Source organism: Ornithorhynchus anatinus, chromosome 3, assembly GCF_004115215.2.
Source record: "Ornithorhynchus anatinus isolate Pmale09 chromosome 3, mOrnAna1.pri.v4, whole genome shotgun sequence".
Classification (NCBI taxonomy): domain Eukaryota; kingdom Metazoa; phylum Chordata; class Mammalia; order Monotremata; family Ornithorhynchidae; genus Ornithorhynchus; species Ornithorhynchus anatinus.
In genome coordinates this window covers 92921163-93821634 of record NC_041730.1, presented here as the reverse complement: position 1 = coordinate 93821634, position 900472 = coordinate 92921163, and the positions used below count along the sequence as shown (strand labels likewise).

The following is a 900472-nucleotide window of genomic DNA, read 5'->3' as shown; positions in this document are numbered from 1 at the left end:
GTACAAAGTAAATCAGCAATGAGTAAAGGCCTGCTTGTACTGCGCCTCCAGTCTTTAGAACTAATTTGGCTGTGGGTCAGAGCCTCCGACTCTCAGCTTTAATTTGGCCTCTCTTCGGGGTGGAGTTTGCTCCTATCTGTGCCAACGGATCGGTCATAAGAGCAGCTGACAAACCATTGAGAGAAAGCAAATAAGCAAACATGGAATGGGACCATTCCTTGAATTTCAGGGGGTGGGTAATTTGGTGCAGATCCCAAAAGCTGAACCCTTCTAGTGATTAGGAAATATTACAACATAGTTCACCTGGGTGTGGATTTTCTTCCTCAAAGTCTTATCCTGGCTACCTCTCGGGATGTAGAACACTGCCATCCTCCCATTTCTTCCAGGCCAAGCAAGAGCAGGCATCTCTTCTGGCTGCCATTTTTTTTTTTTTTTTTGATTGGATGAAAGCCAACGGTCAAGTCCGGGGGCGGGGGGCAGCGGAAGTGCCCGGAGGCATTCCCGGTGACTCCGTCGGCCATCTTTTTCCAGAACCTGACCCACCTTTAGAGAGCCGAACGGCCGAGGCCGAGTTTGGCAGCTGTCTGGACCCAGGCGGACCCTATGTGATGAGTTTCGAGACTGTCTCTCTGAGGTCTTGGGCGTGCCAACTCCAGATGTACCGGGGCTGGAAAATGGGCACATCCGACTGCTCTTGCGGTGCATTCCTTGAGCCCCACGCTGGTTCTGCTTTAAGCCACGGCCATGAAACTACCCGAGAGTGGCAGACAACAGAAGCGCCGAGGGACCTGAGCACGCACCGAGGAGTGGCCTGGGGTGTCCACTTGCTTGGTCACCAGAGTTGAAGGGAAAGGTTCACCCACGTTTCCTCTGTGCGAAGATGCAGTGGAAGAAGACACCCTTATAGGTAAGTTCATGGGGATATAGTTTTCTGGGACCCTCTGCCTCCCATAGGTTCACCGTGGGCTAAAGTAAAAACACGAATGGCTAAAATGGCAGCTGTTGACCCCTGTTGAGGGTGGTGCCTCGCTTGTTCTGTTTCAGTTAAACTGCTTTGAGCAAGTAGGCCCTTCGCTCGATTGGATCTAGCTGTTGGGGCTGGGGGAGAAGGAGGAAGAAGAGTGCATCCTCTCGGGCTCCTCTCCGGCACCTTTCACTCTGATGCTGTTCCGCTGACACCCCCGCCCCCAGTCTAAAATGAATTCCAGTAGGAAAGAGAAATATTTTAATCAGTGGGAAGAATGGGAAATACAGTTCTTCACCTCAGGTGCAAGAGAAGATAAATCCTGTTACTAGATAAGTATCTCTCCAAATATTTTCATTTTAAAACCCGAGTTTTCTATCTTTTTCTGGATGCCTCAAACAGACCTAAGGCCCTTTTGTCCTCTTTGTCATCTACTGTGGCAGAGAGCAGAGAGGAGCAGAAAGGTCACGGGTTTGCAATAGTCTGCTCTCTCCTTAGTCTTTGCCGACTTGGGCCTTAAGGAGCCTCGTGTCAAAGTCTTAATTGCAAATGTTTTTCGGTCAGCAAGGGCATTTCGATCAAGATTGTGTTCCTGGAGTCCAATCTAGATCTTTGGGTAAGAGACCAGCTTAGGTGGCAAGAGAGAAAAAGGATTCTCTATGTTGTAAGGGATTGGGTCTGAGAGCAGTCCCCTTAACTGTAGAAAGGATGACTTTTACCTATTTTTTCTTTGTGTTGCTTAATCCAGTCTACGATCTGTCTCCAAGCCAGGAGGCTCCCGAGGAAGCCGGTCACGTGGGAAACATGATCTTTCACATTGGTTCGTCGGAGTCCTAGAGAACTAATAATAATATTGGTATTTGTTAAGGGCTTACTATGTGCAGAGCACTGTTCTAAGCGCTGGGGGGGATACAGCGTAATCAGGTTGTCCCACGTGAAGCTCACAGTCTTCATCTCCATTTTACAGATGAGGGAACTGAGACACAGAGAAGTAGTGAAGGGACTTGCCCACAGTCACACAGCTGACAAGTGGCGGAGCTGGGATTCGAACCCATGACCTCTGACTCCCAAGCCCGGGCTCTTTCCACTGAGCCACGCTGCTTCTCAACTAGTGTAGTGTGCTCCAGTAGGCTAGGCAGTTTTGGTTTGGGAATCTCTGTTGAATGTAGTAATAATGATGATGATGGCATTTGTTAAGCACTTACTATGTACCGGGCACTGCACTAAGCAGTGGGGTGGCTCCATGCAAATCGGGTTGGACCCAGTCCCCGTCCTGCATAGGGATCACAGTCTTAAACTCCATTTTACAGATGAGGTGACGGGCGCAGAGAAGTGAAGCGACTCGGGAACGTCTCCGCCCACAGTAAGCGCTCAATAGATACGATCGATTGCTTGAATGCAAGAATGTTACTTGGGCTCGGGGGCCAGGAGCACTGGAAATAAACAATTTTCCTGTTGCTCCTGGGGAAGGTGAATTGGGGTGGGGGGAGGAGAGAGAATAATAATAATGTTGGTATTTGTTAAGCGCATACTATATGCAGAGCACTGTTTTAAGCCCTGGGATAGATACAGGGGAATCAGGTTGTCCCACGTGGGGCTCACAGTCTTAATCCCCATTTTACAGATGAGGTAACTGAGGCCCAGAGAAGTGAAGTGACTTGTCCACAGTCACACAGCTGACAAGTGGCAGAGCTGGGATTCGAACTCATGACCCCAAGTTGGGGTGTGGTCAGGAACCAGAATATCTCTTAGATGCTGCTGGTGGGGGAGGTGAGGAGGAGGAGGATGAGGATGGAATCTCTGTCCTCTGATGGGTCTAGGCCCAAAGGCTTGGTGACTAGGGCCTGGGTGAGAGACTTGATCAGAGTGGGAGCAGCTTGGTGTGTGCCAACGAACACTGAGCTAAATGCTGAGGTAGGTACAGGAGAAGCAGACGAGAAACAGTTCTTGTCCCACACGGGGCTCGGGGCCCGGCGTAGTGGGTCGAGCTCGGACCTGGTAGGCAGAAGGTCGTCCGTTCTGATCCCGGCCCTGCCACTTGTCTGCTGTGTGACCTTGGGTTAGACAGTGAGCCCGTCGTTGGGCAGGGATGGTCTCTATCTGTTGCCGAATTGTACATTCCAAGCGCTTAGTACAGTGCTCTGCACCCAGTAAGCGCTCAGTAAATACGATTGAATGAAGTCATTTCAGTTCTCTGGGCCTGAGTTACCTCATCTGTAAAAGAGGGATTGAGACTATGAGCCCCATGTGGGACAGGGACTGTGTCCAACCTGGTGAGACACAGCGTGGCTCAGTGGAAGGGGCCTGGGCTTGGGAGTCAGAGGTCATGGGTTTGAATCTCAGTTCTGCCACTTGTCAGCTGTGTGACTGTGGGCAAGTCACTTCACTTCTCTGGGCCTCACTGACCTCATCCGTAAAATGGGGATTAACTCTGAGCCTCACGTGGGACAACCTGATTACCCTGTACCCAGTGCTTAGAACAGTGCTCTGTACATAGTAAGCGCTTAACAAATACCAACATTATTATTATTTGTTTGTACCTTCCCCAGGGCTTAGTACAGAGCCTGGCACATAGTACGTGCTTAACAGATACCCCAATTATTATTATTATGGGAAAAAAAGAATGTAATCCCCATTTCACAGATGAGAACATGGAAGTACAGAAGTCAAGTGCTTCTGATTTAACAAATACCAACATTATTGTTATTATTATTATGAAGTGCCTTTCCCAAGGCACACAGCAGACAAGTGGTGAAGCTGGGGTTAGAACCCAGCCTCATGAATGCCAGGTCTGTGTTCTTTCTACTAGGTAACACTGCCTCACATCTCAGTTCACAGCGATTTTCAGGATTCCTGCTGAGCCTGACCACTACACGAGGCCCCCAGGCGATTCTGCGGTTGGATTCAGCCCGTGACCTAGTCCAACAGGAATCCCCCTGCTTTGGGCTGTATCGTTCTCACGCCGCACTCTCAGATGTGCCACTCCACAGGTATCTGTCATCTTTAAGTTATTAGACATTTCCAAAATGCTTTACAATCCTCAGCGTGGCTCAGTGGAAAGAGCACGGGCTTTGGAGTCAGGGCTCATGAGTTCGAATCCCAGCTCTGCCACTTGTCGGCTGTGTGACTGTGGGCAAGTCACTTGACTTCTCTGTGCCTCAGTTCCCTCATCTGTAAAATGGGGATTAAGACTGTGAGCCCCACGTGGGACAACCTGATTCCCCTATGTCTACCCCAGTGCTTAGAACAGTGCTCGGCACATAGTAAGCGCTTAACAAATACTAACATTATTATTATTATCCTCACATGCTTTCCATATTTAACAGGTCCTCCCTTCATGTATTCTCCCAAGCACCTAGCACAGTGCTCTGCACACAGTAAGCACGCAATAAATATGATTGATTGATGTCCCTCCTTGAGGTCACACAACATATTAGGGCCTTTGATGTCAGCTGTTGCGTTGTTTACTGGTCTCTGCTCACCTCTACTTGAACTCAGATGTGCAGGCAGGCGAATGAGGGTGAGGGTGGAGTATGTGGGTGGAGTATGTGGGTGGGTTAGGAGGAATGGACTGATAGGTGGATAATAAAATATCTTACCCTCACACCTACTACTGTAATGATTTTCCTTTGGGTAGATGATTTTTAGAAACCTGTCCAGCAGCCGCTGCATGAGCCCCGGATTGTGATCGGATCGGAAGCCTGGTGTCTGCAGACATCCTCCGTTAGCAAACCCACCCCTCGGGTTCCCTTCGTCAATATGGGGTAAGAGAACGAACAATCGACTCTCACTATATGGCTTATTCCTCACTGCCCCACCCTCCTGCTGCAGGCCTTTACGGCCTGTTTCGCTGCTCCTTACCCTTCTACTGAGAGATAGGCACGGGGGAAAGTCACATAAATCGGTTTTGCTCCATGTAAACTATTCTGAAAAGAGATTAAGTTAGGGAAAAAGTAGAAACTACTAGGTATTCTACAAGGGAGTTCTAGGGAATTTATAGATTTAGTTCAACTCCCCATCTCTGCTGTCCATGGGAGGGAAAGAAAAGAGCTACATGTTCTCACCCCTTACTACTCCACAAACCCAGATTGTGTGATTTTTTTTAAGCCATTTTTGCCCCAGACCAGGTCTAAAAACAATTGGAATCTCCAAGTGCAAAGGCGACACAGAGGGAGTGGCAGAGGAGGAAATGAGGGCTTAGTCGGGGAAGGCCTCTAAGAGGAGATGTGCCTTCAATAAGGCTTCGAAGGTGGGGAGAGTGATCGCCTGTTGGATACGAAGAAGGAGGGCTTTCGGGCCAGGAACAGGATGTGAGCGAGGGACTGGCGGTGAGATAGACGAGACCGAGGTACAGCGAGAAGGTTGGCATTAGAGGAGCAAAGTGTGCAAGCTGGGTTGTAGTAAGAAATCAGGGAGGTGAGGTAGGAGGGGGCGAGGTGATTGCTTTAAAGCTGATGATGAGGAGTTTCTTTGATGTGGAGGTGAAGGGGCAACCACTGGAGATTCTTGAGGAGTGGAGAAACATGGACTGAATGATTTTGTTCGGGCTCAGATCGGGAAGAGACAGGAGGAAACAGCAAGAGTATGGAAAAAAGAATAAATGGAGTACAGAATAATCTACCTATATATCAATCAGTGATATTTATTGAGCACTTACTATGTGCACAGCTGTTATGGGTAGCTGTTGAGATGACTTGACCAGGGGTTGAGAAAATTCATTGGGGAATATCTTCTGAAATTCAAATGGATCTGAAAGGAGAGGGATTCGTCGGCATAGGGAAGGGCCTCTGGGTCCCACCCCACCCTCCAGCTATCACTCTCACCTTCTTCTTCCAAATCCTGCCCAAAACCCCTCAAACAGGTTCTACTTCATCTCCAACAAATCCCTTATCGACCCATCTATATGTCGTGCTTTTTACCCCTATCCCTCTACTTCAACTGCATTCTCCAAGACCGCTTTTGACTTACTTGCCCATTTTTATCTCCCGGAACACTACTGAATGTTGGTTTTCTGACACTTCTCTCCTGCCTTTCCTATCTCTCTGGCTGTTCCTTCTCAGTCATTTTCACCAGCCCCTCTTCTGTCACCCACTAACTGTTGATGTCTCTCAAGACTGTTCTGTATCTCTGATGTCCATTTTACCCTCGTTCCAATGGCTTCAGCTATGCGCTCCCTATGGATCCCTCCTAAATCAAACTTGCGAACCCTGGCTCCTACCTCAAGGCATCTTCTCAACCAACTCCATTCCTTTATAATTTTCCCATCAATGAACAATGCCATCATCTTTCCTGACGGGAGAGTCAAAAGCAAGGTACCGTTAGAGGATGATCTTGGGAGGAGCAGGGGAAGCCTATCCGAAAGGAAAAGAGTCAAGAATTAGTAGTTGATTGCACTGAAAAAGTGAAAAGTCAAGGACGATGCCAAGGTTGCGGGTTTCTGAGGTAGGGAGATAGTGGAGTTATCGACGGGGCTGAGAAAGAAGGTCACTGGTGTTAGAAGGTTTGTTTTGGACATGTTGTTATTACAGTGTTCCAGGACAGCCAAGTGGATATTTATGTTAATGCCTGTCTCCCCCTCTAGGCTATAAGCTCCTTGTGGACAGGGAACGTGTCTACCAACTCTGTTGTACTGTACTCTCCCACTTAGGATGGTACTTTGCAGACAGTAAGTGCTCAATAAATACCATTGATTGATATAACCTGGAGACAAGAGGCAACTGTAGAACTGTAGATTACGTGAGAGGCTGAGGCGACAGAGTTAAATTTAAAAGTCATCCTTATAGCAGTGGTAGCTAAAGCCACGGGAGCAGAACAGTTTGCCAAGTAGGTGTAGAGTGAGAAGCATCGTGGCCTAGTGGCTAAAGCTTGGGCCTGAGAGTCAGAGGGTCATGGGTTCTAACCCTAGCTCTGCACCTTGTCTGCTATCTGACCTTGGACAAGTCCCTTCACTTCTCTGTGCCTCAATCTACCTCATCTGTAAAATGGGGATTAAGATTGTGAGCCCCATGGACCCTGTCCAATCCAATTATCTTGTATCTACCCCAGCACTTAATAATAATAATAATGTTGGCATTTGTTAAACACTTACTATGTGCCAAGCACTGGGGAGGATACCAGGTGATCAGGTTGTCCCACGTGGGGCTCACAGGCTTCATCCCCATTTTACGGATGAGGTCACTGAGGCCCAGAGAAGTGAAGTGACTGGCCCAGAGTCACACAGTTGACAAGAGGCGAAGCCGAGATTTGAACACTTAGTGCCTGGCACATAGCACTTAACAAATACCATAATTTATTACTATTATTATTGTTGTTGTTGTTGTTAAGAGGAGGACACTCACAGTTAGGGGACAAAGGGTAAAAAGGAGTCAGTGGTCAATGAGCTTGGAGGAGAACCAGGTGAAGACTCGGTTGGGGAAACCAAGGTCTGGAAGTGTTCAGCGAAGGAGGGAATGGCTCACAGTAAGGAAGATGAAAGAGAGATTGAGGAGGACCAGGACAGAGTAGAAACCACTGAGTTGGATGATGAGGAGGTCACTGGTGACCTTGGTGAGTGCTGTCTCGGTGGAGTGAAGAGACTGAAAATCTAACTGAGGATGTTCAAGAAGAGAATTAAGGGTGAGAAAGTATGAGGAATAGGTATAGCCAATCCATTCAAGGATTCTGGACAGGAATGGGAGAGGGGAGATGGGGTGATAGCTGAAGGAGGCAATGGGATCCCAAGAAGGTCTTTTTAGTAGAGGGGAGACTATTGACAGATTTAAAACAGTGTGTGTTAATTAAATCTTTAGTTATTCAAAGTGTTCTTTCTTACGAGCCACTTCAAATTCACGGAAGAATCGCAACCACCGATCCATTTCCACTGCTTATTGAAAGTAATAATTTACAGCATGAGAACAAAAAACTGAATAAAATCATAAAGGAGTCCCCACCTATGGCTTAGTGGAGAGAGCCAGGGCTTGGGAGTCAGAGGTTGTGGGTTCTAATTCCAGCTCCACAACTTGTCAGCTGTGTGACTTTGGGTAAGTCACTTAACTTCTCTGTGCCTGTTACCTCATCTGTGAAATGGGGATTAAGACTGTGTGCCCCATGGGGGACAACCTGATGACCTTGTATCTACCCCAGCGCTTAGGACAGTGCTTGCCACAGAGTAAGCGCTTAACAAATACCATTATTATTGATAAACGTGAGGATATTAAAAATATAGAGGCTGTCCTAGTAAACTTAAAAGCTCTCATTTGTATCCCTATAGTATACAGCCAGTTGGATGATATTTCCTCAAGAAAGTATTTGTAAACCTCTTTAGCCTTTTAATAATAAAAATCTACCTTTCAGTTAATTTCTACATTCCCTAAGGTCCATACTTGTCAGCTGTGTGACTGTGGGCGAGTCACTTCACTTCTCTGTGCCTCAGTTCCCTCATCTGTAAAATGGGGATTAACACTGTGAGCCTCATGGGGGACAACCTGATTACCCTGTATCCACCCCAGCAGGTAGAACAGTGGTCTGCACATAGTAAGTGCTTAACAGATACCAACATTATTATTATATCCTCCAGGGCAGTTCAGGGAGAACAATCTTGTATTTCTTAGGCTGGGAGGGTGGAAGTGAAGCAAAAGACAGCTCGAGATCACGTAAGTGAATAAAACCAGCTATAAAATTAGTCAATTATTTTTAACGATCTAGGAAGGAATCATTCTATTTCCACGTTCTTCCTATAAGGCAGAGGTCACAGTCCCTTCTGTCACTTTCCACCCACCTGCTTTTCTCTCACCTGAAAACTTACTTTCTCTGTGGCCCCCGGCCTTGTTTCCATGGGGCCACACCTAAACAATCCCAGGAGCATCTGCAGGGTCTGATAGTTATTCCTGAAGACAAAGCCTGTGCCTTAGAGACATGTGGCTCCAACCAAATGCAGCAGGTCTCAGCTCTTTAAATTATCCTAAAATCTCACCTCTTCCAGGTCGTCTTCCCAGAAAGTAAGCCAAGGAATGCATTTCTTGGATGTCTTCAAAGGCTGTAGACTGGAAGCACCCTGTGGGCAGAAAATGCGCCTACCAACTCAGAACCTGCCGACCCTGTTGCACATTGAAGTCTCCCAAGTGTGAAGTAGAGTGCTCTCCACACCGTAAGTGCTCAGTAAATACCACTGATTGATTTAAATACCACTGATTGACTAGGGTTCATCCACAGACCTATTTTGAGGCAGAGGCAGGGGGCAAGGGGAGTAAGATTAGGAAAAGTAGGAAGGACATTTGTGGAAATAATTTAACCTGCCAGGTGAATTAAAGAAATAAACCAGATTTTTATTGAGAATGTTAAGCAATAAATTATATGCATGGGATTTTAAAGCAGCCCCGCTGCCCCCAAATCTAAAGTGACCTAAGGCCTGAAACAGAGTCACTGAATAGAATTTACTAGTTTTCCCTTCTACTCCAAAACAGGTTTATTTAAAAAAATTAAATTACTGATTTTCAAGACAAAAACATTATCCAAGGAAAATTATTTTATTCAGCGTTGATGAGGCTTCACAGCTAAGCACAGAGAAAACCAGAATGCTACCGCTGAACTTCCCTTTAGGTGAAGAAGCTGAGGATCTCTCTCCTGAGGCATTTGTTTCCCTGAAAAATCCTAGTCTCAAATCCACGTTACCCTTGCCTTAAGCACAGTGGCTGGAGATTGTGCTCTCAAAGGCACATCTGTCTTCATTTGTCTTCTATGCTGGCCACCATGGCGTCAACGGCAGTCCAGTCGAGCTTGCTGAGGATGCTTTCGGTGCTTTCCGATATGGTATCCAGACCATTGACACTGAGCCGGGAACCATTATCTTCAAGAATTAAAGAGCCCTAATGCGGGGGGAAGGAGAGAATTGGTTTAATGGTGTATGACCTCTTAGGGTTGAACTAGTAAAACAAAATCTGAGTAGATCTCTTAGGGGTTATTCATCAATCATATTTATTGAGCACTTACTGTGTGCAGAGCACCGTACTAAGCGTTTGGGAGAGCACAATACAACAATAAGCAGACACATTCCCTGCCCACAGTGAGCTTACGGTCTAGAGGGGATTCCAGACCTGTCTTGGGCAGTGGAGGTCTCCCTTCACTACCTCTCTCCACTTGTCTTTTGGGTGACCACGGACAAGTCACTTCCGTTCTCTTTGCCTCGGTTCCCTCATCAGTAAAATGGGGATTAAGACTGAGAGCCCCATGTGGGACAAGGTCTGTGTCCAACTTGATTATCTTGTTTCTACCCCAGTGCTTTGAACGGTGCTTGACATCTAGTAAGCGCTTAACAAATGCCATTATTATTACCACCACCAGTGGACTGTGTAGCCCAAAAGGGGTTTGAACAGTTAGAGTTGGTAAAAGCTTCTAGCTGGAGAGGAAGTAGTTCTGAGCATTTCCTCTCTGATGCCCACAACGTTCAGCTGCTTGCCAGCCGAAGGGAAGCCCCCGGCAGACACGATGCCAGGACCTATTTCTCCAGGCAGATTTCCTCCAGAGGCACCTGAGCTTTCTTTTTTCTCCATTAAACGGCCATTGCAACTGGCATGTGGCACAGACTCAGGGATAGGTAACTCTCTGGTCTAAATCCAAATTTCTTGTCTTTTCTGAGATGTTTTCAGTAACTGTCTTCCCTACTGGGAAGAGCTCACTAGTTCTTGACAACCTGTCATTTCTATACATGCAGTGCTCTCTTTTTGCATTCATCAACTAATCCACCACTTTTCCAGCGCTGGACACGTTGGGGAAAAAGTTCATCCCATCCCTTGCGAATAATCAAATTATCCTTCACCTTCCGTCCCCATTTTTCTCTGTTTTTCTATGGCTCCTCCCTCCCTCAAAGCTAGAAATTATGATATAAAGAGATATCAAGGATTGGATGGAATACATAGTTAGTAAGTAGGGACCAAGCAATCTAGGATGACGATAGGCCTATGCAGTGGTTGTTGGAACAGAAGGAGAATGAACATCACTGCTATACTGGTAGGTTAAAAAGAGGAATGGGGGAGAAAGTCAGGTATAAAAAAATGAAAAGTAGCCTGGAAAATTTAGAGATGCCAAAGGAGTTACTAGATTGAAAGTCTGGGAACTCTGGCACCAAACATTTCAGCCCAGTAAAATACTAATTCTAGAAGACTCTCACCCCAAGTGTTTCCCTCACCCCACCCCGCAGCCTCTATGAAACAATAATAATAATAATGTGATATTTGTTAAGCACTTACTACGTGTCAAGCTCTGTACTACGCACTGGGGTGGACACAAGCAAATTGGTTTGGACACAGTCCCTGTCCCATGTGGGGCTCACAGTCTTGATCCCCATTTTATAGATGAGGTAACTGAGGCACAGAGAAGTGAAATGACTTCCCCAAGGTCACACAGCAGACAAGTGGTGAAACTGGGATTAAAACCCATGACCTTCTGACTCCCAGACCAAATTCAATAAAATAGTCAGTGGTATAGCAAATTTCAGGATATAAAAACACCTAGGGTTCAAGGGGGCATTGAAGGAAAATTCTTACCTCAAAAAGGGGATCGTGATTATCGTGCAGGATTCTGTGGATTTCTGGAGGAACAGTCCAAGGACTCACTACATCTCGCTCTCGCTCATATGCTACATCTGCCTCAGATTGACTCCCCACAGGATCGCCAGGAGAACTCAGGTACCTTACGTTAGGTGTTGGATAACTTGAGGCTGCATAAGGGAAAAACAGGTGTTACCCACCTGGCTACGGCTGTGTTTTTTGCAACAAATCGGCATTCTTGAGAGTGATCTTCAGTCACTAAATAATCTACCATCTTGGCCTTCTTTCAGCTAAGCCAGCAAGCAAAGATTTGAGGACACAGTGTATTAAGGACTGTAGGCTCTGAAAATCCAGGGATCCTAAATAATTTAAGTTACAACTTTGAATTCTCCGCTGGCTGGGCCTCAAAGGGAAAGTATTGCAGTACAAAAAAAAAACCCATGCTTCTCCGAGTCACTCAACACCAAGCAGACCATCGAGAGAAAATCCAAAGGAATGGAGGAGTGAAGAACATTTTACCGGACGTGCAGGCCCTTCAAAGCTTCGATAAGGGATCCCAGAGGGCTGATCTAACTGTTCAAAGATGTATAACTCTCTGTCATAGCATGAACCTAACTCTACCAGAGCGGAGGCAGGCCTGGATGCTGGGCCGGGCTCAGACAGCATGAGAAGCAGCGTGGCCTAGTGGAGATAGCACAGATCGGAAGCCAGAGGACGTGGGTTCTAATCCCGGCTCTGCCCATCACTTGCCGTCTGATCTTGGGAAAGTCACTTCTCTTCTCTGGGCCTCAGTCTACTCGTCTGTAAAAAGGGGATTCAATAACTCTTCTCCCTCCTACTTAGGACTGTGAGCCCCCACAAGGGACAGGGACTTTGTTGTTATAGTGTACTTTTCCAAGTGCATAGTACAGTGCTTTGCACACAGTAAGCACTCAATAAGTTCGATACAATGACATCATACAGAAAGTTGCATTTGCAGTGAAACCTGGGGTTGCTGAATCAGACTGGCAGGGGAAGAGGTGAGTTTGGCCAATTTTTCCCTACCTTGAATGGCTCTTCCTGGATACATCCCCACACCAACAGTGCCTTGGGTCAATAATAGGTCTTCATTATTATTGTTATAGTATTTGTTAAGTGCTTACTATGTGCCAAGCACTGTTCTAAGTGTTCGGTAGATACAAAGTAATCAGGTTGTCCCATATGGGGCTCAGTCAATCCCCATTTTACAGATAAGGCAACTGAGGCACAGAGAAGTTAAGTAGCATACCCAAGGTCACACAGCTGACAAGCGGCAGAGCCAGGATTAGAACGCACATCCTGACTCCCAAACCAGGGCTCTTTCCACTAGGCCACGCTGCTTCACGTCTTTAAAGACACATCTTTATCAACAGTTGAGTGAAATTTTCAACTGGTTTTCTCCTCTGCCTGAGCCCTATTTAAACATAGAAAAGGGTCACTGTACTTGGCCATCTGGATTTGCTGTGGGAGTACAAGCAGAGAGCAGGTGAACAGTGTTTCCTATTACTTTTAGTTTACGTCTGATAATCTGAAAGCCAACTTGCATCACGTATTTGGGGAAGACATTCTTAGCTCATCTTGGAAAACTAGATGCATGAAGAGACTGATCCATTTTTTTTTTTGTCTTTAGAAACTGGGCAAAGCCCAGCATTGCTTGATTTCACAGGTGGAGAAGGGGGCCCCTGCCTTCCCAACCCAGTGGGTCTGAAAGGGAAATGGGTCAACGTCATTCTTCAGCCACCTGTGTCTGAATAACACTGAAACCAAGGGCCGGACTGCCAATTTCCAGCCCCACTCCAGGAAGCTCGTCTACTCAGAAAATATTTTACTTCATAATCGAGAAAACCCCAACCCAATCCAATCGCAGGGGAAAGGCTACTGAAAAAAAAAAATCTTGTAACCCAACGAGTTTCTCGGAGAAACAGATTTATAAATACACACCATACAGAGAGGTGGCAAAATCCTGAGGCAAAGAAAAGCAATGTACACATGAACAAGCACTGTGAAGTAAACAGGAAGCTGGCAGTTGATAACTCAAGGCGAGATTCAAAGATACCAAACTGAACAGGTGCTTATGCAGCAAATTTACATGTTCTGCCACATGCCCAGCCTCTGTCTCCATCTGTCTGAAATAACTGGGTGTGAAGTTTGTCCCTTCAGGTGTGAAAGCTGAGGTCAGCATCAGGGAGGGACCTGATCCTCCCTGAGCAAGGCAGACTACCCCCTCCAAAACCACAACAGTCACTAATACCCTATTTATTTTGTTAATGAGGTGTCCATCCCCTTGATTCTATTTATCGCAATTAAGTTGTCTTGTTTTTGTCCTTCTGTCTCCCCCGATTTGACTGTGACCCCCTCACTGGGCAGGGATGGTCTCTACCTGTTGCCGAATTGTCCATTCCAAGCACTTAGTACAGTGCTCTGCACATAGTAAGCGCTCAATAAATACTATTGAAATGCTATTGAACATTCAGTCTGGGATCAAGTCTATCCTTTAATTGTCCACATTTAGCCTGCTGAATGAAGTGATTTTCATAATGGCAGCATCCAGATAATAATAATAATAATGGTATTTGTTAAATAATTACTGAGTGCTACACACTGTTCTAAGCGCTGGGTAGATACAAGGTGATCAGGTTGTCCCACGAGGGGCTCACAGTTTTAATCCCCATTTTCCTGATGTAACTGAGGCCCAGTGAAGTGACTTGCCCACAGTCACACAGCTGACAAGTGGTGGAGCCAGGATTAGAACCCACGACCTCTGACTCCCCAGCCAGGGCTCTTTCCACTGAGCCACGCTGCTTCTCTGGCACTTACAAACCTGGAATAGCTGCCATGGGTCTTCCCTCTTGTAACTTCCACTGCTGCCGGCTGGGTCTTTGCAAATGTGGTTGATCCTCATTAAGATCAGGCGATGTTTCTCTGCTAGCCACTTTGGACATCCGATCTTCAGGCAGAGAAAGATGACAGAAGGAAAGAAAGTTCCGTGAAACAGAAAAGTACAGTTGGCTTCAAGAGCCTCTCAAACTTTGATTCAGAGCTTCCTGCTCTAAAATGTTTAGATTATCTTTGACGAAGATTTACATTTTAAAATTATTGATAATCTAGGACTGGACCTCCAAATTCCATTTTGAGCTTGGAGGCGGGGCTTTGGGGCAGAGCAGTGAGGGAATAGGGGAGGGAAAGGAAAGGGGCGTGAAAAGAAGCAGCGTGGTCTAGTGGATAAAGCCTGGGAGTCAGAAGGACTTGGCTTCTAAACCCAGCTCCTCCACCTGTCTGCTGAGTGACCTTGGGCAAGGCACTTAACTTCTCTGTGCCTCAGTTACCTCATCTCTAAAATGGGGATTAAGACTGTGAGCCCTATGTGGGACAGGGACTGTTTCCAACCCAATTTGCTTGTATCCACCCCCAGCGCTTAGTACAGTGCCTGGCACATAGTGAGCACTTAAATACCATAAATATTATTATTTTCTAAATATTATTATTATCCTAACCCCAAAATAGAAGCAGCGTGACTTGGTGGAAAGAGCCGAGCTTGGGAGTCAGAGTTCGTGGGTTCTAATCCCGGCTCCGCCACTTATCAACTGTATGACTTTGGGCGAGTCACTTAACTTCTCTGTGCCTCAGTTCCCTCATCTGTAAAATGGGGATTAAGACTGTGAGCCTCATGGGGGACAACCTGATTACCTTGTATCTACCCCAGCGCTTAGAACAGTGCTTGGCACATAGTAAACACTTAACAAATACCATCATCATCATTATTGAGAAGCGGCATAGCTCAGTGGAAAGAGTCCGGGCTTGGGAGTCAGAGGTCATGGGTTCAAATCCCTGCTCAGCCGCTTGTCAGCTGTGTGACTTTGGGCAAGTCGTTCACTTCTCTGTGCCTCGGTTACCTCATCTGTAAAATGGGAATGAAGACTGTGAGCTCCACGCGGGACAACCTGATCACCTTGTATCCTCTCCAGAGCTTAACACAGTGTTTTGCAAAATAGTAAGCGCTTAACAAATGTCATCATTATTATTAAAGTAGCGGGAGGCGAAGCCCTCTACCTCCCACGAACTGCCCAGGCAGCCTGGAGGATCCACTGAGACAAGACTGGATTCTGGCCAAGAAATGCATCCCTACAGGGTTCATGCCACAGCAGCTCCAACGGTTTTTTTTGATCCATTTATTCTAAATGGTATCTGTTAAGTGCTAACTATGTGGCTGGCACTGTACTAAAAGCTGAGTTCCCACGCCCATCCCGTGAGGACCACAGAAGCCTCCTCCTCCTCTTGCTGCCAAGATGCCAGGCACAAAGCCCCATTCTGGGCTCTTTCCTGCTCTGGGGCAGGCAGAGTGTGCTATCTCTAGTTGCCGGTCCCACCCAAAAAGTAAGAGAGGCAAAGCTAATTTCTGCACCCCCAACTCCATAGTGGGAGTAATGGGTGACCTCCCCCTTGCTCCCTATGGGAAATGGACAGTTGTTTCACACCGTAGGTTTGTTTTTTATGGTATCTGTTAAGCACTTACTAATAATAATAATAATGTTGGTATTTGTTAAGTGCTTACTAGGTGCACAGCACTGTTCGAAGTGCTGGGGTAGATGCAGGGTAATCAGGATGTCCCACATGAGGCTCACAGTCTTAATCCTCATTTTACAGATGAGGTAACTGAGGCCCAGAGAAGTGAAGTGACTTGCCCACAGTCACAAAGCTGACAAGCGGTGGAGCCAGGATTCGAACCCATGACCTCTGACTCCCAAACCCGGGCTCTTTCCACTGCGCCACGCTGCTTCTCTACTACTTGCCAGGTACTGTTCTAAGCATTGGGATCGATACAAGGAACTCCGTTTGGACACAGTCCAGGTCCCACATGGGGCTGTCTGTCTTACTCTCCATTTAATAATGATAATAATTACGGTATTTAACAAATACTATCATTATTATTTATTCCTTTCCACCCAAACGTCTACCGCTCTGGTGCATTCTACGTATCACAATAGACTACCGCATCAGAACCCTCACCTGCCTGTCTCCAGCTCCTCCCCATTTTAAGCTGAACTTGACCGTGCTGCATGGATCATCTTGAAGGCTCATTCATTCATTCAATCATATTTATTGAGCACTTACCATGTGCAAAGCACTTTACTAAGTGCTTGGGATAGTACAATACTACAACAAACAGACACATTCCCTGCCCACAAGTCAGTTGGCATACATCCCTTTTCCTCAAAAACTTCTGCATCGAATAAAAACTCCTCACCGTCGGCTTAAAGGTTCTCCATTAGCTTTCATCTTACAGCTCCTCCCATAGACCTTAAGATCCTTGTGGGCAGGGATCGTGTCTGCCGACGCTATTCTATTGTAGACACTTAGTGCAGTGCCTTGCACACAGAAAGTGCTTAATAAATACCATTGCTTGATTAATATTAGCTCTTTTCCCCCAACTCCTTCCTCTCACTATTCCCCTGACCTAGAACTTCTTCCCCTACCCAAACCTACTAGGCCACAGCTCTCCCTAAAGCCCTCTTAAAATCCCACCTTCAGGAAGCCTCCCTCAATTAAAGCTTAGTCATATCAAGTAATAATAATAATAATGCTGGTATTTGTTAAGCACTTACTATGGGCCAAGCACTGTTCTAAGCGCTGAGGTAGATATAAGGTAATCAGGTGGTTCCCCGTGGGGCTCACAGTCTTAATCCCCATTTTATAGATAAGGTAACTGAGGCACAGAGAAGTTAAGTGACTTGCCCAAAATCACACAACTGACAAGTGGCAGAGCCAGGATTAGAACCCCGTGACCTCTAACTCCCCAGCCCGTGTTTTTTCCACTAAACCATGCTGCTTCCATAAAATTCCATCAAATCAACAGTCAAAGTTACTTATGAACATCCATCCATTTGTACAGGATTATTTGGCTAAATCATCCTGGTAATAATGGTATTAATTCCCATTACCTCCTTATTCTTCCTTCTCCCACTATTTGTAAATATTTTGTCTAAATGCTTCCTCCATTAAGGTGTAAGCATCTGGAGGGAAAGAGACATTTACTCTCTGTTGTACTTGCCTAGTAAAATGTTTTACCCACAACAGGCAGTCAATTAAATACTATAAATACTACTGATTAAGAAAGAATGGAGGTAGCAATAGTTACGAACTGCAAAACAGGATGATTCATTTTTCTACATTTGCACTCTCTCTTCCAAAGCTTAACAGGATTCCCCGTTTTGCCTCTCCACACACGTCTTCTGAAAATGTTTGTGACTTCAGCCATCACAATGACTTTCGTTTTAAATTAAGAAAATCTATCGGTGTGTTTGGGAGCCTGCCCACGCAGGGGGACAAGGGAGAGAGACAGGGCTTATTTGCATCTTTATGTTCTACCTTCTATCCCTTAAGTAAACAAAATTTCCCTAGTGACAGAAACGCATCATATATCATTTGAAAATCAAAATGACATGGAGCTATGCACCAAGAGAATAAAAGTAAATTATTTTTAAGAAAAGGACTCAAACGTGAGTCTTTAGACGTGCTTTTTCAATTCATTCTCTTTCTTCGTGTCAGAGCACGGAGCCAGTGTTCAAGACCCACAAGTCTCTCCAAAATGTAACTAGGTAGTTTTTTTCCATTTTTCATTGTGATTTATCTCTGTGTTTTATTCATTTAGTATTTCAACAAACTATTAACTTTTAGGCCTTCACAACTTACTCTGCCTAGAGGTGACTGGAGATCTTGGTGCATTTCTTACTGTCGCTTTGGCATCCCGTGTTTGTTTCTGAACTGCGAACTTGGCAGCTCCTAAAGACAAAACAAAGCTCTTTACTTGGATGTAAAAGCATAAAATAAAACTACAATGGAAAGGGTGGCCATGGTTTATGGCTTTGGATTCATCACCTTACCATTACAAATGCAGAAAATGTTGAGAAGAGAATGAAAACATAATATGCTTCAGAAAAGCCCCTTGTGTCACACACCGTATCTTATATTTAAGATAAATGGCTTACTAAATTGGAAGAACAGTACATTCTAACATTGTAGCCAGCTACAGACAAGATTAAAAAAAACACTAAATGTGTATTTGAATTCAGTATACACTCTGACAGTATAGAGACAGTTTTTGTCTTTTTTCTTTTTTTAAATCACCAATCTGGCCATGATTACTACTTGCCCACAATGGATATTCGCGAAGCTAAAAAGGTAGAAGGAAGGATCGTAGTTTAGATTGCGGCATCCTATTCGATCTACGACCATCGTAATAACATAGGCAGGAATTGCCTGCCCTTGGAGGTCATCCACCAAACAACAAAACCCAATTTTTTGTGAACTTCAGCCAAAGAACAGAAAATAAAACCAAACAGGGAACATTAAAAAGTAAATTCCTACCGCGTCATTAAATCTACATGGAGATACTATTTCAGTCAAAAAAAAGATTAGCCGTAGACGTCATGTCTGTGTTTTCCCTAGCCAGGGTGGTTTGAAATATAAAATATGCATTTTCAGAACAGTATTTTCATAACAACATAGTTAATGTGTAAAAGGAATACAACAGGGCCATGGTCACGGACTATATGAAATCCATTCATATCAACTCACACGGTTTGCTATACTAATATGCCTCTTCTCCATCGTTGGTTGCTCTCTCTACCTTACCTATATCTACACCTTCATTTTTAATAAGGTTGGTATTTGTTAAGCGCTTACTATGTGCCGAGCACTGTTCTAAGCGCTGGGGTAGACACAGGGGAAACAGGTTGTCCCACTTGGGGCTCACAGTCTTAATCCCCATTTTACAGATGAGGTAACTGAGGCACCGAGAAGTTAAGTGACTTGCCCAAAGTCACACAGCTGACAAGTGGCCGAGCCAGAATTCAAACCCATGACCTCTGACTCCCAAGCCCGTGCTCTTTCCACTGAGCCACGCCGCCTCTCTTGATGCTATCTCTACATGGGAGGGTGACCGACACCTCCTTCTGTATTGGGTGCGTGAAATCGCTGCAGTCATGGTTCGTCCCATCCGGGGGATCTCTCTCTTTCGGGGATGCTCTCTCGAGCCCCCAATCTTGTTGAAAACTTTGCTCAAGGATGGCAACCCCTCCTGCCAACTGCCACCCATCAGGCTGACCTGTCTGGTGCAGTTGCCATCCAATACTCCGCTCTTGGGTTGCACGGTTTGAGAATGTCCCTCGCTGGGTCTTTAAATCATTTGCTCTGCCCTCCCTTAATAATAATAATTATCATGGTACTTGTTAAAGAACTTTCTCTGTGCCAAGCACTGTCCTAAGTGCAGGGGTAGATCCGAGTTAATGAGGTTGGACACAGGCCACGTCCCACATGGGGCTCACAGTCTTAGACTCCATTTTACAGATAAGGGAACTGAGGCACAGAGAAATGAAGTGACTTGCCCACAGTCGCACAGCAGACACGTGGCACAGCCACGATTAGAACCCGGTCCTTCTGACTCCTTGGCCCGTGTTCTATTCACTAGGCCACACTGCTTCTCACAAATTTTATCCTCACTTCTTGCAGAAACCTCATTTCAACTGACTGATCTTGGGCATCCTTCATCCTCCTCCTCTTGGGTCCTGCCCAGTGAAGAAGTGTGTCTGGGAGGATTGCACCAATGCAGGTGAGCTGGCTGACGTGCCCAGAAGATCAAGGTAGTGGTTTTAGTCATTCGTGTGAAATTTCCTCTGGGCCTGTAATGAGTGATTATGACCCTTCCTGGGAGGCCTGCCTTGATTCATTTCTCTTCTCCCCCGGCTAAATCTACCCCACCTACCTCCTCAGCACTTCAACTAGGCACTTGTGTACTTAATGAGCACCTGTAATAATAACAATGATAATAATAATAATCATAAAGATACTTAAGTGCTTACTACATACCACAAAAACTATTGCTTTACATACCCTTGCACTTAAGTTGTCATCCTTATATACAATTTTCCTTCTTCCTCCTCTCTATAAATGTGAGATTTGTCTCCCATTAAAGCAAGAGCAAGTCTACCAAGTCTATCGTACTGTCCCAGGAGCCTAGTACAATGTTCTGCACACAAGAGCTCAATAGAAGTAGCGTGGCCTAGTGGACAGAGGACAGGCCTGAGAGTCAGGAGCACCTGGGTTCTAATGCTGGTTCCGTCACTTGTCTGTGGTGTGACCTTGGACAAGTCATTTCACTTCTCTGTGCCTTAGTGCCCTCGTCTATAAATTGGGGATTACGACTGTGAGCCCCATGTGGGTCATGGACTATGTCCAACCTGATTCACAAGTATCTACTCCAGTGCTTAGTACAGTGCCTGGCAAATACCATAAAAATAAACAAATAGTATTGATTGACTGTCTCCATCTGTATTCTTCAGTGATATCATAGTAATAATTATTATTATTATGGCATCTCTTAAGTGCTATGTGCCAAGCACTGTTCTAAGCACTGAGGGAGATACAGGTGATTAGGTTGGACTCATTCCCTGTCCCACAGAGGGATCATGGTCTCGATCTCCAGTTAAGGGAACTGAGGCCCAGAGAAGTGAAGGGACTTGTCCAAGGTCACACAGCAGACAAGAGGCATAGTGGGAATTAGAACCCATGATCTCCTGACTCCCAGGCCTGTGCTCTATCCACTCTGCCACGCTGGGGGGGTATATAGCTTTTTTATCAATGCACTATAATAATAATAATTGTGGTATTTGTTAAGTGCTTACTATGTGCCAAGCATTGTTCTAAGCACTGGGGTAGATACAAGACAATCAGGTTGGACACAGTGTGATAGCGTACTAGTTTGACAGCAATCAGCACAGTCCTGTATCTTTTCAGCTTTAGCATCCCACAAAGGGTGGCACAAATTTCTTTCCTTAATCTGCATGTCCTCTCACAGGTTTTTAGTTTTTTTTTCCAGTCCTCCAATCTACTCTAATCATGAGCAGCTGCAAGGTGCTGTTGATGTTTTGCAGCAAGCAATTATTTTTTTTTTAATGACCCAGTTGTTTTCATCAAACCAGTCCTAAGTGGGATCTATTTTGCTACACCCAATCTTGACAGCTCTCAGACTGTTTACGAAAAGTACCAGTTCGCCGAACTTGACACTTATATTCTAATAGACCCGCAGACCTCGTTATTCTCCTCCAGTTAAAGCCATTTTGGATGGTCGGACCCTGCTTTTCGATGCCTTAGTTGTACTAATAGCTCTGACTGGGGATTTTGAGCCAATAGCCACTGCAGAACTTGGCCACGGGGATCTGCACATCTTTTGTATACCGCTAAAATTAGGCAACAATATAACGTTTGCCAGATCTTATTTTTCTCCCCCTTGGGTGGCAGACAGTAGGTTGACTGATCAGAGTCACCAATCTTCGGCACTGTCACAGAGCTGGAGTAAGTCACTGCCTTTTAGCATGCTGATCCTCTGAAGCCCAATGACTTCTCCATGTTTTGACCTCGCCGTCGTCCCTAACGATCAGATGTCGGGGCAAGGTGCCTGGTCTTCTGGATTGGCCTCCTACCTTCTGGGCAACAATCGAGCCTTCAATTGGCAACAAATAATCCTTGGTCACTGGCCTCCTGAATGTGCCCAGAGGAACGACTGGCTGACTGGCTCAAGGCCTGCCTACCATCATTACCAAATCAGCTCGCAAAACAGGCAAGTAACGAGAGCAAAGACAATAGCAAACATATTTTGTTGAGGAGAGCAAAAATGAGAAGTCTTTAGGCCTTACTCTTCGAATGAATTGAATTCTGACAACAGCAATGACAAGAGCGATGACATTTTGTTGAGGAAAGCAAAAATGAAGAGCATTTAAGTCTTACCCGTCGACCAAATTGAATTCTGAGGTCCTCGAGAGAGGTTGGATCTTTTCTGAGCATAAGCAGGTTTAGAAGCAAATTTGATTTTTTCAGCTTGACTCGTTAACAAAGTGTGACCATGAGGATTATCCCTACAGAAAAAGAAATACTCGATTTGTTATGACATACCGGGCGTGGCCAAGTCGAATATACCATAATAAAATAATAAGCCACCAAAAAAATTCCCTTAACCGGAATGGCGAGGAGGCAGGTGGAAGAGGGTGGCTGCCAGTGGGTGCTCCTGGAATGGGGAGCAACCCAGAACAAGCTGGGGAGTCAGGGCGTGGCCCTGGAACCATATCCCTCCCCAGTCCCCACACATAAAAAAAACCTCCCGGTGGGTGAAGTCCACAGCTGTCCATTGGGAAAAATGGAAATAATAATAATAATGGCATTTGTTAAGCGCTTACTATGTGCCAAGCTCCATACCAAACGCTGGGGTGGATATAAGCCAATCGGGTCAGACACAGTCCCTGTCCTATGTGGGGCTCATGGGCTCACATCCCATTTTACAGATAAGGAAACTGAGGTCCAATGAAGCAAAGTGACCTGACCACGGTCACATAGCATTCACTCATTTGACCGTATTTATTGAGCACTTACTGTGCAGAGCAAGAACTAAGTGCTTGGGAAAGTACAATACACAACCAGGTCACAGTCTAGAGGTGGGGGAGATAGATATCAGTACAAATAAACAGCACTTGTAGCAGACATGTGGAGGAGCTGGGATTAGAATCCATGACCTTTTGACTCCTGGGCCTATTTATTTTATTAATGATGTGTATCTATTTATAATTCTATTTATTTATTTTGATGCTATTGATGTCTACTTGTTTTGTTGTCTGTCTCCCCCCCTTCTAGACTGTGAGCCCGTTGTTGGGTAGGGATTGTCTCTTATCTGTTGCTGAACTGTACTTTCTAAGTGCTTAGTACTCAAATAAATACGACTGAGTGAATGAATAAATGAATGAATGACAAAGACTGTGTCCAACCAGATTCTCTTGTACTAATCCCCAGGGATCAGTACAGTGCATGGCACATAGTAAGATCTTAAATACCATTTAAAAAAAAAAAAATCATTACTCTCCAGTGCCAGCAAGATTCCGGCCAGAGTACATCCAAATTGCCTATGACAAAGTATCGGCGACAGAATGTAGCCAGGATCACACCATGGCTTCATGCTATCATATGGCAAAACAGACATGATCCCTGTCGGATCCCCGATTGAGGAAAGATCAGGGAGCATCCCAAAACCTCTACCCAGTTTTCACGGACCATACAAAAGCAAGTGCTTAGAACAGTGCTTGGCACATAGTAAGCACTTAGCAAATACCATCATCATCATCACCAGTAAAGCTGGGTTCTGAAAATAATTATGTAAATTTGACCATCCTGTAAAGTACATCAAGGGTCTGAGCCTGCTTGACAATAACGATAGTGATATTTGTTATGCGCTTACTATGTGCCAGGCACTGTACTAAGTGCTGTGGTGGATACAAGGAAAGCAGGTTGGACACAGTCCCTGTCCCACATGGGGCTCACAGTCTCAATCCTCATTTTACGGATGAGGTAACTTTGAGGCACAGAGAAGTGAAGTGACTTGCCCAGGGTCACACAGTAGGCAAGTGGCAGAGCAGATTCAGGATTAGAACCCACGACCTTATGATTCTCAGCTGCTTCTTAATAGAAGCAATAGCCCGGCTGGCCAGGTCAGAGCCAACAGAGCCCTGTTCTGATTCACTCATTTATTCATTCAATCGTATTTATTGAACACTTACTCTGTGCAAAGCACTGTACTAATGATAATGATAACGGCATTTGTTAAGCGCTTACTATGTGCGAAGCACTGTTCTAAGTGCTGACGGGGGATACAAGGTGATCAGGTTGTCGCACGAGGGCCTCAAAGTCTTAATCCCCAGTTTCCAGATGAGGAAACTGAGGCCCAGAGAAGTTAAGTGACTTGCCCAAAGTCACACAGCTGACAAGTGGCGGAGCCGGGATTAGAACCCATGACCTCTGACTCCCAAACCTGAGCTCTTTCCACTGAGCCACGCTGCTTCTTAGAAAGTACAATTTAGCACTTGGAAAGTACAATTCAGGAACAAACAGAGACAATCCCTGCCCACAACGGGCTCAGAGTCTAGAAGTGGGGAGATGGATATCAAAACAAGAAAACAGGCATCAGTAGCATCATTATACATAAACAGAATTATAGATATATACATATCATTAATAAAAATAAATAGAATAATAAATATGTACATCAAAATAAGAAAACAGGCATGAGTAGCATCATTACACATAAACAGAATTATAGATATATACATATTAATAAAAATAAATAGAATAATAAATATGTACATATATACACAAGTGCTGAGGGGCGGGGAGGGGGAGTAGAGCAGAGGGAGGGAGTCGGGGCGATGGGAGAGGGGAGGAGGAGCAGAGGAAAAGGGGGGCTCAGGCTGGGAAGGTCTCCATTGCCCACCACGACTGGACTAAAGCAGGGATCCTGTGGGCCTGCTCCTACTCAATTTATTCCATGTAACAATGCCGGAAGATGTACAACAAGATCTATTTCTCCCCACTCAATTGTAAATTCCCAAACACTTCGTGCCTCACCTGCAGTAGAATCCGATCATTAGGTTAATATAGTAATTGTGGTGAGCCCGTGGTGGTCAGGGATTGTCTCTAACTGTTCCTGAATTGTACTTTCCAAGCATTTAGTACAGTGCCTTGCATATAGCAAATGCTCAATAAACATGACTTGAATGAATAAATTTGTTAAGCACTTATTGAGCCAAGCACCTTACTGAGTGCTGGGGCAGATACAATATCATCAGGTCCCACACTGTAAGTAGGACGGAGAACGGGAATTGAATCCCTGTTTTACGGAGGAGGAAACTGAATCCCAGAGCAGTTAAGTGACTTCCCCAAGGTCACGCAGCAAGCAAGTGGCAGAGGTGGCATTAGAACCCAGGCCCTTTTACTTCCAGGCCCCTGCTCTTTCCTCTAGTCCACATTGCTACTCTACTACTATCGCCTTTTAAGGCCTTTCTTTGACTGTGTTCCTTGTTATGAAGCTGTTTCTTTTTCATTTCACTCAGAAATCGGCCAAAAGGCATACCCAGCAAAACAGAGTACATAACAGGACTAAAATGAAGATCAAACACCAATTCCATCTGTTCCCGGACTGAACAGCCAACTCTCTCACAATGTACTGTACCAGAGCTTCTCTTACCCTCTTGGGGGAGGGAGGAGTTGCCTTCTCAGACCTCGAGCCAATGCGGGTGTGCCGGACAACGGCCTCGATTCATCTGTCGGTAGCCGCACGGTCTCGGATAAGAGCTCATTCATCAGAGTAACTGCTTCTGAGACTCGATGACTACGGTGCTTAGATTGTAGCATTCTTTGGAAACAATATAGTGGAGAAGAGATTACTTTACAACAACTCATTTTAAAGTCACGTTTATGGCGCACCAACAGCATACACTGAAGACAAACTAGTATTCTTTGGGTCTGACCTACTGGATACTTCAATTCTGTCTGGCCTTTTGTTTTGTTTTGTTTTTTTGGGCCAGCTTCCTCTCTTGGATAGTAATATGGGGATTGTACAGTGCTTTGTAGCAGTAGATGAAAGCCACCACACATATACATGGATCAAAGTAAGATGTAAAAAAGCTAACTGCAATAGCTGAATGGGAACGTCTTTGGAGTAAAAAAGGAAAACGTTTAATCTCATATGAAGCATCACAAATAAGTCAGAATCTTGGGTCAGACAGAACATGAAAACTAAGGCTTAGAAAAGTCAGTGTAAAAAAGATCCTTGTCCAACTGAGAAAGGCAATCACAAAAGTGACATGGTAGATAATTATTGCTAGAACCAGATATTAAATAATTTACTTTACAGGAGCAATTGAAATACAATTTTGGATTCAATTGCCACCCACCCATGTAGACACGGCTAATGATTCCCCCTGCTTCCTTCCTCTCACTTCTCAACTCTGCTCATCTCCTTCTCTACTCCACTTTATTCACTGTACCTCATTACCACCACTTAATTTGTGGAATCTTTACCCTCACCACTCTCTGACCACAACTTCCCAACCTGCCTTCTCTTCCTCCAAAACTGTTTTCTCCCCCTGAAAAACTCCTCAAATTCCTCCAGGCCACCATGTCCCATTTGGGGTCCCTAATTGATGCACCAATTCATGCTCTCACTTTCCCACTCTCCTTCACAGCCAACTCCCTTGCCCACCTGCCTCTCCATCAATCTCACTCCATCATCCCTTGCAAGTCTCCATCTGCTCCCGCGCTCTCTGACAAGAGACGGATCAAAGAAATCCAAGGCCTATTTTGGCCATTTCCAATTCATCTTTAGTGCTATAACTGCCCTCTCCTCTGCTCAGCAGCACAACTGATTTTTCCTCATACCATCTCCCCAACATTTACCCCACAAACTAATCTGGACCCCACTCCCTCCTGAAACCCCAGTGCCCCAAGCCTCTTGCCCATCTTGACCTTGCCAAATAGTCGGGGGACAAAATCAAAGCCATCAGATGAGCTCTCCCAAATCTCCCCTTCACCGCCCCAGCTACCTCTCACCCTTACGACCACTCTCTCATCCTTCTCTCCCATCTCTCAAGAGGAGACTGCTTGCCTGCTTTCAAAATTTACCTTCTTTACCTGTACCCAATCTTCTCCCCTCCCTGATAGCCATCTCCATCCCTCACTCTCTAATGGCTCCTTCCCTTCTGCCTTAAAAAATGCCCATTTCTTTCCTCATTTAATAAAATCTATGTTTGCCACTACACCATCTAGCTGTTGTCTCTTTCCCCCTCTTTCCATTAAACTCCTCAAACAACCTATTGTCTCAACTTCTCTCCTCCAATTCTCTTGCCATTCCTTTCATTCAACGGAAACTGGTCTCTTCAAGGGCCCTCATAGTCTCTCTCTTGCCAAATAGACTCTATGAGATTCTTCTAATCCTTCTCTGCCTCTCATCTGCCTTGATCACTGTGGATCACTCCATTCTCACGGAAACATCATCTGATCCTGGCTTTTCTGACATCTCTCTCCTGGATCTTCGCTTCTCTGGACAATCTTTCTCCCTTCTGTAATTGTGGATGTCCCTCAAGACACTCGTCTGGGACTCCATTATTATTATTGTTATTATTAGTTATGGTATTTGTTAAGCACCCACTATGTGTCAAGCACTGGGCTAGATACAAGTTAATCCGATTTTCTTATTTATACTCCCTTCTCTTCTTGTTTATACTCACTCACTCGGGGAGCTCATCTGTTCCAATCGTTGAAACGACCAATTCTATGCAATCACTGCTAAATCTCCCTCATCAGCCCTGATCCCTCTTCTCCACTGCCAGCGTGTATTTCCTCCTGCTACCTAAACATCTCTACATGATGTACCGCTGGAGCCTCAACTTCAATATGCCTAAAACATAGTTTCTCATTTTTTTCCAACATCTGCTCCTCCACCTACTACTCCCATTACAGCTCACCTCACCACGCTCCTCATCTCTCAAGTTCGTAACCTTAGCATTTTCCTAGGCTTCCTCCTCTCTCTCAAACCCCCAGCCCCACCAGATCCTACTAGATTTTTCTCCATGATATTTCTGGGATCAAACCCTTCCGCTCTATCAAAATGACCATCCCTCTGGTCCAGGCACTTATATATTACGGGAAGCAGCATGGCTCAGTGGAAAGAGCCCGGGCTTGCGAGTCAGAGGTCATGGGTTCTAATTCCGGCTCTTCCGACTGTCAGCTGTGTGGCTTTGGGCAAGTCACTTAACTTCTATGTGCCTCAGTTACCTCATCTGTAAAATGGGGATTAAGACTGTGAGCCCCACGTGGGACAACCTGATCACCCTGTATCCCCCCAGTGCTTAGAACAGTGCTTTGCACACAGTAAGCGCTTAACAAATACCCTCATTATTATTATTATTAATCTCTCTTCTTACTTTGAATACCTCAATCGACACATCAGCACTTTTGCATCAACTCTGCACTTACAAACCAGCAGAGCATTTAGATACAAATCTTATACTCTCCATTGCTTTCTCTTACCTAGAATTTTTGGTAATGTCGGGCTCCTCCGCTATACTGTAAGCATGACAGGAGGGATCATGTCTACTTACCTTCTGTTGTATTCTCCAAGCATTTAATACAGTGCTGTACACACAAGAGGTGCTCAATGAATTTAATTGACTGATACTTACTTATCTTTTTCAACTTTCAACTTCTGACTCAGTCTAATTTCCCTCGAAGTCATAGCATTCTGTTATAAAATAAGACATGTCTAGTTATATTATATCCCTATTATATCCCAGAATTCATATTACATAACTTCACTGTTCTCTGTAACGGGTTGAAAATTACAGATTTTAGTGTGATCCTGTAATTTTTATTGACCTGGAAGTTATCAAATAGCATCCTTAGGGAAAGAAAAAAGACAACTATCTGGAAGCTTCAGTAGATATTTTCCAGTGATGTTAGTAAAAGTTAGTAAAAAGTCAGAAGACTTCTATTTCATCATCTGTTGATGAACATTTGCAAGTATGCAAATCTGAAATAATACATGGCCTACAGAAAGTAAAGTTAATGCAGGAAAGTCATCTTCTTAAAAAAGAATATAATCCATGTAAAAAAATCTATATGGAAATAGCTGGCACGTGTTTGAAATACTGGAGGTACAACCCACTTTTTAGTAGCATTTCTAAAACTTGAACTTAGACAATAGGGAAAAAAAAACTTATGATGACATTTATTAGCTCTACGATTTCCTGTGGCTAATCTACCCAAGAGCAAAACTAATTATGAAGTAAAATATCAGATATTTTAAAGTTTCTTCTTTAAATGGATCACTTTTAATCTGAATTATGGCCATTTACCTAAAGCTTCCTATGGGAGAAGAGCTGACATTTTTGAGTTGGCAATTGCATGAAATATGTATGAAAATTCCAATGTTTACCATTTATTATTCAACCTACTACACTTAATATACTTATGGTATTTGTAAACCCTGGGGTAAAGCAAGCTAATCAGATTGGACTCAGTCGCTGTCCCAAATGGTGCTCGCAGTCTAGGTTAGAGGATGGAGGTAGAGAGGTAGCCTGGCTCAGTGGAAAGAGCCCGGGCTTGGGAGTCAGAGGTCATGAGTTCAAATCCCGGCTCTGCCACTTGTCAGCTGTGTGACTGTGGGCAAGTCACTCACTTCTCTGGGCCTCAGATGCCTCATCTGTAAAATGGGGATTAACTGTGAGCCTCACTTGGGACAACCTAATTACCCTGTATCTCCCCCAGCGCTTAGAACAGTGCTCGGCACATAGTAAGCGCTTAACAAATACCAACATTATTATTATTTAATCCCCATTTTACAGATGAAGAAACTGAGGCACAAAGAAGTTAGAATAGTGCTTGGCACATAGTAAGCAGTTAACAAATACCACTATTATTATTAAGTGACTTGTCCAAGGTCACGCAGAACCAGGACTAGAACCCACGTCGTCTGATTCCCAGGCCTTTAACCTTCCACTGAGCCAGGTTGCTTCTCTATTTCACTTGTACTTCAAAAGCCAAGCTCTTGGTAAGACTAACCAAGACTAACCAAAACGCTGAGTTATGGAAGTGTTATTATTCCAATTCTATACATGGGATGAACTAGGCAGAGAACTATTAACCAACTTTGTTGAGATTTGAGGATTTGAAGGCAAACCAGCAGCAGAGATCAGTCTTAATTTACAATCTCCTTCTAAAGATTACAATAAAAAATGCTAAACTAGTTGCCCACACTAAGGAGTTTCTGTTCATTTTGAAAATGGATTGCAATTTATAGTTGGTAAATTCATCTCCACCCCAACATCAAGCATGAACTGGGGAGGATATTCAACGGAGTTCTGATCCCCAGAATGATTTATTCCTGCGCCTCGGGTACTTCCCTTCTGATAACCAAATCATTTTTCCAAGAGATAAATAAAGGAAGGAAAGAAAAGTGAGAAAGCGGTCAATTCAAACGTGCTGCTTACTGCACTTCTTCTGCTGTGAAAAGGATTATGTTCCTGAGCTCTTTGTTCAGCCAGTTTACCCAGGTATTCCACCATTCTTTCTTTCTGTTTCCTTTTCATCCAAGCTCGAATCTCCTTTTTCTCCTTTTCGGTTCTCGGAGGCTGCCGAGTAATTCGGGTGCTAAGAAATTTAACATGGAGGAAACCAATGTAGTTACATCCTTTCAACTTTCTTTAATAACCAAAGATTGTAAAAAAAAAACTATTTAGAGAAAACCTTAAACTGCAAGTCATAATGAAGTAAATGCTGTTAAAGTTTTTCCTAAATACTGTCAGACTTCCCAAGAATTTTGATTCATACTATACAAAGATTACAAGGGATGTTTTGCTATTCTTTAAATGTAAGATATTGAAATATATAATTCCTTTAAAAAATAAATGGTCACAAAGTTATTTTCTTTCTGACTTTACCAAGAGCATTGGGAGTTCTTGATTTTTCCCCCCAAAAACATGAAATACATTATTGCTCATGTGAGTTTCATCAAACTCTGTACACTTTTTTGGAGACTAGTCTTAGAAACTAGACTTCTAAAACTAATTAAAATGTTGAATGGACTAATTAAAATGTTGTTAATTTGGATTTAATTCGGAAGAAAGGGTACCCCCACTTATCATGCCTGGACTCTTGCAGTTTTCTTATGGAGAATAACTATCTTTTTTGGGGGGAAAAAAAAGCTTAGAGATCATATATGTGTTGTTTTTCTGGAGTCAAGCGTAATTCTAGTTAATCTTCATTCTACCATGAAGACTATTTTTGCTTCCAGTTGAAAAAATGTCCTGAATAATCAGGAAGAAAAAAATATTCTGTTTTTTTTTAGCTAGGATGCAATCTCCTAGATTGTAAACTCCTTGAGTGTTGGGATTATATCTAATTATTTTACACTCTCCCAAGCACTTAGCGTAGTGTTCTGCACACAGAAGGAGCTCAAACACTAGAATGGAAAAACATTAACAGAATTATTTTCAAGGTTAATATTTGCAGTTTTTAATCAGAAGAATGTGGAGCTGTGGGTCATCCAAGAGCGTGGATCAGGTTGCCTCCAAGATGTCTTGAGTAGGGAAAGACAGGCTAGGCTGACTCACAGTGTCTAGCTTACACAAGTATGAGCAGCATATCGAGCAGAGTACACAACTATTGAGAAGCAGCGTGGCTCAGTGGAAAGAGCCCGGGCTTTGGAGTCAGAGGTCATGGGTTCGAATTCCGGCTCGGCCGCTTGTCAGCTGTGTGACTTTGGGCGAGTCACTTAACTTCTCGGTGCCTCAGTTACCTCAACTGTAAAATGAGGATTAAGACTGTGAGCCCCTCGTGGGACAACCTGATTCCCCTGTGTCTACCCCAGCGCTTAGAACAGTGCTCAGCACATAGTAAGCGCTTAACAAATACCAACATTATTATTATTAAACATTAAATTTAACATTAGAAATGGTCTAAAGGACCATTTCCCTTGAGGAAGACCTAGTAAAAATTGGCAGGAATTCAGAATTGGTTTTATGACATACAACTGATGAATGAATAATGTGTTCTGATAACATTAAAGCATCCTACAGATCATGAAGAAATAAATACTGTTTTAGTCTAAATTTAAAATCTTTGTTCCTAATTATGGATATAATGAACCACCTGTTTAACAAATACTGGAAAAGACCTATTTGAACAACTAATAAGTAATTTCACCTTTGTAATAATATGATTTCAGTTCAACCCAGATATTAGAATCACCTGATTTTTACCTGGTAATTTTCCTAGCTTGATTTTCAGTTAAACCCAGATCATGAGCAGAAATGCCACCGTCTTTTACAAGGTCATGAATTATGTCAGCAACATCAGTCAATCCAGTAAGCTGAAGGGGATCTGTTGAAAAACTTTAAATGCAGGTCTATTATTCAAACCAAGTATCTTAATTAAGTCCTCTGCAATTAAATCACCTTAAAATTCGACAGCATATAAAAACAAGGTAAAAGGGAAATTTTAGCTGCATAGAAATCATACAGTATGGATTTTAAAATATTTCTCCTCTCACAAACATTTTTACTAGCCCACCCACTCTAAAATAAGTTATAACTGGGCTCCCATCCAAATGAGGATTGTCATATGGGGAAGTACCTATTTGCAAAGAAATGCATAAAGGTTTCTTTCGATTGGGTGCACTGTCTCCTTAAAAACCATTAATGTTCGCTAGCAGTTTCTCATCAAGCAAGTCCCCTAAATACTAAGAGAACACCCGCTGACAAGTCATGGAAAGTTTCCATCTCAGAGGTTTCACAATAGACAGTTTTTTTGTAAAGGAATTTTCTTTCCACTGAAAAATACTATTTCAATTAAGAAGATAAGTCAAATAATATAATAACATAGAGTTCATCATAAGGTTAAGGCATGCAAGAATTTGAGAGAGACTCCTAGGTTCCCAACACCTATTTAACATCACATCTGGAACACAGAATTCCCATTACACTAAATAGTAAAATAATTGTTTAAATTAAATAATATTAATTTTATCACACTTACCTCTGAACTAACTTTTCACTATAAGCCATATCTGAAAAAAACAAGGCATCAATAATAGTTTGGGTGCTGTTAACGTTTACCTGATTACACACTATCTTAAGATTGTCCTCAGTATTTTAAAACATTTTAATCGGTCATATGTATGTCATAATCAATAAGCAAGATGCCTACCATTTCCCAAAAGAATCACATAGGGTATTTGAATAAGGATACTCTGTTTTCATCAGTATTGTTCTGGTCACAGAACTTGGGGAAGTACATTACTTTTTAAAAATTTAGTATACTATTTAGAAGCACTAGGAAAAAAAGGCTCAAAATGATATTTCCATGGCCTGAAAATGAGTAAAACTCCCACTGTGACTAATTTATAACCAGGGATTTGCAAATTTACTTAAAAAAAACTGGCCCACCACATCATTTCTTAAAACTAAATTTAGACATTTTCAATAATTAAGATTTCAACTGAGAATTATTACTCCAGAACGAAGCCTGAATTAATAATGTTAATAATGATTCTTGTGATTATTGTGGCATTTGTTAAGCCCAACGACTCTATAATTGAACATGATCACAGATCTTTATGCTTTCACTTGGAATGCTTAGCCTGGTCTCTTGGGATAAACTAGTTCAAACGAATGAATTATCACTTACTAACCTGAGACAAGTCTTGTAGCTACCATGTGAAGAGGTGATTAGGCCACTGGAGAACTGAGTCTAAAGAAATACTTTGTGTGTAAGGGTCAGGGTGGCCTCTGCTGGCCAATTTAGGAGAGAAGCTCTTAGAGATGCGGTTCCTACATTTGCCTGGAAGTGTGGGACCGACACAAATTTCATAGTAAAAAGGCAGACCACTAACTGGAGTTGAGCATTACATCAGGAGATGTTTGAGGGAAGTACAGGGCCTGCCATATGCATGGTGTAGGGGATAGAGCCTAAGCCTGGGGGTCAGAAGGACATGGGTTCTAATCCCGGTTCCGCCACTTGTCTGTGTGTGACCTTAGGCAAGTCACTTACTTCTCTGGGCCCCAGTTACCTCATCTGTAAGATGGGGAATAAAACCGTGAGCCCTATGTGGGACAGGGACTCTATCTGACATGATTGCTTGTACCCACCCCAACATTTAGTACAGTGCCTGGCACATAGTAAGCGCTTACCAAATACCATAATCATTATTATTAATATAGCATTAATATAGTAATGTCAAGCTCATTTCTTCATGTGGACTGCAGTGCAAAGGACTAATAAATTCTTGGTAAAGTGCTTTACATGTTACTTGACTTCTCTGTGCCTCAACTATAAAATGGGGATTTACTCCCTGTTCCAGTCTCCCCCTGAAGACTGAAAACTTGCTGTGGGCAGGGATAGTGTCTACCAACTCTAGACTACTGTACATTCCCAATCGCTTAGTAGAGTGCTCTGCATAGAGGAAACGGTCAAAAAGTATCACTGATAGATTGGTGTCTGGCCGGGGTGATTACAAGCAGAGAAGTCCCCTGGAACCTGGGAGAACAGTCACCATCAACACAAAAGCTGTGGAGGTGTTTTCAATCGAGCGTAGGTGTCTCCCCCTTCCCACTAACCTGCTTCTAGGTCATTTATTCTATGTAATTTTCATGGCACCTAAAGATATGCCTTACTGCTACAGGGTCTCGTAATATCCCGACTAGATTACTGTGTCAGCCTTCTGTCTGATCTCCCTTCCTCCTCTCTCTCCCCGCTCCAGTCTATTCTTCACTCCGCTGCCCGGCTCATCTTCCTGCAGAAATGCTCTGACATGTCACTCCCTTTCTTAAAAACCTCCAGTGGTTGCCTATTGCCGCCACACAAAACAAAAACTTCTCACTCTAGGCTTCAAGGCTGTCCATCACCTTGCCCCTTCCTACCTCTCCTCCCTTCTCTCTTTCCACTGCCCACCACGCACGCTCCGCTCCTCTGCCGCCCACCTCCTCACCGTCCCCCGTTCTCGCCTATCCCGCCGTCGACCCCCGGGCCACGTCCTCCCGCGGTCCTGGAACGCCTTCCCTCCTCACCTCCGCCAAACTGATTCTCTTCCCCTCTTCAAAACCCTACTTAAAGCTCACCTCCTCCAAGAGGCCTTCCCACACTGAGCTCCCCTTTTCCCTCTGCTCCCTCTATCCCCCCCTTCACCTCCTCTCAGCTAAGACCTCGTCTCCCCCTTCCCTCTGCTCCTCCCCCTCTCCCTTCCCCTCCCCTCAGCACCATACTCATCCGCTCAACTGTATATATCTTCATTACCCTATTTATTTTGTTAATGAGATGTACATCACCCTGATTCTATTTATTTGCTATTATTTTAATGAGATGTTCTTCCCCTTGATCCTATTTATTGCCATTGTTCTTGTCTGTCCGTCTCCACCGATTAGACTGTAAGCCCGTCAAAAGGCAGGAACTGTCTCCATCTGTTACCAATTTGTACATTCCAAGTGCTTAGTACAGTGCTCTGCACATAGTAAGCACTCAGTAAATACTATTGAATGAATGAATATGCCCAGTGCTTAGCACATAGTAAGCGCTTAACAAATATCAACATTATTTATATGCTATGTCTGAATTCCTGACTCTGTCATTTGAACGTCCTCCTTTAATTTGGGACATCGCTAAATGAAAAGATGAAGATTCTTCTAGTCCTGAAATTCTAGGGTCCCACAGCAAAGTTAAATGAAAAAATAAGAGCCTTTCATCCCCTTCCACATCTTGCCACTCCCCAGTAAGAACACAACTGGTTCAGAGGACAGAGCGTGACCGGCACTGCCCAAACCTCTCCCCCGAAAATCAGTTACTTCGTGCCGGTTCTGTGACTGGACCAAGGCTCAACCGTTGTTTACGAAGGGCGATTCCATCACATATCCTGAAGTGGTTTTAGAGTCATACAAAGTGGCTTCCGCTGCCTCAGGTACTTGTTTCAAAAAGCTCAGTTTTAAAGTTACTGCTGGGAATTCAGGAATAAACTACAGAAAAGATTCCAGAAGCAATTCTGTGATGTCTGTGAAGAGGCAAAAACCGAATCTCCCTCCAAACTCTAACACCAATACATTTCTGCAACTGGGCACTGAACTTTCTGACTCAACTTTATCAGGAAGCAAACATACTTAAGTTATTCATTCAATAGTATTTATTGAGTGCTTACTATGTGCAGAGCACTGTACTAAGTGCTTGGAACATACAATTCGGCAACAGATAGAGACAATCCCTGCCCAATGACCGGCTCACAGTCTAAACGGGGGAGATAGACAGCAAAGAAAACAGAAATAGCTGTAGCTATTACAAAACAGTTATAGCTACAAACGTTGCTGTTTTAAATCCTCATAATACAAAGGCAAGTAAACAGCCTTTTATACCGAGGTAAGAAAAGACCAGTTTATAAGATGAGGTTTCAATTTGGATGGCATAACTTCTACACTCCCTTTTAAACAAACAAAACAATTAGAAAGCCACAGACTGATGTTGCAAAACCTTGCTCCTAACAATTCTGAAAACAGTTACAACAGTCACAATATTTCTAGCCAGAAGGGAAAGCAGTAACTCAAAAAAATAGTACCTTCGAAATCACTTTTGACAGTGGAATGGCCGCTAGATGTAACAGAGGATAAGGAATGAGATTTCAAATGACCAATCTGATTATCCACAAACCCAAGTTCTAATATTTCTTCCTTTTCATCAGTTTGATCTTCAAAATCCAGGGGAATCGGATAGTGTCCTGACAAAGTAGATATAATAGTGGAGAGAAAATTAAGCGGAAAGGCTTTTAATGATAAAGCTGGGAACATTAAACATACTTTCCTTTATTCTTTCATTCAGTGGTATTTATTGAGCACTATGTGCAGAGACTGTACTAAGCGCTTGAGAAAGTACAATGTTCTATGAATAGAAAGGGCAAGGGGAAATGTTAAGTACATCCATATTTCATAGAGAAAAAGGGTGGGAGTTTAACTTTACTTCCGCTCAGAACATTGGTGCATCTGAAACTTTCAGCCGATTTTGACAACTTTCAACAGAAGAATAAGTGAATTGACTATGGAATTACAAAACAATACTTCTGGCGAAACTCAAGTAGACAATTCCCCTACCACATGGGAATTAGGTTCTTGATGAATTCTGCAATAAAGAAAATTTGCACTGTGATAGACATGCTGGGTCTGATGTGGTACATTTCCCTATAATTGTTTCTTCTGACAACAGCATCTCATTGTATCCAGAGAGGTGTGCACTGTGGGAACAATGTTCCCTAATTCTGCTGTGACATTCTACCCAAATACAGAATGAAAACACGCAAACTATGAGAACTTACACTACTGCCAAAAAAGGCAGAAGAGCCGATTTTAAAACATTACTATATTTTGATTCATCATTCCAAATAAAGGAAAATTGAACCAACTGTCAACGTGGCTCATTGGAAAGAGCCTGGGCTTGGGAGTCAAAGGTCATGGGTTCTAATCCCAGCTCCGCCACTTGTCAGCTGTGTGACTTTGGGCAAGTCACTTCACTTCTCTGTGTCTCATTTCCCTCATCTGCAAAATGGGGATTAAGACCGAGTCCCACGTGGGACAACCTGATCACCTTGTATCCCCCCAGTGGTTAGAACAGTGCTTAGCACATAGTAAGCGCTTAACAAATACCATTATTATTATTATTTAAAAAGAGCTAATTTCAACTGCCATGACCGATTCAGATCCCAATCAGCAACTTTGACAGGACACAGAAGGAGCATGGCATAGTGGCTAGAGCCCAGACCTCAGAGTCAGAAGGTCATGGGTTCTAATCCCCATTCTGCCACTTGTCCGTGTCACCTCCTCTGTAAATTGGGCATTGAGACTGGGCGCCCCACGTGGGACAGGGACCTGTGTCCAACCCTATTTGTTTGTATGAACCCCAATGCTTAGGACAGTGCCTGGGACATAGTAAGCACTTGAATACCATTACTAGCAGTATTATATAAATATGGTTATATTCATTATTCAGGATTACTTATGCACATATAATACCCATAAAATATAGTCTTTCATAACTAGCCAATATATTTCCATAAAATTCTCCAAATTATGGATTTAGGGTACAAAGAAGCCTTTTTTTTAAGCTTTTGAGGGTAAAAAAAAAGCAGCGTGGTTTAGTGGAAAGAGCACAGGCTTGGGAGTCAGAGGAAATAGGTTCTAATCCCGGTTCCGCCACTTGTATGCTGTAGGACCTTGGGCAAGCCACTTCACTTCTCTGTACCTTAATTACCTCGTCTGTGAAATGGAGATTATTACTGTGTGGAACAACCCGATTACCTTGTACTTACCCCAGCGCTCAGACCAGTAACTGGCACATAGTGAGCGCTTAACAAATACCATTATTATTATTAATAATAAAAAGACTCTCACAGAGCACTATTTAGTTTTATTGTACATCAATTCTGGGCAATTTGGGTATACATAAGCCTACAACTTTATTCAATAACTAATTCTCAGTTCATTTACACTGGTTCCACTTTAAAATGTTTCAACTCATGACTCAATTTGTCCTGAAAACTGCATTTTAAGTTCATTCATTCATTCATTCAATAGTATTTATTGAGCGCTTACTATGTGCAGAGGACTGTACTAAGCGCTTGGAATGAACAAGTCGGCAACAGATAGAAACAGTCCCTGCCGTTTGACGGGCTTACAGTCTAATCGGGAGAGACAGACAGACAAGAACAATGGCAATAAATAGAGTTAATTCCAAAACTGCCATTCCACAGAGAACAAAAAAAAACTTATAATTCTAATTCCACCTCCCCAAATGTTCTTCTATTTTCCAAATACACACCTTGGTCAGATTCTCGAAAAGCTCGAGGTGAATATCTCCCTTTATCCATGGGTGGAGCAACAGTTTCCTCCCAATTGTCTATTGTTTTCACTAGCTGAGAAAACAGAAACATATCAAAAACCATTTTACATATCATACGTATTCAGGTGTGATTTTTTTCCCCTCCAAACATTTCTTTCCATTCATTGTTTGCTTTTACATTAATAAATGTTCAGAATGCTGATTCTACATTCATACGCTTTAAAGTTTTTTTAAAACATGTAGAAGACATTTCGTTAGGAAATACACATGCTTGCAAAAAGAAAAACAGTATGTGAAAGGCATGGTTTCTCATAAAAAAAAGCTGGACTCGGTTCTAATTTGAGACAGTTGAACGTGAATGCATGAAGAAAAATTAATTTAAACCTAAGTGTATCTTAATTATAGGTGCCCTCTCTGCAGGAGCAGATCACCTCCAAGGTTTTCTCAACTAAAACTCCCAAGCCTGCTCATCCCAGCTCCTTGCAAAGACCAAAGATTTTCCCTTCTCTCCATCCAAATTGCTACTATTCTGAGCCAAGCCCTTACCATATCCCATCTTGATGACTGCATCAGCCTCCTTCTCGACCTCCCTGCCTCCTGTCTCTCCCCACTCTAGTCCAAACTTCACTCCGTTGCCTAGATTATTTATTCTAAAAAAAAGTTACAGTCCTCATCTCCCCTCTCCTCAGGAACTTCCAGTGGTTGCCAATCGACCTCTGCAACAAACAAATTTGAAAGCACTCAACCACCTTGCCCCTGATTATCTTTCTTTGCTGATTCCTGCTACAATCCAGCTCTCTCACTTCTCTCCTGTAATGCCAACCTTTACTGTTCCTCAATCCTCATCTACATCATCACCAACCCCTTGGCCATGTCCTCCTTTTGGCCTGGAACTCCCTCCCCCTTCATTTCCGACAGACCACCACTCTCCCCTCCTTCGAAGCCTTATTAAAATCACATCTCCTCCAAGAGGCCTTACCTGATTGAGCCCCTCATTGTCCCTACTCCTGTTCCCCTCTGCAACACTCTTGCAGTTGGATTTCAATCCTTTAAGCACTTGCTAATCACCCCACACTGAGCCTCATGACATTTCTGTATATATCTGTATTTTATTTTAATGCCCACCTCTCCCTCTAAGTTCACATCTAACAACTCAGTTGTATTGAACTCTCCCAAGTACTTAGTACAGTGCTCTGCAACCAATTATTACTCTATTAATATCACTGATTGACTGATTTCCAATCAGGGCTGCAAAATCCAGGATGGCAGTATTCTAAACTATCATGTTTTTGAAGTCTGACCCCTCCATATCCTCACTCCCAGATAAAATCTTACCCCTTTTCACCACCATACTCAAAGTGAAATGTTGACAACTCGCAGCTTGATAAACTCAACTGTTTTAATGAACCAGAAACATAGTTTGTGATTTTTCACTGTTTAGAGAATCATATATTTTGTGCTGATACTGAAAAGCCTTTCTCAGTATCAATTCTACTCTAATTTTTATTCAATGTACCTTGATAACCATGAATGAAATACTGGAATTAGAGACATTTTATTTAATAGAAGTCTTTCTATATTTCCTTATATTAGTATTACACTTTAGTCAAGTGGTGACATGCTGTATAGTCAGTTTTGCCATACATAACACGGGCTTTCAACTAAGCATTCTGGAAAGCAGGGGACATTCTTCCAATGCTAAGCTTCTGTGTGGATAGAATGTAGCAGAGTTGGAAGACACAGTCCCTCTAGACTGAAAGCTCGTTCTGCATGGGGAATGTGTCTACCAACTTGGCTATATTGTACTCTCCCAAGCGCTTAGTACAGTGCTCTGAACACGATAAGTGCTCAAGAAATGTGACTGATTGGAAGAAAAAGTTTGCAAATACATGTAATGCTGGACAAGTTTTGAGCTCTATTAATCAAATCAATGGTATTTAAGTTCAGAGAGGGCAGGGAACATGTCTACCAATTCTGTTATACTGTACTCTCCCAAGGTTTTAGGATAGTGCTCTGCACACAGAAAGTGCTCGATAAATATGGTTGATTGACTACTTATTGAGAGCTTTCTGCATGCAGAGCCCTGTATTAAGTAAGCATTTGGGAAAGTACAATATCACAGAGCTCGTAGATGCAATCCCTGCCCCACAAGAAACTTCGAGTTTTCCCTTTACGTGTAGTTCACCAAGAACACAGCCTTCCTACCGTAGGAAAACTGACATTCCGTAAAGCAGATATTCTGCATAAAACGTGAGACTTAGAATTAAATTATTGAGAAAACACTTTTCAATTGTTATTTTTCCAGCCCTGTACCTTCTCATTCAATCACTCACACAGTACACTAAGCACTTGGAGAGTACAATATAATTGTAATTATTAAGTGCTGTGAAAAGCGCTGTTCTAAGCCCTGGGGAAGATACAAGATAATCAGATCAGACACAATCCCTGTCCCACAAAGTTCTCACAATTTAAGTAAGAAGGAGGGCAGGAATTCAATCCCCATTTTACAGATGAGGGCACAGAGAGGTAAGGTGACTTGCCCAAAGTCACACAGGCCCGTGGTGGAGCCAGGATTTGAATGCAGATCCTCTGACTCCCAGGTCTAGGCTCTTTCCACTAGGCCATGCTGCCCCAGAGTTGGTGGACATGATCCTTGCCCACAGTGAGTCTTCAGACTTATGCCAGTATATTTTGTGACTCTTTCAAATGACACTGAAAATGTCTCTCCTCTTTCAAACTTAAAAAGAAGGGAAGTGATTGATAATAAGGTTTATAATATGATGGGTATAAGCCCTGTTATAATCAATGGTATTTATTGAGCGCTTACTACGTGCAGAGCACTGTACTAAGCGCTTGGGAGAGTACAACACAAGAGTTATAATGTGCAAAGCTAGAATTTAAAAGTTTTAAAAAGGAACAAAGCCAATTGTTATTATGCATTTCTTTAAATGTTTTTTAATGACTGGTGACCACAGGTTCTAGAAACTGCAAAAGGCTATGGTTTTCAAAAACACATACAACTCCCTCTCTCGGGAAACAAAACAAACAAGAAAACGAATTATATTTTGGGCACAGTAGACATACCAATTTAGTGTTTGAAAAGTCCTTTTGAATATTTTCTGCCATATTCTGTAACGCCAACAGTTTTTCATCCATTTTCTGGAATTCTGTGACCAAGTGCTCCTTGTGAAGAGTTCTGCTGGATGATACCATATGGGGGTCAACTGGAATATCCTCATAAAGCCGATTCCACGTAAAAGGGTCTTCCACATGGTCTGACTTCAAATTCTGGGCTTCTACTTGAAGCAGTGATTTTGCTTCACCTTAAAACATTGATTAAAAAATAAAATTTGGCAAGAAATGAAATGAAAGAAACCATAACCTAGAATAAGACAGATTAGAACATTAAATCAATATGCAAGAAATGGCAAATCCATCAATTTTTATTCACTCAGTGTAGGATGCGTTTTCCCTTCTGACTTTAAGATTGATTTTTTGGGTCATTGCTGTGTGACAAATGCCCAAAATTTCTAATTCTATCCTGATCCAAATAAGGAAGTTTGAACTTAAAGAAGCCATTCCTTTCATCCTACGGCAACGAGAACCTACAAAATGAATACAATGTTTTAAAATTTAGTTTTCTCTCACTGAATTAGAACATCAGCTTCCAGCTTCCCCCATCAAAAACTATCTACACAAAGCCGATTCCCCAACTCTAATTTGAATGACTTCTTGACCCAGTGATGCCCTTGTCATTCTGAGGCAGGTGAGGAAGGGGGAGAATGGGACAAAGAAAAAAATCTGTGGGGTGATTCTCTAAGTAGCTGGAAACAGACAGCTGAAACTTCTCATTCAGTTGAGGAAATTGGGGTGGCAATGCCTGTGTCTATGGGAAATAAACTATTGCTCTGTTTTCCACTCTTCCTTCTCCCTGTAGGACTTGGATCATGATTTTGTGCGCTTGGGAGATCTCAAACTGTACTTAGAAGCCTGGTTACCTTTCCCACACCCTTTCCTTCCCTCTCTCCAGGATACTTGGGTCTGCCTATCTCTCAGGCCTTGTTAAAAGTCAGGGATCCCGAAGTAAGAGTCACCTGGGGTCCAACAACAGATTCAGGGCATGGGGGAGGCGCAGGTGGGGTGTTTGCTAACTGCCTGTTCTAAAATGGGGGAAAAGGGCTAGCGTGGGGCTTGAGTGCATGGAGCTCCAAAGCACAAGATGTGGGATAGGAGAGGAAGATGACAGAAAGAGAAGAGGAAAATAGGAGTTGGAGAGGAAGGAAAGAAAGAGGACAAGGGGGATGACACAGGTCTGGACATTTGATGGTTTACCTCCTTGATGGGGAATCCATGTCATTTACCCTTGTGGTATCTAATTAAGAGACTAGTACAGTGGCCTGCACATAGTAGGTGCTCAAATGCTGTTGATGATGATATAATATTCAAGCTTTAGCTTAAGAAAACTGGACATAATCAATGGTATTCACTGAGCACTTACTTTGTGGTGAGCACTGTACTAAGCGCTTGGGAGAGTACAGTACAACAAAGGTGGTAGATACATTCTCTACCCACAAGGAGCTTACAAGTAGTGACGTGACTTGCCCAAAGTCACACAGCTGATAAGTGGCGGAGCCGGGATTAGAATCCACGACCTCTGACTCCCAAGCCTGGGCTTTTTCTGTCACTGGTGACAAGTGGCAAAAAACTCCTTATGGAGGTCACAGGGCTCACAGTTTTAAAATGAATCATTTTTTAAAATATGTGTTGCTTTAAAAAGTGGAAGGGGTATCAATTACCATCACTCTTAAGGTCTGGACGATGTACGTTGGTTACAGAAGCTGCCATGAAGTGTAGTTTCGCAGAAGATGGAACTTCCAGCTTTTCACTTTCCTGTTGGACAACCCCATCTTCCATGAGCTCATCTATAAGAGGCAATTCTTTCAGAAAATCATCGGCTTCTATATCAATCACATTTATATACTGGTGTTCACCCTAGGCAAAAAAAAAACATGCTAAAATCAAAGTGAATTTCAGTAAAACCATGGACGCTACACCACAGAAGAAGCAAGAGACGAGTGATGCTTTACCTGAATAGAGTACAAAGAGGCCTAACGCTTTGGAGTTAATTCCCTGTGCAAGGTGGATGTTCTACGAGATGTCACGGATTTTACCCTCTAAGTAGATTCATTATCAGTGGGGCATCACGTGAGCCCATTGTTGGGTCGGGACTGTCTCAGAGAAGCAGCATGGCTGAATGGGTAGAGCACGGGTTCAGGAGTCAGAGGACGTGGGTTCTAATCCCAGCTCCGCCACTTGACAGCTGTGTGACTTTGGGCAGGTCACTTAACTTCTCTGTGCCTCAGTTACCTCATCTGTAAAACGGGGATTAAGACTGTGAGCCCCACATGAGACAAACTGATTACCTTGTATCCCCCCGCAGTGCTTAGAACAGTGCTTGGCACACAGTAGCAGCAAGAAGCACTGTAGCTTAATGGAAAGAGCCCAGGCTTGGGAGTCAGAGGTCATGGATTCTAATCCTGACTCCGCCACTTGTCAGTTGTGTGACCTTGGGCAAATTAAGTCACTTAACTTCTCTGGCCTCAGTTACCTCATCTGTAAAATGGGGATTAAGACTGTGAGCCCCACGTGGGACAACCTGATTCCCCTATGTCTACCCCAGCGCTTAGAACAGTGCTCGGCACATAGTAAGCGCTTAACAAATACCAACATTATTATTATTATTATTATTATTAAGTGCTCAGGCTCAGTGGAAAGAGCCTGGGCTTCGGAGTCAGAGGTCATGGGTTCGAATCCCAGATCTGCCACTTGTCAGCTGTGTGACTGTGAGCAAGTCACTTAACTTCTCTGTGCCTCAGTTACCTCATCTGTAAAATGGGGGTTAACTGTGAGCCTCACATGGGACAACCTGATTACCCTGTATCTACCTCAGCACTTAGAACAGTGCTCGGCATGTAGTAAGCGCTTAACAAATCCCAACATTATTATAAATACGATTGAATGAATGAATCATGGGTGTTTAGGCCACACTTCCTCTCTCCCTTGTCTGGCAGGTCACCATGGGGGAACTCATTCATTAATTCATTCAATCGTATTTACTGAGTGCTTACTGTGTGCAAAACACTGTATTAAGGGCTTGGAAGAGTACAGTATATCAACAAACCAACACATTCTTATCCACAACAAGCTCACAGTCTAGAGGGGGAGACAGACATTAATATAAACTACAGATATATACATATGGGCTGTGGGGGTGGGAGGGAGGATGAATGAAGGAGCAAGAAAGAGCGGCGTAGAAGGGAGTAGGAGAAGAGGAGGGTTTAGTCAGAGAATACTTCTTGGAGAAGATGTGCTTTCAATAAGGTTTTGAAGTGGGGGAAAGCAATTTTTTGTCTGATATGAGGAGGGAGGGTGTTCCAGGCCAGAGGTAGAATGTGGGCGAGAGGTCGGTGGCAAGGTCAACGAGATCGAGGTAGAGTGGGAAGCTTAACGTGATAGAAACCATGTGTGCGGGCTAGGGAGGTCCTGGGTGCTAACAGCAACATTCCCTGGCAACAGGGAAGAAGGGTTAGCACAGAGATGGAGGGCGGGAGACACACACTGATAGGCAGACAGGCCCACAAGGTGTTGGAGAGACTTGCTCCGTTCCCGCTGTCTCTCTGGTGCCTCTTCTGTGGACCATGAGGCCCAAAGTGGGAGAGCTCTTCAGGTCCCTCCTGGCAGTCCCAGGACTGATTCTGGGTGCGCCCCAGCTGGAAGCAGTGGCCTAGTGGATACCCCAAGCTGTCCTCCCATCTGTGTGCCCAGGTCTGTTTCCTGGAGAAAGTGATTGAGGAGAAAACGACCCAGGTGACCTAGAAATCCTCCTGCTCTCAGCCATCCAGTGGCCTCATCATGTAACACCAGTGAGCATTTAATAAATACCACAGTGCTTACGTAAAGTGGATGGCTGAGAGCAGGAAGATTTCTGGGTCATTTTTTCCTCAGTTTCTCCAGGAAACAGAACTGGGCACACAGATGGGAGGACACCTTGGGGTACGGGAAGCACAGACAAGCAGTGTGGCCTAGTGGGAAGAGCGTAGGCCTGGGAGTCAGAGGAACTGGGTTCTAATCCCGGCTCTGCCGCTTCTCTGCTGTGTGACCTTGGACAAGTCACTTAGCTTATGTGTACTTGTTATTTCATCTGTAAAATGGAGATTAAGACTGTGAGCCTCATGTGGGACAGGGACTATGTCCAATCTGATTAATTGCATCTATCTCAGCACTTAGTACAATATCTGGCACATAGTAAGTATTTAACAAATATCATTAAAGAAAGAAAACACACACACACAAATCCACCCAATCAGAGGGGTTGATGTGACTACTGTGAAATCTGGTAATACTTTTGAATTGGAAGGAAATATTGCTTCTAAAGAGCAGAGTTTTATTAAGCACAAACCAGGTTAGCAGCAGCAGCAGATGTTGATGGCTTCTCTGATATTTCATCAGGAAATCTGAAGTTTAGGAAAACATCTGGTGGCACTATCTGAGGGACATGCAAAGTTTCAGGTGCTAGATTGGGAAGAGAACGTATAAATTAGATGTACTCTGGCCAAAAGCAAACAGGTCTAACTCACACACTTTACAAAGGTAAATACAGTGAACGATCAAATCCCCAAATTGCACATGCTGGAAATCTAACTTAGAAACTAGGTGACACTGGCTCAAATTAATAATATAACCTAATTTCTATTCTCTGAATCATTTCCCCTAGAACTATGACAAAAAGTAACCTTGTCTGGAAATAGGCCATTATTTAGTAGCTCCTAGAGCTGGTTTCATCTGCCAGGTCTAAACAAACTTTCCAAATGACCCTTGCAACTAAGAATTGCTATTTAAGAGCAGAGAGTTTAATGAACTTTTCAAAAGTTGCTGCCTCACTGATAGGGACTTTGCAATATATATGGTTAAGGAAACTTTATGAAAAAACAAAAAGGTCGAGAAGGAAACTGATTCAATTCCATAAAGTCATACAGAATACGGAAAGTAGGAACATGAAGTTGTTGTTACGGCAGCCATCTTTGCCTCATTCTCACAGCAGTCATCCCTCTCTTCCTTAATGTCTTTCCTCTCATCCCTCTCACTGTTTCCTGAAATAAATTTCTCACAAGGCTTTTTTAAAAAACATTTAATTACTGCAGGATTGTGTCTTTCTCTTTCTTCATCCCTCCCCTCCTCTCACCTTCTCAGACCCAAAAGTCCCCAAAAGCCCGGCTAGGGGGATGCAGTAACATGTTATTGCTATTGTTCTTGTCTGTCCGTCTCCCCCGATTAGACTGTAAGCCCGTCAAAGGGCAGGGACTGTCTCTATTACCGATTTGTACATTCCAAGCACTTAGTACAGTGCTCTGCACACAGTAAGCGCTCAATAAATACTATTGAATGAATACCAGAAAATAGGAAGTGCAGGAGGTGGGCAGTCTGAGTGAGCAATTTCAGCTACACACCAATGCCTTTTGTGTCTGATACCCAACAGCTACAACTTAAAAAATGAGCTCAGTTAATTACATGAGACAATAAATTTTCTTAGGTAGGGCTCATAAAAATCATGCCATCGCAAACACATCATACCTGGTTCTGAAGAAATAATGGGCTGAGTTGTACCAGGTTCAGAAACAACTTCTTGTACAGTAGCTCCCTTAGCTTGAAGGGATTCAAGAACTTGATAAAGCAAGACAAAGGAAGAGAATGAATCAGAAGAAAAAGCAAGGTAACAATGCAAATATGGCTGATTAAGTCAATCTTGGAATAATAAGATGCTTGTAATCACAATGAGAAAAACTGCAGGAATGAGGCAGAACACTGCATATTCTTTTATGCTTCTGTTTAGGGATGTAGAATGAATGACAGCCTATAGGAGCACTTCAAAAATAAGGATATGTTTAACGATTTAATACAGGAATAATAATTTCATATATTATTAAGGAAGCATTATTTTTATTAGGCAGCATCGACAAAAATTCAGTATTTACCTTTTCCAAGATGCACAGATAGGAAGTAAATTCACATAGAGTTTAAAATAATCCAACGAGATAAAGGCTAGCATTTTACCTGGTTCTGTATTCGTACTTGCATCTTGAATTTCTACAGCTTTCTTTCTGATAGAAGCCATATAATGTAGCCCTGCTGAAGTTGAAATGTCTTCTTCAAGTGACTCTGAAATACAGTGATTGGAAAAGACAAAATGATTATTAAGGAAACTACCATGGATTTTTTAGAAATAGCCATTCTATAACTTCGGACCATCATTCTCCTCAACTTCAAAGCCTTGTTAAAGTCACATCTCCTCCAAGAGGCCTCCCCCGACTAAGGCCTCCTTTCCCTTACCCCCTCTCCCTTCTGTGTTTCAGCACCTGTCATTCACCCCACTCTCGGCACTTAAGTATCATGTCCTTATAACCTCCCATTTCCCTTGTACGTAAGTAATTTTAATGTCTGTCTCTCTGCTAGACCGTAAACTACTCGAGAGATGGGATTGGGTAATCCAACTCTATTGCAGTGTACTCTCCCAAGTGAATCAGCATGGCTTAGTGGATAGAACACAGGCCTGAGAGTCAGAGAGGTCATGGGTTCTAATCCCAGCTCTGCCACTTTTCTGCTGTGTGACCATGGGCAAGTCACATCACTTCTCTGGATCTAGTTACTTCATCTGTCAAATGGGGATCGCAACTGTGAGCCCACGTGGGACACAGACTGTGCCCAACCCCATTTGCCTGTATCTAGCCTAGTGCTTAGTACAGTGCCTGGCACTTAGTAAGCACAGAACAAATACCACAATTATTAATATTATTAGTCCTTTCCCTACCAAGGTAGGCTCCAACATATTCTGATTACTGTCAACTCTTCCTTCTGAGTTAGAGATATTCCAGAAAAGAAATACATGGGTCAGGATTGCTCATTGGAAAAGTGAGTTGCTAGAGTTTTCTGGTGGTAAGCGCTCATACCATAGGTTTTACAAAAACTTTCTTAAAAACCAGATGCATACATACCAAAGGGAATAGCAAAACCATCCTTATCCTGAGATTTGGGTTCATCTTGTTTGTCCTAAATGAACAAAGACAAGGATGGATCCATAATTAGGTGACGAACTGTTAATTACCTTTAAGTACGAGATGGGGCAATAATCATTCACTCTATAACACAAATAATAAAATTCAATACAAATATAATGTATTGAATTTCATATCCATGCTAACAAAAGGCAGGAGGAACAGCGTAGCCTGGTGGAAAGAGTGCAGACCTGGCAGTCAGAGGACCCAGGTTCTAATCCCACCCCTATCACTTCCCTGCTGTGTGACCTTGGGCAAGTCACTTAATTTCTCTATGTCTAAGTTTCCTCAATGGCTATTTACCCTCCCTAAGACGGTGAACCCCATGTACAACAGAGACTACCCAACTTGACTGCATTGTATTTATCCAAGTGCTTAGTACAGTTCTTGGCACACAGTAATCGCTTAATACCACAATTATTATTACTAGTAGCACCTGCATAAATTAAAATAATCCATCCATTCAATCCTATTTATTGAGGGCTTACTGTGTGCAGAGCACTGTACTAAGCGCTTGGAAAGTACAGTTCAGCAACAAAGAGAGACAATCGCTGCCCACAGCGGGCTCACAGACTAGAAGGGGGGAGGCAGACATCAAAACAAGTAAACAGGCATCAATAGCATCAATATAATAGAATTATAGGCATATACACATCAAAACAAGTAAAGAGGCATTCATATAAATAGAATTATAGATATGTACATATATACCCAAGTGCTGTGGGGTGGGAAGGTGGGGTAGAGCAAAGGGAGCGAGTAAGGGCAATGAGGTGGGGAGGGAGAGCTGAGGAAAAGGGGGGCTTAGTCTGGGAAGGCCTCCTGGAGGAGGTGAGCCTTCAGTAGGGCTTTGAAGGGGGAAAGTGTGATTGTTCTGACTCACAAGGCTAATGCTATAAGTCTTCAGTTGACTTGAAAATGAAGATGTGAAATTGCTGGTGAAATATTTTCTATAGCTGCTCAGTTTCAAGTGTTTGCCCTGTTAACCCCTCAAATAGTAGTCTTAATTTTCTCTTACAATCATCCTATCACATTGGTCATACTATTGACTTGAACGATATGCTAAACCACAGATGTAAACTACAGAAGAAAATCAGTCTTCCAAAAAGAAAAATCAACAGTGTTTTTTTCCTACCTTAGTAGTCAGAAGTACTTCTTTGTCTACGGTGCTAATGATAGACTCATCTGGTCGGAATGTCACACTTGGTTTCCTCTCTTGTTCTTTATCACTTTTCTCTTGCAAGGTTTTTTTGGCCCGTCTTCTTTGTCTATCTCAAATAAAGCCCAAAAATTTGCCTTTATTAACAGTAAAATAATTTTGACAATTCTACTAAACTAGTGACATAGGTAGACAGAGTACTGGAATAGTTTCAGAGTGCAAAATTAATTCACATCACAGCTAATGAATATAGGAAATCTGGCAGAGAAAGAGTAAGGGTCACAGATGGAAAGTCTAAGGAAAAGTCAATTATTACAATTGGTCACCTTTAGTAAGACCATTTGAAAATTTGATCATTTATTAAATATCAAATCAGAAGTAGTCTCTATTTAAATGATTTTTTTTAATAGTGGACTTTCACAATGTCCTTTTTTATAAACAAATAATTGAACTTCAGGTGACTTGTTAGACGAGAGTTAGGGAAATTAGGAATGCAAAGAGAAAGGTGAATGCTGGAGTGATTAGAATTGATGTCAATAAAGGAAATCACACTCTTCCCTCAAAAATCCTGTTGCTACAATCAAAACCTGGGCTTGCAATATTTGGCCTATGTTCAGGGGTGTTTTATCAGGAGAATACAGTCCTATAAAATTGTCTGTTTTTTTGATAAATCGCCAGAACTTCGAAGCTAATCCAACAAGAACTTCCAAACTCAGGTTAGCAGTGAAAAACTGATATCAATTATCAATAAAATCAGTTGCAGACAAAACTAGACATCTTCATTTTGGGTTAGAACTAAGGTTAAGACTAAGACTTCTTAATGCTCAAATCAAATTTCTTTTAAAACTTGCCTTTTTTTATTGTCCACTTCCCATGTTGCTTCAGGTGGCTGAATTTCAGTCTTTAAGAGCTGAATCTTCCTAGGCTGTCCTTGTTGAAACAAACTTTGTTCAAATGCAATGAGATTTTCAAGAGGAATAAGTTTTGGCTGTCGGTACTATGATAAAGACAGGTGTGATAATGTTCAATAGACAGAAACCAGCAATGAAAATTGTTGTCTGATTTAAACAGATGCACTCTGCCATAATCAAATGAGAAGGTTTTTTTTTTTTAATTTTAACCTAAATCACAGGAAGGATGGGCTTGGGAGTCAGAGGTCTTGGGTTCTAATCCTGGCTCTGCCACTTATCAGCTGTGTGACTTTGGGCAAGTCATTTAACTCCTCTACACCTTAATTACCTCATCTGTAAAATGGGGACTAAGACTGTGAACCCCACATGGGACAACCTGATTACCTTCCATCTACCCCCGTGCTTAGAACAGTGCTTGGCACATAGTAAGAGCTTAAACAAATAACATAATTATTATAATTATTATATCTAGCATACCAAACTAAAGTTATCCTGGTAGTTCTAACATTTGGGCTATAAAAGATAAACTTTTATTCTGGGGGCTGGAAGACTTGGCAAGGTCTTTAGAAACACAAACATCTAGATAGCCTGAGCAAAATTTCCAATACTTATCTGAAAAGCTTTAGGACTTTTGGATCAATCAATAAATTAATCGATGGTATTTACTGAGTGCTTACTGTGTGCAGGGAACTGTATTAAATGCTTGGCAAAGCACAATGCAAGAAAGTTGGTAGACAAGGAATTTACAGTCTACAAGGGGAAATTAGAGGAATCCATGAAAAATCATTTATTACAGTATTCATTAGGTTCTTACTATGTGGCAAGCACTGTTGTAAGCACTGGGGTAAATACAAGTCAATCGTGTTGGTACAGTCCCTGTTCCACAGTCTAAATAGGAAGGAGAACTGATGCTGAATCCCCATTTTAGACTTGAGGAAACTGAGGCATAAAGAGCAGTTGAGTGACTTGACCAAGATCACACAGCAAATATAAACATCAAGATGGCCTGAGCAAAATTAGAACCCAGGTCTTCTGACTCCCTGGCCCATGCTCTTTCCAACAGGCTGTGTTTCTGGAGGTATCCTCCCATTTGCTTTTATTCCTTGACCTGTATCTTGAATAGTTTTCAAGAGCTTAAGGAGTGGTACTGTATCTTCTCTATTTTTCACTCCCCAGACTGTGATAAGAAATCATTTCAGGCCCTTTGTATTTTTCTCTCCAATACTACTTTAAAAAATTTTTAAAAAATTCATTTTCAAATATATATGAGGCAGCCAATTCGCACAGGCTTGTAAGATAGCAGGGAGAAGTAGTGTGGCTTAGTGGAAAGAGCACTGGCTTGGGAGCCAGAGGTCATGGGTTCTAATCCCAGCTCCGCCGCTTGTCAGCTGTGTGACTTTGGGTAAGTCACTTTGCTTCTCTGTGCCTCAGTTCCCTCATCTGTAAATTGGGGATGAAGATTGTGAGCCCCACGTGGGACAACGGGAATACCTTGTATCTACCCCAGTGCTTAGAACAGTGCTTGGCACATACCAACAACAAATAGCGCTTAACAAATACCATTATCATCATCATCATCACATAGCTCTTTCCAATCTTAAATGAATTGGAGACCCCAATTTCATTATGGCCTGTTGTTCAGAGCATTAGCATGCTTTTTAAGAGTGAAATTTGCCATTCAACTGCAGTTCTAGGTTTTTTCAATTGTCAGCCTATAACAAGCTTTATGATCCCCTGAGCCAATAACAATTTATTCTGAAGCAGTAGTGGGAAATATTGACTTAAAATGTAATACTCATTTATGGCCTAGAGAGATGGTTTGCTGGAAAAGCATATAGTAGGTTTGGTAAATGACTTTTAATAATAATAATAATAATAATAATAATGTTGGTATTTGTTAAGCGCTTACTATGTGCCGAGCACTGTTCTAAGCGCTGGGGTAGACACAGGGGAATCAGGTTGTCCCACATGGGGCTCACAGTCTTAATCCCCATTTTACAGATGAGGTAACTGAGGCACCGAGAAGTTAAGTGACTTGCCCAAAGTCACACAGCTGACAAGTGGTAGAGCCAGGGTTCGAACCCATGACCTCTGACTCCAAAGCCCGTGCTCTTTCCAGTGAGCCACGCTGCTTCTTTGGAAACTCATCTATAAAGCTTCCCTTTGAACTTCGGAATAGGGCAGGGAAACTTGCCTTGAGTATGCTGCTATCCTTTGTCAGTAAAATTTTACGCAGTCTTTCAATTATAAAAACCATTTAGTTTTATTAAAAATTTTCAAATCCCATTTTCATTGTAAACACACATTACGATGGGACTAGACTGTTTCATTACCTTGCTTTCACGAGCTAGACGAGATTGAAGTAAGGATGTTCTTTTCCACTGATTTAAGATTCTTCTTGAGTCTTGGTCTGTCGCCACAGGTCCAGTAAGTAGAGAGGGAACGGAAACCGGTGCCGTTCCAGTTGACAGAAGCAGAGGTGTAAAGTCGCGCCGCTGCAGATGGAGCAAAGGGATTCCAGAGAAATTCTGACACGATACTCCAAGTGGGCCTGGAGTGCCATTAAATGTTTCTTCACCACTTATTTCTCTTGAAGGGTCCTGTTGAGGTGGAGAGTTTTCCTGTGTAACGTACTGATCTAGGTTAAGATGCTTAGGCGGGGCCTTATTTACAGTTTCTGCCCATCTCTTCTGCTCCAAAGCTTTCTGTACTGCGTCAGCGTCATATTGATTTAAATTCAAATGGGCTGGAGGGGGAGGATTGTGAGCTCCGAAAGGTGTCGGGAGAGTTTCCTTCACAGAATTAGTTGGACCCCAAGCCTTCCTTGGTTGTAGAGGGGGCCTGAGGGAAGCTTGTGCTTCTCTTACCGGCGGCAAGTACAACTTACGCTCAGTTTCAAGTTTAAGCAAAGGAAAGCCATTGACAGGATTTAAGGATTTTGCCACTGGAATAAGAGGAGGAATCTTTTGAGTGCTGGGTGAAGGAGATAAAAGTTGGAGATGATTACTTGCAGCTTGTCCTGGAGGAGCAGGGGAGAGTAACGTTTCCGGCGATGGAATTTGTCCTCTAGAATTGGAATGGCTCTGTAATCATGTTAAAAAAAGCAAAACTTAAGCATTGGGACAGCTGAAAATTTACACGCATATTTTTCACAAATGCCTTTCTTTTATCTATGATCAATTTTAAAGCTCCTTTCAGGGTTAGCCACTAGAGAAACGTTATTTATTTGGGATCAATCAATTTGGCCTGATCATTTATAGGTCTCTAACGGTTGACTATTTAAACAATACCTGGATATTCCCAGTGTAGTTCTGATCTGTTTGGGTGATTCCTTCCTGGCGGTGCAAGCTGTTCTTCCTGTCAGCATGTTTGGCATGGTCTCCCATAGCTTCCTGTTTGACGGGAGTATCAGCTTGAAGATCGTTACCTGTGCCAGCCACGGTCCCAGTCAATCTTGAAGCCTGGGGCTGCTGCAGAAGCTGTTGAACAGTTGGTAGACTTGCAAATGATGACCCCACCATCTGCATTAGGCTCATGAAGTTGATCTGTTGCAGCTAGAATATGAGAAAATGGGATGACACAGCCAAAAGCATCAGCAAAAAAGAAAAAAAAAAAGCATTTTCTTAGAATTTTACGCAATATAGGCTTTATCCCTGTTTCATTTGGTCCTTTGAGAATTTTATGTACATTTATATAACCAAGATATTCAAAGAAACAGAATAAACTAGAGTACTTTTGAGAATATTAAAGAGACTGGGAAGGCTGGGTAATACTCCTATCGGGCTGAAAAGCCCAAAATTTTTTAAAAAAGACTAAAGTCTCCATTTCATTGGTTGCTCTTTTTTTAAAAAAAAAATTTACAATTGGAATCTTAATTTTTGGAGAGACTTTTACTCTATTAAAATTCAAAAGTACATTTTAATCACGGATATTCTGTTTGGAAACGGTTATTTTTTCATGACACTTTAAAAAAAGGCCATAGTCTTGAACTAGGTAAATCCTTTGAAAAGGATATCAGCTCACCTGAAGCAATCTAAACATTTCATCTTGGAGCATCTGCCTGACAGGATCTGAAGCATTTGGTGGCTGAACTGAAGGTTCATTTTCCTGAGTATTCTGGTGTTTGGAACAAGCAGGAGCACCAGATGATGCACTTTCCCCTTGGACTAGAGACGGCTGAGTTGAGGAGTGCTCTTTATACACAGACATGTGTTCGCTGCATCAAGAAACACACAGGCAAAAAGTATCCAATAGCTTGCAAAAATATAAAGATTCAAAACACCTAAGGGCAGAGGTTTGCAATCTTTCATGTGAAAGAGCCAAAATAAAATTTTGCACATGAAATTAACTTCAACATAACTTCATTGTGGAGGTGAAATTTTGAAATAATCAAGAGGGAGAGAAAAGATGATGGGAGGGAAACAGAGAGGAAGGGGAAAAAACAATTAATTCTCTCTCCCTGTTTGGGAAGGTGGCTGGGTGGATGCCCTTCCTGCAAAACCACATGTTTACACATTAAACAGCTCTGTTAGAAGGTGTTAGGTCTTAATTAAAACTAAAAAAGTAACACCTTTACTGGCTTTAGAGAAGCAGCGTGGCTCAGCGGAAAGAGCACGGGCTTCAGAGAAAGAGGTCGTGGGTTCTAATCCCAGCTCCGCTGCTTGTCAGCTGCATGACCTTGGGCAAGTCACTTCACTTCTCTGTGCCTCAGTTACCTCATCTGCAAAATGGGGATGAAGACTGTGAGCCCCACGTGGGACAACCTGATTACCTTGTATCTATTCTAATACTTAGAACAGTGCTTTGCACACAGTAAGCACTTAAATACCATCATTATTTAGGATTGACCTACTAAGGCCTGGGTAAATATACACTCCTTATGGGCAGGGAACAAATCTGCTAATCTGTTGTACCCTCCCAATATCTGCATATAGCGAACGCTCAATATACACCATTGACTGATTGATTTTTAGGGAAAGGAGAAGAAAAGTGGAGTTTAGGAGGAAAAAGAGAACCTGGGAATCTAAAATAAATCAAAGCAAACATAATAAAAATAGTAATAATAATAGTATTTGTTAAGCGCTTACTATGTGCCAAGCACTGTTCTACGCACTGGAGTAGATACAAGGTAATCAGGTTGGACAGTCTCTGTCCCACATGGGGCTCACAGTCTTAATCCCTATGTTCCAGAAGAAGTAACTGAGACCCAGAGAAGTGAAGGGACTCACCTAAGGTCACAGAGCAGAAACATGGCAGTGGTGGAATTAGAACCCACACCCTCTGACTTCCAAGCCCGTGCTCTTGCTAATAGGCCATGACTTGCTTGTAAATATGTGGTTGGGAGGTGGACGGAGGCAATGGCTTGGAAGAGAAGAATGTCACCTTCCCCTCAGGAGACAGAGAAAGGCACTGCACAATTCCTGTCCCTGCTGTAAATTCACATCCTGTCCGTCACCCTGGGGCGGGGCTCAGCGGCCCACTAGAGCCAGGACCAGGGGCAGGAGCTGCATTTACAGTTTAACTGGCTGGCTCCTCCACACCTAGTGGGAATGGGGGCCAGGACTTTCTCTTTTTCAGGGCCATGGTCAGTACAGGTATGGTGCCCGGCCTGGATCTGCTTTTGTGTCCGGCCTGGGGCCTATGGGGGAGTGAGCGATACTTGTGGGCACCTTCACTGCCCAGTTACTGCCTGCTTACAGAGCTGCAGACAGGCATGTGGCATACACAAGGGGCAATTCGTGTTCATTTATTCATTCAACCATATTTTTTGAGCGCTTACTGTGTGCATAACACTGCACTAAGTGCTTGGAAAGCACAATTTGGCAACAAAGAGAGACAATCCCTACCCATTGGGCTCACAGTCAAGGGGGGAGACAGACACCAAAACAAAACAAGTGGATGGGCGTCAACGGAATCAATATAAATAGAATTATAGATATATACACATCATTAATAAAATAGACTAATAAATATGTACATATATACACAAGTGCTGTGGGATGGGAAAGGGAGTAAAGCAGAGAGAGAATTGGGGCAATGAAAAGGGGGGCTCAGGCTGGGAAGGCTTCCTGGAGGAGGTGAGCCTTCAGTAGGGCTTTAAAGGGGAGAAGTGTGATAGTTTGGCGGATGTGAGGAGGGAGGGCATTCCAGGACAGAGGTAGGTGGTGGGCCAGGGGTCGACGGTGGGACAGGCGAGAACAAGGCACAGTGAGGGAGGGAGGTTAGAGGTGGCAGAGGAGCGGAGTGTACAGGCTGGGCTGGAGAAGAAGAGAAGGGAGGTGAGGTAGAAGCGGGCAAGGTGATGGAGAGCTTTGAAGGCAAGAGTGAGGAGTTTTTGACAGGGAAAATACCAGATTGGATCGCCCTGGGGTCAGAAACGGGGCCAGAGAGTACTCTGGCTATCTCATCCTGCTGTTCTGTGAGGATGATAGAAGCTCCACTGGTCCCTTAGTTGGACAGGGCTATTCCCACCTGGATTCACCATCTGCCCCTTTCTGGATCCTTGAGGGGGAAGGCACACCTTCCAGCTTCCTTCCTTCCTGGCAGCGTGGGCCAGCCACTTCCTGCTCAAAATCTTTTGAAGGCAGAGAAAATGGCACCTATATCCCTGAGGGTGGCATCTGGTATCCAGCAGAGCAATATCTCATTCCCAAACCATAGGTTCCACACTCGTGCGCTAGAGTTAAAAACTGGCAACAAGTTTCTGCTGTTATATAATTCTTTTTTTCTTTTCAAAGAAAGCTTTGCAATCTTACCCACTTTAAAACTTCCTTTCACCGCCTCATAAGTGTTGAAGTGTTGTTTCTAAAAATGCAGATTAGAAGGTCTGTATGATAGTTTCCCGCTTACTTTATAAGTGTCCAGTAGGCTTGGACAGGTTCCTCTCAAGTGGTAGCACTAAACAATCTTGGTTCAAGATTACTACTCATTAAAAATAAATTATTTTTTAGGCGGCAGCATTTTCTCTTACCTAGAAATAGCTGTATTTTCATCTAGTATATGTGATGTAAGTTTAGGATTGACGACAGCCTCAGTCAAACTGTAAATAAAGACGGAAAGATTTTATGGAACTTTTTTGTGAGATCACTGCTAAGTGGAGATATTGATAATATCTTTATAATTTTATAACATAAATTAAATCGTTTATGCAACCTAATAGTCCCAGCTCAATTTTCTCTTCCCTTTTCCTCCTCTTTACTGCTGCTGAGTTCATAATCACAGTTTGTTTACATTCATCTCCATAGCAATTAGTACCCAACTCAAACAAAGACAATGAATAGGCTATTCATGCACCAAACTAAGTATTTTAAGAATTTTTCTGGTTGAAATGCCTTGCGAAACACCCAGTGCTTAAAATAAAGGTATATCAATTAGTTTCCCCTTTCTACCTCAACTTTGAACATGCAGAAGCAGAAGGCACACTCAGTTATCTCTGTGATAGCCAACACTGGTCTTCAATAACAGAATTATATTACTCTGAGGCACAGTAAACAAAAACTTCTGTCAATCTCACTCAGCTACATAAAAAGAACTCCAACAAGTGAGAGGGAAAAAGAACCCGTTTGTGCTTTCTTTTACCCAGGAGATTTATTAAATGGGAAATCTTCAGAGCCCATCCAAGAATTAAATATTGCAAGGGCCAGAACATAATGCGCCTACGAATTCTGTTGTTACTGTACTCTCCCAAGCGTTCAGTAAAAAAGCACTTTCTCATCTACTCCTGCCATTCTTATTCCCATTATCTGTTCCTGTTGGCAGCCAAAAGGGCCATATCCTCAGATGTCCTTTGAAGTCCCCCAAGGTCATATGCAACTCCTTGAAAAACCTCTGGCTAATAATAATAATAATAATAAAGATGGCATTTGTTAAGCACTTACTATGTGCAAAGCACTCTTCTACACAATGCTGCAATATATGCACAAGGTAATCAGCAATAAACTTCCGTGGTTCCTCACTGGCCTGAAAATGTTAATGTCCCCTAACTAGCCTAACTACTACCGCGCCAGGATGATTGGACTCCTTAATATTAATATTAATAAATACAACTCCAAACCATCGTCTGAATTAAATAACAGCAGACTGACCAGTTACTGTAATAGCTTCCACATAATCCTCACCTATCTTGTTCAATTGCCTTTTTCATTACCATTTCTTCCACTGGTTCTTCATCTGAACATCTAACCTCTGCTCCGGAACCTTGCTGTAATCAGACAACATGGAAACAAAGAAGATATTTTAATATATTTTATGCTATTCAAGGGCAGTAATTAATACAGCTTTACAGAGAGTCGACTCAAGCTCTCACTCAGGGAAATTAAGTCCTCAGAGTGAGTGAATAACTTTTTCAGGACTTGAGGTTTCCCCACATTGTCTGTCTTAAAAAATGTTCAAAGAATTGCTGCAGGTCTGCTCTTAGAGTGCAGGAATTTCCATTTTGAATCATTATTTAAGGCCCTACAATCCTCTCTGACCAATCAAATTCCTCCTACGCCTCAAAATTCCACTAATCTTCCTGGATGGCCTTCACCTATTTATATCAAATATTCAAGTGCCATATGTTAATAGCGTACAGCTCTGATAATTGTCTATAGATTTCTCCAGTTTTCCTTACACACCTGGACCTGTAATTTATGCCTGTTTGAATTTTTCCTCTAAGTTTAAGGTAGTCTTTCAATAGGTGGTTGCTCAATAAATACCACTGATAATTTCACAGAAAAGGAAAAAAGCGGGTAGCTGTGAAAATAGCCGACTGAAAAGCTGGGGGGTATTTTCCCCAGTTGCGTGGCAACTTTTAATTATACTATTAGCATTAAAATACTGAGCAAGTCATTTCATATAGATTCTTACAAGTAAAAAATGCTCAAAATCTCTTAGCCCAACTCCACATTGAGGATTGTATAATACAAATTTTAAAACTCCAAACCCAAATTATGGGCTATATAATAATAAGATGATGATGATGGTATTTGTTAAGCGCTTACTATGTGTCAGGCACTGTTCTAAACTCCAGGGTGGATACAAGGTAAGCGGGTTGTCTCACATGGGGCTCCAAGTCTTCATCCCCATTTTACAGATGAAGTAACTGAGGCCCAGAGAAGCGAAGTGATCTGCCTAAAGTCACACAGCTGACAAGTGACAGTCGGGATTAGAACCCAGGACTTCTGACTCCCAAGCCTGGGCTCTTTCCACTAAGCCAGGCTGCAAGTGTTTGTTTTTATATTTTTATATAAAAATATATATTTTATACATTTTATAAATATATATATTTTATACATTATATAGTTTATATTTTATATAACTATATTTTATATAGTTGGTATTTTTATATACTGTTGTCTCCCTTCTGGACAATCTTCAAAATATCATCCATGGAGGTGGGCGAGATGGAGGCAGGGAATGAATTCTACAAGGCGTGAACCTTGTGTGAACAAACTAAGGGAGGTGAGTCATTGTTTTTTCACCCATCCAGCCTTACTTTCCTTACTTCACTCCTGGCCCACTCTCAGCCCCTTTCAAAACTCATATAAAATTTTGAAGGCTGGGATTCATTCATTCATTCATTTAATTGGATTTATTGAGTGCTTACTGTGCGCAGAGCACCATACTAAGCGCTTGGAATGTACTCCCGCTGCACCTACAGATGAGCGCTACAAGAATCCCTGTTCCTCTAGTCATGATTTGTCAAAGAACTGCAAGAGTCTACACTTTTCAAATAGCTCTTGCTGAACAAAACTTTGACTTGAGGTAATTTTATCAGAAGGAGCTAATTAAATAATTTATTGCAGCTATTAAGTGCCAATAAGGCATGAATACCAAATATGCCATTAACATTTCAATTTTATTGATAGGAGAAATATTGCAGTAACTTCCTATAAAATTGGTAAAACTTTTTTTAAAAAAACAAGACCAAGAGTGGCATTTTTGTTGACATTATCCCCTTGCACGATAACCGAATTCCCATTTTCTAACACTAAGCAATTAAGAAAATACAATAAAATTGAATTATTTGAATGACGACTTACTCTCTCTGACTGCTGCTGTACAGGTTTAATGGTGATGGAAATACTGTTTCCTACACTTCCAGCTGTCCCTTCAAAGTTCTCTAAATTGTGAAACAAACGAAAGAAAAGTTGACTTCATTTTAAACCGATAAATTACTATCCTTTGAAAGCCTCAGAGTAAGTCAAAAGGAGTCCTAGAATTAAACATTTCTTTTTGAAAAGAATACTGCAAAGAAATATTGAAATAAGCACATTTGCATTTTTAGGAAAAAACTCCCCTCAGTTTTTAAAGAGCAAAAGGAATATTAAATTTCAAAGTTAGAAAATTCTCTGGGTCTCAGTTTCTCACTGTAAAATGGGATGCATATCTTGGGTCTCCAGTACTTAGCACATAGCAAGTAATAATAATAATGATTGTGGTATTTGTTAAGAGCTCTCATTGTGCCAGGCATTGTACTAAGCGCTCGGGTGGATACAAGCAAATCGGATTGGACACAGTCCCCGTCCCACGTGGGGTTCGCACTCTCACTCCCCATTTCACAGATGAAGTAAATGAGACCCAAAGTGAAGTGACTTGTCCAAGGTCACAGAGAAGACAAGCGGCAGAGCTGGATTAGAATCCATGACCTTCTGATTCCCAGGCTCGTGCTCTATCCACTACTCCACACTGCAACTATTTAATCCGTTTTCCTTTCTGTGTTGCCTAAGCACTCAGATCTGTACCCTTTAAGCACTTGATATTCAGCCCTTCCTCTGCCCCACAGCACTCATGTACATAATCCATAATTTATTTTAATTTCTGTCTCCCCCCTTCTGGATGAGAAGCAGTGTGGCTTAGTGGAAAGAACACGGGCTTGGGAGTCAGAGGTTGTGGGTTCTAACCCCGGATCTGCCAATTATCTGCTATGTGACCTTGGGCAAGTAACTTCACATCTCTAGGCCTCAGTTACCTTATCTGTAAAATGAGGATTGAGACTGTGAGCCCCATGTGGGACAGGGACTGTGTCCTACCGGGTTGCTTGTATTCCCTCCAGCTCTTAGAGCCTGGCACTAAGTAAGTGTTAACAAATATCATAATTATTATTATTATTACTCTCCCAAGCTCTTAGGACAGTGCTCTGAACACGGTAAATACTCAGTAAATAGATACTGTTGATTGATAAAGCAATACCACAATTATTTTTACAATTCAGAAACCTTTCTGAAACAAATGATTGTTCTCAGTGCTGTATCTCGTATACAAAAATCCAGATTACAAATATCACCACTTCCACACTGGCTCCCTTTCTGATACTCTAAGAAAATAAAGAGCCACTCAAATAAGTGTGGAAGGTAAAACAATGTACCTAAATCATCCTTTACATTTACTACATTCAATTTTAAATGGTTGGTTTTTAAGACTAAAAATAAATCTGAAATAAACATTTCTGGATAAGTTTATTGTATCAAAGTAAAAGGATTTTTTTAATGGAATGTTAAGCGCTTACTATGTGATAGGCACTGCACTAAGCACTGGGGTGGGTAAAAGCAAATCGGGCTGGATTCAGTCCCTATCCCACATGGGACTCCCAGTCTCAATCCCCATTTTACAGATGAGGTAACTGAGGCTCAGAGAAATGAAGTGACTTGTTCAAAGTCACACAGCAGACAAATGGCAGAGCCGGGATTAGAACCCATGACCTTCTGGCTCCCAAGCCTGTGCTCTATCCACTAGGCCATGCTGCTTCTCTCTCACAAGGCAACTGACCTTCATTATAGGATGAGTATGACTCCACTTCATCCTGAGTGAATGTTTCCACTTCTAAGAGATCCTCATAAATATCTGGAGCTCCTTTATCGGCAATATGCTTTACAGAAAAATTTTCAATGCTGTTTTCTTCCACTTCCGGATCTTTGGCGGCAACTGGTAATCTGGAAATGGGAAAGCCAGAAAAAAATTAGAAGTTTTTCTTCTTAAATTCCCTTGCTTTTAATATGATTAAACCAACTTTTCAAAAACTAAAAGCAGTATCTTCTCTTTCAGCTTTGCAACAGCAGAAAAGTCCTGATGAATGAAAATGCACTTTATTTTATCGCAATTAATAATAATAATAACAATAATGTTGGTATTTGTTAAGCGCTTACTATGTGCAGAGCACTGTTCTAAGCGCTGGGGTAGACACAGGGGAATCAGGTTGTCCCACGTGGGGGTCACAGTCTTAATCCCCATTTTACAGATGAGGTAACTGAGGCACAGAGAAGTTAAGTGACTTGCCCACATAGAAGTAATAGCCCAATAAATCAAGTGCCACATTCTCTTCCAATAGGAGTTTACACTGTAATGGGAGAGGCAGGCATTAAAATCCTTACACAGAAATCAAAATAAATAAATACACAACATAATAAATGTATATACATAAGAGCTGAGGACAGGTAGATGTGCACTGAAGATGACTGATGGGTTTAAATGATTTGGGAAGCTAGAAATTATTTGAGAAAGACACGGTGAAAGATTTGGACATTCAGGATGGTTTTGAACATGGGGTGAGCTGCGGTTATCAGATTTGAGGAGGGAGCGATTTCCCAAGCGAGGGGAAAAGTAGGAGCAAGGGGATGAAGGTGGGTAGCATAATTAGGATAGCTCGGAAAGAACACAATCAATCAGTGGCATTTATTGAGAGCTTACTGTGAGCTGAGCACCGTACTAACAAAGAGAGCAGGGGAAAATAGTAAAGAAATTAGATATGTAAGCCTATTGAACTCTTCAAGACAATTGTGAGTCTCTAGCCTGTAAACTCATTGTGGGCAGGGAATGCATTTGTTTATTGTTATGTTGTATTCTCCCCAGCATTTAGTACAGTGCTCTGCACACAGGAAGCGCTCAATATATACGACTGAGTGAATGAAAGAATGAATGAGGAGTTTCGGCCTTATGTGGAGGGATAGGCTGGGAGGAGCACTGAGGAGTCGATGGAGGGTTATGAGGCGCAGAGAGATGTGTAGAGAAGCAGTATTGCGTAGGATAGAGCAGGAGCCTTGGAGTCAGAAGGTCACGGGTTCTAGTTCTGGCTCCGCCACTGTCTGCTGTGTGACTTTGGGCAAGTCAATTCCTTTCTCTGGACCTCAGTTCCCTCATCTATAAAATGGGGATTCATTCATTCAATCATATTTATTGAGATTGAGACTGTGAGTCCCACATGGGACAGGGACTGTCGAACCCAATTTGCTTGCTTCCACCCCAGCGCTTAGTTCAGTGCCTGGCACACAGTAAGTGCTTAAACAGCATAGCTACAATAATAATTATTATTATTACGCTTGCCGAGCGATGATTCAGGAAGATGATCTCAGCAGCAGCATGTGATTCAGACCGGAGAAAGGAGAGGATGAAGGCAGAGAGACCTGAAAGGAGGTCAATACAACAGTCTAGCCAGGATATAAGTGCAGAATTTGAACTGAGTGGTAGCTGGGTGGAGAGGAGGGACGGATCCACACAATGTGATGTAGGACGAGTCCTCCCCAAATGGATTAGTGTTACCCATATTTCTTTTATGGAACATCTTGGAACACAGATCTGTCAAGGCGCAAGTTGAAAAACACAGTAATAATAATAATGATGGTATTTGTTAAGTGCTTAACTCTGTGCCATTCATTCATTCATTCATTCATTCAATCATATTTATTGAGCGCTTACTGGGTGCAGAGCACTGTACTAAGCGCTTGGAAAATACAATTCAGCAACAGATATAGACAATCCCTACCCAACAACGGGCTCACAGTCTAGAAGGGGGAGTCAGACAACAAAACAGGTAGACAGGTATCAATAGCATCAAGATAAATACATAGAATGCCAGGCACTGTACTAAGTGCTGGGGTGGATACAAGCAGATTGCATTGGTCACAGTCTCTGTCCCACGTGGGGCTCACAGTCTCAATCCCCATTTTACAGATGAGGGAACTGAGGCCCAGAGAAAGCAAAGTGACTTGCCCACGGTCACACAGCAGAGCAGTGGCAGAGCCAGAATTAGAACCCATGATCTTCTGACTCCCAGGCCCGTGTTCTAGGCACTATGCCATGCTGCTTTACTATAGTCTATAGCACCCAGTATTCCCAGGCAGAATCCCATCCAGGTACTAACCAAGCCCAACCCTGCTTAGCGTCCGAGATCAGATGAGATCGGGCACGTTCAGGGTGCTATGGCCATCCTCCCTTTTAAGCCAAGAATTGCATTCTTACAAAAACCTCACGTTAAAGAAATCCCGTGTTGTAGTAATCACCCCTTCCTACTTTGTAAACAAGTGCCCGGGCAGTTCCCTCAATAATGTGGCATGCTAAACCCAAGCAAGTTCATTTTGTCGAAAGAAAGTTCCCTAATAACATTCTAACTGAACACAAGATATGGCGGAAGTGTAAAACAGCATGGCCTAGTGGATAGAGCCCGGCCCCGGGAGTCAGAAGGACCTGGGTTCTAATCCCTGCTCCACCACTTGTCTACTGAATTGTACTCTCTCAAACTGTTAGTACAGTACTTTGCACATAGTAAGTGCTCAATAAACACAATTGAATGAATGAATGCTGTGTGACCTTGAGCAAGTCACTTCACTTCTCTGAGCCTCATCTGTAAAATGGGAATTAAGACTGTGAGCCCCAAGTGGGACATTAACGGTGACCAATCTGTTCAGCTTGAATCTACCCCAGAGTTTAGAACAGTGTCTGGCACATAATAAGCACTTAATAAATACCATTAAAACAAAAACAAAAGAAGCTAATATGTTTTCCATTTAGTTCTCTGTGGACATACAGAGATTCCTCCTTATAAAAACCCTCACATACTTGAAAACAATTACTAATTCTCTCCTCAGCCTTTTCTTCTCCAAGTTGGGTAACTGAATCCCTGTAATCTCTCTTCCTAGGATGGGTTTGTCCATCTTTCTATTGTTTTTGTCCTACTTCTTTATGACCTCCTGCTGTTGGGTTGTTTTTTTCTTTTAATCCCTTGGAAAATGTGGTAACAAAAGTTAAACAAAGTACTCTAATGGTAAAGATCCATTCAATGCAAAATATCGCAGGAATCCTTTCTGGCTCTTGAACTAAACACTCCTCAGTGTATTCTATTTCAGTACTATACTGGTTATTTTAATATAACTTGTTATTAAAGACTTATTTCCTACTATTGTGCATCAGTGAAAAACTATAGAGGAATTAAAAACACATTTAAACTCTTTCAGAACTGAAACTTTCGGAACACTTTTGTTATCCCTGTTTTACTGATTAAGAAACTGACCACAGGGTTGCCTAAGGCATATCACAGTAAGAGGCCGCATGGCCTAGTGGAAAATGCCCAGGCCTGGAATCACAGGACGAGGAGTCTAATCCCAACTCTTGCCTGCTGGGTGACCTTGGGCAAGTCACTTCACTTCTCTTTGTCTCAGTCCCCTCACCTGTAAAATGGGGGTTAAAACTGTGAGAGGTGGGACAGGGACTGTGTCCAATTTGATCAGCTTAGTTCTAATCCCGGCTATGCCAGTTGCCTGCTGTTTGACCTTGGGCAAATCACTTCACTTCTCTGTGCCTCAATTCCTACACCTGTAAAATGGGGATTAATGCTGTGACCTCTATGTGGGACATGGACCGTGTCCAACCTGACTAGCTAGTACCTACCCCAGCACTTAAGTACAGTGCCTAGCACATAGTCAGCACTCAATAACTAACATTAAAAAAAAAGATAAGTGAGAATGGCTACAATGCTAGGAGATTGACACAGTAAGTGCTTAACAAATACCAGAACAAGTTAGCAAAAACCAATCCAAACCCAAAATACCATGCTGCTTTTTCTTAAAGGGAAAGTGTAAATCAAGACTTACTCCAAAACACCATTACAAGGTTCCTCACAATCATTTTCTTCCTGAATTCTATTTGGGTTTGCTGCTGATGCTGGACAACCAGTGTCTGTACAACTCTCTGTCTCCACTCTGGGAATGCTTTCTGGTAGGAATACAGGAGCCACAGCGTACTGATGCTCTGGAACCTAAAAGAAAATTATAAGAATAAGGACCTTGACCAGCAATGTTTACTCGGCTAAGTTCAATGTTGCAATTCACTTTAATTCCAGAGAATTTCTCATTAGAAACAGATCCGCTAGCTCACAGTTACTTGTTTTTTAAGTCTAGCTTAATTTTATGGCTTGTCAGCCTGTCTCACCACCAACCTGTTGTCCACATCCTCCCTCGGATCTGGAACTCCTTCCTGCTTCATATCAAAAATCACTCTCTCCACCTTCAAAGCCCTACTACTAAAATTATATCTCCTCCAAGAGGCCTTCCCTAACCCTTACTTTCCCCACCTCATTTACCCTCCCCACTGTTTCGCCTATGCACTTCCGTTCATTCAATCGTATTTATCGAGTGGTTACTGTGTGCAAAGAACTGTACTAAGCACTTGGGAGAGTACAATATAACAACAGACATTCCCTAGCCACAGTGCACTCACAGTCTAGAGGGAGAGACAGACATTAATATAAATAAATTACAGATGTATACATATGTGCTGTGGGAATAGTCTGTAGCCCATAATAATTATGGTATTTATTAAGCGCTTACTATGCGTCAGGCACTTTCACAGGCATCCCATCTGCCAGGTGCTTATGTATGTATCCCTCTACTTTGCCATTTTGCCTGTGATCTATTTTAATGTCTGTCTCCCCCATTAGATTGTAATAATAATAATAATAATGGTATTTGTTAAGCGCTTACTATGTGCCAGCTCCTTGAAGCTGGGAATCATGTCTACCATTCTATTGTATAATACTCTCCCAAACACATAGAACAGAGCTCGGCACACAGTAAGCACCCAATAAGTACCACTGATTGACTGACTGGTAGAAAAAGTAATAAAAAGGATCTCAACAAGTTAGCAAATCTGCCACTGCCTACCCCATCAAAACTAGATCTAGGTTGAGGTTAAAACAGGAAATCTTTTTCTAGTCTTTCTGCTGTTTCCATGGCTCCAGGACAAGAGAGATTCTATTCCAACTGGGACCAGAGAGGGATCATTCATCATCATTCGATCGTATTTATTGAGCGCTTACTATGTGCAGAGCACAGTACTAAGCTCTTGGAAAGTACAATTCAGCAACAGATAGAGACAATCCCTGCCCAACATCGGGCTCACAGTCTAGACAGATCCTGCCCAGAGCTCGGACGGTTTCCACAGCATAGAGTGGAAAGTCCAACCCCAACTAAAGCAGGGAGAGAGAGATGACCAAGCCGTAGCCCGATGTGAAGGGACTATTTTAGTAACCCGATTTCCGGCTTACCCCATTCTGTTTAGAGATGGAAGATGGGCTAGCTGCCCAAAAATCTAATGGGTTTGTCCCAAATCCCCAATTCTTTGGGGAAAATCCCTCCTATGACAACCGTCTCCTGGCGGTGGTGCCTCTGAAAAGTTTAACCCATCGCAAATGAAACTGAGAAGCAGCATTGCCTCGTGGATAGAGTCCAGGCCTGGGAGTGGCCTGCTCCCTGCTGTGTGAACTAGGGCAAGTCACTTCATTTCTCTGTGCCTCAGTGACCTCATCTGTAAAGTGGGGATTACTACTGTAAGCCCTATGGGGGCCAACTTCATTACCTTGTATCTACCCTTAATATAGATACATAATATATAGTGCCTGGCACATAGTAAGGGCTTAACCAATACCATTGTTTAAAAATTGAAAACATTTTCTTACCTTGAAGAGATCATTTTTTGCTTTACATTTGTCAAGGCGTGGGACCTCTAAAAGCCATAACGACGTAAGAATAGCGGCAGCTGAGGCCCTCACCCGTATAACTGGGCTGTTTATAGGGAATGATTCAGTTTTAGTGGAATCACACAGCAGACGTCGATCAGACCACCTTATCATCCACTCCAGCAGTCTTGCTATAGTGCCAAATTTGTTTTTTAGTTCTAAAGGCAGTTCCTCCCGTGGCAAAATATCATTCCAAGAAATCGCTTTGTAAGTGCACTTTCCAGGTTTAAAGCATTGTGGAGTGGAAAAAGCATGGTCAGACAAATTATGGGTTAGGGACGTTAGAGGTATCTCTTGATTGTCATCTCGCATTCTGTAAATAGATTTTTGTTTTAAGCCGAATAATCCTTGCTTTCCCGTGTTTCTACCGATTCCCTCCAATAAGTTCTGTTTAGAAGATCCATTTCCCTGAAGAACGAGCTCTGAAAGTGTGGGTACTTGATTTTCCAAGCCATTTTGCTTTTCATTATCCAAAGTGGATTGCTCAGATCCACCGGTCTCGGGAAAAATCGTGTAGCAAGAACCAGCCCGAAACACATTCTGACTTTTGGTTTTTCCCTGTCGACGTTTCAGAGTGGTGTGAACATCGAAAAGCAAAGAATTAAGTTCATGTTCTTTAAGATGAGTCGAAAAGCTGGTGAGAAAAGGAATTCCAGGATCACTAGAACCAACCAGGTCTCTTTCCAGCATGTAACTCAAAAAGAGATCAAGGAATTTAATATATTCTTCATCATCTCGTTCAAATTCCCACACACCTACTAAAGGAACTCTATTTTGTCCAAGCAAATTTTCATGATCTTTTCTTTTAGGTTCTTCTTCTAGCTCACAATATTTTTTCTTCTTACTATTATCCTTGTTAAGAGATGTTAAATCTGGAAAATGCCGATTACTTCTGAAATATAGTAAAATATAAAAATAATCAGAAGATGTTTGAAACTCTCAAATGAATTCTTTGCTTTTTCAATGTCAAATTAATTAGAAATGAATCATTTTTGAAAGATTCAAAAAGGTAAAAAGGAAACTATTTTAAAAGAGACTAAAATTATCAGGTGATACTGTGGCTCTATTAGAAATGAAGACATCAATATTTTATTAAGGATTATCCCTTGGTACAAAGAATAATTACTTAATGCCTATACTCAATCACCATATTCACTCATATTATAAAACACCATTTCCTCAAAGGCCTCATAATAGTCAAAACATGCCACAGAAGCAACGTGGCCTAGTGGATAGAGCATGGGCCCAGGAGTCAGAAGGTCATGGGTTCTAATTTCGGCTCCGCTATTTGTCTGCTCTATGACCTTGGGCAAGTCATTTCACTTCTCTGGGCCTCAGTTCTCTCATCTGTAAAATGGGGATTGAGACTGTGAGCCCCACGTGAGACGGGGATTGTGTCCTACCCGATTTGCTTGTCTCCACCGCAGAGCCTGGCACACAGTAAGAGTTTAACAAATACCACAGTTATTGTTATTATTAGATCTGAAGTTCCCCAGGGCACAGGGTTATAGCCCTTCAACGGATAAATAATTGGGACCTAAGCCAGCCCTAAAAAATGCAGGATTCAACCCAACACACAGGGTCTGATTAACCCAGAGGCTTTAGGGGCTTCGGATTGGGACCTTAGATTACAGAGTGGGAATCATCCTGGTGATTCCAGTTGATTCAGGGGAACCTAGAGTCCAACCCACTGATCCAGCAGGCTGCAGAACCTCTGAGACTTCTGATTCTTTATCCCAAAGTCAGGGATAAAATACAAGATGATAAGGTGTTGGGGGACCCCCCACCTTTCTCTGAGAAAACCACATCTAGGAAACAGAGTTTCCGGCTCCTATGCTTTTCCCACCCCTTCCACCCATGGGATTAGCAGCGCAGCCTCAGCACGATGTAGAAGAGGACCATTTTGCCCTTCGCATCCAAGAGCTTCTCCATCACCACCTTTCTGCTCTGGGAGCTAGAGGGGCAGGAAAAGTGAAGAGGGAAGAGGAGGAAGGAGTGCACTACAATCCAGTCATGTCCTCTGCAGTATCATCACATTATATCAATAACTGTGGTACTTGTTAAGCGCTTACTATGTTCCAAGCACCACTCTAAGTGCTGGAGTAGATACAAATTAATCGATATTATGTGTAGCAGCATGATGTATTCATTTCACATGCCACGCAGGAGCCTCACAGAAATCTAAAAGCCCCAAGGCCTTCAGGAAAATGGCTCTGATCCTGTCAAAACTGAGTTTTCCTCTGCTTCTCCTCCCCTCCCCATTGCCCCTACTCCCTCCCCCACTCTACCCCCTTCCCCGCCCCACAGCACTTGTGCATATTTGTACATATTTATTATTCTATTTAGTTTATTAATGATGTGCATATATCTATAATTCTATTTACCTATTTTGATGCTATTAATGACTATTTGTTTGTCTCCCCCTTCTAGACTGTTGGGTAGGGATGTTCTCTATCTGTTACCGAACTGTACTTTAGTAGAGTGCTCAATAAATACGACTGAATGAATGAATGCTAAGTGCTTATTATGTTCCAAGCACATTCTAAGTGCTTGGGCAGATACAAATGAATCGATATTATGTGTAGCAGCATGATGTATTGGTTTCATATGCCACACAGGAGCCTCACAAAAATCTAAAAGTCCCAAGGCCCACAGGCGAATGGCTCTGACCCTGTCAAAACTGAGTTAGCCTGAACCTATTTTGGAGGAGGGATGGTCTACACATCCCCGTCGCCTTACGTCTATGTACATTTTCCTGGGGATTTTTGACTCATAGCCCAGCTGGCACACAGAGACTTCCACATCTGGGTGATGCATCATGCATGCACAGCTCCATGAGGGTCAAATACCTATCCATACTCTTTTCTGGAAAAGCAGCGTAGCTTAGTGGATAGACTATAGGTCTGGGCGTCAGAAGAACCTGGTTTCTAATCCCAGCTCTGCCAAATGCCTGCTGTGTGACCTTGGACAAGTCACTTCACTTCCCTGAACCTCAGTTACCTCAACTGTAATACATGGGGATTAAGAGTGTGAGCCCAATGTGGGACAGGGACTGTGTCCAACCTGATTAATTTGCAGCTACCCCAGTGCTTAGAAGAGTGCTTGGCACATAGTGCTTAACAAGTACTATTATTATTATTATTCAGTTGGTCTTAACTCTGACCTCCCTTCCTCCTCTCTCGCCCCGCTCCGGTCTATTCTTCACTCCGCTGCCCGGCTCATCTTCCTACAGAAACGATCTGGGCATGTCACTCCCCTTCTTAAACAACTCCAGTGGTTGCCTATCGACCTCCGCTCCAAACAAAAACTCCTCACTCTAGGCTTCGAGGCTCTCCATCACCTTGCCCCTTCCTACCTCTCCTCCCTTCTCTCTTTCTACCGCCCACCCCACACGCTCCGCTCCTCTGCCACCCACCTCCTTGCCGTCCCTCGGTCTCGCCTATCCCGCCGTCGACCCCTGGGTCACGTCCTCCCGCGGTCCTGGAACGCCCTCCCTCCTCACCTCCGCCAAACTGATTCTCTTTCCCTCTTCAAAACCTTACTTAAAAATCACCTCCTCCAAGAGGCGTTCCCAGACTGAGCTCCTCTTCCCCCTCTACTCCCTCTGCCATCCCCCCTTTACCTCTCCGCAGCTAAAGCCTCATTTTCCCCTTTTCCCTCTGCTCCTCCACCTCTCCCTTCCCATCCCCACAGCACTGTACTCGTCCGCTCAACTGTATATATTTTCGTTACCCTATTTATTTTGTTAATGAATTGTACATCGCCTCGATTCTATTTAGTTGCCATTGTTTTTACGAGATGTTCTTCCCCTTGACGCTGTTTAGTGCCATTGTTCTTGTCTGTCTGTCTCCCCCGATTAGACTGTAAGCCCGTCAAACGGCAGGGACTGTCTCTATCTGTTGCCGACTTGTTCATCCCAAGCGCTTAGTACAGTGCTCTGCACATAGTAAGCGCTCAATAAATACTATTGAATGAAATGGAAAAGCATATACGTACAACAGGAAAACTGATTTCTAATCCTAGTTCTACACTTAAAAGGTGGGTTTTGAATAAGTGTACCTGATTCCCAACTTGTCAACTGGAGATAACATATTCCCTGCATCTATCTCACATGAACATGGTGAGCAAAAAATCAAACTGAGAATGCAATTTTTGAAAACGGAAATACAAAATATTACTCTACCAATTTAGAGCAGCTTTTCGGATAACAGCTTAAATGAGATCAGCCGTACCTTTGATCTGAATGAAGCTGCTGTCTTGGTCCTTCGGTCATTAGAGGTTCCGAAAGCATCTCTGCTAGATCAGCATCACTTTGAGTCATGGAACTTCCTAATTCTGTGAGCGTGCTTCTACTCAAACTGGCCTCCAGTGAATATTTATCCCAGACCTGGGCCTCATCATTGGGATGCTCGTCTTCATCTGGCTCCCAGATATTCATTTCAAAGGGGCCTATGTTTCTTCTCACACGCCTTAGAGCTTTCAATCTCACTTTTTGGATATTATGTAGGACAACGGACATCATTTCCTCTGTCTGGGGACCTAGAAAGATAAAAAAGAAACAGGATTTTCTAAATTAAATGATCGGGAGTGTATGGAATGCACCTGTTTCCAGTGATTGAAATAGCAAGAACATGTGGGGAATGCCTTGATTAGGCCCCTTGGCCCAACCCAAAAATCAAATGATTTCCACCAACTAGGCCTTGTTAGGATCGGGAAGCAATCCTTCCAATCTGACAATGAGTGCCTACTGCATGCAGAGCACTGTACTAAGCAGTGTGACTTAGTGGAAAGAGCATAGGCTTGAGAGTCAGAAGGTCATACGTTTTAACCCCGGCTCCACCACATGTCTGCTGTGTGACCTTGGGCAAGTCACTTCATTGGGCCTCAGTTACATCAATTGTAAAATGGGGATTAAGAGTGTGAGTCCTGTGTGGGACAAGGACTGTCCAACCTAATTAACTTGTATCTACCCCAGCACTTAGAACTGTGATTGGCACATTGTAAGTGCTTAATAAGTATCTTAATAATTATTATTATTAAGAAAGAACATACCCAAAGCAAAATATTCAGCCCCTGCCCACTGGCGAGGCCCTTGTTATTAAATGCATCCATTTTTGTTTGATGTATTTAAATAGAAATGTTAAGGAGCTGGAGAGTGTTTAATCATTTTTCTCATTCTTTCATGAAAAAAGGAAAAATGGAACCTATAAAAAATAAGTGTAACCAGGAGACTTGCAAAGGTTTGTTTTTTTTCTACCACCAAGTGACTGAAGTGAACTGAGAAGCATCATGATCTCGTGGAGAGAGCATTATCTACCCTGGGAGTTAGAAGGACCTGGGTTCTAATCCAAGCTCTGCTTGTCTGCTGTGTGACCTTGGGCAAGTCACTTCACTGTGCCTCAGTTACCTCATCTGTAAAACGGGGTTTAAGACTGTGAGCCCCATGTGGGACTGAATAGCTTGCATCTAGCTTGTTTTATTATACACTCAGTTCTCCCATGAGCCGGGGGTTTACATTCCTGATAAATCGATCGCGTTTATTGAGTGTTGTGTGCAGAGTACTGTACTAAGCACACAGTAAGTGCTCAATAAATACGATTGAATGAATGAATGAACATAATATAACAGACACATTCCATGTCCACAACAAGCTTTTAGCCTACAGGGGGAGAAAGACATTAATATCAATAAATTACAGATTATTTACGCAAGTGCTGTGGGGCTGGGATGGGGCGGTAAAAGGAGGGAGCGAGTCAGGGTGCTGAAGAAGGGAGTGGGAAAAGAGGAAGTGAGGGCTTAGTCAAGGAAGGCCTCTTGGAGGAGTTGTGCCTTCAATAAAGCTTTGAAGCAGGATAGAGTCATTGTCTGTCAGATATGAGGAGGGAGGATGATCCAGGCTAGAGGCAGGATGTGGGCAAGTGGTCGGCGACGAGATAGACAAGATGGAGGAGACTCAGAAGGTTAGCACCACAGGAGCAGAGTGTGCAGGCTGGATTGTAGGAGGACAGCAGCGAGGTAAAGTAGGAGGACTGACCGAGTGCTTTAAAGCCAATGGCAAGGCCGATCCTGACCTACCCCAAATCATGGTAAACTCATGCTATAGTGCTCATGCCTCGCCTGGTGCTACCCACAACCATTTTTTCAGACACTGCATCACATTCCACCCACATATACGCATGGTGTTGGAAGAATGTTCTCTAAGCAGCGTGGCATAGAGAATACAGCATGGGCCTTGGGGTCAGAAGGTCATGGGTTCTAATCTGGGCTCTGCCACTCATCTGCTGTGTGACCTTGGGCAAGTCACTTTAACTTCTCTGGGCCTCAGTTCCTCATCTGTAAAATGGGGATTGAGACTGGGAGCCCCAAATGAGACAGAGACTGTGTCCAACTCAATTTGCTTGCATCCATTCCAGTATTTAGTACAGTGTCTGGCACGTAAGCGCTTAATTCTTTTTCTTCTTCTTCTTATTATTATTATTAATAATTCCCTAATAGCAACCTATCCCAAACAAGTAGCAAAAACAGTGTACTATCCTCATTTCTTGTTTGAGAATGGACATGTCCTCTGAAAACTGCCAGAGTAATCTCTGTCCAACATTTCTGGATGGGGGTTAGAGAAGTGTTAGAGAGGGGGTTAGGACAATTCCCTAGAGAAGTGTACCTAGCCCTCCCTGCTAAAGCAAGTCACAGGCCAAGGATGACAAAAGCTTAAAAGCAAAGTTTGTTTATCAAAGAAAAGACCATAGTAATTTTGAAATGGTCTCCAAAAGAGTAGCATGCAGCAGTGGATAGAGCAGGGGCCTGGGAGTTAGAAGGTCATGGGTTTTAGTCCCGGCTCTGCTGCTTGCCTGCTCTGTGACCTTGGGCGAGTCGATTCCCTCCTCTGGGCCTCAGTTCCCTCATCTGTATAAGGGGTATTAAGACTGACAGCCCCATGTGGGACTGGGACTGCCCAAACCAATTTGCCTGTATCCACCCTAGCACTTAGTACAGTTCCTAGCACGTAGCACTTAACAAATACCATTATTATTATTAATAAAAAAAAGGGCAGCAATCTCTCTCTCTCTCCCTAAAGTCAGAACAGAAGCAAATGGGCATCTATTTTCGATTATAAAAATTTGGTTATAAAAGATTGGCTTCTAATTGTTAATCGAACACCAAAACAGACTACTAAAAGAGTTTGTGAAATCTCTGTGCCTGGAAATCTTCAAAAATAAGGTTGAAAGCGATCTATCCTTAATGTCGATCTGCCTCTGTCTCAGGAAGGAGGCAGGAACAGCCTATATTCTGTAGCTCCCTTTCACCTTTATGATTCTATTTTCAAATCACAAACACGAATAACCACTTTAAATAAAGCACTTTTAAAAACTAAACTAAATGATGTTTCTGACAGGGGCAGAATCTGTTGCGCAAAATCGCTAGGACAGATGTCCACGGGGCAGTTCCCTCAACTATCAATGGGGAAGTCAAACTGAGGGAGGAAATAAAGCAAATCTAAAATTAATTCTGGTAATAAAAATATTAGGTAAGTCAAGCTTAGTCCTCAAAACTTAAAACAGTTGAGTTTTTAAAAAGATTCAGGAGGTAGAAATAGGAGTAAAACCCTAAAATCCCACACTCTAGCTTTATAGATAAAAATAATAATCTTACCTTTCACAGTACAGTGTCTGAGTCGTTGCTGAAGAGAATTATACTTATCCCTTAAAGGAACCCTTATGTCTTCAGGATTGGGAAATGCTTTCACCAAAATTTCAGCTACCTACACAAAAACAAAATCATTTCAAAAGTCATTTCAAAACATTTATGAGAAATAATTCTTCATTATAAGAAAGCTAAGTCTTTTGACATTTCAGCAATTTTCATTGCAGTGATTTAGCATTTTACCTTTCTGATAGGTGGTAGTTCTGCAATAAGGCTCAAAATTATATCCTGAACAAGTTCTTCAATATTCATAAATCTAGAAAAAGGCAGTAGCCTATATGCCCATTCCACAGCATTGAGACAGTGCTCAATCATGCAAGCATCGAAGTCCACCTCGCAGTCCTAAGGAAAGATGGATATGGTTTTCCTACCAGTATAAATGGACAGGTCAGAAGAATTCCAAGAATAATTTTGCCCCTATTTAATCTTTTTTAATAACCAGAAATTTAACTGTAATTTCACAGATGCACATGACAATCTCTTCAAAATCCAAATGCCATCACATTACTGTAAGAGTACCTTTTTCTTTTCTACATTTTCTCTTGCAGCCTGGAACCGTCTACAACTGTATGACAATTTGTCACGGACATGCAGCATCCAACACAGAGCACAGAGTTCTCTGAAGCAACCTAAATCAGAAATCATTATTTGAATGATGTATGTCAAACCTACCTAAACTACATCAGTCAATCAATGGTACTTATATAGCGCTTACTGTGCTTTCAGAGCACTGTACTAAGAGTTAGAAGACACCGACCCTACCCACAGGAAGCTTACAATTTACAGGTATAAAATATATATGAAGTTATATTATGAAAATACACATATTGATACATAAGTACATTTCAAGTGGAACTACAACCATAATACAAATATTTGTGGTCTATTATGTTATTCTAACAATTTTAAAAAGTGCTTCCTTGAAAAAATTCCTCAAATTCATTATGAATGGACTCATAGAGAATTCCAGAGAATTCCAGAGAAGCAGCATGGCTTAGTGGAAAGAACCCGGGCTTGGGAGTCAGAGGTCATGAGTTTGAATCCTGGATCTGCCACTGGTCAGCTGTGTGACTGTGGGCAAGTCACTTAACTTCTCTGTGCCTCAGTTCCCTCATCTGTAAAATGGGGATTAACTGTGAGCCTCACGTGGGACAACCTGATTACCCTGTATCTCCCCCAGTGCTTAGAACAGTGCTCTGCACATACTAAGCGCTTAACAAATACCATAAGTACCTTCCATCACATCTTTACCTGGCTCTTAATTACCCAACTGCCTATAAGCACCATTGAGTATGAAGGCTAGATGTCACAGAGGAAACATTTAGTGGAGAGCTCACCTCCTCCAGGAGGCCTTCCCAGATTGAGCCCCCCTTTCCCTCTGCACTTCCTCCCCTCCTCTGCTCTTCCCCCTTCCCCTTCCTTCAGCACTGTGCTCATTTGTATATATTATTACCCTATTTATTTTTTTAAGGTGTATATCTCCTCGATTCTATTTATCTTGATGATGTCTTGTTTTTGTCTTGTTCTGTTTTGCTTTGCTGTCTGTCTCCCCCGTTTAGACTGTGAGCCCGTCACTGGGCATGGATTGTCTCTATCTGTTGCCAAATTGTACATTCCAAGCACTTAGTACAGTGCTCTGCACATAGTAAGTGCTCAATAAATACTATCAAATGAATTAATGAATAAATAACCTCTTATTCTCCCACAGTACTCTAGGACCTGGTACAGGCCAGGGTGAAGAAAGGGAAGATAGGCACACCATCTTCTACTAACTAGACTTCTGGGGCAGCCATGATGGACAGGGGTTGAAGTGCACTACTTTTCTCCCTTGAGGCCTCATTTCCTCAAGGATAGAGCAAAAGGAATTTCTCACCCAGCAACAGTCTGGAAAGGTATAGCACAAGGAGAAATGAGGCCTTCAGAGATCAGAATCAGTCGGCCTTTTCATCCATGTTATTTATGAAGTGCTTACTGTGGGCAGGGAACTGTACTAAGCCCTTGGAAGAGTAATAATAATAATGATGATGGCATTTGTTAAGCTCTTACTATGTGCAAAACACCGTTCTAAGCGCTGGGGAGGATACAAGGTGATCAGGTTGTCCCACGCAGGACTCACAGTCTTAATCCCCATTTTTACAGTTGAGGGAACTGAGGCCCAGACAAGTTAAGTGACCTGCCCGAAGTCACACAGCTGACAAGAGGCAGAGCCGGGATATGAACCCATGACCTCTGACTTCCCAGCCTCTGCACTTTCAACTGAGCCACGCTGCTTCAATAGTACACAATAAGAGAGTTGTACACAATAATAGAGTTGGTAGACATGATCCCTGTGCCTTCAAGGAGCTCTTCCTCGTACCTCTTCATCCCTGAAATGACCCCTTCCCACCTTCAATTTCCTTCGTCCGTCAGTGCAAGAAATATTGGCAGGACTGAAAGGAAAAAGCCACTGGTAGAGGCAGTTTATTGCTATCACTAAAATCTAGACTGCCAAAGCTTTGTAGGAAAGAACTCCATTATTTTAATGTTCCTTGATAGTTGGGGACATATCTACTAACACAAATGTACTGAACTCTCCCAAATGCTTAGTACAGTGCTCTGCACAGTAAGCATTCAATCAATGCACCTCAATCTCATCTACCTTGCTGCTGACCTCTCGCCCACATCCTGCCTCTGACCTGGAATGACCTCCCTCCTCCTGTCAGACAGACAAGTACTCTCTCTATTTCAAAACCTTATTGAAGGCCCATCTTCTCCAAGAAGCCTTCCCTGACTAAGCCTTCCTCTCCTCTTCTCCCACTCCCTTCTGTGCCACTCTTACTTGCTCTCCCCCTCTAGACTGCGGGCTCGTTGTGGGCAGGAAAGTGTTGTTATACTGTACTCTCCCAAGTGCCTAATACAGTGCTTTGCACACAGGAAGCACTCAATAAATACAACTGAATAAATACCATTGCTGGATTAATTGATCTCCAACCCCTAAGATCAATAACCTTCCTCAGTTTTCAACCAATACACTGCTTTCCTTGGGGCAGTTCACCCTCACACCATAACTTCATTATCAAGTAGTCTTTTAGAGCTCAAAGCACAGGGTATTCTCCCCTACTCATTCGAGTGATCTAGTGAAAAGAGCATAGAGCTGGGAGTCAAAGGACCTGGATACTAATTCCAGTTCCCCACCTTGTCTTTGTGACTTTGGGAAAGTCGCTTAACTTCTCTATGCCTCTGTTTTCTCATCTGTAAAAATGGAAATTAATAATAATAATAATGGTATTTGCTAAGCATCTGCTATGTGCCAAGCACTAAGGAAGATACAAGGTAATCAGGTTGTCCCTTGTAGGGCTCAAAGTTTCAATCCCCATTTTACAGATGAGGGAACTGAGGCACAGTGAAGTTAAGTGACTTGCCCAAGGTCATAGAGCAGACAATTGGCAGAGCCAGGATTAGAACCCACAGCCTCTGACTTCCAAGCCCGGGCTCTTGAATCCTACTCTCTCCTAGTTAGACTGGGAGCCCCTTATGGGGCAAAAGCTGGGTGCCTTCTGATATCTTGTTTCTACCCCGGAGCTTAGTAGAGAGCTTAGCATATAGTAAGGTCTAAGAAGTATAGTAATAACAATAATGTTTAGGTCAACCATGCTCTTTCCTCTAGTTCCTGAAGGGGGCCTGAGAATTGCTACCTGTGGGAAAAACCAAGTTGATGGGATAGAAATCTAACTTCCTCCACCTCGTGGAACTTTGTCCTCAATGGAAGAAAGAAAAATCCCTAAAATCCCTATTCTTCCGATATAAAACGATAAACTAAGAAAGACATTGCCGGCTTGACAGCCCTGTTATTTCTGGATTGGATTCTACTCCTTACTCCGCAAATAGTTGGGATATGATGATGGCATTTGTTAAGCGCTTACTATGTGCAAATCACTGTTCTAAGCACTGGGGAGCATACAAGGTGATCAGGTTGTCCCCCAGGGGGCTCACAGGTTTCATCCCCATTTTACAATTGAGAGAAGTGAAGTGACTGGCCCAAAGTCACACAGCCGACAAGCGGCAGAGCCGGGATTTGAACCCATGACCTCTGACTCCCCAGCCCGTGCTCTTTCCACTGAGCCACGTTACAGGAAGACGGCTAAGTAAGCAGTTTTAACCAGTCTGATGACCAGTCGATTCTTTATTTTTAAATGTTGCTAACAAGGCATCCTATATAGATTTTCAAAATCTGGAATAGGCTGGTCCACAAAATAGCTAAAAATGCTGGTTTTGCAACTACTAAATGAAAAAAAGGAAAAAGGTTTGCCCTTCCAAACTCCATAAGAATACATCTTAAGCAAAAAATGGAGCTGCTTAACATGATATGCACTCATTTAGTCGTGAAAATCAGTATTTACTGAACAGTTAATCATCTAATCTTATGGATGTGTCACATTCCAGATCAGGAGACAGAGTTCTTCATGATGTTGCATGCCAAAAAATGATCTTAAATATGTGCAGTCACACACATTACTATCAGTAATATTTTTAAATACAAAGGGCAGACATATGCACCCACCTATATGGAGATATATGATTATATACCCAAATTTATAATGCTGTGTGTGTATATATGTATACATATATATAAAGAGAGAGAGAGACATACTGAATGACTACAAGACCTTCATAAATTTAAATCTTTTCTGTTAATGAAGTATAAATCACGTTTGAAGTATTTGCTAATTGGGCAAATGTGTTTGATAAGTAATTATATTCTATAAGACAGAAAACTTTTTAGGGCATCAGTCATAATTTATATCTCTTTGGCAAAGATGCCAAACACACATTAAGCCCCTCATAAGTACCAACTACAATTATTTCATTTTTAAATACTTGAAAATAACACTAAATCATCTTCTTGAATAATCAGGTAGTACAAACAACCAAATATAAAACGAAATTCAAGGTGTAACACAGAGTTAGTTTTCAAAATAAAGATCCTTATCTCAAAAAAAGAGTCATACCTAGATAGGTAAAACAAAATTAAAGGTTCCTGACACCAAAAGAAATCTGCCTTCGCTGCATCTTTTGCCCTCATTTTATTCCACAAATTACTGTTTCTAGTCCCACAAACCTATTGTTTTACTGGAAACCTCATCACATGAGTGATCTCCAGCTGCTCCAGGTTTAAAGAAAGCCAAGCCAACTTTGGAGTAATTAAGCAAAGACTGAGGAAGAGGATTCAGTAGAGGAAGTGAAGCTTTCAGTCTAATCTGAAAAGTAGAAAAAACAACAGGCAAATGGGTTAGCAAAGAAGTTTCCACGGGGGCCAGTGAGGGCCTAGTGAAGATGTTCGCTTCAAGGAGACAACACAATTAACCCACGTTGCAGATGCCAACACTCAGGGAGCCCCAGCTGCTCTTCTCCTATTCATCACTGCCCCCCAGGCTCTCTGCTGCTTTGCTCAACTCACCAGCTTCCACACATGGGATAGAAGGCATTCTAGGATGACCCTTGGCACCTATATGCTTCATCTTAAGACACTCAACTTTGATTGTTCACCTAATTCCGTACTCATATTTTTTGTCGTCGCAGAGAAAAACTTTTTTGGGTGGTACGTTATTAAGCACTACTATGTTCCAGGCACTGTATTAATCGCTGGGGCGGATACAAGCCAATATCAGTTTGGACATAGTTCTGATCCCCATTTTACAGATGAGGTAACTGAGGAAAGGAGAACTTAAGTGACTTGCCCAAGGTCACACAGAAGACAAGGGGTGGAGCTAGGATTAGAACTAAGGTCTTTTGGGCTCCCAGGCCTGTGCTGTATCAACTAGGCCACACTGATTCTCTATGCCTTATTATTCTTCTGTACATATCCTAAATTCAAAATCTCAAGGTGGGCAAGGATTGTTGTACTGTACCCTCTGAAGCGCTTAGTACAGTGTTCTGCACACAGTAAGCATACAATAAATATGACTGAATGACTGAACGAATGAAAACGATTCCAAGCCCTACAGGCAGAGCTGCTTAATAAATACTGTCAAAAATGAAGCTCTGAAAGCAAATGTTTCCTGCTAACAAGAAAGAACCCATTACGTACTGCATTTTCCTATATTCGCCCCTATTCATACTCTATTGTAATATCTGTCTCCCCCTGTAGAATTTAAATTCCTTGTGGGCAAGGATCATGTCAACCATCTCCACTGTAATGTACTTTCCTAGGCATTGAGTTTGGTGCTTTGCACAAAACAAGCACTCAATAGATACCATTTATTAACTGATTGCATACACATGCCATGTCATATGCATGCCATGTCGGGTCAATGAGATTTACCAGGAGGAATGAGAAAAAGAGACTAATATATATATAGTATGCTATTTCCCACAACTGATGCATACGCTGTGGAGAAAGATCTTCAAAACAAGTCTCAAATGAAGGGGACAAGTCCAGAATAATGGGTGTCTTCTATGTGACTTTGAAAAAGACCCAAATTTCCACTGAAAAACCTTTACCTTTTGCATGACTTTTCTTGCCCATTTCAATTTCAAGATATACCACTGAGCTGCAGGAAAGGAGCAACGAGCTGCCCGAAACAGCAGAAGAATTCTCTGAAGAAGACCAGACACCTTCTGGCGATAATCTCTCTCAATTTTTAAAGGTGGATCATTATCATCTTCCTGAGTAAAGCAAAGTAAAATGAGGGAATATGAAATTTGAAAATAAAAAAGTCAATCATGTCAACATTAAGTCAATACAGCCAGTCAAATAAACACTTGTACAACAGGCGGGTTACAGAGCACGGTCTTGGGAGTCAGAGGTCATGGGTTCTAATCCAGGCTCTGCCACTTGTTTGCTTGTGATTTGGGGTGTCACGTCTCTTTTCTGTGCCTCAGTTACGTCATCTGTAAAATGGGGATGAAGACTGTGAGCCCCACATGGGACAACCTTGTATCTACACTAACTCTTAGAACAGTGCTTGGCACATAGTAAGTGCTTAAATACAATCATTATTATATAATGTAAACCCACAGGACTTATGCATCTATAAATTATGTATTATAAATTGTGCATATATATTAATGTCTGTCCCCCTCCAGACTATAAGCTCCTTGTGGGCAGAACCTGTCTACCAACTCTGTTATACTGTACTCTCCCAAGCATTTAGTACAGAGCTCTGTACATAGAAGCAGAGTGGCATAATGGTTAGAGCACGGGCCTGGGAGTCAGAAAGACCTGGATTCCAATCCTGACTCTGCCACCTGACTGCTGTGTGAACTTAGGCAAGTCGCTTTACTGCTCTGTTCTTCAGTTACTTCATCTGCAAAATGAGGGTTAAGATTGTGAAGCCCCATGTGGGCAAGTCACTTCACTTCTCTGTGCCTCAGTTCCTTCATCTGTAAAATGGGAATTAAGACTGTGAGCCCCACATGGGATACCCTGATTACCTTATATCTACCCCAGCGCTTAGAACAGGGCTTGGCACGTAGTAAGCACTTTACGAATACCATAAAAATATAGTAAGCACTCAATAAATGCCATTGATGAGGATCATGATGATGCTCTCTCCCTAGTATCAAATGCCTATTAAAGAACTATGCAATCTGAAGGTAATTTCATGCAATCATAACGCAGTTCTTAATTGTTGAACTCAAAAACTGAAACCGGAGCAGACAAGACAAAAAGACAGTAGGGAAACCATTCATTCATTCAGTAGTATTTATTTAGCGCTTACTATGTGCACAGCACTGTACTAAGCACTTGGAATATACAATTGGACAACAGATAGAGACCATCCCTGCCCGATGCCGGGCTCACAGTCTAATCGGTGGAGACAGATGGACAAAAACAAGACAACATAATCACGATAAATAGAATCAAGGGGATGTACACCTCATTAACAAAATAAATAGGGTAATAAAAATATATACAAATGAGCACGATGCTGAGGGGAGGGGGAGGGAAAGGGAGAGGGACCACGACTTGTTAAAAAATAAAATAAAAACAAACTAGTTTTAAAAATATAACAACCAGTTCATCATTGTCACGGCACACGCTGATGATAGTGGTAGAGGACTTTTCTTTGCAGAGCAATTCTGAACAGATTTCGAGATTGGACGTCTCCACCTGGATGTGGACGTCTCCACCTGGATGTCGACCCGCCACCTAAAACTCAACATGAGCAAGACTGAGCTCCTCATCTTCCCTCCCAAACCCGGTCCTCGCCCAGACTTCTCTATCACCGTCGATGGCACGACCATCCTTCCCGTCTCTCAGGCCCGCGATCTCGGTGTCATCCTTGACTCGTCTCTCTCGTTCACCCCACACATCCTATCCGTTACCGAGACCTGCCGGTTTCACCTCTACGATATTGCCAAGATCCGCCCTTTCCTCTCCACCCAGACGGCTACCTTACTGTTACGGGCTCTCGTTATATCCCGGCTAGACTACTGTGTCAGCCTTCTCTCTGACCTCCCTTCCTCCTCTCTCGCCCCGCTCCGGTCTATTCTTCACTCCGCTGCCCGGCTCATCTTCCCGCAGAAACGATCTGGGCATGTCACTCCCCTTCTTAAACAACTCCAGTGGTTGCCTATCGACCTCCGCTCCAAACAAAAACTCCTCACTCTAGGCTTCGAGGCTCTCCATCACCTTGCCCCTTCCTACCTCTCCTCCCTTCTCTCTTTCTACCACCCACCCCGCACGCTCCGCTCCTCTGCCGCCCACCTCCTCACCGTCCCTCGGTCTCGCCTATCCCGCCGTCGACCCCTAGGTCACGTCCTCCCGCGGTCCCGGAACGCCCTCCCTCCTCACCTCTGCCAAACTGATTCTCTTTCCCTCTTCAAAACCCTACTTAAAACTCACCTCCTCCAAGAGGCGTTCCCAGACTGAGCTCCTCTTCTCCCTCTACTCCCTCTGCCATCCCCCCTTTACCTCTCCGCAGCTGAACCCTCTTTTTCCCCTTTTCCCTCTGCTCCTCCCCCTCTCCCTTCCCATCCCCAAAGCACTGTACTCGTCCGCTCAACTGTATATATTTTTCGTTACCCTATTTATTTTGTTAATGAATTGTACATCGCGTTGATTCTATTTAGTTGCCATTGTTTTTATGAGATGTTCTTCCCCTTGACTCTATTTATTGCCATTGTTCTCGTCTGTCCGTCTCCCCCGATTAGACCGTAAGCCCGTCAAACGGCAGGGACCGTCTCTATCTGTTGCTGACTTGTTCATCCCAAGCGCTTAGTACAGTGCTCTGCACATAGTAAGCGCTCAATAAATACTATTGAATGAATGAATGAAAAGTCCTGAAATGAGTAATTGCCAGCTTGGAAACCCATCTTCCAGAATCCACTACACTTCAGAGGAAAGATTTCTCCAGATACAGATATTTCCCAGATTCTGATATAGGGGTACTGCTTCCTGTTACCTCTTCCTTCTTCCCCTTGCTCTCCATATTTGTAAAATAACTTTCATTGGCCTGTCTGCGCCATTAGGTTGTAAGCTCCTAGGCAGCAATTACCACGTGTCTTGTCTTTGCTGCACAATCCCAAATGTTTAGTGCTGCACAATCCCAAATGTTTAGTGCCGTGCTTTGCCCTCAGGTGACAAGTAGTGACCTACTGGAAAGACTATGGGGCTGGGAGTCAGAGGACCTGGGTTCTAATCCCACCTCTGCCACTTGTCTGCTGTGTGACCTGGGGCAAGTCACTTTACTTCTCAGTGCCTTGTACCCCATCAGTGAAATGGGGATTAAACTGTGAGCCCTACGTGGGACAGGGACTGTGTTCACCTAATTATCTTGGATCTACCCTAGCGCTCATTACAGTGCCTAACACATAGTAAGTGCTTACAAATACCAGAATTATTATTAGTATTATTAGTAGTAGTAGCAATAGTAACAGGCCCCTCTCAGGGTCGAACCTGGAGAGTTTCTAGTATTCTACCAGTCTCGGCTACGGGAGGGAGTCGAGGAGAGGCCTACCCATTCCATTACCTAGCTTGGGCAGTGGCTAGCGAGCGGAAAGCAATCTGCTAGGAGTCAAAACTCACCCGTGCTGAGCAGCAGTGGCACGAGAGAGAGTCGAGGGCAGAGACTCAAGTTTACTATGAGGAAGGTGGCTGCGGTAAACCGCTTCTGGATTTTTTACCAAGAAAACTCTGTAGATCCACTACCAGAACGATCGCATACGGAGGTGGGGCATTCTGGGAGAGATGGGTCAGAATGACTAGACAACATAAGACAAGACAAGTTGGTAGGTACCCTGTGGATATTACTGTGATGGTAATCTGTCTTAAAATATAAGATGTTTTAGATAAACCTAGTTTTAAGTGAATTTGCGGTAAGGATGACAAGTTCCCTTGACACACTTACCTCACTGAGAAATGCTGGCTGTGGACAATACAATGGCGGTGCGGGGAGATACAACCCTACAGGCACTACGCCCCAAAACCTCTTGCTAAGATCCTTAGCAGAATCTACGAGGAGTTGAAATGTTTCCGAAAGGATATCTGCATCGGCCATTACTGCTGCTTTCAGAATTTCTTGCACGGAACCGAAAAGCACATTTGCATCTTCCTCTTCAATGGGGTCTAGCAAATAAGACGATGGGCATACAAGTGAATTAGACCAATCTACGTCTGTGGCTTTGACTGAATGAAATCAACACTTTACAGGTGACCTAATCGCTTTTAAAAGTTTGAAAAATCGCATGACGGGTCAAAATGCATTTGTGGATAGGCATAAATCCCCAAGTGCCCATTCAAAATTCCTCATCTATGCTGATGTCTCCTTAAATACCCCTGTGGAAGCTGAAAAACATTCATGAGGCTCCTCACACAGTTGCTCTAGATGGTAAGCTCATTGTGGACAGGGAACATATATACCAATTTTGTTATATTGAACTCTCCCAAGTGCTTAGGACAATGCTCTACGTGTTCAATAAATACTGCTGATTGATTAATTGACTGATTACTGGAAAATCTCAATGGCTACAACGCATGGTAATAATGACGACAGAATTCCCTGTCGGGAATGACAGGCCAGCCTTGATCTGGAGAACCTACACAAAGAATTAATTCTAGTCATAGTGGTTTGCACAGGGCTTACTCACACTCTCTCTCATCCAGCCTTGAGCACAGAAAACAAAAGAGAGGAGGGGGACAGGGTGAAGCCTATAGTGTAGTTCAAGCATAGATTTCTTCCTTGCAGGACCAATTTACAGCAGTGATCAGAAAGAGTGCTGTGGCCAGGCCCTAGTGCCAGAAGTGAGCAGGTACTTTTCTTGGTAGCTGGTGGAGTCTTCCCAACAGCTATTCGCAAAGGCCAGATACCCCAAATTTATATTTTATATATATTATATAAACCGCAAACTCGGTTAGAAGCAGTGTCGTCTAGTGGGTAGAGCACCAGAAGTTTGAAGGACCTGGGTTCTAATGCCAGTTCTGCCCCAAGTCTGCTGTGTGCCCTTGGGCAAGTCACTTCAATTCTTTGTGTCTCAGTTACCTCATTTGTAAAATGGGGATTAAGACCGAGCCCCAATGTGGGACTGTGTCCAACCTGATTGGCTTGTATCTACCCCAGCACTTAGTACGGTGCCTGGCACATAGTAAACGCTTAACAAATACCATTAAAAATAAAAACAAAATTACTCCCTGTTAATGGACTCTAATCACCTGAACTTAAGAAGGTCATTAATCCTTAATGGAAAACGTACAAGGTGGGAGATCTGGTTTTTTAATCTTAACACCCCCTCTCAGGGTCGCACCTGGGGAGTTTCCAGTACTCTACCAGTCTCGGCTATGGGAGGGAGAGTCAAGCAGAGGCCTGTCCACTCTATTCCTAGCTTGGGCAGTGGCTAGCGAGTGGAAGGCAATCTGCTACAAGTCAAAACTCACCCATGCTGGGCAGCAGCAGCACAGGAGAGAGTGGAGGGTGGAGACTCAAGTTTACTCCGCGGAAGGCGGCAATGGTAAACCACTTCTGGATTTTTACCAAGAAAACTCTATGGCTACACTACCAGCACGATGGCAGATGGAAAACGGGGCGTTCTGGGAGAGATGTGTCCATGGTATCTCGATGGGTCGGAAACGACTCCCAGCGTAAGACTAGACTAGATCCCTTAACAAAGTCAAAATTTCCGAAATAATACCCAATTCCAATCCCACACTTCAGAGAGGTTGTAAGGTTAAGTTACACAGTATATATATTACAGTGTCTTAAGAAAACACTTATGTTCTATAAATTCAAGATGGCACTTACTGTTTTCCTAATTAAATTTAAATTAATATTTTCCAGCTTATTCAAATGAAAATACTGATGGTGGAATCTCCCATCAAAAATATCAATACTAAAAATGATCAACTTGAATTTATATTGGCAATTTCTTCCATGACCTTCACGTGTATTACTGTGTTTACCTGAGCAATATTCTTATCAAATAGCAGTAAGTGTAGGCAACTATCAACTTGACATTTTAACACAAAATGATCTTACCTGTGAACTGTTTGTATTTTGGACCGACTTCATTTAATGCCTCTGAGAAGTTTGGCTGACCTAGGAAACACTGTAGTTTTTCCTGAAAAGTTTGCTCCGGGGTCATATTTAAAGGAAGGTTCAGCTTCTTTTTCTTGGACCTGAAATTATAACAAGTAAGGAAAACAAAAAGTGGGGGAGAGAGTGAAATCATCCATCGTCCAGCAGATTGAAAAGAACATTTCAAAAACACAAATTACACTTTGCTGTGAAATTGAGAAAGCATCTATATGAAATGCTAAAGACGGCCCATAGAGCAAAACCATCCTAGACTTGGGGTGATAATATTGGGTTTAGCTTTAATGTTACTTACTTTGATAAGTTGCTATTATTTTTGCAAAATAGGTTGATGGCCAGACCAAGAGAAACAGACATCTTCCAATCACCAAGTGTATGTACTAGCCACACAGCTTCTGGAAGCAGCCCACTAATTAAGAGTAACTCAAGAGCGTATTCTACTGTCCACACTTCGGAAAGGTTCTGGTCTCTGACAACACTGGAAATCTTGGCGTGCTGCAGGGGAACAACTCGAGGATACTGCCCTGGGAACCCAGTAAATACAAGGAAAAAGGAAGAAAATCCAGAAATGTTAAGGTGACAAACTTGAATACAGTGTATATATCATTGTATATACTATAATCAGCTAAAATCAGTTTGGGTATGCTAAAAAAAAAAAAACTGGAAAGTGATGCTACCTCAAAATAGCCTCTGGATTACACCACAATGCATAAATAGGATCTTCAAAGAAAACTAAAGGATTTACTGTACTTGGGTCCGTTTTGCTTAAATGGGCTATAAATTCCTACAAGACAGGAACTTACTTCTGTATGTTGTGAATACTGTAGGAAAAATAGGAATTTTTTTTTAAATGGTATTTGTTAAGGTCTTACAGTGTGCCAGGCACTGTACTAAGTGCTGGGGTAGTTACAAGATAATCAGGTTGGATTTAGTCCGCGTCCCACATGTGACTCATAGTCTTAATTCCCATTTTACAGATGAGGTAACTGAAGCACTGAGAAGGTAAGTGACTCACTCAAGGTCACACAGCAGGGAAATGGCCGAGCTGGGATTAGAACCCAAATCTTCTGACTCCCAGGCCCGGACTCTATCCACAAGACTATGCTGCTTCCATAATTCAATTATTAAACCAATTACTGTGACTTAATGCTTTGACAAGAAGAAAGGTCATCTATCTTGCTGACAAAACATTCTGGAAAAATGAACAAGTTAAACTACCTGGTGGTTCCCTATATTTTGCACCATCTCAAATCACAGTTCTCGGTCCCCTTCTACTTTCCATCTACACCCACTCCCTTGGTGAACTCAATTGCTCCCATGGTTTTAACTACCATTTCTATATGAATGACTCCCAAATCTACATCTCCAGCTCTGATTTTTCTCCTTCTCTGCAGTCTAGCATTTACTCCTGCCTTCAGAATATCTCTACTTGGTTATCCTGTGAAACACCTCAAACTTAACATGTCCAAAACAGAAATCCTGGTCTTCCCACCCACTGTGCTTCCCCTGACTTTCCCATCACTGTAGACGGTACCACCATCCTCCCCGCCTCACAGACCCGTAACCTTGGCATAATCCTCAACTCAACTCTCTCATTCAACCCATGTATTCAATGTCACCAAATTTTGTAGTTCAACCTTCACGTTGCTAAAATCTCCCCTCTCCTCTCCACCCAAACTACTACCATATTAATCCAAGCGCTAATCCTAGCCCACCTTGATTACTGTAGCAGCCTCCTTGCTGACCTCCCTGCCTCCTGTTTCTCCACACTTCAGTCCTTATTTGCTGCCCAAATCATTTTTCTAAAAAACTGTCTGCTCCATTTCGCCCCACACCTCAAGTACCTCCAGCGACTGACCATTTACCCCCGCATCAAACAGAAACTCCTTACCAATAGCTGTAAAGATTTCAATCATCTTGCCCCCTACTATCTTTATTATTATTACTAAGTGCCGTCAAGTCGTTTCCGATTCACGGCGACTCCATGGATCTATTTTCTCCAGAACATCCCGTCCTCTGCCGTAATCCACAACCTTTCTAATGGTTCTTCCGTTACTGCTTTTACGGTCTCTATCCATCTAACTGCCGGTCTGCCTCTTCCACGTTTTCCCTGGACTTTTCCTAGCATTAGTGTCTTCTCCAGAGAATCAGTCCTCCTGATTATATGTCCAAAATATGTTAATCAAAGTCAAGTCATTTAACTCCAAAGACCACTTTGGTTTACCTCTTTGACTTTTACAGTGCAGCATGCTCAATTCACTCCTCTAATGCCAACCTACTCACTATACCATGATCTCATCTATCTCACCACTGACCTCTCACTGATATCCTACAACTCCCTCCTCGTTCACATCTGAAAGATGATCACTCTTCCCCACCTTCAAAGCCTTATTAGAGTCACATCTCCTCCAAGAGGTCTTCCCTAACTAAACCCTCCTTTCCTCTACTCCCTCTCCTTTCTCCATCACCCTTGAACTTGGATTTGTACCACACCACCATCCCATCCTCAGCCCCACAGCACTTATGTACATATCTGAAATTTATTCATTCATATTAATATCGGGATGTGAAAACCAACTCTGTTATACTGTACTCTTCCAAGTGCTTAGTCCAGTTTGAGTAAGGGTAAACAGCCAAGAGTCAATTTGTTTTTTTCATTTGTTTTTTCAATTTAAAAACAGTGTTGGTTAACCTTCCATTATGGAGAAAAAAGGTCCCACTTATTTCGTACCATTCTGTATTAAAAGCAGAACTATGCATTAGCTATGTAGAAAGAGTTAATGGAAATAGAGAAGCAGTGTGGCTTAGTGGAAAGAACAGGGGCCTCTGAGTCAGAGGACCTGAGTTCTAATCTCAGCTGTGCCACCTGTCTGCCGTGTGACCTGGGGCAAGTCCATTGACTTCTCTGTGCCTCAGTTCCTTCATCTGTAACAGGGGGATTAAGACTGTGAACCCTATGTGGGATACGGACTGGGTCCAACCCGATTATCTTGTATCTACCCCAGCGCTTCATAAAGTGTCTGGTCTAAGTAAGTGCTTAACAAATACCATTAAAAAAATACGTATATCATAAATGTTAGGAAGCAGTATCACTCTTAAATATCTGATGTTCCAGTCAATTAGAATCAGACTACGTATTACCTTCTTATCCTTCCCCTAGCTTTGAAAACATCGCAGGCCACAAAGCCAGAGGATTTTCAACCATCAGACAGTATTTATTTTACATATTACTAATACGCAAGAAGCTATGGATAACAAAAATGAACTATTCTGGTTGCCATGTAGTACCTGAGTTGATGTGAAGAGGAGGAAGAATATTCACATTGTGTGGTGGAAGTACATAGAGTGGATGATTAGTGAAGTATGCTGTCATGAATCTTGCCATGGACTGGATCACCATTACTGCGGCCTCAGGATGAACATCTTCTATCATTCCAAATGCACAGTGCAAATTCTCGGGAACTAAAAGTCATATATTTGACTAATTTAGAAGAACAACCAAAAGAACTACCTGACCAATTTTATGCTACTTTATCAAATTATCTTGGAAATGAAATTACCATTCATTCACTAGAATTAATACTGTGTGCAGAGCACTATACTGGGTGGTCTTTGTTCTCAAGGAACTTGCAATCTAATGGGAAAGACAGGAAGGTATAGACTGTATACACACAACGGAAGCATGAGGAGAAACATCCTTTTTAAATGAAAACCCCAGATAGATGCTACTCCCAATTAAATGCTGTTGCCAAGACTCTTGGAAGACAACAGGGATAGAAACAATTAACTAGAATCCCACCATAATACAATCTGTGGGGGTCTACATCACAGATTCCTGGTCAGACTGTACCACCCCAGCATCTACCCTAGGCTGAAGGATGGGGAAAACCAGCACCAGGGAAGAGTTGAGAGAAGGGAGTCATTTTCAGTGCTGACGGCTAAAGCCTCAGACTAAATAAGAAGGGGTTGAAGAAAGTGTTACATTGGGAAATGAAGGGATTTTGTAGACTACATATTTCTGTAGGAAAGATATAATTTCAATTTAGTGTCCTTTTGATTTTCAGTGTGGCAGGGAATCAAATTGCCACTGCAAGTGATTTGAATTTTAATCAATCAATGGTATTTATTGAGTGCTTACTATGTGCAGAGCACTTTACTAAGCACTTGGGAGAATACAAAAGAATTAGCAGACACTTTCCCTGCCCATAACAAGTGTACAGCCTAGGGGGGAACAGACATTAATATAAGTAATTTATAGTACATAATTTAAAGATATGTCCAAAAGGGCTGTGGGGTTAGGCAAAATATCAAATCTCCAAAGGTCATAGATCCAACTGCGGAGATGATGCAGAAGGGAGAGAGCGAGCCAGGGAAAAGAGAGTTTAATGAGGGGAGGCGGAAAATGCATTTAAAGCATATAATGACAGACAGAAACCTATCAAAAACACATACCTAAGGAATCTTCCTCTTCTTTTATAATCAGATGGGATCGCCTTAGTATTGCACTTACTAATTGATCAGACAGTCCTTGAGCATCATTCATATTGTAGTGATAAAGATGGCAATATAAAATCGCCAGTAAATAGCGGGTCTGCAGATAGCATCTTCTTCTTCCTTAAATAGAAAAGAACGACAATTTCATAAAAATAATGTCAATATTACTTTGCTCTTAAAATGTGAAGAGCCAAATAATTTTTCACATGTCATCATTCACTGGAAAAAATTTGGTAATCCCACAATTCACACCCAAAACAAAAAAATTCCCAATACTTGACTGAGGATTCCCAAGAGATTCAAGATAATATACAGATAAGATAAAGCAGAATGATTATATGTAGATTTTTAAGGAGCCTCCTAAAGGAGGAGCAACTGTCTATCATGATCCCCTGGAATTTTATCTCTAGCAACATAAACAGTATTTCTCATGCTTGACAGATAATCCTCTATCCAAGAGTCAAAAGAATATTTGAAAATGAATTATAACTCACAAATTAAAATGCTGGCGGCACACAGGAGCTTAGGGAGGACATATTAATCAATCAATTGATTAATTATATTTATTGAGTGCTTCCTGGATACAAAGTACTGGTACTATGTGCTTAGGAGAGTACAATATAACAGTGTTGGTAGATACATTCCTTGCCCAAAAGTTTAAAGTCTAGAGAAGCAGCGTGGCTTAGTGGAAAGAGCATGGGCTTGGGAGTCAGAGGATGTGGGTTCTAATTTTGGTTCCACAATTTGTCTGCTGTGTGACCTTGGACAAGCCACTAACTTCTCTGTGCCTCAGTTAACTCTTCCGTAAAATGGGGATGAAGACTGTGAGCCCCACATGGGACAACCTGATTACCCTTTATCTACCAAAGCACTTAGAACAGTGCTTGGAACATAGTAAGTGCTTAAATACCAAAATTATTATTATGATGATTAGAGGGAAATTAGAGGAAAATAAGAGTAGAATAAATAGGAGCAATACACTAGCCTGCCCAAGCATAGTAAAGGGTAATAATAATAATGATAGCATTTGTTAAGTGCTTACTATGTGCGAAGCACTGTTCTAAGCGCTGGGGGGGAATCAAGGTGATCAGATTGTCCCACGTGGGGTTCACAGTCTTAATCCCCATTTTACAGAGGAGGTAACTGAGGCACAGAGAAGTTAACTGACTTGCCCACACAGCTGATAAGCGGCGGAGCCAGGATTAGAACCCATGACTTCTGACTCCCAAGAAAAATGGAGGACAGAATTACCCTCCTTGTCACTGCTGTGGATAGATGAACGTACGCCTGAAGTAAGGTGGGATGAATCCTGTCATACCATACTGGTATCTCCTCTGCAAGGATGGTTTGGCCCAGACATTAACTTAAAAGCCCAATTACTCTTCAGCGGGAAAGGAAAAAAGGCTAATAGTCTAACAAAATGATTTCAGCAAAACCATCACTTCCAATACCTCTAATACAAAAGTGGGCAATCTGATTCCCTACTTCTTTCCCATGCCCCATCTACTGCCAGCCATGGAAGACATCTGTGATGTAAGGAGGGAAGGGCTTGATCTGCGTGGGGGTAAAATAGCTTCAGTGCTCTAAGTAATGGAATCTGTAGTGCTTACTGAGCGCCCGCAGTGGATAGGACACTGCCTCAAGAACCTGAGAATACGATCAAGATAGAAGACCCAATTTCTGAAGATATTCAGGGCGGGCAAAAAGAAAGCAGCATGGCCTAATGGAAAGAACCCGGGCCTGGGGGTCAGAGCAGTTGAGTCCTAAACCTGGCTATGCCACTTGTCTACTGTGCGACTTTAGGCAAGTCACTTCACTTCTTTGTGTGTCAATCTGCTCATCTGGGGACAAAATAATAATAATAATAATGATATTGGTATTTGTTAAGCGCTTACTACGTGCCGAGCACTGTTCTACGCACTGGGGTAGATACAGGGTAATCAGGTTGTCCCACGTGAGGCTCACAGTCTCAATCCCCATTTTACAGATGAGGGAACTGAGGCACAGAGAAGTTAAGTGACTTGCCCACAGTCACACAGCTGACAAGTGGCAGAGCCAGGATTTGAGCCCATGACCTCTGACTCCCAAGCCCGGACTCTTTCCATTGAGCCACAGTGCTGTCTCTCTCCTACTTAGACTGTGGAACCCACTGGGGCACAGGGAATGTATCCACTCTGATTACCTTGTACCTACCCCAGCACTTAGGACAGTGCTTGGCACAGAGTAACAAATACCATATTTATTCAATAATATTAATTGTTCAATAGACTACTTCAGGAATAATCTATTGTCTCTGGCAGATTTAAAGAAACCATCTGAGAAAAGCAGAAGAGTGCAAACAACAGAAGATAAGCACACATATAGAAATCTGCAGACAAACAGGAAGACTCCCACCAATCTAATAAAACAACATTTCAAAATATACTTCTACGTAAGAGGGGGTGTTGTGACCTAGTGGAATGAGAATGGGATTGGGAATCAGGAGATGAAGGTTCTTCTAGTCCTGGCTCTGCCACCTTCTCTTGGGTATCCTAAATACTAATAATAATGAAGATGACCTTTGTTAAGCTCTTACTATGTGCCAAGCACTGTTCTAAGCACTGGGGGGCAGGGAGATACAAGATAATCAAGTTGTCCCACGTGGGGCTCACAGTCTTAATCCCCATTTTACAGATGAGGTAACTGAGGCCCAGAGAAGTTAAGTGACTTGCCCAAAGTCACACAGCTGACAAGTGGCAGAGCTGGGATTAGAACCCATGACCACTGACTCCCAAGCCCAGGCTCTTTCCACTGAGCCACACTATTTCTCATGCAAGCATGCAAGTTGCTTAACTTTTCTGTGTCTCCATTTCCTCACTTGGGGATGGTACTTGCTCTGCCTCTTAGAGCGGGAGCCCCATGTACCACAGGGACAGAATCTAATCATCTCTCAACTAACCCAATGCTTAACACAGTTATCTTATTTATATTAATGTCTGTTTCCCTGTCTAGACTCTAAGCTCATAGCTCATTGTGGGCAGGGAATGTGTATACTGTTATATTGTATTTTCCCAAGCACTTAGTACAGTGCTTTGCACACAGTAAGTGCTCAATAAATACAACTGAATGAATGCTCTGCATTCAGTAAGCACTTAATATTATCATTATTACTAATGATATATTAATAATATAATATATAATAATGCTAATAATTATTACTAATTACTACTAATAAAATAGTAATAAATTACTAATTTTCATTACCCTATTTATTTTGTTAATGAGATGTACATCACCTTGATTCTATTTATTTGCTATTGTTTTAATGACATGCTCATCCCCTTGATTCTATTTATTGCTATTGTTCTTGTCTGTCTGTCTCCCCCGATTAGACTGTAAGCCCGTCAAAGGGCAGGGACTGTCTCTGTTACCGATTTGTACATTCCAAGCGCTTAGTACAGTGCTCTGCACATAGTAAGTGCTCAATAAATACTATTGAATGAATGAATAATAACTACTTGGGCTTTTCAATGATTCAAACCTGCAACTGCCCTCAGGAAGTCTAAATTAATGAGGTTTTATCTTGTATTATTACATTATGCTTTTCTCCCTCTCTAAATTGTTGAAGGAGTAACAGGATCTGAGAACTGAAGGTGAGAGTTGCACCTACAGTTTGTGCCTATAATAATAGCAATAATAATAATGATGGTATTGGTTAAGCACTTACTATGTGCCAGGCACTGTTCTAAGCCTTGGGGTAGACACAAGGTAATCAGGTTGGACTCGGTCCCTGTCCTACAGGAGGCTCACAGTTTTAATCCCCATTTCAGAAGTGAGGTGACTGAGGCACAGAGAAGTGACGTGACTTGCCCAAGGTCACTTAGCAGACAAGTGACGGAGCTGGGATTAGAACCCACGTCCTCTGACTCCCAAGCCTGTGCTCTTGTCACTAAGGCCACGCTGCTTTGCTAGCCTCGCTCCACACACCCTAGCCTGAAGAGGAACTGAGACTTCTGACGGGGAAGAGTTCTCCCATTTAGATTTGAGCCTCAACCTCCTAATCACTTCCCACTAACAATAAATTAATCAATTTTATTTATTTATTGAGTGCTCAACACGGGCAGAACACCGTACTATCATTTAAGAGAATACAACAAAAGTGGTAGGCCCATTCCCTGCCCACAGTGAAAGGAGATAGTTACTTTGTTACTCATATTCTTTCCCTCTTGACAAATGACAGAACCATTCACAAACAAGCACAAAAGAGAAAAGCGATTTTTTGCATGTGGCAAATTCCTAGATTCATGATTTTGACTTAATTTTAAAATGGATTTTTAGTGGTAGAGGCATTTGAGAACCCACGTCAAAAGATAATTGGAATGCGTCACCTCTAGGCACTGAGAAATTTCTGGGACTGGTCAATCGGGGGCAGTTTTTGACAGATGCCAAGGCCTGTAACTCAGACGGACTATTGCATCCCAACTGCTTAGTGTTCTCGAGTCTGGAAGCTCATTGTGTGCAGTCAAGGTATCTGCTAACTCTGTTGTACTCTCCCAGGTGGTTAGTACAGTGCTCTGCACATAGTACGTACACAATAAATGCCACTGATTGAGTGATCATATGGAACGGACATTCATAGCTTTTCAGCACCACCCTTACCTATTCCTTTGGTTTCCTGAAGAGCTTTCTTCCAAAACTGCACTGACACTTCATAAGCTCCTAAAAGAAAATGCTCTTCACCTCAAAACCAAAAACAAAACCACAGTTAGTCATCTTATCAATAGCTTGTCTCTTGATTTTATTACAGATTGAAACAGAGTCCAGGGAATAAAGTCCCTCCGAAAATACTAAAGCAAGATTCTGGGCCACGTTAAGTTTCTAATATGAAAGTCAGTGAATTACAATTCCTTCTAAGATACTGACCAGAAACAGATTTAAGTTTCGGTGTATGGTCCAAACTCTCTCCTGTAGCTTGTAGGGCAGCCTGAATATGGCCTAAGAGGGATTTAACGGTAGATTCTTCAAAGATTATTTTCTCTGTTAATTGTACGTGGTTCTTGGAAATCTTCCTACTTATCTGAGTTTGATACCACAGTGCTTGTTTATATAACAATCGCCATAGGAAGGCTAACCTGCAAGTAAAATTAGATAAGGTAATGAATTACAGTTTGATTGTACATTCCAAGTGCTTAGTACAGTGTTCTTCACATAGTAAGAGCTCAATAAATACTATTGAATGAATGAATGAACAACAATGAGAAATATGTCACCCTATTCTAGCTGAGCACTCTGAATAGTGAAATTAAATAATTTTTCGAAATGCTAGTAAAAATTAGTGTGCATAACAGCTGTGTATACTTTCATATGAAAAGTTATATTCAAACAAAACGTTGGCAAAAATCATGTACACAGTCACATCCTCTGCACATACTTCTTTAAAAAATGTGAACTATTAGTTTCGCTTTCCAATTCTAGAAGGAAGATGAACATAATCAGAAGAATATTATGGAAGCAGCGTGGCTCAGTGGAAAGAGCCTGGGCTTCAGAGTCAGAGGGCATGGGTTCGACTCCCAGCTCTGCCACCTGTCAGCTGTGTGACTGTGGGCAAGTCACTTAACTTCCCTGTGCCTCAGTTACCTCATCTGTAAAATGGGGATTAACTGTGAGCCTCACGTTGGACAACCTGATTACCCTGTATCTACCCCAGTGCTTAGAACAGTGCTCTGCACATAGTAAGCGCTTAACAAATACCAACATTATTAATATTATCCTGAAACATTTTACATTATAAAAAACTTACTAATGCATCTAATGTAAAAGTGTAACCAGTTCTGTCACAACCTGTTCTTTCACTAAGAATTCTGCCCACAACGCCCAGGTATCTCGATATAGCACATCACACTGTCAGAAGGAAAGGTTAAGTGCAAGCACGCAGCATCAGATACTAGGTAAGTACTGCAACATGAGTATTCTTTCACACAAAATGTTACACACAAACAAGCTACACACTGGAGGAGAACTGGGTATATTAAAAGTAATCATGTAAATTATTTTAAAACACGATGTATTCATTTATTGATTATACGTTTATAAACATGCATACCTATTTCCTGGTTTGTGGCCGAGATTTACTGCTTGAGGAGGCATGCAGAAAAGCGAATCCCATGAGCGCATTTTCTGAGAATGGTTGCCGTGAAATTCTTGAAAAATGGGAACCACTAATGAATCAAAATTTACCATTCTGTTTATATCAGCTGAGGATGAAATAACCTCATTCTGTAAATTATATGTGACATTTAGATTTTCAGAGACCATCTTAAGTAAGTGGAATCCCCCTAAAAGTGTTTCTGAAAATAACCGATCTTGTTTTGGTTGAATAAACATTAACTGCAGGGTTTGTGACGTGAGCTTCACCAAATGCCCCATATCTTGTTTGTATCTCATATCCCAATACTGGATGGATAAATACTGGTGAAAAAGATGGAAGACACACTGTAACCATGCATTATGTTTTGTAGTCTGGTTTAAAAACAGTCCAGGTTTTGGTGAAGGACATTTTGTGAACTGAAGAATGTAAAGAAAGTGAGTGATGCAGACCACTGTGTAATTCAACATTTTGGACTTTTCTTCTATATTTTTTGAAATTCCTAAACTCCACGCTGCAAGGAGATTTTTCTGGATAGAATTCAGTTCAGAAACTGTACAACCTTTCTGTCTGATATTATCTGTTGCATGGATAGTATCAAACATCGAAGCAAATTCTAATCTTCCTTCTTCGACTGTACTAAAAGAAGAATTCAGTTTCAGACTCCAAAAATTTAAACTCTTTGAAAACCGCTTATCGCTTTCTTCTTCTTCATAATCCTAAGGCAATAAAAAAAGATTGTGAATCATACCTCAGGAGAGAAACTATGGAAGCACACTTCAAGGACTTCCCCAGACCACCTCTTTTCTTTCAGGATGGAGCAAGAGTTATTACTTCATTCTAGATTTCTGTTCTTGTTGTTCACTCTGTCTGAACTCCCTCCCCTTTAAATGTGCCACACCACAGTTCCCCCCTTTTTTCCCCATAAACCTCTTGATATCCATTTTCTTTTGAGAAACCTTTCCTGCTTAAATCCCAACAGCCCAAAGTGCCTTAAATTAACCTTCCCCTCAGCACTTACATGTAATTGCACCATGCAACATTTAATACATACTAAAGTGTATAATAAAATACTCAGCTATTTTATCCTACATATTCTTACTACTACCTGTTATATTCTCTTCTGCCTACTTCCACTATTCTGGAAATAATCTTTGCCTCTCTCTCTCATTAGATTGTAAATCTGAGGGCAGGGGCCGTTGTCTTTTGATTCTGGTGTAATCTCCCGAGGGCTTAGTAGAGTCATCGACTGATTGAGTGAAATCACTGCATTATTCACTGCACAACTGTGGAACCCACCTACACACAGAAGAAGTTTCAAAGATAACGGAACACTATTGACAAATACCTGAATGTCTGCTGTTTTCTCAGTGAATTTCCCTGTTTCCTCCTCTTTTTGCAAGAATTTAGGGATGGTCGAAAAGGTTGAAGCTTTGTTTCCTTGATGCGTTAACAGACTAGATTTAAGGGATGCTAATGTTTGCAACCCAAGGCTTTTACCTTTGGTCTATGGGAGAGGGGGAAGATGAAAATCAGAAAAAGTTCATAAATTCATTAAAGTTTCCATCTGTACCAGAAATATTTATTTTTGCATACTGACAAAAAAATTACCATAAAACATTACTTTCCATTTACTAGTTTCAAATTGGGGAGGAAGGAATAATGAACATATTTTCCACTGCAAAAGATATGAAAAGAAACTTTACCTTTGATATCATCAGGCCTTGATGGATTTTCTCAAGCCTCTGGGTTGAATCAAGCAGAAGTGACTTCATGAGTACAGTTGGGGACAGATTTTCAAGGAATTTTAGTACTGTAACCATGTACCCATCAGAGACAATGAGGTAGGGTAATCTTGAGTGTGTTGTAACAGAAAATCTTTGTCTCATAGGGTCATTATCAGAAGCTGATGAATTGAGCTTATGATTAGAGTCTTGCAGTGCACACTGTTGGGGTCTAGCAAACAAATACCAAAAGCAATCTAATCAATGCACAAATACAAACACAACAATTAGAACAAATATAACGTATATGATATCTGTGAGATTAAACATTCCAAAAATGTAAATTAGTAACAAAAGAGATAGTGACATTCAAATAAGAAATAAAGCAAAATGCCAAAAAATACATGGAACTGTGACTCCGGACAAAAGTACACACTTATGTTTTGATTTTGATTTTAGAAAAAAATTAAGCTATGGAAAAGCATTACCCATTATGGGTTTATTTGCTATGAGGATTATAAAAATTATGGGTTTACACTATTAATCTCATAAGATAAAATTTTGCAATTTTGCAATCTAGCGTACAAATAAGATAGAAACAAATACATAAGACATCAATATCTTATCGTTTGTAAGGGTTGCTCATACATTTTTGGCAAGGGGGATAAAATGTTAATATTTTATGTCTTCTAAAATTGAAGAATAACCAATCTTAAGTAGTTACTGAAAAATACACCGAAATTATTTAAACTATCAATTCCCAGCAAGTGTTGGAACCCCGAAGGGTGAAAAAAGTGGAGAGAAGTTGGCTGGAAGTGCTTTAGGGTCCTTGAGCTACAGAAGGGAGTGCAGTCAGATAGGATCGGTGCTCAAGATGGGCCAATGAGGGAGGCCAAGGGAGAGTGTGGGATCAAGAAAAGGTGGCTAAAAGTGGAAAGAGCTAGGCAAGTGACTACAGGGACAGACATGGGGCTAAGGGAATCTGGAAGTGTGGTTCAATGTGCTGCTTCAACTAGAGGAGGTGATTTAGTCGAGGGGTTAAGGAATTCTGAATATTATTTAATTCCCCATAAATAGAATCTGTTATAGACACCAGTAAAAGACGTCTATGGAACGATCTACTTAATAGCTTTGCCAATTCCCAATCTACTAAAAATACTGCAATGGTGATTTTTTTCCATATAAGTGCATACATTTTTCCCATCATGGGCCAACTTGCTAATATAGGTAGTTCTCAAAGGTGCAGTACAATTGGTTCATGAAAGCTATAACAAATCAATCAATCGTATCTATTGAGCACTTACTATGTGCAGAGCACTGTACTAAACACTTTCGTGGCTCATAAGGAAAGAGCATGGGCTTTGGAGTCAGGGCTCATGAGTTCGAATCCCAGCTCTGCCACTTGTCAGCTGTGTGACTGTGGGCAAGTCACTTAACTTCTCTGTGCCTCAGTTCCCTCAACTGTAAAATGGGGATTAAGACTGTGAGCCCCACGTGGGACAACCTGATTCCCCTGTGTCTACCCCAGCACTTAGAACAGTGCTCGGCACATAGTAAGCGCTTAACAAATACCAACATTATTATTATTATTATTATTATTATTATTATTATTAACACATTTCCTGCCCACAGTGACCCTACAGTCTAGAGGATCAAAACACAAGTCAATCGATCAAATTTATTATGCACTTACTGTTTGCTGAGCACTGAACTGACTGCTTGGGAGAATACAATATAAAAGAGTTGGTAGCCACATTCCTTGCCCACAAGGAACTTACAGTCTGGGAGGGACAGGGAGTAGAAACACTTGGGAAAAAGTGCTATAAGCTGGGGATTGGTGAACTGAGATCAGAAACATGATTTTACCCAAATTACCAAGAATTGGTTACTCATTTAATAATAATAATAATAATGTTGGTATTTGTTAAGCGCTTACTATGTGCCGAGCACTGTTCTAAGCGCTGGGGTAGACATAGGGGAATCAGGTTGTCCCACGTGGGGCTCACAGTCTTAATCCCCATTTTACAGATGAGGGAACTGAGGCACAGAGAAGTTAAGTGACTTGCCCATAGTCACACAGCCGACAAGTGGCAGAGCTGGGATTCGAACTCATGAGCCCTGACTCCAAAGCCCGTGCTCTTTCCACTGAGCCATGCTGCTTAATAGGGCTACCTTAATTCATGTATATTGAGTCAGAGAAGTTCCTCAGTAGGGTAACTGATTTACTTCAGCAGAAATAAAATGGATTCTGTGGTGTCTGGTATCAACCAATAATCACTGGTACTTATTGAGTGCTTACTGTGTGCAGAAGACTATACTAAGTACTTGGGAAAGTACAATACCATTGAGGTGATAGACCTGATACGTGCCTACAAAGAGCTTAAAAGCTAAAGCGTAATTAGCTAACGTCCCCTTCCCCCCAGGGCTCTATTTCCCCCTCCCTTTTAACTTTCTTCCCTTTCCCCACTAAAGCCGTTGTGACTTCTATAACTGCTTCCCCCTATATAGTAATAATAATGGTATTTTTAAGCCCCCTCTCAGGGTCGCACCTTGAGAGTTTCCAGGACTCTACCAGTCTCGGCTATGGGAGGGAGAGTCAAGCAGAGGCCTAACCCCTCCATTCCTAGCTTGGCCAGTGGCTAGTGAGTGGAAGGTCATCTGCTACAAGTCAAATCTCACTCATGCGGGGCAGCAACAGTACAGGAGAGAGTCGAGGGCAGAGACTCAAGTTTACTACAGAGAAAACAGCAATGGTAAAACACTTTATGTACTTTTATCAAGAAAACTCTTTGAATACACTACCAGAACAATTGCAGATGGAGAGCGGGGCATTCTGGGAGAGACGCTTCCATGGTGTCGCTATGGGTCGTAAATGCTCGATGGCATAAGACAAGACAGGATTTGTTAAGCACTTACCTATGTGCCAGGCACTTTACTAAGCGCTGGGGTGGAAACATGCAAATTGGGTTGGACACAGTCCCTGTCCTATACAGGACTCACAGTCTCCATCCCCATTTTCCCAGATGAGGTAAGTGATGCCCAGGGAAGTGAAGTAACTTGCCCAAGGTCACAAAGCAGACAAGGGGCGGAGTCGGGATTTAGAACCCATGACCTTCTGACTCCCAGGCCTGTGCTCTATTCACTTCACCATGCTACTTCTCACTGTACATCCTTAGTTCTCATGGGCTTATCCTCCAATCACTCATGCCTTCAGAGTAAATGCCATAAGGGAGGTGGGCAGGCAATGTGTCTGCTTTACTGTTGCGTTGTACTCTCCCAAGTGCTTAGTACAGTGCTCTGCACATAGTAAGCACTCAAATCTGACTGGCACTGATTGGGTCATAAAGCTAAATCAGTGCAATTTCCATTCATTGTAATGTTTAGATCTTTAGAACTTTAGATCAAGGAGTGCCTATAAGACAGATCACTACAGTTTTGCTCTGGGCTTGTAGATTTGCCAAACTGTACGTGAAAAAAATCACACAATATCATTGAGCTCCCTTGATTTGATTGTGGAGCAGAATTAAAAAATAATAGCAGGATTAGGGACAAATTTGACTACCCGTCTTCAGAGGCTTCGGGGGTTCCAACTTGATACAGCTCACAAATGAAAAGCGTTACTGTACTTATAAACAAACAAGGGTCCAACAAGCCTCAGATATTTGATGGAGTTTTGAAAAGAATTAATACATCTGAAATTATCTCAATAAATTCCAATAATTTGAAATGAAGAAAAAATTTGATCTTTAATCATGAGAAAATGCCATACTTGTGTATACTAAAACTAGCTTCTAATCATTTAATGATACTAATCACTTAAATCACTTATACTTACATAACCACAAGGTCAAATTTTCAGCAGGACAAGAAAGAGAAGACAACTATGAATAAGAAACAGATATTGAGAAGACAGACACAAAGAAAGAAAAAGATTTAATTTGAAAGATGAAGATTTAAAAAAAACTCTCTAAAAGCAACACACAGAGGAAGATAGGATCAAAAACACGAAGGATTGAGTGCCTCACCGATACGTTATTAATGGATGAAGAGGAATAAATTCTGCCGGGCCAAATTCTACACAGCAACCAGATGTAACTAATGTCAGCATTTCCCCTAGGTAGGTCAATAAGACCAGAGAGCCACGTTTTAACATGCAAGCCAGGAAAAGACTGTCATGAGTCCAGCTGGTGTCACCTACCCAATATGACCTAGCAAGGCAAAAATATAATAGGCATAATTAGATGCGTGAAGCTCATAAAATCCAAAATGTTTTAAATTGCTTTGCCTTAGATTTTTTTTAAAGGTAAAATTTGCTAGTCTTAAAAACTGTTCTTACCTGATGAGTCTGGATGGAACCACAGGATTCTTATTACTACAACCTTTCAAATCAGAACTAGTAGTAACAAAATTTACCGTATTTATAAACAACACCTGAGTTGCCTGAAATGCAAAAAAATACACAAATAAAAATTCATTATTAAAAATTTCAACTACTTACTGAATGGCCAAAGCGTACTAGGTAAGTGCTTAATCAATACTATCCACTTTAGAGAAGCAGTGTGGCTTAGCGGAAAGAGCATGGGCTTGCGAGTCGGAGGTCTAATCCCAGCTCCACCGCCTCTCAGCTGCATGACCTACGGCAAGTCACTTCACTTCTCTGTGCCTCAGTTACCTCATCTGTAAAATGGGGATGAAGACTGTGAGCCCTACGTGGGACAACCTGATTACCTTGTATCTACCCCAGCATTTAGAATAGTCCGTGGCACATAGTAAATGCTTAACAAATACCAATATTATTATTATTATTATTATTACTGCTATGACCCACTTTGAAACATAAACATAATCCAAACCCTAAAGGACTCTATAATCTGATAGGGGAGAAAAAGATAGATGAAGGAAAATAAAAACCTCCATTTTTATATTTATGTAGCTATGAGTGGACAAAAGGGTGGATGCTTGAGAGAAAGCTATCTGAAGGAGGTAGGCTTTGAGGAGCAGTTTGAAGGAAGTGAGGAGATAGATGGTATAGTGGATGGGAATGGGGGAAAAGCACAGGCAAAGGACCAAAGGAGGAAAGGAAAGCTTAGACGAGAACAGCTATGAACGATAAGCTTGACTGAACCAAGAGTGGGAGGTGAAACATAGAAAGAAATGGAACTAAGGTAAAAAGAAAAAAAGACTGGTGAAAAACAACTAAAGACTATAAGACCTTGCATTCAATTTCGTGTCGGAGGTGATGAGGAGCCAATGGAAGACCACCGATAACAGAATTAAGTGGGTTGAAAGAGACAGAATAACAGCTGCAGTGTGCACAACATTTTGGAACCGAAAGAGGCTAGGCAAGATCGGAAATTACAATAATTCAGTGATCAGGCCCTAAACAAGAGATTTAGCATTCACGATTGGGAGAAATAGGCATGTAGAATCAATCAATTGTATTTATTAAGTGCTTTCTGGGTGCAGATCACTGTACTAAGCGCTTGGGAGAGTACACCATAACACAGAGTTGGGGGACACGTTCCCTGACCACAAATGTAGATGTGACATTACAACAGTGAAAGCGGCTAAACCAGAACACTCATTTTAAATGTGGTATGAAATTGAGTGTCACAAATTACCCCAGGATTTCGGGCATTAAGAGCAGGGAATGTGTATGCTAATTTTGCTGTACTGTACTCTCCCAAGTGCTTAGTACAGTGCTCTGCATATAGTAAGTGCTCAATAAATACCAACAATTGATAGAGCAAGGGAAAATGACTGATAGAGCAGTTGGAGCAAATGGGTAGCTTGGAATCAGAACAGAGTAATAGGGCTATTTCTACCCTGTTTTATGCCTAATTCTTGGCTTTATTTAGGCCATTTGCCTCCTTTCTTTCTTCCTTATCCTCAGGCTAATAGGAATAAGGGGACAGAATGACTCCATCTGTACCTTCTTGCTCTCCCAGGGCATTTCCACCTTCCTAATCTTTGCTTCAAGAAAGTCCCTTCCATTTCTACAGAAACAGGAAAGGACTCCTATGTAGAGCCCCAAGGATCAGGGGATGCACGTTCTAATCCCTGCTGGATGACCTTGGGAAAGGCAGATAAACTCTCGTTGCCTCGATTACCTCAACCTGTAAAATGGGGAGAAAATACCTGCTATCTATGCCTGATAGATTGTGAACTCCTAGGGGGAGAGGAAATGTGATCTCATCAGTATCCCATCATACTATGTGAATGGCACCTAATAATCACTTAATGAATACCATAAATAATGGCTGTAAATACAGTAATCACGATACCTCCTGGAGAGCCCAAGAGTCAGACAATGGAAAGGGCAGGATGTCCTCTTTAACTACACTTTCAAAAACAGTGTCCTGCTTTTAATTGATAAAATAGAGGTTTGCTAAAACCACCTTTGTCCTCACAGGATGGCACCTGGAGTGTTTCCAAATCCTCCACCAGTCTCAGCTAGGGGAGGGAGAGTCAAGCAGAGGCCTGTCCATTCCATTCCTAGCTTGGGCAGTGGCTAGTGAGAGGAAGGCCATCTGCTACAAGTCAAAACTCACCTGTGCTGGGCAGTGGCGGCACGGGAGAGAGTCGAGGGTAGAGACTCAAGTTTACTGTGCAGAATGAGGCAGTGGTAAACCACTTCTGTATTTTTAACCAAGAAAACTCTATGAATATACTACCAGAACGATTGCAGAAGGAGGAAGGGGTGTTCCGGGAAAGAGGTGTCCATGGAGTCCCTCTGCATCAGAGATGACTTAACAGGATGAAACAAAACCACGTTTACTTTCTAGACCAAGTGCCCGGAAAATGGATCCATACTTTAAAGATTACTATATAGAAAAAATTATTGTCAGGGCAAATCTAAAGCGCTTTTAAAGCTCCCGTTTAAGTAAAGAAGTTCCTTGGCATTCATGGATTTCTTCTTTGCAGGTAGAAAATCCTGGATAGCCCTAAGTGCAGCTAACACTGGGCACAAATGGTACATACATAGGGTTTCACTAACCAATCATCTGTGAATAATGTCAAAATTGAGGGTTATTTTCCTTTTTCAGTGGTATCTTGGCCTACCTTTGGGTCTCTCTGATTAATAGTAATTGCCAGGAGAAGTCCATCATCTGCAAATGAAGAAATCAATGCTCCCCTTGATTTGACTGATTCACACTGAGGAACCAGACTACTTAGGACACATTTTTGCTGGGCCCAGAAGACCTGGTAGGGCAATGAACTGTAAGAACAATGATGAAGAAATTCAACAGATCAGAATAACTTTGTAACATTTAAAAATGAGTCACATAATTGCATTCTAGGAATATCTGCTCAATTGATGCACATGCTTATATTGGGAACTACACTTGAAGAATGCCCAGAAGCTTCAGCTATGCAAATACTTTTGCTTTTAACACTTTTGTTAACAATAGCGATGGTATTTGTTAAGCGCTTACTAGATGCCAAGCACTGTTCTATAAACACGTACTTCGTGATATGTATTGTACTAAGTATTGGGACAGTCTCTGTCCCACTTGGGGCTCTCAGTCTTAATCCCCATTTTAAAGATGAGGGAATTCACTTAATGATTCACTTAATGAATACCATAAATAATGATTGCAAATGCAATAGTCACGATACCTACTGGAGAGTCTAGGAGTCTATGGAAAGGGAAAGGATGTCTTCTTTTACTAGTTCCAAAAACATTTTCCTGCCTTTATCTGATAAATAGGGGTTTGTTAAAACCACAATTATCCTCTCAGGATGGCACCTAGAGTGTATCCAAATCCTCTACCAGTCTCGGCTATGAGGCACAAAGAAGGGAAGTGACTTGCCTCAGGTGACACAGCAAACAAGTGCCAAGATTAGAATTTAGGCCCTTCTGACTCCCAGGTCCATGCTCTATCCACTAGGCCATACCTCTTCTCTAGCAAGAAGCAATTAAGCAACCAAGCTGTTCTTGCTCGTTGATCCAATTATCTCTCCTTCCTGGTCTCAGAGAGCCCTGCAATTATGCTCCATCAAAGCAGGACACAAGGACTTGGGGGAGAAAGGACAAATGGTTTTCTTGTCTTGATAGGTGCCATTAACCTCAACAAGAAATTTCTTACTGCTAGATTTTAATTCTTCATTATCTGTAATAATTATTTTACACATCGCAAATAGTAGGTACATGAACATTAAAGAAGGCCAACTTCATTCTCACCTAAAACTGCTGTAAACGCTGGCATGCCACCGAACTGCCAGAAACGTTAACATTAAGCACTCACTTGAATAAAATATAAATGAACACAAGCAGCAATCACCAAGTGTCTGCAAAAAGAAACCCAATGTTAATGTCTCCATGAAGATATTTGAAAGATTAAAGCATTAATTCAAATTAAAAACACCTTTATTAAAAATTGAAACATTGGAATCAAACCACCAAGGATTTTAAAATTTCACTTAAATCCATCCAATTTTTCTGAGGAATATGTTTACTTAAACCTAAAACCATGTTTGAGTCAAAGGAATACACGGTACTATGATGGCTGCCCACAGTGTCAGGTTATTAGAACCAATCTGCTGCGATTCTCAAGGGACACAATCATGAGTATATTTCATTATTACACTTTTCCTTTTAAATTCTAATTATCAACAGTTGATAACAGCACACCTTCACTTTAAGTCCAGATAAACTTAACACCTTAAAATGCCTTAACAGAAACACTTCAATTGCCACCCTTTTTTTAATATAAAATACCTATTTCAATCTCTCCCCTCTTCAGTCCGTATTTCAGTCTGCTGCTCAAATGGTTTTCTTAAAACATGATGATGCATCGGTCTCCCCACTCCTCAGAAAACTCCAAAGGTTTCTTTCCACGTCAAGAAGAAACTTCTACTCAATCAGCTCTTTTCCCCACTGCTTATCCTCGCTTCACTCCCACTACAATCCAACTAGCTTACTTCAATCCTTCCAGTCAACCTACTCACTGAGCCTCAATTCTCATCTCTCTTGTCGCCAAACTCTTGCTCACATAATCCCCTCTGCTTGGAACTCCCTCCCCCTTCCTATCTGGCACGCCAACGCTCTCCCCATCCTCAACGTCCTTCTGAAATCACATTTCTTCAGGACCTTCTTTGATTAATCTCTCAACTCCACAACCTATTTCCCACCCAACTGCCATTTCAGGAATTCTGCAACAGCTAAGCATTTGAGTGTTCACTCACTGCCCAATTTCTCCTGTGCACTTAAGACACATACACACAAAGATACACATCCTCATATACACACACACATATGTAAATAAAATATATTTACATTCTACTGCTTCTTTTTACCTGTGTTTTATTTTAGTGTCTGTCTCTCCTATGTGACTGTAAGCTCTTTGAGGGTAAGGATCCTGCCTACTAATTCTACTGCAGTCTCCCAATATTGAAGTTTGTACAAAGCACTCAGTAAATGCTATTAATTGATTCAGAATCGCCAAGTTTTTAAATTCACAACATGCACACTAAAAACCTCACATAAAATTTCAGCAGTATCAGTTTCTTCACGCCAGATATGCTTTCTCATTCGCCTATCCTTAGACTTTAATCCCCAGTACCATAAAACAGTAGAGAATCAAATGAATTTCTAAGTTGAGTTGTTCAACATTCACCAACAAAACTGTGAATATGAAATGGGGAAAAAAATCATTTCTAAAGATATTTAATATGATGAATAAAGCAGAAACTGCCTAGAGCACTAATTTGTTTTTAGTTTTTAATCATCGGTTGTATTGATTGAGCCCTTATTATGTGCAGAATGCTGTACTAAGCACTTGGGAGAGTACAATATAAGAGAGTTGGCAGATACGTTCCCTGCCCACAACAAGTTTACAGTCTTCAGGGAAGATTATCCAGCCCCACATGAGGTTCACAGTCTATGTAGCTAAATCTAATAATCTAATGAGCTAAATCTAGAAATATACACAACAGCGTAAAAACAGTGATTACAATCATTAATTAGTCTTATAAGGTTCTGAGATTTCAATTCATTATCTCATTCGTATTTACCTCATTGTCAATAAAAATAGCATTTACAACAGCTTCTTTATCTTCGGTGGAAGGAAAAGGTACTGATTCTTCAGGTGTAATTTGTGACCACCGGCCAAGTAGTAAAGGATTTTGAGAATCTATATCATACTTGGTTCCTAAGCACTCCCATAGAAGGATGAAGCCAGATGGAGTAGTAAGAAGAACCCTTTTCCCATCTCCTGATACATATAAGTGCAATTTGATAAAACATTCTGGTGGGGGGAAAGCAAAGCATTTTAGCAGTTGGCATTTCATTCTCTACAAAATGTATTTTCTTCCTATATTCTCTATCAACCAATTTCAACTACTATTATTAGGGCTCCATAAAGTAAAAAAAAAAAAGATACCATTCAAAACTAACCTAGTACAGATTGTGTGCATTGTATAGTTTTCCTACTTAATCACAGGAAGAAAAAATGTCTAAGCCTGGGCTAGACTGCAAATCATACGATGCAAGATTTGACAAACTTTTCCTGAAAACAATACAAACGTAGGCACTATATAATAATAATGAGGGTATTTTTAAGTGTTTACTATGTGCCGAGCACTCTTCTGTTAATGTAAGTTACTCTACCACAAAAAATGAAGAAAAATTACTTTCAAATAAAATGCTTTCATACATTAAAAAAGTCTCAGCCTTATCTTCTAGGTAAAATAAGAAAACTAGATGCTTTTCTTTTTACCCTGAGCTGCTGATGTCATTTTAGTAGACTCTTCAGATGCTGATATAGTTTTCAAACAGTCTTGGTCTTTGTTCCACAGGAAGAGATCTCCCGAGCTTAATAGCCCGGCAAGCCAAGCACCTGTTTCCAAAAGGAAAATGATTTTAGTTACTGATAGTGTAAAAAAACCTCCCATTTGAGTAATAACAAATTCAATTCAACTGTAGTTTACTGTAGTGCAAGTTTATGGTCAATTGAGACTTTGTCAAAAAAAATACTAATACTCAACCATTTCTGGAAGTTGCTAAAACCACAACATTTTTCAACAAAGACTGCAACCGAGGGATTTTCTTCTTTGTTCTTCCCGATAGTAGATCTATTTCGTTGATATCCTTGCCATCTAGAAGGAAAGTTGCTTCATTTTCCTAAGACAAAAATCAGAAAATAACGTAAGCTCCAAACGCTTCCTATTCTTTTGTCTACCCTTGCGCCCAGCTGGCTGAGGGGCTGTGGCCGCAGAACACCGCAGGGAATGCGTCTGTTTATTGTGATAGGGTACTCTCCCAAGCGCACAGCACAGTGCTCTGCACACTGTAAGCACTCCATATGACTGAATGAACAAATATAACCCTCTGCTAGTGCGCAGGCCAAGGCGAGCAGCAAGATGATGCCGCCGATGGTCAACAGTGGCTGGTTCACCCGCCGTTCGCTAAGTGGTGCCCAGCTCCAGTTGGGTATCAGAACCCAGAAAACACCCTAAACTTTGCTGATGGGGAGCAGCAAAAGGCAGTCTGGGCTCCGACCCCTTCGTCCGCTGCTGAAGGTAGCTTCCGCTCCGGTCGCGTGGCCCCACTGGGCTCGGAGAGTCGGGCCCTGCCGACGACCCTAATAGCCTGCTGAGAAGTCATGGCGGGAAACGGGTATGGGGATCGACAGCTTCGAAAGAGGACCCTCGTGCCTTCAGCGTCTGCTCCCCTGCCCTCTTGGCCAGACTACCAAAGCAGATGCCTAAACCGAGACAAGACTGTCTATCTGACTGAGGGTTTAAGGCATCCATTAATTCCTGATGTCCCCAATTCTTACTCCCCCTTCACTATCACTTCAGTGTATGTACTTCCTAAGTCTTGTTCATTCATTCATTCAATCGTGTTTATTGAGCGCTTACTGTGTGCAGAGCACTGTACTAACAACAGCAATAAACAGTGATATTCCCTGCCCACAAGGAGCTTACAGTCTATGGGGCAGGGGGAGACAGACGTCAATACAAATAAATAAAATTACATATATGTACCTAAGTGCTGTGGGGTTGGGAAGTGGGGGAAGAGCAGAGGGAACAAGTCAGGGTGACGTGGAAAGAGGTAGGGGATGAGGAAGAGTGGGGCTTAGTCTGGAAAGGCCTCTTGGAGGAGATGTGCCTTCAGTTAGGCTTTGAATGAGGGGAAAGCAACTGTCTGGCAAATTTGAGGAGGGAGTATCTACAACCTCCAATTTAGGTACACACTTTACATTCCTTATAACTTAATCACTAACTCAAGTACACAGTCATTTTTCCTTTTCCCCTCTTGCTTGCAAATTATTTTCATGTCTGAGACCCCCCCCCAGATTAGAAACTCTTTGAGGGCAGGTATCATCCCTATTTACTCTACTGCACTTGCCTAAGGACATCATAAAGCTCTGCACCCAGTAGGAACTCAGTACACTAAAATACTAGACTATAAAATCATTATGGGCAGAGAAAGTGTCTGCTAATCCTGTTGTACTCTCTCAAGCATTTAGTACAGTGCTCAATTAATATGATTAACTGATCTGACAATTAAAATTATCCAAGTTTGTTCTTAGATTCATACATAAAGACATTTATAATATAGGATAGATTTATATATAAGATATATTTATAATATAGGATTTCTATCATACTTTAGATGGAGAATAAGAGGTTGTTGAAATTTTTAAATCCCATCAAAACAAACGGTTTTGATGAATCATTTTACTATCGAAACTACAACTCTCCTTACCTTCAAATTCATAGCAATTCCCTCATCTCCTCCAAGAGGCCTTCGCCAATTAAGCTCACTTTTCCCTTACTCCCTCTCCCTTCTGTGTCACCTATGCACTTGAATATGCACCCTTTAAGCACTGGATATACACCCATCCTCAAACCCACAGCACTAAATGTACACATCTGAATTCACTTTATGGTCTGTTCCCCTCTCAAGACTGTCAGTACCTTATGGGCAGAGAACATGTCTACCAATCTGTTGTTTTGTACTTTCAGTTCACTGTTCTGCACACAATAAGAACTCAATAGATACCGCTGGTTGACTGATAGCCTGAAAATGTCACTTCTGGAATTATGTTACATTAATGGCAATGTACCAATAAGAGAGGGTCTGAAGACCTCAAGAGCAATATGATAAAATGGGGAAAAAAGCCGTATATATATGACATGGGGAATATTATGGATTCTCCAATATCTTCTCACAAAGCTCTAAATGCCACTAAAACTAGCAGCAGTTGTACAAGCGGTGATCTATAGGCCCTGAAGCTATCAGTTCTTTTTATATATTCTTACATATTGTTAATGCTTACCATGAATAGTAATCAATCAATGGGCACCTATCAAGTGCGAGAGACTGTACTAAGCACTTGGGAAAATACAACAGTAGTGGAACACATAATCCCTTCCCTCAAAGATTTTACAATTCGATGTTAAATTTGCAGGTGGAAGAAGAACAGGGCTTTAGCAGAATGCAATACAAACACATGAGGATGAAAGAGCTGGCCGAATAATTGAATGTAGAGAAAATTATATAAATAAAATTAGAGACAAGAGGGCTAAAGTAATCCATGTTGGAAAAGGACAAATATCTTCCCAACTGAAAGTAAAAAAAAAAAATCACTGGCTTTGGAAAACTGTAATTTGCCTTAAATGGACAAGTTTTTGCAAGAAATAAAATAAATTCTTGCTGGGAATACCATATTTGGTCATTTGCTTTACCCCCTTTGCTAGATTAATACCATTGAATTAATAGCTGTACTCAACACCAATACTCACCTGCCCCAGCCAGGAGATTTTAGGCCAAGGTTTTCTTTGTTTGATACTGGTTGAAATTACAACATCTAGTTTAATCTCCATTCTTATCAACATGAGCCATCACCAAAAGAGTTGAGAAAGAGTGACAGGAGGCTGTAAACAATTGGAAAAAAACATTTATTGAGAATCTCAATTCCAAATTTGTAGACCACTTTCTATATATTACCAGCCTTTTCTAACACAACAAAGTAATTTTTCCCAGACACAGAGCTCAACACTTCCTTGTGGAAATATGCCCAGTACAAATCAAAAGTACTATTAATCCATGTGTCGCACACCTCGATTTATTCAACTAAGAATTTTCAACTTACTTACTTACTTACTTTCAATAGTAAGTGCTTAACAAACAGCATCATCATTATTACTTATAGTGTTATTTCACATGCCAACGATCCATCAGTTTTTAAAATGAACCTTACCTTGATATTAGGAGAAGCAACTTTCACACTAAATCTGGTGAAAATCACTTTAATCGATAGTTACTTTAGCTTAAAGAGGCTTTTGTTGTTTTACTGAGAGAGTTCTCGTAATTGGCCTAGACCATCATTATAACTGTACTTTGGCTTACCTATAGAGGCTGTGAGCTCCTTGGGGCCTGGGTTCAAGTCTACCAACTCGACCGTTAGCTCCTCGTGGGCAAGAATCATGAATTCCAACTATACTGGATCATACCGTCCCAAGTGTTATTTCAGTGCTCTGCACACAGTGAGTACTCGATAATAATAATAATAATAATAATGTTGGTATTTGTTAAGCGCTTACTATGTACCGTGCACTGTTCTAAGCGCTGGGGTAGACACAGGGGAGTCAGGTTGTCCCACGTGGGGCTCACAGTCTTAATCCCCATTTTACAGATGAGGTAACTGAGGCACCGAGAAGTTAAGAGACTTGTCCAAAGTCACACAGCTGACAAGTGGCCGAGTGGGGATTCGAACCCATCACCTCTGACTCCAAAGCCTGTGCTTGATAAATACCACTGACTGATTGGTTGAGAAACTTTTTCATCGTAGAAAGGGACAATGATCAAAAACCCGGTGGTATTTATTGAGCACTTACTAATAATAATAATGTCGGTATTTGTTAAGTGCTTACTATGTGCCAAGCACTGTTCTAAGCACTGGGGTAGATACAAGGTCATCGGTTGTCCCTCATGGGGCTCACAGTCTTCATCTCCATTTTACAGATGAGGTAACTGAGGCACAGAGAAGCAAAGTGACTTGCCCAAGGTCACACAGCTGACAAGCGGCGGTGCTGGGATTAGAACCCACGACCTCTGACTCCTAAACCCAGGCTCTTTCCACTGAGCCATGCTGCTTCTCAAAACAGAACACTGTACTAAGTGCCTGGGAGTGTATGATACAACCTAATTAGCCCATTACGAGATTACAAGTTAAGAGAGGGAGGCAGGCCTGAGCATAAATATGTATTTGATAATATATAATTTAGATATCAAACCTATTGCATTTATTGTTCCTGATGCGCTTATCTTCTGAAAGACAACATCAAGTTTGGATGACAATACACTTTAGCAATCTAGACAGATAATGAACCAAAATGGCATTCAAGGAATAAATTATATTGCACAAATCATTCAGAAAGGCGTTAGGAGCTAAAATACAATGGATGAATACACAGCCCACTGACTGCAGGATTCATTCATCATTCGATCGTATTTATTGAGCGCTTACTGTGTGCAGAGCACTGTACTAAGCGCTTGGAAAGCACAATTCGGCAACAGATAGAGACAACCGCTGCCCAACAACGGGCTCACAGTCTAGAAGGGGGAGTCAGACATCAAAATAGGTAGACAGGAATCAGTAGCATCCAAATAAATAGAATTATAGAATTCACACCATTAACAAAATAAATAGAATAAATATGTACAAATATGCACCAGTGCTGTGGGCCGAGGAAGGGGGGTAGAGCAGAGGGAGGGAGTCGGGGCGATGGGGATGAGGAGCAGAAGAAAAGGGAGGAGGTGAGCTCTCAGTAGGGCTTTGTAGTCCTGCAAGGTGTTTCCAGTCTCAATCCCCATTTTCTAGATGAGGTCCCCGAGGCCCAGCGAAGTGAAATGACTTGCCCAAGGTCACAAATCAGGCCAGTGGCAAAGCTGAGATTAGAAGGCAGGTGTCCTGACTCCCAGACCTGCACTCTTAAGAGTGGGCCACTTCCCTACTGGGCCATGGCCTCTAGACTGGGAGCTCGGGGTGGTGGGCAGGGGTTCTCTCTCTTTATGGCTGAATTGGACTCTCCCAAGTGCTTAGTACAGTGCTCTGCACAGAGTAAGTGCTCAATAAATACCTGAATGACTGAATGTCCATCACCCTTCACAAGAGGCCTTGGCGGGGTGTAGGAGGAGGAAGGGGCGGCTGGTCGGGAGGAGGGTGGGCACACCTGGAGGTCAGCCGGGAGGTGGTGGGCCTGGGGAGACACATACACACACACACACGCGATGGTGGTATTGGGGGGGAACCAACGGCTTCCCGCGGCCCGTGGGGGTGGGGGCTGGGAGCAAGGATGGAGCGAATGTGTCTCTTTGCTGTTTCTCTGTGCTCTCCCAAGCGCTTAATACAGAGTTTTGCATCCAGTAGGAACTCAGTAAATACGGGGGACTGAATGAATGGGGGGAGGCTAAAGGGTAAGGTTGGGGGAGGGGTCTGGGAGGTAGAATGGGGGGCTGAGAGGTAGGATGGGGGGATAAGATGGGGGGGCTGAGGGGGGAGGAGGAGGGAGCTGGGAAGGTAAGGTGGGGGAGGAGGCTGGGGGGAGGATGGGGCTGAGGGTGCGGTGGGAGAGGGGGCTGGGGGTAAGATGGGGAGCTGGGGGTTAAGGTTGGGGAGGGGCTGGGAGATAGAGATGGGGGGCTGGGGGGTAGAGGATGGGGGGCTGGGAGGTAAGATGGGGGCTGGGGGTGTGGCTAGGCTGGAGGTAGAGGATGGGGGGCTGGGGAGTAAAGGATGGAGGTTGGGAGTAAAGGATGGGGGCTGGGGAGTAAAGGATGGAGGTTGGGGAGTAAAGGATGGGGGTCTGGGGGCGTAGAGGATGGGGGGTTGGGGAGGTAGAGGATGGGGGTTGGGGAGTAGAGGATGGGGGCCTGGGAGGTAGGATGGGGGGCTGGGGGTGTGGTTAGGCTGGAGTTGGAGGATGGGGGGCTGGGGTAGATATCGGAGGGCTGGGAGGTAGAGGATGGAGGGTTTGGGGGTGTGGCTAGGCCGGGGGTATGGGGGTGCGGGGGTGCAGAGCGTTTACCTCCATCCTGCGGGTCCGCTGAGGGGGAGCGGAGAACCTCCCGCAGCCTCCCAACTCCCGCAACCACACCGGGACGGGACGGGACCGGCCGGGCCCAGCCAGGCCCATCCCCTGCTCCCGCTCCCCCTTCCCGACGCCTCTTCCGCTTCCCGCCCCTCCTTTTCCCGCTCCTTTCCCTCCCCTTCCCGCCTCTCCCGGCCCCGCCTCCCTCCCTGCCTCCGACCCTCCTACTTACTGAGCGCTTAGGGTGTGCACAGACCCCCTGATTTAGCTCTTGGCAGAGCACGGGTCAGAAATAGAGAACATCCCTGCCCACCCCGGGCTCACGGCCTACAAGGGGGGAAGACAGACACCAATACCAGTCAACAGGCACCCATAGCAACGATATCAATAAATAGAATTATTGCTATATGCACATCGTTAAATAGAATTATAAATATATGGGGAGGGGGAGCAGAGGGAAAGGGGGGCTCAGTCTGGGAAGGCCTACACGGAGCACTGTGCTAAGCACTGGGGAAATAATAATCATCATGATGATGGCCTTTGTTAAGCGCTTACTATGTCCCAAGCACGATTCTAAGCACTAGGGAGGATACGAGGTGATGAAGTTGTCCCATGTGGGGCTCACGGTCTTAATCCCCATTTTACAGATGAGGGAACTGAGGCACAGAGAAGTGAAGTGACTGGCCCAAGGTCCCACAGCTGACAAGCGGCGGAGCAGGGATTTGAACCCATGACCTCTGACTCCCAAGCCTGGGCTTTTTCCACTGAGCCACGCTGCTTCTCTAATACAGGGCTCTGCACATTGTAAGTGCTCAATAAATACCGTTGATTGATGGATTAAAAGGGATTACAACCTAGAGGGGGAGACAGGCACTAAAATAAATTTCAGGTAGGGGGATGCAGTGGGTTATCAAGATATGTAAAGATGTACAACGGGGGTTGTCCCATTCTGAAGTGGCAGTTGGTGAGGACATGCGAAATGAATCAGGGAAAGGCTGGAGAAGATGCGATTTCAGAATCACCTTGAAGATGGGCAGATTAATCATTCAATTAATTTTAGATTTCTCATCTATCTTTTAACTTTAAAATTAGTCATTATCCTTTAAAATAAAACACGTTTGTCTTATTGATCATTTGGTCATTTTGAGAGAAAAATAATCTTTAATGACATCCATTTATAAGGTACTTTTTTAATTGGAGAAAATAATGGTTCGCCCAGATCTTGATGGTACAGGGAGAACTTCCTCTCAATGCTACAGTGAGGCCTTACGTTAGTCTGAAAAACTCGGTAAAACTAAGGTTAGATGGCTTTTCCAGGAGAAGGAAGTGTCCTTAGTAACCAAGAGGCAAATAAATCGATAAAATTGATTCCAGCAGGCACAAACTCGTTAAACTCTCCCTGCACCTCCCCTTTCCCACCTTCTTCCTGCCCCATCTTCGACGCTCCCATCCTTCCCACCGGTACCTCAAAAGAGATGTCCCGCTTTCCTGTCAAAAATCTACCCTCTCCACCTGGGCCAACAATCCCAGCCCTTTGAACCTCATCAAAACACTCATCCCATCCCTTAATAATAATAATAACAATAATAATAATAATAATAATAATAATGATGAGGGTACTTGTTAAGTGCTTATTACGTGCCAGGAACCGTTTGAAGCGTCGGGGTAGATAGGAGATAATCGGCTTGGATATAGTCCCTGTCCCACATAGGATGCACAGTCTTAATCTCCATTTTACGGGTGAGGGAATCGAGTTACGGAGAAGTTAAGTAGCTTGCCCAATACCTATCACTAAGCTACAAGGCATAACATACATACCTCGGTCGCTTTCAGATTCAATGCTCTAGGATATTGGCACACAACAAAGACAACAAATCAATTTTGAATAAAACCTTTTCCTAATTGTCGGGACTGTCTTACCAAGGTGAGGGGGAGACGACAAGGGATTTCTGAAATGCCCTTCACTTACCTCTCCTGAAAAGCCTGCAGTCCTGCTGTATCTTCTACCGTTCTCCGTGTTCACAGAAATGGAGGCCAAGACCTTGAGGGCCCTTTTTCTTGGCGGCAGTGAGATCTTCTCTTCCTGTCCGCCATCTTCAACCGCCCCTCTCCAATAGCTCCTTCCCCACTGCTTGCCACTTGTCAGCTGTGTGACTTTGGGCAAGTCACTTGACTTCCCTGTGCCTCAGTTACCTCATTTATAAAATGGGGATTAACTGTGAGCCTCACTTGGGACAACCTGATTACCCTGTATCTACCCCAGCGCTTAGAATAGTGCTCTGCACATAGTAAGCATTTAACAAATATCAACATTATTATTAAATATGCATGCGTATCCTCTCCTAAAAAGACTCTTCCTTTACTCTGCTGCTTCCTCTAGTTATTGTCTCATCTCCCTCCTATCATTCATTCAATTCAATCATATTTATTGAGCGCTTACTATGTGCAGAGCACTGTACTAGGCACTTGGAATGTACAAATCGGTAACAGATACAGTTCCTGCCCTTTGACGGGCTTACAGTCTAATCAGGGGAGACGGACAAACAAGAGTTGTTTAAACCTGCTGCCTCCACTTCCTCTCTTCCAATTCTCTCCTAGACCCCGAGCAATCTGGCTTCAAGCCGCTCCGGGCCACAGAAGCCCCTTCTTCTTGCCAAATCCACTGGACCCTATTCCATCTTAACCCTCCAAGACCTCTCAGCTACTTGCAAAATTGAGGACACCGCCTTATCCTGGTAACACTACCTAACCCTGGATTCAACTGACATTTTTTTTTTTCCTCCTGGTTCTCCTCCCATCTCTCTTGCTGCTCCCTTCTCAGTCTTTCATTGACCCTTCCTCAGCCTCCTCTCCCTTAACTTCATTCAGTCATATTTACTAAGCACTTACTGTGTGCACAGGACTGTATTAAGTGCTTGGGAAAGTAAACTACAGCAATAAAGGGACAATCCCTGCCCAATACAGGCTCACAGTCTGGAGGGGGGGGAGACAGACATCGATAGAAGTAAACTGGCATCGATATAAATAAAATTATAGATATATACATAAGTCCTGTGGGGCAGGGAGATGGGGGAAGGGCAAAGGGAGCGGGTCAGGGTGACACGGAAGGGAGTGGAAGATGAGGAAAAGTGGGGCTTAGTCTGGGAAGGTCTCTTGGAGGAATTGTTGCCTTCCGTAGGGCTTTGAAGCAGGGGAGAGCAATTGTCTGGCAGATTTGAGGAGGGAAGGCATTCCAGGCCAGAGGTAGGATGTAATAACAATAATGTTGGTATTTAAGTGCTTACTATGTGTCAGGTACTGTTCTAAGTACTAGGGTAGAAACAAGGTAATCAGGCTGTCCCACGTAGGGCTCAGTCTTCATCCCCATTCTACAGATGAGGTAACTGAGGCACCGAGAAGTTAAATGACTTACCTGAGGTCACACACCTGACAAGTGGCAGAGCCGGGGTTAGAATCCATGACCCCTGACTTCCAAGCCCGGGGTCTTTCCACTAAGCCACGCTGCTTCTCTAGGCCAGAGGTCGGCAGCAAGACGGGTGGGATCGAGGTACAAGGCTCATTCCTGGATCCCCTTCTATTCTCCATCTACAACGCACTCCACTGGGTGTAATTCAAATTATTTCCTTAATTCTTTCCCACGGGTTTAGCTGTCCTATCCACTTCTCCAGCCCGAAACTTGCTCCTTCTCTGCCGTCTTGCATTTCCTCCTGCTTCCAGGACAACCTGCTAAGACCTCAAACTTAACATGCCCGAAACAGAGCTGCTCATCTTCCCACAGAAACCCCCTCAACTCTCCCACCGTAGTAGACGACACCACTACCCTCCCTGTCTCCCAAACCTGCCACGTTGGTATTATCCCCCACTCATTTATCTCATTCCATCCACGTATTCGGTGTCACCAAATCCTGCCGACTCCACCTTCACAACAGCTACAAAATCCACCCCTTCCTTTCCATCCAAAATACTACCACGCTGGTGAAAGCACTTTTCATATCCTGCCTCAACTTCTATCAGCCTCTTCATTGACCTCCCTGCCTCCATTCATTCAATAGTATTTATTGAGCGCTTACTATGGGCAGAGTACTGTACTAAACGCTTGGAATGAACAAATTGGTAACAGATAGAGACAGTCCCTGCCCTATGACGGGCTTACAGTCTAATCAGGGGAGACAGCCCCCCCTCAAGTCCACTTTTCCCTCTAACCCCCGGATTATTTTAATAATAATTAAAAAAAAATCAAACTGTGTACATATCCCACTCCTCAAAACCCTCCAATGGTTTCCCTTTCGTCTCCGCAGTTAACAGAAATTTCTTACCATTCGCTTTAAGGCAATCAGCTCTACCTCTCATTTATCTTGGCTCTTCTCCCACTCCAAAGCAGCTCGCACACTTGGGTCCTCTAATGCTAACATACGTACTGAACCTTTTTTGACCCCCTCCAATCAGGCTTCCACCCTCTTCTCTCCCCTGAAACTGCCTCACCGAAGGTCACCGCTGATCTCCTTCTGGCCAAATCCAACGGCCTCTCTTCCATCCTATTCCTCTTCGAACGCTCAGCTGCCTTTCAGGATCCTTATCCAACCTTGACTTCGAATTAAGGCCCAGATAAGGCCGTCTGAAAAGTTTGGACAGGAACAGGAGTAGAGAGAAGGTTTTTTTTTTATATTTCAGGGGAAGCTATAGAGAAGGCTTTTTTTTTTATATTTCAGGGGAAGCTAGAGCATCTTTAAAGGCAGAAGTAACTGTGGTGATTGTTAAGCACTGAGCCACAGGGGGCTCCCAGCCTCAATCCCCATTTTACAGATGAGGTAACTGAGGAAAAGTGAAATGCCTTGTCCAAGGCCACACAGTGGAAAAGTTGCAGAGCTGGAATTAGAACCCATGACCTTCTGACTCCCAGGTGCACGCTCTATTTTTCCATACATTGTGTGTGATCACCTCCCATCTCTGTACAAAACAGCATTTTCCAAAATTAAGTTTCCACCAATTTTTAATCCTTGAGGAAGAAACTGCAATGCATATCATTTCGAGTTTGTTTTTTTTTAAAAAGACATTATTAGAAAAGTCATATGGTAGTAAAAACAAATCTGGCAAAGTACACTCTCCTATTTATAGATAACGACAGGTTAAGAACACGGAAAGCATCTTCCCACTTGATTGTAGACAGCAAAGTACATGCAAGTGAATGCTGAAGACAGGACTTCTGAGATTCACTGCACCTGCCTCAGCCTTTATTATACAATTCAAATTACACGCTTTTGAAGTCCATTTTCTCGCTCAGTGAAGTCGTTCTAATTTAGCCTGAAGCGATTTAAAATTCCCGATGATGGTCTGCACGGCCATTGTAGGGCTCATAGACTGGAGTTCGACGAGGTAACAGCAAACTGCATCCATGCAGAGATTTGTGAAGCGGCGTCTGTCAGAGAAAGAGAGAGTCCATTTTGAATCAGAGAACGAGAGAAACGTTCAGTTCACTACCGGTGTGCCCGAATCGCTCCAAAATGTTTTTCTACCCATCACCACCGAGGGGCTTTTTCGACTCTGCCACTTTCCGAGACCCAAACGTGGGTGTGACGGGTGACGTGGGGCGCGTGACATAGGAGGGATGGGGAAGAAAGGATGTCAGGGGAATGGGCCGTATTTAAGCACTTCTGTATGGCCTACTGAGAGCTCACCTCCTCCAAGAAGCCTTCCCAGACTGAACTTCCCCTTTTCCCTCTGCTCCCTCTCTGCCCCTCCTTCACCTCCACTCAGCTAAGCCCCCCTTTCCCTCTGCTCCTCCCCCTCTCCCTTCCCCTCAGCACTGTGCTCGTCTGATTATTTGTATACATTTTTATTACCTTATTTATTTTGTTAATGAGATGTACCTCCCCTTGATTCTATTTATTGCTATTGTTTTTATCCATCTGTCTCCCCCGATTAGACTGTAAGCCCGTCGATGGGCAGGGACTGTATCTGTTGCCAAACTGTACATTCCAAGCGCTTACTACAGTGCTCTGCACATAGTAAGCGCTCAATAAATATTATTGAATGAATGGATGAATGGTCCACGCATCTCTAATACAGCTGAAGCACCAAGATCCAGGAGGTGGGCAAGTCGGGGCTATAGGCCCACTCTAATTGGCCTCTGAGTGCGTGTGGTTTTAATCGAGTTTGAAAATCTGTCTGCAACTTCAATATTTAAAATTACCTTTCATAATTAAGGACTTGGTTAGGATTTTCAACATATCTAGACAGTAATACGTGGATACATTCCAAGAGGTGTAACGGCTTCTTCATTCTGTTCCAGAACGGGTCCTGTACGGATAAAGATACGTCTGTAAAATTTAGCTATTAGTCCAAGTGAGTCATTAGTTAGGAAAGTATAAATTAACGTGTAAATTCAATCTTTACGCTTGTCCCTAATGGTGAACAGCACACTTTAGAAGAGTTTATTAAAAACACGTGAACACAGTAAATTCCTGGTATCCCCCTACTTTCCCTCTGCTCCCCCTCCGCTCCCCCCTCCCACCCTCTGCTCTCCCCCTTTCCCTCCCCTCAGCACTATGCTTATTTGTGTATATTATTTATTACCCTATTGATTTTGTTAATGAGCTGTATATCTCCTTGATTTTATTTATCGCGATGTTGTCTTGTTTTTGTTTCGTTCTGTTTTGCTTTGCTCTCTCCCCCAATTAGACCGTGAGTCCGTCACTGGGCAGGGACTGTCTCTATCTGTTGCTGCATTGTCTATTCCAAGCGCTTAGTACAGTGCTCTGCACATAGTAAGCGCTCAATAAATACTAGTGAATGAAAGAATAGTACTTATAGTACTACAAAAGCACTCTAAAAAACCCTGGTATTTGGGCAGGAGTGCTGCTTCTCTTTTTCAGTCAGTCCTCAAATATTCAAGGATTCCAGGGTTCTACCTAAGCAGTTTAAGGATTAATTCAGGCTCCTCGCCTAGGGAAGACACCCATCTGATTTAACCTGGATGGCTGTGGTCAGGGACCTTGTGTCACCTCTATTTATTGGACTCTCCCAAGCACTCAGTACAGTGCTCTGCATAGAGAAAGTGTCCAATAAATACCACTGATCAGCTAGGTATAATACAATCAGATAAAACACAGTCCCTGTCCGATCAGCTAGATATGATATTATCAGATAAAATAAAGTCTCTGTCCCGCATGGGGCTCGCATTCTAAGGGGAAGGGAGAACACACATTTAACCCCTATTTTACAGAGGAGCGACTTACCCAAAGTCACACAGCGGGCAGGGTCAGGGTTAGAACCCAGGTCTCCTGACTCCCAGATCTACGCCCTTTCTCAGAGAAGCTGTGGCTTGCTCAAGGCAACACGACAGCAAGCGAAACACCTGGAATTAGAACCCAGGTCTCCTGACTCTCACAGTCTTGGCCTCTTTCCACCAGGGCAGATTGTTTTAGGTTCTAAAATAGTTGCTAAAGCACTGATTTTGAATGCGTGTGAATGCAACCGGTAGGAACAAAGGCCAACTTTGTAACTCTCAGGAGTGCTAATGTGGTCAAAGAATCACCCGATCACCCGACTTCGGCCCGGTCCACACCTCTGCCCACATACGTATTAGGCAGATTCAACCGACGGGACGCTCTGCTCACCCGGGATTTGAACAGCTGGTCGTATACTTCTAGCAGCCGAGGAAGCGGCACTCCTATCTCATGCATGGCCTGAATAACAAAGCCCACTTCCCAGTTCAAAGAACACACTTGCTGCTCCAGGAACTGCACAATGAAATCTGAAAGATAATGTTTAGGAAATAGGATTACTAACTTCTTACGCCAACGAGAGACGGGTGGATCCCAGAGCCAAGTGCAATGGAGAGACCGAAAATCAGAGCGCGGCATAACCGCGTCAACAACGCGGGTCATCGTGGAAGTACGTTTCCTGTTAGGAAAATGTGGAAAGACTAAACTGCTCGACTCCATCATTGGCGTTGCCGTGTTCTGCCGAAGAGTGGTTTCCTCAATGTAACAGTCGGTGAAGGTACCCCATCAGATGAGGAATTTTCAGTTCTAAGACACTGTGGTATATAACTGTAGTCATTTTTTGAAGGCAACATGACAAACTGTCTTTAAAATGCCAACCCCCCCACCCACCCAAAAACTCTGTGGGTACTACAACGTCTAGCAGTCATTTAAAACGGGAAAAAGCAATTCACTAGCGTTTTTCTTTCTTTTCCTTTCACATATTCAAGAGACATTACTTACCCAGCGGAAAGAAGCGAGGTGTGCCAGCATAAATTTTGCCCAGTAACACTATCTTGAGGCTAAGGGCTTGCATTCTGTCAGGCGGACTCATAGACACACTGTCACTCAGCTCTGAAAGACACAGGATTCAGCGTTCCTCAACCATTATTCTTACTCTAACATTCCTCAGAATTCCTTAAACAGTATTCAACAGGAATGAATAATTCCGGTACTCAGGGGCCAAACAGAGCAGCTACCCATTGAGGAGGAGCCTGACTCTGCCCCTCAGCCTAGAGGAGAAGAGAGTGCCTTATCAGCGCAGGGACGCCTACACGCATCTAAGTGAAAAGCAGGAGATATGGATGCAAACATCTCCCCCCTCCTCAAGAACCTCCAGTGGTTGCCCACCCTCCTCGGCATCGCACAGAAACTCCTCACCATTGGCTTTAGAGCAGTCCGTCAGCTCAGCCCCTCCCGTTTAACCACACAGATTTCCTACCGCGACCCAGCCCGCGCACTCTGCTCCTCCAACGCCAACTGACTCCCTGGACTTCCATCCCACCTATCTCGCTGCTGACCCTTCGCCCACATCCTCCCTCTGGCCTGGAACTCCCTCCTGCTTCGAAATAATAATGTTGGCATTTGTTAAGCGCTTACTATGTGCCAAGCACTGTTCTAAGCGCTGGGGTAGACACAGAGTAATCGGGTTGTCCCTCTTGGGGCTCACAGTCTTCATCCCTACTTTACAGATGAGAGGACTGAGGCCCAGAGAAGCGAAGTGACTTGCCCAGAGTCACGCAGCTGACAAGTGGCGGAGCCGGGATGAGAACCCGCTACCTCTCACTCCCAAGCCCGGGCTCTTTCCACTGAGCCACGCTGCTTCATATACTACAGGACCTTCAAAGCACTAATAAAAATCCCATCTCCACCATGAGGCCTTTCCCAACTAAGCCCGCGTTTCCCCTCCTCCCTTTCCCTTCCGCACACTTGGATCTGTAGCCCTTGAAGCCCTTGATAGTCCCCACCTTCAGCCTCACCGCCCCTATGTACAAATGTGAAATTTCCTTTGAGTCTGTCGCAGTCCATCTCCCCCTCTAGACTGTGAGCTCCTCGTGGGCAGGGAACATGTCTTCCAACTCTGTTGTACTGTATTCTCCCGAACACTTAGTACATCGCTCTGTATCCGGTTTGCACTCAATAAATATGACCAAATGACTGTAAGGGTGTGGAATCAGGTTCTTGGGCAGGGTGCACAGCCAGTCCAAGACCCAAGGGGTCATCTGGGAGTCTGCCTGGCGGCAGGGGCTCCTCCAAGAAGCCTTCCCTAAGCCCTCTTCTCCTCTCCGCCCACCCCCTTCTGCATCGCCCTGACTTACTCAACAAATACCACCGATCGATTTTGGAAAGCAACGTCTTGCTCGTGATCGACATCCTACCGTAACTCTCTCCCGCAGCTGGCGGAGACCTGGGGGGAGTCCGTTTTGCCTCTGGCCCTCGTCATATACTCTTCAAAGCTAGTACTGAGTTAATTCCCTTCCCCTCCACCATCTCCCCACTCGAAATCCCTTCCTCTCCCAAGAGTCAGATGCACCCAAATGTCTCCCCTCCTTCTCCCTATCTAACCACTTCTCAAATGTTTATGCCTCCTGCCTGCATGTGCTAAATTATTTTTTGATTTATTCACCTGTGCCAGGATACGCAGACTTACCCCTCTCTGTGATTTCTTGCCAAAGGGTCTGCACCAAGATGGGATCTGAGTGACCTGCACAGTGGATTATTGCAAGCTTACACTCTGCCAGTTTGAATGGATCGGCAAACTCCCCATAGAGCTGCAACAAGAAGCACACGGCCAGATGCTTTAGGTTCGGCAAATCCAAGAGGCTACTGCTAGAAAAAGGCACGTCTATAAAACAGACCGGCTATAAAATACACACTGCTGATTGAGAAAGTAAATCTTTTTTTGGAAATGAAAAGTTCGATCTCGTGACAGAAAAATAAAATCAGATATTGAAATTGAAATGGAGGAATTTAAGCTTAAAATGCTCACTGAGCCCCGAAGTACATGGAAGAAAAAAAAAGTAGTGAAACTCAGATTGCTTGTTATCATTATTTGTGGCTCCAACAGTTTGGTAAAATGTACAAGGCAAGAGACACTCTTAATAATAATAATAATTATGGTATTTGTTAAGTGCTTACTATGTGCAGAGCACTAAGTGCTGGGGTAGATACAGGGTAATTAGATTGTCCCACGTGGGGCTCACATTTTTTTAATTCCTATTTTTACAGATGAGGTAACTGAGGCACAGAGAAGTTAAGTAACTTGCCCAGGGTCGCACAGCACACAAGTAACGGAGTCGGGATTAGGACCCACGACTTCTGACTCCCAAGCCCGGGCTCTTGCCACTAAACCATGCTGCTTCTCTAAGCAGCACTCTTCCTTAATCAGTGCTCGTTTAAAGACTCTGCTTGAGGTATAGTTCTCCCAAATAGCAATATCGCCCCATTTAGATCTGAAAATCATATGTGTCCATAATGATTACTGCAAAGGCCCTCAGGCTAGGTTTAGTGGCAATAAGTAAGAAACTACTTATATAATATAGGGCAGGAGAAAAGGATGGAATTAAAAGTAGGTGCTTCCACTCAAAGGACTGACCAGAGAACTTAAGCCACATGGAGCTAAAATCAACCTGCCACCAAAGATACTCCAAACAGAACCAAATCACTTCAAGCAAAATTAACATAGTTATGATTTTGCATTTTAAGTTGAAAGATCTGAAAGCTTTAGTGAACTTCGCATCCGTTTTGTTACCTTTGTTATGTCCATCAGTTCAGAGTCCAGCTGGGAAACTGCATCTTGAACAGAAGAATGATGGGAATATTGCCTCTGTAATGTATCTTGTATTTGCAGCTGGATCCTAGCAACCTAGTTTAATTAATAAAACATGAATGTAAAATTTCTCATTTATTGAACCCTTGAAAACTGAGCTTTCTTCTAGTACGGTATCTAAGAGAAAACTTAATAAGAAAGCCAAGTTGAGTAACTGAATAAACAAACGACCGTTATCGCTTGATGGTTTTTTCCTAAACATAAGATATGTTCCCCCGCAAATGTTTCCCGCAACTATATCAAACAAATGATTAAGTTGAACCAAGTCACTTAATTAGACATTGGCTAAATGTCCTAAACAAATGTTTCCTGCAACCAAATCAAACAAATGATCGAGTCAAACGACGCTGGCCCCCGGCCCAAGCAACCACCAGAAAATTGACATAATGGCTGAATGGGGGCAGCCTGATGACCAGGTGTCTCCAGGCAATGCTCGAGCAAATGGGTTGACTTGGAAATCAAAGGTGGCCGGTTAAAAGTGGGTCTTCCAATCTGGAGTGCGGTGGAAAGGTAAAGTGAAATGGACGGATCCTAAACAAAACCCCAATCGTCGGTGAGTTCATCCTGTGGCGACAGTGAAAGCCGGTGTCGTTTCTTACTTCCATTTTCTCCTCAAGTTCATGAAGAAATTCACCGTCTGCAGCTATTGAGGAAATGGCAGTGGAACTTTTGGCGCTCAGAATGGCTCGCGCGATGTATTCCAAACGTTGTTGAAGGGAAATTTCAGTGCTGTGAAGAGAAAAACGCTCACTTTTATTCTTGGGCCTCAGGCTTTTGTGATTTAAGTAACAAGACAGCAAATGGTAAGGTGAGACAATAACCTAGTGCTCTACGATTTAAAATGTTTTGCTATCACATTGAAAAATAGACATTTTGAAAGGGAAGGGACATAGACGTAAAGGTTAAAGGGTGCCAGTCTGGCATGCTTCAAAGAATTCTGCTGGTTCATTTTTCCTGGGCTGGCATTTATTTTTTTAATCCCTCTGGCCATGTCAGTAGTTCTTGTTCCCCGCAGACTTCTCCCGCTCGGTCTCCGCCCACCAAAAAAAATTCACCCGGACACTTTGCTTCAGTAATAAATCTCTTAGTGGGGCATGGAGATACAGAACCTCTCCATTACTTTTTAGTTCTAAAAAAAGCATACATGCGACCAACTACCATTTTCTCCGACTGCATTTTTTCCCCTCAATGCAACTGCTTTTGGTAGTTAGTCTTAATTTGGAATACTGTCATTCAAAGAGAAAACTGCCTAGAGAATGCACAATGCAGCCAATTCTCCATTACATAATTTGTGGGTTCACCATGCTATTTGCTACCACATGTCTTCAGGTCACTTAACAATCCTAAGTGAAACCTTTACGTGGTATTCTGATGAGCTAACTTTTTTCATTCCTCAGTGGTCAGATATGTGGACAAACTCCCAGTACCTGTGCATATCAGCCAATTTTGCTAGCACTCGAGCAGCATTACTAAAACTTCTGTTCTTCTCAAAGTACTTCCAGAGTAAATCCATGTAGCGAACTTTGTTTTGATCAACTTTGGCCATTCGCACCAGATGGGGCTCCAGAAATGGGGAGGCGACCTGTGGGATTGAGGGAGAAGCTTTTCCTTAGTTTTACTCTTAATGTTAAATTTCATTCCGGAGCAACGCGTAGGCCAAGCTCATCAGCAAAGCAAAAGATGATTTTTAAGTGCCCAGAGTAATGATCTTCGCCTTCCACGCCAAGGCAGAATCTGTCGATATTCAATACAAAAGGTGATAACTATCACATGACCTATTCATGAGACAAGACTGGATCCTCTTCCATCTAAAAAATGAGTAACACATAGATAACCTCTCAGGTGACAGAACTAACCCAAGAATAAGCAACACTTTCTCCTCCTATATTTAGTTCTCTAGCCAAAGTAGCTAAAACATATCAATCATCCCAAATGTCATTACCTGCAGCAGCTTGTCCGCAAGGTCGGCTTGGATGAGCCAGTTGTAAAGAGCAATGCTAAAGAGTTCATCTGTGGACCGCTGAGCCAGTTTAAGCATTTGTTCGAACTAAAGGAGAGAAAATATTTTACTGAACACGGACAAACCAGCATAGTAAGGTACATCCCATACCGAGGTGTATATCTCCATGATTCTATTTATCTTGATGATGTTGTCTTGTTTTGTTGTTTTGCTCTGCTGTCCGTCTTCCCCGTTTAGACTGTGAGCCCGTCATTGGGCAGGGATGGTCTCTATCTGTTGCCGAATTGTACATTCCAAGCACTTAGTACAGTGCTCTGCACATAGTAAGCGCTCAATAAATACTACTGAATGAATGAAAATAGGTTGGAAGAAGTTATAGTAATAATGTTGGTATTTGTTGAGCGCTTACTATGTGCCGAGCACTGTTCTAACCGCTGGGGTAGATACAGGATAATCAGGTTGTCCCATGTGAGGCTCACAGTTAATCCCCATTTTTTACAGATGAGGTCACTGAGGCACAGAGAAGTTAAGTGAGGTGCCCAGTCACACAGCTGATAAGTGGCAGAGCCGGGATTCGAACCCATGACCTCTGACTCCCAAGCCCGGGCCCTTTCCATTGAGCCATGCTGCTTTGAATAATAATAACTGTGATTTTTGTTAAGTGCTTTCTATGTGCCAGGCACTGTACTGAGTGATGGGGTGGATACAAGCAAACCTTGACTTGCTTCCTTTTCTCCTCCCCGCCCCACATCGCTTATGTACATATCTGTGATTTTATTTAGTTGTGTCGATATCTGTCTCCCCACCTCCAGACTACAGGCTTGCTGTGGGTGGGGAACGTCACTGTTTATTACTGCACTGTACTTTTCCAAATGCTTAGTACAGAGCTCTCCATACAGTAAGTGCTCAATAAATACGATCGAATGAATGTGGGGCTCACAGTCTCAATCCCCATTTTACAGATAGAGGTAACTGAGGCCCAGAGAAGCGAAGGGACTTGTCCAAGGTCACACAGCAGACAAGTGGCAGAGACGGGTTAGGATGGAGACCCTAGGAATTAATTAAGGAGGTGCATGGGGATGGAGTCATAGGGTGGTCTGTCTATTAATAATAATAGTAATAATATTAATGTTGGTATTTGTTAAGCGCTTACTATGTGCAGAGCACTGTTCTAAGCGCTGGGGGAGATACAGCATAATCAGGTTGTCCCACGTGAGGCTCACAGTCTTAATCCCCATTTTACAGATGAGGTAACAGAGGCACAGAGTAGTGAAGTGACTTGCCCACAGTCACACAGCTGACAAGTGGCAGAGGCGGGATTAGAACCCATGATCTCTGACTCGCAAGCCCGTGCTCTTTCCACTAAGCCACGCTGCTTTTAGTAGATTAATGGGAAGCGGGATGAGTCGATAATGTTTACCAGGTTGACTGCAACACGGTGAATGGTAGAGACCCCACAATTCAGAAATGGCAACAGCAGCCCCAAATTTAAGGACTTGAACGAGGGTGGTTTCAACTGTGATGAAAACATATATTTCCCAGTTTGACGTGACAACTAAGAGACGTCTGCAGGGTCACTGATATCGTTACATACTATTCTGCCTTTAAACGATTACGATAGATGACTTTGACCGGCATTAACAGATCTGCGTTTCCCCTCACTGATGGTGTACTTGGAAGAAATCGCACGGTTCCCAAACGCACCAGCCTCAAGATCCTCCTGTTGAAATGAGCTCAACTTCATTTCCCACTGTCTTTTCCAAAGATGTTGCCTTGTACTCCAAACAGAGTGGAGAACGTAAACTTCCATTCGATTCCATATGCATTCATTCATTCAATAGTAGTTATTGAGCGCTTACTAGGTGCAGAGCACTGTACTAAGTGCTTGGAATGGACAATTTGGCAACAGATAGAGACAATTCCTGCCCGATGACGGGCTCACAGTCTAATCGGGGGAGAAAGAAGGACAAAAACAAGACAACAAAGTCACGATAAATAGAATCAAGGGGATGGGCACCTCATGCACAAAATAAATAGGGTGATGAAAATATATACAAACGAGCACAGTGCTGAGGGGAGGGGATGGGAGAGGGGGAGGAGCAGAGGGAAAGGGGGCTTAGCTGAAGGGAGGTGAACCAGTGAGAGCCTTACATGGTGTCCCGCTTCCTCGTTGCTTAACATATTCGGATCGGATGATAAGACTGGAGGGCCTGGCTTTTTGGGGACGCTGGGAGACTGTGGGGCTGCCTTGCTCTGATTTACGAGTTCTTGAAGCGTGTCCGTGATACACTTGTAGCTGTTTAGCCTGCAAAGAACGGAAGAAAATACCATCGTACGGGGAATCAAATTCAGCCCTTGAGCAAGAGCAAGAGAATCGGAGCGTATAAGCAGACACTCAGAGGTCAGAGTCCCACCCAATACTAAAAGGACCATATATTCAAACACCTCTTCCGGTGTCTATACGCTCACAGAGCGCAATGAAAATGGTCAACACGCCTAAGCGCTAGCTAAGTGTTTTGAAACGCCTGCCTGGTTGCTGAACCTGATCTTTTCCTTAGACCACTTTCATAGATAGAATCTTCTCTTCAAAAGCCACAGAGCATTTCGGGAGTCACACTAACTAGCCTTACCCTTAGTGCCAAGCTTTGAGTGGACACCACCAATGTTTACGTTTTCATAAAAACCCACTCCAGATATCACCTTGACCTAGTCTGCGAACTCAGCATCGAACACCATCCCTAGACTTTAGCTTGTTGTGGGCAGGGAACGTGTAACTCTGTTACGCTGTACCGTCCAGAGCGTTTAAAACAGTGTTTTCCACCCTTGAACTCAGCATCGAACATCAACCCTAGACTTTAGCTTGTTGTGGGCAGGGAACGTGTAACTCTGTTACGCCATACTGTCCAGAGCGTTTAAAACGGTGCTTTACACCCCGTGAGCACTCAGTAAGTATCGCTGCTTGACTGAGTGATTCTCAAAGATGAAGTTAATGAGTGATTAATTTGTAGTGACTTGTGGAGATGGACTCAAAATGCTTAAAAGTGGGCATGATTTTTCACCCGGGAATGAAACACGCAAGTTGGAGGAAGGAACCGAGTTAATGGTTTTACCCTCACAGACCCTCTGCTGTTCTAAGCTCGGGGGTAGATTAGATTGGGAAGCAGCGTGGCTCAGTGGAAAGAGCCTGGGCTTCGGAGTCAGAGGTCATGAGTTCGACTCCCGGCTCTGCCACTTGTCAGCTGTGTGACCGTGGGCAAGTCACTTAACTTCTCTGTGCCTCAGTTCCCTCATCTGTAAAATGGGGATTAATTGTGAGCCTCACGTGGGACAACCTGATGACCCTGTATCTCCCCCAGCGCTTAGAACAGTGCTCTGCACATAGTAGGCGCTTAACAAATACCAACATTATACAAACTAATTAGGTTGGACACAGTCCCTGTCCCTCATGGGGCTCACGACCTTAGTCCCCATTTTACAGATGAGGTAATAATAATAATGATGATGGTATCGGTTAAACACTTACTATGGGCCAAGCACTGTTCTAAGCACCGGGACAGATACAAGATAATCAGGTGGCCCCATGTGGGGCTCACAGCCTTAGTCCCCATTTTAGAGATGAGGTAACTAAGGAACAGAAGTAACGTGACTTGCTCAAGGTCATACAGCAGACAAGTGGAGGAGCCAGGATTTAGAAACCAAGTCCTCTGATTCCCAGGCCCATACTCCACCCATTACGCCATGCTGCTTCCCAAGCTAATAACAATAATGATGATTGGCTTTGTTAAGCGCTTCCTACGTGCCGAACACGGTTCTCAGCGCTGAGCCCTGTTCTCAGCTACTGATATGAGGCACGGCATACCTCGATCACTTTCAGATTCAATGCTAGAATACTGGCACATAACAGAGAACAAATCAACTTCATATAAAACCTTTTCCTAATTGTTGGGACTATCTTACCAAGGGGAGGGGGAGAAAAAAACCTATAAGGAATTTCTGAAACGCCACTCAGTTGTACAGTTACCTCTCCTGGAAAGCCTGCAGGCCTGCCGCATCTTCTTCCGGTTCTCCGTGTTTATAGAAATGGAGTCCAAGACCTTGAGGGTCCTTTTTCTCGGCGGCAGTGAGAGAGAGTTCCACAACACCCTCATAGAAGCGCACTGACAGGAAGCAAAAGCAACGCAGGGTTGTTACATCATTTCTGTGTTAGTTATTTGGCTTGGCTCCAAACGGCATTTTTTTCAGCCGTCATAACGTTGGCATTCGGGATTTGTTAAGCGCTTACTATGTGCCGAGCACTGTTCTAAGCGCTGGGGTAGATACGGGGTAATCAGGTGGTCCCATATGAGGCTCACAGTCAATCCCCATTTTCCAGATGAGGTAACTGAGGCACAGAGAAGTTAAGAGACTTGCCTATAGTTACACAGCTGACAAGCGGCAGAGCCGGGATTCAAACCCATGACCTCTGACTCCCAACCCCGGGTCTTTCCACTGAGCCACGCGTCATCATCCTCCTACCCCTACTAAAGGCCACCCCCACCATGGTGGAAGGGGATGAAATAGCTATAGGAGTAGGGGCACGCCTGTCCAGGTCACGCCGTGAGTGGAGACGGCTTCTGAGAGAAGAGAATCCGCGTGGCCTAGTGGAACGAGCATGGGTCTTGGAGGCAGGAAACCTGGGTTCTAATCCTGGCTCTGCCACTTGCTTTCAGCGTGACCCTGGTGAAGTCGCTTAACCTGTCTCTCAGTTCCTTCATTTGCAAAACGGTCCACTCCCCAACCTTAGGTCCTGAGGTTCATGTGGGAAGTCTGCCCGTCCAGATATCTAACCTAGAGCTTAGTAAAGTACCTGGGACACAGTAAGTGCTTAAGATCTGTAATTGCTTTTATGAAGGATAACCCGGGATCTCTCAGTGGAAAGAGCCCAGGCTTGGGAGTCAGAGGTCGTGGGTTCTAATCCCAACTCTGCCACTTGTCCGCTGTGTGACTTTGGGCAAGTCACTTCACTTCTCTGGGCCTCAGTTACCTCATCTGTCAAATGGGGATGAAGACTGAGCCCCATGAGGGACAACCTGATCACCCTGTATTCCCCCAGGGCTTAGAACAGTGCTTTGCACATAGTAAGCGCTTAACAAATACCAACATTATTATCTCTCATGTTGGAAGGGCTAGGGGGGGATCCCAAAAATGGCTAATCTGAGTGACAGCGACCACTCCGGCTACTGCCCGGCTGGCCCACCGATAGTGCTTTGCACAGAATTGGCACTAAGGTGCCGTCGCTTTGACCCTAAGTAGATCTCTGTTCGTACAAGTCTTGCGCTCCCTTGGTAACGTGCGGCAGCTCTTGCCCGTCTATTCACTGGTAGCACTGTGTGAAGCCCATTAGCGTTATAACCGAGTCTCGGTCTCGATGTCTCGGTCCCAAAGTCTTCACGACTAGGCCAAGCCTTGTCTTTTGGGCCTAGAGCGTGTGGTACTCGATATGGCATCGATACGATCCAGAAGAACCGATTCCATTAAACAATCACGACGGCTTCCTCCCTCAGTGCTTTGAAAAACCAATTCTACTTTGGAACTTTCAGCGACTTGGACTGTAGCCTGCATAGCTTCTAGACCGGAAGCAGGGAGTGGCTCTCTTTATCGCCAACTGTACTTTCCAAGTGCTTAGTACAGTGCTCTGCACCCAGTAAGCGCTCAATAAATACGACTGAATGAATGGAGGAAAACCGGGACAAGCAGGGTGGCCTAAGGGTTAGAACCAAGGCCTGGAAGTCGGATGGACCCGAGTTCCAACCCCAGCTCTGCCGCTTGTCTGCTGGGTGACTTCAATTCTCTGTGCCTCAGTTACCTCATCCGTAAACTGGGGATTAAAAATAATAATAATTGTGGTATTCGTTTATCATTTATCTAAATGAATTCATAAATATACTATCGGAATTTTAGAAATTACGACATAAAAATGGAATAAAGGGGCACTCAAGACAAGTAGTGTTTAGAAGAGAACTGTACATGGAACATGCTGAAATGGGTAAATTCCAAACCGGTAGCTTTAGACAATCATGGAAACATGAGGCGTCACCCCCAGGAATACGGGAGGGGCAGGGCCTCGGGCAATTAACTGGCACAGCCCATCCTTGTCCTGTGTTTCGTGCGTTCTCGGCCAACATCGCAGGCTCTGCTTCTGGCTCGACATCAGGCCAGAGTCCCGACGGCTCCCACCCGCTCTCTGGATCCTGGCTTCGGGCCAGGGGCCATCATCTACTGACTGCGCCGAACTGGGGGACTGGACCGCTTGTACTTCCAATCAAACAACCGGAATGTGCGGAAATGACTGGCCAAAACCAACGGTTAACACGATCACATATTAAGCTCAATTTGGGAGGTGAGCCGATCATTCAGGAAGGCACTGAGACTCATGAATAAAGAAAATCAAGGTCAGAGATAATAATAAGGATGGTATTTGTTAAGCGCTTACTATGTGCCGAGCACTGTCCTAAGCCCTGGGGTAGACACAAGGTAATCCAGTTGTCCCACGTGGGGCTCACAGGCTTCATCCCCATTTTACAGATGAGGTAACTGAGGCCCAGTGAAGTGACTTGTCCCAAGTCACACAGCTGACAAATGGCGGGGTGCCGGGATTAGAACCCACGACCTCTGACTCCCAAGCCCGGGCTCTTTCCACTAAGCCGCGCTGCTTCTCTAAATGTGTATCCATGTTGCCATAAAAGGGGGTGATATCACAAACATCCCCCCCACAGAAGCAGCAGGCCAGGCAACTTCCCATTATAAAAGCAACCAGAAATTTTCTGTTTCTCACCTTGTCTGTACTGGGCACAGACATTGGAAAGATCCACTTGATGACTAATTTTCTGATACTCTTTCAGTGATTCTCTCAGCATCCTTTCCTTTTCAGATTTGCTCTGGACATGTCGGGAACGTTGGAGCAGTTCATTTGCCTACGGGTAAAAAGGCCACAGCTGAAATCTCACAACGCCTTCTCAAATTTTACCAAAAATGAAAAACAGCAGGTTTGACAAATGCTACACATAAACAATGCTCTAATAATACGTACGCTATATAAACAATATACAAATAATTATGATCTGCATATAACAGTAAGCCCTTTAACAAATACTAGGTATTTGTTAAGGGTTTGCGATGTGCTAAGCATAGTACAGTGCTGGGGTAGATAAAGGATGATCAGACTGGTGGACACAGCCTCTGTCCCACACGGGGCTCATGGTCCAAGTGGGAGGAGAACAGACATTTTATCCCCATTTTTCAGATGCGGAAAGTGAGGCCCAGAGAAGTTAATGATGATGATAGCGGTTTTTGTCAAGCTATGTTCATTCAATCGTTTTTATTGAGTGCTTATTTTGCAGACCGATTTGTACATTCCAAGCGCTTAGTACAGTGCTCTGCACATAGTAAGCACTCAATAAATACTATTGAATGAATGAATGAATGAATATTGTGTGTCAAGCACTGTTCTAGGCGCTGGGATAGACAGAAGTTAGACAGGTTGGACACAGTCCCTGTCCCGCATGGGGCTCAGAGTCTTCACCCCCATTTTACGGGTGAGGGAAATGAGGCACGGAAAAGTGAAGTGACTTCCCTAAGGTCATAAAGCAGAGAAGGGTCAGAACAGGGATTAGAACCCAAGTCCTCCTGCCTCCCAGGCCGGGCTCTCTATCCACTAGGCCATGCTACCGCCCAAGTTAACTGACTTGCCCAAGGTCACAGAGAATGCAAGTGGTAGCGCTGGGATAAAGCACATTCTATGCTGTTCTTCAATCCTTTTACACATTTCGTAGATGACAATGTCATTATAATATAATTACAGGATTCACTTTCGATTCAGCATTAGCTGGCCTGACGTCAGGAAGCACAGCTCTTAGATAATTCAGTTTTCGGACTTCAGACGTAGCATCTGAAAAATGTCACCCCGTCCCCTCAGCCTCACCCAAGTGCTCCAACTGACGTACCTTGGAACAAACTGCATCGTCGGTGCTGTAGAGAAGCGGGCAAATGTCCTGTAAGTGAGAACTGATGCCATCCACGGCAGCATTGTCTCGGATATAACAGTTAATAAGAGATGCGATTAAGGCTCCAGTGAGCTCCTTATCTCTAATTACCAGGTCTTTAAAAGTAGTTATCTTCAAATGCTCCTGATATTCCTATGAGGAGAAAATTATAAGTGCAGGACATTAAGTCTCTCTCTCTCTCTACACTAAATAGGAGTCTTTATCCAGAACAAATTTTGTTTTCCCAGCCCAAACCTACCAAGATGAATTAAATCATGTATGCCAACAAGAACGGTCACCGTTTTGTAATGACTATAAAAAAAGGCAGTTGTGACAAATAGGCTCAGAAATTGAGGCAAATTATAAGGGGATAGAAATGTGATAAAAAGTATCATTCGGCCACTCAAAAAAAATTTGAAATCCTGGTTGTAGCAAACTTCACTTCGGGAAGTTCTCTTCTCTGCCATAAATCACCCGTCGTCGGCACCCACCCCGACAGCTGGCTCCCACTCAAACCACCCCAGTCCTCACAAAAGCCCACAAAAACCGGATGTACCTAACAAAAGCCCGATTGTTCCGAAGAGAGAAGAACCCTACCTTCTGAAGTTCTCCTACGATAACATTGAATTGATGTTCACAGAGGAGTTTCCACAAAGCCAAAGCCTGGTAGGTTTTGCGAACTAGCTGTTGGATCCCTTGTAGGGAGATCTTTTCATTCACTTGTGCCTCTGCTGATGACATAAAGATTAGGTATGAATTACGCTATCATTACAATAATTCCAAAATTTTTTTTTTTTTTTACCTATTGTTTATGCTGGCATTTACTGTTGGTTCTGATGGACCCCATTAAGCTCGCCCTTCCCAAATGCCATCTAATAGCAACTCTTAAATGTTTATTCATCGACCCTGGGCACTTGGGCACGTTCGACACATTATCCTGCACTTACTAGAGAAGCAGCGTGGCTCAGTGGAAAGAGCCCAGGCTTGGAAATCAGAGGCCATGGGTTCGAATCCTGGATCTGCCACTTGGCAGCTGTGTGACTGTGGGCAAGTCACTTCACTTCTCTGTGCCTCAGTGACCTCATCTGGAAAATGGGGATTAACTGTGAGCCTCAAGTGGGACAACCTGATTACCCTGTATCTAGCCCAGCGCTTAGAACAGTGCTCTGCACATAGTAAGCGCTTAACAAACACCAACATTATTACTTGTCTATTTACACTGCCACCCTGCACAGCTGTAATATTAACAATGCTATTGTAATATGAATTGTGTAGGACATGAATTTTAGTTTCCACAGCTGTGGGACTGATTTGTTAATTTTCCAATTATTTGTGGATCCCTGTCTCTGTTATATTTGAGGACTGGGACTGTTTCTTTTACTCCTTATGCTCTCCCCAAGTACAGGGTTCAGTGCTTTGCACATAACTAACTAAATCTCCCCACCTCCAATATGTCCTTGGGGCATCTGCCGCACCCCCAAATCCACAGCACTTAGGAACCTATCTTTACATTATATAAATTACCTACCATATTACTGTCTGCTTCCCCCTCTAGACTGTAAGCTCGTTATGGGCAGGGAACGTGTCTGCTAATTCTGTTGGATTGTACTCTCCCAAGTGCTCAGTACAGTGTCCTGCACATAAGCACTCACTAAATACCACTGTTTAATTGGTTTAGATACAGCCAATAAATTCACAGTGCTTTAATCTTATCGAGTGCTGTTTTTTGCATAGTGAACACCTAATAAATACTACTACTATTAATAATAATGATAATGATGGCATTTGTTGAGCGCTTACTATGTGCCAAGCACTGTTCTAAGCACTGGGGCAGATAGAAGGTAATCAGGTTGTCCCACACGGTGCTCACAGCCTTCATCCCCATTTTCCAGATGAGGGAACTGATGCCCAGAGAAGTGAAGTGACTTGCCCAGAGTCATACAGCTGACAAGCAGTGGAGCCGGGATTAGAACCCAAGACCTCCGACTCCCAAGCCCGGGCTCTTTCTGCTAAGCCAGGCTGCTTCTCTGTTTTCCTTAGAGAACGTATTTTTCCTCCTTTTAGAATGTATGCTCGTTGTGGGCAAGGAGAGTGTCTGCTCACTCGGTTGTGCTGCACTCCCCCAAGAGCTTAGTACATTGCTCTGTATATAAGAAGCAGTGTGGCTCAGTGGAAAGAGCCCGGGCTTGGGAGTCAGAGGTCATGGGTTCGAATCCCGGCTCTACCACTTAGCTGTGTGACTGTGGGCAAGTCGCTTAACTTCTCTGGGCTTCAGTTCCCTCATCTGTAAAACGGGGATTAAGTCTGTGAGTCCCATGTGGGGCAAACTGATGACCCTGTATCTCCCCCGGCGCTTAGAACAGTGCTCGGCACATAGTAAGCGTTTAACAAATACCAACATTATTATTGATTGATTAATAATCAACTGATTGATTAACCTTATTCCACACTCCCAACTGCGACGAGGGGGACAGTACGAATTCAAGCCATTTTCTGTCCAAGTACACTTACCATGGAACTTCCTCTGCAGTTCCTGCTGCATCTGTTGAGAGTTGCTGTTTTCAGGACGCATGAATCCTATTAGCCTCTGCTGCACTTTAGTAGTCGTGCTAAACCAGAATCACAACAAAAGAAACACACCCGATCAGATTTCTCCTGCGGTGTTAATAACGGCTTCGAGGTATTTCCTTCAATATATCAGAATTGCAAAGTACACATAAATGGATCTTAAAGTATAGCACGAATTCAAAAGGATGAATTAGCAAGAAAAGCCTCGCGGTTCTGCCTTCCCCCCACCCCAAGTCAGGTATGAGTTAGGTAGCAAACACATTCCTTTTGAATTTAAAACATGTCTGCAAGTGGAAGAAAAAAAAAATCACGAAAACTAGGTGCCAAATGGCATCAGGTAGCATAGCAAATTGGTTCTTATTGCAGAGAATCAAGGCTTTTCTGTCATTTTTATTCAAGAGAAAACATGGTTTCAGATTTGGGAAATGAGATTCAGTTAACTCAACGAGAATTTTTCATTGGTTTCAAAGACAGACAGCTGACTGCGGAGATCAAATAAGGAGGCGCTGCTCTTTGATTCCAGTATTATTAGCAGTACTTTCAGGAATTGCTGCTTAATTTGAGATTTGAAAACATCTTTCAAAATCTGCTTAAATGGAGAAAAACCAACGTAGGTGCTTTTGACTAAATAGTGCCTTAGCAGAAATAGTCTGGGGGCAAAGTAATATACTTTATATCCTAATATAAATTCTAATTCTAATTAGTGATTCTAGTTCTTAGTATATTCTAATATCTTAAGCAATGAAAAAAGAGCATTTTGAGTATGAAGAAAAATACACATATCTCTACTTACTTTGGGTTCCCAAGAGACCCTCCTGCAAATTGGGAGTTTCTGTCCAAAAATTCTTGTAAACCTTTAAGCTCGTAAAGCACCGACTCAAGCAGCTGAGACGATACACTGCTTTCCACCTATAACATGAAGATTTTCTAAAGTTTGTGACACTGAAGAATTTTATATAACTAAGGATAATCAGCGATTACAAAACTAGTATTTAAAAAACGCTGGCATTGTAGGCACTAAAAGAAGTTAATGTACAATGAAGCTTAGTATATGCAGCCACTAAATAACATTTGAAGCATAATTAGAGCATGTAGTTTGTTCACAATACAAAAAATGCTTAAAATTCACATGTCCATGATATGTTTTATTTAGAAAAGGAACTCAGGGAAGCAGCATGGCCTAATGGAAACTAATTCTCTTCCCCTCTTCAAAACCCTACTTAGAGTTCACCTTCTCCAAGAGGCCTTCCCAGACTGAGCTTCCCCTTTTCCCTCTGCTCCCCCTCTACCCCCCTTCACCTCTTCTCAGCTAAGCCCTCTTTTCCCCCCTTTCCCTCTGCTCCTCCCCCTCTCCCTTCCCCTCCCCTCAGCACTGTGCTCGTCCGCTCAACTGTACATATTTTCATTACCCTATTTATTTTGTTAATGAGATGTACATCACCTTGATTCTATTTATTGCTATTGTTTTAACAAGATGTTCATCCCCCTGATTTTATTTATTGCTATTGTTTCTGTCTGTCTCCCCCGATTAGACTGTAAGCCCGTCAATGGGCAGGGACTGTCTCTGTTGCAAATTTGTACATTCCAAGCGCTTAGTACAGTGCTCTGCACATAGTAAGCGCTCAATAAATACTATTGAATGAATGAATGAATGGAAAGAGCATGGGCCTGGAAATCAGAGGACTTGGGCTCTAAACCCAGACTCCACCACTTGTCTGCTGCGAGACTTTGCACAAGTCACTTAACTTCTCTGTGCCTGTTACCCGTTCTGAAAAACAGGGATTAAGACTGTGAATCCCATGTTGTTAAGAAGGTAAATAGCTATCTTTCCAAAATATCTTCGGGTGCTTAGAAGAGAAGTCCAATTAGTGGTTAATAGTGCAGATTTAATGAGGCTTTCTTTTGCGGTTAAACCGGACTGAAATTGCTGTCAAATGTAACTACTGGATAGTTCGGGAATCGGTAAAAGTTAGTTAGCATTTGGCATTTACATATGGCATCCCTCTTATTCTAATCGACTCAAACAGGAACACACCACATCATAATCTCTATCAACTCACGGAACTCAACAAAAGCATCTGGAACTAAACTCTTCCAGGGGATTAAAACCCAAAGCAACACACAAAAGAGACTCCGGTGATGGGAAGGCAAAAGGTGCTGAAGGAAGACACAACTGGGAGAGTTCTAAACATCTCACTTACTGCAACGATCTCTCTGTTGCCACTCCGGAACACTCTCTCCACAACTAAGCTTGCATCCCAGATATTTCTGAAAGGAGAAATAATTTAAATATTTTAAAGAATTTACAAAAACAGCGTCATCTACTGGGAGTCAGAAGGTCCTGGCTTCTAATCCCTGCTCTGCCATTTGTCTGTTGGGCGACTGCGGGTAAGTCACTTCACTTCCCTCTTGACTCAACTGTAAAAATGGAAGATCGCAAGCCCCACGTGGGACATGGACTGTGTTCAAACTGATTATCTGCTATCTACCCCGGCGATTAGTACGGTGCTTCACAAATACCATGAAAATATTTCTGACTCTGCCACTTGTCTACTGTGTGAGCACGGTCAAGCCACTTCTCTGTGCCTCCGTTTCCTCATCTATAAAATGGGGATTCAAGGAACTTATGCTCCCTTCTACTTAGATGGTAAGCCCCCAACCTGATTAACTTGTACCTACCCCATCGCTCAGAACGGTGTTTGGACACATGTACTGAGTGCTTAACAAATACCATAATAATAACAAATAAAGAAATTGAAACCATAGAGAACGGATACTGGAAAAGGACAAACCCATTTACCCAAAAAGATTTTTTCCTTCCCTAAAACACATCCTTGCAAGACACAAAAAACTAGAGACGGTACAAAGGACTGAAAAAAAGATTTGAGAGTTGCCATAATGCCTCTCCCGGGAACGACTCACCCTATAATTCGAGAGAAGTAAATGCAAATGCCGTTGTGTTTTCCAGAATATACCAACTCAGGAGCAATCATTCCACCAATGTTTGCGCCAGGCTGAGACCCCGGACTTCCGGGAGCAAACATCGGAGTTGACATGGTAGGAGGGTGCACGCCTACGACACAAAAAACAAACCAGGAGAAACACCCAGGTTATCCTCAGTGATCACAATCATTAGACTTGGGGGCAGGGATTGTGTCTGCTATACTGTTGTGGTGTACTCTCCCAAGTGCTTAGTGTAGTGCTCTGCACACGGTAAGCACTTAGCGCATACGGCTGACTCTGGGGATTGGCCAGGTGATCAAAGAGCCGCGCTACTGTTTAACCTTCATAACCTGAATAAGACTGGTCTCAGAGTGCTGGGCCCAGAGAGAATGAGTTCCGGTCACCCTGCACTTAGATACGGGTAGGGGGAATGATGAGGACAGGACTGAGCTCTTCTAGACTGAACGCTCCTGGTGGGCAGGGATTCGGTCTTCCAGCTCTGTAATAATAATTATGGCATTTGTTAAGTGTTTACTATGTGCCAAGCACTGTTCTAAGCGCCGGAGTTGATACAAGGTAATCAGATTGTCCCACATGAGGCTCTCAGTCTAAATCCCCATTTTCCAGATGAGGTAACTGAGGCACAGACTTGCCCAAAGTCACACAGCTGATAAGTGGCAGAGCCGGGATTCGAACCCACGACCTCTGACTCCCAAGCCCATGCTGTTTCCACTAAGCCAGCCTGCTTCTCTACTTTCCCGGGGGCTTACTAAAGTGTTCTGCGCACAGTCAGCACTCAATAAATATCACTGATTGATTAAAATGGAAGGCAATGGACAGAGTTTCTGGCTCTGAATAGTTTACTTTGGATAGAGTTTCCCCTCAATAAAGTGAGCTGGTGGGTCGATCGGCTGCTTACAGTGAGAAGCAGCACGGCTTAGTGGATAGAATGTGGGGGTCAGAAGGTCCTGGGTTCTAATCTTGGCTCTGCTGTTTGTCTGCTGTGTGACCTCGGGCAAGTCACTTCACTCCTCCGTGCCTCAGTTCCCTCGTCTGTAAAAGGGGGACTAAAACTGAGAGCCCCATATTGATCAGGGACTGTGTCCAACCTGATTAGCTTCGGTCTCCCCCAGTGCTCAGTACCATGCCTGGCCCCAAGTAAGCACTTAAATACCATAGAAAATAAAAAGTGAAAAGAAAAAGGAGGGCGACTAGCCCCACTTCTCCTCGATTTCTTTGCCAGGGCTGCCCGAACCTGAGGTGAACGGCAGAACTGATACTGGCCCACGGGACTCTTACAACTAAACTTCAGGACTGTGAGCTCGTGTGGGCAGGGATGTGTCTATTGGTTGTTTTATTGTGCTCTCCCAAGCGCTTAGCACAGTGCCGTGCACACAGTAGGCGCTCAATGCAACTGAATGAACGCCTTTGCTCCTCAGAGGTGTAACTGAGGGATCCGGGTCCTTTTCCACCTCTGGAAATACTGGCCTGGCCGATAACTGCCATTTGTTCTTCTCGCCCCAATTACCTCCAAGTCAACATACTACGGCTCCATCAAACTGAGGCAAGAACATTTCTAAGAGAACTTCTATTAACGAAAACGTGAATGAAAAAGAACTAGATACAGATTAAGAGCTAAAAACGGAAACAGCAAGCTAATTATCAACAGTCAGGGCTTTATCAAAGTAGTCTCTAAAACACAAGGGACAAGTACCTTGAGCTGGGGACCCCAAAAAGCTTGCATGAGGGTATGGACTTCCAACGGGTAGAGGGGAACCTAAAAATAAAAATCAAAATACTTCTGTCAGACTTCACCATTTTGAGCTCTCATGGTCCGAATAAATGAACGTCCCTCCAGTGACCTAGAATACACCCAGGAAATAATCGCCTTTTTGAAAGAACCTCCCGTTCTGATTTCATAAATGCACTTCAATATTTAAGCTACAGTCAGAATCCGAGCAGAAATAACCTTCGGCTGACTGGTGCCGACGCTGCTTTTTCGGGAAGAAGAGATGCAGCAGAGAGGAGAGATATACTCCCACAATTAGGTTAGATGAAAGAACAGAGAAGTAAAGGCCACCTTCTGAACAACGGCACCCTCTGATTGCAGGGTGTGATTTCTACAGCCGCGGTGAGAATTCGGAATTAGCCACGGCCGTGAACCGTAGCCACTACGACAGTGTGAAGCTTGTCTCCGGACAGCTCATTAAATACTCAACCATTTCCATCCTTCGACCCTTGGAGTAAGATGATATAAGGTGCGTTAGAATCGGCTGAGTCGCTGGGGGACCACCTGGGCAAGGGCAGTTCAATAGTATTTATTGAGCGCTTACTATGCGCACAGCACTGTACTAAGCGCTTGGAATGTACAAATCGGTAACAGATACAGTCCCTGCCCTTTGACGGGTTTACGGTCTAATCGGGGGAGACGGACAGACAGGAGCTGGGGCCAAGCACTCGTTAAACAGCACAGGGACCCAGCTCATTCTTAGTAGTAAGTCTAATTATTTTTTGTCATCAAGCCAAAGAAATGGATTTATACACAGGAACACAACATGGCCACTTGAAGCAACGTGGCCTGGTGGGGCGAGCATAGGGATGGGAGTCTGAGAATCTGGATCCTAATCCCAGCTCTGCCGCGGGTCTGCTGTGTGAACTCGGACAAGAAACAAGTTCTCTATACCTCGGTTTCCTCATCTGTTCTCCCTCCTAGTTGAACCGTGAGTCCCAAGTGGGACAGGGACTAAGTCCAACCCGATTATCTTGTAATTAGCCCAACGCTTAATTCAGTGGTTGGCACAGAGTAGGTGCTCAACAGACACCACGATTATTATTATTCTGCTCACACTGGTGAATTTAAACTCACGCGCCTCAAGCTTTGGTCTGAGGGAGTTCTCCTGGTGTTCTGCACCTACGGCTTTGCTACTCTGAGGAAACTAGGTTGCTTTACAGCCAGTGTAAGCAGGTAACAATATCAATAATGATTTTCATTATTGGGATATTTGTTTAGGGTTTACTCCGTCACTGACACTGCACGAAACAATGGGGTAGATATCAGATAATCGGGTGTGTTACTGTCCTTGTTCCACATGGGGCTGGCAGTTCAAGGGGGATGGAGAACAGGTGTTTAAATCCCCATTTTTCACTCCTCTAACGCCAAGCCAGATCTCGTCCATGTCGCCGCTGACCTCTTGCCCACGTCCTGCCTCCGGCCTGGAACACCATCTCTCTTCAAACCCGACAATTTCTCTCCCCGCCTTCAAAGTCTTATGGAAGGCACATCTCCTCCAAGAGGCCTTCCCTGACTAAGCCCTCCTATCCTCTTCCCCCATTCCCTTCTGCGTCACGCTGATTTGCTCTCTTTATTCATCTCTCCCTCAGCCTCACAGCACTTATTCAGTGCTCCGCACACAGTAAGCGCTCAATACATACGACTGATGGATCGATGAGGGAACTAAAGCATAGAGGAGTCAAATGACTTGCTCAAGGTAACACACAAGACAAGGGGCATAGCAGGGTCACAATCCAGCTCCCCTGATTCCCACGCCCATGCTCTCTTCTAACTCTTTCCACTAAGCCATACCGCTTCTCTATCAGTCCCTTAAGAGACGCTTCTGCAGAGACTTGTGGAGATGTCAATGTTGGAGAGCCATAGGAGAAATTCTCTAGAAATGGAAGGAATCCCTTGTCTTGGGTCAATGGACAGCAGAGCAAAAGAAGACGTGAACCGCTGCTTTACGAAAGTAGCTTTTGATAAAAATCCAGTTTCGATCACTTAAAGTCTCTTTGATGATGCATGCTGTGTTATTTTTACGATGGACTCAAACGGTGAATTGCAATCAAGGCTTAGGAGGATCTGCGAGCCCGTTGTTGGGGAGGGACTGTCTCTATCTGTTGCTGAATTGTACACTCCAAGTGCTTAGTACAGTGCTCTGCACATGGTAAGTGCTCAGTAAATACGATTGAATGAATCTGTGTGTTTTGGAGATTTGAGATAAGAGGAAGAAAAATTGAGGGAATGGTCTATGGCAAAGCAAACTCCAAACAGTTCTTGATTCTTTACTCCTGCCAATGCTTATGCCTTCACCCAATCCTGGACCAACCTTGTCCCTCCGCTTGGCCAAACCTCAACCCTCTCTATCAAACCCCTTCTGGGAAGTTGTCTTCTGCATGAAGCACTTTCTTTAAATGGTATTTGTTGAGCATTTATTATGTGCTGAGCACTGGGGTAGATTTTTTTTTCCCCTCCAGGTTGGACACAGTCCCTGCCCCACATGGGGCTCACGGTCTTTTGTCCCCATTTCACGGATGAGGCACCTGAGCACAGAGAAGCTAAGTGGCCTGCCCAAGATCACACAACAGACAAGCGGCAGAACTGGTACTAGAACCCAGGTCCTCCAGACTCCCAGGCCTGGGCCTGGGCTCTATCTACACTGCTTCTCAAGTAAATCTAGTCAGAGTCCCTGTCCCACATGGGGCTCACAAGTCTAATTAGCAGGAAGAAAAGATATTTAAACTCCATTATTCAGTTGAGGAAACTGAGGCACAGAGGAGTGACTTGCTCAGGGTCACACAGCAAGTGAGTGGCAGAGCCGGAATTACAGCCCAGGTCCTCTGACTTCCAGGCCCGTGCTTTTTTCACGAGGCCACACTGCTTCCCGACTATCCTCTTCCCTCTGCCCCCTCTCTGCTCCTCCTCCGCCCTCTGCTCCCTCCCCCTTCACTTCACCTCCCCTCAGCTAAGCTCCCTTTCCCTCTGCTCCTCTCCCTTCCCCTCAGCACTGCGCTCATTTGTATACATTTTTATTATCCTATTTATTTTGTTAATGAGCTGTCCATCCCCTTGATTCTATTTATCGTGATTATGTCGTCTTGTTTTTGTCTGTCTTTCTCCTCCGATTAGACTGTGAGCCCGTCATCGGGCAGGGACTGTCTCTATCAGTTGTCGAATTGTACATTCCAAGCGCTTAGTACAGTGCTCTGCACTTAGTAAGCGCTCAATAAATACTATTGAATGAATATCCTCATTTTATCCTTGCACCGATCTCCAAAAGCCACCTCTTCATCTGCTTTATATACTATTAATGATAGCAGAAATATTAAGTGTCACAAACGCAACTAGAATATCAATTAAGACAAGATACAAAAAAGACATCTGAACATATCACTTAGGCCAACTGTGGGAACTCTGTACAAAACTGTACAATAACAAAAAATAACAGGTATATAGACGTTAGTCATTTGGGGAAAAAAACCTCTTGTGAAATTGTAGTTAGACATTTTTAAGGGCCAAACAGAATCAGAGTAAATTATATTTCAAGTTTCACACTCACCAGGATAAACTGGAGACCCCAAGATGGGCCCGACATTATTTGGGGGAAGAAGTGATGGAAATCGCATCTGTGCCTCTCCACCATACCTATTTTTCAATTGACCAAAAAAAAAAATTATTGTTAGATCAATTCAGAACGTTTACTAGGCCCGAAAGCCCCGAATATTTAAAATGTCAGAGTTCACAATGTATGTTATATGGTTCGTCTTATCACAAGACATGTACATTTTACCTTTAATATCACTGTTGCTAGTAAGATCAATCAATGGTATTTATTGAGCGCTTACTGTGTGCACAGCACTATACTAAATGCTTGGGAAAGTACAATAGTGTTGGTAATGATAATAATGATAATGGTGGTATTTGTTAAGCGCTATGTGCAAAGCACTGTTCTAAGCGCTGGGGGGGGGGATACAAGGTGATCAGGTTGTCCCACGTGGGGCACACAAGTCTTCACCCCCATTTTACAGATGAGGTAACTGAGGCCCAGAGAAGTGAAGTGACTTGCCCAAAGTCACACAGCTGTCAAGCGGCGGAGCCGGGACTAGAACCCATACCTCTGACTCCCAAGCCCGGGCTCTTTCCACTGAGCCACGCTGCTTGGGCACGTTCCCCGCCCACGAAGAGCTTACAGTCTAGTAAGAATGTTGGGAAAGTCTTTTTTTCATTAGCAAAGGCTTGAGTTTCTTTTCTCAACTTTAAAAGAAAGCACTTAGTTGTTTTTCAGAAAAAAATAGTCGTATTAGTAGTTAGTAGTGGCATATACACAGCGCTTCCTGTAAGCAGATCACTCGACTAAGCACTGGGAATGACTTCACAGGTGCCAATTAGACCGGGAAAATGTTCTTTGGGTGCGGGGAGGGTGTCACCTCACACATCAAAAACATTAGACCGAAAGCCCATCACTGGGCAGGGACTGTATCTGTCGCCGAATTGTACATCCCAAGTGCTTAGTACAGTGCTCTGCACATAGTAAGCGCTCAATAAATACTATTGAATGAATTTATCGATAGCCCTGAAAAGTTTCTTATTATTATTAATGATAATATTTAAGCTATTACTCTGTGCCAAGCACTGTACTAAGCGCTGGGGTACTGTATGGAGAGATTCTGTGGGAAAAACTGAGCTAGCGCAGTCAAGGCTGCCCCATCCTGCCTCGTTAATTGTACAACGCCGGCGTAGCGCCAACCCTGGGTGGGAGGAAGACGGACCTGCCGGAGGAAGGAGGCCCCACGGCAGTACCGAGACCGTAGGGTGAACGACCGCCAAGGCCGTACCGCCTCTCGAACCTTGGGGCCCCGGGGATATCTGGAAGGGAGCGTCGAGTCAGGTGGCCGATGTCCCCCCCAGGCAGGACCCCCTTTGTTCTTGGCATACCCGAGGGGATATAAGGCGCTGCACGTGGGGGGAGGGTGCAGTGTGATCTCTCCAAGTCCGCCGGCCGCCGCGGACTGTTCCATAAGCACCCCTTTGTTCCGCTCTAAATAAACCGTCCACCTGGATTTATCCACCCCTTTCTTTAGTATTCCGTTACAATCGGGGGACAGGCAGACTACGCAGCCTCCGGTCCCGCCCGGTACAGGTAGATACAAGCAGAGCAGGTTGGACACGGTCCCTGTCCGACATGGAGCGCAGAGTCTCCATCCCATCCCCATTTTACTGATGAGGGAACTGGGGCCCAGAGAAGCGAAGAGACCTGCCCAAGGTCACACAGCAAGCAGGTGGCAGAGTGGGGATCGGAAGCCGGGTCCTTCTGACTCCCAGGCCCGGGCTCCATCCACTAAGCCTCACTGCTTCCTACGAGTCGGTACCCGCAGGGATGCCCTCCCTCCTGCTCCGGCTGCACGAAGGTGACTCTGTGAGCCTTCCTAACCCTGTCAGGGATTTGCCTCAACGTCGACTCAATCTGGCTTCGGCCGCGGGGCCCAGTGAGTTCACGAACCGCATCCGCGTGCCGGGGTCGACTCCGCCGACGGATGGAAGCCTCTCCCAGCCTCCCCCGCAACTCTACCAGCAGGGTCGACAATCCCTCGATCTCAAGCCCACGGCCTGGGCTCTATCTTGGACGCTTCATCTCCCGTTGGTTCTTCCTCCAGAAGAAGAGAGGACCGAGGTCGGCCGAAGGCGAACCGACGACCTGCCGTCGGCCACCAGGCTTCGCGACGAGAGGAAGGCCGGGGGGCAGAGGGCATACTTACCTTTCCTAAGTACTCACAACCCTCCTTAGCACTTAGGCACGTATTTTATATACTTCACGACTTCCTATCTGTCATTTATCATCGATAAAGAAGGCCTCCTCTTGGCGTTCGGCTGCCCCGCTATCACTCACTCGGTGGGCAGTATTTACCGAGCACCCGGGTGAACTCCAACGTCGTGAGGGGGCTCTGCTCCGGGCGCTTGGAAGAGGAAAAACTTGGTTCCTGCCTCTAAGAGGTTTACAGCCTGATGGGGGAGACTGGAAGACAACACGATTCGGAGATGCAGTTTCAAATCCCGCGGGCACGGCTGGGCAGGCGTTACCTGAAGAACGCCCGGGTTGCCCAAGCGGAGACTTCTCTATCGCAGGCAGCCGTAGAGCAGGCGAGGATGAGACAGGTGGCACAGGCTTGGTCCTCCTGTGGGGAATAGTCTTTTTCATAATTCCGAATATCTTTCCACACGCTTTATTCACTCATTCACTCAATAGTATTTATTGATCACTTACTATATGCACAGCACTGTACTAAGCGCTTGGAATGTACAATTCGGCAACAGATAGAGACAATCCCTGCCCATCGACGGGCTTACAGTCTAACTCGGGGAGACAGACGGACAAAAACAAGACAACTTATTCGCAATAGAGTCAATAGCAAGATGGACTTTTCTCATATCGACCGGATTTCCCCATTTTGTCTCATTGCCTTTTTTTAAAAAAAAATTGGCATTTGTTAAGCGTTTACTACGTGCCAGGCACTGTACTGAGCGCTGGGATAAAATACAAGCCAAACAGGTTGGACACCCAACGTCCCCCAACTCTGCCAGCAGAGTCGACAATCCCACGACCTCAAGACCACACCCTGGGTATTATCCTGAACTCTTCATCTCCTGTCGGTTCTTCTTCCACAACGTATCCAAGACCCCTCCTTTCCATCTAAATACTAATAATAGTGGTATTTGTTAAGCGCTTACTATGCGCCACGCACTGTTCTAAGCACTAAAGGCCCTCCACGTTGGTCCAGGAATTGGCTAATTGACCTAGGATTGACATAGTCTTGCTTGAAACATAGTCTTGCTTGACTAGCGTATCCGCTTCCTACTGACCTTCTGACCTTCAGTCTACCCCTTCACCAATCCCAAATTCATTCTGCTGCTCAGATCATGTTCCTAAAACATGGCTCTGCCTTCCCAAGATTAAGAATCCCCTTTCCTCATCTCCCACTCCCTCCTGCGTCACCCCAACTTGCTCCCTTTGCTCTCCCCTGTCCCCCAGCACTTACGTATATATCTGCAATTTTATTTTTGGTATTGATATCTGTCTCCCCTCCTCTAGACTGTGAGCTGTTGTGGGCAGGGAACATCACCGTTTATTGTTCTATTGTACTTTTCCAAGCACTTAGTAGGGTGCTCTGCACTAAGTGCTCAATAAATATGATTTGAATGACTTTTCATTCCCCAATCTCATCAGCACTTTGATGCACTTAAGTACTCACAACCCTCCACAGTACTTATGCACATATTTTATACACTCTATTAATTCCTCCTGTCTCATTTATTTAGCATCAATAAAAACAACACAAACTGCGATATCTGTTAAGCCCATACTAAATCCCAAGTACTATTATAAGTGCTGGGGTAGAAAAAGATAATTAGATAGGAGACAGGCCCTGTCCCACATGGGGTTGAGGGTCTAAGTAGGAGGGAGAACAGGTATCGAATCCTCATTTTCAAGACGGGGAAACCGAGGCCCAGAGAAGTTAAGTGACTTGCCCATGGTCACATAAAAGGTAAATAATAACGTTGGTATTTGTTAAGCACTTACTATGCGCAGAGCACTGTTCTAAGTGCTGGGGTAGATACAGGGTAATCAGGTTGTCCCACGTGAGGCTCACAGTTTTAATCCCCATTTTACAGATGAGGTAACTGACGCACAGAGAAGTGAAGTGACTTGCCCACAGTCACACAGCTGACAAGTAGCACAGCCTGGATTCGAACCCATGACCTCTAACTCCCAAGCCCGGGCTCTTTCCCCTGAGCTACGCTGCTTCTCTATGGCAGAGCCTGGATCAGAACCAATGTTTTTGGACTCCCAGATGCATGCTTTTTCCAATAGGCCGCATTGCTTCTCATTACATTAGCCTCTGCCTTTCCAGCTAGATTTTAGCTCGAGGGCAACGATCGGGACTACTCTCTTCAGTGTACCCGAGTGCTGAGTGCACTCAACAAATACTACTGATTAACTGATAGTGAGAGCTTAAAAACAGCCATTCCCTCCAAATGCTGATACTAGTAGCTTTCATTTGGGATTTTCTTCCTTTTGTCTTCCTAGATTCCATTTTCCACATCGTGCACACCAAGTTTCCCAAGGAAAACTTGCGCGATTTGTGTTTAGTTTGAAAAGCAGGTTGGGAAACTAGATTCTCTAAGCGTTAGATGGAAATGGTATTGGCTCTAATCATTTTTCTACACTACACCCTGCACAATCTCACCCCAAGAAATCACGCTGACAAAATCAGACTCTCTTGAGTCAACGTTTGAGAATGACGAGTGAATAAGGAGCGAAAATGACAAAGTATGAGCCGGTGACTTACTGGGATCCAAATTATTATAGAATCTCTGCCTACTTTATCAGACCAATAGTGGAGAAGACTTAAATCTAGGTTAAAACATACTTACCTGGTGCAATTTGAAGAATCTTTCAATCTCTTCTCCTTCTCCACTTACGTTACTAACGAGGAGGTGCCTCAGTTGATCTACGGGTCTGAGTTTATGAAACATAAGACTCCCCTGGAGAAAAAAGAATACCGTTTGAAATTGGGAGTATAGCTACGTTCGCAAATTGTAAATTAAATGTGACTTTTACAAGCATCTTTAAGGCGCTCAGCCTAGTATTCATTCATTCATTCAATAGTATTTATTGAGCGCTTACTATGTGCAGAGCACTGTACTAAGCGCTTGGGATGAACAAGTCGGCAACAGATAGAGACAGTCCCTGCCCACTGACGGGCTTACAGTCTAATCGGGGGAGACGAACTGATGAGAACAATGGCAATAAATAGAGTCGAGGGGAAGAACATCTCGTAAAAACAATGGCAACTAAATAGAATCGAGGCGATGTACATTTCATTAACAAAATAAATAAGGTAATGAAAATATATACAGTTGAGCAAATGAGTGCAGTGCTGAGGGGATGGGAAGGGAGAGGGGGAGGAGCAGAGGGAAATGGGGAGAGAAGAGGGAGAGGTGAAGGGGGGGCGGTAGAGGGAGTAGAGGGAGAAGGGGAGCTCAGTCTGGGAAGGCCTCTTGGAGGAGGTGAGTTTTTTTAAGTAGGGTTTTGAAGAGGGGAAGAGAATCAGTTTGGCGGAGGTGAGGAGGGAGGGCGTTCCGGGACCGCGGGAGGACGTGGCCCGGGGGTCGACGGCGGGATAGGCGAGACCGAGGGACGGTGAGGAGGTGGGGAAGTAATAATCAAGTGAAGGCAATCGCTCAATTATTGCTACGGAATGGAAGGAAACAGCCAGGGACAACATCTAGGTAGAATTCAAAAATAGGCATAAATGGATTTACAGAATATCAAAAGACATAACATGAATACACGATTATAGACATAAGTGCTGAGGAAGAGTACTAGTATAATAATAATAATGTTGGTATTTGTTAAGCGCTTACTATGTGCAGAGCACTGTTCTAAGCACTGGGGTAGATACAGGGTAATCAGGTTGTCCCTCGTGGGGCTCACAGTTAATCCCCATTTTACAGATGAGGTACCTGAGGCAGCGAGAAGTTAAGTGACTGGCCCACAGTCACACAGCTGACAAGTGGCAGAGCCGGAATTCGAACCCATGACATCTGACTCCAAAGCCCGGGCTCTTTCCACTAAGCCACACTGGATACGTACATAAATATTAGAGGTAGGGGACAGGCTTATATGCTGGGACAACCAGGGAAGGGTTGTTGGAGAAGGTGGGCTTTCTGGGGGGTTTTAAATATAGGGAGGCTGTGGCCTGTCAGATATCAGGGGGTGGATGGGGGAAAGAGTAGAGAGCAAAGGAAATGTAGAAGATTCACTTGGGCAGAATGAAGGCGGGGGTGTTGACTAGTGGGTGAAAAAAAGCAGATATATCAATGTGGGCAGAGTCGGTGAATCGCCTTGAAGCCGAATGTCCGGATTTTATGCCGGGAGACAACTTCGCAAAGCACTAATCGGGAAGAGGATCCGCGCAGTACCGAGTAGAAAATTTTGTAAGGGGGACAGGGTGGGAGGCAGAGACCGGTGAGGAGGGCGATTCAACAAGATCCAATCAGAGTCTCTACCAACGCGTGGGAGGTCATGGGTTTCCAATTCAAATTTATATTTTTAAGTTCAGCACTCTCAGTCAGAAGCAAGTACACTCAGTTCTCTCATAATGCACGTTTTTCCTGTGCATTTTGGCTACAATAGTGTTTAAGGGAATTAAGGAAGGTTAATCCAACAACATTAATTGTGGTATTTGTTAAGCACTTACATTGTACCAGGTGCTGTCCTATGCGTGGGGGGTGAATACGAGCAAATGATAATAATAATAATGTTGGTATTTGTTAAGTGCTTACTATGTGTCAGCACTGTTCTAAGCGCTGGGGTAGATAAAGGGTAATCAGGTTGTCCCATGTGAGGTTCACAGTCTTAATCCCCGTTTTACAGATGAGGTAACTGAGGCACAGAGAAGTTAAGTGACTTGCCCACAGTCACACAGCTGACAAGTGGCAGATCCGGCACTCGAACCCATGACCTCTGACTCCCAAGCCCGGGCTCTTTACACTGAGCCGAGCTACTTCTCCTGAGCAAATGAGATCGGACCCAGTCCCTGCCCCACGTGGAGCTCAGTTTCAATCCCCATTTTGCAGATGAGGTAACTGAGGCTCAGAGAAGTAGAATGACTTGTGCAAGGTCACTCAGCAGTCCAGTGGAAGAGCTAGGATTAGAACCCATGACCTTCTGACTTCTAGGCCCGTGCGCTATCCAGTGCGCCATGCTGTTCGGGCACCACCTGCAGCATCGTTGGAAGAAAGTCCGTCTGCACGCACCCAGCTCTTCCTTAAGTCGCTGTCTTCGTACCACCTCTCGTGCTAAGGTCCTGGCTGTACCTCGATCTGGACTCTCCCACCTCCGTATCTCCTCACACCGTTCCCCTGGTTTGGAAATCCCTCCCTCCCCACATCACACACATCTCTCCACATTCACACCCCTCCCTAAACCTCATCCCCTTCCACAAACTTCCCCCAGCTATTTTCCCGACACGCCGAGTCCTAACGGCCCTTCCAGCAAGTAAAGAACTTAAAAACTTAGGTGAACCTTCCTCGGTACCCAGGTCTGTGCGCTCGATTATTAACCATTCATCCATTCCATCGGATTTCTTGCGCACTCACTGTCTGCAAAAGCACCGTACTAAGCACTTGGGAGAGCACGATAAAACCGTAAACCACAACAAGCTTACGGTCTAGAGACGAGCTTTTTCTAGTTGGAGACATTTTTATATTTGGAAAAGCCTAAACTCCTTATGGCAAGGGAACATATCGTATTTTTATTCGGTACCACTCAAATACTTAATTCGGTGCCCGGAATCAAGTGGGGCTCCATGAATGCTACCGCAGGGCTGAACGGGTTTTACGTACTACAGGGATTGGTGAAAACACAACCTGTAAATTACAGGAGAGCTGGGGGTTCTGAAACTGTCAACTTCAGGGATAAAGCACATGCAGCGAGGTATGAATTGTTACTGGATATTCATCGTCCCCTACTGTACTTATTCACCGAAAATACTGATCACAATCAATGTTCTTTTTAAATACAAAGGCCAGTGAATACTTGCATCTGCTCTTTCTCAATTTACAATGTATTCTGGTGGTGTCTGTCCGTCTCCCCCGATTAGACTGTAAGCCCGTCAACGGGCAGGGACTGTCTCTATCTGTTGCCGAACTGCACATTCCAAGCGCTTAGTTCAGTGCTCTGCACATAGTAAGCGCTCAATAAATACTCTTGAATGAATGAATCAGTGTTTTGAGAGTCACACTGATCTCTGCTCTTCCTCCTTTCCCTTCCCCACAGCACTCGTGCATATTTGTATATATTATTACTCTTTATTTTATTAATGATGTGTCTATATCTACGATTCTATTTATTTGGATGGTATTGAGACCTACTTGTTTTGTTTTGTTCTGTGTCTTCCCCTTTTTCGACTGTGAGCCCGTCGTTGGGCAGGGACCGTCTCTATCTGTTGCCGAATTAATAATAATAATGTTGGTATTTGTTAAGCGCTTACTATGTGCAGAGCACTGTTCTAAGCGCTGGGGTAGACACAGGGGAATCAGCTTGTCCCAAGTGGGGCTCAGTCTTAACCCCCATTTCATAGATGAGGTAACTGAGGCACCGAGAAGTTAAGTGACTTGCCCGAAGTCACACAGCTGACAAGTAGCCAAGCCGGGATTTGAACCCATGACCTCTGACTCCAAAGCCCGGGCTCTTTCCACTGAGCCGCCCTGCTTCTCACTTGTACACTCCATGCACTTAGAACAGTGCTCTGCACACAGTAAGCGCTCAATAAATATGATGGAATGAACTTTTCTCGTCACTTTCCATTTACGCGTTACTTCAGAAACAATGACTTCTGGTGGGTGGAGAGGACAGTGCCGGCCTTCTCATTTGGCATGAGTATATTTTCTTATCTTTTAAAATGTTATGTTTCCCCAAAATAACAGCTTCCCTCATTCACCTCCTACCACCTTATCTTTCTGCTATTTAGGGTCCACATACCTGTGCTGAGAGTAAAACAAACTTCTTTGGTGGCAGCATATGCTGCTGGACAACAACTGGGGAATCTGTTACTGGAATGAAGTCCTTATTTAACGGTGTTATTATCTTATCCGCTTTCAGCTCGTCTATGGCAGAGAGAGCCCAGGAATGCCCATCGACACGCGTGGTCATCTGTAGGAGAGAGATTTTTACAAATTTGAAAGCCAGTTTCCACAGAAACAAGAACACTTGGTGACAAATGAATGTCCTTGAAAGAACAGTGATTTGAGGCAGGCTGATTGAATGAAGAGATGAAGCTTTATCTTCCTTCTTAATGGTCAAAACATTCATTTATTCAATCGTATTTATTGAGTGCTCACTGTGTGCAGAGCACCATACTAAGCGCTTGGAATGGACAATTGGGCAACAGATAGAGACAATCCCCGCCCAACAACGGGCTCGCAGTCTAGAAGGGGGGAGACAGATAAAACGAGTAGATAGGCCTCAATAGGATCAATATAAACAGAATTATATATACACATCATTAATGAAATGAATAGAATAATAATAATAATAAGGTTGGTATTTGTTAATTGCTTACGATGTGCAGAGCACTGTTCTAAGCGCTGGGATAGATACAGGATAATCAGGTTATCCCACATGAGGCTCACAGTCTTAACCCCCATTTTTCAGATGAGGGAACTGAGGCACAGATAAGTTAAGGGACTTGCCCACAGTCACTCAGCTGACAAATGGCGGAGCCGGGATTCAAACCCATGACCCCTGACTCCCAAGCCTGGGCTCTTTCCACTAAGCCACGCTGCTTCCATCCATGTCAGTGTACCTACTTGTCAACACTGACTCATAAGAGAGACCTGAAAACTTCATCGAAACCAACCCCTGGCTTTCAAGGAGACTGTACCCAAACTCCTTATGATAATGGCTCTGTTCGTATTTAATAATCTCCAAATATCTCACAATCTTCTGAGTGCCAGGAAGTTTTCATTAGAACTTAGGCAGCAAAGAATTGCCAATTCTCAATCAGGACAATGGTTCATCCAACCTAGTCTTCTGTTCCTTGAGAGGGGTCACAATTGCTCAGAGGAGCCACCTTGCCCCCTTTGGCCTTCACCCAAATGATCAGAGATACGAAGTTGCAGCCGAAGTGCTGCGCTCCACAGCTCTTTTAAAAAGGCCTGCCCCAAAGGGCTGGCAAGCTAAATGCAGGGAAGGAATGGCGAGGAAAACGACAAAAGCTAAGGTACAAATGGGTCGGTTTCTCCTCCGGCTTCCGTAAGTCAATGGGATGCTCGCGGAAGAGTTTTCCTCCCAAGCCAGAAGAGAAGCGCTCCAGTCCTATTTTGGTCTTGGCTGAATTTTCCTCAGAATGTACTCTTGAGAAAAGCCTGTTTTTGTGTCCTGCTTTTTGCCCATACAGGCTGCTTGTGTACTATGTATGAAGGCTAGTGGGCATTTTTTCCCCACCTCTTGCCCCGCGAAAAGGCCTTAGAGGATCCAAGGATGTAGTGAATGGCTTCTGTGATCAAGCTTTGCATTCTCAGCTTTAAACCTGTGTCTCTAAATACTCTACACACCTCAAACTTTGTGTCTGTCTTTTGGTATTCTTTCTAATTGGTAATACTGCTTAAATCTTGCTTCAGGCCACCATGCTATCCAGGAATCTGATTCAGTAGTGATTACTGTGGCCTTCTCAGAGGTAACAGATTCATCTTGGCCAACATGTCTCTTCACAGATTATTTTCCCATGGATTGCTCTGAATAGGGAAGGACAGCTTATTTCATTTGTGATGTTTACAGTCTGAGTCGGGTGCTACACGGTTAAGGAGCCCCATCAGTTTACTAAAGCAAAAGACTCTGCCTCTAATAGGAACGAACCATCTAACGGCCTTTATTTTTTCCCCTCACCACTGAACAAGAGATGTCAAATTTGTCCCCTAAATTAGAATTTACAGTGCGGCAAAATTCCATATATTGAGGTACTTGAGGGATATCTGTGGACTGTTCGATTCTGTTTGTTTTTACAAATGATTCCTTAGCACTTATAAAAAAATATTAAAAACATACAGTTGATATTGAAATGGGCGTAGATATGGGAAAAAATGAAGTTGCTGAACGTGACTCTTCACAAACAATTAAAATCACAGAACAAAACATTTGGTAACGGGAAGGCATTAATTACCTGAGTTTCCATCATTGGTTTTTGGAAAGGAAAAGTATCATGATTGACACACCATAAAATATCATTATCTTCGTTTTCTGAAGCTGCCATCAGAAGGACACCTGCGATAACAAAATACCAGTCAATTCATTCTTTTTATTAAACACTTGTGCAGTGCACTGCAATAAATGCTGAAAAGAGTTTATGACAATATGGAAGAGTGGGTAGACACTTTCCCTGCCCACAATGAACTTACAGTCTAGAGATGGAGACGGACATTAATGTAAATATAATAAATACAAATATATTGCAAGGAAAGCAAATACCATCTGTGCACCAAGAAAATCTTGCAAAAGAATATCTAAGTTTTCTGATGGCCATCCGTTAGTTTTGATTTATCTTGCTCAAACAGAAGAGTATAAAATATGATAAGATCATCAATTCCACTTGGATGGATGATTATAGTAATTATTCCATTTGGTTTTTTTTTTTCCAATGAAGGGCAATACGAAGGAAAGAACAAGCCCATAAAACTGTTCACATATGCACTAGTGATAAAAGCTGATAAATGCTTTACCAACAGTCCTCTAGACTGTAAACTCATTGTGGGCAGGGAATGTGTCTGTTACAATGTTGTTTTGTATTCTCTCAAGTGCTTAGTGCAGTGCTTTGCAAACAGCAAACACTCAATAGGCATGATTGATTGAACAACCTACAGAGTACCTTGAACTGTAAACACCACCTTTTCCTGAAAATACTAGCACAATCCAAGATTCTGAAGAACTAATAAATTTGCCAGTTTCCATACTCCCAAATTAAGTTTTCTCTGTGTTTATAATGAAGAATGCGCATAATGAAAAATACAAACAAGGATTTATTGTTACTAACGTGCTAACTTGCTCTCTGCCAGACCAACTGACCAAATTAACAGTAAGTTTCCTTCACGGAGAAGGAAAAAACACAAACTAAAATGGTTGGAAAAAGTAAAGTGAAACTCTCAATGTTATCAGAATGTTTACTTTCAGACAGAAAGAACCTTCCGCCCGCTCCATTTTCATCATTTTGATAAACGGCAACCTCGAAGAAAATGTATGGCTGGATAATCTTGTGGGACCATTTAAAGAAAAATGATAAAAATAATTATGCTGTTAAAATAACAGCATGGAAAAATATACATGATGCTACGCTACAGAAATCATTCCCAACAAATGAATAACTTTCTGACTACTAACAGTGAAAGCCAATCTTCAAATAAAAAATAAACATTTTTCTACCGGCTCAGGGACATTTTCTAAAGTAAGAAACTGCTAATGGTACTTAAAAAAAAAAAAAGAAGTAGAGAATGGTGAATATGAATGAAGAGTGTAAATGGAAATATTTTATCCATTGCATCCCCAAGAGTCTATCCAATGTGATAAAACGCCTATCGGTAAGAGACTAGTTATCCACTCCACAAAGTACCTGCAATTGTCAGTCCACGAGAAAGTTCTACATTCCCAAGACCATAGCAAGTTCAATATATCCAATTTCTTTCATTCAATCCTACTTATTGAGCGCTTACTATGTGCAAGACTCTGTACGAAGCACTTGGAAGACTACAATACAACAATATAACAGAAGCATTCCCTGCCCACAGAAAGTTTACAGTGGGGAAGACAGTAACACTTCCCCAGGCATTCAATACTTCTAACGTATTGACGGCGAGTGTGGATTTACTATCTAGACCTGCCGATCTGAACTCATTAAAAAGTATAATCATTCCATTTAAAAACTAGAATCAGTCCAAATAATAATAATGATGATGATGGTGGTGGTATTTGTTAAGCGCTTACTATGGGCCAAGCCCTGTTCTAAGCGCCGGAGGAGATACAAGGTAATCAGGTTGTCCCACGCGGGACTCACAGACTTAATCCCCGTTTTCCAGACGAGGTCACTGAGGCCCAGAGAAGCAAAGTGACTTGCCCAAAGTCACACAGCTGACAAGTGGCGGAGGCAGGATTAGAACTCACAGGCTCTGACTCCCCAGCCTGGGCTCTTTCCACTAAGTCACGCCGCATCAGTGGGTGGCAAAACTCACTTCTTCTGATCGGCACAGGTATTATCGTGGCCATCTCTCTAGGTTCCTGACTTCCTGGGGAAGCTTTTCCGCCAAACTAGTTAGCGTTGTAGCATTTACCTTTGCTATACAGAGCTTTATGCACCTTTGATGGCTTTTCAACACTAGAAGCAGCCGAGAATCCTGGAGGCAAGCGGACGTGTACCAAAGTCAACATATTGGGCCGCGCCAGAGGCTGTTTAAACGGACACGTGCTGAAGTACAAGCGCACACCTAGGATGTGGGAGGGGGAGAGAGAGATTATTTCCACGTAATACACCAAACTTTCACGACATTCTACTCTTCTGAATAAAAAAATTCAGCCCGATCTACTCGGCTGACATTTGGATTTTTTTTAATGAAATAATAATAATAATGTTGGTATTTGTTAAGGGCTTACTATGTGCAGAGCACTGTTCTAAGCGCTGGGGGAGACACAGGGGAATCAGGTTGTCCCACGTGGGGCTCACAGTCTTAATCTCCATTTTACAGATGAGGTAACTGAGGCACAGAAAAGTTAATAATAATAATAATGTTGGTATTTGTTAAGCGCTTACTATGTGCAGAACACTGTTCTAAGCGCTGAAGGAGATACAGGGTCATCAGGTTGTTCCATGTGAGGCTCACAGTTAATCCCTATTTTACAGATGAGGGAACTGAGGTACAGAGAAGTTAAGTGACTTGCCCACAGTCACACAGCTGACAAGTGGCAGAGCCAGGATTCGAACCCGTGACCTTTTGACTCCAAAGCCCGGGCTCTTTCCACTGAGCCACGCTGCTGAAATAGCAGTCTCTCCTGTCGAACAGAAAACTTTTGAGAGACGAGGTCCGATTCGAGTAGGCTTTGAAATCTCTCAACCAACTGACTTTACATCTGCCTTCCGCCGTTACCTCGCTCCCCGAACGTCCTTGTCACCCATATAACGTTCCCTCACCTACCACCTGGTCGCCCGCACAAGTGAGATTCACGGTGCGGGGAGTAAAGTTTGAAGTAGGAGAGTGTGGACACTACAGGGGGCTTCAATCTCATGTTTAGACCGTGAGCCCGTCGTCGGGCAGGGATTGTCTCTATCTGATGCCAAATTGTACATGCCAAGCGCTTAGTACAGTGCTCTGCACCGAGTCAGTGCTCAATAAATACGATTTAATGAATGTCTTTTTTCTTTCGCTTAAAATGGCATTTGTTATACGTCCCAGGCACTGTGCTGACTGCTGAGGTAATACAAGTTAATACAGCAAGCTAGAGAGACGCTAATCAGATTGGACGGTCAACATAATAGTAATGATAATCGTGGTATTTCTTAAGCAGTGCCAGGCACAGTACTAAGCGCCGGGGTGGATACGAGCAAATCGGGTTGAACAAAGTCCCCGTCCCACGTGGGGCTCGAGGTCTCAATCCTCTTTTTACAGATGAGGTCACTGAGGCACAGAGAAATGATGTGACTTGCCCAAGGTCACACAGCAGACAAGGGATGATGATGACGATGGTATCTGTTAAGCGCGTACGAGGTGCCAAGCACCGTTCTAAGCGCTGATAAGGTTAGCAGGTTGTCTCACGTGGGGCTCACAGTCTTAATTCCCATTTTCCAGATGAGGTAACTGAGGTACAGAGAAGTTGAGTGACTTGCCCAAAGTCACAGAGCCGATAAGTGGCGGAGCCGGGATTAGAACCCACGACCTCCTGACTCCCAGGCCCTTGCTCTATCCACTACGCCATCCTGTCTACATCCCTCATGGGGCTTACAGTCTAATCTCCATTTTATAGACGAGGTGACCGAGGCACGGAGAAGTGACGTGACCTGCCCAAAGTGATGCAGCAGACAAACGGTGGAGCCAGGATGAATAATAATAGTCTTGGCATTTGTTAAGCGTTTACAATGTGCCAAGCACTGTCCTAAGCGCTGGGGGATATTCAAGGTAATCAGCTCGACGCACATGGGGCTCACAGTCTTCATCCCCATTTTACAGATGAGGCAACTGAAGCCCAGAGAAGTGACCTGACCAGCGGCGGAGCAGAGATTAGAACCCATGACCTCTGACTCCCAAGCCTGGGTTCTTTCCACTATGCCACTGTCCTTCTCCATCCCAGTCCCGTGCACCTTCTACTAGGCCACACTGCCTCCATGTCTGCACCACTAGACTAGGTCGACTCAGCACGTGCACCAGTAGGTCTCTGGACAGGAATGAACAGACTTCTCAGAAATTCCAGCTCACATGCCGGACGACCGACACCCAGTATATAGCTTCGCTACCTTTCAAAGCCCTGAGCAGGCCAGAGAAATGTGAGCGTCACGATGACGGAACTAATCCCGACTTACCCGCGTGAGTAACGGCCAGCAACTGGCAATCGATGGATTCAGAGTTTTCGATCACCGCTATCTGAACAATCGGCTTAAAAACCGAACGATCGATGGTTCTGAAATGAAATTTTTGAAATGAGCAGCAGGAAAACGGGAAATCGGTTTGCTGTTGGTTTTTTTTAACATCAATCAGTGGTATTTCCTGAGTACTTACTCTGTGCAGAGCATGATACTAAGCATTGGAAGAGTAATAATAATGTTGGTATTTGTTAGGCGCTTTCTATGTGCAGAGCACTGTTCTAAGCGCTGGGGGAGATACAGGGTAATTAGGTTGTCCCATGTGAGACTCACAGTCTTAATCCCCATTTTACAGATGAGGGAACTGAGGCACAGAGAAGTTACAGCAGAGTTGGTGGACGGGTTTAGATAGCTAAATAGTGTCCAAGGCCCGCTCACGTGTGTCCGACTGAGAATGGACAAAAGGTTCAGCCGCAAAGGTTTCGGGAGCCGGACACTTTTTCATTTTCTTCCAATTTTAGTAGCAGCCACTGACAATTCTCATGAAGTACCACTTCAGCAACTGATCAGTAAAACCTGGACCCTCTGACGAGTCGTGGGTGAAAACACTAGCCAGCCTCTAAGTGAACGTAAGTGAACGTGTCTACCCACTTTTTACTTTTTTGGGTATTTGTTAAGCGCTTACTATGGGCTAAGCGCTGCTCTGAGCGCTGGGGTAAATACGAGGTGGTCGGGTTGGACCCGGTCCCTGTTCCCATTTAACAGATGAGCTAAAAGGAATGGAGAAGTTAAGGCACGGAGTTAATATAGCTCTGTGTACCCGATTAGACTGTAAGCTCGTCAATGGGCAGGGATTGTCTCTATCTGTTGCCGAATTGTACATTCCAAGTGCTCAGTACAGTGCTCTGCACATAGTAAGCGCTCCATAAATACTATCAAATGAATGCTCTCCCAAGCGCTGAGTACAGTGCTCTGCACACAGTAAGTGCTCGATAAATACTACTGATTGATTAAATACAGTCTTTAGACATAACAGACTAACTTCCTGCAAAGGTTGGAGAATAATCACTGGTATCTCTCAGAGACTTCACCCACAAATATAAAAGGGAAACTTGGCATTTTTCCCTCCACAACAACCCATAGAGCTCTCCGTGAAGAAATGGACTGAAAGGAATCCACCGGCCATTATGAGATGCAGCATGGCCCAGTGAAGAGAGCACGGCCTTGGAGCCAGGTCACGGGTTCTAATCCCAGCTCCGTCACTTGTCTGCTGTGGGACCCTGGGCAAGTCACTTCACATCTCTGGCTCCTCATGTGTAAAATGGGGATTAAGACTGAGCGCCCTATGTGGGTCAGGGACTGTGTCCAACCCAATTATCTTATATCTACCCTAGCACTTAGAACAGTGCCCAGCACACCGTAAGCGCTAGAGAAATACCACTATTTTTATTATCATTAAAGGCATATTGACTAAAAATAGCCACAACCTCATTAGAAAACTGAAACAGCAGCTCTCACCAGGCTTCAGCAGATACTGAAGGAAAAACCCAGTACTAAATATGGGTTCCTTAGTGTTCTGTTAACTTCATAACATTTAATAAAGTAAATAATACACGACAAGAACCTAAAAGTATTCTGCCAGTGACGGACAGAATACAGAAACGTATATAGAAGAATGTCAATTATACATCTACCCTGGAATCCGCTAATGCCCAATGCAGAAGGGTTACTATAACATGATTTTCCTCATAAGGGAGGTTCTTCAAAAACAACACAGGCAGTCAATCAATCGTATTAACTGAGTGCTTACCGTATGCAGGGCACTGTGTATTTCTGTGTAGAACACTTTGTATTAGTGTTAAGTGTTAACGCGCTTAAGTAGAAGTGACCATTTTGGGGAAAGGGCACTGGCCCCAGTCAGCGGGTAGATCCACAATCAGAAGATCCACCACTCATCTTCCCCATTTTTCTCTTTCCCCACTGCCGAGTCACTTAGATGGAAACTGGGAACTGAGTTCAGGAGAAAGAAATGACTAACAGGGAGTTGAGTTTTAGTAAAGAGGAAGAGAGGAGGTAGGTGGTGAGGAGTTTCAGTTGACAGGGAAGGACCCAAAGCCTCATGGTGGAAGGAAAGACTAATTTAGAGCGGGGAAGAGCGGGAAAGAAAAGCTCACTGGAAAATGGGAGAAGAGAAAGTGTTGGCATGCTCTCTTTCTCCCTCTTTCGCCTTCAATGTTAACTTTCTTTCTGAACAATCGGTAGAAGTAAAAAGATCTAGAGATCTGCGTTTCGTATTGAAATATGCCTGTGCCGAAACAGTGATATCAACTTCTCGTTACCTAGCGATGTTTCCAGCAGCAGACACGATCGAGCTCTGGGATACTGAGGCAACCCGGCTCATCCCTTGTCCATCTTGGCCCAGGTCATAGACCTGAAATGAAGGAATTCCATTCGGTAGTTTCAAAAAATAAAATACCGCTTTCCCCCTACCCTAACTCCCAACTCATATACACTATCCTCTACGAAAGGGAAATTAAACACTTCTTTTTTACAGTCAGACTGCTATTCAACAATCCAGAGAAAGGAGTTCCCATGGTACACAACCATTATACTGTCCAAAAAACTTCCAAAATGTCATTTAAAGATTTTTTTCTTCTTTCTTTACAAGAGCATGGTTCAGAAGAACCCACACCCCTGCTAACTTCCATAGAACTCCATTGATGGTAACCAGAAGCTTAGAACTTACCTGTATCACCCCTTTCTCTGAGCGGGTATATAAGATGTTTCTGGAGTTGTCAATCGCGATTTGAACTATGGGATCTAGGAAATAGTTTGGGAAAACACAAACACAACGTTAGACATTTGAAACGAATGAAGTTTACCCACACCAAAGTTTGGCTACACAAATATGAGTTGTAACATACATTAAAATTTTCCCAAGGCATGAGTGTTTGTTCTGGGGTCATTTCAGTTAAATAAATATGCCACAATCTCTACACTTAGCCTTCTCCTAAGTCTAGCTCTTCCAACTTCTGGGACTAAGCAAAAATAGCATACTGTACTGTCCACTCCTCCTTCAATAGGTACATGTTTATTTTGATTTTTGCAGTTGGATACGCTTTCACCATTTTTGTTTGTGGCTTTTTAAGCATTAGACTGTAAGCACATTATGGGCAGGGATCGGGTCTCCTGGTTGTTGTGCTCTCCCGAGAACTTAATACAGTGCTCTGCACAAACTAAGCGCTCAATAAATACGACTGATTAACTTGCACATTCCCTAGAGCCCGGGTCCATCTCCAGGGTAAGTGCCCAGCACACTGCCCCCCACATTCAATAAATGTCCGGTCAATATAAGCGGTAACACACTGATCACAGATATGTTTCCTGCAAATTTCTTATCACAAGCAGAGCGGAGACCAATGGTCAGGGGGAAAAAAAGCTAGATGGCAGGGTGGGACTCAGCCCAGAACGGAGGGAAGTTTAAGGAGCGGATCTAATTCTCTGCTCCGTCCAGGAGCCAAGCACGGAAGCGGCCCTCGTTCTGAGTAAGGGCTGGGGCTCCACAGGCATGTGAGACATCTGCCAGAGGCCGCAGAATCCCGGTTCCAGGCGCCTGGAGAACTTTCAACCTACCATCCTCTGAAAACGTGAACTGCAGCAATGAGGGAACCAGGAAAGAAAGTGAGCTCTTTGAGTGGTTTATCTTCCTGCACCGTTGGCTAAACCAGCCTGCTTCTGCCTAGAATTCAAAATGGGGAAAACAAAAATAATTAAGAAATCACAACTCCGATTACTCAAATACCGTCAGTTGTTTTCATGAATTCCACAATTACATAAAATAATTTTTAGGAGACAAGGAGTTCTTTCGATGGCATTTGTTACACACTTATTATGCACCAGGTTCACACAAAGAACAGGGATGGCTCAGTCAATCAATCCAACGCTATCTCTTGACTGTGAGCACCACGTGGGACGGGGACTGTGTTCAACCTGATTACCTCGTATCTACCCCACTGGCTAAAAGATCACTACTCCAAAATTGTCTATTTATTTCAACGGACTAATCCTAATCCTCAGGAGACTTTAGGTGGAAGTGAAAGCCACAAAATCTGCAGAGATGAACTTTAGAGAATCAATCAACCCTTCCTCTTCTCCCACTCCCTTCTGCCTCACTCTGACTTGTTCCCTTTGCTCTTCCCGCCTCCCACTCCCACTGCGCTTACGTACATATCTGTAATTTTATTTATTTGTGCTGTCTCCCCGACTCTAGACTATAAACTCACTGTGGGCAGGGAATGGGACTGTTTATTATTGCCTTGTACTCTCCCAAGCGCTTGGTATAGTGCTCTGCACACAGTAAGTGCTCCATAAATACAACAGGATGAACGAATGAACAGAAGGCTTCTCGGGGATGTGCTAAATAGGACTTTGAAGGTGGAGAAGGCAACTGTTGGATATGAAGAGGAAGGGAATTCCAGGTACCCAAACACAGGTACCACCTCTAATCCCCTTTAAAATATGAAGGGGTGGCAAGTGAGTGTTTAAGGAGACAATGTCTTTTTAACATATTTATGATCACTGAGAAGGGACGATAGCGACGGATGACAGATGGAACGGGTGGAAATGGACTGGAATTTCATTCCAACAAATCTGCTTATTTAAAACCCCATCTCTAATATACAGTTCTCCAAGGGCTGGATGGGTGCAATCCTAAACCTAGCTGGACTCAGGTCAGATTCAGTCAGCACTCAAGCTGGTCCATTTCCGACAGGGCGGCTGAAACTTCTTATGCACAGATGAACTTGTCCCAGCTGCCCACGGGGAGATATTGCAAATGTCCAGCCGGGCCACCCCAATCTGGGTGGAAACAGGCCTTCCTGCTACAATTCAAGGATGCCTAAGCTATGGAATTTCATTCTATCCAGAGCTCTCTCCTGATAAATTATTCTAACTTATTGTAGCATTCCTGCAGAGAGGCTGTAAGCTCGTTGTGGGCAGGGATTGTCTCTATCTCTTGCCGAATTGTATATTCCAAGTGCTTAGTACAGTGCTCTGCACAAAGTAAGTGCTCAATAAATACTATTGTATGAATGAATTTCTTGTTTATTGTTACGCTGTATTCTTCCAAGCTCTTAGTAGAGTGCTCTGCACATGGTAAATGCTCAATAATTGAATGAAAATTGAAAGTAGAAGGAACCGTGAGGAGTCACACTGTTATGGTTTAGTTTTTCACAGTAAAGTCTTGAACATCCACTCCAACACCTTCCCCCCAAAAAACCAAAACTGCAGGAGAAGACATTCCTGCAAGCATCTGTCAGTTATTCATTCCACGAGGGTGCCTCATTTCTTTATACCAACATTTATTCAAGTTTCAAGAACAGTCTCTTCTCCAGAAAGAGAGGCCACACCACTCACCTGATATGCTACTTCATACAAACAGCCATCCTTCCCCGCTAAGAAAATTCTACCATTATCCGTAGACGTGATCGTCAGAAGATAGGTGTTGTCAGTTGGAAGGGAATACAGAGGGTCTGGAAGCAACTGCATTCCACCTGACAGGCTGTCATTTAGGACTCCACAACCTATTAAAAAAATAACAAAACAAACAGATCATATACTGTAATCCATCTGCATTGCTGAACTGTGGGCTGGAGGAAGGCGTCCTCTTAAAGCAGTAAACCGTCCAAGATGGTTTCCCTCAGAGAAGACATTATCCCTCTAAAAAACTTTCATACCTGTTTGCAAATTGGTGTAACTGAGTCCTAGAATCACAATATCTACAGGTGTGGCCAAAACCAAGAGGTGCCGGACGTGTGGCTGAAAAATACCTGAGGAAAAAGGGGACGGCAAATTTTCAAACAGACAACTCTCATTTCAGCATCAATAAAAACATTAAATGAGGGTGGAGCTTGTTTCAAGTTATTTATTCTATCTAAAACAGGGTGTTCGAAAATTATTGCGATACTTGGGTAGGCAAATTATTTTTTCCCATTTCTTTCACTGTGAACAAAAAGTATAACAAGATTTTTTCCTTGAGGACGAATATTTTCAGTATTGAGTTACTCTGGACTTTGTGCTGGATATTTGTCAATGTAGTTCTCTTTTAACTAGGTAATTGTGTTCTCACAGAACCTCACCTTGTTTCAAAATTAAAAAAAGAAATCACATTATAGTACTCATGCCTTGACGGATGTCCGGCGCGCCACTGCTTACTTGGGGAAATTGCTTTATAACCAGGCATGAGCTGGCCGTGGAAAGAATGCTCTCTAATTCTTCAATAAATAGCATTCTACCAAACCTGCTTAATGAAAATACTCAATGGCGGAGAACTGATGGAAACTCTGGATTTGGCTTCTGGCACTTGATGGGGAGGCTGAATTATTTTGTGGTCCCTAAAACATGTGTACTTGAAAAGATATAAAGAAATTAGTCAAGACACATGGGAAAGCTTACTCTGCTGCACTTCACTCATCCTTTAGAAAACGCTTCAACCTCTGACAAAGTTATAACTGGAGCGGGGGGTTTGGGAAGTAGACATAGGTGAGAGGGAGGAACTCAAAGCGGCAGCCCAGTCTGCCAGGAAATAGCACATAAAAGGTCTGTTGTGACCTCACTTCCATTTTTTTTCTGATATTTGTTAATTGTTTACTATGTGCTAAGGGCTGTACTAAGGGCTGTGGAGATACTAGCTAATCAGGTTGAGCACTGTACCTGTCCCATGCGGGGATCACAATCTTAATCCCTTTTTTACAGATGAGGCAAGTGAGGCACAGAAAAGTGAAGCGACTTGCCCGCGGTCAGAGAGCAGACAAGTCGCGGAGCTGGGATCAGAACCCAGGTCCTTCTGACTCTCAGGCTGTGCGACCTGGGACAAGTCACTTCACTTCTCTGGGTTTCAGTAGCCTCATCTATAAAATGGGGATCGAGACTGGGAGCCCTAAGTGGGACAGGGACTATGGCTAATCTGATTTGCTTGTATCCACCCCAGCCCTCAGTACAGTGCCCGGCATCTAGTAGGCGCTTAAGAAATCACATTTACTATTATTAGGCCATGCTGTTTCTCCTCCTCCTTCTTGTGGCAGCCCCAGATCGGAGAAGGGGTGGCCTCTACCTCCCTTCCCTGGCCTTGAAGAACTAAGAATGGCCTTTTCTTTTAACACCCTCTTCCCTCTCTCTACTCCACCTGTCTCAGCGGCGGGACCGAAGAGGAGACATGGTGAGGGCTGGGCTGGACCACGCAGAGTAAGGAAGGAGAGAGTAAGGATTTGTGCCTGCCCAACTCGGATTCCTGCTCTGCCCGTCGTCCAGGCCGGGCTCCTACCTAATTCTGACTATTCAACTTCAGCTTACCTGCCTTGGGCTTCCAGGCCAGTAATTACTCTGATTATTCCGCTTCAGCTTACCTGCCTTGGGCTTCACGAGCCCCACGGAGAGGATGGTTTCACTGAGTCCATCAAAATAGGCAAGGTCTCCTCTGCCAGTGAGCAACAAGAAGGGAGATTAAAAACAAGTTGGAACAATTAGACCCCATTTCCAAATCCACTGGCTGAACGCTAACCTCTCCAAACATTTTCTATTTAAATGGAACATACTAATGCCCGTCAGACTTTAGTACCTTAGACTTTGGGGGGGAATTGGAAGCCACAGAATCTGCAGTAACATCGGAAGAGGTGAACTTTATAGAATCAAGCAACCGATCGCATTTATTGAGCAATTACTATGGGCTGAGCACCGTGCTAAGGGTGTGGGAGAGTACAACAGACACATCGCGGAGCTCACGGTCTATCTTATTAATACCGTACGTTCGATAAGGAAAATAACCCCTTCTGATACCAGTCTCCAGATTACAACTCGTGAAGTGACTGCACTAGTAATCTAAAGAGCTGATCAATACGTTAGAAAGTGGCATCAAGGAGTACAGACAAAATGTTTTAAATATGTATATAAAATGCCGATTGATAGAGGCATCTAAGTGAACTTGTACAAACACACAAACGGGTTTCGCTGAAATACAGAGAAAACAAAGAACATATTTAGGGACATATTACAGATTCTCGGAGAGTCGGAGGCTTTGAGAAGTCTCAACTACGAAAAACCCCGAAGGAATTACAGAGCATTACTAAAAACAACCATGAAAGCGGCTTGTAAAAACAGACAAACGGGGATTCGCTGAAACAAAGAGAAAACAAACAATATCTATAGGGACATATTGCAGATACTCAAAAGAGTCGGAGGCTTTGAGAAATCTCAACGATGAAAAACCCCGAAGGAATTACAGCGCATTACTAAAAAACCACGAAAGCGTCAGAGGAGCTAAAGCTTTCAAAACTCTGTCCAGAAGTAAAGTCTTTTCCACGAAAGCAGTTCTCCTGTGGAAATGAACCGATCTAACTACGCGGTTAATACAGCAGGAATAAGACTGGTGTGTACTCAACTCGGAAACTAAAATGAGTGGTAGGTCGAGTCGGGACCTGGCTCTGTCAGAGCTCCTGGTTTCACTCCGTGAGGCTTCAAGGCTGTCCATCACCTTACCCCCTCCTACCTCTCCTCCCTTCTCTCTTTCTACCGCCCACCCCGCACACTCCGCTCCTCTGCCGCCCACCTCCTCACCGTCCCTCGCTTTCGCCTATCCCTTCGACCCCTGGGCCACGCCCTCCCTCCTCACCTCCGCCAAACTAATTCTCTTCCCCTCTTCAAAACCCTACTTAAAGCTCACCTCCTCCAAGAGGCCTTCCCAGACTGAGCTCCCCTTTTCCCTCTGCTCCCTCTACCCCCCCCACCTCTCCGCAGCTAAACCCTCTTTTCCCCCCATTTCCTTCTGCTCCTCCCCGTCTCCCTTCCCCTCTCCTCAGCGCTGTACTCGTCCACTCAACTGTATATATTTTCATTACCCTATTTATTTTGTTAATGAGATGTTCATCCCCTTGATCCTGTTTATTGCTATTGCTCTTGTCTGTCCGTCTCCCCCGATTAGTCTGTAAGCCCGTCAAAGGGCAGGGACTGTCTCTACCTGTCACCGATTTGTACATTTCAACCGCTTAGTACAGTGCTCTGCACATAGTAAGCGCTCAATAAATACTACTGAATGAATGAATACAGAGAGACCACTGTTCAGGGAACATTCTTCAGACAGGGCACGGAAGTGCTCTGTACAGTGCTTTGCAAACAGTAAGCGCTCAATAAGTATGACCGAATCGAATGAATGGGGACACAATGTAAAACCAGAAGATTGGTGGGCAGTCGGCAGTATCCCACATGCAACACTCCTCAGTGTTCTTCTTGCTAATTTTTTTTCTGGTATCTGCTAAAGATTTACTCTGTGCTAGGCCCGGGACTAAGGGTTGGGATCAATTTATTTATTTGTATTGATGATGATGATGATGGCATTTGTTAAGTGCTTACTATGTACAAAGCACGGTTCTAAGAGCTGGGGAGGACACAGGGTGATCAGGTTGTCCCATGTGGGGCTCACAGTCTTAATTCCCATTTTACAGATGAGGTAACTGAGGCACAGAGAAGTTAATAATAATTATAGTATTTGTAAAGTGCTTACTATGTGCAGAGCACTGTTCTAAGTGCTGGGGCAGGCACAGGGTAATCAGATTGTCCCAAGTGGGGCTCCCGTTTTTTAATCTCCATTTTTACAGACGAGGTAATTGAGGCACTGAGAAGTTAAGTGACTTGCCCTAAGTCACACAGCTGACAAGCAGCTGAGCCGGGATTTGAACCCATGACCTCTGACTTCCAAGCCTGCCTCCCCCATCCTAGACTGTTAACTCATTGCGGGCAGGGAATGTGACTTTTTATTGCCGAACTGTACTCTCCCAAGTGCTTAGTACAGCGCTCCGCACAGTAAGCGCTCAGTAGATACCACTGAATGAATACAAGGTAATCAGGTAGGACACAGTCCGTGTCCCATGCGGGGCTCACAGTCTTCATCCCCATTTTACAGATGAGGGAATTGAGGTACAAGTGCAAGTGCCCAAGGTCATCCAGCAGATAAGTGGAGGAGTCTGGATTACAACTCAGATCTTTCGGACTCCTGGGCCCGTGTTCTATACAACCAGGCCAGGGTGCTTCTTTAACGCGTGGTGCCTGCGTTGGAAGAAACTGAGTCTACCACATTTTTCTGCATGTAGCCGGTGGTTTATTTTTCTGGCAAACTGCCATATTCTGCACCGAAACAGCCCAATTACCTTTCCGATGCTACTCGTATCCCGCCATTAGTTTTTCCATTTCCAGCGGCTTTTTCCTTAACTCTAAAATGCCTTTCTAGGGTCATGCTTACCATCAAAATTCATTACTTGTACTAACTGCGCAAGATTGTTTTACATACCCATCTTCATAATTCCACATGAATATGTCGCTGTCAATAGTGAGCCACGCTCTGCTGATTTCGGGAAATACACCCATCATACAGTTGCACTGCATATCTGAAGCATTTTAGATGTAAGGGATCAAAAGGACACGCAGCCTCCCTCAACCCCTTTAAAAATGAGAACGTAAGCAGTTTAAGAAGCATTAAAGAATTGTGCTTACGTAATTAACGAGTCCCTCCCACCCCAGGCTATCTGCTCTCTTATAAAATGGGGGTTACGGGAAGACATTGTCCAAAAAAACTCATAATGGATAGTGCAGTGAGAAGTCTTGCAAAAAAAAGGAAGTATGAAAAGTACTACTTACCCATCACAACCAAAAAAAGGAAACAAATACGTTTCAATAGTGTAGAGTAATATTTATGCAACAACTGCAAAATGCTCTTAATGGGAGCACCATGCTGGCAGAAATCAGTGACTGCAAACTACTGATAAACTAAAACGAGGGCTTTTGACATGAATGAAACTGACACTGACCCAAAACCCTAGCAGGTTGTCTCACGTGGGGCTCAGTCTTAATGCCCATTTTACAGAGGAGTTAACTGAGGCACAGAGAAGTGAAGTGACTTGCCCAAAGTCACACAGGTGACAATCGGTGGAGCCGGGATTTGAACCCATGACCTCTGACTCCCCAGCCCGGGCTCTTTCCACGGAGCCACGCTGCTTCTACAGCTACAGACATACTGTCAGAAAACGATCTAGCTCTGGAAAGAATCCTAGTGAAACCGTTTCCGGTGAGCGAACAATCAAAGAGGATACGGCCAAACTGCTCCACAAGTTCAGGAGGGAGAGGAACTCTTCTGACGGAACTGATCTCTGGCAGGTTGGGTATTGACATCAAACCGGGTCCTTGGAGAGGATAATCCATATCGGAAATTCCGGACACCGTAGGACTATCTACAGGAAGAGATAACTGCGTTGAGTTTCGACAGAGCACCGAAGAGAAAACACGCCTCGAAATAACGGGCCGGGAAACAAGGAGGCGCAGTCAACTCCCTTCGACCGAAACGCACAACTGGAAATAACTGGAAAACACTTTTGCAGCCTTAGGTGAGAGTCGATTCAATTCAATATTACTTATTGAGCGCTTACTATGTGCAGAACACTGTACTAAGCACTTGGAATGGACAATTCAGCAACAGATAGAGACAATTCCTGCCCAATGACGGGCTCACGGACTAACAGGGGAAGCAGCGTGGCAGGGGAAGCAGCGTGGCTCAGTGGAAAGAGCCTGGGCTTCGGAGTCAGAGGTCATGAGTTCGACTCCCGGCTCTGCCACTTGTCAGCTGTGTGACTGTGGGCGAGTCACTTAACTTCTCTGTGCCTCAGTTACCTCATCTGGAATATGGGGATTAAGACTGTGAGCCCCACGTGGGACAACCTGATTCCCCTATGTCTACCCCAGCGCTTAGAACAGTGCTTGGCACAAAGTAAGCGCTTAACAAATACCAACATTATTATTATTATTATTATTATTATTATTATTAATCGGGGGAGAGATGCCACGAACCTGTAGGAGTTAAGTGAATAATAATGTTGGTATTTAAGCGCTTACTATGTGCCAAGCACCGTTCTAAGCGTTGGGAGATACAAGGTGATCAGGTTGTCCCACATGGGGCTCACAGTTTTCATCCTCATTTTACAGATAAGGTAACTGAGGCCCAGAGAAGTTACGTGACTTGGCCAAAGTCACACTGCTGGCAAGCGGCGGAGCCGAGATTCGAACCCATGACCTCTGATTCCCAAGCCCGGGCTCTTTCCAGAAAGTGCAGGCAGCAGTTCTTGCCTGGACTTTCTTCAACAGTTCTAACGATGATGATGGCATTTGTTAAGCACTTACTATGTGCAAAGCACTGTTTGAAGTGCAGGGGAGGATACAGGGGTGATCAGGTTGTCCCACGTGGGGCTCCCAGTCTTCATCCCCGTTTTCCAGATGAAGTCACTGAGGCCCAGAGAAGGGAAGTGACTTGCCCACAGTCACACAGCTGACAAGCGGCGGAGCTAGGATTTGAACCCATGACCTCTGACTCCCACCCCGGGCTCTTTCCACTGAGCCAAACCACTCCTGGTTGGAAATTACTTTCGCAGCCTCAGATGGCAGATGCTGGGAACCCGAAGAAGTGCGAATCAAGAGAAGCAGCATGGCTCAGTGGAAAGAGCCCAGGCTTGGGAGTCAGAGGTCTTGGGTTCTAATCCCGGCTCCGCCACTTGTCAGCTGCGTGACTTTGGGCAGGTAGCTTCGCTTCTCTGGGACTCCGTTCTCTCATTAGTAAGATGGGGACGAAGCCTGTGAGCCTCACGTGGGACAATCTGATTACCTTGTATCTACCCCAATCAATGTAGTGGGGATTGGGTTCATCCCCATTTTCCAGATGAGGTAACTGAGGCACAGAAGTGACTTGCCCCAAGTCACCCAGCTAAGTGGAGGGCCCATGGGAGTCATGGGTCCTCAGCCCGCCTCGGCCGCTTGTCTGCTTTGTGAACCTTTTTGTTGTTAATATAATATCAAGTGGCAAGACACTTTACTTCTCTGCACCTCGGTCACCTCATCTGTAAAATGGGAATGGAGACTGTGAGCCCCACATGGGACAGGGACTCTGTCCAATCCCATTTGCTGGTATCCGCCCCAGCGCTTAGTACAGTGCCTGGCACATAGTAAGCGCTTAACGATTACCACAATTATTCTTGTCAGTATTATTCTCCCTTCCGCTTAGACTGTGAGGTCCACGGGGGACAGGGGCTGCGTCCAACCTGACGATCCCGTATCTATCCCGGTACTTAGCACAGCACGTAGCAAACGCTTACCGAATGAATGAATGAATGATGATGATGGGGGGAGGGGGGCAACCAAACACGATGGAATGGAATGAATGAATGATGAGGGCAAAGAAACCTGATGGAATGGAATGAATGTTGGAGGGGCAAAGAAACACTATGGAATGGAATGAATGGATGAATGAATGATGATGGGGGGGGCAAATAAACACGATGGAATGAATGAATGATGATAATGGGGAGGCAAATAAACCCGATTGAATAGAATGAATGAATGATGATGGGGGGCAAATAAACACGATGGAATGAAATGAATGAATGAATGACGGGGGGGGCAAATAAACCCGCTGGAATGGAATGAATGATGGTGGGGGGGCAAATAAACCCAATGGAATGAATGAACTATGATGATGGAAGGAGCAAATAAACCCATTGGAATATCAATGATGATGATGGTGGGGGGGGGCAAATAAACACGATGGAATAGAATGAATGATGATGGCGGGCAAACAAACCCAATGGAGTGAAATGAATGAATGATGATGGGGGCAAATAAACCCGATGGACTGGAATGAATGAATGATGGGGGGCAAATAAACCCGCTGGACTGGAATGAATGAATGATGATGGCGGGCAAATAAACGCAATTGAACGAATGGATGGTGATGATGGGAGGCAAATAAACCGAATGGAATGAATGAATGATTGGGGGGCAAATAAACCCGCTGGGCTGGAATGAATGAATGACAGAGCGGCGTGGGGGGGGGGGGCCCAGGGCGGGGGGCAGTGCGCGTGCGCGTCTCACTGGGGGCGGCGACGAGGAGGAGGTCTGCCAGGTCGGGGTAGCCGCGGTCCTCCTGCAGCTGTCGGTCGATGAGGCGGCCCGCGTTGTCCAGCGCCTCTTGCAGGGCGGCGGCGGCGGCGGGCGGCGGGGTGAGGGCGGAGGCCGGCATGGCGGCGGAGGCCGGAGGCGCCCGGCGGAGGACGGACCCGGCGCCGCCTCGGCCCGCCAAATCGGCGCGGGCGCGTTTCGCGTGACGCGCTTCCGGCGCGGAGCCCGTGACGCGCTTCCGGCGCCCGACCGCCCGGGGCCTCGCCTCAGCAGGGCCTCGCCTCAGGGCCAAGGGGGCGGGGCCCAGGGGCCGCAGCCCCAGCCCCAGCCCCACACAGGGCCGCGTGGCCTGCTCTCAGTTGCCCCATCGTCCCTTCCAACCGCTCAGTCCAGTGCGCTGCACATAGTGGGAGCTCCATAAATACCGCTGAATAAATGACTATTTATCAATGATTCTATTTATCTTGATGCTATTGACGCCAGACTACTCCTTTTCTTCTCTTTTGCTGGCTGTCTCCCCCCCTTGGAGACACTGAGCCCGATGTTGGGCAGCCATTATCTCTCTGTTGCCCGATTGTCCATTCCAAGCGCTTAGGACGGTGCTCTGCACACCGTAAACGCTCAATAAATACCATTGAATAAATGCATATCTACGATTCTATTTTTTTTGATAATGTTGACACCAGACTACTTTTCTTCTCTTTGTCTGTCTTCCCCCTTGTAGACTGTGAGCCCATCCTTGGGCAGGGAGGGCCTCTCTCTGTTGCCCAATTGTCCCTTCCAAGCGCTCAGTCCAGTGCTCTGCACATAGTGGGAGCTCAATAAATACCACTGAATGAATGAATAGTTATCAATGATTCTATTTATCTTGATGCCATTGACGCCAGACTACTTTTCTTATCTTTTTCTGTCTCCCCCCGGGTAGACTGTGAGCCCAATGTTGGGCAGCCATTGTCTCTCTGTTGCCCAATTGTCCATTCCAAGTGCTCAGTCCAGTGCTCTGCACACAGTAAACGCTCAATAAATACCATTAAATAAATGAATATTTATGATTCTATATATCTTGATGATATTGACACCAGACTACTGTTTTCTTGAGGAGCAGCATGGCTCAGTGGAAAGAGCACGGGCTTTGGAGTCAGGGCTCATGAGTTCGAATCCCAGCTCTGCCACTTGTCGGCTGTGTGACTGTGGGCGAGTCACTTAACTTCTCTGTGCCTCAGTTCCCTCATCTGTAAAATGGGGATTAAGACTGTGAGCCCCACGTGGGACAACCTGATTCCCCTATGTCTACCCCAGCGCTTAGAACAGTGCTCGGCACATAGTAAGCGCTTAACAAATACCAACATTATTATTTTCTTCTCTTTTTCTGTCTGTCTCCCCTCTTGTAGACTGTGAGCCCGTCGTTGGGCAGCCATTGTCTCTCCCTGTTGCCCGATTGTCCATTCCAAGCGCTTAGGACAGTGCTCTGCACGCAGTAAACGCTCAATAAATACCATTAAATAAATGAATATCTATTTATGATTCTATTTATCTTGATGATATTGACACCAGACTACTGTTTTCTTCTCTTTTTCTGTCTCCCCTCTTGTAGACCGTGAGCCCGTCGTTGGGCAGCCATTGTCTCTCTGTTGCCCAACTGTCCATTCCAAGCGCTTAGGACCGTGCTCTGCACACAGTAAATGCTCAATAAATACCATTCAGTAAATGAATTTCTATTTATGATTCTATTTATTTTGATGATGTTGACACCAGACTACTCCTTTTCTTCTGTTTTTCTGTCTGTCTCCCCCCTTGTAGACTGTGAGCTCATCGTTGGGCAGGGACGGCCTCTCTCTGTTGCCCAATTGTTCCTTCCAAGCGCTCAGTCCAGTGCTCTGCACATAGTGGGAGCTCAATAAATACCACTGAATGAATGAATATTTATCAATGATTGTATTTATCTTGATGCTATTGACACCAGACTACTTTTCTTCTCTTTTTCTGTCTGTCTCCCCCCTGGTAGACTGTGAGCCCCATGTTGGGCAGCCATTGTCTCTCTCTGTTGCCCAGTTGGACTTTCCAAGTACTTAGGACAGTGCTCTGCACACAGTTAATGCTCAATAAATACCATTGAATAAATGAATATAATAATGTTGGTATTTGTTGGTATTTGTTAAGCGCTTACTATGTGCCGAGCACTGTTCTAAGCGCTGGGGTAGACAAAGGGGAATCAGGTTGTCCCACGTGGGGCTCACAGTCTTAATCCCCATTTTACAGATGAGGGAACTGAGGCACAGAGAAGTTAAGTGACTCGCCCACAGTCACACAGCCGACAAGTGGCAGATCTGGGATTCGAACTCATGAGCCCTGACTCCAAAGCCCGTGCTCTTTCCACTGAGCCACGCTGCTTCTCCATAGAATATCTATCTATGATTCTATTTATCCTGATGATATTGACACCAGACTACTTTTCTTCTCTTTTTCTGTCTGTCTCTTCCCTTGTAGACTGTGAGCCCATTGTTAGGCAGCCATTGTCTCTCTCTGTTGCCCAATTGGACTTTCCAAGTTCTTAGGACAGTGCTCTGCACACAGTAAATGCTCAATAAATACCACTGAATAAATGGATATCTCTCTGTGATTCTATTTATTTTGATATTAACACCAGACTACTCCTTTTCTTATCTTTTGCTGTCTCCCCCTTTTAGACTGCAACCTGTCATTGGGCAGGGACGGCCTCTCTCTGTTGCCCAACTGTCCATTGTAAGCGCTTAGGACAGTGCTCTGCACATAATGAGAGCTCAATAAATACCACTGAATGAATGAATGAATATCTAATCAATGATTCTATTTATCTCAATGGCAGTGAGGCCTCTCTTGTTTCATTTTTCTTGTCCATCTCCCCCCTTCTAGACTGTGAGCCGGATGTTGGGCAGCTATTGTCTCTCTCTGTTGCCCGATTGGACTTTCCAAGCGCTTAGTCCAGTGCTCTGTACACAGTCAGTGCTCAATAAATACCACTGAATAAATGAATATCTATTTATGATTCTATTTATCTTGATGATATTGACGCCAGACTACTCGTTTTCTTATCTTTTGCTGTCTGTCTCCCTGCTTCTAGACTGTGAGCCTGTTATTGGGCAGGGATGGTCTCTATCTGTTGCCCAGTTGTCCATTCCAAGCGCTTAGTACAGTGCTCTGCACACAGTCAGCACTCAATAAATACCACTGAATGAATGAATCAATATCTATCAATGATTCTATTGATCTTGATGGCAGTGAGGCCTCTCTACTTGTTTTGCTTTTCTTGTGTGTCTCCCCCCTTCTAGGCTGTGAACCCCTTTTTGGGCAGTGATTGTCTCTCTCTGTTCCCCAACTGGACTTTCCAAGCGCTTAGTCCACTGCTCTGCAAATAGTAAGCGCTCAAAAAAAAAAATAATGATAATAATAATTTTGGTATTTGTTAAGGGCTTACTATGTGCCAAGCTCTGTTCGGTAGATACAAGGTAATCTGGTTGTCCCACGTGGGGCTCACAGTCTTCATCCCCATTTGACAGATGAGGGAACTGAGGCCCAGAGAAGTGAAGTGACTTGCCCAAAGTCACACAGCTAACAAGTGGCGGAGCCAAGATTAGAACCCACGACCTCTGATTCTGAAGCTCGGGCTCTTCATTCATTCAATAGTATTTATTGAGCACTTACTATGTGCAGAGCACTGTACTAAGCGCTTGGAATGAACAAGTCGGCAACAGATAGAGACAGTCCCTGCCGTTTGACGGGCTTACAGTGTAATCGGGGGAGACGGACAGACGAGAACAATGGCAATAAATAGAATCGAGGGGAAGGACATCTCGTAAAAACAGTGGCAATTAAATAGAATCGAGGCGATGTACATTTCATTAACAAAATAAATAGGGTAATGAAAATATATACAGTACAGTGCTGAGGGGATGGGAAGGGAGAGGGGGAGGAGCAGAGGGAGATGGGGGGAAAAGAGGGTTAAGCTGCGGAGAGGTGAAGGGGGGGGGCGGTAGAGGGAGTAGAGGGAGAAGGGGAGCTCAGTCTGGGAAGGCCTCTTGGAGGAGGTGAGTTTTAAGTAGGGTTTTGAAGAGGGGAAGAGAATCAGTTTGGCGGAGGTGAGGAGGGAGGGCGTTCCGGGACAGCGGGAGGACGTGGCCCGGGGGTCGACGGCGGGATAGGCGAGACCGAGGGACGGCGAGGAGGTGGGCGGCAGAGGAGCGGAGCGTGCGGGGTGGGCGGTAGAAAGAGAGAAGGGAGGAGAGGTAGGAGGGGGCAAGGTGATGGAGAGCCTTGAAGCCTAGAGTGAGGAGTTTTTGTTTGGAGCGGAGGTCGATAGGCAACCACTGGAGGTGTTTAAGAAGGGGAGTGACATGCCCAGAGCGTTTCTGCGGGAAGATGAGCCGGGCAGCAGAGTGAAGAATAGACTGGAGCGGGGTGACAGACGAGGAAGGGAGATCAGAGAGAAGGCCGACACAGTAGTCTAGCCGGGATATAACGAGAGCCCGTAGAAGTAAGGTAGCCATTTGGGTGGAGAGGAAAGGGCGGATCTTGGCGATATTGTAAAGGTGAGATCGGCAGGTCTCGGTAACGGATAGGATGCGTGGGGTGAACGAGAGAGACGAGTCAAAGATGACACCGAGATCGCGGGCCCGAGAGACGGGAAGGACGGTCGCGCCATCCACGGTGATAGGGAAGTCTGGGAGTGGACTGGGCTTGGGAGGGAGGATGAGGAGCTCAGTCTTGCTCACGTTGAGTTTTAGGTGGCGGGCCAACGTCCAGGTGGAGACATCCCGGAGGCGGGAGGAGATGTGAGCCCGAAGGGAGGGGGAGAGGACAGGGGCAGAGATGTAGATCTGCGTGTCATCTGCGTAGAGATGGTAGTCAAAGCCGTGAGAGCGGATGAGTTCACCTAGGGAGTGAGTGTAGATGGAGAACAGAAGAGGGCCGAGAACTAACCCTTGAGGAACTCCAACAGTTAAAGGATGGGAGGGGGAGGAGGCGCCCGCGAAGGAGACCGAGAATGACCGGCCAGAGAGATAAGAGGAAAACCGGGAGAGGACGGAGTCCGTGAAGCCAAGATGAGATAAGGTATGGAGGAGGAGGTGATGGTCGACGGTGTCAAAGGCAGCAGAGAGGTCAAGGAGGATCAGAATGGAGTAGGAGCCATTGGATTTGGCAAGAAGGAGGTCACGGGTGACCTTAGAGAGAGAGCAGTCTCGGTAGAGCGGAGGGGACGGAAGCCAGATCGGAGGGGGTCCGGGAGAGAATAGGAGTTAAGGAATTCTAAGCATCGATTGTAGGCGACTCATTCTAGGATTTTGGAAAGGAAGGGTAGTAGGGAGATAGGACGATAACTGGAAGGGGAAGTGGGGTCGAGAGAGGGTTTTTTTAGGATGGGGGAGACGTGGGCATGTTTGAAGGCAGAGGGGAAGGAGCCCTTGGAGATTGAGTGGTTAAAAATAGAAGTTAAGGAAGGGAGGAGGGCAGGGGCGATGTTTTTTAAAAGGTGAGCGGGAATGGGGTCCGAGGCGCAGGTGGAGGGGGTGGCACTTGAGAGGAGGGAGGAGATCTCCTTTGGGGCTACTGCAGGGAAGGATGGAAAAGTAGGAGAGAGGGTTGGTGGGGAGGAGGAGAGGGAGGAGTGGAGGGGCTCTTGCCACTAAGTCACGGTGCTTTTCTATCAAGTGCTCAATAGATACTATTGAATGAATAAATATCATATTATATCATATTATATTGTATCATATTATATTATGCTATGTCATGTCATATTACATTATATTATGTCATGTCATGTCATATATTATATTAATGTCTCATAATACACTATGATATTATCATAATATGCAATATATAATATACCACATCATATCATGCCATATCATATCACATTACATTATATTTTAACGTCTCATAACATTTATGATATTTTCATAATATGCAACATATATCATACCATACCATATCATATATCATATCATAGCATCATATCATATCATATACCATAGCATATCATATCATCACATCATATACCATATCATATCATATTTTTGTCTCATAATATATTATGAGATCATCATAATAGGTAACATCTAATATATCATGCCATATTATATCAATATATTATATCATGCTACCCCATCATAATTACATTCCATGTCATAATGATGATATCAGACTATATACTAGTAGAACAGACTCTGAACTGGGCGGCCACCGCTACGTAGCGCTAAGCAAGCGGGCGGGAGGCGGGGCGGGGCCGTGGGGGCCTCCGGCCAGCAGGGCGGCGCTCTGGGCGGAGGTTCCTCTCGGCTTTCCGGCGCGGGAGGGAGGGGCGCCCCCTCGGGCGTGGTGACGTCACGCGCCGTGCCCCGCCCCCGTCCCGTCCCACTTTCGCCGCTGCCCTCTGCGCCTGCGCCGCGCCTCTGCCCTCTGCGCCTGCGCCCTGCGTTCTCCCTCCTTCCCTCCTCCCTCCCCCCACTCCCTGCCTGCCATGGAGCCTGCAGGGCCTGCAATGGGTGAGTGTTGGGAGCCTGCAATGCCCTCCCTCCTCACCTCCCCCAAACTCACTCTCTTCTCCTCTTCCAAGCCCTGCTGAGAGCTCACCTCCTCCAGGAGACTTTCCCAGACTGAGCCCTCCCTTTCCCTCTGCCCCCTCCTCCCCCCCCCTCTGCTCTTCCCCCTTCCCACTGCACTAGTGCAGATTTGTACATATTATTTCTCTATTTTATTAATAATGCGCCTATATCTATGATTCTGTTTATCGATTTTTGATGGCATTGATGCCTGCTTGCTTGGCTTTGCTGTCTGTCTCCCCCTTATAGACTGGGAGCCTGTTGTTGGGCAGGGATTGTCTCTCTCTGTTGCCCAGTTGGACTTTCCCAAGCGCTTAATACAGTGCTCTGCACACAGTAAGCGCTCCGTAAATACCACTGGATGAATGCATGAGAGCTCACCTCCTCCAGGAGGCATTCCCCAACTGAGCCCTCCCTTTCCCTCTGCCCCTCCTCCTCTCCCCATTACCCCTTTCTCCCTCCTCCTCTACCCCCTTCCCCTCCCAAATACATATGTTTGTACATATTATTCATTATTCTATTTTATCAATGATGTGCTTATTTCTATCATTCTATTTATTTTTGATGGTATTGATGCCCGTCTACTTGTTTGGTTTTGCTGTCTGTCTCCCCCTTGTAGACAGTGAGCCCATCGTTGGGCAGGGATTGCTTCTATGTTGCCCAATTGTACATTCCCAGTGCTTAGTACAGTGCTCTGCACACAATAAGCGCTCAATAAATACCACTGGATTAATGCATGAGAGCTCACCTCCTCCAGGAGGCCTTCCCAGACTGAGCCCTCCCTTTCCTTCTGCCCCTCCTCCCCTCCCCATTCCCCCTTATCCCTTCTCCCTCCCTCTGCTCTACCCCCTTCCCCTCCCTACAGCACTTGTGTATATTTGTATATATTATTTATTACTCTATTTTATTAATGATGTGCATATATCTATGATTCTATTTATCTATTTTTGATAGCACTGAGGCCTGCCTGTCTACTTGTTCTGGTTTGCTGTCCATCTCCCCCCTTTGAGACTGTGCATCCGTCGTTGGGCAGGGATTGTCTCTATCTGGTGCCCAACTGGACTTTCCCAAGCGCTCAGGACAGTGCTCTGCGCACAGTCAGCGCTCATTAAATACCATCAAATGAATGAATGTGTATCTATCTATCTATCTATAATAATATTTACATATATATTGATGCCTGTTTCTTTTGTTTTGCTGGCTGTCTCCCCCTTCTAGACTGTGAGCCCGTTGTTGGGCAGGGATTGTCTCTACCTGTTGCCCAATTATACTTTCCCAAGTGCTTAGAACAGTGCTCTGCACACAGTCAGCGCTCATTAAATACCATCAAATGAATGAATGTGTATATATCTATCTATCTATAATAATATTTACATATATATTGATGCCTCTTTGTTTTGTTTTGCTGGCTGTCTCCCCCTTTTAGACAGTGAGCCTGTTGGGCAGGGATTGTCTCTATTGCCCAATTATACTTTCCCAAGCGCTCAGAACAGTGCTCTGCACACAGTCAGCGCTCATTAAATACCATCAAATGAATGAATGTGTATATATATATATCTGTAATAATATTTATATATATACTGATGCCTGTCTATTTGTTTTGTTGGCTGTCTCCCCCTTCTAGACTGTGAGCCTGTTGTTGGGCAGGGATGTCTCTATCTGTTGCCCAATTATACTTTCCCAAGCGCTTAGAACAGTGCTCTGCACACAGTCAGCGCTCACTAAATACCATCAAATGAATGAATGTGTCTTTATGTATAATAATATTTATATATATATATATATAGATGCCTGACTACTTGTTTTGTTTTGTTGTCTGTCTTCCCCCTTGTAGACAGTGAGCCCATCGTTGAGCAGGGTTTAGTCTCCATCTAGTGCCCAATTGTACTTTCCCAAGTGCTTAGTACAGTGCTCTGCACACAATAAGCGCTCAATAACCACTAAATTGAATGAATGAATGTGTGTATACCTATAATACTGTTTGTATTGATGCCTGTCTACTTGTTTTGTTGTCTGTCTCCCCCCTTCTAGACTGTGAGCCCGTCGTTGGGCAGGGATCGTCTCTGTCTGTTGCCCAGTTGGACTCTCCCAAGCGCTTAGGACAGTGCTCTGCACACAGTTAGCGCTCAATAAATATGACTGACTGTGAATGAGTGAGTGAATGGAGGAATGGGTCTCACTCTGTGCTTGTCGCCCTGCTGTCCAGGCGCTGCGGACTTGCCAGGCCCCGACCCGGAGCTGGCCTCCACCATGGGCTTCACCGGCTTTGGTTCGTACCCCTCCTTCCAGGGGGCAGGGGCCGGGGAGGGGCGGGAGGGGGTGGGAAGGGTGAAGGGGCTGGATATTAATAATAATAATAATAATAATACTGTTGGTATTTAAGTGCTTATTATGTGCAGAGCACTGTTCTAAGCGCTGGGGTAGATACAGGGTGATCAGGTTGTCCCACGTGAGGCTCACAGTCTTCATCCCCATTTGAGATGAGGGAACTGAGGCACAGAGAATACTGGTGGTATTTGTTAAGCGCTTACTATGTGCAAAGCACTGTTCTAAGCGCTGGGGGGATACAAGGTCATCAGGATGTCCCATGTGGGGCTCACAGTTTTAAGCCCCATTTTACAGATGAGGTACCTGAGGCACGGAGATGTGGAGTGACTTGCCCAAAGTCACACAGCTGGCAAGGGGTGGAGCCGGGATTAGAACCCAGGACCTCTGACTCCCAAGCCTGGGCCCTTTCCATTGAGCCACGCTGCCGTGACTTGCCCACAGTCACACAGCTGACAAGTGACATAGCCAGGATTCGAACCCATGACATCTGACTCCCAAGCCCGGGTTCTTGTGAGCCACGCTGACTCTCTGGATGAGTGGGAGGGGGTGGAGGGCGGAAAGATGCAGGGGTGGGAGGGGGTTGGGGCGGCTTAGTGGAACGAGCCCGGGCCGGGGAGTCAGAGGTCGTGGGTTCTAATCCCGGCTTCGCCGCTTGTCAGCTGGGTGACTTTGGGCAAGTCGCTTCACTTCTCCGTGCCTCAGTTCCCTCACCTGTCAAATGGGGATGAAGACTGGGAGCCCCACGTGGGACAACCTGATGACCTCGGATCTACCCCAGCGCTTAGAACAGCGCTTGGCACAGAGTAAGCGCTCCACACATAACATCATTATTATTGGGGGAGTGAGGGGGGGCTGGGACGGCTGGGGGAAGTGAAAGGGGGGTGGGAGAGGTGCAGGGGTTGGAGGGATGGCGGGTGGAGAAGGTGGAAGGGGTGCAGAGGGTGGAGAGGTGCTGAGCTGTCATGGAGGGAGGGGTTTAGGGGCGAGAGACTGTGAGCCCGTTGTGGGCAGGGATCGTCTCTCTTTATTGCTGTATAGTACTTTCTCCAGTGCTTAGTGCAACGCCCTGCACACAGTGAGCGCTCAATCGGTACGATTAAATGAGTGAATGAAAGTGTCTGGGTGGGAGGGGCGCGGGGATGGGGGCGCTGAAGTAGGAGTGATGCCGGGATGGGGGCGACGCTGGGATTTGCTGGGATTGGGGGTGCTGAAGGGGGGAGGACGTCGGGGGGTAAGGCCGAAGCGGGACGGGGTCGCAGAGAAGCAGCGCGGCCCACTGGACCGAGCCCGGGCCTGGGAGTCGGGGGGGGGGGGGGGGTTCCCGGCTTCTCCTCCCGCCTCCGCCACCCGTCTGCTGCGTGACCTCGGGTGAGTGGCTTCGCTTCTCTGGGCCTCACTTACCTCGTCTGGAAAATGGGGATTGAGACTGCGAGCCCCACCTGGGACTCTATCCAGCTTGATTTGCTTGTATTAGAGAAGCAGCCTGGCTCGGTGGAAAGAGCACGGGCTTTGGAGTCAGAGGTCATGGGTTCCAATCCCGGCTCCGCCACCTTTCAGCCGTGTGACTTTGGGCAAGTCACTTCACTTCTCGGTACCCCGGTTCCCTCATCTGTAAAATGGGGATGAAGACTGGGACGTCACGTAGGACAACCTGCTTACCCTGTATCTACCCCAGCGCGTAGAACAGTGCTCGGCACATAGTAGGCGCTTAACAAATACCAACGTTATTATTATTATTCACCCCGGCGCTCAGTACAGTGGCTGGCACATAACGTTTAACAGATACAAATTTATTATCATTAGGGTAAGGGGTGCCGAGGCGGGAAGGGTGTTGCTCCACTTCTCTGTGCCTCAGTCACCTCATCTGGTAAATGGGGATTGAGACTGTGAGCCCCACGTGGGACCCAATTTGCTCGTAAGCCCCCCGGCGCTTAGTCCAGTGACTGGCACGTAGTAAGCACTAAACGAATACCGCAATTGTGATTACGGTGCTCTGCCCGCCGTAAGAGCTCAATAAATACTATCGATTGATCGATTGGGAATTAGTCGGGTCTACAGACTCTCTCGTATTGTACTCTTCCGAGGGGTTTAGTACAGCGCTCTGCACACGGTTAGCACCCAAATACGATGGATTAGAGTGGCGGGGATCTTGGGAGTGGTGGGTAAGTATAATAATTATGGTACCTGTTAAGCGCTTATAATGTGCCAGGAGTGGTGGGAAATTATAATAATTATGGTACTTGTTAAGCACTTATTAGGTGCCGGGCACCTTTCTGAGCGCTGGGGTAGATGCAGTTTGAGTTGGACCTAGTTCCTGACCTCATATGGGGCTCACACTCTTTCATTCATTCATTCAATAGTATTTATTGAGCGCTTACTATGTGCGGAGCACTGTGCTAAGCGGCTGGAATGCACAAACAGAGACAATCCCTGCCCTTTGACGGGCTCACAGTCTAATCGGGGGAGACGGACAGCTCTTAATCGCCCTTTTACAGATGAGGCCCAGAGAAGTGAAGCGAATTGCCCAGGGTCACACTGCAGAGATGTGGCGGAGCTGGGATGAGAACCGATGACCTTGTGACTCCCTGGCTCGTGTTCTAATAATAATAATAATAATAATAATAATAATGTTGGTATTTAAGCGCTTACTATGTGCAGAGCACTGGTAATGTTGGTATTTGTTAAGCGCTTACTATGTGCCGAGCACTGTTCTAAGCGCTGGGGTAGACATAGGGGAATCAGGTTGTCCCACGTGGGGCTCACAGTCTTCATCCCCATTTTACAGATGAGGGAACTGAGGCACAGAGAAGTTAAGTGACTTGCCCACAGTCACACAGCCGACAAGTGGCAGAGCTGGGATTCCGCTGGGGGAGAAACAGGGTAATCAGGTTGTCCCACATGGGGCTCACGGTATTCAGTTTTAGCCACCAAACCACGCTGCTTAGGAGGTAGCCTCAATATTGGACTACCTGGGTCCTGAAACCTGCCTAATGGCTGAGCCTCCCTCCCCCCGGCCCCGTACACTCAACCGGGACGGCCGAAGCCACCCCCAGAATGAAAGGGACTTGAAAATCAAATTGTTTTTGTGACTCGTTTGTTTTTTTCTTGCTTGGTGTTTTGGGATTTTTCCTGCCGCATTGTGCGAATCGATTAGACTGACCGTCACTCAAGATTTCGCGTCACTCTTCCTGTTTTATTTTAGGGAAGAAAGCAAGAACGTTCGACTTGGAAGCCATGTTCGAACAAACACGAAGAACAGCTGTGGAAAGAAGTAGAAAAATGCTGGGTAAGACGCTCACACGTTTGCGTTCAGATGTGGTTCACGAAAACTCAAAGCTGCATCGCAGCTTCCGAGGTTATCTTGGTTTTGTTTGGGCAGCGAAGCGGTCTTCACTGGGTTCTTGTGAAAAGCAAAACCTGAAGCTTTCTTTTTTTTAACATAGGATTAAAGATAAATCTCGAAAGACTAGAACAAGCTACAGGTGGGATACCAGCAGTTCGTTGGTATTGAGAAATTTGCATTTAGAACTGCAAAGTCTGGCGAATTTGGAAATTTTAAATCAAAATTTTTTGAATTTAAATTAAATTAAAAAGTTTTTACCAATTTTTAATGGTATTTAAGTGCTTACTATGTGCCAGACACAGAGAAGCAGCGTGGCTTAGTGGAAAGAGCACAGGCTTTGGAGTCAGAGGTCATGGGTTCAAATCCCGGCTCGGCCACTTGTCAGCTGTGTGACTTTGGGCAAGTCACTTAATTTCTCGGTGCCTCAGTTACCTCATCTGTAAAATGGGGATGAAGACTGTGAGCCCCACGTGGGACAACCTGATTCCCTTGTGTCTACCCCAGCGCTTAGAACAGTGCTCGGCACATAGTAAGCGCTTAACAAATACCAACATTATTATTAAAAGCTGGGCAAGCTAATCAGGTTGACCACAGTTCCTGTCCCACATGAGGCTCACAGTCTCAAACCCCCATTTTACAGATGAGGTAACTGAGGTACAGAGAAGTAAAGGGACCTGCCACTTGATATTATATTAACAACAAAAAGGGCTAAGGTATTATACATGTAAAATTCACATTTTAGCCTTATTTAGCATTTTACATTTCACAGATGACGTAACGGAGGTACAGATAAGTAAAGGGACTTGCCAGTTGATATTATATTAACAACAAAAAGGGCTAAGGTATTATGCGTGTAAAATTCACATTTTAGCCTTATTTAGCATTTGACTTGGGAGTCAAAGGTCATGGGTTTGAATCCCAGTTCTGCCACTGGTCAACTGTGTGACTGTGGGCAAGTCACTTAACTTCTCTGTGCCTCAGTTCCCTCATCTGTAAAATGGGGGTGAAGACTGTGAGCCTCACGTGGGACAACCTGATTATCCTGTATCTACCTTAGCGCTTAGAACAGTGCTCTGTACATAGTAAGCGCTTAACAAAAACCAACATTATGATTACAGTAGACATCCCTTGGATGTATTTTTTTTCTTATGGCCTGTGGCATAGTGGAAAGACCCCGGGTTTGGGACTCAGAGAATGAGGGTTCTAATCCCGGCTCCACCGCTTGTTGGCTGTGTGGCCTTGGGCAAGCCACGTAATTTCTCTGTGCCTCAGTGACCTCATCTGTAAAATGGGGATGAAGACTGTGAGCCCCACGTGGGACAACCGGATGACCCTGTATCTACCCCAGCAGCTTAGAACAGTGCTCTGCACATAGTAAGCACTTAACAAGTACCAACATTATCATTATTAAACAGGCATCAGTAGCATCGTTATAAATAGAATTATAGATATGTACACATCATTAATAAGATCAAATAAGATTAGAATTATAAATATGTACATAGATACACAAGTATTGTGGGCCAGGGAGGGGGATAAAGCAAAGGGAGTGGGTCGGGGCGATGGGGAGGGGAGGAAGAGCAGAGGAAAAGGGGGGCTCAGGCTGGGAGGGTCTCTTGGAGGAGGTGAGCTCTCAGTAGGGATTTGAAGAGGGGAAGAGAGTGAGTTTGGCGGATGTGAGGAGGGAGGGCATTCCAGGCTAGAGGTGGGACGTGGGCCGGGGGTCGACGGCGGGACGGGAGAACGGGGGACGGTGAGGAGGTGAGTGGCAGAAGAGTGGAGCGTGTGGGGTGGGCAGTGGAAAGAGAGACGGGAGGTGGAGTAGGGAGAGGGGGCAAGGGGATGGACAGCTTTGAAGTGTCTACCAACTCATTTATGTGGTACTGCCCCAGTCAGGCAGTAAGCTCCCAGTAAACACGACTGATGGATCAGAAACCTGTCCTTTCCATTTTCAGAAGCGCGGGAGAGAGAGGAAGAACTACAGAAAGAGAAAGAAATGGCAAGTCAGCCTGAAGATAGTGAGGCAACAGCTTCAAGTTCCAGAGGAGTCAAGGATTCTCCCATGTCAGCTTCCAGGTATTTAGTTCTTCGAGAAGAATTATACTGTATTATAGATATGTAGCGTGGCTCAGTGGAAAGAGCCCGGGCTTGGGAGTCGGAGGTCATGGGTTCTAATCCCGGCTCCGCCGCTTGTCAGCCGAGTGACTTCGGGCAAGTCACTGAACTTCTCTGGGCCTCAGTTCCCTCATCTGGAAAATGGGGATTAAAACTGTGAGCCCCACGTGGGACAACCTGATCACCTTGTATCCCCCCCCAGCGCTTAAAACAGTGCTTGGTACATAATAAGCGCTTAACAAATGCCATCATTATTATTATTATTATATGTGTCTTTACATTTTACAGTGTAAAAGAGAAGCAGCGGGGCCTAGTGGTTAGAGCATGGGTCTAGGAGTCAGAGAGACCTGAGTTCTAGTTCCGGCTCTCTCGCCTGCCTGCTTTGGATGTATTGAAAAGTGCTGCGGGATTGGAGGTGGGGTGAATATCAAGTGCGGAGTTAAGGCCGAGACAGCTGATATTGGGGCACAGCGAGTCAGATGGCAGTAGAGAAGCGAAGTGCGTGGTTTGGATTGTATTCCATCAGTCAGGTAAGGTTTGAGGGAGTGGGCTGATGGAGAGCCTTAAAACTGATGGGTGAGGTGTTTCCGTCTGATGTGGAGTCAGATGGGCAACCATTAGAGGTTTTGGAGGAGTGGGAGGATGTTTAGAAAAATAATCTGGGCAATAGAATAATAATAATAATAATGTTGGAATTTGTTAAGCGCTTGTTCTAAGCGCTGGGAGAGATACAGAGTAATCAATTTGTTCCATGTAGGGCTCACAGTCTTCATCCCTATTTTACGCATGAGGTAACCGAGGCACAGAGAAGTTCAGTGGCTTGCCCAAGGTCACTCAGCTGACAAGCGGCAGAGCCGGGATTAGAACCCACAACCTCCAACTCCTAAGCCGGGCCTCTTTCCACTGAGCCCCGCTGCTTCTCTAATGAAGGATGGACCGCAGAGGTGGGAGTTTGAAGGCGTAGAGTTCAGCAGCTCCGAGGCATAATGCATAGGATATGCGGTGTCACAGAGTTCCTAAGAGTTTCTAGTTGCCTCTTTTTTCATATTATATCAATAGTTAATGCTTAATGCTTAATAGTTAATGACAGCCCTCTGCAGATTTTAGTTTCTCCATATTAATCAGTGGTTAAAAGAATGGATAGAGACCCTAACGACGATAACGGAAAAACCGTTAGGTTGCGGATTATGGCAGAAGACGGGACGTTCTGGGGAAAGTAGATCCGTGGAGTGGCTGTGAATCGGAAACGAGGGCACTTAACGATAATAAAAGGAACGTAGACGTGCTCTATGCACAGTAGTTGTTAAATGCTACTGATGATAATGAAAGCGAAGTCTAAGAACTTGCATGCTTTTCAATAGTAATAATGGTAATAATAATAATGTTGGTATTAAGTGCTTACTATGTGCAGAGCACTGTTCTAAGCGCTGGGGTAGATACAGGGTAATCAAGTTGTCCCACTTGAGGCTCACAGTCTTAATCCCCATTTTACAGATGAGGTAACAGAGGCACAGAGAAGTTAAGTGACTTGCCCACAGTCACACAGCTGCCAAGTGGCAGAGTCGGAAGTCGAACCCTTGACCTCTGACTCCCATGCCCGGGCTCTTTCCACTGAGCCACGCTTGATTGTGCTTACTACGTGCCAGGCTCTGTACTAAGCACTGGCATAGCTACAAGCAAATCAGGTTGGACACAGTCCCTGTCCCACGTGGGGCTCACAGTCTCAGTCCCCATTTTACAGATGAGGGGACTGAGGCACAGAGCAGTGAAGAGACTTGGCCAAGGTCACACGGCAGACAATATCAATCACTCACTAGCATTTGAGTGCCTGCAGTATACACTGTACTAGAGAAGCAGCGTGGCTCAATGGAAAGAGCCCAGGCTTGGGAGCCAGAGGTCATGGGTTCGAATCCTGGCTCTGCCACTTGGCAGCTGTGTGACTGTGGGCAAGTCACTTAACTTCTCTGGGCCTCAGTTCCCTCATCTGGAAAATGGGGATGAAGACTGTGAGCCTCACGTGGGACAACCTGATGACCCTGTATCTCCTCCAGCGCTTAGAACAGTGCTCTGCACATAGCGCTTAACAAATGCCAACATTATTATTGTTATTACATTTTGGGAAAATGCAGCGGAAATATGTCATTGTGGCTTTTATCAGGGAGCTACAGTTTAATGGGCCTCGATCCCTGATTTTCGATTGCTAGCGTCAGTGATTTTTTTCTTTTTCTTAGATGAGCTTGATTGTTCTGCGCAGTTCTACCTGAGAACAGTTTGTTGTTTTTAACAGCCAAGGCACAAATTTGAAGACAAGGCTCAGAAACTCTGTAAATGCAGATGTATAAAACAATGTAGCATGTTTGCAATACCTTTCTTAGCCTTGTCATCAGTGGTATTTATTGAGCTCTTACTTTGTGCAGGCCACTGTACTAAGCGCTTGGGAGCGTACAATGCAACAGAATTGGTTCCCTGCTGTAGTACTCTATTCATTACCCTATTTATTTTGTTAATGCAATGTACATCGCCTCGATTCTATTTAGTTGCCATTGTTTTTACGAGATGTTCTTCCCCTCGACTCTATTTATCGCCATCCTTCTTGTCTGTCCGTCTCCCCCGATTAGACCGTAAGCCCGTCAAATGGCAGAGACTGTCTCTATCTGTTGCCGACTTGTTCATTCCGAGCGCTTAGTACAGTGCTCTGCACATAGTAAGTGCTCAATAAATACTATTGAATGAATGAATGAATAGTACGAACACCTGAGCTCAAAAAAGATGAATAATAATAATGGTGGTATTTGTTAAGCGCTTACTATGTGCCGAGCACTGTTCTAGGTGCTGGGGTAGATACAGTGTAATCAGGTTGTCCCACGTGAGGCTCAGTGGAAAGAGCCCGGGCTTGGGAGTCAGAGGTCATGGGTTCAAATTCTGGCTCTGCCACTTGGCAGCTGTGTGACTGTGGGCAAGTCACTTCACTTCTCTGTGCCTCAGTTCCCTCATCTGTAAAGTGGAGATGAAGACTGTGAGCTTCACGTGGGACAACCTGATGACCCTGTATCTCCCCCAGTGCTTAGAACAATGCTCTGCACATAGTAAGCGCTTAACAAATACCAACATTATTATTATTATTATTCATCCCCATTTTACAGATGAAAGAACTGAGGCACCGAGAAGTGAAGTGACTTGCCCAAAGTCACACAGGTGACAGGTGACCGAGCCGGGATTAGAACCCTTGACCTCTGACACCTAAACCCGGGCTCTTTCCACTGAACCACGATGAGCAGAGGAAGGATATTTTTGGAGATATGTCTGGGGCGCGACACCACCCAAGTTCTGGTTTCCCTTATTGAAATTTTCATCACTTCTACTACTTCAATTTTCACTAGTCAGTTGCCATCCAAAAATTAATAGGTCAGGAGGCTTTTTTTTTTTCTTGTAGCAGGGAAAATGTTTGTGTCCACAGAAGTTTTTTTGTCATTTTAGAGATACAGAGAGCAGTGAAAGTGAAGGCAGCTCTGATGAAGAGTTTATCGGGCCTCCGTTGCCTCTCAAAGCATCCATCCGTGGACCGCCGGAAGATACGGATGACGATTTGATCGGCCCCCCGCTTCCCCCTGGATACCAGGACACTGACGACGAAGACGTCGATGACGATGTGCCAGATGAAGATGACGTAAGTGCTTCGGTTTTTGACACCACTTGAAACGTTCTCAGCGTGCTCTATAAATCTCAGTGAAAATAAGAATTTTTTGCACGTCCGACATTCTACCTGTGCTTTTGACCAAGAACCACGTTGTTGCCGAGATGTTGGAAAACCAGAAGTAGCTAAACAGCGGTCTGGCTTTGTAGCGGAATCGAAGAAGAGGAAATCGTAAGGGATTTAAAGGATGATTCATCCTTCAGTGAATTTAAGAATTCATTCACAGAGAAGAATTCACAGAGAAGCAGCGTGGCTCAGTGGAAAGAGCCCGGGCCTGAGAGTCAGAGGTCATGGGTTCGAATCCCTGCTCTGCCACTTGGCAGCTGTGTGACTGGGGGCAAGTCACTTCACTTCTCTGTGCCTCAGTTCTCTCATCTGCAAAATGGGGATTAAGACTGTGAGCCTCACGTGGAGCAACCTGATTACAGTGTATCTCACCCAGCGCTTAGAACAGTACTCTGCACATAGTAAGCGCTTAACAAATACCAACATTATTATTATTATTATTATTATTGTCATTAAGAATAATTGTGTTATTAAGGGCATACTCTGTGCCTAGCACTGTTCTAAATACTCAGGGGAAGCGGTGTGGCCCAGTGGAAAGAGCGCGGGCCTGGGAGTCAGAGGACCTGAGTTCTGATCCTGCCTCTGCCGCCTGCTTTCTGTGTGAACTTGGGCAAGTCACTGCTCAGTGCCTCAGTTGCCTCGTCTGTAAAATGGGGATTAAATCCCCCACCCTCTGACTTGGATTGCGAGCCCCATGTGGGACAGGGACTGTGTCCAACCTGATTTCCTTGTGTCTTCCCCCGAACTTAGAAGGGTGCTGAACATAGAGAAGCAGCGTGGCTCAGTGGAAAGAGCCCGGGCTTGGGAGTCAGAGGTCATGGGTTCCAATCCCGTCCCCACCGCTTGTCAGCTGTGTGACTGTGGGCAAGTCACTTCACTTCTCTGGGCCTCAGTTACCTCAATGGGGATGAAGACTGTGAGCCTCATGTGGGACAACCTGATTACCCTGTATACCCCAGCGCTTAGAAAAGTGCTCTGCACATAGTAAGTGCTTAACAAATATCAACATTATTATGATTATATAGTAAGGGCCTAATTATTATGATCACTATTATTGAGCACCGCTGTAGTAAATAGTTGGAAGAGGACAATAGTTAGTAGACAAGGATACCTACCTCCAGGAAGGTAGTTGGTTGGAAACAGCCATTAAAAGAAAATAGTGAATAAGTCCGCTCTCAGGGTGGCACCTGGGGAGTTTCCAGTCCTCTACCAGTCTTGACTGTGGGAGGAAGAGTCAGGCAGAAGCCTGCCCATTCCATTCCTAGCTTGGGCAGTGGCTAACGAGTGGAAGGCAACCTGCTGCGAGTCAAAACTCACCCGTGCTGGGCAACAGTGGCACGGGACAGAGCCGAGGACAGAGACTCAGATTTACTGCACGGAAGGCGGCGACGATAAACCGCTTCCGGATTTCTACCAAGAAGAGTCTCTGGATCCACCACCAGAACGATGGCAGATGGAGGTGGGACGTTCTGAGAGAGATGCGTCCGTGGCGTCGCTGTGGGTAGGACGTGACTCGACAGCGTAAGATAACAGCAGGTGAATAAGTAACAGAGACTGAGTGCCTTAGAACTACCATCCGGAATTTTTTTAATGGCATTTAAGCACTTCTTTCCGAGCACTGGTTACAGGATGATCAGGTTAAACACAGCCCCTGTCCCACATGGGGCCGTCGGTCCGAGTAGGACGGAGAACGGGTATCGAGTCCCCATTTTGCAGATGAGGAAGCGGAGGCACAGAGAAGTTACGCGGCGTGCCCTCCGGTCTCACGACACGTAGGTGGCGGAGCCAGGATTAGAACCCAGATCCCGTGGCGCCCAGGCCCGTGCTCTTTCCACGAGGCCGTGCTGCTGCCCGTGTTCGTGCTCGACACAGAGAGGAAGGTATATTCACTGGAGGTGTGGGAGGGTTGGGGAGGCCCATACAGAGCGATGTGCTAGAAAAATACCCCAAGCATCACGGATACGGTAGTGGAGGGGGAGGATTGGAGGCAGGGAGGCCATTGAAGAAGGAGACCGATGCAGTCGTCAGGCTGGGCTGTGGCAGGTGCCAGGGCCAGCGTGGTGGCTATTTTAATGAAGAGGTGGATTCTGCATATGTTTTGGAAGAAAAAATGAGCAGGATAATCATAATAATAACATTGGTATTTGTTAAACTCAGTGGAAAGAGCACGGGCCCTGGAATCAGGACTCATGAGTTCGAATCCCAGCTCTGCCACTTGTCGGCTGTGTGACTGTGGGCAAGTCACTTAACTTCTCTGTGCCTCAGTTCCCTCATCTGTAAAATGGGGATTAAGACTGTGAGCCCCACGTGGGACAACCTGCTTCCCCTACGTCTACCCCAGCGCTTAGAACAGTGCTCGGCACATAGTAAGCGCTTAACAAATACCAACATTATTATTAAACACTTACTCTGTGCAGAGCACTGTTATAAGCGCCGGGAGGTAGATACAGGGTCATCAGGTTGTCCCACATGAGGCTCACAGTTAATCCCCATTTTACAGATGAGGTAACTGAGGCCCAGAGAAGTGAACTGACTTGCCCAGAGTCACACAGCTGACAAGGGGCAGAGCCGGAATTCGAACCCATGGCCTCTGACTCCCAAGCCCAGGCTCTTTCTACTGAGCCACGCTGCTTCTCCGACTGAATGAGGGAGTTGAAAAAGAGGGAAGAGTTTGCTACTTATCCCACCTTAGCCCCCCTGCACTTAGTTATATCTCCTTATATATAATATATATATGTGTGTATATATACACACACACACACACACACACAGAAGCAAAATCTAGTGCAAAAAGCACAAGCCTGAGAGCCACAGGATCTGGGTTCTCATTCTGACTCCACCATTTGCCAGCTGTGGGACCTTGGCCAAGTCATTTAACTTCTCTGTTCCTCAGTTTTCTCATCTCTAAAATGAGGATTCAACACCCTTGCGCTTAAAATAGTAGATGAAGCATAGTAAGCACTTAACAGATACCATTGATTTAATGTCCGACTCCTTTGCTACACTGTAAGTTTCTTGAGGGCAGTCTACCAATTATATTGTATTGCACTCTCCCAGTCAATCGTATTTGAGCCCTTACTGTGCGCAAAGTACTGTCCTGAGCGCTTAGGGGAATACAGCATGTCAGAGTCGGTAGACATGTTCCTTCCTTACGGTCCTAAAGAGGTGCTTAGTACAGTGACCTGCACACAGTAAGTGCTCAATAAATGCCGTCGATTGACTAATGCCAGATTTAGGCTTGAAAGATGGGGAGGATGGCGGTCGTCAATTGTGATGGGGAAAAGTTGGGTAGAGGAGGGGATTTTGGAGGGGAAACTGGCAATTCAGTTTTGCCAGCGGCCTGATAATGTAGAGATGTCCTGGTGATAGGAGGAAATAGACAATTGCAGAGGAGAGCTGTTAAGACTTGGAAGAACAATTTAGAAGTCAACTGTGTAGAGATGGTAGTTGAAACCATAAAAGCAGACGAATTCCCAGACTAAACCCCACTTTTCCTCACCCCCCACTCCCTTCTGCGTTGCCCTGACTTCCTCCCTTTGCTCTTCCCCCCCGTCCCGGCTCCAAAGCACTTAGGGACAGATCTGTCATTTGTATTGATGTCTGTCTCCCCCACTATAGTCTGTAAACTCGGTGTGGGCAGGGAATGCCACGGTTTGTCATCATATTGTATTTTCCCAAGCGCTTAGTATAGTGCTCTGCACACATGGAGCGCTCAATTGATATGATTGAATGAATGGAAAGAGAAGGGGATCCAGGACAGAGCTATGGGGGGCCCCCCACACTCAGAGGGTCGGAGACAGAGGGGAAGCTTGTGATGAGATGGATTGGCTAGAAAAAGTAGATTAGAACCAGGAGTGAACTGGATCAGGACAAGCGAGGTTAGCTAGAGTTTCCAGGAGAAGGGCGAGTCAAGGCGGCCGAGAAATTGAGGAAGGTTATCCTCTTCTTCTGCTCCCTTCTGCAGCATCCAGACTTGCTCCCTTTATTCGCCCCCGCTCCCAGCCCCACAGCACTTATGTACCTACCTGTCATTTATTAAAGTCAGTCTCCCCGTCTAGTCAACTGTAAGCTCGCCCTGGGCAGGGAGTGTGTCTGTTTATTGTCGTATCGTACCTTCCCAAGCGCTTAGTACAACGCTCTGCACACAGTAAGTGCTCACTAAGTACGATTGATCCCCTTCGTGCCAAATCTGACACGCTACTATGTCAGCCAGTGGTGACCCTGAAGTATCTTCAGATGGATTAAAAAAGTTTTGAGTTAGTAATAGCAGTCCGTATAGATATTGACATTTCTCATATTTTTACAGTTCATATTAATTTCGTAATATAATTTTGTAAGCAGTTTCATAGTTATCTGGAATAAGAGGTGTCAATCTGAATTTCTTTTCTTAGCTCTGATTTGACTCCCTGTATTATTGATGGCAAACCCCGTTGCTTCGCTCTCCTCAACTCCTACATATGGAAAAGGAGCGAAAAAATTATGTGCAAAAGGCGTTTGAGTTTTGAAATGGGATTTTGTGTTTAAGTAAGTCTCCAGAAGGATTATTTGCTTGGGTACATGTAACAAGAATGGCTTAATGATAATAATGTTGGTATTTGTTAAGCGCTTACTATGTGCCGAGCACTGTTCTAAGCGCTGGGGTAGACATAGAGGAATCAGGTTGTCCCACGTGGGGCTCACAGTCTTAATCCCCATTTTACAGATGAGGGAACTGAGGCACAGAGAAGTTAAGTGACTTGCCCACAGTCACACAGCTGACAAGTGGCAGAGCTGGGATTCGAACTCATGAGCCCTGACTCCAAAGCCCATGCTCTTTCCACTGAGCCACGCTGCTTCTCCTTAATGGAAGAATGCTGCTTAATGCTGCTTCTTAATGGAAAGAAACTGTCACCTGCCATCCCCCCAGGTCCCACCTCCAACTTCTTTTAACGTTTTGATCCCTTTCTCACACGCGTTCTCTCTTTCTCCATGCCCACATTGATCTTTGAGGGCCTCTGTGTCCACATGGATGTTCCTGATGACCCTACTGCTGTCCACCTGCTATCACCTTGGCGTTATTCATTCTACCCACATATTCAGTCCATCAGTAAATCCTGTCAGTCTCACCTTTACAACATAGCTAAAATCTATCCTTTCCATCCAAACTGCTCCCACATTAACCCAGTCTTTCATCCTATCCCGCCCGGATGACTTCATCAGCTTCCTTGCTGACCTCCCAGCCTCCTGTCTCTCCCCACTCCAGTCCATACTTCACTCTGTTGCTCCGATCGTTTTGCAGGAAAAATTTCCTGATCGGCATTCAGGAAATGTCACCCCACTCCTCAGAAAACTCCAGTGTTTGCCCATCCACCTCGGCATCGAACTCCTCACCATTGGCTTTAAAGCACTCAATCACCTTGCCCCCTCCTACCTCACCTCTCTTCTCTCCTTCCAGAACCCCTCCTGCTCACTTCCATCCTCTATTGCTAGCCTTCTCACTATGACTCGATCTCACCTGTCTTGCCGCCGATCCCTAACTCACGTGACTGTGGGCAAGTCACTTAACTTCTCTGTGCCTCAGTTCCCTCATCTGTAAAATGGGGATTAACTGTGAGCCTCACGTGGGACAACCTGATTACCCTGCATCTCACCCAGCGCTTAGAACAGTGCTCGGCACATAGTAAGCGCTTAACAAATACCAACATTATTATTATTCTGCCCCTGGCATGGAATGCCCTCCCTCATATCAGGCAGACAATGACTCTGCCCCGCTTCAAAGACTTATTGAAGGCACATCTCCTCCAAGAGGTCTTCCCTGACTAAGCCCCCCCACCACTTTCCTCATCTCCCAACCCCTCTATGTCATCCTGACTTGCTCCCTTTGCTCTTCCCCCCTCCCAGCCCCACAGCACTTATGTACATATCTCTAATTACATTGATATCTTTCTCCCCCACTTTAGACTGTAAGCTCATTTGGGACAGGGAATTCGTCTGTTTATAGTATTAAACTCTCCCAATCGCTTAATACATTGCTTTGCACATAGAAAACGCTCAATAAATAAGTTTGAATGAATAAATGAATGAATGAAAAAGCCTAGGTCTGGGAGTCAGAGGACTTGGGTTCTCATTGTGGAGGGCATCACTGAGGTTTTGGGAGAGTACAGTGTATGATTATGGCATATATTTTTATTACCCTGTTTATTTTGTTAATGAGAGGTACATCCTCTTGATTCTATTTATTGCTATTGTTTTTGCCCGTCTGTCTCCCCCGATTAGACTGTGAGCTCGTCAGTGGGAAGATTGGATTGTCTCTATCTGTTGCCGAATTGTACATTCCAAGCGCTTAGTACAGTGCTCTGCACGTAGTAATTGCTCAATAAATACTATTGAATGAATGAATGAATACTGGCTCTGCCAGTTGCCTGTTGTGTGAGTTGGGGCAAGTCATTTAACTTCTCTGGGTTTATGTTCCCTCATCTGTAAAATGTGGATTAAAAGTCTGTCCTCCCTCTTACTTTATTCATTCAATCGTATTTATTGAGCACTTACTGTGTGCCAAGCACTGTACTAAGCACTTGGGAGAATGCACTAGAACAACAAAAGGACACTTCCGGCCCCCAGCCATTTGGGGCAGAGACAGGGGCCATCCAACCTGATTAACGGGTATGTACGGCACAGTACGAGTGCATAGCACAGATATTATTGGACATGCTGCTTACCGTCAAGAGCTCAGATCTACTTTCCCAAGCCCGTAGTACAGTCCTTTGCACCTAGTAAGCGCTCAGTAAATTCCTCTGCTGATGTATGTATGGATTAAATGAGTACACGCGTGGTTTGAAAATGGAGGAGTGGATTGGAAAATAGCTGAACTTGTTTTGATGACTCTCTCCGCCCTCCCCCTCAGATTGTAAGCCCGTTGAGAGCAGGGATTGTTTCTCTTCATTGCTGTATTGTACTTTCCAAGTGCCTAGTAGAGTGCTCTGCACACAGTAAGCGCTCAATAAATACGACGGAGTGAATGAATGAATGACTGCCTAGGCTGAGAGTGCACTGTAAGTGGCACTGTGCTCACACTGATCAATCAGTGTTTTTTATTGAGCACTTACTATGTGCAGAGCATTGTACTAAGCTCTTGGGAGAGTATGCCATGCTAGCCCTCTAATCAATTTCTTGGTCGTGAGACTTCACGGCCGAAACTCTTTCTTGTGCTAGTGAGGTAATGTGAACTCCCTCTGGCTAAATAGCCCAGACTTCCAAACTGGACTGTCTCAGCTTTTGGAATCATGTGCTTTGTTTATTATTTGTTGCAAATTGTAATTTTTTTTTTAATATGCAGGGAAGCACAATTGAGATGATGAAGCCTTGATTGCTGGAGGAAGGTTGAATGCCATCATTGTCTTCCATCTCACATTTGCTTTCCAAATACATGTTTTCCTTTTGGAACGGATTTTGAGAAGTCTGGTCCGTGTTACTAGAAATGGGCTGAACTGAACGTAAAGGCTATCGGATTGATTATAATCTGTTGTAAATTTTACGCCTAGCGGAGGAGATCCCCCAGTTTCCCCTAATGACTCGTTTCGTGGCTTAACAAACTCAGTTGACTCCCGAATGGCTTCATCGTTGCTTTTTTTTTGGTTCAGAATCCAAAGGGAACTTCTCAGGCACGGTGGATCTGAGGACGTTTCAGTGCTAGGGACATTTCCCCACTGCTGTTGTAACAACTTAGGGAATTGGAATATCCGCAAGTCAAAGCAGAGAGCCAAAGGACGGATCTGTGAGTTAGGTGGGATGAATCAGAGAGAAGGAAGGTCGATTTAAAAGTTTCACCTCTTGTCTTGATGGATTCATGATGCAGTAATGTAGTATTTTGTGCATTGTTGGAGTGATGGATTTTTGTACAATTGATTGTGCCATGTGATTGATTTATCTATGAGGCAAAATGAGGCGTAGCGAGCGCTTCCGGCATGCACAGTAGGCCTTTTCTGTAGGTCCACCACTCAGGGGTCAGTACCCCAAACCTGTTCATAGATGCATTTTAGAAGGAAGCTCATGAGTGTCAAAACCTCATGATCTTCTCTGATTTCTCCCTTGCAAAATCCAGCCAGAGATGAACTCCACACCCTCCAATTGAAAGATATTCAGCATGGCTCCCTGTAGAACCACAGCCCTTTTCTTGTACCTAGCAAGATACATTGTACTATTTTTTGACCACATTTTAAGAGAGCATTTCAGAGCTGGGAACTTAAGTCTGAGAAAAATTTACACTGAAATATTCCCCCATCAGCATTTCATAGATTGAGCAGGTTGTAATTACACCTTCACTCCGAAGAAAGAACAGTGGAATTACTTAGTGATGCTATTTAACACCTGCCTAAATGGGCTCGAGGAAGTTGAATAAATTTTTTTCATTCTAATTCAATAACCATATATCAAAGCTCATAAGATCCTTTTTTTTTATAAGCCTTCATAAAATTTACAAGTCCTCTGCCCCTTTGGAGCAGTGCAGTTAACTCTCACAATTTATGACAGGAAATCCCCCAAAAGCGAGTTCTGTAGATATTTGTACACCATACAGTACTTGAAATCAAAATGCTTAGACTCCCTTTTCCTAAATGGAGGATAAGCTCACATTACCGCAACTGCAGACATCAAATAAAAAGAATATTTATGCCCACTACGTAGGAATAAAGTTCAAGTCCCTGAACGAATTGCAATGCTATTGCAGCTGAGATCCAACCATGAGACTCGAACCTAAGAATAACAATTCTGGCATCTGGACACCGTCAACATCAAATAATGGGTCCCTACATCCTATTAAATGCCCACCTGGAGATATGTGATGCTATTTTAAAATGCTCTGAATTTCTCCATATTTAACTTTTCCTCCGACTTCACGACCTTGCGGATGTTTTTCTTTCATTTCTCTTGATTTTTGGGTAAGCTTTGTCCTGCTGAATTCCTGGGTTGCCTCGTTTAAAGGAAGGGGTTGTGTGATTCAGGAGGTCTGCGAAATCAGTCAGGCTAGCAGTCGTCTTTATTGAGCTCTTACTGTGTGTGAAGCACTGTATTAAGCACTTGGAAGCGTTACAGTACAACATTATCAGCGGACACGTTCCCTGCCCATATCATATTGCTAAAGGTAGGGGCCCTCCAAGCTAGGTGGCTTGAACCAGAGAGAAGGAAGGTAGATTTAAAAGTTTCACCTGTTGTCTTGATGGATTAATACTGATGCAGTAATGTACTATTTTGTGCATTTTAGGAGTGATGGATTTTTTTAGTACAATTTGATTGTACTATGAGATCGATTTATCTAGGATATATTTTTCCCAATTTCATCTCCACTTTTTCACTCTACCTATTTAAAAAGCAGCTTCACTGGGAGTTAGAAGGACCTGGGGTCTAATCCCAGCTCTGCCACTGGTCTGCCCTGAGACCTTGGACAAGTCACTTCACTTCTGTACTATTTTGTGCATTTTAGGAGTGATGGATTTTTTTAGTACAATTCGATTGTACTATGAGATCGATTTATCAAGGATATATTTTTCCCGAATTTAATCTCCACTTTATTTTCACTCTACCTATTTAAAAAGCAGCCTCACTGGGAGTCAGAAGAATCTGGGTTCTAATCCCAGCTCTGCCACTGGTCTGCCGTGAGACCTTGGACAAGTCGCCTCGCTTCTCTGTGCCTCAGTTCCCTCAACTTTAAAATGGTGATTGAGACTGTGAGCCCCCTGTGGGACATGGACTGTGGCCAGCCTGATGGCTCAATGGAAAGAGCCCGAGCTTGGGAGTAAGAGGTCATGGGTTTGAATCCCGACTCTGCCACTTATCAGCCCTGTGACTGTGGGCAAGTCACTTCACTTCTCCGTGCCTCAGTTACCTCATCTGTAAAATGGGGATTAAGACTGTGAAATGGGGATTAAGAATGTGGAGCAATCTGATGACCCTGTATCTACCCCAGCACTTAGAACAGTGCTCTGCACATAATAAGCACTTAACAAATACCAACATTATTATTATTATTATTATTATTATCTATCCCAGCGCTTAGAAGAGTGCCTGGCACACAGTAAGCATGTAACAAATACCATAAAAAAGAAGGGAGTTGCTAGTTTTAAGGCTGGTCATGTATTAGTTTTGGGATCCTTCAGCTTCTCTGCTTAAGAGTGGTTTCCGGCACTTGGAAGGTAAAAGATGCTCACTAAATACCACTGAGGGATAATTATCATAATGATGATAGAGCTCCCTTCACATGACTTTCATTTCTGTCACTTCAAGTGAGTGCTCTGCGTGAGGCCCATGGAAGTCGAGATGGCAGGTGGCCGCCAGCGGAGTAGGATTTTAGTGATTCGCAGGGGTGGTTGAGCAGTAATTTCAGTTTCCTCTCACCCAGAATGATTGTCCTTGGTTGCAGCCGTGCATTTGTCCTCAGAAGACTGATGCGCTGTGTCGCAGATCAGATAATAATCATAATTATTGGAGTGTCTGTTCATCGCTCATTAAGTCCCTAGTACATTGGTCTGCACATAGTAAGCGCTGAATAAATACTATTGAATGAAGTCCCGTCGTAGACACAGTATAGGCAGAGTGGGAATCGTTTCTGTCCGACGGACGGCTCCCAGTCGAAGCCGGGGAGGGGGAACAGGAATTTAGTCCCCATTTTACAGATAAAGAAACCGAGGCCCAGAGGGCCCAAGGTCACATGGCAAGCAGGTGGCGGAGCTGGGATTAGAACCCAGGTCCTCTGACTCCCAGGCCTGTGTCCTTTCCACTGGATCAAGCTGCTCCTCTAATGCCAAGAGGGCCTGTCTTGTGCCATAAATTCATTCATTCGGTCATATTTATTGAGCGCTTGCTGTGTGCGGAACACCGTACTAAGCGCTTGGAAAGTACATTTTGGCAACAGAGACAATCCCTCCCCGACAGCGGGCTCACAGGCTAGAAGGAAAATTAGAACAGAATACGCAAACGTCAGGGTCAGTGGAGCTTAGCTCGGAGGTAGGCGGGAGAACAATCTTTTACTTTTTCCTCTAGCCTTCTCCGGAGCGTGCTCCGGTATTAACGCTTCCTTATCTCTGGAGTGTGTCCCAATTTCAAGCTTTCTCTCAAAATCATCACGGCATCCTTCTGAGAAGAAAAACAATTCCAAGGAATGATTTATCTAAAGAACTTTGTGAGGTTAGAGGACTTTAGAGAAGCAGCGCGGCAGCATGGTGTAATGGATAGAGCACGGGCCTGGATGTCAAGTCTCGGGTTCTAATCCTGACTCTGCCACTCGTCTGCTCTTTGACCTCGGGCAAGTCACTTGATTTCTCTGGGCCGTAGTTACCTCGTCGGTAAAGTGGGGATTAAGACCGTGACTGTGGCCAATCCAGTTTACTTGTTTCCACCCCTAGTACAGCTCCTCGCACATAGTAAGCACTTAACAAATACCACAATTCTTATCATTATTACTATTTTTATTATTATTGTTAGAGCACGGGCCTGGGAGTCAGAAGGACCCGAGTTCTAATTTCAGTTCTACCACCTGTTTGCTGTGTGACCTTGGGCAAGTCACTTAATTTCTCTGGGCCTCAGCGTCCTCATCTGTAAAGTGGGGATTAAGACTGAGCCCCTCGTGGGACATGGACTGTGTCCACCCTCATCAGCTTGTATCTACTCCAACACTCAATTCAGTACCTGGCACATAGAGAGCGCTTAACAGATACTGTTAACAGCAACAACTACAACAAAAAGTTCCTCTCGATTGTGAGCTCTGTGAGGGCAGGGATTCTGTCAGTCAATTTATTAAATGTTTACTGTATGCAAGGCACTGTCCTGAGCATTGGGGAGAGTACAATACAGCAATCAACCAACCCATTCCCTGCAGCTCCATTGTATTATGCTCTTCCACGTGCTTAGTACAGTGTTCTGCTTAGTGAAAGTGCTTATCCAAGGCAGCAGGTCCAGTTTTGGATATGTCTCTTCCATCCTTCTGGTGCCTTCGCCCCTCATCGGGTACAGCCCCTATCCCTTCTTAGCGTTGTCTTAAAAGTGGATGCTGAGAAGATTGGGGTGGAAGAGGGGTGCCTTCTCTCATCTCATCCTGCCATTTAAGAACATCTCCTTGGACTGATGGTGATCTAGAGGCCCTGAGGTTGAAGGGGTCCAGTAATAATAATAATAATAATAATAATATTTAAGTGATTACTGTGTGCCAAGCACTGTTCTAAGCGCTGGGGGGGATACAAGGTGATCAGGTTGTCCCACGTGGGGCTCACAGTCTTAATCCCCATTTTCCAGATGAGGTAACTCAGGCACAGGGAAGTGAAGTGACTTGCCCAAAGTCACACAGCTGACAAGCTGCGGAGCCGGGAATAGAACCCATGACCTCTGACTCCCAAGCCTGGGCTCTTTCCACTGATCCACGCTGCTTCCCTTCAGTAGAATGAATCATGGCTATTGCTCTGAGTGTTCTAAAGCACTTGTGGGGGACAGACTTCTAAGAGAGAGAAATAAATGATAGAATTACTAATGTTAGATGGTTCTGGGCAGGGAACGTGTCTGCCAATCCTGTTGTCTTCTCTCCCAAGTGCTTAGTACAGTGCTCTGCATGTTGTAAGGGCTCAATAAATGCGGTTGATTGATGGAAAGGAAATGGATAAGACAAACGGACCTTACGAGACGGTTGTGATGTTCTTCCTTGCTCCAGGCACGGTCCTCGGTTCCGGTCTGTCACAAACTCTCCAAGAAGCGGCCTGACCTAGCGGATGGAGCCCGGGCCCGGGAGACGAAAGGACCTGGGTTCTAGTCCACGCTCCGCCACTTGTCTGCTGTGTGACCGTGGGCAAATCACTTCGCTTCTCTAGGCCTCGGTTACTTCATCTGTAAAATGGGGATCGAGACCACGAGCCCTGTTTGACACTGACACTGTCCTCTCTCCCGGTTCTCCTCCTGCCTCTCTGGCCACTCATTTTCAGTCTCTTTGGCGGCCTCCTCCCCTGCCTGCCGTCCCCTACCTGTGGGAGTCCCTCAAGCTTCACTTCTGGGTCCCCTTCTTTTCTCTATCTACACCCACTCCCTTGGAAAATTCATTCTTTCACATGGCTTCAACTATCGCCTCTATGCTGATGACACCCAAATCTACATCTCCAGTCCCGATCTCTCTCCCTCTATGCGGTCTCGCCTTCACGACATCTCTGCTTGGATGTCCTCCCGGCATCTCAACCTCAATACGGCTAAAACATAACTTCTTACCTTCCCACCCGAACCCTGTCCTCTCGCTCACTTTCCCATCGCTGTTGACGGCCCCACCATCCTTCCTGTCTCACAAGCCCGTAACCTTGGCATTATCCTTGACTCCTCTCTCTCGTTCCACCCACCTATTCAAGCCATCACTAAATCCTGTCAGTTTTTCCTTCCTAACATCGCCAAAATCCGCCCCTTCCTCTCCGGCCAAACAGCCGCTACATTAACGCAAGCACTTATCCTATCCCTCTTGGATTATTGTATCAGCCTCCTTGCTGACCTCCCTGCCTCCTGTCTCTCCCCACTCCTGTCCATACTCCATTCTGCTGCCCGAATCATTTTCCTTCCCAAACGTTCAGACCACGTTTCCCCACTCCTCAAGAAACTCCAGTGGTTGCCCATCCACCTCTGCATCAAAGACTCCTCACCGTTGGCTTTAAATCACTTATTCATTCATTCATTCAACAGTATTTATTGAGCGCTTACTATGTGCAGAGCACTGTACTAAGTGCTTGGAATGTACAATTCGGCAACAGATACAGTCCCTGCCCATTGACGGGCTTACGGTCTAATCGGGGGAGATTAATCTTAATTTCCTTGCCCCCTCCTACCTCACCTCATTACTCTCCTACTACAACCCGGCCTGCTCACCTCGTTCCTCTACTGCCAACCTTCTCGCTGACCTTGAGCTCGTCCATCTCGCCGCCGACCTCTCGCCCGCATCCTACCTCTGGCCTGGAACGCCCTCCCTCCTCCTATCCGACAGATAACCGCTCTCCCCCATTTCAAAACCTTATTGAAGGCCCATCTCCTCCAAGAAGCCTTCCTTGACTAAGCCCTCCTCTCCTCTTCTCCCACTTCCTTCTGCGCCGCTCTTACTTGCTCCTTCATTCACCCTCCCTCCCATCCCCGTATCACATATGTATATATCTGTAATTTATTTATCTATTTATTTATATTAGTCTGCCTCCCCCTCTAGACTGTGAGCTCGTGGGCAGGGAATGTGTCTGTTGTTAGACTGTACGTTCCCCAGCGCTTAGGACAGTGCTTTGCAGACAGTAAGCGCTCAGGAAATGCAATCGAATGACTGAAAGTGTGGGACACGGACTGTGACCAACCTGATATGCCCTGTATCTCCCCCAACGCTCAGAAGAGCTCGTGGCATGTGGTGAGCGCTTAACAAATACCGTAAAAAAAAAAAATACCAGAAGCGGGACCGTGTCGGCAATCCCAGCTGTTCCCCACCTCTGGTCCCTGCACGAGGTCAGGGTCTGGGGTCGCGCAGAGACAGGTGGTGGAAAGATGCTGTTCAGAGCATCCCTGCAGATTGAGGGGCTCCGTATCCGCAGGCTCCGGCCGTAGGAACTTTCAGTCGATCGTATTGATTGAGTGCTTCCAGTGTACAGAGCGCTGTAGTAAGCGGCGGGGAGAGTTTAATACGACAATAAACGGACACATTTCCGGCCCACAACGAGCTTGCCGTCTAGAGGATTGCGAATACTCATTTTTCCTGAATCGTAGCCAATCCCACCGGTGGCGGATTCCACGGGGGAGAAGCTGAAGTCGGACAGTTTCATAACGGTCTCCAACCTCATTCAATCGTATTTATTGAGCGCTTACTATGTGCAGAGCACTGTACTAAGCACTTGGAATGTACAAATCGGTAACAGATACAGTCCCCGCCCTTTGACAGGCTTACACTCTAATCGGGGGAGACGGACAGACAAAAACCTCGCCTTCTTGTGAGTTATTTCATCGTCTGCTTCGTCCTGATGGGGTTGCCTGCTCTCTGCTTGCACTTGGTGTTTTTTCCACAGTTTTCTCCCCGCCACGTGTCTGCCGTGAAAGAGTACGGGCTGGGGAGTCAGAGATCCTGGGTTCAAATCCTGGCTCCGCCGCTTGTCAGCTGTGTGACTTTGGGCAAGTCACTTCACTTCTCTGGATCTTGTTTACCTCATCTGTAAAACGGGGACTAATAGTGTGAGCCCTCTATGGAACAGGGACTGTGTCCAACCTGATTATGTTGTATCTACCTCAGTGCTTAGAACAGTGCTTGGCACACAGTAATAATAATGTTGGCATTTAAGCGCTTACTATGGGCAAAGCACTGTTCTAAGTGCTGGGGAATGCAAGGTGATCAGGTTGTCCCACACAGGGCTCACAGCCTTAATCCCCATTTTACAGATGAGGTAACTGAGGCACAGAGAAGTGAAGTGACTTGCCCAAAGTCACGCAGCTGATAAGTGGCAGAGCCAGGATTTGAACCCATGATCTCTGACTCCCAAGCCCGGGCTCTTTCCCCTGAGCCTCGCTGCTTCACATAGTAAGTGCTTAACAAGTACCATAATTATTATCATTATTATTAAAATGTTTTTCTGCCTCCCCAGTTAGATTTTAGGTTTGAGGGTAGGGAAATTGTCTTGCTACTGTTATATTTTTCCTAAGTGCATAGTACATTGTGGGGAGTCAGAGGACCTGGGTTTTAATCCTGGCACTGCCACTTGCCTGCTGTGTGACCTTGGACAAGTTGCTCAACCCCCCGAGCCTCAGTTTTCTTCCCTGTTCAATTGGAGAAGCAGCGTGGCTCAGTGGAAAGAGCCTGGGCTTGGGAGTCAGAAGTCATGGGTTCTAATCCCAGCTCCACCACTTGTCAGCTGTGTGATTTTGGGCAAGTCACTTAACTTCTCTGGGCCTCAGTTCTTCCCTCATCTGTAAAATGGGGATTAAGACTGTGAGCCCCACGAGGGACAACCTGATCACCTTGTATCTCCTCCAGCACTTAGAACAGTGCTTTGCACATAGTAAGCGCTTAACAAATGCCACCATTATTATTATTATTATGGAGCTCGGTTCTCCCTTGTATGTAGATTGTAAGGCTCACTTGGGGCAGGAACTGTGTCCAACTTGATTATCTTGAATCTAAACAATGCTCAGGACAGGGCCTGGCACATAGTGAGCCCTTAAAAAATACCACGATTATTATTATCTAATATTCAGCCCTAAATAAATGCCGTCGATTTTAGTAATCAACATGGCAAAACCAAAAAACAAAGTATCCCAGACTGCTGCCCACTTGGGCCAGTCGTCTGTACTGTGTGTCTGGGGACCTCTACGCCGTATTTTCCGGGAACCCAGAGAATAAGGAAAAGGCGCGTGCGTGAAATAAATGCGAGGAAAACATTAGGAAGAGTTCGATATCGACGAACGTGGGTTAAACTCGAGCTGACTGGGAAGAACTGTTTTAACAGGTGTAGTCTATACGGTTTACGATTCGTTGCCTATTTGTACTCTCCAAGGCCTTAGTACAGTGCCCTGCACACAGGAAGCGCTCAATAAATACGACGGAATGGATGAGTGAGTGGTTTTTGCTTTGGAGGGGAATTCATGGAGTTTCACAAAGGGAACTCATTGCATGTGTGGGATTCTGTCAGCAGAGGATGCTAGAAGCTCTCTCTCAGGATCGCGGCGGACCAAAGGATTTAAGCTAACCAGACTGTCCTCTCTGTGGAGTCATTCTTTCTCTGAAATGGACACTAGAGGGAAATCGAGGATTTTTGGCGTGGATCCATTTCACCTCCTTTTCCTGCTGGTTGGAACTCTACGGGGCCGGGGGGTCGGGGAGGGAATCTGCCGGATCTTGAAATGATCCCTTGGAAATAATGCTTTCAGTAAATTGGAACGGATGAGGCCTTTGTGTTGTTATTAATGCTTTTGAAGCCTTACTGTCCTTTGAAAAATAATTTGGAAAAAATGTATCTCTTGCTGTATGCCTTTGTGATGTGACAAGCTGGAACAAGCGCTGGGTAAATAAGTCTTGGAAAAACATTCAAAATGTTTCCAAGCTGAAATTTGGGGGGGAAATAAAGAACAGACTCTACAGATGATAGAATAGGACTTACCAACCGCAGCAACAAACACAAACTAGTAAGAATTTATGAAGCTTGTGTGTTCCTCAAGACCGGGAAACAAATCATGTATGTGCCTTGTTACTACAGATTTCATGCCGGGGCATTTAATGCCTAATAATAATGAAAAAACCACATTAATAATAATAAATATGGTATTTGTTAAGCGCTTACCGTGTGCCAAGCACTGTTCTAAGTGCTGGGGTGGATACAAGGTAATCAGGTGGACCCATGAGAGGCTCATTGTCTTAATCTCCATTTTCCAGATGAGGTAACTGAGGCACAGAGAATAATAATAATTATGGTATTTAAGTGCTTACTATGTGCTGAGCACTGTTCTAAGCACTGGGATAGATACAGGGTAATCAGATTGCGCCACCTGGGGCTCACATTTTTTAATCCCCATTTTTACAGATGAAGTAACTGAGGCACAGAGAAGTGAAGTGGGTGACCCAAGGTCACACAGCAGACAAATGGCAGGGCTGGGATTAGAACCCACGTCCTCTGACTCCCAAGCCCAAGCTCTTTGCACTAAGCCACGCTGCTTCTCTTAGCAAGAAGTCAGCAGTTTTTAGAGAAGTTGGTAGTTTTAGTCTTTAAAGCATTCCTTTGTGGTTATACCTTAATGTCACCAAACCCATTTTACAGTTCAGGGAAACACACTGAGAGTTGAGGCGTCTAATCAAGTATCAAATTAGGGGTAGGTTCAGGATTTACCCTCGAGAACCTTAAGCTAGGAACCATCACTCACCTCCTTGGAAAATAATGGAAAGAAAAATAGCCCTCTTTGGTAGATGCGAGTCGACGCATCAGAAAACTTGAATTCAGACTCTCTATTTCCAGAGCCCGCGCACAACTTTTATTGGAAAACAAACACAAGCACTCCAGAACAGAAGCACAACCCCTCAAGTTGTGTTCATAACTGTCGTCAAGTTACTGTAATATACCCAGGCATTTGAATGATTTTTGGGAGAAGCTCTATTGCCGTTCACATTTAGAGCATGAATACATAAGCCAAAATAAAGCATTCCTATTTATAAAATCATTTTATTAGCATCTGTGTGGCCCGTGGAATTGTTTTTTTTTAATTGGCAATTTACTGTGGTTCCCCTGCTGTGGCTGATTGGTCCAACTTCTGAAATTCAGTGAGAATTCCCCCGTTTATGGAATTTAACCATTTAGCGGCTTTTAAAATATATCTCTTGGTGGCAAATTTTATCACTTGCACTGTCTATTCAATAAGTATGAGTGCATGCAAAGCTCCCACTTTCTTTAGAAAGCCTTCCTTTTGGAGTTTTGGTTGGACTCAAATATCTTCTAAGGTCCCTACCATCCCCGAGCCTGTAACTTTCTGCTTATTGATGTTGATTATCGGATCTCTCGAAAAATCAGAGAAGCAGCGTGGCCTAGTGGTAAGAGTACGGGGCTCGGAGTTGGAGGACCCGGGTTCTAATCCCTGCTCCGCCCCTTGTATGCACCGTGACCTTGAGTAAGTCACATAGTTTCTCTGGGCTTCAGTTTGCTCATCTGCAAAATAGGGATTCAATATCTGTTCTGTTAATAATGTTGGTATTTGTTAAGCGCTTACTGTGTGCCTAGCACTGTTCTAAGCGCTGAGGTAGATACAAGGTAATCAGGTTGTTCCATGTAGGGTTAACAGTCTTTATCCCTATTTTACAGATGAGGTAACCGAGGCACAGAGAAGCCCAAGGTCACATAGCTGACAAGTGGCAGAGCCGGGATTAGAACCCATGACCTCTGACTCCCAAGCCCGGGCTCTTTCCACTGAGCCACACTGCTTCTCGCTTACACTGCTTCTGTTTAGACTAAGAGTCCCATAGGGATCTGACGATCTTGAGAAGCAGTGTGGCCTAGTGGAAAGTGTGGGCTTGAGAGACAGAGGACCTGGGTACTAATCCCGGCTCCATCATCTACCTGCTGGGTGACCTTGGACAAGTCACTTCTTTGTGCCTTAGTTTCCTCATCTATAAAATGGGGATTCAATACCTGTTCTCCCTGCTACGTAGTTTATGAGCCCCATGTGGGACAGGGACGCTGTGTGACTTGATTATCTTATATCTACCCCAGCGTGTACAGCAATGCTTATTGCTATTGTTCTTGTCTATCCGTCTCCCCCGATTAGACTGTGAGCCCGTCAAAGGGCAGGGACTGTCCCTATCTGTTACCGATCTGTACATTCCAAGAGCTTAGTACAGTGCTCTGCACATAGTAAGCGCTCAATAAATACTATTGAATGAAATACTATTGAATGAACATAGTAAGCACTTAACAAATTCAACAGTTATTATTGAGAAGCAGTGTGGCGTAGTGAAGAGAGATGGGCCTGGCAGTCAGAAGGACCTGAGTTCTAATCGCGTTTGTCTCCTGAGACCTTGGGGAAGTCACTTCCTTTCTTTTTGCCTCATCTGGAAAATGGGGATTAAGACTATGTGGACGGTGTCTGGAATGTAGTAAGCGCTTAACAGATACCGCGATTATTATTGTTAATATTTATGGAGAAATGGAACCAATGAAGGGTGGGTAAAATCAACTAACTTATTCCTGAGGCTCTTATTATAAATTCTTTTGGCTTCCTATGCATACATTCTCTTGCCTGTTTCTCTGCAAATATAAATTCATATCACCGATTTGTACTATCATCTCTACATTCAATTACCGGTTCAGTCTTTTGGGCCAGTGTTTACTGTTGGCTGTTTTATTCTTGTCTTTCATCTGGATTTTTACTGTCTGGAAATAATTTTTTTCTGTCTCCCTGAGGGCAAGAAACATATCAAGGGCTTAGTACAGTGCTCTGCACACAGTAAGCGCTCAGTAAATAGGAATGAATGAATGTATCGCTTGCTACTGTTGTACAGTGCTTCGTGCTGATTAGATACTCAATAATTACCATAGATTGAGGTCCTGCCACGTTTCACCTTATTTTTTGTAGTCAGTTGCCCCCCGGGGGGTTTCCATAAACCTGACTGCTAAATCTGTCGTACTCTTCCAAGAGCTTTGTACAGTCCTCTCAATCTTTTCTATTTCTTTTCTATTTCAGTTGCTTTGTTGATTGCAGGATTTTTAATTTGCTCTTCGTCTTCGTCTGCTTGGGGAAAACCTTCTCGAGATGAATCGGGACCGGGACATGTTAACCCGGCTACCCTTAGGAGAGTTTGAGATAAATATTCTTTGTTTCCCTTTAGCATTGAAAGGGTGGAAGGCTTTCTGGAGAGGCCCAGCAGCCAGGGTGATTTTTCTGTGAGATGGCATTCTCCTGATGGACAGCATATGCCTGGGAATGCTGCCGACTCTGCTCCTTCCCTCTTTCCCCTGCTGTCCCGGATTCTACGGAGTGTCGCGGAGAAGACTGGTGGGAAGCCCCTAGTATAGGGCTGTGCATTCAATGGTGTTTATTGAGCGCTTACTATGTGCAGAGCACTGTACTAAGCGCTTGGACTGTCCAATTCGGCAACAGATAGAGACAATCACGGCTCCAAAATAGAGTGATAGTATACACAAATAAGACTGGGGGGGTGTTGGGGGGGAGGGGGAGATCATTCAGTGGTATTTCTTGAGCGCTTTGTACGTGCAGAGCACTGTAGTAAGCACTGGGCCTGTCCAATTCGGCACCAGAAAGAGACAATCACTGCTCCAAAATAGAGCGATAGATAATATAACAAATAAGGGCCAGGGGGGAGTCATTCATAGTAAGCACATAGTAAGCGCTCAATAAAAAAAAGATTAAGTGAGTGAGCAAAGGTGTGGGAGTCCTCGAGGGCAAGGAGAGCTAGGCAAGGGAAAAATGAATGTCAATGGTATTTACTGCCACTAACGTGTGTGCAGAACACTGTACTAAGTGTTTGGGGAGAGTACAATGTAACAGAGTTGGTGGACATATTCCCTGGTCATAAGGAGTGGGATGTAAAGCACCACTGTTACTGTAAATTGCTGTTGGTGGATATGGATAAATATGAATCTGTTTTCAGATGCACAGGTAGTGGATTGGAGTTGGATGCTGCAAAGGGAGAGATGGTCATCTTAAAAGATCATTAGGCCAAAGGAGTGCATTAAGGTTTGGGGTACGGAATTTCCGTGGACTGCATCGGTACGTTCACTGAGCCTTACACCTAATCCTCAGTGAAATATGGAGTGAAAAATAGATGGGAGAGTCAGTGGGATAAAGGGTAAAAAAGGGCTAATGGAGGTCACACACGCTGTTGAACACAGAATATAAAATTTCACATAAAAGGAAAATTGATCACTAATAGGACAGAATATTTCTCGATTAATCAGTGGTATTTACCGAGCACTTACTGTGCGCCGAGCTTTGAACTAGGGGCTCCGGAGAGTATAATAAAAGCAACAGATTTGGAAGAGACATTCCATCTCCGAAGCAGCGCGGCTTAGTGAAAAGAGTCCGGGTTTGGGAGTCCGAGGATGCGGGTTCTAATGCCGGCTTCGCCATCTGTCTGCTGTTTTAACTTGGGCTAAGCCACTTAACAAGCATCTACTTCAGAGCTCGGCGCACAGTAAGTGCTCTGTAAATACCACTGATCAATCGAGAAATATTCTGTCTTATTAGTGATCAATTTTCCTTTTATGTGAAGTTTTATATTCTATGTTCAACAGTGTGTGTGACCATTAGATTGTGGCACATAATAAGCACCTAACAAATACCATAATTATTATTACAGCTTAGAGGAGGAAACAGGCATTAGAATAAGTTACAGAAAGGGAAAATGAGAGCGTATATGGCTAGGTAGGTAAGTGCCGTGGGGATGAGGGTGGCGTGAATATGAAGTGCTTAAGGGTCACACGGCCAAGTCAGAGGTGACACAGACCGGAAGCTAGATAAGAGAAATGAGGACAAATTCTGTGAAAGGAGGTTGTGAGAGTAGGTATGTAATAAAACCAGATCAGTAGATAAAATCCATGGTAGGATTAAAATGTACGGAGGTGATCAGAGGATTAAAAGAGATCCAGGGCAGAGAGAGAGAGAGAAGGAGAAAACTGTGTGCCCAAAGTCCATTCTTATTAACTTGGGCAGTACATCTCTCCCTAAGGAGATAAAGTGCAGATCTAGGCCCAGTAAAATGCAAAGGGATTGAGGAGGAGGTAAGGATTAATTTGGAGTTGTTAATGTGGTAATGATAGTATGAAATGATGAACATATAGTAAAAATAATTATGGTATTTAAGCGCTTACTATGTGCCAAGCACTGTTCTAAGAGCTGGGGGAGGTACAAGTTTACCAGGTTGTCCCAAGTGAGGCTCACAGTCTTATACTCCATTTTCCAGATGAGGTAACTGAGGCACAGTGAGTTAGGTGACTTACCCAAACTCACACGCCTGACAAGTGGCAGAGGTGGGATTAGAACCCATGACCTCTTACTCCCAAGCCCGTGCTCTTTCCACTAAGCCATGCTGCTTCTCTAATATCCGTAACTTATTTATATGAACGTCTGTCTCTCTAGACTATTAACTCATTTAGGGCAGGAACCTGGCTACCAACTCTGTACACTCCCAAGCACTTAGTACAGTTCTCTGCACACAGTAATTGCTCGGTAAAAACCATTGATTGGTAATGGCCAGAAGAAAAAAGTTGAGTACTTCATCCAGATATAGACCGATATGTAATGTAGTTGGCTCCTTTTCCCTGCCTTTTTCAAATAGGCACTCATTTTTAATTAACTACATGCTATATTGCTGTAGTAAGGAGAGGCAAAACAGTCAAATATATTCATTTTCTGTATTGTGCTGGAATCGGTGTGGACTTGGGTTCAAAGAGAACCATCCGTCAAAGAAAATAGTGATTTCTTCGTCTTTTCCTGAGCTGTAGTTCCAGAGTGCTAGGGAAAAAAACCCACCATATTTACTGGGCACTTTTGCCAGGAGGAGCTTTGTAGATAGAGATACATGATAGGAAATGAGAATTTCCTATGTGATGTAAATGGGATAAATAAATCATCAGCCCGTCTCATTTACAGATGTCAAAATCTTACAGTGCCCTGCAACTCTCAAAAAAGAGTTGTTGACTTACTGGCAGAGTCCTTTTGAAGAAGGGCACTGCCAATATTCTGAGTCATATTTTCAGTTCCTATCAAAATTCTTTCATGGCCACAGTCTTTGAAGCCTAGCCATCTTACCGTAGCCCAGAGCCTCAGGTTCGTGCTAATTTGCGTGACTACCCTAAATCAATTCTGCGGTGCCTTGGGCTCTCATTTCTTCACCTGTAAAATGGGAGTAAGAGCCAAACATGCATAATAATTGAGAGAAGGCATGAACAGGAGTGAAAAGTGCATTGCAAATAACAGTGTAAAAGCTAGATGATAGATCTTGTACCGTGTTTGAATTTTCCCTTGGAAAATCGTTTTCATCAGTATTTATTCATTCAATAGTATTTATTGAGCGCTTACTATGTGCAGAACACTGTACTAAGCGCTTGGAACGTATAAATCGGCAACAGATACAGTCCCTGCCCATTGACGGGCTTATTGGAAGCTTTCCTTAAGGAGCCACGGTCCTTGGCACCTGGGAGCATGCTGTAAAAGACAATACCTGCCCTCTAGGTGCATACAATATAAAGGTGTTGAGAGGCAGACACTGACAGTGTCCAAACAATGGAACAAGAGGGAAGAGATGGGCTCCACTGGTTACAACAAAAGTAAGCATGGCTTAGTGGAAAGCGCCCACTTCTTGGGAGTCAGAGTTTGTGGGTTCTAATCCCGGCTTGGCCACTTGTTGCTGTGTGACTTTGGGTGTCACTTCACTTCTCTGGGCCCAGTTACCTCATCTGCACAATGGGGATTGAGACTGTGAGCCCCACGTGGGACAAACTGATTTCCCCAGCGCTTAGAACTATGCTTGGCACATAGTAAGCGCTTAACAGATATCATTATTGTTGTTGTTATTATTAAGCAAAAATAAATAAACAAAAAAATAAGAGGAACAAATAAATCGATAATATGTGCCAGTTTTTCATTTTGAGTTGGGATTCTAAGGGGCAGAAAACCTGGAAGGGACAGGATTCTGGGAGCTCAAAGACCAGAACGCCACCATTTTGGGTCTTTTCAGCCCTTGAAGGGGGATAACTCTCGGGTCTAGTCGGAAACCCGGGATGAGCAAGTGTTGGAGTCTAGCCCAGAAAACTCTGGGGGCAACTGCCCCCACTCCGTATAGCAGCAGGTTCAACAGTTGTGGGGCGTTCAACAGCTAAGGGCTGAGGCTGGTTGAGAGGATGAGCCCACCAGGGGAGTGGAGATAGCCTGGGAATGCCTTCTGGAGGAAGCATTTTTTAAGAGGCTCTGAAGCTGGAAAGCAGCGTGGTTTGGCGGATTTGGGAAGAGGAAGGGCAAGTGCAGTGGATCAGAAATGGGAGATTGAAGAGCGAGGTACCAGAAGAAAATAGTTTGGGAGGAGAAAAGAGCGTGAGCGGTAGTGTAGTGGGAAAATGGAACAGAAAGGAAAGGATGAGAGAGTTGGAGAGCCTAGTTGCCTTTTGTTTTAGTTTGGAGAGAATAGGTAGCTGCTGGAGGTTCTTGAGGAGGGATGGGGCTGACCCGTTCTGATCCGATTGATTGATTTGAGAGAGCTGTTGGAGAGCACTGAAGCTAGTAGTCAGGAGCTTTTATTCATTCAATAGTATTTACTGAGCACTTACTATGTGCAGAGCACGGTACTAAACGCTTGGAATGTACAAATCGGCAATAGATAGAGACAGCCCCTGCCCATTGACGGGCTTTCAGTCTAACTGGGGGAGACAGACAAAAACAATAGCAATAAATAGAATCAAGGGGGTGTACATCTCATTAAAACAATAGCAATAAATGTGATATGCAGGGAAATGGGTTGCCTTTGGAGGGTTTTGAGAAGGGCAGAGTGTTAGGTTTTAATAATATGGGGAATAATATAGCGTAATGATAATAATATAATACGAGTAACATGAGCAAGACGATATGGGAAGCAGAGAATAGGACAGCCTGAAGAAGTGAAAGGCAGGGAGCCCAGTAAGGGGGCTGGTGCAGAAACCGTAGTCTTCCCACCCAATGCACAGAGCCTCATGGCTAGTAATGTGTATATACATATTTGTGAAGACAGAAGCAGAAGCTCAGACATGTAGTTCACATGTGTATGCTAAGGAAATGTTCACATGAGGTAAGTAAAGCTAGGCTGAGTGGGTTAAAAAATAGTTTTCCTTGGAAGACAGCAGGCAGTTTGTTGGGTGAGACAGCCAGTTAGTGGGAAGGAGTCTCTAGATTGGAGAGGGGGAGAGTAGACTTTGATTTTCTTTGGGGATGTTAGGGAAGCAGCATGACTCAGTGGAAAGAACCTGGGCTTGGGAGTAAGAGGTCACAGGTTCGAATCCCAGCTCTGCCACTTGTCAGCTTTATGACTGTGGGCAGGTCACTTAACTCCTCTGTGCCTCAGTCCCCTCATCTGTAAAATGGGGATTAAGACTGTGAGCCTCACGTGGGACAACCTGTAATCACCCTATATCTCCCCCAGCGCCTAGATCAGTGCTCTGCACATAGTAAGCGCTTAACAAATACCAACATTATTGTGTTATATGGTAGGATTTGGAGGTCGTCCAGTGAAAGTCTCTGTGTAAGTTAACTAGATGGTCTTCTCGGTAGAATGAAGAAAAAAAGAGGTTTTCGAGAAGTTGGTTCTTTGGGACAAATTATGTCATTTGGAAAGAAAGAGAGCGACTGGAGAAATTGACCTGAAAGGACAGTTAGAGGATCAGTGAAGGAGGGTTCTACTTTAGTTGGGTGGCTCAGGGGATCGGAGAGCGACTCCAAAGATGCCAGAAACAATCAAGAATACTGAAATTGTGGGATAATCGTCGTTCCCTTAAGCAGTTGATTTTCACCCCACCCGGAGTCCCATAGCGCTTAGGTGCATATCCTTAGTTTAATTATTTGTATATCTTTATGTCTGTTTCCCCCTCTAGACTTTAAGCTTCTTGTGGACAGAGATACGTGTATATCCTTAGTTTAATTATTTGTGTATATTTATCTGTCTCCCTCTCTAGACTTTAAGCTCTCTGCGGGCAGAGAACATGTCTACCAATTCTGTCGTACTCTCTCAGTCACTTAGTACAGTGCACTGTACACAGTTAGCACGCAATAAATACCATTCATTGATTGAAATATGACTGATGGATTGGATGCTAATTTGGAATAAAATTCTAGCACTTAGAACAGTGCTTGACGTATAGTAAGCTCCTAACAAATACCATAATAGTAATAATAATAATGTTGGTATTTGTTAAGCGTTTACTATGTGCAGAGCACTGTTCTAAGTGCTGGGATAGATACAGGGTAATCAGGTTGTCCCACATGAGGCTCACAGTTAATCCCCATTTTACAGATGAGGTAACTGAGGCACAGAGAAGCTAAGTGACTTGCCCACAGTCACACAGCTGACAAATGGCAGAGTCGGGAGTCAAACCCATGACCTCTGACTGAAGCCCAGGCTCTTTCCACTGAGCCATGCTGCTTAGTAGGATCGTTAGCTGTACTATTGTATGTTTACTATGGGTGAAACTAAATGACCAGTTAGATCAAAGATGAACAAATAAGCCACCGTCCCTGGGTCTTAAAATCTAGATGGGAGAGGACAAGCCCGTAGAAAAGAGACACAAATATAGGTAATTTGAGAAGCGGTGTAGCCTAGTGGATGGAGCATGAGCCTGGTAGTCAGATGAACCTGGGTTCTAATCAGAGCTCTGCTACTTGTCTGCTGTGAGACCTTGGCCTAATCACTTCACTTCTCTGTGCCTCAGTTACCACATCTGTAAAATGGGGATGAAGACTGTGGGCCCCATGTGGGACATGGACTGTGTCCAACCTGATTAGCTTGAGTCTACCCCAGCACTTAGTACATTGCATATAGTAAGTGCTTAACCAATGCCATTTAAAAAAAATAAATACACTGGGAGCATTTTAAAGTCCAAAAAAAAAGTCTAAAATTAAGGGTAAAGCCGGGCACAAGAGCAGTAGTTGGAATGGACCATTCTGAATTTCCTTCCTACGCAAGGGAAAGTTTTTTAGTTCCAGAACGTTGAAGGCCACCCAGTGCCCCAACATTTCTAAAGGCTTGTGAAGTCGGTCCCTCCCCGCCCCCACCAGGTCTTGCAGAGGGATGGAAATCTGCCCTCTCTGGGTGTTGGGCGAGCTGGGGTGGGGGCAACAGGGGGTGGGTTGCTCTGGGCAGGAGCAGGCCCCAGCGCTCACTGGCCCGGGCGTAGTCGGGATTTTTAAATTAACTGCAGACCTGGGATTTTTTCAAAGGCCGTGTAGTTAATCTAAAGCAATGCATCGTAGCGTAAGAAATGGCCTAATGGATCAGAGCGGTGGAACATCAAGTCCCGGGTTTTGGACGTAACTATGTCACCAAAACGCACTTGAGGAACAGTGTGTTGAACTCCCTGCCGTCCCTCCTCGTGGTTATGGATGTACCTTCTATAACGACCCTGACTTTCCCCTCCAATAACCTGTTACGGACCCATGAATTTATCCAGACCCTTCTTGAACTTATTAATATTTTCGGCTCGCATAACTCTCCGTGGTAATAAATTCCATATGCTTGCCACCTGCTGTAGGGAAAAAAAGATTTTCCTTTTGTTTTGAATCACTCATTTTTGGCTTCCCTGGGTATCCCCTAGTTTTGTTGCTGTGGGAGTTTGTGTGGTTTCTGTCCCTCTCTTGGTGATTTTTTTTAAAATGACAGTCGTGACCCCTCTCAGACTGTTTCTTTCCACGATGAAGTGTCATAATCTCACCCATCTGTCTTTATAAGAAGCTATTCCATCTTCCTGGACGTTTTGGTTGTACTTTTTCCAGCCCTGTTTTGTGTTCTCTAAAACATGGCGGTCGGGACTTCACACAGTCATCCAGGTGTGGCTGCACCATGGTTTTCCTATTAAACGTCGAAAACCGGATCTCGCCAGTCCAGTGAGTTACGGATTAGAGAGCCCATCCCCTGTTTTATATTTGAAGAAACCGAGGGCCGGGGGAAGTCGAGACTCATCCCCAGGGAAGTCGAGACTCGTCCCCGGTCGCACAACAGGCTTACGGCAGAGGTGCGGCAAGAATCCGGGTCCCGTGATTCCCAGATCTGCGGTCTGTTCTATCGACCGTGCAGCCTCTCTGTGTAGTGGAGATGTTTTGACCATTTCGACTGGTTGATGGTAGGTGTGGAAAAATGGGGAGGATAGGATGTCCAGGCTGAGTTAGAGAAAGGGGAGGAGCCAAACTGCTAAATCCCCCAGCCATTCACCCAGGAAAGGTGTCTGTCTTGGTCCGCTGGGGACTATACGAGTCCAAAAGCATACTTAGGTGGGGACTCCATCCCTGACCGCCCAGACGAATCATTTCCTCTTCTCCCACTCCCTTCTGCGTCTCCCCGATTTGCTCCCTTTAATAATAATAATAATGTGGGTATTTGTTAAGCGCTTACTATGTGCAGAGCACTTTTGGAGAAGCAGCGTGGTTCAGTGGAAAGAGCACGGGCTTTGGAGTCAGGGCTCATGAGTTCGAATCCCAGCTCTGCCACTTGTCGGCTGTGTGACTGTGGGCAAGTCACTTAACTTCTCTGTGCCTCAGTTCCCTCATCTGTAAAATGAGGATTAAGACTGTGAGCCCCACGTGGGACAACCTGATTCCCCTATGTCTACCCCAGCGCTTAGAACAGTGCTCTGCACATAGTAAGCGCTTAACAAATACCAACATTATTATTATTATTGGGGGAGATACAGGGTAATCAGGTTGCCCCACGTGAGGCTCACGGTCTTCGTCCCCATTTTCCAGATGAGGTAACTGAGGCACAGAGAAGTGAAGTGACTTGCCCACTGTCACACAGCTGACAAGTGGCAGAGCCGGGATTCGAACCCATGACCTCTGACTCCCAAGCCCGGGCTCTTTCCACTGAGCCATGCTGCTTCTCTGCTTCTTTATTCACCCTCTCCCCCACCTCAGCCTCACAGCACTTATGTACGTGTCTGAATTATATCCCAGCACTTGGAACATTGCTTAGTACTCAGTGAGGGCTTAACAGATACCTCCTCCCCCGACGGCACTTGTGTATATATGTACATATTTATAATTCTATTTATTTATATGTTGTGTATAGTGTATCTATCTATAATTCTGTCTATATTGATGCTACTGATGCCTGTTTACTTGTTTTGATGTCTGTCTCTCCCCTTCTGGACTGTGGGCCCGTTGTTGGGTGGGGATTGTCTCTATTTGTTGCTGAATTGTACTTTCCAAATGTTTAGGACAGTGCTCTGCACACAGTAAGCGCTCAATAAAGCCCGTCATTGGGCAGGGATTGTTTCCATCTGTTGTCGAATTGTATATTCCAAGGGCTCAGTACAGTGCTCTGCACATAATAAGCGCTCAATTAATGCTATTGAATTGAATGAATGAATGAATTTTTATTAATGTCTATGTCCCCCTCTAGACTATAAGCTCGTTGTGGGCAGGGAATGTGGCTGATAACTCTGTAATGTTGTTATATTGTACTCTCCCAAGCGCTTAGTACAGTGTTAGGCACACAGTAAGCGCTCAATCAGTACAGTTGATCGATTGATTGGTATAAGCCCGTCAATGGGCAGCGACTGTCTCTATCTGTTGCCGATCTGTACATTCCAAGCGCTTAGTACAGTGCTCTGCACATAGTAAGCGCTCAATAAATACTATTGAATGAATAAGACTTGGGTATGGCCTACCCTGAGGAGTCGGTCAAACTCTGGTCATGAGCTTGAGGGTGGGAACCACTCTTTCTTAGACTGGGCTGGAGAGAAAACTTCTGCCGATAATAGAAATATGTCCGTTTGCTCTCTGTCGACTCTCAAAGGACCACCCTGATTTACCACTTAAGCATTTTTACTTCTATCCCCAGTCCTCCTTTCAGGTCAGAATAATAATAATTTCTTTAAATATTAACTTGTAGCTTGAAAGATCAAGAACCGCATTCTTGCTTTTTTAGCTTTTTTAAATCTCAGAAAGGGATACGTGGAAGAGTTTTGAAGAGAAATTGACGAGTCAATAGCTGATGTTGACATTTCTTGCCTTGACTAAATTTTTGGATGATCTTTCTCCTCATAATTGTTGTGTGTGAAGGGTCTCTTTCCCTAGGGCCAGATTGCTAGCCCTGTGTACGGCGAGGACAGCAGCCGTCGTGTTGGCTCTCTTCATTCTGTTAGAGCCAGGTGGCTCGCACTTGATTCGGAAGGACAGCCTTGAGGGGATAAGAGGGTACATTTTATTTGTGGTTTTTTATGCTGGATGCCAGGAGTGCAGCTAATTGTGATTTTGAAATGGGACCAAGACCACCGAGATCTTTCACAAACAGCTGTCGGAGAATAATTACGCTTGTTCACTACCGACCCGGGTCAGATCGGCGTCAGGGAATCGAGAAGGGAAAGTTGGGGTCCATTAGGAGAATTCAGTCTTGTAGATGGTAAACTCGTTGTGGGCAGGGCGCGTGCCTGGTGGAAATAATAATTGTGGTATTTGTTAAGTGCTTACAGTGTGCCAGACATTGTACTAAGCTCTGGGGTGGACACAAGTAAGTCGTATTGGACACAGTCCCTGTCCCACATGGGGCTCACGGTCTTAATCCCCATTTTTCAGAGAAGGTAGCAGGCACTGAGAAGTGTGATTAGACTGTAAGCCCATCACTGGGCAGGGATCGTCTCTATCTATTGCCGAATTGTACATTCCAAGCGCTTAGTACAGTGCTCTGCACATAGTAAGCGCTCAATAGCTATTATTGAATGAAGTGGCTTGCTCGAGGTTACACAGCAGACAGGATTAGAACCCAGATCCTTCTGACTCCCAGGCCTACTAGGCCAAGCTGCCTCTCCCGAGCCTGGGAGTCCGAGATCCTCGGTTCCGATCCCGGCTTTGAAAAATGCTTGCTCTGTTACCTTGGGCAAGTCACTTCATTCAGTCGTATTATTGAGCGCTTACTGTGTGCAGAGCACTGTACTAAGCTCGTGGAAGGTACAATTCAGCAATAGAAGGAGACAGTCCCTGCCCACACTGGGTTTGCAGTCTAGAAGGGGAGAGACAGACATCAAAACAAGTAAGCAGGCATCAATATAAAAAAATAGAATTATTGATCAGAAGCTAAATTTCATGTCTGTAATTTATTTTAATGTCTCTCCCCCTCCGGACCCTAAGCTCCTTGTGGGCTGGGAACCTGTCTACGAGACGAGAAGCTGCATGACGTAGCGGATAGGGCACAGGCCTGGGAGTCAGAAGATTACAGTTTCTAATCCTGACTCCACCACATGTCCACGGTGTGACCTTGGGCAAGTCATTTCACTTCTCTGAGCCTCGGTTCCCTCGTCTGTAAAATGGGGATTGAGCCCGTGAGCCCCCCATGGGACAGGGACTGTGTCCAACCTGATTTACTTCATTCTTTCAGCGCTTAGAACAGTGCTGGGCACATAGTAAGCACTTTACAAGTGCCATCATCATTATTATTGTCTATCAATTCTTATATCGTGCTCTCCCAAGCGCTGTGCTCTGCACACAGCAAGCGTTCAATACCCACGATGGATTGACTGATTCAAGCAGCGTGAGAGGCAGCGTGGCTCAGCGGAAAGAGCCCGGTCTTAGGAGTCAGAGGTCATGGGTTCTAATCCCGCCTCTGCCACCTCTCAGCTGTGTGACATTGGGCAAGTCGCTTAACTTTTCGGTGCCTCAGTTCCCTCATCTGTAAAATGGGGATTAACTGTGAGCCTCACGTGGGGCAATCCGATTGCCCTGTATCTACTCCAGCGCTTAGAACACTGCTTGGCACATAGCGCTTAACAAATACCAGCATTATTATTCAAAGGAGAATGTGTGAAATTAGCAAGGGGAAGATGGGTGAAGGTATCGGGAAGATTTTAAGAATAATCACACCCTGATGCACGCGTTGGTCTTGGGACTTATTGGTGGCACACAGATCCTGCTACTTTTCCTTAGCAGATGACAGTCCCGAAGTCATATATCAGATTTTAAAAGTGGTTGGTTTAGGCGTGAGGCCAACCCTGAAGAAGGGAGGAAAACTGTGAGTGCTGAAATTCTCAGCTCGTGGAATGCCAAAATTAAGGCAAAATTCCTCCTCTAGACCGTAAGCTCGTTATGGGCCGGGAACGGGTCTTTTAATTCTGTTGTACTCTCCAAACGCTTAGTACAGTGCTGTGCACATAGGAAGTGCTCAGTAAATACCACTGATTGATGGTGTTGCTAAAAGGGGGAGCAGAAGGGTGGGGGTCTGCAGTGATAGGAATGACAGAAGGCACTCAGGAAGGTTTGTTGTAGAGAAGCAGCATAGCATAGTCGATAGAGCACGGGCCTGGGTGTCAGAAGGTCATGGGTTCTTATCTCGGCTCCGCCACTTGTCAATTGTGTGGCCTGGGGCAAGTCACTTCACTTCTCTGGGCCTCAGTTCCCTCGACTGTAAAATGGGGATTGAAACTGTGAGCCCCACATGGGACAGGGACTGTGTCCAACACAGTCTGTTTGTATAACAATAATGTTGGTATTTGTTAAGTGCTTACTATGTGCAGAGCACTGTTCTAAGTGCTGGGGGAGAGACAGGGTGATCAGGCTGTCCCATGTGGGGCTCACAGTTTTAATCCCCCTTTGACAGATGAGGTAACTGAGGTACAGAGAAGTGAAGTGACTTGCCCACAGTCACACAGCTGCCAAGTGGCAGAGCCGGGATTCGAACCCATGACCTCTGACTCCAAAGCCCGGGCTCTTTCCACTGAGCCACGCTGTATCCACTCCAGTGCTTACTACAGTGCCTGGCACATAGTTAAGCACTTAACAAATGCCATTATTCTTCTTCTTCTTACTTATTATTAGATGATTTCTCCCACCGCCCTTAAATTTTCTAGGCTGATCTGCCTCTTGGGTGGTGTGTCTATGGAATTCCCTTGCACGTAGACAGTACTCTGAGAAGCAGAGTGGCATAGTGGAAAGAGCACAGGGCTGGGAGTCAGAAGACCTGGGTTCTAATTCCATCTCCACCATTCGCCCGTTGTGTGATCTTGGGCAAGTCACCTACTTCACTTTTCTGAGCCTCAGTTATCTCATCTGGAAAATAGGGATTAAGAATCTTAGTCCTTTGTGGGACAGGGACTGTGTCCAACCTGGTTAACCTGTATCTATTCCAGCGCTTAGTACAGTGCCTGGCACATAGTAAGTGATTAACAAATACCATTAATTTTTGTGATCTCGGGCAAGTCACTTACCTCACTTTTCTGAGCCTCACTTATCTCAACTGGAAAATGGGGATTACGAATCTTAGTCCTTTGTGGGACAGAGACTGTGTTCAACTTGGTTAACCTGTATCTATCCCAGCGCTTAGTACAGTGCCTGGCACATAGTAAGTGCTTAACAAATACTATTAAAAAAAGTTAAGTGAGGGTATGACTTCTATTCCAGGGTTATAGTGTCTGAAAGAGGTTGTGAGAGAAAAAGAATGGACCCCCAATCCCTGAAGCCTGATGATGGAATCAAAATTAAACGTGATTCCTCAGACTTCTTTATGCTTTGCTCCGAAATGGAAACCTTTCATTCAATCAATCGTATTTATTGAGCGTTTACTGTGTGCAGAGCACTGTATTAAGCGCTGGTAAAGTACAGTACTGCAGTAGAGAGACCTTATATAGTAGGGTTCAAGTGAGGATGTCCGTCTTAGTTGCAGATGTGAACACTTCTGGCAATAATAGTTTATTGTTGAAGGAAACAGGCATGAGATCAGTGAGGAAATCTCTCAAAACACCGTGTAACCAGGGTTTGCACACATTCTGTCCTGACGGGGCAGAGTTTGAAACTTAGACGGAGATGCCAAATCTGAACTTTACTAAAACCCCGAAATAGGATTTCCTCTTCAGATTAGGCATTTCACACCTGCCTGAAAAAAAAAAATTCCCAAGACGAATGAACCATCCAGAGACAGACTCACCAGTTAGTGGGAAGTAGGAATTGCCCTGGAGTAATTTTCAAAGGCATCGTAGAAGAAATGATCCGTAGAAGGGCCGGCCAGCCCCGGAAGACCGTAAGGCCCGAGAGGATAGAGGTGATAGTGATGCGGGGTGAGATCTCTCCGTCTTCAGCCCGGCAAAGAGGAAGGAAGGAAGGGTGGTGAGGGAAGGCTCCCGCCCCGTCGCTGGAGACGCCACTGCCTTTGGAATTCCAGAGAAGCAGCGTGGCGCAGTGGAAAGAGCACGGGCTTTGGAGTCAGGGCTTATGAGTTCGAATCCCAGCTCTGCCACTTGTCGGCTGTGTGACTGTGGGCAAGTCACTTAACTTCTCTGTGCCTCAGTTCCCTCATCTGTAAAATGGGGATTAAGACTGTGAGCCCCACGTGGGACAACCTGATTCCCCTGTGTCTACCCCAGCGCTTAGAACAGTGCTCTGCACATAGTAAGCGCTTAACAAATACCAACATTATTATAATCTGATTGAATAGAGAAGCAGCATGGTCTATAGGGGAAGCAGCGTGGCTCAGCGGAAAGAGCCTGGACCTCGGAGTCAGGGGTCGTGGCTTCGACTCCCGGCTCTGCCACTTGTCAGCTGTGTGACTGTGGGCAAGTCACTTAACTTCTCTGTGCCTCAGTTACCTCATCTGTAAAATGGGGATTAACTGTGAGCCTCACGTGGGACAACCTGATTACCCTGTATCTACCCCAGCGCTTAGAACAGTGCTCTGCACATAGTAAGCGCATAACAAATACCAACATTATTATTATTAGTGGAGAGAGCCGTGGGCCTGGCAGTCGGAAAGACCCGGTTTCCAACGCCAGCTCCACCACCTATCCAGCCGCTTCACTTCCCTGGTCCGCAGTCCTCTTCCAAATGCCGTGGAGTCGTTTCCGACCCACAGTGACTCCTTGGACGCCCCCTCTTCAAAATGTCCCACATTTGGTCATGAGGTCATTCTGGGACGTGTATCTGTAGAGTTTTCCTGGTGAAGATGCCCAAGTGGTTTACCATCGCCTTCTTCCGCGCAGTCAAACCTTGAGTCTCTCCTGTTGTCTCTGAGCGACGTTTTGATCACGAGATCATCCGCCTTCGACTCTTTCCCGTGTCGGGGCTGCCCGGCACGGGTCAGTCGACTCGGTCCGAGGCTTCAGTTTAGACCTTTCCATTTTGGGTAGCCCTACGTGGCCTAGCTCTAAGCTCCATCAGCGTCCGTGAACTCTCCTGCCACCGTGAGGTGTCGATTCGTAGCTGAGGGGCCTCAGTTACCTCATCTGTAAAATGGGGGTTAAGACCATGAGCCCTTTGTGGACCGGGGACGGTGTCCAACCAGATTTGCTTGTCTCTACCCCAAAGCTTAATACAGTGCCAAGCACACAGTAACCACTTAGCAAATACCACAATTATTATTATTATTAATAATGGCATTTAGTGAGCACTTTCTCTGGGCAGAATTCTGGATTAAACGGTTGGGAGAGTACAGTAGAGTAGGCAGACTCCATCTCCACTCTGAAGGTTTCTTCCAGTCTAGTGGAGAAGACAAACATTAAAATAAATGCCGGGTAAAGGAAACACCAAGTATAAAGATCAGTATTCATTCAATAGTATTTATTGAGCACTTACTATGTGCAGAGCACTGTACTAAGCGCTTGGAATGAACAAGTCGGCAACAGATAGAGACAGTTCCTGCCGTTTGACGGGCTTACAGTCTAATCGGGGGAGACAGGCAGACAAGAACAATGGCAATAAATAGAGTCTAGAGGAAGAAGATCTCATAAAAACAACGGCAACTAAATAGAATCAAGGCGATGTACATTTCAGTACATAATCGGGGTGTGGGGTGGTGAGCACCTCAGTGCTTAGGGGGTGGGACTAAATGATAATGTTGGTATTTTTTAAGCACTTACTATGTGCAGAGCACTGTTCTAAGCGCTGGGGTAGATACAGGGTAATCAGGTTGTTCCACGTGGGGCTCACAGTCTTAATCCCCATTTTACAGATGAGGTAACTGAGGCCCAGAGAAGTTTAGTGACTTGCCCACAGTCACACAGCTGACAAGTGGCAGAGCAGGGATTCGAACCCATGACCTCGGACTCCCAAGCCTTTGCTCTTTCCACTGAACCAAGCTGCTTTCCCTGCCTTCACTAAATTCATAGGTGATGCAGTAGGGAGAGAAGATAGGATGATTCTGGAAGTGGTATTCCCTGAAAAGGAAGGCTCAATCAGTGGCATTTATTGAGCGCTTACTGTGTGCAGTGCTCTAAACTGAGCACTGGGGAGAGTTGGTAGAGACGTTCCCTGCCCCCAATCTAGAGGATCCCGAAGAGGAAAGCTCCAAAACGGGATCCTCGTGCCGTTTCTCCGGCATGCCGGGCTGGTCCTTGGCCTTCCCTTGAGCCTCCTTGGTGCGTCCTGGACAGCTGCCCGCTTTGGCCACCGTGAATGCCTTTGGAGGAGCCAAAGAGCTGGATGAGCAACTACAGTTGGTCATTGTTGACTGATATCAAGTACCTCGTAGCAAGCCCCAACAATATCTCTTGGTCGCCCGTGGCAAATGAGTCACGTGCCTACAATAATGTTGGTATTTGTTAAGCACTTACTGTGTGCAGAGCACTGTTCTCAGCGCTGGGGTAGATACAGGGTCATCAGGTTGTCCCACGTGAGGCTCACAGTCTCAATCCCCATTTTCCAGATGAGGGAACTGAGGGCCAGTAAAGTGACTTGCCCACAGTCACACAGCTGACAAGTGGCAGGGCGGGGATTCGAACCCATGACCTCGGACTCCCAAGTCCGGGCTCTTTCCACAGAGCCACGCCGCTTCCCATCCACAGCTACAAGCTCGAGGTGCAGTCGTGATCATCGTCGTTTCGTATGTCGTCAATCTGGGTTTAAATTCCATGGTGATCTCTGGCGTTCAGCGTTTCGTCTGCTGCTAAAAAAGGCCGTGAGGGTAGGGTCGGGAGCGTCTCAGCAGCATCAGAGGATGGCAGGGGTTATTCAGTAGTATTTATGAGCGCTTACTATGTGCAGAGCACTGTACTAAGCGCTCAGAATGGACAGTTCGGCAACAGAGAGAGACAATCCCTGCCCAGTGACGGGCTCACAGTCTAATCATGGGAGTGGCAGCAAGCCATCGACTAATCTCTCATTTCCCCACACAGTATTCGCCCTCCTCCATCCTCACATCACTTATAATAATAATAATGTTGGCATTTGTTATGCGGTTACTATGTGCAGAGCACTGTTCTAAGCACTGGGGGAGATACAGGGTCATCAGGTTGTCCCACGTGAGGCTCACAGTCTTAATCCCCATTTTACAGATGAGGTCACTGAGGCACAGAGATGTGAAGTGACTTGCCCACAGTCACACAGCTGCCAAGCAGAAGAGCTGAGATTCGAACCCATGACTTTTGACTTCCAAATCTGTGCTCTTTCCACTGAGCCACGCTGCTTCTGTATGTGAGTCTGTGTACCTCTCAAGCACTTTGATATACTCCCCCTCCAGCCCCGCAGCACTTTTGTACATTCATGTCATTGTACTTCTCCCTGTACCTTTTCCTCGTCTCTCTCGCCACTGACCTCTCACCCACATCCTACCTCTGGCCTGGAATAATAATCATGGTATTTAGTAAGCGCTTACGATGTGCCAATCACCGTTCTGGGGAGGTTATCAGGTTGTCCCGCCTTGAGCTAACAGTCTCACTCCCCATTTTAAAGATTAGGTAGCTGAGGCACAGTGAAGTGACTTGCCCACAGTCACACAGCTGACAAGTGGCAGAGCCGGGATTTGAACCCGTGACCTCTGACTCCCCAGACCGGGCTCTTTCTTCTGAGCCACGCTGCTTGTCATATGCCCTCCCTCCTCATGTCAGACAAATAATTGCTCTCCCCCACCTCACAGCCTTACTTAAGGCCCATCTCCTCCACGAAGCCTTCCCTGCCTGAGCCCTCCTCTCCTCTTCTCCCACTCCCTTCTGCGTTACCCCAACTTGCTCCCTTCATTAATCCAAGTCTCTTAACTTCCCTGGGCCTCAGTGACCTCATCTGTAAAATAGGGATTAACTGTGAGCCTCACGTGGGACAACCTGATTACCCTGTATCCACCCCAGCGCTTACAACAGTGCTCTGCACATAGTAAGCGCTTAACAAATACCAACATTATTATCCTCCCTCCCATCCCCACGGCATACGTGTATATATTTGTAATTGATTTATTTATGTATATCAATGTCTGTCTGCCCCTCTAGAATGTGAGCCCCTTATGGGAGGGGATGGTGTCTGTTTTTCCAAGCGCTTAGTACAGTGCTCTGCACATAGTAAGCACTCAATAAATACGAATGAATAATAACGGCTCCACCACTCGCCTTCTGGGAGACCTTGGCCAAGCCGCTTAATTTCTCTGAGCATCAGTTACCTCATCTGGAAAATGGGGATAAAGACCATGAGCCCCGCTTGGGACAACCTGATAACCTTGTATCCATCCCAGCGCTTAGAACAGTGCTTGGCACATAGTAAGCACTTAACAGATGCCATCATCATTATTATTTCCTTCTGCTGCTTCCCCTAACTTTATTTTAGTTTAACGTCTGTCTCCCCCTCACTAGATTGTAAGATCCTCGTGGCAGGGTTCATGGCAGCCACTGTCTTGTGTTGTACTCTCCCAAGCGCTTAGTTCAGAGCTTTGCGCACCTAAGAGTTCAGTAGTCTCCCCCTCTTCTAGACCGTGAACCCCTTGTTGGGTAGGGATTGTCTCTATCTGTTGCCGAATTGTAACCTCCCAAGCTCTTAGTGCTGTGCTCTGCACATAGTAAGCGCTCGATAAGTACGATTGAATGAAGAACTACTGAATACGATAAACAAATACGATTGAATGAATGAAGAAATACTAAATACGATAAATATGATTGAATGAATAAATAATATTGATCGATTGACTGATGCCATCTGGGCACTAGAAGCGCTGCAGAGCCGTGGAGTGTGAGAAGAATATTGCTATTGTTCTTATCTGTCCGTCTCCCCCGATTAGACTGTAAACCCGTCAAAGGGCAGAGACTGTCTCTATCTGTTACCGATTTGTACATTCCAAGCGCTTAGTACAGTGCTCTGCACATAGTAAGCGCTCAATAAATATTATTGAATGAATGAATAATAAATAGGGTTCTACGCAAGACTGGCACGTCAAACCGAGTGGCATTCCCTGGCACTTATAATAATAATGTTGGCATTTGTTAAGTGCTTACTATGTGCAGAGCACTGTTCTAAGCACTGAGGTAGATACAGGGTCATCAGGTTGTCCCACGCGAGGCTCCCAGTTAATCCCCATTTTACAGATGAGGTAACTGAGGCCCAGAGAAGTCAAGTGACTTGCCCACAGTCACACAGCTGACAAGTGGCAGAGCCGGGATGCCTAAAGGATGTCGCTGCCTGGTTTAGAACAAAGCACGATAATGCAAGTAGTGAACCGGTGAGATGATGATGATGATGGCATTTGTTAAGCGCTTACTATGTGCACAACACTGTTATAAGCGCTGGGGAGGATACAAGGTTATCAGGTTGTCCCCTGTGGGGCTCACAGTCTTCATCCCCATTTTACAGATGAGGCAACCGAGGCCCAGAGAAGTGAAGTGACTTGCCCAAAGTCACACGGCTGACAAGTGAGGGAGCCGGGATTTGAATCCATGATCTCTGACTGCCCAGCCCGGGCTCTTTCCACTGAGCCACACTGCTTATTCATAGAACCAGGCCTAGAAAGAATGTCAGGAGGTGATGTTCATTATTTTTAAAATATATTTTGCCCGGCATACATTCTCTTGCTTTGGCACCTGTGTCCAAGAGGCTGAGGAAAGGCTAATTGTTACTTCTGTTTCAGCGAAGTTATATGATTTCCATTTTTTAAGAAGTAAAATTTCCCTGAGGAAAGAAAATTGTTCACTGACCTCACATGGGTATAGTGAAGGTTTTTTTTTTAATTTCTAAGATACTTTGTTATAGTAATTTATTGTCATGTCACATTATTTAAACTAGGCTGCTACATTGCAGTTCATAACAGCTTAAATACTCGTGTTTTGAAGATAATTTATGTCTGGCATGGGAGAATTACTAATCGAAAGAGTAATAGGATTGGAACCAGCTGTGTGAGCTAGCTAGGAAATTGACTTTCCTTCCTGTAGTAATTTAGATGTGTAACTTTTTACTCTGCGTTTTTTTCAAGATCTGCAATTTTCCCTAAATGATGTCTTTTTGTGAGCTGTATTTTTCAACATCAGGTGACGAGGTTAAATAAAGTTTATAGAATACAGTCTGGGGAAACATTTAGGGTGATAAAATGAATAAAAAAGACACAGCCACACCAATTTGGGCATTTTTCTGTGACTTTGACTTTTTTAGCATCTTGAAAGAGGTCAAGGAAAATAACATTTTGAGAATTTTGGCGGTAGAGTGAATAATGCAGTTGTCTAAATTTTCCAAAATTTCTTTGTTCCAACTGCCTTAAGAAATGCCAAATGTTTAATTCCTAGAAATGCATTGCTAATATGACTTGTTTTTAATTCTTCTCCCAGCAAAAATAATTTCATTCAGCATCCCAAGCCATCAGATTTTCTCAAGACTGTAAATTCCTTGTGGGCAGGGAACATATCTACCAACTCTGTTGTATTATACTCTGCCAAGTGCTTAGTACAGTGCTCTGCACACAGTAAGGGCTTAATACATACCAGTGATTGATTATAACCTCAATAAAGCGAGGAGTATTGGTAAGCACCGGGATGCATTAATTGATGGGTGAGTCTTGCCTCAACCCTGACCCCCTAGATCCCTCATAAATCCTCTGGGATGGCCCAGAAGACAATCACTGGTATTTATTGAGCGCTTATTGTGTACAGAGCACTGTACTAAGCACTTGTGAGAGTACAGTGTAATCGAGTTGGGAGACGTGATCCCCCTCCCACGAGGAACTTACCTCTAGAATTTTCAGGGAGGATCTTTCACACTACAGAAATAAGGCAAATTGTATTGTTGCTTTGCTAATGTCTCTCTGAGCCTCCAGTTGGGATGAATTCATGTAGGTTGTTATTACTGAGTAATAGTCTAAGGTGGGACTAGAGGTATGAAGGCCCAGGGAAAGTTTAGGGGTAGGGAGGTGTGATTCGGGAGTTCAGGAATTGGGGGGAGCCCCTTTTTTCCTTTCCCTTTTCAAACTCTCCCCTCTTCTTCACATCCTGCTTATTTCCAAGGAGAAAGTAATTGAAGAGCTGAGGAGTACCGTTCTCCCTATGTATATAGGACTTGACTAAATCTGTGCATTCATTCAATCGTATTTATTGAGTGCTTACTGTGTGCAGAGCACTGTACTAAGCACTTGGAATGTACAGTTCGGCAATGGATAATCATTCATTCATTCATTCAGTAGTATTTATTGAGCGCTGACTATGTGCAGAGCACTGTACTAAGCGCTTGGAATGGACAATTCAGCAACAGATAATCCCTGCCCAGTGACGGGCTCACAGATAGAGACAATCCCTGCCCAACAACGGGCTCGTAGCCTAAAAGGTGGAGACAGACAGCAAAACAAAACAAGAAGTCAGGCATTAATACCATAAAAATAAATAGAATCATAGATATATACACCATTAATAAAATAGAATAATAAATAATAGATACAAATATACACAAGTGAGGAGGGGAAGGGTGTAGAGCAGAGGGAGGGAGTAGGGGAAATGTGGAGGGGAGGAGGAGCAGAGGGAAAGGGGGAGAGCTCAGTGTGGGAAGGCCTCCTGGAGGAGGTGAGCTCTCAGTAGGCCTTTGAAGAGGGGAAGAGTGTGAGTTTGGCGGAGGTGAGGAGGGAGGGCTTTCCAGGACAGCGGGAGGATGTGGGCCGGGGTCGATGGCGGGGCAGGGGAGAACGAGGCACCGTGAGGAGGTGAGAAGCAGAGGGGCGGAGTGTACGGGGTGTAAATCTGTGGAGAGAACCCTTGCAGAGGCGAGTTCACCTCCTTCCTCCCCTCCGGATCGCTCTTTTGATTAGCGTGTATCCAGGTCACCCACAATGGTGCCTTTTAACCTTTAGACCACCACCCCACAGCACTTATGTATATATCTATAATTTTGTTTATTTATATTGATGCCTGTTTACTTGTACTGCTGTCCGTCTTCCTCCCTGCCCACACTGTGAGCTTTTTGTGGGCAGGGATTGTCTCTCTTTATTGCTTTATTGTACTTTCCAAGCGCTTAGTACATTGCTGTGCACACAGTAAGCGCTCAATAAATACAATTGAATGAATGAATGTCTGTTGGGCGGCTGCCAGGTCCTGAAGATAAGGGTAATGGTGGTCCCTAATGTGTCTAGGTGGTTCTAGATGTGTCTAGGTGGTTCTAGATAACACTGGTCTAACCCGGAAATCCCTTCCCTGTCCACCACCCCCAAGCTGCCCCAGGGCTATGGGACTCCAGTTAGACTAATGCAAAATCTAAGTGATTGAAGTGGGCACAGCCTAATTATTATTATTATCATGGTATTTGTTAAGTGCTTACTATGTGCCAAGCACCGTTCTAAGTACTGGGGTAAACACAAGGTAATCCAGTTGTCTCACATGGGACTCACAGTCTTCACCCCCATTTTACAGATGAAGTCTTAAAATGAGATGAGAGATGCTTGGAGGGAACAGGCACAGAGAAGTTAAGTGGCCCGCCCACGGTCGCACAGCAGTCAAGTGGCGGAGCCGGGATTAGAACTCACATCCGCTGACTCCCAAGCCCAGACTCTTTCCACTAAGCCACACTGCTTCTCTACTTACCAAATCAGGTCAGAGATGGAGGATTGCAGCGGTTTCCTGGGGACCACGCCAAAGCCTAATGCTTGGGCTCAATATTGCAAATTCATGTTTACCCAAGAGAAACCCCATGTGACATATATATTCAAAGTTGAATATATATTATGTTCTTAGCTTCCCGAAACAAGTTTAGATCTGATCAGAAAACAGTAAGAACGGAACGCACTTCAATTTTCTGTAAAATTTCATTTTTGTGATAAAAGGGGAAAATTCCAACTCTGCTGTGGACTCAAAAATTTCTAGAAACAGAAGATGTCTAATGGTAATGTTTATCGAGACACTGGTCTGGAGAGGCAAGTGTTTAATTAACAATAATAATAATGTTGGTATTTGTTAAGCGCTTAGTATGTGCAGAGCACTGTTCTAAGCACTGGGATAGATACAGGGTAATCAGGTTGTCCCTCGTGAGGCTCACAGTCTTAATCCCCGTTTGACAGATGAGGGAACTGAGGCACAGGGAAGTTAAGTGACTTGCCCACAGTCACCCAGCTGACTCCCAAGCCCGGGCTCTTTCCACTGAGCCACGCTGCTTCTCTGAAGCAGTTTAGTTTCATCTTTAAAATCGGCTCAGTCATCCAGAAATCTGAAAAGGAGACAGAATCATCCACTTTCTGTAGCACATAGGCTTGCCCGCAACGTAAACCGTATCTGGGAAGTAGTTTGTGAAAGTTATGGAAAAAATCATTTTTACAGGTATTATGTTTCTCTTTAGTTAGAATTAATTTCCAGATCAGCCCTATTTTTTTGATGCTCCACTCACAGTAAGTGTCCAGTACATATTTGATCTGGGTTGTTTTAGCGTAAACGATTTTCTTAAACACCAGGGTGCCGCTTAAATCCGGTCGTCTGTGACGTGGAAGTTCGAAGCTCTCAACCGAACCGCTGCATTTTATCCTTAAAGGCCTGGCTCATACCGTGGTCAGTTTTCACTAGATGTTGGAACTGAGATAGCCGTAGCTCCGCAAGCTGAAACGTAGCCAGAACCCTGGGGGTGCCGTTTCCTATTCTTGCGAAAAAATGTCCTCATGTTGTGAATCACCGAGTTGACGCTTCCCGCAAAACCCTCTGGTTTTCTTTGGAGAGTTTGACGATCCGTGGACTGAGAATTCCTAGGCGCGTTTTTTAACTTCATTCCAGGCTAACTGTGCTGAGGTTGTGGTTGGAATTAATAAATCATGTCTTGGTGGAACTCTGTTTTTGTTTCATCTGAAGAGTAGTTAAGGACTTCATTCAAGAGGAAATGCTCTTATTTTTGTCTTTAGTCCCCATCCACTGGTCATTATGACCATTATGATGACTTCTGATAAGATATTCCTAGTAGTCATACAGCAGCCAGCAAAAACAATCATGGTAGCCACTTGAATTCAGAACCTGAGGTTGTGATGTGATCTGCTGTGTAGAAGCCCGTGACTAGCGGAATAACCATCCGGTGCAGCAGTCAGACTGTGAGCCCGTCACTGGGAAGGGATTGTCTCTATCTGTTGCCGAATTGTCCATTCCAAGCGCCTAGTACAGTGCTCTGCACATAGTAAGTGGGGCATCAGCGTGGCTCAGTGGAAAGAGCCTGGGCTTCGGAGTCCCAGAGGTCATGGGTTCGACTCCAAGCTCTGCCACTCGTCAGCTGTGTGACTGTGGGCAAGTCACTTCACTTCTCTGTGCCTCAGTTACCTCATCTGTAAAATGGGGATTAACTGTGAACCTCATGTGGGACAACCTGATGACCCTGTATCTACCCCAGCACTTAGAACAGTGCTCTGCACATAGTAAGTGCCCAACAAATACCAACATTATTAACATACATAGCCACAATTTATTTATATTGTCTAGACTGTAAGCTTGTGATGGGCAAAGAATAGGTCCACCAACTCTTGTTATATTTACTCTGTCAAGCACTCAGGCCAGTGCTTTGCACACAGTAAGCGCTCCATAAGTACAGCTGATTGATCATTTACATTACAACTAAAGGGCTGGAGCCAATGAGGCCAGATTTGCTTTAAAAGAAGATCGTAGTCGTGCTAAATTGAGTAGCAGTGGGGCCTACTGGATAGAGCACAGACCTGGGAGTCAGAAGGACCTGGGCTCTAATCCTGGCTCTGCCACTTGTCTGCTGTGTGACCTTGGACAAGTCACTTCACTTCTCTGGTGTCCGTTCCCCCATTTGCAAAAAACTGGAATTCAATACCCGTTGTCCCTCCTACTTAGACTGGGAGCCCCATGAGACCTGATGAAAGTGTGTCTACCCCAGTGCTTGGCACGTAGTAAGTGCTTAAGAAATACAGTTATTATTATTAATATTATCGTATGGCAGGATGCAACAGGGCTAGTATTATTTCTACAGCAAAATATTTTTTGATGCACTAATAGAATTTGGTCGGTCTGGCAACTTTGGATTGTGACTACAATCTTTTTGCAGTGGTTTATAAATATTATTTTAGGTCATGCCCGAGACAGCTGTAGGAAAACTGCAAATTAGAACAATTATAGCTCTGGGAAATAGGAGTATGCTTGCTACTTTTCTCACTTTATCAAGAGCCAGAAGCCTGAAGCTACAGTGTTCTGGAAAGGTAATATAATGAACAAACGATCCTCGAAACAGAGAATCATTCAGTTGTAACAACACTGACAGCAGAACTGGGGAGGTTTGGGGGGTGAGAAATAAGGCAGATTTCTCTGGAAACTGAGGTTAAAAGAAACTGGAAAATTTTAAACAGTTTAAATCTAGTCGGTGTTGCCCTCCTATGGCTTGCAAAAGCACAAGCCACAAACTGGCTATGTGAAAGCAACAAGAAATTTTTTGTAATGCATTTTAAAATTTTTAGTAAGAGAAATCTTTTGCATTAGTTTCTGGAAGGATCAAGGCTCTTAGTCATCTCATCTGGTCGCTACAGAAGACAACAGCCAATATCCTGTAAACTTAGTCATGCATTCTTATCTCAGATTTTTTGTTGGATCGTTTTTCCTTCGTGTCTTGCTCTGCATCTGAGTCGATGATGACTGAAAATCATTTAAATAAACTACAAAGATCTAAGGTTGTCTATTCACTGAGAATATAAAGTGTATAAGTAACTGAAGGGTTGTGTTATTGGCAATGATATCGTACAGTTTATATTAAAAAAAAAAAAAACCTTCCCCCCTCTTGGTAGTCTGCCTCTTGGATTCTGCGTTAGGTATCTTGTAATTCCTACGTTAGTTTAAGGTTTCTGGTACCCTTTCTTCAAGATGTCTCGTGTCCTCACTAGACCGTGAACTCCTCGAGGGCAGGGATCATGCCTATCAAGGGCCCAAGATGGTATTCTGCACACAGAAGGCGCTCAGTAAATCCCACTGATTAATTTTGAGGAGCGGGGAGATGCGTGCCGAGCCTTGCTTCAGGAAGAGGATCCGTATAGCAGTGTGAAATAAAGCTTGGAGAGGGGAGACCAGAGGTAGAAAGACCAGAGAGGAAGCTGATAGAACAGTTATTATTACTATTATGATGTTTGTTAAGCACTTACTATTCATTCAATAGTATTGATTGAGCGCTTACTATGTGCAGAGCACTGTACTAAGCGCTTGGAATGTACAATTCGGTGACAGAGACAATCCCTGCCCATTGACGGGCTTAGTATATGCTGAGTACTGTACTAAGCGCTGTGCAGTAGTGTAGCATGTTCCAAAATAGCTATTTAGGGTGGGGGGTGAGGAAAGGGTGGATCCAGGAGCTATCGTGTGGGAAGAACCCGTGGGACTTGGCAGTAGACAGAATGTGAGAATTAAAAGATAGCACCCTGGATAAAAACCGAGATTTCAGGATTTTCGAACAAAGAGGATGGTGGTATTATTGACTGAGGAGGGTTAGGAAAGGAATAAATCTAGGAGGGAAGATGATGTAGTCAGTTGGATACCCAACTGGAGGGTTCCTGCAAGCTCTAGGAAATGTGGGTTTCCAGCTTCTATGAGTGGTCAGGCTTAGAGGAAGCAGCGTGGCTCAGTGGAAAGAGCCCGGACTTGGGAGTCAGAGGTGATGGGTCCGAATCACGGCTCTGCCGCTTGTCAGCTGTGTGATGGTGGACAAGTCACTTCACTTCTCTGGGCCTCAGTGCCCTCATCGGTAAAATGGGGATTAACTGCGAGCCTCATGTGGGACAACCTGATGACCCTGTATCTACCCCAGCACATAGAACAGTCCTCTGCACATAGTAAGCGCTTAACCAATACTAACATTGTTATTATTATTATTAATAATCGGGACAGGCCTCCGGGAGGAAATGTGATTTGAGAAGGAGCAAGTTGAGCAGTAGCAATTTGAGAGGTAGGAATAGTTAGTACCGTCGGCAAAACTAAGGCCTGAAAATATTTCAAGGAGGATGGGATGATCCGTAATGTCAATTAAACAAGGATGAACTGGGATTCAAAAGAAGAGAAGATGAGAGAGAGAGAAAGAGAGAGAGGGAGATAGTTGGAATCAACATTTTGAAGAAGGCTGACTTGCCCCTTTCTCCGTGGGGCAGGGGGAGCGGATGGCAAAGTTTCTTTGAGAGAGCATCAGGGGTAAGCTCCTCGCAGACGGGGATCGCGTCTACCAACTCTGTTGTATTGTACTTTCCCAAGCACTTAGTATAGTGCTCTGCACACAGTAAATTCACAATAAATACCACTGATTAAGATGGGATTAGCAGGCAAGAGCTGGCTTTTTCTTTGCTTTGGGGAGTAGAGTTCTCTGCACATAGTAAGCGCTCAGTAAATAAACTCAGTGATGATGATGATGATGATGAGAAGGAGGTGTGAACAGGCCAGCACCGGGTTGATGCCTCAGTTCCCTCATCTGTAAAATGGGGATTAAGACTGTGAACCCCATGTGGGGCAGGGACTGTGTCTAACCTGTTTTACTCCTATCCACCTCAGCGCTTAGTACAGTGCCTGGCATGTAGTGAGTGCTTAAAAACCACAATTATGATGATGATGATGAATGGGGATAGGAGAAGCAGCGTGGCTTAGTGGAAAGAGCCCGGGCTTGGGAGTCAGAGGTCGTGGGTTCTAATCCCGGCTCCTCCACTAGTCTGCCGTGTGTCCTTGGGCAAGCCACTTCACCTCGCTGGGCCTCAATTACCTCATCGGTAAAATGGGGATTGACTGTGAGCCCCACGTGGGACAACCTGATGGGCTTGTATCTCCCCCAGCACTTAGAGCAGTTATTGGCACATAGTAAGTGCTTAACAAATACCATCATTATTTATTATTATTATTTATCTGTCCGTGGTGGAGCAGGGGTTCCGTAGGCAACAGTCATTGGAGGTGAGCCTGAGGAGAGAGTGTTCAGGGAGGAATGGGGACAGGGATTGACTGTTAGGTTGTGTGGGTGAGGACCGGTTTTTGTTAAGGAGGTTTGAGAGAGTCGTTGAGGAGAGGAACAAGATTGTGCTGGCGGGTTAGGGAAGGAAGGGAGGCGATATAGGGCAGATGATTGGTTAAAGATGATTGACAGGTGATGATAAGCATGAAAAGCAGCGTGGCTCAGTGGCAAGAACCCGGGCTTGGGAGTCAGAGGTCATAGATTCGAATCCCAGCTCCGCCACTTGTCAGCTGTGTGACCTTGGGCACGTTCACTTCTCCGTGCCTCAGTTACCTCATGGGTAAAATGGGGATGAAGACCGTGAGCCCTACGTGGGACAACTTGATTACCTTGTATCTACCCCAGCGCTTAAAACAGTGCTTGGCACATAGTAAGTACTTAACAAATACCAACATTATTATTATGATAAATATGATTGAACGATTGAACGAATGAATACAGAACCTTCGCTTGATATGATGTGGAGTTCTGTCACTAACGGCCGCCGCGGATGTTCCAGAAGTTCCAAAGACTTCTCCTTGCAAGGATGGGAGGGGCTCCGGCATCTAGGTTTTGGGCAGTTGGGGGAAGTCTGCTAGCCCGGGACAGGCAGCGTCATCCAACAGAGAGACAGCGTGGCCTCGTGGAAAGAGCACGGGCTTGGGAATCAGGTCTGAGTTCTAATCCCAGCCCTGCCGTTTGCCGGCTGTGTATCCTAGGGCAAGTCGCTTAACTTCTCTGTACCTCAGTTTCCTCAAATATAAGCAGCCATGGCCCAGTGGAGAGAGCAAGGGCCTGGGAGTCAGAAAGACTTCATTAATTCATTCAGTCGTATTTATTGAGCTCTTACTGTGTGCAGAGCACCGTACTAAGGGGTTGGAAAGTACAATTTGGCAGCAGATAGAGACAATCCCTGCCCAATGACGGGCTCACAGTCTAGAAGGGGGAGACAGACAGCAAAACCAAACACTTGTCTGCTGCGTCACCCTGGGCAAATCACTTCACTTCTCTGGGGTTCAGTTACCTCATCTGCAGAGTGGGGATTAGCAGTGTGAGCCCTCTGTGGGACAGGGACAGGGACTGGGTCCAACCTGACTAGTATCTTCCCTGGTATTTAGTGCAGTGCCTTGGCACATACTAAGTGCTGCTAAGTGGAGCCCGGGCTGGGGAGTCAGAGGTCATGAGTTCAAATCTCAGCTCTGCTGCTTGTCAACTGTGTGACTTTGGACAAGTCACTTCACTTCTCTGTGCCTCAGTTACCTCATCTGAAACTGTGAGCCCCATATGGGAGAACCTGATCCCCTTGTATCCTCCCCATTCATTCATTCATTCATTCATTCATTCATTCATTCAATAGTATTCACTGAGCGCTTACTATGTGCAGAGCACTGTACTAAGTGCTTGGAAAGTACAATTCGGAGCGCTTAGAAAGTGCTTTGTACATAGTAAGCGCTTAAATGCCATTATAATTATTATTATTATTAACAAATACCAATAAAAAATACTAGATCTCCCTCCTAACTTAGACTGTGAATCCTTTGTATGAAAGGGACTGGCTCCCACTTGGTAAACTTGTATCTATCCCAGTGCTTAGAACAGTGCTTGGCACATAGTAAGTGCTTAACAAGTACCATTTAAAAAAAAAAGCAAAAAACAACAATCTTTAGACTAATCAGTACACCTGAATATCAGGGTATTATTTTTCAGAATCTAGGCTGTGCCGGGCCAAACTATATTGCAATTAATGCCACGGAAAGCACTCTGTCCCCAGCAATAGAATCGCCAAGTAACTGAAGTAGATCTTTAAGACGCTTACTTGTCTTGTCTGATGCCGTCGAGTCGTGTCCGACCCGTAGCGACATCACGGACACATCTCTCCCAGAACGCCCCGCTGTCCTTCTGCAATCGTTCTGGTAGCGGATCTGTAGAGTTTTCGTGGTAAAAAGCCGGAAGCGGTTTACCATCGCCGCATTCCGCGCAGTCAACTCAAGTCTCCACCCTCGACTCTCTCCCGTGGCGCTGCTGCCCAGCACAGGGGAGTTTTGATGTGTAGCAGGTTGCCTTCCACTCGCTAGCCACTGCCCAAGTTAGAAATGGAACGGGTAGGCCTCTCCTTGACTCTCCCTCCCATAGCCGAGACTGGTAGAGGACTGGAAACTCTCCAGGTGCCACCCTGAGAGGGGAAAGGCGCTTACTACATATTTGCTATTCAGTAGCCACCAAGCTGGGTAGTTAATTGAAATGTCACTTGACAAAGAGGGAACCAGAAGAGGGTTTTTGTCTATGTCTGCGATGCCGCTAATTAATGCCCTTGTTTGTCCAGGTCATTTGAGTATCTTTCCTCCCTCTAGTCTGTAAACTCACTGTGGGCTGGGAATGTGTCTACCAACTCTGTTGTATCGAACTCTCCCATGCACTTAGTACAGTGCTCTGCACACTGTAAGTGTTCAATAAGTAGGATTGATTCAAACGTTCAATGTGGGACTTTCCGGAAGAATCATGGAGCCTGTCAGCCTGGTGAGTGGAGGGAATCTCAGTAGGAAGTTCAGTAGCAAGGAGAACAGAAAGGTATAGCCCTTTGAGGTAGGGTTTCAGTACTCTGTTTTCATTCATTCAGTCATGTTTATTGAGCGCTTACTATGTGCAGAGCACTGTACTAAGATCTTGGAATGTACAATTCAGCATCAGATAGAGACAATCCCTGCCCAACAACTGGCTCAAAGTCTAAACGGAGGAGAAATAATAATAATAATGGTATTTAAGCACTTAATACATGCCAAGCACTGTTCTAAGCGCTGGGATAGAAAGGTAATCAGGATGTCCCACCTGGGGCTCACAGTCTTAATCCCCACTTTACAGATGAGGGAACGGAGGCAGAGAGAACTCAAGTGACTTGCTCAAAGTCACACATCTTACAACTGGCAGAGCCGGGTTAAAGTTCAAGACACTGAATTGAATCCAGATTAAGATCACTAGCCCTTTCTGTTAAAGGGTTTCCTTAGTTGTTTCCCTAGTTCTCCTATTTTATATTCAATTATTTCAGTCTGGGTCATGGATTCCCTTGTCTCTTATTTATCCTACGTGTCCTTCTTGTTAGGGTTATTATTTCTTTGAATCCTTTCTGGCATTTTTCCTATTGGATACAATATGGGCTGATGAACAGATTTCAGGGCCAGGAGAGAGATTATTTTGGTTGTACTCTTGGCCTGTTGGTTGACTTGTAAACAAGTCATTTAACTTTTCAGACCCTTGGTTTTCTCATGTAAATAAGCGCAATAGTACTAACCTATTAGCCTCTGCTCCCCCTCCCCACTGCTGGACTCCCTCCCTTTGCTCTACCCACCTCTCCTCCCCACAACACTTGTATATATATGTGCACATTTATAATTATAATTCGATTTATTTTTATTAATGACGTGTATATATCTATAAATCTATTTATAATGATGCTACTGATGCCTGTTTACTTGTTTTGATGTCTGTCTCCCTCCTTCTAGATGGTGAGCCTGTTGTGGGCAGGAATTGTCTCTAGTTGTAGCTGAATTGTACTTTCCAAGCGCTTAGTAAAGTACTCTGCACACAGTAAGCGCTTAATAAATACGATCGAATGAATGAATGAATGCCCTTCCCTTTTGGGGGATATTATAGCAAAAGATGAGATAGTTGATGTAGATTATATGGAAAATAAAATTGCTTTATAAATAAGTTAGAGAATATACTAAATAAACACTAAACTAACGGATGGTAATATATTTGTCATTTTTCCATTAATCATCTCATAACTCTCACGGTATTGTTTTCTTCATTTGTTAATACATTTTCCCACATCCGAAATGGAATCTTTGTTAGTTATAAGCCAAACAAACACTTTCTTTGGTCCTCTTATCTCTGGTCTTTACTTTCCTGCTTCACGGTGATTCTTTATCCAGAGTCCTGAAACGTTTGTGTCTTTGACCCAACATGTTGGGTCTCCGGCCGATTGGTGCGTCAAAGATTAATAACCGATAGTCATATACGGTGTGTATTTCTAGTACTTCTCGTTGGAAAATTCAGCCATTGGCTGTGAATCACCGTCCATGAATGTGGGTGTAGTTGGAAGATTGATGTACAGCCAGCAATTCCTTCCACATTGTGTGTGCTTAAGGCTGTCCTTTGACGCTCAGAACAGTCACCATTGGCAGTGCTTAGGGCTGTTTTCGACAGTCTCCTTGACACACAGTCCTCCTCGATGTCTTTCCTCACGAAGAGTCACCGGATTGCGCGGCCAGGCTCATCCTTCCACTATTCTTGCCTCTCTGTTCGCTATCTCTGTAGCCAATTGTTTGAGGTTATAGTCCTTCATTCAGTGGTATCTATTGAGCGCTTGCTGTGTGCAGAGCACTCTACTAAGCGCTTGGAAAGTACAATTCGGCAACAGAGACAATCCCCGCCCAACCACGGGCTCACAGTCTAGAAGCGGGGAGAGGGACATCAAAACAAGTAAACAGGGATCAGTAGCAAAATAGTTATAGATATAAAAATATCCAGAGGTTACGGTGGACTGTTCTCTGTTTTAGTTAAGTCTGATACTGAGCGTCCGTGGTAGGAGTAGACCATTTACGTGCCAAGGACTACTGTGTTCCCTCTGTGCTCGCCACTGGTTATAACGTGTCCAGTTCTAGATTTCAAAGTTTAAAGGTGACGGCGACATGGATAGAGTTCACAGCTTCCTCCCTAAGAAATGGAGAAATCCATTCCTACCACTGATTTCGTCATCCTCCAGCCACCTCCTAGAGCCCCCAGTTTGTAATAATTAGGGACGCAACATCTGGTTGTAAACTGATAGTTTTTCTTCCAATTTAAAAAGAAACGTTAAAAAGTAAGTCTTTGTTGAGAACACTGCTGAACCACCCACCAGGCTACTGGAGAAAACCCAGTTCAGCAGGCTGGTTGGTGTCTCGTTCAGAGGTACTCTTCGGAGGTCCTTCTGGGGCCACAGCAGAAGTCAAACCACCTCTCCCCTGTTCAAGTGATCATTAATAATAATGATGGTATTTGTTAAGCGCCTACTATGTGCCCAGCGTTGTTCTAAGCACTGGGGTGGATACAAGGTAATCAAGTTGCCCCACATGGAGCTCACAGTCTTAATCCCCATTTTACAGAGGAGGCAAAGAGAAATTAAGGGGCTTGCCCAAGGGCTCCCAGCAGACGAGTGGCTGAGCCGGGATTAGAACCCACATCCTCTGACTCCCAAACCTGTGCTCTTTCCACTGATCCACGCTGCTTCTCTTACTGTCTCATTGCGGGACTTCTCCGAAAGAATCATGGAACCCGTCATCTGGGTGGGTGGAGGGAAAGTAGCAGCCCAGTAGGAACGAGAACAGGAAGGTAGAGCCCTCTGAGGTAGAGATTCAGTGCTTTAAGAGGGCTTTAGTTCGTGACACTGAATTTAATCCAGATCGAGATCGACAACCTGGATGTTAAAACCAGATAAGCATTTCTGTCTTTGAAAAAAAACAACAAAGAAAAAAACCAAAAACCACCAAAGAACGGGTGTCTTTTTATAGTACACATCTGGTCACAAATCCTGCCTCATTTACTCGACAGTGTGAAAAGCCTCTGACCTGATGTTCGTCAAGTAAACTTAAACTGTGGAAAGCAATTACTGGAAACCGCTCATTATAGCTGTATTTTGTGTATATCTAGGCATATACACATTTTTAGGTTTAGGACAGTTAGAGCACATTTTATAATTTAAGATGTTTACAGAACTACCCAAATAGAATGAATTAGAGTGATTTTCATAAATATTTGGCAAACCATGTAGCTACTCTGCCAAAATATGTCCTCAGAGGTTGTAATCTTAATTTGTGTCTTGAGTATGCTAAGCAGTCTAAATGTCAGGAGCCGCTCCAACAGCGGAGTAGCGGAGTGAAGCTTTCCTGCAGCATCCAATTTTTAAGATTACTGCTGTTGAAAAATTATAAAATTTCCCCGGCAATTCAGTCGGTTTACAGATTTAAGGCATTCTTATCGTCTGTCATCCGTGGATGGAGGTTGTGTATTTCTACTGGGTGGGGGCTGGGGGAATCAACACAGACTAGCAAATAGGAGGTTTGGTATTTCTCTTAGGACATTATGTAGTTTCCAATGAAAGGAAAGTTTAATTATTATTTGGTACAGCCTGGCTGTTGTGAAGGGATGAGAAGATTTAGCTGGAAGGTATTCAACTATGTGATACCCGTTAGTGTCCTTTAACACTGATATATAATTTTTGCCTTTCAGTACAATAGCGTGAACATGTTAAAAAAAAAATGCCTACTTGCCCGCAATTGGCTTTAAAAGTAACGACGTGAAATTGTCCGTAATTGGAATTTTTTCTTAGGCAATATGGGCAAGACTGTCGTTCTGATAGGTTTTATGTATGTCCATTTATAAAGTCACTGCTGGCTGTCTGTTTCTGGAATTATAACGTGTTCTTGTGAGCTCTTCTTTGAGGTTTGAAGTTTTTGGCATTGTCCAAATAGCACACAACAATATTTTATATGTTTATGATCTCCTTGTGGAATTTAACTGAAAACTAAGCAGTTATAATTGAGAGGGTAAAAGAAAAGATATGATTCCTAACCTTCCTGTTGTGGAATTCCCCCAAGGGTCTGTTCTTTTCTGTGGGTAGTTCTTCTGCACTTTTTCCTCTGACTGCTTCAAAATCGCCTTATAATATTTCATTAATAGATTTTTGTCTCAAGTGATGGTTCTCTCTAGGAAGAAAGTATTTTTAATGGGTATAGTTTTTAATGTGCGCGATGTAATGGTTTGTGGTAATTTGTAAAATCTCCTCTTTTGTTAGTCTTTGGTTACACGACATCTTTAGGCGGTTGTTTCCCAAATTTACTTCTCCCAGCCCCGTCCCCTCTCCTTCTCTGCAGCCTCACATTTTTCTCCTGCCGTTTGGACATTGCTACGTGGGTCTCTCGCCAACATCTCAATAAAAGGATCAATCAATCAGTGGTGTTTATTGAGAACGTACTATGTGCAGAGAATAGACCAGTGAGTTAAGGTAGGAAGGGGTGAGCTGATTGAGTGCTTTAAAGCCTCAAATTTACCATCTCCCAAACAGAACTCCTTATCTTCCCACCCAAGCACTGTCTTCCCCCTCACTTCCTCCCTCACCAGTAGAGAGCCCCATTGGCCTCCTTGTTTCCCAAGCCTGTAACCTTGGCATTATCCTCAACTCATCTCTATCACTCACCTCAGCATCAACCTATCACCAGATCCGGTCGGTTCAACCTTCACAACGTTGCTAAAAATCACCCTTTCATCTCAATCCAAACTGTTACCACATTAATCCAGACCCTTATCCCCTCCCACCGTGATTCCGAGGCCAGGCTCCTTGGTCACCTCCCTGCCTCTTATCTGCCTGCTTCCCATATTTCACTCTGCTGCCCCGGTCATTTTTCTCCACAGATGTTCAGTCCACGCCTCCCCCTCACAGTGCTCACAGTTCTAATCCTCATTTTACAAAAGGGGTAACTGAAGTACAGAGAAGTGAAGTACCTTACCCAAGGTCACCCAGCAGGCAAGCGGCGGAACTGAGATTAAAACTCTCCCCATCTCTAGACTGTGAGCTCGATGTGGGCAGGGATTGTCTCTGTTTATTGTTATATTGTTCTTTCCCAAGTGCTTAGTACAGTGCTCTGCACACAGTAAGCGCTTAATAAATATAGAAAAGCAGCGTGGTTCACTGGAAAGAGCCCGGGCTTTGGAGTCAGAAGTCATGGGTTCGAACCCCGGCTCTGCCACTTGTCAGCTGTGTGACTGTGGGCAAGTCACTTAACTTCTCGGTGCCTCAGTTCCCTCATCTATAAAATGGGGATTAAGACTGTGAGCCCCACGTGGGACAACCTGATTCCCCTGTGTCTACCCCAGCGCTTAGAACAGTGCTCGGCACATAGTAAGCGCTTAACAAATACCAACATTATTATTATTATTATGATTGAATGAATGAATGAGTGATTGAAAGAACGCGGGTCCTCTGGCTCCCAGGCCCGCGCTCTATCTATTCAGCCATGCTTGTTCATCTGCTTTTTGAAATTCCCTTGATGACATAATTGTGTTGGCCTTTAAATATTACCACAGATTAAGCCACGTATCCAAAAGAGTCATAAACAAATGTTATGTAAAAGGAAAAAAGTCACAACTACTGACTGTCATCAGAACGCTGGCTTATGATTATTTTATTTGAATTAGACCAGTTTGTGTCCTTTTGGTGAGCTGTACTTCATAGGACTGCCAGTAACAAATCCTGAATCAATTACTATCCTTTCAATTTTCCTTATAAAACGTCAAAAAGTGTTAAGTGGAGCACAGCACCAGGAAAATATTCTGCCCTCACTGAGGGCTCAGTAGGTCACAAAGCAATAGCACATGTTTTGTTTTAAATCATTCGCCTTTATTCCGGAAATGGTATTGCCACTATTTTCTTTGGTGGCTGAAAGGATATTTGGTATTGAACACTGCACCGAAGACACAATCATTATTTCAAGTTCATTCACTCAGTCGTATTTATTGAGCGCTTCCTGTGTGCAGAGCACTGTACTAAGCGCTTGGGAAGTATGATTCAACAATAAACAGATCCATTCCCTGCCCACAACAAGCTTACACTCTAAAGCGAACTATTTAGTCTTTGTGACCTACTTAATCTTTGTTGTCATAGTACTTGCGATGATATTTAGGATTTGGGCTTCTTCCAGTGATTATAAATATTAACTAATTAGAAGACTCAGTCAATCAGTGGTATTTATTGAGTGCTTACTAAGTGCTGAGCACTGTGCTCAGTGCTCGGGAGAGGAAAATACAACAGAATTAGCAGACACGATCTCTGCTTATGTTCTCTGAGGGGGAGACAGACATTAATGTGAATAAGTATTAAGAACCTGAAGCAAATTTGAGAATTTTACATAGTTTATTGCGGTGGTGTTAAAACCGATCAACGGTATTTTTATTAGTATTTGTAAATTCTTGATGTTAAAGCAATATCATCATTTCTGCTTAAAGATTTTTGATAACTCATTTTCCTAAAGAAGATGTAACTGGTGCTTTAAATCTGTGATATGTATTCAATAGTTTGAATGGTATTTCTGTTTATTTTTTTTTTATTGGGAGCTGTAATGGTATTTGTTGAGTGCTTACGGAATAAAAGGCATTGATTAAGTACTCGGGAAAGTACAGCAGAAGCACTAGACATGTTCCTTGCCTAAAGAGAGCTTGCATACAAACTGGGATGTAGAAATTCATTCATTCATTCAATAGTATTTATTGAGCACTTACTATGTGCAGAGCACTGTACTAAGAGCTTGGAATGTACAATTCGGGCAACAGATAGAGACAGTCCCTGCCCAGTGACAGGCTCACAGTCTAATCAAAATGTGTGTCTAAGCCAAATGTGTGGTGAAAACATGCTCCGGCAGAAATGTTTTTAAGCAGTGGAAACAGAATGAATGCAACTTAATATTCAATAATAATAATAATGCTGGTATTTGTTAAGTGCTTACTATGTGCAGAGCACTGTTCTAAGCACTGGGGTAGATACAGGGTAATCAGGTTGTCCCACGTGAGTCTCACAGTTAATCCCCATTTTACAGATGAGGTAACTGAGGCACAGAGAAGTGAAGTGACTTGCCCACAGTCACACAACTGATAAGTGGCAGAGTGGGGCTTTGAACCCATGACCTCTGACTCCCAAACCCTGGCTCTTTCCACTGAGCCGTGCTGCTTCTCTAAGATATATACCTGTGGGCATATGAAAATAGGGTACTTATGGGCAAGAGGCAGATGAAGGTTAGGAGGGCTTTGAAGGTGAGCGTGGCGGAGCTTGGCGGATTTGTTAAGGAAAGGAGTTGCCGGATTTGAAACGCCATCAAGAAGGAGTCAAATGGGCGAGATGAGAGCAGGTTATGGCCTGGAGATGGTCTTGGGAGAAGCGAAGAGGATCACTGGGGGAGTCTTGGATGAGGAGAGCTCATAAGTTTGGTGGGGAGAGCTGCTCTAATGCCTTGAAACAGCATGGGGGAAGCAGCATGGCTCAGTGGAAAGAGCCTGGGCTTCGGAGTCAGAGGTCATGGGTTCGATTCCCGGCTCTGACACTTGTCAGTTGTGTGACTGTGGGCAAGTCATTTCACTTTTCTGTGCCTCAGTTACCTCATCTGTAAAATGGGGATTAACTGTGAGCCTCACGTGGGATGACCTGATTACCCTGTATCTACCCCAGCGCTTAGAACAGTGCTCTGCACATAGTAAGCGCTTAACAAATACCAACATTATTATTATTATTATTATTGAAACAAATGGTCAGGAATCTTGATGAGGAGAGAAATGGACAATTATTGGAGGATTTTGAGAAGAGGAGAGATATGTACAGTGCTCTACATCCACGAAGCACTTAATAAATACCATCGAATGATTGACATGTTCTGAGCGATGTTTGGGGAAGATGATCTGAGCAGGAGTGTGGAATAGGGACGCAGGAGTGTGGAATAGGGACCGAAAGCTCATCACAGTTCCTTACTCCTATCACATCACTGTGCAAGCCTCACCCTTAACCCCTCTAATGCCAGCCTATTCGCCGTGTCTCACTCCCCTGTGTCAATATCAGTCTTTTGCTCACGGCCTCCTTCCTACCTGGAACTCTCATCCCCCCCTCCTCATGCCCAAAGCCCTAAAGTCACATCTAATCCAGAAAGCTTTCTTTGACCAATATTTCATCTCCCTCCCACCCATTTTCCTTTCTACTGCATCATCTATGCACCCAAATCCATACACACCTCTTACCGCAGCACTACTCTGTTATTTTCTCTACTTATAATTTATCAATCAGTGGTATTTATTGAGTGCTTTCTGTGGAGAGAACACTGTATTAAGCACTTTGGAGATTAAACTAGTCAATCAAGGGTATTTTGAGAGCTTACTACATAGCATTGTTCTAAGAGCTTGGGAGAGTACAATATAAAAGAATTAATTAGCAGACCCATTCCCTGCCCATAAAGAGCTTACATTCTAGAGGGAGCTTACAACAGAGTACTTTTCAAGTACTAAGTACAGTGCTCTGCACAGAGTTAGCGCTCAATAAATGCTATTGAATGAATGAATTAATTAATTCACTTCTCACCAGGACCTTTGTCTCCCCAGCTAGATTACAGACTTCTCGAGGGTGGAGATTTTGACTCCTTACTCCACTGTATTCTCCCAAATGCTTAGTATAGTGCATGGTGCTCAGTAAGCACTCAGTAATTGACTAATTATTGATTAATATCTTATCTGCCTATTGATTTCCCCGGAATGTTGTATAAACAAATTGTAAGGTCAGAACTGGATTTTCTGCAGCCATTCTAGGACCTGGAGAACAAATTCTTAAAAGCAAAATAGCTGGCCGAATGGCAGAGGAGAGACCATTTCATATTTTCCAGCTGCGTGATTTAAATAATGATTGGAAACAGGTGAATGGGCAAGACATGAAGCTGAGGTCCTTTACATCTGAAGACATTGCAGGGAGATGAAGAGATAGTGCCGGAATTGGGTTGGGAACTGGAGGCAAATATGGTTAAAAAAGGAGGAGGTTGGAAGAAAGCTGGGGTTTTGTCAGAGGGTGAGTTGTCACGGTATGGTCCAATTGAAGGAACTGGGGAGAAGTTCAGAACAGCCTCAAACTCATTCATTCAGTCGTATTTATTGAGCGCTTACTGTGTGCAGAGCACTGTACTGAGCGCTTGGAAAGTACAGTTCGGCAACAGATAGAGACAATCCCTGCCCAACAACGGACTCACAGTCTGGAAGGGGGGGACAGACAACAAAACAAAATGAGCAGACAGGCATCGATAGCATCAAAATAAATAGAATTATAGATATTCATTCAATAGTATTTTTTGAGCACTTACTATGTGCAGAGCACTGTACTAAGCACTTGGAATGAACAAGTCGGCAACAGATAGAGACGGTCCCTGCCGTTTGACAGGCTTACAGTCTAATCGGGGGAGACGGACAGATGAGAACGATGGCGATAAATAGAGTCGAGGGGAAGAACATCTTGTAAAAACAATGGCGACTAAATAGAATCAAGGCGATGTACATTTCATTAACAAAATAAATAGGGTAATGAAGATATATACAGTTGAGCGAACGAGTACAATGCTGAGAGGATGGGAAGGGAGAGGGGGAGGAGCAGAGGGAGATGGGGGGAAAAGAGGGTTAAGCTGCGGAGAGGTGAAGGGGTGGCGGTAGAGGGAGTAGAGGGAGAAGAGGAGCTCAGTCTGGGAAGGCCTCTAGGAGGAGGTGAGTTTTAAGTAGGGTTTTGAAGAGGGGAAGAGAGTCAGTTTGGCGGAGGTGAGGAGAGAGGGCGTTCCGGGACCGCGGGAGGACGTGGCCCGGGGGTCGACGGCGGGATAGGCGAGACCGAGGGACGGTGAGGAGATGGGCGGCGGAGGAGCGGAGCGTGCGGGGTGGGCGGTAGAAAGAGAGAAGGGAGGAGAGGTGGGAAGGGGCAAGGTGACGTAGAGCCTCGAAGCCTAGACTGAGGAGTTTGTGTTTGGAGCGGAGGTCGATAGGCAACCACTGGAGTTGTTTAAGAAGGGGAGTGACATGCCCAGATCGTTTCTGCAGGAAGATGAGCCGGGCAGCGGAGTGAAGAATAGACCGGAGCGGGGCGAGAGAGGAGGAAGGGAGGTCAGAGAGGAGGCTGACACAGTAGTCTAGCCGGGATATAACGAGAGCCCATAGCAGTAAGGTAGCCGTTTGGGTGGAGAGGAAAGGGCGGATCTTGGCGATATCGTAAAGGTGAAACCGGCAGGTCTCGGTAACGGATAGGACGCGTGGGGTGAACGAGAGAGACGAGTCAAGGATGACACCGAGATCGCGGGCCCGAGAGACGGGAAGGACGGTCGTGCCATCCACGGCGATAGAGAAGTCTGGGAGAGGACCGGGTTTGGGAGGGAAGATGAGGAGCTCGGTCTTGCTCACGTTGAGTTTTAGGTGGCGGGCCGACATCCAGGTGGAGACGTCCCAGAGGCGGGAGGAGATGCCTCAAGGCTCTCCATCACCTTGCCCCTTCCTACCTCTCCTCGCTTCTCTCTTTCTACCGCCCACCCCGCACGCTCCGCTCCTCTGCCGCCCACCTCCTCACCGTCCCTCGGTCTCGCCTATCCCGCCGTCGACTCCTGGGTCACGTCCTCCCGCGGTCCCGGAACGCCCTCCCTCCTCACCTCCGCCAAACTGATTCTCTTTCCCTCTTCAAAACCCTACTTAAAACTCACCTCCTCCAAGAGGCGTTCCCAGACTGAGCTCCTCTTCTCCCTCTACTCCCTCTGCCATCCCCCCTTTACCTCTCCGCAGCTAAACCCTCATTTTCCCCTTTTCCCTCTGCTCCTCCACCTCTCCCTTCCCCTCCCCACAGCACTGTACTCGTCCGCTCAACTGTATATATTTTCGTTACCCTATTTATTTTGTTAATGAATTGTACATCGCCTCGATTCTATTTAGTTGCCATCGGTTTTTACGAGATGTTCTTCCCCTCGACTCTGTTTATTGCCATCGTTCTTGTCTGTCCGTCTCCCCCGATTAGACCGTAAGCCCGTCAAACGGCAGGGACCGTCTCTATCTGTTGCCGACTTGTTCATCCCAAGTGCTTAGTACAGTGCTCTGCACATAGTAAGCGCTCAATAAATACTATTGAATGAAAGGAGATGCGAGCCTGAAGGGAGGGGGAGAGGGCAGGGGCGGAGATGTAGATCTGTGTGTCATCTGCGTAGAGATGTTAGTCAAAGCCATGAGAGCGAATGAGTTCACCAAGGGATGATACGTCATTAAAATAAATAGAATAATAAATATGTACAAATATATATATACAAGTGCTGTGGGGCGGGGAAAGGGTTAGGGCACAGGGAGGGAGTAGAGGCGATGGGGAGGGGAGGAGGAGCAGAGGGAAAGGGAGAGCTTGGTCTGGGAAGGCCTCCTGGAGGAGGTGAACTCTCATTAGGGCTTTGAAGGGGGGAATAGAGCTGTTTTGGCGGATGTGAGGAGGGAGAGCATTCCTGGACAGCGGCAGGACGTGGGCCAGAGGTAGATAGTGGGACAGGCTGAAACAAGGCACAGTGAGGAGGTTAGCGGCAGATGAGTGGAGTACGCAGGCTGGGCTGTAGGAGGAGAGAAGGGAGGTGAGGAAGGAGGGGGCAAGGTGGTGGACAGTTTTGAAGCCAATAGTAAGGAGTTTTTGCTTGTTGTGAAGATTGCTAGGCAACCACTGGAGATTTTTTGGGGTGGCGGTGACATGCCAAGAGCATTTCTGAAGAAAGATAATCCAGGCAGCAGACTTGAGTAAAGACTGAAGCTGGGAGATCAGAAAGGATGCTGATGCGGTAATCCAGTTGGGATATGATAAGAGATTGTACCAATAAGGTAGCGGTTTGGATTGAGAGGAAAGGGCGGATCTTGGTGATGTTAAACCCCTTGCTCCCCCTCCCCCCTGTCCTCCCCATCTCTTTCCTCTCACGACCTCTTGGCCATGTACTTTATTAAGAGAATTGAAACCATCAGGCACGATCTCCCCTAAAATCTCCTTTGCTTCTCTCTAGTCCGTCCCTCCTTCTGCCCCTTTTTCAATTCTCCCATCTTTCCCAGCAGTATCTCAAGAAGAGATCTCCCTCCTCTCAAAATCCACTCTGTCCACCGGCAGTTCCAACCCCATCTCTTTGCACCTTATCAAATTTCTGGCCCCTTCCCTTCTCCCTTCCTTGACTGACTGCCATCCTCAGAGTCCTTGAGTGCGTTGCATACAGTAAGCGCTCAACACATGATAGAATGAATGAATAAATTATCATGAATGAATAAATTATGTTATCTATATCCCCCACCTCCACTTCTTCTCCAATTCTCTCCTTGACCCTCTCCAACCTAGCTTCCTCCACCTTCAGTCCACTGAAACCACCCTCTCAGGTCACCAATGATCTTCTTTTTATCAAATCCAGTGGCCTCCATTTTAATCCCCCTCGACCTCTCAGCCACCTTCACCATCCAACCTTGACTTCATTGACACTATCCTTTCCCGGTTCTCCTCCTACCTCTCTGGCTGCTCGATCTCAGTCTCGTTTGTGTGCGCCTCTTCTGCCTCCCACATTTGGGAGCCCCTCGAGGCTCACTTCTGAGTCTCTTTCCATTCTCCATCTACATCCACTCTCTGGGAGAGCTCACTTGCTCCCATGGCCTCAACTACCATCTCTATGCAGATGATTCCCAAATCTGCATCTCTAGCCGTGATCTTCCTTCTCCTCCTCTGCGGTCTCATATTTTCTCCTGCCCACGGGACAGCTCTACTTGGATGTTCTGCTGACACCACCAGTTTAACCTCTCTAAAACAGAACTCCTGTCCTCCTTGTGACTTTTCTGTTACTGTAGACAACACCACCCTCCTTCCTTTCTTACAAGCCCTTAATCATGGCATTATCCTCGACTCATCTCTCTCATTCAACCCACACAGGCAGTCTATCACCAGATCTTGTTGCTTCAACCTTCACAACATTGCTAATTTTTTTTATGGTACTCTCTAAGTGCTTACTATGTGCCAGGCACTGCTCTAAGCACTGGAGAAGATACGAGATAATCAGGTTGGACACAGTCCATGTCCTACATGGGGCTCGCAGCCGTCATCCCCATTTTTCAGATGAGGGAACTGAGGCCCAGAGAAGTTGTGACTTGGCCGAGCAGACAAGTGGCAGAGCTGGGATAAGAGCCCCGGTCCTTCTGTCTTCCAGGCCCGTGCTCTGTCCACTAGGTCATGTTGCTTCTTATCTCTCCCCTCCATCCAAACTGCTATCATGTTAATAATAATAATAATAATAATAATTTGGTGTTTGTTAAGTGCTTTCTATGTGCAAAGCACTGTTCTAAGCGCTGGGGGAGATACAGGGTCATCAGGTTGTCCCACGTGAGGCTCACAGTTTACATCCCCATTTCACAGATGAGGGAACTGAGGCCCAGAGAAGTGAAGTGACTTGCCCACAGTCACACAGCTGACAAGTGGCAGAGTGGGGATTCGAACCTATGACCTCTGGCTCCCAAACCCGGGCTCTTTCCACTGTGCCACTCTGCTAATCCAAGCACTTATCCAGCCCTGATTTCTGCATCAGCTTCCTTGCTGACCTCCCTTGCCTCTTGTCTCTCCCACTTAAGTCCATACTTCACTCTGCTCTTTGGATTATTTTCCTACAAACTCATTCAGTCCATGTTCCTCCACCCCTCAAGAACCTCCAGTGGTAGCCAGTCCACTTCTGCATCAAACAGAAACTCCGCACCACTGGCTTTAAAGCACTCGATCCTTGCCCCGTCCTACCTCGTCTTTCTGATTTCCTACTACTCCCAGCGCACACACTTTGCTTTTCTAGCGCCATCCTACTCACTTGTGCCTCTAACTCGTCTGCCTCGCCACTGACTGCTCACCCACATCCTGTCTTTGGCTTGGAACTCCCCCAATTTTTCATATCCAGCAGTCTATCGATCTTCAAAGCCTTATTAATACCACATCTCTTTCCAGAGGCCTTCCCTGACTCAGCCCTCCTTTCCTTTTCTTGTGCATGACCCTCATACTTGGATTTGTACCCTTTATTTACCCCACCCTCAGCCCCAAGGCATTTACAAACTAGCTCCAATTTATTGATATTAATCTCTGCCTCCCCCTTTGGACAGTAAACTCGTTGTGGGCAGGAAACGTGTCTATCGACTCTGTTATATTGTCCTCCCCCAAGTGCTTAGTAGAGTGCTCTGCAGATAGTAAGCGCTCAATAAATATGACTGATCGATTGAAGAGCGGAGGAGGAAACCTGGTTAAAGTCTCTGGAGTGATAAGTGACTTCGAAAGATATAAGAACGTTGATCAGGGAGAGAGGTGGAGGTCCTGGGAAGGATTTGTGTTTTGTGATTAGATTTTTCTTTGTCCTCTGATAACCCCAGCGCTGATAGAGAAGCAGAGTGGCTTGGTGGCAAGAGCGCAGGCTTGGGAGTCAGATGTCGTGGATTCTAATCCCACCTCCGCCACTTGTCAACTCTGTGACTTTGGGCAAGTCACTTACCTTCTCTGGGCCTCAGTTCCCTCATCTGTAAAATGGGAACTAAGCCCGTGAGCCCCACATGGGACAACCTGATTACCCCATATCTACCCCAGTGCTTAGAACAGTGCTTGGCACGTAGTAAGCGCTTAACAAATACCAACATTATTATTATTATTAACCTATGAACTGGTACGAGCTTTTTATCTGCCATTGGTTTGTTAACTACAGATTGCTTTTGTTGATTCTACCTAGTTCCTCTAGTTACTAAAACGAGTAAAGCTTCTTTCATCATGCTTTCTTATGCTAAACTGAAAGTCCTTGTATTTAATAATGATGGCATTTGTTAAGTGCTTATTAAGTGCAAAGCACTGTTCTAAGTGCTGGGGGGAATACAAGGTGATCAGGTTGTCCCACATGGGGCTCACAGTCTTAATCCCCATTTTACAGATGAGGTCACTGAGGCCCAGAGAAGTGAAGTGACTTGCCCAAAGTCACAAAGCTGACAGGTGGCAGAGCCGGGATTAGAACCCCATGACCTCTGACTCCCAAGCCCGGGCTCTTGCCACTGAACCATGCTGCTAGATTCATGTTTTAGGACCAGTACCAAGGAAAGGGATAAGAAGGATTCAGACACCCAAGAGATCAACTTTTTTCCCTAATCTTCTCTGGACCTCAGTTACCTCCATCTGTACAGTGGGGATTGAGGCTGCGAACGCCTTGTGAAACAGGGCCTGTGTCCAACCTGATTTACTTGTATCTACCCTAGCCTAGTAAGTGCTTAACAAATACCACAATTATTATTATTATTATTATTATGAATAATAATAATAATGATGGCATTTGTTAAGCTCTTACTATGTGCAGAACACTGTTCTAAGCACTGGGGTAGACACAGGGTAATCAGGTTGCTTATTCAGTGCTTGCTTTGTGCAGAGCATTGTAGTAAGCGCTTAGGAGAGTTCAGTATAATAGAGTTGGTAGACACATTCTCTGTCCACATTGATCTTACAGTCTGGGGCAGGGGGACAGAGAGTAATAAAAATAAATTATGGATATGTAATAATGTTGGTATTTGTTAAGCACTTACTATGTGCAGAGCACTGTTCTAAGCGCTGGGGTAGATACAGGGTAATCAGGTTGTCCCACGTGAGGCTCACAGTTAATCCCCATTTCACAAATGAGGTAACTGGAGGCACAGAGAAGCGTACCTAAGTGCTTTGGGGCCAAGAGAGAGGTGAATAAGGAAAATGAATCAGGGTGGCAAAGAAGGGAGTGGGAGATGTGGGCCATGGAATTGCAAGAAAGTAAACCAGTTTGGTTTGGCATTTTATAGACGAGCCCTGTTCATGGGGCTAGAGGGGGCAGTGTTAAGCTGTGAAAACCCGGGGTACGGCTCAAACTATTAAGTACGTATATTCAAACTCCTTTTATTCATATTTGATATAAAAATAGTAAGATTACCATCCTCTAGATTACAGCCCTCCCCTTGTAGACTGTAAAATCATTACGGGTAGGGAGCATGTGTCAATTCTGTTGCATTGTACTCTTCCAAGGGCTCAGTAGGGTACTCTGCACATAGTAAGCATCCAATAAATAGGATCGATCGAGTTCTTTCGTCTACAGAATAAAGGTGAATTCCCTTTCTTCTGACCGGACCAAGGTTAAAAAGCTTAAACTGCAACGAGGGATTGGAGTTAGATACTGTATAAGGAAGACTATCTAGTCATCGAAAGTTATTAACCATTGGACTGGATTGTGGAGGGAGATTGTGAAATCTCCTTAACGGAGCTTCTAAAAGACCCCGTAGAGTCTCCTTGTCTGGAGTATTTGAGGTAGGGTCTTGCTAAAGTGGGGGGATGAAGGAAGTGAACTCTCACTGGCAGGATTTGAGAATTCAAACATTTATCTCTTGAAATGTTGCGAAAGGCGAAATTGCAAAAGTGTTTACGTTGAGTTCGGTTTGCTTTTTAACAGATGTCTTTTGATTTCATTGTGATTGATTTTCAGGTGTATTCATGTGCTGTAACGTTCTTATTTCAGAACCCTGTCAAAAAAATTCCTGACACGCACGAAATCACCCTGCAGCACGGCAGTAAAACAGTAAGTACTCAATGTTTTCGGAAGTATTTTTGAGAATTGGAGGGCTCGGGAACTATTGGAAGCCAAAACAAAGCATGCTTTAGCCAAATTGTAAGATTGAAAAGAGGTGTAGATAAATTATTTATTCTGTTAAATCAGGAATTGCGGTATATTTAATCATATCTGTAAAGCATTGAGTTTCAAAATTTTTCCTGCACTCAACAGAACTACAAGCAAAGAACAAATTGAAATGCCAAAAATAATTCATTTTGGTTTTTACAGCAGTGGAAAAAGATGCTATCACTGGGTTTTCATCTAATTCCCTGAGAACCTTGATTATGCTTGTTTGTAGAATTAATGTTTCTGGCAACGAAAAGTAGCTTTTTGGCAGTTCCTCTTTGGCCCTGTAATGTTATATAAAATATTTACCTTTATAACTTTGGGGTGTTTATATGCTTATTTAAAGGTTAAATTTTAGTGTCAAAAGAAATCCTTATAAAATGCCCTTTCTTAATTTGAGATTTTCCTTTTTATAAAAATGAATGATTTAATTGTAAAATGGAAACTGTCATTCTTTCAAGTATGAAAAATAAAATATTTGAACTATTATGGTAATTTCCAATTATTTTGTTGCAGGCTGTTTTGTTCATCATGCAAAATAGACCTCCACTGTAGATGGGAAGTTCTGTAGATGGGAAATACCAAAGTTGGCACTTAGAAGGAACACAAGATTCAGTGATTGACAGTTTATACGTGTTTGGAAAATGAGAAATTGAATCGAAATTTTCCAATTCATTCTTTTGGTTGAGGGGTCCATTTCAGTTTCATTTTAATTCCACTTGGACACCAGTGCTGTTTGGAATGGGTTTATACTCATTCACATCTATCAGTTGTTATCAGGCAAGTTCGATTCCGTTCCCGTTACAGGAAAAATGATTTACTTCAGACCAGTTTGCAATTTGGATTTCCCTCTTTGAGAGAATGAACTACAGTGGTGTTGCACTTGTAATATGTTTCCAAATTTCTTCTGCATTGTTTATTTGGATTGGCTCTGCTAGAATGCCAAGACTTCGTGGCTCAGGCTGCTTAGGCATACCTGAATGAATCCTGTTATTAGGCATTTAAGGAGGTACGGAAAGTTTCGGGATTCCATTTGGTCACTTAGTTGACTGCAGCAACAATAGACTCATTGGGCTCTTCATGGGGTGTGAGAGTTAAACAACCATCCATTCTTAAAAAGAATTTGCAATATGTTCATATGCTCATGCCTCCATCTCGCCTGTCCCGCCGTCGACCCATGGCCCACGTCCTACTTCTGGCCTGGAATGCCCTCCCTCCTCGAATCTGCTAAACAATCATTCTTCCCCCCGCTTTCAAAGCCTTATTGAACACTGCTCTATTGAAAAGTCCTTTTTAACAATGACACTTGGAAAAGGGAGAAGGGAGAAGCAGCGTGGCTCAGTGGAAAGAGCCCGGGCTTTGGAGTCAGAGGTCATGGGTTCGAATCCTGCCTCGGCCACCTGTCAGCTGTGTGACTGTGGGCAAGTCACTTAACTTCTCTGCGCCTCAGTTACCTCATCTGTAAAATGGGGATTAAGACTGTGAGCCCCACGTGGGACAACCTGATTCCCCTGTGTCTACCCCAGCGCTTAGAACAGTGCTCTCTGCACATAGTAAGCGCTTAACAAATACCAACATTATTATTATTATTATTGTGGGTAAAGAGGGGGAGTCGCTTATTGCCGTTGTTCCATCGTAGGTAAACAGGCACCGAGATTGGGAAGTGTCTCGGCTTTTTGGACGCTTCCCTCCTAATAGTAATAATGATAATTATGGTATTATGATAATTATGAGAAGCAGCGTGGCTCAGTGGAAAGAGAATGGACTTAGGAGTCAGAGGTCATGGGTTCTAATCCCGGCTCTGCCACCTGTCAGCTGTGTGACTTTGGGCAAGTCACTTGATTTCTCGGTGCCTCAGTTACCTCATCTGTAAAATGGGGATGAAGACTGTGAGCCCCAAGTGGGACAACCTGATTACCCTGTATCTCCCCCAGCGCTTAGAACAGTGCTCGGCACATAGTAAGCACTTAACAAATACCAACATTATTATTATTATTATTCGGTAAGCGCTTACTATGAACTTAGGCTCTGTACTAAGCGCTGGAGTGGATACAAGCAAATCAGGTTACCTCATCTGGGTTTCAGGAGCCTATCATTTGTGATTTGATGGTCAACTTGGGAAACAGCAGGACTCATTGGAACTGTTCTAGACCCAGCAAGGGTTTAGGTTTTGTAAAGTGGGCGGTTGCCTGAAGGCTTTAATTTTCTTGGGCCACCCATCTGGGAAATATTGTGCAGTGTAGGAAATCTGGAAATAGGGGCCTCAGTCAGGATGGTGGGTTAGTGGTTCGGTGAGTAGAACTTTTGTACTGGCAGATACGACTGAATGAATGAAATAGTTGGAAATAGTTTAAAGTAGTTTTGCTCCTCAAACCCCTTGTTCCTCCTTTCACCCCACTAATTTAGTTGGAAGTGGACCAGTGAGCCCAATAATTAGTCCGACTGTGTCTCCAAAAGTCACATATCTTGTGGCATGAGTGTGATCGTGTACACTCGTGGACTCACTCTTTCATTCAGTCACTGTCGTATTAATCGAGCGCTTACTGTGAGCAGAGAACTCTTCTAAGCACTTGGGAAAGTACGCCTCCATCTCAGACCTCTGTTCCTTGCCCCGAAGGAAGATTGACCTTTTCTTCAGCCTTCTCCCTCGTTCTGGCCTCCACGTGTTTTGAGTTAGCATTGGCACCAACGAACCAAGATTTTATATAACTGTTCAGTTCATCCTTGGAAAAGCCAGGAAGACTGTATTCTTGGCAAGAATGTCAGAAAATATAGATGAAAAATACCCATATTTGCTCAAGGGTCAGTGGAGGAGGCAAAGAAATGTGTCAAGTGCCTTTTATGTCTTTTTGATTTGTAAAATAATGGGAAGTAAAGTAGTGACCTCACATCTCTCACCCCCAGTGTTTAACTTGTCTACCCATTCCTGTTTACTGTGGAGATGCAAAGCCCTCCCCTTTGCTGCCATCTCTGCAGACTTACTTTAGCCTGTTTTGCCGAGTTGCAAGAGAATTGAGCTCCATTTAAATACGCTCCGAGAAGAGGAATGGAAGCTCTTTATTCAGTGGCCTGCCCGTGGCACCCCCAAATGCAATAAAGTCATTTTGAGAAGTAAGAAATGTATCCGATGAATAGGCAAATATTCTCCTCTGAAATTAAAATTTGGCTCCAACTTTGGAAAAATTGGATTCATGCAATTAAATATGGCAAAGCATAGCTTGGGTGCGGGGAGTGGATGGGGAAATCACATGTTTCAAATGCCTTGTCCGTGAATTACAGCTAGACGTTTTGCTCATTTTTTCCTTAGATTCCTTATTTGGTTTGAATTTTGAATCAATAGATTCTTGATCTTTCAACATCTCTGTGTTGTCAGTGTATTGTTTGAAATTTATTCTTACTGCCTTGGAAGACCCATCATTTTCCCAGACATAAAGTGGTTTATTTCTACTTTGTATAAACTCTCTACTGAGTGCACTTTGGGCCGTTTATTTGTTCTCTCTCTAAACATTGGAGAAACATGTAAAGAATTTGGTACCTGGCTGCCTTTATGTTGTGAAGTTATTTTTGGTACTAACCGAATTTAGTAAATAGATGACATGAAAGCCGGTTTTATCAACGTTTGGCCCACACCAGATCCTAGATGACAAATGACCGGACCCCTGAATTGCTGGGACAAGTTCATTAGGCAGGTCTATGAAAAACCTTTTATTCATTCATTGCCCAAGGATATAAAGATGAAAACCTGATTGCACATTGCAAATGGAATGGTTTCTCTCCGGGAGAGCTCAGGAACCTGGAAATCTTTTGACTTTCTCAGAAAGCTTGTTGGGTTTAGAGAAGCAGCATGGCTCAGTGGAAAGAACCCGGGCCTGGGAGTCAGAGGTCATGGATATGAATCCCGGCTCGGCCACCTGTCAGCTGTGTGACTGTGGGCAAGTCACTTAACTGCTCTGTGCCTCAGTTTCCTCATCTGTAAAATAAGGATTAACTGCGAGCCTCACGTGGGACAACCCGATTACCCTGTATCTCCCCCAGCGCTTAGAACAGTGCTCTGCACAGAGTAAGCCCTTAACAAATATCATTATTATCATCATCACCTTTAGAACCCTAAACTAGGAATAAAAATACCAAAAATAGAGGCCGTACTATATTCAGAACAAAATAGGAGAAGAGAGATGTTCGAAAAGTTGGCCGAGATCCCGTTGCTAAACTCTGCAGAGGCTCTGGCCCCCACAGCCGAAATAGTCTCTCAAACAAGAGTAACGGCCAAAGTTTGCATTTCAGGTCCTTTCACGGTGGAAAAGAATATTGACAGAGAAATATAAAGGCTGAGATGTGGTCACTGTAGTCCAGAGAACATGGCAGAAATACACCAAGCTTTCTCCCTGGTGCTAGGAGGGAGCCATGTGTCTTTACATTAACGTCTGCCTCCCCCTCTAGACTGAAAGCTCAATCACAGTAATAATAATAATGATTGCATCTGTTAAACGCTTACTATAGAGCCCGGGCTTAGGAGTTAGAGGTCATGGGTTCTAATTCCGGCTCCTCCACCTGTTAGCTGTGTGACTTTGGGCAAATCACTTAACTTCTCGGTGCCTCGGTTCCCTCATCTGTAAAATGGGGATTAAGACTGTGAGCCTCACGAGGGACAACCTGATGACCCTGTATCTATTCCAGCACTTAGAACAGTGCTCGGCACATAGCAAGCGCTTAACAAATGCCAACGTTGTTATTACAAGCTAACCAGGTTGGACACAGTGTCTGTCCCACATAGGGCTCAGAGTCTTAATCCCTATTTTACAGAAGAGATAACTGAGGCTCAGAGAAATTGAATGACTTGCCCAAGGTCACCTAGCAGGCGAGTGGTGGAGTCAGGATCAGGACCCAGGTCCATCTGACTCCCCGGCCCGAGCTCTATCCATTGGGCCGTACTGTTTCCGGGAACATGGCCGGGAATTCTGGGAGTGTGGGCCGGGAACGGGTCTGCTCATTTTGTTGTATCATACTCTCCCAAACGCTTAGTACAGTCTTCGGCACAAGCGCTCAATGAATACCATTGATGGATTGGTTGATTAATGTCTTGGGCACCTGAACTAAGCCTTTTTGCTCCGGGAAGTTGAAAGTCTGAAAAGGCAGATGGGAAATTGCTGAAGGGTTTCCAGGAATTTGGGATCAAAATAGTTTGAGGATTGTTCTCCCTGTTCATATAGGATAGTGGGCAGGGCACGTCTGGCAACTCTGCATTGTACTCTCCCAAGCGCTTCGTACAGTGCTCCGCACATGGTATATGCTCAGTAAATACCATTGATGATTAATGTAGGGAGAGGCTGGAGTTGGGAATGACTAACTTGTAAAGTATTAGTAAATAAATACCTTTTCCTGATGGTCATTTAAAATTCTAGTGTGCTTTCTCATATTCTGGAGGTGTTAAAATATTCTGGAGGTGTCAGAAAAGTTAAAATAAAAAATTAAACCCCCAATTAATAGAAGAGAAGAGAGTTAAGTAAGCTTGTGCTTAGAGTTGCATTTGTTCTAATATTGGATTTAGATGGATGGTAGGATTTAGCTTGTACATAATTCATTTTATGTGAGAGTTCCAAACATTTCCTACTACTATATACAAAATTAAGAATCCTGGCTCTGCCAAATATCTGCCTTGTGGTCTTGGGCGAGTCACTTAAGTGCTCAGTGCCTCAGTTACCTCATCTGTAAAATGGGAACAAGAGTGTGAGTCCCAGTGGGATAGGAACTGTATCCTATGTGATCAACTCGTGTCTACCCCAGTACTTAGAACAGTGCATGGCACACAGTAAGCCCTTAACAAGTACCATTATTATTATTATTGATATTAATAAGAAAAACACCTACTTTTTTGTAATGCTGTTTAAGAAACATATGTGAATGTGAGAAAGCTTCAATTCCCAATATCGGAGCTATCCCTAATTAATGTCGCATGTTCTCTCCCCTCCCCTGCCCCACAACCAGGTTTCTGCCTTGGGCCTGGATCCTTCAGGTGCCCGTCTTGTAACTGGTGGATTTGATTACGATGTCAGATTTTGGGATTTTGCTGGAATGGATAGTTCCCTGCAAGCTTTTCGGTCTCTCCAGCCCTGTGACTGGTATGTATATTTCTTGATTTTGAGGTCAGGGTCTTGTAAACTACATTCCAGCTACAGGAATATGCAATTTGTAAAGTTATACTTTCATGGAGTTTACCCTATCGTATGGTAATTGTGGATAGCTAAAAAAATTTTTTTATATGCAGTTTCACTTGCCTGAATGATTTATATCAATCAGTGGTCTTTATTGAGCACTTACTGTGTGCAGAGCACTGTACTAAGAGAAGTGGCGTGATCTAGTGGATAGAACCCGGGCCTGGGAGTCAGGAGGTTGTGAGTTCTAATCCCAGCTCTGCCAGTTGTCGGCTCTGTGACCTCGGGCAAATCACTTAACTTCTCTGTGCCTCAGTTCCCTCCTCTGTAAAATGGAGATTCTGACGGTGAGCCACAGGTGGGACAGGGACTCTGTTGAACCAAGTTACCTTGTAACTTCTCCAGTGCTTAGAACAGTGCCCGGCACGCAGTAAGCGCTTAACAAATACCGTACTAAGTGCTTTGGAGAAGTGTGGACTGGGGATGTCTGTTTATTGTTGTATTGTACAGTGCTCTGCACACAGTAAGCGCTCAATAAATACGATTGAATGAATGAATGAGTGAATGAACAGAGTTGGTAGACACGTTCTCTGCCCACTACAAGCTTACAGTCATTTCCAAGCGCTTCGTACGGTGCCCTGCACGCAGTAAGCGCTCAAAAAACACGATTGATGAATGGCTGAATACGGGAGACGTTTGTTAAGAGAAGCGGTGTGGCTTAGTGGAAAGAGCCTGGGCTTGGGAGTCAGAGGTCGTAGGTTCTAATCCCAGCTCTGCCGCTTGTCTGCTCTGTGACCTTGGGCAAGTCACTTAACTTCTCTGGGCCTCAGTTACCTCATCTATAAAAATGGGGATTAAAAATGTGAGCCCATGTGGGACAATCCGATTACCCTGTATTTACCCCAGTGCTTAGAACAGTGCTCTGCACATAGTAAGCGCTTTACAAATACCATAATTATTATTAAGCCTAATGTTTCAAAAAATTCTAATGCTTTTAATAATGATAACATGATATGATAAGGTCTTACAAAGTGGTAAGCACCTTGGAAGAGTTGGGTTAAATTCAAGATAATTCTGTTGGATGGAGTCCCCTGCCCCCCAAAGAGGCACTATCTAAGAGTTAGTGGGAGCTTTCCCCATTTTACACACTAGGGTACTAAAGTACAGAGAGGTTTTGGGACACAAGACCAGTGATATTGAGTTTAGTACAGTGCTTTGCACATAGTAAGCGCTCAATAAACACAATGGAATGAATGGATTGCTGGAACTAGAACTTGAGTCAGGACTCCTATTCTCGTGCTTTTATCGCTTTCTGTTTTTAATAGGGTTTCAGATTTTAAAGTGTGTGAATTTGTAAACTGCAACCTGGTGTTCTTAAAACAAAAGCTTTCAGAGTCCCCAAGAGGAGGGATTCTCTGCAGATGGGGTTACAAACACTCAGATGCTTTCCAAGAAAATAATGGTGTCATTTCAAGGCTTTGTTTCCTTCCTCTACTTTATAACCGTATTAATGACAAGTCCTTGAATTTTTATGATGCCCTTCCTGCATGGAGCTGAGTGAACACCTCAGATTCTCTCTCTTTTTTCGCACAAAAATAGAACTTTAATTGTCCTTTATCATGTAGTTATCTGCTGTCACAGGATGTGTCCTAAAGTCCTGGTTGACTCAAAGGATTACCCAGGCCTCATAATCTGTGTCGACATTTTTACATGGTGTATTTATTGAGCGCTTGCTAAGTGATTAGCGTTGTACCAGGCACCTTGCAGAATACATTACAGCAGAAGTAAGGAAAAGGTTCCTTGTCCGCAGACAGTAGGAAATAATTATTTTGAAATGTCATTAACTTCTTAGCATGGGAAAAGTGAATTCAAGAGATTTGTGACATAAATATACTGATTTTAAAGCCCCCAAAGATTACTTCAGCTGTCCTACAAAAAATATCTGGCCATGATGGGTATTTTACTTTGCAAGTTAGCAGAATTCATTTGTATCTTGGATAGTACTTAATGGAACCATCTTGGTCATTTACATACGTGAATAGGTTTCACTTGTGTGACTTTCCACCTCTTGATACTTCTTGATTTTTATAGGATTGCAGTCCTTTTTCCAACCCCTTTGCCAAATCTTGCCATGTGTAAGCATAGCGTGGTATTTTTTGCTTCAAAATTCATTGAAGTTTGGTTTATCAGTTCAGAAGCACGAAGAGTGCAGTGGTAAATGGGGAAGTGTGGCATGAGTTTTGAATTATCCTAATATCTTCAGCAACATCCTAGATGCTAAACACTGCTTCTGGTAGCCCAGGGTTTGATCAGATCAAATTTTATTTTATTGTTAGATCTATTAGAGTACGGTGCTTTGCACACAGTAAGGGCTCAAATACCATAGATTTTATTAAAGATATTGCAAGTTCACATTTCAAATACTTTACTTTTCAGATTTTGAGTATATAATGATTAAAACGTTAATATTTGAAACCAGTCCTAGCTTCTGGAGTAAATCAACAGCAACGACAGTAATAAAAATGATGATGTTTAACAAGTACTGTGCTAAACTTCTGGAACAAATACAAGATAATCAGATTAGACACCATCACACTGGGGCTCACAGTCTAAGAGGGGAGGGAGAATGGGTATTTAATTCCCATTCTACAGATGAAGAAATTCAGACACAGAGATCCATCAAAGTGATGGAACCAAAATTTGAACCCAGGTTTTGTGACCCCAGTCCTGTGCTCCTTCCCTTAGACCTTTTCTGCTTTTCTATATTAAATCGTTAAGTTTTTAGAAAATTTACGATGCCTATATTTGTTTCACTTATCGCAAACTCTCACCTCTTCTGCAGTCTTGCATTCGCATTTCCTCTTGCCTCCAGATTATCTCCGTCTTCCTTCCCCATCCCTCGCCTCCACTGTTGACACCACCACCATCTTCCCAATCTTCCCTTGAAGCCTGTAACGGTGACATTAATCTTGACTCCTCCTTCTCTTTCAAGCCCCATATTTAATCTGTTGCTACATGCCGTCGGTTTCTCCTCTACAACATCTCCAGGATCATCCCTACAACATCTCCAGGATCATCCCCGTCCTCTCATATGGCCTAGAGAAGCAGCATGGTGTAGTGGATAGAGCACGGGCCTGGGAGTCAGAAGGTCGTGGGTTCTAATCCCACCTCTGCCACTTGTCTGCTCTGTGACCTTGAGTAAATCACTTTGCTTCTCTGTGCTTCAGTTTCCTCATCTGGAAAACGGGGATTGAGACTGTGAGCCGCTGGTGGGAAAGGGACTGTGTCCAGTCTGATTTGGTTGTATCCACCCCAGCGCTTAGAACAGTGCCTGGCCCAAAGTAAGCACATAACAAATACCTTCATTATTGTTATCCAAATAGTCAACGACACCGGTCGAGGCACTTGCCGTATCCCGGTTTGACTACTCTGTCGCCTTCTCCCTGCTCTCCTGTTTCCAATCTCTTCCCCTTCCAATCAGTATTCCCACTTAGACCCATCCAGAACGGGGTCTGTTTCTGACCTGGTTATCTTGTATTCATTCAATAGTATTTACTGAGTGCTTACTATTTGTGGAGCACTGTATTAAGCGCTTGGAATATGCAATTCGGCAACAGATACAGTCCCTGCCCAGTGACGGGCTCACAGTCTAATCGGGGGAGATAGACAAAAAGAAGACAACATAATCACGATAAATAGAATCAAGGGGATGGACACCTCATTAACAAAATAAATATCTATCCCAGCAATTAGTTGAGTGTTAAGCAAATACCGTGATTATTATTTCACTTGACTAGCCAGATGATTTTTCTAAAGCATATTTCTGCACCCATTGCACATTATCATTATTATTATTATTATCATAGTATTTAAAAAGTGTTTTCTAAGTGTGAAGAACTGTTCTAGAGAAGCAGCGTGGCTCAGTGGAAAGAGGCTGGGCTTGAGAGTCAGAGGTCATGGGTTCTAATCCAGGCTCCGCCACTTGTCAGCTGTGTGACTTTGGGCAAGTCACTTCACTTCTCTGGGCCTCAGTTACCTCATCTGTAAAATGGGGATTAACTGTGAGCCTCACGTGGGACAACCTGATTACCCTGTATCTCTCCCAGCGCTTAGAACAGTGCTCTGTACATAGTAAGTGCTTAACAAATACCGACATTATTATTATTATTATTGATTGCCATAAATTGAGAGCTATACAAGCCATTAACCATTAAGTGTGTTTTGACAACATATATTGAATGGAATGCAATTACACAATTAGGGCACATACTCCTAACGGTGAGCATCTGTCTGGACAAGGATTATGCTGTTTTGGAAGAAACCACTGTGAGCAGGTGTGCGGCGTCTGACACGGGATGAAAATTAAAATGAGTTTTCCTTAAGGTGGGGATCATGAACACCACAATCTCTGTGTTATAGGAAAACTGCCTGTATAAGTTAAATGACACAAATTGGTCTCCTCAGGTCATGATTTGAATGTGTTTTAAGCTTATAAAAGTTTTGTAAAATAAGGAGCTACATGATTGTTTTAAGGGAGGGTATTTTAATTTCTTATATAATTTCCAATTTTAGGAACATTATTCCATTTGCAAATACTTTTAGTGCTGGCCTAAATGACACTATTATGACACTAGTTTGGATGCACTGTAGATGGGATATTGTAGTTTTCTTTATCATATTAGTTATTCTTGCTTAATCATTCAGTCAGAGGACCTGGGTTCTCATCTCAGCTCCACCACTCCGTTACCTCTGACTCCCAAGCCCCTGCTCTTTCCACTAAGCCACACTGCTTTATTGAGCACTTACTGTGTGCAGGATACTGTACTAACTTCATGGGTTAATGCATTATCAATCAATTCAATAATTCATATTTATTTTAAGAGTACTTACGGTTTGCAGAACGCTGTACTAAGCGCTCGGGAGAGTCCAGTATAACAGAGCTCATAGACATGTTCCATGCCTACAGTGAGCTTACAATCTAGGAGAGGGAGTTGGTAGGCATGATCCCTGCACACAGGAGCTTACAGTCTATTGGAGGAGCTAAAAATCTGTCAATCAGCGGTATTTATTGAACTCTTACTGTATGTGGAGCACTGCAATACAGTGGAAAAGTGGAAAAGCTTGGAAAAGTACAACGCAGCAGAGTTGGCAGAGGCGATCCCTGCTCACAAGGAGCTTGCATTCTGCAGGGGAGACGGACATTAAAATGAATTTCAGATAGGGTGAGGAGTACAAGGATATGTACTTAAGTGCCGGGCGACTGGGTCAGTACTTAAGGAGGACCCAGCCTAGTGCGTAGACAGTGCAGAAGGGAAGGCGGGTAGGGGAAATAAGGCTTAGTCAGAGAGGGCTTCTGGGAGGAGTTATGATTTTAGGAAGGTTTTGAAGGGGGGAGAATGGTCGACTGTCGGATGTGAAGAGGTCTCCCCCGAGTAGACTGTAAGCTCGTCAATGGGCAGGGATTGTCTATGTCTGTTGCTGAACTGTACGTTCGAAGCGCTTAGTACGGTGCTCTGCACATAGTAAGTGCTCACTAAATATTGAATGAATGAATGAGGTAAGGAATTCCAGTCCTGAAGGAGGAGGTTTGAAAGGAGTCAGTGTGTGATTAATAATAATAGTAATGATGGTATTTGTTAAGCACTTATTATGTACCAAGCACTGTTCTAAGTGCTGCGGTAGATACAAGATAGTCAGGTTGTCCCCCTTGGGGCTCACAGTCTTCATCCCCATATTACAGATGAGGTCACTCGGGCACAGAGAAGTTAAGTGGCCTCCCCGAGGTCTCACAGCAGACAAGTGGCGGAGCCGGGATTAGAACCCACATCCTCTGACTCCCAAGCCCGGGCTCTTTCCACTAAGCCATGCTGCTTTTCAGCATGAGATGGAGATAGAGAGAGTAGGTTGGAGATAATAGAGCAAAGTGTGGAGATGGGGTTGTAGCAGATCAGTGAGGTAAGGCAGGAGGGAGAGAGCAGATCAATTGCCTTACACTAGAAGTCTGTGTCCTCTTACCTGCCATCCAATGCTTTCTCTCCCCCAACCCCCTTCTCTAAACTGTATCTCAAATGTCCTTTTCTTATCGCCTATTGTCATTCATGTATCTCCTCCTTTTCCTCTTATCCCATCTCATCCTCCTCTTCTTCTTCATTTCCAGCCCTCTTCGTTTCTTGCTTGCTTCACCTATTTCATTTTTTTGCCTACTTTCCTTTCCACTGCTGCTGTCAGAGTGCCATTAGAATATAAGTTCCTTGTGGGCAGAGAGTGCATAACTTCTTTATTTTGGTCTTCCCATGAATCTAGAACAGAGCATTGCATTGTGAACACCCAAGTACTCTTAATCACTACTAGTATCATTGAAGTTTTTTTTTTTATAGTAACTGTAAAGTTCACACTGTGTGTCAAGCATTGTTCTGAGCCCTGTGGTGATACAAGATAATCAGGTTCGAAATAGTCTCAGTCCCACATAGCGTTCACAAATCCAAATTTGAGGGAGGGGGATTTAATCCCCATTTTCCAGATGAGGTAATCAAGGCACAGAAAAGCAAAGTGGCCTACCCAAGGTCACACAGTAGACAAATGGCAGAGTCAGGATTAGAACCCAGATCTTCTGACTCCTAGGCACATACTCTTTCCACTAAGCCACATTGCTTAGATATTAGCCACAGGGACACCTCCACTAAAGCTGTCTCTTTGCCAGTTTTACATTAGTCCCTGGAACCATTTGAGCCCCACAAGGGACAGGGGTGGTATCCAGTTTTGTTATCGTGTAGTCGCTCCAGCACTTAGTACACTCCTTGGCACATAGTAAGCTCTTAAAAGACACCATCGTTATTATGATTAATTATCTGCATGGATGGACAACTTCAACTAATATAGATTTGTTGTTTTACATTTTAAGGTGAGTGAAATTCCAAGATCGATCACAGTCCTCTGAATGAATGATCATAACAGATTTCGAATATTGTGACGTGAAGTTCCTTCCATAAATTTCACCTTCCTCTACCGCTTCCTCCTCTCTGATTATTTAATGTCTTATGTAATTTTAAATCATTTTATATAACGTCTCCAGAAAGATCATCTGAGTTTTATCTTTCTGTTCGTATCCAGCGTGAGGCACTTCAGCTGATTTGGGAATCGAAATGACGGTTACAGTACTAAAATATCTTTCCTGTCAACTTTCCGTGAGACCTGTCTGCTTTCACCTGAAAATATTGCCAAGGGAGTTTACAGCTGGCGTTTCTTTTGTAATGATGATCTTTCTGGCTATTGGTCTAATTTTTTTCCAAGTGGTCGATAGTTCTGAAGACGGAGCAGTAGTATCCTCGGGAACCCTGGACCTCTGAATTTGCTCAGTCCGGCAGCCCCAAAGACGGTTACTAAATTTCTCCGAGATAATTTTTGACAAGACTGAGTCTGGCACCTGCCCGATCTTATAATAATTATGCTATCCTTCTAAGATCTAATTCCTTGTCAGCTCTGTGACTTTGGGCAAGTCGCTTAACTTCTCTGTGTCTCAGTTCCCTCATCAGTCAAATGGGGATGAAGACTGAGCCCCACGTAGGACAACCTGATAACCTTGTATCTATCCCACCGCTTAGAACAGTGCTTGGCACAGAGTAAGCGCTTAACAAATACCACCATTATTATTATTATTATTTAGTTCTTGTCAACATCAAAATGGCTTTGACCTGGATTATTGGAAATTAGGCAGTTGGCTACTAAATATTTACTGGTATAAATTCCTCCTACATTTTAAAAAAACCTCTTAGATTTCTTTTCCCATTAAGAATTTGATTAAATTAAGATTTGGTGAATTTGATTTGATTAATTTGATTAAGTGGCTAAAGAGGTGTGAAACTCACAAATTTAGATGTGACTATTTTTTTTCCAGACCGTAAGAGTGCTTCAAGAGGGGTAATACATAAGTGGAAAGAGCAAACCGGACAAACAAAACATGTGCGTTGAAAAACCGCACTTAGGACATCCTCAACTGTAATGCCTTGTAAAATAGATTGGGGGGCTGAGAAACCAGGGATAATCTGAAGCACAGCTAAAAAAGGGAGTGTACGGGAAGTCTTTGATGATTCTGGTTAGAAAATGAATGCTGTCTAGCCAGCGAAGGAAGTCCCTCTGTGCCCTCTGGATTGGCTTGGATCGCCAGGCACATTCCACTGAGTTGCCAGAGGGGAGACTGGCATCGCTGGCGTGAGATGCACGACAGGTCGGTCCACGCTTGTTATCCAGATGAGCCTCCGAAAAAACTTCTCCACATGGTAAAACGAGCTATGAACAAATCCCGCCTGTTGTCTTCTAGAAGATTCATTCATTCCTATTTATTGAGTGCTTAGTGTGTGCAGAGCACTGTACTAAGAGCTTAGAAAGTACAATTTGGCAAAAGATAGAGACGATCCCTCCCCAACAACGGGCTCACAGTCTAGAAAGTGCTCATTGCGGGCAGGGAGTATGTCCGCTTATGGCTATTTTGTACTCTCCCAAGCGCTTAGCACAGTCCTCTGCCTGCAGTAAGCGCTCAATAAATAGGATTGAATTAATAGTTTAAAAGAGATCAAATAAAATGAAGCCTGTTCAGTGACTGGGATTCACCCTTCCTTGTAGCGATGGAAGGGGACTCCAACGTGTTGCCATCAGCTGACGTCAAATTGGCTGTCCATGAATTCATTTCTGCTGCTGAGTCTTTGATAGTAATCAAGCGTCCAGTTTTCTAGAGACCAAATGATCTCTGACGAAGAAGGAATTAATGGGGTTACTGCTTTTAAGACTACTGTCCTATCAGTCGATCGATGGTATTTATTGATTGCTTGATATATGCAGAGCGCTGTAGTAAGCTGTGGGAGAGTACAGTGCAACAGAGTTGGTAGGAACGTCCCCTGCCCACATGGACCTTATAGTCTAGAATCTATCGTAGAGAGGTACTTGAAGCACTAATCACATGAATGGGGTATGGGTCTTTTCAACCTCACCGGTTCACACTAGTATCATATTATCATTTACGTTATTTGTGTGTGTGTGTGTGTGTGACTATATATGTTAATGCATATCTTATGATGCAAAGGATAGAAGCCCATTTTCATTTCCGTGAAGTTCACCATCTTACGCAAAGTCAAAGACTTCTGGCAGCATCCTCCTAAATCTCCTCAACATTGTGGACCACCCCTTTCTCCTGGAAACATGATCTAACCTGGCTTTCCCCCTTTCTCTCTGATTAATCCTTCTCAGTCTCTTTCACAGGTTTCTCCTCCATCTCCCATCCCCTAACTGGGAATCCCTCAGGGCTCAGTTCCGGGTCCCCTTCTATTCTCTATCCACACCCACTCCCTCGGAGAACTCATTCGCTCCCATGGCTTCTACTACCATCCCTGTACAGGTGATTCCCAAATCTACCTCTCCAGCCCTGACCTCTCTCTCCTCCATTGCAGTTTTGAATTTCCCCCTCCCTTCAGAATATCCCACCAAAACCTCAAATTCATCATGTCCAAAACAGTCCCGTGGCTCAGTGGAAAGAGCATGGGCTTTGGAGTCAGAGGTCATGAGTTCAAATCCCAGCTCTGCCACTTGTCAGCTGTGTGACTGTGGGCAAGTCACTTAACTTCTCTGGGCCTCAGTTACCTCATCTGTAAAATGGGGATTAAGAATGTGAGCCCCACGTGGGACAACCTGATTCCCCTGTGTCTACCCCAGTGCTTAGAACAGTGCTCTGCACATAGTAAGCGCTTAACAAATACCAACATTATTATTACTTTCCAGCCAAACCCTGCTGTAACCTGTACTTTGACATCACAGAAAAATAATAATAGTATTGGTATTTGTTAAGTGCTTAGTATGTGCCAAGCACTGTTCTAAGCACTGGCTACACAAAGCCACCATCCTCTGTGTCCTACAAGCCTTTAACAGTTATGATTACAGCATTAGTTAAGTACTTATTATATGTCAAGTCAGGTTTCAAGTTGTGGGGTAGATAAAAGTTAATCGGGTCAGACACAGTCCCTGCTTCAAATGGGGCTCACAACCTAAGTAAGAGGGAGAGCAGACGTTGCATCCCCATGTTACAGATGAGGAAACTGAGATACAGTGAAGTTAAGTGACTTGCCCAAGGATACATACAACAGGCAACTGGTGGTCGATCGATCATATTGAGCACTTTATGCTTGCCGAGTATTGATCTGAGTGCTTGGGAATACAGAATAATAGGATCTACCCCTTCCCCTCTAGCCAAACTCTTATCACACTGATCCAGCATTTATCAAATCCCGCCTTGACTATTTCAGCAGCCTCCTCTCTGTCCTCCCTGCCTCCTGTCTCTGCCTTCTCCAGTCCATACACCACTCTGCTGCCCGGATCATTTTTCTGAAAAAGAGATTCAATCCATATTTCCCACTCCTCAAAAATCTCCGCCATCCACTTCTGTATCAAAGAGAAACTCCTTCCCTTGCCCCCTCCTACCTTATCTCATTGATTTTCTACTTCAGTCCCACCTGAACACTTTGTTCCTCTATTGTACCTGTGCCTTGATCTCTCGGTACCTTGATCTTCGATCTCTTTTATCTCATTCATTCATTTATTCATTCATTCAATCGTATTTATTGAGTGCTTACTGTCTGCAGAGCACTGCACTAAGCGCTTGGAAAGTACAATTCAGCAATAGAGAGAGACAATCCCTGCCCACAACGGGCTCACAGTCTTGGTGCGGGGCACGCACCCTTGCCTGTGACCTCCCTCCAGCCTGTAACTCTCATGGCCTTGTGGATAAAGAATGGGCCCTGGAACCAGAGGACCTGGGTTCTAATCCCAACTCTGCCACTTGGTTCTGTGTGATCTTGGCCAAGTCACTTCACTTTTTTGTGTTTGTTTCCTCAACTGCAAAGTGGGAATTCAATACCTCTTCTCCCTTCTACTTAGACTGTGAGCTCCATTATTCCTTAATTAACTTCTGTCTACCCCAGTACTTAGAACAGTGCTAGACACCTATAGTAAGCATTTAACAAATACCTTTAAAACCCCCCACCCCCTCTTCATATCTGGCCTACCGCCACTCTCCCCTGCTTCAAAATTCTCTGAATATCACATCTCTGCTCTCCCCTACTTCAAAATCCTCTAAAAATCACATCTCCTCCAAGAAGCCCTCATTTCCCCTACTCGCTCTCCTTTTAGTGTCAGTGTGCACTTCAATCTCTACTTTTTAAGCACTTGATAGTCACCCCAACCTCAGCCCCATCGCACTTAACGTGTATATCCTTTTACCTTACCGTTTTCCTTATCTTTATTTCAATGTCTGTCCTCCCCCTATAAACTGTAAGTTCCTTGAGGGCGAGGATCATATTTAACGACTCTGGTGTAGTCTCCCAAGTGCTCAGTACAGGGCTCTGCACACAATAAGCTGCCTATAAATAACAGTAATCGATCGATTACTTATGTGAATTTGATTACATTGCCTTCCACTGTGTAATTGCGGAGGTTCTTTTTAAGCCTAAATTCTTCACGAGCAGCATCATTTATTGAATAAAGATCCATCTAGCTAAATCAAGGTGTTAGCATTAATTCCTCTTCCCTCAGACCAGAAAAGATTGTTAGGGCTGTCTTTTGGCAGTTATTTGATGCAGACTGCTTTGTTAGCCATATGAATCAGAAATCTGAATACCCTTTCTCAGTGGCACGAATCACAATCCGAGCGTGTGCTCCCGTTGTTTTCTAATTGTACACAAAGAGGAGAAAATTGCTGCAGCCATTTGTCTTCTTGGTAACGCCATTCATTCATTCTTTCGTATTTATTGTGCGCTTAATGCATGCAGAGCATTGTCCTAAGCGCTTGGGGGAGTTCAGTACAGCAACAGACACATTCGTTGCCCACAGCGAGCTCACAGCCAAAGCCTTGTCACTCTTATCTTGAACTTGTTTAGTGAAAACTCCGATCATCATTTCAAAGCTAGTGGTGACTGAGTCACACAGAGGAACTCCCTATCGATCAATGAGTGGTATTTATTGAACACTTACTGTGTGCAGAGCCCTGTACTTAGCATTTGGGAGAGTACAATGCAACAGAATCCCTGGCACATAAGATCTGCCCTTTTGAGATGTTTTCACAAATTGTGAACTAGTATGAAATCCCAAGAATTGATTAAAACATATCTTCAGCCAAACCCAGCTTGCTTCTAAATAATAATGTTGGTATTTGTTAAGCGCCTACTATGTGCAGAGCACTGTTCTAAGCGCTGGGGGAGATACAGGGTAATCAGGTTGTCCCACGTAGGGCTCACAGTCTTCATCCCCATTTTATAGATGAGGTAAATGTAAAATCCAAGCTAAACATATAGTAACCACCCCTGTATTCATCTGTTGCTTTGGTCGTTTGAAATGGCCACTCAGTTATCTGGATGTTCTGAATTGCAAAGGCAGGATAACATTGAATCTTAATCTCAGTCAAAGCCCATGATCGGTCTGTTCGGGATGATAGTGGAAAGCAACTGATGTGGCTTTGTATGAACAAGCCATGATGTACCAGAGAAGCAGCGTGGCTTAGTGGAAAGAGCATGGGCTTGGGAGTCAGAAGATGTGGGTTCTAATCCCAGCTCTGCCACTTATCAGCCGTGTGACTTTGAGCAACTGACTTACCTTCTCTGTGCCTCGGTTGCTTCATCTGTAAAATGGGAATCTGTAAGACTGAGAGCCCCACGTGGGACAACTTGATTACCTTCTTTCTACCCTAGCGCTTAAAACAGTGTTTAGCATATGGTAAATGCTTAACAAATACTATCATTATTATTATTATTATAATATAATTTTCCCCAGGGTTATAGCAACGGGTCTTATATATTAGGTGAAAGCCACCAATTTGATATAGGTGCTCTTCAGCTGTATTGTGATTCTGGTGTCTATAAAATTCTTATCAGCAAGGTAGGAACATCCTCCCAAACAAGTTAGATCCCAGACCATTCTATTTTTGGGTGGGCAAATAACTGTTCATGGGCTCATATACAAGAACGGTGATCAATAGCACCACATGGGGAAACATTAGAGTTGTCTCCCAAGGGGATAAGTGCTTGCACTGTTATTGTGTAATGTTTTCATCACTGACCTAGAGGATGGAATTTGTCAACAGCATTTGATATCTCCTTGGGTAACAGACTACTAAATAGGGCTCTGGGGAAATTTAAAAGGAGGAACACGCCGTGGAAATTTCCTATGAGGTGATTTTGGTCTAGAGAGGGAAACTGGAGAAGTGTGAGTGTGTCACAATAAGAGAAAAATAGTGACAAATACCAAAACTACTGACAACCATAGTGGTGGAAATATACTTTTATAGAGCTATAGTTTGGGGGTGGAAAGTAATTGGAGTTGGAGTAAATGGACCCAGGTAGATATTCATGAAGTTTACAAATTGAGAGTTCTCAGTTGTGAGGTTCTTGCAGTCCTCCTTTATGCCTTCTTTTATTTACTCCAAAAAGGATTAATGGGAAGCAGCATGATGTAGTGGATAGAGCGCGAGTCTGGGAGTCAGAAGGCTCTGCCACCAGTCTGCTGTGTGACCTTGGGCAAGTCACTTCACTTCTCTGTCCCTCAGTTACCTCATCTGTAAAATGGGGATTGAGACTGTGAGCCCTTTGTGGGACAGGAACCGTGTCCAACTCGATTTACAAGTATCCACCCCAGTGCTTAGAACAGTGCTTGGCACATAGTAAATGCCTAGCAAGTAATTATCACTATTTTTAATAAACTCAACAATAGCTCAGATAATGTGCTCAGTCCAGGCCTAGACTAACAATTGGAAAAGTGGTAATTATCTATCATAATCATCATCATCAATGGCATTTATTGAGCACATTTGTGTGCAAAGCATGGTACTAAGTACTTGAGAGTGAACAGTACAACAGAGGTGGTAGACATTCCCTGCCCACAATAAGCCAAGCCACCCAAAACTGCCCAGAATATTTAGAAATTCGGATGGAAAAACTGTTCCCCCAATTATATTATGTCCATTCCATTCTTTGTATTATTAATATGGACCTGGTCTTTAGGACCCAAAACACAATTTATAGAGATAAGTTAGGCCAAAAGGTTAATTATATTTGAAGAGTTTCAATAGAGTTCTGATTTTCAGAAAGCTAAGGTGAAAGCAGGCCGTAGTCGTGTGATTTTAATTTGCATAAACTGCAAAAGAAGCTTTCTATACCGAAGGGTAATCTGGCCTTACCTGGTATATCTTTAAATGTTTCTCCCTATTAATAGTTTATTTCTCAAGTGTTTCCCCCACTAGACTGTAAACTCCTTCAGTACAGGAATTGTGTCTGGTAACACAGTTTTACTCTCTCTGGCACTCAGTACAAAAAATAAAAAACTCAATGAATACTATCGATCAAGTAATGTTTGATGTGATTTTCTTCCTGTTGGCCACTCTGAATAGATGCTATGTTTATTTGAGCATTTAGGATCATTATTATAGATTGCTGGTGAGAAGAGTTTGAGTCACAATAGACCCCATTAAAAATTTGGGTTAGTTCACCCAACAAAATTACCACTGTCCAGTTGGTCTCTACTTTTGGTTGTATTTAGCTCATCTAAATATTTGCTGTTTAGTTTTGTATAGTCTCTCAATCCTTTTCAGTCTCCCTTTGCTGGTTTTGCCTATTTCTTTTAGGATTAAGGCGTAGTGCTGATATATTTGTCATTGATAAGTAAATGGATTTATTGGCTGAACACTGATTATCAGTGCCCACTTTCTCCATTTCGTAATTGGTGCAGGTGTTTTTGGTAGAATTGTCTTCATTCCTGATATGAAGATAAAGCTATGTGCAACAAGTCCGTTATCTATAGCCATGTTGTGTAAATGTCTGGCAGAGAGGATTGGGAGTGTTAACTATGCAACTTATATGAGTGTGTTCAGTATTGTTTTCTTTTTTAAAAAAAGATCTTTAATTATGCTAAGTCTTTCATGAATGGGCCAAATCATTTAATGCACATAATTATATTTCTGGGTTGATACAAATAACATAAAGGAATTCAGCTAATGAATAGGGAGTTTGTTTACATGAAACTAATTCTCATGATTCTTTTTTTCCCTGAGACATAATGCTTTTCCGTGAAATCTTAGTCATCTGTTGTTTTTAGGATTAAACCATCTCAGGCTTTTGGTCCTGATTCCCTTCCCTGGGAATTAAGTTAATTGTTCCCATTTGGGAAGTGTGTGGACTCTTTCAGGCCATTAGGGCCCATTTAGAAAAGTACCTCTTGCGAGGAACCGTATGAAATCCTAATGACCTGAAGGGACGTTTCGTTGCGTGATCAGAAAGGGGAAATGGCATACGGTATTAGCGATGGGTGCAGAATAGTGTAACCCCCAAAGGTGGATGTGACCGATGGGCTCATGGAGCTGAGGAAATTAGGAAATTTGGGGGGGGGTTGCAAATCCCATCCAAGCTTGAAAAATGCCAGTGTGTGCCCCCGGTCCTCTGCGTCGTACAGAAAGAGTGGGCTGTTGGCTTTAAGGTTCTCCCCTAATTCCCTCCCTCTTTCCTCTCTGCTCTCTTCACTCCCTTCTACCCAGCTTTATACTCTTGCCCTCTTCTTGAATGTATTAAAGTTTGAGAGATGAGAGATTAGGAAAGCATTGTGGCCTAGTGGATAAAGTACAGGCCTGGAGCCTACTTCATTCATTCAGTCATTCATTCAGTCCTATTTATTGAGAACTTACCGGGTGCCAAGCCCTGTACTAAGTGCTTCGGAGAGTACGATATAACAACAGACAGACCCCTTCCTGCCCACAACGAGCTCACAGTTTAAAGGGGGAGACAGACGTTTATATAGATAAATAGATAGATTACTACTGACATTAGGAATCAATATTGGAGGCTTGAAGAGGGACAATACTATGCCTCTCTCAATTTGCATTTATTTGGAGAGGTAAAGGAAGTGAGAAAGTGCTTTATTGCAAGGGTGCAGGTCGTGTTCATTCAACATTTCAAATTCATCGATGATGAATGGAGCACTTATTGTGTGCAGAGCACTGTATTAAGTGCTCTGGAGAGTGACATCGCTGAATTCCATCCTTTCCTCTCCATCCAGACTGCTACCACGTTAATACAATCACTCATCCTACAATCAATCACTCATCCTATCCCGCCTACTGCATCAGCTTCCTTGCTGACCTCCCAGCCGCCTGCCTCTCCCCACTCCAATCCACATATCACTCCGCTGCCCGGATCATCTTTCTACCGAAACATTCAGGATATGTCTCCCCCCCCCAAACATCTCTGGGGGTTGCCTAATCCACCTCCGAATCAAACAAGAACCCCTCACCATTGGCATTAAAGCTCTCCATCACCTTGCCCCATCCTATCTCACCTTGCTTTTCTCCTTCTATAACCCAGCCCGCACACTTGCTCCTGTGGTGTTAACCTTCTCACCGCACCTCCATCTCGCCTGTCTCTCCACTGACCCCTGGCCCACTTCCTGCCTCTGGCCTGGGACGCCCTCCCTCCTCAAATCGACAGACAATTACTCTCCCCTTCCTTCAAAGCCTTATTGAAGGCACATCTCCTCCAAGGCCTTCTAAGCCCCACTTTTCCTCATCTCCCACTCCCTTCTGCATCGCCCCGACTTGCTCCCTTTGCTCCTCCCCAACCCTCCCAGCCCCACAGCACTTATGTGTATATCTGTGATTTAATTCATCTATATTGATGTCTATTTGTATTGACGTTTGTCTCCCCCCCCAGACTGCCAGCTCGCTGTGGGCAGAGATGTCACTGCTTATTGTTATATTGCACTTGCCCAAGCATTTAGTACAGTGCTCTGCACACAGTAAGCGCTTAATAAATATGATTAATTGAATGAATACAATACTATGGAGTTGGTAGATAGGATCCCACCCACAGTGAGCTTATAGTCGAGTCGATGCTGATGATAGAAAGAACTATTTAGATATAGCCCTATGTGGGGTCCACCAGGACTAGCTTACTGAGGGCTTCTGTGGCATCACTTCTCCTTCTTTCTCCCTCCTGCTGCCTTCCAGATTGCTCTCAGTCTTGCCTCCCTCAAGAACAGAGGGAAGCTGAAGGAGGGGAGAGCATCCTTCTCAACTTTTGGAATGGTAGAAAGTTATGTCCTCCCCCTGACTTTCCCATTGCTTAGACATCACCACCATCCTTCCCGTCTCACAAACCTGTAACGTTGGCATTATCCTCGACTCATCTCTCTCATTCAGCCCACGTAGTCAATCTGTCACCAGATCCGGGAGGTTCTACCTTCACAAAATCACTAAAATCCACCCTTTCCTCTCCATCCAAACCGCTACACGTTAATCCGAGTATGTAGCCTATCCCACCTTGATTACTGGATCAGCTTATTTGCTGACCTTCCCACCTCTTGTCTCTCCCCACTTCAGTCCATATTTTACTCTGCTGCCTGGATCACTTTTTTTTTTTAAATTCAGCCCATGTTTCCCCACTCCTCAGGAACCTCCAGTGGTTGCCCATCCACTTCCACATCAAACTGGCCGTCGCCTATGTCCCTGACTCCCACCCCCTTTATATCCATCAGACGATCACTTTCCCCACCCTCAAAGCCTTATTAAAATCATATCTCCCCCTAGAAGCCATCCCCAAATAAGCCCTCATTTCTTCTTCTACCACTGCCTTCTACTTTGCTTTGCACTTGAATTTGCACCCTTTATTCACCTACCCTCAGCCCCACAACCCTTATGTGCATATCCATAAATTAATTTATGCTGCTGCCTCTCTTCCCCTCTAGACTGTAAGCTTGTTGTGGGCAGGGAACGTATCCACCAACTCTGAAGCATTTTACTCTCCCAAGTGCTTAGTGCATCTTCTGCACCTTATCTCAATAAATGCACTGAATGATTGCTTATGATGGTTGGCATCATTTCATTGAAGGGTGAGGAGTTTGAAAACTGTTGAGGACTATCAAGACTATGACTTTTGTTGACTTTCTTGAATTTACACAGGCACTTAGTACTCTGCAAAAAGTAAGTGCTCAATAAATGAGTGAAAGAATTTACAATACTGTTCTTTCCCTATATATCTGTCTTTGCCAACCTCTCTCCCCCTATATTGCCAGTCCCATTGGAGGATCCCAGGGTTGTTTCTGAGTCAGTTGCCCTGTATATCTTTCTAGCGTTTAGATCAGTGCCCTTCTCACTGTAAGAAACTAATAAATGGCAAAGCAGCATGTCAAAAGAAGGATGTTCTGGTGAGGCATTTTCCTATAGTCTCTTTAAGATCACCTCGATTCCTGTTAGCCTTTGCTGGGTCCTAAGACCGTCTGGGTCTTCTGTCCCCAGGTCAGACGGATTTGCAGATCTCTTGTCTAGTGAACCCCGTATACCTGCCACCGTTCCTCATCTCAAGCCCAGCTGTCTCCTCAAAGACAAGGGGAGCACCTGGGGACTAGTATAGCATCCCCCTCCCAGGGTGGGCTAAAAGTGAGTTTACACTCCCTCGGTGAACTCATCCGCTCTCACGGCTTTGACTACCATCTCTACGCAGATGACACGCAGATCTACATCTCCGCCCCTGTCCTCTCCCCCTCCCTTCAGGCTCGCATCTCCTCCCGCCTCCGGGACGTCTCCACCTGGATGTCGGCCCGCCACCTAAAACTCAACATGAGCAAGACTGAGCTCCTCATCTTCCCTCCCAAGCCCGGTCCGCTCCCAGACTTCTCCATCACCGTGGATGGCACGACCATCCTTCCCGTCCCGCAGGCCCGCAATCTCGGTGTCATCCTTGACTCGTCCCTCTCGTTCACCCCACACATCCTATCCGTTACCGAGACCTGCCGGTTTCACCTCTACGATATCACCAAGATCCGCCCTTTCCTCTCCACCCAAACGGCTACCTTACTGCTACGGGCTCTCGTTATATCCCGGCTAGACTACTGTGTCAGCCTTCTCTCTGACCTCCCTTCCTCCTCTCTCGCCCCGCTCCGGTCCATTCTTCACTCCGCTGCCCGGCTCATCTTCCCGCAGAAACGATCTGGGCATGTCACTCCCCTTCTTAAACAACTCCAGTGGTTGCCTATCGACCTCCGCTCCAAACAAAAACTCCTCACTCTAGGCTTCAAGGCTCTCCATCACCTTGCCCCTTCCTACCTCTCCTCCCTTCTCTCTTTCTACCGCCCACCCCGCACGCTCCGCTCCTCTGCCGCCCACCTCCTCGCCGTCCCTCGGTCTCGCCTATCCCGCCGTCGACCCCCGGGTCACGTCCTCCCGCGGTCCCGGAACGCCCTCCCTCCTCACCTCCGCCAAACTGATTCTCTTTCCCTCTTCAAAACCTTACTTAAAAATCACCTCCTCCAAGAGGCGTTCCCAGACTGAGCTCCTCTTCCCCCTCTACTCCCTCTGCCATCCCCCCTTTACCTCTCCGCAGCTAAAGCCTCATTTTCCCCTTTTCCCTCTGCTCCTCCACCTCTCCCTTCCCATCCCCACAGCACCGTACTCGTCCGCTCAACTGTATATATTTTCGTTACCCTATTTATTTTGTTAATGAATTGTACATCGCCTCAATTCTATTTAGTTGCCATCGGTTTTTACGAGATGTTCTTCCCCTTGACGCTGTTTAGTGCCATTGTTCTTGTCTGTCCGTCTCCCCCGATTAGACTGTAAGCCCGTCAAACGGCAGGGACTGTCTCTATCTGTTGCCGACTTGTTCATTCATTCAATAGTATTTATTGAGCGCTTACTATGTGCAGAGCACTGTACTAAGCGCTTGGGATGAACAAGTCGGCAACAGATAGAGACGGTCCCTGCCGTTTGACGGGCTTACAGTCTAATCGGGGGAGACGGACAGACAAGAACGATGGCACTAAACAGCGTCAAGGGGAAGAACATCTCGTAAAAACAATGACAACTAAATAGAATCGAGGCGATGTACAATTCATTAACAAAATAAATAGGGTAACGAAAATATATACAGTTGAGCGGACGAGTACAGTGCTGTGGGGATGGGAAGGGAGAGGTGGAAGAGCAGAGGGAAAAGGGGAAAATGAGGCTTTAGCTGGGGAGAGGTAAAGGGGGGATGGCAGAGGGAGTAGAGGGGGAAGAGGAGCTCAGTCTGGGAACGCCTCTTGGAGGAGGTGATTTTTAAGTAAGGTTTTGAAGAGGGAAAGAGAATCAGTTTGGCGGAGGTGAGGAGGGAGGGCGTTCCAGGACCGCGGGAGGACGTGACCCGGGGGTCGACGGCGGGATAGGCGAGACCGAGGGACGGCGAGGAGGTGGGCGGCAGAGGAGCGGAGCGTGCTGGGTGGGCGGTAGAAAGAGAGAAGGGAGGAGAGGTAGGAAGGGGCGAGGTGATGGAGAGCCTTGAAGCCTAGAGTGAGGAGTTTTTGTTTGGAGCGGAGGTCGATAGGCAACCACTGGAGTTGTTTAAGAAGGGGAGTGACATGCCCAGATCGTTTCTGCAGGAAGATGAGCCGGGCAGCGGAGTGAAGAATAGACCGGAGCGGGGCGAGAGAGGAGGAAGGGAGGTCAGAGAGGAGGCTGACACAGTAGTCTAGCCGGGATATAACGAGAGCCCGTAATAGTAAGGTAGCCGTTTGGGTGGAGAGGAAAGGGCGGATCTTGGCGATATTGTAGAGGTGAAACCGGCAGGTCTTGGTAACGGATAGGATGTGTGGGGTGAACGTGTGGGGTGACTTGTTCATCCCAAGTGCTTAGTACAGTGCTCTGCACATAGTAAGCGCTCAATAAATACTATTGAATGAATGAATGAATGAAAGAAGCTTGCGAAGAAAGGGCTCCTTCCCTCTCCTGCAGCTTCCCAGGTCCAGTCTCTCCCCTTTCTTCAGCCCTTCCCCCAGAAAGAAACCAAGATTAGCAATCCAGCAACAAACAGGATTTTGGCCCAAACCTCCTTTCCCTAGATCTGCTACTTCCTGCCCCCCAGAACCCTCTGGGTTTCCATGTAGGTGACCCAGGTCTCACGTTCCTCTCTATATATGGTGGTTTTTGTTAAGCGCTTACTATGTGCAAAGCACTGTTCTAAGCACTGGGGGATACAAGGAGATCAGGTTGTCCCACATGGGGCTCACAGTTTTCATCCCCATTTTACAGATGAGGTAACTGAGGCACAGAGAAGTTAAGTGACTTGCCCAAAGTCACACAGCTGATAAGTGATGGAGCTCTCTAGACTAGAAGCTCGATGTGGGCAGGGAATGTGTCTGTTTATTGTTCTGCTGCACTCTCCCAAATGCTTAGTACAGTGCTCTGAACACAGTAAGTGCTCAATAAATACGATTGAATGAATGAATGAATGAACATTCCTCTGGGCATTCCTTTGTCTCTCGGGGCATCCCAGGTTCCAGTCACATCCTTTCCGAGTCTTTTGAATGCCAGGAAAGATTTTTTTTTTATTTAATGGTGTTTGTTAAGCACTTACTGTGTGTCAGTCACTGTTTTAGATACAAGATAATCAGGTTGGACACAGTCTATGTCCCATGTGGGGCTCAAAGTGTTAATTCCCATTTTACAGATGAGGTAACTGAGGCACAGAGAGGCTATATGAGTTGCCCAAGGTAACACACAGGATGCAAGTGAAGGCTCTGGTATGAGAACCCAAGTCCTCTGATTTCTAGGCTCATGCTTTTTCCAGTAGGCCACACTGCTTCCTTCATCTTGCTGTCTGTCCCCTCTCTGGGGGAGGAGCCTCACTCCTCCCGAGGCCTAGCCTCTAGACTCTAAAACCTTCTGGGTATCTTAACCCAATAGGATCACATCTCCGATCCCTCTCTGCACCCTGTGTCTTTCCAGGGCCATTTTCTGAGCCTTCCCTGTCTCATAATAATAATAATGTTGGTATTTATTAAGCACTTACTATGTGCAGAGCACTGTCTAAGCGCTGGGGTAGATACAGGCTCATCAGGTTGTCCTATGTGAGGCTCACAGTCTTAATCCCCATTTTACAGATGAGGGAACTGAGGCACAGAGAAGTGAAGTGACTTGCCCACAGTCACACAGCTGACAAGTGGCAGAGCTGGGATGCCCTCTCAGGATCATGGCTCAGACTTCTCTTTCCTCATAATAGCCCAGGGTCATCTCTTCTCCAACTACCTGGCTTCCTCCTTTTCTGTCCTTTCCATATAATAATAATTATGGTACTTGTTAAGTGCTTACTACATTCCAAGCACTGTTCTAAGCGCTGGGGATGATACAAGTTAATGAGGTTGGGCGCAGTTCCTGTCCCACATAGTACTCACAGTCTTAATCCCCATTTTACAGATGAGGGAACTGAGGCACAGAGAAGTTAAAAGTCACTTGCCCACCGTCACACAACGGACATATGGCAGAGCTGGGATTAGAACCCAGCTCCTTCCGACTTCCAGGTCCGTGCTCTATCCACTAAGCCATGCTTAGTAGCTGCTTAATGAATCTTTCCTCAAAGTGGAGCACTTAGATGTGATTCCTTTGGTTTTGTCTTCTCTCTCCTGAGTGTGGGGACTAATTGGAATGCCCGTAAAGAGGCTAAAAAGACTTAGATTGGACTGATCCTTTTTTCCATTTGAGAAGCAGCGTGGCTCAATGGAAAGAGCACGGGCTTGGGAGTCAGAGATCATGGGTTCGAATCCCAGCTCTGCCACTTGTCAGCTGTGTGACTGTGGGCAAGTCACTTCACTTCTCTGTGCCTCAGTTACCTCATCTGTAAAATGGGGATTAAGACTGTGAGCCTCATGTGGGACAACCTGATTACCTTGTATACCCCAGTGCTTAGAACAGTGCTCTGTACACAGTAAGCGCTTAACAAATACCAACATTATTGTTATTATTAGACCCACCCTTTCCTCATGCATAATTTGTCATAACTTTGAATATAGTAGTGACCGTCTATAACCATATAAAGAGTGGATAGCTCAGCCCAAACCATTACTACCTGCCATAAAAACTACCCAAGCAGGTTCCTCCCAGCCACACCTCTCAATCAATCGTATTTATTGAGTGCTCACTGAATGCAGAGCACTGTGCTAAGTGCTCAGGAGAGTGTGTACTGCTGTCTGAACAAGTTCACCTGAATGGCAAGAGGCCAGAAAATGCAGGGTTGTGTTTTCAGGGGCATAATGAACTACTATAACACACCTGGGGTTGTAACCTCCCTGTCAGTGGCGGCATCTTCAAAACCGAGTCGTAGGCCACTCAGTACTTCTTCTAGACTCTCAGAGGTTTTGCACTGATGGATGTTAGAGCATTTTCAGTGGAACGAACGGAGAGTTGGAAACACAGGTTGAAAGTTAACAGTGGAAAATAAATGACTAAATTAGGTACGAGGGTTTTGGCAGCCGAAATACAGGTTTGGCAGTTAGGATGAAGAGGATAAACAGGGGAGGAAGAGGAAACGGAGTTGTCTCGGAAAGAACTGCCAATTGAGTCCTCGGAGGTGGAAAGAGGGATGGAGGCTCTGAGCCATGGGAGCCAAAGAGAAGAAAGTCATTTTATGTTAAAGACACCGGGTAGATGAAAAGTCTGTTCTCTGTTTGGATCTGTATACATTAGAAAGCCAGACAATCTTATTGAAATCTTTCCATGTGGGTGTTTCCATTAATACTGATGGTGAAACAAACCTTACCTATAAACAAATGTCACTTGCTTTGCATTTGAAACTTCTCAAGCAACTGCTGGGATTTTGTTCTCACGATGGTGTAATTCCCTCGTTGTGGCCACGGAAAGTTGTAGTGGTGAGATCTTGTGGCTCTTTGCTTTGACGTGATAATAGTCAACAGCTGTGTTTCCCTGTCATACGTGCCCTGGCAGGTTTAGTTGGCAGAGCAGGGTATTTTTTAAAAGGATACTGACTGTGAGGAAAGAGGTCTACTTCTCGTTCCCTCAGACTGACTCCTACCTCCCTCCCATAACCCTAATAATAACTTCCCGGAAGAATTGTGCAATGGTGTGAATCATCTCCTCATTGCTGTCAATATTTCAGCCTGAGAGTACCTTGCCTTACTTCCTCATGAATATTGGGTCACTGCCAGATTTGGTTTCATTCTCTATTTTACCTAGGATTTATTCGTTTGTTCATTCATTCAGTCGTATTTATTGAGAACTTACTGTGTGCAGAGCACTGTACTGAGCTCTTGGAAAGTACAATTCAGCAACAAATAGAGACAATCCCTGCCCATAACGGGCTCACGGTCCAGAAGCGGGGAGACGGACATCAAAACAAGTAAACAGACATCAGTAGCATCAATATAAATGAATGGAATTATAGCTATATACACATCATTAATAAAAATAGAATTATAATTATAAATATGTACATATATACTCAACTGCTGTGGGCCAGGGGCGGGGGAGTGGGGGGGTGGCGTAGAGGAAGGGGAACGAGTCGGGGCAATGGGGAAGAGGGGGAAGCAGAGGTAAAAGGGGACTTAAAGGACTTACTTATTAGGAGTGTCCTGGTGGAAAAAGCATGAGTCTGAGAGTCTGGATTCTGATCCCAACTCTACCACTTGTCTGCTGTGTGACCTTGGGCAAGTCACTTAACTTCTCTGAGCCTTAGTTTCCTCATCTATTCAATGGGGATTCAATGCCTGTTCTCCCTTCTACTTAGAATGTGAGGCCCGCGTAGGACAGGGACTATGTCCGACTTAATTAACTTGTATGTAGTCCAGCACTTAGAACAGAGCCTGACATGTAGTAAATGCTTAACATTTCAAGAATAATAATAATGAAGAGCAGCCTGGGGTAGTGGGTAGAGCATGAGCCTGAGAGTCAGAGACCTAGGTTCTGCCAGTGTCTGCTAGGTGATCTTGGGCAAGTCACTTAATCAGTGGTATTTATTGAGCACTTACTATATACAAAGCACTGTGCTAAATGTTCGGGAGAATACAATACAACAGTTTCGGGTATACACTTCCCTGCCCACAAGGAGCTTACAGCTTAGAGGCATTTCTCTGTGCCCTAGTTTATTTGACTGTAGAATGGGGATTCAATAACTGTTCTCCCTCCTATTCAGGGTGAGAACCCCATGTGGGACAGGGACTATGTCCAACTTGATTAACTTGTATCTATCCCAGGGCTTAGAACAGTGCTTGACACAGAGTAAGCACATAACAAATATTATAATTATTATTAATAGTTAATTTGAAGAGCTGAAATGCCATCACTTGAAGGTGCCATTAAGATTTATGGTCTCTATGAAGGAGATTATAGATACTGGTGATCAAATATCACCAGGAATTTAGAGAAGCCAAAAGAAATATGAAGTTGTGAGGAATAATAGTAGTATTGGTGGTATTCATCAAGCTCTTACTCTTTGCCAAGCCTGTACTAAGCATTGAGATAGAGACAAGATTATCAGGTGTGTCTCTGTCCCTGTCCCACGTGGGGCTCACCACCTAAATGGGTAAGAGAACGGGAATTGAATCCCCATTTTATGGATGAGGAAACTGAGGTCCAGAGAATTTAAATGATTTGCCCAAGTTCACACGGCAGGCAAGTGGCAAAGCCGAGATTAGAACAGTTTCTTCTGTCTCGCAGGCCTGTGTTGTATAATTCAAAGGAGAGGCACAGATGTTTTTCAGGGCCAGTTTAGGGTATGGGTCTCTCTCCTCCCCACTTTCCCCGTGCGTTAAAAAAAAATAAAAGGATTGTAAGTGAAAGCTTGTGTTTTTAATAGGCTGGAAAATTAGCTGTAGCAGTTTTGAAGAATAAAAAGCTAGAAAATTAAGACAGTCATTGCGTTTACTCTTTTCTTCTTGAAGTTTTTTCAAGTGTGGTGTTCCTTAGGCCACACACACTTGGATGTTCATTTGTTTTGATTTGCTGGTGACAAAAAAAAAAAAACAACAAAAAAAGAGGGAGAGAAGAGGCGAAAATATTAAAGGTTAGTTTTTTCATTCGTGGGCCTCTCTGGTGTGTATGAGAGGATCTTTTGGCCTACTTAAATGTCCAGGATTGAAAAACTCCAAGTAGGGAAGCCTCCTGAGAAACTGGATTTGTTGATTTCCTTTTATGTAAAGGAATCTAGCCGGCTATCTTGGCCGCTTAGTTGTCAGAGATTTGAGCCGTGCGTTTGTAGTTGATTTTCGTAATCTAGGGACAGATTACTGGAGATCTGAGACGGTGTGTAGTTTTAGAACAGATTTCTCATCTCTCTCCCCCCTGCCCGCCCCCTGCCATTTATTTTTCCAGACCTCTTTCTCTTGGGAAATATCGTCACTTCGGAGTTCCCGCCTCAGTTGCTTTGATCTTTTGCACCTTGGTGAAACGGGATAGTAATGCATCTCACTACCGTCAGTTCTAATTGCCGAGTGCATTAGTACCACGAGCGGCTCTTTGAGTCGTCAGAGCCTTTGGAGGGGTTGCTCTGAGGCTTGGCCCCCGTAGGAGTGGCTGTTTGAAGTACGGATATTTCAAGCTCAGTCATCTAGAATTTCAGCATTTCAGGAGCGGTGGTCGGCGTGCTTGAAGCAGCTGTCTGACTAGTCAGGGTTGTGGAAGAAGGTAGTAAATGCAAAATAAATATGTGTATTCACTCATTCAGTCTCATTTATTCAGTGCATACTGTGTGCAGAGCACCGTACTGAGCATTTGGGAGAGTACGATATAAGGTATAATGTTTACCTGCTCTCAAGTTAGTTTGAAGAATGTTTGCTTCCTTGGCTTCTCGTTATTTTTATTTCTATCTTCGCTGCATATTTATGGTGCTTTTTTGTGAAGCCAGTTGGGATTAGTTACTGATCCTGACTTGAGAATAATATAGTGCCAAGTTACTGTGGACAGAGAAGGTGCCCCGTCTTTCATTTTGTACTTCCCCAAGCGCTTAGTGGAGTGAATTGCTCTCGAACTACTCACACCTCTGAGGTAACTAATAAACTGTTTGACTCCAGAATCTGTAATTCAGGCAAAATCCAGCTTCCCTCACAGATCACCTTCTGGGAGCATTGTTTGTTCCACACCTCTCCTCTCCTCCAAACTCTCCCAGTCGACTTGAATCTTCCCACCTTCTGACCCCATCTTACCTTTCACCTCTCTTCTGCAGTCCCTCGACTCGCTGCCTTCATTTCTCCCAAGCCAAACTTCTCGCTGCACCCCACCCCTCGGCCTGCCCCCCGGGAGACCGTTCACACAACGAAAACTCAGATCAACCACACGCAGTGTCAGTCAGGCACCGCATCCGGCTCCTCGGGCAGCTTTCATCAGTGTCATTTACAGGCCACATCAATGTCGAGTGGCAAGACGATCCTGAACAATCATGGTCGGTCACCGAGCATCAGAGCTATGCTCACCTTAACTCAGCTACACTGGGTGAGACATGTAAGGAGAATGAGTGACAAACAGCTGCCAGGTGGAGAGCTGAAACTGGGAAACCGAAAGGAAGCAGGGCAGAGAAAATGCTTTAAAGACGCGGTAAATCAAAGGCTTAGACAGTGCCGCGTTCTTCTCCGAAAACTGGAAGTCGTTTGCTGAGGATAGACCAGCGTGGCGCTCTGACATCAGGGAAGGAGAGACTCTCCTCGAGCAGAAGCTTCATCAGGAACGAGAGGCAGGATGGTAAAAGGGAGGTCAGCACCAAGAGCTGTAGACTTTAAACAGAACAGCACAAGAAGCAGCTTTTTTGCGTCCACGGGGTAGCGGGGACTCTGGGTCCCGTCGCGGCCTTTTCGGGCCCCTCCATGCTCGCAGGAGGTGAACGTCACCGTCGGCGGTGTCTCCTTTAAATACGAAGGACAACTACGTATACCTCGTTCTCGACACTTCCGCTTCCCTCCCCTTCCTCACAATATTTCCCTGGTTTGGAATTAATAACAATAATAATAATAATATTTCTGGTACTTGTAAAGCGCTTACTAGGTGCCAAGCACTGTACTAAGAGCTGTGGTGGGTACAAGGTAGTCAGGTTGGACCCAATTCCTGTCCAACAGTGGGCTCACAGTCTTAATCCCCGTTTTCCAGATGAGGTAACTGAGGCACAGAGAAGTGAAGTGAGTTGCCCAAGGTCACACAGCAGATGTGTGGCGGAGCTGGGATTAGAATCCATGATGTCCTGACTCCCAGGCTCTTGCTCTATCCACCAAGCCACACTGCCATCCTTACCCACCTCCCACAAACCATAACTCTCCCCATTCTCAAATCCAGTTCAAATGAGAAGCAGTATGGCCTAGTGGATAGAGAAAGAGCCTGGGAGTCAGGGGACCCGGGTTCTCATTCTGATTTGGCCACTAGTCTCCTGGGTGACCTTGCACAAGTCATTTGGCTTCTCTGTGGCTTAGTTACATTATCTGTAAAATAAGGATTAGGATTGTGAGCCCTATTGGGAACAGGGACTGTGTCCAACTTGATTAGCTTGTATCTACCTCCACATTTAGTACAGTGCCCGGCACATAGTAAGTGCTTAACAGATACCATTACAGGAAAAAAAAAGTCTCTCTAAATATCCCACCTTCTCCAACAAGACTTTTCTATTTAGTCTCCTGGCATTTTGAGCCAAATCATCCCTGCAGCCAGCATTAGCCTTTCTGAACTTTATTTGCACTCTCCTTCAGTCTCATGGGTATACGTATATGTGTATATTTGCACAAGCACACGTACTTTATTTTTGACCTCTGCGTGGTAAATTCTTAGGTTTGTCTTCCGTGGTAGAGTACAAGTTTCTTGTGAGCATTTAATCTGTCAATTAATTCCTTCATTCAGTCGTATTTATCGAGCACCGGCTGTGTGCAGAGCACTGTACTAAGCGCTTGGGAGAGTATGGTACAATAATAAACAGACATTCCCTGCCCACCACGAGCTTACAGTTTAGCTCAGTCTTTTAGTTTTCAATACTTCCCAATGATCCATACTGCACTTTCAGCTGGAGTTATGTCTTGGGCATAAAGCATTTGACAGGTGGGATGAGGAATCTAGAAACTAATATTTGACCATTCACACCATAAATAATTCAAGTATTGTTTTGGAGTGTGGCGACTGGGGGAATTGTGCTGAATAAAATAGCCATTTCTACTCCCATACCTGACATTGATAATAATTATGGTATTTGTTAAGCGCTTACTATGTACCAGGTTTGTGGGTATCAAGTAGAGGGGTTGAATAGTTAATAGTTCTCATTGCTTCGTAACTTTGCTGTCTGTCTCTGGGTTTATGCAGCTTTCATATGGAATGCATCCCTCTTAATGTAAAAAAAAGACTTATGTTCTCTGACCAGGGTTTAGAATTCCCAAAACCAGTGCAACGACTGAAAAAATGAAGCTGAATATGTCTTCATATCAGTGCTCAAATCCTCCCAAGTCCAGTCATTTTCACCCCTTCTTAGACATTGGTAGGTGATATTAACTCAATTAAGTAAATTAGTTCATATGTGGACCCAAGCCTGAAATAAATCAGGGGAGATGTAAAATCAGAGAAAGAAATCATTTGTGTTACTCAGCATTTTGTTGTATTGTACTCTCCTGAGTGCTTAGTATAGTGGTCTGCACATAGTAGGTGCTCAATAAATACCATGGATTGATTGAGTCAGAATAATAATAATAATAATAAAAATAATGTTGGTATTTGTTAAGCACTTTACCACTTGCTGAGGACTGTTCTAAGCGCTGGGGTAGATACAGGGTAATCATGCTGTCTCACGTGGGGTCACAGTCTTCATCCCCATTTTACAGATGAGGTAACTGAGGCACCGAGAAGTGAAGTGACTTGTCCAAAGTCACATAGCTGACAAGTGGCAGAGACGGGATTAGAACTCATGACCTTTGACTCCTAAGTCCATCCTCTTTCCACTGAGCCACGCTGCTTCTCTGAGAATATTGATGCTCTGTACCACTTGATATGTGTGACTTTAAGAAGGATTAAAATGGCGTGGTAAAAAATTGGCAGCCTCAAAAATTGTTAGGTGAGATTTAAACCAAGCCTGTTTATTCATAAGCTTTAGTTTATTTTCTTCCTGCAGTACAGCCATGCATACTTCTCCTCCCAGCTGTATTTCATACTTGGATTATGTAGGATTTGAGAGAGAATTTTTTGAATGAGTAATTCACAGTTTTCTCAAACAATTCTATTCTGGACGTTCTCGTCCTTTCATTCATTCATTCATTCAATAGTATTTATTGAGCGCTTACTATGTGCAGAGCACTGTACTAAGCGCTTGGGATGAACAAGTCGGCCAACAGATAGAGACAGTCCCTGCCGTTTGACGGGCTTACGGTCTAATCGGGGGAGACGGACAGACAAGAACAATGACACTAAACAGCGTCAAGGGGAAGAACATCTCGTAAAAACAATGGCAACTAAATAGAATCGAGGCGATGTACAATTCATTAACAAAATAAATAGGGTAACGAAAATATATACAGTTGAGCGGACGAGTACAGTGCTGTGGGGATGGGAAGGGAGAGGTGGAGGAGCAGAGGGAAAAGGGGAAAATGAGGCTTTAGCTGCGGAGAGGTAAAGGGGGGATGGCAGAGGGAGTAGAGGGGGAAGAGGAGCTCAGTCTGGGAAGGCCTCTTGGAGGAGGTGATTTTTAAGTAAGGTTTTGAAGAGGGAAAGAGAATCAGTTTGGCGGAGGTGAGGAGGGAGGGCGTTCCAGGACCGCGGGAGGACGTGACCCAGGGGTCGACGGCGGGATAGGCGAGACCGAGGGACGGCGAAGAGGTGGGCGGCAGAGGAGCGGAGCGTGCGGGGTGGGCGGTAGAAGGAGAGAAGGGAGGAGAGGTAGGAAGGGGCAAGGTGATGGAGAGCCTTGAAGCCTAGAGTGAGGAGTTTTTGTTTGGAGCGGAGGTCGATAGGCAACCACTGGAGTTGTTTAAGAAGGGGAGTGACATGCCCAGATCGTTTCTGCAGGAAGATGAGCCGGGCAGCGGAGTGAAGAATAGACCGGAGCGGGGCGAGAGAGGAGGAAGGGAGGTCAGAGAGAAGGCTGACACAGTAGTCTAGCCGGGATATAACGAGAGCCCGCAATAGTAAGGTAGCCGTTTGGGTGGAGAGGAAAGGGCGGATCTTGGCGATATTGTAGAGGTGAAACCGGCAGGTCTTGGTAACGGATAGGATGTGTGGGGTGAACGAGAGGGACGAGTCAAGGATGACACCGAGATTGCGGGCCTGCGGGACGGGAAGGATGGTCGTGCCATCCACGGTGATGGAGAAGTCTGGGAGCGGACCGGGCTTGGGAGGGAAGATGAGGAGCTCAGTCTTGGTCATGTTGAGTTTTAGGTGGCGGGCCGACATCCAGGTGGAGACGTCCCGGAGGCAGGAGGAGATGCGAGCCTGAAGGGAGGGGGAGAGGACAGGGGCGGAGATGTAGATCTGCGTGTCATCTGCGTAGAGATGGTAGTCAAAGCCGTCCTTTATTTCCTGGATTCCTATACAAGCCCATTGCCAGTAAAAAACCAAAGGCATTGTCTTAAATCTATCCATGGGCACTTGGAGTGTGCGGGGCACACTACTAAATGTTTGGGAGAGTACAATTCAACAGAATTGGGAAACACGTTCCCTTCCCACGAGAAGCTCTCAGTGTGGGGGGGAAGACAGACATTAAAATAAATTATGGATATGTTGATAAGGGCTGCCGGTGGGTGGAATATCAAGTGCTTAAAGGGAACAGATCCAAGTGCCTAGGTTATGCAGAAGAGAGAGGGAATTGGGAAAAGAGGGCTTAATTAGGGAAGGCCTCTTGGAGGATTTTTGTAAGGTTTGAAGATAGGGAGAGTGGTGGTCTGTTATATATGAAGGAAATGGGAGTTCCAGGCCAGAGGGAGGATGTGGAAAAAGGCCGGCAGCGAGAAACATGAGAAAGAGGAAGAAAGAGTAAGTTGGCGTTAAAGGAGTGAAGCATCCGGGCTGGGTTGTAGTAGGAAATCAGCTAGGTAAGGTAGATGGGGGTAAGCTAATTGAGCACTTTAAAGCTGATGGTAGGGAATTTCTTTTTGTTGCAGTGGATGGGTAGCCACTGGGGATTCTTGAGGAGTGGCGAGAAGTGGACTGATTTTTTTTTTTTTTTTTAGAAAAATGATCCAGGCAGCAGGGTGTACTAGATGGAAGTGGCTGGAGTGGGGAGAGATGGGAGGCAGGAGGGGGCTGATGCATTGGTCAAGGTGGGATATGCTAAGCTCTTGGTTCACTTAAATGTAGACATCCAATCCGTCACCAATGCCTGCCGGTCGCACCTTTACAATATCGCCAAGATCTGCCCTTTCCTCTCCATCCAAACGGCTATCGTACTGGTACAAGCTCTCATAATATCCCAGCTGGATTATTGCATCAGCCTTCTCTCTGACCTTCCTTCCTCCTCTCTCTTCCCGCTCCAGTCTATTCTTCATTCTGCTGCCCGGATCATCTTCTTGCAGAAATGCTCTGGGCCTGTCACTCCCCTCCTCAAAAACCTCCAGTGGTTGCCCATCAACCTCCACATGAAACAAAAACTTCTCACTCTGGACTTCAAGGCTGTTCATCACCTTGCCCCCTCCTACCTCACCTCCCTTCTCTCTTTCTACTGCCCACCCCGCACGCTTTGCTCTTCTGCCACTCACCTCCTCACCGTCCCCCATTCTCACCTATCCCGCCGTCAACCTGTGGCCCATGTCCTCCCGCTGTCCTGTAATGCCATCCCTCCTCACCTCTGCCAAACTCACTCTCTTCCCCTCTTTAAAGCCCTACTGAGAGCTCATCTCCTCCAAGAGGCCTTCCCAAACTGAGCCCTCCCTTTCCCTCTGCTCCCTCTGCTCCCTCCCCCTTTCCCCCTTCACCTCCCCTCAGCTAAACCCCCTTTCCCTCTGCTCCTCCCCTTTCCCTCTTCCCCTCCCCTCAGCACTGTGCTCATTTGTATATATTTTTACTACCCTATTTATTTTAACGAGGTGTACATCCCCTTGATTCTATTTATCTTGATTATGTTGTCTTGTTTTTGTCCGTCTGCCTCCCCCGATTAGACTGTGAGCCCGTCATCGAGCAGGGATTGTCTCTATCTGTTGCCGAACTGTATATTCCAAGCGCTTAGTACAGTGCTCTGCACATAGTAAGCACTCAAATACTATCGAATGAATGAATGAATGAATGAACACATCTGGCAAGAAAGTGTTCTAACAGTATTGTATTTCTTCTGAGAGTTCTCTCAGGGTCTAGTGTAGACCCTCAGGCATTAAATGGCACAAGTTGTGAAGTGCACTGTGTGGTGAATGTTCACGTAACATTAATTCCTGACCAACTTTATCGAGGAAATACACTGTCCATAAAAAATTATGGCCCTGGCTCCCTTTTGTTCGAAACTTAGTGAAATTCTGAGAATATTTCTAAATATTTTGGTCCACGTACAATTAAACCATCTCTCACAGACATTGAGTGGTGGAAGCTGGTTTAAAACAAAAATTTGTGGGCAGACTCTCTGTTATCGAATTATTGGTGCTAAATATTTGAAATCTTTTGTTGGTTTTTTTCTCTCTCCAGTCTAAAAATCAATTTCACGAAATTGAAAGTCAATGCCATTACATTTTTGGAATCCCTACCCGTATGATGATGAACTTTAGAAGAGGGAATTCTGAAAGAGAACTGTCAGTCTTTCATTTTCTGGGAAATGCAGAGAGAGTTCTTACATTTTTCTCCCCATTCTTGAACCACGGTTTTCCAATTAATTTGCATTTTGGGTGATCACATGCTCAGATCGTCACTCCCAGGCTCAGGGCTGGGAGTCAGAGATCTAGGTTCTAATCCCACTTCTGTCACTTACCTGTTGTGTGACCCTGGGCAAGTCACTTAAGTTCACGTCACCTCAGTTCCCTCACCTGCAAAATGGGGATTGAATGCCTGTTCTTCCTCGTACTTACACTGTGAGCCCCATGTGAGACCTGATTAGCCTGCATCTGCCCCAGTGCATAGGACACTGTAGTGTTTATTATCAATGTCTTTCTCCCCCTCTAGATTGTAAATTCTCTGTGGGCAGGCACCCCTGTCTACCAACTCTGCTATGATTAGACTGTGAGCCCGTCAGTAGGCAGGGATTGTCTCTATCTGTTGCCGAATTGTACATTCCAAGTGTTTAGGACAGTGCTCTGCACATAGTAAGTGCACAATAAATACTATTGAATAAATACTATTGAATATTATACTCTCCCAAGTGCTTAGTACATAGTACATAGTACTAAGCATTTACTCTGCACATTGTAAGCCCTCAATAAGTACACTTGAGTGACATAATAAATGTTTAACAAAAACCCCAATTATTATTGTTCATATTATTGTGTTGTAGCTCTCTGAACATATATTATGGGAACAGACATAGAAAAGTGCCAGGAGAAGAGGAAGAAGGCTTTTCTGTCTTTTATATATCTGAAGTCAGCATTATTTTCCAGTTCTCTTCATTGGTGTTTTATCCAGAAATTTTTTCTTAGCATACCATTCACTGAAATTATCACTTTCCCAGCTTGCCATTGGGGGAGTATTAATTTATGACTGATTCCGTATACGTGCTGCAGTTTTCAAAGATTTATGGGTTCACCTTGTTATTCTTTGCAGTTTTCATGGCCCTATAAAATGAAGAGCTGGAAAATTAAAAAAATAATAATAAGCAGTACACCCAGTTCTGCCAGAACCCAAGTTTTCACTCCGTGTTCTAGCAAGAGTTTTGTTTGGCGAGTAGGGAGATTTGTCCATTAATAGGAGCCCTTTTTGGTACAGGAGCCTGGGATTAAGGAGAAACGGTATGTGTGCCCGCCTCTGTACGTATGTTTTCTTCAGTGTCTGGTTTTTTGAGAAGACAATTCTTGATTTTTTGGAGAATTGGGTGCATAGGGAACTGGTTCCAGTTTTTCTCTACACATGTTTGTTTTTGTGTGTGTGTGTGTGTGTGTGTGTGTGTGTGTGTGTGTGTAAATATACAATTGTAGTAGATAACCAATGTATAAATTTAGAGACGCAGCATGGTGTAGTGGATAGAGCACGGGCCTGGAAGTCAGAAGGTCTTGGGTTCTAATCCTGGCTCCACCACACTTGTCTGCTGTGTGACCTTGGGCAAGTCACTTCACTTCTCTATGCCTCAGTTACCCCATCTGTAAAAAGTGGGATTAAGAGTTTGAGCCCCTGTGGGACAGGAACTGTGGCCAATCTCATTAGCTGTATCTACCCCAGTGCATAGAACAGTGTTTGGCACATAGTAAGCGCTTAACAAGTACCATAATTATTAATTATTAATAATATTAAATATTCAAGTACTGTACTAAGCACTAGGGTAGTTACAAGATAATCAGGTCAGACAGAGTTCTTGTCCCACATAAAGCTAACAAAATACACAGGAGGGAGAACAGGTATTGAATCCCCATGTTACCATTGACGAAACTGAGGCCCGGGGAAGTTAAGTGACTTGCCCAAGGTAACACAGCAAGCAAGCGGCAGAGCTGGGATTAGGACCTAAATCCTTACGACATTGACATAGGTATCCAGCTACACACATTACTTATTTATTCATCCATTTCTTCTCATATTTTGCTATTTTCAGGTGTGTCTTTGTTCCCTCCTGCTTCCACTAGGACTCTAAGCTCATTATGATCAGGGAACGTGTCTGCTAATTCTACTATATTGTACTCCTGAGTGCTTAATACAGTGCCCTGTATGTGGTAAGCACCCAATAAATATGATTTGATTGATTCCACTGTTCATAAACTATTTCTAATTGTCTCCCCCATTAGATTGTAAGGATTTTGATATGGAGACATTGTGAGTTTTGCTCCTATTGTACTCTCCTATTGCACTTGATATAATCTTCTACCATTAATTGGCCAAAACAATATATAGTTTTAATATGCAGTAAAGCACCAAAATCTAGTAAATGCTATTAACATACATGATCAAGTGACAGTGTGAATATAAAAGACTGTACATTAAATCTTAACATAGTCGCATAAAAACCCACACAGTTATCTTTACCAAAAGCTTTTCATCGGTTGATTTGACTCACCTGAGTCCCGCCACTTAAATGCGATTTATTCATTGATGAAATCCAACCGCCAGATTTTCAGTTGTAAATTGAAGCCACTGACACGGGTGTTAGTTGTACTTGCTAATTTCCTTCCTTTCTCAAAGTCTCCACTCAAAAAGATACCTGGTTTGCTGTACGCTAGGTCCAAACACTGCTTTGGGAGACAGGAAACCTGGGATTTAAACCCAGCTCTTCCTCTTGCCTGTCGTGTGATCTTAGGCTTCCCTGCGTTTGCGTCCTCATCCGTAAAACATGGATTCGATACCCGTTCTTCCTCCCCTTTATACTTTGAGCCCCATGCGAGACAGGGACAGTTCTGTTCTGCTTATGTTGTATCTGCCTCAGTGCTTAGCGCGGCGCTTGGTGCACAGTATAATTCATTATCTTTCCTTTTAGAAGACACCACTGATGGAGAAGTTCAGCGGGTGTAGCTGAAAAAGCCAATATGGGATCCATAGTCAGTGGCCACATAGTGCACATAAAAAGATTGTTCTTTGTTACGTTGATAGACTGTAAGCTCGCTATGGGCAGGGAATGTGTCCGCTAATTCTGCTGTATTGTACTTTCCCACATAATAATAATAATGATATTTGTATATATGTATATATCTATAATGCTATTTATTCATATTGATGCCTGTTTACCTGTTTTGATGGCTGCCTTCCCCCTTCTAGACTGTAAGGCCAGTGTGGGCAGGGACTGTCTTTGTTGCCAAATTTTACTTTCTAAGTGTTTAGTACAGTGCTCTGCACACAGTCAGTGCTCAATAAATATGACTGAATGAATGAATAGGAGGAAGTGGAGACAGCAGGTGCAGATACACTGTTTTAATTGAAACAATTGAAATGTCTGTTATTTGCCTCCTAATCTACAAGACTAGACCATGAACTCATCCCTCTAGAATGTAAACTCATTGTGGGCAGGGATTATGCCTACCAACTCTTATACTATACTATCCCAACCGCATAGTACCGTGCTCTGCACAGAGTAGTCACTCAATAAATACGATTGATGAAAAATCAACAAATCAAGTGCAGTTGAGATATTGACAACTATTGGTTTCAATTAACTTTTGAAAAATGGGGATTGAGACTGTGAGCCCCAGGTGGGACAGGGACTCTATCCAACCCGATTTGCTTCTATCCCCCCCAACACTTAGTACAATGCCCGGCACGTAGTAAGTGCTTAAATACCATAATTATTGTGTGTGACCCAGATCTGCATACGCATGGCTTTCAATCATTCAATTAGTTGTATTTATTGAACACTTTTGTGTTGAGCACTGAATAAGCACTTGGTGAGAGCACAATACAACAGAGACATTACCTGCCCACAACAAGCTTACAGTCTGGAGGAGGAGAGAGACATTAAAACACATAAATTCAGCAGCAGAATGGGTGGCAGAGGCTGAGACCCGGCCAGTGGATTTGGCAGGATTAAGGTAGGTTGAAGGGGTGGAGGTGTGTTTGTCAGTAGCGGTGAGCAAGTCACCAGTCTGAAGGGATTCCCCGGTACAAACTAGATGGTCCGCTGAAGCCGGGACCTACGAACCTTGCGGTGGATTTGTCAGCCATCGGCGTAATCACTATTAATTTAGGTTTCTGTGGCCCTGGAGAGGTTATCGAAAAAGTTGTGATTTGCCCGGTAGTGAATTCTAACCTTGGGTAAAAAATATTTATCACGAATATAACCAAAACTGGTGGTGAGGGAGGACGAGGATTAGGTACAGTACTTGTCACAGGGCTAAGGGTAGAAGAGCAGCATGGCAGAGTGATTGGAGGATGGGCCTGGGATTGAGAGGACTATGGGTTCTAATCCTGGCTCAGCCACTTGTCTGCTATGCGACCTTGGGAAGTCACTTCACTTCTCTGGGCCTCAGTTCCCTCATTTGCTCACCAAAGTGCTGTGGGGCAGGGAGAGGGGCGGAAGAGCAAAGGGAGCGAGTCAAGGTGATGCAGAGGGAAGGGGAGCTGAGGAAAGGGGGAGCTTAGTCTGGGAAGGCCTCTTGGAGGAGGTGAGCCTTCAGTGGGGCTTTGAAGGGAGGAAGAGTAATTGGCAAATTTGAGGAAGGAGGGCGTACCAGGCCAGAGGTAGGATATGGGCCAGGAGTCGACTGCGGGACAGGTGAAATGGAGGTACAGTGAGAAGGTTAGCACAGAGGAATGGAGTGTGCAGGCTGGGATGTAGAAGGAGAGAAGGGAGGTGAGGTAAGAAGGAGCATGGTGATGGAGAGCTCTGAAGCCAATTTAGGAGTTTTTGTTTGATATGGCAGTTGCTAGGCAACTACTGGAGATTTTCAAGGATGGGGGTGACGTGCCCTGAACGTTTCTGTAGAAAGATAATCCGAGCAGCGGAGTGAAGTGCGGACTGAAGTGGGGAGAGGCAGGAGGTTGGGAGGTCAGAAAGGAGGCTGATGCAGTAATCCAGTCGGGATAGGAAGAGTGACTGTACTAATGTGGTAGCGATTTGGATGGAGAGGAAAGGGTGGAACTTGGCAATGTTGTGAAGGTGAGACTGACAGGATTTGGGGACGGATTGGAGGTATGGGGTGAATGAGAGAGTAGAGTCAAGGATGACACTAAGGTTGCGGGCATGTGAGACGAGAAGGATGGCCGTGCCGTCCACAGCAATGGGAAAGTCAGGGAGAGGACAGGGTTTGGGAGGGAAGATAAGGAGCTCAGTCTTGGACATGTTGAGTTTGAGGTGGTGGGAGGATATCCAAGTAGAGATGTCCTGGAGGCAGGTGCGAGCCTGGAGGGAGGGAGAGAGAACAGGGGAGGAGATACAGATTTGGGTATCACCACATAGAGATGATAATCGAAGCTGTGGGAATGAATGAGTTCACTAAGGGAGTAAGTATAGATGGAGAACAGAAGGGGAGCAAGAACTGACCCTTGAGAAACCCCTATAGTTAGGGGATGGGAGGGGGAGGAGGAGCCTGCGAAGCAGACTGAGAATGAACGTCCAGAGAGATAAGAGGAGAACCAAGAGAGGACGGAGTCAGAGAAGCCCAGGTTGGATAACGCTCCGATTCTCTCCTTGACCCCCTCCAACCTGGCTTCCTTTCCCTTCACTCCAATGAAACAACCCCCTCTAAAATATGACCACCTCTACTCCATCCCAATCCTCCTCGACTAAGCCTTTCATACTCATTCAATGCTCTGTACACAGTTAAGCGCTCAGTAAATATGACTGACTAATTAATTGAAACGTAATCTCCAGGTTCTTCCTCTATGCCTAGGTCCACTGACTGCAACCCCCTTCCCACCTCCCAATTTAACTCCTTGAAACATATTTTTAGAGTGAAAAGCACCCACATTCACAGAGTAACAATGAAATAGGGCTGATGGATTTGCAATCAGGTCTCAGCTTTGAATGCCATATATTGGCAGTAGGAAGCCCTGTTCTAAGCGCTGGGGAGATAGAAGTTTGTCAGGTCCCACAAAGCGCTCCCAATCACAGTAGGAGAGAGTACAAGTATTCCCCATTTAACAGCGGAGAAAACTGAGGCGCAAAGAAGTTAAGTGACTTGCCCAAGGTTACACAGCAGGCAAGCGGCGAAGCCGGAATAAAGAACCTATGCTCTTCCACTTGGGCACGCTGCCTCCCGATTAAGACTTTGAATTAAGCAGCACTTTCATTCTATCGGTTTTGCTCCTTTATTTAACTAGGCTTAAATAAATGCCTGTGGGAAAGTTAAGTACTGCTAGTCTAATGTTCAATTTTATTTAAAAATATCGATTTTGTCCACCTTGACCTGAAGCAGGAAAGCTAGAGTCATTGGAATTCTTATCTCAGTTGATTATTTTCTTTCTTTTCTTCCCAGTCATCAGATCAAGTCGCTCCAGTATAGCAGCACAGGGGATGTCATTCTTGTTGTGTCTGGGAATTCTCAAGCCAAAGTGATTGACAGAGATGGCTTTCCGGTCATGGAATGTGTGAAAGGAGACCAGTACATTGTAGACATGGCCAACACCAAGGTAAACACAAGGATGGTGACTGACCAGGCTTCGAACCGTGGCTCTGTTTCAAAGTATTAAATTTTTATGCTCAATTTCTTTTAACTGAAGAAAAGGAGTATTTTTTTTTTCCCACCATTAATAGAAATGATAGTTTCGAGAATGGTTGGGAAGGGAAGAGCTTTGATAGTAGGTTTTTTTTTAAGCAAATAATTTTGGTTCTGAGACATTTGTTCATTTTCCTTTCCCCACATGTTGTTGCTTAAAAACTCAATTACCCAATTTTGTCTGTAATATTACAGTTGGTAATGCTGGCAACAGGAACGGTAAAGCAATTGGCTGGGATGGTTCTGCTATCAGACCTTTGTGAATCATTTTTTTCTCAGAGCATGTCTTCATTTAAAGCATTGAGCAACAATCAATCAATCAGAGATACTAAATGAGCTCTTACTGTGTGCCGAGTACTGTACTAAGTGTCTGGGAGAGTACAATGAAATTGGTAGACACAAACTCAGTCCATAAAGTGCTTCCAACCTAGTGGGTCACCAGGCAGAAGCCTTCCCTCTTTTTAAATAATAATAATAAGAAAGATAATGATGGTATTTGTTAAGCACTTACTATATGCCAGGCACTGTACTAGGCACTGGGATAGATTAAGCTAATCAGGTTGGACACAGTTTGTGTCCCATGTGGAACTCACAGCCTCAATCCTCATTTTACGGATGAGATAAACAGAGGCCCAGAGTAGTGAAGTGACTTGCTCAAGGTCACCCAGCAGACAAGTGGTGGAGCTGGGACTAGAACCCACGTCCTTCTGACTCCCAGGCCCATGCTCTATCTACCTGGCCATGCTGCTTCATTGGCTTGTTTTGCTAGAGCGCTCTTGCTATTTATTTATGTCAGGTATTTATTTTTAAGTCAGATATTCTCCCAAAGTCATCACCCAATCTGCCTCTTGATATTCCCCAAGTCTTTGAGAAAAACAGCTCTTCAACTCATTGCTGAGCTCCTTGTACATTAAGGACCCTCCGTCTCCTGCAGCCAGCTGGGGTGGGAAGACTTTCTGCTTCACTTGTCTTATGCCGTCGAGTCGTCTCCGACCCAAGCGACGCCATGGACCCATCTCTCCCTGAATGCCCCACTTCCATCTGTAATCGTTCTGGTAGTGTAGTCATAGAGTTTTCCTGTGATAGTATGGAAGTGGCTTTCCATTGCCTCCTTTTGTGCAGTAAACTTGAGTCTTCACCCTCGCCTCTCTCCCGTGCCGCTGCTGCCCAGCATGAGTGAGTTTTGACTTGTAGCAGATTGTCTTCCACTCGCTAGCCACTGCCCAATCTAGGAATGGAATTGGTATTCCTCTGCTTGATTCTCCCTCCCATTTTTGAGACCGGTAGACTCTTGAGAGCTTTCCAGGTATGACACTGAGATGGGTTCCGCTTTAACCTATCCTATAAGCCCGTTCTTTCCCTTTGGGATAGGAACAAGGCTGTCTCAGAGCAGGTCCAATTTTTCTAGAGTCTTTGCTGTATTTCTTCTGCATCCCAGCCATCTCCCTAAGTGAAGGAAGCAAAAGAAATAATAATCATGATAAGCAGCATGGCCTAGTGAATAGAGCATGGGTCTGGGAATCAGGAAGATCTGAGTTCTAATTCCAGCTCTGTGACTAATCTGCCATTTGCCCTTGGGCCAGTCGCTTTGCTTCTGTGTGCCTCTGTTACCACATCTGTAAAATGGGGAGTAAGGCTGTAAACCTCATGTGGGACGTGGATGGTGTCCAACGTGATTAGCTTGCATCTACCCCAGCACTCAGTACAATGTGTCACACATAGTAAGCACTTAAATAACATTAAAAAAAGATCTCAGAAGAAAGTTTTCAGTGAATTATCAACATATATCATTGCCTCTACAGTATTCCCCCCGAGCTAGGTTATTACTGATACTGCCTTAAATGTAAATCATTTGTCTACTTTACCCATAGGAAAATAACTTAAATACTTAATTAGCCATTTATGTACTGAGGAAAGGCTGTTATCTTGGTTGCAGATATTGACCTGAGAGAAAGAGACTTGAAATTGAAGTATGATTTTTCAAGAACAACAGACTTGGAGGCAAATCTTTTAAACTCAAGTCTCTTTTTTGACTCCAAGAACTATTAGTTACTCTCCTGTGTATGAACTGCAAAATGCTGGGAATTAGACATTAAAAACAAATTAGCTGCCCTTTTAACATTTGAAAAGCACTGCTTTTGAATGTGAGCAGACTTTCCTAGTTATGATGCTGAGTTTGTAAATTCATGGGTTTTGTTACACCGTGGGATAGTTGATTTTGTATAGGAAAAAACAAAGTGAAGTCATTGTGGGCAGCGAGTGTGTCTACCAATGCTGTTATAGGGTACTCTTCCAAGCACTTAGTACAGTTCTCTGCCCAAAGAATACCTTTGATTGACTGATTGATTGATTCATCATTCAGTCATATATACTGAGCGCTTACTGTTTGCAGAGTACAGTACTGAGTGCTTGGAAAGTACAATTCAGCAACAGAGACAATCCCTGCCCACAATGGGCTCACAGTCTAGAAGTGGGGAGACGGACAACAAAACAAATAAGAGGGCATCAATTTAAATAAATAGAATTACAGATATATACACATCATTAATAGAATAAGTAGAATAATAAATATATACATATATATACAAGTGATATGGGGCAGAGAGGGGGCTAGAGCAGAGGGAGGGAGTGGGGAAAGAAGGGGGAGCAGAGGAAAAGGGGGGCTTAGTCTGGGAAATTCTCCTATAAGAGGTGAGCTTTCAGTAGAACTTTGAAGGGGGAAAGTGTGCTAGTTTGGTGGATGGATGGGGAGAGATTACTTTCTTGGCCCTTTTAATTATTTGCTTTTCTCAGAAGGTGCTTTATCCATAAAGGCATATCATTTTGGGGTGCTTGGTGTTGTAGTGGATCCGAAGCTAGATCACTTAGGAGATGCATTCTTCTTCAAATGCCGATGAGTCGTTTCCGGCACATACCGACTCCGTGGACACCTTCTTCAGAACATGCCATCTTCTGTTATAAAGCCCTTCTGATTTGTGTAGCCATAGAGTTTTCTTGGTAAAGATACAGAAGTGGTTTGCCATTGCCTTCTTCCGTGCAGTAAAACCTTGCGTCTCTGCCGTAGTCTTTGATCAGTTTCGATCAGTTGATCATCCACCTTTGACTCTTTCCCCGTCCGCTGCTGCCCAGCACAGGTGAATCGACTTTCTCCGACACTGTGGCTTAGACCTTTCCATTATGGGTAGCCCTATATGGCCTAGCTCTAAGCCTCACCAGCATACGCCAACCCTCCTGCCACGATAAATCGTCGTTTCATGGGAGAGAGGAAGTGAATAGGCTGGACCCAACCCACCACCTGCTTTGGGACATACTTATCCCAGCAGTCCTGCCTTCCTGCTCCTAAAGTGGGAAAGGACATGAAGTCCTTGGTTTTAACCCAGCACATAGGATGTATCCACTGTGAAAATCTGTGTCTTATTACCATCCCTCTACTTCTATCTTTCATCCTTTCGTCTGTCTTTCTATCTATCATCCTTAAGCATGGCTCAAGCTGCTAAAGTGCTGTTTACCTTCTAGACTGCAAGCTCGCTATGGGCAGGGAATATGTCTTAGTGTTGTGTTATTCTCCCCCAAGTGCTTAGTACAGTGCTCTGCACAAAGTAAGTGCACATTATATATGCCTGATTGATGGATTGATCTTTCCCCCACAATGCCTTTAAAAGACTTTTTATGATTCACTGTGTCTTCATAGGGCAGTTATGAAGAAAAAGGAAAAAAAATTCTTGGGAACTTATTTGGAAAGGGAGATTTTAGCGACTGGGGAGAGCGCCTTAATGAGCTCAATCAGTTCATTTTTCTCTTAGTTCTTCTCTGAATATAATTATGTAAAATTGCCCAACCATGTTTGCATTACTCCGATTTCCATCTCAGGGTTAATCTCTTATAATGGCATGTGGGGGATAGTTGAAATTACTGCCATCTCAGCTTTTCTTTCTCTTTCTTTGTTTATACTCACCTTCTATCAATGACTATTTAAACGTCTCATTCATCTCCAGTGTGATTAAGAAGCTAGGAGATGGAGGAAACTGAGTATTTAAATATTTACTGTGCACCTGGTATTATATTAAGCCCTGGGGTAGATACAAGATAATCAGGTTGGACACAGTCCGTGTCTCATATGGGACTCGCAGTCTTAATCCCCATTTTACAGAAAAGGTAACTGAGGCACAGAAAAGTTAAGAGACTGGACCAAGGTTATGCAGCAGTCAAGTTCCAGAGCTGGGATCAGAACCCAGGTCCTCTGACTCCCAGGTCCCTGCTCTATTCTCTAGGCCAAGCTGCTGATCATTTCATCAATGGTATTTATTGAGCACTTGCTATGTACAGAGCACTGTACTAAGCACTTAGGAGAGTACAGTACAACAGAATTAGCAGAGACGTTCCATGCCCATAATGAGTTTACAGTCTAACCACATGACCAGATAACTCAGTGCACCAGTGATGATAAAGACCTGCATAGTTTCATTCTGAGACTGAAAATGCTTAACTCTTCAAAAGAGAGAGAGAGAGAGAGAGAGAGAGAGAGAGAGAGAGATCAGGACTGATAAAAAGTATTGGTCTCAAGATCTAGGTTACCAGTGACTTAAGGGGTTTGAACTCAGAGCCACTGACAGAAGTTGTTCAAGTTGAGTCTTGATTTCATCATTTTTACTTTACAATCTCCACTCTCACCACCTCTGAAATCCCTTTATCCATCCAAAACCCCCTCATCTGCCTTTTCTCCCACACACCGCCTCCCCACAGATCTGTCCTGTTCCTCCACAGAGACCTCTGATCTTTGGACCCCATCCAGTTTTCTCAAGTCATCATCCCCCGTTTACCCTCCATTCCCAAACCTCCTTCCCTTGTTGACCAAATTGACAACCTCAAGTCCACCATCTCTACTGAACTCAAATCTCTCGCTCTCCCATCCCTTTGTTGATGTCATACCACTAACCCAGCCCTGTATCACCTCCACAGTCTGCGTCCTCTGCTCCTGTGCACGAGCTGGAGAGCGCCGCTGGTGGAAAACTAGATATCAGCCTGATCTCATCGACCTAAAGTTCATCCTTGCGTGCTTTAACTCTGCCCTCTCCCCTGCCTGGCAAAATTATTTCTCTATCCTATTGACAGCCATGTCCATTGTCCTTGCCAGTTGTTCCAGACATTTAACTCCCTCCTCAAACCCCCTGCCCCCCCCGCCTCCCCATCCCTCGCCCATAATGACCTGGCCTCCTACTTTATTTGTGAAAATTGACGCCATCAGGCGTGATCCCCTTAAAATCACCCCTGATCCTCTCCAGTCCCTCCCTCCTCCTGCCCCTCCTTCAGCTCGCCCATCTTTCCCAGGAGTATCTCAAGAAATCTCCAGCCTTCTCTCAAAATCTACTCTCTATAAGTTTGCATTCGACCCCATCCCTTTGCACCTTATTAAAATACTTGTCCCTTCCTTTCTCCCTCCCTGACCGCTATTTTCAACGGTTTGCTCTGCAGTGACTTCTTCCTCACTGCTTTCAAAATATGCTCATGTCTCCCCTATCTTAAAAAAACCCTCCCTTGACCACATGGCTCCCTCCAGTTATCACCCCATCTCCCTCGTACCATTCACCTCCAAATTCCTTGAGCTAGTTTTCTACATCTGTGTTCTCAAGTTCCTCTCCTCCACTTCTCTCCTTGACCCCCTCCGATCTTCTGTCCCCTTCCTTCCACCGAAACTGCCCTCTCAAAGAATTATCTCCTCTTCCTAATTATCTCCTCCTTTTACTCCATCTTAATCTTCCTTGACCTATCTGCTGTCTTCGACGCTATCGATCACCCCCTTTTCCAGGAAACATTATCCAACCTTGGCTTCCCTGACATTATCCTCTCCCGGTTCTCCTCCAATATTTGTGGCCTCTCATTCTCAGTCTCTTTCATGGGCTCCTCCTCTGCCTCCCACCCCCTGACTGTGATAGTCCCTCAGAGTTTAGTTCTGGATTCCCTTCTATTCTCCATCTACACCCACTTCCTTGGAGAACTCATTCGCTCCTATGACTTCAACTTCCACCTTCATGTGGATGATCTCACTCCTTCTCTATAGTCTTGCATTTCCTCCTGCCTTCAAGACATCTGTACTTGGATGTCCTGCCATGACCTCTAGCATAACATGTCCAAATCAGAGCTTCTTAACTTCCCACCCAAAGCCTCTCCTCCCCCCACCATTCCCATCACTGCGTACAGCACCACCATCCTTCCTGTTTCACAAGCCTCTTACTTTGGCATTATCCATCACTCTTCTCTCTCATCCTACCTACGTATTCAATCTATCACTAAATCCCATTGGTTCAACCTTCACAGCATTGCTAAAATCTTTTCTCTCCATTCAAACTGCTACCTCGTTAATCCAGGCACATATCCTATCCTGCATTCATTACTGCATTAGCCTCCTTGCTGACCTCCCAGCTTCCTATCTCTCCCCACTCCAGTCTAGGTTTCATTCTGCTGCCCTGTTCATTTCTACAAAACCGTTCAGGACATGTCACCCCCCTCCTCAAAAAACTCCAGTGGTTGCCATCCACCTCTGTATCAAACAGAATTCCTTGCTATTGGCTTTCAAGCAGTCCACCACCTTGCCTCCTCCTACCTCACTTCTCTCCTTTCCTTCTACAACCCAGCCCGCACGCTTCTCTCCTCTAATGCTAACCTTCTCACTGTGCCTCGATCTCACTGTCTTGCCACCGACCCCTAACCCACATAATAATAATAATAATGATGATGACATTTGTTAAGAGCTTACTATGTGCAAAGCACTGTCATACCTCTGGCCTGGAACACCCTTCCTCCTCAAATCCTACAAATTATCCTCCCTCCCTTCAAAGCCTTATTGAAGGCACGTCTCCTCCAAGAGGCCTTCCCAGACTAAGGCCGCTTTTCCTCATCTCCCACTCCCTTCTACGCCTTCCTGACTTGCTCCCTTTGCTCCCCACAGCACTTATGTACATATCTGTCATTTTATTTATTGGTATTGCTCTCTGCGTCCCCCGCCCCTAGACTGTAAGCTCATTGCTAGCAGGGAATGCCACTGTTTATTGTTGTATTGTACTTTCCCAAGTGCTTAGTACAGTTCTCCGCACACAGTAAGTGCTCCATAAATACAACTGAATGAACGAACATTTTGCAGATGAGGAAACTGAGGCACAGAAAAGTCAAGTGTTTTGTCCAAGATCACATGGTAGGCAAGAGAAAAGTTAGGGACTGAATCTGGGGCAATCAGTGGTATTAATTGAGCTTTTACTGTGTGTAGATAATGGTATTAAGTGCTTGGGAAAATACAACATACGATTGGCAGATACTACCCCTGCCCACATGGAGCTTATAGTCCTATAGACTACAGTGTTTTGTACAGTGACTAGGACTCAGCGTCAGTGAGAATGGTCTTAAACTCCAGCGTCAAACCGAAACTTAACCATCACCAAATCTTAGTTTTGAGGAGCAAGCTTCATGTTGGAGAGCGACACTCACTGAAACTAAAACTGATCACGGGTTCATTACCAAGTGCGCCAGACTCTTCATAGAAGACAGGGAAGGGAAATTCCCCAGAAAAGAAAAAAATCTATGATGCACAGAAAAATAAAAGCATTTCCAGATAATACATTTCAAAATGCACACTGATCCCTTTGACAATAATGGAAAGGATGACAGTGAGCCCGTTATTGGGCAGGGATTATCTCTATCGGTTGCCAAATTGTACATTCCAAGCGCGTAGTACAGTGCTCTGCACGTAGTAAGTGCTCAATAAATACTACTGAATGAATTTAAACCACCCTTATGTGCTAAATTGGCCTACGTCCAAAGGCCAGGTAACATATTAAGAAAATGATTTATTTGTTTTTTTTGGGTGCAACCCTTTAAAAAAAATGGGCTGAATTAGGAATCGATATGAATAGACTAAAACCTTATGACATGCCAGGTAAAGTAGTTTTTGAGGGTTGATTGATTTCTTTGCCTTTTTCTAGGGTCACACAGCAATGCTGAATACTGGTTGTTGGCATCCGAAAATAAAAGAAGAATTTCTGACTTGTTCAAATGATGGGTGAGTAGGAAATACAATGATATTTAGTGCCACGTCACAGTCTTGCCCCCAGTTCCAAATGACTGCAATGCCTAAAATCATCATCAGTGGTAACTCTCGAGCTACTTACTATGTGCAGAGCACTGTTCTAAGCACTTCGGAAAGTATTAAAAGTAGAGTTACAAGATGCTTTAACTGCTCATGGTTAGCCTAGGATCTGGAGGCCCTGCCCGGTATTTCATCCAATTGCTGCCGGAAAATCAGCTGACCCGCTGCCCCCTCCCTGCCTTGCACTGTTCCATTCCCGCTCTGCACTGTTCTAGACCATTTTCCTCCCAAACCAGACTCTTAGCAGGATAGCGGAGTGCATAGAGCACAGGCCTGGGAGTCAGAAGGTCATGGGTTCTAATCCCAGCTCTGCCATTTGTCTGCCACAAGACCTTGGGTAAGTCACTTCATTTACTTGGGCACCAGTTATCTCACCTGTCAAATGGGGATAGAGACTGCGAACCCCATATAGGGCATAGACTGTGCCCAACTTGATTAACTCGTATCTACCCCAGTGCTTAGCAGAGTGCTTGACACATAGTAAGTACTGAACAAGTATCATAATTATTATTATTAGGACCTCCCACAAGGGACTAAAAGATCCAAAATGGTGGCTTCCTGGCCTCGTGGCTCCTTGATGTCTGTCTCCTCCCAGTCATTCAATCAATTACTAGTATTCATTCATTCGTTCATTCAATAGTATTTATTGAGCACTTACTATGCGCAGAGCACTGTACTAAGCGCTTGGGATGAACAAGTCGGCAACAGATAGAGACGGTCCCTGCCGTTTGACGGGCTTACAGTCTAATCGGGGGAGACGGACAGACAAGAACGATGGCAATAAATAGAGTCGAGGGGAAGAACATCTCGTAAAAACAATGGCAACTAAATAGAATCGAGGTGATGTACAATTCATTAACAAAATAAATAGGGTAATGGAAATATGTACAGCTGAGTGGACGAGTACAGTGCTGTGGGGAGGGGAAGGGAGAGGTGGAGGAGCAGAGGGAAAAGGGGAAAAAGAGGGTTTAGCTGCGGAGAGGTAAAAGGGGGGGTGGCAGAGGGAGTAGAGGGAGAAGAGGAGCTCAGTCTGGGAAGGCCTCTTGGAGGAGGTGAGTTTTAAGTAGGGTTTTGAAGAGGGGAAGAGAATCAGTTTGGCGGAGGTGAGGAGGGAGGGCGTTCCAGGACCGCGGGAGGACGCGGCCCGGGGGTCGACGGCGGGATAGGCGAGACCGAGGGACGGTGAGGAGGTGGGCGGCAGAGGAGCGGAGCATGCGGGGTGGGTGGTAGAAAAAGAGAAGGGAGGAGAGGTAGGAAGGGGCGAGGTGATGTAGAGCCTCGAAGCCTAGAGTGAGGAGTTTTTGTTTGGAGAGGAGGTCGATAGGCAACCACTGGAGTTGTTTAAGAAGGGGAGTGACATGCCCAGATCATTTCTGCGGGAAGATGAGCCGGGCAGCGGAGTGAAGAATAGACTGGAGCGGAGCGAGAGAGGAGGAAGGGAGGTCAGAGAGAAGGCTGACACAGTAGTCTAGCCGGGATATAACGAGAGCCCGTAGCAGTAAGGTAGCCGTTTGGGTGGAGAGGAAAGGGCGGATCTTGGCGATATTGTAGAGGTGAAACCGGCAGGTCTCGGTGACGGATAGGATGCGTGGGGTGAATGAGAGAGACGAGTCAAGGATGACACCGAGATCGTGGGCCCAAGAGACGGGAAGGATGGTCGTGCCATCGACGGTGATAGAGAAGTCTGGGAGAGGACCGGGTTTGGGAGGGAAGATGAGGAGCTCGGTCTTGCTCACGTTGAGTTTTAGGTGGCGGGCCGACATCCAGGTGGAGACGTCCAGGAGGTGGGAGGAGATGCGAGCCTGAAGGGAGGGGGAGAGGACAGGGGCGGAGATGTAGATCTGCGTGTCATCTGCGTAGAGATGGTAGTCAAAGCCGTGAGAGATTTATTGAGTGCTGACTATGTAAAGAGTGCGGTACTTGAGAGAGTACAACAGAAGCGTGGCTAAGTGGAAAGAGCACAGGCTTGGAAGTCAGAGGACGTGGCTTCTAATGCCGGCTCCGCCACTTGTCTGCTGTGTGACCTTGGACAAGCCACTTCACTTCTCTGGGCCTCAGTTACCTCATCTGTGAAATGGGGATTAAGACGGTGAGCCTCACGTGGGACAACCTGATTACTTTGTATCTACCCCAGTGCTTAGAACAGTGCTGGGCACATAGTAAGCACTTAAATACCATATTTATTATCATTACTATTTTTACTGCTTCACTTGGCCTTCAAATGTATAAAAGAAATCTGTTAATACCAACAGAGCTCATACCTAGTGAGGCAGTAGTCTCATTCATTCATTCAGTAGTATTTATTGAACGCTTACTATGTGCGGAGCACTGGACTAAGCACTTGGAATGTACAATTCAGCAACAGATAGAGACAATCCCTGCCCAATAACAGGCTCACAGTCTTAAAGGCCAGAATAACATGTCATAATCATCACCTTTTCAGGGTAATAACCAAAATCAGTAAGGAAAGGTTGATATGTTCCTACCTCTTTTTGTACCTCTTCCCAGATTAGAGGTAGTATATTTTGTGGAACACAATGGGGAGGATTCTGCTTTTATTCCCTTTGTCGGATCTGTGTATTTTCAGCCATAAAAGCTGACTGGTTTCATCTGGGGTCTTTCCTCCGATGCAACACATTGCTTAAAACATTTTAAAAGCCATACTCTTTAAAAAAAAAAAAAAAACTGAATGAAAAAACAGCAGTATCATTAGGAAAATAGTGTTTTATATCTTCTTTATATTTTGGTTTTGTAAACGTGTCTTGAACAATTCAGAACAATTTCTCATCATCTCTTTTGTTGTAAGTCGTCTGATGTTGAAGTTGGGAGAAAAACAAAACATTCACAAAAATACTATTTCTTTTCCATAGAAACAGGAAATAAGTCCCTAAAGGGTTTTAGATTTGGCAATCAATGCACATCAGGACTTTCTAAAAAGAATGAAAATATTTCATTGCAATTCTGATAGAGTTTTAAAAATGAAGATTTATTACTCCCATACTGATTCCTTTTCATTTGATATTGTCTTACAGCAAAATCCTTTCTTCTAAATGTTTTCCTTGGCAATATATACGAAGTAAAACTTAAAACCCCAAGTTAACCTCGCTTGTAACCCAGTGTAACGGAGTAGAAAACTCATGCTTCTTCTTGACTAAAGGGTAGTGCTCAATTTTTCAGTACCATTTTCATGTCAGATATCCCCAATCTCTAGAGATACCGATAAATTTGATTTCACTGATTGCTTTGCAATGCCCGAGGTTGAATTGGTCGGATAAACTCTTCAACATTCTTCCTGAGCAAGCATGCAAGTACTGCACTTAATTTTTCCAAGTTGAAAACAACAAAAGCATTAGGAGATCTTTTGTTTCATCTGAACTGTCAAAGACTTCCCCTTTGAAATGGAGATTTAATTTCTGAAAATATTCATTTGCATTGGTTGTAAAGACTCTTGCCTTCAATATGGGAAACAATGTGATCACAGGCTGATTTTTTAAGACTTTAAAGAAACACTAGCTGATTTAATAATTACTGTATAGTTTGTCCCAACTGTATTTTGAAAAGAAATACTTTGAAAAGAAACTGAAAAGAACTACTGCTGCATTGAATGAAAATGGGGATTGTTATGGATGGTAGCCACTTGGTGGTTTGGAAGTTTCCATACACGTCCATTTGGAGCATTGTTTAAAATTTCCTCACTTGACCAGACCTTTTCATTTTACAGCATATCAAGCAGGAAGGACCCCTTGAATTCATATTTGGCATAAATACCGGGCCTTGGGTTCCTGCATATTAAATTAGACAATCATGAGTTTATATTTAGTACACCTGCTTCTTCTGTAACATTACATTCTTGATGGATCCTCCATTCCTGAAAATTTATAATATCTCTGCCATTTCTGGTCCTGCCAGGTTGTACACAAATGTTTCTTCCAACACTTGCATCCTGTCCTATCCAGATAGACTCCTGCTGTCGGGAGAGCATTCCCCTAGTTCCTAACGACATTTATGAAAACACATATTATGGAAGATCTGATTGTCCCTTAATTTTTTCTACCTTTAATGGGTCGAGCAGCTAAAATAAAAAGCATTTTAAATGTAAATTGTCATGTAGTAAAGGTGGTAAGGGATGAGAGGCGTGCTTTTGTGTTTGGAGAATATTGAAATATATTCAAAAGTGGTTGATTCACAAACACTGGCAACTAATATTCAATTACCTTAACCCATTCCAGGCATCTCAAATTACAGGAGGAAACAGGAATCAATAGTGAATTAATGATTTGTATACAATATGTGTGTGTTTATATACACATTATATATATATATATATATATGTACTTGCTACACAGTGCACTATATATGCAATATATATGGAAGCAGTGTAACCTAGTGGAAAGATTACGGGCCTGGGAGTCAGAGGACCTGGGTTCTAATTCCAGCTCCACCACTTGTCTGTTGTGTTACCTTGGTCAAGTCACTTAACTTCTCCATGCCTCAGTCCCCTCATCTCTAAAATGGGATTCAATACCCATTATCGTTCTTAGACTGTGAGTCCCATGTAGAACAGGAACTATATCTAATCTGAGTATCTGGAATCTGCCCTTGTGTTTGGCACATCGTGAGCACTTAACAAATACCACAGTTATTATTATTATTATTACAGCCCTTTTGTTTTCTTCTGTTATAACCCATGGTTTCGATCTAAACCATCCTGCGAGATACATTTTAAGATACATGACTTCCAGAAATTATATTTAAGATGAATGATCATTTTGATTTAAAATAAAAAATGAGAGTAAAATTTTACCATGCTAGATTTAAAAAAATTTAAGTGGTTGTTAATGTTTTCCTGAGAATCTGTTTAAATTTGATTTCAATACCTGCTCTTCAGAATGTAAAATCAGATGCTCTGCTGAGAGTAGAGGTTCTCCAAGAGCAAAAATACTGGTTTAAGAATCTGTTTTGAATGTCTTGTCTTGAATTTCTCATTAGGTTTTAGGAAACATTGCTTGTGCCTTTGAATTGTAAAGAATTAAGACTGGGTAATTACTGTATAAAGATGAATTTGATCTAGCGAGAAGATCAAATTAATTATTCTTTCCTTAATAAATTATAAACAAAATTACAATAATGCAACAGATTATCCTGCAGAGAGAGTGACAGGAGATAGGAATATGCATGATTTACGAGACAAAAGCACCATGTCTTTTTACACAAAAGATAGTACTCTCAGAAATGGTCTGAAATCTAACAATAGGAAGCTTTTTGCAGAGATTACTGTTTTCTGGGGTGCATTCTTTTAGGGGATTTTATATCGGCATATTCATAGAGACAAATTTAACTCACGCATCTGGTCAACTTTAGGCCACTTGTGGACGAGAATACCTATGAAGGTTTCATTTTGTATGTCACTGGGGATAGGACCGTGTGTTGATCTCTATCTTATAAAGCTACATTTGGAAAAGCAAGTGAAGTATTTCGTGATTCGCAGGCTTTGAAATGGATGCAAACTACTTGACCTGAGCAAAAATAGTTAGAGGGTCACGAAACTCGCCAGAGGGGAAAGTTGCAGGGGCGAAAATGTCTGTGTTTTCTAGAGGTCGGTGGTATTTTCGGCAAATGATTAGTCTTAGTTGTAATACTCACCCTTGCTAGCTGTGTGAAATGAGGAAAAAATCAGTAAAATTGGGGAATTCAGAATAGAGACGATTATTTACAGAAGACATCAGACTGACATTCGTTGTTAGTTGAACTCATAACTGCTTTCACAGTTTTATCCAATATGTGATGTGTTAAGATAGTGGCAGTTGTCTGGAGGTTTTTTTTTAACAGTACATATTTCATTAGAAAGTTAATGCAACCCCCATTTTAAAAATGGGAAATTTAAATTTCATGGTCCCTTTCAAGTCTAAGGATGAACCAAATCTCAATTCCGAGAACACACAATGGAGCAACAACAAAGGCATCGTCATTTAAAGTGTGGCCCGAAAATTCTACAGCGTAAAATAAATCTCAGAAGCTGTTGCAAGGCAAAGGGGTGAAAAGAATTTTGAAAATAACATTTGTTTTCTTTGGGTTTTAGGTTGGGGAGGTTGAATCTCCTTAGCTGCCCTCTAACCTTAGCTTGTGCGAGGACTTGATTGCATTTTTACTCCTGGACACCCGTTGATGCACTGAGGTGACAGTGGATTCATTCATTCAATAGTATTTATTGAGCGCTTACTATGTGCAGAGCTCTGTACTAAGCACTTGGAATGTATAATTCAGCCACAGATAGAGCCAATCCCTGCCCAGTGACGGGCTCACAGTCTAATCGGGGGAGACAGACAGCAGAGCAAAACAGAATGAAACAAAAACAAGACAACATAATCACGATAAATAAAATCAAGAGGATGTACACCTAATTTACAGAATAAATAGGGTAATAAATAATATATACAAATGAGGAGGTGGGCGGCAGAGGAGCGGAGCGTGCAGGGTGGGCGGTAGAAAGAGAGAAGGGAGGAGAGGTAGGAAGGGGCGAGGTGATGGAGAGCCTCGAAGCCTAGAGTGAGGAGTTTTTGTTTGGAGCGGAGGTCGATAGGCAACCACTGGAGTTGTTTAAGAAGGGGAGTGACATGCCCAGATCGTTTCTGCAGGAAGATGAGCCGGGCAGCGGAGTGAAGCCGGGCAGTGGAGTGAAGAATAGACTGGAGAGTCAGTTCGGTCTAGTGGAAAGAGTGTGGGTCTGGGAGTCTGGGAGTGGGTTCTATTTAAAATTGTTCCATTGGACTGCAGTGTACTCTTGGGCAAGTCACATAACTTTTCTTTGGCTCCGGTTCCTCTGTAAAATGGAAACTATATAATCCTGTCTCCCTACTTTACAGGGAAGTTGTAAAGCTAAAAAGAGATTACTGGTATTCAAGGGGTGTGGAAAATGAAAGGGATGTGCAAATGCAATGCATTATAGATGAAACTTCTCAGTATTGTGAATTTGAAGTTTTGAACAGTTGACAGTTTTGTAAATCTCCCTGCTGAAAAGGGATTTGCTTTAAAGTGTTCAAGACTTCCCTTCAGAAAAAGAATTGCTGACAGTTAGTCCCTAACACATGCCTTTGATGCTCCATTTTTACTTAGCTCTTAGAGGGAGTTTCCTCTCAAATGCAGCGACGTAGTGGTTCAATTTGAAGTCACGATGCTCCTTCAAGGAATTCTGCCCTTTTGTTTACTTGGTTTCAGTGTGTACAAATGACTTCCAAGGATTTAAATTAATGTGCCTATTATAATTCTTACTGTATATTTGAAGTGCTTACCAGGTGTCAAACACTGTACTAAGTGCTGGGGAGGTACAAATTAGCCAGGTGAGACATAGTCCCTGTTCCACGTGGGGCTCACAAGCCTTAAGCAGAGGGAGAACAAACATTGAATTACAGATTTTACAGATGAGGTAACCGAGGCACAGAGAAGTGAAGCGACTTGCCTGGGGTCACACAGTCAACAAGTGATGGAGTCGGGAGTCCTGACACCCAGCCCCGAGCTCTTTTCACTAGACCATGATGCTCCTCATTATTAATAGTATTAATATATTTTTACTTTTTTATTACTGTTTTCTTCCCCCAAATGCTCCCCTCCCCCAATTCTTTCATTAACATTTCTCACTCTGGGCTCAAGCTGACAGGATCTTTTGGGAAATTCACCCCTAAACTGCATCAATGTTGCATTCGAAGACAGATGTCCTAGACTGCGAGCTTGTTGTGGGCAGGAATGGTCTCTCTTTATTGCTCTATTGTACTTTCCCCAGCGCTCAGTACAGTGCTCTGCACACAGTAAATGCTCAGTAAATCCAAGTGAATGAGTGAACGAAGATATCTTGCTGTGTGGACAGGTGGAGCAAGAATTCTGGAAATAGCAGGGCAATGTGGGCTGTGAAGGTGGTAGCCATTACCGAAGCTGCTATTTTCCCTTCTGCCTGCCGGTCTTTGGTGTTACTGCGTAACGTTGGCATTCTGCTGAGGTCACTTCAGCTGTAAGTGAAAGCAGTGTAGGCAGTGACCTTCTTTAGAGAAGCAACGTGGCTCAGTGGAAAGAGCCCGGGCTTGGGAGTCAGAGGTCATGGGCTCGAATCCCAGTTCTGCCACTTGGCAGCTGTGTGGCTGTGGGCAAGTCACTTCACTTTTCTGTGCCTCAGTTACCTCATCTGTAAAACGGGGATTAAGACTGTGAGCCTCACGTGGGACAACCTGATTACCCTGTATCTACCCCAGCGCTTAGAATACTGCTCTGCACATAGTAAGCGCTTAAAAAATACCAACATTATTATTATTATTATTAAGTAGGTTTTTTAAGTAAACTTCTTGTATGCAATAATAATAATAATTACAGTATTTGTGAAGAGCTTACTCTGTGCCAGACATTCCATGAACCTCTGGGTGGATCCAAGCAAATCGGGTTGGAAGCAGTCCCTGTCCAAAGTGGGGCTCAGCGTCCCCATTCCCATTTTCCAGATGAAGCACAGAGAAGCAAAGTGACTTGCCAAGGTCACGACACAGACGAGTAGCAGAGCCAGAATTGGAACCCAGGTCCTTCTGTCTCCCAGGCCTGTGCTCTATCCCCTAGGCCACGCTGCTTCTCGTTTGTATCTACACCTGCCTATTCGCTCACTGAGCCCCGTGCCCCAGCAAGAACATGACTGACGGAGACAAGAAAATGCAATTGAGTGCGGTGAAAATTTAGCACCACAGTCCTTTAGACTGTAAAGTTGTTGCGGGCAGGGAATGTGCGTACCAACTATTTCATATTGTACTCTCCCAAGCTGTTAGTACAGTGCTCTATGAAGATGATTAATTGATATAATCAGATCCTCCATTTAGATTCTTAGTCCCCAATTTTTGTGACTACTTGTTTGATGTCTATCTCTCTCCCCTAGACTGTGAGCCTGTTGTGGATAGGGATCGTCTCTCTTTATTATTGTATTGTACTTTCCAAGCACCTAGTACAGTGTTCTGCACACAGTAAATGCTCAATAAATACAATTGAATGAATGAATGAATGAGCCTTCCTTCATACATAAAAGATTCATTCATTCAATTGTGTTTATTGAGTGCTTACTGTGTGCAGAGCACTGTACTAAGTGCTTGGGAAGTACAATTTGGAATCAAATAGAGACAAGCCCTATCCAACAACGGGCTCACAGTCTAGAAGGGGGGAGACAGACAACAAAACTGAACAAAACAAGTAGACAGGCATCAATAGCAGCAATATAAAATCAATAGAATTGTAGAAATATACACATAAAATAAATAGAATACTATATACAAATATACACAAGTGCTGTGTGGCAGGGAGAGGGGTAGAGCAGAGGGAGGGAGACGGGGTAATGGGGAGGGGAGGAAGAGCAGAGGAAAAGGGGGGCTCATTCTGGGAAGGCCTCCTGGAGGAGGTGAGCTTTCAGTAGGGCTCCAATCCCGTCATGGCTATGTCGAGAGAGCCATTATTTGCAAGGATCATAACCTTTCGAAAGGATCAAATTTCAAAGGATTCAAAAGGATCATAATTTTGTCTTTATTTTCTTGTCTTGTTATTTTCCCATTTCATTGGTAAAAGCATTTATTTAGAAAAATAGTGAGCATAGTGCATAAACTGGAGTCTCCACCTAAGATAATGTGTCAGATACATGCTTTGCAGCCTCACAGTTTGGCATGAACTGCATTAAATGTGACCATCCTTGAACTCAGTTCCATTTGCCGTCATAGTAATTAAAAATGATTACGATACTTGTTGAATCCTTGCTGTATGCTAAGCATTGTTCTAACCCTTAGGGTAGAAACAAGTTAATCAGGTTGGACACAGTCCCTATCCCACATCTAAGTAGGAGGGAGAAGGATTTAATTCCCATTTTACAGGTGAGGTAACTGAAGCACAGAGAAGTTAAGCGACATGCCCAAGTTCACACAACAGACACGCGGCAGAGGCGGGATTTTAGGACTCATGTCCTCTGACTCCCAGGCCCCTGTTCTTTCCATAAGTCCGTGCTACTTCTGTAATCACGGAAATAGAACCAAAGTAATATTTTTTCAGGGCTGAAAATTCAATCAAGGTTTATTGGGCTTAAAAAAGTGAGAAGTCCACACTACACCAGGAATATAAAATATCCCCAGTAATTGATTAATAGGACCAATTAAGAAAGATAAAGCAAAATTCAAAGGTATTTTTGGACTAACCTTGGAACAACTCAAAGTTTAGTATTGTAATTGGCCTCTTATCCATGGGATCATTTCCTTTCAGCTAAACGGAACTGTGAAAGTACACTAAGTAGGCTAAAAATTTGTCTAGCTTGTATAAATAGAAGACCTGAGGGATATTTTAATACAACAAAACTTAGAAACGTTAGCTGGCTTAAAACTCTCCTCCCTCCCTCCTCTGCACCCCCCAGTTAAACAGTCGACCAAGCTGTTAAAATAGAAATTCTCTGGATAGAGTTTTGACTTTGTAGTTATTGGGTTATTAGATAACTTAGACCTTTGTTTAAGATTGCAGGTAGCTTGGATTGCCAGCAGGGAGTCTCAGAGTATTGTGGTTCGCATTTCAGGGGCCCAGTTACTTCCACTGGGAAGACCTGAAAAAGGAAAGATTCAACTCTTTCTAGCTCCCGTTATTTAGATAAACGGAGACTGTTTATTAGGAGCGAGTAACATCCTTGCCCTGGAAATAAATGAATAAATTAGAAGAGCTTTTTGGTAATTACCCTTAGTTTTGTATTGTCTTGCAAAACTATTCAGAGAGAAAAATTGATGAGTGTAATGGTCCTGCTTTCAAACCTCAACAAATTCTAAGTTTGGGGATGGAGTTTCTGAAGTACTGCCTATCTGTGCTGGAAAGTGGAATAGATTGATGTAATATCAACTGCGGTTGTGGGTGAGAGCCATTTCATTTTCTCCTCTATTTGCAAATGATTTAATAAGTTTCGGACAGTACTGTGAGCGCATAACAGAAGTTATGTAAACGGATCCTAGTTCTGTTTTAGAGTTATGCTCTCTGGTCCCTGGTTCATAAACAGCCACCTGAAGGCCAAATTTGACCTTCTGATGTGCATGTGCAACTCCAGGCGTTTTTAGGGAGACTGAGGCAAGTGTCCCTCAGCACCTTTAGGTTACTCTGACCAGTATTTAGCAAGAGTAGTGTTCTGGGAACAAAGGAGAATCTCTGGTAAACGCTACAGGCACATCAAACACTGTGGTCACCATCCCTAAACGCAGCTCTTTCATTCTCCTCTTTGTGACTTCCATCTGCTGTGGGCTAAGATGGTAGGATTTGAATTTGATTTCTGATCCTGGGCATGCACTGTAATTATTAATAATAATAATGGTATCTGTTAAGCACTTACTATGTGCCAGTCAATGTACTAAGTGCTGGGGTGGATACAAGCAAATTGGGTCCGAAACAATCCCTGTCCCATTTGGGGCTCCCAGTTGTGATCCCAGTTTTACAGGTGAGGTAACTGAGGTCCAGAGAAGTGAAGTGACTTGCCCAGGGTCACACAGCAGGCAATTGGTGGAGCCAGGATTAGAACCCGTGACCTTCTGACTCCCAGACCCATGCTCTATCCACTAAGCCATAAAGTCCTATATACTTTTTGTGTTTTTTTTTAAATAATCATTTCTCCCAACTTATTCAGATAGAGCTGCTCATGCTTATTTTTTCTAAGGAATGCTTTGATCTCTTTTTTTGTTTCTTTTCCAACCTACCCATCCCCCTTCCATCACCCTCTTTCCCTCCCCCTGCCCCCTTTTCCCCCTCTCCCCCACAGAGTGGCAGAATATGCCGACTGCTGGGTTGGAAAGAACCACTTTCCTTTGTTTCCCCCAGTACAGGAATGGCTACTATAGGGAAGGATAAGGCAAAAACAGAGGTTAAGGTGATAAGGAACAGATAGGCAGGGACTTGATTTATTAGCTAGGAAAGCAAAGAGAGCAGCAATTATCCTGAATGAGGAGCGGAAGGTCAGAGTTCCTCAGTTTTAATCTCTATAGCCACTCACAACTTCTCCATAATCACCTGGGTTTTACCACCGCTATAATATCGAAGACATTCTTCATATAAGTGCCACTATCTCCCTTCCCTGGTAACCAAGTGTTTGGCAAAACTGTGCCAGGTCCCTTCATTGGATCCATTTAGGCATCTGCTCTGACTCTAGGGGTGTCAGCCGAAAAGGAATGGAAATCTGGGGCTCAACTCTTGATATTAAGTGAGTCATCCCTGAAGGCTAGAGGCTGGGTCTAATTCTCACCTGTGTATTCTTTTCCTGAACTTAGTCCAGTTCTCTGTACATAGTGTGTGCTTGGTAAATACTATTCCTACTACTATCATTGACTTTAAGCACTTAATCGCCTTGCCCCCTCCTACATCACCTCGCTACTCGCCTACTTCAACCCAGCCCACACACTTTGTTTCTCTAATGCCAACCTTCTCACTGTACCTCCATCTTGTCTGTCTCACCTCCGACCTCTCGCCCACATTCTACCTCTGGTCTGGAACACCCTTCCTCCTCATAGCAGACAGATAATTGCTCTCCCTCACTTCAAAACCTTATCGACAACACATCTTCTCCAAGAAGGCTTCCCTGACTAAGCCCTCGTCTCTTCTTCTCCCACTCCCTTCTGTGCCACTCTTATTTGCTCCTTCATTCATCCTCCCTCCCATCCCCACAGCCCGTATGTATATACATGTAATTTTTTTAATCTATTTATTTATATTGATGTCTGTCTCTCCCTCTACACTGTGGGCTCATGGGAAGGAATGTGTCTGTTTGTTGTTATATTGTACTCTCCCAATCACACACAGTGAACACTCAATAAATACTAATGAATAAATGAATGAATGAGTACCACTACCAAAAGGACCAGGACCAACAGCTTTGAGTATTGGGAATTGCTTTATACTTTGTTAGCATAATAGACTCTAAGGCCCCTCTAGATCGTTAGCTTGTTGTGGGCAGGGAGCGTGTCTATTCTTGCATTCTCCCAAGTGCTTAATACAGAAGTCTGCACACAGTAAGCTCTCAATAAATACGATTGATCGATAGCAGTACAGTGCCAGGCACCTGCCAAGCAGGTGAGCAGTTTCTCCGTTCATTGGGTTTAAATCTAAATTAAACAGGTAGCATACCTACTGAAGCTAATGAGAAGAAACACATCCAAAAGTTGTCAGGATGGCACAGGCAGAGTTCAGTGTTGAGAATCGTGTAGCTGATCTGGAGTCTCTGTTGGAATCTCGTGAGTTTAAGGGTAGACGTGGAGAGATTTGAAAGGGAGAAAGTCTGTGAACTCTAGGGTAGATGCAGGTCATTCCAGACTTGTAGTGTGGAAAGATGGAATTCCCAAAAGTGACCATGAAAGATATAATAAGAAGGGGATGGCAAAGTAACCTACCACATTGAGCCAACGTGAGTGTGGGGGTGCAAGAGGGGAAAGATAAATGGAGAGACAAAATTTGGGGTGGGGACCAGTAGTTTAAATTACATTTGGAAGATAGCAGGCAGCTATGAAGTAGATTGATCAAACAGGAAATCTGGTTTTAGTAATAGGCAAGAAATTTAGTTCTACAAAGTGGAGACATGATAGGCCCCTGTGATAATAATAATAATAATGATGATAATGATGATGGCATTTGTTAAGCACTTACTATGTGCAAAGCACTGTTCTAAGCGCTGGGGAGGATATAAGGTGATCAGGTTGTCCCACGTGGGGCTCACAGTCTTAATCCCCATTTTACAGTTGAGGGAACTGAGGCACAGAGAAGTGAAGTGACTTGCCCAAAATCACACAGCTGACAAGCGGCGGAGCTGGGAATTGAACCCATGACCTCTAAGTCCCCAGCCCATGCTCTTTCCACTGAGCCACGCTGTTTTCTGTAACTCTGTGGAGAGACTATTGAGATTATACAGAAACAATTCCGCTTTCCCTTTGTACTGAAAGGGTTATCTTGTACTCTCTAGAATAATTAAGGACTACTCTTCAAAAATTGGGGATTGGTTGAATTTTAGCAGAAATGGGCATTTGCGTGTTAGGATGGGTTTTTTTTTTTTTTGTGGAAGTTGTTGATTGAGTTGCATCAAGTAACATGGATGAAGGTTATAGGAATAATTTTTTTTTAATAGTCTTTGTTAAATGCTTACTGTGTGCCAGACACTGTACTAAGCACTGTGGTAAGTACAAGCTAATGAGGTTGAACCCATATCCTGTCCCACATGGGACTCACAAGCTTCATGTCCATTTTACAGATGAGGTAACAGGTACAGAGGGACTTGCCTAAGGTCACACAGCAGACAGGTGGCGAAGCTGGGAGTACTATCAGATCCTTCTGACCAGAAGGCTTGAGGTCATCCCAGGAGGCCATGCTGTTTCTCAAAAATTCTACAGAACTGTTTGGGACATACCACCTGCTCCTCCAAAAACTCCAGTGGTTGCCCATCCACCTCCGCATCAAACAAAAACTCCTCACCATTGGCTTTAAAGCTCTCCACCGACTTGCCCCCTCCTACCTCACCTCGATTCGCTCCTTCTACAACCTAGCCTGCCCACTTTGCTCCTCTAGTGCTGACCTTCTCACTGTGCCTCGCTCTCTCCTGTCTCACCGCCGACCCCTAGCCCACATCCTACCACTGGCCTGGAACACCCTCCCTCCTCTATTCCGACAGACATCCCCTCTCCCCCGTTCGAGGTCTTATTGAAGGCATATCACATCTCATCCAAGAGGCCTTCCCAGTTAAGTCCCACTTTTCTTTATCCCCCCACTCCCTTCTGCATTACCCTGACTTGCTCCCTTTGCTCTTCCCCGCTTCTAGCTCCAAAGCACCTATGTTCATATCTGTAATCGTATTCTATTGATTTGTATTGATATATGTCTCTCCCCAACGCCCCCAGACTATAAGCTCACTTTAGGCTGGGAAAGTGACTGTTCATTGTTGTAATGAACTCTCCCAAGTGCTTAGTTCTGTGCTCTGCACGCAGTAAGTGCTCAATAAATATGATTGAATGAATTAATTCCATTTGATCCCATGAAGGGCAGTTATATATGTAGATAGACTCCCACTTGCCACAAAATCAAAGATATCTGCATTAGAGGGAATTTGAGTCCGTTGTAGGCAGGGATTGTCTCTCTTTATTGCTTTCTTGTCCTTTCCAAGCGCTCAGTAGAGTGCTCTGCACCCAGTAAGTGCTCCATAAATACAATCGAATGAATGAATGAATAAATAATGTTAGCTTTTTGCTTTATTTTGCTCACCAGTTTTATTCCCCGCCAAAGCGAGCCGTATTATTTGTGCTTTGTTGGTCTCACTCCAGACATTGACTGTTACTCCTGTGAATAAAGGGGATAAAAGGGAACAACGACTCAATATTTGTTATCTGTATGTCTCCTTACCTCACTTGTCGAGGGTATTTACTTGAGCAAACCGGAGGCCTGGGTGTTATTAAATTTTCCAACAGCAGGTGTTCGGTGTCCCTTGTCTCACTTTTTTTTTTGTTTCCCCTCCACAAGACAGAATTGCAGCCAACCTTGAAATTAAGCAGTCCTGTGCTGTGTGATTTGTCACTGTAGCCAGGACGGAGGTTACTTGACATCTGGTTTGCTGTAGAAAATAGCTTTCCTGATTCATGCCTCTAACCCCCTTTACCCTCTCTCTCCACAGCTATCTATTTAAAGTATTCTTGGAGTATGGGAATTCCCATCCTCTGGGAACTCCTTAATAAATCATTTCACCCTGCTGGTGGTCAAATCACATTTGTAACCAAATACCTTATTTAGTACTGGATCCGCATTAGCTTGTCTACCGTTGGTTTATTCTCTTCGAGGCTGTGGTTCCTATGTTTCCTAAGACCGTTATTTGCTGAGACCGGAATAATAATGCAACTGTGTGCCTTGCAAACTAGTATTAACAGCTTTAGGGTATCAGCAATTGTTTTCAGTTGAATCACTCGAGTTGTAAATTGTCTGAATTTCCTGGAATTTTCTAGGATTCCCTGGGCGACACAAAGATGGATGTCGGACTCTAGGGCTAGGAACGGGAAGGAAGAACAAGAAAACGTGGGGATATAGGAAATAGGACCAGTGAATTTGCCAGAGGAAGCCTAGTGTGGAAGACTAGAAGCAGCGTGGCCTAGTAGATAGAGCACGGGCCTAGGAGTCAGAAGGACCTGGGTTCTAATCTTGTATGTGCTGCTTGTCTGCTCTGTGACTGTGGGTAAGCCACTTAAAGTGCCTTCAAAGCCCTACCGAAGGCTCACCTCCTCCAAGAGGCCTTCCCAGACCAACCCTTCTTTTTCCTAGGCTCCCCCTCCTTTCTGCATCCCCTTAACTCATTCCCTTTGCTCTTCCTCCCCACCCCACAGCACTTATGTATATATCTATAATTCTATTTATATATATTAATGGCTGCTTACTTGTTTTGATATCTGTCTCCCCCCTTCTACACTGTACTAAGCAGTGTGATGGTTGCCCTATTTGTCATGACAGAAGAAATGCTTTAAAAAAAAATCAATCAGTATATACTCAGTGCTTATTGTAATAATAATAATAATTGTAGTTTTTAAGTGCTTACTGTGTGCCAGGTACTGTACTAAGCACTGGGATGGGCACAAAAAATCGGGTTGGACACATTCCCTGTCCCACGTGAGGCTCACAGTCTCCACCCCCATTTTACAGATGAGGTAACTGAGGCCTGGAGAAGTGAAGTAACCTGCCCAAGGCCACACAGCAGATCCGGGATTGGACCCTATGACCTTCTGACTCCCAGGCCCATGCTCTTTCCACTGCGCCATGCTGCATATTGTGTGCAGAACACTCTACTCAACGTGGCTCAGTGGAAAGAGCCCGGGCTTGGGAGTCAGAGTTCATGGGTTCGAATCCCGGCTCTGCCACTTGTCAGCTGTGTGACTGTGGGCTAGTCACTTCACTTCTCTGGGCCTCAGTTACCTCATCTGTAAAATGGGGATTAACTGTGAGCCCCACGTGGGACAACCTGATGACCCTGTATCTCCCCCAGCACTTAGAACAGTGCTCTGCACATAGTAAGCGCTTAACAAATACCAACATTATTATTACTCAGGGCTTAGGAGAGTTCCATAGAATAACTGGGTATGATCCCTGCCCCCAAGGACCTTAGAATCTAGTGGATGCAGCTGTAATACGATTCTCAATTCTGGATGTACCATCTAACACAGCGTGGCTTAGTGGAAAGAGCACGGGCTTGGGAGTCAGAAGGTCATGGGTTCTAATCCTGGCTTCACCACTTGTCTGCTGTGTGACCTTGGGCAAGTCACGTAACCTCTGTGCCTCAGTTACCTCATCTGTGAAACTGGGGGTTAAAAAATTTGAGCCCCACGGGGGACAATCTGATTACCCTGTATCTACCCTAGCCCTTACAACAGTGCTCAGCACATAGTAAGCACTTAACAAATACCATAATCATTATTATTATCTAACTCCCCTAATGGTTTTCTCCTACATCCAGTAAAACCAGTGTAGGCTGTCCAATCCTATTTTCATTTTCTTCTTTCCAGGCCATATCTTCCGATCTAGCACTGCAGTATTTTTGCACTTAATCAGTGGTATTTATTGAGTGCTTACTATGTGCAGAGCCCTGTTCTAAGCACTTGGGAGCATATGATACAAGAGAATAAGCAGACACATAACGTAATGAGCCCATAATGAGTTTAGTCTAGAGGGATCTTACAGAGTCATCTTAGGCACTCTTGAACATATTGAGTCATGTATTCTACTTAAAGCACTTGGAAGCAGTGTGGTCTAGTGGATAGAACACAGGCCTGTGAGTCAGAAGGACCTGGATTCTAATCCCAGCTCCACCGCTTGTCTGCTGTGTGACTTTGGGCAAGTCACTTCACTCCACCTCAATTGCCTCTCCTGTAAAATGGGGAAAAAGCATGGCTTAGTGGAAAGAGCCCGGAATTGGGAGTCAGAGGACGTGGCTTCTAATCCTGGCTCTACCACTCGTCTGCCATGTGACCTTGGGCAAGCCCCTTAACTTCTCTGTGCCTCAGTTACCTCTGTAAAATGGGGATTAAGATTGTGAACCCCAAGTGGGACAACCTGATGACCTTGTATCCACCCCAGGGCTTAGAACAGTGCTTGGCACATAATAAGCTTTTAACAAATACCATAACAAAAAATACAAATCCCTTTTCTCCCGCCTGCTTAGACTGTGAGCTCCACATGGGTCGGGGACTGTGTCGAACTTGATTTTCTTGTATCTAGCCTTGAACTTAGTACAGTGCTTGGCATGTAGTAAGTGGTTAGCAAGTACCACATTTATTATTAGCATGCTTAAGAAAGCTCAATGGGTCACAAATAACACACAACGGGAACTTGTGGAAATAATACAAGAATCTCTATCAAAGGGAATCATAGATTCATTCATTCAATCGTATTTATTGAGCACTTACTGTGTGCAAAACACTGTACTAAAGCGCTTGGGAGAGTACAGTGGAACAACAAACAGTCACATAATGCATTTCTGGCACTCCTCCCTGCTCCAAACAAAGCCCTTGTAGTTTCAAACTGCCTCCCCTCCCCAGCCTGTCAACCTTTATAAAACTCCATGTTGCTCCGAGTTGGCATCCGGCAGGGTATCTAAATCAGCTCTTGTTAATGGATTTGCCACAAGCAGATGATAAAAAGAAAACTGATTCCCTCCACACCCGGGCCCCACAGCCTATTCCACCCACATTTTACAGGTGAGTAATTTGAGGCCCAGGTAGGTTAAAGCACCTGTTGGAGGTCACAGAGGAGGCCTGTGGTGGATTTGGGACTCAAAAATAAGGTTCTGCTGTGTTTATAGGTTGAAATGGTGAACTCTGTGATAGGAAGGAAGCAATATTTAAGACACATTTTTCAGCTTCTCCCCCATGTCAAGAGAATAATAATAATAATTATGGTTTTTGTTAAGTGCTTACTATGTGCCGGGCACTGTACTAAACCCTGGGATGGATACAAGCAAATTGGGTTGGACACAGTCCCTGTCCCACGTGGGGCTCAGTCTCAATCTCCATTTTCCATGAGGTAACTGAGGCACAGAGAAGTGAAGTGATTTGCTCAAGGTCACATAGCAGACAAGTGGCAGAGCTGGGATTAGAACCCATGACCTTCTGACTCCCAGGCCCATGCTCTCTCTACCATGCTTGCAGCTTCTCCGATATGTGCCAGGCACTTAGAATAGTCCCGGGGTAGATACAAGCTATTAGTGTGGCCCTGAATGAATCAAGGTATCCCCTCAAGCTGATTCAAATGGAATTGCTATTCATCATCAGTAAAGCTCCAAATATCCAGAATTACTTTCTTGGGGAGGTTACGCACCTCTGATTATCTGTAGTAACTGTATTTTTTTCTTCTTCATACGTTGCCATTGATGGTGGCAAGTTGGGGGGGCCAGGATTAGAACCCACACCTTCTGACCTCCAAAGCCTGTGGTCTGACCACTAGGACATGCTGCATCTCACGTAAATGCATGGTGCTGGGCTGGTGTTTATGAGGATGAAACCTGGTGGGGAAGGCTGCCAGGAAAAATGACGTCAGAGGAGCTTTGAAAATGGGGAGAGCTGAGGTCTGGTGGAGATGACGGAGGAGGGAGTTCCATACATATGGAAGGGCATGAATAAGGGATCTGGGGCAGGGGGACTAGAGTGAGTTACACTGAGCAGGTAAGCTTGAGAGGAATAAAGAGTTCAAGCTGGGATGGAGTGGGAGAAAGGTGTGACTAGAAAAAAGTGTTCTGATAATAATAATAATAATAATAATAGTGGTATTTCTTAAAATCGTACTATGTGCCAAGTAACTGAACTAAGCACTAGGGTGGGTACCAACGAATCGGGTTGGACAGCATCCCTATCCCACATGGGGCTCACAATCTTAATCCCCATTTTCCCCATGAGGGAACTGAGGCACAGAGAAGTGAATTGCCTACAGTAACACAACAGACAAGTGGCAGAGCTGGGATTAGAACCCAGGTCTTCCTGACACCCAGACCCGGGCTCTAGGTCATGCTGCTTCTCGCTGCTGATGGTCAAGAGTTTCTATTTGATGTGTGGAGGAACTCCTATCCATCCAAGACTTAATGACTGGGGAGGGGTGTGCAAGATAATCCTGTAGTAATGAGAGCTGTATGGCCTAGGGGATAGAGCTTGAAAGTCAGAAGGACCTGAGTTCTAACTCTGGCTCTGCCACTTGTCTGCTCCGTGACCTCGGGCAAACTTCTGTGTGCCTCGGTTACCTCATCTATAGAATGGGAATTAAATCTTACTCCCTCCGACTTAAGACTGTGAGGTCCATGTGAGACAGGGACCGCGTCCAACCTGATTAGCTTGTATTTACCTCAGTGCTCAGTGCAGTAGGAAGTACTTAAAAAATACCACAAAAAAAGGACCACCAATATAGTGCTACCAACCTGCTAACTAGGATTTCTGCCCTTGTTCGGAGGAGGGCTGTGGTGTCTTTGACTACTTTATATACAAGTGGTGTACATCATCCTTGAAATGCTTCCCCCACTGTCCAATTTTTGTGGCAGAGAGATGAAGTCAGGGCCAGGTGCTTTAATTTTTCACTCTTGAAGGATGTGGTTTTATTCCTTTAGGCTATTTATAGACTAATAATAATAATAATGTTGGTATTTGTTAAGCGCTGACTATGTGCAGAGCACTGTTCTAAGCTCTGGGGCAGATACAGGGTCATCAGGTTGTCCCACGTGAGGCTCACGGTCTTAATCCCCATTTTACAGCTGAGGTAACTGAGGCACAGAGAAGTTAAGTGACTTGCCCACAGTCACACAGCTGATAGGTGGCAGAGCCGGGTTTCGAACCCATGACCTCTGACTCCCAAGCCTGGACTCTTTCCCCTGAGCCATGCTGCTTCTCAAGACTAGAAAGCCTAAGAAAGGAGAGAGATGAAGAACAAATATCACTGTACAGGCACAAGCAAAAACACAGAGTAGAAGAGAATAATGGATGATTTGTGGCTTTCTCTGCAGTCGTCTCATTGAGTAATGCACTCACTGTTAAACACTTATATCTGTCTCACCCCTTCCCCCCGATAAAGCAATAGAGATATAAGATAAATCACTTGCTCCTCTCCATCTTATTTGGCCTCGGAAGCCCTAAAATATAATTTCCCTATTCACATTAAGTACACTTTAACTAGGCATATTTATTACATTACTATTTATTTATATTAATGCCTGTTTACTTGTTTTGATGTATATGTAGCTGTAGTTCTATTTATTTATATTGATGCTATTGATGCCTGTTTTGTTTTGATGTCTGGCTCCCCCCTTCTAGGCTGTAAGCCCGTTGTGGGCAGGGATTGTCTCTATTGCTGAGTTGTGCTTTCCAAGTACTTAGTACAGTGCTCTTCACACAGTAGGCGCTCAATAAATATGACTGAAATACAATTGAATGAAATAGGCAGCTTGTCATGTAAGACATTTCAGTGCTCTGCTTTAGGTTATATTGTTGCAAAGATGTGTTGCCAAGTTTATGGTAATATCGACTCTGAGAAACCAAACAACATCTATTGGTTTCTCTGACAATTTTATGTTTAGGTGTTGGCAGATCAGTAGATTACGATGGTTCAAAAGATTCCATTTTCCTCTTGCCAGTTAAAATTTCAACACAAAGTAACGTGGGATTTCTCGGAATTACAGCAGGCAAGTAGCGGGCATTGTTACGATATACTGCTTCAGGATAGAAGATCGTAAAATGTTTGAGTAGCTGGAGACATAAAACAAATATACACATTGAGTGACTGAAAGAACATTGGTGTGTGTGGCCTTATGCCTATTGTGTGTTCTGTCTTCTCGCAGGTGAGAATGACAGTTTCTTTCACAGCTCATACTTGCAGATCAGTATGTTGATTTACACCTCTGGGGTTACAATTAAAATGTGTCACACGGGTCAAGTGAATCAGATCCATATGAAGACGTTTTAGTGTCTGCTTATCCTTCGTGTAAAAACTGTAATCTGTGCTTTCAAAACTCCATTCCTCCTGCAAATGCTGGAACCATTACATAGCTAGGGTTTGTTTTTTGCTTTTCTCACCGGAGGGAGATCTGAAAATTTTTTGACAGATTGGTTTTTGTCATGTCTTCTAGCTAATTTTGTTTAGCATGTCATAGTTTGAGGTTTTTTTAAAATGGTATTTGTTGATCACTTACTATGATGTAGGCACTGAGGTAAATACAAGCTTATCAGGTTGGACTCAGTCCCTGTCTGACATGGGGCTCACAGTCTTAATCCCCATTTTAATAACAATGTTGGTATTTGTTAAGCGCTTACTACATGCAGAGCACTGTTCTAAGTGCTGGGGTAGATACAGGGGAATGAGGTTGTCCCACGTGAGGCTCACAGTCTTCATCCCCATTTTACAGATGAGGGAACTGGGACACAGAGAAGTGAAGTGACTTGCCCACAGTCACACAGCTGACAAGGGGCAGAGTTGGGATTTTACAGATGAGGTAACTGAGGCACAGAGAAGTTAAGTGACTTGCCCAAAGTCATGCAGCCGACACGTGGTGGAGCCGCTCCTTTGATAGACACACAATTCTAGTATCTTCAGCACATTTGATTTAACTTCTAAACTTAAGCTCCTTCTCTGGTTGCTACTTGAGTATTGACTGATCAAAGGTCTACCTGATTGCTCCTTCCCAGGCCTTATATCCCGGTTGTTTTGTTTTGCTGTCTCCCCGCTTCTAGACCGTGAACCCGATGTTGGGTAGGGATTGTCTGTATCTGTTGGTGAATTGTACTTTCCAAGCGCTTAGTACAGTGCTCTGCAAACAGTAAACGCTCAATAAATACGATTGAATGAATGAATGTTGCTTCCCAGAATTAGGGTACTGAGTGGCATTATTTGAGCTTCGTGTTGAGGTCATGATTCGTGAATTTGCCAAAGGAAGCCTAGTGTGAAAGCCTAGAAGCAGCATGGCCTAGTGGATGGAGCACAGGTCTGGAAGTCCGAAGGTTGTGAGTTCTAATCCCGGCTCCGCCACTTGTTTTCTGTGTGGCCTTGGGTGAGTCACTTCACTTCTCTCTGCCTCGAGCCCCTCATCTGTAAAATGGGGGTTAAGACTGTGAGCCCCATGCGGGACAGGGACTGTGCCCAACCCGATTTGCTTGTATCCACCCTGGCGCTTAGTACAGTGCCTGGCCCATAGCAAGCCCTTAACAAATACCACAATTATTATGATTATGTTCACTGTTTTTTGAAGGGTAACTAATAATGGGGAAAATACCATGGCTATATGCTTTGTCTTCACATAGTGGCCCAGTGCGCTCTCTCCCCCCACTCTGGTTCACACTCTGTGCTCAATGTACCGTTGTGTCAAAGCATCATGAGCCCTCCAAGTGCGAGAGAGGTATAAGAACTACTGGCATTCCCATTTTGTGGCCCTTTCACAAAAAAATGCTCAAACCAAGAGTGTTTCAAGGTAGAGATGGCCGGTTGAAAAATTTAGTATTTTAAAAAGTCATTTCACCCTTTAGATCTTTTTCCCTATAGGAAAATGATTTCCTAAAATCTTTTGAAAGAGACCGATAGCCATTTCTTAATAATGATAATAATAATGGTATTTGTAAAACACTTACTGGGTGCCAAACGCTGTCCTAAACCCTGGGGTAGATACCAGCTTATCAGGGTAGACACGCAGGCCCTGTCCCTTGTGAGGCTCACAATCTAAGTAGGTTAATAGCTATTTCCTGATAGCTTTGGTGTGGTACCGGTTAGAATGCTTTAAATTTTGTCTTTTTCTTCTGGTTCAAGTACTTGCTAATATAATTTTTACATTAAACAGAATCCTTCGGAGCAGGATTTGTTAGGATTTGGCATTCGATCTTTATCACCAAGAACACTTTCCAGTCTAAACTTGCTAGTTGTTGCGAAATGCCCCTTGTGTCATGGAAGAGAAAATGTAATCTGTCAACTAACTTTACGGGATTTTTTTCCCACTTTCGAGTTGTGATAGTGGTGGGAATCACTGTCAAATTAGCTATATAATTGAGATGCGCAAGTGTTGGTGTCACTATGATTTAGGAACTTTTGGCAAACTCTCCTTTCTCCTGCGGTTGACCTCTTAGATAAAATACAGATCTTCTTTTATGTCAGCATAAACCTTCTAATTCACGTACATTCCCTTTTGCCAAAATAAACAATTTGCTTGTGGTCACCTGTGTCTTATTCCTGTAACGTTGAGTATCCTAATGCATTAAGTGGAAAGTCAGGAAGATAATATAAATGTTCCGTGCAGGAGCGCCAGAAAGACCTCATTTAGGAAGCGATTTTCGAAGTCCACCTCGTGGTTTAAGATTGGCGTGGCCCAGCAGTGCCATTTTAATTAATGTCAGCTCTGCAGTCATAAAGCCCTGCATTCAGTTGAGCCATTAAATAGTCTCTACATGCAAGTTCCATGAAAAATCTCATATGCCGCAGGAAAATAATTTACCAGGGAATTTGGGGCAGTAACAGAAAGGAAACGCTTGGTCCCACGTGGGTGGGAAAACTGTGGAATTTGTTTCACAGGAAGTTGTGCAGGCCAAAAATAACAGTCGGTTCATGAGGGGTTCGGATAAATTCACGTAGAAAAGGCCTGCAATGGCTAAGTTGAGGGAAAGTTGAGTAGAGAGGGCGAAGTGAGAATATTTGATGGACTTCTCACTGGGACAACCCATACAATAGTCAAACAATACAAAAATCCTGTTGCCTTTGCAAGGGACGAGCAATTATTAATAATAATAGTAATAATAATAATGTTGGTATTTAAGTGCTTACTATGTGCAAGCACTGTTTTAAGCACTGGGGTAGAAACAGGGTAATCAGATTGTCCCACGTGAGGCTCACAGTTAATCCCCATTTTACAGATGAGGTAACTGAGGTACAGAGAAGTTAAGTGACTTGCCCACAGTCACACAGCTGACAAGTGGCAGAACCGGGAGTCGAACCCATGATCCCTGACTCCGAAGCCCAGGCTCTTTCCACTGAGCCAGGCTGGAAGCACTTGGAAGAGGTGACTCAGTCAATCAATGGTATTTATGTAAATAAAATAGAAGACCCAACTCCTGCCTTCTAAGAACTTACAGTCTAGTAGGGGAAACGGACACAGAGCAAATTATAGATAGGAGGAAGAAGAGAGTATAAAGATGGATATGCGGATGAATACTTTAAAAAGTAGAGTAAATATGAATACTTGAATGAGTGCATAAATCTATCAATACAGAATAGTTATGGAGGGTTGTAAGTGCATAAGGCAAAAATGGTAGTGGGAGGATTTGACCTGGGGAGAAGAAAAATTATTTAGGGATGGATCTCTTGGAGGGAGGAGGAGGATTTCAGGAGGACTTTGAAAGAGGGTGCGATCTGTGATCTGGAGGATTTGAAAGGGAAAGGGGTTCAGAAAAGAAGTAGGTTGTATGCAAGGGAGTCAGAGGTGGGGGAGATAAGACCAAAGCTCAGGGAATAATTTTGCTTAAGAATATTGAAGAGTGTGAGCTGGGGTCTAGAGGGAGAAGAGAGTGGATTGAGTGCTTTGAAGCCGTTGGGAAGGAGTCCACATCTCCCCACTCAATAATCTCCCATCCCTGGCCCCCTCTGCATCAAACAGACTGTTAAGCTCAGTGTGGGAAGGGAATGTGTCTGTTTATTGCTGAATTGTACTCTCCCAAGAGCTTAGTACAGTGCTCTGCACACAGTGAGCGCTCAATAAACATGATTGAATGACTTTAAAGCATTCAATCAGTTTGCCCCTTCCTACCTCACCTCGCTGATCCCCTACTACAGCCCAGCCCACACACTTTGCTCCTCTAGCTCCAGGTGGGTCACTGTACCCTGATCTCATCTGTCTCTCCTCCGATCCTTTTCCCACATCCTCCATCTGGCCTGGAACGCCCTCTCGCTCTGTATATTGCCACTCTGCCACTCTCCCCACCTTCAAAGCCTTACTGATGATAATAATGATGGTATTTATTAAGCACTTTTATGTGCCAAGCAGTATTCTAAGCGCTGGGGTAGATACAAGGTAATAAGATTGCCCCACAATGGGCTCACAGCCATAATATCTAACATTTTTACACAACAAGCCATCCCCCCCAATTCCTGTCTTGGTTATTCAGCTACTTGATTCCATTCCGTTAGATTTTAACTATGCGTATTCTGCTTTCCCAAAACAACAGAGCCCTCTGTTAACTAAACATAAGCAGTGTGGCTCAGTGGAAGGAGCCCAGGCTTGGGAGTCAGAGGTCATGGGTTCTAATCCTGGCTCTGCCACTTGTCAGCTGTGTGTCTGTGGGCAAGTCACTTCACTTTTCTGTGCCTCAGTTACCTCATCTGTAAAATGGGGATTAACTGTGAACCTCATGTGGGCCAACCGGATGACCCTGTATCTACCCCAGCACTTAGAACAGTGCTTTGCCCATAGTAAGTGCTTATCAACTACTAACATTATTATTATTATTATTATTATTATTATTATTATTATCTCCTGACTCCCAAGCCCAGGCTTTTGCCACTAAGCCAACTAAGATCACATCTCCTCCAAGAGGTCTTCCCTGATTAAGCCTTCTTTTCCCCGACTCACTCTCCCTTCTGCGTTGTCTACACATTTGAATCTGTCCCTTTTTGGCATTTGGTATTCACCCCACCCTTGGCCCCTTAGCACTTATGTACATATCCAAAGATTGTGAATTTATAGTAATATCTGTCTCCCCTTCTAGGACTCCTGTGGGCAGGGAACATGTGGGCAGGGAACATGTTTGCTAACTCTATTGTCTTGTACTCTCCCAAGTGCTTAGTTTAGTGCTCTGCGCATAGTAAGTGCTTAATAAGTGCTGTCGATTGATTGATGGTCAGTCACTGAAGGTTTTCGAGGCGAGACATGAGAGTAATGTTGTCGAGAAACAGTTGAGGCAGCAGAAGGAAACATGGACTGGAGCCAGTACGTGATTAATACTGATGACATATTAATCAGTGAGGAAGTTAATACGATAGTCTAGTTAGGATATGATGGATGTAGGGAACTGGGGATTGGTTGTTTGGGTTGAAAGGAAGGGGTAGATATGGGAGATGTAGTGAAGCAGTGTGGCTCAGTGGAAGGAGCCCGGGCTTGGCAGTCAGCAGTCATGGGTTCGAATTCTGGCTCTGCCACTTGTCAGTTGTGTGACTGTGGGCAAGTCACTTCACTTCTCTGGGCCTCAGTTCCCTCATCTGTAAAATGGGGATTAACTGTGAGCCTCACATGGGACAAGCTGATTACCCTGTATCTACCCCAGCGCTTAGAACAGTGCTTGGCACATAGTAAGCGTTTAACAAATACCAACATTATTATTATTATTAGTGGAGGAAAAATCAACAGATTATAGTGACGGACTGAATTCGAGTAGAAAAAAATCTCCCCCAGCTCTTAGTAGAGTGCCTGGCCTGTAGGAAGCACTCGACAAATGCCATAAAAGAAAAGGAAAACAAGGAATCACGTAAAATATGAAGGTTGTAGACTTTAGAGGCAGGGTGAACGGTGATAATGTCAACTGGGAAAGAGATCTGTAAATGAGCGGATTTGAGTGGAAAGAAGAGGAGTTTCGTTTTTGAAATATTGAAGTTCAAGAACAGGTGAAAGTTTCCAGGAGGCAAGAGGAAATAGGAAATTGACGAGGGGGTGAGAGATCAGGAGTATGAGATAGATTTGGAAATCAGCAACATAAAGGTAGCACTTGAAGCCATGGGAGAAAATTATACAGAAAACTAGATTAGGTAGCTATCTTGGTCTGACCCAGTAATGAATGATCTTTCTTAGTTCTTAATGTGCCCTTAGCAGCCCAATAAATTCAAGTACCAATTTATGGAAAAAAAGATATTTGTTCGTTTTCTGAATTGAGAGCTCCAGAGAGAAAATTTACCTTGGTTTCCTAAAATACAGTTTATGTAATCCTCCCTCTATACCAGTGTGAAACCAAGACAGTAATGACACACCAAATATTTTCATTAGCGAACCTTATGTGTGATATGTTAACTTTATAGCAAAGTGAAATCGCAAACATGGAAGTCCTCGTAGCAGGGTGTATAGCAGAATGTGAAGCACAACACAGACCAGTGTTACAAATAACAACTAGAAACTAGGTGACTCTGAGAAGATAACGAAGAATCGAAACCGATGGCTGGGCACTGGGGGTAGAGGAAACAGCAGTGCAGCACAATACAGGTCTTCCACAAACAGTATCAGCCACTGGTTCATGCTCTGCAAAGTCCTACATCTTCAAACCTTCCAATCGTATTTATCGAGCACTTACTGTGTGCAGAGCACCGTACTAAGCTTTTGGTAGAATACAACAACAAACAGACACATTCCCTGCCCACAGTGAGCTTACAGTCTGGGGGCAGGGGAGACAGACATCAACACAAATAAACTACAGATATGCACATAAGTCCTCTGGGGCTGGGAGGGAGGAAAGAATAAAGAGAACAAGTCAGGGCGACGCAGACGGGAGTGGGAGAAGAGGAAAAGGGGGCTTAGTCAGGGAAGGCCTCTTGGAGGAGATGTGCCTTTAATAAGGCTTTGAGGCAGGGAGAGCGATTGTAGGATTTGAGGAGGGAGGGTGTTCCAGGCCAGCGGCAGGATGTGGGCTAAGGGTCGGCTATGAAAGAGCAGCTAGATTTATTCTGTCCTGGGACCAGTAAGGGGAAAAGCAGTAGGGATTTATCTGTGAGATTTGCATGTCAGTTTTTGAAAATTCACACAGAACCATTTAACTTTGGGGAACATGCACTTGTGGTGGAGTTCAGTCATTTTTCACTTGTTACTGAGTAACTACTTTATGGAATAAACAGCAGGTTTAAATAGCTGATTTGTCTAGTGAAGACATCGCCTTCCCTCATATCTGTGTCGATAGAAAATCAAGGTACTGTGGGGGTTCTTGTATTCAGTTTTATCATCGACCTTGACATTTCCATTTATCACCTTTATTATCGTCATCATTATCATGTTGGACTCTTTGATTGGTCCTGGGTATAGAGGGGTAAAATGGAAGCAATATGGCCTAGTGGAAAAAAAAAACATGGAACCGGGAGTCAGAAGACTTGGCTTCTACCACGACCTCTACTGTTGGCTTGCTGTGTAACCTTGGATAAGTCACTTAAACTCTCTATGCCTCAGTTCCTTATTCGTAAAATGGGCTAGGTTAAAGTCAGAGAAGCGTTCTAGTTTTTTGTTGTCGTTGTTATCAAGTTAATTGAAGAATCATCTGTAAATCATCTCTCATAACTTGATTAATGTTACTTTTTTGAATGCTGGGGAAAGTACAGCAGATCGATCAATCAGTGGTATTTATTGAGCACTTAGTATTCATTCATTCAATCGTATTTATTGAGCATTTACTGTATGTATTATACTAAGTGCTTCGGAGAGTACAGTATAACGATATATCAGACACATTCCCTGCCCACAACGAGTTTAATAATAATGATAATTGTGGTATTTAAGTGCTTACTATGTTCTAGGCACTGTACTAAGTGCTGGGAGGGATACATAGATACAATACCATCATTATTATTATTATGATTATTACAAGCAAATTGGGTTGGACACAGTCCCTGTCCCACGTGGGGCTCACAGTTTCAATCCCCATTTCACAGATGAGGGAACTGAGGCACAGAGAAGTGAAGTGACTTGCCCAGGATCGCAGTCTAGAGGGGGAGACAGGCATGAATATAAATAAATAAGTGACAGATATGTACATAAGTGCTTTGGGGCTGGGAGGGGGGATGAATAAAGGGAATAATTCATTGGTAGCAGCCGTGATGTTCAGTTCCCTGGGCAGCCTGCTATTTTCAGATTTTCTCTTGAGCCTATTCTCCACACGCGATCCCAGAATAGTTTTTTTGGCCAGAAACCTTCAGCACTAATGCAGTGCTTCAGCACACATTTATCAATCAGTGGGATTTATTGACCCGTACTGTGTTCATTCATTCATTCAGTCATATTTATTGAGCACTTACTGTGTGCAGAGTGGTACTGTTACTGTGTACTAAGCGTTTGGAAAGCACAATTCAGCAACAAAGAAACACAATCCCTGCCCACAGTGGGCTCACAGTCTAGAAAGGGGGAGACAGACATCAAAACAAGTAAACAGGTATCAATATGAATAAATAAAATTATAGATATATAGATATATACACATCAGAACAAATAAACAGGCATTAATATAAATAAGTAAATAGAATTATAGATATTTACATATATACACAAGTGCTGTGGGACAGGGGGGTAGAGCAAAGGGGGCATGTCAGGGTGATGCGGAGGGGAGGGGGAGCTGAGGAAAAGGGGGGCTTAATTTGGGAAGGCCTTCTGGAGGAGGTGAGCCTTGAATAGGGCCTTCAGCAGAGCACTGTAGTAAGCACTTGGGAGAATACAGTACAATAGAGTTGATGGACATGATCCCTTTGCCCAAGGGGCTTAAAGACAGAAGAGGAGATAGATTAAAATTAAATAAATTACAGGTAGGGGAAATAGAATATAGAGATGGGGCAAGCCACTTCTCTGTGCCTCAGTTACCTCATCTGTAAAATGGCGATTAAGACTGTGAGCCTCACCTGGGTTAACCTGATTGCCCTGCATCTGCCCCAGCACTTAGAACAGTGCTCTGCACCTAGTAAGCGCTTAACCAATAACATTAAATACCAACATTATTATATGCACATAAGTGCTGAGGGTAGGGTGAATATCAAGTGCATAAAAGGTGCAGATCTAAATGATGATGCATCACTCTACACTATCAGCTCGCCATGGGCAGTCAGTCGTATTTATTAAGTGCTTATTGTGTGCAGGGCACTGTACTAAGCGCTTGGGAGAGTACAATATAACAGACACATTCCCCCGCCCACAACGAGCTTACAATCTGGAGGGATGTGTCTGCTAATTTTGTTGTTTTGTACTCTCCCAAGTGCTTAGTACAGTGCTCTGCACTTAGTAAGGGCTCAGTAAATACCATTGATTGTTCAACTGATCACTCTACTTCTGGAAGGTTCTCCCACTTGCCAGAGTGACTGATAACACAAAATGAACTGTGATGTTTTGCTAAAGGCGGTAAGCTGTTTTAGGTGATCGTTGAAGTAAAGATCACCTTTTTCTTCGGCCTCGCAAGGTGTTTTCTCTTGAGGTGTGGTAGAAACAACCTGTGCCTAGATTCTCAAAAACATAGGACTGGGTCCAAGATGTGCTACTTTTGAGTTATCAGCCCCCTGTTTTGTGAGGGTCATTTTTCCAACCTCAATCCATCTGCTTAATACCTTAGTAGATGATGAGGACATAGGGACAAGTTAGCAGGTCTGGCCCAAGGAAGTGTTTTTAATGGACTGCCTCTTTCGGCTGTCTCTGTATTTAGAAAAAGTTTAGTAAAGCTATTTTCGTCTTATAAACCATTTCATATTGTGTTAAATATTTCTGAGGTTTGTCGGGATTAAAATGGCAGCTTTCTTGCTTTACCAAAAAGCTCTCCTTATGAAACTTTTCAGTAGTCTAAAATGGCTTATAGGAAACATCCAGTAATTCATTCAGAATTCCCTTCTAGATTGCCATTGGTGAGAGAGTTCTAAATTGCACACCATTTGTAAACTGTATTATCCCTTTAAACCAAGCAGGGAACCATTTACCTGCAATTGATATAAAGAAGATTCCGAAAGATTTGTCGTCCACTGGTTTTAGACATGGCTTGACTGGACAAGTTGCCTGGAAGTCCAACTGCCGTGCCGGTTTTCTCTCTCTTGGGCCATAGGATACAAGACATTTAAAGCAGTCAATCACCTTGCGCTCTCTTACCTTACCTCACTGCTGTCCTACTCCAACCCAGCCCATGGACTTAGCTCCTCTAAAGCCAATCTACTCACTGTACCTCGATCTTGTCTATCTCGCCGCCGACCTCTCGCCCACATCCTGCCCTCCCTCTTCATATCCGGCAGACGATCACACTCCCCACGAACAAAGCCTTAAGGAAGGTACATCTCCTCCAAGAAGCCTTCCCTGACTAGGCCCTCATTTCCTCTTCTCCCACTCCCTTCTGCGCTTGCACTTGGATTTGTTCCCTTTATTCACCCCTCCCTGAGCCCCACGGCACCTGTGTACACATCCGTAATTTATTCTTTTATATCAGCATCTGCCTCCCCCTCTAGAATGTAAACTCTATATGTGCAGGAAGAATGTACCAACTCTCTTATATTTATCTTGATGATGTTGTCTTGTTTTTCTTTTGTTCTGCTTTGCTTTGCTGTCTGTCTCCCCAGTTTAGACCGTGAGCCTGTCACTGGGCAGGGATGGTCTCTATCTGTTGCCGAATTGTACATTCCAAGTGCTTAGTACAGTGCTCTGCACATAGTAAGCACTCAATAAATACTATTGAATGAATGAATACTCAAGCACCTAGTACAGTGCTCTGCACACAGTAAGTGCTCAATAAAAAATACCATTGATTGGTTGATAGGTGAACACATTTGTCTGCTGTCATTGACTCCCATGGCTTCAGCTCTGCCCACTATTTCCTTCCGAAGCCGTAAGCATTCCCAAAGCCGCCCTCCCTAGACGCGGTCAATGGTATCAATTACCTTTTTGGTAAAATAGAACCACAAGTGAATTTTCTAATCCCTTTATCCCCTTTGCTCCCCTGAGTTCGCGGGCTCCAACGTCTCTGATCACCTCCTCAAAACCAAATCCACTTGGTTCTACCCTGCCCTAATCTTCCTTAACACCTTGCCTCTGTCCCACTGTTGCCTACTCGCTTCTCCTTGGAACAATATCAAGACCTTGCTTTTGCCACAATAGAACCCTAATTTGTATAAATTACTCATTTACTCATTAACGTCTGTCTCCCCCCTTAGACTGTAAGTTCGTTATGGGCAGAGAATGTGTCTGCTCATTCTGTTGAATTGAACTCTTCCAAGCACTTAGTACAGTGCTTTGCACATGGTAAGTGCCCAATACCATTGATGGATTAGGGCTCACCTCCTCCAAGAGGCCTTCCCAGACTAAATCCCCCTTTTCCTCAGCTCCCCCTCCCCTTCCCATTGCCCCAACTCACTCCCTTTACTCTACACCGCCCCGACCCCCGCTGCCCCATAGCATTTGGATATATATGTACTTATCTACAATTCTATTTATTTATATTAATGCCTGTTTACTTGTTTTAATGTTTACATATCTATAATTCTATTTATATTGATGCTATTGATGCCTCTTTACTTGTTTCGATGTCTGTCTCCCCCGTTCTAGACTGTAAGCGTATTATGGACAAGGATTGTCTCTCTTTATTGCTGAATTGTATTTTCCAAGTGCTTAGTACAGTGCTTTGCACACAGTAAGCACTCAATAAATACGAGTGAATGAATGAATGCATGATTGATTCTGGTTCTTCTCGTACCTCTTTAACTGCTCACCTCAGTGTCTCTGACTAAGCCTACATTTCCCCTATCTACCCACCCCTCACCATCGACCATGTGACCCATAAGCACTTTGATACTCATCCCAGCCCCTCAGCACTTAGGGACCCATCTTTTATGTATTTTAATGTCATTCTCCTTCTGTAGACTTTAATCTCTCTTTGAGCAGGGATTGCGTTTACCAACTCTATTTCATTATACATTCCTTAGTGCTTAGTACAGTGCTCTGCACACAGTAAGCACTCAAATACCATTCACTGATTGATTGCTCACTGGTTCTCTTCCACCTTTCATCTACTAATTGTGGGATTTCCGCTGGCTGCGTTCTGAGTCCTCTACTCCTTTTTTTTATGGTATTTGTTAAGCATTCACTCTGTGCCAGGCACTGTTCTAAGCGCTGGGGTAGATACAAGGTAATCAGGTTTGGACCCAGTCCATTCCCCCATGGGGCTCACAGTCGTCATCCCCGTTTTACAGATGAGGGAACTGAAGCGCAGGCAAGTTTAATGACTTGCCCAGGGTCGCACAGCAGACAAGTGGCAGAGTCAGGATTAGAACCCAGGTCCTTCGGACTCCCAAGCCTGTGCTTTATCCACTAGGCCACGCTGCTCCTCTTACTGTTTTTCACTCACTATCTTGGGGAGTTCAGCTGCTAATTATATTCCTACCTCTCTACCACTATAACCTTGGCCTCTCCAACTATCGAATCTCACTTTTCCTTTTTGTCTCCAGGACGTATATTCCTGGATGGCCCAGAGGCACCTCAAGCGCAATGGATCTAAAACCGAACTTCACATCTTCTCACTTAAATCCACCCCTCCTCACTCTCCCATCTCTGTCAATAACTCCACCATCCTCCTTGTCCCAGAAGCCTAGAGACTTGATATCACCCTCAACTCCTCAAAGTCTTCCAGGTGTGACATGGTCAACTGCTAAATCAATCCTGTCTGTTCTTTTGCCACCACATTTTTGAGATCCACCTCTTCAGCTATTCAAACTGTTCTGGCCCAAGCCCTCATTCTATCAAAGTGGATAGAACCTGGGCCTGGGAGTTAGAAGGTCATGGATTCTAATTCCGGCTCCGCCACTTGTCTGCTTGTATGACTTTGGGCAAGTCGCTTCACTTCTCTGTGCCACAATTACCTCATCTGTAAAATGGGGATTGAGACTGTGAGCCCCACCTGGGAATCTGTCCAACCCGATTTGCTTGTATCCAACCCAGGACTTAGTAAAAATAATAATAATAATAATGATGGCATTTGTTAAGCACTTACTATGTGTAAAGCACTGTTCTAAGCACTGGGGGACACACAAGGTGATTAGGTTGTCCCAGTGGAGCTCACAGTCTTAGTCCCCATTTTACAGATGAGGTAACTGAGGCACAGAGAAGTTAAGTGACTTGTCCAAGTCACACAGCAGACAACTGGCGGAGTCAGGATTAGAACCCGTGACCTCTGACTCCCAAGCCCATGCTCTTTCCCCTGAACCTCACTGCTTCTCTGCCTGGCACATAGTAAGCACTTCCCGAATGCCACAATTATTATCACCATCATCTTTTCACTTGCCTCCCAACCTCCAGTCTCTCCCCTACTTTTATTATTATTATGTCCCCTACTGCCTTCTTTTATTAAAATTATCTCCCTCCCATTGGAGTATATATTTTTTTGGTATTCAGGGATACCCCATAATAACTGCTCTAATGTCTTCCTCGTAAAGCTGCATGTATCCTCAACAACTGTATCTTGGGTTATGTTTTCCCAGTTTACATGTAATCAATTGGGATCCATTCTAAATCCTCTGGAAAAATTGAAAAGAAATTCCCATTTGTTTTAATGACATTTCTTAAGCACTTACTATGTGCCAGTCACTGTACTAAGTGCTGGGGTAGATACAAGCTAATCAATTTGGGTACATAAACCATGTAGGGCTCACAGTCTTAATCCCCGATTTACAGATAATAATAATAATGTTGGTATTTGTTAAGCGCTTACTATGTGCTGAGCACTGTTCTAAGCGCTGGGGTAGATACAAGGGAATCAGGTTGTCCCACGTCAGGCTCACAGTCTTAATCCCCATTCTACAGATGAGATAGCTGAAGCCCAGAGAAGTGAAATAACTTGCCTAATGTCACACAGCAGAAAGTGGCAGAGCCAGGATTAGAACCCAGGTCCCCTGACTTCCAGGTCTGTGCTCTTTCCACGTTGCTTCTCTGCACAATGTTCTGAATCATTGATCAATCAATCAGTGGTATTTATTGAGTACTAACTATGTGCAGAGCACTGTGCTAAACACTTGGAAGAGTAACGTACAGCAGTAAGAATCACAAAACTATCCTTTAGTCTCTGTTAAAGTAATTCAGAGCATGATATCATATTAAATAAGTTGGAGGTGGCAGAATAATGATTAGTGTTTTCAGGAGGCTGCAGAAGCTTGCTCTGCTGACCGAGAGAGGTTTTTCAACTATAATCAAAAATCACCCCTATTTTGGTTGAACAGCGGGCCTTCTTGTTGGCTTCATAAAGCATCTAGCGCAGGCTAAGCCTTTCCGTCCATCTTTGCACACCTTTGAATTGCTTTCATCCTTTACTCCGATCATCTTTAAAAGTTGGTCCCCTTGCTTGAAAATTGATGCGAGCCTTTTTCAATCCCCAAATCTTAGCTGGCGGTGGCACTGAGAGTCTAAGTTTAGCAGCAGCCACCACATCCTCCTCCTCCTCCGCTTCCACCGCCACCGGGGATTAGGGGTTTGTCCGCTACATCTGAAAGCAGCATAAATATTTTACGTAAGAAGGCTCAGTGCAGGAAGAAATTGCTTGAAGTTTAGCACCTTTGCAGTGGGTTAATATTATGTTGCAATTATCCAGTGATACCTGTGGACGGTTTTAATAATAATAATTATGGTATTTGTTAAGCGCTTACTATGTGCAGGGCACTGTTCTAAGCGCTGGGGGAGATACAGGGTAATCAGGTTGTCCCACGTGGGGTTCACACCCCCATTTTTACAGATGAGGTAACTGAGGCACAGAGAAGTTAAGTGACTTGCCCAAGGTCACACAGCACACAAGTGACGGAGCCGGGATTAGAACCCACGACCATAACGAAGTTTTGAACAACTTCACCCCACATACACTCACTGAGGGGAAGGAGGAAGAGAAAAAAGAAAACGACTAAACCCTAAACATCGTTGTGTGATTTACAGAGTTTTGTGATTTACAGAGTCGCAGGGACATTTAACTCACTGGCAAAATTTGTTTAAACATTTGTCATTGTATTGTAAATGGAGATGGTTCAGCTTTATTTACAGCAGGTTTTAAAATTAACAACATGGATGCTTAGGGGGTCACTAAATTTAATATTGTTTGAAAAGTTGAAAACACTAGTTGCACGTGATTGTTATGAAGTGAGTCTTACCCCTGAATTCGCTCTTGGGACACTGGGCATGGAAATGAAAAGCTTCTCATTTTGTGTGGCTATCAAGAGTAATAGCCAGTTAATTGCGGTACTTAGTTAATACATGATGAGCTCTTGAGTGAGCACTATGTTTGACTAATTAGACAGTGAAGTCATGGTATTTCTTGAGGATTTAGTGTGCAGGTCATTAAACTAAGTGCTTGAAAGGAGGACAGTTGAGTGAAGGTCTGGTCTTTGCCCTCAAGGAACTTACTGTCATTCATTCATTCTTTCAGTCGTATTTATTGAGCGCTTACTTTGTGCAGAGCACTATACTAAGCACTTGGAAAATACAATTCTCAACAAATAGAGACCATCCCTACCCAACAACGGTTGTCTTGACTAGACTGTAAGCTTGTATGGGCAAGGAACATGCCTACCAACTCTGTCGTATTGTACTCTCCTAGGCACTTAATACAGTGCTCTGCGTCCTCTGTGGCCTCAGTAAATACCATTGATTGATTAACTATGTGCTGGAATATTTGTATCCAGGAAAGATGGAGGTGGCCATGAATGTCCGCAGTTTAGGATGACGCCACTGTGACCATTTTCTAAAAGCATCGATTCCTTTGAAATGTGGTCTTGGAGAAGGCTTTTGCGAATCCCACAGACTGCCTGAAAAACAAGCAAATGGATTTTAGAGCAAATGAAACCAAAATGGTCTTTGGAAGGGCAAATGACTCGACTTAGATTAGCATATTTTGGACACATCAAGAGGACTAATTCTCTGGAGAAGACACTAATGCTAGGAAAAGTCCAGGGAAAGCGTGGAAGGGGCAGACCGGCATCTTGATGGATAGAGACCATAACAGCGATAACGGAAGAACCGTTAACAAGGTTGCGGATTATGGCAGAGGACGAGACGTTGCGGAGAAAGTATATCCATGGAGTTGCTCTGAATCGGAAATGACTCGACGACACTTAATAATAATAATAATAATGATAATAATTTGCTTACTGCATAGGTACTAGGTCAGGGTGGGGACTCCCTAAGATTAACAGGGGATGGAGTGATGAGTAAGAGGAGGTGAGGCTGCTGGCTCTTGGGGATCAGTTGTCCCCTTTGGGATTACTTGAAATATCACCCAGAATTACAGACAGAATTAGCTTGATCTGTTAGTGAATCATAGAGAGGCCAGAGGAAATTTTTCCCTTCAGCAGTTACAGAACATACATTCGAGTTAAGGGCACATTGCTATGCAAATAATTTTTAATCAGTTTAGCTCATTAATTTGTCTAGCTAAATCAGATCATTCGCTAGTGCGTTTTATTTCTAGTTTAGCAACTCCTCAATCAGTCATTGGTATTTATGGAGCGCTTACTGTATGCAGACCACTACGTTAAGTGCTTGGGAAAATACAGTGGTACAAAAGTACAGATTGAATTGTACACTCCAAGTGCTTAGAGCTGTGCTTTGCATTTATGTGATGCTAGGTAAATACTGTTGATTGAGACCTTGAATTTGTAAAGTATTTCTATTTTCCTATCTTATCTTTCTTATCTACTTTGTCATTCTAGCTTACAGTCCCTCTAGACTGTAACCTCATTGTGGGCAGGCAATGTGTCCGTTTGTTGTTATATTGTGCACTCCCAAGCGCTTAGAACAGTTGTCAGGTAAGAACTGTCTATTTGTTGCCGAATTGTACTTTCTGAGCACTTAGTAAAGTGCTCTGCACACAGTAAGCGCTCAATGAATATGATTGATTGAATGAATAAATGCTCTGCACACAGTAAGTGCTCAGTAAATACCATTGAAGGAATGAATGCATTTGCACGCGCCTTGTAACTGCGCAATATTGGAAAGCATCATGTGGCTATCCATTTTGTGCTGAGTATTTCTTGAGCATAGACTTCCATCTTGTTAGGAAATCTACCTGTCTCCCGACAGATTTGCTGGGGTGCGTAAAGATATGTCTACAGCCGTGTTATACGATTTCCATTAATACTGTGCTATCAGCAGTACTATGGAGAGAGCCGTTTTGGATCCTCGCTTTTGGGAAAGTTAGATATTCATTTATCCCAGAGTTATCGGGCCAGAAATCTGGCATAGATTTAAGCAGTACTTTTAAAATGATTTTCTTGCCGATCCTGGTACTGTATTTGGATTGCTTTGGAGTTGCCATAGTAACAGTCGTTGGCCTGGAGCTCTTATTCTTGAACCTACGGTAATTATTTATCTTCTGATTCACCAATTCCCTTCGCTAGTGCCGTGTTGACTCCCGGTTGTTCACTGGTCACTAAGCACCCCGTGGACCGGGACTGTGGCTTTTGCCTCTGATGTACTTTCCTAAGGGTTTAGAGCAGCGTGTTGCATTTAGTGTGCTCCTATAATAATAATAATGTTGGTATTTATTAAGCGCTTACTATGTGCAGAGCACTGTTCTAAGCGCTGGGGGAGATGCAGGGTAATCAGGTCGTCCCACGTGAGGCTCACATTTAGTCCCCATTTTACAGATGAGGTAACTGAGGCCCAGAGAAGTGAAGTGACTTGCCCACAGTCACACAGCTGACAAGTGGCAGAGCCGGGAGTCGAACCCAAGACCTCTGATTCCGAAGCCCAGGCTCTTTCCACTGAGCCACCCTGCTTCCCCATATAGTACGTATATGCCCTTACTAGTCACTTGTGAGCAGCCCAAAGTGATAAAGCATCCCTGCCTGTCAGAGAGAAAATTAGCTTGCTCGACAATCATCTAACTCCTGTAAGTTTTCCTCGAGAGCCTGAATTTTCCATTCCCCCATTTTATAGTAATTCCCTTGCTCACACTTTCCTCTCCTCCATTCCCGGGATTAGAAGCGCCTCTGTCTCTGTCTTGATTCCCTTCTCTCATCAGTATGTATACTCCTATCATGCCTGGCCTCCTCACAGTTGAGCAATATGGATGTAGCTTCCGTCAGAGTTCAGCTTTGAAGAGTTCCAATCCATTGTTTCATTTTTGGCCCCCAGGGCTCAAATCAGGGATGCGAAGGAAGAATTGACTCATCTGAATATCTATCAAAATCCACCAGCGTGCTAAGTGCAACAAAAATCCGTCACAGCAGAGCCACAGAAAGAAGCAGCGTGGCCTAGTGGAAGGAGTGAGGACCTGGGTTCTAATTCCAGCTCTGCTACTTGTCTGCTGGGTGACCTTGGGCAAGTCACTTAATTTTTCTGTGCCTCAGTTACCTCATCTTTAAACTGAGGATTAAGACTGAGAGCACTGTGGGACAGGGACTGTGTGTGGCCTGATTATCTTATTTCCACCCCAGTGCTAAGCACAGTGTCTGGCATCTAATAAGCGTTTAACTAACACCATAAAAAAACTAAAAAAAAAAACCACACAAATGACCGAACTATTTCTTTATTTACTAACATTTATCAATTGTTAAATAGCACTGACATTTTTCTTGTACCCCAGGCACTTAGTTACCTCTCTCCCACCCCCACAGAATCTAAGTATATAACTTTGTATTCCTTTGCTTCCCTTATCCCCGCTCTGCCACTTGTCAGCTGTGTGACTGTGGGCGAGTCACTTAACTTCTTTGTGCCTCAGTTACCTCATCTGTAAAATGGGGATTAACTGTGAGCCTCACGTGGGACAACCTGATTACCCTGTATCTACCCCAGCGCTTAGAACAGTGTTCTGCACATAGTAAGTGCTTAACAAATACCAACATTATTATTATTATTATTATTATCTACAATTTATTTTAATGTTTCTCTCCTCTATTGGTCTTTAAGTTTGAGGGCAGGGTTTGGGTCTACCCACTGTGTTGTATTGTCCCAAATGCTTAGTACAGTGCTCTGCACAAAGTAAGAGCTCAATAAATAGCATTGATTGATTACCATGGAAAATTATAAATACACTTACAGCACCGTATGTATTGTCCACTCACCTCTGACTCATGTCTGTATAAGAAGACGCGTCTTTAGAGAAGCAGCGTGGCTCAGTGGAAAGAGCCCAGGCTTGGGAGTCAGAGGTCAGGGGTTCTAATCCCGGCTCCGCCGTTTGCCAGCTGTGTGACTGTGGGCAAGTCACTTCACTTCTCTTGCCTCAGTTACCTCATCTGTAAAATGGGGATTAAAAATGGTGAGCCCCACGTGGGACAACCTGATCACCTTGTATCCCCCGAGCGCTTAGAACAGTGCTTTGCACATAGTAAGCGCTTAACAAATACCACCATCATTATTATAATTTCATCTCAAGTACTTAATTCTCTCATAACCTGAAGAGTTAAATGAGGAAACAACTAGGAGGACAAAGGTGAGGTGCAAGTGTTGTAAACAAAAATTGGTAATTTTGTGTACCCATATCCCTCAAACTCTTGCTTCCCAGATGAACTCACATTGTCTTCACATTATTGTCAAGTCGAACTCATTGAGCATCTGTTGTATATTTTTTGTTCGGTATACGTGTTTTAATTGGCCTTCGTAATTGCCTGATTTCTCACACCTCCTTGGAAATACTCTATCTTCTGAAAGACATTGTCTGTGGAAAGTGGGGTCGAAGAGAAGGGGAGAACGAAACAGTCGGAAAACCTTTCTCCCTGCTTCCTCTTCTGCCCTGCTCATGCACTGTGCCCTCGGGTCTTCGAAGATGGGCACTTGCATTCCCTGCTTTGGCTGGACCTGGGTCCTCCTTTGGATCTTGGGGGGCGATAACACCTGGACCGGCCTCCCTGCAGACCCCCCACTGGCTGAGCCTTCTCTCACAGCCAAATGGTTCTGGGGTGTGGAGATAAGAGAAGAGAATAAGCATGGCTCAGTGGAAAGAGCAGGGACGTGGGAGTCAGAGGTAGTGGATTCGAATCCTGGCTCTGCCACTTGTCCGCTGTGTGACTGTTGGCAAGTCACTTCACTTCTCTGGGCCTCAGTTACCTCATCTGTAAAATGGGGATTAACTGTGAGCCTCATGTGGGACAACCTGAATCCCCTATATCTATCCCAGCGCTTAGAACAGTGCTCTGCACATAGTAAGCGCTTAACAAATAACCCAGATGGACACTTACATATCAAGCATCGATTAGACTGTGAGCCCGTCACTAGGTAGGGGTTGTCTCTATCTGTTGCCGAATTGTACATTCCAAGCGCTTAGTACAGTGCTCTGCACATAGTAAGCACTCAATAAATACTATTGAATGAATGAATCAGAAGTACCTACCAAGGAAGAGGTGGAAGCAGAGAGAAAAACAGGGAGAGAATATCACTTATCCAGCCTGGTAAAGAACAAGGGGTTTATTTGAAGGTAAGAACAGCTGAAATGCAGCAGCCATGAGTTTTTTTAATGGTTTTTGTTAAGCACTTGTTATGTGCCAGGCACTATACTAAACACTGGAGTAGATACAAGCTAATCGAGTTGGACACAATCCATGTTCCACATAGGGCTCACAGTCTTAATCCCTGTTGTTTTTTTACAGATGAGAAGACATGTGGTGGAGGCAGGTTTAGAACCCAGGTCCTTCTGATTCGCAGGCCCGTGCTCTATCCACTAAACCATGCTGCTTTGCAAGCGGTAGAGTACCTAGAATCGTGATGGATTTCACTGTATTGTAGCGGCAGACTCAGGCTTGAAGCTTAGGGTCATGATCTCTCTGCTCTCCTTTCTGTTTTAAGACCGACTTATCAAGCATGATGAGTTTTTCAAAAACTATACCCCAGTATCTGATATCTGAACAGTCCTGATCTAAATGTTCATACGTGAGACAAAATTCCGTACGGGAGCATAGAATACCATGACTATATTTTGTTTTCTTTTGTCCTTATCCTTCTTAGTAGTGTTTTTTGTTTTCATTCATTCATTCAATAGTGTTTATTGAGCACTTACTATGTGCAGAGCACTGTACTAAGCTCTTGGAATGTACAATTTGGCAACAGTTTATTTACATTTGGATATCTTGATCCCCCAGCTCCTCTTCATTTCCCCATTTTCCCATCTAACTTTCTGTTCTAATTTTCTAGATTAACTTTTGACACTTTTTCTATTTTATGTGTTCTCTTTTCAATTCATTCATTCTTTCAATAGTATCTATTGAGCGCTTACTATGTGCAGAGCACTGTACTAAGCACTTGGAATGTACAAATCGGCAACAGATAGAGACAGTCCCTGCTCATTGACGAGCTTACAGTCTAATCACGGGCTAACAGTCTAATGTTATTAAAGTATTACAGAACAAAGAAGGAGGCTCAGGATGGTTTTCCACTCCTGTACAAAGATTTTAGAGTTCACAGAACAATAAATATACTTGCCAGTGGGTGGTGTTTGGATTGGTCCAAGGTGGTGAAGAAATAATTTTCTGTCTTAAATGACTGTGAGTAACTGACTCTCGCTTATACTAGATTAGTCAACCAGCTCATTCTTCACTTTCCTTCATGTCTGAAATTTTCTTAATCCGAACACAATCACTACGATCGTTCCATTTTTCTTAGTTCCGCAGGTATGAACCCAAATAAATCACAATACTAGCAGTTTTTAACCATTTACCATTTGATCCATTCACTTTTTATTCCATACTTATTCCTGTCATTTGAATGCTCTTGCACTGTTTCAAGAGGGGTGTATTTTTAGAGAAGCAGCGTGGCTTAGCGGCAAGAGCCTGGGCTTGGGAGTCAGAGGATGTGGGTTCTAATCCTGGCTCCACCACTTACCTGCTGTGTGACCTTGGGCAAGCCATTTCACTTCTGTGTGCCTCAATTACTTCATCTGGACAATGGGGATTAAGATTGTGAGCCCCACCTGGGACAACCTGATTACCTTGTATCTACCCAGCACTTAGAGCAGTGCTTGGCACATTGTATGTGCTGAACAAATGCCAGAGTTATAATTATAATCTAGAGTATTAAGAATCTGCAATTAAAACCTTTCTGGGGAAAGATACTCAGAAAGTTTTGCAAGGAGTCCAAACAAGGACTCAGAAGGGAAAATAGTTCCATTCATTTTAGTAGACTAGTGATTGGATGCCTTGGGATGTCGTGAACTGCAAGCTCATTGATCCAATTTGTTGAAATCCCATTTTGTTGACTGTGGGAAGAGATTTGATAGTGTCAGCGTGGCTCAGTGGAAAGAGCACGGGCTTTGGAGTCAGAGGTCATGGGTTCGAATTCTGGCTCTGCCACTTGGCAGCTGTGTGACTGTGGGCAAGTCACTTCACTTCTCTGTGCCTCAGTTACCTCATCTGTAAAATGGGGATTAAGGCTGTGAGCCCCACGTGGGACAACCAACCTGATTCCCCTGTGTCTACCCCAGCGCTTAGAACAGTGCTCTGCACATAGTAAGCGCTTATCAAATACCAACATTATTATTATTAGAATAAATTTCCGTTCTTTCCTCACGTCACAGAAAACTCCAAGAACTGATGAGTTTATGTATATTAAAATACTTCTGGGGGTCTGTGAACAATAGGTTAGCCAAGTATTATCATTGCTTTCCACATCCCAACTTTTAATAGTAGGTCTAATTTTTTTCTTTGGTAGGCTGCCGATTGTAACTTTCAATAGTAGCTCTACTTTTTTCTTTGGTAGACTCTTTAAAAACGTGAGGTCTTTTAAATGGATTTTCCACCAACTCCAATTTACTTCTCCCTGCAGGGAGAGGTTTGCGTTTAGATTCTGTTGGTGTGCGTAAACATTTGTGTTAACCTGTGCAGTCAAAGAATTTAATGATAAACACTTTAAAAAGTTCTTTCAGTGATGGCATTTGCACCAAACTGAATAATCTTCCTTTGGAGAATAAGAATGGAGAGATCGCTCATCTTTGAAAATGATCCCTTGCCTCAACTTCTGACTTTTTGCACAGAACCTGTTCTTCCTCTATTTATTGGAAGCATAATGAATGCAAATCGACAGTGGTGGTCTTAGTGAGGCTGGCAGTCTTTCCTCTAGGGAACTTTCAATTAAGGAAAAGTGCTGGAAAGCACTTTCATGTCAGCACTGTTCAGAGGCATTTGTCCGGGTGCAGCTAGCTTGAAACTGAAGAGAGTCACAAAACTGTTTACAGCCTTGACTAATCAGAATATCTAGGAACCATCTTTTCCCCAAGTTTTGCTACATCCTGCAAGATTGCTTTAGGTTCATTAGGAACTGAGTGGGTGTAACCTCAACTGACGGAAATACTTTCTGCACAAGTTATTCCCTTCTGATCTTAAGATGCTTTGTTAGTGTCCAAGTCCATCTTCATGAAAACAGAGAGTAAAATAGATTACATCAATCATTCAGTCGTATTTATTGAGTGTTTGCTTTGCTCAGAGCACTGGCATTACATTTATTACCTGTTGGCAGGAAGGGTACAAGGCATAAAATACTGGTATCTCTAGTATTTGCACTGAGTGTTTTCTAGGAAAGATTCGTCTCTAAATCTTATATCTGTTTCCAACATTAAAATCAAACTTTTAAGAAAATTTTTTTCACTGTAGTGTTGCCAAGAAATCAAAATTCTACAGAGTTCGTCTTACACTGTCGAGTCGTCTCCGACCCAGAGCGACTCCATGGATGCATTTCTCCCAGTACGCCTCATCTCCATCTGTAATCATTCTGGGAGTGAATCCATAGAGTTTTAGTATGGCTAAATTTTTTGGTTGCTTCTATTTTTTTTACAGTCCTTATTGAAACCTGCAGACTTTAAACTCTTGGGATTTTTCAACAATACTTTAAAAACCTTTTTGGTTTAATTTTTGAGGACTAATGGTCAAGATATTTATAAAAAATTAAGGAAATGCTGATTAATTTTTTTGTTTTCAAAAATATAGCCAATGTATATATGAATAAAGTGGTTTAATTTGGGGGAACTAATGGTCAAGATATATATATATATATATATATATATATATATATATATATATATATCTTGTCAGCTGTGTGACTGTGGGCAAGTCACTTAACTTCTCTGTGCCTCAGTTCCCTCATCTGTAAAATGGGGATTAAGACTGTGAGCCCCACTTGGGACAACCTGATTCCCCTGTGTCTACCCCAGTGCTTAGAACAGTGCTCTGCACATAGTAAGTGCTTAACAAATACCAACATTATTATTATATATATAAAATTAAGGAAATGTGGATTAATTTTTTTGTTTTTAAAAATATAGCCAATGTATATAGGAATAAAGTAGTTTAATTTTGGGGGACTAGTGGTCAAAATATATAAAAAATTAAGGAAATGTGGATTAATTTTTTTGTTTTTAAAAATTAACCAATGTATATGTGAATACAGTATGGTAAATTTCATTTCCTTTAAAATTCCTTAAAAAATCCAAAATCATAGTAATGATTAATATGATGCTGTGATCTCCTAGCCATCTGAAATTTTCTGGAATAATTTTTGAGATTTTTAAGTTCTTATGTAACAGAATGTGGTAGAGCCCGGGTCTCCCTCCGTCCTCTGCAGGGAGGGAGAATAGGGCTTTAACATTCCTTTATTAAGTTAGTCTTTATTCAAATTTAATCTCTTGCTAGAATAAATTTTGAAAATAAGGAGTGCATCCCATAATCATTTAGTAGTTTTAATTGTTTTGGAATAGAGAGGCAAAGAAATAAAAAGTCTTCTTTTTAGTTGACCAGGAAAATTTAAAAAAGCTAGTGACTATAATAATCGGATGGGTTTTTTGTTTATAATGGTATTTGTAAAGCACTTGCTATGTGCCAGGCACTGTCCTAAATGCTAGGGTAGATAAAAGTTAATCAGGTGGAACACAGTTCATTTCTAAGCTGTGAGCCTGTTGTTGGGTAGGGATTGTCTCTACTTGTTGCTAAATTGTACTTTCCAAGTGCTTAGTACAATGCTCTGCACACAGTAAGTGTTCAATAATTATGATTGAATAAATACTACTAAATGAATGTCCCGTATGGGGCTCGAAGTCTTAATCCCCATTTTACAGATGAGGTAAGTGAGGCACAGAGAAGTTTATTTGCCAAGTTTCTATGTTATATACTTGAGATTCATCAGTCTGGTGACTGCGAGTACACCGACCAAAATAAGTAGGTGTTCGTACTCTTTAGCTTCCTCCATTTTTTAGCTTTGCAAGGCCCTCTCCTGCAAAAATTCTCCCTTTTGCTGCTCTTATTGCCCATCGTTTGCCTCAAGTACTTCATCTTCTCCCCCCAGAAAGTCTCCTGTTTACAGATTGGAGCTATCAGTATTGACTGGTGTAATCAGGCCAACGTCAGGAAAAGAGGGATTCTTTTTTCTTTTTTTTTTTTGTGACCTTTGAAAGTGATATCCTTTTCAGTCCTGGCAGCTTTCAGTGTTCTATCTTTGTCTCTGAAATCCACAGCGGAAATGCTAGGAGTTCCCGGGCTGGAGCTTGGAAAGGTAGATGTTTGAAGGGATCCTATAGCCAATTTCAGAAATTCGCCAGTCACCCAGATCAAGAATTGTCTGTGTTATATGATTATCCTCGTCCGAGAATATGCAGGCTGTTGCTTGGCAGATTCCCTCAGGTTTTGCATGTCCCATTTCAAGGCGGCTGCATTAATCACGACTCTGGTAAACGTTCTCTGGCTCTCTGCTTCGTGAGCATGAAATTGGGTCTTCATTGGGTTTGTCTTCTTTGCATTCTCTCATCTCTTCCTGGGAGTTGCTCTCAAAGTTAATGTGAGAATACCATTAAAGTCCCTTGTTCAGATTGCACTGATCTGGGCTGACCTCTTCCCATCAGACAAGGCTGTAGTGATTCTATAAATGCTTTTAGAGAGTTCTCCTATTTCTGCATGGGTTTTTTGGGGAGGTGAAGCTAGGGCACATGCATTAAGAAACCACTTTGCCGCCTTTCTGGGTCATTAATGAAGTGACCTGGTTTCTCGAGTTTAAAGCGGGGCAGGGAGTGGGGGGTAAGAGAATGTTCTAAGTGTATATAGGAAGCAGAGGGAAAGGGTTGGAAAATAAAATAGACAGGAACAAAAAAGGGAGAGAAATAAGAAGTAGAAGGAAGTGGGGAGGTGGTGTGGAGAACTGGGAGAGGTAGAGGGTTGGAGGAGAGAAGAAAAACAGAAGAGAGAGTGAGGTGGGAGAAGGGCACAAGAATGCAGAGACCCAGGCAAGATCATCAAATCAGACACTTTGCCAAATTCGTAGACTCAGCCTTCCACAGACCTGGACTCGGTACAAATGATTGTACGTACTCTGCACAGAGTAAGTGCTCAATAAATACTATTGAATGAGTGAATGAATAGGAGAAGAGGAACAAAAAGAGCAGGAGGTGGGAAAAGTAGTCCCTGTCATTCACTGACTTAGTTATTTATACTAATGTCCCCTCCTCCGGAGTGTAAGTTCTATGTGGGTAGGGATCATGTCTACCAACTCTGTGCTGTTGTACTCTGCCAAGCGCCGGGCACACAGTAAGCGTTCAATAAATACCATTGATTGATGAACTAGAGTTTTCCAGGCGAGGCCTTTTTGGGGGCAAGAGAAGCTCCTTTGCTGCTGTAATTTACCTGACTATTTTGCCAGTGCCTTAGCCAAGCCCAAAGCAAGAACCACTCGCTGCTCTGCCGGCTGGCTGGTGTGGTAGGACTGTGGGAGACAATGCATACCGATTCCAAATCACTTCAAAATACTTTTCTCCATAATCACAAACCTCACCACATCTGTGGCTTGCAGGATTCTGTCAACACTTTCACAGTTTGACTCAGTTATTTTGGAATTTTCAGATGCACACTGTGTTGCTTTTGGAGAACAAATATATAACTCAGAAATTTTGTTGTGTACAAATCCAGTCAGATGCTACAGTAATTTTTTTTTGTTTTTCTGTGGCTCAGTGCTGAATCCTTACTTAAAAGTTTCTCCTCCTTAACACTTTCTTCCTGGATGTAAGTTTCTTAAGGCCGGGGAATGTTTGTTTTGCCACCAGTGTACCCTCCCAAATGCTTAGTGTAATGCTCTTCTTTCAGGGGTTTAATAAATACCTTGATTAAGTGATTAAATGAAATATCATTGGTGGGGGCACATCAGCGACTAGGCTGAAGTAGTCTAACAAGAGGGACACTGTTTTCTAGGACACAAAGTCCCATTACTATTCTCTGTTAACCAGATCTGGGGAAAACTTTTTTTTAATAGTATTCGTTAAATGCTGACTATGTTCCAGGCAATGTGCAAAGTACTAGGGTAGATACAAGGTGCCAAGGTTGGACAGAGTCCCTGTCCCACATGGGGCTCACAGTCTAAGGAGGAGACAGTAGGATTAATCCCCATTTTACAGGTGGGGTAACTGAGGCACAAAGAAATTAAGTGACTTGCCCAAGGTCACACAGCAGACATGTGGGAGAGCTGGGAGTAGAAGCTGGGCCTTTTACTCTTTCCACTAGATCATACCTCTTCCCATCAGTAGATCTGTCTCCAGAAATTACTTAGCAAATTTGGCTACCCTGAAAAGTTTATTGAGGTTAGAAGACTGCTTCTTGGCTGTATGGCTGGCCAGATCAGAACTGAATGGTCCAACCGAATAAAGCAAAGCCATGTAATGTGCAGGGTTTGGGGGGCAAGATAAGGAGTTGTTTTGGACAGGTAAGGTCCAACTGGTAAAGTAGGGTCACACGCAGTGTTCTGGAACAAAATGAGCATCCTAGCATGGAAGCTTTGCTCAGCTCAACCCAGCTGTACTGACGGGACCCAGGAGGAGAATGAACGAACCTGAACAACTGCCGTATGGTGAGCTGAAACCAGGGATATGAAAGGACTGAAGAAACTTCTTGTGGCTACAGTAAAAAGGCTTCAGACAATGCTGCACCCCAGCTGAAAACCGGGATTCAGTTGCCAAGGTTGGGCCAGGCTAGCAAACTACAATCAGAAAGGAATGGTGGTTTTTGAGCAGCAGCTTCTTAGGGATTGAGAGTCAGGGTGCAAATCAGTGCCAGCTGTTGCAAACATCAAACATTATGACATAGCTAAGGACAGGGTTGGCTACCAACCCAGTTGTATCATCCTTTCCCAAGGGTGTGTGTGCCCTGCACACAATAAGTGCTTGGCAAATGCCACAGATTGATTGTCAGCCATTTTTATGTCCCAGTGCGGCTGGGACTGTGGGTCTTTGTTAGTTTTTCAGGCTCAGATATCCACATAGGTGAATTTCCCTGACTATTTGGGTAGGTGGGGAATGCTATCCCAGGTATCCAAGAAAACTATATGTAGGTGAGGAAGGTTATTGGAATCTGTTTTTCTAGAGACCTTTAGTAATAGTCATCAGTTTAGATATTCATATGTGTGGAGTCGCTTAGGTGCTTCAGCAATGGCTACATGTTTCAAAAGGATGGCAACTCTGTGGTAGTCCAGAATGTGAAATTCACTGGGCCAAAAGTTGCCATACAGCTCCGCATCAGTCAGTTGTATTCATTGTGCGCTTGCTGTGTGCAGAACACTGCACTAAGCACTTAGGAGAGTACAATACTGCATCAAACAGAAACCCCTAGCCGTTGGCTTTAAAGCAGTCGATCACCTTGCCCCCTCCTTCCTCACCTCACTGCTGTCCTACTACAAGCCAGCCCGCACATTTTGTTCCTCTAATGCCAATGCTCTCACTGTACTTCGATCTCATCTAGCTCACCACTGACTTCTCATCCATGTTCTGCCTCTGGCCTGGAAAGCCTTCCCTCCTCATATCTGACAGACAATTGCTCTCCCTGCCTTCAAAGCTTTTTTGAAGGCACATCTCCTCCAGGAGGCCTTCCCTAAGCCCTCCTTTCCTCTTCTCCCACTCACTTCTGCCTCTCCTTGACTTGACCCCTTTATTCATCCCCCCTCCTAGCCCCGCAACACTTATGTCCATATCTGTAGCTTATTTATTTACATTAATGTCCGTCTCCACCTCTAGACTGTAAGCTCACTGGGGGCAGGGAATGTGTCTGTTTATTTTTATTTTTCACACAGTAAGTGCTCAATAAGTACAATCAAATTGAATTATATTGATCAAGCCCTTGCTGTGTGCAGAGCACTGTACTAAACACTTGGGAGAGTACATTACGACAGAGTTGGTAGACATGTTCTCTCTCCACAAAGAGCTTCCCCTGTATCTACCCCAGCGCTTAGAACAGTGCTCGGCACATAGTAAGCGCTTAACAAATACCAACATTATTATTATTATTATTATTAGCTTACAGTCTAGAAGATAAACTTCATCACATCACCTTGTACAGCAACACCAAAAAAGCCACATAACTGGTTTGAAAGGCAAAAAAAAATCCACAAATATATTTAATTTTTATATATCCATATATATATCAATATATCCACATTTTATTTGTCCTCTCAAACTCCTGCTTCCATGCTAGTGTCCTGTGGTGATCAGTCTCCATTAAGGAAAGAACAAAACAAAATGCATTTGAACTGCATTGTGGGGGGGATTTAGAGTAGGCATAAGGAAGAATTTCTCAATACTGAGTTATGGTTCAACATTAGAATGTAAAACTAAGTCTATGTGTGAATTTCCTCCTTGGATAAAAATAGGATAAATTCATATTTCTTCTTAACTTTAGGCAGAACCATATTTAAGTTAAAAGGGTGAGGTGGGGGGAGTGGAAATGAACTAGATAAAATCTGAAAACTTGTCCCCAGAGGGCCTTTTGTCTTTCTAGAATTTTTGTTGGGCAAGAGTTTTGAATGAGGCATCCTTTTTCTTCTGCCAAATGCAGCCTATTTTTAAGCACAAATCTTGTTTCTGGGATGTCCGCAGAATTACTTGCTGAAATTCATTAGCAGCCAAGACCAGCGACTTGTATTTGATCTGCATTCAGTTCCTAATGAGGCCTCAGTGTTTTCTACATGGAATATTCATAGCCTGGAAATGAATTATTTATGCTTTTTGAGTTAATCGCATTGCCTCATCAATTTTGAATCTCGCACGATTACATTAACATGTATAAGTCGTCAAATCTCTTAAGATGGTTGCATACTTCCTTTAGCAAGCAAAGAAGTTGCCCAAAGGGAAGTCTGGCTTTGGCTCTTACAAGAACTATTATGAGTACACTATTTGTGATTTTGGAGAGGTGTGAAGAAATGGATTATTGTTGCTCTTCCTGATTAATTAGACCGCAAGCCGCCCAAGAATCTCTTCACTGAAACTCCTGTTGAAATGGACATATTCTGAGCGAATGGACAGTTGGTTTGTGTTAGCGATCGATAAGAGAGGGATCCACTCTGGCTTGGATGATTAAAATGGCAGCAGTGACTGTTATTAAATACATAATTTGGGGTTTTAATCTTTTTCTTCAACATTGGTTTGTAGGAACAGAAGCTTACTGGGTTTTTAGAACAATTTTAGATACCTGGAGAAGCAAATTGAATCCTCATTTTTACGGACCACTCAGAGGCATGTACAGACTGAGAAAGAATGCAATCCATATTAATGTCAGGGCGTTTCACCGTCTAAGTAAAATCGACAAATGGAAGTAATCACGCCGTATCTAAACTCTCTACAAATGGCCATATTTATAAACCCTTTTATGAGCACGTAGTTATTGCTGCACTCTTTAGACATGAGGCAAGAAAGGATGGTAGGCCCAATCCAGTCTTAATGCTGGTTTGAATTTGAATAACCATTTCATTTTTCAAAAGTGTTTTTATTAATAATAATGATGATGTTGATATTCAGTGCTTACTATCTGCCAAGCACTGTTCGAAGTGCAGAGGTAGATACAAACTAATCAGGTTGAACAGAGTCCCTGTCCCACATGGGACTCAGTCCTAGTTCCCATTTTACAGATGAGATAACTGGTGCACAGAGAAGTAAAGTGACATGCCCAAGGCCACATAGCTCACAAGTGGCAGAGCCGGGATTAGAACCCACATCCTCTGACTCCCAGGCCCGTGTTACTTCCACTAGGCCACATTGCTTCCCAATTTTACATTGATCTATCAATCAGTGGCATTTATGGAGCGCTTACTATGGGCAGAATACTGTAATCATAATAATGATGGTATTTGTTAAGCGCTGTCTCTGTGCCAAGCACTGTTCTAAGCGTCCGGGTAGATTCAAGGTGATCAGGTTGTCCCACATGAGGCTCACAGTCTTAATCCCCATTTTACAGATGAGGTAACTAAGGCACAGAGACGTTAAGTGGCTTGCCCGAGGTCCTACAGCAGACAAGTGGTGGAAGTGGGATTAGAACCCACATCCTCTGACTCCCAAGCCCGGGCTCTTGCCACTAAGCCACGCTGCTTCTCTACTGCTGCTATTGTACCAAGTGCTTGGAAGAGTATAATTCATCCGAGTTAGCAGACTCATTTCCCTACTCATAACAAATTTACTTAATCTCATGTTTGGCATCAGAACATCTCTGGACATAGGCAGAGATCTCTATTTTACTGAGGAAACTGAGGCCTAGATTGACTAATCGATTTGCCCAGCAGGACGGTGGCAGAGCTGGGACTAGAACCCAGGTCCTCTGACGCTCGGGCTTGGACCCTTTCCACTAGGCCACTCTCCCTTCCTGTTTTTCCTAATAGTCAGCATCTTCAGTAGAAGACTTGGAGGAAGAGGTTCGAAGCAGGTTTCTGAATTACATGTGGCTTTCAATCATCCAAGCTCTCCCTGACCCTCAGGGCCCTGAAAGATCTTAGTTTTATCCTTTGTTTTATCCTTTAGGTCTGGTCAAATTGAGTCCAAGTGTGGCTCGGGGAAAAGAGCCCAGGCTTGGGAGTCAGAGGTCATGTGTTCAAATTCTTACTCTGCCACTTGTCAGCTGTGTGACTGTGGGCAAGTCACTTCACTTCTCTGTGCCTCAGTTACCTCATCTGTAAAATGGGGATTAACTGTGAGCCTCACGTGGGACGACCTGATGACCCTGTGTCTACTCCAGCACTTAGAACAGGCCCAGGCTCTTTCCACCAAGCCACACTGCTTCTCTATTTCCCACTTTCTCATTTTGTAATTTTACTCCTATTGCCAAAGAAGAATTTGCAATGTGGATATTGTTATAGGAGAATCATAAAGACAAAAAAGATAAAAATATAAAATATATGAAATGTAAAAACCTTAACAGCCCAGTTTTAAAAATGAAAAACTTTAAAAATAAAAAAAATTAACTAATAATGTGTAAAATAGGAATCCAGAGGTTGTGGGTTCTAATTCCAGCTCTGCCACTTAGCTGTATGACCTTGGGCAAGTCACTTAACTTCTCTGTGCCTCAGTTCCCTCATCTGTAAAATGGGGATGAAGACTGTGAGCCCCACGTAGGACAATCTGATTACCTTGTATCTACCCCAGTGCTTAAAACAGTGCTTGGCACATAGTAAGAGCTTAACAAATACCATCATCCTCATCAAATCCCCCAGAAGAATAAAAATAATGGTTTTAACATGTAAAAAACCTTTCAAATATATTCTTAAATACAAAATGCATACAGTTGATGTGAGTGAAGATATTGACCCTTAATCAAACGTGCACCAAATTAACTTGTCAACTCTGTCAGGATTAGAATTATTTGTAATTGATTTAAACCCATGGTAGGGAAAATGTTAAAAACTTGCAAAATGTAAACCAATATTAATTCAAAGGTATTTTTCAAGTTTAATTCTTAATTAAGAATGACGGGGGGGGCAAATTAGGGTTAAATTGGGTCATATCTAAAAATTCATTCCCTGTTTATAAATAAGGATTGATGATTCCATTTTCAGTGCTCTGCTTCAAATTATCTACCCGCCACATCTGAATGGAGTTATGATCATTTATTTGGAAGCCGCATTGCCAAACAACTATGGAAAGCTTCTCTGGCTTACATTTTGAGTTTGGTTTTTTTTTTTCCCCCTTCACTTTTTGGCAAACAGTTCGGCCTCTTTGGTTTCCCATGTGCTTAGCACACGATAACTACAATACATTTCCATTCAGCCAGGATAGAAAAGAATGCAGCCTTAAAGTTATAATGCAACATTAACTGCTACTGGCATGAAGCGAGCACATTTAAATGAAAGGGACTTGTTTATCCTCCAAATGCTTACATCCTTGACAGTTAATTTGCAGTTTTAACTGGAAAGTCTACTATATCTTTTTCAAACTTCCCAACTGGATCCTTGGAGGTTGTGAGCAGGGAATGTGACTACCAACTCTTTAAGCCCATTGCGATCAGGGAATATGTTAATTTGTACTCTTTCAAGCGCTTAGTACAGTACTCTGCACACAGTAAGTGCTCAGTAAATACGATTGATTGATTATATTGTACTCTCATTTAACATCAAGTCCAGTGCCCTGCACATAGTAAGCGCTCAAAAACATAGTTTGATATAATAATAACTGTGGTACTTTGTTAAACACTTACTATGTGCCAGGCACAGTTTTAGGTGATATGGGGTGGATACAAATAAATCGGAGTGGACACAGTCCCTGTCTCCCATTGGACTCACAGTCTCAGCCCCCATTTTACAGATGAGGGAACTGAGACACAGAGAATTGAAGTGACTTGCCCCAGGCCACACAGCAGCCAAATGGCGGAGCTAGGATTAGAACCCATGACCTTCTAACTCCCACACCGGTGCTCCATCCACCACGCCATGCTGCTTCCCTCAACAAATCTGTTTGGACACAGTCTCTGTCCACGTGGGGCTCACAGTCTCAATCCCCATTTTACAGATGAGGGATCTGAGGCTCAGAGAAGTGAAGTGACTTGCCCAACGTCACATAACAGACAAGTGGTGGAGCCGGGATTAGAAGCCAGGTCCTTCTAACTCCCAGGTCGGTGCTCTATCCACTGGGCCAAGCGGTGGCCAGAAATCTTGCATCAGGGTCCTCCTTGACCTCTCTGTCTCCAGTCTGTCCCCTCCCTGGTCCCTGTATGTTTTACTCGTATGTACCGTAAAGTGACGGCATGTTCACATCTCCCTACGCCTCAGAAATTTCCAGTAGCTGCCCGTCATTCTCCATATCAACACCGACTTTGAAACACTCAATCAGCTCTCCCCCACCTACTTATCCCTTCCTTTCTCTCACTACACCCCAGCTTGCCCTCTTTGCCCCTCTCAAGCCAACCTACTGCCATGCCTCATTCTCGTCTCTCCAGTCGCCGACCTCTTGCTCACGCCCCCTTCACATCTTCACATCTGGCAGGTCCCTGCTCTCCCCATCTTCAAAGCCCTTCTGAAATCACATCTCCTCCAGGAGGTCTACCCTACTTAATCTCTCCTCTCCCAAATACTTTTCACCCCAGCTGCTACTTTCATTCATTCATTCATTCATTCAATCGTATTTATTGAGCGCTTACTATGTGCAGAGCACTGTACTAAGCGCTTGGAATGTACAATTCGGCAACAGATAGAGACAATCCCTGCCCATTGACGGGCTTACAATCTAATCGAGTACTTCAGCACTCCCATGCCACTAAGTCAGAAGGTCATGGGTTCTAATACCGGCTCCGCCACTTCTCTGCTGGGTGACCTGGGGCAAGTCACTTCACTTAATAATAATGATGATGATGGCATTTGTTAAGTGCTTACTATGTGCCAAGCACTGTTCTGAGTGCGGGGGTAGATTAAAGGTAATCAGGTTGTCCCACATGGGGCTCACAGTCTTAATCCCCATTTTACAGATGAGATAACTGAGGCACAGGGAAGTTAAGTGACTGGCCCAAAGTCACCCAACTGATAAGTGGTGGAGCCGGGATTAGAAACCACGACCTCTGACTTCCAAACCCGTGCTCTTCCGTCTAAGCCACGCTGTTTCTCGAGGCACTTCTCTGTGCCTCAGTTACCTCATCTGTAAAGTGGGATCCCACATGGAACAGGGACCGTGTCCATCCTGATTAGCTTGTATCCATCCCAGGGCTTAGTACAGTGCCTGGCACACAGTAAGCAGATAACAAATTTCATAATTATTACTAAGATGCACTCTACGCACAGTAGCCACCTGATAAATATTATTGAGGGATTGATTCTCACCATAAGTGGATGGGGAAGAAGGAGTTGGGGGAGACAGAGAAAGAGGGGGAGGGGAGAGGAGGAAAATGGGAGAGGGTTAAATGAGAGAAGATTGGGCTGTGAAAGAGGGCAGGGTTGGAGGACCTTTCGCTGCTGCTGATTTTGGGCAGCGGCTAATCCCGATGTCAGTCCCTTTCTGTTTCCCAAAAGGAAGCTGGTTGGATTGGGTCCTTCTGGGGGGCTATTAATGGCGGGGCTGGACCTTCCTCTCGCTATAAAATGGCTTACATAGAGGGCTTAAAATGGCTCGGGTTATCTGACCTAGTTGTATATATAATAATAATTATGGTATTTGTTCAGCGCTTACTTTGTGCCTAGCACTGTACTTAGCCCGGGGGTGGATAGGGGCAGATCGGGTTGGACAGTGTCCATGTCAGACGTGAGGCTCACGATCTCGATCCCCATTTTACAGATGCGGGAACTGAGGCCCAGAGAAGTGCAGTGACTTGCCCAGGGTCACACAGACAGGCGATGGAGCCGGAATTAGAACCCATGACCTTCTGATTCTCAGGCCCGTGCTCTATTCATTACGCCATGCTGTATTGTAACCATTGCAAGGAGAAATTGCTGGGAGAGTGGGACAACTAGACTCTTTCTCTTTTGGCCTGTTGAACCAGGGAGTTTCCTTAGAGTTGCCAAGCCTCATCAGAGCCTCTTCCCCTGTCTAGTTCAGTTATCCTGAAGTGAATTTTGAATTAACTCTGACCGATGTTGGGTTTAATTAATTGCAGCAAGTTAAGGGGAGGGCCAAATGAGGTCATTAATTCTTTTTAGGCCACTTGGGTTTCAGTTAGTGAACTATAGTTGCGGAGCATTAAAAGTCTCTAAATTGTTCTTGGCAAAATGCCCTTTTAGCAGTAGTAATAACAATAGTATTTGTTAAGCGCTTACTATGTGCTAAGCACTGGGGGAGGTACAAGATAATCAGGTTGGACACAGTCCCTCTCCCACATGGGGCTCAAAGTCTTAATCCCCATTTTAAAAATGAGGGAACTGAGGCCCAGAGATGTTAAGTGACTCGCCCAAGGTCACACAGCAGACGTGTGGCAGAACCGGGATTAGAACCCAAGTTCTCTGTCCGGCCTGTGCTGTTTCCACTTTAGGAATAACCCCAGTGGTATTTTAAGTGCCTGCTATGTGCTAGGTACCCCTGTACCAAGCACAGGGGTAGGTACCAGACCTCCAGCCGAGACCCAATCTCCATCCCTGTCCCCTATAGGGCTCTCAGTCTAAGTAGGAGAGAGAACGGGTCTTGAATCCATATTTTACAGATGAGGAAACGGCTGCCAGAGAAGTTAAGTGACTTGCCCAAGGTCACACAGCAGAGAAGTGACCGAGGTGGGATCAGAACCCAGGTCCTTTGATCAGTCAGCCAATCAACGGTATTTATTGAGCACCTAATATGTGCAGAGCACTGCACTAACTGCTTGGAAGAATACAGTACAGGAGAATTAGCAGACACGTTCCCTGCCTGTAATGAGCTTACAGTCTAGAGGGGGAGACAGACGTTCATATGAATCAATAAGTAATTTCTAATTACAATTTAAAGATGTGCATAAATTCTGTGGGGTTGGGGGTGAGGGCAAATTGCAGTTGTCCGAAGGTCACGGATCCAAGTTCATGAGCTCCACTAGGCCTCGTTGTTTCCCATGATACGGTAGAATGCATATCTAGCAATTTAGCCAGTCAGTAGCTGGGAAAATAGTGGTTAGGTGAGCAATGCGAAAAAGATGATAATAATAATAAGAATGATGGTATTTGTTAAGCGCTTACTATGTGCCAAGCACCGTTCTAAGCCCTAGGGTAGATACAAGGTCATCAGGTTGTCCCACATGGGGCTCACAGTCTTAATCCCCATTTTACAGATGAGGTAACTGAGGCAGAGAGAAGTTAAGTGTCTTGCCCACAGCCACCCAGCTGATAAATGGCAGAGCCGGGATTAGAACGCATGACCTCTGACTCCCAAGCCCGGGCTCTTTCCACTAAGCCACAGTGCTTCTCTGGGGTCCTAGGTAATAGTATTATTTATTTTGTTAATGATGTGTATATATCTATGATTCTATTTATCTTGATATTTACACCAGACTGCTTGTTTTGTTCTGTTTTGTTTTGCTGTTTGGTTCCCCGTTTAGACTGTGAACCTGTTTTTGGGCGGGGATTGTTACTATCTGTTGCCCGAATTGTACATTCCAAGCATGTAGTACAGTGCTCTGCACATAGTAAGTGCTCAATAATTACGATTGAATGAATGAATGGTATTATGGTAACGGGGACTTGCAAAATAAATTTGTACCACATCAATTGTCAAATCTCAATCCTTGAGTGGGTCCGGCCAGCCCTGAGCAAAAACCGGTCGGTTTCAGATGTGCTTGGATAGCCTCCCCTTCTTTCTACTACCCGTGTTTCGTTGAGAAGCAGTACTGCGTAGTAGATAGAGCACGGGCCTGGGAATGAGAGGGCCGTGGGTTCTAATCCCGGCTGCACCACTTGTCAGCTGTGTGACCTGGGTCAATTCACTTCACTTCTCTGGGCCTCAGTTATCTCATCTGAAAATGGTCACTGAGACCGTGAACCCCACATGGGACAGAGACCGTGTCCAACCCAATTTGCTCGTATCTACCCCAGCGCTTAATAGAGTGCCTGGCACATAATAAGTGCTTAAAAGATACCATGATTATTATGATAATTATTATTATTAGTGAAGGAGAGGAAGACGGTCTGTGAGTCTCTTCTTAATTGGCCACCATGGCTAATGGGTTCTGTACCACCTCCCCCAACTCCTCAAAGGAGAACCTTAAAAGTACGCTGATGGGACGTTGGGCACAACCCCCTCCCCGTCCCCCTCCAAATTGGAAGAGTCCAGTGCAAAGCGGAATTTCTGGTCAACTTGTATAAAACCCCTCTTCTAATAGTAATAATTCTGGTGTTTTTTAAGTGCTTAGTCGACTGGTGTAGATAGACAACAGTGTGGTTGGGCACCATCCCCGGCCCCACGTGAGGCTCACAGTCTGAAGGAGAACAGATATTTAATCCCCATTTTACAGAAAAGGAAACTGAGGTACCCAGAGGTTCAGTGACTCGCCTAAGGCCACAAAGCAACCAAGTGGCAGGGCCAGGATAAGAACCTGTGTCCTCTGACCCCCAGGTCCGTGCGCTTTCCACTAGGCCATGGTCTTCTCCCTGACCTCTCTAGCCCAGGATGGTGAGGAAATGAAATGGGCTTGTGGACTCAAGTCCATCTAAGCCAAAAGATCATGGTTTTGTGCAGAAAAAGGAGAAAGGATTTGTTTATCTGGGGGAAGGATAGTAGGATGGTGGGTTGGGTGGAACATGGAGCCTGCAGCGAGATTAGGGATAAAAGAAAGTCTAGGCAACTTTCAATCCATTTTTGGGGCAGTGGTTGTTCCTAACAACAGAGCAGGACTCCTCTTGGGAACTTGCTGCACACTGCAATTTAATATAGAGCAGTTTGTTCCCCGAAGGCAGAAAATGTGAATGAATGTATGTGAATGGGAATGACATTTCAGAAATCTTAATCACCTTTCTCCGGGTAAGCAGCATCAAGCAACCAATCAGTCGTTTTTATTGAGTGCATACTGTATGCAGAACACTGTACCAAGTGTTCGGGAGAGTACAATAGAAAGAGCATAGGCTCTAGAAGTCAGAGGATCGGGGTTGTAATCCTGCCTCTGCCACTTGCCTGCTCTGAGGCCTTGGGCAAGTCACATAGCTTCCCTGTGCCTCAGTTTCCCCTTCTGTAAAATAGGAATTCAAGAACTATTCTCCCTCCTACCGAGACTGTAAGCTCCATGTAGGTCAGAGACTAAGTCTGACCTGATTATTTTGTATCAACTCCAGCACTTAATTGCAATGCTTAACAAAGACCACTATTATTATTATTTTAATATATAATAATAATAATGTGCCACCTACCACAGAAACATCAGGAATTTGAGGGTAGCACACAGTAAGAAAGTATTCTCTATAGGATAAAATGGGATAGTGTTTATGCATGAACAGCTACGGATTAACCATCCCGCCTTTCTAGACATTAAGTTGGATTTACTCATGACTTCAGTGTGCCGAGTGCATCTCCTTAATTTCCTCAAGCTGACATATTTTGGGCATTGCATGATTATCGTGGCAGGTCCCTTGAGTCGACGAGTTTGGTCGTAACCAAGTGTATAAGAGGAGAACTGAGAAGTATAATCGGGTAATCAGCAAATTTAACCCTGAGCTGGCTAATTAAATAGGCTCTTTGGTTGATTAGGATTCAGTAAAGTTTTCTGTGATCATGAAACTCTCTCCATTACCTTTTCAAAAAAATATTTATCTCATTTTCAAATTTGCTTTGAATCATTCTCTTGGCACTTTAAAAAACTTTAGCTGAAAAATCTGTTTTGCAGATGTGGAATTTTCTATGTGAAAGTGGGTTGAATGTAAAATGCGTGGATGATGGATCTTTCACTTTGCCTCAAATTTGAATTCGTGGTACACTTTAGCCATTAAGATATATTCTGTTGATGAGAACACACATTCTATACTTGTGATTTTTGTTTTCATTTTGCTCATGTCCCGCTGCAGAAACTGAGCAACTCAGGAGTCCATTTTCCAGGTTTCTTTTTATATGCAAATTTATGCAAAGCCATTTTAGATATGCCCTTTGAATCGGAAGGTCCCATATTTTGAAACTACTTTTTGGAAACCTCCTGCTTATTAAGCACACAACTCAACAAGTTTTCTCCACTGCACAGCTGTGAGCCCCTCATGGGACAGGGACTGTGTTCAACCTGATTTGCTGTATCCATCCCTGCACTTAGTACAGTGTCTGTCTGGCAGAAAGTAATCACTTAAATGCCACAGTTATCATTATTATTATTATTATTATCTCCTCCCGCCATCTCCCAAGTCCAGCTTTCTGACTTGAACCAGTAGCTACTAAGTGGAGTTCCAGAAAGTTGCCCAACCAGTTGAGGGATGTGGCCAGCCTGGCAGGTGCCAGGTCATCAGGTTTTAGGAGGATGGTATTTGGGGGAGAGGAAGTCCTCCCTACAATCCTCCACTGGCTACCTCTCCACTTCCCTAGGGCCTAATAATAGTAATAATAATAATAATGATAATAATGGTATTTATCAAGAGCTAACTATGTGTCAAGCACTGTTCTAAGTACTCAGTAGATAGATGATAATCATCTTTGCCTAGTGGATAGAGCACAGGTCTGGGAGTCAGAAGGACTTGGGTTCTAATTGGGGCTCTGACACTTGTCTGCTGTGTGACCTTGGGCAGGTCACACCTCTGCGACGCAGTTACCTCAACTATAAATTGGGGATTAAGGCCGTGAGCCTCGTGTGGGACGTGGACTGCGTCCAACCTGATTAGCTTGCATCTATCCCAGAGTTTACTGGCACACAGTAAGCACTTAACAAATACCATAAAAGAAAAAAAATCGCGTCACTCAGAGTCCCTGTCCCATATAAGGCTGACAGTCCAAGTAGGAGGGAGAACAGGTATCAAACCCCCATTTTACACTTGAGGAAAATGAAGCCTAGAGAAATGAAGTGACGTGTCCCAGGTCCCCCAGCAAGGAAGTGTCAGTGCCAGAACTAGAACCCAGCTGCTCTGATTCTCAGGCCCGTGCTTTTTCCACTAGGCCACATCGCTGGTTCGGGATGGGGGCCTCAGTACGGTTTGAGGTAGGTTCGGGGTTAGGCCGCTCCGGGCCGTGAGCCCTACCGTCATCTTGGGCTTGGACCAACCCTCCCGCCCCCGCTGCTCACCTCCGGCCTTCGATTCCATGCCACTGTTCCCTCTGGGAACACCGCCAGCTGTCGTCTGCCAGAAATGCAGAAATGCCCTGTTCAGAGCAGTGTGTGGACAGCAGGGTCTGTAGTCAGGGCTGTTCTGGGGCGAGGGGAGGCAGTCAGCCATTGCGGAGCTTCCAACCTGAACCAAAACAGCATTGAGGACAAAGGTGGAGAGAGACGAGTTGCCTGTAGCAGCCCTCCTCCCTTGGCCCCTAGTGAGACATCTGTTTCTATAAGAGGCAGAGGAAACGTGGAGGCCGAGAAGGGAAGAGTTCCCTATAGAAACTCAAACCCAACTCCTCTTTTAGCCTCTTATAGAGACTTCTCCTCTGGCTGTAAATAATAATAATAATAATAATAATAATGTTGGTATTTGTTAAATGCTTACTATGTGCAGAGCACTGTTCTAAGCGCTAGTGTAGGTACAGGGTACTCAGGTTGTCCCACATGAGGCTCACAGTCTTCACCCCCATTTTACAGATGAGGTAACTGAGGCACAGAGAAGTTAAGTGACTTGCCCACAGTCACACAGCTGACAAGTGGCAGAGCCGGGAGATCTGACCCTTAAGAGGAGCAGCATGGCTTAGTGGAAAGAGCATGGGCTTGGGATTCAGAGGCCGTGGGTTCTAATCCCGCCTCCGCCACTCGTCTGCTATGTGACCTTGGGCAAGCCACTAAACTTCTATGCCTCAGTTACCTCATCTATAAAATGGGGATTAAAACTGTGAGACCCCCGGGGGGACCATCTGATTACCTTGCATCTACCCCAATGCTTAGAACAGTGCTCGGCACATAGTAAACCCTTAACAAATGCCATAATAAAATAATTAAAAAAACAGACTGAAAGGGATTTAAGACTAGTGGATTTCCTAGCATTTCAAGAGTCAGCATAGTTTTTCTCGTTTCGCCACCTTTTACTTGTTCCCACTTTCTGTGTTGAATAGTGATGGAATGAGTTTTGACTGCTGAAATGATCACTGGATATTTTGGGTTTTTATTAAAACCCTATTGGTTTTCCACTGCAAGAGTTTGTGACTCTATAAGGATGGATGGGATATAAAGCATTCTAGGTATTTCACATTTGAATTTGGAATAGCCCAAGCACCGCAACGCATTATGAAATATGCCAAGCGGATATAATGGATCATTTTTCATTCCTGATTTTCTACATATTGGATGGTGTTTTAATTTCCTTTGCTTTCAAAAATTTGCTTTTTGAAACCCCTGTTTATTTACTTAGGATATGTGTGCACAGTGTTAGAGCTGAAAATGGTCTTTGGAGTTGAATCCCTTCGGCTTTTGAGCCGCATAGAATTTTCTTTTTCTCTCCTTTGCATTTAGAATTGATGACTGGGATGTAAAAAGGCACTTGGTATATTATTATTATTATTGATACTATGATATCATTAAACTTTTATTGTGTCAGACACTGTTCCAAGAGCTGGAGCAGATACAAGTTAATCAGAATGGGCACAGTCCCTGTTCCACTTGGAGTTCACACCCTAAGTAGGAGGGAGAACAGGTATTGAATCCCCATTTTACAGTTGAGGAAACTGAGGTGACAGAGAAGTTAGTAACTTGCCATGGTCTCACAACAAGTCTGCATGAAAACCCAGGTCCTTTGACTTCAAGGCCTGTGTTGTTTTCACTAGTCCACGTTTCTTCTCATATCCAGTGCTCGTAGCATGTGGGGATTATGATATTGATATTAGAAGCAGCGTGGCATAATGGGAAGTGCACAGGCTTGGGAATCAGAGTTCATGAGTTCTAATCCCAGCTCCTCCACTGGTCAGCTCTGTAACTTTGGGCAAGTCACTTAACTCCTCTATGCCTCAGTTCCCTCATTTGTAAAATGGGGATTAAGACTGTGAACCCCAAATGCACAACCTAATTACCTTGTATCTACCCAGTGCTTAGAACAGTGCTTGACACAGAGTAAGCGCTTATCAAATACCATCGTCATCATCATATTGCAGAACTGTGCTCTGAGGGAAACTTTGATCGTAGAGCTCCTGGTTCAATGCTGGGCTCATGTGAACAGCATTGCCTTCTGACACCACATCATGCTATACCCAGACGGATGCATGTTGTCTGAAGAACGTTCCCTCATTCTGCTATCAGACTCTCTCCAAAGTGTGTAGAAAAAATGTGCATTTATTTATTTATTCATTTATCTATTTATATTTATGTATGTTAATGTCTGTCTCCCTCTTGAAACTGTGAGCTCACTGTGGGCAGAGAATGAGTCTGATAATATATTGTATTCCCACAAGCGCCTCATACAGGGCTTTGCACACAGTAAGAGCTTAATAAATATAATTGCATAAATGAATGTGTTTGGGCAGGTTTGAGCGTATTGGAGGGAGATGCCCCATTCCACAGGCTGGCTCACTAAGCGAGACATGTCCTGACCACGCAAGGGAGCATTCCAGTCCCCATTTAGGGAACCACCCTGAATGAAGGTGTCTTTTCTTCCCTTAGTCTCCCCTAAATCCTCCTCTTCCTGTGAGGCTTCAGTAACTCCAAGTTACACCAGGGTGTGTATAGGAGGAGCCCATGAGGTATTTTTCTTACTTCCCATCAGGTGAAATGAAGTCATGCGTCGGGGCCATGACTTCATTTCGCCTGATGGGAAGTGAGATGATGGGTGGTGACGGGTGGTGAGGTAGGCAGGAAGAAAAGCACTAGGTGGCATTCTTAGACATACTTGCGTTTAGTCAGTTATTCAGTCATATTTATTGAGTGACTAATGTGTGCAGAACACCAAACTAAGCGCTTGGGAGGGTGCAGGTCAACAATGTAATGGGCACATTCTCTGCTTACAGTATAGAGGGGGAGACAGGCATAAATATAAATAAAGTTATAGATATGTACATAAGTGCTGTGGGGTGGGGAGGAGATGAATGGAAGTCAGAGCAACGCAGAAGGAAGTGGGAGAAGCGGAAAGGAGGGCTTAGTCAGGGAAGGCCTCTCGAAGGAGGTGTGCCTTCAGTAAGGTTTTGAATGGGGGGAGAGTAATTGTCTGTCAGATATGAGAAGGGAGGGCTTCCAGGCCAGAGGCAGGATGTGGGCTAGAGGTCGGCAGTGAGATAGATGAGAATGAGGTAGGGTGAGAAGGTTGGCATTAGAGGAGCAAAGTGTGCAGGCTGGGTTGTAGTAGGAGAGTAGTGAGGTGAGGTAGGAGGGGGCAAGGTGCTTGAGGACTTTCAAGCCAGTGGTAAGGAGCTTCTGTTTGATGAGGAGGTGGATGGGCAACCACTGGAGGTTCTTGAGAAGTGCGAAACATGGCCGGAACGTCTTTTGTAGAAAAATGATCCAGGCAGCAGAGTGAAGTATGGACTGGAGTGGGGAGAGGGAGGACGCTGGGAGATCAGCAAGGAGGCTGATAGAGCAATCAAGGTGGGAATGACGGACCCTCAGGAGGATTCTGTCACGTTCTCTCACCCACTCCATTGCTTCCAGCTTTCTCCTCTCATCGCCTCCTCCAGCCTCACTTCCCTCCACCTCTACTCCAGAAGCCACGCTAGTAAGCTGAGTTGGAATGTGGAGGAAGAGGATACATTTAGGGGAAGGAGGTGGCAGGGAGGGGTCGGGTTAAGAACATGTGGGTTAAGAAAAGAGGATTGTATGGGTTGTCTGGCATCCCTGTTAGGAAAATTGTCTTTTAAGTATATATAGATATACATATCTCTATATACACACATATATGTATATACTCAGCACTCCTAAGCTATTCCTTTCCCTCCCAGGGAGTAAGAGGGAAGGGAGAGTGAGTATTTAAGTTTTTATGTTTGATTTAATAGCTGCTTGATTTCATATTTTGCTTCAGAAGACGTGGCGCCTAAACATTTCTCCACAGTGTCCTTTCCTTGATACCCTGCTTCTTGGAAGTGCGGAGAAAGCAGGCTTGGCTGCTTCCTTCAGATTTTTTTATCCTCTGCTATCTTTCAATCCTCTCTGTGGGTGCAAAGGAAGCAAATGATTAGATTCCTTTCCTTTTCCCGAGTGCCATCGGCCTTTTCTTCCACCCCCAGCGACCGAAGCCGGACGCGTTCCCTTGAGACCGTTCCTGGTAGTCTTCCCCAGGGTCCCTCTAGCCTGTAAACTCATTATGGACATAGAATGCGTCTCCCAGATCTGCAATAGCTCACTTTCCCCCTTCAAAGCCCTACTGAAAGCTCACCTCCTCCAGGAGGCCTTCTCAAACTGAGCCCCCCTTTTCCTCCGCTCCTCCTCCCCTCCCCATTGCCCCCGACTCTCTCCTTCTGCTCTACCCCTCTCCCCGCCCCACGCACTTGTGTATATATGTACATATTTATTATTTTACTATTCTATTTTATTAATGTTTATGCATCTATAATTCTATTATATCAACACTGTTGATGCCTGTCTACTTGTTTTGTTTTGTTGTCTGTCTCCCCACTTCTAGACTGTGAGCCTACCTCTTTGGGTAGGGATTGTTTCTATTTATTGCCAAATTGTACTTTCCAAGCGCTTAGTATAGTGCTCTGCACGCAGTAAGCACTCAATAAATACAATTGAATGAATGGATGAATAATATTTTACTATCCTAAACATGATTGATTGCATGAGGCACAAGAAACCTGTCAGTCTTTTTGTCCAGTGTAGGTTGATCTGGGCCAGGAGGTTTGGGTTCAGATTGAATGCTGGACAGAAGTCATATTAGGAGAGTATTAAACTTAAGAGGTATAGATTTCTGTACATGCCACGATTCCCAGGTGCAATTGTCATCCAAATTCCCACACTCTTCTAGACCTTGCACCCAGGGGCCTTTTCTCCACGTTCAGTTTTGAGGTATATCCTTTGGCAGGTTTCCCCTGCTCTCATTACTCTCTCATTGAATGGAGTGGGGAAGAGTAAGATTCTTTTGATTTTTGAGCTAAATTTGCGAGGGCCTAAATTGACTGTCAGGAAGTGCTGTACTTTCGAAGCAGCATGTTCCCCTTCAGATGATTTAGGGGGATGTTGTGTACGGGAGTGTCAAATCTGGTCCGTCGGATATACTTTGTCTGTCTTGTCTTATGCTGTTGAGTCATCTCCGACCCATAGAGGCTCCATGGAGAATTTCTCCCAGAACGCCCCGCTTTCCATTTGTAATCATTCTGGTGGTGTATCCAGAGAGTTTTCTTGGTAAAAATATGGAAGCGGTTTACCATTGCTTTCTTCTGCACAGTAAACTTGGGTCTCTGCCCTCAACTCTCTCCCATGTCACTGCTGCCCAGCACAGCTGAGTTTTGACTTGTAGCAGATGGCCTTCCACTCACTAGCCACTGCCCAAGCTAGGAATGGAATGGGTAGGCTTCTGCTTGACTCTCCCTCCTAGAGCCAAGACTGGTAGAGGACTGGAAACTCTCCAGGTGCCTTCCTGAGAGGGGATATACTTTATATAATAATAATAATAATAATGTTGGTATTTAATAATGTTGCTATTTGTTAAGCGCTTACTATGTGCCGAGCACTGTTCTAAGCGCTGGGGTAGACACGGCATTCAGGTTGTCCCACGTGGGGCTCACAGTCTTAATCCCCATTTTACAGATGAGGTAACTGAGGCACCGAGAAGTTAAGTGACTTGCCCAAAGTCACACAGCTGACAAGTGGCCGAGCTGGGATTCGAACCCATGACCTCTGACTCCAAAGCCCGTGCTCTTCCCACTGAGCCATGCTGCTTGTGGTATTTGTTAAGCGCTTACTATGTGCAGAGCACTGTTCTAAGCGCTGGGGTAGACACAGGGTAATCAGGTTGACCCACGTCAGGCTCACAGTCTTCATCCCCATTTTGCAGATGAGGTAACTGAAGCAACTGTAAAATACAGACTAAGACTTTGAGTTTTATGCAGAACAGAGACTATATCCAACCCTATTTCCTTATATGCAGCTGAATTCATAGTAAATTCGCTCTACTCTCAATCTCTTCTCCCACTCCCTTCTGCACCACCCTAACTTGTTCCCTTTAACCATACCCCCTCCCAGCCCCACGACACTTATGTACATATCTGTCATTTATTTATTAATTTGTTCATATTAACGTCGGTCTCCCCCTCTGGACTGTAAGCTTGTTGTGAGCAGGGAATGGGTCTGTTTATTGTTATATTTTACTCTCTCAAGTAAAATTTAGAGGTGGGTGAGAAAGTCAGACAGTCTCACCCTGATCATTTTTCCCTTGTACAGGGAACAGGACAGGAATGACAACCGCAGCAAGAGCGGAGAACCGCTCTTCCCCATTTTGGCTGAGCAACCCCAGAAGATCCTCTGCTCGCTATGGTTTCAGCCATATGTATTGGCGTGTGGTGTGGCCCCTCAGTCCTGTAGGCTGTCAGCTTGATATGTGCAGGGACCATGTCTGCTAATTCCGTGGTATTGTACTCTTCCAAGCACTTAGTACAGTGCTGTGCACACAGTAAGAGCTCAATAAATATGATTGATTAAAAGTCTGTCACAGTTTAAACTCACTAACTAATTCAGTCACATTTTCTGAGGGTGCAAAGCACTGCAATAATAATAATAGCTGCAGTATTTGTTAAGCGCTTACTGTGTGCCAGGCACTGTACTAATCGCTGGGGTTGATAAAGGAAATAGGGTTGGACACAGTCCCTGCCTCGCATAAGACTCAAAGTCTTAATCCACATTTTAAAGATGAGGTAACTGAGGCCCTGAGAAGTAAAGTGACTTTCCCAAGGCCACGCAGCAGACAAGTGTCAAAACCATGAACTTCTGACTCCGAGGCCCGTCTCCCTCCTGCCACTCTCTCCAAATTCGTTGAACAAGTCGTCTACACCCACTGTCTCAGGTTTTTCTCCTTCAGTTCTCTCCTTGACCCTCTCCAATCTGTCTTCTGTCCCCTTCTCACAAAAACTGTCCTCTCAGAGGTCACCAGTGATCTCCTTCTTGCCAAATCCAATGGTCTCTACTCCATCCTAATCGTCCTTGACCTCTCAGCTGTCTTCAACTCTGTCAACCACCCCCTTCTCCTGGAAACATCCAACCTCAGCTTCAGTGACACTTTCCTGTCCTGGATCTCCTTCTATCTCTCTGCTCATTCTCAGTCTCTTTTGCGAACTCCTCCTCTGCCTCCCATCCCCTAACTGTGGGTGACCCTCAAGGTTCAGCTCTAGGTCCCCTTCTAGTCTTCATCTACATCCACTCCCTTGGAGAACTCATTCGCTTCCATGGCTTCAGCTATCACTTCTATGTGGATGATTCGCAAGTCTCCATTTCCAGCACGATCTCTCTCCTCTCTATGGTCTTGCATTTCCTCCTACCTTCAAGACATCTCTACTTGGATGTCCTGCCATCTCCCGTCACCTCAAACTTAATATGTCTGAAACAGAACTTATCTTCCCAACCTATCCCCGTCCTCCCGGTCACTTTCCCAACATTGTAGATGGCACCACCATCCTTCCCGTCTCATTCATTCATTCAATAGTATTTATTGAGCGCTTACTATTTGCAGAGCACTGTACTAAGCTCTTGGAATGTACAAATCGGCAACAGATAAAGACAGTCCCTCCCCACTGACGGGCTTACAGTCTAATTGGGGGAGACAGACAGACAAAAGCAATAGCAATAAATAGAATCAAGGGGATGTACATCTCATTAACAAAATAAATAGGGTAATAAAAAATATATACAATTTAGCAGATGAGCACAGTGCTGAGGGGAGGGGAAGGGAGAGGGGGGAGGAGCAGAGGGAAAGGTGGGGGGGAAGGGGCTTAGCTGAGGGGAGGTGAAGGGGGGTAGAGGGGCAGCAGAGGTAGCAGAGGGAAAAGGGGAAGCTCAGTCTGGGAAGGCCTCTTGGAGGAGGTGAGCTCTAAGTAGGGCTTTCAAGAGGGGAAGAGAATTAATTTGGCGGAGGTGAGGAGGGAGGGCGTTCCAGGACAGCGGGAGCCCGTATCCTTAGGGCTTTCTTTCATTCAACCCACATATCCAATCCATCACTAAATCCTCTAGGTTCAACCTCATCCACATCGCTAGCACTTACCCTATCCTGATTTGATTACTTTTTTAGCCTTCTTGCTGACCTCTCTGCCTCATTTGTCTCCCCACTCCAGTCCAAACCTCACTGTGCTGCCCGGATCATTTTTCTACAAAAACTTTCAGTCCACATTTCCCCACACCTTAGAACCTCCAGTGGTTGCCCACCCACCTTGCCCCCACCTACCTCACTTCACTACTCTCCTACTACAACCCAGCCCTCACACCTGGCTCCTCTAATGCCAGCCTACTACCTGTACCTCGATCTCGTCTATCTCGCTGCCTACCTCTCACCCACATCCCGCCTCTGGCCTGGCACGGCCTCCTTCTTCATTTCCAACAGACAATTCCTCTCTCCCCCTTCAAAGCCTTTTTGAAGGAACATCTCCTCCAAGAGGCCTTCTCTAAGTCCTCTTTTCATTTTCTTCCACTTGATCCCTGCTGGCTTCACCACTGTAATTCTTCTTTGAATCTGAAGACTTTACTCTGGAAGATTAGGTGGTGAGGAATCCGTCATGTCTGGAGAGAGAAAAGAAAGGGCGGTGGTGTGAGTGTCCTCAGTCCGGGGAGGAAGAAGATTGTTTATACATAGGCATAGATTTTGCCCCTAAAACGTAGAGGGATGACCTCGTGGTATTTCCAAAAGGAAATGGAAAATGCCTCAATCTGTTCCACTTAAAGCACTGGGATTGAGTAATACCAATTTTGGCATTAACTAAGGACTCACTAAATGCTAAACACTGGGCTGGGAAGTAGGTTTATCAGATCAGACACATCTCTGGCCTCCCCGGGGCTCCTAATTGAGTTTTTTTTCCCCATTTTACTGCTAAGTAACAGAGTTCCAGAGAAGTAATGTAATTTGTCCCAGGTCACCCAGCAGGTCAGTGGCCAAAGTGGGACTAGGCTCAATCAGTGGTATTTACTAAGTGCTTACTGTGTGCAGAGCACTGTTTCCCAACTCCCAGTTCTTTGCTCTTTTCACTTGGGCACACTGCCTCCTCCCCCAACATGGTGTTTGCATTTTTGTAAACCCCCATGGTATCCAAAACAAAGTTATGTCAATATCCAAACCTGAGTTGTGTCAGACTTGCTTCAGTGGGAAATGAGTGAGGGTAAGATGGTTCAGAAACTATTGAAATAAATGCCATCACTGGATGATGATAATAATAATAATAGTCCATTCATTCATTCACTAGTATTTATTGAGCGCTTACTATGTGCAGAGCACTGTACTAAGCGCTTGGAATGTACAAATCGGCAAAAGATACAGTCCCTGCCTACTGATGGGTTTACAGTCTATTCGGGGGAGAAAGTAATGATGGCATTTAAGCACTTACTATGTGCCAAGCACTGTAATTTAAGGTTGCAGAAAATGAAAAAGGTTTTAAATCAACCAGTCATATTTAATGAGAAGCAGCGTGGCTCAGTGGAAAGAGCATGGGCTTTGGAGTCAGAGGTCATGAGTTCAAATCCCAGCTCTGCCACTTGTCAGCTGTGTGACTGTGGGCAAGTCACTTCACTTCTCTGTGCCTCAGTTACCTCATCTGTAAAATGGAGATTAAGACTGTGAGCCCCACGTGGGACATCCTGATTCCCCTGTGTCTACCCCAGCGCTTAGAACAGTGCTCGGCACATAGTAAGCGCTTAACAAATACCAACATTATTATTATTATTATTATTAATGAAAAGAGCCCGGGTTTGGGAGTCAGAGGTCGTGGGTTCTAATCCTGGCTCTGCCTCTTGCCAACTGTGTGACTGTGGGCAAGTCGCTTAACTTATCTGGGCCTCGGTTACCTCATCTGTAAAATGGGGATTAAGACTGTGAGCCCCATGTGGGACAACCAGGTCACCTTGTATCTAACCCAGCGCTTAGAACAGTGTATGGCACATAGTAAGCGCTTAACAAATACCAGCATGATTATTATGAGTATTTTTGAGCCCTTATTATGTTCAAAGCACTGTACTAAGCCCGTGGGAGAGTACACTATAAGAGTAAGCTTCAAACTTCAGAAGGATACAATGTAAAGTGAATTATTGTCAGCGATCAATTAGCACCTCATGGAGAACTGAATTGCACAACAAACAATACTCCATTTCAAACTATCTGAGTTTAGATGATCAGCATCAACAATGCTTAAGTTTGTGCACCCTTTCAAGGCATATTTTTGCCTTTGTCACACTAACTCCCTTCAAGGTACTAACTCCGAGGTGGAAGAGGAGGAAGCAGCACCTGAAAGGAGAGATGGGGAATCAATTTTCTAAACTGTATTGTGGGCAGGGGAATGGAGGTAGGGGGTGGAATTTAGAAGAGGAGAGGGTTAGCATGTCATTTTGCATATGATGAAGCATGTCAGCTATAACTTCTCTGTTTCAATATAAGCACATTAGTGTAGCTATATTTTTTCACTTGTAATGGGTAATTCTGAGTAATTTTTTTGAGCATTGTTTAGTGGATAGAGCATGAGCCTGGGAGTCAGAAGAACGTAGGTACTTATCCTGGCTCCCCTGCATGTCTGCTGTGTGACCCTGGGCAAGTCACTTCACCTCTTTGGGCCTCTTACCTCATCATTAAAACAGGGATTAAGATTGTGAGCCCCATGTGGGACAGGGAGTTTGTCCAATGTGATTAATTTATTTCTACCCAAGTGCTTAGAACAGTGCTGCGCACATAGTAAGTGCTTAACTATTATTTGTAAAAAATAGGGTAGCTGACCTTGATTCAGGAAAGTCTCCATTTATGACATTGAGAAAATTGGTTCCAGTATACAGAGCTTCAACAGAAAATGCAGTTTTCAGGAACCTGTTAGGGTCAAAAATTTGAGGAACGCCCACACTTAACATCCATTTTGAGTATTGTTGTATTGTCCTTTCCAAGCACTTAGTACAGTGTTCTGCACACAGTAAGCGCTCAGTAAATACGACAGAATGAATGAGTGAATGAGTAAATAGTGCACTTTCAATAGCTGCATTTGTTTCCCTTGCGATGCTATCAAAGGACTGATAACAGAGTTATCAATCTATCAGTTATCAGTTATCCTCTAGACTGTAAGCTTGTTGTGGGCAAGGAATATGTCTGTTTATTGTTGTATTGTACTCTCCCAAGCGTTTAGTACACATTAAGCACTCAGTAAATACGAATGAATGAATGAGTTGCTACACACAGCTTGAAACAGCATTCCAGGCAGAGCTGTATCAAGTTATAAACAATTAACAGCCAATTCACAATCATGGAATGGTAACTATATTACCCTATTCTGCCACATTATAGTCAAATAGTATAGCAAAAGTTACTCTATTATGTATTTTAAAGTATTAGCACGATGTAGAGAAGCAGTGTGACCCAGTTGAAAAAGCATGGGCCTAGAAGTCAGAAAAAAAATTATGATATTTAAGCGCTTACTATGTGCCAGGCATGTGATTAAGTGCTGGGGTGGATACAAGCAAATTGGGTTGGACACAGTCCCTGTCCCACATGGGGCTCACAGTCTCACTCCCCATCTTAAAGATTAGGTAGCTGAGGCACAGAGAAGTGAAGTGACTTGCCCACAGTCATACAGCTGACAAGTGGCAGAGATGGGATTCGAACCCATGACGTCTGACTCCCAAGCCCGGGCTCTTTCCACTGAGTCATGCTGCTTCTCTTCTCTGCTTCTCTATCCACTACACCATGCTGCTTCTAAAGGACCTGGCTTCTAATCTTGAGTCTGTGCTTGTCTGCTGTGTGACCTTAATTTATTTATTTATGAGCATCTCTCTCTCTCCCTCTCTAGACTCTAAACTCATTTTGGGCAGGAAATTTGTCTTTTATTGTTGTACTCTCCCAAGAGCTTAGTTCAGTTCTCCGCACACAGTAAGGGCTCAATAAATATGATTGAATGAATGAATGGGGTTGTCTCTTATCTGTTGCCGAATTGTACTTTCCAAGAGCTTAGTACAGTGCTCTGGATACAGTAAGCGCTCAAGAAATACGAATGAATGAATGAATGAATGAATGGCCAGTCAAAATTTTAAATTGAAAGCGTGCTTTTCTGGTTCTCAAGTCCTCTGATTCTCCAAGAATGCTACTTCCAGTTAAATCAGGCCTTCTTACTAAGATGTTGGGACCTTCCTGAGCGGCAGTCAAAGGACATAAGGTCATTTTTTAAATTTTCTGATATTTCTGGTTGGTTCTTCCCACTTTTGGAATTGTCATGAGACACCCCCACCCCCCCAAAAAAACCAAACAACAAAAAACAAAAAAACTCCAGGGCCTATATCATTTATGTGAACTCCTTTGTTGATTTCATCAAGTGTTTTGTGAACATGGTTCTAGAAAGAATTCACTCTTTAACACACTCCAGTGATACATCTTTTCACTTCAAGTGTTTGGTTGTTTATGTGGAAGAGATTTTCTTGCTAGTAATCACTTTGCCAGAGGAGGCAATTAATTCCAGCCTCTTTCATGACTGGTGTTATTTGTATAGGTTTTGGGAACTCATAAGTAATTTCTCTACAAAATGAAAGCTTTCCCTGACTTTTGCCAAATGTCGAGATGCTTTTATACATTCTGATGCCAGAACAGTTTTGAATTTTTATCTGGAAAGAACTCAAATCTTCAAGACAGAAAACATTTGTGCCTGGGGCAGTGCAAGAACTCCACCTGTATCATGTTCGTCTCTTTTCATTGTGTATCCAGGAAGGCCTAGCCAGATGAGATTTCTATTTTTAAACCTTTATTTATGCAATAGAGTTTTAATTTTACAAGACCAGATATCATTCCAGCTTTCCAAAAAGCTATACTTCAATATCAAATATTTTGACAGGCACCTGGTGGTTTAGCACTTGACTCAGTTTTTCAAGCTCAGTTTCAGGGATTGGGCACAGCAGAATCACCCTGCAGAGAAGCACCATGGCGTAATGGATAGAGCCCGGCCCTGGGAGTCAGAAGATCCTGTATTCTAATCCTGGCTCTGCTGTGTGACCTTGGGCAAGTCACTTAACTTTTCTGTGCCTAAGTTATCTCATCGGTTAAATGGGGACTGAGACTGCGAGCCCCTTGTGGGACAGGGACCGTGTCCAACCCGATTTGCTTGTATCCACTCCAGTGCACAGTATTGTGCCTGGCACATAGTAAGAACTTAACAAATACCATAATGATTACAGTTATGACTCTTAATTAATAGTCGCTTTTACATATCAGTTTTCATGACTTGCTGTTTTTCTAGGGTATAATTTTCACTTCCAATTCATCCCATCAAATATTCTTCTAGTGAGGCGGATGAGCATTAGCAAGAAGGCTGTGGTATCGATGACCCCTAGTATTCTACTGGTTGTTCTTAATATCCCAAGAATCAAAACGATTCTTTTTAATGATAATATGATCTTGTTTGGGACCTCATTTCCTGTTAGCAAATCATTCAATCATATTTATTGAGCATCTACTATGTGCAAAGAACCATACTTAGAGCTCAAAGCACTGAAGTATGTGCTGTACTAATCACCTTTCATGTATATTTTAGTAGTGGGTCCCATTGTCCCTTTTACAAGGGGTCATTATAATAATGTTAGTATTTGTTAAGCGCTTACTATGTGCCAAGCACTGTTCTAAGCTCTGGGGTAGATACAGGGTAATCAGGTTGTCCCACGTGAGACTCACCGTCTTAATCCCCATTTTACCGACGAAGTAACCGAGGCACTGAGAAGTCAAGTGACTTGCCTAGAGACACACATCTGCCAGGTGGCGGAGCCGGAATTAGAACCCATGACCTCTGACTCCTAAACCCGTGCTCTTTCCACTACGGCCACAAAACTGCTCCCGGAGGCAACAAAATGCACCTTGACCTCCAGCTCCCTCCATCTTCTACTCTGGCAGTTGTCAAAGTGCAGGCGAGGTAAAATAAGCAAGCAAAATCAAAATCCAGGAAACCAGGAAAACATTTGTTTTAATGTCTGTCTTCCCCCCTCTGTAGATTGTAAACTCCTCTTGGGCAGGGACTGCGTCTGCCAACCCTGTCGTACTTTCTCAAGCACTTAGTCCAATCCTTTGTACCCTATAAACACTCAATAAATACCATCGATCGAGTGATTGATCGGAAAGAGCTGAGTTTTAAGAGTGGGTGAAGATTTTGAGATTCAGGTAAGAGAAAAATCAGGCAGGAAAGCCAAGTTCATATAATCTGGCCAAAGGTTTTTAATTTGAAAGCTCAGAAGCTAACCCCATTGGAACTGTAGCTGGACTAGACCTGTTAGTAGGTGGCGGAGAGAAACAGAACTCAAGATGCTTATTTTTTAAGGGATAGCTGACTGGGAAGATTTTGATTCAAAATTAATGTTTTACCTGGGCTTTTTCTAATCGCTTTTCCTTCCACCAGAAAGCACTTTTATGAAGTTGCTTGGAAGCCACGGAAGCAGCGTGGCTTAGCGGAAAGAGCCTGGGCTTGGGAGTCAGGGGTCATGGGTTCTAATCCCAACTCCGCTGCTTGTCAGCTGTGTGACTTTGGGCAAGTCACTTAACTTCTTTGTGCTTCAGTTACCTCATCTTTATAAAATGGGGATTAAAACTGTGAGCCTCACATGGGACAACCTGATCACCTTATATAATAATGATGGCATTTGTTAAGCGCTTACTATGTGCAAAGCACTGTTCTAAGCACTAGGGGGATACAAAGTGATCAGGTGGTCCCACGTGGGGCTCACAGTCTTAATTCCCATTTTACAGATGAGGTAACTGAGGCACAGAGAAGTGAAGTGACTTGCCCAAAGTCACACAGCTGACAAGCGGCGGAGTGGGGATTAGAACCCATGACTTCTGACTTCCAAGCCCATGCTCTTTCCACTGAGCCACGCTGCTTCTCTATATCCACCCCAGCACTTAGAACAGTGCTTTGCACATAGTAAGCGCTTAACAAATAACAATATTATTATTATTATTATTATTAATAATCCCAGCTCAGCCACTTTTCTACTGCGTGACTTTGGGCAGGTCACGTAACTTCTCTGGGCCTCGGTTACCTCATCTGTAAAGTGGGGATTAGGCCTGTGAACCCCCCGTAGGACAACCTGATTACCTTGTATCTCCCCCAGTGCTTAGAACAGTGCTTGGCACGTAGTAAGCGCTTAACAAATACCATAATAATATTTGTAGGGTGTTTGTAAGAGATGGTTATTCTAAAGGGTAACTCTTCCTTTTTCTCACTCTTTTTTAGGACTGTAAGAACGTGGGATGTTGAAAACGACAAGAAACACAAAAGTGTCTTTAAACCGAGAACAACGCAAGGTAAAAAGGTGATTCCGACCACTTGCACCTACAGTAGAGACGGGAAGCTCATTGCAGCTGGCTGCCAAGATGGCAGCATCCAGATCTGGGACCGCAATATGAATGTAAGTCAAGAGCATTTTAAAAGGATCTTTGTAGAAAACAGCAGCAAACTTTATAAGGCAAACATGATGTTAGAATGTTATGAAGGTGAATTTCCTGAGTTTAGTTTTACTGTAGACCTCCGCTTTATCCGGTCATATCTTAGAGCTTTTGCAGTAAACAGCATTTTAACAGCATTCCATTCTAGCATTTGCCCACGGTTTTTTTTTTTTTTTTCTTTCTTTTTTTAGAAAAGCTCATTGAAGTTCAAGGAATCTCAGTCTCAAATTCTTGTATTGGTGTTTTGCAAATGAGTCCAGTGATCTCGTGTGCACTGGAGATTTTTCAGACAACAGTACTGGCTCTTGCTTTTTCTCTCATAATAATAATAATAATGTTATTTATTAAGAGCTTACTGTGTGCTAGGCACTTTAATAAATGCTGGGGTGGACACAAGCAAATCGGGTTGGACACAGTCCCTGTCCCACAAGGGACTCACAGTGCTAATCCCCATTTTACAGATAATTGAGGCACAGAGAAGTGAAGCATCTTGCCCAAGGGACAAGTGGCAGAACTGGGATTAGAACCCATGACCTTCTGACTCCCAAGCCTGTGCTCTAATCCCCTATGCCAGCTGCGGTCCGGAGTGATCTAGTACTTATTTGACCATGGCTATACTATCATTATTATTATTAGTGTTATTATCATCAACATTATTGTATTTGCTAAGCATTTGCTTTGTGTCAAGCACAGTTGTAAGTGCTGGAATTGATACAAGTTAACCAGGTCTAACACAGTGCGTTTCTCACGTTGGGCTCACAGTCTAAGGAGGAGGGAGAACAGGTGTTGAATCCTCATTTTACAGATGAGGAACCTGAGCCACAGAGAAGTGAAGTGACTTGCCCAAGGTCACGGTGTAGGCAACTGTCAGAGCTGGGATTAGAACCCATCTCCTCTGACTTCCAGGCCTATGCTCCTTTTGCTACTCCATGCTGCACTTCACTAATTCAGTGTCAGTGGTTCCAAATGGTCAGAGGTTTTATTGTCTGTTACTTTACGATTTCAGTGCCTAGGTTTGGCCCAGCTTCCCAGATTGAAATCACATTTAACCGACCCTGGAATAGAAAAGCAAAATTTTTAATGGCATTTGGTTAAACGCTTAGTATATGCCAAATATATGCTTACTATTTGTGCTGGGGTGTAAGCCCATCAATGGGCCTGGATTGTCTCTATCTGTTACCGAATTGTACATTCCAAGCACTTAGTACAGTGCTCTGCAGATAGTAAGCGCTCAATAAATACTATTGAATGAATGAATACAAGATAATCAGATTGGACTTTTACCTCTTTGTGGGCAGGGAATGCGTCTGCCAACTCTGTTCTATTGTATTCTCCCAAGTGCTTAGTAAAGTGGTCTGCAAGCAGTAAGTGCTCAATAAATACCACTGATCGATGCTTTAATTTGACCCTAAACCTGAAATGATTCCCTAGTTAATTAGACTTCCTCAAGCCATGACAGTTCCAATCTGTGAATCATGCCTCACCTAAGCTGGACAGCTAGGACTCCTCCACTCCCTTAATATTTATTCCTTAAGCATCCAACTTCCTGGAGAATACCAAGGGTACTCTTGCTATTCACGAGCCCAGCTTCTTCACTTTGAAAAGTTAAGCAAACCAGAGTTTGGCATTCCATTTGTTTTTGAGATTGGGCCAGTAATCGGCCTTTGGATCCCATTGGTATAATTATCAAAAGTGTTATCATTATTATGATTATTATTGGCATTTGTTGAGCATTTTTTTAATCAAAATAAGAATTATGGCACTTGTTAAGCACTTTCTATGTGCTAAGTATTGTCTTAAGCACTGGGATAGATACAAGTTAATCAGGTTAGATATGGTCCCTGCCCCAAGTGGGGCTCACGGTCTTAATCCCCATTTTACAAATGAGAGAATCGAGGCCCAGAGAAGTGAAGTGACTTGCCCGAGGTCACACAGCAGGGATTAGAAGGGGAAGCAGCATGGCTCAGTGGAAAGAGCCTGGGCTTGGGAGTCAGAGGACATGGGTTCTAATCCTGCTTCCGCCACTTGTCAGCTGACTTTGGGCAAGTGACTTCTCTGTGCCTCAGTTACCTCATCTGTAAAATGGGGATAAACTCTGCGCCTCATGTGGGACAACCTGATTACCCTGTATCTACCCCAGCGCTTAGAACAGTGCTCTGCACATAGTAAGCGCTTAACAAATACCAACATTATTACTATTAAAACTCAGGTCTTTCTGACTCTCAGGGTCTTGGTCTATCCACTAAGCCAAGATTCGGAGCAACCAGGATCACTTCTCCACAACTGTGGGAAGCGGCATGGGGGAGTGGATAGAGCACAGGCCTGGGAGTCAAAACATCATGGATTCTAGTCCAGACTCCGCCATTTGTCTGCTGTGTGGCCTTGAGCAAGTCACTTCACTTCTCTGTTACCTCATCTGTAAAATGGGGACTGAGACTGTGAGCCCGCGTGGGACAGGGACTGTGTCAAACCCAATTCTCTCGCGTCTGCCCCAGCTCTTAGAACAGTACCTGGCACTTAGTAAACACTTAACAAATACCATAATGATTATTATTATCAAATCACCGTAGTATTTACTGGAGAAAAGTACCGATATTTCAATCCTGATGTAGCCCTGGGGTCAGACTCTGCAAAAGAGAGAACTAGCAACAGTTACTGAGGGGAGAAAATAACAAAGTCTATTCAGTAAAAACAACAATCGTTTTAGATTGTGAGCTTCCAGTGGACCAGAGCTCATGCTCGAATGATTATCCTGTACCTTCCCCCTGTTAGGGGGAAAGTGCGTAGTGCGGAGGAAGAACTGAACCCATGCAATAAATAATAATAACAACAAGAAAGCAGCACTAGATGAGCGCTGGGGAGAATATTTCTTGGGCTCCACCTCACTCCCAAGCAAGGCCATAAGGAAGGAGCGTGGCTAGTGGATAAAGCATGGGCCTGGGAGCCAGATGCCCTGCATTCTAATCCTTGGGCAAGTCACTTAACTTCTCTGGGCCTCAGTTTCCTCAACTGCAAAATGGGGATTCGATACCCGTTCTCTATCCTACTTAGGCTGTGAGCCACAAGTAGCAGAGAGATTGTAGCCAGCCTGATTAACCCGTATCTGCCCCAGTGCTTTAAAAAGTGCTTAACAAATACCAGAGGAAAAAAAAAGCCATACATAGTTGAACAGTGCTCTAAATTATTGGGATGGGCTGCTTCTGCTTGCCCCTCCAGCAGGACGGGACTTTTTTCCATCAGTGTTTGGCAGGGGGTAAAGTAAAAACTCCACAGATCCCAGAGGCCCAATGTTATGGAGACCTATGGCCTGCATGGTTGTCTTTCCAGATGCTTTACTACACTGCTAAGACTGCTAAGCTTCTCAGCCTCCATAGCCAAGGGGATTCTTTCATGAGAAAGTGTGGAAAACAGTGGATTGTGGGAAACGGATTTGGATTTGAGAAGACAAATTCCAATTTACTTCGTTGCGAGCTGGCAGTCACTTCCAGAGAAGGACGGGAATCAGTTTGAACGAGGGACGTTCTGTCGGGCAAGGATTTTCTGGCCAAGTTCCGTCTTGAAACAGGAGAGAGAAAGATATTGTGGGGAATAATATTGGCTGCCGATCAGATCCCAGATCAGAATATGCTTGGATAAATGCTGAATAGACAAGCTGGTCGGAATGACTTTTCTGTTCCTTAATTACAGGTTTTATTTTATTTCCAAGGGTAGACCTGTGATAAAGGTCCCTTTAAAATAAATCACGGGAGGGGCTAGGAGGAACATTGTAAATAATCGGTGAAATAGGGATTTTGAGCAGCACAGTTTGTTTAAAGAATGAGGAAGAACAGCCATTGGTTAGGTCGGATTGGCAAAGATAAATTCCAACTCTAGGTTTCTGTGAATCCCGCACAGTAAGGACTTGCCCATATTTGATCATTTCTTTTTGAGACTGTAATTTAAATTCCTTTGCTAAAGAACTGAATTTGGGGGGCTAATGGGACCTACACATATTGGGTGGAGTTATAACTTCTGCTCTCCAGTTCCCTACATCTACTCTAGTGTGAATGCCCAAAAAATGAAAGAGGGTATTCCATGTAAATTGTAAATTGGAATGTGTGGTAGGAGATGAGACATAATATTTCCACCAGCCATCGTTAGGTTATTAACGGGCGATGAAGGTTGCAACCTGAAATAATGATGGTACAGGCCTTCCTATTTTCTTAAAATGCTACTAAAGTGCTTACTATGTGCTAGGCACTGTGCTAAGCACTAGGGTAGGTACATGATAATCAGGTTCCTGTACTTGGAAGAATTCTCAACAGTAATAGTAATAGTTAAAAGCCTTCTGTGCAAAAAGCTGGGAAAAAATGCACAAATGAGAATTAAGACAAGGGCCCTAAGAGAAGCAGTGTGGCCTATTGGATAGAGCACGGTCTTGGGACTCAGAAGGACCCGGGTTCAGCCACTTGTCTGCTGTGTGACCTTGGGCAAGTCACTTCACTTCTCGGTGCCTCAGTTACCTGATTGTCTCTATCTGTTGCCGAATTGTACATTCCAAGAGCTTAGTACAGTGGTCTGCATATAGTAAGTGCTCAATAAATACTATTGAATGAATGAATGATCTGTAAAGTGGGGTTAAGACAGTGAGCCTAATATGGGACAGGGACTGTGTCCAATCTGATTAGGTTGTATCCCTCCCATCGCTCAGTACAGTGGCTGGCATACAGAAAATAGATAACAAATACCATTAAAAAATTGTCGCTCTCCCATCTGCTTTGAAAACTCAACACCTACCACCTGCGCCTCCATCCTCATCCCATCACACCTTCTACAGATCCTTACTATGTCACCCATTTTCCCTTCGTGACTGCCATCTTGTACCACTCCAATAGATCTGTCCCCTCTTCTGTAATATGTCCAGCTCTCCTGTATCCTAAAAGAAGCCCTCTGGGTCCCACTGCAGTCGATCAATTGTATTTATTAAACATTTATTGTGTGCAGAGCACTGTACTAAACCCTTGTACAAGTACTAAGTACAACACAACAGTGTAACAGACACATTCCCTGCCCACAGTGAGCACACCATGAAGCCATCATTCCATTTCCCTCCTTCCATTCCTGTCCAAACTTCAAAATGGGTAATATACATTGGATTTCTCCAAGGTCACCAGTGACTTCATTCTTTCTTTTTCTTAAGATGTTTCATTCTTTCATTCATTCAGTTGTATTTATTGAGTGCTTACTGTGTGCAAAGCACTCTATTAAGCTCTGGGGCAGATACAGACTAATCAGGTTGGACACGGTCTATGTCCCTCCCACATGGGACTTTCAGCCTTAATCCCCATTTTAGAGATGAGGTAACTGAGACACTGAGAAGTGAAATGCCGAAAAGTGGAACACCCTCTCTCCGCATATCAGACAGATAATTGCTTTCCCCCCACTTTAAAACCATTTTGAAGATACAACTCCTCCAGTAAGCCTTCGCTGAATAAGCCCTCCTCTCCTCTTTTCCCACTTCCTTCTCTGCCATTCTTACTTGCTCCTTCATTCATCCTACCTCCCATCCCCACAGCACATTTTTTATATCTGTATATATCTGAAATTTATTTATTTGCCTATTTATTTTTATTAATGTGTCTCTCCCCCTCTCCCACATATTAGTGAGCTCGATATGGGCAGGGATGTGTCTGTTGTTGTATTTTACTCCACCAAACACTCACTGCAGTGCTTTGTACACAGTAAGCGCTCAATAAATACAGTTGAACGAATGAATGAAATGAGTGGCCCAAGGTCACACGACGGCATTAGAATCCAAGTCTTCGGGCTCCTAGGCTCGTGCTTTAACCATTAGGCCACGCTGCTTCGCCGCCATGTCAGATAGATCGCATCCTATCCTAATCCTCCACCATCCAGACTGCTTTCAACACCCACTCTCTGGTTACGGAAAAATGAACTAACCTTGGTTTTCTTGTCACAGTTCTTCCCTCGTTCTCCTCTTTCCTCTCTGGCCAAACCTTCTCCGTCTCTTTGAGCGGCTGTTCTGACCCCTTCCATCCCCTGGTATCCCATAAGGGCCCTTCTCTTCTCAGGTTACACATAGTTGGTTGCAAAGTTCATCCGCTTCCATGCTTCAACTACCACCTTGGGCAGATGACTCCCAAATCTTCCTGACTAACCTGAACTTCCTCCCCCTCTGCTTTTTCACATTTCCTCTTGCCTCGGCGACGTCTCTACGTGGCTGTCCTGTCAGCATCTCGAGATCTAAAAGGGAAGGCCACACGAGAAAGAGTGTGTCTTAGTGGAAAGAGCATGGGCCCGTGAGTCAGAAGACTCGGGTTCTAATCCCAGCTCTGTCACTCATCTGCTGGGTAGTCTTGGGCAAGTCACTTCACTTCTCTCTGCCTCAGTTCCCTCATCTGCAAAATGGGGATTCAATATATTGTCTCCTACCTACTTAGACTGTGAGCCCGATGTGGGCCCTGATTATCTTGTACCTACCCAGTGCTTAGCACATAATAAGCACTTAACAAGTATTATTATTATTGTGATGATCATCTCCCCATCCAAATCCTCCCCCTAGTTTATTTGTGTCTGTCTCTCCAACTAGTTTGCCAGCTCCTAGAGAGCAGGGATGGTGTCTTCTGACTCTTATCCTCTCCCAAACACTTAGAATAGTGCTCTGCTCACAGGAAGTGCTCAATGAAAGCAATGGAGATGATGATGAAAATCCTAAAAATTCAGTTATCTTCCTTACCCAGTTATTGCTATTTGAGAATCCTCTGCAAACCCTTGCCTGGAGAACTTCTATAATTTAACTTCTGCATTTGTGAAGTCATAAGTCCTGTAGAAAGGTACAATTTTGGACTGCACCAAAGAATTAGAAATTTGTTCTGAGAACTGGAGACTACGCACATTATATGGGGTTCTAACTTTCTTGCTACAGAAAGTGTAATGACAATGTAAAATCAGAAGAAAGTGCTCTGTTTTAATTTAAATAGACCTCATGATAAAAGTCAGAATGTTTCCCAGAGCCAATGTTAGATTGTAATCCTACAGCAACATTACAGCTGTAGTATGCCATATGCCTTTATTGAAAAATAATAATAATGTTGGTATTTGTTAAGCACTCACTATGTGCAGAGCACTGTTCTAAGCGCCGAGGTAGATACAGGGCAATCAGGTTGTCCCACGTGAGGCTCACTGTCTTAATCCCCATTTTACAGATGAGGGAACTGAGGCCCAGAGAAGTGAAGTGACTTGCCCACAGTCACGCAGCTGACAAGTGGCAGAGCTGGGATTCAAACCCATGACCTCTGACTCCCAAGCCTGGGCTCTTTCCACTGAGCCACACTGCCTCTCCAAGAGTTTGGAGAAAAACTTCTCCAAGAGAAAAAAAGCATTTGGTTGAACAAGTTTTGAACTAATATCATTTATCTCCAGAAAGTTAGCCTGTTTAACTTCACCTGTCCCAGCTTTTAATTAGGAAAGGGAGGAATGGGCAAATTAGAAGATCTCTTCAGGCATGTTAAAGCCAGTTTTCTTAGGTCTAGGGAAACACTGGAGTTAGAAAACCCATCTTGGTCACTTTCAAGAATGCGTGGTATTTTCTGTTTGTTAATGATTTTTATTTCTGTTTTCATCTCCACTGTAAACCTTGTAAAACTTCGTTTAACAGCAAGGAGTTTTTAGAACTCATCTGAAAGTATAAACTTCATTTTGACGGAGTAATAAATTTTTCAGCCACTGGCTTTCATCGCCTGTGTGTTCCATTGCTTTAAACATAGATGGGTTTGAAATATTAATTTTTCTTTTGTAGTTTTAACAGTAATGTGCCTGGTATTCTGCTTAAGCTTATGTCTTCTCTTTTTAACCATGTGCATTTTCATATATGCACATGATGTAAGACTGATCTCATTCACGTATATGCTCTTATGCCCCTTGTAAAATCAGTTATCTTTCGGTAGTGCTGAGCACATCCATAGGAGAGTAGGGTGATTCTGTAGAGAAATGAAGTCATTATTTTGAATATTAGCAGTTTCCTGTAAAAGAACACTATTCCCTTGAGGCACTGGTTAATAAGAGACATATTTATCTTGTCAATTTTCCCTTCAGTATTTTTCAAATTTAAACAAACACATGCTGCCCATTTAGTAAAATTTATTTATATTCTTTTCGCAATAGCATGCAAATTTGTCTAGACTTCTGTTGTCGAAAAAGTAAAATCAAAGCAAGATACAAAATTTCTAAGGAAAGCGCAGCTCGACCATAAAGCAAATACCTAAAATAACCCCAGATATTCACCATGTGTGTACTGCTGTAGCACTAATATATCCCCTATAAGAAAATGCTAAAGCTGGAACAAAACACCTTAAAAAGACTGATGATAGTAACTTTCCCACGCAAAGGCAGAGGATCTCAAGTTATCAATTCAGCCAATTCATTTTTGTTGTGGTAACTTAAATGAAAACATATTTTCCACAGAAGTCACATCAGACCCAATCTCATAGGATAATAAATTGAGCCAAATGAACTCCCTCATGGCATAAAGTGATTACCTATTGCAGATAAATGCCTAAATCCAGGCAGATCCTCGGACTTCCGAAAAGAAGTAAATTATGTAAGGTCCTTTGTAATCCTATGGTGGTGTCATTCTACCAATCTTGGGTGAATGACCTCCAAGATTCAAATAGCGATACGCCCAGATAAGAACATTGACGTCAAAAGAGTGAGCATTTGACTTCCAAAAAAGAGCATATTTCCCTCATATCTCTCCATAAAATCAGTATTCCAGTCTCTGTTACTTTAAATATTACTAAGCTGCAGAGGGAATCCTGAAGAAGTCCTTAAACTATTTTAGTATTATGAAACCAAGAACTTTTAAAAATGTTTGGTTCTACAGGATTCGTAGATTTAGAGAGTGTATTACCCCTTTAAAAAGAAAGGGTTGGGGCTTGGGGGTATCTGTAAATTGCTCACTGTGTGCCAGTCACTGTTCTAAGTAGATACAAGCTAATCAACTTTGGCCCAGTCCCTGTCCCACATGGGGTTCACGGTCTTAATCCCCATTTTACAGACGAGGTAACTGAAGTACAAAGAAGTTAAGTGATTTACCCATGGTCATATAGCAGACATGTGGAGGATCCAGGATTAGAACCCAGGGCCTTCTGACTCCCAGACCCGTGCTCTAACCACTGGCTTCTATCCCCTAGAAGCCATGCTGCTTCTCCTTTTAGTCAGGGAAGCTGTCTACCCGCTGTGGTATTGTACTTTCCCAAGCATTTAGTACAGTGCTCTGTACATGGTAAGTGCTCAGTAGATACCATTAACTGATTAACCATTTTGTATTTAGGTGTTTTTTTTAATGGTATTTGTTAAGTGCTTACTATGTGCCAGATACTGTACTAAACCCTGGGCTAGATACAAAATAATCAGGTTGGACACAGTCCCTGTCCTGTATGGGGCTCACAATCTTAAATCCCATTTTACAGATGAGGTAACCGAGGCACAGAGAAGTCAAGTGACTTGCCCAAGGGCTGGGATTAGAGCTCAGGTCCTTCTGACTCCCAGGCCGGTGCTCTATCTACTAGGCTATGCTGCATCTCAGTTTAATGGGAGACTTTCAAGAGTTATTGTCTCTTTCCCCCTTTAATAAAAAAACCTTTCTTCTTAACTAGGTAAATAGGATGTGGTTTCTTACATTCTTTTGATATAATCTGCATTTTTCTTTTTACTGGGAATATTGAATATGTATTGAACACCCCTTTTATCTTCATATGAAAAGAGCTGTAAAGAACATGATCTCTCCCCTTCAGTAAAGAAGAGGAACATGCTATACATAGCTATTTCACACTATCCTTGGATCGATACAGTATTCTAATTTCCTGTTTGAAAAATTAAGGCTCCTTATGAGTATATCCCTTTATTAAAACTTCAGGTCTCGTTAAATGCAGCACAAGATTTTGAAATTACTTCTCCTCAAAGTCTGGGTAGCACAGAAAATGACAAGTATTCCATGCTACTTTCCAAATATAGTAAACTCTGCCCAAATGCCAGTTTTTCACTACATGTTTTGGCCAAAAGTGCGATGGCCAAAACATGTAGTGACAACATGCATCTGCTTGGGTACATCGCAATGTAGTATTGGAAGAAATGATTGATTATATGTGTGTGCACATAAACTCAGGGTGAGTACTACAATGTGAGTTTTCTGAACTGGTGTACAAGAACAGAACCTGTCCATTATAGAATGGATCGCATAGATTCTGTGTGCCTCTCACATAGTAAATGCTTAACAAATGGCATAAATATTATTATTATTCTGCCTATATAAACACTCAGTTCTCTCACAGCGAGTTGGGGGTCACGTTCCTGACGAGCCCCGCGCAAATGGAAACTTGTGCTATAAAGCACGTGTTTCAGTCGATGCCCCGCTCACGTACACGCACATTGCTTCTGCCATCACTTAGTTTTTTATTCAGATACACCCATGTTGTCAGAAAAATATTCCTTAATTACATAACAATGTTTCATCCAAAATGTATAGCACATGTTATAGAATAATTGAGTGTATCTTGGGAGTTTAAGCTTTTTGTTAAAGGTCTTCTCCGACAGCAGGTTGGTAATTGAAGCAACGTGGCCTTGTGGATAGAGCTTGGGCCCGGGAGTCAGAAGGACGTGGGTTCTAATGCGGACTCTGCCAGTTGCCTGCTGTGTGACTTTGGACAAGTCACTTAACTTCTCTGTGCCTCAGTTACCCTATTTACAGAATGGGGATTAAGACCGTGAGCCCTATGTGGGATGGAGACTGTGTCCAACGCTATTATCTTGAATCTACCCCAGCATTTAGTAAAGTGCCTGGCACACAGTAACTACTTAAGAAAAACCATTGGAAAAAAAGAAAAAAAGATTGAATTAGCCAGGGACGGTAATGGGTTGAATTCAGCCTTGCCCACGGCCAGCATCTACACTATGTAACCCTGGCTGGGGTTCTAGATGCAGTCGGACAGCATGGCTTAGTGGAAAGAGCACGAGCTTGGGAGTCAGAGGACATGAAGAAGCAGCATGGCTGGAGAAGCAGCGTGGTTCAGTGGAAAGAGCCCGGGCTTGGGAGTCAGAGGTCATGGGTTCTAATCCCAGCTCTGGCACTTGTCTGCTGTGTGACCTTGGGCAAGTCACTTAACTTCTCTGTGCCTCAGTTACCTCATCTGTAAAAATGGGGATTAAAAAAAATGTGAGCCCCACATGGGACAATCTGATTACCCTTTATCTGCCCCAGTGCTTAGAACAGTGCTCTGCACATAGTAAGCACTTACAAATACCATAATTATTATTATTATTAATCCCTCTCCACCACCTGTCTGCTATTTGACCTTGGGCAAGCCACTTCACTTGGCTGTGCTTCAGTTACCTCATCTGTAAAATGAGAATTAAGACTGTGAGCCCCACATGGGACAATCCAATAACCTTGTATCCTCTCCAGCGCTTGGAACAGTGCTTGGCACACAGTAAGCGCTTAACAAAGACCATAATAATAATTAATTTATAAGCATTTGGGTAATGTGATTCTGCTAATGAAGTCCTTAGCCCCTTTTGCCTCATTTTTCTAATCTATAAGAATCAGAATAGCAGGAATCTTCTTTGACATTTACAGAGGTCTTGGTAAATCCACCAAAGTATATCATGATACTATATAATAGTTGTATCATTCAGCATAGCAAAGTGGTTAGAGCACGGGCCTGGGACTCAGAAGGACATGGGTTCTAATCCTGACTCTGCCACCTGTCTTCTGTGTGACCTTGGGCAAGTCACTTAACTTCTCTATGCCTCATATACCTCATCTGTAACATGGGGACCGAGGCCATGAGCCCCACGTGGGACCCGACCCAATTTGCAAATATCCACCCCAGCGCTTAGTATAGTGCCTGGCACGTAGTAAGTGCTTGACCAATACTACAATTATTATTATTATTGTTATTATTATTATTATGGCTACATTTGTCTCACAGGATAAATTTAGTCATTAGTCGTCTTTGGTGGTAACGGTTAATGTTTCATATTGCTGTGATTTAGTGACCTTTTGCGGAACCCCCTGTAGAATTTGGTAATCACCTGCTATCCTTTGCAAGTGTGAAGGTGTAAGTAACTCATAAGGTCTTTCATCTCAGAAAGTTCCCATTTTAATTGATTACATTATTGTGTCTTACTTTCAAACCAATTAGTCTGATTCACACCATATTTTCCTCTAGGACTCTTTACCTCGGCCATTAATCTCTTACAGGTAACCTTGTTGGGTGTTTTTAAGAATCGAATTGCTTCATATCCTTTGAATTTCCCTTATCTGACTCGGCAGTTATATCATCAAAGAACTAAATTAGTTAAGCATGACCTCCAATAGCTAACATCATGTTTGCTTTCCATTATTTAATGTGCCTTTCCAGGTGCCTGTTGCTTCTCTTTCCCTGTCCACTTTCCCATCCCTTCGCATAGTTTCTGGTATTTTCCACATAAAGAGATGTGAATTTATAGTGTTGTAATTCCCAAGCTTTTCTCAGTGTTTCTGTCCCCTCCATAAAAGTGTATTGTTACAACTCAGGTTTCGGTTTCAGTGGATTCGTAGCATTCTCTGAAATTCCCACGTAACTGACATTTGGGAGAGGATCAGGGGGCCTGGGTATGGACTGTAAACGCCTTGTGGGCAGGGACCCTGTCTACCAACTCTGTTGCACTGTATTCCCCCAAGCACTTAGTACAGTGCTCTGCACACAGTAAGCGCTCAATAAATGCGATCGCTCGGTCAGGGGTTGAGAAAAATGAAAGTCAACGTGATTTCAAGAGCATCCAAGTACTTACATTGAGAAAATTTGAACTAGTTTTCCATGAAACTGAGACCTTTATGAGTCCTGAGGGCACAATAGCGTGTTTATTTAAATGATCAATGTGGAGAAAAACGTAATGCTCACTACTCATTCAGCTATCACATTGGAATCTTTATGGGTAAGACATCTGAACTATTTTCAAATATCCCAAAATTGACTTTAGTCTCACTGCTCATTTTTATTACGGCTTTTGGAAAAATTCATTACCAAGATATAATGTTACAATTTTACATCTCTTGGTTTTTCTTGGACTCGAAAACAGATAGCCGAGTGTCCCCGAATTGAAGGAGCAGAATTAAAACATATCTGTCCTGAATGAAATGCGTTTCATTTGCGGTTTTATTGTTGCAGCTATAAAATTAGCCATTTATTCTGTAACGGGGTGAACAGAGTTCAAGCTAAATTGACCAGACACTGAAAGAAAATGCTAAAGTAATGCTTCTAATGAAAACTTTCTAATTTAGGTTTAGTTTCTCACTGCGGTCATAATGCTTGATTCCCTGTGTGGGATAGCAGTTGGGTCCAGTCTGGCCTCTATTTTCCCCGGGGATTATCACAGTCTTTAGCAGTTAAAGACTGCAAAATTAGCAGTTAAAATTGCCACTATTTTTATAATTATAATAATCATTTTATTAATTCTATAAATATTTTCACTAATTGGAGTTTTTCAAATAAGTAATTGAATGGATTTACATCTTCTTTGTGATTAAAAATTTTACCCAGTGTCTTTTTTTCCCAAGGCCAACTTACCGAAACTCCTTCTAAGTAATGTGATTTGGTATCTGACAATTACATCAGTACAAGTCTCAATGGAGATATTAAACCAATTTTTAGCATTGGATCAAGACGGTGTCGAATGATCAATTTCCATGCAGCTAGATTGGGTTGGAAAAGAAATCACGTGTGGCGTAGTGGATCGGGCAAGGGTCAGGATTAGAGAGTCAGAATGTCTTGGGTTCTAACCCGGCTCCACCACATATCTGCTGTGTGACCTTGGGCAAGTCACTTCACTTCTCTGTGCCTCAGTTCCCTCATTTGTAAAATGGGGATTAAGACTGTATGGGACAGGGACTGTATCCAACCCAATTTTCTTGTATCCACCCCAGTTCTTAGTACAGTGCCTGTCACAGAGTAAGCATTTAACAAGTACTACAGTTATTATCATTATTATGTATATTCATTCAATCGTAATTAATGAGTGCTTACTATGTGCAGAGCACTGTACTAAACACTTGGAATGTAGAATTCGGCAACAGAGACAATCCCTGCCCAACGAGGGCTCACAGTCTAAACGGGGGAGACAGACAACAAAACAAAACAGAACAAAACAAATCAAGCAGTCTGGCACAGACATCATCAAGATAAATAGAATCATAGAGATATACACATCATTAACAAAATAAATAGAGAAATAATAAGTGCAAATATGCACAGTGCTGAGGGGAGGGAAAGGGGGAAAAGCAGAGGACAGGAGAGGGGGGAAATGGGAAGAGGAGGAGGAGCAGAGGGAAAGGGGGGCTCAGTCTGGGAAGGCCTCCTGGAGGAGGTGAGCTCTGAAGAGGATGTTTAGGAGCTGAATTTACTGAATTCCATTGGTCTTTAGCCCCAGGCTCGACCATCCCCAGTCATGTAATTGGGACTGGGCTTGCTTACTGGACCCCAATTGGTCAATCAATCAATCAGTCAATCCCTCCTGATATTCCTAGAGCTTTCTCTTTATCATCTAGGTAGCAGGACACTCGGCCATGAAGGAGGGAAATGTTGACCCTTTCAAGCTCTTCCCTCTCAATATGTTCTCCCTTGACTCTCTGTGCTTGTTTTTAGGGCTTGCTGCCTTGTTGGCCGCTTAGTACAGTGCTCCGCACACAGTAAGCACTCAATAAATACGAGTGAATGAATGAATGGTGACATATTTGGAGATGATGCTGATTGTAAAGGGTTGAGGGTTTAGGTAATCCCAGCTCAATCAATCAGTCAATCAGTCATATTTATTGAGTGCTTTCTATGTTCAGAGGGCTGTAATAAGTGCTTAGGAGAATACAGTATAACAGAATTGATAGACACGTTCCCTGCCCACGATGAGCTTAGGAGGGGAGACAGACATCATTAGAAATAAATTGTGGATAGGTACATAAGTGCGGTGGGGCTGAGGGAGGGGGTGAATAAAGGTCTAAAATCCTAGTGCGAGGGTGATGCAAAAGGGAGTGGGAGAAGAGGAGGTGAGGGTCGAGTCAGGGAAGGTCTCTTGGAGGAGATGTGCCTTCAGTGGTCACCTGTCAGGTATGGAGAAGGGAGGGCATTCCAGGGCAGAGGCGGAATGTGGGCGAGAGATCGGCAGCGTGATAGATGAGATAAAGATATGGGGAATAGGTTGGCATTAGAGGAACAAATGTGCAGGCTGGGTTGAAGTGGGAGAGCAGCGAGGTAAGGTAAGAGAGGGCAAGGGGATTGGGTGCTTTCTTGCCCATTTCTACCTCGACAGCACAAGCTCTTCCCTGATTCCTTCACAGCAACGTGGAAGGGAGTAGCCTTTTATGCACCCCATGGTATTCACTACTCTGACATACTGTCATGGCAGCTCCAGGCCCATGAGCTTTTGGAAGCCAGTAGATCCTAAACAACCCAAAGAATTAGAGGCGGCCTCATAGCCCAAGAAGAGAGCGTTGCTGAAGTGACACTACAAAAATCTAAAATGGGATCTATTATTCTGTAAAAATCAGGGATGTACGCCCGGCCAATTCACAATACTTGTTCACTTAATACGATGAAGATGGAAACATAACCACATTTGCAGGAAGAAATTGGAAAATCATGTGCCAACTGTTGATTATTCACAGGTGAATTGCAAATGTATTTGTAAAAAAATATAATAGAGAGAAAATATCTGAGTGGAGAACTATTTTATAATCATTTCAGAAAACATATGCCATTGATTCAGAGCCCAAATAACTCTAGAAAATTATTTCAAATGTTTTCCAGTTCCTAAAGCAAGTACTTTGGATTAAAGATTTTAGTTGATTCCTTGTCTGATCCTTACCAAAATCCTTAACTATTACATAACACTGAACTTTGCAAAGTTCAGGCAAGCACATTATAAGAAACAACTATTTAAATTATAACAATGTTTTTGTCTATTGATATGAAAAATTAAAGAATCACAAGTTTAGAGTTAAATTTAGCCAATTTTCAAATATTCATTCAGTCGTATTTATCGAGTACTTACCGTTTGCAGAACATTGTACTAAGTGCTTGGAAAGTACAATTCAGCAGTAAAGAGAGACAATCCCTGCCCACACCAGGCTCACACTCTAGAAGGGGGAGACAGACAGAGAAACAAGTAAACAGGCATCCGTATAAATAAATAAAATTATAGATATATAATATATCAAAAGAAGGAAACAGGGATCAATATAAATAGAATTATAGATATGTACCTATATACGCAAGTGCTGTGGGGTGGGGAGAGGAGATTAGAGCAAAGGGAGCCAGTTGGGGTGTCACGGAGAGGATGGGGAGCCTCCTCAGTAGGTGTCAGTAGGTGTGTTCCCTGTCCACAACCGAGCTTACAGGTATGAGCCCGTCACTGGGCAGGGATTGTATTTATCTGTTGCCGAATTGTACATTCCAAGTGCCTAGTACAGTGCCCTGCACATAGTAAGTGCTCAATAAGTACTATTGAATGAATGAAAATAGGGGGACTTAGTCTGGGAAGTCATCCTGGAATAAGAGATGAGGGAAATGGCATGGAATAGTTATTCCCATAAGTGCTGTGGGGCTGAAGATGGAGTTAGTACCAAAGTGCTTATAAGGTGATGCAGAGGGGAGGGCGAGGCCAGGGACAGCTTCATGGAGGAGTTGTGATTTTAGGAGGGCTTTGAAGATGGGCAGAGTGACGGTTTGTTGGATATGAAGTGAGAAAGGGAGTTCCAGACCAGAGGGAGGGAACCAGGGCCGGGGATCAGCGGCGAGACAGACAAGAGGGAGGTTCAGCGAGTGTGCTGGCATTAGAGGAGCCAAGTGTGTGGACTGGATTGTAGCAGGAGCTGAGCGAGGAAACAATTCACTGAGTGGCATAAAGATTTTGGTAAGGAGTTTTTGTTTGTTGTAGAAATAGATGGACCAGCACTGCAGGTTTTCGAGGATTGATCCATCAGGTGGTGTTTATTGAATGCTTACTGTGTGCAGAGCGTTGCACTAAGCACTTGGGAGAGGAGTGAGTATCTAATACCCAGAGAAGCAGCGTGGTTCAGTGGAGAGAGCACGGGCTGGGGAATCAGAGGTCATGGGTTCAAATCTGCCGCTTGTCAGCTGTGTGACTTTGGGCAAGTCACTTCGCTTCTCGGTGCCTCAGTTACCTCATCTGTAAATTGGGGATGAAGACTGTGAGCCCCACGTGGGACAACATGATCACCTTGTATCCCCCCAGCGCTTAAAACAGTGCTTTGCACATAGTAAGTGCTTAAATGCTATTATTATTATTATTACTATCAATACTTATTATTGTTATTATAATTATTATTATGGTATTTGTTAAGCACTAACTATATGCCAGGCACTGTACTAAATGCTGGGGTGGGTACAAGCAAATCAGGTTGGACACAGGCCCTGTCCCACTTGGGGCTCACAGTCTCGATCCCCATTTTACAGATGAGATAACTGAGGCAGAGAGAAGTGAAGTGATTTGCCCAAGGTCACACAGCAGACAAGTGGCAGATCCGGGATTAGAATCCACGACCTTCTGACTCCCAGCATATGATAGTGGTTTGGATGGATAAGAAGGGGTGGGTTCTAGAAATATTGTTCAGATAGAACCAGGAGTGACAGACTAAATATGTTGGTTGAATTATTATGGTTATTATGGTATTTGTTAAGCATTTGCTATTCAAGCACTGTTTTAAGCCCAGGAGTAGATAGAAGTTAATGAGAGAGATGAGTTGAGGATAATGCCAAGGTCATGATCTCTCAATCAGTTGTATTTATTGTGCGCTTACTGTGTGCAGAGCACTGTACTAAGCACTTGGGAGAGTGCAATATAACAGAGCTGGTAGGCAGATATTAAAATAAGTTACAATTAGAAGCAGTGTGGCTTAGTGGACAGAGCACGGGCCTGGGAGCCAGAAGGACCTGGCTTCTAATGCCAGCTCCACCATTTGTCTGCGTGTGATCTTGGGCAAGTCACTTCTCTCTGCCTCAGTTACCTCATCTGTCAAATGGGGGTTAAGACTCAGTCCCACATGGGACATGGACGGTGTCCAACCTGATGACTTTGTATCTACCCTAGTGCTTAGAACAGTGCCTGGCATAGAGTAAACGTTTAACAAATACCGTAAAAAAAAATATGTGTGTAAGTGCTGTAGGGTTGAGAATGGTGCGAATAGCAAATCTCAAGGAGTACAGATCCAAATGCAAGAGCATCTCAGAAGGGAGGAGGAGGAGGAAATGAGAGCTTAGTCAGGGAAAGCCTCATGGAGGAGGCTTTTAATAAGACATTAGAGAAGCAGCGTGGCTCAGTGGAAAGAGCCCAGGCTTCGGAGTCAGAGGTCTTGGGTTTGAATCCTGGCTCTGCCACTTGTCAGCTGTGTGACCTTGGGCAAGTCGCTTACCTTCTCTTTGCCTCAGTTACCTCATCTGTAAAATGGGGATTAACTGTGGGCCTCACGTGGGACAACCTGATTACCCTATATCTACCCCAGCACTTAGAACAGTGCTCTGCACATAGTAAGCGCTTAACAAATAACCCAGATGGACACTTACATATCAAGCATCGATTAGTAAGCTCTTAACAAATACCAACATTATTATTATTATTATTTAACAGGGAGAGAGTGATCTGATATGAAGGGGAAGGGAGATCCAGACCTGAGGCAGGATGTGAGTCGAGGTTGTCTGAGAAAGCCAACTTGTGAGACGGGGAGGCTGTTGGTGCTGTCTACAGTGATTGGAAAGTCAAGGGGAGGACAAGGTTTGAATAGGAAGATGAGGAACTTTGTTTTGGGCATGGTACGTTTGAGACGTTTGATGGTTCTGGAGGTATGAGGCAATGCTGGACTGCAGAATAGGGTTGGTGAGGTAGATTTGGGCATCATCCTCATGGATTTGCGAAGCTGTGTGGCGTAAAGGAAAGAGCACGGGCCTAGGAGTCAGGGGACTTGGGTTCTAATCTTGGCTCTGCCACTTGTCTGCTCTCTGAGTTTGAGCAAGTCATTTCACTTCTTTGTACCTCAGTTTCTTCATCCGTAAGCAGCGTGGCTCAGTGAAAAGAGCCCGGTCTTGGGAGTCAGAAGTCATGGTTTTGAATCCCGGCTCTGCCATTTGTCAGCTGTGTGACTGTGGGCAAGTCACTTAACTTCTCTGGGCCTCAGTGACCTCATCTGTAAAATGGGGATTAACTGTGAGCCCCACGTGGGACAACCTGATTACCCTGTATCTACCCCAGCACGTAGAACAGTTCTCTGCACATAGTAAGCGCTTAACAAATACCAACATTATTATTATTATTATTATTAAAATAAGGATTAAGGCTGTGAGCCCTATGTGGGACACGGACTGTGTCCAACCTGATTATCTTGTCTCTACCCCAGCACTTAATACAGTGCATGACACATAGTAAGTAGTTAACAAATACCACAGTTATCATTATTATTATTAGAGATGATAATTGAAGTCACAGGAGCGAATGAATTCTCCATGGAAGTAGGTGTGGATAGAGCATAGAAGGGGACTTGGAACTGAACCTTGAGGGAATCTCCCAGTTAGTGGGTGATAAGCCCCCTAACTATGTCCTTGCCTTGGATAATTTGGAAGAGATTGTCATTCTAAATAGATGATCTCAATTACATACGTGATTGAAGACCATTCCTTAATTCCCTAATCATGGAGCTAAATCATGTTTGTAACCATGAGTTAACATGTCAGAACCTAGTGAACGGTTCTAGGCATCTAATGTAAATTGTTTGGTAAGTTTTTAATATCCTTATACTCACTAAGATATAATGCATTTCATTTCCTCACCTCTGTTTATATGTTCGGTCGATTCAGATATGATGTGTTCTGTGCTCCATGATTAAAAATAGTTCCAACCTTTCAGATAAGTAAATCAAATTGCTCCGTCGCTAGTAGAGGATTTTCTTTTGCGGACTAGGCAACCTTTTACAGCTGTAAGGACCTTTAAGTGAGAATCAGTTTTTCCTCTTCAACTGTATTAGAACTTCTATTGTTCTCCCAGAGCCATTTACAAGAACCTTTGAGTAGCTTCCCGAGTCGGTTGTTATAAGGAACATACCCTTAGCTCCAACACAAGTTTCTTTGACCTGATTTAAACATTCTTGTGGAGGGCCAGAAAGTTTTTGAAACCCCTCCAGAAGATTAAAACAATGTTGTTTCCACCCTATAGGAGCTTATTTTACAGGAATTTCTCCTGCCTTACTCTTGGGAACTGAACTTCCTTGACCTGGCACTTCCCCGAACACAGGTCTGCATGTTATTCTGCTGTCAACTTTTAGATTCATTCTAATACTTTTTTTTAATGGTATTTGTTTAGCACTTACTATGTGCCAGGCACTATCCCAAGCACTGGGGTGGATACAAGATAATCAGGTTGGATATAGTCCGTGTCCCACATGAGGCTCACAGTCTTAATCTCCATTTTATAGGTGAGGGAACTGACTCCCAGAATTAGAAGGACCTGAGTTCTAGTCCTGGCTCTGCCACTTGACTGCTTTGTGACCATGGGCAAGTCACTAAACATCTCTGTATTTCAGTTTATATTAATAACTGACCCCCCTCTAGACTCCTAGCTCAGTGTGGGCAGGGAATTTGTTTATTGTTATATTAGAGAAGCAGCATGGCTCAGTGGAAAGAGTACGGGCTGAGGAGTCAGGGGTCATGGGTTCTAATCCCACTCCGCCACCTGTCAGCTGTGTGACTTTGGGCAAGTCACTTCACTTCTCGGTGCTTCAGTTACCTCATCTGTAAAGTGGGGATTAAGACTGTGAGCCTCACGTGGTCCAACCACGTAAATTTGTAAACATTTAACAAATACCATAAAAAGATGATGATTTATTCATAATTGAAGATGATGCTACAGATAGGGAAGTTGATACAGTTGATACAGCTGAAAAGGCTGATGTGGAACTAATAGCCTCATCCCCACAATGCATGAACAGAGATTTTACCTTGTCTGACAGATGTGCTGTTTGATGTGTCTGGGGCTGTTTTCATTTTGGCCTCTGCCTCTTGAACCTCTTGAAGCTTCTGCACAAAAGTGCATTTCCTCTGACCACTGTGTTTTATCACCCCATTTTAGTTCACCTCACAGCAACTGTCATTCATTCTTCTCACATTTCCCACCCATTAAAGTTCTGCTTAGGTGCTCCTCGTGGGCAGGGAACACGTCTACCAACTCTGTTTTACTTTTCCAAGCACTTAATACTGTGCTTCACACACAGTAAGCGCTCAGTGAATACCACTGATTGATAGTAATAATATAAGCATATTTACTTACATGATTGCCTTCTTTTTGTAGTATTAAAATAAGGATGGGACTGTTTCTCTGGTCAAATAAGAATTAAGTCTAGCAATAAGGGGATGGGGAGAAGAAAGAGGAAGAAAAGAGGGTGCTCGTGACTGCCTCTCTTATTTCCCTTGCTCTCTCCCAAATGCTGCAAACAACGGGCACCCAGTTTTTTCTTAGTTTTCCTTTTTTGTATTATTTGTTAAGTGCTTACTAAGTGTCCATTCAGAATGCTGCTGTGCTGATCCAAAGTACTTATTTCGCACCATAGCTAATGCATCGGCCTCTTCGCGGACCTCCCCACCTCCTTTGTCTCCCCACTCCAGTCTGTACTTCACACTCTGCTGCCCAGATCATTTTCCTCAAAAAAATTCGGTCCACTTCTCCCCACTCCTCAAGAACCTCCGGTCGTTGCCCATCCACTTCCACATTGAACAGAAACTCCTTACCATTAGGGCCTTAGAGCATTCAGTCAGCTGTCCCCTTCTTACCCCTTCCTGCCCTTCCTGAAAAGCAGCATGGTGCAGGAGAAGCAGCATGGTGCAGTGGATAGTGCACGGGCCTGGGAGTCAGGTCATGGGTTCTAATGCCGGCTCTGCCACTCGTCTGCCGTGACCTTGGGCAAGTCATTTAGAGGATTAAGACTGTGAGACCCACATGGGATAATATAATTACCTTCTATCCACCCCAGTGCTTAGAACAGTGCTTGGCACATAGTAAGCGCTTAACGAATACCATAATTATTACTATTATTATTGTTCTCTGTGCTTCAGTTACCTCACCTGTAAAATGGGGATTGAGACTATGAGCCCCACATACAAGGACTTTGTCCAACCTGATCTGCTTGTATCCACCCCAGCGTGTAGTAGAGTGCTTGGCGTGTATTAAGTGCTTGACAAATACCACAATCATTATTATAATTACCTTAACCTCTCTGATTTTCTACTACAACTCAGTCCTCACACTTCGCTCCGCCAACACCAATTTATTTACTGTAACTTGAACTCCTCAATCTCGCCACCAACGCCTTGCCCACATCCTCCTTTGACCCGGAAGTCCTTTCCCCCCATATACAACAGATCAGCACGCTCTCCACTTTCAACACCTTATTAAAATCACATCACACCTCCTCCAAGAGGGCTTCCTCCACTCAGCCTTCAGTTTCCCTACTCCCTCTCCCTTCAGAGTCACTTGGATCTATATCCTTTAAGCACTTGATATTCATATCACCCTCAGCCCCACAGCACTTATATACATATCTGTAATTTATTTATATTAATATCTCTTTCCCCCCCTAGACTGTAAGCTCCTTGTGGACAGGAACTGTATCTAACAACTCTTTTGTAGCCTACTCTACCAAGGGTTTGGTATAGTGCTTTGCACATAGTAAGCTCTCAATAAAAAGCCTTGATCGATGGATTGACTGATTTTTCCAGCACTGTTCTAAGCACTGGGGTAGATGTAAATTAATCAGGTTGGTCATAGTCCCTTTTCCCACAAGGGCCTCACAGTCTGAGTAGGAGGAAGAACAGGTTTTGAAGCCTCATTTTGCAGTGGGGAAAGTGGGGCAGAGAGAAATTAAGTGATTTGCCCAAGGTCACACAGCAAGCATGTGACAATGCCAGGAATGGAACCCAGGTCCTCTGACTCCCAGGCTCATATTCTTTCCACTAGGCCATGCTGCTTCTCAGCTAGTTATCTCCCCCCACCTGCCTTGGTTGGCATGTTCTCATACTTCTGCTCCTCATTCCTCCACCATGGGAATTGCTATTACTACTAATAATAATGATGATATTTGTTAGGATCTTACTATGTGTCAAGCACCGTTCTAAGTGTTGGGGTCCCACATGGAGCTCGCAGTCTTAATGAGGGAACTGAGACATGGGGGAGTTAAGTGATTTCCCCAAGGTTACGCAGCAGACAAGTGGAGCCGGAATTAGAATAGTAATAATTATGTATTTTTTAGGTGCTTACTATCCAGGCACTGTACTAAGCGCTGGGGTGAATACAAGCAAATTGGATTGGACACAGTCCCTATCCCGCATTTGAATCACAGACCCAGGTCCTTCCGACTCCCAGGCCCGTGCTGTATCCACTAGGCCATGCTGCTTCTCTTCCAGCACTTAGAACAGTGTTTGGCCCATAGTAAGCACTTAATAAATACCATAATTATTAGTATTATTACTGCTTTAAATGATGTGGGACAAAAATATTGTTTTCTCCTAAAAGGGAGGAAAAATTGCATAAGTAAGTATAGATATATGGTTTTTGCATATAAGCACAGGAGAATTCCAGCTCCTGTAAAATGTGGAATGTATAGGTTTGTGTTAACTTCAAGCTTGACAAGTTTGCTTTGTCTGGAAAGGTATTTTATAAATAAAGATGAAAGGAACTATGCTTCCTTTTAAACTCAAAGGTAGCATCTTCATAACTTTAGGAAATTTCTGTCAGCATTGCATTGGTGTTTGTGTCAACTCTCTCTGAAATATGTGGAAAAATGTGCCCCTCGTTTAAATGTTAGCTGAAAACACATAGGGTTTGAGGTCTTTTAGATGTCTGTTGAAAGTTTAATTCACTGTTCTATCACAGTATCCCTTGACGGGAACAACATTGGGTTTTTGTCTGTCAGATCTCTCCCGCTCTGCTAAAAAGAAATTGAAACTATGCTTCCGGGAGCCATGTCCCCTCATATAGTAAACACTTCGGCTTATGAAGTTCGCTAACTCTTTGTACTAGTTAATATATTGATGAGAAGCAGTTTTAAATCTCTAGTTATGTCAACCATATTGAAAATAATTTCTTAGAGACTACAAAGTGGAATAAATCATTCTTTCCATCCCAATGTTTGTGCTTCTTATGGTTTATTACCAAGATGGGGGAATAAGCATTACAACATAGCATAAAATCAAAATCATTCTAAGCAGACCTAAAGGCCCAGAAATAGAATCAAATTAGGCTCCGCTGAATAGACTTTATAACTGACTGACATTGGGCAATTTGTTTTAATACACCCAGTTCTTCTAAAATCAGGGCTTGCGTTCTCATAGAATCTTGTGTTAAGGGGAAAGTCATGCAGTAATACGCGTGATGTCTGATGCCTCGCATGTTCCCACAAACTATTTATTCTGACACGGGCACCCTTGATCCAAACAGTCTTTCTGTGTCAGAAAAAAAACATTCCCCAATTCCCTAACAACACTCTAGCCAAATCGTGGAATGAAAACACAGGTTCTTCCAGAACTGGGTGTACAAGAAAACTTGCCTGTCATTTCATTATGATCCAAGCTTTCAGAATTCCATGAGTCAAATTATACAGGGTTAGGGTGGCTTTTTAGACCCTCGAATGGGACTTTAAGCATGAGTAGTCGTTGTAAGAATATTTATTAAAGTCTGACTGAGTGCCAATCGGTTTACTAAGTGCTGGGAAAGTGAATGCAGGTGGAAATTAGACATGGACCCTATTCCTCGAGGGGCTCAGAGTCTATGAGCCATAGTACAGTGCTTGCCACAGAGCAAGTGCTCAATAAATACTATCGATTGAATATATATGGAAATAATTCAAAAGTATCCAAAGTTGCACTGACAAACTCAGTTTGAGAGCCAAGTCTCTTCTAATGTGGAAAAACGTACCCCTCGCTTAAGTGATGAATATAAATGTTAGCTGAAACCAAATAGAGTTTGAAGCCTTTTAGGCGTCTGTTGAAAGTTTAATTCACTCTTGTATCACAGTGTCCCCTGACAGGAACAACGTTTGGTTCTTTGTCAGATCTTTGTCTTGTTTTATGGCGTCGAGTCATTTCCGACCCATAGCGACACCACGGATGCAGCTCTCCCGGATCTCCCATTCTCCATCTGCAGTCGTTCTGGTAATGGATCCTGAGAGTTTTCTTGGTAAAAATACGGATGTGGTTTACCATTGCCGCCTTCCGCGCAGTCAACTCGAGTCTCCGTCCCCGACTCTCTCCCGTGCCGCTGTTGCCCAGCACGGGTGAGCTTTGATTTGTAGCAGATTGCCTTCCACTCGCTAGCCACTGGCCAAGCTAGGAATGGAAGGGACAGGCCTCTGCTTGACTCTCCCTCCCGTAGCCGAGACTGATAGAGGACTGGAAACTCTCCAGGTACGACCCTGAGAGGGGTGTTAGATCTCTACCACTCTGCTAAAAAGAAATGTCTTTTCTATTATCTTCTGTTATCAGACAATCGATCAATCAGTGATATTTATTTATTGCTTACTGCGTGCAGAGCGCTGTACTAAATATTTCCGAGAATGTAATAGTATATGTTAACGTTTTAAGTTTGATGAGTTTAGAATCCTTCTGCCAAGGGAATTTTGGTGTCAAAAAGAGTCTCACTTCGTCTGACAACAACCATATGCTTAGATAATAGAACTAATGCAGAAGTCCAAAACTGGATTTAAAAAGTAATTAGGGAAGCAGCTTAGCTTAGTGGAAAGAGCACAAGGCTGGGAATCAGAGAATCTGGATTCTAATCCCGGCTCCATCACTTGTCTGCTTTGTGAACGTAGACAAGTCACCTAGTTTCTCTGTGTCTCAGTTTCCTCACCTGAAAAATGGGGAGTAAATCCTACACCCCCCTCCTTGGACCCTGAGTCCCATTTGGGACCAGTACTGATTATCTTATATCTATGCCAGTGCTTAGTACAGTGCTTGGCACAGAGTGTGTGTGCTTAATAAGTACCGTTTAAAGATTCTTTTTCAAATAAATCTTTGTTGCTGAAGACTCAGTTGTCAAAAGGCAGACTTGAAGGCCATTGAAAATAAGCCAACGTTCTTCAATCATTTGCTCTAGTTTCCCTATTTTTAGACACTCCCGGTGCATTTTTATTAGCAGTTTCATTCGTGTGGTTTGTTCTGCATGAAGTAAGTGCTTAGTAAGTACTTAAAATGATGAGATGTTCAAAATATTCACAATTTCTGATCCTACATCTCTTATTTTATGTATTTACAATACCTCTAAGAGTAGAAACCCTGAGATTCTGCTTTATAACCACAAAAAGAAGTTTTTTGATGGATTAAAAAACTGTAATTGCACATAAATTTAGTACCAAAAGATTTAATAAGACAGATGACTTGGAAATAGACTGTGCAAATGGACTAATGAGTTTTTAAATTTTAGAATACACCCTATTCCAGTAAGGAATATGATTAGTGCAGAAGCCTGTTGAATTTTTGAATAAACAGTTTTGTATTTGGTTTAAAGCAGCCTAGAATTTATTCTGTCAAAGTAAAGGATTTGAGAATAAGTTAGACATTACACAACTGAAGAGTATTTCTGATAAGGTAAAGATTTAGTCTTTGTCTTTTTATTTACAGGTTTCTAGATATCTCTTAAAATCCTAGTCATTTAAAGGAAAAATTGTTCCCAGTGGATTTGAAAGTGCTTCAATGGTCAAATAATTGGATTATTTACAAATACACCACTTGAGAAGCGGCATGCCTAGGGGATAGAGCATGGGCCTGGGAGTCATAAGGACCTGGATTCTAATCCTGACTCTGCCATTTGTCTGCTGTGTGAACATGGGCAAGTCAGTTAACTTCCCCAGTCAATCTTATTTATTGAGCACTTACTGTGTGCACAGCACTGTACTGAGCACTTGGGAGAGTATAATATAGCAGTATAACAGAGTTAGTAGTCACACTCCTTGCCCACAACCTCGTCTATAAAACGGGGATTAAGACTGAACCGCACGTGAGACATCATCATCATAATAATGATGGCATTTGTTAAGTGCTTACTATGGGCTGAGCACTGTGATAAGCGCTGGGGTGTCTACAAGCAAATCGGGCTGGACATAGTCCCTGTCCCACGTGGGGCTCAGTTTCTATCCCCATTTTACAGCTGATGCAACTGAGGCAAGAGAAGTGAAATGACTTGCTCAAGGTCACACAGCAGACACGTGGGGGAGCCGGCATTAGAACCCATAACCTTCTGACTCCTAGGCCCCTGCTCTACCTACTACGCCGTGTCCAACCTGAGTATCTTGTAATTACCCCAGCGCTAGGCAGTGTCTGGTACATAGTAAGCCCTTAACAAATACCATTAAAAAAAGTCAAAGAGAAGCAGTGTGGCTCAGTGGAAAGAGCATAGACCAGGGAGTCAAAGATCACGGGTTCAAATCCCCGCTCCGCCACTTGTCAGCTTTGTGACTTTGAACAAGTCACTTGACTTCTCTGGGTCTCAGTTCTCTCATCTCTAAAATGGGGATTAAGACTACGAGCCCCACGGGGGTCAACCTGATCATCTTGTATCATCCCCGGCGCTTAGAACAGTGCTTTGCACATAGTAAGCGCTTAACAAATACCAACATTATTATTACTGTTATTAATAAAGATACACTAAAATGGGAAAAACAATGAGTGAGCATGTTAATTTGAAAAGAAATGAGAAAAAGCAGCTTTCAAACCACAAGGCTTTGCATTTCTTCTTCCATTTGTCCTCAGAGTTACAATTACTGACATTGAGAACCTCTGGAGCTGTGCCAAAGGATTGCGTGCCAGGCGGTTTTGCCTGGGTCTGCAGGGGTTGCCGCTTGCCCTGCCAATTCAGGTTTCCGCACTGTTCGTCCTGCTTCCCATTCCATAACTTCCAAGGCCCTGCTGCCGCCTCGTGCCCCTGTCCGTTCCGTCCTGCCCGTGCCTGCCTTTATTTGGACGGCTCAGGGGGTAGGAGGGCCACTTGGAAGGTGTCGGAACCAATCCAGGATCCTGGAGTTGGGGGATGATTCCAGACCCTTTAAGCACTAGAATAATAATAATGGTGGTATTTGTTAAGCGCTTACTATGTGCCAAGCACTGTTCTAAGCACTGGGGGGATACAAGGTGATCAGGTTGTCCCACGTGGGGCTCACAATCTTAATCCCCATTTTACAGATGAGGTAACTGAGGCACAGAGAAGTGAAGCGACTTGCCCAAAGTCACCCAGCTGGCAAGCGGCAGAGCCGGGATTCGAACCCATGGCCTCTGACTCCCATGCCCGGGCTCTTTCCATTGAGCCACGCTGCTTCTTTGCTTCTAGAAGCAGCATGGAGTAGTGGATAGAACACAGGCCTGGGAGTCAGAAGGTCATGGGGGCCGATCCTGGTTCCATCAGTTGTCTGCTCTGTGACCCTGGGCAAATCACTTCACTTCTCTGCACCTCAGTCCTCTCATCTGTAAAATGGGGATTAAGACTTTGAGCCCCATGTGGGGCAACCCGTTAATCTTGTATTCATTCATTCAATCTAATTTATTGAGCGCTTACTGTGTGCAGAGCACTGTACTAAGCGCTTGGAAAGTTCTCTATCTGTTGCTGACTTGTTCATTCCAAGCGCTTAGTACAGTGCTCTGCACATAGTAAGCGCTCAATAAATGCTATTGAATGAATACTATTGGGCAACAGATAGAGACAATCCCTACCCAACAACAGACTCACAGTCTAGAAGGGGGAGCCAGACAACAAAACAAAACAAGTACACAGGCATCAATAGTATGAGACAGGCATCACTAGCATAGACAGGCATCAGTAGCATCTACCCCAGCACTTAGAACAGTGCTTGGCACATAGTAAGTGCTTAACTTACGCTGAGAAGCAGCGTGGCTCAGTGGAAAGAGCCTGGGCTGGGGAGTCAGAGGTCATAGGTTCGAATCCCGGCTCTGCCACTTGTCAGCTGACTGTGGGCAAGTCACTTCGCTTCTCTGTGCCTCAGTTACCTCATCTGTAAAATGGAGATGAAGACTGTGAGCCTCATGTGGGACAACCTGATTACCCTGTATCTACCCCAGCACTTAGAGCAGTGCCCCACGCATAGTAAGCGCTTAACAAATACCAACATTATTATTACTATTAACAAATACCATCATAGCCCTTAGGTACAGATCCATGAGTTATTTATATATTTTCATATCTGTTGACCCCTCTAGCCTGTAAACTTCTTATAGGTAGGGAACGTGTCTGCCAACTCTGTTGTACTGTTCTCTCACAAGCCCTTAGTACGATGCTGTGCACACAGTAAGCGCTCAATAAATACCATCAATTGATTGATTGATTTAGCTGTATCTCCACTCCTCCAACCCCCCTCCCAGGGTGGAGATGGGCTGGGTTGAACAGACAACTCAGTCTTGCTCTCCATTCTCCTCTCCCTTTCCCCTCCGTCTCCCCTCCTCCATCTCCCCCGCCATTAGAGTGGGGTTAGGAGACTGCATGATGAGCCGGATTCTGGCTAGACATACGTGGATCATGAACACAATCGTGAGCTGTGCTTCTTCTGATTGTAGTTTTTGACGAATTTACTTGTTTTTTCTTTCTCTTTGTGTCTCCTGTTTTTCCTCCTCCCCCTAGATTCTAAGCTCCTTGTGGGCTGGGGTCTTGCATTCTCCATCATTTAGTAAAATGTTCTGTGTCTTGTAAGCATTCATTCATTCAGTTGTATTTATTAAGCACTTACTGTGTGCAGAGCACTGTACTAAGCACTTGAGAAAGTACAATACAGCAATAAACAGTGAAAATCTTTGCCCATAGTAAGTTCACAGTCTAGAGTTAGGGACTGAAGGAATGTTTTCTGGGACTGAACTGTTATTAAGTAATGGGGAAAGTCTGTCAGTGAATCATACTTAATTGAGCGCTTATTGAGTGCAGAACACTGTACTAGGACCCTGAGAAAGTACAGTATAACAATATAACAGGCATAGTTCCTGCCCACAATGAGCTTACAGTCTACAGGGAGAGAGAGACATTATTATAAATAAATTACAGATATGTAAGTATCTGTATCTCCCGGCTGAGGGGCCGGGAGCGGGGATGAATAAAGGGAGCAAGTCAGGGCAGTGCAGAAGGAAGTGGGAGAAGAGGAAAGGAGGGCTTAGTCAGGGAAGGCCTCTTGCAGGAGATGTGCTTTCAATAAGGCTTTGAAGAGAGGGAGAGTAATTGTCCCTCGGCTTGAGGAGAGAGGGCGTGAGCAAGAGGTCGGAGGCGAGATAGGCAAAGTCCTATTCATCTCTTCCTCAAATCCTATTACCATCTTAATGTGCTGTCCTGAGATGGAATCTTTTTAATAAAGCTATGTTCCTTCCCCAGTACATATAGATTAAATGATTTATTTCCTAAGATTCACCCAGAAATTCCGCTGGTAAACAAGGCAAGATGGGCCAAGTGCTTATTAATACCTTTATTCAAAAAGTTGGAGGTGTACTAAGTAGTTTCATCAAATTGTCAGTCCATAGGGCTGTCCTGATTTTGAAAAACAGAGCATAAATGTCTCATTTTTCTCTGTGTCTACATTAGTATATAGCAGCAGTTCCTGAATGACTGTCTCGGAATGCCGTTAGATTGTTAAGGGATTTTCCGGTGATTCAGAAGGATATTCCGACCCCAAATTCCAAGTCCCTTACTGGTTCCTTCAGGTGAGGTGACAGTGCCGGCCTATCAGACAATTCCCCTTTCCTCCAGTGGTCCTGGGCCACCTCCACCTCTTTTTCCACTAGCCATACAGTCATTTCTTCATCGATGCAGTAGTCCTGTTCTTAAAAACCCCCACATTAACAAAAATAACAAAATATCGCGTCGACCCTTGTCTGAATGGAGACAAGGATTTAGTGAACTCTCCAAAACACTTAGTACTGTGCTCTGCACATACTATGCACTCTATAAATACCACTGAAAATGATGAAAATGTTGATGATGGGGCAGGTCATAAATTGATGGTATTTATGAAGTGCTTCCTGTGTGCAAAGCACTGTACTAAGTTCGGAGGGCAGATAATAATAGTAATTATGGTTTTGGTTAAGTGCTTACTATGTGCCAAGCACTGGGGTGGATATAATAATAATGATGGAATTTGTTAAGCCCTTACTCCGTGCCAAGCAGTGTACTAAGCGCTGGGGTAGATACAAGGAAATCCGGTTCTCCCACATGGAGCTCACAGGCTTCATCCCCATTTTATAGATGAGGTAACTGAGGCCCAGGGAAGTGAAGTGACTTGCCCAAAATCACACAGCTGACGAGTGGCAGAGGCAGGATTAGAACCCACTACCTCTGACTCCCAAGCCCGGGCTCTTTCCACTAAGCCACGCTGCTTCCCCCTTCTAGACTGTGAGCCCGTTGTTGGGTAGGGATTGTCTCTGTTTGTTGCCAAATTGTACTTTCCAACTGCTTAGGACAGTGCTCTGCACACAGTAAACGCTCAATAAATAGGAATGAATGAATGAATGCATATAAGCAAATTGGGGTTATTAATAATAATAATAATAATGTTGGTATTTGTTAAGTGCTTACTATGTGCAGAGCACTGTTCTAAGCGCTGGGGTAGACACAGGGGAATGAGTTGTCCCACGTGGGGCTCACAGTCTTAATCCCCATTTTACAGATGAGGGAACGGAGGCACAGAGAAGTTAAGTGACTTGCCCAAAGTCACACAGCAGATAAGTGGTTGTGTCAGAATTAGAACCCATGACTTTCTGACTCCCAGGTCCTAGCTCTAACCATCGACCCTGCTGCTTCTCAGTACTAATTGAAACAGTACCTACAGGGGGTTAGCAAGGATAGGACTTCACCTCTAAGGCTTGCTGTCAAGCAACCTGCATTATTTCTGTATCAGAACCTCTGCTCAGTTCATTAGCAACATATAGGGGACTAATCGTAACTAATTTTTCATTAGTAAATTGAATTTCCCTCTTGTTCATTGTTTCCAGTAAACACTTAGAATTAGTTCCCAACGCAGTTCTGCTTCAAAGCATTCCTGTGGGGAACTGCATCACATCGTGGCCAATTCTTGGCACTGGGTTCTCCCTATTCCTCATCCTCTCCAAATTGTGCCCTAAAATGCCTTATTCTGGAAGGATTCACTGTACCTGCATGAAGTAGCTGAACTATCGTGGTAAAATTCCCTTGGCAGCCAAATTTGCCCAGCAGTTGCAAAATTGACGGTTTGTAATAGTATCAACTACTTTTTCCTAGTGCCACAAATCAAATTTAGAGATTTGGGCGATGCTTCTTGAATTCCTAGACTCTAGACTGTAAGCTCGTTGTGGGCAGGGAGCGTTCTACAAATTCTGTAGCATTCTCTCCCAAGAGCTCAGCACAGTGCTGGGCACGCATTAAGCACTCAACAAATACTGTTTTTGTTGATGATGAGATGATGATCAGTCAGGTTTCATCGATCATGTCTGCTTAACTACACTTTGGTCTTAAGTGACTTGCAATTCAGATAGCAGCCTGTTAATTATGTTCTTCAGTAGTGCATCCAGGAGTACAAGAAGCAGCGTGGCCTAGCGGATAAAGCATGGGCCTGGGAGTCAAAAGGACCTGGGTTCTAATCCTGGCTCTGCCACTTGTCTGCCGTGTGACCTTGGGCAAGTCATGTCACTTCTGTGGCTCAGTTACCTCATCTGAAAAATGGGGATTAAGGCTGCGAGCTCCATGTGGGATGTGGACTGTCCCACAGAAGAGAAGTTGAATGACTTGCCTGTGGTCACATAGCAGACAAGTGGCGGGGCCGGGATTAGAACCCAGGGCCTTTTGACTCTCAGGCCCGAGCTCTATCCACTAGGTCCACTGCATCTTGATAGAATTTGTGCCGATTGACTGAAGAAAGGGGCATTCCCATTTTCTACCAGTATAATGTTGTATATGAACAGCATGTTAGTCGTTTTTCATTTCTAGAAAGGGTGTTTTCCTTTGTTCTTGAGGAGTGGGCACCAGTAATTCTGTTCTCAGCATTTTACAGAACAACAAGGCCGACGCTAATGTCTTTCAGCTTTTTCCCGTCGAATGTTGGCAGATTTGTGCGCTCCTTCAAATATAGGGTTTGCCAACTCTCTGTGAATTTGTATTTGTGTGTTTTCATTGAGAAAATGAAGGAGTTACCAACAACAGTCATAATAATAAAAAACATCCCCCATGACATTTAGATCTCAGGACTATCATCCTTTAGGCCATAGTAGTCTTAAAATAGGACAAACCTTGCATTTACACCGTAAACAGATATTTACGGCCTGTCTTTCCCTTGAAGCGGCACATATCTTTTTTGGTAAATTAGAACTCATCTTCTCAAATTTGTAAGAAGGCGTGGAAGGGAAAAGGCTGTCATCTTCAATCGGATAGGAAAGTTAAAGAAATTTTTAGCAATTTAGGTCCCATTTCCCTCCACAGCCACCTGACCTTTGTAGGTTGACAATAATCAGAGTTGAAGAAAGGAAGCATCTAAACACTCTGAAATTCTCCTTTCCTCTAGAGAAGTTGTATCATGGCCTAATCATCCATTTGATCGTATTTATTGAGCACTCACTGTGTACTCTTGGGAAGTACAATTCAGCAACAAATAGAGACAATCCCTGCCCACAGTGGGCTCACAGTCTAGAAGGGGGCAAACAGACATCAAAACAAATAAACAGGCATCAGTAGCATCGTTATAAATAAATGGAAGTATAGATATGTACCCATCATTAATAAAAATAAATAGAATTATAATTATAAATATGTACATATATACATAAGTGCTGTGGGGCAGGGGGTAGAGCAACGGGAGCGGGTCGGGGCAATGGGGAGAAGAGGCAGAGCAGAGGAAAAGGGGGCACCTACTGGAAAGAGCACAGGCCTGGGGCTCAGAGGACCTGGGTTCTAATCCCGACTCTGCCAGTTGTTTGCTGGGTGACCTTTCACATTACTTAACCTTTCTCTGTGCTTCAGTTTCCTCAACTGTAAAATGGGGATTAAATCATGCTCCTTCCTACTTAAACCGTAAGCCCATGTGGGACAGGAACTCTGTCTACCCTGATAAACTTCGTATCTACCCCAGCTCTTAGAAAAGTGTCTGACCTATAGTAAGCACTTAACTAATGCCATTTAAAAAAAACGTTGCAGAGGAAAGAAAAAGGAGGGACGGTCTGTAGGGATGCACAGTGGAAATGTAGTGGAATTTCACCTTGGTGTAGTGAATTAGTTCCTGATCAATCAGTGATATTTATTGAGCGCTTACTCTGTGCAGAGCGCTCTATTATTCTTGGAAACATACAATAAAACAGAGTTCGTAGACATGTTCCCGACCCACAAGCTCACAGTCTAGATATATCCTCCTTCTATTTCTTGCTCACACTATTTGTAAATAATTGTCTCTCTGGCTCCCCCGTTAGACTGTGAGTGCCTCGAGGATGGAACGTGTTTCTTAGTACCATTGTATGCACCCAAACATTTTGTACAGTGCTCGATAAACACCACTGATGGTTTGTAGAAAGCCAATCTAATCCTGCATGTTCCAAACATCTCCCGTGTGTCCTCCCTTTCTCCTGGTTCTTTATTTTTCTCAATCATTTGACGTGTATTTCACCACATTTTTCCCTCCTGTAACTGCAACTTCTGCACATTGATAAAGAAAATCACTCTTGGCTTTCCTGCCTCCCCTGCCCCTAGTCAATTAATGGTATTTATTGATCCCGTACTGTGTGCAGAACACTGTACTAAGCACTTAGATTACAATGCAACAGAGTCGGTAGACACTGCCCTCTCACCTCTCACCACTTTGTCCCCTCTATTCTGCCCACTCCCCATTTCAGAGAGGAAACCCTTTTATAGAAAAATAAGACCACCTTTCATTCATTCAGTCATATTTATTGAGTGCTTACTCTGTGCGGAGCACTGTACTAAGCGCTTGGGAGAGTACAGTATAACAATTAACAGACACATTCCCTCCCCACCACGGATTTACAGTCAAGTAGGGGAGAAATAATAATACTTATGGTATTTGTTATGTGCTTACTATGTGCCAAGCACTGTTCTAAGCACTGGGGTAGATACAAGGTAATCAGATTGAACATAGTCCCTGTCCCACATGGGCTAACAGTCTTTTCCAGATTAGGTAACTGAGGCATGGAGAAGTGAAGCGACTTGCCCAAAGTCACGCAATAGACAAGATAAGGGAAGCAGAGTGTCTTAGTGAATCATGGATCATGGGCCTGGGAGTCAGGAGATCATGGGTTCTAATCTCAGTTTTGCCACTTGTCTGCTATGTGACTTTGGGCAAGTCACTTTACTTCTCTGTGCCTCAGTTACCTCATCTGCAAAATGGAGATTGAGACTGTGAACCCCCTGTGGGACCGGGACTATGTCCAACTTGATTTGTTTGTACCTACCCCAGCACTTAGTACAGTGACTGGCACATAGTAAGTGCTTAACACATACCAATATTATTATTATTATTATCATTACCTCCTGTTCTCCACTCAGTGTGACCTGTAGCAACTCAAAACATCAGGACCACTTAAGGGTTGAAAGCATTTCTTGGCACATAGTAAGCGCTTTACAAATACCATTATTATTCTTTCACCTCGCTGCCCATCTTCCTTTTTCAAACTCAGCCAGCTAAGAAACAGAAACAGCCCCCTCTTGATGGAGCCAGTTTTCAGTGGACTCTTGAGTTTAAAAAAAAATGCTCTAGATTATACACTCTGGTAAAATCTGAGCCTGGTGAACTTTAAGGACTAATTTATAAAATAAATAACATCTTTGTCCTGGCCATTATTGTGGAAGCTCTGTTAGACAAATTCTAGCAATAAGCAGGCTCAACAAATTCAGAATTACTCTTTTAATGGTCTTTAAAATTGAACTGAAAATTTTGACCGACCGCATTGGTTAGCATCCCTTAAGATTCTGGTTTCGGCCTGCTTTATATCAAAATTTTACCGAGTTCACAAAGCAGCTCAAGGGACTCATATTCGAGATTGGAAGTGGTTCCAATAAACAGTCTTTGATCTTTTGGCTGGTAGGCTCCAGGATGTTTGCACAAAAATGAAGTCGATCAACCAATCAAAGGTATTTATTGAGAGCTTGTTATCTGCAGAGCACTGCACTAAACATTTAGGAGAATGCAGTAGAGTTGACAGACGTGATCCCTGCCCACAAGGAGCTTACAGTCTTGAGGGGGATTCAGACAATAAGATAAGTGCCCTGAGGCTGGAGGTGGGGCGTGGATATCGAAGTAAATAAGGACTCCAGATCCAAGTCACTAGGTGATGCAGAAGGCAGGGCAAGCAGAGTGGGGAAACGGGGATTTATTTGGGGAAGACCTCTTGCAAATCTGGTCTTTGTTCACGTTAGCCAGCTACAGGGTGAACTGGGACTAGAACTCAAGTCTCCCGATTCCCATAATAGCACTCTTATCCCCGGACCATCAGCATCTCACATGGGGGTTTGTACTCAGGCCACCGAATGTGGACTGAGCAGAAACCCAGCAGGTGCACAAGGCAGCCTGGGAATTTGGAAGGAAACTGGAAGAGGATTTTAGTTGTGATATAAGTGATTAATTGAAAGTGAGAAGGGGGCTTTTTTTTTGTCTACCTGATAAAGCAGGAGGAAGGAACGGGCAGCGAGAAGTGAGTTGCCCAGAGAGAGGACATGAAAAGGAGCAGGTGAGAGACATGAAAATGTCAGCAAAAAGAGCCACCACATGAAAATTCAAAAGAAGGAAGAATTTGCTCTATACGCAGATATTCATGGGCAGCATTGGAGCCTGGTGATGAATAGTTTATTGTTTAAAGCGAAGAAGGGAATGTCTTACATTTATTAAAAGGTGTAAACCTGGAGTGACTTTGGACTTCTAATATCCCTGGCAATTTATTGTGTCAGGTGTATTTTAGATGCAAGAACCAGATTTTCCCAGGGAATCCATTCGGCTACTCTGTGGAAATTAAGCACCTTTGAAACTTGCATCAACTCTTTCAGGATCCTAAGAGTCCCTTGGTATTGAAGTGCTTTCACTTCCGATATACTATCCTAGTTGCCTGGAAAAGTAAATACAGCTTTCAGAGGAGCCTGATTTATTCCCAAGGGAAATGATTTATGCGCTGGAGAAATATGGCTCATTGATGTTTTTAGAAGCAAAAGATGATGCATTTAAACCCCCCCCCCCTTGTATTTACAATGTATTTTTGCTCTTTTGTGTAGAGTGCTCCTATTGACATTAAAGGGAAAGATACCAAAAAATCTTGAATTTTATCTTTGGTTTGATTTTTATCCCAATAAATGAAACAACCCTTTCTTTTCCGCAGCGTCCCCTTTACCCACTGCTTGTTTTCAACAGTTGTTGATACTGAACAGTTTAGTAGAGAGGAGTGGTGAAATAAGTGGAGCATTTTCCAGCTGCATTTTATTTAATGTATGAATGCGGTGACACTACCCAGGACTGTAACCGGATACAGCCGTGGAACAGCTGCCTGCCCTGGATCCAGTTAAATTTCTCATGAGATAGGAAACGAGAATTATAGATATGTTGTAATTTACAAAAGGAGGCAAGAGAGTCGTGCTTTTTGATAAGTCACAAGTTTTCATTGTTTTCATTCGGGCCAAGTTATGTGCAGTATTAAAATTAATTTAATGGCCATTTTAAAAAGATTGCTCACCAGGAGAATTGGATTCAAAACATTCTCTTGTGTAGCTGTCACCTTGGTCAGCCAGGTTTTCTTTGTTCAAACTGTACTGTATCAAGTACTAAGTGGCAATACTTGCTCTCTTAAAAAGAAAGGCATTTTAAACATATATGTACACCTGGGAATTCTGGAATTTCAGCCAGTGCATTTTGACAACTTTGTTTTCCGTGAATGCATTTCCACCCAAATCTTTCATTTCAATTTTCAGGTTTTAGAATCCCGGCTAGTTCTATGTTTTAAAGTGATACCCTGGAGATATCTCCTTTCTAATTTATTACTTGCTTTTAGTGCAGTTTTGTTTTCATTGTGGCTTAACTTGTACTGTAATTCAAAAACAATAATTTAACTTTAAACTGCTTGGACATTTATAATTTTGTTATCTACTTAATAATACCAGCAGTACCTCACTATAGAGCAATACCTTGCTTACTAACTAGACCAGCATCTTTAGTAAGACAGTATTTCTCCATTAGAGTGTATTATCAGTCATTTAAATTTGTGTTTCTGAAAATAAATGATCAGTGTAACTTATTTTTTTACCAATCAAATCAGCAAAATATTTGGTTGTAAAATTCAACAGTAAGTTGTAAAAACTATATTTTTGGCCAGCCGTACTTACTCTGAGATGTAAATAATGTGGGCAGTTTCCCAAGTTGCCAGCTCACTGAGGAAAACAGGTTGTGAGATCTGTATTATACCAACCGGCTCTTCTCGTGATCAAAATTACCCAGGTAGTCATCCTCCTTCTATTTCCCTCTTTTATCGATAATTCTGAGAAAGGAGCAGGGGATCAGTATGCTGCCTCATGGGTTATTTAGGAGCTGTGGCCCTTGTTCTAAGTCATGGAGATTTTTCAAGCTACTCTCAGCAATAATACAATTTGTTATAGTTTTTGTATTGGGAATAGCCGTGAATCTTTGTGGCCATGAATTTAATTTTAATTCTTTAGTTGCCTGTATCATGACTTATTCTCCTTACCTCTATGGTGATTTCACTAGAGTTGAATTTCATTGATTTCTGAAAAAGGGCTTTCAAGCGGACGGTTTTGATAGGATTGATTTGCTCATGTTTTTTCCCCGAGGACTTAAGTTACTGATTTGTTTTTGCCTTTTTCATGCTGTCCACAGACAAATACCGGGTTGCCACCTGGCTAGTTTCCACGTTCTCAGGGTGGAAGTTGAAGAGCTGAACTGCTCAAGCTGAGTTTTAATGCAGTCTTTCAAACAATCTGGAAGTGGTTTTAAGAACCCTGAACACAAATTAGCATCTGAGACACTCTGGGCTGGGAAGCATAATGGAATCTTCCAGCTAGACTGCTCTAGGGTTCTCCTTCATGATTAGGGTGAACAAAAACTGACAGTTCGTATCCCCCCAGTAACGTTGTGAGGGATTCAGTTTTATCCCAGATCAGGTAGCCCTGGAGACCAGTGAAGACCACTGGAGACCAGTGAGGCTGTGATGGTATGTCTAATGCTGCATTTCATAAGCTCTAAAGGAAGCCTCACATGCATAACCATGTCAGTAAATGGAATTGTATGAACTTAGAGAATGTAATTTTTTTAGCTCCATTCTTATTTTTAATTCCTTTGCTGTGCAGTTGCCCACAAGGCATTAGTCATTGTCTGAGTCTTGGCTGTATTCTGGGATTATATCTTCCAGCCACCCAGCAAGATAGGATCTTGGGAGGAAAAAAAAAAGGGAGGCAGGGTAAGTATGAAGAAATCAAACTGTAGAAAGAATGGAGAATTCCAAGAAGAGAAGTCACAGCAGAGGGAGAGAGGAAACCACAGAACGGCCTCTCCGCCTCTTATCACAAGCAGCCAGGGTTGGGGGAATGCATTATATTTCCCATGAGGTTGTGGGAGAGCCTACAAGTCTCATAGCCATTGCCCAGCCATGAAATAGCCCATTCATGGCCTCACGTGCTTTTAATGTAGAAAAAACAAAAAACTAGCTTACTATGGTTCTGTGGTTCCTAAATCTTCCTTCCTACGTTCAGCGTAATTCTAAGAAGCAGTGCTTTTTAAACCAATTCCAAAACGAACTGAGCCAGTCTAAAAAAAATCTTGTTTTGGAAAGATGCATGTTTCCAAAACAAGATTTTTTTTGTTTTACATGCATCTTCCTTAACCAGTAAACCTTATTTTTTTAAAAAGGTGAGTTATCACTCATTAACCAATCAGCTAGAAAAGCAAAGTGCACAGCAGCAAACTTTAGGGCCTTACATATAGTTTTGTGTTAGAGATTACTGGGAAGAATGGTGGGTTTTTGCATTTCTTTGGATGACAAAACCTTGCCTCTGTTTTATGCTATTTATAGAGTTTTGTATTTTCAGCTAAAAGGGGTATATATTTCATGAAAGGAAAAATGCACTCACATTTCAACTGTAGAAATAGTTATTTAGGAAGCATTCTATCAAATGCTTTCAGCTCTGATCTGCTGAAAGCATTTGATAGAATGCTTCCTAAATAACTATTGATAATTTCTCTGCTTTCCTCCCCTGAACTTCTTATATTACCTTGCACATTATAAGATTTTAATACATGCCATGACCACTACCACTCCAAGTAGTATCCACATTTGGAAATGAAGGAAAAATCAGGAACCACTTGGTCTCTTATCTGTTTCTTACCTGGTTCATTGTCTAGATAATTGAAATCCACATAAAATTTTAAATAGTAATGATGATTATATATGTTAAGCTCTTACGGTTGAAGAAACTGAGGCACAGAAAGTGATTCAAGGTCACATGGACAAGTGACAGAGCATAGATTAGAATCCAAGTCCTCTGATGTCCAGCCCCATGCTCTTTCCACTAAGCTATGCTGCTCCTTAGTCAATGAATGCAGCAGAACTGGTTAAAATTAACTGACTTGCATCTCTTGAAATTCCTCCTTTCCACCCTAGTGATAAATAGATGAAACCTGAGGAAGAAGGAAAAACAAGGAGTTTAGGGATAATTACTCCCTACATAATAATATGGAAGAATAGAATTAAATATATATGTATACTTGCCCCATCTGATATTAAGCAAGTTTTTAGAGACGCAATTGCATTTTCATTTCTTGGAAAGGTTGATATACTTATTTCTCAGTGGACTATGCAAAGGTTTTAAGATCAAGCACCGAGTAGCAGAAAGCAGATTGTTAATACCTCTTAGCTGTCCGGGACAAACTGCATTCAATCAAGTAAAAAGCATTGAAATTTTTATGTCTTGATTAATCTCTTGGTTTTATTAACCACAAAAGCCACAGTGTAATGTGGATTTCTGTTTCATTTCACTTAGATCTACCACATAGGTGTGCTGAAGTGAGAGTTCAACTCTGTTAGCGAGCTACATGGGCTTTTAAAGAATGTGTTAACTGGCAGTAGAATTTGATTTGTGATACCGCAGGGTATCTCTGTTGTAATTACTTTGCTGCAGGCCTATGTTATTCCCTTCTTTCTCTTCCCCCTACGTTCACTTTTCTGTATGGAATTATTTCGGATTTTGTTAAATTGGTATACTCTTATTTTTCTTTTTCCCTATAGTCCCTTTTTTAATTGAATTACTTCTGATTTACACCAAACTATTCGGAGTTGGTGGAAGCGAATGGTCAGCGGGGTTAGGGAGATGTACGGGTATGTAAATCTTAAGGAGTTGTGGGGTTTTTAAAAAATATTTTTGGATATTTTTAGATGAAAGCCCTAACAGGAATTTGTGAGAGATGTTAGCATTAGAATTAGAATGTGTCACATGTTTTTAAAAGTTGAACAGAAGCAGGCCATGCCAATTTGAAAGCTAAGGATATGAGGAGAGGATTTCTGGTTGAATTCCTGCCTAGAACCTATTTTCTAGAAATGGAAATATTACGGTCTTGTCACTTAGTACTAGACCATACGAAGAATAGTGTGACCCTATGTTAGTGTGGTATTGTGTTATGTGATTTATGAAAAGATGCAGTAGAATACTTTTTACAAAGAATCTGAATAGTAAAAGGGGCCAACCAAAAAAATGTTACCTTTACTGGAAATATTTATTCTTTTATCTTTCATTTTTAGCTAAAAAATGCAATAGAGTACAAGTGCAGCCTACCAAAAAAGAATAAAACGGTCAACCACTGTTAAGAATGCTATATAACATTTCCTAGAAATCCAGTGGTTCCTAATCAAGAGTTTCTCACTCTGTCTTGATTGATTGCTTTTATGAAGTGTGAAATTATTTACAATACTTTGTTCTTTAAATAGTTAATAATTCATTTTTTTTCTAGTTTCCTTGAAGCCTAAGGCAATTAAGTGGCCATTTGTTTCTCAAAGGCTCTGCACTTTGTGAATGAACAGAATATATTTTGGGAATTTGTTGTGCTCATGTAAATTTTCACATTTGTTTAGTTAGAAATAGTTTTTTTAACTTATTATTTCTTTTCTAACTGTATTGAAAGGTTGGTTTTCAACTATATTAGTTTTTCAAATTGGAAAGTGGATGTCACTTGTGATGCAGAAATCATTTTACCAGGTGGTTTTTTTTTACTTTAAGTATGCAAAATATTGAAAGTGAATTTCAGTTTTAAAATTGTTTATTAAATACTAACCAAGCAACTAAATCACAAATAGGAGCACATTTAATACTCCCTCCCTGCCCCTTTCCCCCCAGCTTTTCAGGAGCAAATGCAGAAGAAGAATTTTCAAAGGAAATATTGAACATGCTAGTATTAAATGTGTCACACGTAAAACAATTAGTTAAAGGAATACCACACAAGTCCTCCTACTTCTGTGAAAAATATAGCCACTTAAGAATCCCATTCTTATGATTAACTGACATATGACAATTCACACATTATCATGTAATGCCTTACCTTCACCCCATAATCGTTCTCAGTCTTACTAATGTTTTCAGACTCTCAGAAACTAACTTTTTACTGCTTTCTAATCTATCACTTTCCCTTTAAGTGCACAATAATGTCTAAGTGAATGGAAATTGGAATGTTTCTTTTCGAGATTTTGTTTCTTGGGTAAAGATTTCATCAGGAAATGGAAAGTGTCTTTTGGGAAGTGGATGAAAAGAGGCTGGTGATGTCATTGTCCATTCCTTTGGCGACCCACAAAATGTCATCTCGGGCCATATAGGAGTTCAAGAGTGAGACTTGACTTCCTAAGGCTTTGCATGGGTCAGGGAGGGTGAGGTGAAGATTTTGCTCCTAGCTTTTGCCACCTATGGGGCAGTCTTTCCATTCCCACCTTCATCACTCGGCCTGTCTTGGCCCCCACCTGAACGCTTTCAGATCCCTGAATATGGGGAACTCCATCACCGCTGCAGATGCTGTGTTTTGGCCCCTCCGTAGATGTGGTGGGAACCTGTATGAAACCACTAAGAAGAAAGTCTTATATCTTTCCCCCAACTAGGCTGGCAACACTTTCTGTTAAAGTCTCTGAAGGAGAAGATCCTATAACATGATATGAAAATTGGTTTTAGTGCCCCCAAAACCATTAACAGTTAGGAAATTCCTCCTAATGTCTTATCTAGGCCCCTCTTGTGAGATTTCCTTCTGCCTGGCTGGCAATCTGTCACTTCAGAGAATCTAGCATTTCTACCCTATCACCCTTCATATGCTTAATTAAAGGCTACTATTGAACTCCCCCTTTACACTCCGTTCCCTTCCGCTTTTCAGCTTTTCCTCATTCGGTTCCTAGAGGGTGGACCACCATTTTTTTTTCCTCAAGATTTAGCGTATGGGCTTGGTTTACTCTGGATATTCCCAGTAAGAAATGGTCACCTTCCAAGGCACGACTCTTAATTGGATCTTAATCAAGAGATTGCTGTTAAAATAGATTGAGAGTTTGTCACCCCTTTCAGTCTCAACAGTTGTCTTCCTTTAGCGGATCAAGCTTAAGCTCCTTCATGGACCAGGATATTGAGCTAATCCTGGGCAATTGGCGGTTGAAGGAATTTAGCTTACAGATGTTGTAAAGCTGTTATCTTTCACTGGATTCATTTTTAAATGGGGGAAAAAGGGAGAAGACATCCTTTTTTGTAAATACAAAGCCAGATGACTGCCAAATAAACTGATTGATGAACATTTTGTCAACTTTAGAGACAGTTCTGTCTTCATTCACTCTCATCATTTAGTTTTGGGGCAGAACTGAGAATGTAAAGTTGGTCGGGATAAAGATTTTGGAGAGGAGATTTATTTTTCATTTTGGTGCTATCAGTTCTAAGCATGACAGATATGCTTTTTTTGGGTTATGTTTTTCAATTCTCGCTTTATTCAGTTTAAAGTATTTAACAGAGTATTATGCCCAACACTTTTTGTAACGTACGTTTGGATAGTCTCCAAAAAGAATCAGATGGGTCAGGGTTTCTCTCCTAGCTGGATGAGTTGAGTTGTGTCAAAAATCACATCCTAGCTGAAGGCTTAGGCCTTTGTCTGATGTCACTATTCATCATTACCCCTGCCCCAACCAAACTCTTTAAAAGCAACCGATAAGCTTCATTGACAATTGATACCATCCCTCTTTCTCTTAAAGTGAATTAGCTGCTATTGTTTGTTTGCAACAATAGCCAAACCATTTTCTTTTCCCACTCCCCCCGGAAGACCCTCAAGTTTGCACTTGGTGAGAGGGTCATTACTGAGCTGTTCTCGGTTGCTTTTGCACCTGGGGCTGATAACATTTAATGTGCTCCACCCCCGGCACATGCTCAGTGAGGATAAACATAGTGACACATTAATAATATTTATATAAAATGCGCCAACCTTTTTGAAGCATCTGCTGCACAGGCGCAGAAAGCAAAGAAACCTCCTTGGCTGCCGGGGAAACAGAAGGGTTGTCACAACAAAGTCAGCGAACACAAACCACCCGAAAAATCTCCCAGAAGGGTAAGTTAGCATTCTGGAAAAATGGAACAAATAAATTACATCACTTCTTGGGTACCTCCCTCAGTCTTCCTCCTCCTCCTTCCTTCTTCTCCCCCCACCCCCGTAAACCCTTCCTCTCAACTCTCATCTCTCTTCCCCCTCTCTCTTTCTCCCCCCCAGATAACCTGAGCAGACACCTTTCTTGGTTCAAAATGAGAAAAAAACTTACTGCCTGGGTGTTTGAAATTGCCCTATCAGCTGGAAAGCTGAGGTGCAGCGGGAATTGGACGGGAAGGGCTACTGCAGCACTCCTCCGTGACGCTTAGCCATTTGACGGACACCGGTAGGTAGGGGTTCAAGGAAGCCCACACGGATTCCCCTCTTTCCCTCTTCCCCTTTCTCGTGGGCTCCCCCCCCCCCCGACCCCTTCTACCCCTCGCTTGGCCCGGCCGCCAAAGTTCGCCGACAGCTGGGCAGATGGTGGATCAATCTGCCCAGCTGCCGGGGAAGCTTGGCGGCCGGGCAGAGGGCAGGAAGCGGCGGCCTCCTTTGAAGGTCGGCTGCCAGGCTTTCTGGGGCAGCTGAGCTTCAAAGGGAACACCGCCGGGCTTTTCCTCCAGCTGGGGTGGGTCACTCAGCAGACTAGCGCTTCCGGGGTGGTTGGGTTGCTTGCAAGTTAACCTTTAGTCAGAGAGCTGAATTAGGAGCAGCTCTAGGGTTCCCTGCTCTTGGTCATCAAGTACAGTAGCGCCTAAGCCATCCCCCCCACGTCTCGGTTTCTGGGTCACCCGTAGTGACGGGGCACGTCGCCAACCCCGGCTCGCTAGGCCACCTCCATAAACAGGGAGATAAACAGAGCCACACGCGGGTGCCGCTATGCCCGATGGAGTGGCATGGTCAGGAAGTGAGGAGATAGGGCCTGGTATCCAGAAGAGAATTAAGAGAGCGGAAAATCCTAACCCTGGAAGGAACCTCGAAAGGTCAACCAATCCAGGCCCGTCGTCCCTCACGCACGTCCCACTGAGGGCCCAGGTTCTGGGCGAGTCCTCCGAGAGCCAGAAGTCAGAGAAGCTGCATGGCTTGGTGGATGGAGCTTGGGCCTGGAAGTCAGAGGGACCTGGGTTCTAATCCCAGCTCTGTGACCTTCAGCAAGTCACTTCACTTCTCTGGTCCTCAGGTACCTCACCTGGAAAATGGGGATTAAGAGTGTGAGCCCCATGTGGGATAGGGACTGGGTCCAGCCGGATTAACTCATCTCAACCCCAGTGCTTAGAACATGGCCTAGTGGATAGAGCACGGGCCTGGGAGTCAGAAGGTCATGGGTTCTAATCCCAGCTCTGTCATTAATCTGCTGGTTGACTTCGGGCAAGTCACTTCACTTCTCTGTGCCTCATCTGTAAAATGGGGCTGGAAACTGAGAGCGCCACGTGAGACAGGAACTGTGTCCAACCCAATCTGCTTATATCCACCCCGGCGCTTAGTACAGTGCCTGGCACATAGTTAAGCACATAAAAATACCATGCCAAAAAATGCTAAACAGTGCTTGGCACATAGTAAGCACTTAACAAGTACCATTAAAAAGGGTTAGAGGCAGAAGGGGGCTAACGGCCTAGGCTTAAACCAATGGCCAGCTGGTTGTGGGGTACACTAGTGCATTTCAGGTTTGCCTCTGGCTTTCAACTGAGGGGAGGACATTTCATTCGGCCCCTCTGTGCTTCCCTGCCCTGCTCTTTCAGTTGCCCTGGTGGTGGTCACAGAAGTTTCAATCCTCACTTACTACCTGACGATCAAAATAACTCCAATAGCTAATAATAATAATAAAAATAATTATGGTATTAAGCACTTACTATGTGCCGAGCACTGTTCTAAACCCTGGGGTAGATGCAAGGTAAACGTTGCCCCACGTGGGCTTCACAGTTTTAATTCCTATTTTACAGATGTGATAACTGAGGCACAGAGAAGTTAAGTGGCTTGCCCAAGGTCACACAGCAGACAAGTGGTGCAGCTGGGATTAGAACCCACGTCCTCTGACTCCCAAATCCAGGCTCTTTCCACTGTGTGACAAGGCCTGAAAAGGAACGTTGGAAGAAAGGACAGGAGAGGCAGCATGGTCTAGTGGTTAGAGCACGAGCCTGGAAGTCAGAGGACCTGGGTTCTAATTCCAGCTCCGTCACTTGTCTACTGTGTGACCTAGAGCAAATCACACTTCTGCGACTCAGTTATCTCAACTATAAATTGGGGATTAAGGCTGTGGGACATGGACTGCGTCCAACCTGATTCGCTTGTACCTACCCCAGCGCTTAGAACAGTACCTGGCACTTAGTAAGGGCTTAAGAAATACCATTTTAAAAAAATAACGAATTGCCACACCAGTGTTTTAATGGTTTGAAATCCAACAAAAAAGATTCTCTGCATAAGTCCTTGTAGCTGTAGTTCAGTAATGTCCCTAATTGCCTGTGTCCCAGGCTTTCCTGCCCAAAGGGTTCTTCCTTTGCAAATCACCTATTTTAGAAATAAGCTTGAGTTTGTCTGCTTTCAGACACATTTCTAAGCCAACTCTGATGTATGAGAAGTAGCATGGCCTAGTGGAAAGAGCACATGCCTTGAAATCAGGGGACGTGGGTTCTAATCTCGGCTCTGCCAAATGTCTGCTGTGTGAACTGGGCAAGTCACTTCAGTTCTCTGTGCCTCAGTTACCTCATCTTTAAAATGGGGATTAAGACTGTGAGCCCCATGTGGGACAGGAACTGTGTCCAACCTGATTACCTTATACCTGCCTCAGCACTCAGAACAGTAATTGTCACATAATAAGTGCTTAACAAATACCAAAATTATTATTATTACATTATTATAATTAGTATTATTGTACTGTCCCAAGTGCTTAGTACAGTAAATGCAAAATAATTGCCATTCAATCAGTCTTATTTATGGAAAGCTTACTGTGTGCAGACACTGACTGAATCAAAGCACGGTCCTTAAATATTTTGTTAAACATTTTGATGGGTTAAATTAAGCCCCTTAAAAAAGCTTCAGAACATAAGAACAGTGAGAAATGCTAACAGTTAAAATTAAAAACCGTCACCCTATCATTATTCTGCCTGTAACCCCATCTTGTCGCTTTATCCAGGTAAACCGCTTAGAATGCTTGAAATTGTACCATGCTTTTAAGAGGACCAGTTTAGTAAGTGGGTTCTTCCAATCGAAAGTGGGCCAGAAGTTCCACAGTCACTTGACTTTCTCAGTAAACTCATTTCCCTCCTCTCTACCCAGAAACCGTCATCCCACTGTCTGACCTCAGCTCTCAGAAGTGGTGGGATGAAAAGAAGGGAACTCTAAGATAACTAGTGCCCATCTTGTAAAGCGTCTAGGCGTTTAAAGGAAACCACTTGAATTGCACCCCGAAGTGACAGGGTCACTGGAGTAGATTCCGGTGCAACTGTATTTATCCCAGCGTTTAGAACAGTGCCTGACAATAAGCACTTAACATACCTCAATTTTGAGATTACCAAGAGATATATATATATATATATATATATGTTTATGTGTATAACGTATCCACATCTATCTGACATCTATCTCACATCTATCTCAGAAGCTGGAGAGTCATTTCCGATTCATAGTGACTTTATGATCACATTTTCTTCAGAACATCGTATCTTCTGCTATTATTCGTAACCTTGCTAACAACTCTTCCATTATCATTGTTATGGTTTCTATCCATCTAGCTGCTGGTCTGCCTCTTCCGCGTTTTCCTTGGACCTTTCCTACCATTAGTGTCTTCTCCGGAGAATTAGTCCTCTGATGATGTGTCCAAAATATACTAATCTAAGTTGAGTCATTTTGCCTTCCAAAGACCACAATGGCTTAATTTGCTCCCCAAACCTATTTGTTTGCTTTTCGGATTGTCCATGGTATTTGCAAAAGCTTTCTCCAACACCACATTTTAAAAGAATCGATGCTCTTTCTATCCTGTTTTTTCACTGTCCGGCTTTCAGATTCAACCAGTGTCACTGGGAACACCATAATGGATAGTGGATATAAGCAAAGTCCTCCTCTAAATGAAGGGCTTTGCAGGCTATAGATTTAAACCAAACAGAGCAAACCACTAAACCACACCCAGTATCCATTCATTCATTCATTCATTCATTCAATAGTATTTATTGAGCGCTTACTATGTGCAGAGCACTGTACTAAGCGCTTGGGATGAACAAGTCGGCAACAGATAGAGACAGTCCCTGCCGTTTGACGGGCTTACAGTCTAATCGGGGGAGACGGACAGACAAGAACAATGGCACTAAACAGCGTCAAGGGGAAGAACATCTCGTAAAAACAATGGCAACTAAATAGAATCAAGGCGATGTACAATTCATTAACAAAATAAATAGGGTAACGAAAATATATACAGTTGAGCGGACGAGTACAGTGCTGTGGGGATGGGAAGGGAGAGGTGGAGGAGCAGAGGGAAAAGGGGAAATGAGGCTTTAGCTGCGGAGAGGTAAAGGGGGGATGGCAGAGGGAGTAGAGGGGGAAGAGGAGCTCAGTCTGGGAAGGCCTCTTGGAGGAGGTGATTTTTAAGTAAGGTTTTGAAGAGGGAAAGAGAATCAGTTTGGCGGAGGTGAGGAGGGAGGGCGTTCCAGGACCGCGGGAGGACGTGACCCGGGGGTCGACGGCGGGATAGGCGAGACCGAGGGACGGCGAGGAGGTGGGCGGCAGAGGAGCGGAGCGTGCGGGGTGGGCGGTAGAAAGAGAGAAGGGAGGAGAGGTAGGAAGGGGCAAGGTGATGGAGAGCCTCGAAGCCTAGAGTGAGGAGTTTTTGTTTGGAGCGGAGGTCGATAGGCAACCACTGGAGTTGTTTAAGAAGGGGAGTGACATGCCCAGATCGTTTCTGCAGGAAGATGAGCCGGGCAGCGGAGTGAAGAATAGACCGGAGCGGGGCGAGAGAGGAGGAAGGGAGGTCAGAGAGAAGGCTGACACAGTAGTCTAGCCGGGATATAACGAGAGCCCGTAATAGTAAGGTAGCAGTTTGGGTGGAGAGGAAAGGGCGGATCTTGGCGATATCGTAGAGGTGAAACCGGCAGGTCTTGGTAACGGATAGGATGTGTGGGGTGAACGAGAGGGACGAGTCAAGGATGACACCGAGATTGCGGGCCTGCGGGACGGGAAGGATGGTCGTGCCATCCACGGTGACGGAGAAGTCTGGGAGCGGACCGGGCTTGGGAGGGAAGATGAGGAGCTCAGTCTTGCTCATGTTGAGTTTTAGGTGGCGGGCCGACATCCAGGTGGAGACGTCCCGGAGGCGGGAGGAGATGCGAGCCTGAAGGGAGGGGGAGAGGACAGGGGCGGAGATGTAGATCTGCGTGTCATCTGCGTAGAGATGGTAGTCAAAGCCGTGAGAGCGGATGAGTTCACCGAGGGAGTGAGTGTAAATGGAGAACGGAAGAGGGCCAAGAACTGACCCTTGAGGAACTCCAACAGTTAAAGGATGGGAGGGGGAGGAGGCTCCAGCGTAGGAGACCGAGAATGATCGGCCAGAGAGGTAAGAGGAGAACCAGGAGAGGACAGAGTCCGTGAAGCCAAGGTGAGATAAGGTATGGAGGAGGAGGGGATGGTCGACAGTGTCAAAGGCAGCAGAGAGGTCAAGGAGGATCAGAATGGAGTAGGAGCCATTGGATTTGGCAAGAAGGAGGTCATGGGTGACCTTAGAGAGAGCAGTCTCGGTAGAGTGGAGGGGACGGAAGCCAGATTGGAGGGGGTCTAGGAGAGAATGGGAGTTAAGGAATTCTAGGCATCGATTGTAGACGACTCGTTCTAAAGATTTTGGAAAGGAAGGGTAGTAGGGAGATAGGACGATAACTGGAGGGGGAAGTGGGGTCAAGAGCGGGTTTTTTTAGGATGGGGGAGACGTGGGCATGTTTGAAGGCAGAGGGGAAGGAGCCCTTGGAGATTGAGTGGTTAAAAATAGAAGTTAAGGAAGGGAGGAGGGCAGGGGCGATGGTTTTAAGAAGGTGAGAGGGAATGGGGTCCGAGGCGCAGGTGGAGGGGGTGGCACTTGCGAGGAGGGAGGAGATCTCCTCTGAGGATACTGCAGGGAAGGATGGGAAAGTAGGGGAGGGGGTTGTTGGGGGGGAGGGGAGAGGCGGAGGGGTGACTTTGGGGAGCTCAGACCTGATCGTGTTGATTTTCGTGAGGAAATAGGTGGCCAGATCATTAGGGGTGAGAGATGGGGGAGGGGGAGGAACAGGGGGCCTAAGGAGAGAGTTAAAGGTCCGGAACAATCGGCGGGGGTGACGGGCATGGGTGTCGATGAGGGAGGAGAAGAAGCTTTGCCTGGCGGAGGAGAGGGCAGAGTTAAGGCAGGAAAGGATAAATTTGAAGTGTGTGAGGTCGGCTTGGTGCTTGGACTTTCGCCAGCAGCGCTCGGCAGCTCGAGCATAGGAGCGTAGGAGGCGGACGGAGGAGGTGATCCAGGGCTGTGGGTTAGTGGAGCGAGAGCGGCGGAGGGAAAGGGGGGCGAGAGAGTCGAGATGAGTAGAGAGGGTGGAGGCAATGACAATTTGTCGAGGGGAGCCTAAAGATGGAAAAAACTCATTAGGTTTTTCTCCTGCTACATCTCCTCTCTATTAATTTATTCAATGAATTGAGCCCCCATTGAGCCCTGATTATGTGTAGAGCACTGTATTAGAGAAGAATACAGTGGAAGAAAAATTAAACACAGTCTTGGCCCTCATAGGAGCTCACAATCCCTGAACAAACAAATGGAGGAAGGGGACAGGCAGTGGACATTCAAGGAAAGATTGACACAAGCACTTTGCACACAGTAAGCGCTCAATAAATACGATTGAATGAATGAGTAAAGAAAATAATAATAATTATGGTATTTGTTAAGCACTTATTATGTGCCAAGCACTGTTCTAAGCGCTGAGATAGAATGGAGGTCATCAGGTTGTCTCACGGGGGCTCACAGTCTTAATACCCATTTTACCGATGAGGTAACAGAGTCACAGAGAAGTGAAGTGACGTGCCCAAAGTCACACAGAAAACAAGTGGTGGAAGCAGAATTAGACCCATAACCTCTAGACTCCCAAACCTGTGCACTTTCCATTGAACCACGCTGCTTCTCTAACATAAGACAACAATAACAGTAAAAATAACAATAACTATTATGGCATTCGTTAAGTGCTCACTTTGTGCCAAAACCCATTCTGGATGTTGGCATAAATACATGGCAACCAGGACAGACACAGCCCCTGCCCCAAATGAGGCTCACAGTCTAAGTGGGAGGGAAAGCAAGCATTCAATCCCCATTTTCCAGATGAGGAAACAGGCCCAGAGAACTGATGTGAGTTATGAATAAGGGAGCTTTTTCAGATTTCTCATTGCTGCAGTGGAACATTTTCCTTTTTTTTCAAATGGTATTTGTTAAAGCGCTTAGAATGTGTCAAACACTGTTGTGAGCGCTGGGGTAGATAGAAGTGAATTAAGTCGGAGTTAGGCTCTGTCCCACATGGGGCTCACAGTCTAAGTAGGAGGGAGATCATTCCAAACGTTTGGAGTTCAATAGCTTTTCCTCATTCTTTTCCAGTCAGGCTGTTGCCCCCCACCGTGCCCTCCATTGCCAACAGTTGTGGGTGGGGGTTGTTCTGCTGGGTTCATGGACCTCTGCAGGCCTTGATGCTGCTGCCTTGGTGAGGTCAGATGGCCCAGCAGCTTAGATCCTTCTTTCTGCTCCAGGAAACTTCACCTCTGACTAGCTGACAGATATTTCATCCGTGCCCAATCACGGCTAGGAAAGGATAAACTCCAAGTCCACACACTGGCAAGGAGGCGAAAGACCTGAGTATGAGATTTATAACTCCCATTAGGTAAGATCCTTGAAGGAAGGAACTGGTTCCTTTACTTCTTCCATGTGCTCTCAAGCGCTTAGCGCAGTGCCCTGCACGCAGGCACTTAATGAATACCTTTGATGGATTATCATCAGAATGTGGATTTACAACTGTTTGCTTAAGCGATTCCCTATATCTTCCTTTGGCCTCATGTACACACAGAAGAGGAGGGGGTTATCGTCGTATGATGACATCAACTGACTTTTTGCCTTCCCCTAGATACCATACATTCTTCCTTATCCCATTCATATTTAAACTCCTTGAACATATGGTTTGCACCTGCTATCTCCATTTCCACTCTATCAACTCTCTCTCTGACGTCCTGCAATTTGGATTTTACCCTCGCTAACTTCACTGCACATTCTCTCGCTAAGTCTCCTGGCCCAACCCAGCACTTCTCCCGTTTTTATCTTTTAGATCATTTACCATTTTACCCAGTGACCTATCTCTAAGCCTCAAAACGTTTCCTGAGCTCATACCTTTAGCTGTTAAAGCTAGGTTTTTGAAACAGTATATCCAAGTTTTCTTAGGGAACAGTTGGCTACTCATTTGGGGCTGGACTAGATGTGCAAGAGTTTAATAAAGCATTTGTTTAAGCCCTTCTTTTTTACTTGGTTTCACAATTTGACAGAGATATGGGAGAAAAAGAATGGATGGATAAGAAACTTTTTCCAGATCTTACAGCCACTGAGCTCTCTTCCAACCTCAAGACACACTTAAAAAAAAAAGCTATAAAGTGCAAGTGACAGAGAGGAAGAAAAATGACTTGGCCAGAACATAACTTTTTTTTTTAAAGCATTAGAAACTTGGAAATCTGTCAACTTACTATGAAACATATTGTTTCCTTGAAACATGGTCAAAAGTTCAGAAGTTTCATTTGTAATATTTATTGTTCAGATCCTTCCTCCAAAGGTGCCCTACATCTATGAGGCGGGACACCCTGCTCTCTATCGGGGCCGAAGGAGCGACTTCCAGGATTCAGATGGTCTGCCTGGGAAAAGAATGACCGGGTGGAACCGGACATTAAAAAAAGTCTGAAATAAAATGCTCATTTTCTTATATATGGGAGCTGAAAGTGATTGTGACCAGTTGGTAACAAACCAAAGGCCTCTTGAGAAAAAAAAAATCAAAACATTTTGTACTAATGTAATCAATTCATGATTCCTGATGGGAAACAGCATGGTTTAGTGGAAAGAGCACAGGCCTAGGAGTCAGAAGACCTGGATTCTAATCTTGGCTCTGCCTCTCATCTTCTGTGTGATCTTGGGCAAGTCACTTAACTTCTCTGTGTCTCAGTTTCCTCATCTGTAAAGTGGGGATTAAATCCTATTCTCTCCTTCTTAAACTGCGATTCCCATGTGGGACAGAAACTGTGTCCAACCTGATTATCTTGTATCCACCCCAGCTCATAGAACAGAGCTTGACTCCTAGTAAATGTTTAACAAATACTATTATCACTATTATTTGTAGTAGTAGTGAGTCGTGGGTTTGAATCCTGGCTCCGCCACTTAACAGCTGTGTGACATTGGATAAATCACTTCACTTCTCTGTGCCTCAGTTTTCTCATCTGTAAAAAGGAGATTAAGACTGTGAGCCCCACATGGGACAACCTGATTACCTTGTGTCTACGCCAGTGCTTAGAACAGTCCTTGACGCATAATAAGCTCTTAACAAATACCATAATTATTATTATTATTATTACTACTATCATCTCAATCTCAACGATTAGAAGTAAATTGGTATGAAAAAGAGGCAAGCAGTATTGGAGAAAATTTCTGTTCTCCTAGGTAATAGCACCTAAGTTCTAGTCAGCAGGCAGTGAACACTGCTTTAAACTGGATATGTAATTTAGAAGTGGTGCACGGCTAAAATACCAGTTTGCTAAAGTGTTAAAGGAGAGTCATCAGGTTTAAATGGGCCACTAGGGCAATATTTTGGTGGAAGTGGAGGGAGATTTTCTGGGAAAGATGAACACAAATACCCTTTGAATTTGCATAGTCCCAAAAAAAGGAATTGAGTGCACAGAGCTGTCACACTTTATATTTCATGTATCCTCTCTATGTCATCTTTGGGAAACCCAAAACAATTAGAAAGTAGATTTGTTCATAAATTAATTCAGTTGTATTTATTGAGCACTTCCTGTGTGCAGAACATTGTAGTAAGCACTTGGAAAGTACAATTCAGCAGTAAAGAGAGACAATCCCTGCCCACACCGGGTTTACTGTCTAGAAGAGGTGAGACAGACATCAAAACGAGTAAACGCGCATCTATATAAACAAATAGAATTAGAGATATATATACACATCAAAACAAGTAAACAGGCATCAATATAAATGAATAGAATTATAGATATGTACATATATACACAAGTGCTGTGGGGCGGGGAGAGGTGGGTAGAGCAAAGGGAGCGAGTCGAGGTGACATGGAGGGGAGGGGGAGCTGAACTGAGTTTGTTCAGTCCCTTCTTTAGGCCATAGGATGATAAAGTGTTTGGTGAAGTAATTCTCCTCTCTCAGGGTCGCACCTGGAGAGTTTGCGCTATTCTACCAGTCTCGGCTACGGGAGGGAGAGTCAGGCAGAGGCCTACCCATTCCATTCCTAGCTTGGGCAGCGGCTAGCGAGTGGAAGGCAATCTGCTCCAAGTCAGACTCACCCTCCAAGCAGAGGCATGGGAGAGAGTCGAGGGCAGAGACTCGAGTTTACTGGGCAGAAGGTGGGAATGGTAAATCACTTCCATACTTTTATCAAGAAAACTGTATGAATCCACTACCAGAACGATTGCAGATGGAGAGCGGGGCGCTCTGGGAGAGATGTGTCCTTGGTGTCACTATAGGTCGGAAACGACGCGACGGCATAAGACAAGACAAGAAGTATTTTTCAATATTGATTGGTAATTTGTGTTCTCGAGTCCATATTGAGCTCAGTTTGCCATGTGTGAAGTCTTTTAGTTCATTTAGCTATCTGCTGCCATATGGGGTTAAAGTGCTCCACACTGTTGTTTACCAAATTTCACCCCATGCAATCCTAAACTAAAGTGGTTTTTAATATATGGGAACATTTCTCATATGCAAGGGAGACTGGGTAGAGGATGTTTACATATTCACTAGACTGGAAAATGGTTTACCTACCTGATAAGGACCCCATGCAATAAAAATTCCAAAGAGCAAGTCTCCTCTGTCATGGCAGGGGGTAGATCAGGATGTGGGATCCGCTAGTGGCTTAGGAAAGACAAACCGTCGGTCCCCGGTTAAATTAGCACTTTCTTAAAGAGTAGAAAGTAATGGAAGTAAGAAAAGTCTTTTTTCCAATAGCTGAATTGGGGTGGGCCAATATCAAGCTGAAATGTGGGTGGATCCTTGACAAATAGTCAACTGGACATTTTCACCACAAAACCGCTACCCCTGGGGAAAACCTACAGGGAAAGTAATGTGATAAAAACTTCCATTTCTTTCCTCCCCGTGACTTGCCACCCAGGGATGAAGGAGTCCAGGTCAATAAATCCTGGATGATTAATTGTCCTGGCCCCTACAGAGCGCCCCTAACTTACTGAAGCAGAATGAGGATATAGCTTTAAATGGTACCCCATCACCAAAGGAGCATACCTATCGATTAATTTTCGTTCGCATCTCCTCCGAGAGGCCTTCGCCGATTAAGCCCTCTTTTCCCCGCCTCACTCTCCCTTCTGCGTCGTCTCTGCACTTGGATCTGTGACCTTTGGGCATATGTTATTCACCCCTCCCGCAGTCCTACAGTGCTTACGTATGTATCTATGAACTATATATTAGAAATTATTTATATTTATATTAATGTCTGTCTCACCCTCTAGACTGTAAGCAGGAAATTATGGGCAGGAAATGTGTCTACCAACTCAGTTGTATTATATTCTCTCATATTGCAGGATGCGGACACAGGTTCTTACTGTCTGAAGTGACTGTAGCGTAGCACATAGTGTAAATTTTGCGCTTAAGAGCCGTAATTCACCAGGCAGTTATCTTGGTAACGACTTTGTATTCGCCAACCACTTTGCTTCCCTTCTGCTCACCCTGTCCTCCCAGCTTAGACCTTCCTCTTGTCCCGCATTAGACAGACCACAGCTCTCCCCACATTCAAATCCCACCTTCTCCAACTAGCTTTTCCCAAGGAATGTCCCAACACCCTGAGCCATATCATCCTTTCAACCAATACTAGCCTCTTTGATCTCATTTGCACCTTCCTTCACACTCTATGTATTTGTTTTTTTCTTTATTTTTAACCCTCTAATTGTAAATATTTTTGTATCCATCTCCTTGTTAGAGTGTTAGTACCTTCTGGTCAAGGAACGTGTCTTCGTTATTCTCGTCTCAATGACTGCGTACCACGTTCAGTGCACTGCACCAAATTAGTGCTCAATAAATGGTACCATTACTACTACTAATAATGGTACTTTTTAAGCACTTACTAAGTGCCAAGCACTGTTCTAAGCGCTGGATTACTGCTACGACTACTAGTATAGTACTAGTACGTGTATTTTTCTACGAAAACATTCAGTCCATCTTTCTACTCCACAAGAACCTCCAGTGGCTGCCCATCGACCTCCACATCAAGCAGACATTCCTTACCATTTGCTTGAAAGCATTTGCTCTAAAGCAATGAGTGCTTTAGAATAGAATAGAGGCCCCATTCTACGTCACCTCACTGATCTCCTGCTACAACCCAGCCCGCACATTCCGCCCCTTTAGCGTCAGCTCACTCACTGTGCTCCGATCCCGTCGGTCTCGCCGCCAACCCATTTCCCATGTCCTCCCCCAGCCTGCGGCTTCCTCCCCCTCCATATATGCCAGACCACCACTCTCCTCCACCTTTAAAGCTTTATTAAGGACACACTATCTCCAAGAGGCCTTCCCCGAGTAACGGCTGTTTTCCCTGGCTCACTCTCCCTTCTGCTTCATCTACACACTTGGATCTGTGAACTTTGCTCATTTGATATTCTCCCCAACCGCACAGCACTTATGTGCATATCTCTAAATCATATATTATAAATTACTTATTCATTCATATTAATGTCTGTCTCCCCTTCTAGACTGTATCTCATTACGGGCAGGGAACGGGTCTTCTAATTCTGTTGTACTCTCCCAAGTGCTCAGTACAGTGTTCAGCACATGGTAGGGGTTCCGTAAATACCATTGATTGATTGTGCTACTTTTTAGGATTCCTGTTGGGTTTGTCCACCTCTCAGAATGCTCCAGCTAGTTCTTTCATTCAATAGTATTTATTGAGCACTTACTATGTGCAGAGCACTATACTAAGCGCTTGGAATGAACAAGTCAGTAACAGTTGGCATAGTCCCTGCTAGAGGGTCCAGAATGTCACCAAACAATTCTGTCTGCTGACATTGTTTGACAAAAGTGGATTCATCCACTTGGACAGTATGAATAATTAAAAGTAGTAGTATTTACATAGAATTTTTCCTCTGGAGGTTCTCAAAATGCACAAGAGAAAATGGCTTTCAACCTTCTTAAAATGTGCTGTGTTATTAGATTACAATTAGATTGTAAATTACAATCTAATTCATTGTATAAAGTGTACATGCCAGAGAATTTTTTGTGTTACACTCACTGTCATAAATCAGAGACTGATTATCCAATTTGTGGATTATCTGCATGTTTTGCTTCTCTCCTTCCTCCTCCTTTTCCTGTCTCCTTTTGACCATCGATTCATCTCTCCAGTGGATGATAGGGTAAAGGAAAGGAGACAGATTGCAAATCACTTCACTTTTCTACCAATCAGCAGAGATGATGCAGAGTGGCCGTATTGGAAAGAGCAGGGATTGTCTGTCTTTATAGCTGAATTGTACTTTCCAAGCGCTTAGTGCAGTTCTCTGCTCAATAAATACGATTGAATAAATGAATGATTGGGAGTCAGAGGACCTGGGTTCTAATCCCAGCTCTGCCACTTGCCTGCTTTGTCAAATGGGGATTAAATCCTTCTCCTTACTTAGAGTTTGAGCCCTATGTGGGAAGACTGTGTCCAACTTGATATCTGTATCAAGTTAGTACAGTGCTTGGCTCATAGTTAACGCTTAACAAATACCGTTGTTATTATTATTATTTGATCTTGAGCAAGTCACTTAACATTTCTGTGCCTCAGTTTTCTCATCTGTAAAATGGGGATTAAATTCAGTTGTATTTATTGAGCACTTACTGCGTACAAAGCACTGTATTAAGCGCTTGGGAGAGTACAGTAGAACAACAGACCCATTCCCTGTCCACATTGAGCTCGCAGTCTAGAAGGGGAGACCTACATTAATAAATAGAAGTAACTAAATAAGTTATAGATATATACATATGTGCTGTGGGCCTGGGAGAATCTTATTAAATTAAATCCTATTTCTGCCTACTCCCTCTTACTGAGACTGGGAACAACAAGTGGAGCAGAAACTGTATCCATCCCGATTATCTTATATCTTGTAACCAGCACTTAGTTACAGTGCTTGGCACACAGTAAGCATGTAATAATCACCATAATCATGCTTATATTTGGGAGGAGATGGAACCTACTGATAAAAATGTTTTTAAATAGCCGGCATATCTCTATTCTCATGGATTCAAAGATATTTCCACCAACCTCAAGGACAGAGTTAATTACAATTGAGTGTAATAACTGTAGTGATTGTATTTATTAAGCCCCCGTTGAATGTAATGCACTGTTTGAAGTGCTTGGGATATACAAAAAAACTCAGAAGGCATGACCTCTGCATACAAGGGCCTTGGCACTAATGGGGAAGACAGACATAAAATTATAATGCCACGGAAGCAGCGTGGCCTAGTGGATAGAGCACGGGCCTGGGAGTTAGAGGGCCTGCATTCTAATCCTGGCTTTTCTATTTGTCTGCTGTGTGATCTTGAGCAAGTCACTTAACTTCTCTGGGCTCAGTTACCTCATTTGTAAAATGGGGATTAAGATGATGAGCCCCATGTGGTTCATGGCCTCTGTCCAACCTGGTTAGCTTGTACCTACCCCAGTGTTTAGGACAGTGCCCGGCACCTAGCAAATAACGAAAAAATGAATAACCTATGGAATTATAATGAATTGGCTGGCAGGCTGGTGGGGGGCAGTCTAGCGGAAATAACACAGAACTGCAAGGCAGGAATCCCAGCTTCTATTCCCAGCTCCATCTCTTGCCTGCAGTCATTTAACTTTTCTGCACCTCAGTTTCCTCATCTGTAAAAATGAGGTTAAAACGCCTCCTCTTGCTCCCTCTTGGACCGTGAGCCCCGCGTGCAAGAGGAGCAGTATCCGATCTGATTATCTCTTGTCCACACCATTGCTGAGCAGAGTGCTTAACATATTGTAAGACCACAATAAATAATGCCATTATTATTAGTAAATGCATGAGGATATTCATTCTAGCACATAAGTGCTGAGCATGGGCATATAAATACAAAAGTGCACGAGATGGCTCACGTTTTGAGATTTGGGGTACAGTGAGTCGGGGAAGTATTGTTTAGAAGAGGTTAAATTTTTGGAGGACTTTGAAGGTGGCGAGGGTTTAGATTTGGTGGATTTATAGGGGAAGGGTGTCCCGGGCTTTGGAGACAAAATGAGCAAGGGGTCAGAGACAGGTAAAACAAGAGTGAGGGATAGTCAGGATGTGGGCATGGGGGCCTGACCTTCAGCAATGTCCTCTTTACACTAATGTGTAAGGGATATCACATTGTGAAATAATATACTGGTAGGAACCACATAGATCCCCAAGAGAACATCCTGGAGAGGGGCATATCACAGGGAACTGAGACGCTAGCCATTCCTAAAGCAGGCCCCATCAGTATTTTTCATTTCTACCTTTTCGAGACTTCATCGAAGAGATGCATGAGGGGAATTTGTTCCCTGAACCAACGTGGCCCTTGGCCTTTCTTTTTTTCCTCCCAAAACTATTGCCTGTGATGGTGTCAAATTATCGTCCAGAAAATCTCTGACATCCAGTCGTAGTCACTTTTGGTCACAGCCAGAGAATGGATTTGCAGTGATGAATGGGATGGCTCTTTCCCATTTCTAGTCTGGAAAACTCTCCAGGGCTCACATTATTGACCCAAAATAGGATACTGTAATACAAGCCTTAAAACCTAGTGAAAAATAGAATGTTTAATAGCCGTTTGTTTCTTTATAGGATGCTATCTTTCTCTTTACAGTGTAAATCTCTATTCCACTGAGTGTCCTATTTTTTTTCTCTCTGTCACTTTTGAATCCTGAAAGAGACACATTCCAAATCTTTTCTTGATGCAGTAATGATTCAAACCAAAGCATTGTACAAACAGTCCGTGACTTAAGATGTTTCAAGAGACAATAATACGTGCGTTTCTAAATTTACAGCATCTCAGCTTCACAGCATTTCCATTGTGAATATACAGCACTAGTCTCCTTTATGGCTCCAGCTCGGTGGCAGAGAAGGGGACGGAGGTGAAGGGATAATGAGTCATCAGTGATAGTTGTCACTTCCATTATGCTTCCAAAGAAGTAAAAACCTGCTGTACTATTGTGGAACTTCTCTGGGTCAATAGAAATACATTAATGTAGTTATATGTTATATTATCTGTAATTGATTGCATACCCAATTCTGGGTAATTTAGATTAAAGGAGGGAAGTTACTAAACCTTAGATCAGATACCAATTTCCAATTTTTACTATTGTTTCTTTGGAAAAGATTGGTTCCCACTTACATTTTGACTTGTGAGACAGTTTTCAGGAACCCATAGTGCCTTAAATCTAAAGACTGCCTATACGAGAATGAAATGCTGCGCATACATAAAATGAATGAGTTTCTTCTGAAAACACCCTACTGTTTTTTCATCCATCTGTATCCAGGATGTTTTATTTTTTCCAAAGCACAATATACTGATCAGCGCAAATTCCTGGATACTCATGAACATTGTGCACTAACCACTTCCTGTCCTGGATTTTCTCTAAGTTTTCTTTCAGTTAAATGATTCTTAGTCAATTAGGATGGGGGGTGAGGAGGCTGAAGGTGGCATTTATTCTCAGACAAAACCTAAGGGCAGTTGAGTTTGCTCAGAGCCTATTCAAGCCCGTGACTGTCTCGTGAATTGCTTCAGCTGTTTCCAGGACCCATCAAATGCTTTTTTCAACTGTCAATCATTTTAATAATCCTTGATTCAATGAGGGACGAGACCAAACACTAGATTTTTCTTATGGTTCTTAATGGTGGCAGGATTATAGTCCTCTGTAGAACAATATATTCAAGAGATATAGCCAAACGCAGAAAGAGAGAATAAACTGGCCTTTTACTTTTATACAGAGTCATAAAAACATCAAAACTTTGTAGGTGATGCAAAATTTGTGTACGGTGCTTGTTCTCCTAGAACATAAAATAACATACCCTGAGGTTTAACTTCCCCCTGCATTCCTGCTGTCTGCTACCTCCCTCAGCTTAGAGAAAGAAACGTTTGCAGATATTTCCCTAGACAGGAAGCTTCCTGAGAGGGAACAACCTTTGGGGTCTAGGTGCAGAAAGGCAGACAAAGATTTGAATTCTGCCTCCTAATTCCTACTCAGTATAGGAGGAAAGAAATGCGCACTAATTGGAAAACAAAAAACAAAAAAAAGGTCTGGGAGACAGAGGGTCTCTGTTTTAGTCCCAACTCTGCCATTGTCCTGGCGGGTGACTCCAGGCAAATCAATTAAACTCTTTATCAGTGGTATTTAATGAGTGCTTATTATGTGCAGAGCACTGTACTAGGTGGTTGGCAGTGCACAAGATAACAGAATTGGTAGACACACGCCCTGCCCACAGCAAGTTTACAGTCTAGAGGACTCTATGCTTCAGGTTCCTCATCTGAAAATGAAGGAAACAGTTTTTGCCTCTCCCATCCTCACAGGGATTTTCACAGCAGATGAGTGTTTGGGAAAATGAAAGCCCTAAATAAATTCATGATATTTACATAATGCTCTTTCTTCATACACACACATAGACATGGGTCTGTGTGTGTCTATGGGTTGGTATATGTATGTATACATATATATGCATCACTCCTTATTTTTGAAGATGATGCTCCTTCGAACACTAAAACTCTGTTGGTCTCTGGCAGGTGACCGGCCCTGGAGGCCCCGGGGTTGTTGCCGTCTGTCTGCTCTGGGGCTTGGTGACCTTATTCTGGGCCCCCAGGTTCTTCTTCTGCTGCGGGCTGTGGCCCCAGGCACGGTGGCCAACGGGCTACCTTCCTGTCCAGTTGTGAACATGGTGGGTGGGCACGTCCTACCGAATTTTAGCACTTTTGTAAGCCGCTTGTGGGTAGGGAAAACGTCTACTAACTGTTGTGTTATACTCTGCTAAGTGCTTTGGAAAGTGGTCCGCACTCACCAAAACCACCAATTGATGGAGTACGCAAATGTGGCTGAAATGACTAAAAGGTGACGAGCACGCCTGCGACGATTTTTTAATCTTCTGTATAGATATCCTCTGTAATAATAATAATAATAATAATGTTGGTATTTAAGCGCTTACTATGTGCAGAGCACTGTTCTAAGCGCTGGGGTAGATGCAGGGTAATTAGGTTGTCCCATGTGACGCTCACAGTCTTAATTCCCATTTAAAGATGAGGTAACTGAGGCGCAGAGAAGTTAAGTGTCTTGCCCACAGTCCCAATGAGTTTGTTCCCTGTAGGGCCTATCTCTGTTTTCAGACCGACTTCTTGGCATTTTGATCTTTGTGGGACTCTTGCTTAAGGTTTCCTCATCTGTAAAATGAGGATTAAACTTGTATCTACCCTAGCGCTTAGTACAGTGCCCGGCACATAGTATGCACCTAACAAGCACAAAGAAAGTTTGCTGATTGTTGCAGTGGTCTCTCTCAGTCCACAGCTGTATAGTACTGTTTGGAGACTCTTCTTCTACTAGATCTTTATAGCATCTGCCCTCCTGGCTGGTTGCTATCAAAGACCAAGGTGAACACCTGTGTCCAAGTCTTGGGAAACGTTTGAGAATATGAGAGAGAAGCAACATGAGAGAGAAGCAGCATGGCCTACTGGATTGAGCAGGGTCCTGGGCGACAGAAGGACCTGGGTTCTAATCCCGGGTCCGCAGCTTATGTACTGATTGACCTTGGGTGATTCACTTCACCTCTCTGTTCCTCAGCTCGTCTGTAGAATGGGTATTAAGACTGTGCACCCCATGTGGGACATCAACTGTGTTCAACCTGATTAGCCTTGTCACCCGCAGAGGTCCGTGCACCGACCTGGATAGACGGGTTCGGTATATGGCCAGAAAGAGGAGCACAAAGTTCTGACCAGTCACTTGTTTAAACAACCACGATTTATTATACCAACAAAATGCAGAATAAATGACATCCACAAACAAGCACCCTCTATCATAATCTATCTGCAACACTGGGCTCTTCAAATCCCTACCTGACTTGGGAGGCAACTCATGTCTCCGGGAGACCGTAACAACCTAATCTGACATCGATTGCCATGCTTTTTTCAAATCGGTGCCCGACTTGGGAATCAAGCCACGTCTCTAGAAGATCATAACAACACCAGAACTGATCTGGGACAAGCACGATGCTGCGTCGCTGCCCTCGAGGCTCCACCGGGTGCCCCTCCCGGTATTTGGGAATCACACCTGGGATGGGCTGGAACGTGGCAGTGACCCCTCCCTTACAAGTTGGAGGTTTATATCTGGTAATAAACAAGGGCAACTGCCAATTGGTTGCTGTTAATAATGTTGATATTTGTTAAGCGCTTACTATGTGCAGAGCACTGTTCTAAGCGCTGGGGTAGATACAGGGTCATCAGGTTGTCCCACGTGAGGCTCACAGATAATCCCCATTTTAGAGATGAGGTAACTGAGGCACAGAGAAGTTAAGTGACTTGCCCACAGTCACACAGCTGACAAGTGGCAGAGCCAGGAGTCGAACTCATGACCTCTGACTCCGAAGCCCAGGCCCTTTCCACTGAGCCACGCTGCTTCTCCAATTCCATTCCACTACGGGCAGCTGCAGCAGGGGTCGGTTCTGAGAGCCCCCTCCCTTGATTACACGTGTTATTCAAACGTATGAGCAGGTGGGCTCAAAGACAGAGGACCGTGGGCGTGGTGTGCATTTCCAGCATTTTCCTGACTCTCCTATACATCGAGCTGCTTCTGTATTTTCCTTGACTTGATGATGATGGTATTTGCTCAGCACTTACTTTGTGCCAAGCACTGTTCCAAGTACCGGGGAAGATGCAAGGTAGTCAGGTTGGCCCACGTGGGGCTCACGGTCTTAATCCCCATTTTACAGATGAGTTAACTCAGGTACAGAGAGTTACCCAAGGTCACACACCAGGCAAATGGCAGAGCCGGGATTAGAACCCATGTCCTCTGACTCCCAAGCCCGGGCTCCTTCCATTAAGCCACACTGCTTCTTCTTGTCCTGAAATAGCAGTTCAGCCAAAGTGGAGCCACTTGGGGGTTGTGTCACAGGCTTGTATCTACCCCAATGTCTGGCACATAGTAAGCACTAAACAAATACCAAAAAAAAAAAAAAAAGTCATCGACTTCTTCTTCTACGTGGGCTCAGTTTTATTTTGTAAAAATATCAGTGAACAGTTGTCTCCATCTCAGTTAGTGGTATTTATTAGGCACTTACTGTGTGGAGAGCTTGGGAAAATATAATAGAACATTATAACAGATACATTCCCTGCCCACAAAGAGCTTATAGACTAGAGGCCATCTCCTTATAGACTATGGGGCGGAGCGATAACCGTAATCAGAAGGATTGATTAGCTGCTGACCCTGGCTTGTGTGTGCCACACTTTCCGTCTACCATCCAGCTACTGCCTGGGTATCTTGCTGCCAGTCAGTCTCCTGTTTATTGTTGTATTGTACTCTCCCAAGCGCTTAGTACAGTGCTCTGCACCCAGTAAGCGCTCAATAAATGAAATTGAAAGAATGATTGAATGCTTCTCCCAAATCCTGCCCCGCAGAGCTGTGTTGCCGTGAGCGGTGCTTCAGTGACAGTGAACTGATGGTGTTCCAGAAATTTTCTGTGGATGATGATTTAGGCCTGCTTTTCAGTGTTCAGTACGGTTTGTAGAAACCACAACTAAAAGCTGGATGTGTGGGGTTGGGATTTCACTGTCGTAAAAGCGATCGGACCCCACGGCAGCTTTTGTAAACCTTGAACCGGGCTTGGACTTCACTACCTCATTGCACCAGCAGTCTTCTCCACTCTGCCAAAGACACGCTGGACTTTTTCATTTTATTTTCTACCTCCTTATCTCCCCCATACATAGTTGGACATAGGAGAATTGCGAAGCAGCTTGAATTTCTGTGTTTAGGGTTTTCCGGATGTGGGCGGTTATATAACTTTCATTTTCTTGACATTTTATGTCACCTTCGTAGCACTGTGCTGCAACTTCGAGTAATTGAAGATTACTCAGAGAAGCAGCGTAGCTCAGTGGAAATAATAATGATAATGATGGCATTTGTTAAGTGCTTACTATATGCAAAGCACTGTTCTAAGTGCTGGAGAGGAAACAAGGTTATCAGGTTGCCCCACGTGGGGCTCACAGTATTCACCCCAATTTTACAGATGAGGTAACTGAGGCATAGACAAGTTAAATGACTTGCCCAAAATCACACAGCTGACAAGCAGCGGAGCCGAGATTAGAACCCATGACCTCTGACTCCCAAGCCCGTGCTCTTTCCACTGAGCCACGCTGCTTCCCGGAAAGAGCCTGGGTTTAGGAGTCAGTGGTCATGGGTTCGAATTCTGATCTGCCACTTGTCAGCTGGGAGACTGTGGGCAAGTCGCTTAATTTCTCTGTGTCTCAGTTACCTCATCTGTAAAATGGGGATTAAAACTGTGAGCCCCATGTGGGACAACCTGATTACCTTGTATCTACCCCAGTGCTTAGAACAGTGCTCGGCACATAGTAAGCGCTTAATAAATACCAAAATTATGAATGGATAACCATTTGCCTGGCTTCCCATGTGTTTGCCTCTGAGCCCGGTTGTCTGCATTTGGTTGTTCTCACACCAATTAGGTCATGGGTTCTAATTCCGGTTCCGCCGCTTGACTGCTGTGTGATCTTGGCAAGTCACTTCACTTCTCTGTGCCCAGTTACCTCCTCTGTAAAATGGGGACTGTCCAACCCTATTTGCTTGTATCCACCCCTGGCATGTAGTAGGCGCTTTACAAATACCATAATTATTATTATTATTTTTACCACTTGGGCCTCAGTTTCATTTTCTAATATAATGGGGTTGATACCCATTGTTGTCCCTCTCTTTAAGACCCTGGGTCTTGTGTATGACTGTGCCTGATCGGATGGTCTCCATTTTCAGCCGTATTTACTGAGCGCTAGAGTACAATATAACAACATAACGGATACATTCTTCGCCTCTGCATTTGGCATAGGGGGAGTTCAATCTGCAGTTTGACTTCAGTACCAGTGCGGGAAATTAGTAGTACTAAGTTGGTTGGAATCCCATTGCAAATTGGCACTTATCTATTCCGGGTCCTTTGTCCTCTTCAGGCCTTTTGAACCAAGTCGTGGCTCGGAATATCACATTTCCGTGTGGATCGTAGCCTGAGTGTAGAAAGTTGCTTTCAAGGAGGAATTTCGTAGGATGATAGAATTAGAGAGTTGGAAGGGTCTTTGAAAGACCATCTGGTATCCTGTTCCCTTATGCTGGGCTGGCTACCCTAGCTATAGGGGTGGCTTAGTGATCTAATCTTCAGTCTGCAAACCCTAGACTGACTGGAACCCCAAAGGCACTTAGCTTGGTCTTTCAGGCCTTAATGGTGGATAAATGTGTGATTCTGATGTCTTTTGAAGTTAGTTTTCCTACTAGTGTCCTTCAAAAGAGAGATAAACCAAGTGCAGACTAGCACGATTACTATTTCATCTGTATATGCCCACTGCTTTCCAATAGACCAAGTAAAATCAAACTTCCTACATTCTTTTCTACTCGTAAATCTTAAGGGTGTTGAGGTACAGAAGTCTCACGACGAAGTGGATCCTCCCACGGTTTGAAAGGCATCGAAGTTCAATTCTGGGGCACCGCTTCGGACAAATCCATTTTAAACGACTCAAAGTACTATTTGCGATCCAGTGTGATGCCTTTAATTCACCTGCATACCGATTTTACAGCCTTTCAAAGATAGGGGAGAACTGGACTCAATCAGCTATGATCTCAGGTCTGCCTCCCCTCAAAGTTCTTATCTGAAATTTATAAGCCTTTTGAATATTTTATTTACTTCAATAACAGGTGCATACGAAGTTCCACTGCAGGCAGGCTCACCAATCTGGCACGGATACGTCCTGCGTGACCTTTTCATACGACGGCACTGTTCTCGCTTCTCGAGGAGGTAGGTGTGAAAACGTCTCTCTTTATGTTTGCTACTGGCGACAAGGTGATCGTATTCCAGCACTTAGAACGGTGCTTGGCACATAATAAGCGCTTCACAAATACCGTCATCATCATTATTATCATATTGTAGGATCAAAACAACTTCACTCAATCGTGCTTACTGGGTGCAGAGCACTGTACTAAGCACTGGAACCTTTTTAAATCAATTTGATACAGTCTAGTGCTGTTATTTCTCTTAGTGCAGAAAATGACACTTGGAAATAAGATATTATATGGGTTTTTGTTGTTGTTGTTGTTTAATTTCGAATTAGTGATCAGTCTCACCTTTCAGTGATACCCCAAGAAAATCTGTCACTCAGGAAAATTTTAGAAAATCTGTTGTATTCCCTCTCCAATTCAATCTCCCTTCTCAGCCCCTTTGTCTCTAAACTCTTGTTGTGGGCAGGGAACATGTCGACCAACTCTGTGATTGTGGGGAAGCAGCATGGTTCAGTGGAAAAGAGCCTGGGCTTCGGAGTCAGAGGTCATGGGTTTGACTCCCGGCTCTGCCACCTGTCAGCTGTGTGACTGTGGGCAAGTCACTTCACTTCTCTGTGCCTCAGTTTCCTCATCTGTAAAATGGGGATTAACTGTGAGCCTCACATGGGACAACCTGATTACCCTGTATCTACCCCAGCGCTTAGAACAGTGCTCGGCACATAGTAAGCGCTTAACAAATACCAACATTATTATTATTACTCTCCCAAGTGCTTAGTATTCATTCCTTCAGTCATATTTATTGAGCATTTACTGTGTGCAGCGCACTGTACTAAGCACTTGGAAAGTACAATTTGGCAACAGATAGAGATGATCCCAACAGTTACCTGATTGTCTCTATCTGTTCCCGAATTGTACATTCCAAGTGCTTAGTACAGTGCTCTGCACATAGTAAGCGCTCAATAAATACTATTGAATGAATGAATGGGTGCTGTGCACACGGTAAGCCCTCAATAAATACAAATGATTTTTTTAAATGACATTTGTTAAGTGCTTACTATGTGCCAGGCACCGTTCTAAGCGCTAGTTAGATACAAGCTAATCAGGTTGGACAAAATCCCTGTCTCACTTGGGGCTCACAGTCTTAATCCACATTTTTCAGATGAGGTAATTGAGGCCCAGAGAAGCGGAGTGCTCAAGGTCACATGGCAGGCAAGTGGCAACACCGGGATTAGCATCCAGATCCTTGTGACTCCCAAGCCTATGCTGTATCCACTAGGCCATGCTGTTTCCTCAAGCAAGCTGTTTATTCCCCATTTCTTGCCGCAAATGTGTTTCTCTTGATTTCACCAATATGGTTTAAGCTTCTGCTGTCTCCTTAAGGTTTAGCAGTTGTAGGTGTTCTGGGTGCTATTCCAAGACTGAGCTGATCCCTAACCTCCTGCCTGCTGGGTTTTTTTTGTTTTGTTTTTTTGGTTTTCCTTTATGGCTCCTGTGGGGGTTTTATCCCAGATTCCTTCCTGGGGTATTATTGTAGGGTTGCTGGCTTTTCCCCGACCGAGCAGGGGGCTTTAAAAATTGAACCTAGTAAGAACTCTTGCTTTCTGGGCTGAGGAGAGAAGCAGAAGAAAGGCAGGTTAGGGGAAAAGATGCTCATTACAATCAACGACATTCCCTGAGCACTCAATGTGTGACGGGCACGGGAGTGGATGCACACTGTGTACAGAACAAAGTATGGGGTGCCTTCGGTGAAACAGCTGAAATCCTTGGTGGGGGGAATTGCCCTATGTCTCCCTAAACTAGCTCCTATGTAGTGGGAATGCTCCCACTCCAGGGTTTCATTCCTCTGCAGAGGGCAGAGCAATCACCATACTTGAACGTAGCTGTTGGTAGCTCCTGCTTGATTCCTTTCTCCCCTTCACACTCAATTTGGTGCATATTATGTGACCTTTTAAACCCAAAGTGGGAATTTGAGCTTAGGGAGTCAATGTGACTTCGTAGAAGGACCGTGGGCCTGGGGGTTGACAGATCTGGGTTCTCGATCCCGGTCCTATACTTATCTGATGGGTGACATTAGGTCAGTCACTTGACTTCTCTGTGCCTCAGTTACCTCATCTGTAAAATGGGGATAAAATACCTGTTCTCCCCCATTCACAGGTTGTGATTTCCATGGGGGGCCTGGGACTATGTCCAACCTGATTATCCTGTCTACCCCAGCACTCAGTACAGCGTTTGGCTCATAGTAACTGTGCATTACAAATGCCACAGTTATTATTATTACAGTGCACAGAACACTTACAACATACCAGGAGATGTACATAAAAGCAAAGACATGATCCCTACCCTTGTGGAGCTGACAGTGTAATCTATATGTTGAAAGAGAAAGCTATTCTATTCCATTTGACAGGTTTTGTGTTTCAAATTCTATCCTAGATTTTTTTAGAAATAGCATTCCAGATTGGGTGGACTCTACCTCTCACCCTTCACAATGAATAAAGTATATATTATAAATTATCTATTTATATTAATTTCCATCTCCCCCCTCTAGATTGTAAGCTAATTATGGGAGGGGAACGTGTCCGCTAATTCTTTTGTATCCTTCTCTCCAAAGCCCATAGTAGAGTGCTCTGCACATAGTAAGCACTCAATAAATACCACTGATTGATTAATTGGGATGGAAGAAGGAGCTGTCATTGCAGTCTAGACTTTAATAGGATATCACAACGACTAATGATAGACTTTCTAAATTCTATGTCCGCGCACAATGTGGAAGCATTTTTACACATTTAGGTACCAAAGGTAGTGTCTTCAAGACTGGAAATATTGGAAGTCACGCAAGAAGTATTTAGAAAGCCTTAATCGAAAAAAAGAGATTCTCTTAATATGGCCAAATTAATGGTCTCATTACACTCTGGCTCCCCTCCCCTATTTCTAGACACATAATGATAGTAATGATAATTATGGTATTTGTCAAGTACTTACTGTGTTCCATACTTACTAAGCACTGGGGTGGATACAAGCTAATCAGGTTGGACACATGGGGCTCACAGTCTCAATCCCCATTTTACAGGTGAGGTAATTGAGGCACAGAGAAATGAAGTGACTTACCCAAAGTCTTAATGAGATGTTCATCCCCTTGAGTCTTTTTACTGCTATTATTCTTGTCTGTCCGTCTCCCCCGATTAGACTGTGAGCCCGTCAGAGGGCAGGAACTGTCTCTATCTGTTACCGATTTGTACCTTCCAAGCGCTTAGTACAGTGCTCTGCACATAGTAAGCGCTCAATAAATACTATTGAATGAATAAGTGGCGGAGCTGAGATTAGACCTTCTGATTCTCAGGCCCGTGCTCTGTCCACTATACCGTGTAGCTTCTCAAGTCAACATAGCAGCACCCCGGTTGTTGGTTTTTCCTTCTCCTTCAGCATCTTGTTGGTGGCTTTCAATACAGTGCTCTGCACACTGTGAGGACTCAATAAATACCACTGATGGTTTTCAACCTGGCCCAGGTTTTTCTTTTACTGAAAAAAACTGCCTAATTCCAACCATCCCCTCTCTTAGTGGAAAGAGTCAGTTTGGAATTGGGAGTCCCTGGTTCTGCCACTTTTTAAAAAAATGGTATTTGTTAAGCGCTTAGTATGTACGAGGCACTGTACTAAGCGCTGCGGTAGATACAAGCTAATCAGGTTGGACACAGTCCATGTCCCACTTGGGGCTCACAGTCTAAATCTCCATTTTACAGATGAAGCAACTGAGGCACAGAGAAGTGAAGTGACTTGCCCATAGTCACACAGCAGACAACTGACAGAGCCGGGATTAGAACCCAGGTCCCTCTAACTCTCAGGCTCGGGCTTTTTCCACTAAGCCACGCTGCTTCTCCCCTTGCCTCTTATTTGATTTGATAAAGTCACTTAACATCTCTGTGCCTCTATTTTCTGATCTTAATGACAATAAAATACCCATCTTCCATTTTAGACAATGAGCCCTGTGTGGGACAGGACTCTGTCCAATCTTGTTATCGTATATCTGCCCTAGCGCTTAACACAGGAAGCCCATAATAAATACCATTTATACCATCACCCTTTCATCTCTAAAGACCCAATGACAAACCACCTAGAGCTATCTTTCCACCAGCCTTACTTTCCCCCACCTCCTCCTTTACCTCTACTGCTGCTATCTGCCACTGAAACCTATTCTAACTCCAGAAAGCAGGGGTCCCTGCCCAAATTTGGCCATTACTTGGTGCTGATTACTTGGCGTTGATTACTTGGCACTGATATTCTATGGAATAGTCTTCCCCTAGGAGCCATTTGCCAAGGGACTCTAAACTTCTTGAACAAAGTGTTAATTTGTGTTTACCACCTTCACTGTTTATATCCACTCCCTTTATCTTCTTGCCTCCCACCCCCTTCTTGATTCCTTCCAATCCAGTTTAGACCCTACTACACCACTGAAACTATGTTTCCCATATCCTCTAACCAAATCCAAAGCCAACTCTATGCTCATCTTCCAAAGCAGCCAACTCTGGCGATCACTCATTTTTCCTCAACATCACCCCTTGTTTTGCCTCCTCTGGAACAATCCTTCCTCATTATTTTTCCTACCTATTCCAGAGTTTTCTGTGCTGCCCTTTTGCTGTGGTTAGCCTCCCCCCAGGCCTGTTTTAAACTCCCTGTTTTTCTCCCTCAATACCCATTCTCCTGCAGAAGTCATAAACATTCATCGCTTGCCTTCTCCCAAACCACTTCCCTAGGCTGACCTCTTCGCTGCAATACCAGGCCATATCTCTCACCGATGGCAGGACGTGGATATTCCAGTGTCACCCGAAACTTAGTTTGGCTAGTCATTATCCCTGGTTGCTCCATCAGACTTCCCCCACCCTACTCCCCCATTCTAACGCCATCCTCTTGCCTGTTCTTCAATCGAGGGATGATATTTTATACCACTATATTTCTTCTTACCGCAGCTGCTAAGGCCTGCCACTTCTTAGTCCGCATTTCTCAGATCTGTCCCTTCCTTTTCATCAAAGCCTTTTTTCAGAGTCTGTTTTATTCCTATCTGGAATGCTTTAACCTCCTCACAGGGCTCCCAATCCCTCTTCAAAGCATCCTCTAGACAGACTAGTCCGCCAAGTATGCTAATTTCACCACTTCATACACTTCCTCAAATCCCCTCAGTCACCCATCTGATCAAGTACAAATTCGTGCTCGTGGACTTGAAAGCAGTATACCACACTAGCGTCACGACCCCCTCTCATTCCACTCCTGCTTATGCTGTCCTCTACAGCTGTAGGAATAATAGCAGCAGTAATAGTAAAAAATAAGCCCCTGATATTCACCACACTTCCAGCTCCACCGCACCTATTCATTTATCCATGTACTTCTTCATTTTCCCTATTTATAATTTATTTTAATGTCTGTCTCCCCTGTAGTGTGTAAGATGCTTATGGGCAAGGATTGTGTCTACCAACTGTATTGGATTGTGCTCTCTCAAGACCTCAGCACTCCCTCTCTCCTCGCACCCGCCAAACTACCTCTCTTTCCCTCTTCAAAGCCCTACTGAGAGCTCACCTCCTCCAGGAGGCCTTCCCAGACTGAGCCCCCCTTTCCCTCTGCTCGCACTCCCCTCCCTCCCCCTCCCACCCTCTGCTCTTCCCCCTTCCCCTCCCCTCAGCACTGTGCTCATTTGTATATATGATTTATTACCCTATTTATTTTGTTAATGAGGTGTATATCTCCTTGATTCTATTTATCTTTATGGTGTTGTCTTGATTTTGTTTTGTTCTCTTTTGCTTTGCTGTCTGTCTCCCCCGTTCAGACTGTGAGACCATCACTGGGCAGAGATTGTCTCTATCTGTTGCCAAATTGTACATTCCAAGCACTGTAGTGCTCTGCACATAGTAAGTGCTCAATAAATACTATTGAATGAATGAATGAATGAATGAAGTGCTCAGTAAATGCTATTGATCGATTAAAGGATGGCCACAATGACTGTACCCAGTCTTGAGAAAATCCAAGAGAACCATAAAGCGCTTTTCCTAGGCTCAAATAGCTTACCTTCTAATGAGGGAAGCGGATCTGAAAGATTTATAATAATGTTGGTATTTGTTAAGCACTTACTATTCATTCATTCAGTAGTATTTAATGAGCACTTACTATGTGCAGAGCACTGTACTAAGTGCTTGGAATGTACAGTTCGGTAACAGATAGAGACAATCCCTGCCCAATGACGGGCTCACAGTCTAACGGGGGGAGACAGACAGCAGAGCAAAACAGAAAAAACAAAAACAAGACAACATTATCATGATAAATAGAATCAAGGGGATGTACACCTCATTAACAAAATAAATGGGTGGGTGACTTCCTTTCCTGGTTGTATCCTAGCCTAACCGTCTGCTCTTCTGCTGTTACTATGTGCGAAGCACTGTTCTAAGCGCTGGGGTAGATACAGGGTAATCAGGTTGTCCCATGTGAGGCTCACAGTCTTAATTCCCATTTTACAGATGAGGTAACTGAGGCACCAAGAAGCTAAGTGACTTGCCCAAAGTCACACAGCTGACAGGTGGCGGAACCGGGATTAGAACCCACGACCTCTGACTCTTAAGACCGTGCTCTTTCCACTGAGCCACGCTGCAAGTGGGGTAATCTGAAATAAATAGACTGAACAATTGGAGTATGAATAACCACAAAAGCGCTAGAGGTGGCTGATAGCTTGATATGTTCTGAAGTGTTGGCAGCCCATTCAGTCGTATTTATTGAGCGCATACTGTGTGCAGAGCACTGTACTAAGCGCTTGGAAGAGAGTTCATTAAAGCATTATTTGTTAGAGGAGGTGGGATTTTACAAGGGCCGTGAAGGTTGGGAGAGCTGTTGGATTCGGCTGGGAGGGAATTTTCATGAGTGAAGGAAAAAAGGAGAGAGAGTTGAGAATGAGGTACAGTTAGAAGGTTAGCTTGGGCAGACAAGGAGTGTTAACTGGAGAGTAGCAGATGAAGGGTGTTGTTATGTAAGGTTGACGTTAAAGCACCTTTTCCCCTTCTATCCTACCTCATTGAATTCGTATTACAACCCAGCACGTTCACTCCTCTATCACCAACCTTCTCGATGTACCTCTGTCTCGCTGCCCGTGCTTCACCCATGCCCTGCCTGTGCCCTAGAATTCCCTCCCCCTCACGCTTCCCCTCTTTGAAGCCTTATCAAAATCATATCTCCTCTAAGAGGCCTTCCCTCATCAAAACCCTCATTTTCCCTATTCCCTCTCCCTTCTGCATCACCCTTGAGCTTGGATTTGTATCCTTTATTCACCCACCCTCAGTCCCATGACATTTCTGTCCATATCCATAATTTATTTCAATGTCTGTCTCCCTTTCTGGACTGGAAACTCCTTTTTTGGTTTGTTTTTTGTGGTATTTGTTAAGCACTTAGTATGTGCCAGGCACTGTACCAAGCATTGAGTCGATAAAAGCTAATCAGGTTGGATATAGTCCCCATCCCTCTAGCTTGAATGTGAGCATTAAAAGAGAGTGAGGAGTTGAGAGTGACACTGAGGTTACGGGCTTCTGGAACAGGGATGATGGTGTCATTATCAACAGAGATGGAAGCCAAGCAAAAAAGCAGAACACCTCCCTCTTCTCATTCTGTCCTCAAGCTATTTCATCAAACCTGGAGCAACACCGGTCTGTATTCCTCCAGCTCTGTAAAGTTCAATTCCAAATCCTTTTTCCAGAAAGCCTATTCCAATCAACCCAAATCCACCTACAGCTATATATCATCAAAAGCACCCCATCTTCCCTCATTTCTAGGAACCCATGTCAATATGTGTGAATTGCATCTAGACGTATGTGCGCTTACATCTGGTTGTTTGCTTGTCACTCCACTAGATGGTAGCCCCTCGAGGGCAGGGAATGCCTCTAAATAAAGCCGCATGTCCCACAAAGCACATGCATTCTGGGTGATGGTGGAGTGGAGACGGAAAGTGTATATCCCGAAGAGTAAATAGGTAGCACGATGATTTGAGAGCTGTAAATGTGACAAGGCAACTACATTCCTTCACCTTCCTTTCTTAATTACATTGCATAAAACTAGATCTATAGCATGTGAGGTGGAAGCCCTGCTCAGCAAAAGTGCCCCAGGGTATCGTAAAACCCTCCCTCCTGCTCAGAACTTGCTTGCTTAGCTGAACTGTTTAAGGCAGATTAATGTTTTATTCCAGACTGAGGATTGTTGCCTCATTTGTAAAGTTGAAAAAAGGAAGAAAAACAGTAGGTGAACGTCCTGATGAGAATAGCGCTCTGGACTCGTCCCAATAAAAGCAGCTGTGGCGACCCAGCCAGTTGTAGATAAGCACACCTGCCAGTTGCCGAGCTTCAAAGAAGGGATCATTGGGAAGGGATTGGGGATTTTTCTCGAAAGCTCAACTCGTCTCCTTTGCATCTGATGGAGATTCCTCATCGGACGCGAGGGAGATGAGGCAGATCTCAGTGGGGATCCCCAGGGGAAACGAACGGCGGAGAAGTTGCTTGAAAACATTCCGGGTGTCATACCGGTCCGATATTAGTTAGTAGCCTGACAGAAATATAAGAATGTGATTCTTAAAAATATTCATCACTCGGGAAAATGGCTGGAGAAAAGAGTCCCGGAACCCGGTAATAAATAGCAGAAACACAGTTCTACTGAGCAGGGAGTGGATATATCTTTATGGATAGACTGTTGGGAAAAAGAGAACTTATTGTGGACTGAACCTTCATAGCCAATCCTGATGGTTATTAGATTAAGGTTTGTCTAGGAAACCAGTCAATCCTGCAAATGTGCCACTGGGGAGATACCATCTGCTCGTAAGCCAGGCTTTAAAGCAGACCATGGAGAAGTTGAGGGTCTTTACTCCGTTGCATTCACCTTCTCAATCTGGGTCGCAATTTCCGGAAGGATGATTCATGATCCTGTAGATACTCTTGCTACTAGAATGGTCTATCACTAAACAGGCAATTAAAAAAAGCTTCGTGATTGATTTTTCTAAAGTAGTCACTTAGGGATATGCTGTTCATTGAGTGGGTGTCATTATTCTTTTTGTATGTTTTACTTAGTACTTTTCTTTGTACTCCTCAGGAGACGATACCTTAAAAATATGGGATATCCGACAGTTTAAGAAACCTCTTCATTCCGCTTCAGAGCTTCCCACCTTTTTCTCTATGTAAGTAATTTATTTGTTGAAATTGCTGTGTGGCCGCATCGTCTAGTCAATGATTAGAGTTAATGTGGATTGAATGGATTTTAGGTCTTCTAGAAAGAGGCCTAGATACTCGGGCTTTAAAGCTCTCCTTGTTGATTCACAACCTAATGCTGTTTTTTGCCTCAGAGAAAGGCATTGTTGGGAAAAAAATTCTTGATCTTCAAATTTCAGTGAAAGAAAGATGGTATTATAGGATATGACTCTGCGTAAGTTATTTGTCCACAGAGTAATATAAATGGGAGGCTTTTGAGAGATAAATCCTCTTACAAATTTGTGCTCATTCTAGAGATTATTGAAAAATTCAATGATGAACCCATATTTACCCTTTACTATACTAGTTAGGAATAATAATTCTTTATCAAGGGCAAAGTAAATGAAGCCACATTCTTGCCCATCTCTTCTCTCTCCTTGTGTTGCATTTCACTGGTCACTCTTTCTCTTTTCCTCCCTCCATTTCCTTTTCTCCACATTCCCTTGGTCCCTTAATCCTCCACCTCTTTCCCTTTTGTCTATTTATTGAGCCACTCCTCGTTTCATCTTCTCATTCTGTTTTATTTTATTAATGATGTGTATATGTCTATAATTCTTTTTATTTATATTGATGCTATTGATGCCTACTTGTCTTGTTTTGTTCTGTTGTCTCCCCTCTTGTGAGCCTGTTGTTGGGTAGGGATTGTCTCTATTGCCGAATTGTACTTTTCAAGCGCTTAGTACAGTGCTCTGAATGAATGAATGAATTTTCTTCTTTCCTTTTCCTTTCTGGGCTATTGCTTCTTTTTCCCGATGGTCTCTCCTTTTGTTTTTCTTTCTTAGCTTCATCGCTCTACTCTGTCCCTGTCCCTTTACTCGCAGATAGATTTCTCTGTTACATTTCTCTCTGTACCTTTTAATTGTCCTTACCTTCCTTCACTCATTTTTCCATTCTACCTTTTCCTTTCACTCTCTTCTGACTCTCTCTTTCTCTGCCAATCTGTGGGGAATCCCTCAATGAAGGCACACAGAGTGGAGATTCACACTCTGCTTGTATTCTCAGTGGGTTCTCATAGTTTTAAAAGAAGCAAAGAGCAGATGTTCTCTGTTTCTACATAAAGCTGAGATTACGCCACTAGAGAAAAGGGCAAAATGTGGAAACCTCTACCCACACCAGTCTCATAACCTGGACCCCGCTAGGGAGTGAAGCACAGCTCAGGTTCACACATGGCAGTCGGCCATAGATTGCTGGCTTAGTGAATATATTCTTTATCATTATCATAAATATATATACATACACGTAAATAAATGAGAGAATTATCACTCCCCGTACTTGATTAGCTTCTAAGTTTTGATCATTATAATAATAATTAACATATTTCTTAAGCGTTTACTATAAAGTCAAGCAGTGTTCTAAGCAGTGGTAAAGATACAAGTGAATTAGGTGGGACACAGTCCCTGTCCCATCTGGGGCTCACAGTGTAAGTAGGAGGGAGAACAAGTATTCAATCCCCATTTTATGGGTGAGGTAACTGCGGCACAGAGAAGTTAAGTGACTTGGCCAAGGTCACACAGCAAGCAAATGGCAACACCGGATTAGAATCCAGATCCTCCTAAACTCTTTGAATGATCATTGTTAAAGATCACTTGTTGTCCAAAGCACTTTTAGAATTTTATGTCAGTTGTAGATGCTTAATAAATAACATGTTAAAAGAATGACAAGACAGTTTTTTTTTCCTCTCAAAGAGTCTACAATCTAAGCAGAAGAGAAGCACACAGAAAAATTCTAATATACAAACACACACCTTGAGAGCACTTCACATAGTAACAGACCACATACAAACCAAACACTTAAAATGATCAAAGGAGCAGGTTAGGCCTCTTGTGGCCACACAGGAGCTCTCCCTTGCTCGGAGTTGAGAGTTTTCAAATTGTCCCCAATGTCTTTAGATGATATTTTCCATATGTTTTGCGGTCACTTAGTCATCCGTTCTGTTGGGGAGATGAGTGCTGTTGCTTCCATTTTGTTGCTGAGGAGAGGGAGGCATTGTGAGTTGCGTAAGGGCTTTGTAAAGTGAGTCAGCATCGGAGCTGGGATTTCAACTCTCAATGGTATGGTTCATCTCTTGGCAAAAATCTGCATTTCTACAGAGAAGTGAAATTCACATCTGTAGTAAATAATGAAGGCTATGTAGAGTGTGAAGGGAACTGAAATGTCGACCTTTGGAAAGCTGCTTAATGAAAGAATAATCATAATAATAATGAGAAGAAGAAGAAGAGCAAAGTCATACGGTTACAGCTCACAGTTCTGGTGAGAATTTAAGTAGCACTTTTGGGGAGGGGACAACTATACCGTCTGCGTATCTTCTAGCTCGTAGTGAGCCGAGAGCCTGTCTATCGACTCTGCTATAGTGTACTCTCCCAAGCGCTTAGGGAAGTGCTTTGCGCACAGTAAACGCTCAATAAAAACGATTGATTGATCGATGTTACAGATGGTCAGTAATCTCCGTATTACTAGTGTGTAAATAACTAGTTTTCTAATGACAAGAACTGCTAAATCATAGCTAACTGGACTAGAATGAAGCAGTGTGGCTCAGTGGAAAGAGCACGGGCCTGGGAGTCAGCAGGTTATGGGTTCTAATCCTGCCTCTGCCATTTATCTGCTGTGTAACCTTGGAAAAGTCACTTAACTTCTGCATGCCTCATTTACCTCATCTGTAAAGTGGGGATTGAGACTGTGAGCCCCATGTGGGACTGGGATGGTGTCCAACCCGATTTGCTTGTATCCACCCCACCGCTTAGTACAATGCGTGGCACATAGAAAGCCTTATAAATACCACAATTATTATTAGAGTTTTAGATTCCAGCTGTTCAACTTGCACTTTATTGAAAACTAGCTGGCAAAAGCAAATTCAAAGCTCTTGGAAAAAAAATCTTCTCCTATAATGTAGGATCAAAAGGAATACCATAATGATGCCTAAGTAGACTACTCATCATAAAAATAGTGGTGATTCTTCCCCTCCCCACCGTCCCTCCAGCTGCCCCCCTCCCCCTTCCTTCTTTCAACTTCTTCCAGCTAAACAAGCAGGGGAAAGTAGGATATAAAGTTTTAATGAGATTCTCCAAAGAGATTAAAGGAGAGATTCCGACTTGGTGTAGGAATCTTCTTGGTCCTCCTTATCTTTCGTGAAATTGCGTGGTTCCACTGATATTCTCTCTTGAACACTCAATGACAACCAGATTTGGAGATGGTTCTTTTTGTTAGTGTCTGACTCTTAAAGCACACTGAGGTTTCACTAGTGTGTGTCTGGGTGGAAATTTTACTGTTTCAGCCACAGCTCAGGCAATGCCATGGGCTGCAGATGGTTTTTATCTCCTCCTTGCAGGGTCTGGTACTGAAGGAGAGGGGTGCTTGAGATCAGTTTTCTCACCTGAGAGTCTTATTCTGTAGTTACAATGGGGACATGTGGGTCTCCTTGATTATTATTATTATTGTTGTATTTACTAAGGGCTTACTATGTGTCAAGCACCATTCTAAGCATGAGAGCAGATACAATTTAATTGGGTTGGACATACAAGTTAATCAGGTTGGACACCATCCCCGTCCCTCATGGGGCTCACAGCTTAATTAGGAAGGAGAGCAGGTATTGAATCCCCATTTTTCATTTGAGAAAACTGAGGCACAGAGAAGTTAAGTGACTTGCCCAAAATCACACAGCAGGCAAGTGGCAGAGCCGGGATTAGAACCCAGGTCCTCTGATTCCCAGGCCCGGGCTTTTTCCACTAGGCCATGCTGCTTGGTCTCTGGCAGCCCAGACTCTGACTTGGCCTCTTAGCCTTTCTCTGGAACGTGAGGTTGTAGAATAATAATAATAATAATATTGGTATTTGTTAAGCACTTACTATGTGCAGAGCACTGTTCTAAGCGCTGGGGTATACAGGTTAATCAGGTTGTCCCACATGAGGCTCTCAGTCTTCATCTCCATTTTACAGGTGAGGTAACTGAGGCACAGAGAAGTTAAGTGACTTGCCCACAGTCACACAGCTGACAAGTGGCAGATCCGGGATTCGAACCCATGACCTATGACTCCCAAGCCCGTGCTCTTTCCACTGAGCCACGCTGCTTCTCTTGCTGATCTTGTAGAAGATCAAGGTGATTCTTAGGTCCTGATAGGATTCTGACAGTAGGGAAGGTCTAGGGGGGTTTCCTTGAGCCCAAACCTGGTAAGAAAGGAGGACCCAGAGAACCTCTTCTTCCCTGCAGCCACGAGCCTGGTCAGAAAGTCAATTAGTGGTATTTATTGAGCATTGACTTTGAGCTGAACGTTGTACTAAGCACTTGGGAGAGTACAACAGGGTTGGTAGACGCTTGTATCCACCCCAGTGCTTAGTATAGTGCCTGGCACATAGTTAGCGCTTAACAAATTCCATAATTATTACTATTATTATTAGATACATTTCCTGCCCACAAGAAACTTACAGTCTAGTGGAGGAGACAGATGTCAAACTAAGTTACCCACATATATACATAAGCGCTGTAGGACTAAGGATGGCATTAATAAAGGGTACAAATCCAAGTGCAAAGTTGATGCAAAAGGAAAAGGAAGTAGGGAGCACCGTACTAGGAGCTTGGGAGAGTATAGTGCTAGCGCTTACAACAGTGCTTCACACATAGTAAGCACTTCACAAATAATAATAATAATGTTGGTATTTGTGAAGTGCTTACTATCTGCAGAGCACTGTTCTAAGCGCTGGGGTAGGCACAGGGGAATCAGGTTGTCCCACGTGGGGGTCACAGTCTTAATCCCCATTTTACAGATGAGGTAACTGAGGCACAGAGAAGTTAAGTGGCTTGCCCACAGTCACACAGCTAACAAGTGGCAGAGCTGGGATTCGAACCCATGACCTCTGACTCCAAAGCCCGTGCTCTTTCCACTGAGCCATGCTGCTTATTATTATCAAGTTGGTAGACATGATCCCTGTCCCCAAGGAAGCAGCATGGCTTAGTGGATAGAGCACGGGCCAGGGAGTCAAAAGGTCATGGGTTCTAATCCTGACTCCGCCACTTGTCTGCTGTATGACCTTGGGCAAGTCACTTCACTTCTCTTGGCCTCAGCTACCTCATCTGTATAATGGGGATGAAGACTGTGAGCCCTGTGTGGGACGGGGACCGTGTCCAATGCAGTTTGCTTGTTTCCACCCCAGCGCTTAACACAGTGCCAAGCACATAGTAAGCACTTAACAAATACAATAATCATTAATTATTATTAAGGAACTTGCAGTCTAGAAGGAGTGACAGACACTGAGATATCTTTGGAGGGAGGATAGACGAAGAGGGCATTTCTGTCCCTGAGATGGCTCGAGAAGACTGCCGTGAGCCCGGCCTGATGATGAGAAACAGGATTCGGGCACACCTGTCTCGAGGTGGGTGTTAAATATGAAAAAACTCCACCCCAGCCCTTCAATCTTTGGGATGCTTAATGGGCTTCTTCTTTCTCCTTTATACTTCCCTCTGAGGTTCAGTGTTCTTACAAAAAATAAGTTTGTCATTGAATTCCAAACTCCCTGATGGCGGGCAAGTGTGTCTTACTGTTGGAGTTCTTTCCCAAGAATTTAGTACAATCATTCACTCAGTGGTATTTATTGAACGCTTACTATGTGCAGAGCACTGCACCAAGCGTTTGGGAGAGTACTGTACAACAGAGTAGGTAGTTGTGATCCTGACCCACGTGGAGCTTGTAGTCCTACAGATTACCGTTCAGTGGCCACTACTCAAGGACTCCATAAATGGCATTGAAAAAAAAAGTCTTACACTCCCTCTACCGCATGGACGCCTCCTTCATTGTTGACCAAACTCCCCTCTTAGATCTTCTCTCTGACTGATTTTAGTGACCCAGGATGACTTGGGTCACTTCTTCCTTTCTTTCCCATCACTCTCAACCACCACCCTCCCTGCCTTGCAAATCTTTGCTTAGGTGTTGTGTTTCACTCCTCTGTGTCATATGTCCTCCACATTCAATCTGTCTCTAAATCATGCTGGTTCTTCCTCTACCCAGTTTCTTTATTTTTGTTTTAAAAGGTATTTGTGTAGCGCTTGCTATATGCCAGGCACCGTTCTAAGCGCTGGAGTAGTTACAGGTTAATCAGATTGGACCCAGTCCATATGGGACTCCCGGTCTTAACCCCCATTTTACAGATGAGGTAATAATAATAATAATAATGGCATTTGTTAAGCGCTTACTATGTGCCAAGCCCTGTTCTAAGCGCTGGGGAGGATACAAGGTCATTAGGTTGTCCCATGTGGGGCTCACAGTCTTCATCCCCATTTTACAGTTGAGGGAACTGAGGCACAGAGAAGTTAAGTGACTTGCCCAAAGTCACACAGCTGACAAGAGGCGGAGCAGGGATTTGAACCCATGACCTCTGAATCCCCAGCCCGTGCTCTTTCCACTGAGCCACGCTGCTTCTCTAGGTAACTGAGGCCTAGAAAAATAAAGTGACTTGCCAGAACTCACACAGCAGACTTGTGGTCGAGCTGGGATTAAAACCCAAACCCATGCTCTTTCCACTAGGCCAAACTATTTCAAGGAGTCATCACTACCTTGCTTTAAGGCTCCTGACTGGTGTCCCTACTTCATTTCACTCTCTCCTTTAATCGATCCTACACATAACTCTGTACGTTGTCTTTAATAATTATAATAATGATGGTATTTGTTAAGCACTGGCTATGTGCCAAGCACTGTTCTAAGCTCTGGGATAGATACAGGGTTATCAGGTTGTCCCACATGGGGCTCACAGTCTTAATCCCCATTTTACAGAGGAGGTAACTGAGGCACAGAGAAGTGAAATGACTTGCCTGTAGTCACACAGCTAAAAAGTGGCGTAGCGGGGCTTAGAACCCATGACCTCTGACTCTGAGTCCGTGCCCTTTCCACTGAACCACACTGTCTCCTTCACAAAACTCTCCAATAACTACCTATTGCTTCTCACATAAAACCCCAAATTCCTAACCACTAGTTTCCAGGTTCTTATCACCTCTTTCCTTCATCTTTCCTCTCTCTTCTCCTCTCAAATCCCCAAGCTAAGGCAAGTGTCTCCCCATTCTGTTGTACCATACTCTCCCAAGCACTTGGTCCAGTGCTCTGCACATTGTAAACACTCAAAAAATACCATTGATGATGATCCCAAGCAAACCTTCCAACTTCTTGACTCCCAACTCTCCAATTCATTACTCTTATCCCCCTGCCTGGAACTACCCACTTTGCTTGGTCAAACCATGACTTTCTCCTCCTTCAGTGTCACCCAAAAGACCCCCCCCACTCTTCTCCTAAGCATTTTCTGACTAATCTCTTCCTTTCCTGGACAATTCCACCCTACCCTCAGCCACTTAAACACTCAGGTTCATGTGGTTGTTTTTGTTATCTGTTTAGTACAGCACTTGTGTTGTCATTTGAATCTCACCCTTCGTATACGTACTGTAAATGTTGTCTCACTATTATTATGTAATAAGCAACTCGAGGAGGGGACTAAGTAGAGAAGCAGCGTGGCTCAGTGGAAAGAGCACGGGCTGGAGAGTCAGAAATCATGGGTTCAAATCCCGGCTCCGCCACTTGTCAGCTGTGTGACTTTGGGCAAATCACTTCACTTCTCTGTGCCTCAGTTACCTCATCTGTAAAATGGGCATTAAGACTGTGAGCCCCCCGTGGGACAACCTGATCACCTTGTATCCTCCCCAACGCTTATAACAGTGCTTTGCACATAGTAAGTGCTTAACAAGTGCCATCATTATTATTATTATTTCTCCTATTTGTTCCTCAAGTGCTTCCTACCTTGCTTTGTTCCCAGTAGGCTTTCAGGGAATATCCCTGATGATGATGACGACTTCAAAACTTCCTCTTAAGGCATTGTGAACACCATTAACTCTACACGGGGTGGGGGGATGGATTGATTCAAAGACATTCTCAGTTTTCCAAAAAAGGCCCAAAGGAGTTTGCGTCAACTACCAACAGAGAAACACTCCTGGTGCTTAGTACGGAACCACAAGCCCAATGGGTGTTCAGTCAATATTTGATGATGGTGGTGAAGAAACAGCGTGGCTTAGTGGAAAGAGCACGGGCTTGGGAGTCAGAGGACGTGGGCTCTAATCTCTGCCACTTGTCTGCTGTGTGACCTTGGGCAAGCCACTTCACTTCTCTGGGCCTCAGTTACCTCATCTGTAAAATGGGGATGACGACTGTGAGCCCTTCGTGGGATAACCTGATTACCTTGCATCTACCCCAGCGCTTAGAACAGTACGGCACATAGCAAATGCTTAACAAATGACATTACTATTATTAATCATTATATAATATGTATGTGATTATACTATATTACAATTATTATTATAATATTAATTATTATTATTACCTTAGTCCTCAGTATCACACCCTGGCCTTGACCTAAACTCATGGATTCAACTCTTAATTTTTTCCCTCAGGACCGACTGCTGCTTCAGTCCAGATGACAAGCTCTTGGTCACTGGCACTTCTGTTAAGAAAGGAGGCGGCAATGGAAAACTTGTTTTCTTCGAACGTCAGACATTCCAGAAGGTGTATGAAATTGATGTCACCAATGCGGTATGTATTTTGTCACGATACTATAACTTGGGCTTGAGTATCAAATGAAGTTTGTGTCCTGTCCGCCACCTCCTTCTGTGGCTTTTCCCATCTCATTACAATAAAATTGTTTAAACGACAACATTACCTCCATGGGTTGTGGCTAGGAGTAAAATGATCCTAAAGCTCACTTCTTCTCTTTTCTGCTACTTTTCGTTATTTGACTTCTCAGCTGTTAAAAAATTAGAATTAATATCCAGTAAGTAATTTAAAGTTTCCCCTTTTTTCTGCACAAAGACCCTTGATTGATTGAACCAAAGTATTTTATACTACCGGAGCTACAATAACCCCTCTAATGAAAATTCTAGAGATGAATTTAAAATCTCTTAAAACTTTTTTCAGTCTGACGTTTTGTTTACACGTTAAAGCATATCTTTTTTGAAAGTATGAAATGGCTGATCAAATTTTTTAGGTTAATTTGATCTCTGACTCCCAGTGAAATCCTTTAGTATTAAATCTTATTTATTGAGTGCTAACTGTGTGCAAAACACCGTACTAAATACGCAGTATGGCCTAGTGGCAAGAACATGGGCTTGGGAGTTAGAGGTCGTGGGGTTCTAATCCCGGCTCCTCCACTCGCCTGCTGTGTGACCTCGGGCAAGTCACTTAACTTCTCTGTGCCGCAGTTAGCTCATCTGTAAAATGGGGATTGAGACTGTAGCCCCAGGAGGGACAACCTGATTACCTTGTATTTACCTCAGTGCTTAGAACAGTGCTTGGCACATAGTAAGCGCTTAACAAATACCATAATTATTATTATTATTATTACTTAGCTTTCACCATAAACCATCCAGCCGTTTTTGTTCTGAACCCACTGTTTTGAGACCTTACTCTGACATAGACAACAATCCATCCATTCTTTAAACATCAGGATCTCAATTGTCTTACTATTACTTTTACTACTTATTTCCAATCTGTACCCACTAAATTTACATTTCCTTTTAGTTAGGCTAAGCAGTGTAAATGAAATGGAATAACAGTGGGAAAAATTTGGATTAGCACTTACTTGTATCAATTGCTATCTCATGATATAATCTGCACCGTGCCAGCACTATAATAATAAAAATCAGGCTATCCAAGAGCCAACTGCAGCATGGAATCTAAGAAAAACATCCTTGACTTTATCAGCTTTTATCTTGAAAAGGAAAATTATTGTAATTGCTTGTCCTAAAAAAGTATCTCTTGTCATACATGCCTCCCGTTTGCTTGAATTGTTCTGCATTGCCATTAAGGGTCTGTTTTTCTTGTTTTCCTCAAATTGCAATCTAAGATGAAGAATTAACAAATTAGGAAATGTGAAAGAATCAGTGATCTTAAAAGGACACCACCTCTCTCCCGTTTACAAGAAGTACATTTTGTTTGTTGGAAAGATCAGTGACTCATGTGCGAGATTCATACCGGATGATTTACTTTTCCGAGTATTTTGTTCAGCAGCTTCGAGGTTTATGATGGGCCTTTGCTACTGAAGGGTTTCAAGGGTGCAATTTCTGTTGCTCATAAATAGTGAAATCAACAGATAGATGCCTAATCTCTACTTTTACACCTCAACCTTAAACCTCATCGGGGGCCCGGCCATCTCTCTGTGAGCTTCCCCGCTCTTCACTGTGCTGAGACACCTCAACTTCTTTCTGACCGTCTTTCCTCCCATCGTTTCTCACAATTTTCCTAGCCTCATTGCCCCAGCCATCTGCTTGGGACTTAGTGAGTGGTATTTATTGAATGATTACTGTGTGCAGAGCACTGTACTAAGCGCTCAGGAGAGTACAAAACAGACTTAGCAGACATTGTTCCCTCTCCATAAGGAGCTTGAGGAAGTGCTCACAGTTTGGTAAAACAGGAGATTGGTGACATCCACAGCGTCGAACCAAACGTGGTTACAGGCTCCATTCCGCCAAGCCTGCCTTCCTCTGCCCCAACTGCCTGCAGGACATTGAGGTGGCAACTAAACGCAGTCCTACCATTTGGAGCTCCATTCAACTCAAGCGCTTAGTACAGTGCTTTGCACACAATAAGCGTTCCATAAATACGACTGAATGAACTAGCCCTGGTCTGCTGCCTCTAAACCCAGCCCAGCACCACTGAAGTGTGAGCTCTTTGTGGAGATGGAATGTGACTGTTAATTGTTCTATTCTCCCAAATGCTTAGTACAGTGCTTTGCACACAGTAAGCACTCAATAAATATGAATGAATGGATGGATGGATGGATGGATGAATGAAGTCTTTGGAGCTAAGAAGAATTGAATTTACCTCGCTCACAGGCTAGGCTCTTGTAAGCCCCGCGACCCCAGGTGAAGGGGGCCTAATAATGTTGATATTTGTTAAGCGCTTACTATGTGCAGTGCTGGGGTAGATACAGGGTCATCAGGTTGTCCCACATGAGGCTCACAGTCTTAATCCCCATTTGACAGATGAGGTAACTGAGGCACAGAGAAGTTAAGTGACTTGCCCACAGTCTCACAGCTGACAAGTGGCAGAGCTGGGATTTGAACCCATGACCTCTGACTCCCAAGCCCGGCTCTTTCCACCGAGCCATGCTGCTTCTCCTAGAGGTTGGGTCCCGGTCTGGCTTTCGGGACGTGGTTCGGGGAGGGTGATATGTAGGTATTAGAAGGCAGGATGCAGCTTTTAACCCTCACTCGCATCAAGTGACTTTACTACAATACACACACGAACACACACACAGCGGCTTCAGTCCTATTGTAGAATGCTGTTACGTTCCAATGTCCAATCCTGAGCTTAGCGTCCTCTTGGCTCTTTTGCTTTTCTAGATGACCTTTGATAGCTTATCACTGGACATCTGCTCCGTAATCTACTCTGGGTATAGGCTACACGGTAGACAGTGTTAGTAAGCAGCGGGGTTTACTGGAAAGAGCATGGGCTTGGGAGTCAGAGGTCCTGGGTTCTAATTCCGACTCCGCCACTTGTCTGCTGTGTGACCTTGGGCAAGTCACTTAACTTCTCTGTGCCTCAGTGACCTCATCTGTAAAATGGGGATGAAGACTGTGAGCCTCACGTGGGACAGCCTGATTACCCTGTATCTACCCCAGTGCTTAGAACAGTGCTCTGCACATAGTAAGCGCTTAACAAATACCAACATTATTATTATTATTATTACTCCAGCACTTAGAACAGTGTTCTGCACACAGGAAGTGCTTAACAAATACCAACATTATTATATGTGTCAGATGTGTAGAAGCCAGAGCTTGCACATTATAAATGATCATAAGGGTTAATCAGACAATGAATCGTATTCATCGAGTGCTTACAATGAGCAGGACACTGGAGTAAGAGGTTGGGGGAGTAATAATAATAATGTTGGTATTTGTAAAGCGCTTACTATGTTCTGAACACTGTTCTAAGCGCTGGGAAAGATACAGGGTAATCAGGATGTCCCACGTGAGACTCACAGTCTTCATCTCCATTTTACAGATGAGGTAACTGAGGCACCGAGAAGTTAAGTGACTTGCCCAAAGTCACACAGCTGACAAGTGGCAGAGCCGGGATGAGAACCCACAACCTCTGACTCTAAGCCAGGGCTCTTTCCACTAAGCCACGCTGCTTCTGAGTACAATATGACTGAGTTGGTAAACATGTTCCCTGCCCATAAGGAGTTTAAAGTCTAGAGAATGAGTTTACAGTTTGGTTAAACTGAAGACCTATCACATGTACAGTATCAAAACAAACAGGTGAAAGCAATTTACTTTAATGCCGTAGAATGCTGCCTGTTAAAACAAAAGATAGGCATCATAGGGAAGATAATGATTCAACAATTCACACTTACAGCAGGGCACTAACTGTATTTTATTCCAGTTCAGTTTTGTATTGTCATTAGGTTCTAGAGGTGAGTTGGACAAAATATATCCCATTGAGTGGTTCACTGGCACCCACGATCGAAATAATAATAGCTGTGGTATTTGTTAACAACTTAATATGTGCAGCATGGCCTACTGGAAGCAGCGTGGCCTAGTGGATAGATTACGGACCTGGGAGTCAGAAGGATCTGGGTTCCAATCCTGACTCCACCATTTGTCCGATGTGTGATCTTGGGCAAGTCACTTCACTTTTCCATCCCTCAGTTACTTCATCTGTAAAAAGGGGGATTCAGACTGTGAGCTCTATGTGAGACAGGGACTGTGTCCAATATGATTAGCTTGTATCCACCTCAGCGCTTAGAACAGTGCTTGACACATAGTAAGTGCTTAACAAATGCCATCATTAGTATTATTATTATTATGTGCCAAACACAGTATTAAGCGGTGAAATTGATTCAAGATAATGAGGTCCCGCATGGGGTTCATGTTCTAAGAACGAGGGAGAACGGGTATTGAATCCCCATTTTGCAGATGGGGAACTGAGGCACAGAGAAGTTAAGTGATTTGCCTGAGGTCACACAGCTGGTATGTGATGAAGTCGGGATTAGAAATCAATTGATTGGTGGGAGAGAATGGACCTCTGAGCCTGGAGCTGTTGCAAAGGGTGGTTCTGTACACCTCAGCCCAGCGAGCTGTTCTGGCCAGGAGGTGGAATATATCTATGATAGACGCGATGGCAGCTGGGGGCTGCTGCAGGAAAGAGCCCAGGGCCCAGAGTCAGAGGATCAGGGTTCTAATTCTGGCTCCACCTCATACCTGCTGTGTGATCTTGAGCCAGTCAGTTAACTTCTCTGTCCTTCAGTTTCCTCATCTGTAAAATGGGAGGTGATATCAATTAATCATATGTATTGAGCCCTTACCATGTGCAGAACAATCAGTAGGTCAGTGAGTCCTATCTGTTGAGCACTTACTGTGTGCAGAGCACTGTAATGAGCGCTTGGGAGAGTACAGTATAACAGACACATTCCCTGCTTACAATGAGTTTACAATCTAGGGAGGGAGACAGTCATTAATACAAGTCAGTTATAAATGTTACCTAAGTGCTGTGGGGATGGGAAGGGGGATGAATGAAGGGAGCAACTCAGGGCGATGCAGGAGGGAGTAGAAGAAAAGGAAGACAGGGTTTAGTCTAGGAAGGCCACCTGTAGGAGTTGAGCCTTTCAATAAGGCTTTGAGGGGGTGTGAGTTGGATGTGAGTAAGGAGAGCATTCCAGGCCAGAGGCAGGACGTGGGCCAGAGGTAAGCAATGAGACAAAATTGAGGTACAGTGAGAAGGTTAGCATTAGAAGAGCCAAGTGCGTGGGTTGGGTTGTAGTGGGAGAGTAGCGAGGTGAGGTAGGAGGGGGCAAGGTGATGGACTGCTTTCAAGCCAAAGATGAGGAGTTTCTGTTTGATGCAGAGGTAGATGGGAAACCACTGGAGGTTCTTGAGGAGTGGGGAAACATGGCGTGAATTTTTTGTAGAAAAGTGATCTGGGGGACAGAGTGAAGTATGGATTGGAGCCGGGGGAGACAAGAAGCTGGGAGGTCAGCAAAGAGGCTGCTGATATAGTAATCAAGGCCGGATAGGATAGCGATTGGATTAACGTGGTAGCCATTTGGATGGAGAGGAAAGGGTAGATTTTAGCGATGTATTGAGCGCTTGAGAGCGTACAACAGAATTAGGAGTCACGTTCCCTACCCATAATGAACTTGCAGTCTGGGAGTGGGGCAGACACAGGCTTTAATATGAATAAATAATTTATAAAATATAGTTTAAAGATATAATAATGTTGGTATTTGTTAAGCGCTTACTATGTGCCGAGCACTGTTCTAAGATATGTACATAAAGTGCTGTGGTGTTGATGGTGGGGAGAATATCGAGTGTACAAAGGTCACACATTGAGGTGCACAGAGGATGCATACCCGTTCTCCCTCCTATTTAGACTCTGAGATCCATTTTGATCTTGTATCAACCCCGTGCTTGATAGAGTTCTTGACACAAAATAAGTGCCTAATAAATACCACAGTTATTATGATTCTTCCAAATCTCTAACCCTTCCTAACCAGCCGGCTCTTCACAAGATGTGTAGCAGCATTGCCAAGTTAGCAAGTGGGCTTTGACCTAATATTTTTGCCCATTTTTGCCCTAAAGCAGAGTTGTCAAGAAAGTTTTAAAAAAAAAAAAAGTAAGAAAATGGGCAGATGCCATCATCTGCCAGTGTGTTTCCTTGTGTCAGTTCTAGATATAAGTGTGTGTGCCTAGTTTGGGCACTTGGACCTAGAGGGATCCCTTGCCCATCATTCGAGATACATCTTCTAAGGGTTGGCACTCTTTAGAGGTACCCAGAAGCATTAGCAGGAGTAGGAAACACAGGATTCGGAAACAGTTAAAATCTCAAGAACTCCTAAAATCAGTTTTTCCAAGAGGTCTTGCCCGACTAAACCTTCACTTTCCCAAACTGCCTTCCTCTCGGTGTCATCTGTGCATTTGGATCTGAACCTTGGCTCAGTGGAAAGAGCACGGGCTTTGGAGTCAGAGGTCATGGGTTCGAATACTGGCTCCGCCACTTGTCAGCTGTGTGACTGTGGGCAAGTCACTTAACTTCTCTGTGCCTCAGTTACCTCATCTGTAAAATGGGGATTAAGACTGTGAGCCCCATGTGGGACAACCTGATTCCCTTATGTCTACCCCAACGCTTAGAACAGTGCTCTGCACATAGTAAGCTCTTAGCAAATACCAACATTATTATTATTATTAATAACCTCTTAAGCAGTTGATATTCAACCCACCTTCAGCCCCACAGCACTTATTTCCGTCCACTGTCATTTCCTCTTTCTGTAATTGATTTTAATGTCTGTCTACCCCTTTATACTCTAAGCTCCTTATGGGTAGGGATTGTATCTACCAGCTATATCGATTGTTTTCTCTCAAGCTCATATTACAGTGCTCTGCAAATAGTAAGTGCTCAGTAAATACCATCGATTGATTGATGGATGTATCAAGGGGCGATGCAAAGGTTTAGAAAACCCCTAGAAAGTCGGGTAGGAACAGAAAAGGGATAAAATAAGAAAACAAGTCCTTTTTTTAATAAAAAAGTTTTTTAAATGATATTTGTTAAGCACTTACTCAATATGATTGATTGAAAGGTGGAGAGTCAAAGGAGAGAGTCGTATTTATTGAGTATTTAGTACTGCGTACTAAGCGCTTGGCAGAGTACGATACAATAATAAACAGACACATTCCCTGCCTACAGTTAGCTGACAATCTAGAGGGGGACAGTTTGAAGGGTAGAACAATGGGCAGAAGGGGAGAGGAATCAGCAGAGAAGAGGCCCAACAAAATAGAAATAGAGGAAGGGAAAGGGACAGAGAGAGTAGAGGAAAGATAATATCCCCTCGTTACCTGGACCAGTAATGGGCATTTCTGTTACAGTCTGTTAGTCAATCAGTGGTGTTCGTTGAGCACTTACTGTGTGCAGAGTGCTGTACTAAGTGCTTAAGAGAGGATGATATAACAAAGCAGTACTCAATCCTCATTGATATCATTCTCTATGAACATACATATGTATATGTATTAATGTAAATATATGTATATTAATGTATACCTATCTTATTGAAAATAAGATGCCTGTATATGTAGACATCTTATTTTCAGTTTGTGCTGTGAATGAATTGCTCCTTCTTTGGCTGCCTCTTTTTTTTAAAAAAAAAAAATTTATGATTTTTTTAAACCCTTACTCAGACACTGTTCTAAGCTATGGGGTAGGTACAAATTAATTAGGTCGGACACAGTCCCTGTACCGCATGGGGCTCACAGCCGAAGTAGGAGGGAGAAAAGGCGTGAGAAGGAATCTCAGGCACAGAGAAATTTAGTGACTTGCCTAAGGTCACACAGCAAGCAGGATTAGACCCAGGTCCTTCTGACTCCGAGGCTCATGCTCTCTCCTCTAGGCCATGCTGCTTCATTTAACTTTCAGTAAATATCTTCAGAGTGGTCTTTTTTTTTGCTGCTTCTTACAGCCTTCCTGCCCCTTTTCCTTCTACTTAAACAGATAATTCCCTTTTATCAATGGGCATATGGAGTGTCTTCAGGTTGGCACAGGACCTTGCTGGTTGCCTTAATGTTCACATTTTGAGAGTTGGATGTTTTAGCGGTGATAGGTGGCACATTCACCAGATGTGTTTTTGAGGGTTTGGGGCCTTTTTTTAAGGTCATGATAGTCCAAGGTAGTTCAGGAAAGACATTAGGTTTGAGTAGTCTCTTGTTAAGACATAGTAGGATTTGTAAAAATATAATAATGTTGGTATTTGTTAAGGGCTTACTATGTGCCGAGCACTGTTCTAAGTGCTGGGGGAGATACAGGGTCATCACGTTGTCCCACTTGGGGCTCACAGTCTTAATCCCCATTTTACAGATGAGGAACTGAGGGACCGAGAAGTCAAATGATTTGCCCACAGTCACACAGCTGACAGGTGGCGGAGCTGGGATTAGAACCCACGACCTCTGACTCCTAAGTCCGGGCTCTTTTAAGTAAGACCCACATATACACTGGCATTGATGCGATGTAATCAGATAAGATACTGTCTGTAATACGAACTGTGTATTTGTTAAGCACTTACTATGTGCCAGGCACTGTACTAAATGCTGGAGTGGATACAAGGAAATCGGATTGGACACAATCCCTGTCCCGCATGGGGCTCACAGTCTTAATCCCCATTTTACAGATGAGGTAATTGAGGCACAGAGAAGTGAAGTGACTTGGCCAAGGCCACATAGCTGGCAAGTGGCAGAGCCGGGATTGGAAACTTGGACCTTCTCACTCTTTCAAATGTGGCTCACAATCTAAGAGATGGGGAGGGCGGGTATCTTATCCTCATTTTACAGATGAGAAAAATGAGGCCCAGGGAGGTTACATGATTTGTCCAAGTTTACCCAGCAGACCAGTGGCAGGATTGCGATTATAACCCAGTTGTCCTGACTTCCAGACCAATGTTTTTCCCACAAGACCACACTGATTTTTCTGATGGGTCAGGCTCTGAGTTGGTTTAATAGTTCTCTGATCTGTGTTGTTTGTTAGTCAAAGCTTGCTGTTCCTGTCTGCTTGGCTTTGGAGCTGCTGCTGATTTCTGAGTTCCCTTTTCATGTCAGAAGTGCGTTCCTGCTGTCAAAAGGTTTTCCTTCGTCCCATCTGGCCCGCATATGGTCTGACATGAGTCACCATTTACCTCAGGAAAACCTCAGGTTTTTAGCAGTAGTACATCTTTCATCCAGCATTGTTTTCAGTCTTTTTGTGCTTTTTGTGTAGTCTCTTTCCTTTCTTGGCCTGATAATGTTGTCTTTCCATTTGATGATGAGTGTGGTTTGATCTTCGTCTCCCAGACATGGAGAAGGATGAACTGCACAATAGCTCAATAAAACTTGACTCGGAGTTGCCAGTGATAATCTTCGGTTCCTTATATTGTTTTCGGCGTGTAGGTGATACGTAACTTTGGTATTCTTCAGATTTATTAGCCCACAGCACTGTGTGGGATTTGCAAAGGGATTCATAATTGTTTGCGTGCTTTCTTGTGTGTGGGTCCCAAGAGCACAGTCATCGTCATAAAGCAGCCTGGTTTATTGGGAAGAGCACAGGCTTGAGAGTCAGAGGACCTGGAATTCTAATCCCCCCTCCACCATTTAACTGCTGTATGACCTAGGGCAAATCACTTCACTCTTCTGAGCCTCAGTTTCCTCATCTGTAAAACAGGGATTCAATACCTGTTCTCTTCCATTTAGACACAGGGACTGTGTCTGACCTATTATTTTGTATCTATCCCAATGCTTAGCAAAGTGCTGGGCACATATATTCTTCTTCTTCTTATTATTATTACAGTTCCTGAATGATGGTCTCAAAGACTTTTAAAGATGCTTAAAGACTTTTGAGCTACAAGAGTTTCCTGTTTAACAGGACTCCTACTGAATCCAAGTTCCTTGCTTTATCCTCAAATATAGTAGTATGTTGAAAAGACCTGGAGCTACTATCCAGCCTTCTGCTTTGGGACAACCTGATCACCTTGTATCCTCTCCAGCACTTAGAACAGTGCTTTACACATAGTAAGCGCTTAACAAATACCATCATTATTATTATTATTGTAATGACAGAGGGTGGGGGCGAGGGGGAATCAGAGGGGAGAGAGTGGGGAATATGTTCTATTTTCAGCTCTGACTTGCCAACTATAAACAGTCAATCAGTCCTTTATTGAGTGCTTACTCTGCTTAGGTCAGGGAAGGCCCCTTGGAGGAGATGTGATTTGATGAGGTTTGAATGTGGGGAGAGTGGGGTGGTCTGTCAGATGTGAAGGGGAAAGAGGCAGGACTTGGGCAAGGGGGTTTGTGGTGAGATAGATGAGATCGAGGTAGAGTGAGAAGGTTGGTATTAGAGGAGGGAAGCGAGAATGCTTGATTGTAGTAGGAAATCAGTGTGGTAAGGTATGAAGTGGCAAGGTGAATGAATACTTTAAATACTGGCACATAGTAAGCGCTTAACAAGTACCATTATCATCATTATTATTATTATTTTAATGGTTGGAGGATAACCTCGGGATCTTGGTGAATTTCTCAGGTCATTTGAATTTGCTTAGTAACCAGCCGAGCCTTGGTCTCTTGAGGGTGTCAGATGTTTTAGTAACGTCTGTGAAAACCATTTGGAGATATCGGGGTTGCCCGTTGCTGTTTGCCAGAGCCCATCAGGCTGCCAAGATCTCATCTGCCAGACTGCACCATCAAAAGTTTCAGACCACAAGATAATAGTCCTCAGAGAAGGTGGATGCCAGCGAGTAGCTTCAGAAAGAAAAGAGAGAAGGAAAACATAAACCTTATGGAAACCCTTTTCATCACTGATGTGGTGTTACTTCTCTCCTTGACTTCAGGCAGCATCAATTTCTGTTTATTTAGCAGAATGGTATGCTAAAGGGGCTTTAAACTGTCCCTTGGAAACATTCTCCCAAGTTTTAAGTCTCTTTGGAATGTAAGAAAATAAACAGATGCATTCTTTGGAATGCCAAACAAGGATGGACAAATTGTTAGGCCAAAAATCACCTTTCTTTCATTGTACTGCTCATTAAAAAAAGGACAGACTTTTTGTTCAAGAAAACCACACCCCTAAGGCAATTCTTAAATAAATTCCTAAAACAATTCTTGTAAAAAAAAAATGTTTATTTTTAGTTCAGGCAAGTTCCCGGATATTTTTCTAATATCAAAAACTGGTGGTGTGTTTGCCTGAGTAGTTGGGAGGAATGAGAGCCTCAATTTCATCTTAGACCTGTCCAATATATCAACAAACTACCACAATACAATGTGATTGATCTCCCCCACTCCCAAAACAAAATAAACTCTGCTTTAGTTTTTCTCTTAGGGTCAAAAAGATACTCTCTGCATGGTGTGTAAGAAATTAGACACACTTTCCACCAAAAGGCTTTGATCAAAAGGAAATTGTGAGCCTAATTTCCTGATGCTAAAAGGCGGTGTCTCATTCTCCAAAAAGTAGCTCTCTCAAATCGCCCCGTGATGGATTCTCTGGTCGTAAACAATGGATGAAACACGGTCTAGTCACCAAGACGTCAGGACCAAGACCCTGCACCAAGGAAGAGTTTGGCAGGAGTCCCCATCTGCCACATCCTCCGCTTCTTTTCACATGAAGTAAATATAGTTGTTATTGTTAGTAATGATAATAATGATCATGCTCATGTGCCAAGCACTGTACTAAGGTCTGGGATAGATAGAAGAGAAGGAGGTTGGACACTACTACATTTTGTGGCCTTGGATAGGTCACTAACTCTTCCTTGCCTCGATTACCTCATCTGTAAAATGGGGATTAAATCCTCCTCCCTTCAATTTAGACTGCGAGCTCCTTGTGGGACAAAGAATAATCCAAACTGATTATCTTGTATGTACCCCAGTACTTAGTGCAGATTCTATTCTGGCAAGCATTTAACAAGTACCATAAAAAAGCCTGCTATTTAAATATGCGTTTGATGCTTTCTATGTGTGCTTGGCAGGGGGTAATCCAACAGATGGACTCAGTCCTGCCCACAAGAAGTTTACAGTCTACAGGGGGAGACAGACATTAATATAAATTACAGATTTATTGCCAGTGCTGTTGGGGTGAGGGTGGGGTGAATACCAGTACCCAAAGGGTACTGCCCCAAGTGCGTAGATGATGCAGAAGAGAGAGAGTGTCATTGAAAAGAAGGCTTAGTCGAGGAAGGCCTCTTGGAGGAGATGGGATTTTAATGAAGGCTTTGAAGATAGGGAGAGTGGTGGTCTGTGGGAATCAGCATGGCGCAGTGGATAGAATACGAGCCAGGGAGTCAGAAGGCCATGAGTTCTAATACCAACTCCGCTACTTGTCTGCTGTGTATGACCTGGGGCAAGTCACTTCACTTCTCTCGGCCCCAGTTACCTCATCTGTAAAATGGGGATCAAGACTGTGAGCCTTGTGTGGGACAGGGATCTCTCCAACCCGATTTGCTTGTATCCACCCCAGCGCTTAGTACAGTGCTTGACACATAGTAAGTGCTTAACAAATACCATAATAATAATAATATCTGACGGGAGAGGGAGTTCCAGGTTAGGGGCAGGATGTGGGCAGGGGGTCGGAAGTGAGAGAGATCAGCAAGGGGCACAGTGAGCAAGCTGGCACCAGAGGAGTGAGGAGTAACATTTTAATATCTTAGCTGCATCTTTTAATGTTTTCTTACCTATTTCCATTTGAGCAAAACTATAAGCACACATTCCTCGCTTCTTATCAGAATTCTGAGTGCTTCAAACATCTTTCAAACTCTTTCCTAAACTCAGAAATACTCATGTTGCTTGCTCGACTACTTAATCCTTATGAGAATTTTAAATCACATGTTGTCGTGACTATTAGAGTCAAGATACTTCACGAATTCCACCTTATTTATAGTTCTTGGCTCTTTTTCTAGGATAAGTTCAGGATAAAATCCAGAATATGGCCTGAGCTCTGATTTAACTGGCTTCTTTCATTTTAATTGGCCTTATTTTAGTTTGCATTGTGTTTTTTTTGATGAGAGAGTGTTTTTCTTAACGAATGGACCGATAAGACAAAATAAGGAGGTTAAATGAGGTGCTGTACTTTTCACTTTAAAATATTTGAGAAGAATTTTTATAGCTATTTTCATTTTTAGTCTTTATATCCTTTTCAGGATTAAAAATACTTTGGTTTGAATTCTAAAATTAGGAATCAAGCATAGGTAATAATTTGATCTGTGAGTACAGTTGTTACATTGAACATAGATAAGAATTTGGGGGCACTTTTGTAAAATGGAAAGCCAGATTTTTTTCAATTTTCACTTTTACTAAGGAGTTCATACACAGAGCAATAGTCAGAAGATTTTGTTGCAAAAGGAAAGGCGTTTCATTTGGTGATTTGACTAGTCGTGTAGTTCTTATTGCCTTTTCCTACAAGGTTCATTTATAGGGCAAAATTATTTAATCATTTAACTGGGGGAAATCCCAGTAATCTATCTCCGACGGTGGCAGCAGAATGCTGGAAAGATCTTGGGATGATTATGCTCCTTGTCATCCATCTGTATATTTAGGAATGACCCAATCGACCATCCCTGACTTCCCCTCTAGTAAAAACCATTATGAACCACTCATCCATGTATTTCTCCAAACTTCCCATGAACCTACCTGACATTTTGGCACCACACAACTTCCTGAGATAAGAGATCCCATCTGCTTATCACTTGCTGGGTGAAGATTATTCTTAAACTACTCACACTTCTCTTCTCTAGACTAAATAATCCCTGGTTCCCATTTCCTTTCCTCAAAGGTCATAGTGTCTAACTATTTAACCATCCTCATTACTGTCTTTTGAATCCTGTCCAAGTTCCCCAAGGCTTCCTTATCTGCAGTTTGAACCTCACCACCAATCCCAATAAAAGTCAAAAACAAACTGGGTGTAAACAGAGGATTGTGATGGTTTCCCTAGTTCATGTGGTCACCCTTTTCTGGTAATTTCATTGGCCACTTATCGAGACCGAAGAGGAATTATGAGAAAGTATTCATTGCCCCTAAAATGCTTTTTCATTTTTCTTTTCAGTTTGTTTCTTCTATTCCTTCTAGAATTGTTCTGTTTTTAAAGGTATATGTTAAGCACTTATTATGTGCCAGGTACTGTACTAAGAGCTGGGGTAGACACAAGCTGATCAGGTTGGACACATCCCTGTCCCACATGGGGCTCACAGTCTTAATCCCCATTTCCATTTTACATATGAGATACCTGAGGCACATAGAAGTGAAATGACTTACCCACAGTCACAAGTAGATGAGTAACGGAGGTGGAATTAGAACCTAGGACCTTCTTACTCCCAGTCCAGTCCAAGCAGTCACATTGCTTCTCTTCATATATTGTATTCATTCAATAGTATTTATTGAGCGCTTACTATGTGCAGAGAACTGTACTAAGCACTTGGAATGTACAAATAGGTAACAGATAGAGACAGTCCCTACCCTTTGACGGGCTTGCAGTCTAATTGGGGGAGACAGACAGACAGACAAGAACAATGGCAATAAATAGAATCAAGGGAAGAACATCTCATTAAAGCAATAGCAAATAAATAGAATCAGGGTGATGTACATCTCATTAACAAATTAAATAGGGTAATGAAGAGATATACAGTTGTGCAGACGAGTACAGTGCTGAGGGGATGAGACGGGAGGGAGGAGGAGCAGAGGGAGAGTGGGGAGAAGAGAGTTTAGCTGCGGAGAGGTGAAGGGAGGAATAGAGGGAGCAGAGGGAAAAGGGGAGCTCAGTCTGGGAAGGCCTCTTGTTTTGCCTTGTTCAGCTTTTACTGCCTTATTTTTAGCTAGGTTAAGGACATTCCTCCTGGTATTTTTCATTGTTTTTTAGACTTTCTCACCCACACCCTCAATGCTTGCACAGGACCCTTTTTCAATCAGTGATTGATTTTGAAATCCATAGAAGAAAGGTGGTATAAAGCAGCAAGTGACCTATAAAACCTAGACCTCATCCTCTAAGACTGTCGACTCAATGTGGGCAACAAACATATCTACTAATTTTGTTACATTGTACTCTCCCAAGCGGTTAGCACAGTACTCAGCACATGGTAAGTGCTCAGTAAATACGGTTGATTGATTGACAAAAGTTAGCTTCCCCCCATTTTTGAACAAAAAATGGGTTGTACATTGGTGAATGGATTTCATTTTCCCTTTAACTTTTTCTATTTCCCCATGGCTTCCATCCTATTTATTTCAAAATGGAGAAACAATTTGGGAGGAGAAAGTGGGAAAGTTTAAAAGGGGGCATGGGTGGCCCAGAGAAGTTGAGGCACAGGAGTGGGGAAGGGATGGGCCTCTTTCTCATAATCCATTCCTTCATTCAGTCATATTTATTGAGGCTTACTGTGTGCAAAACATTATATTCCCCAATCTAAATCTCAAGCCCAAATCTCACGGGCGGTTGACATGTCCAATGTAGGCAGCAGACGCAATTAGACCCTTAAAGAAGACTAGGGTTGTCAGGTTGGACCCAGTGTCATAAAGCTGAAATACTATGTAAATTCAGAAATGTCAGAAGTGTCATTTGAACTCGAAGTTACAACTTGACAACTACTATTATTTGACATTTTTCCTGAAAGGATTTACCCAGAACCATAAAACCTTGGTAAACATCTTACAGAAAATGAGCTATAACATTTTCTTTCTAAAATTCAGGATCTGTTGTGAGGAAGATTTCATGATTCATTTTATACTACACCCCAGCCCACACGCTTCACTCCTCTCAAGTGAATCTCTAAACTGTGCCTTAATCTCGTCTTTCCCACCACTTGAGTTTTGCTCACATCCTCCCTCCTGCCTGGAACATCCTCCCCCTGCACATCCAACAGACAATTGCTCTCCTGGTTTTCAGAACCCTCCTGAAATTATATCTGCTCCAGGAAGTCTTCCCTGATTAATTTTGCATCTACCCACCTTACATCAGCCACAGACATCACCTAAGTACATGGATACTCACTCCCCCAACATTCCTTCTCTGAAACACTTATGTACATATTTTTATGCTTTATCCACTTCCTGTCTGTGTAATTTGGTGTCTGTCTCCCCCTACTCCTTTGGAAACTCCTTGAGGGAAGGGGTGAGATCTGCTAATTTGTTTGTACTCTCTCAAGTGCCTAGTAATAATAATTAATAATTATGGTATTTGTCAAGTGCTTACTCCGTGTCAAACACTCTACCAAGTGCTGGGATAGAAAAGCAGTGTGGCTTAGTGGAAAAAGCCCAGGCTTGGAAGTCATAGGTCATGGGTTCTAATCCTGACTCCGCCACTTATCAGCTATGTGACTTCGGGCAAATCACTTAACTTCTCTGTGCCTCAGTTACCTCATCTGTAAAATGAGGATTAAGACTGTAAGCCCCACATGGGGCAACATGATTACCTTGTATCTACCCCAGTCCTCTGACTCCCATGCCCGGACTCTTTCTGCTAGGCCATCCTAGCACAGTGCTCTGCACGCAGTAAGTGCTCAGTCGTACCATTTATTGATTGTGAGGTAATCAAAATGGACAGATACTCAACTCCAACTCAGATATTGTAGGAACAACTGTCCTACATTTCTTTTACCAAGTTAGATAATGAATATTTGATCATGCAAGCATTTCTGATCATTCCTAAATCTGCAATCAGTTGGCATTCTTCTAACTCACCTATTTGAAGGTAATCCCAGCGTAGGGAGCTTCAGGAGGATGAACTAACCAATGAAGAGGCTTTAACATCACAAACTGTTCAAAGGAACATTAACTCTGTTAAATGTGGAACTCTCTAGAAGATCTTGTCTTGTCTTATGCCGTCGAGTCGTTTCTGACCCGTAGCGACACCATGGACACGTCTCTCCCAGAACGCCCCGCTCTCTATCTGCAGTCGTTCTGGTAGTGGATCCAGAGAGTTTTCTTGGTCAATATACGGAAGTGGTTTATCGTCGCTGCCTTCCGTGCAGAAAATCTGAGTCTCTGCCCTCGGCTTTCTCCCGTGCCGCTGCTGCCCAGCACGGGTGAGTTTTGACTCATAGCAGATGGCCTTCCACTGGCTAGCCACTGGCCAAGCTAGGAATGGAATGGGTAAGCCTCTCCTTGACTCTGCCTCCAGTAGCTGAGACTGGTAGAGTACTGGAAACTCTCCAGGTGTGACCCTGAGAGAGGTCACTAGAAGCAGAGCTTCCTAAACCTAGTACAGTGCAAGACCCAACATTAGCCCTCAATAAATACTCCTCCTACTTTTTCAATCTCATCACTTTTCTCTTTTTCATTAGTACCCTCTCTGGATAACAAGAAGTCTTAAAAAAGGATTTGTTATCAACAAGAAAATATTTTAGGTTTTCCTTCGCAGCTCCACTTTACCCCTTAAACCCAGAAGCCAAAGTTCTTTAATAACAATTGTGTTAAACACGTACTATGTACCAACTACCGTTAATAAGGGCTGGGATAGAATCAAGGTAATCACGTCCCACGTGGGGCTCAGAGTCTAAGAGTATGATGGGTTTTGAGTCCCCATTTTGCAGATGAGGGAACTGAGGCACAGAGAAGTTAAGTGGCTTTCCTGAGATCTCACAGCAGACAAGTGATGGAGCTAGGATTAGAACCCAAGTCCTCTGACTGCCAGGCCTGTGCTCAGGCTACTCTATTTCTCTATCTTTTGATTAAACTGGAAGCGTACTTTTCTTCCTCTCTTGTAGTTTTAAATATAATTTCTCTGGTCCACAGAGTCATTCCACACTCCTGTGTAGAGGTGAATTCTTTCTGTGATGACAAAATTGCCAGATATTCAAACAGTACAGTGTAATTCCAGTATGAGGCAGTCATTCATTCAATAGTATTTGTTGAGCGCTTACTATATGCAGAGCACTGTACTAAGTGCTTGGAATGTACAATTCGGCAACAGATAGACAATCCCTGCCCATTGACGGGCTCACAGTCTAAACAGTGGAGACAGACAGCAAAGCAAAACAGAACAAAACATATTTAATGAAATTCCACCTTTCATGACTAAAAAAAAAAAATCACTCATTGCTGGTTCTCCTCAAGAAAGTGGAAAGAGAGTGACTCTGTCAAATGAATCAATTGAAATATTGCCTGATCTAATTGCCTTTGGAGCATATATAGACGGTAATGCTTTTTAGCTCTTAAATATTATTTTATTGTCCAGAAACCACATATCATTCCACATTGGTGGGCCAAATGAAATGGTTTATATGGGATATATAACTACGTCTTAGAAAATATATTTTGGCAATAAACTTTCCAGCTGTCTCATCAGAACCAAAGCTAAATTTTCACAATTGTGATCTGTAATAGACACTGACCTATAAATAGAATACAACCCCTTTTTTGGAATGAAAAGCTGTATTGCCTAGTGGATAGAGCAAGCATGGCTCAGTGGAAAGAGCACAGGCTGGGAACTCAGAGGTTGTGGGTTCTAATCCTGGCTCTGCCGCTTGTCAGCTTTGTGACTTTGGTCAAGTCCCTTGACTTCTCTGTGCCTCAGTTCCCTCAACTGTAAAATGGGGTTTAAGACTGTGAGCCCCACTTGGGACAACCTGATCACCTCGTATCCACCCCAGTGCTTAGAACAGTGCTTTGCACTTAGCGCTCAACAAATGCCATCATTATTCTAATAGAGCATGGGCCTGGGAGTCAGAAGAACCTGGGTTCTAATCCCAATTCCACCACTTGTCGGTGGTGTGACCTTGGGCAAGTCACTTAACTTCTCTGCACCTTATTCATTCAATAGTATTTATTGAGCGCTTACTATGTGCAGAGCACTGTACTAAGCACTTGGAATGTACACTTCGGCAACAGATAGAGACAATCCCTGCCCGGTAACGGGCTCACAGTCTAAACGGGGAGTCAGACAGCAAAGCAAAACAGAAGAAAACAAAACAAGCAGTCTGGCACAGACACCATCAAGATAAATAGAATCATAGAGATGTATACACATCAATAACAAAATAAATAGAGTAATAAATAATATAAACAAATATGCACAGTGCTGAGGGGAGGGGAAGGGAGTGGGGGAATGAGGAAGGGAGGAGGAGCAGAGGGAAAGGGAGGGCTCAGTCTGGGAAGACCTCTTGGAGGAGGTGAGCTCTCAGTAGAGCTTTGAAGAGGGGAAGAGAGTTAGTTTGGCGGAGGTGAGGAGGGAGGGCATTCCAGGACAGTGGGAGGATGCGGGCCAGGGGTCGACGGTGGAACAGGAGCAAAAGGGGGACGGTGAGGAGGTGAGCGGCAGAGGAGCGGAGTGTACGGGGTGGGCAGTAGAAAGAGAGAAGGGAGGTGAGGAAGGAGGGGACAAGGGGATGGAGAGCTTTGAAGTCAAGAGTGAGGAGTTTTTGTTTCGTGCGAAGGTTGATAGGCAACCACTGGAGGTTTTTGAGGAGGGGAGTGACATGCCCAGAGCCTTTCTGTAGGAAGATGATCCGGGCAGCGGAATGAAGAATAGACTGGAGTGGGGAGAGACAGGAGGAAGGGAGATCAGAGAGAAAGCTGACACAATAATCCGGTCAGGATATTATGAAAGCTTGTCCAGTTATGAGAGCTTGTACCAGCAGTTATCTCATCTGCAAAATGTGCATTAAGACTGTGAGACCCTTGTGAGAAATGGACAATGTCCAACCTGATTAGCTTGTATCTACCCTAGCACTTAGTACAGTGTCTGGCACATAGTGAGTGCTTAACGTATACCATAAAAAAGAGAATCAAAGGCATTAATATTATATGTACTGATATGGGGATATAAATCATATTTCTCATAGTCTTTCCCAAAACCTAGATTGATAATCCCACCAGCCACCTAACCCACTTCAGAATGTCACCAGACTACTTGTTTTGTTCTGTTTTGTTTTGTTGTCTGTCTCCCCCGATTAGACTGTGAGCCCGTTGTTGGGCAGAGATTGTCTCTATCAGTTGCCAAATTGTTCATTCCAAGTGCTTAGTACAGTGTTCTGCACATGGTAAGCACTCAATAAATACAAATGAATGAATGAATAACAAGGATCCCCCTTTTCCTGGAATTTCTTTCTGTTAGTATGTCTGATGGCTTCTACCATTCAATATTATCCTGTAAATCCAACCCACTGTATAGGAGTTAAGTAACTTCAGTACTTTTAAGCTTTATCCACTATTGAAAGTCTCATTTTGCTTTGCACCCAATTCCACTTTCCGTAATAATTAGGAAGGGATGGATGGAAAGCAAGAAGGTAACGGTGATAAAGGGAGATGACTTGATGAGGGAGAGGCTGGATGCGAGCAGTCATGGAATTCGTCAGGAAGGTGATTTATTATTGAAGGTGCTATCACTAAGCAGCCACTAGTGGAGAAGCAGTGTGGCTCAGTGGAAAGAGCCCGGGCTTGGGCATCAGAGGTCATGGGTTCGAATCCTGACTCTACCACTTGTCAGCTGTGTGACTGTGGGCAAGTCACTTCACTTCTCTGGGCCTCAGTGACCTCATCTGTAAAATGAGGATTAACTGTGAGCCTCACGTGGGACAACCTCATGACCCTGTATCTACCCCAGCGCTTAGAACAGTGCTCTGCACATAGTAAGCGCTTAACAAATACCAACATTAATTAGTGGTTTGGAGTTCCATGTGACCATCTGCTTCAATCAATAAGTGGTATTTATTGAGTGCTTACTGCGTGCAGAGCACCGTACTATGCACTTGGTCTCGTCTTATGCCGAGTCGTTTCCGACCCATCGAGGCACCACAGGCGCATCTCTCCCGGAACGTCCCGCTCTCCATCTGCAATCGTTCTGGTAGTGGATCCAGAGATTTTCTTGGTCAAAATCTGGAAGCGGTTTACCATCCTCTCCTTCTGTGCAGTAAACTTGAGTCTCTGCCCTCAACTCTCTCCAGTGCCGCTGCTGCCCGGCACAGGGGAGTTTTGACTTGTTGCAGATTGCCTTCCACTGGCTAGCCACTGGTCAAGCTAGGAATGGAATGGACAGGCATCTGCTTGACTCTCCCCCCAGTTGCTGAGCCTGGTAGAGGACTGGAAACTCTCCAGCTGCGACCCTGAGAAGGGGTGCACTTGGTAGAGTACTTGGTAGACATGTTCCCTGTTGACAGTGAGCTGACAATCTACTGTCAGAAGCAGCGTGGCTCAGTGGAAAGAGCCCGGCCTTGGGAGTCAGAGGTCATGGGTTCGAATCCCAGCTCTGCCATTTGTCAGCTGTGTGACCGTGGGCAAGTCACTTAACTTCTCTGTGCCTCAGTGACCTCATCTGTAAAATGGGGATTAAGACTGTGAGCCTCAGGTGGGACAACCTGATGACCCTGTATCAACCCCAGTGCTTAGAACAGTGCTCTGCACATAGTAAGTGCTTAACAAATACCAACATTATTATTATTACTTGAATCTCGAAAGACCAATCAGTCAATCAGTGGTATTTATTGAGTGCTTATTCTGTGCAGAGCACTGTACAAAGCATTTGGGAGAGTACAGTATAACAGAGTTGGTGGTAGACATGTTCCTTGCCCACCTGCTTATAGTTTAGAGGTGGACCATCGTGCAGTTCCCAGTTTGAGAATCTCCAGGCAATATTTTCAAAAAGTAGCCATAGATCCAGGGCACTGGTAAGCGCTCAGCCATCATCAACAATTGAAAACAATTGAGAAACAGCATGTCTCAGTGAGAAGCAGCGTGGCTCAGTGGAAAGAGCCCGGGCTTGGGAGTCAGAGGTCATGGGTTCTTATCCCGGCTCCACCGCTTGTAAGCTATGACTTTGGACAAGTCACTTAACTTCTCTGGGTCTCAGTTACCCCATTTGTAAAATGGGGATGAAGACTGTGAGCCCCATGTGGGACAACCTGATGACCTTGTTTCCCCCCAAGCGCTTAGAACAGTGCTTGGCACATAGTAAGCGCTTAACAAATACCATTAAAAAAAAAAGGGAGATCAGGAGAGTGAGGTAGGAAAACACGAAGGGAGGGAGGAAACTTTCTCTCAGAACTACTGCAAACAACCGTGCCGTCTCCTAGCTCTGATCTCCATGAACAATGTTGTGTAATTCACGATGTAGTGGATAGAGCACAGGCCTGGGAGTCGGAAGGACATTGGTTCTAATCCTGGCTCCGCCACATGTCTGCTATATGACCTTGGGCAAATCACTTCTCTGGGTGTCAGTTGCCTCATCTATAAAATGGAGATTAAGAGCGTGAGCCCCATGTGGGACAGGGACTGTGTGCCACCTGCTTAACTCGTATTTACTCCAGCGCTTAGAACAGTGCATGGGACATAATAATAATAATGTTGGTATTTGTTAAGCACTTACTATGTGCAGAGCACTGTTCTAAGCGCTGGGGGAGATACAGGGTAATCAGGTTGTCCCTCATGAGGCTCACAGTCTTAATCCCCATTTTACAGATGAGGGAACTGAGGCACAGAGAAGTTAAGTGACTTGCCCACAGTCACACAGCTACCAAGGGGCAGAGGTGGGATTCGAACCCATGACCTCTGACTCCCCAGCCCGGGCTCTTTCCACTGAGCCACGCTGCTTGTCTAATGCTTAACAAGTATTGTTAGTATTATTATTACCACCCCTTCTCTCCCACCTCCCCGCTTCTCCTCCTGATCCTTCCCTTCCCCTTGCTCTTTCCAAATCTCACAGCTAGGGTTGGGCTATGTATTCAGCACTTCCGTGACTTTTCTTTAGAATGATAAAATATAGGCAAGCTATTCAGTGTCCTTTTCTTTCTTTTCTTCTGTAGCATTTACTGACCACTTACTCTGTGCTGGGAACTGAACCGGGCACCTCTCCAGGGCAGCACATCACACGGAGCCTCTATTGTGTGCAGAACATTTTTGCCCTTCATTTTCCTAGGTGATGATGCTGATGATTCTGTCCTATGCCACGCAAGCAAAGGTGGCTGAAAAGGCCATGGCAGGGCCCTCCCACCCCCACATTGTTTGAGAAGAAAGATAGATCTACACATTAGTATTATTTTGGTTACTATACACCAAAAATTCACGAGAGACAAGCGTTAGGAGAAGAAGCATAGCCTACTGCAAAGAGCATGCTGTGTGCTCTTGGGCAGGTCACTAAAACTTTGTGCCTTAGTTACTTCATCTGTGAAATGGGGATTAAATACCCATTCATCCTTCTGCTTGTTGTATCTATCCCGAAACTTAGGACAATGCCTAGCACATAGTCATTGCTTAATAGGTACCCGTAAAACAAAATTAAACCAAAAAAACCCACACCACTCGTAAGGGTTTGGTGAACATGCAGTTTTTAAGTTTCCATCAGGGGTGAGCAATACCTTCCTAAATAGGGAAGTTAAGACAACCAGACTTTGCCAGGTGTCTCTGCTACCTCATCGGTGATTGACTAATTCCTTGAGCTCCCTATTTGCAAAAAATTTTTGTTTAGATGACAAGGGGAAAAAGGGGCTACCCCTCCATCAGTAGGACATGTACTGAGTTGGCTTCAAATAGTGATGATGGTTTATAAGTGCTTAGTACAGTGTTTCGTTCACAATAAATGCTCAACAGTTTTTTAATGGTATTTGTTAAGCGCTTATCATGTGCCAGGTACTGTACTGATGATAATGATGATAATGATGTTATTTATTAAGCGCTTACTAGCACTCTGCTAAGCACTGGGGAGGATACAAGCAAATCAAGTTGGACTCAGTCCCTGTTCCATGTGGGCTCACGGTCTCAATCCCCATTTTACAGATGAAGTAAATGAGGCATAGAGAAGAGAAGTACTAAGTTCTGGGTAGATGCAAGCTAATAATAATCATGTTTTTGGTACTTATTAAGCATTTTACTATGTGCCAAGCACTGTTCTAAGCCAGGGAAAGATACATGTTAATTAGGTTGGACACAGTCCATATGCCACATGAGACTTAGAATCTTAATCCCCATTTTACAGATGAGAGCATTGAAACACAGAGCAGTGAAGTGTCTTACCTGAGGTCATACAGCAGATCAGTAGCAGTCAGGCTTAGAACCCAGGTCCTTCTGACTCCCAGGTCCAGGCTCTATCCATTAGGCCACGCTGCTTCTCTAGTACCATTGATTGATTGATTGATTGATGAACAGGTACTTGAGTTGGTTTCTCATAGTGATAAGTCATCTACATTCTCTCACCCAGTCCCCCAGCGACCAGCAGCAGTCATGATGAGATGGCCGATTAGGGATAAGGAAGTGTGAAGTTTGTGGCCTCGGGACAGAGTGCCCCTGTGCACCCTCTGCAGCAGTAGACACTCCCGTGCCCTTGTTCATTTTTTAAGCAGTTGTCGAATGTTGCACTTCTGCCTTGCAAACTCTCGGGGTCTCTTCATTTTATTTATTTATCAGTTTATGTATTGCTTTTTAACACCTGGACCTGATCGGGCAGAGAAAGTGTTGCTGAGACATTGGAATCGGTGAGGGGGAAGAACAGCAAAAAGAGATATAAAGATCTGGAAATTGAGAGTCCATTCATGCTCCATTCAGCTCCACTCTTCTGACCTTGAGACCGAGTTCCTCCTGACAGGAAAAGGGAGTGGAGCGATGTGTCTCTCAGCCAGGAGAGTGTCAAGGAAATTTCTTCCTGGTCTGCTCAGATCAGGAGTCAGCTGGGCTCCCCGATTCCCCACTTGCATCTTTGTCCCTAACACCTCTTTCTCTTCTGCCTGAGTGAAGACTATATTCCACTCTGTGGCCTGCCGTTTGTTCTCCATTCAGACTCAAGTTTCATCTCAGCTCATGGCCCAGAGGCCTTCCCAGATTAATCTCCACTTTTCCTCATCTCCCATTTCCTTCTGCGGTGCCCTGACTTGCTCCCTTTGCTCTTTCCCCCTCCCAGCCCCACAGCACTTATGTACAAAGCTGTCTGTACATATTTTATTTGTACTGATGTGTGCCTCCCCTCCTCTAGACTGTAAGCTCATTGTGGGTAGAGAATGTGACTGTATTGTTGTATCGTCCTCTCCTAAGCACTTAGTACAGTGCTCTGCACATGGTAAGCGCTCAATAAATACGATTGAATGAACGAATGAATGAATGGCCCCTGTTCTAGAGTTTATAATCAACTTTTGCTTGTATATTTTCCAAAATTGAATAGATTGGGTTGGGAGTAGCATTTATCTTATAAGATTAGGATGAAGAGATCATATTGAATTTTTCCTTCTCTTGGGACCTGTTATTCTTCTCCACAGAGTTGTCTCCTATGAAAATAGATGAGCTGTTATCAGACACAGATGTGATTCACATAATGCCAATCCCAGTTTTACTGTGACTGTGGTTTCCTAAATTCCAGAGTGGAGAGTGTGAACTGATAAAAACTGGCCAATCATTTCCACGAATGAATTTTCAATGACAGAAATTAATCTAGACATTTGCAGACAATTTGAAGATGTGTATTTATTCAATCCAGTGCTCATTCCAGTGACAGCAGTTCCTCGATGGGTAGTATTTATGAAGTGAATATTAAGTATATACTATTTGCAGAGTATGTAGTAAGTACTTGAAGAGCATGCAGTATTCATTCATTCATTCAATAGTATTTACTGAGCGCTTTCTATGTGCAGAGCACTGTACTAAGCACTTGGGATGTACAAATCAGTAACAGATAGAGACAGTCCCTGCCCTCTGATGGGCTCACAGTCTAATCGGGGGAGATGGACAGACAAGAACAGTAGCAATAAATAGAATCAAGGGGATGATCATCTCATTAAAACAATAGCATATAAATAGAATCAAGGTGATGTACTTCTCATTAACAAAATAAATAGGGTAATGAAAATATATACAGTTGAGCGGACGAGTACAGTGCTGAGGGGAGGGGAAGGGAGATGGGGAGGAGCAGAGGGAAAGGGGGAAAAGAGGGCTTAGCTGAGGGGAAGTGAAGGGAGGGGTAGAGGAGGAGCAGAGGGAGCAGAGGGAAAAAGGGGAGCTCAGTCTGGGAAGGCCTCTTGGAGGAGGTGAGCTATACCACTGATCGCTTGATTGAGGAGGTTGATGCACTTGTCAAGCTGGGATATGAAAAGTGCTTTTTTACTTCAGGTGCATGTGTGTCCTTGCAGATGCAGTATTTTGGGGGGGGTGGGGAAGGGGTTTCTTATCTTGAGAAGTTGCTTGAAGGTCACCTGACTGTTGAATTAGCCTAACCATTTCCCTCATAGACAGGTGTAAATATTTTAATCTATCATTCCCGCAAAAGTTTGTTGTACTAATGAATTTGTTCATCAGCTTCCACCTCTCCATTAATACTGTAGGTCTGACTTGGATAGATCGATCTAGGAATTCAGGTCAGAGGAAAGGTGAAGGCAGTAGGGAGGAGAGAGGAGAACTAGGGAGAAGAAAGTATTCATAAGTTAGAACCAATAGCTGCTATGAAGGAACTGTGTCAGCAGTTATCCTGGGCAATTGCCCATTTTGTTTACTGGTTAAAGCAGGCCTAGGGATCATATCACATAATCTATGATGTTTTACAGTTCTTTTGATGTGGAAAAGATTCATCATCATCATCATCATCCTCATTAGTACATATTTATAGAGTGCAGATAATAATAGATAATAATAATAATGTTATTGGTTAAGCACTTAATATGTTAATAAAAGGATAACCAAGATAATTAGGTCAGACATAGTCCCTGCCTGACATGGGGCTCGCAATTTGAGAAGGAGGGACAACTGGTATTGAATCCCCATTGTATTGATGCCTGACTACTTGTTCTGTTTTGCTGTCTGTCTCCCCCGTTTAGGTTGTGAGCCCATTGTTGGGCAGGGATGGTCTCTATCTCTTGCTAAATTGTGCATTCCAAGCGCTTAGTACAGTGCTCTGCACACAGTAAGCACTCAATAAATACGATTGAATGAACTAATGAATTATACCGATGAGGAAACTGAGGTGCAGAGAATAATAATAATGATGGTATTTGTTAAGCGCTTACTGTGTACCGAGCATTGTTCTAAGCGCTGGGATAGATACAAAGTTGTTCAATTGTCCCATGTGGGGCTCACAGTCTTAATCCCCATTTTCCAGATGAGGTAACTGAGGCAAAGAGAAGTTAAGTGACATGTCCAAAGTCGCACAGCTGACAAATGGCGGAGCCGGAATTAGAACCCACAACCTCTGACTGGAAGCGCCAGAGTATTCTAAGTGATTAAAAGCGTACAATGAAATTAGAAAACATGGTCCCTGCCCTTAATGAGTTCACAGTCTAATGGGAGGAAACAGCCAGAAACAGATAATAGTGGAACCAAAGAGGAAAATATATATTCAACTAGGTAACAATAAGTAAAATATTCGTGGAACAAATAAATATACACAGACCTAATCAAGGAAGTGGGGAATAGTCATTGGTTTTAGGAAGGTGGGGAGTGGTATGTTTTGGTGGATTGGCTGGGAGAGGAATTTCCATGAAGAGGGAAGGGTGCGTGAATGGGTCAAAAATGGAAGAGACAAGCAAGAGGTACAGTTTTGGAGGTTAACTTGAGGGGAGTAAGAAGTAGGAGCTGTGGTGTATCTGGGGGAAAAATGCAGAAAGTGCCCATAGGGACCATTGACTCCAGTAGTCAGAAACTCCTGTCTGATGCCAAAAGAAATGGATAGCTCTTGAGAGGTTTTGAGTTGGAGAAGTGAGGCATTATGAACGGCTTTTTTGCTGTTTGTTAAGTGCTTACTATGTGCCGGGCACTGTACTAAGTCCTGGGGTAGACACATGCAAATCAGGTTGGACACAGTCCAAGTCCCACTCAGAGTCTTAATCACCATTTTACAGATGAGCTAACTGAAGGCCGGAGAAGTGAAGTGACTTGCTCGAGGTCACACAGCAGATAAGTGGAGGAGCTGGGATTAGGACTCCGGTCCCTCTGACTCCCAGGCTCGTGCTCTACCCATTAGGCCGTGCTGCTTCTCTGCCCATGCTGGACAACGGAATGTAGAATTGAGAGACTGAAGGAAGGAGAAGTTGGAGGCAGGGAGCGCTTAGTGCAAAGCTCTGCACACGGTAAGCGCTTAATAAATACAATTGAATGAGTGAATGAGACCAGTGAGGAGGGAGATGCATTAGTTGACCCTGTTGGTTGTATAAAGTGTTCGCGGCCAAATTCTTTTATTTTTCCTTTTGTCTTCCCTTTGTAAGGAGAGGATAATCCCCTTCCTGAGTGCATTAAGAATTCGTCATTCCTGGGAGTCATCTATGTTGAATTCCACTGTTGTCTCCTAGTGACTGCTGGAACTAAGTGTCTGCCGGCTGGCTTTTCGTCCCAAACTACTGCCAAATTGTTATGCTAAAATGACATCTGGCCTAGGTTTCGACGCCCAGTGCCCGACTAGCTGATGGAATGTAGGCCAAGCAGCTATTGGAAGCCATGAATGGATCTACATGTTTTGTAAGACTAAATAGAACAATATAAGGAGAAGCAGCGTGGCCTAGTGGATAACCAGCCTGGTAGTCAGAAAGACTTGTGTTCTAATCCCAGCTCCTCCCCTTGTCTGCGGGATGCCCTTGGGCATGTCATTTAACTTTTCTGTGCCTCAGTTACCTCATCTGTAAAATGGGGATTGAGATGGAAGCCTCTTGTGGGACAGAAAGTGTGTCCAACCTGAATAGCTTATATCTACTCCAGTTCTTAGTACAGTGCCTGGTACATAATAAGCACTTAAATACCATAAAAAAGGAGAAAATGCTGGGTTAAATTCCAATAATAATTCAAATAATAAGCAGATTGATAATAGTAATAATAATAATTGCAGTATTTATTGACCCTTTACTATATGCCAAGCACTGTTCAAAGCTGTGGGGTAGATACAAGGTAATCAGGTTGGACACAGTCACATTCCCACATGGGGCTCATTGTCTTAATCCCCATTTTACAGATGAGATAACTGAGGCACAGAGAAGTAAAGGGACTCACCGAGGTCACACAGCAGACGTGTCAGAACCGGGATTAGAACCCTTGTCCTTTGACTCCCAGGCCCGTGCTCTTTCTGCTAGGCCATGCATCCACAGGAGTTTAGCTCTGTACATCACAATGGTCTTCCCTAAATTTCCTCTCTCGATAATTCCAAAGGGATAATATTCAGATCTGGGGTTGATCATCTCAGTCCTTCTCTCCCAAATCCCCAAGACTGTCTTTCCCATACCGGTACTACAAGTGTCCAAAGCCAATCCTGCTCTCATGAAATAATCACAGACTCTTAATGAACTTTTCAGGGCAGCCAAATTTGTGAAGTAGTTTCCAAAGTTCAGGCCTACTGATGGTGTCAAATGGTTTTAGAAGACTAGTAAAAGCACTGGAGAGTGATTTATGCTCCTCCCTGCATTTTTCCTGTATCTGCAAAGATGTGTCCACCGAGCCACGCTGTGATCTGAAGTCACATTGTGATTCCAGAAGTATTCAGTTGGTGATAGTCTTCAAGAGTGGGTTCAGGAGTATCCTGACAAGAATCTTGCAGGCAATGGAGAGAAATGAATGCTCGGACAGTTGCAGCCATCTGACCTTCTGATCTGGGTTTGTGCTCCAAGTAGTGATATTTATTTTGAGGGCTTGCTATATACCTAAGCCCTGGGGTTCATACAAAATAATCAGATTCTACACAATCCCTGACCCACATGGAGTTTCCAGCCTATGCGGTGGGGAAAATAGGCGATTTTTATCCCCATTTTACCATTGAAATTGAGGCCCAGGGAGATTAAGTTATTCCCCAGAGCCACCCAGGAGGCTAATGGCAGAGCTAAGATTAGATTCCCGGTGTCCCGTTCTCTTCCCATCAGGCTATACTGCCTCCTCTTCTTGAGGAGCATTATTGTAGGGTTCAGAATGTTTCTCCCCTGGGCCTGAATGAGGTCCGTTGGGGAGAAAGAATAATAATAAATAATTACGGTACTCGTTAAGTGCTTACTGTGTGCCAAGTACTGTTCTAAGTGCCGGGTTAGATACAAGTTAGGCAGGTTGGACACCGTCCCTGTCCCACATGGGGCTCACACTCTTAATCCCCATTTTACAGATGAGGCAACTGAAGCCCAGAGGAGTGAAATGACTTGCCCAGGGTCACACAGCAGGCACGGAGCAAAGCTGGGATTAGAACCTAGGTCCTTCTGACTTCCCAGGCCCATGGTCTATCCACTAAGCAATGCTGCTTGGGCGGGTGTAACATTTCTGTGGATTCTTAGCCAACCCCTTCATTCTCTAGGACACGTGGCTCCTGGTTGGAAGTGTGGCCCAACGTGCTCAATTGACGACGGAGCAGCGTGGCAGCTCCGCTCTCTCCGAGAGCCAGGCCGTCTCAGGGTGTGGGCCTGTTTGGGTTGGACTACCGCCAGTGCCCTGCTTCGAGATACATTTGCTTGACAGTACAAAGTGTGGAGCCACATTAGCTGCAAAGTTTGGAAAGGTTAGCTAAACACACACAATAAATATTAACAAACGAAAAGGCCCACCCTCCTTTGACCTTGAATTCTGTTGTTCGCTCTGTGTTTTGGAATCGCTGGAGATGGTGATTAATAATGGGTCTTGGAGTAATTGAATCTCAAGTGCCTTTTTCCCAAGTCGAGCCACGCATCGGTCCCACGGGTGAGTCATTAGACCAGCGGGCAGACTACAGGACAGGTTGTTTACTTCAAGAAGCCTCCTTGGCTTCTTGGCACTCCAACACCAGGATTTTATGACCAGTGACTGAAAATTTGTCTTTTCATGTGTTTGTACATTAATTATGTATGTGACTAAGGGGCTGTGAAGGAGGATAGGTGAACAGAGATCATTAGATCTCAGACTCAGTCTGAACTGATGAACTTGAGAGTAGAGCTGAAAGAATGTCTAGTGTTGAGGGGAAAGGAAATGAACTCCAGTGCAGCATTAGCCAAACAGGTTCAGGGCCACCTGTGACCCTCTCTTTAACACCTCACTCTTTCCCTGAGACCGTCTCAGTCTCTCTATCTCTCCCCCCCATCCCTTCCCTCCCCACCTCCTTTTCCTGCTCCCCCATTGCACATTTAATGGGATAGAAGATCTGGGTCAATATTAAAGCAAGGGAGAGAAAGAAATGGAAAAAAATTCAGGACATGAAATCCTCGAGGTTAGCGAAAATAAAGCTTGAACAGTGTCCGACGACTGGCCTGAACAGTCTGTGTAGCTATATTCTAACAATATTTATGTTTTGTACACATCACTTCCTATTTTATGTGACTGGATGTGACCTTCAGGAAAATCCAGGTGGAGACCGTTGGTCTGATGTGTCTCCAAAACGGGGCCAGCGTCAGGAAAAAGCTCAGTATCTGGCATGTAGTAGTTGACAAATACCACTATTACGATTATCATTATTGTTTTTGTTGTTATTGAGGCAGCTGCCTCAAGTTGCTCTATCAGAGAGGGCAGCTGTATAAGCAGAAAAATGCCCAGCACACACACCCCTCCCTCCGACACCCCCATCTCGCATTTCCCCATCGGAAGCGGGTCAGACCAAGGTAAGCTGCATAATATAATGATGACCTACAAAATAGGGGAGGGCAGCAGATTTTTCCCTGCCGCGGAGAGGTCAAATGTCTGAAGCTGGCCCTGCCTGAGAATGATTGGTGATGTCCTTGTGCAGAGAGTGCGAGCATTAGGACAGTTCAGACTTGATTTTTCCAAAGATCTAACCTGTGGAAAGTCTATCCCAGTTTAGGAGTTAAAGGAGTGATTTCAGACGCTCTTAACTCTGGAATCTTGTGGTTAGGGAGAAGGAGCTAGAATGTTAGGCCTCCGCTGGCCCTGGGGAGAGGTGGCAAGATCTATCTTTTTCTTTTACCACTAGAACCCTTGGAGAGTGGAATTCATTCATTCAATTGTATTTAGTGAATGCTCACTGTGTGCAGAGCACTACGAGAAACTCTTGGGAGAATACAAAATAACAATAAAGAGACACATTCCTGCCCACAACTAGCTTACAGTCTAGAGGATGAGCTTACACTGCATCTCCAGGTTTCACCAAGGCTTTTTCTCTTATCACGCGTCTTTTGCCCTACCAACCTTAATAGGGCCTGAGAAGTAGGTGGGGAAAGGGAGCCTGGGGAAAAGGGGCTTCTGTTGAAGGGAATTGGTATCTTTACACACCTTGCTAAGTCTCTTCTTATCTCTCTCCTGCCCTCGGCCTACCATTACCTCAAGTCAGAGAAGCAGCATGGCTCAGTGGAAAGAGCACGGGCTTTGGAGTGAGAGGTCGCCCGTCAAACGGCAGGGACTGTCTCTATCTGTTGCCGACCTGTTCATCCCAAGAGCTTAGTACAGTGCTCTGCACATAGTAAGTGCTCAATAAATACTATTGAATGAATGAATGAAAGGTCATGAGTTCGAATCCCAGCTCTGCTACTTGTCAACTGTGTGACTGTGGGCAAGTCACTTAACTTCTCTGTGCCTCAGTTACCTCATCTGTAAAATGGGGATCAAGACTGTGAGCCCCACGTGGGACAACCTGATTCCCCTGTGTCTACCCCAGCTCTTAGAACAGTGCTCTGCACATAGTAAGCGCTTAACAAATACCAACATTATTATTATTATTATTGTCATAGCTACATAGCAAGTTGTAGCTGAGGTTCATTCATTCAATAGTATTTATTGAGCGCTTACTATGTGCAGAGCACTGTACTAAGCGCTTGGAATGAACAAGTCGGCAACAGATAGAGACAGTCCCTGCCGTTTGACGGGCTTACAGTCTAATCGACTGAGGTTGGGGGCAGAGCCTAATTTGGAAGCAGCGTGGCCTAGTGGATAGAGCACGGGGCCTGGGAGTCCGAAGGACCTGGGTTCTAATCCCGGCTCTGCCATTTGTCTGCTGTCTGACCTTTGACAAGTCACTTATATCTGTATTTTATCTGCAACTTATTTATTCATATTAACGTCTGACTCCCCCTTTAGATAGTAAGGTCGCTGTGGGCATGGAATGTGTTTTATGTATTGTTATAGTGTACTCTCCCAAGTGCTTAGTACACAGTAAGTGCTCAGTAAGTGCAATTGAATGAATGAATGAACGGATAACCCGTGTGAAAAGAGGATGAAGACTGTGAGCCCCACGTGGGACATGGACTGTGTCTAACCAGATTAGCTCGTAGCCTGTATTGACCCCAGCACTTAGAGCAGTGCCTGGCACATAGTTAGCACTTAAATACCATTTTAAAAAAAAATATGCCGGAATTGAGCTCCTTTGTACAGAGCCCTGGCCTCACTAAGTTTCAGGCCAGAAGCCCATCTGTCAGACAGATCTATGTTGGGGAATCATTGCTAGTGAAACCGGATGCTCTAGCAGGTGGTCACAGCACCATCGCCCAGCCTCGCCTGCAGTCCTTGGCTCCTCATCCATCCTCCAACTTCTCTCCTCTTCCCTCCCACCCTCTTCAAACTCCACCAAGTGTTGACAGTTATGAGATGATGGGTCTGGTAGCAGCTACAGCAGAAACAGCGTGGTGCATTCTAAAAGATGCCCTGATTCCTAGCCCCTGCAACCTCACCCTCTGCAAACTAAGAACCCAGTGGGGAAGTGAAGGTGAAGTCACGGAGAGAAAGAAAGGGGGCTAGTATGGATAGAGAAGCCTTTCGAACTCATCTTGAAGGTGCTGAAGAGAGGTTCACGTGATTGAAAATGGTTTCCAATATTGCAGTCCTCATTGCATCCCTTCCCTTTCCCATTTCCGTGGGACATCTGCCTAAAGTCCCCATTGGAGAATTGCATGTTAAATTCCAGATGTCAGAAGTACCTAAGGATTTTTATTTTAGAGGCATTCGAATCACAGGATCACTTTGTCTTATTTTGGGAAGATCATCCACAAACCTCAATTCATTTTTAGTAATCGAATTTAACGTTTTAGCTTCTGTGATTGTTCTTTTTATCTTGAGGGTCAGGAGGGGTGATGTTAAGGAGGCGAAGATGGTAGAGAAGCAGTGTGGCCTAGTGGAAAGAGCCCGGCTCTTGGAGTCAGAGGACATGGGTTCTAATTCCGGCTCCACCGTGCCTGCTGTGTGACCCTGGACAAGTCACTTTGTCTGGGCCTTAGTTCCACCATCTGGAAAACGAGGATTAAGACTGTGCATCCCGTGCGGGAGAGGGACTGTGTCCAAACTAATTATCTTGTGTCTACCCCAGGGCTTAGAACTATGCTTGGCACATAGTAAGTGCTTAACAAATACCACAATTATTATTATTATAAGTGGATAACTCTAAAACACATTGCCATGGTTCTGATCCATGAGCTGAGTGCAAATTGGGCCATCCTGAGAGACCTATTATGTGGGTCAAAAAGTACATCTGCTGAGAACCCAGTCTGCTCCAGCACTGACCACAGCTGTATTGTGTGGGTTGAACTTCCATCGAGCCTGGCTACACATGGAGAATGGAGCTGGGGAGGCCGAGCTTGTGGTTTTAGTCATTTACAGGAGGGTTCATCTCATAATAAGTTCTTTATATGGGTAGCATTGGGTAAGAGCTTAATATTGTGTACCCAGCATCATAGCCCAGTAGAAAATGTCCTGAGGAGTAGAGACGGCGGTCATGGCGAAAGATCAAGGAAGAAGGGAAAAGAGAAACATTCATTTCAACTCATAAAGCAAAGATGAAAGTAAAGTTCTATTTGGTACATCCAATTGAATAATTAGAAGCACGAATCAGCTAATGTGCCATTTTGTTTCAGAGTGTGGTTCGCTGTCTGTGGCATCCCAAGCTGAACCAGATCATGGTTGGAACTGGGAATGGACTGGCTAAAGTGTACTACGACCCCATCAGAAGCCAAAGGTACGCAATAAGAATCCCCTAGTGAAGATGTATGATAACCACTAAACTTTTCTTTCGGAAGGGAACGACTTCCAGTAAGCTGCAGCCGGTGCTGAATTCCTCTCGACTGTGAAGCAGTGGCCCTATCTGTCTGAACTTTGGACAAGATTTTGTATTCCTGAGGAATTCAGCCAGAAGGCAGTGTTTCCTTCGGCCGAGAGTTTGAATTAAGGGGAGGGGGAAGACTTCTTTCCGTGTCACCCCTAAGAGTGGTGTAAAGTAGGGGTGGTAGGTTTGACTCATAATATGGAAAAATAACTGAAGAATAGAAACATTTTGTCCCTTTCACTCCCTTTTTTGACTTTCAAACAACTGACTCACATGTTATGATGAGCATTACTCTCTGCCAGCAGATGGAGACAGGTGACAGGTTTACATGCTTCAGTGTGAGGTCTTGATGGAGGCCTTGAAAGATGGATTGCCGACTTGATCCCTTGGTTATTTCCATCTCTCCCAGATGCAGGAACGGTAGTGTGTATTAGCCCTAAATGCCACACTCTTTCCAGAGAGCTCTTGGTGCACTGACTTTCTCTCTTACAGAATAACTATTGGAGGCTAAATGTTGAATTTCATTTTCCATTAAGCCGAAGCTTTAGGTTCCCTTCGTGGACAAGTTGGGATTGGACTTTTATTTTTTGTCCTCTCTTCCTCATGCCCAAGTAGTGTTTAGATGTACCATTGGCAGGGTCTAGGATCTGTCAGTCCTGTCTCCTTGTGAGGTTTGGCCTTGGAGCACTGGGCCTCTTCCACTACCTAGAATCATAATAGTTCTGGTGTTTGTTAAGTGCTTACTGTGTGCCAGGCACTATACTAAACACTGGGGTGGATACAAGCAAATTGGATTGGACACAGTCCCTTCCCCACCTGGGGCTCACAGTCTTAATCCCCATTTGACAGATGAGGAAACTCTTCTCTAGAAAAAACAGCCTCAGGTCCTTTGCTTATGCAGAAGAAATGTAAGCAAAGATAGATCTGGAACTAAGAGGGACCAATTTCCCTCAAGGAAGTCATGGGCAGTGTAGAGGTCCTAGATAGACCATCTGGGTTGGCCCCTCATATTCTAAACTTTTATTTATTTAATGCTCCTGAGGTGAAAAGTCAGCTTTGTGCAAAGAAACTCTGTATTAGATGCATACATGTAGAGGGGCCTTCATTTATAAAGACAATTCCCCTGCTGATGAGAATCCTCTCTATGCAGGCAGTTGTAACCGAATCAATCAAAGGTCTTTATTGAACGCTTACTATGTGCCGAGCACTGGACTCAACACTTGGAAAAGTACAATCCAACAGAGTGGATTAAACACAGGCTCTATCGAACAAGAGCTTATAGTTTGGAGGGGGATGCAGCCATTAAAATGGATTATGAATATGTACATAAGTGTGGAAGTAAGGGTGGGATGAATATCAAGTATTAAGTGTGTGCTCTGTGATCAATCATATTTCTTGAGCACTTACTGTGTGCAGAACACTGTACTAAGTGCTTGGGGGAGTAAAACACAACAATATAACATACATTCCTTAACCATACAGTAAGTGCTCAAATTATATTGATAGATTGATCAAGTGCCACAAGGATACAGATCCTTCTAGACTGTGAACCCACTGTTGGGTAGGGTTTGTCTCTATTTGATGCTGAATAGTACTTTCTAAGTGCTTAGCACAGTGCTCTGCATGTAGTAAGCGCTCAATAAATATGACTGAATGAAGAATGAATGAAGTGCATAGGTAATACAGACGGGAGAGGTAGTAAGAGAAATGAGGACTTTCTTGGGAAAGTCCTCTTGGAGATGTTATTTTAATAAGGTTTTGAAGATGGGAAGACGGGTGGTCTGTCAGAGATGAAGGAGTAGGGGGTTCTAGGCCAGAGGCAGGATATGGGCAAGGGGTTGGCGATGAGATAGATGAGTCCGAGGTACAGTGAATAGGTTGGCATTGGAAGACTGAAGCATGCGTATTGAGTTGTAGTAAAAAATCAGCAAGGTAAAATTAGAGGGGGTGAGTTGATTGAGTTCTTTAAAGCTAATGGTAAAGGTTTCTGTTTGATGTGAAGGTGGATGGGAAACCACTGAAGGTTTTTGAGGAGCGGAGATGTAACGATGAAGGCAGGAGGAAATGTGAGGCATGGAGTGAACATTTTTTTTTTTACAAAAATGATCAGAGCAGCAGAGTGAAGTATGAACAGGAGAAGGGAGAAGCAAGTTGCAGGGACGTCAGCAAGGATCTTGATGTAGTAGTCAGTGGCAGATAAGCTTGGATGAGCATAGTAGCCATATGGATGGAGAAGAAATGACAGATTTTAGTGATGTTGTGAAGGAGGAACCGACAGGATTTAGTGATAGATTGAATATGTGGGTGGAATGAGAGAGATGAGTCGAGGATAATGCCAAGGATATGGACTTACGAGATAGGGTAGATGGTGATGCTGTCTACAAAAATGGGAAATTCAGGGATTGAACAGGACTTGGTTTGGAAGGTGAGGCGTTCTGCTTAGGAAATGATAAGTTTGAGATATAGGTGGGACATCCAAGTAGGGATGTCTTGAAGGCAGGAGGAAATGTGAATGCAAGACTTCAGAGAAGTAGAGAGGTCAGATTCCAGTGATGGGAACCCAGAATTGAGCCTTGAGGGACTCCCACAATTAAAGGATAGGAAGCAGAGGAGGAGTCTGTGAAAGACACTGTGTAGGAATGGCCAGGAAGATAGGAGGACAATGTCAGTAAAGCCAAGGTTAGATAATGTTTCCAGGAGAAGGGGTGGTCCACAATGTCGAAAACAGCTGAGAAGTTGATGAGGATTAGGATCAAGTAGAGGGTGTTGGCTTTGGCAAGAAGGAGATCATTGGTGACCTTAGAGAGGGCAGTTTCCATGGAGTGACGGGGGCAGAAGCCAGATTGGAGGGGGTCAAGGAGAGAATCGGAAGAGAAAAAATAGAAACAGAGGGTGTAGAAAACTCGCTCATGGAGTTTGGAGAGGAATGGTAGGAGTAAGATCTAGTGATAACTGGAGGGAACCATGGGGTTAAAGGAGTGTTTTTTTTAAGATAGGGGATATATGAGCATCTATCCCCAAAAAGACCAAAGCGACACTGACCACACGTTCCGCACTGTGTGCACCTTTAAAAAGACAAGTTCCTTGTTCCATTGTTTGTCACTCGTAGAATAGGCTAGTATTTCTAGGTAGAACCAAGAGAATTGCACGATTCTGTATAAGGTGACTTGCCATTTCCATTCACTGCAGGCCCCGAAACCCTTAGGCTCTTTCAAAAGCCACCAGGCTTCCTGGCTTCCGGGCAATTGTGTAAGCTCTAAAATATAAGCTTGTTGTGGGCAGGGAACGTGAATGTGTCTATTGTTGTATTGTACTCTCCCAAGTGCTTACTACAGTGCTGTGCACTCAGTAAGCACTCAGTAAATGTGATCAAATGAATGAATGTAGTTGGGTTTGAGATGTGGAAGAAAGCCATTTGGGCTGCAGCCCACCCAGACTGCTTTCACTCATGACCTAAACCGGAATTTGTTCTGCAAGACTTCAGGGTGAAAGGGATTTTTATTTTCTGTAGATTCTAACACTCACCTTCTAGTATATTGTCGTTTCATCACTCCTACCTGCTACTGGACCAGTTACCACTTCATGGCTGATTGCTGGTTTTATTAGTAGCCTGGTTTCTGTTATCTCGTAGACCCCATCTCTCACCCTAAATTTACGAGTTATGGTCTCTCGTGAGATAGGGCAAACTGGCTGTGTGTTTTTTTTAGTGCAGTCGGAAATGTCTCTTGCTTTTCAGCAAGCCCTTTCTGTTTCTAGGATAAAACAAATTAAATGGGCTGTTTTCTCTTTTCCTCTTAGGGGAGCAAAATTGTGTGTGGTCAAAAACAAAAGGAAGGCAAGACAGGCTGAGACCCTTACCCAGGACTACATTATAACCCGTAAGTAATTAGATTGATCTTTAGAACTGAGCCTCTCTCCTCTTTTCAAGGGCTGTTGGTTTCCTGAATTTTGAGGAGAAAGAAATTCGACCATGTATTGCAAAATACTACCCAATTAATGCACAAGGGCCTCCAGTCATACAATCACTTACCAACTTAACTTCTTTTGTACCTTCACTTAAAGATGGAGTTATTTGGTTCTTCAGATGAATGTTGCAACTTAGAAGGGAAAAGTCCATTCAAGGGAATGCATCTCCATGACGCCTAACTCGCAACCTAGGAAGTAATGTGATGAAGTCTCATCTCACAATAGTATAGTCTAGCAGTACGTGTAACTCGGTCATAATATCCTTCCTTAAATTGACACCTCATCTGTAATGTCTCACAGAGTTTGGTCTCAGCAAATTCTAAGTAAGATGTACAACGTGGCTCAGTGGAAAGAGCATGGGCTTGGGAGTCAGAGGTCATGGGTTCTAATCCTGCTCTGCCACTTATCAGATGTGTGACTTTGGGTGAGTCATATAGCTTCTTTGTGTCTCAGTTACCTCATCTGTTAAATGGGAATTAAGACTGTGAGCCCCACATGGGACAACCTGATCACCTTGTATCTACTCCAGCACTTAGAAGAGTGCTTGGCAACATAGTAAGCACTTAACAAATACCATCATTATTAGAGACGCAGCATGGCATAGTGGATGGAGCACAGGCCTGGGAGTCAGAACGTCATGGGTTCTAATCCTGGCTCCTCCACTTGTCTGCTGGGTGACCTTGGGCAAGTCACTTCACGTCTTTATGGCTCAGTTATCTCATCTGTAAAATGGGGATTAAGATTGTGAGCCCTACATGGGACAACCTGCTTATCTTGTATCTACCCCGGTGCTTAGAATAGTGCTTGGCACATAGTAAGTGCTTAACAAATACTATAATTATTATTATTTTATCCCCATTCTAGGGTTCTAAATACCAATCTTGTGTATAACAGCCCCAAATTTCACAAGTTCCATCGATTTTTCACAGAGACAGGTGAGGGAGATAGCAGAGAAGACCCTCCTCGTTGCTCCTCTTTCTCCGAGCCTGGAGCCCTGGCCCACCTCAGCGTCTCTGGTGGATCCTTTGTTACCCTGCCCATTAGGAGTGCTGAGTTCTTTCAGGCCGGATGGAAAGCTGTGGGGCAAGATCAAAGAGGCGAGCCTGAGGTAGAAATAGATTAAGGGAGGAGCTGCCTGGTAAGCGGAGTATTTGAAGTCTGGGAAGAGTGGGACCAAAAACCAGCCTCCCTATTTGCTGGTGGCTTGCCTAACGTTTTCCTCAGTTTGCACGCTATGCATTGATAGCTAGCATTGTGCCTCAGTTTCCTCATCTGTAAAACGGGGATTAAGACTGTGAGCCCCACGAGGGACAACCTGAGAACCTTGTATCTACCCCGGTACTTAGAACAGTGCTTGGCACATAGTAAGCAGTTAACAAATACCATTATTATTATTATATAAAGCTTTCCATTTCGTAAGTTTATTCATTCATTCAGTCGTATTTATTGAGTGCTTACTGTGTGGTGATGTTACAACCAGGTAATATTGTATATGATAAACTGGAGCATGCAATAAAATATAAATCTTGAAAAGTCAGGTCTCCCCAGTCTAACCTGTCATCCCACCACAGAAGGAAATGAGATTTGATCTCCTCAAAACCAAACTAATTAGACCTGGAACTCTGTCACCCACAAAGTGCCCGCAAAGTGTGTCTTTAAGAGAAGGAAGCCCGGAGTACTAGACCGGCCATTAGTGGATCAGTAAATCCCACTTTGCCTACCGACCTAACTGATGCCTTAGTGTAATGCCCAGGGGGCACTGTTTGCTGAGGGTTCAGCCTGGTGAAGCAGATCTAAAACCAAGTCCATAAGAACTTGTGATCATTAAAGATATCCCATGACATTTTTTGCAAGAGTAGGAGTGTTAAACTCGGTGTCATAACCAAATTCCGGCTCATGTAATTACATGCGGTCTACTTAAATTCCCTCCGCCCCACCCCTAAAGTCGTTTGAAGTGGAAAAGCTATTTTTCACTTCCCCTCCTAAAAATACTGGTGTGTAGTGTTGCCGGCACAGAGAGACTGGAGGCCGCATTTCCCCCCCAAGAAGTAGCAGCGTTTCACTGGTGAGTGATGCGGTCTTGGTTCATGTGGATGGAAAAGTACTCGGGATGTTTGAGGTAAACTGTTCTGTGTAAAATAGCACACGTTTTCATTGTCAAGCTCCTTTCCTTTCAAACCTCCAGTTGCCTCCTGGACCAGTCCCTCCCTCCCTCCCAAGAAAGGATTCTCTTTCCAGAGAAGCGGTGATTTCTCTGAAAAGAAATCACACTGATCTTTGTTCCACATATTGGCAGCTCTTTATCCCTTCCCCCAAAAGCCTGTCCTCCCACCCCGATGTGAGTATAGAGGTGTTAGGTTGATTTTTTAATTCTTTAGGACCACCTTCCATCACTGGGGTGTGGAGGGCACATCACTCTCAGATAGCCCAAACTAAGCCTCGGATGTTCCTCTGTGTTTCGGGCCACCTTTATCCCTGGACTGATGGGATCTGGTGTTCCTCCCGTCTGGGTTATCGAGCTGCTCCTAAAACATTTCAGAAATGGATTTTGGCCTGCAAGTGGTTCCTGGGCTTGGAAAGCATGTGGGGATAATCAAATGACCTACCGTTGCATGCATTGTAACTCTTCCTGTTAGTATGTAGCTTGGGAATCTGGGGGAGAATCCGAGGAGGCACCATGGACTTTTCCCACCTCAAGGCCCAAAATTCTAAGTTTGGGCTGGAGAGCGGGTTAGGAAATGTGACCCTTGTCCGATACCGAGTAGCCCTATTTGACACTGTTTCCTGTGCATCCTCAAAGCGATGAGAGGTGAGCATATGGATTTGATCCCCAGTAGGTGGGCTAATTAATCATAGCAAGACTATCTGGGATATTTGACGGAGTTTGTTTTTCTGCTTGGTACTTAAAATTATTTCTGGTTGGAGAATTATTATTAAAACTGCATTTTTTAAAATGTGACTCCCTTCTAGCCCACGCGCTGCCCATGTTCCGTGAGCCACGCCAACGAAGCACAAGGAAGCAGCTGGAGAAGGATAGACTGGATCCCCTGAAGTCTCACAAACCTGAACCCCCCGTGGCAGGACCAGGTAATTATGATCTAATGGTTGTAGGTGACTTCAAGAGAAAAGAGTTGCTATTTCAACACTAAATGCCTTTCTAGATTATAAGAAGACAACAAATTATTGGCTCCCAGCCCTTTCCGTTCTTTAGTCTGCAAGTCTGACGGGAGCGAAGTCTGACATGGTGGTGCTTTGCTTCTTGAGAACAGGCAACACAGAATCATTTACAGAACTAGGCAAGGACCAAGGGGATCCCAGTTCCGGTGCCCGTTTATTAAATGAGACTGTCTACTTCACTCAGACCTTCATTTGGTTATGTCTACAGTATTCTCGTTCCCTCTCAGGGTCACACCTGGAGAGTTTCCAGTCAGTTCTCTACCAGCTTGACTGTGGGAGGGAGAGTCAAGCAGAGGCCAACCCATTCCTAGCGTGGGCAGTGGCTAGCCAGTGGGAGGCAATCTGCTACAAGTCAAAACTCACCTGTGCTGGGCAGCAGCGGCATGAGAGAGAATCGAGGGCGGAGACTCAAGTTTCCCGCGTGGAAGGAGGCAGTGGTAAACCACTTCCGTATTTTTACCAAGATAACTCAATGTATACACTACCGGAACGATTGCGGATGGAGGTGGGGCGTTCAGGGAGAGATAGAGAAGCAGCGTGGCTCAGTGGAAAGAGCACGGGCTTGGGAGTCAGAGGTCATGGGTTCAAATCCCAACTCTGCCACTTGTCAGCTGTGTGATTGTGGGCAAGTCACTTCACTTCTCTGTGCCTCAGTTACCTCATCTGTAAAATGGGGATTAAGACTGTGAGCCCCACGTGGGACAACCTGATTACCCTGTATCTACCCCAGTGCTTAGAACAGAGACTGTAAGCCCGTCAAAGGGCAGGGACCGTCTCTATCTGTTGCCGACTCGTTCATTCCAAGCGCTTAGTACAGTGCTCTGCACATAGTAAGTGCTCAATAAATACTATTGAATGAACATAGTAAGCGCTTAACAAATACCAACATTATTATTTATGTGTCCATGGTGTCACAATGGATCGGAGACGTCTCAACAGCATAAGACAAGACACAGTGTTCTCGGGGCTTCTCAAGACAAATTTCTTAGGAATAGATTACTGCTTTAAACGATGTTGCTTTAACCTTGTATTCAAACGGAGCAGACCAATCAATATAGCATCGGTAATTTTTCAGGAAATGCGCAGAGTATAAACGTGAGTGCTACCCTTGCAGAATTGTGTTTCCCTTGTGAACTTAACCAATTCATTCATTCATTCATTCATTCATTCAAAAGTATTGAGCGCTTTCTATGTGCAGAGCACTGTACTAAGCGCTTGGAATGTACAAAATGGTAACAGATAGAGACAGTCCCTGCCCTTTGATGGGCTTACAGTCTAATCGACGGGCTTACAGTCTAATCCAATGAGGCAAGGCCCTAACACTGCCACTATGGAAGGATATAATTGGAGTGGATCTATGAAATGAGAGACAAGGTTTGTAGTCCCTGGCGAATGATAGCAATAATAATACTTGTAGTATTTGTTAAGTGCTTTACTATTTGCAAGCACTGTAATAAGCGCTGAGGTAGATACAAGATAATCAGATTGGACACAGACCCTGTCCTACATTGGGCTCAGTCTCATGAAGGAGAAAGGTATTGAATCCCCATTTTAGCAGATGAGGAAATTGAGGCCCAGAAAAGTTTGGGAATTGGGGTTTTTGGGTTTTGTTTTTATTGCAGGGTATTTGTTAAGCGCCTACTATGTGCCAGGCACTGTACTAATCGCTGGGATACATACCAATTAATCAGGTTGTCCCCGAGAGGGCTAACAATCTTTATCTCCCTTGTTTAGATGAGGTAAGTGAGGCCCAGAGAAGTTTCGTGACTTGTCCCAAGTCACAGCAGACAAGGGGGGAGCCATGATTAGAACTCAGATCCCTCTGACTCCCGACCCCGTGCTCTATCCCCTAGGCCACACTGCTTCCCCTACTTCCCTTTGTGGCTTGCCCAAGCTATGTGGCAGAACTGAGATTAGAACCCAGGTCCCCTGACTCCTGGGCTCATGCTCTTTTCACTAGGCTATGCTGCTCATCTTATGTGCCAGTTTTTCCATGGGGAATAATTGGCACATTAAATCCACATAGCTCTACAGGGAAAAACCTGTGCTTTTCCAAAACCTTGGGTTAAGGAAAACTTGTTGAAGAACTCTCCCATTCTGGTGCCACACGGCTGCACACGTGTGTGTCACAGATTGTTTCCTGCAATTCCCTGATACGCTGGAACCGATTAGACTTGCATTGTTGGACAGTGTTTCCTAATTCCCTGATAATGGATAGTGAAAATTGTGTTTTGGCAAAGCTCAATCTAATTGGCCAAATGTAATTCCCTGGAACTGTCCTAGGCCACAGTAGAATGAGGCCTAATATCTGCTCCCCTTAAGTTTCTCCCCAGCTCTTCCGGGCTGGCCGGTAGAGGAGGGGACTTCTCTCCTCCCACAGCAAGGCCTGGGCCTTGTGACCTTCATCCTATGGGGAAAACTGTGGAAAGCTGGAATCTCGAGGGGCCCTGAAGGAAATGTAAAGTGTTTGAACAGGACTGTTTCTAGTAATCTTTATTCGTTATTATCCTATTATGGTGGACTCTGTCAGTAGCTTCAGAGTTGGATTTTTTCTTTGAGTGTGGGTGCCTGTGTCTCCTTAAGCACTTAATACATGGTTCTAATCCCAACATCGCCACTTGTCTGGTGTGTGACCTTGGCAAGTCACTTTACTTCTCTGTGCCTCAGTTACCTCATTTGTAGAATGGGGGTTGAGTTTGTGAACCCCATGTGGGACAGGGACCGTGTCCAACCTGATTAGCTTGTATCCAACCCAGCGCTTAATATAGTTCTTGGCACATAGTAAGCACTTAACAAATACCACAATTATTATTGTAATTGATACAGTGCATGGTAGTAGGAAAGTGCTCCATAATTACCATTGATTGACATAGATTGTGAGTTCCTCCAGGGGCGTGTCTGCTAATTTTCATCGTGTTTCCCCCCTCCCTTAATGCAGTGCCTGACACAGTGTAGTGAGCTTATTACCAATAGTGGTGATGATGCGGGCATTAATCAAGAATTATGGGCAATTCTCCATGTACTTGCCTTTATAAATTAAATCTAAGAGGATTATGAAATAGCAGCTTCAAACAGAGGCTAGTGCATTATCAGCACCAGTGTGTGATTGCAGTCAATGGGATAGAAAATTTCATTCCCTGGGGACACGGAACCCTCAGGCCCATGGTGTGCTTTTTGCACACAGTAAGCGCTTAATAAATATGGTCGAATGAATGAGCGGTTGACTGATGGAGTCCTCGTTTGATTGTAAACTCCCCGGATTGCATGCACCTTGTTAGATTCTAAGCTCCTTGGAGGCAGGGGTCAGTCAAGTCTTGTCTTGTCTTATGCTGTCGGGTTGTCTCCAAACCATAGCGACACCATGGACATATCTCTTCTAGAATGCCCCACCTCCCTCTGCAGTTGTTCTGGTAGTGTATTCATAGAGTTTTCTTGGTAAAAATACCGACATAGTTTACCATGGCCTCCTTCCGCGCAGTAAACTTGAGTCTCCGTCCTCGACTCTCTCTCATGCCGCTGCTGCCCAGCACAGAGGAGTCCTGACTTGTAGCAGATTGCCTTCCACTCTCTAGCCACTGCCCAAGTTAGGATTGGAATGGAATGGACAGGCTTCTGCTTGACTCTCCCTCCCGTAATCGAGACTGGTAGAGTACTGGAAACTCTCCAGGTGTGACCCTGAGAGGGGACAGTCATGTCTACTATTTCTATTATCATCATCAATGGTATTTTCGAGCACTTACTGTGTACAGAGCCTTGTACTAAGCACTTGGTATTGTACAATGCAGCCGAGTTTATAGACACGTTCCCTGACCACATTCTCGACCAATTTCAGGGGCTCTTTGTTCAGAGCTCTGCCTAAAGTAGGTACTCAGTAGATACTTCTGATTGATCGCAAAGTCATCCTGTATCCGTTAATTGTAATTGTAGCTTTAATTGTTAATTGTAATTGATTCAATAGGCCACTTGCAAGACAAGCTTTGAAGTACACCTCTGCTCTATTAACATCAGTTGGAAGTGCTGAATGTACTAGACTTGTCCATCAGTCTCTAATTCTGTGCTCCCAAGGTTGGGGAATATTTTCCCCTTTGGGGCCCTGAGGAGGTTCTTAGGAATTCCCAAGAAACTGAATGACTCTTATTATGGCTCTTTAAATACCTATCATCTATCTATCTATCTATCTATCTATCTATCTATCTATCTATCTATCTATCTATCTATCTATCTATCCATCCATCTATCTACATCTATCTATCTATATCTCTCTCTCTCTATATATATATATACATGTATACACATATATATATTTATGTGTGTGTGTATTTAAAAACATAATGGAAGAGATATGTGTAAATATATATAAATATATACACATAAGTGTAATAACATATACACACATATTGTTTGGCTAAGATGTTTGCTGTCCCAGGTGTCCCTTTCTTTAATGAAATATATTAAGCACCTATTAATTGCTTATTATTGCTCCCATTAACATTAATAGCACCTCCTCCTTTTACTCTCCCCACCCTTTCACTTTCCACTTTTCCCCCCTCCCGCCCTTCCACTTTCTAGTGGATCAGGGAAAAGTGGTTGGAGGACCACTGCCCTATTTTTCCGCTCCATTAAATTCCGCTTACTTTCTCCACAACAGGTCGTGGTGGTCGAGTTGGGACACACGGAGGCACCCTGTCATCATATATAGTCAAGAACATTGCTCTCGATAAGACGGACGACAGCAACCCACGCGAGGCCATTTTACGCCATGCGAAGGAGGCTGAGGATAACCCGTATTGGGTTGCACCAGCGTACTCCAAGTAAGGACTTAGTTTTTAAAATGTCAGAACTGGCCGTGTTTAAAAAATGGTGCACTGTGTTTGATAGTATGAGGAAGATATCTTGGAGGCCAACCCTCTTTTGCCGGGGGTGAAAGGGGCGGCGACTCATAATAATTTAAGTCTGGAAAACGGAAATTTCCCTTTACAGACCAAATGCAAAGACACTGTTTAAAATGAGAAATCTCTCAAGTTGTTGTAATTTATTTAACTGTGGAAGGTTTCAGAATTGTGTACCCTATCCTTTTCTCCCAAACTGAAACTCAGTAGGAGCAAAGTTTTTTGTTCAAAATCATTGACTTCTTTTTATTCTCTGAGTTTGAAACAGTTCTTTTTTGTTTTTATTAGTATTGTTAGGAGTTGCTGTGTATTTACCAACATCTCTATGTATACATTTCTTTTAATAGGTAGATACGTTTATGCCTATAAATATACACTATCCTGAGTAGTATAGCCTTAGTGGAAGGTGTGCTGGCCTGGGACTCAGAGGACCCAGGTTCTAATCCCTGCTTTGCTACTTGTTTGCTGTGTCACCTTGGACAAGTCACTTAACTTCTGTGCCCCAGTTACCTCATCTGTAAAATGAGAATTCAGGACCTGTTCTCCCTTCTACTTAGACTGTGAGCACCATGTGAGACAAGGACTGTGTCCAACCTGATTATCTTGAATCCACACAGGGCTTAGTATAGTGTTTGGTACACAGCAAGTGCTTATCAAATACCACCTACATATAGAGAGAGTCATGTGATAGCAAACATCTGTGCTTCGTAAAACTGATCTCCAGCTCACCAAGGTGACAATACAAGAACATAGGAAATGGCATACTGACTCAAATCAGGCATCCCAACCAGTCAGTTGGTTGTATTTATTGAGTGCTTACTGTGTGCAGAGCAGTATACTAAACCCTTGGGAGAGTATACTATAACAGACACATTCCCTACCCACAATGAGCCACAGTCCAATATTCTGATTCCAATAGTGAAAACAAAGAATGCTTGGAAGATAAGGTTGCCCTCTTTGTCAGCCACCCCCATAGTTAGGGGTGCACCTTCTAACTTCCCTCACTTTTCTCCCCTCTACTAACCCTTTATGGGCCACTCACCAGTGCTCTGATCTAAATCGTTCTCCAATCGACCACTGTGAAGCCAAACCAGGTCACAGCAGTGTGAGAAGCAGCGTGGTTTAGTGGAAAGAACCCAGGCTTGGGAGTCAGAGGATGTGGGTTCTAATCCCGGCTCCGCCACTGGTCAGCTGTGTGACTTTGGGCAAGTCACTTAATTTCCCTGTGCCTCAGTTACCACATCTGGAAAATGGGGATTAAGAATGTGAGCCCTGCACGGGGCAACCTGATTTCCTTGTATCTACCTCAGCGCTTAGAACAGTGCTCGGCACATAGTAAGCGCTGAACAAATGCCATCATTGTTATTGTCACAGGAATGAGCAGCCTAGGCAGTGCCCCCTGTCATTTGTTTAGGAAAGGGACTCCTGCACACTCTAGTCTAGTCTAACACTCTAGTCTAACGCATGCCTAGTGTCACAGGCATGAAGGCAGGTCAGGGAGTCAGAGACCCCTAGGAAAATAGGGATAAACCAGCTATTAGCCACAACCCTCCCCAGCATCAGTTTCAGAAGAAGGAAGAGTGAACCCTGAAAGGAGACAGTAGAGGTGGAAGGCAAAACTAAATGCTATGATCTAAGTGTGGGTGCTAGAGACTGGATCAGCAAGTGTAGAAAAGGGTGTATGCCTATGTATGATCAGATTTATCCTCCTACTTGAAGAGGTTGCTTTTCCACAAAAATACGAGGAAGCGGAAAGCGGACCCTAGTTGAAAGCGTACAGTAGACCAGAGAGAAAGTGTCGAACCAAATGATAAAAATGAGCTTAGAAACAAGGCACAAAAATGAAAGTGGTACAAAAAAATGGATTAGTACAGTATTTAGTACAGTTCTCTGCACATAGAAAGTGGTCATTAAATATCACTGGTTGATACACACATAGTGCTAAGGTGACTGATGGGTTGGCGTAACTGGGAAGGCAGAAATGAATCTTGGAGGATGAGGCTTTGAAAGTGGGGAGGATATGATTTGGCAGTTTGAAGGGGGAGGTGACAAGGAAGAGTTGCTTTGTCTGCACCCCTAAGGGCAGAGTGGTCTAGTGGCTAGAGGCCACTAATCCCACTCGATTCTAATCCAAGCCCCATCACTTGTCTACTGTGTGAGCTTGGGCAAGTCACTTCACTTCTCTGGGCCTTAATTACCTCATTTGTCAAATGGGGAATACTGTTGTGAGCCCCATGTGGGACATGGAATGTGTCCAACCTAATTAGCTTGTATCTAATCCCAGCATTTATTACCATGTCTGGCAGAGAGTAAGCACTTAACAAATACCATAAACAAAACAAAAAATACAGTGGCTCAGAGCCCCAGATCTTAATGCCCCCGGAGACATCGCCCCTGCCCCGCCCTCACTTAAAGGAGCAGAGGAGATTAAAAGCCCTGAGATCAGCCCAGATATGGCACCACCTCCTGCCGGACCCAAAAATCCATGCCTCCGGGCTCCTTGCTGCAAACAAAGCAACTCCTTCTCCCCACTGGAAGACAAGAGGCGTGGAGAAGATAAAAAAGGCATCTATCCTAATTTTAGAGCACTGGGGAGATTGTGGCAGAATGTTGTTGTCAATCTGTCTGACCCCTTCCTTTCGTTCAATCATATTTATTGAGCACTTACTGTGTGCAGAGCACTATACTAAGTGCTTGGGGCGGGGAGGGAGAGATTAAAAAATAAACAGACACATTCCCTACCCACAAGGAGTTTACAGTCTAGAGGGATAATGGTATTTGTTAAGCACTTACTATGTGCCAGACACTGTACTAAGCGCTGGGGTAGATACAAGCAAATGGAGTTCCTCCATGCTCTCTCCCTCCTTCCACATCCCTGTCCTCCCCACCTACCATACTCCCAAACACCTCAGTAACACCATCTGACACCTCACTCCTTCCCCTCATCCCCACCTATTTTATCCTTCCCCCCACGACCCTCCCCACTCCAAATCTCCCTTCCACTCTGGTCTCTGGAACTCTGGCCCTATCATAGATCAACTTCCCTTCATCTCTGGCCTACTCACTCATCATCACCAAGACTTAGCTCTCACCAATGCCACTGCCTCTTCTGTCTCTCTCTCTCTAATATTATTATTATTGTATATGTTAAGCACTTACTATTGACCAAGCACTGTTCTAAATGCCGGGGTAGATATAAGTTAAACTGGTTGGACACAGTCTCTGCGTCATGTGGGGCTCACACTATGAATCCCCATTTCACAGATGAGGTAACTGAGGCCCAAAGAAGTGAAGTGAGTTCCCCAAGGTCACACAGCAGACATGGTAGAGTCGGAATTAGAACCCATATCCTTCTGACTCCCAGGCCTGTGCTCTATCCACTAATCCAAACTACTTCTACTGTAGCCTGTGCACACCTACAGACTCTCCTCCTCTTTCTCTCTCTCTCTCCCCTCTCTCCCCTCTCTCCCCTCTCCCTCTCTTCCTTCTTTGTCTTTCTTTTAATATCATATTTTCACCTTTACCACCCACTACAGCTGCTAGTCACTTTATCTTCTGCTCTCCTGATCTCACCTCTGCGTTCCATATGGATTTTGATGCCTTTGTCACCCTTCTACCCTCCTGATTCTTTGGGTTTTCAACCAATGTGTTGATGAGCCCTCTGACCTCCAGCCCCTCCAGCCAACTTTTCCCCTCACTTCCCAACTCTGCCTTCCACAGCCACAAATCCCACCGAATTTTATTACCGAAGCTTTCTGAAACCTCTTTGCCCCACTGACGATAACATTGAAGCCATCAGGCATGAATTTCCCAAAGTCCACCCGTCTCCTCCACCTCATGCCGAGAACTAGATTCAGTCTGATGCCCTTGTAGCTATCCCAGTGCTTTTCCCATAGTAAATACTTAAGAAATAATAATAATAATAATAATTTTTTATGAAGTGGGGCCCACTCAAACTTATGGGTACACGTTGAGTACGATCAAATAGGTCTTTCTGTTGTAGGACAAAGAAGGTTTCATGACATAGTGGTTGAGCAAGGGCTAATCAGACTGCTTCTCCGGCCGACCCCAGACCTCTGTACCCTATCACTTTGCTTTCATCTTTCAGAAGCCCCCAAGTTGGTGGATCAACATTTATTGAGGCCTATTAAGTTCATGGCACTGTACGAGGCACTGAAATATATGTTAACCAGCATTGGAATGCATTTTCTCTTGCATTCACCTGCTGGAGTATCCTGCTTACTGCCAAATGGCAAAGTGTTTGAAGGGAAGCTAGTATTTAAAATGATCTTTCTGTAAAGGTCAGTGTAATTGAGAGTGTGTGCCTGGCTGTTTTTTGTATTGAAACATCGACTTGTTAGACATGACTTCTTTTTTGAAACCGTAACTCTGTTTCCTTTCAGCGCAAAGGGTATAAAGGAGATGCACACCTTAATTTTCAAATCGTACTAACTGTAAGAGCATTTGACTCCCTTTAATTTCATCAATTGCCTATTAGATTTCAATCCCGACACCCGCAACGTAATAGGCATGAATGTTTTAAAACACAGCAGGCTCTCAGAAGGCTCTCATTCAGCTACAGATGGGCAGATTTAGTTACAGTTTCTTGTTAAAAGATTTTGCTGGAGCAAGGAAAAAAAAAAAACAACTCTGGCCAAGAATTGGGCAGGATGTAGGTCCAGAATGCGATTAGCTGACACACCAGACAGGGATATATCTGTGTGTGGGAGCTTGGAAGACAGCCAGCAGCCTGCCAGCTTGACAGCTTTGTCAGTGATGTTCAGTTTCCTTGCCAAACAAACCACCATTATCACTGGTAGGGAAAATTGAAATTTTTAGATTTTGGCTTGGTCTAATTTAGAATTTGCACGTTTTTAATCCAGATAATTACCACAAGAAGGGTATTTGAAGTAGGTCACAATAGAGTATGATATGAATAGGACATCCTGCACATACACTAAACGTATCCATGCCTTGGGAATATAAATACATATATATGTATATATATGGGGAGAGACATTTACAGTATTATAGTAATAAATAATAATTGCGATATTTGTTAAGCATTTACTACTTACCAAATACCATACTAAGCATTGGGGTAGGAACAAGATAATCAGATCCCACAACGAACTCTCAGTCTAAGCAGGAGGGACTCAATCTAAGAAGCAGAGGGAAGAAGAACATGCATAAACCAATTATTCAGGCAAGATAGCATATTCTTTAGCCTAGAAAAGTGACATGTTTAACTATTGAAATCAATAACTGGAAGCAAAAGAGAGGGTCACAGCCTTCTCTTAACTAATGTTGATATATATTACTTATCATAATAATAATCATTGATTCATTCAATAGCATTTATTGAGCACTTACTATGTGCAGAGCACTGCTCTAGGCGCTTATGGCATTTAAGTATTTACTTGTGCCAAATATTGTATAGAGTTCTGGGGTAGATACAGAGGTATTTTTTTGTGTGAATAATGATAAGAAAAATAATAATGGTATTTGTTAAGTTCTGTGTGCCAAGCACTGTTCTAAGCACTGGAGTAGATAAGGGGGTTATCAGGTTGTCCCACGTGGGGCTCATAGTCTTAATCCCCATTTTACAGATGAGGTAACTGAGGCCCAGAGATGAGGTAACTGAGGCACAGAAGGTTAAGCGTTTACTATGTGTCCAACTCTGTTCTAAGAGCTGGGTTAGGTATGTGGAAAGAGCCTAGGCTTCGGAGTCAGAGGTCAGGGGTTCGACTCCCGGCTCTGCCACTTGTCAGCTGTGTGACTGTGGGCAAGTCACTTCACTTCTCTGTGCCTGAGTTACCTCATCTGTAAAATGGGGATTAACTGTGAGCCTCACGTGGGACAACCTGATTACCCTGTATCTACCCCAGCGCTTAGAACAGTGCTCTGCACATAGTAAGTGCTTAATAAATACCAACATTATTATTATTATTATTAATTAGGTTGGATGAGGTCCCTGTCCCACATGAGGCTCACAGTCTAGGAGAGCTCACAGTAAAATGTCTGTAGTGTGTAATTATGTATACACTTGTTGGTTGGTGACTGGGCGAGTGTTTTCTCTTTGGAGGGAAAGAAAGAAAAAATCAAGGTTGAGGAACAGATTGTCCTGTGTGTTTAGCAATCACCTCCTCCAAGAGGCGTTCCCAGACTGAGCTCCTCTTCCCCCTCTACTCCCTCTGCCATCCCCCCTTTACCTCTCCGCAGCTAAAGCCTCATTTTCCCCTTTTCCCTCTGCTCCTCCACCTCTCCCTTCCCATCCCCACAGCACTGTACCCGTCCGCTCAACTGTATATATTTTCGTTACCCTATTTATTTTGTTAATGAATTGTACATCGCCTTGATTCTATTTAGTTGCCATTGTTTTTACGAGATGTTCTTCCCCTTGACGCTGTTTAGTGCCATTGTTCTTGTCTGTCCGTCTCCCCCGATTAGACTGTAAGCCCGTCAAACGGCAGGGACTGTCTCTATCTGTTGCCGACTTGTTCATCCCAAGCGCTTAGTACAGTGCTCTGCACATAGTAAGCGCTCAATAAATACTATTGAATGAAAGTAACAGGAGGCAGAGAGGTACTGAAGTACAAGCATCAAAAAGCCTCAATAAATCGAGGCATTGATGATGCATCAGGAAAAGGCAGGGAGCAAGAATGTTTTTCTATGTGTTTACTTTGTTGACCTAAGCCAACCTTTAAGACATGGTACATTCATACAAATAGGAAAAAAAAAACTTTTCTCTTTGGGAACTGTGCCAACTACCACAGTATATTTTAGTACTATTTTACAAAAAAAAAAAATAAAATAATTGAGGTAAAAGTGAAATGTGGATATACACATCTAATATATTAAAATAAAATATGAAAAATCAGTATACATGTCTCTTAAAATAATTGATATTAAGTATTCTAATAGTTGCACAAGACTTCTCTAAAATTGAACCACAGGAATGTATAGTTTATAAAAAATACCTAAACAGAGCTTCATTATCTCTATGCATCCTGAAAACATTTGCTTTCCTAAAATCTAATAGTATTATAGTGTCACTCTCTCTTGTTTCTCCTCTTAGTGATCAAATGGCCAGTGGTGTCTTATTGGTTCATTTCTACTCCTACGAAAATCTTTGGAGATTGTGGTTTCTTAACTGTCCCATTCTCCTTACCCCCAGTCTGCCCTCAAGACCTCCCTTATATGGCTCAGAGTAAATATGTCCTCCTAATGTGACTGGGATTTGTTTATCTATTTTCCAAAATATTATGTATTCATTTCCTGAGGAAAATAGAAAATTCTTTATCTGAAAAAATCATACTCCTCCTTTCATCTTTTCAGTCCTTCTGATTTTTTAAAAGTTAGCTTTGACTTGCAGTCCAGAAGAACAGAAGCAACTATTTAAACCAAACCCTTTTTGTTGATCTCTTTCTTTAATCTTAATAATTCTGGGATTGTGATGGCTAGGTTAGGGTTCAGCTGGGCCTGATTCATTCTAATAGGGTTAACAAGTGTGTCAGATTATCAAGTCATGGCTATAATTGACTTTGCACTTTGAGGTTTTCCTTTATAATAAACAATGGGCCTCAAGCCAAGAGAGCCTGTGGTTTATATTCACATACTTTTGACTAAATAATACAAGTCATTCCCCCCCCACCCCATATTCATGTCATTAGCCTGAAGCCAGCTTTATCCTCTATGAATGAATCGTATCAGATGAATAATAATAATTAAAAAGAATTTGACCCATGGACTTTCAGCTACAGTTGAAAACATTTTGGCTCTTTGAATCAGGGCTGAAATCCTAAAAAGAAATTAATATAGAAGGCCTAGGTTAAAGCTTAGTCAGCAAAGGGAGAAGTGCTTTTTATAAGGACTATTTAGACTTCTTGTGAGATTTTCAACTGCCCCTAGGACAATGAGATGCTTTTTAGATGAACAGGGTGAAAATATTTGTTAATTAGTTGCTCTCTTTATAAAATTCATTGGATAGAAATGCTGACGCATTGATTTGATAAGGTTTTTGTAGACTTCTTTCATTTTTATGAAAAACTGGTTCCACAAGGCAAGCCTACATTTTTAATAGAAAAGCTAATATTGTATATTTCAAAATAGGCAGTGTTAAAAATTCTGCTAGTGCATGGAAATAGGGGTTTATAACTCCAGAAATAGTCTAATTGATCCAGAATTGGCCATAATAAAGCATTAATCCAAAAAAATTCTAGCACCCGCTAATTTAAAAGGAGGTCATTAATGCTAAAAATCTTCTCGGCTGCCTGAGTGTTAAATAGTATAGCTTAACGATCTGTTAGATTTCTTACTGGCTAACACCAACAGTGAAGATGATGACATTTAATCTGCTCTGACTGTTTCTTGGTAACTGTAGTAAACAGTTTGACACACATAGGCAAGTTGAAATATTTACTATTTCTGAAATCCGTTCAGCAAAACAGGAGAGCGCTGTTGCGTGACATAAGCATCGGCATCTGAGTTTCAGTTTTAAAACAATCCAGAAAGAGAGGCAGATCCTTGGAGGAGAATAGTTGCTCCTCAGACTGGAAAATAAACACTGTAACTAGAAAGAGTAAATGCCAACTGGATGGCTTATTCACCAATTATGTGCTACCGTGAAACTCATCTCACCGCCAAGAATACCCATTGAGTCCCCCAAATAGGCTAGGCTGTGTGAGGCAGAAGGGGGCCCCTTGTCCCCTCAAGAAAATCACACTCCATTCAAGCTCCAGAAGAATTGGTTTAGAATGCGTTCTCTTCCTCCTCTCTCCCGGTGATGGGATTATTTTTCCCTGTTTAAAGGAAAACACTGACTTAGATCCCCTGCCCCCAACGAGGGTGAGCAGGGAGATCTCACGTCCCCGTTTCCCCAGGCAGCCATCTTCCTTGTCTCCTTGAGATCCCACAGCATGACCTTCTCAGTTGTCTGCATGGGGTCTCCCTCGACCTATAAAATGCACGAATTCATACACGCTGCTTCCTTGCGATGCTCCGCGACTGGAGATGTGAGGAACAGGAAACGTGGAGATGGAGGTTTGGAGGGAATAATGAGGAAGAATGAAGTCAGAGAAGGCCACACGGTGCTTAGCAAACACCCTAATGGAGGTGATCCGGGGAGGATCGATGGACATTTTTCAGAGTATTGAGACTCTGGGGGACACATTCAGTGTTTGATGATGGAGATGCAGCGTGTGTGTATCCATTTATTCTTCAGCCAGCGATTGTGTCTCCTTAGTCCTTGATGCTTAAGGGTGAGTGAATATTGTAATGCAGTCCATTCCTGGTATTGAGTGGTCACTGCTAGCGCTTGGAAGGGAAAGTCTTCCAAGGACAACCATTAAAACTGGACACCTGTTTCCTCAAAAGCAGGCAAAGCCTCAGAGCCCCAGCAGCTTCATTAGCATTGTATACATTTAGAAGAGGAATGAACATCTGTTTTTTTTTCCCCCATGATATTTTCAGAGTTATGGTATTCATTAAACACTTACTATGTAAGATGATCAGATCAGACAGTCCCTCCCCTTATGGGGCTCACAGTCTAAGTGGGGGCGAACAGAAAGATGGAACAGCAATAGTGAAAAACAAAACAATACTGAATTTCAAAATTAACAATCCAGGATAACCATGCACCTGGCCTAGTGAAAAGACCAAGGGCTTGGCAGCCAGAGGACCTGGGTTCTAATGCCGGCTCTGCCAAATATTTGCTCTTTGACCTTGGGCAAATCACTTAACTTCTCTGCGCCTCAGTTCCCTCAACTGTTAAATGGAGATTCAGTACTTGTTCTCCTTCCTTACGTAGGCTGTGAGCCTCTTTTGGGACAGGGACTACGTCTGGCCTAATTGACCTGTATTAATAATGGTAATAATTGTGGTATTTATTAAGCACTTACTACGTCAGGCACTGTACTAAGCACTAGGGTGGATACAAGCAAATCAGGTTGGACCCAGACCCCGTCCTATGTGGGGCTCACAGTCTCAATCCCCATTTTACAGATGAGGTAACTGAGGCAGAGAAAAATGAAGTGACTTGCCCAGGATCACACAACAGACAAGTGGCAGAGCCAGGATTAGAGCCCATGACCTTCTGACTCCCCGGCCTCTGCTGTATCCTCTTTATCATGCTGCTTCTCATTACACCATGCTGCTTCTCTCCAGTGCTTAGGACAATGTTTGACTCATAGTAAGTGCTTAATACCACCATTATTTTTATTATTATTAATAAATACAATAGATTTGGTAGACACATTCCCTGCCCACAATGAGCTAATAGTCTAGAGGGGGAGTAGAGGAGAAGAGGAAATGAAGGTAACCAGGAAGAACATTGACTTTGGTAGCAGGTCCTTGTACTAACTTACTTTACTGCCAGTTCCATGGAAAATAGTATAGCGCGTTTTACCAGGCCTCTTCCTCTGGCCCATTCAGCCATCCAACTTAGAACTGATGGGTTCAGCATACTAAAAATTGGCTTCGTGAATGTATTTGAGGAGGGGCTGGGGAGAGAAGAGAAGAGGAGCAGCGGAAATTGGGAGACTTGTACAAATTCCACTTTATCCAACATCCAAGAAAAGAATCCAGTGTGTGGCCAGAAGGGCCTCTGCCCTGATGATCCCCTTAGCAGAGGCCTGGGAATCTTTTTCTTGGCTCTGGAGGCAAAGGGGATTTTTGGACTACATTTCAAATATTTTCCAACACGAAAGTATTTTTTCTCCTCTAGGCCCTGTTGTGTAATTTTTACAATATTCTGCCCCCAAAGGCCTCATTAGCTGGTGCAGTTTTTGAGCGTCAGTTTCCTCATCTGGGAAATCCTAGCACCTCCCCACCCTGCATATCACAAGGGTGTTTTACGGGAATAAAGAGAAAATGAAGAAATGACTTTAAGGCAACAGCTAAATATTTAAATGTTACCTTCGTGATCAGGCCAGGGTTTCCATTTCTGGATCTCCAGAGTGGAGCTTTCTTTGGGAACAATTAGGAGCAATCACAGGAGTCTTGGAGTGGCTCTGGGAAGCACCAGGAAGCCTCATTTCCCTTTTCCCTCTACCGTCCCTGCTCTCCTTTCCCCCAGCAGCCTCTGTTTGGATCTCAAAATTGGGGAGTTGCAAACCATTGCCCGATCACTCTTGAAGAAGTTTGTTGTAGGTTAAATGTGATTTGCCTCTGCCTGGTATTAAAGCGGCTTAAATTCCTAGAGGGAACTAGCAGGAGAAGATAAGGGATATGCATGTGTGATGTGGACTATATTGGTAGTACTGGTTTTTTTTTCCAAGTATTTGTTAAGCGCTTACTCTCTGCTGAACACTGTTCTAAGCACTGGGGTAGATGCAATTTAACCAGGTCCAGTACAGTCCCTGTTCCACGTGGGGCTCACAGTTTAAGTAGGAGGGAGGACAGGTATTGAATCCCAATTTTCCAGTTGAGGAAAGTGATGGACAAAGAAGTTAAGTGACTTGCCTAAAGTCACCCAGCAGGCAAGTGGCGGAGTTGGGAGATTAGACTGTAAGCCCGTCAAAGGGCAGGGACTGTCTCTATCTATTACCGATTTGTACATTCCAAGTGCTTAGTACAGTGCTGTGCACATAGTAAGTGCTCAATAAATACTATTGAATGAATGAACCCAGGTCCCCTGACACCCAGGTGTGAACTTTCCACTAGGCTGCATTGCTTCCCTTGTGTTTCTTTCCCCAATCCAATTATTAGCAGCTCCCTGAGCATATGTAATTCTGCAGGTTGTTCTTTCTATTTTTAAAATTTTGGTCTCTGGATCCATTTTCAATTCTCACAGCGAAGTCTTACAGCATAAGAGGGAAGCAAGTCCAACGTGAACATTTCTGAAGGACAGCTCAGAAACCTTAGGTATAGGCCAGGACTTCACTAGAGGTAGGGGAATTAGAGATGAAATTCCACATGGAAAGTTTTGGCCAGAGGCAAGACTCAAGCCAAAAGGACATTAACAAGAGTTGTGGGTGGAGGATAGCCCAGGGGTAGTGAGGTATTAAAAAATGGCCAGCCAGAGCTGTAGGCTTTTCTCTTTCTCCTTCACTTTGAATGAAGATGCAGATTAAGGCCCTGGGGAGCGCTGGTATGTTATATAAATCAATCAATCAATCAATCGTCTTTATTGAGTGGTCGCTGTGTGCAGAATATAGCAAGATATAACAGACACATTCCCTGCCCACTACAAGTTAGAAGTCTAGAGGAGGAGATTAATATAAATACATTACGGGTATGTATATAAATGCTGTGCGGTTGGGAGGGGGCCTAAATAAAGGGACCAAGTCGGGGCAACATAGAAGGGAGTGGAAGAAAAGAAAAAGAGGGTTTAATCAGGAAGGATCTTCACTCATCCTATCCTACCTGGGTTACTGCAGCAGCCACCTTGCTGACCTCCCAGCCTTTTGTCTGTCCCCCACTCCACTTCATATTTCACTCTGCTGCCTGGATCATTTTTCCACAAAAAAATTCAGAACATGTTTCCCCACTGCTCAGGAAACTCCAGTGATTGCCCATCCACTTCCACATCAAACAAACACTCCTCACCATTGACTTTGAAGCACTCAATCACCTTGCCCTCTCCTAACTCACCTCGCTACTCTCCTACTACAAACCAGCCCACACACTTTACTCCTCTAATGCCTGCCTACTCTCTGAGCCTCAGTCTCGTCTATCTTGCCACCGACACTTCACCCACGTCCTGCCTCTGCCCTAGATCGTCCTCCCTCCTCAAATCCAACAGGCGATTTCTCTCCGTACTTTCAAAGCCTTATTTGAAGGCACAACTCCTCCAAGAGGCCTTCCCAGACTAAGCCCCCCTTTCCTCTTTTCCCACTCCCTTTTGTGTCACCCTGACTTGCTCCCTTCGATCATCCGCACCCCCGGCCCAAAGGTACTTATGTACATATCTGTAATTTATATATTTATATTAATGTCTGTCTTCCCCTCTCTAGTCTGTAAGCTCGTTGAGGGCAGGGAATCTGTTTATTGTTCTGTATTCTCTCTGCACACTGTAAGTGCTCAATATATACAGTTGAATGAATGAATGAGGAGATGTGCTTTCAGCAAGGCTTTGAAGGGGAAGAGAGTAACTTTCTTTCGGATGTGGAGAGGGAGGGCGTTTCAGGCCGGAGGCGGGTTGTGGCCGAGAGATCGGCCGCTAGGTAGACCTGAATGAGGTACGGTGAGAAGGTTAGCATTAGAGGAGCAAAATGTATGGGCTGGGTGGTAGTAGGAGAATAACGAGGTGAGGTAGGAGGGAGCAAAGGAATTGAGTGGTTAAGAAGTTATAGACTTCTCATGGGCTTTCTTGATGATCTGAACTGAACTAGAGGCAAGAAGCTAAGTTAAAGTAATCAAAAATGGTAAATGTATTGCTAGAGCTGTCACACGATTTCTAAAAAGATAGCTAATTTATTAGAAGGAAAATGTAAGTGTACTTACAAGTGGTTATTTAAGTTAGAGTTTTCCTCAAAGTGCCTCTAACCTGAGCCCTAGGAAGGAATTTCAGCCAATCGGGAATGTCAACAGAGCAAAGCCAGTTTTCATCTGAAGATCATTTTATTTATTATGCTGCAGTAGGGCCTCTCTTAAAATGGTCTGTGGGTTGAGCCTGCCAGAAACCACACTGTCATTTTTCTTTCATTTGCTGGCACTTTCTCATACCAGGAAGAGATTTATTTTTATAAATCAACCAAATCTGATAATGGTAATCAGGTGTTTCAATAATGTTTTTAAAAATATTCTGTTCTTTCATTTATTCATTCATTCCTAAGACTGAAAATGTTACCAGACATTGTCATTTTCATAATTCATTTCCCTAAATATTTCTGTTTACCTTAAGGACTTAGTAAATCCTACTTCTGCTACTACCGTGAGATATTTAGTGATTAACGTCTAACAATTTAAAGGCAACAGATTAATGAAGTAATTTCTTGCCAATCAGTCAGTGATATTTATTTTGTGCTGTTTATGGAGAATATACTCCAAAGAAAAGTTATGGCCTGTTGTATTTGGGGAGACAGGCAGACATACATTTTTTACAAGTAAATGGAGCAGGAGGATGAGAAATAGGAAACAACAGGTAGTAGCGCGAGGGTCAGGATGGAATAGCTGAATATTAAATGAATGTACACTGAGTATATATCCATTATTATTATCAAGTGCTGTCGAGTCATTTCCAATTCATAGCGGCTCTATGGATATAATTTCTCCAGAGCATCCTGTCTTCTGCCATAGTCCATAACCTTTCTAATGGTTCTTCCATAATCGTTGTTATGGTCTCTATCCATGTAGCTGCCGGCCTACTTCTTCCACATTTTCCACGTTTTCCCTGGACTTTTCATAGCATTAGTGTCTTCTCCAGAGAATTAGAATGTGTCCAAAATATGTTGATCTAAGTCAAGTCATTTGACCTTCCAAAGACCACTTTGAGGGACTCATACATATATGTGTGCTGAGGACAGGTACACATATATAAATATTAAGGGAAGCTGTTGTCTCATGGGTTGATGGAAATGAAAGAAGACTGCCTGGAGGGGGAGGGATTTTCGGAAGGTTTTGAAAATGGAGAGAACTGGGTCTGGTGGATTAGGGTGGAGGCGGGTGGCAGGGAGGAGGAGGAAGGATTCATTCATTCAGTCATATTTACTGCACACATATTCGTGTGCAGAGCTCTGTACTAAACACTTGGAAAGTTCAATTCAGCAACAAATAGAGACAATCCCTACCCAACAATGGGCTCACAGTTTGGAAGCGGGGGAGACAGACAAGAAAACAAAGCAAGTTATCAGTTATCAATAGCGTCACTATAAAGAAATAGAATTACAGATATATACACGTCATTAATAAAATAAATAGAATAATCAATATATACATATATATACAAGTGCTGTGGGGCAGGGAGGGGCGTAAAGCAGAGGGAGGGAGTCGGAGATATTGGGGGAGAAGTAGCAGAGGAAAAAAGGGCTTAGTCTGGGAATGATGTGAACAAGGGATCAGAGCTGGAAGGGTAGAGAGTGAGATGCAGTTATAAAATGAGCTTGGAGCTCGGGAAGAGTGAAGAATAAGGAATAACAGGCAGAGTGCACCAGTAGCTAGGATGGAAAAAAAAAACTGGTAGGCAGCCTAGGGTCTTAATAAACAACTTGTGGGCACACGGTAAATATATATATATATATATGAATGATTAAATGACTAATTTTTTTTCCCTTGTACTTCATCTTTTGTTTTAGGACCCAGCCCAAAACTGTTTTCGCAGAAGTAGAGTTAGATGATGAAGAAGCAAAGAATGAGCCAGAATGGAAAAAGCGAAAAATCTGAAGAATCTGGTTTAAAGGTTGTTGATACAAGGAAATGGGAAATTGTGGGCAACATATTTTGTTTTTTAACGTCATTAGAAAATAAACAAGTGTTTATAACAAGTTTTGTCTTTTCCTCTGTGGAGCTGTTTGCTTGGATTGCAGAATTTTGTTAAGGGCATTGTCCTGGAAATCGTAGTGCCCATTTTATAGTTAAATATTAAGCATGTCATAAATGACTTATAGTCTACTTATATTTCACTACCCTCATTTATTAAATTCAATTCTTATTTTAAAATAAAAAACAATTTTAATGTATGCTCTGGATGTTCCCTGCACCCTTTATTCACCTCTCCCTCAGCCGCACAGCATTTAGGTGTATACCCATAATTTTTATTAGTGTCTGTCTCCCCCCTCTAGACTGTAAACTCATTGTGGGCAGGGAATATTTTTACCAATTCTGTTCTGTTTTACTCCTCCAAGTGCTTAGTACAGTGCTCTACACACAGTAAGTACAAAAGCAGTGAAGTAAGAAGTGCAGATGAAAGTGGAGAAGCAGTGTGGCTTAGTGGATAGAGCACAAGTCTGAGAGTCAGAAGGACCTGAGTTCTAATCCCTGCTCTGCCCCATGTCTGCTGTGTGACCTTGAGCAAGTCACTTAACTTCTCCAGGCCTCAGTTACCTCATCTGTAAAAAATGGGGCTAAGAGTGTGAGCCCCATGTGGAACAGGGACTGTGTCCAGTCTGATTAACTTGTAACTATCCCAGTGCTTAGAACAGTGCCTGGCACATAGTAAGCACTTAATAGCTACCATTATTATAAATAAATATGATTGACTGAAGGTGTTTTCAACCATCATGTGAATGATCTGAAACAGGCTACAGTAGCCAACTCACCTGAAAATTTTCACATAATCAGTCAATCAATGGTATTTATTGAGCACTTACTGGTGCAGAGGAAGGTACTAAGGTCTTGGAAAAGTACAGTGCAACAGAGTTGGTATTCACATTCCCCGCCCACAAGAAGCTTAGAGTCTAGAGCAGGAGACAGACGTTAATAGAAATAAATAAATATTGGATAGGGATATAAGAGCTGTGGAGATGAAGGCGGGGTGAATGCCGCATACTCAAAGGGTACAGATACATGGACAAAGCAGACGGGAGAAGGCGTCGGGGAAAAGGGGACTTAATCAGGGAAGGCCTCTTGGAGGAAGTGTGACCTTAATAAGGTTTTGAAGGGGGGGAGAGTGTAAGCGCTTAATGAATACTATTTCTACTACATCGTAGCCACCTAATTTTTTTCTTTTCTGGAGAGTTTCCCTTGTTCCCCTTTCTTTATGTAACCTAGCATTTAATAGCCTTCCCTTGGGGTTCTGTTGCCATGGTCAGTTTTTGCATAACTCTGGTGAGAGTGTTTTTTTTTTTTTATGGTATTTGTTAGTGCTTACTATGTGCCGGGCACTGTATTAAGTGCTGGGCAGGTACAAGCTAATCAGATTGGACAAGGTCCATGTCCCCCAGTGGGTTCACAATCTTAATCCCCATTTTACAGATGAGGTAACTGAGGCACAGAGAAGTAAAGTGACGTGCCCAAAGTCAGACAGCAGACAAGTGGCAGGGCTCTGAGACTCTGAGGCACAACTTGCATTTGATCCAGGGTTTGAGTATTCAGTTTTAGACAGTTGCTGAAATCTGCTGCCTAGCTTCAGTAAAATTGCCTAAACATTGCTTTGATGATGTTATGATGTCAATCATGCATTTATCCATTTGCAACATTTTCCAATGCTGGAAAGGAATAATGTTACTGAAGAAACACGTCAGTTTATATGAATCATAAAAGAAAAAGCTAAAAAACCTGCCATTTGAAAAATGTGAACCCAATAAAAATTCTTATAATTACCCTGTCAGACTGTATTACAGTCTTTGGTGAGAACTTTGTGTGTGTGTGTGTGTGTTTGCAAAATATTCAAAGATCCCATTGAAGATTGGCAAGGAAATTACAGAGAAGCCGCTTGTCTAAGTGGAAAGAGCATGGGCCTGGGAGTCAGAGGACCTGAGTTTTATCCCGGATCTACCACTTGTCTGCTGTGTGATCTTGGGCAAGTCCCTTAACTTCTGTGCCTCAGCTGCCTCATCTGTAAAATGGGTATTATATCCTACTCCTTCCTACTTCAACCATGAACCCCATATGGGAGAGGGATTTTGTCTAACCTAATTATCTTGGAATATAGTAAGCACTTAACAAATACCATAATTATTATTCTTTCATTCACTCAATCGTATCTGTTGAGTACTTACGGTGTGCAGAGCACTGTACTAAGAGCTTGGGAAAGTACAGTGCAACAATAAACAGTGACATTCCCTGCCCGCAACGAGTTTACAGTCTAGAGGTGGGGAGAAAGAAGTCATAGACTGTGAGCCCGCCATTGGGCAGGGATTGTCTCTAACTGTTGCCGAATTGTACATTTCAAGCACTTAGTACAGTGCTCTGCACATAGTAAGCGCTCAGTAAATGCTATTGAATGAAATAAAATGACAGATGTCTACGTAAGTGCTTTGGGGCTGGGAGAGGAGCAAAGGCGACACAGAAAGGAGTGGGAGATGAGGAAAAGTGGGACTTAATCTGGGAAGGCCTCTTAAGGAGATGTGCCTTCAATAAGACTTTGAAGAAGGACAGAGTAATTGTCAGATTTGAGGAGGGAAGGTGTACCGGGCCAGAGGCAGGACGTGGACTAGGGGTCGGTAGCGAGACAGACAAGATCAAGGCCCAGTGAGAAGTTTAGCACTAGAGGAGTGAAGCGTGCAGGCTGGGTTGAATTAATTAGGTAATAATCATTATTGGTAATATTAGAGGAGAGACTACATTTCCCAGGAAGCAAAGAGGCTGATTAATGACCTTTTTGCACTTCAATAAGGGAGTGGCCCTGGGTGAAGCCGAGCCCATGAGTTCTTTTGGTTGGCATGGAAGGGAAAAAAACCTTTTTTTATCCTGGTACTGATGAATTAGGAGGTTCTCCATCTAGTTTGGTGGAGCAGGCTGTTCACATATGTGAGAAATCCCTCTCACCTGATTAAGCTGTTGGGAAAATAGGCCAGGGAAGAATTGAAGAATTAATGATCTATTTGGGGTTTTTTTGGTGTAAATTTTAGTAGTTTTAAATCTATATTTGATTTTACTTTCTTGCATTCCCTTCGGTTGTATCTCCAATTAAAATATTCTTTGTTAGCAGACGTTTAAGAAGCAAGCACACCTCCCTGGTCAGATTCCTCTTCTGCTCTGTTTCTTTTGAGTCCCTGCGTTGGTGAATAGCTCTCTGCTGGTATTTTATTCTAAGTATTTCAGCAAAGTGGCCCCAGGCTCACAAAACATATGAATCTGATATATCCTCTGGTCAAATTATATTTTTTTCGTTGGGGGGCTGGTTCGATTGGTTTGCAGGTTGAGAGAAAACTTCAGTATTCTTTTGAAATCTGGAAGCACAATCAGATCAAAAGTCTAAGTTCACCTGGGACTCCACAGAGAAGGTGGAATGATGTCAGTTGAGCACTGTTGTTCACTGATGAGAAAGCGACCAGAAGTTTCAGAGGTCCCTTCATATCAAGCAGAAACTCTTAATCACTGTCTTCAAGGCTCTCCACCAGGTCTCTCCTTCACACTGTCTGCCCTCTTTATCTGCTACTCCTTAGCTGGTTTTATGTTTCTCCCTCTACGCTCACTTCCTAATTGTCCTTGGCTCTCACCTCTGAAACTTCTGGTCACTTGCTCATGCTCTCTCCCCTAGTTCTCCCCTTTCATATCCACCAGCACACAGCTCCAGCCATCTTCGAAACCCTCTTGAAATTTCCCCTCCCCTGTGAGCACTGTTGTTCACTGAAGAGATGAAGTGAGGAAGAAGACACAAAATTTTAAATGGAAGAATCTCTACCTGGTGTTTCTTCTGGTTCAGGGACTGCCCACCTCCTCTCACATGCAGTTTAAGGTACAAGATATGTTGGGTATGTGTCTTCTTCCTCACTTCATCTCTTCACCTCCCATGCTGTGGTTGGAATTTCCCTTCCCAAAGACCTCAGTCCATAAGCAAAGAGGCCCAAAGCCTCCAAACGTTAGCAGTTTTAACTGGCCCACATTTCCTATTCTTAAGGAACACACTTTATCCAAGATCAACCCCAGCCGGATATTTTGTTCCAGCTGCTCAAGGTTTGAAAATTTATTACTTCTTGGATGAAATTTTCTGCAAACATAGTATTTCTCTTCATATTGTAAGACTGAACCATATGGAAACATTTGCATGGGATAGTTGTAGTATTCTCTGCTTCTCTTCTTGATAGATTTCACAGGGATTTCTTTTGAGTGGAGAGCTAAGAATGTATTTGCTGCAGCAGCAGGAATACTATCAATCAGTGCTATTTATTGAGTGCTTACTGTGTGCAGAGCACTGTATTTATCATTCAATTCAATCGCATTTTTTGAGCACTTACTGTGTGCAGAGCACTGTACTAAGCACTTGGAAAGTAATTCAGCAACAGAGACGATCCCTGCCCATAATGGGCTCACAGTCTAGAAGCGGGGAGACAGACATCAAAACAAGTAAACAGGCATCAATAGCATCAGTAGAAATAAATAGAATTATAGATATATATACACAGCAAAACAAGGAATGGATTAATATAAATAAATAGAATTATAGATATGTACATTTATACACAAGTGCTATGGGATGGGGAGCAGGGCAGAGCAAAGGGAGCCAGTCAAGGTGATGGGGAGGGGGAGCTGAGGAAAAGGGGGATTTAGTCTGGGAAACTGTGGTTATTGTACTAAGTAAGCACGCCAGCGAATACAAAATAATATAGCAGGCACGTTCCCTGCTCACAATGAGCTTACAGTCTAGAGATGGAAAGACCAATAGGCCTTGGAGTCAGAGGACCTGGATTCTAATCCTGATTCCTCCCCATGCCTGCAGTGTGACTTCGGGCAAGTCGCTTCACTTCTCTGGGTCACAGGTCTCTCATCTGCAAATAGGGATTTAACACATGTTTTCCCTCTTATTTAGGCAGTAGGCCCTGATAATCTTGTATCTACCCCAGCACATAGTACAGTGCTTGGTACATAGTAAGTGCTTAACAAATACTGTTATTATCATTATTATTATTATTATTATGCTATTACTGAGTGCTCATTGGGTGTAATGCATTGTGTTAAGATCTTGGGAAATCAATCAATCCATTGTATTTATTGAGCACTTCCCATGTGCAGAACACTATACTAAGCACTTGGGAGACTACAAGAAAATGAGCAGACATGTTCTCTGCCCATAGTGAAGTTACAGTCTAGAGGTTACAGTCTACAGTCTATGAGTACAAGAAGCACAAGGCAAAATTCTTGCCCACAAGAAATTTTCAGAGGAAATAGATATAGAAATAATTAGCAAATAACAGAATCAGAATAAATGCTTCAAAGTAAAATCAACTTTGCATATATGCAAGTGTCCAGGCTGGGTATTCATTCATTCATTCGATCGCATTTATTGAACGCTTAAATGTATGTGTGAACACTAGAGGTTGGGTTGATGGGACTCAGAGTTTGGGGAATTCATCAAGGAAGGCTTGCTGTTGGGATTTTAGGAGGGCTTCAAAGATGATGCACAGTTGTAGTTTGGTGGATTTAGTGGGGCAAGGATTTCCAGGTTGGGCGGATAGCAGATGTTTATGATTGCTGAGGCTAGGACTGTGAGTAATAGCAGCAGGAACGAACCAGGTCGAGATAGGCATTCATTTGCCAGCCTGATAGACTACTGAACATTTTTGAAGTTCTGGATGAGGGACCTATTTCAATTTCGATCCTGTGTAATTCGAGGGATTAAGAAGCACCACAGGACAGGTATGACTTCCCATCTCTTTGGCCAGCCCAGTGTACATTTCAGTCCTGCACATTAGGATCAGAGAGGGTGGGATTGGAAACAGGTAGACTCTAGACTGCAAGCTCGTTGTGGGCAGGGAATGTTTTTTGTTGTTTTGTACTTTCCCAACTGCTCAGTACAGTACTCTGCACACAATAAGCGCTTATTAAATATGATTGCATGAAGGTACAGACCATCCTCAGAGCATCATACCGAGAAGTCAGACCGAGAACTGGGAGGAGTAAGGAAAAACGGCAAGGCTCAGGAGCCATGGAATTGAAATAGGCAAGCAACATACTGTCTGAGTGCCTGTAGATCTCAGAACAAGAAGTAGGATAGAAAGGTCATGAAAGGACCCAAATGTTTGTATGAGATGTCCCTCGGAGTGCGGAGAGCTAACGAGCCAAACACCTGTTACCTTTACACCCCAAAACTTCCTCGTTAGTCCTGGGTGTAATCTTGCAGGAGAAAGTTGTATTCACATCACCAAGTTTATAAAATCATAGTTCATTTCATTAAGTTAGCAGCTCCATAAAGCCAATTTCTGATGAACAGTAATCACCTCACCAATGATCTAGGTGCGCAGGGGAGGAGACCACTTCAGTAACAAGTCCACAGATGGAAATAGTGATGGAAGAAGAGAAGAAGAGAGATTCATTCATTCATTCAATCGTATTTATTGAGTACTTACTGGGTGCAGAGCACTGTACTAAGCACTTGGGAAAGTACAGTGCCACAGTAAACAGTGACAGGCCCTGCCCACAATGGGCTTACAGTCTAGAGAGGAAATTGGGTTGGACACGGTCCCTCTCCCATGTGGGGCTCGCAATCTTAGTCCCTATTTTACAGATGAGGAAACTTAGGCATGGGGAAATGAAGTGACTTGCCCAAGGTCACACAGCAGACAAGTGGCAGCAGTGGGATTAGAACCCATGACCTTCTGACTCCCAGGCCCGTGCTCTATTCACTCCAGCCTGCTGCTTCTCGAAATCAGAGACTGCTCAACTGTGGTAAGAACCAAGATGAAGAGACATTCTCTCTGGCAAAGATGGGAGAACAGGAGAGACTCTGGTATGTTTGACATGGTGCTGAGATTTTTGCCAGAGATTGTGTTAATGTGAGATGTATCTAAATTATTTAGGGTTCCCCGAGTCGGGATTAATATAGCTGAATGTCTCTTGCATCACTGCTTGATGTTTCTGCCTGAAAGTTTTAGATGTTTGTCTATTCGAAAATGTTGGGTCCTTAATGTGATGTGTTGACATTGGTGTTAGTATCCCGTGTAAATCTCCTTCACTGTCTTTCTGAAGATATGCTCCCAGATTTGGGGTTTTTCATTTAGCAAATGTGTAAGCTATTTTTGGTCAAAAGCTTTTGCTCTATCTCTGGAAAGTTATTTCTTTCTAGCTTGGTTTAAGGTTCAATTTACAAGAGTGTTTACACTTTCATTCCTAGGTAAGTACTCATGAAAGTTGTGTTTGACCAGAAAAAACTGGCCTTGCAGCATCACATGAGGTCTGTCAGGACTTAAATCGGAGACCATCCAATTCATTTTGGATTAGAAACTGTTCCTGGTGATTGGCAGCATACTGTCTTTGAAGTTGGAAGCTGTTAATCAAGGATTTGAAGATTCTTGGCAGAGTGGACTATCAGTATAAATTAGGCAATAGCTGAGAGAGATGTTTCAGGCACATTCTTATCCTGATTACTTTGTGGACTCTTCAGTATGAGCTTCATTCTCCTCTGCTTTAAGACTTTTCACCTAGTAATCGTGCCTGTGTGGCTTCCAGAGCTATTAGTCAGGTGCAGGGTCAGATGACCCAGAGGGTACTTGAACATTTTTCCTTTTGGCGTATGGAGCGGTTGCCCTTGTTGGATTTTTCCATCAGCAGCTCTAGCCCCTCCCCCTAGTGACATCCCACGGGACAGGATCAATCCCCAAAAAATCTTGCTCTGGAAGCTCCACCCTAGAATCCTAGAAGCTCCGGCTTCTCGGTGCAAATGGTTTGACGCTGTTCAGATGAATGATCGCCCCCCAACCTCAGTGTGACTTCTCTAATTGTCTGAATTTCACTCTACTTAGTCTAAAAGTTGCTGCACCTTTCTCAACGTAAGGGGACAGATTTTACTCAAGAGAATGGGTAGTCTTTGGAGTAGCCAATCAGGTGAGATGCAAGGCTCCCAGCTAAATATTGGGAAAACATTTTCCATGTTCATTTTTTCAGTATGGGTCATGCTTGGTTCAGTGGACTTAGTCTTGGTATTTATTAAACACTTACTATATGCCAATCACTATATTAACGTCTTGTGCTGGCAAGTTGTCTCCGACCCTTAGCGACTCCATGGGCACATCTCTCCCAGAATGCCCTGATTCACTCTGTAATCATTCTGGTAGTGTATCCATAGAGTGTTCTTGGTAAAAATGTGGAAGTGGTTTATCACTGCCTCCTTCCACGCAGTAAACCTGAGTCTCCACCTGTGACTCTCTCCTGTGCCACTGCTGCCCAGCATAGGTGAGTTTTGACTTGTAGCAGATTGCCTTCCACTCTCTAACCACTGGCCAAACTAGAAACGGAATGGGTAGGCCTCTGCTTGACTCTCCCTCCAGTAGTCGAGACTGGTAGAGTACTGGAAACTCTCCAGGTGTGACCTTAAGAGGGGCGTATTAAGTGCTAGTATAGAGTCAGCTGTGTGACTGTGGGCAAGTCACTTAACTTCTCTGTGCCTCAGTTCCCTCATCTGTAAAATGGGGATTAAGACTGTGAGCCCCACGTGGGACAACCTGATTCCCCTGTGTTTACCCCAGCGCTTAGAACAGTGCTCTGCACATAGTAAGCACTTAACAAATACCAACATTATTATTATTATAAAAAGTAATCTGATCAAGTACAGTCCACATGAAATTCATAATCTAAGAGGTTGGGAGAGCCAAGTATCTTATTTCCTCTTAATAGATGAGGAAGGTGAGGCACAGAGTGGCTAAGTAATTTGCCCAAGGCCAAAGAAGAGGTCAGGGGCCTGGCAGGGCTAGAATTCAGGTGTCCTGACATCCCAGTCCTACGCTCGTCCATTAAGTCACACTGCCTTCCTTTTGCTGGCCAGTGTAATCTCTTCTGGTGATTCTCATGATGGTCTTTGGAAGAGACGTTAAGGGATCTGCTTTATAGACCCAAGATAGATTCTTACCCCCACATGCTTGCACCCTCTAGACTGTAAACTCACTGTGGGCAGGGAATGTCTGTTATATTGTTAAATTGTAATCCCAAGCACTTAGTACAGTGCTCTGCACACAGTAAGTGCTCAAAAATACCATTGACTGACTGATTCGCTGGTACCTCCCTTGCCTGCGGGCAGTACAAGATGACATCTCGCCAGAGGGCTTCCCGCAGCTGAGCTGAAGAAACTGCACTGGGAGGGTGAATTCCACCGTCCCTCAGAGCCGGCTGCCCTGAATCTGCCAGTGCTGAGGTGGTGAGAGGATTATTCAGACAAGTGCCTGAGGCTTTTAAAAGGAGGTAAACTGCCTCACAAAAAATCACAAACAAGGGAACACCAGAATGTGTGCCGAGTATTCCTGTATTTTGGCGGATCCAGTAAGAGCAACTTAATCTTTGCCCTGTCTCTGTGCCTTGTTTAGTTGCTGGAAAATGTGAGGCAGCATCAAGGCAAGGCCGCATGACACCGTGGCAGTGATATCTGGGGAATGAACACAAATGCCCCACAGTGATATGTGTGGGGACGGTACACCCTGTAATGGTCAATGAAAAAAAAAACCAGCCAGAAAAAAGAGGTGCTCTAGAAAAGACCATGGGAAATAGAAGAGGATCATTTCCCATTTCTCCCAGCCCTGGGAAGCTTCTTGCTGACCTCATCGCCGAGGCAGTGAGCCTGGCCTGAAACCGGGGCATCCTCACTGACCGATCCCAGCAGTGAAACGAGGGAGAGCTGGGTCTGAAGACAGAACCAACTCCTAGCTTATGACTCTTGTTCCAGGGCCTCCCTGCCATCTATGTTAAATAGTCGCTCTTTAAAGACACCAAAGCATGAACTTCCCTCTATACTGTATACACCAACTCTATTATATTATACTCTCTCCCAAGCACTTAGTACAGTGCTCTGCACACAATAAATGCTCAATAAATACCATTCATTGATTGATTTGTCCCATCACTCAAAAAGACCTCTCCTCCCTCGCCACAGATGAGGAGGGAATCCTGAGGAGATGGCAACAGCACTTCAGTGTTCTCAACATACCTTCTACTTAAGAAGATGAGATCCTGCAAGATATAGAATAAGAACATGGATTTGAGTCAACTATTGAAATCACCATGGCTGTCATGAGAATGAAAAATGACAAAGACCTGGTCCTAAAGGCATTCACCCTCTGAGATTTACGGATGTGGGGAAATCACGCCACTGACACACTTACATCGGCTTTTCTTCAACAGTGAGGCGATATCTCAAAGAGCCCTCCTCAGAAATCTTCAAAACCTAAGGATTTTCCTCCACATGAAGCAGAAACTACTTTTTTGGTTAAATGGTATTTGTTAAGCGCTTACTATGTGCCAGGTACTGTACTAAGATCTGGGATCGATAGCAGGTAATCAGGTTGGATGCAGTCCCTGTCCCACATGGGGCTCACAGTCTCAAGCCACATTTTACAGATGAGGTAACAGGCACAGAGAAGTGGTGACTTAATAATGTTGGTATTTGTTAAGTGCTTACTATGTGCAGAGCACTGTTCTAAGCGCTGGGGTAGATACAGGGTAGTCAGGGTGTCCCATGTGAGGCTCACATTTAACCCCCATTTTACAGATGAGGTAACTGAGGCCCAGAGAAGTGAAGTGACTTGCCCACAGTCATGCAACTGCCAAGTGGCAGAACCTGGATTCGAACCCATGACCTCTGACTCCCAAGCCCTGGCTCTTTGCACTGAGCCACGCTGCTTCTCTGTCCTAGAAGACTTGCCCTAGGTCATGCAGCAGACAAGTGGCAGAGCTAGGATTCGATCCCAGGACCCCTGACTCCAAAGCCTGTGTTCTTTCCACTGGGCCATGCTGCTTCCCTACATTGACTTTCCTAGTTGCTCAGTACAGTGATCGGCACGCAAAAGGTCCTCAGCAAGTGCTCTTGATGATGATAACCTCCAACAGATGTCACATCTGATTCCATGAGTAGTTGCATCAGTGTCACAGGCCATACTCAGCATCAAGTGACAACCAATGAAGTCCTGGAACAAAGTGAGTCTCCTAAAATTGACATTCTGCTCATCTCAGCCCGGGTCATACGAGGAGAAAGGATGAAAGCAGAATACCCCAAAAGCGGCAGCCTGGTCAGCTCAGATTTGGAAATGGAAAGCAAGAAGGACAGAGGAAATATTTTTAAGGCTATGTGAGCCCCATGTGGGACAGAGACTGTATCTGGCCTGATTATCTTGCATCTACTCCAGCACTTAATTCAGTGCTTGGCCCATTCTCAGTACTTAATGTACACCTCAGTTATTATTATTAATATTGAGAAAACAAAACCTCAGATAGTGAAGGTTCTCACTGAAAAATGCGGAGAAAGCTGCCGCAGACAGACCGAAATGGCTCAGTGCAGTCCAGAGGGGACCATCACTTTCAGACCCTAGGTCGGAGGGGCTAAAATTATAAATGCATCAGGCCCAGCAAATGATCTACACAACTGCGTAACCGAGGGCAGTCCGTGGCCGGGTCTGGGGAGCCGGTGGGGTCCCTTATCTCCGTTTCCAATGAATTTGAGCATCGGCAGCTCCTTCTTTGAGTACACAGGCAACTGGATTTTAACATTATTCCCCAGTGCCCCACAGTTATTTTCCCTTCCCTCCTCAAACCCCAGAATGGAGAGAATGATGCTAAATCATGAAAGTTCAAAGGGTCCATACTGCCCTAAGCTGTGAGTCGTGGGTACATATTTGTGGCTGCCCCTCTGTCCCACCACGCTTCACGTGTGTCACTGTTCCAGCAGCAATCCACCAGGCCCGGGGTTCAGCCCTACTGCCTCAGACCGAGCTGGAGATGCGATTGGAGCTGCTCCAGACCACTTCAAGGCTCTTTGGTGGCCACGACTTGTGGCTTATTACTAACCCCAAGAAGAAAGTGGCCCCAGATATGTAGCCTCTGGGTGGGGAGGGGGCACGTGTTTGCCAAGGAAGGTTTGCCCCCTCTGAAACCCAATCCACCTAACTTAGTGCACGAAGAATTCGTGAATTCTACTAGTTGAGCCAAGGGAGTAGGGATGGAGTTTGAGGTTTTTCCATCAACCTCCTCCAAAGCCCAACCTCCCCACCAGCCGTGGTGAGTGCTAGACTCAGCTCTGTTCCTGCCTCTGGTGTGGACTGGGTGACCGTGGCCAAGTCCCTTACCTCTCTGATCCTCTTCATCCATCTCCCAGTCGATCAATCAACAGTATTTTATTGGGTACTTACTGTGTGCAGGACACTGTACTGAGCGCTTGGGAAAGTACAATCAAACAGTCATATTGGATGAGCTCTTACTGTGTGCAGAGAACTGTATTAAGTGCTTCTTGACATGATCCTTTCCCTCAAAGAGTTTGCGAACTAGTGGAGGAGCGTACAACCTAGTGGAAGAAGCTTTTATGAGAAAGGTGCTAAGAGAAACCCAAGAATGATGAATGGATTTGTTATCTGCCCAAGTTACCACCAGTTCTCTAATGCTAATAATAATGGTACTTGTTAAGCACTTACTATGTGCCAAGCACTGCTCTAAGCACTGGGACTGATACAAGCTAATTAAGTTGGATATAGTTCCTGTCCCACATGGGGCTCATGCTCTAAATCCCCAGTTTACAGATGAGGTAACTGAGGCCCACAGAAGTGAAGTGACTTGCCCAAGGTAACATGACAGACACGTGGTGGAGCTGGGATTAGACTTGCGACTCTCAGGACCATGGTCTGTCCACTAAGCCGTGACTCTGAAGGGCCAGGAAAGATGTTCAGAAAGACCAGATGGACAGGAGGGTCTGTGTCTTGAAATTGCCTCTCTGCTCTCCGGGGGGAATGAGTGCCACTGAATGTCACCTCCCTTTGCCTTACAGAGGGCACAGCTTGAAATTCCCATCCAGCTGGGCTGGCTGTGACCTGAGAGAACATCAGCCGCCATATAAAAACGTGCCCGTGGGTTGCCAATCTGTGGAAACTGACCCAAGACCGGGCGACTCCATCTTAACTCTTGGAATCCATTTTGTGTGCCGTAACCTAACCTTGTTTTAGGTGCCGTAACTTAACCTTGTTTTATTGCTATAGCTTAACCTCGCATAAGCCTCCCCCGTCCAAGCCTCCCATCCGTGAAGACGAGATAAAGCAGGAAGACACAAATCATCACTATAGACCAGATAAGCAGAATACCAAGAGCGGAGACGCATCCTTTCATCCCCATCAGATGCGGGGAGGCAGAACTATTGGAACAACGTCAGAGACGAGGACCTGTCACTGATCTGCTCTCTTGTCACTACAACCAAGTGATGGGAAAAGAAGAGCTATCCTGAACTATAATTGACTCCCTTTTTTCATCTTTACGGCGGTGAGGCCGAGCTCTCTTTTAGAGCAACGGACTCCGCCTGCCCTCACCCATACAAATTATTATTACTACTGCAACAATTAACTCCTTATGCCCTGTTGCCGTGACCTGATTCTTTTTGGAGAACCCTCCACGACTGAACGTCTTTCCCATCTCTGCCAACCTCCTTGTACCACTTCTAATCACATACAGAATACTTGGAGATGCATGCAAATACCACCGACTCTATCTGCAGATGGTAGTCTGTCAATCAATCAGTGATATTGATTGATTATAAGTGCTTATTGGGTGCAGAACACTGTTCTAAGCACTTATACTTAGCTCATTTTGGGTGGCATCTGTCCTATATAGATTGTGAGCACCTCGAAGGATAGAGTCCCTGCCAATTTCCCACTTTATACTCTTTCCCAGTGCTTAATACAGGGCTTTGCACACAATAAGTGCTTAATAAATACTACTGCTTCTACAAGCAAATCCACGGATCCCAGCATGACACTCTGTGGTTGGTTTGGGGATTTTATTTGGGCATTTAGGGCACTAGCAATCAATCAACGGTATTTATTGTTCTCTGTCGCTAAACTCCTTTTCCTTCTGGGGCAGGTGTGGACCCCAAACCTTATTTTAAGTGAGAGGTTCAACCCTATTTCCCACCGGCCCCTGGAGCAGAAAGTATTTATATTAATGTCTGCCTCCCTTTCTAGACTGTAATAATAATAATAATGATAATAAATATGGCATTTGTTAAGTGTTTACTATGTGCAGAGCACTGTTCTAAGTGCTGGGGTAGATACAGAGTAATCAGATTGTCCGATGTGGGGCTCACATTTTTTAATCCCCAATTTACAGATGAGGTAAGTGAGGCACAGAGAAGTTAAGTGACTTGCCCAAGGTCACACAGCAGACAAGCGGCGGAGTGGGGATTAGAACCCACGACCTCTGACTCCCAAGCCCGGGCTCTTTCCACTAAGCCACGCTGCTTCTCAAGCTGTAATCTCACTGTAGGTTGGGAATGTGTCAACCAAATTTGCTGTATTGTACTACTCTCCCAAGTGCTTAGTTCAGTGCTCTGCACACGGTAAGTGCTCAATAAATACCACTGATGGTGACGACGATGAACAAGTACAGGATTTCCTGATATGAATTTCACCTCCTCTCCCTGTCCCTCTTCCTCCTCTAAGGGAGATGCTAACAAGCCCTCCTCTCCTCTTCTCCCACTCCCTTCTAAGCCACTCTAACTTCCTCTTTCATTCATCCTCCTTCCCATCCCCATAGCACATATATATATATCTGAATATATATATAGTCTGTAATTTATCTATTTGTTTTTATTAATGACTGTCTCCCCCTCTAGACCGTGAGCTCGCTGTGGGCAGGGAATGGGTCAGTTGTTATATTGTATTCTCCCAAGCGCTTGATACAGTGCTTTGCACACAGTAAGTGCTCAATAAATACGATTGAATGAATGAATGAATGAAAGTGTGGATGATTCAGAAGCCAGGCAGGGAAGAAAGACAACAATACCACCTTGGATGTGTGCAGCTTTTTAATTTTACAAAGCACTTTCCCATGACTTATTCTGTCCTCAAAACAACCCTGGGCAGTAGTGAGAGGTACATTTTACAGATGAGAAAACTGAGGCACAGAGAGTTTGTGACTTGCCCAACGTCCCACAGCAGGCGAATGGTAGAGCTGGAACTAGAGCCCGTAGATTTTCGCTCTTAGCCACGGGCCGTCTCCAAGAACTCAGTGGCCTGGATCCTCCACCAGCTGCATACGGACATGTTTGTCCGATTGTGTTTACTTGACTTTATATACCCTCCTCATATCTGACAGACAATGACTCCCCCCCTTCAAAACCTCACCGAAGGCACATCTCCTCCAAAAGGCCTTCTCTGACTAATCCCTACTTTCCTCTTCTCCCACTCCCATCTGCATCACCCTGACTTGCTCCCTTTATTCATCCTCCTCTCCCAGCTCCATGGCACTTATGTACATATCTGTAATTCATTTAGTTATATTAATGTCTGTCTCCCCCTCTAGGCTGTAAAGTCACTGTTGTCAGGGAATATATCCGTTGTTATAGTGTACTCTCCCAAGCGTTTAGTACAGTGCTCTGCACTCAGTAAGTGATCAATAAATACCACTGACTGACTATCACAGCCTTTTCTGAGCCATTATCTCACTCTGAGTCACCCCAGACCCCTGTCTCCGGTGATTTTCCATTCCAGGTAAACCCAAGGTTGAATTGCAAACAATTCCTCCTGATAGTGGAATGCTCTGTATCACACCCACGAAGAAAAGAAAGTGAATCGTTTTGATGGTCGGGAGGGGGGTGCTTTGGCCCATGCGAATTTAAAGGACGGCAGATACGGTGCCATCAAATAATTACTGTGAATCCTAGTCAGTAGAGGCTAGTAGGACTCTAAATAATGGCAACTTTGCAAAAGAACTCCTCTGCTAGCCAAAGACAGGGTTTGTTTGGGGAACTGGGGCTTTTCTCTCTACGAAATCCCTCTGCGTCTCCCAGAGACACTTGTTCTGTTTAATTGGAAACTGGTGAGAGCTGGGCCAGGAGTCTAGCTGCCGTCTGCAGGGCTCTGAACGGGAAAGTCTGGGTTTGGGCCAGTGAGGGCCGAGCGTGTCTTAGGGGTGACATCTGTGGTTTCACAAGGGAGTGGAATCGGTTGCCAGTGCTGCCATCTGGAGAGAAAGCTTTGGTTGCTGGTAACGGGGGGTCGGGGGAGGGGAATCGGTTCCCCCCCCCCACTGAGGCGACGAAGGAAGGAGGGCGCTGGGATGTTCTGGCCGGGCAGAAATTCCTCTGGCTTTTGTGTTTATCTGTATTGTGACTCAGGCCTTTGGCCTCTCTGCTGGAATTTGTCTCTAATTCTTCCTTCTCTTGAGTTGCACAAGCCTATCACAGTATGTTAGCCCTCGATGGAACTTCTTCTTTAAATGCTGGCTTAATGCAGTTATCAGCCAATCAGTGAAATATATTGAGCGGCTATCGTATACAGGATGTGGAACTGGGCACCTACTGGAGGCAGAGTGTTGTATTGGGTTCCTGCTAAGTACAGGGCACTGTACTGGGCACATACATCAGGGCCTAGCGACAAGAGCCCGGGCTTGGGAGTCAGAGGATGTAGGTCCTAATCCCGGCTCCGCCATTTGTCTGCTGTGTGATTTTGGGCAAGTCGCTTCACTTCTCTGGGCCTCAGTTATCTCATCTGTAAAATGGGGATTAATACTGTGAGCCCCACATGCGACAACCTGATTACCTTGTATCTACCCTAGCGCTAAGACTAGTGCTTGGCACGGAGTAAACGCTTAACAAATGCCGTAATGATAATAATAATGATAATATGCAGGGGACTGTGCAGGAGCCTACAGTGTTCAGAACATCTTATGGGCAGGGAACCTGTCAGCTAACTCTATTGTATCATACTCTTCTGAGCAATTAGAACAGTGCTCCCCTACCCCCTGCCACCTTCAAAACCTCTCCTCCAAGAGGTGTTCCTTAAGCCCTCTTTTCCTCTTCTCCCATTCCCTTCTTTGTCACCCTGACTTGCTCCCTTTATTCATCCCCCCTCCCAGCCCCGCAGAGTACATATCCGTAATCTATTCATTTATATTAATGTCTGTCTCAGACTGTAAGCTCATTGTGGGAAGGGAATGTGTCCGTTCAGTATTGTACAGTACTCTTGCAAGGCCACAGTACAGTGCTCTGCACACAGTAAGCGCTCAGTAGGATGATTGACTGACTGCTCTCTACACATAGTAAGCTCTTAATGAACACCATTGATGATCATACTGGGCACCTACTAGGTGCACTGTATTGGGCCCCTTCAAAGAACAGAGCACTGTATTAAGGCCCAGTGTGGGCAGAGCTCTATACTAAGCTCTTGAAAGAATGAAATATAGTGGAAAAGATTCCCCCGATCCTTTCGAAGCCACCCTGAGATGCCTATGAAGTGGATGAGGGCCACTTTTTTACCCGTGTTGGAGCATAATTTTCACCTCTTAACCACTGGTGTCTCACCCTGAATGGCAAGGAACCATAAAAAGTTGAGATGGATCCAGTGTGCGCGAGAGACTCAGTGAGTGTCGTACAAATCATGGCTAAAATTGCTCCAGCGGCAGTGTCCTCTTCTCACTGAAGGACAACTCTCTCTCCCTCTCCCTTTTTCTCTCTCTCTCCCCCTCTGTCTCAGAACACTTAGAAGAGGATAATAAAAACCTAAGACATTGTCCCTGCCATCAAGGAGCTTGCTATCTAATGGAGGAGACTAGTTAAGAAAACATATTAAGTGATTTAGTACAGTGCTTTGTACACAATAAGGACTCGAGAAATACAATTGAATGAACGAATGAATGATTTATGCCATTAACTAGTGATATGACACTGACTAAACATCTCCCTCTTGAAAGGCGTCCAAAACATATGAAGAACACTGTCCTGGTTTTAAGGAATTTATTTAGTAGAAAAGAAGACAAATATTTACAAAGAACTAGAAATAACTTCGTCTTTCTTCTTTTTCCTTCTTTTCTGTTTTCTCTCTTCCCTCTGATTTCCTCCTAATGTTTTCTCCCTGTAGCTGTCATCCTGTGGCCTTGACTCCTGTATTCCACTTTCCACCGATCTCTTGTGTATGTGTGTGTGTGTGTCTGTGTTTCTCTCTGTGTGTGACCCCTTCGGATTCCTTTCAGTTTAAGGCCTTTGTTTTTATGCATCAGTGTGTTAACAGATTTCAGTGTTCTTGTCGTCTCTCCATGTTAGCCTCTGCCTGTGGGTGCCTCCCTGAATTGGAACTGGGGAGGGATGGAGGTCAAAAGGTCTGCATGGGGGGGTGGGAATTTGCATGCAAGTTGGGAATGAGTGAGAGAGGAACGAATATGCCTTCATTCCTTAAAAACACGGATGGATCGTGAACGACTGTATTTGTGAGGTATGTTTTTTACCCCCCGGGCTTTCGTGCAATTTCTTTGGCCGTATTTCAGAGCCAGCTCCACCAGTGATGACCGGGCCTTATAGGTAAGTAAAAATGACACGGGTAAATCCTTCCCTGACATTCCCTTCTCTTTGATATTCCCTCCACCTGTTCCTAGGGAATTACCAGCTTCTAGTCTTCTGTAATCTCCTTTTGGGCAGGGATCCTGTCTGCTATTTCTGTTGTATTGTACTCTCCCTAGCACTTAGTACAGTTCTCTGCACACAGTGAGCGCTCAGTAAATACCACTGATTCTGATAGATGTGCGTGTGTGTATGTGTGTGCATCTACATCAAGGCAACTTTCAGAAATGAAAAGATCTGCTAGAGCGGCATGTAAGTTTCTATAAGGTAGGTGTTGTCTTTTGCAAATGGGCAGTTACTGATCTCAGAATATCCTGATAAAATGAATCCGGGTTAGATTTCCGGATACCATGCCCTTGAACAGAGGGTCCATGGCTCCCCCTGACTGTTGGATGCATATATATTTATATGAACTTTATGACCTTTTCATTCCATTCCTTTTGAGCCCACAGGAAGCCGTCAGGTCGGGCGTCCTTTGAATGGTGCTAATTCCAGAGCTTTGAGATGTTTTCTGTGATGTGGAGCTGCTCAATTGGAGGCAGGACAGACTCTTTCTCACCAACCGGAGAAATCGATGACCCAGTTCGATCAACACACTCTCCCTTTCCCCAAATCCCACTGAAATTGTCATACTTTCATCTTCCGAGTAGCAAAGAAAGGGGATCCTGACACTTGACCACTCAGTCCGGGTCTGCTATATGGGGTTCGATTGTGTGGTGCTCTCTCAGTGCCTATTATTAGGTGCTTAGGTAAGGGGTGAACAGCCCAGGTTTGAATAGCTACTTTATGAGGCCGATGATGTCACTGGTCTCAGTTAAGTGACTTGCCCAAGGTCACACCGCAGGCAAGTAGAAGGACACACCCCTATATATCCCACTAATTACTGTACGGGTTTAACCGAGGAGCTGTTTGAGTTCAGTAAACAGAAATCCAGCCTTAAATTCTCTGTGAAATAAACAGATAATTACAGATTCTGTAGTTAGTAATAGTGATATTACTCCTCAGCCTAAAGGCCCTCTAGGCCGTAAGCTCCTCGTGGGCAGGGAATGTGTCTGTTTATTGTTATATTGAACTCTCCCAAGGGCTTAGTACAGTGCTTTGCACACCGTAAGCACTCAATAAATCTGAATGAATGAATGAAAAGCCACTTATCTTACTGATTCTGGACAGGCTAAATATAATGATCGTTTCTCAGCTGTGCACATTATAAACTGCATACTGGTGTATTTTTTTCATAGGCTCAGGAACATACATTACCTGTACAAGAGATATTTCCATGATGGAAAATTGGAGTAGGTGGTCTCCGGGAAAATATAGTCACTCCCCACCATTCTTTTGGGCTTTTCCATGATAGAAGCAGCATGGCATAATAATAATAAAAACAATGTCGGTATTTGTTAAGCGCTTACTATGAGCAGAGCACTGTTCTAAGCGCTGGGGGAGATACAGGGTTATCAGGTTGTCCCTCATGAGGCTTACACTCTCCATCCCCATTTTACAGATGAAGTAACTGAGGCACAGAGAAGTTAAGTGACTTGCCCACAGTCACACTGCTGACAAGTGGCAGAGCCTGGATGCGAACCCATGACCTCTGACTCCCAAGCCCAGGCTCTTTCTACTGAGCATTGCTACTTAATAGATAGAGCACAGGCCTGGGAGTCAGAAGGTCATGGGTTCTAATTCCTACTCAACCACTTGTCTGCTGTGTGACCTTGGGCAAGTCACTTCACGTCTCCGGGCCCAAGTTTCCTCATCTGTAAAATGGGGATTGAGACTTTGAGCCCCATGTGGGATAAAGGACTGTGTCCAACTCGACTTGCTTGTATCCACCCCAGCGCATAGTACGGTGCCTGGCGCATAGCAAGCGCTCAACAAATACCATCAGTATCATTATTATTATTAGTGCTATTGGATTTCAATTTCAGTATTTCTGACAGTCCTCTCGCATTTGGGATCAGTGCTCTGGTTTCGCTGCACTGGTGCTCTAAGCAGCATGTGTGCATCTGTGGGCTCTGTGCATTTAATACAGTGTTCTGCACACAGAAAGCACTTAATAAATGCTGTTACTAGTGTTGGGCATGTAAGAGTCCACCGCAAAGTTCCTAGGCACCCATATTTAACGTGGCTGAGTTTTCCATTAAAGTTGTTACTCAGAGAGATAGAGTATAATAATGATGATGGTATTTGTTAAGCACTTACTATGTTTCAAGAACTTTTATTAGCTCTAGAGTAGATGCCAGGAAAACAGGTTGGACACAATCCCTGTCCCATATGGGGCTCACAGTCTTGATCCCCTGTAAAGATGAGGTAAGTGGGACCCAGAGAAATTAAGTGACTTACCCACGGTCACACGGCAGAAAAGTGGCAGAGCCAGGATGGCGTACTGGGAGCAACACAGGCCTAGGAGTCAGAAGGTCATGGGTTCTGATCCTGCCTCCACGACTTGTCTGCTGTGTGACCTGGGGCAAGTCACTTTACTTCTGTCTGCCTCAGTTACCTCATCTGTAAAATGGGGATTGAGACTGTGAGTCCCATGTGGGACAGACTGTGTCCAACCTGATTTGCTTGTATCGATCCCAGCGCTTTGAACAGTAAGCACCTAGTAAGCACTTAGCAAATACCGTAATAATAATAATTATTATTAATAGAACTCAGGTCCTTCTGACTCCCAGGCCTATGCTCTATCCATACATCAAGACCTTGAAGCTACTGAAGTTACCAAAGCTGCCGTTGCCAGTGCAGAGAAAAACCATGCTGAGATCTTATGTCCGGCAGTAAATCAGATGGTGTTGAAACGTCTGGAGTCAGGTGAGCATCAAGTTGACAAATGATGAATTATGGTTTGACAGGGTCAAGAGCGAGAACAGTTTTGAAAATGAGTAGGTGTGCTAACATTTAAATGTTTAAATTCCCGATCATTCCTTATCGGTAATATCGATATGACCATTTGATTGCAGTAGTTAATAAATAGTGTGATCGTGTGTTTTTTCACCTTTCCTTGCCTCTCGGCACCACTTGGAAAGTCGGGGAACATTCTGAGGCATAAAGAATGCTCTCATGGAAGGCGAGAGGCGTGATATGGCCAAGATGGAATCTTGCTCGCTAGCATGGCCTATTGGATAGAGCACAAGCCTGGGCCTCAGAAGGACCTGAGTTCTCATCCCAGCTCCGTCACTTCCTTCTGGGTGACCTTGGGCATGTCAACTTTTCTTTCCTGTGCCTCAGGTCCCTCATCTGTAAAATGGGGACTAAGAGTGTGAGCCTCTTTGTGGGAGAGGGACTGTGTCCAACCCAATTTGCTTCTATCCACCCCAGTGCTTAGTACAGTGCCTGGCACATAGTAAGCGCTTAACAATTACCACAATTATTATTTCCCCCAGGGCGAGCTTGCTCCAAGCGGAGGGAGGTGGATCGATCTACGACCGGTTAGAAAATGGATCTTCCCTGATGGCAGGGGCAGACGTGCCAGAGTGGAGCTTGGACTCAGATTCGGGAAGGAGCCCCATAGTGAGGAAACTTTCAAGGAGACTTATGGCTTGGAAGGATTCTCTATTTGTTTGTTTAGTTGGGGCTGTGGGCCAAGGAACTCAACCAATCGTGTGCAATACTGCCTGCAAGAGAGCAATCCAGTGTTTAGCGTGATGGGCTTCGAATCCTAGGAATTCGGAGCAAAATGAAGCCAGTTGTCAAGAAGAGCTCCAGCCATGAAAAGTGATCAAGGCAGGACGTGCTAGGCGTGGCTGGTATAAGCTGACCCCGAGAGCCAGATACACAACATTCTGGACAGACTTCTGTCCCTTGTGTTTGCTACTGGGGGAAGTACGCAGACCTATGATATTGGTGGGACTGGATTCTCAGACCTCTTTCCCTCTCTCTCCCTCTCCCTCCTTCTCTCTCCTTAGTCTTGGGAGTTTCTTTGGTTGGCCAAAACCCAAGTTCCTCTGTGGATTAGAGCAGTCAAGGCTGAGGGGCCCAGATGTGCTTTCTGCCTTCTCCTCTTCCGATTCCCTGAGCGTTCAGAAACAAGGTAACAGCTCGCACTGGGCTTCTCTGGCCTGGCAAGTGTCCCAGACCCCAGAAATAGAGCAGAGCCATGCCCCAGGCCCTTTTGCAAAATAGCATCGATGGAAATCTGTATCTTCAACTTTTAGAATACATTGACAAGCCCCCCAGTACAGTGCTTCGCACACAGTAGGCCCCAGGAAATGATATAAATTGATAGATCGATTGATCCTTTCTCACAGCATCTGCAGATCTGCAAGGCTGACAGGTATGACCCCTTGAGGACTCTTCCAGTCTGGGAACTCCTAAGTCTGGCAGAAAGTGGCAGACAATGGTGAGGCCCTAACAGAAGCTCTGGCGATATACTAGGATCAAACCTGGCATACTGTGAGCCAGACAGGTAGACAGACAGATGGAGGGTAGTGGCCGAGAGGTTTCTCTAAAAAATAATAATTACGGTATTTGTTAAGCGCTTATTACGTGCCAGGCACTGTACTGAGCTCTGGGGTGGATACAAGCAAATTGGTTGGACAGAGTACCCATCCCACATAGGGCTCAAAGTCTGAATCCCTATTTTACTGATGAGGTAACTGAGGCACAGAGAAGTGAGACTTGCCCAAGGTCACACAGCAGACAAGTGGCAGAGCAGGGATTAGAACCCATGATCTTCCGCCGCCCAAGCCCATGCTCTATCAACTGTGCCATGCTACTTCCATGCTGCTATTGTCTGGAGGGTTTTGGGCCTCCAAGGTTGAGCCTCCAAGCTTCCATCCAAGGATGTTGAAGGGGTCGGGGAGCGGGGGTTGTGACCTGGCTCATGTCCAAGGCGGGATCATGGGCCAAAGGGTGTCTGAATTTCCCAGCCTTGGCACAGAGAGAGTGTACCTAGGGAATGCAGTGAGCAGGACACAGAAAAGATCGTCAGACAGTGTCTCCCACACCAGCTCCTTCAGAAGCAGCTTGGCCTAGTGGATAGAGCAAGGGCCAGGGGGTCAGAAGGACATGGGTTCTAATCCCGGCTCTGCCACTTGTCTTCTGTGTGACCTTGGGTAAGTCACTTCATTTCTCTGGGCCTCAATTACCTCATCTGTAAAATGGGGATTCAGACTGGGAGCCCCATTTGGGATGGGGACTGTGTCCAACCTAATTAGCTTGTATCTACCCCATGCCATTTCAGGCCCCGGGGGGGCGGGGGTGGCTTTCTCAATGCCGGAGGGCCTGGATCCATGCTGAACTCCAGGGAAGGGTAAGGAGGCAGTAAGGTAGTCATTAGAAATGGTTCTCAAATGATTCAGCCACTCACTCTGTAGCCTTTCACCAGAACCAAGTTGCTCGAATTAACATAATCCACTCCGAATATTAAAGCCCCGACCCTGTCCACTTCAGTGGACTCAGACATTCAGGTTTCAAGGGGCTTTCCCTTCCCCTGCAGCTCCAGCTCCATTCCATCCCTTCAGTCAGTTATTTCTCCCCAGCCGTCTGGTCAGGACATTATTTTGCCATTTGAGAAACAGGTGGCATTTCTCCCCAGGGTGTCAGATCCACGTGGGCTGTCCTTCCAGACTAGGCCATGGGACCTTAGCCGGCCCTTTAAGAAACCTGACCAAGACTGTGCTTTCTTTAGGAGGAAGTAATTGGAGGTTCCTCCCTTTGGTCTCCCCCTCCCCCCAACATGTTGTCCAACTCTCTTCTCCTCCCTCACCTACTGGAGGCAGATTATATTTGTGGGTTGAGGAAAAAAAGAGAGGTCAGCCTAGGGGAGAGTGTGACGACCTAAGGCACTCGCGAATAGCCCGGACCCAGAGCTCAATGGGATGATGTCACGTGCCATTTTGTGGCCCAAACCTAAAGCGCCTGTCTGGGAGCTCTTCTTACTTCCCCCATAACAGGCTCCAGAAGATTTGCTCTCCCAAGTTCCAGGAAACACAGACACCGCTTATGTGCCACAGAAGTTAAGAAGCAGTGTGGCCTAGTGGAAAGAACACAGGCCTGAGAGTCAAAGGACACGGGTTCTAATCCTCGATCTGCCCCTCGCCTACTATGTGACCTGGGACAGGTCACTTTATTTTTCTGTGTCTCCTTTTCCTCACCTGCAACATGGGGATTCATTACCTGGTTATCTTGAATCTACCACAGTGTTTAATATAGGGCTTCAGTCCCAGTAAGTGTTTAATAAATACCACACTTGTTAACTCGGTTGCAGGAGCTGCCGTGGAGGGAGGCTGAGTGCTGCAAAGAAAAATACCACAAGGATCATCTTATCTGAACCAGCCAGAGGACAGATCAGCTCAAAACCAAGCCGTGTGGCTAAATGGATAGAGCACAGACCTGGGAGTCAGAAGACCTTGGATTCTAATCCCAGCTTTGCTACTTGTCTGCTGTGTGACCTTGGGCAAGTCTTTTCACTTCTCTGTGCCACAGTTTGCCCATCTGTAAAATGGGGATTAAGACTGAGCCTTATATGGGACAGGGACTGTGTTCAACCTGATCAGCTGGTATCTACCCCCAATGCTTGGAACAGTGCCTGACACATACTAAGTGCTTAACAAATATTGTTTTTATTATTGTTATTGTTATAAGGCTAGGTGTGACCGGCCGCCCCTATTCTAAGATAATAATTATAAGAATAATAGTGGCATCTGTAAGCACTCATTAAGTGTCAAGCGCAGTATTAAGCTCTGGGATACGTAAACATGATCAGGTCCCAGCTAGGGATCACAGTCTAAGTAGGAGAGAAAACAGGTATTGAGTCCCCATATTGCAAATGAGGGAACTGAGTCCCAGAGAAGTGAAGTGACTTACCCAAGGTCATAGAGCAGACAAGTGATGGAGCAGAGATTAGAACCCAGATCCTCAAACTCCCAGGCCTGTGGTGTTTTCCCTTAGGTCATGCTACAGTTGTGGAAGGGTGCCGATCGGAGGTCAGGATTATTAGCAACCACAAATATTTTCTAGCACTTCTGCATAAACAAGTTTTCTGGTTATGTACCGCACTAGGATAAAATTATATATAAACAGGGCTGTCGTGGGCCGGAAGCGTGTGGATTTCTATGCCACCGTCAGTAAACTGGACGGAAGGGCCTGAAGACCAAAACCTGCATCTAGTGGAGCTTTTTCACCATTGTTTTCTCCTTGCCTTGTGCGACTTCCTCCAGGAGGAATTCCCCCAATTGATCCTTCTTCTCTGACTACGTCATCCCATCAACCACCTCAGCAGAAGTAGTAATAAGAATAGTGCAGTAATAATAGCATTTATTCAGCCTCTGCCTCAACCTTCCTCGCCTCCCCCCCCCGCAATTTGGTGTGGTGCAATGAGCCAGATTCTTGGGAAGTACAGAATAGCGAAGTGACATGTTCCCTGGCTATAAGGGTCTACGCTCTAACAAAGGAAGACAAACTTGAAAATATTTACAGCTAGAGTAGTCAAAACTACATAGATTAAGTGGTGTTATATAGCAGAGTTCCAAGGAGTGTGTAGATCATAAATTAGGAGTTCATTCTATTAATTTATAGCTTACTTGTGGTGTTAACCAGTGTGACAGTCTAAGCTGTCACAATCCTTTTCCCCACAGAAAGGGTTCAAAGTGTGTCTGCCCTCTCTTCCTCTTTTGAGAAGCAGCGTGGCTCGGTGGAAAGAGCACGGGCTTTAGAGTCAGAGGTCATGGGTTCGAATCCCGGCTCGGCCACTTGTGAGCTGTGTGGCTTTGGGCAAGTCACTTAACTTCTCGGTGCCTCAGTTAACTCATCTGTAAAATGGGGATTAAGACTGTGAACCCCACGTGGGACAACCTGATTCCCCTGTGTCTACCCCAGCGTTTAGAACAGTGCTCGGCACGTAGTAAGCGCTTAACAAATACCAACATTATTATTATTATTATTAGATTGATGGTTGAAGCCTGAGACCCTGTCTTTACTTCTATTATACTTTCCCGAGCTGCTCGTACAATGGTCTACGCCAGGTACTCAGAACAGTCTTCTGTACACAAGAGGCATTCAGTATAGAGCTCTGCACTTACTGGGTGTCCAGAACAGTGTTCACAATCTATCAGTCAATCAATCAATCAATGGTATTTATTGAGTTCTTACTATGTGCAGAACACTGTACTGAGTGCTTGGGAAAGTGCAATGCAACAGAGCTGCTAGACATGATCCCTGTTCTCAAGGAGCTCACAGTCCAGTGGAAAAGGCAGACATTAATATAAATTAATAATTTACAAATATGTTCATAAGTGCCATGGGGCTGATTCGTTCATTCAATTGTATTTATTGAGCGCTTACTGTTTGCAAAGCACTGTACTAAGCTTTTGGGAGAGTATGTTACAACAATAAGTGGAGACATTCCCTGCCCGTGACGAGCTTACATTTTCCCAGTAGTTCATGCCCATTTCAGGGCTCTGTACACAGGAGGTGCTCAGTCCAGCGTTCTGCACATAGTAAGCACCCAGGAGACTTTTGTCTTATGCTGTCGAGTCGACTCTGACCCTCAGTGACTTTTTGGTCACCCCTCTCCCAGTGCACCTCATCTCCATCTACAATTGTTCTGGTAGTTTATCCAAAGAGTTTTCTTGGTAAAAATACAGAAGAGGTTTACTGTTGCCTTCTCCCGCTACAGTTGTAAACTTGAGGCTCTGCTCTCTACTCTCTCCCGTGCCGCTGCTGCCCAGCATGGGTGCGTTTTGACTTGTAGCAGATGCCTTTTCACTTGCTAGCCACTGGCCAACCTAGAAATGGAACAGGTAGACCTCTGCTTGCCTCTCCCTCCGGTAGCCGAGACTGGTAGAGGACTAGAAACTCTCCAGGCGCGACCCTGAGAGGGGGCCCAGGAGAGAGGAGTTGATTAAATACTGATTACGATGATGACAGTAACGATGACCTTCCCTTCCCCATCTGACCACTTTCCCTCCTCCAGTCACAAGCTATTTCCAGGAACACCACCTTTTTCCCTTCACCTACATGCTTCACCTTCATCATCCAACTGTCTTCAGGTAGCTGAACCCTTGACCAGAGAAGGAATTTGGTGACTCTCATGCTAAATAGCTGTTTTTATATTTTCAGACCGTTCGTCCACATTTCCCCTGCATTTATCTCACCTTAGAGAGAATGTTGAACAGAGGAACCCGGACTCACACCTCTAGATTGCAAGCTCACTGTGGACAGGGAATGTGTCTATTATATTGTTATATTGTACTCTCCCAACTACTTAGTATAGTCCTCTGCATACAGGAAGCGCTCAATAAATACAATTGACTGACTGTAGCCTTGAGCAAATCACATCACTTCTATGGCCCTGAGTTACCATCATCTGTAAAATGGGGATTGAGACTGTGAACCCCGTGTGGGACAGGGACTGTGTCCAACCCAATTTGCTTGTATCCACCCCAGTGCTTAGAACAGTGACTGGCACATAGAAAACGCTAAACAAACACTGCAATTATTAACACAAGGGGCACAAGACAGGGATGAGTAAGCCCAAAAACTACATTTTCCTGCCCCATTTTACTGTACTTGATTTTCTTCCCATGGGGATATTTATGCTACAGGGCCCATGATAAGGGAGCTTATTGGGATTTCCAATGCTCAGTGGACAGTCACACAGTAAAAACCAGGACCCTCACAAATGAATGTGAGAAACATGATGAACAAACAGTTGGACAGATTTAGACCTGTTTAAACATATGCCTACTTCTTCCATGTGATTCTGCTTCAATAAGACGGAGTATGGCCTAGTGGATACAGTACAAGCCTGGGAGTCAGAAGCACCAGGGTTTTAATCCCAGCTCCACCATTTGTCCGCTGTATGACCTTGGGCAAGTCGTTTCACTTCTCTGGGCATCAGTTACCTCATCTGGAAAGTGGGGATAAGACTATGAGCCACAGGTGGGATAGGGACTGTGTCCAACCTGATTAGCCTGTGTCAGGTTCAATACTTGGCCCATAGTAAGCACTTAACAAATACCTTAAAACAATGTGGAAAGATTTCCTAGAAAAAGAGTTGGGGGTTGTCTGCCTCCGAGCCGCCAGGCATATTTCTGTTTCCAGGTCCTCCATTGTATGGATAATGGTCACTAGGGAAAGAGCAGGGTATTTTTTAACATATGGGTAGTGGTCACTAGGGAAAGGGCAGGGTATTTTTCAGCAAAATAGACAACTTCTCCAGACATTTTCTGGGTTAAAGAGTCCAGACTGGGACCTTTTTTTTTTTTTTTTTTTGGTTCCTAAGAGTAGGAAAGTCCAGGCTGGGGGCCTTTTCGATTGGTTCCTAAGAGTAGGCTTTTCTCGGCAGCGACACTACGGCTGTGTGTTTGGACAGGTCGGGATGAAACAACCTCTGTCTTTGGGCAAGAACAGGTGACTGGTGTCTAATGGGTAAAGTCTAAGTTTCTAAGTTCTTTGAGGGCAGAGACGGTTTCTACACTGACCACATTTGGTCTGCAGTATGTAGGTCTATTTAGACTGTGAACCTTATGTGGGACAGGGAATGTATCCGACCTAATTAACTTCTACCTTCCCCAGCATTTAGAATAGTGCTTGACATACCATTAAAAGAAAAAAAAGCTAAATTTTTAAATTCCTTGAGGATAGGGATCGTGTCTACCAAGCCTATTGTAGTCTATCGAATTGTACTCTCCCAAGCACTTTCAATAGTTCATTCAATAGTATTTATTGAGCGCTTACTATGTGCAGAGCACTGTACTAAGCGCTTGGGATGAACAAGTCGGCAACAGATAGAGACGGTCCCTGCCGTTTGACGGGCTTACAGTCTAATCGGGGGAGACGGACAGACAAGAACAATGGCACTAAACAGCGTCAAGGGGAAGAACATCTCGTAAAAACAATGGCAACTAAATAGAATCGAGGCGATGTACAATTCATTAACAAAATAAATAGGGTAACGAAAATATATACAGTTGAGCGGACAAGTACAGTGCTGTGGGGATGGGAAGGGAGAGGTGGAGGAGCAGAGGGAAAAGGGGAAAATGAGGCTTTAGCTGCGGAGAGGTAAAGGGGGGATGGCAGAGGGAGTAGAGGGGGACGAGCAGCTCAGTCTGGGAACGCCTCTTGGAGGAGGTGATTTTTAAGTAAGGTTTTGAAGAGGGAAAGAGAATCAGTTTGGCGGAGGTGAGGAGGGAGGGCGTTCCGGGACCGCGGGAGGACGTGACCCAGGGGTCGACGGCGGGATAGGCGAGACCGAGGGACGGCGAGGAGGTGGGCGGCGGAGGAGCGGAGCGTGCGGGGTGGGCGGTAGAAAGAGAGAAGGGAGGAGAGGTAGGAAGGGGCAAGGTGATGGAGAGCCTCGAAGCCTAGAGTGAGGAGTTTTTGTTTGGAGCGGAGGTCGATAGGCAACCACTGGAGTTGTTTAAGAAGGGGAGTGACATGCCCAGATCGTTTCTGCAGGAAGATGAGCCGGGCAGCGGAGTGAAGAATAGACCGGAGCGGGGCGAGAGAGGAGGAAGGGAGGTCAGAGAGAAGGCTGACACGGTAGTCTAGCCGGGATATAACGAGAGCCCGTAATAGTAAGGTAGCCGTTTGGGTGGAGAGGAAAGGGCGGATCTTGGCGATATTGTAGAGGTGAAACCGGCAGGTCTTGGTAACGGATAGGATGTGTGGGGTGAACGAGAGGGACGAGTCAAGGATGCTTGGTACAGTGCTCTGCGTATAGTAAATGCTCGATAAATACCATAGATTAAATCCGCCCAGTAGGCTTTCAGCACAGCATTCTGCCTGTAAGAGGTGTTCATTACGGTGCTCTGCACCCAGTAAGTGCCCAGTTCAGTGGTCTGCTCACAGTTTGCTCAGTAAATATCACCGATTGATTGGGTGAAACTGCCTCCGGCTGAACGTGGTACCGCTTTGGGAGAACGTCAGAGCAGCTAGTGGGAGTTGGCATGCCGGCACCAGCAAGGAAGCAACAAGCCCAGAACATGATAGAAATGAATTTTTATTTGTAAAAATTTACAAAATGATATTGTACAAAAATAAAGTCTGTAGAGAACTTTGGTTGTAGAACACAAATGATTGAGACATAAATCAGAGGGGAAGTCAGAGCTTCCAGAGAAGTGCACTCCTATTTTTGATGATAGAAAAGAAAAAAAAATCACAAACTTTACCCTTTTGTTGTTCAGACGTGGTTGATCGGCAGTAGCAGAAATCTGTTTGTGGTCAGCGCTTAGTACAGTGCTCTGCCCACAGTAAGCACTCGATAAGTATCATTGATTGTGAACAATCCGGGGGACAAACTGTCGAGGTCCAGGCAATAGCTCCAGCACGTTGATTAAGGATCTCCGGTTCGTAGGCCGAGAGCTTATTTGAAGGTGACAAAGCGCTCAGTAAATACCACCTGTTGATGGCTTGAAAGACGTAATTAGGATTTCCCTAGGCCTGGCCAGCATTTGATTATTAACTGAGTGGTGCCATAGTTTCTTTCGGGTGGTGCTAGTGAATGGGGTGAATGAATTAGCACCATCAAGGAAAGGCAGTGTGGTCTTGAGGAAAGAGCCTGGGGCCGGGGAGTCAGGCTAAGTGGGCTCTAGTCCTAACTCTGCCACCGGCCTGCTGGGTGACCTCAGGTAAGTTGCTTAACCTGTCTGGGCCTCAGTTTCCCCATCTGTAAAATGGGGGCAAGGTAACAGTCACCTCCCCCCGACTCACAGGGACGAGGTGAAGAAACGATGAGATAACTGATGTGAAAGCGCTTTGGAAAAACAAAAGTAAAAGTGCTATACAAGTTCAGGTTGTTGTTAGGCCCATTAGAGGGGAAGCTCCTCAAGGACAGGGACCGTGTCTTTTACTTCTACCGTATGCTTCCAAATGCTTAGAGTACAGCACCGAGCTCTGCACCCATCAGGTACTCAGTAAAATGCTCTTTACACAGACGCTCAATAAAAAACTGTGGATTGATTGATGAACATACATTCAGGTCAGTCTCCTCCCCAGCCTGAACTCCATCTCCCCAAGGCCACTCTTTTCCTTCTCTGCAGGGCTAAAGCCACTGCAATTTCACAAGTCCAGGAAGAGCAGAAGGAAGGAAAGGATCATTTAGCTCTCACTGTTTACCTGTTTGTTTTTGCACATTCCTGCAAATCATTTGACTATTTCACAGAGGCAGATAGAGCCCTTAAATTCCCAGCTCTGTCGTATTTTCGATGTGATTAAAAGCCAGATTCATCTTCCCTTGATCAAACCTTTTTCACCAAAGAAAAGATATCGTCTTAGGGTCCAGTGCTAGATTTCTCAGTTCAAATGCGTGCATCGGGAAACCAACCAGAATATCCGCCTCCCAGAATATCCGCCTCTTGGAGTAGGACAGTCAATTCTCCTATAAGATGGTACTCGTGTTCTTGAAGAACCTCATGCAATGGAAAAAATGCATTATAGCACTAGCCCCTTAATTGACATCAGGAGCACAGGCACGACTATTTGTTCTTCTGCACCGAGTCTGCTTGGGGTGATGGTGGAGGGCATTGTATCCCGGCAGATGGGCGCTGTGGGAAGGACGCGCCCCCGTTCTCTGATATCAGCTTATCGAAATTGTGTAATGAAAGCATGAGTTCTGGGAGAATTGACTGTACTCCAATCTGGTGGGTCCAAGAACCTAACGGCAGGGGTCTGTGTGGCCTTAGGTCATAAGTACCGTAAGTCATAGGTGCTACAGTGGGTCCACAGGGATGTGTCTATTTGGGGGCAGCCCCGGTCTCTCTTCTCCCTTATTCCCCAAGGCATCACTGGGAAAAGGGGGGCTGGTTAGGGCCCGGGCTGCTCAGATCGGCCAAGGTATCCCCAGCTTCTACACGCAGCTAGTCACATTCCCCTCCCACCGTTGGCAACGGTCGTTTCTTCTAGGAGAAAGGCTCTGTCCCACACCCCCCTGCCAAAAAGGTCCTCAGAAATGATGGCAAGACTTTGGCTACTTTAGAGAATCGAAGGGTTTCTCTTTCAGTCAATGTTAAATCCAGGACTAACTACTCATAGGAATTTAAACCTTTTACATATACATTTATGCATATTATAGATATAGATACGTGGAAGGAAAAAGCTTAAATACAACATAAAATTCAAATTTTGGCAATGGGTTCAGTGTGGGAACCAGCTAAGCTCCCCCGGCCTCAGCCCACCGTCCTTGGCCGCCACCTGAGGTCAGCCTGAAGGACTCTACTCCGAAATTTTTCAAATCCCTAGGTGGCAGAAGGTAAGGGCTCTGGATAATTCAATCGGGTTTTGTTAAAAAGGTAAAGTAAGTGATTTTTGGCTAGCAGATCACTGTCAATACGGTTAAAAGCCTGGACCCTTATTTCTGATTTAACTGTCTTTATTCATTTTTCCTTTCTTTCTGGTTTTTTTTTGTATCTTGCGAGCACATTCCACTTTGGCACCTTTGAAGAGAAACTTCAAATAAATAAGGAAAAGAGGAAACTCATTACTGAACTGTAATAAATAACAATAACTTAAAATCTCAATAAATATCTTCTATAGATTTCTGTATCTGAAGGGATGCGTCGCATCAAGTAGTCTGTTGGGCCACTCACAAACAGCCCGGTGAAGGTGGAGCTCTGCAAGTGGCCTTAATCCTTTTGTAAACCGAGAGAGAGACCGGATCTCGTCTCTTTGGGCACGGTATCCCAACCCAGCCTTGCTAGAAACAAACGCTGCTCGAAAACAAGACGGGTTTTTCCGATTTCCCGTGTTCTTTCAGAGGCGGGCACGGCCCGATGGTGGCTGGCCCTTCTCTCCCACCCGCCGTGTGGAAATCCGTCTCCCACCGATACACACTCCCATCCCAGTCGATGCCAGGTGGCCGGTGCGCAGTGAAAAGCTCATCTCCGGTGCCTGTCGGTCGGGGTCGGTCTCGAACGAGTGGCAGAGAAAAAAATCCCCGAAACACCAAGCCCTCCTTACTTCCGTAATCAAGCTTCTTGACAAAGGGGCTCTCCCCAGGCACGTACCTCCCCGGTGGAGCCGTATAAGTGATAACGAAGCACGAGGGGACGACGGGTTGCATTCTGATGGGCGACGGCGGGGGCATCTCCGGAAACGGAGGTGGCCACATCCCCCCCTGGAATCCCGGCCCTGAACTTTGGCTGTCTGCGAGTTGCTTTCCTGGAAAAACCAGAGGCCAGAGGCCCCTTCTCCCTGCCCCATCCCATTCCCGGTGGCCGGAGCATCCTCTCTCCCACGCTCCCGTGGCGGCTGTCTTCCTCCTGCTCCTCTTCCTCCTCCATCTCTGTCCTTGGTCCTCATTCTCCATCCTCAGCAAACGTCTCCTGGGAACCGTGGTCCCTTCCTCTGCGCTGTCGTAGGAATGCAATACGCGGCAATTCTCCCTCGACACGGGGTCAGATGCATCCACACCTCTTAGCGGAATGTTTTCTCAGTATGTGGTAAACCAGGTTGTCGTCCAGAAACGACAGGTCGTCGTCAAAGGCAATGGGCCGGCAGCATGCCTGCCCGATCTTGTTGTTGGCCAGTTTGTTATTTTTGGTTAAGTTTTTTAGGATTTTGTCATAGATGGTCTCAGCTGCGTCACAGGACCCACTGCAGTATCGAAAAATAAGTTCCTCTTTGGTTTCATAGCCCAAACCCAGGTCACTCACGTTTAAGTGGACCGCTGTTAAGACACAACCCCGGTTTTTGCCCCTTTGATTTTTCCGTCCCTTTCTATTGGAATTGTCGGAGTTGGCAGCCGCGCCCCGATTTCTCTCCCGTTTAAGAGACACCGCAGTCTGTTTATCTGGTGACCTTCTCAGTCTTTTTATAGTGGCTTGAATAAAATCCACTACATCATCAAACTGATCGGGATAATCCTCTGGCATATTTGCTGTTTAAAAAAGAAGAGAGAAGATGTTATTCGAGACAGTAACAATGCCCGCTTGCACTTCCCCTGGTCTTGTTGATCAAAGAACTCTGAAAGTTTGCCTAAGTTCCGCCTTGACGAAACTTTAAGTCTTTTCAGCTCTTTTACCAGCAGAGCCCACTCGGATGGCTGCAAGGCTCGTTCAAGACCCTGGCAGAAGAAAACATTTCCAAGGAGGCATGTCAGATAAAGAAAAGGTGCGTCTGCTTGTCTGTTACTATCCTTTTTGGCCACGAGGATTTCCCAGACTGGAATTCATTTAATAGTATTTATTGGAATGAAAGGCTAGCACTCAATATGCTTTCCCACTGCGACCAACTTAGACATTTGCTCCTCTCCACCTTCCTAATAATAACAATAATAATGACAACAAGGACACCACAATTATTGTTATTATTATTACTGTTATTATTATTATTATTATTATTAAATGCTTACTTAGTACTGAACTAAGTCCTGGGCTAGATATATTATATTTAGATTGGATGCAGTTCCTGTCCCTCATGAAACTAACAGTCTAAGGAGGAGGGAGAACAGGTATTTATTCCCTAATTTACAAATGAGGAAGTTGAGGCACAGAAATGTTGTGACCTGCCCAAGGTCGCCCCAAGGGCTACTGGCAGAACTGGGATTAGAAACCAGGTCACCTGATTCCCTAGGCCATGTTGCTTTTCTACAAGGCTTCTCCCCATTCCCTTTCTGGCCTCAGTCAGCAAGAAGTTCATCTCTGGAAGATCCACTGTCCTTGTGAACCTACTCGGCCACGGGCCTCTAAACGACGGTCAGGGTGGGAGTTGGCGTGTATTGGTCAGTTCTGTCAGAATAATAATAATAATAGTAATAATTATAGTATTTGTTAAGCACTTACTTTGTGCCAGGCGGAGTTCTAAGCGAGGTAATCGGGATGTATGTCTAGGCTGGTGCCTTTTGTGTACCTTAACTGATGAGCATTATCACGTATTTGGCAGCCTGCTCATGGCTTTTTGTTTTTAGAAAAAGAGCCACCATTTAATTGTTAACATCATTTCACAGACTTTTGAGGATGAGGATTTAATAACAGTATTAGCAGTAGTCATGGTATCAATTGAGTGCCAAGTGGAGCGTACTGTACTAAGTCCTTGGGAGATAGAAGACAGTCCTTGCTCAGAAGGAGGTTACTTTCTAGATGGGGAGGCAGACGTAGAAATATCAGCTACGCACATATGCCAGCGGGCTGGATGTGGACCTATGTAAATACACAAGAGGAGACTGAAAGATCAGTAAGAATCTGGGTCTTGATAATCAGTAGAGGAAGGTTTATAGATAGATGTTGGACTTCAGGGAGAGTTTGAAGGTGGGAAGGGCTAGGTTCTAGCAGATATGTGGAGGGAAGGGAAAACCAGAGACAACATGAGCAAGGGGTCGGAGAGGGTAGGGTGGGAGTGGGATATGGCCAGGAGGTAGACGGAGCAGGGAAATAGGGAGCAGGGGTGGGGAGGAGGGGAAAATAATCAATAAGTAAGGTTGAGAGAGATGATGAAGAACCTCAAAGCTAATGGTAAAGTGTCTTTACTTGTTGCAGAGAGAGTTGATACAGTAATTCCTTCCAGAATGTGACATTTTAGAGCCAAATTCAGATACCACATAATAGGAGAATCTGTCAAAATGTGGCTACGCATTAATCATAATGGGATGCCGGCTCTGTGCTGATATTTCAACTCTGTTGTATCGTACTCTCCCAAGTGGTTAGTGAAGTGTTCTGCACATAGTAAGTGCTCACAGAATACCATCGATTGATTGATTGATGCCTTCATGCTACAATAAATTCGGGGTTTTTTATATCAGAAAAGTTGATTCGGGTTCCTTTGTATTGTGTGGGGAGCAAATTATAAGTGTTTAAAATTCATTGCTACCATGTGTTTACTAGCAACAGTGAACTTGAAGAAGCTGGAGGTCCTTTCCTTGTGCCATTTCAGTTATTTTCAAACCCTTCCTCTCTGCCCTTGTTTACCAGCGAAACAGTTGTTGACACAATGCGATTTTTTGGTTAACGTGGGAACTTTCAAGAATGTGACTGTCAGGTTGTAGGGAGAATGATTACTATGAATGGGCTGGAAAACAAACTAAAAGAATGTATAGGATAGCTTGTTCTTTGGCTTTAGAATGACCCAGTGGGTTAGACCACAGGCTTGATAATCATAATGATAATTATTCTTAATAAAAAATAATAACTGCAGTATTTGTTAAGCCCTTACTATGTTCCAGGCACTGTACTAAGCGCTGGGGTGGATACAACCAAATTGCATTGGACACAATCCCTGCCCCAGAAGAGGCTCACAATCCCCATTTTTCAGCTGAAATAATTGAGGCACAGAGAAGTTAAGTGACTTCTCCAAGGTCACACAGTCAACCCAGTCACACAGATCACACAGTCCTCCTCAACCCCTCAGCTGCCTTCGACACTGTGGACCACCCCCTTCGGAAATGTTATCCACCCGTGGCTTCACTGACTCTGACCACTCCTGGTTCTCCTTCTATCTCTCTGGCTGTTAATTCTCAGTCTCCTCTGCCTCCCAACCCCTAACTGTGGAGGTCCCTCAAGGTTTAGTTCTGGGTCCCCTTCTGTTCTCTAGTGGAGAACTCATTCGCTCTCCTGGCGTCAACCTCCACCTCTCTGTGGGTTAATACTCAAATGTACATCTCCAGCCCTGATCGTTCTCCCTCTCCGCAGTCTCGCATTTCCTCTTGCCTTCAAGACATCTCTACTTGGATGCCCTTCCGTCACCTCAAGCTTAACGTGCCTAATACAGAACTTCTTAACTTCCCACCCAAACCCTGTCCTCCCCTGACTTTCCCGTCACTGTAGACGGCAGCACCATCCTTCCTGTCTCACAAGCCTGTAACCTTGGTGTTATCCTTGACTCCTCTCTCTCGTTCAACCCACGTATTCAATCCGTCACTAAATCCTGTCAGTTACACCTTCATAACATTGCTAAAATCTGCCCTTTCCTCTCCATCCAAACGGCATCAGCTTCCTTGCTGACTTCCCATCTCCTGCCTTCCCCACTCCAGTTCATACTACATACTCTGCTGTCCAGGTCATTTTTCTACAGAAACGTTCAGGACGTGTCGTCCCACTCCTCAGAAAACTCCAGTGTTTGCCCATACACCGCCACTTCAAACAAAAACTCCTTACCATTGGCTTTAAAGCACTCCTACTCATCTCGCTCCTCTCCTACTAGGACCCAGGCTGCACACTTCATTCCTCTAATGCTAACCTTCTCTCTGTGCCTCCGTCTCGCCTATCTCGCCACCGACTCCTAGCCCACGTCCTGCCTCTGCCCTGGAACTCCCTCCCTCCTCAAATCCAACAGCCAGTTACTCTCCCCCACTTCAAAGTCTTACTGAAGGCACATCTCCTCCAGAAGGTCTTTCCTGACTAAGCAGCCCCCTTTCCCCTTCTTCCACTTCCTTCTGCATCACCCTGACTTGCTCCCTTTGTTCCTCCCCCACTCCTAGCCCCATGCAGCACTTACGTACATATCTGTAATTTTTTTTACTAATGCCTGCCTCTCCCACTTTAAACTGTAAGCTCATTGCGGGAATCTGTCTGTTTACTGTTGTACTGTACTCTCCCAAGTGCTTGGTATAGTGCTCCGCACAGAGTAAGTGCTCAGTAAATATGATTCAATGAATGAATGAATGACCAATTGTTCTACGCTCCACTTCCACAGTTTTGAGTCCTGCTTCCAACTCCTGTGGGAAGTGAAAAGAAGGTACTTAATCTCCATTTTTTCCAGCTGGACATTTTAGGGTAACGGCCACTCCTGTCACAAGGCTGATTTGGGGAACGATGAGACAGTACGTTGTTAGTAGACACCAGAACAAGTCCTGAAGTTCTGGAACTCTCACCTGCCCAGCAGTGGCACAAAAGAAGCTCCCGGGCCCACGTTAGCTGTGGCACCCCCTCCTCTCTGGCCTCTCGCCCCACCACCCTTCTAGACCGGGAGCCCGTTGTTGGGTAGGGATTGTCTCTATCTGTTGCTGAATTGTACTTTCCAAGTGCTTAGTACAGTGCTCTGCACACAGTAAGCGCTCAATAAATACGTTTGAATGAATGCATGAACCACCCTCTAGTTCTCCCCAAGGGCTTACAGGGGAACGAGAAATGGAGGGATGTTCAAATAACTGTGGTATTTGTTAAGCGCTTACTATGTGCTGGGCAGTGAACTAATGGCTGAGTAGTTACAAGCAAATTGGGTCAGACAGGGTCCCTGGCCCACGAGGGACTCACAGTCTCAATCCCCATTTTACAGATGAGGTCACTGAGGCACAGAGAGTGAAGTGACTTGCCTAAGGTCACACAGCAGACCATGGCAGAGCTGGGATTAGAACCTATGACCTTCTGACTTCCAGGCCAGTGCTTGATCCACCAAACCGTGCAATTTGCTTCCCATTGCTGCAGTTGTGTTGGAGGGGCGCTTGCTGAATGTATCTTCCCCTCCTTATGTCGTATTCACTGAGTGCTTACACTGTGCAGAGCACTGTACTAAGCACTTGGGAGAGTACAACAGAGTTAGTAGATGCATTCTCTGCCCACCGCTCCGCATCAAAGCCAGAATGCAGAGTGTGGCAGGTTTTCACACATAACTATCGACTTTTCTGCAGCTACTTCATTTTACCTTTGTATTTTTCTTATTAAGGAGCCAAGCAGGGGTTGGTGGAGAGAGGAGAGAGTGTGGCTCAGGGGACTGGGTTCTGGATTTCCACTTCTCTAGGAAAGCCAAGTTTAGAAAAGACTTGATCCTGAGCCATTCCATTAGAATGGAATTACATTGTATTAACTTCACATTGTTTCTGGTACATGACAGTTTGCCTTTTATTTATCAGAATCAACAATATAGAGTAAATATTTTAATAAGTTGTATAATTAGATGGTCAGAATTGTTGAATAAGTAAAATAACATTTATTAAGCATTCTTGTGTGTGTGGTGTGTGTGTGTGTTTGGGTGTGTGTGAGACACTGCACAGAGGGAGCCCAATATTCACTTTTGGTCAGTTTATTACGCTTTGTGGTGGTTTAGTTTTTTAGTTAGTTTTGTATTTATTACTATGTGCCAAGCCAAATTGTACGTTCCAAACGCTTAGTACAGTGCTCTGCACATAGTAAGCGCTCAATAAATACTATTGAATGAATGAATGAACACTGTGCTAAACACTGGGGCAGATATCAGATCACAGTCCCTGTCCTGCCCCACAGGGGACTTATAATTGAAGAGGGATAGAAAGCACGCATCTTAGCCCCATTTTACAGATAAGGGAACTGAGGCACAGAAAAAGCTGAGAAATTTGCCTGAGATCTCTCAGCAGGCCAGGGGCAGAGCTGGCACTAGAATCCAGGTCTCCTGACTCCCAGGCTCATGTTCTTTCTGTATCCCACCCATTAAAGAGAATTATTAGGAATTAATAAACTGAAACTTCTAGGAACTGTTCAGCTAGATAAAAGCATGAAAGGGACTTTTTCAGCTAGTACTAAAAATAATAATAATAGCATTGTTAAGCACTTACTGTGTGCCAAACACTGTACTAAACTCTGGGGTACAAGATAATCAGGTCATTCCCAGACCAGTGTGCCTACACACTAATCTCACCATGGACATGTTCCTGATCTACCTATTGGCAGTGAGTGGCCTTTCCTGGCTCCACCACTTTTCTGTTGTGTGACTTTGGGCAAGTAACTTAACTTTTCTGTGCCTCAGTTTCCTCATTTGTAAAATGGGGATTAACGCTGTTACAATTATTATTATTTAGCTCCCATAATGCAATACACAATCCTGCTACAGTTCCCCTTAGCCTGCAACTTGCAGTAAACTGATCCAAGCAGACTCTAGAAGAACACCTGAGTAAATGGAGTTTGCGGGGGTGGGGGGTGGGGTGTTTCTTAAAAGCGCACCAGTAAACTCCCTGTGGGCAGGGAACCTGGCTACCATTCTATTGTATTATTCTTTCCTAACCACCTAGTTCAGTGTTTTACACACAGTAAGCCCTCATTCATTCATTCATTCATTCATTCATTCATTCATTCATTCAATAGTATTTATTGAGCTCTTACTATGTCCAGAGCACTGTACTAAGCGCTTGGAATATACAAATCGGCAACAGATAGCGACAGTCCCTGCCTACTGACGGGCTTACACTCTAATCGGGGGACCTCTTCACTGTCCCTTGCTCTCTCCTCTGTCTCTCTGTCTCCCTACCCTCATGCATTCTCTCTCTCCCTGTGTCTCTGTCTCCATCTCTGTCTCCCCCTGCATCTCTCCATGTCTGTCTGGCTCTGTCAGTGGCCATCAATTGATTGATAACTACTGTATCCTGTCACCCAGCTTCTGAATTGCAGGCTCAGTGACGCGTACATGACCGTAGTGGATGACAAACCCAGCGATCCCTTTTCCTTTGAGAAGCAGCATGGCATAGTGGATAGAATACAGGCCTGGGAGTCAGAAGGTCGTGAGTTCTAATCCTGACTCTGCCACTTGTTTGCTGTGTGGCCTTGGACGAGTCACTTCATTTCTCTGGGCCTCAGTTACCTCATCTGTAAAATGGGGATAAAGACTGTGAGCCCCATGAGGGACAGGATCTGTTTCTGACCCAATTATCTTATATCTACCCCAGCATTTAGTTCAATGTCTGGCTCAAAATAAGTTCTTAACAAATACCATTATTATTATTATTATTCAGAACAGATTGGAGGACTGTGAAAGGCAAAGTCCAAGAAATATAAAACTCCTTTCTCACCTCCTTGTCTAGCATAACTTCCTCTGATGTTCGCCTCTCGCTTCCTGCCTTTAACAGACACTCTTTCTTTAGGCTTTAGAAACTTGTCTCATCCTCTGGCATTATGAACAAAAATTTGTACTTTGAGTGTGAGCGCCACGTGGGACAGGGCCTGTGTCCCACCTGATTAATTTATATCTACCTCAGCACTTAGAAGTGCTTGACACAGAGTAAGACTTAACCAACACCATAATGATAATGATAAAAATTCACACGCTTACAAACCAGGGTGGTGGGAGGGAGAAGTGGGGAAGAGGATGAAGGTCAGGAAGGAGCCACCTAACAATTTGGGCTGAAGAGTTTTTCTGGGGCCAGTTCTCACAGGTCTTCAAAATGGAGAGGACTTTTTAAATGATCACCTCATTTCTTCACTCTCTAGGCTCGCCAACTTAAAGAGTGTAAGAGGGTCTTTGCCCCCTAGGTAACCTACTTCTGAGAAGCAGCATGGTCTCCTGAAAAGATCCTGGCTTGAGAGTCAGAGAACCTGGAGGTGCCATTAGAAAGCAGACCTGGGCAGACACAGTCAAAGAGATGACCCTCATTTTGAAATACTTGGATAATTGTCCCGCAATGTGGATAGTCAAGTCAAATGCCTGAAAAATGAGCTCACCTAACACAAACAAGGCAGGAGGTTATTTAAGCTATGTTCCCTCGATATGCCTTTTTTAATGGTTTTCATTAAGTATTTTACTACGTGCCAGGCACTGTATTAAGTGCTGGGGTAGATAAAAGCTAATCATGTGGGATAAAGTCCCTGTCCCACATCTGGCTCACGGTCTTAATCCCCATTTTACAGATGAGGTAACTGAGGCATGGAGAAAGGAAGTGACTTGCCCAAGGTCACTCAATAGACAAGTGGGGAAGCCTGGGTCCCTCTGATTCCTAGGACCCTTGCTCTAGCCACTGGACTACGCTGCTTCTCGCAGCACCTTCACTGTTTTGAGGATCTGAAATGTGAAAAGAGATATATAGTTGTAGTTTTAAAAGATGTTCTTAATTAGAAGACTAATGTCGTATTTTCCTTTCCAGGCATGTTCCGTAAAGTAGGGCAAATCCTCCGACCTGTCACATCCAACGAAGTGAATCTGTTTTTAAGAAGTTGGCGATGTGACCCTCAAGGTTTGAAGTCCCCCTTGAGTATGCAAAACTATTAACTTTTCCACCAAAAATGAACACTAAAAGTTGGAAGTTTGAAGTGGAAAATAGGGAGGGGGTTTTACAAAAGCAAGCTTCAGTCCACGGGCTGAACAATGAATGTCAAACAATTACTGTAGCAAACAAATGCTGTTCTCTCTTCAGACTTAAAACCTTTCTGGAAAATGACCTTGTCACCCAGTAATAATAATAATGTTGGTATTTGTTAAGCGCTTACTATGTGCCAAGCACTGTTCTAAGCGCTGGGGTAGACATAGGGGAATCAGGTTGTCCCAGGTGGGGCTCACAGTCTTAATCCCCATTTTACAGATGAGGGAACTGAGGCACAGAGTGACTTGCCCACAGTCACACAGCCGACAAGTGGCAGAGCTGGGATTCGAACTCATGAGCCCTGACTCCAAAGCCCATGCTCTTTCCACTGAGCGATGCTGCTTTCTCCTCATTTAGGTGAGGATTCAGTAATCTGAAGATGGAAGGTCTTTCTCTGCACCATGTCAGAAACACTAAAGTCATTCATTCATTCATAGTATTTATTGAGCACTTACAGTGCACAGAGCAGTATACTAAGCACTTGTAAAGTACAATTCGGCAACAGATAGAGACAATCCCTACCCAACAATGGGCTCACAGCCTAGAAGATTAAAAGAGTGGGTTTAACAAGGCCATTTAAAGATTTTCTCTTCGGGTAAAAATATCCTCACCAACTTGCTAATGGTTATATTAATGTTACTGCATTTGGAAAGCAAAAAAGCGAGAGCTTAGGATTCTGAAGTAAATGTTTACTTTTCCCTTCACTGAAAACGGAATAAATTTTAAGTGCTCACACTGAACACATCACAATGACATTAATGTTGGAAAACAGACAAAGATGAAGGCACTTATGATGAAATCACAAAGGAAGCTGAAGTTCTGTCTTCCAGATGGATTCCTGAGCCCAGACATTTGGGACTCTCCACAGATTGCAATTCCAGAGTCTCAACTCCCAGAAGAAACTCATCTTGGTGGATTCTGGTTGATGAGTGGGACCTCCCACTTCCACAGAGATATGGTCAGTGAACCCCCAAATAGGGCCCTCGGCATGCCTGTGGTGTCAGGAGAGGCAGCCTGGGCTAGTGGCGAGAGCACAGCACTGGCAGTTAGGAGACTTAGTGTTGGTATTTGTTAAGCGCTTACTATGTGCAGAGCACTGTTCTAAGCGCTGGGGTAGATACAGGGTAATCAGGTTGTCCCATGTGAGGCTCACAGTTAATCCCCATTTTACGGTTGAGGGAACTGAGGCACAGAGAAGTTAAGTGACATGTCCACAGTCACACAGCTGACAAGCGGCAGATCCGGGATTCGAACCCATGAACTCTGACTCCCAAGCCCGGGCTCTTTCCACTAAATTCTGTTCTCAGTTCTGCCTTGTCGACAGGGAACGTGCCTACCAAATCTATTATATCATACTCTCCCAAGCTCTTAGAACCATCTCTGCATTCAGGAAGCGCTTAATAAATATGACTGATTTTTTTTTTTTGCTATGGGTCTTTGGGTAAATTATTTAATTTATCAGAAATTTGGGATAAAATACCTGTCTCTCCCTCTCATATTGTGATCCCGGGTGAACCAGGGACCGTATCTGATCAGATTATATGGTATCTAGCCCAGCACTTAGCATAGTGCTTGGCATATGGTAAATGCTTAATAAATACAGTCGTGATGATGATGGCAATGACAATTACAAGCCACGGCATTAGTCTGTCCCGAAAGACCAGTGAACTGTAAACAGATGAACTGTTGGGGTCGGTCGGTGACTTGTCTGCATTGAGCAGCAGCAGTGGTCACTTGCAGTTTTCCACTATGACTCACAGACATTTTCCCATTCCTCACTGGGAAAATGAAAACTAATCATTTTCCCCACGTCAAAAAGAAGCTCCCGATCCTTGATCTCAAGTCTCTCCATCAGCACCCTACTTCTTACCCATCTGATCTCAAGGACCTGGGTTCTAATCCCAGCTCTGCCGCTTGTCTGCAGTGTCACCTAGGGCCTGTGTCACCTGTGTCACTTCACTTCTCTGTGCCTCAGTTCCCTCATCTGTAAAACGAGGATGAAGACCCTGAGACCCAGATGGGACTGGAACTGTTTCTAACTCGATTAGCTTGTCTCTACCCCAGCGCTAAGAACAGTGCTTGACACACAGTAAGCACTTAACGAACACCATCATTATTATTATCATTATCATTATTATCTCTTCAGCTGCTCTCCCCAGTCCATCCTCTCTGTTGTTGTTGCTGTCTTATGCTGTCGAGTCGTGTCCGACCCATAGCGACGCCACAGACACGTCTCCCAGAACGCCCCACTTCCATCTGCAATCGTTCTGGTAGTGGATCCAGAGAGTTTTCTTGGTAAAAATACAGAAGCGGTTTACCATTGCCTCCTTCTGTGCCATAAACAAGGCTCTGCCCCCGACTCTCTCCCGTGCCGCTTTTGCCCAGCACGGGTGAGTTTTGACTTGTAGCAGATTGTCTTCCACCTGCTAGCCATTGCCCAAACTAGGAACGGAATGGTTAGGCCTCTGCTTGACTCTCCCTCCTTTAGTCGTGACTGGTAAAGTACTGGAAACTCTCCAGGTGTGACCCTGAGAGGGGGCATCCTCTTTACTCATCTCAAATTCCTTTCCTAACTCTAATGTGCTCTTGACTCTCCTATCTCCCATCCCCTATTTATGCCCTTCTTCCTATCTGGACCACAGCTCTTCCTATAATAACAATTATTAATAATAATGGTATGTGTTAAGTGCTTACTATGTATCAAGCACTGTTCTTAGCACTGGGGTAAGTACAAGTTAATCAGGAGCAGCATGTACTAGTGGAGAGAGCATGGGCCTGGGAGTCAGAAGGACCTGGGTTCTAGTCCTGGCTCTGCTACTTGCCTGTTGTGTGACCTTGGGCAAGTCACTTCACTCCTCTGTGCCTCGGTTACCTCATCTGTAAAATGGAGTTTTTCTCTGTGAGCCCCCCATGGGACAAAGACTCTGTCCAACCTGTATCTACCTTGTATCTACCCCAGCACTTCTAGAACAATGCCTGGCACATAGTAAGCACTTAACAAATACTCCAAAAAGAAAGGTCAGACACAGTGCCTGTCCTACAGAGGACTCATGGTCTAAGGGGGGGAGAATCCTACTTCCAAGTCCTCCTGAAATCCCACCTCCTCCAGGGAACTTTTCGCCGGCTTCTATCACCCCAACAGCCACAATTAGCATATATGTCAATGTCTATACTTCACTGACATTTATTTTTCCATATCCTTGCTTTTTGCCCCCTTTTCCCACTATAAACGTATATGTTATCTGTGCCTATTTCTTCTTTTTAACTTGTATTTTTCTCCCCCAGGTACCTTGTATAGCACCCTACCACAATAGGCACCCGGTACCGTGCTCTACCTACTTGGATATCCTGCCGACACCTCAAACTTAACATTTCCAAAACAGAATTCCTCATCTTCCTACCGTAACCCTGTCCTCCCCATGACTTTTCTGTCACACCATCCTCCCCGTCTCACAAGCCCTTATACTTGGCATTATCCTCGTCTCATCTCTCTATTCAACCCGCACGTTCAATCTGTCACCAAGTCCTGTTGATCCAACCTTCACAACATCACTAAAATCCACTCATTCCTCTCCATCCTAACTAGGATTACGCTGATACAAGCACTTAACCTATCCCGTCTTGACTATTGCATCTGCCTCCTTGCTGACCTCTTTGTCTCCTGTGTCTCCCCACTCCAGTCCATCCTTCACTCTTCTGCCCAGATCATTTTTCTAAAAAAGGTTCGATCCACATCTCCCCACTCCTAAAGAACCTCCAGGGGTTGTCCATCCACCTCCACATCAAACAGAAACTCCTAAAGCACTCGATCACCTTGCCCCTTCTATCTTTTCCTTGCCGATTTCCTTCTACAACCCAGCACGCTCACTTTACTCCTCTAACACCAGCCTACTCACTGCACTTCGATCTCATCTATCTCGTTACTGACCCCTCACCCACATCCTGTCTCTGGCCTGGAATGCCCTCCCCTTCATATCCGAAAGACAATCACCCTTTCCACCTTCAAAACCTTATTGAAATCACATCTCCTCCAAGAGACCTTTCCCAACTAAGCTCTCGTTTCCCCTATCCCTCTCTCTTCTGTGTCCGCCCTTACCCTCAGATTTGCGCTCTTTATTCATCCCGCCCTCAGGCCCCCAGTACTTATGTGCGTTTCCTTAATTTATTTTAATTTTTGTCTTCCCCTCTAGACTGTAAGCTCCTTGTGGGCAGATAACCTCTCTACCAAATCTATGTTGTAGTCTCCCAAGCGATTAGAACAGAGCTTTGCGCACAGAAGTGCTCAATAAATACAATTGATTGATCGGCTGAATAAGCACCTGATACAGTGCTCTACCCACAGAAGACGCCCCCGGGACAGTGCTCTACTCACAGTACTCTGCACACAGATGATGGTAAGTAAATACTACTGCATGAATGAATTGGGAAGACCCACACATTCTGTCCAGATGAATGCAATCTAGGCAGGCTGAAAAACTCTGTTTTCACGGGGCCTTCCAATCCATTCCCACATTAATATTCCTTCCTGGCATCCCCTGGCAGGTTCTTTAGTTAAATGTTACAAGATGGGACTTGACTTGGATTTGTTCCCTAAAATAAGATTCTGGAGGGCAGAGACGCAGCTCTTCTTTACTCATCAATCTATTTGAGGTCTTTGGTAAAGAAAGTTTCAGCGTTAAGTATCTAATACCCGATCATTTCTCAGACACACTGAGAGGCAGTGTGATACCAAACATGTCTAGCTACCTGGAGTGGAGGCTCACGCATTTAAAAGCGATCAAATACATTTTGGTCATAATTCAGAAACCGCTGAAATGCTCTGGCATTTTTCTATTTGAAAAAGCTTTAACCCTGAAGCCACCTAGAATGTGCACATTATTCACTCTATTTTTTGTATGGTATTTTTTGAACACTTACTACTTGTCAAAAACTGTTCTAAGCGCTGGGATAGGTACTAGTTAATTAGCCCGGTCACAGTCCCTGTCCCACATGAGGCTCACAGTCTAAGAAGGACAGAGGACAGGTACCGAATCCCCGTTTTACAGTTGAGGAAACTGAGGTGCAGAGAAATTAAGTGACTTGCCCAAGGTAACACAACAAGCAGGATTCACTAAACAAAGGAAACTTTGAAATGGACCACAAGGCTTTGAAGCCTAGGCAAGGAAAAATAGTTCTCCCTATCAATCCCTTTGTGCCTGCAATTTTTTTCTGTTCCCTCTTGGTGTACTCTATTTATGTCTGGCTCTCTCACCCATTAAAGTAGAACCATTCCTTTCCTTTGAGTGTACCCTCTCAAGTGTCCCCACTAGGCAGTAAGTACCATGTTCTGAGCCCAATATCCTTTCAGAACAGTGGTTCTGTACACTGCTGAGTGCTTAGTACAGTGCTTTGCACACAGTAAGCACTCAATAAATACGACTGAATGAATGAATGAATGGTTGGTGCCCAGTATAGTTCCCTGTGCCCAATAGGTGCCTAGTACAGTGCTCTGCCCCCAGTAAGAACAAAGTTCCATATTCATAGCCCAGCATGCCCCCAAAATGGTGTTTTGCCCTCAGGATAATGCTCTATTTAATAAGAACCCAGTACATTGTTTTGTAGAGCTCTCTAACCCCTCTATGCTGTAAGCCCGTTATAGGCAGGGATTGTCTCTCTTTATTGCTGTACTGTACTTTTCAAGCTCTTAGTACAGTGCTCTGCACACAGTAAGTGCTCAATAAATATGATTGAACGAATGAATATCCAGTGTTTTGCACACATGCGGCACCCAGTACACTGCTCTGAACAGAGAAGTCTCCTATAACAGTGCTAGGAGTGCCTACTATGTGCCAAACACTGTTCTAAGCACTGTAGGCACCCAGTGCGGTACTCTGTGCACAGTAGGTGTTCAATAGGGAAGCAGCAGAGTTTAGGGGAAAGGGCACAGGGCTGGGAGTCAAAGGAACTAAACTCTAACCCCAATTCTGCCACTTCTGATGTCTGTCTCCCTCACTGTAGACTGTGTGCTCATTGTGGGCAGGGAGTGTCACTGTTTATTGTCGTTTGTACTTTTCCAAGCGCTTAGTACAGTGCTCTGCACACAGTAAGCACTCAATAAATATGACTGAATTCAATTCATTGAATTGAATGAATGAAAATGCTTAAAAGATACCATTTAAAATACATATATAATATAAATATATAACACATACATAGAGATATATGTGTATATATTCAGTAATTGTGTATATATACATTTATGTATGTATATATATACATACTCACACTACTGAAAGAAAGAATAACTGAATGAACCAGAGAAGTATTTGTTTTGAAAAGACAATCTCCGGTTTAAAGAAATAGCTTATAGGCTTAGTGAACTCTATGGTACGTGATTTAAGTCATGTATGAGCATGCTAAATGCTCAAATAAACAAAGCAGATATTCAAGTTAGTTTAGACCCAATTTCCAGTTTTAGTTCTGGTTGAAATAAAACCCTTAAAACATGAATTTGGTCTTGACAATCAGGCGCTCTTTGACAGGCGCCTGTTCTATGAAACTGCTTAGAGTGATTCAGCAGGCCCAAATGAGCCCAATAAAATCGTCGTTGAAAATTGATGCCAGATATACTGTGGGATAGTTGGGATTTTCTCAGATGGTCTAGAGAGAAGACTTCGTCTACTGAATCACCCACACTGCTATCAGGAGGCAGTATGGTATGATGGAAAGAGTCACTAAAGTTTTCTGTCTAACACTGAATGGAAGCCACTCCACTCTGTGATGGTTTGGATTTCCTGCTCCTGAATCTTTTTCAGTTCTGGCATGGCCTCAAAAAAAACTGTAATGTTTGTTGAGAGCCTATCATGTGCAATGCCTCATGCTAACCACCGAGGTAGATACAAGATAATCAGATTGGACACAATCCCTGCCCTACACGGGGCTCACAGTTTATGGAAGAAGGTGAACAAGCATTTCATCTCCATTTTACAGATGAGGAAACTGAGACACAGAGAAGCTAATCGATCCTGCTCATACCACTAGACCTCCCCCTAACTCCACAGAAATTGGAGTCAGGAGACGAGGGTTCTAATCCCAGCTCTGCTACTTACCAGCTGTATGACTTCAGGTAAGTCACTTCTCCAGGCCTCACTTTCCTCAAGTGCACAATGGGGAATAAATACTTCTCCCTCCACCCTAGACCGTGAGCCCTGTGTAGGACAGAAACTGTGCCTGATCTGATCGTATCTAGTCCTGTGCCTATCACAGGGCTTTGCCACATAGTAGACATTGAACAAATTCACTCTCATCTCTCCCTCCCCTAACCCCTTGCTCACACCTTTCCATTTGCCTAGAACTCCCTCCGTCCTCAGCTTTGCCAAACCACATCCTTCTCGTCTTTCAACCTTTCCACCACCAGGAGCCCTTGCCTTCTCATCAACTCACCGTGGCTCTCATATTGTTTATTTATTCAATGTATTTTCATTATTCATGTCTGTTTTCTCACTTTTAACTACAGAATGTTTGTGATTTTATGCATCCTCCTTCCCCGATTAAATGGTCAGCTCCATGAGGAAAAGGAGGGCATCTCTGACCTATTTTGCACCTACCCAAGGGCCCAGTAGACATTCAACAAATGCCGTGGACATGTATTCAGATAAGGACCGAGAAAGCTAATTTTTAAAATTCTATGTGCACTCAGCATTAAGTTTTCTGCCCATGAATTATCAGCACTTGGTTTTAAGTTCTTCACAGCCCTTGTTCTATCTTCCCCACATTCTCACCTCAATGTTTTCTCTTGTTAAAACATTCATTCATTCATTCAATCATATTTATTGAGCATTTACTGTGTGCAGAGCACTGTACTAAGTGCTGGGGAGAGTACAATACAACAATAAACAGACACGTTCCCTGTCCACAATGAGTTTACAGTCCTCGCTGTAATCCATCTAATGTCTCTCTTGGGCTCACTGTCATGAAACTCCCTTTTCTCTGTTACCCAACAGATACCTGCACCATTTCCCCACACGGCACTTCTATTCTCCATCAAAATGTAAAACTCATTTGCTTCCACAGTTTCAACTACCATTTGCGCAGATGTTTCCTAAATCTACCTCTCCAGCCCTGACCTCACTTCTTCTCTGCAGCCTCTCATTTCCCCTTGCCTTTATAAAATCTCTTCTCGGACATCCCACTGTCACCTCAAGCTTAACATGTCCAACAGAATTCCTCATTTTCCCAAACCCAGTCTTCACTCTGTCTTTCCCCTCACTGTACGAGAGAACCATCATCCTCTCTGTCTCACAAGCCCATAACCTTGGCATGACCCTTGACTCATCTCTCTCATTCAACCAACATATTCAATCTGTCACCAGATCTTGTCAGTTTGACCTTCACATCACTAGAATTGCCCTTTCCTCTCCATCTAAACGGCTACTATACTGATTCAAGCACTTATCCCATCCCACCTCCTTGCCTACCACCCTGCATCCTGTCTCTCCCCCACACCAGTCCATACTTCACTATGATGTCTGTGTCATTTCTCTAAGAATAATTTCAGTCTACATCTTCCCTCTCCCCAGGAACCGCCAATGATTGCCCATCTACCCCCACATCCAACAGAAACTCCTTCCCGTCGGCTTTAAAACACTCAGCTCTCCCACTTCTACCTTACTTCACTGATTTCCAACAAAGACCCAACCTGTACGTTTTGCTCCTCTAATGCCAACCTACTCATTATGCTGCGATCTCATCTAACTCGCCACCAACCCCTTGCCTATGTCCTTCCTCTGGCCTGAAACTCCTCCCTTCATATACAACAGACAACCGCTCTCCCCACCTTCAAAGCCTTATTAAAATCACATCTCTTCCAAGAAGCCTTCCCTGACTAAGCCCATATTTTCCCCTCTTCCCTCTCCCTTCTGCATCTTTTCTGTAACTGGATCTGTATCCTTTCAGCCTTCACTTCATCCTCAGCCCCACAGCACTTATGTACATATATGACATTTATTTTCATGTCTTTATCCCCTTCCAATGATAATAACTGAGGTACTTGTTAAGCACTTACTATGTGCCAGTTACTGTTCTAAGTGCTGGGGTAGATACAAGCTAATCGGGTTGGAAACAGATCCTGTCCCTCATGGGGCTCACAGTCTTTATCCCCATTTTACAGATGAGGTGACTGAGGCCCAGAGAATTGAAGTGACTTGCCCAAGGTCACACAGCAGACAAGTGGCAAAGATGGAATTAGAACCCAGGTCCTTCTGGTTCCTAAGCCTATGCTCTATCCACTAAGCCACACTGCTCACTGTGGGCAGGGAATGTGTTTGTTACAATGCCAGATTGCACTCTCCCAAGCACTTAATACACAAGTGCTCAATAAATACCATTAATTGACTGATTGATTACCCACCGCCCCCGATAGGCAGGGCTGTTTTTAAGGTAATGGCCATTTTACCCTCAGTAGTAGATCGGGGCAGACTGACAGCTGGAGAGGTGCCAGAGGAAGTTGGCAGAGGAGGTGTTCCAATCAATCAATCAAGGGCATTTATTGATAACTTTGTTCAGAGAACTGTTGGGAAAGTATAATACAACAGAGTTGGCAGACATGATCCCTGCCCACAAGGAGCTTTCAGTCTACACAGGGCAGTAGTGGAGATTCTATTCTATTCTATTCTATTCTATTCTATTCTATTCTATTCTATTCTATTCTATTCTATTCTTCTATTCTATTCTATTCATCTTGATTCTATTTATTGCTATTGTTCTTGTCTGTCCGTCTCCCCCCGATTAGACTGTAAGCTCGTCAAAGAGCAGGGACTGTCTCTGTCTGGTACCGATTTGTCCATTCCAAGCGCTTAGTACAGTGCTCTGCACATAGTAAGCGCTCAATAAATGCTATTGAATGAATGAATGAATGAATGAGAGACACCGTTTCAAGCTGGCGGACAGTTGTGAGCAATGCACACCTTTCCCCAGTCCCTTTCTCTGACACTCTCCTTGGTTGGATCTCTCCTACTGCTCTCTAGACCATAAGCTTACTGTGGGCAGGAAACACGTTTACCAACTCTTTTACCAACCGCTTAGAACAGTGCCCTGCACTCAGTGAGTGCTCAATAAGTACTATAACTAAATATTGCCTCTGATGTCAGATGTGGATTGACCAGAAATTCCTAAGCGGCAATCTCTGATAACCCACCCACATTCTTTTGCTGCATTAGTGAAGCCCATCATTTTCTGAACTCCACATTATTACATATTGAGAATTAGCAGTTCTGATTTCCCACCAGAGGAGGAATTCCAGCACTGAAACTCTTGCCTAGATCTCAGCAAAGGCTCTGCTCTTTTTTAGGTCTCAGTCCCTGAGAGTCAAAACAGAGGTCAAAGGTGAAGCACCTTTTCTGCCTTAAAACAATGGAAGTTTGAGCCCTAAAATGTATTAGTTCATTCATTCGATAGTATTTATTGAGCGCTTACTATGTGCAGAGCACTGTACTAAGCGCTTGGAATGTACAGTTCGGCAACAGATCGAGACAATCCCTGCCCATCGATGGGTTTACAGTCTAATCGAATAATGTTGTTATTTGTTAAGCGCTTACTACGTGTTGAGCACTGTTCTAAGCGCTGGGGTAGATACAGGGTCAACAGGTTGACCCACATGGGCTCATAGTCTTCATCCCCATTTTACAGATGGGGGAACTGAGGCACAGAGAAGGTAAGTGACTTGCCCACAGTCACACAGCTGACAGGTGGCAGAGTCAGGATTCAAACCCATGACCTCTGACTCCCAAGCCCGGGCTCTTTCCACTGAGCCACGAAGCAAGTCAACTCTGACACCCCTTAAAGAGGGTCCAACACACTCTTCCCATGGCCAGAGGTTTGTAAGCCATGAGGCCTGGCCCCGGTTAATTTGAAAAGAATTTGCTCTGTGCTCTGTATGTGGTTTCTGGGAGAGTACAATAGAGTTAAGAGACATTATCCCTGCCCTCAGAGGAGTTTACAGTTCAGTGGGGAGATAGGCATTACAATAAAGTACAGGTGCGGGAAGCAGTAGAGTATAAAGATAGGTGCAAAAGAGCTCCAAAACAGGGAGAGTGAACACCCAAGTGCTTGGAAGATGAGGAAGTAGGGAGTAATAGGGTGGGAAAAAGAGAGAATAGTCAGGGAAAGGCCCGTGGACGAGACGTGATTTCAGAAAGGCCTTGAAGATGAGGAGATCAGTGGTCTGCAGGGTGTGAACGGGGAGGGAGGGAGTTCCAGGAAGAAGGTGGGGAGTGAGCATAGGTTCGGTGGCAAGAAAGATGAGAACAAGACAAACCCAACAGGTTGGTTTGAGAGAAGCTGGGGTAAAGTGAGAGAGGAATGAGGAGGAAGAGAACTGACTGAGAGTCTCCAAGACAATAGAAGGATGCCGCAGAAAATAGACGCAGAGGCAAAGGCAAAGTGAAGGGAGAGGTCCAGGAGATCAGGCAAGAGGAAGGAATAGAGGATGCTCAAGACATTCAGAGTCGATTACATAGATTTGCCTAGATGTCGACGAGGGCTAAATGCGTCATTGCCATTTGAAGTATATTATTGTTCCGTGTTCCTGTCCTGTCCCGCTGAGATTCCTGTAGATCGGAGGCTGTGACTAAAGTTGATTATCTTTGAATGACTCCAGTGTTTAGTTCAGTGTCTGGCTCATTGGAAGTACTCAGTGAATGTTAGAAATAATAATGATGATGATGATGATGATAATCCTGAAAGAAACTTGTCTTCGGCCATCGAGTCGTCTCCGACCCATAGCGATGCCATGGACACGTCTCTCCCAGAACGCCCCACCTCCATCTGCAGTCGTTCTGGTAGTGGATCCAGAGAGTTTTCTTGGTGAAAATTATATAAGTGGTTTACCATTGTCTCTTTCTGTGCTGTAAACTTGGGTCTCCGCCCTCAACTCTCTCCCCTGCCTCTGTTGCCTAGCACAGGTGAGTTTTGACTTGTAGCAGATTGCCTTCCACTCGCTAGCCCCTGACCAAGCTGTGGAACGGATATGCCTCTGCTTGACTCTCCCTCCTGTAATAGAGACTGGTAGGGTACTGGAAACTTTCCGGGTGCGACCTTGAGAGGGGGAAATAACTTACTCTCCTATTATTGTTTCCACTTGCAAGGGAGCCTGGTTGGAAAGGAAAGTGTGAGTCCCTCTTTCCCCAGTGAGCCAGTGAGCAGAATGCTGTGGGGATTGTTACAGGGAGCAGGGGAGAAGGGAGAAATGCGGGTGCATCGATACCAATAATGCCTTTGAGAAGGCAAAAGGAGGGAGCCGAAGTCACTCCAAGGGAGCAGAGAGGCCCGTTACCACGGAAGATGTGAAGTTGAGGCTTCTCCTGCCCCAGAGGTTTCAGGGCTAAGTGGTCAGGGGTTAATAATTATGGTACTTGTTAAGCGCTTACTATGTGCCAAGCACTGTTCTAAAACTCTGGAGTAGATACAAGATATTGGACACAGTCCCTGAAGCTCACAATCAAAATAGGAGGGAGAACAAATATTGACTCCCCATTTTATAGATGAGAAAACTGAGACGTGGATTTCAGTGATTTCCCCGAGGTCGCACAGCAGGGGAATGGTGGAATTGGGATTAGAAACTAGGTCAATGGGAAGAGCATGGCCTAGTAGAAAAGCACGGGCCTGGGAGTCAGGGGACATGGGTTCTAATCCCGGCTCCTCCGCCTGTCCACTGTGTGATCTTGGGCAAGTCACTTAACTTCTCTGCTCAGTTCCCTCATCTGAAAAATGGGCAATAAGACTGTGAGCTCCATGTGGAACATGGACTGTGTCCGACCTGATTATCTTGTATCTACCCTGGCTCTTAATACAGTGCCTGGCCAAAGTAAGCACTTAACAAACACCATCAAAATAAAAGATCCTCTGACTCCCAGTCAAGAAGCCCAAGGCAAAACAGTGCTAGCACAGAGAGGCAAAAGTGAAACTATGATGACACGGCAAAAAATAGTGCCTAATTAATTCTAATTACTAATAATTGAAATGGAGCCACTCACACTTAGCATTCTCTTGCTCCCTAGCCCCAGTAGTGGCCTACATGAGCTCAATTCAGCAACAGTGACTAGGCTGAGGACATGGTGGGGAGAAGAAAGGCAGGGTCATCCAACAGCCCCAGACTTGAGACATCAAATGTGTGAACTAACAGACCAGATGGAAGCCGAACATAGAGGCTTATGAACAGACTGTCTTAGCGCTTCAAGGCCTAGTAGTAATAATAATAATAATAATTATGGTATTTGTTAAGTGCTTACTAAGTGCCAAGCACTGTTCTAAGCGCTGGGGTAGATACAAGATAGTCAGGTTGTCCCAAATAGGGCTCACAGTCTTAATCCCCATTTTCCAGATGAGGTAACTGAGCACTGAGAAGTCAAGTGACTTGCCCAAGGTCTCAGGGCAGACAAGTGGCAGAGTCAGGACTAGAACCCACATCCTCTGACTCCCAAGCCTGTGCTCTTGCCACTAGGCCATGCTGCTTCTCTAATAGTATAATATAATAGTATTTATTAAGCATTTACTGTGTGCAGAACACTGTACTAAGCCAAACTAAGCCAATAAACCGGGATCAATTGTCATGACATGTCTTTTAGGCCGGGATCACCGCAGCAACCACAAAGTTCACCTGTTGCGGACCCCACGGGAATAATGGTTTTGAGGTCAGGCACTGTGTTTTCATATTAAAAGTATATCAAGATCCTATTCTTGTCCTCCACAGGGATCTGTCACTCTACAAAGTTTGCTGAACCAGAGCAGTTACTCTTCGAGCTCGTTCAAAATAACACAAATATCATAAATGCCCTGGGGCTTCTCAGCCCAAGCACCCGCTACGCTCTTTTTCCTTTTTAAGAAAATGCCCTGGCTGTAAACAAAGTTCTATTGCTGTCAGAGCTAAGGGACTGTGAAAATGAAATGAAGAGGTTTGGTGAAGGAAAATGACAAATAGCGTGAGAGCTCGCACTGAAGCCTGCCCTCCACGGGCACTCAGTCACTGTGGATGCTGCACCGGTCACTTCCAGATCTCTAACGCCGTTAAAGCTCGGTCACATCTAACAATAATGATAATAATGATGGTATATGTTAAGCGCTTACTATGTGTCACGCACTGGTCTAAGTCCTGGAGTAGATACAAGTTAATGAGGTTGGACACTGTTCCCATCGCATGTGGGACAGAAGTAGCTCAGTGGAAAGAGCACGGGCTTTGGAGTCAGGGCTCATGAGTTCGAATCCCAGCTCTGCCACTTGTCGGCTGTGTGACTGTGGGCAAGTCACTTAACTTCTCTATGCCTCAGTTCCCTCATCTGTAAAATGGGGATTAAGACTGTGAGCCCCACGTGGGACAACCTGATTCCCCTATGTCTACCCCAGCGCTTAGAACAGTGCTCGGCACATAGTAAGCGCTTAACAAATACCAACATTATTATTATTATTATTATTATTAAGTAGCATGGCATAGTGGATAGAGCATGGGCCTAGGAGTCAGAAGGTCGTGAGTTCTAATCCCGGCTCCGCCAATAGTCTGCCGTGTGACCTTTGGGCAACTCACTTCACTTCTCTGGGCCTCAGTTATTTTAACTGTAAAATGGGGATTGAGACTGTGAGCCCCAAGTGGGACAGGAACTGTGTCCAACTCAATTTGCTTGTATCCACCCCAGTGCTTAGTACGGTGCCTGGCACATAATAAGTTCTTCGCAAATACCATTATTATTATTATTTTTATTATTATTATGGAGCTCCCAGTCTTAATCCCCATTTTACCGATGAGGTAACTGAGGCTCAGAGAAGTGAAGTGACTGGTCCCAGGTCACACAGCAGACACATGGTGGAGCCGGGATTAGAACCCAGGTCCTTCTGATTCCCAGGGCTATGCTCTATCTACTAGGCCAGACTGCCTCTATACAAGTAGAACTTCTATAGAAAAAGCTTCTAAAGCTTCTATAAAACTCAGGAGACGCAAGCCAGAATCTAGCATGGCTCAGGGGAAAGAGCACGGGCTTGGGAGTCAGAGGGCGTGGGTTCTAATCCTGCCTCTGCCCCTTATCAGCTAGGTAACTTTGGGCAAGTCACAACTTCTCTGTGCCTCAGTTACCTCATCTGTAAAATGGGGATTAAGACTGTGAGCCCCATGTGGGACAACCTATTTACCTTGTATCTACCCAGTGCTTAGAACAGTGCTTGGCACAAAGTAAGCGCTTAAATACCAAAATTATTATTATTATTATTATTATTACCCCCTCCTCTCCCCTCATGAGCATGCATGAGGAGCTGAAGGGAAGACCATTAATAGGCATCTAACCTTAACTCAGTATGAGATGAGCAGACCCAAGAGAGGGGCTTAGGGTGACTGAAGGAGGGAAAGGTGTCAGAAGGTAGAAGTATTAGTAGTAGTAATAATAATAATAATATTTGCTAAGTGCTTAATGAGTGCAATAAGAGCTGGGAAAGGGAATAGATGTGGGAATTAGACACAGACACCGATACTTGAGGGGCTCGTCGAGGGAGCTCAGGGTAGTTGAAGAAGCTGAGAGGAGTATGAAAAAAGGAACAAATGGACCAAGAGAGGGAAGGGAAGAAAACCGAGAATCATATTTCTTGCAAAGTGCTTTCCTGTTTCACCAGGGTTTTAACTGTTAGTTAATTTACGTATAATCGTAAGGCAGGGAGGAAAGTTGAGCATCCAATAAGCCCATCCTCCTGCCTTGAGACAGACCACAGCTAAACCATCCCAAATATCCCTCATCTTAAGATTTTGACACAACAATTGCAAACTTCTCGTTAGCGCGTAAGTTCCTTGAGGGCAGGGGAGAGGTCTTTGACTCGTATTGCTCTATGCACAGTAGGGACTCAATACAGCACACTGCACGCATTAGGTTCGGAAGCAGGATGGTTTAGTGGATAGAGCACGGGCGTGGGAGTCCTAAGGTCACGGGTTCTGATCCTGACTCTGCTACATGTCTGCAGTGTGACCTTGGGCAAATCACTTAACTTCTCTACGCTTCAGTTTCCTCATCTGTAAAAAGGGGATTAAGAGTGTGAGACCCATTATGTGAAGGGAAAGGTGTCCAACCTATTTAACTTGTATCTACCCCTGTGCTCAGAACAGTGCTTGGCACACAGTAAGCATTTAACGAGTACCAAAATTATTATTTTTATTATTATTACAGTATTCTGTACAATAGGTGCCCCGAGAGTCCACAACTTCTGTGTGTACTCACACTAACGAAATTCTTCCTCTGATTTACCTTAAATCCCTTCCACTGAAACTTAGCCTTATCTTCTGTTTGTTATGCCTATACTGGCAACAGAGAATAACTGGTTCCCATCCTGGAGGGTGACCCAGTCCTTGCAGTACTTTCAGGTAATTATGAAATTGGCCCTCCCTTCTCTCCGTGCTGGACAATCCCCATTCCTGTTCCCTTACTTCACGATTCTTTCTGACTTCTTCATTATCTCTGAGGCTCTCTTCTGAACCCTCCCCCAATCTTCCAACAATCCCTCCATCTTGGAGCCCAATATTAAGCTTAGACAGTTATTTTCCATCTCGATTATGTAGAAGGTGGCTTAGCTTTAATGTTCCTACTCAACTTCATCAGTGTATTTTTTTAAATTATTTGTTGAATTTTTCAGTGGTGTTTTTGGATACAATTGGTTAGTAGTTTTGATTGAATACCTGCTCTGGGCAGAACACTGTATTAAGTGTTTGGGAGAATATAAAAGAAAGCCCATGGTCCCTTCCCTAGAGGGATTTATGATCAAATGGGGGAGACAGGCAGATAGAAAAGGTTCGGATATGATGGGAGTGGGAGGAAAAACACGGCTACAACTGGAGTATGGGAAGATATGGAGTATGAGATTCCCTCTGCTCCCTCTCTGCGCCCCCTTCACCTCCCCTCAGCTAAGCCCCCTTTCCCCCCTTTCCCTCTGCTCCTCTTCTCTCCCTTCCCCTCCCCTCAGCACTGTGCTCATTTATATATATTTTTACTACCCTATTTATTTTGTTAATGAGGCATACATCCCCTTGATTCTATTTATCGTGATTAATTTGTTTTGTTTTTGTCCCTCTGTCTCCCCCAGTTAGACTGTAAGCTCATCAATGGGCAGAGGTCGTCTCTACGTTGCCCAATTGTATGTTCCAATCGCTTAGTATAGTGCTCTGCACTTAGTAAGTGTTCAGTAAATACTATTGAATGAATGAAAGATGGATCGATGTATAAATAAGTAGATATATTATTATCCTTGATTTATCGCTCTCATAAATTCAACCTGTCACCAAATCCTGCCAATTTCACCTTCACCTTATCACTAAAATGCACCCTCTTCTCTCCACCCAAACTGCCTCTATGTAGATCGAAGCACTTGGCTTATCCTGCCTTGACTACCGCATCAGCCTCCTCACTGACCTCCCTCCCTCCCATCCCACTCCAGTCCATACTTCACTCTGCTGCCCGGATTGTTGTTTCCAAGAAAATGTTCAGTTCACATCTCCTCATTCCACAGAAACATCCACTGGTTGCCCAGCCACTTCTGCATCACACAGAAACTTCTTACCACCATTTTGGAAGCACTCAATCAGCTAGCCCCCTCCTATCTTACCTCATTAATCTGCTGCAGCCCGGATTGCACACTTCACTCCCCTAGCTCCGTCTTGCTCACTGTGCTTCGATCTTGTCTATCTTGCCACTGACCGCTTTCCCACATCCTGTCTCTAGCCTGGAATATCCTTCCCTCGTATATTTCAGATGACCACCCTTTCCACCTTCAAAGACTAATTAAGGTCTCATCTCCTCCAAGAGGGTTTCCCAGATTAAACCTTTGTTTCCCTGACTCCTGCTTCCTCCCGCATCGTTTATGCACTTGGATCTGTATCCTTTAAGCACTTGTTATTTATCTTACCCTCAGCCCCACAGGCCTTAGGTATATATCTGCAATTAATTTTTTTATAATTAATATATCTCCCCGTCTAGGACTGTAAGCTCATTGTGGGAAGGGAATGTGTCTACCGACTCTTATGCATTGTACTCTTCCAAGTGCTCAGTACAGTGGTCTGCACACAGTAAGCATTCGATCCATTCATTCATTCAATTGTATTTATTGGGCGCTTGCTATGTGCAGAGCACTGTACTAAGCGCTTGGAATGTACAATTCAGCAACAGATAGAGACAATCCCTGCCCAACAACGGGCTCACAGTCTAAACGATAACTACCATTGATTGAAAGTACTGAGAGTGGCCGTTGGATTCACACAATCTAAGAGAGTGGAAATTAATCAGGGAAAGCTTAATTTTTCAGGAACCTTTGAATATGGGGGGTGTTGTGGTCTGGTGGAATCAAAGAGGGAGCAAGTTCCTCACAGGGGATAGGGTATGAACAGTGGGTCAGAATTCAGATGCAATCTTCCAAGACGTTGGACACAGCTGCTTCCCTGCTAAGGTGTCATCTGCTCACTTGTATTATGTCAGACGGCCATTTGGAAAAATGAAACAGAATCTGGGGAGATGGTGCTGGGACTGTTGGCCATCAGGTTCTCAGCTTCACTTTTCATTCAGTGACAGAGGGTCGGTGACAAGTAATTTCCCAAGACATATATCACGAAAAGTAGCGTGACCTAGTGGATACAGCATGGTCCTGGGAGTCAAGGGACTTGGATTCTAATTCCAGCTCTGCCAGTTGCTTGCTGCGTGTTCTTGGGCAAGTCACTTAACATCTCTGTGCCTCAGTTTCCTCAAGTGTAAAATGGGAATTAAATCCTACTCCCTCCTACTTAGACTGTGAGCCCCATTTGGGGCAGGAACTATGACCAACCTGATAAACTTGTATCTACCCCAGTGCTTAGAACAGTGGTTGACACATAGTAAGCACTTAACAAATACCATTAAAAAGGACCTGGATTCTAATCCCGGCTCTGCCACTTGTCTGCTGTGTGATCTTAGGCAAGTCCCTTAACTTCTCTGTGCCTCAGTTACCTCATCTATAACATGAGGATTAAGACTGTAAGCCCCCTGTGGGACATGGACGGTGTCCAACCTGATTACCTTTTATCCACCCCACTGCTTAGTACACATAGTAAATGCTTAACAAATACCATACAAAAGGCACAATGCAGCATTGTTCACCTAACTGCAGCAGAGCCTAGAGAGCCAGACAAGACTGCAGGGATCTGAGCCCGCTTCTAGTATGGTGCCCCTGATCATCCCAAGAAACTGGTATCTCTGACTTCCTCGTGGTTCCACCACCGGACCTCCCTGGACAAGAGGCTCAACCTTGAGGCCACTTGGGATGGGAGAACAGCAGCGGGGAAGGGGGATGTGGAAAAGACCAAGAACCTCTTTGCTAGTCAGAGGAATGTGCTGATTTCAGGATCTCTGGAGGAGTTCTTAGAGATGAGCCCAAGCAATTGTTACAACTCTCCTGAGTAAGGTTTTCCCTCTGTAGAATAAAACAAGTAGTTGGGAAGAAATGCCCTTTCCTGGTGTAGACAGGATGAAGAGGGAAGATCTCTAATTTACTATCCAAATCAAATTTTGATTTGAAATGAAAATATTAACCAGCTTCAATCCCTGCCCATCACCCCCTGTTATTTCTCTCATTTACATTTAGCTAATTCTCCCATTTTTTAGGAAATCGCCCTCCATCTATGCCCTTTCTAAGGATGATGTAGGCAAAAGTCCTACTAAAGCAAATATTACACCTATTTCCCCTGCTTTGCTTTCCAAGAGCAAGTCTTAAGAAAATTAGACAGCCTGTCTGACTTTGTTCATTCATTCATTCAATCGTATTTATTAAGTGCTTACTGTGTGAAGAGCACTGTACTAAGTGCTTGGGAGTGTACAATTCAACGATAAACAGACACATTATCTAACCACTATGAGCTTATAGTCTCTTGCGGAGGCAGCGGTACTACTAGACAAGAAAATTAGCAAGGAGACGGCAAAGATGTTCTCCTACATTTTCATGGCCGCAGTGTGAAAGAGTTTCTTAGAGACCACCACGTCACGGCTACAGTCTCACAATCAGCAGTGCCATCTTAGAACTGAAGGATGGATTTACCTCTTAAAGACCAATGAAGTCCGGTCCCAAGCAATCGAGCCCCAGGTAAGACAATGACTCTCTGATCTGTTGTATGCGCATCAGACTGAGCTCCTCTTCTCCCTCTACTCCCTCTGCCACCCCCCCTTTACCTCTCCGCAGCTAAACCCTCTTTTCCCCCTTTCCCTCTGCTCCTCCACCTCTCCCTTCCCATCCCCACAGCACTGTACTCATCCGCTCGACTGTATATATTTCCATTACCCTATTTATTTTGTTAATGAATTGTACATCGCCTCGATTCTATTTAGTTGCCATTGTTTTTACGAGATGTTCTTCCCCTCGACTCTATTTATCGCCATCGTTCTCGTCTGTCCGTCTCCCCCGATTAGACCGTAAGCCCGTCAAACGGCAGGGACCGTCTCTATCTGTTGCCGACTTGTTCATTCCAAGCTCTTAGTACAGTGCTCTGCACATAGTAAGCGCTCAATAAATACTATTGAATGAATGAATACCCCAGAATTTAGCATAGAGCAGGATGGCCTATTGGAAAGAGCACAGGCCCAGGAGTCAGCAGACCTGGATTCTAATTTCTGTTCACCACTTGCCTCAGTTTCCTCACCTGCAAAATGAAGATTCAATACCCGTTCTATCTCTTACTTAGACTTTGATTCCCCCTGTGTGGGACAGGGACTATGTCTGACCTGATTATTCTGTATCGACTCTAGCATTTGGAAAAGCGCTTGACAAATACCCAAATTATTATTATTATTATCAAGAATACTATTATATTATCATCATTATTATTACAGAGGTGGGCATATAATAAGCACTTAATAAATACCATGACTACCTAAGGCAACACGTTTTTGCAGAAGGATCCAGGGCACTTAGCGTCATCACGTAATTTAGAGGACTTGAACATAATCGCAGATAATTTTCTCAACACGTGAAATAAATAATCCGGGGGGAATCTATGTACACTTAAAATCCAGATGCCCCCAAATCTGATTTAAGTAATTGTCTTTTTAATTCCCCTTACACCCAGAATCTAAAAACTAGTAAAGGGACAGCTTTGAATTTCATCCTTTCTCCCTGCTCAGGCTTGGGAAAAGGAGCTTAACAAACAGAAAAGCAGGAAGCAGGAAGGACAGAGAGAAGCAGCGGGAACTAGTGAAAAGATCACAGGCCCGGGAGTCAGAGGACCTGAGTTTAAGCTCAGCCCAGCCATCTGTCTGCTCTGTGACCTTGGGTAAGTCACTTATCTTTATCTGCATTACCTTATCTGTAAAATGGGGATTAAGACTGTGAGCCCTCTGTCCTGATTAGTTTTTATCTACTCCAGTGCTTAATATAATGCCGGACACAGTAAGGGCTTAACAAATACTCTTAAAAAATAATTATAATTATGGTATTTGTTGAGTGCTTACTGTGTGCCAGGTACTGTACTAAGCACTAAGAGAATCAAAGAGCCTAGGTAATTTACCAGCTGGACAATCAGTTCTTTAATTGCCAAATCTTGGCAGTAAACTACAACACCTTTTACTTAAAGTACAAGACATCATCAGGTAAGCAAGTTAGTACTGAACTGTAAGCCTAACTGTATGTGTTCTTTCGAAGTTTGGAGATGATGTTGATGGGAAGATTGTAACCCATGCATGACTGCAGGGGAAAAGATGGCTGAGTGACTGCATGCAGAGGTGGAAAAATGAGGAGAGGGGGAGAATAATTCACTTTAAAGAGGCAAACCTGGGAATAGGGCTATAGTTCTTCTGGGTTTATCTCAGCAGAACACATCCCATCTCCACTATAAGCGTGAGGGTGAGGTGAACATCACGACACTGGGATCAGTGCCAATTTATTTGAGAAGCAGCACGGTGTAGTGGATAGAGCATGGGACTAGGAGTCAGGAGGTCATGGGTTCTAATCCACGCTCTGCCACTTGTCTGATGTATAACCTTTGGCAAGTCACTTCACTTCTTGGGGCCTCGGTTATCTTGGCTGTAAAATGGGTATTGAGATTGTGAACCCCACATGGGACAGGACCTGTGTCCAACCTGATTTGCTTGTATCCCCCCAGTGCTGAGTATAGTGCCTGGCACATAATAAGTGTTAAATTAATGCCATAATTATTACTGTTACCTGTATGTGTTGGTTTTCGGTGGCATTTTAAGTGCCATGGATCCTTTAGCCAAAATGGGAATGCATTTTAGAAAGGCCCATTATCAGCATTTGAAAGTAATTGGAAAAAGTCTTGTCATTAGCATTCACTCTCCACTGGAACATGATGCTTCCAGAAAGGACTAACAGCTTATGATGTGAACATTAATCAGCTTCTCTGAGCCCAAAGTCATATGCGAGTTGTTAATTGCTCGCACACTTGAAAAAATCTCTTAGTGAGCACATTGGTGTTTCCTATGCTTTCTACAAGGACAGACTTCTTTCTTCAGCATGTCTGGAATAAAGTCATTTTAGCTTAGCATGTTAAAATGCCTTTCAATTTCCTCTCCGGGGATTGTAAATCTCCTGTGGCGAGAGACTTAATTGTCTCTTGCTTCTGGTAAACTCTTCCAAGCGTCTAGTACAGCACGAAGCCCACTGAAGGTGCTCAGTAAATACCACAGATTGTTTGGGGGAGTTTCTTTCTCTGGGTTACTTTAAGGAAAAAATTCATTTCATTCATTTTTCCTGAGGAAAAAATATGAGATGCTAAATTTTGTGTCAGTTCAAACTTCCGGAAAGCCTTTTATAACCTTTCTTTGCCCCGGGTACCAACTGTTTATCTTCAGAGCTGGAATAGTGGGAGGAGAAGTGGCCAGGGGACTGATGTTTTTTTTTTTTGCAGAGGAGCAAATTGGGTGGGATTTGGGAAGGGCAGGTGGGTTTCACAGAGTTAATCAGAATGTCTTGTTTTCATTCATTCAATAGTATTTATTGAGCGCTTACTATGTGCAGAGCACTGTACTAAGCGCTTGGAATGTACAAATCAGTAACAGATTGATTGAACACTTTCAGACCTGTAGTGAGTTCATTGTGGGCAAGGAGTTTGCCTGCTAATTCTGTTGTTTTCTACTCTCCCAAACACTTGGTAGTAAGTGCTCAATAAATATCACTGATTGACTGATTGATTGTTTGAGCAAGTCTGGGCGTCTAGCCTGAAGAGATGCAGGTAAGAAAATGATCTCTCATCCCTTCTACCTGGAAATATGAGGGGTCAATCACCCCTACCCCCGCCATGGAGTTCTCTCCTATGTTATGGGCTGTCTGTCTGCCTGTCTGTCTCTGGAATGGTTTGGAGTGACCTGACTGGTTGAGAAGTAAGTCTCTTCTGTATTTGATGTTGGTTTTCAAAGAACTTCTAAGAGCCAACCTCCTCCAGGAAGACTTTCCTAACTTAATTCCACTGCCACAAGTTGCATTAACCCAACAGCCAAGCCAGCAGTTGTGTATTCACATTCATTCTTGGTTCTTAGAGTTTGGCCTTGTTAGAACGTAGTGAGTTACATGTCTTTTTGTTATACCCTGCTTATCTATTCATCTGTTTTATCCCCCACATTCTGGTTATACCAGTGATGTCCTTGTTCTCCTTCCTGTTTCCACTGTTTGTAAAGTTTGCATCTGCCTGTCGTCATCATTAGATTGTAAATTCCTTGAGGGCAGGAGCATGGTCTCTTGCTGGGTTTTTTTTTGATGGCATTTGTTAAGCACTTACTACGTGTCAGGCACTGTACTAAACGCTGGGGTAGATATAAGTTAATCAGGTTGGACTCCGTCTGCCCACATATGGCTCACAGTCTTAATCCCGTTTTACAGAGGAGGGACCTGAAGCACGGGGAAGTTAAATGATTTGCCCAAGGTCACACAGTGGACAAGGGGCAGATCGGGGATTAGAACTCAGATCCTTCTGACTCCCAGGCCCGTGCTGTATCCACTGGGCCACATTGCTTCTCCTTACTTCTGTTGAACTGTCTCTCCCCTCTCCTGTCCATTCTTCACTCTGCTGTCTGGATCATTTTTCTGAAAAAACATTCAATCCGTAACTCCCCACTCCTCAAAAACCTCCAGTAATTGCCCATCCACCTCTACATCAAACAGAAACTCCTTATTGTCGTCTTTAAAGCAGTCAGTCACCTTGTCTGCTCCTTCCTCGCTGCTCTGCTACAACAACCCAATCCTCACACTCTACTCCTCTAATACCTGCCTCTTTCTCAAGTTCGTCTATCCAACGGCCAACGTTCTCCTCGGACCTGGAATTCCCTCCCCTTTGATATCAGACACTCTCCCCACTTTCAAAACCCTCCTAAAATCACATCTCCTCCATGAGGGCTTCCTGACTAAGCCCCTATCTTCCCTCCACTCTGCGTTAACTAGTCACTTAGCTGAGAACCCTTTGAGAACTTTGATATTCACCTCAGCCCTGCAGCACTTGTGTACACATCCTTATATTCTACTATTTCCCCGTTTATCTTGTCTTATGCCGTCGAGTCGTCTCCGACCCTTAGCGATTCCGTGGTCACATCACTCCCAGAACGCCCCACCTCCATCTGCAATAGTTCTGGTAGTGGATCCAGAGAATTTTCCTGGTAAAAATATGGAAGCGGTTTACAGTTGCCTTCTTTCAGCACAGTAAACCTGAGTCTCTGCCCTCAACTCTTCCCTATGCCGCTGCTGCCCAGCACAGGGGAGTTTTGCTTTGTAGCAGGTTGCCTTCCACTCGCTAGCCACTGGCCAAGCTAGGAATGGAATGGGTAGGCCTTTGCTTGACTCTCAGTCTCGTAGCCGAGACTGGTAGAGTACTGGAAACTCTCTAGGCGTGATCCTGAGAGGCCCCTATTTTAATATCCATCTCCCTCTGTAGACTTGTGGGCAGGGATCATGTCTACCAACTCAACTGTATTGTACTTTCCCAGGTGTTTAGTACAGCATTCAGTAAATATCATTAATTGAATGACTGTACTGCCAATCAAGGTCAGTCATTTATTAAGCGTTTATTATGTGAAGAGCACTGTACTGAGGACTTGGGAGAGTACAAGACAACGGAATTAACAGACATGTTCCCTGACCATAACAAATTTACAGTCTAAAGGGAATCCCAAGCACTTGCTATAGTCATGTGCTCAAGAAGATGCACAATAAATTATTGATGGTTGACTGATTCACACAGTTGAAAACACAGCAAGCGAATGGATGCAGAGAGGCGATGAGCATTCATTCAATTCATTCATTCAATCGTATTTATTGAGCACTTACTGTGTTCAGAGCACAGTACTAAGCGCTTGGAAAGTACAATTTGGCAACAGGCAGAGACACTGTTCAATCTAACTAAACCAAGAGCCCGGTCCCCGGAATCGCCCTCGTTTTCAAAAACGAGTTTGCACTGCCTCCTAGAAGGGAAGTATTTCAATTCCAAGGTGTTAACAATGTTACTCTTTTCCTTGCTAGGTCATTTTCCACCTTTAATGAACCTACTTCTGTTGATTTATCGTATGCTATGTACAGAGCTTTCCCACTTTCTGGACTGCAAGCTTTCTGTGGGCTGGGAATGTGCTCCGAATGTTGTATTTTCCCAAGTGCTTAGTACAGTGCTCTGCACACGGTAAGGGCTTAATAAATACCACTGATTGATTCCTGGAACCTTCTGGGAAGACGACGCAGGGGTTTTGGTTAGGCATATTCCTTAGGCGTCCCCTTTCATAAGCAGATTCCAGCTTGGGTCACATGTTCTTTGATGGCTATAATTTTCCATTTCCACACTCGTGAAAAGAGTTCTCAGCCTGCCTCCGTTGGGGTTATGATCATATTTGACTTTTAGAGGAAGAGCCTGTGAACGATGGCTATTTCATAATAAGCAGAGTAATTATGGGAGAGGATGATAAACTCTGAGGGAGGCCCCAATTTTTTGACTTCTGCTGTACCGACCCAAATGCTTAGTACAGTGCTCTGCACACAGTAGGTGTCCAGATACCACTGAATCTATGAAAAGAAAAAAATCCTAATCCAATTCTTTGGGTTTCACCTTTCTAATCGGAGACTAACCTCTATCCATTGCCCCTTATCCATTGCAATGTCCTGAAACAGAGCAAAAGGAGGGCATCAGATCTTAACCAGTTTGTGTCCTTTAATCAGGTTTTCTATAACCAGATATGTCTTTTAACCAAATCCTGATCCCTCTCCATCACCTTGTTTCCCCTCACACAGCATGAACTCTCCTTCCCACTATGTTTTTTTTTAAAAATGGTATTTGTTAAGTGCTTACTATGTGCCAGGCACTGAGTGCTGGGGGAGATTCAGGCTAATGTTTGGACACGCTTCATGTCCCACATGGGACTCACATTCTTAATCCCTATTTTATGCGTGACATAACTGAGGCCCAGAGAATTTGAGTGACTTGTCGAAGGTCATACAGCAGACAAGTGGTGGAGCGACCATTAGAACCCAGGTCTTTCTGACCCCCAGGCCCATGCTCTTTCCATTAGGCCACGCTGTTGAAGGGGCTGGCTAGGAGGCCATGAGATGGGTTCTTTGTCTATTCCTAGCCCAAGCCTCGGTAGAAGTTGAGTCGATGGAGGTGTGGTACAGCCGGTGGGCTTCACTGGGACTGAAAAGGGAGGCACTGAAGCTGGAGAGAAGCAGCGTGGGGTAGTGGTTAGCGCACGGGCCGGGGAGTCAGAAGGTCATGGGTTCTAATCCCAGCTCCACCCCTTGTCTGCTGCGTGACCTTGGGCAAGTTATTTCACTCCTCAGTCACCTCATCTGTAAAATGGGGATTGAGACTGTGAGCCCCACGTGGGACAGGGACTGTGTCCAACCCGCTTTGCTTGTATCCACCCCAGTACTTAGTACAGTGCTTGGAACATAGTAAGCACTTAATGAATACCACAATTATTATTATTAGTTGTAAGCTCACTGTGGGAAGGGAACGTGTGCATCTTCATTGCACTCCCCCAACTGCTTAGTACAGTGTTGTGCACACAGTAAGTGCTCAATAAATATGACTGACTGACGGAAGAATGTGAAGCCGGTTGGAGTAGGGGAGAGGGAAATGAGCCTGAGGTTGAGGGAGGGACATCTTGGTGGATTTTCAGCTGAACTATATTCAAGATCTGCCCTAGTCCTATGACAAATAGGTGTATAGAACTTCTCAGGTGACTTTTGAAACTAGTGGACAGGTCCTAAGCCTAAAGCAGAAGTAATAAATGAAAACACGCCAGGGCTGCAATCAACCAGCAAGACAGTCTGAGTCTTCTTCCAGTACTGGTGAGCCTCCAAAAGGACACTCCGAGTAGATGCCCCGTGTGAGGACCGTGGGTCCCCCATGGGCTTATATGTCCAGAGTGAGTATGTGCCCAGTGTGGAAGGGACCGTGAGTCCCCCATGGGCCAATATGTCCAGCGACTCACACACCCATAGAGGAAATATAACACCAGGGGTGCCTTATTTGAGTAAAAAATCAGCTAGCTCTCCAAAGAGAGGAACTGGGCCTTAAAAATCAGAAGCTGGGCCTCATCCTGCAGCAGTTTCCCAAGCCCCTTTCTGGATTCCCGTTCCCCCGTTCCTCCCCCTCTGCTCCCCTGGACCTGCGGGAGCCAGTCCTGGAATCGGGGTTTAGCGGCGGGCCCACGGTGGGCTATTAGTAAGGCAGGAAGTGGAGACTCTGTGGAGGGGCGGGGGTTGGGGAACGGTTCTTACAGTCACTTCTCACAGCATAGGGAGCCAGGCGGCTGGGGGACAGATCGTCTTCGGGCCCCTCGGGGCGCTTCTTACCGGCGGGCAGCGGGAAGGTGGACGCTGTGTGGAGCAGCACCAGGCAGACAGCCATAATATCCCATAACTTCATCTTAGATCCCCGTCCAGCGGTGGCACCTGCACGGACGAGGAGTGGGGAGAGGTCGGGGTAGCGGGGGAGAGAGAGAGAGGGTTAGCGGTGGCTGGATCCCTGGTCTTGGTCTTCCTCCCCGCTTTCCCCTCCCCAGCCCAGCTGTCCTCCTCCTCCCCTGACAGTTATGTCTTGAAAGTATCCAGTGCTTCTATGAGCTCCAAAACCTTTGCATTGTTTTCTCCTTCCCGACAGGCCTCTGAGATAGGGTGAGGCGAGCCCCTCCCCGTTTCAGAGAGGAGGGAACTATGGCTCAGAGAGGTGGCACAGCTTGCCCGAGGACACACCGCAGGCCGGTCGTCCCCGACCCCGAGATCTTTGCACTAGACGGCTCTACAAGCTGCAGGCTCCCACCCCCCTCCCCAAGTCCTCCAGACTCCCCAATTTCTCCTCTCCTGGCACCGACATCCCTGGCTTCACAGTGCTCCCTCCGCCCACTGCACTTGGCTTAGGCACCTCCCCATGGTCTCCCCAAAAACATTCTGAGGAGCAGTGTGGCCTAGTGGAAAGAGCACGGGCCTTGGCGGTCAGAGGACCTGGGTTTTAATGCCAGCTCTGCCAATGCATTCATTCATACATTCATTCAATTGTATTTGTTGAGCGCTTGTTGTGTGCAGAGCACAGTACTAAGTGCTTGGGAGAATACAGTACAGCAATAAATAGACACATCCCCTGCCCACAATGAGCTTACAGTCTAGAGCCTGCTGTGTGAAGTCACTAAACTGCTCTGTGTCTCAGTTTCCCTAACCTGTTCTCCCTCCTAAGTAGGCTGTGAGCCCCATGTGGGACAGGGACTGTGTCCAACCTGATTAATCACAACAAGCCCAGGGCTTAAAACGGTGCTTGACACACAGAGTAAGCCCTTAACGAATAGCATTAAAAAAATTTCCAAAACAGGGACCGGTGATGGACACAATACTAGGGACCTTGTCGTCTGGGCCTTGCTGGCTGGGCCTCGGTCATCTTCTCCACGGACCCCCAGCTCCAAACGATGCATCTGCATCTCCTCCCATTGTGTTTCCCGTCCCTGTAGACAGCACCACCATCCTCCCTGTCTCACAAGCCCTCAATCTTGGCATTAGCCTCGACCCATCTCTCTCATGCAACCCACATATTCAGCCTGTCACCAAATCCCGCCCGTTGTACCTTCACAGCATCACTAAAATCTGCCCTTTCCTCTCCATCCAAATTGCTATATTATGCAGATCCAAGCACTTATCCTATTCTGTCTTGGCTTCTCCATCGGGCTCCTCACTGACCTTACCCCATCCTGCCTCTTCCCACTCCAGATCATACTGCACTCTGGGGCCCACATCATTTTTCTAAAAAAAACACTCAGTCCACTTCTCCACCCTCCTCAAGAACCTCCAGTGGTTGCCCATCCATCTCCACATCAAATAGAAAAGCACCCAATCAGCTCGCCCCCTCTTAGCTTACTTTGCTGATTTCCTACCTCAGCCCAGTCCATACACTTTCTCTAGTGGGAGTCCATGTCGCTCTACCTTGATCTCACATTTATCACCACTGACCCCTTTCCCACATTCTGCCTCTGGCCTGGAACTCCCTCCGCACTTCACGTCGAACAAACCACCACTCTCCCCACCTTCAAAATCTTATTAAAATCTAATCTCCTCCAAGAGGCCTTCCCCCATTAAGCCCTCATTTCCCTTACTCCTTCACCCTCCTGTTTCATCTGTGCCCTTGGATCTGTAACCCTTGAACCATCCTCAGGCCCACGACACATTTATTTTAATGTCCGCCTCCCCTTCTGGACTGGAAGCTCCTTATGGGCAGGGAACGTGTCTACCGACTCTGTTGAACTTTCCCTAGCACTTAGTACGGTGCTCCGAACAGAATAAGCGCTCAGTAAGTACCATTGATTGATTGGTGGCAGAACCTGCTTTCCTTTCCTGTTCCAGGACAGAGTTCCACCACTCTTTCATACTGTTGCGTCTCCCCACAACACAAACACACACAAAGCCACACACACACCCCCCCAACCCCCTCAGGTTTGGGTCTCAACCTGGATGGCTCCTCCCTCCAGCCCAGCTTGTTGTCCTTTTGAAACCTCACTCCCTCAGGCCAGTCTGAGGGCCAGTCTCCCTCTCCTCTTCCTGGCCCTCCTTTACCCTCTTCCCTCATCCACCACCTTCCCCTGTTCATTCACCTTCCCTTTCCAAGCAACCTCTTTTCTCTCAATCAATCAATCGACCAATCGTTCTTATTTATTTGAGCACTTATTCTGTGCAGAGCACTGTACTAAGCGCTTGGGAGAGTACCATATTGCAATAAGAGAGTAGGTGGACACTGCCCACATCTGGGCCTCCATCCTCCCCATGTGGATTTGACTTCTTTAGTTCCCCAGCTTGGCTGGAGAGGGCAAGGTCCGTCGTGGCTCCCCAACAGACAAGTGCTTAGCCCAAAGTTTTTCCCACCCCTCTCTAATAATAATAGTAATGTTGGTATTTGTTAAGCGCTTACTATGTGCAGAGCACTGTTCTAAGCGCTGGGGTAGATACAGGGTCATCGGGTTGTCCCACGTGAGGCTCACAGTCTTCATCCCCATGTTACAGATGAGGTAAGTGAGGCACAAAGAAGTGAAGCGACTTGCCCACAGTCACACAGCTGACAAGTGGTGGAGCCAGGATTCGAACCCATGACCTCTGACTCCCAAGCCCGAGGTCTTTCCACTGAGCCATGCTGCTACACACCTACACATACATGTGCCCCTTGCCACACTCTCTTTCTCCCCATCTCTCTCTCTCTCTCTTTCTCCCAATAAATGTCTCCCTGGTGCCGCTCCCTCTTTTCCCACCCTTCCAGCATCCTTCCCATCTCGCTTAGCGGAAAGAGTCCGGCCTTGGGAGTCAGAGTCTTGTCTGCTGGATGACTTTGGGCAAGCCACTTCACTTCTCTGTGCCTCCATTATCTCGTCTGTAACATGGGGATTAAGACTGTGAGCCCCTCAGGGGACAACCCGATTATCTTGTATCTTCCCCAGCGCTGAGAACAGTGCTTGGCCCATAGTAAGTTCTTTACAAATACCATTATGATCATTATTATTTTTATTACCCTGTGCAGCACCTTGGGGAGGGAGGGAGATCGAAAGCTAAAATTTTACTTTAAAAACGGGTGCAGGTCCTCCCGGGCAAATCCCGCCCCACCCGCAGAGGCAGGAATCATGTCAAGTGGGGCCATTTAGGGTGCACTTCCGCCCATTCCCGCCATCCCATCTGTCCATCCCTACCATCTCCTCCAACCATCCCCGCTGTTACCTGCGCCCAGCGCTTAGTACAGTGTCTGGCACAGAGTCAATGCTTAACAAATACCGTTATTATTATCACCCCTCCCTTCCATCCCTACCATCCAGCCCCTTCGTCTATCCCCGTCGTCCATTCTGGCCATCCCCGCCATCCCCTCTGCCCGGCACTCAGTACAGAGCCTGGCACAAGTGAAGGGGTGAGTGGGTGTCTGTGTGTGTGAGTGTGTGTGTATCTGTGTGTCTGTGTGTGTCTCTGTGTTTGTGTCCCCCCTTTCCAAGTGCTTTACAAATAGCATTATTATTATTATTATTATTGTTATTATTATCATCCCCTCCGTCCATCCCCGCCGTCCCCTCTGTCTATCCCTACTGTCCCCTCTGTCCATCCCCGCCATCCCTTCCGCCTAGCGCTTAGTACACTGCCTGGCACATATTAAGCATTTAAGAAATACCCGTAGTATTATTATTATTATTATTATCCACTCCCGTCCATCCCCGCCATCCTCCCCGTCCAGCCTGCCCATCCCATCCCTCAGAGCCCAGGTCCGTGGGTCGGGCGGGTGGGCCGCGGGCTTTGCTCCCGCGCTCCATCAGCTCAGGGGAGGAGGAAGCCGGGGGGCCGGGAGGGCGGAGGGGGGAGAATCCCCCTGATAATCACATCTTCGAAGTATGAGCTCCAAAACCTTCGCATCGTTTTCTCCTTCCCACTCTGAGATGGAGCCAGGAGGGTTCTCTCTCCCTTTCGCCCAGGAGGAAACTAGGGCTCGGAGAGGTTGCCCAGCTTGCCCGAGGACACACAGCAGGCCGGGTGGTCCCCGACCCCAGGCTCCTGGCACTAGTCCGAGGGGCAAGAGCATAGGCTTGGGAGTCAGATTCTAATCCGGCCTCTGCCCCTTGTCTGCCGTGTGACCTAGGGCAAGTCACTCCACTTCTCTGGGCCTCGGTGACCTCATCTGTAAAACGGGGGTGGAGACGGTGAGCCCCACAGGGACCGTGTCCAGCCCGATTTGCTCGGCTCCCCCCCAGCGCTTAGTACAGTGCCCGGCCCAGAGTAAGCGCTGAACAGATACCGTGATGCTGCTGCTGCTGCTGCTGAAAACCCCGTGTCCATGCTGGGGAAGGGGTTGTGGCAGGGACTGGGGCTGATGCCGGGGGGGAAGATCAGTGCCCCGGGGAGCTGAATTGAGGAGAGAACGCCCCCAAACCCGGCTGAGGGCGGGCCGGCTTGGAAAAAGGGCCCGCTCCGGCCTAGGGGACGTAGAGGGGTGGGAGGGTGGGGGGGTGTCTGTCTGTGAGTGTGTGTGTCTCCGTGGGTATGCGTGTCTGTGTGTATGGATGTGCGTCTGTGCCTTTGTGTACGGGTGTGGGGTCTGTATCTGTGTGTCTCTGTGTGTCTTTGTGTGTATCTGTGTCTGTGTGTGTATCTGTGTCTGTCTCCGTGGGTGTCTGTGTGTGTCTCTGTATGTGTGTATGTGTATAGGCCCCTCCTTCCCAAACGTGTCTGTCCTTTCCTGTCCCCGCTCCGACCCCCTGAGCGGCAGGACTCGGCGGGGAGCCCGCGGGGGCCGGGACAGCACGGGGAGCACTGAGAGCACCGAGCAGGGAGCATTGAGCAGGGAGCACGAGAATAATAATAATAATAATGGTGGTATTTGTTAAGCTCTTACTATGTGCCAAGCGCTGGAGCCATACAAGGTGATCAGGTTGGGGGCTCACAGTCTTCATCCCCATTTTACAGATGAGGGAACTGAGGCCAGGGAAGTGACTTGCCCACAGTCACCCAGCTGGCAAAGGGCGGAGGCGGGATTCGAACCCATGACCCCTGACTCCCAAGCCCGGGCTCTTTCCACTGAGCCGCGCTGCTCCTCTTCTGTGGAAGAGGAGCGCGGGCGGTGGGGAGGACGGAGCGGGGAGCACGAGGAGCAGGGAGCACGGGGAACACGGAGCACGGGGAGTTAGGGAGCAGGGGGAGCAATGAGCGGAGAGCACTGAGCAGTGAGCACAGGGAGCGGGGAGCATGGGGAGCAATGAGCGGAGAGCACTGAGCAGAGAGCACTGAGCAGTGAGCAGGAGGAGCACAGGGAGCGGGGAGCACGGGGAGTACCGAGCAGGGAGCACGAAGAGCACGGAGCACAGGGAGCGGGGAGCATTGTGCAGAGAGCAGTGAGCACGAAGAGCGGGGAGCCCAGGGCACAGGGAGGACGGAGAGCACTGAGCAGGGAGCACGAAGAGCACGGAGCACAGGGCACAGCGTGGCTCAGTGGAAAGAGCCCGGGCTTCGGAGTCAGAGGTCATGAGTTCGAATCCCGGCTCTGCCGCTTGTCAGCCGGGTGACTGTGGGCAAGTCACTTCACTTCTCTGGGCCTCAGTTGCCTCATCTGGAAAATGGGGATTAAGACTGTGAGCCCCACGTGGGACAGCCTGATTCCCCTGGGTCTACCCCAGCGCTTAGAACAGTGCTCGGCACATAGTAAGCGCTTAACAAATACCAACACTGTTAGGGCACGGGGAGGACGGAGAGCACTGAGCAGGGAGCATGAGGAGCGTAGAGCCCAGGGAGCCCAGGGAGCCCAGGGAGCACAGCCCGGGGAGGGGGTCATTTGGTGACCTTGGGGTTTCTTGGCCGGGAAGGGAAAGGGCCCCGAGCCTTCGGAAATTTAGCACAATCAAGGGGGGTTGGGAGGAGGGGACTGGCGCTTAGAACAGTGCTTGGCACCTAGTAAGCGCTTAACAAATACTATTATTATTATTATTGCAGATGACGGTCTGAGCGCTGTCTTCTACCCCCCAAATCTCTCTTCTCTTCTGTCTCTCCTTCTGCCCCCTCTCTCTGGGTCTCTGGCTCTGTCTGTCCTCCCTCCCTTCTCTCTCACAGCCTCCTCCAGGCCGGATAATAATTCGAGTATTTCTTTAAGTACTTACTATATATAACAATGAAGCTTACTATGTGCTAAGCACTGGGGGAGAAACAAGGTGATCAGTTTGTCCCACCTGGGGCTCACGGTCTCAATCCCCATTTTACAGACGAGGCCACAGAGGCCCAGCTATTTGTTAAGCGCTTACTCTGTGCAGAGCGCTGTTCTAAGCGCGGGGGGAGATCCAGGGTAATCAGGTTGTCCCCCGTGAGGCTCACAGTTAATCCCCGTTTTCCAGATGAGGGAACTGAGGCACAGAGAAGTGAAGTGACTTGCCCACAGTCACCCAGCTGACAAGGGCCAGAGCCGGGATTCGAACCCATGACCTCTGACTCCCAAGCCCGGGCTCTTTCCACTGAGCCACGCTGCTTCTCGTGCCAGGCACTGTACTAAGCGCCGGGGCGGGTGCAAGGAAATCGGGTTGAACATTGTCCCTGTCCCGCTTGGGGCCCCCAGTCTCCATCCCCATTTGACAGGTGAGAGAACTGAGGCCCAGAGAATAATAATGATAATGGTATTAGTTAAGTTCTTACTATGTGCCAAGCACTGTTCTAAGCGCTGAGCACTGTTTGTAAGAATGGTATTTGTTAAGCCCTTACTATATGCCAAGCACCGTTCTAAGCCCTGAGCACTGCTCTAAGCGCTGAGCACTGTTTATAATAACGGTATTTGTTAAGCCCTTACTACTACTACTAATAAGGTTGGTATTTGTTAAGCGCTTACTATGTGCAGAGCGCTGTTCTAAGCGCTGGGTGAGATACAGGGTCATCAGGTGGTCCCACGTGAAGCTCAGAGTCTCCATCCCCATTTTACAGATGAGGGAACTGAGGCCCAGAGAAGTGAAGTGACTTGCCCACAGTCACACAGCTGACAAGTGGCAGAGGCGGGATTCGAACCCATGACCTCTGACTCCCGGGCTCTTACTATGTGCCAAGCACTGAGCACTGTTCTAAGCGCTGAGCACTGTTGGTAAGAATGGTATCTGTTAAGCCCTTACTATATGCCAAGCACTGTTCTAAGCGCTGTGCACTGTTCTAAGCGCTGAGCACTGTTGGTAAGAATGATATTTGTTAAGCGCTTACTATGTGCCAAGCACTGAGCACTGTCCTAAGCGCTGAGCACTGTTGGTAAGAATGGTATTTGTTAAGCCCTTACTATATGCCAAGCACTGTTCTAAGCGCTGAGCACTGTTTATAATAATGGTATTTGTTAAGCGCTTACTATGTGCCAAGCACTGTTCTTCTAAGCGCTGAACACCGTTTATAATAATGGTATTTAAGCGCTTACTATGCGCCAAGCACTGTTCTAAGCGCTGACCACCGTTCTAACCGCTGAACACTGTTTATAATAATGGTATTTATTAAGCCCTTACTATGTGCCAAGCACTGTTCTAAGCGCTGAGCACTGTTTATAATAATGGTATGTGTTAAGCGCTTACTACGTGCACCGTTCTAAGCGCTGGGGCAGTTACGAGGTAAGCAGGTTGTCCCACGCGCGGCTCGCAGTCTCCATCCCCATTTTACGGATGAGGGAACTGAGGACCAGAGAAGTGAAAGTGACTGGCCCAAGGTCACCGAGCTGACAAGTGGTGGAGGAGGGATTAGAACCCACGTCCTGTGACTCCCAGGCCCGGGCTCTATCCACTAGGCCGCACTGCTGCTCCGATCCGGGAGGAGGGGGGGAGATGGAGGACGTCTCCCGTGTGATCTGGGGCAAGTCACTTCTCCAGGCCTCAGTGACTTCATCTGTAAAATGGGGATTGAGACTGTGAGCCCCACGGCGGAGCCCAACCTGATTACGTTGTCTCTCCCCCGCAGTGCTTAGAACAGTGCTTGGCGCACAGTAAGCGCTTAAACAAAAACTATTTTCATCATCACCATCATCATCAAAGCAGCCCCTCTGCGTAGGGCAGGCTGAAGTGGAACCAGGCACCCCACAGCATTTATGTAGAGCTCTGTAATTTCTCTCTATTAATAATCATGTTGGTATTTGTTGAGCGCTCACTAGGTGCAGAGCACTGTTCTAAGCGCTGGGGGAGATACAGGGGAATCGGGTCGCCCTACGTGAGGCTCACAGTCTTTATCCCCATTTTCCAGATGAGGTCACTGAGGCCCAGAGAAGTGAAGTGACTTGCCCACAGTCACCCAGCTGACAAGGGGCAGAGCCGGGATTCGAACCCATGACCTCCCAAGCCCGGGCTCTTGCCACGGAGCCACGCTGCTTCTTTTGATGCCTCAGCGCTTAGAACAGTGCTTGGCACATAGTAAGCGCTTAAGAAAAAGCCATTTTTATCATCACCATCATCAAAGCAGTCCCTCGGCGTAGGGCGGGCTGAAGTGGAACAACGCACCCCACAGCACTTGTAGAGCTCCGTAATTTATTGCTGTTGATGCCTCAGCGCTTAGGACAGTGCTTGGCACATAGTAAGCGCTTAAGAAAAAACCATTTTTATCATCACCATCATCAAAGCAGCCCCTCGGCGTAGGGCAGGCTGAAGTGGAACCACGCACCCCACAGCATTTATGTAGAGCTCCGTAATTTCTTTCTATCGATGCCTCAGCGCTTAGAACAGTGCTCGGCACGTGGTAAGCGCTTAAGAAATACCAACATTATTATTATTATCACTTGTACTGATGTCTGTTCCCCCCTCTCCCCAAGCCCCGACCTCCAAACCGTGAGTTTATTGGAGACTGTCTTTCTCTTTATTGCTGGCTTGTACTTTGGGAAGCAGCGTGGCTCAGTGGAAAGATCCCGGGCTTAGGAGTCAGAGGACGTGGGTTCTAATCCCGCCTCCGCCACGAGTCTGCTGTGTGACCTTGGACAGGTTACTTAACTCCTCTGGGCCTCAGTTACCTCATCTGTAAAATGGGGATGAAAAGTGTGAGCTTCACGTGGAACAATCTGATTCGCCCGTATCTACCCCAGCGCTTAGAACAGTGCTCTCCACATAGGAAGCGCTTAACAAATACCGCAATTATTATTATTACTTTCCCGAGCGTTCAGTACGTTGCCCTGCACCCTTGGTAGCTAGGATTGGATGAAGGCGCCCTTCCTTTTAACGCCTCGGCGTTAAAAATCCCTTGTCCCCGCGTTTAACGAAGATGCCCCTCCCAGGGAGGAGGAGGAAGAGGAGAAAATGAGCCAGGCCCAGGTCCAGACCTACCCAGCCCCAACCCCAACTCCGGGCCTTGCCCTGGGAAATGAGGATTCATTCTTTCAGTAGTATTTATTGAGCACTTACTACGTGCAGAGCACTGTACTAAGCGCTCGGAATGGACAAATCGGCAACAGATACAGCCGCTGCCCATTGACGGGCTCACTGTCTAATCGGGGGAGACGGACGGACAAGAGCAATAGCAATAAATAGAATCAAGAGCAATAAATAGATTCCCCTCACAACGCTCATTCGTTCAATAGTATTTATTCAATAGTATTTATTGAGCGCTTACTATGTGCAGAGCACCGTGCTAAGCGCTTGGAATGGACAAATCGGCAACAGATACAGTCCCTGCCCTTTGACTAATCGACTCTAATCGCTCCTCCTCCCTCCACCCAGTTCTGATAATAATGATGGCATTTGTTAGGCGCTTACTCTGTGCAAAGCACTGTTCTAAGCGCTGAAAAGTCAACGTAGAAGATATCTGCCCTATCCTGCAAAGCCAGGGCCGGCAGATCAGGGGGAATTCTCTCTCCGCTTTTAACACCTCTTTCCCTGCCCCTTGGGGACCCTGGACCCAAAGGAACAGCATCTTTTGGAGGGGGGGGATGTGTGTATATAAGTACATATTTATTATTCTATTTATTACATTAACGATGTGTATATCTCTATAGCTGCATAGAGATATAGATGTAATAATAATGAATTTTTGTAAGCGTTTACTATGTGCCAGGCACTTTTCTAAGCGCTGGGGTAGATACAACCCCACGTGGGACAAGCTGATTCCCCTGTATCTCCCCCAGCGCTTAGAACTGTGCTCGGCACATAGTAAGCGCTTAACAAATACCAACATTAGTATTATTATTATTACAAGGTAATCAGGTTGTCCCACGCGGGGCTCACAGTCTTCACCCCCATTTTACAGATGAGGGAACTGAGGTCCAGAGAAGTGAAGTGACTTGCCCAAAGTCCCACAGCTGACGTGGCAGAGGTGGGATTAGAACCCACGACCTCTGACTCCCAAGCCCTTGCTCTTTCGGCTAAGTCACGCTGCTATTTATCTTGATGGCAGCGATGCCTGACTACTTGTTTTATTTTGCCGTCCGTCTCCCCCTTTTTAGTCTGCGAGCCCGTCGTTGGGGGAGGGAATTGCCTCTAGAAGCAGCGTGGCTCAGTGGCAAGAGCCCGGGCTTGGGAGTCAGAGGTCATGGGTTCGAATCCCGACTCTGCCACCTGTCAGCTGGGTGACTTTGGGCAAGTCGTCACTTCACTTCTCTGGGCCTCAGTGACCTCATCTGGAAAATGGGGATTGAGACTGGGAGCCCCACGTGGGACAGGGACTTGATCTGCTTGTATCCACCCCAGCGCTTAGTACAGTGCCTGGCCCATAGTTAAGCGCTTAACGGGTGCCATAATTATTAATTATTATTATTATCTGTTCCCGAATTGTCCATTCCAAGCGCTTAGTACAGTGCTCTGCACACAGTAAGCGCTCAATAAATACGATTGAATGAATGAATGATTGGGGGAAGGGGAGGAGGAGGAGGAAGAGAAGCCTTCCCGCACTGAGACCCCGCTTTTCCTCTGCTCCCCCTCCCCATCTCCCGCCTCCCCGCCCCTCAACACTGGTGGGTATCTAATAATGATGGTGTTCAGGCGCTTACTAAGTGCCAAGCACTGTTCTAAGCGCTGGAAAACGATGGTATTTTTGGAAAATGATGGATTTGTGAAGCACTATGTGCCAAGCACCGTTCTAAGGGCTGGGATGGATACAAAGTCATCAGGTTGTCCCCCGGGTGACTCCCAGTCTTCATCCCCATTTTACAGATGAGGTCACTGAGGCCCAGAGAAGTGCCTTGACTTGCCTAAAGTCACCCAGCTGATCAGTGGCGGAGGCGGGATTAGAACCCACGACCTGTGACTCCCAAGCCCGATATGTACGTATTTATAATTCTACTTATTTTATTAATGCTGTGTATATGTCTCTCATTCTCTTTATTGATATCAAGGCTACTGATGCCTGTTTACTTGTTTTGGTGTTCGTCTCCTCCGCTTCTAGCACAAGTTGTGGGCAGGGATTGTCTCTGTTGCTGATTTGTACTTTCCAAGCGTTTAGTACAGTGCTAAGCGCTCAATAAATAGGATTGAATGAATTGAATAAATGAAGGAGAAGGAGGAAGAGAGCGGGGATTCCCCGGGCCGGATCTGGGGCAGGGGATACCCCAACGTCCATAAACTGGTTCCCCAAAGAACGAAACCTCGATAATGAGAAGCAGCGTGGCTTAGAACCCGGGCTTGGGAGTCGGAGGTCGTGGGTTCTAATCCCGGCTCCGCCACTTGTCACCTGTGTGACTGTGGGGAAGTCACTTAACTTCTCTGGGCCTCAGTTACCTCATCTGCAAAATGGGGATTAAAACGGTGAGCCCCACGTGGGACAACCTGATCACCTTGTATCCCCCCAGCGCTTAGAACAGTGCTTTGCACATAGTAAGCGATTAACACATACCACCATTATTATTATTATTATTTTCTGTGCCTCAGTTACCTCATCTGCAAAATGGGGATGAAGACTGTGAGCCCCATGTGGGGCAACCTGTTAACCGTGTATCTCCTCAGCGCTTAGAACAGTGCTTGGCACAAGTAAGCGCTTAACAAATGCTATTATTATCCAGCGCTTAGAACAGCGCTTGGCACTTAGTGAGCGCTTAACAAATACCATAATTATTATTATTATTAGTGGCAAGAGGCCCGGTCTGGGGAGTCAGAGGTCTTGGGTTTTAATCCCCACCCCCCGCTGGCCACTTGTCAGCAGCTGTGTGACTTTGGACCAGTCACTTCACTTCCCTGTGCCTCAATCACCTCATCTATAAAATGGGGATTAATTAATTAACTCAATAGTATTTATTGAGCAATTTCTGTGTGCAGAGCACTGTACTAAGCGCTTGAAAAGTCCAATTCGGCAACAGATAGAGACAATCCCTGCCCAACAACGGGCTCGCAGTCTAAAAATGGGGACACAGCAAAACAAAACAAGATTAAGACTGTGAGCCGCACGTGGGACAACCCGATTACCTCGTATCTACCCCGGCGCTTAGAACAGTGCCTGGAACATACTAAGCACTTCACAAATGCCTTTATTATTATTATTATTATTAATGACTTCGGCGAAGCCCAGAGCGCTCCAGGACTTTGCCGGTTGCAGAGAAACAGCCCCTGTTCCTCGCAAATTCCCAACATCTCTCGCCTTCACGGTGGGCAATTTCGGCTATTTATTAGGCGCCTCCTCGGTGAGGCGTTCCTCCCTGAGCTCCCACTATATGCAGAACGCCTTACCGGGAGCTCGGGAAACACAAATACCATACTTATTATTATTATTATAAAATAGAAGTACAGAGGCAACCTTCTTGCTTTGGAGGAGGCTAAAACTCTAATAAAGGCCGTGGCCCAGAGGCCTCCCTTTCTTTCTCTGCCTCTCATTCATTCAAACTTATTTATTGAGCGCTTACTATGTGCAGAGCACTGTACTAAGCGCTTGGAATGTCTAATTCGGCAACAGATAGAGACAATCCCTGCCCAGCGACGGGCTCGCTATCTTAACGACGGGCTCACAGTACCTCTCGTTCAATGGATCAATATAATAATAATGTTAATGTTGGTATTTGTGAAGCGCTTACTATGTGCCAAGCACTGTTCTAAGCGCTGGGGTAGATACCAGGTAATCAGATCGTCCCACGTAGGGCTCACAGTCTTCATCCCCATTTTCCAGATGAAGTCACTGAGGCCCCGAGAAGTTAAGCGACTTGCCCAAGGTCACACACCTGACAAGTGGAGGAGTTGACATCAGAACCCATGACCTCTGACTCCCAAGCCCGGGTTCTTTCCACTATGCCACGCTTATCTTATCTGCTCTATTGTACTTTCCAAGCGCTTAGTACAGTGCTCTGCACACATGAAGCGTTCAGTAAATACGGTGGAAGTCACAGAGGGCCTACTCTGTGCAGGGCACTGTACTGGACGCCCTGGCTGCGCTCCAGTCAGCTTTACCCCTCGCCCGGATCCCCTCCCCAGGGCAGGGAGGGAGCAAAAAGTAGGACGTGGGTTCTAATCCCGGCTCCGCCACTTGGTCCGCCGGGTGACCTTGGGCGAGCCACTTCACTTCTCTGTGCCTCGGTGACCTCATCTGGAAAAGAGGGTTTTGAGACCGTGAGAGGGAGTGGATTGAGCCCGGGCCTGGGAGTCGGGAGGTCTCGGGTTCTAATCCCGGCTCCCCCATTTGTCTGCTGCGTGACCTTGGGCGAGTCACTTCCCTGAGCCTCGGTAACCTCATCTGGAAAATGGGGATTGAGCCTGTGAGCCCCATGCGGGACGGGGACTCTGTCCAACCCGATTCCCTTGTCTCCACCCCAGCGCTTAGCACGGTGTTTGGCACCAAGTAAACGCTTGACAAACACCATCATTATTATGATTCACTTCTCCGTGCCTCAGTTCTCCCCTCGTCTGTAAAAACGGGGATTAAGACTGTCGGCCGACCCGATGACCTTGTATCGCCCCCAGCGCTTAGAACAGCGCCTGGCACATAGTAAGCGCTTACCCAATAACCATCATTATTATTATTCACTTCTCCGTGCCTCAGTTCTCCCCTCTGTGAAACGGGGGTGAAGGCTGCGAGCCCCGCGCGGGACAACCCGATGATCTCGGAACTCCCCCAGCGCTTAGCACAGTGCTTGGCCCAAAGTAAACGCTTAAGGAATACCAATAATATTATTATTATTCACTCCTCCGTGCCTCGGTACTCCCCTCGTCTGTAAAAATGGGGAGGAAGGCTGTGAGCCCCGCGCAGGACAACCCGATGACCTTGTATCTCCCCCAGCGCTTAGAACAGGGCTTGGCACACAGTGAGCGCTTACCCAATAACCATCGTTATTATTATTCACTTCTCCGTGCCTCAGTTCTCCCCTCTGTAAAATGGGGATGAAGATCTGCGAGGCCCGCGCCGGCCAACCCGATGACCTCGGAACTCCCCCAGCGCTTAGCCTAGTGCTTGGCACATAGTAAGCGCTTAAGACATACCATTATTATTATTATTGTTGTTATTATTCACTTCTCTACGCTTCAGGTTCCCTCCTCTGTAAAATGGGGATGAAGACGGCGAGGTCCGCGCCGGCCAACCCGATGCCCTCGGAACTCCCCCAGCGCTTAGCACAGTGCTTGGCAGAGACTCGGCGCTTACCCAATAACCATCATTATTATTATTCACTTCTCCGTGCCTCAGTTCTCCCCTCTGTAAAATGGGGGTGAAGACCGCGAACCCCGCGCGGGCCGACCCGATGACTTGGTATCTCCCGCAGCGCTTAGAGCAGTGCCTGGCACAGAGTAAACGCTTAAGAAATACCATCGTTTTTATCACCCTTATTCACTTCTCCGTGCCTCAGTTCCCTCCTCTGTAAAATGGGGGTGAAGGTTGCGGGACAACCCGATGGATGACCTTGCGTCTCCCGCAGCGCTTAGCACGGTGCCTGGCACATAGTGAGCGCTTAAGGAATACCATTATTATCATCATTATCATTCGGTTCTCCGTGCCTCAGTTCCCTCCTCTGGGAATTGGGGAGATGAATAATAATAATAATGTTGGTATCTGTTAAGCGCTTACTAGGTGCCGAGCACTGTTCTAAGCGCTGGGGTAGACATAGGGGAATCGGGTTGTCCCACGTGGGGCTCACAGTCTTAATCCCCATTTTACAGATGAGGGAACTGAGGCCCAGAGAAGTGAAGTGACTTGCCCCCAGTCACCCAGCCGACAAGTGGCAGAGCCGGGATTCGAACTCGTGAGCCCTGACTCCAAAGCCCGCGCTCTTGCCACTGAGCCCGCGGGCCAACCCCATGAAGTCGGAACTCCCCCAGCGCTTAGCACAGAGTCAGCGCTTCCCAAACGCCCTCATTAGCATTCCCTTCTCCGTGCCTCGGTTCCCTCCTCCGTAAAATGGGGATAAGACTGCGAGCCCCGCGCGGGCCAAACCGATGACCTGGGAAGCCTCCCAGCGGTTAGCGCAGTGCTCGGCACAGAGTAAGCGCTTAAGAAATGCCATCGTTATTATCATTAACCTTCAGTTCTCCGTGCCTCAGTGGCCTAATCTGGAAAATGGAGATGAAGACCGCGAGCCCCGCGCGGGACAACCCGATGAACTCGGAACTGGCCCAGCGCTTAGAACAGCGCTTGGCACAGACTAAAAATACCCTTCGCCGACGCCCTCATTACCATTCCCTTCTCCGTGCCTCAGTTGCCTCCTCCGGAAAACGGGGATGAAGAGGGCGAGCCCCGCGCGGGACAACCCGATGACCCTGGATCTCCCGCAGCGCTCAGACCAGGGCTTGGCACAGAGTAAACGCTTCAAATATTTCATCATTATTAGCATTATTGTTCACTTCCCCGGGGATGAACCCGATGACCACGGAACTCCCCTAGCGCTTAGCACAGCGCTTGGCACAGCGTAAAAATGCCCTCCTTATCCTTCCGTTCCCCGTGCCTCAGTTCCCTCCTCCTTAAAATGGGGATGAAGACTACGAGCCCCACGCGGGCCAACCCGATGACCCTGGATCTCCCGCAGCGCTTAGCGCAGCGCTTGGCACGCAGTGCTCTGCCCAGAGTAAGCGCTCAATAAACACCGTTCGATGAATAGTAGACGCTTCAACAATGCCATTATTATTATCATGATTAGTCACTTCCCCGGAGATGAAGACCAAGGGCCAACCCGTTGACCACGGAACTCCCTCAGCCCTGGGCACAGCGCTTGGCCCAGAGTCGGCGCTTCCCAAATAGCCTCATCATCCTTCCGTTCCCCGTGCCTCAGTTGCCTCCTCCGGAAAAAGGGGATGAAGAGGGCGAGCCCCGCGCGGGACAATCCGATGACCCTGGATCTCCCGCAGCGCTCAGAGCAGCGCTTGGCACAGAGTAAACGCTTCAAATATATCATCGTTATTAGCATTATTATTCACTTTCCCGGGGATGAAGACCGCGAGCCCCTCGCGGGTCAACCCGATGACCACGGAACTGCCCTAGCGCTTAGCACAGCGCTTGGCACAGCGTAAAAATAGCCTCACTATCCTTCCGTTCCCCGTGCCTCAGTTCCCTCCTCCGGAAAAAGGGGATGAAGAGGGCGAGCCCCGAGCGGGACAATCCGATGACTCTGGATGTCCCTCAGCGCTCAGACCAGGGCTTGGCACAGAGTAAACGCTTCAAATATATTATCATTATTAGCATTATTATTCACTCTCCCGGGGATGAAGAGGGCGAGCCCCTCGCGGGGCAACCCGATGAGCCTGGATCTCCCGCAGCGCTCAGACCAGGGCTTGGCACAGAGTAAACGCTTCAAATATTTCATCATTATTAGCATTATTATTCACTTTCCCGGGGATGAAGACCGCGAGCCCCTCGCGGGGCAACCCGATGACCACGGAATCCCCCCGCCCCCGTCTCCAGTCCCGAGCACAGCGCTTGGCTCAAAGTCAGCGCTTCCCAAATACCCTCATCATCCTTCCGTTCCCCGTGCCTCAGTTGCCTCCTCCGGAAAACGGGGATGAAGAGGGCGAGCCCGGCCCACGCGCCGACCGCGGAATCCCCCCCCCCCCGCCCCCAGCGCCGAGCACAGCGCTTGGCACAGAGTCAGCGCTGGAGAAACAATCGCGACGACGACGATGATGATGAATTATTCTTATTAATAATAGAGTAATGGGCCCGGGGCGGGTCCTTACCTGTGCTCCGGGCTGGGCAGACCCCCGGCTGGACATGAACTCCGGGAGCGGCTGGTCCTGGCCGAGGCTGGCCAGCGGGAAGGAAGGGGGGGGCCGGGAATTCTGCTGGGAAAATTCAGAATTCCCGGCGGGAGCGGGAGCGGGAGAGGGCCGGGCGGGGAGAGGGGACCGGAGCCCGGGCCGGGCGACCACCCCGCTGCGAAACGCTGCCACCGACGATGCGACCGGCGCCGGCAGCGAGGCCGCCGGTGCGGGGGGAGAGGCGGGGTCCCGCTTTTGGGGGGGTCCCGTCCCCGGGCCCCCCCGGCCCTCCCCTCCCCCGGGTGCGGGTTCAGCAGCCGCGGGGTCCGGAGGGGAGCCGGGGTCCGGGCCGGGGCGGGGGTCCGCCCCCGCCCCCGCAGAGGTCGAGGTCCTGCCTAGAAAGGGCGGCCGGACACCCCATCAATCCCAGAGGACCGCCCAGAGGAGGCATCGGGGCTCCCGGAGCGGCTGGGGGGGGGGGGGGCGGGGATCCGGGGAAAGGGGGGGATGCCAAGGCGCACCGACACCCGGGGGGGGGTCCCTTTCCTCCCTCCCTCCCCCCGCCTGGGGAGGAGGGGGGCTTCCAGGAGGCCTTCCCGGAGGAGGCTCCCTCCAGCCGGGGCGTCCCGCACTCCTGGGTCCCCTTGCGCCCCGGGGGAGGGGGTGGGGGGATTCCCCCACCCGGTGGATCTCCTCCTCCTCCTTCTCCTCCTTTCCCCTCCTCCTGCTCCCGTCTCTCTCTATCTCCGGGTCTCTGGGGGGGGGGGGGGGGGCGTCTCTCGCAGTGTCTCTCTTCTGGGGGTGGGGGGGAAGCAGGGCGAGGGACTCGCCAGCCGGAGAGCGGTATATCCCGGAGGGCAGAAGGGAGCTGCCCAATGGAAGGAGGAAGCCTGAATGGCAGGGCCGGCCGGCCGAGGAGATGCATAAATAGGCCGGTCTCCCTCTGACGTGACCCTCGGGGGCTCCTCTGATTCGCCTTCGGACCTAAACACCCGGTCGAAAAGCCAGGACCAGACGGGCTCCGAATGCTTGAGGCCTGAAGTCACGGGCCCCGCTTTATCGTCTATTACATGGGCCGGCGGCGCTGCCCCAGTCCTCCGAAGCCGGCCGGGCCCGGGGCCCCGGCCTGCCTTTCCCCGCTCGTCGTCCTAACGGGATCGGAGCCGCCCGGGCCCCTCCTCGTCACCTTCGAAATCCCCGCTCCCCGGCCCCGGGATCCTCCCGGCGCTCAGAACGGCGCCCGGCACAGAGTAAGCGCGTGTCGACCGCCGTCCTCGTCGCCGTTGTCGTTGTCCCTGGGGGAGGCGGGTCCGGACGGCAGACCGACCGTCGGCGGTCGACGGGGTCGTGAGGATGACGACGACGGCGATGGCGTTCATTAAGCGCCTGCTATGTGCCGGGCGCTCTTCTGAGCGCCGGGGAGGCTACGAGGCCAACGGGTCGTCCCGCGCGGGGCTCCCGGTCTTCATCCCCGTTCTACAGAGGAGGGAACCGAGGCACAGAGAAGCCAAGTGGCTTGTCCGGAGCCAGCCGGCTGACAAGCGGCGGAGCCGGGATTAGAACCCACGCCCTCTGACTCCCAAGCCCGTGCCGTCTCCACCGAGCCGCGCCGCTTCTCCGTCGTGATGAGGATGATGGCATTTCTTAAGCGTTGACTGTGTGCCGACCACCGTTCCAAGCGCTGGGGAGGACGCGAGGCGATGGGGTCGTCCCACGTGGGGCTCACGGTCTTCATCCCCATTTTACAGATGAGGGGACGGAGGCGCGGGGAAGCCGAGTGACTTGCCCGAAGTCACGAAGCCGCCGAGCCGCCGAGCCGGGATTTGAATCCGTGACCTCTGACTCCCAAGCCCGGGCTCCTTCCACTGAGCCACGCTGTAGAGGAGCGGTGTGGCCTAGTGGATAGAGCAGGGGCCCGGGAGTCAGAAGGACCTGGGTGCTAATCCAGGCTCTGCCTCCTGTCTGCCGGGTGACCTTGGACAAGTCACTTCGCTTCCCTCTGCCTCGGTTCCCTCGTCTGTAGAATGGGGATGGAGACCGTGAGCCCCATGTGGGACAGGGACTGGGTCCAACCCGATTTGCTCGTATCTGCCCCGGTGCTCGGTACAGGGCCCGGCACACAGTAAGCACTTAACAAATGTCATACTCGGTGCTTAGAACGGTGCCTGGCACACAGTAAGCGCTCGACAGAGGCCATAGTCAGCGCTTAGAACAGTGTCTGGCACACAGTAAGCGCTCGCCAAATGCCATAGTCAGCGCTAAGGACAGTACCTGGCACATAGAGCTCAACAAATGCCATAATCAGCATTTAGAACAGTGCTTGGCACCTAGTAAGCGCTTCCCAAATGCCGCAATTATTACTTTACTGAGTTTTTATTTTAATGCCAAGCTACGGATTCGTACTAGATTATACGAATTGCATCACTTCCGATGACATTTCAAACACCACGTCCACGGTATTGTCTGAAGGGTTCTGATTTCACGCGTTGAAGTACGGAAGGAATGAGTCTCACCTTGGCGATTCGTGTGTGTTTCACAAGGTATTCGCTGGCTCGACCGGCTGACGGCACTTTTCTTCGGCCTTCGGCTGAGCACGGCAGAGGATTTCTATGATGTTTCGGTGTTTTCATTGGTCCAGTAGTATTTCTAGAGCGCTCACTATGCGCAGAGCACCGTACTAAGCGCTTGGAATGTACAATTCGGCAACAGATAGGGACAATCCCTGCCTTTTGATGTCTGTCTCCCCCTCCCCTAGGCTGTAAGCCCACTGTGGGCAGGGATGGTCTCTCTTTATTGCTGTATTGTACTAGTCCAAGCGCTTAGTACAGCGCTGTGCACCCAGTAAGTGCTCAATAAATACGATCGAATGAATGAATGCTTATTGTTATATTTTACGCTCCCCAGTACAGAGTCTGCACACAGTAAGGGCTCAATAGATACGACTGACGGACTGACATTTTGCTAGCCGGGGACCACCGTACAAAGAATCGACGGTCTCGGTTTACCTACATCTACCGCTGGTATTTGTGGCTCGTTGAATTGTTCGGGAGTGTGCATCTTCAGGAAGGTGGTGCGGGCAATTGATGGAGGAAATGTAGGCGGGCCTAGAGGAAGGGCCGATCAATTAATCAATCAATGACGTTTATTGAGTGCTTATTGAGGACTGTACGAAGTGCTCGGGAGAGGACAGTACGACAGATACGATACTCGTTCCCTGCCCACAGAGAGCTTACCGTCTAGAGAAAGGAAAGAAGCCCGCATTATTAAGATCTCGGTAAAAGTCAGGGATTAGCTGCTTTGGAGAGTTATCGCTGAAGCTAGTGCGGGAGGAAGATCGTTCTCACTGACATTACCGAGGTTTAAAGTTACGTGGAAATGAAACTGCAGTCGTCCCCCAAACGTCACAGCCGACAAGTGGCGGAGCCGGGTTTTTAGCTGACCTAAAAAGCGAGTTGCATACGCTTCATTCGACTCTCTGTGGGGTTGAGGATCTGGACCCGTCCTGTATAGATTAGCTCTCAAATCGAGAAATCACTCGGAGTGGGGGCCCCGAGAACTCCTAAGAACCCGAAGTAGTTTGTTGGGTGACGCCGTGGCAATTGGGCGAAAGCATTCGTCCGTAACTGCAAACCGCCAGTGACGTTCCCTGGATCTGACGAGGAAGCTAAACCGTTGTTCTTACCACAACGGCAATGTTGGTATTTGTTAAACGCTATGTGCAGAGCACTGTTCCAAGCGCTGGGGTAGATACAGGGTCATCAGGTTGTCCCACGTGAGGCTCACAGTCTTAATGCCCAGTTTACAGATGAGGTAACTGAGGCCCAGAGAAGTGAAGCGACTCGCCCACAGTCACAGAGCTGACAAGTGGCCGAGGCGGGATTCGAACCCATGACCTGTGACCCCCAAGCCTGTGATCTTTCCACTGAGCCACGCCGCTTCCCGCAGGTTTGACGTTGGGGGGTGATTAGTTTTTTAGAGAGGGTGAGGACCTGGGCCACGGTGCCGATGAGCTTTCTCTCCCAGGGCTTCAGCCCTCGTGGCTTGTGGCCTAGTGGATAGAGCAAGGGTCCGGGAATCCGAAGGACCTGGGTTCTAATCACTTAAAGTGACTTCACGTCTCTGGGCCTCAGTTCCCTCATCTGTAAACCGGGGATAAAGCCTGTGGGACAGGGACTTTGTCCAGGTTGATTAGTTTGTATCCACCCCAGTGCTTAGTAAGTGCCTGGCACATAGTAAGCGCTAAACAAATGCCATTATTATTATTCCTATTATTATTATTGTTGTTGTTGTTAAGATAACCTTTTAAAAGTGCCTTGCTGTCGACTCTCTAACGGCTCATTTTGTTCCCCCATTCTGGAGCGCCCTCTCTTCCCACACACCTGGCAGACTACAACTTTCCTCAAGTTTGAAGCTCTCCTACAATCCCTACCTCCTCCAGGGAGCCTTCCCTGATTAATTCTCAATAACCTAGTTTTATCAGCGTGGCTCAGTGGAAAGAGCCCGGGCTTGGGAGGCAGAGGTCATGAGTTCGACTCCCGGCTCTGTCACTTGTCAGCTGTGTGACTGTGGGCGAGTCACTTCACTTCTCTGGGCCTCAGTTACCTCATCTGTAAAATGGGGATTAACTGTAAGCCTCACGTGGGACAACCCGATTACCCTGTATCTCCCCCAGCGCTTAGAACAGTGCTCTGTACGTAGTAAGCGCTTAACAAATACCGACATTATTATTATTATTATTATCATCTCATGACTCATCTCTAGCACTTAGAGAAGCAGCATGGCATGGTGGATAAAGCATGGGCCTGGGAGTCAGAAGGTCACGGGTTCTAATCCCGGCTCCTCCACTTGTCTGCTATGTGACCTGGGGCAAATCACTTCACTTCTCCGTGCCTCAGTTCCCTCATCTGTGAAATGGAGATTGAGACTGTGACTCCCACGGGGGACAGGGACCGTGTCCAACCCGAGTTGCTTATCTCCACCCCGGCACTTAGTTTGATGATGATGATGATGATGGTATTTGTTAAGTGCTTACTATGTGCAAAACACTGTTCTAAACGCTGGGGGAATACAAGGTGATCAGGTTGTCCCACGTGGGGCTCACGGTCTTAATCCCCATTTTACAGATGAGGCAACTGAGGCACAGAGAAGTGAAGTGACTTGCCCAAAGTCACATAGTAAGTGCTTAACAAATAACCTTAATTATTATTACTAGCACTTCTGAATTTAGTTTCATCTTCGGCACTTGCACGTTTATTTGCATTCCAATTTTTTAATGCTGGTTACTCCCACTGACGGGCACGTAGCAATAATAATAATAATGATGGTATTTGTTAAACGCTTACAATGTGCCAAGCACTGTTCTAAGCACTGGGGGGATACAAGGATGCAAGATAATCAGGTTGTCCCACATGGGGCTCACGGTCTTCTTCCCCATTTTCCAGGTGAGGTAACTGAGGCACTTAGAAGTGAAGCGAGTTGCCCAAAGTCACACAGCTGACAAGTGGCAGAGCCGGGATTAGAACCCACGATCTCTGACTCCCAAGCCCGGGCTCTTTCCACTAAGCTACGCTTCGTCTCAAACACCTAACAAATACCATAATTATTGTTATTATCATTACTGTTATTAATAAACATTTTAGTCGGTCGCTCCCATTTAGAGTGCAAGCAACTCGTGGACAGGGAAAATGTCTCTTCGTTCTGTTTCACCTCCCCAACACTAAGAGCAGCATACTGCAGTCGGTGGATGTTCCTCTGCTACTTATATAGGCTGAAAAATAATTTATACTGGGTGAGCAGTAAAGAATGCTGAGGAGTTGAAGTTGGTACAAAAAGACATGAGAATTAGTCATTAAGGAAGCAACACCGCCTAGTGGAAAGAGCGCGGGCCTGGGAGTCAGAGGTCCCGAGTTCTAATTGTGCCTCTGCCACTAGCCTGTTGTGTGATCTGGCCCAAGTCATTTCATTTATCTGAGTTTTGGTTTCCTCAACCGTAAACTGGGGTTTAATTACCTGTTCCCGTTCTACTTAGGTACCGAGCTCCATATGAGATGAGGACCGAGTCTGATCTGCATATACTTATATCTACCCTGGCACTTAGCACAGTGCTTGGACCATAGTAAGTACTTAACATATACCAGCAGCATGGCTAAGTGGAAAGAGCACGGTCTTGGGAGCCAGAGGTCGTGATTCTAATCCTGGCTCTGCCCCTTGTCAGCTGTGGGACTTTGGCAAGCCTCTTGACTTCTCTGTGCCTCCGGTCCCTCATCTGTAAAATGGGGATTAAAACTGTGAGCCCCACGTGGGACGACCTGATTGCCTTGTATCTACCGCAGTGCTTAGAACAGCGCTTGGCACATAGTAAGTGCTTAGCACTTGCCATTATTATTATTAGGATTAGAGAAATGAGGCCAGTTTAATGATATAAACTGGTGACTTGCTGGGTGGTGTGCACCTGTGAATGAATTATATTGCCACTCTTGAAAAAGTACCCTCTGAAAGTGAGTTGGGCTGTCTGTATGGTTGACCAAGAGAGAATGGTCTTACGGGGCCCGGCTAATTCAATCAATAAAGCGCGTAGACTGGAATCAAGAGTCCCCTTCTGTCTCTGACCAGCTGAGGGGCTCGCAGCAAGCCAGTAGCCTCTGATAGATCACGCTGAGAGAAGAACACCCCAACTCACCCCCAACTTAAAAAAAAAAAAACGTTTTTTTTTTTTTTTAAAAGGACCATTGTCTTGTTAAAACAGCCTCTTTCATATTGTGTGGGTCCAACAAAAATAATTATAGTTCGAGAGTTTCGAGAAATTAAATCCCAGTTCTGCCCAGTGGAAAAAAGCACGGGATTAGGAGTCAGGAGACCTGGATTCTAGTTGAGTTTTGTCACTCATCAGTTGAGTGACTTTGGGCAAGTCTCTAAACCTCTCTGAGCCCAAGTTTCCTCCTCTGTAAAATAGATATAAGATACCCGCTCTCCTTACTGCTTAGTTTGGGGCCCCACGAGGGACAGGACTCGCTTCCTATTGACTTTTGCCTACTTTAGTGCTTAGCAGTGGACTTGGTACAGAGTAAATGCTTAGTAAAATCCATAATTAACTAGCTGGTATCAATCATGGGGAATCCCTGTATTAACTGTATCCAATACCAAGTATAGTAAATTGGGTGATTTACGATATTCCTTCAGTGCTCTAGATAGCACCCAAGTACCCTCAGTCCCCATTTCGGTGCCCTAAATATCCCTAGAGGCTGAAAGAGTTAACCTATCTCTCAAACCTATTAACTTTCTCCTGGGGAGTAATGTACACCCTGAATTGACCCCACATGGAGGTCTTTGAGTTCCTGAAAAGGAAAACAGCTATAGGACTCTAAGGTATCACTATTATATATATAGCACATTATAGTTGCAAGCCGAGCTGGACTGTCTCTCATTCATTTTCTTCGAGACAGTCCGGAGAGGGAAAACATTATTCTCTCCCTCACTCTACCTCCAGACAGCCAAAGGTAAATTAGCAATCTATGTATCAGAGGGCTAGGGAGGTGTATGTCGGTAAAGGTGCGGCCCTTCATGATAGGAATATAGAGTATATGGAAACCTGAAAAGAAAGCACAACCCCCAGAATCCATCTATAGCCCCTTCCAAACCCTGCTTGGAAAGGTGACTGATGATCACAAAAATTGTTCTTGTTTCTATCGCTATTGGGAACCGGGGGGTGGTGGGGAGAGTCACACCTTCAGCCAGTATTTTATGATCCTGTAACTCGGATCCTTACTTTTCTCTTTTAGTATTAGATGATGCCCCCTGGCCACTGCAGAATGTAGGATTTCTGAAGGATTTATTCTCTCATCAATGGTATTTTTCTATTCTTCCCCACCAATATGAATCTTTTTGATTCAGCAACCATTGATTTCCACCGGGGATTTGGAGGCTGCTGGAATTAGCACAGCTGTTTGTGCTTATTTTGTTGCTTGTATCCTCATATCACATGAGATGTCAGCACAGCCCTGGGAGTTTGGTAATTACAACTCTGAGAGGCAGCGGAGGGAGCTGATAAATTCAGAACCGTTGGGGAGGTGGAGCTGGTAGTTGGTTTAAAAATGGTAATATTCAGGGACTTCTGGAAGGGCCCCATGATTCAGGAAAACTTCTCCCAGATGTGTGGATAATGGTAAGTTAAATGCAACTTTGGTTTAAATGCCTTTATATGGCTCTTTGAAGTTAACTGCTGTTCTATTTTGTAGCATTTATCAGTGTCAACAAGGTACAACAAAACCATTTTGTTTTGCTTTTGATGAATATTTGCAATCTCTGAAGATTTCAGTGGAGTGGAAGGGATTCAAATACTCAAAACTATGAAAAAGGGAAAAATATAACCCCGGGTTTCAGAGGAGTTCTTAATTACCTGCCAATTTTTGCCTCTTCAATATGTAACCTGTCTTGGCTATTTTAATCATTTTATCGTCACAATTTTTCCTTCATTGTTCCTTACAGGAATGAAACTTGTACATTCTCGTGCTCTCCCGACTCTAAGCTCGTTGTGGGCAGGGAATGTGACTGTTGCGTTGTACTCTCCCAAGTGCTTAGTACAGTGCTCTGCACACAGTAAACTCTCAATAAATACAAGTGACTGGTGAAGATAATTAAGACGTAAAAAATCACATGGAATCTTTAATCTCCTGAAAACCCTGTACTTGTTGGCAGCATTTGTATGGGTGTTGCTTAATCTTCACAGGTTCTCTGGAGAATGTCTGTGTGTGTATCATGGTCTTCTTTGATGCCTTCAAAGAATACAGCAGAATTTTGGGAAAGAATAAACTCAGAGCATGGGCTGTAAGAGTTGTCTTTTTAAACCAGGAACTAGACCTCCCTTCCAAACTTCTCTTTTGAACTCTAAATTAGAACTTCCCCTTGATTCACTAACCAAAACATCTTTTTCTTAGCACTCTTCTGAGCCTTGCAGGCTGGTTAGGATAGGAGAAGCAGCGTGGCGTAGTGGAAAGAGCTCAGGCTTGGGAGTCAGAAGGTTGTGGGTTCTAATTCCGACTCTGCCACTTGTCTGCTGTGTAACCTTGGGCAAGTCACTTCACTTCTCTGGGTCTCAGTTCCCTCATCTGTAAAATGGGAATCGAGACTGTGAGCCCCATGTGGGACAGGGACTGGATCCCACCCGATTAGCTTGTATCCACCCAGTGCTTAGTACAGTAAGTGCTTAACAAATACCACAATTATTATTACAGCAATGAGCTAACAAGCTTGTTGTGGGTAGGGATGGTCTTGAATTGTACTCCCCCAGATGACTAGTATAGTGCTCTACATACAGTAAATGCTCAAAAAATACCATTGATGACTAGGCTGCTGTCCTTCAGAGTTCAAACAGATCCCACTAAGGATCAGAGAGCCACTCATGAGTAGGCATGTGCCTGGCCAATCAGGGATGGAGAGTCTCGCTGTGTTTGTGTCTCACTTCCTCCCATTTTTGCTGTTTCCTCTAAATCTCACAATCACGTGTGCCTCTTTCTTTGCCGAGGGCCATGCCGGCCTGCCTGATATAGTTGGACGACAGTAGTTGAGAAGCAGAGCGACCTTGAGGAAAGAGCACGGGCCTGAAAGTCAGAGGACCTGAGTTCTAATTCTGGCTCTGCCATGTGTCTGCTGTGTGACCTTGTCACTCAAGGTAACTGAGACACAGAGATTTTATCTGTAAAATAGGTATTAAGGCTATGAGCCCCAAGTGGGTCCCGTACTGTGTCCAACCTATCTTGTATCTACTTCAGTGCTTAGTACAGAGCCTTGCACAGAGTAAGCACTTAGATGCCACGTAAAAAACAAAACAAAAGGATGCAGTGTCACTGAAGTTTTGTATTGTTGTATCCTTCCTGTGACCCAGTTTCACCTCACCATACAGTCTTGTCTTATGCTGTCGAGCTGTCTTTGGCCCATAGCGATGCCACGGACACATCTCTCCCAGAACGCCCCACCTCCCTCTGCAATCATTCTGGTAGTGTATCTAGGGAGTTTTCTTGGTAAAAATATGGAAGTGGTTTACCATTGTCTCCTTCCTCGCAGTAAACTCAAGTCTCTGCCCTCGACTCTCTCCCATGCCGCTGCTGTCCAGCATGGATGAGTTTTGACTTGTAGCAGATTGTCTTCCACCCGCTAGCCACTGCCCAAGCTAGGAACGGAATGGATAGGCCTCTGCTTGATTCTCCCTCTCATAGCCGAGACTGGTAGAGGACTGGAAACTCTCCCGGTACGACCCGGAGAGGGGTGATGATACAGTAGCTAGCTGGATATCTTTCTGTCAGTTATTCCTTTATCCCCTCTCAGGATCCCACCTGGAGAGTTTCCAGTACTCTTCCAGTCTCGGCTACGGGAGGGAGAGTCAAGCAGGGGCTTATCCATTCCATTCCCAGCTTGAGCAGAAGCTATCACGTGGAAGGTGATCTGCTACTAGTCACAACTCACCTGTGCTGGGCAGCTATGGCACCGGAGAGGGTTGAAGGTGAAGTCTTGAGTTTACTGCATGGAAGAAGGCGATGGTAAGCCACTTTCATATTTTTACCACGAAAACTCTATGGCAACACTACCAGAACGATTGCAGGTGAAGGTGGGGCGTTCTGGGAGAGATGTGTCCACGGCACGGCTTTGGTTCGGAAACGACTCGACAGTATGATAAGATTCCTCTTCACATTCTCCACTCACGGTATTGTAAATAGTGTAGCTTCAGTGTTAGGAGGCTGACTTCCCTGGTGGTAAGCCTGCCTTGCAATTTGATGTCGGGCGTGATCTGTAAGTGATGCTTATCGAATCACTCATCGAAGTGGGTGCGGGTTCCAGGATGTCTTGTAGAACGTGCTGGTCTTTTGACTCAGTTTTTTTCCTCTGTCGATTGCCTCATTAGCCAGTGTGATAAGTAACAGAATTCTGACGGCATTTAATTTTTTCTTCCAAATAAAGGTCTCCGTCAATGGGATTCCATAGGGCAAGTTAATACTCCAACTTTTTTAAGATCTACCATCATCTGCTCATAGGACTTGGTAGACTTGGTAAAGTGGCTTAGGATTTTCAGGTCTTTGTGTTTTTCCCCCTAGGACAGAGGTCAGCAACTCTTTTGTGCAGAAGAGCCAAACAAAATGAATCTTTGAGCCATTTGTGCACAGAGAGCCAATCGTATAGTCAAAACACACATTAATGTATCTATTTGTGGAGGTGTAATTTTGTCATTAGATTTTAAAGCTGATGTGATACATACCTTGCCGTCTTTTAAGACTCAGAGAAAGGAAACAAACTTTTTTATTCCTGGCTTTTTTCAGTTGGGAAGTTGGGTATCAGAAGGGTTGATGTCACACTCATCCTCCCACGTCATCTCTTCCAATGCTGCCACTTTGATGTACTGGACCTGGTGTGCACTGGGGGAGAATCTTCTTTTCTGGTGTCCATGGTGTCCCTAAATTCGCTCTCCCAAGTCCATAAGACTTGGTTTTTGAGAGAAACTATGGGAAGGAACTGTATCCAACAGGAATTACTTGTTTCCACCCCAGCACTTAATACAGTGCCTGGCACATAATCAGGTCTTAACAAATATCACAATTAGTACCGTAGTGCTAATAGTTAGCTCTTTACTTCCAGTAGTGTTCCCACTAAGGCATGAAGCACAATGAGCGAGTAACCAGGGGTGTAGCACAATGTGAAATTCATGCAAAAGTTTTTATGGGCACAAAACACAGCTAAAGGGACTGCAGTGGAGTGCCAGTGTTAAGTTGTAGCATCGTGACCCGGCAGGGCGTTGCTTTGACAGCTGCTGTCATCTTTTCCCCCTCCATTAGCCAGATGTTTTTCACAATTTCTGCTGGGTTTGTCCATCCTGTAGGATGCACTAGGTGGTTCTTCAGGCAGAACTGGCATTAGAGCTCAGATCTGGACCAGCTTTATTCAATGGGCCAAGAGCAGTGGTTTCAGCACAGTGTAGAGGGCCAATCATGGCCTAGTGGATAGAGCACGGGCCTGGGAGTCAGAAGGATGTGGGTTCTAATCCTGGCTCTGCCATTTATCCGCTGTATAACCTTGGGGAAATCACTTACTTCCCTGTACCTCTTACCTTTATCTGTAAAATGGAGATGACGACTGTGAAACCCCGTGTGGGACGGGGACTGTGCCCAACCCAATTTGCTTGTATCCACCCCATCGCTTTGTACAGTGCCTGGCAAGTAACATGCATTTAACAAATACCAATAAGTATTATCAAAAGCCTTTTGGTTCAGGGGCTAAGTGGAAAGAGTGAGAATTCGGGAATTCTCATTTCAGCTCTACCATTTGCCTGCAGTGGGCAAGTTACTTAATTTCTAAGTGCCTCCATCACCTCATCTGTAAAATGGGGATTAAAAATCTATTCTCCTTCAATTCAATCATTTACTGAGTGCTTATTGTGTGCAGAGCACTGTACTAAGCTCTTGGGAAAGTATAACAGTAGACACATTCTCTGCCCAAAACAAGCTTACAGTCTAGGGCTTACAGTCCTAGATGGACTGTGAATATCATGTGGGGCAGGGATTTTAATTAACCTTACTATCTCGTACTTATCCCAGCAGTGAATACAATGCTTGGCGCTTCGATACCATTATTAATAACATTAGGTACCGTGTCATCAGAGGGCATTTTACCATGCTTTAAATTGAAATGAGAATTAACTTTCAAAATCAGTTGTAGTCACCAAATTAACAAGTGAGTTCCTTGCGAGATATTGGTAAAGGTGGTGACCCATTCTAGACTGTAAACTCATTGTGGGCAGGGAACGTGTCTGCTAATTGTACTGTACTTTCCCAAGTTCTTAATTCAGTTCTCTGCACGTAGAAAACGGTCAAGTACCACTGATCTATTCGAGTGCTTGGTGTTTGCCAAGCACTGGGGTAGGTACAAGGTAATCAGGTTCTCATTGTCTCACAGTCTTAATCCCCATTTTACAGATGAAGTAAGTGAGGCACAGGGGAGCGTAGTGACTTGCCCAACACAGCTGACAAGTGGCGAAGCCAGGATTAGAACCCATAACCTGTGACTCCCAAATCTGTCCTCTTTCTACTAAGCCCAACTGAGTTGGTAGACGTTATCTCTGGATTCTTGGGGAAAGTTAGACCCTGGTTCATACCCAGTGTTTTTAAAAGTAATAAGAAGGAACTCAGGAAGTTATTAATTTTGAACCCCAAGGACCCTGCCACTTATTCACCCCTAGACAGAGAGATCTTATGACATGTGTGCTCTCAAAACAGAGAAATCCGTCCTTTTCCAGTGCTCAATGGTAAGATTTATGCCTCTTCAATTGGGAGGAAGAAAACCAATTAAGACCATGAACTCTAAATGGCACTGTAAGACAAACTGTGAAGTTATATGTTCAAACTGTGGATTTTGACTTGTTCCCTCTGGGAAATACTTCTCATTAAAAGAACCAAGGGGAAGTACACTTCAAAGGGGCTCCTGGCCATGCAGTGTTTAAAACTTGTTAATTAGATGTAATTGTGTACAGCTGTCATGTCGGGCTACTGTTTGTGTTGGCATCCGCTAGACCTAGATCTTTTCACGCTCCTGTTGGTATCCTGGTGTATTTGCTATAATCTTAGAATTTGTCACTATCTAAGGGATTACGTGGTCGTAAATAAAAGCAACAGAGTACATATTTGCCAGACTTTTAAGGCCATTAAGGCAATTCAAAAATAGTGAAGAGGAGATAGCCACCCACGGTGACAAGGCAGGAAAGGGATTTTTTAAAAAATGTTTTTTTTCCCCCCGTCGAAGCTTGAAAGGAACTTTCCATCCGAGATCCACCAGCTTTCTCACTTAGCATTTGTAACTGGGTGGGAATAGAGTGTGGTCTCCCTTTGCATGTTCTTCTCAAGTGAACAATTGCACTTTCAAGCCAGATATTCCTGGGAGAGCAAGAAAGGTCACTGAGACATATTTATTAGCTTATTAAACTAGCTTGCAGCTCCCTTGATATTTATGGTGAAGCTGACATCTGGCCAGCTGCATAGGTTTTTCACTTCCTCCTGGGCAAAGGTCTTAGATGATACTGTGCTTGTTCTGGAAGGCACTTTTAGGACTGAAATCTTATTTGTGGCCTGGATGCCCACTTTTATTATGGCATTTAAGCACTTACTATGTGCCAGGCACTGTTCTAAGTGATATTCATCTGGAATGTGGAAAGTTGGAGTCAGAGATTTTAGTGAAGGACGGAGACCATTTTTGTCAGACCCGGGATGAACGAAGCTTTAATCAACTAATGATATTTACTGAGCACTTACTGTCTGCAGAGTAAGTTCATCACTGACACTGCACAGCATTAAAGGCTTGTTTAGGGGCACAAGGAGTTGCTCTGGGTTTTTTTTTTTCCTTAATGGTCCATACCTGCTTACTATGTGCCAGCCAATGTTCTAAGTACTGAGGTAGATATAAGATCATCAGGTTGAACACAGTCTCTATCCCACATGGGGCTCACAGTCTAAGTTGGAGGGAGGAGGATTCAATTCCCACTTTATGATTGAATGAATGAATTTACGGATGAGTTAACTGAGGAACATAAGTGAAATGACTTGCCCAAGGTCACAGGGGGAGGAGCCAGGATTAGAACCCAGATGCTCTGACTCCCTGGTTCTGTACTCTTTCCACTAGACCACACTGTTTCTGTTAGCTGTGTGGCCCTTTCGGTCATAACCGTGAGAGGTGACATACCAGTTGTACTTTCCCAAGGTTTAAAAACAGTGCTCTGCACACAGTAAGCACTCAAATACCATTGATGGATTGACCAAGTGGAATTTCATCTCAGGGAGAAGCTGAGACATTAGGGACCTATTTTTGTCATCAAACTTCCTATGGTCTAATTGTTCATTTTTGCTGTCCACCTGCCTTTAGGGAGGGAGAAACAACAGCAACATAACTTTCCTGACTCTCTCTTGATTGTCTTTCTCTGTACAGCTTCCAGCTCTGTCTTCCCCAAAATGAGGCAATTAAAACTGCTCACAATATTCTAGGTATGGATGCATATCTTTAAATAGTGACTCTTTTTTTTTTTTTTTTTTGGTTTATTTTTGATCCCCTTTCGGATGATGCCAGCTTTTAGCTGGCCTTTTTGGCTGCTGCACGTCAGCATGGGAATTTAACAGAAGTCGACAACGACGCTGGAATCTCACTGCTGATCACTCTGAACCCGTCACCGTGCATCTGTATTCTGAATTACTTTTTCCCTGGATGCAGTACAACTCACGGACTCACCTCTGGGACCTTCTTGACTGATAGTAAGTTTCACTGGCAATCCACCAGGACTTCAGTTCTGTGACCATTTGTAAAGATAAGTTCCACCCCCTCATCAGGAATTCTGCCATTTCCCTCCCAGAGTTCCTTTGGAACTCTTGGGTGGATTTCTCCCCCCACCCCGATCCCGGTGATAATTTCACATTTTGTTATCAACTAGTACTCTGACATCCTGTGTGGTCACCGTAGTCTGAACCTCTTCCTTGGATCTGCCTGCTAGGCAAACCAGCTCTTGAACCTCTTCCTCAGGAATGAATTTTTGAGTTCTGTATCTGTTCTCCCTACCCACAGGTGCCACTCTTAACCCCAAGTGATCTCACTGATTCCCTATTCATTTAAATCTATATTAATAATTATGGTATTTAAGCACTTACTATTTCTAGACTGTGAGCCCATGTTGGGTAGGGATTGTCTCTATCTGTTGCCCAAATTGTACTTTCCAAATGCTTAGTATAGTGTTCAGCATACAGTCAGCACTCAAGAAATACGATTGAATGAATGTGCCAGGCACCGTACTAAGCACTGGGGTGGATACAAGCAAATTAAGTTGGACCTTGCCCCACGTGGAGCTCACAGTCTCAATCCCCATTTTATAGATGAGGTAATTGAGGCACAGAAAAGTGAAGTGACTTGTTCAAGGTCACACAACAGACACGTGGCAGAGCCGGGATTAAAACTCATGACCTTCTGACTCCCAGGTCCATGCTCAATCCACTCTGCTACGCTGCTTCTCTGCAAGGTTTCCTCACATTCCTTTTTTACCCCATCTAATTAGCCTGTTCCTCCTGCCTGACGTTATCCTCACTCTTAGGCTCTTGGGGCTGGATCTCAAAAGGGTTCCCCACATCAGAAGCAGAGTGGCCTAGTGGAAAGAGCACAGTCTTGAGAGTCAAAAATTCTGGGTTCTAATCCTGACTCTGCCATTTGCCTGCTGTGTGACCTTGTTCAAATCACTTAACTTGTCAGGGCCTCAGGCACTTCATCTGTAAAATGAGGATTGAATACCTGTTCTCCCTTATACTTGTATTATGAGCCCATGTGGGACAGGAATTGTTCCACCTGATTGACTTGTATCTGCCCCAGTATTTATAACAGTGTTGGACACACAGCAAGAGCTTAACAAATACCATTAAAAACCCATGAAACTGTCATTTTATTTCCTGCCATAAACCACCTTCAAGCACTGCTAGGCAGAGCACACTCCCCCCCCCCCCCCCCCCCCCCCCCCCCGTCACTTCCTCTCCTGGAGCAGAACTCCCTCCAGTCTCTGCAGGTCTGGCCTGTTCCTGGGAACAGCCAGGGCTGGGACAACAGACAGTGTCCACACAGTCCTGGCCTGTCTGGCTCAGAAGTTCCCCAAACCCCATCACTGGGAAGGAGGGAGAGACAGAAAGAGAGACCCGCAGGAGAGAAGGGTTGGGTGGGGGGGCAGAAGTTCACCTTCTTTCTTCCCGACCCCTTCCGCTCCCACAAACCCTTGTCTGCTAGGCAAGAGCTGCACCAGATGTAGTCTGGAGAAAATATTTATTCTGGGGCTGAACATGCTACTAACCCCATCTCATTGTTAATGATGATAATAATTGTGGTATTTAAGTCCCTACTATGAGCTAGGCTCTCTACTGAGCACTGGGGTACATATAAGGTAATTGGGTTGTACCAAGTCCCTGTCTCGTAAGTTCACAGTCTTAAACCCCATTTTCCAGAGGAGGTAACCTAGGCCCAGTGAAGTGACTTTTCCGAGGTCACACAGCGGAGATGCGGATTAGGACCCAGATCCTTTTGACTCCCAGATCTGTACTCTATCTGCTAAGCCACACTGCTTCTCGTTGTTAATCAATGGTTTTTGAGTGCTTACAGTATGCAGAGAATTGTATTAAGCACTTGGGAGAGTACAGTACAGCAGAATGGTAGATATGTTCCCTATCCACAAGAAGCTTACAGTCTAGAGGGGGAGATGGATACTAATATGAATTATGGATATTTATGTAAGTACTGTGGGTCAGAGGGTGGGGTGAATATCAAGTGTTTAAAGAGTACAGGTACAAGTTCATAGAGGATGCAGAAGGGGGAGGGAGTAGGGAAAATTCATTCGATTGCATTCATTGAATACATGCTGTGTGCTGAGCACTGTACTAAGCGCTTGGGAAAGTATACTACAACAAACCCTGACATTCCCTGCCCACAGTCTAGAGTGGGGGAGACAGGCATCAGTATAAAATTACAGATAAGTTCATAAGTGCTTTAGGGCTGGGAGGGGGAAGAGCAAAGGGGTAAATAAAATGGCAGACATAAAGTAAGTGCTTTGGGGCTGGGAGGGGGGACGAGCCAAAGGAGCAAGTTAGGGTGATGCAGAAGGGAGTGGGAGATGAGGAAAAGTGGGACTTATTCTGGGAAGGCCTCTTGGAGGAGATGTGCCTTCGGTAAGGTGGGGAGAGTAATTGCCTGGAGGATTTGAAGAGGGAGGGCTTTTCAAGGTAGAGGCAGGATGTGGGCTGGGGGTCGGCGGTGAGACAGGCGAGTTGGAGGCACAGTGAGAAGGTTAGCACTAGAGGAGTAGAGTGTGTAGGCTCGGTGGTAGAAAGAGAGAAGTGAGGTGAGGTGGTAGGGGGCAAGGTGATGGAGTGCTTTTCAAACCAGTCGAGAGGAGTTTTTGTTCAATATGCTGGTTTGATAGGTAACCACTGGAATCTTTGAGGAGCAGAGTGTGTCCAGAACGTTTTTGTAGAAAAATGATCCAGGCAGCAGAGTATGTAGTATGGGCTGGAGTGGGGAGAGACAGGAAGCTGGGAGGTCAACAAGCCGGCTGAGGCAAAAATCCAGGAGGGATAAGATGAGTGATTATATTAATGTCATAGCAGTGCAGATGGAGAGGAAAGTGTGGATTTTAGCTATGTTGTGAAGGTGGGATCGACAGGATTTGGTGATGGATTGAATATGTGGGTTGAATTAGAGAGAGGAGTCAAGGATGATGCCAAGGTTATGGGCTTGTGAGGTGGGAAGGATGGTGGTGCCGTCTACAGTGATGGGAAGGACAGGAAGATAAGCTCTGCTTTGGGCATGTTTAAATTTGAGGTGCTGGGAGGTCATCCAAGTAGAAATGTCTTGAAGGCAAGAGGAAATATGAGACTGCAGAGTGGGAAAGAGATCAGGCTGGAGATGTAGAACTGGGTATCATCTGCACAGAGTTGGTAGTTGAAAACATGGGAGCGAATGAGTTCTCCGAGGGAGTGAGTGTAGATGAAGAATAGAAGGGGACCCAGAACTGAACCTTGAGGGACCCCCACAGTTAGGGGGTGGGAGGCAGAGGGAGCCTGCAAAGGAGACCGAAAAAGAGAGGACAGAGTCAGTGAAGCCAAGGTTGGGTAGCATTTCCAGGAGAAAAGGGTGGTGAATAGTGTTGAAGGCAGCTGAGAGGTCAAAATGGATTAGGATGGAGTAGAGGCCATTGGATTTGGCAAGGAGATCACTGATGACCTTTGAGAGGGAGATTTCTGTGAAGTAAAGGAGATGGAAGCCACATTGGAGGGAATCAAGGAGAGAACTGGAGGAGAGGAATTTGAATCATTCATTCAATCATATTTATTCAGTGCTTACTGTGTGAAGAGCACTGTACTAAGCGCTTGGAAAGTACAATTCAGCAACAGAGACAATTCCAGCCCACTTCGGGCTCACAGTCTAGAAAGGGGAGACAGACATTAAAACAAGTAAACAGGCATCAGTAGCATCAGTGTAAATAAGTAGAAACAGCGGGTGTAGATATCTCACTCAAGGATTTGGGGGAGAAGTGGTAGGAGGGAGATGGGGCAATAACTGGAGGGAGTCTGGGTTGAAGGGAGGGTTTCTTTAAGGATAGGGGAGACATGAGTGTGTTTGAAAGCAGTGGAGAAGAAGCCATTGGAGAATGGGGTCCGACGTGCATGTGGAGGAGGTGACTTCTGAGAGGAAATGAAGACTGAGTGGGGGAATGTCTTTTTTTACTTTATTTTCTAATAAGGCTTTGAAAGTGGGAAGAGTGGTGTTCTGTTGAGTATTACTGGGGAGAGAGTTCCAGGCCAGAGGGAGGATGTGGGTAAGGGCTGGGTTCCACAGTGAGGAGCAAGGAGGCGTAGTGGAAAGAGCACAGGTCTGGGGGTCCTTGGACCTGGGTTTGAATCCTGGCTCCACCACATACCTGCTGTGTGACCTTGGGTGAGTCACTTGATTTCTCTGCACCTCAGTTTCTTCATCTGTAAAATGGGGATTCAATACCTGCTCTCCCCCCAAATTGTAAGCCCCATGTGGGACCTGGTTATCTTGTATCGGTCCCAGCTCTTAGTACAATGCTTGGCACATGGTAAGCATTGAACAAATTCCACTGTTGATATTATTATTAAGGGGTCAATAGAGAGATTGATTGCTAATGGAAGGAGTGCGCCTTCCAGGGCATGTCTGCATCAAATGGTCCCTGCTGCAATGGGAGAGAGTGTGTGTGTGTGTGGTGGGGGGGGGGGGCGAGGAGGTTGAGGGGGGCGGTCCCCACTGGGCACAAATCAGTTAAGCTGTAGAGACAGATCCAAGGTGGCTATATGCAACGTGATATGGTGATATCACAGTGGTGATGCTGCGAGATCCATTAGCCCTGGGCCCAAAGGCCTGGTTAATGCCATGGTATAGTGGCTGAAGCATGGGCCTGGGAGTCAGAAGGGAATGGGTTCTAATACCAGCTCTGCCACTTGTCTGCTGTGTGGTCTTGGGAAAGTCACTTCACTTCTCTGTGGCTGTTACTCTCTCTGTAAAATGGGGATTAAGACTAAGCCTCATATGGGACAGGGACTGTGTCCAACCAATTTGCTTGCAACCACCTCATCGCTTAGTATAGCACTTGGCACATAGTAAGCGCTTAAATATCACTATTATCATTATTATTGTTATTATTATTATTATACAATTCTGTCCCCACTTCATCTTCAGCAGAACAGAAAGTCATCCTTTCAGTTACCCATGCGGGGCTTCTGTTTGCCGTCCTGTATCTTTTATCTGTACATTTTACCTGGGCCATCAAAATGGTGCTCTCTATGTTGTCAGGCCATAATAAGTCCATCTTTTTGTTGTTTTTTCCCCACCTTGGCCAAGAGTGCAGGCATAAACAATGATATACTGGGGCTGAATTTGTGGGGAGGGGGTTTATCTTCTCCAAAGCAGCTGCCAAATATTTCTCCTCCTCCCCCTCTTCCCACCCCCAAGCTTGCTCCATTCCACTTCTGTTTGCCTTTCATCCTGGTCAAGGCATGCCAGCAAATGAGGAGATGGGAGTAGGGGGATGGAGAGTAGAAGAATGGGCATAGAGAGCATTGATTTACCTGCAGCAATGGGATGAAACATTGCCCTCCACACCTGCTCTTCTCTCCACTGGTGGTTGGGAAGAAAGGGAGAGAGACTTGGCAGCAGCTTTGGAGGAGATAACTAACCCTCCTCCCCACAAATTCAGGCCCAGTACATCATTGCCTGTCCCTGCAATCCTTGCCAGAGTGGGGAAAAAAGACAAAACAAATGATTGAGTTGTTACTAATAATAACTGTGGTGTTTGTTAAATGTCTCCCATGTTCCAGATACTGTACTAAGCACTGGGGAGATATAAGCAAATCAGGTTAAACACAGTCCCTGTCCCACATCGGGCTTACAGTCTTAATCCCCATTTTACCCATGAGGTAACAGAGGCACAGAGAAGTGAAGTGATTTGCCTAAGGTCACACAGCAGACAAGTGGCAGAACTGGGATTAGAACCCAGGTCCTTCTGACTTTCAGGCCCAGGATCTATCCACTAGGCCTTGCTGACTGGAAACTTTTAGAGAGCACCATTTTAATGGCCCAAGGAAAGTGTATGCAACCCGATTAAAAGAAACAGGACACCAAAAAATAAAAACTTGACTCGATAACTGAAAAAGATGACTCTTAGCCTGGCCAGAGATGAAGTGAGGACAGAACAGTATTTAACCAAGTCTGTGGGCCCAGGGCTAATGGATCTTGCAATGGCTCTTCCATTCAAAGTGGTACCAAATTCCAATTACCTTTGGTATATCTTCCCTTGTTGGCTCTATGACTAGCTGTGATGGAACATTGCGATTTATCCTATTCAGAAGCCTTCTATCCACTTCACTTCCTGATGAATTATTCAACCAATTTCTCTAAGGATAATTGAGGCCTCCCACTATCACTCCCTGCCCTAGTTTTACAGGTTCCCCAGGCTCATCTAGCATTTCCTGATCTCTTTCCTCACCTTAACCAATAAAATTCTCTTGTTCCTTTTTGAGTTTTTTTTTCCTTTAAGTTTGGAATTTCTAACCCAAGTGACTCCAAGGTGGTACTCATTTTGACTAAGATTCTTTGTTACTATCGCCACACCCATGCTGGAGTTTCTTAGAATATCTTGAATATTTTTTACTTCTTATAACAGCACTGGGAATTGGGGAGAGGCAGGTATGATTATTTTTCACTTTACAGATGGTGAGGAGAACTGAGCTAGAACTATTCATTCATTTATTCAGTCATATTTATCGAGCGCTTACTGTGTGCAGAGCACTGTACTAAGCACTTGGGAAAGTAGAATGCAGCAATAAACAGTGACATTCCCTGCCCACATTGAGCTTACGGTCAGGAAATGGGGCCAGGTCTGCTGTCACCCAGATTTTGTTTCCACTAGACTATGCTCCCTCTCCAGGGTTTTATGACCTGGCAGTGCCATATCACATCCACTTTCTCTGAGTTGAGAATTGCATGAAGATTCTCACTGGCCACCAAATATTCCAATTCATTCATTTTACTCGCTTTGCCTTCTAGCACTGGTGAAGCAGCACCTATGTTCTTTGCTAATCGGTTGAGTTCCACTTCTGAGCTTAATGGGCCTCTGATCTGCCCTCATCATGTACATATATTTAAATTGCATAATATGATTTATTCAAATTAATATCTGTTTTCCCCCTCTAGACTGTAAGCTCACTGTGGGCAGAGAACTGCCAACTCATACTCTCCGGAGCGGTTAGTACAGAGCTCAGTACATAGTAAATATGATGGATAGTAAGTGCTCAAATACCACTGAAAGATGACTGTCCACAGATTTTCTCCAGACTTTCTCAGAAATCACTGGACCCTGATCCTTCTCCCACCTTCCTGGGGGTTACATCAATCAGCACTCACTGTTTTTTCCAGCAGTTTTTACTTTGGAAACTGTCCTGTCATCATCTGTTGGTGCCCGCCATTGGCACCAGCTCCAAAAGGTTCCCCTTATCTTCATTCATTCCCCTTCTCTCTGCAACATTGTCTCATTCATTTCCTAAGAGGAAACGATCCAGGCAATCTGCATGTAGAACAGTGTATTAAGCTCGTAGAGTACAGTACAATTAGTAGATGTGATCCCTGTGCATTTCTCCTTTAGTGTCTGTTTCTCTCCCCAACTCTATATCCATTAGGGTTGCCTGTGTGTGTGTGAATAAATACGCACAAGTGGGAAATGAACAATCCCTGGCCCTCAGGAGGCTCAATCTTTATGAACATATTATATGCTATGTATAATATTATCAAAGAAATTATCTATTTCATATATAAAGATTGAGCCTCCTGAGGGCCAAGGACTAATTCTCACTAGTGTGTATATATCCACACACACACACACACACAAACACAATACAATTCAGTTGTATTTATTGAACACTTACTGTGGGCAAAACACTATACTAAGTATTTGGGAGAGTACAATCCAACAAAAAACGGACCCATTCCTTGCCCACAATGAGCTCACAGTCTAATTCCCGCAAGTATTGTTTCCAGTGACTGGAACAGTGCGCTTTCTATATTCAGTAGTATTTCTTGAATGCTTGCTTTATGCAGAGCACTCTCCTAAGTACTTGGGAGAATGTCATTCAGCTGGCAGGCAGGATCCCTGCCGTCAAAGAGCTTTACAGCCTAATGGAGGGTTGCGGGCAGCCATTAAATTCAGGTTGGGGAAGCAGCTGAATATAAGGATATGTACCTAAATGTTTTGTGGAAGGGAGGGACCAGGACCTGTGGACTCAAGTGGTGCTTAGGGTGTGACATAGTAAGCCCTTAAATACTTAATAGTAATAGTAATACACTTAAGTGTGTGTGTCTGTAACCAGCAGCATTTCAGAGTACCATGGGGGCTGCACCTTAGTCTCCAACATGGTGAGCAACTTCAGCACAACTTTATGTGTCGGAGGAAAACCCTTAATTTTGCTCACAATTACATAGCTTTTGTTCCCCTTGTATGCAATGTGCACCTGCCTGTCTCCCCATTTAGTCATAATCTCTTCCAAGTCAAGGACTGCTCTGTAATCTATAATAATATTTGTGATATTAAGTGCTTACTATGTCAAGGGCTAGGATAGATGCCATACAATTAGATTGGACACAGTCCCTGTCCCATGTGAGACTCATGGGAAGTAGGAGGGGGAGTAGATATTTAATCCCCATTTTACAGATGAGGAAAGTGAGGTACGGAGAATTTAAGTAACTTTCCTAAAGTTACCCGGCTGCTAGTGAATTGGGATTGCATTCCCAGGTACTCTGTCTCTTAGGAATCTGTGACATTTCCACTAGACCACAGTGCTAAACTGTGTTCTGGATGGCAGCTCCTCACAGAACATTTTTTTATAGCTTAGGTCTGCGGTTGCTGCTACTGCAATAGGGATGGATTCTTCTCTAATCTGAATGACCAGCAAATGTACTCACTTGAATGATGAGCCACAGTTCTCTGACACATGTTATCACCACTTTCTTTATTAAAGTTTGCAATTGGAAGTTCAACTTTCAACAGCTGCCATTATCGTCAAGGCATGAAGACCTGCACATGTCCAAGACAAGGCCTCTACCCTCTGGGAGTCTTTGTATTTAAGAAACTGAGATACCAAATCTGGTTCATTCTTTTTCTCCAGTCTTCTCCCTCTTCCTCACCTTGAAACTCTAGGGCACTAAGGCAAGGTGTAGAGTGAAGGGTAATTTATTTGTCTCACATCTTTTTAATTTAGAAACTTCTCCACCTGTACAAGAACCAGCCCATGGATGCCTAGGGTGAGACCCTGGATTGAGTTGGATGATTAATGTGAGTGTTGGGGTATAACTAAGGTCTACCAATCAATCAATGGTATTTTTAGAGTGCTTACTATGTTCAGAGTTCTTTATTAAGCACTTGGGAGAGTACAATACAGCAGGATTAGCAGGCACATTCCCTGCCCATAACGAGTTTACAATCTAGAGGGGGGAGAAGGGGAGAGGAAGAGGGACAGTGAGGAGGAGAGGAAATGCCACCTCAAATGAATGAATAGCTGCCGCTGTTAGAATGCCTGAGGTAAATCATGATTGGAACTGCATTGTGGCCAGTTCTGAGAGACCCTCCTGACGCTGGCTCTGGCTCATCTCCTACCATTTTCCTCAGAGCATGGGTATGGATGCCTACAAGCTTGAGAAAGTGTGGTTGTGCTAGGAAGATACCTGCTCTGCTGGGAGAGATCCATGGTTTGCGCAACTAATGGGTACCATCACTTAACTTCTCTGTGCCTCAGTTCCCTCATCTGCAAAATGAGGATTCAATACCTGTTCTCCCCCTCACTTAGGCTGAGAGTCCACGTGGGACAGGAACTGTGTCCAACCAATTTAACTGGAATCTACCCCAGTGCTTGCTTGACATATAGTATGGCCATTATTATTTGCAGCAAAGTTGCAAGTCAGGGTGGGTAGGTCAAGCAGACTCCCGCGATGGTATCGGGAGGGCATGGTGAATGGCCAGTGGGAATAGGGTGGGTGCAGCTACTAATAGCAATTGTGAGGGGGTTTACCTTACTTGGGGAGGAGAGGAGACTAGAGGTGAACTTTCTAGGATGGATCGAAGTTCATGATGGGGCGTTTCCTCTAGGCAGAAGGGGAAGAGAATGGAGGGGCCTTGTGGAAGTTCCTCTGATGGGAACAAAGAAATTCCTGCGTGTTTTGACTGGAGATCCGTCCTAGGCCAACGTAGCAGCTGTAAGCCTTTCCAGATCTTTTTCCAATGTCATTATCTGATCCAGGGCTGCATCAGCTCTGCTTGGGAGCCTGGACAGGGTAATTGATGGCTCCAAGTGGAAAGTTTCCAAGGTAGGGAGCTAGCTGGGGCTCATGGCTCTAGACGCCGGCAACGGGGAGCATTTTTCCAGGACAGAGTGACTGGCAACAAAACTTCTTCCCTTTCTAGCTTCTCTCTCTGCGAAGCTGGTCTTTGGTGTAGGCGGGCTTGGTGGGTGGAAACAATTCTTTAAAAATTGCTTTGGGTTTAGTGAGTCAAGGTCATTTATTTATACACTCTGTGTTTACAGCAAACTTTAAATATGAGTTGGGGGAATTGACCCTCACTCCGGACATTTCCTCCGTGTACACAGAACACTCAAGTACCGCACTTTGTTATAGCAACTAGAGCCCTGTGATTAGGTGAATGAGAGGAATACACTCCACGAGGGTTTTCCTAAGTCTAGTTAGGAAAAGGAAAACTTTGTCCCCAAATTGTCTAATTTTTAGAGAGAAAGGATGCGGTTTGGGTTAGTACCTGGCATCTTCACGTATCTCGCCTGTCTCTCTTTCACTTCAGCTTCCAGGTTTTTTTGGCATCCAGGAGCAGACCTAATCGGATGCAGAAAACCTGATTTGATTACTGTGTATCCTGTGTGTATCTAGTTTTTTTCTTTCTTCACAGAAACACTAAATGCCTACTATCATTATACTGAGCATTTATGTGCCAAGGGCTGGGAAGCATGAAAGATGATCAGGAAGGCATATTTTATGGTATTTGTGAAGGGCTTATGTGATAAACCCTTGAAGTACTGGTGTAGGGTCAGGTTAATTGTCATACACAGTCTCTATCTTGCATGGCACTCACAGTCTATGTAGGAGGGAGAAAAGATATTTAATCACAATTTTACAATTGCGGAAACTGAGCCGCAGATCACACAAGAAACAGTAGGCAGAACTGGGATTAGAACCCAGTTCCTCTGACTCCAACAGGCCATGCTGCTTCATAGTTTTCTATTTTGTGAGGAGCTCACACTTTACTATTCATATTATTAATGTACTATTGCTCCTAGATGTAAACTTGCATGCATTTTCCAAAAAATCTTCACCAGGCCTTGAAGACTGGCCAGTGAAGCTGCTAAGGGTATCTCAAAGCACAATTTTGGTGATCAGTAGCATTTAGTGAGCACCACCTGAGGACTGAGCACCATGTTGGGTAGCTTTGCTGTGCGGAGTGCTGTATCATATGCTTGGGAGAGTGCGATAGATCTCGAGAACAAACTCACTGTGGGCAGGGAAGGTGGTGTTATATTGTACTCTCCAAAGTGCTTAGTAAATATGACTGAATTAATGAATCTTTCAACTGTGTTGCTTCCCCCATTTGTGATTTAGGGTTTCTCCCTCTGCTAGATTTTAAGCTCTTTGAGGGCAGGGACAATATCTACTAACTCTACTGCACTCTCCCAAGTAGTACCGTGCTCTGCATTGGGTAAGCCTTCAAATACTATTGATTCATTATGATAGGATCGTCATCACTGGTATTAGAATGCTTAATGTTTACAGGGCACTGTACTAAGCATGTGGGAGAGTTCAATCCAATAGAGTTGGTAGACACATTCTTTGTCCACGAGCTTAGTGTCTAGATAGGTAGACAGTCATTAATATGTATTTTACAATCTAATTGGGAGTAGTAATCCTCACTTGAATAATATTTAATTATATTTAATTTTTTTATTAGTTTTTTTTTTTTTTGGCTCTCCCTCCTGTTAAGTCTGGGGAAATGTCTTCCAATTCTCCAGTGGTGGGTCTGGGCCAATCTAAGGCAAGCATTCATTCAATTGTATTTATTGAAAGCTTACTGTGTGCAGGGCACTGTACTAAGTGTTTGGAAGTTTCCAGGAAACAGGATATGGAAGAGTCCATGGGGCAACTTAGAATGAGGCTCACTTCACACTGGCTATCCTGAGTAGCTACCAAAAGGCCCTCCACTCGGACAGTGGGAGTTTGTTCAATCAGGAGGACCACCTCTATTAAAGAGAAGCAGCGTGGCTCAGCGGAAAGAGCCCGGGCTTGGGAGTCAGAGGTCACGGGTTCGAATCCTTGCTCTGTCACTTAGCTGTGTGACTGTGGGCAAGTCACTTAACTTCTCTGTGCCTCAGTTACCTCAACTGCAAAATGGTGATGAAGACTGTGAGCCTCACGTGGGACAACCTGATTACCCTGTATCTAACCCAAGGCTTAGAACAGTGCTTTGCACATAGTAAGTGCTTAACAAATACCAACATTATTATTAAAGGGATTGAAATTTTGTACATTCCAAGTGCTTAGTACAGTGCTCTGCACATAGTAAGTGCTCAATAAATACTATTGAATGAATGAATGTTTCATTTGTAGTTCTTTGAGGTCAAGGACACAACAAATTTACTAAAGGAGAATGCTATAGGGTCCTTGAAGTCAGAGTCTGCCTTTTCTAGCTGACTCCCAAACACACAGTTGAGTGCTCTACACCCAGTAATAGCTCAATAAATGCTATTAGTTCAGCATATTTTGGGTGAAAACTAGGATGCTTTGCCTTTGGAATGCGCTTTCTGCTGTGGGGGAAAACTGAAAGCAATCAGATGAAAACAATTCAAATGAGATCGTAATACGATCAATGTAATCCTTTAGTAACCATGATGCCAGTAACGTCTGACATTCAGATAATTCATTTCAAACCCCGATTTAGTTGCATAAGGAGTGTGCATTCAGTTCTGCTGTAATACATGTTTTGGCTAGAATAAAAGTTAGGGAATTACGGGACATTCTTCTTCAAGCCCATTTGGGATACGGGACATAGATTAAATTTTTGTGCTCAGAATGGGGTAGAACTGCACTGTGACTATTCCTCATTGCAAGGTTTTGCAAGATTATAACCTCACCCAAGAGATTTCTCTGAAACACAGAACTCATTTTTTGTGTGTGTGTCCAGTTGGTCTTCATGCGTGGAGGTGACTCAGCTGATCAGGAGTTTCTATAGGTGTGTACCTGTGTGGGAGAGAAGAGAGATGTATGATCAACACTCCTTGCTGCCTTGTGTGCACGTCAAGATAGCTCTTTGCCATGCTAATGGACCCCGTTTATTTCCTTAAGCTGCTCCTTGGTACCCTCATCCTCTAACCTCTGCTGAAGAGGAGAAGCCCCTGATCGGCTTGTTGCTTTCCAGGCTGGTCCCTGTGCTGCATTGGTCTCCCAACAGTCCATTGCTCTGGTCTCTAGCTGAAATCAGGCTTTGCTGGATCTCCAAATCCTCTTGTGCCCTTAGGGCTTGTGTGCAACTTTGAGTTATTTGCCGATGACCCCTTGCTCATGTCCTCCCTCTAGCCTGGAATTCCTCCCTTCGTATCTGACAAACCACCATTCTCCTCACCTTCAAAGCCTTACTAAAACCATACCTCCACAAAGCCTTCCCTGACTACCTCCTCATTTCCCCAACTGTTGACCCTCCCTTCTGCATTTCCAACATACTTGGGTCTATACGCCTTAAGCACTTCGATTCTCATCTTAGAGTATGTCTGGGTGTCGAGATTGCAGTAGTCAGGATGGTAGAGACCAGCTAGAGAAGCAGCATGGCTTAATGGGTATAGCATGGGCCTGGGAGTCAGAAGGACCTGGGTTCTAATCCTGACTGCCACTTTTCTGCTGTGTGACCTAGAGGAATTCACTTTAATTCTCTTTGCCTTGGTTTCCTCATCTGGAAAGTGGGGATTAAGACTGTGAGCCCTCGGAGGAACAGAGATCGGGTTGAATCTAAATACCTTCTATCTACCTAAGTACAGTGTCTGGCATATAGTAAGCATTTAACAAATATCATTATTATTATTATTAGCATCTGGGAATGTGGTTGAAGCCACAGTAGCAAGCTTACTGTAAAAGCGACAACAAAGTAAAGGACTAACCAGTGAATCAATGCTCTATGGGGATCACCGGGACCTCCTGCTTGCATGAAGCAGGGACAATTCATAAACACACGGTGATTCAAAAAGAATTGAACATGCGTGTCTGAGGAAGCTGTGATTCATGTCTGTGTTACCATTCAGTGAAGTCCCAGGAAATTGACAAGAAGAGCTAGCACGAGCTAGGCATCCCTCGGCCCATGGTCTGGAACATTCTCCACAAGTGGTTGAAGATGAAGCGGTGACTTACTACCAAGAGTCTGGGATGAATTAGACTAGAGGATCGTGTGCCTTGTGACACAAGGGGCACATATTGAGCGTTTGTAAGGTTGTAGAAATAACTGTGAGTTCACAGGAGCAGCCTGGCTTAGTGGAAAGAACATGGGCTTGGGAGTTGAGGGATGTGGGTTCTAATCCCAGCTCTGCCACTTGTCTGCTGTGTGACCTTGGGGAAGTTGCTTCACTTCTCTGTGCCTCAGTTACCTCAACTGTAAAAGGGGGATTAAGTGTGAACCCTACATGGGGCAACCTGATTAACCTGTACCCTAGTGCTCAGAACAGTGCTTGGCACATAGTAAGCACTTAAATACCATTCTTATTATTATTACTCCTTTATAAATTGGGTTTGACTATGTGTTCATATGCCACCTAGTTATTGAGTAATACATTTTTTAAAGTGTTCAATTATTTTTGAACCACCCTGTGTATCCAAAGGGGTGCATCTGGCAGTTTGAAGCAACTCAACCTTAAATAGAAAAGTAGCTGCATTTGAGGAAAAGGGGGAATACTCACCCAAACCACCAGAAAATGACCAGCTGGAATCCCTGCAAGTTCTGCATTTCATCATGGGGTCTCCTGGGGATCCCCCACAGTTGAGCCTGGACTATTCATCCATTTATGGAGTGTCCTCTGCTCACCCCCAAAAGGAGTCTGGGGGAGCCCGATAAACCCTTGAGAGGGAAAGGAGTGCTGAGAGCCAAGAGTCACGGTAGCTACTGATTGGTTGGCTACCAAGGTGGGGGATCCCCCCACTGCAGTTTTTGTGGAACTGAACATTTAACCTCACAGGCAGGATATTTATCTCTTCTGGGATGGCCATACCTACAAGTCCCTTGTGGTGTCTTGAAATGGCGGCCTTTCTAAAAAATGAAGTCAGTCATGTCAGACTTAATAACATCCCAGTCTCACATCACCCTTGAGCACTTTGATACTCACTGCCCCACCCCCAACACTTAAATACAGATCTTTGTGTCTTGCGATTCCTCTAACTTTAATTTATTTCAGCGTCCTCTCCTTCACTTTATTGTAAGTTCCTTGAGGGCAGAAATCATGTCCACGAGAGCTATTGCATTGTGTTCTGCACACACAGTAAGTGTTCAGTAAATTTGATCATACAGCAGCCGGTAGGGAAGATTGAAAGCTGAATGAATATCGAGGCTCTGAATGCTATCAGATCTTGACACCAAATAACTTATGCGTGAAATAACACTTCATTTAATTTCACCAAGATCTCTCAGTAGTTATCTTTGGGAGCAATTTTATTTAAAAGTATGCTAGCAGGTTTCTCGTATTTCCCTCTTTTCTCTAATTAGGTATCCTGGGGATGGGCGGAGGAATTTTATTTTTATGTGTAAGGACTTTTTCGGGGAGAGGGGGACTGGGCAGAAATGGTCCAGCTCTTCTTACCTTTCTGTTTTCACCAGTCCCAATCTCCCTACAATAAAAATCCCTGAGCAACTTCTCAAGAGTGGGGAAAACAAGAGGGGTAGAAGAATTTGATGAAGAGTTAGCCCCCTTTCCCTAGACTTAGGGAGTAAGCAAAGCTTTCCAGGAGTCAGAGAGATGTGCCAGGAAAGCATTGTGACCTAGTGGAAAGAGTGTGGGCCTGAGGGTCAAAGAACCTGGGTTCTAACCCTGGCTCTGCCACTCATCTGTGTGAGAACTTGGGCAAGTCACTTAACTTCCTTGTGCATCAGTTACCTCATCTGTAAATGCTGATGAAGAATGTGAGTCCTATATAGAATACGGTTTGTGTCCAACCTGATTATCTTGGGTCTACTCCAGAACTTACTACAGTGCCTGGCACATAAGTGCTTAAATACCTTTTTTTTTTTTAAAAAAAAACATGAATCTTAAGAGCAATACATGGCAATAGTGGAAGAGAACTAGACTGTCAGTCTATGACAAGTCCCACCCAAACCCCTTTATTGACTGCTCCAATACTTCTACCCAAATGAGTTCCAGGCAGAATGTTTTTTTTTTTTTTACTAAGTTCAGAATGTTTAAAACCGAACTTTTTTCCAAATCCTCTCCTCCACTTCTCTTTTCCATCAAAGTTGACACCATTCATTCATTCAGTGTTTTTATTTTCAATGTATTACATTGAATGATATTTACCGAGAGTTGACTGTGTGCAGAATGCTGTACTAAGTGCTTGGGAGAGCACAATGTAACAACAAGCAGACATATTGCCTACCCACTATGAGCTCCCCAACTCTGAAGTCCACATCCTCAACTCCGTGAGGGACAGACACTTTGTCCAACCTGATAATCTTGTATCTACCCCAGTGTTTAGTACAATCCCTGGCATATACTAAGCACTCAACAAACACCATAAATTAAAAAAAAATACAGGAGAAGAAAAGTGAGGGATAAACTATATTTGAAGTTTTCATGGCCTAACCCCATTTTCAAATTATTTTATAAAGTGTGGCCTAGTGGACAGAACATGGGTCTGGGAGTCAGAAGGACCTAAGGTTCTAATCCTGGTCTGGCCACTTGTCTGCTTTGTGACCTTGAGCAAGTCATTTAACTTCTATGTGCCTCAGTTATCTCGTCTGGAAAATGGGGAATGATTGAGCCCCATGTGGGACATGAACTGTGTTCAACCTAATTACCTTGTATCTACTCCACTGCTTATACGGTGCCTGGCACAGAGTAAGAGATTAACAAATACCCTTAAAACAAACCAAAAAATCCCTCTCTTTCAGCTCCCATAATCAGCCTGTTGATAAAATCTGTCGGCTTTTCCTCCATAACATTTACAGGTTCTTCTCTTTCCTGCTGGTCCAGGCACATATCACATCTCAGCATGACTATTGCATTAGCTTCTTCACTGACTTCCTGGCCTCGGTGACTTCAATCCATGCTTCATTCTGCTGCCAAGATCATTTTTTCTAAAATGTTCTGCACAGGTCTCTCCTTCAATCCCTCAAAAACCTTCAATAGTTACCCATTCCTATCCAAGCAAATAAAACTACTGACTACTGGTTTTGGGATGCTTCTTCGGTTTGCTTGTTCACTTCCTACTACCTACCCTGTTTCCTTCTGCTTTACCCCAGTGAGCGCTCTCCAAGCCTCCTAAAATCATCTTCTTGCTCTACCTGGTTCTCAAGTTCTCTGACTTCTGGCTCACCCATTCTCTCAAACCTACCAGATCACAACTATCTATCTTCAAAATCCTTTGAAATTAAATGTCCTTTAAGAGGCTTTACCCAGTTAATTTCTCTCTTCCCCAGTGCCCCCGCCAGGACATTCAGCAACACTTCTGCATTAACTATGCAGAAACCTTACTATTGGCTTTAAAGCACTTAATTGCCTTACTGCCTCCTATATTACCTCAGTGATTTCCTTCTATAACTCATCATGCTCACTTCACTCCCCTAACGCCAATCTACTCACCGTAGTTTGATCTCATCTACCTTGCTGCAGACACCTTGCCCACATCCTGCCTCTCACCTGGAATATCTTCTCCCGTCAAATCTCTCAGACCCACCCCTCTCCCCACCTTCAAAGCCTTAGTTAAAGTATCTCCTCCAAGAGGTCTTTCCAGACTTGAGCTCTCCCTTCTGTGTCACCTTTGCACTTGGATTTATACCCTTTATTCAGCCCATCCAGAGCACTTAGGTACATTTCTATAATTCATTTTAATATCTGCCTCTCCTTCTAGGCTATAAGCTTCTTGTGGGTAGGGAACATGTCTACTAATTCTGTTATTCTCTTCCTAGAGTTTGGAACAGTGGTCTGCACACAGTGAGCATGCAGCGAGGCTTAGTGGAAAGAGCCCCGGCTTAGGAGTCAGAGGTCATGGGTTCTAATGCCGTTCCTCCACTTGTCAGCTGTGTGACCTTGGTCAAGTCACTTAACTGCTCTGGGCCTCAGTTATCTCATCTGTAAATTGGGGATGAAGACAGCGAGCCCAACATGGGACAACCCAATTCCCTTGTATCTACTCCAGCACTTAGAACAGTGCTTGGCACATAGTAAATATTTAACAAATACCAACATTTATTATTATTATTAATGAATGCAATCGAACTGCACTGGTATACACACAACCCCCTGTAGTACTTCTGTGCGTCTTGACTTTCATAGCTTATTACTTAAACATTTATCTACATAGACCCATTTCATCCTCTTATCTGCAAGTTATTTTAGTTTTCCCGGCTAGACTGCAAAATCTTTGAGGGCAGGAGCGGTATCTACTAATTTTATAATATTCTGAAGTGTTTAGTGCAGTGCAGATCAATATTTCTGGAGCACATATGTGCAGAACACTGAACAGAGCACTTAGGAAAGTTAACTACAGTAGAGTTGCTAGACATGATGCCTGTCCACAGTGACCTTATAGTCTACAGGAGGAGACAGATAGTAAAATAAAGTGCAGCTAGGGGTAATAGAGTGTAAGGATATGTACATAAGTGCTGTGGGGTTGAGGTGAGTACCGAGGTGCTTGATAATAATGATAATTGTGATATTTAAGTGCTTACTACGTGCTAAACAGTTTTCTAAGAGCTGCGGTAGATCCAAGGTTGTCCCACGTGGGTCTCTCAGTCAATCCCCATTTTACAAATGAGGTAACTGAGGCACAGAAAAGTGAAGTGACTTGCCCGAAGTCACACAGTTGATAAGTGGCAGAGCCAGGATTAGGACCCTCGACCTCTGACTCCCAAGCTCTTTCCACTAAGCCATGCTGGATGAGGTTGGACACAGTCTTTATCCCATATGGGGCTCACAGTCTTAATCCTATTTTACAGATGAGGGGACTGAGACACAGAGAAATGAAGTGATTTGCCCAAGGTTACACAGTAGACAAGTGGTCTTTTGACACCCAAGTCTGTGCTTTATCCATTTGGCCATGCTGCTAAGTGCATGGTTGATGCAGAAGGAAAGGCAGGAAGGGGAAATAAAGGCTAGAGAAGGCCTCTCGGAGTAGATGTGACTTTTAGAAAGATTTTGAAGGTGGATAGAGAGTTGGATTATTGGCTATGAAGGGAGGGGGAGTTCTGGGCATGAGTGAGGAAATTCTAATAATAGTAATAATGGTATGTGTTAAGTTCTCACTATGTGCCAAACTTTGTAATAAGCAGTGGGGTAGATACAATATAATCAGGTCAGACACGGTCCTTGTCCGACATAGGGCTCACAGTCTAAGAGGCAAGAAAAGCAAGTACTCAATCCTCATTTTAAAGATGAGGAAATTGAGGCACAGAGAAGTTAAGTGATGTGTTCAAAGTCACACAGCGGGTAAGTGGCAGAACTGGGATTTGACCCCAGGTGCCCTGACTCCCAGCCCCATGTTCTTAATATTAAGCCATACCCCTTCCCATTTTATTTAGTCTGTTCCTGATAATCAGCAGTCCAAAATGAACTTTAAAATCTTCCTTTAGATTATCAACTTTGCCAGTGGTTAGTCTTAGTCACACCCTTTCCCCTGCCTGAGTGTCTTTCACCCTTTAAATATGTCAAATCTTTGCTCTTCCCCATCTTTGGGGACTGTCTAAACGCTACCACCTTCAGGAAGAACGCTACCTTCCACCACTCAAGATAGTAACATCCTAGTTGTCATTCTTGACACTTCTGTGTATAGACATGTACCCTACTCCATTTGTTCATGGAATTAATTTTTTCCATATTCTTGTTGTGTTTATTTTCCTTCCTTTTCCCTACTATATATGCAGTTTATACCTGCTTGTCTCCCCCCATCACCATGTAGATTTGGTAATAATAATGATATTTAAGTGTTTACTATGTGCCAAGCACTGTTCTAAGCCCTGGGGTAGATACAAGGTAATCAGGTTGTCCCACTTGGGGCTCACAGTGTTAATCTCCATTTTACAGATGAGATAATGGAGGCACAGAGAAGTTGGGTGACGTGCCCAAAGTCAAAGAGCTGATCAGTTGCAGAGGTGGAATTAGAACCCACGACCTCTGACTCCCAAGCCTGGGTTTTTTCCAGTAAGCCATGCTGGGCACCTACAGAGTGCAGAGCTTTGATCTGGGTGCACAGCAATATGCCATAAAAGTAGGCGACATCATACCTCCCCTCTTGGAGCTTATAATCAGCTAATAATAATTGTGGTATTCTTTAAGCACTTACTGTGTCAAGCACCGTTCAAAGTGCTGGGGTAGAGACAAGCTAAAAATGACAACCTAATCAGCTAATAATAATTGTGGTTTTTTTAAGCACTTACTATGTGTCAAACACTGTTCTAAGGGCTGGGGTAGAGACAAGCTAATCAGGTTGGACTCAGTCCCTGTCTCACATTGGGCTCACAGTCTTAATCCCCATTTAACAAATGAGGTAACTGAGGCACAGAGAAGTGAACTGATTTGCCCAAGGTCACACAGACAGTGGTGAAGTCAGAATTAGAACCTAGGTCCTTCTGACACCTAGGACCGTGCTCTATCCATTAGACTGCGCTGTTTCTCTTAGCTGTCACTAGGATCGCCATGGCCTGGGGCTTTTTCTTATGACTTCGAAGAGAATGTGCCTGACAGCATATATGGACAGGGACATTTTCCTCCTTCATTAAATCTGCAGGAGCCAAGACTGCCTCCTGACTCTTGGAATAATAATAATAATAATAATCATCATCATCATTTAAGAGCTGATTGTGTGCTAAACACTGTGGCAGATACAAGTTAATCAGGTCCTACATGGGACTCACATTGTAAATAGGAAGGAGAAGAGGTATTGAATCCCCATTTTGCTGATGAAGGAACTGAAGCACCAAGAAGTAAAGTGATTTGCCCAAGCTCAAACAGCAGGTACATGGTGGAGCTGGGATTAGACACAGTAGTGTGGTTTAGTGGGTAGAGCATGGGCCTAGGAGTCAGAGGGGCCTGGGTTCTAATCCCAGCTCTGCCCCTTTTCTGTTATGTGACCTTAGACGTCACTTCACTTCTCGGTGTCTGTTATCTCGTCTGTAAAATGGAGATGAAGCGTGTGAGCCCCACGTGGGACAGGGACTGTGTCCATTCTGATTAATTGTATCTACCTCAGTGCCTGGCACATTGAAAATGCTTAACAAGTACCATAATTATTATTAATTATTGTTAGGTCCTCTGACTCCCAGGCCCGTACTCTTTCTACTAGGCCACCCTGTTTCCCATGCTGGGAAGGGCATACGTTCCTAAAGACCTAAGTGGTGAGCTGCCAAAAAGCTTTCCCTCCAAGGACTATTCTAATTACTTCTTTAATGTGTACTCGGACTGTTTAATCTCTGACTTCTCCTTTATTTGTAATTCTTTTTCTGTGTACCTGACCAGTCCAATTTAGACTGTACGCTAAACTGTGAGCTCCCTGTGGGCAGGGAATGTGTCTGTGATATTGTTGTACTCTTCCCAAGCCCCATTCAGGGTCATACCTGGAGAGTTTCCAGTCCTCTACCGGTCTTGGCTACAGGAGGGAGAGGCTACCTGTTCCATTCCTAGCTTGGCTAGTGGCTAGCCAGTGGAAGGCCATCGCAAGTCAAAACTCACCCATGCTGGGCAGTGACAGCAAGGGCGAGAGTCGAGGGCAGAGAGTCAGGTTTACTGCGCGGACGTCTGCAGTGGTAAACCACTTTTACCAAGAAGACTCTATGGATACCCTACCCGAACGATTGCAGATAGAGTGCGGGCATTGACGTGGCTCAGTGGAAAGAGTACTGGCTTGGGAGTCAGAAGTCATGGGTTCTAATCCGGCTCTGCCACCTGTCAGCTGTGTGACTTTGGATAAGTCACTTCACTTCTCCGTGCCTCAGTTACTCTATTTGTAAAATGGGGATTAACACTGTGAGCCTCACGTGGGACAAGCTGATCACCTTGTATATTCTGCTCCCACCCCCCCAGTGCTTAGAACAGTGCTTTGCACATAGTAAGCACTTAACAAATGCCATCATTATTATTCTGGGAGAGATGTGTCCGTGGTGTGGCTATGGATCGGAAATGACTCGGCGGCATAAGAGAAGACTCTTCCAAGTGCTTAGCACAGAGTCCTGCACACAGCAAATGAAATACTGTGTATTTATTTGTGTATTTTTTCATTTGTTTTTATTTGTACACAGTATTTATAGACTCGGAGGCCCCTTTGGGCCAGGACCCATTTCTAAATTATCTTGTATATACCCTAGCACCTTAATACTTTGTTGGGCACATAATATTGAATGCTTACTATAGTAATAATATCGGGGTTACTGCTGGGCAAAGTATATATGCATGCAGATACAAAATGCAGCATGGCCACCCACAAATTAAAAAGTACTTTCTCACACCTGCCCGCCCCCCCACCACAGTTTTTTTACAGAAGCACACCCATATTGGCTAGAGAGTCCAGTTTGAACATTCAGAAAATAGACTGATACAGAAGGAGTTTAAGCAGCAGAAAATAAATAGTGACATTATAAGCAATAAGGAAAGTAGCACTGTTGAACAAGAAATGTTTTTTTTTTTTAGATGCTGTTTCAATTTACAATCATTCAGTCTCAGCTGTAGTGGTTTCTCTTAGGGGCTCAAGGTTGTTTGACAAAAAGGCGATTGTGTTTTTAAGGGCACGTTTCATTTTATCCTATATTTAGATATTGTGGTCAGAGCCAGACACTTTAATCTCCTACAATAAGCCTTGGTTTAAGTTATGAGTGTTGAACATTTCAATGTGCAATCCTGGGCTCTTGTAGATAGCTGGGGTGTCATTAATTTCTAGTTCCATTCTTTACCCTTGGCTAACAATAAACCAGTTGGATTTTGTAGTAACATTAGGTAGGCGTGGACTCTGTTTATAAGAGAACTCACTATGAAGAATCTTCTCCCCAAATGTTCCAATATGCTGTGAAGATGATACAGGAGGACCTGGGAATTTCCCACAGCTCCTGGCTCACGTTAATTTAATGCACATATCCTCCCACTGTGATAGTCTCAAGAATGTTACAGGCAGAGGTGCTAAGCAACTATTGTACAAGGATCTAGAAAGACAGTGTGGTCAAATGGAAAGATCATGGGCCCCAGAGTCAAGAGACCTGGAATCTAATCCAGGCAAAGCTCCTGGAGTGGATGTAAACCCGGGCAAGCCATTTAAACTCTCCGGGTCTCTTTCCCCATCTGTAAAATGGGGAGTCTTCCCTCTACTGCTCTCCCCAACCTCAGTGGAGTGTTGAAGACAAAAGGTCGTAATTATTGTTCAAGGACTTTTGGAAAATTCATTAGGCAAATCTAAGGTATTCTATTTTACTACTCTTTGCAAGAAATACCTCTTGAAAGCAAATATTAATATCAAGCATGTATGTGTTTTAGAAGTCATGTGTTTAAAATGTCGTCTTTAGTCTTGTGGACATTTTAAAGTCAGTACCAGTGCTTAAAGATGGAAAGTCTTTGCAGTCTTTTTCTCAAAGTAATGTGCTTCCCACGCTTCCATGATCTACAGAAATATCAGCTTTGGTGTGAGTGGAAGTGGGAATTGAGATCCTCTCCAGCCCTTGCTTCCTAGATAAAGAAGATGGATAAAAATTGATGTTGAAATGAGACCACCATCACTTTTGGGGCTGGTCCCCCTGAACAGAGCGAGAAATGATTAGAAAATGTAAAACACATGTGAATGGGCCAGATCCCTTTGGTTTAAATCACATTTACATAGATCCGTCTTCCCAGGAGATTCAAAGTTTGCTGAATTTTAAGTAATTTGAAAAGCTGTAACCTTTCCATCCAGCCAAGAAACATGGCTGAGTAAAACCATATCAGATGTAATGGTTTGTGTATAAGGGAGGAGCGGGGTGGGGTACGAAGGTGAACAGAAAAGCAGAAGTTGGAAAGTGCATTAGCGGCATTCCAGGTTCTCAGTCTGGCTCGACGCCGACAGTGGATTCCTTCTGGATTAGAGGAGTCGGGGCAGAACACCTCGGACGTAACAGTGTGTTCTCTCCCTGGCTCTCAAGCAGAGGAAACCCCAAATTCCTGAACCAAATTCAGGCCTTGGCAGGAGGGAGAACTGATTTTCCAATATGTTTTTTTTTTTTTTTAAAAAAAGACATTGGGCTGGATTCTGCGGTTGCCACTTGCAGATGCCTAAGGAGGGGTTTAGGAGGGAACACCGGCCTGAGAACGACACCCATAAGTCGTTAGGAGCTGGGGTTTGGCTTTTTAGCCTCATTCAGGTCCGAGGCAAACTCTTTGGATGCTGGGTCTTTTCCCCCAAGTGCCCGCCTTGTCAGTTTTGAGATCTGTTGCCTTGGGTTCAGCATGACTTCCTGTTTCTGAGGAAAGAGGCTTAAAAAGGACTTTAAAAGGCCTCACAGACGGTCTCGTAAGGCTTCTTAGACAGCAAACAACTCTTCCAAAACAACAGTTTGATGAGTTAAGTGTAAACGGATCAGAGACATATGGATTACATTTTTCGAAATACACAGGGGCTTAAAATGGAAGGGGGGAAAACGTTCGGAAAAATGTGGTTTTGGGCCTTGCCAATTGCAAAATGTTTGACACAAATAACTCGTCCTGCTTCGCCGAACCTAAAGCACGAATGGGTTCACCCCTTCCCTCAGTCACACGTCACACTCTGTCTCTACCCACCTTCTGGGTCTGGTTTAGGTTGTGAGTAGCTGAGAGATGCAATTTCACTTGCTCTCCCTTATTCTGAGAGAACGGAAAAGCAAGAAATGGCTTGTGGTCAGGAATCGTCCCTCTGAGCCTGGTAGGGTCTCCATTAAATGTCACTAGCGGTGGAGGAATCCTCTTGTGATCTAATGGAAGGAGCACAGGCCTGGGAGTCAGAAGACCTAGGTTTTAATCCCATTTCTGTTACTTGTCTGTGTGACCTCGGTCAAGTAATTTTACTTCTCTGTGCTTCAGTTACCTCATCTTCAAAATGGGGTTTAAAACTGCAAACTCCATGTGGGATGTGGACTGTGTCCAACCTGATTATTTTGTATCTACCCCAGCGTTTAGTACAGTGCCTGGCACATGGTAAGCACTTAAGGAATACCTTAAAAAATCTAGCCGAGTCCCCTTCTCTGCCTCTTGATGTGAGACTGGCCCTTCACCAACCTTGTTTTGTCAGTTTGGGAATCTGGAATTACTTACAGATACTTTAGCATTCACACTCTATTGCTGTTCTTGTGGTGCTGATTACTGGAATAAGTACCCAGCCTCTCAGTCAGAGAAATAGCAGATTCCTCCAGGAGTATGAAATCTATATATTTCTTTTCCCCCGGCCCCTACGACGCTTTAGCTGGGAAAAGTAGAATGAAGGGAGGATAAATGCCAGGAATGCGGTAGAGTCTTCAGAGACGCCAAGTTTGGAGAAGCAGCTTGGCTTAGTAGATATAGCCTAGTCCCTCTAGACTATATGCTTGTTGTGGGCAGGGAATATGTCTGCTTATTGTTATGTTTTATTCTCCCAAGCGCTTAGTGCAATGCTCTGCACTCAATAAATATGTTTGAATGAATGACTCAAAGGGCCTGGTTCTACTCCCAACTCCTCCATTTGTCCTTGGACAAGTCACTTCTCAGTGCCTCAGTTACCTTATCTTAAATGGAGATTGACTGTGAGCCCCATGTGGGACAGGAACTGTGTCCAACCTGATAAAGCTTGTATCTTCCCAGTACTTCGTACAGTGCCTAGAGCATAATAATAATGTTGGCATTTGTTAAGCGCTTACTATGTGCAGAGCACTGTTCTAAGCACTGGGGAAGATAGTAAGCGCTTAACGAATGTATTATTTTAAAGCATGGAGGCAATAATACCTTGTATCTGTATAGTGTTCTTAGGTTCCCATCAGTTACCTCATTTGGTCTTCACAGTACTCCTGGGCAGGCATTACTGTCTCCGTTTTACAGAGGAGGTAATTGAGATCCTAGTTTCTGGCCTGAGGTAACACAGCAGATCTGTGGCAGGCCCAGGTCTCCTGACTCCTGGATCTGAGCTTGCATTTCCTCCTGGCTTCAAGACATCTCCTTGGATGTCCTCCCGTCACCTCAAATTTAAAATGTCTAAAATAGAACTTATCTTTCCACTAGAACCCCGTCTTCCCTCTGACTTTCCCATCACTGTAGATGGCACCACCATCTTTCCCTTCTCACAAGCCCATAACCTTGGCATTATCCTTGCCTTCTCTCTCTCATTCAACCCATATATTCAATCCATCACTAAACCCTTCACAGCATTGCTAAAATCCACCTTTTCCTCTTCATCAAAATTGCTACACGATAATCCAATTGTTCTATCCCACTTTGCTTCCTGTATCAGCCTCTTTGCTGACCTCCCAGTCTCCTGTTTCTCCCTACTCCAATCCATACTTTACTCTGCTGCCCGGGTCATTTTTCTATAAATATGTGTAGGCCTTGTTTCCCCTTCCCTCAAGAACCTCCATGGTTGCCCATACACCTGCACATCAAACAGAAACTCCTCACCATTGACTTTAAAGCACTCAATCACCTTGCCTTCTCCTATCTCACCACGCTACTCTCCTACTACAACCCAGCCTGCACACTTTTCTCCTCTAACGTTAACCTTCTCACTATACTTTGATCTCGTCTATCTTACCGCCGACCTCTCGCCCACGTCCTGCCTCTGGCTTGGAATGCCCTCCCTCCTTAAATCTGACAGACAATTAGTCTCTCCCAATTCAAAGCCTTTTTGAAGGCACATCTATTCTGAGGCCTTTTGTGACTAAGCCCTCCTTTCCTCTTTTCCTTGTGTGTTGCCCTGACTTGTTCCATTAATTCATCTCTTTTCCAGCCCCACAGCACTTATGTACATTCCTATAATTTTATATTGATGTCTGTCTACCCCTCTAGATTGTAAACTTGTTGCGGGCAGGGAATGTGTCTGTTATATTGTACTCTCCCAAGCACTTAGTACAGTATTATGCACATAGTAAGTTCTCAAAAAATACAATTAACTGATTGAATAGGCTTGGAATCAACCTCTCCCTCCAGCTTATCCATTCTCTCTTCTCACTACATCCTGGGTCTCACTATTTGTTACCCTCTAGCTAATCTATTCACCATGCCCCATTCTCATCTCTCCAGCCTCCAATTTTTTGCTCACACGTTTTGCCCCTGCCTGGGCCACTCTCTCCCTTAAAATCTAGACCACAGTTCTCCCCATCTTCAAAGCCCTTCTGAAATCTCACCTTTCCCAGGAGGTGTTTCCCAGTTCTTTTCTCTTCTCCTCAGCTATCACCTTAGCACTTAAGAGAAACCAGGTCATGAATACTTCTATACATTTCAGCCAATCATATTTACTGGGCACTTACTGTTTGCAGAAAACTGCACTTAGCACTTGGGAGAGCATAATTCAACATTGTAACAGACACATTCCCTGCCCACAATGAGCTTACATTCCAGAGGGGGAAGCTTACTTACAGATTCTATTATTTAGATGCCAACTTGAATAAATCTCCACTTTTTCCTTCTGCCTATCTGAAAAATCATCTTAGTGCCTATCTTATTAGATTGTCAGCTCTCAGAGGGATTATTTCTATAACTCTATTGGGTTTGCTCAATGCTCAATAGCGTGCTCTTCATGCAGTAGGTGAAATAAAACACATGCTTTGAATTGATGGTCTCCTGGCATGGGGTTGGTGGCCCTCATGATGGATGGGTCTTGACTATGCCACTACTAGTCTTTGTCCTTGCCAGCCTGGGATGGGAGCTTAGCTTGTCCTGTCATTAGCTGAGCAGTGACTGCATTCCGGGTTGGGGACAGCTTGCCTCTCTCTAAATCAAAGTAGGGTGGGGAGGTAGATTACCCCTCTCTCCCATCCCCAGGGGCAATTTAGGTCTTAAGGTGTCACCACACTTTGAAGCCCCCCCAAACACCCCCACCCCAGTCCTGAGATGGCTTCCTGGAAGCAGACCTAGCGCTAGTCTTAATAACAATAATGGTATTAAATGCTTACTATGTGCCAAGCACTGTTCTAGGAGCTAGAGTAGATACAAGGTAGTCAGGTTGTCCCATGTGGGGTTCACGGTCTTAATCCCCACTTTACAGATGAGGTCACTGAGGCACAGAGAAGCTAAGTGGCTTGTCCAACTTCTAGAGTGGGGAGAGCCCAGGCCAGGTGTTGGTAGGAGGCAATTTGGACCAGAGCTAATGAAGCAGGAGGACCCACCCAGAACTACTGAGGGTGGAAGGCTGGGGAGGGAGGAAGAGACTGTGAGGGGCTATAAATGGGCGGCTACTTGGTGGTGGGAAAGTGGGGAGCCACTGATAGAGAAGCAGCATGGCTTAGTGGATAGAGCATGGGCCTGGGAGTCAGAGATCCTGGGTTCTAATCCCGGCCCCGCCACTTATCTGCTGTGTGACCTTGGGCAAGGTACTTCATTTCTCTGCGCCTCAGTTACCTCATCTATAAGATGAAGATTAAGACTGCAAGCTCCATGTGGGATAGGGACTGTGTCCAGCCCGATTTACTTGTATCCACCTCAGCTCCACCTATCCACCTATGGTGCCTGGCACATAGTAAGTGCTTAACATAGTAAGTGCTTAACAAATACCATAATAATAGTAGTAGTAATAGAATTTATTAAGCACCTACTAGGAGCAAAGCACTGGAAAAAAATACAAGAGTGAGAATAAGGCACAGTTCTGTTCGTCCTCTTTTCTCTCTGCTCTCATCTCTGGCTCTATCCCTTTCGGTCTGCCACTGGGCATCCCTGGCTGGGCCTGGAGTTGAAGACTAATAGGCTGTGTCCCACCATCCTTTCTGGAGTCCTTTGGAGAGAGCCCGGGTGACTCTCTAGCTTTGGGAAGGGAGATGTTCTGGCCCATGCTCAACAGGGAGACCCAAGGCTAGTAGAAAGCCCCATAGCTCTGGGAGAGTCTAATTGGCTGGGCGCCTCACCCTTCTCCGCCCACTCTTGGCTCTCAACCTTCCCAGGAGGAGATAGATCCATCACTAGGAGAAGCTTTTTTCAGCACCTCTCCCAATACAAATGAGCTCTGGCTTGTCATCTCTGTCATTGGTGGTCTTGCTGCCTCTGTCTCTCTCTTTCCTGGCTCTTCATCTCTTTCTATCACTGTTGATGTCTCTGTTTCTCTCCCCTCTTTCCTGACTTCTCCCCTTCACATGGCCATAATCTGGGCTAGCACATTAACACTGTACTGCAGAAAATACAGAAAGCTCAGTTCTAGTCACCCACTTTTTCCTCCTCTCCTAAAAATAGCATTGTTCTAAGTTGCTTAATTTTTCACAAAGAATTCATTAGTACTAGGCAAGCTTTTTTAAAAAATGAGGACCCCAAACCGACATGCAAAAGCTTCATTCGATGGAATTTATGAAACAGTCACCATATACAGGGCACAGAAATAGGCACTTGCAAAAGTACAATAGAAATAAAAGACCCTGTCCTTATTTTGATTGAGGAGACTCTCATCCTGTGTGTGCATGTGTACCTGTGTATGGATGTACTCGGTGGGAGCAGTGAGGAAAAATACAGATCATTTGGTAGAAGTAAGAATATAGAAAAATGAGTAAATATGTGACATGGAAGCACCATGATATAGTGGGATGTATGTGGTCCTGGGAGTCAGAGGCCCTAGCTTCTAATCCTAACTCCACCACTTGTTTGCTATGTGACCTTAGGTCATTTAACTTCTCTGTGTCTCGGTTTCCTCATTTGTAAAATGGGGATAAAGTCCTCCTTCTGATCTATACTGTGAACAGAGAAGGAGTTCAATCTGATTGTTTTACATTTATTTCGGTGCATAGTACAGTGCCTGATACTTAGTAAGCGCTTAAATGCTATACAATATAAATATGTAAATCTATATATAGTCTGTACTCCCACAGCACATGGTTCACTCTGTTTCAGAGAGGAGGCTGTTGGGAAATTAGGGAACACTTTTCAGACTATGATCGTGCATCTGGATAGGAGGTGACATGATGGTGACGTGAAGGCCTCCTGGAGGAGGTGAGCTCTTGGTAGGGCTTTGAAGGGGGGAAGGGTGCTAGTTTGGCAGTTGTGAGGAGGGAGGGCATTCCGGGCCAGAGGTAGCACGTGGGTCAGGGATTGATGGCGGGACAGGTGAGAACGAGGCAGAGCGAGGAGATTGGTGGCAGAGGAGTGGAGTATGCGGGCTGGGCTGTAGAAGGAGAGAAGGGAGGTGAGGTAGGAGGGGGCCAGGTGATGGAGAGCTTTGAAGCCAATAGTGAGGAGTTTTTGCTTGATACGTCAAGTTCTACTGGATCTGTTAGGATTGTAACCCTCTCACTGTGAGAGAACCGAATGTATAGGTGGGCTCTAAGCGGGGTTGTTAATAGGACAGGACCTGTGAAGATGAAGCTTCTTCAGGGAATACCTCTTGGTAGAGGTGAGTTTTTCAGAAGGCCCTTAAAAGGCAGTGTTGACTAATGGAAAGAGCATGGACCTTGGAGTCGCAGGACCTGGGTTCTAATCCCAGATCTGCCAATTGCTTGCTGTGTGACCTTGGGCGAATCATTTAGCTTCTCTGCGCCTCAGTTGGATTAAATACCTGTTCTCCCTCATACTTAGACTGTGAGACCCATGTGGGACAGGGACTGTCTGACCTAATTAACTCGTACCTACCTCAGTGTTAGAACAGCGTTTGACGCATACTAAGTCCTTAACAAATACCACAAAACAAACAGTGATAAGGGATGTAGTTGGCAGATTTGAAGGGGGAAAGATTAGAAGCGGGAAAAATCAATCTATGATGATACTTAAATGCTTACTGTGTGTAGAGCTCTGTACTAAACATTTGGAGAGTGCAACACAATAGATTTGGTAGACATGATCCCTGGACTCAAGTCGGCTACAGATATTAAAATTACAGATAGAAAAGATGCAAGCAAGGGGTTGTCAGCGAGAGAGGTGAGACTGAGGTGCAGTAAATAGGTTGGTGTGCCGTCAGTGGATTTTGTTGAGTGCTTACTGTGTGCAGAGCACTGCAGTAAATGCTAGGGAAGGTACACTACAACTAAGTTTGCAGATATGATCCCCGCCCACAAGGAATTTAGCCAATTTAGGAATTGGCTGGGTTGTTGTGTTAGGTGAACTTAATGAACTTTTAAAGATAGGGAGAGAGAGAATCTGTTGGATATGAAGGGGGTGGGAATTCCAGGCCAGAGTTGGGACATGAGTGAGGGGGTCAGTGGGGAGAATTGTACTTTCTAAGTGCTTAGTACAGTGCTCTGCACATAGTAAGTCCTGATACGATAGAATGAATTAATAGATGAGATCTAGGTACAAAGATTAGGTTGGCATTAGAGAAACCAAGTGTGTGGGCTGGGTGGTAGTAAGAAATCAGAGAGGTAAGGTAGGAAGGGCAAGGTGATCCCTCAGCCCATGGCACTTTTATCCATATCTGGAATTTTATTCTAATGTCCATCTCTCTAGATTGTAAGCTCATTGTGAGCAGGGAACATGCCTATCAACTCTTATACTGTACTTTCCCAAGTGCTCAGTCAGATTTATTAAGTGCTTACTTGTATGTAGAACAGTGCATTAAGCATTTGAGAGAGTACAACATACCAATAAATTATATACATTCCCTGCCCACGATGTATTTGAGGAATGCTCTGCACACAATAAGTGCTCAGTAAGTATGACTGAGTTACCCTATTTATTTTAATGAATTGTAAATCGCCTTGATTCTATTTAGTTGCCATTGTTTTTACGAGATGTTCTTCCCCTCGACTCTATTTATTGCCATTGTTCTCGTCTGTCCGTCTCCCCCGATCAGACTGTAAGCCCGTCAAACAGCAGGGACTGTCTCTATCTGTTGCCGACTTGTTCATCCTAAGCGCTTAGTACAGTGCTCTGCCCATAGTAAGCGCTCAATAAATACTATTGAATGAATGAATGAATAAAGCTGTGGGGACGTAACCCTTAGAGAATGAGCCATGGAATAGGCCATGAGCAGTGGTCAGAGCAGCAAAATGGAGAGTGAGGTACAGGAAAAAATCATCTTGTGAAGAGCAAAGAGTGTGAACTGGGGTGAAGAAAGCAGATATGTTTGAAGGAAATTGTTGGAGTAGAACCTTCAAACTAATGATCCAGAGTTTCCGTGGGAGGTGGGAGAAGGGTAGTCATTGAAGTTTTTTTGTTTTTCTTTTTATTTTTCAGGAGTGGAGCAACAAATGGCCTAACCTTAAAAGTAATCTTTGATGGGCCTAGTTTATGGCTCTGCAGTAGCTGATTCTGAAATCTCTGGTTTGGGGTTTTTTTTTTTTGGTATTTGTTAAGCTCTAAATATATGCCAAGCAATATACTAAACCCTGAGGTAGATACAAACTAATTGGTTGGACACAGTCCATGTCTCACATAGGGCTTACATTCTTAATCCCCATTTTAGAGATGAGGTAACTGAGGCACAGAAAAGTGAAGTGACTTGCCCAAGGTCACTCAGCAGACAAGTGGCAGAACTGGGATTAGAACACAGCAGCGTGGCTCAGTGGAAAGAGCACGGGTTTGGGAGTCAGAGATCAAGGGTTCGAATCCCAGCTCTGCCACTTAGCTGTGTGACTGTGGGCAAGTCACTTAACTTCTCTGTGCCTCAGTTCCCTCATGTGTAGAATGGGGATTAAGACTGTGAGCCTCACATGGGACAACCTGATTACCCTGTATCTACCCCAGCGCTTAGAACAGTGCTCTGCACATAGTAAGCGCTTAACAAATACCAAGGTCCTTCTGACTCCCAGGCCTGTGCTTTCTCCGTTAAGCCACGCTGCTTTTCTTTTGCCAGTAATTAAGCAGGTGGAAGTGGATACTTAATGAATTCTGATCTTTCTATCTCTCCACCATCTACAGGATAGTCCCATGGAAGGTATTTGGTGGATTTCTTTTCTCTTCCTGGATTTGTCAGCTTTTTGCTTCCATAAAGTTAACCTCCTCCTATGTCTATGTGATTCCCTAAAACCCAATCGAGTTTTCTCTCAGATACCCAGACTGGAGAATTGTGGGACTGAAAATAGTTAAGAATCCCTTCATGTTGAATTGTTTGGAGATCCCAGTTCCCAACCTCTCTGAGCCCCCATTTCGTCCCTGAAAAATTCCCACTCCTGGGGACAGAACCAGTACTAATTGTATCAATGTTCCTTACTGAGCGCTTACTCTGTGCTGAGCGCTGTACTAAGTGCCTGGGAGAGTACAATAGTGCAACCTAGTGGAAAGAGCAAGGGCCTTGGAGTCAGGGGACTTGGGTTTTAAACCTGGTTCTGCCATTTGTATGACTTAGAGCAAGTCATTTAACTTCTCTGTACCTGCTTCTTCATCTGTAAATGGGGATTCAGTATCTGTTCTTTGTCTTACTTAGACTGTGAGGCCACCTGTGTAGTGTTCTGTGGAAGGTTTATCACTGGTTCCGGATCTTAAGGGAAGCAGCGTGGTTCAGTGGAAATAGCACGGGCTTGGGAGTCAGAGATCATGGGTTCGAATCCCTGCTCTGCCACTTGTCAGCTGTGTGACTGTGGGCAAGTTACTTAACTTCTCTGTGCCTCAGGTACCTCGTCTGTAAAAAGGGGATTAAGACTGTGAGCCTCATTTGGGACAATGTGATTACCCTGTATCTACCCCAGTGCTTAGAACAGTGCTCTGCATATAGTAAACATTAACAAATACCAACATTATTATTAAGGGTACAACAAAATTCTTGAATATGCTTTTTTTTTTTTACTTGGTGTTTGTTAATTTATAACTTCATAGAGAGGTATTGTTGCCTATGGTTAAATCATAGGCCTGGGAGTCAGCTCTGCCACTTGTTTGCTGTGTGACTTTGGGTTAGTCACTTCACTTCTCTGCACTTCAGCAACCTCATCTGTAAAATGGGGATTGACTGTGAACCCCATGTGGGGCAGAAACTGAGATCAACCAGTTTACCTTGCATCTACCGCAGCACTTAGAATGTTGCCTGGCACATAGTAAGCACTTAATAAATACTAATAAAGCCAAAACAAAAACTTCATGCCCCACAAAATGGGAGAATGGTCTCAGCTTGCATCATTTCCGATTTGATAGCAACCAAGTGGAAAGTTGTGTGGGCGTTGTTCCACTCCACTAGATTGTAAACTCAAAGGCCTTGTCTCTTCCAGGACACACTATCTTCCCAAGCTCCCAGAAGAGGGCCCTGCATGCCGAAGACACTCAATAATCACTGATACTGCTGATGCTCTAGCATCCAATATATGGCATCGGGGACTGAGACAGCTTTTGTCCAAATGATCAAACAAGAGATTAGAATAGGGGGTTACATGTGGGGGAGAGGAAAGAAAGGAATCTTTAGGAAACCAAGGCAGTCCTGAAAGTAGAAGATGTCTAAGGCAGATTTGCCAAGGAAAAGGCAGGTTGAAAAGGGGGTTAACACTATCCTGTAGCCCCCAACTCCAATTCTTGACTCAGGGTGGGGTGGGGCTGTTCCATGACTACGGTTTCTTCTCCCTACTCTAGATTGTAAACTCCTTGTGGGCAGGGATCATGTCCTTCAAATCTACTATTATTTAGGTTTTCAAGTGCTTACTATGTGCTTAACACTGTTCTAGGCAGTGGAGTAGACACAAGTAAATCTAGTTGGGCACATGTGGGACTGAGAGTCGAAGTAGGAGAGAGACAGACATTTAACTTCCCACTTTACCAAGAGTTAACTGAGAAGTTAATGCAGGCAATTGGCAGAGCTGGGATTAAAACCCAAATCTCTGGATTCCCAGATCCATGCTCATTCCAGTAGGCCGTGCTATTTTACTTTCCCAAGTGCTTAGTACAGTGCTTTCATGCAGTAAGTGTTCAACAGATGCACTGTCCAGGCCAGTTGCCACAATCTGGTTTAAGGTTTAGGAGTCTGTCTCTCAGCTCCATTTGCAGACTCTGAGAAGAAATTTCAAGGCAGAGGAGTTCCATTATTCCGTAACATGGGATGTGTTCATAGGATCAAGTTGTATTTACCTCCCAATGGACTCTCCACAAGAGTTTACCCTCTAACTGAACTTTGCATGTCCAGGGACTAGAGAGCAGCTTTGCTAATGGCCACATAATTATATTCTTGAAGAATGTAGACTAATTTTTCAAGCAAGATATGTAGTCCTTGTATAAATGCCATAGCCGTCCTCCAGAGAAAAAGGGAGATTGGCTGAGCCCAGAGATACTCAGACAGTGGAGTAGAGGAATTCTGGGAGTAAAACTCTTTTTCAGTAGTATTTAAGTGCTTACTATGGGGCAGGCACTGTACTAAGCACTGTACTTAGCTACTTATAAGCTAGTTAGGTTGGACACAGTCTGTTTCACATGGGGCTCAAAGTCTTAATCCCCATTATAGTTGAGGTAACTGAGGCACAGAAAAGTCAAGTGACTTTCCCAAGGTCACCAGTGGCAAAGCTTGGATTAGAACCCAGGTCCTCTGACTCCCAGGCCTGGGCTCTATTAATAATAATTGTAATAGTAATGATGGTGTTTAAGCACTTACTATGTGCCAAGCATTGTTCTAAGCTCTGGGGAAGAATCAGGGTAATCAGGTTGTCCCACGTGGGCTCACACTTTTAATCCTCATTTTACATGAGGTAACTGAGGCACAAGGTCACAAGACAAGCAGCAGAGCTGAAATTAGAACCCACATCCTCTGACTCCCAAGCCCGTGCTCTTTCCATTAAGCCACACTGTTTCTAGAAAGGCCATGCTGCTTTTTGATCTATTCCTATCTAATACTGAAAATCACCATTTTCAGCTAATGAAATGGCTTTCTGGGAGTGGTGTGATAGACAAAGTTTGATCCTGACCCTTTGGAACTGTCTTATTGGTCTATGGAGCTTGGTACCTGCTTATTAAGAGGAGCAGAAGGGAGAGGTCTGTGTGGATATCCACAATTTAGGACTGGGATGTCTCAGTGACAAATTGATGTGGGACTCCAAAATGACTTAGTCAATAGATCACTAATACTTTTTGGGGCTCTTACTAGTTAGCTCCCTTTATTCGTTCCTCCTCCCATCCCCACAGCACTTCAGTATTTATTTGTAATTTATTTATATTATTATCTTTCTCCCCCTCTAGACTGTAACCTTAATGAGGGCAAGGAATTCATTCATTCAGTAGTATTTATTGACCGCTTACTGTACTAAGCACTGTACTAAGTTCTTGGAATGTACAATTTGGCAACAGATAGAAACAATCCCTGCCCATTGATGGGCTTACAGTCTAATCGGGGGAGACAGACAGAGATGTTAATGTACATCTCATTAACAAAATAAATAGGGTAATAAAAAATATATACAAATGAGCGGACAAGCACAGTGCTGAGGGGAGGCGATGGGAGAGGGGGAGGAGCAGAGGGAAAGGGGGAAAAGGGGGCTTAGCTGAGGGGAAGTGAAGGGGGGCAGAGAGGGAGCAGAGGGAAAAGGGGAAGCTCAGTCTGGGAAGGCCTCTTGGAGGAGGTGAGCTCTCAATAGGGCTTTGAAGAGGGGAAGAGAGTTAGTTTGGCGAAGGTGAGGAGGGAGGGCGTTCCAGGACCGCGGGAGGACATGGGCCAGGGGTCGACGGCAGGATAGGTGAGAATGGGGGACGGTGAGGAGGTGGGCGGCAGAGGAGCGGAGCCTACGGGGTGGGGAGTAGAAAGACAGGGAGGAGAGGTAGGAGGGGGCAAGGTGATGGACAGCCTTGAAACCTAGAGTGAGAAGTTTTTGTTTCGTGCGGAGGTTGATAGGCAACCACTGGAGGTTTTTAAGAAGGGGAGTGACGCGCCCAGAGGGTTTCTGCAGGAAGATGAGCCGGGCAGCAGAATGAAGAATGAATCCTTTATATTGTTACACTGTACTCTGCTAAGTGCTTAGTACAGTACTCTGCACACAGGAAGCGCTCAAAAACAACTGACTGACTTCAGGGCACTATAGGTGTTTAGGAGTGTATCGTAGAAGTCAAAGACATGGTCTCTGCCCTCAAGGAGGTTACAAGCTAATGGGAAAGATTAGCAGATATAGACTATGTATTTAGAGTGGCAGCAGGTGGAAAAAAGATAACCATAAACTGACACTTTCCCTGTCCACAGTGATCTCTTGGTCTAGAGGGGGAGAACAACAGTATTAAAAAAAAAAATTACATTTATGTACATAAGCCTTGTGGAGTTGGCAGGGGACATGAATAAAGAGAGCAAGTCTGGGTGATGCAGAAGGCAGGTAGCAGAGCGGGGATTAGAACCCAGGTCCTCTTGATTCCTGGGCCCTGCTTTTTCCAGCAGGGCACACTGTTCTTCCTTAGGTTGGGCTGAAGCTATGTGTTTGGGCTGGCCACCTGTGTATCAGGACTTTGGTCTCTTTGGGAGGTTCCTCGGATTATGGACGTGCAAGCATATCAAGAAAAGGCCCAACGATGCTAAGGTGCCCTCCCAGAAAATTGCCCCAAGGAACCCGTCTCGCTTTAAGTGCCGGCTGAGAAAGATAAGTCTGGGGCCCTGGCATCTGGGCCGTCCATCCCTCTGCCTTCTGGCTTCAGGGGCTGAAGGGTGGCAGCTGCCCGTATTTAGACACTCTCTCTCTCTCTCAATGGGGTCACGGGCACCTTCCTGGCAGTCTCACTGGGCAGGACTAAATGCTCTTGTGCTGGATCGAGCTGATTGCGAGTCAGGGGCAGAACGAGGGTTAGTCACACACCCGGGTCAGTCTGGTGCCGTCTCCCAGGCCGGGACTGCGTGTGTGAGTCTGGCACAGGGTCCGTGCCCTTGGATCCGGCTTGCCCGGGTTCACAGCCTTGTTCCTCCACCCCTGGGGCTCAGGACATTTGTCTCTGCTTTGAGTGGAGCATCAAAGGGCTTGAAACAAATCCTGGCCCCCAGTTACAAAGTTGCCGCCCCCAACCTCCGGGCCTGCTGAACTCGGCCCGATCTGTAGCCAGCTGGCCACCCCTCAACCATGCCCTGGCCCCCGGGGGGACCAAAGCCTGGGACCCACCACCCAAAGAGAGGAGATGGGAAGAGAACGGCATTGTCCACGGCAGACGGATTCCAAACCACCCAGGACAGGAAGGGATTAGGCCCCATTGCAGAGGGCCGGGCATTTTTGCAATGGAAAGGAAGATAATTACCAACTCGGAGCAAGGGAACATTCGTTCAGCCTAAATGCTGAATTCAGGTGCCACCAGGGAAGGCATGAGGAGAACGCCCTAAGATTTTTGGACGGCAAAGTGGTTCTTGTGCTCTGGAAACTCCACCTGCCAGATTGGGAGAGATTATTTTTGAAGCTTCTCAGCAAAGTTGAGGAAACTTTTGCAAACGCTTTAAAATATCAGATGATTTATTCATTCTTTGTCAACTTTCATTATTACTGGTTGTACCTGTTTCCTTTTTCTTTCTTAAGGTAGGTATATAATCTTTGAGGGCAGGGACCATGTCTTCTATCCTTACTGTAGGTTTCCAAGTACCCAGATCAGTGTTCTCTGCCTTGGGCAGACAACTGGTATGTCCTCATTCAGTACTGATGGGGCTGTCCCAAGTTTGTTTTTTTGTTTTTAAATTTACTGAAACATGGGTTTATCTAGAATTCCTTTTCTGCAACAGCAGAACCTACAGACTTCAAGACAGAGGACACGGATCATTCTTCTAGACTGTAAACTCATTGTGGGCAGGGAATGCATCTATTACATTGTACTTTCCCAAGTATTTAGTACAGTGCTATGCATGCAGTAAATGCTCAAAAGATACTACTGACTGGGAGTGAGACAATCTGGAGTCTACTCCTAGCTCCGCCATTTGCCTGCTGTGTGACCTTAAGCAAATAATAATGATAATAATTATGGTATTTGTTAAGCACTTTGTGCCAGGCACTGTACTAAATGCTGGAGTGGATACGAGTAAATTGGTTTGGACAGTCCCTGTCCCACATGGGGCTCTTTAATTAATTTTCTGTCTGTTTCCTTAACTGCAAAATGGGGATTTAGTAGCTGCTTTTCTTCCCACTTAGACTGTGGGCCCTGTGTGGGATAGGGACTGTGTCTAACCTATCATGCATCTATCACAGTGCTAATAATACAGTGCTTGGCATTTGGTAATAATAATGATGGTATTTAAGCGCTTACTATGTGCTAAGCACTGCTCTAACTGCTGGGGAAGATATTAAGTAATCAGGTTGTGTCACATGGGGCTCCCAGTCTTAATACCCATTTTACAGATGAGGTAACTGAGGCACATAGAAGTCAATCGACTTGCCCAAAGTCACACAGCTGATAAGTGGCGGAGCCACTATTAGAACCCATGACCTCTAACTCCCAAGCTCCAGCTCTTTCCACTAAACCACGCTGCTTCTCTACGATAAGTGCTTAACAAAAAATCATAACTAATAAGGTACTGGTTTGCAGCTCTCTGGTCAGGTGTGGATCTGCAGCTTGAGAGGGAACAAAATTTAGATCCTGAGCTTGAGAGCCGGGTCCTAGTAATCATGGTATTGGTTAAGCACTTACTATATGCCTGACTGTATTAAGCACTGGAGAGGATGACACAGTCCCTGTCCCATGGGAAGCTCAAAATCTCAATCCCTATTTTACAAATGAGGTAACTGAGGCCCAGAGCAGTGAAGTGACTTGGCCAAGGTCACACAGCAGACGAGTGGAGGAGCCGGGATTGTCTGCGTTCAGTTCAGCGCTTACCAAATGGGGCTGGGCCTCCTTTTTGGAATGATCATGGAACTGACTGTGGCCACTTTGGCTTTTAGTAGCCTTGTTAGCATGTTGGTAGAGAGAAGAGAGGCAGGAGGGTGCTTTCCAAGGCCTGTGTTGGAAGTCTAGTAAGACTGGATGTCCTGATACCCTTTCAGTGGGTGCTTTGCTAGCCTAGAGTACCACATGCCTGAGCTCACCGTGAAGTGAGGGGCTTTGGCAGGGACTCCTCCTATTGGAGGGGTCTCAGATTACCCTCTTAGTGGCTGATTAGGGGAACAGAAAAGGGGCAGAGGGAAGGAAGCATCTCCCAATCAATCAATTGTATTTATTGAGCACTTATCATATGCAGAGCACTGCACTAAGCACTTGAGAGAGAACAATTAAAGAGTTGGTACTCGTTCCCTGTCCACAGTGAGTTTACAATCTTGAGGGGGAGACGATGGTCTAGAAGGGTTTCTCCTAGGTGTGAAAGGAAGAATCAAGTTCAATTCCTTAACGTAGAAGTTTGGCGGAGATTGGAAGAGTAAGAGGTGGAGCACAGGGATGGAGAGAAAAGAGTGTTTCTGGTGTAGTTCTACAAGAGGGCCTAAGGGAGGGGAAACTGAGAAAGTCAGACCCAGCAAACTGGGCCAGAGAACAGAATATATCAAAATGAGCGGTGAAAGACTTTCAAGAAGTAAACTAGAAAAACAAACTCCAGCAAAGGGTGGGACAGTAACTCCTCAGCAGTATGCTTCAGGGCAGAGGTTGAATAAACAAAAAATTACCCAACTGGTGGTAGCTTAGATAAACAGGCTGCTCCCTGCTCTCATTCTCATCGATCACAAGCTCACATTGCTCTGGGAAAAAATAAAATACTTATACCTCAGTGGGAATGAGAATTTCTCATTTTCAAAAGTTATCCATGAGCCTAATGGTTAATGGATGATGCAAGCGGTGAAGATATAAATTCTCTTTTTCCACCACAACATTTCCCAGATCCACCCCTCCCTCTCCATCCAAGCAGTCATTCCCTGGTTTATGCACTTGCCATACTCTGGCTTGGCATTTGCTTTAGCCTCTTTAATGTCTCCCCACCTCCATACCCTTCCCCCTCCAGTCTATATTTCACTCTGCTGCCTAGATCCTTATTTCCAAAATGATCTGCAAAACATCTTCCTGCTCCTCAAGAATCTCCATCAAGAAACATTTGTTCCTAGGCAACTCTTTTTACCCTGTTGAGCTGAAAGAGTATACTGAGGAGGGTAGTCTTTTGTGGCATCTTTGAGCATGACTGTATAAATGCAACCTTGGAGAAGCAGAATGGCTCAGTGGAAAGGGGACCTGGTTCTAACTCCAGTCTGCTACTTGTCTTTGGTCCTTGGAAAGTCACAACTTCTCTGTGGCTCTGTTTTCTCGTCCGTAAAATGGCCATTAAACCTCTTCTCTCATGTGGGATAGAGTCTGTGTCCTACCTATCTTGTATCTAACCCAGTGCTTAATACAGTGTTTAGCACAAAGTAAGTGCTTAAAAGTTTGCTATTTTCATCATCACCATCATTATCCACCATCCAATTCTGATTCTTTTTCATTCATTCATTCAATAGTATTTATTGAGCGCTTACTAAGTGCAGAGCACTGTACTAAACAATTGGATTAGCAACAGATAGAGACAATCCCTGCCCAGTGACGGGCTCACAGTCTAATCGGGGGAGACTGACAGCAGATCAAAACAGAACTAAACAAAAACAAGACAACGTTATCAAGATAAATAGAGTCAAGGGGATGTACACCTCATTAACAAATAGAGAAATAGATAATATATACAAATGAGCACAGTGCAGAGGGGAAGGGGGAAAGGGGAGGGGCCGAGGGTGGGGAGGGAGGGGGAGCAGAGGGAAGGGGGGCTCAGCTGAGGGGAGGGGAAGGGGGAGCAGAGGGAAGGGGGGCTCAGTCTGGGAAGGCCTCTTGGAGGAGGTGAGCTCTCAGTGAGGCTTTGAAGAGGGGAAGAGAGTTAGTTTGGTGGAGGTGAGGAGGGAGAGCCTTCCAGAACAGCGGTAGGATGTGGGCCAGGGGTCGACGGTGGGATAGGTGTGAACGGGGGGACAGTGAAGAGGTGAGCGGCAGAGGAGTGGAGTGTACGGTGTGGGCAGTAGAAAGAGGGAAGGGAGGTGAGGTAGGAGGGGGCACTGTGATGGAGAGCTTTGAAGTCAAGAGTGAGGAGTTTTTGTTTCGTGCGGAGGTTAATAGGCAACCCCTGGAGGGTTTTGAGGAGGGGAGTAGCAGGTCCAGAGCCTTTCTGTAGGAAGATGATCCAGGCAGCGGAATGAAGAATAGACTGGAGTGGAGAGACAGGAGGGAGATCCTAGAGAAGGCTGACACAATAATCCAGCCGGGATATTATGAGAGCTTGTACCAGCGTGATAGCCGTTTGGATGGAGAGGAAAGGGTGGATCATGATGTTATTGTAAAGGTGAGATGGGCACGTGTTGGTGATGGATTGGATGTGTGGGGTGAATGAGAGAGCTGAGTCAAGAATGACACCAAGGTTCTGGGCCTGTGAGATGGGCAGGATGATCGTGCCGTCCACAGTGACAAGGGAGTCAGGGAGAGGACAGGGTTTGGGAGGGAAGATAAGGAGCTCAGTTTTAGACCTGTTGAGTTTTAGGTGGTGGGCAGACATCCAGGTGAAGACGTCCTGGGGGTAGGAGGAGATAGGAGCCTGGAGGGAGGAGGAGAGAATAGGGGAGGAGATGTAGATTTGGGTGTCATCTGCATAGAGATGATAGTTGAAGCCGTGAGAGCGAATGAGTTCACCAAGGGAGTGAGGGGTTGGGTCTGGGGGAGAATAATGTACTGGAAGGGACATCATCCACTCTGTCAGAAAATACCATAACTCAGTTCTGCTTTGGTAAAGTTTGTGAATACAGTGGAAAGGTCTCGATGCTATTCCCAGCCAAACCAGGATGCTGGCTGTGCTTCAGCCTAAGTTGCTTTGAGATTCTGTAAGTGGATGGTTTACAATGCTGTGCAGAAGCTAGTCCAGAAGGATTCTTGTCAGGAACTTGACAGCTCTGGGAAGAAGCCAGCAGCCCAAGAATCTCACTGACTGACAGGCCAGCTAATAGCCAAGGTCAACTTTCTCTCCTTTATTTTTCTTGGCTATTGCAGTGATCATGGCATTTTTGAAATCTTGTAACATTTTCTTGCACTCTGGATGTTGAGGAAGAGTCAACACAGGAACTTTTCCCCCAGTGAAAATCTAGGCAGGTTATCCTGCAGTTAAATCACTCCTCAAAACATTGACTACAGAGTTGACCTGGGTGAAAGTTAACTCAAAACTCATATCATTGTCTGGGAAAGTTCTATACACTTTATAACAATAATAGTAACTGCAGCATTTTTTAACACCTGCATGGGGTAGATACAATTAAGTTAGGTAGTTCTCTTTTTGAAATTTTGAAAAATGTAGATAATTAGGAGAGTTTTAGTCCATATGTTGCCTAGATAGAATTGCTGGCTTCTCCTCAAATTTTCCTTCCTGACTGTTGGGGGTTAGGGCTAGCCCCATTCTTTAGTCGGGTCAGTATGGCGTCTGAGTCCGAGCTCATTAAGTGAGGCAAGACTATGTGTTGAGTTCTGAATTTTGGGTGGGCATCTTAATCGAATCTAACGGGCCAATCACTGTTCTCGTTGGTGTTCAATGTGTGGTTCTCTGGTCTGAGAGGGCTGCTAAGATGTTGGCAACATCTTCTGGCAGAGCATCTTCATTCTCCAGGAATGAAAGAGCTCCATGCGTACCTGGCCAGATGGCCTCGTGTTTCTATAAGATAGACTGGCTTTATCCTCTAGATCATTGTGGACAGGGGATGTGTCTAGACTCTGTTGTACTCTTCCAAGCACTTAGTACAGTGCTCTGCACACAATAAGCTCTCAATAAGTACCATTAATTATTATGCAGTGAGAGTTTGAAATATATTGGGTGACATAGTTTGTCCAGCAAGCCACCATAGCTGAGGCAATAGAATGATTTTCATGTCCAGCTGATAAATTGTGATATAATTGATGAGATGTGGTCATTTCAACCTCAAACCATAACGCCTTTCTCACTTGGAAGTGAGAAGGGGCAGCTGGTGATTATGAATTATGGAGACCGGAGCTAAACAGCTTTCCAATTACTTTTCCCCCAAATGTCAGCATCTGTTGAAATTATCCTTGAAAATCATTTTGTGTGATGTTAATGTTACTGAGATGAGTCTGCCCAGATTCTTAATGTTACTGAGATGAGGCTGCCCAGATTCTTGAAGTCAATCTCTTCATCAGCATTTCTCCTGGGAATGTGTGTGTGTATGTGTGTGTGTGTGGGGGGGGGGATTTAGAAAAGAAAATAATAAGATAATGGCATTTAAGTAGTTACTTTGTGCTAAGCACTGAACCAAGCCATGAAGTAGACACAATGCATTTGGATTGGACATCATCCAAGCGCTTAGTATAGTGCTCTGCACATAGTAAGTGCTCAATAAGTACTATTGAATGAATCTCTGTCCCATATGGTGTTCACAGTCAAAGGAAGAGGGAGGACAGGTATTTAATCCCCATTTTACGGTTGAGTTAAACACAGAGGTTGTGAGTTGCTGGAAGTTATACAGCAGGCAAATGTAAGAGATGGGATTAGAACCTGGGTCTCTTGACTCCCAGTCCACTGCTTTTCTCTAATAAATGTGGGAATTCAGTGAGTCAATCAGTGTGGTACTTCTTGGGTGCAAAGACTAGCCCAGGGATCTTATATTCTACTGGAGGAGGGACATAGACACAGCACAAATTTGGTGCCAGAAGGAAGACCAGAGAAAAAGCAAGACTAGGGATAGGAGAATAAATGAGCAAATATGTAGAATTTCAATCATTAGAGACATGTGTGTGAGAGCTAATTGTTGGAATGGCATTTTCTAGGGTGGTGGAAAATTAACTGGGGACTCTGGAGGAGGTCAGACCTCAGAATGGCTTTGGTTTGAAGGGTGGGTCATAGCCAACCTCTCCCAGAGGTCAGAAGCTATGGCAACTGTGTCTGTCTAAATTGCAAAGCTACCTAGCACCATTGTTCTGAAGAAGGATACCACTTCCAGGAAGACAGCTCATTGTTTCCATGATCTGTTCTTTATCTGTTTCTTCCATGACATTGAGAGCCCTGTCTTCTCTTGCGGAGGATTGTGGGCAATCTCATTTTCAGGAGATGAGCATTTGAGTTGTTGTAGAGGGGAGGGCATGAACAAAAGAGGTGTTGGAGGTGACAGTGAGGTGGAGGGGACAGTGAGGGGAGGTGTGGATAGTGAGAGGGTTCATTTGGGAGGAGTATAGAATGTAAGTGGGGGAAATAGCAGTCCAAAAAGGGCAGAAAATAACAGCTCAAGAAAAATAGTTGATTGAATTGAGAGATGATAATGGAGAGAGCACAGTGGGACCTTACATTGCGTTACATGCTACAAAGGATAAACAGAGGCTTACAGTCTAAATAGCCCATTTTGTTCCCCTTCCTCCTGGTTTTTCCCTCTCCATTTGTTGAAAGGAGGAGGTCTTAATCTCAAGATATTGTGGCTTAATGGAAAAGAACATGCGACTAAGAGTTCCAACACCTGGGTTCAAGTCCCAGCTCTGCCACTGGCCTGCTGTGACCTGGGGCAAGTCACTTAACCTCTCTGGACATCAGTTGCCTAACCTGCCTCCCAAGCAGTGGATTGAATCCCCACTTTGCAGTTGAGGGAACTGAAGCACAGAGAAGTTAAGTGACTTGACCAAGGACACGCAAGAGGTAATTGGCAGAACTAGGATTAGAACCCAGGTCCTCTGAATCCCAGGCCCATGTTCTTTCCACTAGTCCATGCTGCTGCTTCTCTAATAATATCACATACTAACAAGCTTCTTACCAAACTGAAGACCTAGAGAACAATTTTAGTCCAACCTTCTATATGACTGAGACTTGGATTTACCACGTCACATCCAACCTCTGGAGCAGTTTCATAAAGTGCCACCACTGTGCCATTCTTAAAAATGAAATGGTTAAATATGACTCCAGACAATAGCATTCTGGAGCACAAGCAGTTCACCAGCAACTAAGCAATACTCATTTGCATCACACCTGTGCTTGGTGTGACAGTGAGGAGAATGAATGACAGCTACTCAAGAGAACTGAAGGGGAGAAAAGGGAGGGTAGAGGAAATGTTTTTTAGAGCAGAGGTTTGGAGAAAATCATGATAAAGCAGGGAAAAACAAAAACAGTGCCAGGCCCCGTGGGTAACAAATGCTACTGTGCAATAAGGGGCACTCTGTACATGCCCATCATATGGTAGAGATTGTCACTTAAGTATCAGTCTTAGCCACACTGGTACATGCTAAAAAAATCTCCCAATTACTAGCCTCGTTCTTGAACTCCAATGGACTGCTGCTATATTTATACTGCACTTTGTGAGTGCTATTCATTTAATTAGAGTCATTTTTATTTCAGTAGCAGTGAAATAAAATATTTGCTTGTATCCACCCCAGGGCTTAGTATGGTGTCTGGCACATAGTAAGTGCTTAAATATAATTATTAGCATTATTATTTTAGGAACTTGCCTGCTTTCCTTATTAGAATGAAAACTCCTGAGAATTACCTGGGGGTCAAGGTGTTCTACTTTTTCTTATGGTCCCAGTGCTGTGCTCTGCCCCTAGTTTTCTGCGATACAAACAGTAGTCATTCAATAACTCCCACTCTAGACTATAAGCTTGTTGTGGGCAGGGAATGTGCCTGCCAACTCTGTTATATTGCACTCTCTTAAATGCTGAGTACAGTACTCCGTACACAGTGAGCGCTCAGTAAATACCACTGAAGAGAAAGGAAAGAGCAAAATACTCTCAACAGCCTCTCACTGGGCAGCCTCAGCTTTGGTTAGTCAGTTGATCGTATTTATTAAGAGTTTACTGTGTGCCGAGCACTGTACAAAGTGCTTGCGTGAGTACAGTATAACACCCTCCCTGCCCGCAATGAGCTTACAGTCTAGAGATTGGTTGATAGGCAACCTCCAAATGAAACAAAAACTTCTCACTCTGGGCTTCAAGGGTCTCCATCACCTTGCCCCCTCCTATCTCTTCTCCCTTCTCTCTTTCTACTGCCCACCCCGCATGTTGCGCTCCTCTGCCGCTCCCCTCCTCACCATCCCCCGTTCACGCTTATCCCGCCGTCGACCTCTGGCCCACGTCCTACCACTGTCTTGGAATGCCCTCCCTCCTCACTTCCACCAAACTCTCTTCCCCTCTTCAAAGCCCTACTGAGAGCTCATCTCCTCCAAGAGGCCTACCCAGACTGAGCTTCCCTTTTGCCCTCTGGTCCCTCTGCTCCCCCTCTGCTCCCCTCTGCCCTCTGTTCCCTCCCCCTTCACCTCCCCTCAGCTAAGCCCCCTTTTTCTCTGCTCCTCCCCCTCTCCCTTCCCCTTCCCTTAGCACTGTGCTCACTTATATACATTTTTATTACCCTATTTATTTTATTAATGAGGTGTACATTTCCTTGATTAATTTACCGTGATTAAGTTGTCTTGGTTTTGTCCGTCTGTCTCCCCGGATTAGACTGTAAACCCTTCACTAGTCAGGAATTGTCTCTGTTGCCGAATTGTATATTCCCAGCGCTGAGTACTCTGCACATAGTAAGCGCTCAATAAACACTATTGAATAAATGAATGAACACCCCCAATATGGGGAGTTGTTCTCAGAGGTTTGTGTTGTACAAGCGTTGCCTTAGATGAATAAATCACCCTTTGGTTACTTCTGCAAGTATGGAGTGTAAGGATTTTGATCCCATCAGCTCCACTTGTGTGGAGCACTAGGCAGGGGTTTCTCTACTCCCCCAGAAAGGTAAGTGGGGATACCTAAACAGATGGGAATGGTTCAGGTCTACTCAAACTGCCTACAGAGATTCCTCTAAAGGAAGCATCATCATGAGAGAAGCAGCATGGCTCAGTGGAAAGAGTCCGGGCTTGGGAGTCAGAGGTCATGGGTTCTAATCCTGACTCGGCCGCTTGCCAGCTGGGTGACTTTGGGCAAGTCATTTCACTTCTCTGTGCCTCAGTTACCTCATCTGTAAAATGGGGATTAAAACTGTGAGCCCCGTGTGGGACAACCTGATTACCTTGTATCCAGTGCTTTGCACATAGTACACGCTTAACAAATACCAACATTATTATTAGTGTCCGCACCACGACAAAAATGACAAGAATCTTCAGGTAATAACCATTCAGGCATTAGCTAAGCCATAAGCAATTTGTACACAGTAAGTGCTCAAAAAATGCAATCGAATGAATGAAAGTACCTTGGACTGATTCACGTTCAGTTTCACAGCCCTGATCTTTGACCCAAACTCCTGAAGCTAGTTCTGTGTGAGGAGATCGAACGTCTGAGTCTTGGTTGCTCACTACTGAGAAATAAAACCCATGGAGAAGCCGCATGGTCTAGTGGAAAGAACACTGGTTGGGAGTCGGAGATCCTGGGTTCTAATCCTGGCTCGGCCATTTGCTTGTTGGATGACCTCGGTCAAGTTGCTTTACTTCTCTGTGCTTCAGTTACCTCATCTGTAAAATGGGGATTGAGGCTGTGAGCCCCACATGAGATAGAAACTCTGTCCAACCCAATTTGCTTGTATCCACCCCAGGGCTTAGTACGGTGCCTGGAGCACAGTAAGTGCTTAACAAATACCATAATTATTACTATTAACTTCTCTGTGCCTCAGTCCTACTGTTCTCCCTCCTTCTTAGATTGTGAACCCCATGTGGGACAGGAACTGAGGTTGAGGAGGATTAAGGATGGAGTAGAGACCACTGGGTTTGGTAAGAAGGAGATCACTGGTGACCTTTGAGAAGATGGTTTCTGTGGAGTGAAGGGGATGGAAGCCAGATTGGAGGTTCAAGCAGACAATTGGAGGAGAAGATTTTGAGACAGTGGGTGTAGACAGCTTCCTCGAGGAGTTTGGAGAGGAATGGTGGGGAGATGGGAGACTGAGGAGTGCTCCCTTTATTCATCTCTTAGAACAGTGTTTGACACACAGTAAGTACTTGACAAATATTATTTAAAAACAAAAACAAAACGTGTCCAACCTGCTACAGAGGCCAACGATCGTACACTGGGTTCATTGACTCAATTGTGCGGTATTGGATGCCTGTGTGCAGAGTACTGAGTACAGTGAAGGTTAATGTCCAGCAGGAAGACCAAATTACTTATAACTACTGCAGAGAAGTAGTAAAATAAAACATACAGCTGGTAATAGCGAGAATATGGTTAAGTGGATAAATGTGTTGAGTCGAGTGGGTAGATTGAGCACCTCGCCACCCCCAACCCCCGCCCCAACCCCAACCTTGCCTCGCTTCTCTCCTTCTGCGACCCAGCCCGCACACTTCGCTCCTCTGGTGCTAACCTTCTCACTAGGCCTCCATCTCGCCTGTCTCACAGCCCACCCGTGGCCCACGTCCTGCCTCTGGCCTAAAACACCCTCCCTCCTCTAATCTGCCAGAGAATTACTCACCTCCGCCTTCAAAGCCTTACTGAAGGCAAATCTCCTCCATGAGGCCTTCCCAGACAAAGCCCCACTTTTCCTCATCTCCCACTCCCTTCTATGTCACCCTGATTTGCTCTCTTTGCTCTTCCCACCCCACCACCACCCCAATGCACTTATGAATATATTTGTAATTTTATTTATATCGATGTCTGTTAACTTGTACTGATGTCTATCTCTCCGTCTCTAGACTGTGAGCTCATTGTGGGCAGAGATTGACTCTCTTTATTACTGTACTGTCCTTTCCCAAGTGCTTAGTACAGGGTTCTGCACTCAGTAAGTGCTCAATAAATATAATTGAATGAATGAATGGATATATACATATGTGCGGAGGTGCCTTTTTGAGATGACATCTGATGGATGGGGCAATGCTTCCTGAAAGGGGTGGGATTCAGGAGGGCAAAGCAGGGAATCTGTTATATTGCTATATTGTACTCTGCTCTGCACACAGTAGGGACTCAAAAATGCATCTGTTTGATTTGATCTGGCAGTTTTAAGGAAACTCTGTTATTCTGTATTTTCCCAAGCGTTTTGTACAGTGGGGAGAGACAGAAGGCTGGGAGGTCAGCAAGGGGCAGATACAGTAATCAAGGTGGGAGAGGATATGTGATTGCATTAATGTGGTATCATTTTGTTTGGAGATGAAAGGGCAGATTTTAGCAACGTTGTGAATCTAGAATGAGCAGGATTTAGTGATGGATTGCATATTTGGGTTGAATGACAGAGAGCAACCAAAGATAACCCCCAGGTATGACTTGTGAGACAGGAAGGATGGTGGTTCCATCTACAGTGATGAGAAAGTCAAGGGGAGGACAGGGTTTTAGAATAAAGATAAGGAGTTTGGCTTTGGACATGTTAAGCTTGAAGTGATGGCAGGACATCCAAGTAGAGATGTCTTGAAGGCAAGAGGAAATGCGAGGCTGCCGAGTGGGAAAGAGATCAGGGCTGGAGATGTAGAATTGGGTATCAACTGCATAGAGTTGCTAGTTGAAGCCATGGGAGCAAATGAGTTCTCCAAGGGAGTGGGTGTAGATGAAGAATAGAAGGGGACCCAGAACTAAACCTTGAGGGACCCCCACAGGGGGTGGGAGGCAGAGGAGGAGCCTGTAAAGGAGTCTGAGCGGCCAGAGAGATTGGAGACAAAGCAGGAGTGGACAGTATCAGTGAAGTCAAAGTTTCATAATCTTTTCAGGAGAAGGGGGTGGTTGACAGTGTCAAAGGCAGCTGAGAGGTTGAGGGGAATTAAGGGGTTAGAGTAGAGGCCATTGGGTTTGGCAAGAAGGAGAGCATTGGTGACCTTTGAGAGGATGGTTTCTGTGGAGTGAAGGGGATGGAAGCCAGACTGGGGGGTGTTTTAAGCATCGAATTGGAGGAGAGAAATTTGAGACAACTCACTCAAGGAGTTTGGAGAGGAATGGTAGGAGTGAGATGGGATGCAACTGGAGGTAGAGCTCCTTTTATTCATTCCCCCGCCGTGCCTCCAAGCCCCACAACACTAATATACATATCTGTAATTTATATTAATGTCTGTCTCCCCCTTTAGACTGTAAGCTCAATGTGGGCAGCGAATGTGTCCTTTATCATTATATTGTAGCCTCCCAAGTACTGCCCTCTTTACATAGTAAACATTCAATAAATATGATTGAATAAATGAATACAGTGCTCTGCACACAATAAAAGCACCATAAATACAATTGATGGATCGAAGAGGGAACTCCAGCTAGAAGGAAGGAATAAGGGGCGGCAGAAGAAAAAAGGGAAGGGTGAGGGGCAAGGAGAAGGTTCATTTGGGAGGAACAAAGAGGGTAGTTGAGGAGAGCAGTTATATAAAGAGGAGAATACCGGTCATAATATTAATGATAGTGGTATTCGTTAAGCACTTACTCTGTGCCGAGAACTGTTCTAAGCCTTGGTAGAAGGCTTCGACTCAAATGGACAGACGTTTGGTATGTAGGAAAATGAGTTTCCCTTGGAAATGATTTCACAAACAAAGCATTCCTAGGAAATGTTTTTGCCCTCTTGAGGGGACGACCAAGGTAATGCCCCTCCTGTCCTACCTTACCCAGTTTCAAAAGACCACTGATTTTAGTTCTTTAGGGTTCTGTGGGCCCTGCTTAGGGTGTCCTAATGCTTCAGGCTGACCCCTATCCTCCTCCGGGGTTGCAGAACAAGCCAAACCATTCCCGCCCATCCAGGTGAGAATTATGTTTTTAACACTAAAGGGGTTCATGGTTCAGTCTGATCTGATTTTACTGTCTACCTCAGCAATGAGTACAGTGTCAGGCATATACTAAATACTTAAATATCAAGGGTGATTGTTATTCTGCATCACTTCACGTAATCATGCTACGTGATGGACTTCAATGAACAGAGTCTGTCCCCTGCTTGTCCCAAGGGTCCGTTGCAGATTTTTATAAAGCAGTTAACCGTTGTTGGGGACAAGCAATCTCACTGCAAATCCAGCCATTTCATTGCAAATCCACAATGTGCTAATCAGTCACACAGGAAGTTGCACATTAAATATGGTTTTGGATCATTCTTTCCAACAAGAGGCTAGTTGAGTGTAAAGGGAATACAGCCTCAAGCTAGTTCTTTGGGGAGGAAAAAAATAGGTATGCATTGTTATCTCTCTTCCTTTGTGAAGCTCTGCAGAACTGAGCTGAAATATAGCAAAGAGGAGGAAGCATTAGCAGAGAAATAAATCAGCCCTTTGGATTTTGTAAATGATTATTGAGTCTGACAACCAGTTTCCTTTGGGAAGTGAGTTCCGAAGGAGGTGAGCCAAAGACACCAGAGCTGGATATTTACGATGTGTGTGTGTGTATACACACACGCACACGCACATGCACACATACATATAAACAGCTGTCCTGCCTGCTCAAAGATGACGCTGCTGACAGTGAGATTACATCCATGTGTGTGATTGTTGCTGACAGAGAATCTCTTGTATATTTGCACACTGTAACAGTGGAAATGTGGTAAGGTACTGCTTCAGACCCCAAGGGGGTTGCCAAATGGCACTGCTGTCTCTCCTCCCAGCAAGAGGTCAGGATTGGGCCTACCTGTTTTGTTTTGTATGTGGCTTAGCAATGTGGCTTAGTGGAAAGAGCATAACCCTTGGGAGTCAGATCTGGGTTCTAATCCCTGCTCTGTGACCTTGGATAAGTAATTTAATATATCTAGTCTGTTTCCACATCTATAAAATGGGGATTCAATAATTGCTCCCCCTTGCCCTTAGACTGTGAGCCTGTCCAACCTGAGGCTGTTCAACCTGATTAGCTCATATCTTCCCCGGTGCTTAACATAATACTTGGCACGTAGTAAGCACTTAACAACCACTATTTTATTATTAATATTAATAATGATTTTGGTAGCAGGTGCCGTCCGTGAACATGGGACAGAATATCTCTGAGACTTTAACGGTAGCAGATCCTGCTGTACCCTCACTCCTTTCATCGATTGCTGTGGAGTATGGCACTCGATTTGGCATAGTAATGTTTGGGGTGGAGTTTTGACTTTCTTGCCAAGAAAAAAAAAAAGTGGAAAAGTAAGGCCTAAAATAAGACCAGAAACCAACACATGAAGAACATGATAGGAAAAAAAAAATTGGGTGGGGAACATTTTTGGGCTAATTCTTTGTACTAATACTTAAGTGAAGAAGCTCCTGGGATCTGTCCTCCTCCCATAATCCCAGTCCATTTCCTCCCTGTTCCCCTTGACCTGGCCCCTTAGGGTGGGAGGAATGGGTGGAGCCCAACTGGCAGAGAGATGGAACTCAAGGATGTAATGGGTGGGGAACTGGCTTTTAAAAAAGCGGTTGTTGATGCTGTTTTCATGATACCTAAGACAGAGAAGCTTCTCCAAGATCTCAAACTATAAGTTTCCCGGGCTCAGGAACCTCAGTGGAAAGAGCCCGGGCTTGGGAGTCAGAAGTCATGGGTTTGAACGCCGGCTGTGTCACTTGCCAGCTGTGTGACTGTGGGCAAGTCACTTAACTTCTCTGTGCCTCAGTTCCCTCATCTGGAAAATGGGGATTAACTGTGAGCCTCACGTGGGACAACCTGTATCTACCCCACCACTTAGAATAGTGCTCTGCACATAGTAAGCGCTTAACAAATGCCAATATTATTATTCTTATTTCTGGGATGTGTCAGGAGACACCCATTACAGTGCTTCTCGACCAGAAAGGCTCCCGGGAATATTGATGATGCTAGACAGTAAACTCCTTATGGGAAGGGATTGTATCTACCAACTTTGTTGTACTGGACTCTCTCTAGCATCTAGTACAGTGCTCTGTGCTCAATAAATGACACTAATCGATAGATGAGACAGAAAATAAGCTGGTTTAGAGCAAGCAGTGTCCAGAAACTGCTAGGCAAATGACATGGTAAAATAGGGCGGCTTTACCTCCGTCTTCACCCCATGGGCAAGCCCACTCCCTTTCATTTTATCTCTCTCTCCCCTGCCTCCTCTCCTTTCCCATCTAGGAGGCAAACATCCATGACAATCCTTACTTCGTGTCAGCTGCTGATGACTGACATTAAGTCTTTCTGGGAAATATACTCTGCCCTAAGTGTTCTCCTTATAAAGGATGAAAATAATGATATAATAAGAAAATAATAATGGTGGTATTCAGCACTTACTATGTGCCAAATACTGTACTAAGTGTTAGGATAGATATTAAATAATTAAGTTGGACATAGTAGAGAAGCAACATGGCCTAGTGGATAGAGCACAGGCCTGGGAGTCAAAAAGGACCTGGGTTCTAATCTTAAATCCATCACTTGCCTGCTGTGTGACCTTGGGCAAGTAGTCACTTTATTTCTCTGTGTCTGTTACCTCATCTATAAAATGGGGATTAATACTATGAGTCCCATATGAGACATGAACTGTGTTCAACTTGATTAATTTGTATCTTCCCCAGTGCTTAGTACAGTACTTGGCATATAAGTGCTTTACAAACACCATTAAAAAAATATGTCCCATATTGGGCTCACTGTTTAGAACAGTGTCTAGAACATAGTAAGCACCTAATGAATACCATAATTACTAAGTAGGAGGGAGGTACTAAATCCCATTTCATAGATGAGGAAACTGAGGCATCGAGTAGTTAAGTGACTTCTCCAATGCCATAAAAAAACCAGCATGGCCTATTGGGTACAGTGAGGACATGGGATTCAGAGGGACTGGGTTCTAATCCTGATTTCTCCACTTGTCTGCTGTGTGACCTTGGGCAAGTCACTTAACTTCTCTGTGCCTTAGTGTCCTCATCTGTAAAATAGGGATTAAAACTGTGAGCCCCAAATAGGGCAGGGACTGTGTTCAACCCTATTTGCTTTTATGCACCCCAGTGCTTAGTACAATGACTGGCACATAGTAAGTGCTGAACACATACCGTAATTATTACTTTAAAGTAATCAAGTAGCTGAGTTGGGATTAGAAACCAGGTCACCTGAGTCCCAGCCCCACGCTCTTTTCCCTAGGCCATGCTGCTTCTCCCCTCACTAGCCAAGTATGGATTTTTCAGGCAAAAACCCTCCTTTAATTTTTAAAATGTAGGTTAAAAAAATCAGGTTTAAAAATGAAAGCAGAAAGGAACTTAGGTTTTAGTTCAGCCTCTCTCTCTGTCCATGATTCCCCAGTGCTGAGGAGGGCAAGATACTCGTAGGAACTGGGGGAAGGGGGTGTGAGGAGGAGCTATGAGCGCTGGGACTCTCCCCAAGCTGGAGCTTTGTCAGGGGAGGAGCAGGGAAAGAGCGGAAATCTCTGAACCGAAAAGCAGCTTGGTCCAGTGGAAAGAACACGGGCCTGGGAGTCACAGGGCTTGGGTTCTAATCCTAGTTCTGCCATTTGCCTGCTGGTGACCCTGGGGAAATCTCTTAACTTTTTAGTGCTCGATTCTTCATCTGAAAAGTGGAGATTAAGTTTCTGCTCTCCTTCCTACTTGGTCTTTGAGCCTTCCTGATTATTTTGCATCTAGTGCTTGGCATACAGTAAGTACTTATCAAAATCTATTAATACTAATAATTGTGGTATTTAAGTGCTTACTATGTGCCAGGCGCTGTCTTAAGTATGGGCGTGGACACAACTGGGTTGAACACAGTCCTTGCCCCACATGGGGCTCACAGTCTAAATCCCCATTTTACAGATGAGGAAACTGAGACAGAGAGTATAATATAATGGTGGCATTTGTTAAGCACTTACTATGTGCAAAGCACTGCTGCGGGGAAACAAGGTGATCAGGTTGTCCCATGTGGGGCTCATAGTTTTAATCCTCATTTTCCAGATGAGGTAACTGAGGCACAGAGAAGTTGTGACTTGCCCAAAGTCACACAGCTGGCAAGTGGCGGAGTAAAATGACTTGCCCAAGGCCTCCCAGCAGACAGTGGCTGAGCCGGGATTGGAATTCATAACCTTCTGAGTCCCAGGCCTGTGCTCTCTCCACTTTGTCATGCTGCTCACTACTACTGACTCTTGAGCACTGCTCTTCCCTCGCTCCTCCCCTCCTTTTCCTATCCTGCTTCCAGAGGCTGCACCAACTGGCTTCGCATCGGAAGCGGAAAGGGAGAGGAGGGAAGAGAGAGGAAATGTGAGGGAAGTGGGCTTGTCCATGAGGTTGAGAAGGAAGTGAAACTAAGAAATACTAACCTCAACATCCATGATGATCCTTACCTAGACAGTGCCCAGGGTCTGGTTTCCAGTGACAGCGGGAAGGCATTACATCAGGGTGTGGGGGTGGGGGGAGATGGAGGCAGGGTTGAGGTCCACCCCAAAACCTGTCCCTTCCAGTTTGATTCACCAAGAGCTAGCAAAGGCTGGGTGAGGGTCCAGACACTCCTACTCCTCCCTGGTCCTGACTGAAGTCCCATCTCCTCCAAGAAGGCTTCCCTGATTAAGCCCTCCTCTCCTCTTCGCCCACTCCCTTCTGCACCACCCTGACTTGCTCCTTCATTCATCCTTCCTCCCACCCCCACAGCACTTATGCTTATATCTGTAACTTATCTATTTAAGGAGCAGCGTGGCTCAGTGGAAAAAGCATGGGCTTGGGAGTCAGAGGTCTTGGGTTCTAATCCTGGCTCTGCTGCTTGTCAGATGTGTGACTTTTTGGCAAGTCACTTCACTTCTCTGTGCCTCAGCTACCTCATCTGTAAAATGGGGATGAAGACTGCTAGCCTCAAGTGGGACAGCCTCATTACCTTGTATTCCCCCCCCAGTGCTTAGAACAATGCTTGGCACATAGTAAGTGTTCAACAAATTCCATCATCATCATCATTATCTATTTATATTAATGTCTGTTTCCCCCTTTAGACTGTGAGCTCATTGTGGGCAGGAATTTGTCTGTTGCTATACTGTACTCTCCCAAATGCTTAGTATGGTGCTTTGCGCACAGTAAGCTCTCAGTAAATATGATTGAATGAATGGTCCAGGCTTCCCCCTTGCCCCAGAGGGCAATTCCTTAGTGAAACAATTATCATATTTGAACAGCAGTTCAGGTGCTAAATTGTGGGTCATTCCTCAGGCACCAATTAATCATATTTATAGAACACTTACTGTGTGCAGAGCACTGTACTAAGTGCTTGGGAGATTATAATATTACAAACATATTCCCTGTCCATGATGAGCTTACAGTCTGCAGGGAGAGCAGGCATTAATATAAATAAATCACAGGTATGTACAAATGTACTATGGGGCTGGGAAGGGGGATGAATAAAGGGAGGAAATCGGGGCAACACAGAAGGGAGTCGAAGAAACGGTAAAGAGGGCTTAGTCAAGGAAGGTCTCTCGGAAGAATTGTGGAGGAAGGAGGTTTAGAAACTGAGCCAAGCAAATGGCAGTTTGGGAGCCAGGGGGACCCAATACAGGGGGCTTAAGCCACATAGAAAAAAATAATGAATCACCTGATAGAAACTGGGGCAACTCATACTGAACTAACTAGCAAGGGTGAGTTAGAGGTTTTCCTGGAGGAGGTCTGATTTTTAGTAGGGCTTTGAATAATAATAATAATAATGTTGGTATTTGTTAAGCGCTTACTATGTGCAGAGCACTGTTCTAAGCGCTGGGGTAAACACAGGGGAATCAGGTTGTCCCACGTGGGGCTCACAGTCTTAATCCCCATTTTACAGATGAGGGAACTGAGGCACAGAGAAGTTAAGTGACTTGCCCACAGTCACACAGCTGACAAGTGGCAAAGCTGGGATTCGAACTCATGAGCTCTGACTCCAAAGCCCGTGCTCTTTCCACTGCACCACGCTGATGGGGAGAGTGGTGGTCTGTTGGATATGAGTTCCAGAGAGGAGTGAGGGGTTGATGGCTAGAGATGAAACAGGAAAAATAAACAGCATATTAAAGGAGAAGAGTGTGTTACCTGGGTGTAGTGGGAGAGGAGCAAATTAAGAAGGAGAGCACTTTGTTAGTCTCTTAATATTGATGATGAGGATCAGCCAAACAGTTCTGTTGAGCACTTACTGTATGCAGAACTCTGTACTAAGCACATGGGAGAGTATAATGTAACAGTTGTTAGAAGTCACTTAACTTCTCTGGGCCTCAGTTACCTCATCTGTAAAATGGGGATTAACTGTGAGCCTCACGTGGGACGACCTGATGACCCTGTATCTCCCCCAGCGCTTAGAACAGTGCTCTGCACATAGTAAGCGCTTAACAAATACCAACATTATTATTATTAAACGTTCCCTGTTCACAACAAGCTTACAGTCTAGAGCGGGAGGAGTTTCTGTTTGATACAGTCTTTGGGTAAGGAAGCCCTAAGGGTTTTTGAGGGGTGGGGAGATGTGTAAAGAACAATTTTTGAGAATTGGGCCACACAGCAAGCATTTGATCAATACCACTTATTGCCTGTATTGAAAGTTTGTCTGGCTAAAGGGCAGCAGATGGGCCCTTTAATCTTATTTTTTTTGGAAATAGTGGCAAAGTTTGAAAATATTTCACTAGTATGTCATTTCCACTTCTCATCAGTATCTCAGATGTAAAGCCTGACCACCTGCTTGGTGAGAATGATGGCAGCCACCCGGGGTGGAGAGAGGAATCCCGAACTGGCCATTGTCTAAGAGATCTTCCAATCTTCCAGGGGCTTAATGATAAAAATAGAGTAAGGTAACACAGGAGACCGGCAGAAATCTTGGTTGATCTTTCCAAGCTTCCAGGCGGGATGACACTCTGCCTATAGAAAGGCCCGTCTCATGGTTTTAACAGCTCCCAGAAACTCTCTAGTAAAATATGCGCCTGAGACGTGGTGTCTCTTCTGATGACTTTTCTATCCTGCTCCGACCAGGAATTTCTGTCCTTCCACCTGGCTAGAGCATTTAGAGGCGCAAGGAGAAATGGATTGTCTCTTCTGGCTTATTTTCAAGGTGAATCTTTGCACTTCCTTCACATCCATCATCCTCATCAGTCTGAGTGTCCTGCGTATGCTGGACCGGGTGTATGTTAGCTCGCAGAGTGCAATAACGATAGAAGAGAGCCAAAAGTGGGTGAGAGCCACACTCCCACCCACTCTCTTTCCTCCCAGAAACCGACTCTGTGAAACAGTTTCATAAGAATTAGAAGAAAAATAGACTTTCATTCCTGGAATTGTTCTTAACCAGAAACCTTTACTATCACTGTCAATTTAAGTTCTCATTTCCTTTCTGATTTCACTTGGGATCCAAGCTGGAAGATTTATCAATCAATTAAGAGTACTTATTAAGTGCCTATAGTGTGCGGGCCATCTGTACTAAATGCTGGGGAGGAAAGACACTATACCTCTACCCTCAAAGAGTTTACAGAGTATGATGGTATAAATTTATTTATTAAAAGCTTACTTTATACTAAGAGCTAGGACAGGTATGAGAAAATCCAATCAGACACGGTCCCACACAGGGCACATGCCTTAGTGGATAGAGCTCAGGCTTGGGAGTCAGAAGGATCTGGGTTCTAATCCCAGCATCATCACGAGTCTGCTGTGTATCCTTGGGCATGTCACTTTACTTCTCTGGACCTCATCTGTAAAATGAGGGTTAAGAGTGTGAGCCCCATGTGGGAAAGAGACTGTGTCCAACCTGATTAACCTCTATCTACCCCAGCACTTAGAACAGAGCTTGGCACATAGTAAGCACTTAACAAGTACCATTATTATTATTATGAGAGGGCTTATAGAAGTAAGAAGTAGGGAGAGCGAGTATTTTACTCCCATTTTACGGAGGGGAAAACTGAAGCACAGAGAGTTTAAGTGACTTGCCTAAGTCACCTAGTAGGCAAATGGTAGAGCCAGGACTAGAACCCAGGTCTTCTAACTCCCAGTCCCCGCTCTTTCCAGTGGGAGGTCTCTGAAGTGAGCCAGAAAACAGAGCAGGAAGGTCAAGATTGGATTTCAACTCTTTGTAGGTCCTGGGGCTTTGGCTGCATTTTAGTATATGGTATTCTCTTGAGGCTGAAATGGGACACTTCGCCATCTTTATTTTGTGGGAAAATGACTTGCCACCAACTGGAATTCTTTTCCTTGGTGCTCCTTTCTCTCCATTGCATTTAACCCTGGTTCATATCTCTATTGTTTAAGGGATTGAGTTTGGGCCTCTTTCCCCTTACTGTCATCCCTCTCTCCATCTGAAACTAGGGGAGCAGTTTAGTTGCTGGAACAGAGCTCTTGTGAAACATCGGTGGTATCTCCCTTTCTCTGATTGACCTTGCATATCCTTGGGAGGCTTGTGAACAAATAGCAATTCCTCCAGGGCAGGTCGGGAGAAATGTTATTAACTCCTTCGTTCTGGCAGAGAGGTGATTCAAGAAATTGGGTTCACAGGTGTAGTAAGAGTTAGGAATCAGAAAAGCAGTGTGGCCTAGTGAAAATAATAATAATTGGTATTAAGAACTTACTACGTTCCTGGCACTGTACTAAGCACTGGGAAGATGCAAGATAATCATGTTGGACACTGTCCCTGTTCATTCATTCATTCAATAGTATTTATTGAGCACTTACTATGTGCAGAGCATTGTACTAAGCGCTTGGAATGTACAAATCGGCAATGCATAGAGACAGTCCCTGCCCGTTGACGGGCTTACAGTCTAATCGGGGGAGACAGACAGACAAGAACAATAGCAATAAATAGAATCGAGGGGACGAACATCTCATTAAAACAATAGCAATAAATAGAATCAAGGTGATGTACATCTCATTAACAAAATAAATAGGGTAATGAAAATATATACAATTGAGCGAACGAGCACAGTGCTGAGGGGAGGGGAAGGGAGGGGGGAGGAGCAGAGGGAAAGGGGGGAAAGAGGTCTTAGCTGAGAGGAGGTGAAGGGGGGGTAGAGGGGGAGCAGAGGGAAACGGGAAACCTCAGTCTGGGAAGACCTCTTGGAGGAGGTGAGCTCTAAATAGGATCTTGAAGAGGGGAAGAGAATTAGTTTGGCGGAGGTGAGGAGGGAGGGCATTGCAGGACAGCGGGAGGATGTGGCCCGGGGGTCGACGGCGGGATAGGTGAGAATGGGAGACGGTGAGGAGGTGGGTGGCAGAGGAGCGGAGCATGCGGGTTGGGCGGTGGAAAGAGAGAAGGGAGGAGAGGTAGGAGGGGGCAAGGTGATGGAGACCCTAGAGTGAGAAGTTTTTGTTTCGTGCGGAGGTCGATAGGCAAACACTGGAGGTTTTTAAGAAGGGGAGTGACATACCCAGATCGTTTCTGCAGGAAGATGAGCCTGGCAGCAGAGTGAAGAATAGACTGGAGCGGGGAGAGACAGGTGGAAAGGAGATCGGAGAGAAAGCTGACACTATAATCCAGCCAGGATATTATGAGACCCTGTAACAGTAAGATAGCCGTTCGGGTGGAGAGGAAAGGGCGGATCTTGGCGATATTATAAAGGTGAGACCGGCAGGTTTTGGTGATGGATTGGATGTGTGGGGTGAATGAGAGAGCCGAGTCAAAGATGACACCGAGGTTGCGGGCTTGAGAGATGTCCCTGTCCTATGTGGGGCTGACAATCTTAATCCCCATTTTACAGATAAGGAACTGAGGCCCAGAGAAGTGAAGCCACTTGCCCAAGGTCATATAACAGGCACCTGGCAGAGCTGGGATTAGAACCCAGATCTTTCTGACTCGTAGACCCATGCTCTATCCACTAGGTCATGCTGCTTCTCCCAGCAATGGCCTGGGTATCAGAAGACCTGGGCTCTAATCCTGGTTCTACCACTGTCTGCTGTGTGACCTTGGGCAATTCACTTAACTTCTCTGTGTCTGAGTTACCTTATCTTTAAAATGGGGATTAAAACTGTGATCCCTATGTGAGACATGGACTGTGTTGACTAACATGTGTCTACCCCACTGTTTGGTGCCGTGTCTAGCATGTAGTAAGTGCTTAACAAATAAACTCACTGTGGGCAGGGAATATTTCTACCGACTCTCTTATATTGTTATATTCTGCCAAGTGGTTAGTACAGTGCTCTGCACACAGTAAGCACTGAATAAATATAATAGATTGCATTAAAAATGAAGAAGGTCTTATTAGGTCATTTTATAATTAACAGCTCCAATATTTATTTGAACCCTCAATGAATCCAATGTGCACTGGAATAGAAATGATGGGACCTGCAAATTGGCAGCTTATATGGCATTTTTAGAAGATATTTTCATTTGAAATATTTGTGGGTTTTTTTTTTGTAATACCTGTAAAGTACTCACTCTATGCCGGGCATTGTACTAAGCGCTGGAATAGATACAGGTTAATCGGGTTGGACGCAATGCTGTCCTACATAGGGCTCATGGTCTTAACTGATGTCTGTCTACTTGTTTTGTTTTGTTGTCTGTCTCCCCCTTCTAGACTATGAGCACACTGTTGAATAGGGACTGTCTCTTGCCAAATTGTACTTTTCAAGAACTTAGTACAGTGCTGTGCCCACAGTAAGCACTCAATAAATACGATTTTGAAGATGAAGCACAGGGAAAAGTGACTTGCCCAAGGTCACACAGCAGGCAAGTGGCAGAACCGGGGTTAGAACTAGGTTTCTCTGATTAGGTTCTACTAGCCCACACTGCTTCTCGTTATGGTGTGAACCTGCATGGAGCAAATCTCATCACCTGGTGGTATATCCTGAACTCTTTAAGACATCTCATATCCCAAGCTGAAGGACTATGACCAGCCAATCAGAAGGCACAGGGGTGTGTGCAGTCACGTTGTCCAAAATCCAAACCTCAGTGGGATCAAACACATGCTTTTCTGGTTGACCTAGAAAAATGATGACAAAACATACCAGGGGTTGATCCTTCTAACTGGATTCATGATGAAGTTACCTCTATTTTGGCTAAGAAGGCTGAGGAATCCAGATAACAATAATAATTCTGGTATTTAAGTGCTTACAGTGTGCCAAGCACTGTACTAAGGGCTGGGGTGGTCATAAGCAAATCAGGTTGGATACAGTCCCTGTCCACATGGGCTTACCAACTTAATGCCCCTTTTTCAATGCTTGTTAAACTATGTTGGCCTCCCCCTCACCTATACCAGTAATGATTATAACAATGGGTGCCAAAACTTTAGGAAACTTTGGCACTGAGTCAAACAATCAATCTGCAGAGCACTGTTCTAAGCTCTTGGGAGAGTCCAATAGAGATTCTCTTGAACTGGAGACAAGGTGTAGTAAACTCAGGTCTGATCCAGTTCCAGCTGCACATTCTTTCCTTTCAATCACTTCTATGTTTTTAGATTTGCTGCTCAGTTTGGGACTTCACATCCATCCTAATGATAGGTTAATTGATTGGCTAATGACAAATGTGAGAGAAGGTAGGGGGGTGCAACTCTGAGAAAGCTTAAACTGTTTTTCTGGTTAATAGTGTGCATGGTCCACACCCAAGGTCACTAATTAGGGAGAAACAGCAGACCTTGTCGGAGGCAAATTTTTAGCATATCAATCACAAACTGCAGGTTATTCTGTCATTCAGCAGAAGTGGAAGGCGTCATTAGGCTTAGCAATCTATTGCACATGTCTGGGAATAAAGCCTGTTTAAGAAGAGGGCAGGTTTTTAAAAGACTGGACCCTGGCTCTCCTCTATGCCTCCCTTTCTACCTCTCTTCATCCTCCCTGCAATCGGAGAGTCAGCTTTTTATTAAAGTCGATTAATGTCAGACCATGAAATTGCTTTTACAAAGAGTTAGTTATCTGATTATTATAGAAAGGGCTCATGTGTTCTCACAACCAGTGTTTTCTCCTAATGTCCAAATAGCATACCTTGTGCTAAATTATTTAATGATAAAGTCTAGAGTCTCTGCTTCCATAATCTGCCTTCGTGAAACTGTGTAGGGGAAGCAGGTGTCTTATTGGTATTTTGTAAAGAGACTGTAAGCTTGCTGTGGGCATGGAATGTGTCTGTTCTTATACTGTACTCTTCCAAGCATTTAGTACAATGCTCTACACAAAGTAAGTGCTTAAATTCAATTTAATGAATGGAAGTAGAAGGGCTGAGAGTTTTATGAATTTTCATTTCATTCCTGTCTGGCAATTTGGAAGGGTTAAAAAAAAATCATTTTTACACTTTGGAATAAATGTATGCATGTGTTCTATTATCTTTCATTTTCTCAATGTAATATTTTCCTAAATGATGATTGGTCTATTGGCATTGCATAAAGGCCTCTTATGATCTTCCTATTCTTTCCTCAAGAGGCTGTATGAAATCTTTTCCTTTAGTCTGTCTTTAGAATAGACTTTGTGAATGCTTCCAATCTGAGTGATGAATATTTTCTTTAACACGTAGCCATTTTCTGCCGGGTGTGTGTGTGATTGAAAGAGTATATCTATCTATGTATATTTAGCTATCTATCTCTATATATTTGTGTGTGTAAAGTGAGATCATTGATCACATGAGTTCCTGTGAGCCTGAGAAGGACAATCAAGGATCCTCAGTCCTAGCCACTGTGTGCACACAAAAATACGGTTCCAAATTGTGTTGTCATATTTGATGTTTGCCGTTCTTGGTGCTGATTTCTTTTGCCTCCTTGTCTCATTTCTTGCTAAATATTTGTTCAAAAAGAACCACTGTGGTCTATTGTCAGCCAATGACTACCAGTCTTCATCTGAGACTCAGTTTTGCCTGAGGCTGTATTACCGGGTCCTTAAAAAAAGTTCCCTTCATCCTTCCAGCATTCTGAATTTGCTTTCCCAATTTCAGCTCTTTGTGCAGCAGCAGTTTGGGTATCCTGCTGTTGTTCACGCTCCTCACATTCCTTTTAGTGTAACTTTGAAGCTATGAGGCTAAATTCCTGAACTTCCTTGTTTGTGATCTTGCCTTGACATATGTTATTAAAGCTGTCCAAAAGTGATGCTAATGGATCTGGTCAAGAAGCTATGTGTATTGTCGGTACGGAATCCAGATCTCGCAACCATAAAGAAGGTTGGTCAATACTAGCGCTCTGCAGATCTTTAGTTTGGTCTAGAGCCCGATACCACACTGTCTCCACTCCGTTTGACAGTCTTTCAGTCAGTCAGTCGTATTTATTGAGTGCTTACTTCGTGCAGATCACTGTCCTAAGCGTTTGGGAGAGTACAATATAACAGACACATTCCTTGCCCACAGTGGGCTTACAGTCTAGAGAGGGTGACAGACATTAAGTAAATTACAGATATGTATATAAGTGCTCAGGGGCTGGAAGGGGGTGAATAAAGGGAGCAAGTCAGGGCAACACAGAAGGTCTCTTGGAGGAGATGCTCCTTCAGTAAGGCTTTGAAGTGGGGGAGAGTAATTGTCCGTTGGTTATGGCCTGAACATTTTTGAAAGAAAATGATTCAGGGAGCAGAATGAAGTATGGACTGAAGTATGGAGAGATAGGAGGCAGGGAGGTCAGCAAGGAAGCTGATATATTAATCAAGGCGCAGAGGATAAGTGCTTGCATTAACATGGTAGCAATTTGGAAGGAGAGGAAAGGGTGGATTTAGAAATGTTGTGAAGGTTGAATCAACAGGATTTAGTAATGGATTGACTATGTGGGATGAATGTGTGTGTGAGAGAGAGAGCTAAGTCAAGGATAATGCCAGGGTTATGGGCTTGTGAGACAAGAAGAATGGTGATGCCATCTACAGATTTGGGAAAGTCAGAAGAAGGTTAGAGTTTTGGTGGGAAGATAAGGAGTTCTGTTTTAGACATGTTAAATTTGACTTGACCACAGGTTATTCAAGTAGAGATGTTTTGAAGGCAGAAGGAAATGTGAGACTGCAGAAAAGGAGAAGGATCAGGTCTGGAGATGTAGACTTGGGTATCATCCACGTAAAGGTAGTAGTTGAAGCCATGAGAACAAATGAGTTCTCTAAGGAAGTGGGTGTAGATGGAGAAGAGAAGGGGAACCAGAACTGAACCTTGAGGAAAACCCAGAGTTAAGGAGTAGGAGGCAAAGGAGGAACCCGTGAAAGAGATTCTCAAAGAATTTGCTGGTTCGCTTGATTCTGTTTCCTATTTTCTTGGCTATCATTGGTTATTTTATGCTGCTAGGTAACAGAATTCTGATACACTGTTTATCTCTGTGTTGTCAGTAAACTTTTTTGGTTATGTATATGGCTTCCTTGTTCAGGCTGACTGCAGAGAACAGTTTTCTATTCTTACCTACTCCAGTGTAAATCTCATCCAGTGGCTATTAATCATTCTGTTAGAATTTGCATCCACAACACTTTGAACTGGTGACTTATAAAACCGTAGCTAAAAACTTTGACCTTGAGCAAGTCATTTAACTTCTCCATATGTTTCCTCATCTGTAAAATAGGGAGCACATACCTTTTCTCCTGTCTTTTTAGAAGACTATGAGACCCATGCAGGATAGAGACTGCATCTGGCCTGATTATCTTGTATTGACCCAATGCTTAGAACAGTGGTTGGCACATAGTTAGCACTTAATATTATTATTATGCTTTGGATACCAATAATCTTTTAAGAAGTCTCACTCACTTTTTGCCAAAGTGAGAGACTGGAAATTGGGACAGGGATTGGGGTGGGAAAATGTGAGGGAGATGAGGGATATAGGATCCCAGAATTCCTGTGCAAATGGGAGGGAGGTGGTCTTTTATCCCGATGGTATTCTGGGTCACAATTCCAGAAATTCTGCCTGAAAGTTGGACTGCAATTTTAGGCCTACTTGTACCATCAAGACTAGGAAGTGGTAGTGGCTTGAAACGTGTATTTTTCCATAGAGGTTTGGATAATGTCACTTTTAGACTTCCTGAACGCTGCCAACAATTTGGGATCCCAAATTCAGGATCCCAGGATCTCATGCCACCAGAACCTAACCCAAGTGCTGTTACTATTTTGTACCCTGAGCAAATTCGTGAAGCGTTCCATATTTTTTATATTTTTTATTACCCTATTTTGTTAATGAGATGTGCATCCCCTTGAGTCTATCATGATTATGTTGTTTTTGTTTTGTTCTGTTTTGCTTTGCCATCTGTCTCCCCCAATTAGTCTGTGAGCCCGTCATTGGGCAGGGATTGTCTCTATCTGTTGCCGAATTGTACATTCCAAGCGCTTAGTACAGTGGTGGGCACATAGTAAGCACTCAATAAATACTATTGAATGAATGAGTACCTTTGGAGAGTTTATCGTTTTCCAAAGTACTTTCACATCAATGATTTCACGGCATACTTACAATATCCCTGTGACCCAGGGAAAGAGGCAGCAGATATTATTATACCTGTTTAACTGATGATTAAACCAAGGCCTAGAGAGAATAAATGACTTGACCAAAGTCACACAGCAGGGCTGCAGCAGAGCCAGAAGTAGAACCTGGGTTTTCTGACTCCTTGCTCTTTTCATTAGACCAATCTGACTCTCATTTAGCAGTCTTGCTGTCAGAGCTATATTAGTAGGAATGCTTGAAATGAACACTTGGAGGTAAATCTCCAAGAGAAGATTGCTTTCCTAGCTTATTTATTTCATCTGGCGTTGTCTTTAGAGCAAGCGGAATTAGTATTCTATTATTTGGGGATGGGGGAAGCTATGTGGATAGGTCTTCTACCCCGTCCTCTCTTTCCTCAAAAAGTACAGTCTGGTGACAGGGAATCTAACCATAAAATGGTGAAAATCGGTTTGAAATGATGCTTTCAGTTCTTTTCTCATGATTTATAGCCTCAAAATATCTTGATTTGCTTTTTACTTCCACTTGAATGCCATGGGCCCTTAGAGTGCAATTCAGAAACAAATTTTGCACGATCTGGGTGAGCGTGCCAAGAGATCGTCTCCAAAAAGAGCATTGAGCCAAGTCAACGGAAGGCCCTGTTTGCTGGAATCCCTTCCATTCATGGTAACAATGTTTCCCGAAACATTCTGATGTTGGACTACTGGAGCGTGATTTCTAGTTTCCATTAAGATGAAGGCATAATGCACCTCAGAAAATAACATTTTCAGGCTCTCTCGCCTGAAGAGCCAATGTGAAATAGTCCCAGCTCTTGAGGGTCTGTCTATACTGGCACATAGTAAGCGCTTGACAATATGAGAAGCAGCGTGGCTCAGAGGAAAGAGCCCGGGCTTGGGAGTCAGAGGTCATGAGTTCGAATCCCGGCCCTGCCACTTGGCAGCTGTGTGACTGTGGGCAAGTCACTTCACTTCTCTGTGCCTCAGTTCCCTCATCTGTAAAATGGGGATTAACTATGAACCTCATGTGGGACAACCTGATTACCCTGTATCTACCCCAGCGCTTAGAACAGTGTTCTGCACATAGTAAGCGCTTAACAAATACCAACATTATTATTATTATTACACTGCAATCCCCTGGATCATTACAAACTTTGTGCTAAATTCAAGGTGATTCAAAGCCGCAAGGGTTTGACAATCTAGTGAGAACGTGTGGTCTAGTGGAAAGAACACTGGCCTGGCAGTTGGGGGACCTGGGTTCTAATCCCAGGTCTAACATTTGTCTGCTCTATGACCTTGGGTGAGTCACTAATTTTTCTATGCCTCTGTTTCCTCATCGGTAAAATGGGATTAAATACCTGTTCTTCTTCCCCCTTAAATTATGGCCCCATGTAGGACAGGGTCTGTATCCCGCTTATATCATATCACCTTCAGTGCTCAGTACAATGCTCGTCAGGTAGTGATCACTTAGCAAATATCTCAGTCTTTATTATAAAATGGAGAAAGGCAAAACTAAAGAACAAAAATAAATTAGAAATAATTGCAATATATAAATTTTTGATTTTCACTGTATGTTCTGAAACCTTTATAGTTCAATGTCTTTTACCCAGGAATGCTCTGTTCACAGTAGGATCACCTCAGGAGTGATCTCTTCACTGTAGGAGCACCTTACAGTGCCCTAGTACACAAAAGACATCCTGCACACAGGGATTCAATAAACGTTGAAGAGAAGGAGGAGGGCATTGCCCACATCATATTTCTAGTGCCTGAGGCGGCTTTTACTTCGGCCTCTTGGATGTGACCCTTCCAAAATCTTTGCTCTGAAAGTGCCTCATTATTCCCGCTCTCCATAACCTGGGCAAGTCTCTTTGCCACTGATGAGTCCCTGTGGTCGAGCCTAAGTGTGTTTCCTGTGGTGGTGACTTGAAGGCTAAGCCCCTATTTTCCTCCCCATTGTCCTGACTCACTCCCTTTGCTCTAGCCCCTCTCCCTGCCCCAGAACACTTGTGTGTATATGTATGTATCTATAATTCTATTTATATTAATGCCTGTTTACTTGTTTTGATGTGTGTCTATCTACAATTCTATTTATATTGATGCTGCTGATGCCTTTTTACTTGTTTTGATGTCTGTCTGCCCCGCTTCTAGACTGTAAGCCCATTGTGGGCAGGGATTGTCTCTGTTGCTGAATTGTACTTTCCAAGTGCTTAGTACAGTGCTCTGCACACAGTAAGCACTCAATAAATATGATCTAATGAATTGAATGAATGAATGAAGATATTTCTTCTGCTGCAAAGCAATCCCTTTCCGAGGGAGGGATGGAGGAAGGTGGAAAGAATCAGAGTGTAGTCCAACAGATTTCTGGGAAAGGTGGGCTTCCTGGATGCTCTTCCTGCACCCCACCTTTCGGCAGAACTACCTCCTAGAAGCTCCTCTGGCCAATCGAATGTAGGATGAGTGAGCTGGAGGGGGGCCTCTAGCTCAATAGTCCAGCCCCCTGCCTCCAGGCTATCTAACAAACCAATCAGGAGATCAATCGATCGGTGGTACGTATTGAGTGCTTACGGTGTGCAGAGCTTGGGAAAGTGCAATACAGTAGAGTTGGTAGACATGATCTCTGTCCTCAAGGAGCTTAAGGTATAGCAGAGGAGAATGGTATTAAAATAAATTCCAAATGGTAATCTAAAAGATCTCTTCCTCCGGGACCCCTTTCCAGTGGATTATCATTCTGGGAGCCTGGCAGCTTGTTGTGAGCAGGGAATGTGTCTACCAACTCTGCAATATTGTTATATTGGACTCTCTCAATTTTATTTTTATTTAATCATGTTAATCGAGTGCTTACTGTATGCAAAGCACTATGCTAAGCGCTTGGAAGAGTACAATATAAGCATCTAATACAGTGCTCTGCACATAGCACTCAATAATGATTGATTGGTAGCCACAAAGTTCTTCCTTACTTTCAGTGAAAATCTTTCCTTACCTCTACCCTCTAGCTTGGCCCTTAGTGAGATTAGAGAAGAGCTGTGAGGTTTCCAAATGTGCCTTTCGGGTATATGATGATAGCTATTTGTCTTCTCTTTTTTTTAATCCTTGAATCATTTGCATTTATGCACTCACAGCCTCTCAGTACAATTCAGTACATATTCATTCACATACTCTACTTTTTAAACACTTGGATAACCATGCATCTTTCCATTTGTTTTCCTCCTATCTGTAGATCATTTTGTATCTCACTGCCCTGTGAGTTTTCACTCTTCCAATTGCTTACCACAGTGACCTGCACACAAAAGGAGATCAGTAAAGACTACTGACTGATTTCTTTCCAACCCTCACCTCAGAATCCTCTCCATTTCCTTCCTATCCCACTAATAGTACAGAGACCACTTGAAGGGATTGTTCAATCTCTGATTGCTGCTGGAATTCCATATTGAGTAGGGATTCTAGCTCTTCTGGCTTTCTATCTTTGAAAAACATATACTTATATTTTCATATATATAATTGCAATTTGAACTTGAAAAAGGTGTCATGGATGGTAAAATTCATCTGTGATTGTGGATGTAAATGCCTATGTGGGACACAAAGCTTTGGGAACACTGTGTGTACACACACACACACACACACTCTCTCTCTCTTACTGTGCTGCCAAATTTATTACTTGAACACTTCTTGAAAATAGGAGAAGCAGCATGTCCTGGTGGATAGAGCACGGGCCTGGTAGAAAGACCTGGGTTCTAATCATGTATCCTCCACTTGTCTGCTATATGTGATTTTGGGCAAATCACATAACTTCCCTGCGCTTCAGTTCCCTCATCTGTAAAGTGGAGATTTACCTTTGAGTCATACCTGGAGAATTTCCAGTACTCTACCAGTTCGACTACGGGAGGGAGAATGAAGCAGGGGCCTTCCCATTCCATTCCTAGCTTGGCCAGTGGCTAGGGAGTGGAAGACAATCTGCTACAAGTCAAAACTCACCCGTGCTGGGCAGCTGTGACATGGGAGAGAGTCGAGGGTGGAGACTCAGGTTTATTGTGTGGAAGGAGCAATGGTAAACCACTTCCATATTTTTACCAAAAAAACTCTATAGATATGCTAGCAGAATGATTGCAGATAGAGGTGGAGCATTCCAGGAGAGACACGTCCATGGCGTCTCTATGGGTCGGACACGCCTCGACAGCACAGAACAACAAAATGGAGATGAAGACTGTGAGTCCCATGTGGGACGGACTATGTCCAACCTGATTTGGTTGTATCCACCCCTGCACATAGTACAGTGCCTGGCACACAGTAAAAGTGCTTAACAAATGCCACAATTATTATTATTATTTATTCAGTCAACTGTATTTATTGAGCGCTGTGTGCAGGGCACCGTACTGTTTGGGAGAGTACCATGTCACAGACTTGGTAGGCACTTTCGTTGCCCGCAACAAGCTTACAGTCTAGACTATAGTCCCTTAGCATTTAACAAATACCATTCAATAGAACAAATTCAGGCACATACCCCGTCGGTCCCCTGCCCTTCGAGTAAATACTGCTCTGACATTGATGCTTAAGAGGGAAAGGTATGGAGTAGGCATCATTGCTACTATTGGCTTTAAGTGCTTAGTATGATGTTTTGCACACCGTAAGGACTCAATAAATATGTTTGAATGAATCATTTCTTTTACAATGCTAGGTGCTGTTTTATCTTTTGCCCTCTTTTTTAAATTTTTAATGATATTTGTTAAGCACTTACTATGTGCCAATCACTATATTAAGCGCTGGGGTAGATACAAGATGATCAGGTGGGACACAGTCAATCTCCATTTTACAGAGGAGATACCTGAAGCACAAAGAAGTGACTTGTCGAAGGTCACCAAGCTGACAATCAGATGAGCCGGGATTAGAACCCAGGTCCTTCTGATGCCCAGCCCTGGGCTCTATCCACACCTTTTCTGTTTCCTTCCATGCTATAGAACTCAGAAGTTGTGGTTGCTTCAGCTATGACATTTTCAACGGTTGGGACGAGTGCCATGTCTTTCCACATTGAAAGATTTTCTATATTTTGAAGGTCCTTAGACTCATTTATAGAAGGTGGTTTTAAGAGAACATTGTAAAGTTGTTGCCATCTCTTCTGGAATCTCTCCTTGTCCCTGATGAGGGACATCACTTTCCAGAGATATGGTGATGGCACAATAAGAGGTAGAAGTTTTTGTTTTCTTCCATGTTGGGGCATAATTTCTGTGACTGGGCTACTGCGTGACCTTGGAACCATCACTTAATCTCTCTAAGCCTCTGTTTCCTCTTCTGTAATGATCCCTTTCTCAAAGGAATCTTGTGAGAACAAAATGAGAGAATTTGAGAGAGCTCTGGGAAAAACATACCTCTCTGATTCCTGCTCCTCCAGTGAAATACCCTTTCAAATGCGTGTTTCCTTCTCTGCTCTGGATGGGTTTTTTTTCAGTTATATTTTTGAGCACTTTACTATGCGCAAGGCACTGTACTAAGCCCTTGGGAGTGTACAATACAATATAGTTGGTGGACGCAATCCCTGTCCACAGGGAGCCTAGTTTGCAATGAAGATGATATCAGTCGGTGGTATTTATTGAGCATTTACTGTTTGCAGAGCACTGTTTGCTCATTGTTTTGGTAGATGTGTTCCCTGCTCATAACAAGCTTACAGTCTAGAGAATAATATCCAACAGGAAGTAGCATGGCCTAGTGAAAAGAGTATGAGTCTGGAAGTCAGAGACTCAGAGAACCCCCATTCTAATCCTTGCTCTGCCACATACCTATGTGAGCAGGTCACTTAACTTCTCCGTCCCTCAGTTACCTCATCTGTGAAATGCGGATTAAGACTGCAAGCCCCATGTAGAATATGGACTGTGTCCAACCTGATTAGCTTGAATCTACCCCAGCACTTAGTACAGTGCCTTGCACATAGTAAGTACTCAACAAATACCATTAAAAAAAATGGTGTGAAGTGAGCATTGCTTAACTCTGCCTGCAAACCAGTGCTTCTTCATTCTATCTGCAGGGACTCTCTTGTCTGTTTGGGGCTAAGGTTTGCTTCAGTCCTTATTTTTTATTTTTAGTTTTTAGTAGCCTGTTTTCCACTTTGGTAATGTCTCAGAATGAAACAAAGGGTAGAAGCGGATGTTTCTTAGGGCAGCTGGCTCGTAGTTGCAGGAGAGTTGGGGAAGGTGCAAATTCAGTGCAGTGAAAGGAGAGGTGTTATTATTTACTTTTATTTATTTATTTACCATTATTTACTTGTGGTATTAGCTGAGCACTTACTATGCGGCAGGAACTTTTTTATGGCATTTAAGTGCTTACTATGTGCCAGGCACTGGTGTAGATACAAGCTAATCAGGTTGATCACAGTCCATGTCTTACAAGGAGCTCATAGTCTTAATCTTCATTTTGTAGATGAGGTAACTGAAGCACAGAGAAGTGCAGTGACTTGCCCAAGGTCACACAACAGACAAGTGGCAGAGCCAGGATTAAGGCATAGGTTTTCCAATTCCCAGGCTTGGACCATAGTAGATGCTGGAGTAAATTAAAGAAAAAACAATTCAGACACAATCTCAACTTTGTATGAGGCTCACGGTCTAAGTAGGAAGGAAAACAGGTATTTAGTCCCTATTTTACAGATGAGGGTACTGAGACAGAAGTTGAGTGACTTGCCCAAGGGTCACACAGCAGACAAGTAGCAGATCTGAGATTAGAACCCAGGTCCCCTGAATCCCAAGCCCGTGATCTTTCCACTAGGCCATGCTGCTTCCATATCAGCACCCAAGAGGATACTGCTCTACTAGGTTGTGTGCTCTGAACTGTAAGCTTGTTGAGGGCAGGGAACTTATCTACCAACTCTGCTATGTTGTATTCTCTCAAGCATTTAGTACAGTGCTCTGCAAGCAAGGAGCAGTCAGTAAATTTGATTGATTGGCTAAGACCATGCCGAGGGAATCTTCAGCAGGCCAGTGCTGCTAGCCAAAGCATGTTGCCCAGAGGGCGATGAGCACTGATTTATAATTAATCAATCAATTGATCGTATTTATTGAGTGCTTACTGTGTGCAGAGCACAGTACTAAGTGCTTGGGAGAGTTGGTAATCTAGACTAGAGTAGGAGACAGACATTAATATAAATAAATTATAGATATGTGTCGTTATATTGTGCTCTCCCAAGTGCTTAGTACACCCAGTAAAGTGTTCAATAAGTACCGTTGAATGAACGAATGAATATGTGCAGTAAGTGCTGGGGGATGGCTGAGGGAGGGGTGAATAGAGAGACCAGATCCATCTGCAAAGGTGATGCAGAAGGGAGTGGGAGAAGGGGAAATGAATGATAAAAAAAATCTATGGTATTGGTGCTAAGCAGAGGACCAGTACTGGGGCAGATCCAAAACATCCAAGTTTAAGTTTCTGACCCACATAGGGTTCATAGTCCAAGGGAGTGGAGGACAAGTAGGGAATCCCCATATTACAGATGAGAAAACTGAGGCACAGAGAAGTTAAGTGACACAGCAGACAAGTGGCAGAGCCGGGATTAGAACCCAAATCCTCTGACTTCCAGGCCCGTGGTCCTTCCACTAGGTCAGGCTAGCACCCTAACCGGTCACTGGACTGTTGCTTGATTACCAGGTATTTTTAGGGCCTGAAGCCAGTGCTGCTTGCCAAAGTATGTTTCCCAAAGGGTATTGAGCACTGACATAATAATAACGATTACTATTAATAAAAATAATTGTAGTATTTGTTAAGCACTTACAGAGTACCAAGCTCTGTACTAAACATTGGGGTAGGTACAAAATAACTGCATTGGACAAAATGCGTGACCCACATAGAGCTCCCAATCCAACTGGAAGAGAGGACAGGCAGCGAATCCCCATTCTAACATACGAGGGAACTGACGCACTGAGAAGTTAAATCACTTGCCCAAGATCACAGAACAGACAAATGGAGGAGCGAGGCATGTTCGGATGCTTTTTTTTAAAAAATGGTATTTATGTGCTTACTATGTGCTGTGCACTGCACTAATTGCTAGGGTAGATACAAACTAATCACAGTCCGTGTCCCACATGGGGCTCACAGTCTTAATACCCAGTTTACAGATGAGGTAACTGAGGAACAAAGAAATGAAGTGACTTGCTCAAAGTCATATAGCAGACGTATAGTGGAGCCAGAACATAAGTCCTCCGAGTCTCATATCAGTGCTCTTTCCAACAGTCGGGTTACCAGTGATCTCCTTCTTGACAGTCCAATGACCTCTACTCTGTCCTAATCCTCCTTGACCTCTTAGCTGCCTTTGACACTGTCGACCACCCCCTTCTCCTGGAAACATTATCCAACCTTGGCTTCACTGACACAGACCTCTCCTGGTTCTCCTTCTATGTCTCTGGCCTCTCCTTCAAGTCTCTTTCACGGGCTCCTCCTCTGCCTCCCATCCACTAAGTGTGGGGGTCCCTCAAGGTTCAGTTCTGGGTCCCCTTCTATTCTCCATCCACACCCACTCCCTTGGAAAACTCATCTGCTTCCATGGCTTCAACTAGCACCTCTTTGCTGATGACACCCAAATCCACATGTCCGGTCCTGATCTCTCTCCCTCTCTGCAGTCTCACATTTCCTCCTGCCTTCAAGACATCTCTACTTGGCTGTCCTCCCACCACCTCAAACTTAATATGGCTAAAACTGAACTTCTTATCTCCCCAACCAAATCCTGTCCTTCTGCTCATTTTTCAATCACTGTAGATGGCACCACCATCCTTCCTGTCTCACAGGCCCGTAACTCCGGCATTATCCTTGACTCCTCTCTCTCATTAAACCCATATATTCACAACATCGCTAAAATCTGCCCCTTCCTCTCTGTCCAAACTGCTACCAAATTAATGCAAGCACTTACCCTATCCCTCCTTGATTATTATATGTTTCCTTGCTGACCTCCTGCTTCCTGTCTCTCCCCACTCCGGTCCACACTTCCATTCTGCTGCCCATATCATTTTCCTTCAGAAACATTTAGATCACGTTTCCCTACCCCTCAAGAAACTCCGGTTTCTCATCCATCTCTGCATCAGACAAAAACTCATCACCATAGGCTTTAAGACCTTGCCCCCTCCTACCTCACTTTGCTTCTCTCCTATAACAACCCACCCCACACACACTTTGTTTCTCTAATGCAAACCTTCTCACTGTATCTCAATCTCATCTATCTAGCCGCTGACCCCTCGCCCATGTCCTGCCTCTGTAGAGAAGCAGCGTGGCTCAGTGGAAAGAACCAGGGCTTGGGAGTCAGAGGTCATGGGTCCGAATCTCACCTCTGCCACTTGTCAGCTGTGTGACTGTGGGCAAGTCACTTCACTTCTCTGTGCCTCAGTTACCTCATCTGTAAAATGGGGATTAACTGTGAGCCTCACGTGGGACAACCTGATTGCCCTGTATCTACCTCAGCACTTAGAACAGTGCTCTGCACTTATTCATTCATTCAATAGTATTTATTGAGCGCTTACTATGTGCAGACCGCTGTACTAAGCGCTTGGAATGAACAAGTCGGCAACAGATAGAGACGGTCCCTGCCGTTTGACGGGCTTACGGTCTAATCGGGGGAGACGGACAGACGAGAACGATGGCAATAAATAGAGTCGAGGGGAAGAACATCTCGTACTTAACAAATACCAACATTATTATTATTCTGGAATGCGCTCCCCCCTCATATCAGACGGATTCCCCCTTCAAGGTTTTACTGAAGGCACATTTCCTTGAAGAAGAGGCCTTCCCTGGCTAACCCCTCCTCTCTTCTTCTTCCAAGCCTTCTGCATCACCCTGACTTGCTCCCTTCATTCATCCTCCCTACCATCCCCACAGCACCTATGTACATACCTGTAATTTTATTTATTTATTTATTTTATTTATGTATGTATGTATATTAATGTCTGTTTCCCCTTCTAGAATGTGAGCTTATTGTGAGCAGGGAATGTGTCTGTTGTTGTATTGTACTCTCTCAAAGGCTCAGCAGAGTGTTTTGCACACAGTAAGCGTTCAATAAATACAGTTGAATGAATGAACCTTCTTGCTGCATAACCAGACATGCAAGTATGGATCCTCTTCTGTTATAATTCTTTTAAAAATTCTATAATTCTTTAAAAATATAATTCTTTCTGCCATTTGATCATTCGTCCTTCATTTGTTTTGGTCATTTTGGAATTACACTTCTTTGGGGAACCTAGGTGGGCTTCATTCTGTTAGAAAAAGAAGGAAGTCGTCTTGAAGAGAAGACTTGGATTTCTCAGCCCCACAGTGACTTACATCTTTTCTTGTCTTATGCCATCCTGTCATCTCCAACCCATAGTGATGCCATGGACACATCTCTCCTAGAACTCATTCCATATCCATAATTTATATTAATGTCTGTTTCCCCCTCTAGACTGTAAGCTCGATGTGGGCAGAGTTAATACAACTCTATTATATTGCATTCTCCTGAATGTTTAGTATAGTGCTCTGCACAAAGTAAGCGCTCACTAAATGCCATTGATCGATTACTTGAGAGGAACAGGGGTCTTGACACAACAACTCACATCCTTCCTGGTGCCTGGGATGAAACGGGATGCTGAATTCTATAACAGAAACTATCACAGAGCAGAAATTAATGATGCTAATATACAGCTCATTCCTCACTCCTCCTGACATTGATAATCACCTAGCAGAACCTACATGATCCATCCCCTTCTTTATCCCAACATTAGTCTCTCTCTTTGCCCTGCTCACACTCATGCCTGTGTTATAACTAGCAGCTGACAGAATAAATCAAGCGCTCGGGACACTAGGAGCACTTACTTGACCTCCCTCGACTTGACCTGCAATATCTCACTGGCTGGGAGGAAAATGATCTCTTCCCTGTGAAAAGCAGTCTTGTTTTTTCCTAACTTGTTTCTTTCTTTTGGTGCTGGGGAGGAGAGGGATGGAAGGAGGGGAGGTCTCCACTGTCAGTTCAGGCTGCGAGTTGAAGCCATTATCTTGGTAATTCAGACAAAGCTACTAGCATCCTGAATTACTCAAAAAATTAGAAGCAGTTTGGTTTAGAATATCCGGGAAATCAAACCCATTTTCTCCTTTACTTTGACAGTGAAGGTTTCAAGTGATGGGACATGAGGGCAGATTTTACTTGAAGTTTTTACCCTCATACACAAAGACTGTGGAACTACCTTTTTTTAGGAGATCTGTTAAATGTTTACTATGTGCCAGACACTGTACTGAGCACTGGGTTAAATGCAAGTTGCTCAGGTTGGACATAGTCCATGTCCCCCACCATGAGACTCACAATCTTAATCCCCATTTTACAGAGGAGGTAATTGAGACACAGGGAAGTTAAGTGACTTGCCCAAGGTCACACATCGATACCTCTAGTGGTAGCCATCTCAGTGGGTAGAGCCATTCTGGGGAGTCCTAGCTATCTAGTCAACTTAAGTTATTTACCCACAGAATTCAGACAATTTAAAGGGTGGAATTTTCAGGGTATTGACCCTATGTAACCTATGTGTGTTTGTTAGAAACTTAGTTCTATCAATCAGTGGTGTTGATTAAGCACTTACTGTGTGCAGAACACTGTACTAAGCATTTGGGAGAGTACAGTGTAACAGCTGGGGGACACATTCCCTGCCCATGATCGTCTTTGTCCAGTCTCTCACAGGTCTTAGGAAAATAGCTCTGGCACAGTCACTCAAAGAATAGGCTAAATCCAGTCAATCAATCATTGTACTAAGCGTTTGGGAGAGTACAATATCACAGAGTTGGTAGAAACATTATCTGTCCACAAGGAGCTTCCAGTTTAGAAGAGGAGCTTACTGAATTCAGTGGGAAATATGGTTGAATCTGCATTGAAGAATCAGACCCTGAGCATAATTTCCACCACAGAGGAAAGACACATTTGTGCCGTGTTCTCTGGGACTTGTTGATCACGATCATTCTGATTTCCCACAAAATGGAAAAAAAGCCATGTGTTTTGAAATGACCCTCTAAACAAATGGAGACATTTTCCTGAAATTGGAGTCACCCCATCAACTATTTTTGAGAATTTTAAGACACAGCTTCTTTTGCGGAGAAGCCTCCAGAAGAAGTAATTATTATTCTCCTTTGTGCTTGCTGAATTCTAAGGAGAATATTATTTTTCCTTCATTGGCAACTACTAAAATTTTGTCACTTCAAACCCAGAAAGAGTGTCCTGGAAAATGAGACCCTTGTGGCCAGCCTGTGCCCAGAGGATTTCAGATCTTGGTGAAAAGGGGAGGGGAAAGAGATAACAAGGAGAAACAGTCTGCACTTCCCAAACACATGCTTGTTGGTGGTGAAGTTAGAATTGTACTTCCCAGAAATCATATTTTTAAATCTTGATTTCTCATTAATACGATTAGAGGGAGAAACTCAGAATACCAGGCCCAAATAGTTTTGAAATGACTGTTTCCTCTTCTTCTTCAGAGCAAATTTCTGGCTGTTTCATTTGCAAGTTGCGTTGGCTTTAGTAGTTCAGCTGCGGAGGAAAAAAAATCAACACTCACCTCTCTACCTTGGTCCGACCCAGCGTGGAGACCACAGGTTAAAGAGAATGTTCTCTGGCTAAATCTATAAGGAGGAAAAGATCTAAATACTTATTAAAGTAGTAGTAACAGCACATTTTGGACACATAATCAGGAGGACTAATTCTCTGGAGAAGACACTAAGCTAGGAAAAGTCCAGGGAAAACGTGGTAGAGGAAGACTGGCAGCTGGATGGATAGAGACCATAACAGTGATAACAGAAGAACCATTAGAAAGGTTGTGGATTACGGCAAAGGACGGGACATTCTGGAGAAAGTATATCCAAGGAGTCGCTATGAATCGGAAACAATTCAATGGAACTTAATAGTGATATAACAGCATTTATTAAGTCTATTTTGCAGGGCAATGTCCTATATGCTGGACAAAAACATATGGATGAAAATTATTGACCTAGGCCCTCAAGAGGATCACGGTCTAAGAATAAGAAGGGATGGTGATGGAACATAAGGAAGGATGAAATAATAAAAGCCCCATAAAATATGTGGACAATGAAATATGCAACAAGAGGCATAGGTGGTTGTGCTAGGGGAGCAGAGTTTCCCAATTACAGTCATGGCAGCAGCCACAACTTTCCCAACATATGAAAGTTGAAAAAGCTTCATGCTGTAGTTGTTTCCTCACCCTCCTGGCTGGAGAAAGAGGGGACGATGGGAATCCCAATAAGGGAAGGAGGTGAGGAGATCTTTCCCATGCAGAGGGCTTTGGTGGTCTAGTTTAAGACAATGACTGCGGGTCACCATCACCTTCTTCGCTGATGTTGGTGGCGTGTGGGTTCTCTACCATTTAGCTTGGCCTGGCATAACGACATTGATGATGTGGTCTCACTGTCACTGTCTCCTCACCTCAGCTGGAGAAGGAGTAAATAAAATCTGTCAGTCAATCATATTTATTGAGTGCTTACTTAGCACTTGAAAGAATACAATAGAACAATATAACAGACGCATTCCCTGCCTAAAGTGAGTTTAAGGTCTAGAAGGAGAAATGGATGTTACTATAAAACAATATTAAAGATATGTCCACAAGTACTGTGGGCTGAGGGGAGATGAATAAAGGGAACAAGTCAGAGCGACACAGAAGGGAGTTGAAGTAAAGGAAAAGAGGACTTAGGGAAGGCCTCTTGGAGGAGATATGCCTTCAGTAAAGATTTGAAGGCAGCAGAGAGTAATTATCTGTTGGCTATAAGAAAGGAGGGCGTTCCAGGCCAGAGCAGGACATGGGTGAGAGTTTGGCGGTGAGTTAGAAGAGATTAAGGTGCAGTGAGAAGCTTAGCATTAGAGGAGTGAAATGTTTAGGCGAAGTGAATAGTAGAGAGTAGTAATAAAGGGGCATGATATCTTGGTTCCCTTTATTTTCAAGTAAGTGCCAGTTGTGCCCTGGATGCGATGAAGCAAGCCAAGACAAGCTTCCTCAGAATCCCTTCAGATGGGGCTGTGAAGCACCTTGTGGGTAGGGATTGTGTCTACCTGCTTTATTGAACTGTACTCTCCCAAAAGTTTAGTACAGTGCTCTGCATACAGTAAACACTCAATAAATACTAGAGATTGTTTGATCTGGGAGGTTTAATACCACCTCAGGGACTGGCTTAAGGTGGTTCTGGTTTTTCTGAGCTTACCAGACCACCCATGTTTCTCCTAGAGTGGCCCTCAGCCCCTAGATGGTAGCAGGAATTGAACTGGGTAAGGGGATAACCGGAGCCGCCAAGCGACCATACTGAAGCACTTTTCGACGTACACTAAGTGCTTGGGAAAGTACAATAGATTTAGCTGACATGATCCCTGACCTCAAGTAGCTTTCAATCTAGAGTTTGGAAGCAGACACTAGAATACATTCCAGGGAGGAGGAAGCAGCAGTATAGGTGATGTGGAAGTGCTGAAGTTGCAGGAGTGGGGGAAATAGGGTGGGGAGATGAGAGATGAATCAGGGCAGGTGCCTTGGAGAAAATGTGATTTCAGAAGGACTTTGAAGATGGTCAAAGCTGAGTGTCTGCTGAGTGTGAAAGGGAGGGAGTGAGCAAGGATGACAGATGAGAATGAGGCACAGTCAGTAGGCACAGAAATGATAGATGAAAGGCACAAAATGTGTGATCTGGGGTGAGGTGGGAGAAGAGTGAGGATAAGTTGGTGGGTTGAAGCAGTATGGCTTAGTGGATAGTGCCCAGGCCTGGGAGTCAGAAGGCCGTGCGCTCTAATCCCGGCTCCGCCACTTGTCTGCTGTGTGACCTGGAGCAAGTCACTTTACTTCTCTGAGCCTCTGTAGCCTCACCTGTAAAATGGGGATTGAGTCCTGCATGGGACACAGTCCATCCCGATTTGCTCGTATCCACCCCAGCGCTTAGTATGGTGCCTGACACATTAAAGTGCTTAACAAATACCATAGTTATTATTATAGCTGCTGATTGCCTCAAAGACAAGTCTGGATGGGAAAGGGTCTCTCTCGACCCTGACCTCATCTTGATATAACCTCCTAGGGCCTCTGGGTGAGGGAGTGTGGGAATGAGGTGTAGTTTCCAGACATTCCCTTTACAGGAAGATTCCACAGTCACTGACTAATCCTGCTGAGAAGCACTAGATCTTCCCTTACGATGAAAGATTTCCTGGCTTGATGTCGTGAAATATGGTTCCATCTGGGTTGTAGCAACATCTTCCCTGGGTGGCAGCTAATGCCATGTCATCTAAGCAGGACCTGACAAAACAAACAGCCTAGCCAATAGGCCTGCTCAAGAGTGAGTGTCTAGGCGGGTTTTCTAAAGTCATTTGGAAAAGAGTCAATCCTCGGTTTGCGTCACACCTGAATGGGAAAAAATAGTTGAGTCCAAAGTGGAGTTACTTGTTCTGAGATTGGAGAACATAGCCATACATCATGGCTTATGAAGACAGCTCCAGATTTCTGTACAGGAGAAGAAATACATACATACGCATCAAGAAAGCTGCTCTCCAAATTTGAGAATGATATCGCTGATGGTGGATGCACGTGTAGCCGGAAGGGCCGGTGTGATAACCACAGTTACCACCACTCTGTACAACACAGAGCTTGCAGATCTTGGTGCTCTTTTCTCTTTTCCATTCTTGTCTCTCAATTCCCTAGAGGTTCCTTTGCAAACAGAGACACTCATTTCTGGATCGCAGTAGGCCAGGCTGGTCTGTCTGCCACAGACGTCTCCTAGTTCATTGCGGGAATTCAGCTTGGTCTCAGGTTTATTGTACTGTGTCCCTAAACGTTTCCTTTGTCCCTCCTGTTTCTGGGTTCCTGATTTCCCCTCACTCTACAGCAGCTGTTTGGCTATCCCACTGTTGTCCATTCTTTTCACACACCCCACCCAGGGCAGCTGTGTTGAGGGAGCATAGCTTCAATGCCCGGAAATAGCACCCCATTGGAAGTGGCTGCATGCAAGTAACGGCTTGACTAATAATAATAACAGTAATAATAATTGGGGCATTTGTTAAGCACTTTTTATGTTCCAGGCATTGTATTTAGCATGGAAAGAGTATGGGCTTGGGAGTCAGAGGTCGTGTGTTCTAATCCCGGCTCTGCCACTTGTCAGTTGTGTGACCTTGGGCAAGTCACTTAATTTATCTGTGCCTCAGTTACCTCATCTGGAAAATGGGGATGAAGACTGTGAGTCCCACGTGGGACAACCTGATTACTTTGTATCTACCCCACTCTTAGTGCTTGGCACATAGTAAGCCCTTAGCAAATACCAACATTAGCATTATTATTATTACAAACAAATCAGGTTGGACAGAGTCTCTGTCCCTTGTTGCGAGCCCCCCAGTTTGTACCAACCTGGACCTTTCTGGAACTGGGGTAGCCTCAGTGACACGTAGTAGAAGTCAAACTGCACCTCTGATCACCAGAGTTACCGTGGAAAGTTTTTTACTTAGTTTTACCAATGTGCAAGGGAGGGACACATACACACACTAACTCAGTCACTCCACCAAGGGTCCAATACCAGTCTGTGGTCAAGGGAACCCGCTCTGCCGATGCTTCTCCTTTCTGCTTCCAAGTGCTCTTGCCTTCTGCTGCTTTCGAGTGCTGCTCTCCTGCTGCTTCTGCTTCTCTTCTGCTGCCCTTTGCATGCCTCTTGCTCCCCCCTTTGCGGGCCACCTCACAATTCAATAGTATTCAATAGTATTTATTGAGCGCTTACTATGTGCAGAGCACTGTAACAATTCAAAGCAACCACCTTTCACTGGGTAGTGAAGTGACTTGCCCAAGGTCACCCAGCAGATAAGTGGCAGAGATGGGATTAGAACCCAGGTCCTCTGACTCTCAGGCCTGTTATTGGGTAGAACAGGAGGAGCAAGCCCCACCTCCCTTCATGCTCCACCCTACCCAGGCTCGTGATCACCTGCGTCAAGTAGAGCCCATCAGTGCCTTCACCAGTCTCTTCCTTGTTGTTCATGGGATCACTAGCGAGGCAGCTCGTGTAGGCTCACCACATCCCACACAGGACTCATGGTCTCAGTCCCCATTTTACAGATGAGGTAACTGAGGCGCAGAGAAGTTAAGTGACTTGCCTAAGTTCACACAACAGACAAGTGGCAGAGCTGGGATTAGAACCCAGCCCCTTCTGACTCCCAGAACCAGGTTCTATCCCACTAGGCAATACTGCTTCTCTTGACGATCATCTTGAAAATCATCTTTTTCTTCGTAAATCCTGGGAGAGGCCACCATGCTTACTCTTGCTATTCCTCCTGGGTGCAGCCTGATGTCTCTCATGAGCGCGAGAGCAGAAGTATCTGCTACACAAATTACCTGTGAGCGGGCAAAAATTTGACCAGCTTAACTAATGGCATGGGGCCTCGGGTGGAGCTTCAAGAATGACCCTTCAGACTCTGCCATGGGGTAAGGAAAGGGTTGGATGACATGATTAGGTCTGAAGATTGCTGAAAGTCTAAGTAGTGGGTTGAATAGGTATCGATTATCCAATTTGCAGATGAGGGAACTTGGCACTGAGTAGTGAAGTGACTTGCCTGAGGTCACACAGCAGATGAGTGGCAGAGCTGGGATTAGAACCCAGATCCTCTGACTCCCAGGCCCCTGTTCTTTCCACTAGGCCATGCTGCTTCTGTCCAGGACGCTCCTGTCCTCCGGAACCGTGCAATCTAATGTAAAACTGGTTGTCTTCATTATTATTTTAAGTGGTGTGGCCGTGATACTGAAGAGAAAAGATTAAAATTGGACCCTTTAATGAAAATAAGGAAGATGATGCAGTTGTGCCAATATAAATTTATTCTCTGATTCTTCAGTAGAACTAATATCAGGTCTTACCATTCTTGGCAAGGGGGTTTAGTATTTCAGAAGCAAGGGAAATAGAGAGCAGCTTTTCAGTCTTTTTACTTCCAAAGCCCTTTCATCAGGGAATTTCAAAGCATTTCCCAAATAATGGATCCTGTTCTTCTTCTTCTTTGGACCAATGCATACTTTTCTTTACAGGCCGGGGCAGATCAATGGGCAGAGAGTATTGCAGAGTTTTCAGGGGAGGAAAGAAGAAGAAGAGAAATGTAGGCAGGAGGAAAGTGGACCTGAACAATCCAAGCAGATATCTGCAGTTCTGCCATGCCAAATAGCATGTGTTTAGAACTTCAAAAGAAACAATAGGTTTAAAAGAAATTAGTCAACAGGAAAAAAGAAGACAGGAGGTAGTTCTGGTTTTGGACCCACGGAGACATTGATTGAGTGAAAGTAAAATTCCCGAGAGAATTACTGTCACCAAGGACCCAGGTTTTTATGTCCCTTCCAATGGAAAAAGAAACTTGAGCACGGAGAGGTTAGTTTGGAGAGGGAACCTAAGAGTTCGAGAGAACAGTTTTCGGCTTTTAACAACTAGGACACCTGCTAGGTGCTGTCGGCTTCTCTCATGTGCATCTCACTCAAGGGCAAATTTCATCATCTCATCCTTCTGTTTATTAGATAGGTGTTTTTTTTATTGCTCTTTTAAGTGGAACCAGAGAGAGTTCCTTGCTTGGAGATTTAACTTGTCAAATATAAATGCTATCATTATAACCATTACTGTAGAGCTGAGATGTGCTGGTAATGTTGGCAGCTTAGCGCCTGCCTTTTTCAAAGAGAATGTTAAAATATAAGCCTGGGTTGCAGTCAGAGATATTTAAATCGGGCCTTTCCAGTCACACATTTGTCCAAATCTGTAAGTGTTATGTAACAGGGCATAGAAAATTCTTGTCCGATTTCTTACCTGGCTCAGCACCGCCGTGGTGACGAGCTGAGGGAAACCTTCAGGCTGAGGCAGGCTTCGAGTTAGGGAGCTGAGAGAAGCCACCGAGGGGTGTGGTGGGAGTGAAATGAAAAAAAAAAAAACAGGCTCCCTGGATATTATCAATCAATGGTATTTACTGAGTGCTTACTGTGTGTTTAGCATTGTACTGCTCATCTCTGCAAATTGAACAAACTGATTTCAAGTATTTTTTCAATGGGGTCATTTTGACATGTTGGTTAATAATGTGACCAAGTTATGAGGTGGTAATGAAGGGGGACCCTGACCTGCCAACGATTGTCTATGCACATTTTCAAGATCTTTTTAAAAATCAAAATATGGCAATTTTTTTATATGCTTTTTTAAAGTTTAAGATTTTTGTGGTTGAGAAGATCACTTTGACACTTCAGAGTCAAGTTGCTCTTGTGTATCTCTTTTGAGGTATCAACTAAATCATGCTCACTCTGAACTTTTCAATCAAATTTTATGGTCATTTTATGGAATGTGAGTTTGTATATGGTCTCGGTACACTCTCCCCACTTTTTTGTTACGGGTTCACAAATCCAGTACTGCCTATTCTTAAATTTATGGTCCACTACATGTTAAATCTGATTCTTCTATTGCCTAAGTGGGACCCCGGTTACCCTAGCGGAAAGGACTTGGACCCAGGAGTCAAGGGACTTGGGTTCTAATCCCAGTCCCGCCACGTGCCTGCTGTGCGATCTTGGGCAAGTCACTTACCTTTAGTGTTGCAGTTTTCTCACTGTAAAATGAAAGTTTAATACCTGTTCTCCCACCACTTTACACTGTGAGCCCCATGTGGGACACAGACTACATCTGACCTGACACCAGTGCTTAGTACCTGGTAAGCACTTAAATACCACAATGAAGTTAGGATATTGGGACAAAGTCCTCTAGACTCTAAGCTTATTATGGGCAGGAAATGTGTCTGCTCATTCTGTTGTGCTGTAATCTACCAAGCGCTTAGTACAGAGTGCAGAGCACACAAAGAGCTCTGCACATAGTAAGCACTCAATAAATACAATTGATTGCTGAGTGCTTGAGAGAGTACAATATAATAGAGCTGGTAGAAACATTCCCTGCCCACGTGGAGCTTACAGTCTAGAAGGGGTGACAGACTTTAATATAAATATATAAATATTTTGCTCCTCCTATTAGAGACCTGGAGTATGTTCATCAGGGAATCAAGTTGGGCACTGAGACCAGAAGCACACAGTTCTAAACAGCTGTTTTATTTGCAGTAATGTCTGTCTTCCCCTCTAGACTGTAAGCTAACTATGGGCAGGGAATGTTTCTGCTAATTTCTCTTGTATTGTACTCTCCCAAGTGCTTAGAATACTGCTCTGCACATAGTAACAACGCGATCAATACCATTAATTGATTGATTGGTGGCTTATGAGTGGGGAGGTCTGCTTTCTTCCTTCTGGGTCATTTGCTTTTATCTTCATCTCTCTTCCAGACTTTATGTTCTGAACATAATAATAATAATAATAATAATTACAGTATTTGTTAAGCACTTGCTATGTGCTATGGGCTGGGGTGGATACAAGTAAATTGGGTTGGACACAATCCGTGTCCCACTTGGGGCTCACATCTCAATCCCCATTTTACAGATGAGGTAACTGAGGTGTGGTGAAGTGAAGTGACTTGCCCAGGGTCACACAGCAGACAAGTGGCAGAGGCAGGATTAAAACCCATGACCTTCTGACTCCCGGGCCTGTGCTCTATCCACTGTTCCATGCTGCTTACTCAGTGTCATTAACTATCCAGTGTCACAGTGACTATCTAATGTCATTCCCTTCTGTATTGCCCTGACTTGCTCCCTTTATTTATCCTCCCTCCCAACCCCACAGCACTCATATATTCATTCCTTCATTCAATCATATTTATGGAGTGCTTCCTGTGTGTAAAGCACCGTACTAAGCACTTATACATATCTGTAATTTATTTGTATTAATGTCTGTCTCCCCCTCTAGACTATAAGCTCATTGTATGCAGGGAATGTGTCTATCGTTATGAATTCTCCTAAGCGTTTAGTACAGTGCTCTGCACACAGTAAGCACTCAGTAAATACGATTGAATGAATGAAAGCAAGAACAATGGGACCAGAATGATAAGAGACTCGTGACCTCGGAGGCCAGCCTCCCCACCTCCCACCTCCAGGGATGTCATCTGTAGCACTCACCCCCTAACAAAGCAGAGTACAAGTGAAAAAATCAATCCATATTATTTATTGAGAATTTACTGTGTGCAGAGGACTGTACTAAGCATTTAGGAGAGAACGAGTGCCCTAAACTGTAAGCTTGTCCTTCTAGACTATAAGCTCACTGTGGTCAGAGAATGTGTTTACCAGCTCTGCTATACTGTACTCTCCCAAGCTCTTAGAGCTGTGCTCTGCGTACACAGTAAGTACTCATTAAATGTGATTGACTGATTGATTACAATATAACAGAGTTGGTAGGCGTGTTCCCTGCCCACAAGGAGCTGGAATGGGACTCTCGTCCCTAATATACTCTGAGACACTGGGGACTTTTCTGGTTCTCCATTGGGTTGGGGATCCGAAAACAAAAGTTTGGTTGTTTGAAGGTTAGATATCTTTTGTGTGTGTGTTTATTTTCCACCTCTAGATTGTAAATTAATCGTGGCCAAGAAGTGCTTTCAATTTATATGCTGTTTACCTGGTTCCCGGGACCTAGTAGAAGGCCATACCTAAAGCAGATGCTCAACAAATATGAATAATAAACAGAGAACGGACTAAGGAGCTGAACACGGAGCTTTTGTTTCTGATAGCAAGCTGATGTGTGGCATGGCTGTGTCCCAGGTTTCAAAGGCTGGATAACTTTTGTTCCAAACACACGTGTCATTTTTAAAACTTTGGAGAAGCTTCAACTTAGAAGCATTAATAGTTATGAACTGAATGTATTAGTGAAACTTTGTAAATATATGTCATATTTTATAAAACTATCTTTGCCCTTAGTCACTATTTATTCAACGCTCCCAAGAAAGTAAGCCCCACAGTAAAAGATGGATTTTAACAATCAATAGTATTTACTGAGTGCTTATGTATTTACTAAGCGCTTGGGGAGTACAATAGGACTGAGTTAGTAGATCCGTTCCCTGTCCACAAGTAGCTTACAGTCTAGAGGGAAACAGACATCAATATAAATAAAAAAATTATACATATGTACATAACTGTTGTGGGACTAAGTGTGAGTGAATAAAAGGTGCAAATCAAAGTGCGAGGGCAACACAGGAGGGAGTGGGAGAAGAGGAAATGAGGGCTTAGTTGGAGAAAGCTTTTTGGAGGAGATGTGCTTTTAATGAGACTTTGAAGGTGAGGAGAGTGGTCCTCTGTTGAACATGAAGGGATCTGAGTCTGTAGAAGGCCAGGGAAAGGAAAACAGGCAGGATTCAGAGAGAGAGGGGAAGAAGAGAGCGACTCAGTGAGATGTCATGATGTTTTCCACTCTCAGGTTGTCTTAGGGTGAGTGTTGGTGAGAGCGCCCCTAAAAATCTGTGGCCTCTCATTACTGCTCTAGTTACTGAGAAAACAGGTTATGTAGGTAGTTGAGTACAACCGTGGTTCAATCTTAATAAACAGGCCAGCGGATTCCTGCATTTTCTCATTCTCCGTAGCTCTGACTCAGGCGGTGACAGACTCACAGCCTCAAAAAGTTGGAGCAAAGTTCATGGCTTAGATTATTGGCAGGTTCTCTGCTCTTCCTTGGGCCAATCAGCGGATAGTATTTGAACATCCACTGTGTGCAGAGCACTGTACTAAACGCATGGTCGAGGGCAGTAGCATTAGTAAGCATGGGGCCAGTCTAGCAGGGGAGACACACTGAGGTCATTTACAGATCAGAGAATGAAGGAAAAGTGTGCTTGAAGTGCTTAAGATATAGACTGTATTAGTACATGACTATGATGGTATCTCTTAGCCCTTAACTCTGCCTAAATATGATGTAGATACAAGGTAATCAGATGGGACACAGTTCCAATCACACACAGTGTTCACAGTCTCAGTGAAGGAGAATTGGTATTTTATTCTCATTTTACAGGTGAGGAAACTGAGGCACAGATACATTGAATGTCTTGCCAGGGTCACCCAACAGGCAAGTACCCAAGCCTCCTGTCTCTGATCCAGTGACCCTTTCCTCAGAGAAGAGCTGAGGTGGGAGTTGGGGGGGCTATAACCAGGGGAGAAGATAAATTAATCAGGGAAGGCCTCCTGGGGGAGATGTGACTTCAAAAGAGATCTGAGGTTGGGAAGAGCTGTAATGGTTAAAGCACGGGATGGGAGTCAGAAGGACCTGGATTCCAATCCTGGCTCCTCCACTCGTCTGCTGTGTGACCTTGGGCAAGTGACTTCACTTCTCTGTGTCTGTTACCTCATCTGGAAAATCAGTGTCCAACTGGATTACCTTGTATCTACCTCAGTGCTTAAAACAATGCCAGGCACAAAGTAAGCTCTTAACAAATGCCATCATTCTTCTTCTTAGAAAGTAGGCGAGAGTCCCAGGCAGGAAGAAGGGTGTGAGCAAGGGGTCACAGGCTGAAGACACAGCAGCAAGGCCAAGTGAGTAGGGTAGTAACATGAGAAACAGCTTGACCTCATGGAAAGAACGTGGACCTGGGAGTCAGAAGATTTGGGTTCTAATCTGCCTCTGCCACTTACCTGCTGTGTGACCTTGGGTGTGATATTTAACTTCTCTGTGCCTCACTTTCCTCATCTGTTAATGGGAATTTAGTAGCTGGTTTCCTTCCCCATTACACTGTGAGCCTTTTGTGGGACATGGACTATATCCATACTGATTATCTCGTATCTACCCCTGTGACTAGTACTGTGCTGGGCAAATAGTAAGGGGTTAAAAAATAGCATTTATTAGCTGGAGAGGAATGAAGAGTTCAAGCTTTATCGAAATGGGAGAAGTGGATGAGTAGGGAACCTAGAGCTGCAAGTGTTTTAAAGCCAATCATCATCAATGGTACTTACTGAGTGCTTATTGTGTGCAAAGCACTGCACTAAATGCTTGGGTGAGTACAGCAAAGTGGTAGACAGGATTCCTGCCTTCATTGAGCTTAAGATGGTCAGGGGTTTATGATGGGGAGAGGAATGGGTAATCACTGAAAATTTTTGAGGAGTAGGGAGATGTATGTATACCCTCATCTGTAAAATGGGGATTAAAACTGTGAGCCCCATGTGATCACCCTGTCTCTCCCCCAGTGCTTAGAACAGTGCTCTGCACATAGTAAGCGCTTAACAAATACCAACATTATTATTATGATGATGATGATGAACAACATTTTAGGAGAACAATCCAGACAGAGAAGTATGGACTGGACTGGAGATCCAGTGTCTAGTGAAGAGGCAGTAATTAAGCCAGAAAGTGACAAGGGCCTGGACCTTGGTGGTGGTTGTTTGGATGGAGAAATAGGGGAGGATCCAGGAAATGATTTAAAGAATAAACGGACAAAAGGAACAATCGGGAAGAGCCAAATGTAACGCTAGGGTTCTGGGTTTCAGAGATGGGGAGTATGGTGGTGGCAAATGTGAGAAGCAGCACGACCTTGTGGAAAGACTACAGGCCTGGGAGTCAGAAGGACCTGGGTTCTAATCTTCCCTCTTCCACATTTCTGCTGCGTGACCTTGGGCAAGTCACTTATCTTCTCTGTTCCTCAATTTCCTCAACTGTGAAGTGGGGATTAAATACCTGTTCTCCCTCCTACTTAGACTGTGAGCCCCATGCAGGACAGGAACTATGTCTGACCTAATTAACTTGTACCTATTCCAGCACTTAGAACAGTGTTTGACACACAGGAGTACTTTAACAAGAAACAATTAAAAAAAGGTGAGGGGGATAAAAGGATTTTGTCATAATTAGTGATATTTACTGAATGCTTAGTATGTGCAGAGCACTTTACTATGTGCTTGGGTGAGTACTATGTAGCAGAATTGGAAGTTACATTCCCTGCCCACAGTGAGTTTACAGTCTAGAGGATTTTGCACTTTTACTTTATTTTCTAGAGTTTCTCTCTCTTGCCTGGGCATTGGACCATTATTGGGCAAAAATCTGGCTAATGAGAATATCTACTCAACCAGTCATTAGGGGAATGATAGGCCAGAGACAATTGGAATAGCAGTAATGTCCTGTTCACTGCAGAGAATGAAGCAATCATTAGCGAAATATAGCCAAGAGTAGTTTTGGTTATTAACTGCAAGATTGGGACAAAAGACCAAATGAGGTCAAATGATTATTAATGAGAAGCAGCGTGGCCTAGCGAATGGGATGGGAGTTCTAATTCCAGCTCTGCCACTTGTCTACTCCTTGACCTTGGGCAAGTCACTTCACTTCTCTGTTGTCTCAATTACCTCATCTGTAAAATGGGGATGAAGACTGTGAGCCCCATGTGAGACATGGAGTGTGTCAAACTTGATTATCTGGTATCTACCCCAGCACTTAGAAGAGTGCCTGGCACAGAGTGCTTAAAACTCATTGTGGGCAGGGAATATGTCTGTTTACTGGATATAAACAGTATTGTACTCTCCCAAATGCTTAGTACAGTGCTCTGCACACAGCAAGTGCTCAATAAATATGACTGTATGAATGAAATAGCATTAAAAAAATGATACAACAGAGCTGCGGTGGTGAGGGAGTGATAGGATCTCTCTCCCACTTTTTGAAGTTTTGTTGGATCTCTTTGTTGTTTCTTGAGGCTAATGGAAGTGGAGCAATCCAGAATCCTCCCCTGCTAAGAATGTAAGCTCTTTAAGGGCAGGGACTGCATCTTTTACTTCTATTCTATGTTGCCAAATGCCCAGACTAGGGCTCTCCACCCTGTAGACACTCTTCCGGTAAAGGTTGTTTTTGATGATGTTGATGTGATAGTGTGTCAGGATCAGAATTTACTTCTCTGGGACTAATACAAACTGCAGCTAAGACCAATACTCATTAACCAGATTTGCAGATTCAGGCTTCTAGAGACTTCCCTTTAGACAGGATCAAGAGGAAAACGTGAGGTTGATGTATTGCTTTGTGCCTGTAGCTTTTTCCTTTCTGAGACGGCTCTGTCTATCTTGGTGGCTCTAAGTGGCAACGTCTGTAGAGGCCTGAAGAAGCAATCCAGGCATTTGAAGATTGCAAATGCTTCAAAGGCAGGTAAATGTAGCGTGGCTCAGTGGAAAGAGCCTGGGCTTCGGAGTCAGAGGTCATGGGTTTGACTCCCGGCTCTGCCACTTGTCAGCTGTGTGACTGTGGGCAAGTCACTTAACTTCTCTGTGCCTCAGTTACCTCATCTGTAAAATGGGGATTAACTGTGAGTCTCATGTGGGAAAACCTGATTACCCTGTATCTACCCCAGTGCTTAGCACAGTGCTCTGCATATAGTAAGCGCTTAACAAATATCAGCATTATTATTTTACTGTCTATTTCCAAGTGCCTACTACAGCACTCTGCCCAAAGGAGGCACTTAATACAACGATCTGCACATGATAGGCCCCAATAAATACTGGTGAATGTATGAATAAGGACGGTCTTCCCGCAGATCTTCCAAGAGCCCTCCCCACCCCTATGTTCTTAGCTTCTGGTCATGGCATCTAGCCATATAATAGGCACAGCTGGGTGGAGACCTAAGGAACCATAAAGCATTAAATGAATGGTAATCAGCTAAATCATGATGAGCTGTCCCCACCATCCTGAAGGCAGAATAATAAGTTACTGTAAAGGGACTACCTACTGAAGCAAATTCTCAAGAAGTAGAGAAAGGTTTCAAGGCAGCAGCTGCTCCACCAGCTACCAGGCTGGTACACAGAACCACCCTGTAGAGCTCTGAGAGACAAGAGAGCTGCTTATCATTCACAGCGTGATAACAATCTTGATCTTAGTCTCTGTGGGGTGTGTGCGAAGCGAGACCAGGAAAGGAGATGGCGGGGCGCAGACCTTGCCAAGAAGGTGGAGGTCAGGAGAGAGAGAGAGAAGTGAGAATGATTGATTGCAAAAGATTGATGAAATGTTTCCGAGTGTTTTCTCTTGAAAGGTGATTGGATACTTCCAGTCTCTGATAAAAGGGAATAGTTCTCAAGGAGAGACCTAAGTCCCAGCCACATTCTTTTCAGCTTTAACTTTGGGTTCAGGGAGATTTGGACTGCTTCCATCCTGGCAGCAAACACCTTATTCATGTGAAGTGCCCCCAGTTCTATATGAGATGGACCAAAGCGTTATTCTACAGCAACCTGAAAAGGGAACTCTGAGCTATTAGTTAAGCACCTGCTCTGAATCAGCCAATGAATACTATTGGTATTCATGAATGTTCATGATTCACTGAGCACTTACTGTGTGCAGAACACTGTACTAAGCGCTTGGGACAGTACAGTACAACAAGGTTGGCAGACAGGTTCCCTACTCATAAGGCATTTACAGTCTAGAGGGGGAGACCGGACTTTAAAATGAATTGCACATGAGTACATAAGTGCTGAAGGAACTGAGGGTGGGGGTGAATATTAAGTGCTTAAGGGGTACAGATCCAAGTCCATAGGTGACACAGAAGGGAAAGAGAATAGGGGAAATAAAGAGAATGTGTCTGTTTACTGCTGTACTCTCCCAAGCGCTAAATACAATTCTCTGCGCACAGTAAGTGCTCAACAAATACGATGGAATGAATCACTGAAATGAGGGTTTAGTCAGGGGAAACCTCTTTAGGGAGATGTGATTTTTAATAAGCTTTTGAAGGTAGGGAGAATGGTGTTCTGTCATATAAAATGGAGGAGGGAGTTCCAGGCCAGAGAGAAGACATATGCAGTGAGATAGACAAGATCAAGGTACAGTAAGTTGGCTGGTGTTAGAGGAGCAAAGTGTGTGGTCTGGGCTGTATTAAGAAATCAGTGAAATAATGTAGGAGAGGATAAACTGAGTGATTTAAAGCCTTCAGTAAAGAGTTTCTGTTGGATGGAGACGTGGATGGGCAACCACTGGAGGTTTCTGAGGAATGGGGAGAAAGTTTAATCAATTAATCCTATTTATTGACCACTTACTCTGTGCAGAGCACTGAACTAAGTACTTGAGAAAATGCAATATAACAGAGTTGGGAGATGTTCGCTGACCACAGTGGGCTTACAGCCTAGCGGGGCAGACAGACATTAATATAAATGAAAAAATTACAGCTATGTATATGAGTGCTATGGGGATGAGAGAGAGGTGAATAAACGGTGACATCCTAGTGCAAGGACAACACAGAAGGGAGAGGGAGAAGAGGAAATGAGGGCTTATTTGGGAAGATGCCCTGGAGGAGATGTACTTTTAATTAATAATAATTTTAACCATATTTATTAAGCACTTACTATGTGCCAAGCACTTTACTAAGCACTGGGGTGGGTACAAGCAAATCCGGTTGGACACAGTCCTTGACCCACATGGAGCTTATAGTCATAATCCCCATTTTACAGATGAGGTAGTTGAGACCCAGAGAATTGAAGTGAGTTACCTAAATTGACACAGCAGACAAGTGGCAGGGCTGGAATTAGAACCCAGTGCTTTCTGCCTCACAGGTTCATACTCGATCCACTACTCCATGCTGCTTCTCAATAAAGCCTGGAAAGTAGGGAGAGTGAACTGTCATATATGAGGAGGACAGAGGTTACAGGGTGAGGGTTAGGGGTCGGTGGTGAGATAGATGAGATTAAGGTACAGTGAGTAGGTTGACATTAGAGAAGTGAATTGGGCAGGCTGGGTTATAGTGGGAAATCAGTGAGGTTAAAATAGGAGGGGGCAAGGTGATCGAGTGCTTTAAAGCCAACAGCAGGAGTTTCTGTTGGATGTGGCTCGGTGGCAAGAGCCCAGGCTTGGGAGTCAGAAGTCACAGTTCTAATCCTCGCTCCGCCACTTGCCTGCTGTGTGACTTTGGGCAAGTCACTTTACTTCTCTGTGCCTCAGCTACCTCATCTGTAAAATGGGGATTAAAACTATGAGCCCCACGTGGCACAACCTGATCACCTTGTATCCCCCGGCGCTTAGAACAGAGCTTTGCACATAGTTAGTGCTTAAATGGGGAAGCAGCATGGCTCAGTGGAAAGAGCCTGGACTTCGGAGTCAGAGGTCGTGGCTTCGACTCCCGGCTCTGCCACTTGTCAGCTGTGTGACTGTGGGCAAGTCACTTAACTTCTCTGTGCCTCAGTTACCTCATCTGTAAAATGGGGATTAACTGTGAGTCTCACGTGGGAGAACCTGATTACCCTGTATCTACCCCAGCGCTTAGAACAGTGCTCTGCACATAGTAAGCGCTTAACAAATACCAACATTATTATTATTATTAAATACCACGATTATTATTATTATTATGGGCAAGCACTAGAGGTTTTGGAGGCATGGGGAATCATGGACAACAATGAAAAATGATCCACGTTCAGAGTGAAGCATGGACCGAAACAGTGACCCTTGAAAGAAGTAGCTGAAATCGGGAGTAAAGTAACTTTTGGGTGAGATGAATTTTATCTGCTGGTTAGATTGGTGACCAGGGAGCCTATGTTGCTGTTTCTTCCAGAAACTAGCTCTGTAAACCCAAAAAAGTAATAATAATGTTGGTATTTGTTAAGCACTTACTATGTGCAGAGCACTGTTCTAAGCGCTGGGGTAGACACAGATGAATCAGGTTGTCCCACGTGGGGCTCACAGTCTTAATCCCCATTTTACAGATGAGGGAATTGAGGCACAGAGAAGTTAAGTGACTTGCCCACAGTCACACAGCTGACAAGTGGCCGAGCTGAGATACGAACCCGTGACCTCTGACTCCAAAGCCCGTGCTCTTTCCACTGAGCCACGCTGCTTCTCCACTTCACCACTTTATGCCTCCATTTACTTCTCTGTGAAATAAAAACAGGCTCTATCCAGGAGGACAGGTATTCAGGTTGATCGAGTATGCAGGATTATTTGTAAACAAAATGCAATTGGGAAGATGGCAGCATGCTCTTCTTTCTCTATTTCGTATATGTTAATTGGATATTTTTGAAGGCAATGAGTGAATTCCCTTTTCTAAGAGTATCCAGGGATCCACGATCTCCCTGTCTTTTATCTTTAATCACTCCTTTTACAGCTCTTAGCGGGCCAGGTTACTTATGGCAGAGGGACTTTTGCAAAGTCTTTTTTTGAGATTTTTAGATCATCTGGAGCAGATGTGATCAGTCCACCAATGAATCGTATTTATTGTGCGCAGAAGCAAGGAATGTGTCTGTTTATTGTTGTATTCTACTCTCCCAAGCGCTTAGTACAGTGCTCTGCACACAGTAAGCTCTCAATAATTGAATGAATGAAATTCCTGGGAGAATACAGTATAACATAATTGTTCCCTGTTTACAATGCGTTTACAGTCTAGAGGACTGGTGATCATTTTTGAGATGACAGAGAAAAAGCACCTGCCTACAGTGAAGAGTCTCCTTTTCCAAATGGTAATTGGTGGAAAAGATACCCTTCTAGATGAAGCCTACCATTTTCTTGACCTTTTTGGATGCTGCCACATAGGGAACTGTTGATTTGAAGGAATAGTCCTAGGTTAAGGACCAATTTCAAGCCATTTTTCAACCATTTAAAGGTTCCAGCCAGCCAGATTTTGACTGTGAGCTGGAAGAAGTGAAATAAGCAGCACAGCATAGTGCATAGAGCACGAGCCTGGGAGTCAGAGGGTTCTCATTCTGGCTTTGCCTTTTGACTGCTGTGTGATCTTGGGCAAGTCACTTCACTTCTCTAAGCCTCAGTTACCTCATCTGGAAAATGGGGATTGAGATGCAAGCCCCATGTAGGACAGGCACTGTGTCCAGCCCGATTTGCTTGTATCCACCCCAGTGCTTAGTACAGTGCCTGGCACATAGTTAGAACTTAACAAATACGATTATTATTATTATAATACAGGCTCCTTGCCCTGGTCCTGCTGTAAACAGAGTCTTATCAATCAATCAGTGGCATTCCCACAAGGAGTTTACAGTTTAGCAGGGGAGACAGATATTAAAATAAATTATGAATCTGAACGTAAGTGCTGTGGGGCTGAGGGTGAGGTGCTTTAATGGTACAGAACCAAGTGCATAAGAGATGCAGAAGGGTGAGGGAGTGGGAGAAATGAGGGCTTAGTCAGGGAAGTCCTCTTGGAGGAGATGTGATTTTAATAAGGCTTTGAAGGTGGGCAGAGTGATGGTCCGTTGGAAATGAAGGCAGAGGAGGTTCCAAGCTAGAGGCGGGACAGGGCCGAGGTGTCAGCGGTGAGATAGGTGAGTTGGAGGCACAGGGAGTAGGTTGGCATTAGAGGAGTGAAATGATTGGGGAAGGTGAAGTCCAACAACTAAAAGCAGTCACAGTGTATCTTTGGTGCCTCCCTCATCGGAGAGCCAGCCATGCTGTGTCCCCAGGAACAGGGCCTGGCTCCCTTCATGCCAATGACCACTCCATCCCGTTCTGACTTTCCCCCGCCCTGGGGGGAAGAGAAAGACACCCACAGCACAAGGCCTCCACAAAATCATAGGAAGACCACTTGCTTCCCTGGTTGCTGGGGATCCGGGTGTGTCCTGAAGTCTGAACCTTGAGGAACCTGAATTTCTACTCTCTGAGACCCGGCAGCCTATTGATTTCATTTTTATTTTGTGTATTTGTCTGTAATGTGTTTTAAAGTTTTATCATTCCTGATTAATCTGTCTCCAATTCCTTTACTCCAATTATACTCTTAGATTGCCAGCCTCCGAAAGGACAGGGAACATTTCTCACTCCTAGTTGGGTCTTCACTCCAAGCATTTAGTACAGAGTTCTTCAATCAGTCAATCAATCATATTTATTGAGTACTGACTATGTGCTGAGCACCGTACTAAGCATGTGAGAGAGTACATTACAGAGTTGGTCAACGGGTTAACTGCCCACAAGCACTTTATGGTCAAAATGGCAGGGGTGGAGAAAAACATTAATATAAATACATTTTTATTTATGCCAAGGTTTCTATTCTAATCCCGGCTCTGCCACTCGTCTGGTGTGTGACCATGGATAAATCACTTTACTTCTCTGTACCTCAGTGATCTCATCTGTAAAATAGGGATTAAGGCTGTAAACCGTATGTGGGACAGGGACTGTGTCCAACCTGATTTACTTGTATCCGCCCCAGCTCTTAGTATAGTGTCTGGTACATAATCGCTGAACAAATACCATAATAATAATTATTATATAGTTTCTATACACGGTAAGCACTTAATGAATATTACTGTAATACAGTTATGCCAATCCTGCAGGTGAAGAGTCTTGCGAGACTAGAAACCCAAAGGAAGAATCAGGGCTCAACCAGATACTATATCATATTCCATGGCTCTGGCTAAGTCATATCCTACTCTCTTCCACCATAGAGTCACGAGGAAGGTGAGAGGTGCGAGTTGAAATAGATGTGTTTGGAACAAGGTGTCTAGTGTCCCTTTCAAGCATGTTTTTTAACATAGCCTAAGAGATTTGAAGGGCTACACTTGTATTCTTCTCTCCTATTATCCTCTTTCCACACTGACACCCAGTACTACTGTCCACATCTAAAAGGTGAACTGAAGAAGGTCCAGTCTTCCATGTGCCCTTTCTAAGGATTCAGGGAGGGGCCCATATAGACCTAATGTCTCTTTTTTCTTGCTATTTGTTAAGTGCTTTGTGCCAGGCACTGTACTAAGCACTGTGTAGATACAAGCCAATCAGGTTAAACACAATCCATGTGTTTAACCTGAACACCCTCCCTCCTCTAATCTGACAATCACTCTCCCCCACTTCAAAGCCTTTTTGAAGGTCCATCTCCTCCAAGAGGGCTTCCCAGACTAAGCCCCACTTTTCCTCATCTCCCACTCCCTTTTGCGTCACCCTGACTTGCTCCCTTAACTCTTCCCCCCAACCAGCACAACAGCACTTATGCCCATATCTGTCATTTTATTTATTTGTATTTATGTCTGTCTCCCCCCACATAGACTGTCAGCTCAGGTGGGCAGGGAATGTAATCGTTTATTGTTGTACTTTTCCAAGTACTTAGTACAGTGCTTTGCACACTGTAAGCATTCAAAGTGATTGAATGATTGAATGAATATCCCACATGGGTCTCACGGTTACAGATGAGGTAACTGAGGCACTGAGAAGTTAAGCGACTTACCCAAGGCCACACAGTAGACAAGTGGAGGAGCTGGGATTAGAACTCAGGTCTTTCTGACTCCCAAGCCAGTGCTCTGTCCATTAGGCATACTGCTTCAATTTGCATCCAATGGCTCCCATTTAGTGTGAGCTTCTAGAGGGCAGGAATTTTATTTCTCTGGCATTTTCTCCAAATGCTTAATAGAGTATCCGGCATAAAGTAGGCAATTAGTGAGTTCTGTTGATACAGATACTCTCATTAGGGTCTTCGTTTTCAATGTCACAGCTCCCAAGAATTCTCGTAATTCCTGTACTAGCTCATTAAATCAATCACTCATATTTATTGAATGCTTTACTATATACAGAACACTATACTAAGCGCTTGGGAGAGTACAATATAACAGCGTTTATAGATGCATTCCCATTCAACTTTAACAACTGCGCGGTAGTTCCTGGTTTGGCGATGGTCTACTTAGTTTTGAATGGTTTCCTCTTTGACATCCCAACACTATCACTTGCTTTCCATGTTGCAACATAGATGGTCTTTTAAGCACTTGATAGTCACCCTATCCTTTGCCCCACAGACCTTTTGTACATCTTCTCTAATTTTATTTTAATATCTATGTCCCCCCTAGACTGTCAGCTCGTTTTGGCCAGTTAATGTGTCTACCCATTCTGTGGTATTGCACTCTCCTAAGTGCTTAGTCTAGTGTTCTGAGCACAGTAAGTGCTCAGTAAAAACCACTGACTGATTTTTGTCAAGTTCTCGAAGTGCTGTGAGGTGGTGTTGGCGTAGGATACATTTTGCAGCAAGTAGACTTTTTATCTCTGAGTCCTTTGTTTTGAGTTGATCTCGGTGACTTGGCCTAAGCATACCCAGTCTTGGTGGCTTCCTGGTAGACAGTATAATGGAGTAAAACCCATTCACTATTTATACTGGAGACTGTAGTTGGACAGGGTTGTTGCAATTTACCTCACCTTTCCTCGCAGAAGTCATCATACTTCAGGCGCCAGACGTGCGGATGTTTTGTGATTTGGAGGCTACTTTTTGATGCAGTAGTTGTATAGTCAGTGTGAACGCGAACATTTCAGATGAAAAGTTTGCCAGTTTCCTGCTCCAAGCATTGCTGTTGTGATCCGATCATGTTTAAGGTCTCTCTGCTGCATCATGACAAAGTAAATGAGATGCCACTATTAAGATACTGGGATCCATCAAGTAGGTTTTTTTATGGTATTTAAGTGCTTACTATATGCCAGGCACTGTAGTAAGCACTGAGGTCTGTTCTTGTCTTATGCCGCGGAGTCATTTCCGACCCATAGCAAAACCAGAAGCAGCGTGACTCAGTGGCAAGAGCCTGGACTTGGGAGTCAGAGGTCATGCGTTCTAATTCCGGCTCCGCCGCTTGTCAGCTGTGTGACTTTGGGTAAGTCACTTAACGTCTCTGGGCCTCAATTGCCTCATCTGTAAAATGGGGATTAAAACTGTGAGCCACTTGTGGGACAACATGATGACCTTGTATCCCCCTCAGCGCTTAGAATGGTGCTTTGCACACAGTAAGCGCTTAACAAATGCCATCATTATTATTATGATCTGTCCTAGAATGCCCCTCTCTCCATCTGCAATCATTCTGGTAATGTATCCATAGAGTTTCCTTGGTAAAAGTATGGAAGTGGTTTACCATTGCCGCCTTCCACGCAGTAAACTCGAGTCTACGCCCTCGACTCTCTCCCATGCCGCTGCTGCCCAACATGGGTGAGTTTTGACTTGTAATAGATTATTTTCCATTCACTAGCCACCGCCCAAGCTAGGAATGGAATGAGTAGGCCTCTGCTTGACTCTCCCTCCTGTAGCCGAGACTGGTAGAGTACTGGAAATTCTCCATGTGTGACCCTGAGAGGGGAAAGCACTGAGGTAGATAAGAGCTAATCACATTGGACATAGTCCATGTCCCACATGGGACTCACAGTCTTAATCCCCATTTTACAGATGAGTTAACAGAGGCACAGAGATAAGTCACACAGCAGACAAGTGGTGGAGCTGGGATTAGAATCCAGAAGACAAGTGACTTGACCAAGATCACCCAGCAGACAAGTGGTGGAATTAGAACCCAGGTCCTTTCGACTCCCAGACCTGTGCTCTAGCCACTAGGCTGTGCTGCTTCTCACTAGACCACGCTGCTTCTCTTCTCTTTCAAACAAAAGTTCTTCCTTTTGCTTGGCCGGCATGTATATTCATTCAGCTCTGCACCAGATTTTTCCATGTTTACATGTTGGTTCTCTCTAACTGCCATTCACTTACTGACCTTACTGCTAACTTAACCTCATTCTTGACATTCTTGCCGCCGACCCCTTCCTCATATTGTTTTCCCTCTCTGGAATTCCCTCCTTTTCCCAAATCTTTCAGACCACAGCTCTTCCCATCTTCATAAACCCTTGTAAAAACTCACAAGACTCCAGGCACATCATTCCTAAACTACCCTTACCACTTATCCATAGATACATAAATGTTAAGGATAGAAATGAAATATACATTTTCCTCTGCGGATTCAATTATTCATCTATTTCATCCTGATTCATTTATACTACTTCCTGGTTAGAGCCTTCTTTTTGTCCTTTTTCCTTGATCTGTAAGTCACTTTGGTCTGTCTCCATCTTGATGTTGTAAGCTACTGCAGGGCAGTTCTCTTATGTCCTCTGTTGTCCTCTCCCAAATGCCTGGTATAGTGCTTTGCATCCAGTAAGAGTTAAATAAATAAATAATAAATCTAATAAATAAATAATAAATACCACTGATGATGCACAGGTTTGATGTTAGCAATCCCATGTGGTCCAATCAATCAATTAATGGTATTTATTGAGTGCTTATTGTGTGCAGAGCACCATACTAAGAACTTGAGAGACTACAATGTCACAGAGAAAACATGTTTTCAATGTAACGTTTCATATTCAATTCATGTTTCAATGTAACAGAGAAAACATCCCAGCTCTGCCACTTGTCAGCTGTGTGACTGTGGGCAAGTCACTTCACTTCTCTGTGCCTGTTAGCTCATCTGTAAAATGGGGATTAACTGTGAGCCTCACGTGGGACAACCTGATTATCCTGTATCTACCCCAGGCTTAGAACAGTGCTCTGCACATAGTAAGTGTTTAACAAATACCAACATTATTATTACTATTATTGTTATTATTATTATGTTCCCTGCCCACATTGAGCTTACAGTCTTGGTGACCAATGACTTACTTTCTTCCACATTTGGACATTGCTTCAATTAATATTTTGTTGACTATGCCTCTCCCCAACATGTTGGGATGATCAAATAAGATAACTGATGGGAAAATGTTTTGGGGAAAATAAAAAAAACCTGTGACAAATTCAGGGGATTACCATTATTTGGGGGGAAGAAAATGGTCCCTTTCTAGTCAGCATAGGGGGTCAAAATTCAACTAACTGGGTAGTTGATAGTCAAGTTGACTTCTTTGAGGATTTAAGATGGGCCTCTATTAGGTCAGACCAGACCCCTTCCCACCCACCCACCCACCGGAAATCTGCAATCTCTACCTTTTAAATTACGGCTAGTTTCCCAGCCAGACTTCTGAGCGAGGAAATTATCAAAAAGCGACAACTCTCTTGAAGAAAAACTCCAGCGCTCACCCAGAAGACCCCAAAAGAGGGTGGTGACATCGTCGGACCGTGGATGGGGAAATTTTTTTTTATTTCAAACCCTCTCCGTCGGTCCACATTTCTGTTATCTCAACCTCCCAAGCATTCTCCGCCGGTGGGCAACAAGTCAACAGCTCTGGGTGGTGTTTGAGGTTCGTGGGGTGCCGTCACGATCTCTGCTGGAGACAGATGCTTGACAAGGTTCTGGCCTGGCTCAGCTCAGCGCCATGCCTCTGGCCCAGAAAGACACAGTGCCTGCCACCAAGACAAGCTGAAATTTATCCCCAGGGCTGCTCTTCAGAAGAAAGCCACTCGAGTTTAAAAGAAAACTGTCTTTGTGCTTCCCTTGAAAGGAAGATCTTCGAGGCAACCAGGCTTTGGGACCGAATGCATTTCTTCCTTTTTTCCATTTTCTTCACTGCCGCCATGGCCCATTTCAGATCCTCCCCAGCTGCACGCACGTGTATACGTGCACACAGAAGTGTGTCAGAGGGGGAAGTTTTCATCTGAGCAGGGTGACCTATGAGTGCACATTGACCTCGGGGTCATAAACTCAGAGTTTCAAACTCATCACTACTGATGGCTTCATGGGTGGCCCAGGAAATATCAATTCACCTCTCCGTGCCTTGGCTTCCTCAAGTATAAACAGGGGCTTGTGCATGCGAGAGAGAAAGAGACCTCCCAAGGGGATGGGCGAAAGAGATAATGCCTGGGATGCATTTTGAAGTCTGCAGGCTTTGGGTTGTCGTAGAGGTTGTTCATGACGGATGCTGTGGGGCTGGTCCTCTGGAAGCAGGCGGTGTAGGTTCTCTTGACCCGTGGGCATCGGAACGGTAGCAGGTTTCAGGGAAGATAATATTTAAACAGTAAAGTAAACAAGTGTCCCAGCGTTACTGGAAAAAATCATGTCGTTTTGCCTACTTTGGGTCCTGCGATAAAGTGGGAGGGCCCAAAATAGCCAAATGGAATTTGTTTTGGGCTCTCAGGGGTGACCGGCTGATTTGGCTTAGGGAAGAGGAATTTTCACAGATGACTATTCCCTAAACCCCTGCTCACCTCCACTCAATCCCTTCGCTGCAGAAACATCAATCAGTGGTATTTGTTGAGTGCTTTCTGTGTAGAGAGCACTGTACTATGTGTGGCCTAGTGGAAAGAGCACGGGCCTGGGAGTTGGAGGACGTGGGATCTAATCCCAGCACTGCCATATGTCTGCTGTGTGGCCCTAGGCAAGTCACTTCACTTCTCTGTGCCTCAGTGCCCTCATCTGTAAAATGAGGATTAAGACTGTGAGCCTCACATGGGACAACTCGATTACCTTGTATCCACTCTAGTGCTTAGAACAGTGCTTGGCACAGAGTAAGTGCTTAAAAAATAACATCATTATTATCATTCTCTGGGGCTCAGTTACCTCATCTGTAAAATGCAAAGACTGGGAGCCCCATGTGGGACAGGGACTCTGTCCGACCCGAGTATCTTGCCTCTATCCCAGCACTTTTGAACACTGCTTGGCACCAAGTAAGTCCTTGACAAATACCACAATTATTATTATTAGTAATAGTATTATTATTAGTAGTAATAATACACTACCACAGCAGATACATTATCTGCCCACAATCAGCTTTGTCTAGAGGGAACTTACAGTCAAGAGATATAATAATGTTGGTATTTGTTAAGCGCTTACTATGTGCAGAGCACTGTTCTAAGTGCTGGGGTAGACAAAGGGTAATCAGGTTGTCCCACGTGAGGCTCACAGTTAATCCCCATTTTACAGATGAGGGAACTGAGGCACAGAGAAGTTAAGTGACTTGCCCACAGTCACTCAGCTGACAAGTGGGATATCTATCCTTTCCCTTCCATTGCAACATCCCTGTTACTCCACACCTTCAAACTCAATGATTACCAAATCCGGTCACCAGAAGATTTCTGCATGGGTACTGACAGAGGCTGAGAGACACCATGAGATACAGACTAATAGATAGAGACTGTAATTTATGAAGGTCTGGATACTTCAATCACGGATTCTTTCTAGCATTTCAAATTCAAGGTGGGGTGGAGGGGAGTGGCTGAGACTGAAATTGAAATTGAAAATGTGCAATGAAAAGGGCCCAGAGAGAAGCCCATTTGATTGTAGGAGCTCCCACGCAGCCTGGCTTGTGGTCTCCACAATGTTTATAGCGGCCCTTTGTGAGGGCAGCTGGGTTCTTTTGAGAACCACACTTCTTCCTCTTTCCCCAAATCCTCCATCCCATATTACCCTGGTCTCCTCCTCCCAACTCCTGCTAGCTGGTTCCTGAGATCTGTGTTTGTTATGTTGTAAGTCAGTCGATTGTAATAATAATAATCGTCCCACCTGGGGCTCACATCTTAATCTCCATTTTACAGATGGTACAGAGAAGGGAAATGACTTAACCAAGGTCACACAGATAAGTGGCATAGTTGGGATTAGAACCCAAGACCTTCTGTCTTCCAGACCAGTGCTCTATCCACTACGCCCTGCTGCTTCTCAGCACGGTGTTAAAGGAATGAAGAAAGCGTCCATGGTGGAAGACTGGGGATGGATTCCTCCACATCATTGGTATTCACTGAGTGCTTCCTTTGTACAGGGCTCTGTACTAAGCACTTTAGAGAATACAGTAGAGATTGTAGACATGATCCTTGCCCTTTAGGAGCTTATAATCAGGTAGTGAGCCAGACACTAAAGTCAGTCTCTGAGTCAGTCGTATTTATTGAGTGCTTTCTTTGGCCAGAGCACTCTACTAAACTCTTGGGAGAGTATAACATAAAAACAGACACAAAGATTTTACAGTCTAGAGGGCCTTATAAGACTGTGAGACTGTTGTTGGGTAGGGATTATCTCTATTTATTGGCCAATTGTACTTTCCAAGTGCTTAATACAGTGCTCTGCACTCAGGAAGTGCTCAATAAATATGACTGAATGAAATAAATTACAGGTAGGGGAAAGCAGTTGGTCTAAAGATGAGAGGTAAGTGGCAGGGAGGGTGAGGACCCAAGTGCTTAGGTGTCAGGGAAGTGCTGAAGCGGAACTAGGGGAAAGATTAATCAGGGAAAGCCTCCTGGAGGAGATGATTTCAGAGGGATTTTGAAGGTGGGAAGACCAGTGGCCTACCAGATGTGAAGGGGGAGAGGACCCCAGGCGGGAAGGATAATGCAAGCAAGAGCTCGGCAGTGGGAGGGGTGAAAACAAGGCCTTGTGATTAAGTCTGAGGAACGTAAGTGAGTAGGTTTTCCTGAAAGGAACCAAGAGCGAGAGCTGGGGTACAGTGAGAGGAGAGTGAGGATAAGAAGAGGAATGAGAGGTGATTAAGTGCCCTAAGTTAAAGAGACTTTTTTCTTTCACTGGGGGTGAGAAAAAGGAGAGAAAGGAGTGAGGAAGTCATTGAACCTGTAATCCTAATACTTAGTATCTGAACTGAACAGTAATTTAGCTGTGGGGACCTTCACATGGGATCATAACTCATGATGGGGCGGCGTCGGTCTCCAGATTAATCTCCTGTCGTTAGGATGTAAGCAAGCACCGGACCGATAGCATTCATCTGTGGTTGGGCCTGTCTAACCATGAAAGAATCCTGACGAAACATCTCTTGAAAGGAGGGCTGAGATGGAAATCGAAAATGTGCATTGGAGGGGGCCTGAGGAGAAACCCAATGGATTGTGGGAGCCCCCAAAGAGTCTGGTTTGTGGCTTTAAAATGTCCCACACCCCTAAGTGCCTCTCTCCCGGCAGGCACTGGGAAAGAAAGCAATGTTTAGGACACTCGCTGCTTTGCTTCGGAGGGAGAAGGGCTTCCTGGAAATGATCCTGAGAGGACAGTGATGGGAAAAGCCCACCTCCCCTACAGAGAGTTAGTTGTCTCGTGCTGGAAGTATGGGACACCTCCAGAGGCTGGGGTGCATGGGAACGGGATTGCTGTCCGACGAGGTGCGTAAACGATGCGGTCGGTTTGGAGTGTGGGTCCACCAGATCAAGGGTTGGGGAGGAACCACCCGCTCCCCATGAGGAGCCTGTCAAGCAGCTCAGATGGAAATGATTTGGGGTCGTTGCTGTGGCTTGGCTGGATGTGAAGGAGGGGAGAGGGCCTGGCATCTTGCTCTGTGTAGCTTGATGGGAATTTTCCTATGGAAAATTGGATCCGACTCACGGAGTTATACAGAAGGGAAGAGACTGACCGGGCCCTGGCCGATAGGCACCGGCCTCCGTCACTGTAGATGGGTTGGATTTACCACTCACAGTGCATTTCCCCATTCAACATTCAATCTGGGATCTCGTAAAATGAGCCAAAAGCCACCCCCATGTCCCTCCACCCATACCATCGTGTTTCCACAGGTGGCCTAGTTGTCCCCCCCATTCAGGCTGGGTGGCCCATTAGTGTTTGACAGTGTTGGAAAAAGAGCATAAGAGGTATGACCAGCTGGTAACTTTCCCTGCAAACTAATGTAGCCTGGATGGAAGAGAAATGGGTGTCCTAGAAGAAACTACAGCATTGTGTCTCCCCTCCCCGTATCACCCTACTTCCTTTTTGGTCCCTTGTTTACCATTGTTGGACTTGCCATTTATAAATCAGTGGCATTTATTGAGCACTTTTAGAGCACTGTACTAAATGCCTGGGAAAGTATAATACAGTCGAGCAGGTAGACACGATCTCTGGGAGATTGCCCATTGAATATCTAGGGAGGGGCACATTCCCTTAGGCAGATGCCTCCCTTTCTTTGTTTCTGGGCCTACCTTGGGCAAGAACAATTCTAAGTTGGGTATATAGATGGCTATCAAGCAGAATTTCATGTAAAGGCAAAAATCTTCACTAGTACCGAAAGGCAAATACTGCCAGCCCCAGGGCCTCTGGAAAGCCTTTCCTAAACTGAAGTACCAGTGACACCGACAGACTAGAAACTTGACTGGGTGACTTCTCAAATAAAGATGTCCAGAACCTATGGGCTCACCAGAGGAGAGCCACTTGAAGTCTGAAAAAGAAACTAAATACCTCCTGGAGACCAAAAAGATTTTGCAGTTGGCTCGGATTAAATCATTTAAATGAATTTCACCTTCTCTTGCATGAAGGAGATCCTTGTGGCAATTAAATCGGTCTAACAACAGCCATTTGTGTGTCTTCTCCCCTTATCAGCTGTCTGGCATCACGGTAGTCGGCACCCAGCACATACATTTTACTCATTTTCTGGTTCTTTTCTTGTCGTCTCAGTTCAACGTGGCGATGCTAATTAGTTTCAGCTGATTCTTCCTGGCGGTCACCCCTGAATCACTTAAAATAAATATATGTGGAAGAGCAGCAGAGTCTATTAAGGGTTTTGTAAAAATAAAAACAAAACTTTCTGGTTCATTCCTTTTGGAAATATTTCACATCATCGACTCCGTGGGTCAGGTCAGCCAATCTGGTGTGTTCAGGATTGAGGAAGGCAGCCACAGGGCCTGAACGTCCACTAACCCTTAGGACTTCTGAATTTCTAAGAGTGTTTTCTGCAGGTCTCACTAGTATGAGCCTTCTTCCCCGCCTCCCAAAAAGGATCACGGGAGGTTTGAACCGATGCTGACTCAGGTAGCACCTAAACAGCCATTCTGCCCCCTCTTCCCCGGGCCCATCTCATTATGGAACAATTCATCAGTGTCACTTGAGGGAAGGAGCATGGCACAGTAGGGAAGCAGCATGGCATAGTGGATAGAGCATGACCCAGGGAGTCAGAAGGTCATGGGTTCTAATCCTGGGTCCACTGTTATTCTGCTGTGTGACCTTGGGCAAGTCACTTAACTTCTCTGCACCTCAGTTACCTCATCTGTAAAATAGAGATTAAGACTGTGAGCCCCAAATGGGACAAGGATTGTGTCCAGCCTGATTTGCTTGTATTCACCCCAATGCTTAGTACAGTGCCTGGCACATAGTAAGTGCTTAAGAAAAACAGTTATCATATTTATCTATATCCATCTAGATTATATTTATTTATTGAATGCTTTCTATGTGCAAAACACTGTACTAAGTGCTTGGCAGAATACGATGCATCAGAATTAGCAGGCACGTTACCTGCTCTTAACGAGCTCCGTCTGTATAGTCATAGTTCCAAATTCATATCTTTCTAATTGTATCCCACTGTCTGACTACAATTTATATCTACTCATTTCCCCTACCAGGCTGTAAGCTTCTTATAACCTGGGACCATGTCTTTCAATTCTATCAAACTCCCCAGGCACTTAGTATCGTGCTCTGCATAAAGTAGGCGATACTTAGTATACACTAGTTTTTTGGGTTCTCATGGGAGCTAGAAACAGGCACTTCAATCAGTGGTATTTATTAAGTGCTTACTGTGCAGAGCACTGTACTAAGCCCTTGGGAGAGCACAATGTAGCAGAGTTGATTGACACATTCCCTGCCCAAAATGAGTTTACAGGCTAGAGGGGGAGAGAGACATTACAGATATAATAATGGTGGTATTTGTTAAGTACTTACTATGTGCCCAACACTGTTCTAAGCGCTGGATGTATACAAGTGCTGTGGGGATGAGGGAGGGGTGAATAAAAGGAGCATATCAGGCCAATTCAGAAGGGAGTGGGAGAAGAAGAAATGTGGGTTTAGTCAGGGATGGCCTGTTGGAGGAGATGTTCCGTCAGTGAGGATCTGAAGGTGGAGAGTGTTCCAGTCTAGAGGCAGGATGTGGGAGAGAGGTCAGCAGAGAGATAAATAAAATTGGGGTACAGTGAGTAGGTTGATACCAGAGGAGTGAAGTGTGCGGACTGGGTTATAATAAGAGAGAAGTGAGGTGAGGTAGGAGAGGGCAAGATTGATTGAGTACTTTAAAGCTGATGATTAGGAGTTCCTGATCGATGCAGTGGTGGATGGGCAAACGCTGGAGATTCTTGAGGAGTGGGGAAACATTGAACATTTTTGCAGAAAAATGATTCAGGCAGCATAGTGAAGTATAAACTAGAGTGGGTCGAGACAGGAGGCAGGGAGGTCCGCAAGGAGGCTGGTACAGTAATCAGGATAACACAGGACAAGTACTTGGATTAACTTGGTAGCGGTTTGGAAGTAGAAGAAAGGGTAGATTTCAGTGATGTTCAGAAGGTTGAATTGACAGAACAGAGTGATAAATTGAATGGGTGGGTTGAATGAGAGAGAAGAGTCAAGTATAATGCCAAGGTTACGGGCTTGAAAGATAGGAAAGATGGTGGTGCTATTTACAATGATAGGAAATCATGGGGAGGACTGGGTTTTGGTGGGATGACAAGTTCTATTTTGGATTGTTAAATTTGAGGTGTCAGTGGGACATCCAAGTAGAGATGTCTTGAAGGCCAGAGTAAATATGAGACTGCAGATAGGGAGTGAGATCATGGCTGGAGATGTAGACTTGGGAATTATCTCTAGGTGGTAGTTGAAGCCACGGGACCAAATGAGTTCTCCAATGGAGTGGGTGTAGATGGAGAATAAAAGTAGATCCAACACTGTGTCTTGAGGGACTCCCACAGAGGATGGAAGGCAAAAGAGGAGCCTGCGACAGAGACTGAATGAGCGGCCGGAGAAATAAGAGGAGAACCAGGAGGGGACAGAATCAGTGAGGTCAAGGTTGGATAATGTTTCCAGGAGAAGGGGGTAGTCGACAGTGTCAGTGTCAGCTGAGCGGTCAAGAAGGATTAGGATTGAGTAGAAGACATTGGATTTGGCAAGAAGGTTATCATCTGTGACCTTTGAGAGGGTGGTTTCTCTCCCCAACCTCAAAGTCTTATTGAGGGCACATCTCCTCCAAGAGGTCTTCCCACACTAAGCCCCACTTTTCCAACTCCCACTCCAGTCTACATCACTCTGACTCACTCCCTTTACTCTCCCGCTCAGCACCACTGCACTGCACTTATGTATATTTCTGTAATTTTATTTATTTGTATTGATGTCTGTCTACTGTGACTGTAGACTGTGAGGTCATTATGGGCAGGGATTGTCACTGTTTATTATTGTATTGTACTTTCCTAAGCACTTAGTACAGTGCTCTGCACACAGTAAGTATTTAATAAATATGATTGAATGAATGAGTGAAGGGAACAGAGACCCGATTGGAGAGGGTCAAGGAGAGAACTGAAGGAGAGGAACTTGAGAGAGTTAGTATAGAAAACTCACTCAAGGATTTCAGAGAGGACTGGTAGGAGGGAAATGGGGTGATAATTGGAAGGAGTCATGGGGTCAAGGGAGGGTTTCTTTAGAGTAGGAGAGACATGGACACGTTTGAAAGCAATTGGGAAGAAGCCATTTGAGAGTGAGCAGCTGAACGGATGAAGGGTTACACTGGGACAGGATAATGGGGATGGGAAGGGGGATATGTACTCTGCACACAGTAGATGCTACTGATGCCTGTCTACTCGTTTTATTGTCTATCTCCCCCTTCTAGACTGTGAGCCCGTTGTTGGGTAGGGATTGTCTCTATCTGTTGCCAAATTACATTTTCCAAGCACTTAGTACAGTGCTCTGCACACAGTAAGTACTCAATAAATACGATTGAATGAATCAATTCCCCCTCCCAGCCCACAACACTTGTGTACATAGCTGTAATCTATGTATTTATATTAATGCCCATCTACCCATCTAGACTATAGCTCAATATGGTCAGGGAAAGTGTTTATTGTTAATATTGTACTCTCCCAAGTGGTTAGTACAGTGCTCCGCACACAGTAAGTGCACAGTAGATATGATTGACTGACTAATAAATCTGCTGTCAGGTCTTTACTTCAGTCCATACTGCTTCTCACTAGATTACGATGCCCTGTGTGGGTGTCAATGCCTTGGCATTATGGGGGAGATACTTGTAGCTGACATTTAAGCTGGCAGCTTAAAGCACTTGCTTTGGAGAGCAGAGAAAGCTCTCGATGTTTATAAAAGCTTTTACTGCTAATGACTAGTTCACGAAGCCTAAAATATGTTACTTCAGGTGTTCAGTTAAAAAGAGCAAACTATGGCATTCGATTGAAGGAGTCATAACACCTGCTTGTCGTGAATCGGGGACACATCTCAATTTTTATCTCTTTTTATTTTAAGTAAGTGTTTTTACCAAAGTGTTTTTGCCAGAGATACTTTGGTGCAGTTTACTGAAATGACATTAAACGGATCCTGACTCAATCATTTGCTGTAACACAGACACTGATGACTTGATGAGTTTCTAGCTGTAATCGGGTCAGAAATACATTTGTTTTATTTTATTTACAAAATATTTTTTAAGTGCTTACTATGTGTTAACACTGCACTAAGCCCTGGGGTAGATACAAGGCAATCTGGTTGGACACAGCTCATGTCCCACTTGGGGCTCACAGTCCTCATCCCAATTTTATGGTTGAGGAAACTGAGACACAGAGAAGTACAGTGACTTGCACAAGTCATACAGCAGACAAGTGGTGGAGTCAGAATTAGAACTCAGGTCCTTTGACTCCTCTGACTTCCAGACTTGTGCTCTGTGGGCAGGGAGTGTGCCTACCAACTTTACTGGATCGTACTCTCCCAAGTGTCTAGTACAGTGCTCTGCACATGGTGAGAACTCATTGAATATCATTGATTGTTGGATGATCTTTTTGCTTCTTCTTTCCATCTCTCAGCCCGTTCCCCCCATAGTAAGGGCAGGACTGCTCCTTTATGACTGAAATAGCTCAGTTTTCAAGTATTGTAGGCATGCAGATGCTTCCCTGGGCAAAGTAGTTTTTAGAGTTCATGCGGCTACTGTGAAGGCAATCTCCTTTTCATTGTAGATAATTATTCGCTTGGAGATTAGAATCTGGTCACTGGCAGACAGAGGAATCTTTAAAATCTGGCAAACTAGACCATATTTTTGAAAAGGAAAAAGGATGATTAGGAAAAAGCAAATCCCTGGTTATCAGTTTTTCATTTAATTTGAAAAGAGAAGTTATTTAACTAGACTCTTCTGTGCAACAATTCAAGAATTTTCTAAACTCCCAGTGTGTGGGCTAATCCATAAGTCCTCAATATGTTCTCAGGGACATGGATATTTTGGTAGACGTCTCATAGCAACTATGTTATTTTTATTAGAATTTTTCTTGCTTGGGGATATTGCTCTGACCTTTAGCTGATTCTGATCATATCGGTCTTTGTATTTCATGAGCAAATTAAGTTTCCCTGCTGAGGGATGTATTTTACTAATAGTAAATGCATATTTATATTAGAAAACATGAATCGTACATACATATCTATCCGTACTCTGAGTTTGATGCCAGTGATGGTGAGATTGTATTAATGCATGCCTGTGTGACTGATAAAACCATATCACTAATACAATCTCACATTGAGGGCTTGCAAAGATTGCTCTTTACTAGTCATTCAATCGTATTTATGGAGCGCTTACTGTGTGCAGAGCACTGTACTAAGTGCTTGGAGTGTACAATTCGGCAACAGATAGAGACAATCCCTGCCCAACAACGGGCTCACAGCCTACACTATTACAAAGCCCTACTGCTGTAAGTCATTCGGTCAATCTTATTTATTGAGCGCTTCCTGTGTGCAGAGCACTCTACTAAGTGTGGGAGAGAGTACAGTACAACAATAAACAGACACACTCTCTGCCCACAGTGAGCTCTGAGTCCAGCTTACTTGGCACTTGCTGTGTGACCTAGGGCAAATCACTTAACTTCTCTGTACCTCAGTTCCCTCATCTGCAAAATGGGAATTCAATACCTATTTTCCCTCCTACTTAGATTTAGATTCCCATGTGGGACCTGATTATCTTGTATCCATTCCAGTGTTTAATGCAGTATTTGACATATAGTAAATGCTTGCCAAATACTACAGTTATCAAGAGCAGCGACTCTAGCTCTATTTTCATTTCTCTTTTTTGGTTGCATGATTTTTCCATAGCCCCTGCCCCAGATAGCTACCCTATTCCTGTCCACTGTGAGGCAGGCCAAACTCTTTTCCCAGTTGTCCCCTGCTGTGAAATGATTCAGTCATTTTTTTCTTCATAATATTTGTGAAGCGTTTACCGTGTGCCAAACACTGCACTAAAGGCTGGGGTGGAAAGAGCATGGGCTTGGAAGTCAGAGGTCGTGGGTTCTAATCCGGATCTGCCACTTGTCAGCTGTGTGACTTCGGGCAAGTCACTTCAATTCTCGGTGCCTCAGTTACTTCATCTATAAAATGGGGATTAAGACAGTGAGCCCTATGTGGGACAACCTGATTACCTCGTATCTGCCCCAGTGCTTAGAACAGTGCTTGGCACAGAGTAAGTCCTTAACAAATATCATCACTATTATGATTATTAGATACAAACTAATCAGGTTGGACAAAGTCTAAGCCCCACATGAGGCTCACAGTTTTAATCCCAGTTTTACAGATGGAGTAACTGAGGCTCAGAGAGTGACTTACCCAAAGTCACACAGCTAGAGCGGGGTGGACCAGGGACTCAGGTCCTTCTGATTCCCAGCCCCATGTTGTACCCACTAGGCAACACTGTTTCTCTGTAATGATAGATGGAGGACTGAATCCAGAAGGCCAGAGTGTCCTTGGGCGAAGCTCAAAGATGGAGTGTGGTGCCATCATAGCATTGGGATTCTAGTCAAACTGAAGATGAAAAAGGCAGTTACTGTGTCCAACTTTCTTTTATGGCTATGAGACCAGGACCTACCACAGAGACCGCATCTGATGACTATAGCAGTTCCAGCCACACCACCTACACATAGCACATTACCAAGTGGACGGACAGAATCCCATCCGATGAGGTGGAATGCCAACAGACCACCAGCATTGAAGAAATGTCCATTAGAACACTTCCTGCACTGGATAGGATGTGTGAGGAAAGTTGTCAACAGGTTGCTTACCCAGTTGCCCTCTGGGGAGCTGAAATGGCGTTATCATAAGCTGAGTGGACAGTAGAAATGCTCTAAAAATACAAGGGAGCAAAACATATTATTGGAGTATTTTAGTTAGACATCACAGATATTTGCAAAAATAATAATTATTTGTATTTGTTAGGTTCATTCATTCATTCAATAGTATTTATTGAGTGCTTACTATGTGCAGAGCACCGTACTAAGCGCTTGGAATGTACAAGTCGACAACAGATAGAGACAGTCCCTGCCCTTTGATGGGCTTACAGTCTAATTGGGGGAGACGGGCAGACAAGAACAATGGCAATAAATAGAGTCAAGGGGAAGAACATCTCATAAAAACAGTGGCAAATAAATAGAATCAGGGTAATGTACATCTCATTAAACAAAATAAACAAAATAAATAGGGTGATGAAGATATATACAGTTGAGCGGACGAGTACAGTGCTGAGGGGGTGGGATGGGAGAGGGGGAGGAGGAGAGGGAAAGGGGGGAGAAAGTTTAGCTGCAGAGAGGTGAAGGGGGGGTAGAGGGAGCAGAGGGAAAAAGGGGGGAGCTCAGTCAGGGAAGGCCTTTTGGAGGAGGTGAGCTTTAAGTAGGGATTTGAAGAGGGGAAGAGAATTAGATTGTCAGAGATGAGGAGGGAGGGCATTCCAGGACCGCGGGAGGACGTGGCCCAGGGGTCGACGGCGGGATAGGCGAGACCGAGGGACGCTGAGGAGGTGGGTGGCGGAGGATCGGAGCGTGCGGGGTGGGCAGTAGAAAGAGAGAAGGGAGGAGAGGTAGGAAGGGGCAAGATGATGGAGGGCCTCGAAGCCTAGAGTGAGGAGTTTTTGTTTGGAGCGGAGGTTGTTAGGCAACCACTGGAGGTGTTTAAGAAGGGGAGTGACATGCCCAGAGCGTTTCTGCAGGAAGATGAGCCGGGCAGCGGAGTGAAGAATAGACTGGAGCGGGGCTAGAAGTCTTTACTCTGTGTCAAGCACTGTACTAAGCGCTTGGGTAGGGACAGGATAATCAGGTCCCACACAGGGCTTGCATTCTTCATCCCCATTTTACAGATGAGGTAACTGAGGCACAGAGAATTAAGAGACTTGCCCAAGGTCACACAGCCTATAGGAGACAGAGCAGGAATTAGTACCTAGGCCTGTGCTCTATCCACTAGGCAAAGCTGCTTCTCACCCCTTGGGTAGAGACATCCTCCCATTTAAAGTTGATGCTACTGGTTGGGAGATTAAATCTTTGAATATGAGGTTTGGTGAGAGAAAATTTCTTGCACAGTTTTTCCCTGGGCAGATGAACATACAATAGTGTATCTTTTTTTGGCCCCTATTGTTCAGGTTAATAGGGAAAAGTTATGTTTTACTCCCAGAAGGGCATGTGTTTGAGTGGGCCTTTTGCAGTAGTGGGGATGGTTTGCACTGAACCATCCCCATTGTCTAGATCAGTCCTATGTTCAGAGGCAGGGAGAGAGGATAACTGTGTCCTGAGTACGCCAGTGAGCACTTGATCAACTATAAAAGAGTAAGGTACGTGTTCCTTGCCCTCAGGGAACTCATTTTTTAATAGGGTCAGTGTTTGAATAAAAACTTTCAAATGAGGTTGATGAATGGCTAGCTGACATCTCTTGATAGAGCATGGGCCTGGGAGTCAGTAGGTCTTGGGTTCAAATCCTGACCCCACGACTTGTCTCCTATTTGATGGTGGTCAAGTTACTTCACTTCTCTGTGCCTCAGAGCCCTCATCTGTAAAATGGGGATTAAGACTGTGAGCCCTAAGTGGGACAGGGACTGTGTCCAACCTGATTATCTCGTAACTACTCCAGCACTTAGAACAGTGTCTGGCAGATAGTAGGCACTTGACAAATACCATAATTATTATTATTAATTATTATTCTATTTTGAGTCTTCCTTTTTTATAGTTTCTCCACCTAAACTCATGATGCAATGATTAGGATAGTGGAGGTATCAACATCATCCTCACCATCATCTTCCTAAAACGTTTATCTATTAAGAATCTCCACATGTAGTACCCTTTCTGGACATATAAGTCTCACGGAAACTTTGAGGGAAAAATAGGTGACTGCAGGGTCAAGCAAATTTGGTCATATTCTGGACTGTGTTGGGTGGGTAACCAGCAAAACTATCCCTCTGTTTTTATACCTGCACTGTTGTGTGGATGAGAAGGTTTCTTTATCTAAATGAATTCCCCAAATAATCTCTTCCTTCTTGACTGATTTGTTTTGCTCTTCATTCCCAGATTAATTAGACAGAGACACGTCACGGTCAGTACTGCATGCCTGCTTGATGTTTAATAGATCTATAGGAAGGATGGCAGTTAAATCTCAGTCATACTTACTAATTGTCAGTAGAGCAGGTGGGGATGAAATAATTGGAGAGATTCTCCCCAAACTTCATTTCTGCTATTTGCTTTGATCTTGACTTTATCAAATCTATGTAAGAATGTGTGCCCCCTTTTCCACTGTATCAAATATATTATTGTGTACATTTGGGGATTGTGTATCTCAGATTATTAACTCCTTGAAAGTAGGGATCATGTCTCTTCTATTCTTTGTTCCTGCAAGAGTTAAAGAAGTCTTCTGGTTCAGATTGGCCCAGCTAACAATACTACTAATAATAATGATGGTATTTGTTAAGTGCTTACTATGCATCAGGCACTGTTCTAAGCGTTGGGTAGATACATGCTAAATAGGTTGGACACAGTCCCTCTCCCACATGGGGTTCAGAGTCTTCATCCCCAATTTACAGGGTTGAAGGAACCGAGGGAACTGAGGCACCAAAAAGTGAAGTCACTTGCCTGTCATGCAGCAGACAGGTGGTAGAGCCGGGATTAGAACCCAGATCCTTCTGACTCCCAGACCTTTGCTCTGTCCCCTAGGCTTTGCCGTTTCCCATGTTGTCTAATCCCTTTTAATACAGGCTGACTATGACCAAGCCCAAACCCCTATTTTGGGGAACCCATCTTAGGAATGACCAGTTTCTACCTGTGCTCAGTCCCTAGGGGAAACTGCCCATGACCCCATTTCTCCTCCACCCTTGGGAGCCCCAGATCTGCTCAACACATGGGTCACGGGGAGCTACAGGATTTCCCGATTGTCCCCACGGGGCACTTTTCATTAGAGATTATTTTTTTTTCCTCTTCTGTGGGCAGGGTTCATGTCTACCAACTATTATCTCGTACTCTCCTAAGCACTTAGTACAGAGCTCTGCACACAGTAAGTGCTCAATAAATGTGATTGATTTATTGATCGGTTGTGTGGGACACATGACACCCGTAGGCCCCGGCGGGAGACGGTATGGCCGACTCAGCACCCAGGAACTCCACGATTCACGTGGCGGGGCGCCCAAAAAACCTGGTGGTCTCAGCTGCCAGGGTCCAGGGTTCATCTTTCCAGTGCAAAGTCGAGCCCTGGAGCGGTGCCTGGGAGGGGTTGTTCACCGAGCCCCCATCGCGGGTTACCTTTGTACATTTCTTCATCCTCGTCACATTTTAATGCTTCACTTTCTATTGGTTGATTCCCATTTTTACTTTTTTTAATGGAAACTGTAAAGCCCTTACTTACTATGCGCCAGGCACTGGATTAAGCTCTGGGGTAGATATAAGCTAATTAGATCGGACACAGTCCATGTCCCACATGGGGCTCACAGTCCATGGTCTAGTGGCCAGAGCACAGGCTTGGGAGTCAGAGGATGTGTGTTCTAATCCCGGATCCCCCACTTGTCTGCCGTATGAACTTGGGCAAATCACTTAAATTCTCTATACCTCAATTACCTCATCAGTAAAATGGTGGTTAAGACTGTGATCCCCTTGGGGGACAACCTGATTACCTTGTACCTACCCCAGCTTTTAGTACAGTGCTTGTCACATAGTAAACACTTAAATGCCATCATCATTATTATTAATTACTATTATTATTTTCCAGATGAGGTAACTGAGGCACAGAGAAGTTAAGTGACTTGCCCAAGGTTACAGAGTACACTAATGGCGGAGCTGGGATTAGAAGTCAGGTCCTCTGACTTCCTGGCCCATGCTCTTTCTACTAGGCCAGGCTACATTGTTTGTTTGTTCCCCCTTTGTCCCTTCTCTTTGAAAGAGGAACGGCCCCTCCATCCTTTTTAAAGGGTAGTGATCTCTGGAAATTGCTCAAGGAGGGGAAGGCCCTGCTTAGCCTTGGGCTTCTTTTGCCAGGTGGTTATCTAGTCTGTACTCATTCTTATTCATCTTCAACTTCCCTCCCTCTTTGGAGGGGAGCTAAGTGCCGCTTCTGCCTCTCATGGGGGAGAGGGTCTGCTTGACCTTGGGGTCTCAGTGCCTGGTTCTACTCCCTTCCATCTTCCATCCTTTCTGGAGGGAAGCCAAGTTCTGCTCCTACGTCTCCGGAGGGGTCTTGCTTGGCCCTGGGCCTCCTTTTCCCGGTGATTGTCTATCCTATAGTCTTCCTTAGTGTCGCTGGCCCACACTGATTCGTATTGGTCCCCGAGCACTAAACAGCTTACACAGAATCCTCCTCTTTGCTTGGTGTCTTCCCCTTACAATTCCCAAGTGTTCAATATAGTTCTCTATTCACAGTAGGTGTCCAGTACAGTGCTATGAACATGGCAGGCACCCAATATAATGCTCCAGAAAGTGCCTAATAAATGCGACCGAATGAAGGAATACGGTTTCACCCTCTCGCTCTTCTGATTGAATGATACTCTGGTCCCGGAGTGTAAATGGACATTTTTTTCTTCCAGGAAATGAATACTTGGAATTGAGCCCTCTCTGGCACACACTGGAAAAACTCATCATCTCCTTTGGATCTTTGGCTGGAAAGAAGGTCAGTTATGGGCCATGTAGAACGCAGGGCAGAACACACACCAAGAAGTGAGTACTGGTCATGACAGAAAGCAGACCCAGGAGAAAACAAGGGGGTAAGCTGGTGGGAAGAGAATGTGATCTCCAGCTGAAATGCCAACTGGAAAGTTCACTACTACTGGTATATTCAAGGACCCGCACAACATTTCTTAGGAAATAGAAGCAGGGCGATAGGCACTATCTGGTGGAAGAAAAGGAAACCAAGGAAATGGGTTTCGCATTGGTAAACAAGGTGGCCACAAAACAACCATGTCAGCGTTAAACAATGTCATGGCTAGGACACCGGAAATCCAGCCTGGCCAGTAGCCAGGCCGTTTAGGGAGCAAACAAACACTCAATGGTTCAGCCACAAATTAATGTGAAAGGAAAGTAGATCCAGAGGACTTGTGTGGTAACCATTCCTTTCAGTGCGGTTGTAGGACTGTAGTAAGGTCAATGCCTTGATTTTCACAGCTTACGTAACTTCAATCTGGGCATATCGAGAACAAGAGTCATTGTACCCTCAGAGTGACCCTGGTTTGAATCCTGGGTCTTTCCAATTGACATGATCCAGGGCTAGAATAGACGTTCCCAGAGAAGGATGCTCTGGCCTTCCTAGTAACACTAGTATTTATTAATCCCCTACTGGGTGGTGTGTTGTATTGTACTGGTGTAGTGAAGAAGTAGTATACCAATACTGGAGAAGAAGCAAGGCCTACTGGTTAGAGTATGAGCCTGGGAGTCAGAAGGACTTGGGTTCTAATCCTGGCTCCACCACTTGTCTGCTGGGTCACCTCAGGTAAGTCACTGCACTTCTCTGTGCCTCAGTTATCTTTTAAAATGACTATTAAGAATGTGAGCCCTGTGTGGGACAGGGATTTTGTCCAACTCAATTACCTTGTTTCTACCCCAGTGCTTAGTAAGTTCCTGGCACATAGTAAACGCTTAACGAATACCATGATGATTATTATTATTACTGCGGTGTACTAAGCGTGGGGAAATTCTCACCTGGTTCCCGAAACCTCCTGGGGTTCAGAATCTTAGAATAAGGTGGGATTTAGAGTCCAACAGTTTAGGGGGTAACGGAGACTGGGTGGGGAGACTGGGCGGGGTCTTGGGGTTCAGCCATCAAGTTCATCCAGAGTCCAGTCCCATACGAAGCTTGCCAGTGTTCTTAAATTTGAAAAGGTTGCTACTATTTAAATCCCTTCTGGATTCCATGTGTCCGAGGCATGTTGGGAGAAGGGGCTCTGGGTAGTGCAATAGGAAGGAGGCAGAGAATCCCAATAATTTCGCTCTCCCAAGTGCTTAGTACAGTGCTCTGCACACTGACTGACTGACGATCTAAAGGGAAGAAAGGTGGAGGGATGTGGTACCACACCTTAAATCCCCAGTAGCCCCAGGACCAAAGGTCATGTTGGGAGAAGGGGCCCTGGGAGGTTCAAGTCTGTACTAGAGACCTAATAATAATAATAATGGTATCTGCTAAGCATTTACTTTGTGCCAGGCACTGTACTAAGTGCTGGGGTGGATACAAGCAAATCCAGTTAGACACAATCCCTGTCCCACGTGGGGCTCACATTCTTCATCCCCATTTTACAGATGAGGTAACTGAGGCACAGAGAAGTGAAGCAGCTTGCCCAAGGCCACACAACAGACAGGTGGCAGAGCTGGGATCAGAACCCATGACCTTCTGACTCCTAGGCCCATGCTCTATCTGCTATGCCATGTGCTTAGATTCTATTTTTAGCTCCCATACCTATCCCATCCCCCCAGAGCAAGTGTCCTTGCTTGATCTGCCTCTCAGTTGTGGGCTGGGAAAATGGCGAGTACTGCAAGTCTCAATGAGAGGGCAGACTGGGTGGACAAGTTTCTGTCTCCCAATCTGTTCTTCATAGGTTGGGCATAGGTTGGGCTGCCCTATTTGTCTGGGTATCAGCCAATCAATAAATGGTATTTATTGAGCACTTATTGGGTGCAGATCACTGAACTAAATGCTTGGGAAAGTACATTTTAATAAATGAAAAATAAATTGTGGTATTTGTTAAGCACTTACTGTGTGCAAGGACTTTTCTAAGCGCTGGGGGATGCAAGGTGATCAGGTTGTCCCACGTGGGGCTCACAGTTTTAATCCCCATTTGACAGATGAGGTAACCGAGGCACAGAGAAGTTAAGCGCCTTGCCCCAGGTCACACAGCTGACTAGCGGTGGAGCCGGGATTAGAACCCGTGACCTCTGACTCCCAAGCCCATGCTCTTTCCACTGAGCCACGCTGCTTCTCTAGAGTTGGTATACATACATAGAGTTGGTATAGAGTTGGTAAACATGATCCCCGCCCATATGGAATTTACAGTCTACAGTCTATACTGCCATCAGGTCAAGAATGGTATAAGCTGTGGCCAAGGCAGGAAAGGGTTAGTTCTGGCTGGAGAATGGGAGAAGAAATGAGGAGTACTGGGACACGATGCAGGTCCTGGTGATTTCCTGTGGTGGCCATCCACCCACCCACCCATCCACCCATCCATCCATCCTAGCAAAATTTATCTGTATTCTGACAACTACTCACCCTGCAACCTCACTGCTGATGTTTCAGTCTCTAGACAGCCCCCCAACTCCTCACCCCCGAAACTGAGGATAAGCCAAACCAGTCTTGGCATTGGATCGGGGAGAGAGGAGAGGGAGAATTCCAGTGGTTTCTCCAGTTTCACCTCCGGGCGATGATTCTCTTCCCTTCTGCATCGCCCTTGTGCTTGGATCTGTACCCTTTAAGCACTTGATCTTCCCTCCACCCTCAGCCCCACGCCACTTATGGACACATCCATAATTCATTTTAATCTCTGTCTCCCCCTCTAGACTGTAAGCTCCTTTTGGGCAAGGAACATGTCCACCAAATATATTGCACTCTTCAAGTTCCCCTCTCCAGTCACAGCTGGAGAGTTTCCAGTTCTCTACCAGTCTCGACTATGGGATGGAGAGTCAAGCAGAGGCATTTCCATTCCTAGCTTGGGCAGTGGCTAGCGAGTGGGAGGCAATCTGCTACAAGTCAAAACTCACCCATGCTGGGCAGCAACGGCAGGGGGAGGAGACTCAAGTTTACTGCGCGGAAGGAGGTAATGGTAAACCACTTCCATATTTTTACCAGGAAAACTCTTGGGATACTCTACCAGAAGGATTGTAAATGGAGATGGGGCATTCTGGGAGAGATGTGACCATGGCATCTCTATGGGCTGAAGGTGACTTGATGACATAAGACAAGACTCTCCAAGTGCTTGATACAGTGCTCTGCACACAGTAAGCTTTCAAACAGGACCGAATGAGAATGATAGTCCTGATGTGTACTATCTTGGTTTAATGACTGAGGACAACTAGCAGCATGGCATAGTGGATAGAGCATGGAACTGGGAGTCGGAAGGTCATGGGTTCTAATCCCAGATCCACCACTTGTCTGCTGTGTAACTTTGGGCAAGTCACTTAACTTCTCTGTGCCTCAGTTACCTCATCTGTAAAATGGGGATTAAGACTGTGAGCCCCATATGTGACAATCTGATTACCCTGTATTTACCCCAGCGCTTAGAACAGTGCTCTGCACATAGTAAGTGCTTAACAAATACCAACATTATTATTATTATTATTATTCTGGATTAGATTTTCATTAATGTATTCAATAGTAGTTAGCAGTTTGATTCAGCCACCCCCCACATTCAACTTGAAAATTTCCCCCTCCAGCCTATAAGCTCCTTGTGGGCAGAGATCATGATCATCAACTCTATTGCATTGTACGTTCCCAAGTGCTTCGAACAATGTTCCATACACAGTAAGCGCTCACAGTAAGCATGAAATTTAGCCATCAGCGGTATCTCCTTCAAACACAAAGGAGATATATATATATAAATATATATATATAACTTACGCTATAGATACATATATAATGTATGTGTGTTATTTGAGTATACTTGTATTAATACATAAACATATATGACTGTATAGCATTTCAGTGCTTACTGGGTATAGACCACTGTTCTGGACATTGACTGTGAGCAGAGCATTTTACCGGGCAGTGCTCTGCCGCATCCTCTGATTGTGGGTCAGTCTCAAGTCCTTTAAAATGAATGGTCACTCATTGCCATAATGCCTGCTTCTCAGAAGCAGCTCAAGGAGCAACATTTGTTCTTGACAAAGAGGAAATATAATTATACATTACCACAACAGGCTCACAGTCTAGAAGAGGGGAGAAAGGTATTAAAACAAGTAAATGAGTATCAATAGCATCAATATAAATAAATAGAATTAAAGATATATACACTTCATTAATATAAATGAATAGAATTATAAATATGTACCTATATACCCAAGTGCTGTGGGATGGGGGGCGAGAGGGAGGTCATTCTGACTTCCAGGCCTGTGCTCTATCCACTAGGCCAAGAAAAATGACAGCAGGATTCTGGAGCAGCTGCTGAAAGGTGAACAGAAAGCCAGAAGGGTAGAATAGTATCTTTAAAGACACTGTGAGACTCAATCTCAAACCGTGCGATTGAGTAGTGACTATTGAGAGACCGAACCCCCTCAGTAGGCAGCTACTGAGAGAGGGTTGTTGTCCTGGAACGTAGGATAATTAGGTCAGACACAGTCCCCATCTGACATGGGGCTCATAGTCTAAGAAGGAGGGAGAACAAGTATTGAATCCCCATTTTACACATGAGAAAATTGAGGCCCGGAGAAGTGAAGTGACTTGCCCGAGGTCGTACAGCAGGTAAGTGGTAGAGCCACTACTAGAATCCGGATCCCTGACTCCTGGGCCCATGCTTTTTCCACTAGGGCACCATGCTTTTGTGTGATCAGCCTTGAGTATTTGTCTTTTTCATCAAACTGGCATGCATAGATAGACTTTTACCGTTAGTTGTCATCTTTTTACATCCTTGAACATGAAGAACAGCTACTTTCAGACACACACAGACACAAAACCTTGTGCCTCCACTCCCTGTCAGTCAGTTAAACATATTTATTAAGCATCTACTGTATGCAGAGCACTGTACTAAGAGCTTGGGCGAATACAGCAATAAATGGACACATTCCCTGCCCACAGCGAGCTTAGAGTCTATATGAAAAAACCAGAGACAGAATATTTTTAATGGTGTTTTTTAAGTGCTCACTATGTGTCATGCACTGTACTAAGCACTAGGGAAGATACAAGTTAATCGGGTTGGACACAGTCCCTGTCCCATAGAGGGCACACAGTCTTGATCTCCATTTCGCAGATGAGGTAACTGAGGTATAAAAGAAGTGAAGTGACCTGCCCAGGGTCACACAGCAGATGTGGTGGTGGTGGAATTAGAATCCAAGTCCTTCTGACTCCCAAGCCTGTAATCTATCCACTAGGCCACAGCTGCTTCCTCCCTGTGCCCCTGCTCCTTCCTGACACACCTTTCATGTAGATGTCGAGAAGCAGCGTGGCTCAGTGGAAAGAGCCCGGGCTTGGCAGTCAGAGTTCACGGGTTCGAATCCCGGCTCTGCCACTTGTCAGCTGTGTGACTGTGGGCAAGTCACTTCACTGCTCTGTGCCTCAGTTCCCTCATCTGTAAAATGGGGATCAACCGTGAGTCTCACATGGGACAATCTGATTCCCCTGTATCTACCCCAGCGCTTAGAACAGTGGTCTGCACATAGTAAGTACTTAACAAATACCAACATTATTATTTATTATAGTTGCTCACCTGTGGGACTCCCATGGGGGTCACCACCATTCATTCACGCAGACTGAGTCTATACCTCATAGTGCCTTTAAATACATTTTTCTGCATTTGTGAGAAGGAGTATGGCCTAATGGAATGAGCTGGGGGCTGGGAGTCAGAGGACCCGGGTTTCACCTTGGCTCTGCCAATTGCTTGCTGGGTGACTTTGGGCAAATCATTTTAATAATAATAATAATAATAATGTTGGTATTTGTTAAGCGCTTACTATGTGCAGAGCAGTGTTCTAAGCGCTGGGGTAGATACAGGGTCATCAGGTTGTCTCACGTGAGGCTCACAGTCTTTCATCCTCATTTTACAGATAAGGTAACTGAGGCACAGAAAAGTGAAGTGACTTGCCCACAGTCACACAGCTGACAAGTGGCAGAGCCAGGATTCGAACTCATGACCTCTGACTCCCAAGCCCAGGCTCTTTCCACTGAGTCACGCTCCTTCTCTTAAAGGGTATTTTACTGATGAGGTCACTGTGGCACAAAGAAGTTAAATGATGATGATGAGGAGCCCCACATAGGACAACTTGTTTACCTTGTATCTACCCCAGCGCTTAGGACATTTATTCTTATCATGATGGTATTTGTTAAGCGCTTACTATGTGCCAGGCAGTCTACTAAGCGCAGGGGTGGAAAAAAACTTATCCAGTTGGACACGGTCCCTGTCCCACGTGGGACTCACAGTCTCATCCCCATTTTACAGGTGAGGTAACTGAGACACAGAGAAGTGAAGTGATTTGCTCCAGTTCACGCAGCAGGCAAGTGGCAGAGCCAGGATTAGAATCCTCGAGGGATTAAATCCTCCTCCCTCCAATTTAAACTGTGAGCCCCATGTGGGACGGGGATAGTGTGCAACCTGCTAAACTTGTATCTTCCCCAGCACTTAGAACAGTGCTTGACACACAGGAAGAGCTTAGCAAATACATTTTAAAAAATTGTATATATGCCTTTTACCCAGCAAAACATCCTGGCAAGTCATGCTGATTTCTAAAACTCTGGGTCTGGAACCAATCTAAGAGAATACACAATGGCTGAAATGTAGCAAAATGTCTTCTATTCTCAGGAGCAGAGCCCGTAAATGTGCTATTAACCAAACACTCTGAGAGAGTAAAACCAGTAACTCCATCCGCAATAGGGACAAGTGTCACACACACCAGAGTCACTGAGAACTAGCTCTGGAAGAGTTTTTTTTGGTCCAGTGTGTGCTCATTCCTTTTGTTTGCATGCAACGAACATTCCAGTCCTAGGCTAGGCGAGGGCCGAGTGCAGGCTAGAGACGGATAATTATTTTCAAAGTCAAGTGAAGAGAAGCAGCGTGGCCTAGTGGAAAGAGCACGGGTCTGGGAGTCGGGAGGACCTGGGTTCTAAACCCAGCTCCTCCACTTGTCTGCTGTGTGACCTTGGGCAAGTCACACTTCACTTCTCTAGGCCTCCGATACTGCTTTACAAATACCAGAAAATAGTGACTTCAAAAGGAGGATTGTATTCTAGAGCTGTAAACTCACTGTGCATCAGGGTCTGTTAGTTACTTTTGCCAGGTTTGGGTATGTTTCTCTCCTGGAACAATTTGGGAAATGGAGTATCTGCAGCTTCCTAGCCTGCAGATTTGCTGTGCTTCTGGCTGAAAACAATATAGAAACCTTAAAAATGTTTACTGTGCCCATATCTAGACAGACGCTTGCTTGATCTTGGCAGGGTAAGCTGCTGTTCATGCAATTCAAAACATCTTTTTTAACTGTTTCCAGAAAAGCATTTGCAAAGTCTTAGTAAAGTTACATAGCTTCAATTCGGCTCTAAGCCTCAATTAAAACTGTTATGGTAAAGCGTTTGCCGCCCCTAATATCCTGACACCATAATAATATTATACAGTATCCCAAGATAATGAGAAGAACGTCTACCATCTGCTTGCAATCAAAGAACAAAGGGATATGGGATGGGTGGGGGGCACATCTGCGAAAGCATCTTCTTTGCTTCGCTTGAGACATCAGATGTATTTACTGTGGGTAATCCGCCTTCTGCTCCGTGGTCAAGGGGTAATGTGTTGACTGAGACCACGGAAGTCTTGTCACAAACCAGCACAGTGGCTGGAATGTCAGAGAAGCTGACCTCCTTCACGAGAGAGCTCCTGTGATTCCCAGAGGAATCAAATCTTCCCGTTTGACAATATCGTCGGATTAGAATCCGAATATCTGGAGGCCTGCGCGCTGCCTCTAATAGCAGCCTTCTTAATAATAATTATGTTGGTATTTGTTAAGCACTTACTATGTGCAGAGCACTGTTCTAAGCGCTGGGGGAGATACAGGGTCATCAGGTTGTCCCACGTGAGGCTCACAGTTAATCCCCATTTAACAGACGAGGGAACAGAGGCCCAGAGAAGTGAAGTGACTTGCCCACAGTCACACTGCTGCCAAGTGGCGAGGCTGGGATTCGAACCCATGACCTCCGACTCCCAAGCCCGGGCTCTTTCCACTGAGCCACACTGCTTCTCAGTGCCCCCCCCTTCTCTCTCACCTGCTGTTGTCCGCTCCCACGCCCCCCTCCTGCTTGGAACTCCCTCCCCCTCCATATCCGATGGACCATCACTCACGAGCCTCTCCCCGCCTTCAAAGCCTTATTGAAGGCACATCTCCTGGAGGCCTTCCCCTGACTAAGCCCTTCTTTCCTCTTCTCCCACTCCCTTCTGCATCACCCTGACTTGTTCCCGTTATTCATTTCCCTTCCCAGCCCCACAGCACTTATGTACATATCTCTAATTCATTTATTTTTATTAATGTCTGTCTCCTCATCTAGACTATAAACTCTCTGTGGGCAGGGAATATGTCTGTTAATTGTTATATTATACTCTCCCAAGGACTTAGTACAGTTCTCGGCATACAGTAAGCACTCAATAAATATGATCGACTGACTGACTGACTAAAATCCTAAGTCCTTCAGGAAGGCTTCCCTGACTAAGTTCTCATCCCCTATGCCTTATTTTCCCTCCCTGCTACCTCATCTAAAACAATCCCCCTGTAGATTGTAAACTCACTGCAGGCAGGGACTGTGACTGCCATCTCTGTTGCGCTGAACTCTCCCAAGTGGTTGGTAGGGTGCTCTGAACATAGTAAATGCTCAATGAATATTATTAATTGATTGAACTGTGATATTTGTTACTGTGACAAATATACTGTATTAAGCACTGGGTTAAATAGAAGATCATCAGGTCAGACACAATCCCTGGCCTCTATGGGACTCCAAGTCTTCGTAGGAGAGGAAACAGACCGTTGTGGGCAGGGATTGTCTCTCTTAATTGCTGCATTGTACTTTCCAAGTGCTTAGTACAGTGCTCTGCACTCAGTAAGCGCTCAATAGCTATGGTTGAATGAATGAATGAACAGGAGGAGAGGCAATGTTGCGTAGCCGAAGAGCAGAGGCCCTGCAAGTCAGAGGTTCTGGGTCCTAGTCTTGGCTCGGCCATCTAGGTACTCTGTGGCCTTGGGCAAGTCACTTAACTGCCCTGTTCCTTAGTTTCCCCATCTGTAAAATGGGGATAATAACTGAACACGACCTCACAGGGGTGTTATGGGAAGGAAATGAAAATAAGTGATGTAAGGTGCTTGGGCAATAAGAGCACCAAATAGGAACTGAGAAGCAGTGTGGCCTAAGGGAGAGAGCACTGGCCTGGGAGTCGGAAGGACCTGTGTTATAATCCTGGCTCTGCCACTTGCTCTGCCATTTGTCTTCTGCATGACCTCAGGCAAGTCACATCATTTCTTTGTGCCTCAGTTACCTCATCTGTAAAATGGGATTAAGACTGTAAGCCCCACTTGGGCAGGGTCTGTGTCCAACCTTATTACCTTGGATCAACCCCAGAGCTTACTACAGTGCCTGTCACACAGTAAGCGCTTAACAAATGCCATTTTTTCTTAAAGTGGTCAGAAGCTAATATAAATTATAAATCATTGTTTTCTGCTTTTGGAATGCCTACTGAATGCAGAGAAACCAATGGTTTCTACTGTGTGCAAAGCACTGTAGAAACACTTTGGAAAGTTCAGTATAATAGCTCCACGTCCACAAGGATCTTACAGTCTGTAAAGTGAGACTACCTTTCTAAGGTTTCTCTCTTCAATCTCGTTAAGGAAACAGGCAGATATAAAGTATTTATGAAAAGTGTGATATGAGGAAGAACAAAGGCACATTTAGTAATAGCAAGAGATTGGAACGATGACTAAAAAAGTGGAAAAATATTTAGTGTATGTGATAATGATAATTATAATAACTGTGTTATTTGTTAACAGCTCACTCTGTACCAGGCACAGTATGAAGCCCTGAGGTAGCTGCAAGATAATCAGCTTGCATACAGTCCCTGCCCCACTAAGCGGAGGGAGAACAAATATATACAGGTCAATATATATAACCAATCCAATAAGTCTACATCTTTAAGTGCTGAGGATTGATGGTGAATATATGTGATTTGGGGGGTTGTTGTGTTGACACAACTTTGTCGATCTTTATAAATAAGGAAACGGAGGTTCAGAGAGGTTCAGGAAATTATTGGCAGTAATTCAGCAGTGATAAAAATCCAGTTTTCCTGCCTCCTAACCAATCAGTCTAACAACTGAACCATGAGTTCTCCCTGTCTTTTTAATTTTTTTATATATCTATTAAAGTGTTCACTATGTGCCAGGCACTGTACTAAGCACTGGAGTAGATACAAGCTTATCAGGTTGGACCCAATCCAAGTCTCACACAGGGTTTACAGTAATAACGATGATATTTATTAAGCGCTTATTATGTGCCAAGCACTGTTCTAGTCACTGGGGTAGATACAAGGTAGGTAGGTTGTCCTTCTTGGGGCTCACAGACTTAATCCCCCTTTTACAGATGAGGTAACTGAGGCACAGAGTATGGTGAGCCCACAACGAGCAGCCTTGTTAGAGACTTGTTGTGATCCTGTAAACAACAAAGGAGACACTTTGTGAAGCCACTGGTGGGCTCTGAGACAGGTGATTGCTGTGATAGTCATATAGTGGGGGTGGGGGGCATGGAGGGAAGTGTGGCTTTCTCTCCCCGCTTTACGGGGTAACTGGCCTGGACCAATCAGTGACTGCCACATAGAACCACAGCTGCCACGACTAAGGCAGATAAAAAAGGGGAGGCAGGTGGAGACACCTGTGGACACCTGCAGATAGAGGCATGCTAAAGCAGCACAGAGAAGTATTAGAGCGGCAAGAAGAAACATTGGCGGAACGGGCTTCCTTGACCACAGAATGTACTGGGCTCTTGGTAGAGTAACTGAGTGAGTGTGTGTACGTGTCACTCCCTTGCATGTTGGTAAAACTAAGTAAAAAACTCTTCTCATTAACCTAGGCGATCAGAGGTGTGGTTTGACTTCCTCTACGTGTCACTGAGGCTCCCCCGGTCCAGGAAGGTCCTGGTTGGCATGAAGTGGGGGCTCGTGACACAGAGAAGTTAAGTGGCTTGCCCAAGGCCACGTGGCAGACAATGGTGGAGCCAGCATTAGAACCCATGTCCTCTGACTCCCAATCCTGTGCTCTTGCCACAGATGACTCCTCATTTTACAGATGAGGTAAGTGAGGGACAGTGGAGTGAAGTGACTTGCCCGAGGTCACAGAGCAGACAAGGACCAGAGCTGGGATTAGAACCCAGGTCCATCTGACTCTCAGGACCACGCTCTAGCCACAAGGCGTGCTTTTTCTAAGTATTTGTGCCCCGTATAGGGATCGAGCCCGTGACCTTGGCATTATCAGAACCACTTTTTTAGGCAACTGAGCTAAGTGGGCTCTTTCTAAGCCCACTGAGGACGGAGTTTTGTCTTCTGCTTTCATTGTTCTGTAGCACTTAGTCACTGCTCTACGTACCATAAGTGTTTGATAAATACAGTTGATTACCTCTCCGGTCAAAACCATCCAGCTGTTGACTGGATCCAGCAGTATTGGAGCACTCAAACAGGAAGAGGAACACTGAACTATAAACTGGTTGGCACGAGGATGTATTTAACAAGTAGTGAACTGAGACTTTGAATTGCCGAAGGCAAAGCTTCTCTAACTCCAGATCTTGACTGTCAAGGGAGGGGAAATCAGGTGTGTATGCATTCCGGTCTGTGTCTCCTGGATGCGGGGAAGAGGATTTGATTCATCACTTCCACCTGGTCCATTCTACACCCAGGGCAGGGAAAGGGGGAGGGGCCCCTCAATCAAACCCCTGATTCAGCTTCTGAACCATCACCTTCAGAAGGGCTGAAGGAAACAGCCCAGGGGTTCTTGTGCAGCAAATACATCATCCTGAATCACAGCCCACTGCGTGTGGAGTAAATTCCCCTTTGCTAGTTAATTTTGGTCAATCATTTTTTTTTTTTTTACATTAATTCTCCTGGGCTCTGAATCCAGGATACAGTGTTACCACCCTATTCCTCAGTCACTGGTTTTAACTGAGGGTCCACTGTGTGCCAAACACTGTCTTGAATGCCTACTGTGTGCAGAGCACTTTGCCGGTGCCCCCGAGGATATAATTGTGGTATGTGTTAAGCTCTTACTATGTGCCAGGCTCTCTTCTAAGCAGCGTGGCTCAGTGGAAAGAGCCCGGGCTTGGGAGTCAGAGGTCATGGATTCGAATCCCGACTCTGCCCCTTGTCAGCTGTGGGACCGTGGGCAAGTCACTTCACTTCTCTGGGCCTCAGTTCCCTCATCTGTAAAATGGGGATGAAGACTGTGAGCCCCACGTGGGACAACCTCATTCCCCTGTATCTACCCCAGCGCTTAGAACAGCGCTCTGCACGTAGTAAGTGCTTAACAAATACCAACATTATTATTATTATTATCACTGGGATAGAGGCAAGATAATCGTGTTGGACACAGTCCCTGTCCCACATGGGGCTCAGGGTATTAATCTTCATTTTACAGGTGAGAGAATTGAGGTCCAGAGAAGTGAAGTGACTTGCCCAAGTTCAGACAGCAGGTAAAGGGAGGAGCCGGAATTAGAACCTAGGTCCTTCTGACTCCCAGGGCAGTGCTTTATCCTCCAAGCTCTGTTGCTTCTACTCATGTTAGTTATGCACTTGGAAAAATGCAGTCAAAGGAAGGGACCTTGGATGCAGTAGAAGATAAGCATTAATTCTTCCCTAGTTCCTTGGAAAAACTTGTGGGATAGGAATAATGCTGTCAGATTTTTAGGGAAGCAGCATGGTATAGTGGAAAGAGCATGGACCTGGGAGTCAGGGAATGTGGAATCTAATCCAGGCTCTGCCATGTACCTTCTGTGTGACTTTGGGCAAGTCACTTAACTTCCCTGTACCTGTCTCCTTATCTGTAAAATGGGATTTTAGATTGTGAGGCCCATGTGGGATTACTGTGTCCAACCAATCTTGTATGTACCCCAGCGCTTAATACTGTGCCTGGTATATAGGAACTGATTAACAAATACCATTTAAAAAAGAAAAACGGTCCTTCAAAATCTTCCCCCTGAAAGATCTATTTCATTTTGAAGATCATGTTTTTCTCAAAACCTCCCAAAAGCACTTGGGTAGATTAGATCAGTTGCATTTTCAGCATGGCTCAGTGGAAAGAGCACGGGCTTTGGAGTCAGAGTTCATGGGTTCGAATCCTGGCTCGGCCACTTGTCAGCTGTGTGACTTTGGGCAAGTCACTTAACTTCTCTGTGCCTCAGTTACCTCATCTGTAAAATGGGGATTAAGACTGTGAGCCCCACGTGGGACAACCTGATTCCCCTGTGTCTACCCCAGCGCTTAGAACAGTGCTCGGCACATAGTAAGCGCTTAACAAATACCAACATTAATTAATTAATTTTCCTTTTAATGGGTCATCCAGTCTTGCTCTTTCATAAAGCGAACTGCTCAATCAGGATCAAAACCAGGGTCATTCTTTCTTAAGCCTATAGCAAGGTGCCTGGCCCTGACAATTAACCCCTACCTTCTTTTTTCCCCTTCCTTCTGCCAAAGAATCCCAGATCTCAGCTTTAGCCAGCAGAATGGATATTCACATCTGCATAAGAGATATTGGAGATATCGTCCTTTTCATCACTGTCATCATCAAAATTTATTGAGCAACTTCTACATGCAGGGTGCTTTTTAGAATGCCTATGTGGGGCAGAGCACTGAACTAAGTGACTGGGAGCAATAAAAGTAGAAGACGTGGTCGCTACCCTTGAGCTGTTTACAATCTAATGTGAGAGCTGGGAAGACAATATTTCTATACAATGCAAAAGGAGAAGAGTTAAAAATATGTAACTGGTAATATCCCCAAATAAATCACAGATGAAGTGGAATAAATGAATAGATACCCATGTGTTAAGAGTAGCTGATGGGAGATGAGCCAGAAAGGTGGGTGATTTTAATGTGATAAATAATTGTTACTTGTTAAGTACTTGCTATCTGCCAAGCTCTGCTCCAAGTGCTTGGTTAAATACAAGTTAATTTGGTTGGACACAGTCCCTGTCTCACATCTGACTCACAGTCTATGTAAGAGGGAGTAGGATTTAATCCCCATTTTAGAGACTTTCATTCATTCCATCGTATTTATTGAGCACTTACTGTGTGCAGAGCACTGTACTAAACTCTTGGGTGAGTACAATACAATAAACAGACACAATCCCTGCCCACAGTGAGGGTGGTGGGGGAGACGTTCATCAATACAAATAAATTACAGATGTGTACATAAATGCCAAGGGGTTGGGAAGGGTGAAGAACAAAGCAAGTCGGGGGAAGCAGAAAGAAGTAGGAGAAGAGGAAAGGGGGAGCTTAATCTGGGAAGGCTTTTAGGAGGAGATGTGTCTTCAGAAAGGCTTTGAAGTGGGGGGAGGAAAGCAACTGTTTATTGGATTTGAAGAGGGAGGCTGTTCCAAGCCAGAGGCAGAGTGTGGGCTAGGGGTCGGTGGTGAGATAGGCGAGATTGAGACAGAGTGAGGTTAGCACAAAAGAAGTGAAGTGTGCAGGTTGGGTTGTAGATGGAGAGTAGAAATAACGGATGCACAGGGGACTTACGTGACTTTCCCAAGATCACACCGTAGAGACGTGGTAGAATTGGAATTAAAGCCTAAGTCCTGGAAAAGGTGGGTTTTAATGAAGGTTCTAGATAGTATTTTCACAGGCTTGTGACTGGATTTGCCTCTGCTGAATATGCTCGCTGACTACCAAGAGAAGGGATTGACTATGTGCAAGGACAGATTATTACCAAAAGACTGTTGTCAAGTCAATCTGTGATTAACCTCAGTGGAAAGAAGCTGTTCAACAGCTGGAACGGAAATGTTTTTGTGACTTTTTATAGTGTTGCATACTTAGGTTTTAACAGTGTGATCCAGCCAACTCTCATTCGCCTCGGTACTGGGAATCAGCAGTGGTTCGAGTAACTGAAAGCTATTGGTAATTCAAAGCGCTCGTTCTAGTCAACAAGTCTCAACCTTGCTCCCTCAGAACTTTTCCCTACTGCAGATACCCAGTGAAGAAAATCCTTTAGGCTTTTTTTGCCTTTTACCTTTTCTCACTGCCTTTGGCCACTCTCTGGTGAAATCAGTGAAATGGCCCAAAGTAGAGTCCGTGCAAAAGAGAGGAGCCAAGAACGTGGATCACTAAGCCAGCAAGTGGATTGTCAAACCCCAGGATGTTGAAGAGTAATGGGAGATGGTGATTAGTTCCAGTCTCCCCTTTACTTAATGATCAAATACAAGTGTATACATGTCCAGGTTCTGAACAAGGAGCGATAGATGAATATAATAATAATACACGCAGTTCTTCCTTAGCATGCAATCGCACTCTTTAAAAACTCTGTTAAGTAAAACTGGTGTTTCAGTGTTCACTCTGTGACAAGAAGTGCATGTGCACAATTGTTTCTTTTGTTACCGCGCTGTAGCTGTATCTGAATCGTTTCTCAGTGGTGGACAAACGTTTCCTAATTCCTTAACCAGTTATGATAGAATTGTGTGTACCTTGAATTGGCAGATCCATGTCAGTGTCCAAACACTCTCATCTTACTTATTTTATATTCACATCATCCCTGTGAGGGAGAGCAAGCTGTCACCGTCGTCAGTTTACTTGTGGGGAAACAGAGGCACAGAGAGGTTAAAGTGAGGTAACGTAACAGGAGAAGCAGTGTGGTATAGTGAATAGGTCATTGGCCTGGAAGTCAGAAGGTCATGGGTTTAATCCCAGACACCTGTCTGCTGAGTGACTTGTTCAAGTCACTTCACTTCTCTGTGCCTCAGTTACCTCATCTGTAAAATGGAGATTGAAACTATAAGCCCCATTTGGGACAGGGATTGTGTCCAACCTGATTTGCTTGTATCCACCCCAGCACTTAGTACAGTGTGTGGCACGTAGTAAGAACTTAACAAATACCACAATTATTATTATTATTATAGCAGGACACTGGCCGAGCTGGGATTACCCAGGCTCTTTGATCCTCAAATGTACTACTTTTACGCTACACTAGGAGACATGGAAAAGCTTGTAAGTAGGTAAATTGTGGAGCATCACTGGCATATGAGGAGGTGAAGGGACAGAACACTGCTGTGACCTTTCTAGAGGTCCTTTAGTCTTCAAGAGAAATGGGAGAATTAATGGGTGAGATGGGGATGAGGGCATTTATTTCAATCCAAGTTTAGTGCAGGACTCGAAGCTTTTGAGGTATGTGAATTTGAGGACGGAACCAGTTGTATTTATTGTTTTCTGTGTGCAGAGCACGGTACTAAGCAGCATAGACTAGTGGAAAGAGCACAAGCCTGAGAGTCAGAGGACCTGGGTTCTAATCCCAGGTCTACTACTTGTCTGCTGTGTGACCTTGGACAAGTCACTTCTCTGTGCCTCGCCACACAATCTGTAAAATGGGGATTAAAGCTGTGAGCCCTATGAGGAACATGGACTGTGTTCAAACTGATTATCTTGCTTTTACTTCGGTGCTCAGTACAGTGCCTAGCACATATTAAGTGCTTCCCAAATACCATGAAATTATGAGTGATTGGAAGAATACAAAAGAGTTGTACAAAATCCCAAAGACATCCCTCACTCTTGAGTTTACAATCTAGTTATTGAGGGACATTAAAATAAATTACAGAACAGGGAAAGAACAGTGAATAAGGATAAGTACGTGAGTAGGGTGAGGATAGGGTGAGAATCAAACTGGCTGCCTCCACTTCCTTTCCTCTAATTCTCTCCTTAATCCTCTCAAATTTGATTTTATCCTCTTTACTCCATGGAAACAACTTCTTCAAAGGTCACCAGTGACCTTCTTCTTACCAAAACTGATAGCCTCTATTCCATCCTAATCCTCCTAGACCTCTCAGCACCTTAAACACCTTCTCCTCGAAACATTTTCAAACCTCGGTTTCATTGATAGCGTCCTCTCCTAATTTTCCTCCTATCTCTCTAACTGCTCAATCTCAGTCTCTCTTGCAGGTTCCTCCTCTGCTTCCTACCCTTTGGCAGTGGGGGAGTCCATCAAGGCTCAGTTCTGGGTCCCCTTCTATTCTCCACCAACACCCACTCTCAGGGAGAGCTCATTCACTCCCATGACTTCAACTACTCCCTTTACTCAGATGATTGCTAAATTTACCTCTTCAGCCTGACCTCTCTCCTTCTCTGGAGTCTCGTATTTCCTTCTGCCTTCAGGTCATCCCTACCTGGATGTCCTGCTGACCACCTTAAACTAAACACATCCAAAACAGAACTGTTATCTTCCCACCCAAACCCTGTCCTCTCCCTGTGCTTTCCATACCTGTAGATCCTGAGTTTTCTATCACTGTAAACAATGCCACTATCCTCCCTGTCTCACAAGCCTGAAATTTTGATATTGTCTTTGATTCTTCCCTGTCCTGCAACCCACGTAGTCTGTCACCAAATCCCGTTGGTTCCACCTTCCCAATATCGCTAAAATCCACTCTTTTTTACTTATGTATGTTAATATCTGTTTCTCCCTGTAGGTTGTGAGCTCACTGTGGGCGGGGAAGATGTCTGTTTTTATCTTATACTCTCCCAAATGCTTAGTACAGTGCTTTGCACACAGTAAGCTCTCAATAAATACAACTGAATGAATGACTACATCCAAACTGCTATTAAGCTGATCCAAGCACTCTTCCTATCCTACCTTGACTACTGTATCCGCTTCCTCACTGACCTCCCTGCGTCCTGTTTCTCCCTATTCCAGTCCATACTGCAGTCTGCTGTATAGATCACTTTTCTAAAAAAAATTAAAAAAGAAATGTTCAGTCCATGCCTCCCCACTTCTCAAGCATCTCCAGTGGTTGCCCAACCGCTCTGCATCAAACAAACTTCTTCTCTTCGGCTTTCAAGCACCCAGTCAGTTTGTCCTGTCATACCTTACCACCCTGATTTCATACTACAACCCAGTCCACCCACTTCACTACTCTATAAGCCAGCCTACTCGCTTCTGACCCCTTGTCTACATCCTCCTTCTGGCCTGGAAGTCCCTCTCCCTCCATATATGCCAGGTCACCACTCTCACCACCTTATTTAGGTCACACCCCTCCAAGAGCCTTTTTTTTACCCCGATTTCCTCTCCCTTCTGATTTGTCTATGCCCTTGGATCTTTAGGTACCTTTTGAGGATTTGGTATTCACTCACCCTCAGCCTCTCAGAACTTATCTATAAATTACTTTTATCAATGTCTGTCTCCTCCTCTAGACTGTAAGCTCCTTGTGGTCAAGGAATATATCTACCAACTCTGTTTCATTTAACTCTCCCAAACACTTAATACAGTGCTCTGCACACAGTTAGTGCTCCATAAATACCATTGATTGATTAGTGGGTATGGACTTAAGTGATGCGGAAAGAGTGGAGAATAGGGTGGGGAGATGAGGGATTGACCATCAAAGACTTCCTAGAGAAGATATGACTTTAATCAGGATTTAGAGATGGGGAAACTGTCTGTCAGATGTGAAAAGGGAGGGAATTCCAGGCAGGAGTAGAGAGTCAATGTACCAAAAATAATATGTAATATTTGTTAAGCATCTATTATGTGTCAAGCACTGTAGTAAGGGGTGCAGTAGGTATGATGTAATCAGATCAAAAGCAGTCTCCTTTCCACAGGGGGCTCACAGTCTAAGTAATAATAATAACAATGTTGGTATTTGTTAAGCACTTACTATGTGCAGAGCACTGTTCTAAGCGCTGGGGTAGATACAGGGTAATCAGGTTGTCCCACGTAAGGTTCACAGTCTTCATCCCCCTTTTGCAGATGAGGTACCTGAGGCCCAGAGAAGTGAAGTGACTTGCCCACAGTCACACAGCTGTCAAGTGGCAGAGCCGGGATTTGAACCCATGACCTCTGTCTCCTAAGCCCGTGCTCTTTCCACTGAGCCATGCTGCTTCTCTAGCAGCATGGAGGAGGAGGGAGAACAGGTATTTAATCCCCATTTTACAATGTAGGTCAATGTATGGCTCAGTGGAAAGTGCACGGGCTATGGAGTCAGGACTCATGAGTTCGAATCCCAGCTCTTCCACTTACCTGTGTGACTGTGGGCGAGTCACTTACCTTCTCTGTGCCTCAGATCCCTCATCTGTAAAATGGGGATTAAGACTGTGAGCCCCATGTGGGACAACCTGATTCCCCTGTGTCTACCCCAGCGCTTAGAACAGTGTTCTGCACATAGTAAGCGCTTAACAAATACCAACATTATTATTATTAATGTAGGCGTAAGCAAAGAGTCAATGTAGAGAAAGACAAGATGAAGGTATAGTAAATAGGTTGGTGTAAGAGGAGTGTAGTGTGTGAGCTGGGTTATGGTGGGAGGGGAGTGAGAGTGCTGATTGAAAGCATTCAAGCTGATGGTGTGGAACTTTTGATGCAGAGAAAGATGAACAACTGTAGGCGTTTTTTTTTATCAGTGGGGAGAGAGCTGCAAAATGATTTTTAGTAAAATGATCCAGACAGCAAATTTGAAATATCGACTGGAGAAGCAGGAGGCCCGGTGTTCAGCAAGAAAACCGAGGCAGCATTTGAGGTAGCTCATAAGTGCTTGGATAAGAGTGGTAGATGTTTGGATGGACAGGAAGGGGAAACTTCTAGGTATCTTGTGAAGAGAGAATGCTGTGGCTAACTGAATAAGTGGGTTCCAATCTCGGCTCTGTTGCTGCCCTATAGTGTGATCTTGGGCAAGTCACTTCACTTCTCTATGCCTCAGTTACCTCATCTGTATAATGGGGATTAAGACTGTGAGCCCCATGTGGCACTTGGACTGTGAACAACCTGATTAGCTTCTGTCCACCTCAGTGTTTAGGACAGTGTCTACAGCATAGTAAGTGCTTAAATTCCATTTTTTTAAAAGAGGAAAGAGACAAGTTAAGGGGAATGTCAAGGCTTGTGTGACAGCATGGTGGTGGTTTTTATGAACAATGATGGGAAAGTTATGGAAGATGGGGCCTTAGTCCCAGTCTAATCCCCGCTTTTCCTCAGCTCTCCCTCCCTTCCCCATTGCCCCAACTTGCTCCCTCTGCTCTGTGCTCCCCCCACCCCACAGCACTTGTGTATATATATGTACATATCTATAATTCTATATTAATGCCTGATTACTTGTTTTGACATGTATATATCTATAATTTTATTTATACCGATGCTATTGATGCCTGTCTGTTTGTTTTGATGTCTGTCTCCCCTCTTCTACACTGTGAGCCCTCTGTACTTTCCAAGCTCTTAGTACAGTGCTCTGTACACAGTAAGCACTCAATAAATATGACTGAATAAATGAATGGGGAGTTCAGTTTGGGAATTTTCAGTTTGAGGTCTAGGCAGGACACCCAAACAGAGATATCCTGAAGGCAGGGTGAAAAGTGAGATTGCAGAAGATAGGGGCTCGAGAGGTAGATTTGGGAGTCATCCATGCAAAACCAGTAGTTGAAGCCGTGGGACCAATTGAGTTCTCCAAGGGAGTGAGTGTAAATAACAATAGAAGGGCACCTCGAACTGAGGGTTAAGAGACTCTCGCAATTAGAGGGTGGGAGACAGAGGTGGAGCCAGCAAAAGAGACCAAGAAGTAGAGGCCAGAGAGGGAAGAGGATGGTGTCAGTGAAACCCAAGTTAGACAGCTTTTCCAGAAGAAGGGGGTGGTCCACAATGTCAAAGGCTGCTCAGAGGTCCAGGAGGATTCTGACCAAGTAGATTCCATTGGATTTGGCAAGGAGGATATCTTTGACCTTGAAAAGTGCAGTTTTAATGGAGCGGAGAGGGGTGTAACCCAGAAGAGTTGGAGGAGAGGAAATGCAGACCATGGGTGTAAACAACTCATCTCCCAAAAGCTTAGAAAAGGGCTCTGCCCACAGTAAATCCTCAATAAATATTGATTTTCAGATTGTTTAGTACATGTCCAAGATTCAGCTTTGGGTTTCTGCAGCTCTTATTTTGTTTCTCTTGTAATTTTAGGGAGAAATCAGACCTCAACTAGAGCATATTTATGATAGCCTGCTGGGGAAGCTGCTTAACTGTTCAGGTGCTGCTTATCAGCTGTGTGACCTTGGGCAAGTCACTTAAATTCTCTGTGCCTCAGTTACCTCATCTGTCAAATGGGGATTAAAAAACTGTAAGCCTCATGTAGGACAACCTGATCACCTTGTATCCCCCAGCGCTTAGAACAGTGCTTTGCACATGGTAAGCGCTTAACAAATACCACAGTTTATGTCAGTTTCATCAGCATGGTGGAAATAAAGGGGAATGTCACTCTGATTCCTTTCCAGAGGAATTGCTGCAAAGACTACCTCCACCTGAGGAATACATGGAAATCCCGGGAGAAGACTTTTTTTGCAAAAGTTACTTAAAAAAAAAATCCAGGCAAGAGGGTTTCAGTTGATAAACTTCTGTTGACCAAACCTGGGTCTGTCTGACTTGTTCTGGGAATTTCTAGGAAGCGAACTCAACTGGTTCTATAAAAATAGTATATTAAGCCAAAGAATCCGTAAACAGAGCATAGATTTCTAGAGTTCTCTAGAACTGTTGTCTAATAGAATAAACATGAACCTCAGAGTCAAAGGACCTCGATTCCAATCCTGATTCTGCCACTCTCCTAATAATAATAATGCTATTTGTTAAGCATATATTATATGCTAGTCATTGTACTAAGCACTGGGGTAGATACCAACAAATTGGGTTGGACACAGTCCCTGTCCCACGAGGGGCTCACACGGTCAATACCCATTTTACAGATGAGGTAACTGAGGTACAGAGAAGTAAAGTGACTTGCCCAAGGTCACACAGCAGACAAGAGGCAGAGCTGGGACTAGAACCTATGACCTTCTGACTCCCAGGCCCATGCTGTAGCCACTATGCCATGCCGTTTGCTTTAGGCAGTCATTGCATTTCTCTGTGCTTCAATTTTCTCATTTGTAAAATGGAGATTGAATACCTGTTTTCCCTCCTGCTTAGACTGTGAGCCCCCTGAGGGAAGGAGACTGCTTTTGATCTGATTACATCATACCTACTCCACCACTTACTACAGTGCTTGGCACATAATAGGTGCTTAACAAATATTACGCATTATTTTTGGTATTAATTTCCATAGGAAAATTGTAATGTGCAGTAATGCATTCCCCAAAACAAAATCATATACATATATTAAAAAAAATGAATAAACACTCAACTTGGTTATATGACCAACTAACAGTGTAGAAAGGTACCAATTGTAAAAGGTTATGAAGGAGAATTTTTATTTGTAAACTTAACCCCACAAAGGCAGGGACTAAGTCTTTAAACTATTGGACTCTCCCAAACACCTAGAAGAGTGCTCTCCAATTAACTGGCACACAGTACAATAATCTGCACACAGTATGGACAGCACTCAGTACAGTGCTTTGCATACAGTGTACGTAGCACCCAGTACATAGCTATATATCCATTAAGTGCCCAGCACAGTTCTCTGCCCCAGGAGCTGTTTAGAACACAATTCTGCATACAGTAGGCACTGGGAGAGGTACTCTAAGCGCTTGGGGGAGCACAATATGAGAGAATTAGTAGAAATGGTCCCTGCCCACAACGAGCATACAATCTGGGGCCGGGGGGTCGGGGGGAGACATATAAATAGGTAATTTATGATAAGTAATAGCCTGGAAACCAGGGTATGGTCGATACCCCTGACCTATTTGTTTATTTGTTCATTTATGGTACTTGGTAAGTGTTTACTACGTGCCAAACTCTGTTCCAAGCACTAAGGTCAATACAAGTCTATCGGGTTGGACACAGTACCTGTCCCACATGGGGCTCAGAGTCTAAGTAGGAAGGAGAAGGATTTAATTCCCATTTTACAGATGAGGAAACTAATACACAGAGAAGTGAAGTGACCTGTCCAAAGTCACCCAGCAGAGAAATAGAGCTAGGACTAGAACCCAGGTCCGCTAATTTCCAGGCTCGTACTCCTCTCATTAGGCCGTGCTTTGGATGGAACAGCATGACCTAATGGAAAGAGCACACGACCCAGTCAGGAGACCTGAGTTGGAATGAGTTCCAGCTTATCCACTAGGTGACCTTGGGGAAATCACCCAACTTCTCTGAACCTCAGAAACTTCATTTGTTAAAACAGAAATAAAATAGATTGTGTGTACCATGTGAGGCAGAAGGAATTTTGGTCCACTCTGATAACCTTTTATCTACCCCAGTGCTTAGCACATAGCATATGCTTGAGAAATGCCATTAACAATTTTGGTGCTTGGCATTCTGTGGGCACTTAATAAATAGCTTCTGATTGTGATGACAAAATGAAAACAGGTTTGCTTACTAATTTAGCTCTGTGGCCCATTTCCCAGACAGCTAAGGGGGAGGGGAGATTGGGGATGATGTTAATTCAAGAAGAACCAATTTCCCTCCACTTTCTGCATTAACTTCATGCCTTTTAACTGGTGTTCTTCAGATGCTTCTAATTTGCTAAGGATGCCCACTGAATTAGTGAGGGTAGGGAAAGGTTTTTCCATTTTCTTGCAAAAACACGGAGAAAAAATAAGAAAAAAAAGATGGTATTCAGTGCTTACCGTGTGCCAAGCACACTTCTAAGGGCTGGGGTAGATATAAGGTGATCAGGTTGCCCCACATGGTTCTCACAGTCTCCATTCCCCATTTTCCAGCTGAGGTAACTGAGGCACAGAGAAGTTAAATGACTTGTCCAAAGTCACACTTCTGACAAGTGGTGGAGCTAGGATTAGAACCCATGACCTCTGACTCCAAAATTCATGCTCTTTCCCTAAGCCACGCTGCTTCCTAAACAAATCCCAAGAGCAGTAACAAAAAATTGTCCATCACACTACCAGAGTGTGAGCCCTAGGTGGGGTCAGGGACTGTGAATGACCAGATTCTTGTATCTACCCCATTGCTTAGCCCATAGTAAGCATTTAGCAAATACAACCTTTATGAGGAACACCATAAAAAATGGATAGAAACAGCAGTAGTGTCTGCTGGCAAAGATGGTACAGCAGAGACACCGGACTCCATCTTTTGCCTTGGCCAGATTTGCAATATCCATCACTAGCAATCGTCCAAATGGATCCAACTAAGAAGAGGTATTTAAAGAATGTCAGTGAAGCCATGAACAAGGTCATTCAGTAATAATAATCATGGTATTTGTTAAGCACTTACTATGTGCAGAGCACTGTTCTAAGCGCTGGGGTACATACAGGGTTAATCAGGTTGTCCATCTGAGGCTCACAGTTAATCCCCATTTTACAGATGAGGTAACTGAGGCACGGAGAAGTGAAGTGACTTGCCCACAGTCACACAGCTGACAAGTGGCAGAGCTGGGATACGAACCCATGACCTCTGACTCCCAAGCCCGGGCTCTTTCCACTGAGCCACGCAGTAGGTAGTGGGGCCTAGTAGAGCGCAGGCCTGAGAGTCAGAGGACCTGAGTTCTCATCCCAGCTCCTCCACTTTTCCACCGTAGGACCTTGGGCAAGTCGCTTGTTTCACAGTTTCTTTCCTCTGTAAAATGGGGAAGAAGACTGTGAGCTCCATATGGGACGTAGAATGTGTCCAACCCAATTAGTTTGTATTTACCCCAGCAGTTAGCACGGTGCCTGGCATATAGTTAGTGCTTAAATATCACAGTTATTAATTATTTTTGGTCCTTTCATTCAAGTTTTCCATGTCTCCTTCAAAGTTCAAAGTTATAGGCGAGGCCCTGGGACAGCCATACCATACCAGAGGTCATGAGTTCGAATCCCAGCTCTGCCACTTGTCAGCTGTGTGACTGTGGGCGAGTCACTTAACTTCTCTGGGCCTCAGTTACCTCATCTGTAAAATGGGGATTAAGCCTGTGAGCCCCATGTGGGACAACCTGATTCCCCTATGTCTACCCCAGCGCTTAGAACAGTGCTTTGCACATAGTAAGCGCTTAACAAATACCAACATTATTATTATTATTATACCAAATTCCGGGTTAAGGATGGAGTAAAAGTGGATCCCTGGCCCACTCTACCATTCCCGGGACAGATAAACCGGTGTTCTGAAGTGCACTTAACTTCTCCATGCCCCTTTTTCCTCATCTGTAAAATGGGGATTCAATAGAGAAGCAGCGTGGCTTAGGGGGAATGCAGTGCAACAATATAACGGACACATTTCCTGCCCCAAAGGAGCTTAAAGTGTAGAGAAGGAGATCGGTATTAACATAAATTACACAAATGTACGTAAGTGTTGTGGGGCTGGGATAGGCCATGAATAAAGAGAGCAAGTCCGGGCGACACAGAAGGGAGTGGGAGAAGAGGAAAGAGAGGCTTAGTCAAGGAAGGCTTCTTGGAAGAGACGTGCCTTCAATAAGGCTTTGAATAGGGGAGAGTAATTGATTTTTGGCTTTGAAGTGGGACGACGCTCCAGGCCAGAGGAAGAACGTGGGTGAGAGGTCGGCAGTGAGATAGATGAGATGGAGGTACAGTGACTAGGTTGGCACAAGAGGAGCAGATTGTGGGCTGGGTTAGAGTAGGAGACTAGGGAGGTGAAGTAAGAGGGTCAAGGTGCTTTAAAGCACTTTGAAACCAGCACTGCGGTGACCCATTGAGGCAGTGGGGTGAGTATAGTGGGCTGAAGACAGGCTGCTGTGTCTGGTCTGCCTCTGGCCCCTGGCTCCTGCTGCCTCTTGGTTGCCAGTTGCTGGAGTGGAAGCTAGACTCTGGGCGAGGACCAGCAATTGAGAGGCTCTGGACATCGCCCCACCTTGGACACCCCTTGCTACTCTCCAACTAAATCCCGGTCTGCACCCTTCACTCCTCTAATGCTCCTCTCACTTACCTCCATCTTGCCTATCTTGCCACTGACCACTTGCCTACATCTTACCTCTGCCTGGAATGTCCTCCCTTTTCATATCTGACAGACAGTTACTCTCTTCTCCTTCAAAGCTTTACTGAAGGCACATGTCCTCCAAGAGGCCGTCCCCAACTAAGCCTTTCTTTCCTCTTCTCCTCCTCCCTTTTGCGTCACTCTGACACGCTCCCTTTATTCGTACCATAATTATTATTATATCCCATTCCAACCCCTCGGCACTTATATACATATAATAATAATAATTATGTCGGTATTTGTTAAGCGCTTACTATGTGCCGAGCACTGTTCTAAGCGCTGGGGTAGACACAGGGGAATCAGGTTGTCCCACGTGGGGCTCACGGTCTTAATCCCCATTTTACAGATGAGGGAACTGAGGCACCGAGAAGTTAAGTGACTTGCCCAAAGTCACACAGCTGACAAGTGGCAGAGCCGGGGTTCGAACCCATGATCTGTAGTTTTATTTATATTACTGTCTGTCTCCCCCTCTAGACTGTAAGCTCATAGTGGGCAGGAAATGTGTCAATTGTATTGTACTCTTCCAAGCGCTCAGTACAGTGTTCTGCATACAGTAAGTGCTCAATAAATGATTGACTCGTCTACTTGTCTGCTCTGTGACCTTGGGCAAGTCACTTCTCTCTGCCTCGGTTACCTCATTTAGAGAATGAGTCAGACTGTGAGCCTCATGTGGGCCGGGGACTGTGTCCAACCCAATTTGCTTGTAACCACCTCAGTGCTTAATACAGTGCCTGGCACATAGAAAGCATTTAGCAAATACCACACAGTTATTATTAAAATTTGTATGCGATCTGACGGTCATATTATCTATCCTGGTGCTTACTACATAGCCAGAGCTTCACTTAACAGAAATGTTATCTGTAATTTGGGGAAAACCCTTGTAACAAGAGTTCAGATTGGGGGTGGGGCACGCCTCTACCCTAGGTTCAACGAAGCCAAGAGCCTCTGAGCACCAGATCTGGGGCGATGAAATCTCTAGAGACACAGCGGTAGGAAGTACTTAAGCAGTAAAGGGAGTTTTCCGGTAGTTTCTCTTTCCATTGAAGCTGCTGCAAGGGCTCCCTGTTTTCAGTTTAGAGCTGGCAGAGGCGATCCCACTCCTGCTTCCGACAACGGCCGAGGGTAATCGCTTCGCTATTCCTTTAGGTGGGCCCCAGGCATTCCAAGTAGACACTTGGAGTTGGCTTTTAATTGTTCCAAGCATCTGCTCAGTCCAGATGTGCAGGATCCAGGATGTAGCCTTTCAGACGGCGGCTTTGACCCGGTCTCTGGCATCTGTTACCCCTAACCATGCCACAGACTCACCCTCTTCAATTATAAGAATATTAATTGCCTCCCGATTTCCTCTAGTCTAAGGGGAGAATGTGATTAATTCCTTTTAGGCCTGAAGGGAGGAACAAAGGTCCACGCATTGTCTTCTTACATGCTGCGTCCTCACCCAGGCAAGAGAGATCTTGTAGTAGCAGGGTGACTGGTTCAGCTCACTTACTTCAAGTAGGAACATCGGGAGTAAATGGTAGCCTATTCGGCGCTTCCTCTGAGGGTGAAATCTCCAGCTTCTGGAAGCCAATTTGGAGATAAATTAGGGAAAATCGTCAGTAGTCGTGAAATCTGTTGGACTCGAGACCACCTCCCTAGAACCCAGAGAGCCATTCTTTGGTCTGAGGGCAACCGTGGGGGATGGAGAGCGGAATATATTTGCATTTTAGTTAGTGGAATTTTTTTTCACTAATGATGGTAATGGACTGATTGTAGGTCTCAATGATTTTCCTTATAGTAACATCCTGATCAATTCCTTACATGACTCTTCCATTTAACCTATATTCCCCAGGTCCCTTCCTTGAGCAATTTATTTTACATTTTCCTAGATTGAACGGCTTCTTCTTCTGCCTCTCAGTCCAATTACCTCAATGAACCAAATCAATTTGATTTTAGTTGTTTGCTGTCTTGCTGCTTGCCTTCCTTACAACTTGGCTGCCATTGGCCAGAGGGATGATTTTATTTACACCCCCGAGGACGGGTCACTTTGTGTGAGCATCAGCGCTCCTGAAACTCACCTTTTTCCCCAATTAGAACATTCCAAGATACTCCCTGTGGATGACCGGGCTTTTCATTCTGTGCTTCCAAGATTTTTGTATTTAAAGTGCCTTTAGCCCTGGGGTTTTTATCTTAGTGTAATCCACTTTGGTTGTGGAATCTGGTCAAATTATTTTCCAAAGTTGAATTCAACTCTATTGTGTTTCCTTAACGGCTTCCCCCAGGAAGAATCTCAGGAAGAATCCAACAGGTTTGGTAACCGTTGTCATCTGTATGTGAATCATGCTTTCTCTCGCAAAGCACACAGTGCTTTTCCAGGTGTTTTCCCACCACGTGTCTTAATCGGGTTTCCAGGATTTTTTTTTCCAATAACAGATGTTAGGTTTATTTAGTCCTGTTGAGTGTTATAAATTTTTTTAAAAAATCAATACATCTGTCACTTTCCAGGCCATAGGAATTTCTCTTTAAAGTTATGAACATTTAAATATGTATCCCCACATAACTAAAAGATTTAAAAATAGCTATCAGTGATGTATATAGGTATCTTAATATCTTGTGGATTCAAAGATGGCATGTTCGTGTGCATGTGTGGCTGAAATGGCCAAAGGATTCCCACAGCCTAACCCATTGTGTGTGTCTGTGGTACTGTGTTGTAACTGTTTGTGGCATCTGGTGCTGTTTGGATTTTGGCCTCCTTATCCTACAATCCTTTCAAAGCTTTTGCTCAAAAAAGGGTTACTCCTTCAGGGTTATAGGGCACTGGCCTGGTTTTCTTGGTTCATTTGGCTCTGTTTTTGCATTGAGATGCATCATTGCTCAAGGCTTTGTTTGCTGCATTCTTAATGCGTTTCCTGTGTCTCCCTCCAGGTAATATCCACCAGCTTCCTTCATTTTCTCAAGAACTGGGCAAATACCACCACCTAGATATCTACTTGGGAGAGATGTGTGTTTTAGAAGATCATTTTTTGGTAGAAAAAATCCATTTTTCGCCCAAATCCAAAGAGAACAAGCCCAATACTAGGCAAATCAAATCGATCACCAATCATATTTGTTGACCACTTCCTGTATGCACAGAACAGAACTAAGTGCTTGGGAAAATACAGTGCAACAAGGAGCCCAGCCCACAAGGAGCTTACGGTGTAGAGGGGAAGACAGACATTAATATGCGTAAATAAATTACATCTATGTACATATGTGCTGTGGGGCTGAGGCTGGAGTAGTGACTAGAGGGTGCAAATTCAAGTGCAAGGGTAAAGCAAGGAGTGTTAGCAGGAATTGCTCTGTGAAGCCAAGAGAAGCTTTTTGTGTGGCTTAGTGGAGAGAGCATGGGCTTGGGAGTCAGAGGACGTGGATTCTAATCCCAGCTGAGCAACCTGTCTGCTGTGTGACCGTGAGCAAGCCACTTAACATCTCTGTGCCTCAGTAACCTCATCTGTAAAATGGGGATTAAGACCGTGAGCCCCACGTGGAGCAACCTGATTACCTTGTATCTACCCCAGTGCTTAGAACAGTGTTGGCACATAGTAAGTGCTTAATAAATACCATTGTTATTATTATTATTATTATTATTATTGAACATGTACTGCTGGCCCAGGCCCCCTAGGTACTCTGAAGCTAGCACATCTACCTGAATTAAAAAAAAACCAACTGGTTGGGTATTTCCACCCTGACCTGAACCAACTCCTCACTGCCAACCCAGGGGCTGTTGGCAGTGTAATGGGGTAGGATGGGGAACCAATACCCACCAGTGAGGCCTTCAACCCAATGCACAAGAGAAAGCAGGGCCCAACCAAAACTGGCTTGCCTGACCCTCAACTCATGTTTTCAGCCCAAATTATTCTTGTTATTATTATCATTGTGATATTTGTTAAATATTTACTATGTGTTGTGCAGATCAGGTATTGACCTCCTACTTTACAGATGAGGAAACTAAGACCCAGGGAAGATAAGTGACTTGCCCAAGGTCACAAAGCAGGCAAGTGGCAGAGCTGGTATGAGATTGCGGGACCTTTGTCTCTCAGCCCCATGCTTTTTCAACTAGGCTGACATCTGTGAAGCAGTTGAAAAACTCTGTACTGAGAGCAAACACCCCTCTTACTAGCTGACTAATGAGTTTGGCATCATTAATCAATCAATCATTTGTATTTACTAAGCACTTACTGTGTGCAGAGCATTGTATTAAGTGCTTGGGACAGTACAATATAACAAAAGAACAGACAGGTCATTAGCATCCTTAGGTCCAAGTGGATTCCAGGCTCCCTGAATTTGTACCTTAGGTGTAATGTCTTCATTGTTAAGGATGTGATGGGGATGGTTTTTATTAAAGTTGTGATCCATGATGGGAACGGTTTTATTTTCCCAGTGTGAGGGAATGGCTTACCCCTCTAAACTGTAAGCTTGTTGTGGGCAGGGAATGTTTCCGTTACATTGTTGTGTTGTATTCTCCTAAAAGCTTAGTACAGAGCTCTGCACACAGTAAGCGCTCATTAAATAGAGTTGATATTGATTGATTTACTCATATTCGTCTCCACTCTTTCTTCACCAGAAGTCTCCTAGACCACAGCTCTCCTCATCTACAAAACTCTCTGAAATCGCACCTCCTTTAGGCACCCTTCGCTACTTAATTCCCATCGTGCTGTGGAAGCAATATAACTGAGTAGATAGAGTAAGGGCCTGAAAGTCAGAGGACCTGGGTTCTAATTCCGGCTCTATCGAGTGCTTGCTGTTTGACCTTGGGCAAGTCACTTAACTTCTCTGTGCCTCAGTTTCCTCAACTGTAAAATGGGGATTCAATATCTGTTCTCCCTCCCCTTTAGACTGGGAGTCCTGTGGTACATGGACTCTGTCCAGCCCGATTAACTTGTATCTACCTCAATGCTCAGAACAGTGCTTGACACTTAATAAGCACTTAACAAATACTCATCTGCTGTGCTCATGTATAGATGTATATTTTTATTTATTGATACATTTGTTTGCATATTCAATTATTTCTCCAGTGATTTCATCTTGATTTATTCACCCGATCATCTTCTGCATCTTATTCTTCCTCCTCCTTTCACTATCTTTAAACAACCTTTGTCTGTCTCCACCATTAAGGGCAAGGAATGTGTGTCATATTACTGGTTTTTTTTAATGCTATTTGTTAAGCACTTTTTATGTGTCAAGCACTGTTTTATGTGCTAGAGTAGATACAAGTTAATCAGGTTAAGTATGATCCTTGTCCCTAGGAGGGAGAACATGTATTGAGTTCCCATTTTACACTTGGGGAAACTGAGGCACAAAGTTAAGTGACTTGTGTAAATCACACAGCAGACAAATGATGGAGCTAGGATTAGAACCCAGGTTTTCTGACTCCAAGCCCCCACTCTTTCCCTTAGGTCACACTGTTTCTCAGTTGTTATAATCAAACACCACTGATGGAGTATTTGCTGAATAAATCATTTCTCTGGCTTTTTCATTTCTAGAGCCCCCTTCTAAAGTAAGTGTTGTGTGTACCATTTTACTTATGAGGGAAGCGAGTCCAAGCTGCATGTTGAAGTTTTTCAGTAATGATTGACAGGTAATCAGAGCACAGAAACTCTGGGTCTTGGGGCATATACACACTGATCATTCAACCATGGTGGAGTTCAAGCTGAGGGTTTTTGTTTGAGTGACGGAGACCTGCTTTAACCATGACATTGGGTAAGAGATTAAATTACCAGAGGTAGGGTTCTAATCCTGAATAATCAATGCATACTTGGAGAGTCCAGGGCAGTGGAGGTCAGACTGAATTTGGTATCGGTGCAAGGAAATGATGTTAGTATGTTGGCTGGAGAAGCAGAGACGGTGTGGATTATGTGAAATAACTTTCAGGGAATGATTCAGGACCCTCAAGAAAAACTTTCTCCTATTACAAAACAAATAAGGGCCACTCTATTCGGGGGGTAAAAAAAAAAAAAAGGAGGATGGAGAAGGTCCATGTGAAAAAAACCAAAAAAACTTTCAAGTAGAGATGACTGAAATGTATTCAAACCTATTTAGAATAGTATCTTTAGGCCAATTTGAAAAGTAGGCTGGAATCTTTGATTGCTTCTTTATCACCTCAGGGTTTATAAAGGAGGGATTAGGAGAAGTCTGGTTTCTTTCTTCCTAGACCGAATCTATCTGTGTTTTACTTTCACAGATGGGGAAGGATTGTACTTTTTTGCCAGCTCATCATTTTTGCACGTAATTGGAGAAAATATAGCATTTTTGATCGCAACTGAAATGTAGTCTGAAAGAAAATATCTTCCTATTCTAGTTTCATTAGTTCTGAAAATTCTGGGCCTACGGTGAGGGTTCACTTAGACACATGCAGACTCATATGCAAGGCCCAGTGACAATTTTGGAAAATCAGGTGTTAAATTTTCTTTGTAAGAACTGTGGTCTTCAAGATCATCTGCCCTTTTCATGTATTTCAAGTTGGAAATTGCTTGGTAGTGTCTACTTTTCATGGCTCTTAAGCAAGACTGGAGGGGGTTGAGCAGCAGAGTAAGTTGAGAGGTATATAAGTTCCCACTGTAGACTGTTGGGCATTCCTGCTCAGAGACTTGGATTTATTTCTAATATAAATTGAACCTTATGACTCTTGAGGCTTCTCTGCCAGGATCCTGCGATTCTGCTCTTCTAGCTCAGTGTTCTTCTGCGTTTTGTGTATATGTGGTGTATCTCTCCTTGTCTTTTAGTGTTGCATTGTTTCATCTTTCCTTATCTGTTTGTCACCACTCTCTCACTTCATTTTTAGAAAGGGATTCTCTAGAGGGCCAAGGACTATTCTTTTCCAGAGATTAGTACGATTTTTGCAAACAGTAAGTGCTCAGTAACTACTATTTCTACAAATGGTGGCTACTTACATTTCATGCATGAATGCTTCTTTCCCCAATTGTAGGAACTGGACTGAAATGGGAAGCTTTGAAACTTCAATTTATTCCATCAATGAAATGCTTTTTGTCAAAGTGTTCCATCTACCACATCATGGTAATGGACAATGGGAGGTCAATCTTATCTACTCATTCTGCTGTCTAAATACATTTTCATTCAATCCATTTGCTTTAATGGAATGAGGTGGGTTACTTTTGGCAATTGGCATTCACTATTGAAGCAGCTTGTATTTTTTTCCAGATGATTGTAGTGAGTGTGTCAGCACAGTGCACATAAAGCAATGTTCTTTTGCAAAGTAGAGATCAGTTCATGCAAAAAGAAAAAAAAAGCCTGGAAAAATATCATATTTCCACTGTGGTTGTACCAGACAATAAAAAAGTGGTAATTCAGTTCTCTTATGGTCTGGGCTCAATTGTCTTACATTGTCTGAGTTGTTGGCTGAATTTGAAGAGAAAATGGATGAGCTGTTGACTCTACATTTATATCCAAAAGGTTTAGTCCTGGTATTTAGACAAGTGTGAAAAGCGACAGGGACTTGGAGAGAGGTTTGGGACAACCAGAAGGTCTCAGGCATTCTTGAAAACTGATGTCACCAAGTCTGTAGACAAGATTTGGAGATTAGGAAGACCTTAACTCCACATTAAGCTGTGAATTTCTTGAGGGTAGAGATTTTACTTTTTTTAAAAAATTCTACTTTCCTTTTCCAAGTGTCCAGAATAGAGTTCTGCACATAGTGGCATTTGTTAAATGCTTACAATGGGCCAAACACTGTGCTAAGTGCTGGGGCTAATTCAACACAATTAAATAAGACGTGATCTCTGTCTCTTGTGGGGCTCCCAATCTAAGGGGGACAGAGAACAAGTATTTAATGCCTGTTTAATGGATGAGGAAAATGAGGCACAAGGAAGTTAAGTGACTTGCCCAAGGTAACACAACAGGCAAGTGTTGGGATCAGGATTAGAATCCTGGTACCTCATACAGTAGGCACTCTAGAAGATGGTCTGTGCAGGGTAGATGACTAGAAGAGTCCTCTGTGTACCAAAGGACTGCATGCAGGGCTTAGCCCAAAGTATAGTATTTAGCATAAAAAAGGAGCTCAATAAACACTACTTACTGTTGTTATTTTTGTGTCTTTCTACAAATACTACTGACGGTTATCTTTTGTCTCTTGCGACAAAACACATGCTTAGAAATTTTATTGGTGACTATGCCCTTCTGGGCAAGTTCAAATGGAAAGCGGCGTGGCTCAGTGGAAAGAGCCTGGGCTTGGGAGTCAGAGGTCATGGGTTCGAATCCAGACTCTGCCATTTGTCAGCTGTGTGACTGTGGGCAAGTCACTTGACTTCTCTGTGCTTCAGTTACCTCATCTGTCAAATGGGGATTAAAAAAAACTGTGAGCCCCACGTGGGACAACCTGATCACCTTGTATCCCACAGCGCTTAGAACAGTGCTTTGCACATAGTAAGCACTTAACAAATGCCACAATTTATTTATCCCCCGATTAGACTGTAAGCCCATCAAAGGGCAGGGACTGTCTCTATCTGTTGCCGACTTGTACATTCCAAGCGCTTAGTACAGTGCTCTGCACATAGTAAGCGCTCAATAAATACTATTGAATGAATGAATGAACAACCTGATCACCCTGTATCTATCCCAGCGGTTAGAACAGTGCTCTGCACATAATAAGCGCCTAACAAATACCAACATTATTATTATTATTTGAGGGCCTCATCTTGTAAGACTTGAATAAATCCATTTTGGCTCTAGTCATGCTTGAGGTCAAATAAAGACAAAATTGTCTCTTACAACCTTTTAATGAGAAGCCTCAAAATCATCATTAGAACATTTCAAAATGTCCAGAAGAATGCACCCAAATGTACAGGCCAAATGCACACAAGCACCAGAATGAGAACAGACAGAAGACAGAATTACGAACTAAACAAGCCAGAAAAATTCTGGGTTTGCCAGAATGATCTGGATCGACTCCTTAGATGGATTCAGATCATTTACCCGCTATGTGCTTCTCAGCATTTATGTAGTCCTAATCTGAATGGCCACAGTCAATGCCCAGGAATGGAAACTGTTAAATCTGTTCAAATATGCAGAATTTATTGTTCCTAGGATCCTAGTTGTTTAAAGTTGAGGCTTCTGGCCAATGGGGTCTGCGTTAATTATTTTGTGGCATTCCTATTTCAAATAAAATTTTAATTTTAATCATTGCTTCTTTTGGCTTTGGAATGGTCTTCAGACATTTACACAATTAGGGATTCCCAAACTACTGCTCTTCATAGTTTAAGGTGATGGGACTGATATTTTCCACTAATAAGTGGGCTGAGAAAAATAAAGCGTTGTTGACTTAATGAGAAAAGTGTCTTTTGACATGCCATTGAAGCTATAGTACCTGCAGCTGCTGGGATTTTGGTTTCTCAGCGTGGTTCAGTGGAAAGAGCGAAGGCCTGCAAGTCAAAACCTCAGTGCTAATCCTGACTCTGCCTCTTGTCTGCTTGGTAAATTTGGGCAGGTCATTTAAATTCTCTGTGTGTCAGTAAAATGGGGAGTTAAGTACCCATTCTCCCTCCTACTTAGACTATGAGCCCAATGAGAGGCAGTGACTTGGTCTGAGCTGGTTATATTAGCAAACGCCACAGTTATTATTCTAGTCTGCATAAGAGAATGAGTCTTGAAGATCATTTCTGCATTGGGGTGGGGGGGAAAGTGGTCCAAGCTAGCCACCCATGAGACTGATAATAAAATTGCTAGACTCTAATGGAAATCCTCTAGACCGTCAGCTCCTTTGGGGCAGGGAATGTTTCTACCAACTCTGATATATTGTACTTCCCCATGTGCTTAGTACGGTGCTCTGCACACGATAAGTGCTCAGGAAGTAGGATTGATTCCCTCTTCTCCAGATAAAAATCACAGAAATCTGGATGAGCGCTTGGAAAATCCCTTGACGTCTGAACTTTTTCCACCACTGTCCATTCCGCTGCTCCACTTGTTCACTGCCTGTAGTGACCATCAATTATCTGATGTGAGTGTTGAAACAGAACTTTGAGTTCTCCATTGCAGCACTGTTCCTCTGAAGTGAAGCACAGCATAGCTGATGGTCTAACGAAGGATGCGTTCTGTCCCTGGGTCAGGCCTTGGGAAAAGCTATATTAAGAGGAATGGGTTCCTCTTGGGGAGGCAGCTGCACATCCATTCAATGTTAGTCAGCTGCAATAAAGATGGAATTAATGGCCACAGAGAACATCCAGAATAACAATATATAGGTGGAAAGGAGCCATAAAATGTTTTAAACGGGTTGAAATGCAAAAAAAAAAAAAAAGGGCCGTTTGGAAATGTAGAGTTCATAGTGCAAGCAGTGCAGTGGGCTGACTTCTCTAGGCACTCTCTCAGGCCACTGAAAATGGCTCTAAATTGCTCCCTCGTTGCCTGGAGGAGTTCATGCCCCTTTCCAAGCACCTAACCCAGGCACTGAGGAGAATTTTACTAATTGAAAAGACCAATTGACCTGTAGTACTCTTCCTTTCCAAGTGCACATTCTGTCTCCCTTCTGGCTAGCGTCCTCAGCCACTATTTGTCGTACCTAATGAGAGGGGTGGCATTGTCTCTGAGTCGGAGCTGCTGGATCTCTTCAGCATGGCCGAACGGGAAAGCCCAGGCCTAGGAGTTAGCCCACCCCTGTTGTACTCCCGTACTCGGCTACATCCGGTTGTGTGATCTTGGGCAGTCAATAAATCAATGGTATTTATTGAACGCTTACTGCGTACAGAGCACTGTACAAAACACTTGGGAGAGTACAGTGTAACAGAGTTGGTAGACATGTTTCCAGCCCACAGTGAACTTACAGCCTAGAGGGGGAGACGGACAATATAAATAAATTATGCATATAATAATAATGATGATGGTATCTGTTAAGCACTTACTATGTGCCAAGCACTGTTCTAAGCACTAGGGGGGATCCAAGGTAATCAGGTTGTCCCATGTGGGGCTCACAGTCTTAATCCCATTTTACAGATGAGGTAACTGAGGCACAGAGAAGTGGCTTGCTCAAAGTCACACAGTGGACAAGTGCAGTGAGGCTGAGGATGGGGAGAATAAAGTGTGCAAATGTAAGTGCATGGGTGAGACAGAAGGGAGAGGGAGTAGAGAAAATGAAAGCTGAGTTGGGGAAGTCTCTCTTGGAAGAGATGTGATTTTAATCAGGCTTTGAAGGTGGAGCGAGGGATCGTCTGTCAGATATTAAGAGAAAGGAAGTGCCAGGCCAGAGGCAGGATGTGGGTCAGAGGCAGGGGGTGAGATGGACAAGATCAAGGTAGCGTGAGTACCGTGAGTAGTTTGGCATTAGAGGAGTCAAGTATGTGGACTTGCTCCTAGTAGGAAATCAAAGAGATAAGGTAGGAGCGGGTGAGGTGATTGAGTACTTTAGTCGATCAATCATTTGTGTTTATTGAATACTTGCAGTTTGCGGAGCTTTGTACTAAGCTTTTGGGAGAGTACAATGTAGCAGAGTTGGTATGCACGTTCCCTGCTCGTGATGAGCTTATGGAACTTAAGGAGTTTCTGTTTGATGCAGAGGTGGATGGACAACCACTGGAGCTTCCTGAGGAGCAAGGAGGTGTGGACAGAACGGTTTTGTAGAAAAATGATCCGGACAGCAGAGTGAAGTATAGACTGAATTGGGGTGAGTCAGGAGGCAAGGAGGTCAGCAACTAGGCTGATGCAGTAGTCAAGATGGGATGGGGTAAGTGCTTAGATTAATAATGTTAGTAGTTTGGAGAGGAAAGGGCAGATTTGAACAATGTTGTGAAAGTTGAACCATCAGAATTTGGTGACAGATTGAATATGTGGGTTGAATGGAGAGATGAAGCTAGGATTTACTTACAAAATTATTTAGCTTCCTTGGTTCTGTTTCCTTATGCGAACAAGGGGGATGATAGCTTTTCTCCCTGCCTCAGATTGAGAGCCCAGTGTGGGACAAGGACTGGTCTAATATGATAACCTTTTATCCCCTTAGCACCTACCACACAGTAAGTATATAATAAATATCATAGTTATGTCTTAAACACTCTGATAGGAACAGTTCCAGATGGGACTTACAGTCTATTTTATCTCCCTTTTACAAATGAGGTAACTTAAGCTCAGAGAGGCTAAGTAACTTTCCAAGATCACACAGTAGGTCAATCATATTTACTGGGAATTTACTGTGTGCAGAGCACTGTACTAAGTGCTTGAGTGGCAGAGCCGGGATTAGAATCCAAATCTCTTGATTCCCAGTCCTGAGCTCTTTGCACCAGGTCCCAGTGAACCTATGGTGAGGATTAGTAAATACCACAATTATAATTCGGTAACTTCACTTGTTGCTATTCGTGTTCTTGAAAAATGTGTCTTTAAATGAAACAATGTTAAGCGAACCCAATTCTCCAAGAGAATGACTGCAAATGGCAGGGGTTAAATTCCAGGATTTTTTTTTCCCCACAGTCTTTTTAAAATTATTTAAAACAAATAATTTGCTGCAGCACAACAATACTGCTTGTGAAATTCAGTAGAGGGTGGAAAATGTCCAATTTAATCCTCAAAGGAGAGCTTGTCCTGTGTTTTATTTTATTTTTTTTTGCTGTTAGAACCACTGCTATTGCTCATCACTTCATTATCACATGCTGGGGCGTCTGGTCTCTAGATCCTCACTGATTCAATCACAGTGAGTTAAAAATGTTTAGGGCACATTTGTCCATACTGACCTATTATAAAACTATAATTCATTATGTTCAGGGAACATGTCTACCTGCTCTTGTTATATGGTACTCTCCCAAGTGCTTAGTACAGTGCTCTGCACACAGTAAGTGCTCAGTAATAATGATTGATTGATATTGAAGTGGAAGAATTGCCCAGCCCTTGGATGAGGTCATAGGAAGCTCATTAAGCATTGTTATATTAGAATTTGTACCTTAATCTGCACACTTTGTGGGTACCCTAATAGCCTGAGCAGTGACTTAATGGCTAAACAACACTGGTCTGGGCAAGATTCAGCGAGACCTACCTATACATAATTTATAAAGAGAAACAACACGGCCTAGTGGTTCGAGCACGGGCCCGGGAGTCCGAAAGACCTGGGTTCTCATCCCGGCTCTGCCACTTGTCTGCTGTGTGACTTTGGCCAAGTCACTTCACTTTTTTGTGCCTCAGTTACCTCATCTGTAAAATGAGGATTAATACTGTGAGCCCCATGTGGGATGTGGACTGTGTCCAAACTGATTAGAGGAAGCAGTGTGGATCAGTGGAAAGAGCACGTGCTTGGGAGTCAGAAGTCATGGGTTCTAATCCCGGCTCCACCACTGGTCAGATGTGTGACTTTGGGCAAGTCACTTCACTTCTCTGTGCCTCAGTTACCTCATCTGTAAAATGAGGACTAAGACTGTGAGCCCCACTGGGACAACCTTATCACCTCGTTTCCCCCTAGCGCTTAGAACAGTGCTTTGCACATAGTAAGCGCTTAACAAATACCATTATCATTATTATTATTACCTTGTATCTACCCCAGTGCTTAGTACAGCATCTGGCACATTGTAAGCACTTCATAAATATCATGAAAAATTGTGTTGCAATTGGGCCTGTTGTCAAGTGTTATTTTAACAGATGAGGAGGAAAAAAAATTGTCTTAACTTGAAAGACAATCAAATGCAGACTTCTGGGTTAACATTCTTGAACTTGGTTTTTTAAATGGTATTCAAGTGCTTACTATGTGTCAAACACTATTCTAAATGTCGGAATAGGTTAAAGTTAATTAGGTTGGACACAGATCCTGTCCTGAATGGGGCTCACAGTCCAAGTAGGAGGGAGAACAGGTATTTAATCCTCATTTTACCATTGAGGAAACTGAGGCACAGATAAATTAAGTGATTTGTCACACAGCAAGCAGATCTGGGATTAGAACCCAGATCTTCTGACTACCAGACCTCTGCTCTTTTCACTAGGCCATGCTGCTTCCCACTTTGTGGGCAGGGAGCGCGTCTACCAGATCTGTCAAATTGTACTGTCCTCTGCCTTCTACACTGTAAGCTCGTCGTGGGAAGGGAATGTGTGTGGTTTACTGCTATATTGTACTCTCCCCAGTGCTTAGTACAATGCTCTGCACACAATAAGCACTCAAATACAAGTGACTGACTGCATACAGTAAACACTCAATAAATACCTTGGATTGATTCTTGGCTATAAAGGTAGGAAAGGTTTGTGCTTGTGCTGCAGAGCGGTTGAGAGAAAACCAGACACCAGGCCAGATTTGACACCTTCAAATTCATCCTTGCTATAATTCTTGTCTACTATTCAGTAGCATTATTTCACCTCTCACAGTGGCTCCCACCCCCAATGCCCCTACCAATTCTTATAGACCTTTAACTCACTCCTGTTGCTCCCAAGGCTTTCCGCCCCGGCCTTTGCCCCGATGACCTCATCAACTACTTTACTGACAAAATTAAAGCCATTGGGCAGAAGTTCTTTAAATCTTCCCCTCACAATCCCATCCAGCCCATCTCCATTCTCCCATCCTTCTCTGCTGCTATTCAAGAGGAGATCTCCAGCCTGCCTTCACAGTTTACCCAATCTGTGTAATCTCACCCTATCCCTTTACACCTTCGAAAAAAACTTGCACCCACTCTTCTTCCCTCCCTGACCGCCATCTTTAACTGTTCACTTTCTGATGTGTCCTTCACTTCTACCATCAAACATGTCTATATCTTTCCTTCCCCACTATCCAGCTATCGTCCCATCTTGTTCCTCCCATTCTTGTGTAAATTCCCTGGTAAAGTCTGTAACTGCTCATTGCCTCCACTTTTTCCTCCTTCAATTTTTCTTCTTGACTCTGAAATTTGGTTTCTGCCCCATTCATTCTAGTGAGACCACACTCTCCAGAGTCATTAATGACTCCCTACCTCATTGCCAAATCTAACAGCCTCTACTCTGTCAAAACCCTCCTTGACCTCTTAGCTGCTTCTGACACCGTGAACTATTCTCTTCATCAGGAAATGCTATCTAACTTTGGTTTGACCAACACAGGCCTATCCTGGTTTTCCTTTTACCTCTCTAGCCACTGCTTCTCACTCTTTCATTGGCCCTTCCTGCGCTTCTCACTCCTTAACTGTGGAAGACTCTTGAGACTCTGATCTGAATCTCCCTTCTTTTCTTCTCCCTTGAGGAGCTTATATAGTCCCATGGCTTCTACACCACTTCTGTGCAGGTGCCTCTCAAATTTACTCACCAGCCCCAACCTTCCACCTCTACTGCAATCTCACATTTCTCTTGGCTTCAGGACATTCTTATATTAGTGCTGGCAACACATCCTCCCCACCATCACTCCCAGCACCTTACACTCCATATATCTAAATGTGAAGTCTTCATTTTCTCTTACAGATCCTCTCCACCTGACTTCCCCATCACAGTTGATCCCACCACTGTCTCCTTTTCTCTGAAACCATGAAATCCACAGTCTACTCAACCAAAATTCTTGGGTAACATGGGAAATGGAAACAAGGGACACATTGTAAAGTGTTTTGCAAATAGTCACTCTGCTGCTCATCAGCTGTGAGTAATATTAATGCTGATGTTGCCCATTATAGATGAAGAGTGATTGGCACCTTTCTGTACTTCTTTCCAAGGCTGGCATAGGCTTCCCTGTCTCTGAAAAAGGAGCAGAACACATCTGACACCCTGGAATCTGTTATCACTTGAGTTGATATGAAGAGGAGGAGAAAAAAATGAAATTGATTCAGTAGGGTTTTTTTCTTATGGGCCAGACATTCTGCTTCAGTGGAATTTCAGGCTATTTGCCCCTTCCTTCCCCCGTCTGGGTTATAGTGTTTTATGGAATAGCGCACATTTGGGCTCCTTGTGACTTCCTCTACCCTAAACAGCTCAATCTGTATTTCTGACACCTCGGATTTCAGGACTGTGGTGTTACAGAATCAGACTCCTTCCTGATAAATGGCTTCTTTAACTTAATTATCTCTCAAGGTTGAAATAAAATGCCCACACATGAAACTGAGCCATTATAACCTGTCTTGGGAAGAAGTTAGTTTTGGGGCCCCTCATAAAGATGTTTGTAATTATTCTCATTTTCAAAAGGTATTTATTACTGGCAGACATTTCATCCCTGCAGTGCCAGCCAAGATCCGCTGGGCTGCCTGATTGGGTGGGAATTCAACTCATGGAACACACATGATGGAGGTCTAACTCTTACTAATAATTCTTCAGCAGAGTGAAGTGTCATTGCTTTAGCTTCTGTTGAGGGATGTCTGCTGTCAAAACTCCAGGACCTTTTCCCACTGATTTTGCAGATTTTCCTTATTTCCACTCTGATCAGTACATATCCTTAATTTATTTTAATGTTTGTCTCCCCCTCTAGACTGTGAGCTCTTTATGAGCAGGGAACATGTCTACCGACTCGGTTGTATTGTACTCTCCCAAGAGCTTAGTATAGTGCTCTGTATACAGTGTGTGCTCAGTAAATACAAATGATTGATTGACTCCTCCTAGTCTAGTGCTGTGTCCATCAAAGTGCAAGGGCAGGCAGCCTATTCACTTGCAAAGTAAAAATAGGATATAAACCCAATGTATTAAATGAAGAGCAGTGTCTCCCATTCTGCCCCTCCCCACCCCCCCGCCGCAACTTATTCCCCACCATTATTCCTTTTAGTCAGTCAATCAATGGAATTTATTGAACCTGTATTATGTGCAGAGCACTGTACTAAGTACTTGGGGGAGTACAATTCAAGAGAGTTGGTAGACAGGGACAGATTCCCTGTCCAAAATGAGCTTACGGTCCAGAAGGGGAAGCAGACTTTAATGTAAATAAATAAATTATGGATACGTTAAAAAATGCCGTGGGGTGAATACCAAATGCCCAGAGGTTACATATCCAAGTGCACAGATGATGCAGAAGGGAAATGGAGTCGGGGAAAAGAGGCCTTAACTGGGGAAGGCCTCTTGGAGGAGATGTGACCTTAATAAGGCTTGGAAGAGGGGGAGAGTAGTGACCTAGCGAATAAGGGAGGTGGAGGGAGTTCCAGGATAGGGGGAGGACTTGGGAAAGGGGTCAGCAGCAAGGTAGATGAGATCAGAGCACAGTGAGTAAGCTGGGCTAGAGGATTGAAGAATGAGGACTGGGTTGTAGATGGACATTAGTGGGGTAAGGTAGAAGGGGGTAAGCTGATTGAGTGTTTTAAAGCCGATAGTAAGGAGTTTCTGTTTGATGTGGAGGTGGATGAGTGACCCCTGACAGTTCCTGAGGAGTGGGGAGATGTGAACTGAAAGTTTTTTAGAAAAATGATCCAGGTAGCAGAGTGAAGGATGGACGGGAGTGGGGAGAGACAGGAGGCTGGGAGGTCAGCAGGGAGGCGGATACCGTAGTCAGAATAGGATAGATAAGTGTTTGGATCAATGTAGTAGCAGCTTGAATAGAGAGGAAAGGGTGGATTTTAATGATGTCGTGAAGGTTGAACGGACAGGGCTTGGTGACAGATTGAATACGGGAGTCGGATGAGAGAGATGAGACGAGGACAACACTATTGTAATGGGCTCGTGAAAGAGGGAGGATAGTGATATTGTCTACAGTGATGGGAAAGACAGGTGGATGACAGGGTTTGAGGGGGAAGATGAAGAGTTCTGTTTTGGACATGTTTAGTTTGACGGTGGGACATCCACATAGAGAAGTCCTGAAGGCAGGAGGAAATGTGAAACTACAGAGGAGAGAGGTCAGGGCTGGAGATGATTCCCTCTCTGTTCCTAATCCGTCCATACGGTAGTTGGAAAGAAATCACTGAGTTATACCAGTCGATCAGTCAATCAGTCATATTTATTGAGCACTTACCATGTGAAAGCACTGTACTAAGTTCTTGGGAGAGTACAATCTAACAGTGTAACAGACACATTCCCTGCCCACAGTGAGCTTAAAATCTAGAGGGGGAGACAGACATTAATATAAATAAATTACAGATAAAATTACAGATTCCCAGTAGAAGAATAAAACATGCATTGGCTTTTCAAACAATATGTGAGGCAAGGCTGGCTTTTCAAGCAGTATGTGAGGAAAGGCCTTGCGAAGAACATGAAGTACAGAAGTGGAAAGAGCATGGAGCTGTGAGCCAGAGAACTTGGGTTCTAATACCGGCTCTGCCACCTGCCTGCTGTTGACCTTGGATGAGTGACTTAACTTCTCTGGGCCTCATTTTCCTCACCTGTAAAATGGGATTCAAAATCTGTTCTCCCTTCCCCTTTGAGCCATTTTGCTGATGATTATTATAATTGTTGCAATAACCGTGGGCAAAACACTTGAATTCATTCAATCGTAACTATTAAGCTCTTACTAAGTGCAGAGCACTGTACTAAGCGCTAGGGAAAGTACAATACAACAACAAACAGTGACATTCCCCCATGGTTAGCTGTTCTTTCTTTCTGCCTGCTTTTGCCTCATGCAGTTGTGAAGATTCACTGAAAGTGTTCATTGTTTTAAGTGCAATACATTTCATTCCCACCATCTGTCCTGGGGGCATTAGCTCATCTCTCTAGATGTCTAAACCTGTTGTGGGCAGGGAACCTATCTACCAACTTGGTTTTATTGTACTTTCCCAAGTGCTCAGTACTGTGCTCAGAAAATATGATCAATTGATCGAGTTCAGCCGTGCCCCGGGAATTCCTCAGAGATTGATTCTTTGACAGCACGGTGGGATTTTGCGCCCACAGATAAGGATATATGAAGTGAAGAGGGAAGAGTCACTTGATTAATAAATCAAATACTCCTCCGCGGAGTTGTGAGGATGCAATTCATTAAAACCCAATCAGGCCTGCAGGTGGTGAGTTTGAAGGAAACTTGAACCTTTGGCGGTTCAAGATCGTTAATTTAGGGCCAAATGGAACTTTCCATCTCTAAGGGAAAAGCTCATAAAAAGGCCATTTTGGCTTCAAAGGAATAATATTTTGATGTGTTAAGTGTTTATGAATCAGAAACATGTGTATGAAATTTTCCTTTCAAATATATGTGGAAGATGAAAATCGAGTGAGAAAGTTCTTGGCAAAGTGTGTTTGGGGTCTGATTGAATCCAACGTTGCTTTAAGTTCAATATATTTCATTCCTTCCATCTGTCCCAGGGTAGTTTGACATTAGTTTGTCCCTCTAGACAGTAAGCTTGTTGGGGGCAGGGATTATGTTCACTAACTCCGTTATTTTGTACTCTCCCGATCATTTAGTACAGTGCTCTGAACACAATAAGCACTCAATCAATACTATTGATTGATTGATAGTTCCCCCAATGAAAGTTTCAGGAACATCCAGGGACGGATATTTCTATGAAGTAGCAAATGAGTTAATCGAAAGTGAGGAGTCCCTCTTACAGTGATGGTGAACAAGAAAGGCCATTCTTATTGGAACTTATGGCTGGAGTACAATTGTTATGGAAAAACCAAAGAAGGTACATGTGTTTTCCTTCAGGCAGAATGCCCTCCCCGACCCTCTTCTCCAAAAGGTACCCTCCACCCCTCCCAAACCACAACTAAAAATTCACCTCTGCCAGGAAACAAATTCTGCCTTGTTCTTTTTGATGTCCTTGCTGTTTCAGTCCGAGCTTGCCACCTTGACCCATCAGGGCTGAATATAATTTCATGGAAAAGGAAAATTCAAAGATTTTGATTTGGGCTTCTTGGGTTCAACCTCTTCAGCAGGCTGAGTTGTGGGCTTGAGTTACTATCTGTAACTCATGTAGTTACTAACTACTACTAACTGTAACTATCGGACTGTCTCTGTTACCGATTTGTACAGTCCAAGCGCTTAGTACAGTGCTCTACACATAGTAAGCGCTCAGTAAATACTATTGAATGAATGAATGAATATCTACTGATTGTTTCTAGAGGAGATTTTCCATTAGAGGAAAAGCAGCCTATGAATGAGATCTTACTTCATTTTATTCTGATTTTTATTGCCCCGCTTCCTCACCCCAGTTCTTTCTTTTTTGTAGTTGAGTTGAACCTGAAGTACTTTATAGAAGCTGCGTGGCTCAGTGGGAAGAGCACGGGCTTAGGAGTCAGAGGTCATGAGTTCGAATCCCTGCTCTGCCACTTGTCAGCTGTGTGACTGTGGGCAAGTCACTTAACTTCTCTGTGCCTCAGTTACCTCATCTGTAAAATGGGGATTAAGACTGTGAGCCCCACGTGGGACAACTTGATTCCCTTGTGTCTACCCCAGCGCTTAGAACAGTGCTCGGCACATAGTAAGCGCTTAACAAATACCAACATTATTATTATTATTATTACTTTAGTTGGGACTATCTCTGCTCCCAGAGCTCCTGATAGCTTTGATCTGATTTTGCTGCTTGTTGCCATCCTCTGCTCCTCATATCACTCTGCCTCACTACCTATTTCTTCCTCCCTCTTATTTTTCCTTGCACTTTTTCTCCCTTCCCCTCCACCCTCGAGGCCTTTAGAAGTGTCTCAGGAGTAATGGCTAGAGCATGGGCCTGGGAGTCAGAAGGCCATGGGTTCTAATCCTGACTCTGCCACTTGTGTGCTTTGTGGCCTTGAGCAAGTCACTTCCCTTCTCTGTGTCTGTTACCTCATCTGTAAAATGGGGATTAAGACTGTGCTAATTCTGTTGTACTCTCCCAAACACTTAGTACAGTGCTCTGCACATAGTAAGTGCTCAAAAAATACACTGATGGATTTCTCTGGCCTGCAAACCTTAAAATGAACTAAGCCCTTCATTGTGGTGTCCTGAAGGATATAATCGATGACACCATATCTTGAGCGCATCCAGAGACAACTTTGCCATAAAACAGACTCTCCAAAACACATACTCAAAAACCTCAAACCATGTAGACAATTAAAGTGCTTCCTTTTACTAGTGAGGGAGAGGCCCAGAAATGTGGTTGGGGAGGGGGAAGGTCCCCATATCTGCCCTCTTTACCTTTATTAACTGCCACATCTTGGAAGAAAGTCATATAATTTTTATGTTTGTACGGAACAGCAACCAAGTTGGGTTTTTCAGGCCATGAAGATTTATGGCAAGAACATCAGAAACCTCACCAGGGTCCTGAGAGAATAGTAACATTCCAGGCTGTGAATATATCTGATGGATTTTAGTATCCATTTTAATGAAAATATGGGAATCCATCCAATGTATGGGTATCCCAGAGTAACCTGTTGTTATAGCCCAGCTGTTCCTATAGATGAACCTTAGAAAGGGTTATAGAACTGATCTAGCACATGCTTTGCGTGCTCCATAGGTTAATTTGGAGAGGACCCATTTGGGCCACTGTTCCTTCGGAAGGCCCCTAGGTTACCTGTGTCCAATCAAAAAGTACTGCAGCCTTCATCCTTATTGTAATCCATTTGTTTCATCCTTATTGACTCCCATACTCATTGCCCTTTCCAGTTGTTACAGACTTGTGACTCCCTCTGCAAGCCCTCTGCTCCCCTCCCCCTCCATCTCTTGCCTCTAGTGACCTGGCCACATGCTTTATTGATAAATTAAAACCATCAGACATGAGCTCTTTAAAATCTCCTCTGGACCTCTCCAGTCACCCCCTCCTCCTGCCCCTCCTTTGAATCCCATCTTTGCCAGCAGTAACTCAAGAGATCTCCCATCTTCAACCAAACTCTAACCCCTCTACCTCCACTTCCCTTCTTGTCTTGTCTTATGCCGTCTTGTCGTTTCCGACCCATAATGACACTGTGGACGCATCTCTTCCAGAATGCCCCGCTCTCCATCTGCAATCGTTCTGGTAGTGTATCCGTAGAGTTTTCTTGGTAAAAATATGGACGTGGTTTACCACTGTCTCCTTCTGCGCAGTAAACTTGAGTCTCTTCCCTCGACTCTCTCCCCTGCTGCTGCTGCTGCCCAGTACGGGTGAGTTTTGACTTTTAGCAGATTGCCTTCTACTCTCTAGCCACTGGCCAAGCTAGGAATGGAATGGTTAGGCCTCTGCTTGACTCTCCCTGTTAGAGTACTGAAAACTCTCTGGGTGTGACTGAGAGGGGCCACTTCCCTTCACACCATATCAAAACACTTACTCCCTTCCCTTCTTCCCTCCCTGATGACCATCTTCAACTGTTCACTCTACAGTGGCTTCTTTCCCACTACTTTTAAATGTGCTTATTTATCCCCTATCCTAAAAAAACCTCCAGCTACCACCCCATTGACCATCTACCATTCATTTCCAAGCTCCTTGAACAAGTTGTTTACATCCCTTCCTCCAATAATGTCCTCAACCCATTCCAATCTGGCTTCCACCCCCTTCACTCTACCAAAACTGCCCTCTCAAAAGTCACTGTTTTCTCCTGGCCAAATCTAATGGTCTCTACTCCATCCTAATCCTCCTCAATCTCTCAGTTACCTTAAACACTGTAGACCATCTCTTTCTACTGGACACATTATCTAATTTTGGCTTAGAAGAGAGAAGAAACAGTGTGCTTAGTGGATTGAGCATGGGACTGGGAGTCAGAGGCCCTGGGTTCTGATCCTGGCTCTGCCACTTGTCTGCTGTGTGAACTTGGGCAAACCTTTGACTTAATCCCCATTTTACAGGTAATGTACTTAAGACTGGGAGCCCCAGTGGGACATGGACTGTGTCCAACCTGATTATCGTGTAACTACCCCAGGACATAGTACAATACCTGGCACATAGTAAGGGCTTAACAAATACCATAAAAAATCTAAACAGACAACAAAAAAGTCTACCAACTCTACTGAATTCTTCCAAACACTTAATACAGTGCTCTGTATATAGTAAACACTCAAAAATATGATAGAGTGTAAATCTTTCCTGAGATGCCTAAAGGGAGAAGAAATGAATTTCTTTTGTTTCACTTCTTTGCATCCAACCTTCATCCGCCTAGATTTCCTCTGTGGACTCATTTCCTCTTCCGCTCCCTTCTGTCCCACCCTTGCACTTGAATTATAACATTATTTATTCCACCTTCACCTCCCAGCACTTGTGTATGTATCTGTAATTTATTTATATTAGTCTGATCCCCTTTCTAGACTACAAACTCCTGGTGAGCAGGAAAGAGATCTACCGACTCTGTTCAAGCACTTAGTACAGTGTTCTGCACATAGTAAGTGCTCAATAAATATTATCGAGAGAGTGCCTATAAGGTCCTTGAAGGCAGGGACCATATGTCCTAATTCTATCACATGTTTTCAAGTGTCTAAGACAGTGCCTTTTGTCTAGTAAATGCTCAATAAATTGCACATCTAGCAGTGTTCTTTTCATAGAATAGGAACTCAGTACAGTACAGGAGAATATGTCTGATTAGATAATGATGATGATTGCTCCAAGGTAACCACTGATGCCCTTTACTCCATCCTAATCCTCATCAACCACTCAGCTGCCTTCAAAACAGTGGACCAAACACTTCTCCTTGAAACTTTATCCAATCTTGCCTTCCCTGACATTGTCCTCTCTTGGCTTTCCTCCTCTCTGACTGCTCTTTCTCTTTGGCAGACTCTTTCTCTGCCTCCCTCCCTCTGACAGTGGGAGTTCCTCAAGACTCAGTCCTGGGTCCCCTTCCATTCTCCATCTACACCTACTCCCTTGGAGAACTCATTCTCTCCTAAAGCTTCAACTACCGTCTCCATGCTGATGATTCCCAAATCTCCATCTCCAGCCCTGATCTTGCTCTTTGCAGTCTCATATTGCCTCCTGCTTTCAGGACATTTCTACCAGGCTGTCCTGCTGACACCTCAAACTAAGCATGTTCAAAACTGAGCTCCTTTTCTTCCCACTGTATTTCCCATCACTGTAGACAACACCACTACCCTCCCTATCTCACAAGCCCATAACCGTGCGTGGCATTGTCCTTGACTCATCTCTCTCATTCAACCTGTCACCAAATGCTGTTGGTTCTACCTTCAAAACATTGCTAAAATCCTCCCTTCTCCATCAAACTGCTACTATGCTTATCCAAGAACTTGGCACATCCCACCTTGGCCACTCCATCTGCATCCTTGCTGACCTCTCTGCCTTCTGTCTCTCCCCACTCCAGTCTATACTTCACTCTGCTACATGGATAACCTTTTTTTTTTTTTTAGAAAAGTTATCCCCACTCCTCAGGAATCTCCAGTGGTTGCCATCCACCTCTGCATCAAAAAAAAAATCCTTCCCATCTGCTTTAAAGCACTCACTCAGCTCGTCCCTTCCTTCCTTACCTCACTGATCTTTGACTACAGCCAAGCTCACATTTTTCACTTCTCTAGGCCCAGCTTACACACTGTGTCCCAATCTCATCTATTTTGCCACCCGACACCTTTCCCACATCCTCTTTCATTCATTCAATAGTATTTATTGAGCGCTTACTATGTGCAGAGCACTGTACTAAGCGCTTGGGATGAACAAGTCGGCAACAGATAGAGACAGTCCCTGCCGTTTGACGGGCTTACGGTCTAATCGGGGGAGACGGACAGACAAGAACAATGGCACTAAACAGCGTCAAGGGGAGAACATCTCGTAAAAACCGATGGCAACTAAATAGAATCAAGGCGATGTACAATTCATTAACAAAATAAATAGGGTAACGAAAATATATACAGTTGAGCGGATGAGTACAGTGCTGTGGGGATGGGAAGGGAGAGGTGGAGGAGCAGAGGGAAAAGGGGAAAATGAGGCTTTAGCTGCGGAGAGGTAAAGGGGGGATGGCAGAGGGAGTAGAGGGGGAAGAGGAGCTCAGTCTGGGAAGGCCTCTTGGAGGAGGTGATTTTTAAGTAGGGTTTTGAAGAGGGAAAGAGAATCAGTTTGGCGGAGGTGATGAGGGAGGGCGTTCCGGGACCGCGGGAGGACGTGACCCGGGGGTCGACGGCGGGATAGGCGAGACCGAGGGACGGCGAGGAGGTGGGCGGCAGAGGAGCAGAGCGTGCGGGGTGGGCGGTAGAAAGAGAGAAGGGAGGAGAGGTAGGAAGGGGCAAGGTGATGGAGAGCCTCGAAGCCTAGAGTGAGGAGTTTTTGTTTGGAGCGGAGGTCGATAGGCAACCACTGGAGTTTAAGAAGGGGAGTGACAGGCCCAGATCGTTTCTGCGGGAAGATGAGCCGGGCAGCGGAGTGAAGAATAGACCGGAGCGGGGCGAGAGAGGAGGAAGGGAGGTCAGAGAGAAGGCCGACACAGTAGTCTAGCCGGGATATAACGAGAGCCCGTAATAGTAAGGTAGCCGTTCGGGTGGAGAGGAAAGGGCGGATCTTGGCGATATTGTAGAGGTGAAACCGGCAGGTCTCGGTAACGGATAGGATGTGTGGGGTGAACGAGAGGGACGAGTCAAGGATGACACCGAGATCGCGGGCCCAAGAGACGGGAAGGATGGTCGTGCCATCCACGGTGATAGAGAAGTCTGGGAGAGGACCGGGTTCGGGAGGGAAGATGAGGAGCTCAGTCTTGCTCACGTTGAGTTTTAGGTGGCGGGCCGACATCCAGGTGGAGACGTCCCGGAGGCGGGAGGAGATGCGAGCCCGAAGGGAGGGGGAGAGGACAGGGGCGGAGATGTAGATCTGCGTGTCATCTGCGTAGAGATGGTAGTCAGAGCCGTGAGAGCGGATGAGTTCACCGAGGGAGTGAGTGTAAATGGAGAACGGAAGAGGGCCAAGAACTGACCCTTGAGGAACTCCAACAGTTAAAGGATGGGAGGGGGAGGAGGCTCCAGCGTAGGAGACCGAGAATGATCGGCCAGAGAGGTGAGAGGAGAACCAGGAGAGGACAGAGTCCGTGAAGCCAAGGTGAGATAAGGTATGGAGGAGGAGGGGATGGTCGACAGTGTCAAAGGCAGCAGAGAGGTCAAGGAGGATCAGAATGGAGTAGGAGCCATTGGATTTGGCAAGAAGGAGGTCATGGGTGACCTTAGAGAGAGCAGTCTCGGTAGAGTGGAGGGGACGGAAGCCAGATTGGAGGGGGTCTAGGAGAGAATGGGAGTTAAGGAATTCTAGGCATCGATTGTAGACGACTCGTTCTAGGATTTTGGAAAGGAAGGGTAGTAGGGAGATAGGACGATAACTGGAGGGGGAGGTGGGGTCAAGAGGGGTTTTTTTTTGTTAGCCTCTTGTTAGCCTCGAACTCCCTCTCCCTCCCCATATGCCAGACCACCATTCTCCTCACTTTCAAAGCTTTATTAAGGTCACATCTCCCCCAAGAGGCATTCCCTAATTAAGTCTTCTCTTCCCCATCTCCCTAACCCTTTTGCATCATCTATACACTTGAATCTGTGACCTTTAAGCATTTTATTTTCACCGCACCCTCATCCCCATAACACTTAGAAACAGACCTACTCAATTATGTTATAAATTATTTACAGTAACATCTGTCTCCCTCAAGAAAAAAATAATAATATTGGTATTTGTTAAGTGCTTACTATGTGCAGAGCACTGTTCTACGTGCTGAGGAAGATACAGGGTAATCAGGTTGTCCAACATGAGGCTCACAGTTAATCCCCATTTTACAGATGAGATAACTGAGACCCAGAGAAGTGAAGTGACTTGCCCACAGTCACACAGCTGATAAGTGGCAGATCCGGGATTCGAACTCATGACCTCTGACTCCCAAGCCCTAGCTTTTTCCACTGAGCCACGCTGCTTCTCCCAGTAAGCTTGGTGTGGGCAGGGAACGTGTCTACCAATTCTGTTGTAGTGTACTCTCCCAAGGGCTTAGTAGAGTGTTCTGCATACAATAAATCCCAATGATGATGAGGATGACGATGTTGCACGTTTTGTGCACAGACTAAACATTTACTAAACTACTTATTTAAATGATCGTATGGATGGTTTTATCTCTTTATTGCTCTTTCATTTACTCTTATTATTACCTGTAATTTATTCTTGCTGCTTTAGTTGGCTACTTTTCCCCAACTTAGATTCTGAGCCCTTGAGAGACAGAGACTGCGTCTGAATTTGATTGCCGTGTTTTAGCCCAGGGCTTGGCATATAGTAGATGCCTATCAAATACCACAAAATAAAAATAAAATACTTGAATGACCAACTGAGGTTAGCATAGACATTCATTCCTACTGAAATGATATTCACAGGGGAAAACAAATCCCAACTGTTGCTCTTTCCTTTATCCTATACAGTTCAAGAGGTCCAGTGCCTGAGGCAGGCAACCTTATCCAATTCCTTGGAATGCCTCTTAAGGTTTGAAGAAGACTTTTCGGGGACATAAATGGATTTTCATTTCTTTACAGCGAAAGCTCCAAAAGACAGCTGCTGAACATTGGTTTGTGTTTAGAGGCCAGCAAGTCTCTATTGCTTCGCCTCTAAATGACCGCTGTGGGGATAAAATCCATTTTCTTCTCCAGGATTTCAGCCTCACATCTAATTGGTAAAAAAAAAAAAATGACTCCTGTTTGATTATGTTTCATGGGTGCGCACACAAATAATCACGGAGACATTTGTGTTTAACTTTGCAGTTGACCAGTTGGATCTAGGCCAAGGACAGAGAGAGAGAGAGAGAGAGACCCATGTATAGTCTTGCTAAATTCATACAATAGTATTTATTGAGCGCTTACTATGTGCAGAGCACTGTACTAAGTGCTTGGAATGTACAAGTCGGCAACAGATAGAGACAGTCCCTGCCCTTTGACGAGCTTACAGTCTAATCGGGGGAGACAGGCAGACAAGAACAATGGCAATAAATGGAGTCAAGGGGAAGAACATCTCATAAAAATAATGGCAACTAAATAGAATCAGGGTGATGTACATCTCATTAAACAAAATAAACAAAATAAATAGGGTGATGAAGATATATACAATTGAGCGGACAAGTACAGTGCTGAGGGGGTGGGATGGGAGAGGGGGAGGAGGAGAGGGAAAGGGGGGAGAAGAGGGTTTAGCTGCAGAGAGGTGAAGGGGAGGGTAGAGGGAGCAGAGGGAAAAAGGGGAATGAAACAAGGATCCCTATCTGGCCATGGATCTAAAGCAACATGGGAAGCAGCATGGCTTAGTAGATAGAAAATTGGCCAGGGAGTCAGGAGACCTGGGTACTAATGGTGCCTGCTGTGTGACTTTGGGCAAGTCATTTAACTACTCTGCAGCTCAGTTCCCTCATGTGAAAAATGGGGATTTGAAACCTGTTCTCCCTCTGAGCCTCATTTGGGACCTGATAATCTTGTATCTACCCCAGAGCTTAGTACAGTGCTAGACACATAGTAAGTGCTTATCATATACCATTACTATTGTTGTTGTTATCTGTTATGGTGTGGGATTAAGGCTTCTCAATATATAGTTGAGCTGTTATTGTAGGGTCCTATTTTCATACTCAGTAGCTGTCTGGGAGCATTGAGTTCTAATTCATACCTTCCCTGAATGAGTATAAAGGTTACTTCCTTTATGCCTTAATTTACTCTCCTGATAAATGAGGAGAGGGAAAATCAGATCTCTGGGAGATATTAGCAATAAATGACTGAAAAAAAGGCCCTAAGTGGATCAGGGATTGTGTCCAATCTGTTCATGTGAATCTACCAAAGTGCTTAGTACAGTGCTTAGCACATAGTAAGTACTTGCATACCACAATTGTTATTATTTTAAATAATCATGATAATGGTGATTTTTGTGAAACACTACGTGCCAAGCACTGTATTAAGCACTGGAGTCGACACCAGGTAATTATGACCCACATGGGGCTCACGGTCTAAGTAGGAAGGAGAACAAGTATTGAATCCCCATTTCACAGATGGGGGAACTGAAGCCCAGAGAAGTTAAGTGACTTACTTTAGGTCACACACCAACATGTGGGGAGCAGCTTCATTTTTTATGATATTTGTTAACTGTTACCGTTCTAAGCGCTGGGGTAGATACAAGACAGTTAAGTTGGACACAGTCCCTGTCCCGCATGGGGCTCACAGTCTTAATCCCCATTTTCCAGGTGAGAGAACTGAGACAGAGAGAAGTTAAATGACTTGCCCAAGGACACACACAGCAGATAAGTGGCAGAGCAGGGATTAGAACCCAGGTCCTTCTGACTTCCAGACCCCCTGATCTATCCACTAGGCCACACTGCTTTTAGTGATTCAGACATCAGAGTGAAATATAGATTGGAGAAGGAGAGAGACTGGAGGCCAGAAGGTCTGTGAGGAGGCTGTTGTGGATTTTGGAAATGTTGTGAAGAAAAACTAAAATAATTTTGTGACCGATTATAAGGGTTGAAAGATAATTGAAGAGTCTAGGATAATGTCAAGGTTGCAGGCTCAGCGAATGGTACTGGTTGATTTGGAAAAGAAAACAGGAGGAAGCAACGACAAATATCCCCAAATTCAACTTTGACTCCAAATCTTGGGGACACATTTCTTTGAAGGCAGGATTCCTTTTTACATCGCTGTACTCTTCACGCAGGGAGAACTTTCAAAGCCCCATAGGTGCAACCAGAAGAAACTGAAAATAGAAGGTGACTTTTATAAATAACTTCAGTCAGCGAGGACAATAAATATAAATTGGTTTAATGGAGCAGGCCACCTTGGCTTCCAGGAAACTGCCTAATTCAATTTGACTTCGGAAGGCAGACACTCGGCATGGAGGCTCTGCGCTGCAACCTCCCTCATCTTACCTGTGTTGAATTTTTATTTCCTCATTATGCTGTTCTCCTTTGGCCACGTAGCAAGCCCGCTGCTCTTTAAGCACAGGCCGAGCCGTGTGCTAGAAGTTTCTAGATCTCACAGGACGCTATATTCAGTGCAAAAGAAAATTTAGTTTAGAGCCCAACTTGGGTCGCTATTAGAGTTCAGGAACGTTGACCGTGCTGTGCTAAGAGTTTTGACATAACTAGGCACAGCAGAGCAAACCCACGTGAAAAAGCTTAACTCTACCCTGACTTTCCTGAATAAAAATAAAGTACAAATCATGCCTACATCCAGAACCAGGGGATCTTTTCGTCCACAATGTGCTTAGGGTTTTAGGAGTCCAGCATCTCAAATGTTCAAGTGAGCTTCGTCTGGCCTTCTGGGGGTTGAACTCAACCAATTAAAGGGAGACGGCTTGAGCGTCGTTTCTGATGCAAGGAATATTTGACATATTTGCAGATACCCAGGCTTTGTGAATGACCTAATTAGCATTCTTTGGGGTGTGCGACCAACCGAAACCGATCTTCTTCTAACGTGTCATTCCATGTGCTTACGGTAAGCGGGGTTATTTCAGAACGCACCCCGGGCCCTATGGTGATATTGAATCTCTACAGCTCGTTGCAGTCTGGGAGGCTTTGGTTACAGACGGAGTGAGCTTAAGCATTTTTTTCTGGCTCGGTCTGGAGTTCTTACCCGGCTGCTTAGGTAAACAGCATCTAAACTTGGTGGGCTTTGAATATGCTATTCTGACTCTACTGCAGGTCATTTGAAATGACTAGTAATTGGAAATAAACAGGATTTCTCTTTGAATTCTCTGTGGGACTTTGGTGTCATGTGTTTTACATTTCCAGGCAGTAAACCCGGAGACCCGAGACTTCGGGTATTGGGAAGGAGGCTCTGAATATTGCCCAAGACCTAAAATCTCAGAAAATTAAATGATCTGGGTAACACGGGTAACGTTTATCGCTTTAGAAGGCAAAACTCTTCCTGCGGGGGCATTTGCGTAAAGTTAATCGAATCCAGGCGCCGTACTGTTCCAAATCAGGAGCCTTAACTATTTTTGGAAAATCTCTTTCACTTTGTTCCCTTGTCCACTCCATCCAGTCAGTGGCGATGGAAATACAAACCAATTTATCTCAAAATAGCAAAATGAGCTTTTATTCTTGTTAACGCTGAGATTGAGCTGATTAGAAAGTGAAACGAGGGATTCAAAGGCATAAAACACAATTCTTTTTGAAAGGGCATGCACTGGGAGTTTCCCTACGTAAACCAAGCTTTGGCTCAGTCTACTCAAATCGACTTGGAAACCCTATTAAGCAAGTAATAGCATAAGGCAAACATCTGAACTAATAAAATGTAGCCCTCTATTGAAAATTCTCAAAGAATGAGCGCAAATACAACGGATACTCTCTGCATTAAATGCAGATGTTCAGAAAGCGGTAGGCTTATTCACTAAAGTTGCTAGGGCAACCGTAGCTATTTCTGACGGCAGGGGGGCACTTTCTGAAAGTTTACCTTGTGACCGTTCTTCTTAGCGCCGAGTACATCATAGTCGTAATAGTAAGTAGCAGTCTGACCTAGTGGATAGAACACAGACCGGCGAGTCAGAAAGACCTGGGTTCGAATCTCCGCCCCGCTACTTGTCTGCCGTGTTAGTCACACAACTTCTCTGTGCCTCGGTTACCTCATCTGTAAGCTCGGTGTGGGCAGAGAATGTGTCCGTTTATTGTTGTAGCGTACTCTCCGAAGCGCTTCGTACAGTGCTCTGCACGTAGTCAGAACTCAATAAATGCATTCGAACGAATGAATTGGACGAATGGGGATTAAAACTGTGAGCCCAATGTGGGACAGGGACTCTGTCCAACCCAATTACCTTCTATCTACCCCAGAGCTCAGGATCTAGCATCAGCATTTAGTACTTAACAAATGCCACAAATAATAATGGCATTTCTTGAATGCCCAGTGGGTACGATGCACTGTACTAAGCCCTTGGCAGAGCACAAAAGAACAAAGTGACACATTTTCTGCTCACAAAGGCGGAGACAAAGGAAAGATATTGCAAAGGAATAATATCCATTTATGACTGACAGAAAGAGGGGATTGCAGAGGCAAACTGCCTTTCAGGCTGATGCAAAGCCTTCTCCCAATGTAAGTCACATGGCCTAGGGGAAAGAACAGGAGCCTCGAGTCATGGGACCTGGGTTCTAATCCCTGCTCTGACATGCGCTGGGTGTTCTTGGGCAAGACACTTAACTTCTCATTGCCTTGAATCTCCATTTTACACTAGAAGAGATTAATATCTGTGCTCAGAGAAGGAGCGTGGCTTAGTGGAAAGAGCACAGGCTTGGGAGTCAGAGTTGTGGGTGCTAATCCCAACTCTGCCATTTTTCAGCTGTGTGACTCTGTCACTTGACTTCTCTGGCCTCAGTCACCTCATCTGTAAAATGGGGATTAAGACTGCGAGCCCCACATGGGGCAACCTGATTACCTTGCATCTACCCCAGTGCTTAGAACTGTGCTTGACATATAGTAAGCGCTTAACAAATGCCATTATTATTATTATTCTCCCTCTTAGACCGAGATCACTAGGTGGGAGAGGATCTTGGTCCTATCTGTTGATCCACTGCTTAGTAAAGTGCTTGGCAAATAGAAAGTGTTTAACAGATACCAAAATTGTCATTGTTTTTATTATTGTTATCACCTCGAAGAGTCAAAATTCTCTGTAAAGTGATGTGCAGATAAATCCTATTGCTCTGAAATGGGTTGGAACCACACCCTTCTGGAAGAAGCACTACTGGAGTTCAACAGCGTGGCCTAGTGGTAAGAGCCCAGGCCTGTGAATTAGAGGACTTGGGTTCTAATCCCGGCTCCTCCACTTGCCTGCTGTGTGACTTTGGGAAAGTCACTTAAACTCTCTGTTTCTCTCTGCCAGATGGAGATTAACTACCTGTCTCCCTCTCCTCTAGACTGTGAGGCCCATGTAGGACAGGGACAGTGCGTGACCTGTAAGCTCGATGTGGGCAGGATACGTGTCTGTTTATTGTTGTATTATACTCTCCCCAGAGCTTAGTACAGTGCTTTCCACACAGTAAGCACTTAAGATAGGAGCAGCATGGCTTAGTGGAAAGGGCACGGGCTTGGGAGTCGGAGTCGGGGGTGTGAATCCTGGCTCTGCTGCTTGTCAGCTGTGTGACTTTGGCCAAGTTGCTTAACTTCTCTGTACCTCTGTAAAATGGGGATTAAGACCGTGAGCCCCATGTGGGACAGCTTAATAACCTTGTATCAACCCCAGTGCTTAGAACAGTGCTTGGCATAGAGTAAGCGCCTAACAGATGCCATCATTGTGCCCCCCTTTTCCTCTGCTCCTCCTCCCCTCCCCATCGCCCCTACTCCCTCCCTCTGCTCTACACCCCCCCACAGAACTTGCGTATATATGTACATATTTATTATTCTATTTATTTTATTAACGATGTGTATATATCTCTAATTCTATTTACATTGATGCTATTGATATCTATCTACTTGTTTTGTTTTGTTGTCTGTCTCCCCCCTTCTAGACTGTGAGCCCGTTGTTGGGTAGGGATTGTCTCTATGGGTTGCCGAATTGTAATAATAATAATAACGTTGGTATTTGTTAAGCGCTTACTATGTGCCGAGCGCTGTTCTAAGCGCTGGGGTAGATACAGGGGAATCAGGTTGTCCCACGTGGGGCTCACAGTCTTAATCCCCATTTTGCAGATGAGGTAACTGAGGCACAGAGAAGTGAAGTGACTTGCCCACAGTCACACAGCTGACAAGTGGCAGAGCTGGGATTCGAACTCATGACCTCTGACTCCAAAACCCGTACTCTTTCCCCTGAGCCACGTTACTTCCCAAGCGTTTAGTACAGTGCTCTGCACACAGTAAGTGCTCAATAAATACGACTAAATGAATGAAATACAATCGACTGACTAGCGTATCTAACCCCGTGCTCAGTACGGTGCATGGCATATAGTAAGTACTTAAATGCCATGATTTTATTGCTGATCCTTATTATAATGAGTTGAAGGACTTTTTCTCAAGGTCTGGGCCCCAGCTCGTCCCTCTAGACTGTAAGCTAGATGTGCGCGGGAAACGTGTCTGTTTATTGTTATATTGTACTCTCCCAAACACTTAATACAGTGTTTTGCACCCAGAAAGCGCTCAATTAATACGATTGAATATTAATCAAACATTAAACCTGCTAAACTTCTCTGTCCACCCTAGGAACAACCCTTCAAGAGACTGTGGTCTTTATGACCACAGGGACAGAAAGGTGGTGTGGCAGGAACTGAGACCAGGAAAAGACCCCAGATTTGTTCATTCAATTGTATTTACTGAGCACTTACTGTGTGCAGAGCATTCTACTAAGGGCTTGAGAAGTACAATTCAGCAACAAATCCCTGCCCACAACGGGCTCAGTCTATTCATTCATTCAGTAGTATTTATTGAGCGCTTACTATGTGCAGAGCACTGTACTAAGTGCTTGGAGTGTACAAATCGGTAACAGATAGAGACAGTTCCTGCCTTTGATGGGCTTACAGTCTAATCGGGGGAGACAGACAAGAACAATGGCAATAAGAGGGAAAGACAGACATCAAAACAAGTAAACAGGCAGATCACCCTTAAGCCCTTTGATACTCGCCCTAACCCCAGCCCCACAGCTCTTAGGTACATATTCCTTCAATTGTATTTATTGAGCGCTTACTATGTGCAAAACACTGTACTAAACACTTGGGAGGGTACAATATAACAGACATATTTTAGCCCATGATATCTTTATACTTTGATGCTTCCCCTACCTGTAATTTATTTTAATACCTGTCCTTTAGACTAGATTGTATGTTTCTTGGGCACAGATCAACCCTGTTGTATTGAGCTGTCCTAAATGCTTGTTACACAGATCTGCAAAACAATAAGTGCTCCATAAATACCACTGATTAGTTCACTGATTTTGGGAAAAATCCATTTGAGGAAAAAAATTCTTTTCAGAAATAGGAGTTTGGGCTGAATTTCAGGAAGGAAGCAGTTTCAAAAGCAAAATACTTTCAGCTCTCCTACAGTGTATGTTTTTGCTACATGTTTCATGTAGAATTCCGTTAGGGATTTGAGGGAACATTCTTCTGTCTATATCAGCATGTTGAGATACAGAGTGACATGGTATTAGAGGTAACTGTGTTTTTAATAATTATTGTATTTGTTAGGTGTTTGCTATGTGCTAGTTACCGTTCTAAGCACTGGGATAGATGCAAGCTAATCAGGTTGGACACAGTCCCTGTCTTCAGTGGGGCTCACAGTCTTAATCCCCATTTTACAGATGAGGGAACTGAGGCCCAGAGAAGTGAAGGTGACTTGCCCAAGGTCACATAGTATCATTATTATTAATAGCATTTATTGAGTGCTTATGTACAAAGCACTGTACTAAGCGCTTGGGAAAGAACAATATGAACCCATTCCCTGCGCAAAACGTGCTCACAGTCTAGAGGGGGAGACAGACATGAATACAAATAAATAGCTAGATTGAATAAATAAATTAGAGATATATACAGTCGATTGCAGATATATACAGACAGTAGACAAGTGGTAGATCTGGGATTAGAGCCCAGGTCCTTCTGACTTCCAAGCCCCTGTTCTATCCACTAGGCCATCCTGCTGTTTCTTTGCTGTTGTTTTTTTTGGTGAGTGTGTGCTTAGGCTCATGGTTTAGTGAGTACCAAAGGGCAAGTTTTCATTAATTCAGGGCTTTGCGAGAATGCAGCCCCTCAATTGCACAAGACCTAAGTGTGCGTGTAATGTAAGCATTTAACATCAAGGCCAGGTCCACTGCATTGTAGTAGTCCAGCACCACCGTTAACATCTAGAGTAAAATATCTTCAATCAGTCAATCAGTGGGTATTTATTGAATGCCTCAAGAATGCCAAGCGCGGTAGAGTATTAGGGCCTTGGGAAAGTACAACAGAAGCAAGACGCAGCTTGCTTCTTGAGAAGCAGCATGATGTAGTGGATAGAGCACAGGCCTGGGAGTCAGAAGGTCATGGGTTCTAATCCGAGCTCCACCACTCGTCTGTTGTGTGACCTTGGGTAAGTCACTTCATTTCTCTGGGCCTCAGTTACGTCATCTGTAAAATCGGGGTAGAGACTGTAACCCCCAAGTGAGTCAGAGACTGGATCTAACGTGATTTGCTTGTGTCTTTCCCAGCAATTAGTCCAGTGCCTGCCTAACAAAGACCGTTATTATTATTACCATTTGAGGAGCTCATAGTCTAAAGGGACAATCAGATGGATGAAAATTATTTACGAAGAATGTGGGTGAGAGATGTTTCTACCCTGGCATTTTTCAATGGAAAAATGAAATGAGATGGTGTGATAATTCTCAAAATACCAGGACGTAGTATGCTTTATTCATATTTTAGAATAAAGGGGTCTGCTTTGTTAGGGTAGAACTGGCCAAGGAGTCTTATTGATTTCTTGGAGAGTTTAATCCTGCCCTTAAATGGGAGGCTCTGAACAAAGCCAAATTTCCCCTTTCCTTTGTGTCCAGTCCCTGCAGATGTTAATACTAATTTCTCTATTGAAATTTTATGACCAAGAAAAATGCATTCCCTATTCATCGAGAGCCCCAGGTTAATTGGTAAGACGTATTATTTGAAATGCACAAGTACCATTTGGTTTCAGTGAGTTATAATTGAATTTTGGTGCATGTGCCGAGGAGGAATTTTTAATGTTTGTTACTTAATGGAATAACAACGGTGGTCTTACTCTTACAAATATGTTTAGATGTGATGGTGCATATTTTCATAGATGGTAGGAGATGGGGAGGCTTTATATTTTTTGAGGGTTCGGGGATGGCGGCTCTTGGTTTGGTTAATATTCCAGGTATGATCGGACATGGTTTATTGTTTATTCACTTAGACAAATCGGCTTTAGAGCTGTTCTGTGTTCTCTAGATAGCCATTTTGACGGACCTTTCATCTGAGGGTCACTCCTAGAGTTTAGTGTAAGTCCTGTGGCTTAACTTTGCCCCTGGAAGTGTTCAAGGCCTTTAAGTCAATGAATGATTTCAAGATGCTTTTGTTTGTTGTTTGTTTCGTTTATGTTACTACCCCCTCTAGACTGTAAGCTCGTTGAGGACAGGGAGTGTCATATTGCCCTCTCCCAGGCCTTTATTACACTGCTCTGCGCAGAGTAAGCACTCAATAAATACGATTGATTGATACTGAAGGATGGAAGAAAAAGGCCAAGTGGAGCTGAGAGGGAGAAATGGCTGACAAAAAATAAAAAGCAATTGAGAAAAATAGAATTGGTAATAAAAATAATGACAGTTGTATTCTTGAAGCACCTAGTATGTCACAAACACTGGGCTAAGATCTTGGGCAGATTCAATTAAATCAGATCAGACACAGTCCCTGTCCCACATTAGGCTCACATTATTAGCAGGAGAGATTTAATCCTCTTTTAGCAGATGAGGAAACTGAGGCACAGAGAAGTTAAATGACTTGCCCGAGATGACATAGCAGGCCGGTGGTAGAGCTGTGATTGAAACTCGAGTGTAACTCCAGGTCCTCGATTCCTTCCGCCCTTACAGGAGTCAGAGGACGTGAGATATAGTCCCAGCTTCTCCACTTGTCAGCTGTGTGACTGTGGGCAAATCACTTCACTTCTCTGTGCCTCAGTTTCCTCATCTATAAAATGGGGAGTAAGGCTGTGAGCCCCACGTGGGACAACCTAATTGCCTTGTATCTATCCCAGTGCTTGACACATAGTAAGCATTTAACAAATACCATCGTTATTATTCTGGTCTCCTACGACAGGAGTTCCTTTGCGGAAAGTAGAGCGAGGCATTGTGTTGGGTGTTCATGGGTAAATTCAGAATGTAATCAACTTAGTTTTATGATAATGCAATTAACCAACTAAGAACAGGAATGAGCTTTATACTTATGAGCTACAAAAGGAGAAGTGCATTCCTTTTGGTACTAACCACAGTACCTTAGTTCTTAGCTGGAGGCTGGGTGTTTTTTTTTATATGGTATTTAAGTGTTTACGAGTTGGTCAATCATATTTACTGAGCGCTTAGTGTGTACAGAGCACTGTACTAAGTTCTTGGGAGAGTACAATATAACAGACACATTCCCTGCCCGCAACGAGCTTACGGTCTAGAGGGGGAGCCAGCCATTGTACTAAGTGCTCGGGTAGATACGAGCTAATAATAATGATAATGATGGTATTTGTTAAGCGCTTACTATATGCTAAGCATTGGGGTAGATAAAAAGTAATCAGGTTGTCCCAGGTGGGGCTCACAGTCTTAATCCCTATTTTAAAGATGAGGGAACTGAGGCACAGAGAAGTTAAGTGACTTGCCCAAGGTCACACAGCAGACAAGTGGCATAGCCAGGATTAGAACCCAGGATCTCTTACTCCCAAGCCCGTGCTCTTACCACTAAGCCACGCTGTTTCTCAGGTTGGATAGGTTGGACAGAGTCCCTGTCCCTATTCTACTTAACCCCCATTCATGAGGTACCTGAGACCCAGTGAAGTGACTTGGCCAAGATCACCCAGCAAACAAGGTGGAGTCAGGATCAGAACTCAGCTCCTAGGACTCCCAGGCCCGTGCTTTATCCACGAGGCCATACTTCTTCTGTTGGAGAAGTTCTTCCTTTGTATTCCATCTGCACTGTGGTTGCCTTTTATTGCCAAACAAAGACACCTTTCATTGGCTTATTTATCTCCCAGCATCCTTGATTAGCCGTCTCGGATGATCAGGGGGTACAGGTTAAAAAGATAACTTTCCCAAGTATTTGTTGCAGAAACTGGAGAAGGCAAGTAACTCTAATGGCCAGGTTAGGCCCTTGGATTCGGAGGCAGCGAAAATCTGGTACTTGTGTGCATCAGCTTGGAACCACTTGGGTTCAAATTGATGTTTCATTTCTGCTGCAAGAGGAGCTGCTTTATTGCACACTGTCATTGGAATTCCAAAATGGCTAGTCTCCGGTTTTGTGTCTTGGTTCTTGTGCTTTCAGACACCTCTACAGGGGAAGAATTCTGGTCTTCCGGTATGAGTTATCTGTCCGATGAGAGCTGTGCAACTGTCCTAAGGGGACAAAGCTGGCAAAACATTAGGGGTACAAGTAGAGAGGGCCACAGTCTGGCCCCGAGTCTAGCAGACTTGAACCCAGGGCCCTCTGGGTCCTGAATGCCTTCAGATGGAATAATAATAATGGTATTTGTTAAGCGCTTACTATGTGCAGAGCACTGTTCTAAGCGCTGGGGTAGATACAGGGGAATGCAGCGTGGCTCAGTGGAAAAAGCACAGGCTTGGGAGTTAGAGGTCATGGGTTCGAATCCGGACTCGGCCACTTGTCAGCTGTGTGACTGTGGGCAAGTCACTTGAATTCTCTGTGCCTCAGTTCCCTCATCTGTAAAAGGGGGATGAAAACTGTGAGCTTCACGTGGGACAACCTGATGACCCTGTATCCCCCGCCCCCAGCGCTTAGAACAGTGCTCTGCACGTAGTAAGTGCTTAACAAATACCAACATTATTTTGCAGATGAGGGAACTGAGGCACAGAGAAGTGAAGTGACTTGCCCACAGTCACACAGCTGACGAGGGGCAGAGTTGAGATTTGAACCCATGACCTCAGACTCCCAAGCCCAGGCTCTTTCCTCTGAGCCACGTCCTTCCCCTCTGTTAGAGAACCTGACAGTTTCTGATCACCATGCTATAATGTGTCTGTATTCCTGAGCAAGAAGTAAAGAGTCAGACCACCAACGCTTAGGTTTAAAAAAAGGGGACAGTGGAAAAGGTAATCTTTCACTAAAGCCCTGCTCTAGGATTCCCATGTACAATTCCCATGGAATTAATGCCTTGCCCTACCAACAAATTCAGATTGGGGGAAGAGGCTGGAAGGATGTTTCCCTAATATGGGAAAGAGCAATTGTTCTCATTTTGAACATCAGCATATTAGGGTGGGAGAAATCATGTTTGATAAAGCGTTGGAAATAAGTGGGATTTTAATTTGTTGATGTAAAATTGATTTTTTAAAAATTTCTTGATTTCTTATATTTCTTTACAATATATAGATCTGAGGGTTCTTTAGCCCTTCAGACATGGTGTTTACCTTCCTTTCTGTTTTCCACACCCTCAATTTGACGGATCACTTTCAAGCAGCTTTTTCGTTGCGCCAAATATTTGCACTTTGCAGATGCATCTTTCCACCTAATTGTATGTTGCTATGCAACCAACTGAATAAAAGAGGTTATCATCACTCACTTGATATTTGGGTTCAAAATAGAAAGTTCTTTCTTAATTGCTTTTGGTAACAGATCTTATAAATCCTTTGAAGTTGTTTCAAGGGGAATTTTGTATCTTAGAAGAAAGAAAGTCCTCTAAAAAGGCAGAATCTAGAGATCTTAATTCTCTCTTCAAAAATCATTCGGTTGTATTTATTGAGCACTCAGTGTGTGCAGACCACTGTACTAAGTGATTGGGAGAGTTAAATACAACAGAGTCGATAGACACAGTCCCTGCCCACAAGGAGTTTACGGTCTAGAGGAGGAGACACACACTAATGTAAATTAGGAAATTACAGCTATGAGTGTATAAGTGTCTTGGGGTAAATATCAGGTGCTTAAAAGGGTACAGATCTAAGTACGTTGGCATCCCAGAAGGAAGATGGAGCAGAAGAGAAGAGGGCTTAATATGGGAAAGCCTCTTGGAGGAGATATGATTTTTTAATAAGATTTTGAAGGTAGGGAGAGTGTTCTATGTGGCGGGGGAGGGAATTCCAGGTCAGAGGGAAGACACGGGTAAGGGGCCAGCAGTGAGATATTCGAGAGAGAAGCAGCTTAACCTAGTGGGTCCCGGGAGTCAGAAGGACCTGGTTCCTAATCCCAGTTCTGCCACCCATCTGCTGGGACACCTTGGGCAAATCACTTAATTTATCTGTGCCTCAGTTACCTCATCTGTGAAATGGGGATTAAAAAAAAGGATCAAGGCCCAGTGAGTAGATTGGCATTAGAAGAGCCGAGTGAGTGGGAATGTTTGAGGCTCAAATACAGAGAACACTCACATCAGGCCTTTGTCATCTCCCTCACTGGACAGTCAGCTATGCTGCGTTCCCAGGAATCAGCATTAACTCTCCCAAGTGTTTGCCTAGTAATAATGTTGGTATTTGTTAAGCGCTTACTATGTGCAGAGCACTGTTCTAAGCGCTGGGATAGATACAGGATAAACAGGTTGCCCCCCGTGGGGCTCACAGTTAATCTCCATTTTACAGATGAGGTAACTGAGGCACAGAGAAGTTAAGTGACTTGCCCACTGTCACACAGCTGACAAGTGGCAGAGCGGGGATTCGAACCCATGACCTCTGACTCCCAAGTCTGTGCTCTTTCCATTGAGCCAAGCTGCTTCTCAAGTACAGAGCTCTGCTCAGAGTAAGTGCTCCCTAAATACCACTGACTGATAGGTAGATGAGATTGAGATACAGTGAGTAGGTTGGAGTTTGAGGAGCAAAGGGGGTGAGCTAGTTTGGAACAGGAATTCAGTAAGGTAAGATTGAGTGCTTTAAAGACAATGGCAAGGAGTTTCTGTTCATGAAGGTGGATGGGCAACTACTGGAAGTTCTTGAGAAGTGGAGAGATGTGGCCAAAAAGGCTTTTTAGAAAAGGACAATTTTATAAAAATTGAAAACACTCAAAAAAAATCAATTAATTTATTGGTTAACCTATTCCTTCTTGAATGGTCCTGATTTCCACAAATATTCGTTGTATACATAATGGATGGTACTGATTGAGTAGTACTTGATGAGTAACGTTTATCGACTCGCATTTTTTTGTCGTTGCTGTTGTTCCCAGTTTTCCACTTCTTGTTTCGTGCGAGGAACTGCAAAAGATGCCCCTGGTCCATGCCATGTTTGAATGTTGTAATGAGAGAACGTTTACCAAATCAGTGAGGGATCCATGGAGTCTGCTGTTGTTGAGATCTCAGATATTTATGTGACCAGAGATTGCACTTACCGGTCAGCTCATGATGTGAACTAGTGGACCAAGGACAGGTCAGAGAAGAGAGTAAGAATGTGGATGGGACGGGAGAAACAGTACTACAAAAACAACTCAAGGCTTGGCCTGCTGATAGGGAAGAACTACCTTTTTTATTTAGCAATGGGTGTATGAGAAGCAGCGTGGCTCAGTGGAAAGAGCACGGGCTTTGGAGCCAGAGGTCATGGGTTCGAATCCCGGCTCGGCCACTTGTCAGCTGTGTGACTCTGGGCAAGTCACTTAACTTCTCGGTGCCTCGGTTACCTCATCTGTAAAATGGGGATTAAGACTGTGAGCCCCACGTGGGACAACCTGATTACCCTGTATCTACCCCAGCGCTTAGAACAGCGCTCGGCACATAGTAAGCGCTTAACAAATACCAACGTTATTATTATTATTATTATGAGGAATGCTCACACTGAATGACAGGGGTCATAAATGGAGTATTATTATATTTTAATGGGCACCATATGCAAATGTGCCAGAGCTTCTCAATGCGATACTCACATCCACCAATAAATCTCACTGCAAGGAGTTTGGTCTAATAATAATGATAATTATAGTACTCGTGTGCTTACTACTTGCCAAGCCCTGCTCTAAATGCTGGGGTACATAGACGGAATCAGGTTGGACACAGTCCCTGTTCCACTTGGAGCTCATACTCAATCCCCATTTTACAGATGAGGGTACTGAGGCACGGAGAAGTGACTTGCCCAAGGCCTCACAACAGACAAGTGGCAGAGCTGGGTTTTAGAACTTCTGACTCCCAATTTCCCAATTTCTGTTTGCCATTCTACAGCTGCTTAGGTAGTCTGTTGTCAAACATTCTGCTCCCATGTAGGACCCATGTGTGTAGAGGTCAGTAGAGAAGCAGCGTGGCTCAGTGGAAAGAGCATGGGCTTTGGAGTCAGAGGTCATGAGTTTGAATCCCAGCTCTGCCACTTGTCAGCTGTGTGACTGGGGCAAGTCACTTCACTTCTCTGTGCCTCAGTTACCTCATCTGGAAAATGGGGATTAAGACTGTGAGCCCCACGTGGGACAACCTGATTCCCCTGTGTCTACCCCAGCGCTTAGAACAGTGCTCGGCACATAGTAAGCGCTTAACAAATACCAACATTATTATTATCATTATAACTTCAGTGCTAGGAGACTTCGTGGCCTAGTGGAAAGAGAAGTCAGCGGACCTGGGTCCTATTCCCAGTTCTGCCAATTTCTTGCTATGTGACCCTGGACAGGTCACTTAACTTCTCTGTGCCCCAGTTTCCTCAACTGTAAAATTGGAATTCAAATCCTGTTCTTCCTCCTATGTAGACTGAGCCCCATGTGGGATAGGGATTGTATCTGACCTGATTAACTTGTATCTACACCAGTACTCAGAACAGTCCTTGACACATACTAAGTGCTTAACAGATACAATGCAAAAATGACTGTGGTGTTTGTGACCCTGTACTGCCATTTGACTTTTGAGTATAGCTTATAAGTGACACTGTCTGAACCGTGCCACGAGTTGGATACGGTATCTGTGGGGAGTCAGGAAGTTTGGACGGCGCTACTGCTCTGCGAGACATTTTTTCTGCTACCACACTCTGCCTCCTCCATCTGTTGGACATTGTCCCTTAGCAGTGTCCGTGGGCTGGCCTTCTTGATTTGGTTTTCTACTTCCTTGTCTGGCATTTATCAGTGGCCAACATCCTACCTGGGAAACCAAATTCTGTGAAACTTCCTTCATTCATTCAATAGTATTTATTGAGCGCTTACTATGTGCAGAGCACTGTATTAAGCGCTTGGATTGTACAAATCGGTAACAGGTAGAGACAGTCCCTGCCCTCTGACGGGCTTCCAGTCTAATCGGGGGAGACGGACACACAAGAACGATGGCGATAAATAGAATCATGGGGAAGAACAGTGTTGAGTGTGTGTTGTCAATAAGGATTTTTGGTTGTGTTCATGACTTCCCTGTGCGCAGCCTGATCCGTCACCTTTCGTCGTCTTCCAGTTTATCAATAGCCAGTGGTGATTGGTTGATTAGGTGAGGCAGTTTTGCAATCAAACGCATGTGTTCTTGGGTGTGTGCCTCCTAGGTGCAGTCATCTGTGTACGGTAATTCTTGAATGACTGGATCTAGCATTTTGGATGATGCTGAAAGTTTGATGAAATGGAAAAATATCGGAAATGTGTTCTAATGCCTCCTCTAAGCCTCTCGTTGCATCTTCCAGTGTGGCTGTATAGAATTAATCGTATTTTGAGTGCTAACTGTCTGCAGAACACAGTACTAGGAGCTTGGGAGAGTACAACACAACAGAGTTAATAGACATATTCTCTGCCCACAATGAGGTTACAGAAGAAACTCCATTAGTTGCCCATCCACCTCCGCATCACGTAAAAGCTCCTCACCATTGGCTTCGAAACATTCATTCACCTTGCCCCCTCCTACCTCTCCTCTCTACTCTTCTCCTGCAACCCAGCCCACACACTTGGTTTCACTGGTGCTAACCTTCTCCCTGTACCTCCATCTTGTCTATCTTGCCACCGACCTCTTGCCCACATCCTATTGCTGGTCTGGAGCGCCCTTCCTCCTCATATCAGACAGATAATTGCTCTCCCCCACTTCAAAGCCTTATTGAAGGCACATCTCCTTCATGGAAGCCTTCCCTGACTGAGCCCTGCTGTCCTCTTCTCCCACTCCCTTCTGCACCGCTGAGACTTGCTCCTTCATTCATCCTCTCTCCCTTCCCCACGACACATATATACATATCTGTGATGTATTTATTCATATTAATGTCTGTCTTCCCCTCTAGACTGAGTCACTGTGGGCAGGGAATGTGCTTGATGTTATATTGTACTCTCCCAGATGCTTAGTACAGTGCCTTGAACACATTAAGCACTCATTAAATACGATAATGTGTAGAGGGGGAGACAGGCATTAATATTAATAAATTATGGATAGGTCCTTAAAGTACTACGGGACTGAGGGAGGGGTGAAGAAAAGGTTCAAATCCAAGTTCGAGGGCGACCCAGAAGGGAGTAGGGGAAGAGGAAACAAAGGATTGAATAGGACCGGGCCTAATATGCATTCCTGCTTTGATCTATGGGTGGTGAAACATGGTGGGAGCAGCATTGGCTTATGGAAAGAGCATGATCTTGGGAGTCAGAGGATCTGGATTCTAATTCTGGCTCTGCCAATAATAATAACTGTGGTATTTGTTAAGCGCTTACTCTTCTCCCAGCACTGGGGTAGACACGAGGTAGTCAGGTTGGACACAGTCCCTGTCCCACTTGGAGCTCACAGTCTCAATCCCTCATTTTACAGATGAGGTAACTGAGGCACAGAGAAGTGAAGTGACGTTCGCAAGGTCACACAACAGACTTGTGGTGGAGCCGGGATTAGAACCCATGACCTCTGACTCGCAGGCCCATACTCTTTCGACTAGGCCATGCTGCTTCTCTTGCCAATCACTTGCTGTGCTGCCCTTGGGTGAGTCACGTAATTTTTTTGGACCTCAGTTTCCTCCTCCCTTCAACTCAGACCGTGCGCTGCATGTGGGATAGGGACTATGTTCAACCTGATAAACTTGTATCTACCCCAGTGCTCAGAACACTACTTGACACATAATAAGTGCTTAATGAAAATCATAACAAAAATTGGATATGGCCCAGCCAGCTGTACTGATGTGAACAAATGAAGCAGCGTGGCTCAGTGGAAAGAGCCTGGGCTTGGGAGTCAGAGGTCGTGGGTTCTAATCCCGGCTCCGCTGCTTGCCAGCTGTGTGACTTTGGGCAAGTCACTTAACTTCTCTGTGCCTCAGTTACCTCATCTGTAAAATGGGGATTAAAACTGTGAGCCCCACGTGGGACAACGTGATCCCCCTGTCTCCCCCAGTGCTTAGAACAGTGCTTTGCACATAGTAAACGGTTAACAAATACCACCATTTATTTCTTTTAATCTTAATGAATCTTTCAGGGTAGCCATAGTTGTCAGTCACTAGTATTTTCTGAGCACTCCTCTGTGCAGAGCACTGTGAAAAAAGTACTTGGGAGAGTACAACAAATTCCCTGTCCACCGTGAGCTTACAGTCTAGCGGGGGAGTTAGACATTAATATAAATAAATAAGAGATATGTACAAAAGTGCTGAGGGGTTGGGATGGGGGATGAATAAAGGGAGCAAAGCAGAAGGGAGGAGGGAGAAGATGAAAGTGGGGGCTTAGTCTTGGAATGGTTTTGGAGGAGATGTGCCTGCTATAAGGTTTTGAAGGCGGGGAGGGTGTCTGTCGGATATGAGGAGGGAGGGCATTCCAGGACAGTGGCAGGATGTCAGCAAGAGGTTGGCAGTGAGATAGATACTTATAGATAGATACTGAGTAGTTTCCAGAATTCAGATCTACTGATGGCGCCAAGTGGGTTGTTTGGTCTAAGAAAATATTTGATTGGTTTTAGTGCTGCTCTCTGCACTTTACCTCTGTTTGAGCTGCAAAGACCATGTCCTCTAGACTGTATTAATAATAATATTGGTACTTGTTAAGCGCTTACTATGTGGCAAGCACTGTTCTAAGCGCTGGGGTAGATAGAGGGTAATCAGGTAAACCCACGTGAGGTTTACAGTCTTAATCCCCATTTTAGAGGTAACTGAGGGACCGAAAAGTTAAGTGACTTGCCCAAAGTCACACAGCTGACAGGTGGCAGAGTTGGGATTAGAACCCTTGACCTCTGACTCCTAAACCCGTGCTCTTTCCACGGAGCCACGCTGCTTCTCACAAGCTCTGTGAGTGTGCTGTGGACAGGGAACAGGCCTACCAGTTCCATTATATTGTATTCATTCATTCAATTCAATGGCATTTATTGTATTTACTGTGAGCAGAGCACTGTACTAAGTGCTTGGAATGTACAATTCGATAACAGACACAATCCCTGCCCAACAACGGGCTCACAGTCTAAAAGGGGGAGACAGCAAAATAAGACAAGCAGTACTCTCCCAAGTGCTTAGTACAGTGCTCTGCACATGCTAAGTGCTCAATAAATACCATAGATTGATTCTGAACCACGTTGTGATCTGAAGCCTCACTGGATTTGCAGGAGAATTCAGTCAATGATATTATTTAGTAGCTGATCCAGGAGTACTCTGGCTAAAATCTTTTCAGCAGAGCAATGAGGAGCTTCGATAATTGATCCTTTTCCTTTCCTCTCGAAGATGGTGAGGATGATGATGCCATCTCAGGGATCCTATAGCATATTCTCAGGGGTCCATATATTGAGAAGCAGCATGACTCTGTGGAAAGAGCACGGACTTGGGAATCAGAGAATGTAGGTTCTACTCCTGGCTCTGCCACTTGTCTCCTGTGTGACCTCAGGCAAGCCACTTAACTTCTCTGGGCCTCAATTATCTCATCTGTAAAATGGGGATTAAGACTGTGAGCCCCATGTGGGACAACTGATTACCTTCTACCTTAGAACAGTGCTTGGCACATAATAAGTGCTTAGTAAACACCATAATTATTATACTGAGGAAGAGCCTGTGTTTAACAAGTTCTCCTCCGTAACTGTAGAGCTCATCAGCTATTTATATTGTATTCTCCCAAATGTTTAGTACCGTGCTCTGCACAAAGTCAGCTCTCAGTAAATATGTTTGATGATTGCTCCTGTGTTCAGGTGCTTTGCTGTTTTTCATAATAATAATTATGGTATTTGTAAAGCAGGTGCCAAGCACCATACTAAGTGCCGGACTGGATACAAGTAAATTGGGTGGATACAGGTGTGCCTGTCCCACATGGGGCTCACTGTTTCAATCCCCATTTTACAGATGAGGTAACTGAGACCCAGTGAAGTGAAGCGATTAGCACAAAGTCACACAGCAGACAAGTGGCAGGACCTGGATGAGAACCCATGATCTTCTGACCCACACTTGTGCTCTATCCACTACTCCATGCTGCTTCTCTAGGGTTTCTAAACACTGTTTTGTGCAGTTTGGGGCAACACTACTGGTTATGCCTAGAGACCACCATTAAAGGATCACTGAAAACTACTGTGATCTCTAGTCTTCTATTATCAATCAATCATCATCATAATAATGATGGCATTTAAGCGCTTTGTGCCAAGCACTCTTCTAAGCACTGGGGTAGATACATGATCATCAGGCTGTCCCAAGTTGGGCTCACAGTCTTAAGCCCCATTTTACAGATGAAATAACTGAAGCACAGAGAAGTTAAGGGACTTGCCCAAAGTCCCACAGCAGACAAGTGGCGGAGTTGGGATTAGAACCCATGACGTCTGACTCCCAAGCCCGTGCTCTTTCCGCTAAGCCACACTGTTTCATATTCATATTTCTTAATAAATCATATTCATTGAACATTTATTATGTGCAAAACACTGTACCGAGTTCTTGGGAGAGTACAATACCACAGAATTGTAGTTCATGTTCTAGACTGTAAACTCCTTGAGGGAAGGGATTATGTTTACCAACGCTACTGTATTCTTCCAAATGCTTGCTATTATGCTCTGCCAACATTCATTCAATAGTATTTATTGAGCGCTTACTATGTGCAGAGCACTGTATTAAGCGCTTGGAATGTACAAATCGGCAATGGATAGGGACAGTCCTTGCCCATTGAAGGGCTTACAGTCTAATCGGGGGAGACAGACAAAAACAATAGCAATAAATAGAATCAAGGGGATGTACGTCACATTAAAACAATAGCAATAAATAGAATCAAGGTGATGTACATCTCATTAACAAAATAAATAGGGTAATAAAAATATATACAAATGAGCGGACGAGCACAGTGCTGAGGGGAGGGGAAGGGAGAGGGGGAGGAGCAGAGGGAAAGGGGGGTGAAAGGGGGCTTAGCTGAGGGGAGGTGAGGGGGGGTAGAGAGGCAGCAGAGGGAAAAGGGGAAGCTCAGTCTAGGAAGCTCAGTCTGGGAAGGCCTCTTGGAGGAGGTGAGCTCCCAGTAGGGCAACAGTAAGTGCTCAATAAATATCCTTGTTTGACTGATGCTCTTCAGGTCATCTCCTCTGTCTGAGAGCAGGCACCCCACAAAGATATGGAATAGAATGACCCAGCATAAAGAGGAGTTCTTTACCCTCTCCTTTGTGTTTCTCAACAATCACTCAGGAAGAAGTTAGAGAAGGATAGGAGTGTGCAGGAAAGGGGATAGATTGTTTTGATGTGTGTATATATCTCTAATTCTGTCTGTTTATATTGATTCCTGTCTACTTGTTTTGCTGTCTCCCCGCTTCTAGAATGTAAGCCCGGTGTGGGTGGCGATTGTCTCTTTATTGCTGAATTGTACTTTCCAAGCGATTAGTACAGTGCACTGCACACAGTAAGCGCCCAATAAATACGGTTGACTGACTGAATGAATGAATGAGGGGCTGCCGCCACCAGACAGTCTCTACCTTCATCTACCCAAACCTTCCCTTTCTGCTACCAAAAAGGAATGCAGCTTGATGAGTAGCTTTGACACCAATTGTTTGACCCCTAGTTCTGGTCAGTTATTAAACTTAAGTAGGTTTAATTACTCACCTCCATTCCCATGATGTTGAATAACAAGACTACCACAATGTTTTGTCCCAAAAAACAAATATCCATTGTAACTTATTCACGAACCCAAATCCAAGTCCTCAGTTTCCTGTTTGGTCAAAGGGCATTTCATTTGGTGAGAGAAGACTTATTAAGTAAAAACCTCAATTCCCCGCAAACCCTTTGTTTTTCTTTTACTCTCAACGACCTGGGTTTCTGTTCTTCCTTAGCCATTCCCATCCGTGGGAAGTTTGCCTGCTTTTGGAAGAGAAGTTGGGGCACATTTTAGGGAGTTTGGTCTAAATGACTCATTCGCATCCAAGCACTTTCCCACGGTTCCCATCATTTTGATTCAGAGGACTTATCCACGGTTGTCTGTGTTGAAAAGAAAAAACAACCAGCCACCTGTCTCTGTTGTTACCGTCTCCACACACCCATAGAAATAAAGGTGTGACTTAGGTGAATTTCCTGAGATTCTTTCTAGAATGGCACTTACCCTTAGCGAATCTCATTTTTGACTTTTGGTTTTTCATTTTTCTAATTACCACAGCATTTCTGAAAGTCACTGCGGGATAGATTTCCTCTTTAGATTTTATATGCTAGACTATAAGAGTGTTGGGGGCAGGGAACATGTCTACCAAGCACATATAAAGAATGTGTCTTTATATTTTACTCTCCCGATCACTTAGGACAGTGCTCTGCACACAGTAAACGCTCAATCAATAGGATTGATTCTAACATTCGATATATAACTATATAGAGCACCATTAGTAATTGCAGTATTTGTTAAGCACTTACTTTGTGTCCGGCACTGTACTAAGCGCTGGGTAGATACAAGATATTCAGGTTGGACACAGTCCCTGTCCCAGATAGGGCTATCAGTTTAAATGGAGGGGCTATAGTTTCAATAAGGGGGGTAATATAGAAAAAAATTGATGCCTAAAGACATTAAGTGATCTGCCCAAGGTCACGCAGTGGGCAAGCAGAGGAACCGGAATTAGAACTTACGTCCTCTGACTTCCAGGCTAGTTTCTTTTCACTAGAGCATGCTAGACCAGGACCTCAAATTTATCCTTTAGTTTTTTTTTTTTGTTCTAACATGATTTAAGGCCTTACAGTGTGCCATGCATTATACTAAGCCTTGGAGAACGGCTTAAAGATTCAGACATCATTATGGGCCACAGGTGGCTCACAATCTAAAAAAAGTGGGGTGGGGTGCTGATGGCACAGGTTGAGGGAAAGTACAGACAAGCAGTGTTTCCTAGTGGATAGAACGCAGACCTGCGAGTCAGAAGGACCTGGGTTTTATTCCCAGCTCTGCCACTTGTCTGCTGTGTGACCTTGAGCGAGTCACTTCACTTCTGTGTGCCTCAGTTACCTCATCTATAAAATGGGGATTAAGAGTGTGAGATCCATGTGGGAATGGACTGTGTCCACTGGTTATCTTGTATCTACCCCAGGGCTTAGTACGGTACCTGGGACGTAGTAAGCGCTTAACAAGTACTATTCAAAACGGGGAAGGAATTGACGGGGCAAATTCAGCAAAATTGATTCATTCGATCGTATTTATTGAGCGCTTACTGTGTGTAGAGCACTGTACTAAGCACACGGAAAATACAATTCAGCGATGAAGAGAGACAATCCCTGCCCATAGCGGACTTACAGTCTGGGGTGGGGGAGACAGACATCAAAACAAGTAAACAGGAATCAATGTAAATAGAATTATAGATATATATGTAAGTGTTGTGGGGCGGGGAGGGGGAAAAGAGCAAAGGGAGAGAGTCGAGGTGACATGGAAGGGCGGAGCAGCTGAGGAAAAGGGGGCTTACTCTGGAAAGGCCTCTTGGAGGAGGTGACCCTTCAGTAACAAATCAACAGTGTAATAATAACAACAAAATCTCACCACCTGGCTTGATGGAAGACTTCTCAGGGTCCTCGCGGCCCAAAGCAGGGCAGTTTGTGATCCAATTCACCACAACCTTCCCACAGTGCTAATGGTTTAGAAATTGTGTTTCCTCCTAACTGGTTGAGGGGGATGGGATTGCCCATTGTGGAGCTGGAGGGTGAACAGTGGATAGATGGGTGCATGGATGGGGAAGAGCCACTATTCTGTGGACCCAGACTTTTGTTCAGCTGGATGACTCCCTTCCTCACTAGTCTTTCCTGAGAGTTAATAATAATAATGATGATGGTACTTGTCAAGCACTTGCTACGCGACAAGCACTGTTCTAAACGCCTGGGTCGATTCAAGTTAATCAGGTTGGACACAGTCCCTGTTCCTAATGGGGATTACAGTCTTAACCCCCTTTTTACAGATGAGGTAACTGAGGCCCAGAGAAGTGACTTGTCCAAGGTCACCTAGTAGACACATGGTGGAGTCAGCATTAGAACCCAGGTCCTTCTGACTCTAGGCCGATGCTCTTCTACTAAACCATGATCCCCAGGCCATATGGTTGCAACTCCACCTCTGCCTGCCGGGCTCCACTTAGTAGCAAGTTAGCCATTTGCGTCTGATCATTAACAAAGACTGACTTTGTTGAGGGAAGGGAATAGGTCTACCTACTCTGTCATATTGTGCTCTCCCAAGCCTTTAAAACAGTGTTATGCATGCAGTAAGCGCTCAATAAATACCATTGATTGATTAGTTGATTGCGGCCTTTGGGGGTAAACCATGTTGCACTGCATTGCACGGTTCCCCAGTAATATGAGTCGATGCTCCTCTCCAGATGCCTAAACTTACTATCAGGGAGAAAGTCTAAGCCCAGGGAGGAATGAACTCGTTAAGCAGCGTGGCTCAGTGGAAAGAACCCTGGCTTGGGAGTCAGAGTTCAGGGGTTCGAATCCTGGCTCTGCCACTTGTCAGCTGTGTGACTGTGGGCAAGTCACTTAACTTCTCTGTGTCTCAGTTCCCTCATCTGTAAAATGGGGATTAACGGTGAGCCTCACGAGAGATAACCTGATTACTCTGTATCTCCCCCGGCGCTTAGAACAGTGCTCTGCACATAGTAAGCGCTTAACAAATACCAACATTATTATTACTCACTGATGATGGTGATTATAAGAATAATTGTGATATTTGTTAAGCACTTACTATGTGCCATGGACAGTATTAAGTGCTGGAGTAGATACAAGGTAAGCAGGATGGACACAGTCCCTGTCCCACACAAGGCTCACAGTCTTAATCCCCATTTTTTAGATGAGGCAATTGAGGCACTGAGAAATGAAGTGACTTGGCCGAGATCACACAGCAGACAGGTGGTGGAGCTGGGATTAGAACCCAGGTCCTTCTGACTCCCAGGCCTGTGCTCTATCCATTAGGCCACGCTGCTTCTGCAGTGTTGATCCTGACCTTCTCCTTTGTGCTGCAGCCATATTTAGGTAGGTGCATTGACAATTATCCTCTTGGCTCCCTGACTCGGAAAAGTGGACTTAATTTCCTCTGTTGTTTTCCACAACCTGTTTTGAAAGCTCATTCAACAAAGCTTTCCAGTGTTGGAATGGAATCTTTGTGTTGTGAATTGCCAAATTCTGTGAATTTCCCGAAAACTCAGGAGACTTGCCGCACATTTTTACAAAGATGTTTATAAAGATGCAAAATTTCAAAGCCATCGTGAGGTTTTGCATTGCATTCCTGAGAATTCATTAGTTTTTCACAAAGGCTACTATGGAACATTAGTCCTTCCCCCAAGCAGATTTATTGTAAAGATAAACCCAACCGCTCCTGCCCAAATAAATGAACAGTTCACATTCCTGGCCCTTGGCTATGCGTAGAGTGAGTCCACCTAATTAGTCAAACATGGTTATCCACAGTGATTCCTCTAGCAGTCGGTACAGTCTGCCCAGTAGTGAACTATGTCCTGAACAGCGATCCCCAACCATTTTGAGAAGCGGCATGGCCTAGTGACAAGGGCAGGGGCTTGGGAGTCAGAGGTCTTGAGTTCTAATCCCGGTTCCGCCACTTGTCTGCTCTGTAACCTTGGGGAAGTCACTTAACTTCTCTTTGCCTCAGTTCCCTCATCTGTAAAATGGGAATTGAGATTATGAGTCCCATGTGGGACAGGGACTCTCTCTAACCTGATTGCCTTGTACTTACCCTAGCGCTTAGAACAGTGCTTGGCACATAGTAAGTGCTTAGCAGATACCATAATTATGATTATTATTTTGTTTCAAACTGAGCAACGTTGGAAATTCAAAACAAATGCACTAACATGCAAACCTTCGAAGTCCTAAGATTCTCTAATTAGAGGTCTCCTGAATAAGCAGTTGGCTGGGCCAAGCTAGAAGATGATAATGATGATAATATTAATTGTGGTACGAGTAGCCGCACGGCTTAGTGGAAACAGCAGCCACTTGGGAGTCAGAGGTGGTGGGTTCTAATCCCAGCTCCGCCACTTGTCAGCTGCGTGACTTTTGGCAAGTCGATAGCTTCTCTGTGCCTCAGTTACCTCATCTGTAAAATGGGGATTAAAACTGTGAACCCCAAGTGAGACAACCTGATTACCTTGTATCTCCCCCAGCGCTTAGAACAGTGCTTGGCACATAGTAAGCACTTAAATGCCGTTATTATTCAAGCACTTAGTACAGTGCTCTGCACACAGTAAGAAATCAATCAATAAATATAATAAATACGATTAAATGAGTTACTATGTGCCAACCACCATTCTAAGCGCTGGGGTAGATACAAGGTATTCAGTTCGGACACAGTCCCTGTCCCACATGGGGCTCACAGTCTTCATCTCCATTTTACAGATGAGATAACTGAGGCACAGAGAAGTCAAGGGACTTGCTCAAGATCTGCAGCATTCATGCGGCGGAGCCAGGATTAGAACCCAGGTCCTTCTGACCCCCAGGAGGCAGTGGTGATGAAGACAGTGGTTGGTAGAAGACAGAATCCTTGATGAGTTCTTGTGGTTTTGCTGAAGGTTGGCGGAACATGGTGGAGACCAAGTTCAGATGCGTATTGGAGATGGAGCTGAGGTTAAGGACTGTAAGGGAAGCAGGGAACTTGGTTGAGAATTGAATTTCCCACAGGACAAAAACCTTCATTTCCCAGAGGTCTCTGGGAATCAGAGCCGATCGAGGTGAACAGAGCCTTTTCAGTTGGAGAAGGAATCTCTCAGGGTTGCTTTGCAATTTGGGGTGCTCGAACATTGAAGGTTGTGAGTGCTTACTTGAGTGATATTGAGGTTGTGAGTGTTTACTTGGTATGGAATCTCTGGGTCTGGTTGTGAGTGTTTACTTGGTATGGAATCTCTTAAGCGGTAATTGAGATATAAAGTGGGGAGATTAGAAATTAGAGAAGATCTCCTGAGGGGGATTTGATTTCAGAAGGACTAGGTGCAGCCATTCACTCTTGGTTTGTCACCTATTCAAGAGTTGGATGTGGGGTGTACAAGAGGTAAGTGGAGTGATCCCTGGGTTTCAAGGATTAGACTCTGAGATTCCTCTTTAAATAATGTTGATAAATACAGCCTTCATTCAGTTGTGAGAATTTCTGCATCCCTTTGGGCTGGAGAAGATAAATTATTGAAGTTCCAGATTCAATTCAACCTGGGCCAGAACTCAAGGATCCGTTGTTCAATCAAAATCTCAATCAATCAATGGTATTTGAGTATCTTTTGTGTACTGTCCTATGCACCTGAGAGAGTACAGCATAGTAGATTGGTAGACATGATCTTTGCTCTCAAGGAGTTCATACATTTATTCAATCATTTATTGAGCGCTTACTGTGTGCAGAGCACTGTACTAAGCAGTTGGAAGTAGAATTCAGCAACAGAGACAATCCCTGCCCAACAACGGGCTCACAGTCTAGAAGGGCGGAGACAGACATCGAAACAAGTAAACAGACAGCATCAATATAAATAAATAGAATTATAGATACATACACATCATTAATGAAATAAATAGAATAATAAATATGTACATATACACACAAGTGGTGTGGGGCGGGGAGGGAGGTAGAGCAGAGGGAGCGAGTCGGGGTGATGGGGAGGGGAGGAGGAGCAGAAGAGTTTACAATCTAGTCATGGAGACAGACTTTAAAATAAATTCCAGGGCTCCCTTGGCTAATCTGGAAAGTGCTCCTCATTCTATCAGTGTGGCCTTTGACAGAAACACTCTTCAAGTTTCTCTAAAGCATCTTCGAGCCTCTCTAAATCCTATCCAAAAAATTAGTATCAAAATCCACCCACCAAAACAGGCCAGGAATCCACGTTTTCAAATTCCCTGGTCCCTAGATTCTTGAACACACCCTTCACACTTTTCCAGGGCTCTAATGGAATATTTTAACTCAAGCAATTCTCTCTCTGAAAGACATATAATCTTTATCCTGCTGGACAAGTGCTTAGTTGCACAGGTGGTTGGGCGTACTTCCTTTTTAGACTGTGAGCTCATTGTAGTGCAGGGGTTGTCTCTATCTGTTGCCGAACTGTAAATTCCAAGCACTTAGTAGAGTGCTCTGCACATAGTAAGCACTCAATAAAGGCGAATGAATGAATGAATAGTTGGCAGGGAAGTGCTGAAATAATCAGTAAATATTTTTAGGGTACCAGTAATGATTTCCAGAGGGCATATGCATCATAGTATATGTAGTAAAACAGGTTAGGAATGATGATCGAGAAGCAGCGTGGGTTAGTGGAAAGAGCACGGGCTTGGGGGTCAGAGGTCTAATCCCTGCTCTGCCACTTGTCTGCTGTGTGACCTTGGGCAAGTCGCTTATCTTCTCTGTGCCTGTTACCTCATCTGTAAAATGAAGATGAAGACTGTGAACCCCACATGCGACAACTTGATTACCTCGTATCTACCCCAATGCTTAGAACAGTGCTTGGCACTAAGTGCTTATCAGATATTATTATGATTATCATTATGATCAGTGAACATAAGCATCATCCAAGACAGTGAGTGTTAAGCAGTCACATCCCAACGACATTGGCATTGTATACTAACTCTGCTGCATTACATTCTCCCGAGCGCTTAGTATAGTGATATAGTGCTCTGCACACGATAAGTTATAAATAAATGTGATTTCTTCATTTCTTCCATTCTCCACCTTTTGTCTTGTGTCTTTCCACTGTCTGATTTATTTACAAGTATCTAGGCGGGAGTTTTACTACATTGTTGACTCTGGCCTGAATAATCTGGGCTCTGCTGAACAGGCATTTGACATGCTAATTTTGTACATACCTATTCTCATCATTAGTTTGGGAACCAGAATAAATTAATAAAAGCAAATTAACATAGTTCATTGGTCTGGTGGGGATTATCCACTTATTTTTTTTTTCCCAAGAAGTTCTCCACTTTCAGGCTCACCATAATCATGAAGTCCTCCAAGGTCCTTCTGAGGATAATTAGTAGAAGGGGGTGGATTGAAAGAAGAAAAAAAATTGGGTGATAATGATAATTAGCCTTATGGCATCTAATAATAATAATGTTGGTATTTGTTAAGCGCTTACTATGTGCAGGGCACTGTTCTAAGCACTGGGGTAGATACAAGGTAATCAGGTTGTCCCACGTGGGGCTCTCAGTCTTCATCCCCATTTTACAGATGAGGAAACTGAGGCACCGAGAAGTGAAGTGACTTGCCCACAGTCACACAGCTGACAACTGGCAGAGCTGGGTTTCAAACCCCTGACCTCTGACTCCCAAGCCCGTGCTCTTTCCACTGAGCCACCCTGCTTCCCTATCTATTCATCTCTCCCTGAGGGTCAAAACACTCTGCAGAGTACTAGGGTAGGTAGAGATAGGGCTCATCTCGCTTCCTATTTTCTCTTCCTACTGACTCCCTTATGCACTTTGTACCAATAATTAACAATAATAATTGCAGTATTTCTTAAGTGCTTACTATGTACCAAGAACTATATACTAAGCACTGGGGTGGATACAAGCAAATTGGATTGGACACAGTCACTGTGGGGATTCACAGTCTCAATCCCCATTTTAGAGACAAGGTAACTGAGGCACAGAGAAATGAAGTGATTTACCCAAGGTCACACAGAAGACAAGTGGTGGAGCTGGGATTAGAACCGGACCTCGGCCCGTGCTCTGTGCGCTACTCCATGCTGCTTCTCTAAACACTTTGGTACTGAATATGAGAAAGAGAGAGAGAGAGAGAGAGCGCGCATCCTATCCTCAATTTACCGATGAGGAAACTGAGGCTCAGAGCGATTAAGGGATTTGTCTGGGAACACACAGCAGGTCAATTTCAGATGTGGGATTAGAACCCCGGTTTTCTGACTTGCAGTCTCATGAGCTTTCCATCAGGTCACGATACTAAGAAGGTGTTTTCCTACCACCTACTGGGAATGCCCAAATAGCTTAATTTTAACTAACACAGTCATCTGAGAAAATGTTATTTTCCCCTCTCATTTCATTGCCATTAGTATATGGTGATAGAATACACCGCTCGCCTGTTAACTTTTGGCAACTGAGCAGTGCTCACTCTAAGGACAGGGAATCAGAAAAGGTAAAGTAGTACAGTAGCATATTCATGGGCAAAGTACAAACGTGCCATAGTTTCTCTTTCTAAAACACTCATGTTCACCACTGGAAACATCAGCGTGGCTCAGTGGAAAGAGCACAGGCTTGGGAGTCAGAGGTCATGGGTTCTAATCCCGGCTCTGCCACTTGTCAGCTGTGTGACTGTGGGCGAGTCACTTCACTTCCCTGTGCCTCAGTTACCTCATCTGTAAAATGGGGATTAACTGTGAGCCTCATTTGGGACAATGTGATTACCCTGTATCTACCCCAGTGCTTAGAACAGTGCTCTGCACATAGTAAACGCTCAATAAATGCCAACATTAAATTAAACATCTTCAATCTGAAGAATAACTACTTCTGTCCATAGGAACTTAACCATATATGTTGGTTCAGGCACCCTAACCCTAGGTTGATCTCATTGATTCATTCATTCAGTCGTATTTATTGAGTGCTTACTGTGTGCAGAGCACTGTACTAAACACTCGGGAGAGTACAATATGACAATAAGCACACTTCCTGCCCACAGCGAGCTTACAGTCTACAGGTGGAGTCTCAATCATATTTACTGAACGCTTACTGTGTGCAGAGCAGTGGATATGAAGGGCTTGAGAGAGTACGATATAACAGAGTTGGTCAACACGTTCAGGCCATGTTTCCCTCCTCCTCAAGAACTCCCAGGGGTTGCCCATCCACCTCCACATCTAACAGAAACTGTTCGCTATTGGCTTTAAAGCACTCACTCACCTTGCCCCCTCCTACTTCACCTCGCTACTCTCCTATTACAACCCAGGCTGCACATTTTGCTCCTCTATTGCTAATCTTCACACTGTATTTCAATCTCATCTCACCACTGAGCTCTCACCGGTGTCCCGCTTCTGGCCTGGAATGCCCTCCCTGCTAATATCCGAAAGACACTTACTCCCCCGCTTCAAAGCCTTATTGAAGGCACAGCTCCTACAAGAGGTCTTCCCTAAGGCCTCTTTTCCTCTTCTTCAACTCCCTTCTATGTCTCCCTGACTTGCTCCTTTTATTTATCCCTCCTCCCAGTCTTCCAGTACTCATCTGTAATTTAAATAATGTGGTGTGACCTTGGGCAAGTCACTTAACTTCTCCGCACTTCAGTTACCTCATCTGCGCGTGGCTCAGTGGAAAGAGCACGGGCTTTGGAGTCAGGGCTCATGAGTTCGAATCCCAGCTCTGCCACTTGTCGGCTGTGTGACTGTGGGCAAGTCACTTAACTTCTCTGTGCCTCAGTTCCCTCATCTGTAAAAATGGGGATTAAGACTGTGAGCCCCACGTGGGAAAACCTGATTCCCCCATGTCTCCCCCAGCGCTTAGAACAGTGCTCGGCACATAGTAAGCGCTTAACAAATACCAACATTATTATTACTATTATTATTATCTGCAAGACAGCGATTAAGACTGAGCCCTATGTGGGAGAGGGACTATGTCCAATATGATTTGCTTGTGCCACCCCAGCACAGTGCCTGGCACATAGTAAGTGCTTAACAAATACTATAATTATTATGATGATGATGATGATTATCATTATTCATGTCTGTCTCCCCCTCTAGTATATAAGCTCTTTGTGGGTAGAGAATATGTGTGTTTTAGGAAGCAGCGTGGCTCAGTGCAAAGAGCCTGGGCTTCGGAGTCAGAGGTCATGGGTTCGACTCCCGGATCTGCCACTTGTCAGCTGTGACTATGGGCAAGTCACTTCACTTCTCTGTGCCTCAGTTACCTCGTCTGTAAAATGGGGATTAACTGTGAGCCTCACATGGGACGACCTAATAATAATAATAATGTTGGTATTTGTTAAGCGCTTACTATGTGCCGAGCACTGTTCTAAGCGCTGGGGTAGACACAGGGGAATCAGGTTGTCCCACGTGGGGCTCACAGTCTTAATCCCCATTTTACAGATGAGGGAACTGAGGCACCGAGAAGTTAAGTGACTTGCCCAAAGTCACACAGCTGGCAAGTGGCAGAGCCGGGGTTTGAACCCATGACCTCTGACTCCAAAGCCCGTGCTCTTTCCAGTGAGCCACGCTGCTTCTCAGCGTGACCTGAGGACCCTGTATCTCCCCCAGCGCTTAGAACAGTGCTCTGCACATAGTAAGCGCTTAAAAAATACCAACATCATTATTATTATTATTACTCTCCCAAGTGCTTAGTTCAGTGCTCTGCACACAGTGACTGTAAGCCCATCAAAGGGCAGGGACTGTCTCTATCTGTTACCGATTTGTCCATTCCAAGCGCTAAGTAAAGTGCTCTGCACATAGCGCTCAATAAAAACTATTGAATGAAATATGACTAACTGGCTCTCCTTCCCACAAGGAGTTCACAGTCTCTTTGCTCACCCCTCAGGCTGATTAATTGTTCCAGATTGACAGGTTCCTTTGGCTTCCTTTCTCTCACTGAGAGCTTCTCATGTCTAAACATCATGCAAGGACGACAAGAACAAGCCTAGAAGGCAAGTACTGCAAAATTACAACACTGTCTCTGGGTTGGGTTTCGTGAACCAGCCATCTTAGAGCTCAGCAAGCACGTTCAAATTCCTAAACTCTTCTACAGGTTCATGAAAGGAGACTGGATCCTTTCACACTTAGTACATTAGCATTATTTCTTCCAAGCCATCTTAGAACCCTTGTTAAGAGGACCTGTGTATTGTTTCTTGGTTCTCACTGCTGCCAACACTTAACCAGACTGTAACACCAAAGCATTTGAGTTTAGTTGGAAACTCGAACCCTGCAAGATTTGAATGGGATCCAAGCCTGTCTGAGCACTCTCTCCTGTTCCTTGTTTAAAACCTGGGCTCTGTTCAAACTGCTCCTTTCTGAGCCCTTTCCTCGTGTGGGGGCGTTGGGTTGTGGTTTCCAGCCGGCAGGATTACCTGGGTGGGTGGACTCCGTTTGTTAAATAACAAAAAAAGCCCCGTCGTTCTGTATTTTCAGGTTGGTGGCTTTTCTCCTGCCCCGCGTTTGTCACAGTAGCTGGAGTGTCTGAGTGGTTATCGTTAAGGTTCTTCATTCATATTGACCAACTTGGGAAATTACATATAATCACCCACAGCTATATTCAACAAGATGACACATACGAGAAACTTGGGCTTGGCTCTAATCAGTTGATTTCCCAGAGATTTCTAAGGAGTGAGGTCTAAGACCCCTTTGGCTACTGTATCATTTTTACCCACGAGGCCATTGCAGTAAACAAAAACATCAAGATAACGCAATTTACTTCCCATTGTGCAGTGACAGCCCTGGTTTGCTATTTCCAGGTGGACCATTGCTCACTGTGTGTTCTGTTTTAAGGTTCAGAACTGAATTTTCAGGCCGATCTGGCGGGAAACTGAAGGACTAGAAATAAACTGGGAGGTGATGTCCCCAAGCGAAACTCTGTCCTGTTTGGGGTGTTTTTCAAGCAGTGTGTTTGGTGGGGGAGGGAAGGGAGAGAGGGAAACGTGTTTGTGGCAGTGTCCAGAGGCCTTGTCTTTGGTGCAAGTTTTTTTGATAAGAAAATCCTTTCTCACCCATGAGTTAGCATAGTCTTCCAATCCATCCTAATCCTCCTCAACCTCTCAGCTGCTTTCGACACTGGACCGTTCCCTTCTCCTGGAAACGTTATCCAACCTTGGATTCACTGACTCTGTCCTTTCTTGGTTCTCTCATCTCTCTGGCCATTCATTCTCAGTCTCCTTCATGGGCTCCTCTTCTGCCTCCCAACCCCTGAGCCCTCAAGGTTCAGTTCTGAGTCCCCTTCTATTCTCCATCTACACCCACTCCTTTGGAGAACTCATTCACTTCCATAGTTTCATCTCCCACCTCTATGCAGATGATACCCAAATCTCCGTCTCCAGCCCTGATCTCAAATCAACATCTCCTTTCCTGATCTCTCTCCACTCTCGCATCTCCTCCTGCCTTCAAGTCATCTCTACTTGGATGTCCTCCTGTCTCCTCAAACTTAAAATGTCCAAAACAGAGCTCCTTATCTTCCCACTCAAACCGTGTCCTCCCCCCGACTTTCCCATCACTGTAGATGGCAGCACCATCCTTTCTGTCTCACAAGCCTGTAACCATGGTGTTATCCTTGACTCCCCTCTGTCATTCAACCCACATATTCAATCCATCACTTAATCCTGTCGGTCCCGCCTTCACAACATAACTAAAATCCACCTCTCCATCCAAACTTCTACCATGTTAGTGAAATCACTCATCCTATCCTGCCTGGATTACTGCATCAGCCTCCTTGCTGACCTCCCAGCCTCCCATCTCTCCCCATTCCAGTCTTCATTCTGCTGCCCGGATCATTTTTCTACAAAAATGTTCAGGACATGTCACCCCGCTCCTCAAAACACTCCAGTGGTTGCCCATCCACCTCCGCAACAGAGAAAAACTCCTCACCATTGGCTTTAAAGCACTCTACCACCTTGCCTCCTACTTATTCACCTTGCTTCTCTCCTTCTATAGCACAGCCTACACTCTTCGCTCCTCTAGTGCTAACCTTCTCACTATTCCTTATCTTGTCTGGCTCACTGCCAATCCCTAGCCCACATCCCATCCCTGGCCTGAAGCATCCTTCCCCCTCAAATTCAGCAGACAATTGCTCTCCCCCCCCTTCAAAGCCCTATTGAAGGCACTCTCCTCTAAGAGGCCTTCCGAGGCTATGCCCTTCTTTTCCTCATCTCTCACTCCCTTCTGCATCACCCAGACTTGCTCCCTTTTCTTTTCCCCCACTTGCAGCCCCACAGCACTTATGTACATACTTTGTTCATTTGTTTTGATGTCTGTCTCTCTGCCTCGAAGCTGTAAGCATGGAATGTTACTGTTTACTGTTGTATTGTACTCTCCCAAGCACTTAGTAAAGTGCTCTTTCATTCAATAGAATTTATTGAGCACTTACAATGTGCAGAGCACTGTACTCTGCACACAGTGAGAGCTCAATAAATACATTTGAATGAAGGAATGAATGAAAAGTTCTTTTTCAAATTGCTTTAAGGAGATTTCTGCATGGGGAAGACTTTCTAATTGTGATTGCATGTCCTGGCAAGTTCTCTACATGGAATATGTTTCCAGGCTAGGAAGTTATGTTTCCGTTTTCGCAATGGGCACATTTAATTCCTTCTTTCCGTCTTATGTTTTGCTACCAAACAGAAGTGATAATTGGGATATCATAGTGATGACATGCCACTTTGACCCTTAAGCTTGTCATCAGCATTTTGGCTGAAATACGCAATCTGAGAGGTCTAGTCCATGAGCAATGTACAGAGATAATTAAAACCAGACTCCTTCCTACACGTTAGGTAGAATAGACCGAGGCTACCTACCTTTAGTTGTCTTTCACTCTATTTTGATGGAACCTATTGAGATCATCAGCCGAGGAGTCTCTGAATTGGAGCACCCCAACTCCAAGAGATCGTCTTCAGGAACAACACTAGAATATGATCTCTACCTTCAACAGTTCGCGATGTCACAACACTTCCCAAACTAGACTATGACTGGGTGCAAAGGTTGGGGGGAGACCGTACAATATCTCTCTCCACTGAAAAGATTGTGAAAGCTCAAGGTCACTGCTGAGGAAACAGCAGGTCACCAAGGCAGAAGTTGATTTCATGAGCTTCAGGAAGATAGTGAAACCAACAGGAAATATTAAAAGTTTAGTAAATCTCATAATAATAATAATAATAGTAATTGAAGGCAATGCCAGAGGTATTTCTTTGTCGTTAGTGTGGAAGAGACTGTTGATTATGCCTCCGACTTTGCCACCACACCCAGGGGTAAATTAAGGGTTTTTCCCATTAGATTATAAACTTCTTGAGGGCAGAGACTGTATCTCTTACCCAATTGTACTCCCTTATTTCAGTGCTCTATACATAGTCAGTGCTCAGTAAATGTTATTATAAGATGGGCCTGGGGCTAAAGGAGCCCTTGGGCTAAAGTTAGTGACTATCCAGTCCTCCCTGTCTCCAAGCACATGGTTGCCACACAGTGGGGAGGGAAGATGGGCCTGGATTGGCCACGCATGCCCTTATAATGAACTTTTCTTAATTTCAGTGGTGTCTTCAAGGATTAAGAACAATTTGATGCAAATGTTTAAATGACCCTGACCACCCCCAGACATGTGCATAAGGTGGATACTCCCTACCAGGAGTAGCTCCTTCAAACTCAGAGCATTGCCATTCAATTTAACAAGCAGCATGAGCCTAGTGAAGAGAGTACTTCCCTTAGAGTCAGAGGACCTGGACTCTAATCCTGGCTATGCCAGCTTGCCAACTGTGTGACCTTGGTCAAGTCACTTTGCTTCACTGGGCCTCAGTTTCCTCATCTGCAAAATGGGGATTAAACCCTCCGATTTAGACTGTAAGCCCCATGTGCAATAGGGACTGTGTCCAACCTGATTATCTTGTATCTACCTCAGTGCTTTGCACTTAGAATGGGCTTACCTTAAAAATAGTGCCATAAAAATAGTGCAGAATGAGCTCCTTTGGTGCACAAGGGAGGAGGATCTGTCAGGAGGGAAACGGGGAAGTCTCTGACCACAGCAGAGGGTTTGGAGTAAGGGGTGGAGTAGGCAGAGAGGGGGAACCAGATTAATCTTTGGCTTCGGAACATGGTGTACAAATGCTGGGATATCCCAAGCTATACCTATCCCACATGGCTACTGTGTGAAAGCCACCAAAGTGATAACTCATTGTATGCAGAACTCTGTACCATTTGGGAGAGTATATGAAAAATAAAATTCCTGTCCCTTAGATACAATGTAAAAGGCTTGTCCCCAGCTTAAGTGCGGTGGGAGTTATATATGATATATATGATAATTCATAAGCCTTAGGTGGCGTGGGAGTTTATAGAGAAGCAGCATGGCTCAGTGGAAAGAGCACGGGCTTGGGAGTCAGAGGTCATGGGTTCGAATCCCAGCTCTGCCACTTGGCAGCTGTGTGACTGTGGGCAAGTCACTTCACTTCTCTGTGCCTCAGTTACCTCATCTGTAAAATGGGGATTAACTGTGAGCCTCAAGTGGGACAACCTGATTACCCTGTACCTACCCCAGCACTTAGAACAGTGTTCTGCACATAGTAAGCACTTAACAAATACCAACATCATTATTATTATTCCATAACTCATCAGCACTCAAGAGAAATGAGCAAACCCTTATCCAGCTTGTGCCTGAATCTTTTTCATTCTTTTCTCCAATTATGCTTATGCTCTCATTCCTTAGTTAGTTAAAACTCACACTTAACTAACATGTCTCTGTTCCTGGCTAACTGGCTTCAAAGAACAATGATGAATCGGAAGTGTTATTAGTTTTTGTGGATTCAGGGTTTTCTTTTCCTGACATTGGGGTCCTAGAGGCACATTTTTTTTTAAAGGAAGAAAGTTCAAAAAGTGGAATGGGTAGGACAACAGATTAAGAGCAACCAGGAACCATGACAACAGCTCTTTAAGCAGGCAATGTACTCATTTGGTTGCAAACATTCCACTTTCAGGTAATGGTGCTCGATTGCCAAACTGCCTTAAGCAAACGCTGAAAAGAATAGACAGAAGTGTTTGAGGCATGTCATGAACAGAACTTATAAAATAAGATGATCATTGTGCTGGAAAGTAGCAACTCATTGTGAACAGATGGAATTTGCTGATGTTTGGCCAGGGGGCTAAGGAAGAAGTAGATTGGGTTGTGGTTGTGTATTACAATTGCCTGACACGGAGGCAAGTTACTTCGGGCTCATGGATTTTTAGACCTTTGTGAAGATCACACAACATGTGCTTTTCAGTTGCTCCTAAATAGGGCGGAATAACTTCTAGAAGAATAACAAATGTGTGGGTTGTTTCATTTTGTTCTCCCTGAAACTATCAGCTCTGTGTTGATTCTATTTGTCATGTTGAGAAACTTACTAGATCCTTCTCTAAGTGTGCACAACAAATGCACAACTGCGATTGCCATTTGTAAACAACAGTGAGAGACCTGGTCCCTAGACTGTAATCTCATTGTGGGCAGGGAATGCGTCTGCTTACTGTTATGTTGTAGTCTCCCAAGAGCTTAGTATAATGCCCTGCATACAGTAAGAGCTCAATAATTACCATCGAATGGATGTTGAATGAATGAACCAATTTCCTTGCTTTAGGTTTAGGAAGCCAAACCTACACACCAGGATGCCCCAGGACTACCCTGATCCCCCTAGGTGTGCCTGATTAACTCAGTTTTTCTGCCACCTTGACGACGTATTTATGCATGTGAGTTTCATGCCAAGATTGATCTGCCCACAGTTTTGCTGATGACCCCTCAGGTTATACAATCTGAGGTAAAATTATCTGTCCCAAATAGCATATTAGTATTGTTTATGTAACACCTTTTCATTCAGTCTCATCAGTGCTTATAGATAGCACTTGGGGAGCTCAGGCTCTTAGTGGCGGAACAGAAGGGTGCTGAGGATTGTGTGGGAGGTGGTTAAAGAAGCGCATTATGTTTCAGCCCTAGGGTGAAGGTGTGGCTCCGTTGACTTCGAAAAGGAGCAGCAGCTACACATCCAAGGGTGGAATTTGGCCTTTAGAATACATTTCCATAGTACTTGACAGCCAGTTCTTGGATGGCAGCCAACATCATGGCATGTGATGGGTCCTAGCTGGCACACAGCTGATCTCTGACTAATGGGGAAAAATTAAACGGTGAGACTTAGTTACCATGTGCCACGGATCAAACCTTCCACAGAACCTTTTATGTAGTCGAGAAGGGAAGGGCTGGAAAGAGAGGGTTAGACCCTAGCCGACAGTGGGCTCCTGAAGCAGAAGGTAGTTTAACTTTAATTTAACTTTCTTTAACTGGAAATAATTTTTGACTTGCTTGAGCTCTAAGATTCCTTCATGCTAGTTGATTAGGTGATCGGTCTTTGGGTCATCCTTGTTATGGAGTTGGATGACCCATCAAATTGCCTGCTCTGGGCCATGGTCGCCTCTCCAGACCTTTTGGTTCAACAACTTCAGGGAAGATGTAGGCAGTTGAGCCCCATGAAATGTTGGCCCAAGAAAAACTATCTGACTTCACATCACAAAGAACATAGTTTCTCTCTTGGGTGAATTGATCCCATCTGGATCTAGAGAGGAAGGATTAACTAAATATATATAAAGTGACTTAAACAAACATCACCCAGGGATTAGTTTTGGGAAGAGCACATGACAGAGACGACATGTGTTTTCCTTGAAATTGGTGGTTGTGTTCTGCGATTTTCATTTTCATTTTGGAAGGCCTCTTCTTAGAGAATTTATATTTTAATCTGATTTGAAAAATGGCACAAAACCCAAGTGTGGCGCATTAAACAAAGGGAATGTAGACTAATGCATGTGTCTTAACACATCTTGGCTGAAATCACAGTACAAAACCAAGGTATTCAATGAAAGAGGTGATCTGAAGGCAAGAACGACTTGGGTAATGGAGTCAGCTTGTCGGGAAGAAACAACGTCTCTGGGTGTTGGATTCTATAGCTACCATCTTGTGGGCATTTAATAGTTGTAATTACAATCCCAGTAGATTGCAAACTCCTTGAGAGCAGAAAATCTGTATTAGGCATCTGCTGAATTCTCCCATGCTCTTGGGTCAGGGCTATTGTGTTGGATTAGAACGCTCCCTACCAGGTGTTTTGAGGCATGGGGGAAGTGAAATGTAAGCCCGTCCAACGGCAGGGACCGCCTCTATCTGTTGCCGACTTGTTCATCCCAAGCGCTTAGTACAGTGCTCTGCACATAGTAAGCGCTCAATAAATACTATTGAATGAATGAATGAATGAAATGGTCCCCAGGTGGTGATGGTTAATCTTTGAGCATTCCTTTTAAATAAAGCTCTACGTCCAGCCCCCAACCAATTGTAAAAACTCCGCTCCCATGCCCCCTACTCTTCATCCTGATATTGTTGCTGAAGTATCTAGATTCATGACCTCTGACTCCCAAGTCCTGGCTCTTTCCACTAAGTCACACTGCTTCTTGAGATAAGTGAGACGGAGTCACAGTGAGAAGGTTAGTATTAGAGGAGTGAAGTGTGCGGGCTGGGTTGTAGAAGGAGAGTAGAATGGTACTGAATTGATCAATTAATCACTGTTATTCATTGGGCACTTACTGTGTGCAGAGCACTGCATTAAGCACTTAGGAGAGTACCCCCCTTCAGAATTAATACAAAGCCAACCCAAAGATAAATCTCAAGAAACAAATGAGGAAGCCCAGATCCTAAAGTACCCTTCCCCGAGGATTCACAATGGGGCCTAATTCAGACACTTTCTGGGGCATCCCCAGAAAATATATAATTGCTTTTGTATTCGTTTAGAACTTCTAGGTGCCAAAGACTGCCTTAAGCGATGGGGTAGACTGAAGATGATCAACTCGGAAAGTCCAGTGGATAACAAGAGTTTCTGACCAAAGAGGTTTTCTCTCTCCAAGGCATACAATCCCACATACAATACATTGTACGCCACATACAATTGTATGCCACATACAAGGCATACAATCCCAATCGTCCAAGGCATACAATCCATTGGACAAGCCCTTTTGGAAGTCTATGGTGGAACTGGGAAGGAAAGTCTCTAGGAATCTTGTACCAATGAAATATATGCCTCTCCTTTCTAGGAAATTCCAAATCCCCTGCCTAATTAGTTGTGTGGGAAAATCCCCTGGAAAGAACAACCCTGCTAAGACTTGAATAGCGGCGCTTAGTAGAGTGCTCTGCACACAGTAAGTGTGCAGTAAATACGATTGAATGAAGTGCTTCCTGGGATTGTTGATCTCATTCATTCAATTGTATTTATTGAGTGCTTACTATGTGCAGTGCACTGTACTAAGTGATTGGAATATACAATTCGGCAACAGATAGAGGCCATCTCTGCCCAATAACAGGCTCACAGTCTAAACGGGGGAGACAGACAGCAGAGCAAAACAGAACAAAACAAGTCTGGTGTAGATATCATCAAGATAAATAGAAACATAGATATATACACATCATTAACAAAATAAATAGAGTAATAAATGATACAAATATGCACAGTGCTGAGGGGAAGGGAGAAGAGCAGAGGGCGGGAGGAGGAAGAATGGGGGTGGAGGAAAAGCAGAGGGAAAGGGGGGACTCAGTCTGGGAAGGCCTCCTGGAGGAGGTGAGCTCTCAATAGGGCTTTGAAGAGGGGAAGAGAATTAGTATGGCAGATAAGAGGGAGAGCATTCCAGGTCAGCAGTAGGATGTGGGCCAGAGGTCAACAGTGGGACAGGAGCGAACGAGGGACCGTGAGGAGGTGAGCGGCAGAGGAGTGGAGTGTACGGAGTGGGCAGTAGAAGGAGAGAAGGGAGGTGAGGTAGGAGGGGACAAGGTGATGGAGAGCTTTGAAGCCAAGAGTGAGGAGTTTTTGTTTCATGCAAAAGTTGATAGGTAATCACTGGAGGTTTTTTGAGGAGGGGAGTGACATGCCCAGAGCAATTCTGCAGGAAGATGATCCGGGCAGCGGAATGAAGAATAGACTGGAGTGGGGAGAGACAGGAGGATGGGAGATTAGAGAGGAGGCTGATACAATAATCCAGTCAGGATCCATGTGTTCTGTGGTGCAGCCCCTGCCATTTGGGAGTTTGGTTCCCTTTTCAAGCCTGTTTCTCAGACCTTTACATTTTAGCAGAGAATTTAATCATATAATCATATGCCTGAATACAACACTCACCTAATTATACATAAAGTAACCTATCTGTGGTGATTGTTATGGGCTAAAATCCAGGAAAGTATGTCAGCCAAGTCAACCTAGACCCTCATTACTACTACTACTACTACTAATGATATTTAAGTGCTTACTATGTGTTAAGCACTGTTCTAAGCACTGGGGCAGATACACGCAAATCAGGTTGTTCACAGTTCCTGTCCCACATGGCGCTCACAGTCTCAATCCCCATTTTATAGATGAGGTAACTGAGGCACAGAGAAATTAAGTGACTTGCCTAAGGTCACAGAGCAGACAAGTGGTGGATCCGGGATTAGAACCCATGACCTTCTGACTCCCAGGCCTGTGATCTATCCACTACACCACGACGACTGTTGACGATGGTAGTGGCGATGAATAGTCAGTTCTCTAAATCAGGGTTGTGTCCTGGGTTAAGAAAAGCCTGATTATACCATTGCCAAGCACAAACTCCCAGTTGATGCTTCTGATACTGCATCGTGCTCTATTCAGAAAGACATTCATTGATGGAAGGCCATTCCCCAATTCCCTCATGTATAAAATTCTTAGTGAAAACTTGGTATGGGAGAACCACCTTTATAGTAATAGTAATGCTAATCTTTGGCTAGGGGGACAAGATAATTGAAATTGGCACAATCTTTTTGGCTGAATACTCTATTGGGTCGGGAACACTGGGCTAAATACAGTGGGCAAAAGCCCAGATCCTTGAATCAAAGGACTGAAATATCTTTGGATGCAGGCATGGTCACCCATCAGTTCCTGAAAGCCAACCTGACTTCTGGATGTCTGTCTCCCCCACTTCTAGACTGTAAGGACATTGTGGGCAGGGAATGTGTCTGTTTATAGTTATATTCTACTCTCCCAAGCACTTAGTACAGTGTTATGTGCACAGTAAGCCCCCAAGATATATGACTGAATGAATGTTGTACACCCGTTCATCATCATCGTTCGTCTACTGGCTAGTTGCTGGGCAGCCTGTTGCCAAGTGGCCAAAATTTGGCTAATAAGTGCCCTCAGAAAATCTCCTAAAGTCATTCAATATTGGGATCCACACAGATATTCTAAAGCTTTAGATTATGGTGCTTCCGGTGGGGCTGGTGGGGGGCAGACGGGTAGGGGGAGACTGTTATCCTGAACAGAGACATTCATATTAGGCTCAGCATAATTCGGATCAGGGGAGAGATGCCATGAAGTTTCAGTGGCTCACAGCACCTTTCCAGGCCTGTTTTGAGCAGTGCTCAGCAGAGTCTTGGAGGGAGAAGATCAGGGAAGAAGAGCTACAAACCTTCCTGATAGCACTTTGACCCCACTCTGGGAAAATCTTGATGGATGAGAGGCAAGCCTGGGTTCATCCGCTCTCTAACCTTATCAACTACCTCTTTTATTATTCTCTGTCTCGTGATTGAAGAATCTTGGTATGGTGTTTTAATCTCGTAAGAGCAGAAACTTGGGTTTTGAAAAAAAACCCACAACAAACATCTGAGTGTCCAAGTAATCTAGGCTGAAGTCAATCTGTCGTATTTGTTGAGAGCTTATTGTGTGCATAACACTGTACTAAGCTCTTGGGAGACTATAATAGAACAGGGTTGGAAGCCACATTCTTTGCACACATTCTTTGCGGTCTTCAGGAGGAGACAGACATTAAAATAAATTGTGGGCGTCTAAGTGCTGTAGAGCTGATGGTGGGGCAAATATCAGGGGCTAAGGTGATACAGAAGGGAGAGGAAGTCTGGGAAACGAGGTTTTAGGGAAACTTTTGAAACATTTTAAAACTTAAAAAAGTTTTAAAGAATCTTCCAGTTTTCCAAAGTTGGAGATATCTTTAACTTTGGCAATTTCATCTTCCTAAACCTAATTAGGAAGTTCAGACCAAGTTGTGAATTGGTGCAATTTTAGATATCAAATCTTGCCGATGGTGACTTCTTACTCCCAGTCTGGCTTGGCACAGATAAGATACTGAAGTGCAGAAGTTGTTTATCTCTTTTCAAGGCATTCATTCTTTAATGCCAGGAGTCAAGGCAGTGCTTTTTCTAAGCACTTAAAGCAAGGCTGTGATAGGGACAAAAGGCTTTTCCTCCTTATCCTATGGTTCTCTCTATTCCAGTACACAAAATAACTTCTCTGTCCACAGTTGTTGGAAGAACTTAATCTAGACAAAACTGGAAAGTTTTCATTCTCTGGAACCTAAACTCAGGGTGTGTGAAATTCTTCTCAGATTGGTCCAGTGAGGTAATTTGTGACAGTTTTGTGAACTGAGCTATGTTATAAAATACTATTGGCATTTACAAAAATGTCAAGATGATGACGATGATGGCATTTGTTAAATGCTTACTATGTGCCAGGCACTGTTCTAAGCGCTGGGGTAGATACAAAGTTATCAGGTTGTCCCACGTGAGGCTCACATTAAATGTGGGAAGAATGGACATGGGCAGTGGATTCTATTTTTTAGAGGACACGCGGAATCACAGAATCATTTAGAGAGGAACATGAAAACACCTGAGCTCCCAATATTCATTCCTCTAGGGCTAACCTACTCACTGTATCTCTTCCTCATCTCTCCCGCTGTTGACCCCTTGCTAACACCCTGGCCTGGCTGGAAATCCCTCCCTCTTCAGATCCAATACACCACAGCCCTCCCTATCTACAAAGCCCTTCAGAGATCACATCACCTCCAGGAGATCTTTCCTGATTAAACTTTAATCTTTCCCTCCTTATGTCCTCAAACTGCCACTTAAGCCCTTCTTCATTCATTCAGTAGTATTTATTGAGCGCTTACTGTGTGCAGAGCACTGTACCCAAGTACCACTTAAGCACATAAGTTAGGGCTGCCTGTAATAATACTACTTTGTGGTATTTAAGTGCTTACTACAGGTCAAGCACTCTACTAAGCACTGGGTAGATAAAAGATAAGCAGGTCCCACGTGGACCTCCCAGTCTAAGTAGGAGGAGAACAGTTCATTAATTCCCATTTTGCAGATGAAGGAACTGAGTCACAAAGAAGTCAAGTGATTTGCCCAAGGTCACTCAGTAGACAAGTGGCAGAACTGGGATTAGAACTCAGATCTTTTAAACTCCCAGGCCTGTGTTTTTTCCACTAGGACACACTGTACTATGGCATAGTAATAATAATAATACCGATAATGATGGTATTTGTTAAGTCCTTATTATGTGTCAAGTATTGTTCTAAGCACTGCGGGAAATATAAGGTTATCAGATTGTCGCAGGTGGGGCTCACAGTCTTTATCTCCATTTTACAGATGAGGTAATTTAAGCACAGAGAAGTTAAGTGACTTGCCCAAAGTGACACAGCTGACAAGTGGCGGAGCTGGGATTAGAAGCCACGACCTCCGACGCCAAGCTCTTTCCCCTAAGCCACACTGCTTCTCCTGTACTGGATAAACTATATTACTTCCTCTTATCTGCAGTGTATTTAAATGTCTGTCTCCCTCACTAGACAAAAGCCCCTTGAGAACAGAGGTTGTGTTTTCTAATCTACTGAACTCTACCAAGCACTTAACACAGTGCTCTACATAATGTAGGCACTGAACAAATCATATTGATTGGCTGAATAAGGTCTCCAGGCTTGATCCAACCTGTTGTGTGTGAAAAGGGTCTTTCCTAAAAAAACAACAAATGAGGCCCATATCTCTTGGAAAGAAACAGCCCTTTAGAAGGAGCCCATCACTGGCTTATAGCTCAAGTCAGCTCTGGCCTCCCTTTAGGACAGAAAGTCCACTCCAGATTGAGAATAATGAAAAAGGTTCATTCTCTGTGATTATTCATTAGAGGAAGATTTAAGAGATCATCACACTTCTTTCTCTGCTTGCAGAGCCACTAGGTTGTCTGCTCCTTGGGGGTAGGTATCGTGTCCATTAACTGTATTGTATCATACTCTGCTGACTGAGAAAAACTGGATTTTAGCAGAGATGTGTGGGCCAGTGGATAGAACACAGGCCTGGGAGTCAGAAGGACCTGTGTTCTAATCCTCACTCTACCATTGTCTGCTGTGTGACCTTGACAAGCTAATAACTTCTCTGTCCTTCAGTTATCTGTAAAATGGGGATTAAGACTGTGAGCCCCATGTGAGACATGGACTGTGTCCAATCTGATTAGCTTATATCTATCTCAGTACTTAGTAGTGCCTGGCACATAGTAAGCATTTAACAAATATCGTAAAAAAATTTAAAAAGATGAAAAGGAGGGCTAATAATACAAGCTTCCCTGGTTTTAACCTATTTCTGCATAGGGCAGAATTTAACATATTTCTGGATAGGGCTCTTTGACCACATTTGACATGAATAACTTGATGAAGCAAGGATGTTCCCGTCTTCCCATTCTCCTCTATTCCCTGTCTTTAGGAGGTTTAGAATTACAAACCCTTCAACGCCAAGAGATATAGATAATGCCTAACGGAACCAACTTCACAATAATACTGCTTTGAATTTGTAGAACACTTAAATTTCCCAAAGCTCCTTCACATCAATGATAATTTATTCTTAAAACATTTTCCCGTGGAGAGAGGCAAATATTGTTCTCCCCATTTTACAGATGAATAAACCTGAGGCCCTGAGAAGTTAAGGGATGTAGGGAAGGTCTCACAGCAAGCCAGGGGTAGTACAGGGACTGGAACCCAGTTCCTTCTATTCCCAAACCCATCCCCATCTCTCCCAAGAGCTTAGCATAGTGCTCTGAACACAGTAAGTCCTCAATAAATAGCACTGATTGATTGATTTCCACCAGTCTGCACTGCTTCTCAGAATATAGGAAGAGGACATTCCTGCACCTGTTCCCTCTTGACCAGAGCACACACTCCTTTTCTGAAGGTCAAATTCTAAAATTTTCTGATACACCTGTTCCTTATTTCAGATTTTTTTGCTTGCTTTATTCTTGCCTTGAATGTTTATTTTATTTTGAAATTAGAGTTAGGGAAAGAGGATTGCATGTGCCTCCTGAGGGATGGATACATTAAAAGCAAATTAAAAATAACCCAAATGGGAAAGAGAATATTCATTATGGGACTCCCTAAAGTTAAGTTGTTTGAATTTGCTGAGTACAAGTGGCATTTTGGGGTTCTCAATTTTCACCCAGCTAATCCTAGAAAGTTTTTAAGTGAGCTACATTTTCAACCTTCAAACCATGGGAAGCTACTCTCAGATTCGTTTTACCCCAAAATGTAATATAGATACAGGTTTATGAGCAAAATACTTTCTGGGTTACCACTCTCTTTCTTTCTCTCATGCAACCACACTCTCTCTTTTCTTAATCGACTTTTGATTTTTTACTCAGCATCCAGTAAGTTGGTACTTTCAACCTCAGCTAAAGCCTTTGCAATCTGGGCTTCTTGTCTCTTTGAGTGCACCGGGCCAAGACACATCAAAGTGTCTGAGCAATGTCCAAACCAAAACTCTCCTCCTCTGGTTTCTTGATGGAAGGAAACTCACTCCACTCTGAAATGCCATGAAAACTGCTGAAAACCAAGGAAGCTTTAGAATGGGGAACCTCTTGAATCAGTAAACACTTGCGAAATGGAGGTCAAGGCATTTTCTCTGTTAAAACGAGGGTGTAAATAGCGGCTGGATGCTTTAGGCAGGGCATTACGTGGGAGGATTATTGGGAGGATTATTGCACTTTTTAGGGTGATTTCGGTGGCCCTATTCTGGGCCCTGTAGTTTACCACACACTGAAGGCATGCAGGCATAATCTCTGACATGCTCTGCCTGTCATGTCTCCTGCTTAATTATAGCAGGGACCACCTCCGCCGCTGAGGGTCACCGAATGATTCCCATAGCAATGTCTACGGACCAACAGGCCTAGAATTTCTAGGTGATTCAGCCTAGAGTCCTGCAGTGACATATTGTACCAGAAGTCACTGCCAGCATTTATCTTCCCTACTATCAGGCTTCCAGAAAACCATGGGGAACTTAATCAAAATAATCATAGCCGATCTCCATGCTATTACGTAGCCAAGAAATGGGAAAATGACCTGGTTATTTGACCTACAAATGACTATTTTGGGGATTTTAATGATCTACATTTTCAGACTTGAAGCTGGGGGAAGATATTGGCCAAAAATGAAGTCTAGACACAGGTTTAGGAGCAAAATACTTCAGCTACTTCCAGTGAGGAGATCTCTCTCTTCTCCCTCTCTCTTCCCTCCTCTCTGTCTTTTCCTTTCTTAATCAACTTTTTGATTCTGATGCTTAAAGATCTGTAGGTTACTTGTACTTTTAAAGATGCATAAGACACAAAAAGTATTTATACTTTAGTTCATTCTGAGTATTTACTGAGTCCTCACTGTAGGCAGATCACTGCACTAAATTCCTCCTGTGTCCAAAGCCTTGCAATGGCTGGTGATAAGGTGCAGAATAGTGTACTGATAACCAACTGTCTACACAGCACAGTATTAAACACTTGGGGAAGTACGATAAGAATGAAAGGAACATAACTTGCTCTCAAAGAGTTTCCAAACTAATGTTATCTGTACAAATTATATGTACAAGATAAGCACACTGTCAATAAAAGCAAGTAGCTATTAAATTTCTTCCTACATTTAGCTCCTGTGTGTAGGAGGCCAACATGTTTTAGCAGCCATTTTAGTTAGGATGGGGGAATTAGAAAAGGCACGGAACTTGCACTCAAGGAGTTTCCAACCTAATGCTATCTATGCAAATTACATGAACAAGATAAGTACATTGCCAAAACAACAACAAAAAAAACCATGTAGCTATTACATTTCCTCCTACATTTAGCTATCCTGTTGTTGGAGATAATTGTATTTTAGCCATTTTGGTGAGGACAGGGGATATGAAATGGCACAGAACTTGCCCCCAAGGAGTTTCCAATCTAACGCTATCTGTACAAATTATATAAAAGCATAAGCATACTGTCAATATAAACGTGCAGCTATTACATTTCCTCCTACATTTACCTACTGTGTTGTTGGGGGCCAGCATGTTTTAGCAGCCATTTTGGTGAGGCTAGGGATTGAGTCATACATTTTAATCTGTATGTTTGAAATGGAGTTACAGTGCAAAATATTAGAATACTGGGAACGTTTTGTCACCACTCGGTTAATCTGCTTCCGTGTCCCAAAATCCCTGTAAAAGTCATCCTTTCAGTTCAACTGGGCATCTGTTCCATAGCCATAATCCGGCATCCTAGAGGCATGAGACACAGTGTGGTCTAGTGGAAAGAGCCCGGGCCTGGGAATCAGAGGACCTATGTTCTAATCCCGGCTCCACCACATGTCTGCTGTGTGACCTTGGGCAAGTCACTTCACTTCTTCTGAGCCTCAGTTCCCTCATCTGTAAAATGGAGATTAACAGCCTAAACCCAACGTGGCACATGGATCGTGTCCAAGCTGATTAGCTTCTATTTACCTCAGCGCTTAGTACAATGCCTGGACCATAGTAAGCACTTGATAAATACCATTTTAAAAAAAGGGAGAGGAGAGAAAGACTGAGCACTTCTGGCTAACTTAGAGCGAAATGAATGGAATAAAGGACTGGAGGGAGGGAGCTCCCATAAATCAACGATACCTGAAAGGAGAAGCAGGGGAACCTTGAAAGGCAGAAATAGCTGTCCATTGGTGAGGATAAAGGTCATTTGTCAGGAAGCACCACAAGAGGACATTGCCCAGGACATACGCCCTTCTCTGGTGCTATCCAGAAATCCCCACCTGCTTGGCCACAGATGAGTGGACAGTGACTGAAAGGACAGGATGGCTTTTACAAATCTGAGAATGTTTGGAAGATTTTGGCTGTGGTTGGTGTAACTCCTAGACTCCAGGGTAGCCCTGTCCTGAGTGGTAAGGAGCCTATAAATGACAATATTCCAAAGCCTATGGTATTTAGAGTTATTCAATTGTATTTATTGAGCGCTTACTGTGTGCAAAGCATTGCACTAAGCACTGGGGAGAGTACAATACAACAATAAGCAGACACATTCCCTGCCCACAAGGAGTTCACAGTCTAGTGCTCTTTGTTGTTTTGCCTTAATGTAGCCAATCTTTCTTCATTATAATAATGATGAGATTTGATAAGCGCTTACTGTGTATTAAGGACTCAGGCAGATACAGGATCATCAGACTGGACACAGACCCTGTTGTCCACAGGGCTCATAGTTTTAGAGAGAGGCAGAATGGGTCTTTTTTATCTCCTTTTTCAAACTGAGGCAGATAGAAGTTCAACGACTTGCACAAGGTCTCACAGCAGGCAAATGGTGGAGCCAGGAATAGAATCCAGATTTCTCAAATTTCATTCCTGTGTGCAGGTTCATGATACTGAATTCTCAGGGTTGGAACTCTGTTGTTGTTCCTGGTGGGACAGACATTCCATCAACACCAGTAACAAATTGCATGTAACTCCTTAATAGTTTAAAAAGCACCTGCCTCCACATTCCACTCATTCCCATTCACCACTCTTTCCTTTTCTTTTGACTTTGTTTCCCAAATGTACTAATTAAGAACCCGTTCTTTTCTGTGACTTTCTGCTTTCCCTTGAATAGTAATAGTGTTTATTAAACACTTACTGTGTGCAGAACACTGTACTAAGTGGTGGAAGGGAGTACATAGATGGGAATTAGATATGAACCCTATCTCTTAGGGTGCTCAAAATATATCTTGTCTTACGCTGCTGAGTCGACTCCGACCCACAGTGACACCATGGACACTTTTCTCCCAGAACACCCCCTTTCCACCTGGAGTCATTCCAGTAGTGGATCCATAAAGTTTTCTTGGAAATATGGAAGTGATCTATCATTGCTCCCTTCCACGCAGTAAGCTTGAGTCTCCACCCTTGACTCTCTCCCACGCCGCTGCTGCTCCGTACAGGTGAGTTTTGACCTGTAGCAGATTACTCTCCATTCGCTAGCCACTGCCCAAGCTGGGAATGGAATGCATATACCTCTGCTTGACTCTCCCTCCCTTAGTCGAGCCTGGTAGAGTACTGGAAACTGGATCTCAATGTATAATGATTTGAAAAATAAATTGAGTCATTTGATCTAAGCCATTGGAGAGACTGTTAGATGGAAACTGTGAAAATTGTAAGCCCTTGAGGCCAGGACATTGACTTTTTACTTCTGTTAAACTCTCTCCAGGGCTTCGTATAGCGCTCTACATAGAGTAGATGCTCAGTAAATACATTGAAATGCTCTTCTTCATTCCTCATCAAGCACAGACTCCTGACCATTTGCTTTAAGGCTCGCAATTATCTCTTTCCCCACTAACTATCCACTCCCTTCTCCCACCACATCCCAGGTCACACTCTTTGTTCCTCTCAAATTAAACTACTCAAAGTGCTTTATTTTCATCTCTTCTGCCACTCTTACACTCTCCCTTCTGGCTGGAGCTTCCTCCCCTTTCATAGCCAACAGACCACAGCTCTCCCTGGCTTCAAAACTTCAAAGCTTCTGAGAAGCAGCATGGTGCAGTGGATAGAGCATGGGCCTGGGAGTCAGAAGTTCATGGGTTCTAATCCTGACTTTGCCATTTGTCTGCTGCGTGGCCTTGGGGAAGTCATTTCACTTCTCTTTGCCTCGGTTACCTCATCTGTAAAATGGAGATGAAGACCGCAAGCCCTGTGTGGGACAGGAGCTATGTCCAACCCTATTTGCTTGTGTCTACCCAAGCGCTTAGTACAGTGCCTGGCACATAGTAAGTGCTTAACAAATATCATAATTACTATTATTATTATTGTCTAAATAGTGAAGTGGCACAGTGGATAGAGCATGGGCCTGGGAGTCAGTAGGTCATGGGTTCTAATTCTGGCTCCACCACTTGTCTGCTGTGTGATTTTGGGCAAGTCAGTTAACTTCTCTGTGCCTCAGTTACCTCATCTGTAAAATGGGGATTGAGCCTGTGAACCCCCTGTGGGACAAGGGATTGTGTCCAACCCGATTTGCTTGTATCCACTCCAATGCTTAGTACAGTGTGTGGCACATAATAATAATAATGCTGGTATTTGTTAAGCGCTTACTATGTGCAGAGTACTGTTCTAAGCGCTGAGGTAGATACAGGGTAATCAAGTTGTCCCACGTGAGGCTCACGGTTAATCCCCATTTTACAGATGAGGGAACTTAGGCCCAGAGAAGTTGTGACTTGCCCACAGTCACACAGCTGACAAGTGGCGGAGCTGGGATTCGAACCCATGACCTCTGACTCCCAAGCTCAGGCTCTTTCCACTGAGCCATGCTGCTTTCCATAGTACGCGCTTAACAAATACCAGAATTGTTATTATTACTACTCACAACTTCCTCTAACCCTTATGTACATATCTTCATTTTCCAGTACGTCCTCTTATCAGTAATTAATTTTAGTCCCTGTCTTCCCTGCTCTAAGATCGCTGAAGGAAGGGATCATGTCTACTAATTCTAGGTACTCAGTAATTACTATTGATTGATTTCAAGTGTTTAGTACAGTCCCCTGGACAGAATAGGGGCTTGTTAAATGCTGGCGGCCGACGGACGATGTCAGCAGCCACAGTCCTTAGAGTGGGGATTAATTCGCCCATGACCTTGGGGCAGGGCAAATGAAGGAAGGATGCAACTAGTAGCCCTGGCCAAGCCAAGCTTGGCTCTGTAGGCTGTGGGTCTTCTGGCCCCCTTAGGTCACTTGGAAGCAGCTGATTTGTGGACTCCATTGCCCCTTGCCCCTCTGGACTGTGATCAGAGAGACACTGGCCCCGTGTCTTCCCGTCACCCTCATCTTCCCTGCCCTCCCCTCCCTCGTCCCCAACTTCCCCCGGCTTCCCCACCCCGGGTCTGCTCTGGTCCTCCCCATCTGTCCAGCCAAGCAGGGCTGAGAGATGGCAAGTGCTGCGAGCCTGTGCTGGTAGAGTCGCTATCAGTCACGTGTTTGGAGGGCCATTCTGGCAATCACATGTGAGGAGGCTCTGACAACTTCCTCGAGCCAGACGCTGCTGCAGGGAAAAGGTGGACTTCTGCCATGGGAAGATGAGTGACGGAGGAGGGGAAAGAGACCTTAATCTAGCCATGCTTTTGGGAAGTTTTGGGTGGGTGTGGGGCCTGTAGCAGGGGCAGCCTGCTTGCCTGGAGGCTGTGCTGGGGGCCTAGAAACAGCGTGGCTTAGTGGAAAGGGCACAGCATGAGGAGTTAGGAGGGCCGGGTTCTAATCCTGGCTTCATTATTTGCCAGCTGTTTGACTTTGGGCCAGTCACTTAACTTCTCTGTGCCTGTTTTCTCATCTGTCAAATGAGGATGAAATATCTGTTCTCCCTCCCACTGAGACTGTGAACCCCATGTATGTTGGACAGACATTGTGCCTGATCTGATTGCATCGTACCTACCCCAGCGTTAAGCAAAGCGCTTGGCCCATAGTGAGCTCGTCTCTCTTGCTGCCGACCTCTCACCCATGTCTTTCTTCTAGCCCGGAATGCCCTCCCTCCTCATAACTGACAGATAATGACTCTCCCCACCCTCAAAGCCTTTACTGAAGGCACATTGCCTCCAAGAGGCCTTCCCTGACTGTCATCCTTTCTGCTTCTCTCACTTCCTTCTGTGTCACCCTGACTTGTTCCCTTTATCCATTCCCTCCCCACCCCAGCCCCACAGCACTTATGTACAAAACTGTAATTTATTTATACTAATATTTGTCTCTTCCTCTAGACTGTAAGCTCAGTGTGAGCAGGGAATGTGTCTGTTGACTATTATATTGAACTCACCCAAGCATTTAGTACAGTGCTCTGCACACAATAAGTGCTCAATAAATACAGTTGACTGAATTTTAACAAATACTATAATTATTGTTTGAAGAAGCAGTGGCTCAGGCTGAGGTCTGGGGCTTCGTGCCCTAAATTCCCTGTGTTACTCAAACCCCTCTATTCTCCCCACCTATTAGATTGTGAACTCCATGCCCGGAGTCTAATATGATACCTCCTAACTCCCCCAGGGTTTATCACGGTGCTTGGCACATTGTAAGTGCTTAATTAATACTATAATTGATCAATACCATTGTACGGCAGCTAAAACAGCACTGGTAGAAGGCAGTCCTCAGGGTCTTCCAGGCTTCAGGATGCTGTTCTTGGCTAGAGAAGCGGCGTAGCTCAATGGAAAGAGCACAGGCTTGGGAGTCAGAGGTGATGGGTTCTAATCCCTGCTCTGCCACTTGTCAGCTGTGCGACTTTGGGCAAGTCACTTAACTTCCCTGTGCCTCAGTTCCCTCATCTGTAAAATGGGGATTAAACCTGTGAGCCCCACGTGGGACAACCTGATCACCTTGTATCTCCCCCATGCTTAAAACAGTGCTTTATTTTACTTTATTTACTTTGCTTTACTTTAAGCTAGTAAGCGCTTAACAAATACCATCATTATTATTATGCTGCCCTTAGACTAAGCTTGTTATGGGCAGGGAACAGGACTGCTAATTTTGTGGTATCATACACTCCCCAGGTGCTTAGTTTAGTGCTCTGAGCATAGTATAGACTCAATAAATACCACCGATTGATGGAGCAGTTGATTACAAAGGGCCAGAATGTTCCCGGGTCCTTCAGCAGGGCAGCGGAGGCTGTTTGAGCTTCGGAACACAGAGCCCGTGGTGAAGGAGCCTACTGCTCTCTGGGATCCCAGACTTTTAGCTGATAATACTAGTAAGAGATTACTCCATTTTTACATAATAATAATAATTATGGTATTTGTTAAGCACTTAATATGTGCCAGGCCCTGTACAAAGCACTGGGTGGATACAAGCAAATTCATTCAATAGTATTTATGGAGCGTTTACTATGCGCGGAGTACTGTACTAAGCTCTTGGAATGTACAAATCGGCAACAGGTAGAGACAGTCCCCGCCCATTGATGGGCTTACAGTCTAATCAGTCGAGTTGGACACATTCCCTACCCCATGTGAGGCTCACAGTCTCAATCCTTATTTTACAGATGAGGTACCTGAGGCCCAGAGAAGTCAAGTGGCTTGCCTGAAGTCACACAGCAGACAAGTGGCCAGGATAGGACTGACCTTGGTCTGGCGAACCCAATCCTGTTCCCCACCCCCTCCACCCTCGCCATTCTGAACAACGAGCAGGTTCCGTTTATGCTGAAAATAGCTGAGAAATGCCCGGCACTTTCCTCCGGGGGCCCAACCGTACATCCCCAGACAATACTGTTTCCAGACTAAACTCTACGAAAGGATGGATGTGCCATCTCCTTTGGCAGAGAGGCCGGTGCATACATTTTTTCCACTCGGAGGTTGGAATCTCTAAACAAACTTTTACTCGTGGAGTGGCTGGAGCCACTTCGGCTGTGAGGCCTAGAGGCTCAGGAACTCCCAGATGAAGCCACCAAAGACGCTCTCCACAGTAGCGGTTCTTAAAGAACCTAAGGGAGTTCTTGCTTCTTCCCTCTCCCCAACCCCCTGACCCACACCTGACCCCGCTAAAGGAAGGCAGGTTTTGGTCTAATAGGAAGTTTTTGCTCTGCACTATGAGTAATGAGTAGCTAATGATACATTGTTTCTAACCGCCGAGGTAAGGGAAGGTGGGGGTTAGAACCGATTCTGTTTATGCTCTGAACCAGATTTAAAGTGATAAAGAGACAGACTAGAAGAGAAATCGGGAAGATAAGGTTAAATTCAGTCTTGACACGTCCGGAAACATGGAGTCAGCGGTCATGGGTTCGAATCCCTGCTCTGCCACTTGGCAGCTGTGTGACTGTGGGCAAGTCACTTCACTTCTCTGTGCCTCAGTTACCTCATCTGTAAAATGGGGATTAACTGTGAGCCTCACATGGGACAACCTGATTACCCTGTATCTATCCCAGCGCTTAGAACAGTGCTCTGCATATAGTAAGCGCTTAATAAATACCAACATTATTATGTAGAGCCACAAATAGAAGCATACAAGGAGACCCCTGAAGGAAAAATGACTCTCTTTTTCATTCATTCAATCATATTTATTGAGCACTTACTATGTACAGATCAGAGATAGGCAGAGAAGAAGACAGAGAGGGATAAATACATGGACAAATCTGTAAGGTCCTTATGGGCAGAGATGGTGTCTACCAACTCTATCATACTATACTCTCCCAAACTCTTAGTTCAGTGCTCTGCATTAAGTACTTAATAAATACCTCTGATTGACACAATCACAAAGATACTTAGCGATATTATCCATTTAAAATTAACAATATTATTTCTTTTAATTATTATTAAAATTTGGAGCTTCAAAAACCTTATTCATAATTGCCAGAAATGACCCCATTGTTTGCCAAAAAAGAAAATTGCCGTGTTCTATGAGGACTTACTCTAATTATTTTAATAATTTGTCTAGTGTTATTCTATCTGTATTAGCTTTGTGATGCAGTTCCTTTGAAAGGTGCAATTTAATGGTTTAAAATATCTAAGGAGCAATTCTATCACATAATTAAAATAAATCTTGAGTTTCAGAAGTGCATTCTTTGTTTCTCCTCCTAGTTTTGAGTGTCTTCTTGATCCAAACCCTACCACCAGCATCTCATTGAACTAAAGATTGAGTTCTGGATGTGGGCTCAAAGAATTACAGTCAAAGCATGCTTCTGTGCTTGCCCTGAATACAGATTAACTCTTCGTCCATGGACTGAGGATCAACTAATACAATGTCAGATCTGCACTTGTATCTTGAGAGCTATTTGGCCGTCAAAGCTTTTTTCAAGAACTTGCTTTTACAGCTGATGACATATGCAAAATGATACTGAATAGATTTTCCTTGATCTGACCAAAAGCAGGCTAGAGACCTTCCTAAAAGAATCCATTAAATGCTGTTAAATTGAGCACTCTTCTGCCTGCACTAAGTACATTTCCGCTTATTGCATAATTCCGCCTAAACAATCTTTAAAAGACTCTTTGGTTCTTTTAGGACTAAAGTAGTTCATATTTATAGGCTGAGAAAGATAGTGTGGTTGTTGGGATTTAGGGGGGAATCTTTTGATTATTATTGCTGAGAGCATGCAGGCTCTTAAACTCAGCAGTTAAGGAGCATAATTTGTAGAGACACTAAGGGTAACTCAAATCTTTATTTTACTTAAGAGAGAAGAGGGGTGGCTTAGAGGAAAGAGCATGGGCCTGGGAGTCAGGGGACTTGGGTTCTAATCCTGGCTCCATTTTGCTCCATTCTGTTGCCGATTTGTACATTCCAAGCGCTTAGTACAGTGCTCTGTTCATAGTAAGCGCTCAATAAATACTATTGAATTAATGAATGAATGTGCCTGCTGTGTGTCCTGAGGCAAATCACTTCACTTCTCCATGCCTCAGTTTCCTCATCTATAAAATGAGGGTGAATTACCTATTCTCAGTCAATGGTATTTATCGGGTGCTTACTATAATAATAATAATAATAATGGTGATGGTATTTGTTAAGCACTTACTGTGTGCCAAGCACTAGCCTAAGTGCTGGGGTAGATACAAGGTAATCAGGTTGTCCCACTGGGACTCACAATCTTAATCCCCATTTTACAGATGAGGGAATTAAGCACTATACTAAACTCTTGGGAGAGAACAATACAAAAGAATTAGCAGATACGTTCCCTCCCTACAACAAGCTTACACAGACTTTGAGCCACATGCGGGACAGGAACTCGGCCCAACCCGATTATCTTGCAACTACCCCAGCACTTAGAACAGTGCTTGCCACAGAGTCAACGCTTAATGAATATTATTATTATCATTATCACTATTAGTATTATTATTATTTCCCTGCTGCATGTTGGTACTTCTAAAGATTGGTCCTTTTCCATACCCACGTGGTCACGGATCTCATGCTAGACTGTGTTGTGTTAGTGTTATCCTGCATCGTAATCTTCATTTTCTAATCCCTTCCAAATCAATCTAATAATCAGCTTGAATCTTGACAGCTGCTGTAAAGTGGCCAAGGCACCATGATTCCAGGCAGCAAGCGGAGCTGAAACCACGAGCTATTTGGCATTTGGTTCTAAGATCCCTCCGACATGCCATCTCACACATTACTGGCAGCCTGAAGATGGTTTCGTGGGCTGAGAAATAACAGCTAGAGCTAAAGGAGGGTTCACTGCTGGAAACCTGAGGCAGAAACTGCATCAGAAACTTGCTCTGGGGTTTTCCGCACCTGGATAAAGCCGTTGCTAAAAGAGCGGCATCGGTTTTCTTGCTTGTTGGAGAGAAACAGTCGATTTCTCTTTTCTCAGAAGAACTGGGAAATAAGTTCAAAGTTAGACCAGATTGTTGCTTTAATGCTTAATTTCCTTGACATTTTAATATGATTAATTGGCCCTGTGCCAATCTGGAAAGGTTTAAAATGTCAAGAAATGCCTGTTTGTGGAGAGTTTGTGCGTGTATGTGTGTTTGCAGTCCTGTACACATGAGAATTGCAAAAAGGGTAATTGCTCTGCTCTGAGAGACTTTTGAGAAGACATTTCCAAGCAAATCAATTTGCCGTTTGAAAAAATGTATATAGGTGGCCACATGAATCTCATCTAATTCCTTCTTTTCAAGAAAATGGTATTCCAGGAACTGTGTATTGGCATAACATCGAAAAAGAGGTGTAACTAAGCTCCCCCCAAAAATCTTAGGCCCCGTTGGGTCGTTTTCCAAGGGGTTTGTGGACTCGGGCATTATTTTGTTGTTTGGTACAGACAGAATCAACGGAAGATTCAAGAAGGGTTTGGGTGAACCCATGACTTTGGTAACGTCCCTAGAGAAGTTATAGGGAGAATGTTAGAGATGTTGAAGGGGATAGTTGGGGATGTTTGAATGCCCATCCCTAAACATTAGGATGTCAAGGCAGGTAGCCATCACCTGGATCCTCCAAGGTGGTGGGCAGATACTGTGCTGGATTTGGCCCATTTGTTTACCTCAGTTATGTTGCTGCTCATATTCTAATTCGCTCCTTGTAGTCATGGTTCATTTCTACCAAACCCATTATATTATACTCTGCTCTGTGCGTAGTAAGCACTCAATAAATATGACTGATAAATTGATTGGTAGACTGAAAAGAGGGGTGTGTTAAAAGTGGGTGATATTTGCAGATAAGAAGGCTCTTCCTTATCCTAACACTGATTATTTGGGTAAACTGATTCTTTTCTTAAGCACAACAATCAAACAATCTGTGGTATGAATTGAGTGCTTACTGTGGACAGAGTACAATAGAGCTAGTAGATGTGATTCCAGAGAGGTTGTTGCCCAATGCACACCCAGCCCGTGTGGGGCTTCTGCAGGGTCTGGCCTTCAGCTAGCAAATGCACCATCATCTCCGGGTGAAGTACACCAAGCTTTCTGCTTTTGTTAGGAATGAAGCGGTTTTGGAGGGAGAAACCATCTAGGTCAGGACTCCCTGGCATAAACTCCTGCAGGATCTTTGGATCACAGACTGATGAGATTTGAGATCCCATTGTCTTCTGTAATCCGAATGGAACACGTATTTTATTTTTAACCAAAAAATGCATCAATAGCAGAATTCTCATTCCACAGATACTCCATGTAGGAATACCCTGAGAGAGAGAAGAAGCTCATAGCCTGTGAGGAAAAATTGTGTTTTTGACAACCACACCCACCAGACTTTTCCATTTTTCTATTTTTTAATAGTATTTGTTTAAGTGCTTATTAGGTGTCAAGGACTGTTCTAACGACTGGGTAAGAAACAAGCCTATCAGGTTGGACACTGTCCCTTTGCCGCATGGATCTAACAGTCTACGTAGGAGAGAAAACTCTAGTCTGTAAGCTCACTGTGAGCAGAGACTGTCACTGTTTATTCATTCATTCATTTGTATTTATTGAGCGTTTACTGTGTGCAGAGCACTGTACTAAGCATTTGGAAAGTATAATTTAGATTTATTGTTGTACTTTCCCAAGTGCTTAGTACAGTGTTCTGCACACAGTAAGTGCTCAATAAATTGACTGAATGAATGACTATAGGTATTGAATGCTCATTTTGCAGCTGAGGAAAGTGAGGCACAGTGAAGTGACTTGCCTAAAGTCACACAGAGCAGGCAAGTGGTGGAGATGGGATTAGAACCCAGGTCCTCTGGCTCCCCAGACTCATACTTTATCCGCTGGACCATGCTGCTTCCTCTGGGAACTGCAGTAGGAGCTAGGCAATGGGCCAGTTCTCAGAATAAAATATGTAATATCCAGGCTAATGGAACACACTTGGTACGCTTGGTGAGGCAACTTGTTTCCCTCAAACAGCAGTAAAGTTAACATGATGTATTATTGGGTCTGCAATTATTAAAGACAGTCTTTTATAGGTCTTTCATAGACATTTATGAGAATTATCCTGATGGTAGCTCTACCTTGCCATCAACCTTGCTGTGCCACCTGTCTGCTGTGAGACCATCAGTAAGTCACTTAACTTTTCTTTGCCTCAGTTACCTCAGCTGTAAAATGGGGATTAAGACACTGAGCCCTGTGTGGGACATGGGCTGTGTCCATCCTGATTATCATTTATCTACCTCAGCACTTAGTACAGTTCCTGGCACAGATTAAGTGCCTAACAAAACAAAAACACCGCAAAAGCATAATAAAAAAAAAATCAAATAACAGAATTGTGCTCATTAGTCTAATGTTCACTGTGAAAGAAAAATTTCAAGTGATAGATAAGATGTAAGGTCATTTCAACATAGAAAAACACAGGACTGGACCCACTTAAAGATAAGAGGCAGAGATGCAGTTTTAAAAGTCTAAATTCTTTTTATTACTGATATTTATTGAACATATACTTTGTGATGGGCACTCCATTAGCTGCTTGAGAATATACAAAAATCATCTTCATTGTAAATAGTCTCTTGCACAGGGAGTTTACAATCTAAGAATGGAAGACAAATGTTGGAAAAAAAAAACTTTTAGATGTCAAAACTAACTACATCCTCCCTTCCAATGATAATAATAATATTTGTTGAAGTGCTTATTTTGTGTCAAGCCCTGTGCTAAGTTCTGGGCTAGATACAAGATAATCAGGTTGGACGCAGTCTATGCCCCGCGTGGAACTCACACCTTTAATCCCCCCTTTGCATATGAGGTTATTGAAGCCCAGATAAGTTAAGTGACTTGCCCAGGGACACCCAGCAGATAAGTGGCGGAGTCGGCATTAGAACCCAGGTCCTCCGGGTCCCTATCTCGTGCTCTTTCCACTAGGCCACACTGCGCAGCGTGGCTCAGTGGAAAGAGCCTGGGCTTGGGAGTCAGAGGTCATGGGTTTGAATTCCAGCTCTGCCACTTGTCAGCTGTGTGACTGTGGGCAAGTCATTTAACTTCTCTGTGCCTCCGTTACCTCATCTGTAAAATGGGGATGAAGACTGTGAGCCTCACGTAGGACAACCTGATTACGCTGTATCTACCCCAGCGCTTAGAACAGTGCTCTGCACATAGTAAGCGCTTAACAAATACCAACATTATTATTATTCTCTTCAGACTGTTCAGACCATTTTTCTTCTTCCTCTTGGACGTGGGGAACATTCCTGTGGGGCTGCCTCCTGGATCTCCACACTCATAAGGGATGCTTAAGGAGCTGGAGTTTTCCCTTTGCACTTGAGGACCATTGGGCAGCCCCATCTCTTCATTCCCTTTGGCATTTTTGCCAGGCTTGTGCCAGCTGAATTGCCAAGAGGTTGGCCCTGTGCCCCTCCACCAGGCTGTGCATAGAGTGGATTAGACCGCCCCCTTCTGGATCCAGTGCCACTGCTGGTGCAGAGAGAACTATCTTGAGAGGTGGCCTTGGCTGCTTACCAGTCTTCGCCTTACCAGGTTGGGTGCCCAAGGAAACACCTGGGGCTCTTCTTTCTCCATAAATCACTAAGGCTAATTGCTCTCCATAAATCACTCAGTGCTCATTCCTCTATGTGAAACACCATTGTGGCTGATTCCACGACAGTAAGCATTAGAGTTGTTAATTACTCTTAAAACAACAAACCACCTCCTCCAGGCCACTTGGAGACATTAGCAGAGGTGGAGGGGTTAAACAGATTCTTGGCTCTCCTGTTGGGGATGGAGGTTTGGTTGGCTGAGGGGCGGGGGTGGGGCTGGGGGAGAAAGAGAGAGTGAATGAAAAAAGAGAGAAGAAAACTTAGTACAGTGTTCTGCACACGGTAAACACTCAATAAATCCGATTGACTGAGAGGGAGGGGGATAGATGCAGCATCCAAAGCCATAAATCGGCCCTTATTCCCACGACTGATCAGCTGCCTACTCTTTAATGTTGGTATTTGTTAAGCGCTTACAATGTGCAGAGCACTGTTCTAAGCGCTGGGGTAGACACAGGGGAATCAGGTTGCCCCACGTGGGGCTCATAGTTTTCATCCCCATTTTACAGATGAGGTAACTGAGGCCCAGAGAAGTGAATTGACTTGCCCACAGTCACACAGCTGACAAGTGGACGAGCTGGGATTCAAACTCATGACCTCTGACTCCAAAGCCTGTGCTCTTTTCCACTGAGCCACACTACTCTTTAGCAAGCCTCTAGGTAATAGTAAACTTATCCTACCCGGAGAGAAGTTGGCCCTTCTCATTGGGTAATTTTTGTGGAAACCAAGGAGTCATTTCAGGTCAGCAGCTCCTCTTCCAGTTCTGGTATCTTTTACTCTGGAGGTAGAAGACCGGACACTCAGCCAGAGAAACCTGCCAGCCACCGGTGAGAAGTGACACTACCGACGTGCCTCTCAGGGTAATAACTGCATTGCTGAGCCCACTGAACCATTTCACTCTCATCATTATCACCACTTTTGTTCAAACCATGGAGTAGGGGAAATCATAATTGCCTCACTTTGGGAATTTTTTTGCCCTCCCAAAAAAAACAGTAGAGGCTATTATCAAATGGGGAATTGAGTCTAGCAATAAGAGAAGGAGAAAATAAAGAAATCAGGAGGAGGAAAGGAGGGAAGAAGGAAGAGAAAAGTAATAGGGTTGTTGAGGCTGAGTCTCTTACTCTGCAACTTTTGCCCCTAATGACCTGGTTAAATACTTTATTGATATAATTGAAACTGTCGGGGGTGATCGCTCTAGAATCTCCCCTGCTCCTTTCAAGTCCCTGCTTTCAAACATGCTCGTGTCTCCCCATCCTAAAAAAAAGCCTCCCTTGACCCCATGGGTCCCTCCGATTATTGACCCATTTTCCTCCTACTATTTGTTTCCAAGCTCCTTGAGCAGATCATCTACACCCACTGTCTCCACCTCTCCAATTCCCTCCTTGACCCCCTCCAATCTAACTTCCATCCCGTTCACTCCACAGAAACTGCTCTCTCAGTGATCATCAATGATCTTCTTGCCAAATCTACTCCATCCTAATCCTCCTCAACATTTTAGCTGCCTTCAACGCCGTGGACCAACTCTTTCTAGGAAACATCATTTATCCTTGGCTTCACTGACACCGTCCTCTTCTGGTTCTCCTCCTATCTCTCCAGCTGCACATTTTCAGTCTCTTTCATGGGCTCCTCCTCTGCTTCCCACCCCAAACTGTGGGACTCCCTTAAGAGTCATTTTTAGGACCCTCTCTATTCTCCATCTTCACCCACTCCCTCTCATTTTCTCTCATGGCTTCAATTACCATCTCTATGAGGAGGATCATCAAATCTCCATCTCCAACCCTGATCTCTCTCTTATGCAGTCTATTTCCTCCTGTCTTCAGGACATCTCTACCTCAAATTTTACATGTCAATCAATTAATCATATTAAGATCTTACTGGGTGCAGAGCACTGTATCAAGCGCTTGGGAGAGTATAATATAGCTGAGTTGCTGGTTATGTTCCCTGCCCACAAGGAGCAGTTTACAGTTTAGAGGGGAAGACAGACATTAAAATGAATTACAGATCTGTTTAGAAGTGCTCCCGGGGCTGAGGATGGAATGAATAAAATGTACAAATCCAAGTGCATATATAGACACCACCACTATGCTCCCTATCTCACATGCCTGGAACCTTGGCATTATCCTCAACTCATCTCTCTCATTTAACCCACATATTCAAACTGTCCCCAGTTCCTATCCATTCAACCTTCGTGACATCACTAAAATTCACCCTTTCCTCTTCAACCAAACCACTACTATATAACCCTTATCCAAGCCCTTATCCTGTCCTGCCTTGATTATTGTATCAGCCTCCTCACTGGCCTCCCTGCCTTCCGTCTCTCCCCACTCCAGTCCTTACTTCACTCCGCTGCATGGATCATTTTTTCTGCAAAAGCATTCAGGCCATGTTTCCCCTCTTCTCAAGAACCTCTAGTGGTTGCCTGTTTTCCTCTGCACCAAACAGAAACTCCTTATCATTGGCTTTAAAGCACTCAATCTCCTTGCCCCCACCTATCTTACTTCACTGATTCCATACTACAGTCCAGAATTCTCCCACATGCTTAGTACAGTGCTTTGAACACAGTAAGAGCTCAATAAATACGATTGAATGAATGCTCACTTTGCTTCTCTAAATGCCAACCTTCTCACCATACTCTGATCTTGCTTTTCTTGCTGCTGACCCCTCACCATGTCCTGCCTCTGGCCTGGAACTTCCTCTCCCTTCATATCAGACAGACCATCACTCTCCTCATCTACAAAGCCTTGTTAAAATCCCATCTCCTCCAAGAGGCCTTCCCGAACTAAGCCCTCATTTTTCCTATTCCCTGTCCTTTCTGTGTTGCCCTTGCCCCTTAAGCACTTGATATTCAACCTACCCTCATCCCTAAAGCACTATGTGCACGTCTGTATTTTATTTTGTCTGTCTCTTCCTCTAGACTGCAAGTTCCTTCTGGGCAGGGAACATGTCTACCAATTCTGCTATGTTGTACTCTCCCAAGTGGTTAGGACTGTGCTCTGCCCACAGAAAGAACTCAGTAAATAAAAGTGACGGATTGATTTACTTACCCTCAGCAAGAGCATGCTTACACTGGGCCAGAAAGGACTTCATTCTTTCAATCACGTTTACTGTGTGCTTCCTGTGTACAGAGTACTCTACTAAGCGCTTGGAAAGTGCAATTCAACACTAGAGAGACAATCCTTGCCCACACCGGGTTTACAATCTAGAAGGGGGGAGACAGACATCACAACAAGTATATAGGTATCAATAAAAACAAGTAGAATTATAGATATATACACATCAAAACAAGTAAACAAGCGTCAATATAAATAAATAGAATTATAGATATGTACTTATATACGCAAGTGCTGTGGGGCAGGGAGAAGGGGGTAGAGCAAAGGGAGTCGGGGTGACGTGGAGGGGACGGGAAGCTGAGGAAAAGGGGGTCTTAGTCTGAGAAGGCTTCTTGGAGGAGGTGAGCCAAGACTAAGGTCTCACTTTCTGGAAAATATTAACACATAGTGGATATATTATTGTCATGTGTCCTCTTTCTGTTGGTCTCTCTTCTCTTCTCTGGGTCCCTATATCTCTAATAGCTTCTTTGGGCTCCAGTGAACTTCTTTGTGACCCATGGGTTCTATGTTAAGGTACAAAGATTATCTAATCAGTACTTCCCCAAATCCAACATTTACTTAATTTGATTATGCAGAAAATCCTCAGTGATTAAAGAGTTGATTAGGTGATTAAGCAGGCTCTTTGCAGCTTCTCCACCTTCTCATCCTACTTCCTTGCTTAAACTGAGGGATCATCAGTGGATTGTAAAATCCTCAAGGGCAGGGATAATGTCTCTTATGTCTGTCTTACCTTCCCATATCCTTAGTCACCAATGATCTCCTCCTTGCCAAACCTAACGGAATCTTCCCTATTCTAATCCTCCTCAACCTCCGGTCTGCTTTCGACACTAGGAACCACTCCCTTCTCCCAGTAATATTATTTGCCCTTGGTTTTTCTGACACAGTTCTTCCCTGTTTCTTTCTCTGCCTCCCACTAACTCACTGTGGGTGTCCTTCTGGGCTCTATTCTGGGGTCAATCCTCTTTTCATTTTACATTCACTCCTTTGGAGAATGTCTGCCAACTCTGTCCTATCGTACACTCCCAAGTGCTCTGCACATAGTAAGCACTCAATAGATCTCACTGACTGATCGAGGAGCTCATCTATTCCCATGGCTATAACTACCCCAGGGACTAGAACATTGCTTGACACATTGTAAGCACTTATTAAACGCCATTAGACTTGCAATTAATTTATCTCACTGATTATGGTATTTATTAAGTGCTTACTCTGTCACAAGTGCAGTACTAAACTCTGGGGTAGATACAAGTTAATCAGATTCAACGCAGTCCTTGTTCCACATGGGGCTCACAGTCTAAGTAGGAGGGAGAACAAACAGGTGGGCAAAGAATGTGTTTGTTTATTGCCATATCATACTCTCCCAAGTACTTCGTACTCAATAAATACGATTGAATGAATGAATGAAAGGTACTGAATTCCCATTTTACAGATGAGGTAACTGAGGCCCAGAGAAGTTAAGAGTCTTGTCCAACCACACCCAGAAAGCAAGTGGCAGAGCCAAGATTAGAACCCGGGTCCTCTGACTCCCAGCACCTTTCTCTTTCCAATAGGCTATGCTATTTTGCAACAGCTCCGGAGACATCTGAGCAATAGTCATAGACTGCTCAGGAATTCTAGGCCACTCAGCCTAAACTCACTGTGAGCAAGTCTACCAACTCTGCTGTACTGTACACTCCCAGGTGCTTAGTACAGTGCTTCTCACACAGTAAGTATTCAATAAATACAATCGATTAATTGGCTGATTGAACCCTTCTGCCTCCAGGCGGCCTTGCTCTGGAAGATAATATGGACCAGTGAGAGACACCACCTTCAGGATCAGGATCTTTCATTCATATTTATTGAGTGCTTACCGTGTGCAGAGCGATGTACTAAGCGCTTGGGGGAGGACAATACAACAGTAAACTGACATCTTCTCTGCCCACAACTAGCTTACGGTCTAGAGGAAACACATCACGCCCGTACGGGGACTTGAACCCTGGACCCTCAGATTGAATATCTGAAGCTCTACCGACTGAGCTATATGGGCTCTTAGCGAGGCTGCTCTGCTGGTACCTCTCCTGTGGTGCCGATACGTCCCCTTACAGAGAATAGACTCTGAGTAATTTGGATGTCAAAGGGTGGAATGCAAGCTCATGGGCAGCAATACAGAAATTCAGGCACCGGGCATGTCTGTTCAGCTCCACTTTGCTTAGTTAGCTCCTGGAATGCTTTCTCACAAAATCTTTTGTCCAATAGCTTAATCATCAGGGACACTCTTCCCCACCTGGCTCAGCTTTCTAGCGAGAGAGCGATTTCCACAACTGAAAGCAGTATTTCCCTCTCACCGTCTTCTCATTGTGGTCGTGCCCTAGTCGGCTGAAAAGTAAAGAACCTCGGAAAACTCTGAGGTAATTCCCTTCATAGCCCGCAGTTCTCAGTGGTTGACCGGGCTTTCGAGCTATGCTCCCACTGCTTCTTATCAAGACCCACGCTCACAACATCTTCGCAACATCCTCACTCTGCTGTGAACTTTTCATTTCTTCTCATTTACCAGACAAATTGGGCAAAAGCCGAATTAAAATGTGGAGCTCAGAACCTGTGACCGATGTTAGAATGCTTGCTTCAAATGGGAACCGTATGCCTGAAATGGGACTAATGGCTAGAAGGCTCTAATTTGGGGGTCAAACGTTTTAATTCATTCATTCAATAGCATTTATTGAGTGCTTACTAAGTGCAGAGCACTGTACTAAGCACCTGGAATGTGCAAATCGGTAACAGATAGAGACAATCCCTGCCCTTTGACGGGCTTACGGTCTAATCGGGGGAGACGGACAGACAAATTCACTACACATTCAGTTAGCTCCTTGATGTCAGGGGTGGTGTCTCTCATTCAGCTGTATTCTTCCAAGTATTCTGCACACGTGGGTGCTCAGTAAATACTAGCGATTGACTGTGCTGATTCATTGCTCTGGAAATAGTATGTTTAGGGAACTCTGGATAGGGGCCACTGAATTAACCAATCAAATTTATTTAACACAGTGTGCAGAGAACTATACTAAGAGCTCGGGGGGAGGGGGTACAGTATAAAAGAGTTGGTAGGCACATTGTCTGCCCACTTGGAGCTTGCAATCTAGAGCGGGAGAATACACGTTTCTTGCCGTGACAGCCATTCCGGTGAGGTGATGGGTACACTGGATTGGTGGCTGCCTTCAGCTAGAGGTGGTGGTGAGGCAGAGGCTGAGCACTGTTATTATTATTTCTATATTTGTTAAATGCTTACTATGTGTCAAGCACTGTTCTGAATGCTGGGATAGATACAAGTTAATCAAATTGGACACAGTGCCTGTCCCACAGCTATTTAAGCCCCATTTTACAGTAGAAGAAACTGAAGAACAGAGTAGTTCATTCATTCAAAAATGGTATTTATTGAGTGCTTACTATGTGCAGAGCACTGTACTAAGCACTTGGCATGTACAAATCGGCAACAGATAGAGACAGTCCCTGCCCTTTGATGGGCTTACAGTCTAATCGGGGATGAGAATAGTTCATTCAATCATATTTATTGAGTGTTTACTGTGTGCAAAGCACTGTACTAAGCGCTTGGAAAGTACAGTAACAGAAATAAAGAGGGACAATCCCTGCCCACAGTGGGCTTACAGTCTAGGGGGGCGGTGACAGACATCAAAACAAGTAAACAGGCATCAATATAAATAGAATTATATATATATATACATATATACATAAGTGCTGTGGGGCAGGGAGAGGTGGGGAAGAGCAAAGGGAGCAAGTTGAGGGGACGCAGAAAGGGGGGGGAGCTGAGGAAAAGGGGGCCAAGTCTGAGACTGCCTCTTGGAAGAGGTGCAACTTCAGTAGAGTTTTGAAGTCGGGAAAAGTGTTTGGAGGATTTGAGGAGGGAGGACATTCCAGGCCAGAGGTAGGTCGTGGGCCAGGGGTTGGTCATGAGACAGGTGAGTGATTTGCCCAAGGACACACAGCAAGCTATTAGCAGAGCTGGGATTAGAAGCAGGTCCTCTTCTTCACAGGCCTGGGCTCTTTCCTCTAGGTCATGCTGCTTCTCTGCTAATGCATGAAAAATACTGAATGAGCCTTACCTGAGAATTTATCAATACCAGTTTCCAGGCTGAGATGGATTTAAGAGTCTCTTTGCCAGTGTGAAACACAGAATCTCCTGAGTCTTCATTTGACATGGCCTAGTGGATAGAGTATGGGGCTGGGAGTCAGAAGGACCTGGGTTCTAATTCCAGCTCTGCCATTTGTCTGCTGTGTGACCGTTGGCAAGTCACTTCACTTCTCTGGGCCTCCGTTATCTCATCTGTAAAATGGGGATTAAGATTTTAAGCTCCTGTGGCACAGGGACTGGGTCCAACCCAATTTGCTTGTATCTACCCCAGCACTAAATACAGTGTCTGGCTTATAGTAAGTGCTTAACAAATACCACTGCTTTTTTACTATTATTATTACTATCTTATTCTATAATTCTCCTTTCCTCAGGGGTAATGGACCATGCTATCACTATAAACCCCTTATCTCATCCCAGCATATTATAGTTCCAGATAATCTAAAGGACTCAGAAGCAGCGTGGCTCAGTGGAAAGAGCCCGGGCTTGGGAGTCAGAGGTCATGGGTTCGAATCCTGGCTCGGCCACTTGTCAGCTGTGTGACTTTGGGCAAGTCACTTAACTTCTCTGTGCCTCAGTTCCCTCATCTGTAAAAAGGGGATTAAAACTGTGAGCCCCACGTGGGACAACCTGATCACCCTGTATGTACCCCAGAGCTTAGAATAGTGCTCTGCACATAGTAAGCACTTAACAAATACCAATGTTATTATTTTGTTGGCCAGAAAGTGTTAGCCTGACACCTTGACTTTGGCCCTATATTTTTTTTTAGGGACTGCTTGCGATACATTCTTGGCTGCATACTTGGTATGGTGTTCATCAGTGTCTTAATTCACAGCTTAGTGTTAGTTGTCGATGAAGAGTATTGTGCCTGTCCTAAAGATCTTCAGAAGTCAAGGAAACAGTGGCCAATCTCCCAGAGAGTGTTTTAGAGGGAGTTGACACACTTGATATTCACAACACCTTTAGGTAGCTCCTCTCAGGGTCGCACCTGGAGAGTTTCCAGTGCTTTATCAGTCATGACTACGGGAAGGGGAGTCGAGCAGAGGCCTGTCCATTCCATTCCTGGCTTGGGCAGTGGCTAGTGAGTGGAGGGCAATCTGCTACAGGTCAAGACTCATCTGTGCTGGGCAGCAGCAGCATGGGAGAGAGTCAAGGGCGGAAACTCAGGTTTGCTGCGCGGAAGGAGGCAATGGCAAACCACTTCTGTATTTTTCCCCAAGAAAACTCTATGGATATGCTACCGAAAAGATTGCAGATGGAAGTGGGGCATTCTGGGAGAGATGTCTACGGCGTCACCGGGGGTCGGACACGACTTGACAGTATAAGACAACAACAACTCAGTCGATCAGTTAATCATATTTACTGAGCACTTACAGTGTGCGGAGCACTGTATCAAGTGGTTGGGAGAGTACAATATTCATTCAATAGTATTTATTGAGCACTTACTATGTGCAGAGCACTGTACTAAGCGCTTGGAAGGTACGAATCGGTAACAGATACAGTCCCTGCCCTTTGACGGGCTTTCAGTGCAATATAACAGCACAGCACCACAGCATTATTTATTTTATTGTCTGTCTCCCACTCCAGTTCCTTGTAGGCAGAGAACATGGCTACCGACTCTGTACTCTTCCAAGTACTTCGTTCAGTGTTCTGCACACGGTAAGTGCTCAATAAATACCACTGATCAACTTTACCAACCTCATTAGCCACCATCTATCACCTGCATCTGTTATCAGGCAAGTTTCTTCACTGTACGTTTGTGATCATTTTAATGTTGTTCACTCTAACCTGAAGTAACACAACAGAGAGATCATTCAGCAGGTTGTGCTTCATCAGAAAGAAGCAGTGTGGTCTAATGAGTAGAACTCCCGCCTAGCAGCTGGGGAGTCCTGAGTTCTAATTCCACCTCTGGCCCTTGTCTGCTGTGTGACCTTGGGCAAGTCACGTAACTTCTCGGTGCCTCACTTACCTCTTCTGTAAAATAGTGGGTTAAAACTGTGAGCCTCATGGGGGATAGGGACTGTTTCCTTTCTGACTAGCCTGTATCTCTTCCAGTGCTTTGTTCAGTGATTGATACATAATAAGCACTTAAATACCGTAAAAAAGAAAAAAAAATCAGTGTCCTCCTCTCCCACTCCTGTCCAGGAAGAGGAAGCAAAGGGAAGAATAGAGAATTTCTAGAGTTGATTTCCATAGTTTCAACCGTTAATCAAGGGTAGAGCGGGTGCCTTCTACTTGTATTCTATTTTCCCAAGTACCACAGCCCTCTGCATGCAGTAAGTGCTTGCTTCAGTGCTCTGAACAAAATAACCACTCAGGATAGTCCTTGGCATTCGGTAAGCACCCAGTACAGTTACCTGTACACTGTAAATGTTCAGTTCAATAGAGAAGTAGCGTGACCTAATGGATAAATCATAGGCTTGTGAATCAGAAGAACCTGCTTTTTATCTGGTTCCACCACTTGTCTGCTGTGTGACCTTGGACAAGTCACTTCACTTCTCTCTGCCTCAGTTACCTCATCTGAAAAATGGGAATTAAGACTCTGAGTCCCATGTGGGACAGGTATTATGTCCAACCTTGTTTGTTTGTATCTACCCCAGTGTTCAGTATAGTGCCTGGCACATAGTTGGTGCTTAACAAATACCATACTTTTAAAAAAATTGTTCTCCGTCCAGTAGGGGTTTACTAAATGCTGATGATTTAAAAGAATACCTAATTTTGTCTATTTAATTTTGGCCAAATCGATCCAGCTAGGAACTATGGAAATCTTTTTGTTTCAAGTATGAATTTGCTATTGCTTCAGTGTGTAGATTTGTTGCTGCCGGTTATATATGCTCCATTACAGAATAGTAAATTGGTAGAATTTGATTCAACCATGTTATTCATCATCGAGATCAGAAGTTAGCCTTAAAGAGGGAAGACCAAGGTTTCTTTGGTCACGCTCTCAGCCAGAAGCTTGGAAAAGCTCTGGGGGTGGGGGAGGACAGTGGATGAAGGAGGAGAGGTTCCAGAGGAACATCAGGAAAGGTTCACCACCCACTCTTGAATGGTGGGATTTGAGGGGAGGGAGTTTGAACCAGGAAATTCAATTATCCAGAAAGTGTTTGTGAATCCACTCACACCGACTCAATAAAACTTTCACCAAGGTGAGGGGCTGAAGGGGACTCATTTCAGAGATGTAGGGCACGACGAGCGATTTAAATAGCAACACTGAAAACCGCTGGGCAGTTCAGGGCTTTCAGAAAGTTCAACATGACCCCTTCACATCACTTCCTGATGACTGGAAGACTTCGGAACTTCCTTCACTTGATATTTTTGAGGAGAGGTTAGTATCACCGTGCCGGTAACTTTCAGTGGGCTACAGAAATCGTACTCATCCTGCAAAATCGGCCCACTCCTCCACTTTTACTTTCAGTCATATTTATTAAGTGCTTACTGTGTGCAGAACACTGTACTAAACGCTGAAAACCCATTTCCTCCAGTGGGCTTCCCCTGACTAATTTCCACTGCTCAGGGGGATAGTTCCAAGCCAGGGGAGTGATGTGAGCAAAGGCATGGAGGCGGGAGAGTTGAGATGAGGTATGGTTAGGTTATCTTGGGAGGAGTGAAGAGAGCAGGTTGAGGAGTAGTGGGTCAAGAGAGTGGATCCCAAACTTTCTTCTCCTGGAACTCTGGACAGTCCCACTTTCTCCTCTTCTTTTCCCTCTCTCTTCCTCAGCCTTCCTTCCCACTTTGGAGGCTGAGTCAATTGGAGCATCCATTAAGGTCCTAGTGGATAGAGCACATGCCTGGGAGTCAGAAGGATCTGGGTTAATAATAATAATAATAACTGTGATATTTGTTAAGCACTTACTGTGTGCCAGGCACTAAGTACTAAGTGTTGCGGTGGATACGAGCAAATGGGGTTGGACACAGCCTCTGTCCCACATTGGGCTCACAGAGCTGGGATTAGAACCCAAGACCTTCTGAGTCCCCGTCCCATGCTCTAGCCACTGCAGCATTCTGCTTCTGGTTTTAATCCCAGCTCTGCCACGTGTCTGACCGTGGGCAAGTCACTTCACTTCTCTGTGCCTCACTTACCGCATCATAAAATGGGGATGACTGTGAGCACCATGTGGGACAAGAACTGTGTCCAACCTGATTAACTTGTATCTATTCCGGTGCTTAGAACAGTGATTGACAAATAGTAAGTGCTTAACAAGTGCCATCATTGTTATCATGATGTAGTCAGGAGTGAGAAGGATGACAATTGATTATGCTGTGGTAGAGTGTGGAGAACCACACTCTTCCTGTGCCATTCCCCCAGCAGCCCCCCCCCCCCCCGCCCCAATTTGAGGCTCAGCTGACCTGGAAGTGGCCTAACTGCCTCAGAGCCTCAACATGGCGACGTGGTATAGTGGCTAGAGCACAGACCTGGGAGTCAGGACGTCATAGCCGAGAAGCAGCGTGGCTCAGTGGAAAGAGCATGGGCTTTGGAGTCAGAGGTCATGAGTTCGAATCCCAGCTCTGCCACTTGTCAGCTGTGTGACTGTGGGCAAGTCACTTCACTTCTCTGTGCCTCAGTTACCTCATCTGTAAAATGGGGATTAAGACTGTGAGCCCCACGTGGGACAACCTGATTCCCCTGTGTCTACCCCAGCGCTTAGAACAGTGCTCTGCACATAGTAAGGGCTTAACAAATACCAACATTATTATTATAGGTTCTATTTCCAGCTCCTCCACTTGTCTGCTTGTGTGACCTTGGGCAAGTCACTTCACTTCTCTGGGCCTCAGTTACCTCATCTGTAAAATGGGGATGAAGACTGTGAGCCCTATGAGGGACAACCTGATTACCTTGCCTCTACTCCAGCGCTTAGAACAGTGCTTGGCACATAGTAAGCACTTAAATAGCAACATTATTATTATTATTATTTGCTTGTATCCACCTCAGTATTTAGTAGAGTGCCTAATAATATTTATTATTATTAATATTTATCAGCTTTGGTTCCTCATCACTACCACAATGTCCCCTGGTCCTGTCAACCCTTCCCCTGGCTCCTTTTGTTCAGATCTCCTGACCTGGAAATTTAATTTTGGAAAAATTAATGAATGAATTCTCAGATATTTAAATAAAAAAATTACATTTAAACTCCATTTTACCTCAAATTTCAAAGCAAAATCAAAACCTGGCCATTATCCCCAAATTTTCTTTTTTTAATCCTCTCTCCCAAATCCACTCCCTACTTTTGCCATCGAAGTCAGGATTCCTCACTGCTTTGGCCGTGGATTGTTTTTAGCTTGATGCAAGAGAAATATCTCTTTTACAAAGAGATGTTTATAAGCTTTTATAAAACAATGTTGCATCATGTGTAAAAGGGATTTTCTTGAGGTTTATAAGGATGCCCTTAGTTAAACTGCTGCCATGGAGCAAAGCAACTGTTTAAGAAACCTGTGTTTAAGGCTGAGCAGCCTGCTTCCCTCCTCTGACCTCCCCACCCCATTCTTACCCCAAACATATGAACACTTACAAAAAAAAAAAAAGAGCTGAGACCACCAAGATTGTGTGGCACTGGGGAGAGTAAATCTGCCTTGTGTTTGGATTGGGTATTTTTATTTTTAATATCTGTTCTCTAAGTCAGGGATGGGTTATCTCTTTAAAGAAAAATTCAGTGACTTGAGAGCTGGGTGTTTGTGCTTTCTCCTCTGACTTGTTAACATTTAACATTTAAGGAGCCGCCACCCATCGGCTTTGAAGCCGTGCACACCCCAGGAAGATGAATTGGTGACATTAGGCCCTCGGTTTGAGCTGTTGTTGCAGATTGTTTGACTTGGAGACTTCCCCAATTAGGCCTGCCGTACTTGTAGGTGCTGCATCTCTTGAGGTCTTTCAAGGGGCAAGATGTCTTTTCTCATAGAAGGTGGATCTTGGAGAAGACCTGGCTGGCACGCTCGAGGATGGAGACAAACATCCAGGCCTGATTCCCAGGCCTGTGCTCTATCCATTTGACCACACTGCTTCCCTCCAGGATTGACTCACAGGTTAGACATCAGCGTGATCTTGGTTTATTGGAACTTAATGAAAAATGTAAAACAGCTTGTCCTGGTGGAAAGAGCACAGGCCTGGGAATCAGAGGACCTGGGTTCTAATCCCAGTTCCACCACTTGTCAGCTGGGTGACCTGGGGAAATTCACTTAACTTCTCAGTGCTTGAGTTGCCTCATCTGTAAAATGGGGATTGAATACCTGCCCTCCCTCTTACTTGGATGGTGAACCCCATGTGGGACAGGGACTGTGTAACCCTTGACTGATCTGTATCTATCCCAGTGTTTAGAACAGTACTTAATGCAGTAAGCACTTAACAAATGCCATTAAAAAATAGAGAAAATCACCTATCAGATTCTCTGAAGTTCAATTCAAGCGGATCTTCTTTGCCTTTCCCAGACCGCCCCCATAGAGTCGATTTCTGTAATGACCTAATGACCTACACTTATTGTACCTTGGGTCTGGGGGTCAGAATTTTAAACTTGATCTCTTTATTATCGTTTTAATTATTTTACCGTTAAAACCATTACCCTGAAGGAAAAGACTGCATTCATCGTCTAGACTCTAAGTTCGTTGTGGGCAGGGATCGAGTTTACCAACTCAGTAATATTGTACTCTCCAAAGCACCTGGCACAGTGCTCTGCACACAGAAAGGACTCATTTTGATCGATGGATTGATTGATAGGTGGATGATTGACATTGTTAATTCAAAACCCTCTTGGGATGTTCTTAGCCATTCTGATTCAGGTCTGTCTTGTCTAGTTGTATAATAGGCACTCTGAGAGGAGAGGTCCATGTCTTTTAATATGTTCTAAGTGAAGAAAAGTGCATTCATTCTTGCAATATGCTTAGCTTGGGATGAAGTTCAAACTGGAATCATTTGAGTAAAACACCGCAAACAAAGGCATTCGAGCACTAGACATTCACAGTATCATCTTTCAAGGTTCTTAGATCAAACTTAAAACGCTCATCATCTTGAAATGTGCAGGTTAGTTTAAAGGATTTGAAGGAGGGGAAGTCATTTAGCATTTGGTGAGCACTTACTTTGTGTAGAGCCCTGAACTCGATTGCCTACTGCGTACATAGCACCACTCTGAGCACTTGGGAAGTAGAACAAAAATCAGAGCTGAGGTTCAGCCCTCAACCAGCTTACAATCTAATGGAAGAGAAGAGCTTTTCTACATGCCATTTTAATGTTCGGTGTACTTTTCTGAAAAGCCAATGTATTCCAATGTGATCTAGGAGAAACATTAGTTTGGAAAATATATTGGCTCTAGAAAGGGCTGAATTCAAAGGGCTTTTTAACAAGCTCGAGGGTAATATGTACTCCAGTGCTGAAATATTCCCGTTGGGACAATTTATCCTATCGAGAAAAATGGTACCAAGAGGTTAGCATTATAGTCATGTGTTTGAATGGCAGGCTGTGCCTGTAACTTTCAGTGCCTGGGCTTTGGAGTCAGAGCTCATGAGTTCGAATCCCAGCTCTGCCTCCTGTCAGCTGTGTGACTATGGGCAAGTCACTTAACTTCTCTGTGCCTCAGTTACCTCATCTATAAAATGAGCATGAAGACTGTGAGCCCCACGTGGGACAACCTGATTCCCCTGTGTCTACCCCAGCGCTTAGAACAGTGCTCTGCACATAGTAAGCACTTAACAAATACCAACATTATTATTATTATTCAGTGAATGTGTCTACCAACTTCGTTATTTTGTTATACTGTACTCTCCCAAGCACATACCACAGTGTTCTGCACACAGTAAGTGCTCAGTAAGTATGACTGATTGATAGTGAACACATTCCTCCATGGGGACAGGAGTTGCATGACAGGATGCTGCGTGGACTATTTTGGGCCTCCATCAAAGTTTTGCAAACTACAGAGAAAGAGTGTGGCCCACTGGAAAGATCACAGTACCGGGAGTCAGGGGACTTGGGTTCCAATCCCTCCTCTGCCCCTTGCCTGTTCTTCTGTGACCTTGGGCAAGTCACTTAACTGCTCTGTGCCTCAGTTTTGTCAACTGTGAAATGGAGATTAGATATCCGTTCTTCCTCCTAATTGGACTGTGAGTCCCATGTGGGACAGAGACTGTGTCTGATCAGATTGCCTTGTCTCCACTCCAGAACTTAGCAAAATGTTTAGAACACAGTAAGTCCTTAACAAATACCACAGTTATTATTATTATTATCATCATGGTATCAGGACTCTAAATGCCACCCGCTTTTGACCTGAGAGAGTCCCAAAGCTTCCTGGTAGCCCTACCTATTCATTCATCTATCCATCCATCCATTCTGGGTGCTTGCTTGATGCAGAGCGCTGTACTGAGTGTTTAGTTGTGTCAAGAGCACTGTGCTAAGTGCTCCCTGGGTGCAGAGTCTTGCACAGAATGTACAAAAGACTTTTTACCACCCACCAACTGATTCGCTAAAGAGAAAAAATGCTCTCAGGTCAATCTCTGTGTTTACGTAAAGAGAGATAAAACACACCTGCTCCCCAAGGGGAGTGAACTTAAGGAACCTAAGCCTTAATGACTGATTTGGGAGGGGGATATTTATAACTTCCTAATCTATAAACTACATGATGTATTGCCACCCGGGGAGACCTGTAGTATGTATCAGACTGTAATTTATGTCCTGACTGAGAAGGAGGCCAGCCCCAAGTAGGCCAGCATGCAAGGAGAGAAGCTTGGTCTGGGTAGAGTCAGTTACGTTATGCTGAAATGCCTCTTCCTTTCCGTTTAAGACTTTCTGCAGTGACAGACGGCCTGCTTTAACTGCTGCTTGGGCTCCGGCACCTTCCTCCTACCTAGAAAACGTTTGAGAAGATGAACGAGGAAAGAATGTCACGTCAACTGGCATTTGGGCTCCATCAGCAGGCCCCGTCCTTCTTGGTTTGGGAGAAGCCAAAATCAAACAAAAAATACTGGGCTTGAGGACCAGAACCAGGGTCCCTTAGTCATGTGCTTCCTGGAATTCCAGCCCCATTCGTATTTATTGAGCGCTTACTGAGGGCAGAGCACTGTACTAAGCCCTTGGAAAGTACAATTCAGCAATAAAGAGAGACACACCGGGCTTACAGTCTAGAAGGGGGTGGACAGATATCAGAAGAAGTAAACAGCAGGGCAGGGATTGTCTCTGTTGCTGGCTGCCCCTCACTGGTAGAGTCATCTGTGCAGAGAAACAGAATTGGCACTGCCAGGTACTGGCTCTTGTCTGAAGCTGTGGAGCAGGGCCCAAACTGTTAGTATTCGAGGTAGCCAGTTAGCCACTCACAGGGCTGCCCGCTCCTGCAGTGAGGTAGCTTGGTTCCGGACAGGATGCTGGGGCAGGGACCACTCTGGGTTGGGACAGGGGAAAGTTCCAGCTCTTTTAACCAGCAGGATAATAATAACGATAATAGTGGTATTAATTAATCTCTTACTATATGCCAGGCACTGTACTAAACACTGGGGTCTTGTCTCAGGCTGTCGAGTTGTCTCCGACCCATAGCGATGCCATGGACACATCTCTCCCAGAACGCCCCACCTCCATCAGCAATCTTTCTGGTAGTGTATTCACAGAATTTTTTTGGTCAAACTCCAGAAATGGTTTACCGTTGCCTCCTCCCATGCAATAAACGAGTCTCCACCCTCGCCGCTCTCCCATGCCGCTGCTGCCCAGTACAGGTGAGTTTTGACTTGTAGCAGATTGCTTTCCATTTGCTAGCTACTGCCCAAGCTAGGAATGGAATGGGTCTGCCTCTACTTGACTCTCCCTCCCATAGTCGAGACTGGTAGAGTACTCCACCCTGAGAGGGGAAGCACTGGGGTAGACGCAAGTTAATCAGCCCTTTTAACCAGCAGGATAATAATGATTATTGTGGTATTATTAAGTGTTCATTATGTTCCAGGCACTGTACTAAGCACTGGGCTACATGTAAGTTAATTGGGTTGGACACAGTCCCGGTCCCACCTGGGGCTCTCAGTTTTAATCCCCTTTAACAGATGAAGAAACTGAGGCAAAAAGAAGGAAAGTGA

The 900472-nt window shown here is 44.4% G+C and overlaps 4 protein-coding genes, 12 non-coding genes and 1 pseudogene across 20 annotated transcripts; 4 read left to right on the top strand and 13 right to left on the bottom strand.

Annotated features, from left to right (window-relative positions):
- Positions 1-9246: 9246 nt before the first annotated feature.
- CPLANE1 (ciliogenesis and planar polarity effector 1) lies at positions 9247-120365 on the bottom strand. Of its 4 annotated transcripts, XM_029059915.2 has the most exons (55): positions 120247-120365; positions 118510-118604; positions 114987-115118; positions 112221-112356; positions 111953-112072; positions 111249-111481; positions 109417-109523; positions 108294-108450; positions 105568-105671; positions 105257-105439; positions 101214-101463; positions 100856-101014; positions 99466-100226; positions 98286-98494; positions 98022-98102; positions 93342-93503; positions 92178-92351; positions 89185-89413; positions 88833-88972; positions 86712-86929; positions 82861-83025; positions 81479-81617; positions 76900-77009; positions 76564-76722; positions 76330-76438; positions 72912-73218; positions 68620-69571; positions 66758-66921; positions 62664-62827; positions 60938-61017; positions 59033-59115; positions 57886-57954; positions 54939-55131; positions 54206-54469; positions 53249-53998; positions 50856-51001; positions 49981-50113; positions 48789-48843; positions 47851-47955; positions 47371-47460; positions 46199-46311; positions 43536-43731; positions 41824-42062; positions 38719-38812; positions 36470-36628; positions 32911-32941; positions 32136-32267; positions 30366-30525; positions 28560-28618; positions 25565-25732; positions 22288-22415; positions 18196-18285; positions 14327-14452; positions 11485-11657; positions 9247-9807 (listed from the first exon to the last, which is right to left on the bottom strand). In XM_029059915.2, exons 3-55 carry the CDS (start codon positions 115077-115079, stop codon positions 9667-9669), a joined length of 9762 nt encoding a protein of 3253 aa, XP_028915748.1. In that variant the 5' UTR covers positions 115080-115118; positions 118510-118604; positions 120247-120365; the 3' UTR covers positions 9247-9666. The 4 variants fall into 4 exon arrangements, with proteins under 4 accessions (XP_028915748.1, XP_028915749.1, XP_028915746.1 ...); XM_029059916.2 differs by lacking the exon at positions 118510-118604; XM_029059913.2 differs by lacking the exons at positions 118510-118604; positions 120247-120365 and adding an exon at positions 118275-118381.
- LOC114810624 lies at positions 64983-65101 on the bottom strand (annotated as a pseudogene).
- LOC114810638 lies at positions 88087-88224 on the top strand. The gene has a single exon (XR_003758333.1). It is a non-coding gene; the product is annotated as a small nucleolar RNA SNORA7 (small nucleolar RNA).
- LOC114810702 lies at positions 103763-103900 on the top strand. The gene has a single exon (XR_003758397.1). It is a non-coding gene; the product is annotated as a small nucleolar RNA SNORA7 (small nucleolar RNA).
- A 2884-nt stretch (positions 120366-123249) lies between the features above and the next one.
- NUP155 (nucleoporin 155) lies at positions 123250-179868 on the bottom strand. 2 transcript variants are annotated; one of them, XM_029060688.2, is made up of 35 exons: positions 179706-179868; positions 176885-177022; positions 176086-176182; positions 173153-173223; positions 171485-171577; positions 171165-171331; positions 169383-169488; positions 168496-168569; positions 168089-168180; positions 165750-165847; positions 163513-163665; positions 161358-161458; positions 159179-159349; positions 155065-155175; positions 152713-152807; positions 150194-150279; positions 146575-146637; positions 144840-144990; positions 144119-144185; positions 142711-142826; positions 141861-141958; positions 139947-140080; positions 139311-139502; positions 138143-138281; positions 135350-135485; positions 133480-133633; positions 131311-131415; positions 130796-130950; positions 129968-130097; positions 129291-129404; positions 128190-128310; positions 126503-126613; positions 125894-126030; positions 124468-124574; positions 123250-123693 (listed from the first exon to the last, which is right to left on the bottom strand). In XM_029060688.2, the coding sequence occupies exons 1-35, from the start codon at positions 179851-179853 to the stop codon at positions 123555-123557; spliced, it is 4170 nt and encodes a 1389-aa protein (XP_028916521.1). In that variant the 5' UTR covers positions 179854-179868; the 3' UTR covers positions 123250-123554. The 2 variants fall into 2 exon arrangements, with proteins under 2 accessions (XP_028916521.1, XP_028916522.1); XM_029060689.2 differs by having other exon boundaries at positions 139947-140077.
- Positions 179869-186184: 6316 nt separating this feature from the next.
- Positions 186185-545416, top strand: WDR70 (WD repeat domain 70). The gene is made up of 18 exons (XM_029060393.1): positions 186185-186250; positions 188514-188576; positions 191838-191921; positions 193934-194054; positions 197571-197760; positions 265209-265268; positions 271353-271486; positions 311258-311411; positions 319471-319547; positions 397364-397538; positions 465319-465418; positions 474499-474583; positions 483069-483207; positions 517775-517875; positions 521761-521840; positions 524899-525015; positions 529754-529916; positions 545228-545416. Exons 1-18 carry the CDS (start codon positions 186226-186228, stop codon positions 545313-545315), a joined length of 1956 nt encoding a protein of 651 aa, XP_028916226.1. The 5' UTR covers positions 186185-186225; the 3' UTR covers positions 545316-545416.
- On the bottom strand, positions 387446-387583 carry LOC114810769. The gene has a single exon (XR_003758463.1). It is a non-coding gene; the product is annotated as a small nucleolar RNA SNORA7 (small nucleolar RNA).
- On the bottom strand, positions 422943-423080 carry LOC114810620. Its single transcript, XR_003758316.1, has one exon. It is a non-coding gene; the product is annotated as a small nucleolar RNA SNORA7 (small nucleolar RNA).
- Positions 452579-452716, top strand: LOC114810657. Its single transcript, XR_003758352.1, has one exon. It is a non-coding gene; the product is annotated as a small nucleolar RNA SNORA7 (small nucleolar RNA).
- Positions 504063-504200, bottom strand: LOC114810875. Its single transcript, XR_003758565.1, has one exon. It is a non-coding gene; the product is annotated as a small nucleolar RNA SNORA7 (small nucleolar RNA).
- LOC114811000 lies at positions 528648-528790 on the bottom strand. The gene has a single exon (XR_003758685.1). It is a non-coding gene; the product is annotated as a small nucleolar RNA SNORA7 (small nucleolar RNA).
- Positions 545417-553713: 8297 nt separating the features above from the next.
- Positions 553714-553851, bottom strand: LOC114810743. Its single transcript, XR_003758438.1, has one exon. It is a non-coding gene; the product is annotated as a small nucleolar RNA SNORA7 (small nucleolar RNA).
- Positions 553852-575745: 21894 nt separating this feature from the next.
- Positions 575746-632836, bottom strand: GDNF (glial cell derived neurotrophic factor). Its single transcript, XM_007672235.4, has 3 exons — positions 632719-632836; positions 615524-615622; positions 575746-579634 (listed from the first exon to the last, which is right to left on the bottom strand). Exons 2-3 carry the CDS (start codon positions 615594-615596, stop codon positions 579153-579155), a joined length of 555 nt encoding a protein of 184 aa, XP_007670425.1. The 5' UTR covers positions 615597-615622; positions 632719-632836; the 3' UTR covers positions 575746-579152.
- On the bottom strand, positions 590129-590266 carry LOC114810971. The gene has a single exon (XR_003758659.1). It is a non-coding gene; the product is annotated as a small nucleolar RNA SNORA7 (small nucleolar RNA).
- A 10026-nt stretch (positions 632837-642862) lies between the features above and the next one.
- On the bottom strand, positions 642863-643000 carry LOC114810783. Its single transcript, XR_003758476.1, has one exon. It is a non-coding gene; the product is annotated as a small nucleolar RNA SNORA7 (small nucleolar RNA).
- A 106646-nt stretch (positions 643001-749646) lies between these two features.
- Positions 749647-749784, bottom strand: LOC114810420. The gene has a single exon (XR_003758120.1). It is a non-coding gene; the product is annotated as a small nucleolar RNA SNORA7 (small nucleolar RNA).
- Positions 749785-888276: 138492 nt separating this feature from the next.
- TRNAE-UUC lies at positions 888277-888349 on the bottom strand. The gene has a single exon. It is a non-coding gene; the product is annotated as a tRNA-Glu (tRNA).
- Between the last annotated feature and the right edge of the window lie 12123 nt (positions 888350-900472).

What these genes read in the sequence shown, in the direction of transcription:
- CPLANE1 (XM_029059915.2), bottom strand. Translation starts at nt 115,079, where the DNA reads ATGTTGATAAGAATGGAGATTAAACTAGATGTTGTAATTTCAACCAGT. An exon ending in CAAAAAATGATCTCTTCAAG is followed by an intron (nt 66,922 to 68,619) that starts GTAAGAAAATGT and finishes ATTTTCTTTTAG; the next exon opens with GTTCCAGAGCATCAGTACGC. An exon ending in TCCAGACCTTAAGAGTGATG is followed by an intron (nt 42,063 to 43,535) that starts GTAATTGATACC and finishes CAATGTTTTAAG; the next exon opens with GTGAAGCAAAATCACTGCTT.
- WDR70 (XM_029060393.1), top strand. Translation starts at nt 186,226, where the DNA reads ATGGAGCCTGCAGGGCCTGCAATGG. An exon ending in TCTCTCCAGCCCTGTGACTG is followed by an intron (nt 271,487 to 311,257) that starts GTATGTATATTT and finishes TTTTCTTCCCAG; the next exon opens with TCATCAGATCAAGTCGCTCC. An exon ending in TAGACATGGCCAACACCAAG is followed by an intron (nt 311,412 to 319,470) that starts GTAAACACAAGG and finishes GCCTTTTTCTAG; the next exon opens with GGTCACACAGCAATGCTGAA.
- NUP155 (XM_029060688.2), bottom strand. Translation starts at nt 179,853, where the DNA reads ATGCCGGCCTCCGCCCTCACCCCGCCGCCCGCCGCCGCCGCCGCCCTG. An exon ending in GTTCACGTTTTCAGAGGATG is followed by an intron (nt 168,570 to 169,382) that starts GTAGGTTGAAAG and finishes ACTATTTCCTAG; the next exon opens with ATCCCATAGTTCAAATCGCG. An exon ending in CTGTGCCCAGTACAGACAAG is followed by an intron (nt 135,486 to 138,142) that starts GTGAGAAACAGA and finishes GCTTCCTGTCAG; the next exon opens with TGCGCTTCTATGAGGGTGTT.
- GDNF (XM_007672235.4), bottom strand. Translation starts at nt 615,596, where the DNA reads ATGAAGTTATGGGATATTATGGCTGTCTGCCTGGTGCTGCTCCACACA. An exon ending in CACCTTCCCGCTGCCCGCCG is followed by an intron (nt 579,635 to 615,523) that starts GTAAGAAGCGCC and finishes TTTTTTAAACAG; the next exon opens with CAAATATGCCAGAGGATTAT.